The 1,147,259-nt window shown below is 52.7% G+C and overlaps 9 protein-coding genes and 1 pseudogene across 20 annotated transcripts; 5 read left to right on the top strand and 5 right to left on the bottom strand.

Annotated features, from left to right (window-relative positions):
• Positions 1 to 210,086: 210,086 nt before the first annotated feature.
• SND1 (staphylococcal nuclease and tudor domain containing 1) lies at positions 210,087 to 756,046 on the bottom strand. The gene is made up of 24 exons (XM_030538672.1): positions 755,951 to 756,046; positions 724,043 to 724,192; positions 719,041 to 719,161; positions 711,330 to 711,408; positions 705,354 to 705,514; positions 704,933 to 705,024; positions 703,190 to 703,348; positions 702,161 to 702,267; positions 700,899 to 700,989; positions 679,886 to 679,999; positions 567,353 to 567,442; positions 505,803 to 505,903; positions 470,198 to 470,308; positions 446,950 to 447,022; positions 417,372 to 417,513; positions 337,440 to 337,549; positions 229,759 to 229,947; positions 220,842 to 220,983; positions 218,154 to 218,277; positions 213,481 to 213,550; positions 212,606 to 212,719; positions 212,053 to 212,256; positions 210,672 to 210,716; positions 210,087 to 210,474 (listed from the first exon to the last, which is right to left on the bottom strand). The coding sequence occupies exons 1-24, from the start codon at positions 756,020 to 756,022 to the stop codon at positions 210,409 to 210,411; spliced, it is 2,727 nt and encodes a 908-aa protein (XP_030394532.1). The 5' UTR covers positions 756,023 to 756,046; the 3' UTR covers positions 210,087 to 210,408.
• LRRC4 (leucine rich repeat containing 4) lies at positions 270,844 to 275,532 on the top strand. The gene has a single exon (XM_030538796.1). The coding sequence runs from the start codon at positions 271,974 to 271,976 to the stop codon at positions 273,909 to 273,911; it is 1,938 nt and encodes a 645-aa protein (XP_030394656.1). The 5' UTR covers positions 270,844 to 271,973; the 3' UTR covers positions 273,912 to 275,532.
• Positions 756,047 to 801,856: 45,810 nt separating the features above from the next.
• Positions 801,857 to 818,304, top strand: PAX4 (paired box 4). The gene is made up of 13 exons (XM_030549952.1): positions 801,857 to 801,938; positions 803,899 to 804,011; positions 805,295 to 805,389; positions 806,133 to 806,358; positions 807,033 to 807,248; positions 808,529 to 808,608; positions 809,604 to 809,636; positions 809,713 to 809,801; positions 810,205 to 810,287; positions 812,779 to 812,848; positions 813,893 to 813,951; positions 814,966 to 815,074; positions 818,231 to 818,304. The coding sequence occupies exons 1-13, from the start codon at positions 801,857 to 801,859 to the stop codon at positions 818,302 to 818,304; spliced, it is 1,329 nt and encodes a 442-aa protein (XP_030405812.1).
• Positions 818,305 to 822,374: 4,070 nt separating this feature from the next.
• FSCN3 (fascin actin-bundling protein 3) lies at positions 822,375 to 829,956 on the bottom strand. Its single transcript, XM_030549937.1, has 5 exons — positions 829,281 to 829,956; positions 826,139 to 826,257; positions 825,528 to 825,687; positions 823,440 to 823,610; positions 822,375 to 822,580 (listed from the first exon to the last, which is right to left on the bottom strand). The coding sequence occupies exons 1-5, from the start codon at positions 829,954 to 829,956 to the stop codon at positions 822,375 to 822,377; spliced, it is 1,332 nt and encodes a 443-aa protein (XP_030405797.1).
• Positions 829,957 to 852,490: 22,534 nt separating this feature from the next.
• Positions 852,491 to 864,491, bottom strand: ARF5 (ADP ribosylation factor 5). The gene is made up of 7 exons (XM_030538574.1): positions 864,328 to 864,491; positions 860,594 to 860,674; positions 858,607 to 858,716; positions 857,660 to 857,731; positions 853,965 to 854,090; positions 853,049 to 853,135; positions 852,491 to 852,908 (listed from the first exon to the last, which is right to left on the bottom strand). The coding sequence occupies exons 1-6, from the start codon at positions 864,392 to 864,394 to the stop codon at positions 853,049 to 853,051; spliced, it is 543 nt and encodes a 180-aa protein (XP_030394434.1). The 5' UTR covers positions 864,395 to 864,491; the 3' UTR covers positions 852,491 to 852,908.
• A 4,039-nt stretch (positions 864,492 to 868,530) lies between these two features.
• Positions 868,531 to 880,343, top strand: GCC1 (GRIP and coiled-coil domain containing 1). Of its 4 annotated transcripts, XR_003997117.1 has the most exons (4): positions 868,560 to 868,668; positions 869,086 to 870,171; positions 874,617 to 879,750; positions 880,069 to 880,343. XR_003997117.1 is itself a non-coding variant. In XM_030537632.1 (3 exons), the coding sequence occupies exons 2-3, from the start codon at positions 869,125 to 869,127 to the stop codon at positions 875,919 to 875,921; spliced, it is 2,352 nt and encodes a 783-aa protein (XP_030393492.1). In that variant the 5' UTR covers positions 868,531 to 868,633; positions 869,086 to 869,124; the 3' UTR covers positions 875,922 to 880,343. The 4 variants fall into 4 exon arrangements, 3 of the variants coding, with proteins under 3 accessions (XP_030393492.1, XP_030393406.1, XP_030393612.1); XM_030537632.1 differs by having other exon boundaries at positions 868,531 to 868,633; positions 874,617 to 880,343; XM_030537546.1 differs by having other exon boundaries at positions 874,617 to 880,343.
• On the top strand, positions 876,994 to 913,900 carry LOC115637137 (transmembrane protein 116-like). 6 transcript variants are annotated; one of them, XR_003997215.1, is made up of 13 exons: positions 890,391 to 891,020; positions 892,991 to 893,034; positions 894,080 to 894,143; positions 894,910 to 895,050; positions 896,714 to 896,812; positions 897,643 to 897,698; positions 898,203 to 898,343; positions 898,937 to 898,979; positions 899,595 to 899,675; positions 901,442 to 901,595; positions 902,722 to 902,792; positions 911,111 to 911,201; positions 913,637 to 913,900. XR_003997215.1 is itself a non-coding variant. In XM_030538232.1 (12 exons), exons 1-12 carry the CDS (start codon positions 877,056 to 877,058, stop codon positions 903,886 to 903,888), a joined length of 1,074 nt encoding a protein of 357 aa, XP_030394092.1. In that variant the 5' UTR covers positions 876,994 to 877,055; the 3' UTR covers positions 903,889 to 904,807. The 6 variants fall into 6 exon arrangements, 4 of the variants coding, with proteins under 4 accessions (XP_030394092.1, XP_030394226.1, XP_030393975.1 ...); XR_003997195.1 differs by lacking the exon at positions 913,637 to 913,900 and adding an exon at positions 903,733 to 904,012 and having other exon boundaries at positions 911,111 to 912,617; XM_030538232.1 differs by lacking the exons at positions 890,391 to 891,020; positions 911,111 to 911,201; positions 913,637 to 913,900 and adding exons at positions 876,994 to 877,079; positions 903,733 to 904,807.
• On the bottom strand, positions 906,655 to 948,045 carry DENND6B (DENN domain containing 6B). Of its 3 annotated transcripts, XR_003997146.1 has the most exons (21): positions 947,869 to 948,045; positions 934,327 to 934,365; positions 934,207 to 934,249; positions 932,490 to 932,602; positions 930,542 to 930,622; positions 928,134 to 928,239; positions 925,403 to 925,482; positions 925,102 to 925,164; positions 924,362 to 924,417; positions 923,329 to 923,451; positions 922,268 to 922,363; positions 922,044 to 922,138; positions 921,411 to 921,476; positions 918,869 to 918,933; positions 918,206 to 918,295; positions 914,458 to 914,511; positions 912,648 to 912,757; positions 909,840 to 909,942; positions 908,940 to 909,014; positions 908,289 to 908,587; positions 906,655 to 907,673 (listed from the first exon to the last, which is right to left on the bottom strand). XR_003997146.1 is itself a non-coding variant. In XM_030537872.1 (20 exons), the coding sequence occupies exons 1-20, from the start codon at positions 948,043 to 948,045 to the stop codon at positions 908,465 to 908,467; spliced, it is 1,758 nt and encodes a 585-aa protein (XP_030393732.1). In that variant the 3' UTR covers positions 906,655 to 908,464. The 3 variants fall into 3 exon arrangements, 2 of the variants coding, with proteins under 2 accessions (XP_030393732.1, XP_030393852.1); XM_030537872.1 differs by having other exon boundaries at positions 906,655 to 908,587; XM_030537992.1 differs by lacking the exon at positions 934,327 to 934,365 and having other exon boundaries at positions 906,655 to 908,587; positions 947,869 to 947,926.
• A 23,871-nt stretch (positions 948,046 to 971,916) lies between these two features.
• On the top strand, positions 971,917 to 1,131,859 carry PPP6R2 (protein phosphatase 6 regulatory subunit 2). Of its 2 annotated transcripts, none has more exons than XM_030537294.1 (24): positions 971,917 to 972,097; positions 1,011,491 to 1,011,639; positions 1,039,801 to 1,040,046; positions 1,049,906 to 1,050,092; positions 1,050,833 to 1,050,970; positions 1,055,662 to 1,055,727; positions 1,057,207 to 1,057,319; positions 1,063,346 to 1,063,459; positions 1,067,099 to 1,067,225; positions 1,067,991 to 1,068,143; positions 1,072,390 to 1,072,593; positions 1,074,211 to 1,074,275; positions 1,076,575 to 1,076,690; positions 1,077,905 to 1,077,990; positions 1,078,383 to 1,078,463; positions 1,082,375 to 1,082,472; positions 1,084,870 to 1,084,927; positions 1,087,328 to 1,087,455; positions 1,089,801 to 1,089,976; positions 1,094,813 to 1,094,975; positions 1,095,339 to 1,095,427; positions 1,102,812 to 1,103,019; positions 1,127,728 to 1,127,883; positions 1,131,694 to 1,131,859. In XM_030537294.1, the coding sequence occupies exons 3-24, from the start codon at positions 1,039,820 to 1,039,822 to the stop codon at positions 1,131,743 to 1,131,745; spliced, it is 2,805 nt and encodes a 934-aa protein (XP_030393154.1). In that variant the 5' UTR covers positions 971,917 to 972,097; positions 1,011,491 to 1,011,639; positions 1,039,801 to 1,039,819; the 3' UTR covers positions 1,131,746 to 1,131,859. The 2 variants fall into 2 exon arrangements, with proteins under 2 accessions (XP_030393154.1, XP_030393066.1); XM_030537206.1 differs by lacking the exons at positions 971,917 to 972,097; positions 1,011,491 to 1,011,639 and adding exons at positions 1,036,463 to 1,036,535; positions 1,116,930 to 1,116,953.
• LOC115636802 lies at positions 1,100,506 to 1,101,042 on the bottom strand (annotated as a pseudogene).
• Positions 1,131,860 to 1,147,259: the final 15,400 nt, after the last annotated feature.

The raw sequence follows: 1,147,259 nt of genomic DNA, 5'->3' as shown, positions 1-1,147,259 counted from the left end.
AGGGCAGTGCAGGGGTGGGAAGAGGCAGGCCCGGGGGGACGAGCACCCACTGGGCAAAGGGGACGTCGGCACCTGTGCTGCAGACAAAGGCCTTATCCTTACAGCAGGTCCAATCTATCTAACTCCCACAGCACCTGCTTTTTGCTCCATTCCCTGCTGGGTACAGCACAGAGCCAGCATGGGTGGGAGGGCAAACACCCAGGCCACCCGCTTTAAGTGCTGTGGGTCAGGAGGTGCCACTGACCCATTCTGGGACCCGGCAGGGATGGGTGGGGTGGTTTAAACCAGCTCAGCTCATTTCTCCCCCAGAGTGGAGAGGGGACAGCTGGCCCTCTCCTCCAGGACCCTCCCTGTGCTGGGTCCTGGTTCCTGCAGCCCCCCTCCCGTGGGCAGCCAGGGAAGTGACTGTCTCTTGGGCATTTCGATGGAAGGCAGAACCAGACCCTCCGTGAGCTCTGGGACCTCACAGCTCAGCTGTCTCCCTGGAGTGCCCCGGACCTCTCTGATTGCACCTGCATCAGAGCAGGACCCCTAGCTCTGTACTGAGGGGCTGGCTCACTCATTCAGAGGGAAGACTATGCCCAGGGCAACCCCGCTGGCATAGGTCATCTGTGGGGTTTGAACTTGGGCCTTCATCTCCATAGCAGAGTGCTCTGCCATCTCAGCGGCTCCATCGAGCAGTAGCAGTAGTAGGCTGTGTCCTCCAGGCAGGCACAGCAGGCCACAGACCTGGGAATTTCTCTTTGGAGGGACATTTTATCCTGTGTCCCACTCTCTGCTCCTCTGCAGAGGCGAATGTTCAACTCCTGCAGCCTCTGGCAGGAGCCGTGCCAGCTGTGGATGTGGGGCGCCCTCTCCTCCATGTTACGGGTAGATCGGCCTGATACAGGGGAATAATGGGGCGACGCCCCAGCATCTCCCCACTCCCGCAGCCTAGCAACTGCCTACAAAGCAGACGAGCTCTTCCATCAAATCCACACGGGTGCAGTTCATGCGCGTGGCCACTGGGTGTCGCTCTTCCGCCGTGTTACTCCCATGCGTTGGCTGGCTCTGAGCGCGGCCGTGGCCCGGTCCGCCGCCGGGAGAGCCCGGGAGTGCAACTGGGGACGGGGCTGCCGTGGTGCAGGGCGGCCAGGGGATGCTCCCGGGCAGGGCTTAGGGGAACTGCACAGGGGATAAACCGCCTTCCTTGTGTGCGGAGGGTCTGTCCGTCCAGCCCCACAAACACACGTCCGTGCGTCTGTCCCGTCCAGCCAGCCGTCCCCCCACCCCCGGGGTCATGAGCGCGGGTGCAAACCCAGGGCTGCCTGGCAGAGACCATGGCGCGAACCCCATCCGGGCGTGAGTTCTGTGCTTCCAGGCTCTGTAACAACTGCGCTGTCACAGACAGTCCCCGTGGGTATCGAGCTACCTTGCCACTCCGCTGAGCCTGGGGCCCTTACGCCGAGGATCACAGCAATCGTCAGGTTCCTCCCAGGCCCAAAGGACCCAACACTTACCCCACTGACAGCTCACGCCAAGGACACCGCGCGTAGCCAGTAAAGGAGGTGGACTGCGTAGGAAAAGGAAACCAGAGAGTCCCTGACGAGGTTAAAGCAGGTAAACATGGATGCCCAGAAATCAGTTCCAGTCTGAAGTTTCAAAGAAATAATAACAAGGAGTCCAGTGGCACCTTCAAGGCTCACAGATCTGCTAGTCTTTAAAGTGCCACCGGACTCCTTGTTGTTTTTGTGTGTACAGACTAACACAGCTGCCCCTTGAGACTCAAAAAATAATCGACGCTTCTACGAGAGATAAGCTCCATGGGTACATCTACACTGCAAGTCCTGGGGGACATGGCTTGGCGGTCACGTCGCACACCCCGTCAGTGCCCGGACCGGGCCGGGCCAGCTACTGAGCCAAACAGCAGATCAACTTCGGGGATGACTCCTGGCCACCTGCCACATTGCACATGCGCTACGAACCCGCAACTAACCACCTGCGGATGCCCCGGGTCAGCCTCAGGGGCTCGGGCAAGGTGTAGACATTTAGGTTCAGGCTGGAGTCTGGGCTCTGAGACCCTCCCACCCACGGGGGTCCCAGAACCAGGGCTCCAGCCCGAGCCCGAACACCTACACTACAATAAAACAGCCCCATGAGCCCAAGTCAACTAAGAGGGGGGGTTAATACAGCGTAGACACACGCCACGTCTTTTAGGGCTAATCCAGGCCCAGCGCTGGGGATCTTTGGCTTATGCCTCGTGCCCCTTAACCCTCAGCATCCAAGCAGCATAAAGATACAGTGCAACCCTGGAGCACCCACAGAGTCGGTGCCTGTGATGCTTAGCGTGTGCGTTCTGCTTTGGGGATTGTTAATAAATAGCAGATAAGGATATTACTGGGTAAGGCTCTTTCACTGGTACAAAGATCCTGCAGACCCGCAAGTTACACCCTGAGCCCTAGGAGCTGGGCAAAGGCCAGTGCCCTAGAGTGTGGGGGTAACAGGTGCTCTTGGCTGGGATCTTCAACCTCCTGTCTCAGAGCTCCAGATGAGGCCTCATGTGGGGGATCTCACTCGCCATTTCCTGGCCAGACAGGATGCTGGGCTAGATGGATGGTGTGACGATGCGGTTCTGGCGGGACCCAACTGAGAGTGCCAATTCAGGACCAATTGCTCAAACAGGGCAGTCACAGCCCTAGGCTGGGGTTTTTCCACCTCTAAGGCAAACCAAACCAGCCAGACAAAAAAGACTTCGGTTTCACCTCACTGGCTAACCACAAGTCACACAAGCAATTTCCTTAGACACTCCAGTCTCCCAGTATCACCACCAGTGCAACCGTCCTGGGATGAATGGTTATGAAAAACCACCACCCCAGTAAAAGAAAAAGGTTCTCTCGATCCCAAAGGACCAAGCCACAGACCCAGGTTAATATACACATCAGATCTTACCCACAAATCACGCTGTTGCCAATCCTTTAGAATCTAAAATCTAAAGGTTTATTCATAAAGGGAAAAAGGTAGAGATGAGAGCTAGAATTGGTTAAATGGAATCAATTCCATACAGTAATGGCAAAGTTCTTAGTTCAGGCTTGTAGCAGTGATGGAGTAAACTGCAGGGTCAAATCAAGTCTCTGGAGAACATCCCCCGCTGGGATGGATCATCAGTCCGTTGTGTAGAGCTTCATTTTGTAGCAAAGTCCCTCCAGAGGTAAGAAGCAGAACTGAAGACCAGATGGAGATGAGGCATTAGCCTTATATAGGCACTTCCAGGTGTTCTTACTGTGGAAAATTACACTTCTTTGTTCTTACTGTGGAAAATTACAGCAAAATGGAGTTTGGAGTCACATGGGCAAGTGCCTGCATACTTTGCTGAGTTACAAGGCTTATCTGCCTCCTCTCAATGGGTCGATTGTGTAGCTGATGGTCCTTAATGGGCCATCAAGCAGGCTAGGCAGAGCTAACACCCACTTGTCTGGGGTGTTTCCCAGAACTGCAGCACCAATTTGAAATACAGACAGTATACAGCCAATACTTATAACTTCAACTACAAAATGATACAGACATACAGACAGCATAATCATAACCAGTAACTCATAACTTGGTCTTAGACACCTTATATGACCCCCTTTACATAAGATCTGGTGCCACTACAGGACCTTGGTTGCAACCCATGTTCTATATGGTCCAGTTTATATCAATAACATCACTGACAGATCTGCCTGGCTGTTCCCATGCGCCAGCCCCCAGTGCAGAGGCAAGAAAGGCAGGCTACTGAGAATGCGCGCCCTGCAAATGGCCTCCTGCACGCCTGCTTTCCTCCCGGGCTCCCTTTCTCCCCTTCCACGCTTCCCTGGTCTGAGCGCACTGGCTAATTCCCTAAACGGTGGCTCCCCATGGCAGGCAGCTCTGCTTCCCACCCGGGGATTTATTATCGGAATAATGGGCTTTTCATGGACTAATCATATCTCAGGTTCCAATAACTGCGCTGCCGTTTAGTCCTTAAACATCCCTGGTTATCTCTGCAGAGCAAATCAGGCCCCACCTGCTCCCCACTTTTGCCTCGCTGTTCGGGGTGGTGCCTCCCTGCCCCACTCCTGCAGGTGGCTGAGAGACTGGGACGTTGGAGAGGGTGTTTAGCTTCTCTCTTCTCTGCAAGGAGGTTCTGCATTTCCCTGCTCTTCCCCAGCCAGCTCTGGGAAGGGCATGCACCATGGGGAGGCTGCAGGAGAGAGCTGGGGCTTGGGGAGGGGTGACTGGACACAGTCAGTCCCGGATGCCCCCTTCCCCCCCTTGCTTGCTGCTGTGAGGGGTCTGCAGAGGGCAGAGGCCCCAGGCCTGGGGGGCCTGTGCCCAGTTCTGCTCAGATCTCTCAGTTTGATGTTCCCACCTTGTGCCGTGCTCTGGCAGCAGCTGTCCAGGTGTAGGACGGTGACTGTGGTTGTGGTCCCTGGAGCAGGTGTTGCTTCTGGGGGCTCCAGGGGGTTAAGGTGTGAGCTCTTGGGGGCCAGGGGTGGGGTGAGTGTGTGCGCTCCAGAGCCCTGGGCCTGACTGCAGCGGTGGGACCCGGGTTCTGTTCCTGGGTCACTGAGGTGTCAAGTTTCTGCACTCCCAGTGCTTGCCCCGGGAGCCAGACTCTGGACATCAGGGCTCTCTGAGGCTCAGAGTGCGCGTGCGCGCGCACACACACACACACACACACACACAGGCCTGGAGGAGGGGCCTGGAGGAGCTGTGCCTTGGTTTGGGAAGGAGCCCAGATACCAGAGTGAGGGGCGCCATGGACACAAGTGGGTGCTAGCAAAACACAAGGACCAGGCAACCAGAGTGAAAATGGGCTCAGCGTTACAAGAGATTCAGACTGCGAGATGAGGGGGCCCAAGTCTCCTGGGGCCACCTGACCCTGCTTGCTGTCCTGCCGCTCGCTATCCTGTCCGTTAGCCCTTTTGGAAGCAGGCGCTGGAGAGTGGCAGGTCTGAATGGCCACCCAGCTGGTTAATCTCCCAGTCCCCACGCACCGCCCCCTCCCCCAGGGCGGGTTCTTCTGCAGGAGACGCAGCCGCCTCAGCAGATCTTTCCAGTTCTGCTTGTTTCCACGTTGCAGACAATTCCCAGACCTGACTGACTGGAGGCCGGCGACAGAGATTAGGCCACGGAAGCTGTTTGGGAGAAAATGGTACGTTTCCATGGATGTTACCAAGCACCATGGGGGTGCCGCGGGAGATGCTGGTGCGCTGGGTAGCCCTGACAAAACGTGATGCCGCCTGTTTCACACTCACCAGCCGCTGACTGATGCTCCCCCGTCTATTTGATCAGTTCACACAGGCTGTTCCCCACAGGAGGCTCTCCCAGAAACGCTGCGCTTTCTTTAAGGGCTTGGCGTGATTTACAAGAGAATTGCATCGATCCAATGATCACTACACAGAAACCAGACAATTCTCCTCCCCACAACGACTACCCAGCACAGAGCTCTCCAGAGAACCAGCCCATGTACCCAGCGCAGCATTTCATACTGGCACCCTCAAAGAGGAGACGATCCAGGGCGCCAAACTGGTTTATGGAGCATGGCACAGGCATTGGCTGATGGCGAGCCAGCGGAACCTGAAAATAGGGAAGGAAACAGAATCTTTTATATGCCACTTTGATGTGCCCTGTTGGCTACCTAGAAGTATCTGACCACCTTCCATGCCCATAACAAAATCAACACCAGCCCATTACCCACAGGAACCTTCCAGGCGTCCATAACCAGGCTTCTAGTCATTAATGTTAATAAACTGCGTCACACATTCCTTAATTCCCGGATGTGGCCAAGCGCACCGCAAAGGTGTATTCCTTCCCCCAGCCAAATCCCCAGGCGACTCGGGACTTTCCTGCCTTGGCCCGGGAGCATCACCTGAGCACTCGGCCAGTCTGCACAAGGCTCAGAGGGCAGTGCAACTGGTCTCCTCAGGGAGCCACCACCCCCTGCTGCCAATCCCCTCAGCCCGCAGCCTGGTGCACAGGGCCGGCCTTAGGCTGATTCGCCCGATTCCTGGGAATCGGCCCCGCGCCTAACAGGGACCCGCGCTTTAGGCGCCTTTTAAATTTTTTTTACTTACCCCGGCTGCGGTCTGCTCCGGGGTCTTCCATGGCCCCGCTCCGCTGACCAAAGCGCCGGCAGGAGCGCGGCTGCCCCACAGCCCCGCTCTCCCGGCTGGAGCTCTGACCAGAGCACTGCGAGCCCCGCGGCCCCGCTCTCCTGGCTGGAGCTCTGGCCGGAGCACGACGAGCCCTGCGGCCCCGCTCTCCTGGCTGGAGCTCTGGCCGGAGCACGACGAGCCCCGCGGCCCCGCTCTCCTGGCTGGAGCTCTGACCAGAGCACTGCGAGCCCCGCGGCCCCGCTCTCCTGGCTGGAGCTCTGGCCGGAGCACGACGAGCCCTGCGGCCCCGCTCTCCTGGCTGGAGCTCTGGCCGGAGCACGACGAGCCCCGCGGCCCCGCTCTCCTGGCTGGAGCTCTGACCAGAGCACTGCGAGCCCCGCGGCCCCGCTCTCCTGGCTGGAGCTCTGGCCGGAGCACGACGAGCCCTGTGGCCCCGCTCTCCTGGCTGGAGCTCTGGCTGGAGCCCGACGAGCCCCGCAGCCCCGCTCTCCTGGCTGGAGCTCTGGCTGGAGCACGATGAGCCCCGCGGCCCCGCTCTCCCGGCTGGAGCTCTGACCAGAGCGCTGCGAGCCCCACGGCCCCGCTCTCCTGGCTGGAGCTCTGGCCGGAGCGCGACCAGCCCCGCGGTCCCGCTCTCCCGGCTGGAGCTCTGACCAGAGCGCTGCGAGCCCCACGGCTCCGCTCTCCCGGCTGGAGCTCTGGCTGGAGCGCGACCAGCCCCGCGGCCCCGCTCTCCTGGCTGGAGCTCTGGCCGAAGCGCGACGAGCCCCGTGGTCCTCCTCTCCTGGTGTGATGTTATTGATATAAACTGGGACCATATAGAACATGGGTTGCAACCAAGGTCCTGTAATGGCACCAAATCTTATGTAAAGGGGGTCATATAAGGTGTCTAAGACCAAGTTATGAGTTACTGATTATGATTATGCTGTCTGTATGTCTGTATCATTTTGGTAGTTGAAGTTATTAATATTGGCTGCATGCTGTCTATATTTCAAACTTGTGCTGTGTTACTGGGAAAGATCCCAGACAAGTTGGTGTCAGCTCTGTTTAGCCTGCTTGATGGCCCATTAAGGACCATCACCTACACAATTGTCCCATCGAGAGAAGGCCGTTACGCCCTGTGACTCAGCAGGGTGTGCAGAAACTGGCCCATGTGACTGCAAACTCCATTTTGCTGTAACTTTCCACAGTAAGAACAAAGGAGTATTCTTACACTTGGAAAAGCCTATATAAGGCAGAGGCCTCATCTCCATTTTGTCTTCAATCCTGCTTCTGACCTCTGGAGGGATTTTGCTACAAACTGAAGCTCTACACAAAGGACTGAATGACCCATCCCAGCGGGGGATGTTCTCCAGAGACTTGATTTAAACCTGCAGTTTACTCCATCACTGCTACAAGCCTGAACTAAGAACTTTGCCATTACTGTATGGAATTGATTCCATTTAACCAATTCTAGCTCTCATCTCTATCTTTTTCCTTTTATGAATAAACCTTTAGATTCTAGAGGATTGGCAACAGCGTGATTTGTGGGTAAGATCTGATGTGTATATTGACCTGGGTCTGGGGCTTGGTCCTTTGGGATCGAGAGAACCTTTTTCTTTTATTGGGGTGTTGGTTTTCATAACCATTCATCCCCAGGACGAGTGGCACTGGTGGTGATACTGGGAGACTGGAGTGTCTAAGGGAATTGCTTGTGTGACTTGTGGTTAGCCAGTGGGGTGAAACCGAAGCCCTTTTTGTCTGGCTGGTTTGGTTTGCCTTAGAGGTGGAAAAACCCCAGCCTTGGGCTGTGACTGCCCTGTTTGAGCAATTGGTCCTGAATTGACACTCTCAGTTGGATCCCGCCAGAACCGCAACGTCACACCTGGCTGGAGCTCTGGCTGGAGCGCGACGAGACCCGCGGCCCCGCTCTCCTGGCTGGAGCTCTGGCCGGAGCACGGCGAGCCCCGCAGCCCCGCTCTCCTGGCTGGAGCTCTGGCCGGAGCACGACGAGCCCCACGGCCCCGCTCTCCTGGCTGGAGCTCCGGCTGTAGCCCGACGAGCCCCGCGGCCCCGCTCTCCCAGCTGGAGCTCTGGCCGGAGTGCGACAAGACCCGCGGTCCCGCTCTCCTGGCTGGAGCTCTGACCAGAGCGCTGCAAGCCCCACGGCCCCGCTCTCCTGGCTGGAGCTCTGGCCGGAGCGCGACAAGCCCCACGGCCCCGGCTGGAGGTCCGGGCCCTTTAAATAGCCCCCAGAGCCCTGGGGTAGCAGGGGCTCTGGGGGCTATTTAAGGGGCCAGGGCTCCAGCTGGCTCTGCCACCCTGGTCCTTTAAATAGCCACCGGAGCTCCACCACCCCATGCATTCCCCAGGGCTCCTGTGGCTATTTAAAAGGTCTGGGGCGGGATAGAAGCAGGGGAGTCCCAGGCCCTTTTAATAGCTGCCAGAGCCCTGGGATAGCGGGGGGCTTGGGGACTTTTTAAAGGGCCAGGCCTCCAGCTGACTCTGCTGCACCCCCTGCCCTGCCCACACCAGCCCCGCCCCCCGCTGCCTGCAGCCAGCTCTGCACCCCCTGCCCACATCCAGCCCCTACTAAACCTCCTGCCCTGTCTCCAGCCAACCCCTGCCACACACCCCTGCCAGCACCAGCCCTGCACTGCCCGCCCTGCCCTGTCTCCAGCCAACCCCTGTTGCACCCCCCTGCGTGAAGCCAGCCAGTCCTATACTCCTGTCTCCAGCCCTGCCAACCCCTGCTGCACCACCCTGTGACCCTGCCTGAAGCCAGCCTGCCCCACACTCCCCTGTCTCCAGCCAGCCCCGCACCCCTTGCTCTGCCTGCAGCCAGACCCTACCTCTGTTCAGCCCCTGCCCTGCCTCGAACCAGCCCCATGTCCACTGCAGCCCTGCAGTTCCCAGGCCAGTAACCTGCACACCTGCTTCAATGGGGGGGGGCAGGAAGCAGTGGGAACCCACACATGTGCACGCCCCCAGGGAGTGGCGGGGACCCACACATGTGAAACGGCAGTCATTAAAACCAATCAACAGCATATATGATGCAATGTACATAATATACAATTTTATTACTTATATAGTTATGGAAAGTAAATAATACATGGAAGAAATGGAAGGCTTTTTTTTACACTTTTTTCTTTTTAAGTCATCCCTGCTAGGGCCCATCCGAAACTGTTCGAATTGGGCCCCGCACTTCCTAAAGCCGGCCCTGCTGGCGCATGCTCCAGAACCCTTCCGGTGGCTCATTTGATCAGCAGCATGGACCCATTTCCTGGGGCCCAGGCAGCTGTGCACGGCTACCCGGCCCTCTGGGGAGCCGTGTTCGAGCATTCCCCCGCACGTGCTGGCTGACACACTGCAGCACCTGTAACCGCACCATGGATTTCTCCACCTAGGAGCTCCCCCTCGTTTGCCCCCGTGGTCCCGCCCCACCCGCCAGAGCAACCCTCAACCGCTCACTTCCTAGGCTACGTCCTCCCGTCATGTTGCCACCCACAGTGGCAGCAACAAATTCAAAGGGCTGTTTGCAGCCACCGCAGGTCCAGTGTGTAAACCTGATAGTGCTGGCGTCTCCTTCCTGGAGGCGGGGCCGCTGGCAGCGTGTGCAGTTCCTGCTGTGCTGAGGTTCTGGGTCAGGCAAAGACGCTGCTGTACCCCCACCAATGGCACTGCTGCGCTCCCTGTCCCGTATCAGCTGCTCCTTTACCTTGCCTGGGCTCAATGTCATCCTGACTGACCCATAATTCCCTGGGTCATCCTATTTACCCCTTGTCACGGAGTCCCTGGGTGCTGCTGTGGAACTGCTCCCCACCAAGCCAGGCAGGACATTGGGGAGCCTCCTCTCCCTTGGAGCAGACTGTCTGCAGGGCAAGAAGCTCACACGGCTTCACCTTCTGGGTCTCTCCTTGGAGCATTCAGCATCCTCTGCCCCTCCGTGCGCTTCCCACAGCGAGTCCACCCCAGCGGGGTCCTGGGGGGGCCACAGGGTCCTGCACCCCCACTTCGCAGTCAGACATGACTCTCAGCCAGCCAGTAACACAGAGGTTTATTCGATGACAGGAACAGGGTCTAAAACAGAGCTTGTAGATACAGCGAACTGGACCCCTCGGCCGGGTCCATTCTGGGGCCCAGCAAGGCAGACCCCAAATCTGCCCTCACTTCCCATCCCCAGCCAGCTCCAAACTGAAACCCCCTCCAGCCCCTCCTCTCTACTCAGCCCCTTTTGTGGGCCAGGAGGTCACCTGATCTCTTTGTTCTCCCACACCTTTAGCATCCCTTGCAGGGGGAAGGGCCTGGCCATTAGTTGCCAGGAGACAGAGGGTCGGCCAGAAACAGAGGCCCCCCCCACAGTATTCAGAGGGAACATTAAGAACAGTCGCACTTTGTCACACCCCTTTTAAATATTGGCACCTTAGCTTTCTTCCCATATTCTGTAACTTACTGAAAATGAACTTTAATAGTCCAGCAATCTCCTCAGCCAACTCTTTACAAACTCCTGGATGGAAGTTATCTGAACCAGCTGATTTAAACATTTAGTAGTGAACTTCAGTACCTGCTGTTGACCAGTGGACCAGGAGACTGGGGGCTCTTTGGATTCTTCCCTGAGTTGGAGAGGGTCCCTCTGTATATCGAAGCCCTGGGGACTCAACGCTCTGTCTTATTACTGGAGAGGGAGGGGATATGGGACTCTCCACTGAGGGCCTCCAAATGGTCCCGTGTATCATTTCTGTGTTGGTTTATAGCTGAGTGCAGAGTGTGTTTATGGGGTTAATTCCAGCCTGCCCCCAGGCTGGGGAAGGGAAGCAGGGTGCTTGGCCCTGGGGGAAGGCATGCAAGACCCTCTCAGGCTTGTGGCTTAGGATCCGCTGAACAAACCCAAGGTGCCCCTGCCACATCGCTTTCTGGACCAGTGTCTCTGCTGCAGCCGAGGAAGAGGGGAGCAGAGGTGCCTGTTGTACCAGACTGGTCCCCTCCGTCCAGGTAGTGCTGCTTTGACCTCTGCCCCCAAGGGGCCATTGCCCCAGCTGGGGATTGCTGCAGTGCCCCAGCCGGCCCCAGGGCTGAGTGCTCGGAGAAGGTGAGCTGCACAGGAGCTGCTCTATGCAGCCTGACACCACCTGACGCCCTGGGGCCAGGACAGTCTACGAGCTCTCAACCTGCAAGCTTCAGGCTGGGAAGCGATCCCCCTGCATGGCAGCACGGCACTGTCTGGAACTGGCTGGAAGTTCACCCACCCGGGGAAGGGCCCAGCTCTGGTGGCTGCAACTCCTGACTAGCCAGAGCCCAGTCCGCTGGCTACAGAGCATTTGGGTTTCCCTTAGTCCTCGCCCATCTCCCGATCTCTCTGGCCTGGGATGTCCCAGGCTGTCAGTCCAGCCCCCTTCCCCTGGCCTGGCTCCAGGCTGAGCTAGGGCCAGACAGGGCGGATCTGAAAGCTGCATGGGAGTCGCCAGCTCCCCTCCCCATCCTGCCATCCAGATGGCTTGCCCCAGCTACCTCCGGCAACTCCTTCACCTCCAGCAGCCCCAGCAGCACCAGCCTTCCGCACGCATCACCCTCCTCTTCGAAGGGACAGGCACAAGGTGTGAGCTCTGCAGAGAGGGTCTCCGCCCCTGCCCAGCTCAGCATGGCCCCGTCTGGCCTGGCCTGACCGCCTGCCCAGACTGACCCAGCCCACGGTGGCAGCAGGACCCACAGCCCAGAGCAGCTCAGCCCAGCTCCTACCGGCCCAGCCCACGAGTGCAGGCTCTCAGCTCAGCCCAGATTAGCACGGCTCCTCCAGCCTCTCCTCCATCCTGCTGCCCCTCAGCCTCACCGGTCACTCCCTCCTGCAGGCCAGAGCACTTCGATCTGCACCCAGAGCCATGGCTGGGGTGGTGATGTAGTCGTGGCCTGATAGTGACACAGCAAACTGAGCCCCCCTCATCCGCAGCCCATGGACCAGGGCAGCCTTTGGGCTGGGTAACCCGCCGCTCAGGGCTATGGGTGCCTGAGCCACAGAGGAGGTAGCTTGGCACAGCTGCTAGGGAGGCGTCTCCACGCCATAGCTGCAGCCATAGCAGCTCCTGGTCCAGCACTGGGGGCCCGAGGGTTGACGAGTGAGTGGGCAGTTGTGATACCCAAGGCTGACAAAGGCCCGAGGGCTTGGAGCGACATACACCTGGCTGAATCAGGGCTCACACGGCCTTCGCTGAATACTTGTTCCTTTAGAACAACCACCTGGTGGCTAAGCACCACCCTCTACCCCTAGACGGGAGCTGGCATCAGCCTCATTCCTCCTGCTTTACGCTGGCAGGAGCCTGCTCAGAGCCAGGCTTGCTATGTCCCGGGCATCAGGAGCCTGATTCTGAATAAAGTCCCTGCCCTGAGCAGCATCCAGGCTGCACACACAGAGAAATCCAGTGTGACTATGTGACAGCCAATCAGATTGTGTTGGAGAATGAACTGTCTCTGTCCTGGATGGAGAACGTTTATCCAACATGTGATCTGATCAGCCACGTCCCGCAGCTAAACACGTGGCTGCAAAGCACTTCCTGGGTGGGGCCATTCCAAAATGGAGGGTGGGAATTGTTTGCAGTGATAATTCAGGCAGCTCGAAACATTATAATAAGGAGGAAACCACTCGGGGCCAGATGGACAAAGGGATTTAGGTGCACAAAGACGCCTGTTGGTATTTTAACCTCCCATGGGAGTTAGGCACCCAGGTGCTTCTGAAAATCCCTCCTGGTGCCTATCCTGCTCCTTCGTGCTGAAACCTTTTGTCCAGCTGCCCCCGAGCGCCTGGCCCACCTCTCGCTTGCACCAGCCTAGAGCAGAGAGATCAGTGGGCTGATGGGCGCACGGGGGAAGTGAGGTGAGAACCAGCCTCTTCAAGGATGTTCAAGGGACCCGAGTAGCAGCAGGGTAATGTCAGGTCCCACAGCCGCGCTTTGGGCCTGGCCCGCTCAGGGACGCAGCCTGGTGCCTCGAGCCCCAGGGACAAAACTGAACAACACAGGCAGCCCCATTAGCTTGTAGCAACAGCCGGCTGCTAGTCTTCGCATTGGCCAGCCACTCGTGGACATGTGTGTGAACGTAACACACAGTTAGCAAGTGGCTCTCAAAGCCCTGGGTGCCAAATTGGGTGTAAGCGGCTGAGCATTGGAGTCAGTTTGCCATTGGGTACAGGGGCAGAGGGGGCTGAAAAGTAAGTGGAACTGGGGTACCTGCAAAGGGGCCGACTTTAGCATGTGCAATGCCCATTGCGTCAAAGGTACATCAAGGCTGAACCTGTCCCTAGGGCATTGCAGAGGGTGTGAGCATAAGCCAATGCACCAGTAAATTCTGACTGCTTTGCACTGCTCGAGGGGATGCAAAGCAGCCACATGCCTGCAGTGTGTCTCCTCAGCGCTGCAAAGCAGTGAGAGTGCACGTGGGTTGGTCGATGGGGGGCTGCTAGCTGTCTTTCACCCCCCCCTTCACTAGATCTCAGGCCCCATGAAATCAGCAATTGCCATGGACTCACTCGGGGGCGGGGACGACCCCCTTTGCACTGTCACTGGCTCTGATTCTGGCCTGCCTGGCACCCTGTACAAAGTGGGGGAATTCTGGGCTTGGTTTCCCAGTGGTATTTGTTTAATCCCAGTGCTGCACTACGGGTGTCAGCAAAGTCACAGTGGTGTCAAACCAGAGTGTTGCAATGGTGAATCGGACCATCTGAGCTTGATTTATTGGCTGGGACAGACTGTGATCTCCGTTACGCTGGTGTAAATCCAGAGTCACTCTAGATCGCTTGTTGGTGTAAACAGGCATAGCTCCATTGAAGTCAGTGGTGCAAAATGGCATAGCTACTCTGCAGTCAACAGAGTCATCTCCACACAGATTGAGGATCTGGCCCATTGACATCCCTGGAGTTACTCCAGATGTGTGCTGGTGTTACTGAAATCCGGATCAGGCCCAGTAGGAGATCTCCCTCGGCTTTGATGGTGTTGTCCCTGAGTTACGCTGGTGAGCACCCAGAATCTGACCCGACATGAACATGAATCTGCTGAATTTGGCCCAGAGACTTCCCCATGAGTGGCTCCCACTTACCCAGGCTTCAGCTGGCCCAGAAGCCTGTTGGACGATGGCTGCATGGTAAAGCCCAATCCAGGAAGAGGTCACTGCCCCCTGGCTGTGCCAGGAACCCACGGGAGCTTGGCTAGCGTCAGGCTTTCTCCCCTCATCTGAACGGCTGGACATCATGGTCTGGTGTGGGCTTTGAGCTTGTGCTCCAGTGGCGTCTTCCCCAGCCAAGTTCCTGAGCAGAGAACTGCCCGCCCAGGGAAATCTTTTCCACTTGAGCATCTCTCCAGCCCGCAGATCGAGATTGCGCCAGCTCTTCTTCCCCCTCCGGGGGTCATGATTCACGTTGCATTGCCTGGACCGCACAGCAGCCTCAGGTCGATTCTCATGCTAGGCTGCACTGGAGCAAGCTGCCTCTGTACCTCCGCCAATGTGGCAGGCTGCATAACCCAGAGCGCCCTGTTCCCTGGTGCTCATTGCACAGCTTTGCACACATCAGCCCCTCGGAGAACGCCAGCCCCCGAGGGCGTTCCCAGGCAGTGGGGGGCTTTGCATAGCATCGATCGCAAGCCGGGGAGAAGCTGATGGATGCATTCAAGGGCAGTGATGTGACATTGGTCCGGCAAAGCCGTCAGCTGGCAGAGGCCCATCTGGGATGCCAAGTGCTGGCACTCACAGCTCCAATGGAAGGCAGGCCTGGGCTGGGCTGGGCTGTCCGGATGCCTGCCAGGCATCTGCTTCCAGGAGGGGAAGCGTGGTTGTATTGGGGCTGGTGTTTTTAATCTGCTTGGCATCAACATTTGAGCTAGCAAGTGAGAACTTGGCAGGATCTTGCCAGCCTGTGGGTAGCGGGGGTGTGCAAGGGATGGGGTGTGTGGGGTGGAGGGGACACCCACTGACCAGCTCTGTCGGACCCTGGGAGAGGCACCATTGGACTAGAGAGGAGGAATCTTCAGGGCTGGAAGGAGAGTCTAATGAGGCCGGGATTCCTGTCCCTGCTCTGGGTGGCAGAGGAGAAGTTACTTCACCCCCAGATCTCTCCCAACAGAGCACATCCCCGGCAGCCTGTTCTCCAGGCTGTGTGCAGCCATGCGTGTCCCAGCAACGGGGCTCTCGTCTCTCCCCTTGGCTGCTGGTACGGTGGGGGCAGGGGAGGGGATACAGAGAGTGTAGGGGGAGGGGGTCTGGCTCAGGATGTTACTTCTCGGGAAGGGGAGCAAACACAGGGGTCATCCGAGCTAATCCTGTCCCCTTGCGTCGTTCTCACTGCTGTGCGGTGGCTTAAAGGGTTCATGAGCTGCTGGGCTGTCTGGACAGGGCAATAGCAGGCAGTAGGAGGGACATGATCTCCGTACTCAGCACTGGGGCGGCCACTGGTCCAGCTCTGGGGTGCACATTGGCTGGGGAAGTGCTGGCCTTAAAGTCAGTGACATTTTGGTCCTTGAGACCCAGTAGATGGGATGTTCCCACAGCACCCTGCCCTCAGGGGGCTGGCAGAGAGCAGGGAGCCAGCTCCGGGCAGGGAGGGACGTCTCCCCACAGCCCAGCATCTGTCTATCCTTGCACGTCATTGCATGGTCCCACATCCGGGCACTGGCCAAGCCCCTCTTTGTGCCACACACAGCCCTGCTGGGAGTGTGGGCGGCTCCGGTGCCCACGGGCAGACAGATGCCTGCTGAGGTCTCTCACTGCCTCGTGAGCACTCCCAGGCTGCCCTGCAGACGCCTCTCTCCCTGTCAGCCCTGGCTCCGTCCTCCTCGCCCAGCGTTCCTGGGGCACACGCCTGTTCTGGCCGAGGCGCTACACGAGGAAGGAGGGAACATGAGCCAGGATCAGCTGTGCCGGAGCCTGAGCAGGTTCTGTGGGGCTCACGTTTCCTTTTGGTTGGAGGAGCTGCTCTCCCACGCCTCTTCCTCAGCCGCTCGGTGCTAGGAGCGACCTTGGCAGAGCAGGCAGGCCAGGGAGCAGCCGGGATGTATCATCGTCCTGGGGAGCCGTCGGGCCTCAGCCCTCTCTCTGCTTCGTGCCAGAGCGAACCCTGCAAAGGAGGTAAATGGAGCATCAATGAGCAATAGGGAGAGGGCATCGCGTGCCCCCAAGGATCCCCTTTACTGCCCCAGTGCTGCAGCCTCTCTTCCCGCTGGAGCTCCTGGGGCACTAGGAGTGTCACCCCCAAGGGGGTGCTTGAGAGGGACCCCAGGGAGCCACACCCTAAATGCGCCTCAGGCAGAGCCAGCCGCTGCATGGGCTCCTGCACATCCCCGCACTCGGGCTGCCGGCTAATGAGCGAGTTCAAACCCTGCTGAATCCCAAAGGCCTTCGGCATCCATGGAGCCCTGGGCAGCTGTGGCTAAAGCCAGGCCCCTCTGATGGCTGTGAGGTGGCTCCCTGTGAAACCCGCTGGGGTCTTAGGCCCAGGACAGACTGGGCTGACACTGGCCTGGGAGGTGTTCCTGCAAGGCGACGGCGGGACGTATCGGGGTGCTTGGAGGAAGCGCCTGCAGTTACCATACTTGGCCTGTGACTCCATGGAGCATTCCTGGGTCCCTGCTAGGACACTTTCCACCACCATGAGCTTCGCCTTCGAAGGAGAGGGAAGAAAACCACAAGCAGGGAGTCCAGCCTGACTCGATTTCCTTCCTCTTGTTGAGCTAGAGTGAAGCGCTGGAAGCAGCTCCAGGCACGGCAGAGAGCGCTCTGTGTCCAGAGCATCCCCAGGCCGAATTGATCCTGGCCTTCCCGGTCTGTTCCCAGCCACCTCTGAGTTCTCAGCTGTTCAGACTGTACGGATTGTCCCCGTGCGCTGCACAGCTAGTGTGAGGCGTATGTGTGTGTGTGTGATGGAGTAGGGGCTGTCTGTGTGGGGGATGGGAGAGCAGGGGAGGACTTTAGGGGATGGACGATGCCAGGGCCTGTAACCTGAGCTAGGTAAGGGAGGGGAAAGGTCAACACCTTTGCCCGGGAAGGAGACAAAGGAAGGGAGTGGCAGGAGGGAAGCAGTTTGAGTTTGGGCTTGGGGCTGGATGGGCAGAATTCAGGGTATCCTAGCTAGGATCCAAGCACCCTGAAAGCCCAGAAGGACTCGGTGGAGGGGTCCTGACGGTGCCTGCAAGCTCTGCTGTAACCGGTGTTCCTGTTGTCCAATAAACCTTCTGTTTTACTGGCTGGCCGAGAGTCACTGTGGGTCCCAGGAAGAGGGGTGCAGGGCCGGACTCCCCACACTCCGTGACAACTGGTGGCAGCGGCGGGAGATACTGCACCCCGTGGATGACGCTTCCTGTAGTAAGTGACTGGAGAGCAGTAAAACGAAGGGGTGATTAACCCCTGGGAGTGTGTGCCCAGTGAGAAGGACTTTGCAGTAACAGGGTCCCCCGGGGGATTGCAGCGAGCGGTCCCAGGGGCGGAGGAGTCGGCAGCTCGACCCTGGCAGAGAGGTGGTGACCTCACGAAGGGCTGGTGCACTAGGGGTCCCCCTGGAAACCGTGGGGAGCAGTGAGCACCCCGGCCTGTGAGTGCCCAGCAGGAAGATGTATGCCAAGCGGCGCAAGTGTGACCTGGTGGAGCTGTGCAAGCAGAGGGGGCTGCGCCCGGGGAGACTCAGCAAGGACCAGCTGATTGCCCAGCTGGAGCAGGGAGATCGCTTGAATGAACGGAGCCCTGTCTCTGAGGGAAGCAGCCGAGCAGATGCAGCGCAGGCACCAGTGTCTGTCCCCGCTGGGAGTGGTCGGCCGGCGGACGAGGGCTTCCCAAGACCCCCCCTTCCTAGGCCTAGGGGAAGGGCGAGGAGGAGCCCAGCGGCTACCAAGGACATTGTGACCCCCCCGGCCAGCAGGGGAGCCTCACGGCGAAGCTCACCCCCCAGCAGGGGATCCTCCCGGCAACGCTCGGCATCCGTGGAGCGGATGCGGCTGGAATATGAAAGGGAGCTGAAATGGGAGGAGCTCGAGTTAAAGAGGCGAGAGCTGGAGGAGAAGGAGAACCAGCATAAACATGAGGAGAACCAGCGTAAACATGAGCAGGAGGAGAAGGAGAAACAGCGTAAACATGAGCTGGACCTGGCCCGGCTGAGGAGCAGTGAGGCTCCGGCTGCAGTGAGTGAGGGGGGACCCAAGCCTACAAAGAGCTTTGATAAGCACTTGCTGCCCTGGCGTAAGGAGGGGGAGGACATAGATACCTTCCTGACGGCCTTTGAGAATGCCTGCGAGCTGCACAGGGTTGACCCTGCAGACAGGATCGCAGTTCTCACCCCCTTACTGGACTCCACAGCCGTGGAGGTGTACAGCCGACTGAAAGGGGCGGAGGCAGGGGACTACGAACTGTTCAAACAGGCCCTGCTCCGCGAGTTTGGGCTGACTCCTGAGATGTACCGGAAAAAGTTCCAGAGCCAGCGTAAAACCCGTGAGGTCACATACCTACAACTGGTCAACCGGGCGCAGGGGTATGCCCGTAAGTGGACAGCAGGGGCCCAAACTAAAGAGGACCTGCTTGACCTATTCATACTGGAGCACCTGTACGAGCAGTACCCGTCCGACTTGAGGCTGTGGTTGATGGAGCAGAAGCTGGAGAACCCACAGCACGCAGGCCAGCTGGCCGACCAATTTGTGGACAGTCGGGGAGGGGATGGCAGGGAGGAGTCTCGAAGGAGCAGGCCTGCCTCAACGCAGAGAGAGAGTCATCATGGGACCTCCCAAAGGGGGCCTATGGAGAACCCCCCTGTGACGTTATTGATATAAACTGGGACCATATAGAACATGGGTTGCAACCAAGGTCCTGTAGTGGCACCAAATCTTATGTAATGAGGGTCATATAAGGTGTCCAAGACCAAGTTATGAGTTACTGGTTATGATTATGCTGTCTGTATGTCTGTATCATTTTGATAGTTGAAGTTATGAATATTGGCTGTATGCTGTCTGTATTTCATACTTGTGTTGTGTTACTGGGAAAGATCCCAGACAAGTTGGTGTCAGCTCTGTTTAGCCTGCTTGATGGCCCATTAAGGACCATCACCTACACAATTGTCCCATCGAGAGAAGGCAGTTACGCCCTGTGACTCAGCAGGGTGTGCAGAAACTGGCCCATGTGACTGCAAACTCCATTTTGCTGTAACTTTCCACAGCAGGAACAAAGGAGTGTTCTTACACCTGGAAAAGCCTATATAAGGCGGAGGCCTCATCTCCATTTTGTCTTCAATCCTGCTTCTTACCTCTGGAGGGACTTTGCTACAAACCGAAGCTCTGCACAAAGGACTGGTGACCCATCCCAGCGGGGGATGTTCTCCAGAGACTTGATTTATACCTGCAGTTTACTCCATCACTGCTACAAACCTGAACTAAGGACTTTGCCATCACTGTATGGAATTGATTCCATTTAACCAATTCTAGCTCTCATCTCTATCTTTTTCCTTTTATGAATAAACCTTTAGATTTAGATTCTAAAGGATTGGCAACAGCGTGATTTGTGGGTAAGATCTAATGTGCATATTGACCTGGGTCTGGGGCTTGATCCTTTGGGATCGAGGGAACTTTTTTCTTTTACTGGAGTGTTGGTTTTCATAACCATTCATCCCCAGGACGGGTGGCACTGGTGGTGACACTGGGAGACTGGGGTGTCTAAGGAAATTGCTTGTATGACTTGTGGTTAGCCAGTGGGGTAATACCAAAGTCCTTTTTGTCTGGCTGGTTTGGTTTGCCTTAGAGGTGGAAAAACCCCAGCCTTGGGCTGTGACTGCCCTGTTTGAGCAATTGGTCCTGAATTGGCACTCTCAGTTGGGTCCCGCCAGAACCGCAACGTCACAGTGGCGTAGTCATGCTTGGATCCACAGAACCGGGTCAATTAAGCTTTGGGTCAGAACCCCACGCTATCCAAATTTGAATTTTGGAATTGAGAGTTTGGTTGGTTAAAGATCAGTGACCATGAGCCAGAAAGCATCAGCAAAAGCAATGAAACTGCAAACCCTGATGGACAGCCTGCAGTTCAAATATGAGCAAAAACTGGCAGAAATTCGAATGAGAGAGAAGCAGCCTTGGCCCAGCTGGAGGAAGAGGCTGCTGAACGAGAGAGAGAAGCTGCTGAACGAGAGAGAGAAGCTGCTAAACGAAAGAAAGAAGCTGATGAGAGAGAAGAAAGAGCTCGTAAGGGGCGTCTGGAACTGCTGGCTGCTGAGGAGAAAGCTCGACAGAGGCAACAGAAGATGCAACAAGAAACTGCCAGACTCCAGCTCCAAGTCAAAGAAGCAAGGGAAGAACAGCAGAAACTGTATCCTCTTGAAAGTCCAGTTTATAACAATGTTAGTATGTTGTATAACTCTGAGCAGTTGTCTGGGTGTAACCAAATGTATCCCAACACTGCCACCTTTTACGTCAATGCTGTTACTGTGGGTTCAGTAGAAGGTGGGTCCCTAAATTGTGCCAATGCTATGTACGAGAAGGGTAATGAAAAATTCATAGAGAGTGTAAAAGTCAATGGTAAAAGCTGTTTAGGGCTAATGATGGCATCTAACATCACTCTTGTTAAAGCAGATCTGGTCAAAGAGGAAGATTATTTACCAAATCAGAGTATGAATGTTGTGATCCTCTCTATGAGTTTACTGTCCGTGTGCCTTTAGCCAGAATCCACCTCGAATGGAATGGGGCTAAGCATGAAGTTATAGCTGGGGTAAGGAAGTTATTGCCTAAAGATCTTTTAATTGGGGAAAATGTTAAAGCTTTGTTCAGTTCAGGTAGCCAGTCACAGGACAAGAATGATCTTACACCTGTGTCTATTGTGAGCAATGGTTTGCCTGAGGAGGGTTGCTCCAAAGGTTTGTCTGTTCAAGAAAGCAGTGTGTCTGTGAATGGAGATTCTGAATGTCTGTCTAATGTCTCAGAAGTGAATCTCGAGTTAGATCAAGAGCAAAAAGATCTCATGGGGGAGGAAAATGTTTCTCAGGAGCAGATTAAAGTAGATGGTCAGGTGAAAACCCTAACTGAGGGAGGGAAGGGGAGATTTGTGATGGGTGATGGATTGGTGGCTAGTGCAGCTTGTAAAAGTGAACCTGAAATGGGTAACTGTGATTTGCTGGAAGTAGCTCAGTGTAGTGAAAAAAGCAGCAGCTTAGCTGTGGGGAATGGCAATGTGCCTGGTAGGGAAAGTCTGAATGAGCCTAGGCAGCCTTGTGAGCTGATGGCTTTGTCTAGTCAGCAGTGTGGGAAAACAAGGATAGTGGAAGATGAGTGTCCCTATCCCTTACCTGTTTCCTGTGTGGAGAAATGTGACAGTGAAGGGAATGTGCCTGTGTCTGTCAGGGGTATTGACTTGCCTATGGAGGAAGCTACCCCAGTCTCCAAGCAGTTGTCTGTGAACATCCCTGTGTGCTGGGACAAGGGAAATGAAATCCCAAGCTGTGTGTCTGGTGAAGGAGAATGTGTCTCCGGCTCTTCTGTGTCTGTGCAGCAGACAGAAGGTGCCTTTCAGCCTGTGATGGTTGAGGGTAATTCAGTTGTCTCAGAGTTGGTTGTAAATACAGCTAAAGCCCAGGAAGGGAATGGTCCTAAGTTTGTGTCTGCTGGGGAGAATGGCACTGTGACTAGGTTGCATCCAGTTAGTGTCGCAGCAAAATCCCAGAGACCAGACAATTCTGGTGCTTGTAGTTTGCCAGTTGCTGATGTGTGGTTGGAAAAGGGTGTAGCAGCTCTGTCTGATCAGGGTGATACCCTAGCCAGGGCACAAGGAGAGCAAAAAGGTGATTTAATTGTGTTATCTACTGACAGTTTGACAACTTGTAGCAAGAAGGAAAAGATTCCTGAACCTGTTCATGGCCAAGGGCAGGAGAAGGCTTCTAGCCTGTTAGCTAGAAAGTCTATAGGTTTGCCTGGAAGGGGATTGTGTAGGAATCTGCCTGATGAACCAGAGGTAATTCTGGATGTAAGTGAGACCCAGAAAGAGTCTGTGGGGGCTCAGAGAAGTTTCCTTTAGAGCAAGCCCTAGGTGAAGAGGGTAAGGGCAGAATGTCTGAGAGGGATGAATTGCTGCTTAGCGAAGCTCATAGGAAAAGGAATCCTCATGGTAACCTGTGGAAACAGTTTACTGCAACTGAAGGGTGTGAAAGTGATTTAATCAAGGAAGTTTCAGTTCCTAACAACCAGCAATTTTCTGTGGTGAATGGATCCACTGACTTTCCCTTTGAAAGATCCAGTGGGGGTAGCTTTAAAAAGGTCTCAGATGGAGTAGAAGCTGTTAAGAAAGTTAAGCAGCCCTATAACCCCATGGCTGTGTGTGGCCAGCTTATTGGGAGGACAATGGTGTTGGGACAGGAATGTCTCCATGCTAATTCTGTAAGTGAGCAGCCTGTGCTTCAGGATCTAAGAACAGATTGGGTTACTGGTGTTTCAAAGCAGAATGGTTTTATGGATAAAGGCTTGAGGATGCAGGGGAGAGCAAACAAACTCTCACTCTCAGACCCTTTGGATTTGTGTGGTATCTTTGTAAGACAGAGTCCAGCCTTGGAATTGGTGGCAGCTAAGAAGTTAAAAGCTGGTGTTTGTGTTGATGCAAATTACCTGGCTGGCAGGGAGAAGAACTTGCTAATAGCTGTTAGCACAGAGAGCCCACCCCATCAGCCAGTAAATTTGGTTAAGCAAGAGAGATCAGGGTTTGATCCTGCAGGACAAGAAGGGAAAAGAAAACTGAATTTTGCAAAGGGAAGCCAAAAGTTAACCCTAAAATTCCCAAACTCCAATGGTATTGAGCCAAAGGTGTGGCATAACCAACATAATTGTAAATGGACACTTGCAATGAATTTGTTGTTATTGCTAATGGTGATTTTTGTAACTAATGTGTTGCTATTACCAAGAGTTGTAAGAATGTACAATGTGCCCAATCCTTTGGAAAGTCCCTTGAATGTGTTGAAAGCAGTGCATGAAAACACACTTTATGTTAAAAGGCCTTGTTATACTGATGTTTCACTGCTAGTGTCTGTAAACAGTATTGAAACTTTTCACAGGGGAAAAGACAGTCCAGACCTAACGTGCATTACGAAAAGGGAAACTGAGGCACACTACCATATGGCTTTCATGGTTAAATGCCAGGAGTCCTGGACTATGAACAACATTAATATCTACATTGGTTTAATGTTAATTTGGTTCCAAACATTTGCCAGAGCTTGTACAGATAAAATAGCTAGTTTCTTTAGCTCTTGGAAAAATCATAGGAGACATACAGGAATCCTGCTGCAAGAGCAGATCCAATCCACTATTGTTCTAACCAAGTTTGGCCTTAAGTTTGTAAAGAGATTCAATCATGTTATTGAACATGGCTTTGATAGACCATTTCTGTTATACACTGTTATGGCTTCTAACCCAACACTAGCTGCAGTGAGACAGACCCAGGGATGGGGAGCTCTTGGGATGCAGTCAGTGATGTCTGTGTCATCCCTTCCTGCATCAATTTTGCGTTGGGGGTGTGACGTTATTGATATAAACTGGGACCATATAGAACATGGTTGCAACCAAGGTCCTGTAGTGGCACCAAATCTTATGTAAAGGGGGTCATATAAGGTGTCCAAGACCAAGTTATGAGTTACTGGTTATGATTATGCTGTCTGTATGTGTGTATCATTTTGGTAGTTGAAGTTATGAATATTGGCTGTATGCTGTCTGTATTTCAAACTTGTGCTGTGTTACTGGGAAAGATCCCAGACAAGTTGGTGTCAGCTCTGTTTAGCCTGCTTGATGGCCCATTAAGGACCATCACCTACACAATTGTCCCATCGAGAGAAGGCCGTTACGCCCTGTGACTCAGCAGGGTGTGCAGAAACTGGCCCATGTGACTGCAAACTCCATTTTGCTGTAACTTTCCACAGCAGGAACAAAGGAGTGTTCTTACACTTGGAAAAGCCTATATAAGGCAGAGGCCTCATCTCCATTTTGTCTTTAATCCTGCTTCTGACCTCTGGAGGGAGTTTGCTACAAGCTGAAGCTCTGCACAAAGGACTGAATGACCCATCCCAGCGGGGGATGTTCTCCAGAGACTTGATTTAAACCTGCAGTTTACTCCATCACTGCTACAAGCCTGAACTAAGAACTTTGCCATCACTGTATGGAATTGATTCCATTTAACCAATTCTAGCTCTCATCTCTACCTTTTCCCCTTTATGAATAGACCTTTAGATTTTAGATTCTAAAGGATTGGCAACAGCGTGATTTGTGGGTAAGATCTAATGTGCATATTGACCTGGGTCTGGGGCTTGGTCCTTTGGGATCGAGAGAACTTTTTTCTTTTACTGGAGTGTTGGTTTTCATAACCATTCATCCCCAGGACGGGTGGCACTGGTGGTGACACTGGGAGACTGGTGTGTCTAAGGAAATTGCTTGTGTGACTTGTGGTTAGCAAGTGGGGTGAAACCGAAGTCCTTTTTGTCTGGCTGGTTTGGTTTGCCTTAGAGGTGGAAAAACCCCAGCCTTGGGCTGTGACTGCCCTGTTTGAGCAATTGGTCCTCAATTGGCACTCTCAGTTGGGTCCCGCCAGAACCGCAACGTCACACCCCCCAAAAGGGGAACATCCAGCGTCAGGTCCCTCCGACCCACTCAAGGGGACCCATGAGACATGGGCTGCTATCGCTGTGACCAACGAGGCCACATATGGGCCCAGTGCCCCAACCTCAGGGACAGACCAAGCAAACCCAACCCGCAGAGGGTGGACTGGGTAAAACCCAATCGGAGGAGGGGCTACATTCCCAGAAAAGGGGGGCTGGCAACATACCACCTGTGGATGCTCCAGGCTCCGGGTTTTTGGTTTACTGGGTGGGAGCGGGGCTGCCCCTCCGGAAAGAGTGCATTGTTTCCCTGGAGGTAGATGGGAGGAAGGTCACTGGGTACTGGGACACGGGTGCAGAGATGACGCTGCCTGGCCCGAGGTGGTGGCCTCAGATCAGATGGTGCCCGACACCTAACCTGACCCTGATGGGCATGGGTGGGACCCCATTCAAGGTGCCTGTGGCAAGGGTACACATGAAGTGGGGGGCCAAGGAGGGCCCCAAGGATGTGGGGGTACACCGATATTTGGCCATGGACGTGTTAATGGGAGGGGACCTCGAGGACTGGCCTAGTAATACCCAGAGTGCCCTGGTCATGACTCGTAGTCAGAGTCAGCAAAGGGCACTGCACCCCAACAACGGGGAAGGTACTCGACCTGAGGTGCAGGACCCTAACTCAGGGAGCGGGGAATGCCCAGGGGCACGGTGCAGAGAGGCTGCGGCCTCAGACCCAGCCAGCAAGAGAGAGCCGGTCCCCATCCCTGTTCCAGCTGCTGAGTTCCAGGCCAAGTTGCAGAAAGATCCATCCTTGCGGAAGCCCAGGGACCAGGCTGACCTTAGTGCGGTACAGACCATGAGGAGAGGTTGCAAGGAGAGGTTCCTGTGGGAGAAGGGGTTCCTGTCCCGAGAATGGGCTCCCCCAGGGGAAGTAGAGTCATGGGGGATCAGGAGGCAGCTGGTGGTTCCCCAGAAGTTTTGCCACAAGCTGCTGTACCTGGCCCATGACATCCCTCTCGCAGCGCACCAGGGAATCCGGCGCACCAGGCAGAGGCTGCTACAGAACTTTTACTGGCCTGGGGTCTTTACCCATGTCCGACAGTACTGCCAATCCTGTGACCCCTGCCAGAGAGAGGGGAAGGCCCGAGACAAGGGGAAAGCGGCTTTGAGGCCTTTACCCATCATAGAAGAACCTTTCCAGAAGGTGGCCATGGACATAGTGGGACCTCTCAGCAAGACGACCCGGTCAGGGAAGAAATACATCCTGGTGGTGGTGGATTTCGCCACTCGCTACCCCGAGGCGGTGGCCTTGTCCTCTGTCGAAGCAGACACAGTGGCAGATGCGCTGCTGACAATTTTCAGCCGGGTGGGGTTCCCCAAGGATGTCTTAATGGATCAGGGGTCCAACTTCATGTCGGCCCTGCTCCGGTCCTTATGGCAGAAATGTGGGGTCCAGCACAACTGGGCCTCAGCGTATTACCCCCAGTCCAACGGGCTGGTGGAAAGGTTCAATGGGACGTTGAAGAGGATGCTAAAAACATTTATGGACCAGCACCCGCAGGATTGGGACAAGTATTTACCTCACTTGCTCTTCGCGTACAGAGAGGTACCCCAGGAATCTACCGGGTTTTCACCTTTCGAACTATTGTATGGAAGGCTGGTAAGGGGGCCCCTAGACCTGATGAGGGACGAATGGGAGGGGAAGGCCGCTCCCGAGGGAGAGTCAGTGGTGGAGTATGTCCTGACCTTCCAGGAAAGACTTGCCGAGCTCATAGGCCTGGCCAGGGAGAATCTGGCCCGAGCCCAGAGGAAGCAGAAGGTCTGGTATGACCGCACGGCACGGGCCCATGCCTTCGCCACCAGGGATCAGGTGATGGTTCTCATCCCCGTGAGGAGAAACAAACTCCAGGCAGCCTGGGAAGGGCCCTTCAAGGTTATCAAGCAACTGAATGAGGTAAAGTATGTGGTGGAGCTGTCAAACCAGGCACATCACCGTCGGGTGTACCATGTGAACATGATGAAACCATACTATGACAGGGGGAATGTGGTGTTGGCCATGTGTGGACATTGGGAGGGGCAGGGAGATGACCCCTTAGTGGATCTATTCCCTGGGACAAAAGCTGGTTCCCCTCTGGAGGTGATTCCCCTCTCTGATCAGCTGACCCCGGGCCAGCACGCTGAGATCAGAGGGGTGCTGCATCTATACCGACAGCTGTTTTCCAACCAGCCTGGACGCACTAATTTGACTGTCCACCGGGTGGAGACCGGGTCACATCCCCCTATAAGATGCTCCCCTTTTCGGGTCACTGGTAAAACTGCCCAGGATCTTGAAAGAGAGGTCAGGGACATGCTGGCTTTGGGGGTGATCCAGCCGTCCTCCAGCTCTTGGGCCTCGCCAGTGGTGCTGGTCCCCCAGATGAAAGGAGCCAACGCCAAGCTCCTGAGGTGGAGCCTCCTCCTGCAGGACTATGACATGGACGTGGTCCATGTGAAGGGAAGTGTCAACCTGATAGTGGACGCGTTGTCCCGGAGAGGCGGCCCTGCAGCCAGATCAGGGGAGAGTGGTCGGTGTACACGATGAAGTGTCGCCCAAAGAGATATGGCTCCAGTTTCTTAAGGGCCCACACCATGGCCAGGCATTCCTTCTCGATGGCCGCGTAGTTTTGCTCCCGGGGTAGCAGCTTCTTACTCAGGTACACAATGGGGTGTCTCTCCCCCTTTTCATCCTCCCGCATTAACACCGCCCCCAGTCCCGTGTCTGAGGCATCGGTGAACACCATAAAGGGCTTTTCAAAATCTGGGTTTGCCAGAACTGGGCCACTAACCAGAGCATCCTTTAGCGCCCGGAAAGCCTCCTGGCACTGCTCGGTCCAGATCACCTTGCTTGGCTTCCCCTTTTTGCACAGTTCAGTGATGGGGGCAGCTATGGCACTAAAGTGGGGCACGAACCTTCGATAGTACCCCGCCATCCCAATAAAGGCCCGGACCTGCTTTTTGGTTTGGGGAGCAGGCCAGTCTCTGATCACCTCCACCTTGGCTGGTTCCGGCTTTAGGCAGCCGCTCCCCACCCGATAGCCCAGGTAAGATACTTCAGCCATCCCCACCTTGCACTTCTCAGCCTTTACTGTTAACCCAGCCTTTCGGAGTCGGTCCAGGACTTGTTTAACCTGGGACATGTGGTCCTCCCAGGTCTGGCTGAAGACGCAGATGTCGTCAATATACGCCACGGCAAAACTCTCCATCCCCCTCAGTAGCTGATCCACCAGGCGCTGGAAGGTGGCCGGCGCTCCCTTAAGGCCGAAGGGCAGGGTCAGAAACTCGTAGAGCCCCAGAGGGGTGATAAAGGCCGATTTCAGCCTGGCATCTGCGTCCAGTGGCACTTGCCAGTAGCCCTTGGTAAGATCCATAGTGGTGAGGTACCGAGCACCTCCCAGCTTGTCTAGGAGCTCGTCAGGCCTGGGCATGGGGTAGCCATCAGATACGGTGATGGCATTGAGCTTTCGATAGTCCACACAGAACCGGATTGACCCGTCCTTTTTAGGGACCAGCACCACTGGCGAGGCCCAAGGGCTGGAAGACGGCTGGATCACCCCCAAAGCCAGCATGTCCCTGACCTCTCTTTCAAGATCCTGGGCAGTTTTCCCAGTGACCCGAAAAGGGGAGCATCTCATAGGGGGATGTGACCCGGTCTCCACCTGTGGACAGTCAAATTAGTGCGTCCAGGCTGGCTGGAAAACAGCTGTCGGTATAGATGCAGCACCCCTCTGATCTCAGCGTGCTGGGCCAGGGTCAGCTGATCAGAGAGGGGAATCACCTCCGGGGGGAACCAGCTTTTGTCCCAGGGAATAGATCCACTAAGGGGTCATCTCCCTGCCCCTCCCAATGTCCACACACGGCCAACACCACATTCCCCCTGTCATAGTATGGTTTCATCATGTTCACATGGTACACCCGACGGTGATGTGCCCGGTTTGACAGCTCCACCACATAGTTTACCTCATTCAGTTGCTTGATAACCTTGAAGGGCCCTTCCCAGGCCGCCTGGAGTTTGTTTTTCCTCACGGGGATGAGAACCATCACCTGATCCCCGGTGACAAAGGCACGGGCCCGTGCCGTGCGGTCATACCAGACCTTCTGCCTCCTCTGGGCTCGGGCCAGATTCTCCCTGGCCAGGCCCATGAGCTCGGTAAGTCTTTCCCGGAAGGTCAGGACATACTCCACCACTGACTCTCCCTCGGGAGCGGCCTTCCCCTCCCATTCGTCCCTCATCAGGTCTAGGGGCCCCCTTACCCGCCTTCCATGCAACAGTTCGAAAGGTGAAAACCCGGTAGATTCCTGGGGCACCTCCCTGTACGCGAACAGCAGGTGAGGTAAGTACTTGTCCCAATCCTGTGGGCGCTGGTTCATAAATGTTTTTAGCATCCTCTTCAGCGTCCCGTTGAACCTTTCCACCAGCCCGTTGGACTGGGGGTGATACGCTGAGGCCCAGTTGTGCTGGACCCCACATTTCTGCCATAAGGCCCGGAGCAGGGCCGACATGAAGTTGGACCCCTGATCCGTTAAGACTTCCTTGGGGAACCTCACCCGGCTGAAAATTGTCAGCAGCGCATCTGCCACTGTGTCTGCTTCGATAGAGGACAAGGCCACCGCCTCGGGGTAGCAAGTGGCAAAATCCACCACCACCAGGATGTATTTCTTCCCTGACCGGGTCGTCTCGCTGAGGGGTCCCACTATGTCCACGGCCACCTTCTGGAAAGGTTCTTCTATGATGGGTAAAGGCCTCAAAGTCGCTTTCCCCTTGTCCAGGGCCTTCCCCACCCTCTGGCAGGGGTCACAGGACTGGCAGTACTGTCGGACATGGGTAAAGACCCCAGGCCACTAAAAGTTCTGTAGCAGCCTCTGCCTGGTGCGCCGGATTCCCTGGTGCCCTGCGAGAGGGATGTCATGGGCCAGGTACAGCAACTTGTGGCAAAACTTCTGGGGAACCACCAGCTGCCTCCTGATCCCCCATGACTCTACTTCCCCTGGGGGAGCCCATTCTCGGTACAGGAACCCCTTCTCCCACAGGAACCTCTCCTTGCAACCTCTCCTCATGGTCTGTACCGCACTAAGGTCAGCCCGGTCCCTGTGCTTCCGCAAGGAGGGATCTTTCTGCAACTCGGCCTGGAACTCAGCAGCTGGGACAGGGATGGGGACCGGCTCTCTCTCACTGGCTGGGTCTGAGGCCGCAGCCTCTCTGAACCGTGCCGCTGGGCGTTCCCCGCCCCCTAGGTTAGGGTCCTGCACATCAGGTCGAGTACCTTCCCCGTTGTCGGGGTGCAGTGCCCTTTGCCGACTCTGACTACGAGTCACGACCAGGGCACTCTGGGTGTTACCAGGCCAGTCCTTGAGGTCCCCTCCCATTAACACGTCCGTGGGCAAATATGGGTGTACCCCCACATCCTTGGGGCCCTCCGTGGCCTCCCACTTCAGATATACTCTCGCCACGGGCACCTTGAATGGGGTCCCACCCATGCCCATCAGGGTTAGGTAGGTGTCGGGCACCATCCAATCTGAAGCCACCACCTCTGGCCGGACCAGCGTAACCTCTGCGCCCGTGTCCCAGTACCCAGTGACCTCCCTCCCATCTACCTCCAGGGAAACAATGCACTCCTTCCGGAGGGGCAGCCCCGCTCCCACCCGGTAAACCAAAAACTTGGAGCCTGGAGCAACCAGCCCCCCAGAGGAGCTGACCTGGGGACCTCCTCCCTCCTTCACAGGTGGTATGTTGCCAGCCCCACTTTCCTGGGAATGTAGCCCCTCCTCCGATTGGGTTTTTACCCAGGCCACCCTCTGCGGGTTGAGTCTGCTTGGTTTGTCTCTGAGCTTGGGGCATTGGGCCCGTATGTGGCCTCGTTGGCCACAGCGATAGCAGCCCATGTCTCGTGGGTCCCCTTGAGTGGGTCAGAGGGACCTGCCGCTGGATGTTCCCCTTTTGGGGAGGTTCTCCATAGGCCCCCTTTGGGAGGTCCCGTGATGACTCTCTCTCTGTGTTGAGGCAGGCCTGCTCCTTCGAGACTCCTCCCTGCCATCCCCTGCCAGACTGTCCACAAATTGGTCGGCCAGCTGGCCTGCATGCTGTGGGTTCTCCGGCTTCTGGTCCATCAACCACAGCCTCAGGTCGGACGGGCACTGCTCGTACAGGTGCTCCAGTATGAATAGGTCAAGCAGGTCCTCTTTAGTTTGGGCCCCAGCCGTCCACTTGCGGGCATACCCCTGCGCCCGGTTGACCAGTTGTAGGTATGTGACCTCACGGGTTTTAAGCTGGCTCCGGAACTTTTTCCGGTACATCTCAGGAGTCAGCCCAAACTCGCGGAGCAGGGCCTGTTTGAACAGTTCGTAGTCCCCTGCCTCCGCCCCTTTCAGTCGGCTGTACACCTCCACGGCTGTGGAGTCCAGTAAGGGGGTGAGAACTGTGATCCTGTCTGCAGGGTCAACCCTGTGCAGCTCGCAGGCATTCTCAAAGGCCGTCAGGAAGGAATCTATGTCCTCCCCCTCCTTACGCCAGGGCAGCAAGTGCTTATCAAAGCTCTTTGTAGGCTTGGGCCCCCCCTCACTCACTGCAGCCGGGGCCTCACTGCTCCTCAACCGGGCCAGGTCCAGCTCATGTTTACGCTGTTTCTCCTTCTCCTCCTGCTCATGTTTACGCTGGTTCTCCTCATGTTTACGCTGGTTCTCCTCATGTTTACGCTGTTTCGCCTTCTCCTCCAGCTCTCGCCTCTTTAACTCGAGCTCTTCCCGTCTCAGCTCCCTTTCATATTCCAGCCGCCTCCGCTCCATGGATGCTGAGCGTTGCCGGGAGGCTCCCCTGCTGGCCGGGGGTGTCACGGTGCCCTCAGTATACACTGGGCTCCTCCCCGCCCTTCCGCTACGCCTAGGAGCGGGGGGTCTCGGGAAGCCCTCGTCCGCCAGCTGACCACTTCCAGCGGGGACAGACACTGGTGCCTGCGCTGCATCTGCTCGGCTGCTTCCCTCAGAGACAGGGCTCCGTTCATTCATGCGGTCTCCCTGCTCCAGCTGGGCAATCAGCTGGTCCTTGGTGCGTCTCCCCGGGCACAACCCCCTCTGCTTGCACAGCTCCAGCAGGTCACACTTGCGCCGCTTGGCATACATCTTCCTGCTGGCCACTCACAGGCCGGGGTGCTCGCCGCTCCCCACGGTTTCCAGGGGGACCCCTAGTGCACCAGCCCTTCGTGAGGTCACCACCTCTCTGCGAGGGTCGAGCTGCCGACTTCTTCGCCCCTGGGACCGCTTGCTGCAATCCCCCGGGGGACCCTGTTACTGCAAAGTCCTTCTCACTGGGCACACACTCCCAGGGGTTAATCACCCCTTCGTTTTACTGCTCCCCAGTCACTTACTGCAGGAAGCGCTGTCCACGGGGTGCAGTATATCCCACCGCTGCCACCAGTTGCCGCCGCTGCCACGGAGTGTGGGGAGTCCGGCCCTGCACCCCTCTTCCTGGGACCCACAGTGACTCTCAGCCAGCCAGTAAAACAGAAGGTTTATTGGACAACAGGAACGCAGGTTACAGCAGAGCTTGCAGGCACAGTCAGGACCCCTCCATCGAGTCCGTCTGGGCTTTCAGGGTGCTTGGATCCTAGCTAGGATACCCTGAATTCTGCCCACACAGCCCCAAGCCCAAACTCAAACTGCTTCCCTCCTGCCACTCCCTTCCTTTGTCCCCTTCCCGGGCAAAGGTGTTGACCTTTCCCCTCCCTTACCTAGCTCAGGTTACAGGCCCTGGCATCGTCCATCCCCTAAAGTCCTCCCCTGCTCTCCCACTCCCCACACAGACAGCCCCTACTGCATTACAGTTCCATCCTGTCAAGTGCCACAGAAATGGAGCCACCGCTGAGTGGGGACAGGGCAGCTGTTTAATATCCAGGGTGGGTAAAATATTCAAACGAAACATTTTCCTGTCAGAAAATGGTGTTTTGTCAGAATCAAATTTTTCCTCCAGAAAAGATCAGTTTTGGTGGAATCTTGCAGTGGGAGAAAGGACACGTTTTGGGTCAGATCAACATTAATTTCAGAACCTGCCTGAGCTGTTGCAGTGTCATATGGGAGTTTCAGTTCAGGTCCCTCATGCTCCAGTTCTCCCCTGTGAGTCCTGCTCCCCGCTGGACTACATTTCACTGGATGCACTGTGGTCTCCTCCTCTGGATCAGCTGCTGCAGTGCACCCTGGGAGTCCCCTGAGGCATCCTAGTGGCTCAACCCAACGGCTGGCTCCGGGATGTCGAAATGCTCCGTTTCATGAGAAATGTCGAAATGCAACGTTCTGGAATTCTCCAGTCCAGGGAAAGCATTGATATTTTGACATCTCATCCCCATCCAGAATGAAAACCAGTGTGGACACATCAGACTCTTCCGGGAATGGAAATGGGGTTTTCCTATCAGCAAATCAAAGTGTCCACGTGAAGCACAGAATGAGGAATCATCCATTCCCTGCTGAACAGCATTTAAAAGTGTAAGCAGAGTCAGGATGAGCTCTACCCTGACATCTGGTGGTGAATTATGGGGAGTGTGGAAAGAATCTCAGGGAGCATGGAAAGGAATTTCAGGTATTTGCATTGGCACACCCACCCCACCTAGCATAGCCCACGGCAGCCTGGGATGGTTATTCTGACAGCTCTGGGATCCCCAATTTCTTTGTTACTGGGGCAGGAGGAATAAAGTGTTGTCACCCTGATTATGTGAATGAGGAACTATGAGACTGCTTTATGACAGTGATGTCTCAATATCAGTGAAGTAGCACTTGCTAGACAAGGGATGTGGGTGCCAAAACCCATTGAAATGAGAGAGGTTGGGGATTGGTGGGTACATTTGGTGGTATGGGCCCCTTTTCAGGGCCTGGAACACCAATTGTACATCCTCCTCTCTCCACTACTGAAGAGAAGAGCTAATTTTGATTCCATTAGGAGTCCATCTAGAGACTGCTGGTGCATCAGCACTGGGGTTCCCCTACTACAAGCTGAAATCACTAAAAGAGCTAAGCTTACTGAGCTGAGATCACTGGGTGCTGTGTTAACTAGTCGGGGAGCCTGAAGACCTATCGCTAAGCGGCTGGCAGAGCAGAGCAGTTTGCAGCATGTTGGAGCAGCCCATGGAACAGGGAGTGGAGTGGAGCGGTTTATGGGGACGGCTGAAGTGGCTCATGGGTTGACTGGAGGAGCGGCACAGCTGGTGTAGTGGAGCTGGTCGTGGTGAAGGCTGCAGCAGAACTCCACGGAGAGGCGGAGCAGTTGGCCCTGGCCCACGTACGGTGCCCCTTAACACTCTGTGTGCACCCCCCCATTTCCACCCAGGCTGGGGGGGTAAAACTCTGCAGATAAACTTTTGAACTCTAGGGTGGCACTGACCAGAGACTTTCGGGTTGTTGGACTTTGGGGTGATTGGACTTAAGACCCTTAGAGGGAAAGGACATTGCCAAACGTACTTGGAGGTGGGGTTTTTTGCTCATGGTTTGTGTTACAATCCTGTTTGTGGTGTTTCTCCAATGTGATGCCGCATTGTTTCCCTCCTTTATTAAAAGGATTTTGCTACACTCAGACTCCGTGCTTGTGAGAGGAAAAGTATTGCCTCCTAGAGGCGCCCGGGGGGGGTGGTATGTAAGTGTCCCAGGTCACTGGGTGGGGGCTCGAACCGGTTTTGCATTGTGTTATTGAAACGGAACCCCTGGATCCTGAACCCGGCTCTTGATGCTGCCAACTCAGAGGGGCAGAAGGGTGACAAAAGAGAACTGGATAAATTCATGGAGGTTAAGTCCATAAAGGGCTGTTAGCCAGGCTGGGTAAGGAATGGTGTCCCTAGCCTCTGTTTGTCAGAGGATGGAGATGGATGGCAGGAGAGAGCTCACTTGATGATTCCCTGTTCTGTTCACTCCCTTTGGGGCACCTGGCATTGGCCACAGTCGGTAGACAGGATACTGGGCTGGATGGACTTTGGTCTGACCCAGTCTGGCCGTTCTTATGTTCTTATGAACCTGTGGGGGGATTTTAGGGAAGCGGGGGGCGGGGGGAATTACCTGCACCTGGTCCAGGCACTGGGGCTAACTGCTCCTACTCATGGGGAAAAACCACTAGAGGCTCTTTAAGGACGAGGGGTCGGGAATTCTTTTCCACACCTTCTCTGGAAAATGGCACCTTCACCAGCACAGCGCCCCCTGGCATTCCAGTGGAGGATTGCTCCTCTGCCTGTCCCGGCTGGGACTCAGAATGCAGCGTGGCAGCCTTCCAACCCCTGCTCTGCCCCGACTGCCTGCGTGACCTTGCTGGGGGACAGTCCTGGGTGGCACTGCCAGTTAGACTGCGTCAGCTTGTCTGTCTCCGCGCCAACTGGGCCACTCACAAAGGAGCTGGTCAGCGGCTGCTCTGCCCCTTGTGCAAAGGGGGGCGAAGTGCTGCCTGCCGGCCTGACGGCTGTTACGTTTGCTGTGCGCCGGCTTGTGGGACCATGGGAGCTCCAAAGGTTCTCCATCGTCCCAGGGCTTCACCCCGTGCAGGCCAGGCGGGTGCACTCACAGAGCGGCAGCAAATGGCTCCAGAATTCCACACCCAGCCTTTCACAAACAGACTCCACCAAGGCCCGAGGACAAATGTCTAAAGCAACTGTGACGTTTCCAGGCCAAACCACTTGTCAGACATTACAAGATCGAGGCACCGTGAGGAGATCTTGTTTTCCACCCTCTCCAGTCTCCTGAACGCCTGGTCCCGTTAGCCTCCCAGAGCCCTGCCTAGGTCCGCAGGCCGTGCAGGAGCTGGCTGGGGGGCAAGGGGCATTGGTGGTCATTAGGGCAGAGTGTGGACACCCACGAGGCGACTGGCAGGTAGCAGGTGGAGTTGCTGCTGGTCTCCTTTGGGCCAAGTGGGGGTGTCTGCACTGCAGCCGGAAGGTGCAATTTCCAGCTCCAGGAGCCGTACTGGCACAAGCGCTGAGCGAGCAAGTGTGCTAAAAACAGCAGCACAGTGGCTGCTGCCAAGTATGTAGCAAGCATCAGCTGGGATTGTCCTGGGGCAGCCAGCCCCTCCCACCGCGCACAGGTTCTACACCACCCCAGCAACAGTCACCCCTTTTCCCGGCTCACCCGGCGGGGTGCTGTGGTTCCCCGGTTCAGAGCTCCTTAGAAGCCGTGGGCCACCCCCGGTGTGTGTTCACTGAGCAGGGCAGTCTGTATTTTCAGTGGCCCTAGGGTGACCAGGTGTCCCAATTTTATAGGGACAGTCCTGATTTTTGGGGCTTTTTCTTACATAGGTACCTATTACCCCCCACTCCCGTCCCGCTTTTTCACACTTGCTACCTGGTCACCCTAAAGGGCCCAAGCAATGGGGCTCCCACCCCTTCCCCGGGAGACAGTGCCCATAGATCTCACTCCCTGGCTGGGTTTCCTGATCCTCCGCTTCCATTGTCCCTCCCTCGGTGACCCCGCAACCCTCCCAGCTCTCCTAAGAGATCCCAACTTCCCCCCAGTGTGTTCAACCTGCCCTTCGCCCCCCCATGGCACCGAGCAGGCCTGTCCCCCAACGCAGCCCCTCAGCACTGGGCTGCACCAGGCAGGGGCAATCTGCCCCTAGCTCCTCCCTCCAGCCTCCTGAGCATTTCTGGGGATCTTCTCTGAACTCCCCCTAGCTCGTCAATTTCTGTCAGGTAACGAGATGCCCAGCAGTGAACACAGTGTGCCAGGTGCATTCCCACCGCAGGTGTACGGGGGGGGGGGGGACACTGTGACCTCCCAACTCTGTGATATGACATCCCTCCATCTAGCTAGCTAACCCCACACACCCCATCTATCTCTGTTGCATACTCCCATCATTGCAGGATCTCAGCTCTTCCAGGGGTCTGTTGCTGCCGTATCCCCCGTCCGACTCCTTTCTAACAAACCTCTAGCTGTGCCCCTTGCTGCCAGGTCTCCCTCAGCCATTTTCACTGGTCTCTGCTCGTCCGGGATGTACCAGGGAGTGAATGAGTTCCCAATCCCTCCTGCTGCACTCGCTGCATTTTCCCAAGTGGGGTTCCCAGTCCCGCAACTGGCTCGCAGTCCCCCACTCCCCCCCATGGAGTCCACTGCAGGATTGGAGCCTGACTCTCTGTTCGTTGTCTTCTGCTCACTCCTGGCCTCCCCTGCTCTGTTGTGGGGTTTCCCTGGCCTCCCCATTTAGTGTCCTTTGCAGATGTCACGAGCGTGCAGCTGTCTCCCTCTCCCAGCCACCTGCTGCAGCTCTGAATCGAGACTGGGCATTCCCAAGACCCTGCTGCCACCACTTACCTTCGGCCTTGGGTCCCCCTGCCTTTCTTCCCCGCTGATCTTATCCCTCGCAAATACTTTTTGGGGTAAGGGCTTCCTGACTACTGATTGGAGGAACAGCAAGCCCAGACCGCAAAAAGATCCAAGAGAGAAAGAGACGGAGAAAGGCAGGACCTGTCAGCCGTGCGCCCTGTTGAGGAGGATACGTTCCGGCACCGCGAGGCAGGAGGGACACCGGGGCTGAGAAGAGAAGAGAAGCAAAGCTGATGCACCGACTGGCTGCTCCCTGGTTGCTCTTCCCCCCGAGGGGAGATCACTCTTACTAGCGTTGTTCTCGTGTATTATGGTGGAGCCTAGCGGTTGTAATGGGATCAGGACCCTGCCATGCTGGGTTCTGCTTAGTCCCTATCCCAGGGGAGCTGGAACAATTTGCATCTTGGGGGGCTGAGAGCCATTGAACCAAACTGTAAACCCTGGATATGATGGACACCACTTCAAGCCAGGGGGCACAGCAGCCCCCCCAGCACTCCTAGTTCCAGCACCTACGCCCTGTCAGGGATCAGGGCCCCATTGTGCCAGGTGCGGCACAGACACAGTATAGGGTTGCCAACAGTCTAATTGCACAAACCCAGACACCCTTGCCACACCCGTTTGGCTGCAGTAGCCTCCGGGAGATAGAGCCCGATTCCCAGAGTCTTTGGCGAAACCAGGAGGGTTGAAACCCCTGACAGAGTGAGAGACAGGCAGGCTCAATAGACAAGACCGACAAAGGACGGGCATACTGGACCCTTTAAGAGCAGGCACCAGCAGCCCGGCTGTTACTGCGGCTTGGCCCTTTAAGGTCAGGCATTTAGGGTGGGGCCTGGAGAGATCATGTGACTGAGAGACCCATGTGACTGGAATGGCAGGATTATAAAGAGCTGCCTGTAGCTTTTTGGCCCTGGGTCATCGAGGTAGGAAACTGCTTTGCCTGGGAGGGTGGGGGGCTGCCCTGTGTTTGGGCTATCCCATGTCTCTGGGAGGGGATGTCTTTGCTGGGTGGTTAGACTCATCTGCCCTACTCAATCAGCAGGGAAACTGAGGCACAATTTGTCCTGCCACAAGAAGGGGGCTGCGAACAGGATCAGGAAGATGGAGGCTGAGTCTGTGACTAGTGCTGGAGAGCCAAGGGAGTCTCTAACAGAGGGAAAGTGATCCCTGCTTCACAGGGGAAACTGAGGTGCAAGGGGGTGATGCACTCAAAGTGACACAAAGCTGGAAACTGACCCCTGGCTTGCTGCTATAGTTGGAGCCAGTACAGAAGAGAATGAATATTTGGAAACCCTTTTCATTCTGTGAGTGTTGGAAATGGGGGAATTCCTGTGGAAAGTTAAACAATTGTCTTTGTAAGCAGTAATTATTCAAATAAAAAATAAGCAAAACAAATTCAGCCAGGTGGCTAGACTGACCCCCGCCCCAGCTACCCTCCCTTCCCTCCCTCGCACACACAAAGAATTCAGATACGTGAAAGGCTGCCATAAAAAGATGGAGGAAGCTGTTCTCTCTTGCCACAGAGGTCAGGACAAGGGGCAATGGGCTCAAACTACAGCAGAGCAGTTTGAGATTAAATCTCAGGAAAAACTTCCTAACTACAAGAGCAGCAGAACAATGGAGCAGACGCCTGGGGAGGTCGGGGAAGCTCCTTCCCTGGAGTTTTCCAAAGGAGGCTGGAGCCACCTGTCCTGGGTGGGTCAGACCAGCGGTTCTCAAACTGTGTGCAGTGGTGAGCCCTTTCAGACAGCAAGCCTCTGCGTGGGAGCCTCCCTTATAAATAAAAACACATTTTCTATATTAACACTATTTTAAATGCTATTTGTATAACCCTGTTGTTTAAAATGAATTGACCTTTTCTCACAGCTTTGAAATGGACTAAAAAGCATTTTTATCAAATTATTGTTACAGGCAGAAAAGTGAGTTTTCAAACAGTTCCTGTTTCATACTGGAGGGAGTGCAAAGAATTGGTCAATAGTACTTTTCACAGCAGACTTCGCCCCCCACTACCACCCTTACTTCTGCACTGCTGCTGGCGGCGGCGCTGCCTTCAGAGCTGGGTGGCCGGAGAGCAGCGGCTGCTGGCCAAGCACCCAGCTCTGGGGCCAGCACTCCACCAGCAGCAGCGCAGAACTGCAGAAGTGAGGGTGGCAATGCCATCTAAGCCACTTTGACTTCTGCATAATGTTTGACCTTTGCGCTGGGGAGGGGGGGTAAGGCAAATTTGCGGCAGCTATAGTCCCCACCAGACCCCCCAGTGCTTCCTCTGCATGTGTGTCGGAAGGGGGTGTCCTCTTCTAAAACACTGATTGAAACGATACAGTTTAGAGCACTTGCTCTCTCTTTTGTGCATGTTCTTGAGACCCCCATGTAATAAACTCACAACCCCCAGTGTGAGAAGCCCTGGTTTTGACACAACAAATCCTGCATCTTGGCAGGGATGAGACTAAATGACCCTTGTGGTCCCTTCTAAACCTGTGGCTTTGTGATTCTAAGATTAAATCTGTAAATGGGGCGCAATGAAAAATGTTTCTGTAAGATCCCACAAATGGAGAATCTCAAGGGTATGTTCTTTGGGGCGGGGGGGAGAGAGGTGGGAAAAAATCCTTCCACGCTCAGCGTCCAGCCGAGCCCACTGCATCACAAACTCCTGCCAGCCGTGTCTTACCCTGCGTGTCTGAGAGCAGCGACCAGAGGGAGGCAGAGCTGCTGGGGAAGTCGATGGAGCCATGCTGGGCTGCCCCAGCTGAAGCTCTGGCCCATGGACCTGAGAGGGGGTTCTACAGAGTGTGGAAAGCTGGAGGGCATTGGCTGGGCGGGGTCCCCAGGTGCTTGTTTCTGTCCTCACTGCAGAACTGGTGCAATCCCTGCTTCGTGCTCATTACCCCAAGGGTGCTAGCGGGGGCAAGAGGCTGACTCAGCTTCCCTGACACCAAGTGCTGAGTGCCTCCGCTCCCACCTGCCTGCCCTCTCCCCTGCCCCTTGCCAAAAATCAGGGGCTCTCGCTATCCATGGAGTGGTTGGCTGCACCTTCTGCAGAAGTAAGTTCTATGCTTTGCAGACCCCTGGAGAGATGGGCCCCCCGGGCACAGGCTTCCCTTCCAACGCAGGGCACAACCCTGGCTGGCTGCAGCTGGTGGAGAAGAGTCGGGGATCCCCAGTGTGCTGCCGTCCTGCCTCCCCTCTGCAGTGCCTGCAGCTCCATTCCTGCGGGTGATGCCGCAGTGCCTGCAGTGTCTGTCGCTGCAATGACTGCAGCGTCTGGCCCAGCTCTCCTGCTGCAGTGTGTGATGACTGCAGTGCCCGCCTACCCCACCCCCAGCCCCTGCCCTTTTCTCTGCAGTGATCCCCCCCAGCTCTCTCCCATTTGCTGTGTGCCCTTCTCAGGGAAATACTGCAGCTGCATTGTGCCATTATTTTCTCTGCATGGCCCGGCAGGGGAAGAGGCTGCTTCTCCACCTGCTGGTTTGCCTCCTTCCAAGTCTCTCCCAGCTGTCTAAGCACCTGCCCTCTCTTCCTTGTCTAGATACCCCTCCACCCTGTGCCACCACTGCTCTCCTGCCTCCCTTCCCTTGGGGGAGTACAGACCCACGAGCACGGGCACTGCTACTGGCTGATGAAGCTGCCCATGCAGCTGATGAGCCCCCTGTGTTGTTGCGATGATGCCATGTGACACGAGGAAGCCCTGCAGTGTCTGGGGACCCGCGCAGGGGTGGGTGGAGCACCAAGCTCCCTGCCTCTCAAAGGCAATGCCTCCCTTCCCCGTGGGCGCCGCATGGCACTTGTGTTTAAATGGGTTTGGCAAGCCTTCCAGGGCGCCGGGGGAATTGCTCCAACCTGGATTCACTTCAGTTTGACTCAAAGCTGGACCTGCCTTCATCCAAGGTGTCAGAGCTGGGGCAAAGACCCTGAACTGAAAAAGGTGACAGATGGAAGTCTATAAGGTGCCACAGGATTCTTTGCTGCTTTTACAGATGGAGAAGACAAGATTAATGAAGCACAGCTGCCAAACCAAGGTGTGAAGGCTCCACTCCTGCAAAGAGTGAAGCGTGTGCGTCACTCTACCCACATGAGCAGGCCGTCTGGCTTTCATAGACTCACTCGCATCTGCCAAGCGAAGCAGGTGTCTGCAGGACCAGGGCCCTGCATGCAGGCGGGGGGGTTAATAAATGGAGATATACCTATCTCATAGAACTGGAAGGGACCCTGAAAGGTCATTGAGTCCAGCCCCCTGCCTTCACTAGCAGGACCAAGTACTGATTTTGTCCCAGATCCCCAAGTGGCCTCCTAAAGGGCTGAACTCACAACCCTGGGTTTAGCAGGCCAACTGATGGTGCTTTACTTCATTGGATGACCAGGGCTATGGCACACTTAATGCAATCCACTAATGCAAGACTATCCTGGAGTCTTTGGCAGGGGAGGAGTTACTGGAAAGAATTCCCCGGCTGATTAATCCCCACACCAAATGTCATGGCCCCTTGCCCCCACGCCGAAGTCAGGAGCTAGGCCAGGGATCTCTCAGAGCCACTCCGAAAAGACACTAAAAATTCATCACCACATCAGCATGTTTGAAGCTGGCAAGTTCTGCTGGGCTTTGGGATGGGCCGAGCTAGTAAAAATAAGACCAGGATTCCAGGTTTTCATCAGACGGGTTTTTAAAGTTTCTGTTTTGAAACAGCCACGTTTGAGTCATGCCCGATGTCGCAGCCGACTGACCTAAGCTGCCAGCGGAGCAGAGAGCCCCAGAAGGCGGCAGCCACTCACGATTTCCCCAACCGTGACTTTTGTAATGACATTTTTGCAAGTTCAAATTCTGATTTTGTTTGTTTGGGGAGGAGGGGACATTTCTAGTGACAAATGTCCCTGTTTTGCAATGAGTTCTAAAACTGGCAAACAGTGGGCATGGCCTGGGGAACCAGCCATGACTAGCAAAAGGGGCTGTGCCTGAGATCTTTAACAGAGGTTGCTGAAGATAAACTCTCTCGAAATAGGCAGCAGTGACATTTAACTACCGCAGACGCAGTGTTTGGGTGGGAGCCAGCAGGTGGTGATGTTACACATAGTCTGATACGTTATTTTTCTTAGCATGTGTGAGATTTGGGGAATCTGTGTCTACCCTGTGAGTTCGGGCTCATCTTGTGAAGTTGCTGGGACACTGCACATCATGGTGTCTGTGAGTCACCAAGATGCTGTCAGGGCTGTGTCATGTGTTCCCCAGACTAGGACCAGGGCCGGCTTTAGGCCAATTCCACCAATTCCCCTGAATCAGGCACCGAACCTAAGAGGGCCCCGCACCCAGTGAGAATCCCTTCTCTGGCTAGAGATGCCTTTTTAATTTTTACTCACCTAGCGGCACTTTGGGTCTCCAGCGGCACTTCGGCAGCGGGTCCTTCACTTGCTCTGGGTCTTCGGCGACACTTCAGCGGTGGGTCCTTCAGTGTCACCAAAGACGCCGAAGACTCAGAGCACTGCCCGGTGAATACAAGCCCCACCTGTTTTTGTACAGGTGTTTTTTGTTGTTTTGGTTTGGTTTTTTTTTAGTCATCCCTGTCGGGGCCCTGTCAAAACTGTTCGAATTGGGCCCCGCACTTCCTAAAGCCGGCCCTGCTAGGACAAGGGGACAGACGCAGCCTGGGGAAATCAGCATGACCTTGTGTGTGTGTGCAGGGCTGCGTGGTGTAATTTTGACACAGTTTTCCATACAAGCTACCTCTTTAAATGAGGAGGGCTTTCCTGCTCCTGATGGCAGGCCATGGGGGCTCTGTAGGAAGGTGTGCTGTCTGCAGTGAGCCAGCCAAGAGTAAGGTGAGGTGAGTGACATTTCTCTGCCTCGGGGAGCAGCCTGCTTTGTCTCTCTCCTTTGGACTTCTGGGGTGTTATCATCCCAAATTTTCAGACATAAAGAAGCTAGTGTTATCACTGGGTCTTCTCAGCCACAGAGCCAGAGAGACTCAGGGGAATTCACAGGGACATGCTCGAACAGAAAGCTTGGGGATTGGGGAGGAGCATGGGGCTGCGGGAAGGAGGGCAGCAGCTTTGGGAACGGGGTGTCCTTTTTAAGTGTGGCCCCCACTGAGGAAGAAGGAAACTAGAAGCATAAAAAGAAACCCTCCCTGAAGCTGGGGTGAGGAGGGGGATCCTGGACTCCTTTGAAAGCTCTGCCCTAAGCCAGAGAAATGCTCACAAGTGGAGAGGACACTGAGGCAGGGAAAGGGGTTGTCATGGTACAATTCCCCACTCTGAACCTTAGCGTCCAAGAGATGGGGTACCAGCATGAATTCCTCTAAGCTCAATCACCAGCTTAGAACCTGTAGCGCTGCCACCAACCAGGAATTCCAGTGCCTGGTACACTCTGGTCCCCCCAAAACCCGGCCCGGGGACCCCCAAGACCCAGACCCTCTGGATCTTAACACAAGGAAAGAAAACCCTTTCCCTTACCATTGCCTCTCCCAGGCTTCCTCTCCCAGGGTTACCCTGGAAGATCACTGTGTGATTCAAACTGCTTGAATCACAAAACAGAGAGGACAATTCACCTTCCTCCCTCCTTCTCTTTCCCCCTCCCAGACTCTTCCTGAGAGAGAAAGTAATCCTGGCACAGAGAGAAATTAGCCTCTCACCCCCTTCCCTCCTTTCTCCCCACCAATTCCCTGGTGAATCCAGACCCCGTCCCCTGGGGTCTCACCAGAATAAAAAACAATCAGGTTCTTAAACAAGAAAAGTTTTTAATTAAAGAAATAAAAAACAGTAAAAGTTATCTTTGTAAATTTAAAATGGAATAGGTACAGGGTCTTTCAGTTATAGACACTGGGAATACTCTCCCAGCCTAAGTATACAAGTACAAATTAAAATCTTTTCAGCAAAATACCAATTTGAACTCCTTCCAGCCAAATACACATTTGCAAATAAAGAAAACAAACATAAGCCTAACTCGCTTTATCTACCTAGTACTCACTATTCTGGATCTATAAGAAACTGTATCAGGGAGATTGGAGAGAAACCTGGTTGCACGTCTGGTTCCTCTGAGCCCCCAGAGTGAACAACAACCAAAAAAGACGGTTACTCACCTTTGTAACTGTTGTTCTTCGAGATGTGTTGCTCATATCCATTCCAATTAGGTGTGCGCGCGCCACGTGCACGTTCGTCGGAGACTTTTTACCCTAGCAACATCCTGGAGTGACGCCGGTATGGCGCCCGATATATACCCCTGCTGGCCCACCCGCTCCTGAGTTCCTTCTTACCGGCTACTCCGACAGAGGGGAAGGAGGGCGGGTGTGGAATGGATATGAGCAACACATCTCGAAGAACAACAGTTACAAAGGTGAGTAACCGTCTTTTCTTCTTCGAGTGCTTGCTCATATCCATTCCAGTTAGGTGATTCCCAAGCCTTACCTAGGCGGTGGGGTCGGAGCGAGATGTTGCAGACTGTAAAATCGCTGCGCCGAAAGCGGCATCGTCTCTAGCTTGCTGGACCAGCGCATAGTGTGATGTGAAGGTGTGTACAGAAGACCAGGTGGCCGCACGGCAGATTTCCTGTATGGGGACGTGAGCCAAAAACGTGGCTGACGAAGTCTGAGCCCTGGTAGAATGGGCGGTAAGGGGCCCCGTTGGCACACGGGCCAAGTCGTAGTATGTCCTGATGCAGGACGTGACCCAGGATGCGATACGCTGGGAGGAGATTGCCATGCCTCTCATGCGTTCTGCTACTGCCACAAACAATTGTGGTGAACGTCGGAAGGGTTTAGTTCTCTCAATGTAGAACGCGAGGGCCCTTCTTACATCCAAGGAGTGGAGCTGTTGCTCTCTTCGGGATGAATGCGGCCTCGGGTAGAAGACTGGCAGGAAGACGTCTTGGTTAATATGGAAGGTGGAGACGACCTTAGGGAGGAACGCCGGGTGCGGTCGCAGCTGTACCTTGTCCTTATGGAACACCGTATACGGAGGGTCCACGGTCAGAGCCCGAAGCTCCGAGACTCGCCGGGCCGACGTAATAGCGACTAGGAAGGCCACCATCCAGGATAGGTACAGCAGCGAGCATGTGGCTAAGGGTTCGAAGGGGGGTGCCATGAGCCTGGTCAGGACAAGGTTCAGGTCCCAAGTAGGGGTAGGCCGTTTGACCTGAGGGTATAGTCGCTCCAGGCCCTTGATAAACCTAGACACCATCGGGTGAGAAAACACGGACCCGCTGGCCTCGCCTGGATGGAAGGTGGATATAGCCGCGAGGTGGACACGCAGAGAGGAGATCGCCAAGCCCTGCTGCTTGAGAGACCACACATAGTCCAGAATGGTGGGGACTAGCACGGCGAGTGGGTCGTGGCCGTGCTGGCTACACCAGCAGCAGAAGCGTTTCCATTTCGCTAGGTAGGTTGAACACGTGGAAGGCTTCCTGCTGCTCAACAGGAACTGCATCGGAACAGCGCAACTCGGACTGGCTTAGCCAGCCAGGAGCCATGCAGACAGATGGAGGGACTGTAGATCCGGATGGCGCATCCTGCCGAAGTCCTGTGTGATCAGGTCCGGCCAAAGAGGTAGGGCAATCGGATTCGCCAGGGACAGATCGAGCAGCATGGTGTACCAAGGCTGCCGCGGCCATGCCGGAGCGATCAGGATGAGGCGGGCCTTGTCTCTCCGGACCTTGATCAGGACTCGGTGGATGAGAGGGAAGGGTGGAAAGGTGTAGCAAAGACGACCCGTCCACGGTATGAGGAACGCGTCTGACAGGGAGCCTGGAAAGCGACCCTGTAGAGAGCAGAACACCTGGCATTTTCTGTTCAATCTGGAGGCAAACAGATCTATCTGGGGAAACCCCCATCTCTGGAAAACGACAGAGAGGACGTCCGGACGGATGGACCATTCGCGGGACAGGAAGGATCTGCTCAGGTGATCCGCAAGGGTGTTCCGCACTCCCGGGAGAAAGGAGGCCACTAGATGAATAGAGTGGGCTATGCAAAAGTCCCACAGACGTATTGCTTCCTGACACAGCGGGGAGGACCGGGTCCCGCCCTGCTTGTTGATGTAATACATGGCCGTTGTGTTGTCCGTGAATACCGCAACACAATGGCCATGCAAATGGCGTTGGAATGTCTGGCATGCTAGGCGAACTGCCCGTAGCTCCCGCACATTGATGTGAAGAGTCAACTCTCTCTGTGACCATAGACCCTGTGTACGCAGGGTCCCCAGGTGCGCACCCCAGCCCAGTGATGATGCATCCGTTGTCAGGGACACTGAGGGCTGAGGGGCGTGAAACGGTAGGCCCACACACACTTGGGAGGACGTTGTCCACCAGCCTAGGGAACCTAGAACAATTTGTGGAATCGTTACGATTGTGTCTATGGCATCCCTGCCTGGTCGATAGACCGACGCGAGCCAGGTCTGCAGCGGGCGCATGCGGAGTCTTGCATGTCTGGTGACGAAGGTGCATACGGCCATGCGCCCCAGGAGAGCGAGGCACGTTCGAGCAGACGTGGTCGGGAAGGCCTGCAGGCTTGTGACCATGGACACTATGGCTTGGAATCGGTGCCGGGGGAGGCTGGCCGTTGCAAGGTTGGAGTCCAGCACTGCCCCGATGAACTCTATGCTCCGCGTAGGCATCAGAGTGGACTTGTCCGGGTTGATGGTCAGACCTAGGCTCGCAAACAGCTCCCTAATGATGATGATGTGCCCGGTCACCTGCGCCTCCAACGTGCCTCGAATGAGCCAGTCATCGAGGTAAGGGAAGACATGGAGACGACGACGGCGCAGGGCAGTGGCGATGACCGCCATACACTTGATGAACACCTGGGGGGCTGAGGAGAGCCCAAAGGGGAGGACCGTGAATTGGTAGTGGTCCTGATTTACCACTAAGCGAAGATACCACCTGTGCGGGGGAAAGATCGCAATGTGGAAGTATGCGTCCTTCATGTCGAGAGCGGCGTACCAATCTCCGGGATCCAAGGAGGGAATGATGGTTCCTAAGGTTACCACGCAGAACTTGAATTTTTTGATGAATTTGTTCAGTCCTCGCAAGTCCAGGATGGGTCGAAGGCCCCCTTTTGACTTGGGGATTAAGAAGTACCGAGAATAAACCCCCTTCCCCCTTAGCTCCCTTGGCACCTCCTCTATAGCTCCAATGAGCAGGAGCTTGTAAACCTCCTGGAGGATAAGTTGCTCGTGAGAGGGGTCCCTGAAGAGGGACGAGGAGGGAGGATGAGAGGGGGGTGGAGAAACAAACTGAAGATGGTAACCAAACTGCACCGTGCGCAGGACCCAACGATCCGAGGTTAGCTGGGACCATGACGGCAGTGTGACGAACTGGGAAAGTTCTTAATGTTTTCTCTGAATACTGTGTTGGTGCCTCAGTGTCCCCATAGCAGTTCTTAAGTATTTGGCAGAACAAAGGGCCAGTGCACCTAAATGCCTGACACTGTCTCCTAGCAACTGATGGCCTGGGCCCCTCCTCTGCAAAGGTGCCAGCTGAAGGTGTTGGAGACAAAGGGATCAGGTGACCTCCTGGCCCGGGAAAGGGGCTGAGGAGAGAGGAGGGGCTGGGAGGGGTTGTTAGTCTGGAGCTGGCTGGGGACGAGGAGTGAAGTGCCGACGTGGGGGTCTGGTTCACTGCCCCCCAGAATGGACCCAGCCGAGGGGTCCGGTTCTCTGTACCTACAAGCTCTGTTTTAGACCCTGTTCCTGTCATTGAATAAACCTCTGTGTTACTGGCTGGCTGAGAGTCACGTCTGACTGCAAAGTGGGGGTGCAGAACCCGGTGGCTTCCCCAGGACCCCGTTGGGCGGGACTCGCTGTGGGAAGCGCACAGAGGGGCAGAGGATGCTGAATGCTCCAAGGAGAGACCCAGGAGGTGAAGCTGTGTGAGCTTCTTGCCCTGAACAAGTCTGCTCCAAGGGAGAGGAGGCTCCGCAAAGTCCTGCCTGGCTTGGTGGGGAGCAGTTCCAGAGCATCGCCCGCTGACTCCGTGACAACTGGTGGGAGCGGTGGGATGTACTGCACCTCGTGGACAGCGCTTCCTGCAGTAAGTGACTGGGGAGCAGTAAAACGAAGGAGGGATAATGAGGACCAGGCGTGCTGAAGGCTCAGAGAGGGACGGTTTCAGGGGGCGGTTAACCTCTGGGAGTGTGTGACCAGCGAGAAGGACTGTTGGAATAACGGGGTCCCCCTGAGGACTGCAGAGAGCAATCTCAGGGGCGGAGGAGCTTGCCGCTCGACCCTGGGAGAGAGAAGGATTTTGCAGTAGCAGGGTTCCCCTGGGGATTGCAGGAGCAGTCCCGGGGCGGAGGAGTCTGCAGCTCAACCCTGGCAAAGAGGTGGTGATCACGAGAAGGGCTGGCACACCAGGGGTTCTTCCTGGAAACCATGGGGGAGCCAAGAGCACACAGGCCTGTGAGTTCAGAGCCACTTGGGAACGGTGAAGTGATGGCCTATCACCATCTCCTTGAGAAGGACATTGTGATCCTGTGCACAGAGAGAGGGTTACGCATGGGGACATTCACCAAGGCACAGTTAATCGTGCAGTTGGAGGAGAAGCACCGCTCGGAGGAGCAGATTCCTGGCCCAGATGGGGCTACAAGAGGATCTGAGAGCAGCTGGAGCATCAGCCAGGCATCCCCGGGAGTCTGGTCCCCAGTCAGACGAGGGTCTTCATGACTGGGTTCCCCATCAGGAGATTGGAGACGGATGGCATGGGAGCAGAGCCCGAGAGAGCGAGAGGACCGTGAGAGAGAGCAAGAGCCTGAGGAAAAGCTGCAGGAGAAGCAGCAGCAGTGTGGACTGGTGATGGTGGAGCAGAGAGACATAGGGGGCTGCCCAGGGGTCAGTGGGGAAACACGCCTGCGAGGGCGAGATCCTGGGACAGAGAGAACTGTGGTGGTGCAGCCCCAGATGCTGAGGGACTGTGGAACCTGGGTGAAGTTCCCTGGGGTGAAGCCCCTCGCCCTGCCTATGGCCCAGATCCCTGTGCAGACCCAGAAGGGGTCGGTCTGGCTGGTAGTTGGGGTTCTCCAGGATATTGGCTGGGAGGCCCTGTTGGGGGGTGACTGTCTCCCCATGGGACAGGATCCAGGCCCCACTCCTGTAACGGCCGAGGGTTTGAATTCAAATCCAGGGAACCAATTGGCTAGGATGGAAATGGTCAGTGAAAATGCAAATAACCTGGCTGGCAGGGGGGAGGGGCTGCTGGGCTCAGGATACCTGCCTACCTGTAACCAGCCCCCTGGGGCTGAGTGGGAGGGAGAGATGCTCCCCGCCCCCCTGCACACCAGAGAGGGGGCTCACGCTGGCTCTGATGCTGGGACCAGAGCAGAGAGCTCGCTGCCTGCCCCCACTGGGACAGCAAGGGCAGCGCTGAGCACGGGGGGAGCTGAGACCCCAGCTGAGTGGGGGGACACCCAGACAGGGCAGGTCAGCTGCCAAACAGGTTTGCCTGGTCCAGACGTGCTGCTGGGAAGTGATTACACAGCAGGGAGGGAGCTACCAGGGACAGGGCTCAGGGGGGCTGTGACCCCAGGCCCAGCCAGCGAGAGGGAGCAGGTCCCACTTCCTGCCCCAGCCGCTGAATCCCAGACCGAGCTGCAGAGGGATCCCTCCTTGGAGAAGCTGAGGGAACTTGCTGGCCACAGCGCTGCAAACCCCCTTGGGGAAGGCTGCAGGGACAGAGTCCTGCAGGAGGAGGGATTCCTGTACCGGGAATGGGCTCCCCAAGGGGAAGTAGAACTGGGGGGAATCGGGAGGCAGCTGGTGGTGCTCCAGGAATCCACAGGGTTCTTCCCGTTCAAGCTGCTGGATGGGAGGAGAGTGAGGGGACCCCTGGACCTGAAGAGGGAGGATTGGATGGAGAAGGGGGAAGACCCCCGGGGTGATCTCTTCCCTGAGGTGGGAGCCAATCTCCCCATCAGGTGTTCCCCATTCAGAGTCATTGGGAAAGCAACCCAGATCCTGGAGAGAGAGGTCAGGAACATCCTGGCTTTAGATGGGATCCAGCCGTTTTACAGCCCATGGGCCTCACCCATGGGGCTGATCCCCAAGCGAGACAGGATGATCTGGTTTTATGGGGGCTATCAGAAGCTTAAAGCCATCACAGTGTCCGATGCCCACCCCATGCCTAGGCCTGGGGAGATTCTAGACAAGCAGAGGGCGATGGAGAACTTGGCCCTGGCAGACACTGATAACATGTGCATCTTTAGCCAGACCTGGGAGGAACAGGTGTCCCAGGTGAAGAGGGGGCTGGGCTGCCTCAAGGAGGTGGGACTGACATTAAAAGCTGGTAAGTGCAAGGGGGGACGGCAGAGGTGTTGTGTCTGGGCCACCAAGTGGGAAGCGGCTGCCCAAGCCCAGAGCTGGCAAAGGCCAAGATGGGGGCTCTTAACCAAGGGAGCCCGAATTGCAGCTCAGAGTCTGGGAGAAGACCCCGTCCCAGCTTGAAGCCCAGGGGTACTGGGGTGACAAAGGGTGTGGGCTGCATAAACCTTCCCACATGCGGCCTGCAAGTGCCATCGAGCACACCCGTCCTAAGGGAGGGCGTGAGACTGGACTGTCCTGCTGTAACTCACACCAAGGGATGGGAGAGATGCTGGGGCATCCGTGGGAACGTTAGTGGGTTCGAACTTCCCCAGGTCACTGGCTGGAGTGACCTCGCTCAGTTCGGTCTCGAAGGGGGGAGAGATGTGACGAACTGGGAATGTTCTTAATGTTTTCTCTGAATACTGTGTTGGTGCCTCAGTGTACCCTAGGCAGTTCTTAAGTATCTGGCAGAGCAAAGGGCCAGTGCACCTAAATGCCTGACACTCTGTCTCCTAGCAACTGATGGCCTGGGCCCCCCCCTCTGCAAAGGTGCCAGCTGAAGGTGTTGGAGACAAAGGGATCAGGTGACCTCCTGGCCCGGGAAAGGGGCTGAGCAGAGAGGAGGGGCTGGGAGGGGTTGTTAGTCTGGAGCTGGCTGGGATCAAGGGTGGAGGGCAGACCTGGGGGTCTGGCTCACTGCCCCCCAGAATGGACCCAGCCGAGGGGTCCGGTTCGCTGTATCTACAAGCTCTGTTTTAGACCCTGTTCCTGTCATCGAATAAACCTCTGTTTTACTGGCTGGCTGAGAGTCACGTCTGACTGCAAAGTGGGGGTGCAGAACCCGGTGGCTTCCCCAGGACCCCGTTGGGGGGGACTCGCTGTGGGAAGTGCACGGAAGGGTAGAGGATGCTGAATGCTCCAAGGAGAGACCCAGGAGGTGAAGCTGTGTGAGCTTCTTGCCCTGAACAAGTCTGCTCCAAGGGAGAGGAGGCTCCCCAAAGTCCTGACTGGCTTGGTGGGGAGCAGTTCCAGAGCATTGCCCGGTGACTCCGTGACAGGCAGGAAGGGGCGGAGGCGGTTGAGGAAATGAAGTGGATCTAGGGAAGGGATTGGTAAGCTGCTCTCGGGCGCACCTTCAAAAGTTCGCCTTGGGTCCCTGCGGTGGCTTGTCGGACCCGGAAGTATTACCCCTTTGAGGACCTGGTTGACGTCTACGGTTCAGCCAACCTCGCCTCCGGTTGAAATCTTGTCTGGGGCGAGGCGGGGGGTAAGTGCGCTGATGGTAGGGGCGGAATGGCCTTCTCTGAGTCTGGGGCGTGTGCATACCCAGTGACCGCATGATGACTCGGTTATCCTTCAGGCTCTGTAGTCTGGGATCTGTCTTTTCAGAGAAAAGGCCCTGCCCATCGAATAGCGGGTCCTGAATCGTGTACTGTAGCTCCGGCCGTAGTCCGGAAGACTGCAGCCACGATATACGGCGCATGGCTACGCCCGATGCCAGTGTTCTTGCTGCCGAATCTGCGGCATCTAAGGACGCTTGAAGGGAGGTCCTGGCGACCCTCCTGCCCTCTTCCAGGAGAGATGAAAATTCCTGGCGTGAGTCCTGGGGAAGCAGCTCCGTAAATTTGCCAACAGCCTCCCAGGTGTTGTGGCTGTAACGACTCAGGAGGGCCTGCTGGTTCGCCACACGGAGCTGAAGGCCTCCCGTGAAGTACACCTTGCGGCCCAGCAAGTCCATGCGCCTGGCTTCCCTGGATTTTGGCACAGGAGCTTGTTGGCCGTGGCGTTCCCGCTCATTGACTGACTGTACCACCAAGGAGCAGGGAGCGGGGTGTACATAGAGGTACTCATACCCCTTGGATGGTACCATATATTTCCTTTCCACTCCACGGGCAGTGGGTGGAATGGAGGCCGGAGACTGCCAGATGGTGTCCGCCTTCGCCTGGATCGACTTGATGAAGGGGAGGGCTACCCTGGTCAGTGCCTCTGCAGAAAGGATGCTTACCACTGGGTCCTCCACTTCCGGGACTTCCTCGACAGGAAGGTTTATGTTCTGGGCAACTCGCCTCAGAAGGTCCTGGTGTGCCCGGAGATCAATCGATGGGGGCCCTGATGAAGATGTGCCCGCAACCGCCTCATCTGGGGATGAGGAAGAAGACACCCCAGGGAGGAGTGGTTCCTGAACTGAAGCCTCGTCCAGAGGGACCTCCACTTCCTGAGCACCCTGCTGCGCCAGGGGATCCATAGGGACTTCCTCCATACCTGAGGGGGGGGGCCGGCTGACCGTGGCCTCCGGTGCCCGATGCTCCGATTGGCCGGAGCGAGCGGGGCCTGAAGGTTCACCCTGCGCTTGGAGGTATGCCCAGGGCGTCCAAAAGGACCATTGTGGTGGTCCCTGGTCCGGGTGGACCTGCACATCTGAACCCCTGTAAGAGGCGCTGTCCATTCGGGAAGAAGCGGACGAGTGCCTTGAAGGCCATGGAGGAGCCGTCGATGACTGCGTCAGGCCTCTGTGCATCCCGACGTCGCTGCGCGGTGCCGGCGAGCGGTACCGGGAATCATGGTGGTACCTTGATCTGGACCGGGACCTGCTACCAGCTCGGTGCCGGGAGGTCGACCGGTGCCGTATGCTGCCGTGCCGGGATCGGCTGCGGTAGGAATGTCGGTGCCGCGATCTAGACCGGTGCCGAGAGTAGTATGACGGCGACCGGGATCTTGAACGGTGCCGCGAGTACGACCGGTGCCGCAGGTAGTGGTCCCGGGACTGCGAGTGGCGTCTGGATCTCGAGAGGCATCATTGAGATTGGTCCCTCGATCTGGAACGGGACCGATGCCCAGTAGTGCCCGGCGAATGCGGCCGCACCATGGCGGGCTTGCCCATCGATTGGAGAACCCGCACCGGCGGTGCCGGGGGTTGGGGCAGCTCGGGCTCTGTCATGACGATGAGGTCGCGTGCAACGGAGAAGGTCTCCGGCGTGGAGGGTGCGACGAGCTCAACCGCTGTTCTCACAGGGGAGCTGAGATGCACAGGACTCAACGGTCCCAGAGGAGCCGGAGTCGACGGTGCGACAATGCTCGGTGCCGCGGCGGATGACGGTGCCGGGTGGTCAGGTTTGGAGGCACGCCCCGACTGCGGTGCAGTTGTAGGCACCGCAGGAGCCCTGTGCTTCTTGCTCCTCGGGAAGAGGGAGTGGTGCCGGCTAGGGTGCCGGGCCGGTGCCTAGCGGGAAGTTGGAGCCCTCGCCAGCGCCGGGCGGTCCGGAGCGGAGGCGACACTTGGTCCCGGTGCCGGAGTCGGTGCCGACGGTGGGGGAGTCAGCGCTGCCTCCATCAGGATTTGCTTCAGGCGACTGTCCCGCTCCTTCTTCATTCGGAGCTTGAACGCCTTGCAGATCCGGCACTTGTCCACAAGGTGGGACTCGCCTAGGCACCTCAGACAGGAGTTGTGCGGGTCTCCTGTTGGCATCGGCCGATGACAGGCCACACAAGGCTTAAAGCCGGGTGAACCGGGCACGGGCCCCGGCACCGCGGGGAGGAAGAGGGGCGAACCCCCGATCCTCTATATAACTATCTGCAACTACACTTAACTAACTTTATAACTACAACTATTACTATAACAACAGAACTATATACACTAAACTGCAGAAGAGTGAAACGCTAGGGAGGCGGAGAACGGCTAGCCCTGCTCCACAGTTCCAACGACCGACACGGCGGTAAGAAGGAACTGAGGAGCGGGCGGGCCGGCAGGGGTATATATCGGGCGCCATACCGGCGCCACTCCAGGGGGTGACCTGCTGGCCCACCAAGTGTTGCTAGGGTAAAAAGTCTCCGACGAACGTGCACGCGGCGCGCGCACACCTAATTGGAATGGATATGAGCAAGCACTCGAAGAAGAACTAACAGCACACACAAAAACTTCCCTCCCTCAAGATTTGAAAGTATCCTGTCCCCTGATTGCTCCTCTGGTCAGGTGACAGCCAGGCTCACTGATCTTGTTAACCCTTTACAGTCAAAGAGATATAAAGTACTGTGCTATTAACTTTTCTTATCTGTTTATAACAGGGGTATCGGTATTTGTATTGTTTTCTCTGGGTCTGTATATTTCTCAGGCTCTCTAAAGTACAGAGTGATTGGGGTTTGGGGACCCGTTAGCAAGTCTGACTCTGGGCTTGCTTCCCCATCACCTGTCCCCAGAGCGGGGACCTCTGACCTAGGGTGCCCACAGGGACGGGGAGTAGCTGTGCTTAAGCGACTGGGGATTCTGGGGGCTCAGCCCGGTCCTGGGGGCCATGGGCTGCTAGGCCAGAGCGCTCCATTCCTGTGATGAGACAACAGACAGAGACTGTGCCCAGGAAATGTGCCATAGGCCCCGGGAAGCTTAGCAGCACACGGGCCCAGTGGGGTGGGACCCAAACGCAGCAGTGCAGGACAGGGAGAGCGACCAGGACTGCAGCATGCAGCAGGGTGCAGCCAGGCTGGATTGTTCTTTGTTGTGTAGTGCAGACTCTTTGGCAAGTGGGGGGCGGGAAGCTATTGCAAAAGGCAAACTCTTGTTCTTAATCTCTCTAACGAGCGTCTTGGGACAGCAGCTTCCTAGGAGCAGAGATGCCAACTCACGGGTGTATTGCCAGAGGTGCGATCTCCAAGTGAAATTCTGCCTCATGCATGTCTCACAGCAGAACCCTCAAAGCAGGGGCTCCCCTGCCAGCCTGGGAAGTGGGAGGGGGACCCCAGTGCAGCCCCCGCCCCCAGGACTAAAAATGGCAGACGTGAGATTGGGAGGGCGGAACTATGGCCTGGGGGCTGCAGGGGGCAGAGGTGTGGAGGGCGGGGGCTGATGGGAGGGCTGTATTGATTGTGGTTTCTGAGCAGACGAGGTGAGTGCTGGGAGGGGGAACTGAGGGTGGTGGGGGTTGATGGGGAGAGGGGATGAACTGAGGGAGGGCTGGGGGAGAGGATTAATTGCTGGGCAGGAGATGGGCAGATGTGGGTGTGCGAGCTCCTGCAGGAGGTGCCAAAATTCCCTTGCCCAGTCCTTGGGCACATGGGCGACATCAATTGTCACATGCCCACGCCCTGGGGGTGGGCAGGGAGAGACTCGCCTAAACACACACAATAGCACAGGGGTTCTCAAATTTTTGTACTGGTGACCCCTTTCCCATAGCAAGCCTCTAAGTGCACCCCCCATACATTAAAAATACCTTTTAATATATTTAACACCATTATAAATGCTGGAGGCAAAGCGGGGTTTGGGGTGGAGGCTGACAGCTCGCGACCCCCCCATGTAATAACCTCATGACCCACTGAGGGGTCCTGACCCCCGCTTTGAGAACCCCTCAATAGAATCTTTTCAAAACATCTCATGATTTCTGGTCTAGTCTCAAGGTTTTTGATCTCTTGAAGTTGGCGTTCCCGTGGAAGCTGGGCTCTGGCATTTGGGCTGTGATTTCTGCCCACGTGGGGACTGCCTGTGCAGCGTGTGCCCACCTCTGTCCCAGTGCTGCATTGGCAATTTGCCAGCAGCTACTTCCAGCCTTTGAGAATGTGCTGGGTGCGGATGCTCTGGGTTCCTCTTTCCCATCACTGCACAGCCAGGAGGGATCCCTGAGATCACCTCGGCTGACCCCCAGCCCAGCCCAGGCCAGAGACCTCCCCACAGTCACTCCCAGGGCAGAGCTGTCAGAACAAAACGTCGCCAGTGAGGGACAATCCACCCCCACCCTTGGGACATTGTTCCAAAGGTTAATTATTGTCACTGTTACAAATCTACCCTCATTTCCAGTCTCAGCTGGTCTCATGTCAACTTCCAGCCATTGGATGGGGCTAGACCTTCCTCTGCTGGAATGACGAGCCCGTTATGAAATGTTTGTTCCTCACGAAGGTACTTACAGACTGTGATCGGGTCACCCCTGAACCTGCTCTTTTTTAAGCCAAACAGACTAAACTCCTTAAATCCATTCCTATAAGGCAGGTTTTCTGATCCTTTAATCCTTCTCATGGCTCTTCTCTGACCCCTCTGCAAATTATCAACATCCTTCCTCTATGGTGGGCACCAGAGCTGGACACAGGATCCCAGCAGCAAAGAATCCTGTGGCACCTTATAGACTAACAGACGTTTTGGAGCATGAGCTTTCGTGGGTGAATACCCACTTCCTCAGATGCATGTAGTGGAAATTTCCAGGGGCAGGTATATATATGCAAGCAAGCTAGAGATAACGAGGTTAGTTCAATCAGGGAGGATGAGGCCCTGTTCTAGCAGTTGAGGTGTGAAAACCAAGGGAGGAGAAACTGGTTCTGTAATTGGCTAGCCATTCACAGTCTTTGTTTAATCCTGAGCTGATGCTGTCAAATTTGCAGATGAACTGAAGCTCAGCAGTTTCTCTTTGAAGTCTGGTCCTGAAGTATTTTTGCTGCAGGATGGCCACCTTAGGGTCTGCTATAGTGTGGCCAGGGAGGTTGAAGTGCTCTCCTACAGGTTTTTGTATATTGTCATTCCTAATATCTGATTTGTGTCCATTTATCCTTTTCCGCAGAGACTGTCCAGTTTGGCCGATGTACATAGCAGAGGGGCATTGCTGGCATATGATGGCGTATATTACATTGGTGGACGTGCAGGTGAATGAACCGGTGATGGTGTGGCTGATCTGGTTAGGTCCTGTGATGGTGTCGCTGGTGTAGATATGTGGGCAGAGTTGGCATCGAGGTTTGTTGCATGGATTGGTTCCTGAGCTAGAGTTATTATGGTGCGGTATGCAGTTACTGGTGAGAATATGTTTCAGGTTGGCAGGTTGTCTGTGGGCAAGGACTGGCCTGCCATCCAAGGCCTGTGACAGTGTGGGATCATTGTCCAGGATGGGTTGTAGATCCCTGACAATGTGTTGGAGGGGTTTTAGCTGAGGACTGTATATGATGGCCAGTGGAGTCCTGTTAGTTTCTTTCTTGGGTTTGTCTTGCAGTAGGAGGCTTCTGGGTACACGTCTGGCTCTGTTGATCTGTTTCCTTATTTCCTCGTGCAGGTATTGTAGTTTTGAGAATGCTTGGTGGAGATTTTGTAGGTGTTGGTCTCTGTCTGAGGGGTGAGAGCAGATGCGGTTGTACCTCAGTGCTTGGCTGTAGACAATGGATCGTGTGATGTGCCCAGGATGGAAGCTGGAGGCATGAAGGTAGGCATAGCGGTCGGTAGGTTTTCAGTATCAGGTGGTGTTAATGTGACCACACTTATTTGCACCGTGGTGTCTAGGAAGTGGACCTCCCGTGTAGATTGGTCCAGGCTGAGGTTGATGCTGGGGTGGAAGCTGTTGAAATCGTGGTGGAATTTTTCCAGAGTCTCCTTCCCATGGGTCCAGATGATGAAGATGTCATCAATGTAGCATAGGTAGTGAAGGGGCGTGAGCGGACGAGAGCTGAGGAGGCATTGTTCCAGGTCGGCCATAAAAATATTGGCATATTGTGGGGCCATGCGGTGTCCATAGCGGTGCCACTGATCTGGAGATATATATTGTCATCAAATTTGAAATAGTTGTGTGTGAGAATAAAGGCACAGAGCTCAGCAACCAGTTGTGCTGTGGCATCATCAGGGATCCCACACACAGATGGAATACAAGCTGTCAGGATCAGTACCTACGCTACATTGATGACATCTTCATCATCTGGACCCATGTGAAGAAGACTGGAAAAATTCCACCATGATTTCAACAGCTTCCACCCCACCATCAACCTCAGCCTGGACCAATCACGATCCATTGTCTACAGCCAAGCACTGAGGTACAGTCTGTGTGGGGGATGGGAGAGCAGGGGGTAACTTTAGGTGAGGAACAGGTGCTCAGCCTGTAACCTGAGCTAGGCAGGGGGGAGGGATGTCAGCACCTTTGCCTGGGAAGCTGAACAAAGGAAGGGGCCGGCTGGAGGGAGTTAGTTCAGTTTCAGTTTTGGGCTGGGTGGTTGGAATTCTGGGAATCCCAAGCTGGGGACTAAGCTTCCTGAACGCCCAGAAGGACTTGATTGAGGGGTCCTGGTTGGGCCTCCAAGCTCTGCTGTCCAATAAACCTTCTGTTTTACTGGCTGGCTGAGAGTAACTGTGAGTCCCAGGAAGAGGGGTGCAGGGCTGGACCCCCCCACACTCCGTGACAACTGGTGGAAGCGGTGGGATATACTGCACCCCATGGAGGGCGCTTCCTGCAGTAAGTGACTGGGGAGCAGTAAAACGAAGGGGTGATTAACTCCTGGGAGTGTGTGCCCAGTGAGAAGGACTTTGCAGTAACAGGATCCCCCGGGGGATTGCAGCGAGCGGTCCCAGGGGCGGAGGAGTCTGCAGCTCGACCCTGGCGGAGAGGTGGTGACCTCACGAAGGGCTGGTGCACTAGGGGTCCCCCTGGAAACCGTGGGGAGCGGTGAGCACCCCGGCTTGTGAGTGGCCAGCAGGAAGATGTATGCCAAGCGGCGCAAGTGTGACCTGGTGGAGCTGTGCAAGCAGAGGGGGCTGCGCCCGGGGAGACTCACCAAGGACCAGCTGATTGCACAGCTGGAGCAGGGAGACCGCATGAATGAACGGAGCCCTGTCTCTGAGGGAAGCAGCCGGGCAGATGCAGCGCAGGCACCAGTGTCTGTCCCCGCTGGGAGTGGTCAGCCGGCAGACGAGGGCTTCCCGAGACCCCCCGCTTCCTAGGCCTAGGGGAAGGGCGGGGAGGAGCCCAGTGAATACCGAGGGCACCGTGACACCCCCGGCCAGCAGGGGAGCCTCCCGGCGAAGCTCACCCCCCAGCAGGGGATCCTCCCGGCAACGCTCGGCATCCGTGGAGCGCAAGCAGCTGGAATGGGGGAGAGCTAAAACTGAGAGAGCTGGGGGATCGTGAGAGACAGAGAGAACATGAGGAGACACAAAGACAGCGGGAACTGGAGCAGAAAGAGCGACAGCGTCAGCATGAGCTGGAGCTGGTGAGGCAGAGGGGCAGCAGGCCCCCAGCTGCGGTGAGCGAGGGGGGGCCCAGGACTGCGCAGAGCTTTGAGAAGTGCATCCTGGCCCAGTGTAAGGAGGGGCAGGACATGGATGACTCCTGGATGCCTTGGAGACAGCCTGCGAGCTGCACCAGGTAGCTCCGGCAGACAGGCTCCGGGTTCTCACCCCCTTACTGGACCCCAAGGCCGTGGCATTGTACCACCAGCTGGGAGAGGAGGAGAAAGGGAACTAGGAACTATTCAAGCAGGCCCTGCTGCGCGAGTTTGGGCTGACTCCTGAGATGTACCGGGAGAGGTTCCGGAGTCAGTATAAAACCCCTGAGGTCTCATATCTGCAACTAGCCGGCCGCATGGAGGGATACGCCAGCAAGTGGGCAGATGGGGCCCAGACAAAGGGGGACCTGGTTAAACTGCTGGTACAGGAGCAACTGTATGAGCGGTGCCCATCCGACCTGAGGCTGTGGTTGAGGGACCAAAAGCCAGAGAACCCACGACATGCAGGGCGGCTGGCTGATGAGTTTGTGAGGAGCCAGTCGGGGAGTGGCAGGGAGGAGTCCCAAAGGAACAGGCCCGCCGCGATGCAGAGAGAGAGTCATCCTCGGACCTCCCAAAGAGGGAATAGAGAGAACCCCCTCCCAAATGGAACACCCAGCGTCAGGGACAACCGACCGGTTCGACGGGACCAACGGGACATGAGCTGCTATCAATGTGGCCAGAGGGGACACATACAGTCCCAGCGCCCCAGGCTCAAGGACAGACTGAGCAGACTGACCCCACACTGGATTAACTGGGTAGAGACCCAGCTGGATGAGGGGCAGCGTTTGCAGGAAAGTAGGGCTGGCCGCATACCACCTGTGAAGGAGGGAGGAGGTCCCCAGGTCAGATCCTCTGGGGGGCTGGATGCTCCAGACTCCGGGTTTTTGGTTTACAGGGTGGGCACGGGGCTGCCCCTCCGGAGAAAGTGCCTTGTTCCCCTGGAGGTAGATGGGAGGAAGGTCACTGGGTACTGGGACACAAGCGCAGAGGTGATGCTGGTCCGGCCCGAGGTGGTGGCCTCAGATCGGATGCTGCCCGACACCTACCTGACCCTGATGGGTGTGGGTGGGACCCCATTCAAGGTGCCCGTGGTGAGGGTACACCTGAAGTGGGGGGCCAAGGAGGGCCCCAAAGACTTGGGGGTACACCCACATTTGCCCACGGAGGTGTTAATGGGGGGGACCTGGAGGTCTGGCCAAGCAACGCCCAGGGTGCCTTGGTCGTGACCCATAGTCAGAGTCAGCACAGGGCACTGCGCCCCGACAATGGGGAAGGGACTCTGCCCGAGGCACAGGACCCTAATCTGGTGGGGAGAGAACGCCCAGGGACACAGCTCAGAGAGGCTGAGGCCTCAGACCCAGCCAGCGAGAAAGAGCAGGTCCCCATCCCTGTCCCAGCTGCTGAGTTCCAGGCCGAGTTGCAGAAAGATCCCACCTTGCGGAGGGCAAGGGACCTGGCTGACCTTAGTGCGGTACAGACCATGAGGAGAGGTTGCAAGGAGAGGTTCCTGTGGGAGGAGTTCTTGTACCGAGAATGGGCTCCCCCAGGGGAAGTAGAGCCATGGGGGATCAGGAGGCAGCTGGTGATTCCCCAGAAGTTTCATCACAAGCTACTGTACCTGGCCCATGACATCCCTCTCGCAGGGCACCAGGGGATCCAGCGCACCAGGCAGAGGCTGCTACAGAACTTTTACTGGCCTGGGGTCTTTACCCATGTCCGACAGTACTGCCAATCCTGTGACCCCTGCCCGAGGGTGGGGAAGGCCCAGGACAAGAGGAAAGCAGCTTTGAGGCCTTTGCCCATCATAGAAGAATCTTTCCAGAAGGTGGCCATGGACATAGTGGGACCTCTCAGCAAGACGACCCAGTCGGGGAAGAAATACATTCTGGTGGTGGTAAATTTCGCCACTCGCTACCCCGAGGTGGTGGCGTTGTCCTCTATCGAAGCAGATACCATGACAGATGCGCTGCTGACCATTTTCAGCTGGATGGGGTTCCCCAAGGAAGTCTTAACGGACCAGGGGTCCAACTTCATGTCGATCCTGCTCCGGTGCTTGTGGGAGAAATGTGGGGTCTGGCACAACTGGGCCTCAGTGTATCACCCCCAGTCCAACGGGCTGGTGGAAAGCTTCAATGGGACGCTGAAGAGGATGCTAAAAACATTTATGAACCAGCACCCGCAGGACTGGGACAAGTACTTACCTCACCTGTTCTTCGCGTACAGGGAGGTACCCCAGGAATCTACCGGGCACATCACCGTCAGGTGTACCATGTGAACATGATGAAGCCATACTATGACAGGGGGAATGTGGTGTTGGCCATGTGTGGACATTGGGAGGGGCATGGAGATGACCCCTCAGTGGATCTATTCCCTGGGACAAAAGCTGGTTCCCCCCTGGAGGCAATTCCCCTCTCTGATCAGCTGATCCCTGCCGAGCACGCTGAGATCAGAGGGGTGCTGCATCTATACCGACAGTTGTTTTCCAACCAGCCTGGATGCACTAATTTGACTGTCCACTGGATGGAGACCGGGTCACACACCCCGATAAGATGCTCCCCTTTTCGGGTCACTGGGAAAACTGCCCAGGAACTAGAAAGAGAGGTCAGGGACATGCTGGCTTTGGCGGTGATCCAGCCGTCTTCCAGCCCTTAGGCCTCGCCAGTGGTGCTGGTCCCCAAAAGGGATGTGTCGATCCGGTTCTGTGTGGACTTTCGAAAGCTCAATGCTGTGACGTTATGAGTGTAATATAATATCGCATTGAAAGGTGACAGGTCCAGAAAGAGTTAATTAACTCACCTCACCGACTGACCTGACCCATGGGTGAACCTTAAGAACTGGTTAGCAAGATATGTAAATGAATAGAGCTTTGAAATGCAAGTCTGCATTGTTAGAGGTAGAAGGGGAGATGTTTGCTTAGGTCTTGGGATGCCAGCAAACAAGTCTTGTCTATTGCTATAGTTTTAATTCAAAGATGAAAAAAGGAATATTAGCATTTAAGATTAAACTTGAGTGAAATAGTATTATTGTCTATGGGCTTGTCTACATCAGAAAGTTGCAGCGCTGGTGAGGGAGTTACAGCGCTGCAACTTTGAAGGTGTACACATCTGCAGGGCATCACCAGCGCTACAACTCCCTGTTTGCAGCGCTGGCCGTACTCCCGTTTTGTCTCGGGTGTAGAGGATCCAGCGCTGGTGATCCAGCGCTGGTAATCCAATGTAAACACTTACCAGCGCTTTTCTTGACCTCCGTGGAAGGAGGAAGCCTCTGGTAATCAAGCTGATCTCCTTTCCCGGTTTGCTCTCTCGGTCCCGGAACCCCGAGCAAGCAGGTCTCCTTCCCTGCTGTTTGCTGGGTGGCTCCGGGAACGCGAGAGCAAACCGCGGCGAAGCTGGTCTCCTTCCCCGGTTTGCTCTCTCGTTCCCGGAACCCCGAGCAAGCAGGTCTCCTTCCCTGCTGTTTGCTGGGTGGCTCCGGGAACACGAGAGCAAACCGCGGCGAAGCTGGTCTCCTTCCCGGTTTGCTCTCTCGGTCCCGGAACCCCGAGCAAGCAGGTCTCCTTCCCTGCTGTTTGCTGGGTGGCTCCGGGAACGCGAGAGCAAACCGCGGCGAAGCTGGTCTCCTTCCCCGGTTTGCTCTCTCGGTCCCGGAACCCCGAGCAAGCAGGTCTCCTTCCCTGCTGTTTGCTGGGTGGCTCCGGGAACGCGAGAGCAAACCGCGGCGAAGCTGGTCTCCTTCCCCGGTTTGCTCTCTCGGTCCCGGAACCCCGAGCAAGCAGGTCTCCTTCCCTGCTGTTTGCTGGGTGGCTCCGGGAACGCGAGAGCAAACCGCGGCGAAGCTGGTCTCCTTCCCCGGTTTGCTCTCTCGGTCCCGGAACCCCGAGCAAGCAGGTCTCCTTCCCTGCTGTTTGCTGGGTGGCTCCGGGAACGCGAGAGCAAACCGCGGCGAAGCTGGTCTCCTTCCCCGGTTTGCTCTCTCGTTCCCGGAACCCCGAGCAAGCAGGTCTCCTTCCCTGCGGTTTGCTGGGTGGCTCCGGGAACGCGAGAGCAAACCGCGGCGAAGCTGGTCTCCTTTCCCGGTTTGCTCTCGCGTTCCCAGAACCCCCCTTGAAGCCGCCCAACAGCGCTGCAGTGTGGCCACATCTAACACCACTTGCAGCGCTGGTTGCTGTAAGTGTGGCCACTCTGCAGCGCTGGCCCTATACAGCTGTACTAATACAGCTGTAACAACCAGCGCTGCAAAATTTTAGATGTAGACATGGCCTATGTGTCTCCGTGAAGGTTGTGGTAACCTGCATCTGAACTGTTTAATGGATAAATTACTCTGTGCTAATTGCCAGGATGTTTGGAAGGAGAGTTAAGCCTATTGTTTTCTCAGGCTAAAAGGCTGCTGGAAATGTACAAGATCCCTGGTACACGATCCTTCTTCATCTCAGACCTGCTCTGGGTTTCAAGAGGAGGAAACCTTAAGCCGCAAGGATTGAGATCCCCAGTCATTGACTGGAGCCACCCTGAATATGGACATTGGATTATAACCTCTAGAAGGACTTTTGGCAACTACAAGCTCATCTCTGCTATGCATCTGAACCTCAAGAATTGAATTCAAGTCTGTCTGTATATTGAGCTTTTAACCAACTCTCTCTTTTCTTTTTAAATAAATTTTAGCTTAGTTAATAAGAATTGGCTATAGCATGTATTTTGGGTAGGATCTAAGTTATAACTGAACCTGGGTATGTGGCTGATCCTTTGGGATTGGAAGAACCTTTTCTTTTATATGATGGGATCAGATTTTCAAGAATTATCATCATATTTTTGACAGGTGTGTCTGGACAGAGGCCTAAGGCTGGGTACTTTAAGGGAACTGCATGGTTTGGACTTCTAAATAACCAGTGAGGTATTATAGAAGCTGTTTTGTGCTGGTTGGTAAATCTAAGTATTGGAATAACCACCAGCGTTTGGGGTTTGTCTGCCCCGTTTTGTTTGCAGTTCACCCTGATTGAGTGACCTCAGCTGGCTCCCACGGGCAGCACCGTCACAAATGCCATCACTGTATCTGATGCCTACTCCATGCCCAGGCCTGATGAGCTCCTAGACAAGCTGGGAAGTGCTTGGTACCTCACCACTATGGATCTTACAAAGGGCTACTGGCAAGTGCCACTGGACGCAGATGCCAGGCTGAAATAGGCCTTTATCACCCCTCTGGGGCTCTATCAGTTTCTGACCCTGCCCTTCGGCCTCAAGGGACCGCCGGCCACCTTCCAGCGCCTGGTGGATCAGCTACTGAGGGGGATGGAGAGTTTTGCCGTGGCGTATATTGATGACATCTGCGTCTTCAGCCAGACCTGGGAGGACCACATGTCCCAGGTTAAACAAGTCCTTGACCGATTCCGAAAGGCTGGGTTAACAGTAAAGGCTGAGAAGTGCAAGGTGGGGATGGCTGAAGTATCGTACCTGGGCCATTGGGTGGGGAGCGGCTGCCTGAAGCCGGAACTAGCCAAGGTGGAGGTGATCAGAGACTGGCCTGCTCCCCAAACCAAAAAGCAGGTCCAGGCCTTTATTGGGATGGCGGGGTACTATCGAAGGTTCGTGCCCCACTTTAGTGCCATAGCCGGCCCCATCACTGAACTGTGCAAAAAGGGGAAGCCAGACAAGGTGATCTGGACTAAGCAGTGCCAGGAGGCTTTCCGGGCGCTGAAGGAGGCTCTAGTTAGTGGCCCCGTTCTGGCAAACCCAGATTTTGACAAACCCTTTATGGTGTTCACTGATGCCTCAGACACGGGACTGGGGGCGGTGTTAATGCAGGAGGATGAAAAGGGGGAGAGACACCCCATCGTGTACCTGAGTAAGAAGCTGCTACCCCGGGAGCAAAGCTACGTGGCCATCGAGAAGGAATGCCTGGCCATGGTGTGGGCCCTTAAGAAGCTAGAGCCATATCTCTTTGGCTGCACCAGATGAAAGGAGCCAACGCCAAGCTCCTGAGGTGGAGCCTGCTCCTGCAGGACTATGACATGGACGTGGTCCATGTGAAGGGAAGTGCCAACCTGACAGCGGACGCGTTGTCCCGGAGAGGGGGCCCTGAACTTCCCCAGGTCACTGGGCAGAGTGACCCCGCTCAGTTCAGTCTCGAAGGGGGGAGAGATGTGATGGAGTAGGGGCTGTCTGTGTGGGGAATGGGAGAGCAGGAGGTGACTTTAGGTGAGGGACAAGTGCTCAGCCTGTAACCTGAGCCAGGTACAGGGGGAAGGTGTCAGCACCTTTGCCTGGGAAGCTGGACAAAGGAAGGGGCCGGCTGGAGGGAGTTAGGTTAGTTCAGTTTTGGTTTTGGGCTGGGTGGTTGGAATTCAGGGAATCCCAAGCTGGGGACTAAGCTTCCTGAACCCCAGAAGGACTTGACTGAGGGGTCCTGGTTGTGCTTACAAGCTCTGCTGTATCCTTCGTTCCTGTTGTATCCTTCATTCCTGTTGTCCAATAAACCTTCTGTTTACTGGCTGAGAGTCCCTGTGAATCCCAGGAAGAGGGGTGCAGGACTGGACTCCCCCACACTCCGTGACAGCCCCCAGCTTGTCTCTCTAACATCCCAGGACCAACATGACTACGGCTACCTGTCTTCCCAGTCAGTTCTGAGGGGGCCTTTTCTGTAAGAAATAGTTCAGAATCGGGCTCAGTTTATACCCTGGAGGTGGGCTGCATTTTGCAAACTTCGTCCCTCCAGTCAGTTCCGTAACTAATATTGTCACTCTGGAACTTCGCTGGACATGAATCAGTAGCCGAGATGTTATGGAAACTTGACAGTCCCACCAGATCTCTGTCCTCCAGCCGTTCCAGGGATTCTCTCAATTGGAGCAGCCCATTAACTAAATTCTACAGGTGAAATGATCCCTGGTTCCTCACATTGCTCTGAGATCTGTAGGCACAGGATGAACCTCAAGAGGTGTTTGTACGTCATTTGGCAGCTCTCCCTTTCACTACACCCCGACTGCGAACAAAATCAGATTTGTATCCTCCTTCCAATGTGACTAGTGGATCAAACAAATGGTACCAGTACTCCTGCCAACACTACCTCGTTCAGCCAGTTTCTATTATCAATTCGTGAAGGACCATTTCCTTAGGTAACAATGAAATGTAACAGCAAAGAAGTCCCCTTGTCCTTTACCTTGTCCTAATTCTAACATCTTGGGCTCCCCTGACTGTAGCTTTTCAATACTGCATCAATTTCTGCTAAACGTTGCATTGGCACATCTTTGTATTGTACATTTCTACAGGAACTACAGATGCCGCAGCATCTGCCCTATCAGTCGCCACCTTCTTGATTCTAGTATTTAGAGTACCCCAAAGCGGAGCATTGCGTCCCATTTACCCTGCACGGCACACGGCTCTCCGAAGGGCTATCCATCACCAGCCTTTTTCTCATTGCCGGTTTCCTTTTCTAATGGTATTTTAAATGACACCCCCCACACCCTGTCTGCTGCTCTGAGCACCTTTGAATTAATTAAAAAACAATGCAACGCAAACAAAGCCATCCAACCATTCCCAGCACAACTCCAGCCCAGTCTCACCCAACAGGAGGGGCCTTTCCTAACAAAATTCCACCCCACTAAACACCCACGTGCACTATTAGTGAGATACAGGATTCTTCCTCACTTCCTGTCTGAACACGTGTTCACCGGGGCTCAACCCTCTCCAGCACGGAGGGGAGCCACGCCGGCTCACTACACACCGATGGGTCTGGGGAAATAGTCCGGCGGGGCTCTCTCTCGGTAGCCCTTGCAGTAGTCGGCTGCCCGGTGGTTACATCTGGCCCGGCTCTGGCAGGGCAACACCCACCGGGTCAGGAGGCTCAGGTCCTCAGGCAGGGCTGAGCCATAACAACAGTTATGAGCCCCGGCCCTAGGTCAGGGCGGGGCAACAACCCCAGAGTCAGGAAGCTCAGGCCCTTGGACAGGCCTAAGCAACAGTAACAAGCTTCGGCCTCCTCAGGCCAGGGGGAGGGGGAGTCTGCCACCCAGGAACAGGGTGGCAGGGAGGACACAGGTCCTCCCACTTCACTGCGTCCCAGCCCGGGGCCCTAGCAGCGGCTGAGGATCCGCTGCTTAGCCAGTGGGGATCCTGGCCACAACACACTGACATAGGCTCCGGTAAGGCTGCAGCCAGACTGGGGTCGGCTGCCCCTGGGCTACTTCCGTACTCCCCTTCGGGACATACTGGATCCTGACATCGGCCTCTGCAGGGTCCAGGAGCATGGGTTCGTCTCGGCTGGGGCTGGGTGGCAGGTCCGGCAACTCCTCCGGGTAACTGGCCCAGGGTAGCTCTGGCAGCTCCTCCGGGTAGCAGGCGCGGGGGAGCTCTGACGGCTCCTCCGGGGAGCGGGCGCGGGGGAGCTCCAGCGGCTCCTCCGGGGAGTGGGCGTGGGGGAGCTCCAGCGGCTCCTCCGGGGAGTGAGCGCGGGGGAGCTCCGGCGGCTCCTCCAGGTAACAGGTGCGGGGGAGCTCCGGCAGCTCCTCCGGGGAGTGGGCGCGAGGTACCTCTGGCCAGTCTGGGCGGCTGCCCTGGGCCACAGGGTGTCACAGAGTGTGGGGGAGTCTGGCCCTGCACCCCTCTTCCTGGGACCCACAGTGACTCTTAGCCAGCCAGTAAAACAGAAGGTTTATTGGACAATAGGAACACCAGTTACAGCAGAGCTTGCAGGCACAGTCAGGACCCCTCCACCGAGTCCTTCTGGGCTTTCAGGGTGCTTGGATCCTAGCTAGGATACCCTGAATTCCGCCCTACACAGCCCCAAGCCCAAACTCAAACTGCTTCCCTCCTGCCACTCCCCTTCCTTTGTTCCCCTTCCCGGGCAAAGGTGCTGACCTTTCCCCTCCCTTACCTAGCTCAGGTTACAGGCCCTGGCATCGTCCATCCCCTAAAGTCCTCCCCTGCTCTCCCATTCCCCACACAGACAGCCCCTACTCCATCACACAGGGGCTTCCCAGTCTTGAGCTCCCCTGGGGCATCTGCTCTCCCTGGCAGCTCGAGCCCTTCTGAGCTCTGAGGACCGGCCTTTATAGTTCTGGGTCGCTGCCTGACCCTTTGGGGGGCAGGCTCAGAGCTCCCTAGCTCCGCCCACTCTGGCCTCTGGCACGGAGGCGAGCCACACCGGCTCACTACACTGTCCTAAACTGGTAAGCAGCTGTGATGTTCCAGCCCAGAGATGGCTGCATTTCAGAGTCAGGCCAAATGAGCCACATGCATTCTCTTTATTTTGTAAAGTGAGAGATAACCCTGAAGGATCCCCAGGCCCTTCAGCAGCAGAGCACAGGAATCAGCCACTTGAGCTAAAGGAGGAATTGGAGTCACTGGTAGCAGTAGTAGGTTCTTATCTTATAGGTACCAGCTTGTGGCTCATTGATGGCTTGATGAATCATATCTCCTAGTGTGCTTGAAGCCAGTGTAGGGGATCTATTTGGTAATCAGCCTTTCTGCCTGACAAGCAGTCAGTGGGGATGAAGTTACAGATTCCCATTTCTCTTAAAGGGCCCACTCCCTGCTCGGCTCTGTGGAATCTCCTTTTCAATACTGAAGAGCGGGTTTCCATGGGCTCAGATCTGACATCTCCATCAGAGGTGCCAGGGAAAATGGAATGGAAGTTAAATAGCCTCTGTCACCAATCTGTGATGGCAGCACTGCAGCCAGAGCGACATTCCCCTGCTCTGTCTCGGAGCTGCTCGCATTGCATTAGCACTTTCCCTCCCTTTCTCCAGGGGCACTAGGGAAGGGGGCTGTGCAGAGGCCATGAGGACGGGGGAGATGCTGCCCCCACGCATGCAGGGCTGGTTCAAGGGACGGATCACAGAAATCGGCTCCCCCAGCCCTGGCACGCAATGCTGTGGCGACTGCCTTCCCCTGCTATTTCTCAGGTACCAGAGACGTAGCACCTCCAGCAGGCAGCTACGGTAGATGGATGAACTCAGTGGGCAACAGGGCAATGCTGGCCTGGCTCAGGGCTCATTCTGACCCCTGCCTCCAGGCAGGAGCATCGGTAGCTCAGATGTGGTGAAAGCTGCCCCACCTGCACAGCCCACTGCTGGTGGCTGCATTTGTACCCCATGGCATGGGGAAGTCACTGCACCAAATCCTCCACCCCCGACACACACTGCCTGTGAGAATGGGACCTGCTGGCTTGGGGGTGGGACTTTGCTAACACAGAAGTCAGGGGAAACCTCTGTGAATGTGACTGAGGGGGTGTGTTGTGGGGCTGTGCCCTCCACAGCTGCTTGGGGAGGGTGGAAGGGCCCAGGCAGCACAGAGCAATGCCAGCCCCTCTCAGGCAGCTGGATAAGTGGCAGAGCCAGTGTTCAGAGCTGGCCATTCTGGCAGGCTGGAGCAGGCTGGATTACTTGCACCATAGGGACGACCACGTGTGCCCATGCTTGGCCGTGCCCTGGTGGAGATCACCCTGGGGTGAGGTTGGCCCAGTCAGCCTGCCTGGAGCAGGGGTAATCCAAGCAGTGGGGTGTGCGCTGCGGTGGGGGGTGGGGGTGTTCCTGGACACAAGACATCCACAGTAGTTAGCAGCCAAATTGCTCTAGTGCAGACGTGTGTGTGTGTGTGTGTGTGTGTGTGTGTGTGTGTGTGTGTGTGTGTGAGAGAGAGAGAGAGAGAGAGAGAGAGAGAGAGAGAGAGGGAGGAACTGGGACTGTTCTGGCTGTGTTCTGTGATTGCTGACTGGGGAGTATTGACCTGGGAAGGTTGCAGGAGGTTGTGCTGGGACTGTCTGCATTGGGGAAGGAAGGATACCTGAGCATGGAACCTGAAAACCCAGGAGGGGGGTTGGAGGCCAGGTAACACCTCTGCCCTGGACACTGGACAAATGACACAAAGGCTGGGGGAGGCGCCGGGGGGAGGCTGAGTGAGAGGCTGGGGGGAGTTTCAGTTTGGGGCTGGCTGGGAAATGGAGGAGAGCCCAGATTGGATGCTGACCTCTCAACGGGGCTCTGGCCTCCCTGCCCCCCCAAAGAGGGACCTAACTGGGGGGGTCCTGTTGTCTGTACCGGCAAGACCTGTCTTGGACTGTGTTCCTCTCGTCTAAATAAACCTGCTTTACTGGCTGGCTGAGAGTCACGGTGAATCACAGGGGGTGCAGAGCCTGGTCTCCCCCCACACTCCATGGCTCTGTGTGTGTGCGCACGCGCGCTCTGGCCGTGTTCCAGGCTGTGACAACGAATGCTCATCATTCCCTACGGTTGGCTTGCTTTCCTGGCACTGGGATGCCAAGGGGCTGGCTGCCAGGCGATGGCAGCAGCCAGAGATGGGACCTGCCGCCATGACAGTGTTCAGCCTCTTGCTGGTTGGTGCCACAGTCTCCTCTGACAAGTGTGGCTGATGTTGCCGTAGGTGGTGGTGGCAGAGATCGGCTGTCACAGCTCAGCTAGCTAAGAATTGAGGGCCAAATCCTGACGCTCTCCTCAGCCAAGAGTCCCACTGGCTCCAGTGGGCAAGCTGCCGGCCCCCGTCTCTAGAGGTGCTGAGCAGGCTGCACATGCTCTGAGCATGCTCCTTCTTGGCCGGAACCCTGCTCTGGTGCTGTCGGTGACGGCAGGACACAGCAGCAGCTGGGATGAGCTACCATCCTTTGGCTTAGATTTTTTAGACCACTTAAAAAAAACTCTGGAAAATACCTGCCCTCTTCTCAAAGGCCGTGGCACTCCCCTGCCTCCAGCCGCACCACCGGGCACTACACACTCTCTCAGCTGCACCAGGCCACAGGGCTCAGCCAGTGAGGGGCAGAAGGGAATTACCACCTGTGTCCGGCCTCACATGCCAGAGAGAGGTGACGGAGAAAGCTCGGACACTGGGGGGCCCTGCCAGGGGGGCTGATCCTGGGCCAGTTTCAGGAGGGAGCTCGTAAGAGCCCAGCCAGCCTCCTGCCTGACCTGGTGTCTAGGAGTCCCCTGAACACAGAACATGGGGTGACTTTAACAGCCATGCAGGTGAACCCTGGCCCCTCTCTCCCCAACCACCAGCAAACGATGGGGCAGGACCTCCTCTGCTCCCTGCCTGGGCCTCTCTCCTTAGTCCCATCCCGGGCCTCACCCTCACTGCCCCCTGCCCGGCCACACTGCACCCCACTGTGAAACAGATCAGCCCTCAATGTGCCCCAGCCACCCAAGGTTTCCACAACTCCCCTGCCGGAAACACCTCCCGCCCTGGGGGCTGATGCTCTGTTAATGCTCACCACCACCTGCCCACAACAAAGGCCACTGCCTCCCGAGAGCCCCTGCTGCACACACCGGCTGCAGAGGCTCGCTGCCAGCAGAGGCTGGGCTATGACGCCGGAGCACTCCAGTCCTGACTGACGGAGGCATGAGGTTGTCGTGACTGCTAGAAGTTTGCAGGGTGCCAGGCTGCAGCAGTGACCAAGCCCGGAGAAGCCCGCTCCTTGACTAGCGTTCTCCAAGCCGGATGGAAGGAGCTGTTCTGACCGGTCAAGCTGGCCTGGCTGCCCCCCACCCCGGAGAGCACTCCTCCTGCTCCACTGACGGTGCCTGAACTGGGGCTGATGCTTGCACGGGGCTCAGCAGCTTCCGCAATCATTCAAATGGGGGAGGAGAGGTTGGCTTTAGGGAGCTCTAGGTAAATTCTCAGAAGGGCTGAGGCCTGGCTGCTGTCTTTGCAGATGCAATTCCCTGAGTTATAGGCTTTGGTGAGGAGCAGCGTCCCACCTGAACTCTTCACAGACACTAATGCATTTATCCTGACGTCTCCCCGAGAGCTAGGGAAGGGTTTTTCAGTTGGGGAAAACTGAGGCAGAGCTAAAGCAACTTGCATAGAGAGCCAGGATCTGAACCCAGATATGAGTCCCCAACACAAATCCAATAGTACCATCTGCTGCTGGCTTTTTACTGACACAAGAATTTGCTAATAGTGCCGAAATGCACACCAAGGGTCTTTGCTGCTTCAATAATTCAGCTGACTGTCCCATGCCCTATAACTACTGTCCTTGGAGAGAACAGGTTGTCCTGAGTCACTGATGACCCTTATCCCCAAGAGTCCCTCCCATCCTCCCTGTCGCCTGCTCCGAGAACCCTCGTGTGGAGAGTCTGAATGATCCTTAGCACGCGGGCAGCTCTCTTCCTGCCCCGAGCATCCTGCAGGCCCGAAGCGACTCACTCGCCTCACCAGTTGGTGGAGGCAGGTCTGGGGAGAGCAGATCCCTTTTCTCCTTGGCTCTCTCTAGGTCTCATTTCCTTCACATCTCCCAATAGGGTTGAATCCCCCACTCACAAGTGTTTATTCATGAGGGGCCTAAACATGACCCACACACCCACACCTCCTCTGAGGCCTCACCGGGGCAGTGGATAATTCTTGTTTACTTGTACATTGGTGCATGTAATAATAATAAAAGCCAAGCTGGAGTTGGGCTGTCTGCAGCAGCATCCCACTGCTGCCGGGTATTCAGTTCAGCATCCCCTGGAATCCCGTCTCATCTCCCACAGCTGACCGTGGCGCATCCCAGCCCCGTCATCTCTATCTGTGTATTTGACTAGCCCATTCTGTGCAAACCTGGCTCCATTTTGTCTCTCCTGGTATTGATTTCACACGGTTTCTCCAATCTATCAGGGTCATGCCATATTATAATCCAGTTCTCCAGAGCCTCTGCTGGCTTCAGAGCCTGTCAATTTCATTAGCATGCTCTGTGATCTTTTTCAGAATCTGACATTCATCCTGTTAACCTCCACACTGCGCAAAGGGGCTGCAGCTGCTGGGAGAGAAGGGGGCCGCACCCCAACACATGCCTGAAGGGTCATGTTGGGACCTCAGGCTGGGACATGGCCCAGCAAAGGCACCTGGGCTAGAATCTTGCCTGAGTTTGTGAGGATTGGCCCAAGGGTGGTTTAATGGAGGCAGACATGGGACAGAGGCTCATCATGAAATGCTCACCTCTGCCCCCCAACTTCCTGGGTGACCTTGGGCACCTCGTTGATCCCCTCTGAGCCTCAGGGTGGCTTGCTGGGCTGAAAGGGGTTAATTGTATGGCTCTGTGACAGGTAGGAGTCCAATTCTCAGCATCCATTACTTTGCTCAGCTGATCTGAATGAGGCAGCACCTGACTTCTGCTGTTAAAGCTGCAAACGTCCCAGGCAGAGGAGGTGCGACCCAGGCTGGCCCCGGTCCTTGTGCGGAGCCAGCCTGGCATCCCAATGATAGTCACAGCATGGGCAGGTCTGGCTATGGGGGAGGTGCCACATCCACCAACCTTCCACCTTCTCTGTATTCAGCTTCCTTCTAGAAACCAGCTCTCCCCCAGTCACCAAGAATGAGGGCTAAGGAGGGTGCTGGAGAAATCTCCCTACACCATCCCCATGGATCCTGTCACCTCATGCCGTGAACCCTTTGGGACAGGACCTGCCCTACCTTTGTATTGTACAGCACCGAGCACATTGTCAGTACTAACCAAATATGCATTAGAGAGCCTGGGAATGCATTGCACAAGCTTCGCTGAGCTGTCAGGTTCTTAGATACCCCTCCTCCCACCAGGGAGCATCTGAGTCCTCCCATACGTTAATGAATTTATCTTCAGCACATCCCCGGCAGGCGAGGAAGACTACCCCTATTTTGGGCATGGGGAAACTGTCCCAAGTCACACACAGAGTCTGTAGCAAAACCAGTAATTGACCCCAGACCTCCTCGGTCTTGGACCAGAGCCTTCCCCGTAAGCTCAGCCGTCCGCCCCTACTGGCCATGGAGGGAAGAGCCTGGGGGGAGGGCGGTGGATAAAAGACGGTAACATTGACCTTGAAACTCCTGAGCCAATGGACACGTACTGAGATGAAGGTCACGGGATCTTCAAACATTGGACATGGGCCAACACATCAACACCTGAGTGCCTTGCCTGAAAGCAGCCAAACACAAGTCACTATCGTGGCGGGTAGCTTCCCCTGGGAGAGATGCACAGAAAGCAGGTCTAGGCCACGGCTGACCCACCGCCAGGAAATGCCAGAGCTAAGGGCGATATCTGCACAAACCTGGGGCAAGCGTCTCTTCCCTGAGCCCTCGAGCAGGTCGGCTGCAGGGGCTGCACATGGTGAATAGGTGTGATCAGCAGGAGAGGCCTCTGCTGCAGCTAGGGCCCCACCCTATGATGCAGCTAAGAGAAGAACTTTATGCATGGACTCGACAAATTGTCAATTGATTGCTAGCCCCTGAAAAGTCCTAGGGATCCCTTCACTTTGCACCCATGGGGCAAAGGCTCACAGTGAGAGGACACCAGCATGTTGCTTGCTCCTCAGTTGTGGCTGTCGTTCTGCCTGGGTTCTAGCACTGTGCCCATCACCATGATATCTGAGCGTCGGGGCATGGAGCTTTTCCAGTCCACGCTGTGGGTGGAATTACCTTGCAGCTGCTGACTGGGGTGAGGAAGCCCAGGTCTGCGGGATCCTGCGAGGAGGCCCCTGCTCTGCAAAACAGCCCCATCCTTCAACACACTCAGCTGCACCACCATTGAATGAGTCTGCAGGTTTGAAAGCCAAGACAGCGGCAACATACGCAGGCTGCAGCTCTGCTACAGCCAGGTCTCGGAGGGTGCTGGCAACTGGACATGGCCCATTCAATAGGGGGTCGGGGATTAGGACTGAGGACTGGCTCCTGCTGGCAGCAATCCAGAGTGATTCCCCTGCAGCCTGTGGGTTTACATCGGCTGCGGGAATGGCCAGCCCCGAGTGGGGGGTTGCTCATTTTGTCTCTCTCACTCTCTCCTACGTGTTGGGCATTTTCTGGTGAGGCTCTGCTGCCTATGAAAAACCTCGGCCTGTCTCGCCCTGTCCTAGGGCTGGACTGTGCCAGCCTCATCGTGGTGGTAGTCCACCAAGAGCCCCATCGGGCAAAGGGTGTCAGGCCTGGCAGAACCTGCCCTGGGACAGCTCCATTCACTCCCAGAGCCAGGATTGGCCATGGGTGGCCTCAGGGAAGGCATGGCTGGCCCCCCATAGATTTTGTGCTGGTTGAGCCCAATGAGGTAAATTCTCACTCCTGCTCTAAAACCCATTGCATGCAGCAGAATTGCACCCAGGCATGACCCCGGCTTTCACAAAGCACAACGGTGGCTCACTATAGGTTTTGGCTGGATGACTTGTGTGTGTTTGTACAACCTTTCTAGATGTAAGTCACTGCATCTGAAAACGTGGTGGTGTGTGCCCAGACTCAGACTACAATGCCAAGGGAACAGATGGCATTGGCTGGCCCCGATACGTCCCTGGCTGGACACACAGGCACATGCCTGGCTGGAGGCTAGGGATGATTTTTTTTCATTCATAGCCCAGACTCAGGGATTTATCTGGGGAGCTTTTCCCGGCAGTGCACTGGGTTCTGGGGAATTGAGGGGGCTTGGTTAATTTGCAGTGTGACTGAAAATATAAGAGACCAGGCTTGGGATGGCAGCCAGGACCCAGGCAGCTGGCAGCGCCTGCGGTTTGGCTGCTTTGTCCTGCTCCCTGGGGTGCTTGCTGCTGGAGTAGAGCAGAGGGGCGATTGGTTGCAATCCCCTTCTCCAGTGGCACCGATCCCTGGATCTGGGGAGCAGCCCTTTGCCTGCACCCCCGGGCTTGTCCAGTGCCCCAGCCAGAGGGCAATGCCCCCCCCCCCCCGCCTGCTGGAAAGTCCAGCCTGGCCCTGTGGCTTTAGCAGGGCAGTGCAGTGGGGCAGGCGGTGGCTTTGCCCTGCCGGGCAGCGGGCTGCGAGCGGCCAGAGCGCAGGGCCAGGCGGGGAGAGCCGGAGTTGCTCTCGGCTGGGGAGGGGGCTGAAATGGGGGGCCGCTGGCGGACCCCTGGGGCTGGGTCGGCGCGCCGCTCTACAGCTACACCCGGCAAGGGGCGGGTGCCCCACCAGCGCTGCTCGCGGCCCGAGTGGGGCCGGCCTGGCTCCAGCCCGGGATTCGCCCGCCGCCCCCTGCGCTTGGCGTGGGAAGCTCCCACGGGCTCCGCCGCCGGAGCAACTTGGGAAAATCCTTCCCTGCGGGGCAAGGCGCTCCTCCCCCAGCCCTCCCCGTGCTGGGGCTGCGCTGCGGGTGCGGGGAGCCGCTTGTGTCCCCGTCTCCCGGCTGCTGTGCGCGCTCCAGGGCCGGGGAAGGGAAGGGAGCAGCGGCCGTTTGGGGGGGGGACCTCTCCTTGCTCCCGGAGGCAGGGACCAGGGGGACAGAGTGAAGGGTTCACACACGCACCCCGAGCCTGGCAATGGGAACCACCAGCCCCGCGACAACCGGACCCCACCTGCCGTCAGATCCGGAGCCAGCCTCGAACTCCAGCCCCAGCCCCTGGCGGGCGCAGTGGCCGAGGTGCTGAAACCGGAGCCTGGCCAGCCCGGCGGGCAGAGCCCGTTCCAGCTGCCGGGGAGCCCAGCGGGCCGGGCTGGGGAGCGGCACCGTCCGAGGGAGGCAGCCGGGCGCTGGGGGAGAAGGATCCTGGAGCCCCCACCCCGGGGCGTTGCTGTGAGCCGGGGCTGCAGCCCTGTGGCGATAGCGCTGAGTGGCGCGGGGCGCTCAGCGCGTCTCCGCACACAGACATAGAGGGACACGGACACACACAGAGAGACAGGGACACACACAGAGACACACGGACACACACAGGCACGCAGAGAGACAGGGACACACGGGCACACACACACAGAGACAGGGACACACAGAGACACACACACGCACGCAGAGACACACGGACACACACTCAGCGTGGACACGCGCGGCGCACTGGCGGGCAGGGAGACACGCGGATTTCCAGTGGATTCTCGCTCTGTCCCGGAGCTCTCTGCCCAGGCGGGGGGGGGTCCAAAGTGGTTCTGCCTCAGGCACCGACCCGCTCTTTAAAGCCCCCCCCCGCCCCGCCCCGGGGTCTGCAGCCCGAGCCGGGGCCCTGCAGGCAGCCCCCCCCCACTTCCAGGCTGGGTGGGAAAGGGGCGACTCACGTCAACACCGCTGCAGGGACCCCCCGCCCCCGGGAACAGCGCCCAGGTGCCACCTACCTTCGCCGGGCAGGTCTTCGCCCCCGTCCGGTCCGCTCCAGCTGGGGAGCCCGCAGCGCAGCCAGGGAGCCGGGCGGGGCCGGGCTCTCCCCACGCCTGAGCCTCCTGCCCCGGCTCCGCTCCGCTCCCCGCTCCGCTAGTGACCTGCATTGACGTCATTGCGTCATTAGGTTTCCCCTGGAAACACTGGAGCGCCCAAAATAGTAACACAGGAGCTCAGCCCGGAGCGCCGGAGCCGCGCGGTAACCCTGCGCGAGACCCCCCTCCCCGGGGGCAGAGCCAAGCGAGGGGCGAGACCCCCCATAGAGCTGTGTGCACCCCCAGCGCCCCAGCTCGCTTCCCCCCAGCCAGCCGGGGGGGGGGCTGTCACACACACAGCTGCAGAGCAGTGTCCTTCACACGCACACCCCCCGAAATGCGGCTCTGACACACACACACAGCTGCAGAGCAGTGTCCTTCACACGCACACCCCCCGAAATGCGGCTCTGACACACACACACAGCTGCAGAGCAGTGTCCTTCACACGCGCACCCCCCGAAATGCGGCTCTGACACACACACACAGCTGCAGAGCAGTGTCCTTCACACGCACACCCCCCGAAATGCGGCTCTGACACACACACACAGCTGCAGAGCAGTGTCCTTCACACGCGCACCCCCCGAAATGCGGCTCTGACACACACACACAGCTGCAGAGCAGTGTCCTTCACACGCACACCCCCCGAAATGCGGCTCTGACACACACACACAGCTGCTGTGGTTTATTCTCTCGCTGGCTCACAGACACACAGGGGTCACATGCACACATCTGTGTCACACACACCAGGGCACACACCTGTGGATTGGTCACACACACACCTCTGGGTTACATGTAGCCTATTCCCTCACACACACAGCCATGTAGCTTATTCACACACCCACCTCTTTGACGCACACACACACGTGTCACACATGCACACACAGACGTGGACTATTCACACACAAAGACACGCATCTGTGTCACGCACACACACCCAGCTATAATTATTTCACCTAAACAGACACATGTATTCCACATGCAGACACACAGATGTAGATTATTCACACACAGAGAGATTATTCATAGGTAAACAGATGTAGGTTATTCACACACACACATCGGTGTCACACACACACTTAGTTTAGTCACACATGCACACCCCACAGCTGTAAATATCCCACACACATACCTGTGCATGCACACACAGATGTACACACACACACATACATGTGCACGCACACACACAGATGTACACACACACACAGACATGTGCATGCACACACAGATGTACACACACACATACATGTGCACACACACACACAGATGTACAAACACACCCCCACACCCCTACACACACACACAGGTAACTGCGGTGCTGCTGACGGTCCCTGCCTGGGTTCTGTGCCAGGCTGGAGGAGGAGAAAGCCGCCTGTAGCTAAAAATAGCCGGTGCTCAGCAGTCAGCTGTCAGCCAGGAGAGCCCCTGCAGTGGAAGGGAGGCCGGCTCTGCCTGCTGTGGGATTCCTGACAGTGTGTGTGGGCGGCTAAGGACTGGCCAGGACTCTGCCTGCCTTCTCACTGGGCCTGGGGGTGGCCTGGGCATGTCTGCCAGAGACCAGGCTGTGCCCGGAGGTGCCAGCTGCAGCTCCTGGTCTGGGGCATGTGGCTGCAGCGGGCAGCCAGCCTGCCCCCTCCCTCCCCTTGCTCTCCCATTCTAGAAGTGCAGGGAGGACAGCTCTGCCAGCCAGCCTCCCTGTCTCCTTTCTGCAGCAGCCTTCACCCCTCCCTGATGCAGCTGCCCAAGGGTCCTGCCATGCCCCCCTCATGCCCTGCCTAGATTTCCTCTGTGCTCTTCAGCGCGGGGCACTGGCCCTCTCCAGCCCTTCCAGCCCTACAGTTCTAGGATTCGGTGCTGAATACGCCCCAGCCACAAGGTTCCCGGCGAAGCCATTCACCAGGGTACCTGGATTTAGCTCCTCTCCAGCTGACAAGGCCAGCATTCACCAAGCTGGCTCCTGGCTGGCTCCGTGCTGTCTGGGCCCAGCTGACAGCCAGCGTTGCTTTCCCTGACTAGGACACAGGCCAGGTACGGGTCCTGCAGGCAGCACAGTGTGGAGTGAGCCAGGGTGTGGACAGTACAACAGTCAAGAGCAGACTGCCTCATGCTACGTGTTGTCAATGACTCTTGTGTAGGGTGACCAGACAGCAAGTGTGAAAAATTGGGACGGGGGTGGGGGGAGTAATAGGAGCCTATATAAGCAAAAGACCCAAAAATCAGGACTGTCTCTATAAAATTGGGACATCTGGTCACCCTACTCTTGTGCAAAGTAGCGGGAAGATGTCTCCTGGAAGCATCTGCTGCCTGCCTTGCCCAAGTGGAAATGCTGGTGCAAAGGGTCAGGCAGGCTGCATTCAGCCCCTCGGCCTCCCAGCAAGCCAGACTGCCTGGGAATGGAGGAGTCACAACATGCTCCTGGGGGGGTGCCAGAGCAGCTAGCACTGGGGAGGTTGCATGCGTTCGCCAAGAGGAATCCTTTCCGTCTCCAGAGGCAGCCACAGTGCCCTGCTGGCAGCACAAGCGCTGTGCACTCACCCAGGACGGAGGGGGAGTGTGGAGTGGGGAATGACTCGCCCTCTGGCCAGGGCTCAGCGTCACGCTTCCAAACTGAGTTCCCAGTACAGCCATGAGGGAGGAGCACATCCCCGCCCTGCCCCTGCCACCTCCTCTGGTTCCCCATTCACTCAGGATCCATTCCAAATCCTCCGTGGCCCACTGACCACACGGATCATCCCCAGGATGTTGACAATGACCCAGGGGCTGGAAATAATCTTCTGTGAAGGGGGATAGGAAGAGGGGCCTTTTACTGCAGAGCAGAGACAAAGGAGAGGGAATGTGGTAAAAGTCTATAAAATAATGGCTGAGCTACCCCAAGGAGATTGGGACCTCCTGTCCTTCCTGTCTCAGCACAAGAACAAGGGGATGGGCAGTGAAATGAATAGGTGGCAAATTCCACACTGATCGAGGAAATGTTTTTTTTTCCCTTCACACAATCTGTGATTTACCTACGGAACTCCCTGCCACTGGACAATAATGAGGCCAAGAATTCAGCAAGACTCAGAAAGGGTCTGGACATTTTTAGGGCTGATGAGAGTAGGCAGGGTTAGAATAGCTAATGCTAACAAAAGCATTTTGGAATGGATATACAACCTGTTTCAGGATTTAGGTCAATCTCTGTTTGGGGGACAGATTACCACACGTCTGGTGCCATGGGGTTCCCACAGCTCTCAGAAGCCATTGGGGATGGGCCCTGTCATAGGCAGGACCCCAGACTAGGTGGACCTCAGGGCTCACCCAGCCTGCCCATTCCTGTGTTCCTCTTCCCCACTGCCCCTGGCCTCCTAGCACCAGCCCTCCCCTTCAGCCCCTTTTCCTAGTTTCCCCATTGCTGCACCGGCCTTCTCCACAGCAAAGGTGTATGTGTGTTGAGAGGGAGGCACTTGGCTGTAGCATCCTCCAGGCTCTATGTGTGGGTGCTGGCGGTGGATTTGGCTGGGCTCCGGGGTCCCGAGGATCCCTGTTTGGGAAGACCTGCCCCCTCATGCTCAGCCTGGCGGGCCAGGGAGACTGGCAATGCCTAGCGACATCTGGGGCAGCCAGTCCTGTCCAGCCCTGGGCGGAGGAGGAGCTGCCCCCGGTGGCCATAGACACCAGCACAGATCAGAGAACACTCTGGCCAACTCTCACCTTTACTGCCAAGGCCTCCCTGGAGCAGGCTCTCTGCAGCCAGCCAGTGCTCAGTGCCCTGTGCTGGCCCCACAGAGATGGCTTCTCCTCACCCCATTGAGTGCAGAAGGGGGTGGCTCAGCATGCAGAGGGGTGGCTGAATTGGAGACCAGCAGCAGCCCTGAACGGAGCCGTGGACCCACCCCACGACATAACTCCACAGCCCGGCTATCGCCTCCTGCATGGCCCATGCCTCAGTGTCCAGGAGCCAGGAGACTCCTGCTGGGCCGGCCCCATCAGCTCTGCTGTTCTCTTCCAAGAAAGTCCTTTCTCCCCCAGTGGACAGGGATCCCTGGCCCACTCCCACTTGGGCCTGCTAATGCTGCCAGCATCCCAGTACCCCCCCACACACACACACATTCTGGGACAGTCACAGGAGAGGTCTGGGATCCAAGCTAAGGAGCCAGGGACCCACCTGAAGCCATGAGCCCCATCCTGGACTGACTGTAAGGCAGCAAGACGGCCCCCCACAGCAGCTGCTCTGTACCTGGCTGAGGGGCTAGTGGCAGCACCGTCAGCAGAGGGCTCACCTGTGCCGAGGTCCAGGAGCTGCTCATCTATCCCTCTGGTAAGATGCTGCTACTGGTGACTTCCTGCCCTTCACACACCCCAGGTGGGGTCCCAGCTCCTGCGCTCTCCCTCCATCAACCAATAGCCAAATGACAACCAACAGGAAGTCCAGTCTGAGCTGGGCTAGCCCCAGGCTCCTCTCTCAAGGCTGCTCTTCCCACACCCTGCATCTTCAGGCCTGCACTCCCAAGACCCAGTTCTGAAACCTGCCGTGACCCAGACATGACCTGGCAGGGACAGAACAGCCACCTTCTCAATATTTCACCACACGGGGTCATGTGGAGCCTCTGCCTAAAGCTAAGAGCTAGCTGAGTATCGAAGGATGTTTGTGTTGGAAACATTTTTTAGGGTTGTGTAACATGTAGAATATTGGGTTCCAAAACTGGAGGAGGAGAAACCAGTTACATGAGGCAAGGGGCTGTGGGGGTTCAGAGCTGAATCAGTCAACTCTGAGAACAACTGACATCCCTCCACTCAGCCAGCCCTGCGGTTGCAGTGTGGGGCAGAAGCAGACATGAGCATTGACAGAGAGAAAGGTCTGGGACTGTCTTAGACAGAGGTTCTCAGACTTCTATACTGCTGACCCCTTTCACACAGCAAGCCTCTGAGTGTGACCCCCCATATAAATTAAAAACACGTTTTGATATATTTAACACCTTTATAAATGCTGGAGACAAAGCAGGGTTTGAGGGTGGAGACTGACAGCTCACGACCCCCCCGTGTAATAACCTCGCGACACACTGAGGGGTCCCAAGCCCCTGTTTGAGAACCCCTGGGTTAAGAGAAAAAGAAAGGACACAAATGGTGTCTATTTCAGAGGTGACTCTCTGCCAGCGGGAGTGACTCATGAGAAGTGGATCCCAGCTCTCTGGGCTGGACAAGTGCTGGACGGATTGACCACTGGCTGAGAAATACCTTCTCGAACAGGAAAGTGACATGTTAATAAGCACAGGCTCTAGCCTGTGTTGTGTATTTCTCTTTTACCTGTAACCTTATGTTTCCAAATCCTTTTACTTGAATCTTTAACTTGACCTTTGTGAACTAAACTCCAGTTTGGTTTTACTGTAGACACGTTTAAGTGCCTTGTACTAAGGAGGGGGTTGACCTGAGGCATGGGCAGTGGCTACAATAGGCCAGAGGAGGCTAAGCCTCCCCTAACCCAGGCCCTGGCTCTGCCCCAAGCTGGCAGGAGCTCAGCCCTGGCCAGAAGCCTGCAGGCAGCTGGGGCTGGTGGGCGATCCGGCTCTGGGGATGTCTGGCAGCCCTGTGCTGGAGCCGGCTGACAGCCCGGGGTTCGACCGGGGCTCCTGTGGCCATGAAGTGGAGGGGGTGCTTGGGGCTCCGGCAGATGGGGGAGGGTTGTAGAGTCGAGGCCTCGGGCAGAAGGTGCAGGGCCACATGGCTAGCCTCCAGAATCGGGGGCTCACGTGCAGCCCATGGCCTGAGGGGACGCTAGGGAATGGGCGTGTGCTGCTTCCACAGAGGCAGCAAATCTATGTGCACTGCAGGTGTTGGGAAGGCAAGGCGCTGGGCACAGATGGAACAAAGTTGGGCCTGCAAGTTGCTAGCCTGTGGAGAGAGAGAGAGCAGGGCTGGCGGAGCCCAGAGTGGCACAGAGCAGGCAGGGTTTCCCCCGGTGGACACAGCCAGGACTCTCACACTGCAAGCAGGTGGCAGTGATTCACCCTGGACATGGTGGGCAACCGTGAAAAGCGTCACCATGGTGCAGACGGCAGGATCTATAATTAGTTTATGAGCGGAACAGAGTTCACGCTCCAGGCACTTCCCAAGTGTTGTGACACAGACGCCTTAGAGAGTCAAAGGCAAGAAAGTCGGAAGCAGCAAAGGAAACGGCTCTGTTTTGTTGTGTTCGGTTTGGAGAGGGAAACGGAACCAAAGACAACGCAACATGGACAAGCAAGAAACATAGCAACCAAAGCTGAACAGCTGTGCACAGATCCTCACTTAGATGCTCCAGGGCAAAACGCCCAGAAAATGAGGTTTATGCTCATGGAACAAAATCAGGTGGGTGACCAGCAGCCAGACCCCTGGGGATGAAATGAGAATGGGGGGAATAGCCTGGGTGCGACTCCCCCAGCAACGGGTCATCAGCCTGGCACAGTCCTCAGCAAAGCAGCCATCTGGCTGGAGATGACTGGATAGGAGCTGGTGAAGTTAGAAAAGGAAGGAGTGCATCGGAGGTGGATGGTGGAGAAAGTCTACAAGAAGGCAGCGGAGGAAAGGGCCTAAGAGAGAAGAAGGCAGTAACGGGAGAGAAACAGGTAGCAGAAGAAGTCGCCGATCAGAGACTGTTGGAGCTGGAAGAACAGAAGTGTGACGAGAGGGAGCATGCACGCATGTTTGGAAAGCAGCCAGGCGGGGCCCAGCAGGTCAGTATAAGAAGAGCTGCAGGGCCAGTGGGAGCTCAGTTCCTTGCTAGATCTGGAGGAGAGAGGAGCGTGAGCCTGGCTGGCTGCTGGGACGCCACCAGGACAAGGCTCTGAGGTAAGGGTGAAGAATGTATGGAAGTCATAGGGAAGTGGCCCAGGGAATTGTAGCAGCTACACAGTTTATTTAAAGGGGCATGATGGATGGCTGCTATCTATAGGGTCCTTGGGCTGGGACTCGGAGTATGGATGGACCTGGTTCCCCCACACCAGCCACTGGGAAAGTGGCCTGGACTTTGCTACACTTCAGAACGGGAACTAAACTTTTTTGTGGCCCAGCTGAAGAGCTGGGCCCAGAGAGGTGAAGAGTCTCCAGGGAGGGAGCCCTGAGGGGCATGGTCCCAGCCCAGGGCCAGGACTGCTTGAAGAGCAGGGACAACTTGAGAGAGTCCAAAAGGGGCTGAGACAGTTCCAACCAGGGTACTGCGATAGCCCCCGCTGGACATATATCCCGGAAGGGGGTTGGTTTTATTCCACATGCAGACTGTGCGGCTCGGCCGGAGGCCTGAGTCACCAAAGACCCACCACAAACTCTGGAGAGAGAGTTCAGGCACAAACACTGAGACAGGGGCACTTGCATGAGGTGAGTGCACCCCATTACACCCCTGTGATGGAGCAGGGGCTGTCTGTGTGGGGGATGGGAGAGCAGGGGAGGACTTTAGGGGATGGACGATGTCAGGAGCCTGTAACCTGAGCTAGGTAAGGGAGGGGAAAGGTCAACACCTTTGCCCGGGAAGGGGAACAAAGGAAGGGAGTGGCAGGAGGGAAGCAGTTGAGTTTGGGCTTGGGGCTGTGTGGGCGGAATTCAGGGTATCCTAGCTAGGATCCAAGCACCCTGAAAGCCCAGAAGGACTCGGTGGAGGGGTCCTGACTGTGCCTGCAAGCTCTGCTGTAACCTGTGTTCCTGTTGTCCAATAAACCTTCTGTTTTACTGGCTGGCTGAGAGTCACTGCGGGTCCCAGGAAGAGGGGTGCAGGACTGGACTCCCCACACTCTGTGACAACCCCCTCCCACAAGTGATCCTCCCCGGGGATAACCCAGCTATGAATAACTAGGCTCCCCCTGCTGCCGGGTCGAGACTGCCTGGAGGGCTATCTGACTAGCTTGGAAAGGCCGTGCGAAGTACGCCAGCTTTCCAATGCACAAAGAAAGTCTTGCTTCCCAAACTGTCTGGAAAAGCCCTGCATGGCTTTAATGACGGATCTGGGGCGGGCTGTGATTTCTGTTCGGTTTAAGGAAACCGTGTCGAAAAGGCTCCAGGTCCCAGAAACGTAGAGACCCGCAGACATCGTACGAGGCCTCAGGGGGATGGGTTTGTACCACGTGAGATAGAATATTTAAGGAGCTGGGTGAGGGGAAGGGGCAGAGGGCTAAGAAATGCTGGTAGACCTGCTGTCCAAGAGCAGCTCTGTGACGCCTGCACTGGTGGGGGAGAGGCGGCAGGCTGATCTATGCATGCAAGCCAGGCCATTCCTAGAGCGCAACACCCCAGTGTCAAGGGGTGTGCTCATCTTGTGCCTGGGAAGGAGGAGGGTGGGGGTGGGTTCAAGCCCATAGCACCCAGAAACGGCCCCTCCTGGGAACCCTAGTAACTGACTCCTGGACCAGGGAGATGGTCCAAGGAGCCATTACCTGTGTGGTTCCACTGAACCTGGAGGAAGTGATGTGCTTTGTGTGTGCAATCCAGATGCCAGTCCTGAACTGCCCTGGCTAATGTGGCTACTTTGCATCCGGAGTCCCCAGGTCATAAGAACATAAGAACGGCCATACTGGGTCAAACCAAAGGTCCATCCAGCCCAGTATCCTGTCTACCAACAGTGGCCAATGCCAGGTGCCCCAGAGGGAGTGAACAGAACAGGGAATCATCAAGTGGTCTCTGCCCTGTCACCCAATCCCAGCTTCTGGCAAATAGAGGCTAGGGACGCCATCCCTGCCCATCCTGGCTAATAGCCATTGATGCACCTGTCCTCCATGAATCTGTCTAGCTCCCTTTTGAACTCCATTACAGTACTGGCCTTCACAACACCCTCTGGCAAGGAGTTCCACAGGTTGACAGTGCATTGCGTGAAAAAATACTTCCTTTTGTTTGTTTTAAACCTGCTACCTATTAATTTCATTTGGTGGCCCCTTGTTCTTGTGTTATGAGAAGGAGTAAGTAACACTTCCTTATTTACTTTCTCCACACCACTCATGATTTTATAGACCTCTATCATATCTCCACTCAGTTGTCTCTTTTCCAAGCTGAAAAGTCCCAGTCTTCTTAATCTCTCCTCATACAGCAGCTGTTCCATACCCCTAATCATTTTTGTTGTCCTTTTCTGAACCTTTTCCAATTCCAATATATCTTTTTTGAGATGCGGCGACCACATCTGCACACAATATTCAAGATATGGGTGTACCATGGATTTGTATAGAGGCAACATGATATTTTCTGTCTTATTATCTATCCCTTTCTTAATGATTCTCAACATTCTGTTCGCTTTTTTGACCGCCGCTGCACACTGAGTGGATGATTTCAGAGAACTGTCCACAATAACTCTAAGATCTCTTTCTTGAGTGGTAACGGCTAATTTAGACCCATCATTTTATAAGTATAGTTTGGATTATGTTTTCTAATGTGCATTACTTTGCATTTATCAACATTAACTTTCATCTGCCATTTTATTGCCCAGTCACCCAGTTTTGTGAGATCCTTTTGTAGCTCTTTGCAGTCTGCCTGGGACTTAATTATCTTGAGAAGTTTTGTATCATCTGCAAATATTGCCACCTCACTGTTTGCCCCTTTTTCCAGATCGTTTATGAATATGTTAAATAGGACTGGGCCCAGTACAGACCCCTGGGGAACACCACTATTTACCTCTCTCCATTTTGAAAACTGACTATTTATTCCTACCCTTTGTTTCCTATCTTTTAACCAGTTACCAATCCATGAGAGACTTTTCCTCTTATCCCATGACAATTTACTTTGCTTAAGAGCCATTGGTGAGGTACCTTGTCAAAGGCTTTCTGAAAATCTAAGTACACTATATCCACTGGATCTTCTTTGTCCGCATGCTTGTTGATCCCCTCAAAGAATTCTAGTAGATTGGTGAGGCATGATTTCCCTTTACAAAACCATGTTGACTATTTCCCAACAAATTATGTTCATCTAAGTGTCTGACAATTTTGTTTTTTATGATAGTTTCTACCAATTTGCCTGGTACTGAAGTCAGGTTTACTGGCCTGTAGTTGCCCGGGTCACCTCTGGAGCCCTTTTTAAAAATTGGTGTCACATTAGCTATCCTCCAGTCATTTGGTACAGAAGCTGATTTAAATGGTAGGTTACAGACAACAGTTAGTAGTTCTGCAATTTCACATTTGAGTTCATTCCGAACTCTTGGGTGAATCCCACCTAATCCTGGTGACTTATTACTGTTTAGTTTATCAATTTGTTCCAAAATCTCCTCTAATGACACCTCAATCTGGGTCAGTTCCTCAGATCTGTCACCTAAAAATAATGGCTCAGGTTTGGGAATCTCCCTCACATCCTCAGTCATGAAGACCAATGCAAAGAATTCATTTAGTTTCTCCACAACGGCCTTATCGTCCCGGAGTGCTCCTTTTGCATCTTGATCGTTCAGTGGCCCCATTGGTTGTTTAGCTGGCTTGCTGCTTCTGATGTATTTACAACATTTTTGCTATTACTTTTGGAGTCTTTGGCTAGCTGTTCTTCAAATTCTTTTTTGGTCTTTCTAATTATATTTTTACATTTCATATATATATTTCATTCATATATTTTACACTTCAGGTCCTGGTTCACTTTGTCCAGTCTGACCTCTTGAGGCCAGACAAGACATTTGTTAAAGATGCCAAGGTCAGTGGCAGGATGTGCCATGCAGGGAGGGACATAGGCCCAGATCGTACTTGCCAGGAAGTATCTGGCTAAGGAATCTGATCTGCTCCCAGGGGAAAGGGTAAAGCCCCTAGCATGGGGGGGAATCAACCCGCCGGGCCTTTAGCTGACATCGAGCTGGAGTGGGCAAGCTGAAAGGTACTTTGAAGGCAGGAGTTCTTCAGAATAGATCTGCGGATGCACTGGTGGGGAGGGATATTCGATCACTGCCTAGGGCTGTTACTGTGAGCTGCAGCAAGGAGGACTTTGTCCCCAGGCCCCCAGCCAGACACCCCATAGAAGGGGAGCTGAGGGCTCTCCACCCTTAGCAGCAGAGAGTTGTGATATGCAGTACGAGCAGGAGCCGAGTGGCTGAACAAAGCACAGCCACCTCCGTGAAGAGCAGAAGGGAGAGCACCCTGAGCACTGCCCCAGTAGAGAGAACGGAGGGAGATGCTTTCGGGACAAGGGCAGAATGCACAGGGAAGCCCCAGTGAGGAAAATAAACATCCAGGTTAACCCTCCAGACAGCTAATAGTGCCCACCAAGCAACACTGCTACCAGCCCATTGGCCAGACCCCTGGAAATGGAGAAAATATCTGAGCAGCTAACAAAAACGTTCATTGGCCAAATACCCAGAATATTACATCACACTATTACCTTTATCAACAAAACTTGTACTCTCATCAAAAAAGATCTGAAGTTAGTTTCACAGATCTATTTTCCTTAAACCCATGTTGAGCTGCATTAATTCCATTACCCTTCTTTAGATCTGTATTAATCAAGTCCATGTCAGCTGCTCCATTATCTTGCCTGGGTTCAATATCAGACACACAGACCTATAATTACTAGAGTCATCCCATTTGCCCTTTTAAAAAAATGAAACAATATTAACTTTCTTCTGGAACTTCCCCAGTGCTCGAAGACGTATTGAAAATCAGCATTAATGGTCCAGCTAGCTCCTTAGCCAGCTCTTTTAAAACTCTTGGATACAAGTTATCTGGAACTGCTGATTTAAAAATATCTGACTTTAGTAGCTTCTGTTTTACATCCTCCAGAGCTACTAATGGAATGGAAGGAATATCATCCCCACATGATGAGAGAAAATCATCTGATCTTCCCCTACAAGTACAGAACAGAAATATTTATTAAACACTTCTGCCTTTTCTGCATCATTCTAGATAATTCTGCCATTTGCATCTAGAGAGCACTGATCTATGTGAAGGATTAAACCCCAGCTGAAAAATTAGAAATTATGGCTGTGTTGCAAAGTCCTCAGCAGGTCTATTTTCCACCCAGCCAGGTTTGACTAACAGAATGGTCCATAAACTCGGCACCGAAAGACCATACCCTGCACCCAGCAAAGCCTACCGGACACCTGGCAGAATTCAGGAGCAAGTCCATAGGGAGATAGCAAGCATGCTGGAGATGGGAATAATGACCACATCCAATAGTCTTCCCCAGTCTTCATGCTCCCAAAAAGGATAGAACAATAAGATTTTATGTTGACTATAGGAAATTTAACACTATCCTGGTGCCTGCTACACACCCCCTCTGGACCCTGCGGATTTAACCCAGGGGTATTGGCAAAGCCCCCCAGACAATGAAGTGGAGAAAAAATGCACCTTCATGACTGATTCAAGACTTTTGAGTTGCAAGTGTTACCATTTGGAGTCATTAACACAGGAGGCGCATTTCAGCAGCTAGTTAACCAAGTGTTGGCCTTTACTCATGCCTACTTCGATGATAGTGCCATCTTCTGCTATTCCAGGGCAGTTCATCAAGATCACTTGGGAATTGCGCTGGAGAGACTTGGAGCTGCAGGTCAAACCTTAAAAGTATAAAATTGCTAGATGGGGGCAGCCTGTGTCTCTTATCTAGTTAGCAGAGGCAGGTTTGCCTGGATCCCTTGAAAGTGGAATCCATTGATAACTGGCCCATTCCCCAAACCAAAAAGCAAGTCCAGCCATTCACAGGCTTTAGCTAGTTCTCCCTGCAAGTCTGTGGAGGGTTTCAGCCCCCCATGGCTGCTATCACAGAGCTCTGCAGAAAGCCATACATGGAGCACAGCCTGTCGGGCAGGCTTTGAGGAAGGAAAGAGGATTCTGCCAGGAAAGCCTGTCTGACCAGTCCAGGCTTTGACCAGGTGTTTGGACTCTGCACTGATGCATCCAGCACTGGCCTGAGACTGATGCTGATGCAAGCAGGAGATGGTCACAAGAAGCAGCTCGTCGCCCTTCTGTGTAGAACGTTGACACCAAGTGATTCAGTTACAGAACTCGAATGCCGCACAGTCATGGGGGCTGTCACGCAGCTGAGCCCGTGGGTCCAGAGTTCAGAGAGACCACTCCCCTCCTGCATGGCTTCCCAGAACAAAAGCCACCGACTCCAAGAATATGGGGGTCAGACAAGGTGACCAGGGTCCCTGCTAACCCTATGGAGATTTTACCTAGCAAAGGCAAGGAGAATGTAGTGGCAGATGCCCTGTCCAGGAAGAGGGCCCAGTGCAAGCGCCTGCAGAATGGCCAGTGGCTAACCCTACGGTGTCAATATCAGGAGAGGGGGAAGGGTGGACACGGTCCTGCCCCCCATGCTGTCGCTGGTATCCAGTCATCTCAATATTACACTGAATGGGTGGGGGGTCATGTGGGGTCTCCGCCAAAAGCTGAGGACTAGCTGGTTATCACAGTTATTGCAAGAAGTTTGCACAGAAAACCCGTTTAGAGCCATGCCACATGTCCAGTCCTGAGTTCCAAAACTAGGGGAGGTGAAACTTGTCACCTGAGGCAGGGAGCGGCTCTGAGCTGACGCAACCAACACTGAGAACGATCCACGTCCCTCGCCCCTGCCCAGCCCCGCACTTCTGATGTGGGGCACACGCAGACTTGAGCACGGACAAAAGCAAAGGGCTGGGACTGTACAGGAGAGGTACAGAGGACACACCCATGTCCATTACGGGGGTGATAGTCTGCCAGCAGGAATGTCTCCTGAAACATGGATCCTGTGTCCAGCTGTACTGCAGTGTGTGAGTCCCAACTTCCAGGGCAGACTGTTAAGAACTGGCTGTGGGGTCTATACCAGCAAATTATCAAGTGTGAACTCCCCAGGCACCAGAACAGCCTTAGCATGGAGTCCCGGACAGTCCCCCTGGGTGCTCCGATCCCTCTTACCACTCCGGTGAGCCTGCCTTTGTCAGAGATGGTCCATTAGTTACACCAAAAATCACAGTAATAGTCAAGTTACTCCCGGTCCCAAAGAACCAGTCATTTACTCCAGGCCAATTGCACGTTAGATCTCACACCAGAGACACTGCTTACAGCCAACCCTGTAATAAAGCATCAACAGGTTTGCTAAATAGGAAACGGAAACAAGAGTCACTTACAAAGGTAAAGTCGGCAAACACAGATACACACAAGCGTTCCAATGGTACATTTTACAAGGCACTAGAAGCGTCTATGATAGAAAAGGTCTCTATGTCCTTAGGGCAAACCCAGGCTAAGCAACTGGGACTCCCTTACTCATGCCTAGAAACTTTGCCCCCTATACTCCGAGCAGCACAGAGATCCAGTTCCTCCTTGTTAAGGGATTTAATTCCCTTCCCCCCTTGTGCTTTGAGCTGAAAACTCAGCAGATGGGAGGGATTCGCTTGCACAGCTCATCTTCATGGGGGTAGAGAGGGAGAGCAATCAGCCAAGTCTTTTGTCCTCTTTAATTTTCCACAATAGTTTATCTGGTGTTGATGGGCCTTCCCAGTGGCCCAGGACCTAAGTCTGCTGTTGGAGGTCAGCACTTTGTACTAATTCATGTCTCAGCTCAGCTGACAGGAGGAGTCCATGGCAGGACTCATCTTCCCGGAGGAGACAGAATAGTAAAAGTCTGTTGTCCTCTTGTTGACAGTACGTAGGGAAGCTCCAGTTGCAATGTCCCACAATGATTTGTCTGGTGCCCATGGGCCATTCCAGCCCTTCCCACTAGTTAATGCCTCTCTCCTGGCGGGTGAATCACGTCGCCACACAGGCTCACAACCCAACCGCTCAAATGTTACAGATGTTCTAACTGAGCTTAACGCTAGCTGCAACCCGCAAGCTGCAGTGGAAAGAGAGAGCCAGAAACATGGGCCTGGTGCAAGGCCTGAGGTGTGAACTTTGGAGTTTGGGTGCTGGGTGCAGGATCCGGGCTGGGGCAGGGTGTGTGTGTGCAGGAGGGGGTGAGGGGTACAGGCTCTGGGATAGAGTTTGGGTGCAGGCTCTGGGCTGAGGCAAGGAGTGGGGGTGCAGGCTCTGGGATAGAGTTTGGGTGCAGGCTCTGGGCTGTGGCAAGGGATGGGGGTGCAGGAGGGGATGGGGGTGCAGGATCTGCGATGGAGTTGGGGTGCAGGCTCTGGGCTGAGGCAAGGAGTGGGGGTGCAGGCTCTGGGAGGGAGTTTGGGGATGGGAGGAGGTGTGTGGGAAAGAGGTGGGGGTGCTGGCTCTGGGAGGGAGTTTGGGGGCAGGAGGGGGTGTGGGAAGGGGGAGGGGGTGCAGGCTCTGAGGGGGTGGGAGGTGCAGCACTTATCTGGGGCTCCTAGGCAGGGCAAGCCAGGGGGGTCCATGTGCTGCTACCCTCACGCACTGCCCCCGCAGCTTCCCATTGACCACAGGGGCACTTGGGGCAGGAGCCGCGCGAATAGACACAGACCCGACCCACCCCAGCCAGGAGCCGCAGGGGGGGCAGCAGCCACGTGGAGTGAGCAGGCAGGAAGCTGCTCAGCTCCGCTGTGCTGCCGGTGGTGGGTGGCGGCCCCGAGCCATTTTAAATCTCCTGCAGGACTCTCAGGGGAGTGCCCGGGTCGGAAGGTGAGGCCGAGGGAGAGACCCGGCTTCAGACATTGCTGGAGCTGGCCCTAGGCTAGGAATATTCCTGGTTCCCAGGCACCACGGGCCCATAGAACTCGCTGCCTAGGCTCTCTCATACCCCCCTTAGGCATCTCTTTTCTAAGATGAAGTCCCCGTCTTTTTAATCTCGCCTCGTATGGAAGCTGTTCCAGCCCCTTAAGCATTTTTGTTGCCCTGTTCTGTACTTTTCCCAGTTCTAATGTATCTTTTATGAGATGGGGCGACCACATCTGCATGCAGTATTCAAGATGTGAGCGTACCAGGGATTTATATACAGGCAGTACGATAGCTTCTGGCTTATTATCGATCCTTTTCCTAATGGTTTCTAGCCTCGTTAGCTTTTTGCCTGCCGCTGCACACAGAGTGGATGATTTCAGAGAACTCTCCGCAATGACTCCAAGATCTTTCTTGAGTGGTAACAGCTAATTTACACCCCATCGTTGAATATGTGTGGTTGGGGTTATCTTTTCCAACGTGCATTACTTTGCAGTTATCAACATTCAATTTCATTTGCCATTTTGTTGCCCAGTCACTCAGTTTTGTGAGATCCCTTTGTAACTCTTCACAGTCAGTTAAGTCCAAAGCTATCTGGAGTAATTTTGTATCATCTGCAAATTTTGCCACTTCACTGTTCACCCCTTTTCCAGATCATTTATGAATGTGTTAAATAGGACTGGGCCCAGAACAGACCCCTGGGAGACCCCTGTCACAGAGTGCTGGGGGGGGTCCAGCCCTGCACCCCTCTTCCTGGGACTCACAGTGACTCTCAGCCAGCCAGTAAAACAGAAGGTTTATTGAACAACAGGAATGCAGGTTACAGCAGAGCTTGGAGGCACAACCAGGACCCCTCAATCAAGCCCTTCTGGGGGTTCAGGAAGCTTAGTTCCCAGCTAGGGATTCCCTGAATTCCAACCACCCAGCCCAAAACGGAAAACTGAACTAACTCCCTCCAGCCGGCCCCTTCCTTTGTCTGGCTTCCCGGGCAAAGGTGCTGACACCGCTCCCCACCTACTTGGCTCAGGTTACAGGCTTAGGTCCTGTCCCTCACCTAAAGTCATCCCCGGCTCTCCCATCCTCCACACAGACAGCCCCTACTCCATCACATCTCTCCCCCCTTCGAGACTGAACTGAGCGGGGTCACTCTGCCCAGTGACCTGGGGAAGTTCAGGGTCCCCTCTCCAGGACAACGCATCCGCTGTCAGGTTGGCACTTCCCTTCACATGGAGCACGTCCATGTCATAGTCCTGCAGGAGCAGGCTCCACCTCAGGAGCTTGGCGTTGGCTCCTTTCATCTGGTGCAGCCAGGTCAGGGGAGAGTGGTCGGTATACACGGTGAAGTGTCGCCCAAAGAGATATGGCTCTAGCTTCTTAAGGGCCCACACCATGGCCAGGCATTCCTTCTCGATGGCTGCATAGCTTTGTTCCCGGGGTAGCAGCTTCTTACTCAGGTACACGATGGGGTGTCTCTCCCGCTTTTCATCCTCCTGCATTAACACCGCCCCCAGTCCCGTGTCTGAGGCATCGGTGAACACCATAAAGGGTTTGTCAAAATCTGGGTTTGCCAGAACTGGGCCACTAACCAGAGCCTCCTTCAGCGCCCGGAAAGCCTCCTGGCACTGCTCATTCCAGATCACGTTGTCTGGCTTCCCCTTTTTGCACAGATCAGTGATGGGGCCAGCTATGGCACTAAAGTGGGGCACGAACCTTCAATAGTACCCCGCCATCCCAATAAAGGCCTGGACCTGCTTTTTGGTTTGGGGGGCAGGCCAGTCTCTGATCATCTCCACCTTGGCTGGTTCCGGCTTTAGGCAGCCGCTCCCCACCCAATGACCCATATAAGATACTTCAGCCATCCCCACCTTGCACTTCTCAGCCTTTACTGTTAACCCAGCTGTGACGAACTGGGAATGTTCTTGATGTTTCCTCTGAATACTGTGTTGGTGCCTCAGTGTCCCCTATGCAGTGCTTAAGTATCTAGGTGGTGGGATAAGGGCATGTGATTGCTGAAGAGCCAAGGGCCAGTGCACCTAAATGCCTGGCACTCTGTCTCCTAGCAACTGATGGCCTGGGCCCCCCCTCTGCAAGGGTGCCAGCTGAAAGTGTTGGAGACAAAGGGATCAGGTGACCTCCTGGCCCGGGACAGGAGCTGAGGAGAGAGAAGGGGCTGGGAGGGGTTGTTAGTCTGGAGCTGGCTGGGGTCGAGGAGTGAAGTGCAGACGTGGGGGGTCTGGTTCACTGCCCCCCAGAATGGACCAGGCCGAGGGGTCTGGTTCGCTGTATCTACAAGCTCTGTTTTAGACCCTGTTCCTGTCATCGAATAAACCTCTGTTTTACTGGCTGGCTAAGAGTCACATCTGACTGCAAAGTGGGGGTGCAGGACCCGGTGGCTTCCCCAGGACCCCACTGAGACGGGCTCGCTGTGGGAAGCGCACGGAGGGGCAGAGGATGCTGAATGCTCCAAGGAGAGACCCAGGAGGTGAAGACGTGTGAGCTTCTTGCCCTGAACAAGTCTGCTCCAAGGGAGAGGAGGCTCCCCAGACTCCTGCCTGGCTTTGCGGGGAGCAGTTCCAGAGCATCGCCCAGTGACTCCATGACAACTGGTGGCAGCGGTGGGATGTACTGCACCCCGTGAATGGCGCTGCTTGCAGTAAGTGACTGGGGAGCAGTAAAACAAAGGAGGGATAATGAGGACCAGGCGTACTGAAGGCTCAGAGAGGGATGGTTTCAGGGGGCAGTTAACTTCTGGGAGTGTGTGACCAGCGAGAAGTACTGTTGGAGTAACAGGGTCCCCCTGAGGACTGCAGCGAGCAGTCTCAGGGGCGGAGGAGTCTGCAGCTCGACCCTGGCAAAGAGGTGGTGATCACGAGAAGGGCTGGCACACCAGGGGTTCTTCCTGGAAACCATGGGGGAGCCAAGAGCACACAGGCCTGTGAGTCCAGAGCCACTTGGGAACAGTGAAGTGATGGACTATCACCATCTCCTTAAGAAGGACATTGTAATCCTGTGGACAAAGAGAGGGTTACGCATGGGGACGTTCACCAAGGCACAGTTAATCGTGCAGTTGGAGGAGGAGGACCACTCTGAGGAGCAGATTCCTGACCCAGATGGGGCTACAAGAGGATCTGGGAGCAGCTGGAGCATCAGCCAGGCATCTCTGGGAGTCTGGTCCCCAATCAGACAAGGGTCTTCACGATCGGGTTCCCCATCAGGGGATCGGAGACGGATGGGATGGGAGCAGAGCCCGAGAGAGCGAGAGGACCATGAGAGAGAGCAAGAGCCTGAGGAAAAGCTGCATGAGAAGCAGCAGCAGCGTGGACTGGTGATGGTGGAGCAGAGAGACATAGGGGGCTGCCCAGGGGTCAGTGGGGAAACACGCCTGCAGGGGACGAGACCCTGGGACAGAAGGAACTGTGGTGGTGCAGCCCCAGATGCTGAGGGACTGTGGGACCTGGGTGAAGTTCCCTGGGGTGAAGCCCCTCGCCCTGCCTATGGCCCAGATCCCTGTGCAGACCCAGAAGGGGTCAGGCTGGCTGGTAGTTGGGGTTCTCCAGGATATCGGCTGGGAGGCCCTGTTGGGGGGTGACTGTCTCCCCATGGGACAGGATCCAGGCCCCGCTCCTGTAACGGCCGAGGGTTTGAATTCAAATCCAGGGAACCAATTGGCTAGGATGGAAATGGTCAGTGAAAATGCAAATAACCTGGCTGGCAGGGGGGAGGGGCTGCTGGGCTCAGGATACCTGCCTACCTGTAACCAGCCCCCTGGGGCTGAGTGGGAGGGAGAGATGCTCCCCGCCCCCCTGCACACCGGAGAGGGGGCTCACGCTGGCTGTGATGCTGGGACCAGAGCAGAGAGCTCGCTGCCTGCCCCCACTGGGACAGCAAGGGCAGCGCTGAGCATGGGGGGAGCTGAGAACCCAGCTGAGTGGGGGGACACCCGGGCAGGACAGGTCAGCTGCCAAACAGCAGGGAGGGAGCTACCAGGGACAGGGCTCAGGGGGGCTGTGACCCCAGGCCCAGCCAGCGAGAGGGAGCAGGTCCCACTCCCTGCCCCAGCCACTGAATCCCAGACCGAGCTGCAGAAGGATCCCTCCTTGGAGAAGCTGAGGAAACTTGCTGGCCACAGGGCTGCAAACCCCCCTTGGGGAAGGCTGCACGGACAGAGTCCTGCAGGAGGAGGGATTCCTGTACTGGGAATGGGCTCCCCAAGGGGAAGTAGAACTGGGGAGAATTGGGAGACAGCTGGTGGTGCCCCAGGAATCCACAGGGTTCTTCCTTTTCGAGCTGCTGGATGGGAGGAGAGTGAGGGGACCCCTGAACCTGAAGAGGGAGGATTGGATGGAGAAGGGGGAAGACCCCCAGGGGGATCTCTTTCCTGAGGTGGGAGACAATCTCCCCATCAGGTGTTCCCCGTTCAGAGTCACTGGGAAAGCAGCCCAGAACCTGGAGAGAGAGGTCAGGGACATGCTGGCTTTAGATGGGATCCAGCCGTTTTACAGCCCATGGCCCTCACCCGTGGGGCTGATCCCCAAGCGAGACAGGATGATCTGGTTTTATGGGGGCTATCAGAAGCTTAAAGCCATCACAGTGTCCGATGCCCGACCCCATGCCTAGGCCTGGGGAGATTCTAGACAAGCTGAGAGGGATGGAGAACTTGGCCCTGGCAGACACTGATAACGTGCATCTTTAGCCAGACCTGGGAGGAACAGGTGTCCCAGGTGAAGAGGGGGCTGGGCTGCCTCAAGGAGGTGGGACTGACGGTAAAAGCTGGAAAGTGTAAGGTGGGGACGGCAGAGGTGTTGTGTCTGGGCCACCAAGTGGGAAGCGGCTGCCCAAGCCCAGAGCTGGCAAAGGCCAAGATGGGGGCTCTTAACCAAGGGAGCCCGAATCACAGACCAGAGTGCTGGGAAAAGGCCCAATCCCAGCTTGAACCCCAGGGGTACTGGGGTGGCAAAGGATGTGGGCTGCATAAACCTTCCCACATGCGGCCTGCAAGTGCCATCAAGCACACCCGACCTAAGGGAGGGCGTGAGACTGGACTGTCCTGGTGTAACTCACACCAAGGAATGGGAGAGATGCTGGGGCATCCATGGGAACCTTGGTGGGTTTGAACTTCCCCAGGTCACTGGCTGAAGTGACCTCGCTCAGTTCGGTCTCGAAAAGGGGAGAGATGTGACGAACTGGGAATGTTCTTAATGTTTCCTCTGAATACTGTGTTGGTGCCTCAGTGTCCCTTATGCAGTGCTTAAGTATCTAGGTGGTGGGATAAGGGCATGTGATTGCTGAAGAGCAAAGGGCCAGTGCACCTAAATGCCTGGCACTCTGTCTCCTAGCAACTGATGGCCTGGGCCCCCTCTCTGCAAAGGTGCCAGCTGAAAGTGTTGGAGACAAAGGGATCAGGTGACCTCCTGGCCCGGGACAGGAGCTGAGGAGAGAGGAGGGGCTGGGAGGGGTTGTTAGTCTGGAGCTGGCTGGGGTCAAGGGTGGAGGGCAGACCTAGAGGTCTGGCTCACTGCCCCCCAGAATGGACCCAGCCGAGGGGTCTGGTTCGCTGTATCTACAAGCTCTGTTTTAGACCCTGTTCCTGTCATCGAATAAACCTCTGTTTTACTGGCTGGCTAAGAGTCACATCTGACTGCAAAGTGGGGGTGCAGGACCCCATGGCTTCCACAGGACCCCACTGAGACGGGCTCACTGTGGGAAGCGCACGGAGGGGCAGAGGATGCTGAATGCTCCAAGGAGAGACCCAGGAAGGTGAAGCCGTGTGAGCTTCTTGCCCTGGAGACAGTCTGCTCCAAGGGACAGGAGGCTCCCCAAAGTCCTGACTGGCTTTGTGGGGAGCAGTTCCATAGCATTGCCCTGTGACTCCGTGACACCAGCCTTTCGGAGTCGGTCCAGGACTTGTTTAACCTGGGACATGTGGTCCTCCCAGGTCTGGCTGAAGACGCAGATGTCGTCAATATACGCCATGGCAAAACTCTCCATCCCCCTCAGTAGCTGATCCACCAGGCGCTGGAAGGTGGCCGGCGCTCCCTTGAGGCCGAAGGGCAGGGTCAGAAACTCATAGAGCCCCAGAGGGGTGATAAAGGCCGATTTCAGCCTGGCATCTGCGTCCAGCGGCACTTGCCAGTAGCCCTTGGTAAGATCCATAGTGGTGAGGTACCGAGCACCTCCCAGCTTGTCTAGGAGCTCGTCAGGCCTGGGCATGGGGTAGGCATCAGATACGGTGATGGCACTGAGCTTTCGATAGTCCACACAGAACCGGATCGACCCATCCCTTTTGGGGACCAGCACCACTGGCGAGGCCCAAGGGCTGGAAGATGGCTGGATCACCCCCAAAGCCAGCATGTCCCTGACTTCTCTTTTTAGGTCCTGGGCAGTTTTTCCGGTGACCCAAAAAGGGGAGCATCTTTTAGGGGAATGTGACCCAGTCTCCACCCTGTGGACAGTCAAATTAGTGCGTCCAGGCTGGTTGGAAAACAGCTGTCGGTACAGATGCAGCACCCCTCTGATCTCAGCGTGCTGAGCCAGGGTCAGCTGATCAGAGAGGGGAATCGCCTTCAGGGGGAATCAGCTTTTGTCCCAGGGAATAGATCTACTAAGGGGTCACCTCCCTGCTCCTCCCAATGTCCACACACGGACAACACCACATTCCTCCTGTCATAGTATGGTTTCATCATGTTCACATGGTACACCCGACGGTGATGTGCCCGGTTCGACAGCTCCACCACATAGTTTACCTTATTTAGTTGTTTGACAACCCTGAAGGGCCCTTCCCAGGCAGCCTGGAGTTTGTTCTTTCTCACGGGGATGAGAACCATCACCTGATCCCCGGTGGCGAAGGCGCAGGCCCCCACCGTGCGGTCATACCAGACCTTCTGCTTCCTCTGGGCTCCAGCCAGATTCTTCCTGGCCAGGCACATGAGCTTGGCAAGTTTTTCACGGAAGGTCAGGACATACTCCAGCACTGACTCTCCATCGGGAGTGGCCTTCTGTCACGGAGTCACCGGGCGATGCTCTGGAACTGCTCCCTACTAAGCCAGTCAGGACTTTGGGGAGCCTCCTTTCCCTTGGAGCAGACTGTCTTCAGGGCAAGAAGCTCACACGGCTTCACCGCCTGGGTCTCTCCTTGGAGCATTCAGCATCCTCTGCCCCTCCGTGCACTTCCCACAGCGAGCCAGCCCCAACGAGGTCCTGGGGAAGCCACAGGGTCCTGCACCCCCACTTCGCAGTCAGACGTGACTCTCAGCCAGCCAGTAAAACAGAGGTTTATTCGATGACAGGAACAGGGTCTAAAACAGAGCTCTTCCTCTTCCCCCAGAGGGAATGCAAAATCAGGCTAGCCAATTCAACACACACAGATCTCCCCTGATTTCTTCCTCCCACCAATTCCCTGGTGAGTACAGACTCAATTTCCCTGAAGTAAAGAAAAACTTCAACAGGTCTTAAAAGAAAGCTTTATATAAAAAGAAAGAAAAAATACATACAAATGTTCTCTCTGTATTAAGGTGACACAATACAGGGTCGATTGCTTAAAAGAATATTGAATAAACAGCCTTATTCAAAAAGAATACAAATCAAAGCACTCCAGCACTTATATTCATGCAAATACCAAAGAAAAGAAACCATATAACTTACTATCTGATCTCTTTGTCCTTACGCTTGGAAACAGAAGACTAGAAAGTAGAAACTACTTCTCCAAAGCTCAGAGAAAGCAGGCAGACAGAAAACAAAGACTCAGACACAAAATTCCCTCCACCCAAAGTTGAAAAAATCCGGTTTCCTGATTGGTCCTCTGGTCAGGTGCTTCAGGTGAAAGAGACATTAACCCTTAGCTATCTGTTTATGACAGGGTCCCACTATGTCCATGGCCACCTTCTGGAAAGGCTCTTCTATGATGGGTAGAGGCCTCAAAGCCGCTTTCCCCGTGTCCCGGGCCTTCCCCACCCTCTGGCAGGGGTCACAGGATTGGCAGTACTGTCGGACATGGGTAAAGACTCCAGGCCACTAAAAGTTCTGTAGCAGCCTCTGCCTGGTGCGCCGGATTTCCTGGTGCCCTGCGAGAGGGATGTCATGGGCCAGGTACCGCAGCTTGTGGCAAAACTTCTGGGGAACCACCAGCTGCCTCCTGATCCCCCATGACTCTACTTCCCCGGGGGGAGCCCTTTCTCGTTACAGGAACCCCTTCTCCCACAGGAACCTCTCCTTGCAACCTCTCCTCATGGTCTGTACCGCACTAAGGTCAGCCCGGTCCCTGTGCTTCCGCAAGGAGGGATCTTTCTGCAACTCGGCCTGGAACTCAGCAGCTGGGACAGAGATGGGGACCTATTCTCTCTCATTGGCTGGGTCCGAGGCCACAGCCTCTCTGAGCCTTGTCCCTGGGCGTTCCCTCCCCACCAGGTTAGGTCCTGCGCCTTGGGCAAAGTACCTTTTCCATTGTCAGGGCGCAGTGCCCTTTGCCAACTCTGACTATGGGTCACGACCAGGGCATCCTGGGCATTGCTGGGCCAGACCTCCAGGTCCCCTCCCATTAACACCTCCATGGGCAAGTGTGGGTGTACCCCCAAGTCCTTCGGGCTCTCCTTGGGCAACTTGAATGGGGTCCACCCACGCCCATCAGGGTCAGGTAGGTGTCGGGAACCATTCGATCTGAGGTCACCACCTCGGGCCGGGCCAGCATCACCTCTGCTCCTGTGTCCCAGTACCCAGTGACCTTCCTCCCATCTACCTCCAGGGTAACAAGGCACTTTCTCCAGAGGGGCAGCCCCGCGCCCACCCGGTAAACCAAAAACCCGGAGCCTGGAGCATCCAGCCCCCAGAGGAGCTGACCTGGGGCCCTCCTCCCTCCTTCGCAGGTGGTACATGGCCAGTCCCCCTTTCCTGCGAACACTGCCCCTCATCCAGCTGGGTCTCTACCAAGTTAATCCAGTGTGGGGTCAGTCTGCTCAGTCAGTCCTTGAATCTGGGGCACTGGGACCATATGTGGCCCCTCTGGCCACACTAATAGCAGCTCATGTCCTGTTGGTCCCCTCGAACCGGTCGGTTGTCCCTGACGCTGGGTGTTCCCTTTGGGAGGGGGTTCTCCCTATTCCCCCTTTGGGAGGTCCCAGGATGACTCTCTCTCTGCATCGCGGCGGGCCTGTTCCTTTGGGACTGCTCCCTGCCACTCCCCGACCGGCTCTTCACAAACTCATCAGCCAGCCGCCCTGCATGTCGCGGGTTCTCTGGCTTCTGGTCCCTCAACCACAGCCTCAGGTCGGATGGGCACCGCTCATACAGTTACTCCAGTACCAGCAGTTTAACCAGGTCCCCCTTTGTCTGAGCCCCATCTGCCCACTTGCTGGCGTATCCCTCCATGTGGATGGCTAGTTGCAGATGAGACCTCAGGGGTTTTATCCTGACTCCTGAACCTCTCCCGGTACATCTCAGGAGTCAGCCCAAACTCGCGCAGCAGGGCCTGCTTGAATAGTTCATAGTTCCCTTTCTCCTCCTCTCCCAGCTGGCGGTACAATGCCACGGCCTTGGGGTCCAGTAAGGGGGTGAGGACCCACAGCCTGTCTGCCGGAGCTACCTGGTGCAGCTCGCAGGCCATCTCAAAGGCATCCAGGAAGTCATCCATGTTCTCCCCCTCCTTACGCTGGGCCAGGATGCACTTCTCAAAGCTCCACGCGGTCCTGGGCCCCCCCTCACTCACTGTAGCCGGGGGCTCGCTGCCCCTCAGCCTCGCCAGTTCCAGCTCATGATGACGCTGTCGCTCTTCCTCCTCCAGTTCCCGCTGTCTTTGTCTCTCATGTTCTCTCTGTTGCTCATGATCCTCCAGCTCTCTCAGTTTTAGCTCTCTCCCCCATTCCAGCCGCTTCTGATCCATGGATGCCGAGCGTCGCCGGGACGATCTCCTGCTGGGGGGTGGGCTTCGCCGTGAGGCTCCCCTGCTGGCCGGGGGTGTCACGGTGCCCTTGGCATTCACTGGGCTCCTCCCCGCCCTTCCCCTACGCCTAGGAAGGGGGGGGTCTCGGGAAGCCCTTGTCCGCCGGCTGACCACTCCCAGCGGGGACAGACACTGGTGCCTGCGCTGCATCTGCCCAGCTGCTTCCCTCAGAGACAGGGCTCCGTTCATTCATGCGGTCTCCCTGCTTCAGCTGGGCAATCAGCTGGTCCTTGGTGAGTCTCCCCGGGCGCAGCCCCCTCTGCTTGCACAGCTCCACCAGGTCACACTTGCGCCGCTTGGCATACATCTTCCTGCTGGCCACTCACAGGCCGGGGTGCTCGCTGCTTCCCACGGTTTCTAGGGGGATCCCTAGTGCACCAGCCCTTCTTGAGGTCACCACCTCTCTGCCAGGGTCGAGCTGCAGACTCCTCCGCCCCTGAGACCGCTCACTGCAATCCCCCGGGGGACCCTGTTACTGCAAAGTCCTTCTCACTGGGCACACACTCCCAGGGGTTAATCACCCCTTCGTTTTACTGCTCCCCAGTCACTTACTACAGGAAGCGCCGTCCACGGGGTGCAATATCTCCCGCCGCTGCCACCAGTTGTCACGGAGTGTGGGGGAGTCCAGCCCTGCACCCCTCTTCCTGGGACCCACAGTGACTCTCAGCCAGCCAGTAAAACAGAAGGTTTATTGGACAACAGGAATGCAGGTTACAGCAGAGCTTGGAGGCACAATGAGGACCCCTCAATCAAGTCCTTCTGGGGGTTCAGGAAGCTTAGTTTCCAGCTTGGAATTCCCTGAATTCCAACCACCCAGGCCAAAACTGAAAACTGAACTAACTCCCTTCAGCCAGCCCCTTCCTTTTGTCTGGCTTCCTGGGCAAAGGTGCTGACACCCTTCCTCCCTCCCTGGGTCAGGTTACAGGCTTAGATCCTGTCCCTCACTTAAAGTCATCACCGGCTGTCCCATCCCCCACACAGACAGTCCCTACTGCATCACAACCCCACTGTTTACCACTCTGCATTCTGAAAACTGACCATTTATTCCTATCCTTCATTTCCTATATTTTAACCAGTTACCAATCCATGAGAGAACCTTCTTTTTCACATCATGACAGCTTATTTTGCTTAAGAGCCTTTGGTGAGGGACCTTGTGAAAGGCTTTCTGAAAGTCCAAGTACACTATATCCACTGGATCCTCCTTGTCCACATTTGCTGACCACCTCAAAGAATTCTAGTAGATTGGTGAGGCATGATTTCCCTTTACAAAAGCCACATTGACTCTCCCCAACAAATCATGTTCATCTATGTGTCTGTTCATTCTGTTCTTTACTACAGTTTCAACCAATTTGCCTGGTCCGGAAGTTAGGGTTACTGGCCTGTGTAACCCTTCTGCCCCTCTGAGTAGGCAGCATCAAGGGCCGGGTTCAGTATCCAGGGGTTCCGTTTCAATAACACAATGCAAAACCGGCTCGAGCCCCCACCCAGTGACCTGGGACAATTACACACCACCCCCAGGTGCCTCTAAGAGGCAATACTTCCCCTATTGCAAGCACGGAGTCTGAGGGTATATCTACACTATGAAATTAGGTCAAATTTATAGAAGTCAATTTTTTAGAAATCGATATCTGTCAGGGGCACCTGGACATAAATGGAAGTGATTCCAGGTCACTCTCTTTTTAAGTTTCGTCTTCTGGAGATTCAGCCCTGCCTGCAGTCATACTGCACCATCTTCTGGTGAGTAGCCAAGAGACAACGATGGCTAGCAATCGTACCACACCATCTTCTGGCGAGCGGCCAGGAGACAACGATGGCTAGCAGTTGTACGGCGCCGTCTGCTGGCGAGCGGCCAGGAGACAACGATGGCTAGCAGTTGTACCATGCACCGTCTGCTGGCGAGCAGCCAGGAGACGACGATGACTAGCAATCGTACCACACCATCTTCTGGCAAGTGGCCAAGAGACGACGATGGCTAGCAGTCATACTGCACTGTCTGCTGGCAAGCAGCCAGGAGACGACAATGGCTAGCAATCATACCGCACCGTCTTCTGGCGAGCGGCCAGGAGATGACGATGGCTAGCAGTCATACTGCCCTGTCTGCTGCCAGCCTAAGATGTATGAGAGATGGAGTGAGTGGATCAAAACAAGAAAGTGACCAGATTTGTTTTGTATTCATTTGCTCCCCCCTCCCTCCATGAAATCAATAGCCTACAATCGTTTCAGTAATGCACCCTGAAAAGTTTAATAGATATTCAGTCCTACCTGGGATAGTGAGTGATGGGCAAGATAGCTCCGTGGTTTGACCATTGGCCTGCTAAACCCAGGCTTGTGAGCTCAATCCTTGAGGGGGTTATTCAGCTGTTCTCAGTGATGGCAGATGACAGAACAAGGAGCAATGGTCTCAGGTTGCCATGGGGGAGGTTTAGGTTGGATATTAGGAAACACTATTTCATTAAGAGGGAGGTGAAGCACTGGAATGGGTTACCTGGGGGGTGGAATCTCCATCCTTGTAGGTTTTTAAGGCCCAGCTTGACAAAGCCCTGGCTGGGATGATTTAGTTGGGGATTGGTCCTGCTTTGAGCAGGAGGTTGGACTAGATAGCTCCTGAGCACCCTTCCAGCCCGGATATTCTGTGATTCTATGGAGGGCAGGGCTTGTGCTGCCAGAGGCTGATGGTTTCAGGGAGCTGGTCCATAGCAGGCCCAGATGAGGCTGATTCATGCAAAGGGCAGGTGGGAGTGAGGTTTCTCCCAACCCTGGATACCCCCAGGAAGAGTCCAAGCACTCCCAGCCCCTTGGTTGTCTCCTCCCTGAGATCTCCTCTCAGACCTCAGTGGCAACTACAACTCACTGGCAAAGCATGTGTTGTATCCCTTGCTCAAGAGCCCTAGGAGATAAGAGCCTGCTGCTGGCTAATGGGGGTGGCAGAGGTGTGTGTTATGGTGCTGAAGGTTGTGGGTTCAAACTCTGTTGGTGACCCCTCAGAGGTTCATTATGCAAATCTCTCTAATTTCTCTCTCATCCAGCTCTGTGGTTTAATGCCGCCCTGTGTTTGGGGACAGCATGTGTGAAGGGCTATACACAGGACAAAGCTGTCTTGCATTTCATGGAGAAGATCCTGTTCTTACCGCTTACTAAATTACACATAATGGACCTCAGAGTAATTACTGGGTGACCTGTTCTTTGGCTTAGAAGACAGATCTAATCCCACACTTCGTCCGATAATGATACAGGCTCACTCAGCCTCTACCCCAACTGTAGACAGGTGCTCACTTCCCAGACTCGCTCTAGCACTGGGACACCGATGCTCTCGCTGCCCACCAGAGCCCTCGCCAGGGCTCCTCAGACAGCATGGGCAGAACGCAGGCCCTTCCGCGTCAAACTTTAGCCCCTCCAGCTCAAGGCACGTTGTTACCACAGCAGTAGTTGTAGTAGGGCTTTTATCTTCTGCGAGGGCTGCCACTACAGGGGACAGGCCCATCGGCCTGAGCTGGTCTGGCATTTCACCAGGACAGGACAGTGACGTGCACACACTTGCACACAAACCACAGATGCACACACCGTGCATGCACACACTTCACACAGGCGTGCATGCAGCAGATATGTTTTCATACAAAGGCACATGCACCACAAAGGCGCACCCACACGCATCCCATGCAGGTGCGTGCATGCAGACTCACACATGCACCACAGGCATGTACATACACACGTCTCACACATGCTAGTACATGCTGGGCCAGGGAGAGTGGGCGCTGAGTATGGTGCAGTAGCAGGGTGAGCTCCTAGGCTGCCCAGGAGGCTGGGCCCTGCCCAAGGGAGGTGGCCCCAGCCGCAGCGATCCTGCATGCCTGGCATTCATCCTTGGCCAGCCCAATACCCGGGACTGGGGGCTTTGGGGAAGCGCCAGTGCCAGCTCCTCCCCACGTGAGCCCCCGTGAAAAGGCTTCAGAGGCTCCCTTTCAGCCAGGGCGTGCTGTGATGGGTGCAGGCGTCTGAACTGATGAGCTAACTGCTAGGTCTCCAAATGAAACTGAAAACGGGGAGTCATCACTGAGCAGGTATGTTCCCAAGGGGGTCTTCAGGAAGCAGGGCCTGGCCCTCTGCTACTTAACATTGTATTGCTGACCGGGAAGAAAACATCAACTCAGCCCTGATCAAGTTTGCGGCTGACAAACATTTTGGGGAGTGGTAGAGAATGAAGAGGCCAGGTCACTAATGGAGAGCGAGCTGGGTCGCTTGGGAAGTGGGGCGCAAGCAAACAGTGTGTGTTTTAAGGCCGCTAACAGTATCCATCTGGGCCCAAAGCCACACATACAGCAGGGGGGACTCTAGCCTGCGAAGCAGCAACTCTGAGAAAGCTCTGGGGGCCATGATGGACAATCAGCTGAACAGGAGCTCCCAGGGCGACACTGTGCCCAAAGGGGCTAGTGCCATCCGGGGGTCCAGTACTCGGCACTGGCATGACCGCTGCTGGGATCCTGTGCCCGGTTCTGGTGTCATAATCCAAGAAGGAGGCTGCTGAACTGGAGAGGGGTCAGAGAAGAGCCACAAGAAAGATTAAAGGATTAGAAAACCTGCCTTATAGTGCTAGACTCAGGGAGCTCAATCTGTTCTGTGTAACACAGAGGAGGCTCAAGGGTGAATTGATCACAGCCTGTAAGTACCTATGTGGGGACAAGTATTTGATCACGGGCTCTTCAGCCTAGCAGAGGAAGCTCTAACCCAGCCAATGGCTGGGAGTTGAAGCAAGACTAATTCAGACTGTCAATGAAGTGGAACGTTTTCACGGTGAGTCATTATCCATTGGAACAAGGTACCGAGGGGCATGGTGGAGTCTCCAGCACTGGCCATTGTTAAATGAAGCCTGGCTGGTATTCACGGCTCTGTCCAAGGCGTTACTGTGGGGCAGGTCTCTGGCCTGCGTTACATGGGCTCAGACAAGATGATCCGAATGGTTCTGCCTGGCCTGGGAATCTAGGAACACAACCAGGGGGAGGCTTGGAGCAGAGGGAGTCCTAGCAAGGCTCTCATCCGGAGAGACTGACTCCCTGCAGGGCACCACGGCACCCCCCAGGATGGGCACAGGGCCTGAGGGACAACCTGGCCCGGCCGGGGAGGGCAAGGGAAACACGTGACGGGCTGGGGCCAGAGATCAGCTGGGACTGGGTGGCCGCTAGGAATGGGCACTCAGTGCTCGGCTGGATCGGAGATGAGTGCCAGGGAGAAGCAGGGGAACAGGGTGGTCAGGGGCCTTGGCACACAGCAGGACTCTGGTCATGTAGGGCACTGGGCCCAGAGGCTGAGACTTCCTGCTGGCCAGAGCACCACTCTTCCCCTGGCTGATCTGAGCCGCTTCTGGCTGGAGCTGGCTGCTCAGGGCTCTTCAGTCTCCATCTGGCCAGCGGGTGGCTCCCCCGAGCCGTGGTTCAGGCTGGGAATATCCAGGGGAATGGATCAAACACTGAACCACTCCTGGCTGGGCAGCTGGAGGCACCTGGTCAGCACTTTGCCCTGTTCCCAGGACCCGGCACCAGAGCTATCTGTGTCTGCTGGGGGAGGGGGTCCTGAGGTAGACAGGACAGAGCCTGGCTCACTCCGGTGTCTCGAATACTGAGGCAAGTCCCCCAGGAGCGCTGGAGAGTCCAGGCTGGCGCAGAGAGCAGGAATACAGTGAGCGGTAGCCTGGGGCGGGCCCTGGCTCTCAGCCCCGATGCCAGGAACTGGTAGGAAGAAGCTGAGGTGCTAGGGTAGCTCCCCCAAGGGGTCAGCAGGAGGATCGGAACCCGGCACTAGCAGCACAGACCTCTGTCATTTCAGATAAGGGAGTGACTCCATCAGTTGGCAGCAATGGAAGGCTGTTATCCTCCATGCAGACTAGCCAGGGATGGGAGACTTACATTAGAGACAGATGCTAAAAATCATACCTCTGGAGGGTTGGGGGGGGCCTGTTTCTGTTTGGGGGAGAAGTTGTAGATGCAGTCTCTGCTCTGGCCAACTGAGCAATGTGACATCTGGGCACCTGGAGCATCACTGCACCTGGGGACCACCAGGTAATGACAAGGAGCTCTCCCCTCCCCCCACACACACAAACTCACCCAGCCAGGGAGCCAGGAATGAGATTTGGCACATACAGCACCGTGCACATTTCTGTTACCTAGACGCTCCAGGGATGGGCACCGCAGAAACAGCTCAGAAAGATCAGCTCATAGTGGAATCAGACTCTCTTCCTGCACTGGGCTTGGTCTCTGCCACCTGGGAATCTCCACCAGCTGTTAGCAGTATGGGGCCTATGACCTACAATTCTGACTGCACCCGGCAGTGCAGAGTTATAAACCAATGCTGACAAGGGCTTGTGGATCCTCTGCCCACTCCCCAGCCCTTTACCTGCCCATGGAGATGGGGTTCAGAGATCACCTTTTCCTGACCATGGGAAGCTGCCTCAATTCACCCCTGTCCCTGGGGAGGTGGCACAAGGCAGGATCCCAGCATGCCCAGGCCACCAGGGGCCAACCCACCCACCCCGCAAAGCGCGTGGGTGCATGACCCAGGGGCTGGGACTGATGCTGTAGCAGCATTTCCCCCCTCCCGTGCTGCCCCTGGCTGGGGGTCCCAGGTCTGTCTGGGGTCGCCAGGCAGCCCCAGCACCCCTTTCCAGCAGGCAGAGTGCGGCAGGGACAGAGGGATCACTGCCCCCCTGGGTCTTGGTCCCTACGGAAACACCAGAAGCAGGGGCTCACCGCCACCCTCCCAGCCCCTCTGCACACTAAGCTGCTCCACCACCTGGCGGGCTCGTGGGGAAGGATGCTCTGGAGATGGGGCTTGTGAAGGGCCAAGAGCCTGGTTGGGTCTCAGGGACTCATCCCCCAGATCTGCCGTTGCCCCTCAACCCCTACCCACAGCCCCTGCTAGCCCAGCCCTGGGCTCCCTACACAAAGTTCTGCTGGTGCCCCTCAGCTGACTTGCAATTCTCCTCAGCCTCAGTTTCCCTTCAGCGCAGTGGGGAGATGGCAGTGGCTGAGCACAGTGCTCCATCACTGTGTCACCCCGTGAACTGCTCCCTGGATATTAACAGCCTAACACGTTGAAAACAGATGCAGCCTGTTGGCCTCAGCTGGCTCCAGACAACAGGAGCCCAAGCCTGATCTCCAGCCCTGGGCTGTAGGAGCGTGCGGCCCACGAACTCCTTCAGCCGCCCACAGGATTCACACTCAGGGCCGCCCGCGTCCGAAGCTCAAACACTGGCCACTTTGGGCACAGAAGAGCGGGTGCGCTGCGGGTTCTGGACACTAGAGGGAGACAGGGTCCCACACTCTGCAGCCAGCGCTCCAGGCCCACGCGCCAGCCTGGGGCAACGCAGGGCAGATGGGACATTCCCATACGGAGGCTGGGGGTGCAGGGAGCCTGCTCAGGGTCACACTCGGGTGAGAGGAGCCCAGGCTCAGGAACAGCTGGAAGGGACAGAGCCCCCCTGGGCTGTGCCCCCACCCCTGAGGCTGGCTCCCGAGTCCCGAGGGGGCACGAGGGCCATGGCACCAGAGAGTGAACTCCCCTGCCCACATCCTGCTGAGACGCTGGGAGAGGTGCAGCTTGTTAAATCTGCCCTGGTCCCGAGGGAGGCCAGAGGGGGGCGGGAAGCCTCTGCCTGGCTCCCGGAGAAGACGCAGGGGCGGATGACTGAATTCCCGCGGGTTTGGGGCAGGGGGTAGCGGGACTCAGACTAGTCCCTGTGAGGAAGCAAGACGCTTTGATGAGGAACAGGCCTGCAGGCCGGGCGCCGTGTGGGCCTGGGATAGACGCAGTCACCAGCTGCTTGCTGGCAGATCTGGAGGCTGCAGTGCAGACGACTCTCTCCAGGCACTGGCAGTTCCCCTTTCGAAGCCTGTGGAGGCCACAACAAACATGGAGCAGCGAGAGCCCGGGCGCGGCTGGAGCCCTGACAGAAACATTTCATAGGAGCCGGCTGCGGTGGGCTCCGGCTGTGCCATGTTGGTGCCTCATCTCCCTGCGGCTGCAGAGCTGCCTCCACTGCCAGGCAGCCTGAGGAGACGTCGCCACAGCTGCCGCGTCTGCCCAGCCAGGCTGAAGCCGGGGTCTCCAGAGAGACGGCACTTTTCATGCATAGAGCCTGGTGCCTGGTCTCCGCTCCCTACCCCGCAGGGCTGCTGCTGACAGGACCTGCCACAGTGCCTTCAGCAGAGCCAGGAACTGATCTGCTGTGTGACCTTAGGAGAGCCCCTTCCCCACCTGGTGCCTCAGTTTCCCCTCTGTACGATGGCCAGCAGCACCGTACGCTAAGGGCCGGGGACGTGAAGTTTCTATAGCCAGACAGAGCGGGACACCCCTCCCTCCAGTGGCTCACTTACGCCGGGGTCAGGGGAGTTACCAAGGCCTGGTTCCTGCCTGGGCTAATCCCCAGGGAACGGGGTGCTCAGGAGGCTGAGGCTGCCTCTGGATTTCACTTCATAGCACATGCTTCTCCCTTGTGCCCAGCATGCGCTAATCGATCCACCTGATGGGCAGAGGCATCGCTCTATCTGCTGTGCAGGTGGGGAAACTGAGGCAGGGAGGCTCAGGAATTTACCCACAAAGGGAGTGTGTGGGAGCCCAGGCCTGTCAGACTCCAGCCAAATGGCTGCCACTGGCATAGCCTCTTATTAAAGCAAACCCTGCTGCACCTGTAATCAGTGTGCAAGACACAATGGGGACAGCTGGGTGCCATCCAGTCCTCAAGCCCAGCCTACACCAAGCCCCGGCTTTTGGATCTGCTGGGGCATTTCCTGCATTCCCATCCCATCTTGTGCTTTTGCTGCAGGTCCCCAGATAACTGGCTAATGCTTGAGCTTTGAACTGGGCTGAGAAGAGGTGGGCCCCATCGCAGGGTCTGCAGACACAGGGCAGAGGGCCAAACCGCTGCAGGGCTGGCTGGCTTCCCATCTGAAAAAACTGGCCTTTGAAAGCCTGTGACCAAGCTCTAGATCCACCTGGCACCTCTCAACCAGGCCAGTGCCAATGTGCAGCCTGGGGTGCTGGCGTATTGATGGGGCCAGAGGGGGGAATAGTCATATATGGAGATACCCCTATCTCAGAGCTGGAAGGGACCCTGAAGGGTCATCAAGTCCAGTCCCCTGCCTTCATTAGCAGGACCAAGTACTGATTTTGCCGTAGATCCCTAAACGGCCCTCTCAAGGGTTAAACGCACAACCCTGGGGTTAGCAGGCCAATGCTCAAACCACTGAGCTATCCCACATATGTCTCTCCAGCCCTGCCCAATACACCTCACAGACCAGCGGGGAGCCCTTCAACTGGGGCTTGTTCCAGGCTCTGGTAATGTGGACAGGGCTTTGGTCCCATCCTCTAAAACTGCCTGCGCACTGCCCGTGCAAAGGCTGATTTTATCCAGCCATCAGCGAGTCTCTGCCCAGGACGGCTACTTCCTGATTGCCAAAGGCACTGGCTGGGGCTAGCACAGGGGATGGACAGAGCACGTGCAGAAGCTCCTGGCATGGAGTCCCTGGGCGATGCTCTGGAACTGCTCCCCACAAAGCCAGGCAGGACTTTGGGGAGCCTCCTCTCCCTTGGAGCAGACTTGTTCAGGGCAAGAAGCTCACACGGCTTCACCTCCTGGGTCTCTCCTTGGAGCATTCAGCATCCTCTGCCCCTCCGTGCGCTTCCCACAGCGAGCCCGCCTCAGTGGGGTCCTGGGGAAGCCACAGGGTCCTGCACCCCCACTTTGCAGTCAGACGTGACTCTCAGCCAGCCAGTAACACAGAGGTTTATTCGATGACAGGAACAGGGTCTAAAACAGAGCTTGTAGGTACAGCGAGCCAGACCCCTCAGCCGGGTCCATTCTGGGGCCCAGTGAGCCAGACCCCCATGTCTGCCCTCACTCCTCATCCCCAGCCAGCTCCAAACTGAAACCCCCTCCAGACCCTCCTCTCTGGCCTTTGTCTCTTTCCTGGGCCAGGAGGTCACCTGATCTCTTTGTTCACCTTTAGCCATCCCCTTGCAGCGGGGGAAGGGCCCTGGCCATTTGTTGCCAGGATATAGAGTGTCGGCCATTTATGCACCCTAGAGACTTAAGAAATGCGTAAGGGAAACTGAGGAACCCACACAGTATTCAGAGGAAACATTAAGAACAGCCCCACTTCATCACAGCTCCCGGGCAGGGTGAATTGAATTCTCCCTCCGGCTAATCCCTGGGACTGTCTGTGGGGTATCTAGCTCTGTGGGAGCCTAGGGGGCTGGGCTGGGAGCAGGGAGACAGGTATCCGGTCAGGATGTTCCGAGAAACTGCCTTGATTCTCAAGTTCCCCCAGGGTTGGGGGTGGCTGTATCACTGAACCCATGAACTCCAGACTTGACCCTCTCCTGCCAAAGCTAATGGAGAGCTCCCTCCGCTGGCTCTAGTAGACTGGTAGCCGTTTTCTTGGAGCAGCCACTAGAGGGCGATGGAGATGCATAGCGTGCTAGCATGGGCTACATGTCATCCTGGAGTCTGAACTTCTCACTCCAGGCAACTCAGTTGCCTGGCTGTGGCCCCTTGCCCTGCGCGGCTGCCCCCGCGCCTGCAGACAGGCCGTATGGAGAGAAGAGCTAGGCTGGCATTTCCCGTGCTGCCTGGACTATGTGCACTCCTGGGCCTGACCCCTTCCCTCTCCCCCAGGACCAGCCCAGGCTGCTCCCCCGGTGCCAGGGAGAGGAGAACCCGGCCAGGACCGAAGCGCATGTTCCAGACAGTCGAAGGCAAACCCAGCAGCCACAGCCATGGCCACAAAGAGCCGTAGGGCTACCCCCAGCACGGCACTGGCAGAGGAGGCTTTGGCACTGGCAGGTCCTGTCTTTGGCCTTGGCCCCCTGGCTGCTCAGTTGTTGAAGCAGATTAAAAATTGGAAGTTGCCTGTCTGACGAACTAGGAATGTTCTTAATGTTCCCTCTGAATACTGTGGGGGGGCCTCAATTCCTGGCCAACTCTCTGTCACCTGGCAAATAGGGCCAGGCCCTTCCCCCCTGCAAGGGATGCTAAAGGTGTGGGAGAACAAAGAGGTCAGATGACCTTCTGGCCTGGGAAAGGACGTGGGGCTGGAGGGGTTTTGGGAGTCTGGAGCTGGCTGGGGACGAGGAGTGAAGTGCAGATGTGGGGGTCTGGCTCACTGCCCCCCAGAATGGACCCAGCCGAGGGGTCCGGTTCGCTGTATCTACAAGCTCTGTTTTAGACCCTGTTCCTGTCATCGAATAAACCTCTGTGTTACTGGCTGGCTGAGAGTCACGTCTGACTGCAAAGTGGGGGTGCAGGACCCTGTGGCTTCCCCAGGACCCCGCTGGGGCAGGCTCGCTGTGGGAAGCGCACGGAAGGGCAGAGGATGCTGAATGCTCCAAGGAGAGACTCAGGAGGTGAAGACGTGTGAGCTTCTTGCCCTGAACAAGTCTGCTCCAAGGGAGAGGAGGCTCCCCAAAGTCCTGACTGGCTTGGTGGGGAGCAGTTCCAGAGCATCGCCCAAGGACTCCATGACAGCCTGCTGTTGCTGCTGGGAAATATTTAGGCTCCTTTTATCCTCCTCTGCACGAGTCTAATTGTACAGCTGGTAGTCAGGTAAACCTTCATTAGAGCCATTGCTCATTGTTCGCCTTTCATCCTGGCAGTTTTGTTGTGTATAAACTGGCTAAATTTAGCTTAATTGTTCAGTCAGTTAATTGCTTCCTCTGCAAGACACCTGCGTGGCCCTCCTGCTTCTCGCAGAGCACAGGGTTTCATCCTCCACCAGGACCAGTCGCTCCCTGGGGCCGGCTCCTCTTAGCCCCGCTGACCCTGCCCAGGGGCCCTCAGCCCCACCTCTGCATGTGAGCTAAAGCCCTACCACGCACTGGCTGTCAGCCAGAGCAGACGCACGAACTTCTGTGACTCAGCATCTGGGGGGGGGGGTGGCGCCCACCGAACGCTGGTGGCAGCGTCTCTCTGGTAGAGTTTGCTTGAAACACTCTATTCTCCTCATCAGGCTGGGCGTGTCAGACTGTGCTGACTCCCTGGGACAGTGGACGCTCTCCCTCACTAAGGGTGGGAGTGGCTTTCTGGGCCAGTGAGGACCCAGGGGATGGGCTGAGCAGGACCAAAAGAGGAGTTCTAGGAATGGCCCAGCATGAGAACTAGGTTCAAGGTGAACTGATCTCTCATTCTTTTCTTTGTTACTAAAGAACATAAGAACGGCCGCACAGGTCAAACCAAAGGTCCATCCAGCCCAGTATCCTGTCTGCCGACAGTGGCCAATGCCAGGTTCCCCATAGGGAGTGAACCTAACAGGCAATGATCAAGTGATCTCTCTCCTGCCATCCAACTCCACCCTCTGACAGAGGCTAGGGACACCATTCCTTACCCATCCTGGCTAATAGCCATTTATGGACTTAACCACCATGAATTTATCCAGTTCTCTTTTAAACCCTGTTATAGTCCAGCCTTCACAGCCTCCTGTGATACAGTAGGGACTGTCTGTGTGGGGGATGGGAGAGCCGGGGATGTCTTTAGGTGGGGGACAGGATCTAAGCCTGTAACCTGAGCCAGGTAAGGGGCGGAGGGGATCAGCACTTTTGCCCAGGAAGCTGGACAAAGGAAGGGGCCGGCTGAAGAAAGTGCAGTTCAGTTTCGGTTTTGGGCTGGGTGGTTGGAATTCAGAGAATCCTAGGCTGGGATCCAAAGACCCTGAACCCCCAGAAGGACTCGATTGAGGGGTCCTGCCTGTGCCTCCAAGCTCTGCTGTAACCTGCCTTCCTGTTGTCCAATAAATCTTCTGTTTTACAGGCTGGCTGAGAGTCACTGTGGGTCCCAGGAAGAGGGGTGCAGGGCCAGACTCCCCCACACTCCGTGACAACTGGTGGCAGCGGCGGGAGATACTGCACCCCGTGGACGGCGCTTCCTGCAGTAAGTGACTGGGGAGCAGTAAAACAAAGGGGTGACTAACCCCTGGGAGTGTGTGCCCAGTGAGAAGGACTTTGCAGTAACAGGGTCCCCCGGGGGATTGCAGCGAGTGGTCCCAGGGGCGAAGGAGTCGGCAGCTCGACCCTGGCAGAGAGGTGGTGACCTCACGAAGGGCTGGTGCACTAGGGGTCCCCCTGGAAACCGTGGGGAGCGGCGAGCACCCCGGCCTGTGAGCGCCCAGCAGGAAGATGTATGCCAAGCTGCGCAAGTGTGACCTGGTGGAGCTGTGCAAGCAGAGGAGGCTGCACCCAGGGAGGCTCAGCAAGGACCAGCTGATTGCCCAGCTGGAGCAGGGAGACCGCATGAATGAATGGAGCCCTGTCTCTGAGGGAAGCAGCCGGGCAGATGCAGTGCAGGCACCAGTGTCTGTCCCCGCTGGTCAGCCAGCGGACGAGGGCTTCCCGAGACCCCCCCTTCCTAGGCCTAGGGGAAGGGCGGGGAGGAGCCCAGTGTATACCGAGGGCACCGTGACACCCCCGGCCAGCAGGGGAGCCTCACGGCGAAGCTCACCCCCCAGCAGGGGATCCTCCCGGCGAAGCTCACCCCCCAGCAGGGGATCGTCCCGGCGATACTCGGCATCCGTGGAGCGCAAGCAGCTGGAATGGGAGAGAGCTAAAACTGAGAGAGCTGGAGGATTGTGAGAGACAGAGAGAACACGAGGAGACACAAAGACAGCGGGAACTGGAGGAGAAAGAGTGACTGCGTCATCATGAGCTGGAACTGGGGAGGCAGAGGGGCAGCAAGCCCCCAGCTGCAATGAGTGAGGGGGGGACCAGGACCGCACGGAGCTTTGATAAGTGCATCCTGGCCCAGCGTAAGGAGGGGGAAAACATGGATGACTTTCTGGATGCCTTTGAGACGGCCTGCGAGCTGCACCAGGTAGACCCAGCAGACAGGCTCCAGGTTCTCACCCCCTTACTGGACCCCAAGGCCGTGGCATTGTACCGCCAGCTGGGAGAGGAGGAGAAAGGGAACTATGAACTATTCAAGCAGGCCCTGCTGCGCGAGTTTGGGCTGACTCCTGAGATGTAGCGGGAGAGGTTCGGGAGTCAGGATAAAACCCCTGAGGTCTCATCTGCAACTAGCCATCCGCATGGAGGGATACGCCAGCAAGTGGGCAGATGGGGCCCAGATGAAGGGGGACCTGGTTAAACTGCTGGTACTGGAGCCCATCCGACCTGAGGCTGTGGTTGAGGGACCAAAAGCCAGAGAACCCGCGACATGCAGGGCGGCTGGCTGATGAGTTTGTGAGGAGCCGGTCGGGGAGTGGCAGGGAGGAGTCCCAAAGGAACAGGCCCGCCGCGATGCAGAGAGAGAGTCATCCTGGGTCCTCCCAAAGGGGGAATAGGGAGAACCCTCTCCCAAGGGGAACACCCAGCGTCAGGGACAACTGACCAGTTCGAGGGGACCAACGGGACATGAGCTGCTATCAATGTGGCCAGAGGGGACACAGACAGTCCCAGTGCCCCAGGCTCAAGGTCAGACTGAGCAGACTGACCCCACACTGGGTTAACTTGGTAGAGACCCAGCTAGACGAGTGGCAGCGTTCGCAGAAAAGGGGGGCTGGCCACGTACCACCTGCGAAGGAGGGAGGAGGGCCCCAGGTCAGCTCCTCTGGGGGGCTGGATGCTTCAGGCTCCAGGTTTTAGGTTTACGGGGTGGGCGCGGGTCTGCCCCTCCGGAAAGAGTGCATTGTTTCCCTGGAGGTAGAGGGGAGGAAGGTCACTGGGTACTAGGACACGGGTGCAGAAGTGACACTGGCCCGGCCCGAGGTGGTGGCCTCAGATCGGATGGTGCCCGACACCTACCTGACTCTGATGGGCATGGGCGGGACCCCATTCAAGGTGCCTGTGGTGAGGGTACACCTGAAGTGGGAGGCCAAAGAGGGCCCCAAGGACGCGGGGGTACACCCACATTTGACCACAGAGGTATTAACGGGGGGAGACCTGGAGGTCTGGCCAAGCAATGCCCAAGGTGCCCTGGTTGTGACCCATAATCAGAGTCAGCACAGGGCACTGTGCCCTGACAACGGGGAAGGGACTCTGCCCGAGGAGCAGGACCCTAACCTGGTGGGGAGGGAACGCTCAGGGACACGGCTCAGAAAGGCTGAGGCCTCAGACCCAGGCAACGAGAGACAGCCGGTCCCCATCCCTGTCCCAGTTGTTGAGTTCCAGGCCGAGTTGCAGAAAGATCCCTCCTTGCGGAAGCACAGGGACCGGGCTGACCTTAGTGCGGTACAGACCATGAGGAGAGGTTGCAAGGAGAGGTTCCTGTGGGAGAAGGGGTTCCTGTACCGAGAATGGGCTCCCCCCGGGGAAGTAGAGTCATGGGGGATCAGGAGGCAGCTGGTGGTTCCCCAGAAGTTTCTCACAAGCTGTTGTACCTGGCCCATGACATCCCTCTCGCAGGGCACCAGGGAATCCGACGCACCAGGCAGAGGCTGCTACAGAACTTTTACTGGCCTGGGGTCTTTACCCATGTCCGACAGTACTGCCAATCCTGTGACCCCTGCCAGAGGGTGGGGGAGGCCCGGGACAAGGGGAAAGCGGCTTTGAGGCCTTTGCCCATCATAGAAGAACCTTTCCAGAAGGTGGCCATGGACATAGTGGGACCTCTCAGCAAGGCGACCCGGTTGCGGAAGAAATACATCCTGGTGGTGGTAGATTTTGCCATTCGCTACCCCGAGGCGGTGGCCTTGTCCTCTATTGAAGCAGACACAGTGGCAGATGCGCTGCTGACAATTTTCAGCCGGGTGGGGTTTCCCAAGGAAGTCTTAACGGACCAGGGGTCCAACTTCATGTCGGCCCTGCTCCGGTGCTTGTGGGAGAAATGTGGGGTCCAGCACAACTGGGCCTCAGCGTATCACCCCCAGTCCAACAGGCTGCTGGAAAGATTCAATAGGACGCTGAAGATGATGCTAAAAACATTTATGAACCAGCACCCGCAGGATTGGGACAAGTACTTACCTCACTTGCTGTTCGCGTACAGGGAGGTACCCAGGAGTCTACCGGGTTTTCACCTTTCGAACTGTTGTATGGAAGGCGGGTAAGGGGGCCCCTAGACCTGATGAGGGACGAATGGGAGGGGAAGGCTGCTCCCGAGGGAGAGTCAGTGGTGAAGTATGTCCTGACCTTCCAGGAAAGGCTTGCCGAGCTCATGGGCCTGGCCAGGGAAAATCTGGCTCGAGCCTAGAGGAAGCAGAAGGTCTGGTATGACCGCACGGCACGGGCCCGTGCCTTTGTCACCGGGGATCAGGTGATGGTTCTCATCTCCGTGAGGAGAAACAAACTCCAGGCCACCTGGGAAGGGCCCTTCAAGGTTGTCAAGCAACTAAATAAGGTAAACTATGTGGTGGAGCTGTCGAACCGGGCACATCACCGTCAGGTGTACCATGTGAACATGATGAAACCATACTATGACGGGGGAATGTGGTATTGGCCGTGTGTGGACATTGGGAGGGGCAGGGAGATGACCCTTTAATGGATCTATTGCCTGGGACAAAAGCTGGTTCCCCCCTAGAGGCAATTCCCCTCTAGGATCAGCTGACCCCGGGCCAGCACACTGAGATCAGGGGGGTGCTGCATCTATACCGACAGCTGTTTTCCAACCAGCCTGGACGCACTCATTTGACTGTCCACCGGGTGGAGACCGGATCACATTCCCCTATAAGATGCTCCCCTTTTCGGGTCACTGGGAAAACTGCCCAGGAACTAGAAAGAGAGGTCAGGGACATGCTGGCTTTAGGGGTGATCCAGCCGTCTTCCAGCCCTTAGGCCTCGCCAGTGGTGCTGGTCCCCAAAAAGGACGGGTCAGTCCGGTTCTGTGTGCACTATCGAAAGCTCAATGCCATCACCGTATCTGATACCTACCCTATGCCCAGGCCTGACGAGCTCCTAGACAAGCTGGGAGGTGCTCGGTACCTCACCACTATGGATCTTACCAAGGGCTACTGGCAAGTGCCGCTGGACGCAGATGCCAGGCTGAAATCGGCCTTTATCACCCCTCTGGGGCTCTACGAGTTTCTGACCCTGCCCTTCGGACTCAAGGGAGCACTGGCCAGTTTCCAGCGCCGGGTGGATCAGCTACTGAGGGGGATGGAGAGTTTTGCCGTGGCGTATATTGACGACATCTGCGTCTTCAGCCAGACCTGGGAGGACCACGTGTCCCAGGTTAAACAAGTCCTGGACCGACTCCGAAAGGCTGGTTTAACAGTAAAGGCTGAGAAGTGCAAGGTGGGGATGGCTGAAGTATCTTACCTGGGCCATTGGGTGGGGAGCGGCTGCCTAAAGCCGGAACCGGCCAAGGTGGAGGTAATCAGAGACTGGCCTGCTCCCCAAACCAAAAAGCAGGTCCAGGCCTTTATTGGGATGGCGGGGTACTATCGAAGGTTCGTGCCCCACTTTAGTGCCATAGCCAGCTCCATCACCGAACTGTGCAAAAAGGGGAAGCCAGACAAGGCGGTCTGGACCAAGCAGTGCCAGCAGGCTCTCTGGGCGCTGAAGGAGGCTCTGGTTAGTGGCCCAGTTCTGGCAAACCCAGATTTTGACAAACCCTTTATGGTGTTCACCGATGCCTCAGACACGGGACTGGGGGCGGTGTTAATGCAGGAGGATGAAAAGCGGGAGAGACACCCCATCGTGTACCTGAGTAAGAAGCTGCTACCCCGGGAACAAAGCTACGCAGCCATTGAGAAGGAATGCCTGGCCATGGTGTGGGCCCTTAAGAAGCTGGAGCCATATCTCTTTGGGCGACACTTCACCGTGTACACCGAGCACTCTCCCCTGACCTGGCTGCACCAGATGAAAGGAGCCAACGCCAAGCTCCTGAGATGGACCCTGCTCCTGCAGGACTATGACATGGACGTGGTCCATGTGAAGGGAAGTGCCAACCTGATAGCGGATGCGCTGTCCCGGAGAGGGGGCCCTGAACTTCCCCAGGTCACTGGGCAGAGTGACCCCGCTGTGACGTTATTGATATAAACTGGGACCATATAGAACATGGGTTGCAACCAAGGTCCTGTAGTGGCACCAAATCCTATGGAAAGAGGGTCATATAAGATGTTAAGGCTGATGCCTCATCTCCATCTTGTCTTCAATCCTGCTTCCTACCTCTGGAGGGACTTTGCTACAAGCTGAAGCTCTACACAAGGGACTGACGACCCATTCCAGTGGGGGATGTACTCCAGAGACTTGATTTGAACCTGCAGTTTACTCCATCACTGCCACAAGCCTGAACTAAGAACTTTGCCATCACTGTATGTAATTGATTCCATTTAACCAATTCTGGCTCTCATCTCTATCTTTTTCCTTTTATGAATAAACCTTTAGATTTTAGATTCTAAAGGACTGGCAACAGCGTGATTTGTGGGTAAGATCTGATGTGTATATTGACCTGGGTCTGGGGCTTGGTCCTTTGGGATCGAGAGAACCTTTTCCTTTTACTGGGGTGTTGGTTTTCATAACCATTCATCCCCAGGACGGGTGGCACTGGTGGTGACACTGGGAGACTGGAGTGTCTAAGGAATTTGCTTGTGTGACTTGTGGGTAGCCAGTGGGGTGAAACCGAAGTCTTTTTTGTCTGTCTGGTTTGGTTTGCCTTAGAGGTGGAAAAACCCCAGCCTAGGGCTGTGACTGCCCTGTTTGAGCAATTGGTCCTGAATTGGCACTCTCAGTTGGGTCCCGCCAGAACCGCATCGTCACACCCGCTCAGTTCAGTCTTGAAGAGGGGAGAGATGTGATGGAGTAGGGGCTGTCTGCATGGGGGATGGGAGAGCCGGGGATGTCTTTTGGTGAGGGACAGCACCTAAGCCTGTAACCAGAGCCAGGTAGGAGGGGAGGGGGTCAGCACCTTTGCCCAGGAAGCTGGATAAAGGAAGGCTCCGGCTGGAGGAAGCGCAGTTCAGTTTTGGTTTTGGGCTGGGTGGTGGGAATTCAGGGTATCCCAAGCTGGGATCCAAAGACTCTGAATCCCCAGAAGGACTCGATTGAGGGGTCCTGGCTGGCCCTCCAAGCTCTGCTGTAACCTGCATTCCTGTTGTCCAATAAACCTTCTGTTTTACTGGCTGGCTGAGAGTCACCGAGAGTCCCAGGAAGAGGGGTGCAGGGCCGGACTCTCTCACACTCCGTGACACCTCCTCAGGCAAGGAGTTCCACAAGTTGACTGTGCGCTGTGTGAAGAAGAACTTCCTTTGATTTGTTTTAAACCTGCTGCCCATTAATTTCATTTGGTGACCCCTAGTTCTTGTATTATGGGAACAAGTAAATAACTTTTCCTTATTCACTTTCTCCACATCACTCATGATTTTATAGACCTGTATCATATCCCCCCTTAGTCTCCTCTTTTCCAAGCTGAAAAGTCCTAGCCTCTTTAATCTCTCCTCATATGGGACCCCTTCCAAACCCCTAATCATTTTAGTTGCCCTTCTTTGAACCTTTTCTAGTGCCAGCATATCTTTTTTCAGATGAGGAGACCACATCTGCACACAGTATTCGAGATGTGGGTGTACCATGGATTTATATAAGGGCAATAATATATTCTCCATCTTATTCTCTATCCCGTTTTTAATAATTCCTAACATCCTGTTTGCTTTTTTGACCACCTCTGCACACTGCATGAACGTCTTCAGAGAACTGTCCACGATGACGCCAAGATCTTTTTCCTGACTCGTAGATAAATTAGCCCCCGTCATATTGTATGTATGGTTGGGGTTATTTTTCCCAATGTGCATTACTTTACATTTATCCACATTAAATTTCATTTGCCATTTTGTTGCCAGTGCCTGGGAGACTGGGAGTCTGAGCAGGACACACTGTACAGGCTATCAGGGGAGCAGCCTAGCAAAGGCTCTGACCCTCTCCCCCCAGAATCCCAGCCTCCAAGGCCTGGCATCCTGCAACCTCTCTTGCCTCTACTGGGGGATGGTCCCTGTGGGGCAGGGATGTGTGCGTGTGCGATTGCTGGTGCTTGCACCGGGCCTGCCCTGAAACCCAATAATCCCCTGCAGCACCTTCCCTCAGCCTGAAATTCACACCCGCTTGTTGGCGAAGGGTGGTTGGGATCTCAGCGGAGCAGTAATTGGCCCCGTCTCGAGGGGAGGGGGCAGTACCTGAGCACCGCAAGGAAAGAATCCAGCCAGGAAAGGCTGCTGCACTGGGCTCACCCTAGAGAGACAGAGCCTCAAGCAGAGACCTGTGTGCGAGGCCTCTCCAGTCTCCGCGCTGCTCACCAGAACACATGGGCCTTCCCAGTCAGAACACCCGAGGCCTCCTGCACGGGAGCTGGCTAGGCCCTGCCGGTCTGTGTGGGGGGGCACAGGCTGTATTTCTCCTCAGCTGAGCGGTGTGTGGGGCCTGCTCCCTGGTAGATGTGCCGCCCGAGCGGCAAAGAGGGGAGGTGGCCTCATGGGAAAGGCCTCTGTGTTCAAGTCCTGCCTCCATCACAGACTTGCTGTCGGATCTGGGGCAAGTCCCTTAGCCTCTTTGTGCCTGAGTTTCCCCATCTGTCCAGTGGCTGGTATATTCCCCTGGGGAGCTCTCTAGGGCCTGAGCTCTGTTGGGTCTCTTGGTGCTGCCGTAATACAGGTAATTAAAGCAGATGTTTGTGCTCTCCGGTGCCTGACGTCAGTGTCCTTGGCGCCTCAGTGAGTGGTCTGATGCACTGATCCTGGAGCTCAGGAGACTTTCAGCACCTGCCTACTCTGCCGGCTTCCCTGTGGAGCCAGAGGTGCAGGCCCCCGGTTCGAAGCCCATGACTATTATTATCTGTGTTCTGACAGCACCAAGAGGCCTCCACTGAAATCAGGGTCCCCCCTTGTGAACCCATCTCTGAGAGGAGCCCCCCAACCATTCCCCAGCACCTCCTGTCATGCTGATGCCTTGTCCTGCCTCCATTATCTGGCTTTGCTTGTTCACCTGCTTTCAACGTCCTGGCCGAATCTCCGCCCTGGCTGGGACCCTGAACCTCCAGCTTCTCTGGCCTGGGCCAGAGCTTGGCTGAGCCTGGGACCTACACTGGGCTTTGTTGTGTAGGGAGGGAAGGCGAGGTGGTGGGGTCAGCCCTTACCCTGCCCAGAGCTGAATCTGCTGGGTGGTGGGACACAACTGGCTGAAGGTTCAGACCAAAGGATCAGGGAACATTTCCTAATAGAGAGACAGGGAGAGTTCAGGCTCATCTGGCCACATTCTGACCTTCTGGCTCTCCCCGGCCAGAGCCCCTCCCGCAGGGAGTCCTGCCTCCCGCCCACACCTCCTGGCACTGCTGTTAGCCCCAGATATTCAGTTGTGAGGTGCAGACCCCATGCAAGGAAGGAAGCCTCCACCACATCCCTAAGTCAGTGCTGTCAGGCCTCCCCTGGGGAGTGGAGAGAAGCCTCATTGAAAACTGGCCCCGACACAGGACTGGAGAACAGAAGTTGGACCAACGCAGGATTGTCCCCCAATGGAAGGGACCTCGAGAGATCACGAATGTGCATGGGGACCACTGGCCTTCAGTGACTAGCAAGCGGCACAGGATCAAGTCCCAGGCCAGCTTCCTTTCATCACAGCAGGAGAAGCCAGGGGCTCTTTGTAGCTCTGGTCTGGGTTCTGTCCCTTGCGCTGCTCGCAGCTTAGCCGGTCAATGTGCCCAGCTGGATTCACTGCAGCCAGGGGCCTCTTCCCTCCGATTCCATCCCATCGCTTCTCGCCCTGGGCATCCCGTGCAGCCTGGCAGCAGGAAACAGCAGACGAAGTGCGAGTAGTGGGTATGGACGCAGCGTAAATGCAGCTGCTCAGCCCATCATTTGCATCCACCTGACAGCTTCTACTGATGCCAGTGGCTGTTGTGAATTGAACCTGACTGCACATGGGGTTTGTGCTGCTTTGGGATCCCAGTCATTAAATGTGTGTTTAATGACATGTTGAGAGCTCTGCTAGGAGGCTGGCTTAAGTGATAGACTGTTAATGAAACATGTTAATTACCAGCCACCAATTCCTCTGCATGTAATTTGAGCACGGCACAATAATTTGGTCCGAGATGAGCTGCACAAAGTTGCCAGTTTAATTTAATTTATTTCAAATTAATTTTAATTTAACTTTAATCTATTCTCCATTTGCTCCTTTGACTGGGGTCTGAGGTTGTTAAATTGTTACTCTGCCTTACCTTGGCTTCTTGTGTAATGGAAAAGGAGGACGTGTGCTGAGGAGCAGCTCCTCTGGGGTCACTGTCCCTCCGTTGGTGCTATTGTGGGAACCACCTCCCTCCGGCTGGGGGAGCTGTAGACGCATTCAGGGCTGCAGGCAGAGGGAGCTCTGAGCCAGTAGATGGTGCACTGGGGGTGGGGGGTGACAGCTGCCCTCTTTCTGGCCCTGACCACATACCTGTGTTAACCCCGGGTCCTGGCCAAAGTCAGACACTGGGAATTCAGCATCCCAACAATTTCCCTTTTCACTTTCAGTTACATTCAAGGAGTCTCCTTGCTTTCTGTCCTGAGCTGCTGTTCAGCATTTCTGTTTAACAACTGCCATGCTCAGCCCCAGAGGTGACTGCATTTCAGTGGCTGACAAAGTGGTTAGGGCTCCATATTAATGTGTAATAGCTTATTGCAGCAGTGTGCAGAGCTCTCAGGACTGGGGCCCTACTGTGCCAGGCACTGTCCAGCCACCTAGGAAGACCCAGCCCCTGCAATCGGCAGCGCTAATGAAATGCCGGTTGGTCTTCCCCTGGGCACATGTTCTTTTAGTCCGGTGTGCCGTTGCACGGGGCTGGGGGAGGGTACTGACCTCACCCCAGGGGACGAGGGCTGTATGGTGAAGCAGCTGGTGGAGCAAGTCAGAAAGTGCCTGAAGAAAGAAAAGCCACAAGCCGCACCTGAGCAGGGAGGAGAAAACAGCGGCTGCAGACAGGCGCCTGGAGTGATTCCGGCCACAGGCTGGACTAGGCCTGTCTGCTCCCCACCGGACCCTGCCCGGGGATCAATAACCTGAAGATGTGTAAATAACCAATCTCATTTCAGATTCCGCTCTTATCCGGCTTTAGTCATAGCAACAGGCAGTAAAATCTGTGCCGCTGCGCCGGGGAATCCATCAGCTTCAGGCCCTGGGATGGCTCAGAGCGAGAGCGCTGAGTTGTGAGCATCTCCGAGCCAGACCATCTCTGCTGCCAATCTTGCCTCACTTCTCCTGTTGCTTCTATATTGATTTGGTCTCTCGTCGGCTTCTTTCTCCGCTGCATGGATAAATCTGCACAGAGCCGTCCATCCCGGCTGTCTGCTGGGTCTCCGTGGCTCCCGGCCCCTTTGCTCTGGGCCCCTCCAAGAGCCAACACAGAAGCTAGGCATGGAGCAGGCTGCCAACCCGCTCTTCATCTTCAGGGGCAGCTCTCGCCCCGTGGGCTGTCCTCCCAGGGAAGCCAAAGATGTGGGGGGGGGGTGTCATGGACTGATTCCTTCCCTCTCTGCCTCTTCTCCCTGGTTATGGGCAGAGCAGGTCATTCTCCAGCCTGTCACCTCTTCCCAGCTTCCTCCATAAGGTGCCCCACACCTGGCCTGGAGGAATGGCCTCTACACACGGACCCAGCCAGACCTCCACCACTGTGCAGCAACTGCAGGGTGCAGCATGGGACCCAATGACTTGCCCCATGGCAGCTGGCCCGGGGTTAATAACCGCTAGCAGGCCTGAGCTGGACAAGCTCTGATGACTTTCAGGGCAGTGGATCCCTGCTGCATCCCTCTGGGCCCTGCTCCCCGGAGAGCAACAGCAAGGCCGGGGGAAGGCAGTGTTGGGGGGGGCATGCCGCAGGGGCAGGCGATTCAGTGCTCACTCACTGCTGCTTAGGAGGCAGCATCTTGGGGCCAGGAGGCTGCTATTGATTCCTCATTAGTGTGGCTCATGGTTGGTACAAACTGCTGCCTGCCAGGGCCGGAGCAAGGATGTTTCGCGCCCTAGGCGAAACTTCCACCTTGCGCCCTCCGCCCCCGCACCCTGAGGCACCCCCCCACAGCAGCTCCCCCCCTCCGCCCTGAGGCGCCCCCCCGCGGCAGCTCCCCACTCCTACCCTCCGCCCTGAGGCACCCCCCTGCCCCAGCTCCCCCCTGCCCCGCCTCCTCCCCCACGCCGTGGCTGCTTCACTTCTCCCTCCTCCCAGGCTTGCGGTGCCAATCAGCTTAGGTGCCACAAGCCTGGAAGGCCGGAGAAGTGAAGCAGCCACGGCGTGCTCGGGGAGGAGGCAGGGCAGGGATGAGCTGGGCGGGGAGTTCCCCTGCGTGCCCCCCCCCCACACTTGCTGCAGGCGGCCCTCCCCGTGCCCCCCGCCCCAGCTCCCTCTGCCTAAATGCCAGCGGCGACCAGGGCGTGTGACGTTATGAGTGTAATATAATATCTCAGTGAAAGGTGACAGGGCCAGAAAGAGTTAATTAACTGACCTGACCCATGGGTGAACCTTAAGGACTGGTGAGGAAGATATGCAAATGAACAGAGCTTTGAAATGCAAGTCTGCATTGTTAGAGGTAGAAGGGGAGATGTTTGCTCAGGGCTTGTGATGTCAGCAAACAAGTCTTGTCTATTGCTATAGCTTTAATTCAAAGATCAAAAAAGGAATATTAGCATTTAAGATGATACTTGAGTGAAATAGTGTTATTGTCTATGTGTCTCTTTGAAGGTTGTGGTAACCTGCATCTGAACTGTTTAATGGATAAATTACCCTGTGCTAATTGCCAGGATGTTTGGAAGGAGAGTTAAGCCTATTGTTTTCTCAGGCCAAAAGGCTGCTGGAAATGTATAAGAACCCTGGGACACGATCCGGCTTCATCTCAGATCTGCTCTGGGTTTCAAGAGGAGGAAACCTTAAGCCATAAGGATTGAGATCCCCAGTCATTGACTGGAGCCACCCTGAATATGGACATTGGATTATAACCTCTGGACTATTTCTAAAAGGACTTTTGGCTACTACAAGCTCATCTCTGCTGTGTATCTGAACCTCAAGAATTGAATTCAAGTCTGTCTGTATATTGATCTTTTAACCAACTCTCTCTCTTTTTTCTTTTTAAATAAATTTTAGCTTAGTTAATAACAATTGGCTGTAGCATGTATTTTGGGTAAGATCTAAGTTATAATTGAACCTGGGTATGTGGCTGATCCTTTGGGATTGGAAGAACCTTTTCTTTTATATGATGAGATCAGATTTTCAGGAATCATCATCATATCTGACAGGTGTGTCTGGATGGAGGCCTGAGGCTGGGCACTTTAAGGGAACTGCGTTGTTTGGATTTCCAAGTAACCAGTGAGGTACTATAGAAGCTGTTTTGTGCTGGTTGGTAAATCTAAGTATTGGAATATCCACCAGCATTTGGGATTTGTCTGCCCCGTTTTGTTTGCAGTTCCCCCTGATTGAGTGACCTCAACTGGCTCCCACGGGCAGCACTGTCACAGGGCGGCTGAAGATCCGGCTGCCGCAGTCGCTGCGTAAGAAAATGGCGCCCCCCAAATCCTAGCGCCCTAGGCGACCGCCTAGGTCTCCTAAATGGTTGCACCAGCCCTGCCGCCTGCCAAAGGTTCTGTTATTTGTCAGCGAAGCAAAGCGGCTGAGTGGGGCAGGGAGTCGGAGCTGCCAGTTTCAAGTGGACATATGGATCTTGCCTGGGCAAGGGGACGGCACAGCCAGGCAGGGAGTAAACCCCGCAGCGTGAGCTGCGGGCTTCAGGTGATAACGCGCAGGCTGGGAGGGGATTTCAAAACTTCCCCTCCAGCTTCCACCAAGTGGTTGCATCTCAGCTGGGGCGGGGATTCTCTAGGCAGGGGGTTTTGGTAGCAATCACATCCCGTCAGAGCGTGCTGCCAACGCAGCCGTGCTTCCCACACGGGAGCCTGTCCCGTGCTCTGCCGGGGCGTCATCGGCACAGAGCTACCCCCGCACACAGAGGGGCTTCCTCCCTCAGGAAATCCTCCTGCACAGGCTAGAGGCAGGGTGACCTTCCTGCAGCATCTTTTCCCCACATGCCTTTCTGAGGCTGACCCTTTGCATGGGAAGGGCCTGTTGGGATCCCCTCTTTCCTATTGGGGGGGGCTGGGCTGTTCTGACACGTGGCCCAGGGCTCCACGTTGCTCTGGGGAGGGGGCTGTGACGGAGATGGGCCTTTCACTACCTGTGGCTCCCTGTATGACAGTAGCCAGACCAGGGTCCCTCTGGGCAGGGCCGGCTCCAGGCACCAGCGGAGGAAGCTAAGGGGCGGCTTTTGTTCTTTTCTTTTTGCTTGGGGCGGCAAAAACAGTAGAGCCGGCCCTGCCGCTGTCCCAGGCACTACAGACGCAGAGGAAGAAAGGGGGTCCCTGCCCCACAGAGCTCAGTCTGAGCAGACTGGCCAAAGGGTGTCAGGCCAGCAGCCATACCACAGGGATCTCCATCGAGCAACAACTGAGTCAGCCTAACGCTTTCTCTGCCCCCAGTGCAGCCCTCGGCTACACTTCCGGAGACAGGTCCAGTAATGACGACTAGCCAGGGTGGTCAGGGACACAGCCCCACACTCCAGGTGTCCCTAAACCTCCCACCGCCAGACACTGGGCCTGGACCACTCGGTAATCGCCCTGGTCTGTTCATTCCCTCGGAAGCGCCTGACACTGTCAGAAGACAGGACACTGGGCTCCATGGATCCAGTGGTCTGACCCAGTCTGGCTGTCCTTATGCCACCAACAATTGTCGGGGATTAACAGCGACAGGCCAGCCAGACCTTGTGATACTTCTATAGTGCGGGTCGGGCCGGAGAGCTGTAGAGGAAACCGCAGAGAAGTGACTTGTTCAAGGTCTCACAGTAGCTCAGTGCAGAGCCAGGATCCAGACCCAAGTCTCCAGAGTCCCCGTACAACGCTCTCTCCACCGAGCTGCGCTGACACAGACTCTTGTCGCTGTGTGAATGAACTGTCCCAGTCTGACCAGTCCCAGTGTGAACGGTCCCAGTCTGACCGGTCCCAGTGTGAACTGTCTCAGTCCAATTGGTCCCAGTGTGAACTGTCCTGGTCTGACCAGTCCCAGTGTGAACTGTCCCGGTCTGACCAGTCCCAGTGTGAACTGTCCCAGTCTGACCAGTCCCAGTGTGAACTGTCCCGGTCTGAGCAGTCCCAGCATGAACTGTCCCAGTCTGACCAGTCCCAATGTGAACTGTCCCGGTCCAATCGGTCCCAGTGTGAACGGTCCCAGTCTGACCGGTCCCAGTGTGAACTGTCCTGGTCTGAGCAGTCCCAGTGTGAACTGTCCCGGTCTGACCAGTCCCAGTGTGAACTGTCCCGGTCTGAGCAGTCCCAGCGTGAACTGTCGCAGTCCAATCGGTCCCAGTGTGAACTGTCCCAGTCCAACCAGTCCCAGTGTGAACTATCCCGGTCTGAGCAGTCCCAGCATGAACTGTCTCGGTCCAATCGGTCCCAGTGTGAACTGTCCTGGTCTGACCAGTCCCAATGTGAACTGTCCCGGACCAATCGGTCCCAGTGTGAACTGTCTCGGTCCTACTGTGAACTGTCCCAGTCTGACCAGTCCCAGTGTGAACCGACCCTTTCCAGCCGATCCCAATGAGAACTGTCCCAGTCTGACATGTTCTCTCTCATTCATGATTCTGACCCTTGGTCAAGTGTGAGCCGTGGGTTTTGCTGTTTCATCTCCGGGCAGGAGCTGGAGCTTGGGGCTGGCTAGGGGGCTGGGTAGTGGAGGATGGAACGTCCCCACTCGGGCATATCACCCTTTGCTGGGGGATTTATTTTGGCAGCATCTGAGCACCTCACAAACATTTAACGCATGTATCCTCCCAGCCCCCTGCAAGGCAAGGCCAGGCTCTTATCTCTGGGCAGCCAAAGCACTGAGAGGCCAGGTGATTACTCCAGGTCACACCGGGAATCTGTGACAGAGCCTGGATTTGAGCCAGGCCAGTGCCCAGACCAAGGCACCAACCTTCCTCTCTGCTCTGGGTGGAGTTAAAAGATAAAGGTTTCTCCTAGCTGATGCTTTCGCTAGCCCGGCACGGTGCACCAGAAACTTTCCCCTGCTTACCATTGCTGACGCCTTCCAGTTACGAGCGGATTTTCAATGCTTTTCCCCAAAAGAAACTGGCCTTCCTAATATTCTTCTTCTGCGTCTCATCCCTGCCTAGAGCTTTTCTCTGGGTCTAACGTTGTAGCATTGTGGAAGAAGAAGCTGGACTCTGCAATTGCCCAGACAACCTTCACTTTGCTCCCTTTATATCGGGAGCAAATTCAGCCCTCTGCAGAGAGCTGGCCCAGGCCTGGGTTCTTCCATGTGAAGTTAAGAGGAACATATTGCGAGGAGAGTGTCAGATCCTATTTCAGTCGGGCTACTTCCGCTCACACCAGCTGAGGATGTGGTTTTATAGGTGAACCCACGCTACATTTGCTTCCATGTGAAACCTGCATGCAAGCAGCCCGCTCCATAAACCCAAAGATCATGTCTTCCCTCTTATTCCTAAAACCAGCATCTTGCCGCTCCGTCAACATATCACGCTAGCAGCAAGCATATGGAGCTGGGGCGCCTGGAGACTAAATTAGTTTGGAAACCTTTTCGTTCTGATTAAACAACATATTCTCGTCTGTAGATGCAGTGTTATTTGCAAAGGCAGCCATGGGAGCAGGATTTGAGCTGGGACAGGAGGGGCAAGCAGTGGTGGTGGCAGGGCATTAGATGGCTGGATGGCCTTCACTGTTTGACTCCAGTATATCATGGTTTGGGGAGGGTTTTACTGGGATAGAACTGTTCTCTGGGAAGGCAGATCAAGAAGCTGAAGCCAGGCAGATTCCGCTGAGAAAGAAGGCACAAATCTTCACCAGTGATGAACGGTTGGAACAAACTCCCCAGGACCGTGGTGGAGTCACCATCTCTTGATGGCTTCAGATCCAGACTGGATGCTGGTCTGGAATTTGGGCTTAGCCAGACTCAGGCCAAGGGGAACTGGGCGAGGTTCTCTGGCCTGGAAGAGATCAGACTACATGATCTGCTGGTCCCTGCTGGTGTGAAAGCTATGAAATCTGACCCTGATTTCAACAGCCCATCCCTAGTCAGCAAAGCACTTCCACACGTGCTAAGTCTCACCGCAGGTATGTCTACACTGCACACTAAGTTTGGGCTCTGATTCAGGTTTGAACCCAACCCCCTCCCTTCCATCCGCACACAAATCAGCCTGACTTGGGTCAGCAAGCACTCAGGACTGGGGTCCTAGGACCCCGCTGGGTGGATGAGTCAGAGCCTGACTCCCACTGTGACTGAGGTCCAACCCCTGTCTTTTTGCAGTGTGGTCTCAGCTCAAACCACAGACCTGAGTCAGAAGGTCTGCGCAGTGCAGTGTGGACATGCTAGCATGGCTGTGAGATTGGGTCTAGGTTTACACATTGGAAATAAATCCTTTGGTAAGGAAATAGGGTCATGCAATCTCCTAGCAGCATGTTCTATGTTCTTCTTAAACTATCAAAAAAGAACTAGATAAGTTCCTGGATAAGTTCTAGATAAATTCCTAGTTCTAGATAAATTCTAGATAAGTCCCTAGACTCTGTTTGCCAGAAGTTGGGGATGGGTGACAGGGGATGGATCACTTGATGATTCCCTGTTCTGTTCATTCCCTCCGGGGCACCTGGCATTGGCCACTGTCGGAAGACGGATACTGGGCTGCATGCACCTTTGGTCTGACCCAGGATGGCCATTCTTATGTTCTTATGTTCTTAACCTCAAAGGTGCAAAAACTCATGTGTCAGGCTCAGAAAATACCCTGAGATTGACAATTTGGGCCCTTTTTCTTTGCCTTCTGGCTTTTGAGCCATTAGGATTCATGTAAGTGGGGGAGGCGGTGTCACATTTTTGTGCTGAGTCTGGCAACTGGGAGGGTTAGATATTTACTTTTTAAACAAAATGGAAGGTGAGATTTTCTTGTGTTCACCTGACTCCATGAGCTGAGGCTTTATGTGGAACACCATTGAGCGCGAGAGTTGGCAGCACCACTATCTTCACAAGTATACAGCCAGCCCAAGGTTTCGGCATCTCTTAACACATAAAAACGGCCACATGGGTCAGACCAAATATCCATCTTGCCCAGTGTCCTGTCTTCCAACAGCAGCCAGTGCCAGGTGCTTCAGAGGGAATGAACAGAACAGGGCAATCGTTGAGTGATCCATCCCCTGTTGTCCAATCCCAGCAGCTGAAAGTTAGAGGCTTAGGAACATCTACGGCATGGGGTTACGTTCCTGACTATCTTGTCTAATAGCCATTGCTGGACTGTGCGCCATGAATTTATCTCATTCTTTTTTGAACCCTGTTATGTTTCCAGATTTCACATCCCCTGGCAACAAGTTTCACAGGTTGACTCTGCGCTGTGCGAAGAAATCCTTCCTTCTGTTTGTTTTAAACCTGCTGCCTGTTTCATTGGGTGACTCCTAGTTTGTGTGTTATGTGAAGGAATAAATAACACTTCTCTATTCACTGCCTCCACACCAGTCATGATTTTATAGATCTCTGTCATATCCCCTCTTTGTCGCTTCTTGAACAGGCCCAATCTTTTTTCTCTCTCTTCACATGGAAGCTGTTCCCTACCCCTCAGCATTATTGTGTCCGATCTCTGAACCTTTTCCTATTATAATTTATCTTTTCTGAGATTGGGCAACCAGGACTGCACACAGTATCCAAGAAGTTGGTGTACCATGGATTTACATAGCAGCATGATGATATTTTCTGTCTTATTATCTATTCCTTTCCTAATAGTTCGAAACTTTCTGTTTGCTTTTTTGACTGCTGCAGCACATTGAGCAGATGCTTTCAGAGAACTATCCACAATGACTCCCAGATCTTTGTCTTTAGTGGTAACAGATAATTTAGACCCCATCATTTTGTATGTGTAGCTGGGGTTATTTTTCTCAATGTGCATTATTTTGGACTAATCACCATTGAATTTCATCACTTCTTTTGTTGCCCAGTCACCCAGTTTCATGGGATCCTTTTGTAACTCTTCACAGTCAGTTTTGGACTGAACTATCTGGAGTGTTTTATACTGTCTGCAAACTTTGCCACCTCACTCTTTACCCACTTTTCCAGAACATTTATGAATATGTTGAACAGCACGGGTCCCACTACAAATCCCTGAGGGACCTCTCTACTTACCTCTCTCCACTGTGAAAACTGACCATTTATTCCTACCATTTTTTCCTTGTCTTTTAACCACTTACTGATCTATGAAAGTCCTTCTCTTTTATCCCATGACAGCTTACTTTGCTTAAGAGCCTTTGGTGCGGGACCTTGTCAGACACTTTATGAAAATCCACATACACTATGTCCACTGGATCCCCCTTGTCCATATGTTTGTTGACATCCCTCAAAGAATTCTAGTAGATTGGTGAGGCATGATTTCCCTTTCCAAAAAACACATGTTGACTCTTCTCCAATGCATCATGTCCATCTGTGTGTCTGATAATTCTTTTCTTCAGCCAATTTGCCAGGTACTGAAGTTAGGTTTACTGTCCTGTCATTGTCAGGAGCACCTGTGGAGCCTTTTTAAAAGAATCAGCAATACATTAGCTATCTTCCATTGTCTAGTACAGAGTCTGATCTAAGTGACAGGTCACATACCATGGTTAATAGTTCTGCAGTTTCATATTTGAATTTCTTCAGAACTCTTGGGTGAATCCCATCTGGTCCTGGTGATTTTTGCTACTTAATTGATCACTTTGTCCCAGATTGAGATGTCAGTGGAGGAGGTTTTGGAACAGTTCCTTAGATTTGTCACTTAAAAAGAATAGCTCGAAGGAGGGGATTTCCCCCATGTCCTGTGCAGTGAAGCTCGATGCAAAGAACAAGGCTGTTGCAGAGAAGCTAAATGAATTGTCATCCTTGAGTGCTCCTTTAGCACCTTGATCATCCATGGGCTTCACTGCTGGCTCGGCAGGCTTCCTGCTTCTGATGGACTTAAACAAATCTTGCTGTTAGTTTTTCTGTCTTTTACTAGTTGCTCTTCAAATTCTTTTTTGGTTTCTTAATTATACTTTTACACTTAACTTGCCAGAGTTTATGATCCTTTCTATTGTCCTCAATAGGATTTGACTTCCAATTTTTAAAGGATGCCTTTTTGCCTCTAACCTCCTGTTTTATTCAGCTATTTAGCAGTGGTGGCATTTTGTTTGGTCCTCTTTCTGTTCATCTTTTTTTTAATTTGGGGTATACATTTAGTTTGAGCCTCGAGTATGGTGTTTTTAAATAGTCTCCATGCAGCTTGCAGGCATTTCATCCTTGTGCCTGTTTCTTTTAATTCCTGTTTAAGTAGCTTCCTCATTTTGAGTAGTTCCCCTCTTTGAAGTTAAATGCTCCTGTGGTGGGTTTCTTTGGCATTTCACACACACACACACACACACACACACACGGCTGTTAAATGTAAATACATTATGGTCACTGTTAATAAGTGGTTCAGCCATATTCACCGGTCCCCTCACACGCCTGCTTTCCCAGAGCGAAGCTGTGATTGCAAGGGTGGTGTGGGATTTTGGGGGTGGGGTGGGGTGGAGGGGCAAATGGGGGCTACTTAGAGGATCCTCGTTTCTCAGAGGCTGGTTGCTCAGCACCTCCTGGAATCCAGGACCCCTTAATCCAGCCCCCCAAAATGAAGATGGCTGATACAGCCAGTCACTGCTGGCAATGGTGGGCTCCTGCTCTGTGCTGGGTTCCCAAGTGCTCGGATGGGGCTGGGTCCTGCAGGAGGCCCTGCATGCTGACATGGAGCACTCCTGGAGTCAGGGGGATCTGCCCAGGCAAGGTTGGGTGCAGGTTCAGGGTCAGGGGGCACACGGCACTGATGCTGGCAGCTCTAGAGGGAGTGGATGGAGAGGAAGAAGGCAAGATAGTGACTGGGGTGACGTGATTTCAAACTCCATCTCATGAGCTAATGGGAACAGAAACACCTGCAATTCACCTTGGGAAATGCGTGAGCCCCAGCTCACCGGGGGGCATAACATTAGGTTCTATCAGTACAAGGTCCTGCCCTCGGTCCCTAAGATTGGGCAAAACTACACACCATTCCTCTGTCTGCCCCAACCCCTCCAGATCCGCCTGCCATACCTTGAGTGACAGGCAAAGCTCGGAGGGTGCCAGGCTGGGCTTGGAGAAGGACCCAGAATTCTGGATGTTGGTGCTAGAGCCCCCTGGGCCCCCGGCATGACTGGGACATGCCTGGGAACTGGTTCCCTGCTGCATTTTGGCGCTCCTTGCCAGGGAGTGGATTGGGGCATCACCCTCACCGGGCTTTGCCTTTGACACACAGCAGTCAGCCTGCAGGGGTTGCCCCTGTGTACTGGACCAGCCTCCTCTCCATGCTACAGATGAGGAAACTGAGGCAGACCAGCAAAGTGACAGAGGTGGGATCAGAACCTGTTGCTCCTGGCACCCTGTCCTGTGCTGTGATCCAGAGAGTTGAGTGGGAGCTTGTATGATTCTAACTGGGACCTTCTCCCTATTGAGATGTGACTCTCAGTGACCCGGTGCATTCACACCTACTTAGGCCTGACAGCACCAGCTGCTCCCCGAGCTCATTCTGCCAGGCAAGAGCGGGCGGCGCTGGCACTGAACTCCTGCTTTTCTCTGAGAACGGATGAGGTTTCACCAAAGCACCGAAAGTCCCCGGGGGCGATGACACAGAGCTCCACTGCACGGGAGTGTTATCCATCAGCTGGGCCACTGCCTGCCTCAGCAGGATTTACAGGGCTGTTCACCATTCTGATCTCTCAGGGGCTACATAGATCACACCACATGGCCTTAACACAGCTCAGCAGAAAGATTTGGGCAAACTTCCCCGAGCGACACAGGTTTTCATCTGCTGGAGCAGAGGACATCGCAATCACCTAGTTTACAAATGGACGGGGAGCGAAGGAAATGAAAAGACAACAGCCAACCAGGTAAATCAAACAGCCCTGGAGTCACAGCTCAGCCCTGGGGCGAGCTCCAGCCTCACACCCTCTGCTGTCAGGACAAAGTGTGTCTGGGGAGGGCACAGGAGCTCTGAGATCAGGGCCCCACCATGCAGGGCGCAGCACAGAGCCCAAAGAGCCAAAAGTCTGAGCAGACAGGACAGAGGATTGGGGTACGTCCGCACAGCAAGGCCGGGCTAGAAACCAGCTCTCCTGTGTCCTATGGGCACCCTTTCTCTCCAGCATGTTACACGGGAGTGAGCCCAGGGGACTGCTGGAACTTGCATTCCATTAGGGCAATTCTGACACCCCTCTGGGGGCAACTTTCCCCCTCCCAGGGGCAATCCCCCCTCAGCAACTCTTTTCCTTGTGACATTTCCCTGGCCTGCTCTCCAGCCCCGGGAAAGATGCTTCCTGTCAGCTCTTCCCTGTGAAGTTCTGTTGGGACAGACACGCCGGCTCCGGGCCAGGCAAACCACAGTCTCTCTGACGGAGCTCTGCCTGCACCCCCAACCCTCCTCCCCCAGTGTAGACGCAGTGATGCCAGCACCAGATTGCTTCTACCGGCACAGCCCACGGCACTCGGGGAGGTGGTGTTACTATGGCGACCGAGGAACGCCTTCTGTCCCCAAAGCACTTGTCGGGTAGCCAAGGCCTTAGATTCCCCATCACCATGGCATCTGGGCAGTGCCAGGCCTTGCCGAGAGTGGGCAGGTGCCTTCGGCTTTGTGACTGGAGGCAGGTGACAGTGTCCGCTCTGCCTTTCCTTCCTCCTGATTGTATTGTAACTCTTGGCTGGGGGGTCACTGGCACCCCAAGTCAGAGCCACAGGGTGGGGTGCTCAGTAGGGGGCACTCTCCCCACACAGTCAGTGGTGGCTCCAATGTCCCAGCGTGGCAGTAGGGGGTGCTGTGCTGCAGGGGGCTCAATAGGGGGCATGCTCCCCTGGCAGTCACTGCTGGCCCTCTGGGGGTGGGGGTGGGGGCTGCACTCTCTGCTCAGCCACGTGCCTGGGGTGGGGGCTGCACCCTCTGCTCAGCCACATGCCTGGGGAGGGTGGGGGGGGCTGCACCCTCTTCTCAGCCATGTGCCCGGGGGGTGAGGGGGGGCTGCACCCTCTGCTCAGCCACGTGCCCGGGGTGGGGGCTGCACCCTCTGCTCAGCCACGTGCCCGGGGGTGGCGGGTGGGGTGGCTGCACCCTCTGCTCAGCCACATTCCCAGGGGGGTGGCTGCACCCTTGCTCAGCCACGTACCAGGGGGGCTGCACCCTCTGCAGGCAGCCCCAGGGATCCCTTCTCCATGGGCTGCCCCAGGCGTCTCTGCTGAGGCCTCTTGTGGGGGTGGCTGGCTGCAGCCTGGAGGGCTGTTGGTACACCAGGACAAAGCACCATCTGCCAGTCGGGAGAGGGGCCGGATGCTGGCCCCAGCTCTGCTCCCCTCCCTCACTCCCCACTTTGAGCCCGTCTCCCTTGGGAAATGGAAGTGCTGCTGCTCCCCATCCCCGACGCAGCAAGGAGAGCTCAGCAGGAAGGCCATGGGGCAGGGGGGGGGCTCCTGCCCTGAGCAAGGTCGGGGCCTCAGAAGGGGTCTGTTAGGGTGTCATAAACAGATAGCTAAGGGTTAATGTCTCTTTCACCTGAAGCACCTGACCAGAGGACCAATCAGGAAACCGGATTTTTTCAACTCTGGGTGGAGGGAAGTTTGTGTCTGGGTCTTTGTTTTTTGGCTGCCTGCTTTCTCTGAGCTTTGGAGAAGTAGTTCTGTTTTCTAATCTTCTGTTTCTAAGTGTAAGGACAAAGAGATCAGATAGTAAGTTATATGGTTTCTTTTCTTTGGTATTTGCATGAATATAAGTGCTGGAGTGCTTTGATTTGCATTCTTTTTGAATAAGGCTGTTTATTCAATATTCTTTTAAGCAATTGACCCTGTGTTGTGTCACCTTAATACAGAGAGACCATTTGTATGTATTTTTTCTTTCTTTTTATATAAAGCTTTCTTTTAAGACCTGTTGGAGTTTTTCTTTACTTTAGGGAAATTGAGTCTGTACTCACCAGGGAATTGGTGGGAGGAAGAAATCAGGGGAAATCTGTGTGCGTTGGATTTGCTAGCCTGATTTTGCATTCCCTCTGGGAGAATAGGAAAGTCCTTTTTGTTTCCAGGACTGGAAACGGAGAGGGTAGTTTCACAGAGCTTGTGTCTCTGTATCTCTCCAGGAGCACCTGGAGGGGGGAAGGGAAAAAGGATTATTTCCCTTTGTTGTGAGACTCAAGGGATTTGGGTCTTGGGGTCCCCAGGGAAGGTTTTTCAGGGGGACCAGAGTGCCCCAAAACACTCTAATTTTTTGGGTGGTGGCAGCAAGTACCAGGTCCAAGCTGGTAACTAAGCTTGGAGGTTTTCATGCTAACCCCCATATTTTGGACGCTAAGGTCCAAATCTGGGACTAAGGTTATGACATAGGGCCTCCACATCGCTGACCTCCATTCCCCGAGAGCTCAGCACAGGCCAGCCCAGGCGCAGTGGGAGCTGCTCCCGTCCCAGCAGGGAGATGCACCAGCCAGCAGGAGCTACCCAGATCCCCAGGACAGACTCCCCTGGGCCCAAGGGGACCCGCCGTAGCCGCTTTGGGGGTTGCTAAGGCCAGCCAGCCTGAGAGGGCTTTCCTCTGGCCATGCTTCTGCCCAGCCCTGCAGCGGCCCCTCCGCTGGCAGCCTCATTATCCCCTGGCAGGCCGGGGGCAGTGACCAAGCATAGCGTAATGGGGGGGAAAGCCACACGCCCTCCCCAGTGCGGAGGTGGCACCTCCAGCCCCATCCATCATTGTCGGGGGCCATTAGTCCCAGAAGGAGCAGGCAGGGGGCCCAGACGTTGATCCACCAGTGGGGCAAGGCGCCAGCAAAGCGGGGACATGGAGTCCAGTCAGCAGCTGCGGGAAGGTACTGAGGGTTCCCGGGCTGCCCTGGGCTCCCCCACCACATCTCTGACAGCTCCCTTCCGGCCTGACCCACAGCTCCCCCCACCCAGAGCTCCCCCCACCACATCTCTGCCAGCTCCCTTCCGGCCTGACCCACAGCTCCCCCCACCCAGAGCTCCCCCCACCACATCTCTGCCAGCTCCCTTCTGGCCTGACCCACAGCTCCCCCCACCCAGAGCTCCCCCCACCACATCTCTGCCAGCTCCCTTCTGGCCTGACCCACAGCTCCCCCCACCCACAGCTCCCCCCACCACATCTCTGACAGCTCCCTTCCGGCCTGACCCACAGCTCCCCCAACCCAGAGCTCACCCCACCACATCTCTGCCGGCTCCCTTCTGGCCTGACCCACAGCTCCCCCCACCCAGAGCTTCCCCCACCACATCTCTGACAGCTCCCTTCCGGCCTGACCCACAGCTCCCCCAACCCAGAGCTCCCCCCACCACATCTCTGCCGGCTCCCTTCTGGCCTGACCCACAGCTCCCCCCACCCACAGCTCCCCCCACCACATCTCTGCCAGCTCCCTTCTGGCCTGACCCACAGCTCCCCCCACCCAGAGCTCCCCCCACCACATCTCTGCCAGCTCCCTTCCGGGACCCACAGCTCCCCCAACCCAGAGCTCCCCCCACCATAGCTCTGCCGGCGCCATTCCAGGCTGACCCACAGCTCCCCCCACCCAGAGCTCCCCCCCCCACAGCTCCCTTCCGGCCTGACCCACAGGGCCAGCACTTCCATTTAGGCAACCTAGGCGGTCGCCTAGGGCACCAGGATTTCAGCTGGTGGCATTTTGCGGCCCTCGGCAGCAATTCGGCAGTGGGAGGTCCTTCTGCACTCCTGGTCTTCGGTGGCAATTCTGTGGCGGGTCCTTCACTCGCTCCGGGACCCTCCACTGAAGTGCCCCAAAGACTGGGAGCAAGGAAGGACCCCCACCTAGAGCACCAAAAACCCTGGCGCCGCTTCTGCTGACCCACATCTTTCCCCCCACCCAGAGCTCCCCCCACCACAGCTCTGCCGGCGCCCTTCCGGCCTGACCCACAGCTCCCCCCACCCAGAGCTCCCCCAACACAGCTCTCCCAGCACCCTTCCGGCCTGACCCACAGCTCACCCCACGTGGGGCTCCCCCCACCACAGCACTGCCAGCTCCCTTCCAGCCTGACCCACAGCTCCCCCCACCCAGAGCTCCCCCCACCACAGCTCTGCCGGCGCCCTTCCAGCCTGACCCACAGCTCCCCCCACCCAGAGCTCCCCCCACCACAGCACTGCCAGCTCCCTTCCAGCCTGACCCACATCTTCGCCCCCACCCAGAGCTCTCCCAACACAGGTCTCCTTGCACCCTTCCGGTCTGACCCACAGCTCCCCGCCACCTGGGGCTCCCCCCGCCACAGCACTGCTGGCTCCCTTCCGGCCTGACCCACGGCTCCCCCCACCCAGAGCTCCCCCCGCCACATCTCTGCCGGCGCCCTTCAGTTCTGACCCAGAACTCCCCCCACCCAGAGCTCCCCCACCACTACACTGCCAGCTCCCTTCCAGCCTGACCCACAGCTCCCCCCACCACTACACTGCCAGCTCCCTTCCATCCTGACCTCGATTCCGGTCCTGAGTCTCACCTGAGCAGAGCCTGACACTCCTGCCCCAAACATAGCAGTGATGGGTCTGTAATGTGGCCAATCAGCTGGGGCTGCTGGACTCACTGCACTTGGACGCTTGCTGCCTGGAAGGTGGAGCTGAGCCAGCCCCCGGGGAAGGAGTGGGGGATTTCCCTGCTCTCCAGCCTGGCGCGCTGCAGAGAGCCAGTGCAAGGAGTCGGGCAGTCTGTCCGTCCCCCCTGCCCCCCGCAGCCCCAGCCTCCTTGAGCCCCGTGGCCTGGTGCTGAGGCGGGTAAAGTGCTGCCTGTCTGAGCCATGGCTCAGTGAGCCCCTGTGGGGCCGGGGAGTGGGGCCCAGGTGTGCTGAGCGGGGCCTGGGGGGTGGTGCTTAGCCAGCCTCCACTGGGCGAATTCAGTGAGCTCAGAGCCTGGGGCTGGGAGAGAAATCCAGCAGCCAAGTCCTCGCGGAGCCTCATCCAGCCAGCAAGCGAAGTGAGCCCAATCAACGGGCCATGTGCCCACGGCACTGGCACTGCTGGGGCACGGCCCCTGCCCCTTGCTTCCACCTCCCTTCCTGCTGCCTCGATCACGCCAACCCGAGTGGGGTGGGAAGGCCAGGTGATGGGGGAGGACCCGGGGTCTGCCCAGAAGAGCGCTGCAGAGGACGATGGAAAGCCAGATTTGCCCAAGGGCATGTGTCTCTAGTGGTGGCCCAAGGTGGGTATAAGAGCCCTCGCACGAGCACACTTCAGGGGGACCCTCCTACGGCTGGCGGCAGGGAACAGAGGGTGCTGGGGTCCTTTGCCAGAGCCCCCTGTATGTGGTGCAGCACCATGGCGCAGGGCTCCCACGGGACAGATCCGGGTCACCTGCAGGAGGCCAAGCGGAGGCTGGGCGCAGAGGAGGGCGCTTCTGTCCTGGGAGCTCACAATGCAGAGGGGACAGGTCTCCATTGCGGCTGCTGGCCCCAGCTGGCCCCTGGGGCTCTCTCTGACTCTAGTTCCCAGCCTGCGCTCTCGAGGGCTGCCACCAGGGATCCCTCTGGCCCTGCCGGGGCCCCAGTGCGGCCGCTGCCAAGTGCACAGTAATTGGTGTAAGATCTTAGGGGAATAAGAGCAAGCGGCACCTGACGCAGGCGGGATTTTATCTGAGTCAATATTATAAAGTCTGCTGGAGGGTTTTTAAACCTATTTAATCCAAAAATCCCCAGCAGATGCCATGCTGTGTTCATCCCTTTCTCAGCACATAAGCAAATCAATTCGCTATTCCACACACCTGCCAGGCTGAGCAAAATCACTCCCGTTCCATTTTGCTTCTGGCCCTCGGGTGACACCTGGGGCCAGAGCCATGGCCTGATCCTTACTGACTGGCCTCTTGGAGCATCTCCCTGCCCCCAGCCATCTCATCTGATTGTCTCATCCCTCCAGCTCTCCTCCAGCGTAAGAGTCCCTTGTGCTCTGAAGAAGGCAGGACTGTGTGTGTAACGTTCACCTGCAGTGTATTATTCAGACACTAAATGTCTCTGTGTGTTGTACAGAGTGCCAAATGTGGTGTGGTCCTGGTAAACACCAGGGACAAAGCTGGAACTGGAGCTATGCAGATGCCTGATTGTCTGTAGTGTGGAATGGCTCGTACCTCCTGTTTAAGGAGGACTGATTCCAGACAGCACAAATGGATATGCCTATGTACACCCCTTGGGCACCCTCTGCCAGGAGCAAATCACTAATGGAAGATCTTTCACCTTGGATTCCAGAGAGGAGCTATAGATATTTTAAATGCACGTAGAATTAACTCGTGGAACCTCCTGCTGCAGGGTCTTATGGAGACCATTAGCTTAATAAGATCACAGTTAGTTCTTTGACTGTCACATAAAGACACTGGCTGCAGGATTCCCAGGGAACCAAGCACTGGAGCAAGACCCTGATGGGCTGGGAGATGGTCCCAGGTATCCCCCTCTCTTGCAAAGTAGTCAGCAGAATGGAGAAGTGTGGCCACTTTGGGCTGGACACAGAGCAAGACACTGCTCACACCCCCTGCCCAAAGAGACAGCCTAAATCCGGGGAGAGCGAGCCATTAGAACAGCTCTCAGGGGGCGCTCTGAGCGTGGGAGACGCTCTCCCTGCATAGGGAGAGTGGGGGCTGGAGTCGGAGCAGCCGGACTGGCCTAGGAGCAGCTGCAGAGAGACTCCTGGCCATTAGAGAGGGAAGAGCTCTGCTCGGTACCATCCGGCCCATCTCCAGGGCTCTGTTCAGTCTCGTTTGGAGCAGTTCCAGTGATGGGGTCAGAGGTTGATGAGGCCCTCGGGTGGCGCAGCCGGGAGCCAGGGTCCCAGAGATGCAGCCAGCCATGGGAAGGAGAAAATTCAGCTGCACTGCAGGCCCAGGCCCTGGGGGAATCTGCCCAGCCACTGAGGAGACAGATCCTGTTTCCTTTAGCATGAATCACTCGTTGCCAAGCTGCAGATTCAGTTTTCAGCAGGGCTGATTGGGAGCGGAATCGCTTCCATGGAACAAACCCTATTCCTCTAAGAAGGCTGCTGGCTGCAGAGAGTCGTGGGGGACTCCCCCTTCCCTAGCACAGCCCAAGCCCAGGACAAATAGCCCAGCAACCACTCCATGGTGCTTGGACCCTGAATCATGAATCGCTCACTTCATCTAGCCTGCCTCTGTATTCAGGGAAAGCACCTGGGAGCCCTTGGCAGGACGGGCCCTGTATGCACACGAGGCATCTGCAGCCCTGCCTGGCATCACGGCAGCACTGAGGGGTCCTAGGCCAGGACAGTGTCGGGCTGGGAGACATTGCAGGGAGGATGACGGGGTCCCCTTAGAGTTAGTGCTGACCCTCGTGCCTGGGGTTAGGGGGTGCTCTGCTGCAGAGATCAGTCCAGCATGGAGCCTGCGTTACATTCTCCGGCCCTAAATTCACCCTGCAGATGCAATTAGAGCTGTTAAAAACCTCTGCTATGTTCCACCCCAGAACTGGCTGCAGTTGAGTGGAGGCTGACAGGATCCCTGTCAGTGTTTCTTTGGAATGAGCTCTAGAAGTGTAAGATCACAGTGATGCTCGGGGAGCTGGCCAGTGCTGGGTGCGATCATCATACACAGCAGAGACACACGCCCTCTGGACACTGCAGTGTGGGACTATGTGCAGTGATTTTTCATGGTGCTGCACGACAAGGCATCCTCCCACAGTGCTATGTCCAGAAAGCCCATCTCTCTTGTGCCTTTCTGCCCCGTCAGAGCTGGTTCCAAGCTGATTACTCTCAGCTCCTAGCAATTGTGGGAAAATCCAAGTCCAGCTGTTTCCACCCAAAAGAAAAAGAGTGATGAGCAGGCAACCAGATCTGCCAGCCGTCATTCTACCACCTCCATCTGCACCCACCCAGCCCCCCAGACTGTCTGTCCGGGGCTTTACCACGACGGAACAAGTCACCACTCGCACCCTCCTGCCCCCGGCCTGGCTGGGCACGTCATTCCAGCAGCCCAGCTAGACAGGCGAGCGGGTTAATCTTAAGCTAGCTGCTCAAAGCCCTTCTAGCACCCGGTGTGATTCACAAAGTCATGTGTGAAAACAGGCCAAAATGGCTGAGTGTTTCCTCGCTGAGCAGTAACAGCCTGAAACCCCAGGGAGCAAACCTGGGACGCTCTGACCCCCCAGAGCATTCAGCCCTGCTCAGAGCTGTTCCCAGCGCTGCCTGCTGGTGCAACCAATCCCACATGTGGGGTTATTGTGTGTGCTGGCTGGTTGTGTTGCACTGGGAGATTTGTGTGGTGTTGAATAAGGGTGTCTGCTGCAGTGAGGGGCTGTGTGCTTGGTGTTATTGCGTGTGCTGGTTGTGTCGTGCGGGTGATTGTATTGGTCTATGTCTGGGGTGTGTGCTTGGAGATTTGTGTTGATATGTGCAGGTGGGGTATGAGAGGTGTGTGCTACGGTGAGGGGCTGTGTGTTTGGGGTTGCTGCATGTGCTCGTTATGTCATGTGAGTCTGTGTCTGAGAGGGTGCTGGGAAAGTTGTGTTGATTTGTGTATGTTGGGGATGAGAGGTATGTGCTGGTTGTGTGGTGTTGGTCTGTGTCTGAGAGGGTGCTGTGTGAGTTGTGTTGATTTGTGTAAGTGGGGGATGAAAGGTGTGTGCTGGTTGTGTGGTGTGCGGGTTGTGTTGGTCTGTGTCTGAGGGCAGTGCTGAGAGAGTTGTGTTGATTTGTGTGGTGGCGAACGAGGGTGTGTGCTGTGATGAGGGGCTGTGTGTTTGGGGTTATTGTTTGTGCTTGTTTTGTCATGCAGCTGATTGTGTTGGTCTGTTTCTGGGGGCTGTGCTAGGAGAGTAGTGTTGATTTGTGCAAGTGGGGGATGAAAGGTATGTGCTGGTTGTGTGGTATGGGTGATTGTGTTGGTATGTGTCTGGGGGCTGAGAGAGTTGTGTTGATTTGTGTGGTGATTAATGAGGGTGTATGCTGTGTGTTTGGGGTTATTGTCTGTGCCTGTTGTGTCATGCAGGTGATTGTGTTGGTCTGTGTCTGGGGACTGTGCTGAGAGAGTTGTGTGGATTTGTGCAGGTGGGGGATGAGAGGTGTGTGCTGGTTGTGTTGGTGTGTGTCTGGGGGCTGTGCTGGGAGAGTTGTGTTGATTTGTGCAGGTGGGGGATGAAAGGTGTGGGCTGGTTCTGTGGTGTGGGTCTGTGTCTGGGGTCTGTGCTGGTAGAGTTGGGTTGATTTGTGCAGGTGGGGGATGAGAGGTGTGTGCTGATTGTGTGGTGTGAGTGGCTGTGTTGGTCTGTGTCTGGAGGCTGTGCTGGGAGAGTTGTGTTGATTTGGGCGGGTGGCAGCTGCGCACATGGGTGTGGCATTACAGTCTCCTCACACACCCCGTGAGGCTGCTGCACCAGCTGGGTGTACGGGTGGTGATGGCTGAGCTCGCTCGGCTGTCCCAGGGCTCTAGGAAGCCTGGCCTGGCACAGACACAAGCCTCACACTAGCCGTGCAGCGCACGGGGACAATCCGTACAGTCTGAACGGCTGAGAACTCAGAGCTGGCCGGGAACAGGCCGGGAAGGCCAGAGCTGATTCGGCCTGGGGATGATCTGGACACAGAGCACTCTCTGTAGTGCCTGGAGCTGCTTCCAGCGCTCCGTGCCCGGGCTGCAGAGGGGCACGTGGCTCTGGCCATAGACACATCAGTCACCTCCTGCAATGTCTCTGGAACCGTCCCCCCAGGTCCATGCCAGGTTTGAGGAGTGGGGCCAGCAGTGCTGCATGGGGTGGAGTGGGGTGGCAGAGCATTGGGTGCTTTGCCATGGAGAAGCAGCACTCCAGGGAAAGGACCCCTGGGGCCGTCCGAAGGGGCTTGGCAGCCTGGCACAGCTCTGGGACCTTTTCAAGCCTAGCGGCCATCGGCAAAGGCTGGGACACTTACCCAGGGAGCTGCAAGGCCTGCATGTACCCTTCTCCCCAGCCCACCCCTGACACACGCACAGCAGTAAGGACCCCCCAGAGTCCCACGGGGGGCTTGTTCCATGCCGTGCGAAAGGCACACAGTGAGCAGAAATGCACTCGGCTCACCGGTGAGAGCTCACGGTGCCGGGGCAGGATGTGTGGCTGCATCGATCAGCCCAGCCCTGGCGCGCTCTGGTACCTGGCAGGCCGTCCAGCCGAGTAGCCGTCCAGCCAGTCCCAGCCCAGCGCTGATCACAGCTGACAACTGGTTTTCCCACCCCCAGGCACCTCGATCTCGGACCAGGCCGGCTGCCGCGTCACAGCGCAACCCAGCCCTCCAGAGCCAGCAGAGGCAGCGGGTCAGGAGTCAGATGCTGCGACTGGGCTCTGAAAGGGTCTGCCTAATCGTATGGCCATTAATAACTTTGTGGCTGAGCCAAGGCGGATAATGAGCTGGGTTTAATCATCGCTCCTGCTCTGGGGGCAGGGCCGAGCCCACTGCCTGATGAGGTCAGAATTTGAATGGCTGAAGTTCTCACTTTCGCAGAGCAGGATCATGTGGGACTGGATGGCCCAAGCTGCCAGTCTGCAGAGCCGGCTGTGTGCTAGCAGGTCTGATCCGACAGGCAGGGGAAAGGCTGGGCTGGCTGGCCCTGTGTTCCGACCCTGCCGAGCAGGGCCCGCGGGAGATCCCAGGCTAGAGAACACGGCGATGAGCTGTACCGCAGGAAGCAGATGCCGGACAAGACGTGCTACGGCTGGAAGACTGGGGTCTGTGCAGCGCCTCACCCAATGTGGGGCTCTGATCTGGCCCCTGAGCTCCACCCTAATACAAATACTAAATAATCATTCTGATTGGCTGGGAGCTGGGCTGTTTGGTGTCCCTTGGCCAATCAGAAACCAGCTTAGCTTTTAAAACCCAATCCACCCCTCCACTCCCCGCTCCCTGGCCAGAATCAGCTGAGCTAGTACTCAGGTTACCAAGCCAAGTGGCTGGGGATGGAGTCTCCAGCATCCCTGCTCCCTGCCTCCAGCGGCTGCCTGAGCTCCTGGTTTAAGGCAATTGTCTGCAATAGCTGGGTAGAGACCTGCCCCTCAAAAGCCCCAGCTCCTGCAGAGCAGCAGGCCTCACCCATTGAGCTCAGCCTTCCTGAGCACAGCTGGGACAGCTCCAGCAGGCGCTGGTATCCAGCAGCAGACCGGGCACAGGCTCACATTAGCCGGCCGCCCGCTTGGGTGTTCTCCAGCTGTTAACACAAACGGAAAGGACAGGGGACCCTGGGATTACAGCAGGGGGAATGGGAGGGCTTGCGGTCTCTGTGTGTGTGCGGGGAGGGCTGTGTGAATTGGTGTTGTGTTAGGGTGCTGGCCCTTGCTGCATCTCGTCAGTTCAGACGGGGAGCTCTGCAGGGCAGGGTAATCTCTCACTGTCCGGGCAGTGCTTGTGGAGTTGTGATGAAGTGGGATTGTTCTTAATGTTTTCTCTGAATAGTGTGTGGGTGCCTCAGTTTCCCTTATGCATTTCTTAAGTCTCCAGGATGCATAAATGGCTGACACTCTGTCTCCTGGCAACAAATGGCCAGGGTCCTTCCCCCCCCTGCAAGGGGATGGCTAAAGGTGAACAAAGAGATCAGGTGACCTCCTGGCCTGGGAAAGAGACAAAGGCCAGAAAGGAGGGGCTGGAGGTGGTTTCAGTTTGGGACTGGCCGAGGATGGGGAGTGAGGGCAGACGGGGTTGTCTGGCTCACTGGGCCCCAGAATGGACCTGGCTGAGGGATCCAGTTCTCTGTACCTACAAGCTCTGTTTTAGACCCTGTTCCTGTCATCGACTAAACCTCTGTGTTACTGGCTGGCTGAGAGTCACGTCTAACTACGAAGTGAGGGTGCAGGACCCTGTGGTTTCTCCAGGACCCCGCCTGGGCAGACTCGCTGTGGGAAGCGCACAGAGGGGTAGAGGATGCTGAATGCTCCAAGGAGAGACCCAGGAGGTGAAGTCGTGTGAGCTTCTTGCCCTGCAGACAGTCTGCTCCAAAGGAGAGGAGGCTCCCCAAAGTCCTGACTGGCTTTGTGGGGAGCAGTTCCTAAGCATTGTCACTCCGTAACAAGGGTGAGCAGTGAAGGACATAAATCCACACTGTGTAGAGGTTAAGCATAGGAGTTTATTACACACAGTGCTGGCAGAGTGTTACCTTGCTTATTAGGCTTAGAGACACTGTTAATTAATTGATTACAATAGAATATATAGATTTTTTATGGGTGGGGGAAAGTGACGGGGTGGGCAGTTTTACACCCCGGGATAGGTTTTGCAGCAAGACAAGATAGCACATTAGCCAATGGTTAAAAGGTCACATAAAGTTTTTGCCCATTGTTTTAAGTTAGCAAGTTAACATGTAATTAATACTTTGATAAAATGTTATTAGGATAAAATATATATATATAGAATTTTAATTTGGGATTTATAGGAATGGAACAACTTTTTTGATTGTTTAACAGGTACATTTTTAGGGGTTAAAGCAAAAAATCAGTGAAAGTATGTGACAATAAAGATTGTCCCCTTTATGTTTTAAGGCGGGCATTGGTTCCTGGGAAGAGAGGTGGAAGAATGCCATATTTTAAACTGACGTGCCAATTTTTATAAACTTAAGGTTGGATTTGTGGGAAGAACGTTTTTTACAGGAGAGACTGACACAATAGGAACAGGGATTTTTTGTTTAATTTGAAACATTAGATGAAACATAATTATTTAGTTACCGTTTTAACATTTGGCATTTTTACTGACCAAGCATATTTTAGTAAAGGCGTGTTATTATGTTTACCCCAGCTTTTTCTTAGTTAATTACTATTTGCTAGGCCTCTGGTTGCTTGACCAGACTTTGGACTTTGAAAAGAGCTGGCACAATCCATATAAAGTGCACAATGATTTTGACCCTTCAAGCAGATTTTATGGGGACAGTCCTGATTTTTGGGTCTTTTTCTATGGTTCATCAGCAGGCTTTGAATCCAGGCCCCACAGAAGCAAAATGCACACATCTACCACTTGAGCTAGAGGAGCAACCACAGCTGCTGCACACTTGGCTAGCGTGTGTGAAGATGCTGCTCATGGGAGCCAGCTGAGATCACTCAATTAGGCTGAACTGCAAACAGAACGGGGCAGACAAACCCCAGAAGCTGGTGATTATTCCAGTACTTAGATTTACCAAGCCAGCCAAAACAACTTCTGTAGTACCTCACTGGTTACTCAGAAGTCCAAACACCACAGTTCCCTTAAAGTGCCCAGCCTCAGGCCTCCATCCAGACCCACCTATCAGGTATGATGATGATTCCTGAAAATCTTATCATACAAAAGAAAAGGTTCTTCCAATCCCAAAGGATCAGCCACAGACCCAGCTTCAGTTACAACTTAGATCTTACCCAGAAAACACGCTCTAGCCAATTCTTATTAACTAAGCTAAAATTTATTAGAAAAGAAAAGAAAGAGAGAGTTGGTTAAAAGATCAGTATACAGACAGACTTGAATTCAATTCTTGAGGTTCAGACACATAGCAGAGATGAGCTTGTAGTTGCCAATTTCCACTACATGCATCCGACGAAGTGGATATTCACCCACAAAAGCTCATGCTCCAATAGGTCTATTAGTTTATAAGGTGTCACAGGACTCCTTGTCGCTCTTAGCTGCCAAAAGTCCTTTTAGAAATAGTCCAGAGGTTACAGTCCTATGTCCATATTCAGGGTGGCTCCAGTCAGTGACTGGGGATCTCAATCCTTGTGGCTTAAGGTTTCCCCCTCTTGAAACCCAAAGCAGATCTGAGATGAAGCAAGATCATGTCCCAGGGTTCTTATATATTTCCAGCCGCCTTTCGGCCTGAGAAAACAATGGGCTTAACTCTCCTTCCAAACATCCTGGCAATTAGCACAGGGAAATTTATCCCTTAAACAGTTCGGATACGAGTTACCACAACCGTCACAGAGATATGTATAGACCAGTGGTCTCCGAAGTGGGGTGCGCAAAAGGATCCTTCGGGGTGTGCGGCAGGAGGAGCACAGTCAAAACAGAGCCACTTCAGCAGTTGGGGGGGGGGCTGCTTTTTTTTTCCCCTTCGGCAGTTTGGGTGGGTGTCCAAGCACCTTTTCTTTTTGGTTGGGGTGGCAAAAATGGTAGAGCCACCCCTGAGGCACGGCAGGGGGTGCGTGCTCAAAATTTTTTACTGATAGGGGTGTGCGATCAAAAAAGTTTGGAGATCACTGATATAGACAATAACACTGTTTCCCTCAAGTGGCTTCCTAAACACTAATACTCCTTTTTTGATCTTTGAATCAGGCCTAGAGCAATAGACAAGACTTGTTTGCTTACATCCCAAGACCTCCCCTTCTACCTCTAACAATGCCAGCTGCATTTCAAAGCTCTGTCTCTAAGGTCGGCCCTGGGTCAGGTCAGTCTGGGAGATAATTAACTCTTTCTGGCCCTGTAACCCTGCAGTGAGATATGATATTACTCTCAGAACCTCACCGCGTGCTCCGTGCCCACACAAATCTTCTATCCCGACTTGCTGGCTAGGAGTTAAAAGCTAGAAGGGAGGAGAGAAGAACCAAGAGGCCTCTCCAGTGAAGGTGAGATGGGGCCCAGCCGGACAAGAGAAGGCTCTCACTCCACCCGTGGGGCGGGGCAGAGGAGGTGGCTGCCAGGCTCGAGGCAGGGGGACACGAGAGGATGTGTGACTTAGAGGCTGGAGAAGAGGCACTCCCCATGGAGATGCTGCCAGGATCCAGCCTGCAGGATCCAGGCTTGTGATGGCTTGGACCCAGCACCCTGTCACGATAGAGAGGGCCTCAGCCCCTTAAAGCTGACCACAGTGTAGGCTGAGGGAAGGGAGCAGAGGTGGCCTGGCTAGGGCAGGACTGGCCCCTACAGTCTATTCCCTGGGGCCTCCACCATGAGTGACGGAGGCTGTATTAGCATCACCCCACGAGGGCCAGCTGGATAAACTGGTGGGCCCCTGGGCAGCTGGGAAGTGCAGCCCTTCGCCAGGCAGACTGTGTTCAACCTGCCTGGGAGCGTGCCACTTCCCAGGTGTGAGTGGCTGTGTCTGAGTGCGGACAGCTGTGTGCATGGGGGGCTGTGCTTGCATGCAGCTGTGCCTGCGTGCGGATGGTTGTGTGCATGGGGGACCGTGCCTGCATGCGGCTGTGCCTGCATGCGGTTGACTGTGTATGCGGGTGGCTGTGCCTCCGTGTGGATGGCTGTGTACATGGGCAGCTGTGTAGGTGGGCGGTTGTGCCTGCAGGCGGATGACTGTGTACATGGGCAGCTGTGCCTGCCTGTGAAAGGATGGCTGTGTATGTGGGCGACTTTGCCTTCATGCAGATGGATGGTTGCATATGTGGGCAGCTGTGCCTTCGTGCGGATGGCTGTGCTTGTGGGCGGATGGCTGTATATGTGGGCGGCTGTGCCTTCGTGCAGGCAGATAGCTGTGTACGCGGGCAGCTGTGCCTTCGTGCGGATGGCTGTGCCTGTGGGCAGCTGTGCCTGTAAGTGGATGGCTGTGTACATGGGCGGCTGTGCCTGCGTGCGGATGGCTGTGTACGTGAGCGGCTGTGCCTTCATGCATGCAGATGGCTGTGAGTACACAGCATTCCTTAGGAATGTGCATATCTGTCTGTGGATGCATGCATGCACTTCTGTGTAGCTGCTTGCCTGCGTGCTTGTGAGTCCATGGGCACACACATGCGCACAGGGGCATGCACCCCACTACCTTCCGCGGGATGGAATGTGTCAGTGTTTCAAACAGCCGTGTTGGTTCCCTCCTGTGGCTGAGCCCCAGGCCCGTGACTCAGGCAAAGCCCATGCTCCAGGGGTCCGATTCACTCCCCAGTGCCATGCGTGATGAGCATAGACACTCTGCATGGTGACCATGGATTGCTAACTCCTGCCGGCCCCTTCCCTCCTCCTAACACTTTCCCAGTCTGGGCCATTGGCAGGGATCCGTCCCTGGTGGTGAACCCTGCCCAGCGGCATCTGGGGCTCAGAGGACTGCAGTCAGATACAATTAATCAGCGCTTGCTGGGTGGCAGGCGCGAGGACCAATACAATCTGGTTGTACTGAGGTTAACAGCAGTTTGTCTGGTCTCAGAGCCAGGCAGAGGGGAGTGGTTTCTGGGAGTGGTTCTAGTTTTCAGAGTTAATTACATCAGGTGCTATGGGGCTGGAGGGGAAGGGCAGCCCCTAGATGTGTGTGTCAGGGTGGGGTGTGGGGCAGCGGGCCGGGGCAGGGCAGGGAGAAGAAGAGTGTGCCCGAAGTACCAGGGGATGGGAACAGAAACAGCCTTGCAGGAGAGGAAGAGGCCAACTGGGACATTGTGTCCTAGGCGAACGGTGCATGTCAGCTGCAACGGAAAGGTAGTGGTGTGCGTTCACAACCCCGAATCCAGCAGCCTCAGTGCAAAGCACTCCCGTGAAGAGGGCTCAGGTGTTTTACTGCCATGCCATGAAAAGCAGTGGCTTTGTTCCCAGAGAGTGAAGGAGACCGTGGTGGGACCATCCTCCAGCTGGCCAGCACCTCCAACTGAGCCCCCCACCCTTTTTCCGGCAGCACAGTGCCCCCTAGCACTGCACTGGGTCTGTGACGGGGTGGACTAGGCCCAGAGGTCCTCCTAATGGAGACCTCAGGGTCCTACCACACCTGTCCCAGAAAGGAGCAGTAGAGAAGTCCTCCAGGCTGCTTAGAGTGGCTATGGGGGAAGCAGCCAATCAGGGAGAGGCTACAAGGAGCCTCCAATCAGGGCGCAGCAGGCCCGTATAAAAGCAGTTGCAGTACCAGCAGACAGTCAGTTGCTGCCTGGAGCTGGAGGGTGGTGCTCCTGGCTGGCTGAAAGACCTGCAGGGACTGGGGGAGGAAGACGGAGCTCGTGGCCAGCTGCCGGGACTGGGTACAAGGCTTCAGCCCTACGGTAAGAGTGACGCATTCGAGAAGGTGCTGGGGCCATGGGGAAGTGGCCCAGGGAACAGAAATGCAGGTTAGTTAAAGGGATGCAGCAGGCGGTTGCTATTTTTAGGGTCCCTGGGTGGGACCCAGAGCAGTGGGTTAGCCTGGGTCTGTACTCTCCCCACACCAGCCCCTAGGGAAGCGGCTTAAGCCCTGAGGAAAGGAGTAGAGAAGGGACTGATTACTGAACTGTAAAACAACCCTGGAAAGGGATCAGACAGTTTAGTGGCCCAGCTGGGAGCAGAGCAGGTGAGGATGATGTCTCTAGGGAGGGAGCCCTGGGGGTACAGCCCCATACCAGGGCTGGGATTCTAAAGACTGAGCCCTGGGAGGGCCATGGAGATGCCAATGGAGGCTATGGGGCTAGGCCCCTGTTGGATGCGAAACCCAGGAAGGGGTCTGTTGGTTTCCCATCCAGCCTGTGCGTGAGACGCGGCCGGAGCAGGAGTCACTGACAATCGCCGGAGAAGCCACCGACAGAGGTCACTGCAGACTGATAGTGCAGGCACCTGGCCAGAGGGTGCCGGTGAGAGGTGGGTGCCGGTGAGAGGTGGGTGCCACGCTGACTCAGGGGGGAGTGCGCCCCTACTGAGCCCCAGCTCACTCCCTGCTGCCCCTGGGTTTTCCCGTTCCGGTACTGACCAGGCCCGAACCTTCTGGGCTTGTGAGCCGCAGCCAGAGCCATGGCACCGGGCAGTATTTCTGCTCCTCTGTGGCACACGTGTCTCCTCTGCTCGATCTCCAGCTCCCTTCACGTGGGGGCCCCACTGGGTTCGTTCACCCAGTGGTGTGGGGTCCGGTGCAGTGACTGGTACGTGGCCGCGTTCCCTGCTGCCACCCTCGGCTCTCCCCAGATCCCTGCCTGGGTCATGGTGGTGGAGGCATCGGGGGGAACCAGGCTCTTCCCAAGCTGCCTGCCCCATCCCGGCTGCTCTCTTCCTAGCTGCCCCCTGGGTCTGCATCTTCCCCTACCCCCCTTGCAGTTACACCCTCCCACTCTGCCCCCCACCTCGGCCCGGGCCCACGCAGCCCATCCCATGGCCATCTAGCAGCTCTGTGTGAACCGCATTCAGCAGAGGCCGATCACCCGTTGCGCAGGCACAGGCAGCACGGGGACCTGCAGGGTGTGTGTGGGGGGGGGTGTATGCTGGAGCCTGGTGGGGCTGAGGTTAGTGTCCCAGCCCTTGGGGGGGGGGGGGCGGAGGAGGGGCAGACACCCTACATGTGTACCAGGGTGAGAGCGGAGAGACATAGTGTTTTCACCCAGGAAAGCCAGGGGCTAGGAGAGTGAGGCCCAGCCAGAGGGGGGTGGGGAATCACTTAGCACATACCAGCCCCTCCCCAAGGGGCTGGGAAGGGACGGACACTAAGGACTGATACGTGCTCAGGTAAGTACCAGAGATCACAATATGGGGTCATTCCTGCCCAGAGGTATGAGGGAGCCCCTGGTGGGAGGGAGACGTTCTGCAGTGTCATTGGGGGTTGAACCCAGACTGTTTGCATGGCAGCACCATCCTTTGCTGCTTGGGCTAAAGGAATGCCTCTGGCAGCAGTAGTTGGCTATTATCTTCCAGTGGACTGGCCACAGCACATGCCTCTCTTGCAGTCCCTGCTGATTGATGCCGACTGAGCATCTGGCTCCCACCCTTCCACTGGCATTAAATTCACAAAGCAAAAACCTCCCTTCAAATAAAAAATGACTTTGTGGAGGTCTTAGAACAAAGCTGGAGCCATCCGTCCCCTCCTGCAGCCAGGCTGCCAAGGAAAGATTGAAGCCAGACAGCAGGGCACATTTCATTTGCCATGATGAGGTTTGAAAAGAAAAGCCCCTCTCTGGAACTTCTAAGGAAACAATTTTCAGATCCCATTAGCTTCCTGAAAAATAACTTGTCTGGGCTGATTTGTGGCTCTTGGCCGGTCCCCGGCCACACACCCAATCCATCCTCTGGGCTAAAAGGAGCTAGAAGCACTTCCATAGGGTCAGCGCCTGAGCCCTCCGGGAGAAGGGGGAGCTGGCAGCAGAGGCAGAGAGTGGGAGAGTTCCAGGTCTTGGAGGAAAGAGAAACAGAATAAGGAGAGAGTGTGACCTGGGGCCTGCGGACTCTTGGCTCAGGGAGGGGAGTAGGGTCTAGTTTATACAGCAGGTGGGCCCAGAACTCAGGACTCCTGGGTTCTATCCCTGCCTCTGGGAGGGGAGCAGGGTCCAGTGGTTAAAGCAGAGACCTAGGAGTCAGAACTTCTAGGTTCTGTTCCTAATTTTCCCACCGTTATGCTGTATGGCCTTGGGAGAGGCATAAGTGAAAGACGATAAAACTCCTCTGTAACTATCAAAGGGTGCAGCACTGACCCCCTCTCATCTGGGAAGGCAGCACAGGCAAGAAAAAAGAGCTAAACTGCTCCCTTCCTAGCCGGCCACCCTGGTAGCGTGACAGGTTTCTGGGGCCTGTTTCTGCGTGGTAACTGTATGTGGCCAAGCCTGTCCGCAGGGGGTTGTGAGTTAGCATGATGAGGGTGTTTGTCACTATTATGGGATCTGGTAATACATAAAGGTTATAAAACCCAAGCAGGCTGCACAGAGAGTGAATCCCTAGGGTGCTGTACCTCAAGCAGTCATTTGCCACCAACCCCACGCTCCCCTCCCTAATGGATGATGTTTGACACCTGGTTTGCACACGTGTGCCCAGGAACACAACAGCCCGTCACAAAACCAACTGGCAGCCAGCAACCACGGTCAGAGCTATATATCGACGTGCTAGCTCCATCCCCAGAACGGGGCTTAAGCTATGTTCTCTGTGTTGGATGCCTGTCAGAGAGCAGCTGGAGAATCCCGGGACTGTGCTGAGCAGGGGACGAAAGAGGAGCTGGTCGCAGAGGCGGTGGCAGTGCTAGGGGAGAGCATGTGCCCCTGCCTAGCCTCTCCCCGGGGTGCACAGGGCAGGCACACGCGGAGCAGTGGTGCTGATGCTTTCCATCGTCCACAGCCGGCCCAGGCAAGACTTCAGTCATGCTTCGCTCTAGGTGTATTTCCACTGGGCTGTACCCTGGAGCTGGGGCTGCTGCAAGGAACCAGGGACCATTCTGCCCCCTTGCTTGGCCCAGCTCCAAGACCCTCCCTGGGGACCCCAGCAGCGAGCCCAGAGCTTGTGATGGAGCCAGAGCATGTCTGTTAGCAGCAGCCTTCAAACCCCAAGTGACAGAAAACCCCTCTCCTGCCCAGGTCAGCAGCCCTAACGGCAGCGATCACGCGGGGTGAGGGTCCCAGATTTCGGCTTTTCCTGTTCATCAGCAAAATGGATTTCTGAGGGGCTGAGGGAGGGTCCGCCAGGCCTGCAGGGTGGGGCTAATGAGCTGGCGTGTGCAGGGAGTGTGGCGAGGCTGCACAGGGTGTGGGCTGGTCCATCAGGTGAGTTGGTGCACTGGCACTGGCTCTGGCTCTGGGGGGAGGGGTAGCTCAGTGGTTTGAGCATTGGCCTGCTAAACCAAGGGTTGTGAGTTCAATCCTTGAGGGGGCCACTTTGGGATCTGCAGAAAAATCAGTACTTGGTCCCCCTAGTGAAGGCAGGGGGCTGGACTCAATGACCTTTCAGGGTCCCTTCCAGTTCTAGGAGATGGGTATATCTCCAATTATTAAATGAGACCCAAGAAGCCACTCACCTGGGCTCTACCACACTTCACGGGGGGCTCTAGTGCAAACCGGGCACCAGCAGCCTTTGGCACTGCCCTAGCCCTGCTCGGAGCAAGTGGGCTGAGACCCACCAACTCATCTCACGGATGGCAGCAGCTCCCAGTCGCTACGGCCTGGGCCAGCTGAGACTTGCAGTGAGCCTGCAGGGCGGGGATGGGAGCAGCTCTCCCTTGCTATGCTGGCACAGAAGAATATTCCCAGGTCCTGTATTGAGTCTCACAGCGCACCAGGGCAGGGCAGCTCCTAGTGCTCCTGGCAGCTGCGGCAGGCTCAGATTAGGGGTCTGCCTGGGAATCCCTTGTTCTTTGCTCCCCACTGGCAGGCTGGGGAGAGCTTTGGTCTAGAGGGACCCTCAGAGGCTGAGACCTGCTGTGCCAGACCCAGTGGCCAGGAGAGCAGGCTGCTGGCAGGGTGTCTTTGCAATGCCTTGCTCCCTGCTTGGTCCCTCAGCCATGCAGTGCCCAGCTGGGGGAGCTTAGGCTGGCATTTCAAAGCAACTCCTTCCAAAATCCACCCTCAATAGGAGCCAGAGGGGCAGAGCTGATAGCCCAGGCTCCAATCTGCAGCCCAGCCGGTGACACCCTTTGCCTGCGCATCCTGCGAGGAGCAAAATGGCTCTGCTGCCTTTGAGACATCCGAGTAAATCCCTCCCTGCCAGCTGGTCCCAGCTGAGCGCTAAGCTGGGGGCCAACTCCCCCGCAGCAGGAGGGGGCTGGCCGTAGGCTAAGAAGCTCCCTGAGCTCCCCATTTGCACTGATCTCATGAGCCAGTTTCTGCCGCGCCGCATCCCCTCCCATTGCCGTGTGCCTGAGCTAATGCTGTGCGTTGAAACAGGCCCACTCGGTGAATTCTTTCCTCCCATGGACGGCCAACACCGGATTTATTCCACACGCCGGAGAAGTGCGAAGCTATTAGAGCTCTGCTACAGCTCAATTACACTCCCTGAGAAATGCAAATCTCTCATTTTCTCCTCCGCACGGAGTGCTGCAGGCATCTGACTTTCTTAATTAGACTTTTTCAAGTTATTAGCTTTGCGAAGGCGACTGTTTTAAAGGCGAAAACAAACATGCAGCTGGAATATTAATGACTTGCTTCCCCACGCCAGCCAGTGCTCTTTTCTCAGCCTGCATCCTGTGCAGCACACGGCCACGTGGGGAGCCAGCCTGCCCCCACTGGGAGAGGCAGCACGTTCTGTTCCCATTGGGAGAGGGAGCAGAGAGCCGGGGGGTGGGGGGGAGCAGTACCAGTACCAGGTCCCATCTCTCTAGCTACTTGCATGGCCCCCGTAGCTGTTATTTCAGGGAAACCCAGACGTCCCAGTGAAGGTCAGGGCCTCATCGTGCTGGGCACTGCATTGAGTGACAGACGAGCCCTGCCCCAAAGGGCCCACAGTCTAAACAAGAAACATCCCTGTCCTGATTTACAAATGGAGAAAATGAGGCACGGGGTAGCTTAAGGGACTTGCCCACAGTCATGCAGGGAGTTGGGGCAGAGCTGCGAGTTGAGCCCAGGTCTCCTAACTCCCCGTCCAGGGCCTCAGCGAGGCCAGCCCTCCATTTGGGAGGTTGTCTTCCCATAGCCTGAACCTCCCCTGCCCGCAAAGCCTGGCTGAAGTGAAGCATGTTACAGGTACCATGTGAGGGGGTTTGGTCCTCAAGCAAAGGCGGCACATCAGCCAAGCTGCCGGTCAGACCCTGCTGCTTTGCCCGTCTGTGCCTGGGCACTCTCACCAGCACACTCGCTTGCTCAGCACCTCGCAGGTGACGGCATTTTGAGCAATCCAGTTCCAGCTTGGTGAGCCGGGCAGGACTCCGAAATAATCAAATTCCTGCAGCCTGCTGCCTTGCAGGCTGAGATTCTTTTTTTACGTCCAGAATTTGGATGCAGCCAGCTCTGCGCAGGGGGCTGTGTCAATCAGCAATCAAGACCTTTGCTTTTCTAGAAGAGGAGAAAGAAACTTTGGCTGCCACCCCTGCAGATACGTTACGGCCCCTTTTGCCTGTGCTGGGCCCAGCCTGGGCCCGGGGCACTGAGGGGCTGGCAGGTTGGCTCAGCAGCACTGGAACAGTTCTGCAGTGTCTCTGCATCATTTTTGTGGCTCCTGTTCTTTGTTGCGAATTAGATCGAGCCAGATTCCCCCCGGGAGACTGGAGTGTCTCCAGCAGCCTGTGCTCCGCCGAGTCCCTCAGAAACCTCCTTCAGCTGCTCTTGTGTGTTTAGTGCTTCTCAATGTGGAAAGTGTGGGCTGCGTCTCGAGTCCTCCTCCTGCTCAGTGCAAATCTCAACGCACGCAGCAGAGCTGAATGGACCCGTTGAGAGACGCTCCCCTGAGAGCCTCAGCAAGCTGGGACATCCAGTCTTTTTTTCAGCCAATCTGCTGGGAAGCTGATGATCATAGAAATGGGGGGCTGGAAGGGCCCTCGAGAGGTCACCTGGTCCAACTGCCTGTGCTGGGGCAGCACCAAGTAACCCTAGGCCAGCCCTGACAGGGGTTTGTCCAGCCTGTTTTTAAAACCCTCCAGTGATGGGATTCCACAACATCCCTTGGGAGCCTGCTCCAGGGCTCCTTAGGGCTGTGCGAGGTGCTGTGCGAGGTGTCGCTTCTTCCTCAGTGAGGAGCAAGCCCCCAAGCAGGCTCACTCCCACATCTCAGAAGGGCAGGATGCTCACACCAGACGCTTCCTCATCTTTTCATTCCACATTTGCTGGCTCAGGAAGCAGCCAAGCCCACCTTGCCGGACCATCCTCTACATTCTGGGTCGACGTCTGCAGTTACTGGTGTCCTGCATGGGGTGGACGCTTGTGGCCACCGTCTGGTCACTCCTCATCTTTGATTCACCTTCTTGCCCAGGTATCAATGTTGATCCTTGACAGTCTTCCTCTGATTTGGGCTCTGTGTGTTCCCTCGTGACATCCACTCATTCAGTGGCACAGTTAAGCTCAAGGAATCAGAAGAATCTAATTTTCTGCACTTGCTGGAATGGCCGTAACCCCTTTCTCCATCCACACTTGGCAGCTTGGGGCAAGGCGTGCGTTTCATTTGAGAAGGATTAACTGCTTTCCCTGCTGAATCCATCGCTCTGGCCACTGGGTTCCTACTGCTTCCTCCAGCTTCAGGCAGGCTGAGGCAAAACAATTCATGCACTGATCTTCGGTAATTACTGAGCACTAATCACCCATCTGCAGGAATGAGCCACAGCTTCCACTTTTACTACAGCTGGAATTTGAAACAACCACGAGTGAATTCAGCTCTGCAAGAACTGAAAAATAGGGGGCATTAGCCAGCTTTTTATGTAGCATTCTCATCTGCCCTGACTATAGAATCTTCTGTATCCTCAAAAGAGTTTGTCATGCCATGCGCTGCTGTCACCAGTACTCAGGGACAGTTCATTCTGCCCACTAGTGACTCCCTTCTCTCCAGTCGCCAGTCCCCTTCCCACCTGGAACCGCAGACAATTCGGCCTCATGCTTACCGCTCCCTAGCACACACTCATCCCATCCTTTCAGAGGAAGGCCGGCAGGAATCAAAGAGCCATCAGCCGGAGTGTTCCTCCACCACGTTGTTGGCGTGGGGCCCTTCACTCAGCCTGGACAGTGACACCGGCCTGGTCAATCCCACTGATGGGTGTTTACATGTAAGCACCATGCCATTGAGCTTGGCCAGCCAACACAGCACAGGGGGAGGTTTAGCAGGCAGAGTAGGTATGTGAGCTTCCCTAGTAACTCTGTCAAGTGCTCTGAAGCTAAGTACGGCCAGGCTGGGTCAGCCCTGCAATGAGAGACCTGCAGGAAATGCTGTTGGTGAGTCAGTAGCTTTATAGATGTCAAAGCCAGAAGTGATGATTATTTAGTCTGAGCTCTTGTAAAACCCAGGCCACAGAAACCCACCCAGCGATCCCTGTAGGAACCCAGAACTCCTGGCTGAGCAGCAGAGAGACGCCTGATCTCAATTTAAAGACAGCAAGTGATGGACAGTCCACTGTGTTCCCAGGGTCCATTACCCTCCTTGCAGGTTAATCTGAATTTCTCTAGGTTGATCTCCAGCCGTCGGCGGCGTTCACTCTGCCTTCAGCAGCCAGATGGAGAGCTCTCTGCTCTCAGAAATCATCACCCCGTGGAGGACCTTGCAGACTGTGGTCAAGTCCCCTCATCGCAACCTTCTCCTGGATCGACTAACTAGCCTGAGCTCCTTCAGTCGCTCACTGCCAGGCAGGTGTCCTGGCTCTCAGGTTGTTCTTGCAGCTCTTTGCTGAACCCACTCTGATTTTTGTCAACATCCTTTTTTGGGGTGTGGACTCCATAATTGGCCCCTGTCTCCAGAAATGTCTCATTAATGCTGTAGGTAGCACCACCTTCCGGCTCTTATCTGATCCTCCCTGGCAATGTAGCCCAGGATCACATTCAGCCCCAGCACTGCACCGGGAGCTCATGTGCCGCTGGTTTCTGCCATGACCCCAAGTCTTAATCACTGCTTCCCAGGATCCAGGTCCCATCGTGTAAGTGTGACCTACATTCCTTGCTCCAAGATGGACGGCTTTGCATCTGGTTGTGGTTGTATGAAAACACATGTTGAAATGACCCCGCCTCCTCCTGGGATCCAGCTCGCTCTGCAGGACTGACTTGGGCCATCATTATTTACCATTCCAACTGAGGTAGTGCCATCTGCAAATCTTGCTAGCAGTGATTTTCAATTTTCTTCCAGAGCATTGATTAAAAGAGACTAAAGAGCAGGGGGCCCAGAACAGATCCTTGCCAGATCCTACTACAAACGCCCTCAGATGGTTTCCCCCCCGCTCCCCAAGGAGCCACCTGAAGGGCTGAGATACCACGGAGACTGCCTCTTCTCCCAGCATGGGCCCCCTTTGGCCTGTCTTGCTGAGCCAAGCTCTTAAGCCTCGTCCAGCGCACACACAGGCAGAAAGACACAGATCCTGAGATCAGCTCTGGGAAGACTCAGCTTAAGGGACTTACCCCAGCACTCAGGCTCCTATCTCCCTTGGAGTGCAGACTCAAAGGGATATTGTCTTGCATTTGTGACGATGCGGTTCTGGTGGGACCCAACTGAGAGTGCCAATTCAGGACCAATTGCTCAAACAGGGCAGTCACAGCCCAAGGCTGGGGTTTTTCCACCTCTAAGGCAAACCAAACCAGCCAGACAAAAAGGACTTTGGTTTTACCCCACTGGCTAACCACAAGTCACACAAGCAATTTCCTTAGACACTCCAGTCTCCCACTGTCACCACCAGTGCCACCCGTCCTGGGGATGAATGGTTATGAAAACCAACACCCCAGTAAAAGAAAAAGGTTCTCTCGATCCCAAAGGACCAAGCCCCAAACCCAGGTCAATATACACATCAGATCTTACCCACAAATCACGCTGTTGCCAATCCTTTAGAATCTGAAATCTAAAGGTTTATTCATAAAAGAAAAAAGATAGAGATGAGAGCTAGAATTGGTTAAATGGAATCAATTCCATACAGTAATGGCAAAGTTCTTAGTTCAGGCTTGTAGCAGTGATGGAGTAAACTGCAGGGTCAAATCAAGTCTCTGGAGAACATCCCCCGCTGGGATGGGTCTTTCAGTCCTTTGTGCAGAGCTTCTCTTTGTAGCAAAGTCCCTCCAGAGGTAAGAAGCAGGATTGAAGACAAGATGGAGACGAGGCATCAGCCTTATATAGGCACTTCCAGGTGTACGAACACTTGTTTGTTCTTACTGTGGAAAATTACAGCAAAATGGAGTTTGCAGTCACATGGGCTAGTTTCTGCACACCCTGCTGAGTCACAAGGCGTATCTGCCTCCTCTCAATGGGTCAATTGTGTAGCTGATGGTCCTTAATGGGCCATCAAGCAGGCTAAGCAGAGCTAACACCCACTTGTCTGGGATCTTTCCCAGTAACACAGCACAAGTTTGAAATATAGACAGTATAGAGCCAATACTTATAACTTCAACTACAAAATGATACAGACATACAGACAGCATAATCATAACCAGTAACTCATAACTTGGTCTTAGACACCTTATATGACCCCCTTTACCTAGGATTTGGTGCCACTACAGGACCTTGGTTGCAACCCATGTTCTATATGGTCCCAGTTTATATCAATAACGTCACAGCCCTGTATAGAAGAATCTGCATAGTGCAAGCTCATACAAATGTGCCCTCTGCCTCAATGTGATGAGAGATATGCACCCCTTCTTGCCCCCCCCCCACAACTTAGAAATTGCACAAACTGGGTTTAATAATAAATACAACAAATTTCTTAACTATAAAAGGCACATTTTAAGTGATTATAAGAGATAGCAAACAGAACAAAGCAGATTACTAAGCAAATAAAACAAAGCATGCAAACTAAGCTTGAGTCACTAAAGAAATTGGCTACAAATAGTAATTTCTCACCCTAAAAGTTGTTTCAGGCACATTAGAGACTCTGGAAAGCCAGCTGCACTGGCCTGCAGCTTGAGCTCCCAGGTGGTATTACTCTCAGGCGAGATGCCCTTACAGTCTTGGCTCAACTTTTCTGTCCCCAGTTTAGTTATTGCTTCCCGGTGTTGCCCAGTGGCTCTTCGGTCAGGGAGCAGAGGAGGACCATGATGATGTCACTCCCCTGCCTCATATAGCTCTTGTGTAGGGTGGGAACCCTTTGTCTTCCAGTGGAAAAACACTGGCATTCTGAGGGGGGTCCAGTACCAGGTGACTCAGATCCATGTCTCTACAGGGCTTTGGCAGCCATTACTCACAGGCTGTTTGGAGCAGCCCCAGGAAAATTCAGCTCTTTCACAGTTCATTGTCTTTGCTGATGAGCCATCAGCCCTGTCTGGCTTTTCCATTGTGGTACCTGAAGGACTAGTTATGGGTGTCACCCAAACTTGCACATTTGAAATACAGATACATAGTCAATATTCCTAACTTCGGATACAGGAATGATACAGGCACACAAATGGGATAATCACATTCAGTAAATTGTAGCCTTTCCAATGGTATCTTATATGAGCCACCTTGCATAAAGTATATCTCGGTTATGCCGTATTTATATCATAAGCATATTTCCATAAAGCATATGGAGTGTAACGTCACACACCCCATTGACTGAACTGTTACCTTTCTCAACCAAATCTGTAATTCCTTCAGAAAATAACCAGTTTGTCCAACAAGACCCATAAAGCCAGGCTGCTCAGCATGTATGCTCCCAGCCATTCATTCTGTACTGGTTGCTTCCTATCTGAGGCTTCCCACGATTTCTGCCTTTGACATCAATCCCAGCATTCAACCTGTAGATTCTGAGATTGTCCCATTTACCTTTAAAATCATTGGCATCACATTAGCTTTTCCTCCACCCCTTGGGAACTTCCCCAGCGTTCCAAGACTTGCTAAAGATCTGAATCTATGACTCAGAGGGCTCCTTGGCTCTCACTAGTCTTTGGATATAAGTTATTGGGTCCTGCTGTTTTAAAGATGTGTAACGGTTGCTATATAACTCCCTCCCGAGTTACAGAGGGAACACAATGTATTGCTTTATCGCTGGAAGATATGAACAAGTTATCCCATTTCTTTCCAAATACAGAACAGAAATATTTACATAATAGCTCTGCATGCTCTACATCACGACTGACAATTTTGCGGTCCTTATCTAGCATCGGCCCCTTGCCATCGCTAGGCTTTTGTTTGTTCCTGATAGAGTTAAAGAATTCCCTCTTATTGTCCATAGCCCTACAGCCCGTAGGTTTTTCATCGGTAATTTTAACCTCCCTTATCATTTTCCAGCGGCTGATTTTCACTCACTATCAACTTCCTCAGTTTTCTGCTTATTTTTGGGGGGGGCGGGGAGAGGGGAGGTTCATTTCTACTTTCACTTCCCATTTGACCCCAGGATGAGTTTTTAACCAAAGTCGCCGCCTTACACACAATTACTTTATTAGATGGCCAGAAACCCCACATTTTTAAGAACGCCCAGTTACCATTGACAGAGTCGTGGTTGGGTGACATTTGTCCCTCTGACTCAGTGGTTCTGAACCTATTGACCACTGTGGGCTGCGTTTGCACCTCTCTGTGTTATGTGGGCTGCACCCATGCACTGTGTGCTGCCTGTATGGCCCTGAGGCTGTCACATGGGCTGCGGCCGGGTGCTGACTGGGCCACAGGTTGAGAACCACTGCAGTACTGAAGCAATAAGCAGATTGTCCTAGGGTGCACAGAGCTGCACACTGTGAGATGGGGGGCTCAGCAGGGGATGCTTTCCCCTCTCCCCAGTGCCCCAGCACAGTGCCAGGGGGTTCCATGCCATTTCCGGCTGAGACACACCGTCAGAATGTTGCCGTTCTGTGCTTGTTAACGGCCTCAGTGGCAGATTTCATAAGAGGTGAATGTTAACCAGGAGTCTCGGCCAGATTCCAGCGTGGGTAATTCCATTTCACTCTCCTGAAACCCCTGCTCCCATCCACAGGTTCTTCCTTTCCAGCCCTGAACTGACACGGGGCTTTGCTGTAGGCTGTTAAACAGCTGCTGCATTCTACCCCAGAGTTGGCTGCACTTTGGTCCTTGGAGGATTCCTGCCTAAACAGGTAAGGAAGGCAGCAAACGGCTTGGGGCCCCATCTGGCTGCAAGTGCCACCTGATCATGAATGTTACATTGCCTGAGCCAGGAGGGCTCCCCTCCGCAGCCTAGAGATGGGGCTGGGCTTTTTTCCTTCTAGCCAGCTGGCGGTGGGATTTTTTTGCTCCATTCAGTAACAAATATACGGCCTGTAATTAAATGCACGCAGCCCTGGCGGGGGGATTTGACGTGATCTAATAGGTCTTTGGCATCTCTGACTCGATGCTGTGATACAGCCTCCCTGCACGCCGCCGTGCCTGTGGCTTGTGCTGGCTTGGTGCAGCCCAGCTGCGCTGCCGTTCGCTGCTGGTGTTTCTCTCACCGGTGTAAAGTTCCTCTCGCTCCACGTTAGCATAACGAGTTTGTGCCCCCCAGCCCTGTGCCTCCAGGCCAGTTGGCACAAGGAGAAGCAGCCTGGGAAGCAGCAGTTGCCGGCTCGCCGGGCATGGCTGGCACTTACTTCCCAAGGCCTGGTGCCAGTCCCACCCTGACGCAGGTGAAGGGACCTCCCCTCACCCTGGGCAATTCACTGCAGAGTCTGTGAGCCAGAGGGCAGGAGCCCAGCCTGCTGCAGGCCTGTCCGCCAGGCAGGCAGGAATCGGGTCACGGGTGCCACTCTGTGTCAGCAGGAGATTGACATCGCAGCCTCGCAGAGAGGCAGCCCCCGAGTGAAACTCCAGGGGCAGTGGAGGCGGGAGTGCCCTGTCCTGCTGACCAGTTTCGTCTTGTGCTTCCCTCTCTGCTGCCTCGTCTCATTATACCTGAAGTGCAAGCGCCTATGGGCAGGGCCTGTCTGTGTACTTGTACAGCACCTTGCGTGGCAGGGCCGTGCTCTGTCATCTGGGATCCTGCAGTGCTACTGCAGTAGGAACAACTTTTGTGGGCTCCAGCTCTGCGCCCTCCTAGCGATTCCCCGGGCGCCTCTCTTGGGGCGTGGATGGTCAAATCTCTCTCTATTTATAGGCTGTGTAAGACCTGCAAAAGGAGGTGGAGGGTGGAATTGCAAACAGCTGCAAAGAGCAGAGACCCGAGTGTTACAGGCCAGCCACAGAGAGATTTTCCAGCAACTGCAACTGCTTCCCCAGCAAGCGTGACTCATGGAGCTGCGTCACTCCTGATAGTAACAATCCTGCCAAACGCCCCCAGCCGCCTCCTCCCTGCATCCTCGGGCTGCCAGCCTCGCCTGTCCCCTCTGGAGCTGGCTTGCTTGGGTTGGTAGTTCTCCGGGGCAGACAATGCCCAGTGCGCTGTTGCATCAGTCATAGCTAGTGGTCAGTTCCCGGGGGCTGGGTGCCCGCGCAGAATGCCCAGGCACAGACAAAGGGTGGGCAGCCTTGTGCTAAGGGCACCGTATTTGGGACTTGAGAGGTGGGTCTGAGTCCTTGCTCTGGCACAATCTCCCTGTGTGACAGGCTCATCACTGCATCGCTGGGAAAGTCTGCACTCCAGTTAAAAACAGGCGGCTGGCCCATGCCAGCTGCCTTGGGCTCAGGTCAAGGGGAGGTTTAACTGTGGGGTAGATTTTGGGATCAAATTCCTTGACTCTCCCACTCCCGGAGTCCTAGAACCTGAGCCCAATATGTCTATAGCGCAATTAACCAGCCCCTTAGCCCGAGTCAGGTGGCATGGCCCAGCCCTGGGTTTTACCCGCTGGGCCTTGGATCGCTGCCTGTCACCTGGGGATGATGCCTCTCCTCTGCTGTGTCTGTGCAGACAGGGAGTCCCCCAGGCAGGGGCTGCCTCTCCCTCTGGGTCTCTGCCCCGCAGGGCCCTGATCTCAGCTGGGTCCCCTATAGCCACTGTAATTTATATACAAATAAAGTCTCATAACGACAAATGTGGGTGTTCCCCAAGTCACAGCCGGGCAACACCGCGAACAACAGATGCAGACGTGGTTGTGGGGTGCAGCGCCTGGACAGTCTGGTTGTTATGGCCCAGGTGGCAAGTCACTCTGTGTGCAGCTCGACTGCTCGCCTGTAATCCCCTCCCCAGGCTTCATCCATTCCAATTTGTCTGGGGACGGAAGGTGCTAGAGAAGGGGGAACACCCACTCTGTGGCCAGGCTCTCCCCCAGCGCCGTGGCTGGGGCTGGGCGTCAGGCCGTTGGCTTGGATGGCAGTCGAAGCGGGACCAGCTGGAGAACACGACACTGCTGCGATGTGCAGGATTAGCTGAGGCAAAGCGCAAAGGGCAGTGGTACAGGGCATGGAGCTGGGCCTGGGTCCCCTCCGCCCTGCACACAGCTGATGCCCACTGGGTTACAGAAGGGGCCTGACGGACAAGGAAATCTTGGTATTATTCCCTGGAGTTAATGTGAGTTTGTAAGACCTTGAACTCTATTCCCAGCTCTGGGAGGGAGGTGGCCTGAGTAGGTGCTTAGAGTAGGGGCAGATAGAGACAGGACTCGGGGCTCTATTCCTGGCTCTGCCAAGGGGATGGGGTCTCATAGTCAGATCTGGGGAGACCTGGGAATCAGGACTCCTGGCTTTGCCCCTGGCGCTGGGCCATGCACCAATCCCCAACCTGGTGGCCATTTCGGAGTGGTCGTATTTTGGCCCCATGTGCAGTTTTGTTTGTTTGTGCGGGTGTAACCTTTACGCAGCAGCTGCACCTCAGATAAAAATCAGCCAATAGAGAGAGAGTCAGGCAGAACAGATTTTCTGTGGAGCCAGCCCCATCTGGTTAAAAATCATGAGCTAGGACCCCAAAAAGCATGAGAGAATTTTGAATTGATTAGTCCTTCACCTTCTGGGTTTTCAGTCATCATGGGGTGCGTGCTTCCAGCTGCCAAGCTTTCATCCACAACCTGTAAGTCTGGAAAGGTACTTTTGGTTTTAAATTCAAGCTGAGATTCTCATGAAATAGCACGATTCCAGCAGCCGAAACTTTAAGAAAAACCTGAAAAATGGTGAGAGTCGGAAACATTGTGATTTTTCTCCATTTCCAAAATGAACTGCACCGCAGCTGATAACAGGCATTCACTTCCACACCCAGCTGCCTGTGCATGCCTTTAACAGCTCTTGGAACACTGTCCGTGGCTGTGCCGTCTGGTGACTCCCTGTAGTGTTACAGGCTGTGGTTCTCCCTGGCACAGGGCTTGCTTTTTAAGCTCCCTGCCTTCCCCTGCTCTAACTACTCGGCAGCCAGGCCATCTGAAGTCTTCTGACATCTTTTTTTTTCCCCTGTTGCCTCCTGTGCTGCTCTCAGAAGGCCGGGATATCCCTGAACCATGTGTCCTTTCACATGTCGTTAGGGCCAGGCCAGAGGCGACAGATCGCTCCTGATTGTTTGCCTTTCTGTGGTGGTTAAAGACCAGCCAGGGGACACAGGAGGAGTTCTCCCGTATTAGAGCTGGGGGGTGAACTGCAGAGGTCGCTGCGTTCCAATCCTGCTGTAGGTGGTGATCCACACATCTCTGTAACGGCGCATTTAGTGCAATAGATTCTGGCTCATCGTCTGTCTTAGCCACATGCCTCTTCCCTGCCCAGCATTGCTGCAGCCAGTCCCAAACCGGCCAGCGAGCAGTGCCCTAGAGCGTGGCTGCTTGCCGACCCAGGCAGGGTGGCACTGGGGTGGCTCCCCTCGGGGATCTATTCTGCAGACATCAGAGAAACTTGGACGTTGGCTGAAGTTTAGTTTTTAATTTGTATTTTGAAGGCGTCGCTAACCCTGGTGCAGAGCCCGAGCCGCAGCTTCTGTATTGTAACTTTCTGCCTGTGACTGCTAACAAATTATGGAAATCCCTTTTAATTTTGATTAGAGTTATTTTTTCCCGGCTTCCCATGACATGATTCATTCTTCTTTAGCGGCACTCGGATTATAAAAGGGTTTGATTTTTTTACCAAAGCAGGTTATCGGACCTGCCAATCAGGAAAGCATCTGCTCAGGGAAGAAATTAAAGCAAGAGAGCAAGAGCAGACATGCGCACACGCACCGTTCTGGGTAGGTGTGTGGATCTAGAGATACACATGTGCGCACACACCTCTGTATGTATAGTATACACACAGCTGCTTGGGTAGATATACACAGGGCTGCGCATATACGTTATTCACATGATTAATCCTTTTGAGTTGAGCAGTTAGCCACAATGTGAGGTCTTGCTGGTGGTTTCTGCTAGGAGAGAAGCTGATGATGGATCGATGATGCAATCCTGCGTTGGGTTTGCAGGACTGAACACAGCTGGCGTTAAACAGGGTTGGGGGGAGGTAGTTTCTTTGCTCACAGCTCCAAGCCCTTTTCTAGCCAGCACTGTGCCCAAAAGCTCTCCGCTTTGTCTCAGGGTCACACTCCTAGTGCTGCTGTGGCTGTGTCCAGTGCTTCCTTCCTGCCTTCACTGTACCTTTGTGTGATAGTTCTGGCTGTGTGTACATACGCACATTTACATGCGTGCACACACTCACTTTCTCGCTCTCTCCAATATACAGAGAAACTTCCCCAATCTCTTCCTGACCAGTCCCGGGGCTGGGCAGCAACTCCTATTGTTACAGGTCTATGCGGTAGAGGAACTTGATTTGTAATTTGCTTCTTACATTTGCCCTGAGTGAAGGGCGGCTGTGTCACCCACCAGTTTCACAGAGGTTTTGTGCAGCCCCCAGCATACCCTCACCCCCCTCCCACCTAAGCTCTGCCCATTGTCGCAGTGGAGTCTAATGGGGGGTGACAACACCCGTTGTGCTCCTGATTTCCCTCTTGTGTGATTCAAGGCCAGGACTCTGTGGCAGGAGGAAGCGTGTCATCGCCCCATCACCTGTGCCCCTCATGTCTGCGTGTGGTGCTGCAGAATGGCCATCCCTCAGTGCCACAGTACCAGGGCACTCTGGGGTGACCCCAGGTATTCAAGCGCTGGCTGTGGGGATGCACGCGGGGCTGGGGCCATTCACTGCTGTGTCAGACCCAGCCCCACATAATATGTTATGGCACAGTGTCCAGTGCCCCAGGCGAACACAGCTGTGAGCTGAGACCTCCCCCAGCGAGGAGGTTAGACAGCCTGCCCCTCCCACACTGCCCCACGCAGGGGATGGGAGGGAAGGACCCGCTCAGCACACCTTGCCCTGGCCCAGCGGGGCCAGACTCTGGCTAGACTATTCCTAAAGCTGTCTTGGGCTGTGTTCACCAGAGTCCTGTTAAACTTCGCCAGCCAGGCTCAAACGCACACCCTGAACGTCACCATTAGTAATGAGCTCCTGCCTCCTCCCCACCCCACTCAGAAGCGATTTCCTGGCCTTGCCTGTCAACTCCAGCCCTGCCCCAAACCGCAGGGACGATGATTCTTTCCTGCACCTTTGGCCAGTCGCCCAGGAGGGCTGCAAGGGGCTCCAGGGCCAGCTTGGTGGATTGCCCGGTGCCTGAGGGACGGCGGCGGGGTCCGTTCTGTCAATTGAGCTGGCCCATATGGGCCCAAAGAGTGAAAGATGATAATGTCAGCCTGTAACTGTGCAGCGTTCAATGGTGTTACACAAGCTCTGGGGTGTGGTACGCAGAGACCCCCGCCTGCTTCGCACCACGGCAAACGCACCACAGAGCAGCCGCTTCACCTTCGTTAAAGACACGGAAAAGGGGAGGACGCAGGTAAGGCCTGTGAGATGCAAAGTGTCAAGGGAGGTTTGCAGTGTAACAGCAGCCAAAAAGCCCCTTGTTTGCCAGTCTCTGAGCCGGTATCAGGAGCTAAGTATCCCGCTGGGATCCAGAGTCGAGCGTGGAGAAGGGCTGGAGCCGACCCGCGATGTTGTTCTGGTTAAAGTCCAATATTGGCTCCTGGAAGACAAAGCAAAACGAATGCACCCAAGAGAGGAGAGGAAAGATCAGAAAATGCAGCCTCTGCCTCTGGGGCTGACTTTTACCTGCAGCCTGAGTGCTGGAGCGAGACGGGCCTGGCACATGCTCGTCTCAGCCAGTCCGAGACCTGGCAAACCTGTGCCAGCGTTGGCATGTTGGGGCACTGCTTCAGTTGGCTCCCTGGTTGCAGGCTCACAGCAGCATTGCAAAATATTCCACCTTGGCCGGCCCAGCCAGACGCTGACTAGGCAGAAGGAAAAAGGTGAGTGAGAGAGAGGGAGGAAAGAGAAGAAATAAGGTGGAGAAGGAAAAGGGCACATGGGAGAGAGGTCTCCTATCCCAGGTGGAAGTTGGGATTTAGCGGGAGCCAGGTGCTCTGCACAGGGCTGGCTTTAGGCCAATTTGCTGGAATTGGGCCCCACATCTTAGGCCCTTTTTAATATTTTTTATTCACTCCAGCAGCAGCCCTGCTCCCCTGGCCAGGGCATGGCAAGCCCATTGGCTCCCGTCCCCCAGCTAGCAATTGAAGTGCTGCCGTTAGGCCTGAATAAAGATATAGCAGACAAAACCAGGTATGCCAACCTGACCAAAGTCAGGCTAACAGAGGTTTGTGGGTAATCCCTGAGTGGAAAACACTGAGAAGCAGCATGTCTCACAAGCCCTGGGAAAAAGTGAGATAAGGGAGAGGCTGCATTCCTGGCATAATACCAGATGTGCTGTGTTAGGAGCAGATCCTTCCAGGAACTGATAAGAGCCCTAGCTTCCCAGCCTCCTTGTCTTCACCCTCTGGTTTTATTCTTTGTTTGTTTTTAACTCCCCTACATTTCTAACTTTAGGCATGCATGTATACTAAAGGTGTCTAGTTTCTAGTTGTTAGAAGAAAGGGGTGGGCTGCTCCAGTGAATAATTTATGACGCGATGGAACTGTCTATATAGGCTTATACTAAGATGTAAAGAGGGGGCTGGTTCTCTCTGGAGACGAGCTGCTCTCTATTGATGCGTGCACTTGTCAATAAAGAGCTTTTGATTGGACCTTGCTGGTGTTACCTGTCTCTCTCGCGGTCAGACAACGAACTTTGATGTCTAGGTTAGAGTCCTTGACACTGCTCAGTGAGTACAAGCTCTGCCCCCAGGAATCAAAGCTGGCCCTGGCTCTGGGTCCCATGCTCTGACCTGATCAGGGTATCCTTAAAGTTTATAGTTCTTCTTCGAGTGATTGCTCACATCCATTCCAGTTAGGTGTGCGCGCCGCGCGTGCACGTTCGTCGGAAACTTTTTACCCTAGCAACTCCAGTGGGCCGGCAGGTCGCCCCCTGGAGTGGCGCCGCCATGGCGCCCAATATATATCCCTGCCGGCCCGCCCGCTCCTCAGTTCCTTCTTACCGCCGTGTCGGTCGTTGGAACTGTGGAGCGCGGCATAGCTGTCCTCCACGTCCCTAGCTCTCCTAGTTTCTATCGCTTGTTTATCGCTTATCTCTAGTTCTATATAGTTGTTAATTAGTATTGTTAAGTAGATAGTTTAGTAAATAGCTGTTAAGTAGTTTCTTGCCGGGGGCTTAGCCCTTCCCGGCACCGGGCGCCAGGCTCATGCCTGTTTCGCCAGGCTTCAAGCAGTGTGCGGCCTGCAAGAAGCCCATGCCTACCAGCGATCCCCACGAAGCGTGCCTGAAGTGCCTCGGGGAATCGCACAGATCTGACAAGTGCCGCATCTGTAAGGCTTTTAAGCCGAGGACAAAAAAGGAGAGGGATCAGAGGCTCCGAACTCTCCTAATGGAGGCGGCACTTGACCCGTCGACTTCGCAGACTGTGGTTTCGGCACCGGCACCGGATCGCTCCGGCACCGAGAAGACTCCTCGGCACCGACCTTCTCCGGCACCGGAATCAGTGCCTAGGCCGTCGAAGTCTAATACTCCGGCCAGGCAGACCCGGCTTGAACGCCCGGCCTCGACATCGGCCGCGGCGCCGCCGGCACCGTCAGCACCGTTGACTCCGGGCCCGGCGGGTCTGTTGAGTCCGGTGCCGCCGAGCTCCCCCATGAGATCTGGGGTTGAGATAATGGTCCCATCCACACGGAGACCTTCGCCTCGGCTCGGGACCTTATTGCCCTGACGGAGCCTACTCGGCTGCCACCCCCGGTTCCTCCGGTGCGGGTCACGTCCAGAGGCAAGCCCATGATGTCGGCACCGCCCACGGACAGTCGTTCGCCATCCAGGCCCCGACGTCTTGGGCGCTCCAGATCCCGACGCCGCTCGCAGTCCCGGCACCGCTCCCCTCAGCGGTACCGGTCGCACTCGCGGCACCGGTCGGCATCGAGACGGTCGCGGTCAGGCTCCAGTCGACACCGGCACCGCGACTCCAGGAGCAGGTCCCGACGCTACTCGCCGCACCGGTCGACCTCCCGGCACCGAGCTGGTGGCAGGTCCCGGTCCCGATCTCGCTCGACCTCCCGGCACCGAGCTGGTGGCAGGTCCCGGTCCCGGTCGACCTCCCGGCACCGAGCTGGTGGCAGGTCCCGGTCCCGATCTCGCTCGACCTCCCGGCACCGAGCTGGTGGCAGGTCCCGGTCCCGGTCGATCTCCCGGCACCGAGCTGGTAGTAGGTCCCGGCACCGAAGCGGCGCCCGGCACCGTGACAGATCCCGGTCCCGAAGCAGCGCCCGGCACCGTGACAGATCCCGGTCCCGAAGCAGCGCCCGGCACCGTGACAGATCCCGGTCCCGGTCCCGGCACCGTTATGACTCCCGGCACCGGTCCCCGGCACCGAGACGATCCTCCGTGCCGGCCCGCGCAGACCCGTACCATCCAGGGTCGGCCCCGCCGTGGCCCTCCAGGCAGCCGTCCGTGTCCTCCCAGACGGACAGCGGCTATGCGCTGGGCACCGACCGGCAGGCGGCGCTGTTTGCTGATCCGCCGCTGCAGGACCAAGGCCCCCCACAGTGGGGATTCTGGACACCCTGGGCGTACCATCAGGCCCAGGGCCCCCAGCAGCTCCCTGCTAGGCCGGCGACTGCGGAGCGTAGGGCCCCTGAAGCCTCTTTGTCTCGCCCCCCTCCCTCCCCGGAAGGGGACGAAGGGTCCAAACAGCAGGACTCCGCTGCGGCTCCGGAGACAGAGGCGAGGGCTGAGGAAGACCCTCAGTTGGACACTATTGTGCCTGGGGTCTCATCATCCTCCTCCCCGGATGAGGCGGTGGCGGGTACCTCCTCCAACAGTCCCCCCCCGCTGGATCTCAGGGCGCACCAGGACCTCCTCAGGCGATTGGCTCAAAACCTGAGTCTGCAGGCAGAGGAGGTCTCGGAGATAGAGGACCCAATTGTTACCATCCTCTCTTCCGATGCTCCCACCAGGGTCGCCCTGCCGTTTATACGGACCATTCAGGCCAATGCCAATACTATCTGGCAGTCCCCGGCCTCCATCCCTCCGACAGCGAAAGGAGTCGAGAGGAAGTACATGGCCCCTTCTAAGGGGTACGAATATTTACATGTTCACCCGACTCCCGGTTCACTGGTAGTGCAATCGGTGAACGATAGGGAGCGTCACGGCCAGGAGGCTCCGGCCCCCAAATCCAGAGAAGCCAGGCGGATGGACCTCCTTGGCCGTAAGGTGTATTCGGCTGGGGCGCTGCAGCTCAGGGTCTCTAACCAACAGGCCCTGCTGAGCAGATACGCCTTTAACTCCTGGGTGGCAGTGGACAAATTTAAGGAGCTGCTGCCACAGGATGCTCGCCAAGAGTTCACGGCCATCTTGGACGAAGGCAAGAAGGTCGCGCGCACGGCCTTGCAAGCCTCCTTGGACGCTGCGGACTCGGCTGCCCGTACCCTCGCGTCAGGAGTTACAATGCGTCGCATCTCCTGGCTGCAGGTTTCCGGCCTTCCGCCAGAGCTCCAGCACACGATACAGGACCTTCCTTTCGAAGGCCAGGGCCTGTTTTCCGATAAGACAGACCCCAGACTTAAGAGTTTAAAGGACAACCGGGTCATTGCGCGGTCCCTCGGGATGCACACCCCCGTGACACAGCGTAGACCCTTTAGGCCGCAGCAACAGCAGCACCGTCGGCCGTTTTCCCAGTTCCGCCAGCGGCAGGACCCTTACAGGCGCCGCGGCAGGAACGGGAGGCGCAGGCAGTCGGGGAACCAAGGGGGGCAGAACCAAGGCTCCTCAAAACCCCCGCCTGGTCCTAAGCCTTCATTTTGAAGGTGCGCTCGAGGGCGCAGTAACAGTTTCCCCTACGGATCCTTCCCCTCCGTTTTCCAACCGCCTTTCGTTTTTCCTCCCGGCGTGGTCCCAAATAACATCGGACCGCTGGGTCTTGAGCGTGGTGCAGACGGGGTACCGCCTGCAGTTTGTTTCGTTCCCTCCTTCCCGCCCTCCTTCCTCGTCCCTCTTCAGGGACCCCTCTCACGAGCAATTCCTTCGGCAGGAGGTGCGGACGCTCCTCAGCAAAGGAGCTATAGAGGCGGTTCCCGAAAACGAGAAAGGCAAGGGGTTTTATTCCCGCTATTTTCTGATCCCCAAGGCCAAGGGGGGCCTCAGGCCTATCCTCGACCTGCGAGAACTCAACAAATACCTCGTGAAGTTGAAGTTCCGCATGGTATCCCTGGGGACCATTATTCCACCCCTGGATCCGGGAGACTGGTACGCCGCCCTCGACATGCAGGACGCGTATTTCCACGTTGCCATTTGGCCACGCCACAGACGCTTCCTCCGCTTCGTTGTGGGGGCTCGTCATTATCAATTTGCGGTCCTCCCGTTTGGCCTGTCCACGGCCCCGAGGGTGTTTACAAAATGCATGGCAGTTGTCGTGGCGCATCTTCGGCGCAACCGTGTCCACGTGTTCCCTTATCTGGACGATTGGTTGATTCGGGGCACGTCGGAACAGCAGGTGTACAGCCATGTCCGCGTGATCACCGGCATGTTTGCGAGTCTGGGCCTCTTGATAAACACAGACAAGTCCACCCTGAGGCCCACTCAGAAGGTGGAATTTATCGGGGCCGTCCTGGACGCCACTGTGGGCAGGGCCTCGCTGCCTCGGCAGCGGTTCCAGACCATGGCGGCGATCGTTCAACGCTTGCGGTCAGCCCCGTTGACGTCAGTGAGGACATGTCTAACCCTGTTAGGCCACATGGCGGCGTGCACTTTTGTGACCGACTACGCTCGGCTCCGCATGAGGCCTCTCCAGCTGTGGCTTATCAGTCATTACAGACCAAGGCAACCGCTAGACATGTTAATCACAGTTCCCCAGAAGGTCTTAGATTCCCTCGGCTGGTGGGTGGACCAGTCCGTATTGTGTGCGGGTCTTCCCTTTCACCCGTCTCAGCCCTCGGTATCCCTGACAACGGATGCCTCAGATCTAGGCTGGGGGGCCCACCTAGGGACCCTGCGGACGCAGGGCCTATGGTCCCAGGAGGAGGTGGGGCTACATATCAACATGAGGGAGTTGAGAGCGGTCCGCCTTGCTTGCCAAACGTTTTGTCATCAGCTTCAGGGTCGTTGTGTAGCCGTGTTCACGGACAACACGACGACCATGTATTATATCAACAAGCAGGGCGGCACCAGGTCCTCCTCCCTGTGCCTCGAGGCGATACGACTCTGGGACTTTTGCGTAGCCCACTCCATTCACCTCAGGGCTTCCTTCCTTCCCGGAGTACGGAACACGCTGGCGGATCGATTGAGCAGATCCTTCCTGTCACACGAGTGGTCCCTTCGACCGGACGTCGCTCTCTCCATTTTCCGGAGGTGGGGTTATCCCCGGGTGGACCTCTTTGCGTCCAAGGGGAACAGGAAGTGCCAAGCGTTCTGCTCCTTTCAGGGCAGGGAGCCGGGGTCGATAGCGGATGCCTTCCTCATCCAGTGGTCGACCCACCTGTACTATGCATTTCCTCCGTTCCCTCTGGTTCACAAGGTCCTCCTGAAGGTGCGCAGAGACAGGGCTCGTGTGATCATGGTGGCCCCGGCATGGCCCAGACAGCACTGGTACACCATGCTGCTAGACTTGGCCGTAGCCGACCCAGTTCCCCTGCCCCTTCATCCGGACCTGATTACCCAGGACCACGGGTCCCTCTGTCACCCAGACCTGCAGTCGCTGCACCTAGCGGCGTGGCTCCTGCGTGGCTAACTGGTTCCGAGCTGCGCTGCTCCACGCCTGTGAGAGAGGTGCTCTTGAGCAGCAGGAAACCATCCACAAGAGCCACATATTCGGCAAAATGGAAACGCTTCTCCTGTTGGTGCGTAGAGAGAAATCTCCGCCCTATGGAAGTTTCGGTATCCGAAATCTTAGATTATGTTTGGTCCCTCAAAGAACATGGTCTGGCCTTATCGTCGTTGCGAGTCCATCTGGCAGCTATCTCCACCTTTCACCCGGGTGCGGACGGTCGCTCCGTTTTTTCTCACCCGACGGTGTCGAGATTCCTTAAGGGGCTGGAACGGTTATTCCCTAACGTCCGTCCCCCTGCTCCAACCTGGGATCTTAACCTGGTGTTGTCCCGGCTCATGGGGCCCCCCTTTGAGCCGTTAGCTACTTGCTCCCTGCTTTACCTCTCTTGGAAGGCTGCCTTTCTAGTAGCTATCACCTCAGCTAGACGGGTGTCGGAACTCCGAGCCCTTGTGGTGGACCCCCCATACACGGTCTTCCACAAAGACAAGGTGCAGCTTAGACCACACCCTGCCTTTCTACCCATGGTGGTCTCAGCCTTCCACGTCAACCAAGAGATTTTCCTCCCGGTTTTTTTCCCAAAACCTCACTCCTCAGGCAGGGAGCAGCAGCTCCACTCGCTGGATGTCCGTAGAGCTCTCGCGTTCTACATAGAGAGGACCAAACCCTTCCGCAAATCCCCCCAGCTTTTCGTGGCGGTAGCGGACCGTATGAAAGGGCTTCCTATCTCCTCCCAGAGGTTATCCTCGTGGGTTACGTCCTGTATCAGGACCTGTTATGACTTGGCCCATGTCCCTACGGGCCGTGTGACTGCGCATTCTACCAGGGCGCAGGCGTCGTCGCTGGCTTTCCTGGCCCGTGTGCCCATCCAGGAAATCTGTCGGGCAGCGACCTGGTCATCGGTCCACACCTTTGCTTCCCACTACGCCCTGGTCCAGCAGTCGAGAGAGGATGCGGCCTTCGGAACTGCAGTGCTCCATGCCGCGACTTCTCACTCCGACCCCACCGCCTAGGTATGGCTTGGGAGTCACCTAACTGGAATGGATGTGAGCAATCACTCGAAGAAGAAAAGACGGTTACTCACCTTTGTAACTGTTGTTCTTCGAGATGTGTTGCTCACATCCATTCCACACCCGCCCTCCTTCCCCACTGTCGGAGTCGCCGGCAAGAAGGAACTGAGGAGCGGGCGGGCCGGCAGGGATATATATTGGGCGCCATGGCGGCGCCACTCCAGGGGGCGACCTGCCGGCCCACTGGAGTTGCTAGGGTAAAAAGTTTCCGACGAACGTGCACGCGCGGCGCGCACACCTAACTGGAATGGATGTGAGCAACACATCTCGAAGAACAACAGTTACAAAGGTGAGTAACCGTCTTATCAGGGTTAGAAGGGACCTGAGAAGGTCATGTAGTCCAACCCCCTGACGGATTTTTGCCCCCAGATCCTTAAGTGGCCCCCTCCAGGATTGAGCTCACAACCCTGGGTGTAGCAGGCCAAAGCTCAGACCACTGAGCTATCCCTCCCCACCAGGGTGATGGGGATAAAGGGGGTCTGGGGGCTCAGGAGACCATGCAAGGGGTAGCCTGATGGTGACGCTCACTCCAGTAACCAACCCCCCCCGACCCCTCAAGTCTGTCTTTTTAAGGCCCCCAAAGACAGGGCCAGCTTTAGGCCATTTCAACCAATTCCCCTGAATCGGGCCCCGCACCTAGGAGGGCCCCGCACCCAAGCCCCCTGGTGCGTTGTACCGGGGCGGCCTGGCTTCCCCAGGGGGGAATTTAAAGGGCCTGGGGCTCCCAGCAGGGACTGGAGCCCCAGGCCCTTTAAATTGCCACCAGAACCCCACTGCTGGAGCCCTGGGGTAGGGCTGCAGGGCTCTGGGGGCTATTTAAAGAGTCCAGGGCTCCAGTCACTTCTACTGCGCTGGCCCTTTAAATAGTTACCAGAGCCCCACTGCTTCCCCAGGGCTCCCACGGCTATATAAAGGGCTGGGACAGTGGAAGCAGGGGAGCCCTGGGCCCTTTAAATAGCCCTCAAGTCCCGGGCTGCTGCTGCTACCCCGGTGGGGGAGGGAGGAAGAGTGGGCACTCACCATACAGGGTGGACTGTACGCCCTATACCCGCACCCCTGCCCACAGCCAGCCTCTGCTGCACCCCCTGGCCTGCCCACAGCCCCGCACCCCCTGCCCTGCCTGCAGCCAGCCCCGCACCCGCTGCCTGCAGCCAGCCCATCTCCAACCAGCCCTACACCCCCTGCCCTGCTCGCACTAGCCCCTGTCTCCAGCCAGCCCCATCCCCCCTGCCCGCAGCCAGCACCTCCCACATGCCCTGCCCTGCACACACCAGCCCTGCACCCCCTGCCCTGTCTCCAGACAACCCCTGCCGCACCCCGCCTGCCTGAAGCCAGCCAGTTCCGCACTCCTTTGTCTCCAGCTCTGCCAATCCTACCTCCAGTCAGCCCCTGCCCTGTCTCCAGCCAGCCTCATGTCCACTGGTGCCCTGCAGTTCTCAGGGCAGTAACTCTGCACACCTGCTTCGATGAGGGGGGGCAGGGAGCAGCTGGGACCCAGACATGTGCACACCCTAGGGTGACCAGAGAGCAAGTGTAAAAAATTGAGTGGGGGGTGCAGGGTAATAGGATCCTATATAAGAAAAAGACCCAAAAATCAGGACTATCCCTATGAAATCAGGACATCTAGTCACCCTAGCGCACCCCCAGGGAGTGGCGGGCCCCGCACATGGGAAACGGAGCTCATTTCTAGTCCAGGCCCATCTTTTTAAAAAAGAACTTTAGATGGGCTTAACATCCATCTGTATTTTCCTGGGCATGTCCAACTTTTTGGTTCTTAAATCGCCATCCAGGAGGAATTCTTAAAAATACGGACGTATGGTAACCCTATTGGTACAAAACATATATACTATGGCACATCCCTTAAATTAGAACTTTTTATAGGGAACCGGTTGCTAAGAAATGAAAGGCTTTTTTTTAACGGGTTTTTTTCAGTCATCCCTGCCGGGGCCCTGCTGAAAATGTTAGAATTGGGCCCTGCACTTCCTAAAGCCGGCCCTGCCCAAAGGGTGTGAGGCGTGGAATAGCCCGTTCCCTCCTTACTGCAGCTACTAATCGGCCTGGTTTCTGACACTCCAGTTTTGGTTCATTGAGCTCTGGTCTCCCACTGTTCTTCTTTACCAAGCATGTTCCTAACACAGCCTGGAATTCTCTCCCGAGGCCTTTGATGGGGCTAATTCCCGTCCGTCTGTCCGTCTCCGGGTGGTGCCTTTTCCCATCGGCATTGATTGGCATAGGCTGTGGTGACCTTTGACAAACTCACACTCACTTCTGACAGCTGAGTTCACAAGGTGGGTAAACACGTGCCCAGTTCTCACGAGCGGACTGCCTGGCTGGTACCCAGCCCTTCCCCAGCTGGCACCCAGCCCTAGCACCCAGCCCTCCCCCCTCCCCTGGCTGGCACCCAGCCCTAGCACCCAGCCCTTCCCCAGCTGGCACCCAGCCCTAGCACCCAGCCTTTCCCCAGCTGGCACCCAGCCCTCCCCTCTCCGCCAGCTGGCAGGGAGGAGGCGCAGAGCAGCTGAGCCAGGCGGAGGAGAATGTCAGGCACTCGCTGGGAAGTTGCAATGAGCTGGAGCCTTGTGTCCTGGGCAAGGGAACAGGCCGTAAAGTGTCGCTCTCCCTGCCTGCTCTGCCGCAGGAATCACCCCACAGGCAGGGAGAGCAGCCCCACCAGAGCCCGCCTGGGGGGGGCGCAACACATACTCTCCCCCTGCCAGGGGTCTCCAGCCACAGCGCGGGCTCGCCTTGGCCACTGGAGTTCTTTGCTGGCCGGCCGATGTTTGGGTGCGGGGCTTAGCCCCAGGGCTGTGTCCTCCAGCATCGCCCTGGTGATCCTGCCCACGGCCAGCGGGTGCCCTCCGCGAGGCTCCCCAGGCAAGGGGCAGGCTGCTCAGGTCGGCACCGGGGGGTGGAGGGAGCCTTTGCCTAGGGGACTGCATGGGGCACGGGGGCGGGGAGGAGGTCTCAGGCCAGCTCCTCGTGAGACTGGTTTCCCCGGCGCACAGCCGCCCTCAGCAGCGAGGCGAGGTGCTGAATGGGGCCTCGTGGGGGTGGGAGCTGCGGGGAAGGGGTGTTGGAAGCACCTGTATGGAGATACAGAGCCCCTGCGGGAGGGGCGAAGGGGGAGCCATGTTTGGGGCAAGGTCTGTGCTGACCTGGCTCCGGACAGCAGCCCAAGTCCGCGGGATGGCAGCGCTGTGCCGGGGTAGCTGCGCTCTCCCTGGGGGATGTGCCGGGCAGCGCTCCAGCCTACTGCACGGAGCTCACAGCTCCAGCTTCTGGGGGGGGTGACGCCCCCGTGCTCCTCCTTCGCTGAGCCTTCCTCTGGTTGCTAAAGCAGCAAAGCACCTTATAGACTAACAGACGTTTTGGAGTATGAGCTTTCGTGGGTGAATACCCACTTCATCGGACGCTGGTTGCTATGACACTGACAGACGTGGTCCCCAGTGCAGCTCTTCATTCCCTAAGGGCTAATTAGCCAATTACCTGCTGGGCCTGTCAGGACAGGTGTGAGCATATTACTAGCATGTCCGGAGGCTCTCCCAGGGTCAGCGTGCCCTGGCATGCCAATCTGTGTCTGCCACGTGCAGCTCAGGGCGCTGAGCCCCGTCTCTGCTGCCAGCGCCCCAGAGAAGACAGGCTGCATGTGGCAGGCAGCGAGCCTGGCTTTCCGGCCCCAGCCAGTCCCTCTGCTGACACCCCTCTGGCTGACATTAGGGATCCCCACCCAGAGCTGTTCTCCTGCTCCCTGGGCCAAGCCTCTAGGCTGATCCCAGGGCTGAGTGTGCCTGGCAACGCTGGAGGATGGCAGGGCTAGGGAAGCAGAGCCGGGATTGCTAAATATGAGCACTGTGCATGGACAGCTCTGTTCTATCAGCCTGTGGCACAGCTCGCCTGAGTACTGGGCAGATTCAGTTCCCCAGCGCTGGTTACTGGCGATGCCTGCTGTGTGTCGTGGCTTCTTGGGTGACGCTTTTAAAAACCCCAGAAGGGATTAACCTCCTCCAAGGAAACATCCAGTCTGATTGGAATCCATCTGTGCAGGGAAATGAAGGGTTAAGAGAAGCAAACAAGGAGAGGAGACTAGCAAGTGCAGTGAGGATATAATTAACAGCATCCTCCACCCCCATGCTCCAGGGCATATTCTGAGCCCCATCTGTGGCCAGGAAGGAACAATCCTGAAGGATTATTAGGGACTATATGCCCCTTCCTCTAAACCATCCAGCACTGGCTCACCAGAGACAGGCTATAGAGGGATGCAGCAACTGTTGTGTTAATCCCCTACTGCCTGCCCAATTGGGTCTCTGAGCCAGCTGCACGTGAGCCTCTCCCCTCATGTGTGTCTGTGACCAAGTAGGAATTTTATACATTTGTTTTCAGCCCTGTGTGTGCCTCAGTTTCCCCTATATGTTGCATGGCTGGACTAAGTTTGTGCTCATGGCAGGCTGAGACATGGGTGCGTGTCTCCTCCCTCTCTGGGTGGGATGAAGAGTCATCAGGGGAGTGGTTGAAACCCACTCGCCAAAGTGGGATCAGAGAGACAATGCAACTTCCAAGGACTCCTAGAGTCCCCCACCTCCCACCAGGGAAGCTGAGCAGAGACCTCAGCTCGGGAACAAAGGCCTGGGAAGCTGTGAGCTCTCTCCCCACGGGAACTGACCGGGGAGGTCAGACTGAAAGAAGAGACACCGATCTGGCAGGGCTGTGACTCCCCTCACCGGGGTCCGATCCTGCTCCCGTAGAAAGGGCAGCAGGCAGGAACCCCCCTCCCAGCTCTGAAGCACGTGGGATGGATGCAGCTCTGTCTGTGTGCCTCTCCCAGCCGGTGCATGGATGCATGCAGCTCACCCTGCTTTAGGGCATGTGCACCACAATCAGGAGTTCCCGGGGCAGGGCTTTCACAGTGAGCTGGGCCGTTGGGAAGTGTAAGAGCCTGGGGTTAGCTGTATCCCAGAGCATGCAGCCCTGCGGAGATGAATTAGGTTCAGAGTTGCTGGTCATGTGTGTGACGAACTGGGAATGTCTTAATGTTTCCCCTGAATACTGTGTTGTTGCCTCAGTTTCCCCTATGCAGTTCTTAATATCTAGGTGGTGGAATAAGGGGGTGTGATTGCTGCAGAGCAAAGGGCCAGTGCACCTAAATGCCTGACCCTCTGTCTCCTAGTAACTGATGGCCTGGGCCCCCCCTTGCAAAGGTGCCAGCTGAAGGTGTTGGAGACAAAGGGATCAGGTGACCTCCTGGGCTGGGAAAGGGGCTGAGCAGACAGGAGGGGCGGGAGGGGGTTGTTAGTCTGGAGCTGGCTGGGGACGAGGAGTGAAGTGCCGACGTGGGGGTCTGGCTCACTGCCCCCCAGAATGGACCCGGCTGAGGGGTCCGGTTCGCTGTACCTACAAGCTCTGTTTTAGACCCTGTTCCTGTCATCAAATAAACCTCTGTGTTACTGGCTGGCTGAGAGTCACGTCTGACTGCAAAGTGGGGGTGCAGGACACTGTGGCTTCCCCAGGACCCCGCTGGGGTGGACTCGCTGTGGGAAGCGCACGGAGGGGCAGAGGATGCTGAATGCTCCAAGGAGAGACCCAGGAGGTGAAGCCGTGTGAGCTTCTTGCCCTGAGCAAGTCTGCTCCAAGGGAGAGGAGGCTCCCCAAAGTCCTGCCTGTCTTGGTGGGGAGCAGTTCCAGAGCATCGCCCGGGGACTCCGTGACAATGTGTTAGTGTCTGGAAGGAAACGAAGTGTCACTAATGTGTCTGGAGGTGGGAGGCGTTGCCTGGCGCCCTTCGCTGCCAGTGGCCGTGCTAATCACACTGCGATTTCCCTGCATTAACGGCTGACCTTTCCAGGCCTTTCCACATTTGGCAAGTGCAGGAGCCTTTGATGCATGGCATGGGCACGGAGGAAAAACGATGCAGAGAGAGCAGCAGCAGCAGCAGCGCTGGACAGAGCGAAGGGGAAGGCCAGTGAGCTCCTGGCTGGGCTATGGGGTTCCTGGCTAGCCACATACACGCCCAAATCTGCCCTCATAGGTCTCATTCCAGGAGCTACAGCGCAAATCCTGAGATTGCAACACTGCAAAGGAGAGAGCGTCAGGGTCCGCTTGTTATCCAGGGATCCGACCCGGTGTCCATGCTCAGCTGGGGACAGCCAGGGGGATTCTCCAAGCACGAGCGAATCTCACTGTGCAGACAGCCCCCTGGAGCCTGCTGCCTGGTGGGGCGATGATTTAACAGAGCAAATTCCCTTCTTCTCAGGTCACTGACCAGAACAGCTGAAACACCCCAACAGCCCCCAGCCCCAAACAAACCCCACGTGACCCCACTTGTCTGCCAGGTCCCGGCAAAAACTGCCAAACATTCTAGTCTGAGGGGTCTGGGGGCAGGTGGCAGGGGACACACGGATAATCTGTTTTCACACAGCCCTCAGGGGCAAGGCTGAATGTGTGCTAGGGCTGAGCCCTGGAGCCTCTGGGCCCGGCAGTTCATAGCCCGGCACCTCCGGACCTGGCTGTTCAGGGCCCCGGAGGCTCCGGACCTGGCGGTTCAGAGCCCCGGAATCTCTGGGCCCGGCAGTTCATAGCCCGGCACCTCCGAGCCTGGCGGTTCAGTTATGAAAGTAAAAAAAAAACACGTGAGCCCCCGCCCCTCTTTCGTTACAAATGAAGCCCTGCTTGGGGGGACCTTGCATCATCCCGTGGCCAAAGCACTTCATGGATCAATAGGCTGGTAAATGCTAAGGCCGAAGGAACCATCCTGATCATCTTGTCTGATCCCCCCAGGCAGCCTGGGTCAGAGACACTCCCCCGCCCCCAGGACTCCCTGCTGAGCCTGAGCTCGATGTAAAGACGCCAAGTGATGGAAAATCCACCGCGTCAGTCGTTCCAGTGGCCAGTTCTTCAAAATGGGCCTGGCCTTCCAGGCTGACGTCATCCGGCTTCCGTGCGCAGCCGTCGGCTCTCGTCCAGCCTGCACGTTCGGCCCGTCTCTTTTGAGGCCAAATCGATTGAGCTTCTCAGTCCCTTGCTGTGGGCGGGTCAGCGGCTCTTTTCTCTCACACAGTTCAGCCTCATACGCTAAGCTGCACAGGCCCCGGGTTTGACCCTGCCCGCTGCCCGCTCGGGTCTCTTGGCCTTACCTAAGCCCTTGAGGAATCGAGCCGGGGCAGGGTGGGCCACGGCTGAGAAGCCCACGATGGGTGGGTGAAAAGCTGCGACAGCTGCGAGATGTCCCCGTGGAGCTCACTGATAGACCCTGAGCCTTTACAGCTAACACAGAGGCAAGATTCGTGGCAAGTGGCACCTCGGAGGCGAGGGACGGGAGCACCAGGGATAGACATGTTTCTAGCCCCGAAGGTAAGTTTTGCAGGGACTAGGTCTGGTGTGAGGATCGTTGGGAAAATGGGGCTTCCCACTCAAACCCCCTTTCACCCCCCCTCTTCCCCCGAGAGAGTCCTGACCTTTCGGAGGTGCTGTGATGGGTTTGGAGAGACTGGGGTATACACAGATCTGAGCCCTCTCTGTCAATTCTCCTCCTTCTCTGACCACCTGCCTGGCCCTCCCTGAGCTCTGCCATGCCTGGGCACGGCAAACCGGAGCAGGAGGGGTCGAGATCATCCCTGTAATAGCATAACCACTGCTCAGCCTTGCCCAGGAGACGCCGCAGTTCTCAGCGGCACACCATGGCTGGAGCCCATGAGCCCCGCACCAGAAGCACCAGCCTCGCGCTACAGACGACTCATTGGTCACTGTCAGCACCATAGAGCATCTTACACAGGGCTGAGGAGTTCTGGTTCCAGCCAGTAGGAGGCGGTGGCACAGGCGCACACACACCCACAGCTCACGCACACACGCACACAGAGCTCACAAGCGCACACACATGCCGGCACAAAGTGCCCGAGGCCAAGCAACAGCGGGGGGGTGTCCGTCGCCCAGTGTGCCGCGCCAATAAACACACCAGGGTGGAGAAGCAAACCAAGTTTATTTGAGATCTCAAAGCGGTGCAGGGAGACTGACGCCTCAAACCAAGCACACCTAAAACAAGCAGTCTGTTCCTTTATACCCCATGAGAACTTTTCTTGCTGACTAGCAATCCCCCGTTTCCCCTCCCTCTTCTGTCCGGCTGCAGCATTTTCTTCTCACACACTTCCTTGTCTTCCCCCTCCCTCTCCCCTTTCTGCTGCTGAGACATGTATGCTGTATCTAAAAGTGGCCTTGAAACTTGCTTCAGTTTAGCTCCAGTGTGTTACAGCAGGGAACTGGCTGTTACAATCAGAAAACTAACTGCTGACATTACATTTTACAGCTCTTAACATATTAGGTTACACTAGGTTACACTAAGTGTTGAACATGGAGGAACAATGGGTCACTGAGGCCTACAACAGGAGGGCTTCATTGACACTTTTGGTCTACCACCCTCCCGAGTTACCTAGGGTTATACCTGGTGACACCAACACACAGAACTTTCACATACAGCTCACACACACACACACACACACACACACACACACAGCTCTCACACACACACAGCTTGCACACACAAAACACACAGTTCACATGCACACACACAGCTCGCACACATGCACACACACACACACACACACACACACAGAGTTCACAAGCACACACACACAGAGCTCTCACATACAGCTCACACATGCAGACACACATATGCACATGTGCGCGCACACACACACACACACACGTACTAAGAGGAGGCCCTGAGATAGAAACCTTGGTATCAGAGGCCCGGTTTGAGGCCTGAGGCCTGAACTAACGTAATGGTCAAAACTTTGCTAAGAGAAAGCAAAGTGAAGCTGTGAGCCAGAGGCAGGCCCTGCTCACACAAGCTGCCAAGGAAAGGGCTGATGCTGCAGAAAGAGACATAGCTGAAAGGCACTGGACACCAGATAGCAGAACATTCGCGTACTTGTACACTCCACACAGATAACACGGAACAGATTAACCCATCCCAGTGACAGGGGCAGAAGGGTAATCTGATGGATAGAGTTGTTTTGTTCTAACCAACATGTACAAGGTGAGAGGCAGCACCTTGCTACGTAGAGGAGTTGCACCTCATACATCAGGAGTGATGTGTAACTTGTTTGTACCTGCGTATAAGAATGCATCCCTAGGGCGGTGTCTTTGTCCAGCTGAGGGGGCAGTGGAAAGTCCCGCCACTGACTGAGCTGAGTCCATTGCCGGGGGGCACATACTCGTAGTATGTCCTGTAGAGTAAAAATCTAGCGGGAACTATCATTGTGCTTCGTTTGACAATAAACCTGGCCGACGTGCCTTCGTACCTTACTAGACTCTGTGGTCATTGGGGGTTTTCTTGAGATCTGCTGTGTCAGCTATCTGCGCAGAGCTGGGACAGCACACAGAGGGAACACACACACGCAGCCGAGTGAAATCGACATTGAAGAGAGCAGAGTACCAGAACGGTAGCATCTGACAACACACACACACGCACGCACGCACGCACGCACGGCCGGCGCTTCCATTTAGGCGGCCTAAGTAATCACCTAGGGCACCAGGATTATAGGGGGGCAGCATTTTGCTGGAGGGGGCGGCAGGCGGCAGCTCCACTGGAGCCACGAGACCAAGGCGCAGGGCGGCAAAATTGCCGTGCGCCTAGGGTGCTAAAACCCCTCTCACCGGTCCCGCACACACATACACACAGCGCTCACACACTCAGTGCCCCCCACACACAAAACCTCATTGCACCCCACTCTGTATTACAGCCTCGTCCTTTATTATTCTATCCAGGGTTCCTAATGCTGTTAACGTCAGCCGCTTGGTGTTAATGGAATGAGTAAATTACACACACACGCACACACACACACGCACAAAGTCTGTAAGCCTCATTTTTCATGCAGCATTTAGCAGGGCGAGGAGGAGATGCTGCATGACAGACGCTTCACCCAGAAAGCTGGTGCCAGAGGAGGCCGGTGCTGTGGGGACAAGGGACTGCACAATGGATGCGCTCGGAGAAGCAGAGTCTCCCGCTCTCTGTCCCAGGGCATGAGCTGTGTGGGACATGACAGGGCCTCTGCCATCCATTTCTGGGCTTTTCAGATGCAATTAAATGGGAGGCCATCTGAAGTGGCTAAAAGGCATGGTCTTTACCACTGCAGCAGCACACGATTAACCTGTGGAGCTCACCACAACAGGACGGCATAGGGGCAATTTGCTCAGTAAGATTCACTGGACCCCTCCCCAGCAATGCTGGCAGCTGTCTCCTTCCTAGGCAAGGTTTATGCAGTGGTGACCAGCCTTTCATTCAGTGAGGGGTGAGGGTGAGCTACGGGGTGGGGAGACCTGGGAGCTGCAGCAGGGGTGGGGTGAAGGCAGGACACGTCTCCAGTGACTGGCCTCTGTCACTCACGGCTGGAGGGAGAGGTCAGTCTTGGGGAGAAGAGCTGGTTGCAAATGTTTTGTCCAAAATAAGTGTTTTGCGTCAGACAATGGGCTTTTTTTGGAAGAATGAATGTTTTTATTTAAATTGTCTGAAACATGTTTTTGGTGTGGAAAAATATCATGCCCTCCCCCAACCGCCCCACCATACACAATTATGACCAAGCCCCTTACTGAGAGAAACCCCAGGAGTCGGTAAATGAAAATCATCAAGACAAATGCAGGGCTAGGCTTTAAAAAATCACTCCCAACAACATGGCAAAAATGAGGAGTGGGCCCATCCTGTCTGGGCCACGTGGGAGCCAGAGGGAGGCCCAGCAAGGGGCTCGTGATCTGTCCAGGAGCACCAGGGATCAGCACTAGTGCTCGGCCCGGGCGTCGCAGGGCTCCAGCCACGCACCTGCCCCTGTCCCAGAAGCGCCGCTGGCTCTGCTGTGAGATTTGAGGAGTGGGGACCGGCTCTGTTCCAGTCCCCGGTGCAGGGAGAGGACAGAGGAGTCCGTGGTCAGGTTGCTCTGCACAGGGGGTGGCTGTAGGATTCCCACAGTCTAGGACCTGGTTCAGCCATCCTGTCCCCCGCCTTCACAGAGCCCTTTCCACAGAGGGAGGGGAATGGACAGAGCCTTCCAGGGCCTGGCCATGGGATGCACTTCCAAGGGGTTCGGCCAAGTGGCCTCAGGGTAGCAAGGTCTGGGAAGTGACGCTTGGCCCAGCTGTTCCCTGCAGGCGCCGGAGGCCTGGGGCTGGGGTTAAGCATGGCGGATTTGCGGTTGGGGGCCCAGCCATCGCTGCAGATCCAGGTCACTGCAGCCTCGAATCGCATCCCTGGCTTCGCAGCAGGAGCCCAGCCCGGAGGGCCGGGAATAACGATGCAGTGGAGCCGCAGTGATGAATTGCCGGCATGGCTCGCTGCCGGGGATGGGGGCGAACGCTGCTCATGGGGGCTGCAGTGGGCAATATTGGCCAAGCTCCTGGCTGGGAGGGGAGGGGGCAGCAGACAGACACTGGGCATTGGCATCCTGGGAGAGCAGCCACTGGCCAGTCCCAAAGCCACCTGGAGCACAGAGCAAAAGGCCTGGGATGGAGCAAGCCAGGAACCAGGGACTCTGGCGAGCGAGAGCAGGCGGGTGAGCCAGTGAGCCCTTGGCCGGAGCATGGGCCTGCACCAGCAGTGAGGACCCTCCTGTCTCGCCCTGGCACTGTTCAGCTCTGCCCCATGTGCTGCCTCCCTCCTTCCTCCTCTGCCTGGCCCACCTAAGGCCGCTCCCCCCACGTGCCTCCCTAACCTGCGTCCTCTCCCTGCCCGTTGCTGTGCTTATCCCTCGGGCACTGCCTCTGACGGGGCACTTGGCTGGCACAGAGACCCTGATGTGCCCTAGAGCAACGGGGAGCAGTCAGCAGCGACTCGGCCAGGGCTGCTGGGTCACTGCCCTGACAGCTGCCCACATGGCTGCGTACTCCCCCCTACCAGGAGATGGGGCTGGGGGTCAGCTGGCAGGAGCAGGGCAGGGACGGGGGCTGGGCTCCAGGCCTGCTGCAGAGGGAGCCTTTCCCAGCATCTCCTGCGTGTGGGCTCGCAGCGCTGCAGGGGAAACGTCCCTTCCATTCACGTCACTGACCCCAGAGCGGGGCTGGGGGCCTCCCAGCAGCCAGCCAGAGCCCCCTCTCTGCCCTGGGACCCCACAGGTCACACCGCCCTCACGGGTACACACACACTGCCTGCTCAACTACACACCCACACAACACCCATCGACACAGCTGCACATGCAGCTAACCAATGCAGCCTCACAACACACACCACTTGCACACAGACACAGCTCAACTGCACACTCACAACCACGGGATGCACACTCTGTAGCTGTGTGCATCTTGCACAGGTGTGTAAAACACACACAGCACTTTGCCAACCCATAGCCAGGCAGAATCACACGCGCACACACAGCCAACACACTAGGGTTGCCAACTGTCAAACCCAAACACCCTTGCTCCATCCCCTGCCCCGTCCTTTCTCCGAGGCTCTGCCTCACTCAATCCATCCCCGCTCCCTCTGTTGCTCGCTCTCCCCCACCCTTGCTCACTTTCACCAGGCTGGGGGGTCTCTATGTGCTGCCCACACCCACAGGCACCGCCCCCAGAGCTCCCGGAAGGGGCAGCGCGCAGAGACCCCCTGCCCTCCCCCCTTCTCAGGGGCCACAGGGACGTCGGCAGCTTGTGGGAGCGACATGGGGCCAGGGCGGGCAGGGTGGGTGTGTGCCTGTGCACACAACTGTATGTGCATACCCCAATGCTGCATGAGACATGGGATGTGTGCACTTGTGCCAGTGCTGCCGGGAAGGTGTCACTTTGCAATGCTTCCTGCCCAGTTCCCAGCCGTGTCCCGGGGAGCGTGGTGAGAGCTGGCTGGGTCAGTGCCACCCGCTGGCTTTTCCGAGCACAGACCCCGCGGGGGGGGGGAGGTTGCCCGCGGGGTGGCTCGGCTACTGGGAACTTTGACAAACTGGGAATGTTCTTAATGTTTCCTCTGAATACTGTGGGGGGGCCTTAGATCCCAACTGACACTCTGTCACCCGGCAACTAATGGCCAGGCCCTTGCCCCTGCAAGGGATGCTAAAGGTGTTGGAGACAGAGAGGTCAGGTGACCTCCTGGCCCGGGAAAGGAGCTGAGCAGAGAGGAGGGGCTGGAGGGGGTTGTTGGGCTGGAGGGGGTTGTTAATCTGGAGCTGGCTGGGGACGAGGAAAGAAGTGCAGATGTAGGGGTCTGGCTCACTGCCCCCCAGAATGGACCCAGCTGAGGGGTCCGGTTCGCTGTATCTACAAGCTCTGTTTTAGACCCTGTTCCTGTCATTGAATAAACCTCTGTTTTACTGGCTGGCTGAGAGACACGTCTGACTGCAAAGTGGGGGTGCAGAACCCGGTGGCTTCCCCAGGACCCCGCTGGGGTGGACTCGCTGTGGGAAGCGCACGGAGGGGCAGAGGATGCTGAATGCTCCAAGGAGAGACCCAGGAGGTGAAGCTGTGTGAGCTTCTTGCCCTGCAGACAGTCTGCTCCAAGGGAGAGGAGGCTCCCCAAAGTCCTGACGGGCTTGGTGGGGAGCAGTTCCAGAGCATCGCCCGGTGACTCCGTGACAACTGGTGGCAGCGGCGGGATGTACTGCACCCCGTGAATGGCGCTGCTTGCACTGAGTGACTGGGGAGCAGTAAAACAAAGGAGGGATAATGAGGACCAGGCGTGCTGAAGGCTCAGAGTGGGACGGTTTCAGGGGGCAGTTAACCTCTGGGAGTGTGTGACCAGCGAGAAGGACTGTTGGAGTAACAGGGTCCCCCTGAGGACTGCAGTGAGCAGTCTCAGGGGCGGAGGAGCTTGCCGCTCGACCCTGGGAGAGAGAAGGATTTTTGCAGTAGCAGGGTTCCCCGGGGGATTGCAGGAGCAGTCCCAGGGGCGGAGGAGTCTGCAGCTCGACCCTGGCAAAGAGGTGGTGATCACGAGAAGGGCTGGCACACCAGGGGTTCTTCCTGGAAACCATGGGGGAGCCAAGAGCACACAGGCCTGTGAGTCCAGAGCCACTTGGGAACGGTGAAGTGATGGCCTATCACCATCTCTTTGAGAAGGACCTTGTGATCCTGTGCACAAAGAGAGGGTTACGCATGGGGACGTTCACCAAGGCACAGTTAATCGTGCAGTTGGAGGAGAAGGACCACTCTGAGGAGCAGATTCCTGACCCAGGTGGGGCTACAAGAGGATCTGGGAGCAACTGGAGCATCAGCCAGGCATCCCCGAGAGTCTGGTCCCCAATCAGACGAGGGTCTTCATGACTGGGTTCCCCATCAGGGGATTGGAGATGGATGGGATGGGAGCAGAGCCCGAGAGAGCGAGAGGATCGTGAGAGGGAGCAAGAGCCAGAGGAAAAGCTGCAGGAGAAGCAGCAGCAGCATGGACTGGCGATGGTGGAGCAGAGAGACATAGGGGGCTGCCCAGGGGTGAGTGGGGATAGACCCCGGGGTGCCAGTTCCACAGGGAACCTCAACACTAAATTGCTGCCTATGGTTAAGGAGGGAGAGGATGTGGATGCCCAGCCTGTTGCCTTCAAGCAGGCGGATGATTTGAACCAGGGGGACCCTGCGGAAACACCCCGGTATCTAGCTCCCTTGCTGGGTCCCAAGCCATAGAAGCTGTCAGCCAGATGGTTGGGGTGATGGACAGGGTCCCACTCCTGGCCCCGGCCTATATGTCTGGTTGGAGTCTCCTGGGCTCAGGCCCCTTGGACCCCCAGTGGGAGCAGAAGGTGGGGGTCAATGGGGAGACATGCCCGGGGTGCCGAGACCCTGGGACAGAGAGAACTGTGGTGGTGCAGCCGCAGATGCTGAGGGGCTGTGGGATGTGGATGAAGTTCCCTGGGGTGAAGCCCCTCGCCCTGCCTATGGCTCGGATCCCTGTGCAGACCCAGGAGGGGTCGGGCTGGCTGGTCTTTGGGGTTCTCCAGGATATTGGCTCGGAGGCCCTGTTGGGGGGTGACTGTGTCTCTTTGGAACAGGATCCAGGCCCCGCTCCTGTAACGGCCGAGGGTTTGAATACAAATCCAGGGAATGAATTGGCTAGGATGGAAATGGTCAGTGAAATGGCTGGGAGGAGGGAGGGGCTGCTGGGCTCAGGATACCGGCCTGCCTGTAACCAGCCCCCTGGGGCTGAGTGGGAGGGAGAGATGCTCCCCGCCCCCCTGCACACCAGAGAGGGGGCTCACGCTGGCTCTGATGCTGTGACCAGAGCAGAGAGCTCGCTGCCTGTCCCCACTGGGACAGCAAGGGCAGCGCTGAGCACGGGGGGAGCTGAGACCCCAGCTGAGTGGGGGGACACCCGGGCAGGGCAGGTCGGCTGCCAACCAGGTTTGCCTGGTCCAGACGTGCTGCTGGGAAGTGATTACATAGCAGGGAGGGAGCTACCAGGGACAGGGCTCAGGGGGACTGTGACCCCAGGCCCAGCCAGTGAGAGGGAGCAGGTCCCACTCCCTGCCACAGCAGCTGAATCCCAGACCGAGCTGCAGAGGGATCCCTCCTTGGAGAAGCTGAGGCAACTTGCTGGCCACAGCGCTGCAACCCCCCTTGGGGAAGGCTGCACGGACAGAGTCCTGCAGGAGAAGGGATTCCTGTACCGGGAATGGGCTCCCCAAGGGGAAGTAGAACTGGGGGGAATCGAGAGGCAGCTGGTGATGCCCCAGGAATCCACAGGGTTCTTCCCGTTCGAGCTGCTGGATGGGAGGAGTGTGAGGGGACCCCTGGACCTGAAAGGGGAGGACTGGGAGGAGAAGGGGGAAACTCCATTCTGGGGGGCAGTGAGCCAGACCCCCACGTCTGCACTTCACTCCTCGTCCCCAGCCAGCTCCGAACTGAAACCCCCTCCAGCCCCTCCTCTCTGCTCAGCTCCTTTCCCCGGCCAGGAGGCCACCTGATCTCTTTGTTCTCCCACACCTTTAGCATCCCTTGCAGGGGGAAGGGCCTGGCCATTAGTTGCCAGGAGACAGAGGGTCGGCCAGGAACTGAGGCCCCCCCACAGTATTCAGAGGGAACATAATTAAGAACAGCCCCACTTCGTCACATAAACTTTCCCACATGCGGCCTGCGAGTGCCATCAAGCAAACCCGACCTAAGGGAGGGCGTGAGACTGGACTGTCCTGGTGTAACTCACACCAAGGAATGGGAGAGATGCTGGGGCATCCATGGGAACCTTGGTGGGTTCGAACTTCCCCAGGTCACTGGCTGAAGTGACCTCGCTCAGTTCGGTCTCAAAGGGGGGAGAGATGTGGCGAACTGGGAATGTTCTTAATGTTTCCTCTGAATACTGTGGGGGGGGCCTCAGTTCCTGGCCAACCCTCTGTCACCTGGCAGCTAATGGCCAGGCCCTTCCCCACTGCAAGGGGATGCTAAAGGTGTGGGAGACAGAGAGATCAGGTGACCTCCTGGCCCGGGAAAGGAGCTGAGCAGAGGAGGAGGGGCTGGAGCGGGTCAGTCTGGAGCTGGCTGGGGACAAGGAGTGAAGTGCAGGCATTGGGGGTTTGGCTCATTGCCCCCCAGAATGGACTCGGCTGAGGGATCCCGTTCTCTGTACCTATAAGCTCTGTTTTAGACCCTGTTCCTGTCATTGAAAAAACCTCTGTTTTACTGGCTGGCTGAGAGTCATGTCTGACTGCAAAGTGGGGGTGCAGGACCCTGTGGCTTCCCCAGGACCCTGCTGGGGTGGACTCGCTATGGGAAGCGCACGGAGGGGCAGAGGATGCTTAATGCTCCAAGGAGAGACCCAGGAGGTGAAGATGTGTGAGCTTCTTGCCCTGCAGACAGTCTGCTCCAAGGGAGAGGAGGCTGCCCGAAGTCCTGCCTGGGAGCAGTTCCAGAGCGGCGCCCATCCTGCTCGAGTGAATCCTGCAGCCAAGAAGCACAGGAAGCCCAGCAGCCTCACCCAGCCACTGCAGCACGTCAGCCAGTGGCCTGTCCCGCTCCTCTCTCGCCGTTCGAGCACAGCACATCTGGAACAACGGCCCAGGGGCACCAGGTCCTGCACTGCACATGCCCTGGGGGGTCCGACTTGCAGGCCAGGCAGGGAGCGTGGCCTGCGTCTGTTACACCTCATGCAGGGGCTGTGTGTGGACACGAGCAGCACATTCCCTCCTGGCCTGGGTGAGGGCAGGGGCTGCTGGGCCTGCCGGAGAGGCACCTAGGCACCATGATGATGGGCATCAGGTTTCCCATCCCAGCGGGCTCAGGCGATGGCCCGGCCACACCCCTGAGCCCCCTCCCAGCTCTGCAGCATCCCCAAAGCTTATGTAAATATTGTTCCAGTTACAATAATTGGCTAGCATGAATTATTGAAACATGCCATACAGTGCACTATCCTGTAATTATGTTCAAATTAAATTAGCATGGCCTCTAATTAGCACATCAATAACAACACGCAAGAGGGGAGGCTCCCGAAACAGGTCCACGCAGCCGGCGCAGCTCATCCAAGGGACCTCTCTGCTGCAGCCCCCAACAACAGAGTAAAGTGAGCAGCCCAATCAGTGAAACATCAGCTCCAGGGACAGGCAGCAAAAGCCACCGAGCCGCCTCCCGCTCAGTGCTGGGACAAATTGGCCAAGACTAGCTGGGGAGAGAAAGAGGTGAGATGAGAAACGTTCCTCCCTCTGCCACAAACCGGTGCTAGGGCAGCATAGAGACAAAAAGGGGGTGTTTGGGGATAGATAGAGGGTTTGTGGATGGATGGATAGATAGAGGGTGGGGGGGGATAGATAGATAGAGGGTTTGTGGATAGATAGATAAACAGATAGAGAGGTTGTTTGGGGATAGATAGAGGGGGTGGATAGGGATAGATAGATAGATAGATAGTGGTGGTTGGAGACTCTCTGCTGAGGGGGACGGGGACACCCATCTGTCGTCCTGACCGTTCATCCCGGGAGGTATGCTGCCTGCCAGGGGCCCGTATCCGAGATGTTACAGAGGCATTGTCGAGGATTATCCGGCCTTCTGACTACTACCCCATGCTGCTCATCCATGTGGGCACAAATGATACTGCGAGGTGTGACATTGAGCAGATCAAGATTGACTACAGGGCTCTGGGAGTACGGATTAAGAAGTTTGGAGCGCAGGTGGTATTCTCTTCGATTCTTCCTGTCGAAGGTAGGGGCCTGGGCAGAGACAGATGCACCGTGGAGGTGAATGCCTGGCTGCGAAGATGGTGTCGCCAGGAGGGCTTTGGCTTCCTCGACCACGGGATGCTATTTGAGGAAGGACTGCTAGGCACAGATGGCGTTCACCTTTCGAGGAGGGGAAAGGCCTTATTTGCGCACAGACTGGCTAACCTAGTAAGGAGGGCTTTAAACTAGGTTCGACGGGGACAGGTGAGCAAAGCCAACAGGTAAGTGGGGAACAAGACCTGGGAGATGCGTCGGAAACAGGAGGGAGCACGGGCTATAATGGCAGAGAGGAAGGAGGGTCAGGGCAAAGCTGGGAGGCAAGATCAAACCAGTATCTTAGATGCCTATATACAAATGCAAGAAGTATGGGTAATAAGCAGGAAGAACTGGAAGTGCTAATAAATAAATACAACTATGACATTGTTGGCATTACTGAAACTTGGTGGGATAATACACACGACTGGAATGTTGGTGTGGATGGGTATAGTTTGCTCAGGAAGGATAGACAGGGGAAAAAGGGAGGAGGTGTTGCCGTATATATTAAAAATGTACACACTTGGACTGAGGTGGAGATGGACATAGGAGATGGAAGTGTTGAGAGTCTCTGGGTTAGGCTAAAAGGGGTAAAAAACACGGGTGATGTCGTGCTGGGAGTCTACTACAGGCCACCTAATCAGGTGGAAGAGGTGGATGAGGCTTTTTTCAAACAACTAACAAAATCATCCAAAGCCCAAGATTTGGTGGTGATGGGGGACTACAACTATCCAGATATATGTTGGGAAAATAACACCGCGGGGCACAGACTATCCAATAAGTTCCTGGACTGCATTGCAGACAACTTTTTATTTCAGAAAGTTGGAAAAGCTACTGGGGGGGAAGCTGTTCTAGACTTGATTTTAACCAATAGGGAGGAACTCGTTGAGAATTTGAAAGTAGAAGGAAGTTTGGGTGAAAGTGATCATGAAATCATAGAGTTTGCAATTCTAAGGAAAGGTAGAAGGGAGTACAGCAAAATAGAGACAATGGATTTCAGGAAGGCGGATTTTGGTAAGCTCAGAGAGCTGATAGGTAAGGTCCCGTGGGAATCAAGACTGAGGGGAAAAACAACTGAGGAGAGTTGGCAGTTTTTCAAAGGGATGCTATTAATAAGGGCCCAAAAGCAAGCTATTCCTATGGTTAGGAAAGATGGAAAATGTGGCAAAAGACCACCTTGGCTTACCCTTGAGATCTTGCGTGACCTACAAAATAAAAAGGCATCATATAAAAAATGGAAACTAGATCAGATTACAAAGGACAAATATAGGCAAATAACACAGGAATGCAGAGGCAAGATTAGAAAGGCAAAGGCACAAAATGAGCTCAAACTAGCTATGGGAATAAAGGGAAACAAGAAGACTTTTTATCAGTACATTAGAAGCAAGAGGAAGACCAAGGACAGGGTAGACCCACTGCTCAGTGAGGAGGGGGAAACAGTAACGGTGGTCTTGGAAATGGCAGAGATGCTTAATGACTTCTTTGTTTCGGTCTTCACTGAGAAGTCTGAAGGAATGTCTAGTATAGTGAATGCTTACGGGAAGAGAGTAGGTTTAGAAGATAAAATTAAAAAAGAGCAAGTAAAAAATCACTTAGAAAAGTTAGATGCCTGCAAGTCACCAGGGCCTGATGAAATGCATCCTAGAATACTCAAGGAGTTAATAGAGGAGGTATCTGAGCCTCTAGCTATTATCTTTGGGAAATCATGGGAGACGGGGGAGATTCCAGAAGACTGGAAGGGGGCAAATATAGTGCCCATCTATAAAAAGGGAAATAAAAACAACCCAGGAAACTACAGACCAGTTAGTTTAACTTCTGTGCCAGGGAAGATAATGGAGCAAGTAATTAAAGAAATCATCTGCAAACACTTGGAAGGTGGTAAGTTGATAGGTAATAGCCAGCATGGATTTGTAAAGAACAAATCGTATCAAACTAATCTGATATCATTCTTTGATAGGATAACAAGCCTTGTGGCTAAGGGAGAAGCGGTGCATGTGATATACCTAGACTTTAGTAAGGCATTTGATACGGTCTCGCATGATATTCTTATAGATAAACTAGGAAAGTACAATTTAGATGGGGCTACTATAAGGTGGGTGCATAACTGGCTGGATAACCATACTCAGAGAGTAGTTATTAATGGCTCCCAATCCTGCTGGAAAGGTATAACAAGTGGGGTTCCGCAGGGGTCTGTTTTGGGACCGGCTCTGTTCAATATCTTCATCAACGATTTAGATGTTGGCTTAGAAAGTACGCTTATTAAGTTTGTGGACGATACCAAACTGGGAGGGATTGCAACTGCTCTGGAGGACAGGGTCAAAATTCAAAATGATCTGGACAAATTGGAGAAATGGTCTGAGGTAAACCAGATGAAGTTCAATAAAGATAAATGCAAAGTGCTCCACTTAGGAAGGAACAATCAGTTTCACACATACAGAATGGGAAGAGACTGTCTAGGATGGAGTATGGCAGAAAGAGATCTAGGGGTCATAGTAGACCACAAGCTTAATATGAGTCAACAGTGTGATACTGTTGCAAAAAAAGCAAACGTGATTCTGGGATGCATTAACAGGTGTGTTGTAAACAAGACACGAGAAGTCATTCTTCCGCTTTACTCTGTGCTGGTTAGGCCTCAGCTGGAGTATTGTGTCCAGTTCTGGGCACCGCATTTCAAGAAAGATGTGGAGAAATTGGAGAGGGTCCAGAGAAGAGCAACAAGAATGATTAAAGGTCTTGAGAACATGACCTATGAAGGAAGGCTGAAGGAATTGGGTTTGTTTAGTTTGGAAAAGAGAAGACTGAGAGGAGACATGATAGCAGTTTTCAGGTATCTAAAAGGGTGTCATCAGGAGGAGGGAGAAAACTTGTTCACCTTAGCCTCCAATGGTAGAACAAGCAGCAATGGGCTTAAACTGCAGCAAGGGAGATTTAGGTTGGACATTAGGAAAAAGTTCCTAACTGTCAGGGTAGTTAAACACTGGAATAGATTGCCTAGGGAAGTTGTGGAATCTCCATCTCTGGAGATATTTAAGAGTAGGATAGATAAATGTCTATTATGGATGGTCTAGACAGTATTTGGTCCTGCCATGAGGGCAGGGGACTGGACTCTCGAGGTCCCTTCCAGTCCTAGAGTCTATGAGTCTATAGAGGGGTTGTTTGGGGATAGATAGAGGATTTGTGGATAGATAGATAGAGGGTTTGTGGATGGATAGATAGAGGGGTTGTTTGGGGATAGACAGAGGATTTGTGGATAGATAGATAGAGGGTTTGTGGATGGATAGATCAATAGATAGAGGGGTTGTTTGGGGATAGATAGATAGAGGGCTTGTTTGGGGATAGATAGAGGGTGTGTGTGGGGATAGATAGGTTTGTAGATAGATAGATGGGTTGTTTGGGGATAGATAGAGGGGGTGGATGGGGATAGATAGATAGAGGGTTTGTAGATAGATAGATAGACAGAGGGGGTGTATGGGGATGGATAGATAGATAGATAGAGCGGGTGTGTGGGGATAGATAGAGGGGTTGTGGGTGGATAGATCGATAGATAGAGGGGTTGTTTGGGGATAGATAGATGGTGTGTGTGGGGATAGATAGGTTTGTAGCTAGATAGATGGGTTGTTTGGGGATAGATAGAGGGGGTGGATGGGGATAGATAGATAGAGGGTTTGTAGATAGATAGATAGACAGAGGGGGTGTATGGGGATGGATAGATAGATAGATAGAGGGGGTGTGTGGAGATAGATATATAGAGGGGGAGGATGGGGATTGATCGATATATGGGTGTGTGGGGATAGATAGATAGAGGGTTTGTGGATGGATAGATAGATAGATAGATAGAGGGGTTGTTTGGGGATAGATAGATAGTGGGGGTGTGTGGAAATAGATAGACAGAGGGGGCCTATAGGGATAGATAGAGATGGACAGATGGGGTGTGTGGGGATGGATAGATAAGGGCAGGGCGACTGGCTGCCCAGGACCCCGCATCCCCCTGAAGCACGGGGCCCAGGGCGATTGGACAGGATGGTTCTGCTTGGACCCATTCTGGGCACCACCAATAATTATACAAAGCTGGTGCCCATGAGGCCCTGCCCACCTGAGCCAGGGCAGATCTCCCTCAGGTGGTAGCAGCAGTAGGTGCCTTATCCTATCCATGAGCCCCGCCCCTACAGTGCAGCGCCTCTCCCAGACACAAAGCCAGGGCTGTTTGTAGAGCCCCTCCCTGTGAACACGAATGGCTGGGCTTTTGGAGCACCCGAAAGCCAGTCCAGAGCAGGGGCCAGCAGCACAAGGAGCCAGCTCGGCGGAGCCAGCTCGGCGGAGGCTGCAAGGGAGTCGCTGGCTCAGTGCTGTGGCTGGACGCCCTCGATGGGTTAGTGAGTGTTCCACGCTGCCTTTGTTAGCAGAGCCGGGCAAGCCCCATTAACCTCATCTGGGAGGAGCGTCTTAGCGAGTGGCTGGCTAAACAAGCCCCGTGCCCCCGCAGTGGGCTGCTGACCTGAGGAACTCCCTGCTGCAGGGGCCACGTAACAGGACACCCCTGCCTTTGCAGCCTCTCCCTGCCGAGAGGGACCTCCCTGCAGTCACCCTCGGCCTTCGGTCACGGCCACTCCCTCTGCTCAGGGTCATGGGCTAGAGCAGATTGCAGTGGCCAAGCCCCAGACACCAGGACCTGCCCTGGCCTCACACCAACCTCAGGAGCAGTGGGGTGGAGGCTGCTGGCCCGGGGCGGCTAAAGGCAGGTTCCTGGAGCCTGTCTGCGCTGTAATGCAGGGCACTGGAGCAGGTGAGGTCTCCCTCTCACCAGTTACTTCTCGCCTCACACCCGCTGGCCCCGCAGGACGCTTACCCCACTGGCTGTAGCAGCAGGGTCATTTGTGCTGATGAACATCGGGTGCATGGGGAGCTCCAATGGGCCCAGGGGTGCGAGGGCTGGCGGGCAGAGTGGGGTCTCTCCAGCCTGCAGGGTGGCACAGCCAGGGCTGCCTGACACCTGTCCAGCCCTCTGGGCATGGGAGTGGGTCTCTAGCGCTGGGCACTAGCCTCTTCCTCCTGGCGGGTGCAGTCTTGGTTGGCCAGGCCCCATCCTGTCTCCGTTTGATGCGGTGGTCACTCTCAGCTTGCCTGGCGCAGCACGAGCCAGAGGGACGCTCTGGCTGATGGGGAAGATGGGTAAGGATCAGGACAAGGGGCATCGGCAGCGCTGTGGGTGCTGGGATCCCAGGGCTGGGTTAGCCCGGGGCTGAGATCGGGATCGAGGGGCACCAGCAGGGCCATCTGGGGTGGGGGGAGTCCCAGCCCCTCCCTGAGCAGTACCTGACTCTGCTGGTGCTATTGCCCCCTCGCTCCCACACACGCCTCGAGGGGCTGCAGGTCCAGCCCTGCCTCTCACACCCGCCGTCAGCAGGGCAGCGTCCCAGGCGGGTGTGGTCAGAACGTGTCCACTGGAGGCCACGGCCCCTGCTCGTGGCAGCCGCTGGCCCGTCTCCCCTGGCACTGTGCCTGCTCGTGCCCCAGCTGTGGTCCTTGCCACAGCTGGCTCCGGCCCACATTGCTTGGGGCCCAGGCTCATCGCCCTATGATCGGGGAGGGACCGCGCTGGCTGCCGGTGCTGCTGGCCTGTGGGCAGGGTCGGAAGGCACCCAGCCAAGGGGGGGTGAATTGGCACACACTGGGAGAGGGGTTGGGGGAATCGTGCGGTGGGGTGGTGGTTCACCCTTCCCTCCTGGCTTGCCCTGCACCCACCCAGCCTCGGCGCTTGGCCATCAGCGCCACTTGCCCTCCCCGGTTCCCCCCGCTCTCATCTGGCCTCGGCAGTTCCCTCCTGGCTCTGACCTGTCCAGCCTGGCCTTTTGGGCAGCCCTTCCTTGCAAGGCTCAGCCCCCCCAGGCCTGTGACCCAGTTCTCGCTCCTGCCCTGCTGGCAGCCTGGCCCCTGGGGTGCATTCGCGCCCCCCGCCAACCCAGCTGTTCCCTCCCTCCGGTATCCCAGCCCCTCTCCCCAGCCATGGCCCATCTCGGCCCTGACCGGAGCTGGCAGACGCTGTGTGTTCTAGCACCCTGAGCCCTTCCCCAGGCGGGCACCATGGTGCGAGCCCAGGCCAGGGCATGGGGCCGAGATCTGCCCCAGGAGGGCGGCTGTGGCTGGACGCAGCGAGTTCCAGGGGCTGTAACTTGCTCCCCAGCTCCCCCCCTACAAGAGGCATTCGTGCTGGGGCCGGCGGCAGTAAATCTCCCGGCAAAGGCAGCCTGACAGCTTTAGTGCCAGTGCTGCTGGGAATGACAAGGCCAGCGGCCCCTCTGTGCTGAGGGCCCCGCCTGTGCTGGGCCATAAATCCCAGGCGGCTGTCGGCACCGGAGCCAGCAGCAGCCCCACTCACTGGTAATTGGCACTAAATAACCCTAATGGATGGCCCTGTGGTGCCCATGGAGGGCCAGGCGCATGAATGCCCCATAAATCCCCCAACGGCCGTGCCGGAGCGCATGCCCCGGGGCTGCGCTTAGCAAACCTCGGCAATTAAACACTAATGTTTGTGCGCCAGCCGCCAGCGCTGGGAATGCGCTGGGCCAGGGCTGCTGCCCAGGAGATGGGGTTAACCCCCAGCTTTGCAGCAAGACTGGCAGCAGCTCTTCAGCTGGGGGGTGCAGCCCACCCAGCCCAGCCAGGAGAAGGGGCTGGGATCCAGGACAACTGGGTTAGACACCTGGCTCTGCTGCTACCATCTACTGCCTCAGTTTCCCCGGCTGTAACGGGGCTAACCAGCGTGACCTGACTCCAGGAGGGGGCTGAGGTGGGGCTAGGGAAGAAGCACCCATACAGTGGTGCCAGCAGCATATGGATAAAGTATCCCATGTCCAGCAATGCCCAGTGCCTGATGTTGGGGGGGGGCAACCCCCATAATACCCCTTATGGTACCATGCTGTGACTGAGGGACATAACCCGGACCTCACATCCCTGCTGGTGTCCCCACCCTTACTCCTTCCCTGCACTCCCCACCCCGCCCTCTCCCTGCCCCCCGCACCCTGGGTGTCTGGGGGCGCAGCCTGCAGGAGTGGGGCTGGCAGGGTCCCCAAGAACAGTGGGGACTGGGAGTTAAAATCCACATGGAGATGTACAGGGCAGCATCCCCCTCTCAGAGCAATGGGCTCAGGCTCGCTGCAGACTCAGGCAGCATTCCTGCATCGGTCACACCCAGGTCATTTTTCCAGCTTTTCTCCCAAATGAAAAGAATTCTTTTTAAAATGAAGATTGAAATTCCCTGACTCCGGGAACTGGGGCTCAAAAATGGTTCCTTCAGACCCAGCAGGGAGGCAAAGGGTAAACAGAGCCATGGACACGACTCCCCACTCCCTCACCCACCTGGGTAGGGCTGGGATCCTGGGGAGCTTGTCCAATGACTTGTCATCATGACGATGGGCTCAGGGAGCTGGGGACCATAAAGTCACACTTGGGGGCTGCCCCCTGGCCTGGGTGCCGCCAGTACCAGATACGCAGGCAGAGCTGGGGGATGGGGGGTGGGGATTCTCCTCACAGCGAGGTCCCAGGTGTGTGTGAGAGAAGCCGAAATCCCAGCATCAACCTCCTCATGCCCAGATGGCTCCTGAGTCCCTTCAACCCACGAGAATTTCTTCAGCACCAGCACTGCTGTGTTTCCGTGGCACCGCTGGCTTCCACCACCCCGACCCGAGCCTGGCCTCGAGCTGGCTGGGCTAAGGGCACTACCAGGCCTGTGTGACCCCAGAACCCCAAAAGGCCAACTGAGAAGGGTCACAAATCTCATGGTTCTGGGGTGCACATTTCTAACTCCCCAGAGAACATCAGGGCGGGTGCAGCTGGAGTCACACCGGTCATTACTGTGGTTGTGAGACAGATGCTGTGTAAGGCGTTACACCCGTCCACCCCGACAATCTGTTGATATCAGGGTGTTAGGTACCAGCAAAGGGGACAGCCAGGAGGTGAGGAACTGTTCTCCCAAGCGGGCGTCCATGCCACATTGTGAGCTAACACAGCGGATGCCCATTCACATACAACGTCAAATGATAACGAAGAGATGTGAAGTCAACAGGAAAGGAGACCAGGGAAAGAACAACCCCCCCCCCAGGAGGGGGGGCTATCCCATCTCTGTGTGCAAAGACAATGAAGTGGGGGGGAGGGTTCCTAGAAGACACCCCTAACCCTGCACTTAGGGTATCACCTGCCAGTGCATTTGCCCCGTCACAGAGTGTGGGGGACACAAGGTCCTGCACCCCTGACTCCCTGCGATTCACCGTGACTCTCAGCCAGCCAGTAAAGCAGGTTTATTTAGACGACAGGAACACAGTCCAAGACAGGCCTTGCAGGTACAGACAACAGGACCCCCCCAGTTAGGTCCATCTGGGCCCCGAGGGCAACGCCCTGTTGGGAAGCCCAAGCCCCATCGGGGCTCCCCTCCATTTCCAGCCAGCTTCAAACTGAAACTCCCCCCAGCCTCTCACTCAGCCTCCCCCCAGCTCCTCCCCCAGCCTTTGTGTCCTTTGTCCAGTGCAGAGGTGTTACCTGGCCTCCAACCCCCTCCTGGGTTTTCAGGTTACATGCTCAGGTATCCTCCCTTCCCCAATGCAGACAGTCCCAGCACAACCCCCTGCAACCTTCCCAGGTCAATGCTCCCCACTCCGCAGTCACAGAACACAGCCAGAACATCCGCACTTCGTCACAGCCGCCATGAAAATGGGGTCTCAACCAGCCTTGGTTGAAAACACTGAACAACTTGGAGTGAGTGTGACGGGGTGTACCAACCCCACACTGGGCAGGCAGGGGTTAACTTTGGGCCAGGCCCCCTTGCCCTTGCTGGGCATGCTCCGAGGAGGAGACGAGATGTGCACCGCGGGCTCCCGCTGAGGCACTAGAGACTCCACCCAGCTGCAGCCGGGGACCCTGACGCCCCGCGGAGAACCAGTTGACCATGGGGATGCCGAGCCGCTGCCACCTGAGGAGATGCCTGAAGCAGGCCCAAGGGTAGGAGGTGACCCAGGGAATGGCCCAGAACCCTGAGCCCTGCATGAAGAAACTGGTTTCACAGGACCCAGCGTGGGAACCCAAGGGTGTAGGGTGGGCCCGGGTTCCCCTCCCCTGCCCTCCGTCTAGGTGCTACTGTTGTAGACACCCACTGCCAGGCCTGGCTGCCTGAAGGCAAGGACGGCTCTGGGAATCCTTAGCACCAGACATCACAACCACAGCAGAGAGGGCAACCGCCCCTGAACCCATCACCCCCCGTGACAGTGAGAGAAACTCCTTTTGCGGGGCTGTTAACGTGCAGTTAAATTTAGGCTCCAGCAAGCACGGGATGATTTTGGTTTACATGCAACTTTTTGTTTCCAATATTCTTACTCACCATAACTTGAGTCTCTGATAACAACCGTATCTGTTTTCACTGTAAATAGATCTCAGTGCTGTGGTGTGAAGCCAAGTGCAGGCCCTGACCTGAATCTTACAAGCTGTGTCTATAGACTCTCAGACTTGAGGGCCAGAAGGATCTAGTGTGACCTGCACATCTCAGACCACAGAAGCTTGCCCACCCCATCCCATAACAGGCCCGTAACCTCTGGCTGAGCTACTGTCGTCCTCAGAGCTTGTTTTAAAGACTTCAGGTTAGAGAGAATCCACCATTTACCTTACTTGAGAAATACCATCCCGTTCCTTCAGGAACCGCATGCCTGGTACGTCTGTCAGCAGAGTCAGAGTCAGGCTGGATATCACAGGGGTGCACTTACCGTTAACCTGCCAGGCAAAGTAAGGGCTGGCCTAGCCCAGAGAAGCTGTGGGAGGGGCTAACAGGCTGGTGGCGGCAGGGAGCTGGGGGTAACAAGGTGACTAACGTCCTGGATACCCCAAAAACCGGGTGAGTGGAGCAGCTGGCAGGAGATGCACAGTTTGCTGGTTAGCTGCAGCTCCAACACCAAATGCTTGCAAACTGGGTTGTAAGCGTGGAGGCTGGGAACCGACAAGGTTACAGCTTCTTCCTTTCGGGAAAGAGAAATGGAAGGAAAGGAAGCATGAGCTGGGTGAGGCGGCCAGATGGCCAAAAGCTCCACCCCAAGGGCTGGAGAGTGATGGGGAGGCAATTGCAGCAAACCAGCCTAGCCCGTCCCCCAGCGAAGCAGCCCTGTGGCGTGCAGACATGGTGTGTGGAAAAGGACCATGCGCACCGGAGCTAGAGGCAGAGCCAACACCCCAGCAAGCCACGGCACTGTGGAAGCGGCCGTGTGAGGCGAAGGAGCAGTGCACATGGTGCTGGAGACGCAGCTACAGGAGCCTCAGGCCCCAAGCTGCCCCCTCCGAGGCCCGATCGCACGGCTGGGACAAACCGTGTCCTAGTGACAAGGTAACTGGCTGGACAGATGAGTAGTTAGAGGCTCGGCAGTGCCCAGAACAGCCCTGGGAACTGGAAAACGGTGGCTCCGCTCCCCAGGCTCCTGGGTAAAGCGCTACAAGGGTTTTCACGCTGTGCGTGTGACTAAAGTTACGAGCGACGCCGGGTTTAAATCATCTCTGGTAAAAAGATTTCAGAGGATGCCAGCGGATCAGTGTCTCAGACTCGGGCCCCTCCTCCAGGGCGATAAACGGTGTGGGGACCAGTGGCATTAAACGGTCCATTTTTGGAAAAAAATAGCTGAAGAGTAACGGGACAGCCCCACGACACGCTAGGGGAGCGGCTCACTCAGGAGAAGTATCCACTTTCCAGCAATGGAGAATCCACTCCCCCGTCGCCCGGGCACATTGTGCCAATGGTTCATTGTATGGTTAGTGTGTGTACCTCAGTTGGAGTCTGGATTTGTCCAGCTTAAACGTCCAGCCATCGGATCTTTTTAGACCTTTGGGGGCTAGACTGAAGAGCAATTCTGTTCCAATGTCTGTCCCCCACGTAGGGACTTACAGACTGTGATCGAGTCACCCCTGAACCTACTCTTTGCTAAACTAAATAGCTTGGAAAAGAGACGACGAAGTGGGATATGATCGAGGTCTATGAAATCATGTCTGCTGTGGAGAAAGTAGATAAGGAAGTGTTACTTACTCCTTCTCATAACACAAGAACTAGGGGCCACCAAATGAAATTAATGGGCAGCAGGTTTAAAATGAACAAAAGGAAGTATTTCTTCACACAACACACAGTGAACCTGTAGAACTCTTTGCCAGAGGATGTTGTAAAGGCAAAGACTATAACAGGGTTCAAAAAAGAACTAGCTAAATTCATGGAGAATAGGTCCATCAATGGCGATTAGCCAGCGTGGGCAGGGATGGTGTCCCTAGCCTCTGTCAGAAGCTGGGAATGGGCGACAGGGGATGGGTCACTTGATGATCACCTGTCTGTTCACTCCCTCTGGGGCACCTGGCATTGGCCACTGTCGGCAGACAGGACACTGGGCTGGATGGACCTTTGGTCTGACCCAGGACGGCTGTTCTGATGGTCGAGTCTATCACTATAAGGGAAGTTTTCTAATCCTGTCATCAGTCTCATGGCTCTTTGATGAACCCTCTCATTTATCACCATCCTTCTCCACTCGTGGACACAGGATCCGAGCAGCCGGCCCACCAGTGCCAAGTGTAGAAGTAAAATCACCTCTCTGCTCCTACCTGAGATGCCTGTTCATGCATCCCAGGATCACATCGGCCCTTTTGGCCACAGCCTGACGCTGGGAGCTCCGGTTCAGCTATCTACCATGCCCCCCCCCATCTTTTCCCGAGTCCGCTGTCCTGTAAGCGTGGCTGCAAGGGGAGTTCCCAGATGCACACACTGACGTTGGAACAGGCAGGTGCTTGTGCCCCCTACCAAGCAATGCGGATCGCGCGCTAGCGGTGACCCGGCTCCTCACCAATCACCACTCCTCCCGTCGGTGTGTTGTCTGCCGACTTTACCAGTGATGAGTTGATGTTTTCTTCCAGCTCACTGATAAAATTGTTACTTAGCACAGGGCCAAGAACCAACCCTGTGGCCCCCCAGGCACACGCCTGCTTGCTGATGAGGATTCCCTAAGCTTTGCATCATGAGACTGTCAGCCAGCACTTAACCTGGGCCAGGCTCCTTTATCAGTCTAGCTTCCTACTCAGACCGTTGTGCAGTAGCAAGTCAGACACTGCACCGGACTCACCACCTCTCCCCGGCAGCTACCGCCCGCGTGACCCCTCCAAAGAACACTGCCCAGGCTCTAGCCCCATAACCCCAGACTGATCTGCAGTCATTGCACCACCCTTCCGTGAGTCTCTATTCAGCGAGTCCCGTTCCAGCCGCTCCGTTTCCGTGCCCGGGATCAACAGGCCTGTAATTACCGGATCATAACTCATGGCAGGCTGGTGCTGCAGGCAAGGGGCAGGCTGGGAGGGCCAGGGGGGTCGTGAGGCTTGAGGCCAGGTGATGGTGGGGGGGTGCCTCGCACTGGGGTGCAAAGAGGGGGACACAGGCGGGCTTAAGGCTCCTGTGTGGGATCAAGGTGCTCAGGGAGGAAGGGGGTCAGCGTTTCAGGGGAACACGGCAGGGGCTGGACTAGTTCCCTCGTCCGTCCCAGCCCACGGTCTGTGAGTAGTCTGAGGGGCAGCCCAGGGCTGCATCAGCCACAGGAGGCAGCAAAGGGCTCAGGCTTCCCCTTGGCTCTGTTTCCCGGTGTGCGGCACAGCCACCCCTGGGGGGGGCAAGTGAACCCTCCCCTCAGAGCAGCCACTGCCCCGAATGAGGCCACGCTCCTCCCCACAGGGGCTCCCCGGGACAACTCCCCATCTAGCAAGTTGGATTGGGGGGACCCCACTGGACAGGGAGGGCCAGGGGCACCCACTGAAGGGGGGATGGGTGCAGAGCCATGGTAGGAGAAATGGGGAGTCAGTCTTGGAGCCCTGCCCCACATCACAGCTGGGGTCTCCCCCGAGTCCACACAGGACCTGACCCCTCCACCTCCCCCTGAACTGGTGTAAGCCTGGCATTTCCCAGCTCAGGGGCCTTTCTCCCCTGGACTCCTGGGTTCCAGCCCCGGCTGCTCACAGATGTGCTGTGCATCCTGCGGACGAGGACAGCTGGGCTGCACCAGCAGAGCCTGGCTGGCAGGGGAGGGCCCAGCCCTCTGCTCTGGGCAGGGGTGGGGAACCGGCAATGGGCCCCCGGATCCTCCCCATGCCGGCAGGCCCTGGCCGCAAGGAGACAGCACAGAGCAGCACTCGACTACTTTATTGGGCCTCCGAAGCTTTAAATACAGGCCAGAGCCAGCTCCGCGCGGGACAGCGGCAAGGGCAGATCCCCCGTTGGTCCGACTGGGGCGTGGGGGTCAAGAGCCGCCTGCCCCCCTTTCCCCCTGGGGCACAGGGCCACCCCCAGCGGCTCGCTGCCCGGGTCGCGGAGCTGAGGCGAAGGGGGACGGTGCGGGCCCAGAGCGGTGCCCTGGCCCTGTGGTGACGCAGCGGCTGGGGCTCGGGGAGGAGATGAACACAGACAGCGGCATGGTGGCTGGGAGGGGCCGGAGTCCGGGGCCTCCCCTAGCGGCTGTAGCCGAATTCATCCGCATCGTCTGCCCGGAAGTCGCCGTAACGCCACAGGTTCAGCTGCAGGGGAGAAGGGCCGAGGTGAGAGCCATGGCAGGGTCTCCTGCTCCCCTCCGCCCTGCCCCACAGCCCCCTGCCAGGCTGTTCCCCACCCCCACTCCTCCCCAAACCTGACACCACTCCCATCCAGCACCAGCCCTGCTCCAGCTCCCCTGGGGCTGGGGGACAGGCTGCCGTGGGGCCCGAGCTGGACTCACCCGGTTGGTCTTGGCCAGCTCCTGCGCGTTCAGGTACTCGGTGATCTGCACGAGACAAAGGCCGTCATGGGGGATGGGGATGTGTCCCTAATCGCCGCTGGGCCCCCCCCCCGAGCCATGTCCCCAATCGCCCATTGGGCCTGCTCCCCGCCCCCACGAGCCATGTCCCCAATCGCCTGCTGGGTCAGGTCACACGACACAGAGCATGGGGGGCCTGAGCCAGACAATTCCCGTCGCCCCTCAGGTGAGCGTGTGTGTGTGTGGGGGGGGGGGCAGGTTTCCTGGCTCTTTATGGCCAAGGAGCTGACAATGCCCAGGCCCGTCTGTTCCGGTACCACCAGCCCCCCACCAGCGACCTGGCGTGCGCTGTGCACCGGATGCCATTTTGAGAACAAACCAGGGTCCCTCTGAAGCTGCCCTGGCTCTAGGGACAGACCCGCACATAACCCAGCGTGGAGCTCAGGGGCCTGAGGGCCCTGATTTGGGAACCCACTGGCTGAGGGCACCTTTTCACTGTGGGCTCAAAGTGGTTGGCAAAGGGGGGGTCATGCTACAGATGGAGAAACTGAGGCACAGAGCAGTGATGGGACCATTCCAAGGCCACAAAGGGTGGGGCTAGAATGCAGGAGTGCTGAATCCCAGTCCGTCTGCTCCAGCCACTAGTCCTCACTGCCCACCAAGAGCCAGGAATGGTCTGGTCCGGGCTCCCTCATTTACGTCCTGGACAAGAAGCGACGGGTTATTCTGCAGCAAGGCAGGTTTGGGTCAGATGTCAGGAGCGCCCCTAGCGCTCCGGGAGTGAGGCTGGCCCAGGTCACTGGGTGCTGCACCTCTCGGGGGCCCTGCTGGCCCCCCACTGCCGGGGCAGTGACTGCAGCCTGGCATCCACTGGGCTCTGTGTCAGGGCACAGGCCAAGGGGGCTGCAGTAGGGTGGGGTCCATCCCCTGGCCAGGGTGCAGAGACGGAGCCGCTAGCCAAGCCACCGGGGAATCAAACAGCTCCACGGGACCCAGAGCATCCATCTGTGAGCCCTGGGCACGAGCAAGCGCCACCTCAGTGCCCCTGCAAGCCCCGCCCCTAGGCACAGAGCACACGGGATGGCCTCCCTCCAACCCACAGCGATGCCAGCCTGGGGCGAAGGGGGGCAGGCAGCGTGACTCCCACGAACCCGGCACTGGCACTCACCAGGGCTGGGCATGCCCAGGCCTTTGGCACCCATTCCTCCACACCCCCTGCGCCCTCCCCAGTGCCCACCTCAGCAGCTACACCCTATGTACCCCCAGCCCCTGCACACACCCCCCAATCAGGCCAGAGCCACAGGCCAAGCCCATGGACCCCTCCCTACCCTACTCCCGCTCCACAGTGGAGGGGCTCACGTACCACTTTCTGGAACTGCTTCTCCTTCCGCGCCTCCACCATGACCAGCCCCTCCTTGACCAGCCCCAGCCCCACGTCGCCCTTGGAGTCGGCGAACTGCAGGGTGACGTGGGGGCAGCTGGGCCCGAGGTGCTCCACGTTCAGCAGGCACTGGGTGTTCTGGATGTCCCGCACCACGCTGTCCACCGCGTCGGCGCGGGCGTCGTCCTGGGGGTGGCCAGGAGAGAGAGAGAGAGACCGTCGCCATGGGGCTGGGCGTGGGCGACGCGAGACCAGAGCCGTGTGGGGAGCTGGCCCTGAGCTGAGAGCACAGAGGCAGCACGGAGCGTGCCCAGGGCGGGTGCAAAGCCGGACAGAGAAGGGAAGGGATGGATGGACAGAGATGGACACATGGAGAGAACGGCTGACACGATCGGTTTCTCCCTGGAGTCGGGAAGAGATGTATTTTGCCAGTTGTGGGCAGTGGGACGCTGGGCAGGCTGGGTCCAGACCCTGCCCCTATGGGGAGCCCCCATCCTATGGGGTGCCCTGCCCCTGCCCCGCCTCCCTTACTTACATCCTGTGGCACCTGGATAAAGGCAAACTTGTACTCGATGGCCTGGGCAGGCAGGATACGGGTGCTGAAGGCAGGCGGCAGGGTGCCCAGGCGCGTGGAGGGCAGGGTCTCCTTCTGCAGAGAGCAAATGGACAGCGAGTCAGGGGGCCCTATGGGGAAGCAGAGCTCTGGCATGGTGGGCAAGCTCTCCCACTGCTGTCGTGGCAGGGCCAAAGGCGCTCATCCCCCATGTGAACCGCACCCGTGGAGCATGCCAGGCACCCGGGCGTGGCAGTCAGGGAAACTGCCACGCCATGCCACGCCTGCCCCGGGCGATACAGCAGGGTGGGGACAGGGAGACCAGTGCTGCTTTGCCCCCGGCCCGCGGATCTCAGCGCTCGGGGGCCAGGTGGATGGGCAGGTTCCTGACCATCTGCGCTGGAACCATGTGATTCCCGCTCCCACATTCCCATCTCAGTCCTTCCACCGGGGCCTGGGCCTTCCTCAGCACGCTGCTGACAGCCAGCCCCTGACCCAAACCACCCCATAGCCCTCCAGTGGTTGCTGGGGAGGGAGAGCCGCCGGGCCCAGGCACTGGGTGGCAGATTGCCCCATGGCCCCCCGGCCTGGACACAGCTGCCAGGAGCAGGACTCAGCCTGGCCATTGCATAATGAACCCAGGAGCTGACAACAGGTTGGGGCAGGGAAGCCAAGCTTCGGCGCCCCCCGGCTGGGGCTGCATGGGCCATGACGGGGAATTCTGGGCACAGCTCTGCCCCTGCGGATCTCAAAGCGCCCAGGTCTGGCCGTGCTGAAGGCAAGCGGCCCTGCCACTGGCTCTGCTTAGCTGGGCCGGCTGGGGTGGTGAATGTGCCCATGGCTGCCCAGGAACTCACGTTGCCGTAGTCGATGTAGAAGATGTGCACCCTGGCTGGCGACTCCACCTTCTCCACGCGGGCCCGGTACCTGGCAGGCAGGGAACATGGGTGAGAACTAGCCCCCCTCAACAGACAGGAGCAAGTGGATGGGACCGAGAGACCGACTGGGGGACAGACCCCCCCCCACGGGCTCCGGAGGTTCAGCCTGAACCCCGGCCCTGCTCCGAACCCCCAGCACAGCCCCTCCCCTGCTGTCCCTGCCCCCGGCCGGGCTCCAGGCCCAGATCAGCAGCCAGCCAAGCTGCCACGAGGGGAGGACCAGATTAACGGGACCCTGGAGCACAAAGCATCACCGCTAATGAGCAGATTGATGGGCGCGGCTTAAACTAAGACGCTTGCCACGGCGGTAATTAGCCGGCAGATCCAGCTGGGGCTTCGCACTGACAGACGTCCGTGGTGACTCCCGCCCTGGGACAGGCTGTGACGAAGTGGGGGCGATTCTTGGTTTTTCTGTGTTTTCCAGTGGTTTGCATGCACAGGGGGTGGGACTCAGTGTCCCGGGTGTTACTGGTTTAACCAGGGGAGGGGAGAGGGAGTTTGTTGGTACAGGGCACCGGAGAGGGAACTTGGGACCCCGGCCGATGGCCTGGAAGATGGAGACCCCGGTGACTGGTGACCTGGAGACCCAGCTGAGGAGTCACAGCCGGTTCTGGCCAGTGGGAGAACAATGGGCTGCGGGGAGAGAACCCCGGTGACCTGACCAGCTGGTTCCAGCCAGAGGGGCCAGAGGAGGGCTGACAGGAGATGAGACTCAGGCCTTCCTGTTTATGACCCTGTTTACCTGGAGAGAAGAAAATGGACAGAGGGGGCTTGGGGCCAGGGATATCAGCTGCCCAGCTGGGAAGCAGGGGGGCTTGGGGCTGGCGAGGGGAAGCAGACAGAGCCCACCTGGCTGCAAGGGAGACTGGGATGTGCTGGGCTGAGAGAGGCCAGGCCTGAGGTCCTGAGAGTTTCCTGTGCTGGGGTCAACTCTCAATAAACCCTCCTGTTTTATGCTGGCCGAGAGTCACTCCGGTCTAGAGAACGGGTGTGTGTGTGTGTGGGATAACCCCTTCAGGGGTGAGGAGGCCCGGGGGGGTCCAGAGCGTGTGGACTCCCTGAGGGGGCCCACAGCGAGAGAAGGCTCAGAGAGGTGCGGCCAGGAGGTGGAGGGGCCTGACCCCGAGAGAGAGTGGACCTCTGAGAAGGGCTGTCGCACTGAAAGGGGCACCCCCCACGGACCCGTGAGTGGGCACGATCTGTGAGTCCGTGACACAGGCATCTCTGCTTTGCCCTATTGCTGCTCCCCCCCGAAGGCAGTGGGAGAACCGAGAGCCTGGCAGTTACCGACTGTGCCGGGCCTGGCGTGGCCTGCGTGGCTCTCTGCACGGAGCCTCCCAGGAGAGATCCGCACCCCAGTGCAGGCCACCAGCCCAGCAACCAATTCCAGGGGGGCAGGTGCAGAGCCCCTCGCCGAGTGCCCCCTCCTCACCAGGCAGAGGGAACCCCCACTGGCCTTCCCTGGGGGTGAGAGCGGAGAGCAGCCCCTGCCCAGGCCCCAGCTTTGCCCAGCACCGGGCGATGCCCACCAGAGGGGGTAGCAGGAGCCAGTGCAGACAGAATGGGGGGGTCTGGCCCTTGCTAGGAGTGGCAGCGTAAGGCAGACTGGAGCAGAGATGCTGCTGCTGGGGGTTCGGACCAAGGCACAGCTGAGGGTCCCCCCCGCCCTGTGCTCTGATGCACCGTGGGGATGGGGGGCAGCACGCTGGCTGGCACCCGCACTGCCCAGGTGTGAACACAGCTGTGCCACAGCAACAGCAACATCAACCCCACTCACAGCTGCCAAGGCACTTGCACCCCCCATTCCCCCAGCGACCTCGCACAGCCGGGGGGTGTTTCCCATCTGCCTGTTCCCCCCGGCAGCCCCTCGACAGGGGGAACGGGGGGTGGGAGCAGCCTAGCAGCCAGGGGGCTTCTCCCTGAAGCACGGAGGAGAGTCCCATCACCAGCGAGCTCTGAGGCCGTGCCACCTCGGGGCAGGGCAGTGTCTGGAGGTCCCACTCAGGGCCAGGTCCCTTCCAGGCCACGGCAACCAGCCCGGACCCAGGGCTGGAGCTGGCACCATTCGTGGGGGTGTGACGTTATTGATATAAACTGGGACCATATAGAACATGGGTTGCAACCAAGGTCCTGTAGTGGCACCAAATCCTAGGTAAAGGGGGTCATATAAGGTGTCTAAGACCAGGTTATGGATTACTGGTTATGATTATGCTGTCTGTATGTCTGTATCATTTTGGTAGTTGAAGTTAGGAATATTGGCTGTATGCTGTCTGTATTTCAAACTTGTGTTGTGTTACTGGGAAAGATCCCAGACAAGTTGGTGTCAGCTCTGTTTCGCCTGCTTGATGGCCCATTAAGGACCATCACCTACACAACTGCCCCATCGAGAAAAGGCCGTTACGCCCTGTGACTCAGCAGGGTGTGCGGAAACTGGCTCACATGACTGCAGACTCCATTTTGCTGTAACTTTCCACAGCAGGAACAAAGGAGTGTTCTTACACCTGGGAAAGCCTATATAAGGCGGAGGCCTCATCTCCATTTTGTCTTCAGTCCTGCTTCTTACCTCTGGAGGGACTTTGCTACAAAGAGAAGCTCTGCACAAAGGACTGAATGACCCATCCCAGCGGGGGATGTTCTCCAGAGACTTGATTTGAACCTGCAGTTTACTCCATCACTGCTACAAGCCTGAACTAAGAACTTTGCCATCACTGTATGTAATTGATTCCATGTAACCAATTCTAGCTCTCATCTCTATCTTTTTCCTTTTATGAATAAACCTTTAGATTTTAGATTCTAAAGGATTGGCAACAGCGTGATTTGTGAGTAAGATCTGATGTGTATATTGACCTGGGTCTGGGGCTTGAGTCCTTTGGGATTCAAGAGAACCTTTTTCTTTTACTGGGGTGTCGGTTTTCATAACCATTCATCCCAGGACGGGTGGCACTGGTGGTGACACTGGGAGACTGGAGTGTCTAAGGAATTTGCTTGTGTGACTTGTGGTTAGCCAGTGGGGTGAAACTTAAGTCCTTTTTGTCTGGCTGGTTTGGTGCTTTAGAGGTGGAAAAACCCCAGCCTTGGGCTGTGACTGCCCTGTTTAAGCAATTGGTCCTGAATTGGCACTCTCAGTTGGGTTCCGCCAGAACCACATAGTCACAGGGGGGCAGAGGTGTATGTGCAGAGTACTGCTCATCTCAGTGATGTGGGCCCCGGGCCGGCTCTGCTGGGCACGGCTGGCTGCGGCGTGGGGCATGGCTGGCTGCGGCGTGGGCCCTGGGCCAGCTCTTTTGGGCACAGCTGGCTGCAGCGGGGGCCCTGGGCCGGCTCTGTTGGGCACGGCTGGCTGCAACATGGGCCCCAGGCTGGCTCTGCTGGGCACGGCCGGCTGCGGCTTGTGGGGCATGGCTGGCTGTGGCGTAGGCCCTGGGCCGGCTCTGTTGGGCACAGCCGGCTGCGGCGTGAGGCATGGCTGGCTGTGGTGTGGGCCTCGGGCTGGCTCTGGTGGGCACGGCCGGCAGCGACGTTGGCCCTGGGCTGGCTCTGCTGGGCACGGCCGGCTGCAGTGTGGGGCATGGCTGGCTGTGGGGTGGGTCCCGGGCCGGCTCTGCTGGGCATGGCCGGCTGCGGCTTGTGGGGCACGGCCGGCTGCGGCGTGGGGCATAGCTGGCTGCGGTGTGGGCCCCGGGCCAGCTGTGGCGTGGGGCATGGCTGGCTGTGGTGTGGGTCCCGGGCCGGCTCTGCTGGACACAGCTGGCTGCAGAGTGGGGCATGGCTGGCTGCGGCGTGGGCCCCGGGCCGGCTCTGCTGGGCACGGCCGGCAGTGGCGTGGGCCCCGGGCCGGCTCTGCTGGACATGGCTAGTTGCGGCGTGGGCCATGGCTGGCTGCGGTGTGGGCCCTGGGCCAGCTCTGCTGGGCATGGCTGGCTCTGTTGGTCCCGGGCCGGCTCTGCTGGACATGGCCGGCTGCGGCGTGGGGCATGGCTGGCTGCTGTGTGGGCCCTGGGCCAGCTCTGCTGGGCATGGCTGGCTCTGTTGGCCCCGGGCCGGCTCTGCTGGGCACGGCTGTCTGTGGCGTGGGGCACGGTTGGCTGCGGTGTGGACCCCAGGCCGGCTGCTTGCTAAGACCTGGATTCCGCTGTCTTGAGGTCTGCCCTCCCTACTCAGAGAGGTGCGACCCCCACCACAGGCATTTCTGGCACCAGCCCAGTTCTACCCTCCCCCTGGCTCCTGCCCGCGAGCGATCCCTCTGCTGGGCCTGGGGCTAGCGATCCCTGAACCCTCCCATCCTGCCCTGGGAGGCTGCGGGGTGAACAGACACGGCTGGCTCAGCTCCCCCAGCCGAGCTGGGATGGAGACAGCCCTCCCCTCGTGCCCCCCTCATATTACTGCAGTGAGCCAGCACCCCCCGTCACTGAGAGCCCTCCCCTGGCTCCTGGGGCACTATTCTCAGGCAGGGCATTCAGCAGGAGCTGGTGTACCCAATGCATGCCCTGCGGCACTGCAGCCAGAGCCCTGCCCCCACGTCCTTGGGGAGAGGACACCCCCCAGCTGGCCATGTGGCTCCATGCCCGGCCTGGGACCGTTCTGCGGCTCACCATTCCCCATCCACAAACTTGGCGATGCAGTAGTCCCCACGGCGCGGCATGTAGGACCCTTCCACGGGCGGGTGGTTGGCGATCTCGCTCCTCATGTTCTCCATCAGCTTCTCCAGCTGGGTCCCTGCAGGGGGAGAGACCCAGTCAGGCAGAGGGCAGCCCAAGGGCCACCCACACAGCCCCTCACAAGCGGCTGCTCCCCAGCTGTGGCCGCAGTGGTGCCGGCTGCCTGGGCGCTGAGCGCAGAGCGCGTGGCCTGGCGTCACTCCCGGTAACCCGGCCCCACGTCGCCTGGCACTGATACCCCTCCGCCTGTCACAGGGCCAGAACCTCCCGTCTGATGCATGACACAGGCATGGCGCTGCCCGGAATGACTCCGTCTGATCCAGAGCATTTAACCAATTTAACCAATTCTAGCTCTCATCTCTATCTTTTTCCTTTTATGAATAAACCTTTAGATTTTAGATTCTAAAGGATTGGCAACAGCGTGATTTGTGGATAAGATCTAATGTGTAGTGGTCAGAAAACCAGCACCCTTCACTTCCAAAGAATCCTGAGCCCCGGTACATTATTCCTCTGATTAATTACCCTCCCAGCTCACCGCAGCCCGAACTGTCTCGCTCCAGCTTCCCGCCATGGAATCGTGTTGGAGCTCGTTCTGTGAGGCCAACGAGCCCTGGGGAGGTGCTGCCCGACCGGGAGCAGGTCACCCCTTCGCCACTTCTCTGTGGCGCTGAACAGCCTGAGCTCGCCCAGTCTCACTTGCAGGCAGGTTTCGAAGCCTTTAACCCAGCGTTCCCCAAGTTTTCCACGGTCACGCCCCACTTTACCCCTGCCCTCTAGGGATCCAGGGGTGGGGCTGCAGCTCGAGGGGGGGGCAGACAGAGGTAAGGGGGCCAAGTCTGGGGCCGCAGCTCGAGGGGGGGGCAGATGGAGGTAAGGGGCCAAGGTGGGGCTGCAGCTCAAGGGGGGGGCGCAGACGGAGGTAAGGGGGCCAAGGCTGGGGCCGCAGCTCAGGGGGGGCGCAGACGGAGGTAAGGGGGCCAAGTCCGGGGCCGCAGCTCGAGGGGGGGGCAGATGGAGGTAAGGGGGCCAAGGTGTGTCTTCAGCTCGAGGGGGGAGGCAGATGGAGGTAAGGGGGCCAAGGCTGAGGCTGCAGCTCGAGGGGGCGCAGACGGAGGTAAGGGGCCAAGGTGGGGCTGCAGCTCAAGCGGGGGCGCAGACGGAGGTAAGGGGGCCAAGGCTGGGGCCGCAGCTCAGGGGGGGCGCAGACGGAGGTAAGGGGGCCAAGGTGGGGCTGCCACTGGGGGTGGGTCTGGGGTCAGGAATAGAGCTGGGGTTGGTCTGGGGGCATCAGGAGCAGAGCTGCAGCTGGGGGCAGGGCTGGGGCCAGGCCACTGTTGGGGGCCACGATTGGGGGCCAACGCTTGGGCTGGGGGTGGAGCAGGGCAGGGTGGCACTCCCCCCCCCCACGTTCCTCTGTGTCCCCTGCCAGGGCGCACCCCCCCAGTTTGGGGCTCTCTGCTTTAAGAATCTCCTGGCTCTTTGCTGCCCCTTTACTCTCTGGCTCTGGGTTGTAAGTGCCTGCGGTGTAGCTGAGTCCGCTCCGGGCACGGACCGACTCTCTGGGGACCTGGTTCGCTGTGCTACACCGAGAACCTGGGCACAGCAAGGTCCCGGTGGGATCAGACGGCTCCTGGCAGGGCCGGAGCTTCCCCCTCCAGAACAGGAGCCGCAGCACAGGGGACAAAGCTCATTTGAATTAAAACTATCGCCCCTTCCCTCCCAAACAACCTCTCTGGTTCTGTCCCTCCTGCATGGCTGGATGGCGCAGGCTCTGTGCCAAGGTCCCCCCCTGCCCTGCTCACAATCCAGCCTGGCAGCTCCTTACCTGGATCTGCCCCGGTGACTTCCCCAAGGCCCCACCAATCCCCACACATCCTACTACGGCCCTGCATGTGGAGGGCTGCAGAGCACCGGGCATGTAGTTGACCCGGGCAGTGGGTGCTGGGGGACATTACAAGCCCCCCAGCAACTTGGGCAGACTCAACAGCAACAGATGAACTGTTTGTTCAACCACCGATTAACCCTCTGGAAGGGATCCACGGCATCCCAGTGCCTCTGCCCGGGCACCTCCCTCTCCGGGCAGGTCAGTGAGCCAGACTCACAGGGTGCGAGGGCATCTCCCCACAGCGATGTGCTTTGGGCAGCTGTGCGCTGGGAATTCCCATCTCCCCTGGGAAACGCTGACATGGGGGTGGCGGGGGGCAGTGGTTAGAGCAGGAGACGACTGAGAACTCGGACTCCTGGGTTCTGGTTCCTGGTTCTGAGGAGGGACGTGGGGTCTAGTGGTTACAACAGGGAAGTCTGGAGTCAGGACTCCTGGGTTCTGTTCCCAGCTGTGCCAGTGGGCGAGCGCACCTCTCGCAGGCCACATGGCCTCACCCAGCCCATTCGGGCAGGGAGCAGTGGAGATGCCGAGGGGGACGGCCCTGAGTGACTTGGCTCTGATTCCTCATGGCTGGTCCCTGAGCTCGATGCTCCCAGCCCGATGGGAGCAGCTCCCCACAGGCCCCTGAGGAAGGAGACGGGAGCAGGGGCAATCCTGCCCCACTGGGGAATGGGTCCCCCCCGCCCCCAGCCTTGTCCCATCCCACCGCGGTTACACGATGCCCGCCCCACACGTACCTGTCTCCACGTCCTGCACGTAGAAGTGCAGCTCGTCGGTGATCTCCGTCACAAAGACAGGCTTGTAGCTGGCGGTTCGCTCCTTCTCCTCCGGCACTGGCACCACCTCCTCCACCGGCACCTCCTCACACTGGGACCACACCTGCCGGGGAGAGGAGACCGGGGCTGAGAGGCACTGAAATGGGATAGAGCGCCAACCCGAGTCGTTCTCCGTGGGACCCCTGCCCCGGCCCAGCGCTGACCCGGTGCACCGGGGAGCCCAGGACTGGCACAGCAGGGGGTGGTGTGGGTGGGAACTGAGGGGCATTGACCGAGCTCTGTGCCTGGGCAGCTCAGGGCTGGGATGGCGGAGGGGTGCTGTGGGTTGGGATTAAAGGACACCGGCAGAGCTGGGGGGCAGCAGGGAACCCAGGGCTGGGATAGCAGGGGACTGTGGGTCTGGATAGAGGAGAATTGATGGGTAGAGAGCCAGGGGGTATAGGGGCATTGGCAAGCTGGGTGTGGGGAGCCTACTGCTGGCTGGGGCCCAGGGCTGGGAGGTCCCTTTAGTGCCAAGCCTTGGAGCCTGGCATCTCCCGCCTCACCCCCCTTCAGCTCTCTGCATGCTGGGTGCAGGGGGCTCCGTATACCCCCCCCTCCTGTCGCAGGCATGCCAGCTGGAGTCCCCTGGGGCTCCCCACGCTAAGGAACGGCCCTGCCTGGGACCCCACTGTGTTCTAGGTGGGGAAACTGAGGAGTGGGGAGAGTGAAGGGCCCTGTCCACAGGCACAAAGCGATGCTGCGGCAGCACCAGGAACTGAACCCAGGAGACCCGACTCCCAGCACTCTCGTCTAACCACTAGCCCCCATTGGCCTCCTGGAGAGCTGGCGCAGGGAAGGGAGCCAGCCACAACGAATGGTGCAGCGGGCGGCTGGAGCCCTGTGCAGTGCTGGGGCGAGCTGATGCGACTCCCTCCCCACCCTGCCAGCACTAGGCAGAGGTGCATTCCCAGCAGGGCAGGGCCCAGATACTGGGAGACGCAGCCCTGCCTGCTACGGACTCAGCCACCCCGGCAGTGCGGCAGGCTGGGGTCCCGTCTTATTTCTGGCACTGGATTTTCCCAGAGCCGATGGGCCCACCCTGCAGCCCGCCAGGTGCCCAGGCCTTTCATGCTGCAGCCCCATGTGTGGACAGCCCCACCCGTCTCTTAATCCAACGCCAACACACATCCCACAAAGGATCGGGGCCGTCCCTGGCCAGGGGCCAACCGGACCCGGCTTGATGCTGGCGCATGCTCGGGACCACACAGGAACCGGCAGCCCAGTTACACGCTGCAGCTCGGGGGGCTCAGGGCCACCCGGGGGGCTCAGGGGAAGGGGCTCAGGGGAGAGGCGGCTCAGAGGGGAGGTCTCCTGGCACTGCTGTGCTATTAACCATCCAAAGCTCCCTCTCTCTGGGCCAGACTCTGCTGTAGCTTCACCACCTGCCCCCAGGTGACTCTGGATTCACACCAGGCACAGCAGCCTGTGGCCCGGAGCTGCTGGGAGGGGGAAGGCCCCTGGGCTAGCACGGACCAGATGTGCAGGGTGCAGCATGGGCACCAGGGCATGGCCAGGTGGCTGGGAAATGCCGGAATGGCAGTACCACTCTACCAGCCCAGGTTTGAGCTGGAGCAGCTCAGTGCCCTGCGAGTGGCTGCAGCAGTGCCCAGCCCATGCCCACGCCCTGGGAAGGACGCAGCTGCTGAGCGGTGACCTCTCTTCACCCTGCCTGGCACTCCCCGAGCAGCGCCAGCACCCCGGCGTTCAGGATGGCAGGAGCAGGCCGGGACGCTGATTGGACGTGACAGCGTGTCACGTCTAATCCAGTCGCTCAGAGGCTGAACAAGCAGCGGGGTCTGTCACAGGCGGCCAGCGACACAGGCCAGCCAACGGTGCGGGTGCAGCAGAACGCACACACACCTGCTGCCACGGGGAGCAGAAACCCCCCACACTCATCTACGCGGCAGACAGGGTCGGAGCTGAGACGAGGGAGCAGCTGCCGGGGAGCAGACCCCAGCCGCCCTCGGGAACAGCCCAGGCTGGCTCCTGGCAGACAGCGGGTGTCTCTCCCCGCCCTGGACAGGGAGGCAGCCCCTGCCAGAGGGGGCACCCACAGCCGGGTTACTGGCACGGCCGAGCTGGAGGGAGCTGCCCTGGCTCGCGGCAGTGAGGATGAAGGATCGGATCAGAACCAGCCTGAGTAACGAGAATGGATCAACCGGACACATCGACTGCCCTGCCTGGCCAGCCCAGACAGCTCCCCACAGGCTGCTACGTGCCTTGGACACCAGAGACCAGGCTCTGGGCAAAGCAAGCAGCCCAGCGAGCGAGCTGCAGCCTAGGGTGCCACCTGGGGTCAGGGAAAGGGCACGGCTGGTGCAGCCCCCCTCAGACACCGGCGCTGGGGCAGGGGAGCAGCCAGGCAGACGAGGTGCCTGCTTCGGACCGGGACCTGCTCTGCAGAGCGCGGCCCCCCCTTGACAGGGGCTGTTTGAAGCCACCAAAGCGCTGCCCTCAGAGAGGGGGGTGCCCGTACCTGGGCACACAGCCACCTCTGAGAACGGGGCCTGGAGTGACCTGCCCACAGCCCCTCGTTGAGTCAGCCGTGGCACGAGGAACTCTCCCCCTCCACCCAGCACCGGCAGGAGCCTCCCCCCGGAAGCCACCGCAGGGCCCCTGTGCGCTGACACCACGGGGAGAAGCCGCTGGGCACAGGCAGGACGGTTCCCTAGGCTGAGTTCTCATGGGCTCCTGGTGCCCTGGGCTGAGCACTTCCCTTCACTCGGCTCCTTCCAGCCCCCTGGGTCAGCGTCCCACCCCGGCAGGGCTCCCGGCGCCCCCAGACCACGGGGCGGCCATGCAGAGCTCACCCTCGCTCACAGACCGAGGCTGCCACCATCCTGGGGGGAGCCGACAGCGGGGCGCCCAGCCGGGCCTTGTGTCCATGGCACCTGAACCAAAGGCTGGCCTGCGGGAGAGCCCTGGGACCTGTCCCGGGCCCACTGCCTGGCAGCCATGCGTGCCTGGGACCGTGGGGCAGCAGGCAGGGAGGGTGCAGCCGAGCAGGCTGGAGCCAGAACCTCCAGCACTACTGCCTGTTCTGCCACCAGCCGCCTCGTGTCAGCCCGAGCGGCCTCTGGGTTGTGAAGGGCTCCAGGATCCAGGCTGGAGGAGCAACGTGATCACTGCTTGTTAGATACCGAGGTGACAGGCGGGCACCTCCCAGGACAGAGAAGGGGGCGTGGGCATCTGGGCAAGTGGCCCCCATGACAACCGAGTGCTGTGGGCTGCCGGAGCTACAGCCGTTGGGGTCCCACACCTGCTGGCGCCGTGGCTGCTCAGGCCTGACTGCACGGGTAGCAGGGGACCCCAAATCCATTCACCCACCCCGCACCGGGCTCTGGCTGGGGGAGGAGCTCATCAGCCATTTCCCAAGGCTGGAGCTATGCTGCCCCAGCCCTGAGACCCTGCCCGCGGAGCACCGAGCCAGGGCTGCCTGTGGGGCACAGAGCCAGGGCTGCCTGTGGGGCACAGAGCCAGGGGGCTGCCCAGGGGACACAGAGCCAGGGCTTTGCCCAGGCTGCTCCCAGGGTCAGTGGCACACCCTGGGATAGAATCCAGGAGTCCTGGTGCCTGCTCTGAGTACTGTCACGGGAACACAAACCTGCCGGCGTCGGCAGGGGTAGCCCGAGGCGGCTGAACAGCAGCTGCGTGTGGCTGAGTGAGGCAGCTCAGTGTCAGGGGGCCTGGCCAGCCAGTTCCTGCTAGGAAGGCCCCGGGGTGGAGGGTTCACTACAAACACCGTCTGCCCCAGATCAGAGCCCAGAGTCCCTGAGCTCAGCACAGGGCCGTATTAGCCAGGGTGGGCAGGCCTTCCGCTGGTGTCCGCTGGCAACGCTCCACCAGCTGCGGATCTGGCCCAGACCATTTTGGGATTTCATTTACCTGCTGCCTGTGCCGGGGCGGGTGGGACTGGGACTGCCCCTGAAGGCAGCTCTCCTCCCAGGGACAGCGCAGAGAGACACAGGATGCCCGCCCCAGGCTGACACTGATCTCCATGGGCTCTGGCTAGACTCTGCTCTGCCACGCTTGGGCACTGCACCTCGGCCACTCCAAGTCTGGATCCTTGCCAGCCTGTAACCCAGCAGAGGCCCCCGAGCCGGGCAGCTTTGGGACCACTGCGTGGTCAGCCGGGTGCTTGCTGCCTGCCTGTCGGCTTGGGAACTCCTTCCACTGCCCCTGCGGCCGGGGTGGGCCCTGGGTCGGGGCTGCGGCGAGCGGAGGGTGGCAGGGAACAGGACAGCTCTCTAGGATCATCCAGCCTGGGGGCCAGCACAGGGCTGCTCTCCCTAGTGCATGCTCCCGCCCTTTGCTCTGTTACAAAGCATCCACTGGGGAGATGATGCCCCAGGCCGGTGCATCTCACTGCCAGGGGGTTTGCTGGTATCCAGCCTAAATCGACCCTGTCTCCGCTCTGGCCTCGCGCGTTTTGCAAATCACAGCGGTTGTGAGTCACCAGTGGTACGTTTAGCCAGGTGACACTGGCGTGTGCTGCCAGCCCAGAGAGGCCAGGGCTCTGCTTGCAGCAAGCTGCCAGGCAAGGGGGCAGAGACTGAGCAGGGGAGTGGCTCACTCGGCCAGGTACGGGTCAGTGTCTCTCCGCCTGCCCCAGCCAGGGCTGCGGGAGTCTGGAGCCAGGGTGCAGGCAGTGCGCCCAGCTAGGAGGGGTGCAGAGGCGGCTGCAGGGACCCCACGAAGGGAGAGGCAGCACAGGGCACACGCAGCCCCATGGAGAAGCTTGGCCAGGGTAGAAGAGAAGCAGCAGACAATGAGAACGGGGCAGGGACACTGCGCGACCTCCCAGCTCACGTAAGATCTGCCAGCCTCTCCAGGGGGCCAGGAACCAGGACAACGCTGGGGGTCAGGGGGGGCGCTCAGGAGGCAGCGGCCTCTGCCCCCCCAGCTGGGCTAGGGAGTGCTGGTACTCTGGGTCACACATGCCAGCCCCAGTGCTGGGGGTCACTTGATGGCAAGCTCAGCTCTCACAGACATGGGGGGGACTGAGGGGGGCTTAAGCGCACTGGCCCCTGCTTATCAGAGTGCGCACGCTTTCACGTGAGCTCTCCCAGCTGCTGAATCAGCCCTGGATGTAATTAATGGAAGAATTAAGTGGCCTGCTGGCTGGAGCCTCAGGGGCCCTGCACGCCGCTCACGAAGCGCTCCCAACAGACCACATTCAATTAAGCCGGGAAGATGGCTAGCTGGCTCCGCGCACCTCAGGGGCTTCCTTCGAATGCCGGAGGCTCGCTACGCAGGCCGGGCGTTCTGTAGAGGGGTCGATTCAGAGGGGTTGAAGCTATGTTCGTCCATGTCACTTCCCTCTTCCCCTCAGCACCTGCAGTGCTGGCTGCTGGCGTCCCGCTGTCACAAGGCAGGCACTTGGGGATCCAAGTGAGACATGGGATGTTCCTCTCCCCGTTCTCAGAACGCTCCCCACCTGGATCTGTCCCGCCAGTGCCTCCCAGCTGGGCCAATGCGCTGGCAGCTGACGCAGCCCCGTGCGTGGGCGCTGGTGGGACGAGGTGGATTGCTTCACACCTGGCAGACTGAGGTGCTGCGCTGTGAGTGGCCTGTGTGTTCTTGGGGGAACGTGTGTATTCAGCCTGTCTGCCCGGGCGGCCTCCGAGCCGGCCTGCTCTGTCTGTGGCATGGGCAGTGCCTCGGCAGAGCAGCGCCGAGTGGACGGTGTCCAAAGGCAGTAGCTGGAGGTAGTGCAGCTCCTGTTGGCTTATAAACATTCACTCCGTCTCCGGATGAGACGCTGCCCGCGTGGTGGGGTCATGAAACCCCATCGCTGGCTCCCAGCGGTAGCTGGTAAGTGATAAGGTTAGTTTAGACCAAATTCCATGGAATTCATTGACCCCCATCAGCCTGCAGCATAGGCCAGGTGGTACCCTACGGAGGCCTGACGCCAGACTAGATGGGCAGAGGAGGTGGGGACTCCAGGTGACCTACTTTAAGGGTTAGGGCTGTTTGGAAGATCCCTGTGATTCACATCTCACAGCTGCCGGTCCCCCTGTCCCCTAACACGCCCCTCCCTGCTTATGAATTAAACCAACCTAGACTCCCTTGGCCAGGCGCTCTGCCCTCTTGGGCTCCCCCTCCAGCTTTGTTCCAGCCACTGTCTCCCACCTTCACCTGCCACGATGGCGGATGATATTTAAAACTTCAAGCCACGCAGCCCTGTTCACTGGAACACCAGCCAACCCCAGCAAGACACTGCACCCAGCTGGGCTGCTTTCGCTCTGGATGTCCTTGTTACTCAGCGTCCAAACGCTCCTTGAGCCAGCTAGGCTCCCAGCCTCAGTGAGTTCCATAGGCGAACTCGGCCCCACGCGGAGGCGGCTTTCCTAGCCTCAGTGCCGCTGTCCTTTCCTCTCCATGCCCCCTTGCTCTCCTATGACAAGACGCAGTGGCTGGGAATCCCTGATCTCACCCATCCTAGGCAGCATTTCCTGCCTCTGTGCGCATCCCTGGAGAGCTGAGAGGCGTACGGCAGGCCCGAGTCACCTGGCTAAGCCCAGGCTGCGGGGCTCCCGGGAGGGCAGCACAGGGACTCCTGACAGCGCTGGTGCGTTAATGTGTTTTACTGGGTTGATTTTCCCCACTCGTTGCCTGTGACACAAATTCAGAGGGATGGGGCCTGTCAGGCAGGTAGCAGCCAGACGACAGGGCAATCAAACAATTAACTGGCGAATAAACCCTGCTTTAATTGTTGGGTTAATGACTGGCTTGTGCTGCTCTCACGCTGGGCCGTGGCGGGTGGCTCGCGCAGGCTGCTATGCCGGAAACCTCTGACCTGGCGGGCTCCCCGGCGCTCGGGGGGAGACGGGCTTTGGGCACGAGCTGTACCAAACAGCAGCGATGCTCCGGAGCGCAGCCTGCAGCCTCGCCGTGCAGTGACACACACACACACACCCCCACCTCCGGCATGAGCTGCGGCACCCGCACCTCGCCTGGGAAGCGCATTTCCCTGCACAAGTTGGGCATGCGCAGAGCATCACGGCCCTGCCTGGCCTCCTGCCAGGACATGGGGGTTCAGCTCCCCCTCTGCAAGCTGATGGGCTGGCCAAGGGCCGAACCCAGATGTTCTTCCACCTGCCCCATGGTGCTTATAGGACCCGACCCCACGTATCCAAACTCGGGGGGGCTCCAAGCAATTGCTGCCCCACAGATGCACGTTTCAGAGCTGCCCAACAGCCTATGTGGGGCTGCATGGGGCTCAGGGGGCAGCAGTCCCCATCCTCCGCTGGGACGGCTCTGCTAGGGCAGGGGGCACAGCAGCAGAGCACCTGCTGGGATCCCGGCCTGCAGCACAGACACCAACGCAGGAACCAGACGTATCCCCCACTGGCCTGGCGGGGTGAAGGAGCTCGGCATTGGGACGGACCTGCCAGGCCGCTGGATCACCCAGGCCGAGATTCATCTGGGGCTTCCGGCTGCAGGATCAGTGCCCCCGAGGGAATGGCACTGGGAGCAGCTCCGGGGCCAAGGTGGTGCCCGGGAAGGGCTGGGAACGGCTCCAGGGCGGGGCCTGGGAGTGGCTCGATTGCTGCCACGGAAGAAGGACCCTCCACCGAGGTGGGCACTGGCAGCTAATTGAGCTGCTGATAAAGTCCCACTGCTGTCTTCGGCGACAGCTCTTTCAAATCGGGTCCCGCAGTGCCTAACGCCGGCCCTGGCAAGAGGGGAACAAGAGCACACAGAGCCCCTGGCACGAGGGAAAGGAGGAACGGGGGGGCACACAGAGCCCCTGGCACGGGGGAAAGGAGGAACGGGGGGGCACACAGAGCCCCTGGCACGGGGGAAAGGAGGAACGGGGGGGGGCACACAGAGCCCCTGGCACGGGGGAGAGGACAGGAAGAGAGGGGAGGGGGCAACAGGGCCCCCAGGGGGATGGAGGGGGGCAATGGGGCCCCCGGGGGGGATGGAGGGGGCAATGGGGCCCCCGGGGGGATGGAGGGGGGCAATGGGGCCCCCGGGGGATGGAGGGGGGCAAAGTGCCCTGCTGACGGCACTGAGCTTGGCCACCAGGAGCCGTGGAGGGAGGGACACCCCGGTTCGTCACCCCAGCCCGTGGGAGTCAGGCACAGGGAGAGGTGGTGACATGGCCAGGCCTCCCCCAGCGAGGCAGCGCCGGAGCTGGGAACAGAACCCAGGGGCCCTGACTGCCCCACTACAATCACTAGACCTCACTCCCCCCCAGAGCCATCTGCCTGCTCACGCCCTAGCACCTGTTCCTCTAAGGAGACACCTCGCTGGGAGCCCCTCCGGCGACCTCCTGCCTTGCCGCTGCATGGTGGAGCTGGAGATGCGGCCGGGGCAGAGGGCACGGTCTGCTGGGATCTCCAAGGATCCCTCCCCAGGCCTATGTGTTGTGCACGGCCTGTCCCTGTCGCTGGGCAGGGTACCCCACAGAATGGGCTGCGGGGTCCCCAGGGGACGAGGCAGTGGCAGCTTTCCCATGTCAGCCGATTGAGGCAAACCCCAGGCTGCTCCCTAGTGCCCCCCAGCAGGCCCCGGAAGGCTGTGGTGGTGCAGCCGTGCAGGATCCCACCCCAGGCCAGGCCAGGCGAGTGGGTATTGACCCATGCTGGCACGTTCCCAGCGCCCTCCCCTGCTCAGCAACCTGCAGGCGGGCACTGCCAGCCGCCTGGTCTCCGGGAATGGAGGGAGGGATGTGAGGTCAGGAGCTGGGAGGACAGCCGGGGGGCTGGGCCTGCAGAGGCCCCCTTGGCCCTGGTGCTGGGGGATGCAGCGGGAGAGCCCCAGGCAGGGAAGGAACCAGGCCCCCTCATGGCAGCTCCCCCTCCCGTGGAACGGACCCGTCTCTTACCTTCTCCTTCTTCTGCTTGGCGGCCTCCTCCGCGGACAGCAGGGCCTTGTAGTAGGAGCTGCGCTCGGCCGTGAAGTGCACCTTGGAGAGCGCGTGCTCCACCAGCGCCACCGACAGGTTCAGCCCCTCGATGTGCAGCCAGCCAATGAAGTTGCCAGCCTTGTCCATGCTCTCCACTTCCACCTCCGCCTGCGGGCACAGACGGGCAGGCCGGTCAGCGTGCAGCCGGGGGAAACACGGGGGGGGCAATGGGCATGGAGCCGAGGGGCAGGGGGAGCACGGGGGGGGGCAATGGGCATGGAGCCGAGGGGCAGGGGGAGCACGGGGGGGGCAATGGGCATGGAGCCGAGGGGCAGGGGGAGCACGGGGGGGGGGGCAATGGGCATGGAGCCGAGGGGCAGGGGGAGCACGGGGGGGGCTGGGGAGTGCAGGGCTGGTGGACACGGAGCCAAGGGGCAGGGTGGGCAGGCACACAGTCTCGGGGAAAGGATAGCATGGGGGGAGGGCTGGGGGGCATGCAGTCTCAGGGAAGGGGTAGAACGAGGGGAGGGCGGGGGGTACAGGGAGGGGCAGGGCTGGCGGGTGCACAGCTGCGGGGAAGGGGTAGCATGGGGGGAGGGCTGGGGGGCATGCAGTCTCAGGGAAGGGGTAGAACGAGAGGAGGGCGGGGGGTACAGGGAGGGGCAGGGCTGGCAGGCACACAGTCTCGGGGAAGGGGTAGCATGGGAGAAAGGCTGGGGGGGGCACAGCCTCAGGGAAGGGGTAGCATGGGGGAGGGCTGAGGGAGCACCGAATGGGTCATTAAAAGGCCTGGCCAAGGCTGTCCCATATCAACGGAAAATCCCAGTGGACCAACCACCAGGCCTGGACCCCTGGCGAGCAACGCCCGGGGGGACGGGGATTTCCCCACCGCCCTGCTGGGAAGCTGGGCACAGACCCCAGCTCGAGAACGAAGGACGGGGGGTGGGCGGGGGCTCTCATTTGGGAACGAAGGAAGGAGCCAGAGAGAGGGGGCCTGACACCCGGAGGCACCACAGCTTGGCTGGGCTCTGGCTGAGCAGAAGGACCCCCCCTCGCTGTAAGCTCCGTGCTGAGCGAAGGCCGAGGCTGCCCCCGTGGCTAAGACCCCGGCGGTCCTGATACCGCTGCGTCAGCGGCCCTGCAAACGCCTGCTGCAGGCACTACTCCCGGCACCGTGGCCGTGTCTCTCCCAGGGCCCCGCTCGGCAGGAGGCTGAGCTGTCTCAGGAGGTGGTGAGGCCACATGACCTACCCTAGAGAGCAGTGAGACCTGGGGGGCTGGCGCAGTGCAGAGGTTCTGCTCAAAGACCAGTCCAAAGGGGTGGGGGGTGGCACCGATCCGGTGGCTCTGTGACGCATGGGGCGGCTTCGGCTTAGAACGGAGCCATTGCGAAGGGCTCGTCTCCACAGGGATGCTCAAGAAAGAAAAGCCGAAGGAACTAAGGGTGTGATTCGAGGCGGGTCAGTTAAATCCTATCCACCCCGTGCAGACGCTCAAGTGGCCTAAATTCAGTTCACTTAATTCACACCCTGGCGCTCGCCCTGCCATCCCCCCAGACAGCTGCTCCCCGCACTGCACCCGCCCCCCTCGCCCAGCTGTGGGGAGCACGAGCCTTTCATCGACTCGTCTGCTTGGCTGAGTCAGTCCCCCGGGGCCTCCTCCCCTGCACGGCGCTGTCGGCCTCCGAGATCCAGGAGCCAGAGCTCGAGGCTCCTGCACACACCTTACATGAGTGCTGGCCGACAGCGGCCCCCCATCCAGGAGCAGCTGGCCGCCACCAGGCCAAGCACTTCCCTGCACCCCAGCCTGCTGTCTCCACGGCCCCGCACCCCAGCCTGCTGTCTCCCGCTGCCCCTGCAGGATGTGGTTCCCCATGCTGGGGTGTGGCCGGGGCCCCATGGCATGTGCTCAGACACTTGCAAACAATGCAATGGGCCCCCTGCCCTAGCTGGCAGACAGCGCCTCCTGCGGCACTGCTCCCCAACGTTGTGCTCTGAGGGCCCCGCTTCCCGCAGCCGCTGGGGGTTCTGGCAGGCCGCCCCTGCTGGGGAGAGCTGATGAGCTAGCGAAATGAAGCATCAGAGAAGGAAGGAAGAGAGCTCAGCCAGCCGCCGAGCGCACAGCCCTGAGAGCGAGGCCCCAGGCACACTGCACCAGGGCCCTCTCCTCCTGCCAGGGCAGCGCCGGGATGCTGCGTGCCGAGCGCAGGGCCGTCCATTTGAGCAGCTCTGGTAAACGCGGGAGACGCCGGCAAAGAGCAGCCCTTACGACTTGGCACTGTCCTCAGTGAGGGGCCAGAAGTAACTTGGGCACGCAGTCCGAGCGGGCACGGCCAGAGACGTGGGTCTGCTAGGAAGCCTGACACGGTTTGCTTGCTGCCCCCGAGCTATTGCACATAAAGCTGGTCTAGCGGGAACGGCACTGACCTTTCAGCGCTGCGAGGCCCATTACAGTTTGCCATGCGGACGGCCTTCCTGCCCGCTGCAATGCCCTGTTAAGTGGAGCGGGGCTGGGGAGCAACTGGTGGAGCGTGGGGGCGGGGGGCGACGAGGGACTGGTTGAGCGCAGGGGCGGGGGGGACAAGTGGAGCAGGGCTGGGGAGCGACTGGCGGAGCACGAGGGCCAAGGCGGGACTGGTGGAGCAGGGCCAGGGAGCGACTGGCGGAGTGCGGGGGCTGAGGGGGGACTGGTGGAGTACGGGGGAGACAAGTGGAGCGGGGCCGGGGAGCGACTGGCGGAGCGTGGGGGCCGGGGAGCGACTGGCGGAGCGCGAGGGGCTGGGGGGACTGGTGGAGCGCGGGGGCCAGGGAGCGACTGGCGGAGCGCGAGGGGCCAGGGAGCGACTGGCGGAGCGCGGGGGCCAGGGAGCGACTGGCGGAGCGCGGGGGCCAGGGAGCGACTGGCGGAGCGCGGGGGGCTGGGGGGACTGGTGGAGCGTGGGGCCAGGGAGCGACTGGCGGAGCGCGGGGGGCTGAGGGGGGACTGGCGGAGCGCGGGGGGCTGGGGGGACTGGCGGAGCACGGGGCTGAGGGGGGTGCCCAGCGGACTGTGGGGACAGGCAGAAGGCGGGCTGCTCGTGTTCTCCCATCCCCAGAGCAGGTGGTGATTGCGGTGGGGGTGAGCGATTTGACAGATCATCCCCTTCCCCTGGGTCTCTTGAGCAAATCCGAGCGGGACAGACGCCCAGAGGAACGTCCCCTCCTGTGCTCAGTGCTTCCTTTCCTACCTACGGCGGAGTCATGACCTGGCCAGCACCACTGCCCTCTACTGGACACGTTCAGAACGACACGCGTGCGGGTCATAGGTCCTATATGCTAACAGCTGCTGGGGAGTCTCCTCTAGCTCACATGGTCAGAGCTGTGGCTTTGAGAGCAGAGGGGGCTGGGTCCTAACCCTGCTATTGCTGTGGAGACCTGGGCCAGCCCAGGCGAGACCGGAGTATTGTGGTAGGTTGCCAAGGGGCTGCTGCCCTCTCGCCCACAGAACAAGCTGGCACCTCAAGCAATGCCAGTCTCCAGGCCAATGGATGCTCGCTCAGGACAGTGCCTGGACCAGCCATGGTCTGTGGTATCCCGCGAGGGGCTCGCATACCAGGGAGAGCTGCAGCCCTGGCACTGAGAAGGCATTTTGGAACAGGACGGAGCCAATCACCACCCAGTGGGCTCAGCGTGGGTGCTGGAACCAGGGGGGTTGCCACATCCCCAGTCTGAAGTGTTTTCCATTATATCCAGGCGTTACAGTTTGGTTCACTGGCTCTCAGCACCCCTCAGTCCCTGCAGACAACATCCCCCCCGGTCAGGTGAAAGCAGAGTGCCACAGGCCATGCCACGTGGCTGCCCCACATGCTGGGGAGAGCTCATCTGGCCTGGTGCACGGACGACAGCCCCTGCCCCTTTCTGCACAGCACTGGCTCCCTGCTCCGCACGAGACTCCAGAGTGCCACTGCCTGTGCCAGCCGCAGCCCCCCTGCGTCCCAGCCACCGCCCCAGCACTCTGGATCTGCGAAGAGCAGCCTGGGAGCTCCGGCTGCAAGAGCTCCTATTAAACATGCAGGGTCCCTCCCTCCTGCAATTATCATGCCACAGGGATCTCAAAAGGGAACCGTGGATGGGAAAAAATGACACTCAAAGCAGCACAACTGATCAAAATTAGGTGTTCTATTCAGACAGCCGCCCTGGCTACCATGGCAACCAAAGTTTAACCAACATCTTGCCGTGTCCTCCAGCAAAGCCCCCCCCAGAGGCGCCTGGGCAGGGGAGCAAGGCCACCACGCTGAGCAGGCAGCAGATGGGTCAGGAGATCTCCTTGGACTGGCAAATAGGGGGCACTTTAGGGGCACTGCTAACACTTGGCCTGGGCACAAGGGTATCTCCAAGACCAACCTTCCATCACAACTCCCAAGGGCTTCCAATGCCAATGCTTCAGGGCTCCCAGCTGATCCCCAGGCTAGGTCGGGAGGAGACTTGCCCCAGGCCACTGCACCAACCACCACTAAGACCGCTTCTCGGCCATGGCACAGGGCACTGGAGGGCAACGTATGCAGCAGCCCCTGCGGCAGGGCGAGGCACATGCCCGTCAGCAGCCCCGGCACACAGCTGCGCTGATGGGCAGTTTTGCACCCAGCGTTAGTGGAGCTGGGGCCCCAATGAAGACAGACGGTGAGCATGGAGCAGGGTGGCACTCGGACACCCTGCCTGGTGCTGACCCTCTCTGGCTATTGTGCCATCCTTGGGTCTCCCCACAGTGTCCTCCCTACAACCCCAGGGCTGCCCCGCAGCACGTGGTCCTGGCGATTACAGGCTGAGCTCAGATCCAGCCTCCTGCATTCACCTCTCCAGGCTGGACCAAGGCCTTTTTTCATGCACATTAAGATACACTCTCCACAACCCTACAGCCAGCCACCACAGCCCGTTTCCTGGTGTGACACCAGGGGCCAGCTCATGCCAGGGTCCCCGGGCCTTAGCTGAACACCGCCAGCTCCGTAGCTGGAACCTGGCCGGCTCAGCTGTGCGGTAGGCTCGTTAGAACAGGTGTCAGCGTTACCAGAACGTGCTCCGTGTTCAGGCTTTATTAGATGCTTGAGAGTCGCTGCTGGCATGAGTCTCACTTAGAGCATCTGTGTCCCGTATTGTGGTAACATTTGAGCGGTTGTGTTGTGAGCCTCTGTGACTGCACACCACCAGCCAGGAGAGACACTAACTCGTGGGAAAGGCAGAGCTCCAAGCCCTGCCCAACAGGATGCCCCATCCACCCCAGACAGACCATTGTGGGACATTCAACGAGAGGACAACAGACTTGTTATTCTGCCTGCTCCCGTCAGCTCAGCTTTGCAGCCCAAAGCATGCTGGGAGAAGAGACTGAAGCCCCTAAGGAGGAGGAAGAAGTGGTTCCTCTTCTGTAACTTGTTCCTCGAGATGCATTGCATGCGCCCATTCCACTGTTGGAGAACTTTCTTCCCCTCCGTGGTGCCCAGCGGGGTGGCCTCTGCCATCTGAGGCCGCTGCACGCGGGTAGCAGAGCTGCCTCCAATCCCCTCAGCTCCTTCGCCCCACACAGATTCCAACAGAGAGGGGAAGGCAGCGGGGCGTGGAAGGGACCCTTACAGAAAGGTAGGGAACCGTTTCTCCTTCGTGTGCCTGCCCGTCCATTCCACTGCAGGCGAGTCGCAAGCAGACAAACCTGGAGGGGAGGTTGGAGTCTGACAACCCGTTTGACACTGGCCCGGCCGCGGACTGGCAGGGAATGGCATTGGGAGAAGCAGACGTGTGGTTGCTGCTTTGCAAATGTCTAAGATCGGCACTTACAGAATCATGGGGTTCGAAGGGACCTCCAGGATCAGCTAGGCTAACCCCCTGCCAAGATGCAGGATTTGTTGTGTCTAAACCACCCAGGACAGGTGGCTCCAGCCTCCTTTGGAAAACTCCAGGGAAGGAGCTTCCCCGACCTCCCGAGGCGTCTGCTCCATTGTCCTGCTGCTCTTGCAGTTAGGAAGTTTTTCCTGAGATTTAATCTGCTCTGCTGTATTTTGAGCCCATTGCCCCTTGTCCTGCCCTCTGTGGCAAGAGAGAACAGCTTCCTCCATCTTTTTATGGCAGCCTTTCACGTATCTGAAGACCGCTATCACTTCCCCCCTTCATCTCCTCTTTTCTGAGCTGAACACACCCCATTCCTTCAGCCTCTGTGCTGCTATCACTTCCCCCCTTCATCTCCTCTTTTCTGAGCTGAACACACCCCATTCCTTCAGCCTCTGTGCTGCTATCACTTCCCCCCTTCATCTCCTCTTTTCTGAGCTGAACACACCCCATTCCTTCAGCCTCTGTGCTATGGCTGGCGTTCCATCCCTCTGAGCACTTGCACCGAAAAGCCGCTGACGTTGCCTGGGCTCTGGTGGAACGGGGCCGGTGCGCTAGCCGGCAGGGCTGCACTAACCACCCGGCAGCACAAACGGCTGCCCGAAGAGACGGAAGAGGAGATTCTCTGAGTGGAAACTGGATCAGCCCTTAGCCCTATCTGCAACTGCCATGCAGTGTGTGGGGATCTAGGAGCTTGGGAGGCTCCAGGGAGGAAGCTAATGGCATTATTGCACCCAATGAACCAAGTCTCTCCTCATCTCGCCATGCAGGGGGCTGGGAAGAACGTCAGCAAAGAGACATGGGCGGCCTTCGGGAGAGGGCAGAGAGAAATGTCATCCTCATGGAAAACGGTCTCAGGAGGCTCTGCCACTCGCCCTCCCTCTGGCTGGGGGGGATGGCCACCAGAAATGCTACCTTCACAGAGAGCCAGTGGCAAGGGATTCTGTGGGCGAATCCCAGTCACTTGGCTAGGGCTGTGTTCAGATCCCGAGGGATGGGATCTGGCACATGCGGGTACGCTCTGACCAAGCCCTTCAGGAATCTGGCGACAATGGGGCTGGAGAAGAGGGACTGGCTCTCCAGCAAAGGGCAGGAGGCTGAGACAGCTGCCAGGTGTTCTCTTAGAGAGCACAAGGCCTAGCGCTAACACTGTAGGCAGAGAAAAATCCAGTGTCAGGGGTGCACGCTCTGGGGACCGAATGGAGCAGCACTTCCATTTAGCCGAGTTAGTGCCCCTAGGTGAGAGTTTTCTCCTATTCAGATGCATTTCCTGGACACCCTGAAAACAGGCTGATAGGCTGGAGCAGAGCAGGTGGCCACAGTCCCAAGAAATCACACCTGGATCCAGCCGGAGAGACGGTGGAGACTTGACTGAAAGGTCAGTAGGGTCCAGGCCCCGCTGATGCGACAAGGATGAGACAAGCATCGTCTTGTTTGAGTTTGACCAAGACCTGGGACAGGAGGGGAAGCGGGGGAAGGCCCACAGGAGTCAGTCTCTCCAGGGAAGCAGAGATGCATGTGTCAAGGAGCCTGGGCTGAGACTGTCACGGAGTCCCTGGGCGATGCTCTGGAACTGCTCCCCACCAAGCCAGGCAGGACTGTCTGCAGGGCAAGAAGCTCACACGGCTTCACCTCCTGGGTCTCTCCTTGGAGCATTCAGCATCCTCTGCCCCTCCGTGCGCTTCCCACAGCGAGTCCACCCCAGCGGGGTCCTGGGGAAGCCACAGGGTCCTGCACCCCCACTTTGCAGTCAGATGTGACTCTCAGCCAGCCAGTAACACAGAGGTTTATTCGATGACAGGAACAGGGTCTAAAACAGAGCTTGTAGGTACAGAGAACATGACCCCTCAACCGTGTCCATTCTGGGGGGCAGTGAGCCAGACCCCCATGTCTGCACTTCACTCCTCGTCCCCAGCCTGCTCCAGACTAACAACCCCTCCACCAGTCTCCTCTCTGCTCAGCTCCTTTCCTGAGCCAGGAGGTCACCTGACCTCTTTGCCTCCAACACCTTTAGCATCCCTTGCAGGGGGGAAGTGCCTGGCCATTATTTGCCAGGTGACAGTGTCGGCCAGGAACTGAGCCCCCCCACCCCACAGTATTCGGAGGGAACATTAAAACCAGTCTCACTTCATCACAGAGACCATCTCAGGAACAGAATCCAGGGCATTTTCTGTTGGACATGGTTGCAAACAGGTCCACCTGGGGAGTCCCCCAGCGCTGGAGGGTGGATCTGGCGACAGCCAGGTGATCGGAAAGGTCCTGCTCAGTCACTCTGCGGATGCATTCTGGAAGGTCTGCAGCGCCCCGCTGGCCTAGATCCTGGCACGGCAGGTCAGGCAGGCTGTACCCAGAGGGATACTGGCAAGTTGCCAGGGGTGCGGAGATGGGACAAGAATGGCCTGGGAGAGCAGCGTGTGGGGAACGAGCAACAGATGCCGCGTGGCTACAGGAGGAGCAAGCAGCGAGCGTGAGTGTCAGAGAGACACCGTGTGCAAAGCCGGGAGGGAGGGAGCCCGCCGGAGGAGAGTATTTGATTGCTCGGGCCACTGGGGTGCCACTCGCCAGGTCTCATCAGGAAAATTTACACTGACTCTCTGAGGAGCTTCTGAGCCATGGGATGCACCAGGCTGGGAAATCTTCTCCCCAGGGACGGGGCAGAAGCCCCACTGCTTGGGGCATTTACAATGGGACCAGGCTCAGCCCGAGCGGACACTCCTACACCAGCTGATCTCCGCATCTCCAAGGCCTCGGCTGGAGGGGAGCGTGGGCCTGGCTGGGTTGGGCTGGTGTTGTCCAGCAAAGGCACCGTGATCTCACACAGCAGCAAGCCACACTGTGAACTCACAGGCACGGTCAGGTTTCGGAAACGATGAGCTTTTAAATCCTCAAGGGGGTTTGCAGGCAGCTGCCCCGACCAGATGGTGCCCCTGCCGCTGCAGACAGAGCTCTCCAGCTGATGTGCACTGGGGACACTTGAAGGGAGGAGAAAATAATTTCAAGGCATCAAACCTTGTGTGTGCCACCTGCTGGCGCCAGGGCAGAGGACGTTGGCAAGCTGGCTGGCAGTGGCTCAAAGTGCAGGTACACCAGTCTCAGGGCAGGCTGTCGGCAAACAGGGCACACACCCGACTGGCTGTGAGTTCTAGACTTACATTTCACCAACTAGTCACGCGGTGTGAACTCCTCAGGCCCCGTAACAACCTGGAGCCACAGACAGTCCCCTTGGGCACCCCACTCTGGCTTGCCACCCACATGAGCCTGCTTCTCTCACAGCAACAGGCAGGGTTCTGCCAGTCCCAAGGGACCAGTCACTTACCGCAGGTCAACTGTGCTTTAGAGTTCAGCGCAGAGACAACGCGTAGAGCAAGTCCTGCGATCACGGACTCGGAAAGGGAAAGCAGAGAGCTATTTACAAGGTTAAAGCAAGTGACACAGACTAATGAGTTACAGCCTTAAGTTTCGAAAGACAACTTCAGCAAGCTCTCTATGTCCCTTAGGGCTAACCCAGGCCAAGCACTGGGGATCCCTTGCTTATGCCAGGAAAACCTTACCCCTCAGACTCCAATGAGATCCAGTTCCTCCTGGGTTGGTGTTTTTATTCCCGTCCCTGCTTCTGCTCTGAGCTGCAAACTCAGCTGACAGGAGGACTTCACCTGCAGGACTCATCTCCACCGGGCATGGGGTGAACAACAAAGTCTTTTGTCCTCATTAATGTCCCGCACTAGTGTCCATGGGCCATCCCTGCCAGGCAGCCGTCCCACTTCCTGCTGGAAAGCAGTACTTCCCACTAGCTAATGGCTCTCTCCTGGTGATTTACAGAGACTCACAACAGAAAACACTCTGATGTGTCCGTACAATATGGGACACAGATGTTATCTGCGAGATTCACGCTGGCAGCCACTCAAGCATGCCATAAATTCTAAGCACTGAATGCGCTCTCAGATCTCCAGTCCCTGCGTTACCAACCCTTACACCCAGCTCTGGGTCTGTCTGGCCAGCTGAGAGATGGGGACCTTGGCATGAGCTGGCACCTGGTCTCCCAGGTCGAGACCCCCGTGCACCTGGCAGAGCTCATGCTGCTGTCTCTGAAGCCCTGGCAAACCGCAGTCCAAGAGCGACCCGCCCTCCCGGGCTAGCGTGGGGCAGGGAGCCAGGGGCTGCCCCGTTCTAGAGAAATTCATTATGCTCTGGCATCCCGCAGCGATCTGTACCCAGGATCATTACAGCAGAATTCCAGAGGCCAAGAGCCATTCCCACTACTCAAGCCTGTGCCCATCAGCTCCGGTTGGCAGGAGGGGCTGTGCAGATGCAGCTGGGGAGCCAGCTGGGGCGCAGCAGGGAACGCCAATCCTCTCGGAGGGCAACGTAGGGCTGTGGTCCGGGCATGCGCCAGAGCTCCAGCATGCCGTGCCGATGGAGGTGGCTCCCAGTCTCATTTGCCAGAGTTGGGGACAGAGCGGGAACCGGCGGCACCGGGCGCAGTAGCGAGGTCTGCTGAGTTCAGCCCAGCTCTGGCTGCCTCAGCTGGGCACACAGCACCTGCTGCATCCACCAGCCAGTACGCGAGTCGGCCACTCCCACAGGGAGGCCTCAGAAGGCAGTGGAGGCTCTGAGCGAGCCAGTGTGCTGCGCTGGGCAGCAGGGATCAGGGCGACTGGATGTAAGGGGTGGTGGGAGGTGAGGAGACTGGGATGACCAGGCAGAGGCAAGGAGGCGGACGCAGGGGTCGGGGCATTTCTGACCTGGTGCCCGGGCTGCGCTGTCAGGAGGTGACAGAGTAGGGAGTGAGCAGAGGATGCAGGAGGCTGAGAGGGGCGACACAGCTGCCAGCAACTAGCCGACGGGGGGGTCGCATCCAGGCTTCCTGCACCTATGGGCAGCCAGCACACCCCCGCACGGTTACAGCTGTTCCTATCAGCCCCCAAAGCCTGCGGTGGCCGAAAGGAACTGAGCACGGGGCAGGGTGGTCGCACACCTTGGGCTGGGGAGAGGGTGAAGCCAGGCTGGGGGCCCTGGAGTTGCTAGCCTTGGCGGGTGGCTCGGCTCTCAAGAGAGCACGGCTGCTGTAATGGTGCGTTTTGCTCCCATGAATACTGCATAAGAGCTGCGGCGTGAGCCCCGCATTCAGCCAGCCACCTGGATCTGACGTTTGCCAGTCATTAGCACTAATACAATACCATGAATAATGGATCGCCGGGCGCTGGAAAAGGCAGGTTTGTGTTAGACGTGTGCGCGGCCCTGATTAATGCCAGGCCCTCCGCGGGCGTGGAGCCAGCCATGCCTCCGACAGAGGAGCCAGTCATCTCACCATCACTGGCACACAGGCAACGCGGCACCGTGACAGGCTCTGCTGTGGCCCTGCTCCGAAGCTAAGCGGAGTCCAGGGCATTGGAATGTGAAGGGGCTAAACAGCAGTGTCCCAGCTCATGCCACGAGCATCTGTCCCGCAGCACCCTGGCTAATGCCAGCTGTAGGACCCCTCACTGCGCCGTATCACCAGACGTGGCGTCCCAACCCAGAAGTGGCTGCATTGCAGTGGGGGCTAAGCAAGCCCGGGGGAGTTTAACTCCAAGCAGCAGTTTTTAACCCTGGGGCGGGGGGCTGGAGGCACGTCGGGAAAGGCAGGAGGCTGTTCTGAAGTGGAGAGACATGGACTCACAGCCGCATGCAGCCATGCCCGTGAGAAAGCAGCTAAGCCCCCCTTTCCCTGCCAAATCTGTGGGCCATAGGGCCTGCAGGAGGGAGTGTGCACGTCCCCGTACTGCAACTGTACCTGCTGCAACACCTGCCCAATTCTGGTAGTAGGAACGCAGGTGGGCGCTGGCAGGAGAGCTGAAAGCTGCGGTGGATGGAAGGGGGAAGAGACGCATTTGCCTGCACCCACAGGCCAGGGAGGGGGCTGGCTCCCAGCGCTGGGGCCCCAGTCATTTAGGACCCTTCCTCACGGCTCCGCCCTGCGGAAGCAGGGTCCACGTGCATGCAAAGGGTGTTTGACCACAGAAGGGCCGAGTGTAGCCGCTGGATCACCCAGCCTCACATCTCTGGTGCCTTCTCAGAACTCTTCCCAAGCTCCCCTCCTAGAGTCTGGGCAAACCTAAGTGGAAACTGAGGCACAGACGGGGCAGTGGCACCCAGGTGGCGGAGCCCTGTCACCACCAGACCCAACATCCTCCTGAGCTGCATGACAGGATGAGGATCCAGCGCCTGATGCTGAGACATGCCCCAAGGCAAGACTAGCACTGGGTCCTTCCAGTTCCTGCCACGGGACCGGGAGTCCACGGGGCAGGCCGAGACAGGAAGACGCCGGATGCGGTGGTAGCCTGCAGAGTGGCACACCTCCCCCAGCCAGGCCAGGCAAATGGCAGCTTTGATCGCCCAGCGCATCATCCCAATTGCTGGCCTGGCAGCAGAGGCGCCCGCTCCCCTAGACTGTGTCAATCGCTGCTCGGGAAGATGTGGAGTTGTCTCCGCTGCGTGGTGACAAATGGGCGGCCGTGGCCTGTTCAAGAGATAATGGGAGACTTGGCAGGCTGGGGCTGTGGCTGCTGCCGCTGCTCAGAGCTGAGCTTGGAGTCCTTCGGAGGGGATGGTTACCAACGCAGCCTTGCCTCTGGTTCTGGAAGTGATCCAGGACCGTTCTTATCTCCGGTGCCCAGATCCTGACAGCTCCCCTCTGCTGTGCCGCAGACAGTGCAGGCTGGTGGGCCAGTCCCCTCACACAGCCTTGGGGGACAGGTGTTCGCAGCAGGGGCTTCTATCTGAGTCAGAGTGGTTCCCAGGCCGAGCGCTGCCCAGCCCCGTGTCCCAGCCTTCTCTCTTCCTCGCTGCCGGCTTTCGTAGATAAGGCAGCCGCAGCCCTGCTCCTCAGCAGCCATCTCAGCCGGCGTTCCTGGCCCAGCCTGCGAGCTCCGGCGAGAGCCGCATCCTGCCAAGGGCTGCCCTTTCGCCAGGCAGTGCAGAGCCCGCGGGGGCTCCAGCGCAGGGCAGCACACTTGCTGCCACAGAGACATTCGAAGCAGAGGAGAGATTTGCCACGCACAGCCTGTCCCCGAGACGCCGTGGAGAAGGCAGAAATCTCCAGTCCAAGTGCTCCCTTATGCAGACTTGCCAGCTAGGGTCCGGGGAGGGGAGCTACGGGGACACATGCACCCTGCACTCCCTCTGCCCACCAAGGAGAATCGACTCCCAAACGCTAGCACTGAAACCCCCAAGGATTTATCGCTGCGTGGAGGAGGAAATCTAAAACCCAGAACCAGCCCGCTGGCCAATAGATCAGGGAGCTTGTTCCCCATCAGAGTAACTGTACAGGCCACACATCCTGCTTATTCAACTAAACGTTTAAAGCAGTAGCCCTCTCCCTGCCCCCCAGACACTGTTTATGGTTTTCTCCTCACCTTTCCAAGTACATTCATCACCCCATTTTCCTTCCCCGCTCGAGATGGGCTCTGGCGTTACCACCTGCTGAGTGGTGCAGACGGTTTACATCACGCATGCCGAGGTGCAGGCCATAGCGGGTTGGAAGCTGGGGAGGCAAGAGCTAGTGCCTCGGCTGCAGGAAAATCCGAAGCTCCTCAGCGAGAGAAGGGGGTAAGGAGCAGGAGACGGGATGATGAATTTAAGAGCTGGCAGGGTCAGAGGCCCAGCCAGTCTGGCTGATAAAAGTGAAAGCTCCTGGGCCCAGCGCTGCTATTAATTTCACTCCTCATGTATATGAGATATTTATACACAAATAAATCCACACCGCGGGAAGCTGGGCGGGGACTTCAGCCGGAGCAGCCTGTGCCCTCACTCACCCTGCACACGAACTGGACATCACGAGCCAGAGCAAAAGGATCAAAGTCCCTTACCCCTCTTCCCAGGAATCCTGCAGGCTGTCACGGAGTCCCCGGGCGCTGCTCTGAAACTGCTCCCCACCAAGCCAGGCAGGACTCTGGGGAGCCTCCTCTCCCTCGGAGCAGACTTGTTCAGGGCAAGAAGCTCACACGGCTTCACCTCCTGGGACTCTCCTTGGAGCATTCAGCATCCTCTGCCCCTCTGTGCACTTCCCACAGCGAGCCTGCCCCAGCGGGGTCCTGGGGAAGCCACAGGGTCCTGCACCCCCACTTCGCAGTCAGACTGTGACTCTCAGCCAGCCAGTAATACAGGGTTTATTAGATGGACAGGAACACGGTCTAAAACAGAGCTTGTAGGTACAGCGAACCGGACCCCTAGGCCGGGTCCATTCTGGGGGGCAGTGAGCCAGACCCCCCACATCTGCACTTCACTCCTCGACCCCAGCCAGCTCCAGACTAACAACCCCCCCCAGTCCCTCCTCTCTGCTCAGCCCCTTTCCCGGGCCAGGAGGTCACCTGATCCCTTTGTCTCCAACACCTTCAGTTGACACCTTTGCAGAGGAGGGGCCCAGGCCATCAGCTGCTAGGAGACAGAGCGTCAGGCATTTAGGTGCACTGGCCCTTTGCTCTGTAGCAATCACACACCTTTATTCCACCACCTAGATATTAAAAACTTCACAGGGGACACTGAGGCACCAACACAGTATTCAGAGGAAAACATTAACAACATTCCCAGTTCGCCACATCTCTCCCCCCTTCGAGACCGAACTGAGCGAGGTCACTACAGCCAGTGACTTGGGGAAGTTCGAACCCACCAAGGTTCCCATGGATGCCCCAGCACCTCTCCCATTCCTTGGTGTGAGTTACACCAGGACAGTCCAGTCTCACGTGCTCCCTTTGGTCGGGTGTGCTTGATGGCAGTCGCAGGCCGCAGGTGAGAAGGTTTATGCGGCTTGAACCCTTTTGCAACCATATATTCCTGGGGTTCAAACTGGGACGGGGTCTTTTCCCAGCACTCTGGGCTGCGATTTGGGCTCTCTTGGAGTCCCTGTCTTGGCCTTGGGCAGCCGCTCCCCACCTTGTGGCCCAGACACAACACCTCTGCTATCCCACCTTACACTTTCCAGCTTTTACCGTCAGTCTCACCTCCTTGAGGCAGCCCAGCCCCCTCTTCACCTGGGACAATTGTTCCTCCCAGGTCTGGCTAAAGATGCACATGTTATCAGTGTCTGCCAGGGCCAAGTTCTCCATCGCCCTCAACTTGTCTAGAATCTCCCCAGGCCTAGGCGTGGGGTCGGCATTGGATACCGTGTGATGGAGTAGGGGCTGTCTGTGTGTGGAGTGGGAGAGCAGGGGAGGACTTTCGGGGATGGACGATGCCAGAGCCTGTAACCTGAGCTAGGTAAGGGAGGGGAAAGGTCAACACCTTTGCCCGGGAAGGGGACAAAGGAAGGGAGTGGCAGGAGGGAAGCAGTTTGAGTTTGGGCTTGGGGCTGTGTGGGCGGAATTCAGGGTATCCTAGCTAGGATCCAAGCACCCTGAAAGCCCAGAAGGACTCGGTGGAGGGGTCCTGACTGTGCCTGCAAGCCCTGCTGTAACCTGTGTTCCTGTTGTCCAATAAACCTTCTGTTTTACTGGCTGGCTGAGAGTCACTGTGGGTCCCAGGAAAAGGGGTGCAGGGCCGGACTCCCCCACACTCCGTGACAGACCATGATGGCTTTAAGCTTCCGAAGGTCTCCACTAAACCAGATCAACCTGTCTCCCTTGGGGACCAGCCCCACGGGTGAGGCCCATGGGCTGTAAAACGGCTGGATCACATTTAAAGCCAGCAGGTCCTTGATCTCTCCTTCCAGGTTCTGGGCTGCTTTCCCAGTGACTCTGAACGGGGAACACCTGATGGGGAGATTGCCTCCCACCTCAGGGAAGAGATCCCCCCGGGGGTCTTCCCCCTTCTCCTCCCAATCCCCCCCTTTCAGGTCTAGGGGTCCCCTCACTCTCCTCCCATACAGCGGCTCAAATGGGAAGAACCCTGTGGATTCCTGGGGCACCACTAGCTGCCTCCCAATCCCCCCCCGGTTCTACTTCCCCTTGGGGAGCCCATTCCCGGGACAGGAATCCCTTCTCCTGCAGGACTCTGTCCCTGCAGCCTTTCCCAAGGGGGTTTGCAGCGCTGTGGCCAGCAAGTTCCCTCAGCTTCTCCAAGGAGGGATCCCTCTGCAGCTCGGTCTGGGATTCAGTGGCTGGGGCAGGGAGTGGGACCTGCTCCCTCTCGCTGGCTGGGCCTGGGGGTCACAGCCCCCCTGAGCCCTGTCCCTGGTAGCTCCCTCCCTGCTGTTTGGCAGCTGACCTGCCCTGCCTGGGTGTCCCCCCACTCAGCTGGGGTGTCAGCTCCCCCCATGCTCAGCGCTGCCCTTGCTGTCCCAGTGGGGCAGGCAGCGAGCTCTCTGCTCTGGTCACAGCATCAGAGCCAGCGTGAGCCCCCTCTCCGGTGTGCAGGGGGGCGGGGAGCATCTCTCCCTCCCACTCAGCCCCAGGGGGCTGGTTACAGGTAGGCAGGTATCCTGAGCCCAGCAGACCCTCCCCCCTGCCAGCCAGGTCATTTGCATTTTCACTGACCATTTCCATCCTAGCCAATTGGTTCCCTGGATTTGAATTCAAACCCTCGGCCGTTACAGGAGCAGGGCCTGGAACCTGTCCCAAAGAGACACAGTCCCCCACCCCCAACAGGGCCTGCGAGCCGATATCCTGGAAAACCCCAAAGACCAGCCAGCCTGACACCTCCTGGGTCTGCACAGGGATCCGAGCCATAGGCAGGGTGAGGGGCTTCACTCCAGGGACCTTCACCCAGGTCCCACAGCCCCTCAGCCTCTGCGGCTGCACCACCACAGTTCTCTCTGTCCCAGGGTCTCGCTACTCCAGGCTTGTTTCCCCACTGACCCCTGGGCAGCCCCCTATGTCTCTCTGCTCCACCATCGCCAGTCCATGCTGCTGCTGCTTCTCCTGCAGCTTTTCCTCGGGCTCTGTCTCTGTCTCTCAGACTCTGCTCCCATCCCCTCTGTCTCTGATCCCCTGATGGGAACCAGACCGGGAAGACCCTTGTCTGGTTGGGGACCAGACTCTCAGGGGCGCCTGGCTGCTGCTCTAGCTGCTCCCAGATCCTCTTGCAGCCCCATCTGGGTCAGGAATCTGCTCCTCAGAGCGGTGCTTCTCCTTCAAGTGCACGATTAACTGTGCCTTGGTGAACGTCCCCATGCGTAACCCTCTCTTTGTGCACAGGATCACAATGTCCTTCTCAAGGAGATGGTGACAGGCCATCACTTCACCGTTCCCAAGTGGCTCTGGACTCACAGGCCTGTGTGCTCTTGGCTCCCCCATGGTTTCCAGGAAGAACCACTGGTGTGCCAGCCCTTCTTGTGATCACCACCTCTTTGCCAGGGTCGAGCTGCAGACTCCTCCGCCTCTGGGACTGCTCCTGCAATCCCCAGGGGAACCCTGCTACTGCAAAAATCCTTCTCTCTCCCGGGGTCGAGCGGCAAGCTCCTCCGCCCCTGAGACTGCTCGCTGCAGTCCTCAGGGGGACCCCGTTACTCCAGCAGTCCTTCTCGCTGGTCACACACTCCCAGAAGTTAACTGCCCCCTGAAACCGTCCCTCTCTGAGCCTTGAGCACGCTTGGTCCTCATCATCCCTCCTTTGTTTTACTGCTCCCCAGTCACTTACTGCAAGCAGCGCCATTCACGGGGTGCAGCACATCCCACCGCTGCCACCAGTTGTCACGGAGTCACCGGGCGATGCTCTGGAACTGCTCCCCACAAAGCCAGGCAGGACTCTGGGGAGCCTCCTCTCCCTTGGAGCAGACTGTCTGCAGGGCAAGAAGCTCACACGTCTTCACCTCCTGGGTCTCTCCTTGGAGCATTCAGCATCCTCTGCCCCTCCGTGCACTTTCCACTTCGAGCCTGACCCAGCAGGGTCCTGGGGAAGCCAGAGGGTCCTGCACCCCCACTTCGCAGTCAGACGTAACTCTCAGCCAGCCAGTAACACAGAGGTTTATTCGATGACAGGAACAGGGTCTAAAACAGAGCTTGTAGATACAGCGAACCGGACCCCTCGGCCTGGTCCATTTTGGGGGGCAGTGAGCCAGACCCCCACATCTGCCCTCCACTCCTCATCCCCAGCCAGCTCCAGACTGAACCCCCCCCCAGCCCCTCCTCTCTGCTCAGCTCCTTTCCCGGGCCAGGAGGTCACCTGATCCCTTTGTCTCCAACACCTTCAGCTGGCACCATTGCAGAGGAGCGGCCCAGGCCATCAGTTGCTAGGAGACAGAGTGCCAGGCATTTAGGGGCACTGGCCCTTTGCTCTGCCAGATACTTAAGAACTGCCATGGGGACACTGAGGCACCAACACCGTATTCAGAGAAAACATTAAGAACATTCCCAGTTTGCCACACAGGCCAATAGCTCCCTGCCACACAGACAAGCCATCAGCTGCCTTCCCGCTCCCGGGCCACCAAACCGACCCATGGCCTAAGCACAGCCCCACCTGTGCTGAGAACAGGAGCAGGACACGAGGGGGCAGCACCCCCCCCTCGCTGAGGGGTCCCAGCCCCCCTTCCCAAGGCTGCCCTGGAGGAGGCAGCAGGCAGCTCAGTCTCTGCTCCACAGCCGATTCGGTCCTCAGCCCCTCTGCTGAGGCCACCAGCCAGTGCCAAGCGCGCTGTGTATTCACCACGTGGAACTGGCTTGAGACTCGCCAGCTTGTCCTGCCCTAGCTGCTGAAGGGCTGCAAGATGGCAAAGGCGAGTCACCCAGCACCGGCTGGATTCGACCCTGTGCCCCAGGGATCGAATGCTGAGCACACACCTAGTCTCCTGCGACAGCCCGCTCCCCGCCTGGAAACACAGGGGATAAAAACAGGCTGCGAGCTGGTCCCTGGCTCAGCACAACCTGGGAGCCACCAGCACCGGAGCGGGGCCAGCTTTATGCAGCGTCTTTGCAGTGATCAATAGCTCCATGAGAAATACATGGCCAGTGCTCGCTCTGCCTCCTCCCGGGCCAGGGTGGGGCTCCACTAATTCCCATGCCCGGGTTTCACTTCATTCTGCTGCTGCCCTATGGCGCAGCCTGCCCGCTCTGCCAGCGGTGTATTGCCAGGACCAGGACTCACAGCTCTGAAGGGGAACGTGTGCTGGGTGCAGGGCCGGGCTCTGTGAGAGCTCGCAAGTCAGCAGCCCAAACAGGAGGCAGATGCCCACCTTGGGGAGAAGGTCCCTTGGGGAGCAGCACCCAGCTGAGGGGCAGGCTGCCAGCCCCGGGAGTGTCACCGCTGCTCTCTGGTTAACGTGGAGTATGAAAAGCTTCCTGGGGGTAGGCAGGGTTGTGAGGTACCGTGCCACCACCTCTCCGCAGCCAGAGAACCTCACCTGAGCTGGCCAGGCTCAGCTCCCCGACACCCCCGGCCACAGGCTCTCAGTCCTCACGCAGGAGAGCAGGAGGTGCCCCCCCACTGCGTCCGACCTCTTATCCACTGGGCACTGCCAGACTGCCCAGGCCTGTGGTTCCCCAAGGAACCGTTCACATCAGCTTGGGAGCGGCTCTGCTGAGCACCCAGAGAGGAAGCCAGGCTGCGGGTCTCACTCAGATCCAAGGCTCAGAGGGCAGCAAACACAAACATGGGACACAAACGGTGATGTGTAAAAAAATCGCAAGCTGCATTCTAGAGCCTAACCACTGCCCACATGCTGCCCTGCACTGTCCTGGGTCCTGCTCACCCCGCGCCCTTCTCACAGCGCGATCAGAAGATCAAGTGTCTCCCCGATGCAGGGCGCCGGGGGGGGGGGGTCTGGCTGCACCTCCAGATAGATCAGCTGTGATGGGCGATCTTCACCTGAACCCCCGCTCCTTACCTCTTCCTGTTCATCTCTTCTCCTGCAGTCCCTGCGACCTTCTCCTCAGCACTGGAGTCAGGCGGCACACGCCAGGGAAGGGAGCGTCTCCCATGGCCTGTCTGGGGGAACCTGGGCAAGGGTATGTCACCACTGGGGCCCTGCCGCTAACTGCCCCACCTTAGGAGCATGAGTTCCAGGGTACAGACCCCTCTCCCAGTACACTGCCCGCACACGTGCTTCCCAGAGATCACGCTGACCCATGTGACATGGGCTTTCGGCAGAGACCTTGCCCGGTGAACTAGGATACCAGACCTCGAGGGTCCCTTAGGCACCCTGTGCCCTCTGCCAGGCAGCCCTTGGGTCAGAGGGGGCCCTGCCCTGGTAGGCAATTGTCTCTGTCTCTGCTCGAGAGGGCACAGGCGGGGACTGAGTGGCACAGATCATTCTGGGGAGGCCTGGTGCTGCCAGGGATGTATGGGCAGGGGATCCGTGTGGCTGCTGCGTCACACACAACCAGAGCACGGTGCTAGCCAGTCACAGCAGTACAGGGACCGGTTCAGGTTCCCCCCATTTGGCCTTAGCAGGGTCTCGGGTTACAGCTCCCCTGGCCTAGTGCTCCCACCAGAGATTGCCCTGCCAATCTGCAGACAGGTGAGAGCCTGTGTCTAGGACGACACGGCACCGACATGCAGCTGCCATTGTCCCTTGGGAGACAGCGCTGTCAGGGACTCTAACCCCGACGGCAAAGTTCGTTGTCTGACCGCGAGAGAGACAGGCAACACCAGCAAGGTCCGATCAAAAGCTCTTTACTGACAAGTGCACGCATCAATAGAGAGCAGCTCGTCTCCAGAGAGAACCAGCCCCCTCTTTACATCTTAGTATAAGCTTATATAGACAGTTCCATCGCGTCATACATTATTCACTGGAGCAACCCACCCCCTTCTTCTAACAACTAGAAACTAGACACCTTTAGCATACATGCATGCCTAAAATTAGACATGTAGGGCAGTTAAAAACAAACAAAGAACAAAACCAGGGAGTGAAAACAAGGAGGCTGGGAAACTAGGGCTCTTTATCGGTTCTTCGAAGGAGCTGCCCGAACACAGCACATCTGGTACTATGCCAGGAATGCAGCTTCTCGCTTATCTCACTTTTTCCCAGCGCTTGTGAGACATGCTGCTGCTTCTCAGTGTTTTCCACTCAGGGATTACCCACAAACCTCTGTTAGCCTGACTTTGGTCAGGTTGGCATACCTGGTTTTGTCTGCTATATCTTTATTCAGGCCTAACAGCGCCGACCCAGCTCTGCTGCACCTCAGACTTCTCCCTGAGCCCCAGGGCCCCGAACCCCGGGGAGCAGGTTTGCAGCCCCTCCTTACCCCAGACTCCTTGGGGCAGTGAGCACCAGCAGCTCCTCTGCTAGGAGCACTGTCAGCTGTCATAGCCAGCAGGCCCGAAATCTTCCTGCTGAATGTTTGACAAGCCTTGTCAGGTAAACACGCCGGCACCTGCCTGTCACACTTACACCTCTCCCCTGAGGAGCCTCTATCAGCGCTGGGGCTTATCTCCGGAGCACGTCAGCCCCCTGCCAGAGAGAGACGGCTCCGGACCTGCCGCGGAACCATTCCCGGGAAGCGAGGTCTCATCACAGCCCAGCCCGGCGGGTGTCCTCCTGCTGCTTGCTCTCCCTAGCCCAGCCCAGCGGGTGTCCCTCCCACCCAGGGCCGGTGCAACCATTTAGGCGGACTAGGCGGTTGCCTAGGTCGCCGAGATTTGGGGGCGCCAAAAAGCGCCCCCAATTTTTTTTAAAATAGTTGAGCAGCCACTGCTGCTGGGACAGAGAGGGAGTCTGAGCTGCCAGCGGCAGCCGGCAGCCCAAGGTGTCCCCTGGGTCAGGGCGCCGCTGGAGGGGGTGGCAGGCAGCTCCCGGGGAGCTGCCACAGTCGTGCCTGCGGGCAATTGACTGCTCGCACGGCTTCAGTGGACCTCCCGCAGACACCACTGCGGCAGCTCCACCGTAGCCACAGAGCACCAGACCCTTCACAGGCACCACTGCAGCAGCTCCACCAGAGCCGCAGACCAGCACGCGGGGCGGCGAAATTGACGTCCGCCTAGGGCGCTCAAAACCCTAGCGCCGGTCCTGCTCCCACCGCTCGCGCCCAGCCCAGTTGGTGACCCTCCTGCTGCTCCCTCTCCCTAGCCCAGCCCAGCCCAGCCCAGCCGGTGTCCCTCCCGCCGCTCGCTCTCCCCAGCCCAGCTCAGCCCAGCCCAGCCGGTGTTCCTCCTGCCGCTCGCTCTCCCCAGCCCAGCATGGCAACGTGGGCACTGCCTCCCTCCCGGTACAGCTCGCAGCGTGCTCCCCTGAGCACGCCTGCCCAGAGAGCCTCACACTGCCACTGCCTGCCTCCACCATCCAGCATCTGTCCTGGCACTCTTGGGCCACAGGCTAGAAGAGGCTGGAACTGGTGTGGAGGAAGGATGGGATGCAGCTGGGTGCAGGACACAAGAGATCCTGCCGGCTCCAGCACGGCCTCCCGCCATGGCATATGCAGGGAACAGCCCTGCCAGGCTGGGAGTAGACAAGGCCTTTCCCATCTGCTCCTACCACCTGATGGGGTATGGTGTGAGAGCGCCTCAGAGCATCTACCAGCACCTGACACCCTCAGAAATGCAGCCATCTCTGGAGTGGGCACCACCTCCATCCTTTGCTGTGCCCCAGTCACCAAACCCCCCACGCACAACCATTATTCATTGTCTCACCCGGGGGTCTCCTCTGCCCTGGGCCCGTCACACAAAGGGTTAAATGGGGGAAAGGGCAGCGGATCCTTTTAGGAAACCGACCTGGCCTCTCTGGGGCTAGCTCCCTGTTTGTCCACAGCGGCGCCCTGGGAGCTCCTGCTCAGCAGATTGTCCACCACGGCCCCCTGATCCCCTCAGTGTCACTGCTCCCCCCCCCGTCCATAACCCTCGGGGTGGGGTGGGAACAGAGACGGCCGTGCAAACAGCTCGCTGCGCAGGAGAAAAACGTTCCCCACCCCCGCGGGCTGGAGCCCAGTGGCAGAGCGACAGCAGCACAAGAAGACGCAGGGAGGCCATGTCCAGCCAGGCCTCTTGAGAGCCAGTGGGTACCATGGTACACGTTACAGAGCCCCAGCATGGCAGTGCCCTCCTGTGGGGACGATGGGTCCCAGCATGCGCTGCTCCACCTAGCCTGGCCTGCACAGTGCACCCGGATACGGTCTCTGGGCCCCCTCCCATGCCTGGCTACCAACACCCCAGCAGGGGACAGCAGCAGGACCCCAATCTGGAAGCGTAAGCCGCTACCGCTCGTCAGCCCCGCGGGAGGGGGCCAGCGCTGCGCCCCTGCACTGCAGCAAGGCCAGACATCGAGGCTCTTACTCTGCAGAACACCGCAACCTTGGTGCTGCTCGGGGCGGGCCGCGTGCGGCTGCCGTCAGCAGCCGAGGACAGGGCCAGCGGCACAGGTAGAGGACGCTCGGGGGATCCACTCACGTGGCCCTGGCTCCGGAGCGGCAGGTGACCAAGAAGCACCTTGACGGGCGCAGCAAGGGGAGCACTGCATGCCACCGCCTGGCGAGTATCCGGCCCGGCAGGAACCCTCGCCCCGGGCGGCCGCTCGAGGGAGGAGACGAACCCAGCATCTCCCAGACAGCTATGAGTGCTCAGGCTGCCTAGAAGCGCAGTGACAGCTGCTGCTGACGGGAACAGCAGAGCCCTTCCCTGGCCCCCAAAGCCTCACAGGGAAGTGAGGCCCTGGCCGAACCCCCCGGCTACGCCACAAAGTGGGGCTTGGGGAGCCGGATGCATACCGATCCCAGCCTCTGCCCGCTCCCCGTTGAGCTAGAGCCGGGACTGCAGGCGAACACTCCTCCGAAGCACTGCGGAGAGCGTCTCTGCATGGCTGTGCCCGCAGCCTGGCATCCTGCCCTCGGCCCATCACCAGGGAAGGGAACATGGCATGGCATAGAGGATTTAAGTGTTCCCCTTTGGCCCTGACTTTGAATGTCACATGGCTCTGGCTGTTTTCTGCTCTCCACAAACTGGGGCTTCTGGCAGCACAGGCAGGAGCTCCCGTCGGGCCGTCTGCTGCTGGAGGGCGAGAGGGGAAAGGAAGCCCAGCTGTTCGGCCGGCAGCGGAGCAGGAGCGCACGGGCAGGAATACTGGATGGGCGAGTTCTTCAGCACCAGACCCTACCTTGGGATGTGCTGCCCTCCGAACCACAGAGCCTGTGAAAAATTCATGCCCAACTCAGCGTGGGGGAGAACTCCACCAAGCCCAGCACCACTGACCAATCTGCAACCTCAGGTCTCTGACCCCCTGCAGCGTGATGACGCTGCCAGTCCCAGCGAGCGGCTCTCTGGAGATCCCAGCAGCCACAAGGAGCTGCCAATGGGCATGGCCTGAGCCCGCAGCCCCTGACAAGTGGGGAAAAGGAGCCTGCTCCGACAGCTGCATGACTGACGGGGTCGATGGAGCTGTTCTGCTGGGGGCAGGAGCAGACTTGGCTGATTTATAAACATCCCAGTGCAGAGGTTAACGACCCCCAGTGCTGTGCTCCTCACCTGCCGCTCCCTGCAGCCTCCTTTCCCGGTATTCACCCCCAGCAACCCGAACAGGCAGCAGAAAAGGGACCCGAGCAACGTCCTTGCTGGGAAAATGCTGCGCTAGCAAGTGCCCGATGTCCGAGGAGACACACAAGGGTGGGAATACGCCCTGATTAAGCCGGCTCAGCAGCCTTGCGAGGCTCTAGAAGGAGCTACACAAGCTCAATACTGCAAGCTCCAGACGGTAAGACGGCTTTCTTCACGCCGGTCGGCTTTGGCCAAGCCACGGTGCGAGGAAGGAGACCAGAGATCCCAGCCCCACGGCTCGGCACGGAGCCTGCAGCTGAACTCTGGCAGAGCATTACCGGCTTTCCCAGCCACGCTGCCTTGGGGGGTTGGCTTGGTCTGGTTATGGTGCTGGTGCCCTGCGGGGCATCCACGCCACCCTTCCCTGTACTCAGCACCAACAATTGGAACTGGAGTTTCCAAGAGCCCAGTTCCCATTTTGGCACATTAGCAAGCAGCCAGGTCTTGCGACGGGCTCAGCTTTTAAGAGCAACTGGCACTTCCTGGCCTGGGCCCAGAGGCACGGGAGACTGGCTGAGAGCTGGCTCCAGCAGCATCCAGCCTGCCCAGCAGGACACCGGCTGTGCACACAGCCCAGCACTGGGATTTCACCCACACGGGGTCTGTCTACACTGCACGGTAAAGCCGTGTCTGTGGGACTGGGTACGTGCACTGCATTGCAAACCTGTCTCCAACAGCTAGACCCTGGTGTCTCAGCCGTGCTAACACGGCCACACTGCACAGCGCAGGCCTTCTGAGTCGGGGCTGAGGCCTGAGCTGCGGCCACACTGCAAAATGACAGGGCTTGGACCCGAGCTGTAGCAGGACTCGCCTCTGCCCCCCACCCGGCAGCATCCTAGGAGCCAGGCCCTGCACTTGCTGACCCGTCAGGCTGACTTGTGTGTGGACGGAAGTGGGGCTCAGGCTAAGGGTGCAGAGCAGACATACTCAGTGCTCAGGTGTGCTAATGGCGAGCAGGGCACTACAATCACCGAAGTGTGCCAGGGACACACCCGAGGCCAAAGCCCTGCGAAAGGAGACCAGGAGCGTTGGGGGGCAGGTGGAGCAGGCCCCCTTTGGTGGAGAGCCCTGGATGGATGAGATTCTGGGAAGCAGTAGCAGTTATATCTGACTGCTCCAGGGAGCCGGGGGGCCTAGGAAGGTCTCTCAGGTTATATTAGCACCAGAGACTTTGCCCTCCTGGCAGCTGCCCAGGAGGCGAAAGAACAGCGTGTTCCCCCTCCTCCATCAGCACCATCTAAGCTGGCACTCACACCTGCCCTGGCTCCACGGATCCCCCGGGTCAGCTCTGCCACGACAGGAGTGCGAGGCTCGGCACTGGTTGCACACGCAGAGCAAGCCCAGCCAGCCCCACACCCCATCGACACGCCACTGCCGCCCGGGCAGACCTACCAACATCTGGCTGTTAGGAGCTGAGGAGAGCCAGGGCTGGACCAGTGCCCCCCACGGGTTGAGCCGCACCGGCAGGCGGATTTCAGACCCAGCCCAGTACAGACACATCACAATCTAAGCCCAGGGACAAAGCAGCACGCTCTGCACCATGGGCACTGCTTGCGGTGGGGACCTGTCTGGGGGGTGTTCCCATCTCAGCTACTCTGCCCCCTGCAGACATGGGCTCAGACACCCTGGCAGCCTGAGGCCTAGGTCTGCACCGGAGCTGGAGCAACGAAGAATGAAATTTATAGGTGATGAACCAGGGGCCCAGACTCCCCACTGGGGTTGTAAAGTTACCAGGAAGCTCCCCTGATCTGTAACGCCTGGCGCTGCTGGAGAACACCTGTCCACCTCCTCCTCTCTCCCGTATGCATCAGCCTTCAGCGCGTGCCCCCTTCAGACGGGAGCACCTGCTCCCCCTGCCAGGGAACTCGCCCACAGGACTGGCAGTCGATGGTGTCTGGAACTGGCTCCTGGCTGCGCGGGAGAGGCAACCCCTTGCTCAGCGCCCTGCCTCGCTACACTGCTCCCCAGCAGTCAGACACTTTTCTCCAGCTCCGTCCAGTTAGTGGGAATTGAAACACTACAACATCCAGCACATCACCCCAGCCGAGCCATCCTGCCAGAGCCCCAGGCCCTGGCCAGCGAGCGCCGGGTGGCACAAAGGGCAGGCCGTCTCCGGGTCTTGCTCGGAGCGGAGATGCGCATGGATCAGCAGCTGGGGACCCCAAATCCCTGCAGCCATAGTGACACCCTGGGATTTCCAACAGCAGCCTTCCTTGAAGCAGAATCGACCAACCCTTTCCTCACTCAGCAGCAGCGACGGAGCCGGGTCCTGGGGGTGTTAGTGATTATACCACACCAGGCACAGAGCACAACTGGGACCAGGCCCCCATGGGGCCGAGCGCTGCACAGACACCTGGAGAAGCAGGCTGCCCCCTCATCGCTCACAGTCTGCCCAGACAGGGAAGAGGGGTTACTAGTCTCCGGGCACTGAGACAGCCGGTGACGGGCCTGGGTCTGTAGCAGAGCTGGGGAGCGAGCCCTCGCCAATGCCTTAGCCACCAGGCCCCCTGTCCTTTCCCCACAGGGCTCAGGCTACCCAGGATCGTCGTCACCCTCCACCACGGCCAGGGAGCTCACGTGCTGCTGGGTTCTGCCCTGAGCCCGAGTCCCAGCGTTCCAGGGACCCCCGTTCCTGGACGCACGACTTTCCGTTTGACTGGCTGTCACAGAGTGGGGGGGAGTCAGGGCCCTGCACCCCACTCCCTGCTCCGTCACACTGGCCAACACACATTTGGAGTGAGCCCGCCACCAGCCACCTGAGCGCTCTGGGCGACTGAGCGGCCCCAGCGTTACTTATTGCTCCAGCTGGTACTGGGTCAGCCACCACCTTCTCCAGCAAGGACTCTGTTCCCTTCGGGATGATGGCTGAAGCTACTGAATAGCCCTGGGCTAGGCCAGACCCCTGCAGGACCCCCAGGGGATACCCAGCCCCATTTACAGTTACTTCTTCAGAGCTAGCAGTTGCCAGTTTTATCCCATTCAATACGGGACGCAGAGTTTTTCTATGGGGCGAATGGTTTTTAATCAGAATGCTGAGGACGGCAAGTCAGACACAGGAAACTCGTGCCTCATCACAGACCCGGTTCCAGCTGCCCCAGACCCATTTCTGTAACGGCCGGCGGACTGGCACTGACTGCGCTGCCATCCCTGAATTCAGCCAGTGCGTCCCAGATCAGCCGTGCCATGATTCTGCCCAGGATCGAGGTCAGGCTGTGCAACCTAGTTACCCAGCTCATTCCATCTGCCCCTTTCACATACTGGCCCGTTAGCAGTGGCTGCGAGCACCTCGGCCAAGTCTTTCAATACTCTTGGGAGCCAGTTATCTGATCCAGTCTATCTCAAAACTTCATTTTAGCAGTTACTGTTTAGCACCCCACCTCCTCACTGGAGAGAGAGGCATTCCTGTTCCTCTCCCCTCAGCCCTGACCCCACAGACTCCAGCAGCCCTTCCAGATCAGTGACAGGGGCTCCCAGTCTCGCTGCCCAGACTATGAACGTCTCAAACAATATCCTCATCTCTAGGAGCCTGCTGACTCAGGAGCATCGGGGAGAAGGCAGGATCTACCCAGCAGGAGCAACAGAATGGGGTCCTCCGAGGCCACAGCAATCACCCCTCTGAGGGAATGGGGTACTGCCCCCCCAGGGAGCACTGCACCCCCAGGGAGCACACAGGCAGTCCTATATAGCACTGGATAAGCAGCCAAAGGAACTGCTTACCTAGCAACGAAGCGCAGCGGCAGGAGCCAGTTATACAGGGACCCCTCATCCGGCACTGAGATGCAGCCACCTCTGGGGTGGGGCACAGTGGCTGTTTCTACAGGGACCCCTTGCCCAGTGTCAAGACGCAGCCCCTCTGGGGTCCAGGTTCCACCCCAGCGGGGGGCTGAGCAGCGACTGGAGGCAATCAGAGTGAGTCCTGACAAGGGGGCTCCCTGCTCCCTGGCAGGTGTAGGGTGGGAGTCAGGAGAGAAAGTCCACCCTGATCTGGGGTGCAGGTTCACTTGCTCCCTGGGCATTTGTTTTAGCCTCTGGTCGCCCCTCTCAACACCCCCCAAAAGCAAAGAGCTTCTGCCAGCCCATCAGCCTCTCCCCTGCGGCCATCCCGTCAGCTGCCTCCTCCGCTCACAGCGCAGACGTCAGCAGCGAGAGTGGGGGCACAGATAGGCAGCTCCCAAGATGGGGGTGGCATGAGCAGCCCAATCTGACACTCTGGGGCACAGGGGATGCAGGGGCACCGGTACCCTGCAGACCCTGTCCAGAGCTGGCTTGGCTGGCAGTTCATCACGCACACTGGAAAGCGGTTACTGCCATCTCGCCGTGGCGGAGGGGGCCCGACAGTCAGCAGGCAGTTCATTCCGCACGCTGGTGAGTTTCGTGGCGGGGCATGAGGAGAGACAGCGCATGTGCGGGCCCAACGGACACTGTTCCCGAAGTCCTCCGGGCAGCAGCGCGGGGATGCAGGCACACTGGGGGTGGAGCACCCATAGAGACGCTACTGGGAGAACCGCCCGGTTCCCAGCCGCAGCCAGCTCGTCCTCCCGTTAAAGAGCTAGGCAGGAGGAATGGAGCCGCTCTGCTAATCTCTGCTAATCCTGTAATTGGGAGTTAAAGCCCCCGCACACAAGTGGATTTGCAGAATAAGGCTCCTAGCAAAGCAAATGACATTAGCTGGCTTTCAACTGAAAGAAGAGAGCGAGACACGGAGCACTGGGCGATGTGGCAAACCGGTGCCCTGGAGGCTGCCCTCCCCTGGCCAGACTGGCACAGCGCAGGCCGATGCACAGGGTTAGGGCTGGCTCTTCCGTAATCGGATGTGCCCTTGGGCAAGCTCTGAAATTTGCACCTATAAATAACCTGGCCCCTGTTACCCCAAGACCAAGCCAAATAGCCCCAATGGCAGAAACGTCACTGCACCTCTCCAAGCCCGCACCACCCCCTCCGGGCACGGGGAGAGAGATGGTTGCGCAGTGCACAACGCAGCTAGTGAACGCCAGCTGCTACACAATCGTGCTCCAAAGGCTGTCGCTTGCATAGGTGCAGCAGCTGTTATACACTGTGTACACACACACAAACATACACGCACCCCCTCTTCCACCCTGATCACCACCAAGTAACAGATCAACTCTTCCGCTGCGCCGAGGCCCGTTTCCGAGCGAGCCGCACGGGCTGGCCCATCCAAGGGACAGAGAGCCAGCCACAGCCGGCACTTTGACGCTGCAGCCACGCCGAGGAGTGCGCCGGCTCTGCCCGCCGGGTGGCTCTGTGGACATCTAGTGGCTGGTTGGGGGAAGGAGAGCAGGCACCTCAGGCCACATCTAAACCAGGCAGGGAAAACGGCCACGTCCTGACCTTGGTGGGGCCTGGCAGCACCGTTTGCATTAGAGTTCGGGGGCTCCCTGGGCCCGGTCCTGCACAGCACACAGCCAAAGATCAGACAGGAAAGAGGGAGCACCCCTCCGCAGGAAGACTGGTGACCTGCCCTGAAACTCACCCCCAGCCTCCTGAGCCCCGGGCTAGCGCCTTCCCCCGCTGCCTCTCCAGCCAACCCCCAAGGGCAGCCCTGCAGAGGTGGCTCTGTGCGGCCAGGGCAGGGAGGGGACCTTCCAAGAGGTGGCTTGTTCCTTTTCCTGCCCCCCAAAGGGAGCAGACTGCTTGGCCCGTGCATGGGACCAGCCGCGGGAGCAGTGCTCTCCTGCTGCCCCGGTGCAGAGCAAGGGCTGCACCTCTTCAAGGATGGGGCCTGCTCGAGATTTCCCGGCGCCAACACAAACACCCAGTGTGACCAGATCCTGATCAATCGTCTGCAGCCCGTTGGCCCCGGAGCTTGGCCAGTGCTTTCCTCTGCAATCAAATCCTCATCAGGGGCCTAGCAGTGGCAGCTCGTTAATTGAATTAGCCTGCCTGACAGAAGAAACGCTCAGCCAGAGCGCCAGGGCAGACGCAGGGCAGCATGCGGACAAGCATGGTCCCTGGAGGTCAGCGGCATGGCTGGCGGCCAGATGCCCTGGAGATGCGCAGCCCACAGGGGCCCTGGCATGCCATGGCTTTGTGCCTGCGTCTTCTAACTTCAGCGCCATCGAGGGGGTGTGGGGAACACACCCAGAGCGCCTGCAGCTCCCAGAGCTTCTGTCAGCCACAGCCCCTGCCCCGTGGGGGTGTGGGGCCATGGTTATCTCAGGGGAAGGAACTCACCCCCGGTCACAGAGCAGGGATCAGAGCCCAGCAGTGGGGCTTGCTCCCCCCCCTCGCCCCCACACTTCAGGGCAGTGGGAGAGCAACCGTGGTGGGAGGGCAGCCCAGGTGGGCGGGCCCAGCTAACTACCAGGCAGAGATGGATGGATCCTGGTGCAGCCCTACAGGTGCCATGTGGCTGTAATTCAATTAGCCCAGTGCAGCCGCCGCGCTGGTAACTGTGTCTGGCTCCCACCACACGCCCAGGGCTTCCCAGTCCGATCTCCTCTTCAATCAGTTTGTCACCCTTCCTGCTGCGTCGCTCCTCCCGTGCCGTCTCGGCCTGCCAGCGAACACCGATGGAGAAGGAGGTTAAGAGCGACTCGCTGCCAGACGTGCGCCCCAGCATCGCTAGGAACCAGCTCTGCGCCCGCAGCAGTGTCCAGTCACGCGCTCACTGCTCCAGCTGGGACACGCTCTCAGCCGTGCACCCATCCCAGCAAAGCCGCTGGCCGCCGAGGCTACAGGCGGGACGCTCTGCCCCTGGGAAAGGAAGGGGCACCTGTGTCACGGAGTAACCGGGTGATGCTCTGGAACTGCTCCCCACCAAGCCAGTCAGGACTTCGGGGACCCTCCTCTTCCTTGGAGCAGACTTGTTCAGGGCAAGAAACTCACACAGCTTCACCTCCTGGGTCTCTCCTTGGTGCATTCAGCATCCTCTGCCCCTCCGTGCACTTCCCACAGCGAGTCCACCCAGGCAGGGTCCTGGGGAAGCCACAGGGTCCTGCACCCCCACTTCGCAGTCAGACGTGACTCTCAGCCAGCCAGTAAAACAGAGGTTTATTCGATGACAGGAACAGGGTCTAAAACAGAGCTTGTAGGTATCGCGAACTGGACCCCTCGGCTGGGTCCATTCTGGGGGGCAGTGCGCCAGACCCCCACGTCTGCACTTCACTCCTCGTCCCCAGCCAGCTCCAGACTAACAACCCCCTCCAGCCCCTCCTCTCTGCTCAGCCCCTTTCCCGGGCCAGGAGGTCACCTGATCCCTTTGTCTCCAACACCTTCAGCTGGCACCTTTGCAGGGGAGGGGCCCAGGCCATCAGTTGCTAGGAGACAGAGTGCCAGGCATTTAGGTGCACTGGCCCTTTGCTCTGCCAGATACTTAAGATCTGCCATGGGGACACTGAGGCACCAACACAGTATTCAGAGCAAACATTAAGAACATTCCTAGTTCATCACAGCCTGCTATGCCACCCAGGGACCATGCCCCAAACCCTTCGCTGTCCTGCCTGGGAACGTGGGCTCCAGGCTCCCCACGGGGTATGTGCTTTCCACTCTACCATCCGGCCCTGTCTCCTGGAGAGAAGATCCATCACATCTTGCCCAAGCTGGCCCTCCGCCCTGCTGCAGCGTGGGGCTGCTAACTGGCGGCTGGGTTCCACTCCAGAGTGGATGCGTTCCCGCTGTGAGCGCACAGGCCAGGCTGTAACCAGGACCACTGGGGCTGGGGAAGGCTCGCTCAGGTCAGGTCGGATTTTGTGTGAGATCCAGCTCGTTGGGCTGGTACTGGAGGTGGAGGCACCATTCCTGTGGCTCCTCTATCCCATCTGAGCCCCCGAACTGTCAGAACTCCCCAAGACAAGGAGATTCCGAACACTCAAACCGGTGGCAGCGCCTCCATCACCACGACTCGGGCGACTGTAAAGGGGCCGGCCAAGGCTGGGATCCGGCTCGGGAACTGTGGGGCCTTCCAACGAGGGGCACGCTGGCTGCCAGCCCCTGCCCCCCGCCATGTGCATCCTGTTCCATGAAGTAGCATCACCTGTTACAAAGCTAGACGGAAAATTGAGCCGTGATAAGATCTTTGCCTCCTTACTAGACAGCACCATGATCTAGTGGCGCCTGACAGCCGGATCCCTGTCTCAGGGCCGAGCCGGAACCTTCCACCGCAACGGAGGCGGCGTAGGTGGGGCCTCACCTCACCCACGTGCAGAGGGCAGACAGCAAAATTCCTGTTCAGACCCAGCTCCGGAGCAGCCGTCACGTGGGCCTTGTGGCAGAAGCACTGGACGAGCACCCTGGAGCTCTGTGCTCAGCTCCCGTCATATCACAGGCTCCCTGGGTGACACTGGGCAAGCCACAGGGTCTCTCTGGGCCTCCGCTCCCAGCTCTATAACGGGACAGACCCTTCCTTTTGTCCCGCCCGCTCTGACTGGGGCGGGGGCTGCCTCTCATTGTATGTCTGGGCATCCCGGACAGGGTCCAGGCAGCATCCGGCTCAACAGGGGGGCCCCGGATGGGGTCCAGGCAGGACCCGGCTCAATGGGGGGGGCCCCGGATCCTAGGCAGCGTCCGGCTCAACGGGGGCTCCCGGATCCCAGGCAGCGTCCGGCTCAACAGGGGGCCCCCGGATCCCGGACAGGGTCCAGGCAGCATCCGGCTCAACAGGGGGCTCCCGGATCCCGGGCAGCGTCCAGCTCAATGGGGGCTCCTGGATCCCGGATAGGGTCCGGACAGCTCCCGGCTCAATGGGGGGCCCCGGATCCCAGACGGGGTCTAGGCAGCGCCCGGCTCCATGGGGCTCATCATGGTGCAACCACAGTATGAACAATTAGCAATCATCCACCACATCCCATTTCCACTGGTGCTCAATCACAGGGTAATGGTTCTCCCACAGTGCACAGGGACTCGCCAGCGACTCAGTGAACATCCACCAGGGAACTGCTCCCCCCTGCCAGGAACCTCCCTCTCGTGCCCCAGACCTGCTTCCATGGGGCTTGGAGCTGGAGAACCTGGCGATGGGGCGTATCTGCAGGGCCCAGCCCAGGGTGCTGGTCGGGGACCAGTTCTCCTTGGTGCTGCACCACCACAAACCCCAGGAGCCATGGGGCAGCGAGACAGGGACATGGCAGAGCTGGGGCTCTCCCGAGGGAGCGAACAAGCTGCTCTAAGCCAGCCCAGCCCACCACCCGCCCAGGCTCGGTTCACTCCCGCCCTGCCGCTCGCTGGGGCGCCGTGGACGAGCTGGCAAGCTGGCGGGGCTGAAATCAGGCAGAGCAGACGCTTACACAAAGCAAGGCCGGGGAGGAGCAGGGGAGAGTGATTCCCATTAGGCCAGACAGAATTACATCCCATTACTCTCCTCCCGACGTAGCCAGCTCGGCAAAATTAGACCGATCTATCTCAGTGCCGGCAGGGCTCCCACCGCCACGGCGTCAAGCGCCACCAAGTATTTAAAAATAGCAACTCTAATCACCCCCACCCCCCGGCAGCCTGCCATCAGCAGAGCCGGCTCATCTCACAAACCCTCCCAATCCATTACAGGCGCCAGCAGGGTCCCCGCCCTCGCCAACGGGAACCACGGCCCACGCTCTGCTGGGCAGGGAGCTCCAGGGGGTCGGGGGGGTTACATGGGGCAAGGAGGGGAGGCCCCCTCCTGCAGAGCTCGGATGGGATCCTGGGCTATTCCACCGACCAGGAGGCAGGGAAGGGAGCCACAAGGCCGACAGCCCAAGGGACATGTTAAAACCGCAGCTCGTAGACCCAGTTGATGCTCCTCCCCGAAGAGGCAATCAGCCGCCCGTTCCTTCTCCAGCCCTAGTCCTCGCTAGGACCCTCCCTCCTTCCCGGCCGCCACACAGCATGACCTGAAAGACCTCACGTTGGGGGTACAGACGGGGGGCTTCTGAAGAATGCCCAGCTGGCAGCTCCTTCTCCAAGACCCAAGGGATCTCCAGTTCTGACCCGTCACAGCCACGTCCCTCTGACAGGCCAGCCCCGAGCCACGCAGGCCTCATCCGGCACCCGAAGCTCCATGCGGTGCAGTCGTGTCACTGGCTCACAGCTACCCAATTCTGTGCCCGTTCCCTGGGGAATTTAAGGGGCAGCCCCATGCGGCACGCACAACAGGAGCCTACGCCCCAGCTGACAAAGGCCTGGCCGACAGAAGCGAGGCCCAGGGCTGATGGAACAGCTGTGCCAGGGGGATGACGGGAAATGCCCGCCGAGAAGATGCTGCTGTGTGATGCCAGATAGTCACCGGGGAGCCACTGGACTCCCCAGAGCGTGGACTCCATCAGCAAACGGGGGCACCCAACCTCCGTACCAGAGACAGGCACAAACGTAGCTCTCCCCCGCCCACCAACAGCCTCCAGTGCCACATAACCGCCACCTGGGCACCCAGCTCTGCCAGCCAACAGGATACAGAGCGACACAAGAAACCAGTCCGTGCACCTGCATTCCCACGGGGCAAAGGTCCCTGCTAGCCAGTCAGCCCCTCTGGAATTCAGAGTCCATTTGGGCCCGCTGGTCACGTTGCTTTGGTGTGCACCTGCCTGAGAAATTTCCCCCTAGGGTGACCACAGCTGTGCACCCAGCGGGGTCTAGCTAGCCACAGGCAGGCACAGCGACTGGATTTCTACACCGAGCCAGTGCCTGTTTGTCACGGAGTCCCCGGGCGATGCTCTGGAACTGCTCCCCACCAAGCCAGCCAGGACTTTGGGGAGCCTCCTCTCCCTTGGAGCAGACTTGTTCAGGGCAAGAAGCTCACACGGCTTCACCTCCTGGGTCTCTCCTTGGAGCATTCAGCATCCTCTGCCCCTCCGTGCGCTTCCCACAGCGAGCCCACCCAGGCAGGGTCCTGGGGAAGCCACAGGGTCCTGCACCCCCACTTCGCAGTCAGACGTGACTCTCAGCCAGCCAGTAACACAGAGGTTTATTCGATGACAGGAACAGGGTCTAAACAGAGCTTGTAGGTACAGCAAACAAGACCCCTCGGCCGGGTCCATTCTGGGGGGCAGTGAGCCAGACCCCCCCACATCTGCCCTCCACTCCTCGTCCCCAGCCAGCTCCAGACTAACAACCCCCCCTAGTCCCTCCTCTCTGCTCAGCTCCTTTCCCGGGCCAGGAGGTCACCTGATCCCTTTGTCTCCAACACCTTCAGCTGGCACCTTTGCAGAGGTGGGGGCCAGGCCATCAGTTGCTAGGAGACAGAGTGTCAGGCATTTAGGTGCACTGGCCCTTGGCTCTGCCAGATACTTAAGAACTGCCATGGGGACACTGAGGCACCAACACAGTATTCAGAGAAAACATTAAGAACATTCCCAGTTCGTCACACTGTGCATGGAATTGCGACTGTGCGGTGAAGGGCACAAAATCCACACGTCTCGTAGGCAGAGCAGAAGCGAGAGCCTCGTGACGGGACCCGAGCATATTCCATCACCTATGGATAGAGCCTTCGTCCCAATACAACAGGCTTGCAGGTGCCGTCCCCGCCCAGAAAGAAACGTTTCAATGCTCATGCTTTTCAACCATAGCAGCATGCGACACAGACAACCACAAGGTGCTACCTCTCCGCCTCCAGGACCCAGTCGGAGAAAACTGCAGCGCCGGTCGCTCCACTCCAGCCAAACCTAGCGTGGTCATGGGCATCTGCCCCTGCTCTCCAAGGGTGCTCTGCTTCACGGGCCCCCAGAGATCCAGCTCGCGTTCCCTGCTCTCTGGGAGCACTCGGAGAGGTGCCAAACCACTCTATTTGTCAATATGGCTCCCCCACCCTCACCGACAGGCTGTCTGTTACACACACAAAACTACCCTACAGGAGCGAGAAGGTGGCCAAGTGGGGCACTCAGAAGTCAGGAAATGCCGGAACACCCATCCCATCCCATCCCATGCTGCAGAGAAGTGCGCAGCGCTCCCCCAGGCTGCTCCTTCCACAGGCCTCCCGCCTCCGTCAGCGAGCAACCCAGGGCTGATTTCACGTGTCCCAGGCCCTGCTGCACATTTCTTCCTTTCCTCCTGGGCGTTTCCATGGTGCTCTCACCCCAGTATTCAAGCGCTTCACACACGTTAGTGGATTTGTCACCACAATTCCCCGGTGAGATTAGGTGGTATTATCATCCCTGTTTACAGCTGGGGGCTGAGACTTGGAGAGATTAAGGCCAAAATTGTCAAAAACGTCTGTTAATTTTTGGTACCCAACTCGAGACACCTGGGGGCTGGTGTTCCGGCGTACCTAGCACGTGTACAGCGCTGTCTGTTCGAAGCACAGCTGCCATCAACTGCACTTCTCCAGGTCTGCCCCAGCGTCTCTCCTGGGCCCCCCAGCTAGTGGCCAACTAAGCATTTTCCTCTGTGACTTGTCCAGCGCTGCACAGAAACGCTGGGGTGGCAGCTGTGGGAGAATCCAGTTCTCCCGGGCAGCATTCGACTGCCTTCGCCAAGAGAGCCTCCTTTCTCCTCCGGCATCCCCTGCCTCAGTCACTGCACACCCGTCTGCAGCAAAGGATGCCGGGGTTCTGCAGACCCAGCCTCCTTCACTGCCCACCTCAGTCACCTGCGGGGCAGTGTGGAAAAAACCATGTGATCATGTCATCGTGCCCGAGGGCGCAGAGTTCAGGTTGCACAAACAACCTCAATTGTGGCATTCCTGACTGCAGTGGGCTCCACTTTGCTCCTTAACGTCCTTTTCCTGGGCTTTTTGGATGTAATTTCCAAAATAACCCCCCTGGAAAAACAGACCTTCCACCTTCTGGTGCCACACTGACCCCCAGCGTGGGTCATCAGTAGGCTGGAATCTTCTTACCCACACGACAGAGCTTGACCCCGTGAGCGACGGGAGAAACCGGCAGCAGTAGCAGACTGTTATCCTCTCAGCACGCGGGGCTAGGCGAGATGCTTGGCCAGTGGGTTTCGCAGCGATGACTGACAGCTGAGAATGAGGAGCCGGCAGGGGAACGTGCTCTCACGGGCACTGCCCCTGCTGCCCCATGCCCCTCGCCTGGCTCTGGGCCATTCTGCTCCTAACCACGCAGCTCACCTCTGGCTCCTGCCGCCCCTCTTTGCTCCCTTCTTCCCCTCAACCCTCCATGCGCCTCAATGGGTGGGGGGCACAGAGCACAGGAGAGCCAGGCCCCTGCTCTCAGTCCGGTGCCACTGCAGTGCCGGCAGCCCCACAATGGAGCAGGGTCAGCCTCTGCAGGGATACGCAGGCGGAGGCTGGGTAGCGCGAGGGCTCGATGCCGGCTCAGGGCAGACGGAATCGTCGGCGCATTGAGCTGCCGTACCAGCAAGTCTGTTGTGCACCTGCGCACTTGCCAAGTTTGGGTGGCTTTCCGTAGGAACAGCAGAATCTGGGTCCGTGCTCCCAGGGACGCCCTCGCGGCTCCGTTCCCAGCCCTGCTGCCAGCACAGGGCCACCAGAGCGTCTCACTCAAACAGCTGCAAAGCCACATTTCCCCCAATCTCGTTTGCAGAAAGGGCTGCACTGGTTTAGCAGAAACGTATCCCAAAACCTCAGCGGCAGGCAGACGTGCCGCAGGGAGCATTTCGGCACCGACAGTTAAAGCTGGACACAGGTACAAGCAGCTAAGACCAGGGTCTTATCATGGAAAGTATCAGACAAGCTGAACGAGTGCAGCCCATTGCAAACCCTCTGCCGGTGGCTTCAGGTTGCCGACGTCGAACGCAACCTCCGTCGATACCCCAGGTCTCGGGAGCCTCGAGGTAACCCCGTGCCCCAAGCAGGGTGCGATCACCGATTCCACCCTGCCCGTCCTCCCCCCGTTGCTGTTGGTCAGTAACAGGCCCCAGGCAGGAGCAGGCGCCGCTCTAACCCGAGACCACCGCCCTGCCCATCACACCATCTCTGCCCCGGGGGGGAAGGAATGAACCCAAGGCTGCTTGGGAGACCACTCACTCCCTTTCCCCGCTCACCAGACTGGGTTACAGAAGCCAGACATGTCCACCAGTCATGCAGCAGGGTGGTATCATGTGCCTGTTGCCTTGCCAAGCCATCCCCGCTGCTTTCCCAGCCTCCCCTTGTGGGCGGCGGAGAGCCAGGCTTGTTCCGGTGTGACCCAGAGGTGGGGGGGGGGGGCGCACAGCCTGGCGGAGCCAGCTGCGGGCACGAGGGACCTACAGCCCTTTGGGATCCTGGCCTAGCGTCCAGGTACCGAGTAGCCATGTGGAACATCAGCTGAGAGCTCCCAGCTGGCAAGGCAGCACGCCCAGCCTCTCCTGGCGGATGGGGAAATGCTGGCCGGCCAGCCCCGGTGGGATCCAGCTACAAGGGGCACGAAGGGGCATCACAAACACCCCAGCCTGCTGCCCCCACCCCAAGAAGGGAGCCAGGTTGCACATACCTGTCCTGGGGCATGGGGAGCCAGCAAAGGGCCGCAAGCAGGATCACAGGCCCCACTCACCACCACCACCGCTCTCTCCCCTGCCCCTGCCCCTGCCCCTCGTGCTTCAGGGCACACGAGGCGACAAGTGACCTGCCCCCACACCCCAGCACAGGTCAACTTCAGAGCTCCCAGCCCTTCCTGGATCATGGGATGGGGCGACTCCAGACACCCCCCCCCGCCCATCCCAGGGGCAACTCCAGACACCCCCTGCCCATCCTGGGGTCATGGGATGGTGGCGACTCCAGATCCCCCACCCCGGGACAGGGTGAATCCAGACACACTCACTAGGGCGAATCCAGACACACACGCACACACGCCCATTTGGGGTCAAGAGACGGGGCAACTCCAGATCCCACCCTGGAACAGGGTGACTCCACTCACACCCACCCACTGATCCCCAGGTCACAGAACAGGGCAACTTCAGACACCACCCCCCGGTCATGAGACAGTGGTGACTCAAGACACCCCCCCATCCCAGGGTCATGGGACAGGGTGACCCCACTCTCCCCCCGAATCATAGGATGGGGCAACTCCAGACACCTCCCTCCCGCCAAGTTCAAGGGATGATGCAGCTCCAGACCCCCCTGTCACAGAGTGTGGGGGAGTCAGGGCCCTGCACCCCCTTTTCCTGTGATTCACCGTGACACTCATCCAGCCAGTAACGCAGAAGGTTTATTAGGTGACAGGAACACAGTCTCAGGCAAGGCTTGTAGGTACAACCAGGACCCCTCAGTCGGGTCCCTCTGGGGGGCAAGGAGCTTAGACCCCAGACTTGGGGTTCCTGCCTCTTGCCAGCCAGCCCAAAACTGAACCCCCCCTCCAGCTGACTCACTCCCCTCCCCCGGCTCCTCCTCGGCAAAGGTGTCACTTGGGCCCACCCCCCTCCTGGTTCAGGTGTCACCCCCTGCTCTCCCATCCCCCATGCAGACAGTGCCAGTAAAACTAGACACATTCCCGGTCAGTCCGCCCCACTCCCTCCTGCCTCACACCCCCTACCCCTCAGGGGCACAGGATGGGGGTGACTCCAGATCCCACCCCCGGGACAGGGTGAATCTAGTAACACACACACGGTCACAGGACAGGGCGACCCCCCCTACCCCACCCCCTGGGTCACAGGACGGGGCGACTCCAGACACACACACAGTCATGGGACAGGGCGACCCCCCCACTACCCTGCCCCCCGGGACGGGGCGACTCCAGACACACACACACACACACACACACACACACGCACACGCACACGCACACGCACAGTCACGGGACAGGGCGACTCCAGACACACTTGAGACAGGGCAACTCCCCCCTCCAAATTCCGCCCCACGGGGTCACGGAATGGGGCAACACCAGACCCCGCCCCGGGTCATAGGATGGAGTGATTCCAGACACACACGCATGGCTAACGAGACAGGGTGACCCTCACTCCCCTCCCCTCCCCATGGGGTCACAGGATGGCGCAACACTAGACACCCCCCACCCCCGGGTCATGGGATGGGATGACCGCACTCTCCCCCCCGATCAGAGGATGGGGCAACTCCAGACACCCCACTCCGCCCAAGTTCAAGGGATGGTACAACTCCAGACCCCCTCCACTCTTTGGGGTCATGGGGATGACTCCAGACACCCCCCGCCCATCCTGGAGTCAAGGGATGGGGCGACTGCAGACACCCAAACCCCAGAGACAAAGGATGGGGCGACCCCATAACTGTCCCCGAAGGTCACGGGACGGGGTGACTCCAGACACACACATCCAGGTCACAGGACAGGGCAATGCCCGACACCCCTCCTCCCCCCGGGGTCACAGGATGGCGCAGCTCCAGCCACCCCTCAGTACCCGTAAGGGCTATGGGTCAACTCAGTTCAGACATCCCCCACCCCCCGAGCCCTGGGACACGGCTGTTCTACCCCAGCCCCAGGCCGCCCAGCCGCACTCCCCTCGAGGAACGAGGGCCCCTGGGAAACCCGGGGGCGGGGACGGAGCACGTGGGGGAGGCAGAGGAACGGTCTGAGCTGCTCAGCGCTGCCTGCCTCTGTCCCTGCGCCGCCCCCTCACCCGGGCCCCCACGCAGGCCCCGACGGGCCCCCGGACAGCAGCCCGCTCCGCGCTCGGCAGGGCATCGCTGGGCCTCTACCCCGAGAGTCGGGGCGGGGGAGAGGGGGTCGCCGGTGCCCCGTCCGCGGCCACCCGGCCTCCTCCTGCAGCAGCACGGAGCGAAGCGGCTCCTCGGCCCTCCTTGCAGGCAGCGAGCGAAGGCAGCCTGGCCGTTAACCCCTGGAGGGAGGCAGAGGAGGGGGAGGCTGCGAGCCCTGCATCACGCTCCTGCTCTGCCCAGCACACCATGCGTCAGCAGTACATTCACGTTCCCACTGAAGGACAAAAGGATGAGAGAGCAGCCTGCGCGGCTGCCGCCTGCACCAGCACCGCCGCGGGGAGCCCGGGCGCCAGGGGAGAGGGCTGCCGCCGGCACGGCTAGGAAGGGAAGATGTTACCGGGCTCCGGTGCGTCTCACGCCACCGCTACTGGTGCCGCTGCTGCGCCGCCTCCGCCTCCTCCCACTGCCGCTGCAGTCGACGGGCAACAAAGCCGTTAACGGCACCGGAAGGCTGGCGCCACAACTCACTACCTCAGAGCCACGGGGGAGCCGGCCAGGGCCACGGGAGGGGAGCCGCCCGCCCTGCCCATCCTGCGCCGAAGCCTGGGCTCAGCACTAACGCTGGCGCGCTCCCTTCAGCAGGACAGCAGCACTTCAGAGCGGCCCTCCCTCCGCACGGCCGCGTGCCCCCTTCCCCCGAGAAGCTGCCGGGTCGCCACGAAGTGCGAAGAGGCTGCAGCCGGGCAAGGCAGCGCAGCCCTGCACACAGAGGAAGGGGGGGCGTGCAGTGACCGCTAGCCTCCGGCGAGCCCCAGCACAGCCCCCCGAGGGGAGGGGAGGGCAGCGAGCACGGAGCGGAGGAAGAGGCTGGCGAAGGCGCAGCGAGCAGAGAGAGTGATTCTCTTTGGTTCCTTGTCTGGCTGTTCCCGGCGGGTGGGCAGGGGGGCAGGGTCCATGCTCCAGCGATGGAGCAGCAGCCCCAGCAGCTGCGAGCAGCAGCCGGCGCTCGGAGCCAAGGACAAATTTGCAAAGCGCTGGCAGCGTTGCTCCCCGGGGCAGAAGGCAACTATGCACCTGCCTAGCCAAGCGGGCCTCACCTCCAGCTGGGCTCCTTCCACTCGGCTTTCCCGGCTCCTGCTTTGGATTTACTAGGAGCCATTTTGTCTTTCACCCCCTTTCCCCTTCCCCCCTCCCCCTTCCTCCCCTTTGTTCATTCAAAACTGCACCGGAGAGGGGATGGGGGGGATGGAGCGGCGTCCTGTGGCGAGAGCTTAAAGAGCAGCTCACAGACCCCTTCCTTCCCAGGCAGGTGCCAATTACAGAGCAGGGGGCTCGGCTGGGGGGGGGGGGGGGCTTTTGCTTTGCTTCTTTTTTTTTAAACCCCATTTTCCCTTGACACCCCCCCCCAGTTCCCTCCCCCCCTTTGTTAGCTGGCGAGAGGAACAAACAGCTGGTTTAAGCTGGGGGAATAGGGCCCCTTCTCCTTTCTGTGCCAAATCCCGGACGATGGTGAATTATGAACGTGCCACATCATGAAGCTCTTGTGGCAGGCAACTCTGCACCACACCTGGAATGTTGCCCTGCTCTCGGTCGTCTACCTCACGGCGCAGGTGTGGATTCTGTCTGCAGCAGCTGCCTGGGCTGGAGCCCCGAACTGCCCCTCCGTCTGTTCCTGCAGTAACCAGTTCAGCAAGGTGGTGTGCACGCGCCGCGGCCTGGCGGAGGTCCCTCAGGACATCCCTTCCAACACCCGCTATCTCAACCTCATGGAGAACAACATCCAGCTGATCCAAGCAGACACCTTCCGGCACCTGCATCACTTGGAGGTCTTGCAGCTGGGCAGGAACTCCATCCGCCAGATCGAGGTGGGTGCTTTCAATGGGCTGGCCAGTCTCAACACCCTGGAATTGTTTGACAACTGGCTGACCGTCATCCCGAGCGGGGCCTTCGAGTACTTGTCCAAGCTGCGGGAGCTGTGGCTCAGGAACAACCCCATTGAGAGCATCCCTTCATACGCCTTCAACCGGGTCCCGTCCCTCATGCGCTTGGACCTGGGTGAGCTGAAGAAGCTGGAGTACATTTCTGAGGGGGCTTTTGAAGGATTATACAACCTGAAGTACCTTAATCTTGGGATGTGTAACATTAAAGACATGCCGAACCTCACGCCCCTGGTGGGGCTGGAGGAACTGGAGATGTCGGGGAATAACTTCCCTGACATCAAGCCAGGATCTTTCCATGGGTTAAAGTCTCTCAAGAAGTTGTGGATTATGAACTCCCAGATCAGCCTCATTGAGCGGAACGCGTTCGACGACCTCACCTCGCTGGTGGAGCTCAACCTGGCCCACAATAACCTGACCTCGTTGCCACACGACCTTTTTGCCCCCCTGAGATACCTGGTGGAGTTGCACCTGCACCACAATCCCTGGAGCTGCGACTGCGACATCCTGTGGCTCTCCTGGTGGCTGCGGGAGTACATCCCCACCAACTCCACCTGCTGCGGGCGCTGCCACGCCCCGATGCACATGAGGGGCAAGTTCCTGGTGGAGGTGGACCAGACCTCCTTCCAGTGCTCTGCACCCTTTATCATGGACGCCCCCATGGATCTAAATATCTCTGAAGGACGAGTGGCAGAGCTCAAATGCCGAACTCCCTCCATGTCCTCCGTGAGGTGGTTGCTGCCTAACGGGACCATTCTGAGCCACGCGTCCAACCACCCCCGGATATCCGTCCTCAATGACGGGACCTTGAACTTCTCCCATGTTTTGCTAACGGACACCGGGATTTATACGTGCATGGTCACCAATGTGGCAGGGAACTCCAATGCCTCGGCCTACCTCAATGTGAGCACGGCCGAGCTCAACACTTCCAACTACAGCTTCTTCACCACTGTCACGGTGGAAACCACAGAGATCTCCCCCGAAGACATCTCCCCAAAATTCACTAAACCAGTGCCAACGACTTCGACAGGGTACCAGCCGGCATACACCACCACCACGACGGTGCTGATCCAGACCACCAAAACGCCCAAGCAGGTGGCGATGCCCACTGCGGACACTAACGACAAAATGCAGACCAGCCTGGACGAGGTGATGAAGACCACTAAGATCATCATCGGCTGCTTCGTGGCGGTGACGTTGCTGGCGGCGGCCATGCTGATTGTCTTTTACAAACTTCGCAAGCGGCACCAGCAACACAGCACGGTGAAGGCCGCCCGGACCGTGGAGATCATTCAGGTGGACGAGGATTTGCCGGCGGCACCAGCGGCTCCGCCCAATGTATCAGGTGAGGGGGCAGTTGTGCTGCCTACAATTCATGACCATATTAACTACAACACCTACAAACCGTCACATGGGGCCCACTGGACAGAAAACAGCCTGGGGAATTCGCTACACCCCACGGTAACCACTGTCTCTGAACCTTATATAATTCAGACCCACAGCAAGGACAAAGTACAGGAAACTCAAATATGACTTTTTTCAGAAATTATACATGCAATAGAATGCACAAAACAAATCAAGACAGCAACTTTTGTACAGAGTGGGGGAGAGACTTTTTTTCTTGTATATGCTTATATATTAAATCTATGGGCTGATAAGAGAAGCAGATTATATTAAAATTAAAAAAACTATTTTCTAACTTGCAAGTTCTATTTAAAGCAAAAGGGGTGGGGGGGGGGGATCAAAACCTAAAACAAAACCGAGGCCAGACTGACTTTCTGGCACGAGGCTGGGAACACAATGAGCGAAGGGCCAGGCAAGGAGCGGGGAAGGAAGGATCAGCTCTTAGAAGCTGTTCCACAGAATGCGGGACACAAACCCGTTTCTATAACCATCTTTTCTGAAAGCCCAACATCAATATTTACAGATTTATCTTATTTAAAAAAAGAAGGAAAAAGGGCACCAAGAATTTGTACTGTGCCAAAATGTTACAAATGCAATAATGGGGTTTTTGTGGGGCGGGGGGGGATATGGAGAGACCATGGGGCTAAATATATATCTGTATTAAAGAAAAAAAAAGCCAACTTTTGCCATGTATCTCAGTAGGGCTGTGTGTGTGCCGGCTCTGTGGGGATCACGTATCCCAACGGAGCTTTGAAAGAAATAGCAGTGAAAGAGAGAGAGAAATTGGCGTCACTCTCAGTCAAATGCTTCCATACTGCACCAGATTCCTGCAGTTCAGTTTAACCCGCTGCGCACAGGGACCATGTGTGTGCGCCTATGACTTTCCCAGGAGGGAAGGGAGCAAGGGAAGGTTAGGTCAAGTTGGCTAGAGGACATCCTAGCAGCCTTGTGCGCTGCGTGTGTGTGTGGCTATGGTGCGGGAGAGCTGACAGATGACTGTAGACTATGCTCCAATTTTATGATTTTTTTTCCGTCTTTGTTAAGGTGGCAAGAGCTGAAGCTTTTCCCTCCTCCCTAACTGCTGGGGTTCCCCAATCAATCGAGGGCTCTTTAGATATCTGTCACCTGGTGGGGGCAGGAGCAAATCAAACGGGAGCTGCTGCAAGGCAGAAATACTCTCACTTGTTTATAGAAATGCAACCAGATTACGCATGGGAGAATCGTCAGATTGACAGAGTCTCTTGCTCATGTGAGCATCTGGCGAACCCTGGAATGGGGAAAAGGCTCTCCTCCCTGGCACATTCACCCCCAAAACCAACTTGTGGAAGGTGTCTGGGGAGCAGGGAAGTGCTGAGGGAGGCTGAGCCCATTTCCAGCGGAACTTCTTTCCTTTCTGAGCAGAGCTTTTAACAAATGAAGTGAAAGGATTCAAAGCTAAGGGTGAGAACAGACAGAGCGACTCCAGAACAATCGGCCTGTACTCTGAGAAACAAGTGTATTTTTGTATTTTAATAAACATTGTTCACATTTTTAATGACACGTCCCTAACGGATTAAATTGACCAGCTGGCCCGAGGTGGGAATCAAACAGAATCAAACCCAAAGGGTTTTGACCTGGTACTGGTCAGAAAAGCCAAAATAAAATAAAGTGGGGGCAGGGGAGAGAAACGGAAGAGGTTCATTTAAAAAAGCATTGAACATTTTCCAAGCTGGCCGGAGCCTCTCCTCAAAGGAAATAAAATCAGTGAGTGCCGGCAGCCGCAGCCGAGTCCGAGAGCTTCCCAGCTGGCACAGGGTCCTGGTGCGAGTGGGAGCACGGCGGAGCAATCAGCCCTACTGAGGACAGGGGAGAAATAACTGCAACCTCATCAAGCCGCGCCCCCCCCCCACAAGCAATAACCCAGCTCCCCGCCCCCTTCCCCTCGCCATTAGCGCTTGCTCAGGATTCCCAGGAGTTCTCTCCAGCGCAGGGTATTAGACGACCCGCTCTCTGCGTGCTATTTACACTCCCAAGTTCATGGTGCCGGAGGGCTGGCTTCCTGCCTGGAAGCCTGGTGGCCTAGCAGGGCTAAGGTGCATTAGCATAGTGGTGTCAGAGAGGGGGAAGTTGTGAAGCAAGCGGGTGGGCACAGGGGAGCCAGACAGGTGCCTGGATGGATGGACAGACAAGGCAGCCAGGGCTCTCTCCCCAGCCTCACACATGTTAAGCTGCAGATGCTGAAAGCCCCTGGCATGGCTAGTTTGCATGTAGGAATTAAACTGCACAAGGACTGGCAGGATCTCAACAAAAAGAAGAAAAAGGCCAACCCGGCGCAGGGCCAGCCGGCAGCCTCCCTCGCTCGGGTCCTGCTCCCTGAACCGGAGCCTCTGAACCAGGCCGAGCCCCTCGGCAGGGAAAGCGCCTGGTTCTCAGCACTGGACTGGTTAGAAGTTACAAAAGGAGTCCGCAGGGCGGGGGAGGCCACCCGGCTGATAGCGGGGCGACCCCCTCAGCAAAAGCCAGAGCGGACTGCCATTGCGCGGGTCCATTAGTCGGCTTGAGTGCTGCACCTCAATAGACTCGGCCAGCAGAGAAATTGCACTGAAAGGACATTCTCCCAGGGAGCACAGGCCATTTGAAAAGCAGCTGGGAGGGGGACGTGGCAGGCTGGAAGGAAGCGCAGAGGGACAAAGCCCATTAGCTCTGTGGGGGCGGGGGGGGGAGGGGATAGCCCTTCCGCGAGGAGCTGTAATTGGTCCTGGCCAGTGTTGCGGGATCCTGCATTAGCCCATTTCTCAGCTGCCCTCCCCCATGCTCTGCTCCCCCAGAGGCCTGAGCCGGCTCTGGGATGCTGGACCCTCCAGCCGCGGAGGATTTCCTCTTGACCCCAAGCCAGGGGACGGTCTCTGGGAGACGGCTGCTGAGTGGAATTTCTCCATCTGCCCCTGCAGCACGACGGGGGCTTTTAAAGCAACCCGCTTTAGTTACCATAATAGGTCACCAAATCCGTCCCAATCACGATGGGCCAATGCCCTCCAGACTCTTAGAATGGGGCATAAGGCGCAAGCTCCCCCCGCCCCGGTCACTTTCTTTGTGCCAACTGATGCCAGCTCCGCAATGGGCACAGGCCAGATGGAGCTGCTGGCTGAAGGCACAGTTCTTTCCCAGGGACTCCTGCCAGCCGGGCGTGACCCACACACGGGGGCTGGAAAGACCTGTGTCCACTGGCCGTTCTGTGGGGCGTCCGGGGTGTGGGGGGCAGGACAGGGGCCAGATCCCCAGGCAAGCACAGATGAGGCAGTTAACACTGTGATTTATAGGTTCCCCTGCTGTAAAATATTAATTCATCATTAAACGAGAGAGGGGCTAAATCCATGAATGAATCACTTGCTAGCTTGTTCCAGGGGAGGGCGCGTGCTGCAGGCTGCCATGCGTGGGGCTGGGCTGGTGTGTGAACGAGACAGAACAGGCTAACCAAAGCCAGACCTCACCTCCGGGGTGGGCCCTGCCCTGATCCGACCCTGGCCCTCCCAGCGAGCCAGCCCCCTGGCCAAACTCCCCGAAGGGCCGCAGGCCAGGCCGGCAGCGGCAAGGAATGGCTTGCCGGGCACCCTCATCCCACCATGCAGCCGCCATCATCAACAGAGAACTTCCCCGCGATTGGTGGGCAGGAGAATCATTAGTGCTGATCCTGGTCCAGAGAAAGTTAAACCTCTCCCCACGCATCCTGGGACGCCGCAGGGAGGGGAGCCTAGCCAGACAACAACGACAGCCAAAGAACAAAGGACTTGCCAGTCCACCACACCCCGCCAGGGGCTCGGGCATCACAACCCCCAGAAACAGGGCACTGGCTGGCTGTACCCAGTGGGTTCCTGCCTCCCTGACGTACACACAACTTTTGTCAAGACACCACATCCAGGAGGAGCCATGAGCTAAACCCCAAATCAACAAGCAGCCCTGTCAACCCCCCCAGACCCAGTGGAGCGAGAGGGACCCCCCCCTCCCCAGGGTGCTCTGGAGGAGGGGATGGGTCATTTCCAATCTCCTGGCAAACAGCCAAACCCCTTTGCTGCTTGGCGGAAGCACAGCCAGGCAATCTCTGGGCGTCTCCTCCTGCAGGCAGGGGCACGGGGCACTGACACCCCAACGAGACTTCTCACCGGATGTCTGCTGGGGGGGCAAGGCTCAGTCCGCAGGAAAACCCACCTGCCGTACCCCAGGGGTGAGGGCAAGGAGTCATGGCCCTGAGACAGGATGGCACTGGGCTCAGCACAGACCGGCGCCCGCCCCATTCCCTAGAATTAAAGAACAAATTGCTGAGTGTTCCCCCCCCTCAGCATTTCGGGGTCATGGGTCTGGGGAGTATGCCGGTTGGTTCAGGCTCTGTGGCAGGAGTCTGCCAGGCCGGGTCCCAAGGTCTGATTCTCAGGACAGAGGCCTGGGCCAGGCAGGAGAAGACTGTCCTGGAAGCGAGCAGGGCAGGCTGTGTCTTGGGGCTGCCAGTACCCCGTGATCCTGCAGCAAAGGCAGGAAGGTCATTAACCTCCCTGCCCCAGGCTGCAGAGACCCCAAACCACTCACGGCCTCTGCACCTTGCAGCACCAAACGCTCCAACGAGTCCGACTCGGCCAGCGCCGGCAGGAGAAGCGGTGGGAGCGTCTCGCTGGGGTTCTGTACATTTCATTAGTCGGGTTATTTATTTATTTTGTGGAAACTGGGAGTGTTTCTGTCAAAACATGTGTCTGATTTTATCTTCCCGGACGGCTTCTATCGCTCCGGTTGATCGGTTAATGAAAACGCTGCACCACTTCGGTCGCGTCTCTGCTTCAGCTCTGCCACGAACTGGGGCTGTGCTCTGGGCTCTTCCTGCTCTGTGCGCTCCTCCCCCCAGTCTCGCCTCCGCCCTCCTATCCGCGGGGACTATCTCCCCCAAACCCAGACAGGCAGGGATCGGGCTGGAGCCACACAGTGGTTTTAGTTAAGCACTTAGTTTTAATTTGGTATTTAATTAAAATACCAAAGCAAATAATGTTCTTACTCAGGAACCCGGCTCTGCGGCTCAGCGCTCCGGCGAGGGGAGAGCTTTTGGCTGGGGGTGAGTTGCAGCGAAGAGCACGGCTGCAGCTGAACGCTACAGCTGCTAGAGGCAGCAGAGAGCCCATTTGCTTCCCTTTCTCCCTGAGCTCTGCCAAACTTTGCTCCCTGAATATCGTTCAATAACGATTAAGGCTACGGGAGGCAGTTTATTCGGGGGCTGCAGAGACACGGCAGATCAGCCAACAGCCCAGGCCAGCAAGAGAAGCCAGCGGGGAGGTGTACGGGAATGGAGAGCGGGGCAACCTTTGCAGGGGATTCTGGGCAGAAGCCTTTACCATTGATTTCTCAGACAGGCAGGCGCTGGAATGGTTTTATGACTCCAGGGCTGGGCCCACCCCGGCACCCCACCAGCCCCAACTTGTTTGGGAATCGGGGGGCCGAGAGTCGAGACTCAGAAGCTATTGTCGAAGGAATCCCAAAGAGCCAGGCGTCCAGGGGGAGATGCAGGGACATGGCCAACAGCCACAGGGGGGTGGAAACAGCTTCCGTAACGGCCAGGCCCCCACCCCCCCACGCCATCCAGCAGATCCCCCTCCTGAGGGGGCAGCTCATGGATCACACAGAGAAGCTGGGGATGGAGGAGACGGGACAGGCAGAGGAATCTGAGCTATTCCTCGGCCATAGCAGCCATGGCCTGCAGTACAGGACTCCGGGAGATGAGGAACCAGGCCCTGCAGTCCGGTCCCCGGGGGAAGGGGGCTGCAAGGGGCACAGGGACAGCGGATGGAGCTAGAACCTCCCAGGGCAGCGCTTGCTCTGACCATGCTCGCGGTGGATTAGAGGAGCTTGGGAAGGCAGCTCCCTCTGCGCATCGCTTGGGAGCGCGGAGGCCTCGCCGGGCCAGGTCCTGTGCATTGTTTTAGAACAATGCCGAGGAGCCACGGTTAGTGCTGCTGGCAGACGGTGCAAGACCCTAACACCGCACCCAGGAGTCCTTGTCAAAGCTGCTTTGAATACTCCTCCATCGCAACCCCTCAGGCCCACCCCCTCCGGCTCCAAGCATACCCGGTGCCTCAAATGCCAACCACAGAGACCCCCCCCAACAGGCCCGGAAGCCAGCTCAGAACCGCGCCGATTCCCAAAACCCACAGGCCAGGCACCCAGGGCAAAAAGACTTGGCGAGTTCCTCAGGCGATCACAGACCCACGGGGTTAGAAGGGACGCAAGGGCCAACCCCCTGCCACGATGCAGGCTGTGCTGTGTCTGAACCAATGGCACAATGACGCTGGCGCAGGCTTAGACTGACCTAGAATGAGGCTGGATTCTCTCCCGAAAACCGACAGGATTTGAGAGACTTTTCAGTGGCACTGCACCAGGCTTTGCTATATCTGCTGTGTGAGAGCGCGCGAGGGAAATGCTGTACAACCACTAGCTCCTGCCCGCGACTGAGACTGGCCACGGGGAAAGGGGAAGCGACTTGTCCAAGGTGTCAGCGGGATTAGAACTCCTGACTCTCAGAGGCAGGACAATAGCCAGGTTAGGTGGGTTCCCCAGCTCTGGACTCTCTCAATGAGTCACTGGCGAGACCTGTCGCACCCCTCCCCTCCCACCCCCGCAAGTTACAGCACCAGGTATTTAATTAGCTGCAATGCCTGCAAAAGGCAAATATTTACTAACAAAGATGCACTTTCAAAAGAAGTAAATGTCGCAGTAGCGCCGAGAAATACCCCCTGGTGCCGCAGCCTCCCTGTTCTGGGATGGCGTTGGCAGGGGTCTCTCCCACCAGGCTGCTGGCACCTCCCAGCAGGAAGCTGGTTGGGACAGAGGATGCTTTGCTCCCAGCGAGGTGGGAGGCTGTCAAGGCTGCTGGGGCCTTGGGACCCCCTTCCTCTCCCAGCCATTCCAGGCTGAGGCTGCATTTCTTGTGCCGAGGGCTAAGGCGTGTGTCAGGGCAGATTCCCGCGTGATTCTGGCTTTCAGTGCCATGAGAACTGGGCAGCGTGACTGTTGGGAGTCCCCAAGGGACACACCAGCCCAGCCTCACCCTGGGCCTGCTCTGTGAAGGACTGGAGGGGTAGCCCCAATGGACAGCACTAGGACAAGCAGCAATTTTCCAGGGTGACCTGACTGACAAATAACTAAGCTCAGCAGATCTGCTCCCGGGGTGGAGTCAGACCACCCAGCAGCTGCCCTTAATGACAACACTGTTGTCACTCCTTTTTACTCCCCTTCAGCCTGCAGAGCCACCCCAGCTAAAGGGGAGCTGAAGTCTGCGCCTCTTCGAGCATCATCCAGACGTGCCAATCGCAGGGCTTCGGCTGAGCTCCTGCAGCCTGCACTGCAGACAATGGAGTTCCACAGATGTCATCAAGGGCTGAATTTGGCTAGCAGAATTCTTTATCACCGGTGATGATGCTTCAACAGGAAAGATCACAGCTTGCCTCCTACAGCCCAGGCTGAAGCTGCAAGGCTGGCAGCTAGGGAAAAAACAAGCAGTCGTTTACTCTGAAACAGAGCAAATTTGTTATGGCAGCAGTGTGACACAAGCCTGGAATCCGATGAGGAAACGGCACAGTGACTTTTCCGAGTCAAATCACGCTTTGCAGAAGCAAAATCCTTCCCTCCAGTGCCGGCATCCCCGGGTGAAATCCTCTGACTGTGTTATGCAGGAGTTCAGGCTAAGACAGTTCCCTTACAGCCTTAAAATGTGCCAATTGCCTTTTCAATGGAATGGAGCGACAGGAATCCTTCCTTACCCTTGGTCACTTTTCCCCTCGGAAAGGGCTTCCCAAATGGGCCCAGCTCAGCTGCCAGAGGGGAGGGGGGCAGGATTAGGGTGACCCCATGCAGCAGTAATGATGGTTCCTGTCACAGAAACTGCACTAAGGAATCTGGCCTTGATTCGGAGAAATTTCTCAGTGGAGCCCAGCAGGTACGCAGTGGAGACGCTCGCTGCTCCGACTCGTTCTAAGCAGCACTCGGATGCCTTCCTCTGGGGACATCCCCACACACGGGCAAGCCGATGCCAAAGCGCCCAGATTGTTCTGGCTGAGCGGGATCAGACGTTCCCCACAGAACCCGACTGGGGTTAACAGTCACTATTCTTACTGCTGCAGATATTTTTGGCTTCGTTGCTGCGGATGTTTTTGCAGATCTGCATGAGTTTACAGTAGCAGCAGCCGACTGGCACGCACCCTCATGAGGGTTCTCCTAGTCCCACCTGGGGGCGGGAGATATACTTCGAAGAGGGGCCCAGGGGTTGCAATGAGGGACAAAAAAGATGCATTTGATTAAAAAAAAAGTGTTTAGAATCCTTATATTCCATGGTAGTTTTTCTGTAACCCACAAAAGATACACCGGGCGCATATGGGTGTGTCCCCAGTCACCAGAGAGGTGGTAGCAACTCCAGCCAATGGTGGTGGAGTTTAAAGGACTACAGGCCTGTACTTCACACTTGAATGATTCAATTTAGTCTCCAGTTTTTGCATATACACACACAGATATATGCACATGTGCACTCACACACACACACCCCTATAACCTGTGTGGCACATATTTGTATGTATATATAAATGGTTCATGGTTTTACAGTGTACAGAGTTCAATGTCCCTATTCTGCATGTGTATTATCAGTATGCAACATAGATAATGCCCAGTTACATCCATTGTGTGTATGTGATGTCCCTGTTCTATACTGTAGCTGGCCTACAGCTCTGTACATTACCCTGATAGAGTTTAATATTTAAAATGCATCGAGATATTGCACAGATCTTTGTGTACACTAGTGTGTGGGTGTGTGAGATCTGCAGTGAAGTACGACGCACACACGGATTAGAAGATCCCGTTTCCAAGAGTGCAATACGACTATAAAACTACAAGCCATTTATCCTCTTCCAGCACAACCAACTGCTACAGGACTGTTGTCAACCGGAACGTGATCCTTCCCCAAAATTAGCTAGCGCTGGGTTAGTCACAGGCTCGCTCGCTTCACCTGGCTGGTGAGTCAGCAGCCAGCCAGAGACAGTATTTTAAAAATACATCCTCCTCCTCCTGCCAGACTAGGAAAATTAGAAGGTATTTGGTTTCCCCTTCTCCCAGCAAGGCTCTGCTCTCCCCACTAAGTGGGCACCCCCCCACCCCATCTGGCATCCCAACAACTCCCCTCTCTGGAGGGCTGACGCCATAAACGGCTTTGCCCGCTCGCCCTAGAGAACCGAATGATGTCAAGAGAACGCTTACGCTGTTCCCAGCCAGAGAGCAGGCTACCGATGCGGTGCTACCAGCAGAGCGGCCAGTGCCAGGGTTAAAGGAAACACCCACGAAGGCGGGACCCAATGCATGCTATTTGTATGTAAAAGAGCCGGAACAATACATTCTCCTATTAGCATCAGCCTCTGTGATCTCCCACTGGACTTCACTGCTTGTGACATGATGATTTGGAGCAAGAGTCGGTGGATGGACCGTGCGCGTGTGCAAGCATGTCACACGCAGCGCAGCGCTGGGCTCTACAGGCATGCAAATATACACACACGCCCCTGAACCTTCCTGCAGCCCAGCCCCTGATCTCAGCGGGACGCTGGTACATGCACAGGGTGCCCATCCCATGCCAGATTCTGAGCTGGCTCACTCCAGTGACCCTCCTGGGGTCAGGAGAATTACTCCACACTTACATTAGCCCGAGGAATCGGGCAGTGGCCCTTCTGCAGCCCCTGGCCAGCGAGCCTCACAGAACCACAGCAAAGCTTTCATTAGTCAGATTGACTTGCACTGCTTGGTTTCTGTCCCCCTTCTATGGCAGCAGGTGGAGAGAGTGTGTACGTGTGTGTCTGTAACAACCCTCCTTAGGCTCACAGCCACCACGGAAGTTGATGGAGGGGAGGGAACTCTGCACTCACCCCCCTTTTCTTTGTTGGCCTTTCTGCTGTCCCAACCCCTCTTTTCTTCCCCCCAGACAGTTATTCTTCAGAGACCCTGAACGCTGCAGCAGCCCAGCTCGCAGCAGCCGGGGCCTTTTGCTGACAGGGGTTTCCCTGAACTCTCGCTCCTCTGAGGGGCGAGTTGGTAAGAGGAGCTGAAATCAGAGCCAGGCTGTCTTTCCCCCAAAGAAAATGGCCTTGCTACAGGGCAGGCTGTTACTCCAGCCACTCCAGCAGCGTCAACATCCCTGCTTTAACATGGCCAGGAAATCCTACCCCTTCCCCAAAGGACCTGGAATTTGGGGGCAGGGGGGGAAAGACTTATCCGGCTAGCTCTTCTCCGCCAGTATTTCCTTTTATGGGTTATTTGGCCTTGCTGGGTCAATTTCTCTTTGAGCCGTTTGCAGACTGGGCTGGGGTAGCTGCAGCTCTGGATCTCAGGGGCCCAGCGGGCAGCAGCAGTGAAAGCGCTGGCCTAGGAAACCTACATTCAGTTCCTGGCTCTGCCACCGACCAGCTGAGTGACCTTGGACAAGTCTCTTTGCTTCCTTGCGCCCTGCTCCATCTGTCCTGGCTGTGAGGATCGTGAGCTCTCCGAGGCAGTGCTGTGTGTGCCGGACCTGGCTTCCTAATGCTGGCTGTGACCACCAGACACAGCTCCACTGATCCCAACACAGGGGGGGCGGGGTACAGGCATGTCATGCTCAGGGAATACCCCAGACAAGGACCCCAAGGGGCGGAACAGTCCCTCTGGCCCAAGGGATCCAAAACCCCAACACCGATTCGGGAGGGTCAGAGCGGTGAGCAGGCTAGGGGGCAGGGAACGCTGAGCGTACAGGAAGGCAAATCCCCACTCTCTGGGCTGGGGACCCCACAGCTCAAGGATGAGCAGAGGAAGGGCATGGAGGCCATACGAGCCATGCAGCCAGGCCATATCGGTGGCACGGGCAGAGGACGCTGGTGCCAAAGGACGCATCAGACTGCTGGGAGAGTCCTGGGTGTCACCTGCCAGCATGCAGGGGCTCTGGACAGACACTGACAACTCCTTGCATTTTGCTTGCCGCCCTGGGGCGATTGCAGATGCATGTGGAGGGGATCCTGGCCCCGCCCTGGGCTCAGGTAGCTCTCCAGGGCTCTCCTGATGTCTAACACGTGCCAGAGGCTCTCTGGGCTGCGAGGCACAGACGGCAAGGCTGCCCTCAAGGAGCTATGAAGCACAGCTTCCAGCAGCTGTGAAATCTTCCAAGGAACACGAACCTCTCCATCCTTGGGCAACAAATGAGGGAGCTGCTCAGAACGTCCCCAGCCTCCCAACTCCAAAGCCAGCCAGGCTGAAACACTGGCCACTGGGGAGCTGCCCCTGAAGGTTACAAACAGCAGGCTGCTCATGCTGCAGGAAGGGCTGCAGTGGGTGAAGACACGCAAGACCAGGTGGATGGAATGAGGATTAAATAACGAGAAGGACAGAGTCGGGGACTCAGGAGCATGTGCTCAGCCTGGCTCCATTCAAGAGCAAATTCAAAACTGATAAAAAAAAAAAGGAAATACTTATTCTACACATGATGACACTAGCCTGTGGAACTCCCTGACACTGGATGTCAGAGTTCAAGACTTAGCAAGATTCAGAGAGGGACTGGACATTTCAGTGGATCACAAGAATTAGCCAGAGTTGTTACCGCTAATGGAGTGGATATAAAACCTCCAGCTTCAGGGCTAAAGCCAATCTCTGCCGGCGGTGGGAGATCTTTATGGGGGGATGATTATTCCCTAGCTGCTATTGACCAGTGTGATGCAGTAGGGACTGTCTGTGTGGGGGATGGGAGAGCCGGGGATGTCTTTAGGTGAGGGACAGGATCTAAGCCTGTAACCTGAGCCAGGTGGGGGGTGGGGGGGAGTGTCAGCACCTTTGCCCAGGAAGCTGGACAAAGGAAGGGGCTGGCTGGAGGAGGGGCAGTTCAGTTTCGGTTTTGGGCTGGATGGTTGGAATTCAGGGAATCCTATGCTGGGATCCAAGCATCCTGAACCCCCAGAAGGATTCGATTGAGGGGTCCTGGTTGGGCCTCCAAGCTCTGCTATAACCTGCATTCCTGTTGTCCAATAAACCTTCTGTTTTACTGGCTGGCTGAGAGTCACCGAGAGTCCCAGGAAGAGGGGTGCAGGGCCGGACCCCCCACACTCCGTGACAACTGGTTCTTGCATCGTCCCCGGAAGTAGCTGGTGCAGACACTAGGCTGCATGGACTGGGGTGGGAGCCAGTGGTTGTGCTGCACGTGACGTGCTGGAGAGGCCCTGTCTTCCAGGTGCCACGTGGGAGTTGGGCACAGCAGGCAGAGTGCGTTCTGGCCAGCACATGCTCTAATGGCCCTGTGGGGCCTTCCTCTGGCTCTGCTCGGCCGCCAGGCTCAGACCTCAGGGTCTCAGCACCACAGGCACTGGCTGGAAGAGGATGCATTGTTGCAAGGTGCGCCATCTCCGAGAGCAGCCAAGGCTTCTGGAGCCAGCGAAGAATCCTGGAGCAGGCACTGAACTGCTCCCTCCCGATCGCCCATGTCGGCCTGGTTAGCAGCAGAGCCAGAGGGAAGGCGCCTGGAGAAATATCTCCCTGCCTTGCCATTTGCTGGCTCAGGCGAACTGCTCCTGGGTGAGGCTCTGGCTTGGCAATGGTTCTCCAGGGTGCAGCGTCCCCCTGCTCTCATGCCGAGGGGACCTCCATGGGGAATGAACAGGACAGGGAATCATCAAGGGATCCAGCCCGTCGCCCATTCTCAGCATCTGGCAAACAGCGGCTAGGGACACCCAGAGCATGGGGTTGCGTTCCTGACCAGCTTGGCTAATAGCCACTGATGGACCTATCGTCCAGGAATTATCTAAATCTTTTTTTAAACCAGTTATTCTTCTGGTCTTCACCACATTCCCTGACCATGAGCTCCACAGGCTGACTGTGCGCTGTGTAAAGAAATACTTCTGTACGGTTGTTGTAAGCAGCAACCCCTGGCCTGGCCTTGGCAGCTAATCATGGCCCGTTTCCTTGCTCTCAATCCCCACAAGAGCAGTGGCCCTTTGGCCATCGGCCTTGTGCCAAGAGCCCTGACTTGAGGACTTCCCAGTCCCTCACGTTAGCATTGGTTTGGAAGCCCTCCCTGCATGGAGCTTTCCCCCAGGGCCTCTCGCAGGATGTCCCCACCACAGGGCGTGTGCCTGCCCAGGGCGCACAGACAGCATGTTCCCGGCTGAGTGCCCTGGGCCCTGGTGCTGGGAGGAGATGCTGCTGCAGCTTCCTTCTCTGGCAGGCGCAGGGCAGCCCCCTCCACACCATCACCAAACAAGCCGAGGGAACTTGCCTCATTGCTCAGCCTGGGACGGGGCACCCTGCAGTCTGGCTGGCCCAGCCAGCCAGCTCTTGCTGCGGAGGACCCATCAGCTGCCTGGGGCAGCCCCACACTTGATGCCGACACGCTGGCTCAGTCCCTAAAGGACACGAGGCCTGTGCCCCTCAGAGCCTGGTCCCAGTCGCACCCACTCAGCAGCCTGGCTGGCTCCAACATGGCCATGGCTGGTGAGCAACCGAGTCTGGGGCCTGCAGGCACTGGGACGCAGTGCCGGGTTTAGGGTTACCGCCTGCTGGGTTACCCAGCACAGGCAGGGACTTTGGGTCCCTTGTGATGTGGTTACCGCAGCGACACTAAATCCCATAATCCTCACCTACCCCCAAGTGCCTGGCAGCAGCTTGCTGGGAGCGAGCCACTCGTCCTGCACTCCAGCACCACAGGCTGACCCAGCACAGCAAGTCTTCGCCAGCCAGCAGCTCTCTGCCCTAGACAGCCCGGCACAGCGAGGCCCTGCCAGCTTTGCACTCCGAATTCAGACATGGCAGGGGCCAGCGGGCTGCTCCAAGACCAGACAGCAATGCCATCCTGGGCAAATACTCCCCCCTTTTATCCAAGTGCTTTACAATCAGCAGTAGCCCAATACCAGAGACGGGGAAATGGAGTCACGGAGTCTTGCCCAAGGTCACCCAAGGAGGTGGTGGCATAAGGGCCATGGGACCCAGGAGTCCGGATAGCCAGCTCTCCGCCCTGCTCTATAAAGTACCCAGCCCGGCCATTTGAATTGCCGCTTCACTTCTGCAGCCCGGCTACCTGAGAAGCAGAGCCTGCAACGCGCCTCCCGTGAGCGCAGCGCCATCTGCTCGCACACCCGTCCAGAGAGCAGCAGGGCTCTGACGCGGGGGGCAAGGGCTCGGCCCGACATTGCTTTTCAGTCCTGCAGCATGACAGCAATGCGCCCCGCGGGACCCGGAATGGCCTCCGCCGTAATTTTATCACCTACGTTTAATTAGAATCTCTCCCGTCCTGATTGTTTCAAGCAAAATCCCCCCAAGGTAGATTGTGATACAGTGAGTGCTCGGCGCCGTGCGCTCCCTCCCCATCACGCTCATTTAGCAGAAATTTGCCACTATGGCTCTGGCAGCTGAACTCCATAGCTGGGTGTGCGCACATGGGGGTGCCTGTGGGCCTGTCGGGTGGCGGAGGGGGAAGAGGACAGGGTTCCAGTGCACCTTCCCGTTAGCAAAGAGAAGTCCTTTCTCCCGGCGCTCATGGTAATGGGCTGAACAGAGTCAGCTCGGGTCCCTCCGCTGGGATGAACACCAAGTGTGCCAAGCCATTCCCTCCCCGCTCTGCGAAGGAATTAGCAGCCGAGGTGTTTGTGTGTGCACCTCTCCCTAGGCCTCGTGTTTTCAAGGCTTCGCTGCAGACCTGCCTCGCCCAGGGCTGCTCAGCCTGCTGCCCCGGCACACATGGCCCCGGGCTCCCTCCAGCTCCCCTGCCAGGACCCAGCCACACCCCCTGCCTCCAGTGCTGGGCAGAATCTGCCAAGAGCTATGCTGCTTCTCTAGCGCCCCCCTCTGGCCAGCCCAGGATTGCATTGACTGGCTCTGGAGCACAGTGATTGGAAGGGAGAGGGGTGAGAGGCGGGGCTCAGATGGTGGGAGGAGTAAAGGGGAAATTCTCCAGGCGCCACGGACTAGAAACCGCCAACAGCAGCTAAGGATGCATTGCCCATCAAAACTGACCCCCAGCTGGCGAGAGCACCGATGAGGGCAGCAGGGAGGAAGGCTGCTTGGGCCCACGGCGCTCACTGTGCTTAGCCCAGAGTTTCCAGTGGGGGGAGTTTTTAGCCTTGTTTGTGCCTCCTCCGCGTCCCTCGCGGCATAGCTCTTCCAAGGCTATTTCATCACTACAGCACGTGTGTAAGTGCCCAGCTCGTACTCCGCCTCCGGCAAACAGCCTCTCCCCAGCGTGGGGGGAAATCCTTCGCCCGTGGAGGGGGGGATTATTCAACTGGCTTTACGGACCGGGAACCGGCTTGGCAAAGATCATGCAGCAAGCGGGTGCTGGAGCAGGGATAAAGCCCAGGCGCCCTGACTCCCAGCCCCCACACTGCCAGGAGTGGGGCTCAGCGTCTCCAGGGGGAAGCTGGGGATACGCCATGCAGCTGTTCACTGATGAGCGAATCATTCCATGTTCTGCAGTTCAGCAGCAGGCACGAGGGGCAGAACAAGGGTAGGCAAATGCCGGCATCTGGGCCAGAGCCGGCCCGCCAGCCGTTTTAATCCGGCCCTCCAGCTCCAACTGGGGAGCAGGGTCTGGGGCTTGCCCTGGTCCTGTGCTCCAGCTGGGGAGCAGAGTCGGGGCCGCTCAATGCAACTCCTGGAAGCAGTGGCATACCCCCCCCCCCCAGATGCGGCTTCGCTCTGCATGCTACCCCTGCCCCAAGTGCCACTTCTGTAGCTCCCTTTGGCTGGGATGGTGCCTGCAGATGGGCAGAGTGCAGAGCCGCCTGGTCGCACCCCCGCATAGGAGCCGGAGAAGGGACATGCCACCGCAGCTTCCGGGAGCCACTTGAGATAAGTGCTGCCCAAAGCCTGCACCCCTGAGCCCCACCCCCTGCCCCAGCCCTGATCCCCTCCTGCCCTCCGAACCCCTCAGTCCCAGCCCGGAGCACCCTCCTGCACCCCAAACCTCTCATCCCCCGAGACCACACTCCCAGCCGGAGCCTGCACCCCTGAGCCCCACCCCCTGCCCCAGCCCTGATCCCCCTCCTGCCCTCCGAACCCCTCAGTCCCAGCCCGGAGCACCCTCCTGCACCCCAAACCCCTCATCCCCAGCCCCACCCCCGAGACCACACTCCCAGCCGGAGCCTGCACCCCATCCTGCCCCAGCCCTGACTCTCCTCCTGCCCTCCGAACCCCTCAGTCCCAGCCCGGAGCACCCTCCTGCACCCCAAACCCCTCATCCCCAGCCCCACCTCAGAGACCACACTCCCAGCCGGAGCCTGCACCCCATCCCGCACCCCAACCCCCTGCCGCAGCCCTGATCCCCCTCCTGCCCTCCGAACCCCTCAGTCCCAGCCCTGAGCACCCTCCTGCACCCCAAACCTCTCATCCCCCGAGACCACACTCCCAGCCGGAGCCTGCACCCCATCCCGCACCCCAACCCCCTGCCCCAGACCTGACTCTCCTCCTGCCCTCCGAACCCCTCAGTCCCAGCCCGGAGCACCCTCCTGCACCCCAAACCCCTCATCCCCACCCCAGAGCCCGCACCCACCAGCTGGACCCTGCACCCCGCTCCCCCGCCCCAGCCCAGAGCTCCCTCCTACACCCTGAACTCCTCATTTCTGGCCCCATCCCGGAGCCCGCACCCCAACCCCCGATTTCGTGAGCATTCCTGGCCTCCATACAATGTCTATACCCAGATGTGGCCCTCGGGCCAAAAAGTTTGCCTACCCTCAGTCAGAGGAAAGCCACACGCTGACACACAGGTCGTGGTGGCTGGCTGTCGCGTCCTGGTCAGCGCAGGACCAGCTGCTGTCCCACTGCCAGGTGAGGGGCCAACCAGAGCAGCTTAGCCACCCCCACAGCTGGAGCAGCCGGCAGGCGCCCCATCCGCATGCCAGGGCTAGCACGCAGGCTGCCCTCCGGGGAGCTCGGCCAAGGAGCCTCTGGACTGGGGGTGGAGCAGCTGCCTGGGCTGGTGCCAGATCAGAGGGGAGCTTTGTGGCTTTAGCGCCTGTGACGAACTAGGAATGTTCTTGTTTTTCCTGAATACTGTGTTGGTGCCTCAGTGTCCCCATGGCAGTTCTTCAGTATCTGGCAGAGCAAAGGGCCAGTGCACCTAAATGCCTGGCACTCTGTCTCCTAGCAACTGATGGCCTGGGCCCCCCATCTGCAAAGGTGCCAGCTGAAGGTGTTGGAGACAAAGGGATCAGGTGACCTCCTGGCCCGGGAAAGGGGCTGAGCAGAGGAGTTGGGGCTGGAGGGGGTGGTTAGTCTGGAGCTGGCTGAGGGCAGACGTGGGGGTCTGGCTCACTGCCCCCCAGAATGGACCCGGCCGAGGGGTCCGGTTCGCTGTACCTACAAGCTCTGTTTTAGACCCTGTTCCTGTCATCGAATAAACCTCTGTGTTACTGGCTGGCTAAGAGTCACGTCTGACTGCAAAGTGGGGGTGCAGGACCGTGTGGGTTCCCCAGGACCCCGCCTGGGCAGACTCGCTGTGGGAAGCGCACGGAGGGGCAGAGGATGCTGAACGCTCCAAGGAGAGACAAAGGAGGTAAAGACATGAGCTTCTTGCCCTGAACAAGTCTGCTCCAAGGGAGAGGAGGCTCCCCAGAGTCCTGACTGGCTTGGTGGGGAGCAGCTCCAGAGCATCGCCCGGGGACTCCGTGACAGCGCCCCTCTCTGGGGGGTCATGGCATGACATGGGCATCACACCACCACCAGCTTGCTCCCTCACTGCTCTGGAGCGCACACAGGGGAGAGGAGTTTAATTAAATTACCACATAAGCAAGCCACGGTTCACAGCAGCCTCTGAAACTGGGCTCATGTTAACACGCAGCTCAATGTTCACTGCAGCGCCCGGCGCGCGGGCTCAGAGCTGGCATGCTCAGAGCTGGCATGCTCAGAGCTGGCATGCTCGCTGCAGCCTGCCCGTATGAACAACACCGCTCCAGAAAGCCACCTCTGGTGCCAGTAGCCTTCCCCTTGGCGATTAACCCTGGAGGACGCGGACCCCCCTTCGTCCAGGAAAAATGCACCCAGTGGGGCCCTGCAGGCCTGGCCAGCAGCCACCAGGAGCGGGGATGGCACAGGCCAAGTCGAGCTGCCAACCCCTCCCCTGGCACAGGGCGGATCCCGCAGCACAGAGAGCAAGACAAGAGACTGGGTGTAATTCGACAGCAGCGTCGCCTCCCTCCCCACCGTCAGGGGAGCAGAGCCCCGGTCACTTGTGGGTCTTCTCCGAACTCCCTCCAGTCTGTCCGTCCCTCCCTCATGCCAGGGCGGCCCTAAGGCACAAGGCTTTTTGCTGGGATCTGCGCGGAACTGACTCAGGCCGCGACCCAGCGAACGACCCCAGGAGGCGGTGAAGGGACCTGTGCGCCTGTGATGGCAGCCAGTGCCGGCAGGAGTCACAGGGCCCTTCGCGGGGTCCCAGTGCCGGCAGGAGTCACCGGGCCCTTCGTGGGGTCCCAGTGCCGGCAGGAGTCACCGGGCCCTTCGCGGGGTCCCAGTGCCGGCAGGAGTTACCGGGCCCTTCGCGGGGTCCCGGCGCCGGCAGGAGTCACCGGGCCCTTCGCGGGGTCCCAGCGCCGGCAGGAGTTACCGGGCCCTTCACGGGGTCCCGGCGCCGGCAGCACAGGTGTAAGGAGTGGAGGATGGGCCGGTCTTTCCCGAGCTGGGACCGCAAGCTGTCCGGCCTGGATCCCCACCCCCCACATCTCTGCCCAACTGGCCAAAACAAGGCAGGCCTTGGAGCACCAGGCCAGAGGGGCTTCCGGCGCATTTCAGGCTGGGCCAAGGCCTTCGGCAGCCCGGCCAGAGCACCTGGAGATCTTCCACTAAAGCCTCTTAGGCTAAGTAACACCCTATCCTAGGCTAGGCTAGCCCAGCCCCGGGCTCCCCCCCAGCTGTGCCGGTGTCCCTCACTCCCGACCCGCAGCCCCCGCTAGCCCAGCCCCGGGCTCCCCCTGAGCTGTGCCGGTGCCCCTCACTCCTGACCCGCAGCCCCCGCTATACCAGCCTCGGGCTCCCCCCCAGCTGTGCCGGTGCCCCTCACTCCTGACCCGCAGCCCTCGCTAGCCCAGCCCCGGGCTCTCCCCGAGCTGTGCCGGTGCCCCTCACTCCCGACCCACAGCCCCCGCTAGCCCAGCCCTGGGCTCCCCCCGAGCTGTGCCGGTGTCCCTCACTCCCGACCCGCAGCCCCCGCTAGCCCAGCCCTGGGCACCCCCGAGCTGTGCCGGTGTCCCTCACTCCCGACCTGCAGCCCCTGCTAGCCCAGCCCTGCCGGTGCTCCTTACTCCTGATCCGCAGCCCTGGGCTCCCCACACCCAGCTCTGCCAGTGCCCCTCCCTCCCGACCCACAGGCCCTGGCTCCCCACACCTGCCCCATTGTGTGACGATATATAATTTGGACTCAGAAGTACAAGGTCTCCAATCTCCTTTCCTGTGCTGAGCTTGGCCTGGGCCCCGAAGCGGAAAGCCAACGCTGCCCCCATAGCTTGCACAGAACCCACCCGCCCCATCTGGAGGGTTCTGGAGCCCACGAAGGAAGCTCAAGTCAAGCCTCCTCTGTCCAGCACGTGGCCAGGCGCCCAAGTGCCAAACCCTACAAACGGGGGGGTCCCCGAGGAGCCGCTGCCTGGGAACCTCCGGCACCATTCCCTAAGCTTCACGCCAGAGCTCAGAGGCTGGTGCCACCCCACGGTCTGGGCACACTGCAGAGACCACAGGCACATGCCAGTCCTGTGCCACCTCCCGAGGAACCAGCTGAGCACACGTGGTGCCGCCCAGGCCATGCCAGTGACTACGGAGTGTACACAAGCCTGTTCAAAGCATCGTTCTGCCCTGCCTCGGCCCCACGCGCTCTGGGGCTGGGGACGCGCTGGCCTGTGAGGGGAGCAGATTTAACCCCCTTCCCAGCCCCACAAAAAGAATCCGCCCCCAGACCTGGCAACACCAACCCCCCCCTTCCCTCCCTGCAGGGAGACACCACTTAAAGCCGCTGAGGATCTCGCTGGCATGGAGCAAAGCCACTGGGGTCCTGCCAGGCCAGCGCTCCACAGCTCTGCTCTCCAGCCCCGTCAGGCTGCCGCCAGCTACTCTCCATTACCAACGATTACAGGTGCGAATCCCAGGTGCCCGCGGAACTGGTGCTCCGAGCTCTCACGCCCGAGGCTGCCTTCCAGCGCGGGGAACAGCAGCTGCGAGCCGTGTTGGAAGGACCAGCCAAGCCAGCTTTCTCCTCTTCCCTGCAGCCCTCGCTGAGCAGGTGAACCAGCCCCAGCGAGGCACTGAGCTAGTGACACAGACGTGCTGGATGGCAGGAGCCAGCTGAGGTGGCGAGGCTGGGAGAGGAGGTGGTCAGCTGTGCTTAAGTGATTATGTAACATATTTAAGCGAGGAGGGATGCAGGCAGGGAAATACAGACCAGGGATTAGCACTGGGGGAGGGAGGCGGCAGAGTTGTGCGCACACGCGGTGGCTGCTGGCATCTGTCAGGGCAGAAAGGCTCCCCTCAGGCCCAGGCCAGGGGCAGCGCTGCGTGCAGTCAGAGGACGAGAGAGAAATGGAGCAGCCAGCTCTGGGCTGGGAGCTCTTGAAACAAGCAGCGCACCAGGCAAGAGAGGCATGTGAAGCCAGAGGCAGCGCCAGGGGCGCAGGCAGCCAGACGTCCTTGCCAAGATTAAAACTATCCAGGAGCAACGGCCGCCGAGCTGCCCCCGCGGAGACGAACAGCCAGTGCCAAGACACTGGCCCCCCGGGCTAAATCAGCAACAATCGCACCCCTGGAGCGTCTCTAGAGACATTAACCCCTCAGCACCCTACAGCCCACGCTGTGAGCAGAACAGAGGGGATTTCCCCTCCCCACCCAACACAGCCAGCACCATTCCCGGAGATGCCCACTGCCCGAACAGCAGGGATCACTGCGGGTAGGGGGTCGGCGATGTGAGGGAGGGAGCCCAGGACTGGCACAGTACGGGAGATCAGAAACTGCGGGTCAGGGCTGAGGGGCACCGGCAGAATTCAGGTGGCGGGGACGGAATACCAGGGGGCGGTGGGTCAGGGCTGAGGGGCACCAGTCGAACGCAGGTGGCAGGGACGGAATACCGGGGGGCTGCAGGTCAGGGCTGAGGGGCACCAGTCGAACGCAGGTGGTGGGGATGGAATACCGAGGGGCTGAGGGGCACCGGCAGAACTCAGGTGGCGGGGAGGAAATACTGAGGGGCTGCGGGTCAGGGCTGAGGGGCACCAGCAGAACTCAGATGGCGGGGACGGATGTGCAAGGGGTCGGTCCCAGTACGGACTGACGCCTTGTCCGGACCACCAAGGCCTTTCTGGAGCTAGATGCTCTAGCAAGGGAAAGAGCTGCGGCCGAGGCAGACTGTTCACAGGCCCTGGAAGGTGGCTGCTAGGAACCCACAGCACCAGGAACGAAGGGATGTCTCTAGGGAGCCAACCGCCTAGCCCAGCCAGCGGGACCGGGGAGGGGAGGGGAGGAGGCCGGGTGCCAGCCGCAGCCTGGGCATGCAGGCGTTTAACAGAGATAAGACGGTTACTCACCTTTGTAACTGTTGTTCTTCGAGATGTGTTGCTCACATCCATTCCAGTTAGGTGTGCGCGCCGCGCGTGCACGTTCGTCGGAAACTTTTTACCCTAGCAACTCCAGTGGGCCGGCAGGTCGCCCCCTGGAGTGGCGCCGCCATGGCGCCCAATATATATCCCTGCCGGCCCGCCCGCTCCTCAGTTCCTTCTTGCCGGCGACTCCGACAGTGGGGAAGGAGGGCGGGTGTGGAATGGATGTGAGCAACACATCTCGAAGAACAACAGTTACAAAGGTGAGTAACCGTCTTTTCTTCTTCGAGTGATTGCTCACATCCATTCCAGTTAGGTGACTCCCAAGCCTTACAAAGGCGGTGGGGTCGGAGTGAAATGTGGCAGAATAAAACTGCCGAGCCAGAGGCTACAGCCTCTCTTGAACCAGGGCATACTGCGAAGCAAAGGTAAGGACCAAGGACCAATGGAGCTTCGCGACCGGTCTCGTGGGTAGAAACACGAGCCAGCAAGGCGGCAGATGAAGCCTGAGCCCTGGTAGAATGCACGGTGATGTGGCTTGGGGAAATATGAGCCAAATCAGAACAAGTGGGGATGTCCGCCATCACCCAAGATGAGATCCTCTGAGAGGAAAACAAGCAAGCCCTCCCTTTGGCCCGCTACCGGGGCAGAGCTGGGGCACCTTAGGAAATGATTCTGTCAGCACAACATAATGCGAGCACTCCACAGATGTCCAAGGAGTGCAACGGTTATGCCCATTGCGTTGAGCTGTGGGTAACATGAAAGGCCAAAACACCTTAGGGAGGAAAGCCGGGTGCGGTCACAACTGCACCTTGTCTTTGTGGAACCTTCGTAAGAGCTCTGATCTCAGAGACCCGTCTGGCCAAGACTAGGTTGAGGCCCCAGGGCGGGGCTGGGCGGCGCACCCGAGGGTGCAAGCGCTCCAAGCCCTTGAGGGACCTCGAACCCATAGAGCGTGGGACACTGAACGTCCATCTTAGCCTGCTGGAAGGTAGGGACGGCTGCTGAGAGTATCCTCAGCGATGATACCGCCAGATCCTGCCGCTGAAGGCCAGAGGCAGGCCAAATAGAGGGGATCGAGACCTCAGCAGGAGCAAGATCGAGCGTACTGCAGCTGTAAAGGAAACGCTTCCACCTGGCTCGGTACGTTGACCAGGTGGAAGGCTGCCTGTCACCCCGACTCAGGTACGCAGGAGCCACCGTGAGGCGAAGAGGCTGCAGGTCCGAGTGACGAAGCCTGTCATTGCCCTGAGTGATGAGGTCTGGGCTGACAGGCCGAGCAACGTGGTATGTCAGTGCTGCCTGGACCACTCTGGAGTGATCATGATGACGCACGCTCCGCCCCTGCGGAATTTGAGCAGGACGTAACGAACCAGTGGGAACAGCGGGAAGGCATAATGCAGTTGGCTGTTCCACGGTATCAGGAATGCGTCCAAGATCGATTCCGAGGAGAGACCTTGGAAGGAGCAGAACACCTGGCATTTCCTGCACTCGCGGTGAGCGAACAGGTCTGTGTGAGGAACCATTTCCACTTTCGGAAAGCGGGACGCCTCACATGGGGCAGAGTGATGACTCGTAAGACAGGAAAGACCTGCTGAGTCAAAGAGATAAGACGTTCCGAACGCCTGGGAGAAAGGACGTCGCCAGCTCCATCGAGCGGGCCATGCAAAAGACCCGGAAATGGATGGCCTCCTGACAAAAAAGGGGGGAGGACTATGTCCCCCCTGAATGCTTATGAAGCACCTGGCCATTGTGTTGGCTGTAAACTCCGAGATACAACGGCCTCGCAGCTGCCGCAGGAACCCCTGGCATGCCAGGCGGACTACTCTGATTTTTGGGGCATTAATGAGGAATGCCAGCTCCCTAGAAGACCGAAGGCCTTAAGCTCGGAGGTGACCATGAGCACTCGAGCAGAGAGATGATGCGTCCGCCGTCAGGGGCAGTGAGGGCTGGGGCGGATGAAACCGCATCCTGTCCACACCAAGGAGGGGGTTAGCCACCACTCTAGGGAGCCTAAGGCGTTCGAGGGAACGGTGACTACCATGACCATTGGCTCCCTGTCCAAGCGGTACGCCGAGGTGGGCCAGACTTGGAGAGGACGGAGGCGGAGCTTGGCGTGTTTGGTTACAAACTTGCGGGCAACCATGGACCCAGGAGACTGAGACAAGAACGAGCTGAGGTCGTTGGGAAAGCCTTCAGACCTCAGATGATTGATGCCATCGCCTAAAACCGCAGTTGCGATAAGCAGGCTCCGGCTAGGTAGGAGACCAAGATAGCCCCTAGGAAGCCCAACCTCTGCGTGGGAACCAGAGTGGATTGCTCTATAGTAATCATCAGGCCTTGATCTGTGAATAAGACCGTGACGATGCCCACGGCTGAGTGGGTTGTGTGTCAGAGTCTCCTCGGATAAGCGAATCGTCCCAATACGGAAAAACGCATATCCGACATAGCTACGGTAGGCGGCGACTATGGCCGTAAACCGGGAGTATTCACCGCTGGCTATAAAGCGGAGGCATCTCCCGTGCGGAGGGAAGATGGCATTGCTAAAGTACGCGTCCTTCCTATCCAGGGCGGCATAGTAGCCCCCAGGAGGCAAGGATGGAATAATGGTTCCCAGGGATACCATGCAGAACTTCAACCTTATCCCCAACCGGTTGAGTCCATGCAGGACCAGGGAGGTCTGAGACCTGTGTTCGAGTGGGGAACTAGGGCATAACGGGAGTAAAACCCCTAGCCCCTTTCGTCCGCTGAAGGGGGACAGGGCTGGAGCAATTTAAAGGTGGTACCTATGCTCCATCGTGCGCAGGACCCAGCGATCTAAAAGTAACTGGGGCCATGCCAGGAGAAAGCGGGATCAGGATCCCGTCCTGCGACTGGTACACCGCCCTCCGACGAACCTTGGAAGGTCCGTCTTTGGTCCCAGTGGTAATTGCGAGGGACCTCAACTCTGGCTTTTTAGGGGGCCTGACGTTTGTCTGCGACCACCTTGGCCTTGCCGTTTTCCAGAGTTCTGCCTCTGGCTAGGCACAGAGTATGGCGGCTGGGGCCATAAAGGCCTGCGTTTGGTCGCAAGCGTATACACGCTGAGACGCATTAGGACCCTATTGTCCAGCAGGCTTCGCAGTCTGGGGCTGTCTCTGCCGCGAAGATGCCTTTACCAACAAAGGGTAAATTCTTTCCCCCGTCCTCCAAGACGGCAGCGAACTCTAGGTGGGAGGTTCGAGGGAGAAACTCCTCCACCCAGGTGCTATAATTATCGCAGCTAAGCAAGGCTTGTTGCTTTGCTACCCAGAGGCGCAGGGCCCCTGCAGAGTACACCTTGCATTCGCCAAGGCTCTTTCTGCTTCGGGGCTGGCGCCCGCTGGCCATGATATCAGGATCATGGTCCTGAGCATAAATCTGCGCATATGGGATGACACGGATGCGTGTCCGGATGGCCATGGAGGTACTAAAAGAAGGCACGGGCCGAGTCTCTGACTCACTCGGACCTTGCCCAACTCGGCACCGGGGACCGGCATCGGGAGGCGTATCGGTACCTGGAACGAGATCCAGACCCGCAACCAGAACGGTGTCGGGAGGTCGACCGAGATCTCGAGGCTCGGAGAAGAGCTACAGGAGTCAAGGTACCTGCCCCGGTGCCAGATGTCGGAACGGTGCCGATAGCGGGTCGGCGAACGGGATACCGACCGGTGCAGCGAGTGTGACCAGTACCGAGGAAAACAGTACCGGGACTGCCAGTGGTGTCCGGCGTGCCGACAGGACTTGGAGTGTCTGCGGGACCGTGATCATGGACGGTGCCGCTCTGCTGTACTGACAGGGGACAGTCCCTTGAAGAGACTGTATTACCCGTACCGGCGGTGCCCGGGTCAGGCAGCACTGACTCTGTCATGGCACTGAGAGCCCTCGCCGTTGGTAACATCTCTGGCGTGCAGGGAACAGCAGGCTCAACCACAGTGCGTACTGGGGAGCTGTCAGGCACCGGATTCGACGGCCCTCGTGGGGCCGGGATCCACGGTACCGAGGTCATCAGAGCTTCGGTAGGTGCCGGTGCCGGGCGAACCGAGTTAGATAAGCTGTCTGGCTGCGGTGCCGTCAGCACTGAAGCCGCGGGAGTAATACGCTCAACCACGGCGCGTGCCGGGGAGCCGTCGGGCACCGGATTCGATAGCCCTTGTGGGACTGGAATCGACGGTGCCGATAGAAGCAGCCGGAACAGGAGCTCAACCACGGCGCGTGCCTGGGAGCCGTCAGGCACCGGATTCTACGGCCCTTGCGGGACCGGGATCGACGGTGCCGACGTCATCGGTGCCGCAGCAGGTGTCGGTGCCGGGCGATCCGACTTAGACTAGCTCTCTGACCGCGGTGCCGTTGGCACGGAAGCAGCAGGAGCATTAGCTCGACCACGGCGCGTGCCGGGGAGCCGTCAGGCACCGGATACTACGGCCCTCGCGGGACCGGGATCGACGGTGCCGACGTCATCGGTGCCGCAGCAGGTGTCGGTGCCGGGCGATCCGACGTAGACGAGCTCTCTGGCTGCGGTGCCGTTGGCACGGAAGCAGCAGGAGCAATACGCTCAACCACGGCGCGTGCTGGGGAGCCGTCAGGCACCGGATTCTACGGCCCTTGCGGGACCGGGATCGACGGTGCCGACGCCATCGGTGCCACAGCAGGTGTCGGTGCCGGGCGATCCGACGTAGACGAGCCCTCTGGCTGCGGTGCCGCTGGCACGGAAGCAGCAGGAGCAATATGCTCAACCACGGCGCGTGCCGGGGAGCCGTCAGGCACCGGATTCTACGGCCCGTGTGGGACCGGGATCGACGGTGCCGACGCCATCGGTGCCACAGCAGGTGTCGGTGCCGGGCGATCCGACGTAGACGAGCCCTCTGGCTACGGTGCCGCTGGCACGGAAGCAGCAGGAGCAATACGCTCAACCACGGCGCGTGCCGGGGAGCCGTCAGGCACCGGATTCTACGGCCCTTGTGGGACCGGGATCGACGGTGACGACGTCATCGGTGCCGTAGCAGGTGTCGGCGCCGGGCGATCCGACTAGACGAGCTCTCTGGCTGCGGTGCCGCTGGCACGGAAGCAGCAGGAGCAATACGCTCAACCACGGCGCGTGCCGGGGAGCCGTCAGGCACCGGATTCTACGGCCCTTATGGGACCGGGATCGACGGTGACGACGTCATCGGTGTCGTAGCAGGTGTCAGCGCCGGGCGATCCGAGTAGACGAGCTCTCTGGCTGCGGTGCCGCTGGCACGGAAGCAGCAGGAGCAATACGCTCAACCACGGCGCGTGCCGGGGAGCCGTCAGGCACCGGATTCTACGGCCCTCGTGGGACCGGGATCGACGGTGCCGACGTCGTCGGTGCCGGGCGAGCCATCTTAGACGAGCTGTCTAGCTGTGGTGCAGCTGGCCCAGAAGCAGCAGGAGCAGTAAGCTCTACCACGGCGCGAGCCGGGGAGCTGCCAGGCAGCGGATTCCCTGGTCCTGGGGGACTGGAATCGACGGAGCCGAAGTCATCGGTGCCTCTGCAGGTGACGGTGCCGGATAACGCAACTGAGGCGAGCTCTCTGGCTGCGATGCAGGTGGCACGGAAGTAGCGGGAGCAGGGGGCTCAACCACGGCGCGTGCCGGGGAGCCGCCAGGCACCAGCAGGAATCGTAGACTCTCTCGACCTCGGAAGAAGGGAGCGGTGCCGAGTCGACATCGGTGCCGGCGACGGTCGGTGCCGAAAGGCCTTGGTGGTACCGGCGGGGTCCGGTGCCGAGGAGGCGCTTCTGCCCGCCGCTTGAACATCGCTCCGCGCCCAAGGTGGAGGGGCAAGTGAAAGTCCCGCACCTTTTTGTTCTCGGCTTAAAAGCCTTGCAAATGGGGCACTTATCTGTCAAGTGTGATTCCCTGAGGCACTTCAACAGGAGTCATGTAGATCTCTCTTCGGCCGCGGCTTCTGGCAAGCCGGGCCCCTTTTTAAAACCCGGTGAGCCATGCATGGCTCCGGCACTGGGCTCATGGAAGGGGCTACTTCCTGAACCCCGCTAACTAAACTAACCATACAAATATATATATAAAAGTGTTATAACTGCATAATTATATACGAGAAAATGAGTAGCTAGGGAAGTGGAGGTCAGCTAAGCCGCGCTCCACTGTTCCAACGACCGACACGGGCGGTAAGAAGGAACTGAGGAGCGGGTGGGCCGGCAGGAGTATATATGGAGCGCCATGGTGGCGCCACTCTAGGGGGCGACCTGCCGGCCCACTGAGTTGCTAGGGTAAAAGTTTTCCGACGAATGTGCACGCGCGGCGCGTACACCTAACTGGAATGGATATGAGCAATCACTCGAAGAAGAACTAACACCTGCTCTCGGCTCCCAGCTCCACCAGGGACCCATTTTCCTACTCTGTGAGAAACTCAAGTGGGTAAAGTGCTTCTTGAAGCTGGAGTGCCCACAAGAGCACCAATAATATTCTCACTGGTGTCAGCACTGCTGCAGCTCTGCCTAGCCACGAGGCCTTCGGTGCCCCGCCAGGCAAGCCCAGCAGAGTGAGGTGGCCATGATCACCCTGCAGCCCAGTGGCAGAGCCCAGTTCGGTGCCATGCCCACAGGGCCTTGCTGCACCCAGTAGCCAAAGATGGCTGGGGCTCAGGGCTAACAGGCAGGGCTGGGTCAGTGGTGCTTGCCCCAGAGGCTGAGCAGCCAACTTTCCGGGCTGCAATTAGCAGAGTCCAGGGACATTCAAACGAGACTCTCAAATCCCACCTCCTGCCTCGTAAGAGCAGGGGTCTGACTCTGAACTCCTGGGGCTGAGATTCCTCTCCCCACTGCCTCCTTGCAGCATGCCACATGCCAGCTGGATACCCCTCCTCCCCAGAGCTGGCTGCAGGTCAGTGCCGGGTGAGCGAGCCCCCAGTGTCGTTTGCGAAGCATGTTGGGATCCTAAGGATGGATGACTCTGTATAAAGGCAAAATATTATGCACCTTGGGAAAATCCGGCAGCTTCTCTAACATAATTAAATCAGGCACCTTGTCAAAATAAGGCTGCTCATTTGCACAAGGCAGGCGGGCGAGGGGAGGGGTGGGCAGGCCAGGACACACTCCAAAACTCTGCCTTTGTGCAGGAGCTGGCGCCTGTGCGTTTAATTCCCTGGCAGGGCTGCAGAGACCGGCCAGCCTAGGCCGAGGATGGGCCGAGCTGCCCCTGGCATGAAGTGACCCTTTAGGGGACTGCAGCCCCCAGGGATTGGTTAATCCCTACGAACAAGACGCAGCCTCCTCTGGCCCCGTGACAGCAGCACGCTGAGGCCTGGGGTGCTTTTAACTCCATGGCCAGTCTCTGACCCCTGCAAGGGCAGGGCGGTGCTGGGAGGGCAGGGCAGCGTGGCAAGCATAGACTGCCAGTGGCTAGCAGTGCAAAGGCAAGACACGTGGAACCAGCCCTTCTGGCTTGGCCTGGACCCTCTGAAGGAGGTTACGCAGGGAACAGGGGGCACGAGCACAGAGCAGCTCCCGCGCTGGCCCCCTGGTGAGAAACATACCAGCTTGGCCAGCCGAGGGCTGGCACCGAATGGGTCCCACGGGGCCGCGCTCTGATGGACAGACTGGCAAACAGCAGGAGACAGCAGCAATTTGCTCAGGAACACACGTCACACACCTAGGTTGGCCAAGGGAGATAAACACGCGGGTCCCAGCCCCTATGCCCAGCCAGCCCCATGCCAGCAGCCCGAGAGAGAGTCTGGCTGCCTGGAACAGGTGCTGCTCTCCTCTCTGGGGTCAGGAGCCGGCTGCCTTCAGACGCAGCCCAGAGGGTAGGAAAGACCCCTCCTGGGGCAGGGGGCAGGCGGCACCGGCCGCTCCGGAGAGGGGAGCGAGCGAGCGAGCGAATGGGCTCTGACAGACACACATGGCGCAAACTGATCAGGAGACTCGGCACACGCTGGACAGACTGACAGACGCTGCAGCTCCCGTTCAGCCACCCACCTGCAAAGGGCTCCCGGTTCATGGACCCCCTGACCTGGCCATTCCCCTCCAAGCAGCCAGAGCAGCACCCCCCCACCCCCGACCAGGCCATTCCCGCTCAGAGCGACCAGAGGCTCCCCCCCTCCCGACCGGGCCATGCCAGCTCTGAGCGACCAGGGCTCCCCCCCTCGCTCCAGCCATTCCCCTCCGGGCAGCCAGAGCCCCCCCCCATACCAGGACATTCCCCTCCAAGCAGGCAGAGTGCCCCCCGCCCCCGCCTCCAACCCAACCATTCCCTCTTCGAGCAGCCAGCACCCCCCCACCCCCCAACCCGGCCATTCCCGCTTGAGTGGCTAGTCTGGGCCCACCCCCTCCAGCCAGAGCTCCCCCTGCATTCCCACTCGGAGCTGGCAGAGGCCCTTCCTCCCAGCCATTCCTGCATCCCACTTCCCAGTGACCTCGCTGCGGGGTTCCCCCGAGGATGACCACCCTTCCTCTTCCTCCTCCTCCTCCCGGGGTGCAGTGAGGCTCTTACACCAGCTGTGGGTTGTTAGCTCCCAAACTTCCTGTCCTTGGCTCATCCCTTCCGCCCCCCCCCCCGTTCCTCCTGCAGGTCTTGGCACAGCTTGTCCTACACTGGGCAAGGGACTGCTCCGAAGCCTCACCGCTGGCCAGGTGGGGAGCCCACATCACCCAGCTCCCTGCACTTCCCAGGAACTCAGGTGCCAAGGTGAGGGCATGTCAGTAACGCTGCCTCCTCCCGGCTCAGGACAGCCCAGCCGATAACGAGCCTGTTACAGATGAAAAGCCGTGTGGCTGCCCTGGTCCCTCTGCTCCACACCCTGCAGTCTGTGAGTGGGGACTGGATCTCCTTCCCCAGGTCCCAACCTGATCCAACCCCCCACGGGCACCCAGCTCCCATGTTTTCTAGAGCACCGATAAAAAGGTGCCGTGTGCTGAGCAATTTATCCTCCACAGGCAGCTCACAGCCCAGCGCAGCAAATCCCCTCAATGACTCTATTTCACTGTCTTATTAACAACAAAATACAGAGCGGTCACGGCTCAGCACTCCGCACGGGCTTTGCCGCAGCTCTGATTCGGCCGGCAGGAGGGGCGGCCTTCTACAGCGCGGCTTGTGCCCACCACAGCCCAAGGGAAAGGAACGGAAAATCCTTCTCCCTGCCCGCTCCTACACAGCGCTCTGCCCCTGCCTTCGAGCTGCCAGGCTCAAGCAGGGAAAAGCTCCTTGTCGAGCTCTGGCAAGCTGCCATGTTAGGGCTCCCGCGTCTGCCCGTCCCGTCTGTCGGTTTCACCCCGTCAGGCCCCGGCACAAACCAGCGTGTGAACTCTCGGGGCAGCAGTTTGTACGGCTGGGTCTGCCGGGGGCCGGGGTGCTGCGGGAATACCAGGCTCAGGACAAAGGCTGGGGCTCTGGGTCCCATCCGGTGCAGCGCTGGCCTAGGGGGAGTGGGACCAAGGGCAAAGGGACAGACAAACGTTTCCTCCGTTGGCAGGGAGATCACCGCAGGCCGTGCCCCTGCTGCTGCCTGAGCCCGTCGCCGCAGCTTTGCTACGAGTGCAGTAAAGTCCTCAGTGTGTCAGCTTTGTGCATGGGGCCAAGAGCTGGCAGAGACTGGAGCCAGGGCACTGCCCCGCACGTTCGCAGGGCTTCGCAAACCGCTCCCTCACAGCCGCCCACGCTTTTAGTGACGACTTTTCTGTGGCTGCTGGTGGGGGTCCCTGGCACTGCAGGAGACGCATTTGGCTCTGGCAGGAAGTTTAACAGAATCTGTTTTCTAAGAGTGCAGACGCTGCAGGGATCTTCACCCCGGCACTCGCTGGGCACGGGGAGGTGGCTGCTCCACCGATCTGACATACGTGGTGCTACTAGAGGAGGGGCTGGGCTGGACGCTTTCCTTTGCCAGCAGGTTTTGGGAGCTTTTACAGAGCACAGACCAGGCCTCAATCGAGAGGGGCTCTACACCTCCTCCCCCCACTGTGCCTCACTGGCCCTCCGCCCCCAGCACCGGGTGTCTAGCAGCCCTGTGCCAACTACAGCCCCGAGCAACACGTCAGGCCTCCGCAGACCCCCTCCTGGCACCACGGCTCTGCCCCGCCAGCACAGCAATGGGGGAGGAGGAAGAACGTCTAAAGATGGATTTGCACTGGCTGGCCACCAAAGTCTGGCAAACAGGAGCCAGCCCCCAGCGACATCCCTTGCATGCAGCATCCCAAACATGCAACAGGTCCCTGCCTGCCAGCGCGTACAGAGCACGCCCAGCTCCCCAGCACTGTCACAGCCACAGCTGGCAGACCGAGAGCGCCGTGATGTAGGCAGAGACCATACGAGGTTTTGCGCTATCCCTCCTGTGATCTGATAAATCATGTCAAGTCAGTTACCAAGCAGGACTCGGGGCTGGCTACATTCGCTGTAGGAAATGTAAGGATGCCTGTCCCTCCCCCAGACTCCCCCGGCTCGCTCCCAGCCAGCCAGGGCTGGCGCTTGCTGCCCAGCCTGCAAGCATCACGGCGAGTGGCAGGTAGGGGGGATGGCAGGCGTGCCGAGGAGACTACAGCTGCACACTTTGTTGCACTCAAACAGGATACAATGCAGTCATTTTTTGCTCAGTGATTTGAAACCGAGAAACCCCAGCAGCTGGGAACACGGACTTCTCAGGAGTCGGGCGCCCAGCATGTGTTTTAGAGATCTCCATGCATCCTTCTCTGAATCCCCCGCCAGCCCTCTGCAGAATGGCGACCGCAGCAGCAGATCAGAGCCAAGGCAACTCGACAACCACAGACAGGAGTAGAGCCCATGCTGGGCCAAGGAGACCACTGAGCACCGTCTGGCCTAGCCCATTAACACACCTGTGCCATGCTCAGCGGCCCTGCCCTAGCCGACGGCGAGTACCGGAGAGCTGCTGGCTGTGCGGCTGGGGTGTGCGCAGGGTGGGGTCAGCGAGGGCAGGTCACAGTCGGCACCTTGTGCTGCAAGTGGAAGGTCGGGGGGGACGACACTTCTGACTGAATCGTTTTCCACGACCAGACCAGTTTGGCAGGAAGCCATGCTCCAGCCGAAGCAAAAGGCAGTGCTCTGAGCTCTACAAGGGGCCAGAATCCGCCCATGGGAAGCTGCGAGTTTCCGGCCCAATTTGAGATGAGAGGGTGTGATGTTATGAGTGTGATATAATATCTCAGTGAAAGGTGACAGGGCCAGAAAGAGTTAATTAACTGACCTGACCCATGGGTGAACCTTAAGGACTGGTGAGGAAGATCTGTAAATGAACAGAGCTTTGAAATGCAAGTCTGCATTGTTAGAGGTAGAAGGGCAGATGTTTGCTCAGGTCTCGTGATGTCAGCAAACAAGTCTTGTCTATTGCTATAGCTTTAATTCAAAGATCAAAAAAGGAATATTAACATTTAAGATGATACTTGAATGAATTAGTGTTATTGTCTATGTGTCTCTGTGAAGGTTGTGATAACCTGTATCTGAACTGTTTAATGGATAAATTCCCCTGTGCTAATTGCCAGGATGTTTGGGAGAAGGAGTTAAGCCTATTGTTTTCTCAGGCCGAAACGCTGCTGTATAAGAAGCCTGGGACACGATCCTGCTTCATCTCAGATCTGCTTTGGGTTTCAAGAGAGGGAAACCTTAAGCCACAAGGATTGAGACCCCCAATCACTGACTGGAGCCACCCTGAATATGGACATTGGACTGTAACCTCTGGACTATTTCTAGAAGGACTTTTCACAACTACAAGCTCATCTCTGCTGTGTATCTGAACCTCAGGAATTGAATTCAAGTCTGTCTGTATATTGATCTTTTAATCAACTCTCTCTCTCTTCTCTTTTTTAATAATTTTTAGCTTAGTTAATAAGAATTGGCTATGACTTGTATTCTGGGTAAGATCTAAGTTATAATTGGACCTAGGTATGTGGCTGATCCTTTGGGGATGGAAGAACCTTTTCTGTTATATGATGAAGTAAGATTTTCAGGAATCATCATCATATCTGACAGGTGTGTCTGGACGGAGGCCTGAGGCTGGGCACTGTAAGGGAACTGCGTGGTTCAAACTTCTAAGTAACCAGTGAGGTGCTACAGAAGCTGCTTTGTGCTAGTTGGTAAATCTAAGTATTGGAATAACCACCAGCGTTTGGGATTTGTCTGCCCTGTTTTGTTTGCAGTTCACCCTGATTGAGTGACCTCAGCTGGCTCCCACGGGCAGCACTGTCACAGAGGGGATTTCCCATGGACAGGAATCCCCAGAGCTGGTTGCAGTGGGGGAGATCTGGGGTGGTCCTTGGGGGGTTCCAGCACCTACTGCAGGGATGGGGCGCAAACCCTGCCCATACCCTTAGCAGCAGGGAGCGAGCTTGCTAAATCCCAGTACCTCTCCCTCTCCTGGCCTCGCCGAGTGCTACAAGCTACCTCCCGCTGGGAAGCCCTCAGCCGCCCTTGCAGAACGCTGCTGGGAGCCTGGGATACGTCTGACCAGGCCGCCGGGTCCCGGCAAGGCTAACTCACCAGACGTGAGGGCAGAAGGGCAGGGGAGAGTTCGTGGAGCTCTCAGCAGGCCCATACCGAACTCGGCACCCCCCACGGGATTCGGACTAAGCCAACTTTCCCGCCAGCATTTTCCAGTATTTCATTCCTTAAAGGCATCTCAAGTGCTCGCTCCCAGGGCACTGGGCCCCCCGCGGCACCTGCTGAACAGCGCTTCAAGGGAACCGCTGCCGTGGGAGCTCCAGCATCATGAAAGAGGCTTTCAAGGGTATCAGGAATCAAGCTGCGCGCAGCCGTTAAGTGGAGAATTACGCCTCCCTATTAGAGCAGGAAAAATGCATCTGAGGCAGAGAATTGCACCTTGACAGGGAAATTCTGCCCACAGATTAAATGAATTGTTCCCGTCAGCCTGGCTGTGGAACCCAAGCTGAGCGCAGCACGAGGCAGGGAGACAGGCCAGGCCAGCACACACTCCCAGAGCCTGCAGCAGAAAAGGCTTTTCAGGAGCTGCCTGCCTCATTGCCCTGGTGCCTGCCCCATTGCCAATGGGAGCTGGGGTGGGGAGCCCATGATTCAGGGGGCTGGCCGGCTCAGATGGGATCGTTGGTTTAAGAATGGTCCCCCCCCTCCAGCCAAGATCCCCATAGATCATAACCCCCATAAGTGCCAAGGCCAGAGAAGACGGTTACTCACATTTGTAACTGTTGTTCTTCGAGATGTGTTGCTCATATCCATTCCAGTTAGGTGATTCCCAAGCCTTACCTAGGCGGTGGGGTAGGAGTGAGATGTGGCAGAATGCAAAACTGCTGAGCCAAAGGCTGCATCATCTCTAGACTGTTGAACCAGAGCATAATGCGAAGCAAAGGTGTGGACAGAGGACCAGGTAGCTGCGCGACATCTCTCCTGGATAGGTACATGAGCCAGGAAGACGGCAGATGAAGCCTGAGCCCTGGTAGAATGTGCGGTGAGATGGCTCGAGGGAACATGAGCCAAGTCATAACAAGTGCGGATGCACGCTGTCACCCAAGAGGAGATCCTCTGAGAGGAAACAGGTAGGCCTTTCATTCGGTCTGCTACCACGACAAAGAGTTGGGGCTTTTTACAAAACGGTTTTGTCCGCTCAATATAAAATGCGAGCGCTCTTCGGACGTCCAGGGAGTGCAATTGTTGTTCCCGTCACATTGAATGTGGCTTCGGGAAGAAGACCAGGAGAAAGATGTCCTAGTTAACATGAAAGGCCGAAACCACCTTAGGGAGGAAAGCCGGGTGCGGTCGCAACTGCACCTTGTCTTTGTGGAACACAGTGTACGGCGGATCCACCGTAAGAGCCCTAAGCTCAGAGACTCGTCTGGCCGATGTAATGGCTACGAGGAAAGCTGTCTTCCAAGACAGGTATAGTAGTGAGCAGGTTGCTAACGGCTCGAATGGGGGAGACATAAGTCTGCTTAAAACCCAGGTTGAGGTCCCAGGTCGGGGCTGGGCGGTGTACTTGAGGGTATAAGCGCTCCTAGCCCTTGAGGAACCTCGAAACCATAGGGTGTGAGAACACGGAACGACCACCTTTGCCGGGTGGAAGGTAGTGATGGCTGCCAAATGTACCCTCAGTGATGATACTGCTAGGCCCTGCTGTTTGAGAGACCAGAGGCTAGTACAAAATAGAGGGGATCAAGACCTCAGTGGGAGTAAGATTAAGCATTTCACACCAGCAGGAGAAACACTTCCACTTGGCCAGATACGTTGACCGGGTGGAAGGCTTCCTGCTACCCAGGAGAACTTGTCATACTGATTCTGAGCAACGTAACTGACTGGTTTAGCCACACAGCAGCCACGCCGTGAGGTGAAGAGACTGCAGGTCCGGGGGCGAAGCCTGCTGTGGTCCTGAGTTATGAGGTCTGGGTGGAGTGGCAGGGTAACTGAGTTGGCTATCGAGAGGTCGAGCAACGTGGTGTACCAGTGCTGCCTGGGCCACGCTGGAGCGATCACGATGATGTGTGCCCTGTCCCTGAGGAGTTTCAGCAGGACCTTGTGAACCAACGGGAATGGTGGGAAGGCATAAAGAAGCTGGCTCTTCCACGGCAGCAGGAAAGCATCTGAGATCGATCCCGGGAGAGACCTTGGAAGGAGCAGAACATCTGGCATTTCCTGTTCTCATGGGAAGCGAACAGGTCTATGTGGGGAAATCCCCACTTCTGGAAAACAGAATGCATAACGTGCGGGCGGATCGACCACTCGTGAGACGAGAAAGACCTGCTAAGTCGATCCGCCAGAGTGTTCCAAACGCCTGGGAGAAAGGACGCTACCAGATCTATTGAGTGGGCTATGCAAAAGTCCCAGAGTTGGATGGTCTCCTGACAAAGGGGGGGGGGGAGGACCGTGTCCCTCCCTGTTTATGTAGTACATGGCCGTTGTGTTATCTGTAAACACTGAGACACAACGGCCTCACAACTGTTGCTGGAATGCCTGGCATGCCAGGCGGACTGCTCTCAGTTCTCGGACATTTATGTGTAACGCCAGCTCCTGAGATGACCAAAGGCCTTGAGTACGAAGGTGATCGAGGTGAGCACCCCAGCCAAGAGATGATGCATCCGTTGTCAGGGACATGAGGCTTGGGGCGGACGGAACGGCATCCCTGCACACACCGGGGACGGAGTTAGCCACCATTCTAGGGAGCCTAGGGTGCTCGGGGGAATGGTGACTATCGTGTCTATTGGGTCGCTGCCTGGGCAGTATACTGAGTTGAGCCAAACTTGGAGAGGACGGAGGCGGAGCCTGGCGTGTTTGGTTACAAACGTGCAGGCAGCCATGTGACCCAGGAGACCGAGACAAGTGCGAGCCGAGGTCATCAGGAAATTCTGTAGACCTTGGACAATTGCTGCCATCGCCTGAAACTGCAGCTGTGGTAAGCAGGCTCTGGCTAGACTGGAGTCCAAGATAGCTCCTATGAAGTCTAACTTCTGCGTGGGAACCAGAGTGGATTTTTCTATATTGATCATCAGGCCTAGGCGTATGAATAAGTCCTTGACAATGCCCACATGCTGAGTGACATGTGTCTCGGAGGCCCCTTGGATGAGCCAATCGTCCAGATACGGAAAAACATGTATCCGATGTCAGCGGAGATAGGCGGCGACTACGGCCATACACTTTGTAAATACCCTTGGGGCTGTAGAAAGGCCAAACGGCAGGATCGTAAACTGGAAGTGCTGACGGTTGGCTACAAAGCGGAGGTATCATGTGCGGAGGAAAGATGGCGATGTGAAAGTACGCATCCTTCATATCGAGGGCGGCATACCAGTCTCCAGGATCCAAGGACAGGATAATGGTCCCCAGGGATACCATGCGGAACTTCAACTTTATCATAAACTGGTTGAGTCCCTGCAGGTCTGGGATAGGTCTGAGACTTCCCTTCAACTTGGGGATTAGGAAATAACCAGAGTAAAACCCCTTGCCCCTTTTGTCCATCGATACCTCCTCTATAGCTCCTATGGTGAGGAGCGTCTGCACCTCTTGTAAGAGGAATTGTCATGAGAGGGGTCCCTGAAGAGGGACAGGGTTGGAGGGTGGGGTTGAAATAAATTGGAGGTGGTACCCATACTCCACCATGCATAGGACCCAGCGATCTGAAGTTAACTGGGACCATGCTGGGAGGAAGTAGGAGAGACGGTTGGAGAAGGGAGGAGAGGGATCCTGGCCTGTAACTGGTTTGTCGCCCTCGGGTGCACCTTCAAAAGTTCGTCTTTGGTCCCAACGGACCTTGATTTTGGCCCCCTTGGGGTCCTGATGGTCATCTGCGACCCCTTGGCAGCGCCACCTGCCAAAGTCCTGTCTTTGTCTAGGCACAGAGTACGGGCAGTGAGGCTGGGGATGGAAAGGCCTGCGTTGGGTCACCGCCGTATGCATGCCGAGAGAGCGCATTATGACCCTGTTGTCCTTCAGGCTTTGCAGCCTGGGGTCAGTCTTTTCCGAGAAGAGGCCTTTACTATCAAATGGCAAGTCCTGAATGGTATACTGCAGCTCCCGTGGGAGGCTTGAAACCTGAAGCCATGAGATGCGCCTCATGGCAACACCCGAGGCCAGAGTCCTGGCTGCTGAGTCTGCTGCATCCAACGAGGCCTGGAGGGAAGTTCCGGCCACCTTTTCCCTTCCTCCAAGAGGGCAGCGAACTCTTGGCGGGAGTCTTGAGGGAGAAGCTCCATAAACTTACCCACCGCCACCAGGTGTTAAAATTATAGCGGCTAAGCAAGGTCTGTTGATTTGCCACCCGGAGCTGTAGGGCCCCTGCCAAGTACACCTTGCGGCCGAGTAGGTCCATTCGCCTAGCCTCTTTCGATTTTGGGGCTGGCGCCTGCTGGCCATGGCATTCCTTCTCATTAACAGACTGGACGACTAGTGAGCAGGGAGGAGGATGGACGCACAAGTACTCGTATCCTTTAGAGGGCACCATATATTTGCACTCAACTCCCCCGGCCGCAGGAGGGATAGAGGCTGGGGACTGCCATATAGTATCTGCATTCGCCTGGATGGCCCGAATAAACGGTAGGGCCACTCTAGTGGGGGCATCCGCCAATAGAATGTCCACTACCGGGTCCTCTACCTCCGGGACCTCCTCCACCTGGAGGTTCATATTGAGTGCTACCCTCCTTAGGAGGTCCTGATGGGCTCTCAGGTCGATTGGAGGAGGGCCCGAGGAGGAAGTCCCTTCCACCGCCTCATCTGGAGAAGAGGAAGAGAAGATGCCAGCGACGAGCGGGTCCTGTGTGGCCTTTGCTCTTGGCCAACATCCTGCTCCAGTGGAACCTGGGAGTCTGGTGGGTGAACTGGGGCTTCCTCCGCAGCAGTCGGAGGGGAATGGCTAACCATCGCCTCTGGCTCTTGGTGCTCTGATGAGAGAGAGCGGGACGGAACTAGTGGCATGCCTTGGGCCTAGTGGTACACCCAAGGTGTCCAGAAAGACCACTGATGGGGTCCTTGGTCCGGGTCTCTTGGAAGACTCCGGTGGGCACATCAGAATCGCGGTCCTGAGCATAAGAGCTGTCCACGTGGGACGACACTGATGCGTGTCTGGATGGCCATGGAGGTGCTGAAAGGCCCTGGGCAGTTTCTGTCTCTAGCGGACCTTGTTCTACTCGGCACTGGGGACTGGTACCAGGAGGCATATCGGTACCGGGAACGAGATCAGGACCTGCGACCGGAGCGGTGCCAGGAGGTCGACTGAGATCTTGAGGCTCAACGTCGGGAGCAGCTACAGGAGTCACGGTGCCTGGAGCGGTGCCAGGAGCTGGAACAGTGCCAAGAGTAGCGGGCTGGCGAATGGGATACCGACCGGTGCCGCGAGTGCGACCGGTACCAAGGAGAAGAATAGTACCGGGACTGCGAGCGGCATCAGGAGCGGGACGGTAAGAAGGAACTGAGGGGCAGTTGGGTCGGCTGGGGTATATATCCGGCGCCATGGCGGTACCACTCCAGGGGGCGCCCAGCCAACCCACCGAGTGTTGCTAGGGTAAAAATCTTCCGACAAACGTGCACGCAGCGCAGGCACACCTAACTGGAATGGATATGAGCAAGCACTCAAAGAAGAACAATGGAGTTACTTATGTCTGTCTCGGTCAGGGGCTGGTCTTTGCAGCACCGGGACCCCAATCTCAGTGGGGAGGGCTGGCACAGCAGGGACCCTAGTCTCGGAGCGGGGGGCAGATCTGCCGGCCCCAGTCTCAGTCAGGACACCTGGGCACTCTGGTAAGACATACGGGAAAGTGCTGTATGGTGCGGATGGGGATCCCAGCAAAGGAAGGTATTTCAGCACTGACCCTGCTCCATGCCCTGCTCCCATTTCTCCTTTGAAGAACTTCATTCCCTTTCAGCCCAGAGAAACCAGCTGCCTCCTGCTCTGCTCACAAACGGCTGACATGCCAGCTAAAGCCTCTAATTCAAACCCTAATCATAATGGAGAAACGTGGGCTGCACAGCACGCACTAATGGAACACCGCCCTCCGGTCCCAGGTCCCATCAGAGCTCTGCAAAGCCATTACCCGCACGGTCCCAGAGCAAGCTCATCAACTGCCCTGTTATCAGTCTGGGAGCATGGGGCCAGGGCCGGACCGGCCCATTGGCCCAGGGAGAGGGAAAGGAAGACCGGCCGGCTGGCTGGCCGGGGATGGCACCCTGACAGTAACAGAATATTTTATCATAAATGGCCTAGAGCTACCAGACCTCTTTCTCCCGCCATTTGAATCAATAAAGGGAAATGGTGACTTGCTCTCGATCTTCCCGACGACGCTGTACAAATTACGGGAACGCTGGGCCAGACAGAGCAGGGCCCCACCGCAGGCACCTTCTCCCCAGCTCCATGGTTCGTGCCAAGCACGGATGCTGAACGCATACGGTGCTGGGCACAAGCCTATCAAGGACGTCTTTCCTGTGGAGAGTCCAGAGGTGAGACGCGCGGAAGGATGAGAGTCACAACCGCGAAGGCAGGCATGCTCCGGCACATGCTGACGGAGAAGGGCCGGGGGTGGTGTCTGGCAGAGGTGCTAGCACTGAAATGCCAGGTATGGCAGGACCTGCCTGGCTCTTCCAGACAAATTCGAGCCACAGGAAACCCCCGTCATAAACATACAGCTACAAGTAGCATAAAATCCCTCCCTTATCTGTAAGGGGTTAAGAAGCTCAAGTAACCTGGTTGGCACCTGACCAAAAGGACCAATAAGGAAAGAAGATACTTTCAGATGGGGGGGGAGGGGAGGTCTTGTTTGCATTCTCTTTGTTTTTGTTCCCTCTGCTTAGAGAGAGAGAGACACACCAGGTAACCTAGCTCCCACTGAAATGATACATCGACAATTACAGAAATTCTAAGTAATAGCAAGGAAATGCATTAGATTATCTTTTGTTTTAGCTTGTGAATTTTCCCTGTGCTAAGAGGGAAGTTTATTTCTGTTTTTGTAACTTTGAAGTTGAGCCTAGAGGGGAATCCTCTATGTTTTAAATCTTTTTATTACTCTGTAAAATTACCTTCCATCCTGATTTTATAGATGTGCTTCTTTGACTTTTTTCTTTATAATAAAGTTCTTTTAAGACCCTGATTGGTTTTTATTGTCCTAAAAACCCAAGGGGCTGGTCTGTGTTCACCTTGTTAACTTATCGGTCAGTATATTATTCTCAAACCTCCCCAGGAAAGGGGGTGAAGGGGCTTGGGGAGATATTTTGGGGAAATAGGAACTCCAAGTGGTCCTTCTCCTGAATCTTTGTCTAAATCACTTGGTGGTGGCAGCAATATCGTCCAAGGACTAGGAAAGGAATTTGTGCCTTGGGGAAGTTTTTAACCTAAGCTGGTAGAAATAAGTGTAGGGGGTCTTTCATGCGGGTCCCCACATCTGTACCCCAGAGTTCAGAGTGGGGAGGGAACCCTGACACTCCTCAGGTGGGTGAGCGCAGGCATGTGCCAGGCAGGGGCTAGGGAGCATCTCTGGCCATGGGCCGGAGAGTTTGATCCTGAGCGCTGATCTGGATTCTGCCAGTGCCCAGACACGCACACCTGCTCTATGGGCAGGCGGGCAAGTTAGGGAACTGCTGGAGCAGAATGCCAGCAGGGTGCACCTGGCAGAACCTGTGTGTCCTGGTTTTAAACCCAGACAGGGGTGGGGGGAGGAAGGGGGCAGCCTGGTTAGAGGGGCAGCCCTGGCCAGGAATCAACAGGAGTTTGGCCCTGCTCCTGGCAGAGCTGTGCCCAGGGCACCTGGGGCTGGAACAGCTGCATGGTTGCGGGTCAGGACTGAAGAGCATCATAGAATGCCAGGGTTGGAAGGGACCTCAGGAGGTCATTGTGACGAAGTGGGGCTGTTCTTAATGTTTCCTCTGAACACTGTGTGGGTGCCTCAGTTTCCCCTATGCATTTCTTAAGTCTCCAGTATGCATAACTGGCCGACACTCGGTCTCCTGGCAACAAATTGCCAGGGCGCTTCCCTCCTGCAAGGGGATGGCTAAAGGTGAACAAAGATCAGGTGGCCCAGGAAAGAGACAAAGGCCAGAAAGGAAGGGCTGGAAGGGGTTCAGTTGGGAGCTGGCTGGGGACAGGGAGTGAGGGCAACGGGGTTGTCTGGCTTGCATGGACCCGGCTGAGGCTCTGTTTTAGACCCTGTTCCTGTCATCTAATAAACCTCTGTGTTACTGGCTGGCTGAGAGTCACGTCTGACTGCAAAGTGGGGGTGCAGGACCCTGTGGCTTCCCCAGGACCCCACTGAGGCGGGCTCGCTGTGGGAAGCGCACGGAGGGGCAGAGGATGCTGAATGCTCCAAGGAGAGACTCAGGAGGTGAAGCCGTGTGAGCTTCTTGTCCTGCAGGCAGTCTGCTCCAAGGGAGAGGAGGCTCCCCAAAGTCCTGCCTGGCTTTGTGGGGAGCAGTTCCAGAGCAGCGCCTGGGGACTCCATGACAATCATCTAGTCCAACACCCTGCTCAAAGCAGGATAAACCCAACTAAATCATCTCAGCCAGGACTTTGTCAAGCGTGACCTTTGTCTGCGGGGAGCCCAACACTGAACTGCAGGGAGGACGGAGGGGCAGTGAGGGAGGCGCGTGGCTTGCACAGACCAGTGCACTATGCCTGGCTGCACCCTGTGCTCTCCAGCGCTCCCATTTGACACTGCTGGCCAGACCACTCGATTCCGTCGAGGAGCCCACACAAGACAGGTGACCTTGTGCAAGTCCCTTCCCCTCCCTGTGCCTCTCTCTCTCCCCTCCCTGCTCTGTCCAAGCCAGGCCTAGCTCAGGTGTCCGTGCTACCATAATACAAAATAATTATAAGGCAGGCCACTAGCTTCCGGGTGTTTGCTGCAAAGTTCCCTGCTAGCCTGCAGGTGCGACAAAATAAGGAATCAGCTCTTCCATGGGCCGGATGGCAGATTACATTTTGTAGAGGTCACCAGGCGAGGACCGTCATTAATGCAGCGGGATCATTTCCCTGGTGTTCGGACCCCGAGAGCTGGATGGAAAATTGACCTCTCCAGCTGGAATTCCCCAAGCCCGGGCTCTGTCTGAAAGTGCAGTGCTAAGTACACACGCCCGTGAGAGAGCACTCGCGCCACACACACGCCTTCTCCACTGAAAACCTGGTACTTTGCCATTTAGAAGGAGGGGGAGGGGACCCTGAGAGAGAAAAGATTCCTGCCTTGTGCCAAAGCTATAAAACAGGGTGGAGCAGGACAAAGGGGGCTGCCAGTGATGAGAAAACCCCTGCTTAGTACCTGAGATGTCTGCTGGATCTAACAAAGACTGTACCGGGGAGAGGATTGGGCCCAGACTAGGGAGGAGTCTAGTCTGTGAAAGAAGCTTATTGGAACATCTAAGGGTGAGATTTACCTGTACTCAGTTTCTTAATGTATTGGGCTCAGACTTGCATGTTTTGTTTTATTTTGCTTGGTAACTTACTTTGTTCTGCGTGTTATTACTTGAAACCACTTAAATCCTACTTTTTATACTTAATAAAATCCCTTTTGTTTATTAACAAACCCAGAGAAAGTGATTAATACCTGGGGGGGGGGGGGGAGCAAACAGCTGTGCATCTCTATCAGCTGGCCCGAGGGCAGACAATTTATGAGTTTACCCTGTATAAGCTTTATACAGAGTAAAACAGATTTATTTGGGGTTTGGATCCCATTGGGAGCTGGGTGTCTGGGTGCTGGAGACAGGGGTACTTGCTGTGCTGTTTTCAGTTAAGCCTGTGGCTTTTGGGGGACATGGTTCAGACCTGGGTCCGTGTTGCAGCAGGCTAGTGTGTCTGGCTCAACAAGACAGGGTACCGAAGTCCCAAGCTGGCAGGGAAAATGGGCTCAGAGGTAACTTCAGCACATCAGGTGACAGTCCCAAGGGGGTCTCTGTGACTGAACCTGCCACACTCTCCATCCCGGCTGGCCCTACTCAGCCTCCATGCCCACGCCTTGGGAGAGAGACCGCAGGCTGATGGGCCGCACCCCCTTGGGGGCAGTGCTGCGGCCTGCAAGCAGAGGAAGCTTTCCCTCCCGCTGCCCGACTAAGGAGCCCACTGGGTTGCCAGGGCTCTGAACCTTCGGCTAAATTCGCCTCCTCCAATGAATAACCAAAGGAAAGAGCCCTGCTCCCGCTTGGGCCCCAAAGGACTCCAGCGTTTAGCAAAGGAGTTTAAAGCTGCTGACCTGGCACGGGATGAAGTGCTGAGATGATTATGAGAACGTTGAACTGTACCCTAGGTATTTGGGGGGAAGTTGCAGAGCTGCAAGCTGCTAGAGGATTACGTCCTGACAAGCCCGGCCAAGCGGTGCCTGTGCTGTGCTGGCACTAAGCTCCGTGCAGGGAGGCAAGGACATGTTAAATACGCGCTAGACCCATCCTCAGGCCAATCTAAAAATACAGCCGACCCCATTCTAAAATTACCGTTTGACACTGGCAGCTGGCAGGCGAGTGGCCCAGAAATCCATCTCCATCAGCAGCCAGGGACCGGCGTGTGCATTTCCATAGCTGAAATTGCTGCAGCACTTCAGAGGCAGGGGCCTGGCCCTGCTCACAGAGACCGCGGCTCTGCACTTTAATTAATTAATAACTCACTTAGAACACACGGGGGGAGGGGAGACTGGCAGCAGGACCAGCAACACCTCTGCACAGGCCACTACTCATTCAGCTAAAGGTGCATCTCTCTGAGTTGACAGCAGTAGTAGGCTGTTTTCTTGCTTTTGACGTTGGGTTTGTGGCAGGGTGCTAGCAGGGTAGAACTGTGTTATTGTTACACAGCCTATGACTGGCTGGAAAGAGGGAAGTCCTCAGGGCGGCGGCCACGACAACCCAGGGTAAGTGTGATGGGACCACATGTTACCTCCACTGCTTGCAGGAGGGAGCCTGGCCAAGGGGGACTGCTTTCGGCGCAGAGACAAACCTGCCTGAAGTTGCTAATCCTGGCCAGGTCTGAGAATGCCCAACACTGCCTGTGTTTGCTCTGGAGTGGCCCAGTCCCTGCAGGAACGCAGGATGGAGAGGAAGGGCACTGCCAGGTACCCACCTCTCTGCAACGGCAGCCAAGGACCCACAGGGAACATTACAGCGGGATCTGTGGGGCCTGGCGCGGCCAAGTGACAGCAGCTTTGGGGGGAGGGGGAGGGTTGGAAGGTTACACTGAGGTGCTGCCTGCGGGGACGAGCTGTTCTCAGAGCGCTGCTGCACTGCGGGCCAGCCCCCTGCGCCCTGCCAGGGGGTAGGGTGGATGCTCCTTGCTGTGCTGTGGGGTGAGCAGAACCCAATTGCGGGTATGGCTGGCTGCACAAACCATGGGCTCCGCAGGTCAGACTGGCTGGCCACGTCTCTGAGCCCGCTCCTGGCCCCACTGCCACATGGGCAGCTCCCAAAGCACAAACCGCTCTCTGGATTGAGCAGCCTGGCCACCGGCTCTCAGCCTTGCCAGGCCCTCCTCCAAACCCAGCCGCCCCCGGGATGCCGCCAGCCCTGGTGCAATGGAGCCATCCAGCTCGGCTGTCTGAGCGAGCACCACACTCCTATGGGAGCCCGACACCCTTGCCAGCATTCCCACTGCACCAACCCCGGCCCCCCACACTCCTATGGGAGCCCGACACAACCATGGTGCCAGCATACCGTGCCCCAGCATAGGCCGTGCCTCCTGGTGAGGGGCGGGCGCAGCAGCCTACGTCCCCCGCCTCCCAGAGTTATTTAAACCAGACAAATTCGTTATCCCCCCTGACAATTCGCGGGGCGGCCTCAGCGCTGCCCTGCACAGGGCTTAATTAGAGGCACTCGCCAGCTGGAGACGCGTTCCAGGCAGAGTACACAGCCACTTAATTAACAGCACCTGCCCCAGAGAGCACCAGCCAGCCCGCGGGAGCTCCAGCTCGGCTCCACCGCGCACAGGATGCGGCCAGGCGAGCCTGCTGTTAAGGTAGAGGCCGGCTGCGGAGAGGCCATGCTTTGCTGGGGAAGGGATGATAGTAAAATGCAAACAAGGGGAGACAGCACCTCGGAGGTACCGGAGGAGCCCCAGCCTCACCACAGCACCTGTGGGTGCAGAGCGCCACCTCTCAGGGTGAGTCACAGCACAGGCTGCCCAGCTGGCACTGCACTCCAGAGCACATGCTGCTGCCTCGCGCCCAGGAGCAAAATCCCCCCCTCAGACACAGGGCAGTTCCCCGCCACGCCGGCGGCCTCGGCTCCAGGGGCCAAGCCGCTTTCTCAGATACAAGGGCAGCCATGCTACGAGCCAGCAAGGGACCTGCACCGGCCCTTCTGGGACTAGCTTTGCTCACCCGCCAGCAGCACTGGCTGCCCTCCTGATACAGCAGGGAGACGCGCTGGGATTAGATCAGGTGGGTTTCGGATGGCCGCCTTCCTCCAAGAACAGAGTCAGCAAAGGAGCCTTCTGCTATACCCCCCACCCCGCCATCTCAGGCAGCCCGCAGGAGAGGGGTCCCTCCCACCTGCAGCAAGCTAGTTCCCCACATTGATTCCTAGAGAGAAGCTGCCACACCAGGGCGGTCTCATCTTATTCGCTCAGACGCACTAGGGGATGCCAGGGCAAACCCAGCCCCCACACAGGGCAGCGAGATGCATGTCCTTACACCCAGCCCCTTCCACCCGACACCTCCTCGGCAGAGCACCACCCACCCCAGGCCAGAGAGTGCTGCAGAGGGAGCGCCTCACACACAAGGGAACTGTTTCTGGCACCCAGAGCACCCTGGCCATCTCCAAAATCTGCTGACCTCCCAGCCTGCCGCTCCCTGCAGCTGGCGGCTGCTAGCCAAACAGCACTGCAGCTCTGGCTCTCATCCACATTGCAAGCCATGGGCCTTGGGCCGGGGAGGGGTGCAACAGGGCACCGTGGAGCAGGGGGCACAGCAGAGCAGGGGACCCAGGCAGGCTCGGGCATGGCTGCTTCACTGGACTGGGAATGTAACCTGGCCTCCTCCCTACAGGGATGAGGAACCCTGCTCGGTCATGCTCCTGGGTCTGTTTCTCTCTCTTCTCTCCCCAGGTCCCTTCTGCTGCTCCCCTCCCCAGCAGCATTCACCGAGCATCAGCAACACGCGGTGGGGCCAGAGAGGGAAGGACTTCTCCACACACTCAGCCCCCAGACATGGCCATCAGTGGGGCAGCGTGTGCTGGGCGTCTGGGGAATCTGGACACGTGGGCTTTGGAGTCCCAGCCTGCTGCAGCCCAGGGGCCAGATGGTACAGAGGCAGCAGCTCCATCTCTTCCCCTGGCTCCGTTCCCAGGGGGAAAGGGGAGGCGGGGCTCTGCTGGGCCCCACGGAGGGCTCACCCAGCACCCTCTCCCCTCACGCAGGCAGATCCCAGTGAAGATAATTCCCCAGTTTGTTCATTACCCTATTTCATGTGCCGTCACATCTCACACCCTACCAGTGGACGCTCCGTTCATCAAACCAATGGCCGCTCAGCCGGCCAGCCATAGCCACCTATGGGGCACAGGCCGGGAGTGTCACTGCTCCTATGGGGGAGCCAGGTGGCATGGGGGGCACAGCCTGCCACTGGCATCAGCCCACCTCCATGCCTGTGCCCAGGGGAGGGCCGCAGTGAGCCAGCAACTCATGGGAATGCTATTAGACAAGTCCCACCCCTCCCCTGCCAACGCAGCAGCCCAGTGTACACTAGTGGCCAGCGACTCAGGGAGCCCAAGCCTTGCCTCGTCCCTTCGAAATGCCAGCAGGCAGCACGGGCAGCTCTGGAGAGGGCGGGGTAAAGCCCAGAGACAAGGCTGCAAACCCAGCGCCTCGCACAGAGCCAAGCTGAGGGAGCGGCACCGCAGGGGCCAAGGTGACAGCAGCCTGCCAAGGGCCGTTTGCTCATGGGGAGCCGCTCCCTGCTGACCAGGCTGGGTTCCTGCAAGCTCGCAGAAGCTTGCTTCTCAGCCTCGGCGTGCCCTGCAGGAGCTCCGTGTCAGAGGGCCCCCAGGGCTGTCCCCAAAGATCAGCCCCTCGGCTTCAGTGCGCAGGGCGGAGCCAGTGACGTGCCAGCTCCTGACTCCCGGGGGAAGCCCAGCACCAAACAGCTGGCTGCTCCGGAAACCAGTGTAGCCATGGAAAGCCCAGGACCACAGCAACCACCCTCCTCTCCTCTCCTCTCCCCAGGCCAGTGGGGCTGGGAATCCCCCTTCGGAAGAGCTGAGTTGAAAGGCCAACTTGGGACATCCCAAAGAGACACGTGACGAAGTGGGGCTGTTCTTAATGTTGCCTCTGAATACTGTGTGGGTGGCTCTCAATACTTTGGGGGGAGCCACCAGGGAGGGAGAGGAGCTGGCGAGGCTAAAGGACGGTGCTGGCACAAGAGCCAATGAGGATAAATGCAGCTGGAATGAGAAGCAGATTTCTAACCTCCAGAGGAGAGGTTCTGGCCTAGCCCCTGCCAGGATCCCGCTAGGTTTAAAATTGTTAAAATTCGGACTGGGACTGTAGGCCTGGGGCTGCTTGCACTAGACGCAGATGGGATTCACTGACCCAGGAGGTCCCTTCCAGTCCTAGTCACGTAATAAATAATTCAGGGCCACAGATTGCCTCCAGCCTCCAGAGCTCAGCAGAATTCAGTAGCCACAAATCTCCCCCCCAAGTGGCTGGGATACAGGAGACACCGGGTTTCTCCACCCAGCTTGGAAACGTGCATTTCAGACAGAGAAGCCAGCGCCGAAAACCCTGCTGGACTCTTCCTGCTCCTCTATGCCCAGTCCCAATGCTGCTGATAGCTGCAGCCTCCAGGGAGCGATGGGAGTGACAGGTGAGCCCAGATGAAAAGGAGCAGCAGCAAATTCCTAATAACCAAGGGTTTAGAGTTCTATGCAGCCAACCTGCAGCTGGTTGACTGTCAAAGGAATTGCACGTGCCCTGACCTTTCGCCAGCCTTGCCCAACCCGCAAGGTTGGCAAACTACCAGCAAAACACAATCTGTCGTGCTCTGAGCAAGCCGAGACTTGCAGCAGAGACCGCTGTTTGCAAGTGAAAGCATGAGAGGCATTTTCAGAGAATCATAGAACTGGAAGGCCCTCGAGAGGTCTCTAGGCCAGTCCCCTGCACTCACGGCAGCACTAAGGATTATCTGACCATTCCTGACAGGTGTTTGTCCAACCTGCTCTTAAACATCCCCAGAGATGGAGATTCCACAACCTCCCTGGGCGATTTATTCCCATGCCTAACCACCCTGACGGTGAAGAAGTTTTCCCTAAAATGCCCTTGCTGCAATTTAACCCCATTGCTTCTTGTCCTGTCCTCAGAGACTATTCTCCAGACTAACCCAAACCAAATTTCCCTCAATCTTTTTCAGTCATGTTCTCAACCTGCTGCACCTGGGCCCCCGTTTAGCAGTAGGGGGCCGGATGGTCCAGCTGCCTGTCTGTGAGCCCCGTGAGGTGGAGGAGGAAGGTTTCTAGCTGTGCCAGGAGATGAGCTGGTAGCCATTGGTAAGGGGAGTTGATGAAGTACCCAGGAGACTCTTCCAGCCCACTCCAGGGCTGGCCAAATGCTGCTCTGAGGCTGCCCTTGGCCTGGCTACGGCAGAGCGACTGTGGAGACAAGAGGCTCCAGTGCCCTCTGGATGGGAGGTGCCACTGGCTCTATGCGATGGGCCAACATGGCCCTCAGCTCCCCCTCCCTGCTCCTAGGCTAGACTCCTCTGCCCAAGCCAGGGGCACAGTCTGGTCCACATGCTAGTACACCACTGGCCATGCTGCCCCAGAGCCACCTGGCCAGGAGCAATCCCACTGCATGGCACACGAGCCCCCATCCCTCCTGGAGGAGCAAGGGATGGCTGGTACCTCCCTAGGCAGCCTCCAAGGTCCCAGGCCCCCCTCAGCCCAGACAGCCTCTCGTGCTATTGCTGCCTCCTGGGACCATGCTGGGAAGGATCGCTCCGGTGCCTATCGCAAGGGGCAGGGCAGTCGTACCCAAGGGGTCAGTCCCACCAGCGGCTGCCGTCAGGAGGCCGAGCAGCAGGCAGACCTTGGCGAGAGTGTACTGCTAACCTGAACGTTTCTGGAGGTAGAGGGGCTCTTGCTCCGTTTGGGAAAGCAGTAGGGTGACCAGATGTCCTGATTTTATAGGAACAGTCCTGATATTTGGGGTTCTGTCTTATACAGGCGCCTATTACCCCCCACCCCCTGTCCTGATTTAACACACTTCTTGTCTGTGGGACCCACAGGCACTGGTCCCACTCCACCCTGTGGAGGAAGGCGCAGAGACATCCCCATGCCAGAGGCCTTTTAAACACCGGTAACCACCAATATGCGTTACACAGAAACAAACTGCTCTGATTTATTCAAGACACTCCCACGATGGTCCCCTCCCAGCGCCTGGTCCACTGGAAGAGAGCAGCCTACAACTGCTGCCAGCTAATGCAGTTGCCCTTTAGCTCACGGGAGAGCCATGCTGGAGAGCCGGAGGCCCCAGCAGGTTCACACCCTGCTACTGACGCATGCCTGGGGAGAGGGGCAGTATGACGAATGCCCACTTCCTTCGTTAGCACCGCAAGGGAGTTTAACTTCTGCCGCTTTGTTCTCACTGCCAGTGCCCTGGGGCAAGGGTCATATCTACGCAGGGTGTGACTGCCACAAGCTTTGAAAGGGCCTGCTCCAGATGGAACTGGGATCCCACGCTACCCTCAACGGTGCTCAGAAGGTCCAAGGGAACCAACTGCCACTAGAGCAGCTCCCCACCCTGGGCAGAACTCAGGTGCCTGCACTGTCTCTGCTCTCCAGCCCTAAGAACTCAACATTCACCCAGCTCGATCACCCCAGAGAATGGCTGCAGCTTTGAGCAGAGACAAAATGCAAAATCTCCCGATCGTAATTCAACGGGCGTCGAGACCAGATGGAAACAAGTGCCAAGGGGTCAATGCATAATAAAAACCTAACCTGGCACCAACACTCCCTGCAAAAGCTGCTCTCCGCATGGCCCCTCGAGCACAGCGAGGTGGACAAGCTGCCTCAGGACATCTCATTCATTTATTATGTTTCTCTGCCCAGCGCCTGGCCACGGTGTGTTCTGCAAAGACACAGACGGTTCCTGGGAGCAAAGAGCCACTCCCGCTCCCCATCCCTGCCCTCCTCAACCCACCCTGGGGGAGCTGGGCCTGGAAACCCAGAAGGACCGAGTGCAGGAGAAATTGCAGAGTCCACGGCCTGTCCCCAGCTCCCTCAGGCCTAACGAAAGCAGCTCTGTCCCGGTTGATTGCAGCTCTCGGGAGCCAGGACCATTCCCGACCACGCAGGTCCAAACCCACGCAGCAGCCCCTAGAACGAGCACCAGCAGAGCCAGGCTGCACTCTGACCTATCCAGAGGTGACACGGACTCAGCTGTGCCTAGAGAATTGGAGCCGGCAGGGTCCTGCCCCCTGCTCCCAGGGAGCGATCTACACCCATTCGCAGGATCCAGCCCACTGCCTAGGAAGGGTTTTGCACCGACCAGCGCAGCAGCCAGCGGCTGCTCAATCGAGGGAAACCTGCCTCTTCCCCTTGTGTGGCAGAGATTCCAGCTTTCACTGCTGCCACAGTAATCACCAGCTCGTACCCCCTCCCCACGTGGTCAGCCTGCCAGCTCCTCAGCCCCTTGGGGACAGCACCCGCCTCCAACCAGGCCAGGCAGAGCTTGGACGTGCAGATCAAGCGCTGGGCCCAGTGCGGTTACACAGGAGCGGATGCAATTCTGTGCTCAGCTGGCCGTGAAAGCAATGAGCCGAGGGAAAGCCGAGCACACTGCAGATCGGAGCTGCACACAGGTAGCAGGAATCAGCACACGCTCTCGGCCCTTCCAGCCCCGGAGCTGTGCGCGCACCTCTGGATCGGACACAGGCTGGCATGGAGCTCACGCACACGGCTACACCCTAGACACGTCTGTCCATCCGGGGGATACCAGAGGCCCTTTGCTCTTGACTTAGGACCTCTCAGTAATGGGCCGTGTTGCTGCTGCCAGCCCACCGGGGGGTGACTGTACTAGCCCCTAGCTGGTGCCATCCAGAGGGGCACCCGCTGTGCCAGGCGCTGCACAGAAACCCGGCCCCTTTCCCCCAGAGCCTGAAGTCCAGGCAGGCATCCGACGTGTCACGCGGGGGAGAGGAGATCCCGGGGGGGTTCTCCTGCAGGTTCCTCTCAGGCACAGCACATGATGCAGCAATATCAGGACAAGTAACATGAATTATGAGCATGACAGTAGCGCCTGGGGCCCCACGTGCTGGGTGCTGCTTGTAGGCCGTTCCTGCCCACAGAACACATGGAACTGATGTTCTATTTCACGTTGACCTTTCCCTCTTCCCCACTAGTCCACGGAGACCGAATTCTGCCCACTCCACGTGCTACGTTCCAGGACGTCATGTGGGGTCGCCTTGCGCTCTTGAACACCAGCCAGGTTCCACCCCAGAAGTGGCTGAAGAAGTCCCTGTGCCTACCAATGGAGAGCCAGGAGAGACGGATACAAGCTCATCACATGCTTGTTAGAGGAAGCTCATTGTCACCTTGTTAGTAACAGCTTGCTGACCCCCCCTGGCCCTCAAAGACGCTAATCTCCGGCGCGTGCTAGAAAACAGCTTTCCTGGTTCAATCTGCGAAGTGAACAAAGCGGGGCACTACTGGGAGAAGAGGTCTTGGAGCACCGTCTATTTATAGCAAGCTAGAGCAATCATCAGCCAAGGCGAGCGCCTCCCCACTCTGCTAACTGTAAAGCCTTTCCTCGAACAGCTGCTCTGCTCCAGTCCACACGCACACACGCTCCTGCAGCATGATTAACGGGAGCGCAGCGCGCGGGCCGGCACCCGCCACTCCACACAAGGGAGCTGCAAAGGGTGTCTCAAACCAGCGGTAGGAGCTGAAAAGGCAATCGCGAGGGCTCCTGTGTTGGCTAAGCCCCAGCACGGGGAGTGTGCAGGCATGTGTGCATGAGTACTGCCAAACACGAAGCGGAAGGTATGGACCGCGCCCAGGGATGGTGGCGAATTTAAATGGAAAGGAGATTTACCACCACCACCAATGCGATGGGGTAAACACAGCATGCGCTGGAGAGAAGCAGAGAGAACATAAACGATGTTTTATCTTGACAATCATTCAGAGAGAGGAGGGTGGGGGGAACATCTTTCCCCTCCACTGAAAGGCTGAATCACAGTGTAATGACAAAACGGACCAACGCTCTGGGGCAACACACAAGTTTCAATCAGGGACGTTGCATGAGTTAGTGAATTTTAATATCAAGAGCTTTTAATGTGCTCTCATTAAGAGCAGGGGAAGGCAAAGACAGGAGACAGGTTCTGTGACAAATTCCTTCAAACGCTCCGTGCGCTTCAAAGCCTCCGGTAAGCAACTAGCACTGCCAGCAGACAAGCGCTTACCAACTCCCTCCAGGGCCACCTCCCCTCCCGGGAACCTAGCTTCAGCACAGCAGCCCTGAGTGCATCTAGCCGCTTTAACAGTGACACCTAGGCTAGGAGATGGAGCAAAGCCTTGGCATCCCAAGGGGCCAGATCTTTCCAGCCTGGGCCTAACCCCCAGCTCTCATCTGCGGCTCCCTCCCCGGGGCCCTGCAGCTCATGATGTCTCACTAGCCAGAGAGCAGACGTATGGAAGGTGCTGGGTGGAGAAATAGCAAACATCTGACCTTCCAAAATCCAACTGCAATTTCTCACCCCTCCCTCTCCATGCCCAGCCCCTGCCCCAAATCCGAGGGAAAATCCCCACACACGCAACCAAGCAGAGATCTCGGAGGATGTTTACAGGGTTTCTAAAGAAAGAAAGTCATTGACATTTTCCTGTAGGGAAGGGAGAGAAGCCCCTTCTGAGGGGTGACATGTGTAATCAGAGCAAGCTGGGGCTAGCCAAGGCCAGGGAAATGCCATCCATTCTGCAAGTCACAAGCTCACAGACAGAGCCCCCGAGAGGCCCTCCCCTCCGTCCCGTCTGTGCCTTAGCTAAGGTGCGGTTTCTGGCTCTGTGTCAGCCAGGCATCCCTACGCAACCCCTGGCTCCTAGAAGAGCCACACAATTGCTGGGAAAGATTCGGATCCATTTTCAGCTGGGCAGCCTGGCCTATCTTCTCTAGGCTGAGAGATCACAACCTTGAGCCCAGCCCCCCGTACTGCTACCTCGGGGTCCCGCACCCCTGCGAGCACCCACCTGGCTCTGCGCTGGGAGGCTCGCGTGCACGCCACCCGCAGCGGGGCCAACATAACAACAGCTCCTGCTCCTCAAGAGTGGGTCTCCTTCCAGCGGCACCACAGCAATGCCAGCTCTCCCTCCCTTGACATTGAGAGGCACACCCAGAGCACGGGGGCATAACCGGGCTGCACCAATGGGCAAACCATGCAAGAGGCAGGTTTCCCAATGGCTGCTTTACCAGGCGCTGGCTGGCCACCTTGCACCTCCCAAAGTCCCCAACCTCCTGTCCTCAGGGAGCCCAAGACCTAAGTGGGTGCCCTGAGTGTGCCCGGCAGATGGGCATCAGGATCCAGCCCCAGAACCGCCACCACATGCCGTCCCACCCCTAAAGGTTCCTCGTCTCTGCTGGCTCAGGGGAACTGACACGCTCCGGGAACCCAAAGGGCCAGCTCCCCCATTCCTGTCTTACAGCTGAGTCCTCGTTCCACTTGGCACCCTGCTCAGGGCGCTGCCTTAGTCACTGGCCTGCGAGTCAGGCGAACGCAGCTGCATGACATCTCCAGCCCTTCGCAGGACGCCCTCCCTGCAATGCAAGTGCTACAGAAAGCCATCTGTCCTAGCCACGCCAACTGCCCCAGCACCCCGACCCATCCAGAGCACGGCAGCCAAGGGCCAAAACGGGCCTTTATTGATTAGTTTTAATTGCAGTAGAACCTCATTAATTCGCACTAACGACCGGGAGACCAACGGTGAGTGACTGGATTTTCTGAGTGAGCCAATCGGCAAATACCACACACGACGGCAAGGATGGGCCATCACCGAGTGCACTGCGCCTGACAGGTACAGCTCCAATGATTGGTACCCACCCTGTCCCAGCTAACAGGTGCTGTATGTTTTGGGAACGTGGGTGCGTGTTGTGGGAGGAGGGGACGGATGGATGGTGGCCCTGCTGGGATCAGCAAAGTGCCCAGCAGCACAGCTCTGCTATCTGCTGCAGCAGGCACTGGGCAAAATCCACCTGCCTTCCCAGGGGACCGACTCCAACTCACAGTTCAGCTGTCCACTGCTTCCCAGCACCACCGGACCGGGGTAAGCAATCCCCAAGGTGGAGCACGCCCGGCTGCAGGACACCAGCCTCTCTTCTCATGGTGCCTTTCACACGCTGGGTACCAGCCGAAGGCTGCAGAAGAGGCTTGGATCCTGTGCCAGGAGGCGAACGGAGCAGCTAGGTGACACTCAGCCCTGCACATCAGCATGCTGCCTTTGCTCCTGTGACAGCACATCGAGCAGAGGGCTCACTCCAATATCACAGCCGGGGGGGGGGTACAGCGCTCACTCCAATACCACAGCCGGGGGGGGGTACAGCGCTCACTCCAATATCACAGCCACGGGCGGGGTAACGCGCTCACTCCAATACCACCGCCACGGGCGGGGGGGTACAGCGCTCACTCCAATACCACAGCCACGGGGGGGGTACAGCGCTCACTCCAATACCACAGCCACGGGGGGGGTACAGCACTCACTCCAATACCACAGCCACGGGGGTGGGGGGGTACAGCGCTCGCGCCAATACCACAGCCACGGGGGTGGGGGGGTACAGCGCTCACTCCAATACCACAGCTACGGGCGGGGTACAGCGCTCGCGCCAATACCACAGCCACGGGGGGGGGGTACAGCGCTCGCGCCAATACCACAGCCACGGGCGGGGTACAGCGCTCACTCCAATACCACAGCCACGGGGGGGGTACAGCGCTCGCGCCAATACCACAGCCACGGGCGGGGTACAGCGCTCACTCCAATACCACAGCCACGGGGGGGGTACAGCGCTCACTCCAATACCACAGCCACGGGCGGGGGGTACAGCGCTCACTCCAATACCACAGCCACGGGGGGGGGGTACAGCGCTCACTCCAATACCACAGCCACGGGGGGGGGTACAGCGCTCACTCCAATACCACAGCCACGGGGGGGGTACAGCGCTCACTCCAATATCACAGCCACGGGCGGGGTACAGCGCTCACTCCAATACCACAGCCACGGGGGGGGTACAGCGCTCACTCCAATACCACAGCCACGGGGGGGGGTACAGCGCTCGCGCCAATACCACAGCCACGGGGGTGGGGGGGTACAGCGCTCACTCCAATATCACAGCCACGGGCGGGGGGGTACAGCGCTCACTCCAATACCACCGCCACGGGCGGGGGGGTACAGCGCTCACTCCAATACCACCGCCACGGGCGGGGTACAGCGCTCGCGCCAATACCACAGCCACGGGCGGGGTACAGCGCTCGCGCCAATACCACCGCCACGGGCGGGGGGGTACAGCGCTCACTCCAATACCACAGCCACGGGGGGGGGTACAGCGCTCACTCCAATACCACAGCCACGGGGGGGTACAGCGCTCGCGCCAATACCACAGCCACGGGGGTGGGGGGGTACAGCGCTCACTCCAATACCACAGCTACGGGCGGGGTACAGCGCTCACGCCAATACCACCACCACGGGCGGGGGGGTACAGCACTCACTCCAATACCACAGCCACGGGCGGGGGGGTACAGCGCTCACTCCAATACCACAGCCACGGGCGGGGTACAGCGCTCGCGCCAATACCACAGCCACGGGCGGGGTACAGCGCTCACGCCAATACCACCACCACGGGCGGGGGGGTACAGCACTCACTCCAATACCACAGCCACGGGCGGGGGGGTACAGCGCTCACTCCAATACCACAGCCACGGGGGGGGTACAGCGCTCACTCCAATACCACAGCCACGGGGGGGGTACAGCTCTCACTCCAATATCACAGCCACGGGCGGGGTACAGCGCTCACGCCAATACCACCACCACGGGCGGGGGGGTACAGCACTCACTCCAATACCACAGCCACGGGCGGGGGGGTACAGCGCTCACTCCAATACCACAGCCACGGGCGGGGTACAGCGCTCGCGCCAATACCACAGCCACGGGCGGGGGGGTACAGCGCTCACGCCAATACCACAGCCACGGGGGTGGGGGGGTACAGCGCTCACGCCAATACCACAGCCACGGGGGTGGGGGGGTACAGCGCTCACTCCAATACCACAGCCACGGGGGTGGGGGGGTACAGCGCTCACTCCAATACCACAGCCACGGGGGTGGGGGGGTACAGCGCTCACGCCAATACCACAGCCACGGGCGGGGTACAGCGCTCTCTCCAATACTACAGCCACGGGCGGGGTACAGTGCTCTCTCCAATACTACAGCCACGAGCGGGGTAACGCGCTCCAATACCACAGCCACGGGCGGGGTAACGCGCTCTAATACCACAGCCACGGGCGGGGTAACGCGCTCTAATACCACAGCCACGGGCGGGGTACAGTGCTCTCTCCAATACCACAGCCACGGGCGGGGTAACGCGCTCCAATACTACAGCCACGGGTGGGGTAACGCGCTCCAATACCACAGCCACAGGCGGGGTAACGCGCTCCAATACCACAGCCACGGGTGGGGTAATGCGCTCCAATACTTCAGCAATGGACGGGGGACAGATACCTACCCACCCTTTTCACTGTAGCTATTTCATGGTTTCCAGCCCTGCAGTGTGGTAGCTAATTCAAAGGAGTGACAGCTTCTATTTATTAGTGGCTTTCCCACTTCACCCTGCAGTCCCGTCGGCACTCCCGGGCTGGCTGGTTCTCGCGAAACGTTCGCCTGCCCACCGCTTTCAAGGCCTGAAGAGATCACTGCGAGAACTCAGTTCTAGCCTAACCTCCCGCGCAGCCGGGCCAGGGAACTCCAGCCAGGCACCAGACCCAGTAGGTCGATGGCTGAGCTAACAGCGCCCTGGAAAGAGAGACCTGAGAGGAACATCACGAGCCCCCCACGTCCCGTGGCCAGTTCTTCCAGCAACGCCTCTTCTCACCTCAAATCTCTACAGCCTGAAAGCGACGGGAGGCAGGGAGCTCGTCTGGCTGGCTGCTTGGCCCCACAGGCCTTCACCTCCCTACAGTTCGCTCTCTAGAGCCAGAGAGCCCCAAGTGACGGATCTTCCATTGGGGACTATTCCAGAGGCAAAACATGCACCTCCCGGCAGACTTTCCTCCCAGTCCTCCCACAGCCTTCCTTCCTCAATTTCACCCCCTAACCCAACCGACAACCTCAAGTTAACTCCGCTCCCTTCCTTGGCGCGTACACCCTTAGGTAACCCAAGCCCTCCCAGCAACCTGGCTGAAGGATCTGGGGACACTCAGCGGCCGGGGGGCTCCCACAGAAATGAAAGCTGGCCACGGACATGCTCATCGCCCCTACAGCCCTGGCAAAGCTGCCTGCACAGCCAAAGCACGGCTCAGTTTCCCAGCGCTATGATGCTAGCTGCTCTTGAAATTGCAATGGAAGAGCAGAATGCTTTTCTCTCTGAAATAGCCTGTAAATGCAGAGCAGATGAATAAACAAACCCTTCTATCGCACAGCAACAGGACATTCTCTGGGTGGCACTTGTAGCAATGGATTGACGCTACTGAGACTGGATGGCTGTTCAGCGCTGTCAAACGGGAAGGGCATTTCTTCCACAGGCGTGTAACTCGCCAGTGGGGAGAGCCCCCGGCCAAAGCACAGCCTACCCCAGCGCCAGCACAAAGCAGGAGCACACATGATGTAAGTTAGTGATTTTCAGGGTGAAATCTCTGCTTGGGGTTGGGTGGGTTTTTAAGGATTGTATTCATTGCCTTGGTTTTGGTAGGCTTGTGGTAGAACAAGGCTTGATGGACCTTGGCTCTGATCCGCTCTGGCAGTTCTTACAACCCTAACCGATTTCTCGGGGTAGCTATTCCACGGGGACGACCCCTCCACCCGAAAGCCCAGCTCCACCTCTAGTTCACTGCCATCCCGGTGTGGTCTGCCCAGACAAAGGCAGCTTGTTCAATCCCGCAGGATGGTGGGGAGCGCCCAGTCTCATTCCTGATGGGGAATTGTCCGTGGCTGATCAAAACTGGCACCAGAATCACCATCTCCGCGGGGTGGGAGTAATTGCATGCGTGTGAGGGAGTGGGAGAAGAGAGCTGTGCGTAGCTGTTAGAGACTCAGACACCGACTTTGATTTGAATTGCTGGTTTCCTGGACAGGGAAGGGCAGAGGTAGGGAGTGGGGAACCCACGTAACTTGCCCAGCTTCTGCACGACCCCAGAGAAGGCTCCCGCACCAGACTGCAGTACGCCACGGAGCCCAGGAAACTGCTCGCTGCAGGAAGTCTCAAGTCATTACCGTGTATTAGAAAGATCGTGGAAGTGGCAGCTCTGCTGAATGCAAACGCAGCAGGGTTGTGCTGGGACAGGAGAGACTTCAGAAACTCGCCAAATGGAGACCTTTCCTTCGGAAAGGGAGCCGGGAAATGCAGCCGGGGCCACGGAGTAACTTGACAGTGAATGATGGCTGGAAATGTCAGCTTCTCAAAGCGGGCTGGCCTTACGCAGCAGCCGCGTAAAACGAATTTAAGGGGAATTGGGTTGACAGTTCTCGAGATAACCAGTTCTTAAGTCAATTTAAACAGAACGGGTGGGAGTTAGAATGCAGGGCAATGATGCAAAATTGATACATAAATTTTCCTTGTCTGAAGAGTGGATCCCTTGGAGGAGAATGTGCCAAATGAATAAAACAAAGTGCGAACGACAGGGGCACAAAGCACAGCAGTGCGCTGTCCACACACCAGGACGCACCGCCAGCGAGATCCACGCACGTGACAGTACCGCCTGGCCTGTAACACACCCTGTACTCTGCCTCCAACTGCCTGAGAGCTATTCCCTACCCAGAAAGGATCCGCTCATCTCTGAAAGAGCCCCCGGCTCCTCTGCTCAAGGGCCATCTCCCAGCCCTGCTCCAAACACTGCAGTCGGCCTGAGCTGCCGCATCCTCTGTAGGGTTCACCCAGAGAGCCCCACAGCTTAGGAAGGAGCTGCCGAGGTGAAGGAGAACGAGGGTGGGATTTCGGGGGGGTGGGAGGGGTTCTTCCTGGTGTTTTGTCGTGCTAAAGGTCTGGTGAAAAGGTCAGTGGGAATTCACGAGTGAGTCGCAGGCAGGAGTGGAAGCCTGCTGGAAAAGTCCCGGTACGCGGAGGTGCCCGAGGTCAAAGCAAAGACCTCTCTCAAAGTGAAAAGGGAAGGTGGCTCGGAGCGGGCTCCGGCAGCCCCTATGACAGTCAGGCTGGCGGGGGGCACACTGGGCATCCCCACTGTCCACTCCTCACAGGCCACAAAGCGAAAGTGCTGCTAGCCCTGCAGGTCACTGTCCCGCCCCCAGCCAATGCCTGTCTGTGCAAGAGGAGAGCTGCCAGTGCGCGGTGCCTGCTGCCAGAGAACTGGCACTTGGGGAGGCAGGCAGGAGCCGGGGAGCCTGTACGTGCTCTGCGGCAGGGTTGGGATTAGTACTACTGGTGACTATGCTCCTTTCCGGGCACTGCCCGAGCAGAGCCATTCTCCCCCAAATTGCTCAGTCTCCAGAGACTGGACACACGCCGGGGTCGGGGGAGGGAGACTGGACACACACCGGCGTCGGGAGGGGAGAAAGACTGGACACACACCGGCGTCGGGAGGGGGGAAAGACTGGACACACATCGGAGGGGGGAGGGGAGAAAGACTGGACATACATCGGAGGGGGGAGGGGGGCTGGACACACACTGAGGTCTGGGGGAGAGAGACTGGACACACACAGGGTGCGGGGGAGAAGACTGGACACAGAAGCAGCAGCGAGAACTGATGCGATAGCAGCAAACAGCATGGCAGGACCAAGACGGGCTGGGATTCGTTCGCTACTTAAATCTGAGGCTGGCAGGGGATTGGCTAGCTGGAAAGACCAGGGCAGGGGGAAGCAGCAGGCACAGGGCGTCGAACATGGCGTGAGAACACGGTACAAAGCAGACGCAGGCCTGAGCTGCTTCTGCAGGGCTGCTCCAGCCTCTGGCTGGCTCCTCCCTAAAGGCCCCGTGGCTGGGGGGCAGCCAGAGGGGGTCTCCCTGCATGGTTCTTGCACAGGGAGAAGGGGCTGTCTAGGCCCCTCTGAACTCCCTTTGACGTGGTGCAGCAGGGCCTGCTTAGAGAGACACTTCCCAGCATGGAGGTGAGCGGCCACACGCTCCCTGCGGAACAGGGGCGAGAAACAAGCCAGTGCCAGGCAGGGACCTTTCCAGCCCCTGCCTGAGCCCAGCTGCAGGAGTCAGCCCAATGCTGGCCAGACCCGACCCCGATTCACCTCCTGCAGAAATGCAGAGTTCAACACCTGGTCCCTGGCCATGCCATCCCCAAGGGACTGCCCCCAGCTCGAATCCCACCCCGAGAGGCTGCCCCCTTCACATACAGACACCCCCATTCTCACACACTTCCAACTCGAGCCCTCCATCTTTCCCAGCTGAGCTCTTCTCTCCCAGGAATGGGTTCTCAGTGCTTTAACCAGCACCCAGAGCCTTCCAGTCTCACCCAGTGACACAGCCACCCTTGGGTGCACGTCATACCCCAGAGCTCTCAGCTGCAAGCTTTCTTGGCCCACCCTCTCCGAGTGTAAGGCCAGAAGGGACCACCGTGATCACTAGTCAGCCCTCCTGCACATCACTGGCCACAGAACCTCACCCGGCCACTCCTGTGACAGACCCTGAACCTCTGGCTGAGTTGCGGACGTCCTCAAATCATGGTTTAAAGACGTCAGGTGACAGAGAATCCCCCACTGACATCAGTTTAAACCTGCCCGGGCCCCAGGCTGCAGGGGAAGGTGACATACGCCAGCAGGATTTCTCCGGACGCTGCGCTTAGTCTGTGGTATCCTGTGAAAGCACCATTCCCCGGGTCTACTCCCCAGGGCAGACACCCAGCCTGCCGTGCTTGCACTGTGGCACACGGCATTACAGGACCGTACCCATGTAGGGCCCGGCTCAGGGAGGGTGAGCTCGCTGCCCAGGATCAGCTCAGCCCCACACTGCCCCAGGCAATCCTGGTGCAATCTCTGTGCCCAGGGCTAGCCACGCCATGCCAGTCAGGAGCCATGGGAGGAGCACGGCAGCTAGCCCCAGCCTCCACGGCTGCAGGGGCACAGACATGCTGCCGTTCTGCGGAGCAGAGTTCCCGGTTAGCTCCGGAGTCCCACAGAGGGAGTGTTCCTGGCGTGTGCTCCTGCCCCATGGAGCAGGCCGGGAATCGCTCTGCTCTGCCATTCCCCCAGGAAGCAGGAGCGGGGGCCTGTTATTGACAAGCACTGAGTGATGTGCAGCTCAGCCTCAAGGGAAGAGTCGCACCCTCCCAACAGCGCAGGAGCTGCTCCTTGGGGGCAGGGGGGGAAACACTCCCAAAGACCCGCAAGACGGGGCTGCCATGCCGGGCCCACAGGGGGACCTCGAGCTGGGAGCCAGCACTGCTCAGCTGAGGCAGGGCCAGGCTCCTCTGATGGATCCACTTACTACACCCCTTCCAGGTCGTGCCCAGCCTGGGCCCTAGGGCATTCGCAGCACACGCTGGCAGGAGCCAGCCCAGCACCGTGGCGGCTTGGCAGGGCCTGGGGAAGCCCAGGCACTGGTGGCTGGAGATGCTCTCACCCGGGCACCTGCTCAAGGCTTCTGTCAAGCCCAAGAGTGGGAAGAGCAGTCGGCTCAGCCCTGCCCTCCCGCACCCAGCAGGCAAGCGAGACATGGGGTCTCTGCGGGGAACAGGCGCAGACTGACAGCAGTGCACAAGAGCCTGGCTTGCCTTTAACTCTAGGGCTTCTCCCTCAGCCCAGCTCCCCCACGTCAGCCGGTGACACAGCCAAGTGGCACCCTGCCCACACTGCAGACCTGATGTCCCGGGGCCGGCTCCGACCCAGCAAAGCAGAGTGAGGCCGGAGCCACGAGACGCAGATCTCGGAAGAAGGTCCAAGACCAGTTAACCATGGGAGTCGGAGTTCAGTGGGCTTGTCTACCCTTCCAGCTCGGCTCCCCTGGCGGGTCAGCAGAGCGCCGAGCACTTGGGGGTTCCAACCAGCAACTGCTGCTCCTCTCCCGGAGGGCGCAAAGGGCACAGCCCTGCCCCCACAGACCCTTCCCAAAGGCTCCTCACTCTGCTTGAAAACTAACCCAAGGCTCCCGGTGAGGCCATTACATCACAAACGAACTTCCCCATCGAGAGCAGCAAATCCCGGCCTGGGAGAGGCGACTCCAGAGCGCATCCCAGTGCAGGGCGCCAATCCAAACCGAACAAGGCTCCAAGGAACCAGCCCCATGCGGCTCAGCGGGACGTCACCACCTAGGGGCTCTGCTGAACACAACCGCAATGCCTCAGCGCAGCGAGCCACTCGACCCGCTCAGCAAGCCCTAGCCAGAGCCCGGGGTGCCCATGGAGCCTGGTCTCTGCTCAGGAGCAGCCAACGCGCTGCAGCACCATTCGTGGGGAGGCAGCGGCCGAACAGGGGAGCAGCAGCACTCCCTACCGCCCGGGAACCAGAGCCACCGCCCTCTGCTGCCAGCTATTCCAAGGCAGAGCCTTAAAGCCAGCCGCGGCGGCCATCGCGTGCATGGGGAGGTGGGGCACGGTGGAGGCACATGTCCTACCTCACGCTGCAGCACCAACTCCTTGGTGAAGAGGGTGGCTTCTTCGCTGAAGGGCTCTCCCTCCTGGACCAGGCCGGGAAGGTTTCGCGCTCCGCGGGGACACTCGATACCTGAGTGGGGCGATAAACACACCTTGGTTAGGAGACGAGCACCCAAGGGTGCGGGGGGGTGTCACGGGTGTGAGGGAGGGGCTGGCGGCTGTGGCCCAGAACTGCCCAGGTCCCTGCCTCACCAGAACTGAGGGGATCGCATGCAGCCACCTCTCCTCTAGGGTAGCATCCAGCACCTCAGACCGGGGGTGGGAGGGGTAAAGAACAGTTCCCCCTCCCACTTCCCCATGACAGACACTGCAGTCTGGGACTCAGGAGACCTATGGTCTATCCTGGTTCCACGACCTGCTGGGTGATCTTGGGCAAGTCACAGCCTGCCCCGTGCCTCAGTTTCCCCTACCACTTTTAGTCCGACTGCCCAAGGCTATCACTCCCCTCCTGGACAGAGCACAGAGCATGGGCCCACAGCTATATCTACCAGTCCACAACTGAGCTGCTAGTCAGAGCCTGCCCTGGGCTCGGCCAAGGCAAACAAGCCCCAGGTTCCCCCCTTCTGCGGTGCAAATCGGCTCCCCTAGTAAGGTACTTGCCTACCGTGGGGGAGGGGTTCTCTCTGTGCTAAACCAGGCCCCTCAGCTTCACCCGCTGGAAAGTTACATGGACAGACATGACAGCACCCGATTTCCAAGCTCCAGCCCACCGGGCATGAGACTCACCGGCTGCTGCAGGGAAGCTGGCACAGAAGTTTCCATCTCCATGCCTGGCCTGGAGATCTCTCTCTACAAAGCCACCCAGGGCAGAGGGAGCCTGGCAGGCCCCAGAAACGTGAGCCCCACTGCACGCAAGCTGGGCACACTCCTAGCTAGCTGCTAGCAGAGCCTCGGGACGGGCACAGAACGTCTGCACGGCCCTACATGTTCAATCACTGGGGGCCTGACTCAAAGCTCACTGAGCCAACAAGAGTCTCCAGCGACTTCAGGGGACTCCTGATCAGGCCAAAGGGCCTGGGATACCCGCGGGGCTTCAAGGAAAACATTTATGGACAGGAAAGATGCCCAGACACTATAGTGATGGGCACTACAGAGACCCCACAAGAGCAGACAGCCAAGCCCGGGGGGGGGGGGGGAGGCACGGCTAGGCAGTGAGAAGACATCGCCCATGTCCCCCCAGCAAAGAGGAGCGGGTGGGCTGAGGAGAGTGCTCTGCCAGGAGCCAGGTGCCCCGGGAACACAGAATGAGCACGAATAAATCTCTGAGCCTTCGAGGGAGTCTAAATAAGGTATCACAACTTCTGCTGGGATGATCAGGATAATTGTCAAGGGAAAGGCAGCTGTGTAGACAGCCTGAGCTGGACCCGAGGAGCGTGCACGCGAGAGAACCCCCCCTGCCTTGCAAGGCGAGTGCTGGATTTCCTCTGCAGCTTGCAAGCTGAATGCTGATCAGCTCAGGCCCAGGCCAGGAAGGGAAGTAATTTAAAAGTCAGGTGAAATCTGCGAAGGGGGCGGAGGGAGGGGGGCTTCCACTCAACCCAGGAGCCCGTTTCTGCAAAACAATTTTAAAAAGTAATAAAAGCTGGAAAGGCAAACGCCAGGCTGGCCCCTGAAATAAATATTTAGTGAAGGGAATGTGCCGTCAGCTGGAGAACAAGGGGACCACAGTGCATAAAGATACTTTATTACAGCCACCGCCGGATCTGTCAAAATGCTCATTCAGTGAGCGTGTGTGCGCTCTGCGAAATGTCAGCGTGGCTTCGCCAGCAGCAGGGAGTGCCCAGAGCTGCCTGCCCAATCCGGCTCTGCTCCTCTGACCCCTAGCAATAGCCCCCTCGCTCCCGACAGCCTGGATAGCCACATGTCCAAGGGTTGCTCGCTATGCTGAAGACCAGGGAGAGAGACCTCCAGAACACACCCTCCTTCCCCTCCATGCCAGCCAACACCTGCACGGGTAGCTACACCGGGAGCGACGGTGAGGGGGATGGGGACGCCCAAGGATTCAGTGTCAGAGACCCTCGCCCAGTGCCACCTGCACCGAAGCTCTGCTTGGGCCCCATCTGGCCTTAGAACCTATTCTATACACGCAGGGGTCTCCTGCTTCACCCACTCCATCCAGCCTGCCCCCCTGCAAAACCCAACCACCAGGGCCAGCGAACCCCTGAACTCTTTCGTGAGCCAGCTGGACGCACGTCACCAGGCTGGGGCGATCCTGCTGCTGACGGGACACAGAGAGCAGAGCGCAGGTGGAGGCGAGAACCGCGGTGCTCCAGTGGGAAGGGAAGGGGATTGCCTCTGCCAGGGAGCAGTGCAGACACTGCAACCGGCTGCCAGCAAATCCAGCTCCTGGGCTGGGGAGGAAGGACCTCGCTGCTTGGTTTAGAGCCTCACAACTGCCACGGCGGGGAGAGGGAAACCTCTGCTCTGGGTGAAACTGCTGGGCCGCAAAGTGAGCCTTTGCGGGAAGAGGCCCCTGTTATACATGGGAGATGCCTGCTCAGGCAAGCACCGCTTATCCTGACCCAGCTTCCTCCCCCAGGCTGGGTCTGCAGCGTCCCATAGTACCCAGAACAGCTTATCCCAGCCCAGCTTCCTCCCCCGGGCTGGGTCTGCAGCGTCCCATAGTACCCAGAACAGCTTATCCCAGCCTAGCTTCCTCCCCAGGCTGGGTCTGCAGCGTCTCACAGTACCCAGCACAGCTTATCCCAGCCCAGCTTCCTCCCCAGGCTGGGTCTGCAGCGTCCCACAGCACCCAGCACAGCTTATCCCAGCCCAGCTTCCTCCCACGGGCTGGGTCTGCAGCATCTCACAGCACCCAGCACAGCTTATCCCAGCCCAGCTTCCTCCCCAGGCTGGGTCTGCAGCGTCCCACAGCACCCAGCACAGCTTATCCCAGCCCAGCTTCCTCCCCAGGCTGGGTCTGCAGTGTCCCACAGCACCCAGCACAGCTTATCCCAGCCCAGCTTCCTCCCCCAGGCTGGGTCTGCAGCGTCCCACAGCACCCAGCCCAGCTTATCCCAGCCCAGCTTCCTCCCCAGGCTGGGTCTGCAGCGTCCCACGGCACCCAGCACAGCTTATCCCAGCCCAGCTTCCTCCCCCAGGCTCGGTCTGCAGCATCTCACAGTACCCAGCACAGCTTATCCCAGCCCAGCTTCCTCCCCAGGCTCGGTCTGCAGCATCTCACAGTACCCAGCACAGCTTATCTCAGCCCAGCTTCCTCCCCAGGCTGGGTCTGCAGCATCCCATAGTACCCAGCCCAGCTTATCCCAGCCCAGCTTCCTCCCCAGGCCTGGGTCTGCAGCGTCCCATGGTACCCAGCACAGCTTATCCCAGCCCAGCTTCCTCCCCCGGGCTGGGTCTGCAGCATCTCACAGTACCCAGCCCAGCTTATCCCAGCCCAGCTTCCTCCCCCGGCCTGGGTCTGCAGCGTCCCATGGTACCCAGCACAGCTTATCCCAGCCCAGCTTCCTCCCACGGGCTGGGTCTGCAGCATCCCACAGTACCCAGCACAGCTTATCCCAGCCCAGCTTCCTCCCCCGGGCTCGGTCTGCAGCATCTCACAGTACCCAGCACAGCTTATCCCAGCCCAGCTTCCTCCCCTAGGCTGGGTCTGCAACGTCCCACAGCACCTATCACAGCGGAGTTCCAGGCCCAGCCAGCTGCTGCTGACTCCTCCCCGAGCCCAGCGCAAGGGGCCGGAGTTACCCCAGTGCTGGAGCATTTCCACTGCAGTCCATGCCCTGCCTGGCACTCCCCCTGCTCGGGCACATGCCCCGACACAGCCAGTTCGGGGGTGCTGCCCTTCACACGCAGGCCCAACGCTGCTCCTGGCACCTCAACAGACTTGAAAGAAAATCAAGGCACCAGGGCCCCTGAGCCATAAGCAGTTGCAGCCACACTTTGCCTTTCTGTAGCGCCTTACTCAATCTCCAGGTGCATCGAACGGCTAAGCGGGAGCAACCCTGCAAGGATTTCCAGGTGGGGAAACTGAGGCTCACAGAGGCGGCCAACATTCCAAACCTGGCTGCCTACACTTCGCCACCTCACTAAGTGGCCCGATTTTCCAAGGCACGGCCCCATTGACGCCAACAGGAGTGGTGGGTGCTCAGGAGACTTCCAGCTGCCTACCCCTCAGCAGTCAGGACCCTCAGCCCGCACAGACTTGGGCCTGCGGCCCAGGGAGCAGTTACACTGACCCGCGTGCAGAGTTCTGGAGGAACAGAAATCGTTGCAGGCACGGGGCCCAATTTGAAAATGCTGCCCATACACGTAGCCCAAGGTCACCGAGCGTGGCAGCGACAGCTCAGGCAGGACTGGGACACACGATCGCCTGTGCCGGGCTCTAAAGACAGAGGAGCAGCAGGAGCCCTCCCGGGAGGCAGACAAAGCACAAAACCTTGCCCAGAAGCCAGTTCAACATCTGAAGGGAGATCCTGCTAGAGGTCCAGACGCTATCCCAAGCCAGTTTAATAAGCGCACCTAATTTTGGGTTCTGCTTATTACCTTTAATAGCTGCCTTTGCTGATAACTTCAGCTGGGCACTACCTGATAAGCCAGTATTAATTCTGCCATGTCACTTGTGACGTTATTGACATAAACAGGGACCATATAGAACATGGGTTGCAACCATGGTCATGTAGTGGCACCAAATCTTATGTAAAGGGGGTCATATAAGGTGTCTAAGACCAGGTTATGGGTTGCTGGTTATGATTATGCTGTCTGTATGTCTGTATCATTATGTAGTTGAAGTTATGAGTATTGGCTCTATACTCTCTGTATTTCAAATTGGTGCTGCAGTTCTGGGAAACACCCCAGACAAGTTGGTGTTAGCTCTGCCTAGCCTGCTTGATGGCCCATTAAGGACCATCAGCTACACAATTGATCCCTTGAGAGGAGGCAGATACGTCTTGTAACTCAGCAGGGTGTGCAGGAACTGGCCCATGTGACTCCAGACTCCATTTTGCTGTAATTTTCCACAGTAAGAACAAAGAAGTGTTCTTACACCTGGAAGAGCCTATATAAGGCTGATACCTCATCTCCATCTTGTCTTCAATCCTGCTTCTTACCTCTGGAGGGATTTTGCTACAAGCTGAAGCTCTACACAAGGGACTGATGACCCATCCCAGCCGGGGATGTACTCCAGAGACTTGATTTAAACCTGCAGTTTACTCCATCACTGCCACAAGCCTGAACTAAGAACTTTGCCATCACTGTATGGAATTGATTCCATTTAACCAATTCTAGCTCTCCTCTCTATCTTTTTCCCTTTATGAATAAACCTTTAGATTTTAGATTCTAAAGGATTGGCAACAGCGTGATTTTTGAGTAAGATCTGATGTGTATATTGACCTGGGTCTGGGGCTTGGTCCTTTGGGATCGAGAGAACCTTTTTCTTTTACTGGGGTGTTGGTTTTCATAACCATTCATCCCAGGACGGGTGGCACTGGTGGCAATACTGGGAGACTGGAGTGTCTAAGGAAATTGCTTGTGTGACTTGTGGTTGGCCAGTGGGGTGAAACCGAAGTCTTTTTTGTCTGGCTGGTTTGGTTTGCCTTAGAGGTGGAAAAACCCCAGCCTTGGACTGTGACTGCCCTGTTTGAGCAATTGGTCCTGAATTGGCACTCTCAGTTGGGTCCCGCCAGAACCGCATCGTCACAGTGGCATAGTTGTGCTAGGATCCACAGAACCAGGTCAATTAAGCTTTGGGTCAGAACCCCACGCTATCCAAATTTGAAATTTTGGAACTGAGAGTTTGGTTGGTTAAAAATTAGTGACCATGTGCCAGAAAGCATCAGCAAAAGCAATGAAACTGCAAACCCTGATGGACAACCTGCAGTTCAAATATGAGCAAAAACTGGCAGAAATTCGAATGAAAGAGAAGCAAGCTTGGTCCAGCTGGAGGAAGAGGCTGCTGAAAGAAAGAAGGAGGCTGAGGAGAGAGAAGAAAAAGCTTGTAAGGGGCGTCTGGAGCTGCTGGCTGCTGAGGAGAAAGCTCGACAGAGGCAACAGGAGACTCACAAGCTGGAACAGGAGACTCACAAGATGCAACAAGAAACTGCCAGACTTCAGCTCCAAGTCAAAGAAGCAAGGGAAGAACAGCAAAAACTGTATCCTCTTAAAAGTCCAGTTTATAACAATGTTGGTATGTTGTATAACTCTGAGCAGTTGTCTGGGTGTAACCAAATGTATCCCAACACTGCCACCTTTTACGTCAATGCTGTTACTGTGTGTTCAGTAGAAGGTGGCTCCCTAAATTGTGCCAGTGCTATGTATGGGAGTGGTGATGAAAAATTCATAGAGAGTGTAAAAGTCAATGGTAAAAACTGTTTAGGGCAAATTATGGCATTTGACATCACTCTTGTTAAAGCAGATCTGGTCAAAGAGGAAGATTATTTACCAAATCAGAGTGTGAATGTTGTGATCCTCTATGAGTTTACTGTCCGTGTGCCTTTAGCCAGAATCCACCTCGAATGGAATGGGGCTAAGCATGAAGTTATAGCTGGGGTAAGGAAGTTATTGCCTAAAGATCTTTTAACTGGGGAAAATGTTAAAGCTTTATTCAGTTCAGGTAGCCAGTCACAGGACAGGAATGATCTTACACCTGTGTCTATTGTGGGCAATGGTTTGCCTGAAGAGGGTTGCTCCAAAGGTTTGTCTGTGCAAGAAAGCAGTGTGTCTGTGAATGGAGATTCTGAATGTCTGTCTAATGTCTCAGAAGTGAATCTGGAGTTAGATCAAGAGCAAAAAGATCTCATTGGGGAGGAAAATGTTTCTCAGGAGCAGATTAAAGTAGATGGTCAGGTGGAAGCCCTAACTGAGGAAGGAAAGGGTAGATTTGTGATGGGTGATGGATTGGTGGCTAGTACAGCTTGTAAAAGTGAACCTGAAATGGGTAACTGTGATTTGCTGGAAGTAGCTCAGTGTAGTGAAAAAAGCAGCAGCTTATCTGTTGGAAGTGGCAATGTGCCTGGTAGGGAAAGTCTGAATGAGCCTAGGCAGCCTTGTGAGCTGATGGCTTTGTCTAGTCAGCAGTTTGGGAAGACAGGGATAGTGGAAGATGAGTGTCCCTATCCCTTACCTGTTTCCTGTGTGGAGAAATGTGACAGTGAAGGGAATGTTCCTGTGTCTGTCAGGGGTATTGACTTGCCTATGGAGGAAGCTACCTCGGTCTCCAAGCAGTTGTCTGTGAATAGCCCTGTGTGCTGGGACAAGGGAAAGGAAATCCCAAGCTGTGTGTCTGGTAAAGGAGAATGCGTCTCTGGCTCTTCTGTGTCTGTGGAGCAGACAGAAGGTGCCTTTCAGCCTGTGATGGTTGAGGGTGATTCAGTTGTCTCAGAGTTGGTTGTAAATACAGCTAAAGCCCAGGAAGGAAATGGTCCTAAGTTTGTGTCCGCAGGGGAGAATGACACTGTGACTAGGTTGCATCCAGTTAGTGTCTTAGCAAAATCCCAGAGACCAGACAATTCTGGTGCTTGTAATTTGCCAAGTGCTAATGTGTGGCTGGAAAAGGGTGTAGCAGCTCTGTCTGATCAGGGTGATACCCTAGCCAGGGCACAAGGAAAGCAGAAACGTGATTTAATTGTGTTACCTACTGATAGTTTAACAACTTGTAAAAAGGAGGAAAAGATTCCTAAACTTGTGGGTGTTAAGCCTGACAACGTGCAGGTTGCCAGTGACTATGAGAAAAGTTGCAGAGGGAAGGAGGGAACCTCTACACTTTTATCTAGTAAGTCTATAAATTTGCCTGAAAGGAAAGTGGGTAGAAATCTGCCAGATGGGCCAAAGGTGATCATGGATGTAAGTAAGACCCAAAAGGAGTCTGTTGTGAATCAGGAAAGTGTTCCTTTAGAGCAAGCCCTAGGTGAAGGAGGTAAGAGCAGAATGTCTGTAAGGGGTGAATTGTTGCTTAGGCTATGTCTACACTACAGGATAAATTCGAATTAGCTTAAACCGATTTTATAAAACAGATATTATAAAGTCGATTGTGCGCGTCCACACTGGGCACATTAATTCGGTGGTGTGCGTCCATGGTCCAAGGCTAGCGTCGATTTCTGGAGTGGTACACTGTGGGTAGCTACTGTAAAATAATGAGGCCAATAACTTCGATTTGCGTCCACACTAACCCTAATCCGATATAGTAATATCAATTTTAGCATTACTCCTCTCATTTTGTAGGAATACAGAAATCGATTTAAAGAGCCCTTTAAATCGATATAAAGAGCAGTGTAGTGTGGACGGGTGCAGCGTTAAATCGATTTAACGCTGTTAAAATCGGTTTAACAGCGTAGTGTAGACCAGGCCTTAGAAAAGCTGCTAAGGAATGAAATCCTCATGGTAATCTGTGCAGGCAGTTTGGTACAACTAACGGGTGGTAAAAGTGATTTAATCAAGGAAGTTTCAGTTCCTAACAGCCAGAAATTTTCTGTTGTGAATGGATCCACTGAATTTCCTTTTGAAAGATCCAGTGGGGGTAGCTTTGAGAAGGTCTCAGATAGAGTAGAAGCTGTTAAGTTAAGCAGCCCTATAATCAAATGGCTGTGGGTGGCCAGCTTGTAGGGAAGACAATGGTGTTGGGACAGGAATGTCTCCATGCCAATTCTGTGAGTGAGCAGCCTGTGCTTCAGAATCTGAGGACAGATTGGGTTACTGGTGTTTCAAAGCAGAATGGTTTTATGGATAAAGGCTTGAGGATGCAGGGGAGAGCAAACAAACTCTCACTCTCAGACCCTTTGGATTTGTGTGGTATCTTTGTAAGACAGAGTCCAGCCTTGGAATTGGTGGCAGCTAAAAAGTTAAAAGCTGGTGTTTGTGTTAATGCAAATTACCTGACTGGCAGGGAGAAGAACTTGCTAATAGCTGTTAGCACAGAGAGCCCACCCCATCAGCCAGGGAATGTGGTTAAGCAAGAGAGATCAGGGTTTGATCCTGCAGGACCAGGAAAAAGGAGAAAACTGAATTTTGCAAAGGGAAGCAACAGGTTAACCCTAAAATTCCCAAACTCCAATGGTAGTAATCCAAAGATGTGGCATAACAAACATAATTGTAAATGGACACTTGCAATGAATTTGTTGTTATTGCTAATGGTGATTTTTGTAACTAATGTGTTGCTATTACCAAGAATTGCAAGAATGTACAATGTGCCCAATCCTTTGGAAAGTCCCTTGAACGTGTTGAAAGCAGTACATGAGAACACGCTTTATGTTAAAAGGCCTTGTTATATTGAGGTTTCACTGCTAGTGCCTGTAAACAGTATTGAAACTTTTCACAGGGGAAAAGACATTCCAGACCTGACGTGCATTACGAAAAGGGAAACTGAGGCACACTACCATATTGCTTTCATGGCTAAATGCCAGAATTCCTCTACTGTGAACAACATTAATATCTATGTTGATCTGATGTTAATTGGGTTCCAAACAATTGCCAGAGCTTGTATAGATAAAATAGCTAGTTTCTTTAGCTCTTGGCAGGATCATATAAGACATACAGGAATCCTGCTGCAAGAGCAGATCCAATCCACTGTTGTTCAAACTAAGTTTTACCTTGAGTCTGTAAAGAGATTCAATTATGTTATTGAACATGGCTTTGATAGACCATTTCTGGTATACACTGTTATGTAGCTTCTAACCCAACACTAGCTGTAGTGAGACAGACCCAGGGATGGGGAGCTCTTGGGATGCAGTCAGTGATGTCTGTGTCATCCCTTCCTGCATCAATTTTGCGTTGGGGGTGTGACGTTATTGATATAAACTGGGACCATATAGAACATGGGTTGCAACCAAGGTTCTGTAGTGGCACCAAATCTTATGTAAAGGGGGTCATATAAGGTTCCGATCTCCTGCCTGGTATCGATCGCACTTGCGGCACCGCTCAAGGTCCCGCTCTCCGGACCGATATTCCAGGCACTGGTCCAGCTCCCGGCACCGTTCGCACTGCAGCCGCTCTCATCACAGAGTGTCCAGATCCCGGTTGACCTCCCGGCACCGCGCCGGCCGCAGGTCCCGATCACGCTCTCAGTACCAATACGACTCCTGGTACCACTCCCCGGTGCGGGATGACATACAGTATCTTAGAGACATGGCTTACCCTCAAACAGCCTCCGCTCCGCCATGGCCATCAAGGCAGGCGTCTGAGTCATCGCACGCGGATAGTGCTGCCTATCCTGATTCAGAGGCACACAGCCGGGTTCTCCATGAGGCTCAAGGTCCAGACCAAGATCCTCATCAGTGGTCCTTTTGGATGCCTTGGGCATATCACCAGGCCCAAGGCGAGCCCACGGTACCATCACGTTCCGCCGTGTTGGAACATCACGCACCAGAGGCCACTGTTAGCCGCCCCCCTCCAGCGGGTACAGATCACTATCCTCAGGCACCAGACCTCAGGTCCTCCCGGACTCTGACGTACCTCCGGACCAAGAGTCCCTCCAGGAACCACTGGTACCTGGTCTGTCATCCTCCTCTTCACCCGACGAGGCAGTGGCTGGTACATCCTCTTCGGGCCCACACCCTATCCACCTCCGAGCTCACCAGGATCTTTTGAGGCTAGTCGCCTTAATATCAATCTCCGGGTGGAGGAGGTCCCTGAAGTTGAGGACCCGGTGATAGACATACTGTCGGCGGATGCCCCGACCCGTGTAGCTTTGCCATTTATACACTCTATCCAAGCCAGAGCGGACACAATCTGGCAATCCCCGGCGTCTATCCCTCCTACGGCCAGAGGGGTGGAAAGAAAGTATATGGTGCCCTCCAAAGGGTATGAATACCTATACACCCATCCTCCTCCATGCTCCTTGGTGGTTCAATCCGTCAGTGGGCGAGAACGCCATGGCCAGCAAGCCCCCGCCCCAAAATCCCGGGAGGCTAGGCGGATGGACCTGTTGGGACGTAAAGTCTACTCTGCAGGGGGCCTCCAACTCAGGGTGGCGAACCAACAGGCCCTGCTCAGCAGATATAACTATAACACCTGGCAGCCGATGGGTAAGTTCACTGAGCTGGTCCCACCAGACTCCCGCCAGGAATTCCAAGCCCTTCTCGAGAAAGGAAAGAAGGTGGCATGGACGTCCCTGCAGGCCTCCCTCGATGCTGCGGATTCGGCGCCAGAACCATGGCCTCGGGAATTACTATGAGGAGAATCTCGTGGCTGCAAGTGTCAGGTCTACCTCCTGAACTGCAACACACCATCCAGGATCTGCCGTTTGAAGGCCAGGGCCTTTTCTCCCAGAAGACGGACCCTAGGCTACAGAGTCTTGAGGACAATCGGGTGATCATGCGTTCCCTCGGGATGCACACCCCACAGACCCAACGCAGGCCCTTCCATAGCCAACCCCAGCGCCCTTATCCCCCGCCCAGACTGCGTCAAGACTTTGGTAGGAGGCGCGGTCGCGGGAACCGCAGGCGACAATCGGGATCCCAAGGCGGACACAATACCGGTCCTGCCAAACCAGCGCCGGGCCCGAAAGTGAACTTTTGAAGGTGCGCCTGAGAGCAGAGCACCAGTCCTTTCCCAGGATCCCCTTCAGTTTTCCAACCGCCTTTCTTCCTTCCTCCCTGCATGGTCCCAGTTAACCTTGGATCACTGGGTCCTACGCATGGTGGAATTTGGATACCACCTCCAATTTGTTTCGCCCTCTCCCTCTCACCCCCCTTCCCCGTCCCTCTTCAGGGACCCCTCTCACGAGCAATTCCTCTGGCAAGAGGTTTGCACGCTCCTCTCAATCGGAGCTATAGAGGAGGTACCGGAGGAATTAAGGGGCAGGGGATTTTACTCTCGATATTTCCTAATCCCCAAGGCAAAGGGAGGTCTTCGACCCATCCTGGACCTGCGAGGACTCAACATGTTTCTGAAGAAGTTGAAGTTCCGCATGGTATCCCTGGGGACCATTATTCCTTCCTTGGATCCCGGAGACTGGTACACTGCTCTCGACATGAAGGACGCATATTTCCATATCGCTATTTACCCCCCGCACAGACGGTACCTACGGTTTACGGTGCACCGCCAACATTTCCAGTTTGCGGTCTTTCGGTTTGGCCTCTCCACGGCCCCTCGCGTCTTTACAAAGTGCATGGCGCTAGTGGCCGCCTTCCTCAGTCGTCAGCGAATACATGTGTTTTCTTACCTAGATGACTGGCTTATTCGAGGGACTTCCGAGGCCCAGGTCACCCGCCACATAGCCATCAACACGGACCTATTCGAGAGACTGGGCCTGATGATCAATGTAGAGAAGTCTACTCTCATACCCACTCAAAGAATAGAATTCATTGGGGCCATTCAGGACTCCAAACTCAAAAGAGCCTGCCTGCCATCACCTGGTTTCAGGCACTAGTCTCTGTTATAAAAAGCCTCCAAACCTTTCCGACGACCTTGGCTCGCACCTGTCTGAGCCTCCTTGGTCACATGGCTGCATGTACCTTTGTAACGAAGCACGCAAAACTGCGCATGCGTCCCCTTCAAACCTGGCTCGCCTCAGTGTACCGTCCAGCCAGAGATACCATAGACATGGTGGTCACCATTCCTTAGAGCATCTTAGACTCCCTCAACTGATGGCTAACACCCTCCCTGGTTTGTGCGGGACTGCCGTTCCATCCGAGGCAGCCCTTGGTGTCCCTAATGATGGATGCGTCATCTCTCGGCTCGGGGGCTCATCTAGACCATCGTCGCACGCAAGGCCTCTGGTCACCTCAAGAGCTAGCGTTGCACATAAACGTCCGGGAGCTGAGAACAGTCCGCCTGGCATGCCAGACATTCCTGGAACACCTGCAAGGTCGTTGTGTTTCAGTGCTTACCAACAACACAACGGCCATGCACTACATCAACAAGCAGGGCGGGACTCGATCCTCCCCCCTTTGTCAGGAGACGATCCAATTGTGGGAATTTTGCATAGCCCACTCAAGAGACCTTGTAGCATCGTTCCTCCCGGGAGTCCGGAACACCCTGGCAGACCATCTCAGCAGATCCTTTCGGTCTCATGAGTGGTCTCTTTGCCCGAATGTCCTATATTCCATCTTCCAGAAGTGGGGCTTTCCCCATATAGACCTCTTCACTTCCCGCGACAACAGGGAGTGCCAGAAGTTCTGCTCCTTCCAAGGTCTGGCCCCGGGCTCGATATCAGATGCTTTCCTAATCTCATGGAAGGACCAGCTGCTGTACGTCTTTCCACCCTTCCCACTGGTGCACAGGGTTCTCTTAAAGCTCCACAGGGACAGGGTTCGCTTGATCCTGATCGCCCCTGCGTGGCCCCGACAGCACTGGTACACAACGTTGCTGGACCACTCGATAGCCAACCCGATCCCTCTGCCCCCGCATCAGGATCTTATAACGCAGGACCACGGCAGGCTTCACCACCCAGACCTGCAATCCCTCCATCTCACAGCGTGGCTCCTGCATGGTTAACCCAGTCAGAGTTACGTTGCTCTGCCTCTGTGCAAGAAGTACTCCTAGGCAGCAGAAAACCTTCCACCCGATCTACGTACTTGGCCAAGTGGAAGCGTTTTTCTTGCTGGTGTCAAGCACAAAATACCTCACCCACGGAGGTTCCCATTCCCACTATATTGGACTACCTCTGGTACCTTAAACAACAGGGCCTCGCTATGTCAACATTGTGAGTGAACTTGGCGTCTATTTCTACTTTCCATCCCGGAGAAGATTCTTACTTTGCCTTCTCCCACCCTATGGTCTCGAGGTTCCTCAAAGGTTTGGAGCATCTATACCCCCTAGTACGACGCCCCGCCCCTTCCTGGGACCTCAACTTGGTCCTGACGAGACTTTTGACTCCTCCATTCGAGCTACTGGCGACCTGCTCGCTCCTGTATTTGTCGTGGAAAACAGCCTTCTTTGTAGCCATCACATTGGCTAGGAGAGTCTCTGAGCTTCGGACTCTGATGGTGGACCCGCCATACATGGTGTTCCACAAAGACAAGGTGCAGTTACATCCACATCCGGCGTTCCTCCCTAAAGTAGTCTCGGCCTTCCATCTCAACCAGGACATATTCCTCCCAGTCTTCTTTCCCAAACCGTATACTTCTCGTAGAGAACAGCGGTTGCATTTCCTCGACGTCTGTAGGGCGCTCGCCTTCTACATTGACCGGACGAGACCCTTCCGCAAAACGTCCCAACTTTTTGTGGCAGTGGCAGATCGGATGAAAGGCCTATCCATCTCTTCTCAGAGAATTTCGTCATGGGTAACGGCATGCATCTGTACTTGCTATGACCTAGTTCATGCCTCTCCGGGGCATATTACCGCCCATTCCACCAGGGCTCAGGCCTCTTCGGCCGCCTTCCTAGCTCGAGTACCCATCCAGGAGATATGTTGAGGAGCTACGTGGTCTTCAGTACAGACCTTCACTTCCTATTATGCCCTGGTGCAACAATCCAGAGAGGACGCAGCCTTCGGCTCTGCGGTTCTACACGCTGCAGTATCTCACTCCAACCCCACCGCCTAGGTAAGGCTTGGGATTCACCTACTTGGAATGGATATGAGCAAGCACTCGAAGAAGAAAAGACAGTTACTCACCTTTGTAACTGTTGTTCTTTGAGATGTGTTGTTCATATCCATTCCAAAACCTGCCCTCCTTCCCCACTGTCGGAGTAGCCGGCAAGAAGGAACTGAGGAGTGGACGGGTCGGCAGAGGTATATATTCGGTGCCATAGCGGCGCCACGCCAGGGGGCGCCCAGCCGACCCACCGAGTGTTGCTAGGGTAAAAAATCTTCCAACGGACGTGCACGCAGCGCGCACACACCTACTTGGAATGGATATGAGCAACACATCTCGAAGAACAACAGTTACAAAGGTGAGTAACTGTCTTATTTCTGTTGTGAATGGATCCTCTGACTTTCCCTTTGAAATATCCAGTGTGGGTAGCTTTGAGAAGGTCTCAGGTGGAGTAGAAGCTGTTAAGAAAGTTGAGCAGCCCCGTGGCTGTGTGTGGCCAGCTTGTTGGGAAGACAATGGTGTTGGAACAGGAATGTCTCCATGCTGATTCTGTGAGTGAGCAGTCTGTGCTTTAGGGTCTAAGGACAGATTCCGTTACTGGTATTTCAGAGCAAAACAGTTTTATGTCTGAAAGCTTGAGGATGCAGGGGAAAGTCAGCAAACTCTCTGTGACGATGCGGTTCTGGCGGGACCTAACTGAGAGTGCCAGTTCAGGACCAATTGCTCAAACAGGGCAGTCACAGCCTAAGGCTGGGGTTATTCCACCTCTAAGGCAAACCAAACCAGCCAGACAAAGAGGACACTGGTTTCACCCTGCTGGCTAACCACAAGTCACACAAGCAATTTCCTTAGACACTCCAGTCTCCCAGTATCACCACCAGTGCCACTCGTCCTGGAGATGAATGGTTATGAAAACCAACACCCCAATAAAAGAAAAAGATTCTCTCAATCCCAAAGGACCAAGCCCCAGACCCAGGTCAATATACACATCAGATCTTATCCACAAATCACGCTGTTGCCAATCCTTTAGAATCTAAAATCTAAAGGTTTTGTTCATAACGGAGAAAAGGGAGAACCAGAATTGGTTAAATGGAATCAATTCCATACAATGATGGCAGAGTTCTTAGTTCAGGCTTGTAGCAGTGATGGAGTAAACTGCAGGTTTAAATCAAGTCTCTGGAGAACATCCCCCGCTGGGATGGGTCATCAGTCCTTTGTGCAGAGCTTCAGCTTGTAGCAAAGTCCCTCCAGAGGTAAGAAGCAGGATTGAAGACAAGATGGAGATGAGGTATCAGCCTTATATAGGCTCTTCCAGGTGTACGAACACTTCTTTGTTCTTACTGTGGAAAATTACAGCAAAATGGACTCTGGAGTCACACGGGCCAGTCCCTGCATACTTTGCTGAGTTACAAGGTGTATCTGCCTCCTCTCAAGGGGTCAGTTGTGTAGCTGATGATCCTTAATGGGCCATCCAGCAGGCTAGGCAGAGCTAACACCAACTTGTCTGGGATGTCACCCAGAACTACAGCACAAAGTTGAAGTACAGACAGTATAGAGCTAATATTCATAACTTCAACTACAAAATGATTCAGACAGCATAACCATAACCAGTAACCCGTAACCTGGTCTTGGACACCTTATATCACCCCCTTTACATAAGATTTGGTACCACTACAGGACCTTGGTTGCAACCCATGTTCTGTATGGTCCCAGTTTATATCTGGAAGCAACGCCTGGATCTGGAGCGATGGCGAGATCCAGAGCGCTGACGGGATCTCGATCTTGAGTGCTGTCTGCCTGAGGTGTCGATGGAAGGTGGCGTCACCATGGCAGGCTTGCCTGTCGATTGAATAACCTGCACCGGCGGTACCGGGGGTTGAGGCAGAGCGGGCTCCATTAAGGCAATAAGTTCCCTCGCCGTTGCAAATGTCTCTGGCGTAGTGGGAAAAGACGGTTACTCACCTTTGTAACTGTTGTTCTTCGAGATGTGTTGCTCACATCCATTCCAGTTAGGTGTGCGCGCCGCGCGTGCACGTTCGTCGGAAACTTTTTTACCCTAGCAACTCCAGTGGGCCGGCAGGTCGCCCCCTAGAGTGGCGCCACCATGGCGCCCAATATATATCCCTGCCGGCCCGCCCGCTCCTCAGTTCCTTCTTGCCGGCTACTCCGACAGTGGGGAAGGAGGGCGGGTGTGGAATGGATGTGAGCAACACATCTCGAAGAACAACAGTTACAAAGGTGAGTAACCGTCTTTTCTTCTTCGAGTGATTGCTCACATCCATTCCAGTTAGGTGACTCCCAAGCCATACCTAGGCGGTGGGGTCGGAGTGAGAAGTCGCGGCACGGAGCACTGCAGTTCCGAAGGCCGCATCCTCCCTCGACTGCTGGACCAGGGCGTAGTGGGAAGCAAAGGTGTGGACCGATGACCAGGTCGCTGCCCGACAGATTTCCTGGATGGGCACACGGGCGAGGAAAGCTAGCGACGACGCCTGCGCCCTGGTAGAATGCGCAGTCACACGGCCCGTAGGGACATGGGCCAAGTCATAACAGGTCCTGATACAGGACGTAACCCAAGAGGATACCCTCTGGGAGGAGATAGGAAGCCCTTTCATACGATCTGCTACCGCCACGAAAAGCTGGGGGGATTTTCGGAAGGGCTTAGTCCTCTCTATGTAGAACGCGAGAGCCCTACGGACATCCAGCGAGTGGAGCTGCTGCTCCCTGCCTGAGGAGTGAGGTTTTGGGAAAAAAACCGGAAGGAAAATCTCTTGGTTGACGTGGAAGGCTGAGACCACCTTGGGCAGAAAAGCAGGGTGTGGTCTCAGCTGCACCTTGTCCTTGTGGAAGACCGTATATGGGGGGTCTACCACAAGAGCTCGGAGCTCCGACACCCGTCTAGCTGAGGTGGTAGCCACTAGAAAGGCAGTTTTCCAAGAGAGGTAGAGCAGGGAGCAAGTAGCTAACGGCTCAAAGGGGGGCCCCATGAGCCGGGACAACACCAGGTTAAGATCCCAGGTTGGAGCAGGGGGACGGACGTTAGGGAATAAACGTTCCAGCCCTTTAAGGAATCTCGACACCGTCGGGTGAGAAAAAACGGAGCGACCGTCCACACCCGGGTGAAAGGTGGAGATAGCTGCTAGGTGGACTCGCAACGACGATAAGGCCAGACCTTGCCCTTTGAGGGACCAAACGTAGTCTAAGATTTCGGTTACCGAAACTTCCATAGGGCGGAGATTTCTCTCTACGCACCAACAGGAGAAGCGCTTCCATTTCGCCGAATATGTGGCTCTTGTGGACGGTTTCCTGCTGCTCAAGAGCACCTCTCTCACAGGCGTGGAGCAGCGCAGCTCGGAACCAGTCAGCCACGCAGGAGCCACGCCGCTAGGTGCAGCGACTGCAGGTCTGGGTGACAGAGGGTCCCGTGGTCCTGGGTAATCAGGTCCGGATGAAGGGGCAGGGGAACTGGGTCGGCTATGGCCAAGTCCAGCAGCATGGTGTACCAGTGCTGCCTGGGCCATGCCGGGGCCACCATGATCACGAGAGCCCTGTCCCTGCGCACCTTCAGGAGGACCTTGTGGACCAGAGGGAACGGGGGAAATGCATAGTACAGGTGGGTTGACCACTGGATGAGGAAGGCATCCGCTATCGACCCCGGCTCCCTGCCCTGAAAGGAGCAGAACGCTTGGCACTCCCTGTTCCCTTTGGACGCGAAGAGGTCCACCCGGGGATAACCCCACCTCCGGAAAATGGAGAGAGCGACGTCCGGGCGAAGGGACCACTCGTGTGACAGGAAGGATCTGCTCAATCGATCTGCCAGAGTGTTCCGTACTCCAGGGAGGAAGGAAGCCCTGAGGTGAATGGAGTGGGCTACGCAAAAGTCCCAGAGTCGTATCGCCTCGTGGCACAGGGAGGAGGACCTGGTGCCTCCCTGCTTGTTGATATAGTACATGGTCGTCGTGTTGTCCGTGAACACGGCGACACAACGACCCTGAAGCTGATGACAAAATGCTTGACAAGCAAGGCGGACCGCTCTCAACTCCCGCATGTTGATGTGGAGCCCCACCTCCTCCTGGGACCACAGGCCCTGTGTCCGCAGGGTCCCTAGGTGGGCCCCCCAGCCTAGATCTGAGGCATCCGTTGTCAGGGATACCGAGGGCTGAGAGGGGTGAAAGGGAAGACCCGCACATAATACGGACTGGTCTAACCACCAGCCGAGAGAATCTAAGACCTTCTGGGGGATTGTGACTAACATGTCTAAAGGTTGCCTTGCCGGCCTGTAATGACTGATAAGCCACAGCTGGAGAGGCCTCATGTGGAGCCGAGCGTAGTCGGTCACAAAAGTGCACGCCGCCATATGGCCTAACAGGGTTAGACATGTCCTCACTGACGTCAATGGGGCTGACCGCAAACGTTGAACGATCGCCGCCATGGTCTGGAACCGTTGCAGAGGCAGCGAAGCCCTGCCCACAGTGGCATCCAGGACGGCCCCGATAAATTCCACCTTCTGCGTGGGCCTCAGAGTGGACTTGTCTGTGTTTATCAAGAGGCCCAGACTTGCAAATATGGCGGTGATCATGCGGACATGGCTGTTGACCTGCTGTTCCGACGTGCCCCGAATCAACCAGTCGTCCAGATAAGGGAACACGTGGACACGGTTGCGCCGAAGATGCGCCACGACAACTGCCATGCATTTTGTAAACACCCTCGGGGCCGTGGACAGGCCAAATGGGAGGACTGCAAATTGATAATGAAGAGCCCCCACAACGAAGCGGAGAAAGCGTCTGTGGCGCGGCCAAATGGCAATGTGGAAATACGCGTCCTGCATGTCGAGGGCGGCGTACCAGTCTCCCGGATCCAGGGATGGAATAATGGTCCCCAGGGATACCATGCGGAACTTCAACTTCACGAGGTATTTGTTGAGTTCTCGCAGGTCGAGGATAGGCCTGAGGCCCCCCTTGGCCTTGGGGATCAGAAAGTAGCGGGAATAAAACCCCTTGCCTTTCTCGTTTTCCGGAACCGCCTCTATAGCTCCTTTGCTGAGGAGCGTCTGCACCTCCTGCCGAAGGAATTGCTCGTGAGAGGGGTCCCTGAAGAGGGACGAGGAAGGAGGGCGGGAAGGAGGAAACGAAACAAACTGCAGGCGGTATCCCGTCTGCACCATGCTTAAGACCCAGCGGTCCGATGTTATTTGGGACCACGCCGGGAGGAAAAACGAAAGGCGGTTGGAAAACGGGGGGGAAGGATCCATAGGGGAAACTGTTACCGCGCCCTCGGGCGCACCTTCAAAATGAAGGCTTAGGACCAGGCGGGGGTTTTGAGGAGCCTTGGTTCTGCCCCCCTTGGTTCCCAGACTGCCTGCGCCTGCCGTTCCTGCCGCGGCGCCTGTAAAGGTCCTGCCGCTGGCGGAACTGGGAAAACGGCCTACGTTGTTGCTGTTGTTGTGGCCTAAAGAGTCTACGCTGCGTCACGGGGGTGTGCATCCCGAGGGACCGCATGATGACCCGGTTGTCTTTTAGACTCTTGAGTCTGGGGTCTGTCTTATCGGAAAACAGGCCCTGGCCTTCGAAAGGAAGGTCCTGTATAGTGTGCTGGAGCTCCGGCGGAAGGCCGGAAACCTGCAGCCAGGAGATGCGACGCATCGTAACTCCTGACGCAAGGGTACGGGCAGCCGAGTCCGCAGCGTCCAAGGAGGCTTGTAAGGCCGTGCGTGCGACCTTCTTGCCTTCGTCCAAGATGGCCGTAAACTCTTGGCGAGCATCCTGTGGCAGCAGCTCCTTAAATTTGTCCACTGCCACCCAGGAGTTAAAGGCGTATCTGCTCAGCAGGGCCTGCTGGTTAGAGACCCTGAGCTGCAGCGCCCCAGCCGAATACACCTTACGGCCAAGGAGGTCCATCCGCCTGGCCTCTCTGGATTTGGGGGCCGGAGCCTCCTGGCCGTGACGCTCCCTATCGTTCACCGATTGCACCACCAGTGAACCGGGAGTCGGGTGAACGTGTAGATATTCGTATCCCCTAGAAGGGGCCATGTACTTTCTCTCGACTCCTTTCGCTGTCGGAGGGATGGAGGCCGGGGACTGCCAGATAGTGTTGGCGTTGGCCTGGATGGTGCGTATGAAGGGCAGGGCGACCCTGGTGGGAGCATCAGAAGAGAGGATGGTGACAATTGGATCCTCTATCTCCGAGACCTCCTCTGCCTGCAGACTCAGATTTTGAGCCAATCGCCTGAGGAGGTCCTGGTGCGCCCTGAGATCCAGCGGGGGGGGACTGTTGGAGGAGGTACCCGCCACCGCCTCATCCGGGGAGGAGGATGATGAGACCCCAGGCACAAGAGTGTCTAACTGAGGGTCTTCCTCAGCCCTCGCCTCTGTCTCCGGAGCCACAGCGGAGTCCTGCTGTTTGGACCCTTCCTCCCCTTCCGGGGAGGGAGGGGGGCGAGACAAGGAGGCTTCAGGGGCCCTACGCTCCGCAGTCGCCGGTCTAGCAGGGAGCTGCTGGGGGCCCTGGGCCTGATGGTATGCCCAGGGTGTCCAGAATCCCCACTGTTGTGGGCCTTGGTCTTGCAGCGGCGGATCACCGAACAGCGCCGCCTGCCGGTCGGTGCCCAGCGCATACCCGCTGTCCGTCTGGGAGGATACGGACGGCTGTCTCGAGGGCCACGGTGGGGCCGACCCCGGATGGTAAGGGTCTGCGCGGGCCGGCACGGAGGATCGTCTCGGTGCCGGGGACCGGTGCCGGGAGTCATATCGGTGCCGGGACCGGGATCGGGACCGGGATCTGTCACGGTGCCGGGATCCTGATCGGTACCGGGTGCCGCTTCGGTACCGGGACCTGCCACCAGCTCGGTGCCGGGAGGTCGACCGGGACCTACCACCAGCTCGGCGCCGGGAGGTCGACCGAGACCGGGACCTGCCACCAGCTCGGTGCCGGGAGGTCGACCGGTGCGGCGAGTAGCGTCGGGACCTGCTCCTGGAGTCGCGGTGCCGGTGTCGTCGACTGGAGCCTGACCGCGACCGCCTCGATGCCGACCGTTGCCGCGAGTGCGACCGGTACCGCTGAGGGGAGCGGTGCCGGGACTGCGAGCGGCGTCGGGATCTGGAGCGCCCAAGACGTCGGGACCTGGATGGCGAACGACTGTCTCTGGGCGGCGCCGACATCATGGGCTTGCCTCTGGACACAACCCGCACCGGAGGTACCGGGGGTGGCAGCCGAGTGGGCTCAGTCAGGGCAATAAGGTCCCGAGCCGAGGCGAAGGTCTCCGGTGTGGATGGGACCACTACCTCAACCCCAGATCTCATGGGGGAGCTCGGCGGCACCGGACTCAACGGACCCGCCGGGCCCGGAGTCAACGGTGCTGACGGTGCCGGCGGCGCCGCGGCCGATGTCGAGGCCGGGCGCTCAAGCCGGGTCTGCCTGGCCGGAGTATCAGACTTCGACGGCCTTGGCTCTGATTCCAGTGCCGGAGAGGGTCGGTGCCGAGGAGTCTTCTCGGTGCCGGAGCGATCCGGTGCCGGTGCTGATACCACGGCCTGCGAAGCCGACGGGTCAAGTGCCGCCTCCATTAGGAGAGTCCGGAGCCTCTGATCCCTCTCCTTCTTTGTCCTCGGCTTAAAAGCCTTACAGATGCGGCACTTGTCGGATCTGTGCGATTCCCCGAGGCACTTCAGGCACGCTTCGTGGGGATCGCTGGTAGGCATGGGCTTCTTGCAGGCCGCACACTGCTTGAAGCCCGGCGAAACAGGCATGAGCCTGGCGCCGGGTGCCGGGAAGGGCTAAGCCCCCGGCGAAGAACTACTTAACAACTATTTAACTTAACTATCTACTTAACAAACTAATTAACAACTATAATGGAACTAGAGATTGAACGATAGATAAACGATAGAGAACTAGGAGAGCTAGGGACGTGGAGGACAGCTAAGCCGCGCTCCACAGTTCCAACGACCGACACGGCGGTAAGAAGGAACTGAGGAGCGGGCGGGCCGGCAGGGGTATATATAGAGCGCCATGGCGGCGCCACTCTAGGGGGCGACCTGCCGGCCCACTGGAGTTGCTAGGGTAAAAAAGTTTCCGACGAACGTGCACGCACGGCGCGCACACCTAACTGGAATGGATGTGAGCAATCACTCGAAGAAGAACGAGAAGTTCTACCGAGGCATGTGCCGGGGAGCTGTCCCGCATCGGACTCGACGGCTCTTGCACTGCCGGAATCAACAGTGCGGAGGTTGTTGGCGCCGCGGCAGTAGGTGGTGCCGGGCGGCTCAACTTAGATTGTTGCTCAGACTGCGGTGCAGATAGTGAGGCCGCAGGAGCTTTAAGCTTCTTGGCACGTGGGGAGAGGGAGCGGTGCCGGGCCGGTTTCTGTGCCAGTGACGGTTGGTGCCGAGCTGTCTTCGCAGTGCCTGAGCTCTCCGGTGCCGATGAGGCACTTCTCCCCGGCGCGGAATGTCCGGCAGGCGGTGCCGAAGGTGGAGGAGTGAGGGCTGCCTCCATTAGGAGCTGCTTAAGGCAAAAGTCACACTCCTTTCTCGTCCGCGGCTTGAACGATTTGCAGATCCGGCACTTGTCTGCAAGGTGGGATTCCCTCAAGCACTTGAGGCAGGAGTCGTGGGGGTCTCCCATGGGCATCGGCTGGTGGCAGGTCAAGCACGGTTTGAAACCCGGTGAACCAGGCATGGGCCTGGGCACCGAGAGAGGGAAAGGGCTAATCCCCGACCCTCTGAACTATATACACTAACTATGTTTACAAAAATCTATTAACTAGAACTACAGAAAATAAACTATATACACAGTAAGTATTAGAACGAGCGAAAAGCTAGGGAGGTGGAGATCAGCTAAGCTGCGCTCCACTGTTCCAACGACCGACATGGGCGGTAAGAAGGAACTGAGGAGCGAACAGGTCGGCAGGGGGTATATATTCGGTGCCATAGCGGCGCCACGCCAGGGGGCACCCAGGCAACCCACCGAGTGTTGCTAGGGTAAAAATCTTCCGACGAACGTGCACGCAGCGCGCACACACCTACTTGGAATGGATACGAGCAAGCACTCGAAGAAGAACTTCTGGCTGTTAGGAACTGAAACTTCCTTGATTAACTCACTTTCACACCCTTCAGTTGCAGTAAACTCTTTGCACAGGTCACCATGAGGATTCCTTTCCCCAGGAGCTTTTCTAAGCAGCAATTCATCCCTCTCAGAACTTCTGCCCTTACCCCTTTCATCCAGGGCTTGCTCTAAAGAAACACTTTCCTGAGGCACCACAGACTCTTGCTGGATCTCACTCACATCCAGAATCACCTCTGGCCCATCAGGCGGATTCCTACACAATCCCCTTCCAGGCAAACCTATAGACTTTCTAGCTAACAGGTTAGAAGCCTTCTCCTGCCCTTGGCCATGAACAAGTTCAGGAATCTTTTCCTTCTTGCTACAAGTTGTCAAACTGTCAGTAGGCAACACAATTAAATCACCTTTCTGCTCTCCTTGTGCCCTGGCTAGGGTATCACCCTGAGCAGACAGAGCTGCTACACCCTTTTCCAACCACACATCAGCAACTGGCAAACTACAAGCACCAGAACTGTCTGGTCTCTGGGATTTTGCTGCGACACTAACTGGATGCCACCTAGTCACAGTGCCATTCTCCCCAGCAGACACAAACTTAGGACCATTCCCTTCCTGGGCTTTAGCTGTAATTCCAGAACCAACTCTGAGACAACTGCACTATTCCTCAACCATCACAGGCTGAAAGGCACCTTCTGTCTGCTGCACAGACACAGAAAAGCCGGAGACACATTCTCCTTCACCAGACACACAGCTCAGGATTTCATTTCCCTTGTCCCAGCACACAGGGCTGTTCACAGACAACTGCTTGAGACCGGGGTAGCTTCCTCCATAGGCAAGTCGATACCCCTGACAGACACAGGCACATTCCTTTCACTGTCACATTTCTCCACACAGGAAACAGGTAAGGGATAGGGACACTCATCTTCCGCTATCCCTGTCTTCCCAAACTGCTGACCAGATAAGGCCATCAGCTCACAAGGCTGCCTAGGCTCATCCAGACTTTCCCTGCCAGGCACATTGCCACTCCCCACAGATAAGCTGCTGCTTTTTTCACTACACTGAGCTACTTCCAGCAAATCACAGTTACCCTTTTCAAGTTCACTTTTACAAGCTGCACTAGCCACCAATCCATCACCCATCACAAATCTCCCCTTTCCTTCCTCAGTTAGGGCTTCCACCTGACCATTTACTTGAATCTGCTCCTGAGAAACATTTTCCTCCCCAGTGAGATCTTTTTGCTCTTGATCTAACTCCAGATTCACTTCTGAGACATTAGACAGACATTCAGAAACTCCACTCACAGACACACTGCTTTCTTGAACAGACAAACAGCTATTACCCACCAGGTTAGACTCCCCCTTTCCCCGCCATAGCAAAACTAGTTACACACAGAAAACTTCCCAGAGTAATACCACATATCAACACAGTTATAAACTGGATTTTCAAGAGGATACAGTTTCTGCTGTTCTTCCCTTGCTTCTGTGACTTGGAGCTGGAGTCTGGCCGATTCCTGTTCCATCTTGTGGGTCTCCTGTTGCATCTGTTGAGCTTTTTCCTCAGCAGCCAGCAGCTCCAGACGCCCCTTACGAGCTCTCTCTCTTTTCTCTCAGCAGCCTCTTTCTCCAGCTGGGCCAAGGCTCAGCTCCTCTTCCACTTGTATTTCTACCAGTTTTTGCTCATGTTCAAACTGCAGGCTGTCCATCAGGGTTTGCAGTTTCATTGCTTTTGCTGATGCTTTCTGGCACATGGTCACTAATTTTTAACCAACCAAACTCTCAGTTCCAAAATTTCAAATTTGGATAGCGTGGGGTTCTGACCCAAAGCTTAATTGACCTGGTTCTGTGGATCCTAGCACAACTATGCCACTGTGACGATGCGGTTCTGGCGGGACCCAACTGAGAGTGCCAATTCAGGACCAATTGCTCAAACAGGGCAGTCACAGCCCAAGGCTGGGGTTTCTCCACCTCTAAGGCAAACCAAACCAGCCAGACAAAGGGGACTTTGGTATCCCCACACTGGCTAACCACAAGTCACACAAGCAATTTCCTTAGACACTCCAGTCTCCCAGTATCACCACCAGTGCCACTCGTCCTAGGGGTGAATGATTATGAAAACCAACACCCCAGTAAAAGAAAAAGGTTCTCTCGATCCCAAAGGACCAAGCCACAGACCCAGGTCGATATAAAATCTAAAGGTTTATTCATAAAGGGGAAAAGGTAGAGATGAGAGCTAGAATTAGTTAAAAGGAATCAATTACATACAGTAATGGCAAAGTTCTTAGTTCAGGCTTGTAGCAGTGATGGAGTTTCAAATCAAGTCTCTGGAACATCCCCCGCTGGGATGGGTCTTTCAGTCCTTTGTGTAGAGCTTCAGCTTGTAGCAAAGTACCTCCAGGGGTAAAAAGCAGGATTGAAGACAAGATGGAGATGAGGCATCACCCTTTTATAGGCTCTTCCAGGGGTAAGAACACTTCTTTGTTCTTACTGTGGAAAATTACAGCAAAATGGAGTTTGCAGTGACATGGGCAAGTCCCTGCACACCCTGCTGAGTCACAAGGCGTATCTGCCTCCTCTCAATGGGTCAGTTGTGTAGCTGATGGTCCTTAATGGGCCATCAAGCAGGCTAGGCAGAACTAACACCAACTTGTCTGGGATGTCGCCCAGAACTACAGCACAAAGTTGAAATACAAACAGTACAGAGCTAATACTCATAACTTCAGCTACAAAATGACACACACATACAGACAGCATAATCATAACCAGCAACCCATAACTTGGTCTTAGACACCTTATATGACCCCCTTTACATAAGATTTGGTACCACTACAGGACCTTGGTTGCAAACCATGTTCTATATGGTCCCAGTTTATATCAATAACGTCACACCAAGTATGAAGAGAAAGAGGTTGCGGACCACCTAGGAGGAGCAGCTCACTCAGGAGGCTGAGATTTAAACGGGTGGGCAGAGGAGTTAGCTCATGTTTCTGTAGGAGTCATGGAAGGGGAGGGGAATCACAGCCCACCTTGTTTGAGATGTGAGGCTCCCAGAGGACTTCACGCTGCCTGCCCCCAGTGACGCATGCTTGGGGAAACTAAACAGAGGCAAAGTCCAAGGCCACAAAGAGAGTAGCAGAGCCAAGAATAGAACCCCAGAGCGCCCGACTCCCTGCTCTCTCCCTGGGACACTGCACCCTGCAAAGGCAGACGGCCCCAGCAAAGGTGGGATTAGAACGCAGCTCGCCACTGAGTACTCTGCCAATGGAATTAATGTGGCAGCCCCCCGCAAGGGAAGGCGGAACCCTCCCCACATCTGACCCCTCCCGCCCTCCAGGACCCTCACCCCACACCCACTAGCTCCCCCATTTCTACTGCACAATCCTAATTCAGCTGCTTCGACTTTTCTGCCGTTTATTAAAATCTGGCCAATTAGATCAGCTGCCAGCTTCCTTCTGAAAAGCCATCTTCATGCCTTCCCGGGAGTGGGTCTGAGAGGAGACCCCAGCCTCCATGGTCCCATGCTTGGCCATGCCCAGCACTGCTCAGCCCCTTTGCCCCCCACGACCAAAGCAGCAGCCTCTCCCCCCTCCACCAGCATCCACTTCCGCTCCCTCAGAAGCCATCGTTCCCAGAAGCAACACACCCCACGCTGCCAGCCCTGCCTGGCACACTTCTCTCTAGGGCAGGCGTTTCTTGGACCTGATCTCGCAGCAGAAAAAGCATCTGGAGGAAATAGGTGAATAAATCAGAAAGAAAATGCTTTCTGCAGCAAAATCTCCCTCCAGTGCTTCCACATATTAATGACCCTGGGGAAGCTGGCGCAGGTTTGCTTTCATGGTGGATGTTCCCCAGCATATCCATGTGACCCACTTTGCAAGGCGAGTGAGCACAGTGGGGGTTGCACTCTGGAAGGAAACACAACCCCTCTCCCAACCCGCTTGCTTCCCGGCCGCCTGGCCTGATGGAGGCATGGCTGGAGCTGGGCGAGAGATGGGGATGGGGAGCACTGGGGAGTCACTGAGCTGTGTCTCAAGGTGTGACCGCAGGCCACGCCACGGCTGGGTCCCAGAGAACACACTCTGGCTGGGATCCTGCGGGCTGCCACCGCTCTGACAGGTGCACGGGGAGGGGACACTCATCCTACCCAGCCGCGCTGGGCCACGCACAGAGGTACAGAAGGACCCGTTCAGCCTGGGGAGGGTTAAGGGCCAGGGCTGCAGGGGTGGGGGCGTTTACACCCTGGGAATGTGGAGGAGAATGAATGGGAGAGACTGGGTTGCTGTTTCACCCACTCACAAGCCTCCATGCCGGGTGCTCGAGCAATCTCAGAGCTCCCGTCCTCACCCCGCCTGGGGAGAAGCCAGCGCTGTGTCCAGAGCGGGGCGCAGAACTGGCCCCTGCTCAGCTCCCCATTACAGCTCCTAACACTACAGCCTGTGGCCTAAGGCAGCTACCAAATCAGGAGCATGGCTGGGGGCCTCTTCCCCGCACCTTGCCCCAGAATCCTCCTTCACTCCCTGCCCCGATGCTCCGCTAGCCTGGTCTCCTCAGCAGCTGCAATGCTGCCAGCCCCTGCCCTCGACCCACCCGGCAGCACTGTCCTTGGTGCTCCATTCTCCCTGCCCAAGAGGCCTCAGGCTCCGCGGCCCCTCCCTCTCCAGTGGACAGGAGACCACGTTGAGAGGCCAGGAAGCGGCCTGGTCCTGCACCCCCTCGCCAGCAGCCACGGCAGTGCAGGATCCACCCAAGCTAGAGTCTGTCTGGGGGAAGCCCAGCCTGCACTTGGGTCTGGTTTGCTCCAGAGCCCCGAACCCGGACCCCTGAAGGGGCAGGACTGCCTGCGACTGGGGCCCAAGGACCCTGACGGGGTCCTCTCCAAGGGCCAGATTGCACCGTCACCCCAGCCCATCCCCGCTGTCCCTTACGGGAGCAGGGCCTGGCCAGCAGCATGTTGTGGCTCTTCTCCTGCCCAGCCCAGTGAGGGACAGGCGGGCAGAGTCCTGAAGCCTTCGGGCACTTGCATCCGCCCAGTGGGGATAGCAGCCGCCAGGAGCACAAAGCGCATTAGCAGTGCTCAGCGACAGCCACTGGCCTCCCTTCCGCACCGCCAGCGGTTCCCTGCTGAGGGGAACCACGCCCATGCACGGCCCTGGGGGAGGCTGGACTGGGTTTTTCCCAGAATCAGGGCTGTCTGAGCCATGGGCCGGGGTCCTAGCCCCATTCCTCCAGAGATTGCCAGGTTTGGGGGCTGGTCCCGAGTGGGAGGGTCTCACCTGGCTATGCACCTCCCCTCCCGTGGGTACAAACCTGGCAATGCAGCCCTCCCCACTTCCCTAGGATGTCCTCCCAGCCCACTGCCTCTCTCACCAAGTGGGAGACTGCAGAGCTGAGGTGCAGCACCAGGCAGCAAAGCGTTTTCTCCGCTGGGCTGGCTCCCAAGGACACAAAATATTTCAAGGGAGCCTGGCAGGAGTTTAACAAACGTGAGACAGCAGCCACCCCCGCCGGCCCAGGGCTGTCTCTGGGGCAGAGGGCAAAGGCCTCTGCCGGGCACCGGGATTTGACAGGCTTATCCAGCCTCTTGTAACCATGTGCAGAGCAAAACCCACCCAGTTCTGACCAGGGTGGAGCTGCTAACGCCTGTGAGGGCAGAGACATCAGCCGAAGGGGCTAGAAACATGGGCAGGAGCCCCCGCTTGGAAAGTACGCGGCTAGCACGCCTGGGGGAAGCAGTGATCAGCAGGGGGAGAACGCAGCTTTCAAAGTGCAGGTGCAGAGGCCTCATGTCGGTGGGCAGGGTATCCTGCAAGCCTCCAGCCAGGGCCCCAGAAAGGGATTGACAAACTGGAGAGGGTGCAGAGAAGAGCAGCTGGGACAGCTGGCGGGGCTGTGCTGCGGGGGAGGAGAAGCATCAGCGCGAAGTCAAGGGCTGTCTCCACAACAGGCACCTCTGCCATGAGCCGCGGGTTCCTGCTCCGTTGCCATCAAGGCACACCTGCACTCATGTTCCCGGACACACCACCGGTGCTTGCTCCGGGGGCTACAGCCGAGGGTTAAGCACAATGATCAACAACTGCAGGCACGTGCCCTGGCCACGCTGGAATTGACTCTAGTGTTAGGGGATGCATGGCAAGGCACAGCTACCAGTTCAAGGGCGGAAAGTTCTGGTCGGACTTCTTAGAAACCTTTGATTAATTCCTAGCGGATGGAACCAGATGTTGCTCTCCTGTCCCCCTTCCCTTCTCCTGTTTTCTGTCCTGCCCTGAGTTGGGGTGGGTGGAAATCAAAGTGCAGGCAGGCCATGACTCAGCACCCAGGCCGGTGCCTGGGGTCCTGCCTCCCCAATTCCAGGGCAGATGTGGCCCCGGCCATCAGACACAACAAGGCCTCCAGCCCTCTGCTCTGCAGGCCAAACCGCCTGTCCTCAAGCCCTTGCTACTAGGGGTTCTTTAAAGCCAGAGCATGCAGCAGAGAGGCACAAGAGATCAGCGGAGGGGGGCAAATAAGGAGGGGTGCTCTCCAGGGCAGGGGCCTGGACACAGCAGTTCCCCTCCCCATCGTGTCCTGCCCCCATATTCGCATTCGCTGGAGATTTGACCGTTGTGAGGTTTAGACGTGGAAAGTTCCCATCCAACTCATCCACTGAGGCAGGACCGTTCAGGTTGTCGGCACCCTTCTGGCATGGAGGGGCCAAGAGCCCGACACCAGCTAGGACTGAGGAGCGTTCTGGGGCCCAACTTGAGACACCTGACAGGAGTCTGGGTCAGCAGAGGCTCAGCCCATCCTGCAGATTAGGACCCTTTAAGGCATCTCCGCGTGGGCCCCCAAGAACCACAGCGCTCCCAATCAGCAGCACAGCAGTAAGCCAGGCTTGGGATTTGTAAGCACAGTCACCCCCGCACCGCGCAGGATGCTGCTTCACGCTGCCAACTCACCTGACCGTTGCTCACTCCCCAGCCCCCTCGCAGCCAACACAGACCCTCCCATACAGCTTAGAAATACCCCAGGAGTTCCTGGCGCTCCATTATGGAGGAAGGATTCAGACCTGCCCATTCTCAGCTCCGGGTTCCTGCGGATCAGAGCCGGCCTGGCTGAGAGAGAGCCTGGTCCTCCAGCACGGAGGGAAGGGAGGAAGGAGAGGGAAGGCTTGGCTAGTCTCCCAGGCTGCACCGGGATGGGACTCAGCAGCAACAGGCAGCACTCGAGGAACTAGAGAGGGCAAAAGGCTCTGTCCTGTCCCGAAGAGCCCTGGTCCCATCTCTGCCCCTCCACATCCTCTCCTCCTCCGCCTGCTGCCTCCCCACACCCAGTGTCAGGGGCACAGCTACGCTGCTTCTCTTCCATTCCAGAGCCCACTGCCTGTGAGAATACAAGGAACACAGAGAGAGGGACACACACACACACACCCCTTGTAGGCTCTGCTGAAGGGCCTACTTTGACTCAGCTTGCAAAGCCAGAGGACAATGAGGGGAGGGTGCGCACCGCCATGCCTTTTATTTCCTCCTTCCCCACTGCCATCAGGGGAGGGGGGGCCCTCGTCTGACTGAGGCTGCCCACAAGTCTCCAGTTTCACCTGCTGCTGGAGATCTGCATTTCCAGAGCCCCATGAGAGGACCCAGGGCTCAGCCTGGGAAGGGGAAGCTGGAGTCCAAGGCCGGCGCTATGGGGAAAGCCCAACACGCAGAGGAAGGAGGAGGGTTTCCAAGCTGCACAGTCGCTCGCCAAGGGAAAAGCTGCTTTTGCACCATTCTTCTGCTGGGCGGCTCCTGGCCTCACTGCCTCCCATGCACCTCTGAACTGTGCTCGCAAACTCAGGGCGCGTTAAAGCTGGGCCGTGCCATCGAGGGAGGCTCCTCTGCAGCACGGAGCATGCTGGAGAGAGGGGGAGGGGGAGCAGCACCCAGACATCCTCCCGATGACCTGAATTAGAAAGAGGATTTCCCGCTCTGCAGCCTTCACGCCTCAATGAGTCACACCAAGTCGAGCGGCAAACAGGCAGGAACCTCAGCACTGAGACTCAGGCGTGTGGCTGGAAAGTCACCAGGCAGAGCGCTGGCACCGGGCACCCAGACCCTGCCTGGCGCTGTGGGACGAGGGTGTTGGGGACCAGGGCAGGGCCCAATCCTGGGGTTACTCAAAGGGCCTGGAGCTGACAGCCAAGGCCCAGCCCCAGTGCTCCAGGGGCTGCACAGGCACCGAGCTAGGGACGGGCCCTGCACCAGAGCACTTGCCACCTAACCAGACACAAAGGAAGGAGCATCATCCCCACGATACAGCTGGGCCTCGGGCCCCACAGAAACTGAGCGACAGAGGCAGGGGCAGAGCTGGGAATCAAACCCAGCGTGCCTGAGCTGCCTGTCTCAGTCACTGGCATGTCCAGTGCCCTAACCACACCAGCCCCCTTCACCCCTCAGCACAGCTCAGCCTCTGCCATGATGTCAAGGAACTCAGAGAGGCCACCTGAGACAGATGGGGTGGCACAAACAGAGGGGGCTGACGCTCAGGACCAGGCCATGCTATATACAGGATAGGGATTCCTTCCTGGCCTTAAGTATCAGAGGGGTAGCCGTGTTAGTCTGGATCTGTAAAAGCAGCAAAGAATCCTGTGGCACCTTACAGACTAACAGATGTTTTGGAGCATGAGCTTTCATGGGTGAATACCCACTTCCTCAGATGCATGTCCTCACAACGTCTGTTAGTCTATAAGGTGCCACAGGATTCTTTGCTGCTTCCTGGCCTTGGAGTCCTCTCGTTTGGGGTCGGGTCTCATTTGGGGTTGGGCGAAGCGAGGAAGATTTTTGCCTGGCTCTACACTGACCCCTGTTAGCCAGCACCATAAGCTCAGCCAAGCCAGAAAGACTGTGGGCTCTGGCAGTGAACACAAGGGAAAAGCACAGACTAGCCCTGTCCCTGGCCAGAAACCAGGCTGGAATCACCGTGCATGGTACGACTGCCCAGTCTGCCTGTGATGGGAGGCAGAAAGAGCAGAGCTTGGCCCCACATCCCCCCCAAGCCACCCTTGCCCCGGAGAACCAGGCTGGTTTTTCTCTGCTTCTTGGTCAACAAGGCCTGTCAGGGCTTCCATGTCCCCATCTGCTTCATCACGGGCTGGCTCCTGCTGCCACATAGAATTATAGAATATCAGGATTGGAAGGGACCTCAGGAGGTATCTAGTCCAACCCCCTGCTCAAAGCAGGACCAATCCCAACTAAATCATCCCAGCCAGGGCTTTATCAAGCCTGACCTTAAAAACCTCTAAGAGTGGAGATTCCACCACCTCCCTAGGTAACCCATTCCAGTGCTTCACCACCCTCCTAGTGAAAATTTTTTTCCTAATATCCAATCTAAACCTCCCTCACTGCAACTTGAGACCATTACTCCTTGTTCTGTCATCTGGTACCACTGAGAACAGCCGAGCTCCATCCTCTTTGGAACCCCCTTTCAGGTAGTTGAAAGCAGCTATCAAATCCCCCCTCATTCTTCTCTTCTGCAGACTAAACAATCCCAGTTCCCTCAGCCTCTCCTCATAAGTCATGTGTCCTGGAGTTTGGGGGAGACAAGGCCCTGCACCTCCGGCTTCCTGCGATTCACCATGACTCAGCCTGGCAGTAGAACAGAAGGTTTATTAGACAACAGGAACATAGTCCCAAGCAGGGCTTGTAGGCACAAACAGGATCCCTCAGTCAGGTCCTTCTGGGTAGTAGGAAACTTAGACCCAACCTCAGGGTTCTCTTCAGTTCCCCAGCCAGCCCAAGACTGAAAAAAATCCTCCACCCGTCTCACTCCTCCCTCCCTGCTCCTCCTCCAGCCTTTGTCCATTTTCCCAGGCAAAGGCATCGCCTCCCGCTCTCGCCCTCGGGTTGCAGGCTCAGGTATCCTCCCTCAAAGTCACCCCCTGCTCTCCCATCCCCCATGCAGACAGTCCCAGTAAAACTAGACACATTTCCCTGTCAATCCACCCTGCTTCCTCCTGCATCACAGCATGTTCCAGCCCCCTAAGCAATTTTGTTGCCCTCCGCTGGACCCTTTCCAATTTTTCCATGTCCTCCTCGTAGTGCAGTGCCCAAAACTGGACACAGTACTCCAGATGAGACCTCACCAATGTCGAATAGAGGGGAATGATCACATCCCTCGATCTGCTGGCAATACCCCTACTTATACAGTCTAAAATGCCGTTAGCCTTCTTGGCAACAAGGGCACACTGTTGACTCATATCTAGCTTCTTGTCCACTGCAATCCCTAGGTCCTTTTCTGCAGAACTGCTCCCTAGCCATTCGGTCCCTAGTAGTCTGTAGCAGTGCACGGGATTCTTCCGTCCTAAGTGCAGGACTCTGCACTTGTCCTTGATGAACCTCATCAGGTTTCTTTTGGCCCAATCCTCTAATTTGTCTAGGTCCCTCTGTATCCTGTCCCTACCCTCCAGCATATCTACCACTCCTCCCAGCTTAGTGTCATCTGCAAACTTGCTGAGGGTGCAACTCACGTCATCCTTCTCATCTCCCCAGGAAGACCAGTTATCAGGCCATCAAGTGCGGCTGCCCCTAAGGCCGGCTGTGTTCAAGGGGGAAAGGGCTTGCCCAAAACACGGCCCTGTGCGGTCGCCTCCATGTCCCCAGGCCCAGCAGTTCTGAGAAGAGATACAGGAGCAAAGGCAAGGAGGGCACCGGCTCTCCAGGCAGCAATACATGCAAAGTGAACAGATGGGCCCACATTTGGTAGCAGGGAGGAAATATGCTTTTTGCTGAAATCAAAGCCATCAGAAATTTGCTTTTTGCTGTACATTTGCCTCCAGTCTGAACTGAACAGACACATTAGCCAGGCTTTCCAACGTGACCAGCTCCGCAACACTAGGGCTGCAGCCATTGTGTGACCTGCGTTCAGGATGGCCTGCCCTGCTTCACCCTACGCAGCAAGGGACTCTGGGAAATAACACGGCTGGACTTGTAACTCATTCTCACCTGGAGGGGAGGGGCCTGGATTCGGCTCACCCCCCAAAAGGCAGAGAAATTACAAACCACAGCCAATATTTTTGTAGGACTTGCAAACGTTCATGCTCCCTCTGCAGCAGCAAGAGAAGGGGGAAATATTTTGCTGCTAATTGGTTCTAACAATGATGAGGGTTTTATAAAAAACAGAATGATTTTAAAAAGTAGCTGAGAGAGAGTATCCAGGTTCTTAAATCAGCACACGAACAGCGCAGCGTTTCTACACTGCAGCTAAAGCCTCCGAGCCCTCACAGCCAGATGGAGGAGGGTGACTAACTCCAGTGCAGACTGCCCCATGTAGAAACCTCAAACCCTGAGCAGACTGTGCAGCAATTCAGGGGCCACTTTGGATCCTTTCTCTGCCTCTGGTGCCCCCTAAAAGTGTAAGAAGGAAGCACCCTTTAAAACCAATTGGTTTTTAAAGCACAAAATGAGCCCGACCAAAGCCGAAAGGCCCCCTCCGACACATGGGGGGGGGCACTCTGTGATCGTCACCATCCGAGCGAGCCCGTCCAAGTTACACTCCCCCGAACTAACTAAATAACGGGCCCTGAGAGCCCGTCTCCGTCGCTCTCCCCGGGAAGCTGTAATGCATTAATCCGGGTAGATGAGTGATGCAGTTTAAAATACTGCAGTGTTTGGCTGCCATTTCTCTCCCCTGGGGTCTCAAAATAACTCAGCCACAAATCAGTTTTACTAAACAGTTGCTCAGGCAGCGTCTCTCTGCCAGAACACGGAGCTTACTTATGTAAGCCGGGGAGCCTGGCGTGAAGCGGAGGCAGGGTGAAGGGTGACGCAGGAGAGCTCTTCAGCCAGCCCTCAGTGTGAAGACAAAGCAAACGGGGGCTGGCGGGAGCCCTGGGGAGGTCACTCAGGCAGCCCAACGAGGGGCTGTCCCAGGAAAGCCTGACCTGACTCAGGACATGGCTCCCACGCAGGAGGGATGCCCAAATGCATCCAGCCTGCCTTGCCGGCAGTGCCTTGTTCCCTCTTTGGCTGCAAGCAATTGGCCAGAGCTTCAATGATAAAAGGCGCCTGGAAAAAACAGCACCTGCTTTCCCTGCCTGCTGCCCTTTGCGCAGGGCTCCTGAGCACAGGAGCTGCCCAGGCCAAGGGCCAAGTCTCAGAGGCCCTGGCACCCCGCACTGGAGACTGCCCGTTTTGCAGCTGAAGAGACGCACCCTGCCGATAACGGGTGGGCAGACTGCTGCCTCCTCCGCAGACCGTGCTCCTGTCAGCCTCCTCCCCCTGTTTACTGGCCAGCCCCACCTACCCACCCCACCCTGCTGCACAGCTAGCTAGCTGTTATGCTCTCTGGGGCAGGGGCTGTGAGAACCCAGGGCAACGGGCCCAGCCTGGGCGAGACCCTTCAGTGCTACCACAAGACAAAGGTTAAAAGAGGAGCTGCTCTGAGCCCTCTGGGACTGAGACTGTTAGCACTTTGAACAGCACCTTGCACCTTTACCAGAGCCCAGAGACACAAGGGTAACAGAAGTTGTTACCTAGGGAGGGAACGCATTCAACCCCTGGGTGGCAAGGAGCCCGTGCATCATGCCAGGGCATTCTTCTGTCCCTCTGAACACACTCACTGCTAACCTCTGCCCCCGGTACGGCTCTCCTAGTTCCAACACGCTCTGCAGATCTCACACACACACACTCCGCAGATCGCTCTCTCTCTCACACACACACACTCCGATCTCTCTCTCACACACACACACTCCGCAGATCTCAATCTCACACACACACACACACACACACACTCTGCAGATCGCTCTCTCTCTCTCTCACACAAACACAAACACACACACACACACTAAAGATCAGACCTCTGAGCTGGAATATTTTACTGTCAGCCACAGGCACGGACTTTCTCATTTCCCTAGAGGTGCTCGACCCCTGCTCTGCCCACCCCCCACTCCACCACTTCCCCCAATGCCCCACTCCCACCCTGTCTCTTCCCACCTCCTCCTCTGAGCATGCCTCACCCCCACTGCTGAACAGCTGATCCACGCTGGGAGGGAGGGGGGAGGAGCTGACTAGCTCCACTGTGGGGTGCTGAGCACACACAATTTTTTGCCATGGGTGCTCCAGCCCTGGAGCACTCATGCAGTCGGCACCTATGCTATCAGACAGACAATAGCTAGCGTGTGGCATTTTTAGACGCTTTAGATTTGTTTCTACTCCCTAAATTTCTCTCCCTTCCTCCTAGACCTGAAAAAGCAGCCCAGAAAACAAACAAAAAAAAAACTCACTAAAGCATTAAAAAAACCTCCTTTAACTTAGCGGCCTGCCCAGAGCATAGAAGACTAAAATACAAAGTGGAGGTCTGAGCAAGAGCCACACTAAGTCTGAGATGTGCCTATGGGCAATGGGACCATCCGCAGTAGCATGAGATAGCAGGGCTATAAACGCTCATGCTTCAGGGCATGAGCCAATCACTAACTGTAAGGGTTAGGAAGGAACCTTTCCTGGGGGGCAGGTTCGGTAATTGTCCACTAGGTCTCCTCCTGCAACTTCCTCCGAAGCAGCCAGCCCCAGCCCTTGTCCGAAATGCAATGCTGGAATCCTGGGGCCTGGCCAATGGTGGTAATTCCTAGGCTTTTGGTACCCTGTCTTTCTAACACCGTGCTTGTCACCATGTTCTCTGAGCACCGCTGCATCCTTCACACACGGTTGGACCAAACGCAGCCTCGCACTGGCCCAAGCCATCTGCTATTTGTATATTTATAATCTCTAGCCCTAGAATGCAGGCACTCAGGTACCATGGAGATGAGCATGGCACAAAACCCAGAGGGACACATCCTCACTGGCAGGTCCTACCACAGCCCGGCACGCCGGACTGTCACAACCCCCCTCCTGGGTCTGACCCAGCAGCCCTACATACCCAGGGCTCCCTAAGGAGGCCGTGCAAGGTTAGGCCCATAGGCCTGCCAGGTTGTGGGCATTTCTGTGAGAAGCACCACAGCCACCTACCTCCTCCAGCAGAGCCAGGGAGCCATCCCAGAGGGAGCTGTGCTCAGCATCCCAACAGCTAGGAGAAGGATGCGGCCTGCAAAGAGCGTTTGATGTGGCAAAGATCAGAGGCCCCACAGGACGAGCGAAAGCGCAGGAGACCCCTCCCTGCTCCGAGAGGCAGCTGTTGACAGACTCTCTGCTTGAGTGGGGTGAAGCGGTTTCCCCATCCCCAGCTGGAGAGAACAGTCATTCCCAGCAGTGCCTAGGAAGGGGCTGAGAGCGTTAGCCCAGCAAAGTCGCTGGGCTCTCCAGACATGAGCAGCCTCAAGGGATCTGGCTTCGATTACTGCCTCTGCGCTGCAAAGGGCAGGGAAGCACTGTAGCCACCTCAGCCTCCATGCAACCGGGACCCGACCCCGCTGGCAAGTCTCCCATGCAGGAAGACTTCAATGGTGCACGATTAGGACCCTGGAGAGAGCCAGTAGCTCACCACGGGCGAACGACTGCTTCCAGACTTCTGGCTGCCACCCCCCCCCCCCCCCCGAGCACGGAGCAGGAAGCAGGGCGGATTTGAATGTTGCAGGGGAGTTACATTGGGGATGGGGGACTCCCCTTAAAGAAAGCTCCCTGAGCTGTAACCGGAGCCAGGAGGATGGTTGGGAGAAGTGACACCTTCTGCCTGGGAGACTGAACAAAGGAGAGGAGGAGCTGGGGGGAGGGGGAGAGCGCTGCTGGAGGAAGTTTTGTTTTCAGTCTTGGGCTCGGGGGTGCAACACAGGGAACCCCAATCTGGGGTCTAAGTTCCCTGAACCCCCCAGAGGGACCAGGCTGAGGGGTTCTGGTTGCACCTATGAGCCCTGCTTGGGACTGTGTCCTGTCGTCTAATAAACCTTCTGTGTTACTGGCTGGCTGAGAGTCCCAGTGAATCGCAGGAAGAGGGATGCAGGGCCCTGACGCCCCCACACTCCGTGACAGGGAGAGGAGCCCTACACCAGCTGAAGACCTGGGCCGTGATGTAGCTGGGACCTTTGGAGTAAGATACACTAAGAAAGGCAAGTTCACCGCTTCCTAACAGCCCCATCTTGCTGGGCAAGCCCCCCACTCTACCATCGCCCGCGGCCGGGCGAGCTGCAGCGTTTAGCAGGGCCTCTACACATCTCTGGCATGCCTTTGCTGCGGCGTGTCAGTTCAGCAGAGGAGTGGTTTTTCTTTAAGCACAGATTGCGAGTGCTGATTTCATATTTGTCATAGGGATAAACGAAGGGGGGGGGGCTACCACACTAATCTCTTTATTTCACACACAGCCACTGACAGATGAATGGGAATTTTCCAGCAAAGCAGTTAATAAACTTTTGAGCTGGCTGGCTTAACGGCTTCACCTGCAGAATATCCAGAGATTCCAGCCACTACATTAGAGCCAGGCCACTGCTCATCAAAACTCCATCAGGGGCAATATTCTCTCACACACTCCCCCAGCTCCTGGAGAGGATGCAGGAGGGATTTACCGAGTGGCACAACAACAAGCACCTGATGCTTTTCCTCTACAATTCAAAAACTGTCACTCAAATTTCTCTAGAGAAAACTTCTCCCTGATTTACCATTGACGACCTACCCGTGTACGGGGGCTTCTCATTAAATGAAAATCGTGCATCCAGAGGTCAGACCGTCCTGATTTCTGGTCTGTGCCGTAGCCGTGAGAACATCCCTGGGCAGGGAGGGGAGATGGCACCAGTGCCGTTTGGCGACTCAGCCAGCACAGTTCCCACCCTGGGAGCCTTTTCACAGTTGATGAATGGGGAAGACTGATCTTCGGGGGAATTTACAGATTTTTTAAGAAATATAAAAGCCGAACATAGGGGAGGACAGCAGCTGCTCGGCAGCATCAGTCATTTGAACGGAGCCACCCAGTAATTACGGCCAACACGCCGAGGCGAGACCTGAATGTTTAAGAACAGCATTAAGCCCTGCTGCTCTTCCACATGCTAGACACCATCCAAAAGTTAAAGTGGATTCAAAGGGCCACCCAAGCTCAACAGCTACCGGCTCTGGGGGATGGGCACAGGTGTTTAAGGCCAGCAGGACTGTCCCCACAAATGCACACGGTTAACATGTGGGTGTGTGACAGCTGCCCCAAGATCCAGCTAACGCAGCATCCTGTCTGCGACCGCGGCCACATGCTTCCGAGGAAGGCGCATGAACCCACCCCAAGAGGCCTCAGTCAAGATCAGGGCCCCCTTGTACCGGGAGCTGCGCAAGTAAGAGTCCCTGCCCCAAAGAGCTCACACTCGAAATAGACTCTGTGTGTGTGTGTGTGTGTGTTTGGAAAAGTAAGTGTGTGTGTGCGCTCTGTGTGTGTGTGTGTGTGTGTGTGTGTGTGTGTGTGTGTGTGTGTGTGTGTGTGTGTGTGTGTGTGTGTCACAGAAAGGGAAAGCAATCTGTCCCAAGTCACACACCAGGTCACTGGCAAAACGAGTGTTGGGCCCAGATGCCCTGAGTCCCAGTGCGGCGCTCGCGTTGGCAAGAGGCGAGTTCGCTCTTATCTAAAGAGCAAGATCCTAGGGCAGCAAAATGGGGGAGAGGAAAGAAAAATCCCCATAAGTTCAGGGGTGAGGAAGAGAGAAGGGTATGGGGGCAGGGCAGACACCAGCCTCTCTTTACCACTGCAGTGCTGCTCTCCAAGTGTGAGGAGGTTTTTGGCTGGGGAGCAGTGAGGGGAAAGGCATTAGCTGCGAGCGGCAGGGATGCCAGCAGCCCCAGCTCTGAAGGAGAGTTAAAGGGACTTTGCCAGCTCCGGTCTGCGTCCCCTCGGCACTCTCTCACTCCCTGCATTGCAGAGAGGCAGCCGGCGCGGCCGCATTCACTTCCTCATGCAGGCAGCAGCTTCCCTGCCGTTGGCACAAACTGGTCCAACTCGCAAAGTCGTGATGCGAGCTTGGCTGCTGTCGCAGAGCCTGTGTGGGAGCGGTGCATATTTTTAACATAGTCCCTACAAAAATAGAGGTTGCAGAGAACGGAGAGCCAGACGGTAGCAGGAAGAACCGAGGCTGGCCTGCAGCAGCCTGCTCCCCGAGCAGCCAGGTGGGGTCCTGCCTACAGCTCCCAAACTTGCTCAGAATTTATATCATGAAATAAATCGACCTAAAAGGTAACCCATGTACAATACAAACAGATAAAATACCCCAAAGATATCAATGCTAAAATAACGGTACCGTCCCCAAACGAGATCAGGTGCTGCACAGACACAGAGCAAGACAAAGGGTGGGAGAGGAAACTGAGGCACAAAGGGGTCGTGAGCTGACAAGGTCGCCCAGCGGGTCCGTGGCAGGGCTGGAAAGAGAACCCAGCACTGCGGACTCAGTCAGGTGCCCTAGCCACAGGGACACGCTGACCCTCCTCCTGTCCTCCCGTGCGACAGGCGCTGACTGGGCTACAGGCTCTAGCTTGCAACCCCTTGCTCTAAGGGAAATCAGTCAAACACGCTACAGAGCACCGAAAGGCCAACTACACTCTGAGCTGCAGGAAGCGGCCAGCCCACTGCCACAGCCCAAGAAACGCTCTGGACAGCTCCAGCGAGCAGCCAACTGGAGGGAATTCAGACAAGGGATTTACCCGGGCCCGGAGGGGCGAATGCAAGGAGGGGGTGTGACGTTATTGATATAAACTGGGACCATACAGAACGTGGTTTGCAACCAAGGTCTGGTAGTGGCGCCAAATCTTATGTAAAGGGGGGTCATATAAGGTGTCTAAGACCAGGTTATGGGTTACTGGTTATGATTATGCTGTCTGTATGTCTGTATTATTTTGTAACTGAAGTTATGAGTATTGGCTGTATACTGTCTGTATTTCAAATCGGTACTGTAGTTCTGGGTGACACCCCAGACAAGTTGGTATTAGCTCTGCTTAGCTTGCTGGATGGCCCATTAAGGACCATCAGCTACACAATTGACCCATTGAGAGGAGGCAGATACGCCTTGTAACTCAGCAGGGTGTGCAGGAACTGGCCCATGTGACTGCAGACTCCATTTTGCTGTAATTTTCCACAGTAAGAACAAAGACGTGTTCTTACACCTGGGAAAAGCCTATAAAAGGCTAATGCCTCATCTCCCTCTTGTCTTCAGTCCTGCTTCCTACCTCTGGAGGGATTTTGCTACAAGCTGAAGCTCTACACAAGGGACTGAATGACCCATCCCAGCGGGGGATGTTCTCCAGAGACTTGATTTGAACCTGCAGTTTACTCCATCACTGCTACAAGCCTGAACTAAGAACTTTGCCATTCCTGTATGGAATTGATTCCATTTAACCAATTCTAGCTCTCATCTCTACCTTTTCCCCTTTATTCATAAACCTTTAGATTCTGAAGGATTGGCAACAGCGTGATTTGTGGGTAAGATCTGATGTGTATACTGACCTGGGTCTGGGGCTTGGTCCTTTGAGATCGAGAGAACCTTTTTCTTTTACTGGGGTGTTGGTTTTCATAACCATTCATCCCCAGGACGGGTGGCACTGGTGGTGATACTGGGAGACTGGAGTGTCTAAGGAAATTGCTTGTGTGACTTGTGGTTGGCCAGTGGGGTGAAACCAAAGTCCTTTTTGTCTGGCTGGTTTGGTTTGCCTTAGAGGTGGAAAAACCCCAGTCTAGGGCTGTAACTGCCCTGTTTAAGCAATTGGTCCTGAATTGGCACTCTTAGTCGGGTCCCGCCAGAACCGCATCGTCACAGGGGGCCGCAGCACACTGGAGGGATTTAGATGGAGGGAATGGCTATGGGACAGTGCTGCTGGAGCGCCACAGCACTGACTTCTCTGTGGAAGGAAGGGGTTTCTCTCATGCGGAGGTTAACCCTCCTTCCCAGCATTTGTCCATCAACTGCAACACATCTGCCCCAAGGGTTTGGTCAAGCTAACTATATTCTCCACAGTCCGGCGCCATGTGGTGAGGGCGACCTGGCCAGGCCTGAGGCAGTGAGCCGGCCGGGCTGCAGAACCAGCTCCCCATGGCGCAGGGCTGGCAGCCCATCAGAACACTCCTATGCAGTCTGGACGAAACCCCAGAAAGCGCACGCTGGGGAACCATCCTACCTTGGATAGGGCAGCAGCTGGTGCTGGAAGGGGGTTTACAGCTGGCACAAAGTGCCCCGCAAGCCCAGCCTGCACAAGAAGGGTAGTGGGTGGGGCCCCCAAGCTTGGGGGAGGTGTACAAGGCTCTCACAGGAATAGTGCTCGGGGAGATGGGGTGCTATTCAGGGCCTGCCTTATAACCACTCATGCCCCAAAGCAGTGGGTGCCAGAGATCCAGCCCCAGAGCCAGTCTTGCCTGCTGCCCCTGCTTCCAAAGCTACAGGGTCCCTCCCACAGGGCGAGGTCTCCCTGAGGGCCCCCCCCAACATTGACTGCAGAGAGCAGGAAGGAGAGGACAAGAGGGAGAAGCCCAGCCCAGGAGCTGGCTCTGGCTGTTGGGACACCCTGGCAGCATTGTGGGGAGGAGGAGGATGAACATTCGGAACGACTCTGCTGAAGGTTAGGGGAGAAAAGCAGCAGGTCCTTAGCAATGCCGGGGAACCACCTCCGCCGCTGCTGAAGCTCAGCCCGAGCTAACCCGGTTTCGATTCCTCGGGCAGCCAGCCTGCTGACACCACACTCTGCTGCTTTCAAGGCTTCCTTTCTTGGGGCAGGGTTTCATTCTCTACACACGGCAGTTCGGGGGGGTTCTAACACACACCCCCTCTGTGGAGCCAGAACCCCCCTCATGCAGCAGGAAAATAAAGCTCTGTCTCGCCCTGGAGCGGTTCTGTGGAGCTGTCAAACCCAGGAGCAGGCCATCAGCTGGGATCACCATTACAACCCAGTTCCCAGGAAGCACAGCGAGCAGGCTCGGCACAGCCTGGATCACTGCAGGGACAGTCCCCGTGGGCAGGCTGGATTCGAGCCCAGGTTGTAGGAGCCTGCGTGTCTTCACGGGGGCTTGGACTTCCTTCTGCTTGGCCATGAATCCGGCCTGTCCCCGGTCAGATCCCACAATGATCAGCTAGCCTGACCCCTGCATTGCACAGGCCATAAGACTGCCCCGAATGGATTCCTAGACCTGTTCTCTTCGAAAAACCACCCCCATTGCCAGTGATGGAGAATCCACCACGACCTGGGTGAATTGTTCCCATGCTTAATGAGTAAATTTTTAACAGTGACTGTCATGTCCAGTCTGAATTGGTCTCACTTCAACTTCCAGCCATGGGATCCCGTTAGACATTCCTCTGCTAGAGTGAAGAGCCCATGCTCCAATATTTGTTCCCCAGGCAGGAACTTACAGACTGATCAAATCAGCCCTGAACCTCCTCTGTATTAAGCTAAATAGACTCAACAAGCTCAATCTAGCACTGTAAGGCAGGTTTTCAAATCCTTTCATCGTCCCTGTGGCTCACCTCTGACCCCTCTCCAATTTCTCAGCATCCTTCTTGAATCGTCACACCAGAACCGGGCACAGGATCCCAGCAGCGGCCGCACCAGTGCCGAGTACAGGGTAAAATTCTCTCTCTGCTCCTCCTTGAGGTTCCCCTGTTCACGCACCTCCAGACAGCACTAGCCCCTTTGTGCACAGCATCACCCTGGGAGCTCCTGTTCAGCTGATTGAGAAAGGTCTGGGGGCCATGGGGGCAGTGTCACTGCTTCCCAAGCTAGAGTCTCTCATCCCATCTGGGGGGAGGGATAGCTCAGTGATCTGAGCATTGGCCTGCTAAACCCAGGGTTGTGAGCTCAATCCTTGAGGGGGCCACTTAGGGAACTGGGGTAACAATCGGTCTGGGGTTGGACTAGATACCTCCTGAGGTCCCTTCCAACCCTGACAGTCTGTGATTCTGGCTTTACCAGACGCAGAGTCCAGATCTTAGAGCCCCTACACAGACCCAAAACTGCTGAATGGACCGTGAGGACTCTCCCCCCATAGCTCCTGCCAGGCATAGGCCAGGCAACCTGACCCAGCGAAGCCAGCACTATTCTCTCCCACACGTACATGTGCCAGAGCAGTTCCCAGGCAGTGTGGTTTCTGGGCATGACAGTTACAGGCTGAAGGCAGGAAGAGGAGCAGCGACCTCTCTCAGGCTAGGCCTGCACTGCGATCACAGGGTGCGACGTGGTTCACGTGGACAGAGCTGAGCTAGCTTCATTCTAGTCTCCTGGGGCTGAGGTGCGCATTCCTCCCCGGCTTGGCCCCACCAGGGTCGTTCAGCCCTGCTGGTTAGCGTACGGCTAGCTGGGTATGTCTATCCAACCTGCAGCAGCGAAGTGTTCCCAGTCCATGATCATCAGGGCCCCAGCTACCCAAAGCTCTGAGCCATTCTCTGCTCCAGCTCAGCAGAGACAGGCCCCCTGGGCTATGTAGAACCTGCTACAAGGGGTCGGGTGGAGCAAGCCCAGCAACGCAGCATCCTGGGCAAGCCACGCCCGACCTGCTCGCCCCACTCCTCAGGGGGAGTTAGTGGGCAGCAGCAGAGCAGTAGGTGCCCAAACAACAGCCAGATGAGGAGCTCCACACCCGCGTTGCACGGATACGGGAAAGTGTGCGCCAGAGCAGCCCCGGCTCCACTCCGAGTAGCCTAGAGAAAGCACGGCAGGAGCTCTGATCTTGGGCACATCTCCCCATCTCTTCCTGCCAAGCAGCTCAGCACCCCCCGCGAGTGGGTGCACTTCGAGCCAGCAAGTTAGAGACAATTGCCCGCGACCCCCAGCTCGCACATGGCTCTTGGAGGGGGAGGCAGGCAAACAAGGGCTTCCGGACGCAAAGAAGTTCAGGCCTCCCCCACTGGCGAGATGGGGCCAATCCTTCCCCGAGCTGTCTGGCAATGGTCCTTCTCTGGCCCCCATCACCACAAACGCTGATGCATTTCTCCTCTCAGCCCCCTGGGCAGAAGGGCTCTCGGGGCAAACGCCTCAGGCTGGCAATGCAGGGAAGCGGCTGTACCCAGGCGGGTGCTCTAACCACTGAGCCACCCTTCCTCCTAGACTGTTGGACGACTCCCGTAAAACGCTTTGAGATGCTCAGATGGCAGGTGCCAGAGAAATCCAGAGCGCCAGCTGGGAGACTAGTGACCACTCAGGGTATACAGGCTGGGGCCTCCTGAGGTGAGCGGCCCTTGGGGGAAAGGAGGCCCCAAGAACCACTCTGTGAACATGCAGGCTCCAGCAGGGCACACGGGATGGAGAGAGAAAATCAGCCCTAGCGCAAAGGGACCCTGCTGCCCGAGGCCTGACTGCAAAGGGAAACACCTGGACCTGGCCGACAGCAGACGATGGCTGTAGGTTTGGCACGGGAGCCTAAGGACTGCTCTGACCTGACACACTGGCATAAGCGCTGAGACCTGTCTACACTGGCAGCTCAGCACCAGGGAAGCTGCACCAGACTCTGCCCAGCAGCAAGTGCAGTGCTAGCTGGCAGGCAGTGAGAATTCAGGAGCAGAAGCTGTGACTCGACCTTGCTACCGAACTGGGGGGGTGTTTTTTAGAGCTCACTAGAGGCTAGGCCACGCCCCCCTAAAGCTATCAGGACGCTGGATCCCTCCCAGTCTGAGGGCCGAAAGGCACGGATGTCTATCACTGGATCACCACGGTGAAAGGGAGAGAAACTGCCAGTTACCACTTGGAAGCAAGCCCACACGGATGGAAAAGCGGAGACAAAGTATCCACAATGTATTCGGCTCCTTTACTGTGACAAGCGTCGCTTGGTTTAAGGCTACATTGCCATGTACGAGTAAACGTTCTCCAGGATGCTGCATACACAGAACAAAGCGCTAGTAAGACAAGGCCTTGGTATGGGCATTAATCACCAATATGGAAGTCTAGTGAGACCACTGGTTTTTCGGCACATATTAGTAAGGCTCTACTATGTCATTTCTACAACATCTTCTCTTCCAAAGGCTCTCAAGGTGCAGCCACCTCTGGGGTGGAACATAGTAACTGATCAACAGCAAATAGCAACATTAGGCAGCAGTTTAGGGCAGGATGCCGAGAAAACCTGCTCCTTCGTAAGTGGAGTCAGACACACAATTCTTGCCTGGGAAACCACAGGGCAGACATTAGTCACACCTGACTCCCTTTCTGAACACAGGGGGGTTGGCATCTTCGTGAGCTTCCCCCCAGCCTGAGGACACTGAGGCGCCGACCGACCATACAGCTGAAGCACAGACTAGAGGCACAAGCACGAACTTCCAGCAGAGCTGGATGCCACAGGGCAGGTGCGAGTGGGTGGCTCTCCGACAGCACTCGAGGAGGAATAAGACATAATTCCTTCTCCTCTCCCTTGAATTAACCAGGATGGGGCTACGGCCTCAGGGTACATCTGCACCTGGCGCTGGGGTGAGACTCCCAGCTCCAAGAGACATCCCCACTTCCGTCCCCCGCCCTGTAAACAGCGTAACCCTGGTGACAAGAACAGCTAGCAACTCAGCTGGGGAGGTACTGGGGTGACCAGCGCCTCCTGCTGCGACTGAGAGCGAGTGTGAGCATGTCTCCTCCAGCAGGGCCCCACACCTCCAGCTCCAAGTGCAGACTCTGGGATTTTACAGCGAGTCTTGCAAGAGCTGGCAGTGTCCTTAAAACCCCAGCACCTGGAGTCCCAGGAACGTAAAACCATGAGCAAAGAGCAGCCTAACAGCTCAGCAACAAAAAGAACCTGCCACCTATTTATTTAAATCCCAGGCTGGGCCGGCTGGGGCATTATGAACATGTGGGGCTCAGGGCCGCCCAGAGGATTCAGGAGGCTTGGGGTCTTCAGCAGCGGGGGGCCCCTGCTTTCGCAGTAATTCAGCAGAGGGGGGTCCTTCTGCTCTGGGACCCACTGCTGAAGTGCCCCAAAGATCCGCAGCACCACCGCTGAATTACTGCCGAAGACCCGGCACTTTGGCGGCGGGTCCTGCTTCGGAGGTAATTCAGTGGCTGGTGGTCCTTCCACCCCGGGGTGGAAGGATCCCCCGCCGCCGAAGACCCAGAGCGAGTGAAGGACCCTGCTCCAGGGGTCCCGAAAAATTCTCGTGGGGGCCCCTGCAGGGCCTGGGGCAAATTGCCCCACTTGCCCCCCCCGCTCTGGGCGGCCCTGGTGGGGCTGAGCGGTCTGTGCCCAGCCTGGAACCAGGCCGCAGCATGCACGTGTGTCCCACTCTTGCTGCAGGAGGCGGCAGAGAAAAGGTTCCCAGCTCTGCGGGGAGCAGGAGGGGAGAGCCGCTTGGCTGAGTGAAACAGGAAAAGGAATGACCTTTTCTTCTCTCCATTTTTTTATTCATCTTAGGCCAGGACGCGAGGGGCTGCTGGCCCAGCGCACAGGCTCACCACACTCAAGGAGGCCCAGCAGAAAAATAAGGGCATAAATCCTGCGAACAAACAGGTTTATGTTTATGCACGAACACAGCCTGGCAAAGGGCAAACAAGCCACAGGGACGAACGGGAAGAGGCATCACCCCATCCACACGCCCCTCTGGGGGCTGCGCTGCCAGCGGTCGGCTCCGAGTCACCTAGCCATAAGGCTCTGAGTGGCTGGTGGTGGGAAGATGCAACTTCTCCCCTGATCCATGGACACACACAGCCTGAGCTGTCCGACCACCCTGACACCTGAAATTACACAAGCCCTGTGACTACCGGGCTCGCAGGGCATCATTGATGGCAAGGCCTCAGCTTTGGAATCCAGGGACAAGCACAGCCACATCTGCAGCACGAAGCAAGACAGAGCTTTGCTAAGTGGAGCTGGGAAAATCCCATTAGCGGGGAGGCTTCTCCAGGGGAAGTGGTCTGGCCAGTGAAGGAGAGATGTGGGGTACACGTTTCCTGCCTTAGGGGAACTTGGCTCCGCTCATCAAGCCCACGGTGACAGGTGCCGAGCGAGGGCAGACAGCAGAGATGATGTGTCTGAACCAAAAATTCATTGATCTCCTGACACCTCCGCTTTGGGCTGCTGCCTCCTGCTTAGCTGAGAATCCCAACTGCGGAGCCCGGACTCAAACCTGGGCAGCGGGAGGATATTGCAAACACTGCCAGAGGGAAAAGAAGGCTGGCGGAGGCGGTGTCTGCAGCTACGGCAATGTGCTGTGAATGTTCCCTGCTGTCATAACATTTCTTCCAGATCTGGACTTTAGCGTCCAAAATATGGGTGTTAGCATGAAAACCTCCAAGCTTAGTTACCAGCTTGGACCTGGTAATTGCTGCCACCAGCTAGGAATTATACAGTGCCTAGCTCACTGTGGTCTCCCCAAAACCTTCCCTGGGGGACCCCCTGACTCAGATGCCTTGAGTCTTACAACAAAGGGAAATAACCCCCTCCCCTTGTTTCCTTGTTACTTCCTCCCAGGCTCCCCTCCCTGGACGACCCTAGGAGATTCCCTGCTTCCAGTCCTGGAAACACAAGTACCGAGAGATCTAATCTCTCTTCCCCCTCACCCAGAGGGTACGCAAACAGGCTTAGTAAATCTAACACAAAGAGATTTTCCCCACGACTTCTTCCTCCCACCAATTCCCTGGTGAGCTGCAGACTCAATTCCCTGGAGTCCCCACTAAAGAAAAACTCCAACAGGTCTTAAAAAGAAAGCTTTATATAAAAAAGAAAGAAAAAGACATTAAAAATAGTCTCTGTATAACGGTGACAATATACAGGGTCAATTGCTTAAGAAAAAAAGTGAATAAACAGCCTTATTCCAAAAGAATACAATTTAACACATTCCAGCAACTACACACATGTAAATATAAAAAAACCCCAATATAAACCTATTGTCTTACTATCCTTGTACTTACAACTTGGAAACAGAAGATTAGAAAACCTGGAGATAGAAAAATCACTCTCAGAGCCGAGAGGGCACAGACCCAAGACAAAGAACAAAGGACTCACACCCAAACTTCCCTCCACCCAGATTTGAAAAAGTCTTATTTCCTGATTGGTCCTCTGGTCAGGTGTTTGGTTCCCTGTGTTAACCCTTTACAGGTAAAAGAACATTAACCCTTAGCTATCTGTTTATGACACCTGCCCCGTCCTCTAGAGACAGTTGCTGGCTCTAGAGGGCCAAAGGGTCATTCCTGCCTCGGGGGCACACTGGTAGGGACCCAGGGAAGGAAGACCATGGAGACAGGGTAAGGGTCCACCAGTGCCCTCTGCCGGCAGCGCCAGCCGAACACACAGCAGGCACCAACACACCAGCTGCAATGGCTGACCCACGGGGACACAAGAACAGAGACAACACTTGGCAATTCTCTTCCCTAATACTGACTCCAGCGCCTCCCGGCTTTCCGGATACTCGGGAACCCCTGCTTGCCTCCCAGGAGGAAGATGAGGTGCTGAGCGAGGACGGGGCTCTCCCCAGGTCACGCAGCACATCAGACACGGAACCCAGCCACCTTCTGCCAGGAGGTGGGCAGCGAGCAGAGACGTTCGCCCCTTGGGAGGCAGCGCCACCCATGCAGCTTCCACTCATGCCAACTGATAAAAGCAGGTGACCCTTTTCTGTGGCTGGCCGGTGCTGGTAAATTTTGACAGCATGCTCAAGGCATGGAGAGACGGGCAGCAGTGGCCAGGCAGGACGCGCATATTTTACAGCCAGATTCTAAACAACAGAGCTAAGAAATCAGAAAGTGAGCAGATTCCTGGCTCCCAATTTGCCAGAGCAGGGCCTGCTTCTCAGCTAAGCCGGCCCCCAGGCCGCTGAGTGCAGCCACTGCACAGCCCCCCAAGATTACTTTAGGGCTCGAGCAAGGACAGCCACGTTGGCAAGAGGCAGGCATCATGGCGGCTTGTCCCTCCAGCTCCTCTTCCGCCCACCCAAAGTGCCTTGCTCGGCTCTGTTTCTGTGTCTAGCTGTGAAATGAGCAGGAACAAGGTCTCCCCGGTTTACCGACTCCATGCACCCCCCTCCTTTAGGGCCACTTTGCTAACCGCACAACACGCTGAGGAAACCAGCCAGATCTGCCGAGGTTAGTTTGAAAACCAGAAAGGTGATTGTTCCCGGACCGTGCAGCGAGGCGCAGGGCCAGGTGCTGACAAACCCTGACTTCAGCTGGCACTGATCTATGGTGAGACACCGGCTTTTAAACCGATCCTGAAGAAAGGGTTAAAGCCAGTGCACGACACTCAGGGGCTGTCTGGCTTCTGCACCAACATTACAAACATGGGGCTAGTTAACACAAAGTGCAGCTTGCAGAGCAGCTTGGCGTTATCTCGCTGGGATATGGCAGTGCCTCCCTCAGAGGGAGCGGTACCTCTTGCCTGAATTTCAATCACTCTGCACTGCACCACACCGAGCGCACACCGGAGCCATCGAAGAGCTGCGGCGCCGTCAGACGGGCTGGCCTTTCACCTTAACTCCGAGTCACAAGAACAACAAAGGAAACAGAGTAAAAGTGTTGCATTATCCAGTGTCTGGGGAGAAGCGGGCTGGGGATCAGGACTCTTGGGTTCCCCTCCTAGTTCTGGGAGGGGAGTGGGATTGAAAGGGTTGAAATGGGGATGGGGGAGAACAGGAGTCTGGACAGCAACACTAACATTTCTGCATCGTTCCATGGAGACACACTACCTACTGCCTCCCCAGCTGCTCCCTAGCCAGTGTTAGGGTGGAGATAGTCAGGCCTGTCTGCACAGGCCTCTATGGTAAGAATTTAGGTGTGTTCTTATCACTCAGCTAGTTCCAGAGGCACCAAACCACAGTCTGCCTGTGTCTGGGGGTATGTCTACATCTACAATTTTGCAGCGCTGGTTGTTACAGCTGTATTAGTACAGCTGTATAGGGCCAGCGCTGCAGAGTGGCCACACTTACAGCAACCAGCGCTGCAAGTGGTGTTAGATGTGGCCACACTGCAGCGCTGTTGGGCGGCTTCAAGGAGGGTTCGGGGAACGCGAGAGCAAACCGGGGAAGGAGACCAGCTTCGCCGCGGTTTGCTCTCGCGTTCCCCGAACCCCCCTGCAAACCGCAGGGAAGGAGACCTGCTTGCTCGGGGGTTCGGGGAACGCGAGAGCAAACCGCAGGGAAGGAGACCTGCTTGCACGGGGATTCGGGGAACGCGAGAGCAAACCGGGGAAGGAGACCAGCTTTGCCGCGGTTTGCTCTCGCGTTCCCCGAATCCCCCTGCAAACCGCAGGGAAGGAGACCTGCTTGCTCGGGGATTCGGGGAACGCGAGAGCAAACCGGGAAAGGAGACCAGCTTCGCCGCGGTTTGCTCTCGCGTTCCCCGAACCCCCCTGCAAACCGGGGAAGGAGACCTGCTTGATTACCAGACGCTTCCTCAGGTATGCTGGGATACCTGCTTATTCCACGGAGGTCAAGAAAAGCGCTGGTAAGTGTCTACACTTGATTACCAGCGCTGGATCCTCTACACCCGAGACAAAACGGGAGTACGGCCAGCGCTGCAAACAGGGAGTTGCAGCGCTGGTGATGCCCTGCAGATGTGTACACCTTCTAAGTTGCAGCGCTGTAACCCCCTCACCAGCGCTGCAACTTTGTGATGTAGACAAGCCCTGGGTCTTATCTCACTAGGAGAGTCTGAGGCCCAGTCCTTAGGCTAAGGCCTTTGGCCAAGCAGCAGGGGCAGCCATAAGCTGGGAAGCGAACGGTCACATCCTCACCAGTCCCACACACAAAAAAAAAATGAGGAGTCCTTGTGGCACCTTAGAGACTAACAAATTTATTTGGGCATAAGCTTTCGTGGGCTAGAACCCACTTCATCGGATGTATGAAGTAAAAGATACAGGAGCAGGTAGAAATACATGAAAGGATGGGGGTTGCTTTACCAAGTGTTAGGTCAGTCTAAGGAGATAAATCAATTAACAGCAGGATACCAAGGGAGGAGAAATAACTTTTGTAGTGGGAAGAGTGGCCCATTACAGACAGTTGACAAGAAGGTTTGAGTAAGAGTAGGGAGAAAACAGTATTGGGGAAATTAAGTTTAGATTTTGTAATGACCCAACCACTGCCAGTCTTTATTCAGACATGAAAGCTTACGCTCAAATAAATTTGTTAGTGTCTAACGTGCCACAAGGACTCTGCGGTTTTTTTGCCAATACAGACTAACACAGCTACCACTAAAACAAGGCAGTTTGGGGCTGTGAGGAAGGTGATCCAATCTCTCACCTCCAGAGAAAGGAAAGAGCCTCGAAGATGTAAAGAAAACTTAGTTTGATAGTATCCTGTACTCCTGTTCTTTGTGCGGATACAGACTAACACTGCTGCTACTCTGAAACCTGTCACTTATCAACAGCTGGGGTGTGCAATCCTCATTTCACTGTATCCCCACTTCCCTATTGCTTGTCTGTATAATCTCTGGCTGGTTCGGTGACTGTTTCTGTCTGCTGTAGCATTAATTTTGCTGGGGGTAAGTTAATTAAGGTGGTGGGGTATAACGGGTTAGCTAATCAGATAACAGTACGCCGGGATTGGTTAGATAGATTTCAGTGAAATGACTGGTTAAGCTCTAGCTGAGATTATTATATATAAATTAGGGGCAAACAGGAAGTACGTTGGGATTCGAAAATAAGGAAAAAGGAGCTTGGATTTAAGCTTGCTGGACGTTCACCCCCATAAACATTGAATTATTTGCACCTTCGGACTGTGGATAGCGCTGCTCTCCCTCCGTTCGTGGGAGGAGGACCAGGGAGATGGGAGAGTGAAGGCAGAAGCTCTCTAACATTCAGGCTGAGGGGTGTGCCTGCCCTGGACAGCTTCCACTCCATGAGTCTCTGCACTGAGGCGCCCGCTGGAAGCGGTGGGAGACCAGCCTGGGCAGGGGAGCAGTGTCAGAGGGGGAACGTTCTGCTCCTGAGCCAGGATTACCCATCCGCCCCATGGCTCTGAGGACCTAAGCTCTGCATCTTGACAGATGGTGCCAGAGCCGAGACTGACAGGTGCCTCTGCCGCAGCGGCATTACGGCTCCTTCCTTCCCTTTAGGCGGCAAAGGCTCCAAGGTACCAGGAGAGACGGGCCGTTTCTCTGCCTGCCAGAGCAGCACGGCCCCGCCGCAGTGGAGCACAGGCCCTGCGCCCTGCCGCAGCCAGTGAGCCGCACCACAGGCCCAGGGCTGATGCAAGGATGTTTCACGCCCTAGGTGAAACTTCCACCTTGAGCCCTTCCCCCCTGCACTAAGGTGCCCCTCCGTGGCAGCTCCCCCTCTCCACCCTGAGGCACCCCCTCCGCAGCAGCGACCCCCTCTGCCCTGAGGCACCCCCCTTGTGGCACCCCCCCACTCCAGCTCACCCCTGTTCCACACACGAGCACGCCGTGGCTGCTTCACTCCTCCCCCCTCCCAGGCTTGCGGCACCTAAAATCCAGCCACTGCAGTCGCTGCCAAAGAAAATGACGCCCCTCAAATGCCAGTGCCCTAGGCGACTGCTTAGGTCACTTAAATGGTTGCACCGGCCCTGCACAGGCCCCAGGCAGGCTCAGACACTCTGCTTGGGGCTCCCCTGGGGGCTAGAGCCCAGGGGTCTAGGAGGAATCCTAAATGCCCCCCCACGACACTCCTGTTGAGAGGGCGAGGGCTGGGTACAGAGGCCCCCCCCACACACACACACAGAAGTAGGGACATGGGAGCTGCAGGCCCTGCCTGGAAAGGCTCAGACTAAGACTCCAGCATCTGAGGATGGATGGCAGGAGTCAGACACCAGCTGTGCACAGTGGAGCCGCCCCCGCCCTAAGGGTCCTCTGGGGTAAATCGCTCCCACTCCCTTCCCCTCTGGGGCCAGCTCACTGGGTAGCCGCCTACACCCCCTATTTGCTACAGACGAGATATGAGCTGCCCCCTGCCACCCCAATCACCATTGGCCTGCTTGCCCCAACTCCCCTGCTGACTCGGCTCCCCCACCTCGCCGGTGCTGCTTCGGCAAGGGAGGGCTTTCTGCTGTCCATTTAGTGAGGACCCACCCGGCAGGGCCCCTTCCCAGACAGCACCCCAGTGCGAGGGAAACGCAGTTCCACTCACCACTGTGCTGCCCCTTCCCCCACAGGCTGCTCTGGGCCCCACTTGCCCACGTGCTGCCAGGCCGAGCCAGGCCAGCTCACACGGGGTGGGGAAGGCCCAGGCAGACGCAGAGGAGGCTGAGAGTTCCCACCTCCCCACGCCAGCCTGGCTACACTGCCTGCCCGGCCCTGCCGGCGGGGTGAGTTATGGCTTTTCTCCCGCTCCGCAGATTGCCTCCATTCCCTGCCTCGGTCCGTGAGCTGATCCCCAGCCTCCCACACACAGATCAACCCCACAGCATCCAGAGGGAGCTGCCGCAGCCCTCGCCTCGCAGTCAGAGGGATTGGCCTGTGCCAGGGCAGGCTGTCCAGCGTTCTCAGGCAGGAGTGCAGCCTGGCAGCAGCCCCGACAAAGAGCCCAACAGGTGCCCCAAAGCCCGTGTCGGCCAGGAGTTAGATTGCCAGGGCTGCTCAGCCAGAGCTCCCTACCCTGCTTCCCACTCAGCCTGAGGCCAACGCCAGAGTCAGGCTTTACTGCAGGATCAGTCCCCTGGCTTCCCCACCCCGCAACTGGCTTGTTATGGCTCTACCTTCACAGCAATGCAAGGGGCGAGGGATAGCTCAGTGCTCTGAGCATTGGCCTGCTAAATCCAGGGTTGTCAGTGCAATCCTTGAGGGGGCCATTTAGGGAACTGGGGTAAAAATCTGTATGGGGATTGGTCCCCCTTTGAGCAAGGGGGGAACTAGATGACCTCCTGAGTTCCCTTCCAAGCCTGACATTCTATGATCACCTTGTGACGAACTAGGAATGTTCTTAATGTTCCCTCTAAATACTGTGGGGGGGCCTCAGTTCCTGGCTGACCCTCTGTCACCTGGCAACTAATGGCCAGGCCCTTCCCTCTGCAAGGGATGCTAAAGGTGTGGGAGAACAAAGAGGTCAGGTGGCTTCCTGGCCCGGGAAAGGAGGTGGGGCTGGAGAGGTTTTGGGAGTCTGGAGCTGGCTGGGGACGAGGAGTGAAGTGCAGACGTGGGGGTCTGGCTCACTGCCCCCCAGAATGGACCCGGCTGAGGGGTCTGGTTCGCTGTATCTACAAGCTCTGTTTTAGACCCTGTTCCTGTCATCGAATAAACCTCTGTGTTACTGGCTGGCTGAGTCACGTCTGACTGCAAAGTGGAGGTGCAGGACCCCGTGGCTTCCCCAGGACCCCGTTGGGGTGGACTCGCTGTGGGAAGCGCACGGAGGGGCAGAGGATGCTGAATGCTCCAAGGAGAGACCCAGGAGATGAAGCCATGTGAGCTTCTTGCCCTGAACAAGTCTGCTCCGAGGGAGAGGAGGCTCCCCAAAGTCCTGACTGGCTTGGTGGGGAGCAGTTCCAGAGCATCGCCAGGGGACTCCATGACACACCCCCTTTAACTAAGGCCCCCAGCTCCCTATGCCCTCCACTGCGCGCACACATATCCCACAGCCCGGCCCAATCCCACCCCACCACCCTCATTTTCCAGCTGACCCTTCTTATTGCCTTCCAACCCCCTGGGCCATCCATGCCAGCCCACCCTATGCCCCTACTGCCCTTCATGCAGGCAATTCCCAGCTCCTGGGCCATTCGTGCCAGCTGTCACGGAGTTCCCGGGCGATCCTCTGGAACTGCTCCCCACAAAACCAGTCAGGACTTTGGGGAGCCTCCTCTCCCTTGGAGCAGTCTGTTTCAGGGCAAGAAGCTCACACATCTTCACCTCCTGGGACTCTCCTTGGAGCATTCAGCATCCTCTGCCCCTCCATGCGCTTCCCACAGCGAGCCTGCCCCAGCAGGGTCCTGGGGAACCCACACGGTCCTGCACCCCCCACTTTGCAGTCAGACGTGACTCTCAGCCAGCCAGTAACACAGAGGTTTATTCGATGACAGGAATATGGTCTAAACCAGAGCTTGTAGGTACAGAGAACAGAATCCCTCAGCTGGGGTCCAGCGAGGCAGACGCCCCCCACATCTGCCCTCACATCCCATCCCCAGCTAGCTCCAAACTGAAACCGCCTCCAGCCCCTCCTCTCTGGGCTCTGTCTCTTTCCCGGGCCAGCAGGTCACCTGATCTCTTTGTTCGCCTTTAGCCATCCCCTTGCAGGGGAGAAAGGTCTTGGCTATTTGTTGCCAGGATACAAAGTGTTGGAATTTATGCACACTGGAGACGTAAGAAATGCATAAGGGAAACTGAGGCACCCACACACTATTCAGAGGAAACATTAAGAACAATCCCACTTCGTCACACCTGCCCGCCCCGTGCCCCCACTGCCCTTTGTGCAGGTAATTCCCAGCTCCTGGGCCACACAGCCACCTTCTCTGCACGCTACTCTCCCTGCTGGGGAGCAGGGCAGCTGCAAGGCCCCCAAAGGTAACTGCACCGTGTCAGACAGGGCCCTCAGGGCACTGAAGTCTTATCTCAACCACAAGCACCATGCAATGCCCAGCACTCTTGTCAGGGCTGGAGACATCATAGCAACAGGGGAGGAAGACAGGCGCTGGCATCCCACTGCGACAGACACAGACAGCCGCCCTAGCCTCTCGGTACAATTTCTTGTGCATTCTCCCTCTGAACACACCAGCCAGCACCGCTGCCATCCTTCACTCACTGCCTGAGAACACAGGATTCAGAATCTCTCCGGGAGAACGCAACGAGCCAGTGAGATTCAATTATGACTCTATTTGCAAATATTTATAGCACCAGAATATCTATATTTCAGCTGGAAAGAAGTCTGTGGTACAATGGGCCTGGCTCGCCTGTAGCAGGCACATTTGCATTAGACAAGTTTTACTTTTCAGCATCGATGATTACAAGAAATAATTCTGTAAATAACGAGGAAAATCGACAGGCGTAAATGGCCGAGTGGCGGCAGCATGGCCTGGGGGCAGCGGGAGCAGTTCAGCGGCACGCTGGCCAGAACACCACATCTCTGATCATTAGCAAAAGTGGCAAGGAAACAGGCCCATGACTGATTCATGAGAAAAGAGCCAGTGCAGTAAATCCGGACAGCAGTCCAGCTAAGAGACGACTAGTGGGGGCTACGGGGGGCAGTGCCTAGCAGAGGGGGAAGGGTTGAAAGAGGGGAGATGCACAGGGCACAAGCTCTAAGAGCGGGGCTGGCAGTGGGAGACGAAATTAGGAAAAGGGTTGCAGAGATTTAGCCTTGGTTGGCTCACAAGGACAGGGGCAACCTAGCGCCTGCCTGGGACTAAGCCTCTTTGCCTGAGGCATCAGCAGCTGGCCTCAGCAAAGCTCTGGGGAACAGACCAGAAGGTTCCTGCTGCCCAGGCCCTGCCAGCTCGCAGGGTAGATCTATCACCAGCTACCGACACCAGGGCAGTGCCCAGGGCTGCACACACTCCCCCTGAGCAGCCCCAGGTTTTCCTGTACCCAAATCACAGACTGCACCTCTCCCTCCAGACCCTGCGCTTACGTCTCTCCCTCCTATCCCACTTCTCAGCACCTGGCTGCACTACGCCCAGGAGCCCCCATGCCCGCTGGGTGGAGCGCTGTGTGTTGGGGGGATCTGGCAGCAGGGAGAGGGAGTGTGGGAAGGGGCGGAGGGCTCATGGCCTCCTTTCTGCTACCACAAGCGCAGACTCCCTGCTACACCACCCACAATGGACATCCTCAAACTGCGGTCGCAAGGCGGCCTCCAGCCTGCTCCCCCAGCAGGGCGGATCAGCATGTCCCCACATATGGTGTACGCCAGCCCCTCCCCTGCCGCAGACCCCGTGCCCTAGTACATGTGGAAGCACCTTGCTGTGGAGGATTTGAGCCCAGGGGCAGGCAGCTCCTGATTTTCTTCATGCCTGGCTGCGATTTTAAAAACTTCTCTCCAAGTTCCAGAACAAGCCACTTCCCCTCTCTGGCTCAGATAGTACAGGCTGGTTTGAAAGGGGGGTGCAATCCCCACCATGGGGGTGCCTGGCTGGCTTGGACGAGTTGAGAGAGCAGCTAGGGATTAACTAGTCCATAAGCCCAGGTTGGCGCCCCCCAGCAGGGAGGGGCTAGGAGTACTTGGTCCCGCCTCAGCACACGGGGCTGCATTCGGTGACCTCTCAAGGTCCCGTCTCGCCTGACAAATGCATGGGTCGATGGCTCTGGCTCGGTTCCAAGAATCAATACAGCTCCTAGGCACGCGGCGCTTTAATATCAATCCTGCACATTATTCTATATAATGTAATTATTTTGGCAATTAATCAATTAGCCAATTACCAACAATTGTTCTCCAGCCACCACCCCTCCTCAGCGGGCCATGGCACGAACACATGGGCAGGCATCAAAAACAGCAGATGAAAAACAGTAATGGGGCTGACTCCACGGAGCCCGCAAAACTTTGGAAACAAAGGCCCCATTTCCAGAAACTACCTTGCGAGGAACACTCACCCTATCATCAAGAGACAGCCCAGGGAGACCTGGGTTCTAGCCTGAGTGCTGCCACTGCCCCTCCGTGCCTCAGTTTCCCCACCTGGAACAAGTGGCTAATAACACTGCCCTGCCCTGGTTGGTGTTTGTAAAATGCTTTAAGATCTGACTCAACAACAAGCTATGGATGTGGGGCACCAGTTACAGAGAAACTAGGAGAGCAACTGGTCCTGCAAGTCCCTCTCCCCTCCCTCAACTAGCAATTGGAACATGACCCCCTCCCTCCCTTGCAGCCGAGCTCCCACAGAACCTGCCATGAGCAGCTCCTGCCAGGGGCTCTCCCTCCTCCACTTCACCGGAGCATGCAGCTCACCCCACCCGTCCCCCCAGCCTCTGGCGGAGGGGCTCCTCCAGGGCAGAACACCCCCATTGCCCAGGACTTAAGGCCTGGAACAACTGAGGTATTGGCCAGGCAGCACCGGGGGTCACTAATCCACAGGGGAGCCTGAGAGTTTCCCTGGTCTGACTGGCGGGCAGCGATTGTAGTGCTATGGGACTTCTCACCCAGCTAATGCTCCCCAGCAAATCAGACCTGGGCCAACATGCCCTCCCCACCCTCGCCACACAGGGGGCCAGCAGCTGGGACTCCCGGAGCCCTCCCCTCCAGGCCCTCTGGCCCTCCCAGGCTCACCTCACCAGGCCCCTTGGGCCCTGGTCCAGCAGCCCATGCTCCCCAAGACTTCCCCACCAGCCGCCTGGCCCCCTGCCCTGCTCTTGCACTTAGCCCTAATTCTAAAGGGCCTTGCTCTGGCTTGCAGAGGGATTACTGACCTAGCGTTCAATTTTGCTTTCAAACAAGGGAGAAGAAAAGAGACTCCCAAGCAAGTTCCCATCAACTCAGCAGAAAACAAGCAAACAAGAGAAAGAATCTGCTAAGTGAGACACATTAAACACAGCTGGTGATTAGCGCTGACAAAGGCTGAGGGAAGCACCTTTCCCTCCCCTAGGAGGGTTTAACCCACATTGAAAACCACCCACTCCAGCAGCGCCTGCATCAGCACTTCCAGCTCCCCGGACCTGGGCTGCGGAGGACAAGGCCAGGCTGGAAGTGGATGGTCAGGGTTAGGGCCGTTGATGCCCAGTGAGGATCAGCCCCGGCGTTGCCCCAGAGAGTTTACATAGCCCGATGGGAATCCGGGCGGATGGGCCACGGCGGGCGTTCCAGGGTGGGAGAGGAGTTGATGGCTGGATGGACGAAGCAGGGATCACCAGGGTGGAGGCGGCAGGGCAGGGCACTTGGCAGTGGGCAGTGACAGAGGGGAGCAGGAGGTTAAGCGGGGTGATCAGCATGGTGGGTCGGGAAGACGCCCCAGCAGGAGCGGTGGCTGTTCGGGGGCTAGTGAGCAGTGTGACTGAGGGACAGCTGTCTGGGTGGAGAAACGGGGAGTGTCAGTGCACTCAGGCCCTGCAGCAGGGTCCCGCTATCCAGTCATTCAATGACCTCGAAAAGTGCTCCCCAAGCAGGTAAGACAAGCCTGCGGCATGCCACGCTGCAGTGAGGAGCAGGGAAGGAAGGGAGGGGGTGGAGCAGGGTGCAGAGCAGTGTAAATGGCCAGTGGAACTCGGTCAGTCCATGCAAGGTCCAGATCTGGCCCGGGACTGCCTCCTCCTCCAGGCCAAGCTGCAGAAACTGCCGGTGCTCGCTGGAGAATTGAGAGCAATAATAAATATCCCCTTTCCTTGCCACTAATTGCAGGGCTGGGAGCTGGATCAATTGCATTAGCGCTAGCCCGTGGCTAACACCTCCCTAGTCAGAGAATTAAAACACAAGATATGTCAGCTAATTAGAGAGCGTTCATCTGAGGAGCAGAGTATTCGAGGGGCGGCTCCCAGAGCCATGGGCTCCTGCCCAGACTCATGCCCATCGTGCCCAGGGGATGAGCCCATAAGCGGCACGTCCTGCATGCGGCCAGGCCTTCGGCGAGCTCTGACAGCTCACCAGGAGGTGACAGACCCAGATCCCACACCTTGGCCACGCAGCGCAAGGGGGCGGGGAGAACGAGCCAGCGCTAGGAGCAGGGCGAGAACTGCTGTCGCACAGCTGAGTTCAGCATGGAAGGAGCCGCCCCTCCCTCAGCAGCCTCAGCACAGGGGCAGGTGCTGACGCCACTCACGTGGGGCAGTTGGGGTGCTGAGCACTGGCAGCCCCCCTGGAAAGCTCTGCTCCAGGGCTATAGGACTTACCGCCTTGCCCCTGTGATTCCCCACAGCCCAGGGGCTCCCCACCCCTTGCTCTGCCTTCCCCACTCCACTCCACACATGGCAGGCCTGACACAGGGAGGAATCAGACGGGAGCTGCCCACACAGGGTCATGTCTCTGCTCCCAGCCTCGTCCTAGCATCCAGGCCTGGGGAGGGAGGTGAGGCTGCCTGAGGGGAGCTCTGTCCAGGCAGCCTGCCCTCGGCAGCCCCCGACAAGGCAGCCACACAGTGCTCTCGGTGCCTCCCCGCACCGGGGACTGGGCTGAGTTCGAACTCATCCCTGCTGCTGAGCCCCACTCCCGGGTAAGGCCCCATCACACTGCTGGCTCCAGCCGGGAGCAGAGAAGGGCTGGGATGATGTTCCAGCCACACAACTGCCGGCAGGTCCCCGGTACACAAGAGGTAGGATCTGCTCTAGCGCTGAGAAGGGTCTGAACTGCCTGCTGCACCCCACCTCCCGCAATTTCCAACAGGCCAGCTGTCCATGCAGAGCCTCCCTCCGTCTCCTAGGCAAGATCCCCCCAGGCGGGGCGAACTGGGTCACGATCTACATCACCAGCCAGCTTGAGAGTCGACTCCAGCAGGGAAAGCAACACGGAGCGGGCTGCGCTGCAGGGAAGCTCAGGGACCAAGGTGGGGGCCTGGGTCATTTCTGGCAACCTCTCCATGTTAATCAGCCAATGTCTGTACAGCCCTTCCCCTCCCAAAGCACTTGGGGAACTATCACCCGTGACCCATGTGCAGTCACCTCTGGGGTGGAACAGCTGCTGTTTAACAGCCACACAGCAACGCTGCACAACCAGGACAGCAAGGGGAATGTAAGGAGGCAGAAAGTAACGACCAGGCCAGAAGATGCCCAACGCTCCCCAAACTGCCCTGGGAGTTGACTGGCCAGCGATTAGGATGTGAATTTTGACATCTTCGAGAGAACACGTGACAGCACGCTGGGGTCAGATGCAAACCCTCTGCCCTGACCACCTCCCAGCACACTGCAACCCGGGTGACTCAGCATGACCCCAAGGGGGTATTGCCCCCCCCGAGTCCCTCTCCCCACTTCCCGCAGCACAGCACCCCCTAGCACCACACTGGGAGAGGGGCCCCTGCTCTCCTCCATGCAGGTGGGGCTCCATGGCACCTACTGGGGTCTAGCTACCCTCCAATTCTCCAGCAGGGACGGTTGTCTCCAAGACCCAGCGCCGCCCAGCCAGATGCCTGCAGCCAGCCCAGACACGCAGCTGCTTGGCTCCCCACGGCACAGAGGGGCAGCGTGGCAGGTTTATCCCCTCCCCTGCCCCCCACAACTGCTGAGTTTACCCCCATGGCCCTTCTGCCCAGGCCGAGGGCGGGCAGGGTTTGCCCTTGATCTCCTCTCTTCTCCAGGCCTGAGGAGCTGCCAGTCCCGTGAACTCATCTGGCCTGTTATTAGCGATTTCGCTGAATAATTCATCCAGGCTGCCCCGGGCTCATTAGAGGGAAAGACGCTTCAGTGACCAAGTTAGGACTTTGCTTACTCAGGGCGAAAGTTTAATTTTCCAATAAATATGATGCCTGGAGCTAACAATGGCTTGGCCCTGCCTTCCCCACCCCGCCTCGAATCTGCCACTGGGCTCCCAGACTCACTCCCTCCCACATCTCCCCGCCCTTCCGCTCTGCGCCCCGAGATCCCAAAGCTCTTTGGATCACAGCCCCTCGGCCCTCCCCGGCTCCGAATAGGGAGCGTGGCTGTCATGCTGAGGCCGCCAGAGACGGCTGCTCCAGGCCATCTGAGGCTGGCCAGGCAAGGTGAGCTGGGAACTTGCTTTAATTCTGGGGCAGGTGATGGAAAGGGCCAGTTCACCCCACCCTAGTGCCCAGGCTGTCGGACGTGTAGGTGTCGGATTCCGTTCGAGCAGCCAGTGCTGGCTAGCAAGACAGGCTCTGCCTGGGGGAAGGATCCGGTGAAGGGCCAGCAACGGCTCCAAGATCCAGTAAGCTCAGCCTCCTTTCATTGTGCCGAGCCATGGGCACCCCCAGCCATCCACTCTCAAGCAAGGGGCTGATCTAGTCACGGACAATGGGGCAGAGTTAAGGGGAGACTGTCTCTCACATTCTCCTCAATTCCTGTGGCTAGCAGCTGACATCTCCTCATAGCCACTAACAGCAGAATACCCTCCCCCCTCCACTGCCAGCATGAGTCCCACACTTTCCGTGTACGGCTCAGCCCTGACCCAAGCTGGAGGAGGGGAACCTCAGACATCACTTGCCTGACCCAGAGCTAGCCCATGCTCGGGGTGGGACAGCCAGCAGGCCATGGCCTGGGCTCAGGGCCAGCTCCTTGGATTCCCCAACCCCTAGTTAAAGGTTTCAGGACCAGCGGCTGCCTGGGGTCCACTGGACTTACAAGGCAGCATACTGCAGTTCGCGGTGGCAGCGACTCCAGCCTGCAGGTGGGGCATGGGGTGAGCCCGAACTAGGCTGGGGGTGTTTTCGAATGGTGTGACGCTGAAACATGATTCCGTGGCAGGCTGTCCAAAGGGGGCCTGGGCTGCAAGATTACACTGAAAAGCAATATCTCCCCCACCGCTACCTTAACATTCTCTCGGTCTGGGAATGCTGCAGCCATAGGGATTGTTTCACCCACCACCGAAACACAGCCACCTCTGGGGTGGAGCAAGGCAGCTATCCGGCAGCGCACAGCAACACTGCACAACAGCTTCAGTCAGAAAGTGAAAGAAAATCCTGCGACAGCAGGAGCTTGTGGGCAGAGCGCTTGTTAGCGCGCCCCAGGTGGGTCCAACGAACGCTGACTCATGACCACTTTCATCGGGCCGCGCAAATGAGACGTGACCCATGACCTGCTGCACCACCCTGTGCCAACTGCTGCTCGCAGTTCCGGGCTGCAACCCTTCGCTTGGGCGCTGCATGTGGTTGAACCTGACAGCCGAGTCAATGACTGCAAAGGAAATTCTCCTCTCTCTATTCAGCCCTCCTCAATAACGGAGCCATTGAATGAGTGACAATAGTTGATTTCAAATAAAGGAGTGAAGGAAAGCGCCAATCCCCTCCATCCAGCCCCAGTCACTCGTCAATGGGCGAGTGCCAATATTGCGGAGCAGGGAGCTCCATTCCTGCACTAGCTGCTCGTTATTCTAGTGGGCGGCTTCGCTGCTTACGCTGGTTTCCAATACCCGGGGCTGGCGCCGGGCCAGAGACGTTATTGTGCAGTTAGCAGCACGCAGGCTGAGGAGCTCCCATGCATAGCGCAGCGCGGGCCAGGAAGGCTCTCCATGCAGAAGCCCCAGCAGGTCACGCTAAGCCCACTCCAGTCACAGTTTCAGCCAGCAACCAACAAGTTCCGTACAGTGGAGGCAACGCGCAGAGGGTGCAGAATGGGCTATGCAGCCTTCCACCCACAGGGCAGTAGTTCAAATCCAGGCCAAGGGGTCAGGCACCCAACCCCAGGGGAATTTCAGTGGGAGTTCGGGGCCAAACTCCTCTGAAAATCTCCAGCCTATGGATCTTCTCCATGCTGTCTTGGCACCAACTCAGGGACCCCATGCAAGGAGTGGGGTCTCACCACACAAACTCCCAGCTGGCCGTCTCAGCACAGAGGCAAGCACCAAGAGAGGCTGAATGGCTCCACCCCGCTACAGCTGGTGCCCTGTCCACATCTGCATGCGGGAGGGATGCAGGGAGGGGAAGCTTGCTAGGCCAATGCCCTGCCATACCCACCTCCAAGGGTAGGGGGCGCCAGTCTCCAGGTTTGTCAGTCCAGCTCCGGGGACTCAAAAATAATCAGCAACCCCAGATTTTCCAAATAGCAAGGTGCAGAAAGGGCCCAGCTGGAGACAGGGCTGCCAAGGGCTGCAATGCACATTCCCGTGGACACGCAGGACAGGGAGTGTATTTGGGGAGGAGCAGGTTTGTCTATCCAGCTTGTATCCCAGCCCTGCACGGCTTGATTCACTCCAACAGCCTCCTAACCAGCAAGAGGCAGGGAGAGAGATGGAAGTTTCAAACCCTGATCTGCATCTCTCCTCCACCTTGTTTTGTTCCTGGGATCTTTTTAAGGGGATGCCGTTCCTGTCAACCTCCACAGCAGGCATCCCGTAGAGCAAGCATTCGGCAGCACGTACAGATGTAGTCGAGACCCCATGCGACCTATTGTGTGTGGCATGCCGGGTGCGTTGGGACCAGCAGCAGCATCAGGGGTCCCAAGATGGAGAAGTTACTCGAATAACAAGCGTGATCACTACTCCAATTCATACATGAAAGGGAGAGAGAAGCACATGCCGCCTGGTGACCACCTCAGCTGCTAGCTTGCCTCAGCAAGAGCCAGGGAGTTCAGTTACCCTGGCTACACCGCGGTCCTAGCCCGCGGATCCACTGATGCACCCATTCCTGCCGCAACGTGAAGTCAGCAGCCCTCAGAGGAGGGCCATGCGCAGCATGTAGGGCACCGCACAGCATGCTGACAGGCAGCATCCCCGCACCACGCCCATCTAAAGGCTCCCTTGGCACCTGACTGACGTCCTGCCCCGGGCTGGAGCATGGAGCGATGACAAGATGGAACCGTTCTCTGGGGCTGTACCTGCACATTACCAGGGGCGGGTCTCAGGCCACACACGGCCCCTGGCTAGGGTCAGGCCCCACCCCTGCTCACCGCTGGCTTACTGTCCAGGACCTGGCTTGGCCTCCGACCGACTCCAAAAGGTGGTGATGTGCTCGGGCCATCGGCCAGGCCAGCCCGCTGACAGGTGAAGTGCAGCAGAGCTCCCTGCAGTGCAGATCCTTCTACTCCAGAAACAGCAACAGCCAAACCGCGGGGCCATTTGCCAGGGCTGGAGTGAAGAACTGCCCATAGGCGCAGGAACTAGGAGTGCGGGGGGGCTACAGCCCCCCCAGGTTTTACATGGGTCTCAGCTGCCAGCCCCATGCCTAAGTGACCCCGCTCCCAAGGCTCTGCCCCCACCTGTGGCCCCAGCCTTGGCCCCATTACCTCTATGCACGTCCCGCCCTCCTGGAGCAACAGCCCTGCTCCCAGCCCCAGCTCCAGGGGCGGGATGCACAGACGGGGTAAGGGGAGGCACAGCTCCTCCATTCTAAAAGTTTTCCAGCACCTCTGGAGTGGCCCCCATTACCCAGCTCCTCCAGCCACTGCCCTTCATCCCATCACCATTCAGTCCATGCTGCTCTGCCACCACCGTGCAAGCCCCGGTCCTGCCAGGATAGATCACTGGACCTGCAGGACTCCCTTCAGCCCTGGCACAAGCTCTATCCCCCACACGCCTGGACTCTCCTTAGCAAGGCGTTCGGCTCACTGGACACAGAGCAGGGGTCTGCACAGCCAGTCCCCCGGGTTCCACACACGGCCCAGAACTAAGCCAACCCTAAGAAGGGCAGCACTTGTTGCACTGATTCAGCCTGTTCCCAGGAGCTACCAACCACCAGGAGATCGGTGGCACCTGAGACGTACAGGTGGGGCCTGACGCGCGCTGGAGCAGAGAAGGCCAAATCTGCCCCAGGTTCACCCACATGCGTACATGGCGAAAATTAACGCTTGGGTGCTGGATCGACACCCGCCTCACAAAACTATAAATACAGACAGACACACAGCACTCCTGGTCGCAGCATCTGGATGCTTCACACCCAATAGATTACAGGACATCCCAGGCTGCTCAGATAGTAATTAGTGTGTCCGAGTGCCCAGGCAAGTCTTCCCAATGCCCTGAGAATCACCTTCCCCTGGAAGGGCCTGCAAAATTCCTCCTCAGCAGCTGAGAGCATGGCAGCCCAGAGCCCCAGGACATAAGGCAGGGAGAGGCAGCAGCTCCAGCAGCTGGGACACAGGCCATCCAGGAGCTTCTGCACAGGGATTTTCTGCAAGGAATGGGACTGAACAGATCCTGATGGAGCCACTTCTGCATTCACAGCACGCGCACCATCATGCACAACAAGGGGACGGTGCAAATATAGCAGAAATGTCGCCTTGTCATTTAGAATGCAAATGCTTCCCAGCGAATGGGTGTATCGGTGGAGTTAATAAGCGCATGCATCACAAGGAAACAGCTTAAAACACACTGAGCCCAGACACCATGTTCCAGTTTTAAAATGAGAGAGAGAAATCCAGATTAATCCCGGGAACAGAGATACCAACAGATGTACAGACTCCAAAACAAGGGAAGGCAGAAGCAGCACCTCATTTTCCATGCTAATTGGCACGTTACCTGCCTTTCAGTCCATAATAAATGTATATAACTTGATTAGAGAGCTGGGGGGGGGCAAGGGCACGCTCCCAAGAGGGGAGCCAGGATGGCATGGAAACAGCAGGTAATTCCCAGAATGATACAGGTGGGCTGCTGCATACTATTTACATCCTCACCAAGGAGGAACAAGGGAGCCTGGGGGAGAGCCAGCCCTCCCCGCTCTGGATCCCGGAGCCTGACTGCTCAGTTGATGGGCTATCCCGGGCAGTGCACGCTACACACTGGTTAGGGGGCATGCTGCTGGACCCACCTTATTCTACAGGCAGGAGGGGCAGCTGGCAAAGTGTTCTCAGTGAGAGCACTGGGACTTTGCCACTCGCTCGTCCTGCACCCAGTGGTCCACAACAGCCCAAGTGCAGCGACAAGCTAGGCCCCAGTCGCTGGGGCAGGCACAGCATTTGTCCCCCCACACCCTGGGGGTGGCACAGAGCCTGTCTGTAGTTGGCACAGTTTGGCTTCCTGGCTGAACGTGGGATTTTTAATGCCACTGGGAAACTGGCATGACGGTAATTTTTCAGGACACCTGCAGCTCTTGGAAAAGCAGATTTTTTACCATTAGGATTTAAAGTCAAGACTATGCTGTAGCCTCTTGCCCCAGCAGGGCCGGGGTGGGGGAGATCCCTTTTGCTGTGTGCTATTTACATCCTCACCTACTCCCTCAGCCAGCCCTTCACCACAGGCCCTCAAATCCACCAAAGGGCTCAGGGCTCCCGGCTTGCCTGGAGAGACTCCAGTGACAGAGCAACGAGCTGCCAAGGAGAGCACACAGAGGTGCCAGCTGGGCAGGTGGAGCAGGCTAAGCCTGGGCTAGCCAGGGACACTCCAGCAGCAAGGCCGGAAGAGGCTGCCTTGGGGGTCTCAGGGAGAATGACTGCCCCAGGTCAGCACGGCCATGCTCCCGCATGGAGCCACACCTGGTCACTGGGCTAGCTTTCCCTTTACTTTTAACCCATGAGTGAGCCTCGAGGCTAACAGCAGGGTGCTGGAAAGCGAGGGTTGGGGTGGCTGGGCCGCCAGGACGGGCAGAGGCCATGGACGGGGCTTATGGCAGCCCAACTGTAGATTGCCACGTACTTTTAGGGGTGAAAGAAAAATGCAAACCTGTTATTTACCAGGCTGCACATGGCAATAGACTGTATAGGTAAGGGATGCAAGGAGGGTCTGGGTCACGATGCAAACTGCAGGCACGCACACAACTAAAAATTAATTAATTAAAAGTTTTATTGGGGATAGTTACAAGGGGTAGGGGAGCAGCGTATGATTAGCTAATAGGGTTAATGGAACTTAAAACATACAATAGCTAAAGTATTTACTATTAAATAATATTTATAAACAAAGATGCAGTAAACAATATTTATAAACACGGATGCAGCATTTAGTAATAACCAATACTTACGAATACAAACCAACTCATAATGACCGGCAAACGTAGAAACTCTGCTTAAAACACGTGATCTGAGAGAGGCTTCGAGGTGATCAGGCTCGGTTACGGGTGTGCACAAGGTACACAGGATTCGTTTTTCTTTCTCCTCTTCTGCCTGCACATGGCAGACCAGCCTAAAATACCCACTATGACATCATAGAAGTGTCATAGGGGACGGGGCCCAAAAACTGTGTGTGTTCGTTTCTGATTGGTACAAGCAAAGTTTACACCAAGTAGGGGAGCAGGTGCCTGAAAGTTTGGCTTCGCCCCCAAAAGGTGAGGAAATGCATATAGTTCAGAATGCCTTTAACGCTGACTGACAAAGGAAGAGGCCAGGGCAATACCGGTATGGGCAAGTCTTAGCATGCAGACAGGAACTTATCTTAACATGCCCCCGTGCCCTGGCCGAAATAGTTTGGCTAAAACCCTAAACTTCCGAGTCCAACCAGGCCGCATTTTTAATTTTGAGAACTTTTCTCAGGGAAGTCAAACCTCTGATCGGGCGACTGTCGGTTCCCATAGTAACGAGGATTAAATATAACTTCCAGCGAGAGCAGCACCCCCTGGAACCATCCGTTACCAGGGTTCAGAGCATCCCTCTCAACGTCAAATTACCAAACTTCGAGCCGCCACCCAATGCCAGCGCCTGATCCCCGACCTCGCTGCAGCGCACCGGGGGCGGGGACCCGCCTGTGGGAAAGGATGGCTATATTTAACCCCTGTTCCCAGGGGACAGCCAACAGGGCCTCCAGTCGCCTGGCAAACGGGTTAATGGGTCTGATAGTGGGCAACCCATTTCAATTAACACTGCCTTTGGAAAGGCACAGCATGCTCACACCAATCACCAGCCAGGCACTGGGCTGAACTATAAATGGGGGAGATAATTGTACACTGCAGACTCTCCCGCCTGCTCCCACCAGCCTGATCGGCAGCAGACCCGGCTCTTAAGCAGGGTGGCGTTAATTGCTGCCCGCGAGGAGACTGGGTGACGCAGCCCTGCTACTGGGGGTAAGAGGGGGATGGGGGTTCCCACCTGAACACGCAGCTCCCTCCAAAGCTCAAGGACTTCAGCTGCATGGGGTGTTCCCAGGCCGCTCATCTCCCCCAAGGGTGGGGGGGCCAACGGCCTGTGCTGGAGGCCACATGCCATGCACAGCAACTGCACAGGCTAACAAGCCTGACATCGGCACTACCAGGCAGGAAGGTGCCAGTGCAGGCCGGGGGCATCTTGCTTCCCACCTCGCCCAGGCACCAGGGCCTGGAGAACTCCTGTGGGCAGGCAGGGACAGGCTGGGCTCTTAGCCCTCGCGAGGCCGCGGGGCAGAGACCCCGGTCTCCCAGCAACAAGTGTGACAGCGAAGGGCAATGTCTCCTGGCAAGTGGGCCCGCAGGTAGATACAGGACTCCCCAGTGTCTTGAAAGCCCTTTGATTCCTCTCTCCCTCTCCCAAGAGCCTCAGTCCATGGGCGGAGGGGCCCTATAGGCTGGTGGGAACATGATGCTTTGGGCTGGGGCCGTCTCTCAAGGACAACTAAACGCAAAAGGTCCTAGGAGCACCTCTGGCAGCCACGCTAACAAAGACAGGAGCCAGCCCCCCAGTGCTGGGTGTCTCCATGCAGGGCCACATACCAGCCACCTGCCACAGTGGCTTGCAACCTGCCAGGTATCTTGTGGGGCCTAGTGGCTAGAGCACTCAGCTGGGACTCAGGAGATGTGGGTTCTGTTCCAGGCTCGGGTACTGGCCTGCTGGGGGATGTTGGGCAAGTCACTGCCGTGCTCTGTGCCTCAGTTTCCCCACTTGTGCAATGGGGATAATGACAGTGACGCTCCAAGAGCTAGGAATCATCATGGTCCAGAGCTCTGTGCAGGTTCTCCTATGGCGCCTGTCAGCCAGCACGCAAGTGACATGATCAGCCTCTGCCCAATCTGGTCCCTTCGCCCTCCCCCCAGAGTGGAGGAGCTCCATTAGGCACCGTGTGCTGGGTGTGACCGGAGGACACCATGTGCTCCCAGCAGGAGCCAGCGAGGTTTGGGGTGCCCTGGACTGGTCCCCAAGAAAGCCCTCCGCCCCATGACATGCAGCTTGTCCATTATCACCCGGGGGTGGTGCAGAGATGCTCCCAGAGCACAGGGCATCACTAAGGCCCCACATCATTCAGACAAGGACCTCGACCCCGTGCCCTTGGGGGAGCCTGTGCTGCGACAGGGGGAGGCTCTGGTGTGTCTACCCAACGCTTTAGCCCAGCCACCTCCTGGCCACTGTTACAGCCCTGCTGGTGACTACAACAACTTAGCCAAATGAACCCACACAGCTTCAGTGGCTGCTGCCCCAGACCTCTGAGCCAAATTCTCCTGGGCCCCCGCAGCACCTGGTGCTGAGTGAAGCCATCCTGGAAAGGAATGGGGCTTTCTGCATGGAGAGGAAGTGTGGGGCGGCGGGAACAACACTGTCCCTTCCTGATTGCCATAAAACAGTAATTCAATTACAGAAAGCAGAGAGAATTCCGAAGGCTCAGCAGCCCCACGGATTGCCTCATTAAGGGCAGAAACGCAGGGAACACAATTACACCAGCTATCTGAATCATTCATGCCCCTGCGAGAGCAGTGCAGGATTCCATTCAGACATACAGAGGCCCTAGCAGTGTTGTGCTGGGGGAGAATCTTGCCACCCTAATTTATGGCGGGGGGGATTGTTCCCCATGCCTTTCCTCTGAGCAACTCTGTGGTGTCAGCCCTCCCAGCTCCCGCAGAGGGTTCGTGAGTATGCAGAAATCACCCCAGAGCAGCATCATGCAGCCAAACCCCGCAGTCTGCCAGCCGGGTGCAAGAACACCACCCAGTCCAGCCCAAGGGGTGGAAGCAGGAGCCCTGGTGCAGGGAGAGTTCGGCTCCACACCCTGAATGAACAGCGACAGGTATTCATACAGTGCACACAGGGAGTGACTGGCACTGGGGTAGCACTGGGGATGAGCTCTCAGGGCAAGGCAAGAGAATCCCCTGTGCCAGTTGCTCCCAAGCCTGCCATCCCGCAGACACATTATTTAGTGGTTTTCCCCCCAAGTGGGAGTTTTATCGCTTATTAAAATTTGAAGATGTCAGAGGCCCTGGCACGGGGAGCCTTTCTTGTCTTTTGCAGCTGACTTTTAGGCTAGTTAATTATAAGTAAGATTGTGCAGCGACTTGTGCCCACACACAGAGGAGCTGGCTTCGCACACGCCTCCCACAAGCACACGTCTAGCTCAGATTCTGGAAAATGGGTGTATGGAAACAGCAATGCTTTGCCCACTGCGCAGGGCGCAAACTTTCTTCCGCCCAGCTGTGCAGCGCAGAGACAGACACTGCAGTGGTGGGAAGTCCCTACGTTCCAGACAGTTTGCATAGGTGAGATCTCCAGTCACTCACGGGGAAGGAAGCAGCAGGATCACCCCAGCACAAGCAGCGCTGATGAAGCTGGCACTCCAGCTGGCGGTGTCTTGCGAATGGACAAGGAGCATGGACTCACAGCAACTGATCCACAGCGAACCGGAGGCAGCCATGAGGGGGGCAAAGGAGCCAGGCAAACACCACACAGCTGCGTAGCGTTGAGACGGGGTTGGAAAGCTTCACATTTGCCCACCGGCATGGGCAACAGGCGTCACTGCGGCACCACAACACTGGCTATCTCTGCAGCAGCTGCCACATCCAGCGCAGAACCCCACAACTCTTCTCTAACTGCGCTTTCCATTTGTCGCTCTCAGGGCTTCACCAAGGCAGGCAGGCATCACCGCCCCCTCTCACGGCTGGGGAAACTGAGACATAGAGGGGCAGTGGCTTGCCCAGTAGCAGGGCTGCAAATAGAATGCAGGTCCCCGAGTCCCAGAACAGTCCCTAACTGCCAGGCCTCTCCATCAGCTTCACCAGCTGCAAAACATCTACTCCAAATCCCGCAGCACATGGCCAGCGCAACCTGGGCTCTGCAGCCAAGGAGGAACTTAGAGCCACAGTGTCAGGGAGTGTGGGGGGACACAAGGCCCTGCACCCCCCACTTCCTGTGATTCACCGTGACTCTCAGCCAGCCAGTAAAGCAGAAGGTTTATTTAGACAACAAGAACACAGTCCCAGACAGGTCTTGCAGGATCCTCCCCAATTATGTCCATCTTGGGGTCCCAGGGGCACGACAGCCCCATTGGAGGATCAGAGCCACGTCTGGGCTTCCCTCCATTACACCAGCCACCTCCTGAAACTCTCTCTCCCCGAGTCTCCTCCTCCAGCCTTTGTTCAGCTTCCTGGGCAGAGGTGTCACCTGGCCTCTAACCCCTTCCTGGGTTCTCATGTTACATGCTCAGGTATCTTCCGTCAAGGCCAGTCTCCCATCCCCCAATGCAGCCCGTCCTCCCAGGCCAACACCCCCGACTCCGCATTCACAGCCCACAGTAAGAACAGTCCCAGTTCCTCACACACAGACCTGCCCTCTCCAGCTACTGAACGACACCACCCACCCCCCGCTCACTCCACCCTGCTGCAGCACAAAGGCCCTAGCAGAGAGTCCCTGGACTGTCACTGTCCGAGCCACAAAAGGCTGCAGAGCAGAACTCCAGCGTACTGCCCACTCCATGCCCTGCACAGTGGCGGCAGGAGGGGCCCTTGGTGTTGGCTCCGGTTCTTAATATCCTAGTAGCTCCTGGGGGCCCCGGCTGAGATCCGCTTGGCACAGCCCACCCGTGAGTGATGCAGAATCCTTGCTCCACAGTGCTCACAAGATTGGGGAGGGGGGAGGTTTGCTATGCCCAGGGAGATTTAGTGACTTGCCCAAGGCCACCCCACACAAATCCCTGGTGCATTAGCCTTCTGCTGCTCGGGTTCCCTGAGCCTCTCAGGGTGGGGTGGGTCTCTAGCCACCTGCTAATTTCAGGGGCCCAGGGCAGGTCAAAGACAGCAGCAGCAGGGGAGCGAGGAAGAAAGACCCTGCTCCTCTGTCAAGCGTCAGCTTTTCAAGGGCACAGATTGCTCTCCATCTCCCGGACAAAAGGACTGAAAGCAGGTTAAGGCTGTAAATTTAAACCTCTCCTGAAAATTTCTTCCCCTGGTAGAGGCGAGAGCCAGAGTCTACAGAACCCTCCTGTCTGTGTGACGCCTGTCCATTTATTTATGCGCTTACTGAATTTTTCATAACAGAGTTAAGAACGATCAGTGTTCAGGGTGATCCTTTGTCCATGGTTATCGCCATAGAAACAAGAAGAAGAGAGATAAACACAGCCCCACGTTGTCTCCCGTTGATGGAGCCAGGAGAACACAGCAGGGGAGGCGGGAAGCTCTGTGCACTGCAACCTGCACAACAATCAAGTACTCTGAAGTCAACAGCATCGGAGAGAAAGAGCTGGTCCCATCCACAGGGACAAAGGGCGTGCAGCAGCCTCCTCTGGTTATTTGTACCTGCTGCCGCTACCACCCTGCTAGGCTGCCAACCGAGTCTGGTAGCTACTAATAAAGGCTCCACGGCATTTGGGAAGGGCTATAGATGGGCTAAGTATTGGTTCAGAAATGGACCAGTAATAGGAGTCCTTAAAAAACCCCACAACACTGTTCAGCGTTTTGGTAGGACCTACAGGAATTAAAAAAACCTCTCTCTTACCTTTCCATGCAGATCCTGTAACATTAGTGACTGCAATAGGTTCCAAGCGGTCAGTGATGCTGGTACACAAGCTAGAAAATGAACCAGCTTTACCAGGCAGGAATGTCTCGCTTCTAGCTTCCGGAAGAGGGATGCGCGCAAAACAGATTGGTGGTGTGTCCGTAATTCACCGGGCAGCCCCCGAGTCAATCAGGGCTCAGTGAAGAGGGAACTCCGTGGTCATCCTATCCCTAGGCCGGTTTTACGGAACAGCTTCCCTCTGCCAATAGCCCTCCCCAGAAACTGGAGACTCTTGGGAACTCGGGGTGACGGAGGACTCGGCCCTGTTACAGTAATTGGGCTACGTATTTACCCTCGTTGCCAGCTCAGTGCAAAGAGTGCAGGAACATTCATAAAATGTCACAATAACCGATAGCAACACGTGTCGATGGGAAAACGTACAAAGGGGCAAAAAAGCCATATTAGCCCAAACAAAACGGCCTCCAGATATAGCCCAAGGACTGAGTCAATGTTAGAAATCAGTGACCCAAAACTGGGAGGGGAAATGAGGCCTAACTGGCAGATAATGTAACGACGGGATGGGCTGTTCCACCCATCACCCATTTTTGGGTCCTTACAGCAAGAGGCTTTGGGGGAAGACACGGAAGGACAGAACCTACTGGAGTTAGCTCCACCCTCATGGCTGCCACGCCCCACCATCTCTTGGGACCGTGGGCCTTTTCCCTCCCGATCCTGAGTGGTGGCCAGAGAAAGGGACCCAGCTCACATCGCCATCCCTACCGGCTCCGGCTCAATCCCAACCACCACTCGGAATAAAACAGGATTGGACTTAGCAGCAGCAGCAGCCTCAGCCCATCTCAGCTAACATCATCTCTTCTCCCCAAAAGGAGAGTTATGACTGGCTTTCTACTATCGCAGAGACTGGCAAACAGGGGCCCTTTCCTTCCCCAGCTCCCTCCAGTGAAAGGGAAAGGGGACCCAGGAGGCTGTTACAGGAAAAGCTCTACTCAGCATTTTACATGGCACAGGCTGTAGCTGTTTTTCCTTGTTTTCTGTATCCTTAACAAAAGGTGAACAGGCTGCTCCGTGATGCGTCTGCCACGGTGCAAAGCAGGTGGAGATCCCTGGGTACCAAACCTGAGCTTGTGTAACACTGGGCAGTGACCGGGTTACGTTAGCACCTCAGCCCACACATTCCCTCAAACACAGCAGTTTTTCAGGAGACTCCATGCTGTTTCCACAGCTGGTGCAGCTGCACTGGCAGGAGTGCTGGTGTAAAGACGCCGGGTCGCCAGCCCTGCTCTGAGCAGGGGCACATGAGAGATGGCTATGCCTGCCAGCCGCTGCTGTACACAAAGGGTACATCTCACCACACACTCCTTTTGGCAGCACAGAGGGCGCGCACATTACACACATCCCTAGTACAGTGCACGGAGGCACCACTACACTCCCCTTGGTGAGCGGAGCTGAACCTGCCCCACCCCGTCACCAGAATACCGGGGCGGGGCAGAAAGTATAAAAGGAAGGCTCTGCAGCTCAGTTGGGCCGGAGCCAGCGGAGGAGACGGATGCCTCTGCCCTGCTGTGGCACCAGGAACTGAATCTGGGCTCGGCCGCACCCTGCCCCTAGAGGAGACAGACCCAGACGAGGAGTTGCCATCAGCTGTATACCCAGAGGAGCTTGAGGACCAGTGGACACCAGAAGTACCAAACCCCTGGGAGGTAGCAGGAATCCAAGGGGCAGCTGAAGACAGGTTGGATACAGGACTGACTGCTTCTGGGTCAGTGTGTTGCGGCTGGATCCCTGCCAACCCGGGACGGATCACTCTGCCGCTGTTAGGGCCCTGAGCTGGGACATGGTGGAGTAGGGTGGGCCCACGTCCCCCTGCCACTACCCAGTTTAGGGCAGGAGGCCTGTGCTTCTTGACTCCCCCCTCCATCTACTAGCACCCGAGACTGCCCATTGGGTGCTCAACCTCTCTGGAGCCGCTAGACTGCGTGGGTGCTCATGCCTAGCTGAACCCCGAGACTGTGTTTGCTGGCTGCTTAGCCCACAAGCTGAAGCGAAAGCCTGCTCCCTGCTCTGCCTCACCCACAGGGCTAGAGCTACTGACTGGGTCTGCTTGCCGGCTACCTTAGGCCCGAAGGCTTAGGCTACAGCCGGCTATCAGCCCCGTCCCGCCCCGCCGGCTAGGGCCCAACTGTTCATTTTTGTCAGCCCCAGCTGAGAGGCTGGGGGCTAAAGATTACATCAGGCGCTGCCCCACCCACGGGTAGGGACCAGAGCCCCAGACAACTGTGGTGCGTTTGCCTGTTCGCCGGGCCCAGAACCACAGACTGCACATGGCCCAGCCCTGCCGGTGTGGCCCGAGCCCCAAGACTACCACCCCTGACAACGAGGCAGAGTGACCTCCCTCCCCAGTGGAGAGCGAGGGTACAAACAGCAGTGTAGACAGGGAGAGCAAGGACACACCTGAACCTAGTGGGAACGTACCTGGATAGGGACCTCTAGGGCTCTACTCGCCCAGCCAGTGCCTCTCATGGCTACTGTGCTATTTCAAGCAGCAGTGTCCCACTGCTGCAGTGAAAGACTCCATCAGTGGAGAAAGGCTCTGGCAGTGGGAAAGGTGCCAGCAGTGAGGAACCTGCCTTTCACTGTGCCATGTACCACACCTACCCTACATGCTGCCACTACTGGGGTGCAGTAGAGACAGCCTCTGGCTCCCCCAGGCCGAGCTACCTAGTGCCAGGCTGGGGGTCCGTAGCCCTGGGAGAGGCCTGGCTTCAGTCAGAAGTGGGGCAGAGGGATGAGGACAAGTGACCCAAATCAAAGCCAGACGGGAGATTCTGAATTACCCAGGTGGAAACGTAACATCCCAGAGGAGCTAGCCAACATGCTCCCCACCAAAAACGTAAGGTGCACAAACCTCGCTCTGTACGCAGAGGTCTGGGCCATCTGCCGCCCCCCATGAGTACAGCCAGAGATCTTGGGCATCCTCTCTACCAGGAGAGTCAAACACGTTCAGCTTCACACACCAGCGCCTGGGTTACGCTGCCACAGGGCCAGTCAGACAGCACCTAGGTACTGCAGAGGAGCCCTACCTGCATCTGGCCATCGATCGCACGGGGAAGAGCCACTCCTAGCACAGAATTTGCAGCTCTCACAGATTCCTTTCAAACAACCCCTGAGGATTCCCGAGGGCCTGTTCGGCACAGAGGTGGGACCTGGGCCAGGGAGACAATTGGATGGCTACTGCAGAGAAACCAATCTCCTAGCACACAGCTCGCACCGGAGCCAGCACCCAGGCCAGGGTGCAGGGCAAAGTGGCAGTGAGGAAATGCCATCTTGTCACAGAGAGTTTGTCCAGCCAGCCATATGCTCGGCCACAAGAACCTCAGGTCCAGGATGCATCCATGTGCGGCAGTGGCACAGGGAGCCCAACAGCTTGCCAACAGCAACACCACCCCCACAAACACATCCCCCCTGGGACACGAAACACCTGCAAAGTCAGGAGCAGAGGCGGCCGGCAGAACAGGGCCCAGAGCTCCCGGCACTGAGCCGCAAGCAGCTCAGAACCGTTGCCTGATTTACAGAGGGCTTTTAGGATACAAGGGCTACAGCTGTTTTCCCAACACTCCACTGTAGCTACCAGCTAATACATTTCACATCTGTTCAGCTCACTGCTCAATGAGATTCAGGACCCGACTCTGGGAGGGCTGCAGCAGATACACCAGCAGCCTGCTGGGAGGCCACGGAGTGACCCCGCTACCACTCGGACTCTGCCTGAACCACTCCAGGAGCTGGCTGGAGAATAACTTGGTTGCATGGAGACCAAACAGAGCAGTGTCACCACGGAGCCAGTGACGTCGGGGTACCAGAGAGGAGCAGAGACCAGCGCGGCTCGGGATACTCCCTGCCGGCCTGGCTAGGCACCGTAAGGACATCCCTCACCTGGAGAGGAGACCCAGTGCGGCATTTTCCTTCCACAGGGAGCCTGGATCACGGGAAAGCCCAGATTTAGGCACCAGGCAGAGAAGTGTGGAGGGATAAATAGAAGTGTTAATAAAACAAAGAACTGAACCGGAGCCAGCTGTCTTGCCTCCCTCCTACATCATGACTCAAAGGCTCAGCTGCCCATGCCACGTGGGATCTCCCTGGGGACCGGCGGAGGGAAGAAAGCCGAGGTCTGTTTGTAGGCCAACAGCCAGGCCTCCATGACTGCCTGCCAGTGACCCAGAGACCCCTCTCTGCACCCTGGCAGGAGGAAGGGAGGATCTCCAGTGAGAGCAGAGCTGTGCAAACAAGCCCCGGAGCGCACGTGGCCCCAGTCTCAGCCACTAACACGGCCCTGGCGCCGGGATTCTGACAGCTCAGCACTCTCGCCTCAGCAGAGCCCGCAGTCATGTCTGATTAGGGCGCCCCAGCTCGATTAATTCCTCTAGAAGGCATAGCAAGTTGCAGAGTGATCATTAACTTCACATGCAATGAGAGAGATGCTCAACAAGAACTGACTGTGGGGGAAGCAGCTGTGATCTCGGGCCCCATATCCTTCAGCAAGACGCACTGTGTCCTGTGACTCCATCTACCTGCTGAAAGAAGAGTGAGAGGCGAGGGGAGGCAGTTCCCAGGGCCTGGCATGGAGGAGGAGACCCGGGGCAGATGGCAAGCGGCTGCCAGCAAGCCCCGCTGCGGCCAGGCGAGACTCATCACCCAAGAGATCTGTGAGAACGAAGAGGCAGAGCAGACTTCACGGGCTCAGTGCCGAGCGCGATGGGGAAAGGCGCTGCCTCACCCGTAACAACACAGCCCCTCCAGGAGGCAGCAAGCGCCAAGAAAGGCGCGTTTTACTGCTCATCAGCGGGGAAGAAATGAAGCATATGGCTCCTTGAGCGCATAAACGAACATTGTTCCAAGCACATGGCTCGTGACTGCGCTTTGCCGGGAGAGATGAAGGCACCAGACAGACAGAGCTACGTGTGGATGGAACAGAGCAGAGTAGCCGGCTCAGGTACCAGGGCCGCCAGGAGGAGCCAGGGCCAGGGTTCAAACCTGGATCTCCTCCGTAGGAGGCAGCGAGCCATGGGAGATGGAAGAAAGTGGGCTCTGGGCTGGAGATAAGTCGGGGGAGGGGGGTCCCCTAGAAACACTGGCCCAGGGCCAAAGCAGGCACTGGGGACAAAGAGCCTCTCTCACCTGGAAGGGCACCAGGCAGGTTTACACAGCACAGGACATGTGGCCAAGGTGCTGCAAGGCACCAGACCTGGGTTAAGTGCTGCTCGCTCCCCTGCACACAAAGAGCCCATGCTGGCAGAACATCAGGGATGGAAGGGGCCACAGCAGCGTGGGGAGGGGAGACCCCGGAGGGAGCCTGCACTCTGTGCCCTCCTGGCCTTAGGAGAATCAGACTCAGATCAGTTACAAAGAGAGCTGGGGCACTGGGATGGACACACGGACTGGGGACCTTTCCCTATTCCAAACACTTCTCACGCTGCGGCATGGCAGGCCTGAGAGCTCCCATGTGGTGAAGGGAGACAGCAAGCCATGCCCCCGCCGGGCACCGCAGATCAAGGGCAGGCTGAGCCGCTGCCCGCCCAGCAAGGGACCGACACAGAACGAGCACAAGCCCCACACCCGCAGACACGAGGCTGGCTCACCTGCTAGCAGGAAGGTGATAAGGCAGGTTTCCTTTGGCATGTACAGCTTGAGCCGAGAGCCGCTGAAGACGTACTCCACCACCGCCTCGGAGCGGCCGGCCCGCTGCAGGAAGGGCAGGAACTGCTTGGCCTTCTGGGTGTCCTGGGAGAACAAGACAAGACAGAGAACGTTCAAGACTGATGGTGTGAGGGGGAACCCACACCCCTGTGGGACAAGGCACAGCGCCCTCATGTCAGCCAGTTACACAACCCCCAGCCTGGGCCGGCGAGGGATCGAACCTGGCCTTGGCCTCCAAGCACAGGCCCCTGCCGCTCAGCCCAGAGACTGAAGCCCGCTGGCTGGGGGCAGAGGGGCTGATGAACCTGGGGCCACCAGCCAGAGGAGACGGTGGCACTTGGCCCATAATGAGTCACCATTAAGATGGGGCTTGGCCTGTTCAGTGTTGTAACTGGCTGGCTGGGAGACTCTCCCTGGGGAGCACAGCGCTTCCCGGTGCGAGGTGGAGAATCTGCTCCAGGGAGCCAAGCCCTGACCCCAGCTCCCAGCCCCAGGCAGATAGTGGGGTCAGCCCCAGCATGCCAGGTAGCAGGGCACATTTGCACTAGGGAGCCCCTTGGGCAGGGAAGGGGAGAGCTGCGTTTCCTGGCAGGGCAGCAGTCAGGTACTCCTGCCTGGCACCCACTCGTACGCCCAGCTGCACGCAGGCTGCGAGCAGGGCTACAGCCCAAGCTGGCAGCAGGGCCAGGGCCCAAACCCCACAAGGCCTGGTGCTGCCCTGCACAGGCTCTTATCTCACTGACAGTGATTCGAGTCCCGGCGCGACCACCTCCCCTCCACCCGCCCAGCAGGACAGGCAGCAGGAAGCTGGGCGGGTGGAGGAGGTCTCCAAGGCCTTGTCTCCACGGAGATGTCCATGGTTTAGCTGCCCTTTGCCTTCCCAGGCCTGGGACTCTTCCATTTGGATCTTTCTGGCTTAGCTCAAATCTCTTCCCAAGAGAGACAAGCTGCATGGAGAAAGGGCAGCTCTTCCCCTAGATCGGGAGGCCTGGGGCTGAGGCTACACTGGGATAACGAACCCGAGTTTGTACGGAAAACCGTTCCTGCATAGACAAGGCCTGAATGCAGCCTTGGAGCTGGGCTCCCGTAGCCTCCTTCCCCAGCTGTCGAGGCTGCTCGGGTCAGGTCTCTGAATCTGCTCTGGCAAGCCAGGGCAACAGCACCGGAGAACCACCCACGTGCCCTACCAGCTGTGGGGCAGCATCTGGGCACGAGTGGCTGATGGTCCTGGGGGAGTCCCTGCTGAATTCAGCCCCAGGAGAGACCAGCCGCTCAGACGATCCATGGAGCACTCAGGGCTGAGCAGATGTCAGTACTGTCTCAGTGTTTCCATGTGCTCCCCCATCTGTCTGTCTCTACCTGACATCTCGTCTCATACTCTGATGGGGAGCTCTCTGGGGCAGGGGCCAGCTTTTCAACAGCACCTAGCACAATACAGGCCCGGCTCCCGGGCGCTATGCTAATGCAAATCATCACTAACAATGCTCAGTTATCTACCTGGCCCCACAGTCTGCGTGCCTGGATCCAGGCAGCTCCCTGTGACCTTGGCATAGCACCTGGCCTTCCTCAAGGAAGGAGCTTGTGTCTCAGGACCTCTGTGCTGCAAGAGCACGCTCTTTCTGTCAGGCTCAGAGCCACCCATGGGTTCCCCTCCCCACCCATCACGCAAGATGCCCTGTTTAAGACACTGCAGCAAGAAGGCAGGTGCCAAAATCCTCTGCGGCTAGCTCCCCTGCCCTAGGCAGTTCCACTAAATCCTGCCTATTTGAGCATTGTTGCAGGTGAATAGGAGAGATGCCAGCTGACCCGGAACACCCAACTCCAGCAACCTCTCACCCCCCACCACCCCCCGTTAAATATAACCTGGTGCTGACGCAGCCCTCGGCAGAGCAGCAAGTGCTTCCCTTTCCCAGGGAATCTTGCCTCAAGTGACTGCCGCACTCTGGCTTGTTGCTATGAGCGGAGCAGGCAGCACTGTACAGAAATGAATGCATATTGGTTAGTGAAAAGTCAGCGTGCCATGAGCAAGGGTCAGAGCGGTGCAGGGGCCCCGAGAGCTTGGTGAAATGCGGCAGCACCACACTAATGCCTGGCACGCTTTCATTAGACAGGCCCAGACATTGAGGGAGGGCTCAGAACGATATTTACAGTAATGAGATTCACGGTTCTTTCAAATGGACCCATCACAGCAGAAACAGCAGGAAGACAGTCTCCTCCCAGCTCACTGCTGCTTTCCTTGATAGAAACCAGAGCAGAGCGGCAGCCTAACTTCCTGGAAAATTCCCACATGCCCAACTTCCCTCTACACCCCAGAACGGAGCAGAGGCAAACAGGACAAACATCCAACAGGTCAGAAAGCACCAGCAGATTAAGACCATTTGCTAAACAGGCTTATATCTCAGGTCATTATTCATAGGCTGGACCTATAATTTGGGAAAGCATTACCTAACTGCTTATCTCAAATCGCTAGCTTATTGACTGATTTTGAACCAGAGGCTTAGCCAATACCTGAGCAATCTGTACATTTCAGACGCAAGACACTGACCGACACGAGCTTCTGATTTATTTCACCCAGGAACAAGAAGCTGTTCCTAAAATAAAACGCAGCCAGGTGGCTTTTTATTTCACTGTGTCCTTAATTTAGAAAAATGGAAGGGAAGGGAAGGGAAAAGCTAGCCACAGCCAAAAAACTTTCTTCCCTTCAGTGAAAGCTTGGATCTAGTTCACTGAAGGGCTGCCTGACCAGACTGCTAAAGAGAGACGTAGATGGAAACTCACTGTATCACAGAAATAAAATCAGTAGGATGTTCCCAAGATCCGGCCCCACTGCTGAATGGCTTGCACTGAAGAAAAGGGCTTACTGGGAAGGGGCAGGGGCATTCAAAATGCCATATTTTATGGCAAAGGTTAGAGCAGAGAGCTCGCTGCTCCAGCTATGGGACTTGAATGTAAATTGGAACCAGCTCCCCGACTCGGAAACTCATTATTTCCAGCGCAGTCAGTGAGCGAACAGAAATGGCTATCTGCATACGTTCCTTAGACCAGAGTGCGAGCAAGGCTGCGATTACACGCCCGCGTTTCACTCTGGGAAAATTAAGTGGCGAGGGGAGAGTGGGAGCAGTGCATACGCTGACAATAGCCGAATCCCGATTGACAACATGCGTCCGCACCTCTCAGACTCTCATTAACAGGACGTGACCTGCAGTTTTTCAGATGTGACCAAAAAAAGAAACCCAGGAGGGACCGGGCAAGTGGAGGCAGCCATAAATCTTTGGAGCGGAGCCTCCAGCCCAGGACAGCAAGAGGTGCTTTGGAAGCGGGATGGCAGATCAGACTTGAAGATGGGAAGAAAGGCGAATATCATGGCCCATCTGGAGCTGCCGATCCCCGGGGTTGCACAAGAAGCGATGACAGCGTCCCAGCATGAGAAGGAGGCAGCTGATGCCAAGCTAGGCAATAACAGTGATTTGCACTCGAATCGTACAGCAGCTCACCAGAGAGGAAGGACGGCCCAATGGTTAGAGTGCTAGCCTAGGATGAGAGATCTGTCTTCAATTTCCTGCTCCACCACTGACTCCCTGTGAGGCCCTGGGTGAGACACTTAATCTCCCTGATATAATAGCACGGAGGGTAAATGCACTGAAGCTTGTGTGACACTCAACTGAAGGGGGCTAGAGAAATAGCTGTGAGGGACCAGAGGGCCTCAGAGTGCGGTACAGACACTGAACTGCATGGGAGCCCAGCTCCCCTGCAAACGGGGCCAGAGTCACATCGGGAGTCAGTGACAGCCTGGATTAGAACCCAGGGTCTTGACTCCAGACACTAGACTACACAGCCTATACTAGCAAGCCGCAGGGGGATGTGGAAGAAGCTGTTCTGGGTTCCCTCGACTCGGACTGGAGGAGTTCTTCAAGGATGACTCGGGACTGTTCCCATTTAGATATTTTCATTGCTGCCCTGGCAAAAGAAGCAGGAATGTGCTAACGAAACGTGCGGACGACCCCACGCTGGTAGGCATCGTCAGTAAAGAGGAGGATCAGAATATCGTACAGGGCGGCCGTGAAGCCTGGCATAATAGCAATGGGATGAAATGTAAGAGCACAAAGTGCAGGGGACTAACAACAAAAATGTCTGTTATAAGCTCAGGGCTCATTGGGTGACAGCCACAGAGGAGAAGAGGCCTTGGCGTGTGGGTTGATCACAGACGACAACAAGCCACCAACATGATGCTGCTGTAAAACAAGTAAAGTGCAATCCTTGTGTGCATTGGATGAGGGAAGTGTTAATGCCATTGGATAAAGCACTGCTGAGCCCTCCTTTGGAATACCATGTATGGTTCATCAGCAATCGGAAAGGTGCAGCTGAGACCTACTAGGATGACCCGGGGAAGGGAGGCCTGTCTTATGAGAGGAGCCTGGGAGAGCTTGGCTTGTTTGGCCTAGCACAAGGCAAGCTGAGAGGGGATCTGACTGCTCTCTACAAATACAGCAGGGGTAGGCACTGATGGGAAATGGAAGAACAGAGTGTTTTGCATTCATTTCCCCCCAGCAGCAAACTGTCCACACACACAGATGAAGCTGTCAGTTCAGTAGGTACCAGTCTTACCAATAACTAAAGCACTCCCAGGTGCCATAAGTTTGAGATTCCAGCTGTGGAACCTGGATCTATTCCACATATCAAGCTCTTGCCACTCTTCAAGGGCTAGAATGCTGGAGCTACTGTCCTTCAGGACAAAGTAAAAGCACAGAGGGATAGAAAGCTGGCTAGATCATTGGGCTCAGCGGGTAGTGATCAATGGCTCCATGGCTAATTGGCAGCCAGTATCAAGTGGAGTGCCCAAGGGTCAGTCCTGGGGCCAGTTTTGTTCAATATCTTCATTAATGATCTGGAGGATGGCAGATGGCGTGGACTGCACCCTCAGCAAATTTGCAGATGACACTAAACTGGGAGGAGTGGTAGATATGCTGGAGGGTAGGGATAGGATACAGAGGGACCTAGACAAATTAGAGTATTGGACCAAAAGAAATCTGATGAGGTTCAACAAAGACAAGTGCAGAGTCCTGTACTTAGGACAGAAGAGTCCCATGCACTGCTAGGGACTGAATGGCTAGGCAGCAGTTCTGCAGAAAAGGACCTAGAGGTTACAGCAGACGAGGAGCTGGATATGAGTCGACAATGTGCCCTTGTTTTCAAGGAGGCTAACGGCATTTGGAGCTGTATAAGTAGGGGCATTGCCTGCAGATCGAGGGATGTGATCATTCCCCTCTATTCGACACTGGTGAGGCCTCATCTGGAATACTGTGTCCAGTTTTGGACCCCACACTACAAGAAGGATGTGGAAAAATTGGAAAGAGTCCAGTGGAGGGCAACAAAAATGATTAGGGGGCTGGAGCACATGACTTATGAGGAGAGCTGAGGGAACTGGGATTGTTTAGTCTGCAGAAGAGAAGAATGAGGGGGGATTTGATAGCTGCTTTCAACTACCTGAAAGGGGGGTTCCAAAGAGGATGGAACCTGCTTTGAGCAGGGGGTTGGACTAGATCCCTACTGAGGTCCCTTCCAGCCCTGATATTCTATGATCCTACAATCCGCTCCCTTTACACTCTGCTCGCCATGCACCCTGCAACACTGGCCATTGTAACCGTTTTCCTCCACAGCTTGGCTCCGAGATGCAGAGAAGAGCGGCTGAGAAGGGCATTTAGAGGAGCCACAGACGGGGCTCCAGTTTGTTTGCCATCTGCCTGGCACGCAATTCCAATAGGAACCTGAGGCCGAACCAGGCACGCAGGCCGGTTAAAGCCCTGCCACTTCCTGGGGCAGCACAGGTTTTATCGCCGTTTCTTGGTGCCGTAATGGAGGCTCAGACCACATCACTTCTCTCTGTGTAACTCTCTTTATCCCGAGACGGCCTAGAGTTCAGTATTGTGGCCATGGAGGAACTTACAGGAGAGGGTCAGAGAAGCACTAAAGAAAGGAAAAGGTGGGAGGAGCTGATGAGCCAGAGGAACAGCGGACGCTGCTCCAGGTGGCAGGAGCTGCAGAGAAGCCTCTTGTGCCATGCAGTGAGACTGACTCAGGGCAGAGAGAAGGGCCAGGACTCAGCGGAGCAGACAGAGAAACGCAGCTAAGTTCCACATGGGTTTAGAATCAGAGGCCCATTTGCCTCAAATCTGAACTCGGGGCCTAGGCCGTGAACTTTGCAAGGGCTTTTCACAGGATGCTCAGGCTTCATTAGCAAGCCCAGAGAGATGCAATGCGTTCTGACTGTGCAGCGAGGACTGACACACCTGTGCCCCATCCCGGGAAACAACGTGTGCCTGGCACCCAGACGAACTGCCTCACTCAGGGGAACATTGTGCATCTGCTGGGAAAGGAGGGGGACCTGGTCTCCAAGAGTCACTGGATCGTTTTATTCATACTTCGCAGGCCCCGAGCATCTGTTGGGCAGACAGACACGGGGAGGCAGAGCGACTGGCCTGCTGTTGCGTGGTGAGTCAACACCCAGACCCCTGGTCTACCCACGAGGCGAATTCCAAAGCTGGGGAAGTGTAATTCTAATCTACACTCCACTGCGGCCAAGAGACGGAGGAGCCAAGATCCCAGGCTGCCAATGGCACATTCCAAAACCCCTCTGTACTTTGTCGCTTGTGCATGTTGGGGTCTTGATTTTCCAATCTGTATCTGCCTTTCATCTTCCTTTAGGGTTTTACCCTGTCTCACGGAGTCCCTAGGCGCTGCTCTGGAACTGCTCCCCATAAAGCCAGGCAGGACTTCTGGGAGCCTCCTCTCCCTTGGAGCAGACTGTCTGCAGGGCAAGAAGCTCACACGGATTCACCTCCTGGGTCTCTCCTTGGAGCATTCAGCATATGCCCCTCTGTGTGCTTCCCACAGCAAGTTCACCCAGGTGGGGTCCTGGAGAAGCCACAGGGTCCTGCACCCCCACTTCACAGTCAGACGTGACTCTCAGCCAGCCAGTAAAACAGAGGTTTATTCGATGACAGGAACACAATCTAAAACAGAGCTTGTAGGTACAGCGGGTCCATTCTGGGGCCCAGCAAGGCAGACCTCCACGTCTGCCCTCACTTCCCGTCCCCAGCCAGCTCCCAACTGAAACCCCCTCCAGCCCCTCCTCTCTGCTCAGTTCCCTTCCCAGGCCAGGAGGTCACCTGACTTCTCTGTTCTCCCACACATTAGCATCCCTTGCAGGGGGAAGGGCCTGCCCATTAGTTGCCAGGAGACAGAGGGTCAGCCAGAAACTGAGGCACCCACACAGTATTCAGGGCAAACATTAAGAACAGTCCCACTTCATCACACCCAGCAGCCCATCACCATAGTATCTGGCCTAAAGCTGGATAAAAGTTTTCAGCAAACAGTAAATTTGTCAAAAAATGCATTTTGAGGGGCACTAAAACTATTCACAAATTTGGGTCAAGTTTAGCAAATAGCTTTAACTGAAACACACTGAAAAAGATTCAGAAATGCCCATTCAAATCAACATTTTCGTTTTGAAATGTCATTTCCACTTGCCATTTCACTCCAAATGTTTTGTTCAAACACCAATAAATTATTTTGGTGTTTTTATTTCAGGAAGAAGAAACTTGAAAAAATTCAATTTTGGGTGAAAACAAATGGAATTTCCAGTTTGCACGCACACAAGTACATTTTTGTTCAGCTCGACTCAGACTGCCCGGATCCTGCCTTTGAAAGAATGAAGCTTCAGGCAGAAGTAACAAGTAAAGTGCTCTGAAATCCGCTCTGAAGGACCACGTACTGGAAGTCACCTTTTTGACCCAGCACTACACAGAGGATGAAATGCTTAGATAACCCTAAACCACACCTCCTTGTTGTTCTTGACTAGAGCAAGCCTCTGCTTCCAGCTATGCCAGCCTTAAAACACATGCCTGGAAACTTATTTCACAGCTGTGCAGTCAAGAAGTTAACACAACACATGTAACCACAATCTGGAAGCAAAGAAAAAAATTCGTTACCCAACTATTAACCACTTAGGTTTAACGTATGCAAATCTAAAACAGAAGCTGCTAATGAAGGCTACTAATTACTGGTAATCACCATACAGTCACAGTTTGATTAACTTACAGAAAAAATGAGCTGGAAAACAGAAAAAAGTCCCACCGTGGGCTGAACTTTCCTGCTACTCCCCAAAAGTGAGAGGGGGAGTTTAAAGTCCCCACATTTCCCAGCTTCGCTTAGGAGAGCGGTTCTAGCAGCTCAGGCGAGCGGATCCTGCCTGGAACACAAGACTCTGCTGACTGGCAAGCGCAAGCCAGCTGCCATCAACAACCAAAATAAGCAGCAGTGTTCAAATATTCTGAGAATGACCTTAAAATCCACACATATTTGCATAGCACAAAGCAGGCTCCTCTCCGAGAGGGTAAGAGACAGGCAAGCGCCGATCGTTAATGTGGAATAATAAGTGGAGAGTGGCAATTATTGCATGGTAAGCCATAGAGTCATCAGCAGCAGGCTGACACCAAAGTGACAGATTACAACTCATTTCCCAAAGCTTCCGTTAGGACAGCTTTCAAAGTCTTATTTATTTTCGGCTTCGCGGTGCAGACGTTAATGGAGAGGGAACAGCACTGTTCATAAATCGCACTCCAGTAAGGGGGTCAGGGATCCAAGAGGGCACACAAATAAAGGGCATTTTTAACAGGCGGACTGTTAGCGGGGATTCAGGCTGGTTCGATTTCCTTATGTCGAGGTTACAGCAATCAAAGCTCCACACATCCTAAACCCACCTGGGCTCCCGTGCTACAGCAAACCTTCCCCCAGGACTTGCGGCACTCACGCAAATCCTGCAGCACGCTGCATGTTCCTCAGCGGCTGTCAGGAAATTCAAGAACAGTGGGACTGGTTTGGTTTTTTAAAACCAAATGAGATATGGACGAGAGCAACACCATCAGCACCACATTCCTGGGGTTATGTTAATATTAAACATCCACATTACACTGGTCCCAGCTTTTCACTGGGCCGCAGATTTGTATACTCATGGGGCTACATGGAAAGAATAGCTGTCAGGGAAGGACGCCGGCTCAGATGTGAGCCAAATGTGCCTCTGATTGGGGTCTAAATTAATTGTATCCACTCAGGTAAAAGACATGGCCATCACTGAAGGTAGATCAATGAAAGCCTCTGCTCAGTATGCAGCAGCAATCCAAAAAAACTAACAAGCAGTTTAGCTAGCGAAGGAACAGGACACAGACTATCCTATACATAATGGTGTGGTTCCAGTCACCCCATGTCCAAAACACTGCAGAGCCAGGGGTTCAGAGACTGATGGGAATGATCAGCGAACTGGAGAAATCTCTGCTCAGAGGGGACACTGAAACAAACAGGAATGTTTATCTCAGAGGGGAGATCTGGGGGGGGGGGGGTTGGAATCTGATCATCTATAAAATAGTGAATGGGAGAGAGAAGGGAGATCAGGACTTCCATCCACTCCATCTCATCCACAACAGCCAGGCGACTCTCAATGACTCAGAGAGGTGGCAAAATTCAAGCAGACTGATGAAGGGCAATATTTTTTTAGATGACAGAGCCTATGGAACTCTCTACCACAATATGTCACAGAAGCCAAGAAATCTGCAGGATTCAAAGGGACAGGACATGCATGAAGATACTAAGAACAGCCAGAGTTACCCGAGTTTGTTTACAAGAGCTTGGGAAGCACTATAAACCCTCCTGCTGCAGGGCAGCAGCCAAACTAAGGCTGGTCTGGGGGCAAGGGGAGGAGAGAGAATCAATCTAAGTTACACAACATCAGCTACATGAATAGTGCAGCTGAATTCGACGTACTTAGATCTACTTACCGTGGTGTCTTCACTGCGGCAGGTTGACTGGTGACGCTCCAGCGACTCTGCCTACGTGTCTCGCTCCGCTCCGGTGGAGTACCGAGTCAACAGGAGAGCGCTCACCAGTCGTTTTATCGTGTCTTCACTAGGCAGGATAAATCGACCCCCGCTGGGTCGATCGCTCCAGAGGTAAGTATAGACGTGCCTCAACTATTGGGGGTCAGGAGGAAACTTTTCCAGTGCAGGCTCTCTCATCACTGCCCACTCGGGGGCCTCTTGCACCTCTCTCTGAAGCTGCTGGCACTGGCCGCTGGTGGAGCCACGTGGCTGGGCTGGAGTCTTGACCTGACGCCTTCGGGCACTTACTATACTTCTGTATATTGGAGGCATCCATGACCAAGTCCACAGAAGGGGCCAGTGATATAGAGGAGATCCCTATGCAAACACAGCACAGTGCCTAGTACGCTGGGGTCTGAGGGGCTCTCTGCACATCTGTCACCAGGGGGGGCGGGGGGATCTCAATTGCTCCCCTCTGCCCATCAGGACTGATGGAGGCCTCCCAGGAGTGGATGGAGTTATGACACCACCACCAGTCCCAGGAGCACACTGCACATCCAGGCTAGTTTTACTGGCTGATCATGTCTGATCACCCCTCTGCCCCGGGGGAGCTGGAGCTGCTCTAGTGAACCAGATGTCTGGAGAATTCAGGAAGGCGGATTTCTCTTGGTTTACCCTCACCCAGGAGCATGACTGAGGGTATGAGTGGGCAGGGGTGGGGGCGATAGGCGGTGCACACGATCTGGCCTGTACTTAAAAGCAGGACTTTGAGCACTTTGGGAAAGTATCTGACCTGCTGTACCCTTCTCTCCAGGCCTGGGAAGACGGGTGCGTTCTCGCTGTGCCAGCCAGCTGACCCAGGAGGCAGACCCAGCTGCATACACAGCACTCACACTTCAAGGCAACCCCGGAGGCTGGCTTGGCATGGTTCTCAGGTGCTGGAGACTGGGCTTTCCATGCGGGGGCGTGATGCTGAGAGCCAAGGCGAGCAGAGAATTCCCAGAGACTGAAATGCAGAGCATCAGGCATCCTCTCTCTGCCTGGAAACTCCCAAGTCTGGGCTGCTGGTGATGGCATTAAGTGCTGCACCTCAACGTTCTTCCTGCACCTGGTACAACTCTGACGTGTCCTCACTGTAAACCCAGCAGGGACAGAGTTGCTGTGGAGCAAAGGCAGCCAGCCCCGTTGCAAGCACTGCTCAGCCAGCAGCAGAGCAGGCCAGGCTGCTCCAACGCCCATGTGCAGGCAGCAGTCTGGGCCACGGGGACTCCCCTGCACCAGGAGGGAAGCAGCGTGATGGGAAAGCCAACAGCCAAACATCCGCTGGGCACCAGTTTAGCTGCAGTGCCAGTTCAGCACAGGACTGCTCAGTGCTGGTGGCTCCGCACTGGGCTCCCAAAGCCTTTGAGAAGGGAGGAAGAGGGGAAGCTGCTCTAAGGATCCACCCAGCTTTCTAGCTAAATCTGTTCCCACGTGGGCCTATGCCAAGCCAGACACTGGGTTCCTCCCTCACGTTGTGCTCTGCACCTTCTGAAGGAGACAAGCAAAGACCTTCCCTCCCCCTCAGCATCCATTTGCTCCCGCGGGCCCTGCAGGAAAGCATGCTGCGGTGGCTTCCTTCTTAGGAACACAAATGTTCCCAAACTGGGTCAGACCAGTCATTCATCTCTGACAATGCCCCATACGAGATGCTTTAGACTCTTAGAAGAAGGTGAACAGTCAACGGACAGGCAATAATCTACCCCGGGAGAGTCCCCCCCAACCCCTCCAAAACTTGGTTCGAATTGACCATTGTTACTCTGGCTAGGCTTGGTACCCATATAATGTCCAACTCCCTTGGATTCTTGCCAAACTCTTGGTCGCGGTGACATCATGTGGCAGTGAGCTCCACAGACGAGTGGCACATAGTGTGAAAAAAACCATGCTCTCTGATCCGTTCTGAATTTGCCCCCTTTTGGTTTCATTGCATGTCCCCTTGTTCTTGTGTCATGAGACGGGGAGAAGAGAAGCTCCCAATCTCCTTTCTCCAGACCAGTCAGTATTTTATGGACATATGTCCCCTCTTATTCGACTCCTCTCTGAGGTAATAGCCTCAATCTTTTTAGTCTCTGTCAAGAGGAGAGTGTCGCCAGGCCCTTGATCACTCTGGTCACTGTCTCTGAAGCCCCCTAGCTCTGCACCATCCTTTGAAGATGCGGTGGCCAGTGCCGCACAGAATAAACTCACCACTGGCTTACGGAATGGGATAATAGTCTCTCTAATCTCCATCCCATTCCTTACACATCCTCTCCCCCTCCACAGCCCGTTCACTCTGCCTCTCCACATCTGACACACCCGGGAGCAGCTGCCACCCCAGCTGAGGCCCTGACTCAGAAATTGAAGTAGCTGGAGAAAGTAGGGGAAGAGAAAGAAAAGAAGGGCTCAAACCCAAGAACGTGCCAGCAGTAAGATGGGAAAACTCCTGCAGCCAATGCTGGGCTCATTCGAAGGCAGAGGAAGAGCAATCAGAGCTCCTAGATCACCAGAGGAGGGAAACCCTATAGACTCTTAAGGATACTGGGGGGAGTAATGAAGGGTTTGGGGGCCCTCAGAACTCAGGCCCCTCTGGGGAGAATTTGCTACTGGGGATGGACTCAGGATTGAGGCACTGGAGTGAGGACCGTCTCTCCTACAGGTTCCTGTGTGACCCTGGGCCAGTCACATCCCCTCTGGCCTTCGGCCTCACCATCAGCATTGCAGGGATAACAGCCCTTCATCTGTCCGGTCTAGTTACCCTGTAAACTCTTTGGGGCATCTGTACAGTACCTACCACAGGGACTCTCCATCCCGCCGGAGGCCCCAGCGCCATTTTGACACAAACAAATGACAGCAAGAGTGAATTCCAGACCAGACTGACATGCGGAGGGGGCTGCAAGGCGGTTTCGACCCAGGACCGCTCTGGATTGCGTGCGATTAGGAGACCGCGCCTTGCGGTAGGTAACCCATCAGTCAGATGGAGAAGCAATTAGGCAGAGCTCTGTTTTACACTGCTCCCCAGCGCTTAGCTTGAGACTTGGTGACAACACACGTCCATCTCCGATAAGGCCTTCATTCAGAACCGCCTTGTGCCCCCAGACACGCTCAGCTGCATTGTGTCCTCGGCCAAAGGTGGCTCCCAGCACAAGCCTATTCACGCCGGAGAAGGTATTGCTGCACAGAGCAAGACTCAAGGACATATAGATTTTCCAGCACAGATGGCACTAACGCATGACACCACATGCAATTAAAAACCACGTGTGCAGACACTGCCACCGTCCTCCTGCTGCCAGTCCCGGAGTAAGGACACGCGAGCAGGCCAGGAAACCAGGTGCACTGCGCTGGGATCCAGTTGCAGTCAGTCCGCACTTCACTAATCCAGCCATAACTTGTTACAGGAGTGGGCGGGTGAGATGCTGTGGCCTGCGTTGTGCAGGAGGTCGGACTACACGATCATAATGGTCCCTTCGGACCTTAAAGTCTATGGTTCCATGATTCTATAGGCAGCACTAATCATCTTGCATTGACACAGCACCTTTCAGCCCCACGGATCCCAAAGCACTTTGCAAATATCCATCCCCACCTGGATGGCAGCCACTTCTGGGGCGGGACGCGGCAGCTGTGTAAAGCACAGTTTTCGGCTAGGATTTAAGGGTGACTCTTGAACCCAACTAAAACGCCAGGGGAAATGTAGGGGGACAGGCCAACCCACATAACACTCCCCCAGGTCCCAAGTTCAGGGCTAGAGGAGCCTCAGCAGCACCTGCGTTTTATGCTGCATCCCAAAAATGCAGCACAGCAACCCAAAAGCACTAGGCTTGGGGCAGCACTACCTCCTACTGGAAGGACACAGCCTGCGGAGTCACCAGCTGCATATTGCTAAAAACACTCCGTGCCAGGGCTAATCCAGCTGAGGGCCATCAGCACTGCTCCTCCACCGCGGACCTGGATCAGCCTGTCTGAGGCAGGGCTCCCCACTCACCCCACGCACACAGCTTGGGCGCTTGGATTGTCAATATATCCCTAGCCCAGAGAGGCCAGGAGCAAAGATCCTGGTGTGACAAATCTCCACATCAGGCACAGCAGGAGAGCCAGGCCCATGGGGCGCATGGCTGTGGGTACACCCCAACCCCCAACCCAGCCTGGACAGGAGGGACCTAGAAATGTCAGGGTTAATCTCAGCTCATTTAAAAGAGCATTTCTAGCCCTTTTCTGTGCAAAGCGCCTTGAAAATCACGCAACCACAGACCAGCCAGCCTCACTTCGATACCCAGAAAGATACTGAACAACGAACAAACAATCAACGTGTAAGCACCTGGAGGACAACAGGGTGATAAGGAACAGCCAGCGTGGATCTGTCAAGAACAAATCATGCCAAACCAACCTCATTTCTTTTTTTGAGAAGGTTACTGGCCTAGTGGATGCGAGGAGGGGAAAGCAGTAGCCGTGGGACAGCTTGATGTGAGTAAGGCTTTTGACACTCTCAAAAGCAAACCAGGGAAACGCAGTCTAGATGAAAAGGCGGGTGCACAACGGGTTGAACGCATGTACTCAAAGAGTAGCTATCGCTGGTCCACCGTCAAACAGAGGATGTATCTGGTGGGGTCCCACAGGTGTCAGTCCTGGGTCTGGGACTATTCAGTATTTTCATTCATGACTTGGATACTGCAGTGGAGAGTAGGCTGATCAAACGTGCAGATGGCACCAAGCTAGGAGGGGCTGCAAGCACTTTGCAGGGCAGGATTTGAATTCAAAATGACCTTGACAAATTGGTCTGAAATCAACAAGAGGAAATTCAGTAAGGACAGATGCAAACTATTACCCTTAGGAAGGAAAACTCAAAGGCACAACTCCAGACTGAGGACTACCTGGCTAGGTGGCAGCTCTGCTGGAAAGGAGCTGGGGGTTCTAGTGGATCACAGATTTAATGCAAGTCAACAATCCGATGTAATTGCAGAAAAAGGCTGGTATCATTCTGGGGTGTGGTAACAGGACTTCGTATGTCAGACACAGAAGGTGACTGTCCCACTCTTCTCAACACAGTTGAGGCCTCAGCTGGATACTTTGTCCAGCTCTGGGTGAAACACTTTAGGAAAGATGTGGACACACTGGAGAGAGTCCACAGGAGAGCAGCAAAAACGATCAAAGGTTCAGAAAACCTGACCTACAAGGAGAGGTTGGAAACCCTGGGCATGTCTAGTCTTGAGAAAAGAGTGAGGGAACCTGAGAACAGTTTTCACATGTTACAGCCTGGTATTAAAAAGGACAGGAATCTCTGTGCCCACTGATGCTAGGACAAGGAGCAATGGGCTTCATCTGCAGCAAGGGAGAGTTAGGTTCGATATTAGGAGAAATTTTCTAACTCTCTGGGTAGTTAAGCCCTGGAGCAGGCTCCCAAGGGCAGATGTGGCTGGACAAACCTGTCAAGGCCAGGTTAGGATTACCTGGTGCTGCCTCAGCACAAGGGGCTGGACGACATGACCTCTCCTGGTCCCTTGCAGCCCCCCTTTTCCAGGACTGTGTGACAGTGTGATTGAAGCAAGTGCACTGCTGGGACTGGGAGCTGCTCGACATCATGGGTTTGTCATTCACCTCAGTCCAAAGGCACCCAGCATCTGCCTTCAGGATCCAGGAAATCCAGACCCTCCGTTCTGGGATGTGACATCCTGGCCAAGGAATGGCTGATGACAGCGCAGCTCCGGGGCTGCAGCTGATTTACTTGGGCCCCCACAAGCTTTGTCCCAGTCACACCAGGCTCCCTTGCTACCTGCCTGTGGACAAGAGAGGCAGCCTGGTCTCGCAGGCTGACAGCAGCCTACTTCTGCATTGGGATACCAGCCTCGACAGTACCCCTGCCCCCCGCCAGCCGGTTTAGTAATGGGACCTTGCCACTAGCACAGAGCGCTGGGAGGAACAAGTCTTGGCCCTGCTAGGTGTGTTGCTAGAACGTCACTGTGACAGGATGGGCCTGGGAGAAGGCAGGTTCCAGTGTTAACCCTTCAAACCCTCACAGTCCATGCTGACTGCAGACTGGACCCCAGGGAAGGCCCGGGGCTCGCTCTCTCCTTCAGAGGGAGACGCGTTGCTCAGGAAAAGCCGGCGTTTCATTTGAATGCCTGAGCACTAGCACAGAAGGCTCTGCAGGAAGCGAATCCATCCCGCTGTGTGCACTGCTGGCTCCTTCAGCTCCAGACCTGCTGAGTTTCTCCAAGAGACGGTTCAGAGGAGAAGTGACCCCAAAGGACCTGGCTGGGGAAAAGAGGACAGCAGAAGGCTCTTCTCTCCAGCAGACAAAGGATCGGGAGCCAATGGCTGGACGCTGTCCTTAGACAAACATCCTGGAAATACGGTGTAAATTTTTAGCCTGGAGGAGAATTAGCCATTGGACCATGGGGATGAGGGGATTCTCAAGCACCTATAGTCTTGAAATAAAGATCGTGTGTCTCTTTATAAAAGACACTGGTTCATTCAGGAATTCCCGTGGCAAGGCTCTCTAGTCTGTGTGATGGAGGTGGTCACACTGGATGCTCAGAATGGTCCCTGCCGGCCTTAACATCCACTTCCAGGACCATGAAATCATTCCTTTTGGAACACCCGACACTCCTTGGCAAGATACACGATCCTTCGCAGGGCGGGAGTCTCTGCCTTCCTAAGCTGATTGCACCACTGGCCAGCTAGATTGTGTGCAGCATCACAGCGGTGGGTTCAGTACGTCTCCACATCGACACTCAGATGCTTTCCTGACTCGATGCCTCCCTCTCTCACTGCTGACCCTGCACTGATCTGTCGGCCCCTCTGCCTGGCATAGCAAGCTGCTCACCCACATGGCCAGTTACTGCAGTGTTATCCCCACTGTACAGCTGGGAACCGAGATGCCATGTGACCTGCCCAAAGTCTGGGGCAAGGCAGAGCAGGGACTCGAACCCAATTCTCCCGAGTCACAGGCTCATCCCCTAACCACTGGACCATTATCCTTTCCTGGACAAACAGCAGGGTTCCGGAGTTAAATGCACCTGGAACGCACACAGCCCCCTGAGCAGCCAAGGGCATGGGATGGGAATACGAAGGGTGGATGGGTCTACTGGAGAGATGACAGAGTAACTCAAACCAGAGCTGCACATTGCACGGCTGCTTAGGGGTTGGGGCACCGAGACAAGAATCTGGCTACTTAACCCACCTTTCCAGCTAGCCCAGAACCAGCCTTCACTACAGCACTGAGGGAAATTTCAGAGCAAGTGCCTGAGAAGGGGAGGAACAAGAACCCTCTCCATTCCCTACCAGTTACAGCGCTGGGAGCAGACAGCCGCAGAGACAGGGCTTCCAGCTGCATCTCCAGAGAGGCAGCCACTACCTCCCAGCTGGCCAGCCCCCTCCCTGCTCACCGCCAGGCCAGCATCATGCCATCTCCCATTACTAGCATGTTAACATTCCCAGTGGTTAATTATCTCTGATCTGAAGGGAAATTATGCATAAATACAGTGAAGAAAAATATAACCACAACTCCCCTTTTATGCGCAAGGCTGCCAATTATGCAAAATTATGCAAGGACTTTTCGCAAGGAGAGGTGGTTTTCAGTGGCTGGGCTTACAGGAGACTGCTCTCTGCCCCGTAACGGGCTGCACATTGCTTAACGGGAGAAGCAAGTGAACACGGATTTGTCTTACATGATTTAAATTATTTAGTAAATTACTCCCGAGCTGAGGGACGGTGCTTCCGCCCTTCTCCCTGAGCAAGGGAGATGGAAGCAGAACGCCATCAGCTAGCCCGTCTTCCCCACAGCAGAGCCAGCCGGTATGAAGACCAGACAGGTGAGGGAAGCAGAGGGACACTTCATATGCAGCAGCACTAACAGGCAGCAACACGGTTCCATCGGCTGGAAATCTTTCCTATTACCAAGGGCTGCGTTTAACGAATGGAAGTTAATTTGGAGCTGCTAAGTGGTGTTGTCAAGGGGGCAGTGAGGAATGTTCAGGTGCGCAGCGCCGTGATGTGCTCATCTGAGCGGTGTCAGGTGACAACGTGCTCAGTCTAACCTCAGACCTGCTGGCGCGAGCCAAGGATTAACTCAGCTGCCCCTAGCCGGAGCAGCATTGGGCTCATCGACAGGACTGAAGACCCCGAAACACAAGTCAGGTACAATACTAAGGAGTGAATGTTTAATTGTTCGTTTAAAGGCGGCAGCAAGTGTTTGACAAGCAGCTGCCGCCTCCTGGAAAACGTGGATTGTTCTATTTCTAGTCTGTTCTGCTGCTATCGCCAGGGGACCTGCCTCCAAACAGGATGGCTAGTGCAGAGTTCAGGTTACTCTGGCCACTGCTTTGCTCCTGTGGTCTCAGACTCCTGGGGCTGGGTGTTCAGATGAGTCCCAGCACAACCACCACTCCACTGTCAGCAGGAAAAATGAGAGAGCAGAAGGCCTGAACAGCAGAAGACTGGGCACTGCTCTGAATCCCAGAGAGGCTCCTGCAGCCTTCCCCGAGGAGTCAGCGGCAAAGCCACAACTGGGGCTCTCCAGAGACAGGTCAGATCGCAGGCAGCGGTGCCAGGATCTCCCCAAGGGCTCGCTGGGAACGGTGCTCGGAAAACCTTCAGGCCAATTCAGAGGCATTCGCGATCTGACTTCCAGGAGCTTGGCTGTGCAAATGACATCAAGTTTGTGAGGGAGCAATTACAACAGGTGGGTTAATTGAGCACCTGCAGGATCGGGTCCATCAATGGCTATTACCCAAGCTGGCTGGACACAGTCCCATGCTCTGGGTGTCCGTCACCTCTGACGGTCAGAAGCTGGGACTGGACAACAGGGGATGGATCACTCAATAATCGCTAGGGCGACCCTATTTCCCTATGCTGAATATGGGACAATGGTAAAATGACTCGTATTCAAGCGAGTTCAATGGCAATCAGAACTATGCAGTGCGAACGTGCAACTTAACATCAAGCTGACTGAGCCCCAATTAAAAAGAAACACTGCGGAGCTGGATTCTTTTTATTTACCTTCTGATCTTCCAGGCTGTAGGGTTCACCCGGGGAGAGGTGAGACACACTCCCATACACCTCACACGAGGGGGAGGGGAAGAGGAGAGAGACAGACCAACCCGACCCCTCCTGCCCAGCACCATCTGCGCCTGGCTGGGCCCCGGGACGGATCCACCTCTCCTAGTATCTGGTGCCGCATCTTCCCAAGGCACCATGTGGCGGAGGCATGCAAAGCCACATGCCCTCCCCCAGACTTCTGCCAGGGCTCACATCAGAACATGGCCAGCAGCAGCCTTTCAGCACTGTGCAGTAGGGAAGGGATGGAAGCTGCTTCCGGCTTGGGGCAGGGGGGGAGATGACCAGGCTCCTGCCCTGTCTTTGCAGACCTCAGCTCTTCCCACCCCAGCCCCGCTCCCTTGTGGCTAGAAGCAGCTTGTCCCCTCCTGCCTGCACAGTGTGGAGAGGCAGCTAACACCTCCGGGCTGCTGCTGGCCACCGACATAACCCAGCTACCTCATGTCCCCTGGCTACAGCTCAGGCAGGAAGGGGTTAGGCCCTAGGGATGTACTGTGCACCAGGGCCCAGGGAACCTGACTGCAGGGCTTCAGTGAACCGGCCAGAGAGGTGGCTCAGCAGGGGAGGGTGCTTAGGGGACAGAGCAGTCCCATGCTCCCTGGGGGCAGGACGCGGGGGGGAGGGGGTGAAGTGGGGGCTACGCCCCTGGCTGGGAAGCTGCTGTGGAGCCTGCAGGATCTGGACAAGAACAGGCTGGAAATCACTTCCCCTCCCCACCCTCCTGCCACTCCACAGCTTAGCTGAGGGGCAGAGAGGCTTCCCCGTGTCAGCGCTGTGCAAGGGCTTTGACACACGCAGGGCTCGGCTCCTCCGGGCCAACACCCAAGCTGGAGGGTATTGGGCTTTCCTAGGGCATCAGGTCCAGCCAGAGGCAGTGAGGGAAGGAAGGAGCCTGCTGCACAGGCTGTGGTGAGCTGGGCGCTCCGACCAAGAGCTGGTTCTCCACACGCTGCAGCTTGGCCCTGCCACTAGCCTTGCATACCCCACCCCCATGGTCAGCCACTGGACCCCTCCACTCAGCGCTGGCGAGCAGGAACCCAGCCAGCAGCAGGACCCACCAGTACTGGTTGGGGCGGGCAGGGAGAGGCAGAAAATACAGGACAATTTGCCCCTTTTTAAGAAACAGTCGGGACACCTGCAGGAAGGGTTAAATACAGGACTGTTCCTTTAAAAATGGGACGCTTGGTCACCCTAATAATTGCCCTGTTCTATTCATTCCTGCTGAAGCACCTGGCATAGGCCACTGTTGGAAGACAGGACGCTGGGCCATTGTTTGTCCCGGTATGGCCGTTCTTTCATTCTTATGACACACGCAAATACATGGACATCGACACCATCCATATTCATCTCAAGCAACTGAGATGCATCTGATTCAGCCAAGCCCTAAGTGACTCTAGGAAGAGCGCAGAAGGCCCACATGGCCCAATCTCCTTGCACTTCCAGTAAGAACACCACGGTGCCAATGCCAACACAATTCCAGGGCCACAGAACTGTGCTCGACATTGCCAAACACACAAAGCTGCTTAGACCAGTGGCAAAGCTCCAGAGTCAAGAAACACCAAGTTCCCACGTTCTCATGCAGTCCCATTGGCGCATTCGTTCAGTCCTGCTACAGCACTCCGAGAAGAGGACCTCAGCTCACCGCACTGCAGATGTTCTGGATGACACTTAATAGGCTAAGTGGGGTTGGGGTTCCCCTGAGGCCTGGTCCAGTCCATCCCCGAGAACTCACATTGACTCCAGCCTCGTCACTCAGGTGCCCGTATCTGGCAGGCAGCAAAGCTCCACTGACTTGTTCAAACTCAATGCAGGGGGGAGGCCAGGGCGTACCGCACACCCAGAGTTACACAGCAAATCTCTGCCTTTCGCCACATTCACACAGCTCGCCACGCTGATTGGCCATTGCCCCACACGTGGTCCCAGCGTAGGAACCAATCCCTGTACAGCAGTCTCCGTCCATGCATGACTTCCTCTTTGGCGTGTGTCTCATTCCCGGCTTATCCTGCCCATTGTTCTCTTGTCCACTGCCAATGCTTCCCTGGGAGGTCCCCCCCTCATCTTAGCTAGGACAGACATTCCGTTTCCATTCACCCCCCAAGCCTGGGTCCCAAGAAATGAGGCCTCTCCCATGTCCCATTACTCATGTCAAGCCAGGCCTACGTTCCACTGCTTTTTATATTAGCAGACGTTTCATTTGCACTATATCCCCGTCTTTCACTTGTAAGACCACAAAAGCTGTAATCATTTGAACCACCATTAATCCTAGACTCAGAATACAAATCCGAGGGTACCAGCTGGCCTCCTATGGCATAGCCCACCAGCCTATAACTCCACATGACAAGCTTGCTCTGCCTTTGAAAGAAAAGCAAAGGGGAAATCATCTAAGGATGCTTTAATACCATTATGAAAAAACTGGTACAAAATATACAAATCTTTCCGTTTATCACCACAGGGAATGTGGGTGCGAAATAGAACACAGACCTGTTCTAATCACACTCCCTGCTCCACACCAGAAGTGGGCTTCTTCAGCTGCCACATGACACTTGTCATCACCAGCCTGGGCAGTTTTTCCTTAACGTTCCAGCCTCTCAACTGCACGGTGCTATTCAGAGACTGATCCCCAGAGCGACACCCCCACATGCCGATCGATCTTAGACATGACACCTGCACTAGTGTCCCTCCAGTGCAGGTCTGGAGCTTCCCAGGCCTTGCATTCATTGTCTCACAGCAGTATTTGAGGAGGGAAAAACAACTCCTTCCACACCATATGGGGTGCAGCGCTTTTACACTGAACTTCCTGGTCCTGAAGCTTGGTAAATTTCCTTACTCGGCACCGACTGGCAACACCTCTTGTACCAAATGTTTAACTTTCCTGTGGTGATAAGAGGGCAAGTGTTCCTGCTCCCTGACACTTATGGACTCTTCCTTTGCACAGCACGTATCCCCCACATACTCCTTACGACAGCACCATTAGAACACAGCGACACAGGGATGTACTTTTTTTTACAAGCAATTCGATCGTCATGTAACAGTTAAAGCTTCATTAAGGAGTCCTTGCTTTTGCTTATTTAACAGATGTGGTACTTTTGCTGCTCTCTTCTGTTGAAATGCTTGGTCATGTTCCCACAGCTTGTCCAATTACTCTGGTCAAAGTGGGTTTACAACTAATAGCTGAAAACGGTCCCATGCAGGAGAGCTGGGCCGTGACAGATCGTGTGGCTTATCTAACACTAACACTTTCTGCATTTCCTGAAGCAGAGTTTAAATGTGGCGTATCACTGTCCTGTGAAAGGAGAGGCGCCTTGCATGGAGCACCTTCTGCTTTAGAACAAGGAACTGCCCGTGCGTGAAACTGGGCCTCTCCGGCTCAGAGGCGAGCAGGGTGCTAAGGGGCAGGGCTCCTGGAAAGCAAGGTCCCAAAGGAGAGTGTACATAGCTCAGCAGCAAGGACAGTGCCAGTGTCCCAATTGGAGGGTGAAAGCCACTGGGAGAGGGGAACTCAATGGTGAGAAGAAACCTGGTCTCCTGCACAAGACCCCTGCCTAGCACCACGGGTGGCTCTAGGTATTTTGCCATCCCAAGCATGCCAGGCAGGCTGCCTTCAGCGGCTTGCCTGCGGGAGGTCCCTGGTCCTGCGGATTCGACCACACGCCTGCGGGAGGTCCCTGGTCCTGCGGATTCGGCCACACGCCTGCGGGAGGTCCCTGGTCCTGCGGATTCGGCCACACGCCTGCGGGAGGTCCACCAAAGCCACAGGACCAGCGGACCCTCCGCAGGCATGCGACTGGCAGAGCGTCCCCCTTGGCTTGCCGCCCTTGGCGTGGCTGGTACCGCCCCTGCCTAGCACACAGGAGAGCTGGGTTCCTAGATCCCGAGGCCAAAAGGGACCACTGTGATCATCTCTTCCGCCCTCTTGCACAGCACAGGCCAGAGACCTGCTGTCACGGAGTGTCGAGGAGTCAGGGCCCTGCACCCCCGGCTTCCTGCAATCCACTGACTCTCAGCCAGCCAGTAAAGCAGAAGGTTTATTTGGATGACAGGAACACAGCCCAAGACAGGTTTTGCAGACACAGACAACAGGATCCTCCCCAGCTAGGTCCATCTTGGGGTCCCAGGAGCACCACAGCCCCCTTGGAGGGTCAGAGCCCTGTCTGTCCTTCCCTCCATTCCCCAGCCAGCTCCTGAAATTCCTCTCTCTCCAGCGTCTCCTCTCCCAGCCTTTGTTCAGCTTTGTGGGCAGAGATGTCACCTGGCCTCTACTCCCTTCCTGGGTTCTCACCTTACATGCTCAGGTATCCTCCCTCCGGCCAGTCTCCCATCCCCCAATGCAGACTGTCCTCCCAGGCCAACACTCCCCACTCAGCATTCACAGTCCACAGTAAGAACAGTCCCAGTTCCTCTCACCTGCTCCACAGCAATCTTAGAGCAGAATTCACAAAAACCTACCCAATCTTGATCTAAACATTACCAGTAATGGAGAAGCCAGCACGACCCTACGTCAGCTGTTCCAAAGAAAAGTTATCTTTCTTGACAAAAATCTGTGCCTTATTTCCTGTCTGAGAAAGTCTAGCTTCAGCTTCTAGCTCATAGACTTTAGGGTCAGAAGTGACCAATGTGATCATCCAGTCTGACCTCCTGCACAAAGCAGGCCACAGAACCCTATCCATCCACTTCTATAACAAACCCCTAACCTATGTCTGAGGTATTAGGTCCTCTGTAAAACTGAGGAGCTCTGTGCTACCAAACTTCTGTTCCCCACGTAGGTACCTACAGTCTGTGGCCAAAACACCCCAACATTTTCCTTGCTACGCTAAACAGACTGAGCTCCTTGAGTATGCCACGCTCAGGCAGGTTTTCTAATCCTTTAAGCATTTTCGTGACTCTTCTCTGAACCTGCTCCATGTAGCAACACCCTTCTTAAATTCTGGACACAGGATCCCAGCATCGGTCACATCACCACCAATTACAGAGGTAAAATCACCTCTCTGCTCCTAATCAAGATTCCTCTGTTCATGCATCCTAGGATCACATCAGCCCTTTTGGCCACAGCATCACACTGAATGCTCATGTTCAGCTGATTATCCATCATGAGCCCCAAATCTTTGAGAGTCCCTGCTTCCCAGGCTGGCATCCCCCTGTCCTGTACATATGGCCCCACGCTTTGTGCCCAGATGGATAGCTGTACATTTAGCTGCTGTAATGATGTGCTTGCACCCAGCTTACAGAGCGAGCTGGATCTCTTGGTATCAGTGACCTGGCCTCTTCATTCTTTACCACTTCCCCAGTATGCACGTCAACTGAAAACTTCATCAGTGCTGATCTGATGTTTTCTCCCAGGTCACTGACAAAAGTGCTTGAGTACGGCCTAGAACCAGTCCCCGGTCAATAACCAGCTGTGCCACAGGCTCCTTGGCTGTACCACTTCACCTCTGCTGTGGCTCGGTTCCCTGTCGTACATGCAGCCGGGGCAGAGAGCGCTGAGAAGAGATGGTTTCCACGTGGTGCTCTTAAGAAGGATGGACCCAGCAAAGAGCAGAATGGAGGGCTCGTCTAGTGCCAGCAAGCTGAGCAGGACAGACCCTTCCCCCATGAACCAGGCACAGTTGAGTCCAGATGCCCTGAGCTCTGTCTCCACAGGAAGAAGAAACCCACAGAGCCCAGGACTCAGGCTCCCGGGACTGTATAGTGCTAAAAACAGCTGTATGGACATTTGGGCTCAGGCTCTGAACCTAGGGGGATGGGGAACAGGGGGTGCTCAGAGCCCAAGCTCCAGTTCAAACCCGAACATCTACACAGCCATCTTTAGTGCTGCAGCGTCTGTGTCAACCTGGGTCAGACTCTCTGCAATGGGTTTCTGCTTGCCATAGAGATATACCCTGGGAGACTCCCTCTTGGTCTAGAGGGCAATGGGCTCATGTGAGTTAGTATGGAGCCTATAAGAGGGCAGAGGAGGCTGGTGCCCTGGGAATAGGGCAGCACGGAAGAGGATGGGGTGGGGGAGAAGAGATGGGAGATGCAAAGGAGGCATCAAGGGTGGTACAGGGTGGATAACATGGTACAAGACAGGCTGTGGCAGGGCTGCAAGAGGGAAGTGGGGTGGGATTGTCCGCCCCGTGGGAGGGCTATGCATGACAATGGTGGCAGGAGCTGAGATCAGAGCAGTAGATGGCCATTGAAACCAGAAAGCCCCCGACCCGTGCAGGCATCTGCAGCCATGAGTGCAAAATGTACCCAACAACCTCCCTCCCCGTCAGCAATGGCACAGGGTGCCGGGAGACGCAGGCCCAGGCAGCAGGGCCCCTGCTACGAGGGTGAGAGAATGGTGCATGCCCGGAGCGGGGTTGGAGTGAGGAGCCAAGTCACCTGTGGGAGGGAGCAGATGCAGGAGCGAGTGACTCGGCGCCAGCCAATGCCTGCAGCACGGGGGTGAGAGCAGGTGGCTCTCAGAACATGCAATGGCAGGGGCAGAGGAGAACTCAAAGGCAGCAGGAGACTCCAAAGTCACTGGCCTGAGGGAAAGCAGGGCCCCGCCTCTCTAACCCCAGCACCAGACAGAGCGGCACTGGAGCTCCCAGCCAACGGGACAGCGACTTGAACCTTGCAAACGAAGCAGGGGAGAGAAGGGAACGGCTCTGGAGCCCACCACGTCCCTGAGCTAATGAGCGGGGCCCTCCTCTCCCCGAGGCCGTAACTCATTCTTTTGTGTTTCCAGAGCAAGGTGGAGCTCCAGCAGTGTGGGCCCTCACTGCCTGCTCTACGCCGCGCATCTGCAGGGCCGACACAGTAAGAGAACCGGAGAGCGGCACTGCAGGCGGCCGGGAGAGCAGAGCCGCAGCCAAGCTAGCACGGAAAGAGCACCGCACAGAGCAACGCTGCTGCTCCTCCTGCTCCGCCACCTCTGCCCAGCCCTGCCCCTCCCCACCTGGTGTGGAAGGCAGGCGCTGCGCTGACAAGGCAAGAGCCCCCATCTAAGGTAGCCGGATGGTGATGCAGATATTCCAGCAGCAACTGCAGACCCGCCCAGGACAGTGCCACCAGCAAATAGCTTCCCTTGAAATAATCCCAGATTAAAAGGCAGCACTAGAGGACGGACGGCCTATTTACTCGTGACAGCAATTAGATGCCAGGCACCATCTGAATCAGCACCTCCTGCCAAGGTGCTGGAAATGGGGGAGCGGAGAGGTCTGATTGGGCTTTGTTCTACGGATGCTAGCAGCCTCTCCAGGCCACGGCCTGGTTCACTGAGACAGCTCTGACGGCCTGTACAACTCAGAATAATGAGATTATCTGCAAAACATGCCACACACCATGCACTAACAAGAGAGTGTAAAACCCCTCGTGGGGTATTTACAGCCCGCGCTGAAGGGAGAACCACTAACAGCACACAAAACACCCCCTTCAGCGTCGCGTGGGTGAGAAACAGAACACGGAGACTTTAGGTGACCTCAACTGGAGCATGGAGCTGGCAATTTCTTGCAAGCAAATTAACGTGAGGGGGGTCTGAATGCCACAGGCGGGCATCAGCGCAAGAGACGCACAGCGAGGCAGGCAGTACCGCCGAGGAGACCACCACACGTCTTGTGACCCTCCTGCCTGTTTCCGCACCAGAGCCGGGCAGTGAGGACGGACCCTGTTACACAACACTGCAGCTGATGGTGCAGCAGGCTAACCTAGTGTTATCACCCAGGGCCTGCTGGGAAGCCAGCTTCCTGGGTACCCTGCCCAAGAAGGGAGCTATTTGTTCCAAGTGCCAAGTTTGATTTCTTGAGAATTACCCCCATGAGGGGGAGGTGAAGGGGCAAACAGACTGAAAACACAACTGTGCACTTGCCAGAACGCTGCAAAACCAAACCAGCACACGGGTGCCCTGGCAGCCCTCCACAACACCTGCCCTTGCATCGCCTCAATTCTGCTCATGTTGGCAAGAATCCTGCATGGCGAGGGGCCAGAAGGAGCAAGGTCCCTGCAGTTCTCCACACCCCCAATGTCTTGTGCTACCTTCTGCACTGGGAGGTGAAGCAGCACATGCCCTGCAGCTGCGGGCTGGGTTAAGCTGGGTGCACACAGCAGCGAATACTCCTGCAGTGGCCAAAGGAGAGGGTGCGTTTGCTGGGACACTGCAGGCCACCTTTCAGGCTCTCTCTGTTTGGGGGCGTGCGCCTACGCAGGGCGCATGTCCATGCCGCCAGAGGAGAGCACAGATGCTAATTCACATTACATTATTTGGCAGCAGCAAAGCACATGCTGTCAGCTCGGCACACACTAACATTCATCACGCCGTGCAACTGCTGACATTCAGCTAAGAGCAGGATCAATTTAAGAAAAACTATTAAAGATTTAAAAAGATTAACAAAGCGTCATAACGTGGTGATGTATGACCCCCATTTTATTTGTGGAGCCCCATCTTTTATCTGCTGCGAAGCAGCTGCATGTTTTACCTATTAAGTTATAGGTGCTCCTTAGAATCCTGTCCACTGTCACAAGCATGGGGGTTTGGTGTGAGGAGGGGGCCTTGAGCCTTGCACTGACCGCACAAGGACCCCCAGCGATGGAGAGGGCGCACCCATGCGCGCACGGAGGGAAGGAAAGCCACTAAATCTCCCGGCTTGGGAGGCAGCAAACAAGAGTTCAGCATTTTAAAGAGAGAGCGCTTTGTGCTCCTGGCAGACAAGGTCAAACTCGGCAGCTCTTGCGACTGAAACGTTGGCCTCGCCTTATGTCTCAGGTTTTACCTGGAATTTTAAATTGCTCCTGTGCACAATTTAACCAACATGTGTTTTTTAAACCGTCAAAGTGCAGCAGCCATCCAGCACAGGCAGCTGTGAGATGCCTCTGCTCAACAGCAGGTTGCACAGGGCTGTCCCCAGGCCCCCCTCGAGAGGGCCCTGTGGATTTTGGACCGGGCCTTTCTGTCCACATCAGCTCCACAGAGGTTCTTAGCAAGGTCCCCGACTCCCCTGCTGTATGCAGGCCTCCGCAGACAGCACTTGGACTCAACGCCCCCTCCCTCTCTGCCTTGGGGAGGGGGCAGATAGGGGGCTCTAAGGCGAGGGATGTGAAGCACAGGGGCAGGCTGCATGGAGAAGACTTCGATCTAAAGGGATAACTGGCCTAGGCTGCAACCCTGAAGAATCCGACTTGAATGGGATTAACATACCTTGGAGCCCTCAGCCATGATGTTAAAGGGACTCCCCCCGTTTCAAGGCCATGCCCTGGGATTTCAGTGACATGGGGTTTAAACTCAACCATGGCAGCCCCTCAGGGGCCCTGCCCAGCTGCCCTGAGTTATTACGGACTAGGCACACCGCATGTAGAGACTGCTGTGTAGGACTGAGACAGGAATTGGGCTGGTTTATCAACACGGGGCCAATGATGCACCCACCAGCGACTCCAGGTTCCTGAGCCGGTATGTCAGTACAAGGGACTGCTGAGAATCACTTTGCTTTAGCCAGCTGCACAGCTACCCCAGGATGCCCCAGTGCAGGCTGACTCCAATGGACAACCAGCCCGGCAGCGGCACTGCTACTCCCCCAGGACAGCAACGCCGCAGAGAACTCTGTGCTCCGGCTCCTGGGAGAAAGGAATCCGCTCCCGCCACACAACAGCGCCCCTGCTGGCCAAGCAAAGAATTGTACCAATGGGCCCTCGAGACATCCTTGTGTGGAGTCAGAAGTACGGTTGTTGCACACAGGCCTCAAAGCAGGCGCCAGGCTGCAGGGCCAACCAGCCCCAGGGCTTTCCTTGGCTCGCAGCCCTGCGACAACGCAGGGCCCATTTCCACATCGACTGCTTCGCCTAACACAGTCCCCAGTGTGCAGGCAGCAATGCGCCGGGTTACGTGCGCTTATCCTACTTGTCTTCTCTTTCCCCTTTCCAGGCTGCAAGCGCTCCGAGCAATTCCAGCCTGAGGACAGCACGAGGCAAGCGCTCTGACTGCGTCACCGAACAAAGAAAGCCCGTTTCCTTTCTCTAGGCCTCAAACCTTTCGGTGCCGCTGCTCACATTCCAACATCTCCCCCTCCCACCTCGGCGGGCAGGGCGGCTGCAGGGCGAAGAGCGGAGCCGAGCGCGCCGGCAAATTGGAAAAAAGGCGCTTGCAACACACAAGGGAATTGAAAAGGGCAAATTGTGTTTAAATCCGAGGGCTCTTCCCATTTAAACGATAATCATCAATCAGGCCAGGGTCTCGCTCTTACCCCCCTACTGGGGCTGCACCACAAGTGCTGTCTGCGACTGTATGTTTCAGTAGCCACCCTCTCACCTGTGCCCAGAGCATGATGGGAAAGAGCCAGAGGCCCAGAAGCTGCGGCACCTTGAGGAAGTCCGAGCTAGTCCTCCAACAATGAAGCAGCAGCAACCATGTGGATTCAGAGCCTAGCAGAGGGCTCGGTGTGGAGACCACAGCCTGACAAGCTGTCTCCAGTCATCTCGCTGCTCCTTGGCATCCCCCCGCTGTCTGCTATACCCACATGTCATCGCAGTTTACAAGAGTGTGCACTCTCAAGCCCTTAGCAGTATCCCTAGGCTCTACCACAACACAACTAATAATGCCACGCTGCATGGGCAGAACCATGCGGATCCTTACCCCAGAGATATCGGCCACCCGGTGTATTGGCACCTCTTTCTTGCTGTGCAATCCTTTGCCATTCTTGATAGCCCTGTTGCAGGGAAAACAAACAGAAAATATAATCAGCGTGGGAAAGCAAAGCGAGCTGTGCCATCTGCACTGCGCACGCCGGATGGCACAGACAGCTCGGCACCGTGCACAAGGGGAGCCCAGACGCGCTCGTTAGCCTGCTAATCCCAATTACTGGTATTCAGCTGCTCACCTGAGCTATGCATGTACCTGATCAGAGAGAACATTTGTAGATGTTACCAAATTAAATGGCTTTGTTCCCCGCACAAGGGAAGGAATCAACAGGAAGAGCACGCCAGGGAGAATCAAAAGTAATAAATGTTTCTTTCAGCGTTTAATCATGTGAAATATTTTAAATGCAAAATAAGCAACCAGCGTTCCAATTTGAATGGAAATACGTTCCTCCCAGGTAAAAAAGAAAAAGAGAAGTAGCCTGAATGAAGCAACACTGTACAAGGAAGTCATTTAACAGCCACAAAAATTAGCAAATGCTACAGAAGTGACATGAAGCCCCATTTTCAATTCCATCTGAAGCCATAACTATTAGAGCATATTAACAGGAAAAGAAGAATTGCCACGACAGATCATCTCGGTCCAGCCTGGGCAGCACTCCTCCTCTCTCCCTCAGCTCCGGTATCCTGCTGCCTTGCAGCCGTACTAGCTCCGAGCTCTAGCTAGCAGATTTTATCTATGGGGAAAGGAGCTTTGCCCACAATTCAAAAGGAATATGATGCACACCTAAAATGTAAGTAATTGCCTCCTTCTGACCCTACTGGGATAGGCATCTGTGAAACCTGAGACCCCAATATCCAGCCCTGAGCCGTGCCAGAACAAGCCACTAGTCTGTCTCTGTGCTGCACAACGGGGTGCTGCTCCATGACTGGGGCTCCTAGCCACGAACGCAAAACAACAAATAAAATAATAAAATAAATAAGGGTCCCAGCCCAGTCTCCTGCTTGTGGCAACAGCCAGCATATGACACTGCAACATGGCAAATTATTGGGGGCAGGGAAAAGATTCCTCTGCACTCCATCTTTCACCCGGTAGCAGGAGATACAGCCGACCTTGGAGCCTGCATAGCTACAGTGTTATTAAATGGCCAGATTCATCCAGGCCGTTCCTTTTCCTGAAAGCCGAGATGCTATCCGACTCCTTCCTGTAGCGAATCCCTTAGCTCAACCGTGGGCTGTGTGATGTATTAAAAATGGACTTCAGGCAAGTTGCAGCTCTATATTTTATAAATATTGAATGAAAGAGCTTCGGAGTCCGAATGCTCCAGCCCGGAGACAAGTTGTTCCCCCTACCTCCACCAGTGTTGCAAGTCTTCCAATATTTGGAGTTTTATGTAAAGACCCAACTCCTGGAGTCATGTGAGATTCTCACATACAGAAATTGCTAGCCCTGTGGTTCCAGAGAAAAGCTTGAAAACATGAACCCCTGAAGGCTTGAACACCAGAAAGCAAATTTAAACAAATAATTTGTACAAGCCTGGAAGATAATAGGGTGATAAGTAACAGCCAATGCAGACTTGTCAAGAATAAATCATGTCAAACCAATCTAATTTCCTTTTTTGACAACATAACCACCCTAGCGGATGCAGGGAGGGAGAAGAGAGGGACGCAGTAGCCGTGATACAGCTTGATGTGAGTAAGGCTTTTGACACTGTCGTATATGACATTCTCATAAGCAACCTAGGGAAAAGTGGTCTAGACGAAATTATCAGAAGGCGGGTGCACAACTGGTTGAACACACGTACTCAAAGAGTAGCTATCACTGGTTCACTACCAGAGGATGCATCTGGTGGGATCCCACAAGGGTCAGTCCAGGGTCTGGGACTATTCAGTATTTTCCATTAATGATCTGGATAATGGAGTGGAGCTAATGTTTATAACGTTCGCAGATGACACCAAGCCAGGAGGGGCTGCAAGCCCTTTGGAGGGCAGAATTAGAATTCAAAACGAACTTGAAAAACTGGGGACCTGATCTGAAATCAGTCAGAGGAAGTTCGATACAGACAAGTGCAAAGTACTTCACTTATGGTTTATCTCCATGGCACGACACTGTGGCAAGGGAGGGTGTGCATCTACAGCGCACCAGTTTACCCCCTGCTGGGCACCTACACCAGTGTCCTGGAGTGCTACTCTGGCACTTGCAGTGTCCACACCTAACATTACTGCATGGCAAGCCGGTGTGCTCTAGATTCACACTTTGACTTGCCACAGTGCCCGTACGAAGGACAAATCAAATACACAACTATAAAATGAGGAACTGGTTAGCACTGCTGAAAAGGATGAGAGGGGTTGCTCACCCTGTGCAGTAACAGAAGTTCCTGCTCTACCGCCGAGTCCATGTTTGAACCCTGAAGCAGAGGGGAGGAGAGTGGGTAGTGGAGCACCCATGGGGGGAACACATCTCTAAGAACCTCAGTTGCTGCACAGGTGAGTAAAGCCTCTTCTTCTTCAAGTAGTATCCATACAGGCGCTCCACTGTAGGTGACCATAGAGCAGTGCTCTTAGCTGGGAGGGTTGGGTGTCGGAATCGTATCAGTGAGGACAGGCAATGCATTCTATTATGGGATCTGATGGTGAGTTGTGGGTGATCGCATAATGCTGTATGAATGTGTCTGATGCGCAGGTGTCCGCCTTACAAATGTCCATAATCAGCACGTCCTTTGGAAAGGCTATGGAAGTGAACAATGATTGAGTGGAATGCATTCGAATGCCCAGTGAGGCCCATAGTTTATGTGGCTGGTAGCGAAGGTGAGTGCAGTCGGAGATCCATTTAGAAAGTCTCTATTTCAGATGGCAGATCCCTTTGATCTTTCAGCCCCAGAGAGGAATACATGTGATAACTGAACAATTTAGTTCCTTCGAGGTGGAAGGCCAACGCCTAGGGTAGCACGGCCTCTCGCTGGTTTCCATGTGGTTTAGAGAAAAAAGGATGGAAAGCGGATGGTTTGGTTCAGGTGAAAGGATGATGGTACCCTGGGTAAGAACTTCAGGAGGGGTCATAATGTGACCGTATCCTTGTAGAAGGTTGTGGGCGGGACGCCATGAGGGCACCAATTTCACTTGTCCAGCGGGCAGATGTAATGACTATGAGAAAGGCAGTCTTCATGAATAGGCGCATGGAGGAACAGGTCGCGGTGGGTTCAAACAGGGAGCTTGTGAGGGAGCGTAAAACAAGACAGATCCCAAGGTGGGGTGGGGTCTCATACTTCACAGTACAAGTTGTAAAGGCCCTTGAGGACTAATTTTTGGTCATCAAGTGGTTAAAAACCAGATGACCTTCTATCTTAGACTGGAATGCAGTGATGGCAGCCAGGTGTACACGAATGGAGCTCAAGTAGAGTCCTGGTCTTGAGCTGAAGGATGTAGTCCAGAATGAGTGGTAAAGGAGCTCTCAGCACTGAAACACATTTAGTGCCGCACCAAGTCTGGAATCTTTACCATTTGTATAGATAAGGATGGCGTGCTGTTGAACATTTAATATTTAAAAGGATACCTTTTACCTCATCAGAATAGGTCACCTCAGGAGCGTGGAACCATGAAGGAGTCATGCCTTCAGGTGGAGAATCTCCAGATTTGGATGGAGAATTTGGCCTGCACTCAGAGAGGCGGTATAGATTTGGCTGTAGGGTTATTGGAGGACAAACCGCCATGTGCAAAAGAAGGTACCATATCTGTTGGGGCCATTAGAATGACTTCAGCTTGCTCTACTTGCATCTGTGAAGCACCCTGAATATTAGCGGAAGAGATGGAAAGGCATAGAGGAGAGGTGCATTCTATGTGATGATAAAGGCATCCCAAGGGAACATGACTTACAAGGAGAGGCTGAGGGAACTGGGATTATTTAGTCTGCAGAAGAGAAAAGTGAGGGGGGCTTTGATAGCTGCTTTCAACTACCTGAACTGGGGTTCCAATGGAGGATGGAGCTCGGCTGTTCTCAGTGGTGGCAGATGACAGAACAAGGAGCAATGGTCTCAAGCTGCAGTGGACGAGATCTAGGTTGGTGCCACAAAGTCCCTGGGTGATGCTCTGGAACTGCTTCCCACAAAGCCAGTCAGGACTTTGGGAAGCCTCCTCTCCCTTGGAGCAGACTTGTTCAGGGCAAGAAGCTCTCACGGCTTCACCTCTTGGGTCTCTTCTTGGAGCATTCAGCATCCTCTGCCTCTCTGTGCGCTTCCCAGAGGGAGTTCGCCCAGGCGGGGTCCTGGGGAAGCCAGAGGATCCTGCATCCCCACTTTGCAGTCAGACATGACTCTCAGCCAGCCAGTAAAACAGGTTTATTTGATGACGGGAACACGGGCTAAAACAGACCTTGTAGGTACCGCGAACCAAACCCCTCGGCTGGGTCCATTCTGGGGGGCAGTGAGCCAGACCCCCAAGTCTGCACTTCACTCCTCGTCCCCAGCCAGCTCCAGACTGAAACCCCCTCCAGCCCCTCCTTCTCTGCTCAGTTCCTTTCCCGGGCCAGGAGGCCACTTGATCTCTTTGTCTCCAACACCTTCAGTTGGCACCTTTGCAGAGAAGAAGGGGCCCAGGCCATCAGTTGCTAGGAGACAGAGTGCCAGGCATCTAGGTGCACTGGCCATTTGCTCTGCAGCAATCACCCACCCTTATTCCACCACCTAGATACTTAAGAACTGCATAGGGGACACTGAGGCACCAACACCATATTCAGAGAAAACATTAAGAACATTCCCACTTCGTCACAGTTGGATATTAGGCAACACTATTTCACTAGGAGGGTGGTGATGCACTGGAATGGGTTACCTAGGGAGGTGGGTTACCTTAGAGGTTTTTAAGGCCCAGCTTGACAAAGCTCTGGCTGGGATGATTTAGTTGGGGTTGGTCCTACTTTGAGCAGGGGGTCAGGACAAGATGACCTCCTGAGGTCTCTTCCAACCCTGATCTTCTATGATTCTTCTATGATCTGGGGAGGATGAGGAGAGGTTGGCCGGTGGTGTGACCACTTCCTCATGTTCCTCGACAGGCTCTCTTTGGTTTGAGGGGCTTGGAGACTGAGGAAGATGAAGAGGGTGCATGTCAGTTCCTCTGATCAGTGGTGGCTGAGGAAAGTATTGCCTGTATGCCACCCACAGGTCCCAGTGCGGGCAAACAGGCATACGGGGCAGCATCCATGGGCACCTGTAACAAGGACCTGGCTTGGTTCTAGTGTCCTGATATCGAGGGGGTGTAAAGGATTCATGTTGTGCCATCCCTTGATATGATAGTGGGGTGTGCAGTGTAACTGAGCAATCCTGCTGACTAAAGAAGTGGGGGGCAGTTCCAGGAGGTGAGGGACTGTGTGGTATCATTTGCATCTCTGCGGGAGAGACATGAATTGGTAATGCTTTGAGCAGAGCAGGGGGTTGGGCTAGATACCTCCTGAGGTCCCTTCCAACCCTGATATTCTATGATTCTATGAATTGTTGGTAGTTTGCTATGGAGAAGCAGCAACGCCGCAGTTTTAGAAACAACCAAGTCTCTTAGGAACCTGAACTCTGTGGTACCAGCACGATCATTAATCGGTAACGCATGATGTGAGTGCACTGGTGCCATAGGCATCAGTGCAGATGGGGTCGGTGCCAAGCTCAGCTGAAGTCTACCAATTAGCCAATAGGTGGTGCCAAGGGCTTTGCCTGTGTCAGGGGCTTCACCAGTGCCGGGGCACTGAGCCATGGGGTAGTTGGTACCAACTGAGATTTCTGATCTGTCTTTGTCAGTGCCCCCTTTATGTGGTCCTGCCCTTTTAGGTTCCTTCGAACTACCAATAATACTGGTACTAGAGGTACATGGGTGATGAAAGGAGCTAGGTCTCACTCCAGAAGATGTGGGGGCCACTGACCTCAGGGGGTGTTTCTTGTCATCCTGACTAGGAACTGAAGACTCTCTCTTCACAGTGTGCCGTGAGTGTGGGGTGGCAGATGACGGTGCTGATGGAAACTGCTGCACAAGAGAGGTATCAGGAGTCAGGGTCTAGCCACAACGAGCCTTCCATCATAATTTTCATTTCAGTTCACAGGCCTCTTGGCCTGCATTTCCAATTTGAGGCAGTGGGTACACTTCTGTGGTACGTGCCCCTCTCCCAGACAACAAATGCACCGTGAGTGGCCGTCACTCATGAGGATGCCTTGCGGCAGGAGAGGCACCTCTTAAACCCAGGGGAGCCAGGCATAACCCTGTGCAAGCAGAACTTTGCTGTAGAGCAGAATAAGATGATTACTCACCTTTGTAACTGTTGTTCTTCGAGATGTGTTGCTCATATCCATTCCAGTTAGGTGTACGCGCCGCGCGTGCACATTCGTCGGAAAACTTTTACCCCAGCAACTCAGTGGGCCGGCAGGTGGCCCCTAGAGTGGCGCCGTCATGGTGCTCGATATATATCCCTGCCGGCCCACCCGCTCCTCAGTTCCTTCTTGCCGGCTACTCCGACAGTGGGGAAGGAGGGCGGGTGTGGAATGGATGTGAGCAACACATCTCGAAGAACAACAGTTACAAAGGTGAGTAACCGTCTTTTCTTCTTCGAGTGATTGCTCATATCCATTCCAGTTAGGTGAATCCCAAGCCTTACCTAGGCGGTGGGGTCGGAGTGAGATGTGGCAGAATGAAAACTGCTGAGCCAGAGGCTACAGCATCTCTTGACTGTTGAACCAGGGCATACTGCGAAGCAAAGGTATGGACCGAGGACCAATGGAGCTGCACGACAGATCTCGTGGGTAGAAACACGAGCCAGCAAGGCGGCAGATGAAGCCTGAGCCCTGGTAGAATGCACGGTGATGTGGTTTGGGGAAATATGAGCCAAATCATAACAAGTGCGGAGGAACGCTGTCACCCAAGATGAGATCCTCTGAGAGGAAAACAAGCAAGCCCTCCCTTTGGTCTGCTACCGTGACAGAGCTGGGGCACCTTACGAAATGGTTCTGTCAGTGCAATATAAATGCGAGCACTCCACAGATCTCCAGGGATTGCAATGGTTGCGCCCATTGCGTTGAGCTGTGGGTAACATGAAAGGCCGAAACCTTAGGGAGGAAAGCCGGGTGCGGTCATGACTGCACCTTGTCTTTGTGAAACCTAGTGTACGGCAGAACCACCATAAGAGCTCTGAGCTCGGAGACCCGTCTGGCCGATGTAACAGCTACGAGGAAAGTTGTCGTCCAAGACAGGTATAGCAGAGGGCCGGTCGCAAACGGCTCGAATGGGGGAGACATAAGTCTGGTTAAAACTAGGTTGAGGTCCCAGGTTGGGGCTGGGCGGCGCACCCGAGGGTGCAAGCGCTCCAAGCCCTTGAGGGACCTCGAACCCATAGAGTGTGAGAACACGGAACGTCCACCTTAGCCTGGCTGGAAGGTAGAGATGGCTGCCGAGTGTACCCTCAGCGATGATACCGCCAGGTCCTGCCGCTGAAGGCCAGAGGCAGGCCAAATAGAGGGGATCGAGACCTCAGTAGGAGCAAGATCGAGCGTATTGCAGCTGTAGAAGAAACGCTTCCACTCGGCCCGGTACGTTGACCAGGTGGAAGGCTTCCTGTCACCCCGGCGCAGTTACGCAGCAGCCACCATGAGGCGAAGAGGCTGCAGGTCCGGGTGACGAAGCCTGTCGTTGCCCTGAGTGATGAGGTCTGGGTGGGGTGGCAGGGTAATTGGGTCGGTTATTGACAGGCCGAGCAACGTGGTATATCAGTGCTGCCTGGACCACTCTGGAGTGATCATGATGATGCGCACTCTGCCCCTGCGGAGTTTGAGCAGGACCTAATGAACCAGTGGGAACAGTGGGAAGGCATAAAGGAGTTGGCCTTTCCACGGCATCAGGAATGCGTCCAAGATCGATCCCGAGGAGAGACCTTGGAAGGAGCAGAACATCTGGCATTTTCTGCTCTCGCGGTGAGCGAACAGGTCTATGTGAGGAAACCTCTCCACTTCTGGAAAGCAGAACGCCTCACATGGGGCAGAGCGATCACTCGTAAGACAGGAAAGACCTGCTGAGTCAAAGCGCCAAGACGTTCCGAACGCCTGGGAGAAAGGACGTCACCAGTTCCATCGAGTGGGCCATGCAAAAGTCCCGGAAATGGATGGCCTCCTGACAAAAGGGGGGAGGACCATGTCCCTCCCTGGTTATTTATGAAGCACATGGCCGTTGTGTTGGCTGTAAACACCGAGATACCACGGCCTCGCAGCTGCCGCTGGAACCCCTGGCACGCCAGGCGGACTACTCTCATTTTTGGGGCATTGATGTGGAATGCCAGCTCCCGAGAAGACCAAAGGCCTTAAGCTCGGAGGTGACCATGAGCACTCGAGCAGAGAGATGACGCGTCCGTTGTCAGGGGCAGTGAGGGCTGGGGCGGATGGAACCACATCCCTGCCTACACCAGGGAGGGAGTTAGCCACCACTCTAGGGAGCCTAAGGTGCTCGAGGGAATGGTGATTACCATGACCATTGGCTCCCTGTCCGGGCGGTACGCCGAGGTGAGCCGGACTTGGAGAGGACGGAGGCAGAGCTTGGCGTGTTTGGTTACAAACTTGCGGGCAGCCATGGACCCAGGAAACTGAGACAAGTGCGAGCTGAGGTCGTTGGGAAAGTCTTCAGACCTCAGATGATTGTTGCCATTGCCTAAAACCGCGGCTGTGATAAGCAGGCTCTGGCTAGGTCGGAGACCAGGATAGCCCCTAGGAAGTCCAACCTCTGCGTGGGAACCAGAGTGGATTGCTCTATAGTAATCATCAGGCCTAAACCTGTGAATAAGACCGTGATGATGCCCACGTGCTGAGTGGTTTGTCTCTCGGAGTCTCCTCGGATAAGCGAATCGTCCAGATATGGAAAAACGCATATCCGACATCAGCGAAGGTAGGCAGCGACTATGGCCATATACTTGGTCAATACCTGTGGGGCTGCAGAAAGGCCAAACAGTAGGACCGTAAACCAGAAGTACTGACAGTTGGCTAGAAAGCGGAGGTATCTCCTGTGCGAAGGGAAGATGGCGTTGTGAAAGCACGCGTCCTTCATATCGAGGGCGGCATAGCAGTCCCCAGGAGGCAAGGATGGAATAGTGGTTCCCAGGGATACCATGCTGAACTTCAACCTTATCCTAAACTGGTTGAGTCCGCGCAGGACTATGAAGGTCTGAGACCTCCGTTTGAGTGGGGGACTAGGGCATAACGGGAGTAAACCCCCTTGCCCCTTTCGTCCGTCGGCGTCTGCACCTCTTGTACGAGGAATTGCTCGTGAGAGGGGTCCCTGAAGGGGGACAGGGTTGGAACAAATTAGAGGTGGTACCCATGCTCCACCGTGCGCAGGACCCAGTGATCTGAAATTAACTGGGGCCACGCCAGGAGAAAGCGGGATTGGGATCCCGGCCTGTGACTGGTACACCGCCCTCAGGCGCACCTTGGAAGGTTCGTCTTTGGTCCCAGTGGTAATTGCGAGGGACCTTGACCTTGGCTCTTTAGGGGTCCTGACGTTTGTCTGCGACCACCTTGGCCTCACCGTTTGCCAAAGTCCTGTCTCTGGCTAGGCACAGAGTATGGCGGCTGGGGACAGAAAGGCCTGCGTTTGGTCGCTGGCATATGCATGCTGAGAGAGCGCATTAGGACCCTATTGTCCATCAGGCTTCGCAGCCTGGGGCTGTCTTTGCCGCGAAGAGGCCTTTACCAACAAAGGGTAAGTCCTGAATGGCATACTGCAGCTCTGGCCAGAGGTTTGAAACCTGAAGCCATGAGATGCACCTCATGGCGACACCAAAGGCCAGAGTCCTGGCTGCTGAGTCTGCTGCGTCCAACGAGGCCTGGAGGGACGCTCTGGGTACCTTTTTCCCCCGTCCTCCAAGACGGCAGCGAACTCTTGGCGGGAGTTTTGAGGGAGAAACTCCATAAACTAAACTACCTTCACCCAGGTGCTATAATTATAGCAGCTAAGCAAGGCTTGTTGCTTTGCTACCCAGAGCTGCAGGGCCTCTGCAGAGTACACCTGGCGGCCAAGTAGGTTCATTCGCCAAGCCTCATTCGTTTCGGGGCTGGCGCCCGCTGGCCATGCCAATACCTCTCCTTAACAGACTGAAAGACTAGTGAGCAGAGAGGAGAGCGGACAGATGAGTAGTCGTACCCCTTAGAGGGCACCATACCGGGTCCTCTACCTCTGGGACCTCCTCCACCTCAGGTTGTCGGGGGGCGTATCAGAATCGTGGTCCTGAGCATAAGATCTGCGCATGTGGGATGACACGGATGCGTGTCTGGATGGCCATGGAGGTACTAAAAAAAGGCAAGGGCAGAGTCTCTGACTCTATCGGACCTTGCCCAACTCGGCACCGGGGACCGGCACTGGGAGGCATACCGGTACCTGGATCGAGATCCAGACCTGCAACCAGAACGGTGCCGGGAGGTCGACCGAGATCTCGAGGCTCGGGGAGAGGCTACGGGAGTCACGGTACCTGTCGCGGTGCCGGGAGTCGGAACGGTGCCGATAGTAGCGGGTCGGCGAACGGGATACCGACCGGTGCGGCGAGTGCGACCAGTACCGATGAGGAAAACAGCACCGGGACTGCAAGTGGTGTCGGGTGTGCCGACGGGACCTGGAGCATCTGCGGGACCGTGATCATGAACGGTGCCGCTCTGCTGTGCTGACAGAGGACGGTCATATGAAGAGACTGTATTACCCGCACCAGCAGTGCCGGGGTCAGGCAGCATCGACTCTGTCATGGCAATGAGATCCCTCGCCGTTGGTAATGTCTCCGACGTGGAGGGAACAGCAGGCTCAACCACAGTGCATACTGGGGAGCTGTCAGGCACCGGATTCGACGGCTCTCGTGGGACCGGGATCGACGGTACCGAGGTCGTCAGAGCTTCAGTAGGTGTCGGTGCCGGGCGAGCCGACTTAGACGAGCTCTCTGGCTGCGGTGCAGTTGGCACGGAAGCAGCAGGAGCAGTAAGCTCAACCACGGCGCGTTCCGGGGAGCCGTCAGGCACCGGATTCGACGGCCCTTGTGGGACCGGGATCGACGGTGCCGACGTCGTCAGTGCCTCAGCAGGTGTCGGTGCCGGGCGAGCCGACTTAGACGAGCTCTCTGGCTGCGATGCAGGTGGCACGGAAGCAGCAGGAGCAGGGGGCTCAACCACGGCACGTGCCGGGGAGCCGTCAGGCACCAGTAGGAATTGTAGGCTCTCTCGACCTCGGAGGAAGGGAGCGGTGCCGAGTCGACTTCGGTGCCAGCGATGGCCAGTGCCGAAAGGCCTTGGCAGTACCGGCGGGGTCCGGTGCCGAGGAGGCGCTTCTGCCAGCCGCTTGATCATCGCTTGGCGCCAAAGGTGGAGGGGTATGTGAACGTCCCGCTCCTTTTTGTTCTCGGCTTAAGCGCCTTGCAAATGGGGCACTTAGCTGTCAAGTGTGATTCCCTGAGGTACTTCAAACAGGAGTCGTGTGGATCTCCCTTTGGCATCGGCTTCTGGCAGGCCGAGCCCATTTTAAAACCCGGTGAGCCGTGCATGGGCTCCGGCACCGGGTGCAGGAAAGGGGCTACTTCCTGAACCCCGCTAACTATTACTAAACTATGTTAGCAAAGAAAAAACGTATAACTATACAAATATATATATAAAAGGATTATAACTGCATAACTATATATGAGAATTACGAGTAGCTAGGGAAGTGGAGGTCAGCGAAGCCGCGCTCCACTGTTCCAACGACCGACACGGGCGGTAAGAAGGAACTGAGGAGCGGGTGGGCCGGCAGGGGTATATATCGAGCACCATGACTGCGCCACTCTAGGGGGCGACCTGCCGGCCCATTGAGTTGCTAGGGTAAAAGTTTTCCGACGAATGTGCACGCGCGGCGCACACACCTAACTGGAATGGATATGAGCAATCACTCGAAGAAGTAGTAAGAACTTACACTAAGCTAAAAGGTAATGGAGAGGAAAGAACAGAAAGAAGAGTTTGGGTTTGGCAGACTTTTGGAGAGAAGAAAATAAAGAGAGGAAGCAACTACTATCTACTTTGAACAGAAACTTATTACCACTACAGACACTAATGATGCCTGTGAAGGGCTCTGCTAGCGATTCCGTCCCAGACCCAGGGGCGTTGAGAAGGAAGTAAGGGCAACTGGACCGCATAGCACTACAGAAGCCGCTCACGGTGCAAGATGGGGAGGAGAACATGTGCAGCCCAATGGGCACTGCTACTGAAGATCTCTGATCCCAGGGGCAGGGAGACTAGCTCACCTAACTTGGAACACTCAGAAGGGGACACATCTCGAAGAAGAACTGGGGGCTCTAGTGGATCATAAATTGAATGAGACACAGTGATGTGGTTGAGAAAAAGGCTGGTAACATCCTGGGGTGTGTTAACAGGAACATCTTCTGTAAAACAGGGAGGTGACTGTCCAGATCTACTCAGTACTGGTGAAGCCTCAGCTGGAGTACTCTGTCCAGTTCTGGGTGCCACCCATTAGGAAAGATGTAGATAAATTGGAGAAAGCCCAGAGGAGAGCAGCCAAAACAATGAAAGGTTTAGAAGACCTGACCTATGAGGAAAGGTTAAAAACTGGACATGTTTAGTCTTGAGAAGAGAAGGCGGAATGGGGACTTGATAACAGTCTTCACATATGTAAAAGGTAGTTATAAAGAGGACTGATCAGTTGCTCTCCATGTCCACAATAAAGGGTACATTAAGGAATGAGCTTACTCTGCAGCAAGAGAGATTTTGCTTAGATATTAGGAAAACTTTCTGGCAACAAGGATAGTTAGGCACGGGGACAGTCACCTAGTATCCCTGGTAGAGGTTGAACAGGTTGGTCGTAATCCTGCCTCAGAGCAGGGGGTTAGACTAGGTGACCTCAAAGCGTCTTCCAGCCCAACATTTCCATGGTTTTAAGATCCACCCAACATTGGCTAAAAAACCAGGACATTAAAAGCAATTAAAATCAATCTTGTAGATCCCAAGGCCAGAAGGGACCATTGTGATCACCTGCTCTGACCTCCTGTACAGCACAGGCCACAGGGCTTCCCTGAATTAACTCCTGGTTGAACTGTACTTCAAGGGCCTTTAAGAAATGATTGAAAAGGACGGCAAGTTAAACTACAGTGGAGCTGAAGAGCTGCTGACTTTTGGGGCACCACACCGTAACACCAGCGTCGCTCTGCCATCTAGTCTTACCACTTTTGTGGACTGCTTGCAAACGCATCTGCGTGAGAAGCCATCCGGGATATTTATAAAGTTTTCATGTAATTTGCAGCTTGTCTCACTTGTTGGAGAGGAAAGAGGGAGAAAGATCAAGCAATACCCCGGATAAGCTCACCAGAACTGAAAGGTCTCTGAACACAGACAGTAGGTTAAAGGGTAACACACACATTTATTAAAACCTGGAACAGCTCCTTCCCCTGACAGGTTTGTCCTTTTCCGTTTGCAAATGCCAAGTTTATTTTCCAGGTGTTTCTAGTGGAGCAAAAGCTCATTATGGCTGCTGTTGGTCAGCCTCTCGCTGCACTGGCATCAGTGATATCAGCAGGAAAGGAGCAGGGCTGTGTATCTGTTAATTGCTATGTGCAGCCCAGCAGGGGCAGCTCACCACACTTTTTAATGAGGCAAAGTGGGGTCTGTTTAATTTCCCAAATAGATGGATGTTGTTATACAGCCGTAGGTGTTAGACTGCAGAGACATGCCTTTCGTTTAAAGGCCAGGAGTAAAGGAAATCAGCACTCTCTATTTTACAGATGGGGAAACTGAGGCATTCCCAGCCCTCTGGTCTATGTACTTGGTCACACTGCCTCTGTCTCAGCAATGGGAGATTTAAGCAGGCATGAGGTGAATGTCCCACTGGGTTAGACCAATCTGAGGGCAGGCAAGGAGTACAGCTATCAACTTGGCTCCAAGCTGCCCTTGCTGGATAATATTACTGAGATGGAGGCAGCACTTCCAGGAGTCCTCCTCCCTCATCCTGGCCCACGTAGTTCCCAGTCAGAGGAAGCACCGAGATTGCCCTTGTTCCGTCAGTGCATCTCCTCACAATGGGAAGAGGCTGGGTTTTTCGGCTGTCATCTGACCATGGAGTTCTGATGGCTCAACTGCAGGCTCCCAGCACGGAGTGGGGAGACCACTCTGAAATGGACTTTTTCCATGCAGAGATCCCAGAGCATGGTGCGGGGCTGCTGCTCAGCCACCATTGACCAGGGCTCTGCTGAAGAGTTCAGGGCACAATCACCTTTCCCGTTCAGCATGCAAGGCCGCTGGGGAAGACGTCAAAGTTCCACGGGCCTCACTGCCATCAGCGTACTGCCAGCACGCAGACAGCTCGGCACCTTTTCTTCTCCCAGGCACTTGAATGAGACCAATCCTGCTGGTGGGTTGGGGAAGGACTTGGAGAGTCCGACAAGGACAGTTATTGGATGAGGAGTCACCCATTGCTTCCAGAGACCCAGGTGGCATGGTGGGCAAAATGCCCATGCTCAGCACGATTCTTCTTGGACCTGGGCCGTGCGGAACCTTGGAGACTTTCACAGAGGATGGCAGTGATGCATCCTGCCCAGGGCCACTCCTGAGACGCTGCAGAGGGGGCAGAACGCAGCAATCTTCCCTGCCTGCAGAGACTAGCCATGGAGCACACGCCAGGCCAGCACTCTAGCAACCACACTGGATCTCTGAGCGTATCCGTGGGCAATTTGAGGGCTTGACTTTGACCTATAAAGCCGTATGTGGCTGAAGTCCTCTACCACTGCTACTTCCCATGCTCTGCTCTCACTAACTTTCCTGGCTTGGACTACCTGGGGCAGCTCTGGAACTGACGTCCCCAGTACTTTGGCCCCAGAAGGCTGCTTGACCTTCACAACCTGTTACCAGTCCCATCTGCTCTCTCCAGCTGCTGGATACAGCGACTGACCTTCCTGGGTGTTGTGTTTTCAGAACTGCTAATGGACTAGGGGTGGAGGGGATGTTACTCTTGTGTCTGGGGGTTATTGTCTAGGCTGGAAATTAGCCTCAATTCCACCACCGCTGCAATGGCCCCAGTACAAAAGCTTGCATTTATCACTGCTTGAAACCGGGATGAGCTGCAACAGACCCAATCGCCACTCCCCTGCCTGTGCGTGGCATCGATGGCTGGAACCAGGGCAAAGGCTGGTACAAACAAGGCCTCTGTTTCAATCATGGCGGAGTGATGGGCACGGTTTGGGGTTTGTTTAAAGAGGTTTCTTGCTGTTGCCAGCAAGATGGTCACCTCTGCTTTAATGGTATTTCATTTCCATAGCTGTCTGCCCAGACCCGGGCACTCGATGGACATCTCTATACACTGGACCACAAATGAGAAGTGTCACCAGATCAGTCCTGATACAAAACCCACCCCTTTCCCCTGCTCTCCCCAGCTCTGGGTTCGGCCTTGATTTCTGCAGCCCTTAGACTCTCACATTAGACTCAAAATAAAAGCTCCTGACTTCTCAAACTTCCCCTACCAGGCCCACTAATGGCTGCTCCTAGACACGCAGTGTGCCTTTGTCCAGACTGGGCCATGATCATCATAAAATACAAGAGAAAGGTTCCAAGCCCTGCAGAGGTTTTGTAGAGCAATCAGTCTGCTGAGGGGTATCATTTGGGAGCAGTGGAAAACAGGCCAACCTCTTAAATGGTAGGCACAGATTTTTAGAACTCAGAGCCACTCACTGCTTCCAGGGACAAGTGGCTTGGCAGCAGATGGCTGCTGCAGGAAAGCAGCTACCTGCTCCGCTTCTGAGAGAGAAGTTGTTAAACTTGCTAGCAGTGAGTTATTATAGCAAGTTGCTTACCGTGTTCCATCCAAACTCACTCGCTGACACTTCAGGGTGGTAGAATTGTTCAGAGGGGCCGGACTCATCACAGCTTCACACTCTGAAACCGTGAGAGTCCTGCCAAGCTTAGAGGTGGAATGTCCCCACTAGATGGTATCTTATTCCAGAAGAACATGTTCTTCCAAAAGCAGAGGTCAATCTATCATCTGTGCTTATGGCCCACGAGACTCACCTGGTGGCTGTCATTTCTGGGGGTTCAGATACCACATCAGGGCACAGTTGGCTCCCAGAGCGGGCTGAAGAGGTGGGCTTTTAGGGACACAGTTCTTTGAAGGAGCTGTTAAGTCACAATCCTTTCTGCCTTTGCCCCAAAAGATGCTCAGAGGGAAACTCAGATTCTGATCTCAGTTGTCCCACTGTCAATCCAGAATAACTCCCTTCAGTGGAGTTACTCTGGATTCACACCAATGTAACAGAACCTGGCCTCATTTCCGAAGTCTCGTTTGAGTTACTGCTGAATGCAAACCTGAACTCTCCCTGATGGGGACATCGTGAAGTAAAGAACTAAGTGGGGGGAAGGAAGAGAGAGAAAGCATTTAAAAAAAATCACTTGAATCGGGGCTCACAAACTGCAATACATATTCGTTATACTCGTATGGAGACTGCACAGTGTCACTCTGGGGCAGAGTTAAGGTTGTTTGGGGGCCTCAGCAGCGCATTGCCATGCCTGCACTGCTTTGGGTTTCTTTGAAGTTTAGCCTGCACTCTGAATGCTTGTTCTGGGACAATTCCATCAGCCCTCTATCACCAGCCTCAGCCTCAGCTCCAGTTCCTGTTGGTTGGGCCTGGGAATGTCAAGGCCTGGTTCCACCCTTGTGGCGGGAAGCCTGCATTCAGAGCCCTGGCTTGTCTTCCTCAGTCCGACAAACCAGGGGCTGGATGTTCAGCGTGACACTGGGACTCCAACCTATGTTCTATTTCCAGCTCGGACGCTAAGTTCCTTGTGACCTTGGGCAAGTGCCTCCCCCGCTCTGCGTCCTAGCTTGCCTGTCAGTAAAACAGGGAGAAGACTCCTCTGAGAGTTATCAGGAAGATTTAGGTTTATAAAGATCTCAGAGACTCGACTAACTAGGGAGCACGTTGATATCCGCAGCTGGGAAACATTTCACAAGTGCAAAGCATTGTCAACACCCCCTCCCCCCCCCCGAGCCCAGCATTAGAGCGTGATCCCAAGCACACAGTTCCCCCTCTAGCAGCAGATGCTACCTTCACTCCCTGCTGCATGGGGCAGCTCATCCACCTCCCAAAACCCCAGAGCCGACTGTACTTGGAAAGCCTCCAAACTCAGCAAGCCAAAGAGGAAAGAATCCGCTTTACCCCATCTCCGTGCAGTCAGAGCCAGCACAGACCGCAGCAGTTTGCTTAGGATCAGGCAGGAACCCAGCAGAGAGCTCACAGGTTAGTTCAGCCTCTAAGTTCCTTTCAGAGCAAACGAACGAAACCAGTGTGGATTCCTCTGTCTTTATAGGGTCAAATGAAAAGTGGAGGCCCAAAAAGCAGCCAAGTATTTGCTCTTTAAGGTCTCTCTTCAAATCAGCTTCCCCAGGAGAAGAGATGTGTGATCCTTTCCTCAGCTAGTCAGCCAGGGACATACAGATCACGGTGCTGAGCCTGTGTCCCACAGACCCTGGTGGCCCTATGTTTAAAATTGGTGACACTTCAGGGAAAACAAATGCCCTCTAATCTAGAGGCTGGACCAGGGGGATGGGGATACCGTCAGCTGAGATGCACGTGGGGTTCTGGATGCCAGCACGGCTGCAGCAGAAACAGAAACCGAACACTAATACTGCCACCACCACTTAATGCCATCCAGGTGGGAGCTCATCTTCACTGCTTCTGCCAACGGGTGCATAAAAACAGCACACCTGGGCTGGGAGGGCCTGGATGGATTAACCTGTGCGGGCGTGGCTAAAGCTAACTCTGCATAGCTTGGGTAAGGGCGACAAAGGGTGCAGAAGAAGGAACAGGAGACAAGTATTTAAAGGTACAGACACCAAGGAAGCAGAGGAATTGTTTAGTGCAGGGAAAGGAAAGGGAATATCAAATCAGACTTCCCCACAGACTCTGGACTCGTCTCCAAAGGCAAGCTGTGTTTGATCTCCTCCCACACAACGCTAGAGGGGATAGCTCACTAGCACTATTACGGAGGCTCTAGCAGCTAAGGCTGCGCTGAGATGACTCCTCTAGGACTGAGGCTGCAGCAGCCGGGAAGAAGGGCTGTATGGGACCCAGCGAGTTCTCCCCACCTCTATCTTTCAGGGGAATCGACAAGGTGGCTGAGCAGCCAGGCCATGTCCTGACTGGTGGCACATGAAGGGCAACAGGCTTCAGCGAGAAATAATTGACCAGGAAGCGCATAGGGAGCAACTGGGCTGGCTGGTTCGGTGCCTGACTCCAAACCATCCCAAGGACCCCTGGAGAGTACACAGTCCCTAGAGCAGGGGCGGGCAAACTACAGCCCGTGAGCCAGATTCGGCCCGTCTGGGCTTTCAGTTCAGCCTGCAGGATTGCCAGCTCTGGGGTGCAGTAGGGCTAAGGCAGGCTCCCTGCCTGCCTTGGCCCCGCACCACTCCTGGAAGTGGCCGGCACCATGTCCCTGCGGCCCCTGGGCGATGGGGGTCCAGAGGGCTCTGTGTGCTGCCCTCACCTGCAGGCACCGCCCCCTGCAACTCCCATTGGCCGGGAACCGGGAACTGCAGCCAATGGGAGCTTCAAGGGTGGTACACACAGGCGAGAGCTGCCTGCCCCACCCCACCCCACCCCACCCCCAGGAGCCACTGCCAGACATGGTGGCCATTTCCGGGAGTGGTGCGGGGCCATGGCAGGCAGGGAGCCTGCCTTAGCCCTGCTGCACACTGCTGCCACCCCACAGCCACTCAAAGTAAGTGGTGCTGGGCCAGAGCCCGCACCCTGAACCTCTCCTGCACCTGCTGCCTTCAGCCCCCTGCTGCACCCCAACCCCCTGCCCTGAGCCCCCACCACACTCCTCCTGAACCCCAACCACCCATTCATGGCCCTGCATACATTTTCCCCACCCCTACCCTAGAGAATTAACCTCAGCACAGCCTCAGATGTTAGCACTACTAGAGCCTGCTCTGCCCCCAGATACACCAGCCTCTCTTCCCCCTAAACTCTGCCCCAGAAATACCCGACTCCCGCATTCTCATCAACTCTGCCCCCCGAGGGATACCATCCTCCCTGTTCTGTTCATCCTCCTTAACTCTGCCCCAGAGCAATGCCAGCTGCCCCCTACGCCATCCTTTGCTCCTTCAAGCAGGTCCAGCTGCGCCTGCTGTATTATTTCAGGTTCTGCGTCTAGCTCCCAGGGCTGACAAAAGGCTGCAGACTATGGCTGTGGACTAGAAGGACTCTGGCAAAGCCACTGTACTGATCCACTCCCCCATTCTCCCATCTGCCCTTCATCCTCTGCATGCTGGGTGCGATCAGAAGTCCACATGCGCCTCAGAGCACTGAGTTGATAACTGGTTTCATACGCACACGTCTCTGATACTAGGACGCTGCTTCACCTCTGTGCTTGTCAAGCGCGTCAGGGCTGCAATTTCGTGGTGTGGACAGGCAGGCTCACCACCTCCCTCTGCCTTTAATGACACTTGTGTAATGGATCGCCAGCAGGCTCTTAATGACCAGGGAGCAAATCGCTGTTAGCATTCCATTTGCCTAGGCAAGCATCTGGAGCAGCTCTCTCTGGGCAGGCCGCAGTTTTCCAGAAAGGCAGCCTGAGCCAACCAAGCCACTGGACACTTTATCCATGCAGGGAGGCTCGACTCCAGCGGCTGCGACCAGCCGTGTGTAGCTCAGATGTGCGCCAGCTGTGCTAATGAGCTGTCTACACTACAGCCCCTTCACACCGCCCTGGCAGTGGCATAGGCCTTCCCATGGGTATCAATGTGATGTGTCTCTACTTCACAAGGGGCCTTGGAGCAGTGAGAATCTGGCCCCTGGTGCAGACACCAGGCCTGGCACGTGCGTGAGTAGGAGCCCAAGTGCCCGTGCTGCCGGGTTCTCCCTAGGCCAGCAGTAATGCCAGGCATTGCCAGGGGAGGCTACGGTTTGCTTCAGGTTGACCTTCACTCTGGATTTTCTAATAATTCCTTTGATTGCCACAAAATTTCCCTGCCTGGGTTTCCTGACACTCTCCAGCCTAACCACCTGGGCCTGCCATAGGTTCGTAACAGGTTTTGATTGTATGCCACATACAGGGACCCAAGGACTCCATAACATTGCAAAGCCAAGCAGGGTCCACCTGGCCCGAGCAAGCCCATTGCCCTCCACTCTCCAGCTCCCTCCTGTGCCCCCTTCGCTGCTGGTTGCCAGGGCCCATTGAGGGTCTTAGCAGCATGGCAAGGGCCACGAATCCTGGCCAGACTTTAGGTAGGCTGCAGGGAGGAGGGTATGTGGACCATCTCACAGCTCGGCAGAGCTACAGCAAGCGGTTCCAAGGCAAGGACCCACACCCCTGCTCCCTAAAAGTCATCAGCATCTCCCTTAGCCTTCTGCTCTTCACATACTGATCCCGTCAACAGTTCCAACACCTCCCCTCACTCGCCCCCTGAGCCACAGCTCCCAGGCCCTTCAGTGGAAGGACAAGACCCTGATGCTTGTACCGCTGGAAGCAGAGTCACCTGCCAGCTTTCTACTCGGAGACTGGGGGCGGCACGATGGACATCCCAGTGCATCATCACCAGGAGGCACAAGCAGCTGGGAGTGAACCCCCAAACAGCAGAGGGGACACACCCACACTGATTTCAGGGGGACATTTCCAACTGATGGGGTTTAACCGGGCGCCCTACGCTTCACCAGACTGCCTGCTTCTGTAACTCAACCACTGTGCCTCAGTTTCCCCATCCAGTAGGTGCTATCCCCAGTTGCACACTGCGACGTTATTGATATAAACTGGGACTATATAGAACACGGTTTGCAACCAAGGTTCTATAGTGGCATCAAATCTTATGTAAAGGGGGTCATATAAGATGTCTAAGACCAGGTTATGGGTTGCTGGTTATGATTATGCTGTCTGTATGCGTCATTTTGTAGTTGAAGTTATGAGTACTGGCTCTATACTGTCTGTGTTTCAAATTGGTGCTGTAGTTCTGGGAAAAATCCCAGACGAGTCAGTGTTAGTTCTGTCTAGCCTGCTTGACGGCCCATTAAGGATCATCAGCTACGCAACTGACCCATTGAAAGGAGGCAGATACGCCTTGTAACTCAGCAGGGTGTGCAGGGACTTGCCCATGTGACTGCAGACTCCATTTTGCTGTAATTTTCCACAGAAGAACAAAGATGTGTTCTTACACCTGGAAGAGCCTATATAAGGCTGATGCCTCATCTCCATCTTGTCTTCAATCCTGCTTCTTACCTCTGGAGGGACTTTGCTACAAGCTGAAGCTCTACACAAGTGACTGATGACCCATCCCAGCTGGGGATGTTCTCCAGAGACTTAATTTAAATCTGCAGTTTACTCCATCACTGCCACAAGCCTGAACTAAGAACTTTGCCATCACTGTATGGAATTGATTCCATTTAACCAATTCTAGCTCCCATTTATATCTTTTTCCTTTTATGAATAAACCTTTAGATTTTAGATTCTAGAGGATTGGCAACAGCACGATTTGTAGGTAAGATCTGATTTGTATATTGACCTGGGTCTAGGGCTTGATTCTTTGGGATCGAGAGAACCTTTTTCTTTCATTGGGGTGTTGGTTTTCATAACCATTCATCCCCAGGACGAGTGGGATTGGTGGTGCTACTGAGAGACTGGAATGTCTAAGGAAATTGCTTGTGTGACTTGTGCTTAGCCAGTGGGGTGAAACCAAAGTCATTTTTGTCTGGGTGGTTTGGTTTGCCTTAGAGGTGGAAAAACCCCAGCCTTAGGCTGTGACTGCCCTGTTTGATCAATTGGTCCTGAATTGGCACTCTCAGTTGGGTCCCACCAGAACTGCATCGTCACACACACCTACCAGGTGACCACTTGTAATGTTTGCCAAGTGCTCTGGAATCCCGGCATGAAGCAGTAAGACAAACCAGGAGGCTCACTGAGCTGCCCGGGGCTGGGGGATGCAGGTGATGGGAGCTGCTTGGGCTGGCCTGCCATCAGTCAGAGAAGGGAGGGGAGCTGGGGAATGGGCCCCGGGCCAGAGGCGCCTCTTGCAGAGCTGCAGCTTGCTCTGCCCATTCTGCTGCCAACAGAACAGAAGACGCACCAGGCAAAAGGAACATTTGCCTGCATCTCTCTCACCAAGATAACCCCAACCTCATTACATGAGCGCAGAATGTGTTGGAAGTCCTTTCAATCGGCTCAGATGTCATATTCTTTAAATGCAATTACTGCTCCCGCAGACAGGCTGGGGCAGGAAGCTCTCCACGCTTTCTGCAGTGTACGCGGCCCCAGGGAACGAAGCTCGGCCCTTTGAACTCCCCTCAGCCTGACCACCTTTTCAAGCTTGATACATGCAATGGGCCGGAAGATTCAAACAATCTCCCAGGCATTTTAAAATGTTATCTTCTTTAATCTGCCTGTTGGGAGCTCCAGAATTAACGTGGAGAATCCAAATGCAATCCGCCGTACCCACTGACTCTCAGCACGCCTGGCACGCTGCCAGCATGCCAGAGCCCTTTGCAGCACCAGACAGTCACTCTGCAACGCAAGGCGCTGGGGGCTCGCAGCACCGCAGCTTGAGAGAGGCAGCTAAAGAACAGAGAGGCAAGACGAGGCGGGGGACTCGCAGGCCAAGGGAGGATTCCAGATGAATGGGGCCGGCTCGGGCAAGGGGCCGAGTTTGGAAAAGCAGGAGGGTAACCAAGCACTCAAGGTGGAGCCAGACGGCTCGGCGGAGGGGGCTACAGGGGACTCACTATCCCCAGCCCTGAGAGCTGTGGTCAGTCAGCAATCTGGGGAAGGGGCAGAGCAGGGGGTGGACAGGGACTGCAGGGTGGGGAGCTCAGCCAGGAAGCCCCTCCCCTATTTGCTGCCCAAGGAGGGGGGCTGATGAGGAGCGAGTCCCTCCCCCTATCTGCTGCCTGGGGGGGGGAGGGATGAGGCAGGAGGGGAGGAGCGATGCCTGGCTGCAGCAGTGACTTTACAGCGGAAGTGGAGGCAGCCTGCCCCGTCCCAGGGGGCTCTGCTGGGACCCTTCCCAGGCCCGGGATAGTCACCACGGCAGAATGGAGAACAGCCAAGCATGGTCTGTGCCCAGTACCCACACCTCAGCTCACCTCCCCTACACCCCAGCTGCTCCCTCCGCTCCTCCCTCCCCATCCTTAGCACTCACACACCAGTCCATTGCGTGGCACTCTCCCACACCGCACAGCCTGGCGTGCTCTGCTGCCGGCCTTCACCCAGCAGCTATACTGGCCGGGCACGGAGACCCCTACTCACCGTGCCTCCGCGGCCAGCAGCTCGTCATAGTGCGAGGATCGCTGGTCGTCATCCTGCCGGTAGCGGATGACTGTGGCAAGGCCCTTGCTCACTAGGGCCTCAGCGATGTTTCTGCAACACAAAGACATTGGGGACTCAGCCTGGGGGAAGGGAGGGGAGGTCAGTCCTGGCAGCCCGCCCCACACACACCCCCGGGCACTAGGCATGGCTACGCCCTCTCTGTCACGTATGTAACACGTAACACCACACATGGGAGCAGCAGCAATAGCTCAGCCGTGAGGCAGGGTCCCAGCCCGGGTCCCAGAGGTGCACCCAGCAGGTGAGAGCTGCTGCATCCCTTGGTTCCTTAGACCCAGCAGAAGCCCAGGCAGAGCAGCTGCTTCCCTCCCCACCCCCGTCTTGCCCACAGCCCCAGTGGAGAGCAGCTCCTCACCCCACAGCTCTGGTGCAGGGGCCTCCTAGGAGCTATGGGGCTGGTGGATCTTGGAGCTGCAGGACAGGGCGCTGGGTGGGAGTGAGGGGAAAGCAAGTGGCTAAGGTAGAGCACTCTGGGGGTTAAGCCAACCCCAGCCCTGTTCAAGGTTCACCCAGGGGAGCTGCAATGGGACCTGGGCACAGCAGCCTGCCAAAGGCTCCCATCGCTCTCCTACATCCAGAACTGTGTGTGTTTTTCTCAGCTGGGACGGAAAGGTCAAGGGGGGAAGCTCCTCAGAGCGGGGAGGGGCTGCGGTTTGAAGCCCGCATGCCAATCTGGGGCCCAGCCCTGGCAAAGCGCGGTAAACTGGCTGCCATGGCATTATGCTGCTTTAAACAAATTCATGAATTGTACTTGGCCAGCACATCAGTAATTGTCCCCCAATTACACACGCAGGGCAGGCACCAGTAATTCACAGCTTACAAACCCAGGACTCATCCTCGCTCTGTGTTGTGGGGAGGGGGTCAGGCCGGGCTGGTGCCGAAAGCTGAGATTAGGTCTCGCTTGGGGGCGAGGAGGGGAGGAAATCAGAGGATTTGTAAGTGAGGAAATCAGCAGCAGCAGGAGGTAACTGCAGAGGTAGCACTCGAAATGCCAGGCAACCAGGAAAAAGCGCCAGGCACGCACCGCACCGTGGAGGGCGAACAGAAGGCCGTTTGCTCCCAGCAGCCCACACATCCTTACTTTCCTAGCCAAGTCAGGTGCTGCAGTGCAGGGAGCGGAGGTGTCTCACTTCTCTCACACATGCAGATGACAAAGCACTCTTTGAAAGCACAGGTGCCACCTGCCCCAACCCACAGCCCTCAAGACTCCGGGTGACTTAACCCCTTTTAAGGGGACAGAGACATGTGGTTAAATTATCTGCCCAGCACGTGCATCCTGTTTCAAAAGGCAGCGTGGGTCTGCAGAGGCTCTCCCCAAGACATGGGACCTGCTGCCTGGAGAGGCTGGTGCAATGGGCTCCTCAGCACACTCTCTCAGCACACAGCCCATCATGCCACAGGCCAGGGCAGACCAGCCACAGCCTGGATGTGGCACGAGCAATCCTGCTCTGGCCATGGATTCTTCCCTGCCGCACTGCCGGGCCACACCACTCCGTTAACCTCAGCACCTCCAGCTGCCACCCACCTTCCAGCGCCTCGGGGGCCTGGGAACCACACGTGGGATGCAAAACACGCTGCCTTCTTCTCTGGAGTCAGCTCGTCCACAGCACAGAAAACCTGATTTTGGGGGGAGGCAGCGGAGGACAGGGCTCCACCCAGCATGCAGCAGAAATCTTCAGAGCATCCAGGAGCCCTGCCAACCGACGCCAGTAACACCTCCTCCAATGGCACAACCTGCCGCCATAAGCCAGTGCATGACCCATATCTCAGCACAACCTGCCTCACCCAGCAACCAACTCAATACGCATCTCAACACTACAGCCCGGAACAGAGAGCACCAGCAGCCCTGTGGGATGCACCTCTCCTGGCCACGGCAAAGGTCGTGCATCCACACTTCTACGGCAGGGCCCTTCCATTGCATTCACGCCACCCTGCTGGGCTCTCAGGCATGGCAGGCGCCAGGACAGGGCCGACATGCTGCAGCTGTGTCTCATGCTACACTCAGCAACCTGTGATTGGCATCGGCATCCAGATCCCCTCCCTGGGGGCTCACCCTTCAGCTTCTGTATGAGGCCACGGGGGGGGGGGGGCAAGCTTTCACCAGCCATGCAACAACAAACAGGTATCTCCCAGCTCCACCCCACCTTCCTGAGACCCATAGTGCCAAATCCTGGCTTTCTAACAGCCCAGACCCCAGCCTGCACTCTGGACAGAGCAGCAGCTGAAGCTGAGGGGAAAACCTCCCTGTCTCTCACTGAGGACATCTGCCCTCAGAGCACCAAGACAATCTTGGTCTTAGCTTGTATCTGGGTGGACTCCCACTGCCATGGCCACGAACCCAGCCCCCTTCCTATCTCCACCTGGCAGGGCTGCACTGTCAGAGCTGGACTACATGGCTCGGCCTGAAGGCTCCCAGCAAACTGCACCAGGATCCTCAGCTGAGGTCCTAGAGTAGGAGGCTGCCCCAGGTGCTTGAAGGGCAGTCCGTGAGGGATGGAGGAGGAGGGAGAGCTGGGAACAGAGCTGGGCTCGTTTTCCCAGGGCTGGGTTTTGCTAGGATAAGCAGTTAGCAGCTTGTTTCAATGTGGCTTACTCCAGGCCTGTTAGTGCAACAGCTCAGGAGTCTGAGCACCTGGATGGCAGCCAGGGAGGCTGGGGTTCACTCCCCAGGTAACTGATTTTCTCCGTTTCAGCAGAAAGCATCCCAGCCGCTTGCTTCTGAACGGCGTTTGCAGATCGTTGTACAAAGTGAGGGGGGCAGGTGGGTGAGAATGCTGAGTCTCCATTCCAGTTCTTAGCCCGTCAGCCAGCACATGCTGGTAGAATGCTGCCTGCTGAAGTTTGACACATTTCACATCTCCAAAGAAACGTCTGCAGCTTCTCGGCTTGTTGAGGTTCGTATTGTGCATTTGTGCTGATGTTAAAAGCCGGAGCTTTGCAGCGGGGGGGGGGGGGGGGGAGAGGAGGAGAGAACCAGAACAGCTGTCGCAAAGTGCCTTATGGAGAAGCTCTTGTAATGTTAGCATAGATTTCGGATTCAATATTACAGATGCTCCTGGGAGAGGCGCCCAGGCAGTGATTGGCACCTGACCTCCAGGAGGGCAGACTAGCATCCCACCACCTCAGCTGGAGTTAAAAAACTAAGCGTGAAATTAGCAACAGTAATGGCAACGAAGCTCCCAGCTCCGAACAGGGCTCACAGGAGCCAGGCACCCAGCCCTCTGCGCCCCACAGGGAATGGGATGTGGCTCGGGAAAGACGCAGGAGAGGGAGTGGAGCCAGTATTCACCTCCAAGCCCGCGTCTGTGTGGGAATAAAAGCGCCTCTCATGGGAAGATGCTCCCGGATTCACTTCACACCACCCGTGGCCTGGAACTAAGGCTACGCACCCTCCCTTGGGACACCTCAACCAGCAGGTTTCCAAGAACACCAACAAGACAGGGCTACAGTACTCAAGAGCACGCACCGGCGCCTGCCCATTCCAGACGGAGTTCGCAGGAATCCGGCTCTGCAGGACTCAAGAGCCAAGGCAATAGCTCAGGGACTGGGGGACAGCAGGTCAGGCTGATGCTAGAGAGGGGGCTAGAGCCCAGCTCTCCCAAGGGGAGATCTCTGACCCAGGCTGACTAACTGAGTCGCTGGCATTGGGCAGGTGTCCTGTGAACTCTTGGAAAGTCTCAGTTCCCAGCTGGCAGGTATCCCCATCGCCCCCACGTTACCAAACTCAGCAGAGGGGCCTTGCTGCCTGAGCCCCCCTGTCACGGAATGTGGCGAGTCCAGCCCTGCACCCCTCTTCCTGGGACTCACAGTGACTTTTAGCCAACCAGTAAAACAGAAGGTTTATTGGACCACAGGAACACAGGTTACAGCAGAGCTTACAGGCACAGTCAGGATCCCTCCATCGAGTCCTTCTGGGCTTTCAGGGTGCTTGGATCCTAGCTAGGATACCCTGAATTCCGCCCATCCAGCCCCAAGCCCAAACTCAAACTGCTTCCCTCCTGCCACTCCCTTCCTTTGTCCTCCTTCCCGGGCAAAGGTGTTGACCTTTCCCCTCCCTTACCTAGCTCAGGTATCGTCCATTCCCTAAAGTCCTCCCCTGCTCTCCCATTCCCCACACAGACAGCCCCTACTCCATCACACCCCCACCTTCACCCCTCTCCTGATGGTCAGGGTTGAGGGGGCAGGAGCCTGACCCTCGGCTGCTCAGGCAGTGCCTGTTCCGGAGACGGAAAGAGTTTCAGTCCCTGGGGCTTGTAAACCTGGCCCCATTTCCCCGCATGGCATCCACCCAAACACACTCACATCCTCCTCAGCGCTGGCCAAGGCAGGCTGGGGGGAGCTCACTGGCCTCACAGCAGCTTTCTTCCTATGAGGGAGAGGCCTGGTGCAACCCCAGGTGGACACTTCTGTGCACAGGTATCATCTTTACTGACACGCACAGACCGAACAGCAGGCCCAGAGCACTTCCTGGCAATCACAGAAGATTAGAGTTGGAAGAGACCTCAGGAGGTATCTAGTCCAACCCCCTGCTCAAAGCAGGACCAATCCCCAATTAAATCATCCCAGTCAGGGCTTTGACAAGCCAGACCTTAAAAACCTCTAAAGGAATGAGATTCCACCGCCTCCCTAGGGAACCCATTCCAGTGAAAAAGTGTTTCCTAATATCCAACCTAAACCTCCCCCACTGCAACTTGGGACCATTACTCCTTGTTCTGTCTTCTGCCATCACTGAGAACAGTCTAGATCCATTCTCTTTGGAACCCCCTTTCAGGTAGCTGAAAGCAACTATCAAATCCCCCCTCATTCTTCTCTTCTGCAGACTAAACAATCCCAGTTCCCTCAGCTCTCCTCATAAGTCATGTGCTCCAGCCCTCTAAGCATTGCTGTTGCCCTCCGCTGGACTCTTTCCAATTTCTCCACATCCTTCTTGTAGCGTGGAGCCCAAAACTGGACACAGTACTCCAGATGAGGCCTCACCAATGTGGAATAGAGGGGAATGATCACATCCCTTGATCTGCTGGCAATGCCCCTACCTATACAGCCCAAAATACAGCAAGACCTGCACAGCAGCTAAGGGAGAGGCACTAGTTGCGCTCCTCTCTTCCCTGTGCCAAGCAGCCCAAACCCCTGCTCCAGCCCTGGCACGCTCAGAGCCATCGGGCTTTGGAGGCAACTGGCACAGGGGGAAGGGGCAGAGCTGATCTGAGACTCCATCCTCCCCTGCACATTTAGGAAGTAGAGACACGGTTTTCAGCAAACTGAGACCATTTGCCATTCTACTCTCTCCAATTTTACATTGCTCCAGTGCTTCCCCCAGCTCCTGCAAGAGCTTCAGCTACCTATGCTAACCACAGGGGAGCTGAAATGCAGCCACCTCTGGGGTGGACGGCAGTGCTCCAGGTGAGGGGAATTCTCGCCAGGCATGCTAGGAAGAAAAGAAAATCTCCATTTCAGAATTGCCTGCTGGGATCTGAGTCTGTGGCACTGCTGCAGCCCTGAAGTACAGGGAGGGCACTTTTGACAGGTGCAGCTCCACACCACTCACCCGCCTGACGCATTTTCAGCCGGAGCAGAGAAATCTAAGCCTCCCTCCAGAAGCTGGAGTACGTAACCAAGGTGATGCCGCGCCATGGAGAGCTGAGCCAACTGATACCACTAGGAGGGAAGTCTTCCTGCGACAATGCATGCGATGGGCACACCCCTATATTGGAATAGACATGAGCAAGCACCCAAAGAGGGTAGTTGAACCCCATGCTCACCATCCCCATTTGCTCCCCCAGAAAAGCCACTGCCACACACAGAAGGAGGGAGGGAGCCGGCAGGTGGAACCCAGGAGTCCTGGTCTCCTGCACTCTTCCCAGCCCCGTCACTGACTCAGGGTGACTTGCCCATGGTCCCTCATGGCAGCTCCACCTCAGCTTCCAGCTCTGGCATATGGGTCTAATACTGACCAGCCTAGAAGGGAAAGCACTGAAATCCTCCGAGGGACAAGCCCGAGAGCCATCACCACGAGCCTGCCTCCTGCTCCTGTGCGCACCCAGCACAAGCTTCCACGTTTGGCCAGAGGGCCCAACACACAGCAAAGACATCTCAGCTTCTGAGATTGATCTGCCTCTGGGAAGCAGCCATACCCTGGGCCATCGCTTCCAGCCCACTGACCTGGGCAATAAGGGGTGGGTGGGGAGCCACAGCCTCTCCTTGGACAGTCCTACTCCAAAGGAATCCAGAGCCCCCCAGCCACTGATAATCAGCTCACAACAAAGGGCTGATGCAGCCAGACAGCTCAGCCTGTTGGAGCACAGGGGACAGGGCTGGCACCACCATGCCCGGCATCGGCACCTCCTGTGAGCTCTGCTCTGGGAGCAGCCGTGGAGAAAACCGACACTGAAGGTCCTGGCAAGGACATCCTGACAATGGTGTTCACTTGGCCTAACAAAGGGGCCCTCCCCATTGCTGGACAGACTCTACCAGCCTGGCACAGCACAACAGCCACCACTCGCACCTCAGGATCTCAGAGCTTCCCAGGTTTGCAAGCAGCAGGTAAACGCCTGTGGCAAGCACTCACGCCCCAGGCCTGCATTCCCCTGGGCCACGGCCAACAGTGATAGAGACACAGGATACAGTGTGCTCCAATCCCAGCCACTTCCCATCCCTGTGCACACAGACTAGGGGGCCTACACACTCCAGCTCAGTGTGCCGTTGGCCAGGGGGCCGCTCAGCAGAGGGTGAGCAAGAGCCCACGGGCTGCGACTTTGCAGTAGAGAAGCCTGAAGACACAGCTAGAGCAGCACCATAACAACACGACAGATGAGCTCGGGAAGGGTCCATCCACTGTCCTGGCTTCAGAGCCAGGTTACCCCATCACTGCCAGTGTGACCTTGGGCCTGCCACACCACTGCTCTGGGGCTCAGTTCTCCCCAGAGTATGTGGGTGACCCCCTGCCTGGCCACCCAAGGGAGCTGGCAGGATATGGGCATGAGGAGATTGTGATAATACAGTAACGGCCAGGCAAGTATGGTACCTCAGACAGTGAGAGCGGTTCAGGCACATCCCCATCCTTCTGGTACTGCCACAGGAGAAGGCGAGATACCAGGCCGCATCTGCCCCAGTCCTGCAGCTCCTGTGCCCTGGGACTTGCTGACATTGCATGGAGTTAGGGGGGACTGGACAGGTGCCCAGCCCAGGGCAGGAATCAGCCCTCCACAGGAACAGGGGAAAATCGTGCAGGTCAGTTGAACCCTTAACCCAACTGTGTTGTACAGGAACGCTCAGGCAGCAGGAGTAGGAGATCCTGGGGTGGGAGTGGGGATTGAAGAGGAGTAAAGTGCTGAGAAAAACACAAGTCGGCTCCCCGCTCCCTAAACAGACCATTTCATCCTGCCCCCAGCGTTTCTGAAGCACTGTAATCTTGTTGCCACTTCTAGCTGATGGCTTCATTTATTCAGCGATCTCACAGTTATGGCTTTTCTAAGACAAGTAAAGTAGCTGGCATTTTCTCCCATTGTGCAGCCTCCCCCAGGGAGCAGCGCGGAATGGCAAAGGAACGGGCACCACCACCTGGGCTCTCGCAGTACATCGACTCCTCTGCAGAGGAGGCAGGGCCAGGTACGGCCCTGGGAAGACCCCAGCCAGTGCAGGCAGCTTGGCTCCAGCCCAACTTACGTTTTAATCAAGTTTCATGGCATTTAAGGCTAAAGGACCACCTCATCTGGCCTGATTTAAAACTCAACCGCCTACCCTTGTATTGAGACCATAGCATTTCAGATCGCGGGAGAGCAAACAGTGAGCCACAGGGAAAGACCACGGTGACAGCAATGCCTGATGGCACAAAGCCATTCGGTTAGCCCTGCCCAGGCGACCCATGCCCCACACTGCAGAGGAAGGCGAAAACTCTAAAGTCCCTGCCAGCCTGACCTAAGGAGAAACATCTTCCTGACCCAAAATCTGGGGGTCGGTGTGATGGAGTAGGGGCTGTCTGTGTGGGGAATGGGAGAGCAGGGGAGGACTTCAGGGGATGGACGATACTGGAGCCTGTAACCTGAGCTAGGTAAGGGAGGGGAAAGGTCAACACCTTTGCCCGGGAAGGGGGACAAAGGAAGGGAGTGGCAGGAGGGAAGCAGTTTGAGTTTGGGCTTGGGACTGTGTGGGTGGAATTCAGGGTATCCTAGCTAGGATCCAAGCACCCTGAAGAAGGCCCAGAAGGACTCGATGGAGGGATCCTGACTGTGCCTGCAAGCTCTGCTGTAACCTGTGTTCCTGTTGTCCAATAAACCTTCTGTTTTACTGGCTGGCTAAGAGTCACTGTGGGTCCCAGGAAGAGGGGTGCAGGGTTCCCCCACACTCCGTGACAACTGGTGGCAGAGGTGGGATATACTGCACCCCGTGGACGGCGCTTCCTGCAGTAAGTGACTGGGGAGCAGTAAAACGAAGGGGTGACTAACCCCTGGGAGTGTGTGCCCAGCGAGAAGGACTTTGCAGTAACAGGGTCCCCCGGGGGATTGCAGCGAGCGGTCCCAGGGGCGGAGGAGTCTGCAGCTCGACCCTGGCAGAGAGGTGGTGACCTCACGAAGGGCTGGTGCACTAGGGGTCCCCCTGGAAACCGTGGGGAGCGGCGAGCACCCCGGCCTGTGAGTGGCCAGCAGGAAGATGTATGCCAAGCGGCGCAAGTGTGACCTGCTGGAGCTGTGCAAGCAGAGGGGGTTGTGCCCGGGGAGACTCACCAAGGACCAGCTGATTGCCCAGCTGGAGCAGGGAGATCGCTTGAATGAACGGAGCCCTGTCTCTGAGGGAAGCAGCCGGGCAGATGCAGCGCAGGCACCAGTGTCTGTCCCCGCTGGGAGTGGTCAGCCGGCGGACGAGGGCTTCCCAAGACCCGCCCTTCCTAGGCCTAGGGGAAGGGCGGGGAGGAGCCCAGTGTATACCGAGGGCACCGTGACACCCCCGGCCAGCAGGGGAGCCTCACGGTGAAGCTCACCCCCCAGCAGGGGATCCTCCCGGCAACGCTCGGCATCTGTGGAGCGGATGCGGCTGGAATATGAAAGGGAGCTGAGACGGGAGGAGCTCGAGTTAAAGAGGCAAGAGCTGGAGGAGAAGGAGAAACAGCGTAAACATGAGGAGAACCAGCATAAACATGAGGAGAACCAGCGTAAACATGAGCTGGACCTGGTCCAGCTGAGGAGCAGTGAGGCCCCGGCTGTGGTGAGTGAGGGGGGACCCAAGCCTACAAAGAGCTTTGATAAGCACTTGCTGCCCCGGCGTAAGGAGGGGGAGGACATAGATACCTTCCTGAGGGCCTTTGAGAATGCCTGCGAGCTGCACAGGGTTGACCCTGCAGACAGGATCGCAGTTCTCACCCCCTTACTGGACTCCACAGCCGTGGAGGTGTACAGCCGACTGAAAGGGGCGGAGGCAGGGGACTACGAACTGTTCAAACAGGCCCTGCTCCGTGAGTTTGGGCTGACTCCTGAGATGTATCGGAAAAACTTCCGGAGCCAGCGTAAAACCCGTGAGGTCACATACCTACAACTGGTCAACCGGGCGCAGGGGTATCCCGCAAGTGGACAGCTGGGGCCCAAACTAAAGAGGACCTGCTTGACCTATTCATACTGGAGCACCTGTACGAGCAGTACCCGTCCGACTTGAGGCTGTGGTTGATGGAGCAGAAGCTGGAGAACCCACAGCACGCAGGCCAGCTGACCGACCAATTTGTGGACAGTCGGGCAGGGGATGGCAGGGAGGAGTCTCGAAGGAGCAGGCCTGCCTCAACGCAGAGAGTCATCATGGGACCTCCCAAAGGGAGCCTATGGAGAACCCCCCCAAAAGGGGAACATCCAGCGGCAGGTCCCTCCGACCCACTCAAGGGGACCCACAAGACATGGGCTGCTATCGCTGTGGCCAACGAGGCCACATACGAGCCCAGTGCCCCAAGCTCAGGGACAGACCAAGCAGACCCAAACCGCAGAGGGTGGACTGGATAAAAACCCAATCGGAGGAGGGGCTACATTCCCAGGAAAGCGGGGCTGGCAACATACCACCTGTGAAGGAGGGAAGAGGTCCCCAAGTCAGCTCCTCTGGGGGGCTGGATGCTCCAGGCTCTGGGTTTTTGGTTTACTGGCTGGGCACGGGGCTGCCCCTCCAGAAAGAGTGCATTGTTTCCCTGGAGGTAGATGGGAGGAAGGTCACTGGGTACTGGGACACGGGCACAGAGGCGATGCTGGCCCGGCCCAAGGTGATGGCCTCAGATCGGATAGTGCCCGACACCAACCTGACCCTGATGGGCATGGGCGGGACCCCATTCAAGGTGCCTGTGGAGAGGGTACACCTGAAGTGGGGGACAAAGGAGGGCCCCATATTTGCTCACGGACGTGTTAATGGGAGGGGACCTCGAGGACTGGCCTAGTAATACCCAGAGTGCCCTGGTCGTGACTCGTAGTCAGAGTCGGCAAAGGGCACTGCTCCCCGACAACGGGGAAGGTACTCGACCCGAGGTGCAGGACCCTAACCCAGGGGGCGGGGAACGCCCAGCAGCACGGTTCAGAAAGGCTGCAGCCTCAGACCCAGACAGCAAGAGAGAGCCGGTCCCCATCCCTGTCCCAGCTGCTGAGTTCCAGGCCGAGTTGCAGAAAGATCCCTCCTTGCAGAAGTCCAGGGACCCGGCTGACCTTAGTGCGGTACAGACCATGAGGAGAGGTTGCAAGGAGAGGTTCCTGTGGGAGAAGGGGTTCCTGTACCGAGAATGGGCTCCCCCAGGGGAAGTAGAGTCATGGGGGATCAGGAGGCAGCTGGTGGTTCCCCAGAAGTTTCGTCACAAGCTGCTGTACCTGGCCCATGACATCCCTCTCGCAGGGCACATGGGAATCCGACGCACCAGGCAGAGGCTGCTACAGAACTTTTACTGGCCTGGGGTCTTTACCCAGGTACGACAGTACTGCCAGTCCTGTGACCCCTGCCAGAGGGTGGGGAAGGCCCGGGACAAGGGGAAAGCGGCTTTGAGGCCTTTACCCATCATAGAAGAACCTTTCCAGAAGGTGGCCATGGACATAGCGGGACTCCTCAGCAAGACGACCCGGTCAGGGAAGAAATACATCCTGGTGGTGGTGGATTTTGCCACTCGCTACCCCGAGGCGGTGGCCTTGTCCTCTATCGAAGCAGACACAGTGGCAGATGCGCTGCTGACAATTTTCAGCCGGGTGGGGTTCCCCAAGGAGATCTTATCGGATCAGGGGTCCAACTTCATGTCGGCCCTGCTCCGGTCCTTATGGCAGAAATGTGGGGTCCAGCACAACAGGGCCTCAGCGTATCACCCCCAGTCCAACGGGCTGGTGGAAAGCTTCAACAGGACGCTGAAGATGATGCTAAAAACATTTATGAACCAACACCCGCAGGATTGGGACAAGTACTTACCTCACTTGCTGTTCGCGTACAGGGAGGTACCCCAGGAATCTACCGGGTTTTCACCTTTCGAACTGTTGTATGGAAGGCAGGTAAGGGGGCCCCTAGACCTGATGAGGGACGAATGGGAGGGGAACGCCGCTCCCGAGGGAGAGTCAGTGGTGAAATATGTCCTGACCTTCCGGGAAAGACTGGCCGAGCTCATGGGCCTGGCCAGGGAGAATCTGGCCCGAGCTCAGAGGAAGCAGAAGGTCTGGTATGACCGCACGGCACGGGCCCGTGCTTTTGTCACCGGGGATCAGGTGATGGTTCTCATCCCTGTGAGGAGAAACAAACTCCAGGCCGCCTGGGAAGGGCCCTTCAAGGTTATCAAGCAACTGAATGAGGTAAACTATGTGGTGGAGCTGTCAAACCAGGCACATCACCGTCGGGTGTACTATGTGAACATGATGAAACCATACTATGACAGGGGGAATGTGGTGTTGGCCGTGTGTGGACATTGGGAGGGGCATAGAGATGACCCCTTAGTGGATCTATTCCCTGGGACAAAAGCTGGTTCCCCCCGGAGGCTATTCCCCTCTCTAATCAGCTGACCCCAGGCTGGCATGCTGAGATCAGAGGGGTGCTGCATCTATACCGACAGCTGTTTTCCAACCAGCCTGGATGCACTAACTTGACTGTCCACAGGGTAGAGACCGGGTCACATTCCCCTATAAGATGCTCCCCTTTTCGGGTCACTGGGAAAACTGCCCAGGATCTTGAAAGAGAGGTCAGGGACATGCTGGCTTTGGGGGTGATCCAGCTGTCTTCCAGCCCTTGGGCCTCGCCAGTGGTGCTGGTCCCCAAGAAGGATGGGTCAATCCGGTTCTGTGTGGACTATCGAAAGCACAATGCCATCACCGTATCTGATACCTACCCCATGCCCAGGCCTGACGAGCTCCTAGACAAGCTGGGAGGTGCTCGGTACCTCACCACTATGGATCTTACCAAGGGCTACTGGCAAGTGCCACTGGACGCAGATGCCAGGCTGAAATCGGCCTTTATCACCCCTCTGGGGCTCTACGAGTTTCTGACCCTGCCCTTCAGCCTCAAGGGAGCGCCGGCCACCTTCCAGCACCTGGTGGATCAGCTACTGAAGGGGATGGAGAGTTTTGCCGTGGCGTATATTGATGACATCTGCGTCTTCAGCCAGACCTGGGAGGACCACATGTCCCATGTTAAACAAGTCCTGGACCGACTCCGAAAGGCTAGGTTAACAGTAAAGGCTGGGAAGTGCAAGGTGGGGATGGCTGAAGTATCTTACCTGGGCCATCGGGTGGGGAGCGGCTGCCTGAAGCCGGAACCAGCCAAGGTGGAGGTGATCAGAGACTGGCCTGCTCCCCAAACCAAAAAGCAGGTCCAGGCCTTTATTGGGATGGTGGGGTACTATCGAAGGTTCATGCCCCACTTTAGTGCCATAGCCGGCCCCATCACTGAACTGTGCAAGAAGGGGAAGCCAGACAAGGTCATCTGGACTGAGCAGAGCCAGCAGGCTCTCCGGGCGCTGAAGGAGGCTCTGGTTAGTGGCCCAGTTCTGGCAAACCCAGATTTTGACAAACCCTTTATGGTCTTCACCGACGCCTCAGACATGGGACTGGGGGCGGTGTTAATGCAGGAGGATGAAAAGGGGGAGAGACACCCCATCGTGTACCTGAGTAAGAAGCTGCTACCCCGGGAGCAGAACTACACGGCCATCAAGAAGGAATGCCTGGCCATGGTGTGGGCCCTTAAGAAGCTGGAGCCATATCTCTTTGGGCGACACTTCACCGTGTACACCGACCACTCTCCCCTGACCTGGCTGCACCAGATGAAAGGAGCCAACGCCAAGCTCCTGAGGTAGAGTCTGCTCCTTCAGGACTATGACATGGACGTGGTCCATGTGAAGGGAAGTGCCAACCTGATAGCGGACTCGTTGTCCCGGAGAGGGGACCCTGAACTTCCCCAGGTCACTAGGCAGAGTGACCCTGCTCAGTTCAGTCTCAAAGAGGGGAGAGATGTGATGGAGTAGGGGCTGTCTGTGTGGGGGATGGGAGAGCAGGGGAGGACTTTAGGGGATGGACGATACCGGAGCCTGTAACCTGACCTAGGTAAGGGAGGGGAAAAGGTCAGCACCTTTGCCCGGGAAGGGGGACAAAGGAAAGGAGTGGCAGGAGGGAAGCAGTTTGAGTTTGGGCTTGGGGCTGTGTGGGCAGAATTCAGGGTATCCTAGCTAGGATCCAAGCACCCTGAAAGCCCAGAAGGACTCGATGGAGGGGTCCTGACTGTGCCTGCAAGCTCTGCTGTAACCTGTGTTCCTGTGGTCCAATAAACCTTCTGTTTTACTGGCTGGCTGAGAGTCACTGCGGGTCCCAGGAAGAGGGGTGCAGGGCCAGACTCCCCCACACTCCGTGACAGTCGGTTAGACCCTGAGCACATAAGCAAGACCCACAAGCCAGGTACCTAAGCCAGAAGACGCTTTGCATCACATCACAGCACCGGCCTACCCTCCCTGGGGAGAGGGATAGCTCAGTGATTTGAGCATTGGCCTGCTATCCCTAGGGTTGAGGAGGCCACTTACGGATCTGGAGCAAAATCAGTACTTGGGTCCTGCTAGTGAAGGCAGGGCGCTTGATTCGACCATTCAAGGTCCCTTCCAGTTTTAGGAGATAGGATATCTCCATTATTATTAGAAGTCTGTGTCCCATATCTCCAGATACTTCAGAGGATGGCAGGGAAAAAACCCAAAATACGCCTCACTAATTATGCACGGCAGACAGGGAACGATTCCTTCTTGACCATTGCAGGCAGCCAGCTGAAGCCCTGAAGTATGATTATAATCATTTTAAAGCAGAGCTGCGAGTGTTTTGAGCATACTGAGGGCAATCCCAGTCTCCACACCTCCCCATGAAGGAAGGGGATGAAGAGAGGGATTCACAGACTCCCTAGCCAGGAAGGACCACCACGACCATCCAGGCCAATGCTGGATTAAAGCAGAGTTTTGAGAAACAAACCTAGCCTCTTCTTAAAGACTACAGGAGACAGTGGGCCCACCACCGCCCCAGTGAACTGTTTCAGTCAGCCTCGCTGCCAGGAAATGGCACCTTCTTTCAAGGCTGAATGTGTCTAACGTCAAGTCCCAGCCATTGGAAGTTGTTCTGCCTCCCTCAGCAAGGCTGTCAGATCTCCTTTCCATGGGCACGTGCCCACATACTGACCAAGTCACCTCCCACGCCAGCAAAGGCCCCCCCATCGGTCCCAGCAATGGAACCCATCGTCGCAGAATGGACAGTGCTGTCCGGGCCCATTTAACGCACATGCTCTCCCAGCTCTGGTGGGAGACACTCAGCTCCCCTGGCTCTCCCAGCGCTCCATCTCTCTGCCAAGGTGCCCACAAAGGGAACCAGCCAGAGCCAGCTGCACTGATGCACTTGGGATGTTGGCATCTCTCCTCTAGGACACTAAGTTAGGGCTGCAAATGCCCATCTGACAGGGACAACTGTCTGCTGTTACTGACCTGGTCTGGGCTCAAACCAGTGACCAGCTTTGAACCTTGCTGCTCATCACAGAACCATGGGGTTGGAAGGGACCACAAGGGTCATCTAGTCAACCCCCTGCCAAGATGCAGGATTTGTTGTGTCTAACCCAACCAGGACAGATGGCTCCAGCCTCCTCTTGAAAACCTTCAGGGAAGGAGCTTCCCCGACCTCCCGAGGCATCTGCTCCATTGTCCTGCTACTCTTGTAGTTAGGAGTTTTTCCTGAGATTTAATCTCAAACTGCTCTGCTGTAGTTTGAGCCCATTGCCCCTTGTCCTGCCCTCTGTGGCAAGAGATCAGCTTTTCTCCATCTTTTTATGGCAGCCTTTCACGTATTTGAAGACCGCTATCATTTCCCCCCTTCATCTCCTCTTTTCCAAACTAAACACACCCCGTTCCTTCAGCCTTTGCTCATGTGGTTTGCATTCCAGCCCTTTGATCATCTCTGCCACTCACCTCTGTGTTCTTTCCAGTTTCTCTACATCCTTTCTAGACATTGGTCTCCAAAACTGGACACTGCACTCCAGCTGAGGCCTAGCCAGCACCGAGCAGAGCGGTATCACCTCCAGTGACTTGTTTGAAACAGCTGTTAATGCAACCGGAAATTCTGCAGCAGCATCGCATTGCTGACAGTTGTGGTGCTCCCAGATCCATCTCAGCAGTGCTGCTGCCAAGCCAGTGATCCCCCATTCTGTATTTGTGTGTTTCCTTCCTTAAGTGGAGCACTTTACATTTGTCTTGGTTGAATTTCATTGTCGTCTATAGCCCAATTCTCCAATTAATCAAGATCCTGCTGAATTTTAGCTCTAGCCTCCAAAGTGTTGGCAGCCCCTCTAGCTGTGTCTCATCTGCAAATCTGATTGGTCTGCTCGCTAGTCCTACATCCAGGACACCGACAAAGACGTTAAACAGCATCAGCCCCAGAACAGATCCCTGGGGAACCCTACCTGAGACCTCCCTCCAATCCGACATCAGTCCATTAATAGTGACTCTTAGTGGTTGTTTAACCAATTGTGTGTCCACTTAACAGTAGTTCTGCCAAGCTCACGTTTCTCCAGCATTCTTACAAGAACATTGTGGGACTGTCAAAAAAAAAACAAAAACAAAAGAGAAGTCTTGCTGAAGCCCTGCCCTGGGCCCAAACCACAGGATCCTTCATCGGGGCTCCCTTCTCCCTGCAGAGCTTAAGGAAATGCTAGAAGGGCATGGGCTGGCCACGGCTCACCTTCTCCGGGACAAAGCGTCTGTGCAATAGCCATTGTTCTGTCTCCTGCAAGGCACCACCACCACCACTCTGGAGCTGAGAGCTACAGTGAGGACTGGACCTAGTCCCCCAACCCTGCACAGCGCCGTGTGTGGTTTGAGTTATGCTGCCTGTGTCCACTCTCCATCCCATACCCTGCTCCTGGAACTGCAGCCCAGCTTAAATTGGAGGGTCTGAGAAATCAATTCCTGGAGCTGAGAGCAAGCTGGGCTGGAAGAGAGCCATAAACCCGGCCGTTGAACAAGGGAACGGCGTGGTGTGCGAGTCTCTCCTTCAGTGCTTGGGTGAATTCGGTGCCCAGAGAGTTTAGGGCTTGTAGCTCTGGGTCTAGGATCAGACAGGGTGTGCTCAGATGCCATGCAGCATTGTCGTTTCATCAACAGAGATAATGGGCAGTGCCTCCTGCTATTCCAGGTCTGAACCCCCATCCACACAGCTCTGCCAGTGCCCCCCACCCAGTCCTGCTCAGCAGCCCCCTACTAGCCCAGCCGTGGGCTCCCCACACCCAGCTCTGCACAGTGTCTGGTGCTGCCCTCCAACACCCTCCCCAAGCTAACGGTCATTCTCTAGACGCAGGCAGAGCCAGCGCACCCCGCAGGGGAGGAATACTTCTCCACAGCCCATCCTGTCTTTGGTGCCTCTCCCGAACCTGCTGTCAAGAGCCCCAGTGAGCACTGGGGGCAGTGGAACTTGGGAAGCCAGCTGGCCCAGCAGAACTGGGCGCAGTGCTCATTCTGTAGCAGCCGCTGCACCACAATCAGATGGTGACCACTGACCCAAACTGGAATGGAGCCAGCGACGCGAGGGGAAAGGTTCCAACCCTCATTGCTGCTCTCCTGAGCCCCTAGCCCTCGGCTCTGGGACTGTAGCAGAAGGGGTGGGGGGTGTCCTGGGGGAGGGACCCAATCACCCAGGCACAGCAACTCAAAACTTGCCTGGCCAACAAAGAGGATGCCCAGGCTACATGCAGGAGGCCTGTAAGACACCTGCAGCCTGTGCGCATATCTCCTCCCAGCCGCCCATGCTTGAATCATCCCCATTTAGAGGGGACAGCAAGCTCACCCTGGCGCTGGCATCTGGCCAGATCCAATATGCATGAAATCAAAGTTCTCCTCATTTCCATCGGGCAAAGGGCAGCGAGCATTAAATCCCAGAACACCAGGATTAATGGAGGAATCATTAAAAATCTGATGTTAAATCACCTCAGCAGCCAGCCCCCGAGTGAGCTCTCTAATACATTCTGGGGCTGATTAGAAGGAAAAGTTCTAATTTAGGAAGATTTTATCTGGTTTTGGAAGCAAGCAGGGAGCTTTAGCTGAGCAGGTGTTTCGCCAAGATTGGTTGGAGGCACAACCTGAGACTACAGTACGCGCTGGAGTGACTCATCCAGGCACCGCAAAGCCAAAATTCAAGACATGCTCGTGCCATCCTGCCTGGGCAGCCCAGGCAGCAGCAGCTGCTTGGAGCCGAATTCACCATTGCTGACAAGCCCACCTTTGGCACAAAGAGCAGCCTTGCCAACACTTCACGCTATGCCGGCCAGGCCCGCTTCCCTCTGCCAGGCAGTGCTGGAGAAGCCGCAGGGAATGCTTCCCACAGCCTCCAGTCAGAGCAGCCTACGTCTTCATGCCCCGACACCCAGCAGAACGTCGTGCGCTTGCTCAGTCAGCAAGATGAGGCTGGAGCAGGAGGCACCGGGACCTGTGACGCCTGGATCCCGCCTTCCCTGTCCCGGAGTGCCCCCGGCAGCATCGCACAGGCTGCATTTCAGCCAGAGGGCAGATCCGGTCCCACCCCAGCGGCAAGGTGTGCCCAGGCAGGGAGAAGTTTGCAGCCATGCCCCTGCGGCAGTCCATTCCTGGACAGACCAGCGGCTCTGCTGCACAGCCCTGAAGGCTGGAAGAGGAGCCCAGCATTGCCCAGTGGCCATCCGTGGAGAATGCTGATGTGACTTTATTTGGAGGGTTTGATTAAATTAAGTCAGGACAAGCTTTTTAAACAGCCTTACGTAAGGCTACAGATTTTCAATCAAACCTGCTCGCTTCACAGCGAGCGGCCAAGTCCGCCTGGGGAGTTGAGAGTTCCAATGGCAAAAGCAGGCTGCCTGGCTCCAGAGCAGCGCTCACAGAAACACGGAGCCAGGCTGCAGCCCACACTGCTGAAGGCAGCCATGACCTGACCACCATGAGGGCCAAAGGGCTATTCTGCAGGGCATCGGCAGGCATGCAGCAGTGACGTGGATTCCCTGAAGAGGATCAGGTGTGAGAGATCCTTCTGGATGTGATCCTGTATGCTCTGACTTCCAGGAGACCAGACAGATAGGCGGAGAGTACATAGCCATGCACTCTCTCTAGGTACCCACACTGCCCCTGTCACCACAGTAACCAAGTGACACAACTATTTAAAACACACTATCCCACCCTCTTCCTGACCGGAAGCTGCTTTATGTCCCAAAAGAAGCAAGCCACGACATCCTAGCTGAGGTGCCCTGTCACGCACCAGCTTGGGATGGCGAGCATGGGCAGCGCCCTTCATGCACCGAGCCACACAACAGCTCCCTCGTGGGACCAGGCAGCTGCCCTTGGGGAGAATGGGGCTTCGCCAGTTTCTATACAACTTCGACTAATTCTCAATAGAAGTTCCTAGCCCTTATGGCTGCTGCCCTGCCTGCCTGAGTCTGCAGACACCCTGAAACAAAGGCTGCAAACTGCTGCCCTTCACCTCAGATGGGCTGTTCTCTCTGGTACATCTCCACGCTCCTCCATAAATCCCAGCTGCTCCCCTAAACACTGCTCAATGCCTGGAAGTTATGGGAGGCCCCATCTCTGACCCCATCCTAAATGCACGTCAAGGGCCAGCACCAAGTAGGACTTAAGCTGTGTTTGCAGAGAACAGACCCCGTGAAAATAACCTGGCATCTTTTTCAGAGGCAGTTACCAGTTCAGCTGATAAAAGGGAAGAGTGTTGATGTAACAGAGACCCCTCAGGCATTTGACTTGTTCTGCAAGACATTTTGATTAAGAAACTAGAATGATACAAAACCAACATGTTTGGAACAGGGACTGTCTTTGTTCTGCTTTTGTACAGTCTGAGTGCTTCAGTAATACAAACAACAACACAGCACAGATTAAATGGACTGAAATAGGAAAACCGATCGGTCTCAAAACGTAATAAGGGGAAATTATCATCAAGCGAGAGTGTTTCTAGCACAGGGGCAGGCAAACTTTTTGGCCCGAGGGCCACATCTGGGTATGGAAATTGTATGGAGGCCATGAATGCTCATGAAATTGGGGGTTGGGGTGTGGGCTCTGGGGTGGGACTGGGGATGAGGGGTTTGGGGGTACAGGAGGGTGCTCCTGGCTGGGACCAAAGGGTTCAGAGGGCAGGAGGGGGGATCAGAGCTGGGGCAGGGGGTTGGGGTGCAGGCTCCAGCTTGGGGTGCAGGCTCTGGAGTGGGGCTGGGAATAAGGAGCTTGGGGTGCAGGAGGGGGATCAGGGCTGGGGCAGGGGCTTGGGGTGCAGGCTCGGGGCAGGGGCTGGGGATGAGGGGTTTGGGCAGGGGCGTGGGGTGCAGGAGGGTGCTCCAGGCTGGGACTGAGGGGGATCAGGGCTGGGGTAGGGGGTTGGGACATGGGGAGAGGCTCAGGATGGTGCTTACCTCCAGCAGCTCCTGGAAGCAGTGGCACGTCTCCCCTCCAGCTCCTATGTGGAGGCACTGTCAGGCGACCCTGCACACTGCCCTGTCCACAAACACTGCCCCTAGAGCTGCAGGGGCAATGTGCAGAGCTCCCTGACAGCCCCTACGCATAGGAGGCACAGGGGGCACATGCTGCTGATTCCGGGAGCCACACAGAACCCCGACATGCACAGAGCAGGGCAAGCCCCAGAGCCCACTTCCTGGCTGGGGCAGGGCAAGCCCCAGACCCTGCTCCCCGGCTGAAGCTTGAGGGCCAGATTAAAATGTCTGAAGAGCCAGATGCGGCCCCGGGACTATAGTTTGCCTATCCGTTCTAGCGAGTTCCTGCAACGATTCCTTCTTGGCCCTGTGCTATTTAACATTTTTATCACTCACCTGAAAGAAAATGAAATCGTTACTGATGAAGTTTGCAGATGACAAAGATTGGGGGAGAGGTAAAAGAAGAAAAGGACAAGTAACCAACAGAGCAATCTGTATCGCTTGGTAAGATGGGTGCAAGCCAATATATACTATGATATCGCTGAATGTAAACTCATAGAATCACGTGACTATAGAAATGAAGGGCTGGGAGGAACCTAGAGAAATCACCAAGTCCAGCCCCCCAGTGCTGTGGCAGGACCAAGTAAGTCTAGACCCTCCCTGACAGATATTCATCCAACTGTTCTTAAAACCTCCAGTGATGAGGATTCTACGGCCTCCCTTGGAAGCCTGTTCCAGGGCTTAACTACCCTGAGAATTAGAAAGTTTTTCCTAATATTGAACCTAAATCTCCCTTGCTGCATATTAAGCCCATTCGCTGTGTTAACTAACCGAAGTACTTCCAGTGCGGTGTTCCAATTCACTAACAAACCCGACTGTTCTGCCACTGATGTCTGAGTGTCACCGCAAACACTGAGCAAGGTGCTTCAATCCCTGAAGAGCACGCATGTCTTTCCCCAGGGGGGCTCTCTCAGCGGGACTCCCTTAGCAGAGCTCACAAGGGGAAGCAGGAGGGCTGAAGCCCCCAAGGTTCAGTATCTGGAGGTGGTGAGGCCACGTGACCTAGCGTGAAGAAAGGGTGAGACCCTTGAGGGTCTGGCACATTGAAGGGGTTCCTGCAAGGGACTGCTCCAGGTCTGGGGGCGTAGCACCGACCCTGTTAATACGCCTGTCACAGATCCAACAGAGTGTCCTACATAAGATATGGGAAGCCATCATCTCACTCTGCTCAGCACGGGTGGGGCCTCAGCAGGAGTACTGTGTCCAGTTCTTGGTGCTGCACTTCCGGAAAGATGGGAACAATTTGGAGAGAGTCCAGAGAAGAGCAAGAAAAATAAAAGGTTTAGGAAACCTGACCTATCAGGAAAGCTTAAAAAAAACAGGCATATTTAGTCCTGAAAAAAGACAACTGAAGGGGTACCTGATAAATCTTCAAATACGTTACAGGCTGTTATAAAGTCAACGGTGACCAACAGCTCTCTGGGTCTACTGAAGGTAGGACAAGCAAATATAGATTACAGCACCGTCCATGCCATTCAGACCAGAGCAATTCACCAGTCAAGCTGGGGTGAGCCCCATTTTCAGGTCCTGTGTGTGTCTGATTTCCTGAGTCAGTTCCCAGGTGACAGACCCTGGCTCCTTGCAGAAGCCAATTCTTTATTCCCCATACCGCCCATCCTCTCTTTTCCTGCTGGCCTTTCTGCCCATCTTCCCTATGGAGAGGAGGGGAAATTCTGCTCCTCTGGGGCACTGGAAGCCAGGGGTCCATGTCCTGGTGATTGGGTTTTGCATTGTACTCTGATTCTCAAGTGATATGGATCTGCCTCAGCCAGTCTTTTTTAATGACCCGTTCAGTCTTCTCAGACAGCTAGTTGACAAACGCCCATGTCTCTTGGTCTGCCCTTAGAGCAAACTCCAGCCTGGTCTACACTGCAGTTAGGTCAAAGACAGACAGCTCACACTGACCTAACTCTTCAGCAGCTCCCACCTCCAACGTAACTCACCCACTACGCCGACTTGAGCGCTATGCCTCTCGCAAAGGTGGAGTTAAGTCAATGTAGTTGTGTCGACACAGTGTCAGTGTAGACACTGAGTTGCTTATATTCACTGTTGCTGCCTTTGAGAAATGGTCCCACAATGCCCCACGCTAGCAGTAAAATTGGAGCAAGCACTCCTGGTGAGGATGCACTCTGCCAACACAAGGAACGTAGTGTGGCATGTACAAGCAATTCAATTACTGCAGTGGCTGTACATCAACCTAACTTAGGTTGACTTCATTTTGTAGTGTGGACTTGCCCTCAATACTTGCCCCACGACACTGGGTAGCAATGCATAGTATATGGGAAAGTGAGGCACACAATTCATTAAAAAATGACAGCACCTCAGAATATTCACCTTTTTCACAACTGCATCACGTTGTGATCCACTAGAACCCCCAGTTCCTTTTCAGCAGTACCACCACGGAGCTAGTTATTCCCCAGTTTGTAACTGTGCTTTTCATTTTTCCTTAAGTGCAGTATTTTGCACTTGTCTTTACTGAATTTCATCTCGCTTTCAGACCCACTCTCCAGTGTGTCAAGGTTGTTTTGAATTCTAATCCCATTGTCCAACGTGCTTGTAGCCTCTCCCAGCTTGGTGTCATCTGCACATTTTCTAAGCACACTCGTCACTCCATATCCAAGTCATTAATGAAAATACTGAATGGTACCGGACCCAGTACTGACCTCTGAAGGACCCCACTAGATACAGCCTCCCAGTTTGAGGGCTACTCTTTGAATATGGTATTTCAACCAGTTGTGCACACACCTTGCAGTAATTTCATCTAGACTGCATTTCTACAGTTTTCTTAAGAGAATGTTACGTGGGACTGTGTCAAAAGCCTTACTAAAAATCAAGATATATTACATCTACCGCCCCCCAATCTACTCGGCCAGTCAAAAGGAGGAAATTAAGCTGGTTTGGCATGATTTGTTCTTGACAAATCCATGCTGGCTATTCCTTATAACCGTATTATCCTCTAGGTGCTTACAAACTGATTGCTCAATCACTTGTTCCAATATCTTTCCAGCTACAGATGCTCCCCGACTTACACAAGCATTACGCTCCGGAACGTCTTGCGTAACAAATTTTGCATAAGTCGGAAACGTATACTTGACCATTACACATACAAAAAAACCCCACACTATTTCTAGTTTACGGAACTTTTTCTGTAAATGTGGATTTGTGTAACCTGGGGGGCATCTGAAGTTAGGTTTACTGATCTATAATTTTTCTCTTTGTTTCTCTTTCTAAAGACAGGTATTATATTTGCCCCTCTCCAGTCCTCTGGGATCGCACCTGTCCTCCAGAAATTCTCAAAGATAATTATTACCAATTCCGAGATTGCTTCAGCTAGTTCCTTAAGTACCCTAGGATGAATTTCATCAAGCCCTGCTCATAGACTCATAGGTCAGAAGGGACCAATCTGATCATCTAGTCTGACCTCCTGCACAAGGCAGGCCACAGAACCCCACCCATCCAATTTTATAACAACCTCTATCCCAGGACCGAGTTATTGAAATCCTCAAAATTGGTTTGAAGACCTCAAGCTGCAGAGAATCCACCAGCAAGCGACCCATGCCCCACGCTGCAGGGGAAGGCGAAAAAACCTCCAGGGTCCCTGCCAATCCGCCCTGGAGGAAAATTCCTTCCCAACCCCAAATATGGCGATCAGCTAAACCCTGAGCATGTGGGCAAGACTCACCAGCCAGCACCCAAGAAGGAATTATCTGCAGTAACTCAGTTCCCATTCCACCCAACATCTCCCCACAGACCATTGAGCAGACCTATCTGGTGGTAATCCAAGATCAATTGCCCAAATTAACGATCCTATCATAACATCCCCTCCATATACTTATCAAGCTTTGTCTTAAAGCCAGAAAAGTCTTTTGCCCCTACTACTTCCCTCGGAAGGCTGTTCCAGAACTTCACTCCCCTAATGGTTAGAAACCTTCATCTAATTTCAAGTCTAAACTTCCTAATATCCAGTTTATACCCATTCGTCCTCGTGCCTACATTAGTACTAAACTTAAATAATTCCTCTCCCTCCCTAACGTTAACCCCCCTGATATATTTATATAGAGCAAGCATATCCCCCCGCAGCCTTCTTTTGGCCAGGCTAAACAAGCCAAGCTCTTTGAGTCTCCTTTCATAAGGCAGTTTTTCCATCTAACTTGTCTGTATTTGTTTTGTATCATCTCTGAACAAAGACTGGAGGGCATAACCTACAGGACAGGGACTCTACCCTGGGAAACAAGGACCCTGAAAAACATTTGGGAGTCATGTAGGATGATCAGCTGAACACGAGATCCGAGAGCAAGGCTGTGGATGAAAGGGCTATCACAGGCCTTGAACGCATACACAGCGGAATGAAGTGCTGCAGCAGAGAGGTTCTATTATCTCTGTATTTGGCACTAGGGTGACGGCTGCTGGAATCCTGCACCTGGTTCTGATGTCCACAGGCAAGAAAGCTGTTGATAAATTGGAGAGGGGTCAGAGAAGAGCACGAGGATGATTAAAGGATTAGAAAAATGTCTTACAGTGAGTGACTCATGGAATGGATGGGTCACTACAAGAACTAAAAACCAATTTCCCCATGCTAATTTTCCCCTACTGTTATTCACACCTTCTTGTCTACTGTTTGAAATGGGCCACCCTGATTACCACTACAAAAGTGATTTTTCCTTCTGTTGACAATAGCCCACTAGAATTGGTAAGGAAACTCCCATCTTTTCATGTACTATGTATCTATCCTCCTACTGTATTTTCCACTCCATGCATCCGATGAAGTGGGTTCTAGCCCACGAAAGCTTATGCCCAAATAAATATGTTAGTCTCTACGGTGCCACAAGGACTCCTCGTTGTTGGAGCTCAGTCTATGTATTTTAACAAAGAGAAGGTTAAGGGTGACTTGATCACAGTCCTATACGGGAAACATATTTAATAACAGGCTCTTCAGCCTAGCAGAGAAAGGGCTACATAGGATCCAATGGCTGAAAGTTGAAGCAAGACAAATTCAGACTGGAAAGAAGGTACATTTTAACATTGGGTGACGGGCGTACTTGCCCAGCACTGATCCTGCAGGGTTAACTCCACCCTATGGGCTGAGGAGACCATGTCCCCTTGGCCCTGCCAGGCATGCTCCAGCTGGAGACAGAGGAGGGAGGATAGGTCAGGCACTCTAGCCTAGGAGCCGCTAAAGCCCCAGCCTGTGGAGGCCAGAGGTGCAGAGCCCCAGGCAGACATCCAAGGAGTGCTGAGCTGCCGGGAGCTACATAGGCCGAGGGCCCAGAGACCCTGGCCCAGAGCACTGCATCAGGGACAGCGTAGGAAGTAACCCAGGAGGCAGGGCCGGCTCCAGGCCCCAGTGTGCCAAGCGCGTGCTTGGCGTGGCATGCCACGGGGGGCACTCTGCCAGTTGCCGGGAGGATGGCAGGCGGCTCCAGTGGACCTCCCACAGGCATCCCTGCAGAGGGTCTGCTGATCCCATGGCTCCAGTGGAGCATCCGCAGGCACGCCTGCGGGAGGTCCACCAGAGCCGCGGGACCAGCGGACCCTCTGCAGCCACGTCTACGGGAGATCCACTGGAGCCGCGGGACTGGTGAGCGGCAGAGTGCCCCCTGCAGCATGCTACCGTGCTTGGGGCGGCGAAATGGCTAGAGCCGGCCCTGCCAGGAGAACTAGTCTTTGAGCCAGAGGCATCAGTGTGTTTTGGTCAGATCCCACTGACTCATTGACGAGCACACTTACCACTGCCAGGACTCTGGGCTAGGACTCAGCGGAGTAGGGAGGGCCTGGGTCCCCCTATCCCCATAGGTGGTGGCCCTCTTCCCTGACTCTGGCCACTATACCACACAGCCCTGAAGGAGAGGACAGCCATGTTGACTTTGGCCCCTAGGCCACACTACACTGGGACTAAGGGTGATAGCGCAGACCTAGCCACTGGGCTAAAACAACCCTTCCCCCACTCCAAAAGGGGACGGGGCATGACTGTCCTGCAACATACTGGAACAATTTACCAAGGGTCGTGGTGGATTCTCCATCACTGAACATTGTTCAATCAAGATTGAACGTTTTTCCAAGAGATCTGCTCTAGTTCAAACAGGAATGACTTTAGGGAAGTGTTGGCCTGTGCTATACAGAAGGTCAGACCAGCAGGTCATAATGGTCCCTCCTGGCCTTGGAATGTAGCAACCAAAATGCCATAGCGAGAACTCTACCGCCTCCTCTTTCCCAAGCAGCCTAGAATCCAAAGATTCTCAGCCTGGGGGACAGGATGCCCCATTTCAGGCCCAACCAACAAGCTGATAGCAAGAAACGGAAACAGAGCAACAACTTCTGCCCGCGCAGCTCCTTTTTGACATAAAAGCATTTCGCAAGGGCTGCTGGAGCCGCGGCAAAGAGGAGATGTGCCGCAGTTAAACCCAGATTAAAGAATGGGAATAGGAGAACACAGATGAAAAGCCGGTTGCTGTGGAAAAATCTTATTAGGCCATGAAATATAGTTTTTGCTGCTTAAAGAATACGACTGTTTTTCACTCTGGTTCTCAAGCTGCCTCCCTACCCCCCTTCTCTTTAATAATGTGAAACTCATTTCGCAATTCTCCCCAGAAAATCGGGGGGGGGGGGTTCAAAGGACTTTCCATCCGCAGAAACTTCTCCTCCTAGCTGCTTATGTTTCTCTTGACTTTGGATAGTGTCCGCTACTACTACTACTGCCAGGGTGTGCTCTGGACCAGTGCAGGCCCATATGCCCCACACAAAGACAGGGGAGAGATATGGGCATAAGGAGTCAGGAGAAGCAGTCTCTGGAGATGGAGTTAAGAGCAGCGCGCTGTGTTCCCACCCCTGGGCCTGCCCCAGCGGGTTCCAGGCACGCTTCATGCGAACAGAGCACACTGGAAATGCAAACCCAGCTGGCCAGCGTAGAACATGGAAAGACAACAGCTCTGCTAAGGCCCAGTAACGCCACACTCACACAGGTGCTCCCTGGGGTCCCGAACCCCAGCTACATCGTCCCTCTTTTCAGGTGGAGTTTAATGGTTATCCGATAGTACTATTAAAACCACTCTGCTAACAGCCCACCCCACACCCATTCCGTTCCAGTCAGCGCACGTGAGGGGCCCCCCCACTTCATCTCACAGGGTAACTGCTGCCCTGCTACGGCTGCAAGTCCCTCCTGCACCCACAGGGCGGATCTGGAGGTGGCGGGGGCAGGGCACACCCTGATTCTCTTGGATTTATTTAATTTTCCTTAGGCCGATTCTCTCCTGTTGCGACAGCAGAATCTAAACCTATGGCCTTACCTGCGCTCAACAAAAAACAAGAGCCGCTGCAGAGCAGTGGTGCTTGCTGACCAAAGCCATGTGGGGTCCAGCCTCTGCAAACCGCCAGCTGCACATACCTGCAGAGAGCTCGTGGAGCTGCAAGCAGTTCCCCTTCTGTGTAGATGCAGCATATTGGCAGCCTGTGCTGCACTGCCCCTGCTACCAACCAACACAGTCACTCTAAAGCACAGACAGCTGCATCCCAGCTCCGGAGGTCCCAGGTTCAAAGCTGGTTAGTGACCGATGTGTGGCTGGAGATGAGGCAGGGGCGTCCTTACAGTTACACAAAGGTCTCAGTGGATGGCCAGAGACGTAGAAGTTTGAGTGATGAGAGGTGCTAGGAGAAAGGTCCCTGAACTCAGAGCACAGTGAAGAGCGCACCAGGGCATTTGCTTCACGGTTCGGATCTCTGTCAAGCCAGTCTCCCCTCAAGGGACAAGTGAGCTCCAGCCAACTAAGGGGGTGCTGCTCTATTCTCCAGTGCCAGCCTAGATTTGAAGCCACTGCCATCACTTAAAGGGATGCCCAGGGCTAAGAAGCCTGTAATTCACCTTCCCTCCCCACACATTTACACACTCAAGACAGAGGGTAGGCACTGCACCATTCTTCCACTCACGTGACGGGGGTGTTACAGCTCACAGCCGACTAGACAGAGCACTAAGGGATCCTGGCCCTGGCCCCTTGGAGATGGACTGAAAACAACATCCCCCTCTCGAATTCCTGCACTGGATGAGGGTACGGCAGCAAGATGGGCATGAGCCCATAGAGAGACTCAGCTCCCTGCAGGCGTTATTGTAGGGTTTCTGGAAGCAAAAAGGGTTGTTTCCAGTATGGTGGTGTCTTGTTTCTGAGGGACAGGGTTTTCCAGCTCAGAACAAGTTCAGGGGGCAGTGCTGAAAGCAGGTAAACCTTGGGGCACTACTGGCCACAGCACCTCCACAAGCAGGTCCACGTGCTGAGCAGGTGAATGCAGGACGGGCTGCATTCCCCGTGCCGACGAAAGCACTGTCTAGATGAGTCCAGCCAAATCCACTTAGACCCCCTCCCCCCCCCCCCCCCCACACACACACTTCCATTTCCCAGCTTTGGTGGCCACCATTCAAAGAAGGTTGATGAATTGGAGAGGGGTCAGCAAAGAGCGCCGAGAACGCTCAAACGATTAGAAAACCTTTATGATTAGACTCCAGGAGCTCAATCTCTTTAGCTCAGCAAAGAGCAGGCTCGGGGGTGAATCGATCACAGCCTGTAAGTACCTATGTGGGGACAAGTATTTGATCACTGGCTCTTCAGCCTAGCAGAGGAAGCTCTAACACGATCCAAAGGCTGGAAATTGAAGCTAGACAAATTCATACCAGAAATAAGATACACATTTTTAATAGCAAGAGTAATTAACCACTGGAACAATTCACCAGTGGCCGAGGTGGATTCTTCATCACAGAATTGTTAAATCCAGACGGGATGTTTTTCTAACAGCTCTGCTCTAGGAATTACTGAGGGGCAGGTCTCTGGCTTGGGCCATATGGTGGTCAGACCAGGTGATCACAATGGTCCCTTCTGGCCTTGCAATCTACAAATCGCCAGTGATACAAACACCCTGGCTCCTAGAGCCAAGCTGGGTTCTCTTTTCTGCCCACACCCCCCACTTACAATAAAGGGCCTACAAGCCAAACTCCACAACCCTCATGCCCTCAAATTCTACCTTCAGTTACTGCCAGGAACCCACTGTCTTCAGCAGGCTGCACTGCAGAACACAACAATTCAACGTGGTCAGTAGCTGCACCGAGGCTATGGGACCCAGCAGGAAATCCAGCCCACGCTCTGGCGTCTGCGCCGACTCAGCAAACAGTTGAGAGTGAGCAGCAGTGACACTCCTCAGAGACACACACAGGGATCAGGCCCCAACAGCACCACGGTGCCACTTCTACAACACAGTTATGCGCTTTCAAACCAACTCCTACCTTCAGCTCAACTCCCCTCACCATTCTCTGATTAAGCCATGCAGCACCGACAAATCAGCACAACCAGCAGCTCTGCAATTTCACGTCAGGTTCACTCCCAAAACAGGGATTAAACTCAGAAGTTATTTGAAAGCAATTTACAGCTGGAGACACTACGCGCAGGTGACAGCACGCAGAGAGGTATGCTTCCTTCCGACCCAGGCTGCGCCGGCACGGAGCCCAGCTGGGGAGTACCCCAAGCAACAGGCATCTGCATGGCTTCCTCAGCCCCAGACATAGGGACACACAACGAGGACGGTAGGGCTCACGCAGATCAAAGTTCCTGCATCTCTATGGATAGGCCTCCCCTGAGTGTGGCTGGCTGGCTGGCATGGCTGCTTTAGCTCTCCACCACCCTGGGTAGGGAGCTTTGTGCCGGCTGATGGTGGGCCAGATCCCCAGCTGGCGGGAAACCAGCACAGCCCCCTTGATTTAGAGCAGCTGAGGATGAGCCCTCACCCCCCTGCCCTCCTCCTGGTCCCACCCTGAGATTCACTCCCACCAGCTGACTTGGGGAACTGCAGGACTGGTGGGAACAGATAAATATTTACTGACCCAGGAGTGGCTAGTCCTTCAGACTTCCCTCCACAGCAGCAGATGGTGCTGCGTGGGGGCCGCGTCTCTGAAGAGGAACCTCGTGTGATGATGCAGTTTGAGACACGGAGCATTTGAGGGCATGGGAGGCTCTGAGCTCTTGCAGGGGGAGTTTGGGTTCTGTGACTGTTGGGTTAGCTTCTATTCTTATTCCTTCCCACTCTGTGGCTGCCTCCCAAGCCCAGACCACGTGTCATCAATGCCCCAGAGCACCTCTACCCTCAGTGGGCGGATGCTCCCATATGCCAGCATAGCACCACCCTCCATCCTAGAGCTGCCTCCCCTCCCTCCCGCATGCTGCAGGAACTCCTGATGCCCACAGTACAGGCCCCCTCCCTCACAGGTGCCACAGGCACCTTGCTGCTCTCAGGTAATCCGAGTAACCCAGGGAAGTTGCATCTCTTGTTAAGGAGTCCATCATTCTCTCTCCCCACCCAGGCGCCTCTGAATCCTGAGCCTGGAAAAGGAGCAATCACCACTTCTAGATCGGTACCACACCAAGGCCTTTCCAGCATTCTGTATCCCCAGCGGCCAGCCGCAGCCAGACGGCCTCCCAGGAATGGCCTCCCAATGCACGTTCTGCTTTGCTTTGCGCCCAGATGAACGGCCAAGGCTGCGGCACTGACTGGATACGACTAAGCTAGAGAGCTGTTCCTTCTGCCTGGGTACCGGCCTCCTGACCCCTCCTCCTCCAATATCCCTGTGGACAAACCATTCACATCCAGAGTACCCTGCACCCTGCCTCTGTGCGCAGTTAAAAGGCCTTGCGTTTAACACTGATGAAGACTGCAGCCTATTTGCATAGTCCCAGATGTCCCATTACAAATGTGCCAAAATCCTTCCCAGTTAAATGATTAGATTTCCACACAGACACCACAATAATGAAATCAGCTGGAATCAAGTGGAAACCATTAGACTAGCACCTCGTTTCCAGCACAACGATCGTCACAGTGGTCAGCCTTGGGCTGCAGGGAACTTCCTCTCAGTCCCAACAATGACACACCCACAGCACAAGGAGACAAAACGGGATCATTCCATGCAGCGACCCCTGCCCAGGAGTCAGTAAGTTCTGACCCTCACAGAGGAAACCCCTCAGCAGAACAGGGACACACGTTTCTTGGGCGAGAAACACCGAGCGAAGGGCGAGCCGAGCCGCAATCAAACTAGGCAGACATGGTGCTCTGCGGCATGCCGGGCCAACATCATCTGACCCCTTCGTTAGTGGGCAGGGAGATGGCCAAATACGGATGACATTCAGAGCTACTGGACTGGGAGAAGCCCTGCCCCGGCCTGAGGAGGGCAAGACAAGCAGAGACGGAGGTAGGGTTTGACAGAAACCGAGGATCACTGTGGAAAGATGCAAGCGGGGGGGGGGGGATTCCCTGGGACACAGACACTCAGTGGGGGGTGGTGCCTGCTCAGCTGCAATCCCAGAGGTAGTGGGAAGGGAGACAAGGCCAGGTAGGAGTTTGCTCTGTGGTGCAGCAGCCAGAAAAAAGGTCAGTGCAATTCATGGCAGCAGGCGGGGCGGAGATGGCCCTTTCCTGGCGAGGAGCATGCGGAGTGCCAGGCCCAGGTCCACCCAGCCCAGTGTCCAGTCTCCCTCAGTGGCCAGCACCAGCTGTTTCAGGAGAAGGTTCAAGATCCTACAGTAGTGAGCAGGGATAGCCTTCCGGGGGCTGGCTGTTGTGTCCTCCCCCACCCCAGGGCTTGGCTCAAGCCTTAATCCAGAGGCGGACAGTCCTTGGTGGGGGGGGGGGGGGTACTTTTATCTTTGGTGTAAACCGTGTAAGTGCCGAATCCTGACCAGTGTCCCTCCAAAGTCTTGACACTGGCGCCCCGGGCCCATAACACTCCATTCAGCTCAGGGCACCGCGCTGCCAGAAGTATATTGAAAAGCTGCAGGGAGTTCAGAGAAGAGGCACAGAACACAACCCAGAAACAAAGGGGAGAGATCAAAAGAGCTAAGCCTGCCCAGTGGGGCTAGAAACAGTCCAGGAGGGACCAGCCCTGCAGCGGGGTGGAGAGGAGCAATTGCGGAGCCGCATAAGGCCATAGCTGGGAGCAATGCGACAGAACAGCCCCGACTGCAAGCCAAAGTGATACAAGCCCCACCAGTGGGAGGATTTAAAGAGAGACCAGACAGCACGTTAGCAAGCAGGAGTTAGGCTGCCCTGCTCTGCTCTGCGGGAGGCAGCTGGGCTTTTCCACCCATCTAGCCTCCCCCATTTCAGCCAGGCCTCTGCAATGGACATGTAAACGCTATTTACCAGCTGAGTGCTGCTGCTGGCCAGCATACATAGTCAGCCAGGTAACTCAAGACCCACTCCGAGCCCTTCCTTCCCTCGCTGAGCCAGCGCCAGAGAAGCCCCTTTGCATCTCCTCATTCCACACTTCATTCCCAGCGCACAGCGCGAGCGATAAATCTCACCTCGACGGGCGCTCACCACAGGCCGCCCTGGCTCTCAAACACACTTCATGCTAATGCTGCCACGGTTGTATCAGAGCAAGCGGGACGGCCCTTTACGTGTCACAAGCCAGCCCCAAAGACTGGGGGCTCAAGAGCCACCTTGGAGAGTAACAGCTGCCTGGACTGAGAGCCTTTGTCTGCAGCATGGCCACCGACCAAGGGAAGGGCAGCCCTTCGCTCTCCCCGTCACCAGCACCCTGAGACATGGGGCAAGGCAATCTGCCTCTATCTACTGTCCAGCAATGCTGCGGCCTATCCTATGACTGCAGCTCGTCAGAGAAGCGCCCCCTAAGGGATGCAGAGAGAGAGCTGGAAACCTGCAGTGGGACACCACGGTGCTGAGCGGGGCACAGAGTGGCAGAAGGAGCCCCTGGATGGCACCACTACCTGCAGCAGCCCCACAGGCCATTGCACGTCAGCAGTTCCGATGCAGGAGGAAGCAAATGCCAGCATCAGGCCAAGCCGCTATGAAATGATCTGTCTTCCTCTGGGGAGCAGGGCTCACGGATACCAACTTTCCAGCCATTCCCATCATCCCGGTGGGACACAGACAGTCAGGACCAGGCCAATTCTCCCCACTACATCTGAGGAACTGTAACGCCTGCTCCCTCACTGTGACCCAGTCAAACCCAAGGGGCAGGGACAAGGACAGACCCCCAGCACCCTCCTCATCAGGCTGGGGACTACGCCAGCCCAACACCCACGAAGCGTCTGGCACGTCGCAGCCCCGACCACTAACACCACACAGTAAGTGCCACACGAACGCTGCCCCCATGGTCTCCCAAGAAACCAGATGGGGCTGCCCCAGAGACAACACCCCCTCCTCCCAGCAGGTGGGCCCAGCCCTGACGAGTAGCCTCCCACCCCTAGAGCGAGAGGGGAGGTCAGTCTCTATGGCCCTTTCAACCCTTTGTCCTTCTGCCATTAAGGGGGCTCAAGGGAGGGCCTGGCATGGGGCACTTAGGTGCCTGTGGATTTTTGTCTGTACACTAGGAACTAGACCGAACCCTGCGACTCAGACCAGACAGCCCCCGTCCCGGACAGATTCCGGCCAGCAAGTCAGAGGCACAAGGCTCCATATCTCGGCATCAGCTCTCTGAGCCATCCTCTCCCCGCTTGGTGCCAAGGCGCATGGGCTACACGTGAACAGTGCACTGTCCACATGCTGCTGCCCCCAGGGCCTGCTGGAGTCTGGAGCAGGCATCACAAGCATGGCTGAAGGTCACGGCCACAAGTGCCTTCATTAGACTCAAGCTCGATAACTAGCAGACTTGTGACTTCCACTCAGCAGGGCTCCCCCAGCTACAGAGCGTAGGCTTGGCCCTGGTCCGCATTACAAACTATTTCGGTACGACTACGTCGCTCGGTGGGTGGAACCACCACACGCCCAGTGACACAGCGACCCCGACCTACGCATCAGTGCAGACAGGGCTGTGTCGGCAGGAGAGTGTCTCCCAGCGACATAGCTACAGCCTTTCAAAGGAGGGGAGTAACGAAGCCAGCGGGAGAAGCTCTCCCCGCTGGCTTAGAGCGTCTCCATTACAGTGCTGCAGCGGCAGACCTGTGCCAAGGCCACGTTTGAAGCCCAGACCTGCCCTCGGACTGAAAACCGAAAGGGCACACCCCAAAGCACTCGGGGTGCTTTCCAAACTAGCCGCTGGGAAGAAAGGCCTGGGGCAGTGCCCCCAGACACAGAGCCCAACATACTAAGAACACAGCCACCCGAACAGCCAGAAGGAAACTCTTTCCATCCTACAATCACCCCGCCATGGCTACCAGGGGCTGGGGGCAGGGAGCATGTCCCAGATACACCCATCCCACGCACAGCCAGAGCGGAGTCGGCACAGGAAGTGTTTGGCTGCAGGCACCGAGAGCATGTGTTGGTGCCTGGGGCCCTCTTGTGCCATCCAGAGGCTGCAGACACCTGCACCGACTGGCAGCAGCCTGCACTAGAGGGCTGCAAGCCACCCAGAGACACATGGCAGCCACGTACTGTCAGCTCTGCGACAGGAGGCTAATGGGCTAGCTGCTCTAGGCAGGAGGTGATAAGCCAACTCTCTCCAATAACCAGGCCCTGCTGGAAGTCCCAACAGTGCAGGGACCCGCAGTGACCTCCCGGTCAATAAATCCCAGACCGACGGGCTCAGAGCTGCCCTTGGAGTCTCTCCTTCCCCCAGGGCCCTCAGCATCCCCTAAGCTGTGTCAGGCTTTGGGCACTATTCCTGCCCATGGGTATGGCAAGAGCTAGTGGAGACAGCGGCCCCAGGGGTGTCTGCATCTGAGCAGCACCTCATCCCCTCATGCAACACATGGGTGCTGGAGCAGCCCAGCGAAGGGCCACGGGTGAGCATGACAGACCCACGAGCCAGGCTCTGGCTGCAGGCACAGCCTGCTCACAGCTGCCTGGCTCGGAAGCACTCGAGCAGCTGTTAAATAATGTGTAAATCATTTGATGGAAAGAAGAGTTGGGAAGAGCAGCAGGAGGCAAGGTGGAGGCCAGCCCGTGCATCTGAGCACAGGGGCCTCAAAGCTGCATGGCCCCTTGACATTGTTTGTAAAACACCAGCAGTTTGGGCAGATGGCCAGTGTGTGCAGGACTGGGAGCCAGAAACCACAAGCTTTAACCCCAGCTGGGCCAGCAACTCCCTTAGGGATGACGGGCAAGTCACATCTGCTTTCTCCCTGTGATTCCCTGTCTGAAGTGGGCCCGAGAACACTGAACCACCACAAGGTAGGGCAGAGCGGAAAGTAATACATGCAAAGGGCTTTGCAGACTGACTGTGCTAAGCACGGGCAGGAGATTCTTGCCAATAGTCACAGCAGGAAAAACGCAGAGCTGGGGCACATCTCCTACTTGTATTTGCACTCCCCACAAGAGTGACGGAGCCTAGCCCAGCGAGGGCTACTGCCCCTGAGACACAACAGATGCAGAAAAGCTAAAAGCCACAAGGACTTAGGGCTCGTCTGCATTTACCGCGTGGATTAGGTGGGAGAACTGCATTGCTCACGAGTGTGGACACACATTTGACATGTGGACTTGGGCTTCCACACTGAAACATCCAAGCAGCAGCACTTGGTGTCATCTGCAGCATAAAGTGAAAACCAGAAAAACCAGGTATGATCACCACACTCAGCTGTGGCTGCAAAGCTGCTAACTCTGTGCCCATGCTCAGAGCTAGCCAGCCCGGGGTTCTCAGCCTGCGTAGATTGATACTCACATGCCTCCAATGGCAACGGTGGCACAGGTTCGCTCCGAGAAGGCAGGCACAGTCTCCGTGGCGGTGCTGGCAGGTCTGATGTAGTCCACAGTGACGTTCACCTGCAAGAGAAGGCAGCCAGGTCTGAGACTTCATAAACCACCAAAGCACATGGTAACAACAGAACGAGCCCAGGGCGAAGAGGCCTCTGCACCCATACTGCTCAGGGGCTCTCTGAATGCGACCTTCCCCAGCCCCCTCTCCTTTCACAAGAGCCCCCTGCCCACACCCAGAACCAACTACAGGCTCCCAAATACCCCATCCAATCAAAGCATGCACTTCCCAAGTAACGCTAGCCAGGGCGGTGAGTTACAAGTGTAACATCTGACAGGCCAGCAAGAGACAATGGCAGAGAACATGTACACCAGGAGCCTCCCAGGTTTAACAAGCTGCACAGAACTTCGCTGCTGCAGCCCTTGGCTCAGGGAGGAAAGCGCAGCTCCAGCATTTGGGCTGAGAGAGCAGGACTGACCCCACTTCGCTGCTTCTCGCTCCAGAACGCACACGAGATGCAGCAGGATGCCAGCCGCAGCCTAGCACAACATAGAGACCCAATGGAGAACCAAAGCCAGGCCTATAATTTTACACAAACTAGACAGAGCTCGTAGTCCTGCTGCTGCCAATGGCACAGGTGGACAGCTGGCAGAGATGGTGGCACATTGCTTATCAGTGGGGTGCTGAGAACTAGCCACAAATCATTGCTTGGGAAAACCCCTAACACCTCTTTGGATACCATTTAAATATATAAATCAACATCCACCTTGGACAGTATTATACTGTCATTAGCATTCAGTTCCCAAACCACTTCAGACCCGCACATCTGGAGTTAGCCGGCTAGTATTTGTCCACACTAGACAAGGGCGTTTGTAAAACGTGATTGCTACAGTCCTGCTGCAGACAAAGCAAGTGGTAGCTTTAACATGTTAGCTTGGCAGTTCGCAGCCTAGGCTCCCCACCAGGGTCCACCTTGACCAGTTGAGCTGTATAACCTACAACCTGCCCTGTCTACACCGGGCTTTGAATCGGGTTGGCTGTTAACACACACAATGGGCGAAAACCCTGGCCCTGCGGCGTCAGCGACAACATTGACTTTAAGGGTGGAGGTGTGGCCCCCGCAGTCTCCCAGTACAGACAGGCTCGGATGGCCAGCCTTGGCTTCCCAGGATCAAAGCCGCTGGCCCTCATCTCCTAGTGACCGCAAGATACAAACCACTCTGGGCTGAAGCCGCACTCGCTCCTGTGCCAGCTCTCTGCACAGGGACAATTTTTAACCTCCAGAGGCTCCTGTGGCCAGGGTAGGGGGAGCTGTTCCTGTCCTATGCGCCTTCCCTACAATCTAAGTCACCCCTGCATAAAATTCCCAGGGATGCCGCTGTTCATGGCAAAGAGCTCAGATGGTCACGTTCTCTCTCTGTTCCCTTTCAAGAAGGCTACAGGTGATGCACCAGTGTGGCGGAGCCACAGCTGAGGAAGTCAGCTCACCCAAAGTGGTTTATACAGGGAGGAAAGCCCAAGTGGGAGATCCTAAGTGCAGAGTTTAGAAGGCTACATTTTCAAGAGCGACTCTTGGCCTTGGCTGTCCAATTTGATGCATTGAAGGAGCCTGCTCTTCCCAGGGGCCGTTCTCAGCACTTTCTGAAAAGCAGGCCCCATTCCATGGGAATTGCAAGATGATCAGACCCCACAGGCCCATCTAGTCCTGCATCCTGTCATTGACACCCAGAGGAAGGGGCAAGAAGCCCAGTGGGGGACAGATGGAATAATCTGCCCTCCCCATGAAGGTCTCATTCCAAACTGGAATAGAGATTGGTTTGAACCATGGAACAGAGGCTCTCCCTCTTCCCAAACTCTCTTTACAGCTTTAGCTACAACAGCTCTGGATGATGTTATCCAGACACTGTCCAAAACGCCTTTGAACCTTGCTAACTTCTTGGATTTAACTTCCTGTAGCAGGGAGTTCCACAAGCCAAACAAATACTGGACGACAAAGCATTTTCTTTTCAGTTTTGAACTGACCTCTTTCAGTTGTGCCGAATGCCCCCTTGGCACTGTCTGATGAGATGGGGGAGCAGAAGTTCAACAGTGTTGAGTTAAATGGGCCCCTTTTGGTCAGCTTGGCCCCCAATTTTCAAACGAATGCAACAGAATCCGACTCATTAGCTAGCTCTGCACGATGCAGTGGTACAGGTACCGGTGAGTTTGACCAGCAATTCCCAACTGCAGTAGAAAGGGCAGCACAAGAGGGGCTAGGGGAATTTCAACTGAAGGGCTGAAGTGTCTGAATAAAGTCTGTTACCTAATTCATGCCAACAGCTACATTTCTGTGTAAATCCAACTTAACCCAACTGCTTTGCTTACTCCAAAAACTTACTTTCTAACTGCCACTTAATCCAGATAAAGCCGAAGTTATTCCAGTAATTGGGGGATGGAGACAGGAGAAGGTATCAGCATCAAGCAATCTGCCTTGCCAGGCTTGGATTTCCCATGACTGCGAGACCTGCTCCTGCTAGCAGAGTTCAGACCCATCATTTTCCAGCAGCAAAGGCAGCAGCTGTGGTGTGGGAATGGCACAGCCATGCCATCGGTGAGTGCCCACACTGAGTCTGCACCAGCGCTACTCCCCCAGTGGAGAGACAGACATTCCCAAAGCAGAAAAGGTCCTGGAGCTGACCAGAGACCCAGGTCTTTCACAGCCCAAGGCAGAATCACTGCAACTTCCTGAGTGGGATGCGGCCCCTCCTCACACACTGCAACCCACCTTGCCTGTCAATTGGCTCTGGGGATGGGCTCCAGCCCACCCAGCCTTAAAGAGGCAGCAGCTCTCCGCTGTAGCGCTTAGAGGGTTGCCAGCCCAAATGTAATCAAGAGGCAGCAGGGGGGCTCCAAGTTTCAGCCGAGGAACAGGCCTGGCCTGTGTTTCGTCACCTGCTGGGTGTGTGGCCTGGCAGGTCGTGCTCTAAGGTGTGCTTTCCCAGGACTGGTTTCTTGGGAGGGAAGAGGGAAGCAGTTGGTTCTAGGGAGGAAGAAAGTGTCAGTGGGAGGCAGGGAGGGTGATTCCCCCTGCTTGGAAGCAATCAGGCAGCAGAAGTGGGAAGACAGGCGCCGACAGGGCCCAGCACTAAGTCTCCCTTGGTAGGTCAGCAGCCCATGGAGCTCCAAGTGTCTCATACGCCCACATGGCTAAGCCATCTCTCTGCCCTAGGGTTCCCTCACTGCAGCATCTGGGCACCTTGCACACAGACGATCAGCAATAGCCGAGTCTCTAGCAGACTTCATGGAGTACAGCTCTTCTCCCTCACCAGGGGATAGAAAGCCTTGCTACTCACCCCACCCACCCAACGAAGCTAGAAGTGAGTGCTCCCACCAAGGAGATTGCTGAGTGCTGCTTCCGCTGCGCTCTGAAGCCAGCCACCAGGACGAATCTTTTATACTTCACATTTTTTTTTTCCAGGTAGGGTTTTTTCCTCTCTTTTACACCTTGTACTGTGAGCTAGCACCCTCGTTCCGCTTTCAGCCTCAACTGATCAAGTCAAAAGGGAGCAGAAGACAGACAGGCGTCAAGTTCATCAATGTTACAAGAGTGTCATTAAAGCCCTTTCAACTGTCGGCTCTTTACAAGCCTTGCATTTTAAAGGAGCATAAAAATGTAAAAAGGTAGGACTCACTCAAAGCCTCCTGCCACCGGCTCGCTCGCGTGTAAAACGGAGCCAATCATGTCTGGGAAGCAACAAGAGGGAACTCTGTCAGGGAAGAGCCAATTAAGGGGGGAGGTTAAAGTAATTCCTTCTGGTGAAACTGCTGTCATAATTCGGGGGAGGGGGGGGGGAGGAATGATTATTTGGAAAGGGAAGTTAGGAAATTCAAACTCGCCCAGGGTTTCTCTCAGCATCAAGGAGCAGCTCAGTTCAGAGATGCCTTGAGCAGAAGCAGGCAATAGCTTTTGGCTAAGGATGGGGACAGGCAGCTGACCCAAGACCTGATTCAAAGGCATGCTCACCTCCCAGGCATGCTCCAGCACACGGCCACGGCCACGCATGGGGTGCTGCGTACGTACCAGGGTAAGGTGGGCAGCAGCACAAAGGGTCATTGCATTTCACACCTCAAGACGCAGGTTCAAATCTAAAATGGGGGAAAGAGTATGGTGGCTGAGGTGTGGGCTGAGGTTCACTAGCCATGCTAAGTATCACAACAAAGCGGCATGAATAGTGGCATCTGCCCTGGCCAGCAGGTTCAGGTGCCCTGGAAAAGCCGACATGCCACCTGTATATACTAGGACAGCGTGGTTAAATCCTTCATTTCTCTTAGCAAAATCCCCCCCTGACAGAACACCCCACGAATTCTCTACACACTCAGTCTGATAGGACTCCAAACAGTTAGCATCCAGGCTGACGCTGCTTCCTTCCTGGTGCCACTTTCAGAGGCAGGGATGTGACAATCTAATTTCCATTTTAGTCATCCACTAAAAAAATGCAGCCAAAGCATTGAGCCCAAAAGGTGGAAAGGCTCCACTGTTGCCAACTTTCATGCGGTAAATAAGCATCCCAACTTTCACAATAAGCCAAAAACCAAACTAATCCCATTTCAAAACAAGCCAGTCCCTAAGAACTCCCACCCCCACTCTATGTCACCAGATCCCCCGGCATGCAGTCTGGACCTGTGGTGGGTCTGCTATGCACCCGACTCTCCCTTGCCCGCTTTGCCGGGAGCCAATCAAAACAAAGAAGCAACAAGATACAAGCCAAAAACTAGGCAACAAGCAACTCACAAGACAATTAAGCCAAAAACAAGCCAATTTCTGCGTTTTTTCCTCAGGCTTGGCATGTCTGAAAGCACCCCAAGGGCCAGTGACTGCAAACACCACACAGCCGATATTAAGGAGGCTGACGTCACAAGCCAACAAGTCATGGAGCACTGTTGGTGATGGCTGAAATGTTCTACCCCGCTGACCCAACAGCACCCGAAGTTACTCACCTTGTGCAGTAACAATGGTTCTTCGAGGTGCGTGTCCCCAGGGTGCTCCCCAGTAGGTTTGCCTGCAGCCCTCCAGTGGAGCACCCTAGGGACACTACTTGAAGCAGCAACGGCTATGCCATTGCCATAGCATCAGGGCAGAGGAGAACTGCGGCATGGCACGACCAGCACAGCTGAGAAACAAACATGGGCAAGACCCAGTGTGTGGTTTAGCAGAGCGACTCTCCAGCTTTTGGAAGGCGGATTTGTCTGGCATACCCCCCCGCAAGTTACACCTCACTTAAAAACTACTTGTGACAAAATCAGACATAAAAATACAGAAGTGTCCCAGCACATTAGTACTGAACAATTGCTGACTTTCTCCTCTTAGCACAGAACTATAAAACAAATCAACTGGAATATAAATACTGTACCCACATTTCAGTGTTTAGTATGTAGAGCAGTATAAACAAGTCATTGTCTGTATGAAATTTTAGTTGGTACCGACTTCGCTGGTGCTTTTTCTGTAGCCTGTTGTAAAACTAGGCAAATCTCTAGCTGAGCTGATGCACCCTTGGAAGAGCTCCGCGAGCCCCCAGGGGTACACGTCCCCCTGCTTGAGAACCATTGCTCTAGTAGACAGAGCCTGGGTTGAGCAGTCAAGAGAGCCAAGATCACGTTCTTGGCGGTCACTGACTTGCAGCATGGCCTTTGACAACCACTGACTGTCTGATTTTCAGTGGCCCGCCATCACTGGGCTGAACACCACTCAGCTGCTCCGAAAGAAACGGCGATTATACAATCGTATTTATCCACCTCCCCGGGGCACTACGGGTTCATGTTTGCAATGCATCGAGCTCTGGAGACGAGAGGTGCTAGGAACACGCCTATTATGCTATTATTGAACATCCCATAACATTGCAGTTCTGAAGAGACGCATCCAAGAACCCCAAAGGGGATCCAAGAATGGCAGCCAGCAATATTACAGCAGCAGGAGGCAGCTACACACTAGAAATTAAACTCTACCTGTAATTAGCATTTTGGTCCCGTTCCTGTTAGTTCCCCACAGCCAGGCCATTGATCTGCCTTCATTCTCTCACCACTGGGAACTGTCACTTCTTGGCACCCAGACACATGACATCGAGGGAACACAAACCTGTATCTCAGACCTCAGCGTCTGCCCTGTTCTCATTCACACCCAGGCTCAAGGGACCCCATCGGACAACTGGCATATAGCCAGGTTACCACTCAATCCCATCTGATCCTGACCCACAGCACCCTGGCTATCCGAGACCTGCTAGTGCCCCTCAATCCCAAAATGCCGCCTCCCTGCTAGTCTGGCCCTATGCACCCCCTAGTTTTGCAGATGTCCCTCAATCCTGCCCAACAGCCCCCCAAGCCCTGAATTCCCCATGCAGTTCCACCAACACATCAGCCCCATGCAGCCTGCTGGCTACCCAAGGCCTCTCTAAAACAGAGACTGCTAGTGGTGCTAGACTGCAAGAGACACTATGGGGCATGGTGGGCCCTCTGGTTTGTTGCACCTGTTACTGAGAGAGTCTGCTCCTAAGTCTCCAAAGGGGAGGGCTCATTCATTGACTCATGGCCCAGAGGACATGGTAGTGTTAGATCTGCTCCCAGCCACAGCTGTAGGGCTGATCTTCCCTCCTTTCAAGCCCCTTTGGGGTGCACTTTGCTGCACTCTCTTCGGGATACATGGGTCATACATACAACCTCCATTGAGCTAATGGCCTCATTTACCTAGGCTGGCTGTTTATCTCACACCCTGAGCGGCATTCCACTCCCCCTTCTTCCCCTCAGAAGAATCATTCTAACTTAAAATCACAGAATCATAGAAGATCAGGGTTGGAAGGGACCTCAGGAGGTCATCTAGTCCAACCCTCTGCTCAAAGCAGGACCAATTCCCAGCTAAATCATCCCAGCCAGGATTTTGCAAAGCCCGACCTTAAAAACCTCTAAGGAAGAAGATTCTACCACCTCCCTAGGTCACCCATTCCAGGGCACACTGTTGACTCATATCTAGCTTCTCGTCCACTGTAACCCCTAAATTCTTTTCTGCAGAACTGCTGCCTAGCCATTCGATCCCTAGTCTCTAGCAGTGCATGGGATTCTTCCGTCTTAAGTGCAGGACTCTGCACTTCTCCTTGTTGAACCTCAACAAGTTTCTTTTGGCCCAATCCCCTAATTTGTCTAGGTCCCTCTGTATCCTGTCCCTACCCTCCAGCGGATCTACCACTCCTCCCAGTGTAGTGTCAACTTCAGCCACATTCCAGTCTCATCAATGGATCGCAAGCCTGGGAGGCGCGCAGAAGTGCTCGGGCAGGGAGGATTCCTGCCCTCACAGTTCTGATCAGGCGCATTTAAAGAACCCACCAGATCATAAGTAGTATCCTATAATGAACAGTTACAGCAAGGACATGGTCTCTGCCCTGAAGCACTTACAAGCCAAACCAAGCGATACAAGAGGGAAATACAATCCATGAGGACACACCCCTCTGCAGTTGAAAGCAGGGGCCCAACTCCCCAGGTGCTTAGTCAGTCTTCAACACTCGCCATGGCCTCTGAGCACCCCATCTTTCCAACACACCAGTCTTGAGTTTAACTTCACTTCCTGTGAGATTATCCCCATTTAACAGATGGGGAAAGTGACAGAGATGGATGACACCGGTAGGTCCCATGAATCCCAGCGAGCCAAGTCCCCATGGCACCTGCCCTCCCAAACCAGCCATGCAATGGGCTAATGGTACAGTAGCGTCAGGAAGGGGCTGAGCGCACCGTTCAGAGGAGGGCCTATCTAAATGCAGAGCCTGTGGCAGCCGGCTCCATCTGACCCCAAGCATTCCCATAAGTAGCCATTACCGTCACGCAGCAGACCTGCGCTTTGATCAATATTTGATGGGAAGAAACATTTCATGGAAACAAGAGCCGATGTGCTTGTCAGTCCGAGCACAGGCGTGTGGCCAGCTCCCCTGTAGCCGGCTTGGGCCTATGCACATGGCACTTGTGATGAAGTGGGACTGTTCTTAATGTTTCCTCTGAATACGGTGTGGGTGCCTCAGTTTCCCCTATGCACTTCTTAAGTCTCTAGGGGGTGACAGTGTTGCAGAGCAAAGGGCCGGTGCACATAAATGGCCGACACTATCTCCTGGCAACTAATGGCCCAGACCCTTCCCTCCAGCAAGGGGATGGCTAAAGGTGTTGGAGAACAAAGATCAGGTGACCTCCTGGCCTGAGAAAGGAACAAAGCCCAGAGCAGGAGAGGCTGGAGCAGGAGTCAGTTTGGAGCTAGCTGGTGAGGAGAAGTGAATGCAGACATCGGTGTCTGGCTCACTGCCCCTCAAGATGGACCCAGCTGAAGGGTCCCGTTCTCTGTACCTACAAGCTCTGTTTTAGACCCTGTTCCTGTCATCGAATAAACCTCTGTGTTACTGGCTGGCTGAGAGTCACGTCTGACTGGGTAGTGGGGGTGCAGGACCCTGTGGCTCCCCCAGGACCCCGCTGGGGGGGACTCGCTGTGGGAAGTGCATGGAGGAGCAGAGGATGCTGAATGCTCCAAGGAGAGACCCAGAAGGTGAAGCTGTGTGAGCTTCTTGCCCTGCAGACAGTCTGCTCCAAGGGACAGGAGGCTTCCCAAAGTCCTGACTGGCTTGGTGGGGAGCAGTTCCAGAGCATCGCCCGGGGACTCCGTGACAGCACTTAAAGCAGAAGGATCAAACAGAATCCAGAGGGGGAGACGCCATGCACAATCCATGTCCTTAGAAGCAAGGGAACGTCTTCACATACAGGTGTTCCCAGCACCGAATGTGCATTCACCACCACATCACGGCCAGTTCAAGGAGCGACCCGTCAGCTCCACGCACTCAGCATGTGGCCTGGTCACGTGCCGCTCTCACCACACACACGGCTCCCTGCTAACAGAGCCAGTGGTCACACAAAGGCATCCATTTACCATCCCCCTCCTCCCCTGCCCCAGATCCATCCCACCCACCAGCCCTAGACTGGCTCTGCTTTATAGCCAGTGTCGATAGCAGTCGTCTACCGGCAAGTTTCCAAGGTCAGCTGCAGTCAGTGTGAATTAAATCACTCGGGCAGTTCTCCTCCCTGGAGGAGATCCAGCCCAAGAAGAATGGCACTATACAGAGATCGGTTTGCCGTTGTACAGCCCGCATGCTCAGTGTCACCCTCCCTTGCCTGGCGCCCAAGCACTGTACCGGGATTATTACAAAGGAACCAGACCCTCCCCACGACCAAGGGAATTTGTGGTCCTGATTAATGAGCTGCCTGCACTCTGCAGGAGGAGGAAAAGTCAGCACGGAGCCATGTCCTCCAACCTCTGCAGTGTGCTCCATCCCATCAGCTTTTTACAAGGACAGATGGGGGAATAAAGCACCAAGAAGTTTACATGAATAATTTCTGGCAGGGGACCCAAGTCACTGCATTAACCCACTGTTACCAAGGAAGGGGGCATGTGTCCTGTTCAATGGCTGGCTCTGGCTAGGCCCCCATAAGGACAAGCCAAGCTAATTAACATGCAGCCGGAGTTCACCAGGCTGGGGTCACAGAGCCTTTGGGAGCTGCTCCCATTTCCAAGGCAGCTCGGGCTGAGTGTGGAATAGAGGGGAAAGGAGGAGGCAGCCCCCTCCCCACACAGATGGGTTATGTGTTACCAGGCCTGCCGAGGCTGCAGCATCCCCCCTGCCTCCCGGAAACCCTTCTCCCACCCCAGGCTCCACCGTGGCCATCCCCAGCTCAGCAATGCTGCTGTCAGAGCACAGCCCAACCACCGGCAGGAGGTGTAATGGAATAGGGAGTGGGAGGATTGACCTGGGGTTGTTGCGTGGGAATTCTGCAGGTACTGTCTGCACTGCTGATGGGATATCAGGGTGTGACTTCACTTCAGAGATGATACCTGAGCCAGGAAGGGTTTGGGACCAGGTGACACCTTCTGCCCAGGACACTGGACAAAGGCTGGAGGAGGAGCCAGGGGGTCTGGCTGGAGGGAGTTTCAGTTTGGAGCTGGCTGGGGAAACGGAGGAAGCCCCAGGGATGGGGTCTAAGCTCCCTACCCCCAAGATGGACCTGACTGAGGAGGGAAGAGCAGCACCTTTCCAGGGAGGAGACACAACGTACCACCAGCACGCTGACCCACGGGGCCAGGCTGAAGCTCACTCATGGCATGAGCAGACACCAGAGAGCCCGCTGGGCCTGCAGCAGAGAAGAGAGCCCCAGCTCTCAGAGGGACATCTCTCCCCTCAGACTAGCATTTTTAATGGAAAGAATGAATAGTTATTGGAAGTTTGAGGAAGAGAGGACAACTCGCTGTCTACAGGCACTACCATCAGTAATTACAGAGGAGCCGGTCTGGTGTGCCAGCCGCCTACCCACCCCCTGCCATCTGCACCTCCTCCCACCCAGCCATCCTGCATCACGGCCCCCTCTCTCCCCGCCCCAGTGCTGTTTCCTTGCTTACAAGCCCACACACCCCCACTGCGAACATGGGCTTCTCTCTCGGCCCCGGAATCAGCCAAGTCACTGAAGCTTGTGCTTTAGAGGCTGAAGAAATGGGTGTTAGAGTTCTTGGTGAGCTCAAGCTGAGACATTTAATTTAGAAGACCCCATCCTCTCCTCCTAGGAGCTGGGACCCGCAGCAGAGGATGAGGGGCAGGGACAGAGCTGCTGGGGAGAGTGCTGAGCAGAACCGCCTGATGGTGAAGGGAGAGCGGTTGCGGGGATCTGGACCTGGCTGGACCAAAGAGGTAGCAAAGCTTAGTGCCCCAGGCTACTGAGCACCCCAGAATCGGTGCACGAGGACTCTGCAGTCAAGGATCGGCTGTAACAGCCACACTGCACAAGCATCTGCTCAGCTGTTCCCCAGCATGCACTGGGAAGAACGCAAGCCCTGGGCTGGGTTTGCTGGGGACAATGGGGTCTGAAGTCCCAGTCAGACACCAAAAAGGGATCTCTCCAGCACGCTGCATGCAGGAGGCGGCTGCGTTTCCCAGTCCTGGAACGTCAGCAGGAAAGCCAGTGCACGAGAGCCGCTACATCCTCTGGCATTGCAGGAATGTTGCCATGGAAGCCCAGGTGCCCATCCCTTTCCAGGGCACTCGCACCTGCCAAGCGCTGAGCCCACCCTACAAGAGCTGACATCGCTGACGCCCACAGCAGAGCTCACCTGAGTGCACTTGGCTAAACCACGACCCAGAGCGCCCCAGGAGCTCCGGTGCGGGCAGTTTGCTGTACAGCGGCATGGCCACTCCTGTGCCCTACCTCCTGCAGCAGCTTTCACAGTCTCTCGCGCTCAGGTTTCCAGGTCCCTTGTAGCTAGTCCCAGGGGACAGCATGTTTCCAGCAACGGGGCAAGCTTGTCAAAGCACGTCCCTGTTCTAACAATGGACAGCGTGACTCCAGAGCAAGCGCGTTTCATTCACAAGCAAGCTGGGCTCTCTGGCCGCCCTACAGATTCAGCCAGGGATTACGCTGGGCTCTTTTCTTTTTGCACAGCAGCCCCAGTAGAGAACAGTTACTTACCTTTTCGTAACTGTTGTTCTTCGAGATGTGTTGTTCACGTCCATTCCACATTAGGTGTTCACATGCCACATGCACGAGTGTCTAAACTTTTTCCCTCAGCAGCTCCCGCCAGAGTGGCACCACTGCACCCTGTACATATATCCCCGGCGGCCCGACCCCCTCCAGAGTTCCTTCTTGCCAGCGACTCCAACAGAGGGGCAGGAGGGTGGGTGGTGGAACGGACGTGAACACGACATCTCGAAGAACAACAGTTACGAAAAGGTACGTAACCGTTCTCTCTTCGAGTACTTGTTCACGTCTATTCCACATTAGGCGAATCACAAGCTTACCTTTGGAGGGGGGTAGGAATCACGAGACAGTCGACTGCCAACTGCCGCGTCCTCCTGTGCCTGACGGCTGACTGCGTAGTGGATCGTAAAGGTTTGCACCGATAACCAGGTGGCCACCCTGCAGATCTTCTGGATCAGGACCTGTACCAGGAAGGCCGCGGAAGCTGCCTGCGCTCTGGTGGAGTAGGCTGTGACCGCCGGAGCTGGGAAACCAGTGAAGTCATAACATGCCTGAATGCAGTCCGTAATCCATGACGAGACTCGCTGCGCCAACACCGGAAGGCCTCGCATCCGCTCAGATACAGCCACGAACAGCTGCGTGGATTTACAAAAGGGCTTGGTGCGCTCGAAGTAGAACGCCAATGCTTGGCAGACATCTAGGGTGTGCAAGCTGTGGTGACTCAGGTCTGCATGGGGCTTGAGAAAAAACACACTGGCAGACAAATGTCCTGGCCCAGATGGAACTGTGAAACCACCTTTGGGAGGAACTTAAGAGTGTGGGTGGACCTGCACCTTGTCTTTGTGAAACACAGTGTATGGTGGCGCTGAGGTGAGAGCCCCTTTTGACCTTGGGGATGAGGAAATAGAGGAAGCAGAACCCTTTTCCCCTTAGGTCTAAGGATACTATCTGTACCGTCCCTGAAGAGGGACGAGGAAGGGGGTGAGGGGTAGGCAGGGAGGAAAACTGTAGCATGTACCCGCTTCACACCGTGCGTAACACCCAATGGTCCGACGTAATACTGGACCATGCACGGGAGAAGCAGGACAGGCAGTTGAGGAAACAAGGGGATGGATCTTTAAAAGCTTGGTTTAGGGCCCGCCTGAGATTTATGTTGGCCTTGGCTCTGGCCCGGCCTATTGGAGTTATTGTTATTATTACGCCACCTCCTGTTGTCTCCGCCTCGCCTGCGGTATGGCTCCTGTCCAGGACAAGACTAGTACTGGTGTTGGGGGAGGTGGTTATGGCTTAAATGGCTTCCTCCGAGTCGCCAGGATATGCATACCCAGTGACTTGAGTGTAGCTCTAGAGCCTTGAGGCCACGCAGCTTTGCATCCATCTGGTCCGAGAAGAGTCCGGACCCTTCGAAGGGACGGTCCTGGAGTGAATTCTGGACCTCCGGCGGGAGACTTGACTCCTGAAGCCACGCAGAGCGCCGCCTGACCACACCTGACATGACTGTCCTGGCTGCCACGTCCGCTGAGTCCAAGGACACTTGGAGAGAGGTTTTCGCTATGGCCTTGCCTTCCTCCACCAGGCCGTTAACTCCTGCAGGGAGCCCTGTGGGAGGTTGTCCCAAAACTTCCCCACTGCCACCCTAGAGTTGAAGTTATGCCTGTCGAGGATGGCCTGCTGGTTAGCAATCCTCAGCTGAAGGCCCCCTATCGAATACGCCTTCCTGCCAAACAGGTCTAGGCGTTTTGCCGTGTTGACCATGGGGGCCGGGGCCTGTCGCCCATTGCACTCGCTCTAGTTTACTGCCCAGACTACCAGGGAACATGGGCTTGGGTGGAAAAAACAAGAAGTCGTATCTTTTCGATGGGGCAAAGAACTTGCGCTCCACATCCTTGGCTGTTGGTGCGCTGGGATGCTGCGGGTCTGCCATATAGTCATGTAATTAGACTTAATGATCTTAATGAGTGGGAGCGCTATTCTGGATGGACCTTCTGGGCTCACAATGTCCACCATGGGGTCCTCCTGCTCAATCATCTCCTCAGCTTGCAACCCCAAGTTATGGACAAGATTATGGCAATCAAAAGATGGCTCAGGGAGTGATGTTATAAGGAGGGCTTTGGGATGTACGGTCACTGGGAAGCGTTTACGGATAGACGACTGTTCGCTCAGGATGGACTTCATCTAAGCAAGGAGGGAAATAGAATTCTAGGATGGAGGCTCGCCGACCTCATCAAGAGAGCTTTAAACTAGGAAGTTGGGGGAGATGGTTGGGAGATGTTCAGGAGATCTCCACACTGGAATATAACCTGGAGAGGGAAGTAAACAAAGTGAGAGGGGATACCCTTGCGGTCCCAAGAATTGATCCAAGGAGGAATAGTGGAGTAGAAACCAGAGTAACGGGTGATGCTGGTGGTAAAAGGTCTCTGCACGACGGGGGAAAGAATGTCACTGACACCAAACGCCGAAAATTAAAAGGTCTGTGCACTAATGCGAGGAGCCTAGGTAACAAGATGGAGGAACTGGAGTTACTGGTGCAGGAAGTGAAACCGGATATTATAGGGATAACCGAAACCTGGTGGAATAGTACTCATGACTGGAGCACGGGTATTGAAGGCTATGTGCTGTTTAGAAAAGACAGGAAGAAAGGCAAAGGTGGTGGAGTAGCCTTGTACATCAATGATGAAATTAACTGTAGCGAAATAAGAAGCGATGGAATGGATAAGACAGAGTCTGTCTGGGCAAAAATCACACTGGGTAAAAAAGCAACTAGAGCTTCCCCTAAGATAGTGCTTGGGGTGTGCTATAGACCGCCGGGATCTGATTGGGATATGGATAGAGACCTCTTTAATGTCTTTAATGAAGTAAACACAAAGGGGAAATGTGTGATTATGGGGGATTTCAACTTCCCGGATATAGACTGGAGGACGAGTGCTTACAAGAATAATAGGGGGTCAGATTTTCCTGGATGTGATAGCCAATGGATTTCTTCATCAAGTAGTTGAAGTACCTACGAGAGGGGATGCTATTTTAGATTTGGTGTTGGTGAGCAGTGAGGACCTCGTGGAAGAAATGGTGGTAGGGGACAACCTTGGTTCGAGTGATCATGAGCTGATTCAGTTCAAACTAGATGGAAGGATAAACAAATGTAGATCTGGGATTAGGGTTTTCGACTTCTCGAGGGCTAATTTTAAAGAGTTAAGGAAATTAGTTAGGGAAGTGGATTGGACGGAGGAATTAGTGAATTTAAATGCGGAGGAGGCCTGGAATTACTTTAAGTCGCAGCTGCGGAGACTGTCAGAAGCCTGCATCCCAAGAAAGGGGGAAAAAAACATGGGCAGGAGTTGTAGGCCAAACTGGATGAGCAAGCAACTCAGAGAGGGGATTAGACAAAAGCAGAAAGCTTACAGGGAATGGAAGAAAGGCAAGATCAGTAAGGAAAGCTACCTTGGTGAGGTCAGAACATGTAGGGATAAAGTGAGGAAGGCTAAAAGCCGCATTGAACTGGACCTTGCAAAGGGAATCAAACCAATAGTAAAAGGTTCTACAGCCACATAAATAAGAAGAAAACAAAGAAAGAAGAAGTGGGGCCGCTATACACTGAGGATGGAATGGAGGTTAAGGATAACCTAGGCATGGCCCAACATCTAAACAAGTACTTTGCTTCAGTTTTTAATAAGACTAGTGAGGATTCTAGCGATGATGGAGGGATGATAAAACGGGAATGTGGATATGGAAGTGGATATTACCGCAACTGAGGTAGAGGCCGTACTTGAACAGCTCAATGGGACGAAGTCGGAGGGCCCAGACAATCTCCATCCGAGGATATTAAAGGAACTGGCGCGTGAAATTGCGAGCCCGTTAACGAGAATTTTTAAGCAATCGATAAACTCGGGGGTTGTGCCGTATGACTGGAGGATTGCTAATGTAGTTCCTATTTTTAAGAAAGGGAATAAAAGTGATCCGGGTAATTATAGGCCTGTTAGCTTGACGTCTGTAGCATGTACGGTCTTGGAAAAAATTTTAAGGGAGAAAGTAGTTAAGGACATAGAGGTCAATGGTAATTGGGACGAATTGCAACACGGATTTACTAAAGGTAGATCGTGTCAAACCAATCTGATCTCCTTCTTTGAGAAGGTGACGGATTACTTAGATAAAGGAAATGCGGTAGATATAATTTACCTAGATTTCAGTAAGGCGTTCGACACGGTTCCACATGGGGAACTGTTAGTTAAATTGGAAAAGATGGGGATGAATATGAAAGTTGTAAGGTGGATAAGGAACTGGTTAAAAGGGAGACTCCAGCGGGTCGTATTGAAAGGTGAACTGTCAGGCTGGAAGGAGGTCACTAGTGGAGTCCCTCAAGGATCGGTTTTGGGACTGATCTTATTTAACCTTTTTATTACTGACCTTGGCACAAAGAGCGGGAATGTGCTAATAAAGTTTGTGGATGACACGAAGATGGGGGGTATTGCTAACACGGAGAAGGACAGGGATACTATTCAGGAAGATCTGAACCACCTTGTAAACTGGAGTAATAGAAATAGGATGGAATACAATAGTGAAAAGTGCAAGGTCATGCACTTAGGAATTAATAATAAGAATTTTGGATATACGTTGGGGCGCATCAGTTGGAAGTGACAGAGGAGGAGAAGGACCTTGGGGTACTGGCTGATAGCAGGATGACTATGAGTCGCCAATGTGATACGGCTGTTAAAAAAGCAAATGCGATTTTAGGATGCATCAGGCGGGGTATTTCCTGCAAGGATAAGGAGGTGTTAGTACCGTTATATAAGGCGTTGGTGAGACCCCATCTGGAATACTGTGTGCAGTTCTGGTGTCCCATGTTCAAGAAGGATGAATTCAAACTGGAACAGGTTCAGAGACGGGCTACAAGGATGATCCGAGGAATGGAAAACCTGCCTTATGAAAGGAGACTCAAAGAGCTTGGCTTGTTTAGCCTGGCCAAAAGAAGGCTGCGGGGGGATATGCTTGCTCTATATAAATATATCAGGGGGGTTAACGTTAGGGAGGGAGAGGAATTATTTAAGTTTAGTACTAATGTAGGCACGAGGACGAATGGGTATAAATTGGATATAAGGAAGTTTAGACTTGAAATTAGGCGAAGGTTTCTAACCATTAGGGGAGTGAAGTTCTGGAACAGCCTTCCGAGGGAAGTAGTAGGGGCAAAAGACTTTTCTGGTTTTAAGACAAAGCTTGATAAGTATATGGAGGGGATGTTATGATAGGATCATTAATTTGGGCAATTGATCTTGGATTACCACCAGATAGGTCTGCTCAATGGTCTGCGGGGAGATATTGGATGGGATGGTGTGACGAACTGGGAAAGTTCTTAATGTTTTCTCTGAATACTGTATTGGTGCCTCAGTGTCCCCATGGCAGTTCTTAAGTATCTGGCAGAGCAAAGGGCCAGTGCACCTAAATGCCTGACACTCTGTCTCCAAGCAACTGATGGCCTGGGCCCCTCCCCTGCAAAGGTGCCAGCTGAAGGTGTTAGAGACAAAGGGATCAGGTGACCTCCTGGCCCGGGAAAGGGGCTGAGGAGAGAGGAGGGGCTGGGAGGGGTTGTTAGTCTGGAGCTGGCTGAGGGCAGACGTGGGGGTCTGGCTCACTGACCCCCAGAATGGACCCGGCCGAGGGGTCCGGTTCTCTGTACCTACAAGCTCTGTTTTAGACCCTGTTCCTGTCACTAAATAAACCTCTGTTTTACTGGCTGGCTAAGAGTCACGTCTGACTGCAAAGTGGGGGTGCAGGACCCGGTGGCTTCCCCAGGACCCCGCTGGGGTGGACTCGCTGTGGGAAGCGCACGGAGGGGCAGAGGATGCTGAATGCTCCAAGGAGAGACCAGGAGGTGAAGCCGTGTGAGCTTCTTGCCCTGAACAAGTCTGCTCCAAGGGAGAGGAGGCTCCCCAAAGTCCTGACTGGCTTGGTGGGGAGCAGTTCCGGAGCATCGCCTGGGGACTCCGTGACAGATGGGAACTGAGTTACTGCAGAGAATTCCTTCTTGGGTGCTGGCTGGTGAGTCTTGCCCACATGCTCAGGGTTTACCTGATCGCCATATTTGGGGTCGGGAAGGAATTTTCCTCCAGGGCGGATTGGCAGGGGCCCTGGAGGTTTTTCGCCTTCCCCTGCAGCGTGGGGCACGGGTCACTTGCTGGTGGATTCTCTGCAGCTTGAGGTCTGCAAACCAATTTTGAGGATTTCAATAACTCAGTCCTGGGTTAGGGATTGTTATAAAATTGGATGGGTGGGGTTCTGTGACCTGCCTTGTGCAAGAGGTCAGACTAGATGATCATATTGGTCCCTTCTGACCTATGAGTCTATGGACCACCTTACGTAGCAGCTCTTCGTGGGCTTTATGGTCCGATGGCAGAGGTCCTATTACCGCCGTGCCTGCTACTGCTTCATCCAGGGATGACGAGGAAGTTAGTTGCTCAGCTTCCTCCAGCTGGTCACCCTGGCTCCCCATTCTCAAGGGAAAGGGTTCTGCCTCAGGCTGAGGCCGGTGGCCATAGGGTGGCACCAGACACGGTGCCAGGCTCTCCGGTCTTTCACTCAGCGAGGCTGCAGGTGGCTTGGACACTGTAGCTTCCTTTACAGGGGAGTGTTGGTGCAGGGACCAGGATCTCTGTACCAAACAGCTGGACCTAGAGGGAGCACCTTGAAGCTGGTGGTAGGCCCAAGGGGTCCAGAAGGGCCAGTGCCATTGTGGTTGCCACCCAGTCTGTTGATCCCTGCTGTCCAGCGCCTGTTGTGAGTAGCTGTATCAGCCCAAGTCAGCTACGGACTCCGGCAACGCCAAGCACAAGGGCCATGGCGGTGCTGGCCATCTGTGTAGGCGGGAGGCTGATGATCGGCTTCTTGCTGGTCAGGAGCGGGACCGGCACCGCTGCTCTCTGGACTGGGACCGACGGCTTCTGGGAGCCCAGCTCGTCGTCACCTGGTGCCGGTCCCGAGGGGGGGGGTGCTGCGGAGCGCCATGTGTCCTGCACTAACCCCACGTGTTGACTCGCCTCCGGTACCGAGACTTCCCTCAGAGTCGAGGTAACTGGGAGTCCACCGACTCGGAGCTCGACTGGGACCAACGCCGGGAGCGGAGCAGGGACGGTGACCAAGGGGCACACCATTGTCGGCTTTCCCTTCGACAGCACCCCAGGTCCGGGTGCCGGAGGCTTCTCCCTGGCCGGGAGGGGGCTCGCCTTCAATGATCCACTGAGGTCTTTTGCAGCCTCAAAGGCGTCAGGCATGGAGGGCTGATCGATTATGCTCTCGAGCCCTTCGTCCACACTGAGTTCACTTCTGGCTGGTCTCGGTGGGACTTGTGTGACCGGTTGGGCTGCGCTGAGCAGATGGGTGGTGCTGTCTACGGCCTGGGGGAAAGGTAGGACAGCCCAGAGCCAAGGCTCCATTAGAACAGCTTCTCCTCATCACAACGCAGCTCAGGTGAAGCTTATTCATCATGACTAGGGCTCCTGGTCTCTCTACAAACAGGTAAGGAAACAGCCGCTTATGAGCCATCTGGGGAGCAGCAAAGGCTGAGCCAGGCTGACACTGCAGGCTGCGTCTCTCTGCTCCGCTCTCCCCGGAATGGAGACTGTTACGGATTTCCCTCCGTTCCTTGTTCGGTTTCATCTCGCAGGGCTGTGTAATACACAAGGCAGTGACCTGGTCTCTTTCTGTAGTAGCTGCATTAGGCACCAGGGCTCTTCCCATAAGCTGAGGGAGTAGTCCTGGCCCATTCTTAGTATTGCTCCTAATACCGGGCTTCTGTACAGGGACTCTGCCTTCCTGGAACTCTGCATGAGAACGGCCATTCCTGTTTCACAGGTGGGGAAGCAGCATGCAGAGGGGAACAGACTTGCCCTGAGTCAACGGCAGAAGTGGGAAGAGAACCTGGGCGGCCTTGGTCACAGTCTGGCATCCTACCCAGCTGGCATACTCAGCATGCACCATTCTTGGAGACATACAGCTATGGCAGCAAGATGGTTCTAGCAGGCAAAGAATGAGGATGGGACCGACCAAAACAGCTTGGAGCAAGATGTTTCAACATGGTTTCCCTCAGGCTCCTTCCGTGCAGTGACAAATCCATTACCTCCTGCCTCTGGTGCTTCTTGGAGAGATGCTCCCCGGGGTTACCACTGTAAAGACACCACCTGCACTCCAGCCTGCCTCCCTCACCCCTCCAACTGCCCCTTCCTGAACATCTGCAGAGCCTTACTAACCTCGCTGCTCCAAGGGCAGTTGAGACAGGGAAAGCCGAGCTCCCGTCTCCTTGGCTCTGCCAAATGTTAATGCTGCTCCAGCCTTCCTCCCACGAGGAAGGTAACCATCTTCTGTAACCTCAGAACAAGCTGCTTGGAGCCACTTAGGGTCTGTCTCCTCAGCTCGCGCCGGTCGCTGACATAGGCTTGCAATGCCATGCTGAAACCAGCTATGTAGATGTTGGGTCTTGGGCTGGAGCTGAAACCTAGGGTTGGGGTGGACTTCAGAGCCCAAGCTGCGCCATGTACACAGCCACTTTCAGCACGGCAGCGCGAGCCTGGCTCTTTTGACTGTGGCTCAGAGATGCCCTGCCGCTCGCTGCATGGAGAATCCTTAGCGCCCCAATGATGCACACCACGTAGCTCGCACACGCTGCAGGAGACACCAAGCAGAACAGCCGGGCAGCCCTCCTCTGATGAGGGTCTTTCTGGGGCCAGCCCCCTAAGCATTGCTCAGCGCTTCTCTGGCACAGTCACATGCCAAGCACGGAGATCAGCGGCTTGGCAGGACAAGGGGAATGGAAGATTCTGCCTGCCTGTATTGGGCTTAGTTTCCACAACTTCTACCTCAGCCAGGTCACCGGCATCCAGCATCAACATGGCCGTGACACCAGCGGCAGCTTAGCCACGGCAGCCAGAAGAGGCCGTCTGCCTGCACAGGGCTTTGCCAGAAAGCCGTCCACCCACAACACAGCCGAAATGACTGCCCGTGATCAGCAGCCATGCTCCGAGAGGAGACTGGCTGCCTGAGACCACCCCTGCAAGCTGAGCGGCTCCACTGCCACCCACACGCCCAGCAGCTGCCCACCAGCCCAGCACCTCGCACACAGATTGCCTAGAGATCGAAACCAGGCAGGGCACGGAGACAAAGGAGAGAGGGGTCCCACACCTCACCACCAGGCCACACAGCCTCCAGACCAGGGCACATCACTTTCCTGCCACTGGGTCGCTGGGCCCCAATCTCCCCCGAGCAGCTGAGAAGCACAATGGGAGAAGGTTGGGCTCTCCCTGCTGGCGGCCCAGCTCAGCCTGCTCTCCAGGTGGCTCGCCAGGGAAGCAGCACAGTCCTTGCCCTGGTTCTAGTTTTTCCAGCATGGGGGTGCAAACGTGGCCTCGCGTTAAATGAAGCTCAGTGATGTGCCCCAGCCAAAGGGACAGGCACAGGGGCATGAGAGTACTTGGAGACCCCGCTCCTTTAACGCAGGATGCCCGGTGCTGCAGCTGAATGCTCAAACGCAGAGCTGGGAGCCCTCCCCGAGTTTCCCAGGTTTGGGAAGTGGGCTCTGCTCGAGGTTAGCGAGTTTCTGACCTGACAATGTCCTTTACCCCACAGCTGCCCAGCACAGCTGTTTCTTACGAAGCAGCTGGAGACCAGGTTAGATGGACCCCCCAGCCTGGTAATTTCTACTAGCATTGGGGGCAATCTCATTTAACAAGCTTCCTCTGCAAGGCTAGATGGACCTTTGATTTGACTCAATATGGCCGTTCTTACGTTTCAATCCACCCACCCTCTGGGTCTCAGCCTGCACAGCAAGTGGGCCCTCTGGCCTGCCATCACCAGCCTGACATGGTCTGATTGGGTATGGGGGGCGGATCCAGCCAACCCGTCCCTCCCCAGACAGCTCCTGCTTTGCCATCGCCCTGGGTACAGTACTAGGCGCTGCCTGTGGCCGTCCCTGCAGCCACCATCCCCAAGGCCTGGGCTTGGGGGAGGGGGGCTTGGAGGGCCTGTCAGAGCCATCAGTGGTACCAGGGAGGCTCTACTCTTCCCTTCCACTCACAGGACAGGCATTACAGCACTGAACAAAGGTGTCCTGCTGTGACAGCCCCTCCCCCAGCACCCCTGAACCCTCCCCCCACCCCCACTGCTTGTTCTGGCAGATTAATTTAATTGAACTAGATTAGAACTCCAAGCTTCATGCTCCGAACATCCCATCCTGGCACTCACACGCCATTCACCAGTCAATAGCCCAGAAACCGCCTGTCTCTTCAGTTTCAAACGGGGGAACATCTGCCTCCCCCACCCCTGGGACAGATCCCTGCCGAGGATGCAGGGAAGCCTCAAGGAGCCTGGGGTGGGAGTGGAGGGGCCAGGGACATAGGAGCAGGCTGCTGCAGCAGCCATGAGCAGGTACATAGAGCCAACTCCCCAGCTGGCTCCCCGCTCTGCTGCACAGCGGTCCTGTTCAGTTTGGCCGCTCCGCTGGGATGCAAAGTCCAGGGCGCTCAGCCTCCTACTTCCCACCTCTCCCCACCAGCGGCGGCCATACCGCAGCCCTTCCTCCGCCATCTGTTCAAAGTTATGGCGCCATCCTTCTCTGTCACTAGGAAAGCTGCAACCTCTGCACTCTTGTTCCCTGCACCCCTGCCATCCAGGAAGGTGCCTGGGTTTCCTTTGGGGAAAGTCTGGTTACCCTACGCCGGTCTCACTTGAGTACAAACTCCTGGGCCACTCCCCTTCTTCCATTGCTTCGGATTGACCACCAGGGCTGATCAGTCAGCTCTTCACCGACAGCACTAGGGGTTTCCCACTAACACACTCATTTCCAGGGGAAGGAGCACAGGGCTGGGGCAAGGTTTGCCATTTCCCTAACGCTGCCCAGTAGGACAAACAGCTCCTCCTTAACTCTGCAGCGCCTAACGTGGTGAGACCCCAGGCCATCCAAAAGCTGCCTCGTTGCAAAGCAGTGTTGCAGAACGATGATAATGCACAGGCTTGAAATGAGATTTCAAGATTCATGAGCCACCTGTCAGCACCAGTGCTACCGAGACAACAGGAGATGGTCACGGAAGTGTCAGTGTCTTTGTTCATTTGTTCCTGTAACCCATTTACACCATATAGAGTGCTGCTGGGGGTGCAGGCCCACAGTCTGTCACAGAGTCACAGACTTTAAGGTCAGAAGGGACCCTGTCTCCAGCCCCACTTTCACATCCTATTTCCAGAGAAACTGCCCCTGTTCCAAGGACTGTTGCTCTTCGTTCCACCCTTGTGCCCGTGTTTTTGCACATTAATCGTCTCATTTGGAGACCACCACCAGAGTCCTGCTCATTCTGCTTTCAATTTCCTACAGCTGGCCATTAACCCCATTCACCTCTAACATGCATGACCTCTGCAGAGACTGACTAGTGGTCTCCCTCGGACCCCCAGAACGCAGCATTCAGTGGCTGCACGCGTGGAGTCCATGAGAAACCACACGAAACGGAAGAGCTGAGCCAAATACCATTTGCATCTTTGATTCCTCTCCTAAAATGGGATGTGAGGAAAGCCAATCATACAGGGCATACCAAAGATCTGCAAGTGCCCTGAATTTTATGAACATCTCAAGGGACACCCCAAACCTCTGCAAAACCAGGGGTACTAATGACTGGGAGTTAGGTGCTTTTCGTGTAGTATCATTTCCTCCGTTTAGCTTCAGGCCCGATGGACTCTCAAGCTCCCCGGGGTGAAGGCTGAAAGTACAGCCTGGCAGAGCAGAGGAGCGATGCATGAGCAGAGCCTCAGTGCTGCCCCAGGATATAACTGACCTTGCTAAGCCAGGGTCTTGGTGAGAGCTCAGAGAAATCAGCACTGCAATATACAAAGCAGAGTGCTGGCTGCTCCACTGGAGAAAACATCTGCAGGAAGAAAATGGATGTGGGGGGGAGGGAATAGTTCCATGTTTCTGATGACTGATTTGGGGGAGATACACCCAGATTCCCTTCTCACCCCTGTACCTCAAGCCATTTCAGCCCTCCATAAACACTCTTAATCTAGATGGGGCTAGAGACGTTCTGCCTGGCTTGCCGCCTTCTCTTTCCATTCACTCACTTACATTCTCCTGTATTGTTTGTTCCTAAAACTATTCAGCTGAAGTTAGCAGAGACAAGATGGCTCCCAGGTTTAGCTGACATCTCAGAAGGGTTTGACTAAGAGCCCATCTCCCCACCATGTCTGGATGCTGATATGAATTACATGATCTGTATTACCGGGGTAACCCCATCAGCACTGCCCCGGTTACTAGCATGGGCCTATTGGAAGTGGGGGAGGCTGTCACAAGACGTTTGAGGTACACGTCCAAACACAAGGGGATTTGGCACTAGCACAGATGCTCTGCAGCACTGAAGGGCAGTTTGCATTGGTGCGCACTACCTTGGCTTGAAGCTATGGGAAGCTGCAGCAGCACAAGCAGCTTTACACCAGTGCAGCCTGTTGCACTAGCAGATTTGGTGTGTTACACTGGTGCAAAAAGAAACACACACACACCAGTCAGACTGTTTATCCAGTGCAGCAACTACAGCTACTGAATGGATTTGGATGGTCGAAAAGCAGAAGTCGCTTATTCCCGATCTTTCTACTCTCCCACCCGAGTCCTCACAGCTCGCAGTAAACACCTGGGCTTTTTGGCAAGCTCCAACAGGCTGCGTCTTCTGGTTCAGTCCAACCCTCTCTTTAATCTTGATAAAAGATTTTTTTCATGAGACCTGTCTGGTTTCAGATTGCGTGGATGCAACAGTGTCACAGTGCAACCTCCCAGCCCCTTGTGGGGGGAATCCAGAACAATCAGATGCCTCACCTGGAGCTTTCTGGTGCAGCAGCCCCCTAAGAAGTGCTACGCAGACACTAGCTCCAGAAGAGGACTGGAGAGAGCCAGTTTGATCACAAGGCATGGTAGGAGTGCAATGCCCCGGAGTGGTGCGTATGGAACCGATACACAGAACTCTAGGACACTGGAAACTCGTATTCCTTACAATTAACAATCCCTCTGGCCAATCACCTTTGGGTCTCAGGGCTGATCAGCTCTGGAAAGGAGGACAGCTTTGCAGCTACGTCCCACAGGTTTCCTGCAGGACCTTGGCCAAGGCAATCCATCTCACTTCCCCCTCTACAAAATGGGGATAATCCTTCCTCTCTTCTATCCCTTGTCTTGTCTATTTCGATTTTAAGCTCTTCAGGTCAGGGAGCAACTCACTATATGCTTATACAGCACCGAACACAGAGCTCAGATTGCAAAGAGGCCTCTGGGCATCACTAGAATAAATAAAATGCAGACAACTCTATAAACAGATGTATTCCAGGCTAACCTGAAATCCACAATGCTCCATGAAAAATATAGGAGGATTTCATTTTATTTTTTTACATCCGAGAGGAAGCACACCATCATCATTAAGTTACAAGTGATGCCTGCACCCCATGCTGCCAGCTGTCACTAAGTTTGCAGACTGTCAGTAACAAACAGGGAAAATTGCCTGGCAGTAAAATATCTGCAAAAAACCATACGTCAGTGGAAATGGAAGATATTCTAGGAGGAAGTGTTTTCCTTATTCAAGCACCATTCTCTGTATTTTCCAGCAGTGCGCTTAAAGCAAAGCCTGCTCTCAGAGACGCTGTCAGCTCTCATGCTGGCAATTCTGCTCACCACAGCCCCAAAGAGCACATTTCTGAAATACGTCTCAGACCAGAAGCAGAAGGCGGACAAATCAGAAACTGCTTAGAAGTTAAAAGCTCTGCTTTCCAAGGCCTTTTCTACATTGCTCCGTCCTTGCTGGCTGTTGGGAGAAGGCAGAGGTTCCTGCCCTTCAGCTGAATGCCACCCCACGCCTGCCCCCTAGGGACCAGCCTCCCTCACCGCCTCAGTAACAGTGCCACGGCAGGGCTCCAGAGGTAGATCTGGACGAGTGGCAGGACAAGGACACCCTACCTCTCCCAAAGGAACAAGCACAGAGATAGCCAAAGCGTGTACTGCTCCACTGCAGGTCAGCTTACTGCATACCAGGCCTGCCAGGCTCCACAAACAGCAACTCCTTATTAAAGACCTTGGCTCTTCCTAGCCCCAGAGCAATGCACTCGCCAGATCGGGGCCCCACTGAATCAGGTGCTGCATAGACCTGAGGAGCTTACAGCCTGAACAGAAAACGGGTGGAAGAAAGGAAGGATAATTATCCCCATTTCATAGCTAGGGAATGATGGCACAGAACAATTAAGGCCAAAATGTCAAGAGTGGCTAGTGATTTTGGATGCCCAGCCAGTAGGTGCTCAGCCCCCACCCTCTGAGAATCAAGACTCTTTAAGGTGTCTCCCCAAGTCAGTCACTTGAAAGCCTTGGCCTAAGGGACTTGACAAGGTCATTCAGAGTCTGTGGCAGAGCTGGGGATTGGATCAATATTGCCAGATTCCCAGCCCGGTGCCTGAACTCTTCTCTCTGCTGCAAGGTGCCCCACTGCGTTAAGGGTTAGTGTGCCAGACCAGCCCCTACCCCAAGGAGCTTCCATTCCAAAGGCAGCCTAGGCATGGGTCCCCCTAGCTCTTGGGAAGCCATCCCTGGGACATGCCCAGAAATGCAGCCTCCTGTTCTGACTGCAAGGCAAAGCCCCATGTGCCAGTCCTTCAGCACTGCTACCGGGACCCCTGGGCAAGTTCTTCTCAAGTACAAATCTAGCCACGCCATCAGGGGCAGAGCTACATGAACCAAGTCTCCAACCCACCTCACCTGCCCTCTCGACTGGACAAACGCTGCCACTCATGTCATAACCTATTCCCAGATTTGGACCTTAGCATCCAAAATATGGGGGTTAGCATGAAAACCTCTAAGCTTAGTTACCAGCTTGGACCTGGTAAAGCTGCCACCACCCAAAAAATTAGAGTGTTTTGGGGCACTCTGGTCCCCCCAAAAACCTTCCCTGGGGACCCCAAGACCCAAATTCCTTGAGTCTCACAATAAAGAGGAATAAACCATTTCCCTTCCCCCCTCCAGGTGTTCTCTCCCTATTTCCAGTCCTGGAAACAGAAGTACTTCCCTCTTCACCCAGAGGGAATGCAAAGTCAGGCTAGTAAATCTAACACACAGATTTCCCCCTGACTTCTTCCTCCCACCAATTCCCTGGTGAGCACAGACTCAATTCCCTGGAGTTCCCCACTAAAGAAAAACTCTAACAGGTCTTAAAAGAAAGCTTTATGTAAAAAGAAAGAAAAATACATAAAAAATGGTCTCTCTGTATTCAGGTGACAAATACAGGGTCAATTGCTTAAAAGAATATTGAATAAACAGCCTTATTCAAAAAGAATACAATTTAAAGCACTCCAGCAACTACACACATGTAAATACAAAAAAACAAACCTATCTTTGTACTTACAACTTGGAAACAGAAGATTAGAAAGCAAGAGACAGAAATCCTCTCATGGCCGAGAGAGAGACAGGCACAAGACAAGGAACTTAGACACAAACTTCCCTCCACCCAGATTTGAAAAAGTCTGGTTTCCTGATTGGTCCTCTGGTTAGGTGTTTCAGGTTACTTCTTTCCAGGTGTAAGAGACATTAACCCTTAGCTATCTGTTTATGACAGCAGAGCTACGTGAACCAAGTCTCCACCCCACCTCACCTGCCCTCCCGACTGGTAACCCACCCCTCCAAGTGCACAGCCTGGCACAAAGGACAAGGCTCGCCCGCACACATGGCACTTGCCTTCCCAGCCTCTGCCCGCGCCCATTCGCCCCACCTGTCCTCTGGACAGGGTGTGCCTGTGACTGACGTGGGAACATGCCGCTACGAGGAACAATGGCGATCTGCGCTCTCTGATTTCAAGGACATGTCCTGTGGTCACTTCAGCTACAAAACTGACCTCAGGGGTACTTGGCATTGCAGTCTCCACTGCCCCAGCTATGGAGGCTACCATGCACTTTCATCTGCAGAGCCTGCCTCCTCCCAGCCCACAGCTCAATCCAGCCCATTACCGAAGGGATAGCAGCAGTCTCAGACTCCGCATGCCACACTGATGAGAACAAAGAGCTACAATAGCTCAAACCCCAGATTGTGCAGCCATTACTGATTCAATCTACAGACACAAAACAGCAACAGCGCGGCTCCCTGAAGCACAGGAAGGCTGGACAAGCTGCAAGCACAGGAAGGCTGGACAAGCTGCAGGCACAGGAAGGCTGGACAAGCTGCAAGCCTCACAGAATCCAGCCCCCGCTTCCTGACGAAATGTATCTCATGAACTGCAGGAGACTGATGGATGTTACTTGCAAGGGCGAGATGGAGATGCTTGCTCCTTCAGCAGCGTTCTTCAGACCAAGTCATTGGAGGGAGAAGCCAGAGCTGAACGAACAAGGCTGAACACCGTCCCCCTCTTTCGACCCCTGCAAGAGGACCCAGCGGCACTCTGTTCCAGAGGTGACTCCACTCCCCTCATGCAGCCCTGGGCTCTCCCCCACAGAGCCTGCAGCAGCAGAAGCAGGGCTGTCAGGAGGGGTCAGGTAATCAATATTTCAAGGTTTGCGTATTACAATGAGCATCTGCCTCCATGAACCCCTTGTGCCCCCAGGCAGGGGGAGGGTTTGCCAGGTCACACCCCTTCGCCAGACTGCACCAGCCAACGTTAGATAGGAACTTCAGAACTGGGCCCCCCCAATAATCCCTATGATGCACTGAACAAATCCAGGCACACACCCCCAGGCTCCGAATTTCCATAGCTGCCACTGAGATGGATCTGGAGGGAATGTGAGAGACGGGTAACGTCTCCCCGCGCTATCGCGCACCCCACCTGAATCCAGCAAGATCCCTACAACAGGTGCCTGGCTGGGCCTGTGGGACATGGCACCACCCTGCTCAGGCCAGCAGAGAGCTGCCCCCAGACAGCGGGGAGGAACTGCCCTGCCGACACTATGGGAAGACGGCTGCAGAGCCTCAGTGGCTGTCATGCAGAGGGGCGGGAGGAGATACTGCACCGTTAAAGCAACTGACCCAGACACCACACTCCAGAGTCCAGACCCGTATGTCTGTAGGCTGCGGCACCCCGGCTCCATGCCCTCCCGTGGGAAGCAGCAGATCCTCCATACAGCATGCCCTTCCTTCCTAGTCCCCAGCCTCAGCACATCCCTCGCAGGCAAGGACCATGAAGGAGAACTATTCCACATCGAGTTTTCTCGTGCCACCACTCTCCAGCCACATGATTAATCCCCACCGGCTAATTAGAGGAAAGGGCCAACAGCACCCATTTAGACCTGCTTGCGCAACGGCATAATTAAAAAAGCTGCTTAATGGCCATGCTTGCCCCACGCTAAAATCGATAGACAGTATCTGTGCAGAGAGAGTCATCCATGACACTGACATACACCAAAGATTTATTCCATTGCAGGAGCCTGCCTCCCACCACTCCACACTGTATCACAGCCGCAGAGCGCCGGAAGGGCTGGCCAGCGAGGGGGGAAATGCCAGCGAGATGGGGCTCTTGGTGAACTACTTTTCAAAGGTTTAATAGGGCCTACATTACCCCAACCCTCGCACTAAACTGCCAGAGCACTGCCGAGGAGTGAGCGTGTGCGCACAACATTACAAAGCAGTGGTTTCACCTCTCGCAGCCTGGGACTGCTCCTCCCCCAAGAGAGGTCTGGCTGGAACGCAGCTCCACTTGACACACAGAAAGGGCAGAGTGCCTGCGACCCAAATACCTTTTCCCATCATCCACGTGGACAGCCCCCAGCATCCTGGACCAAGGACTGTCCATCTCACCCAGATCATCATTTATGCTCCAGGAATGATTGGACAGCAGTTCTCTGGCCTGTGTTATCCAGAGGTCAGACCAGATGGTATCAGTGTCCCCTCAGGCCCTTGGATCTATGGCTCTGCAGCTACCGTTCCCACACCAGGCATCCCTGGCTCCTGTCTCGGAGTATCAGGTGGTTACTCTGGTGCCCTCCATTGCTCGATGGGCCTGGGGGTCGCAGGATGCCTTCCTTCAAACATGGGGTGTGTGGCTGCTGCTTGAGATAGGATATGGACTTTATGGACTGACGGTCCAATTGAGCATGGCAGAGGCTGCCAAGACAGACAAGAAAAACAATGAGGTATGTTTAAAGGAGAGCCAACGCTCCGTAAAAATCAGAGCTTCATAAACCTTCATGCCGCTTTGATGAAAGGACAAGACAGAAAATATATCAGCCGCTATCTATCTTGAGGGCACTGGGGATTCGTATGTGGTTAGCAGCAGCCCAGATCTATTCCCAACATAAGGATTCTACAAAACACAAAAGCAAACAGGCCAGCACAGGCACCGAGGGGACAGGAAACAAAACCACTTCCAGGGCCAATATTTTTTAATCTTCTCCTTTAATGCTTCAGCACTTTGGAGTTCCGCCTGACACTGGATTCTGTGCAGGGATCAGGGAGGGAGCTGGCTGTTCATTAGTATCACAGTAGCACCTAAAAGCCTCCAGCTAAGATCCGAGCATCTCTCTGCTGGGCGCTGGACAGACAGTCTCTGTCCCATGAAATTTACCCCCTTTCACATCTATTTCGAGGGTAAGAGCCAGAACTGAGCCCCAGAGCGATTCAGTGACTGGCCCAAAGTCAGACTAGCAATACAGCCCACTGCTGGTAAGTGACCATTGGAACAACTGACCCAGGGACAGGATTGCTCCTTTCAACCAAGGCTGAGTGACTCATTCTAAAGATCTGCCCTAGCTCCTGGGTGATGTCTCCAAGGCCTGTGCTATGCAGGGGGTCAGACTAGATCATCCTTCCAACCTTAAATCTCGGAGTTGAACAGGACGCCTGTGGCACAGATGGCGAATGAACCCCGATCTAAGTCCCAGGCCGATGCCTTTTCCACCCGACCATCCATACATAGGTACCCGGCTTGGATTACTGTCAGACCTCGAGCCAGTGAAGGAGGGATGCTGGCTAGACAGCATTCGCACAGCGGAGGAACAAGATGCGACTGTGATGGAGTAGGGACTGTCTGTGTGGGGAGTGGGAGAGCAGGGGAGGACTTTAGGGGATGGACGATGCCAGGGCCTGTAACCTGAGCTAGGTAAGGGAGGGGAAAGGTCAACACCTTTGCCCGGGAAGGGGACAAAGGAAGGGAGTGGCAGGAGGGAAGCAGTTTGAGTTTGGGCTTGGGGCTGTGTGGGTGGAATTCAGGGTATCCTAGCTAGGATCCAAGCACCCTGAAAGCCCAGAAGGACTCGGTGGAGGGGTCCTGACTGTGCCTGCAAGCTCTGCTGTAACCTGTGTTCCTGTTGTCCAATAAACCTTCTGTTTTACTGGCTGGCTAAGAGTCACTGTGGGTCTCAGGAAGAGGGGTGCAGGGCCGGACTCCCCACACTCCGTGACAACTGGTGGCAGCGGCGGGACGTACTGCACCCCGTGGACGGCGCTTCCTGCAGTAAGTGACTGGGGAGCAGTAAAACAAAGGGGTGATTAACCTCTGGGAGTGTGTGCCCAGTGAGAAGGACTTTGCAGTAACAGGGTCCCCCGGGGGATTGCAGCGAGCGGTCCCAGGGGCGAGGAGTCTGCAGCTCGACCCTGGCAGAGAGGTGGTGACCTCACGAAGGGCTGGTGCACTAGGGGTCCCCCTGGAAACCGTGGGGAGCGGCGAGCACCCCGGCCTGTGAGTGGCCAGCAGGAAGATGTATGCCAAGCAGCGCAAGTGCGACCTGCTGGAGCTATGCAAGCAGAGGGGGTTGCGCCCGGGGAGATGCACCAAGGACCAGCTGATTGCCCAGCTGGAGCAGGGAGACCGCATGAATGAACGGAGCCCTTTCTCTGAGGGAAGCAGCCGGGCAGATGCAGCGCAGGCACCAGTGTCTGTCCCCGCTGGGAGTGGTCAGCCGGCAGACGAGGGCTTCCCGAGACCCCCCCCTCCTAGGCGTAGGGAAAGGGCGGGGAGGAGCCCAGTGTATACCGAGGGCACCGTGACACCCCCGGCCAGCAGGGGATCTGCCCAGCGAAGCTCACCCCCCAGCAGGGGATCCTCCCGGCAACGCTCGGCATCCGTGGAGTGGACGCGGCTGGAATATGAAAGGGAGAAGCTCGAGTTAAAGAGGCAAAAGCTGAAGGAGAAGGCGAAACAGCGTGAACATGAGCTGGAGGAGAAGGAGAAACAGCGTAACCATGAGCGGGAGGAGAAGGAGAAACAGCGTAAACATGAGCTGGAGCTGGCCCGGCTGAGGAGAAGTGAGGCCCCGGCTGCGGTGAGTGAGGGGGGACCCAAGCCTACAAAGAGCTTTGATAAGCACTTGCTGCCCCGGCGTAAGGAGGGGGAGGACATAGATACCTTCCTGACGGCCTTTGAGAATGCCTGCGAGCTGCACAGGGTTGACCTTGCAGACAGGATCGCAGTTCTCACCCCCTTACTGGACTCCACAGCCGTGGAGGTGTACAGCCGACTGAAAGGGGCGGAGGCAGGGGACTACGAACTGTTCAAACAGGCCCTGCTCCGCGAGTTTGGGCTGACTCCTGAGATGTACCGGAAAAAGTTCCGGAGCCAGCGTAAAACCCGTGAGGTCACATACCTACAACTGGTCAACCGGGCGCAGGGGTATGCCCGCAAGTGGACGGCTGGGGCCCAAACTAAAGAGGACCTGCTTGACCTATTCATACTGGAGCACCTGTACGAGCAGTGCCCGTCCGACCTGAGGCTGTGGTTGATGGACCAGAAGCCGGAGAACCCGCAGCATGCAGGCCAGCTGGCCGACCAATTTGTGGACAGTCGGGCAGGGGATGGCCGGGAGGAGTCTCGAAGGAGCAGGCCTGCCTCAACGCAGAGAGAGAGTCATCATGGGACCTCCCAAAGGGGGCCTATAGAGAACCCCCCCAAAAGGGGAACATCCAGTGGCAGGTCCCTCCGACCCACTCAAGGGGACCCACGAGATATGGGCTGCTATCGCTGTGGCCAACGAGGTCACATAAGGGCCCAGTGCCCCAAGCTCAGGGACAGACCAAGCAGACCCAACCCGCAGAGGGTGGACTGGGTAAAAACCCAATCGGAGGAGGGGCCCCAAGGATGTGGGGGTACACCAATATTTGCCCACTGACGTGTTAATGGGAGGGGACCTTGAGGACTGGCCTAGTAACACCCAGAGTGCCCTGGTTGTGACTCGTAGTCAGAGTCGGCAAAGGGCACTGCTCCCCGACAAGGGGGAAGGTACTCGACCCGAGGTGCAGGACCCTAACCCAGGGAGCGGGGAACGCCCAGGGGCACGGTTCAAAGAGGCTGCGGCCTCAGACCCAGCCAGCAAGAGAGAGCCGGTCCCCATCCCTGTCCCAGCTGCTGAGTTCCAGGCCGAGTTGCAGAAAGATCCCTCCTTGCGGAAGCACAGGGACCGGGCTGACCTTAGTGCGGTACAGACCATGAGAAGAGGTTGCAAGGAGAGGTTCCTGTGGGAGAAGGGGTTCCTGTACCGAGAATGGGCTCCCCCAGGGGAAGTAGAGTCATGGGGGATCAGGAGGCAGCTGGTGGTTCCCCAGAAGTTTCGTCACAAGCTGCTGTACCTGGCTCATGACATCCCTCTCGCAGGGCACCAGGGAATCCGGCGCACCAGGCAGAGGCTGCTACAGAACTTTTACTGGCCTGGGGTCTTTACCCATGTCCGACAGTACTGCCAATCCTGTGACCCCTGCCAGAGGGTGGGGAAGGCCCGGGACAAGGGGAAAGCGGCTTTGAGGCCTTTACCCATCATAGAAGAACCTTTCCAGAAGGTGGCCATGGACATAGTGGGACCCCTCAGCAAGACGACCCGGTCAGGGAAGAAATACATCCTGGTGGTGGTGGATTTTGCCACTCGCTACCCCGAGGCGGTGGCCTTGTCCTCTATTGAAGCAGACACAGTGGCAGATGCGCTGCTGACAATTTTCAGCCGGGTGGGGTTCCCCAAGGAGGTCTTAACGGACCAGGGGTCCAACTTCATGTCCGCCCTGCTCCGGTCCTTATGGCAGAAATGTGGGGTCCAGCACAACTGGGCCTCAGCGTATCACCCCCAGTCCAACGGGCTGGTAGAAAGGTTCAACGGGACGCTGAAGATGATGCTAAAAACATTTATGAACCAGCACCCGCAAGATTGGGACAAGTACTTACCTCACCTGCTGTTTGCGTACAGGGAGGTGCCCCAGGAGTCTACCGGGTTTTCACCTTTCGAACTGTTGTATGGAAGGCGGGTGAGGGGGCCCCTAGACCTGATGAGGGACGAGTGGGAGGGGAAGGCCGCTCCCGAGGGAGAGTCAGTGGTGGAGTATGTCCTGACCTTCCGGGAAAGACTGGCCGAGCTCATGGGCCTGGCCAGGGAGAATCTGGCCCGAGCCCAGAGGAGGCAGAAGGTCTGGTATGACCGCACAGCACGAGCCCGTGCCTTCGCCACCGGGGATCAGGTGATGGTTCTCATCCCCGTGAGGAGAAACAAACTCCAGGCCGCCTGGGAAGGGCCCTTCAAGGTTATCAAGCAACTGAATGAGGTAAACTATGTGGTGGAGCTGTCAAACCGGGCACATCACCGTCGGGTGTACCATGTGAACATGATGAAACCATACTATGACAGGGGGAATGTGGTGTTGGCCGTGTGTGGACATTGGGAGGGGCAGGGAGATGACCCCTTAGTAGATCTATTCCCTGGGACAAAAGCTGGTTCCCCCCTGGAGGCGATTCCCCTCTCTGATCAACTGACCCCGGGCCAGCACGCTGAGATCAGAGGAGTGCTGCATCTGTACTGACAGCTGTTTTCCAACCAGCCTGGACGCACTAATTTGACTGTCCACCGGGTGGAGACCGGGTCACATCCCCCTATAAGATGCTCCCCTTTTCGGGTCACTGGGAAAACTGCCCAGGATCTTGAAAGAGAGGTCAGGGACATGCTGGCTTTGGGGGTGATCCAGCCGTCTTCCAGCCCTTGGGCCTCACCAGTGGTGCTAGTCCCCAAGAAGGATGGGTCAATCCGGTTCTGTGTGGACTATCGAAAGCTCAATGCCATCACCGTATCTGATGCCTACCCTATGCCCAGGCCTGACGAGCTCCTAGACAAGCTGGGAGGTGCTCAGTACCTTACCACTATGGATCTTACCAAAGGCTACTGGCAAGTGCCGCTGGACGCAGATGCCAGGCTGAAATCGGCCTTTATCACCCCTCTGGGGCTCTATGAGTTTCTGACCCTGCCCTTCGGCCTCAAGGGAGCACCGGCCACCTTCCAGCGCCTGGTGGATCAGCTACTGAGGGGGATGGAGAGTTTTGCCGTGGCGTATATTGACGACATCTGCGTCTTCAGCCAGACCTGGGAGGACCACATGTCCCAGGTTAAACAAGTCCTGGACCGACTCCAAAAGGCTGGGTTAACAGTAAAGGCGGAGAAGTGCAAGGTGGGGATGGCTGAAGTATCTTACCTGGGCCATCGTGTGGGGAGCGGCTGCCTGAAGCCGGAACCAGCCAAGGTGGAGGTGATCAGAGACTGGCCTGCTCCCCAAACCAAAAAGCAGGTCCAGGCCTTTATTGGGATGGCGGGGTACTATCGAAGGTTCGTGCCCCACTTTAGTGCCATAGCCGGCCCCATCACTGAACTGTGCAAGAAGGGGAAGCCAGACAAGGTGATCTGGACTGAGCAGTGCCAGGAGGCTTTCCGGGCGCTGAAGGAGGCTCTGGTTAGTGGCCCAGTTCTGGCAAACCCAGATTTTGACAAACCCTTTATGGTGTTCACTGATGCCTCAGACACGGGACTGGGGGCAGTGTTAATGCAGGAGGATGAAAAGGGGGAGAGACACCCCATCGTGTACCTGAGTAAGAAGCTGCTACCCCGGGAGCAAAGCTACGCGGCCATCGAGAAGGAATGCCTGGCCATGGTGTGGGCCCTTAAGAAGCTAGAGCCATATCTCTTTGGGCGACACTTCACCGTGTACACCGACCACTCTCCCCTGACCTGGCTGCACCAGATGAAAGGAGCCAACGCCAAGCTCCTGAGGTGGAGCCTGCTCCTGCAGGACTATGACATGGACGTGGTCCATGTGAAGGGAAGTGCCAACCTGACAGCGGACGCGTTGTCCCGGAGAGGGGACCCTGAACTTCCCCAGGTCACTGGGCAGAGTGACCCCGCTCAGTTCAGTCTCGAAGGGGGGAGAGATGTGATGGAGTAGGGACTGTCTGTGTGGGGAGTGGGAGAGCAGGGGAGGACTTTAGGGGATGGACGATGCCAGGGCCTGTAACCTGAGCTAGGTAAGGGAGGGGAAAGGTCAACACCTTTGCCCGGGAAGGGGACAAAGGAAGGGAGTGGCAGGAGGGAAGCAGTTTGAGTTTGGGCTTGGGGCTGTGTGGGTGGAATTCAGGGTATCCTAGCTAGGATCCAAGCACCCTGAAAGCCCAGAAGGACTCGGTGGAGGGGTCCTGACTGTGCCTGCAAGCTCTGCTGTAACCTGTGTTCCTGTTGTCCAATAAACCTTCTGTTTTACTGGCTGGCTAAGAGTCACTGTGGGTCTCAGGAAGAGGGGTGCAGGGCCGGACTCCCCACACTCCGTGACAGCGACATTCAGATAGGCAGACACCATGTCGGGCCAGAGTGAGCACAGGATCACGTGCAGTGCCCACAGGGATTATCCCATGCTGGCAGGAAGAATGCTTAGACCAAAATGTGTTTCGGGGATACGTTACAATGATGAATAATCAGAGACCCAAGAAGAAGGGCCCATGCAGAAAAGTGAAGGGACGCAGGTGTATCCAAACTGGAGAAAAGTGACAATCTCCCAATGCACAAGGCCCTGAGAGAGAGGGTGGGGGAGAATCAATGCTTGCTAGGCAGCAGACACAGAACAGGGAGGTACGGACCTTTGCAGCAGGCAGATCTGAAAGTGCAGAACAAGGTGTCATGGAGTCCCTGGGCGATGCTCTGGAACTGCTCCCCACAAAGCCAGGCAGGACTTTGGGGAGCCTCCTCTCCCTTGGAGCAGACTGTCTGCAGGGCAAGAAGCTCACACGGCTTCACCTTCTGGGTCTCTGCTTGGAGCATTCAGCATCCTCTGCCCCTCCGTGCACTTCCCACAGTGAGCCTGCCCCAGCAGGGTCCTGCCCCCCGACTTTGCAGTCAGACGTGACTCTCAGCCAGCCAGTAAAACAAAAGGTTTATTTGATGACAGGAACACTGTCTAAAACCGAGCTTGTGGCTACAGCGAACGGGACCCCTCGGCCGGGTCCATTCTGGGGGGCAGTGAGGCAGACCCCCATGTCTACACTTCTCTCCTCATCCCCAGCCTCCTCCAGACTAACAACCCCCTCCCAGCCCCTCCTCTCTGCTCAGCTCCTTTCTCGGGCCAGGAGGTCACCTGATCCCTTTGTCTCCAACACCTTCAGCTGGCACCTTTGCAGGGGAGGGGCCCAGGCCATCAGTTGCTAGGAGACAAAGTGTCAGGCATTTAGGTGCACTGGCCCTTTGCTCTGTAGCAATCACACCCCCTTACTCTAGCTTGCTTGCTAGCATATATATATATATACCTGCCCCTGGAAATTTCCACTACATGCATCTGAGGAAGTGGGTATTCGCCCACAAAAGCTCATGCTCCAAAACGTCTGTTAGTCTATAAGGTGCCACAGGATTCTTTGCTGCTTTTACAGATCCAGACTAACACGGCTACCCCTCTGATACTTGACCCCCTTATTCCACCACCTAGATACTTCAGCACTGCATAGGGGACACTGAGGCACAACACAGTATTCAGAGAAAACAGTAAGAACATTCCCACTTCGTCACACAAGGGAACAAGCTGCCAATGAAGGTTATGGAAATGCCACTTCTGAGAAGAGCCAGAGCTGAGACGAGAGCAGTCAGTCTGGGAAAGGAGTCTGTCCTGCTGCTGTTCAGAGACAATAGGTCCCTCAGGAGCCCTGACCAAGTCAGATGGGTCCCCTTCCTCTAGCCACCAAGTCCACGCTATACTTTATACTGCACAAACCGTTGCTTTTAGCTTTCAACTGCCCCAACACCCCCTGCGAACAAAAGAATCCCCATGGGGCAATCCTTCCACCAGGGCAGCGTGGGTCAGATTACCCCACCCCAGAGCAGTGCGCATCGTAGAGAGCCCCACGAGGGGCAGCCCTCTCCCCCCAGGCACTGCGTGTCAGAGAGTCTCCCCGGGGCAGCGTGGGTCATAGATTACCCCACCCCAGGGCAGCACATGTCATGGATAGCCCCCCGGGGAGCAGCACATGGCAGAGAGAGTCCCCCCGGGGTAGCGTGGGTCATAGATTACCCCACCCCGGGGCAGCATGTGGCGTAGCCTGGCTCGGCCGCATGCTCCGTTCTGCATCACCCCCAGCAGGGGGAGTAAAGCAGGGCATTCTCTTAGGAAGGAACAGGTCGCGCAGAGGAGCAAACTGCACAAAGACTTATGGAAGAAGAGCTCTGCTCAAAGCCCAGCTCCCCCTTGTAACTGTGACCAACTGGGAATGTTCTTAATGTTTTCTCTGAATACTGTGTTGGTGCCTCAGGTTCCCCCATGCAGTTCTTGAGTGTCTGGGTGGTGTGATAAGGGGGTATGGTTTCTGCAGAGCAAAGGGCCAGTGCACCTAAATGCCTGACAGTGTCTCCTAGCAACTGATGAACTGGGCCCCTCTGCTGCAAAGGTGCCAGCTGAAGGTGTTGGAGACAAGAGGTCAGGTGACCTCCTGGCCCAGGGAAAGAGACAAAGACCAGAGAGGAGGGGCTGCAGGGAGTTTTTCAGTTTTGAAGCTGGCTGGAAATGGAGAGGGGAGCCCTGACAGGGCTTGGGCTTCCCAATGGGGCTGTGGCCTCCCTGGGGGCCCCAGATGGACCTAATTGGGGAGGATCCTGTTGTCTGTGCCTGCAAGACCTGTCTTGGACTGTGTTCATGTTGTCCAAATAAACCTTCTGCTTTACTGGCTGGCTGAGAGAGTCACGGTGAATCGCAGGAAGTGGGGGTGCAGGACCTGGTGGCTTCCCCAGGACCCCACCTGGGCGGACTCGCTGTGGGAAGCGCACGGAGGGGCAAGGATGCTGAATGCTCCAAGGTCAAACCCAGGACGTGAAGCCGTGTGAGCTTCTTGCCCTGCAGACAGTCTGCTCCAAGGGAGAGGAGGCTGCCCGAAGTCCTGCCTGGCTTGGTGGGGAGCAGTTCCAGAGCATCGCTCAGGGACTCCGTGACAGTAGCACAGGGATGCACAACTTCCCTTCCCAGGAGGCCACACTGGGGCAGCACTCCAGAGATCAGGAGACATCCAGATATCAGAGCGAAGGACACAGCACAAGAGTTGGTGGTAGCCTGGAGGGGCTGATCCTCTGCCATGGTATTGCCATCTAGCCCAGATTCCGCCACCTCTGAAGAGGCTGGTTTGGTTCTTAGGCACTAGGGCCCAGCCATGCAGGGGTCTGGGGGGCCAAGGGGAATTCAGGGTTCAAAGGCAGCCCTAAGCTTTTACCACTGTCACTTTGAGCTTCTTACAGAGCAGCAGCCACTGGAAGTGTTTTTGGAGGGATAAAGGAGAGAAATGAGTGATTTGATGTATCCTCCTTCTACAGACTCTGCCTCAGAGTGGCTCTCCTTTGGAGAGACAGAGAAGGCTTCTGCATCCATTGGCACTGCTGCTAGCTTGGGAGGGGAGGACCCGGAGATCACCCCCCCGGTGACAAACAGGGCTGTCCTTAGCTATTCTGGGGGCCTACACAGGCCCCTCATGGGGGGGGAGGGTGTCCCAGGCCTCTGCGAGGGGAGGGGGGCCTGGCATACCCAGGCCTCCACCGAGAGGAACCACCCCCCAGCACTCACCGGCAGCATGGCTGGGGCTGGGTCCCTGCACTTCCCACTGCCGGTGCGGCCCTGCTGCACTCCTCAGGGGCAGGGCTGGGGTGGAGCAGGGACAGGGAGGGGTCCTGGGAAAGAGGGAGTAGGGGCTGGAGCAGCACACAAGGAAATGTGGTGTCCCAAGTTTCCTGGTGCCCTACGCAGCTGCGTACTTTGCGTATGGGCAAGGATGGCCCTGGTGACAAACCGCACTGTCCTCAGCCCAGTGCTGGCCGACAAACTCCAGGAATGCTGCTTACCAACACCACTGGGCTTGGAGCCACTGCAGCTCTGTTCCATGAGAGGAAGGATGGCCCACAGGGTAAGGTACTAGCCAGGGACTTGACTCTCAACTCCCTGATCTGTCACTGATTCCTTGTGCCCTTGGGCACATCACCTATTCTCTGTGCCTCAGTTTCCCCATCTGTACCTGGGTGAGAAATAGCACTTCCCAGCCTCACAGGAGGAGCTGTGAGGATAAATACCATAAAGATGGTGAGGGGCTCAAGCCCTACAGTGACAGCTGCCAGGTAAGTACTCATGATAGATCCATACATCTCAAACTGGTAGGGACAGAACTGCCAAGGCACTGCCCGGCACGGAAAACAGCTGCAGGTTCATGTAAATCGCTACACACGGGCCTCCACACCAATGAATGGGACCCAGTTTTACTATTCACATTCAATCTTTGCCTTGCAAGAATACCCAACGGTCCTAGTTAGGAACAGGGCCCCATGTGTCAGGCACTGCACAAAACCATGCAAAGAGACAGGTCCTGCCTCAAGGAGTTTACAATCTAAATTCATCTAAAACCTCTCTCAGGGTTTTCCCAGGAAAGACATCCAACCAGGAGATGGCATAACAGGAGCACACCTGATTCCAGATCAGAGGGCTGCACATGCATGTCACATCAGGGACATCTTCTCCTTCGAAAGGAAGAACGTGGACTTGTGGTTAAAGCACTAGGCTGGGATTCAGGAGATCTGGTTCAATTCCCAGCCCTACCACACTCCCTGTGGGATGCTGGAAAGTCCAGGCCCAAGTCTCCACATGCGGAATTTCTTCTCTCTCATTCTGACCTTTGTTTCATCTGCTTGGATTATAATTTTTTCAGGACAATCCAGTGCCTTGCATAAGGAAGCCCTTGATCTCTAGGTGCTAGTGAAATATATAACAAAAAATGGGCTGAGACTGAACGAAACTCATTTCACAAGGCTGCCTCTTTCCCTAGCCTAGAAGGCAGCCCACACCCAGAGCTAAGCACTTTACCTGCTCCGCTCGAAGTCTCTTTCCCAGGCCCCAACGTGCATCAATGCCAGGGAAGGAAGAGGCACCTAAGAGATGCTACATTAGCAGCAAGCAGCAGTTTAACAAGGAGTTCAATATATTGAAAGAGCAGTAAATAGTAGCAAGACGCTGATGTATTTAGTTCCAATTCATTTCAGCTGTATGGTGCGGGTGGGGTGATCCATCTCCAAACCCGGGCGGGGGAAGAGCCAGAACACAGCCACCATCCTGCCCTCATTTAGTGTTTAAAGAAATAATCACGGAGGTTTCAAACAGAGAAATATCAATTTACTCCCTGCCAGCCTGATAAAGTCCAGGGCTAAACGGCACCCTTTGTGGGGCTGCCTGGTGTTTTCAGGAAGGAGGGGTGCGGGAGACGAAGGAGAAGTTAGGTCGGCTCATTCCCAATGCAGAGCAGTGAGCAAGCAGGCCAGAGTGACAGCGTTACAGCCAGGGACGCTCCTCTGGCGCCGCACAGAAAGGGGAGGGATAGGAAGTGACAGAAGGCAGCAGGTTGGGGACCCACTGGCAATAGCTTAATTCACTATCCAGTGTTAGCAGAGATCACACAGGAGGGGGCTAGAAAACGAACGCTTGGTGGTGGCTGCCTCCCAGAAAAACCCAGGCTGCACATCAAAATGGTCCACTTGGCTCAATCCTCGTGTTTCTTCCACACTGGTCAGGCCAAGCGACCTGACACATGACAAGTGATGACACATAACTACACTGGTCACGAGAGAAGGGATAGCCGCGCGGTTAGGACAATGATCTGGGACTCAGGAGACCTGGAGTCAATTCCTGCTCCACCACTGACTCTTTGTGTGACCCCGGACAAGTCACTTCTGGCCTCTCTGGGTAGGTCTACGGAGCAGCTACGCACCCACAGCTGGTCTGAGCCAGCAGACAGGCTTGCAGGGCTGTTTCACTGTTGCAGAAACATCTGGGCTCAGACTGGAGCCTGGATTCTAGGACCTGTGAAGTGGGACAGTCCCAGAGCTTAGGCTCCAGCCCAAGCCTGGAAGTCTACCCACCAATGAAACAGCCCCACAGCCCGAGCCCCGTATGCCCAAGTCAGCTAGCATAGGCCAGCCGCGGGGCTCTTTGCTGTGTAGACAGACCTTCTGCACCTCCGTTCCTCATCTGTACATGGGGATAATAGCACTGTCCTGCCTCACAGGGCTGCCAAGGGTATGTATGTTACAGATTGCGGGTGCTTGGATACTATGGGGAAGGAAGGCCTGGTAAGTATGACAGACATCTCATCTGTAATTACACAGCACACAGAGAAATCATCTCCCCTGCCAAGGAAATGTAGCCCCCTCTGAGACTAGACATGGCAGCTGTTGCACATCCACACAGTAAATGCTGCACAATAAATCTACCCGATTTCACCCAGCTAAGGTTTTACTCTCAGCCCATCACCGCAGTATCCATGTGCCTTCCACAGAAAATAAATAGCAATAACGAAGATCCTACCGGACTTTACGGCATCTCAGGCACATCTCTCGCTTTGGAGGGAGACTTTGCTTGGGGTAGGGTTTTCAAGTTTGATTTTTCAGATTTTAATTTAATGGGGGAGGGTTGAAGTGAAAGCAGTGGTTAGATCAGCACAGTAGTAACCAGCGTTACTTCCCTCCCCACCCCCCAGAGCAGTGACTATTTCCAGTGCTCGGTGTAAAGATAGCCTGCACCCCCCATCCCCCACAAAGAAAGGAAAGCCACCAGCACCCATGGTTGAGGCACACCCAGATGTTACTGTCAGCACAGAAACCCCTCAGGATGCTGACTGATTGTCTGATCCTTTGCTTATCTGTTTTCTGAGACCCAGGAAATCTCTGGCTGCACTGGAGGCTGTCACAGCTTTCGGTGGCATTGCAGCAGCACTCGGAACATACTCTGTGCTTTCCAAAGCGACAGCGCAGCATTCCCTGTCCCTAACAGCCTGTAATCTGCAGAGACGAAACAGGATGATGGCACAAAGGGATACAACAGATAAAATGACCAGAGGACTGGCATCCACGTCACGTCGATTCCATTTTTTAACAACAGTCCTCACCACAGGTCATCAGCAGGATTTGAACTTACAACTTCAGCTCCACAGCTGCCCAGACCTCTACCACCAAAGCAGAAGGAAGAACTCCACTGGCTGGCAAGCAGTAGCAGGCTATCACCCTCTATGGCCCAGCCACTAGAAAGGAAGGTTGTACACTTCTGGAGTAGAGACTTATCAGTTTGTACAGCTGGCCCCTGGATCCAGGCAAGTGCAGAGAACTTTCAGGAGGTTCTGCGGTTCTGGTCAGAGAAAGGAGCTGGGAGGGCATGAAAGGTGATGTGGATGGAGACATGAACTGCAGTAGCACCAGGGACAGGCTTGATCTACACTAGGAACTTACATCAGTATAACTACGTCGCCCAAGTGTGTGGAAAATCCACACCCCTGAGCGAGATGCTCTCTCGTCGGCACATATAGCATCTTCTGAAAGTGCTACAGTGCTGCCACGGCCCTGGAAATGTAGACAAACCCACAGCGGTTAACTGGGTGAGCAGTGCAGTAAGGAGCCAATGAAGTGACGAAGAATGGGACGGCATGGCTGGAAGACCAAGCGAGAGGGGATTCTGGAACGTGTACGTCAGCGGGACTGGGGAAGGGCAAGGTTAGCATCAGACCAGTGGTGAACGGAAACGGGAAGCAGAGAGCAGGCCTTAAATTAGAGACCTGCCAGTCAGGAACAAGAAGGGCTGAATTACAGCACTGCTGTGGCTGAAAGAGCAATTGGACTCTAGTTCCAGCGTGGATGTGGGAAGGAGGAAATGAAGATGACCAAGGTCACAGGAAGGAGGATGGTGTTAGCGTGGTGGCGGAGGGGGCTGGGTGGGGAGGTCAGGAGTTCAGCTTGGGAAGCAGGTGACACCCAGAAGGAAACGGATCCATTGGCCAACGCAGCGGGACACCATAAGTTCACTTTACAGAGCAGCTTGTACATCATTTTCAAGAGCTTTAGTGCCAGCTAAGAGACTCTGGGGAAAAATAAATAACCCCCAACATTCCCACCACATTTCACCCGCAGGGCTGTGAAGAACTTTACAAGCGATCACATACCAACACCAGAGTCACTCCTCAGGCACACTCGGAAACGCAGCCACCTCTGCGCTGAGAAGCTGCAGCTTGGTAACAGCAAGCAGAAACCCCATACCAAGATGCAGGGCAGACAGTAAAGAATCTCATTACCAGAAGAAGCTGTAAGGGGGACTTGAGGTACCCACGGCATAATTACCCCACTGGGAACTCGGCCAGGACCTCAGAATTAAACACCAATTCCACAGAACGAGTCACCTGAGCTTTAATCCCGCACAGGGTCAGAGCTGTTTTCCAAGTCTAATTCCTGCAGCACAGCGCCCCCTACTGCCGTGCTAGTGTACTGATTCAGCATGCACTTGGAGAGGAGACAGCAACACCTATTGAATCAAGGTCACCTGGTGCAGTTTTCCTTGGAGGTCTCCCATCCAGCATTAACCCAACTGTCTTGCTTAACAGACGTGGCTGCAAGGAAGCAGGGGAAAATGTCAACTCCTGCAAGCTCACCCTGCACGTGAGATCTGGCACATGAACTCCTCTGGGGTGAGAGCAACGCAAGGTAAGGAAATTCTCGTCCCGAGCTGCAGAACCAGGCAGGCTCACTCAGAACTCGCAAGGAAGGAGTCTGCTGATGAAATATAGATGATAACACCGAAAGCAGAGCCTGGCCTAATTATTCCTAATATTCTATTCATCAATCTTGAACGGAATGATCACATTCATCTGGAGCTGCTGCCAGGAGCCATCTCTCCTGGGTTGTGTCATGCTGGGAAGCGCTGCCGATGTCAGAAGTGCTCCATGCTGCTCAGAGCAGGAGCCAGCCCATTATCCAGCCTCACCCTAGGAGGGAAGGGCACATCAGCTATTCGATCAAGGTCATCTGTTGTGGTGTTTTCCTCCCTACACTGGCACTAAGCCCAAGGCAGCTTTCCCTGAGATGGGATGTTACACAGAGCTGCCTGCCCCCCTCCCCAAAACACCAAGGGTCTGCTCAGCCTGGCAAGGGGGAAGACTGTAAGCCAAGTGTCTGGATAAGCAGGGAGCACATGGATTATCCATACTGCATCGAGGTAACAGCTGCCACTCGCTGTGCTCAGCCCTGCTCCAGCACGGCCACCAGATGGGAGGCAGCTCAGAGGGACCAGGGGCTGAACAGGAGCTGACTCCAGCTGGGCCAAGGCCTCGCCCCACATGTCCACAAGGGGGCAGAGAGCTCACAGCAACCTCCACCTTCCAGCAGGGCAGGGCAGGGCACCGCACGGCCAGGGCTGCGGCAGGGCACGGGGCCCACTCCAGCACCACCCCTTCGAGGAGCACGGCTCCAAACAGAGACGGGGAAGGAAACCAGAAGGACCCCCCACGAATGAACAACTGAAGAGGGTCTGAGCCCTACTGGTCCAGAGAGAGACAGGGAACTAGCTTAACCTGCTCACGAACCCCACAGCCAGTCAGGGCCTTGGAGAAGCTCCCCCCCAGCCCTTCTGGCCAGGGCAGGCCAGTGTGGGTGCCATTTCCAAAGGAAGACACGACAACAATCCCAGTCACAGTCCACTTCCGCAATACAGATGGGAAGGACAGAACGTGCCCAGCTCCAGAGACCAGCCCCTTCCAGTCCAGGGCCTAGACACTCACTCAGCCATCCTGCTCCTTTGGCAGGCGCACCGTGCCTCCGTTCCATACACCCCTTCACCCTAAAGCACCCTCAGAGGGGATCACTTCCACAGCACTGAGACACCGCAACCTCTGGGGTGCCAGTGGAGCAGCACCACGCTACTGCCAGGGAGAGGAGGGAGGCACGAGGCACTTCACCATCGCCAGGGCTGGCCAGTCAGACTGTCCCATGGGAACTTCAACAGCCACAGGCTATGTAGCCCTGGTTTTACACAGCTCCTAGGCACCAGGCTGGGATGCCAGATTCAGTACTGGCTTGGCACTTACAGCACTTCCTCCCAAAGCACCAACCTCACTCCCTAGCACGCAAAGAGGCGCTCGCAGCAAAAGGCTCCAGACGCTGCCTTTGCAGTGGCAGCCAGTCACACATCCCCGGAGCTGCAGTAACAGGGCTCAGCAGCTGGTGTGCTGTGACTGCTGCTTATCACACTGATCTCAGCACCGCAGCGTGTCTGTCTGCCATGTCCAGCTGCTGGTTCACCTTAGACAGCCAAGAACCGTGTCCTGGTGATGCGCACAGAGCCCAGCCAAGCCAAGCCAGGGGCTTCCCAGGGCTAGCACAATAGCGACACGGACACAGCTTGGCAGGAAAGCCAGCTGTGCTAACTGCCCTCTCCTCTGGGGGGTGGAACACACTCTCCCCAGTGACTGACCCCCTCAACTCCTGGCTGGTGAGATCCATGCAGGACTTTGGGAGCCTTCAGGGCATTACAAACCCCATGAGAAAAGGTAGTGTTCTTCTGTAACTGATGTTCCTCAAGATGTGGTGCTCACGTCCACTCAGCTTCGGTGTCTGTGCTCACCACATGCACTGGTGCCAGAAATTTTTCCCTCAGCAGTATCCATAGGGGACCGTCTCCAATGCTCCCTGGAGTGGTGCACACATGCCACAGTACATAGGGAAGGCTGACACCACCTTGGGAAGGAAGGCTGGGTGGGGTCAGACTGGGAGTAGACCATTGCCAGCCATTGCTGCAGGGGTCGCATCTGGAGCCTGGCGTGATGCACCACACATATACACACTCCCATGTGACCTAGTGGGCAAAGGCAAACCCTGGCTGTGGTTAGGGAAATGCAGAAGCTTCCGCAATGAGGTCCGTCAATGCCCTGAATCTCTCCAGTGGCAGGAACGCCCTGGCGCAGGTCGAGTCGAGCACCTCTCCCAATGAACTCTATCCTCTGTACCGGAACTAACATGGATTTTTTGTTGCTTACAAACAGGCTGAGGTGATAGCAGGTGGCTAACAACATCGTGACATCCCTTTGGACCTGGCGGCAACCCTCTTCAGTAGTTCCTAGTGCGCTTCAGCATCACCCGGAGGAACCGGGGGAGGGGGCCCCATTATAGCCTCATCTGGCAATGACAAGGAAGATGCCAGTTCCATAGGGTCCTCCACAACCATTGGTGGCCCAGTGGCTTGCTCCCCTGCTCCCTCTTGGACCTGCTGGGTCCTCGTGCCCGAGTCTTCGTGCACTGGAGGCGGCCAGGAGAGAGGATCCCAACACCGAGTGAGCAGCCTGGGAGGGCTGGATGAACCCCCATGGGTTTCATAGGGCTGGTTTCAGTGCCGACAATATAGCCCGTATCGCTGGTACCAGAGCTTGTCCCACCATCAGGGAACCTCACTTGGCTCCTGAGCGGTAACTCCCACCAGGACAAAGAGGAACAGTGGCTCTGCCCCAGCCGGTGCCAGTCACTCCGCCTGGAGTCTGATCTGGAGCGGGGTCTTGAGTACCGGTGGCGCTTGACCCATCCGCAATGGCTTGGAGTCGATGATCTACGTCTGGCGCTTGACCAACAGTGCCGGGATGAGTAATGGGGCCAGAAGTTGGAATGGGCCTGGTGCCAGGAAGTGCTCCCCCCCCACACACACGCATGCACGCAGTGATGCCCTCCATGGGGATCAGTGACAGTCCAAGGAATGGTAGAGTCCATCCCTCAACGGTCCCTGGAGCAGACCACGGTCTTGGAAATACCGGGTGTTGGGACCAGTACTCCTGCCTGCAAAGATCTGTGCCTGCTGGCCAGCGAGCTGGGCCTCAAGCCGCTCTGCCCATGCCCAAGGTCCGAGGACCATACAGGGCTGTGCTGCATCTGCCTTTTGTGGGCAGAGACATGGCAGCTACAGGAGAGCGAGCGCTGGCAGAACGTCCTCCAGGATGAGGAACAGTGCTGCTGAGGCGGGGACCGAGACCAGTGAACCGCAGGAGCCAATGTGGGCGGCACTGGGAGGGACATGATCTCCTGTGCTGCCTCCAGAGCCTCCAGCATGGACAGTATCCAGAGCTGGCAGAGGCCTCTGCCACTACCCAAGGTGGCTGGCTGGTGGAGAACGGGCTGGGCTCCATCGCTCCACCAGAGCTGGGGCCCGAGATCCTGACGGGGGTAAAGAGTTGCCCAACCTGGGACCTTGCTCTCACCCAGTCTTACCCTTTCCTTTGCAGGAAAGGCTGGAGACCCATCTTGCACTGTCTCCTTGGGCTTCCTGGTTGGAGCCACGGATCGGGACTGGTGCCGGCGGGGCACTGCATACCGAGGTCATGGTGCTCGGTGCCGAATTGGAGCATTGCTCCAGTGCTGGGGTGAGGGCTGCCTCCATAAGGAGCGTTCTTAAACGAATATCATGCTCCTTCTTAGTCCTTGGCTTGAAGGACTTGCAAATTTTGTGCTTTTCACTAATGTGCCTAGGCCTCTTGCAGCGATCACAGGGCTTAAAGTGTGGGAACAGGGTCATACCCCGTCCCAAGGCAAAGTCCCATTTGGGACCTACGAAGTCTCTAACTATAGCTAAGGGATTTACTAACCCTAGCCAAAAACTACACATACTATAATACAAGGATTAACGAGTTTGTATGAACAAGAAAGCAACAGCGGTAGCTGAAGCAGCAACAGTTCCAGCACCGTCACTAGCGGCAAGAAATAACTGAGGGTGGGGGAAGCCGGCAGCGCCACTCCAGGGGGCAGAGCCCGTCCCCTACAGAAACTGCTGAGGGAAAAACTTCCAGCACAGGTGCACGTGGTGAGAGCACACACCTACACAGCATGGACATAACATAAGAACGGCCGTACCGGGTCAGACCAAAGGTCCATCTAGCCCAGTATGTGTCTACCGACAGTGGCCAATGCCAGGTGCTGCAGAGAGTGAACCTAACAGGCAATGATCAAGTGATCTCTCTCCTGCCATCCATCTCCACCCTCTGACAGAGGCTAGGGACCCCATTCCTTACCCAGCCTGGCTAATAGCCATTTATGGACTTAACCACCATGAATTTATCCAATTCTCTTTTAAATGCTGTTATATAGTCCTAGCCTTCACAACCTCCTCAGGCAAGGAGTTCCACAAGTTGACTGTGCGCTTGATATGAGCAAGCACTCAAAGAAGAGAAGGCTGCACTTCACTGTGTGTGACTGAGTTCTCTCTCCTGCAGTTGGGAGAACAGCCCAGCCCAGCCCTGTCCTGCCACACCGCACAGGGGGAGGATAAATACACACTGATGACAGAGAGATGCTCAGATACTACAGTGAGGGGGGATAAATACCAAAGATAGAAATATTCAGCTAAAAGGCGGCTTGCTTGAAAATACTCTACATTAGCCCAATCATCATCAAGAGCATTATGATGCAACCCGAAGCAAAGAGGAGTGAGCAGTCTAAATGCTGACCCACCTCGTTCCAGTTCATTTGGAAAGGAACTGCCTTCAAAAGCCACTAAATTCACTATTGGGGTTTGGGGCGTTTAATGAAGGAGTCTGCAGCGAAGATTGATCCCGACAGTGAGCCGTGTGAAGGCAAGGACGAGCTGCCTCATCTAAGCCTGTCATTTTAAATCAAAATGCATTTCCAAGCTCTAGGGACTGTTTTGATCATTAACGTAGAGGACTTTTTCATCGCTTAACTCAATCAAATTAATCTGAAGTGAAAAATGTGGAGCTGACAAAGGAAATATTTAGAAAGAAACCATGCAGCATCAAAGGCAATTGGAAACAAGATTCTCAAGGCTACCTAAACAGCAAAGCCGAGAGAGAAGGCTGGAGAATGCAGCAATGAAATGCACGGCCCAGGCAATGTGTACAACAAGGTTATACTGAGGCGGGGGGTGTTAAAAACGGAGGCCGTTTTAACTTGCAACCAAATATCTATTTGCTTCGATTTATGTAGGCCACTGGCTTCTTAACAGCCACTTCCAGAGCGTGAAACACTGCCCTACATACTCCTTCCTTCCTTCTTTCCTGCCGGGGGATTCTGAAACAAATATCACTGAAGGGAGCTGGGCTTCCTCCCAGGCTGGTGGCTATTTGTTCCTCCCACCCTGACCCTCCCCCAGAACACATCTGGCTCAGACACCATGGATACACGATCCAGCACGCAGCTTTAATCCGGTCCCCAAGAGAGAGAGTTCATAAGGGCACAGAAATCAACCTCCTGCAACTCTGCAGAGGAGGAATTTGATGTGGAGGAGCAGCCACTACAGAGCAAACGAGCAGAGAGGTGGGAGCCGAGTGGCAATCCTGGGAGGCGGCAGAGCCTGAGTAGCTATGGAGGAAGGACCGCAGCATGAGAGGCTGCGCTGACGCCGAGCCCTAGGATGGGGATTGCTGTGCTACAGCCAGAGGCCAGCCCGGGCATGCCGCTGAGCAGAAGGAAACCAGAACTGGGAGAAGAGACTCTGGTTCTGCGTGAGCTAGGGCAGGTTACTGTGGGTTGGGCTCAAGGCAGAGGATTTAGACTCAGACTTTAAGGCCAGAAGGAACCATCATGATTATCTAGTCTGACCTCCTGCACATTGCAGGCCACAAAGCCTCACTCAGCCACTCCCATAACCTCTGGCTGAGTTACTGACATCCTCAAAGCTTGATTTAAAGACTTCCAGTTACAGAGAATCCACCATTTACTCTAGTTCAAACACCAGCAAGTGACCTGGGCACATCCTGCAGAGGAAGGTGAAACCCCCCACAAGGATTTGTGAAGGTGAGCTGCAGAGGTGAAACGGTCTCAGCCTTTTATTAATATAGGAAGGAGGCCTCTCAGCAACTCTTCAAAAGAATTTTGCTGCTCAATTTTTACACCACAATACAGGTCCAGCCAAGCCTGTTGTTCCTGACAAATACCCCTGGCCAACTGGAGAGCTAAACAACTGATGTCAGCACAAATACCAAGGCAGTGAGACCTACGGGCAAAAGATTTCTATTCAGGCTGGTTAAAGATCTGGGCTGTGTTTCATGCCTGCCACACAGCTTGAGGGGCTAAAGACTCAAAGGTAGGAAAAATGAAAAATCCGCATCCAAGACTTTCAGGGTGGTTCCCAGTAAGACAAGCAAGAGACTTGACATGACCGCTGTTTAAAAGGTGAACATGCAAAGAAGTGCATCTCTTTACAGGAGATTTCAGATACTGCCAAGAAAGCAGGAATGGCTCAACACCAAGGAAACATGGAGTGCCCCATGGCTGAGCTCATGGAGCTGGGGAAGGCAGCATTAACGGTAATGGAAAAAAATAACATCACTGATGTGCCCAGGAAACTGACAGATTACATGAGCTGTGACCAAAAGAGCTAATGCAATCCTTGGATGCCTGAACAGGGGAATCTCGAGTAGGAGCGGAGAGGTTATTTTATCTCTGTATTTGCACACTGGTGTGACCACTGCCGGGATCCTGTGCCCGGTTCTGGTGTCAAAATTCAAGAAAGATGCTGAGAAATTGGAGAGGGATCAGAAAAGAGCCACGAGAAGGACTTAAGGATTGGAAAACCTGCCTGCGTGTGACAAGTTTAAGGAGCTCAATCTATTCATCTTAACAAAGAGAAGGTTCAGGGATGACTTGATCAGTCTAAGTAGCTACCTGGGGAACAAGTATTTGACCCTGGGCTCTCCAGTCTAGCAGAGGAAGCTCTAACATGATCCAATGTCTGGAAGCTGAAGCCAGACAAATTCGGACTAGAGAAGGTGTAAATTTATTTATTTATTGGTTAAACAGTGAGTAATTAACCATGGGAACGATACACCAAGGATCATGATGGATTCTCCATCACTGGCAATTTTTAAAATCAAGATTGGATATTTTTCTAAAATCTGCTCTAGGAATTATTTGGGGAAATTCTCTGGCCTGTGTCAGACGAGATGATCACAATGGCCCCTTCAGGCCCAAGAATCTATACTTAGCTCATTGATTATTTTGCAATCTTCTCATCTGACCTGCATCACAGGGGCCAGAGAACCTCACCTCACCCAGGGATTTTTGACATTTCTAGGATTTTTTAATCAAGCCCGTGTGTGTGTGTGTGTGTGTGTGTGTGTGTGTGTGTGTGTGTGTGTGTGTGTGTGTGTGTGTGTGTGTGTGTGTGTGTGTGTGTGTGTGTGTGTGTGTGTGTGTGTGTGTGTGTGTGTGTGTGTGTGTGTGTGTGTGTGTGAGAGAGAGAGAGAGAGAGAGAGAGTCTTGATTTAAAGAAGGTACCACGTCCCTAGGTCAATTGATCCAAGAGTTAATAACTAGAAGACACCTGATGTGCTAGTTAGTGAGGAGAAAATTGGTCCTCAGCTTATGGAAGTTCCCTAAAGCCACACGCCCAGAGAAGTACAGTGAAGTTCCACCCTCTAGCAAGATGCACTTGACCAGGCCACGGCATAACACAGCAAAGGGACATAGCAACTGTTATGTTCATGTCACGTGTTTCGGTAGCTGAGCAGGAGGGATTTGTAAAGTTGCTTATCTGTCAAACACAAACAACTGGAAAGAAGTGGTGATGCTGGAAGCAAGGTGCACAGCAGCAGAGGAGAGGGAGTCACAAAGGTGTGTTTCTGAAGATACTGGGTATCGAGGTACATCCCTGGGCAGAGGAGATGAAGGAGGAGAACAAACCAGTGAGGGAGGGGAAGGTGTCTAAACCAGGAAAGGAAGAAGGAAGACCAATGAGGATTACCAGCACCTTTGGCTTTGGAGCAGCCCTGAGACAGCTCTGCCCGTTAGCTAACCCCACAGGGAATAAGGAGACAGGGGACATGTCCCTGCATTGAGACACAGATGGGGAAAAAAAGAGCTGTGGTCTGGGCATGAAACCTCCAGCATCAGTGAGTGGCATGCTTCCCACAGCTGAACATGCCCACACACTCACCCCTGCTGCAGAGGCCCTGAACTGCTCCCTGCTCCCCTTCACTGCAATTCTGAGGGGACATCAGATCCGCCTGGAGGCAGAGAATGGATTCCGTGGGAAGCAGAAGCTCCCAGACTAAGCATTTTGATTTCTAATTACAAGAGAGCACCTATTACAAATAGGCTTAGGTGTCCCGACATCAACCACAATCTAGCCCCCCGTACAAAAGACTAAGCATTTTGATTTCTAATTACAAGAGAGCACCTCCATTACAAATAGGCTTAGGTGTCCCGACATCAACCACAATCTAGCCCCCCGTACAAAAGACTAAGCATTTTGATTTCTAATTACAAGAGAGCACCTCCATTACAAATAGGCTTAGGTGTCCCGACATCAACCACAATCTAGCCCACCGTACAAAAGACGGTTACTCACCTTTGTAACTGTTGTTCTTCGAGATGTGTTGCTCATATCCATTCCAGGTAGGTGTACGCACCGCGCATGCACGTCTGCCGGAAACTTTTTACCCTAGCAACTCCAGTGGGCCGGCAGGTCGCCCCCTAGAGTGGCACCAGATATATACCCCTGCCGGCCCGCCTGCTCCTCAGTTCCTTCTTGCCGGCTACTCCGACAGTGGGGTGGGAGGGCGGGTGTGGAATGGATATGAGCAACACATCTCGAAGAACAACAGTTACAAAGGTGAGTAACCGTCTTTTCTTCAAGTGATTGCTCATATCCATTCCAGGTAGGTGATTCCCAAGCCTTACCTAGGCGGTGGGGTCGGAGTGAGAGGTCGCGGCCTGGAGTACTGCAGAGCCAAAGGCCGCATCATCTCTGGACTGCTGCACCAGGGCGTAATGGGAAGCGAATGTGTGGACCGATGACCAGGTCGCCGCCCTACAAATCTCTTGGATTGGCACGCGGGCAAGGAAAGCCAGCGATGATGCTTGTGCTCTGGTGGAGTGAGCAGTCACACGGCCTGTCGGAAAGTGGGCCAGGTCGTAGCAGGTCCTGATGCAGCAGGTAACCCAGGAAGATAACCTCTGAGAGGAAATCGGCAGCCCCTTGACCCGGTCCGCTACTGCCACAAATAACTGGGGGGACTTGCGGAAGGGTTTGGTCCTGTCCACATAAAATGCTAGCGCCCGACGGACATCTAGCGCACCTTGAGGAGAACCCTGTGTATCAGCGGAACGGGAGGGAATGCGTAACACAGGTGGGCTATCCATGGGATCAGGAATGCATCTGCCAGAGACCCTGGTTCCCGACCCTGGAAGGAGCAGAATGCTCGACACTTCCTGTTCTGCCTGGACGCGAAGAGGTCCATCCAGGGACGACCCCACCTCTGGAAGAGTGAGAGGGCGCCGTCCGGACGGAGGGACCACTTGTGCGAACGGAAGGATCTGCTCAGCCGATCCGCTAGAGTGTTCCGCACTCCCGGGAGATAGGAGGCAGAAAGGTGAACCGAATGGGCTATGCAAAACTCAAAGAGGCGCATTGCCTCGAGACACAGGGGAGAGTACCTGGTGCTGCCCTGCTTGTTGATGTAAAACATGGTCGTCATGTTGTCGATGAACACCGCGACACAACGACCTTGAAGGAGATGGACAAACGCTTGACAAGCAAGGCGGACCGCTCTCAACTCTCGTATGTTGATATGGAGGTTGATCTCTTGAGGTGTCCACAAGCCCTGAGTTCTCTGGGTGCCGCAGTGTGCCCCCCAGCCCAGATCTGAGGCGTCTGTGGTCAGGGATGCCGAGGATTGGGGCGGATGGAACGGGAGCCCCGCACAGACTACGGACTGGTCCAGCCACCAGCGAAGGGAGTCCAGCACCCTCTGAGGAACAGTGACGACTGTGTCCAACGAATGTCTGGCCGGCCGATACTGCGCGATGAGCCATGACTGAAGAGGCCTCATGCGGAGTCGGGCATATGCCGTTACGAAGGTACAGGCTGCCATGTGGCCTAGAAGGGCCAGACATGTTCGTAGAGAGGTCAGCGGGGCCGCCTGCAAGCGCAGAATGATGGCCGACAGCAACTGGAACCTGGGCAAGGGTAGCAAGGCCCTGGCCAGGGTAGAGTCCAGAACGGCCCCGATGAACTCTATCCGCTGTGTGGGGAGCAGAGTAGACTTGTCCACATTGATGACGAGGCCCAAGGCAGCAAAGAGGGTGCTGATCCTGTCGACATGGTCGCGGACCTGCAGCTCCGATGTGCCTCGGATCAGTCAGTCGTCCAGGTAGGGGAATACGTGAATGCGGCAACGTCGAAGGTATGCGACGACGACTGCCATGCATTTTGTAAACACCCCCGGGGCTGTAGAGAGGCCAAACGGAAGGACCGCAAATTGATAATGTTGGCGGTCGACCACAAAGCGGAGGAAACGTCTGTGTTGGGGGGCAATAGAGATGTGAAAGTAAGCGTCCTGCATGTCGAGGGCAGCGTACCAGTCTCCGGGATCCAGGGATGGGATGATGGTTCCAAGGGATACCATACGGAACTTCTACTTCACGATATACTTGTTGAGTTCCCGCAGGTCGAGGATGGGCCTGAGGCCGCCCTTGGATTTGGGGATTAGAAAGTAGTGGGAATAAAACCCCTTGCCCTTCTCGTTTTCCAGAACCGCCTCTATGGCTCCCTTGACAAGGAGCACGTGCACCTCCTGACGGAGGAATTGCTCGTGAGAGGGGTCCCTGAAGAGGGACGGGATGGTGGGTGGGAGGGGGGGGCGAAGAAAACTGCAGGCGATAACCGGCCTGCACTGTACGCAAGACCCAACGGTCTGACGTTATTCGGGTCCATGCCGGGAGGAAAAAAGAAAGACGATTGGAAAACTGCGGGGAGGGATCCGGAGGGGAAACTGGTACTGCGCCCTCGGGCACACCTTCAAAATGAAGGCTTAGGCCCTGGAGGGGCCTTGGCGGAGCCTTGGTTCTGCCCCGTCTGGCCACCGGACTGCCTGCGGCGGTTGTTCCTGCCGCGGCGCCTAGAGAGGTCCTGCCGCCGGCGGAACTGAGGTTACGGCCGCCGCTGCTGCTGCTGGTTTTGCTGCCGGAATGGCCTGCGCTGTGTCGCAGGCGTATGCATTCCCAGCGACCGTATTATGACCCTGTTGTCCTTGAGGTCTTTTAGTCTAGGGTCTGTTTTATCAGAAAACAGGCCCTGGCCTTCAAAGGGGAGGTCCTGGATTGTATGTTGGAGCTCCGGTGGAAGGCCAGAGACCTGCAGCCAAGAAATTCGGCGCATCGTGAGCCCCGAGGCCAGGGTCCGAGCGGCCGAGTCAGCAGCATCAAGGGAGGCCTGTAGCGATGTTCTTGCTACTTTCTTGCCCTCGTCCAGGATGGTGGAAAACTCCTGGCGGGCGTCCTGAGGCAAGAGCTCTGCGAACTTCCCTGCCGCTACCCACGAGTTGAAGGAGTAGCGGCTGAGGAGGGCCTGCTGGTTTGAGACCCTGAGCTGTAGCGCCCTCGCCGAATAGACCTTGCGGCCTAGGAGGTCCATTCGTCTCGCCTCCTTCGACTTGGGCGCTGGGGCCTCTTGCCCGTGGCGCTCCCTGTCGTTCACCGACTGGACCACCAACGAGCAGGGTGTCGGATGAACGTATAGGTATTCATAGCCCTTCGAGGGGGCCATGTACTTTCGTTCCACCCCTCGAGCGGTCGGAGGGATGGAGGCCGGTGACTGCCAGATGTTAGTGGCGTTGGCCTGGATTGTCTTTATAAAGGGCAGGGCCACTCTGTTGGGCGCATCGGCGGAAAGGATGCTCACCACCGGGTCCTCAATTTCAGACACCTCCTCCGCTTGCAAGTCCAGGTTCTGTGCCACCCGGCGGCGGAGGTCTTGGTGTGCCCTAAGATCCAGCGGGGGAGGACTGGAGGACGAGGTACCAGCCACTGCCTCATCCAGAGAAGAGGACGAGGAAACCCCCTGCAACAAAGTGTCCACGGGGGGTTCCCTGTAGGGCTGCATCTCCGTCTCTGGAGGGAGCTCTGGGTCCCGGTGACTGGACCTGCCATCTGCTTCAGGGGAGTGAGGGGGTCTAGATACCGTCGCCTCCGATGGTCTGCGTTCCCCCGTATGGCGGGGGGTAATGTGTTGCAGACCCTGGGCTTGGGAATACGCCCATGGGGTCCAAAACCCCCACTGTTGAGGCCCTCGCTCTTGTCGTGGAGGGTCCTGGAACAGGGCCGAGTGTCTGTCCTGGCCCATGGCATAGGTGCTGTCAGTCTGGGAAGAGACTGATGGCTCCCTAGAGGGCCACGGAGGCACTGAGCCTGATTGATATGCGACTCTGCGCACCGAGACCGATGCTCCCCTCGGTGCCGAGGCTCGGTGCCGCGACCCACATCGGTGCCGGGATCGGGAACGGCGTGATGACCAGTGCCGGGATCGGGAGCGATGTCGGTGCCGGGAGCGGGACCGCGACCTTCGATGAGCGCGGTGCCGGGACGGCAGCGGAGACCGGGACCTGCCACCGGCGCGGTGCCGGGAGGTCGACCGGGATCGGGACCTACCACCGGTTCGGTGCCGGGAGGTCGACCGAGGAGCCGAACGCCGAGGTGAACGGCTCCTGGAGTCTCGGTGCCGGTGGTGAGAGGAGCCCGACCGGGACCGTACAGATGGCGATCGGTGCCGCGAGTACGACCGGTACCGCCTGGGAGAACGGTGCCGGGACTCTGAGCAGCGCCCCGAGCGCAAGCGTTCATGCCTCCGGGGTGATCGGTGCCGGGACTTGGGAGACAGTGCTCGAAGCATCGGTTTACCCCTGGAGGTTACCCGTCCCGGGGGTGCCGGCTGAGGCTGCGATGGCTCCGTCATTGCGATCAAGTCCCGAGCCGAGGCAAAGGTCTCCGGCGTAGACAGTACCCGTAGCTCGACCCCTGATCTTAAGGGGGAGCTAGGAGGGGCTGGACTCGACGGACCTTCCGGGCCCGGAGTCGACAGCAGCCCTGCAGGTGGTGCCGCGGCCAGGGTAGGTGCCGGGCGCTCCACTCGGGCCTGCCTCGATGGTGTTGCAGACGCCGAGGGACGTGAGTCTGCTCCCAGTGCCGGAGATGGTCGGTGCCGGGGAGTATTGCCAGTGCCGGCGTGGTCCGGTGCCGGAGTAGAACTGGCTGACTGTGCCGCCGGTGCCGGAGACAGAGCCGCTTCCATAAGGAGAGCGCGGAGTCTTTGGTCTCTCTCCTTCTTCGTGCGAGGCTTAAAGGCCTTGCAAATGCGGCACTTCTCGCTGATGTGCGATTCCCCCAGGCACTTAAGGCACGCGTCGTGGGGATCGCTCGTAGGCATCGGCTTCTTGCATGCCGAGCACTGCTTGAAGCCCGGCGAGCCAGGCATGGGCCCGGTGCCAGGTAGGACAACGGCCCACCCGCAAGCGATGTTAGACAACTATATACAAGAGTCTAACTAACTAACTACTATGCTAACAGTCTACTACTTAACTATGAACTATTTACAACTAAAAACGACGAACAAGTACAGGAGAGCTAGGGACGTGGAGGTCAGCAAGCCGCACTCCACAGTTCCAGCAACTGACACGGCGGTAAGAAGGAACTGAGGAGCGGGCGGGCCGGCAGGGGTATATATCTGCTGCCATACTGGCGCCACTCTAGGGGGCGACCTGCCGGCCCACTGGAGTTGCTAGGTTAAAATGTTTCTGGCAGACGTGCACGCGCGGCGCGTGCACCTACCTGGAATGGATATGAGCAATCACTCGAAGAAGAAAGAGCTGTTACCATTGGCTGCCGAGGCATTTCAACCCATCACAGATCTTTACATTCTGAACACTGCAGCCCTGCCAGGGAGCTCCTGCCTCCAGACGCAGCAACAAACATCTCAGCAAACCCACATACTGCACAATAACGTTCACACAAATCATCTCCCCAGTGCCAAGCCCACCTCCAGTCTAAGCTCTGCTCAATACTGGTAACCAGCCCCTTAAAGATGCAGTTATTCTGAAATCTCTCACTAACAGTCAGCTCAGATCAGGGTCCTATTAATTGCAACCCCGGATATAGAAGGACAGAGATATTCTACCAGAAGCAAACTCTGGAACAGCCAAATTCAGGAGCAAGCTCAAGCAGAAACTTTGCTGAGATGAAGGGGAATCCATCTTGTCTGAGGGCACCCCGGCACCCACACAATCTACTCACTCCAAGATGAGCATGTAACATTCACACCCGTCTCGCACAGGGAGCTGCTCCCAGACACATGCCCACTGGCACACACAATGTTCGCACTAATGCACTGTGCATTCTGCTCACGAGCCACATGGTGCAGAGGGGTCAGAAAGACAAGCCTTCCTGGCTTCCCCATAGCCGTTAGAGGCCGTGCAGGAATGGCAGCTAAACACGGGTTCTTCCGGCTCTGGCTGACCTAGCCGGAAGAGAAAACGGAGCTATTACCAGCAGTAAGTCTGCCACGAGCATGACTAATTCAAGAGCAACTTGAGCCAAGACTGATCTCAGGGGACTCTCTACCCCCACCCCCACCTTGCCTCCCAGCTGCATGACATAACCCATGGAAATGGTGCAGGAACGCATCCATCCAATGCTACCTTGAAGGCATGAGGAGGATGCGTTTTGGCTGGCATCATCTAATTAGATGCAGCCCATCCTTTCAAAGAGTACGTCCTGCAACCAGAGCTCCAGACCGACAGAGCCATAGACTTCCAGCCTCATGTTTCAGAGCTGCAGCCCTTAACCTCACACACAAGGAACAAAACACTGCCAGACCTGCTTCCAAAACAAACCCCAGGCTCCACTCAATGCGGGATTGAGGTGCTTTTAAGCACATAATTAAGATGGCTTCAGTATATCGTGAGCTGCCTAAGTGCCATATTTTCATGTAAACACTTTGTCTAAATTAAAAATAAGCACCCTTGTTGCTAATGAGCTCCGTGGAGACAGCAGCCAAGCCAGGGTCTCTAGCACACTCTGTCATGGGTGTAACAAGAGGACACTGGAATAGGAAACGGGCTGCTCTGAGGGAGAGGCCTCCACCCTCATAGACACACCTGTCTGGGGATCACTCTTAAAGCAGGCATTAAGCGGCGGAGCCCCAGGGCCCACACTGGAGCGTTACTGCAATATTATTAAAATGCTTTGGAGCCCATTAGCTGCGCTTGGTATTTAACATCATTCCACCTGCCCTGAAACAGGAGCTGCAGGCGCTCAGAGAAATGGGTTCAAAGGGTTTTGCCTGCTTTCATCATCGCTTCTCTATGTGCCCCGGCACCTCAGCTGGAGCTGTCTAGCAAAAGGACAATTTCTTCCAGCGACATCTTCTCCCCCAAAAACCCCCTTGGGCAGGGTTATTCTAGCTGTTCTGACGCCAAGGAAAGAATCCTACTGTGCTGCATCAAGGGGAGGCTGTCTCTACACACCAGCCCATACAGCCTGCCTGTCTTCCTTCACTCGGTACAGCACCAAGCAGTTAGCACCCTGACGACAGCAGGAACTAGGCCATGGACAGATAATCTTGCTGGACAATTCCCTTTAACACCCTATCACCATCCTTTCCAAATGCCAGTTACTGGATGAAACCTCCTTTTAGGCTCACATTGGCACAGAGATCTGGAGGTTTGAGGTCAAATTCCCTACAGCCATTTCCTGAAGGAGACAAGCAACAGACTTTTCGCCACTTAAAAAAACCCTGCAAGTCTTCTTAATATATAAACAAGTCTCTGAAATGGAAAGATGCAATTAGGCATGGAAATAGTCCTCAATGAGCTGCCTTGCTACAGAGGAAAATTGATTTATTTGACCATTTTATATGCATTTGAAAATTGCATCCTGAGCATGTGCATCGGTAGTAAAGTGCATATTATACTCTTCATTCCCCAGAACGGCTCTAAACCAGCACAGAAAAACAGGCCAGGAAAACATGGAACTAGAGGGGGATGGAAATAAGGACATTACCTGGTACCGTAGAAATAGAACACACTAACGTAACTGAGGACTGGATCCTACCACCACGCGGGGACAGAGGTGGAGGTATTCAATGTTTGCACTGTGGTGGCTCAGAGCCCCCACATGAGATCAGGCCCCTATTGCGCTAGGTGCTGTACATACACAGTAAGAAACAGTCCCTGCCCTGCAGACTATCAGCTAAACAGGCAACGCAGAGTGGGGAGGAAAAACAGAAGCACTGAGAGAACTGACTTGCCAAAAGGTCAGGCAGCAGGTCAGTGGCAGGGCTGAAAATAGAACCAGTATCTCTAGGCTGAATGCTGAATCATGTAACATTAACACTGTATGCATCTTGTCATAGAAAGCCAGGATAGCTTCCACCTTCCCAGCCACATTCAGTCGCTGGGGTGTAGATCCACGTATGCTCCGGTGACATGGAAAGGACGTGCCCTGGGACTGTAGCCCAGACCTCTCAATGTTCACTGCAGCAGATGGTTGAAAGCGAAACTCGAAGGACAGAGGAAAGTACTGCACAGCATGCAGCCAGCTACACAGGAACAGGAGGCTAGTTCTTCGCCTGTGCATTTTAAAGAACCTTAGAGCTCAAAGGGAGCTTGCTTGCTTCTGTTTAGCATTGGGGCCATTTCTTTGGCAAGAAGCCCTCTTCCCACCCCTAAAACAAAGGATAGCACTACCGTATCTCTCGCCAGCACCTTCTACTCTCAAGCGCTTATGGGGCTGGGATTCTTCACCATCCCCTAAGCACGTGCAGCAGTGTCTGGAGTGGGAAAGCACCAACAGCGGTTGTGCCAGACAGCTGGAGGAACAGGAATTCTATTCTGCTCCCTAAACTTCTCCTGGGACACAATCAGAACAAGAGGAGGATAAAGCTACTGTGAAATTGAACAGCCGCCATGGGGTGGGTTCCCCCCTCATTCCCAGGAGCAGCAGCTCCAGCAGCACAGCACCCCCCACACACACCTAACGGAGGCATCAGCTTTGTACAATGTCATGGAGAGCGCTACCCAACATATTTTCAGCACTTCTTCCAGTAGCAACTGGGTTTTCCTTGGTCTAAGCCTGCTCGGCCCATGAGGTCCCAGGAGATGGCAGCTCTAGCCAGCTGGTCTGCAGGTTGCTCCAACAAGCAATTTCTAAATCTTGATCCAGGTTCTTACCTTCTTTCCGATGAGCTTCTTCCGCAGGAACTCCCGAGCCTCAAACATGTATGGAATGTCATAGAGTGGGCGCAGCTTCCGGTTCTTGTCCTGCAATGAAGAGGAAAACCCAAATAAGCTTGGGAGCAGCAAAAAGCGAAGGTGCAGCCAGCCAGCGCACTGCACAGGAGGCCCTCAGCAGCAGAAGGGACTGCACTCAAGCAGCAGCACAGAAAACAGGGGCTCTAGCTATTTGATCCTGGATCATAAAGGCTTGACTACACCGTGAATTTAACCAGAATAGCTACTGAGCAAGCGCTGCTCCAGAATAAGCTCCCCATGTGGACACGTGATTCTGGAATAATTACTGCACTTCCAAAGTGGAGCAGTTATGGAATAAACTGATGGTATTCCAGAGCAGAGCGTGTCTACACAGGGAGCTATTCTGGGCAACTTTATCATGTAGACAAGTCCCAAGAAGCAGATCTGAAGGATCACAATTTACCCTCATCCTCTCTTCACCCCTCCAAGCCAGCACAGGACTGTCCCCAGCAGCACTTCTTCCACTTTAGCATTACAGTTTCCCATGCAAACAGAGACCTTCCACACCCACCACGAGACTGCTCCTCAGCCTGGGCTCTCATCATCAGGAGGTTATTCTTGATACTCAGCCTCCATTTGCCTTTACTCCGTTTTGTCCAATTCCAGCCCCTCTTGCCCCGGGGGGCTTACCCCTGCAGATCACATGACCAGCCGCAGCCTTCAATCATTGCTTAGCCAGACTGGTGGCTGGTAGCCTCCTCATTAACAGGTCTGCTCCCACAGGGACACGAGCCTCCCATTTCACACACACAGATACAGTGCCCATTGCTGGTCAACGCTCCAAGACCCTGCAAGAGGCACTTCCGCGTGGATGCACAGCGCAAGAGGCTAGAACAGGGATGAACGGCAATGCACTGTGACACCATCTGAAGCCCCCAGCCCACCAAAGCCCCATCAGTCCTGGCAGCTAAGCAGGGGTCACCCTTCAGCCTGTACCCACATCAGACTCCGATTCCAGCACTAGTAGACTCAGAGCTCCTTGCCTTTTGGAGCAGCCTCTCAACAGAACGGCAGGTTCGACTGGTTTCTCAGGAGAACACAACAGCAGCTCAACGATTAAAAGGGTGGGGGGGGCCAGTTTTATCGCAGGAACCCACTGAATTGTGCAAATTTTCACACTTATCTGCAAGGCTGGAGCGCACTGCATCCAGGCTTTACAGCCCGGCATGTCTCAGCTCCAGATTACACAGCACCCCAAGCATCTCCTACGGGGGGCAGGAGAGGGGAAGGAATCAGAAGGCCTCTCATTAAGAAGCCTTTGCACACAGCACCTTCGTTCCCACCCATACTGTTTTCACCTCCCCACCAAAAAGGGCTCCTTAATTAAGGTAACCTGGCAAGTCAGTGCATGTCCTCCACTCACACAGGCTCGGGTGGAAAAGTTGCTCATTAGGCAAGCTCATTATCGGCTAGTGATTAATAGCACTCCTGGGACGCGACACCAATGAAAAGGAATTGCAGGGCATCTCACTGCATACCAGTTACCGCTGTCTACCAGCTGCTTAAGGCATCTTGTGGTGATAAAGACCCTTCAAAGAGCAAGAGGAAAAAAAGTTTCCAGCCAAAATAGCTGCCACGCAGTCAGAGCTGGGGGGACAACAGGGAGTTCAAACTAAGTTAGTTAAGGGGAAAGCTAGAAATCTGAATGCAAATGCATCAGCAAGGCTAGTAAGCAGTGAATGGCTGGGAGGCACTATTAACGCCCCCTTGCAGCTGGACCTGGAGAAGTTCAGGGAGTGAATGAAAGTCCATCAACTTTCCTAAATCTTTGCTGTGAGCGCTACTCCCACACACTCATCTCAGCTCCCAGTGGGCAAAACCTCCACTGGCAGAACCCCACCAACACCGAGTCACGGGCAGGCTCAGAAGCCAGGGTCAGGGAAAGTGCACGGTCCTCAGTTCTAGAGGGGGTCTCCCCCTTCGACCCAAAGCTTAAAGCCAGCTGGTGGGGACATTTGCATTGGAACTGCCCACACCAGTCACCTTAAGGCTAGAAGGGACCATTATGATCATCTAGTCAGAGGAAGAGGGGTCCAGTCTCTGCTCCACCCCAGACTTCCTGGGACCCGTCAGGCAAGTCACTGTGTGCCCCGAGCCTCAGTGACCACGTGGAGAGCGGGGTAAGAGCGTGGCGCTATCTCACAGGGGTGTTGAGAGGATAAATACAGTACAGAGTGTGATGCGTCAGATGTGACAGCGATGGGTCAGACAACCTGACAGGCCACGGAGACCTCGGTCCGCCATGCTGATCACTACCATCTCTTTGTACTCCCATCTGTATTTATCCATTGCCTCATCTTAGGTGAACTGTGAGCTTTGTGGGGCTGTCTGTCCTCAGCCCCTAGCACAATGGGGTCCTGCCCATGACTGGGGCGCTGAGGTGCTATGGTAATATCAATAAAAATAAAGCTTTTCTGATCTACCTAGCACAGGCTAAAGAATCGCACCCAGGAATTGCTGCAGGAGGAAGGATTACTGGGGGTTCAAGACCAGAGCTGTGCATAGGAGGGCCCAATACTACCCACAAGCACCAGAATCACCTGGAAACATTAATGGGTAAACCAGCAGTTCTCAAACTTGATCACTTCCTGTTAGGTTCACTCCCTCTGGGGCACCTGGCATTGGCCACTGTTGGCAGACAGGATACTGGGCTGGATGGACCTTTGGTCTGACCCAGTACAGTCGTTCTTTTGGAGGTCAGCACAAGCTCCACCCTGACCCAGGGTGACAGGGCTCATGCTGCTGCCCCATGTCCCGTCCCATCCCCGCCACATGGGACAACAGGGCTCAGGCTCTCCCCCCCCCACATGCCATGTGGCAACTCTGTTGTCGGGGGGGTTGTGGTGCAACTCAGTTTGAGAACCCTGGGGTAAACCAGTGCAGCTCCCTATTACAGCCATTAGAGCTCCTTAGCTTCAGTCTGCTCAGGACTTGATCCCTGCTGCAGGCTTCCCCTTACACTCAGAATTGTGGCTACTTTGCAGCAGAAATTTGTCTAAGACAATGTAAGCGAACAGGTGCCGTTTGGGAGGCTGGAGCCTGCCCACTGCTCCCAGCCCACGGCTTGGAGTTACAGCAAACCTCCAACTCGATAGAAAAGAACTATTACACTGTCTATTTCATCCTAGAACATACAACCCTGACACAGGCCTCTGACCTCCCTAAGTCTGCAATCTACAGCGGATGCTGGCTCATTAACAAGGATTTTCTGTTGCAGCCTAAGGAATTGACATTAAACACCAGAGAATGTCTCACCCAACAGAAGATGCAACCCCAAGAGCAAAATCTTTAGGATCTGAGCCTCTCAACGACTGGCTCAGCACCTGCTGAGGAAAATCAAATGCACGGACAGAAACAGGCCAAAGTAGAAACAGAGGCAGAGGTTGAAACAAGAGTCAAAGAAATGAGGAGTTACTTGGTCGATCCAGTTGTGCACGCAGCTCACCTGTAAGACTGTGCAATCACCCTGCCCCCCATTGCTGTTGCCTGCCACTCTCACTTGTCTCTGGGTTCCAGCCCCCAGCGTCACACTCATGGCAGGTAAGGCAGCGTCCTGGGCTCTGGGATTCATGGAGTGGAGTTGCTCCCTATGACAATGATAACAGGCGCTACAGGAGTGAGTTTAATGCATTCTATCTAGGAACGAAGGGCAGAGACTAGGTGGTCACCTGTAACCAATGCAGGCTGGGAACGGTCTCTAGCAGCTGCAAATCTGAGCTCTTGGGTTTTATTCCTAACTCCACCACAACCTTGGACCAGCCACTTCTCTCACTGGGTCCCCAGAGCCCAGAATTAAAGTCTTATGTGATTCCAGCCACCAGAACTTGTACTTAAAGTCTCAGTACAAGAGAGTTACCCGCTCTCCTGGGCTCTCTTGGGGGAAAGGTGGGAGGGAAGGAGGATGAGTAGATGGCAGCAGTGTAGGCGGAGCCTCAGTTTCTTGGGGGGCGGGGGGACCATAAGGGGGAATCTAGAAGGGTTTTCGTCTATGAGCATTGGTCCAGTTTGCCATCATGTGGTTTTATTTCTCCACACTGTATGCAGGTCCAGGCCATGGGATGGACACATTGCAGCACGTCTAACAGCAGCACTATGCTGCTGGACTAGCCCATCTCTCGGCACTCTGGGGTCCACCAGGCACTGGCTGGGCTGCAGCGGGGGGGGAGTAGCAGCATTTAGGCCTCATGCTGCAGGGTCTGAGTAGGAGCTCCAGTGTGGGACAGGCATCTCCGGGTCCTCACATGGGCCAGTGTTCAGAGCAGCAGCCAACTGCGGAACATCAGCCATGTCCAGCCCTCAGCTGGGGTGGGAGGATCGGACCCTCGAATTAAAGAAGTCTTATGTGATTCCAGCCACCAGAAGCAGCCTGGTAATGGGGTAACTCCAGAAGAGTCCGCACCCCCTTAATCAGCTGTGGTTTGTGTCATAACATTCTTTCCCAGATCTGGACCTTAGCGTCCAAAATATGGGTGTTAGCATGAAAACCTCCAAGCTTAGTTACCAGCTTGGACCTGGTATCGCTGCCACCAGCTAGGAATTATACAGTGCCTAGCTTACTGTGGTTTCCCCAAAACCTTCCCTGGGGGACCCCCAGGCTCAGATGCCTTGAGTCTTATAACAAAGGGAAATAACCCCCTCCCCTTGTTTCCTTGTTACTTCCTCCCAGGCTCCCCTCCCTGGACGGCCCTAGGAGATTCCCTGCTTCCAGTCCTGGAAACACAAGTACCGAGAGATCTAACCTCTCTCCCCCCTCACCCAGAGGGTATGCAAAGTCAGGCTTAGTAAATCTAACACAAAGAGATTTCCCCCCCGACTTCTTTCTCCCACCAATTCCCTGGTGAGCTGCAGACTCAATTCCCTGGAGTCCCCACTAAAGAAAAACTCCAACAGGTCTTAAAGAAAGCTTTATATAAAAAGAATGAAAAAGGACATAAAATGGTCTCTGTAATAAGGTGACAATATACAGGGTCAATTGCTTAAGAAAAAAAAGTGAATAAACAGCCTTATTCCAAAAGAATACAATTTAAAACATTCCAGCAACTACACACATGTAAATACAAAAAAAACAATATAAACCCATTGTCTTACTATCCTTGTACTTACAACTTGGAAACAGAAGATTAGAAAGATCACTCTCAGAGACGAGAAAAGGAACAGACCAAGAACAAAGGACTCACACCCAAAACTTCCCTCCACACAGATTTGAAAAAGTCTTGTTTCCTGATTGGTCCTCTGGTCAGGTGTTTGGTTCCCTGTGTTAACCTTTTACAGGTAAAAGAACATTAACCCTTAGCTATCTGTTTATGACAGTTTGCCAACCCTAATTCTGAGCACAAGACTGGTGCAAACTGCAGGCATCCTCACTCTGCCCAAGGATGCTGCCCCAGGGCCCTCTGCACAGAGATGCCAGCACAAAGGAGGTGGGTTCTGCTGGGGAGAGGTGGGGCACGCACTGGCTGAGGGACAGATGTCTATGCCAAGGCACATCAAGTGCAGCTACTTTTTGTTTATGAAGCTATTTTCAGAGGTAGACCAGGACTTTATTGTACATGAAGATCTTACAGTGAAAACCACACTGATGTTTACAAATAGGGACATTTCATAACCCCCAGCAACCCACGACTGTGATCTACTGTGACCCAGATTCAGTTGTTCTATTGTTCTGCCCCTATGTGAGAAGGCTCTCACTTCACTCATCCTGCCGGGACAGGTCTGTTCAGGTGGATTGGCACCCGCGTGCCCCTGCAACCCAAGCTACTCCCTGTCTGCCCCCTCTGCTGGGGAAGGAAGCTGCTGCTCCTTGCCCAGGCCTCCCAATGGCACCAGCTCTGAGCGAATACAAGCTGCAGCCTTCTCACAGCGACCCAGTGCCAAGAGCTTCCCCCAGAGCTCAAGGCAACATATTGCAGGAACAATGCTCCCTCTGGCTGGCTTCCAGTCCCTTCATGGCTTGGAACATCTTCCACAGGCTGCCCAGCAGTGAGCTGCACGGCCACGCTGCATGCATACCTAGGGGTTTCCATGCTATAGAACATGGACAGGGCAGCAGGCTTCATCCCCTCGACAATACGCTGCTACTGCCTTCCCCCGACACAGACACCGTCACTTGGGCATGGGGCTGCCAAGGCTTTCGATGGGTGTCTAACTCCACCCTCAGGTCAGCAGTCCCATCAGGAGTTCGAGGCTGTAACAGAAGAGACAGGCCCCTCCTAACTTAAGTTTCAACCAGTTTGCCTGGTACTGAACAGAATTATCAGGCAGAGAGATGAACACTATTTGATGGGGAAGAGTCAACACAGCTTTTGAAAAAGGAAATGCCTCAACAATCTATTAGAATTCCTTAAGGGCGGAAGGGGGGGGTCAACAAACATGTGGCAAGGGTGACCCAGTGGATAGAGTGTACTTGGACCTTGTCAAAGGCTTTCTGAAAGTCCCACATGGAAGGCCCTTCAGCAAAGTAAGCAGTCATGGGATAAGAGGGCAGTCCTCTCATGGATCAATAACTGGTTACAAGATAGGAAACAGAGTAGGAATAAATGCTGTTTTCACAGTGGAGAGAGGTAAATAGTCAGGTCTCCCAAGGATCCGTAGTCGGACCATTACTGTTCAACGTATTCATAAATGATCTGGGAAAGGGGTGAACAGCGAGGTGGCAAAGTTTGCAGAGGATACAAAATTATTCAAGAGAGTTAAATCCAAAGCTGACTGCAAAGAGTTCCCACGGGATCTTGCTAAAATGGGTGACGGGGCAACAAAATGGTAGATGTAATTCAATGTTGATAAATGCAAAGTAATGCATACTGGAAAACAATCCCAATTATACAAAACCCATCACTTTGTATAAATTAGTTCTTACCACTCCAGAAAGATTTTGGAGTCCTCATGGCTAGTTCTCTGAAAACATCCACTCAATGTGCAGCAGCAGTCAAAAAAGCGAACAGAACGTTAGGAACCGTTAGGAAGGGAATAGATGAAAAATACCACAACTACACAAATCCATGGTACACCAGGCCTCAAATACTGCATGCAGTTCTGGTCACCCAGCTCAAAAAAAGCTATAATGGAATTGGAAAAAGTAGAGAGCAGGGCAACAAATCTGATATCGGCGTGGAACAGCTTCCACGTGGGGAGAGAGTCAGAAGATTAGGAATGTTCATTTTAGCAAAGGGACAACTGAGAGGGGATAGGAGGGAGGGAATGGCTTAGAGAACGTGTAAGGAAGGGTTATTTACCTCTTCACACAAACACAAACCAAGAGTCATCCAATGAAATTAACAGGCAGCAGGTTTAAAACAAACAGAAGGAAGGATTTCTTCACACAACAGTCAACCTGTGGAACTCGTTGCCAGGGGATGTTGTGCAGGCCAAAACCATAACTGGGTTCAAAAAGAATTAGGTAAGTTCATTGAGGATAGGTCCAGCAATAGCTATTAGCCAGGAGGGTCAGGGATGCAACCCCGTGTTGGGTATCCCTAAGCCTCTCTCTGCCAAATGCTGGGACTGGATAGCAGGGATGGATCACTCGACAAATTGTCCTGTTCTGTTCACTTCATCGGAAGCACCTGGCACTAGCCACTGACGGAAGACAGAATACAGAGCTAGACGGACCACTGGCCCAACACAGTGCAGCCATTCTTATGTTTTGTTCTTCCTCTCTTACAGGAAGGGGTAGGTCACAGCAGAGGTTCTCAAGAGCTTGTTGTGTGGTGGTGTAGTGCTTCCCCAATTAAGGCACATGGATTATATGGATAGGTAGAAAATAAAGACCACATCAGAAACCAGAGTTGTGTAGTGACATGACAACATGGCCTCCCCTTCTCCCAATGTGCAGTGGCAGAATGGCGAGAGACTGCTAGCTAGCATCGCTTCCTTCCAGCCTCATGCCACAGGCAGGAAGCAGCAGGGCAGGTCTTGAGACAGAGCAGTTTCCTCAAAGCGAGGCCACGGAGCTGAGAAAGGGGGCCTGGACTGGATGCAATGAGCACCCAACTGAGGGACAGCTCCTCTCTGGCCAGCAAGACTTCATAGCAGAGGTGACCTTTTAAACACTGGAACCCATGGCAACAGCTATTCAGAACTGCTGGCCACATTATCTGGCTGGGTGATGCAAGATATCATCCCAAAGGTCACATTTGCATTTATAGAGCTCTATCAAAGCCCCTTACAGAATACCCAAACTGAGGCCATTTTGCAGCCTGTGGAAATGCAGCCACCTCTGAGGTAGAATGCAGCAGATGTTCACTTCCTCCCCTTGGGTATCACACAGCATTGCCATGCACTTTTGGACACTGTGCTCAGTTTACAGCTGCAAGAGGGATGTAGAGTAACTGATTTGCCCATGCCAGAACTGGTTCTGACCCCAAGCCCAACACACCAACCCTTGAAGGAAGAGTCACAGGATTTGCACCGGAGGTCAAGAACTCTGGCTCACGTCTCATCCATAAGACCATTCCCGCAGCATAGGAGCATGCCCCAGCATGATTCGAGGAGTCTGTTCAGTACTGACTCGGGGAAGAGGGTCAATTACTGAAGCTCCACCATCACTTCCTGCTGGCTGTCTTTGGAGCTCTCCCAGGAACCGGCCATGCTGAGCTGGCAAGACCAAACTGAGTTACCAGGCAAGGGGAGGCAGCTAGAAAAATCCTCCCAATAGCAGCAGCTCAGAGCTGCAATTTTATATGCACATTCCCACCAGGAATCGAACCCAGCTCCCTGGGCCAGGAGGCAGCAGCTGCACAAGCAGATTTCACCTTTCCTGGTGCATCTCATTCACTCATGGTGCCCACTAAAGTGATTTTTTGACAAACGTAGTGGTTCACTGCACAGTCATGGTTACAAATATTTGCTGGTGACTTGCCAATACTTGAACAGTTCTACTGTAGCAAAAAAAAAGGGGGGGGAAGAAAAGAACCAAAGCAAATGTAGGCACGTGATATCTTTGCAGGGACTCTGCCCGTTATCTCTAGCACACAGCCTTCGATTCCATTCTGCAAAAACTCACAAAAAATTAAACCAGCATTTTCATGATCATCATGTAAAAAGGGATTCTCTTTAGAGACTGCTCTTCTACTCAATTACATCTTCAATCCCAGACAGACCATTTCAAAAATCATTTGCCACTGCTTGCGAGGATACTATTAGCTAAAAAGGAACCAAACATTAGCTTTTAACTGTATGGATTTCAGCAGCAACTGAAGTGTTTGAAGACTCAAAAGCCATTATATGAGTAGCAAGCCATGTGGTGCTCTCTCTCTCTACAAGAATTTTGCAGCTATACCAAAAAGAAGCAGCGCTGTCCTTTATGGACCTAAACGCCACAGGAAAACAGTCAGTGTTATTGAGGGAAAAACAAGCTACTCTGCTAGAAGCAACGAATGCTCCGTCACAGAGATAAGATTTCAAGAAGTTAGACTCCTGCCAGCCACCTCCCAACCCCAACACGCTGAGAATTTTGACTGCAGAGTGCTAACAAAATTCGAGCCAGCACACTGGTTGGAATCCTTGCACAGAAATCGTTGGAGGTGGCACACTCGTTCTGCCTTAGAGAAGGCTGATCAGACTGCCCAGAACACCAAGCCCAGCTGGAGACACCTCAGTCCCACTGGCACTCAACCTTGGTGCTCAAATACCACTAGAGACAAAGTGAAGGGAACACGGAGCAGAAGTGATGAAGGGGAAGGACTGACTCATTAGGAAGACAGAAGAGGGGAGAGCTCAGCTAGGCACCTAGGGAGCATCAAGTGCTGCTGAGCCACAGCATTGACAAGCAGTAAATTAAGAACAGTAACAGAAGTACATTCTGTTCCCATTCTCATGGGGTTTAGTATCTTATGATACTTAGAGGTTCTCTATTTCCCCACCACGCCCGACTTTCTTCTCAGCTTTGACCAGCAGGGAGGTTTTGCATCTGACAGACTGTTCCACAGGTAAGGACCAAGTGTAGAAAGACCTGGGCCTCCAGCTCCCCAGACTTTCAAACCCTGACAATAGCAGGGGACTCAGGACATGGAGTTGGCCCCCTTATGGGCAGGTCAGTCCACGGAGTGCACAGAGCACTGGTGCGATGCATTCTCAGCAGTGAGCCATGCTCAAAGAAAATTCCTGCATGTCAGACCAGCTGGGGTTTGATTGGTCTTATCTGTCTGGCAACAGTCCAACACCTGCTGTAGTCTGATCATTGGAGGGCAGATGCTGGGAGCAGCTAAGAGCCTGTCCAGCTCCTCCAAGCATTCCCCTCTTCCTGCTGGCATCTCTGCCACCTTGCCCAGGCTGAACCATAGCCAGGCCTACAAACAAGCGCTCCTGTTGCTCGCACCAGTGTCTGAGTCGGGGGAATGCAGCCGGCCGCCATGCCTGCAGAGCAATGGCACAAGCCTCGGCCCCGGGGCACTGAAACATAGGCAGGGCCCCGGTGAACATGCTGCAGCTCCTGGAGGGATGAGCTGGGTGTCACTGCCTCCAGCTGTGACTGGCACAAAGCAGCACAGGTCCCAGGAACAAGTACAGAGCAAGGCGGTGGCAGCAATCACAGGCTGCCAGCCGGAGGGCAGAACCTTGCTCCCTTTAAGAGACATGTCTGGGGAGGCTGGGTACATAGCCAATACAGCCAGCTGCCTTCTCCCTCATCCCTGTGAGATGGAGGGGTTTTGGCCAATAATGCTGGTGGGAGGTGTCTGCCTGATGACTGTCCAAGTCCTTTTCTGAGTAAGAGGACATCGGCCAGTAGGGTGAGGCTATTCTAACACAGCCGGGACAAAGATTTCTCTGAGGACCCCAGGCAATGCCGCTCTCAGCTATATAAGGGGAGGCCAATGGCACCGTGCATCACACCACTAGGTGAAAGTCTTGCAACATGCAGCAGGGACAGATCACCCGGGCTTGGAGCAGGAACAACCTGACCACAGGGTCACAAACCAAGAGCTTTGCTGTGGCTGCTTTATGCCACAAGGGAAGTGCAAAACTCAGCTAAGGAAGACGACAAATCTATGTCCCCAGCCAGCAGGCACCCAGGTCGAGGGCATTAGCGGGAACACAGGAAGGATGGAACTCATTTGGCTGGGCTGAAGCTGCCGCCACACCCCCCGCCCCCAGAAATAACACCAAGCGCTCAGTAGGAGCGCTCTGTGCATAGCACATTGGGGTCCAGTCTTGGACTGGAGGCTCTAGGGACTGCTTCAATACACACATCTAGTCATGAAGACCCAACATGGAAATCAGGAATAGAATGAACTTGTCCAGTGTTTGAAAGGGGCGGGGGCCAGACCGCAAACCCAGAGGACCCTGAGAAGGGCCTCTTTGCTGCCGAAGCGAGGGAACCTAAGAGAAGAATAAATTGAAAAGAATGAGATAAGGCAGGAGCAGCAGGAAATGAATCAGATGGGAGAGAGAGTGAACAAAGACGCAACAGCAATTTCATTCCACGTTTTTCCATAATGAATGAGCCTTTGATACGGTTCATTATTTCCCAAGCAGGCTGCGCCCTCTGCGCCTCTCCCTCTCCACATCCCAGGTCGCATCTCATTCGGAACTTCTGCCCAGGCCCAAGGCCTGGGGCTACTTTGGGAAAGATGAGAAAACGGAGTGGGAGTTCGGACCACAGCTGTGATGGCTACAGATGTACCTAGAAAAGCCAGCACCCCAAGACCCAGCAGGACACTACTACCTCGCCACTCCCCCCGTTGGAGCGCTAAGCGCTGGGCACTCAAGGACATGATGCTGGGGCGGGGGGGGCGGGGAGGAGGGATTAGTTCCATAGCTCCTGCTGGTGGGTTTGTCAAGGTTTTTGAGCATTTACTCACTGGGACTTCTCCCACTCTCCTCTCCTGTTAAACTGAGGAGCAGAAGACTGAGGAAGCCAATCCCATCCACATCAGTGGGCCATGGTTAAAACCAGTGACTGCCATCATGTGAGGTATCTTTTTGCTAAACCAGCTAAATCTACTACAAATATCTATGCCAGGAAACTGGCTTTTGCTTCTTACTCAAGCAGTGAATCTGATGCCACCTGCAAATGCCAGGACAAGAGAATCTAGGACAAACAATTGGTGCTTCACGTTACCTAGCTAAAGAAATGGCTCTTTCTTTTTTATGATGCTTTTAAAATAAGAAAGCAACAGTCGCTTCTGACACCACATGAAACCAGACACAAACAGGCAGGGTGAAAAGGGTCTTCAAGGAAGACGGGAGGGTTGCAGAGTCCTTTGTTCTGGAATGGCTCATCTACACAGATATTAAACTGACATGCAATTTGCTGAAAGAAAGACACTTAATGTGCAGCTCAAATGAGCAAATGAAAGCAAGGAGGAAAAAAACTAGGGTTGCCAAACAGAAACCTCGCTTTACCCCTCCAACCCCTTTCAGGCTCAGGCATAAATACAAATCTTTTGCACAGAAGGGAAAACTGCTTTCAAAAAAGACAATTTCCAAATATGAAACCAGAACTAATGGAGATCTGAATGCAGGCTCTTCTGAATGGAGAACGAGAGAGACTGTAGGAGTCTCCAAGAGAATGGCACATGCCACTCCATCCCCTTCCAGAGTTTGAGTCTGATCAACTGGATCCAAACCTGCAATTTCATAACTAACCAGCTGACCCCAAAAAAAGTTTTCTAGCAATGGAGAGGGACTCCCCGCCCCAGCTAAAGAGTCAATATATTCAGATCAGACATTTGTATTATTTGAAACACAGGCGACTAGCCAGATGAAAGCCTTCCAGTGCTGTGCACTGCCACATTTCCCACAGATCTGGAGACCAAATGAAAATCTGACTCTCTCCCTGTCTCATGCACCGCAAGCAATGCAGACAGCCCAATTCACAGGGTAAACCCTTTTGCATGAGTGGACGATATATTATGCAAGCGTTCTTCCCTCTCCTTGGAGAGAGAAGGGGCGCAGCGAGGATGTAAGCGTTTCCATTATTTAGCTGGTGCCAAAAAAATGTCCAGCCCCATGCCAGCTCTCTAGTCAAGCCACACAATAAATCCTGCAGTGCTTCAGAATTAATCTGAATTATGCTGTTGCAAGGCATGAAGTCTTCTCCCAAATGCTGCTTACTCGCCTTGCCAGCCTCGGTGCTCCAAGTTCTAAATCAGGCTACCAGTGGCACATTTTATCCTCCAAATCCAAGGGACTTTCGGGCTGTATTTAAAAATGCACTCAGTTCACCTCTTCCCGTGGTCACATTCCGGGGGCACTCTCATTTTAACCCCATGGAGCAGAGATGACTAACTTCTGTGTCACAGTCCAGCGCCATAGATCAGTGGATTACAGCAACATCCATCACCTCACTGAAACTTTGGGCAGAGCTAGTCAATGGAACAACCAATAGCCCAGACAGCCTTCTGATACAGTACACTGCTTGCATTGCAATTTCAGAGCTGCTTCGCCCCTCGCTTTCCCTTTCCACCAGCACAGGCGACCCAGGACTGCAAGGATTTAACATTGATTGTCCTGCTAGCAAGAGGGCGGAGGTCGCTATTGAGAAGCGGAGAGATTCTGTCTAATTTTAGGAGCTATTCCCCATGTTCAGTCTGTATAACAGCACAGCAAGGCTGCTGGCAGCTATTGAGAACTGGGAGGCAGAGGTCAGGAGATTGGCACTTTCACACCTAGGCACAGCAGACTGTCCCCAGTATTCCACTTTTGGGAACGCATGCGCTGATTCTTTCCACAGGATCCCACTGCCCAGCACACAGCCCCAGATATGGCCAAACGGAAAAGAAAACACAAACACTCATTTACTGATAGCCCCTTGGTGCCAAATATTTTTTTAATGTATACCGTGGCCTCTGTGTGCATCATGCACTACAGCAGACCCTGCCGTGAACATTTTATAGCCAGGTTGCCCCTGCTTTTCAGTCAATCCCAATGGGTTTCCAACTCGCCATTTCAAGTTTTTATGAGGACGAAATGTCCTCAGGGCATTTTTTATTTTTGGCCAAGAAAAATGAATAAGTGACATTTTGCCAGAAGCAGACACTACTGACAGTGTCACATCATAAGGCAGCAAGGTCCAGTGGACAGAGTCAGGAAACTGGGGTCTAGTGCATAGATTGCACCACTGCTGTACCGTGCTGAGCATGTCGTAAGCATTCAGCCAACTCTGAACGTTCTTTGCACAGCACACAGTTAACCTGTGGAACTCCTTGCCTGAGGAGGTTCTGAAGGCTAGGACTATAACAGGGTTTAAAAGAGAACTGGATAAACTCATGGAGATTAAGTCCATTAATGACTATTAGCCAGGATGGGTAAGGAATGGTGTCCCTAGCCTCTGTTAGAAAGAGGGTGGTGATGGACAGCAAGAGAGATCACTTGATCATTACCTGGTAAGTTTACTCCCTCTGGGGCACCTGGCATTGACCACTGTTGGAAGACAGGATACTGGGCTGGATGGATCTTTGGGTCTGACCCAGTAGGGCCATTCTTGTTCTAAAATCCCTTCTAGCCCATTGTGCATAGAGTGCAGCCTCTGTGATCGCACGCCTATCAGAGGCACCAGATCAAGGGTCTGCATCACCACAGAGCATGCTGCAGCAAGGTAACCCTTTTCAGAGCCTCCAGAGAGGCCAGTCCTGTATTTCACCGACTCCCTCAGCTTTGGGGCTTTACATCAGACTAAGCACCTGGAGATCATTTGTAATTTCATAGCAGCCTGCACTGCATGAGACCCTGCAGCTTCTCCAGAGCCTCAAAACATGCAGCACAGAATTAATGCTGATGCTTCCCACCACATCTCTCTAGTTTATTGCACCAAGCCCATCGGACGTCCTGCTCTGAAGAGCACATGGCTGTATCAAAGACCATCCCCCCTCGAAACCAAAGCTAAATACGTTTCTTTTTTGCTGGCTGCTGTCTAGGTACAGGAAGCACAGAGCAGGTCACCAACCCCTCCTACTGCTTCAGTTGAAGCTTTCCACTTCGCTGTAACTATTTAAGATGACACATCAGTGACCGTTTCTGTGCAGATGTGATCAGACTCTTTTCCCCAACTACTGTATGTTTCCACATGTAATAGATTCCCCTTTCACTTGCCTGCTGAGTCTGCCTAGGTATTTATCTGTCATCACTCAGATACTTACACGTCCCTCATCAAAGCGTCTCTGCACCTCCAATCATTAATGGATTTTAGCCTCTGATGTAGGAAGTGGCATCCCTGTTTTACAGAGAGAGGAAGGGGGGTACAGGGTAGATTCAAATGACTTCCCCTCATCACACAGGAAATATGGTTAAGCCAGGAACTCAACAGTCTCCTGAATCCCTGGCCAGTGCCTTATTCACTGGAGCATCCTTCCTACCAGTCACTATCTATACGCCTTCATGCACTCGAGTCTCCCATTTAGAATCCTGCCTTCATCCCAGCACAGAGCTGGGTATTTTTCTTCACCTCCAAGGACTGCATTACTGTAGGCACCAACTCTTGTGTGGGAATACACATTTGGAACGCAGACTCTGGCTACTTAACTGAAACTGATTTTTAATTGTCTTCCTCGAAAACAAGCTTGCAATTAAGCCTGAAAAGAACTTATTGTCCAAGGGTCTTTATGAAACCCAAACAAGTTCACAGTTTAAAGTGTCAAGGTAAATATCACTTCGACCCTTGTCTTGCACTCCACATATTCAAAGCACTCCACAAACACTAATTAATCCTCATGAACCAACTCCATATCTATTGCTAATTTAAGTGTTCGTCTGGCACAGGCGGTTACAGTCTACATCCCACTGAGCACAAGGTTTGAGGAGGAGGATGAAAAAAAGCAATGTGATCTTGTGTGGATGTTAAGCAGAAACGTAAGCCCTAACCCTCCCACCCAGGTCAGCATCAGCACAGCCCGGGGCTCCACGATGCCAGTGCTAATTAAGGTGAACAGAGAAGTGATCAGATAAAGCCTGTCCTCCATTAGTTATCAAATAACCCTTGCTAAGTTAAGAAACATGCAAGGAGGGAGATCACAGCAGCCTTATCCACTTTGCAGGCGACTACAGCAGGTGGCAGGATAAGATGTGCTTGGGGGGGAGGTCACTATTCCAAGAAATGAACCTCTCCACATGGCTGCTTTATTATGCGGCCGTACAGTGGCACAGCACAACAGGGCCCTGATCCTTGATTGGGGTTGTCGGGACCCTTGCATTCCAAAGCCTCTGCTCAAGCTAAGAAAGGGATTTAGGGCAAACTTTCCACTGAGCTACTGTTTGGTGGGTCAAACTATCATTCCTGGCATTTGATTAGTGATGGAATTATGGTTCTTAAGAACATTTTTATTGCCTGGAGAAGTGGAAACCCTCTCTGAAGCTAGAAGTGAAGTGATGAAAAGTCTCTTTCCAACAGCAGTTGCAGCCGCTATGGAAAAACAAACAATTCAAACCTTTGCCTTAAAAGAAAATTATCTCCACAGCCACGCACACCTCCATTCAATTTATGCTCGGATGAGAGTTCAGCAGCTATATGTAGCCAAGTCTGGACAAGGTGCCAGGTCTGCCTTATTGCCTAGCTACACAGGTGCACACACCGCACCCAGCCAAGCAGCACTGCCCTCAGCCTTGCGTGCAGGGAGGAAGGAGTCGTGTATTCATCAGAACCAATAATGGTCTAACAGCATCCAGAGAGCTTCTTTCCAGATGTCAGTCCAGTGCTGATCACCAAAGAGTTTCACGAGGTGAGACAGAAAAGTCCAATTAGCACGCACAGGAGCAGAAGGCAGAGTAAAGAAAGGAATCCTGGGACCTAACCGCCCAACCTTTGCAGGATGTCTCTTAAAAACACACACACAAGCCTTTTGTAATGCCCAGAACAACTAAAACTCAATGATCTGTGCCAAGAGTCAGATAGAAACATTTAAATGTGCAGTACATATTGCCCTTAAACACTCTCCTGTCAGCCACCATTAAATACCGCTTTGCTAGCCTGTAAAAATGATATTTCATATCAGAGGGAAATGCACAGCGGATCATTCTGGGAAGCCGTTCAAGAATTTGGACACACATTTGAGGTTCTGCAAATAAACATTAAAAATCAATATAACCGCAAGGATGCTAACTAAATTCTATGACTATCAAACATCTCACAATTATATTCACATGTAAAGATATTGCTTTATTAAATTACTTTTTAGCCCAAGAGCTTGAATGGCAATAGCTTCCCTGAAAACCACCCTGACATTCCAGCTCACTGAAGGTTATGTCTCAGCATTCCTCATTTTCCCTCCTACTTCAACACACCAAGCCTTGGGGACGCACCATCTTCAAGGTCAGCAACTTGTCCTGGCCTTGGGATGGTGTTTTGGGCATCGTATTGGTGTCGATCTCTGATAAGATGTCAGGCAAGCCAAGACCGTAACAGATATTTACCCAAATCCCAGCATCCATCCTGAACCATGCAATCTTCCAAATCAGTTACCGAGGCCCAGATGTGTTATTTAAAACTAAGAACTGAATGAGAAAGCCAGCAGCCCAGGCTATTTTATCACATCCCCATCAAAGGAACGGCTAGGCACTGGCTTTGTTTGCTGCACATGGATTTACTGTAGGTGTACCCCCTCACCTTGTCCTATAACCTTATCTCGGGGGGGGGTGGGGGGGAAGCGGAGAGAACCAAGTCCCCAAGCAGAGGGCGATTCTGGAGGCTTCTTGTGTTTTGGGTAAGAGCCAAAGAAATTATAAACAAGGCAAAGGGTGCAGCCTTTGCACTGTACCCACCACGCTCTTAGCCTATTCACACCATTTCCATTAGGAGGAACTCAGCACTGCTGAATACCACTGCTAACATCTGTCAGCACTCCATGTGATGCCATTGGGCCACGGCTGTGTCACTCATAGCCTCCGTCCCCTTTGGGTAACGATTGTTCATCTCTAAAGCAGCTTCAGAGCTCTGAAAAGGCTGAAGGAGAGAGGGGGGAAACTGGAGAGGTTAGGCAACAGCTGTCAGACTTCATTTCTGTAACAGTGGACACATCTGGCTTGCAGCCTCATGAGAATTCTACCCATAGCTCTAGATATCAAAATGTAAAGGGGTGCCATGACAAACAGCCCCCGTTCTCTCGCAAGACTCTGATGAAGGACATTACATAATTTGCACACACCGATTTGCTTCACACACACTTGCATAGGGGCTTTCCCCCAACTAGGGCGGAGAAAAGCAGTTACCCACTACAAAAAAAAATAAAAGTTATATTTAATGTAAAGTGTACAGTGGGAAGAGTAAAATATTTCATTAGCTGGAAGGGTCAATAGGTTTATTTTCTATAGATAGTTGGGGGTGGAAATTCTTGAGGCCTTCCTTCAGGGGAGCAGAGGCAGAGAACTGTAAACGAGAAATCAATAGCGATGTATTGTTTCCTGGCAGGCCAGCAGAAGGATCCATGCTTGGGAACCACAAAAACAAGTGGGCTTTTTATTTAAAATGAACATGAAACATCTTGCAAGTGGGTTGAGGCCAAAGCTGCCTAAGCCTCTAAAAAAGCAGTTGTGGAACCCAGAGCCACAAACCGTCTCTTACCAGTCTCTGCAGAGAGGCATTAAGTGCCGGCATTCAGGAGTGCTCCCACCCCCTCCTTCCTCCTCAAACAACATGCATACAATTTAAATACCTAATAAGCTGATTGAATTATGGCTCTCTTGTCAAATTAAGATCATTACACTGTACAGTAGCCAATTAAAGTCTATTTTCAGCAAACTAACAACGCATATCTGCCACGAAAGACTGTAACCTACGACAGTGAGTTTTAAATAGAAAATGCTTTCACTTCTCAAGCTGCCTGAAGACACCCTTCTCTCCAGCCAGCATGAGCCGCCGAGGGGCTAGTCTCTCCAGCGGTGCCTCTCTTCCGAGCTGGAAGCACAGCGATCCAGCTTGCTTTTGGCCTGCGTGCAATGCAGGTAAATACTGCAGCTCTAGGCTACTCACTCTACAAGTTGTGAGGCACTTTCAGACCATTTGTCTTCACACTTCAGTTGCACCTAATGAAAGCCACTGCTCTCCAGCTTACAATCCCTTTTTCATTCACTTTCCCCTCTAGAAAATAAAGGGAACTTCAGCCACAATCCCCATCAGCCAAGTGAGCTGGGTTATCGTGTGTGTATGCAAAGAGTCATTCAAACCACCACACTCAGTCCATCACTGCCCTAAGAAAAACAAGCAAACAAGGGGTATTAGGAGAGGGACAGGAGGTCCAAGGGCATATGGCGTTTCTTAGACCCCACCTGGGCTGGGGAATAGACCCGCTGGAAGAGGGAAGCAGCCCTGTGGGGTGGGACAACAGAAAGCATCCAAGATTTACAAGCGGTGGCTACAGGTGCTTCTAGAGGCAGGACACCACAGGTCTACCCCCCACGCCCACCTTTTGCCAGCCTAACCTAGACTAACTCGAATGGCACAGACCACAGAGCTCCCAGCATGATGAGGTCAATCTTGACTGCATTACAGTGGCAACCCCAGGTCTTAGTATGGCTCATGCCCTCCTTGGGTGGGACCTGGGGAGCGAATGCCCATTTTAAGGTCAGCAGAGGAAACTCAAGCTTGCAGGAAGGAGCTTCCCCACAGTGCAGGGCTCAGGAAGCAACAGAGAGGAGGGGAAGATCTGGTTCTAGCTGCATGAGGGTGGTGCCCCGGAGAACATTATGGCTTTAGGATGCTGCAGGGGAAAAAAATGGTTACCTACCTCTCATAACTGGTGCTCAAGATGTGTTGCTCATGCCCCTTCCAAGACCCCCACACCCACCGCTCTGTCAGAGTACTCCGGCAAGAAGAAACTGAGGAGGTGGCAGGGACCTATATACACACCGCCATGAAGACGCGACTCCAGGGTGCGCTACAGCTGATCCGACGGGTACCACTGGGGGAAAACCTTCTGAAGACTGTGCACACAGCACGCACACATCTACTTGGAAGCAACATGAGCAACACATCTCAAAGAACAGTTATGAAAGATTGGTAACTGTGTTTTCCTCCTCGAGTGCTTGCATGTGTGACTCCCAAGCGTCTCCTAGGAGGAGGAGTCTGAGCTCAGCGGATCGCAGATGACAGCATCGTCTCTGGCCTCTGCAATCGCAATGAAAAGTTGTATAGATTTCCAGAATAGCCTCATTCTTTCAATGTGAAAGGCTAACGGTCGCCTGACATCCAGGGAGTGAAGCATTCACTCCCAGTTGCTAGCATGCAGCTTAGGAAAGAACACTGGGAGAAATAAGTCCTGGTTCACGTGGAATTGCGAAACTACCTTAGGGAGAAAAGCCAGGTGTGGCCACACTTGCACTTTGTCCTTACAGAAGACAGTATATGGGAGCTCAGAGGTCAAGGCCTTAAGCTCAGACACCCTCCTGGCTGACATTATAGCCACTAGGAATGCCACATTCCAGGAAAGATACACGAGAGCATGTTGCTAGGGGCTCAAAGGGAGGAATCATCAGTCTTGAAAACACCAGGTTGAGATCCCATGGAGGGGGGGACTGTCTTTCTTGAGGGTACAGTCTGTCTAGACCTTTGAGGAAGTGGCCAATCATGAGGTTAGTGAAAACAGACCAGCCAGCCAAACTAGGATGGAAAACCGAGAAATCATCAATAAAGGTGCACATGGCTGCTGACAGGCCCTGATGTTTCAGGTGTAATATAGTCCAGGATAAAAGGGAAGAGTGTCCTTTTGTAACGGCCAAATAGAAAACCTCTTCCACTTAGCCAAATAAATGGCCCTAGTGGATGGTTTCCTGCTGCCAAGGGAACCTCCTTAACAGGATCTGAGCTCCAAGGGGTTCAGCCATGATGTGGAGAGACTCTAGACTTGGATGTTGGAGGCAGCCATGGTCCTGTATGATCAAGTCCAGAATCAGGGGCAGGGTTATGGGTGTGTCAGCTGACAGGTCTAGGAACGTGGTGCACCAGTGTTGACGTGGCCATGCTGGTACTATTAAGATCATTGATGCTCCCTCTCTTCTGACTTTTAGCAGGACCTGGTGTATGAGCAGAAAGGGTGGGAACGCATACAGCAGGTACCCCTTCCAAGGGAGAAGAAAAGCATCCACAAGCGAGGTTGGGCTGTGATACAGGAAGGAACAGAACTGCTGTTGGGTCTTGTTGCGAACAAGTCTACTGGGGAAAATCCCAACTTTGGAAGATGTTGATCACAACATCTGGCCAGACAGACCACTCCTGATTGTGAAAGGACCTGCTGAGATGATTGGTCAGCTCATTCTGGGAGCCCCAAGGTACAGTGCCTCTAGATGCATCGAGTGGGCAATGCAGAAGTTCCAGAGTTTGAGAGCTTCCCGGCACAGGGGAGAGGAGCGAGCACCACCTTGTCTGTTTATATAGAACATGGCTGTTGTATTGTCAGTCAATACCAATACACAGCTGCCCTCCAGATGGGTTTGGAACGTCTGGCAAGCAAGGCGAACTGCTCTTAGTTCCCTGGTACTGATGGGCAGCAAAAGTTCTGCCTGGGACCAGAGACCTTGAGCCCTGAGTCTCCCCTAGGTGCGCTCCCCATCCCATCGCCAACACATCTGTGACTAGAGACAGCAAGGGTTGGGGCCTGGAGAAGGGTACTCCTGCACACATCTCTTGTAGGTTAAGCCACCACCGAAGGGACTCGATAACTGAAGGAGGAAGAGTGACTATCCTGTCTAGGCGTGGCCTGTATATTGAGGCCAGCCAACCTGAAGAGGTCAGAGCCGCAGTCTTGCGTGCTGAACTACATACGTACAAGCAGCCACATGATCAAGCCGCTTCAAGCAATGTCACGCCATAGTAGTGAGGTATCATTGCAAGCCCTCTGATGGCCCCCATGGTCAGAAAACGCGATTCCGGAAGCAATGCTCTGGCTTGACCTGAGTCTAAGAGCACTCCAATGAACTCTAGCCTCTGAGTGGGGGGTTATAGTTGACTTTGTCGCATTCAGTATCCATCAGAGCCTGTCGAAAGTCGACTGTACCAGGTTTACATACTCCACCTAAGCTTGATTAGCCAGTTGTCTAGGTACCAGAATACTTGGACCTGTCGCCTCCTCTGGAAGGCGGCTACAACCAACATGCACTTGCTTAACATCCGAGGGGCCACCAATAGCCCAAGGGGGAGAACAATAGACTGATAATGGGTGCTGTTGACCACAAAGCAGAGGAACTGCCTGTGGGACAGGACTATCAACACATGAAAGTATGCATCCTTCAAGTTGAGGGCAATGTACCAGTCCTCTGGATCCAGGGAGGAGAAAATGGAAGCCAGGGAAACCATGCAGAACTTCTGTGAAACCTCAACAGATTCATGAAAAAGCTGGCCTAGAATAAGCCTGAGTCCACCCATGACCTTTGGGATTAGGAAATAGCTGGCCTAGAACCCCTTGCCTCTCAAAGCCTGAGGAACCTCCTCATCCACTCGTTTCTAGGAGCATTTGCACCCTCCTGTATGAGAAGGGTCCCTGAAGAGGGACACAGAAGGGGGATGGGAGAGAACTCATGCAAGAGGTCTGAAGCCTGCAGCCATGAGCTCCTTCTCATGGGTCCAGTGGTCAATATCATATGGATTGCAGAGTCCACTGAGTCAAATCCAGCTCGCAAGGAGGTTCTCGCTATAACCTTGCTCTCATCAATGATGGCCCTAAACTCTGATTGGGACTGAGTTGGGAACAACTCCTTAAACTTAGTCAGTGTTCCAAGAATTGAAACTGTAGCGGCTGAGGACCACTTACTGGTTGGCAATTTGAAGCTGGAGATCTCCAGTACAGTAGACCTTTCAGCCAAAGAGATCCAGCTTCTTTGCCTCCTTAGATTTAGGCGTTGGTCCCTGCTGTCCTTCCCTCTCTTTTGCAGCTGCCACGACTAGCGAGCCTGGCTGAGGGTGGGTAAATAGGTACTCGTACCCCTCTGAGGGTATAAAGTACTTCCTTTCCACCCCTTTGGCTGTGAGGGGAAGAGAATCGGGAATCTGCCACAAGGTCTTGGTGGTGGTTTGGATGGTCTTAAATCGGGGGTAAGGCCACCCTTGAAGGACTCTCAGGTATCAGAATATCCACCATTCGGTCAGTCTCCTCTGATACCTCCTCGGCCTGAAGTCCCAAGTTCGGTGCCATCCTCCTGAGTAGCTCCAGATAGGTTCTGTTGTCCATAGCCAGCAACGTGGCAGATGAGCCTGCTACTGCCTTGTCCAGGGAGGATGATGCCCTCGGTAGCACTAGGTCCTCTTGACCTTTCAATTCATGGGGGGTCCCTCTGCGCTGATGTATCCTGCGCAGAGCCTCACGGTGGTTCCCAGGCCATAGAGGACATTGGGGGAGCCTGCCTTTCTGAGGCAACCGCCAGGAATCCCCTGGACATGGTGGTACGCCCACGGGGTCCAGAAGGGCCACTGCATTGCAGTGGCCAAGGCATAATGGGGAACTGCTGTCCCTCCTCCTGTCTGGAATGGTGCCACAAGCAGCATCTGCTCCGTTTTGAGACATACAACTCTGGCTCTGAGTTCGAAGGCGACTCTGAACCCAGAGACCATGGCGGTGCTCAACAGGGCAGTCAGAGGAGGTCAACCGGTGCCTCATCATGGCCGTTTTTCCTTGGAAGGTACACAGCTTCTCTGCAGTGTTGGTGCCTGCAGATATGTTGTAGCTAGGAGGACCCTGGCCACCTTGAACGTGTCCGGGGTGGACGGAAGCTCCAGCTCCTCTACCAGACTCTCCTGCATGGGGGGAGTCCACCAGTACCGGACTCAACAGACCTCTCTGCAAGGCCAGAGTTGATGGTGCCAGCTTAGCCGGTGCAGGGGCTGAGTGTCTCGGTGCAAGACGCAGTCCTGTAGCACTTCCGCGCTCTCCTGCTCTAATTGGGGGCTAACGCCCCTCTTGGTGCTTTTCCGTTTCTTGCACAGCACTAGCAAGTGCAAGCGGTGCCGGGCAGCCACGGTGAAGGTCTTCAGTGCCGGGGAGTGGCAGTGCCAAGGGTCTCTAGACCCAGAGTCCTTTTTCAGCACCACAGTCTCCCTCACACCGAGGCCGGTGAACTCCACACCGAAGTTCTGGGCTTCGGGTCCAAAACAGGCTGTGCCAGCTGGGGATACAGAGCTGACTCCATGAGGAGTACTTTTAATCTAAAATCTCTTTCCTTTTTGATTCCTGGGCGAAAGCCTTCACAGATCTTGCACCTGTCGATATGGAGGAATTCCCCCAAGCACTTTAAACAAGAGTCACGGGGGTGTCCCCTAGGCATGGGCTTCTGGCAGGACCCACACAGTTTGGACCCTTGAGACCAAGGCATACCAGAAGGGTCGAACGCAGCAAGCGAAACCCCAACAAACCGGAGCTCTCCTGTGGGCATAAAAAAGCCACACCCATGAGCAGCATAAGCTACGTTGGTGGGAGAAGCTCGCCCGCCAACATGACGCTGTGCCCATGAGCACTTGTGTCAGTGTCGTTCAGCGGGGTGGAACACTCATCCCCTGAGTGATCAAGTTTTGGCACCACAGGCAGTAGCGCAGACATAACCTTAGTCAACTCTTCTATTAAGGGTTCTTTTCAAAGGCAGAAAAGGACAATGATCCAATTTAAGATTAACAAGTGAATTAGCGAGAGGCTCTTAAGCACGGTTTCACCATAAACTCGCTGAGACGCTACACAGATGCTGCTACAGGAGCTGTGACCAGAGTGGCTGCAGTTCTGCAGGCTGAATTTCCAGATGCCCAGTGAATTCCACATTTACCTGGACATACCGTTATTAAACGGTGCAAAGGGACCAGATGGAAAATTGATAAGGGGAGGGAGGTGCAGCCCCATGTGATGGGAACCCAGGGACACTGCGCTAGTTATGATGATGAGGCTTGAGCTCAGCCCTGCCTCAAGGAGCTTGCAGACTCAGGGGGACCCGCATTTCTCCGGGAACTCATTTCGCAGGCAGAAAGCACTTGGCTAGCCAGCGCAAGCAGCAGGTGAAAGTTTAAGATGAGTTCCTGTCCCCATCACTCATGTTTTTAATGCACAGCCCTCTCCATCATATCAAAGTACCCACAGATCTTTCCTTTCCCCCTTACTCGCTCCCAAAGCAGCACCAAGTGTGTGGTGTAAACAAGTCCTCTCCACCACTTGGATAACAGCACATGAACACACCTGCCCAGTGACCGCTTGGGGTTCAGCGACTTGGGGTGAGAGGTTCCTGGGGAACACAGCATACCCCTACAGTGAGAGGAGTTGTCATCTCAGAATAGCACGTTCATTTCACTCCTGCGTTACAATGGGCCACCAAGCACAGGCTCCACAACAACTGGGCAAACTGTCCCGCTCCCCTTACCCACAGAGCCATTTGTATCCGAGATGCTCTGGTGACAGCTGCATGGAAGAGTCCCCCCTACCCACAGCCTCCCAGAAGCCAGCACTAGACCCTCCGCTGGCTTCACCCAGAAGGCCTTACAAAAGCCTGGTTTGGATAACCACCGTTCGAGGACAACAGCCTGCGTTTCGTTCGTCAGGAGCCTGCTCCACACTGGCCCACTGGGCACCCGCCTGCCTGACCTGCCTTCACGCCCCTAGAGCAGGTCTAGCCCAGACACAGGGATGGGACCAGTTCTCGATAAAGCTTGAAATGCGTGTGGGAGGCAACTCGACCTCAGCCAACGTGGAGCGTGGCTGTGCAATCCACAGGAGAACTCTACTTCCAGGCTGCAGGGCTGAGCCAGGGTGACTGGTTGAGTGCTTGGGTCTGTTAGAAGCTGGGGGACCTTTGCAAACAAACATTTCTCCCCTTTTAAAGCTGATTTGCACCCACAGCTGTGTCTGAGCACTGGCTAGGTCTCCACGATGGAGCTTGGCCCAGGCACTGCCACAGGATTGTTTACCCATAGTTATGAAACCAATTTTCCATCCCCTGGAGAATCTAGGGCCATGGCTACACTGGCGCTTTCCAGCGCTGCAACTTTCGCACACAGGGGTGTGAAAAAACACCCCCGAGCACTGCAAGATACAGCGCTGTAAAGCCTCAGTGTAATCAGTGCCGCAGCGCTGGGAGCGCGGCTCCCAGCGCTGCACGCTACACCCGTAAGGGATGTGGTTTACATGCAGCGCTGGGAGAGCTCTCCCCCAGCGCTGGTGCTCCGACCACACTCACACTTCAAAGCGCTGCCGTCAAGTGTAGCCATACCCTAGGAGTGAAACCGTTTAGTTACTTAAACCTTCCTGATCGCCCTGCAGTCGGAAGAGCTCCCAAGACTATAGCTTGGCCAGAGTCTGACAAACCAGGAGACTCCAGTCGTTTAGAGCACTGCCTAAGATTTGGGAGGCTGAGGTTCAAGGCCCTGCTCTGCCACAATCCTCTTGTGCACCCTGGGGCAAGTCACTTACCTACTCTGGGCCTCTGCTTCCAGCTGTGAAAAACAGACATAAGAGCCCTGCCTCCCAGGGGCATGAGGATAACTACACTGATGATTGTGAGGTGTTCAGACACCACAGAGATGGGGACCATGGATAAGTGCCTTGGGGTGTATGTTAACCCCTTCTCCTAGTTCACACTTAGAGATTGAAATTCCAAAGCCAGAAGGGACCATTGTGATCATCTCGTCCGACCCCGTGTATAGCCCAGGCCAGAGACCTGCCCCACAATGATTCCTAGAGCAGAGCTGTTAGAAAAACATCCGGACTTGACTTAAAAATTGCCAGCAATGGAGAATCCACTACGACCCTGGGTGAATTGTTCCAATGGTTAATGACTCTCACTGTTAAAATTTTACACCTTATTTCCAGTCTCACTTCAACTCCCAGCCAGCGGATGGTGTTAGACCTTCCTCTGCTACACTGAAGAGCCCGTGATCAAATACTTGTCCCCACGTAGGTACTTACAGACTGACGTCACCTCTGAACCTCCTCTGTGCTGTGCTGAACAGCTGGAGCTCCTGGAGTTTCTCACTACATTTCCACGAATTCTTAGTAGATGCTAGGCCCCAAACATTCCCCAAATCACCAGGAAGTAGCATCTGACCTTTCCAACTCCCAGATATAGCATGGTCTCCAGGAGCTCTGACCCCTGCATTCCCTCTGCCCAATCAATTCCCAAGACTCCAAGAAGCGCTATCTGGATGCAAGATGAAGGTGAAAGTAGGCACTGGCCATTCAGGTTAAACCTAACAAAGCGAAAGGAAGTGAGACAACTACAGTGACTTTGCAGCCCTGGTTAGTTCAGCATGTGATACCCGCCCCCTGCAGCGTGAGACGAGGATGCTTCACTTGTCTGCCAGAGAGGTGCCACGGAGTCCCCGAGCGATACTTGGGGACTGCTCCCCACAAAGCCAGTCAGGACTTTGGGGAGTCCCCTCTCCCTTGGAGCAGACTGTCTTCAGGGCAAGAAGCTCACACAGCTTCACCTCTTCGGTCTCTCCTTGGAGCATTCAGCATCTTCTGCCTCTCTGGGCACTTCCCACAGTGAGTCCACCCCAGCAGGGTCCTGGGGAAGCCATCGGGTCCTGCACCCCCTGTGATGCAGTAGGGGCTGTCTGTGTGGGGAGTGGCGGAGCAGGGGAGGACTTTGATGGACGATGCCAGAGCCTGTAACCTGAGCTAGGTAAGGGAGGGGAAAGGTCAACACCTTTGCCCGGGAAGGGGACAAAGGAAGGGAGTTGCAGGAGGGTAGCAGTTGGAGTTTGGGCTTGGGGCTGTGTGGGCAGAATTCAGGGTATCCTAGCTAGGATCCAAGCACCCTGAAGGCCCAGAAGGACTCGGTGGAGGGGTCCTGACTGTGCCTGCAAGCTCTGCTGTAACCTGTGTTCCTATTGTCCAATAAACCTTCTGTTTTACTGGCTGGCTGAGAGTCATTGTGGGTCCCAGGAAGAGGGGTGCAGGGCCGGACTCCCCACACTCTGTGACAACTGGTGGCAGCGGTGGGATATACTGCACCCCGTGGACGGCGCTTCCTGCAGTAAGTGACTGGGGAACAGTAAAATAAAGGGGTGATTAACCCCTGGGAGTGTGTGCCCAGTGAGAAGGACTTTGCAGTAACAGGGTCCCCCGGGGGATTGCAGCGAGCGGTCCCAGGGGCGGAGGAGTCGGCAGCTCGACCCTGGCGGAGAGGTGGTGACCTCACGAAGGGCTGGTGCACTAGGGATCCCCCTGGAAACCGTGGGGAGGGGCGAGCACCCCGGCCTGTGAGTGGTCAGCAGGAAGATGTATGCCAAGCGGCGCAAGTGCGACCTGCTGGAGCTGTGCAACCAGAAGGGGCTGCGCCCGGGGAGACTCAGCAAGGACCAGCTGATTGCCCAGCTGGAGCAGGGAGACCGCATGAATGAATGGAGCCCTGTCTCTGAGGGAAGCAGCCGGGCAGATGCAGCGCAGGCACCAGTGTCTGTCCCCGCTGGGAGTGGTCAGCCGGCGGACGAGGGCTTCCCGAGACCCCCCCCTCCTAGGCCAAGGGGAAGGGCGGGGAGGAGCCCAGTGAATACCGAGGGCACCGTGACACCCCCGGCCAGCAGGGGATCCTCCCGGCAACGCTCACCCCCCCAGCAGGGGATCCTCCCGGCGACGCTCGGCATCCGTGGAGCGGTTGCGGCTGGAATATGAAAGGGAGCTGAAATGGGAGGAGCTCGAGTTAAAGAGGCAAGAGCTGGAGGAGAAGGAGAACCAGCGTAACATGAGCGGGAGAAGGAGAAACAGCGTAAACATGAGCTGGACCTGGCCCAGCTGAGGAGCAGTGGGGCCCCGGCTGTGGTGAGTGAGGGGGGACCCAAGCCTACAAAGAGCTTTGATAAGCACTTGCTGCCCCGGCGTAAGGAGGGGGAGGACATAGATACCTTCCTGACGGCCTTTGAGAATGCCTGCGAGCTGCACAGGGTTGACCCTGCAGACAGGATCGCAGTTCTCACCCCCTTACTGGACTCCACAGCCGTGGAGGTGTACAGCCGACTGAAAGGGGCGGAGGCAGGGGACTACGAACTGTTCAAACAGGCCCTGCTCCGCGAGTTTGGGCTGACTCCTGAGATGTACCAGAAAAAGTTCCGGAGCCAGCGTAAAACCCGTGAGGTCACATACCTACAACTGGTCAACCAGGCGCAGGGGTATCCCGCAAGTGGACAGCTGGGGCCCAAACTAAAGAGAACCTGCTTGACCTATTCATACTGGAGCACCTGTACGAGCAGTGCCCGTCCGACTTGAGGCTGTGGTTGATGGACCAGAAGCTGGAGAACCCACAGCATGCAGGCCATCTGGCCAACCAATTTGTGGACAGTCGGGCAGGGGATGGCAGGGAGGAGTCTCGAAGGAGCAGGCCTGCCTCAACACAGAGAGAGAGTCATCATGGGACCTCCCAAAGGAGGCCTATGGAGAACCTCCCCAAAAGGAGAACATCCAGCGTCAGGTCCCTCCGACCCACTCAAGGGGACCCACGAGACAGGGGCTGCTATCGCTGTGGCCAACAAGGCCACATACGGGCCCAGTGCCCCAAGCTCAGGGACAGACCAAGCAGACCCAACCCGCAGAGGGTGGACTGGGTAAAAACCCAATCGGAGGAGGGGCTACATTCCCAGGAAAGGGGGGCTGGCAACATACCACCTGTGGATGCTCCAGGTTCCGGGTTTTTGGTTTACCGGGTGGGCGCGGGGCTGCCCCTCCGCAAAAAGTGCATTGTTTCCCTGGAGGTAGATGGGAGGAAGGTCACTGGGTACTGGGACACGGGCGCAGAGGTGACGCTGGCCCGGCTGAGGTGGTGGCCTCAGATCGGATGGTGCCCGACACCTACCTGACCCTGATGGGCGTGGGCGGGACCCCATTCGAGGTGCCCGTGGCAAGGGTACACCTGAAATGGGGGGCCGAGGGCTCCAAGGATGTGGGGGTACACCGATATTTGCCCACTGACGTGTTAATGGGAGGGGACCTCGAGGACTGGCCTAGTAACAACCAGAGTGCCCTGGTCGTGACTCGTAGTCAGAGTCAGCAAAGGGCACTGCACCCCGACAACGGGGAAGGTACTCGACCCGAGGTGCAGGACCCTAACCCAGGGAGCGGGGAACGCCCAGGGGCACGGTTCAGAGAGGCTGCGGCCCCAGACCCAGCCAGCAAGAGAGAGCCGGTCCCTGTCCCTGTCCCAGCTGCTGAGTTCCAGGCCGAGTTGCAGAAAGATCCCTCCTTGCAGAAGCACCGGGACCGGGCTGACCTTAGTGCGGTACAGACCATGAGGAGAGGTTGCAAGGAGAGGTTCCTGTGGGAGAAGGGGTTCCTGTACCGAGAATGGGCTCCCCTAGGGGAAGTAGAGTCATGGGGGATCAGGAGGCAGCTGGTGGTTCCCCAGAAGTTTGGTCACAAGCTGTTGTACCTGGCCCATGACATCCCTCTCGCAGGGCACCAGGGAATGCTGCGCACCAGGCAGAGGCTGCTACAGAACTTTTACTGGCCTGGGGTCTTTACCCATCTCCGACAGTACTGCCAATCCTGTGTCGTGGAAAATGAACACCACCCTGTTGAGTTGATCAGACAGCCTGAGGCTCTTTTATTGATTAATCAGAGAATACATGCATATGCACGGAGAGACGACAGGTGCCCTAGCAAGGGGCAAGTCGCTCTGCCTTACAGCAGTGATACCTGTGCTTTTAAAATTTAAAACCGCAAATTATCATATGAGCTTATACATCCGTCATTACCTTATTTGGCTAATACATGACATTTGCTAAAACATTAGTTGAAAACAATTGCTATTAATATAGCTAAAGTTGCAAGCCTGTTTCCTTTTACTTCCGCACACAAAGGTTTCAAAATTGTTAAGTCATTGACACCTGGTGTTTTTCCCCTACTTGCAATGAAGCTATGGCGCGTTACTTAAGCTTTTTGAGGAACCTGTGTTTAAAAACACATATTGTTTATACCTTTTGTTAAGTCATCATGAGTTATTAATGCTTGCACAAGCAATTTAATGAACTGAACTAAAAGCTGTTAGTACATTCTGGCAGTGTTGGACTGGTTACTTCCCTTTTTCTTAAGTAACATTATTAGAGTCTGTGTATAATAGAATCAGAGAGTTGGCCTCAGGCGTGTTAGTAATGATTATTTTCTTATTTTCTATATGTCAGTATGATTGTATCCTATGGCCTTGATATAATCATTAGCAGCTTAATCAAGACCTGTTTTTGGGCCTGGGGTTTATTTTCCTTATCACCTGTGACCCCTGCCAGAGGGTGGGGAAGGCCTGGGACAAGGGGAAAGTGGCTTTGAGGCCTTTACCCATCACAGAAGAACCTTTCCAGAAGGTGGCCATGGACATAGTGGGACCCCTCAGCAAGACGACCCGGTCAGGGAAGAAATACATCCTGGTGGTGGTGGATTTTGCCACTCGCTACCCTGAGGCGGTGGCCTTGTCCTCTGTCGAAGCAGACACAGTGGCAGATGCGCTGCTGACAAGGAGGTCTTAACGGACCAGGGGTCCAACTTCATGTCGGCCCTGCTCCGCTCCTTATGGCAGAAATGTGGGGTCCAGCACAACTGGGCCTCAGCGTATCACCCCCAGTCCAACGGGCTGGTGGAAAGGTTCAACGGGACGCTGAAGATGATGCTAAAAACATTTATGAACCAGCACCCGCAGGATTGGGACAAGTACTTACCTCACCTGCTGTTTGCGAACAGGGAGGTACCCCAGGAATCTACCGGGTTTTCACCTTTCGAACTGTTGCATGGAAGGCGGGTAAGAGGGCCCCTAGACCTGATGAGGGACGAATGGGAGGGGAAGGCCGCTCCCAAGGGAGAGTCAGTGGTGGAGTATGTCCTGACCTTCCAGGAAAGACTGGCTGAGCTCATGGGCCTGGCCAGGGAGAATCTGGCCCGAGACCAGAGGAGGCAGAAGGTCTGGTATGACCGCACGGCACGGGCCCATGCCTTCACCACCGGGGATCAGGTGATGGTTTTCATCCCCGTGAGGGGATGCAAACTCCAGGCTGCCTGGGAAGGGCCCTTCAAGGTTATCAAGCAACTGAATGAGGTAAACTATGTGGTGGAGCTGTCAAACCGGGCACATCACCGTCGGGGGTACCATGTGAACATGATGAAACCATACTATGACAGGAGGAATGTGGTGTTGGCCGTGTGTGGACATTGGGAAGGGCAGGGAGATGACCCCTTAGTAGATCTATTCCCTGGGACAAAAGCTGGTTCCCCCCTGGAGGCGATTCCCCTCTCTGATCAACTGACCCCGGGCCAGCACGCTGAGATCAAGGGGGTGCTGCATCTATACCGACAGCTGTTTTCCAACCAGCCTGGATGCACTAATTTGACTGTCCACCGGGTGGAAACTGGGTCACATCCCCCTATAAGATGCTCCCCTTTTTGGATCACTGGTAAAACTGCCCAGGATCTTGAAAGAGAGGTCAGGGACATGCTGGCTTTGGGGGTGATCCAGCCGTCTTCCAGCCCTTGGGCCTCGCCAGTGGTGCTGGTTCCCAAGAAGGATGGGTCAATCCGGTTCTGTGTGGACTATCGAAAGCTCAATGCCATCACCGTATCTGATGCCTACCCTATGCCCAGGCCTGACGAGCTCCTAGACAAGCTGGGAGGTGCTCGGTACCTCACCACTATGGATCTTACCAAAGGCTACTGGCAAGTGCCGCTGGACGCAGATGCCAGGCTGAAATCGGCCTTTATCACCCCTCTGGGGCTCTACGAGTTTCTGACCCTGCCCTTCGGCCTCAAGGGAGCGCCGGCCACCTTCCAGCGCCTGGTGGATCAGCTACTGAGGGGGATGGAGAGTTTTGCCGTGGCGTATATTGACGACATCTGCGTCTTCAGCCAGACCTGGGAGGACCACATGTCCCAGGTTAAACAAGTCCTGGACCGACTCCGAAAGGCTGGGTTAATAGTAAAGGCTGAGAAGTGCAAGGTGGGGATGGCTGAAGTATCTTACCTGGGCCATCGGGTGGGGAGCGGCTGCCTGAAGCCGGAACCAGCCAAGGTGGAGGTGATCAGAGACTGGCCTGCTCCCCAAATCAAAAAGCAGGTCCAGGCCTTTATTGGGATGGCGGGGTACTATCGAAGGTTCGTGCCCCACTTTAGTGCCATAGCCGGCTCCATCACTGAACTGTGCAAAAAGGGGAAACCAGACAAGGTGATCTGGACTGAGCAGTGCCAGGAGGCTTTCCGGGCGCTGAAGGACTCTGGTTAGCAGCCCAGTTCTGGCAAACCCAGATTTTGACAAACCCTTTATGGTGTTCACCGATGCCTCAGACACGGGACAGGGGGCGGTGTTAATGCAGGAGGATGAAAAGGGGGAGAGACACCCCATCGTGTACCTGAGTAAGAAGCTGCTACCCCGGGAACAAAGCTATGCAGCCATCGAGAAGGAATGCCTGGCCATGGTGTGGGCCCTTAAGAAGCTAGAGCCATATCTCTTTGGGCGACACTTCACCGTGTACACTGACCACTCTCCCCTGACCTGGCTGCACCAGATGAAAGGAGCCAACGCCAAGCTCCTGAGGTGGACCCTGCTCCTGCAGGACTATGACATGGATGTGGTCCATGTGAAGGGAAGTGCCAACCTGACAGCGGATGCGTTGTCCCGGAGAGGGGACCCTGAACTTCCCCAGGTCACTGGGCAGACTGACCCCGCTCAGTTCAGTCTCGAAGGGGGGAGAGATGTGATGGAGTAGGGACTGTGTGTGGGGAGTGGGAGAACAGGGGAGGACTTTAGGGGATGGACGATGTCAGGGCCTGTAACCTGAGCTAGGTAAGGGAGGGGAAAGGTCAACACCTTTGCCCAGGAAGGGGACAAAGGAAGGGGGTGGCAGGAGGGAAGCAGTTTGAGTTTGGGCTTGGGGCTGTGTGGGCGGAATTCAGGGTATCCTAGCTAGGATCCAAGCACCCTGAAGGCCCAGAAGGACTCGGTGGAGGGGTCCTGACTGTGCCTGCAAGCTCTGCTGTAACCTGTGTTCCTATTGTCCAATAAACCTTCTGTTTTACTGGCTGGCTGAGAGTCACTGTGGGTCCCCCGAAGAGGGGTGCAGGGCCGGACTCCCCACACTCCGTGACACCCCCACTTCGCAGTCAGACGTGAATCTTAGCCAACAAGTAAAACAGAGGTTTATTTAGATGACAGGAACACTGTCCAAAACAGGTCTTGCCGGTACAGACAATAGAATCCCCTTTAGTTAGGTCCATCTGGGGCGCCAAGGAAGCCACAGTCCCGTTGGGAGGCCTGAGCACTGTCAGGGATCCCCACCATTTCCAGCCAGCTTCCAAGCTGAAAACTTCCCCCAGCCTGTCACTCAGCCTTTGTTCAGTTTTCAGGCAAAGGTGTCACCTTGCCTCTACCCTCTTCCTGGGTTCTCACCTTACATGCTCAGGTATCCTCCCACAGGCCAGTCTCCCATCCCCCAATGCAGACCACCCTCCCAGGCCAACACTCCCCACTCAGCATTCAAAGACCACAGTAAGAACAGTCCGTTCCTCACAAGGGGTAAATGGGCTCCTGTCCTTCTGAGAACCAGCTAGCGCTACTCAGCCTGAACAGCTCTGAAGAGATTGGAAACAGCCAATAGGGGGCCCCAGGAGGCATGTGACACCATTGTTCCCTCTTCCCAGCCTAGTTTAATCTGCAGCATAGATGAGGGATGTGCCTTTGATCTTAGGAAAGGTGACTGAAATTCTGGGGAATTCTCCCCCCTTCTCTCTCAACCACACATACACATAATCCTCCGGCTCTGTTTGGGCAAAGGGGACTGAAGTTCCCAACTTCCCGCTAGAGGGGGAAAAGATTGCCTCAAAGAACCTGGGTCCCCAGCAAGTCTCCTCCTTACATCTGTGCCAGGGTCTCCTCTGTGCAGAGGTTCTCTGCTCATCCTTTACAGATAGTGAAGTCCTAGTAGAGACATGGAGAGTGCATGAGGATGCAGCAAAGGGGCCTCCCCATTGCCAGGTTTAAAGCGACAGTGTACCCCTTCCCTGCTCTGAAGCTAAGGCAGTCTGCTTCTAACCCTACAAACTTCTTACAAACAGCCCCGATGGGTCAGACCAGTGGGCCATCTAGCCCAGTATCCTGTCTTCAGACAGTGGCCAGGGCTGGTCACGCTTCAGAGGGAATGAACAGAACACGGCAATTATCAAGTGATCCATCCCATCATAGAGTCTTAGATTCTAGCAGTCAAGAGGTTTAGAAACACCCTGACCATCTTGTCTAATAACCATACATCTGTCCTCCAGATACTTATCTAATTCTTTTTGAACCCAGTTATACTTTTGGCCTTCACAACATCCCCTGATGAGTTCCACAGGCTGACTGTGCACTGTGTGAAGGACTTCCTTCTCTTTGATTTGCCTATTAATTTTATTGGGAGACCCCTGGTTTGTTTTATTTATAGGGGTAACAAACACTTCCTTATTCACTTCCTCTACACCATTTACAATTTTATAGACCTCTATCATATCCCGCCTTAGTCATCTCCTGTATAAGTTTAACGATCGAAGTCTTTTTCCATCTCTCCTCATATGGAAATTGTTCCATACCCTGAAATATCTGCTGCCCTTCTCTGTTCTTTTTCCAATTCTAATATCTTTTTATTGATGGGACAACCAGAATTGCACACAGTATTCAAGATGTGGGCGTACCACAGATTTATGAAGCGGCATTATGATATTTCCTGTCTTATTATCTATCCTTTTCCTAATGGTTTCTAGCCTTAGTTTTTTTGACTGCCGCTGCACACTGAGTGGATGTTTTTGAGAACTATCCACCATGACTCCAAGATCTTTCTTGAGCAGTAACAGCTAATTTACACCCCCTCATTGTATATGCATAGTTAGGATTATGTTTTCCAACGTGCATTACTTTGCATTTATCACCATTGAATTTCATCTGCCATTTTGTTGCCCAGTCACCCAGTTTTGAGAGATTCTTTTGGAGTTCTTCAAAGCCTGCTTTGGACTGAACTATCTGGAGTAATTTTGTATCATCTGCAAATTTTGCCATCTCACTGTTCATCTCCTTTGCTAGATCATTTATGAGTATGAACACCACAGGTCCAAGTACAGATACCCCACTATTTACCTCTCTTCACTGTGAAAAGTGACCATTTATTCCTACCCTTTGTTTCCTGTGTTTTAACCAGTTATTGACCCAGGAGATGACCTTCCTTCTTATCCCACTACTGCATACTTTGCTTAAGAGCCATTGGTGATGGTGTGGGGAGGGGAATCATCCTTGTGCAGACCTTTGTTTATCCTTCTCAGAGCATGCCTGGCCAGCACACAGAGGGAAAACACTGTTAGGCCAGATAAACTCCTCTCAGAGAAAAGAATGCAGGTTTTTTAATCAGAGAAGTCTGGAATCCCAGAAAGTACATGACAAGTACTAGTTCACAGCACGGCCAGGATCGCTCCCCGGCAACATGCTCCAGTACCTTGTCCAGTCTACAGTATTACAGGCAACAATGGCTTCTGCTACCCACAGTCTGCTCATCACAGCCCTCATCTCTGTGACACAGGCGGCTTTTGCAGGGCTACACGCCCCTGCTGCATGTGCCTGAGCCATGGTTCTTCGTATCTCACACTTGGCAGGCTGGATTGCGGGTGGGGAGTGATCCCTATTACATATGAACTCATTAGGAATTCATTATTTGTTAAGTAATTAGCATAACACATCAACTCAGAATGACACGAGAATAGACAATTCAAAACGAAAGTCAAGCTTAAGCAGCAAGATAACTGAAGTAACTTTCGGGCAGCCAGTCACTCTCAGGGCATCAGGCTGCTTATCGAGAGGATAAGAGCCAGGCCTAGCAAATAGTGAGATAAGAAGGTGGGTGTCAGTGGTTCTCCGGTTTATTTTTCCCCTGGGGTCTTTCTAGGCCTAAAATCCAGAGTCAGTCATGGATGCACTACAGCTGTGTGTGCAGGAGGCCATGGAGCAAAAAGGGTTGCACTCATGCTAATGCACAGAGACGAATACACTTCAGAAGTGACTTACTACAAAGGTGGTTTGAAGTTACCTGAATTCCCTTTATCACTCAAGTTATTCTTTCCAGGGATGGGCTTTGCCACTGCACAATCAACACTAGGGTACCTGGCAGGTCAGTGTTTCAGGCCAGAAAGAACCCCAGTCTGATCACCTGCACATCACAGGCCACTATCCCTCACCATTACCCTTGTGTGCAGGTGAACAACCCACTGTATTGCAGCCCTCAGGAGACTAAACTGTGTGTCACAGGAAGAACACGAGGGACCAAGGTGCACCAATGCCCAAGGCACTGCAGGGACAGGATATCAGTTTGGTGAAGTGTGCCCAGAGAAGACAAGCACGAACAAACAGAGACCCCCTCGGACAAGGTGGGGGTTCCACAGGATTTTAAATGTAGCAATATATGTAAACATAACCTTTCCCCAAGTTATTTCAGCCACCTATGAGAACATCAGCCTTTCTAGAAACACTGGACACTGACCACCATGGTCTCCTGCATTCCAAGCCCCACAGCCTCCCTTCCAGGTCACTGGTCATCTGCTGGGTTATATGGATGCTGACAAAGCAGCTTGTGACCCTATGGGCTCTGCATCTGCTCTCAAAGCACAAGATGTTTCAGGAGTGGGAAAGACCACATAGCCCAACGTAACAGGCTTCTGCTTGGTCTCAGCCCCAACTTTTCTGCTCTTTCAGATCCCCCACTCCTTCTTTCAAAAGCCTCTGTCCCCAACTCATTTATAGAACCCATTCCCAGTCCCTTCCCCAGCAGCTCCTTCCACCCCCATCTAAATAGCACTGCCTCGGTCACTGATTCCCTGCCCTTACAGCATGTTCGTTAATACTCCCTTTCACAATGCTGGAGAGACTGCCTGTTCCCAGCTCCTTTCAGACTCGTTTTCCATCCAGTCCATTTCACCTTATTCCCAGCCGCACGCTCTCAGCCATTAACCTCTAATGGGACCCTCGTCAAAACACTCTCCTGAAAATCTAAACATACTGCATCCCTTGATCTCTGCTGGCAGCAATATCCTCCGAGAATTCCTGCTTGTTAGTTATGCATGGCCTCCTTCACTGCCTGAATCTACACTTGCTACCCCTTTAGTCAAACTCTGTTCTTCCAGCGCATCCTGATGCTTTCCATATTTTTCCACCCTAATCCATTCCAGAAATCTGTTTCTTCCAAAGTGCTCACAAACGCTAATCTGCCTCAGCATCCCCCTTAGCAATGTACCTTCACTCTCTAGATAGAAGGGCCACCCAACATTTTAATCTGACCCTTTTTAGGCAAATTCCAAGGGCAGAGAGGCTCTCATCCTGCACCAAGCACCCCATCAGCAATTCACTCGCACACAGCAATGTCATGTGCCAAGTACCAGCAGGGTCACTTGTGAAATGGGGCGGTTTATCCTTTGCTCTGCGAATCTCAAAGGACTTTACACTCCAACACCCAGAGATTCTTAGCACCTGTTTGTGAGGTACTCTGATGACCATTCACTGCTCCACCCACTACACCACAGACCTCAATCTCCTCACGGAGCAAACCAAGTATGCCAGGGAACCAAAAGTCAGAGTGAACGAAGTTTTGGAAGAGGGAGAGGCAGCTGTGGCACACTGCGGGCAAGCTTTCCGTGAAGCTTGCATCCAAAAGCTGTTTGGGGAAGCCAGAGCTACCTCTGTGAGTAGAAGCAGCAAAGAAACCTGTGGCACCTTATAGACTAACAGACGTTTTGGAGCATGAGCTTTCGTGGGTGAATACCCACTTCGTCGGATGCATGTAGTGGAAATTTCCAGGGGCAGGTATATATATGCGCAAGCAAGCTCGAGATAACGAGGTTGGTTCAATCAGGGAGGATGAGGCCCTGTTCTAGCAGTTGAGGTGTGAAAACCAAGGGAGGAGAAACTGATTCTGTAGTTGGCAAGCCATTCACAGTCTTTGTTTAATCCTGAGCTGATGGTGTCAAATTTGCAGATGAACTGAAGCTCAGCAGCTTCTCTTTGAAGTCTGGTCTTTGAAGTCTCCTACCTGTAGGAGAACACTTCAACCTCCCTGGCCACACTATAGCAGACCCTAAGGTGGCCATCCTGCAGCAAAAATACTTCAGGACCAGACTTCAAAGAGAAACTGCTGAGCTTCAGTTCATCTGCAAATTTGACACCATCAGCTCAGGATTAAACAGAGACTGTGAATGGCTTGCCAACCACAAAACCAGCTTCTCCTCCCTTGGTTTTCACACCTCAACTGCTAGAACAGGGCCTCATCCTCCCTGATTGAACTAACCTCGTTATCTCGAGCTTGCTTGCATATATATACCTGCCCCTGGAAATTTTCCACTACATGCATCCGACGAAGTGGGTATTCACCCACGAAAGCTCATGCTCCAAAACGTCTGTTAGTCTATAAGGTGCCACAGGATTCTTTGCTGCTTTTACAGATCCAGACTAACACGGCTTCCCCTCTGATACTCAGAGTAGGGGACAGGACCTTGGAAGATGCAGAGAGAGGGAGGACAGGCCTCCAGCAGACAGCTATCCAACGAGTTCTCATGGCAGCAGCCTGGTGACTTGGACTCCATGAAAATACCAGTCATCTCAGGTTGCGTCTGGCTGCAGAGAAAACTTGAAGATTGAAGAGGATGGATACCAAGACAGTTCATTAATACTGTCTCACGCATTGTATTCCCAGGCTCACCCTGATCCTCCCATAGACTCCACACGCTCTGCTAGAGGGGCTTAGCAGGAAATCCATTGTGGAGGACAAACAGATCAGCCACAGCAAACGTGACAGCGAGCTCCCTTTCGGGATAATGAGCACTTCCCACACAGAAGCTGGTGATGGTGAGGGAAGATGAGGTGGGCCTGCAAAACGCACTGCCTCTAAACACACGGGGACATGTTTCCATGCTGTGGCCTCCATTTTTTCATGTTCTACTTTGTCCTACACAAATACCAGAGCATTCTTGCATGCAGACCTGGGTAACAGCTCACCTGCAAACACATCACTGATGTATCTAGAAAAGGTATTTCAATAGCCCCCATTAGTGTAGCACAGTGTGACAAAGTTCCTCCTCTACTCTGGTGGGTCCTGCGCTTATTGGCAGATTTGCTCACCTCACTGAGCTTCCCCTCTTGTGGAACCCACAGTCTGGGTCAACTTCTCCTGCGTCTGATCAGGAGTTGGGAGGTTTGGGGGGAACCTGGGCCCGCCCTCTACTCCGGGTTCCAGCCCAGGGCCCTGTGGATCGCAGCTGTTTATAGTGCTTCCTGTAACAGCTGCATGACAGCTACACCTCCCTGGGCTACTTCCCCATGGCCTCCTCCAAACACCTTCTTTATCCTCACCACAGGACCTTCCTCCTGGTGTCTGATAACACTTGTACTCCTCAATCCTCCAGCAGTACACTCTCAGCTCCTTGTGCCTCTTGCTCCCAGCTCCTCACACGCACTTCCTCTCCTCTGGCTCCTCCTCCCCTGACTGGAGTGAGCTCTTTTTTAAACCCAGGTGCCTTGATTAGCCTGCCTTGATTAGATCACTTGCAGCCAATCAGTCTGTCTTAATTGGTTCTAGCAGGTTTCTGATTACTCTAGTGCAGCCCCTGCTCTGGTCACTCAGGGAAGAGAAAACCACTCATCCAGTGACCAATACATTTGTCCACTACCAGACTCCTGTACCCCACTGGTCTGGGTCTGTCACAATAGTTACACATCACAGTCTGAGGTATATGTCCTCACAACCCCGCAGTGCTGCAGGACACTGCTACTGTCCCCTTTGGACAAATGGGGAGTGAGGCACAAGGACGCTGAGTGACTGGTCTGAGGTCATGCAGGAAGTCTGTGGGAGAGTCAGGAACTGAGCCCAGGTCTCCCAAGGGGTTTGGGGACAGCAGCTGGAGTAGTGCTATACAAAGCTGAACCTGTCCAGCAGCCAAACCCACCCTTGGCACATCTCTGCTGGGACATCTGTGCCTCAGCCCTTCCCCACAAAGCATGGGCAAGGCTGTGTATACACTACAGCTTACATCGGTATAAGTTATGTTGCTCAGGGATGTGACCACACTTTGAATACTGCATGCAGATGTGGTTGCCCCATCTCAAAAGAGGTATATTGGAATCAGAAAAGATTCAGAAAAGAGAAACAAATTATTAGGGGTCTGGAATGGTTTCTGTATGAGGAGAGATTAATAAGACTGGGACTTTTCATCTTAGAAAAGAGACAACTAAGAGGGGGATATGATTGAGGTCTATAAAATCATGACTAGTGTGGAAAAAGTAGATAAGGAAGTGCTATTTACTCCTTCTCAAAACACAAGAACTAGGGACCACCAAATGAAACAGGCAGCAGGTTTAAAACAAACAAAAGGAAGTATTTCTTCACACAACACAGTCAACCTGTAGAACTCTTTGCCAGAGGATGTTGTAAAGGCCAAGACTATAACAGGGTTCAAAAATGAACTAGATAAATTCATTGAGGATAGATTCATCAATGTCTATTAGCCAAGACAGGCAAGGATGGTGTCCCTAGCTAGTTTGCCTGAAGTTGGGAATGGGCGACAGGGGATGGGTCACTTGATGATAACCTGTCTGTTCATTCCCTCTGGGGCACCTGGCATTGGGCACTGTCGGCAGACAGGATACTGGGCTAGATGGACCTTTGGTCTGACCCAGGACGGCCACTCTTATGAAATAACTGTTACTCACCTTCTCATAACCGTTGTTCTTCGAGATGTGCTGCTCATGTCCATTCCAATCAGGTGTGCACGCACCGTGTGCACAGCAGCCCGAAATATTTTCCCCTAGCACTAAACGTCAGGTCGGCCTGGGCGACTCCTAGGGTGACACCCTCATGGTGCTCAATATAGGGCCCTGCTGACCTGCCACCCCCTCAGTTCCTTCTTACCGTACGTGACAACTAGTCAGAGCACTTGTGACTCTTGCTTTGCGAGCGCACTGCCCTAGTTCTTGATCTCTCTCTGTGTACATAGTTCTAAGTAGTTTATTTAGCCTTAGGTTTCCATTGGGGGTGCACCTTTAGCCCCCCCCCGCAATTCCCCCAGGGCTGGGGCATGCCTCTGTCGCCAGGGTTTAAGCCCTGTATGGACTGTGATCCGCACCTTTCTGTCTGAAGTGATTGGTTAATGCCATCTCAAAGAGCACTGCAAGATCTGCAAAGGTTTTCAGCCAAGAACCCAGGAGAGGGAACAGCACCTCAAGTTGTTATTAATGGAGGTAGCATCGCGCCCACATTCGGACCCTGGCACAACGGAGCTGGCACAGAGTACCTTGGCACCAGGGCATGGTGCCCCAGCACCGCTAGGACATGACTCGGTGCCGAGAAAGGACTCAAGATTCGGCACCAGCATGCACAGAGCAACACAGATCCCATTCCCTGGTCCCCCACAAGACAAGGCCCAAGAGGGGGTGCTCCCCGACTACTAGAGCAGCATCTAAATAGCCTACCACTGTGAGACCCACTTCGGGCCCCGGGAGTTTGGCCTCTTCTGTAAGGCTCTCATCGACTCCTGCCCCTCCTCGGGACCAGTTGAATCCAGACCCCCCACCTCTCCCAGGTCCGGAGGCCTTTCAGGCAGCTCAGGACTTAATTGCCCATATGGCTCCGCCCTCTCCCCCGAGACCGGACAGGGCACCTGCGAGACCCACAGTGCCTCACCCTGAGTAACAAGTTACAGCAAGCGTGGACAGTGCTATGCCAGCAGGAGAGTGCCTCCTCCTGCTGTTCACAGGGGCTGGAGTAATTCTGTCAATGGGAGAGCTCTCCCTGTTGGCTTGGAGCATCTGCACTAGCAACACTACCGCAGAGCAGCTGCATAGCTCCGTAACACAGTGTGACAAAGTTCCTCCTCTACCTTGGTGGGTCCTGCGCTTATTGACGATTTGCTCGCCTCAGAGATTCACCCTGTGGGTCAGGAAACAACCCAGAGACCTTCTCCTCTGGTAGAAGCCACAGTCCTGGTCAATTCCTCCTGTGTTTGATCAGGAGTTGGGAGGTTTGGGGGGAACCTGGGCCAGCCCTCTACTCCGGGTTCCAGCCCAGGGCCCTGTGGACTGCAGCTGCCTAGAGTGCCTCCTGGTATAGTTGTGAGACAGCTACAACTCCCTGGGCTACTTCCCCATGGCCTCCTCCCAACACCTTCTTTGTCCTCACCACCGGACCTTCCTCCTGGTGTCTGATAACACTTGTACTTCTCAGTCCTCCAGCAGGATGCCTACTCACTCTCAGCTCCTTGTGCCGCTTGCTCCCAGTTCCTCACACGCACTTCCTCTCCTCTGGCTCCCTTTGGCCTGACTGGAGTGAGCCCTTTTATAGCATCAGAGGGGCCTTAATTAGAGTCAGGTGCTTAACAGCCTCACCTGACTCTTAGCAGGTTAATTGGAGTCAGGTGTTCTCATTAGCCTGGAGGTGCACCTGCTCTGGTCACTCAGGGAACAGAAAACTGCTATCCAGTGGCCAGTAGATCTCCCTTCTACTACTCTGCTGTTCCCAACTGGCCTGGGTCTATCACAATAGCCTCAGCCCAAGACAAACATTAGCAAAACCTAAATAGACAGTCCCAGAGCTAACAAAGTGTATGCAAAGCAGCATAGTCAGAGCAGGGGCTGGGGGCCACGAGACCTGGGTCTGTGTATGACCTTGCCCAAGTCAGCCTCTCTGCAATTCAGTTTCCCCATCTGCAGAGCGCTAATCATCCCCACTTTGCTATAAGGATGTAAAGCACTGAATATCTACCTCCACTGTTTGTGTTACTTCCGGTCCCTTGCCTGTCTGTAACGTCTTCTGGCAAAGCACTCCTGATTTAATTGTCTGAAGCGCCCGGCACACTACAGGCACATGATACCAAGACAACAAGTGCCTCAGAAACATGTAAGAGCATTGATAAATGTAGGGTGGCTGCATCAGGTCCAGATTGGAGGGGTTTTAACTTCAATAAAAGTTTAAGTCCTATGCACCCCTGTGGATGGGTGATATACAAGAGCAAGATTTACACCCACTATAACCAGCCTGCCCTGGTTCTGGGTCTGAGGAATGAGTATAAACAGGTTTCAAATACTAGAGGCTTGAGCTGCGAGCCTGACAAGCAGCCTACTCCACGCCCATCTCAGCAGCCTCAATCAGTGCACCCGCCTGGGTCCTGGCCTCAGACAGTATTACGCAAATTATCAATCACCTTTTATATTGACAGAATTACGAGCCACAATTAATATATTAATTGCCCCACAGACCTCTCAGCAGGGTAAATCAGGTACCATCTATAGCAATGGACCAATCAACACTTAATACCACACCAGGGAGTGGCAGGTCTCAGGTGGGGGTGGTCTGGAGTCCTCCTCATTGCTGCAGACAGCCCACTGCTAATGGGCTTGATTAAACATTTCCACTATTGCCCATCCCCTCCCTTGGAGAGCAGCTTGAAACCAGCTCCTCTGCAGCCTATTCAGGGAGGAAGATAAAGAAAAGATTAAAGCATCTCAGTGGATATTTATGCAGGTAACAAGAACATCCAGAGTTACAACAGAAAGAGGATTAACACACCCACACACTCTGGAAGACTATAAAGGCTCATGCTTCAGGGCATGAGGTGACCTCTAATGGGGGTCAGGAAGAAGCTTGTCCTGGGAGCTGGTTATCCCACAGCTGCCACTGCAGAGTTTTCTGTACGTTCCCCTAAAGTGCTGGCTTCTGCCAGAGGCAGGAAAAGGGGCTAGATGGAGCACGTGTCTGACCCACTATTGAAATTCCTATGTTCTTATGCACATGTGAATTCCAGTTAGATTTACACTTCAGCCAGTCAGAAACCACATGATCATTAAAAAATGGCTAGTTGACTGGCTATGTATTCCCGCAGACAAGCCCCAATTCTCCAGCAGGGTGGTTACAGCATGCATTTCACTGAGCTCACTAATAACCTTAAAAGAGGATTAGACTAAGACTCCTCAAAGCCATGCAAGAATTGAACACGGAACAGTTCGTGCAGACTCCATCCCCTATCCTCTCTGCTTCCCACTCTGGACACTGTTTAGTGTCAAGTCAATGACAATCCAAGTGTACCAGTTAGCATCTGGCACACTTCACAGCCTGCTGTAGGGCAGGGTGGGGCTTCCCTGGCTCCTGGTTGGCTAAGACTCATTCTTGTAGCAGAATGATGGAAATCAAAGGGGATGGCTCCTGTGCTTTCCTGGAATTCTGCCAGCGTAGCACAGAAACGTCCCTCTGAGAAATTCAAAACATCTCCTTAATTCAATACAACAGCAGCTTTGGAAGGGAAGGAGGGGACTGGAGTGGAAAGCAGCAGGACAGCGTTCTCACTAGGGAGGCTGCCTGTGGGGCGGGAATCAAAGTCTGAGCAGCAGGAGATAGGAGGCATGGTATCTCTTCATACAAACGGGATTGATTAAGATAGTCTGGTAGCACAGGAGAGGCGTAATGGGGACACAGGGAGCACCACAGGGCTGGGGAAATGGAGGCGGCCAGGAAGCACTTCAGAGGTATTAACATGCCCTGTGGGGAAGGGAAAGGCAATGAAAATGGATTCCGCGAGAGAAGGGGAGGGTGACAAGAACAGGCTTCAAAGAGGGCTCCACAAGCTGGAAAACACACTTCTGCAGAACCAGGAAGAGAGCAGACCAGCCCGGGGAACAGGCTACACACACAGGAGAGCACCAGAGGGCAAAGGACATTCTTCAGCCAAACCCACACCCCTAGTTGTCACCCACCCATAGGCGCCAACTTCCACTGTTCTCAGTGGGTCTCGACCCCACCCCCTCTCCTGGCCCCGCCCCTGCACTGCCCTCACACAGCCCCCATTCCACCCCTTTTCCCCAAGTCCTCACCCTGCCAGGCAAGCACTGCACTCTCAAACAAACTCAGAAAAATGATAAAACAAAAACATCCCATCACCTTCCTGTGGACGAAGCCCTTTCACAAAACCATCACTCTGTATCTGACCTCTCAGTCCCTGTGCTCAAAGGAAGCCTGCACAGCACCATGAAAAGACAAGTTTGGGAGCTTAAATTCATAAGCTTACAGGGCCCATGATCTCTAGTGTCTAGCAGAGACACTGAATATATGGCTTTTTACAACAAGCTGTATCTCACAACCCCCTTTTTGCCCTAGGACTGCCAAGGTGTTAACAGGCCACCTTCAGTCTGGTCTCTCATTACTTCTACTAAACAATCTGTTCCACCTGGTATTTAGCTCTGACACTCTCTGAACCTTTCCCAGACCTGATGAACAAGCTTCTTCAAAGCTTGTCTCTCATCACTGAAAGCTGGGCTAAGAAAAGCTACGCCCTCAACCAGCTTGTGTGTCCAGCATCTCTACGCCACCACTGCATGCATCAGGAAGCACAGGGAACAACACTGCATTTTGACTGTGGGCTCCTGGAGAAAAACACGGGGTCATGCATGGCCACATGGGGATCTGGAGCAGCTCTCCCTGCTAAGAGGGTCTAACAGAGCTAGGAGCCACAAATCTGTGTCTTAGTCCTACCAGACAGTTACCAGTGCCGTGCGAACAAAAACCGCCCCCACCCGCCAACCCACCCACCCTGCTTTGAAATGTTCACAGGCCCTTTCCAAGGTCAACATTACTTATTAGCCAGTAGAAACTGTCACCTCAGACCAAAGATTAAGAACTGCCCCACTTTCCAATCTCCCCACAACTAATCACCCCAGCATGCCCTGCTTCCCCCATGTCTGTCTTCACTTGCGTTACCTGCGTATGTTTGGTAGCTCCTCATGGCAGAGATCTTCCCTTTATTTTCATAGGTGTGCATGGTGCTTTCCCAATGAACCCAGGAAAACATACCAGATGTGTCCAACCCTATGGTATCTCTAGCAGCGATGCACAGTTATCCCTGCAGACACACCTGTGGTCTCAGGACAGAGGGAAGATCTCTACCAGCATCACAAGTAGTGTTGCAAGTTGCCCAACAGCTCTCATACGCTTCACTCCTTGCCTCACCTTGGCCCACTTTCCCCTTTGTGCCCGAAGAAAAAGCTGTCAGAACTCAGATGAGCTGACACTGGCTAGACCCAGCTAGGTAAGGACAGCTGCAGCTGACAAGCCACAAGCCAAGGAAAGAACAGCCCATGAAGTACCAGGAAGAATCTTGCCTTCACCAGTTTTCTATTTGGAAAGCCAGTGTTAGAGGCCAAGAACCACAGAACACTCCCAGAGTGAGAGTCTACAGAGCAGACCTAGGTGCTGCATGCAGCAGCAGATGCTCCTTGTTTTCCTTCCTAAGTGGATCAAATAAGCCATCCAGCCTTGTGGGTTTGCAGGGGGGAGGGATAGCTCAGTGGTCTGAGCATTGGCCTGCTAAACCCAGGGTTGTGAGTCAATCCCTGAGGGCCAGTTAGGGAACTGGGGTAAAAACCTGCCTGGGGATTGGTCCTGCTTTGAGCAGGGGGTGGGACTAGATGACTTTCGGAGGTCCCTTCCAATCCTGAGATTCCAGGATTCTATGAAAGCCATGAAGAAGAGCCATTCTTCCCACCCCGGATACCAGCCTAACCTGGAGCCCAATATGCCTAGGCTCAAAAACTTTCCCTCCCTCCAACAGATTTGGGCCATTTTAAGCAAAATTTTCTGCTCTTCATCTTGTCTGCCTGACATCAGAGTAACAACCTGGCCCAAGAAGCACAGACCTTAGCATTAGGGTGAGGTGACACAGCAAGAGGCCAGACCCAGGGTCCATATAGTTCACTATCCTGGATATGACTGTACCTATAAGCGGCTGGAAACCCCTAGTGGACAGTTGTGGAATAACCTTTCACTCTGCCCCACCCATTACTTAGCTGAAGCCCTGAAGCATGAGGGTTTGCAGACCCTGTGTTTTATATCCCACTAATATAGCTTAGCTACTGATGTCCTCATTATCTTTCTGTCTAATCCTTTGGAAGGCTGTGAAGACAGGGAAAGTGGGGTAACATTCCCTGCTGGGGTAATAGACAATGATACATTCACCACTCCTCCGGAAGCTGAGAACTGCCTAATCATCCCAAGCCTTGTTCCCTGCAAAGAGGAGACCAAGAAGGGAGGGGATGGGAACTGTTTTCCAGACAACCTACTCAGAAGCCAGGGGAATGCTCTTCTCCCAGGCCATGCCAGAGTCCGGCACTGATCACAGACAGAGCAGAGAACTAATAGATTTAACGGAGCCACGGCAGAGCCCAGGAGTTAGAGCCTCATTAGCAGAGTCCAATTAAACATGGAAAACCAAGCTACTTTCGAGCTGAATGCTTCTACCAAAAAAAGAAGCCACATCTTAATCACTTTCATTATCCAAACAGACTCCCTGCTGGAGCCTTGTAATTGGAAGTCTCCCATTTTAACGAGATTTGCATTTTATCCAAGTGCACTGACAGGGCTAAGAGCAGCGCTCTCACTCCCAGCCCCCCCCAGCCCCACAAACAAGCACAGGCGATGAAACAAGATAGGAGGGGCAGTGTCAGAAGCTGCACCCCCACCATGGGAGCATCTGTTTGGCAATTTCCAATCTACCGTGAGCTATAAAACAGACTTTCCCTTCAACACTGCTGTATTCGTGTGTAGGAGGCCATGTAATATCAGAGAGGGGGCTAAGAGGGGTGGGGAATATAAAAAAAGTTTCAAAAGCTTTCATCCATTCAAGCACCATGAAAGATAATGCAGCAAACAACACACCCTGCAGAATGACAGGCAAGATACTGAATATCCTTGAACCAGCCAGAGCCCACACATGCAGCTATAACTGCAGCTACAGATTGTATCCATGCAGGACACAGCATGGCCAGTGGGCAGAGGCTTGGACTGGTATTCCAGAGACCAGGGCTCCATTCTCAGCTTTGCCACTGACCTGATAAGTGACCTTAGGCAAATCCCTTAACCAGTCTGTGTTTCTGTTTCCCTTCCCTCCCCCGATTTGTCATTTAGAGACAAATGTTGTTCAGAGCTTCTTACAGTTTGCTGTTTAGTTCAGGACTCCGATCTTGGTTAGGGGGGTGTTGTAACACAAACACACACACAGCAGATTTTAAGCAGCCATCTGTGTTAAATCAACACAACTCTTTAAGCCTCCCAAGGACACCAGGTACTCCAGTCCTCCTCCGTACAGGCTTTCCAAAGCAACATACAGTGGAGCCATATTATAGTTGGGGGTTTTTTATGCTACAATATGTTCTCCCCACTTGTCTACAAGGTGGACGGGTGTGGGTTTTGTTCAAAGTCCCCAAAACATGCCCCTCATGTGAAACCAGAGAAACCTTCAGGTAACTGCTTTGGAGAGTTTTGTTTTCATAAAAACTACCAGCTTACCCCTAAGCACCTACCAGCGAGGACTTCAAGCCAAGCCTTTTGTCCCTGACCACACTCAGCATAAAGGTACAAAAAAACAGATGCAGCTAAATGCAGGGAGAAGCCAACTGAACCCAGTCTAGATGCCTGGCTGATTACTGACCAAGCACACCACGGCAGGATGCAATCAACTCCAGAGGGTATAAGCCATACTATGCTCTCGCATTTCTGTACCTCTGCAGGAAAAGCACCCTAGAGGGGAAAGGGACAAGTTGTCCCTGCAGCAAGGGACAGAGCAGAGGCGGTTTCGGGGTAGGAAAGCGCTGGCCGGTCTGTTGGCCCTCTCCTACTTCCTCTTAAACCTGCTCTTCCCAGTCATGCCCATCACATCTCAGCCCAATCGCTCAGCCACGTTACTTGTGGCATCTCCAGCGTATCTGACACACTGATCCAGTCCTCTCCCCAGGGATGTGGGTTCCTGTTTACGACGTCGCCACATTGCCTCCAGTCTGAGGTGCAATGGCTGGGTGGTTCAGGAGTTCAACTACAATCCTGAAGGTCGTGGGTTTGAGAGTTTCTTGATCTCACTCCGAAAGGCCACCTCCAGTCCAACCAGCTGCAGAACGGGGACCTGACACATCAGGTTAGGGCTGCCAAAGGCGGTCAGACGTGATGCTGGCCACAGCGTAACCTTGTGCATCACTGGCTGTGAAACAGACATGCCTCAGCCACCTCTGACCAATGAGCCATTGGCCCAGGAGAACTCTGACTCTCACTCCAGACTTCTGCAGCCTTCCCCGGCAAGCTCCAGTCCTGTCAAATCTGAAAGGGCCTATTAGGTACATTAGAGCCAGGCCCTAATCTCAAACTCACTTGACTCTGAACCCTGGCCAGTGACTAAGCCTTTAGATGATTAAATGGAAGCTGCCTTTAATCACTCACTTTAACACATTTTGAAAGGTGAGAAGCCAGCTGCAGCTCAGAGCAGGGCTCCACCACATCAGCTCCTGCCAGGATTAACTCCTTCTATTTAAAAATTAAAGCTCACTAAGGAGCACCACTCAGGGCCAACAGTGCCTTTGACTGGGTCTGAATCTCGGAGCAGCTACACAATGCACCTAGGAAACCCGAGGCAGAACCCACTTGGAGCCATAAAGCCACAGACTCCAAGGCCAGAAGGGGCCATTGTGATCATCTCATGGGATCCCGTTTAACACACAGGCCAGAGATCTGCCCCACAGGAATTCCTAGAGCAGGGCTGTCAGGAAAAACATCCAATTTGACTTTAAAATTGCTAGGGATGAAGAATCCACCATGACCCTTGGTAACTTGTTCCAATGGTTAATGACTGTTAAAAATGTACACCTTATTTCTAGTCTGAATTTGCCTAGCTTAAATTTCTAGCCATTGGACCATGTTAGACCTCTCTCTGCTAGACTGAAAAGTCTATTATTAAATATTTGTTCTCCATGTAAGTGCTTATAGGCGGATCAATTCACCCCTTAATCATCTTCTTAAACTAAAGAGTAATCACCCTGAGAGAGAACTTTAACAAGAACACATTCTGCATACCCCAAAATACCTGGGGGCGATCACACACACAAACAAGGGGGTGTAGATGGGTCTCACTGACTGAATTAAGTCATGTTGTGATCCAGCAGCCTCTGTTTCCCTGTCTGAGATCTGGGGACTCATGGAGGGGAACCAGAAGAGATCCATGTGAGTTGGGAAAGCTGCAGAACTCCAGCACCCCTGGTCCCATGTGCCATACTGTCTACAGGTAAAGCAAGAGGCAGCTAAGCCACCCCAGACATCTCGCCCGGCTCCTGTTGTGGCTGCAGGAGTGGCTCACATACGTGGAGCTGCAGGCTAGGTGGTGGGTCCCTGTGCTCCTGCTAAGCCTTGGGTGGTACCAACAGACACCTAGTCCAACTCCAGCGGGCTGTGGCCTTTTGGCCACCAGGGACATGCAAACAAGAGTGAAAAAAAAAGGGCAAGGGAAGAAATTACACCAAAGGAGAGAGAATTGACAACGGTAACTGGAGTGAGGCCAGGATTCAAAGGGGACTCTGTGCCAAACCATGCCCAGGGCACTCCAGCAAAGAAAGGCTTGGCACCGCAGCATTAACCACTACTAGGAGATAGGAGTCCCAGAGCACCAATGGCCAATACTTCAGGGTCCACACAACAGCTCTATCATGCCCAGCAGGAACTAGGACATATTCCCCAGAGAGAAGTGGTGGAAGCTTCTCTGGAGGCATCACTGCAACCTTGGCCAGGAACAGCCTTGGAGGACAGACTGCGGGGTCTGTCACTGCTTTATGCTCCCAGCCATGCGGGGGGAACAGACGGGCTAGATGGGACCTAATCCAGAGACTAGTTCATATTAGAAATACTTCAGAAGGGAGATGTGGAGACTCATTTTAATGCACGTTTCAGTTTGGGACTATCCAGGGGTGCAGGGGTGGGGCACATACATTGGGGGAACAGAGCCAGAGCACTAACCAGGTCACCCGTGCAGGCAGAGGACAGCCACAGCCCAGCTTCCTTTCCAAAGTGCCACCATCCCTAGCTTCCAAGCTACAAACTCACCCAGCCCTGCTGTTCAACTGATGCTCTTTTATTGCCATTTCCTGCTAAATACTTGAAGTGACTAATTGCACCTGACTCCACCCCATACAACAGGGTGATGGGCTTTGCCACTCCAGCCCCATGCTGGCAAGGGACAGCCTGAACCCCTAGCTTTCCTACGGTTCCCCAGCTGTGGGTGAGGGAGATTTCCAGAGCAAAAGCATGATGCAGCATTCCTACCCAGACTGCTCGAGGCCAGCTGGAGTACAGACAACGAGAATTCAGAGCCAGGCCTTTCCCATCCACCACGCACCCCCTCCCTTGAAAAGAAACCTCCTCCTCCCTCCATATAGAGCACATGCCTCCATCCTCACGGGTGAGAGCCTGCCCCTGTGTGACACACTAGGAATGTTCTTAATGTTTGCTCTGAATACTGTATTGGTGCCTCAGTGTCCCCATGGCAGTTCTTAAGTGTCTGACAGAGCAAAGGGCCAGTGCACCTAAATGCCTGGCACTCTGTCTCCTAGCAACTGATGGCCTGGGCCCCTCCCCTGCAAAGGTGCCAACTGAAGGTGTTGGAGACAAAGGGATCAGGTGACCTCCTGGCCCGGGAAAGGAGCTGAGCAGAGAGGAGGGGCTGGAGGGGGTTAGTCTGGAGTTGGCTGGGGTTGAGGAGTGAAGTGCAGACGTGGGGGGTCTGGTTCACTGCCCCCCAGAATGGACCCGGCCGAGGGGTCCGGTTCGCTGTATCTACAAGCTCTGTTTTAGACCCTGTTCCTGTCATCGAATAAACCTCTGTTTTACTGGCTGGCTGAGAGTCACGTCTGACTGCAAAGTGGGGGTGCAGGACCCGATGGCTTCCCCAGGACCCCGCTGGGGCGGGCTCGCTGTGGGAAGCGCACAGAGGGGCAGAGGATGCTGAATGCTCCAAGGAGAGACCCAGGAGATGAAGCCATGGGAGCTTCTTGCCCTGAACAAGTCTGCTCCAAGGGAGAGGAGGCTCCCCAAAGTCCTGCCTGGCTTGGTGGGGAGCAGTTCCAGAGCATCGCCCGGTGACTCCGTGACACCCTGCACCTCTAAAGAGCTTCTGTTACTGGAGTCATGCCATCCCCCAGGCCATCAGCCCTATTTCCTGTCTGTCCGCTCACCCCACCCCTGCATCCGACGAAGTGGGTATTCACCCACGAAAGCTCATGCTCCAATACATCTGGTTAGTCTATAAGGTGTCACAGGACTCTTTGCTACCCCACCCCAAGGGCTCTTCGGCAGAGGAACACTGACTGGAGCTCTTCTCCAAACCCTTTCACTCAACACTCCCCCAAAACTCTGCAGAGGGCTGCATCTCTCTGCTTTCAAGCCCAGTTCCTCATGGGGTGTGCACCAGCGACAGGCGACTGCGCTGTCAGTGCCAGGCCCATGTTCCTGTCAGTGTAATATACTAACTGTTTCCTGACTGGACACTAGGGTGTTGGTTACCAGGTTGCTGGATTTATTTATTCATGGAGCTGGAGCTCAATTCCCCCAACAGGCTTATGTCCATACGCCTCTCCTCCACTTGCACTGGGGGCCCAGCTGGCAGGTCACTTTTCCTCTGGCACAATCCCAGCCTTTGCTAGTTTGCAGCCCTGACACGGTGAAAAGTGAAAATTCACACCAGGATGGACTCGGACCCCAAAAAAGAAGGACACCAGCTGGCAAGGGTGAAATGCAAGAGCTGCTTTATGACCAGCATGTCCAGCCTCAGCCACACTGCAAGGCAGAGCTGCCAGCCGGTATCCCCAGGGTAGGGTCTTGGTGGGCTTAGTGTATCCCACTCCCAGGAGTGCTGCTCTGACCGTCTTAGGCCAGACAGAGAAGTGGAAGCTTAGTGGGTAGGATTGCTGGGTCTTGCAAAGCAATCCCCCACTGTGCACGCTTATCTTAACTGCTGAACAACCTCATACTGCATAGCTCTAAGCTCACGCACTCCCCTCAAGGCCTTCTGACACGCTTACAGGCCAATTCAGAGAGACGCAGCTCAGTCACAGGGTGCATCTGGAATGGCGTTCCTTTCATGGGATTTAACAGCCAGCAGATCAGGCCGGAAAGTGACTTTTCCCAGCAGTTCCATTTGTATAACCAAGCCCCGGAGATCAGGCAGTGAGCTCAGTGATACACCACAAGGTGTTTTGCTTACACGCATAATCCTCATCTCTTATTCCAACCCAGGGCCCTCAACCGCCAGGACCAATCACTGAGTGAGATTCAGAAAAACAACTCCTGGATTGGTGAAGTGGCCGTATCAGCCTCCTGCAGGATCAGGCTGCTCTGGTCTACAGAGGCACTGCAGGATTCCTTGGGGCAGCTTCCTTCAAAAAAAAAAAAAAGCCTCATGCATGCACCAGACAGCCCAGTGCTTGCTGCTATTCTAACAGATCACAGGGGGAAAACTCTCCTACCCTCTGAGGAGAAAGCAGCACCCACACAGAGTAGATAGGCCCTGACCTGCCCCTAGTACCCAGGCAGGAGGGAGCAGAGAGGGGCGAGTATGTGCCTTGGAATGTTTTAACAACTCCATATTATATCAGTGAAGCATCCCAGAAGCAAACAGTGACGATGCTATGGCTCAGGGAGAGCAGCTCTCCTACCCTTACGAGCGGATGGTGAACGACTGAGCATCTGCAGTCTCTGCATTGGGAACCCAACCACTTCCCCTCCCCTTCTGACTTGAGATCAACTCCAGGCGTGTTTAAGACAAAAGCAGTTATATATCTAATTGGTTTGCAAGAAGGGAGAGCTTATCTCCTGTCACCACTGTGTGCATCAGCTCTAATTCCTCAAAAGCCCATACGAAGGCGCATTTTGTTTGGAGAATTACGAGCTGCAAACACTCCTAAACAAGCGCTTTGCTCCTTGTTCGTTAAAAACATTGTTTTATTAAACAGGAAGAACACACACAGGCCCCCGCTTTAGACCGGAGCCCAGCAGAAAGCAGTCATTAGTGCAGTCACACAAGGGCGAGGGCTGGTTGAGCCAGATCTTCTCGCATTCCTATAGAATTCCTAGTCATACAGCTCTGCAATCCCATTAGCAGCAGACCTAAATTAATAAAGTTGTTTGTCTTGTCAGCTCATGTTACACGTTGTACAAACTTGTTAGATAATCAGCAGAGGCATGACAATTCATTATTCTACAGGGAGCCAGCCTGGAAACCAGCCGCTTCCGCCTGCAAATCGACACACCACATCAAATTAGACCGGCAGACGCAGTTTGCCTGCACACACTGCGGGGAAGACGCAGGCCCCATTGTTCCCAGGGGCTGCAGGAAAGTGCCTTCTGCTGCTTCCCGCAGCAGCTCAGTGTCAGCGGGATCTCTGCAGTGGTGGACTGGCATGGCAAAGCCTCACACTCGGTGTTCCAGCCTTTTATTATGTTTGGAGGGCAGGGAGCAGAACGCAGGCTGGAGGTGTGTTCAGCTCATCCTTAGGCAGGAAGGCTCAGCATGAGGCCCCTCTGCGCTTTCTGGCTTACTCGGCCAGAAAAGCTAACCCTTTCAAAGCCGGGGGCCACAGAGCATCATTTCAGATCAGCCCGAGGGAGACAGCAGCTTTGAAACTGGCAAGCAAGTCTCTTGACTGGCTCAAACCACTGCCATTTTACTGCTGCAGATGGCTCTAGAAGCGCATATACCAGAAGTGAGAAACCACCCATCTGACTGCTCTGAGCAAGGCCCTGGGAACCAGGGCTACTCCTGGATCTGCCAGCAACTTGCTGCGACACCCTGAACAGGTCAAGGTTGACAAGCCTTCAGTTTTCCCCAGTGGCTACTCACCCACAGGTGAGGACATCCCGCCTGGGTTGCTAACTGTCACGTGCCTGGAGATGGCTAGGTGCTATGGAAATGCAGGTAAACGAATTTAAAAAAACCCAGAGTTGCCTGTTTACACACAAAGCACTTTGCCACCTAGATACCAGGGTATCAGCAGCTGATGAGATGCTGAAATTGAATCGTTGTGTGAGGTGAGTGCCCCAGTTTAGAGATGGAGAAAAACAGGGGAAGTCACTTGCCAGCGACATAACCCAGATCCCATAACTCCTAGTCCTGCACCCAAACACTATCAGCCAGTTCTGCCACAGCCTCACGGCATGACTTGGCACACCTCTGCTGCTCATTTGAGGCGCTGTTGGGAATAATTAGGAAAGGGACAGATGGACAGAAAATATCACATTGCCCCTATATAAATCCAGGATACGCCCACACCTTGAATACTGCGTGCAGATGTGGTCGCCCCATCTCAGAAAGATGTACTGAATTGGAAAAGGTTCAGAAAAGAGCAAAAAATGATTATGGGCATGGAACGGCTGCCATGTGCAGAGCGATTGAGATGACTGGGACTTTTCAGCTTGGAAAAGAGATGACAGAGGGGATATGACAGAGCTTTATAAAAAGTCATGACTGGTGTGGAGAAAGTAAATAAGGAAGAGCTATTTACTCCTTCTCATTACACACAAACTAGGGGTCACCAAATGAAGCAGCAAATTTAAAACAAACAAAAGGACGTATTTTTTCAACACAATAGTCAACCTGTGATACTCTTGGCCTTCACAACATCCTCTGGCAAGGACTAACCGGGTTCAAAAAAGAAGAGCTAGATAAATTCATGGAGAATAGGTCCATTAATGGCTATTAGCCAGGAGGGGCAGAGATGATGTCCCTGGCTTTGTTTGCCAGAAACTGGGAAAGGGTGACAGGGGATGGATCACTTGATTCCCTGTTGTGCTCATTCCCTCTGGGGCACCTAGCACTGGCCACCGTCAGCTGACAGGACTGGGCTGGATGCACCTTTGGTCTGGCTGTTCTCATGTTATGTCAAGCCAATGGCTCCAGCGTGCCACACTCCTAGGTATATTTGCTTTACCACAGCTACAAGCTGTGAGCCAGAACGCTTTCTCCCTCCAAGTGACATCCATGTATCACGTACTCCCAGCCTGGAAATGGATTTCTTGTCCCTCTCTCAATTTAGCTATTGCCAAATCTCTGCTCTGCAAAAGTCTGTTGTGAAATGATTGAGACTGGCCCATTTACCAGCAGCAGCGACAAGCTCCTCTACCAACAGGACTCAACTGATCGGAGTGCTGGGCCACTCCCAGCTGGGAGCCTGTCCAGAGATGGAACTCGTGCACCAGGCAGCATTTGTGCGCTGTGAAACCAGGGGAACCCATACCAGCATCCTGGGTCAACAGCCAGGGCAGAACACATCAAGCACTTAATGGAGAGGTTGCCAAGCCCAGTTTCCAGCTCCCAGCCCAGAGGGGAGTAACAAAAGATCCTAGCAAAACAATACTCAGACTGAACTGAACAGAAGCTTAAGCAATACTATATTTTTCTCTACACAACAAAAATAAGCAGCAAACACTGGTTCAGCAGATCAGCACCAGAGCTGTCTCTTTTACATACGAAGCTGGAGCACAGACTAGAAGAAAACAAAAAGGTACCAGGACAGTAGCCAGGGAACACCCCTGGGGGAGGCCAGCTCTAGCAGACACGATCTACTGGGCAATGTGGGGACAGCAGGTGAGGCAGGAATCTGTGGCTATTCTAGGATTTCCAAGTCACAGCGCAGCCATTCCCCTCCAAGCTGGGTGCAATTGGCACTCAGTGTTGGGTAGTGCTGCACATCAGCCAGTCCAAATGCTGAACTACACCAAGCCTCATCTGCTGTGCAGCTGGGTGCCTCATCCCATGCAACGCGGCTGTAACAATGGATAGGCCCACATGACTGGAAAGAAGAGGGAGGCATCAGAAAGACAATGAACTTATCCTTGGTGCCATCACCTTGTGACATGATCCCATCAGGGCTCTGGCAATGCTGGGACAGACTAATACCAGAAGGGGAGACCACAATGCAATCCCCTGGGTACTGCAGGCAAGTGGCACTGGCAATGCAATAGGTGACAATGCTCCAGTGTGGTCCTAAGAGGCGCTGTGCTGCCAAGGGACAACAGACAAGATAAGAAGGGGCAGCTCCCCACCTCCTGCACCCAAGAGGGACTTTCTGTGAGGATACATGAATCTTGGGATCCTGGCCAAATTCAGGCTCTATCTGAATGTCCCCAGTGGTTCCAACAGGAGACCACACTCCTGTTTCCACAGCAACTGTTTTGTGGTGCTACTGCTAGCCCCCAGTAGTGTTCCACCCAGGAGGTGGCTGCATCTTGGCAGGGGATTTGCTGACTCTGGTGCACAGTTTGGTTCTGCCAGGAGTACTTGTCCTGATAGTACCTAGGCCCAGTGACACTGAAGTCTTTGCCACACCAAGCTGGGGTCATTCCCGCAGAGCAATGATGCTTAAATCCAGGATACTAGCTGGGATTCTGAAAGCAGCGGGACACCAAACCAAATAAGAGGGCTCTGGGTTGCTGTGACAGCTTGAACAGTGCCTAGTGAGATGATTTATGGGCCTGTCACCCATGGGTGGACATCCTACAAGCACCCCCGAATGGTGGATCGCAGTTTGTATTAAAGCCAGGCTGCAGCGTGCCAGCAGGGAGTGGGAAATGGCTACCATGGCCTCAGTGGAGTCAAGAGTAATTGGCATGGCTGCTCTCACTTCTGCAGGATCCAGTTCTCCTGCTTCACTGGCAGAGTGTTTTCCCACAAAGGAAAAGCTGCTCCATCTAACAATATGGCTAGCTAAGCTGGATTTCAGCCGACGTACAGACCCATCGATCAGACATTCAAAAGCAGCAAGTAGAGGGAAGGCAGAAGAATCAGACACCTCCTCTCCAGCGCCTGTACTTCAAGGCTACTTAGGGACTCCTGAACCAACAATCCTCTGGGCAACACCTTGAGTGAAAGGCACTGAAAGTTATTCAGCTCCGCTGTAGCCGGAGCTCCTGCTAGCAAACCTGTGAAGAGAGAACACTGCTGCTCTGATATCCACCAACGCTCGGAGGCTCAGCTCAATCTGTTCATCGGATTCAGCTAGCCTTTAAACAAAAGGCCATCCATCTCCCTTTCTACTCCCATCTCTTCAAGGGCACCAGGCAAACAGGAGGGACCATCCTTAGACCCATGCACACGTATCCATTAAAAGCAAGCTCCTTCCTGAGCCAATCTTCCTTTCTCCAGATACGGAAAGGGGAAGGATGGCTGGTGCAGGCCAATTAAACATGCAAACAGTGCTCGCAGGCATGGAATGAGAACTGGGAAGGCGAGGGGTTTCTCTGAAAACTGGCTTCCCAAAACGCGTGGCACTCTTGCACAGGGTACACCTGAATTTTAATGCAAAAGCAATTGAATTATTTATTCTTAACATTAGGTCATTATAAACTTGCCTGAGCCTTTATCAAACTTACAGTTATGCACAATGCTTGTGGAATAAAACAAGCTTATGTTTAATTACCCTGATAACATAAGCAATCAAAGAAATTTCTAGGAACTCTGCTCTCTTTCAACTATTGACACTTTGGGAGCCTGTCACAGGAAGATAACATGTTTAATGCCCCAACTGTGTTCACACAGACTGGGTAGGAATGTTTAGGGGCATTATCAGGAGCCATAAATGACACAGGAAAAGTTTTCCTTACTCCTCTTTTGGAAAAAAGGGTTCAGTTTAAATCCTTAAAGAAATCCTATTGAAAGTAATGTATTTTATAAGCTCTCTGAAGCCTCTAGTCTTCAAATGTGAAGAACATTTATGGTTGCAGACCAGTTTGTACAAAACCTCTTACTTCTAAATTAATATCCCTTCTTAAAGGTGAAAATCTGTCTTAAATACTGCTTTTGAGATGTTATTTGCCCACACTCTATCTAAATGCAAGCATCTAATGTAATAACATCCTACCTATGTAAAAGGTAAAATGTTTTGCTTACCAATATGGAATCTAAGGATCTTGCTACAAGTGGTTACTAATGTAAGAAGCCATTTGGGTATTGAATTATTGACACTGATCAGGGAATGAATTAATTATTTTTCTGGCAATGCTTCAACAACTTCATCCAAAAGGGAGGCAAGAACCACCTCGCCAAAGATGAGAGGAGATGCTGCCTCCTTTAACGGCCAACCAAATTTGAAGACTAAGACCAATTCAAGTTTAAAAAAACTAGTTTGAGAACTAAAAACTTATGCATGACAAAGGTGTTTGGATTAATTTAAAACAATATCAACTCTTCTGAAAGGCTGATAAAACTAAATGAAATTCAGAAAATGGGTTGAATACAAAAGAGTTACAACTCTGACTTGAAAGATGCTCTGAGAAATTCCCATCTCAAGAACAGAAAATTAAAACTGCTGCCACATATTAAGAGACTGCATATTCATGAGTTTCAGTTGCTGCCTAGACCAATCCACAAAGCTCCTGAGTGGATGATAGCAGCTAATTTTTGAATCCAGCCAAGCCCTGGAAGAGTGGGAGGAGTATAAATCTCTCTGAAAGCCCCCGAGTCCACTCAATAATTCTCTCAACTTCAACAGCAATGCTCAATGCAGCAGACTCATCTCAGCTCTGTGCCTCTTCCAGCTGCCACCGTTATAAAAGCAACAAAGCAGCAAGAACCACCAAGAGGCAGTAAAAGACGGTTACTCACCTTTGTAACTGTTGTTCTTCGAGATGTGTTGCTCATATCCATTCCAGTTAGGTGTATGCACACCGCATGCACGTTTGTAGGAAGATTTTTACCCTAGCAACACTCGGTGGGTCGGCTGGGTCAACCCCTGGAGTGGCGCTGCTATGGAGCTGGATATATACCCCTGCCGACCCAACCGCCCCTCAGTTCCTTCTTGCCGACTGTCACGGAGGGTGGGGGAGTCCGGCCCTGCACCCCTCTTCCTGGGACCCACAGTGACTCTCAGCCAGCCAGTAAAACAGAAGGTTTATTGGACAACAGGAACACAGGTTACAGCAGAGCTTGCAGGCACAGTCAGGACCCCTCCACCAAGTCCTTCTGGGCTTTCAGGGTGCTTGGATCCCAGCTAGGATCCCCTGAATTCCGCCCACACAGCCCCAAGCCCAAACTCAAACTGCTTCCCTCCTGCCGCCCCTTTCCTTTGTCCCCCTTCCCGGGCCAAGGTGTTGACCTTTCCCCTCCCTTACCTAGCTCAGGTTACAGGCTCTGGCATCGTCCATCCCCTAAAGTCCTCCCCTGCTCTCCCACTCCCCACACAGACAGTCCCTACTGCATCACATCTCTCCCCCCTTCGAGACTGAACTGAGCGGGGTCACTCTGCCCAGTGACCTGGGGAAGTTCAGGGTCCCCTCTCCGGGACAACGCATCCGCTGTCAGGTTGGCACTTCCCTTCACATGGACCACGTCCATGTCATAGTCCTGCAGGAGCAGGCTCCACCTCAGGAGCTTGGCGTTGGCTCCTTTCATCTGGTGCAGCCAGGTCAGGGGAGAGTGGTCGGCGTACACGGTGAAGTGTCGCCCAAAGAGATATGGCTCTAGCTTCTTAAGGGCCCACACCATGGTCAGGCATTCCTTCTCAATGGCCGCGTAGCTTTGTTCCCGGGGTAGCAGCTTCTTACTCAGGTACACGATGGGGTGTCTCTCCCCCTTTTCATCCTCTTGCATTAACACCGCCCCCAGTCCCGTGTCTGAGGCATCGGTGAACACCATAAAGGGTTTGTCAAAATCTGGGTTTGCCAGAACGGGGCCACTAACCAGAGCCTCCTTCAGCGCCCGGAAAGCCTCCTGGCACTGCTCAGTCCAGATCACCTTGTCTGGCTTCCCCTTTTTGCACAGATCAGTGATGGGGCCGGCTATGGCACTAAAGTGGGGCACAAACCTTCGATAGTACCCCGCCATCCCAATAAAGGCCTGGACCTGCTTTTTGGTTTAGGGGGCAGGCCAGTCTCTGATTACCTCCACCTTGGCTAGTTCCGGCTTCAGGCAGCCGCTCCCCACCCGATGGCCCAGGTAAGATACTTCAGCCATTCCCACCTTGCACTTCTCAGCCTTTACTGTTAACCCAGCCTTTCGGAGTCGGTCCAGGACTTGTTTAACCTGGGACATGTGGTCCTCCCAGGTCTGGCTGAAGACGCAGATGTCGTCAATATACGCCACGGCAAAACTCTCCATCCCCCTCAGTATCTGATCCACCAGGCGCTGGAAGGTGGCCAGTGCTCCCTTGAGGCCAAAGGGCAGGGTCAGAAACTCAGAGCCCCAGAGGGGTGATAAAGGCCGATTTCAGCCTGGCATCTGCGTCCAGCGGCACTTGCCAGTAGCCTTTGGTAAGATCCATAGTGGTGAGGTACCGAGCACCTCCCAGCTTGTCTAGGAGCTCGTCAGGCCTGGGCATAGGGTAGGCATCAGATACGGTGATGGCATTGAGCTTTCGATAGTCCACACAGAACCGGATTGACCCATCCTTCTTGGGAACCAGCACCACTGGCGAGGCCCAAGGGCTGGAAGACGGCTGGATCACCCCCAAAGCCAGCATGTCCCTGACCTCTCTTTCAAGATCCTGGGCAGTTTTACCAGTGACCCGAAAAGGGGAGCATCTTATAGGGGGATGTGACCCGGTCTCCACCCGGTGGACAGTCAAATTAGTGCGTCCAGGCTGGTTGGAAAACAGCTGTCGGTATAGATGCAGCACCCCCCTGATCTCAGCATGCTGGCCCGGGGTCAGCTGATCAGAGAGGGGAATCGCCTCCACCGGGGAACCCGCTTTGGTCCCAGGGAATAGATCTACTAAGGGGTCATCTCCCTGCCCCTCCCAATGTCCACACACGGCCAACACCACATTCCCCCTGTCATAGTATGGTTTCATCATGTTCACATGGTACACCCGACGGTGATGTGCCCGGTTTGACAGCTCCACCACATAGTTTACCTCATTCAGTTGCTTGATAACCTTGAAGGGCCCTTCCCAGGCGGCCTGGAGTTTGTTTCTCCTCACGGGGATGAGAACCATCACCTGATCTCCGGGGGCGAAGGCACGGGCCCGTGCCGTGCGGTCATACCAGACCTTCTGGCTCCTCTGGGCTCGGGCCAGATTCTCCCTGGCCAGGCCCATGAGCTCGGCCAGTCTTTCCCGGAAGGTCAGGACATACTCCACCACTGACTCTCCCTCGGGAGAGGCCTTCCCCTCCCATTCGTCCCTCATCAGGTCTAGGGGCCCCCTTACCCGCCTTCCATACAACAGTTCGAAAGGTGAAAACCCGGTAGATTCCTGGGGTACCTCCCTGTACGCAAACAGCAGGTGAGGTAAGTACTTGTCCCAATCTTGCGGATGCTGGTTCATAAATGTTTTTAGCATCCTCTTCAGCGTCCCGTTGAACCTTTCTACCAGCCCATTGGACTGGGGGTGATACGCTGAGGCCCAGTTGTGCTGGACCCCACATTTCTGCCATAAGGACCGGAGCAGGGCCGACATGAAGTTGGACCCCTGGTCCATTAAGACCTCCTTGGGGAACCCCACCCGGCTGAAAATTGTCAGCAGCGCATCTGCCACTGTGTCTGCTTCGATAGAGGACAAGGCCACCGCCTCGGGGTAGCGAGTGGCAAAATCCACCACCACCAGGATGTATTTCTTCCCTGACCGGGTCGTCTTGCTGAGGGGTCCCACTATGTCCATGGCCACCTTCTGGAAAGGTTCTTCTATGATGGGTAAAGGCCTCAAAGCTGCTTTCCCCTTGTCCCGGGCCTTCCCCACTCTCTGGCAGGGGTCACAGGATTGGCAGTACTGTCGGACATGGGTAAAGACCCCAGGCCAGTAAAAGTTCAGTAGCAGCCTCTGCCTGGTGCGCCGGATTCCCTGCTGCCCTGCGAGAGGGATGTCATGGGCCAGGTACAACAGCTTGTGACGAAACTTCTGGGGAACCACCAGCTACCTCCTGATCCCCCATGACTCTACTTCCCCTGGGGGAGCCCATTCTCGGTACAGGAACCCCTTCTCCCACAGGAACCTCTCCTTGCAACCTCTCCTCATGGTCTGTACCGCACTAAGGTCAGCCCGGTCCCGGTGCTTCCGCAAGGAGGGATCTTTTTGCAACTCGGCCTGGAACTCAGCAGCTGGGACAGGAATGGGGACCGGCTCTCTCTTGCTGGCTGGGTCTGAGGCCGCAGCCTCTCTGCACCGTGCCCCTGGGCGTTCCCCGCTCCCTGAGTTAGGGTCCTGCACCTCAAATCGAGTACCTTCCCCGTTGTCGGGGAGCAGTGCCATTTGCCGACTCTGACTACAAGTCACGACCAGGGCACTCTGGGTGTTACTAGGCCAGTCCTCAAGGTCCCCTCCCATTAACACGTCAGTGGGCAAATATTGGTGTACCCCCACATCCTTGGGGCCCTCCTTGGCCCCCCATTTCAGGTGTACCCTTGCCACAGGTACCTTGAATGGGGTCCCGCCCACGCCCATCAGGGTCAGGTAGGTGTCGGGCACCATCCGATCTGAGGCCACCACCTCGGGCCGGGCCAGCGTCACCTCTGCGCCCGTGTCCCAGTACCCAGTGACCTTCCTCCCATCCACTTCCAGGGAAACAATGCACTCTTTCCGGAGGGGCAGCCCCGCGCCCACCCGATAAACCAAAAACCCGGAACCTGGAGCATCCACAGGTGGTATGTTGCCAAACCCCCTTTCCTGGGAATGTAGCCCCTCCTCCGATTGGGTTTTTACCCAGTCCACCCTCTGCGGGTTGGGTCTGCTTGGTCTGTCCCTGAGCTTGGGGCACTGGGCCCGTATGTGACCTCGTTGGCCACAGCGATAGCAGCCCATGTCTCGTGGGTCCCCTTGAGTGGGTCGGAGGGACCTGCCGCTGGATGTTCCCCTTTTGGGGGGTTCTCCATAGGCCCCCTTTGGGAGGTCCCATGATGACTCTCTCTCTGCGTTGAGGCAGGCCTGCTCCTTCGAGACTCCTCCCTGCCATCCCCTGCCCGACTGTCCACAAATTGGTCGGCCAGCTGGCCTGCATGCTGTGGGTTCTCCGGCTTCTGGTCCATCAACCACAGCCTCAGGTCGGACAGGCACTGCTCGTACAGGTGCTTCAGTATGAATAGGTCAAGCAGGTCCTCTTTAGTTTGGGCCCCAGCCGTCCACTTGCGGGCATACCCCTGCGCCCGGTTGACCAGTTGTAGGTACGTGACCTCACGGGTTTTACGCTGGCTCCAGAACTTTTTCCAATACATCTCAGGAGTCAGCCCAAACTTGCGGAGCAGGGCCTGTTTGAACAGTTCGTAGTCCCCTGCCTCTGCCCCTTTCAGTCGGCCGTACACCTCCACGGCTGTGGAGTCCAGTAAGGGGGTGAGAACTGCGATCCTGTCTGCAGGGTCAACCCTGTGCAGCTCGCAGGCATTCTCAAAGGCCCTCAGGAAGGTATCTATGTCCTCCCCCTCCTTACGCCGGGGCAGCAAGTGCTTATCAAAGCTCTTTGTAGGCTTGGGTCCCCCCCTCACTCACTGCAGCCGGAGCCTCACTGCTCCTCAGCCGGGCCAGGTCCAGCTCATGTTTATGCTGTTTCTCCTTCTCCTCCCACTCACGCTGGCGCTGGTTCTCCTCATGTTTACGCTGGTTCTCCTCATGTTCACGCTGTTTCGCCTTCTCCTCCAGCTCTCGCCTCTTTAACTCGAGCTCTTCCCGTCTCAGCTCCCTTTCATATTCCAGCTGCATCCGCTCCACGGATGCCGAGCGTTGCCGGGAGGATCCCCTGCTGGGGGGTGAGCTTCGCCGTGAGGCTCCCCTGCTGGCCGGGGGTGTCACGGTGCCCTCGGTATACACTGGGCTCCTCCCCGCCCTTCCCCTAGGCCTAGGAAGGGGGGGTCTCGGGAAGCCCTCGTCCGCTGGCTGACCACTCCCAGCGGGGACAGACACTGGTGCCTGCGCTGCATCTGCTCGGCTGCTTCCCTCAGAGACAGGGCTCCGTTCATTCATGCGGTCTCCCTCCTCCAGCTGGGCAATCAGCTGGTCCTTGGTGAGCCTCCCTGGGTGCAGCCCCCTCTGCTTGCACAGCTCCAGCAGGTCGCACTTGCGCCGCTTGGCATACATCTTCCTGCTGGCCACTCACAGGCCGGGGTGCTCGCCGCTCCCCACGGTTTCCAGGGGGACTCCTAGTGCACCAGCCCTTCGTGAGGTCACCACCTCTCTGCCAGGGTCGAGCTGCCGACTCCTCCGCCCCTGGGACCGCTCGCTGCAATCCCCCGGGGGACCCTGTTACTGCAAAGTCCTTCTCACTGGGCACACACTCCCAGGGGTTAATCACCCCTTCATTTTACTGCTCCCCAGTCACTTACTGCAGGAAGCGCCGTCCACGGGGTGCAGTATATCCCACCGCTGCCACCAGTGTCACGGAGGGTGGGGGAGTCCGGCCCTGCACCCCTCTTCCTGGGACCCACAGTGACTCTTAGCCAGCCAGTAAAACAGAAGGTTTATTGGACAACAGGAACACAGGTTACAGCAGAGCTTGCAGGCACAGTCAGGACCCCTCCACCGAGTCCTTCTGGGCTTTCAGGGTGCTTGGATCCCAGCTAGGTTACCCTGAATTCCGCCCACACAGCCCCAAGCCCAAACTCAAACTGCTTCCCTCCTGCCACTCCCTTCCTTTGTCCCCTTCCCGGGCCAAGGTGTTGACCTTTCCCCTCCCTTACCTAGCTCAGGTTACAGGCTCTGGCATCGTCCATCCCCTAAAGTCCTCCCCTGCTCTCCCACTCCCCACACAGACAGTCCCTACTGCATCACACCGACTACTCTGACAGTGGGGAGGGAGGGCGGGTGTGGAATGGATATGAGCAACACGTCTCAAAGAACAACAGTTACAAAGGTGAGTAACCATCTTTTCTTCTTCGAGTGCTTGCTCATATGCATTCCAGTTAGGTGATTCCCAAGCCTTACCTAGGCGGTGGGGTCGGAGTGAGATGTGGCAGAATGCAAAACTGCTGAGCCAAAGGCTGCATCATCTCTTGACTGTTGAACCAGAGCATAATGTGAAGCAAAGGTGCGGACAGAGGACCAGGTAGCTGCGCGACATCTCTCCTGGATAGGTACACGAGCCAGGAAGGCGGCAGATGAAGCCTGAGCCCTGGTAGAATGCGCAGTGATGTGGCTTGGGGAAATATGAGCCAAGTCATAACAAGTGCGGATGCACGCTGTCACCCAAGAGGAGATCCTCTGAGAGGAAACAGGTAGGCCTTTCATTCGGTCTGCTACCACGACAAAGAGTTGGGGCGTTTTACAAAACGGTTTTGTTCGCGCAATATAAAATACGAGCACTCTACGGACATCCAGGGAGTGCAATTGTTGTTCCTGTCACATTGAATGTGGCTTCGGGAAGAAGACCAGGAGAAAGATGTCCTGGTTAACATGAAAGGCCGAAACCACCTTAGGGAGGAAAGCCGGGTGTGGTCGCAACTGCACCTTGTCTTTGTGGAACACAGTGTACGGCGGATCCACCGTAAGAGCCCTAAGCTCAGAGACTCGTCTGGCCGATGTAATGGCTATGAGGAAAGCTGTCTTCCAAGACAGGTATAGCAGCAAGCAGGTTGCTAACGGCTCGAATGGGGGAGACATAAGTCTGCTTAAAACCAGGTTGAGGTCCCAGGTCGGGGCTGGGCGCTGTACTTGAGGGTATAAGCGCTCCTAGCCCTTGAGGAACCTCGAAACCATAGGGTGTGAGAACACAGAACGACCACCTTTGCCGGGTGGAAGGTACTGATGGCTGCCAAATGTACCCTCAGTGATGATACTGCTAGGCCCTGCTGTTTGAGAGACCAGAGGCAGTAAAAAAATAGAGGGGATCAAGACCTCAGTGGGAGTAAGATTAAGCATTTCACACCAGCAGGAGAAACACTTCCACTTGGCCAGATACGTTGACCGGGTGGAAGGCTTCCTGCTACCCAGGAGAACTTGTCGTACTGATTCAGAGCAACGTAACTGACTGGTTTAGCCATGCAGCAGCCACGCCGTGAGGTGAAGCGCCTGCAGGTCCGGGTGGCGAAGCCTGCCGTGGTCCTGAGTTATGAGGTCTGGGTGGAGTGGCAGGGTAATTGGGTTGGCTATCAACAGGTCGAGCAATGTGGTGTACCAGTGCTGCTTGGGCCACACTGGAGCGATCATGATGATGCGTGCTCTGTCCCTGCAGAGTTTCAGCAGGACCTTGTGAGCCAGCGGGAATGGTGGGAAGGCATAAAGGAGCTGGCTCTTCCACGGCATCTGCATAATATCCAGGCAGATCGACCACTCGCGAGACAGTTAAGACCTGCTGAGTCGATCCGCCAGGGTGTTCCGAATGCCAGCTAGGGAGGTGGAAGTCAGTGAAACTGCCCTCCACTGTTCCAACGACTGACATGGGCGGTAAGAAGGAACTGAGGAGCGGTTGGGTCGGCTGCGGTATATATCCGGCGGCATGGCGGCGCCACTCCAGGGGGCGCCCAGCCGACCCACCGAGTGTTGCTAGGGTAAAAATCTTCCGACGAACGTGCACGCAGCGCGCACACACCTAACTGGAATGGATATGAGCAAGCACTCTAAGAACAACTTTCCAGTCCAGCACTGTTCCTGCAATATGACATTACTGATACTGCAGCATCGTGGGCAAGATGAAGTTTGCAACCAGGTTTCTTGTAATGATTTTAATGGGATATTGAAATGCTATTGTCACTTAAGATATTGACAGCTTCTCCTGTTAAATACTCAAGTGCTTAACATAAGAACTGCCGTACTGGGTCAGGCCAATGGTCCATCTAGGCCAGTATCTGTCTCCAATTGCCTGGACCTTTGGTACCTAGCAACTAACAATCATGGACGGCCGCCCCCTCTGCAGGAAGCCAGCTGGGCGTGACCAGCTGGAGAACAAAGGACTAAGGAGGGACCAGGTAGGGTTCTTAAGTGTGGGTGCTGGAAGCAGAGAGATGCTTCTGGACTGGGACTCGAGGAGGGGGTCACAGGGCTCTGGATTCACTCAGACGGACTTGGTTGTAACTCTCCATGGTAACTAAGGACTTTCTACGCTGTGTGAAGAACTTCCTTGTATTTCTTTTAAACCTGCTGCCCATTAATTTCATTTGGTGTCCCCTAAGTTCTTGTATTATGGGAATAAGTAAATAACTTTTCCTTATCCACTTTCTCCACATCACTCATGATTTTATACACCTCTATCATATCCCCCGTTAGTCTCCTCTTTTTCACGCTGAAAAGTCCTAGCCTCTTTAATCTGTCCTCATACGGAACCCTTTCCAAACCCCTAATCATTTTACTTGCCCTTCTCTGAACCTTTTCTAGTGCCAGTATATCTTTTTTGAGATGAGACCACATCTGTATACAGTATTCAAGATGTGGGTGTACCATTGAGAATATATTATTGCCCTTATATAAATCAGTCTGATTCTCTATCCCCCTGCTCAGGCCAGGAATAGTCAATAGACGGATTGTGGGCAAATTCTGGTCTGAGAGATGCTTTTGAATGGACTGCACAATCTTTTCATTTACTTATTGCAGTGTGAAAAACATTTCTCTGGAATCTAGACCTTGACTATACCTTAACCAAGGAATTTGAACCTTGACAAAAAAAGTAATTGACTACACCAGGCGTAGACCACCTATCCCTGGAAAGGAGACATTAGCTAACCATTGGCAAACAAAATAAGTATGATTGTTTCAAGAAAGCTCCTGGAATGGATTCTTTTAAGTAACATTTAAACCTTTTTTGGTTTCATAAAGACAGTTAAGATCACTTATCTTTACCCATTTATAAACGGATTAGGCTACCAAAGAGAAATCACACAGGGCTCATCTACCCTTAAATGAAGTTCTTCTGCCCATCCATAAACTGTTTTATTTACCTGTGATGCCCTAAGACAGGACTGACATTTTGGGGGATTGCTTTGGTAACTTGCCAAGAGGAAAATTCCCCCAGCAGCTGCAGGCCCACTCTCTGCTCAAAGATTTCAACATAGACATGCAGAAGGGGTTGGAATACAAGTAACCATTATTTGTGCTCTATTTGAACCCCCCTCCTCAATAAACCAGAGTTAATTGGAATTATTGTGCTGATCTTTCATCACTGTTCCCCTAAGGCAAACAACCTCATCTGATTACAACATGGGGAGTCGTATTCCTGAAGTGGCATTAAGAGAAAAATCAAGATTTGGGCTTCAGTGTTTTGTTTCTCTAAACTACAGACACAGTTTTCATTACTTGCTGCTCGACAACTTGAAATACCCTTCCTAACCCCACACACTCCCGCAATTTGTGCTGGATTTGGTGTTGAAGCAGATGCTGGATACCAGGGGCCGAGGAGGTCAAACACTTGCCCTGAACCCCCAAGAGCAATGATGCCTATGTGCAACTTCCATCTAAGCAATGAGCAAAATAAAATAACTTTCCACATACTGAGAGGTGCAGAAGATAAGCCATCTTTGTAAGCCAGCGCTACTTCAGTTATGCTAATGACATGACAATACACTAAGTAGACATGAAAGTGGCGATAGCTGTGAAAGCCCTGAGGATGAAGAATACACGTGGTGCAGATCAACCAAACACATACAAAACAGATCCATACTCCCAGCAAGCAGCCCAGACCTCTGCCACTTGCAGGTTGGGAGTAATGGCACTTCATAGGTTCCCCAGATCTGGGCTGAAGAGTTTCACATAAGGATGACCAAAGTAGCGTGCACAGGGGCTAAATCTGCCTCTGACAGGAGGCAACTACATAAAAGCAGCCTCTACAATGATGGAGATTCACAGCTTCCCAAGCCACTCCAATCACCCTCCATGTTTACAGTGCAACAGCAGGAGGTCCCAGTCAGGATCAGGGTACCATTGGGCTGGGAGCTGCACAAACACAGAGGACAGTCCCTTCTCCAAGGAGCTTTTATCTAAGACAAGTAGATTGTGGGGAGGGGGGGGAAGGAGAGGAGAGAGAGATCAGGACAATCATCCACAATTGATAAACAAGCTTGGCCATTTTTAGAGTAGTTAAATAGCTCTACCCTTGACTGCCTCTTAGCCCAGCCAAGAGATAGCCGATCCCTTGCAAGCAATCCAGCAGCAATTGGCCTGAGGAGAGATTTGAAGGAGACTGAACAGAATCCCCTCCTTGAAAGGCAGATCAGGTCGTCCTTGTGTAAAGTGCTACACGAACTCAGAGCTCCTTGGAGCAAGGACTGTCTTATCTAGACTAGTAGATTCATGATGGGGTAAAGACTGGGCCAATCACAATATGAAAGAAGGGATTTTGAGGAGACTGAACTGAACCCTTTCCCTGAACAAGAGGACACAGTTTCTGTACAAGGAAAATGACGGTGCTGCTGCCCCTTACCTGGACTGCTCCATACAAAACTGCAAGAGCGCATCACACAACAGGAAATCCCCAAAGAATCCTGGGGCCTTTGCTCTGCCAGTTCAGAGCTGGTAGATTCTCCCTGGATCCAACAGATGACTGCACAGGCAGATTCTGCATCTGCTTAGTGCTATTTGATTGGCCTAATCCTCACATGACAGGGTTGGACAATGGAGGGAGGATAGAAAGTCACTAGATTAAAGGCCCCAGTTATGTAGCTTTCAACTCTCAGTACAAAGCTCCAGAAAGAAGCAGAACATGTCAGGCTTGGTGCTTCAGCACAGATCCAGGTCTTTGCCTAAGGGTATGTCTACATCTAAAATTTTGCAGCGCTGGTTGTTACAGCTGTATTAGTACAGCTGTATAGGGCCAGCGCTGCAGAGTGGCCACACTTACAGCAACCAGAGCTGCAAGTGGTGTTAGATGTGGCCACACTGCAGCGCTGTTGGGCGGTTTCAAGGGGGGTTCGGGGAACGCGAGAGCAAACCGGGGAAGGAGACCAGCTTGATTACCAGAGGCTTCCTCAGGTATGCTGGGATACCTGCTTATTCCACGGAGGTCAAGAAAAGCGCTGGTAAGTGTCTACACTTGATTACCAGCGCTGGATCCTCTACACCCGAGACAAAACGGGAGTACGGCCAGCGCTGCAAACAGGGAATTGCAGCGCTGGTGATGCCCTGCAGATGTGTACACCTCCTAAGTTGCAGCGCTGTAACCCCCTCACCAGCGCTGCAACTTTGTGATGTAGACAAGCCCTAAGACACAGGGAGCAGGCTGCCTTATGAGACTGCAGGTGGGAGTGGCCTCAGAAGAGGTGGCTGTTAGGAATGAAGTGATGTGTGGGAAGCCTCCACTCTTAGCTGCTGGCGAGTGAGGGCCAGGAAGAGGCCCACTGCTACATGCCCAGATTGGACTGAGGGAGGCTGCCCTTTCGAGGTTAAGAAACATGGCTGTGTTAGCAATAGTAGAGTAAAGGCCCTGCAGAGATCAGCCCAAAGCATAGTTCCCCCCTCCCTGGAGAACTGAGTACATCTCTCCCCCAAGAGCCAGAAGAAAAACTCCAACAGAAGAGTGCAGCTGTTCAAACCCCTGCTCCCAGACCACTCCAGACACCAAGAGTCCTGGCTGCACTGCAGTTCATGTCGGGACCTCCCTCCCTGAGCCACCAAGAAAGGAAAAGAATGGAGGTTTCCGGCCTCAGAAAGAGGACACTTGTCCATATGGCTCCTCTGGCACCTCATAAGGGCAGAGAGAAGGTGATGTAACGCTGTGAAGTTGGGGTGGTAGGTCAGTTGCAAACTCTTATTTGGAGACAGGTTCATTTGTGCAACATGGAGGTGGAACGGCTGTGCACAAGGGCAAAGGCTGCAGTTCCTCAAGGGCTCTGCAACAGGACACGCAGCCTTTCCCTTCAGAGTCAGAAACCTGAATCTGGCCCCAGATTTAAGGCCCCAAAGCTTCACTGCTCATTGGAAGCTAACGCTCCCATTGCGGTTCCCAGCATAGCCAGTATCCATGTCCCAGCCACCACAACTGGCACTGGGTCAGTCTCAGCAGAGTGGCCACAGACTGAAGGACCACTGAGACTCCCCTCTTTGCCCTAGCAGTTGTCTGCCCAGATCAAAGGTGAGATGTGGGGCCCTGCTGCCCATGATGCCGGTGTTCTGGGGACAAACAGGATGTTGGTGGACACCTTCCATGTGCACTTCATCCACAAAGTACTTTAAGACCAGGGCTTGGCACTAATCTGCAGTTAGTCTGGAAGTTAAATACTTGAGTCCCATTCTAGCCATTTCCAGTCACTGAGTCATGGACTAACTGGGAACCGTGAGGCAAGATAACAGATGGCCATCTGCGAACAGCAGACCAGCTCCCAATGTGAGACCTGCTCCATAAACGCATTCAACAGCATATAATACGCTTTCTGTATTATTCACTACTGAAAGGTAATTCACAGTCCGAGGCCTGGCAGGGAAATGATTCAATATGTTAATTGGCCCAAGTGGAACAATTGCTGGTGATTCGCACGGCTGAGCTGCTATCAGAGAAATAATTCTAGCCTCATAATCCTCATGGAGATGCGAGGAAGAGTGAAGGGCAGGCACTGCTGAACATTTCTCAAAGAAAGAAATGGTGCATGCTCCCTATCACTGCTGCCATAAGCCCACCCTCCAAATCAATAGGCTCCCATTGCCAACCCAGCAGGAGGGCCCTGCCCCAGCCATTCGGAACACCACACACGACTTACACAGGAGGACTGGTCTGTATGGGTTTGTCCTATCGTACAGTGCAAGAAGCCTGGCTGGTGCCTAACAGAAAACACAAACAGTCCCTACCACAAAGATTACCAGCATCTTGCAAAGCAAGGGAGTGTCACAGCAAAACCCACCAACAGTGCAGGGGCAAGGGAAGGGGACAAGTAACAATACAAGATCATGGTGTTGCTCACATTTGCTATATAGACACAAACACACCTCGTTAGCCTGAGGCCTTGAAAGTTTCTGGATGGTTTTGTACTTTGAACCAACAGAACAGAAATACAACAACTCCTCACTTAACGTTGCAGTTACGTTCCTGAAAAATGCGACTTTAAGTGAAATGATGTTAAGCAAATCCAATTTCCGCATAAGAATGAATGTAAATATGGAGGGTTAGGTCTCAGGGAAAAGACGGTTACTCACCTTTGTAACTGTTGTTCTTCGAGATGTGTTGCTCACATCCATTCCAGTTAGGTGTGCGCGCCCCGCGTGCACGTTCGTCGGAAACTTTTTACCCTAGCAACTCCAGTGGGCCGGCAGGTCGCCCCCTGGAGTGGCGCCGCCATGGCGCCCAATATATATCCCTGCCGGCCCGCCCGCTCCTCAGTTCCTTCTTGCCGGCTACTCCGACAGTGGGGAAGGAGGGCGGGTGTGGAATGGATGTGAGCAACACATCTCGAAGAACAACAGTTACAAAGGTGAGTAACCGTCTTTTCTTCTTCGAGTGATTGCTCACATCCATTCCAGTTAGGTGACTCCCAAGCCATACCTAGGCGGTGGGGTCGGAGTGAGAAGTCGCGGCACGGAGCACTGCAGTTCCGAAGGCCGCATCCTCTCTCGACTGCTGTACCAGGGCGTAGTGGGAAGCAAAGGTGTGGACCGATGACCAGGTCGCTGCCCGACAGATTTCCTGGATGGGCACACGGGCAAGGAAAGCCAGCGACGACGCCTGCGCCCTGGTAGAATGCGCAGTCACACGGCCCGTAGGGACATGGGCCAAGTCATAACAGGTCCTGATACAGGACGTAACCCACGAGGATAACCTCTGGGAGGAGATAGGAAGCCCTTTCATACGGTCCGCTACCGCCACGAAAAGCTGGGGGGATTTGCGGAAGGGTTTGGTCCTCTCTATGTAGAACGCGAGAGCTCTACGGACATCCAGCGAGTGGAGCTGCTGCTCCCTGCCTGAGGAGTGAGGTTTTGGGAAAAAAACCGGGAGGAAAATCTCTTGGTTGACGTGGAAGGCTGAGACCACCTTGGGTAGAAAGGCAGGGTGTGGTCTAAGCTGTACCTTGTCTTTGTGGAAGACCGTATATGGGGGGTCTACCACAAGGGCTCGGAGTTCCGACACCCGTCTAGCTGAGGTGATAGCTACTAGAAAGGCAGCCTTCCAAGAGAGGTAAAGCAGGGAGCAAGTAGCTAACGGCTCAAAGGGGGGCCCCATGAGCCGGGACAACACCAGGTTAAGATCCCAGGTTGGAGCAGGGGGACGGACGTTAGGGAATAACCGTTCCAGCCCTTTAAGAAATCTCGACACCGTCGGGTGAGAAAAAACGGAGCGACCGTCCGCACCCGGGTGAAAGGTGGAGATAGCTGCCAGATGGACTCGCAACGACGATAAGGCCAGACCATGTTCTTTGAGGGACCAAACATAGTCTAAGATTTCGGATACCGAAACTTCCATAGGGCGGAGATTTCTCTCTACGCACCAACAGGAGAAGCGTTTCCATTTTGCCGAATATGTGGCTCTTGTGGACGGTTTCCTGCTGCTCAAGAGCACCTCTCTCACAGGCGTGGAGCAGCGCAGCTCGGAACCAGTTAGCCACGCAGGAGCCACGCCGCTAGGTGCAGCGACTGCAGGTCTGGGTGACAGAGGGACCCGTGGTCCTGGGTAATCAGGTCCGGATGAAGGGGCAGGGGAACTGGGTCGGCTACGGCCAAGTCCAGCAGCATGGTGTACCAGTGCTGTCTGGGCCATGCCGGGGCCACCATGATCACACGAGCCCTGTCTCTGCGCACCTTCAGGAGGACCTTGTGAACCAGAGGGAACGGAGGAAACGCATAGTACAGGTGGGTCGACCACTGGATGAGGAAGGCATCCGCTATCGACCCCGGCTCCCTGCCCTGAAAGGAGCAGAACGCTTGGCACTTCCTGTTCCCCTTGGACGCAAAGAGGTCCACCCGGGGATAACCCCACCTCCGGAAAATGGAGAGAGCGACGTCCGGGCGAAGGGACCACTCGTGTGACAGGAAGGATCTGCTCAATCGATCCGCCAGCGTGTTCCGTACTCCGGGAAGGAAGGAAGCCCTGAGGTGAATGGAGTGGGCTACGCAAAAGTCCCAGAGTCGTATCGCCTCGAGGCACAGGGAGGAGGACCTGGTGCCGCCCTGCTTGTTGATATAGTACATGGTCGTCGTGTTGTCCGTGAACACGGCTACACAACGACCCTGAAGCTGATGACAAAACGTTTGGCAAGCAAGGCGGACCGCTCTCAACTCCCTCATGTTGATGTGTAGCCCCACCTCCTCCTGGGACCATAGGCCCTGCGTCCGCAGGGTCCCTAGGTGGGCCCCCCAGCCTAGATCTGAGGCATCCGTTGTCAGGGATACCGAGGGCTGAGACGGGTGAAAGGGAAGACCCGCACACAATACGGACTGGTCCAACCACCAGCCGAGAGAATCTAAGACCTTCTGGGGGATTGTGATTAACATGTCTAACGGTTGCCTTGGCCTGTAATGACTGATAAGCCACAGCTGGAGAGGCCTCATGCGGAGCCGAGCGTAGTCGGTCACAAAAGTGCACGCCGCCATGTGGCCTAACAGGGTTAGACATGTCCTCACTGACGTCAACGGGGCTGACCGCAAGCGTTGAACGATCGCCGCCATGGTCTGGAACCGCTGCTGAGGCAGCGAGGCCCTGCCCACAGTGGCGTCCAGGACGGCCCCGATAAATTCCACCTTCTGAGTGGGCCTCAGGGTGGACTTGTCCGTGTTTATCAAGAGGCCCAGACTCGCAAACATGCCGGTGATCACGCGGACATGGCTGTTCACCTGCTGTTCCGACGTGCCCCGAATCAACCAATCGTCCAGATAAGGGAACACGTGGACACGGTTGCGCCGAAGATGCGCCACGACAACTGCCATGCATTTTGTAAACACCCTTGGGGCCGTGGACAGGCCAAACGGGAGGACCGCAAATTGATAATGACGAGCCCCCACAACGAAGCGGAGGAAGCGTCTGTGGCGTGGCCAAATGGCAACGTGGAAATACGCGTCCTGCATGTCGAGGGCGGCGTACCAGTCTCCCGGATCCAGGGATGGAATAATGGTCCCCAGGGATACCATGCGGAACTTCAACTTCACGAGGTATTTGTTGAGCTCTCGCAGGTCGAGGATAGGCCTGAGGCCCCCCTTGGCCTTGGGGATCAAAAAATAGCGGGAATAAAACCCCTTGCCTTTCTCGTTTTCGGGAACCGCCTCTATAGCTCCTTTGCTGAGGAGCGTCTGCACCTCCTGCCGAAGGAATTGCTCGTGAGAGGGGTCCCTGAAGAGGGACGAGGAAGGAGGGCGGGAAGGAGGAAACGAAACAAACTGCAGGCGGTACCCCGTCTGCACCACGCTTAAGACCCAGCGGTCCGATGTTATTTGGGACCACGCCGGGAGGAAAAACGAAAGGCGGTTGGAAAACGGGGGGGAAGGATCCATAGGGGAAACTGTTACTGCGCCCTCGAGCGCACCTTCAAAATGAAGGCTTAGGACCAGGCGGGGGTTTTGAGGAGCCTTGGTTCTGCCCCCCTTGGTTCCCCGACTGCCTGCGCCTCCCGTTCCTGCCGCGGCGCCTGTAAAGGTCCTGCCGCTGGCGGAACTGGGAAAACGGCCTGCGTTGTTGTTGTTGTTGTTGTTGCGGCCGGAAGGGTCTACGCTGCGTCACGGGAGTGTGCATCCCGAGGGACCGCATAACGACTCGGTTGTCTTTCAGACTCTTGAGTCTGGGGTCTGTTTTGTCAGAAAATAGGCCCTGGCCTTCGAAAGGAAGGTCTTGTATAGTGTGCTGGAGTTCCGGCGGAAGGCCGGAAACCTGCAGCCAGGAGATGCGACGCATCGTAACTCCTGACGCAAGGGTACGGGCAGCCGAGTCCGCAGCATCCAAGGAGGCTTGCAAGGCCGTGCGTGCGACCTTCTTGCCTTCGTCCAAGATGGCCGTGAACTCTTGGCGAGCATCCTGTGGCAGCAGCTCCTTAAATTTGTCCACTGCCACCCAGGAATCAAAGGCATATCTGCTCAGCAGGGCCTGCTGGTTGGAGACCCTGAGCTGCAGCGCTCCAGCCGAATACACCTTACGGCCAAGGAGGTCCATCCGCCTGGCCTCTCTGGACTTGGGGGCCGGAGCCTCCTGGCCGTGACGCTCCCTATCGTTCACCGATTGCACTACCAGTGAACCGGGAGTGGGGTGAACATGTAGATATTCATAGCCCCTAGAAGGGGCCATGTACTTTCTCTCGACTCCTTTCGCTGTCGGAGGGATGGAGGCCGGGGACTGCCAGATAGTATTGGCATTGGCCTGGATGGTCCGTATAAAGGGCAGGGCGACCCTGGTGGGAGCATCCGAAGAGAGGATGGTAACAATTGGGTCCTCTATCTCCGAGACCTCCTCTGCCTGCAGATTCAGGTTCTGGGCCAATCGCCTGAGGAGGTCCTGGTGCGCCCTAAGATCCAGCGGGGGGGGACTGCTGGAGGAGGTACCCGCCACCGCCTCATCCGCGGAGGAGGATGATGAGACCCCAGGCACAATAGTGTCCAACTGAGGGTCTTCCTCAGCCCTCGCCTCTGTCTCCGGAGCCACAGCGGAGTCCTGCTGTTTGGACCCTTCGTCCCCTTCCGGGGAGGGAGGGGGGCGAGACAAGGAGGCTTCAGGGGCCCTACGCTCCGCAGTCGCCGGCCTAGCAGGGAGCTGCTGGGGGCCCTGGGCCTGATGGTACGCCCAGGGTGTCCAGAATCCCCACTGTTGTGGGCCTTGGTCCTGCAGCGGCGGATCAGCAAACAGCGCCGCCTGCCGGTCGGTGCCCAGCGCATAGCCGCTGTCCGCCTGGGAGGATACGGACGGCTGCCTCGAGGGCCACGGTGGGGCCGACCCTGGATAGTACGGGTCTGCGCGGGCCGGCACGGAGGATCGTCTCGGTGCCGGGGACCGGTGCCGGGAGTCATATCGGTGCCGGGATCGGGACCGGGATCTGTCACGGTGCCGGGCGCCGCTTCGGTGCCGGGACCTACTACCAGCTCGGTGCCGGGAGATCGACCGGGACCGGGACCTGCCACCAGCTCGGTGCCGGGAGGTCGACCGGGACCTGCCACCAGCTCGGTGCCGGGAGGTCGAGCGAGACCGGGACCGGGACCGGGACCTGCCACCAGCTCGGTGCCGGGAGGTCGACCGGTGCGGCGAGTAGCGTCGGGACCTGCTCCTGGAGTCGCGGTGCCGGTGTCGACTGGAGCCTGACCGCGACCGTCTCGATGCCGACCGGTGCCGCGAGTACGACCGGTACCGGTGAGGGGAGCGGTGCCGGGACTGCGAGCGGCGTCGGGATCTGGAGCGCCCAAGACGTCGGGACCTGGATGGCGAACGACTGTCTGTGGGCGGTGCCGACATCATGGGCTTGCCTCTGGACGCGACCCGCACCGGAGGTACCGGGGGTGGCAGCCGAGTAGGCTCCGTCAGGGCAATAAGGTCCCGAGCCGAGGCGAAGGTCTCCGGTGTGGATGGGACCACTATCTCAACCCCAGATCTCATGGGGGAGCTCGGCGGCACCGGACTCAACGGACCTGCCGGGCCCGGAGTCAACGGTGCTGACGGTGCCGGCGGCGCCGCGGCCGATGTCGAGGCCGGGCGCTCTAGCCGGGTCTGCCTGGCCGGAGTATTAGACTTCGACGGCCTTGGCTCTGGCTCCAGTGCCGGAGAGGGTCGGTGCCGAGGAGTCTTCTCGGTGCCGGAGCGATCCGGTGCCGGTGCCGCTACCACGGCCTGCGAAGCCGTCGGGTCAAGTGCCGCCTCCATCAGGAGAGTTCGGAGCCTTTGATCCCTCTCCTTCTTTGTCCTCGGCTTAAAGGCCTTACAGATGCGGCACTTGTCAGATCTGTGCGATTCCCCGAGGCACTTCAGGCACGCTTCGTGGGGATCGCTGGTAGGCATAGGCTTCTTGCAGGCCGCACACTGTTTGAAGCCCGGCGAACCAGGCATGAGCCCGGTGCCGGGTGCCGGGAAGGGCTAAGCCCCCGGCGAAGAAGTACTTTACAACTAATTAACTTAACTATCAACTTAACAAACTATTTAACGACTGTAATGGAACTAGAGAATAACAATAGATAATGATAGATAACTAGGAGAGCTAGGGACGTGGAGGACAGCTATGCCGCGCTCCACAGTTCCAACGACCGACACGGCGGTAAGAAGGAACTGAGGAGCGGGCGGGCCGGCAGGGATATATATTGGGCGCCATGGCGGCGCCACTCCAGGGGGCGACCTGCCGGCCCACTGGAGTTGCTAGGGTAAAAAGTTTCCGACGAACGTGCACGCACGGCGCGCACACCTAACTGGAATGGATGTGAGCAATCACTCGAAGAAGAATTGTTTTTTCACCAGACAAAAGATTATACATGCATGTGTGTGTGTATATATATATACACACACACACACACAGAGGATAAGTTTTAAACAAACAATTGAATACCGTACACAGCAATGACCACTGTGAAGCTTGGTTGAGGATGGGATATTTCCCAGGGAAGGCCTCACTGCTAAATGATGAACTAGAACTTGGCTGAGCCCTCAAATGTTAACACGTTGTTAATGTAGCCTCACACTCTACAAGGCAGCACGAATGGGAGGGAGGGGAGACAGCATGGCAGATAGACACCCTGTGTGAGTGTGAGAGAGAGAGAGAAAGATGCATTGCCCCTTTAAGTACGCTGACCCCACTCTTTAGTACACTGCCCTTTTAAGTAGATCCGCAAGTTGAGAGGGCAGCTGCTGCCAGCAAGCTCCCTCCATCCTGAGCCGTCTTGTCCTCTCCTCTCACCCCTGTTCTATAGAGATGGGATAAGCAGGGGACAGGAGCAAGGGGACACCTGACATTAGCCCTCCTTCCTCCCTCCCCCTCCCCCAGCAAGCAGATGGTTCCCAGGAAGAGCTCAAGGAAGAGGTCAGGAGCAGCACATGGTGAGGTGGGAGGAAGGAGACAACAGCGGAACTGCAGGGCAACTGATAGCCTACTGGACAGCTGCTGCACAGGGAACTTAGGGCAGCGGGGAGCTGATGGGGGGCTGCTGGTCCACCCTAGTTCCAACCCCCACCAGCTAGCTCCAATGGGCCGCTCTTTCTGCGAGCAGTGGACAAAGCAGGTGGCTCCCAAACAACGTTATAAGGGAGCATTGCACAACTTTAAATGAGCATATTCTCCAATTGTCAGCAACGTAACAATGACACGTTACTGGATTCCAGTTCTGATTTCACTTTCAGTAAAGTTCTCATTATAAGAAGCATTTACACTGTAAACCTGTTCTTGCTCAGAGGCTGCCAGTGCAAGGTTGAGAAGCATTTTTAACAAGCAACCTGAGGAAAAACTACTGGAGATGAGATACTGAGCCTCAGACCTCTAGGCCGCTGGTTCAAACGCAGAGCCGAACTAACCTGAAAGCCGTCAGACCAGCTGATAACAGCCTGAGAGAGACAAGTCATGAGGTCTCCACTCCATTCCCAGCAGACAGGCACCCATATCACATTCCATGCTAATTAGCTCCTCCCGGACAGTCTGCACTGAGACGTAAACGGACAAGCGAGCCAGAGCTGAACTCTCCTTTCATCCCAAGATGGCTCCCCCACATTCGGGACTGAAGCATGTTGGCAGGAGATAGCATGGAGGGAGCTCACACAAATGGATTCTTCAATTCTGGCAGTGCAGGGCCATTTACCACCATCAGTTAAAATCTGTATAAAAACCTTGCAAGCCCTCCAGTACCAAGTCACTCCAGCCAGGCTTCACTGCTGGACTATGAGGGAATCCTGTGAGAGAGACTAAAACTAGAGGAACATTTGGCAAAAGATCATTTGACAGCATAAAAAGACAGGGTCACTAGGGGCCAGATGGGTCTATACAGAGCAGCACAGTTTCTGTATGTCTTGTGTTTGCAGTAAGTTTCTGTTAACATAGGATCCTTCCTTTTAAAGAAAGGTCAGCTGGATTCCATCCCAAAATTCAGCTAAAGGATGTTCTGTAAAACCTATTACTTTTATCTGTGCTGTTTGCACAATCCCAAAATTGCAGATAATCGGGAAAGTGAAACTGACTAGTCCACATTGGGGGTGGGGGAGAGAAAAACCCCAGCAATGCGATAAAGTAGATAAAGTTTAATAATCGCCAGTGATCAGAGATTCATTTTCAAAATGTCAGATTTAAAGTTTTACCATTTCCCTTCAAGATTTCATCTACTCAGGCCATTTATTCCCCAAATTTTAAGGTAATCCTCTGTAACATGACTGGCTGTAAGGGAAGTAATCGGTGTCACTTAAAGGATTTGACTGACTTTGCATGCGAAACCAGCAGCTAAAAATGAGAATTTCTCCTTCTAATCTGGTCCTTTTCTCTTTGGAAAACAGGTTTCCTTCTTAGTTATAATTCAACAAAGCAAAGCAAGATTTCTGTTTGATATTTCAGTTTCTGTTAAGTCCATTAATGGCTATTATCCAGGATCGGTAGGAATGGTGTCCCCAGTCTGTTTGTTTGTCAAAGGGTGGAGATGGATGGCAGGAGAGAGATCACTTGATCATTACCTGTTAGCCCACGTCCAGACTAACCCGCGGCATCGGCAGGTTAAAATCGATTGCTCGGGGATCGATATATCGCGTCTAGTCTGGACGCGATGTATCGATCCCCGAGCGCGCTTACATCGATTCTGGAACTCCATCAACCCGAACGGAGTTCCAGAATCGACATGGAGAGCCGCGGACATCGATGCCGCGCCGTCTAGACGGGTGAGTACCTCGATTTTAGAAATTCAACTTCAGCTACGTTATTCACGTAGCTGAAGTTGCATATCTAAAATCGATTTTAATACCCTAGTCTGGACGTGGCCACAGGTTCACTCCCTCTGGGGCACCTGGCATTGACCACTGTCGGGAGACAGGATACTGGGCTGGATGGACCTTTGGTCTTAGCCAGTATGACCGTTCCTGTTCATAGATTCTAGGACTGGAAGGGATCTCGAGAGGTCGAGTCCAGTCACCTGCCCTTATGGCAGGACCAAATACTGTCTAGATCATCCCTGACAGACATTTATCTAACTTACTCTTAAATATCTCCAGAGATGGGGACTCCACAACCTCCCTAGACAGTTTATTCCAGTGTTTAACCACCCTGACACAGTTAGGAACTTTTTCCTAAAGTCCAACCTAAACCTCCCTTGCTGCAGTTTAAGCCCATTGCTTCTTGTTCGATCCTTAGAGGCTAAAGTAAACAAGTTTTCTCCCTCCTCCTCATGACACCCTTTTAGATACCTGAAAACAGTTATGTCCCCTCAGTTTCCTCTTTTCCAAACTAAATAAACCCAATTCTTTCAGCCTTCCTTCACAGGTCATGTTCTCAAGACCTTTAATCATTCCTGTTGCTCTTCTCTGGACCCTCTTCAATTTTTCCACATCTTTCTTGAAATGCCATGCCCAGAACTGGACACAATACTCCAGCTGAGGCCTAATCAGCGCAGAGTAGAGCAGAAGAATGACTTCTTGTGTCTTGCTCAACACACCTGTTAATGCATCCCACAATCACGTTTGCTTTTTTTTTTCCCCTCGCAATAGCACCACATTGACTCATTTAGCTTGTGGTCCACTATGACCCCTAGATCCCTTTCTGCCGTACTCCTTCCTAGACAGTCTCTTCCCATTCTGTATGTGTGAAATTGATCTTTCCTTCCTAAGTGGAGCACTTTGAATTTGTCTTTGTTAAACTTCATCCTGTTTACCTCAGACCACTTCTCCAGTTTGTCCAGATCATTCTGAATTATGACCCTGTCCTCCAAAGCAGTTGCAATCCCTCCCAGTTTGGTATCATCCGCAAACTTAATAAGCGTACTTTCTATGCCAAACTCTAAGTCGTTGATGAAGATACTGAACATTGTATATTGTTCTTATAAACAATGTCTAATGGACTAAGCATGGAACTGGGAGCCAGGAGCTCCCTGTTAAGATAAGTTCCTGTCTGCATCCTAAAAACTTGCCCATACGGGTATTGCCCTGGCCTCTTCCTTTGTCAGTCAGTGTTAAAGGCATTCTAAACTATATGCATTTCCTCACCTTTTGGGGGCGAAGCCAGACTTTTAGGTACCTGCTCCCCTACTTGGTGTAAACTTTACTTGTACCAATCAGAAACGAACACACACAGTTTTTGAGCCCCGTCCCCTATGACACTTCTATGATGTCATAGTGGGTACTTTAGGCTGGTCTGCCATGTGCAGGCAGAAGAGGAGAAAGAAAAACGAATCCTGTGTACCTTGTGCACACCCGTAACCGAGCCTGATCACCTCGAAGCCTCTCTCAGCTCGTGTGTTTTAAGCCGAGTTTCTACATTTGCCGGTCGTTATGAGTTGGTTTGTATTCATAAGTATTGGTTATTACTAAATGCTGCATCTGTGTTTATAAATATTGTTTACTGCATCTTTGTTTATAAATATTGTTTGATAGTAAATGCTTTAGCCATTGTATGTTTTAAATTCCATTAACCCTATTAGCTAATCATACGCTGCTCCCCTACCTCTTGTAACTATCCCCAATAAAACTTAAAATTAATTAATTTTAGTTGTGTGCGTGCCTGCAGTTTGCATCGTGACCCATACCCTCCTTGCATTCCTTACCTGTACAGTCTATTGCCACATGCAGCCTGGTAAATAACAGGTCTGCATTTTTCTTTCGCCCCTAAAAGTACGTGGCAATCTACACTCCCAAATTCTAATCCCAGTGTCAACCTGCCCAAATCATTTAATGCATCTATGCCTCAGTTTTCCCACTTGAAAAATCCAAGTTACCACCTCACAGGTGTAAGTGAAGTGTTTGCACAGAGCTTTAAATGTACTAATTATCTTAAATTCTTACTACACATCAGCAAAGCCGTTGAACACTCTTTGCTGCTGCATCGACCAAAGTCTGTCAAGAGCCCCAAAGTGTCCCCTTTCAGAGTCATGCACAGTTGATCTGCCTTTGTTAAGATAGCTATTTAGAATGCAGAGCACATTCCCCTCTTGATTATACCAGTTTTAAAATAGGTCAGATCTTGGGCCTCCCTCTCTCCTTCACGGCAGCCTGTTAAGCATTCAGGCAGAGATACCATCAGACTTTACTGCACAAGAGACTCAGGGTTTTTAAAAAAAAGCATGGAACTCCAATAATTTTTGGACAGAGTCTGTCCTAACAGAGCAGTTTACAATCCAAGCAAAGCAGCCTCAGGAAAGCCAGGATTCTTCCTGGCTTCAAACATTCTGGTGCAGACACCGGGAGAAAAGTGTATTTACTGAGTCCACAGGAAACCAGGGATGTGCAATCAGTGCATGCTGGAATATTGACAAGGAAACAAGGTGCCCAAATCCCTTTGAAATGCAGGACTTGGGTGCCTTATTCCCTTGGGCCCTTTGAATATCCCAGTCTCAGTGCTCACTAGAAACAGGAAAATATAAAAACTAATGGAAATCATAGACAACTTAACAAGCACGTCCCTTCCGTCTCAAACCTATTAATGGCATCTCCCCTCCTAGAACAGAGGTCTTTGAAGGGGAGCTGTAGTGATCTGGATACAGCACTGTGCATCTCAGGATCTCATCCTTCACCACACTACAGACTTTCCAGCATACACTAGACAGGGACACTGTCACCTTCTCAGCACTGTCACCAAGGCAAACACCCCCAAGTTCATAAATGCTGGAGGCAGCGGCTGGTTTCAAAGCTCAGTCAGACTGAAATGTAGTGATGGGGCAATTCCCTGCCCCAAAGGGAGGCGTCCCTGCCACAGGCCATTTCCCTGCAGGGCTCAGAATACTTAACAGCATTTATTTCCGCACTTTCAGGATGCACCAAACGGCGCTTTTATGAGATCCTGCATCAGTGAACAGCGGCAGCGCTAATGCATCACAATGTACTTCACTTAGCCTGACAATTGGTTCACGTTAGTACTATGTCATAACGTACCAGCAAATATTCCATGGCAAGGATTTATGAGGCCTGATTGCAGGTGCTGCAGCCGCTACTCAGTCTCTGCTAAGACGAGAACAGCAGAGGAGGCGGGGCTCAGTGTGGTTCGACTCTAACATTTGTTTAGCGGGTTCCAGGTTAAAGGCTGGAGCCATGGCAAGCCAACGCAGAGCCCACACTGCCTCTAGCCAGCCATTTACTCCACAAGCATAGTAGACAGAACCCTAGAGAAGTGAGAGCAGGGACGAGAGCCACTGGTTTCTATATAAGGGGTGTTCACCCAGTACTCTAGACACCCTGGGAAAAAATAAAAAGAAACACTGAACAGGAGAAAAAACTCCCCTCCAACCCCGATTCTCCACAGCAGCTTGCACAAAGATTGCCTGCAGGGTCCACCTACCTGGGCTATTTGGGACTGGAGGAAGCTTGATCCAAAGCAGAGGCCCCTGGCTCCATTGTCAGCTCCCCCACTGTTAACCAACCCCAGGGGTTCCAGCTGGGGCACCAACAGAAGCACAGCCTGGGGGCAGAGGCAGTGCCATCCACACAAGGCAAGTTGCCATCTGATAGGGAAGACTCAAGCAAGTTTTCCAAGCAAGCTCCATAACAGGTTGTGTTTGAGCCCCCTCCATTAGCTGCACAGAAAATGGGGGGGGGCGCAATCCTTTCCACACTTCCCATGTCGAGTAACTAAGCAGATGTTCATAAACCAGTGCTGAGAGCAAAGGGAGCATTCATGACGACTCTGCTTAGTGTGTCTGCGCTGCAAGGCAGGCTCATATACTGCTGGGTCAGGAGGTTAGATATCAACCTGGCATATAAAACAAGCAGTAAACAACCCTGCGTTACAGGTGGGGGGATACATTGGTAGGTTCTCACTATAGCAATTATTTCCCCTTCCTGAGGAGCTGATGCCTTTGCCATCCTGTGTGGCTGGAGGTATAAAAGCCGATCCTTGACCTGCAGCTAGATGTGAGACTGTAGTGTGCTTAACTTTAACAAGCTCTAAAACAAACCCAGTACATGGAGGACAGAAGGGGTCAGGCAGCCATACAAGTGCAGGGTCAATTCTCAAAACACAACACTCCCTTCTTGTACGGTGAGCCATAAATCAGAGGCTAAGGCTGCAAGCTGACAGCCTGTTTGCACAGTTGAGCTGGTACGCTAGCGTCACACCAAGACCAGCGCCTGTCAGAAAGACACCTGACCCTGCAGTAGAAGTCTCCGCAGGAACGACCTAAAATTCTTGCTGACACAGGTAAACAGGAACCCCAGTATGCCTACAATTGGCATTCAGCTGAATCCCTTGCCATTCAGATGTTTTATCAAGGTCATTTTAAGATGTAGCTTGTGCTGAGTGTTGACCATTTTGTTGGTGGACTAATCTAGTGGCTCCCACACCTGGATTAAATACCCTGGACTGGGCTCTCTGTGTACATGGAGGGATGCACAGGTGTGTTCTGGGTCCTACAGTGGGTGCTTAACTTGCTGGTTTAAGTAGAGCTGCTGCCCAGTTGCACACTAGATGACAAAGTGGACATTATGGTGATGTGCTTAGATGGGGCCAAGGACTATCTCCTTGCATCCCTGAAATCCTTTCCAGCATGCACTGGTACAGCCCCTGCCCTCTCACCCCCACCCCATGACACCGGACTCGCCTAATCCCAGTGGCAGTGAGTTCAGAGACTAGCTACCAAATTTATTTTTTTTTAATCAGTCACAGAATCTGCTCTCAGCCATGGAGGGACCGGACAAAGGGCTCCTGATGACACCACCTGGAGTGCCTCACCAGGAAGGGCACCTGCTGCACTAGGGCCAGATGAGATTAACCTAGCAGCCGCAGGAAGCATCCATGCAAAGTCACAGGGTGAAGCCAACACAGGCTGTGTCCTGAGAGTTCCCTGAGTGCAGATGCCTCCAGCCTAGGTGTCAACAGGCAGGTTACTGAGCTGAAATGCTGGCCTCAGGCCCCTCCCAAGGGACTAGCTGTACAATTCTAAACCAAGGCCTGATGGACTGTCCCCCCTTTCAGTTGTGACCACAAGCCTAGAACAGCCTGGAAACTTCTGTATCCTACAGCAGCTACATAGGTTTATCCTCCTGGATTCCCAAAAGTTTGACATGTCCTCTCAGAGCATCTTATGGTCCCAGACAGGACTGCTCCGAGTTGGACTCTGCCTGAGGCTCCTCCATTCCCCACAGCTACCCAGGCACTCTCATTTTTAAAAATCCTTGAAGGAGCAAGAGAAAAGTTTTCTAACGCCATTGCTGGGGGGGGGGAGGTTTTGCACTCCTGTAGCTCACACAGTGACGTATCCCTCCAGGAAGGAGGCCACATGGAACATCTTCACTAAAGACACTACCTTTGAAGACATGGGTCATAGCTTCATGGGAGGTGAGGGATAGATCAGAGGTTTGAACATTGGCCTGCTAAACCCAGGGTTGTCAGTTCAATCCTTGAGGGGGCCACTTAGGGATCTGGGGCAAAATCAGTACTTGGTCCTGCTAGCGAAGGAAGGGGGCTGGACTCCATGACCTTTCAAGGTTCCTTCCAGTTCTAGGAGATAGGTATATCTCCAATTATTATTATACTATATATCCTGAGCCTGTATATTCATGGGCCACTCAGTAAGGTTTGCAGAACCTTCACTGTAATGGCAAGGCATCAATTCTGCAGCTGAGTGATCTGGCAGAATCAAAAATACTCTATTTTTGTACAATTTAACCATCAAAAGATAACTCACTTTAGCTTCTCACTGAGTTCAAGGGTCAAAATGTCGTTCCTAGATCACCAGTCTAGTGCTCACTCGATGCTCAGACCAACTCAGCAATGTTAGTTATAGCTTCAAATACATACTGTCAAATCCATCCACCTCAAACACAGACGACACCACTCAGGGAAGGCTTTATGGTTGCTGCCTCCACTCCATTGTAGTCCCTGGAAAAAGGCTACAAGGCCACATCTCTGAAGACTGGTTACACAACATCACACAAGGAAAGCAAGGACATGTCTTGCACATTAAAGGAGTGCACTCACAGCCAGGTAAGAGAGCTATCACCAGAGATACATGTTGGCAACACATGCCTGGAACTTCCCATGAGCAGCAGACAACTAAGCACTAACTGCTTCCAAGGCAATGTTAGAACAGTAACAGAGCAACACTTTTCCAACTGAAAGTTATTTTTGCAGGAACTAGCTGAACATGACCCAGGACTTACTGCCACAATGCATCCTCACACCAAAAACTTAATTTCTGAAAAACAGAACTCTTCACACAACACATGCTAGAAAGGTACAATTTTTTTCAAGCATCCAGAGGCACAGAGATTAAGCAACCGATCAAACGTCACAAACCTGCCGCACAAGCGTGGAGCGAACTCATGAGTCCTGACTTCTAGTACCCATCTCAGCTCAGCTCGGCTCCTGAAAATGCAAACACCCCTGGCAACACCCTGTAGGGAGAGTAAAGGACTTTGCTACCCAGCCAGGACATACAACACTTGGAGATCAGTGCCTAGCCATGCTAAGATCTTCCATCAAAAAAGCTACAGCAAAAATACAAGGTAGCACCAGCCTGGGGTCCATGCAGCTGACTTGCAGCTTTCAGCTGGTTCTGCCATCAGCTCAGTGCTCTGTATTACACAATTACTTGTATTTCTATGCAACCGTGCTTCTGGACAGTTTTGTAAGTAATAAAAGGTTTTACTAGTATTCAATCCAGGGTTACCGATTAAGCTGTCAGCATCTCCTCCCAAGAGTGCTGCAGAGAAGTCCTACGACACAACACACTGAAAACCCCAGGAGTACACAGCCACAAGAGCAGCCAAGGGAAGAGAGGCAAGGTGGTTCAACGGGGAGGGCTCAGGAGACCATTCCCAGGTCTGCCACGGACCCTGCCAGGTGACACCTTGGGCCAGTCTCTCCCCATCTTGGCTTCCCCCTCCCACATTATGGTCTAAGCAGACGGAAGCGCTTTGGGGTAGGGCCTCTCCCTGTATTTGTACAGCACCTAGCACAACCACACGTCCATCTCTAGACACTTCTGTAACAGAAACGACGCTCAAGTCCAGCCCCGGCAGATGGTGCAAAGTCCCACTAGCTCACATGGAACGCCTGACCCTGAAAACCCAGGGCCTATTGACTATATCCTTGCAAGTTACTAGTAGCACCTTTCAAATGAAGATTTCCAAGTTGCTTGTCAGCGCCATTTTACTCAGTGCAGAAAGGTTAAGATGAGGTGCCCAAGTTCAACCAGCAAGTCAGCAGGAGAATGGGGAATAACGGTGCTGAGATGCTCAGACACACACACACACCCCTTTTAGGGAAATTCTGACGTTAAACGCTGCAGAAAGCAAGCGGTAGAACTAGTGATCAGCTTTAACACTGTCCAGTGACCAGTCTCACACGTCACTTAGTGACCTACAATGGTGTCTTCACAGTCAAGAGCCATAATCAAATGCCTCATGCCTGCTTGCTAACCACAGAAAGCCAGGGAGCGCAAGGGGGAAGGAAATGGTTGAGAGTTATCCAAACTAATTGTTTTTACACTAGAAAAAGCATTCTACCGCAAGGTCTGGGAAACAGGTTGTCAGAACATACTGACTGAAATTCACATGCTGAACGCTACTCCAGCTTCTATTAAATATTGATCAGGCTACAGTTTAGTAGCCTCACCCTTTCTGGCTCCCCTTAAGCACACCTCGCCGCAGCCGATATGAAGAACGCATTAAGAGCATATGCATCAGCACTTTGCATTTTACACTGCGATGCTCTGCCGACTGAGCTGGGCTTGTGGAGCCTCACATCCAAGCCAGCAACAATCAGTTCTGTTACATGATACATGGATGAGTTATGTGATCCTTGTAACTGTCATTTAGTGGAGATGAGACACTGATGAGTTCATGGCTTTGTTTCTCATTAATCTTTTATTGCTCTGAGTTGTGTGCTTTTTGTACTACAGCTCCTGCTCAACAAACAGGGAAACAAGACACTTGCTCAGACAAGTGGGCCTCAGCCTCGCAGACTCTCTCATGGCAGAGGGATAAACACCAACCAAGCACCTGTCACACAGGAGCCTTACTATGGGCTCAGACAAAGAAGCTGGGCTCATCATCAAAGCAGATGTCTCAACTCCAACAGCCTGGGGCAAAACTTGGCTAAGGCATTAAGGGGCTGTGAGGAAAAGACAACAGGCTTCTATCTAGGTACTATCTGGAGCACCTTGCACTGCAGTGGAGTTTAGCAGCATCCCTAAGGGCTTGGCTACACTAGAGAGTTGCAGCGCTGGTGAGGGGGTTACAGCACTGCAACTTAGGATGTGGCCACACTTGCAAAGCATGGCCAGCGCAGCGCTGGCTGTACACCCGGTCGAGCCTCGGGTGTAGGGATTCCAGCGCTGGTGATCCAGCGCTGGTCAGCAAGTGTGGACGCCCACCAGCGCTTTTATTGACCTCCAGGGTATAAGGAGGTATCCCAGAATTCCTGTCCACAACAAACCGGAAGAAAGGGAGAGCTCGGAGTTCAGCCAAACTGCTTATTTAAAAAACAAACACAGCTCCTGTTTGCTGAGCGAGCTGAGGCAGGCAGGGGAATTACTTTGGAAGGTTCACAGCCGTTTGCTTGAAGAGAGAAATAGCACTCTCACACGGCGGGGGGGAGGGGGAAGTCCATGTTCAGCAGTTGCTGATCTGGTCTGACGGGTATTTAGCAGTACATAATTTGCATTTAGTGAATGAGAGAGGAGTGGAGGAAGGGAGTTAAAACTTTTAAAATGATTGAAGGTAGGCACAGTCCTTAGAACTTGCAAGGCAGGGAGCTGAGAACAGTGTCAACTCCAAAAATCCATTCTGTCTGTCTCCTCCATGCTCCCTGTCACATTCCACCCCACCCCCCTCTTTTGAAAAGCACGTTGCAGCCACTTGAATGCTGGGATAGCTGCCCACAATGCACCACTCCCAACAGCGCTGCAAGTGCTGCAAACGTGGCCACCCTGCAGCGCTGGTAGCTGTCAGTGTGGCCACACTGCAGCGCTGTCCCTACACAGCTGTACAAACACAGCTGTAACTCCCAGCGCTGCAAAACTGTAAGTGTAGCCATACCCTGAGAGGCAGGGGACAATCCCCATATTACAGATTGCAACACTGCTCCTAATCTGCTCAAGCTCACACAAGGGAATCAGGAATCGAACCCAGGTCTCCAGAATCCCAGTGCAATGCCATAGCCGCAAGGAGGCTGTAAACACCAAGAGTGGCTCTAAAGAAATTGAACAGAAGCAAAAGCTAGAAATTAACTGCAGAAAAATGAAAGCTCATGATCTTCCTGACGAGTTTGTTTGCTAGTGGCATAGTGTCCCAAAAGAAACCCCATCACTTGAGGCATTGAAAAATCAAGCAGAACAAAGGTATGGTAGGGAACAAGCCCATACAGGAAGGCGTGAGGGCTAGGTGCAAGTGACGTTCTGCAGCTAATGTGTATGATTCTTTGAAAGCCACATGCATGTGCACAATAAGGAGAACGGAGGAGGATCCTCCAGCACTGCATCCTGGAAATCAGAAGGGGGAAAATGAGTGCAGAATTCCAGAGACAGGGTCCTACTTTAATTACTGCTTCCGATAATTTCCCCTCCCCCCACCTGCACTCCACTTCATAGATAAATATTAAAAACTCAGCCTTGAAGACAGTCCTCAACTCAAAAGGCTGGATTTCTAGGGAGCAGACTAACGAGCCTCAGTCTGTCAGATCCAAGCACTTCCCTTACTTACATAGCTATGAACATCCTTTCAAACAGCACACTCACAGCTCTGCCTCAGAGAGCCTCGGTTGAACCCAACACAGGAATTTACTTCATAGATAAGAAAGTGAACAAAACTACCATTGCCCCTTTAAAGAGAGATAGGAGGGGATAGTAAAATGCAGCATCAAAGCCAAGCTGGAAAGCTCTAAGCCACAGGCAAAGGAATCCAGTTGGCTGCAATGAATTGTTACTGAGCGTGTAAATAGTCTGGCTGTGGCTAGAGGGAAGGGAACATGCCGGGGAACTGGGGGACCTTCAACAGCCCATTTACGCTCCAGAGCGGGCTAGCTCCACCGGGGAAGATGAAGGTAAAGGAGCCCTTGGAGCTTTCAGGCCTGCCAGTTTTTCAGAGAAGAGCTCCATGGAATTCCCAGGCTGCCAGAAACTTGAGAAGCCAGCCGCACACCAACTGCACATGGAGATACAAGGGCAGTGCAAGGCATTCTGGGAGCTTGTGCAAAGCGAAGGTGCACGAGATGTTAGCAGTGAGGAGGTGAGAGTACAGAGCAGCATGGTGGGAGGCCTAGCTTAGGCTCAGTGCAGATCTAACAGAAGAGGGGAGACAAGGCTAAGGCCACGTCTACACTACAGAGTTAGGTCAAAGTAAGGCACTTCTGTCGACCTAATTATGTCAGCGTATGTGATGAAGTGGGGGGGTTTCTGTGTTTTCCAGTGGTTTGCATGCACAGGGGGTGGGACTCAGTGTTCCCAGGTGTTACTGGTTTAATGAGGTGAGGGGAGAGGGAGTTTGTTGGTACAGAGGACCGGAGAGGGAACTCAGGACCCCGGCTGATGGCCTGGATGATGGAGACTCCAGCGACTGATGACCTGGTGACCCGGAGACCCAGCTCAGGAGTCTCAGACGGTTCTGGCCAGTGAGAGGACCCTGGTGACCTGACCAGCCAGTTCCAGCCAGAGGAGGGCTGAGAGGAGACGAGACCCAGGCCTTCCTGTTTACGACCCTGTTTACCTGGAGAGAAGAAAATGGACAGAGATGGGACTTGGGGTCGGGGATATCAGAGGCCCAGCTGGGAAGCAGGGGGGCTCGGAGCTGGCGAGGGGAAGCAGGCAGAGCCTACCTGGCTGCAAGGGAGACTGGGATGTGCTGGGCTGAGGGAGGCCAGGCCTGAGACCCTGAGAGTTTCTTGTGCTGTGTTCAACTTTCAATAAAACAGGAGGGTTTATGTTGGCTGAGAGTCACTCCGGTCTAGAGAACAGGGGGCATCAACCCCTTTGGGGGTGAGGAGGCCCAGGGGTCCAGAGCACGTGGACTCCCTGAGGGGGCCCATGGCAGAGACAGGCATGCTGAGGACTCAGAGGTGTGGTTCCAGAAGGTGGAGGGGCCTGACCCCGAGAGAGAGTGGATCCCCAAGAAGGGCTGTCGCACTGAAAGGGGCATCCCCAACGGACCGCACGGGGCCAAGAGTGGGCATGATCTGCGAGTCCGTGACAGCGTACAAACTACAGCCTTGCCCCTGCCGATGTCAGTGCCCTGCTACACCAACATAAGCCTTACACCTCCTGTGGAGGTAGAGTTATGTAGATGTAGTTTGGGCGATGCAGTGTCTACACGAACACTGCGAGTTACTTACATCAGCTGCTGGCCATCAAAGCCTGAGCTGTGAGCAGTTATCACCAGCAGCGGGCAGGGGGTGCTCAGGCACTAGACTGCCCCCAGAAGCCTTGGCGGCTGCCATGATTCTGGCGGGGAGCAGGGTGGGAGAAGGGGCAGACAGGCTCCCAGCGCTGAGTGTGGAACTACATGGAACTGAGAGCCCAGGCTCTCAGCCCATGTCCTACCCCTCTTAAGCTGGTGGAAGCGCTCCTGGGGAGGACGTGCACGGACAGAAGGAAGGTAGTGTGGACATGAACCACCGCAGTGGCTATAAATCGACCTAACACAGGTGGGCTTAAGTTTGTCATGTAGACATGCCCTAAGGCTAGGAATCCCTGAGGCCACTTAACAGATGCTTTGAGAGGCACTGAATGCTGCCACTGGCAACCAGCTGGAGACAGAGGCCTAAACTGGCCACAGGAACCATTAACATTTAAATGTACCAAGTCCCAGATTCTCCTTGCAATCTGACTCAGCCACGATTGCTTTTACTGTCATCTCAACAACTCCTGAGGATTTGTAAAGCAAACCAGCCACTTCCCTTGCAAGTCAACACAACCTCAGAACAGCATACCTGAACCTTGCCTTTGCAACAGGCTGCAAAGAACGGGAGCGAAACCGGATGAGCCCTTATTGTTCTGGGAAACAATCTTCTGTGAAAGAACCACGCTTTGCATGAAGGTTTTAGGCTACTACAAGGCACAGTTAGGGTTAGGGCAGATTCAGGAAAAGCACCACAAACTGAATTATCTAGAGAGAACAAGGGAGTTATCGTAATTTGGAAGAGGCCTGAGAATTAAATGCAATCCTTTTTTTGGAAATAGTTTGAGACAGTTAAATAAAATCCAGCAAAAGGGAGAATTTTAAATGGTCACTGTCCCAGGGCTAGTTCTGAACTGATTCTTGTGACCCAGATGCTTAAGACACCAAAAGGGGTGCAGCTTCCCCACTTGTTACATGGAATAAGGGCACTGCCAACTGGCTGATGTGCTGCCTAACGACTGCATGTTTTAAAGAACTGATCCTCGGATGGTCTTAACAAGCCCTTATTTGCAGTAACAAGTCCTATGATATGACAGTTCACAATAAGAAAAGCCCGTTTCCTGAGGTAAACGCCTTGTAACTGCTCAAGCCGGCTGTGATCCGATTCTATCGGAATAGCTATTCTGAAAACCTAAGAGGAGGATAAATCTGCAAACTCTGAACATTTCAGGAGACAGGGAAGGGGGTGTGTCAGCTGCTTAGTGACCAACTTTTCAAGTCCTCTAGTAAGCAGCCTCAATAGCTGTAAGATGTTAACCTATGAAGTTATATAGCATTTGAAATGGGACCTAGTTTTACCATGCGTGTTAAATGGCAAGAGAGTTCCCAGTGGATTCATTGCAGATAGATGCAGCAGGCTCGCACTGCCCAGACACTTTCTGATCCAATGCAGTCGAGTAACTCAGCACAGCTGGGTGGAACAGGACTCTGGGTTCTAGCTGCAGCTCTTCCACTGATTGCGCATGGTCCCAGGTGAGTCACCTGCCCACTCTGCGCTTCCAGTTCCCCACCTGTAAAGCAAGGATAATGCTAACCTGCCATTCAAGATCTTCTGCCAGGTATTGCCATGGGGGTGAAATCCATGCTACATTGTGACACTGCTGAAGGAAGCCAGCAGGAAAGATGCATATTTTATATAAAACATATAAAAAGAGCTTCTAGTTGCACATAAATATCTTCATAATCACCAAGTGACAGCAAAGGGAACAGAGAGGAAGTACCGCAGTTTAATGGGGTTTAAGTAAAATATTACTCTTTCTAAAATTTGCTCAAGTGTGGCAGACACTATGGGCTGAAGCTATAAAAAATGGCAGAGAGAAACTAATTATTTTGTAGAACCACAGGGAAGCAGAATAAAGTAGATAAAACCACATACAAACAGAAGAGTGTGAAATATTTCAGTGCCCATCTACCCTTGTGCTGTTCAGGAGAAACTCACCTTCCCCCCAAATGCTGCTGCCTTTTACCATTTGCCTTTCAGCAGCTAAGCAGCAAAAAGCGGGGAGCTGAGAAAAGCCAAAAGCAGGACACAAAGGTCATTCTACACTGAACGATGGGACAGATGAGGAACTAGACAAAACCCTTGTCAGGACTAAATACCAGCACCTTTGGGGCTGCATGTCTGCCACCATGCATCATGCGAGATGGAGAAGTCTAGCAGAACTTCACTGTGCGTTCTTAATGAAGCCCCCCCTCAGTCAACCTTGGGATCTCCTTGTTCCCTTCTTGGAGCAGGATATATCCTGCTCAGCTAGAGGGTGGCAAGATGTTTTTTTTGTGAAGTAGCTGCCTACATATGGCATTGCCTTAGCACTGATCACTCCGTTTATGTACAATCAAGCCTCAATATTATCCTTGTTTTGCAGATGGAGAAGCTGACAATTTAAGAGACTTGCCCATGGTCACATAGCAAGTCAGTGGCAGAGGCAGGAACAACCTTGGAGTCTTTAATCCCCAATCCCCTATTTCACAGCACCTCAAACAGTCATCTTTACAGACCTTGGCAGGTGAGCTGACCAGTCCACATCATATATAAAAGATGAGCCACCATGCCAGCCAATAATCCACAAACCCAATGTTATTTACCCCTGCTGCTCTGTCCAGATCAAGTTCCCTGCATTAGCAAGAGAAGAAAATATCCTACTTTCAAATAAAGGCAACGGATGCCTCCCACCCCCACCTCAGTTTTTCCTCTCTACATCTGGGGCCCATGTGTTTGGCTTTTTCCCCCCAAAGCATTACCAATTAAGATAACAATTTAGATAAATTGTGGGATCGGAGCAGGATTTGTATTGCCATTGCATCAATTGTGCAAATGTCACTTTCTAGAACATAACTGTTAACGAGATGCTATAATTTAGCTGTCCAAGGGAATGAGGATCTGATAAAGTTGAATTAAAATCAAGATTCTACTCAACATGTCAGTGAGATAACAAGGGTTTGGTTAAAAAAACCTAAAAAAGGAATCCTAGCTCCCTAGGCTGAAGCACGTGTAGGCATGGATACAACAAAATTATTTTATGCAGCATGACTATCAAATCTATACCCCAGCGCACCTGCCCCTCCTCCCTCATCCTTCCCCCTACCCCCCAAGACTTTGGCGAGGTCAAGAGGAAGAAAATTAAGTCAGTGGGACAATACACATTGACTCAGATTAGCCACTTACAGAGAGCTCTTCCGGGGCTTCCACCTCCCACCAAGACATCTATTAACTAGATCCAGCCATTTCATTAGGCAGCATTAAGTGCTCATGTGTGTCCGTGAGCCACAGCCCATGACAGGATGGAAAGTCAGTGTCCAAGCCCTAAGGCTCTGCCTCATGCATAGCAAATTTAGGGCTCAGTTCACCACCGGTGGAGGGTGGAAACAAAGTATAGCATAAACAGCTCTTGCCTCCATCACCACCACCACCCATGGAGAATTACAGGTTCATGCTGTATCGTGCTGCTAAAATCCTGGCCATACTATGGCCCCACCGACATAGGAACGTGCCTAAGCATGTTCAAGGATGGGACAGTCCCTAAACATTCGTACAAAGGTCAGCTCATTACATTTTTCAATACATCAATGGGTCCGCTGACCCCACACTTCCGCATACAAAAGGCTTAAAACAGGTGGCTCTGAGACACCCTGACTGCATGGCTGTTTCCAGGTAGAGCATGATGTGTCAATTTTAACCTATAAACCCCTAAATGCTTTGGGACTTATCACATGGGGGTGGCAATCATTGCAGCTGCGATCAGCAGAGGCATGAGCTCCTTTCATATTCAAGGAAAGGGGTGCTGTTATAGAGTTCCCCCCAGGCTTGGTCCATCAGGGCCTTTATTGGTTAGCCACCCAAGTCTGCCACGAACCCAGGGCTTTTTGAGAAAGCTGGTGGTCATATGGGAAGGCTGTCTGAGGTTTATCAGTATAGTAGGTACACACAACAAAAACACAGAATTCCTGGTATTTTCTCATCTCTAGATATTTGAGCAAATTGCAGGGAGACCCTACAATAATAAATCGTAATAGTTATACTGTAGCTAGTGAAGTGGCATCAACCCCAAGACGTCGTCAGATTCTTCCCTGGTTGCAAGAGGAAAAATATACTAGCAACAACAACCATGCGTATGCAAATAGGGAGCACGAGAGGTCGACATGTAGAGGCCATGATCCCAGATAACCCACAGCTACTGGATCATGGACATGCTCTTTCTAGAGGACTCTCCAAGCACATGATTGGAGGGGATGTGAAAATGAGGAGTGGGGTGGTGAGTTTATTCATAACACTTGCCTCAGAGGAGAGCTCATTTCACCAGGGAGACAGCTGCCCTACCAGGGCTCGTCACTCTGTCACTATGTGCCGTGGCGTCAGAGCTGCACCTGCAGACCCAGCATACAGGCAGCGGGGAGGGTGCAGTTTCATTTGAATATATTACGTTCCTTGACAGACAAGCGATAGAGATATTAAATGCTATCAGCTCCTGCACTCAGAATTCATTTCGCACTGGGTGATGAAGGCAGAAGATGAAAAGCTGTAGGATTTTATTACACAGAATTTTCAGTTTGTCAGTTTCCATCTACAGTATCAGGTGCCTAGGGACCAATCTGCATTCTGTTGGATGGAGATCTCACTCCCCAGCACAGCTCTACTAACTGTTCACCACCTACTCTGTTTTATGGCGCTCAAACAACAACAAGCCAGAAAAGCTGTTAGAATTGATGCTGCTGAAGAGTTCCTTGAGCGAGGGTGCCTGCATTTTGCTGAACGGGCTTTTCAAGCATCGGAGCACTCAGTCCTACATCCACCCAGATGGCACTAGCTCTGTGCATGGCCAGAGACCCACTTCAGGGAGCCTTTGAACTTGTGTGCATGGGCACAGCAGCACACGCTGAACTCTGCAGAACGAAGGTAGGGAGCAGCACCCTGATTGCCAGGACTGAACCACTCTCCAGGGAGCTAAAAAGAGGAAGCACGGACTGTAAGTGCTGCTGCGGTCCAGACAGGATGAGTGCTTTGGAATAACCAATCACCAACCCAATAAACCACACCAATTTAGCCTTAACCAGATCCTTCCTACCTGTCCTGAGCACTTTGATTGTAGCTAGTATTCCATACTCTTCCTCTGATTTTGGTCTTTAAGATTAAGCCTTTTAGCTCAGGGACTGCATATGCTGGTTTGTAAATCGAGCCCAGATCCAGATTGGGAAATCGGTCCCACAATGGAAGCAACAAAATAAGCTTCGCAGAGCAGAATCTTCATATACCTGGACAGCACAGTATAGGAGCTTGCACAATATAGAAACCTAGTGCCCAAGAGTGCTAGCCATCCTGTAGTTCCAGCCCACTCCAGAGGTAATGCAAGCCAGTAGCCCCTAGGACCTGCTCTGCAGGGAGGCCCTCCGAGCCAAAATCAAGTGCTTTGCATTTGCTGCCAAGGGAGATATGGAAGAGGTGCCAAAGTTCTGCTTGGAGGGGACAGGGCATTCTGGTCAGCTGGCTGCATCACTGCACGGGCCGGTCGCTAAGACTGACAGCCAAGTGGAGATGGGGAGAGAGGAAAAAACGGTTACCCACCTTTTAGTAACTTGTTCTTCGAGATGTGTTGTTCATGTCCATTCAAAGTAGGCGTGCGCATGCCACGTGCACACCAGCCGGAAGATTTTCCCCTAGCAGCGTCCATAGGGTCGGCCCGGGCGCCCCCTGGAGTGACACCACCGCGGCGCCCTATAAAGGGGCCCGCCAACCCTCTACCCCCTCAGTTCCTTCTTGCTGGCACTCCAACAGAGGGGCAGGAGGGTGGGTGTTGGAATGGACATGAACACCACATCTCGAAGAACAACAGTTACTAAAAGGTGGGTAACCGTTTTTTCTTCGAGTGGTTGTTCATGTCCATTCAAAGTAGGTGACTCACAAGCCTAACCTTAGGTGGCGGGGTCGGAGATCACTGTTGACTGTAGAACTGCAAGCCTGAAGGCTGCGTCCTCCCTCGCCTGGTGCGTGATGGCATACTGAGACGAGAACGTGTGGATGGAGGACCACGTGGCCGCTCTACAAATCTCCTGAGTTGGAACCTGAGCCAGGAAAGCCGCAGAGGAGGCCTGCACCCTAGTGGAGTGGGCCGTGACCGGAGGGACAGGGGTCTTAGCTATACGGTAGCATTTCCGGATGCAGGTCGCGATCCACGAAGAGATCCGCTGAGAGGAGACCGGGAGCCCCTTCATCCTTTCCGCCACTGCGACGAAGAGCTGGGTCGAGCGTCTGAACGGCTTGGTACATGCTATGTAAAAAGCCACGGCCCTGCGGACATCCAGGGAGTGTAGCCTCTGCTCTTCACTGGAGGAATGTGGTTTCGGATAAAATACCGGGAGAAAGATATCTTGGCTCATATGGAACAGTGAAACAACCATGGGTAGGAAAGCCGGATGAGGTTTAAGTTGGACCTTGTCCTTGTAGCAGACTGTGTCCGGGGGCTCAGACGTTAACGCTCGAAGCTCCGACACCCGTCGGGCCGAGGTGATGGCCACCAGGAAGGCGGTCTTGTACGACAGGTACAGCAGGGAGCACGAACCTGAGGCTCAAAGGGAGTCCCTGAGATTCAGGTCCCAAGCAGGGGTCGGCTGACACACATGCGGGAAGAGCCTGTCCATATCCTTGAGGAAACGCCCAACCAGCGGGTTCGCAAACACCGAGGCACCCCCCTCTCCCGGATGAAAAGCAGATATGGCCTCCAAGTGTACGCGAATGGAGGAAAGGGAGAGGCCCAGTTGTCTTAGGTGAAGCAAATAGTCGAGGACAGCGGGGATTGGTACCCCCAGCTGGTCGTGACTCCGCTGACCCGACCGTATGGAGAAGCGCTTCCATTTGGCCAGGTAGGTAGTCCTAGTTGACAGTTTTCTGCTACCTAGCAGCACCTGTCTGACCTGCTGGGAGCACTGCAACTCCACCGGATTCAGCCATGGAGCATCCAAGGCTGTGAGGTGAAAGGACCCGAGGTCCGGATGGTGCAGGGAGCCCCAGTCCTGCGTGATCAGGTCCGGGAGGAGGAGCAGTGTCAGGGGCGCCTGAACAGATGTGCAGGAGCGATGTGTACCAGTGCTGGTGCGGCCACGCCGGAGCTATCAGAATTACCCTGGCGTGATCCCTGCGAATCTTTAAAAGCACACTGTGTATCAGGAGGATCAGAGGGAAGGCATATAGCAGATCGTCCTCCCACGGCTGTAGGAAGGCGTCCAACGGAGACCCCCGACTGCAGCCCAGGAGGGAGCAGAACCGTCGGCACTTCCTGTTTTCCCTCGAAGCAAAACAAGTCTAACCGGGGAAAGCCCCAGAGCTGGAAAATTGAGCACACCACATCCCATTGGAGAGAACACTCGTGACCCTGGAACGAGCAGCTGAGAGTGTCCGCCAAACCGATCTGCTCCCCCAGAAGATAGAACGCCGTCAGGTGAGTGGCATTGTGAATGCAGAAATCCCACAGCATGAGGGCTTCCCTGCATAGGGGAGAGGAGCGTGCACCCCCGTTTGTTGATATAAAAAACTGCCACCGTGTTGTCCAGAAGGACTGAAACAACTGCCAGCCAGGTGGGACCGGAAGGTCATACACGCCAGGCAGACCGCTCTCAGCTCCATGACATTGATATGAAACTCGAGGTCCTTCGGCGACCAGAAGCCCTGCGTCCTGAGACATCCCAGGTGCGCTCCCTAACCTCGATCCGAGGCGTCCCTCACCAGGGAGAGGGAGGGCTGCGGGGCAGCAAAGGGGACACCCATGCAGACTTCCCGCAGGTCAAGTCACCACCGCAGCAAGCTCAGCACCAAGCGGGGAACGGACACCACTGAGTCCAGGGGATCCCTGGCTGGGCGATAAACTGTCGCTAACCAGGACTGTAGTGGGCGAAGCCAGAGTCTGGCATGAACCACCACATAGGTGCACGCCACCATGTGGCCCAACAGCTGGAGGCAAACTCACGCTGTGAGTAACCGGGGCATGGTGCAGCCCAAGGATGAGCTCGGAAATTGCACAGAACCTGGACTCCGGCAGGTACACTTTGGCTTGGGTGGAGTCCAGAACCGCTCCTATGAACTCTATTCGTTGTGTCGGAGACAGGGTGGACTTGGCTTCATTCAAGAGGAGGCCCAGATCGAGAAAGGTCCGCCTGATGAACAGCACTTGGGTCTCTACCTGCTCCCTGGAGCAGCCCTTTATGAGCCAGCCATCCAGGTAGGGGAATACCTGGATGCCCCATCTGCACAGAAAGGCCGCCACGACTGCCATGCACTTCGTGAAGATCCTGGGAGCAGCTAACAGGCGGAACAGGAGCACAGTGAACTGCAGATGGGCACCGGCCATGACGACCCTGAGGTACCGATAGTGCCGTGGAATTATGGCAATGTGGAAATAGGCGTCCTTTAAGTCGAGGGCAGCATACCAATCTCCTGGATCCAGGGAGGGGATAATCAAGGACAGGGAGACCATGCGGAACTTGAGTTTTCGCACAAACTTGTTCAGCCACCGCAAGTCTACGATGGGTCTCAGGCCCCCTTTCGCCTTCAGTATGAGGAAATACCGGGAGTAGAAGCCTCTGCCCCTGAGCTCCCGCGGGACTTCCTCCACCGCCCCTGCCTCCATGAGGGACTGCACTTCTTGAATTAGAAGTTGCTCGTGAGATGGGTCCCTGAAGAGGGACGGGGAGGGGGGTTGGCGGGGCAGAAGGGAGGAGAACTGGATAGAATATCCCCTCTCTACCGTGTGGAGCACCCATCTGTCCAACGTGATTTGGGACCAGGCATGGCAGAAGTGGGACAGATGTGACCCAAAGGTAGGGGTGGAAGGATCCAGAGTCTCGACTGGTAGGTCGCCCTCGACCGTACCATCAAATAGGGGATCTAGGCCCTGATGGTGGTCTCGATTGGCCAGACGCCTGGCTGGAGGAGTGGCGCTGGTGACGCCTCCTGCCATTTCTGCTCCGCCTGCACCTCAGCTCCTGGCGAGTCTGTGGCTGGTATGGGCGAGGGGCCGCCTGTGGCCTAAACTGTCTGTGCTGGGTCACAGGGATATGCAAGCCCCAGCGAGCAAAGCGTGGCCCTTGAGGCCTATAAGCTATGGAGATGTTTGTCCGTTTTCTCCGAAAACGGCATCTGCCCCTTAAAGGGGATGTCTTGAATTGTCTGCTGGACCTCATAGGGCAGGCCCGAGACCTGGAGCCAGGCTCCCCGCCGCATGACCAGGCCCGTGGCCAGGGTGCGCGAGGCTGAGTCCGCCGCATCTAGCGCGGCCTAGAGAGGGCTTGGGAGATCAGTTTGCCCTCCTCCACTAGGGCTGAAAACTCTGACCTCGAGTCCTGGGGAAGGAGCTCTGCAAACTTCCACGTGGCCGAACACAAGCTGTGGCCATATCGGCTTGCTATTGCCTGCTGGTTGGCAATGCGGAGTTGGAGTCCCCTAGTGGAGTACACCTTCCTGCCAAAGAGCTCAAGTCTTTTCACGTCCCTGCTCGTCGGTGTTGACCCCTGAAACCCTTGACGGTCCCGCTGGTTAGCCGCATCTACTATCAGGGAGTCAGGGGGAGGGTGGGTGTACAGGTGTTCGTGCCCTTTAGAGGGGACGAAGTAGCGCCGCTCCGTCCTCTTGGCAGTAGGGGCCAGTGTTTGCCATAGGGTGCGGGACGTATCCACTATAGTCTGTCAGTGGGAAGGCCACCCTGGATGGTCCTGAGGGAGCCAGAATGTCCACTACAGGGTCCGCATCCACCTATATTTCCTCCGCTTGGATTGCGAGGCTCTGAGCTGCTCGCTGAAGCAATTGTTGGAGGATTCGAGTGTCCTCTAGAGCTGGTGCAGCAGCCGTGCCCAAGACCGCCTCGTCTGGGGAGGACGACGAGGAGGTTACATGGAGCGGCCCTTCCTTCGGTGCATGCAGCCCCTTGGGGTCCTGCAGCACACGGTGTGAGGTTGCGGTGCCGATTCCGAGTCCAAATGCGGCACTGCGGCCAGTACCAGGGTCACCAGGGAGTGGCTTGGTGTATCATGCGGTGCCGGCGGAGTCCAAACTGAAACCGCTGCCCGGTTAGGGGGTGCTGAACTTGACAATGGCACACCCCTGCCCAGCGACGGTGCCGGTGGGGGAGGCAGCTGCGCCGGGGCCACTGACATCGAGGACACCGAAGCTGACCGTGACCGAGGGCCAAACGCCTGGCCTACCGACTGATGGTAGGCCCAGAGAGTCCAAAACGGCCACTGTGAGGGCGGCTGCCATTGTTGCTGCCATTGCGGGTAACGTTGGTGGCTCACCCCCGAAACCGATCTCCTGCTTCGCGACCAGCTGGAGCAATAAGAGTCTGCCTCTGAATCTGAGGTCTCTGAGTAAGAGGACCTGGGGGGAGCAGCGCCCGGTGACGATGGAGAGCGGTGGGGAGGAGCCTCTCATCTGGTCCGGTGCCGCCTTCACAGCACAGTGAGCAGAGGGAGGTGACAGCATGGCCGGTTTGCCTCTAGATTGTACCAGGGGATGGCAAATTGTAGACAACTCCCTACGATGCGGGGAGGCCGACACCAGGAGACCCATTAGGTCTGAGGCCATTTTGAAGGCCTCTGGCAACAACGGGGGGCGTATGTCTCTGTTGAGGTCCAGGGAATTAGGCTGGTCCGGACTCAACCGCCCTTTCTGTGATGCAGGAGTTGACGGAACCACCAAGGGCTGTAGCCCAGCCTGTCCGTTTGCACCCGCGGACGGCATCGGCCTCGGATCCTGGTGGGGTGACTGATCCCTCACCGGCTTCCTTCTCTTGGCGGGCACGGGTGAAGGCAAGCGGTGCCGCACTGAGGCTGACTTCCTATGACCCAACTCCGTCCAGTGCCGGGTTTTTGATGACTTGGGCTGGGCCCTAAGTCCTGATGCCGGTGCCGGGGCACTCCGCACCGAGGACTATGTGCTGGGCACCGCCTCGGCCGGTTCTGGGTCCAAGGGTGGCCACAGGGCCACCTCCATCAGGAGGACTCTAAGTCTTTGAGCCCTGTCCTTAAGAGTTCGCAGGCAGAAGCCTCTACAGATAGAGCACCGGTCCTTTTCGTGGCTCTCTCCAAAGCACCGCAAACGCGCAGAGTGCGGGTCACTCTTGGGCATGAATTTCCCATAGTCCTTGCAGAGTTTGACCCGGGCATGCCCCAGCGAGCAACAAAGACTTGGGGGGGGACTCCCCCACCTACAAAAACCGTATACAAAGATCTAACTGAATACACGGATTAAATAGTAAGGATAGGACACTGCCAACTTGCTACGCAAGAGAAGTTCCAGCTAGCCGTCACCGGCGGTAAGTAGGAACTGAGGGAGTGGAGGGTCGGTAGGCCCCTTTATAGGGCGCCCAGGTTGACCCTACGGACACTGCTAGGGAAAATCTTCCGGCTGGCATGCACGCAGTGCACACACACCTACTTTGAATGGACACGAACAACCACTTGAAGAAGTGTGTAGCATCCAACACAGCCCAGCCCGGCACATACCTACTGGGGATTCCAGTTACGATAAGTGGCTTTGAAATCTTCCCCAGTCTGGAAAGCAAGAGCAAACCATTAACTTTTAAAAACTGAAATGAAGCCAGAATCCTCACCTGGCAAACTCATGGCAGGGCAGGTGTAGTCACATCCTGCCAGAAAACACTAACTCCATTACTGAAAGTTGTCGTCAACCCATAGACTAGATGGTCATTAGCAGCCACACCTGGGCACATGTTGCCAGTTTATGTTGCAGACTCCTGCAGGCAGGGACGACTTGTTCTGTCCAGCATAGAGCACCCTCTGAGAGCGCTTGAGAGAAACCTGACATTGTTTGAGGAAAATTACTGAACTCCATTCAGGTTCTTCTACCGTGCCCATTGCCAGGGAGGATTTAATGTCTGAATTCTAGCACAGCAGCTGGTACAGCACTATCTTACAATGACATTTCTGAAGGCTGGTCACATGACCGCATACTGACCATCACTAGAGGACAGAACATGCAACGATAAAGGGCAACAGCCAATTAGAGTAGGTGGCCAGAGGGGCACCACAAGGACCTGGCTGAGGTCTCACCGTATTTAACGGGGGTAAACACCCCATTAATTACATTCACAGGTAATTAGGCAGCCATGCAAGCACCACTGAAGCTAGAGAAGTCAGGAAAAAAAATATGGGCAGGAAATAAGATTCAACCTGTGCAAATGCGAGCTAATGCAGCTGGGGCAGAACGAACCCAAAGCACAGACGCGAGGGACACTTGCTGTGACCTGATGGCTGCTGCAAATTAGAGGTTAAGCTGACAGATGGGGCCTAGAAGCCCATGCAATTTGCAGCTGCATGTGCAGAAACTCCTCACAGGCCAGGGAGAATACTAGCTCACAAAGCTCTCGCAGGAGCTCTTGGTTCGTAAGCCAGCAGCCAGTTCAAAACAGCAGCAAGAGGCAGGTAAAGGGGAGTTCAGAGAATAGCAGTGGAGATGACCAAAGCTGGAGGGATTGAAGCCTTGCAGAAGGCACCATGGAGAACTTTCCCAGCCCACAGGGACGGATGCACGGGCCAGACAAGTATTTCCCCTCTAACTGCTATGACTGTCACTCTCCAGTAGGCTCCACATCTAGCCTGCCCCTGCCAAAAGCAGGAGCCAGCACTACAAGGCAGAGGAGGATCAAAGTTATCTCAGAGATTCCTCTTCAACCCCAACCCCATCCCCCTTTGAAATAGCAGAGTCTTTAAATGCAGCGACCACAATCAGAACCCTGCAGCCCAGGCTCAGAATTATTGGAAAGTATTCATCTCTGTAGGCACGAGGCTCCCAGTGACATTCCCAAGAGAGCAAGCTGCTCCAGCGTTCACTCATTCTCACCTCCTGCTCCTGGTTAGTAACCGGATGTGCTCGCTTGCCCAGCATGGAGCTCAAGTTCAGAGGCCACAGCTTCAGGATCAGTGATTTGAAGAAGTTGGATCGATTTCATTTACGTCTATTACAGGAGACTCCCCAAACCCATCAGCTGCATGGAAGCCCCCTTGTCCTGGAAGCACTATGCACACAGAACAATGGGTTCTGCTCCAAAGAGCCTACAGTCTATTAACAAATGATGCAGTTGAGCCGCGAGTGGCCCTAGGCCTTCCAACAGGAGCTAGATAACAACATAAGAGCGGCCAGACTGGGTCAGACCAGAAATCCAGCTAGCCCAGTGTCCTGTCTTCCCACAGTGGCAAATGCCAGGTGCCCCAGAGGGAATGAACAGAACACGGAATTAAGTGATCCATTCCCTGTTGCCCATTCCCAGCTTCTGGCAAACAGTGTGACCTGCAGCTTACACCAAGAACTAGGAGTTTCCCAAAAAACTTCTATTTACTGAGCAGGTTGAAACGCTGCTCACTACGGCACACCACAGACTGAGCCCCAGCCCCTAGTACAGCAGTTCCCATGCGGTGGGTTGCGATCCCTCACATGTGGAGCACGTTCCTTTGCTCTGCACACCTTGACCGTGCATGTATGGTGTGTGAGATGCCAGGATGCATGGCGGGCGCCATTCTGCTCCAGCAAATGGCATTCTCCACCCAGCGTGACCTCACCCTCACCATACAAGGTCATTGTGGAGGAAATGGTGCCCTCCATGCAGCGTGACCTCACACGCAGAGTGCATGGAAGGACACCAGTTTGCTCTTCAAACCTCCATGCTGTCTAGGGTGACAGCAAGCAATACTTCATTCAAATGGGGTCATGCCGGCAAAGAGTTTGGGAACCTCTGCCTGAGCAGCGTGCCATCAAAACAAGGACATGGGCCTGGTGACCCAGAGGATGAGGCAGGTAACAGCCCTTTAGGACATGGGTTAGTCCCTGCAGGGAGTTTAACAGAGGGACCTAATAGGAAGGGAGGAGCCCCAAATACAGGCTACCTGCGCTCAGCAGTCCAGCCCGAAGGCAGAGGTAGGAAGCAGTAGGCCCAAGCAGATAGGCACACATTGAAATTCAAGGGTTACTTGGCTGCAGGTAAAGAATGTCAAACGTGGCAAAACAAATCAGACGGACATGGGGGGGGGGGGGGGGGGGAGACTCAGCAGTGTCCTGGCTAGATGGCGATTCAGACCCAGGAAGTTTGTTGTTTTACACACCTGGATGCAGTGATCATTAGGGTACAAGTGTCAAAACAGGTGTTTGACCATGCGGACTTCTCACAGAATCCCATTGTCTACTCTGCAGTGGTACAATGTATGAAGCCATATGGGAGGGACTGATCACTACCGCATTGCTGTCAGATGCCAGGAAAGGACCAGCACATTGGGTGAGAGGAGGCGGCCATTTCCGGTTCTTGTGGCATATTTTTAACCATACACACAGCACACACATGCAACCTTTGGGATCTTGTCAGCCCTTGTGCTTGTTTCAAATGGAGTCTCCCATCTGAAAGCAGTGCGTACTGCTGGCCTCAAACCCCTATATCAAGGACAGCGCTCCAGAGGTCAGCACACATGACACTGCATTTCCCAAACACAGCCAACTGCCAGCTCCAGCCTCCGAGGCTGAACAAAAAACACGCCCAAGCAATTTGAAGGGAAGTGGCAGCATAACGCTGCCTGAGCATTAGGACACAACACAATCTGAGCCCTGACGGTGGGAAGAGAATCCTGCTTTTGATCATGGACCTTGATTTCAGGGCTGCAAGGGATACGCTTAGAAGGTCACCTCAGCAGTAAACTTCAATCGTCTGCAGACCAAGTAGAGATGAAGGAGGTGAGGCCAGTGTCCCAGAAGAGTGGAAAGGCATTAACCCCTGTGCTATGGAGGACATGGTACTTTAAGTGAGGAAATATAATTTTCAAATACATACAAAGGCGAAGCCTAGAGCTGGCAGCACTGCCAGGATGTAACCATTCTGCTGGTCTTCTGGGACTCTGAGGAGAAAGCAGGCTACTTAACAAGGACACTACACATTCTGCTCAGCAAGGCAGGGGCCGTGTGATGACCCAAGCTCAGCTGGGCAGCTCCCTCACAGGACAGGTCTGCAGGGCACTGGAGCTGTCATGATGGCACCTGTCACCACTGCTACCCTGGGACAAGTCAACAAGCAAGGCCAATGTCAAGGGTCATGGTGAATTCTTCATCACTGACAATTTTTAAATCAAGGTTGGAAGCTTCTGAAAGATCTGCTCTTGGAATTATTGTGAAGAAGTTCTATGGCCCATGTTACACAGCAGGTCAGACACACTGGCCAAAACAGTTCAGTCTGGCTGTGTGATCTATGAAAAGTGAGCTCCTTCTACCAGTCAGCTCCTGGCACTCCATGCCCTCTAACCTGGCCACATTTCCCTCCTGCAATCTAAATGGGGTGCTCGATTCACCAGGGTGCAAAGGAAACAGCAGGAGGGACCATCTAATCTTGGAAGTTATTCACGATTACATGCATACAAATTAATGCAACATTGCCGAAGTCAGGAATTTCCAAGTGCTGGTTCCCACAGCAACCCCAACTCCACCCGCTAAACACATGTACGATTTTGGATGTTATTGCCTTATATATATATAAATATATAAAAAACTGAGGCCAGGTATGGCTCCCCTAATTGCACCACACAACACAGTGACTGTTCACATCAGACTGATCAGGGACTGTAGGCAGAGCAAAGGCTGCTACAGGAAAACAAATTCTTAACTTTCAAGCATGTGAAGTCTTAACCTTAATGCAGCATTATACTATGGAATAAACTCCTACTACGTGGGTTCGTCGCTAGAGAATCACAACAGTCATGTGCACAGGTGACCATATTCAGCTACAAGCACTAAATGCATTTGGCATTTAGAGTTTATTGTGAGGCCCTTGGGAGCTACTAGAATATAGAAAGACATGATCCCTGCTCCCAGGAACGTACAGACGAGATGAAACAAGGGGGAAACAGGGCAGAATCTAAGGCCCTCATCACCACAGCCCTTACATTTTACAGACAGGGAACAGAGTCAGATAACATCCGTGCCAGAGACAGGATCAGAACCTACTCCAGTGCCTTGAAACAGCATGGGTTAAAGCAGCAAGCTCTGAGGAGCGCACAACTGTTTGTATGAATTTCAATGCCTTCAGTGCACAGTGTTCTAGATACAGTTCATGCTTACTTACAAGAGGCCTCCAATGGAGATCGGTTCAAATGAGTGGAACTGGACTGGGCGTGCACTGTAACATTTCCCAAGGACCTCAACATCAGGATTTTTAAAGCAGTGATCGACACCTTGCTCTGACTGACCAGTCCACAGGAGTCTAATATTTTAAGTCAAATAAGCCAGAGAACAAGAGAGCCTGAAATCCGCCCGAGGTCTCAAAAACCCTGTCACTAACCTGGGGCCCTAGTGGAATTCTCAAAACCACTGGGCTGGGAACAATAAGACACTCCAGCCCAAGGGGTATTATGGGGCCCTCCAAGACCTTCTTTTCAGGCACTGAGCACTTTGCCAGCCTTAGCTACAGCACTGCTCTTAAGCGTAATGCTTACACAGAGCTCCATCTCTGCAGCACTTCACATGCAGCCTTCTGCAGTGCTAAAATCAAATCTAAGTATGGCTGTGGGTGCTGTAACCCTTTTACCGGAGAGACGATCACAAAGAACATACTAAAGCAGAGAAGAGGCTGCACAGGAAGGCATAACTAGAATTGCACTGAAATGGGATTCTCAGTGGGGACACTTGTCCTATTCTCATTGATATCTGTTTTATACTGCTCTCATCACTAGTGTCTAGCTCCTTCCAGTGGCACACTAAGCCACACATCTGTCACGCAGGGTTTGTTCTCTAATCTTCTCCCCAGAGGCATGAAGCATGTGCACTGGAGTGTCTGCTTTGGTAGTTTATTTTGGTTTTTGAAACAAGTGCACCTGTCGCTGTGTTTCTATCAAAGAAATGGGCTTTGCCCCTGCATTGGAAGGTAGTGAAGTTTGTGATGGTCTTTAGCTCCTGGAGAATTTTCCCCCAGTCTCAGACCACCCCATGGAAGGTTCTGTCTGCCACACAGATGAGCTTTACTCCTATTACAGAGCATTCCACTGGGCTAGACAACCACAGATCAACCTCTTTCAGTATCCTGGGCTCAGATCATGGACCATTTGGAAGGTAACGACCAAGACCTTGCACTTGATTTGAAGCTCAGTGGAAAGCCAGCGTAGCGAGCGTAGGACAGGTGTGGTACATTTGTGGTAGCATACGTTGCTGAGTCCCTACTAGTTGGAGTTTTCTGTGTGTGGAAGGTTTCATGCCTTGCTGTAGTCCAACTAAGAGGTGACAGGCACGAACAACTGAGCCAGGTCTTTGTCCACAAGGATGGCATGGGGACTCCCAGCCAACCAGGGCGTGGTTGCAGCTGCTGTGATGTGAGAGCTCAGAATCAGCAAGGAGTCCAAAAGACCTCCTAGACTACAGACTGAATTGACAAAGTGGGGGTGTGACCCTTCAATCAAAGGAGACTACAACATGGCCGCCAACTTCTCCAAATACTTCCCTCTAGCCCCCCAGCATCACCTCTGTTTTGCTCAGGTTCAGCTTCAACCGGCTGTTCTTGAGACATGATCATTTCCCCCCAGTTAAGCAATAATCCCATCCCCGCCTCCCTCCCAGTTGAAGGAACTCTGTTGCCAGAGCCCTGCTGAGCAAGAGAAAGGAAGGAGGAAAAACCAGGAGGATTTAACATGTTCTCACTCATTCCCTCTGTAATGTTTCTTGGATTTCTCATCTTTTAATTCAGAAATATTAGAAAACAGCAGTGGAATAAAGACTGGTGGCTGAACTGATTAGGATTCTCTGGGTGCACCCATCGCTTGCATAGAACCCCTATAGACAAGCAATACAAGGAGCTAGGAACTTGAACAGCAGGGTCCACTGGAACTGTGCACACACCTGCTTATCTCAGCACCAGGGGTATGTTTCTCTCAACACGAGGAGAGCTCCAGGCTGCTTCCTGTTAACAGTGACCATAGCCTGGGCTAGTCCTTTAACACCATGCAAGTAACACTTGGCAATTCTGTAGCACCTACCATCCCAGAGTCTCAAAGCACTTCACAACCCACACGGACTCCCTGTGAGGTAGACAGATATTCTGTATGGGCGCGGGGATTAGGGATACAGGCAGCAAGGGGCAATTGACTCACCCAAGGTCATGCAGAAAGCCCTCTCGCTTTACCCTCTAGGCAGTGATCCTTCTCCATGAGAAAGAGGACGAAGCTGAGCAAAGGGAGCCTTACACTGAATGTGATGGAAAACCTTACGCCAGAGCAAGTGGGTATGGCACGCTGGAACCGCTTCCTGTGTGGGTTCTGCATCAGGAGCTCAGGAGACTACCTACTTTAGGTAAGAGTCACGTCTTCTGTATAGCATCTCCCCACACATACAGACACTAGCAGTCAGAACAGCAACATCCTCTAAAAATGGAGGTGCAACGAGCTGCCAGAGGCTTTGCCCTGTGTCATGGGGGAACTCAGAAGCCATCCTGCTGTTCAGGGATTCATCCCGTCCCCAAGCCTCAGTCCTATTTTAAACTTGAAATAAGTCACCTCGCCTGCAACAGGGCACAGGACCAAAGGAGCCTTACCTGGGTGCCTTCTCCTTCCAGTCTAGGTGGTCGGATGCTGGACAGATGAATAGTTTTGTAGTCTCCAGAGTTCAGCTTAACCACAATGGCATCTGCATTTAGCACTTGCATCACCTAGAGATGAGGAGGAAGATACAGAGATGAATATTGGTTGTGCACAAGCAGAGTCCAACATCCATCTCAGGTGCATCCAACCCCCAGGTGCAAGGCCACCAGCCTGCAGGTCCCAGCAATCACGTGAACCCACCAGGCACCCACCTCACCAGCATTGCCAAAACCAGCACTGGCCTTCCTCAGCCCAGGCACCTCAGCCTGTAGATGCTCAGCAACACAGTCCAGCCATTAAGCTTGGTGAGGGTGACACTGGGCATAATACAGTCCCCCAAAGGCTTTGAGAAGCCCTGGTAAACTCTGGTTATCACAGGGAACATGATGATGAATTAAAAAGGAGGTAGTAGGTGGCCCTGCTCATAGACTCATAGGTCAGAAGGGACCAATATGATCATCTAGTCTGACCTCCTGCACAAGACAGGCCACAGAACCCTACCCGTCCACTTTTATAACAACCCCTAACCCAGGACTGAGTTATTGAAATCCTCAAAATTGGTTTGAAGACCTCAAGCTGCAGAGAATCCACCAGCAAGCGACCCATGCCCCACGCTGCAGGGGAAGGCGAAAAACCTCCAGGGCCCCTGCCAATCCGCCCTGGAGGAAAATTCCTTCCCGACCCCAAATATGGCGATCAGCGAAACCCTGAGCATGTGGGCAAGACTCACCAGCCAGCACCCAAGAAGGAATTCTCTGCAGTAACTCAGTTCCCATCCCATCCAACATCTCCCCGCAGACCATTCAGCAGACTTATCTGGTGATAATCCAAGATCGATTACCCAAATTAAACTATCCTATCATAACATCCCCTCCATATACTTATCAAGCTTAGTCTTAAAGCCAGATAAGTCTTTTGCCCCCACTACTTCCCTCGGAAGGCTGTTCCAGAACTTCACTCCCCTAATGGTTAGAAACTTTCGTCTAATTTCAAGTCTAAACTTCCTAATATCCAGTTTGTACCCATTCGTCCTCGTGCCTACATTAGTACTAAACTTAAATAATTCCTCTCCCTCCCTAACGTTAACCCCCCTGATATATTTATATAGAGCAAGCATATCCCCCCGCAGCCTTCTTTTGGCCAGGCTAAACAAGCCAAGCTCTTTGAGTCTCCTTTCATAAGGCAGGTTTTCTATTCCTCGGATCATCCTTGTAGCCCTTCTCTGGACCTGTTCCAGTTTGAATTCATCCTTCTTGAACATGGGACACCAGAGCTACACATAATATTCCAGATGGGGTCTCACCAGCGCCTTATATAACGGTACTAACACCTCCTTATCCTTGCTGGAAATACCTCTCCTGACGCATCCTAAAATCGCATTTGCTTTTTTAACAGCCGTATCACATTGGCGGCTCATAGTCATCCTGCTATCAACCAATACCCCAAGGTCCTTCTCCTCCTCCGTCGCTTCCAACTGATGCGTCCCCAACGTATATCTAAAATTCTTATTATTAATCCCTAAGTGCATGACCTTGCACTTTTCACTATTGTATTTCATCCTATTACTATTACTCCAGTTTACAAGGTGGTCCAGATCTTCCTGAATAGTATCCCTGTCCTTCTCCATGTTAGCAATACCCCCCAGCTTTGTGTCATCCGCAAACTTTATTAGCACATTCCTGCTCTTTGTGCCAAGGTCAGTAATAAAAAGGTTAAATAAGATCGGTCCCAAAACTGATCCTTGAGGGACTCCACTGGTAACCTCCTTCCAGCATGACAGTTCACCCTTCAATACGACCCACTGGAGTCTCCCCTTTAATGTTGAATGTTCCTACCTGAGAGCCCTGAGGATTTGGCTGCGGTACTGGTTCTACAGGACTGGAACTCAGCCAGCCCGTGTCCAGCATACGCAGACAGCCCTGGCACTTTAAAAGCATGACAATGCCAGGGTTGGCCATGACCCTGCATTAACTCTGCCACCTCAGGGACTGGCCCCTTCTCCTATTAATGCCGGACACCAGACTTCTCACCCAAAGCAAGGCAATCAGGAGGAAGAACGCTTTGCTCCAATCTACTGGAAGGGCATCAGGCACTGGCATCATTCAAGTCTCTCAGCAAACAACAACACAGAGCAAATTCAAGCCAGCAGCCAAGATTCTACAGGACCTGTGCCATTCCTCTCTCTGCACGTATAGTGCCTAGCACACGGGGTCTGGCATCTGGAATGAAGCCCTTAGGTACCAGGGTATCAGTACAGGCAGAGCACTCACATGAAGATATCAGTAATTGAGATGAGCTTACTTGTGGAGAGGTGAGGGCATGGAACCAGCCAGAGTGAGGCAGGACTGTCTCTTACGTGACCTGTACAGTGGTAACACACTGGGGCTCTCATCTGGGCTGGGGCTTCCAGGGATGACCAAAGCAAACAAACTGAACACTAGTAAGACTGGTGGCAAAGCGAGGCAGGATTCTAGCAGGCCAGAGTGGGACGCTCATTCTGCAGGGCTTTTTATTTTAATATTTTATGCTATTTTTATCATATGCAACATTACAGTTCTGACCTGATCTGAACTGTAGCAAAATTCAGGTGATTTTCACCAAGGCTAAGGCATGTCTAGATGGGATCTGCAGAACTGGCACAAATATTACCAAGTTCCAGCATTAAATTAAAAAAACTACCCATCCACCTCCGCATCTTGATAAAAATGAACATTTTATTTATTAATTAAAGAAATCCAGGTGCCTTGGGCAAGTGTGAGAGCGCAAACATTTGCAAGCCTGACAGACCCTTCTCACCCAGAATTTGGAGCTCTCCAAAGCCTTGCCACTTCCACCAAATACACGTGGGGAACGGGAAAGAAATAAAAAGAAACAGACTTTTGTAACTCGCAGCCCTTTTGCCCCAGCAAGCACATCAATCTCTCAAAACGTGCTTAGTCAAAGGGATAACAGGATTATATGAACCAAAATTAAAACAGACACTAAGGATTGTCTGGGCTTCCTTCAGCCGAGATAACAGCCCTCCAGGGAGCTTTATTACCAATGGCCTCAACCCCTTCTGGGACCTAGCTTTTTGGTTTTGCTGAGAGAACCCTCCCTGAAGCAGGACGCATGCTAAGAGGAGAGTAATCAAGTCTCATGCTTCTGGGCATAAACATTGCTGTAGGGGTCAGGAAGGGTTCCCACCCTCTGTACAACATTGCACAACAGACCAGGCGCATACACGTTTTCACCTTCCTCTGAAGCATCAGGAGAGGCCAGCATTGGAGGCAGGACCCCAAGCTGAGTGGGTTATGGGTCTGATCCAGCAGGGAAAATCCTGAGCTGCATTACATTGTTGTCACACCTATTACTTATTTCTACAGAGCCCAAAAGTATGCAAGGAGGCTTTGAGAACAGCCAGATGAGCTGTACTTGACCTGAACTGACACAGGACATGCTGGCTGGCTGGCGACACAGTAAGGCAGGGACGTGATGAGGGTTATGGCAATATGATCATGTAGTTGCTTAGGTATATGCAGCTGTGATGGAGTAGGGGCTGTCTGTGTGGGGAATGGGAGAGCAGGGGAGGACTTTAGGGGATGGACGATACCGGAGCCTGTAACCTGAGCTAGGTAAGGGAGGGGAAAGGTCAACACCTTTGTCCGGGAAGGGGGACAAAGGAAGGGAGTGGCAGGAGGGAAGCAGTTTGAGTTTGGGGCTGTGTGGGCGGAATTCAGGGTATCCTAGCTAGGATCCAAGCACCCTGAAAGCCCAGGAGGACTCGATGGAGAGGTCGGTCCTGACTTGTGCCTGCAAGCTCTGCTGTGACCGGTGTTCCTGTTGTCCAATAAACCTTCTGTTTTACTGGCTGGCCGAGAGTCACTGTGGGTCCCAGGAAGAGGGGTGCAGGACTGGACTCCCTACACTCTGACAGCAGCCCTTGATAATAAGAAGTATGTATCATTTAATATGCATGCTGACCGACTCCTGCATTACCGACAGGTTGGAGCAGTCAGACCAAACTTCTCCAGCCTTGGCATTCAGTTTTTGCCATAAGTTACTATACAGGAGAACCGCATCTGCTCTAACCCCTCAGACAGAGACCAACACCTACAAAATCTCCACCAAGCATTCTCAAAGCTACAATACCTGCATGAGGAAATAAGGAAACAGATCAACAGAGCCAGACGTGTACCCAGAAGCCTCCTACTGCAAGACAAACCCAAGAGAGAAACCAACAGGACTCCACTGGCCATCACATACAGCCCCCAGCTAAAACCCCTCCAACGCATCATCAAGGATCTACAACCCATCCTGGACAATGATCCCACACTTTCACAGGCCTTGGGTGGCAGGCCAATCCTTGCCCACAGACAACCTGCCAACCTGAAACATATTCTCACCAGTAACTGCACACCACACCATAATAACTCTAGCTCAGGAACCAATCCATGCAACAAACCTCGATGCCAACTCTGCCCACATATCTACACCAGCGACACCATCACAGGACCTAACCAGATCAGCCACACCATCACTGGTTCATTCACCTGCACATCCACCAATGTAATATAGGCCATCATATGCCAGCAATGCCCCTCTGCTATGTACATCGGCCAAACTGGACAGTCTCTACGGAAAAGGATAAATGGACACAAATCAGACATTAGGAATGGCAATATACAAAAACCTGTAGGAGAGCACTTCAACCTCCCTGGCCACACTATAGCAGACCTTAAGGTGGCCATCCTGCAGCAAAAAAACTTCAGGACCAGACTTCAAAGAGAAACTGCTGAGCTTCAGTTCATCTGCAAATTTGACACCATCAGCTCAGGATTGAACAAAGACTGTGAATGGCTTGCCAATTACAGAACCAGTTTCTCCTCTCTTGGTTTTCACACCTCAACTGCTAGAACAGGGCCTCATCCTCCCTGATTGAACTGACCTCGTTATCTCTAGCTTGCTTGCTAGCACACATATATATACCTGCCCCTGGATATTTCCATTACATGCATCTGAGGAAGTGGGTATTCACCCACGAAAGCTCATGCTCCAAAACGTCTGTTAGTCTATAAGGTGCCACAGGATTCTTTGCTGCTTATACAGGAGAACAAACGACAGCTTTTAAATCATCCAGCAAGGAGCGACATGCAGGAGCTTCCCAGGACAACTGCAGGGAACTCGTGTTCTCCAATATACACCTCTACCCCAATATAACGCTGTCCTCGGGAGCCAAAAATCTTACCACGTTATAGGTGAAATCGCCTTATATCAAACTTGCGTTGATCCGCAAGAGCGCACAGCTCCGCTCTCCCGGAGCACTGCTTTACCATGCTGTATCGGGACACGTTATATCAGGGTAGAGGTGTATAACGTGCAGCTTTCACACAGCAGCATGAAGGCCTTTGCAGGGAGCAACAAACTAGAGAACAAAGGAGTGTTTAGAAGCAGAACATGGAGAGGAACTATTTGGTGGCTCAGAGGGACAGGAGGAGTAGAGGGAGGAAAGCACCAGCTACGCAGGGCAGCATGAACAAGGGACAATTCCCAAGTGTGCAGAGCTGCAGGAGATGGGGCACAGAGGCCAGGATGGGAGGAGCAGAGCAAAGGGGATGTGAATGCAGAGCAGCAGAGTGGAATGAACCCATGGAGAGTTCTGAGAACCTGGCAAGGTGATGGAGGGTGGGAAGCAGAGGGCTAGGAGGGCAAGGAAGGGGTGAACAACACACTCCAGCTTCCTGAAGCAAGAGCAACTTGACCCTAGTTCTCTGAATCCATGGAAGCTTAGTGGAGTAGTCAGAGACACTGCCAGGGAATTGCAGTAGCGGAAATGCTGATGGACTGAATCTACAGAAATTATATAGCAGCTCATTGCCTGCGCCTCCACCCCCAGTGCTTTAGGAGCCTCTCTGCCTCCCCCTCACCATGGCTCCATCCTGATGGCTTTATTTCCTACCCATCTTTTTTCCCCCCACCAACTCCTCTCGCTAGAGGTCAGCTGCAGCAGCTGCTTGCTCCTCCTCTGACCCCCCGCAGCTCCCAACCGGGTCACAACACTGCAGAGCAGCCACCTTCAGCCAACACACTCACTGTCCTCAACTGCCAGGCCTGCAAACCTGAGCTTCCCCCAATATTTGAATCCCCCTCGACCCGCTCTGCCAGGCCTCCACCCCCTGCAAGAGATCCCAGCCCTTCCCTCCATTTATTGCAGACCCCCTCCAGGCACTGTGCTAACCAGAGCAGCCTGTGACCTTATTGTGCTAGGTCTTCTCCCACTCACCCACCATGCCTCCTTCCCTCCCCCAGGTGCTCCATCCTGGTTATGTCCATCACCACCAGCGAACCTGAGCACCTCCCACCTTGGCCTGTTAGCTCCTCAGAGCAGAGCCTGTCAGTCTAAAGCACAGTGCACTGTGTAACCAACTGATCGAGAACTCCATCAAGGCAGCGTGGCCACTGGGGTACCTCTACACCAGGAGTGGGCAAACTATGGCGCAGCCCGCCAGCTGATTTAATGTGACCCTCAAGCTCCCGCTGGGGAGCAGGGTCTGAGGGTATTCCTGCTCCCACGCTTCAGCCAGGCAGCAGGTCGAGGTCTGCTGTGCATGCATGCGTGCTGCAGCTTTGTGTGGCTCCCAGAAGCAGCAGCAGCATGTTTCCCCTCATGCGGAGCCGCCTGGCCATGGCTCTGCATAGAAGCCAGAGAGGGAACATGTCACTACTTCCAGGAGCTGCCTGAGGTAAGTGCTGCCCAGAGTCCCCCCCGTGCGCCAATCTCCTGCCCCAGCCCTGATCCCCCTCCTGCCATCTGAACCCTTCAGTCCCAGCCCAGAGCACCCTCCTGCACCTCAAACCCTCATTCCTAGCCCCACCCCAGAGCCTGCACCCCCAGCCAGAGCCCTCACCCTATCATGCCCCAATCTCCTGCCTAATCCCGGAGCACCTGTCCACACTCCAAACCACTTGGTTTCAGCCTGGAGCACTCTCCTGTACCCCAAACCCCTCGTCCCCAGAGCCCGCACCTCCAACTGGAGCCCTCACCCCCCACCCCAAACCCCTGCACCAGCCCAAAGCCCCCTCCTGCACCCTGAATTCCTCATTTCTGGCTCCACCCCCAGAGCCCTCACTCCCTCCTGCACCCCAGCCCCAATTTCATGAGCATTCAGGGCCCACCATACAATTTGCATACCCAGATGTGGCCGTTGGGCCAAAAAAGTTTGCCCACTCCTGCTCTACACTGCAGTTAATCCCTGGAGGCTGGCCCGGGTCAGCTGGCTCAGGCTCACAAAGCTGTAAAATTACCATGCAGATATCTGGGCTGCATCTGGAGCCTGAGCCCTGGAATCCCATGAGGAGGAAGGTCCCAGAGCCCAACTCCAGTCCAGGCCTAAACATCTATACAGCAATTTTTACCTCACATGGCAATCCCAGCTGACCTGGGCGAGCCATAGCAACGCTGCAGGTCTTATTCCAGTGCAGACGTTCCCTGGGGGACCTTCCTGCTCAGAGAGCAGCAGCACAGCTAGGACTCAAGAGATCTGGGTTTACTGTCAGCTCTCTCATTGACTTGCAGTATGCCTTGGGGCACGTCCATCTCCTCCGTGCCTCTGCTCAAATGCCCCACACCCCCCCGTCTCATCTGTTCAGACTGGGACAAGGACTGTCTCCTCAAGCGTGTGCCACGCACACAGCACAGCAGGGCTCTGGGCGCAGCTGGCACTACTGTAATAAAATACGCCAGCACATGCCCTCTGTCAGGCAGATTTCCATGGCAATTGAGCTAGAATCCGTCAATGGCTCTTGCAGTGGCTAATAAAGGGTACTGGGGAACTCCCACTGCAAACAGCTAGACAACGCCATGTGCTGATGCAGGTGCCCTCCCTCAAGGCTGGATGAATGAACCCATGGCAATAGCATGGTCAGCCATGCTATGCAGGGGAATCAGTCAGAGGCCTACGCTTTGTCTCCTGCTCCACAGCCAGTCGGAGCTGTGGTGACTGCACGGGTAGCAGTCCTCGGGAAGGAGTCATGGGGCAGGCAGAAGAAATCTGGGAGTCCACCATTCAGCCATAGGCACAAGCTCCATCTCCATCAAGGACTGCAGGAGATACCATCCATTCTGAGTGCCAGCTACTATCTCTTGCAAAGGGTGGCAGGAAGGAGATTGGTAGGACAATGGTTACCAGCCTGTAAGTGGTGTTCGAGATGTGAGAGCCATGTATTCTGCTTGGGCATGTGCACCCAGCCAAAGAACTTTGCCTAGCAGCCCATAGGGGCAGCACTCCTGCCGCACGGTTCTAGCCCCTTCCCTGGTGATTTAAAGGCAGAGCTGATCCCTCAGCACCAACCACCAGAAGCACAGACTCTGAAGCAGAGGGGACAGAGACTGGGTCGTGGAATCCATCCCGAAAAACACGAGTTACAGGTAGGTAAAAGTTTTGCTTTGAGTAGATACAGCTGTGTATTTTACCCAAACAATACCCAGGAGGTGGGGCTTGAGTCTATTTAAACAAGGACTGTGTTCACAACATTTGCAGCTGCTCTGGACTCCGCAGGGTTGGCACAGCAGTCTGTAAAAGTATGCACAGAGGACCAAGCGGCAGCTCTCCAAATGTCCAGTGTAGGAATGTCCCTTAGGTATGCCATTAACACTGCCTGGGCTCTCGTGGCATGAGCTCCTATTCTTTGGGCTACTTCGTGTAGCGTCACAATACAGGAAGTTATCCACCTGGAGACAGGCTGTGATGAGACTGCTTGACCCTTCCTTGGGTCTGCATATGAGAAAAATGTTTGGCCTGACATCCAGCATGTGAAGACACCGTTCCTCTGGGGTAAAACGTGACTTAGGGTACGTCTTCACTACCAGCCGTATCAGCAGGTAGCAATCGATCCCCAAACACGCTCCTGTCGACTCCGGAACTCCACCAACACGAACGGTGGTAGCGGAGTCGACATGGGGAGCTGCGGACGTCGATCCCGCGCCATGAGGATGGTAGGTAACTCGATCTAAGATACTTCGACTTCAGCTACGCTATTCACGTAGCTGAAGTTGCGTAGCTTAGATCGATCCCCCCCTCTAGTGTAGACCAGCCCTTAGAGAAGAACCATGGTAAATATATAGCTTGGTTTGAGTGAAATTGGGAAGCTACTCTAGATAAAAATGTACGGTGTGGCCACAGGGTTACTTTGTCATTGGAAAACTGGATGTAAGGGGGCTCTGCCATCAAAGCCTGCAACAAAGCCACCCTCCTTGCAAACATTACTGCCACAGGGAAGGTAGTTTTCTGACACACAGAAGCAGCATTGCCAGAGGCTCAAATGGAGCCCCAGGAGAGCTGCTAAGCCAGTATTAACGTCCCACAAAGCAACTGGCTAACTGGTGGGTGGAGACAAGTGATTCCTTTCAAGAACCTCATCACCACAGGGTCTGAAAACACTGAAATCACCAGGTGGACTCTCAGTAACTACTCGCAAGACCAGAAGACTTAGGGCATGACTCTACTTGCAGATGTAGAGCGCTCTGAGTTAAACCAGCCTTCGTAGAGCGCAGTCGGGAAAGCGCTGCAATCCGTCCACACCGACAGCTTCAAGCGCACTGGCGTGGCCACATTTGCAGCACTTGCCGCGGTATTGGGAGTGGTGCATTATGGGCAGTTATCCCAGCATGCAAGTGACTGCAACATGCTTTTAAAATAGGAGGGGAGGGGTGGAGTGTGACAGGGAGGGTGTTGTGTGTATGAGGGGAGAGAGAATGGGTTTTTGGGGGGCTGAGAGCATGTCAGTATGCTGTCTTGTAGACCTCCCGCTCCCCCCGGCCTCTCTCTCTCTTTCTCACAGCATTCTACAGTAAGGGCTTGCATGCCGCCTGTCAAATAGAGATTGGAAAGGACATTTCTGTGTTTCTACAGGAGTTCAAAACAATGACAAGAGTGGCCACTTGACTTAAGGGGACTATGGGACGTTTCCAGGGGCCGATCAGAGCGCAGTAACGCAACACCTTGTTCACACTGACGCCCGGGCTTTGTAGCCAAGGAGCAGCAAACGTTATTGCACTCGCCAAGGTGGAGTACCAGCAGCGCTATAGCCATGGAGTCATAGCACTCCACGTGCCTTGCCAGTGTGGCTGGGGAGTGAGCTAGGATGCCCAGGGCTCCTTTGTTGCGCTGTAACTCAAGTGTAGCCAAGGCCTAGGTGTGAGTGTAGTTGTAGCTGTGCTGGTCGCAGGAATATTGGAGAGAAGATGGGTGAGGTAATAACTTACTGGACCAACTTCTGTTGAAGAGAAGCTTTCGAGCCACAAAGAGTTCTTCCTGGGGTCTGGGAAAGATACTCCAACCACTCTGTCTGAACCTCTCAGCCCTGATCCTCAAAGGAAACCTCTACAACATATTCAAACGACAAGACTGGGCGCCTGAACTCATTACTCTGTTAGACACTAAAGTTCAAGAACTAAACAGACACACTGGATTTATGACATTACAACAATCTGTAACCCACTGCCCCCCTCTTTGTCCTACGACTGCAGAGGTGTTAACGGGCCACTCTACCTAGAACAGTTCCTTACAATAAGTGCTAACTACTTTTGCTAAACTCTGTGCTAAGTCTTGCATTTAGCTGTGATGCTGAGTACACCTTTCCCAGACCTGAAGAAGAGCAAGCTCATTGCCTGCACAGTTCCGCTCACACCTTCGCAGCTGTTGCTCACCCCCTTCCCGGAAATGTCACCTGGCAAGCTGACATTTTCCAGCCTGAGTCCTGACAGTGAATTTTGGGTGGTGAGGCAGCATGTGCACATAAGGACAGTTCAGCCATTTTGAGAGCAAACAGGAGCAGAAGACAGAGAGAGAGCTGCCCTTTCAACCAGATGACACACCAAACTCAGAGATGAGCGGTGGCAGGGAAACAGCCCGTAGGGATGTGTGACTTGGCACGTTCCACAAAAAGTTGGGTCAGATTTGGCCAAGGTCTGGAGCATCTCCTTTGCAGATGGGCAGTTGTTTTTAAAACAGTTTTCCTCGTTCTCCAAAGGAAACATGTGCATCCCTAGATGAACTGTTAGCGAAATCTACTGCAAACTCACATACTGACTGAAGCAGGGTTCCATGGGTGCATGATCAGTGGGGAGCCCTGCCCCTCTACCAAGTAGTAACTTTCATGCCCTATGGTGTCACAGTGAGTGAGGCAAGGCTACTTAATGCACCTGTATTTACTGTGCTATTGAACATGTGCTTTGGGAGATTAATGGTCATATTAGGTTTATTTGCCTCTACTATAGATCAATGTTAGAACAGATTAAGATTGGCTTTCACAGATGTGCAACAAAGGCTAAGTAACACCCTTGTGCAGCAGCGAGATTTCTTTGAGATGCAAGTCCCTGTGGGTGCTCCACATCAGCTGCTCAGCACACGACTACTGCCATAGCCAGGGAGCAAGCAGCTGATGTGGGACACCTATAGGAACACTACTGGAAAGAGGCAGAGCTCCGTCAGAGCCCTGAGCACCTCAAGTGAGCTGCTGGTCTCTAGCCTATTATCTTCCACCATTTCCCTTTTGAAGCCCCAGGAACTTCCACCTAAAAACTCCATTAACAGAAGGCTGCTGTTGCACATGCCAGCACTTAAAGCCAGGAAACGCAAAAAGGCAGAATGCACAACCCTAACAGTCCCTTGTGTGCACTGTACTGAATACACCATCACAAACAATGAGACAAAGGATGAGCTGGATGTAAGTGTACTGGCCATGGTTTTTCTCAAATGACTAGTGAACTCGAGTGTCGAACCTGCTGTGTGGATGCTCAGCACCTTGTGAAAAATCCAGATCAATCCTCAGGGCACCCCAAAATCTCAGCACTGTATGTTCAGTATAACAGCAATAGAGAAGACAGGGCTGGCAGATTTAGCCCCTCTAAATCTGCTGATGAGCGAGTCTGGAAGTTAGCTGTCATCCCCTGAATGGCAACTAAAAGGCAGCTGCCCTGAACATCCCAGCGCAGCCAAGTTACCTTCATACTTTGAAGTGAAAAGCAGTTTGCTCACATGATTAAAGCTATGGCAGGGCATGTGTACAAGGGGCAGAGGTAACCACCTCAACTTTGCATTTCCCAACAGTGCATAACCTTGGTAGCAAATACATTCCACACCAAAAACTAAGTGCTGGTAACGGTCAGCTCTGTATAGGACGGACTCCCAATGCATTCAGGCTGCGAGTTGACTGTAAAAGCAGAGGCACTCAGAAGAAACAGCCTCTTTAATCCTTTAGAGATTATTTCCACTACTTTTCCTTCCCACACACCCCACTGTTTATCTGACAAATTAAAACCTATTATTTAGGGCCAGAACTCCTGACGCTTTTCAAATAATCAAAAAAATAATCAGTGCTCTCACTTTCGTACCATCATCTGAACACGATGGCAGCAGGATCTGAAATTATCCAAAGCCAATTTGCCACGGTCTGAAGAACTGCCTGTAACTGATACTACAATGTCAGCTAAGCAAGGTTTTCCCCTCCCCTCACCCGAACCCTTACATCATTACTGTCAGTGGAACAAGTGACTCAACTGGCTGCCAAGCATAGAGGTGGCGTAAGCAATCAGCTTCTGCAGCATTGGTCATGTCAGGTTTCATTAGTGTGCTACGCAGACATTGCGATACACATTCAAGTGTGAAAGAGCCCCATGCCAGGCAGAGGCGTGTATGGTGTGATCTGGCAGATATAGCACAGGGAAGCCACTTGGTGTCCCCAGCTCAGTTCCCCCATCTGAGAGACAGCAAGTACTTATCTACCTCTCCCTGGGATCAGGAGGATTGATAAGTGTTTATAAAGCACCTTCCATAGGAGGCTCGCAAGATGCAACACATGTGACGAACACCCGTTTAAGCTCCTGCACTTTAAAGCACTCAGACGTTTGTCCTGATTTTCCTTGTCACTTACAATTCTCAGCGAGGAAAGAGGGACCAAAAATTGACACTGCAAAAATGGTGCCACTCAGGAGCTTCCCAGGGTTTGCTTCCGAAATGCTGACTGGCACATTTCTGCTGAAGTGGCATGTTAGCAGAAGACAGAAGTCTGGTGTTACCAGTCAAGGACATGGGAAGGCAATGGGAGCCCGTCGAGTTTAGGGGCCCAAGCTTCAGGCTAAGCCAGGAGCAGCCAAAGTGCAGCCAGCCAGATGCTGCCTGTGGATTTCTACCATTAGCGCAGCACCTTGAACAGATGTGGCCTGTGGAGATCATTATGTGTTACAGCCACACCTACAGACCCCATATAAGAGCAGGGCTCCACGTCAGGCACACAGACAGGCCCTGCCCCAACGAGCTCAGTCTCAATCAAGACAAAAGGGATGGGGGACAGAGGGGAAATGACTTGGCCAAGGTCACCGGCAGAGCAGGGAATGCAGTGCCCTAGCCAGCAGTTTACAATCTAACAGAAAAGAGATGGGGGGAGGGAGAGGAAATATCCCCATGTTACAGAGGGGTACGGAGGTCCAGGAACCATTACCTGCCTGTGGTCACAGTAGGTCAGCAGCAAAGCTGGGGGAAACTCCTATCTCCTGAGTTCCAGCCCAGTGCCTCAAGACCACTCCTAGCCCTGACTACAGGTGCCATCACTCAACCAGCCACCAGTATCTGGCTATGCAAGTTAAGCACAGCTCTCAGTTGGGGTTCTTCTGGAGGAGGTCAGACCCCAGGGCCCTCCCAGCCCTCTGGACTGTTCTCACAGCATCAGAGCTCAGCTGTTGGCCTTGAACACGTTAAACCTTCTGTAAGAACACCAGGCGAGTTCCTGGAATCGGCACAGCAAGGGAGGGGGAAGCCAGCCACATGCCCAGGGGACCATATGGTAGGAAACAGCAACGATCAGCAAAAACAACATGGGAAGGGCAGCAGAGCCAGCACACCGCTACAAGAAGTCACGTTTCAGAAGAAAGTTCAGCTAACCATTGTGAAGTTAATGTGCTTTCCCTCTAACCCAAAGAGACAAGGAGAGCTCTCCCTTGTCCTCCCTCCTCAGGGCTGCCAGCTAAGCAAGGACTGGGGCCAGCCCCTCCCAAGGGGTGCTCTCCTAGGCAAACCAGTGCCAGCACCCAAGAGCCTCTTGGAAGGCTGAAGGGTGCAGGGGTGAGGCCCTAGGCCAAGGTCACCCAGCTCTAGTCCTGTTTGTGGCAGTTCACCCTGAGCCTCACCAGCTCTGACACCAGGGAGCACTCCAATAGAATTACATGGGTCTGACACTTCTCTGCTCCCCCAACTCCAGACAGCCTGCCCCACACCTCCCTCCACCTCCAGACACCAGGAAACATTTAGCAGAATTGGAGGGGGAGGGGGAGAAGAGGACCATTTCCAGTGCCCTCCCAAGTCCCATGTCGGGCCAACCAATCCTTCCAGCAAAGTTAGAGTCAACTCTCTGGAGTCAGCCATGGCCCAGACAATACCCTAAAGGGGACATGCTGACAGAGGCCACGGGCTGGTTCTAATTGGGCTTTCCTCTGCCTTCCAACTAAGAGCCAGGGACTCAGGGCAGCACTGGCTGCTTTCTAGACCCAGAAGGAGACCCACCTCAAAGGTGCCCTGCCCTAGCAACTGACTCAAGTGCCACGGCATCCCTGCAAGAGAAGAGGACAGCCAGCCGGCCAGAAGACTATGTGAAAGGCACTTTATCCCCAGAGGGTACATCTACACTGTGATAAGACCCACAGCAAGGTCACAGCAGGCCTGGGTCAACAGGCTCAGGTTGCAGGGCTGTAAAATTAGTGTAGACTTTTGGGCTCGGGCTGGAGCCCAGGTTCTGGGGCCCTGTGATGGAGAGGGTCTCAGAACCCAAACTCCAGCCTCAGCCCCACCATCGATGCTGCTATTTTTAACCCACAGTCCAAATTAGTTGACCTGGGCTCCAAGACTCTGCCTTGGGTGTTTGTTTTTTTTAATTACAGTGTAGATGTAGCCAGAGAACCTGCATAATATGGCTGTTCCAAGGTCTCTGTACACTGGCATGGTCCTGCTGTTGCATGTGGCTACCTAGGCACAGGCTAGATGAACTCCCGTGGCCCCACAGCCCACCTGGTAGTGGTACGAAAGCAATGTATATTCTACAGGGGGAAGGACAGTGAGAGAAGAGAGGCCTGGACCATGGGTTGGTTGCCTGTTCCATTCCCGGCCCAAGACATGCCCTTATATCTTCAAAATCCTAAATAGGGCTAGGGCCAGAGATGTTCAAAGCCATTTCTTCCCCTCAGACCTTGGGATGGCAGCTGTCCCTAGGGCAGACTCGGGAGGCATTGCCCAGGGCAGGGCATTCCTGGCATGCCCTCAGCAGTGGCATTCAGAGTTGTCAGAGAGCATACCAAACCCAAGGCAGACATCAGACCTGTTCCCAGTTCAGTGGTGGTGTCAGTCCAGCCCCAGCTACAGCTGCCCTAGACAACGAGATGGCTCTGAGAAAGCAGGGGTGGAGACACTTGCCTTGGTTCATTTCATTCATTTCCAATTAAAGGGCTCCCAGGTAAGAGAGTGATGGGCATCGTCCAAATGCAGGGAGCAGGCATCACCCCTGGTAAGAGGGCACCTGCACTGGCACTGGCCTACCCCAGGAGGACATTTCTTCAACCATCTCAAGAAGGTCAAAGAGCCCAGTTACCTGCCAGCCAGGAGACCTTCAGTTAAAGAACTGGAGCCACGTTCATACATCACTCCCAAAGTCAGTCCCCACCATGGGCAGAGAGGGACCTTTGCCGCTAAATTTTTGCCTCTTGGGACTCATGTTCTGGCACCAGGACCTATGGCTGTGCTCCAGTGTATCAGGTGGTGCATGGGCTGAAGGGACAGGTTAAATTCACAAGCAAAGTGCCCTGTTTTCCAGCCTGGCAGGAGTTAATGCATTGAATACCCTCGTGCTCATCCCAGAGGCCACTGCAACTGCCACACTTGACTATACCATTGACACTTCCGACAGCCTCCTGCCAGTATAACCAAGAACAGGAGCCAAACATGGTGCATTTGCATTGCTGCATTCCAATGCCCCTTGTTGCAAGACCGCTGCTGCCCTGTGCCATGACCTGGGGTGACTACTCCACAAGCCCTGTGGGAAAGGGTCCTCGGCAGCTGAAAGCCAGAATGCAAGAGGATGAGAGCATGCACATGGCACTGTATTGGGGCAGATGGCAAGCGCAGCTCAACCTGAATGAAGCAGTATCTCCTCAAAGGCTTAAGCAATGAGCTGGGGACAGGGATCAGACTGGTTCCCTCTGAACAGGTGGTCCTCATCCCAGGAGCCACCAGAAGCTAACTGCTCCGTGTGACGAACTGGGAAAGTTCTTAATGTTTTCTCTGAATACTGTGTTGGTGCCTCAGTGTCCCCATGGCAGTTCTTAAGTATCTGGCAGAGCAAAGGGCCAGTGCACCTAAATGCCTGACACTCTGTCTCTTAGCAACTGATGGCCTAGGCCCCTCCTCTGCAAAGGTGCCAGCTGAAGGTGTTGGAGACAAAGGGATCAGGTGACCTCCTGGCCCGGGGAAAGGGGCTGAGGAGAGAGGAGGGGCTGGGAGGGGTTGTTAGTCTGACCTCCTGGCCCGGGAAAGGGGCTGAGGAGAGAGGAGGGGCTGGGAGGAGTTGTTAGTCTGGAGCTGGCTGGGGTCGAGGAGTGAAGTGCAGACGTGGGGGGTCTGGTTCACTGCCCCCCCAGAATGGACCCAGCCGAGGGGTCTGGTTCGCTGTATCTACAAGCTCTGTTTCAGACCTGTTCCTGTCATCGAATAAACCTCTGTTTTACTGGCTGGCTAAGAGTCACGTCTGACTGCAAAGTGGGGGTGCAGGACCCGGTGGCTTCCCCAGGACCCCGCTGGGGTGGACTCGCTGTGGGAAGTGCACAGAGGGGCAGAGGATGCTGAATGCTCCAAGGAGAGACCCAGGAGGTGAAGACGTGTGAGCTTCTTGCCCTGAACAAGTCTGCTCCAAGGGAGAGGAGGCTCCCCAAAGTCCTGCCTGGCTTGGTGGGGAGGAGTTCCGGAGCATCGCCCGGTGACTCCGTGACACTCCGCTTGTCAGCAGCTACAGCAGGAGCACCAAGAACTACGTGGATCATACGAAGGTGCAGAAATGTAACAATGAGGGCTGTTAACCACTGTGCAGTCTCAAGATCTGCTCCAGGCTCAATCCAAAGTTCTGTGCTGGGAGCAGGAATCACTGAGTAAGGGTCTCTGGCCAGCGCAACACATGAGGTCAGGCAAAGGTCCGTCTGGCCTTCAAGTCTCAATCCAACCTTCTCTGCTCCCCACCAGCTAAAAGTTGAACCATGGAAGGGACTTGTGATTAGACAGTAATAAGAAGACCTCAGTCTCCAAGGCTGAGAATCCAGCATGACGTTTACTGGCACAGGTCTCGTACCCAGCTCTGTGAACTCACTCCAACATCGCTCTGTCAGGTCTGCGTGCTGACTCCAGCATCACTCTGTCAGGTAGTCCCACCCTGCGGTTGGAATCTATTTCCCTCCCTGCCTAAGCACACACTAACCAGCAGTTTCTCAGCTGGCTGTGTCTAGTGTCTGTCAAGCTGGGAAGATGTATCTAGTGAGGTCCTGCTGGGGTCAGTCCTGGCTCCGGTACTAAATATTTTCATTAATGACTTGGATAATGCAGTGGAGAATAGGATTATAAAATATGCAGATGAAACCAAGATGAGAAGGGTTGCAAGAACTTTTTGAATTCTACTCCTCTTCTCCAAGGTCCTTGACCAATTAGAGAATGGGTGTGAAATCAACAAGATGAAATTCAAAGACAAACTACCACACTTAGAAAGGAAAAATCAAATGCATGACTAGAAACCAGGGACTACTTGCCTAGGTGGTAGCATTGCTGAAAAGGAGCTAGAGGTTTTAGTGGATCAAATTGAGTATGAGTCACTCTCATGCAGTTGTGAAAGAGGCTAATATTCTGGGATGTATTAAAAGGAGCAATGTATATAAAACATGAGAGGTAGTTGTCCCACTCTGCTCAGCACTGGCGAGGCCTCAGCTGGAGTACTGTATCCAGTTCTGAGCACCACCCTCCGGGAAAGGGGTGGACAAATTGGAGAGAGTCCACAGGAGAGCAGCAAAAGTGATCAAAGGTTTAGAAAATCTGACCTACAAGGAAAGCTTAAACAAACTGAGCATGGTTAGTCTTGAGAAGTTGACTGAGTGGGCACCTGAGAACAGTCTTCAAATGTGAAGGGCTGATATAAAGAGGACAAGACCAACTGCTCTCCATGGCCACTGAAGGCAGGACAAACAGTTATGGGGCTTAATCTGCAGCAAAGGAGAATTAGGTTTGACATCAGGAAAAATGTTCTTACTCTAAAGGTAACTAAGCTCTGGAACAGGCTTCCAAGGGAGGCTGTGGAATCCCCAGCACTGGGGGTTTAAGATCAGATTCACAAACCTGCCAGGGAAGGTGTAGGCTTCCTTGTGCACGGGGCTGGACTAGTGATCACTCAAGGTCACTTCCAGACCTACACTTCTATGGTTTTTAGTGCCTCATTGCCATGCCTAGATGCCAGACAAGGATTTAAAGTCTCCACATTATCCTGGGACGACTTTGTGCTCTACACATCCTTCAGCAAAGATGCAATTCCAGAGCTGCTGTCTTGGGCTGGCTACATACCAACAGGATAGAAGAGACAAGACTCAGCCACCAGAACATCTATTGTGCTAATTACGGTAGACCTGTGCACTCAGACGAGTCTTGCATTGTACTTTAGAGGTAGCAAGATATGAGATGACCTCAGTCTTAAGAAGTCAGTGACTATGGGCATTAGCCTAACTCCCAGAGCCACTGGGACCTCCTCCAGCCCTTCATGCTAAGCTGTTGCCCTAGACTGCCCGCAGATCTGTCCAAGGTACATGGGCTAAGTATAATGCCCACATACAGAGCATGTGCTGGTGAGCGGCACCGCCTGATTGTTCCTGGCACTGTTTCCTTTCCCCCAGGTGCCCAGGTGTGGACTGTTGGAGAGCAGCAGTGTTCTGATAGGTGACAGCCCAACCACTCCTGCATAAAGCAGACTCCTCACCACCCAGTGTGGTCTCTCCTACAGATGCACAGGAGAATGCCAAGCAGGAGAGCATCCTGTGGCTGATTATGAGACTAATTCCATTTCCAAGACCGTTTACAAGGGCTGGAAACCTAGAGACAGGTTGCAAGGGGGAGAGGCAAGGAGGTTCCACCGAGAGGGAGCCGGAGACCCACTGCTGGGATCATTCCCAAAGAGTGGGGGAGGAACTGAGAGCAGGCGGTTACGTTTACTTTTCAAGAAATTGGACTGCCCATTTCTCAGGCATTTCCATCCAAATTAAACCTTCCCAGCTGCATGCATTTATACACAGCATATTTTCCCAGAGCTTAACTACACACCAACAGCACCATCTAGTGGCTTTCCCATCACTTCCCAATCTCCAAGCAGCAGGCTGATGTGGTTACACAGTATGAAATATTTACAGACCGCATTCAGCAGGTTACAGCCCCGCAGCGTACACAGCACCTCCCAGGCAATGCTTTGCTAGCTCCAGAGACTCCCCAGGCACAGCAGAGTAGGGCACCAGGGAAGAGGGTGAAAGGGCTTGGTGTTAACCTCAGTCAACACTGACCTGTTCTGTGACCTTAGGCAAGTCCTCTCCCCACTCCCTCCCAACACCATTTCTGTTGTCTATTTAGCCCATCAACTCCCTAGGGCAGGGGCCGTCGCTCACTATGTCTGTACAGCTCCTAGCACAATGGGGCTTTGAACTCAGCTGGGACTGTTAGTGGTGACTGCAATACATGCAGTATGAACAAGGAATACAGGCCAGGCTCTGTCAGATCAGATCTGTGGCTCATCTCGCTCAGGGTAAGCTGATTCAGAGGAAGGTGCAAGAAATCCTGCAGTCCTAGGATAATCTGCCCCCAAGGGAAAGCTCCTGCCTGACCATTCAGTGGTTGGTTTATTCCCTGACTCAGAAGGGTTCAATCTCCCTTCCAGACTCAAGGTTCCTCCACCTCAGATTGCTGTAACGCTGGAGTTCCATTATGCCCGTGTCAAGCAGCTCTGGAAAGCAAGGCTAGGAGGTGGCTGCAGAAGGGTTCACTACAAAGCAACTGAAGGAAATGAGCTTTACCAGAATAAGCATTACCATGAGCCCAGGCAGCCCTCTGCTGGCCACAGCACTGTAGGAGCAGCCGAAATGTCCCTGCACTATTCACCAATGTGCACAGGGTGGAGCAAAACCCTCTATTTCAAGCTTGGAGGATTAAACTTTCCCATTCTTTCTGCACACATCAGTTCGGGCCATTCTTGACCCGATCCTCGTGCTCCTCAACCGCCTTCCTCACTCCTCAGTACCACCCTGCTCCAGCCAGTCCTGGGACTTTCCCATCAAGGGAGGTTTGAGCACAGAGGAGAAGCCACACACAGAGGGGAAGACAGAATATGGTGCATGCAGGAAGCAAGATGGTGGGCAGGTAACTGCAGGTGGGAGTTCCATGGGACAAGTGCTCCCACATACAAAGGGTCGAACAAGCACAGCTCACTGAGTGCAGACTGAGCTCCTTTGCATCTGAGGGGCAGCCTATGCCGGGCACCGTGGCATTGCTGCGGCTCAGGGCAGGGTTGAAAGGAAGCCTAACTCTGATACCTTCTCACCCTGAGCAGTTGTGCTAGCAGCCCTGGCTGCAAGTTACAAGGAGGTAGCATCTGCCACCCCAGTACAGACCAACAAGTCTCATCTCCTGCTTCTGGCCTTGACCAGCGTGCCACCCTACAGAGGAAAATCACAATCCCCTCATGCACCTAGCCAGTTGTGCAATGCTGCACACAACAGGGAAGGGATGTGCCATCTGTAGCTATGGAAAAAATCCCAAAGTTTTATGCACTTTGAAACCAGCAGCAGCACATGCTCTGTGGCTACCTGTCTTCCATGCTCCGCTCAGGTCCTGAGAGCCTGAACAGGACAGGACATCTCCTCACCTGCAAGGCACTCACCTTGGCAACGAACTGCTTGTCCTTCTGGTCCAGATTAGCCGTGGGAGCCACATAGTCTCTCCAGATTCTCAGCTTGCGTTCCTTGGCAAGCCTAGCAACAGAAAGATGCAGCTGACCATCTAGAGCTAGGTTTGGGGTGTGCATCCTTTCCTACTTCCTGCCATCGCGGGAGATGGGACCAAGTCCCTTGCAGATGGTGACCCCCATCTAACCAAGAACTGACATGGCATCCGTGCCCTACACACAGGCAACTGCTCTGAGCACTAAGTCAGTCCTGATTCCTCGCACAAGGACACCCAGCAGACGAACGAGCCTTTGTAACCCAACTGCAGTGAGGAAGTGGATCAGGACAGCAAGAAAATTAAAGGCAACACAGGAAGCAGCTGAGTCCTCTTGAGTCCTCATGGCCACTTGCCTCTAAAGCCATGTGGAGGCCTCCAAGTATCAGGCCGCCATTGCAAAAGCCATGGCCCAAACCACTAGTGTATCCTGCCCACCTGCAGCTCCCAGCCTAGCCAGGCAAGTGCTGTGTTAGCCAGCAACATCCACCTGAGCTGGCTGGAATCTATATGCCAAGGGATCAGCCAAGCTCCTGCCTCTCCATGGTCACCTTCCAAGGCAGAGATCTGCCTTCTTCTGAAGCTGCATGCAAGAGGCAAACTACAGCAGTGAGGGGTGCTCCAGGGCCATGGGCTGAGGGGGAAGGATGCCCCTAGATCTCAGCCGAGATAGGAGACAGTGGCAGGGGAGCACCACAGCTGTCAGCCACCCACAGAAGGCAGCAGGCAGCATCCCATCTGCTCTGCTTGGACACTAGCTGTGAAAAGGAGACACACACCTAGTCCCTACCTCCCTCTTCAAAGAGCAGCTCTGGGATTTCCCCACCAGACATCAAGGGGGAATGGAGAGAAGCCAGCCAGTAGGCTGGGAGATCACCTTCCTCTGAGCCTTTCCCAGCTGGCTGCAGCAGTCTCCCACCTCCGCAGGAGCTCAGCTAACCCCACTCCCCTGCAAGCAGAGCACACCAAGCAGCTGTCAGGGGCAGAGTAGGATGCAGACAACTGTCCTTCCCACAGCCAAGCAGCTGGGCACAACTCCCTAACGCTGCCCCATTCAGGCAGCCAATGGGAGGCAAGGATATGATTTTCTTTAGCTCATAAAGCCCTCCCGGTCAAGGGCACTCTGGGTAAGACCTTGGTTGATGCTTGTGGAGCCCTGTGCCCCAGAACCATCTCCACTCAGCATCAGCAGCCACCAGTTACCTTTCGGCCGCTCGCAGCTTCTCAGCCCCGCGGGTATACACAGCGATGGACCAGTCCACACAGCGCGCAAAGCCTTCCTTCAGCAGCAGCTCCGTGATGTTGCCATTCTGGAACCAGGAGGGGGGACGACAGGGTCAGTCTCTACACTCCTGGAAGTTGGAGGCTCAGGTGTCATTCCTGTGGCAGGGCCAGGACAGACACCCATTTCCTGGCCCACTAGTATTGGGAGGAATCTAGAGCCATGGAGGCCCTCGTTGCCAAAAGAAGCAGCATCATGCTAGGCCAGGCCCTAGTTCATTGCCATGCTCACAGGACAGCTGCAGCTAGCCCATGGAAGGCAGGGACCCATTCTGCACCCCAGGCTAGCAGGAGCCATACTAGTGACTGCCCCCTGAACCCCTAAACGAGTAGGGAACTAGCCAACAGGAAAGCACTTAAAACTTGCCCTCAGTGGGGGATGTTAGTGGAGGCAGCAGCCCTCTGACTGTCACCTGGGCTGCAATCCTGTTGGGCCCCTCGGATACTGGATGCCCAAACAGCCAGCCACCCCCTACTGCCATCAGTGACTGCCTAGAAGTCACCATCCTGGCCTGCCACACCACTGGCCATGGAATCCCACTACAGTCAGGAAATCCTACCCAGCAATAAAGCCACCTGCCCTGTAGAGATCCCAGTGGTGCAGAAGGCAGCAGGTTCTTCAGTTTAATAAGCAACACGAGTTGCCATGAGCAGTCCTCCCTGGCTAGCTATGCTCTCTGCACCGACTCCCCACTGAATATGGAATGTGCTCTGGACACCTCCCCTGAAATTCAAACACTCCTCCATTTCAGTGGCCACCCCGTGCAGCTTTGAACTCCAAGCTCCAGAGATGAAAGACTGTGAACCCCACGGTACCACTAGGACTGTTGGCCAAATACACCCAAGCTTGGGCACATGAGCAAAAGGCCCAAATCTCTGCTCTCCCCAATGGCAGTAACCTGTCGCACTGGGATCTGCCCAGAGACCCTCAGCACCCCCTGCCCCACTTGCCGGATGGAGGATGGTGCCCAGGATGTTCTGATTGTGGCAGCTCTCCAGGACAATCTGCACGTCTCTCTGCAGCAGCCGTGACTCAGTGAAGAACTTTGCTTCGGCTGCAAATGGCTCCGGTGTCTCTGTGCCATCTGCCTCCCGCTTGAACGTGGGGCACTGCAGAGCGGAGGCAAGGGCAGGTTAGGAGGAGGCGCACTGGTAAGACCTCTAGGATGGGGCAGATTGCTCGGCAGCAGTAATTCGAGAGCAGGGATGGATGGACCACCATCGCTCCTGCTCCCACTTCCACTGCGAATTGTACAGAACAGAGCACACCTCCACCACATGTAGAATCGCCAGCAGCAGAGCGAGGGCACCTGGACCACGGACCGGAACCATTAGTGCCCTGGGTGCTGGAATCCTGGAGTCCACTCCACGGGAACGGCCTCAGACTCATGCATTTGTGCAGCAAGTAGGTGACCAGATATAGCACTGTGAAACGTCGAGATGGGGGACCATAGGTCCTGTGGAAGACCTAACCCCTAATATCAGGACAGTCCTGATAAACATTGGGACATCTGGGCACCTCTCAGTAAGAGCTGTTAACCCTTGGGGAAATAGCTGTGTAATTACATTACTCTTGGTATTCTGGGGGCTCCCAGACCCTGTACCAAGATTCAGGCCAAGGCTCACTCTAGTAATTTTGAGTGCCCAATGGGAGACCGTAAAAAAGGTGGATTTTCAACACCTGATCAGCAGTCAGGGCTCTCAGTGTCTGCCTGGAAGCACATCCACAAATGCATAAGAATGGGAGCGTTTCTCTGGGAAAGGCATTTGCAAAGTTCTAACCATGGCCAGGCATTGTGGAAGGGAATTCCAGCCCAGGCAGCAAGTGATATGCTAGCACCTCCTTGACTTTGTGGAACCGTTGACAGTCCCAGAAGAGGGAAAGACGTGGAGGGCTCTGGCTTTTGGGAAGCACAGGACAGTTCCTGAATGGAGTACTGGCCCCACCCTTATCCCAGGATCTTCAATGACCATGAGCGTCAAGATCTTAGGATTTGTGTTATCTGAAAAAGGCTACCTCCCATCAGTGACAGCTAAGCATCAGGCTGGAACACAGAGTTCAGTGCTGGGTCTGAAGGGACGGTCTTCGCTCACTGAATTGGCACAGCCCTGGGAGTTTTAGCCAAAACCCTGGTGAGGCAGATCCTGCTTAGCCTGAGACAAGGCAAGATCATTGCCCTAAGGCTGCACTGGCTGCAGAATGCTTTCAAGCCAGATTTCCCCATGGATTTGTTGCCCCTAAGCTACTAAAAGACAGGGATTAAGTCTTCGATTCTTAAGTAGCTAAGATCTGCTTTAACTCCCACCTCCTGCAGGAGACATGGAGATGAGCAGCCACTGTCTCCTTGTGAAGTCTAGAGGAGGGGTGTGGACACAGGTGCCTGACAGTTACCAAAGAGGCAGTTCTGAGACAGGGAACTTCATGGACTCCAAGGGAATAAGACCAACTTAAAAGCTGTGAAGCTCCAGTTCAGGTGGTTTAATGAGGGTTACTGGTGAAAGCCCAGACTCTCCTCATTGAAAGCAGCAATGCACATGAGAGTAGGCACACCCCAATGGGCAGTGCAGCTCAGCACAGAGCAGTGGAGGATATCAGCATGCCTGTGACAAGCCTCAAGGCCCAGCTGCAGCACAGGTCTGGTTGCAAACCTGGAGCCACGGTTCCAAAAGAAGGAAACAAGAGCCATGACTCACCTTGATGCCAGAAAGCATGACGGTGACCAAGTAGTAATCAGGGAGGAGCAGGGCTCTGACCACGCTGCCATCCCGGACATGTTCTATAATGGCTGCAGAACAGAAACGAGTGAGGGTCAACTCTCAAAGAGAAGAGAACAGCACCAACTTTACGCTCCTCCCACCACAGCATTCAATCAAATCCAGCCATGAGAAAACACCCACACCCAAGCAGCACACACTGCAATCCCCTGCCCTGGACACGAAAGGCCAATTCCCTTTGGATATGCACCCAGCAGCCTCCACTGGGGCAGACTGCAAACTGAGGCCGGTCAGGGCTCAAAGAACAGTGCATACATAAATACTGGTAGGAGATGAACATCCCACAGCTATATGCTCGCCGGTACCCCACCACGCTGCTTCACCTGGAGCGCACGCTCACCATTGACTGGCTTTTGGTGCATGGAGTCCACAAAGTGGCGCGGGTTTTCAATCGTGTATTTGAGATCCCGGACCGTGTGAGAGCCTGTTCCTTCGCTCCACATCCCTTTTTTTGCAACCTTCGCCTGATCTTCCAGCTCAGCGAGTCTGTTCTGCTCAGGACTAGGAGAAAACACAGCTCTATTGTAAGAGCATACAATAGCCAGCGCAGAGGTATGGGGGCTGTGCATAGCAGAGGCAGTTGGATGCTGGGGCATTGCTATCTTGCATGTTTTACCAAGAAGGTTTGCTCCAGGGAGCACACATTTCACTTCTGGATGCTTTAACAATCCAACCACCACTCAGGTCGAACAGATACAGGGGAAAGCCAGACATCGCCTTGCTAATCGGAGTGCACACAGCACACCCGAGACTAGAGGAATCTTGTCTAGCATCTCAGCTGAGGAAGTTAGAGCTTTACAAGTACAGCCCTGAGGCCATCCCTATAACAGGATTAGCTGGATGAAGACTCAAGGATGGCCAGGCAGATGGGAGCCCTGGTTTCATACCACAGTGCAATCTATTCCCCAGTACAGTGGGAAAGAGACCCAACCCTTTGCTACAGCTTCCCCCCAGTGGAGCTGCACCCAGGAAGAACTGTGGGGTCTTATTGTCTGCGCAGACACAACCTACGCCGCACAGCATCTGAGTCAGAAATAAATTCCTTCCTTTGTGGGACATAGCCACAACAATTAAGTGACTGGCCCAAGGTCTCTCAGCAAGCAAGTGGCTGAGCCAGTAATCCAGTCCAGGGGCCCAGACTCCCTGCGTTAATGACTGGACTGCCATAGTCTGGGGGACACTGTGAGAGGGAGTTGGTTTCACCAGCCTGGCTCCAGGAACTGCAGGCTTATCTTCTGACACTTAGAAGTGAACACTGCAGTCAATTTCCACCTAGGCTAGGAAGAGCCAGCCTCCATGCCTGGATCCTAGAGCCATTGCTGTACATGCTGATGCAGCATGAGGCAGACCTTGCAACAATGGAAGCCAGCATCTGAAGTGCATGCCGGAAGCGCTCCCACAAGGCAGAAGCCAGGAAGAGCAGTGACAGAGGTTCACTCACCCCCTTGAACAGTTAGCATAATTAACAGGTGCTAACAGATAGCAGCACTGCAAATCACACCACATTGTACTTCCACATCTCACTTCTCGCAAAATGGAGACAATCAGAATGTGCATGGAAGCCTCTCAGCAGAGAATTCATGAGCCGCTTCAGCTCTAACACAAATGGAGGCAAAAGGAGCCTTACCAGGTTTGAGTACAGGGATATCTGGCCTGTTAGCAACAGCTGTTCTGGATTCATTAGCCAATTTATTAATGCAATCATCTCATAACAAGAGCAGCTGTCAGCCCAGAGCACTGCCACTCCACTAACATGCTCAATGCACTTCCAGCAAGAGACTCAAAGAAACTCTCATACCAAAGCAGCACCACATTGCTCTTCCTCCTGCCTGGGCATAGGATACCAGCAAGACTGGACTGCTGGCACCGTGCAAACTGAAAGCCCGCCTCAGGAGTGGGAGGCCTGTTTTCCACAGCTTGGCATCCCAGCACGAAGAGGGCCAAAGGGTCCTCCTTTCCCTGCATCAGGAAACCATCCTATTTCATAGCCTGAAATAGGCTATAGGACCCATATAGCCACTGCAAGCACTTCCCCACACACAACTTTCATCACAAGTACTCCTCCTGAAGGAATTGTTCATCTGAGTGAAGGGAGTTACCTCCTTGTGTTTGCAGGATCAGGGCCTTCCCTGTCAATACGTTCTTTGCCTCCACCAGTGTTGCACAATTCAATAAGGAACTCAGCCATAATGGCATTTTAAAAAAATGTTTAAAGTTGCAATAGCTAACTTTCAAAATAGCTTTCCAAGCCTTCCCCCGACATTAAAACAAACAAAAAAATCAGTGATTTAAATTCCTTGATCCCGGTAAAGGACTGATCCTGCATTGGATGGGGTGGGATGATGGCCAAAGTGCTCCTTTATACCATATCGGCTTTCCCGAACCCTGAAACTGCCTTGGGGTCTAACAGGAGCCCGTAGTGAGGGAGGAGCCGTGGGTTCCAACTTCTCCTGCAGAGTGACATATTCTATGTCTGGATCAGGTGGGAAGAGCTCATGGCACTTATGCCACTACCAAGCTCTCCCAGCCTCCCTTTGGCTCTGAGACATGCCACTCCACCTCTCATCTAGGCCTCAGCAAATAGGAAAGAAGACCCAAGACAGCGTGCGATGTTTGTGTTGGCTTGAGTTGAACACCCGGCCTTCCTGTTAGCAAAGGGGCAAGCAGCACACTGTTCTGCACAGTCAGTTGCAGCAGTTACCTAAGGCACAGAGGTTAAGAGGCTGTGTACCAGCTACCATTTACAACGAAGCAAATGCAGGGTTTTAAAAAATGCCACTATAGCTGGGTCCCTTATTGAATTACACAACACTGGTAGCGGCAAAGGACATATTGACAGGGAAGGCCCTGATCCCGCAAACACAAGGAGGCAACTCCCTTCACTCACATGAACAATTCCTTCGGGAGGAGTATTCGTGTGATGAAAGTTAAGCATATGTGGAAGTGCTTGCAGCATCAGGGACTAAACTGTATTAAAAATATTTAGTAGCAAAATCTGTCACTTCACAAGTAAACTGTTCCCGTATGAGTTATTGACATTTTTATTCACAGGCTAAAATGTTCAAAAATACCTTCAAGTTTGGCTCCTAAGCCTATATTTAGGCACCAAGGGTGTGACTTAAGAGCACAAGTCCCACTGACTGAAAACTGCAATTCCTAATACAGGAGTACAGCCTGCTGGAAGCATTTCAGCTCTCAACTGGTGGTTCAGAGGGTGGCGATAAACCACAGGCTATTTGCCCACTATTTCCAAACAATGTTTGCATTCCTCTCCGAGCACGGATATCAGGGAGGCTCTGGACTGGTCTTTCTCAGAACAGATGAGCATTTTAAGTGTTACACTCTAGCAGAGTAAGTCTACACAAAATCAGATTGTAAGGCTGCAGCTGCACTGATTGTGGTGGGGAGACTAAGCCATTGAGAGAGAGCTCTCCCGTCACCTTAACTACGGCCTCCGCGAAAGGTGTAGCTATGGCAGAAGCTCGCCCACAGACACATCGCGGTTTACACTGGTGCTTAGCTCCGTGTAATTTACGGATCTCAGGGGGTGGATTATTCACACCTCAGAACGACAAAGTTACACCAAAGTAACCTGTAGTGTAGACAAGGGCTTAGTTAGAAGCGACAAAGAGTCCTGTGGCACCTATAGACTAACAGACGGAGCATGAGCTTTCGTGGGTAAATATCCACTTCGCCAGACATCTGTTAGTTTATAAGGTGCCACAGGACTGTCGCTTTTTACAGACCCAGACTAACACGGCTCCCCCTCTGATACTTGACACCATGCAAGGCTTAGTTAGGAATCCAAAGAAACAAGTACAACATCCACTTCAGCAATGTTAAATCCTGGGTATGACTATAGCACTACCAGGGCTGTGACACTGACTGCAGCTTGTCTAGACACACCCACACTAGCGCTACAGACTGGCTTGCTAAAAACAACGGTGAGGACATGGTGGCACAGGCCAGCAATGCCAGTAGGTACCCAAGGGGGTTGTGCAGTTCACGCTGAAGCCTGTGCATCCTGTCCTCACTGCTATTTTCAGCGAGCTAGCTAGATTAAAGGAGTGCAGGTACGTCTATGTGAGTGGTAATCACACCCCCAGCTGCAGTGTAGACATAGCCTATAGCATGGTAAGTAAAGAACTGCAACTTGGGAACAATTCTGATTTAAACAAAAGCTGGTTTGTTACTTGCTTATGGTTTGTATCCACCAACTAGTCTTCATTGAGATTGACCATTACAGTCATCAAGGATAACATAGCATGACCAAGAGGTGTATTAATCCTGGTGTCCTGCCTTTTCATTTCCCCTGCATTTTAATTGCACAGTATTTCGCTTTGTGCTCTGAACAGCTATGCTGCTGGGTTCAGTTAAATAACTGCCTTGTTCTTCCCAGAGCTTGGCAACAGACAACTGCACTGCTGCAACTTGCATTGGTCCCAAGAGTCCAGGCTAGCTGTCCTGTTTAAGGTGCACACATCATGCCATGTCCACAGGCAGCACAGCAGCTTGGTGGGATTGCACTGAGAGAATCAGGGCACTGCTGCAGCTGCATCAATAGAATTTCATGCCAAAGCTGAAACTGCATTGGTGCAGTGACCCAGTATGGGATGCAGTGGGACAGAGTCTTGCTCAGCGAAAGTGTCATCACAACAGTGACTCTTCCCCACTGGAAGACGTATGTGGGGGGCTGCCGGGCGTTTCGCAAGTGTTTGAGCACAGAGGGGCTGCGTTTCAGTCGCGGTTGATGTGATTTGTGTCTGTAGTTTGGGAAGCCATTTCCAGCCTTTCAGGAAATAAGGCACTATCTAAACGCAAGTCTATATTTGACCAGTGCTGCTGGGCAAGTTGGGCAATGAGGTCTGCACCACTGAACTCAATGGCTCCTGAGCGACAGCACAGTCTAGTGGACCAAGCAGAGACTGGGCATCAGGCATTGCAGAGGTGCTGCGCTCATGGCATCACTGCCTTGCTGGCTGATACTGGGGGAAACTAATTTCTGCAGACAGGGAAACAATGGGAATTATACCTCCCTCCCCAGCAGTGGATTGCAAAGCACTGTACTGTACACACCTTAAGTATTATCACTTGAAGAAAGCTTTAGGTCTGCCTGAAAGATGCAACCAAGAGCAAGAGAAGCTTAATCCAGGGCCCCCAGCTCTCCTGGGAAATGCCTGGCACTGCAGAGTTTTCTTTACTGGCAAGACTGGAGCTAAAATCCAGATCTTTGGCAATGTGGGCAGTGTTTACTCAGCATACCTGTTTACAGACTGCACTATGAAAACCTCCAGTGGAAGACATCCAAGTGTGCTAGTAATGGGCTTGAGGAAATCATACAGGCATGCTTCCAACCCGACAAAGGATCAAATAGCATCCAACAGCTATATATAGAACAGCTCCATAGACAATTCACACCCCATGTAATACAATAACCCACGCCTAGGGATGAACTGGAGAGATCCTGGGTCTCCCAAGAGCTGGCCAGTGGAAAAGCCACTCATGAAAGCTTTGAGGATATCACTTCCAGACAGAAGAGAGTGTGGAAAGTTGACATGTCAACTCCAAGGCTCTAACAAGTTTTGTGCATCCTGGCAGACAGTAAGGGCTGCATGCATGTGGGCGGAGTGTTGTGTCTGTGGGATACAGAGTTGGGAAAATCAGGATTAATTGCAGTGTTATGTTCCAGTGCATCAGCATGCTCTGAGAGAGAAGGCCCAGGACAGCTTCAAAGAGGTTGCTTTGCAGCTAGAGAGGTCTCTCACATTTTCAGTAGTTCTTGAGTATAGGAGAAGCCTGGAGAGGCAGGGAAGATTCTTTGTTTACCCTCCTTCTGCCATAACCCCAAAGGAGAGGGGAGCTGCCATTTTGGAATGCCTGTTCCCAGCAAGCCAATCGATTTAGTAGAAAAATCTGTCACTTTACAAGTAAACTGCTTCAGTGTTAAAGTTTGGCCTTCCAATACATTAAATTATTGACTTTTATTCACAGGCTAAAATGTTCAAAAATACCGTAAAGTTTGGCTCCTAAGCCTGTATTTAGGCACCCCAGGGCTTGACTTCGGAGCACAAGTCCCACTGACTTGCAGCTGGGAAGTTGCTAGCACAGCCTGAGATAAAGCACCCGAGACCCCACACCGCATAAAGCCCAGAACTCAACCAATAGCTGGTCTCTGAACAGGAGTGAGGAAGTAATTCATCAACAGTTTTGTCCTGTCACCACAGCAAAGTCAAAGCAAAACTGTTTGGGAAAGTCATGTGCCACAGAACATCTGAATCCCAGAACAAGTTTAGAGGAGAGCAGGAAATATACGTACTTATTGGCTCGGATTCCTTCCCTGCGAGAGGCCAGGCCTTCTGCCACAAGAGACTCAGCAATGTTCTCCCCAGTCGTGTCTGGTAAGAGGGAAAGAAACAAAATCAGAGTCAATGAGAGCAAAAGTTCCGAGTCCTGTCGCTGCATAGCATCTGTTTGGATGAGAGACAAGTTATACAGGAAGCTCTTTTTAGACAAAAGACTTGTGGGCAAAATATCTATTGAGACAACCACATGCACCGGTGCCAGAAGTTTTGCCCTTAGCAGTACCCATACTGGGGGAGCACCGCTACGACCCCTGGAGCGGCGCCTCTACATTGCGCCATAAAGGGGGCTGCGCGCTCTCCCCACCCTCGGTTCCTTCTTGCAGGACAACTCTGACAGAGGGGAAGGAGGGCGGGGTGTGGAATAGACAGGAGCAACATCTCGAAGAACGCTAGTTACGGAACAGGTAACTGTCTTTTCTTCTTCGAGTGATTGCTCCTGTGTATTCCACAATAGGTGATTCCAAGCTATACCTGATGGAGGTGGGTACAAGTTATAAGTTCCCATGACGCAGTACTACCTTGTCAAACCCAACATCATTCCTAGTTTGGGAGATGATCGCATAATGCAAAGTAAACATGTGAACTGATGCCCTAGTGGCTGCCCTACAGACGTCCTTGATAGGGACATAAGCTACGCAGGCCACCGATGAGGCCTGAGCCCTCACTGAGTGCGCCCGGATGATCGGTGGCGGGGGAACCCCTGCCAGATCATAGCACGTGCGTATGCATGAGCTGATACAGCGGGAAAGACGCTGGGTGGAGATTGGTTGCCCCTTCACATGCTCGGCCGAGGCAACAAAAAGTTGCCAGGATTTCCGGAACGGCTTGGCCTGATCCAAATAAAAGGCCAGCACCCTACACACATTGAGCATGTGAAGGTGGCGCTCCTCCTTGGAGGAATAGGGCTTAGGACAGAGCACGGGAAGAAAGATGTTCTGTTCCATATGGAACACGGAGACCACCTTCGGGAGAAACAACGGATGAGGGCGAAACTGGACTTTATCCCTATGGAAGACTGTATATGGGGGTTCCGAGGTCAGGGCCCTGAATTCTGAGACACAATGGGCTGAAGTGATTGCTACAAGGAAGGCTACCTTCCATGAGAAGTGAGACCAGGAACACATACCCAAGGGCTCAAAGAGAGGCCCCGTGATGTGGGACACCACCAGGTTTAGGTCCCATTGCAGCACAGGGGGTCTAGCATACAGGAATGAACAGTCAAGGCCTCTCAGGAAGCAGAAGGTCATAGAATGGGAGAAGACAGAGTACCCTTGCACCAGCAGGTGGAAGGCCAATATAGCCACCAGGTGTACCCTGACAGAGGCGGGTGCCAATCCTTGGGTCCTAAGGGACAGGAGGTACTCAAGGATAAGCTGGAGTGGTGCGGATGACAGGGAGGCTGCAAACTCCCCCGCCTACCTGGAGAATCCGGACCACTTCGCCAAGTACGTCCGGTATGTGGACACCTTCCTCCTTTCCAGGAGGACCCACCTGACCTCCTCCGAACACTTCCCCTCCTCCTCGTCTAGCCACTGAGCAACCATGCTGTCAGGTGGAGCGTGGCCAGATTGGGATGGAGGAGGTAGCCTCTGTCCTGGGAGATGAGGTCTGGGCGGAGCAGCAGCCTCCTCGGAGGGGCTGCCAAGAGGTGCAGGAGTGTCCCATACCAGTGTTGGTGGGCCTACACTGGAGCTACAAGGATGATACGTGCTTTGTTTATACTTTTTGCAGGATTTTGCCGATTAAGGGAAACGTTGGGAAAGCATAGAAAAGCTGGACCAACCACTACAGGAGGAAGGCATCCGAGATCGTGCCCCTCCCCACTCCCCCTCCGGAGCAGAACCGGGGGCAATGCTGATTCTGGCAGGTTGCAAAGAGGTTGACCTAGTGAACTTCCCACTCAGAAGAGCCGGTGAGTAACCTCCGAATGGAGTGACTACTCATACTGGGGTGAGAAAACCCTGCTGAGGTGATCGGCTTGCATATTGCAGACACCTGGTAAGCGAAACGCACTCAGGGAGTTATTGTGGGCTATACAAAACTCCCATAGGCTCAGGGATTCCCAGCAGAGGGCCAAGGAATGAGTACCGCCTTGCCTGTTGTGGTGGTGTTGTCCATCAGGACTCTGACCACTTTGCTGAGAAGGTGCATGTTGAAGGCAACACATGCCAACCGTATCACCCTAAGCTCCTTGACATTTATGTGGAGGGACAAGTCTGCGGTTGACCGCATCCCCCGGGTTTGCATATTCCCTGTGTGAGCTCCCCCATCCAAGTCGACGCGTCGGACACCAGGTCTAAAGACGGGGTTGTCTCCCAAAAAGGAACCCTTTGCAGAATATTGCTCAGATAAGACCACCATTGTAGGTAGGCAAGTATCAGTGATGGTACCAGGAGAACTTTGTCTAGCCCTCCCGGGCCTGGGAGAACGGAGAGGCTAGTCAGAGATGGAGGCCTCATCCAAAGCCTAGCATGGCAGACCACATACATGCATGCTGCCATGTGCCCCAGGATCCGAAGGCACGCTCTCGCTGTTGTCACCGGGAAAGCCGTGACTGAGGCAATAAGATCTTTTAGGGCCTCGAACCTGCTCAGTGGGAGAGAGGCTGCGGCCCTTGAGCAGTCCAGCAGTGCCCCAATGAACTCTATGCGCTGCACTGGAACTAGCGTTGACTTGGTCTCGTTTACCACCAGGCCAAGATCGACACGTGGACAGGAGCAGCTCCACATGGGCCCTTACCTGGGAGAGTTGCCCTTGAGAAGGCAATCGTTCAGGTATGGAAAGATCTGTACTGCCTCCTGTCTGAGGTAGGCCACTACCACAGCCATGCACTTTGTGAAAACCCTGGGCACTGTGGATAGGCCAAATGGGAGGACCACAAAGTAGTAGTGGTCTAACCCCACTAGGAAGTGGAGGAAGCGCCTGTGCCCCTCAAAAATATGGATGTGAAAATATGAGTACTGAAGGTCCAGGACCACATACCAATCCCCCTGGTCCAGGGAGGGGATAATAGAGACCAGGGACACCATGCAGAACTTGGAGCAGATCAGAATACAGGTGAACTCAGGGCCCTGACCTCGGAACCCCCATATACGATCTTCCATTGGATAAAGTCCAGTTTCGCCCTCATCCGTCATTTCTCCCGAAGGTGGTCTCCGTGTTCCATATGGAACAGAACATCTTTCTTCCCATGCTCTGTCCTAAGCCCCATTCCTCCAAGGAGGAGCGCCACCTTCACATGCTCAATGTGTGTAGGATGCTGGCCTTTTATCTGGATCGGACCAAGCCGTTCCAGAAATCCTGGCAACTTTTTGTTGCCTCGGCCGAGCATGTGAAGGGGCAACCAATCTCCACCCAGTGTCTTTCCCGCTGTATCACCTCATGCATACGCACGTGCTATGATCTGGCAGGGGTTCCCCCACGACCGATCATCAGGGAGCACTCAATGAGGGCTCAGGCCTCATCAACAGCCTATGTAGCTCATGTCCCTATCCAGGACATCTGTAGGGCAGTCACTTGGGCCTTAGTTCACACATTTACTTCGCGATATGTGATCATCTCCCAAACTAGGGATGATACCAGGTTTGGCAGAGTGGTACTGCATCATGGGAACTCGTAACTCCTACCCACCTCCAACAGATATAGCTTGGAATCACCTACTGTGGAATACACAGGAGCAATCACTCGAACACCATCACTGGTGTTCTTCAAGATGTGTTGCTCCTGTCTATTCCACACCCCGCCCTCCTTCCCCTCTGTCAGAGTTGTCCTGCAAGAAGGAGCTGGGGGAGGAGGGGAGGGAGCGTGTAGCTCCCCTTATAGCACAATATAAAGGTGCCACTCCAGGGGTCACAGCGGTGCTCCCCCAGTATGGGTACTGCTAAGGGGAAAAACTTCTGGCACCGGTGCACGTGGCAAGCACACACACCTACTGTGGAATACACCTGAGCAATCACTCGAAAAATTGGAAGCCTCTGAGTCATGGTGTGAAGTACTCATGCCCCCAGACTCCCCATCATTTTAGAAGAATAAATCAGCTGTGCCCCACTTGTGCACTGCTTTCAACTGGGACCTGCTGACAATCTCCTCTACTTCGTGAATGAAAAGCAAAAGGTGACTTCCTCTGCATGACTGACTTTTGTTGGGCACTTATTCTTGGCTTCTCTCCATTTCTTGTCATAGTTTTCATGGTCGGTCTCTCTATTGGTTTGTGTCTTTTCCTTTTCCATCCAACACCTTATAGCCTCTTTCCTTGCACTCTTCTCTCTAGCCACGCTTTGCTCGAATTTCCTCCCCTGAGATTAGTCCGAGCAAGGGTAAACCACCCCTGGAGCCATTTACCAAAGGTTGTGGTGGATTTGCCATCACTAGCTGTTCTTAAAAACAAGGCTGTATGTTTTACTAAAAGCTCTGCTCTAAGAATTCTTGTGAGGAAGTGCTACAACTTGCATTATATAGGAGATCAGAGTGGTCCCTTCTAGCCTGGGAATCTTTGAAAGCACCCCAAGTCCCCCAGATATCAGAATGAAGGCCCTATTAGGCTGGGAGCTGTGTGTGTATGACCACCTTTGCCCCCACTCTTTCAAAAACTCCTGGAGGTGGGAAGAACACAGATTTGGGTTTCTGACCCATTCCATAGCAAAGGACAAGGACGCACAGACTAAATTCTCAGCCATCAGCAGAACAGAAACAAGAGCCTGAACTTATGATCTTGACTAGAACACATTTTATGCCCTGACCATTCAACTTCAGACCACACAACTTGCCTTCCTCTACCCTGAGCCCCAGACCCTCCTCACTGGAGCTAGCCCCCCCAGATATTTATGGCAGCTGTGCCACTTTTACATCTCAGATCCTTCTTCCGTGCTCCACAGGTCACTTTGCCCCTTTCTGCATGCTGGAAGAACCCTAAGAGACGCCGTTTAAGCATGCTGTCTATTGCAGCTCACTGAAAGCTGCTCAGCGAAGCACTGTCTGAAGGAAGCTATAAGCTAGAACATTACAAAGCTAAAGCAATGGCCTAAAAAGGGCAATGGGTGCATTCAAAGCGCTACTCCCATTTTAGAAGTGCCAGATAACCCACTTCTGAGTCGCTGTTCTCAAGCAGCTCCATGGGCAATGAACATCGATGCTCACTGCACTGACCCACACACGACAGTCCAAGGATGCTAATGAACTAAATGGGAGCTATGAGAACTCCTTTCTGTTGCCTGTCTCCAGTTGACTAAAGAAACAAGAGTTATAATGGCAATAAGGGCTGCAATAGGAAATCTGAGGGAATTCAATTAGCACCACGACCTGCCGCAGCCTGGAGCCCAAGCACATTCAGTGATGACAGTCTGCAGCTCCAGCAAAGCAAACCGCACTATAGGAACCCAGCACCCAACTCCAGTGGGTACCTGGAGGTCCAGTGAGAACCCGCACCTGAATTTCCCTAGTATTAGTGACAATGCTATAAATGGCAGCCTGAGGCCTGTAGGAAGATACCACAGAAGGACGGACAGCAATGTACAGCTAGGTGTCAGGCTCTCCCGGACTGAGGCCTGGTCTACACTACGCGTTTAAACCAATTTTAGCAGCACTAAACCAATTTAACGCCACACCTGTCCACACTACGAGGCCCTTTATATCGATATAAAGAGCTCTTTAAATCGGTTTCTGTATTCCTCCCCGATGAGGAGTAGCGCTAAAATCGGTATTACCATATCGGATTAGGGTTAGTGTGGCCGCAAATCAACGGTATTGGCCTCCAGGCGGTATCCTACAGTGCACCATTGTGACCGCTCTGGACAGCAATCCGAACTCGGATGCAGCGGCCAGGTAGACAGGAAAAGCCCCGCAAACTTTTAATTGCATTTCCTGTTTGCTCAGCGTGGAGCTCTGATCAGCATGGGTGGCAATGCAGTCCCAAATCCAAAAAGAGCTCCAGCATGGACAGGAGATACAGGCTCTGATCGCTGTATGTGGAGACGAATCTGTTCTATCAGAGCTCCGTTACAGAAGACGAAATGCTAAAGCCTTTGAAAAAAATCTCCAGGCTCCACAGTGCTGCGTGACAAGCATAAAGGAAAGCCAAAGAAACAAATGGATGCTCATGGAGGGAGGGAGGGGTACTGAGGACTCCAGCTATCCCACAGTCCACAGCAGTCTCCAAAAAGTATTTGCATTCTTGGCTGAGCTCCCAATGCCTATAGGTTCAAACATTGTCTGGCGTGGTTCAGGGTATAGCTCATCAATTTACTCCCTCCCCATGTGAAAAAAAGGGAAAAAATCGTTTCTTGACTTTTTTAAAGTCACCCTATGTGTACTGAATGCTGCTGGTAGACGCAATGCTGCAGCAGTAAAGAGCAGTATCCGCTCCTCTTCCCTCCCTGGTGGCAGACGGTACAATATGCTTGATAGCTGCTGAGTACTCCTGGCTGGCCTCAGGTGAGGCCAGCCCAGGGGAAGGGGGGGCACGCCTGGGTAAAAACAGGAATGATTCCTGGTCATTCCCAGTAGATGGTACAGAACAGCTGGTAACCGTCATCATAGAAACTGGGGGCTGAGCTTCAATCAGCCCCCTCCCTTTCATGTGTAAAGAAAAGATTCTGTACTGCCTGGACTATCATAGCAGCAGGATGCTGAGCTCCTCTCCCCCACACTGCTTAATGTCCTGCCTGGACTATCAAAGCAGCTGGCGGCTCCCTCCCCCTCATTTTATCTCACTAACAAGTCACTGTTTCTTACTCCTGCATTCTTTATAACTTCATGACACAAATGGGGGGGGACACTCCCACAGTAGCCCAGGGAGGTTGGGGAGGAGGGAAGCAACGGGTGGGGTTGTTGCAGGGGTACCCCCCATGAATGGCATGCAGCTCATCATTTCTGCGGGATCTGACATGGAGCGGCTGTGCTCTCTGGTTCTCTGATACACTTGCCCCAAATTCTAGGCAGGACTAACTATTTTTAGATACCATCAAGGAGGAATTGACTCGGGGAGTCATTCCCAGTTTTGCCTTTGCGTTCCCGGCCAACCTCAGCCAGGGGCACCCATGATAGCAGCAGACGGTACAGAATGACTGATAACCGTCTCTGCTATCATGCAAAAGCAAATGAATGCTGCTGTGTAGCGCTGCAATATCGCCTCTGTCAGCGGCATCCAGTACACATACGGTGACAGTAAAAAAAAGCTGAACGGGCTTCATGGTTGCCATGCTGTTGCGTCTGCCAGACCAATCCAGGGAAAGAGGGCACGAAATGATTGTCTGCCGTTGCTTTCCCAGAGGAAGGAATGACTGACGACATTTACCCAGAACCACCCACGACAATGATTTTTGCCTCATCAGGCACTGGGCTCTCAACCCAGAATTCCAAGGGGCGGGGGAGACTGCAGGAACTATGGGATAGCTACAGAATAGCTACCCACAGTGCAATGCTCCAGAAATCGACACTAGCCTGGGACCATGGACGCACACCACCGAATTAATGTGCTTAGTGTGGCTGCATGCACTTGACTTTATACAATCTGTTTTACAAAACCGGTTTATGTAAAATCAGAATAATCCCGTAGTGTAGACATACCCTGAGAAGCAGCTCCAGACTGAGGGGAAGCACATCACTTCACCTACCTGCATGGCACACTTTGCCCTGTGGGTGTCTGGCCACCCCCTAGCCACTACTCACCTTTCCCAAGGTACACCATGCCATACTCCCGGCCTTGTGGGGTCTTGTACTCCACAGTGAAGCACACCTCCTTCCCAATGAGCTTCTTTCGCAGGAACTCACGAGCTGGAAATCCCCAGGGCTGGGGGGGGGGGAACAGAAAACAGTCACTGGAGGTCAAAGTGGGCACCAGACCCTAAGGGTTCCCCTTCCACTGCTGGACAGTGCATAGAGATCTCATAGGCAGGCAGTGTTGCCTAGTAAACAGATCACTGGATTGGGACTCAGGAGATATGGATCTTAGTCTCACCTTCAACACTGGCTTACTGGGTAAACCTGGGCAAGTTACTCAGTTTCCTCATCTGTAAAATGGGGTCAATGATACTGACCCACTTCACACGGGGACCTGCTGATGAAAAGAGCTACGTAGGAGCCAAGTGTTCTCTTGGCTAGGCAGCATTTCACTGCTCCTGCTGGAGACCCCAGTGAGGCCACCTGCAGTTCGGTGGTTTGCAAGCAAAAGATACCAGGAGGCATCTGTGGGAAAGTAGGTCTGTCCAGCACTGACAGGTCAGGAGCAGCCCCAGTTAGAAGACAACATTTACTCATGAAAGCTCATGCTCCAAAATGTCTGTTAGTCTATAAGGAATCAAGACTTTTTGCAACATTTAAACTATTGTTGTCCTCTTGATCTGCTCCAAATTAGTCAGGGTCACAACCACTCCCCAGGCAACAATGAATACTGTCCAGATTGTTTTCCCTGCTGAGACTAAGACCATGCCTAGAGCCTCCAGCTGGCGACAGCTCCTCCCTATTCTCTCAACTCGCATAAATGCAGCCAGAGGAAATGATGGATTGAAGACCCTCACAGTAAGAATACAGCTGTGGAATCGCCTGCCCAAGGCACAGGGGGAAGCCTCAACACAAGACAATTAAAGTTGGACCAAACAGCGCCAAACATGCTAAGGAGCAATCTTTCCCTGGCCTGGGGATGGGGGTCCAGATGAGCTAAGGGTTATTTCCTGTCTAATGTTCTATGGTAGTTTGTATGCCCACACTGCCTCATCAAGGGGATCTGAGCTCTACTCTCCCCGCCCCAGTCCTATGCCCCAGCCACACAAAGGCTGCAAGGGCAGAAACTCAGCATTACAACGTGATTGCAGGGTCAGGCAAGCAGAGAAAACAGACTGGGGACAACATTGTTCTAGCCATCGACAATTAGCTGAACTGACAGGTGTGATTTTATAAAGCAGGAGACATGTAAACAGTTAAGCAAAATGTTCAGGAGACCATCTCCTCAGGGAGAGTCTCATTGCAAGGAGACCTGCAGTTTACGGGAGTTCTATACTGCATCTAACACAGGGAGGGAGGCTGGCCCAGCTTTGGCTTAGTTCTAACTCCACCACCTCTATCCAAAAGAGGACATGAGGCAAGTTTATTACCACTCAGTGAGCAATCAGCACATGCCACAGCCATTAATGCAGCATTTCTCAAATGTGACCACTGTGGCTGCATGCAGCCACAGCCCCCTGGACTTTTTTTTTTTTGAGGGGGGAGGCCACAAAGAAGTAGCCCTTTCCTGTTGCTCCTGGATACACTGCCTTGGTGTTGATTGCTGGGGCCACCAGCAGTGGCTGGGCACTGCTCCCCCTGTGGAGACACCTGGAGCACAATGCTGGAGGACCAGGTAGCCAGTGAGTTTTCCACCTTCTCAGGAGCGATGAGGTTCATGCTTTAGGTTTCAGCCCTGGGGTGGCAAGACAGCAGGGCGGCAGGCTCTGGCCACACTGCTTCGGACTCCAGCCCTCCACTGCCTCCCCCAACCCACCCGCATTGCCCCTGGCCCCCACTGCCTCTCCAGTCCCCCACATCTGGGGCTTAATTTGTCCCCAGACTTGTTGACAGGGCTGAGTAAGTCTGCTGTGAATAAGGATACCAGTATATTTATTAATGTAACTTGTCACAACAGACTTACTAGCTAGCAACAAATAAATTACAATGATTTAACTGTGTCTATGGGCATATTTATTTGTTTTTCCTGAAGTTAATTAAGTATTTTAGGAAAAAGTGTGAGAGCAGCCACTAGCAAGAGTTGGTGGCCACACTGAGGCCACCAAAAAATTGTGCACTAAGAATCCCTGCATTAATAGAAGCAACCAGCTACTCATCCAAGAAACTGATTGGTCACATGACCCCAAAAGCAAGTCCCTGAACCTTTGTTCTGTTCCCTGCAAATCAACACAAAGTGCTTAGATCCAGACCTTACACATGCTGATATCCAACTGTTGCAAATACTCAGCATTTCAGAGCAGAAGGGACCATCATGATCCTCCAGTCTGATCTTCTGCACAGAGCAGAGAATCCACACAGGGATTCCTCTACTCTAAGGTATGCCTCCCCTACCAGGGAAGAACACAGTCTGGGCCCTTTTCTGGCCCGATATGTTATTTCAACAGGATGTGACCAGAACTCTATCTTCCGAGAACAACTCACATATCAGGACCAGAAAGACGAGAAGTCAGAAATGAGATGTCTCTTCAAACTGGTTTAGGATAGCCCTTCATTCATTATATACATTGGCTTGCAGTGCCTACTTAAGACACCTTCAGGGCAACATTTACTTAACCACTAAGATGTTCTGGGCTAATTTTTCAGTATTATCCCCAGCCTCACCTCCCCATTTGCTTTGAAATGGGACATGAGGACACTCTGCCAAATATTGTTCCCCAAGATGGTGCATTATCGCAGGGAAAAACAAAGTCCTCAATTTTAGAGCTGGGCAGGAAACAGTTTTCTTTTCCCATGAATTTGAAAAGAAATTCCCATCCCCAAATCAGGACATGTCAAAATCTAGACTCTTTGCAAGCCAAACATCCAAAAGAAATTCTGATCAAGTCAATTGTAATGTTTCATTTTGATTAAAGCTTAATTTTGAAACTTCTGAAGTTTTTCAAAATTTTCCTGTGCATTGAAATTGACCCTTTCCTGCACAGGGTTTTGGTTTTGAATGAATCAGTGTTTTCCAACAATGTCCAAACACTTAAAAATTCCCAAACAGTTCTATTTATTCTTCAAACAAACAAGCAGTAACAGGTGAAGCAACTTGCACAGGTTAACAGTTGATCAGCATCTGAACTGCACATAGAACCCAGCAACTATACTGAAAACACTGCACCTCACTCTGGACTGAAAAGCTCTAATTTCACCCTAGCTTTCACCCGCTATCAATGTGCCAGCTGCAATCACAGCCACTGACACCCAGCCTCAGACAGGAACACCATGCTCTGGAGGATGCGTGGGGAGTTCCTTTCCCTCACTCTTCCACCAGTGGAAGATAAGAGCTGTGCCAAGTTCAGCACTGACACCAATGTCCTGCAATTAATATGCAGGCCTGAAAGTGAGTGTTACACTGCTCACATAGAGTACCCTGCTAATTCATCTGCAGTGAGATCCTCCAGTCGATATCCACTATCTAAACTCCTTAGGATACAGTAGCCTAGTGTTCTCTATCAGTATCAGTTCGGACACTGGAGGGAACCCAGAGCTGAGAAACTGTATCCAGAATACTACAGAAAATCTTGAGTTACAGGACCCTCAATCTCAGGAGAGAATGTAATGGAACATATAGCCCTGGATAACACAACCATGACCCGGCCGCGTCTCTATGCTCCCTCACTCAGCACTAAAAAATGCCCTGCACTCAAACATGGCCAGTTTGAGTGTCTGCAGCCAGAACAAGGGGGAAGGGCTGCATTAATACCTGCCCTTTGGAGGAGGAAGCAATAGGCCTGGTTTTGAGGAACTTTTAAATCCTCTGTATTTAGCCCTCGAGCAAAGCAGCGAGTCAAAGGTAGCTCAGAGTCTGCTGGGTTGAGTTAGCATGCTGCAGCTTGTGTCATGCTTAAGACTGAAGCAGAAGACTACGGTAGATACGTCTTAGCCTTGCAGCTGAAATTTGCTTCTCTCAGCATAGGTCTACGTAAGGTCTATAGACATTTTGTGCTGGTGATCCTGGGGGGCAAAAGAAGGTAGCTGGAGTCCTATTTATTCCCCAATGGTGCGCTGCAGAGCCAGCACCTATTCCCCATACCCAACCAAGGCTGCATGTTAGCGTTGAAGATTTACCTGGGGCAGTGGAGGGGAAGCTCACTGCTACACTACATGGTTACTCAAATACAGAATCTGTTCATTTTAAACCAGTGAATTTAGACAGAGAGCAACACCTGCCTGCCTAGCTAAAGAGGGATCTGAGTTGTGAGTAAAACCTTCTGGGCTGGGCGACTGTGAATTAGTCTTTTCACACGCCCTCTCAGAGAATTCTCATTTCCCTTCCCCTGTCTCCAGTGTGACCCATTTGACTGCAAGGCTAAGCAGGGCTGGGCCTGGTCACTAGTTGGATAGATAGCACAGAGGCTGAAGGAAGCAGCCCTGTGGTTTCTATAGGTGGCACTTTCCGCTCCCTCTGAGCAGGCACTCAAGCCAGCTAGCAACACAGCACCAGATGAGGACAATTAACTGTGCTCTTCTGTTTCAGCTAGAGAAATGTAAAAGCAAAACAAGGCTGCAAGTAAGAACCTGTCCAGGACTCTGTGCCTGATCCCCAACTCATAGCGCCCCGTACCACCATACTGGGGCATTAGGCCAGCACATAAGGGAGAGCACCAGAGCACTGGGGCTTTAGGGTCAGACTCCAGCCCACTGTGCAGCACAGCACCCCCTAGTGCCACATCTTGGCACTGGGTCTGCACTGACCCCCCCCAAGCAAGGAGCACCACCTTATGGATCAAGTTATGCTAGTCCAAGACGGAGGACTTGCTATACTGAGCAGTGCAAAAAAATCACTGCTGGCTTGAGGTTTACTTTTGGGAGATCTGCCAGGGCTAGGCAGTATTTGGGTGGCAACCACATTAGGTTATCTCCCTAAATGAAGCTCCTGGCCACAGTACTAGGTGCTCTGAGCATAAGGAGTTAAATGCAGTCCAGCCTTATGCACCAGCCCCTTGGCCAGCAAGGAGACACTTACCTCATCAGGGGTATCCTTGGCATCTGGCTGTCCTGCAGCAGCCCGGCGGGCAAGGTTTCCAGCACGGATATTGCTGAGGTTGATCTGCCTCTCAGGAGGGGGCCCCCCACGGGGCTGCCCTCGGACAATGATGGCACAGCCCGAGAGGACCTGCAGGGAGACGGAGAACATTAGCACTCCAAGAGCAAAGTTAAACCTTTGGAGAAGTGTGAATACTCTATTCCACTCCATCCCTGTCTCTGCGCCTTGGGCCTTGTGCTAACAGTGACCTGTGCTCCCAACACTGACTGCCCAAGGGATCCCACTTACAGATCTGGAGTTGCATTTCCGCTGTAATGGGCCCTTGATTGTCAAATTCACCCCCCTCAGTTCCTGTATCTAGGCTGTATTCCTGGCACCCATCATTATGTTCAAGCATCATTCTCCACGTTTCCTAACAACACCTTCAAAATTTCCCCATGTGCATAGGGGTGTTTTCAGAATAGCCACTGCTGGCCCCAACTTCCATTCCCTCCCACACCCTTTCCTGACTGCACCCCCTCAAAGCTCGCCAACTGCGGCAGATCGAGTTCTGTCAACGCCAAACTCTTCAGACCCATCCTCACTGAGTGAGACAGACACTGGAGTTCATCCACATGCGGAATTCTGATAGAACTTCGCACTTCTGCTGCAACACTGGATTTTCAAGTCCACAAAAATGGACAATGTACCTGAGCCCCAAGGGACAGCAGTTTGATCTTACTCTGCTGAACAGCACCCTGGGACCCTGGGCTACAGGGCTCCATGTATATCCTAGCACTAGGCCTCCGCAGTACAATCAGCTACGCCCACTTCCAGCCACTGTGCAGATAGTAGGAAGTGTGTCTGCTGCACAAGAGGGTGCCAGCCCCATCTGGAGAGATGTCAGTAGGCAGGAGAAGTGAGCAAAGCATGGCACGTAGCTGGCCCCGCTATGACAGAAAGGAGTGGGCCAGGGCCTAGCTGCCAGACCCAGAACACTGCCAGCGAGCAGAGATGCCGTGAGGTTTAGCCAGAAATTGTATGACCAGCTTCACTGGAGCCACCAGGTCAGCCAGCTGCAGATGGATCAGATTGAGGAATAAGAGCACGAATGCCAGCTTGAAGTGGAGGTAGCAAGCTGCTCTCCAAGCATCTACAGCAGTGAGCAAGCAGACATGCAGAGCAGCAAGGCTGGCGGGTTCAAACTGCCAGGATGTGACATTAACAGGACTTCCTGCCCATTCCCCAGCAAGGCACTGCATAAGACGTAGCAGTGAGCACCCCAGCACCCAAGGCTTGTCTGCCACTGGAGCTTTCTGCGGGCCAGAGAAACGAGCTCAAGTGGAGCTCAGCAGAGCTCAGTCCCTGGGCCTCCAGCTATCAAGTTACTCACATGTGGCACCTGCAAGCCTTGCCTACAGCCAGGGCGGGTGGCCAGCAAGCTGTGCAGTGGCACCACTGCTGACCCCAGTGCAAACTAGGGCAAGGCAGGGTCTGCACTTCACATTGCGGTCCCTTTATGCCTGTAATCCCCAGAGCAATGCACCCAGCTCCCTTCTCTTCACACCCCACTTCCAGCAGCCCTTCATGCCCTCTTACTAAGCAGCTCACGCCATGCCTTACTCAAGGTTAGGTTTCATCAGGTGTCTGGTTTCTCGTTAAAAGTCTGGTCAGCAGCGCAGCGGGGCTAAGGCAAGTTCCCTGCCTGGTGTGGCTCCAGGGAGCTCCTGGAAGCAGAGACTTGTCTCCCCTCCAGCTCCTATGCGTAAGGGCAGCCGGGGACATGCTGCCCCACTGCAAGCACTGGCTCGGCAGCTCCCATTGGCTGGAAGCCACAGCCAGTGGGAGCTGTGAGGGTGGCACATGCAGATGGGGCAGCACACAGAGCCGCCTGGCTACGCCGCCGCATAGGAGTCAGAAGGAGTACAGGGCAGTGCTTCGAGGAACTCCTTGAGTAAGTGCTGCCCAGATCCTGCACCACTGCCCCAGCCCTGATCCCACTCCCATCCACCAAATCCCTCAACCCCAGCCCTGAGAACCCTCCTAACACCCCAAACTCACCCCCAAAGCCTGAACCCCCAGTCGGAATCTCACCCCCCCACCCCTCTGCCCCAACTCCCAGCCCTGATCCCCTTCCTGCACTCTGAACCCGTCAGCCCCAGCCCAGAGCCCCCTCTTTCACCACAAATTCCTCATCCCCAGCTGCACCCAAAAGTCTTCACCCCCAGCTGGAGCCCTCACCACAACCCTCTTCCCCAGCCGAAGCCCTCATTTCTCGCCCCACCCCAGAATCCACAATCCCAGCCCAGGGCCTGTACCCCCTCCTGCACCCCAACCTCCTGCCTCAGCCCGGAGCCCCCTCCCATACTCCGAACCCCTCAGCTCCACCCGCAGCCTGGAGTCCCCTCCTGCACCCCAAGCCCCTTATCCCTGGCCCCTTCCCGGAACTCACCACCCAGCCGGATCCCTCACCCCCTCCTGCACCCCAGCCCCCTGAGCCAGCCCTGTGAAAATGAGTGAGTGCGTGCGGACAGAGCGAGCGACAGAGAGGGAGGGAGAGGATGGAGTGAGTGGGTCAGGACAGGGGTATTCAGTTTTGTAGCAGTAGGAAGTTGGCAACCCTATCCAAGATCTGTTCCTGTTGGTGATCTATTTCATCTGAAACAGTTGGCTCTCCAAGGAAGGGAAGAGGCTTATTCCAATGCACTGAGTAAGTCCACACCACCAGGAGCTGCCCCTGAACACATTGGCAAGGAGGGGCACTGCTAATGGGAGAATCCTCCCACTAACGGCCAAGGACCTGGAGCATCAGCACTGAGCCCTTGTGGACAATCCCACAGAGAATCCATGCTGCGCTTGGCACAGCAAGGTCTAACAGTCTCAGTTGGCTAGTTCTCCTCAAGCCCACATCCTCAAGAAACAACCCCCAGCACGTGTGCTAGAGCACTCATTCGCCGCAGCCAGATAAGTCCTCCTAGCTAGAGAAGAGAGGTTGTAATGAGTGATGTCCAGGCTCTTCCCCTGGAGATTGGCTGAGACATCTGTCTCCCTTGGCAGTTACACACAGGAGAAGCAGCGCAGCCTTGTGGGGCTGAGGAAAGCTGAGCTCCGTCTCCAGTTCTGCCACTGCCCTGCTGGGTGAGTTACTTCACCTCTCCCTGCCTTTGCTCCCCACACCCCTGTTATTTTGTGGCGATAGTCCCTGCTCCTAAGAGTACAATTACTAAATATTTGCACAGGGCTGAGCACAACAGGCCCCGATCTCAGCTGGGGCCTCTATCCTATCTTAGATCAGTTCTTTTACCACACATCACCACAGTATCTGAGCACCATCCACTTGTGCATTAAACATGACTCACATTTGCCACGTGTTTGTTCTTGGTGCCGCCGTAATCCAAATACTACAGGCTTCGCTGCAAGCCAATTGCAAGAGCAGTGCCATCACCACGTGTGGGGCCAACAAGCAGGATGGATGTAGCAAAACAAACATTTAAACAGCCCAAAGCTTCCCAAGCAGATGAGGGGCAACACAGAGGGAGGGCACTGGCAGCCACACTGACATTGAACACCAATCTTTCACCAGGAATATTCAGATCACGCACAGCTGGTGAGGAGAGAAAACCCCGCACTTCAAAAGAGTTTTGCTCACTGAGCAGGGCCTGCTGGGAAGGACTGCTGACCACCTCATTAGACTTGGGGCCTGGATTCCCTAGATGTTGGGTTTGTGGGGAGGCAGCATGATTAGCCCCAAGGGGAGAGAGCATCCCTGAGAAGTAACCCTGAGCACACCCCAAAGAGCCCAGGTCAAGCCATCCTGGCTGAAGGATGACCAAGAAGCAAAGCTTGTGTGATACCAGAGATCCCTGAATATCTGGTATGAAGAACCACCCGTTCGTCTTGCCTGCCCCATGATGCAGTGCTACCTGGAGGACTGGATTTCCATGCAATAGCCAGGCTGGAAAGGCATTTCCAGACTTCAAAGGGAGCTGCATCTAGTCCTGCTTGGACCCAGGGAGAAGGCTCACCAAGGAATGACCCACAAATTCTGATTGATACATGCAATCTGCTGCTTAATCTACAGTTTAATTTTCAGTACAGAAAAAATCCCAGGAGAAACCTGCCAATAGAGAAAGCAGGAGGAGCTGAGAGATAAGCATGCTCAGCAACAGGCAATTAACTAGCATCCTGCTCCTCAAGCAGGGACAGGATTGGTGCAGCATCTAGACTAGAGCACTGCCAGAGGAGCCACTCCATGTAGCCTTTAGCTTTGACTGAGGTTCTCCTTGCTTCTACAGCTGAGAGTAGAGACCAGCTAGGCCAGGGGAGTATGGAAGGATCATTTCACCCAAGCAGCTAACCCAGGAATAGAGCATCCACAGCCTATCCTACTGAGTGGCCTCGATACCCCTCCAGTCACCCGGCAGGTTTGTGAGAATATGGCAGAAGCCCAGTGCCCTGTAGCCTCCTAAGGCACCCCATCAGCACAGGTGGCTCTGCAAGCCACAGCGCGATGGAAAAGCACTAGCAAAGCAAACCGAATGGGCACATGGAGGAGGATGCAAGTACCGTGCATGAAAAGCTTCAGTACCAGCAGGACATTTTGCTGGTGCCAGGTGTACCCCTCTGCTAACTGGATCCAGGACCGTAGAGTGCTGGAAATGTTACTGTAATTTGTCTGCCCAGAGACAGTGCCTTCTCAGCTGGCTGTGCACTTGGGACAGCTGTCATCATTTTGGCTGCGTGGGATCCTCCAGCACCAACACAAACTTGACCTTCAGACCCAAGATTGCTGGCCTCAGTTATCTCCCTCCTCAGAACAACTGGTCACCTGCCTGTGCTGTACTTTCTGCTCCGCTGACTCCTATACCCTCAACAAGCACAGCCCCCATCCAGCTGCAATCACAAGGGGTGCAACAGAGCCAAGGAGGGGGACCTGCACATCAGGCCACAGGCAACCTTTTTGGATACCATGGAACCTGGCTTGAAAAATTCATTCCTTCTCCTACCAAATGGGATGCCTAAGCCATCAGTTTCTGCAGGAACTAAGATTTCATTCTGAAAGATACATTTTAGCCCATATGTTTGTGATCCAATGCAATGCTGCCTTCTTTAGTCTGCATGCACCTCTAGTGCCTCTGTCACTGCTCCCTGCTCTGGTCAGATTCACTGCCACTTTCTAGAATCCTGTGGAACTCTGTACAACACACATTAGCACAACATCAGGGGAGAACTAAATGCAGAAGAATCAGGAGTGTCACCTCCTGGTAAATGCTTACAGATGGGCAAGGGGTTGACACTACGGTTGCTGCAGACTCCATGACTCTGAACTGCATGGTACGGCTGTAATTTCTCAACTATCATGTGGCATTAATGTCCTGTGCTGGATAAAATACATGGGAATCTCAAGCTGAATAAGTTCTTAAGACATGTTCTTTAAACCACTAATCAGTTACTGGAACCAGTTATGAATGGCGAATAGAGGGATCAAAGGAAGCAGCCTGGTCTCACTGATTCTCAGGAGCACTCTGATCTGCTGATGTACGTACAAGCAGTCTGGGAGCCAACTGCCCACAAGATGTACTGAACATTAGGAAGGCAAAACTGCCAGCACCCCTATAGAGGGAAAGAGGAGTGACCTCACCTCCCAAGAGCCCAGAGAGGACAATGAGGCCAAGAATGGTGTGCAGGAATACAACTACCTAGCCAGGTGAGGTGATGGCACAGCCTTGCCTGTTAAGTCAGCTCTCTGGCTAGTAGATGGAGAATATTTCAAGCCTATAGTTCAGAGAAAATTCCTTTGCCATCCAGGCACCCATAAACCAGATCTACTGAGCTCTACAAGAGACTGTCCTGTTCTCACAGCATGCCACAGCACTGAGGAGGACAGCTGCCATGTTCGGCTGAATTACAGCCCAAATATTCCATTCACAGAACATCCAGTGTCCTGAACCAATGTAAGAAGTGGATGCTTTTCACCTTGTTTTCAGACTGCTCTTTGCCTTTCCCCAATTGCCTTGAATCCAAATGCAAAAAGCAAACTCCAGGCCAGTCTCCTGGCTAATGGGAGACTACAGTCACCAGGCAGGCTGCCAAGAGAGCAGAGATCTAATCTAACAGGTGAGCTCTCCCCTCCCTCCAGGCAAGCTGGATGTACACTGGACTACAGAGCCACGCTTTCGCATGGGATTGCACCGAGTCTGTAAGGAGGAGGGCTGTTTGGCAGCAAACAGAGCTGATTGAGCCTAGCCAGGGAGTGGAGACGTTCTCTGGAGGAGAATGCATGCTCTCCAATGCTGGAGCACAGACAGGCAGCATGAACCCTTCAATACCATAGTTAGGGTCCATGGTAGGAGTGCGTCTAAGGTGCCGAGAATGCAGTTGCTTGCATCGGTCAGCACATACTCCTCTGGGCTGCGTCAGACCAGCAGAAAGGAGGCGGCGGCTATGGTGGGGCGGGATACTCCTGCCTCAAAGAGGGACATATTCCCCTCCCCCTGAGCATCACTCACCACAGCCAGAGCATTCATCCATCAAGTCCTGTGTCCCCACCCTCACACAGCAGCCTTCCTCTAAAGCAGCAGACGTGGGAAACCTCCACACCCCCTCTAGTTATGCTCATGGCCAGGACCCTGCTGTCACCAGCAAGGTCATCAGGACATAACCTGAAAGGGCTGCCATCCAAAAACAGGCATTTCCAGAGGCAACTTCAGTTTCTCCTCCCTAGAGTTCTCCAAGCGCTTATCCATCCACCGCCCTGTTCTGACATAATCAAGGATGGGTGCCATCCTCTAGCCACAAATGACGATTCCCCTCCTCTCCCCCCTCAGCAGTGGACATGATCTCTGCAGCAAGTGCAGCCTTGGCAGGCGAGGCGCCCAGCTGGAGTCCCCAACTCAGTCCCCAGCATGCATGGTCCCATATTACACAAACACTACCCAACACCCAGATGCATGCTTAACCCCACCCCCCATCACTGCCAGGCTGGTGAGAGGAGCCATTTGGCCTCAGCTCTAGTAGCAGGGTGGAAAGCTGTCCCCACTCATAACTCCAGATGGGAGCTGGAGTAACAGCAACACAGCTGCAGATGCAATGCCACCCCCTACAAAAGGCTCCTACAAGATTCTGTTGGGATTCAAGAGCTCATTCCAGAATACGCCTAGAGCGTGTCTCCACCTGGATTATAAAAACCACCCCCTTTCCCGCACAGGAAAGGGGAGGGTAAGCCACACTGCAGTTATAAATAAGGAAGAACCCAGTCTCCTATGGGCAGTGTTCCCTCTAATTTCCCCCAAGCATATGTGGAATGAATTTTGTTATGTGCACCAATACGGAGTTGTCACACAACAAACTTCATGTGGTGGGCGTGGGGCTGAGGGGTTTGCAGTGTGGGAGGGGGCTCAGGACTGGGGCAGAGGGTTGGGGTCCAGGGGTGGTGAGGGCTCCAGCTGGGGGGGTGCAGCTCTGGGGTAGGGCCAGGGATGAGGGGTTTGGGGTGCAGGGTGCCAGGGGTTATGGCAGGTAGAGAAGACTCCCACAGCAGCACCTGGGCTGGGGAGAGGCAACTCTCCACCGGCAGGTCCAGGCTGGGGCCAGTGGAGAGAGGCACCTCACCCCACCGCAGCAGACCCATGCTGGGGGAGAGGCATCTCTGCCCACGGCAGCTCTGAGCCCCTGCACAGGGCTTAATAGGCAGCTGCGCAGCTTAGAAGGAATTTAGCCTACAGGTGTTTAGCTCCAAATACACACTTGCCATGCGCCCCCACCCCACTCCTGCAGTGATTTGAAAGCAATGCACTAGTAAGGCTAGGGCTCTGCTACACTGACCTGACTGTCAGGAGACGGGGGAGGAGTTTGCCCTGCAGCACAGACAGGGCCAGAGGTGTTTCAAGTGTGCTGCAGAACTGCGCTGGTTCCTCACTCAAGCCTAAGGGTATGTCTACATCTACAATTTTGCAGCGCTGGTTGTTACAGCTGTATTAGTACAGCTGTATAGGGCCAGCGCTGCAGAGTGGCCACACTTACAGCAACCAGCGCTGCAAGTGGTGTTAGATGTGGCCACACTGCAGCGCTGTTGGGCGGCTTCAAGGGGGGTTCGGGGAACGCGAGAGCAAACCGCAGCGAAGCTGGTCTACTTCCCCGGTTTGCTCTCGCGTTCCCCGAAACCCCCTGCAAACCGCAGGGAAGGAGACTTGCTTGCTCGGGGATTCGGGGAACGCGAGAGCAAACCGCAGGGAAGGAGACCTGCTTGATTACCAGACGCTTCCTCAGGTATGCTGGGATACCTGCTTATTCCACGGAGGTCAAGAAAAGCGCTGGTAAGTGACTACACTTGATTACCAGCGCTGGATTCTCTACACCCGAGACAAAACGGGAGTACGGCCAGCGCTGCAAACAGGGAGTTGCAGCGCTGGTGGTGCCCTGCAGATGTGTACACCTCCTAAGTTGCAGCGCTGTAACCCCCTCACCAGCGCTGCAACTTTGTGATGTAGACAAGCCCTGAGGCTGCAACAGCTCAGAACTAATGGCAGAACACTGCATCTCATACACTTCAAGATGAAGCCCTCGGCTGCAGCCAGATCCCCCTCCGTATAGTGGTAGTTTCTACAAGGGAGCTAGGACAGTAATTGCTTTCCATGTGCTGTAATCTGGATGCTCTCCACTCAGTGGTGCTCGTGGGAGAGTTAAAACCAAGGTCCTGAGCACTTGGCGTTGACGGACTGTCGAAGCTGATAGTTGTTAGACATTTTCAGATTAATAAGCCACTCAGAACAGGAATGTGCTGGGGGATCCGCCAGTGAAAGAGGGAGAGAGGAAAAAGAATGGCCCACAAGGCCAATGGAAAAGAGACCCTCCCTCTCACACACATTGCTGGGAAACGTTGCCAGCTCCATAAATTACAGTAACAAGAACAATCTGACCAACGTGCACAGCAAACAAAAGGCTTCCCATGGTTCTGATCTAGTTAGTCTCAACCCAATTCTCCCCAAGACTGTGACCCACCCATTTATCACACTACTGTCTCTGCACAGTAAAGTATCAGAGGGGTAGTCATGTTAGTCTGGATCTGTAAAAAGCAACAAAGTCCTGTGGCACCTGAAAGAGTAACAGATGTATTTGAGCTTAAGCTTTTGTGGGTGAATGCCCACTTCGTCAGCTGGACAACAAAGTTTGGCCACCTGCCAGCCCAGTCAGGGATTAGCTGGGATTCCGGAGGTCACACATTTCCCATTTTCTAAAGGTTATTAGCTAGCTACCATGGTGATAGATGCTATTAAAAGCCATAATGCCCCGAGTCATGTTTCAAGCTGAACAATCACTTCCTGCTTCCATAAAATTCCCACTGTGGCTTAAGCTGGAGACAACATTCCTTACTTCCTAACCTAAAGAGAGGTGAAAGGTTGCTGTGCTCTGTTAAACAGCTCGTGTTCCACCCCAGACATGGTTGCAATGATCCTTTGCTAAAGGCTTTTGGGATCTAGGAGAAAAAGTGACGCAATGTAACTGATTTACTGGGTGTCACGGAGTGTGGGGGAGTCCGGCCCTGCACCCCTCTTCCTGGAACCCACAGTGACTCTCGGCCAGCCAGTAAAACAGAAGGTTTATTGGACAACAGGAACACCGGTTACAGCAGAGCTTGCAGGCACCGTCAGGACCCCTCCACCGAGTCCTTCTGGGCTTTCAGGGTGCTTGGATCCTAGCTAGGATACCCTGAATTCCGCCCACACAGCCCCAAGCCCAAACTCAAACTGCTTCCCTCCTGCCACTCCCTTCCTTTGTTCCCCTTCCCAGGCAAAGGTGTTGACCTTTCCCCTCCCTTACCTAGCTCAGGTTACAGGCCCTGGCATCGTCCATCCCCTAAAGTCCTCCCCTGCTCTCCCACTCCCCACACAGACAGTCCCTACTGCATCACATCTCTCCCCCCTTCGAGACTGAACTGAGCGGGGTCACTCTGCCCAGTGACCTGGGGAAGTTCAGGGTCCCCTCTCCGGGACAACGCATCCGCTTCAGGTTGGCACTTCCCTTCACATGGACCACGTCCATGTCATAGTCCTGCAGGAGCAGGCTCCACCTCAGGAGCTTGGCGTTGGCTCCTTTCATCTGGTGCAGCCAGGTCGGGGGAGAGTGGTCGGTGTACACGGTGAAGTGTCGCCCAAAGAGATATGGCTCTAGCTTCTTAAGGGCCCACACCATGGCCAGGCATTCCTTCTCGATGGCTGCGTAGCTTTGTTCCCGGGGTAGCAGCTTCTTACTCAGGTACACGATGGGGTGTCTCTCCCACTTTTCATCCTCCTGCATTAACACTGCCCCCAGTCCCGTGTCTGAGGCATCAGTGAACACCATAAAGGGTTTGTCAAAATCTGGGTTTGCCAGAACTGGGCCACTAACCAGAGCCTCCTTCAGCACCCGGAAAGCCTCCTGGCACTGCTCAGTCCAGATCACCTTGTCTGGCTTCCCCTTTTTGCACAGTTCAGTGATGGGGCCGGCTATGGCACTAAAGTGGAGCACGAACCTTCGATAGTACCCCGCCATCCCAATAAAGGCCTGGACCTGCTTTTTGGTTTGGGGAGCAGGCCAGTCTCTGATCACCTCCACCTTGGCTGGTTCCGGCTTCAGGCAGCCGCTCCCCACCCGATGGCCCAGGTAAGATACTTCAGCCACCCCCACCTTGCACTTCTCAGCCTTTACTGTTAACCCAGCCTTTCGGAGTCGGTCTAGGACTTGTTTAACCTGGGACATGTGGTCCTCCCAGGTCTGGCTGAAGACGCAGATGTCGTCAATATACGCCATGGCAAAACTCTCCATCCCCCTCAGTAGCTGATCCACCAGGCGCTGGAAGGTGGCCGGCGCTCCCTTGAGGCCGAACGGCAGGGTCAGAAACTCATAGAGCCCCAGAGGGGTGATAAAGGCCGATTTCAGCCTGGCATCTGCGTCCAGCGGCACTTGCCAGTAGCCTTTGGTAAGATCCATAGTGGTGAGGTACCGAGCACCTCCCAGCTTGTCTAGGAGCTCGTCAGGCCTGGGCATAGGGTAGGCATCAGGTACGGTGATGGCATTGAGCTTTCGATAGTCCACACAGAACCGGATTGACCCATCCTTCTTGGGGACTAGCACCACTGGCGAGGCCCAAGGGCTGGAAGACGGCTGGATCACCCCCAAAGCCAGCATGTCCCTGACCTCTCTTTCTAGGTCCTGGGCAGTTTTACCAGTGACCCGAAAAGGGGAGCATCTTATAGGGGGATGTGACCCGGTCTCCACCCTGTGGACAGTCAAATTAGTGCGTCCAGGCTGGTTGGAAAACAGCTGTCGGTACAGATGCAGCACCCCTCTGATCTCAGCGTGCTGGCCCGGGGTCAGTTGCTCAGAGAGGGGAATCGCCTCCAGGGGGGAACCAGCTTTTGTCTCAGGGAACAGATCCACTAAGGGGTCATCTCCCTGCCCCTCCCAATGTCCACACACGGCCAACACCACATTCCCCCTGTCATAGTATGGTTTCATCATGTTCACATGGTACACCCGACGGTGATGTGCCCGGTTTGACAGCTCCACCACATAGTTTACCTCATTCAGTTGCTTGATAACCTTGAAGGGCCCTTCCCAGACGGCCTGGAGTTTGTTTCTCCTCACGGGGATAAGAACCATCACCTGATCTCCGGGGGCGAAGGCACGGGCCCGTGCCGTGCGGTCATACCAGACCTTCTGCCTCCTCTGGGCTCGGGCCAGATTCTCCCTGGCCAGGCCCATGAGCTCGGCCAGTCTTTCCCGGAAGGTCAGGACATACTCCACCACTGACTCTCCCTCGGGAGAGGCCTTCCCCTCCCATTCGTCCCTCATCAGGTCTAGGGGCCCCCTTACCCGCCTTCCATACAACAGTTCGAAAGGTGAAAACCCGGTAGATTCCTGGGGTACCTCCCTGTACGCGAACAGCAGGTGAGGTAAGTACTTGTCCCAATCTTGCGGATGCTGGTTCATAAATGTTTTTAGCATCCTCTTCAGCGTCCCGTTGAACCTTTCTACCAGCCCGTTGGACTGGGGGTGATACGCTGAGGCCCAGTGTGCTGGACCCCACATTTCTGCCATAAGGACCGGAGCAGGGCCGACATGAAGTTGGACCCCTGGTCCGTTAAGACCTCCTTGGGGAACCCCACCCGGCTGAAAATTGTCAGCAGCGCATCTGCCACTGTGTCGGCTTCGATAGAGGACAAGGCCACCGCCTCAGGGTAGCGAGTGGCAAAATCCACCACCACCAGGATGTATTTCTCCCCTGACCGGGTCGTCTTGCTGAGGGGTCCCACTATGTCCATGGCCACCTTCTGGAAAGGTTCTTCTATGATGGGTAAAGGCCTCAAAGCCGCTTTCCCCTTGTCCCGGGCCTTCCCCACCCTCTGGCAGGGGTCACAGGATTGGCAGTACTGTCGGACATGGGTAAAGACCCCAGGCCAGTAAAAGTTCTGTAGCAGCCTCTGCCTGGTGTGCCGGATTCCCTGGTGCCCTGCGAGAGGGATGTCATGGGCCAGGTACAACAGCTTGTGACGAAACTTCTGGGGAACCACCAGCTGCCTCCTGATCCCCCATGACTCTACTTCCCCTGGGGGAGCCCATTCTCGGGACAGGAACCCCTTCTCCCACAGGAACCTCTCCTTGCAACCTCTCCTCATGGTCTGTACCGCACTAAGGTCAGCCCGGTCCCGGTGCTTCCGCAAGGAGGGATCTTTCTGCAAGTCGGCCTGGAACTCAGCAGCTGGGACAGGAATGGGGACCGGCTCTCTCTCGCTGGCTGGGTCTGAGGCCACAGCCTCTCTGCACCGTGCCCCTGGGTGTTCCCCGCTCCCTGAGTTAGGGTCCTGCACCTCAGGTCGAGTACCTTCCCCGTTGTCGGGGAGCAGTGTCATTTGCCGACTCTGACTACGAGTCACGACCAGGGCACTCTGGGTGTTACTAGGCCAGTCCTCAAGGTCCCCTCCCATTAACACGTCAGTGGGCAAATATTGGTGTACCCCCACATCCTTGGGGCCCTCCTTGGCCCCCCATTTCAGGTGTACCCTTGCCACAGGTACCTTGAATGGGGTCCCGCCCACGCCCATCAGGGTCAGGTAGGTGTCGGGCACCATCCGATCTGAGGCCACCACCTCGGGCCAGGCCAGCGTCACCTCTGCGCCCGTGTCCCAGTACCCAGTGACCTTCCTCCCATCCACTTCCAGGGAAACAATGCACTCTTTCCGGAGGGGCAGCCCCGCGCCCACCCAGTAAACCAAAAACCCAGAACCTGGAGCATCCACAGGTGGTATGTTGCCAACCCCCGTTTCCTGGGAATGTAGCCCCTCCTTCGATTGGGTTTTTACCCAGTCCACCCTCTGTGGGTTGGGTCTGCTTGGTCTGTCCCTGAGCTTGGGGCACTGGGCCCGTATGTGACCTCGTTGGCCACAGCGATAGCAGCCCATGTCTTGTGGGTCCCCTTGAGTGGGTCGGAGGGACCTGCCGCTGGATGTTCCCCTTTTGGGGGGGTTCTCCATAGGCCCCCTTTGGGAGGTCCCATGATGACTCTCTCTCTGCGTTGAGGCAGGCCTGCTCCTTCGAGACTGCTCCCTGCCATCCCCTGCCCGACTGTCCACAAATTGGTCGGCCAGCTGGCCTGCATGCTGCGGGTTCTCCGGCTTCTGGTCCATCAACCACAGCCTCAGGTCAGACGGGCACTGCTCGTACAGGTGCTCCAGTATGAATAGGTCAAGCAGGTCCTCTTTAGTTTGGGCCCCAGCTGTCCACTTGCGGGCATACCCCTGCGCCCGGTTGACCACTTGTAGGTATGTGACCTCATGGGTTTTACGCTGGCTCCGGAACTTTTTCCGATAAATCTCAGGAGTCAGCCCAAACTCGCGGAGCAGGGCCTGTTTGAACAGTTCGTAGTCCCCTGCCTCCGCCCCTTTCAGTCGGCTGTACACCTCCACGGCTGTGGAGTCCAGTAAGGGGGTGAGAACTGCGATCCTGTCTGCAGGGTCAACCCTGTGCAGCTTGCAGGCATTCTCAAAGGCCGTCAGGAAGGTATCTATGTCCTCCCCCTCCTAACGCCGGGGCAGCAAGTGCTTATCAAAGCTCTTTGTAGGCTTGGGTCCCCCCTCACTCACCGCAGCCAGGGCCCCACTGCTCGCCAGCCGGGCCAGCTCCAGCTCATGTTTACGCTGTTTCTCCTTCTCCTCCCACTCACGCTGGCGCTGGTTCTCCTCATGTTTACGCTGGTTCTCCTCATGTTCACGCTGTTTCGCCTTCTCCTCCAGCTCTCGCCTCTTTAACTCGAGCTCTTCCCATCTCAGCTCCCTTTCATATTCCAGCCGCCTCCGCTCCACGGATGCCGAGCGTTGCCGGGAGGATCCCCTGCTGGGGGGTGAGCTTAGCCAGGAGGCTCCCCTGCTGGCCGGGGGTGTCACGGTGCCCTCGGTATACACTGGGCTCCTCCTCGCCCTTCCCCTAGGCCTAGGAAGGGGGGGTCTCGGGAAGCCCTCGTCCGCCGGCTGACCACTCCCAGTGGGGACAGACACTGGTGCCTGCGCTGCATCTGCTCGGCTGCTTCCCTCAGAGACAGGGCTCCGTTCATTCATGCGGTCTCCCTCCTCCAGCTGGGCAATCAGCTGGTCCTTCCTGAGCCTCCCTGGGTGCAGCCCCCTCTGCTTGCACAGCTCCACCAGGTCGCACTTGCGCCGCTTGGCATATATCTTCCTGCTGGCCACTCACAGGCCAGGGTGCTCGCCGCTCCCCACGGTTTCCAGGGGGACCCCTAGTGCACCAGCCCTTCTTGAGGTCACCACCTCTCTGCCAGGGTCAAGCTGCAGACTCCTCCGCCCCTGGGACTGCTCGCTGCAATCCCCCGGGGGACCCTGTTACTGCAAAGTCCTTCTCGCTGGGCACACACTCCCAGGGGTTAATCACCCCTTCGTTTTACTGCTCCCCAGTCACTTACTGCAGGAAGCGCCGTCCACGGGGTGCAGTATCTCCCGCCGCTGCCACCAGTTGTCACGGAGGGTGGGGGAGTCCGGCCCTGCACCCCTCTTCCTGGGACCCACAGTGACTCTCGGCCAGCCAGTAAAACAGAAGGTTTATTGGACAACAGGAACACCGGTTACAGCAGAGCTTGCAGGCACCGTCAGGACCCCTCCACCGAGTCCTTCTGGGCTTTCAGGGTGCTTGGATCCTAGCTAGGATACCCTGAATTCCGCCCACACAGCCCCAAGCCCAAACTCAAACTGCTTCCCTCCTGCCACTCCCTTCCTTTGTTCCCCTTCCCGGGCAAAGGTGTTGACCTTTCCCCTCCCTTACCTAGCTCAGGTTACAGGCCCTGGCATCGTCCATCCCCTAAAGTCCTCCCCTGCTCTCCCACTCCCCACACAGACAGTCCCTACTGCATCACACTGGGAACTGAATCCTCATTCCACTCTGACTGAGGGCTCGGTTCAGCTTTTAACATTATACACAAGGTACCAGGGAAAGTGTGGCAAGTTTCTCTGCACTCGAGAATGCTGCCTCCTGTGTTCAGGAGCATATCACTGTGCCCAGCTGAACAGCAGATAGATGGTACACACCAGATAACTGGTCCCAAACATTCCTACCTGGAGATCATTTGTATTGCACATGGCACCAGGCATCGCTACATGCGATTGGTTATTTGTCATACAGTAGATCATATAAATGAAATAAATTCACACTACAAACTACTGGAAATTGAGTTTCACTTTAAGCCTGAAAGTAAATTATACATACAGATCAATCCTGTTACAAAGACCTCAGTGCTCAACAATTAAGGACTCTGAGGTTTCATAGTTGTAATTACCTTTAATCTTTAATTTACAGGGCACAAGGAAAGTCAGATGCTGTTAACTGTTCTATCCAATTACCAACACCCCCCAAGTGTTCTGGAAAATTATTAGGGTTCTCTAATGAGGGGAAGAGGCAGCTGCTGTTCGCAGGTGAAGCCTTGAATCTGATGGTTCTGGGGGATTTCAGTAAGAGGCCCAGATAGCCCAGCTCCCCAAAAACTGGCATATCTGGTCATAGGAGGGTCACTCCAGCACAATCGAAGGGCAGCCAGAAGAGCACCTCCAGCTGCCAGCATAGGTGCCACCAGACTCCCCTTGCTGTGATACTGGTCCCTTGGAATTGTCAGCAGCTGCTATCAACTTAACTTTTAGGCTCCTCTAACTTACACTAGAGACTGGCCCAGGATCAGTGCAGCACAAAGTGAGCCTTTGATCCCACCCTGGGCATTCCTTCATTACAGCTGGGGACCTCACCCAGAGATTTTACGGGACTGGGGCAAATTGGACCTGACAGTTCAGACTACACAGCCTCTGCTAGGGCAGCAGTTTAACTCTTTTCACCAGCACTGGAGATAGCAAGGTTTGTCTTTTCACACAGCATGCAATAAAATCCATACCACTGTCCCACACCCGCTAGTCACCCTTACACTCAGCACTCATGCGTCTGACTTTATAACCCAGGCACAAGGTCAACTATCAGCCAGGCAAAGAGCTAAAACAGGGGTGGCCAACCTGAGCCTGAGAAGGAGCCAGAATTTACCAATGTACATTGCCAAAGAGCCACAGTAATAAGTCAGTAGCTCCCCAGCTCCCAGTGCCTTCAGCCCACCAGCAGCCCCTCCAATCAGCGTCCTCCCCACAATCAGCTGTTTCATGGCATGCAGGAGCCTCTGGAGGGAGAGGGAGGAGCAAGGGCATGGCAGGCTCAGGGGAGGGGTGGGAAGGGCTGGTTGCACAGCCAGGGGTTGAGCAGTGAGCACCCCCAGCACACTGGAAAGTTGGCATCTGTAGCTCCAGCCACACATTAAACTTCTGAAGAGCCGCATGTGGCTCCAGAGCCACAGGTTGGCCACCCCTCAGCTAAAACGTTCAGCAGGCTCAGACTGCCAAGAGCATGATGGGAAAGAAAGCCATGAAAGCAAGATATGGGCACAAAGGGGCATATGTAGAAGGGAGGGGAAGCTAGCAAAGAGGCAGAGGAAACCCACATTGTAAAACAAGTCAAATGGTGCATTTACAAACTGACATCATGGGAAGGCAGAGGTATCTCCAGTCACCAGGCGTTCCATGTTTACATAAAAACAACCAGGAGTCCTTGTAGCACCTTAGAGACTAACAAATTTATCTGGGCATAATCAGATGAAGTGGGTTTTAGCCCACGAAAGCTTATACCCAAATCAATGTTAGTCAGTCTCTAAGGTGCCACAAGGAGGACTCCTTGTTTTTGCTGATACAGATGAACACAGCTACCCCTCTGAAACATTTACACAGCAGCTGTAGCCACCCACAATCTGGCTCAAAATGAGGGTCTCATCTGAGGTGCAAACTAACTACCATCATTCCTATAGCTTTTCTATATATTCCTATGCACAGAACTTTAAAGACAAATTACGTTCCTGCCCCAAGTTGCTGATTTCACACATTTAGTGAGTTCAGCACCAGAAGGCTAGCCAGAATTTGCATTTAATTGTTTTCAAGATCCCAGATGGCCTCTCCCAGGGGGAAGTGCCACTTAACCTGTTGCTAGACATTAGTAGTCTGTTTGCCCTGACTGTTCATGTCTGCACATAGCAAAAAGCGAAACCTGACAAGGTGGCTAGAAGTTGCTGAAACGCATCACATACTACATGCTTGGACCTGTTAGAACTGACTATTTTTTCGGCAAGAAAGCAAGTATACCACCTTGGCCATTTGGCTTCTCTTTCAGCACCGGATTGAAAGAGCAGCTGGAACTCAGCCATTTTCAAGTGGATTGCAACATCCAGGACACAGTACTGGAATTACTGAGCAGAACAGGAGCAAAGTCCTGAAAAGACCACTCAGCAAACGTGCTTGCCCTTCCCTAGGTGGAATCCATGCTAGGAACCAAGAATCCTCAGTTCAAACCAAGTATTCCAAGATGGAACAGCTGACTTGTCTTTAGCAAGTCACCTCGACTTAGCAAACATGCAAGAGATTTTGTAAGGGCCCAAGATGAATCAGCAGGCTGTTTCCAGCTGTATCACCTGTCATTTATGCAAAAAGGCAACAGGAAAAAGAAACCAACCATCAATCCTATCTAATCAGCGATGAATCGTTATATTTGAGCTATGAAGCGAGCCTCAAGCAACACTGTGCAAGATGCAGAGTACACAGGAGACTAGTAGCAGACAGTGCAACTCCATGAGGGTAATTACTCAGGTCAGGTTACAGCTTCACCACTGGGGGCTGGACTAAACCCAGGTTCCTTCCAGCTCTACACCAGACAGTGTCTGGGCACACAGTAAAGATCCAACCACATCCCCCACCTCCCAGACATACCAGGAATCTGTGTCTACTCGTACTGACTTGAGACAGCTGACCTCCAACAGCCACTAACAGGGAAGGTGACCCCTGAGGAACTCATCTGGGATGTTGAGAAGTGTTAGAGATGGCAGCTCATCAACATGAGCTAAGGCAATTCCCTCACAGTGAGCTCAGCCCCCACGACCCTCACCTCAGGGGAAGACCTGCCCTGGACACCAGCCCTCGCCACCCCAGGCAGTTCCCTAGAGAGAAAGCCACAGGGAATGATTGCAAGAGACACCCATCAAGACTCAAGGGGCTGTGGCAGAGGGGAGAAAGCCCAAAGGTGACATGCAGGCTCAGACTAAGGCCAGGTCCACACTACAGCGTTAAATCGATTTAAACAGCGTTAAATCGATTTAACGCTGTAACCGTCCACACTACAAGGCACTTAAAATCGATTTTAAGGGGTCTTAAAATCGATTTCTGTACTCCAGCTAAACGAAAGGAGTAACCCTAAAATCGATATTACTAAATCGATTTAGGGTTAGTGTGGACGGAAATCGAAGTTATTGGTCCCATTCTTTTACTGAGCTACCCAGAGTGCACCGCTCCGGAAATCGATGGTAGCCTGGGACCATGGACGCACACCACCGAAGTAATGTGCCCTAGTGTGGACGCGTAAAATCGATTTTATTAATATCAATTTTAAGCTGTAGTGTGGACGTACCCTAAGATGGAATGTGACTGAATTCAATAGAGTTCCTTCCAGAGGTTCAGGGAACAGGAGTTTTCAGGCAGCAAGACAATATGGTAAAAGAGAAGCAAGAGAGAAAAGTCAGAAAATACCCCTGCAGTTCAGAACAAGATGCCAACTCATTAAAGCGAGGGATCACAGCAATGCAGCAAGCTAGCCTAGTCACCTCTCACGTTCCTCATGCTTTGATTCACATTGTTAGGCTTCTGAGTTACCAATCAAGGTAAAAGGGGCAGCTCAGGCCTAGCAGTTTCAGGCTGTGGGCATCATCAGTTACACTCCAGTCACATTCATAAAGTTTTCACTGCAGCTAGAAGTGCTACGGTTTTACTCTTTAAAAAAAGAAAGCAGCTTCCAATACAAGGTAGGACAGCCTGTCTCCATCCAACTCAGCAAGATGCTCTGCAAGCACTGGGGTTGCCCTAAGAGCAGGTCATTTTCTCAAGAAAGCATTGTTATCCGCACACTCTAGGGCATCCCAACTTTAACTGGGTTACACCTTGAGATCCTAGGAACAGGGGTGCCTAAATTATCCAATCCTTTCCTAGTTCTTAGGGCTCTAGGCAAAAGGCACCTACACTCTTACCCAGTTCTTACGGCTTAGGACATAATCTTCTGCGGGTTTGTGGGGCCTTTTACCAGTGAAAGAGCCATACACAGTAATACCCTTAGCCTCTACTTATCAACAGTTACCAAAACAGAATATACATGCTAAGTAAGCATACAATGTGCACCACTCCCCATAAGGCAGACAAGCTTTTCTTGGTGGCCAGTCAGGATTAGGTTGTCCTTGGCTCCAGTATTCTGCACCATGTGGTTGGCATGGTGTTGAGGTCTGGCAGCTCTGATCTTGGGGCTGTCCCTTCGAGTTGGTTCCAAAGAACTTCTTTTTGGACTGTAGTTTATATAGTGAAACTTGAGTCCTGCTTAGCTGTACCATAACCAATCATTGTAAACTACAGTATTTTTCACCAATCCTAGCCCATTACAAAATAATTCTTTAACTAATCAGACCCCAGCACCTTAGCTGAATTAAATCTTGCAAGATTGTTTCTGTTTCATAACTAATCACAGAACCAGAGACCCTACAGATAAACAGACATGGGGACCATAAAGACACCACAAAGTAGTGGGGATTTCACAACCACAACTGTTGATATGTGGTTCCTTGCCAGACAGAATGCCATCAAACAAGAGTTTTCTCTAAACATCTTAAGCTCTGTTTCTTTATCTGGTGGCAGTGGGTGCTGTTTGGAGAGCAGCACCTCCTTAACAGCCTGACAGTACATTGTTTTAATAAAATGTAGAGTGAATGTGAGGGTGTGACTCTCTGCTACTTAGCTCATGGCTGCTGTCTACTGCAGAAAAAGGCCTCAGACCTTACAGCACAGTCCAGTGGACGTGCAGTCAGGTGGATGTGAGTGCTATTCCCAGCTGTGCTGGGACACTCTCTCTGTTACCTGGGATAAGACACTTCACTTCTGAGGCTCAGTTTCCCCATCTGCAAAGGGAACAACACTGACTCTCCTTTGTAAAGTGCTTTGCGATCACTGGGTGAGACGTGCTGAGCATTATTACTGTGCATTTTTATTGGGTTTGAGATTCCCACCACAAAAAATGCACAAAGCTGACATCCTAGTTGTCATTCCCACAGCAGCCATCCATCTGCCTCCTTGTGTGTGTAACTATCCAGCTCTCATTACCCGCGCAGCGAGAAGATACGATCTACCTGCACCCGTGGTTCCAAGAAAGGAATATGCCATGTTGCCTCAGGGGTCAGCTTGTCTTTCACAGAGCCCAGCCTCCACTCCAAATCATGTATGTTAATAGGCACTTAGCACTGCTACTTTCCTCACATGGGGGCACATCTGCCATACACCAAGCCGGGACAGGACTGGGTGCTCTTTGAGAAGCATCTTCCCCCCTTCTGCCAAGGCTGTGACGTGGGGGCTCCCATACAGGCTAGATATACATGTTTGGGGCCTTTCTATGAGTGCAATGCTCTCAAGGACATTGTTGGAAAAGGCAGAGACCCCACTAGTCTTCCAGGCCTCAGGAGAGCAAACCTGAGTCAGATGTGAGCACAGATTTCTACTGCTCACCTGCGCAGACTGGCCCTGCCATCCCTAAGTGTAAGGAGAAGCCAGGGAGCGGGTGTGAAGTTAGAGCTTTTCCTTGTGTTTCAATCCTGCACCTTCACCGTGCTCACACAGGGACTAGCCGGAGATCTGTGCTCTTCAAGCTTCCCCTCCCCACTTCACAAAACGCAGGGGTGACCAGCTTCTCAATCCTGTGCGCTCCACCCACAAAGGAACCTTATTGCTGACCTGCCACCTCTCCCTTGGCGAGGCTGATTACTGGGCCATACCCATTCACTTTCAAGCCTCTCCATTCCTGACATTCACAGACCCCAAATCCACAGTACACTACAGTACAGGGACAAAGACCAAGACTTCTGCTTTATCTTCCGACTCAGTCCCGTTCCCCGTGCCACCCCTTGCAGCCCATGCAGGTCTCCTTCAAAAATCTAGGGCTCCTAGGGTATGTTACCCTGCAGTGCTCCCTTATGCTCTGCTCTCGATCAGCCATTGCAATCAACCTGCCTGCAGTCTCTCAGATTACCTTTGCTAAGTCCCTTAAAACACACGTCTTTGCACTCTCTATTAGCTTCTGAAAGTCCTCATTCAACCACAGCACCGTGTGCATTCTTGGCACCCCACATACATGGCAGAGCGTATCCCATGCCCCCTGTATAGCTTTAGCCCACCTGCTGCTCTGTGAGCACCTTCCTCCTTCAGGAATTGGTTCTCAGGAAGCATCTCCTCAAACTCATTTTCTCAGTTTGTCCCGATTAACAAAACAAGAATGCCGTGATTTCCATGGTGTTTCACACAGTAAGACCAGATTCTCCCTCATTAAAAGGCTAGGATCAGAGAGACCAAAGCAGGCAAACCACAGAACAGCTCAAGTAGAGGAGGGCATGAAACAGGTAGGCCAGGCAGCAGCCCTGGAAACAGTGGCTTTAAGTAGGGATTTGGAGGCCAGAGGATGCTCAAAGAAGGAGATTGTCTCAAGGATAGGGCCCTGCAAAGTCAGAACTCTGAGCCAGGTTACAGTACAATCAGTCTTTGGAAGCATAAAGCTACATGCCCATCATCCCAACACGTCAAACAAAGGAATTGTGAACCGTCATTCACTCAGACAGTGAGAAGGACAGCAGCCCTACCTATAGTCCCCCAATCTCTTGGGGTGACTGGGGGAACAGACTCCCAACTACCTCAGTTGTCTTGGGAATACCTACTACATCCTCAAGATTTGACACCAGTGCTGGAAGGAGACATCCGGGGCTCTGTCTGCGCAAGTCCAGGCCTGCAAAAGAGGGAGCCCCTTCACCTATCTGCTCCTTTCCATTGATCTTCTAGGTTCTCGTCACTGCAATAGTGCTGCTGCCTTCTCTGACTCGGTTCAGTAGCTAACTTCTATTTGCTTGTACTTGCACTATTATCTGTAGTGTTCAGCTCCAAAGATGTGAACAAGCCCTTGCACAGAATGGGGCTTGCTAAGTGCTGTACCTACAGCTGCTAATTCTGCCCCATCTGCAGCTTCTCACAGCTCTGTCTCTCTCCTGAGACTCCTGTTCCCTCCTCCTAAAGCAATTGGCTAGCAGGCTGAATTACACCAGCATGACCCATACAATATGCTCTAGCCAGGTACTCACATGGCCCACACCACCATAATATCTGAGCCAGCAGTGTGCAGAGGGGGGTTGCTGTCTACTGTGGGCTCTCAGACTTGCTATTTCCATATACAGGGGGGAGGGGGAGAGAAGGGCTCCCAAGGGAAGATTCATATGATCAGTTTCATTCACTTTCCATCTACTTATTTCACTGGCTTCTCCCTCCTATCCTGCCAACTTCAGCCCTCCTATGCCCCAGCCCCAATTCCTTTACCCTTCCCCAAGGGAGTCTGCACCTACCCAGGTAATACCACAGTACCACTGCACCTCTTCAAGCAGACATCCACAGAACCAGCTTTCTGCCCATTAACTATGGCAGGATGGACAGTGCCTATCTCCCCTCATTTCAGCACAGCAGGGAGGGAAGTTCCAATGCTAACTCCTGGGGTCTCAACTGGACACAATTCTCCAGAAGGAAATTACTTTTAAGCAGCTACTATTTAAGAACTGGTCTAACAGCGTGAAAAACCTGATTACAGGACCCAAGAGACTGGCAGTGTGGAGATAGCTGCCAGTGCCCATTCTACTCCGTGCCTACAATGGAACAGAAACTGCAACCCACCTCAGCTACCACACAGACACATGACCACAGAGACTGCAGGGGTGGGAAGGTGATCATCCAACTTGATCGAGCAGGATGGAAATGAGAGCACTGGATGACAGGACATGCAGGTCTGACTCATGGGCAGCACTCAAACCATCTCCAGCCTAGAACGCTTCCGATTAAGCTTGCTCCATTGTCATCAAGGGAAGTTTGGGATTCCTGATGGTTAAAGACAGCAATGGGGCTTCAAAACCTTAGTGCAGCTGGTAGCTGCAGCCCATGACCAACCGCAAGTTACTCTGAGCTTGAATAAACCACCAACTCCTACACATTAAAATGAGCTGCCACTTGCCCTACAACTGTAGCATGGACTGCATTTAACATATACGTAATTATCCAGTCATCTGCAAGAGCCAGGGGACCTAAGCCACAAAAAGGAACAGCCACTGTGGTGCACTTAGGGCAAAATGCCCTTGTTTGAGACATTTAAGCTTCTCTTCCTCTTTGTGCAGGGGCTTGAAGGCCCATTTCTCAGCTCCCCAACCGTCACAGGCTTCCCCACATCAGTAGGAAGATGCACCTAAAAGGTGCAAAAACAAAATTAAGAGGGGTGCCAGAACATCTGTAAAGAGAAAACTGCAGGGCACTGAGTTGGGAAGTGTGACCGTTAGTGGAGAAATAATGCCCCAAGTCACCATCCTAAGGGTTGTTTCCACTAGGACTATGCCATCCTGGACTCTGTTACACTGTAGGAGTGCCAACATGCTAGGAATTTTTCTAACACAAAGAGCACACACTCCCTACCCTGAAGACACTACAATGAGAAAATCAAAAACAGGAAGGGTGGGGGAGAGTATAGCACATACAAACAGAGCAACAGGCTGGTAGCTCTGCTTTTGGGGGACTGCATCAGCTATCCCCCCACTGCCCTCCTACTTAGAAATTACTCACTGGGTAATTTCTTGCAGATTTCGTAAGAGCTTAAGAACTGCCACACTGGGTCCGACCAATGGTCCATTGAGCCCAGTATTCTTTCTTCTGACAGCGGCCAGTGCCAGGTGCTTCAGAGGGAGTAAACAGAACACAGCAATTTATCAACTGATCCATCCCCTGTTGTCCCTTCCCAACTTCACAGCAATAGTGGGTCTAGAGGGTGTCCCATGCACTGTGGATGGCACAGAAAACAAACACTGCTATGGAAGAGGTGGACAGAGGAGTCAACAAGGCTGGCACTGCAGTGGAGGGATAAGAATATTAAACGTGGTCCACTAAGGAGAGTCAGAAACATGAAGGGCCTTGAAGGCAAGAACAATAAGCGTGATGTGGTGGAAAGGGGACCCGTGGAGGGAATTCACTGCTGGGGAGCAAACAGGGTAATATGGTCAGGCAGGTAAGTTTGTATGAACCAAAGGGAGTCAAGGCAGCCAGAGAGCAGGCTGCAGTGATCAAGGGCTGCAGGAGAAATGGTGCCAAAGAGATTGTGGCCAGGCAGGAGACTGGTGAGCTGATCCAGCACTAAAAGCTAATGAAGAGTCCTGCGGTCAAATGGGCCATCAGAAAGGGAGTTATCGAAGAGGAGGGTCAGATATTACAAAGAGGAAGGGAGGGGTCAAGTCAGAGGAAGGTGACTCAATGGGGGCATGCACATGACAGCTACATGGACAGAAGAGCATGACTACCATTCCAATAGAGCAGGAAGGCTTAGAAACAGCCGCAAGAGGGATTCCCATCCCACCATCATCCTTGCAGTCTCAAAGAGGGAGGTGACGACTCTGAGGAACAGAGGCATCAAGAGGTGATTTGGGAACAAATTGATAAATTAAACAGCAATAAGTCACCAGGACCAGATGGGATCCACCCAAGTTCTGAAGGAACTCAAATGTGAAATTGCAAAACTAACTGTAGTATGGAAACTATCGCTTAAATCAGCTTCTGTACCAGATGACTGGACAATAGCTAATGTAAAGCCAATTTGAAAAAGAGGCTCCAGTGGTGATCTTGGCAATTACAGGCTAGTAAGGGTCAAACTGATTGAAACTATAGCAAAGAACAGAATTATCAGGCACAGATGAACATGATTAGTTGGTGGAAGAGTTAACATGTCTTTTGCAAAGGAAAATCATGTCTCATCAAATCTATTAGAATTCTTTGAGAGGGTCAACATACATGCAAACAAAGGTGACCAAGTAGATATACCATACTTGGACTTTCAAAAAGCATTGACAGGGTCCCTGACCAAAGGCTCTTCAGCAAAGTAAGCTGTCATGGGACAAGAAGGAAGGTCCTCCCACAGATCAGTAACCAGTTAAAATATAGGAAACAACAGGCACTAATAAATGGTCAGTTATCAGAATGGAGAGCAGTAAATAAGGGGGTTCCCGAAAGATCTATACTGGGACCAGTGCTGTTCAACATATTCAAAAATGGGGTAAACAGTGAGGTGGCAAAATTTGCAGAATATACAAAACTACTCAAGATAGTTAAGTCCAAAGCAATCTCACAGAACTGGATGACTGGGCAATAAACCGGCAGACAATATTCAATGCTGATAAATGCAAAGTAATGCATATTGGAAAACATAATTGGAAGTATTTCTTCACACAACGCACAGGCAACCTGTGGAACTCTTGGCCAGAGAATGTCGTGAAGGCCCAAACTAACTGGGTGCACAAAAAACTAGATAAATTCATAAAGGAAAGGCCCATTAACCAAGATTGTCAGGGATGCAACCCCATGCTCTGAGTGTCCCTAAGCCTCTGATTGTCAGAAGCTGGGACTGAACAGGGGAGGGATCATTCAATAATTGCCCAGTTCTGTTCATTCCCTCTGAAGCACCTGGCATTGACCACTATCAGAAAACAGGATACTGGGCTAGATGGACCATTGGTCTGACCCAGTACGGCTGTTGTTCTTAAGGAGAGGCTACCCAGGAAATGTTGCCGTATACACCATTCCCACTTGTAGAGCAAGGTGCAAGGCAACGGGTGGGTGAACAAAATACACAGCATCACCCTATCAAAGCACCTCAGGATGGACACACTTAACTCCCCACCCTCACCCGCAGTTGTCTCCCACAAGGGCCTGGCTCTCACTCTTCTCAACAGTTTGCCCCATAGGAAATGTCCTCCCCCACAGAGGCAGCAGCATCCAGAGCTGCTGGATTCAGGACTCCTGGGGTCTATTTCGAGTTCCACCCACTTGCTCCCTAACCTTAAACAGATCCACAGCACCTCAGAGGGTCATGAGGCCTGTGTGTAAAGTGCCTTGAGAGTATCTGGTGGAAGATACTACAGAGGTATGAAGTATGGGCTCATCACCAAGGGAAACATCTAACCAGCTCAAGCAACAATCCTTCCCCAATTGCCACCATGTACTCTTACATCTAGACTGCATTTGCCAGATGTGAAGTCCTTCGTTGCAAGAAAGTTTGACGCTGCAGCAGATTTACACTGTAGCATGAACAGGGAAGTGATTCACTGATTTTTAGAATGACAAAGAGAGAAAAACTTAACTGTCTTTGCTTCAAATCAGTGCCATTCTTCGGCAGCCCTTGCACAGCCTGCAACGACTTCACTTTACTACACCTCTACTCCGATATAATGCTATCCTCAGGAGCCAAAACATCTTATCGCGTTATAGGTGAAACCACATTATATCAAATTTGCTTTGATCCGCCAGAGTGCACAGACCCACCCCCCCAGAGCACTGCTTTACCACACTATATCCGAATTCATATTATATCAGGATAGAGGTGTATTCCCAGTGCACTGCCAGGAGCACAGGGGAGCTCAGTTTACCATTTTACAAGCTGTCAATGCATTCCAGGGTGCACAGTTGTGAAAGTCATCCAGGTGGCTTGAAGCTCTGGGTCTCACCCCTCAGCTCCTAAATCACAAAGTTATACCCTCACATCAGGGAACATGGGTTACTTGGAGAGAAGAGAAAAATTTCAATAAAATAAGTGCATAAGATGCCAAAAGTGCTTCCTAGATTTCTCTCTATTCCTCAAAGTGAAGTTCACAGCTCAAACATGAATTCCTTGAAGCAAAGGTTCTGAACAATAGGAATCAGCCAGAGAGAAAAGCCTAAGGCTGCAAGATATGCTGGTGAAATCTCTCTGGAATACTTATCTGACCCCCCATCATTGTAGTCTCTGAGCACTACAATCTTTGATGTAGTTATCCTCCACCCTCCTGTGAAGTAGAGCAATACTAGTAGCCCCACTGGACATCTATGGAACAGAGTAAGGCCATGGCTACACTGGCGCTTTCCAGCGCTGCAACTTTCACGCTCAGGGGTGTGAAAAAACACCCCCCTGAGCGCTGCAAGATACATCGCTGTAAAGCCTCAGTGTAATCAGTGCTGCAGCACTGGAAGCACGGCTCCCAGCGCTGCACGCTACACCCGTAAGGGATGTGGTTTACGTGCAGCGCTGGGAGAGCTCTCTCCCAGCGCTGGTGCTCTGACTACACTCACACTCCAAAGCGCTGCCGCGGCAGCGCTTTGAAATTTCAAGTGTAGCCATACCCTCAGTGACTTGCCCAGGGGCATAGAGGAAATCTGCAGCAAAGCAGATATCAAACCCAGGTTTCCCACAGCCCAAACTAGCACTCTAACCACTGGACCGTATCCATCTAAATAGATATATACACACACACATATACATTTTTTACTCCCCTAAAGGCTGTTTAGCAAGCATTACAGAAAATGCTTTGCATAATTGCAATTTGAAGAAAACTTCCAACTCAGTTGAGAAACAGCAGTTTAGCAAACTAAATCTAACTGAAAATTAAGCCAAATTCCCATAAAACACCATCTGTAGCTCATGCTCAGACCCTGCTATTCTGCATCACTGTCTGTTTTAAAAAAGAATATGCCAGTCTCACTTGCTCACCAAAGGAAGTGGCAGAAGAAACAAGGTTGGTACTTCTGACAACTACATTGACTTGTTCACACAGCTGAGACATTTCACGTTTAAGGTTCAATAATGCACCAAGCTTCTCACAAGTGCTCAGCACACACCAGTTAACATCCCCCAAATCAGAGTCCTGCCCTGATATAAACAGAAAGGTGAAAGAACTTTGCTTATAGGATTTGCTGCACTGGCTCAGGAGTCCAGGCCAAAGTTTTCACACCTGAAAACCTAAAGTTAGGGAACTTAAACCTGCATCAAGGGACCTAAATAAAACTTACCTGATTTCCAACACACAGGACACCTACAGTCCCCATTAACTTCAATGAGAGAGAGTTGTTCAGTACTCCTAAAAAGCAAGGTATTTTTAATGAAGGCCAAGCCATGGATTACAAGCCTAACTTTAGACGTGAACCAACCTCAAACAGTAACTTAAGTCTGCTACTCCACACAACAACAAAAACCTGAGTACACCCAACTACCATTTTGCATATGGTAGAGTTCCTTCCTGACTCCTCTACACATTCAGTTTGTACCCTGAAGCAGGACACTTTCTTTTCCCTTTAATCACAGGTTGCAAAGCTACAATTGTTAGGTCGTAACATTATCCAGTCACTGCACTCCTCTCGATAACCTCCTGAGGCCATGGATGCCACAAGGATGATTATGCTACATAAAGTAGCATTTATGTCTATTGGGTCTAAATTCACTGCCCTCCAATTTCCATTAAGCGACTTCCTGCAAACAGCGCCCAGGCCCCGGAGTGAAATTTAGAGTTTTAGTCTCACATGCCTTGAGAGAGAAACTGCTGCAGAGCCTCCTTTAGCCTGCTCAAGCACCTTATCTTGGGGGAAGGGAACAGAAGATAACAGGAAAGGGACAAAACATCCAAAGAGGAAGAAATGCTGGAGGGAAATAAAAGCACATGCTTCTATTTGGGGTGGAGACAAGATGAGTGTTTCCTCTGCCTGCTAATCTAGCAGGGATAGTAAGTAACAGCATCAGTAGCCTCCCTCCCTACCTTCAAACTTCTGAATCCCTAATCTGTGGGAGATTCAGTACAGCTAAAGAACTGTTCTTAATACAAACTTGCCCCTAATCCACATCGGTTTGGGAATGATGCATCTTTTACTTTGTTTGCACAGCGCTCCCTCCCCTCACTGACCTCTTATCATCAACCACCTATCAGTTTGCCAACTATATTTCATATACTCTGTATATTACAGTAGGACTAGAGGCCTCAGTGCAATGGTTACTGCATATACCCTTTTTAAATTAGGGATGTGTTTGTTTCCCACACAAACTACTTAGCTGATTTTTGTGAAAACTTATGCAGCTGTCCATCTTGGGGCAGAAACTAAGCCTGAAAAATCTCAGCTCAAAACGGAGTACAGAAAGCTCTAATCTCAGACCTCGGCTCAACCCTAAATCTGACAGCACTTGCTCTGGCAGAGGAACCAGGAAGTCTGATGCTCACATTCCTTGGGATCTCTAGCAGCAGCCTAGCAACTCAAAGCTGCTAAAAACTCTAGTAACATTTTTTAACCTACTATGTACTGCCCCTCTGGGGAGCTCCTGAAAGAGCTAAACAAGGAGCAAGCCTTTCCCGTTTCAGCCCAACAGGGCACATTCAAAGCTCTGACAATTCAGTGGGTTAAGCCCTCTGGTGGTAAAAAAGCCCACATCAACTGTGGTGAGCAAGATGAGGGTCCCTTCTTGTAGCAAGACCGAGGGGGGAAAACAACTTCTGAACCACTCTGCAAGCAGAGATGTGACCCGCCCCCCTCCCTGCGCTGCTGCCTTGGCTAGAAGACTGCTCCCTTCAGAGCACAGCATGGCACAGGTCAGGGCCCATGTCCAGATTCCACTAAGATTCTGTTCTGCACTATAGCTGAAACTGCACTAGCAGTCCTTGCATCACCTGCCCAGACCCAGCACTGCTTCCCAGGCCAGCCTGAACAGGCTTCTTTTTTCTGAACACATTTAAATTTGTGATAAGGACAAACTAGGAGAGAGTGAGGCATGACCACTGTAAAACTCCCTGCCTCCACAGGATTGGGCATGGACCCCTAACCTGCTAGTAACAGTAACTTTAGGACAGTTGCTAGCACCTTGACTGTTAACAGGACCTGTATGGAAATAACCCACTAGCCCCAGCTCCCCACACACACCCCAGCCCAACCAGAAAAACAAGTCTCAGTTTCCACCAACCCCCTCATTCCCCCACCCCCAAATAACTGAGCTGTATGTCTTGTGCCTGCTCCTCTCCCACAAACCAGGTTCTCATCTGAAAAACCTAGCCTCACCACGGGCTCCCAGCGGTCCAGACAATGGCAAAGGATTAGACTTTGTGGCAGCTTCCAGAGCAGGGCTTGCTGTAAACAACACTGTATGGGCCAATACAGATGGAGATGTGTGCAATACACCAACCCAAAGCTAGGTCTCCCCCAGCCTTACCAGCACACAGATCGATTTTAAAATAGAAAACACACTGCACACCTACCTCCCTAACCCTCTTAGCCCCCCAAACAATGCAGACACCCCCACACCAAGCCGCACATGTCCGTGTCCATGTTCCTCCCCCATCACCCTACACCCTCTTCAGGGCTCACCCCCAGCAGTTTCCGTCCAGACTGACTTAGGAGCAAGTTTTTCATACAGCTACTGAAAATGTTGCAAAGCCAATGGAAAGCCTGCCCTGGACATAAGGGCCGGCCAAATCCTCAGGGTAAAGTACATAGCCACCAATCCTCTGGTTCAGGCCCCTCCCTGCAGGTAGAGGGCATGCCCTCCCCAGCCCCAGGATGAACACATGTTCATCCACATGACAAGAGCAATCCCTGAGCAGGTCTCCAGCCCTTGTGGGAGGGCAGAGACATGCCCCAGCCCCCAACCCCTGCAAGACTGCAGGACATGTCCAACCCCTCCCACATATGAAGGCCTCCTGGCCTGCAGGAAAGGCACCGCAGCAGACAAGTTTCAGGCCCAACTAGACCCCTCCACCCGCGAGAAGTTGCTGGGGACCAGCCCTGGGGGCAGCGTGCCAGACCAGCACCCGCTCCCAGCACAGCCCAGTCAGCAGAGGCCAGGCCTGTCAGGGAATGAGGATCAATGTCAGCCGCAGCGCCAGGGACCCGGGGTCTCAGCCGCAGCTCAGGAGAAGAGAGGGGCGCGGAGGGGTGAACTCCAAGGCGGCCCCGCAGAGCAGCTGCAGGGAGCGGGGCGCAGCGGGCAGGACCCGGGGAGCGGGCGGAGGGGCAGCGAGGGCAGGTGGCACTGAGGGAGCTGGAGATGCAGACAAGTGGGTACAACAGAGACCGGGGGGGGGGAGAAGGGCCGGGGCAGGTCCCGGGGGGGGGGAGCGGGAATCGCGGGGGGAGGGGCCCGGGGCAGGTCCCGGGGGGGAGGGGGCCCGGGGCAGGTCCCGGGGGGGGAGGGGGCCACGAGACCCCGGTCCCGGGGGGGGTGGGGAGCGGGAATCGCGGGGGGAGGGGCCCGGGGCAGGTCCCGGGGGGGGTGGGGAGCGGGAATCGCGGGGGGGAGGGGGCCCGGGGCAGGTCCCGGGGGGGGAGCGGGAATCGCGGGGGGGAGGGGCCCGGGGGGGGGGAGCGGGAATCGCGGGGGCCGGGTCAGGTCTCGGGAAGGTCCCGGGGGCCCCGTCCCGGCTCTCACCATCTTGACGATGCCGCGCTGCAGCGCGAGGGGCGCAGCGGAGCCGCTCTGGCCGGGGGCGGCGGAGGCCATGGCGAGCCGAGCCGAGCCGAGCCGAGCGGGTCGGGCCGGACGCGCTGAGGTGAGGGGAGCACAGAGCGGACGCAGCCGACTCAGCCGGCAGTAACGTGGGGGGGAGGGGCGCTCAACGCCGCCGATATTTATCCCTCCCGCCACCCCGCGCAGGCGCGCTGAGCCCGGGACTCCCTCAGCCGACCAATCAGCGACCCGTCCGTCCGGCCCTGCCCCTTTCTGCCAGACCAATCAGCGCGCGGGGCCTCAACATGGGTCCGATAGACTGTATTCACAATGACGTCACCGGGGTGAGGGCGGGGCTTCCGGGGCACGCGGGGCAGAGACACGTCGGCAAAACTCGGCTGCCCTGGTCCCACGTGTGACGGTCGCAGCGCTGACGGGAGGGGGCGCCGGCGCCTCTGACCTCCCCGCCCCGCAGCCTAGCCCGGAGTGACCCCCCCGCCACACCCCTCCCCCACCGCTCAGCCCCGGACAGGGGAACCCGAGTGACCCTCCCCGCCACACCCCGGGACCGGGGAACCCGAGTGACCCCCCCGCCACACCCCTCCCCCACCGCTCAGCCCCGGGACCGGGGTACCGGAGTGACCCCCCCGCCACACCCGTCCCCCACCGCTCAGCCCCGGGACCGGGGTACCGGAGTGACCCCCCCGCCACACCCGTCCCCCACCGCTCAGCCCCGGGACCGGGGAACCCGAGTGACCCCCCCCGCCACACCCCTCCCCCACCGCTCAGCCCCGGGACCGGGGAACCCGAGTGACCCCCCCCGCCACACCCCTCCCCCACCGCTCAGCCCCGGGACCGGGGAACCCGAGTGACCCCCCCCGCCACACCCCTCCCCCACCGTTCAGCCCCGGGACAGGGGAACCCGAGTGACCCCCCCGCCACACCCGTCCCCCACCGCTCAGCCCCGGGACCGCGGAACCCGAGTGACCCCCCCGCCACACCCGTCCCCCACCGCTCAGCCCCGGGACCGCGGAACCCGAGTGACCCCCCCGCCACACCCGTCCCCCACCGCTCAGCCCCGGGACAGGGGAACCCGAGTGACCCCTCCCACCACACCCGTCCCCCACCGCTCAGCCCCGGGACCGCGGAACCCGAGTGACCCCCCCCGCCACAACCGTCCCCCACCGCTCAGCCCCGGGACAGGGGTACCGGAGTGACCCCCCAGCCACACCCGTCCCCCACTGCTCAGCCCCGGACAGGGGAACCCGAGTGACCCCCCCCGCCACACCCGTCCCCCACCGCTCAGCCCCGGGACAGGGGTACCGGAGTGACCCCCCCCAGCCACACCTGTCCCCCACCGCTCAGCCCCGGGACCGGGGACCCCGAGTGACCCCCCCCGCCACACCCGTCCCCCACCGCTCAGCCCCGGACAGGGGAACCCGAGTGACCCCCCCCCCCGGCAACACCCGTCCCCCACCGCTCAGCCCCGGGACCGGGGACTCCGAGTGACCCCCCCAGCCACACCCGTCCACCACCGCTCAGCCCCAGGACAGGGGAACCGGAGTGACCCCCCCCACCACACCCGTCCCCCACCGCTCAGCCCCAGGACAGGGGAACCGGAGTGACCCCCCCCACCACACCCGTCCCCCACCGCTCAGCCCCGGACAGGGGAACTCGAGTGACACCCCCCCCAGGCAACACCCGTCCCCCACTGCTCAGCCCCGGGACCAGGGATCCAAAGTGACCCCTCCCTGGCCACACCTGTCCCCCACCGCTCAGCCCCGGGACAGGGGTACCGGAGTGACCCCCCCCAGCCACACCTGTCCCCCACCGCTCAGCCCCGGGACCGGGGACCCCGAGTGACCCCCCCCCCGCCACACCCGTCCCCCACCGCTCAGCCCCGGACAGGGGAACCCGAGTGACCCCCCCCCCGGCAACACCCGTCCCCCACCGCTCAGCCCCGGGACCGGGGACTCCGAGTGACCCCCCCAGCCACACCCGTCCCCCACCGCTCAGCCCCAGGACAGGGGAACCGGAGTGACCCCCCCCACCACACCCGTCCCCCACCACTCAGCCCCAGGACAGGGGAACCGGAGTGACCCCCCCCACCACACCCATCCCCCACCGCTCAGCCCCGGACAGGGGAACTCGAGTGACACCCCCCCCGGCAACACCCGTCCCCCACTGCTCAGCCCCGGGACCAGGGATCCAAAGTGACCCCTCCCTGGCCACACCTGTCCCCCACCGCTCAGCCCCGGGACCGGGGTACCGGAGTGACCCCCCAGCCACACCCGTCCCCCACCGCTCAGCCCTGGGACCGGGGTACCGGAGTGACCCCCCCCGCCACACCCGTCCCTCACCGCTCAGCCCCGGGACCGGGGTACCGGAGTGACCCCCCCTACCACACCCATTCCCCACCGCTCAGCCCCGGACAGGGGAACCCGAGTGACCCCCCCCCCCCGGCAACACCTGTCCCCCACCGCTCAGCCCCGGGACAGGGGAACCGGAGTGACCCCCCCAGCCACACCCGTCCCCCACCGCTCAGCCCCGGGACAGGGGAACCCGAGTGACCCCCCCCAGCCACACCCGTCCCCCACCGCTCAGCCCCGGACAGGAGAACCCGAGTGACACCGCCCCCGGCAACACCTGTCCCCCACTGCTCAGCCCCGGGACAGGGGAACCGGAGTGACCCCCCCAGCCACACCCATCCCCCACCGCTCAGCCCCAGGACAGGGGACCCCGAGTGACCCGCCCCGGCAACACCCGTCCCCCACCGCTCAGCCCCGGGACACGGGAACCCGAGTGACACCCCCCAGCCACACCCGTCCCCCACCGCTCAGCCCCGGGACACGGGAACCCGAGTGACACCCCCCAGCCACACCCGTCCCCCACCGCTCAGCCCCGGGACACGGGAACCCGAGTGACACCCCCCAGCCATGCCCATCCCCCACCGCTCAGCCCCGGGGCAGGGGAACCCGAGTGACACTCCCAGCCACACCCGTCCCCCACCACTCAGCCCCGGGGCAGGGGAACCCCAATGACCCCCCCAGCCACACCCATCCCCACCCCTCAGCCCTGGGACAGGGGAACCCGAGTGACCCCCCCCCAGCCACACCTGTCCCCCACCTGTCAGCCCCAGGACAGGGGAACCAGAGTGATGCCCCCCAGCCACACCAGTCCCCCACCGCTCAGCCCCGGAACAGGGGAACCCGAGTGACCCCCCAACACCTGTCCCCCACCGCTCAGCCCCGGTACGGGGGGACCAGAGTGACCACACACACACTTGTCCACCAGCCCACCGCTGAGCCCCGGGACGAGGGAACCGGAGTGACTCCCCCAATACCTGTCCCCCACTGCTCAGCCCCGGGATGGGGGAACCAGAGTGACCCGCCCCGGCCACACCCGTCCCCCACCGCTCAGCCCCGGGATGGGGGAACTGGAGTGACCCCCCCCCAGCCACACCTGTCCCCCACCTCACCGCTCAGTCCCAGGATGGGGGAACCGGAGTGACCCCCCAGCACCTGTCCCCCACCACTCTGCCCCGGGACAGGGGAACCTGAGTGACCCCCCTACACCTGTCCCCCACCTCACCACTCAGCCCCGGGATGTGGGAACCGGAGTTACCCTCCCCAGCCACACCTGTCCCCCACCGCTCAGCCCTGGGACGGGGGTCCAGAGTGACCCCCACCCCAGCCACACCTGTCCCCCACCACTCAGCCTTGGGACAGGGGAACTGGAGTGACCCCCCGACAGCTGTCCCCTACCGCTCAGCCCCGGGATGGGGGACCCCAGAGTGATCCCCCCTTGGCCACACCTGTCCCTCACCACTCAGCCCCAGGATGGGGGGGACCGGAGTGACCCCACACACACCTGTCCACCAGCCCACTGCTCAGCCCCTGGGACGGGGGAACCAGAATGACTCCCTAAACCTGACCCCCACCGCTCAGCCCCCAGGATGCGAGGACTGGAGTGACCCCCCCAGCACCCACCCTACAGCCCACCACTCAACCCTTGGAATGGGGAACCCTGGAGTTACCCTCCAACCCACCCAGGACAGGGGATCCCAGAGTGCCCCCTCAACACATCCCCCCCAACCCACCCCACAGCTCAGCCCCCAGGAGAGGGGATCCCCAGTTTCACCCCTCCCCCAGCACCTGACCTTCAGCCCACCCCTCAGCTTAGCCCCAGGATGGGGGAACCCCAGAGTGGCACCCCACCTCATGGTTCAGCCCCCAGGATAGGGGGACTCCAGAGTGATCCCCGACCACCAGCCTCCCAGCCCATCCCACGCCTCAGCCCTAGGGACAGGGGAACCCCAATGTCACCCCACCACCACCTGACCTCCAACCCACCCCACCACTTAGCCCTCAGGACAGTGACCCCACCAGAAGCTTCCCTTCAGCCCACCCCATGGCTCAGCCCCTAGAAATGGGACCTCTGGAGTGACTCCCCGCCACAGCACCTAGCCCCCCTGCAGGGGAAAGGACCTGCCCAACCCCAGCCCCCAAAATTACCCCCCCCAGCACCTGCCCTTCAGCCCACCTGATGCCACAGCCTCCAGGATGGGGGGACCCTGGAGTGAGCCTCTACCACCACCAGCTGCCCCCAGCCCCCAGCCCACTCCATCGTTCAGCCCCCGGGTGACCGTACTACCACCTGCCCCTCAGCCAACCCCACAGCTTAGCACCCAGGACAGAGGACCCCTTGAGCAACCCCCTTCCATAGCACCTAGCCCCCTTGCAGGGGAAAGGACCTGCCCAACCCCTCTCCCACCACAGTTCATCATGTAGGACAGGGAGGTCCCACAGTAAATCCCCTTCCTTTAGGGGAAAAGGACCTGTCTGCTCAAATCTCCCCCAACCCAGCCCATGACTCAGCACCCAGGGACAATTAGGGACCCCAAAGTAACACCTCCAACTCCTAGCCCCTAGGAAGGGCAATGACCTGCCCAAATCCACTGACCTCCAATACACGCCACCATTCAGCACCTGGGGACAAGGGGAGACCCCAGCATAACTCCCCCACACCAATAAGCCCCCATCCCTCACAAAGGGAAAGCACTTTGTTATCTAGCATTCCCATCTCCTGCTGACCCCACTCAGCACCTAGTGAGAAGTGGGGACCCCAGAATAACTCCCCATCCTCCCCTACTCACTCCCTAAGAAGGGAAAGGACCTGCCCCCTCTGCCCTCACATTCTACTTACATCACAACTCAGCACATATGGAAAAGTGAGATTCCTCACAGCCCCAGGAGGGGAAAAGGACCAGCAATCCCCACCTCCAACCTGCCCCAGGTGAGACCCCTAGTTTCTCCCCTCCCCTCACCCCAGGAAGCCCCCAGGCGCCTGGAAAGGATCACCCTCTTCACAGCTCAGCAGAGGTGGGGATCCCACATCAATTTCCCATCCCCACCTTCTGGATCCCACTTGCCAGGAGGGCAAAGAACCCTACCTGAGGCCAAGCAGTGAGAACGGAGATGGAGATGAGAGAAACACAGCACACCAACGGAACAGCTGTCTCTCATCCAGCCAAAACCCATCTCCCTTGCCCCATCTAACACTCCCCATACGAAATATTGCTGCTCATCTTAGGTGGGGACTGCAGAAGGAGAGGAGCTTAGACAGCAACAACCCCCACCCAATGCCCCAGCCCCTAACCGGTTTCAGTTCCCATTCCGTTCACATCTAGTCTTTTCTGAGGCAGTGAACAGAACAGGGCAATTCAACATACGGAAAAGGTAGTGAAAAGTGAGCTGGCAAAATTTTCAGATAATACAAAATTACTCAAGATAGTTAAGTCCAAAGCAGACTGTGAAGTGTAACAAAGGGATCTCACAAAACTGGGTGACCAGGCAACAAAATGGCAGATGAAATTCAGTGTTGATAAGTGCCAAGTAATGACTGGGGATATTGAACAGCTTCCATATGCAGAGGGATTAAAAACAGTGGGACAGTTAAACTCAGAAAAGAGATGACTAAGGGGGGTATGATCAAGGTCTGTAAAATCAGGAATGGTGTGGAGACAGTGAATAGGGAAGTGTTATTTACCCTTTCACTTAACACATGATCAAGTGGTCACCCAATGAATTTAACAGGCAGCAGGTTTAACACAAACACAAGAAAGTATTTCTTCACACAACACACAGTCAACCTGTGGAACTTATTACCAGGGGATGTTGTGATGGCCAAAACTATACTGGCTTAAAAAAAGAACTAGGTAAGTTCATGGAGGACAGGTGCATCAATTGCTATTAGCCAAGATAGTCAGGGATGCAACCCCATGCTCTGGGCATCCCTAAGCCTCTGACTGCCAGAAGCTGGGACTGGGTGACGGGATGGATCACTTGATAATTGCCCTGTTCTGTTCATTCTCTCTGAGGCATCTGGCAGTGCTCACTGTCAGAAAACAGGACATTGGGCTAGATGGACCATTGGTCTAACCCAGTTGGTCATTCTTAAGTTCTTATGTGCGGCTCACCCTCCCAATTCTCAGAGACAGGCTCAGGAAGAGGAGAAGGGAAGTTAGAGAGTTTGAATATTCCCAACTACTGGTCCATGGTCCAGGCAACATAATTCAGGTTTAGGTGGCCGGTACCTTCCAGACTTTGGTGATGAGTTCTTGTCTACCTCCCCGTTCATTCCCAGCCGAGAGCATCCACTACTTGCTTTTCACAAGACAGGGCAGGAGAGTTGAAGTAGTCCAAGTTCTACTGCAGGCTGGAGTGAAATAAAAAGCTGTGGCCACTGGCTGTTGAAACAAAAGCGTTACACTGCTGAGCTAGTCCAGGTGCCCAGACTGCTGTATTAAGGACACTTCTTAGAAATCAGAGGGAAATACAGTAATACCCTGTCTGCTCCCATCCAGTCCTATCATCTTTATCCTCAAGCACCTTCTGTTGCAGGAATAAGCTGCACTTCCTTACCGCTGTCAAGTTTGTACATGTTCTCATCCATACACTATTATTTGCACTAGAATAGCATCCTGGAATCATAGAATATCAGGGTTGGAAGGGACCTCAGGAGGTATCTAGTCTCACCCCCTGCTCAAAACAAGACCAGTCCCCAACTAAACCATCTAGAAACCGCTCCTAAGAGCAGGGCCCCACTGTGCTAGGTGAGGTACAAACACATAGGAACAGAGAGTCCCTGCCCCAAAGCGCTTACAGTCCAAATAGACAAGACAAACAAAAGGTGAGAGGGGAACCAGGGGAAGCGAATTGCACAGGGTTGCTCAGTAGAATTGTGAACAGAGCCAGATCTCCTGACTCCCAGTCCAGCATTCTATCCGTTGGGGAGCAACTTGCATTCCTCATAGACTCATAGACTTTAAGGTCAGAAGGGACCATTATGATCATCTAGTCTGACCTCCCGCACAATACAGGCCATAGAATCTCACTCACCCACTCTTGTAATAAACCCCTAACCTATGTCTGAACTACTGAAGTCCTCAAATAATGGTTTAAAGACTTCTCATGGGTGACATCCATTTGCCCAGTCAGTAACTACATTGGCAACTCTCACTCACTTTGCACAAAAATAAACAAATTGGAGACCTTCTTGTCTTGATTGATGTTGCAGTCCATAGAAACTACAGTTCCCAGCATGCTGTGTTCTATCTTAAGCCACATTTGGATCAAGTGGCTTCCGTTAGGATACAGAGGAAGTATTTGCATGCTGGGATTTGTAGTCTCCACAAGCCACATCTCTGTATTCTAGACAAGTGATGCTTATGGACAAAATTTAATGCTGCAAGGTGTGCTTTTGGCACATGTGGTTTAGTTATACTCAGGATAGAGTAAATCTGTGTTTTAGCTTCCTTTTGAATTCAGAATCATTTTCCATGCTGTACGTTCAATACTGGACATTTTCTCAAAGGAGCTACTACTGATGCTGCATTTCAAGCTTCTGGGTGGATATTCTGACATGCAAAGACTTGAATCTGGGGAAGGAGCTTTCCTCCTTCAGGGACCTACAGTCTACCCCAGGGGTAGACAACCTATGGCATGGGTGCCGAAGGTGGCATGCAAGCTGATTTTCAGTGGCACTCACACTGCCCAGGTCCTGGCCATCAGTTCAAGGGGCTCTGCATTTTATTTTATTTTAAATGAAGCTCCTTAAACCTTTTAAATACCTTATTTACTTTACATGCAACAATAGTTTAATTATATATTATAGACTTATAGAAAGAGACCTTCTAAAAACTTTACAATGCATTACTGGCACGCAAAACCTTACATTAGAGTGAATAAATGAAGACAGCACACCTCTTCTGAAAGGTTGCCGAGCCCTGGTCTATCCCATTCCCTGGGGCAGCTACTGCATCACCTTAGAGACTAACACAGACAGCTGTAAAGTTTAGAACATTATAACATTCAGCCTCGTTTCCCAGAGCAAAGGTTAAGATCACTATGCAAATTGCCATGTAAAAATAGAATCCTGTGCCTGTTTTGACCCTGCAAGAGGGAATCAGAGTAACAGAGTGGTTACAACTCAGCTGATCTGAGAGCAGCTATTTTCAGAAACTGGTTTCAGGTTAGGCGGTGGTAACCTCTGCTTCCTCTGCTGCATCTTAGTTTATCTTGCAGAAGGAGCTGCAGAAGGAGTCCTCATTTTCACACTAATGGCTCTGGTCTTTTTCCATGCTGCCCCTTATGCCTGGAATTTCCCCTCAGAACCCATTTGTCCAGTAACCACCTTGGCATCATTCCACTCCTGCCTATAAACTCACTTCACTTCCACTTCAACCTGTGCAACTCTTTGCCAGAGGATGTTGTGAAGGCCAAGACTATAGCAGGGTTCTAAAAAGAACTAGATCAATTCATGTAGGATAGGCCCATCAATAGCTATTAGCCAGGATGGACAGGAATGCTGTCCCTAGCCTCTGTTTGCCAGAAACTGGGAATGGGTGACAGAGAATGGATCATGTGGTGATTACCTGTTCTGTTCATTCCCTCTGGGGCACATGGCATTGGCCACTGTTGGAAGACAGGATACTGGTCTGACCCAGTATGGCTGTTCTTATGGTCTGCCAGGCATTCTATGAGAGGAAGGATGGTCTTATGGTTAAGGCACTGGACTGGAACTCAGGAGCTTTGGGTTCAATTTGCTGCCCTGCCACAGGTTCCTTATGTGACCTTGGCCAAGTTGTTTATACTTTTTTTGTGTCTTAATTCTCCATCCGTTAGAGAGGGAGATATTCTTCCTTTGTCTGATTTGTCTGTTTAGATTGTAAACCTCTATGGGGCAGGGACTGTCTCTTACTGTCTGTATGTACAGTGCCTGGCACAATAAATTCCCAGTCTCACTCAGGCCTCCAGGTGCTCCTGTAACATCAAAAATGAAGTAGTAATGAACAGCCTCTAAACCAATAAATAATTAAACAGTGTCCATGAACCAACTGCATGAACACAGGATCTGATCCATCTCTTCTCAAACCCACTTGTGTCATGTCTAAATCCTAGATGGGAAGTGCCTTGAGCCAGGGGCTGTTTCTGACCTGGGAGGCTGATAGCATATACCTCTGGGATTCGCACAAACAAGAAAGTAAAAGGAGTTCCAGGGGGATGTTAGTTTATAACCTGAGTGGCTTCAGCCTCCTCAAGGACAAGGCTTCCACATGCCCTTCATATCTTAGATATGACGCGCACGAGAGATCCATATGCATTAAAAGAGAGAGCTCAATCTTTTCCCGGCTGGCCTTTGCGATCAGAAGCTGCCTTTTATCATGTACCAGCAAGGGAATGTCAAAGTAAGGTCGCAGCCTAACGCAGCTCCTGGAGATGTTTGGCCTTCTCCTTCCACACATTCAAGGTGGAGTTATACAACTAGTCTCATCAGTAAGAATTGCTGGATTTGATCCTATTTCTTCAAGTTGCTATAAAACCTCCAGAACAGAGAGGGGCAGTGAGGTCCAGTGGATAGGATACAGGAATGAGATTCAGGGCAGTTGGGTTCTAAGCCCTGTTGTGCCACTAGCCACACAGCTGTGTGTTTTGATTTCCCTCTGTCTATCTTGTCTACTTACATTGTAAGCTCTTGGAGGGCAGGGAAGGTGTCTGTACAGCCCCTTGCACAGGCTGTGACTGCCATTGGGGCTATTGCAATAACAATAAAGCAGCTCTCCTTTCCTCCTTATTAGTGTACAATGCTCAGAGGCATTTTAAACCGGAGCTCAACAGCTCCAGCCTCCAGCAAATGACCCCTGGTCCATTCCACCCTTCAAGGACAAGCACACAGGCCCTTAGCTAATGTTTGTTAAGTGCTCTGGAAATCAGAGGGTGCTTTAAGAATGCCAAGCCTTGTTATTCCATCGGAGATATGAGCATTACTCCTTGCTGTTGACCAGCATGGTGGCTTGGTTCTGTGATCGGTACAGAGTTGTCCTCAGAGCAGTTAATAACATTTAATGCTTGATTTGTAAACCGTCCCACATCCCCTGCCACAGTGCTCGGGGTGCTGTGACACGAAGGAGTGAAATGCATTCCTATAGTTAAATCAGTGGCTCAGATCAGCAATCACATTCTCTTTTTGAAATATATCAGGTCTTGGAAGCTGTCAGACTAATATTGAATCATGTCATCTGTGGGTGGTAGAAAATTATTATCCTCTCTCTGGTAAGTGGTCACACAGAAAACCTGGGAATCTTATAGCTGAGCATAACGCCAATGGCACGTTCTTTCCTTCGGTAGCTCGAACAGCATGGCACCTACTCTAATGATCAGGGGTGTCAAAGTGACTGATTACTGCAGCCATTATTACTTCCATGACAGTAGCAGCCAGAGCCTCCAATCGGGATCAAAATCTCATTCTGCTGGATTCTGCCTGGACACCCTGGAAGACTCCAGCTGTTTCCTGTGACTGGGTTACTAAAGGCACAATAGTGGTAGGGCCTGGTTATTCTTGGATGCGACAGAGGGCAGTTTGCTTCATCAACCAGCCACTAAACCAACAAGAGTTGATCCAGTTTTAGAGTCAGTTCTGTGAGGAGTGAGGACATGGTAGAAGAACTGGCTGGCTGTGTGATCACGAGTTAATTCAGTTTACATGAAACAGAAGGATAATCAAACCAGGCCGCCAACTGTGGGGTTTTATTACAAAAGGAAAATGAAGGGAATTAGTTACCAAAGTCAACTGGACTGAAGAGCTCAAGGATATGAATGTGGAGGAGGCTTGGAATGTCTTTAAACTGATCTGTAACTTGCATCCCTAGCAGAGGGAGAACTTATAGGGAAAGGCTCCCGACCCAGATGTCTGAATAACCACTTCAGAAGGGTTATTAGGAATAAGCAGAGAGCCTATAAGGAATGAGAAACGGGATTGATGAGCAAAGAAAGCTACATCGTAGAGGTCAGAAAATGTAGGAATAAAGTGAGAATTGCTAATAGTCATGTTGGATTGAGTCTTGCCAAGGGAATTAAAACAAATAATAAAAGAGTTTTAGTTATATAAATAAAGAGAGAATTCAAAAGGATGAGTTTGGGTCACCAAGCAGTGTGGACAGAGAGGGAAGATAATCTAGGTATGGCCCAAAAACTAAATGAGTTTTTTTGTCTTGGTTTTCAGTAGGGACGACAACACAGAACATTGGCAAGTGCAGAGAAATAGAAATGACCACTTCTGAAGTGAAGGAGAACTTTTGCAGACAAAATACTACCAGCCCCACAAGCGGCAGTAGTTTTGTCAGCGGGCAGAGTCGTGTTCACACTGCCACTTGCGTCAGCAAAACTTTTGTCTTTCACGGGGCTGCTTTCTAAAGTACCCATGAAAAACAAAAGTTTTGTTGACAATGTCGCAGTGTAGACAAGCCTTTAGAGGTCAATGTGATTAAATCATGGGGACCAGATAATTTCCAGCCCAGAGTACTAGAAGAATCATAGAATATCAGGGTTGGAAAGGAACTCAGGAGGTATCTAGTCCAACCCCCTGCTCAAAGCAAGACCAATCCCCCACTAAATCAAAAAGAACTGGCACATGATATTGCTAATCCAGGAGCAAGGAGTTTTAATACATTTACCTGTTCAAGGGTGATACCACATGACTGGGGACTAGCTAACATTGCATCTATATATAAGAAAGGGGAAAAGAGGGTTCTGGGCAACTGCTGACCTGTTAGTCTGACCTTGTTCATTTGAAAGGCTTTAGAATAAACATTGTGGGAAAGAAGTAAATTCCTGGAGATAAACAGAAAAGGGGACGTAATGCGACATGGGTTTACCAAAGATAGATTCTGCCAGACTAACCTGACATCCTTCTTTGAGAAGACAACTGATTTCTTTAGAGAAGGGAAATGCAGTAGATTTAATACTTCAGTAAAGCATTTGAGATGATACCACATGGGAAGCTGTTAGTTAAAGAGAGAAGATGGGAATTAGTACCAGCACTGTAAGGTGTGTAGACAACTTCTTGACCTGCTGCTCATAAACAAGGAAAAATTAGTAGGGGAAGCAAAAGTGGATGGGAACCTGGGAGGCAGTGAACATGAGGTGGTTGAGTTCAGGATACTGACACAAGGAAGAAAGGAGAGTAGCAGAATATGGACCCTGGACTTCAGAAAAGCAGACTTTGACTCCCTCAGGGAACTGATGGGCAGGATCACCTGGGAGAATAACATGAGGGGGAAAGGAGTCCAGGAGAGCTGAGTGTATTTTAAAGAATCCTTATTGAGGTTGCAGGAACAAACCATCCCGATATGTAGAAAAAATAGTAAATATGGCAGGCGACCAGCTTGGCTTAACAGTGAAATCCTTGCTGATCTTAAACACAAAAAAGAAGCTTACAAGAAGTGGAAGATTGGACAAATGACCAGGGAGGAGTATAAAAATATTGCTCAGGCATGCAGGAGTGAAATCAGGCAGGTTAAATCACACTTGGAGTTGCAGCTAGCAAGGGATGTTAAGAGTAAGAAGAAGGGTTTCTACAGGAAGATCAGGGAAAGTGTGGGCCCCTTACTGAATGGGGGAGGCAAACTAGTGACAGAGGATGTGGAAAAAGCTAATTATCAGGGGGTAGCCGTGTTAGTCTGTATCCACAAAAACAACAAGGAGTCCAGCGGCACCTTAAAGACTAACAGATGTATTTGGGCATAAGCTTTCATGGTTAAAAAACATGTACTCAATGTTTTTTTAGCCTGTGTCTTCACAGACAAGGTCAGCTCCCAGACTGCTGCCCTGGGCAGCACAGCAAGTGGAGGAGGTGACCAGCCCTCAGTGGTGAAAGAACAGGTTAAGGACTATTTAGAAAAGCTGGATGAACACAAGTCCATGGGACCAGATGCACTGCATCCGAGGGTGGACGTGACTGCAGAGCCATTGACCCAGTAGCGTATCTAGGGGGGGTGCAGGGGAAGCAGCCGCTTCCCCTCAGCACATTTTCCAAAAGTGGTGCCTTAGTTAGGGGTTACCATGGCACCAGCGGGCAGGGCCCACGCTCTGCTCTGAAGCTTGGCCTGCAGGGCCTGCGCTGGGCTCCTGCAAGCAAGTGGGGGCAGCACAGCCAGAGCAGCCATTGGGGGGGCAGCACTGCCGGAGGAGCCATGGGAAGGGTGGCGTCGCGGCCAGAGGAGCCATGGGGGTGGGGAAGGCATGGAGCAGCTGGAGGAGCCATGAGTGGGGGCAGCACAGCCAGAGGAGCCATGGGGGGGTCATGGGGGCGGCAGAGGAGCCATGGGAGAGCGGCATGACAGGAGGAGCGAGGGGAGCTCAGTATGGCAGCCTGTAGCACAGCTGGAGGAGCCATGGGGGAGGGACAGCACAGCCAGAGGAGCGGCACAACCAGAGGAGCGGGGGGGGGGCCACAGCATGGCAGCCCGTAGCATGGCTGGACGAGCCATGGGGGGGGACAACACGGCCAGAGAAGCCATGGGGGTGCCATGGGTGCGGCATGGCATGGCCAGAGGAGCCATGGGGGGGCGGCGTGGCCGGAGAAGCGAGGGGGGGCGCAGCATGGCAGCCCGTAGCGTGGCTGGAGGAGCCATGGGGGGGCGGCACAGCCAGAGGAGCCATGGGGGGGGGGCATGGGATGGCACGGCACGGCCAGAGGAGCCATGTGGGCGGGGCGGCGGGGCCGGAGGAGTGAGGGTGGTCTCAGACGAGGAAGGGGAAGGAGATAGGCGAATGGAGCTGGCGGCTCCCGCGCTGCTCCAGGGTGTGTGAGGGGAAGCAGGCGGGCCCCAGGGAAGAACAGAGGTGTGCGGGGATGTCAGCCTAGGTGGGAGCCTCTGGCTCTTTGCCGCCCGGCCTGAGCCGGGCAAGCGGGGGATGAGTTCAGGGCGGCCGGCGCTCAGCCTGGAGCACAGAGACTTCCTCAAACTGCCCCACTGCCCAAGGGGCTCGGACCTGCCAGGAGCTGCGTTCCCAGCCAGCCATGAGGGGTCAGAACCCCTGAGCAGAGCCGGACCCTGTAAGCCCGATCCAGGCTGTAATCCCCTCTGTTCCCTGCACACACACGGGGCTGGAACTGGGGGGGGGGGGGCTGCTGCACCCCAGGCTTGAATGGGGGCACAGTATGGCCGCAGCGTGGCCGGAGGAGCCGGGGGAGTGGCACGGCCGGAGGAGCCATGGAGGGGGGGCCGCGGAGGCGGCAGAAGGAGCCAGCCAAGGTAGGGGGCAAGGAGAGGCTGGAGGAGGAGCCAAGGGGCGTGGCCAGAGGAGGAGCCAAGGGAGGACATCTTTTTAATGATTGCTCCCCCTGCTCTTAGAACTTGGCTATGCCACTGCATTGACCATTATCTTTGAAAACCCATGGGGATCGGGCGAGGTCCCGGATGACTGGAAAAAGGCGAATGTAGTGTCCATCTTTAAAAAAGGGAAGGAGAAGGATCTGGGGAACTACAGGCCAGTCAGCCTCACCTCAGTCCCTGGAAAAATCATGGAGCATGTCCTCAAGGAATCAATTTTGAAGCACTTAGAGGAGAGGAAAGTGATTAGGAACAGTCAGCATGGATTCACTAAGGGCAAGTCATGCCTGACTAACCTAATTGCCTTCTATGAGGAGATAACTGGGTCTGTGGATGACGGGAAAGCAGAGGACGTGTTATTCCTTGACTTTAGCAAAGCTTTTGATACGATCTCCCACAGTATTCTTGCCAGCAAGTTAAAGAAGTATGGACTGGATGAATGGACTGTAAGGTGGATAGAAAGCTGGCTAGATTGTCAGGCTCAACGGGTAGCGATCAACGGCTCCATGTCTAGTCAGCAGCCAGTATCAAGCGAAGTGCCCCAAGGGTCGGTCCTGGGGACAGTTTTGTTCAATATCTTCATTAATGATCTAGAGGATGGCGTGGACTGCACTCTCAGCAAGTTTGCAGATGACACTAAACTGGGAGGAGTGGTAGATAAGCTGGAGGGTAGGGACAGGATACAGAGGGACCTAGACAAATTAAAGGATTGGGCCAAAAGAAACCTGATGAGGTTCAACAAGGACAAGTGCAGAGTCCTGCACTTAGGAAGGAAGAATCCCATTCACTGCTACAGACTAGGGACTGAATGGCTAGGCAGCAGTTCTGCAGAAAAGGACCTAGGAGTTACAGTGGACGAGGAGCGGGATATGAGTCAACAGTGTGCCCTTGTTGCCAAGAAGGCTAACAGCATTTTGGGCTGTATAAGTAGGGGTATTGCCAGCAGATTGAGGGACGTGATCATTCCCCTCTATTTGACATTGGTGAGACCTCATCTGGAGTACTGTATCCAGTTTTGGGCTCCACACTACAAGAAGGATGTGGAAAAATTGGAAAGAGTCCAGCAGAGGGCAACAACAATGAGTAGGGGGCTGGAGCACATGACTTATGAGGAGAAGCTGAGGGAACTGGGATTGTTTAGTCTGCTGAAGAGAAGAATGAGGGGGGATTTGATAGCTGCTTTCAACTATCTGAAAGGGGGTTCCAAAGAGGATGGATCTAGACTGTTCTCAGTGGTGGCAGAACACAGAACAAGGAGTAATGGTCTCAAGTTGCAGTGGGGGAGGTCTAGGTTGGATATTAGGAAACACTATGACACTAAGAGGCAGGGCCGTCCTTAGCCATAGGCAGAACAGGTAGCTGCCTGGGGCACCACTAGGTCTGGAGGCACCACTCTGCTGGGAGCCCGGACAGGTGGGAAGCAGTGGAGCATGTAAGAGCAAGGCTGCTGGGTCCTAGACAGAACCAAATGCAGCACAGTCTGAGGGAGAGGATTGGCTGTTGGGGTCTCTAGGAAGGGGTGGGGGAAAGAATTTACCTGCAGAGTGACCAGATGTCCCAATTTTATAGGGACGGTCCTGATTTTTGGGTCTTTTTCTTATATAGGCTCCTATTCCCCCCCCGCCCCCCCTCCTGATTTTTAACATTTGCTGTCTGGTCACCCTAGGTGGAGGTAATTGGTATCTATATACGACAAAGTCACAAATATTGGGACTGGCCTTATAAAATCAGGACATCTGGATCTGGATCTGGTCACCCTAGCTGGGGAGCGCGTCTCTCCCCCAGGCTCTCAGCGATCCATCTCATCCAGGGGGAGCTGCACAGGGCAGGATGAGCTGCTGTGGCTCCATGGGTGCCCCGTCCCTGAGATTAGATGCTGTGCTAACTTCACCATGGTCCGTTGGGCTGGCAGCGGTGCCCATTGGCGTGTGATTGGAGCTGAGGGTTTGCTGCTGCTGTTGCCACTCTGCACCCCAAGAGGTGGATTTTGGGGTCCTGCAGTTTTCCACCTATCTCCCCCTCTACTGCAGCTGTTGGACCAGCAGGCTGGGAGGTGAGCCAATCCAGTAGTTAAAAAGTGTTCTTAAAATGTACAAGTCTGTTAGTTATATACTTAGTGGTATATGTAAAGGTGCATGTGTTGTATTAATCAGTTTATTTTAAAGTTCTAGAAGGAAATCACGACCAGTGAGCTTCCCCACTGGCTGCAATTTGGGGGGCGTGTCATAAACAGATAGCTAAGGGTTAATGTCTCTTTCACCTGGAAAGAAGTATCTGAAACACCTGACCAGAGGACCAATCAGGAAACAAGACTTTTTCAAATGTGGGTGGAGGGAACTTTGTGTGGGAGTCCTTTGTTCTTGGGTCTTCTGCCTGACTCTCTCTCGGCTATGAGGGGATTTCTATTTCCTGCTTTCTAATCTTCTGTTTCCAAGTTGTGAGTACAGAGATCATAAAAACAATAGAGGTTATTGTTTTTTTTTCTTTTGTATTTACATGTCTATAGTTGCTGAAGTGCTTTGAATTGTATTCTTTTCGAATAAGGCTGTTTATTCATATTTCTTTTAAGCAATTGACCCTGTATTTGTCACCTTAATACAGAGAGACCATTTTTATGTATTTTTCTTTCTTTTTATATAAAGCTTTCTTTTAAGACCTGTTGGAGTTTTTCTTTAGTGGGGAACTCCAGGGAATTGAGTCTGCAGCTCACCAGGGAATTGGTGGGAGGAAGAAGTCAGGGGGAAATCTGTGTGTGTTAGATTTACTAGCCTGACTTTGCATTCCCTCTGGGTAAAGAGGGAAGTGCTTGTGTTTCCAGGACTGGAAATAGAGAGGGTGGACTCCCTCTGTTTAAATTCACGAAGTTTGCTTCTGTGTATCTCTCCAGGAACACCTGGAGGGGGGAAGGGAAAAGGTTTATTTCCCTTTGTTGTGAAACTCAAGGGATTTGGGTCTTGGGGTCCCCAGGGAAGGTTTTTGTGGGGACCAGAGTGCCCCAAAACACTCTAATTTTTTGGGTGGTGGCAGCTTTACCAGGTCCAAGCTGGTAACTAAGCTTGGAGGTTTTCATGCTAACCCCCATATTTTGGACGCTAAGGTCCAAATCTGGGACTAGGTTTATGACAGAGCTGCACAGAGCAGGATGAGCTGCTGTGGCTCCATGGGTGCCCCGTCCCTGAGATTAGATGCTGTGCTAACTTCACCATGGTCCGTTGGGCTGGCGGCGGTGCCCATTGGCGTGTGATTGGAGCTGAGGGTTTGCTGCTGCTGTTGCCACTCTGCACCCCAAGAGGTGGATTTTGGGGTCCTGCAGTTTTCCACCTATCTCCTCCTCTACTGCAGCTGTTGGACCAGCAGGCTGGGGGGTGAGCCAAGCAGGAAAGCAGTGCTGTGTTGCCATTTAGATTGTCATTTAACAAATTTGTTCGCCAAAAATGCTTGCTAACAATCCTGAATTCAGTTTCAATATTTAAAAAAAAAAATAAGTATCTTAGCCAAAAACAGAAAATTAAGTTGTTGACAATTATTTGGGACAAGTTTGGTATGGGGAAGGGAGTGGGCCAGTTTTCGTCAGAGAAACAAAAAATGTTGACTGCCTTTCCTATAGCCCTACATGCATCTGACTACATGCATCTGAGGCAGTGGGTATTCACCCATGAAAGCTCATGCTCCAAAATGTCTGTTATTCTATAAGGTGCCACAGGATTCTTTGCTCCTATAGCCCTTTTACTGCTAAATGGAGCCGTCCAACAACTGTAATATGCTCATCTCCTTTCTAGCGTATAGAGCAGGGGTCGGCAAAGGTAGGCACACGTGCCAAAGGTGGCACGCGAGCTGATTTTTGATGGCACGCAACAGTGGGCTGAATGGCTCAGTCCACTGCTGCTCTGGGGTTCCGGCTGCTGCCCCATTGCCACCCAGGGTCCCGGCCGCTGGTCCTACTCAGCACCTGCTGCTGGCCTGTGGACCCCCAAGGAACCCCAGGCTGGCAGCAGGCTGAGCAGGCCAGCGGCTGATGCCCTGACTGAGCCACTCAACCCGCTGTCGGCCTGGGATTCCATTCACTCAGCTGGCAGTGGGCTGAGCGGGACTAAATTCAACAAAATAGGAAAACAAGAGCAACTAATGACAGAGTGCAAGAACCTAGAGCAGTGGTCCCCAACTTTTTTCATTTCGTCTGGCAGGCGCCAGACGAAGGAGCGTGGCAGTGGACGGGCATCTGCCTAAATTCCGCCAAAATTTGGTGGCATTTCAGTGGCGACGCCTCTGGATGACGCTGCTAATCGGCGGCAAGCGGTGTCATTCAGAGGCGTCGCTGCCGAAATGCTGCCGAATTTCGGTGGCATTTCGGCAGGATGCTTGTCCACCGGCCAGCACGCAGGTACACTGAGAAGCCCCTGTGGGCGCCATGGCACCCATGGGCACCGCGTTGGGGACCCCTGACCTAGAGAGCCTCCTGAAGCATGGCGATCGTTTTGATTTAAATGGACTTGAACTGTATGAAGAATTGAATACACTGTCATGTCATGGAATCACCGGGTGATGGTCTGGAACAGCTCCCCACCAAGCCAGGCAGGACTTTGGGGAGCCTCCTCTCCCTTGGAGCAGACTTGTTCAGGGCAAGAAGCTCACACGGCTTCACCTCCTGGGTCTCTCCTTGGAGCATTCAGCATCCTCTGCCCCTCCGTGCGCTTCCCACAGGGATCCCACCCAGGCGGGGTCCTGGGACAGCCACAGGGTCCTGCCCGCCCATGTCGCAGTCAGACACGACTCTCAGCCAGCCAGTAACACAGAGGTTTATTCGATGACAGGAACAGGGTCTAAAACAGAGCTTGTAGGTACCGCGATCTGAACCCTGTCGGCCGGGTCCATTCTTTGGGGCAGTGAGCCAGATCCCCACGTCTGCCCTCAGCCAGCTCCAGACTAACAACCGCCTCCAGCCCCTCCTCTCTGCTCAGCTCCTTTCCCGGGCCAGGAGGTCACCTGATCTCTTTGTCTCCAACACCTTCAGTTGGCACCTTTGCGGGGAGGGGGGGCCCAGGCCATCAGTTGCTAGGAGACAGAGTGCCAGGCATTTAGGTGCACTGGCCCTTTGCTCTGCCAGATACTTAAGAACTGCCATGGGGACACTGAGGCATCAACACAGTATTCAGAGAAAACATTAAGAACATTCCTAGTTCATCACATGTCATCAATGTTGCCACATGTAAAATCGATGATGGACATTGTACAGTTTACTCGTACCAGCAAACTTGTTGACATATATCCTAATGTGTCCATTTCCAGTCGTATTCTACTGACAATTCCTGTAACAGGAGCATCAGGAGAACAGACTTTCTCAAAACTAAATTTCATTAAAAACTATCTCTGCTCTACAAGGAGTCAGGAACACTTGACTGGTCTGGCTAGTCTTGCAATCAAGCAAGACATCACTTCGTCTTTGTCATACGATGACATTATTACTGATTTTGCAGCCCCAAAAGCCAGAACGATTGCTTTTAATTAAAAACAAATCCTTGTTTCAATACCTCTTCGTAGAAATTTCCAATAAAATGTTGACAAATTAAAAAAATTACATTATTTGCATCATTCTGACAAATCAGAATTTTTTCTATAGAGCTGCTTCTTCAGTGCTAGTCCATCAGCGTTACAGTGTGCTTAACTACGTTAAACTGGTTTTAATAACATGCATGTGGCAAGTTTTCCAATAGTGTAAACTTATGTTTGTGTTGCTAAGAGCAAGACAGGCACAGGGGCACCAGTTTAATTATCCCGCCTAGGGCACCATAAATCCTAAGGACGGCCCTGCTAAGAGGTTGGTGAAGCAGTGGAATGGGTTCCTAGGGAGGTGGTGGAATCTCCATCCTAGGAGGTTTTTAAGGCCTAGCTTGACAAAGCCCTGGCTGGGGTGATTTAGTTGGGGATTGGTCCTGCTCTGAGCAGGGGGTTGGTCTAGATACCTCCTGAGGTCCCTTCCAGCCCTGATATTCTATGATTCTAACCGGTTAAAAAGGAAGATGGCAATGGGCTGTGGTGAAAGGGGAACTATCGAACTGCAGGGAGGTTGCCAGTGGAGTTCCTCAAGGACCAGTCTTGGGACCAATCTTATTTAACATTTTTATTAATGATCTTGGCAGAAGCAGGAGTGTACTAACAAAACGTGCTCACGACCCCATATTGGGAGACACTGTCGAGGAGGATCAGAGTATTGTACAGGAAGGGCTGGCTAACCTTGAACACTGGAGTCACAGAAATGGGATGAAGTTGTATAGTACAAAGTCCAAGGTCCTGCACTGGGCATGTGTGCTGTTTAGCTGTTGCTTGTAATTATTAGAACTGGGAGCACTGGCTGTTGGGAGTCTGAAAGGACAGAAAACAGGAAGGAGGGGGGAGGAGTTGAGGCAGAGTGAGAGTTACAGAGGGTGCAGCTGCAGCTTGGTCGAGAGGTTTCCACTTTAAAAATAAAGTCCTGTAGAAGTTTGTTAGTACCTTGCCTGGTTATTACAACAGCACGGGAGCAGTGTGGGGCTAGCGCCCCCTCAATGGAAATATTGCAGGAGCTGATCTGTGTTTCCACCCACTGCTCCTGTAAACTGTGCACAAGTGCTGGAGGAGCAGGGTGGAGGTGGGAGTGGAACCCAGAGGGCTAGAAATGCTGCCGTAATGCAGGTAGGAACTGCTCCCCTTCTGCCCTGACCACAACTGTCCCCTGCTGCCCATGCAGAGCATCTCCAGCTCCCCATTCACAGCAAGCTTCCGCCACCTCTGCACTTAGGGGCTAACAATAAGAATTTCTGCTGTGAGCTGGGGCCTCATCAGTTAGTAGTGACAAAGGAGGAGAGACCTGGGTGCGCGGGTCGATCACAGAGCAACGAAGAGCCACAGGTGCAATGTGGCTGTGAAAAAAGGAAATACGATCCCAGGATACATCAGGCAAGGCATTCTCCAGTACTATATTAATCCCATTGCTACAAAGCATCAGTCAGACCCCATCTGGAATGCTGGATAAAATTCTGGTCACCCGTGTTCCAAGAAGATGAGTTCAAACTGGAACAGGGTCAGAGAAGAGCAGGGGAAGGGAGAGCTGATCTTACAAGAGGAGACAAAGAGCTTAGCTCATCTACCTCGGCAAGATGCAGGCTGGGAGGGGATCTGATGGTTGGGGAGAAATCCCCGGGAGGGAAACAGCTACTTAAGCTAACGGACAATGTTGGCACAAGAGCAAACAGGGATAAACTGGCAATAACCACATTTAGGCTGGAAATGAGAAGCAGGTTTCTATCCATCAGCGGAAGGAGGCTCTGGAACAGCCTCCACTAGGAGTTGTGGGGCTGTCAGGCTGATTCCCCACTCTGGCACTTCGAGTGCAGAAGGTGGGGCCCACAAGGATTCTAAAAATTAATACTGGCCACTCCAGGCTGCTATTAAACTCCCAAGGTTACAGTTTCTCTCTGACCTTGGATGGGTAGATATTGACACCATCCAAATGCAAAAAACCCCTTTGAAGCCAGAAAGGCGCACATGGGAATTCCTTCCTATGGGCAGGGCCGGCTCCAGGCACCAGCATCCCAAGCTGACTGGGTGTCCACAAGAGGGAGCTACCCCACTCCGCCATTTATCACAGGGGCTAATGACCCAGCTAGATTTAAAATGGAGCTTGATCAGTTTATGAAGCGCATTGCATGACAGGGCTGTTTGTGATGATAGGGGGCAGCCCAGAGGGTCCCTTCTGGTTCATGTCAGATGTTCCTGAAAAATCTCATGTTTCAAGGCTTCTGCTGGTCACCTGCGGGGGCTAGGAAGGGCCCCCTCCAGTGCATTCTGGGATTGGGCTTTTAGTTTCCTGCCTCTGAAGCATCAGGGATGTCCATGGCTGGAGATGGGACAATGGGCGAGGTGGGGCAGGGCTCTGAGGTGGCATCCAGCATTCTCTCTCTCAGGTGCTTGGCTGACTGGTTCTCGCTCACATGCTCAAGGTCTAACTGATCGTTACATGTGGGGTAAGAAGGAATTTTCCCCCAGGTCAGATTACCCCTGGGGAATTTTCACCTTCCTCTGCAATGTGGAGGGCAGGGCACTTACCAGGATCATCTGGGTATATCTCACAATCAATTTCCTGCCATCGCAGGGCCATGGGCACTGGTGAACCTCAGTCTCTCCTTCTGCACCTGTGGCACATGCCGGTTTAGTCTCCTGTAATACCTTGGTCTGTTTCAGTTGAGTTTAGTGTGCGGGTGCTGGGGTCCTGGATAGACTGTAGTCAGACTGGACCTTCTGGCCTTTAAATTCTATGAGACGGCTACAAAAAACTTGTCAACCGTTGGGCTCTTATGTTATGAACCAGGATGTAGGCAGTCTGACCTACTAGTCAGAGCAGGAGTCAGGTCTAGTGGGCAGAGCAGGCATCCAGGTTGGAGAATGAAGCCAAGGGTCAGCTCCAGAATCAACAGTCAGAACCAGGCATCGCAGCTGAGGGTCAAAGTCGAGGCCAGATGCCAAACACCAGGAGCCAAAAGTTCAGCCCGAGTCAAGGTCAGAGGCTGGAGTAGGAGCCAGGATTGGAGGTGAGGATAAAGGCAGGAGGAGAGGTCAGGATCAAGTGCAGGAACATAAGCAAAGTTGAGAGTAGGGCAGGAGCTACGCAGGAACAGGACTGGGTGCAGGAGGCAGGCGCAAGCAGGGTCCAATGCCGCCACAACAGGAAACCACCTTGTTGCTCAGATAAACTTCCTGTTCCATTCTCCTCCTGGCTTAAATCGAATCGGTGGAGCCAGGCGATACTCCAATCAGAGCTCCCATGAGTAGGGTCTTGGCTCGGGCAGCTTCGCAGTCCCCTGGTTTCACTTAGCCAGGATGTAGCAGCTGTCTAGGGACTCCCAGGCCTGGGTTCAAGAGCCAGGCCATCACCTCTTGCTGTGGGGAGACCAGTGCCGATCGTGCTAACCAGCAGAGTCTCATTGTTGACTTGTTGCCCCCAGGCTGCCCTGGGTTTTGATTCTGAAAACAGTCACCTTAAATTAGAGAATGGCCAGGAGCTGCCCTTGTCGTTCCAGGGAGTTTTGTTCACTCTCTCTGGTCCTTCTGTTGGTTTCTTCTTTTGCACCATCTCTTTTTATTTCTTCACCTCCCTTTGCTGCCCAGCACACTGCTCTTCTCAGATTGTTCCTGGCTTCCTTGTAACTCCCTGCTGCCACGGGTCTCTTCCCTCTGCAAAGGGGCTCGTGCTTACCGCCTCTGTCTCCTTCCCTCACCACACTCACCCAGTTCTCAATTCCTCTGTGCCCAGACACTCCACCTCCTCTTCTAGCCAATGGATACCGTCCACAGCGCTCAGCACACATCGGGTGACAGACAGCCACCACAGGGCCTTGACACTGCTATAATCTCACAAGGTCCATGCTCCACTTTAGAGGTGCATAGACCTTCTGCTAGACGTATGGATGAGGAATGAATTCCCCCCACATCTGAATAGCCATTGAGCATGTATGACAGTTACCCCTCCATGGTGCATGAGGAAATCGCTGCTGGAATTCAAGCCCTGTTTGCCAGACAGAGGAAAGGACAAAAATTACTCCGGGAGGAAATCTTACATCTGAGCTCCTAATGAGTGATCAGAGCTAGTGTCTGTCAGTGTCCTCTCGATACTACGACCATGATTCATTATGTGCTTCGTCACTCTGTTATTAAGAACACACCTGCAGCTGTACAAACACGGGGGCCGAATTCAGACAGGAGTGTAAGAGAGAGTGCTGATTTATACTGTTTCCCAGCCAGAGGCGTCTCTAGACATTTCGCCACCCCAAGCACGGCGGCATGCCACAGTGGATGCTCTGCCGGTCGCCGGTCCTGTGGCTCGGGTGGACCTCCCGCACGCCTGCAGGAGGTCCACCGAAGTCACGGGACCAGTGGACCCTCCGCAGGCACGCCTGTGGGAGGTCCACTGAAGCCTGGGACCAACAGACCCTCCAGGCGACCAGCAGAGTGCCCTTGCAGCTTGCCACCCCAAGCACGCGCTTGGCGTGCAGGGGCCTGGAGCCGACCCTGCTCCCAGCAGCTCACTTCAACCTTAGACACCAACAGAGTCACCTCTGCATCTATCTAGCTTACCCAAGAGAAGGTCAAGGGGGGCCATCGATCCATAGCTTTTAAGGCCAGAAGGAACCATTATGAGCACCTCATCTGACCTCCTGCACCACACAGGCCTGAGAATCTCAGCCAGGAAATGCTGCATCAAGCCCATAATTGCTGTTTGAGCTAGAAGGACATCCAGCCTGGATTTACAGACTGCAATCCACCATGGCCCTAGGTAGGTTGTGCCAGTGTGTAACTGGACGGTCTATAAGTATCTACATGGGGATGTTAGGCCTGAATAAAGATATAGCAGACAAAACCAGGTATGCCAACCTGACCAAAGTCAGGCTAACAGAGGTTTGTGGGTAATCCCTGAGTGGAAAACACTGAGAAGCAGCAGCATGTCTCACAAGCGCTGGGAAAAAGTGAGATAAAAAAGAAGCTGCATTCCTGGCATAGTACCAGATGTGCTGTGTTCGGGCAGCTCCTTCAAAAAACTGATTAGAGTCCTAGTTTCGCAGCCTCCTTGTTTTCACTCCCTGGTTTTGTTCTTTGTTTGTTTTTAACTCCCCTACATTTCTAACTTTAGGCATGCCTGTATACTAAAGGTGTCTAGTTTCTAGTTGTTAGAAGAAGGGGGTGGGTTGCTCCAGTGAATAATTTATGACGCGACGAAACTGTCTATATAGGCTTATACTAAGATGTAAAAGGGGGCTGGTTCTCTCTGGAGACGAGCTGCTCTCTATTAATGCGTGCACTTGTCAATAAAGAGCTTTTGATCGGACCTTGCTGGTGTTGCCTGTCTCTCTTGCGGTCAGACAACGAACTTTGCCGTCGGGGTTAGAGTCCCTAACAGGGAGGAGACTTCAGAGACCAGAGGGCTTTTCAATCTAGCAGAGAAAGGCAAAACGGCTGGGAGCCCAAGCTAGAGAGATTTAGATTAGGAACAAGGCCCAGATTTTTACCAGTGAGGATGATTAACCATTGGAACACTTTTCAGCCTAGGGATGTGGTGGATTCTCTCTCACTTGCTACCTTTACATTAAGACTTGCTTTCTCTTTCTACATGACCTGCTCTAGCTCAGCCAGAAGTCTGGGCTTGATACCGGAACCCCGGAGTGAAATTCTCCAGCCTGTGCGATGCAGGAGGTCAGACGAAATGATCAGAAAGGTCTTTTCTCACCTTAAAATCCAACAATCTGGCTCATGGTCTCTAAACTCAATGACTTCTAAACCATGGGTATTCAGGACCCAGACTGCCAGTGCCTTCTGCCTTGGGGGGGAGTGCGCTAGAAATACACAGGAAGGACCAGATATTCAGAAGAGCTGAAAAGCAGATTTCCAAGTGCTCAATGCTCACAGTTGGAGCTGTATTGACACAAGAGCCCAGCTCCTGTTTAGACACCTAAATAAGGCCTGAATTTTCAAAAGGGCTCAGCAGCGAACATGACCCCAACAGGCTGAGCTCTTTGGATAGTCTGGCCATAGAAACACAGACTGGATACATAGAGAATATTGTAGTTATTAGCATGGACACAACGCTGCCTGCCCCAGCCCATGCCGTGAGTAATCAGGTCCTCCCAGCTCACTCCTTGCCAGCCTGGTGCCTAGCACAAACGTCACACTTCCGAATTTGTATACATACAACCCTGTATGGTTTAATACACTTTTCTTTGCATCTGTGCAACCTCTTGCATCCAAATATCTCAGATCATTCCCTGTTACCCCAGGAGGTACAACAGTCACAGTATTTCCATACTACCTCCAGGGAAACTGAGGCACAGAGAGGGGGAAGGAACTGTCCCAATGTTACCGCCCACACACCTAATGCCCAAATGTACAAAGCAAAAAAAATGTTAATCAGTTAACCAAAACAGAACAGAACCAGAACCAGATAGCATTTCCTTATCCTATTAGGGCTCACCTTATCGGAGCACGAACCCCAGGGGCCGCGGTGAAGTGAGGAAGAGGGGCTAAACACCCCGGTGGCACCGCTCCTAGTTCTCCGCAGCCGTCCGGAGTCCAATGTCGGAGCTAGGAGAGTCCCATCTGGGTTGCCAGAAACTGTTACCGAAATGTCAGGTGTGCCTAGCTGAGAGCCAATAACAGCCTGACGGGGATAAGGAAAAGATGCTTTATTCTGCAGAAAAAAGGAGAGCCTTGCACCTTGGTACAAAGACTCTGTCTCATACAAATTTCACAAATCTTTTATATACATTCAGACAAAGACCCTTGCTGTGTTAACACTTGATTGGTGGTTGCCAGACCCCGTACTTCTGCTATCTGGTCAGTGAAAACCGGTTTAGAGCCAGATTCCTCTGCCTCAAGGCAGAGGAGAGAAGATAGTTCAAAAGTTCAGGTTACTGTGTACGTGAGGCTTCTGCTTCCCCCTAATGGCTGCCTATTTGCTGTTAAGAGGGGTCGCCAGTAACTTTCACACCATGGCCACATATGGAGTAATGGCAGAATGAATAATAGAAGCTAGCAGTCCTGATTTGCAGCTTGGCCCCACCTGCGATAGAACCCAGATGTCCTGAGTCCCCAGCCCTGTGCTCTGACCTCTCAATATCACTTCTCTCTCAGAGCTGGGTCCAGAACGCAGTAGTCCTGACTCGCAGCCCTGTGCTTTGACTACGAGACATCACTCTCCTCTCACATAACTGTATGGTGAGTTTTTTCAGTGATATGCACCCCCGTTCACCAGGGATTTGGCTGAAGGACAGCCAGGTTCTCCCTCACTTGTGAGCCAGTCTGGATTTGAACTCAGGCCTCCAGACACAGAAAGCTTTCTGTGCTAACCCCCCACACTCATCCTCTTCCCCTTCCCCATGTCCCTGCAGCCCCCACAAGCCCCTTGCTTGCCCTATGGTCTATGGAACTCACCTGTCCATGAATGCCCACCCCAGCGGCAGGTCGAGCCCCTGTCGACGTCACCGTGGATAAGCACTTTCTTCTTCGTGGGACCTTGCAGAGGTGGAGGTGAGCTGTCACTGTCCGATGTCCTTTATACGCTGAGTAATACATGAAACTTCTTTATGAGGCTTCATTTCAGCACGTTACTAAATCAGGGGGCATAAATATTTAATGTCAAGTGCTGACATTTTAATACCACTTGGAGTGATGCATTTGACCAGCAATCACAAAACAGCCACCTTGCGGGCGGGGCGGGGGAGGAAGGGAGCTCTGAAAGGGGGAGGGCTGGCAAGAAGGAGAGAAATGACTTCTGGGATGAGGACAAGACCAGTAACTTTAATTCTGGTGAAAGGTGGTGGCTTATCAGCCCCGGAGACTGGGCACCCTGCTACAGCTCAGGCAACAGCCGTACGAGCTTCTCCCAAGCCCTGCTTTGCCCAGACATCTCAACCCCAAACTGGACTTAGCTGCTGTAGTGATGGGGGCCAACAGCAGAATCTTGCAGAGAATCGGGGCAATGCTGGGTTCAGCCCCAACGGCCTCGTCAATCTTTGGCCTCTGTGGTGTTCGTAGTGGTGGATATAATGTTCTGACGCTTCTCTGGCCCAAGAGGCGCATGTGAGCCATTGGATGGCTGATAGATGGTGCCTGACATGGGCCGCATTGGCTCTTGTGAGGGAAATGCTGTCTCACAGCTAGAGAGGTAGCAGCAGGGTTCACTATCAAAATCTCTGCAGTAAAACAGTCAGCATTCCCATTCCTTCGCGGCTGACCATCCCAGTCCCCAAGGATCTTCCAATCTCATCCCAGCAATGGGATCCTCACAGCACAGATGGCCTGTGGCCCAGCTACCTCCTCTTCAGACCCCTTCCTCAGTTCCCCATCTGCCATTGCATCCATGGCAAGTGTCTTGCCAAAACACCTCATAACTGCCCGCCCGCTGCCTGCTCCGCTGACGAGCCCTGCTTTGTCAGCCTGTTACACTGACGCCCGCATGTCTTCTCCCACAGGGCCCCTGAGCACACCCACATGGCCCCTGCTCCAGCCCCATTTCCCTTCCTCTGAAAGGCCCACCTCTCCCATGCTCTCTCTCATGCATCAAGCTGCCTTGTACAGAGCTGCCTGTTGTTGTCCCCCTTCCCCTGATGCTCCCTATCTGTGAGTTCTCTGGGCCAGGGACCACCCTGTCCTGAATGTCTGGAAAGTGCCTAGCCCGTAGCAGGCACTGCCATAAATAAGAGGAGATTCTGCAACCCAACCTTTCTTATGGCGCTGGCCCATTCACTTACAGTGGGCATCATTCCTGGTGGGTCTGTGGCCCAGTAACTACCTTTCTATAGTAGCTAGAAGGGTTTGAGGGAGCAGATCTAGGGATAGCTCCTCCCTAGCCCCAGTTCTGCTCTGGTCCCATCCACCCACAACCGCATCCCTGGCTCCAAGCCCTGCACCAACCCCCAGCCTTGGCTGCTGGCTGCAGCTCTGCTCCCAGTCACAGACCACCCCCAACTGTGGCCCCAGCCTAGGCCCCCTTACCCTTGTCCACGTCCCTCCACGCGGAGTCCATTCCCAGCCCTGGCTCTGGGGGGCAGAGGGGGTGTAGACAGGAGTAAGGGTGGGTGACTCTCAAATGTTTGGGGATCATTGATCTAGGGTTTCAAGGTAAATTTTAAGATCTCAGACCTAGTAAATGGGAGCAGGAGAGGTAACTCAGGCAAGAGAAATGAGAAAGGTTCCTGTACTAACCCCCCACTCATCCTCCCCCACATCCCTGGACATACACACCCATTATCCCCTTGTTTTCCCTATGGTCCATGGAGCTCACCTTCCCATGAATGCGCTCTGGGAGGGGTTTGCCCACCCCAGCTGCAAGTCGAGCCCATCTGGTAAGGCTGAGAGGATGGAAGATGGTAAAATACAGGTAGGATATGATGAGAAACAGTCAAATGAAAAAGAGTCCAATTCAATTACATCACGTAATGGCAGACAGCTAAAAAAATATTTAAGTGCTTATGTACAAATGCTAGAAGTCTAAATACTCAGGTAGGTGAACATGAATGCTTCATATTAAATGAGAGTATTGATATAAATAGCAACATAGAAATGAGGAAAATCAATGGGACACAGTAATACCAGAGTACAAAATATAACGGAAGGACAGAACAGGTCATGACGGCGGGGGAGTGGCACAACATGTGAAAGAGAGCATAGCGTCAAATGAAGTAAAAATCTTAAATAAAACTGCACTGTGGTTGGGAACTCTACAAGACACTGTCCTCTGCCCACCAGCATCACCTCTGCCTTGTTCAGGTTCAGGGCTTGTCTACACTACCAGCCGGATTGGCAGGCAGCGACTGATCCAGCAGGGGTCAATTTATCGTGTCTAGTATAGATGTGATAAATCAACCGCTGAGCGCTCTCCCCTCGACTCCGGTACTCCACCAGAATGAGGAGCGCAAGCGGAGTCAACGGGAGAGCATCAGTGTCGACTTACTGCCGTGAAGACACCACAGTAAGTAAATCTAAGTATGTCGACTTCAGCTGTGCTAGTCATGTAGCTGAAGTTGTGTATCTTAAATCAACCCTGCGCGGTAGTGTAGACAAGCCCTCAGTTTCAGCCCGCTGTTCTTCATCCCAGAGCTGCTCTCATCCAAGCCCTGGGCCATCTAGGTGGCGGTGGTGTGGTCATACGTAAAGGCAGGGATACCAGACTATATGGACCAAAGGTCTGATTCGATACAGCAGGAGGTGAGGATGCTGGACTATATGGACCAGTGGTCTGATCTGGTATAGCAGGAGATGAGGACACTGGACTATGTGGACCAATAGTTTGATCTGGTACAGCAGGAGGCAGAGATACTGGACTATATAGACCAATGGTCTGATGTATAGTCATTTCTATGGCGCTCAGTCTGATCCCTACCCTGGTCATAGGCTCCTGTGTCACGTAGGCGAAGGTGCTCCCTGTACTGTGATGCTGATGGTACCCATAGGGGCTGCGTGGGCCCAGGAAGAACCCTGATCGCAAGACCCTGCAGTGGCAGCTCCCATAACCTGATCTCTGGGCCTTACATCAGTGTCCTATTGACTGGCCGCTCTGCTAAGAGCCTCTTGCAGGGATGCACCCCCTGGTATGGAGGGGCAGGGCCTCATTTCTCAGCAGCTGTGAGGATCCTTCCCTTGGCCATTGCAGGCTTTGACTCTGTCCCCTCTAGAGCCTGTCAGAGCCCCAGGCCCAGGTTAATTTTCCTGGGGGTCAGTATCTTGTGTTTACCTACAGACCCTTCTGAGGTTAATCTCCACACCATGGGCCTTCCAGTGATGAATCCTGAGGGGCTTCTTCCCAGCTCTCAGCCAGGGCAGGAGGCCTGGGGTCTTCAGGTGTCATTAGCTTCACTCTCCCCCACTGTTATGGCCTTTCCCCACCCCCATCTTGCTATAGCCCCATCTCCTTCTATAGCTTCATACACCCCCTTTCATCCTCTCTGCCTCCATACAAGCCCATTTCACCTCCAAATAGCCCACATCTCTGGTTCCCCCTCCATTAATCTCTTTCCCCCTCTCATTGCACTCAACCCTACTCTCCTCCCGACCCCCTGCAGCAGGGCTTAAATTCTTACATAGTATTTCCCAGAGCCCCCCATGTTCCCACCTATTTGGGGCTTCATCTGTGGGGTGGGAGTGTGCCAGGGCTTGGGGGGTGTAGAGGTTCAGGGCTTCTGCCCCACAGGTGAGAAAATAGTTACCAGAGCTCCACTCTAGACAGCTGTGGTTGAATTTAAGCCAAGCCCTGCAACGTTTCCCTTCCCCTCTGTATAATCCCTTTCCCCCTCTTCTTTCCCCCCTCCCATGACCCCATTTGCTCTCCCTCTCCAGCTATGGTTCCCACATCCTTTCCTTTCCCTCCCCCCTTCTTCCATTGCTCTAAAATCAAAGGAGAGACAGGTTATCAGACAGCTACCACCTGAGCTGTTTTCCTTGGTTCTTTGAGCAGCAGCAGGTTTCCCTCTGCCCTGCTGAAGCTGTGGGTGCAGATGTGCCCACCGCCAGCTCAGCCACCTGAATGAGCTAATTCCCTGCTTTTTAGTTCCTCCAGCAGATGGCGCATTTGCAGCAGGTGTGGCGGGGAGGGGCTGGCTGAGCCCAAAATGATCCTTTAACCCCTTGTTGGCTAGTGTGGGGTTTGTACACCCCTTCGCAGTGCCCATTTCAGGCTCTGTTTGCAAACTCTGGGGTCCAGGCTTGCTAGCGATCTGCATCACAGCACAGTGCGGTCTCAGAGGCAGCTCTGGGCATGCCCCAGGAGAGGCTGTATTCTCAGGTACTCTGCCTTCTCTGCCTTTTCCTCCCGCTTACCTGGCGTTTCATCTTTCCTCCTGGGCCTTCTCTGCCCAACCTCCTCCCTGGGGCTTGGCCTGGGGTGGGCTCAGGGAAAGGAGATGCTGCGCTTACATCTCAGCACAGCTAGGCTTGGCCTCCATTTCCTTCCCTCTGGAGAAGGGTTCCCAAACTTTAACAACCTGTGAACCCCTTTCTCTCAAATGTCAAGTCTCATGAACCCCCTCCTAAAAATGACTATTTCCAGGGATTTTCTCCTTTACCTGAGTAGAAATGATAAAAGCAGTGAGCTTGGAAATATAAAATCTGTTTTTGTGACATGCTTATTACACACTATGTATTGTTAATTATTATTTATCATTACAATATTTGTATTGCATTATGAAAACGGCAACACTCTTCCAAGATCTCACTTTCGCAGCTTGTATCACTTTGAATAAGCCTGTTATAAGACAAGGCTCCTATGTTTCATCAAGGAGTATCAGATGTGAAACAGCAGGAAGGGATTTAAGAAGCCAGCTCAAAGAGTTCTTCGTACACAAGCAATTCAGGTCCTGAGCAGTCCAGGCAAACAACGCACGTTACAACAAAGCTTAAATTTGTTCTTCATAATAATTTAAAAAACAAGACTAGCTGCCTATTTCATTTAAAAAACAGCAAAAAATACCAACCTTCAAGACTCCTTATAAGAAATGGAAAGGGAAGTGAAGTCTCCTCAGTGTGACAGAGATGCTGGCTTTGATCTGCTTAGCTCTTGGAAGTCCAGGGGCTCCGGGCTGCTGGCCCTGTGCTGCCCAGGGTCCCTATGGACAGCTCTGTCCACCATTAGGGAATTTTTTCCCAAGAACCCCCTTTAATGTTTCACGAACGCCTGGGGGTTCACGAACCCCCGTTTGGGGACCATTGCTATGGAGGAAGCTGCTCTGCAGCCAGGATTCTGCCTCCAGGAATGCCTTAACCCTCAGGGGGCTATCCTGGGGCTGTGGTCTCCCCATGCAGCATGGCTGTCTCAGTGGTTCATGGCCAGGCTGGCAGTGTATGAGCTAACCTGGTTGGCACCCATCATTGGCCATGTGCCATTGGAACCAGGGCTTTGTATTTGCTCTGGGAATAGAGACACAGCCAGAGAGGTCGGCAGGGAACCGTGGGAACTGTGCCGGGCTCAGCCAGCCGTCTGCCTCGTGCTACAACAGGTGTCACTCAGGCTAGTGGTCACAGTCACCCCAAGAGAGAAGGCGTTGTAGTGGGAGGAAAACCCCGCCCCGGACCTAATTCTGTTCTTGTTTACACCACTTTCACTCCATAGACTTCAATGGAGTAGCTCCTGATTTATCCTGATGTCCGGAGAGGGGACTCAGATCCATGGATTGCAATGGCAGGATCCTCGGAGAGGCCAATAACTTCCCAGAGAGATGACCACAGCCTGTGAGTCCTGGAGCAGCAAGGAGTCCAGCAAGTCCATGCCCCTTTATCCCACATTGACAATCAGCAGGAATTGAGGGAGGCACCATGTTTCCACAGGCATCTCCATTTTTCCCTTCTATTCCTAGCAGCATCAGTTCTGTTTTGCCTGCTTCTTGTGGGCACTGGGCCACCTTGGACAAGGGAGGCTGCAGAGGTGGAGCAGACACGAAGCCAGACTCTCTGCTGGGGTACACTGGCAGACAAACACCAGTCTACACCTGCAGAGAATGTGGCCCATAGAGTTGCCATTGTCATGCTATTGATATTGGAGTCCAAGGGACCTTGTTCTCTCTTTGATGGGTCTCTGTGCAGATGAGACTAGGTGACAATCAGGCATCTAGCTGGATTGCTTTGGAGTTGGAGGCCTTTTGCACTCCAAGCTGATCTGTCAGTGCTGTCTGAGAATAGCAAGCATTTCGGGTGGGAGTATGGGGGGAGATCTGTGTGTGCCTTCACATCTCTATCAACTGCTACTCTTGTAGAACTGATTAAAGAAATTTTTTTAATTGTTCACTTTATTAATGTAACTTCTGTTCACCATTTGTTACACTTGTCTATATTGTAACTTCTGTTCACTGTTTGCCATATTGTAATTCAAACCCCATTTTAAAACGCTCACTCCATTTTGTAAAAGCTTCCTCCAACCTTCATTTTTGCAAACCCTGCTGTACTCTTATTAGTTTAGTTTAGATGTGTGACTGAGGTATGTACGGATGATGGAATCAACCTCCAGGCCCAGCCTGTCCTGATGAAATAGAGTTCAAACTGAAGATGCAGACAAGAGCCCTAACGAAGTAAGCAGAGTCCACCCTAAAAAGAAAAGGTACAATAGAAGGAAGATCAAAGGCAGGTCCCAGGCTGAAAGTCATGTCTGCAATTGACGGGGGATCAATCACCAAACCCAGAGGCAGCGTGACACAGCAAGACCTATAGACTCTGGTTTCAAACTAAAGCCTACAAAAAGGATGGGTGAGATGGGAGACTTTGGAGGGTAACATTCTGCTGCCAACATGGAAGGGCATCGGTGCAGGCCCAATGGAGACCCAGATCGTCCTTGTGCCCGGCTTTCCTGGCCATTTAGCTGCAACAAGCTACAAACCCAAGCTGCAAAATCAAGCCACGAACTCAAGCTATGTCCAGGACTGGTAACTATGCAGCAGCTGCAGAACATCTGATAGGTATAATGTGTGTGTATAAGGATTAAGATATTAGTTATTGGTCATAAATCAGATTGTTATCATAATAAATGTGGCATCTTTGTCTTGCCCCCTGAAAAGATCCTGTGTAGTTTTGTCTGTACAACACTCTCTTCACCCTCTCTAATCCATCTGCCTGGGAAATAAGGAGAGTTCAACAAAGTATGTTCCAGGCAGAACGTCTTGGAACTGTCGGCCTGTGATAAAAGTCCCAGACCTGATCAGGCTGAAGTGAACTGTAGTTTGCTCAAAAATAAAGTTCCCACTTGGAGAAACAATAATTATGCGGTGAGAATAAACATCCGAGCCACTGAGACAGCTGACACCACCAGGAATAACAATTATTTATCCCACTTCGTGCTGGAAACATAAAAGTAAACACCATGTTCATGTTTCGAGGGCTCAGTGGGATGGGATTTTCAACCAATACAATAATACTGGGTTACACTGTCACGCCAAAGGATCCCAACGCAAGAGACAGAAATCACTTCACACTCTGCTGGAACACAGGGAGAGAAACAGGCCCTGATCCAAAGCTCGGGGAATCAGGTGGAGTCATTGGCTTTGGAGCTGATCCGCAGAGAATGCAGCCCTGGACTGGAGAGCTACAGTTGAGACGTTGGTGTGATGGTAAATGCAGCATTGATTCTGGGCAGGGTAACAGAGAATGTGGCGCTTGCTGAGGTTGTGGACTTTGGTGTAACAGAGAATGAAACGCTGGTTCTGATCGGGGCATTTTGGAGCGTATTTAATACCAGTAGCAGACGAGTTGTTAAACTGGAGTCCTGGTCAGCTTCTAATCTGGTGGATTGTATTCAGCCTAGCTACACTCTCCCTGCAGTTACAATTAACTGACACATTCTTCTCCATCTGCTGTTCCAGACTGTTATATGGTGTTGCTGTTCACTGCTTAAGCAGCTGCTGTGTTCCACCCCAGAGGTGGCCATATCTATCTCACTAATAACCCCAGGATTCATATTGCATGGAAGCACTAAGACCCTGGTCTTGCAGCAGGATCCACATGAGTGCAAAGGTTATCGGATGTGAATCTGAATATGGGATTGGATATTCAGGGTTGTGGGGCATCTGTAAATGTGTCTCCTGTGTTTTGGGTCCATAACTGGCAGGATCCAGCATTAGTTCAAGGTTATTTTACAGCTCGGTGGAGAAGCGCCTGTGCTCTGTTTAGTGTTTGTATGGTGCCTAGCATGTTGTGAGCCCTGTAGTAAAGAATCACCACAATGCAGTGTGACTGTTTTGTTTTTATCTAGGGCCATAGGGGGTGTGGCACTTTCCCAGTGAGTGTCTGCAGGAGAGAGCTCCATTCATGGAGCTACCATGGCGTAGATGGGGTTAAACATTCTTTGTTTTAAAAATCCCCTTGTTTGTGGGGCAGGCTGTGAGCTTGGGCAGAGAGGTTCTAACTGCTGAGGTAACCCTTGCTGTCTTCCCATTTTAGTCCGACAGGCTGTATAATGTCCCAGGGCTGGGGTAGCAGGGGGCTGGGTGCCAGGACTGAGGGGCATCGGCAGAGCTGGCAGTGTGGGGCAGGGGGAATACTCAGGACAAGCATAACAGGAGGAGGCTCGGGGTTAGGATTGAGGGGCATTGGCAGAGCTGGGGGATGCTTAGAATAGTGGGATGGGGGAATGCAGGTCAAATTTGGGGGGCACTGGCAGAGCTGTTAGGGGTGGGGAGCCCAGAGCTGGACTAGCAGGGGGCAGTGGGTCAGGGTTGATGGGCACTGGCAGAGCTGGGCAGGGAGGGAAACCCAGGGCTGGAATAGCTGGGGGTTGCAGGTTGGGAGTGAGGGGCTCTGGCACAGCTGGGTGTGGGAAGCCCAGGGCTAGGAGGCCAGGGGGCTGCAGGTCGGGAGTGAGGGGCAGTGGCAGAGCTGAGGGGTGGGCGCTATGAGAAGAATAGTGCCTGAGGCCAGGTGAGGACTGCACAGTGCCTGCCCTCTCCTTTCCTGACTCCAGTTCTATGGCTCATGCCCTTTGAAGGGCATGCCTAGGGCTGCCAACCCTCCAGGATTGTCTTGGATTCTCCAGAAATTGAAGACTAATCTTTAATTAAAGATTATGTCATGTGATGAAACCTCCAGGAATACGTCCAACCAAAATTGGCAACCCCAGGCATGACACTCACTCACTCACTCACTCCCTGAGAAGCATTTTGGATTTATTAATTGTTAACCCCCCTTCTTAATCATGCGCAGTAACAGCAGGCTTTGCTACCCTTGACGGGGCACCTGGTGCTGACTCTGCCCATGGGCTCCATGGAGCAGTGGGCCTAGGGGAATGGGATGTTTGCATAAGAACGGCCAAGCTGGGTCAGAGCAATGGTCCAAAGAGCCCAGTGTCCTGTCTTCCGACAGTGGCTGGTGCCAGCTGCTTCAGAGGGAATGAACAGAACAGGGCAATTTATCGAGTGATCCATCCCCTGTCGTCCAGTCCCAGCTTCTGGCACTGGGAGCTTTAGGGTCACCCAGAGCATGGGGTTGTGTCCCTGACCAGCTTGGCTGACAGCCATTGATGGACCTGATCCTGCAGGAACTTTTCCAAACCCAGTTATAATTTTGGCCTTCACAGCATCCCCTGGCACTGAGTCCCACAGGTTGATTGTCTGTTGTGTGAAGAAATACTTCCTTCTGTTTGTTTTAAACCTGCTGCCAATTAATGTCATTGGGTGACCCCTGATTCTCGTGTTATGTGAAGGGGTAAATAACACTTTCTGGATCACTTTTTCCACACCCATCATGATTTTATAGACCTCTTCATACCCCACCCCTTAGTCATCTCTTTTCTAAGATGAACAGGCCCAATTTTTTTAATCTCTTCTCACATGGAAGCCGTTTTAGACCACTAATAATTTCTGTTGCCCTTCTCTGTACTTTTTCCAATTCTAAATGTATCTTTTGTGAGATGGGGTGACCAGCGCTGCATGCTGTGTTCAGAGCATAGGTGTCACATGGATTCATATAGAGGCATTATGATATATTTTATCTTATTATTTATCCCTTTCCTAATAGTCCTTAACATGCTGTTAACTCTTTTTATGGCCACAGCACATCAAGCAGATGTTTACAGATAACTCTCCATGGTGACTCCAAGACTTTTCTGGAATGGTAACAGCTAATTTAGATCCCATCATTTTGTATGTAGAGTTGGGATTGTGTTTTCCAATGTGCATTACTTTGCACTGGTCAACATGGAATTTCATCTGCCATTTTGTTGCCCAGTCACCCTGGTTAATGAGCTCCCTTTGTAACTCTTTGCAGTTAGCTTTGGACTTAGAATCATAGAATCATAAACCCATGGGGTTAGGAGAGAACTCAAGGGTCATCTAGTCAACTCCCTGCCAAGATGCAAGATCTGGTGTGTCTAACACATCCAGGAGAGATGGCTCCAGTCTTCTTTGGAAAACCTCCAGTGAAGGATCTTCTCCGACCTCCCAAGGCATCTGTTCCATTGTCCTGCTGCTCTAACAGTTAAAAAGTTTTTTGTGAGATTTAATCTCAATCTGCTCTGATGTAGTTTGAGCCCATTGCCCCTTGTCCTGCCCTCTGCAGCAAAAGAAAACAACTTTTCTCCATCTTTTGTATGGCAGCGTTTCAAGTATTTGAAGACCACTGTCAGCTCCCCCCTTCATCTCCTCTCTTTCAAATTAAATACACCCTTTTCTTCAGCCTTTGCTCATATGGTTTGCATTCCATCCCTTTGATCAGCTTGACTTAACTAGCTTGGGTATTTTTTGTCATCTTCAAATTTTGCCATTTCACTGTTTACCTATTTTTCCAGACCATGTATGTATATGTTGAACAACACTGCTCTCAGTGCAGATCCTTGGGGAACACCACTATTTACTTTTCCTCATTCTGAAAACTGACCATTTAATCCTACCCTTTGTTTCCTATCTGGAAACCAGTTCTGAGCCATGAGAGGACCTTCCCTCTTATCCAATGACTGCTTACTTTGCTTAAAAGCCTGTTGTGAAGGACCTTGTCAAAGCTTTATGAAAGTCCAACTACGCTATATCCACTGGCTCATCCTTTTCCACATGTTTGTTGACACCATCAAAGAATTCTAGTAGATTGGTGAGGCATGATTTCCCTTTACAAAAGCCATGTTGACTCTTCCCTAACAAATTGTGTTTATCAGTGTCTGATAATTCTGTTCTTTACTATAGTTTCAACCAGTTTTCCTGGTACCGAAGTTAGGCTTATTGGTCTGTAATTGCCAGGATCACCTATGGAGCCATTTTTTAAAAATTGGCATCACATTAGCTATTTTTCAGTTATCTGGTGCAGAGATTGATTTAAGTGATAGGTCACATACCATGCCTAGTAGTTCTGCAGTTTCCTATTTGAGTGCCTTCAGAACTCTTGGGTGAATCCCATCTGGTCCTGGTGACTTGTTACTGTTTAGTTTAGCAATTTGTGCCAAATTGCTCTAATGACACCTCAATCTAGGACAGTTCCTCAGATTTGTCACCTAAAAATAATGGCTCAGGTATGCGAATCTCCCTCACAGTCTCTTCAGTGACGACCAATGCAAAGAATTCATTTAGCTTCTCTGCAACAGCCTTGTCTTCCCTGAGTGCTCTTGTGCACGTCAATCATCCAGTGACCTCACTGATTGTCTGGCAGGCTTCCTGCTTCTGATGGACTTAAACAAAAATTGCAGGCAGTTTTTGTGTCTTTAGCTAGTTTCTCTTCACATTCTTTTTGGCCTGCCTAATTATATTTTTACACTTGATTTGCCAGACTTTATGCTCCTTTCTAGTCTTTTCAGTAGGATTTGTCTTCTGATTTTGAAATGATGCATTTCCCCCTCTAATGGCATCTTGTACTCTGGTTAGACATGGTTGAGGCTTTGGGTCCTCTTACTGTTTGTTTTAATTATTTTTATTTGGGGGATACATTTACTTTGAGCCTCTCATCTTCTCATCCTCTTCTTGGCTTTGCCCTCTTTTATATTTGTCCGAACCAGCATTATAAATAATCTCTGCCCTCCTCCCACACATGCTGCCTGAGGTCCCATCTCATTCTGGATCTGAAGAATAGCTACAGCTGGATCTGACTCCCCTGGGTACCGGAGCAAAGATACCCATTGATACCAGCACTAAGATGCCCATAGACACTGGGGCCAAGATACCCATTCTTGCCCAAGCCAAGACACCCGTGCCTCCTTCCAGTGCCAGGGTATGGTAAGTTGTGACCCGCACACACCACAGGATTTGCCCATAAAGCAACACCGGCTTCCTTGGAGGCAAACCCAGGGATCTCTCCCCAGACCACTTATCAGCCAAGACAAGGCCGGCGGGGAACACTTATCAGCCGCTGGAGAAAGGGACTGAGGCTCCCAGACCCTGGCAGCCCGGGTGGGAAGGGCCTGGGAACAGGACGCAGAGCCCAGGGGAAAGCAGATGTGCCGCGGGGCCAGCCTGGGCGGTGCCCTCCTGCAGCCTGCCGGGGTACATCGCTCCGCAGCGGTCAGCAGGCAGCCCCTGGCCACGGCCCCATCGGACTGAGGGCGAGCGCTGCCCCCAGGGGACCCCTCTCCCCCGCGCCGCGAGCTGCTGCCAGGCAGGGGCTCCAGCCCCCTGCGCTCCGCATCCCTCCCCGGCTGGGCCCGGGCAGGCTGGGGAAGGGACCGAGCCCTCTCGGCTCTGGGGGTGCCGGGTGGCAGGGGAGGGCTGAGCCCGGGGACGCGCTGGAGAGCTGGTCCTGTGCGCTACCCCCGGCTCCGGGCCCTGGAGCCCGCAGAAGCGGCGCCTCCCTGGGCAGCAGGAGGCTAGTCTCGGGCAGCGCGGTCGGACCCCCCCGGCTGCTCCCGGGGAGAGAGGCAGGGAAGCAGGGTGGGCAGCCTCCTCCATCACCCAGCCCCGACCCCCCTCTCCCCTGCGTTACGCACGGGTCTCCCTTTGCGGCGGGGACCCCCCCGGCTCCCGCTTGCAGGGGGCAGCTCAGAGGGGCCCTTGGCTTGCAGAGCTGCCCGTGGCAGAGGTGGGATCGGGGCTCCCCGCTCCGCCCCTGCCCGCGGGGTGCCTGGGGAGACGCTCGGGTCCGGAGGCGGGGGAGCGGAAGGGGGGCGCGCTGGCTGCTCAGGGCTGGGGCTGGGGAGCGGAGGGCCGTGGTTAATGTATAATTGGGAGCATATGGTATTTAAAAGGCAGCCTGTTCTCTCGGGAGCGCTCGGGGCTGGGAGGGCTCCGCTAATGATGGTCAATTACTCAGAAGGCTGGGCGAGCAGGGCAGCCACTCCGGGCTCCTCGCTGGCTAATATTTGCTCTTCAAATATGTTACTTGAAAGGTTTACAACGTGTTTTTATCTGCAGCCCCCGGCGGAGGGGGCCATCTGCGCCGGGGCCTCGGGGATTAGAGAGACATTGGCCCCCCCAGGGTCCTCCAGCCGGGCCTGTCTTCTATTTGCTCAGTGTAGGAAGGAGCGGGGGGGACACACAACAGCCCCGTAATAAAACAGAACCTGGGCTGGGTTTATGGTTGAATCCGAAGCACTTTGCCATCTGGCAGGTGAGCCTGCCACCCCGCCTGCCCTGTTTGCTCAAAAAGCGCCAGAAAGCCAGGCCCGGCCCCAGCCCGCGGGCCCAGCTCCGAGGGATGCTCCGGGCACGTGGCCGGCTGCCCCGCCCGCCCCGGGAGGCGGGAATCCACAGAGGGGGCCGAGAGAGACCCCCCGCCCCGCCCCCGGCCTGCCACCCCGCGGGGATGCTCCGGGCTCGGGATGCTGCGGCGGCGGCCGGGCGGATGCCGGCGGGATGCAGCCGAGGCGCTGGGATGTGCTGTCCAGCCCGAGCTAGTGCTGAAATCCCTGCTCCCACGGGCGCTGCCTTCGGGGCGCGGCTCCTCCCGAGGCAGGTGTCGGCTCCGGGCCAGGCTCCGCTTCCCGCCGCTGCCCTCGGCCGCCCCCCGCCCCCCGGGGAGGGCCAGAGCCCAGGGAGCAGGGAGAGGGGCCGGGAGGGGAGCAGTCAGAGCCCTGGGGAGACTGGGCCGCTGCACCGTCCGTTCAGGGCCAGTGTCCCCTGCAAACCCACAGACTGCGGTGCAGGGCCCTGCTCGCCCGGCCCGGGGGTCCCCCTGCTTCCCACGGGACAGAGCCGGCTGAGAGCAGCCCCTGTCTGGCCCGGCCAGGCCCGCGGAACAGCCGCGGGGGGAGCCAGCGCTCCCAGCCCGCGGGCTCAGCCCCCCGCAGCCACCGGACCCCAGCGCCCGCCCGGCCCTGGCTTGCTGGGGGGCGAGACGGCTGGAAAAACCCCAGCTCAGCGAGGATGGTGCTGCCCTGGGCAGAGGGGAGACAGCCAGGCACTGGCGGGGAGGCGAGGGCGGTACATTTCGGGGGTGGAAAGCAGCCTTTGGGTGGAAATGAATTTAGCTTGCACAGGTGTGAGTGTGTGTGCGCCCGGGTGCATATGTGTGTGTGAGTATGTGTGTGAGAGTGTGTGTGTGCGTGTACATCTGAGTGTGTATGTGTGTGTGCGCATATGAGTGAGTGTGCATAATGAGTGTGCATGTGCACATGAGTGTGTGTGTTTGTGTGCATATGAGTGTGTGTGTGTTTTATAACCCAGGCCTGGCTGGAGAATTCACAATGCGGGTGAATTCTCTCCTCCTCCTCCTGCCCCTGCCCTGTGACATCACCACCTGCTACCCTCCTGCACCTCTGCCTGGAGTCACATTCCCCCTGGGCACCCGGGAGAGGGACTCCAGCTTCCCCGCTGCCCGGAGCGGGAGAGGAAGGCTGAGCTCTCCGGCTGGAGCTGACACCCCAGGGAGGACAGAGAAAGTTCCCCGAGGAGCGGCCGCCTCCAGGGCCCGATCCCCTCTTTGCTCCAAACAGGTAGCTGGCTGTAAAGGCTCCTTAACCTTCCTTGAGGGGGGAGGGGAGCTGTTTTCTATTTGGCTTCATTTGCTGTCTCTGCTTCTTTGTAACGCCTAGACCAAGGCACCTGCGTGTGCCCCTCTGCTTCCTTGCCTAGCCGCCTGAGTCGACTGAGACGCAGCTTTACATTGGACGGAGGCTTTTGAATTTATTCCTCGGCCAGACAGATCCCCTGTTCTTGTCTGAGCTGCCCCAGAACAGCGACAGAGCAACGATTCTTGTAGCAAATGGGAAAGTTTCATGCTTCCTCCCTGAACATGCTCATTCAGCTTCCAGCCTGTTCTAATCTGATCCTGCCCCCCTCTCTCTAGTCCTTCCTCAGGCACAACTCCCACTACCTGCAGTAGGGTCTCTACCCAAGCCAGAGCTGCAGCGTTGGGGGCTTGGGGTCATTCTCGGCATGTTTAGCGTCTTCCTTTCCCCCAGCGTGGCAGGTGACTGTCACAGGGTAGTGCCCCTGTATATCCAGGAGCAGGTTCTCCAGCCACTATAAATCAGTGCAGCTCCATTCGAGTCCCCACTGATAGGCACCAGTGGGACGGTGGTGGAAGGTGATAGAACGAAAGTATCCTGTGAGTTACACCCAAAGGCAATCTGTCAGTGAATTGTCATTGGTCAGCTCCAGAAAATGTACTGAATCCTTTCCCCTTCCTTTAGTTACTTGGATTTCTGTTTTCACAGAGACAGAGAATATCTGGGCTGGAAGGGACCTCAGGAGGTATCTAATCCAACCCCCTGCTCAAAGCAGGACCAATGGCCAACTAAATCACCCCAGTCAGAGCTTTGTCAAGCCTGACCTTAAAAACCTGTAAGGATGGAGATTCCATCACCTCCCTAGGGAACCCATTCCAGTGCTTCACCACCCTCCTAGTGAAACAGTGTTTCCTAATATCGAACCTAGACCTCCCACACTGCAACTTGAGACCATTGCTCCTTGTTCTGTCATCTGCCACCACTGAGAACAGTCTAGATCCATCCTCTTTGGAACCCCCTTTCAGGTAGTTGAAATCAGCTATCAAATCCCCCCTCATTCTTCTCTTCTGCAGACTAAATAATCCCAGTTCTCTCGGCCTCTCAGAAGCCATGTGCTCCAGCCTCCTAATCATTTTTGTTGCCCTCTGCTGGACTCTTTCCAATTTTTCCATATCCTTCTTGTAGTGAGGGGCCCAAAACTGGACACAGTATTCCAGATGAGGCCTCACCAGTGTCGAATAGAGGGGAATGATCACATCCCTCGATCTGCTGGCAATGCCCCTATTATACAGCCAAAAATGCTGTTAGCCTTCTTGGCAACAAGGGCACACTGTTGACTCATATCCAGCTTCTCGTCCTCTGTAACCCCTAGGTTCTTTTCTGCAGAACTGCTGCCTAGCCATTTGGTCCCTAGTCTGTAGCAGTGCATGGGATTCTTCCGTCCCAAGTGCAGGACTCTGCACTTGTCCTTCTTGAACCTCATCAGGTTTCTTTTGGCCCAGTCCTCTGGAGTTAATAATCACAGCCAACCTCCCCAGACAACCTCCCCAAGCTCTGGGGTGGATGTACACAGGGCGTGAAATTGGCACACACCTCTGAGCGAGCCAGTGATTCACAAGACATCAGTGAGTTTTCTTTGGTGATCGCTTGAACTGCAAGATCAAAACCATATGTCAAAAATCCCAGCCAGAATTCTTCAAATCAGTGATTCTGGGAAGGCCTGTGGGAATCAGGCTGCTGGCAGTGGTAACGGTACCGTGGCAGAGCCTACAGGAGAGGGCAGTACGGAGCTAGGCTCTGTACAAACACATAACAAAGATGATCCCAGCCCAGAAGGTGCCTCAGTGTGTGGATTTAGGGGTGTGATTTTAGGCACACAAGTTGGAAAATTGGAGTTTATTCATTTCAGGCAGACTTTTCAAAGCCACCTAAAGAAGTTAGGCACTCCTCTTCCATTGACTTCCAAAGGGAATTGGGTGCCTGTCTCCTCTCTATGCTTTTGAAAATCTTCCCTTCTTTCAATAGTTTTTGATTGTGTGGTTTTTATATGTGTGTGGGCGAAGGGAGAGAAGGTGGCAACAAATATACAATATTGTGTTAGCTGTTGTGGTTGGTTATTATGAAGATGCAGAAGTATATACACGTTATTTTAAGCTTTCAGTTGCTACAAGTGAAGAAAGAAAGAGAAAGAAAGAAAGAAAGAAAGAAAGAAAGAAAGAAAGAAAGAAAGAAAGAAAGAAAGAGAAAGTAAGTGTTTGGAGATAGATGATAGATAGAGGGGGTGTATGGCGATAGAAAGATAGGGTGGGTGGGGATAGATAGATAGATAGATAGATAGATAGATAGATAGATAGATAGATAGATAGATAGATAGATAGATAGATAGATAGATAGAGGGGGTGTGTGGGAGACAGATAGATAGAAAGAGGAGTTGTTTGGGGATAGATGAATAGATAGATGGTTTGTGGATAGATAGATAGAGGGGTCGTTTGGGGATAGATGGATAGATAGATAGAGGGGTTGTTTGGGGATAGATGGATAGATAGATAGAGGGGGCGGATGGGGATAGATTGATAGATAGATAGATAGATGACAGCCATTTTCATATGAGACCTGAAAAATGAAGGTCCACACAGATGTCAGGATGACGTCTTTTTTTCCTAAGAGCAAGGCCTGCCTCAGTGCCCTCGGCCGAAGTGTCTCCTTGCAGTGCAGCCTGATGTCTGGTAGTTGCTCTCCCACCCAGCGATGCTGCATTTTAGCGGGGCGGGGAGTGTGTACTTGCAAAGCACCTTCGGATCCTTTCTTTCTTCTGTCTCCCGGAAATATGAGACATTCGTTGTTATTCGATACACATTAAATGTGGCACAATTAGCGCGTCTTTAGTTCTCTCGCTTTCCACATAAGCTGCTGGGGAGTTGGCAGGTGTAACATTTGGTCATTGGCACCCCGAGGGAGAGTCGGCCATAACCCAGCAGTGAAAGGAGCCGTGTCCTGGCAGCCCCCTCCACCCCCCGTGCCCAAACTTGTCCCAGTGTTTCAGAGGCTTCTGGCTAGGATGTGCCGCCGTGGGGAAGGACTGGGCTTTGCAAGACGCGCTGCAGAGATCCTGACATGCAGGAACTGGTTTTGGCTGCAGCACTGATGTCTAGTAAATCTAGGGGGGTGGGGAGGGTGGCATCAGCCCAGCACACGAACGAGACTGCTGGACACTGATCAGGAAGTTGTCAGGTTTTCTCTCTCTGTGGCATAATAACCCAGCCTACCGAACTCAGCCTCTGAAACACAACGTGCAGGACTGCACGGGGACGGGGAGCTTTGCGATGCTGGAGAGCTGCCCCCAGAGAGGTTATGCTCGTCTATGTCGTCCGTGCCAAAGGCCAAGTGTTGTGGCCGAGGCATCTACATCCAGGTGGTTGGCATATGCAGAGCCCAGGGGGCAGGTGAGGGGGGGGCATAGGCCAGGAACACCCAGAGACCAGGAGGAGTTTCCTCTTGGAACAAAAGCAGCACCTAGAAGAACCGATTTTGCACTTTCGAAGTGCAGGACACAGTGTGGAAGAAGCAGCGCTGGGCCCTGGGGTCAGTGTCCCCTCTCCGGATCGGGAGATAAACGGACTATGAATCAGCCCCCACAAAAGACAGAGTAGCCTGTCCCTGCTCTTCCTTGCACTGCGATCAATCCGGAGCAGCTCCACTGGCTCCAGTGCAGTGCCACCGATGGGCGTGGGGGGACAATCAGACCTTGCGCAGTCAGAATTGGGCTCTCCTGGCCAAAGGCTGAGCTCATGTGTAGTGGTGTAAATCTGGAGTTACTGTGCTGAAGTCACCAGAGTGACTCAGGGGCCCGCAGGCTTCGGCGGGATCAGGGCCGTCCCTCGGTTTAAAAGGAACAGACGGGACATTGGAGACGATTGAGAGGAGGGCCCAGAGATGGAGAACAGGTTTGGAAAATAAGTCCCCTGGGGAAAAGTTGGCACCTGGGCAGGTCCCACCTGGAGCAAAGTAGAGCTGGGCAGAGACAGGAGAAAGCTCTGCCGATAGAAGAAGGGGTGTTGGATGGGAGAGGGGTCAATTTGTCCCACCAGTTGCTAAGGGTGGGGCTGGCGGGACAGGCTAACACAGCCCATAGGCCACCCCAGGAATCCAAATATCTGACACGCGCCAGTGACTTCCAGGGTCCGGGTGACTCAGCACCAAGCCTCGCCATAGAAACCACCCTGAAGTCAACCGCCCACCCAAACCCCCGGAGTAGAGGCATCCAGGACGTGGACTGACCTCCCGCCTCTGTCACCAGCAGGCGCTTGTGCCTCAGAGACACGCCACTCCACCCCTTTTACACTGGGAGTCGGTTCCAAGTTTGTAGGTTCAAATCCCTGGACTGGGGTCCGGGGGTTCGAGTGATGTCGGTTTCACTTTCATCTTAGACCGCAGCAGGGAAACTCGCGGGGAGAGGGTGGGAAAGGAGCTTGGAACCCGTCCGAGCAGCTTGGGCAGCGGAGCAGGACCGCGGGGGAGGCCGAGGAATTGCTGTCAGGACAGAAATTCAGCGATACGCAGGATGCTCATGAATCAAGTGTGGTCCAGGGATCATGGAACCACCCTGCCGTGCTGCGGCGGGAGAGAACCAGACAACCTATGAGATCCCCCACCCTATCTAAGCCACAAATATCATCACATTCACAGAGCTGACCCATAGTATCTGGACTGGCCTGTCCTAGGTACCCCCCAGGCCCCGCTCTGCCTGCTCCTATCTGTTGTGGTTCCTTTCTGCTGCCTTCCCGGCTTCCCCCTTGCGGCCTCCTATGGGAGCAGACACCACGGGGATGGGCAGCAGTATAAAACCCCAACAGAGCTCTGTAGTTTCCAAGGGAGGGTCTCCAGGATCTGATTCACTCAGAAGCAGTTGTACTGTCTCACCCGGAGTGGGGCTCCTCTCACCCTCGACATGGCAAGGAGCTGCCTGCACACCTGGCTCCGGCCCCTAGCCGCTGACTATAACCCAAAGGGAGGTTAGTAAATGATGTGTGCGCAGCGCCAAGCACAGTGGGGCTCGAGAGCTCCGGTAATACCAATGAACGGACACCAATAGGAAGGTCAGAATTCTGTTCCGGATTGTGGGCTCTCCTGTCTGTCTGCACAGAACCAGAACATCCTGTGCTGGGGAGCTGGCGGGGCAGGGCTGGGGTCACCGCCTGGCAAGGGGGAGGAGCAACATTTTCAGACTCTTCCAAGTGACTTAGGGGCCTAGGTCCTATTTCCAGAAGTGACTTAGGCACCCAGAAGCCTAAAGTCCCATTGACTTTCCATGAGACCGAGGCTCCTAAGTCACTTGGGTGCTTTTGACAATGTGACTCTGTCATTGTCTGTCTCTGACCCTCTGGTCTCACGTCCCTCCTGCAGCGGAGGAGGCGTCTGGAATTGCCTCCCCATCACCCACTGAGCTGAACAACCCCCTGGAAGACGCCCGGGCTCTGAGAAGCGGCCACCCGAAGCCTGAGACATGCAGCACCGAGGTAAGAGCTGCTTCCCCACCGAGGTACTCACCAGCCAGGGCTGCTCCAGCTTCCAGCCCCCCGGGCAACCCGCGGGTGCTGCACAAGCCGCAGGGCGGGTGCTACAGCTGCTGTGGGTTGGTGCAAAGAGGGAACCCAGTTGGCTCGCTTTGGCTAGAGAGGGTGGGCTAGTCCCCAGGAGATCTGTCTTCTGCTCCCAGCTCTGAACATAAGAACATAAGAACGGCGTCACCGGGTCAGACCAAAAGTCCATCTAGCCCAGTATCCTGTCTGCCGGCAGCGGCCAATGCCAGGTGCCCCAGAGGGAGTGAAGCTAACAGGTAATGATCAAGTGGATCTCTCTCCTGCCATCCATCCTCTGATGAACAGAGGCTAGGGACACCATTATTTACCCTTCCTGGCTAATAGCCATTTATGGACTTAGCCACCATGAATTTATCCAGTTCCCTTTTAAACATTGTTATAGTCCTGGCCTTCACGACCTCCTCAGGCAAGGAGTTCCACAAGTTGACTGTGCGCTGTGTGAAGAAGAACCTCCTTTTATTTCTTTTAAACCTGCTGCCCATTAATTTCATTTGGTGACCCCTAGTTCTTGTATTATGGGAATAAGTAAATAACTTTTCCTTATCCACTTTCTCTACATCACTCATGATTTTATACCCCTCTATCATATCTCCCCTTAGTCTCCTCTTTTCCAAGCTGAAGAGTCCTAGCCTCTTTAATCTTTCCTCCTATGGGACCCTCTCCAAACCTCTAATCATTTTAGTTGCCCTTTTCTGAACCTTTTCTAGTGCTAGAATATCTTTTTAGAGGTGAGGAGACCACATCTGTACACAGTATTCGAGATGTGGGGGTACCATGGCTTTATATAAGAACAATAATATATTCTCAGTCTTATTCTCTATCCCCTTTCTAATGATTCCTAACATCTTGTTTGCTTTTTTGCTTGTTTAGCTTTTTTGTTTGCTCTGCCGCTGGTTCTCTGAGCCAGGCCCCGAGCTGGGGGCAAAGGAGACCCCTTGGACTGAGAACAGAGCAGCCTGAGGGGGTGCGCCCCCTCGGCTCCCCAGGCATGGACAGGATGTACCCCAGGGGGGCAGAGCGCATGGTTAGGGTCACCCCTAATGCCCCCCTCCTCCTCTGTCATGCTGCTGCTTCCCACAGCACAGGGCAAGGCCAACCCTTTCGGGGTGTCCTGGCAAGTAAAACAACGACCCAGGCCCCAGACATCTCCCCCTCCCCCGTTACTGCGGGCCCCTGACACCCACCTCGCTCCCCTCTAGCCTGTCCAGCACCGTCTTCCTCGCCCACCAGCCACACAGCCTCCCTCCCAGTCCCAGCGTGTAAAAGGCTCCTCCTGGCCCTGCCCTGCTGGCAGGTGAGGGCTCCTGTCCTGCCAGGGTCGCGCTCGCCCTTCCAGCCCCTCCCCGGCCAGCCCCCCCTGCAGACCCCTCTGCCACCATGCGCACGTACCCCGGCCCTAGCCCCCGCAGCGCCCCCCAAGCTCAGCTTCCTCCCGTGGCTGGGGCTCCCCGTGCGCCTGAGCCGGGGGCGGGGTCCCCGTCCGAGCGGGGCTGTCTTCTCCCGGTGCCCATTGCCGACGCTGCACAGATCAGGGCACGGACTCCTGCTCTCTCCGGGGCCGGAGACCGGCTCCTGGCCCTGAGCAGATTCCGGGGGTGTTCGCTTTGGAAGCTGCCTGGCGAGGCGCCCGCGGGAACAGAACGGGGCCCGCGCCCCGGGGCGCAGCGGAGCGAGCGGGGACACCCGCAGTTCCTAGATCGCCGAGCTGCTCCAGGCTGACCTCGGGCGGGCAGGAGCCAGAGCGCGTCCCCCGGTGATTCCTGCACCAAGCCTGGATCTTGTGGTTGGGCCAGAGCGTAGGGGCTGGCCAGCAAGCGGCATCCAGGCGGGACTGCGGCCGCCAAGTGCCAGAGCAGCCGCCGTGTCCCTCGGTCCATTGTTCCAGGGGTTCGTTCCCCCCGCCCCCCGGTAACACTTATTTCTAGCCTGACTCACCGGGCCAGCAGCCCCCTGCCCGCCCGCCCCCCAGAAACCTCCTCCCAAGGGACAACACGCTCCTGAAATAGTCCCGCAGACGCCCCCGCCCTCCCCCCCCAGCCCAGCACAGGAGCCCCCTTGTCTCCTGCGGGTGGGGGGGGTCAGCTCTGCTTGCGAGAGCCCCATGTCACCCGTCCGCCCGGGCTCTTCCCCAGGGGCTGGCGGCGTGAACCAGCTGGGGGGGCTCTTCGTCAATGGCCGCCCCCTGCCCCCCTGCAAGCGGAGGAGGATCATCCAGCTGGCGGCGAGTGGGGTGCGCGCCTCTGACATCTCCCGGAGCCTGAAGGTGGGAATCGGCCGGGGGGGCTGGGGAGGGGAGTTTATTGTTCTTCCCAGCACATGGGTGGAGGGTGCCAGAGGCCAGGCCCATGCTTCGCCCCGAGGCCCCACTCCCACGTCCCGCTCTTCCCTTGGGGCCCCCCCAGGCTGCTCCTCTTCCAGTCCCCGCTCCGCATCTCCCGCCAGGCTGGCAGGGGCTTGGGCTTGGGCTTGGAGGGGCCGGCAGGCTGGAGCTTGGGGAGGGCAGCTCAGCTGGGCTGGCCAGGGCTCCTCCTACCATGCCTGGGGGCTCTGGCGGGTGAGGGGGGAGAAGGGGAGGGGCCTCATGTAAAGGGCGGGGCCTCAGGCAGAAGGGGCGGAGCAGGGGCGTGGCCTCAGATAGAAGGGGCAGGGCAGGGGCTAGCCTTCTGGAATGGGGACTTCACACCCCACCCATGTCCCAGCAAATATACAGATACCCGCAAAAAACAAGAGGAGGGCATCGTTGAGGAGACAAGCAGAGACCAAGGAGCACCAGCCACTCAGGGAAGGGCCGGGGCGCTGGGCAGCAGAGGGCCAAGGGAGGCTGACAGGGAGGGTGCCGATTTGTGGTGCTTGATGCCCTATTTCTCCCATCTCCTTATACTCCTGAGTCCCTGCCCAGAGCCCCTGCCTCAGTGTCTCTCTTTCTCTGTACCGCAGGTATCCAATGGCTGCGTGAGCAAGATCCTGGGCCGCTACTACCAGACAGGTGCCATGGAGCCGAAGGCCATCGGCGGCAGCAAGCCCCGCATGGCCACCCCAGAGGTGGTGGCCCGGATCGCGCAGCTGAAGCTGGAGCACCCATCCATCTTTGCGTGGGAGATCAGGAGGAAGCTGCACTCCGAAGGCATCTGTGCCAGCGACCGGACGCCCAGCGTAAGCCACCGCTTGGAGAAGTCACAGAGCCAGGTCCTGGGCTGGCGTCATGGGCTGGAGCTCCAGGGATCTGACCCTTTGCTTCCATCCCAGGCTATGCACAGTCCACCGACAGTCAGCTGGAAACTGTTACTGTCTAGGGCAAGCCAAGGGTATAGGGAGGGGGCTATCACTACTCTGACTGCCCCCCCTCCAGACTCGCCATCCATCGGCACTTTCTCACAGCCTCCACAGGTGAAGTGGCTGGAGGAGAGGTTAGGAGGAGATGGGACATGACCTGCCAGATGGTGCAGTGAGGGCCTTCCATACAGAGGGGAAGGAAGCAGGGGGGCACAGCGGGGGGAGAAGCGGACAGCAGGGGGAATGATGAGGAGCTGCCCTGAGAGTAGTGGGGGGTTGGCGCTCATGCCAGGGGTGCCGTTACTGCACCTGACAGACAGTGGGGCTGGTTCTGTTGGAGACCCAAGTGGAACCACCCATCCGCATGTCAGGTCAATGGAATCGACTGTGCGAAGACAGAGCCTGGCAGTTCCTGAGGCCAGGTGTCCACCCGGGACCCAGTGAGACCACTGTGCTCAGTGGGAGCCCACGGTGAAAGCCAGGCTGCTTTCTGGGAGGGTCCCACACAATGGAGCAAATTCCCAGGGGAAATCAGAACGCCCCTCACCTGAGTGTTCCTAGAGAGAGAGGCAAGACCTGCTGCTGCTCACTAGCTTTCCCTCGGTGACACCCGGTGTTATTCCCCGGGGCAGACCGCAACGACCACTCTATCAGAAGGATCGCAGACAGAAAGACTAAAATGTCACCTCCAATGTCACAGCACAGGGTTAGATTTTCTAATCACAGAGTCCCTCCAGTTTCCATCCCTGATTTGCAGATTGTCCTGCTGCAAATATTATTATTCCATTGAAATTAAAGGGCTTTCCAGCTCCTCAGGCCTCAGAAGCAGATGGGCGCTGTCCCTTGGAGTGGCGGTTCCACAGCAAGAACCCAAGCGCAGTCAGGGAATGCTCAGGAACACCGGTCCTTCTGGAGGTTCGGCTCCGAGACTGAAGCTTTGAGACTTCCACAACTCCAGGCCTGCCCGCATCTGGACCCAGCTGCCCCACGTCTCCATCTACATGCCCTGAGCCAAATGAAGTCAACAGAGAGACTCCAGTTGACTTCACTCCCCCTGCTCTGCCCATTCAGTGGGCAAGAGCTGCTTAGCTCCAGGGCTGTGGGTAAGTCTGACTGGGTCACTCTGTCCCCAAGCGACTCCCTGCATCTTCTTTGCCCAGGTGTCCTCCATCAACCGGGTGCTGAGGAATCTGCAAGGGGACATGCGGCTCACAGCTGACTTTGGTTTCATGATGGAGCCGTCACCACCAGGTGAGACATGCCATGGAAAGTCCCCAGGAGCGAAGACCCTTGGGGCAACTCCAGCCAGCACGTAACAGGAACACGCTCATAACATACATCCATGGAGGGACATGTGTACTCCCCACCCAATCACACACAGATTACCACCCCTGCAGACATCTCCTCCCGTGGCCTCCCTGCAGCAGGAATGCTGACGTGTCCCCCAGTGATAGCATCTGTACAACCAGGGCCCCCTCCCAGGCCCCCTAACACAAAGCTGGTGGGTAGCAGCTCCCTCCACTCTGGGAAACACATCAGAACAACCCACTTAGAATCATAGAATATCAGGGTTGGAAGAGACCTCAGGAGGTATCTAGTCCAACCCCCTGCTCAAAGCAGGACAAACCCCAACTAAATCATCCCAGCCAGGGCTTTGTCAAAAACCTCTAAGGCAGGAGGTCCTGACAGACCCATATTTTAATCCTAACCCCACAAATTCCTTCCCTCTTGCCAAGGTAAACCCTGGAGAGCAGGTGCAGGTGGCCTGGGCCAGTATCAGCTACCCTGGGTCAGCGTTTTGGGGCTCTGAGACCTCGTCCTCCTGGGGCTGGCAAGCACAGCACGCACCATCCCCAAGGGGTAGGGAGTCTCTTCAGTCACTCACCAGCACCCCTGTTGGCTGGCTGGTCAGTGACCTGGGGGATACAACGGCCAGCCCTTGGTGGGTGGAAAGAGAGGCACTTCAAAGGGCAGGGATCAAAGTGGGGAAAAAAAGGGGGCAACTCCAAGGGGGCCCATTGTCTGTCCCCTCCAGAACACTCCCACAGAGACTTTATTATTATTAGCACCATAAATGTGCATCATGCATGCCATTATAGTAGTGAACAGCTCGGGGTTCTGTTTCTAGATGCAAGCCCCATTGCTGGCCTCACCCTCCCCACCCCACTGCCCCCAAGGAGACCACCGTTCCCAGAATCCCGGCAGAAAGCACCTAGAATGGATCACTCCACCCAGGGCGCTTCACTCCCCTCTCCCCCCACACTGCAGGTTCCTCCTGGCCAGGAGACGTCAGCAGCAAAGTCTCAGCAGAGGCAGCCACGTCCCGATGGCACCCTGGGAGGAGCTCAGCATCAGCCAGGGGACCCCTGCCGGGTGTCCAGCACCGGAACAGGACAATCTTCTCAAGTCAGCAGTCAGTGGCCTTGGAGAAAGGTGACCGGCTTGAGGGCTGGGGGTGAAACCGCGATCTGATCTCACACCCCCATGTACACACAGGCCAGGGACACATCAGGCCATTGGCTTTCCAGCTTCAGAGCATGACCCAAGTGCTGATGGAAAGGGTCAGGAAGGACCATCCCCCAGGGGCAGGTTATGCCATAATTGTCATTTCAATCGTCCTCTGAAGCAACTGGCACTAGTTACAGTGGGACCCTGGCTCTGAATCAGCCAGGCCAGTCTCATAATCCTAATAGATTCCCTGTTGAAACCAGTGGGGAGTAAGCATTGATGGCAGGGTGTGGCCCTGTGTTACGGGGGAGGGGTTGACCTAGCTGTGCATCTGTGGGGTGGTAGCTTGGTCCAAGGCAGGATAACTTTGCTCCAAACTCCCTTCCAGAATTCCAGAGAGGGCAGTACCCCGACTCCACTACCCGGGAGAAACTGGCCTCAGCCACCCAGCTCCCCGACACCACCATCAGGGTAAGTGAGAAAAGCCCCTGACCACCACCACCCCAAGCTGGCTCTGCACATGTAAACCCAGGCTGGTGCCAGCTGTGTTTGCACACCTGTGTGAGTGAGAGAGCACACGTATGTGCAGAGTAGTGTCTGATAGTGAGCAGACCTGGGCAACACTTTTTGGCTGAGACTTTTTTTCAGTAAAAGATGCAGATTTTGCAACATCGAAACTTTTCACAAATTCATGTCAGGTTCACCAAATAGTTCATTTCAAAATTATAAACCCCCTTCCCCCCAAAAAATGAAAATGTTTCATTTTGACAATTTTGAAACAAAACGTTTGGATTGTTTGGTTGGAAATGACTTGTCTCAAAATTGCCTTTTTTTAATTTAAAAAACATTACAAATGGCCAAAATCAAAACACAGCCTCTTGTTCAACCCAAAATTATTTTTCCAACTTTTCTATTTGCCAAATATTTGGAATTTTTTATTTTCCGTCTGACGCCAAATTATATTTTTTCTGCCTCTTCGAAATTGCCAGTGAAGCAAAACCTCTGTAATTCATGCAGCTCTCTCAGGGTTAGTGACTGTCAATGAGCAAATGAGTGTGTGATGAGAGTGCAGCTGAGTGTGTCTGTAAAGGGACGGTGCACGCACGCCTGTGAGCGGACGTGTCTCAGCATATGCTAGTGAGGGGTGCATTAGTGGCTGTGAGTGTGGCTAAATTAGTGAGTGTGACTAAGTGTGTGTGTGAGAGAGAGAAAGAGAGCAGCACAGCCGTTCCGGGAGCCAGAGGAAGGCTCTGTCCCTCTGGACGTCTCCCCAGCACCTTGGCCAGCTACCAGGTGCATATTGTGTGGGAGGCAGAGTCCCAGGGAGCTCAGATTTCATTGCCATCGTTGTGTAACTTGCAATCTGGCCCATGCTCGTGCGTCTAGACCAGTGCAAGGGCGCCACCCAGAGGAGAAAGTAGGTGACAGCAGCTAACTTCTGAGTCTGAAGCTCTGGATATTTTTGTCATCTCCTTTGCTGAACCAGCTGTTCTCTTTGCTGGCACGTGGACTGTGGCTCTGCAGACACATACTGGCCGTGCCATGGGGGTGTCAGATCAGGAGACAGTCACACATACGCACACACACTCACACACACACGCACACACACCAGCAGGCACAACCAGGCAGAGCATACCCTGGATAAATAAATCACACACACACACACACACACACACACACACACACACACACACACACACACGCATTCTCATTTATATTCTGGACGCACTTCGGAACACCAGCTATCAATCACTGTGTCACGGGGAATACTGAGAAAGACGACCTGTCTTAGGATCAGGCACTGGGGCGTACTGCTGCTCGCTCACCACGCTACAAAGCACTGGCTTTGTTTGGAACAGCTCAGACAAATGACACCGTCATTGTATGACACCAGCCTGCTAAGACAGCATTTCCACTACACACTGCCCAGGCTGTCATGTGATACACTCACAAACCCCTGGGAAACACACACACACACACACACACACACACACACACACGCTGGGGCAAAGACTCCTGGGCCTTGTGCCTACAATAGTCTTTTACTTCTATGCAAATGAAAGCAAAGTGTTTCTGATCTGGGTTTGTTTAGCACATCTTTGCACAGCGGTAAAAGGCCCTAGCAGTGGCAAGGCAGACACGCTAGTGCCCCCCCAACCCGTTCTCTCTTTCATATGCAGTGGGACGTGTCTTTTCTATGCCCCGTTTTGGCAGGCGAGCAGCCAGCCCCAGCTTAGGAAAGACATTCCAAATTGCCAGAGTTTTGCACTGACATCCAGGCTCATAGACATTAATGCATTAGAGACAGAGCAGAGCAAAGCTTTGGGGTGGGGTGTGAGGATTTAGGGCTATCATCATGCAGATGCCTTATCTCCAGCTCCAAATGATCCAAAAATCACGTGTGGCTCCAAAAAAAGGCAGGAGATTGAAAAAAGTAACTAGCTGGGGAGGGCTCTGAGTTACTACAGAGAATTCTTCCCCAGGTGTCTGGCTGCTGGGTCTTGCCCACACGCTCAGGGTCCAACTGATCGCCAGGTTTGAGGTTGGGAAGGAATTTTCCCGTGGGTCAGATTGGCAGACAGCCTGGGGGATTTTCACCTTCCTCTGCAGCATGGGGCACAGGTCATTTGCTGATGTAAATGGGAGATTCTCTGTAACTTGTCATCTTTAAACCATGGTTTGAGGACTGCAGTAACTCAGCCAGAGCGTAGGGGTCTGTCACAGCAGTGGGTGGGTGAGATTCTGCAGCCTGCGATGTGCAGGTCAGACTAGATGATCGTGATGGTCCCTTATGGCCTTAACGTCTGTGAGTTTCCTTTTTCGTTGCCTTCTGGGTTTGGAGACTGTAGGGGTCACGTCGTCCAGCTTTACATGAGTGTTTGGGTGCACCCAGCTGGAAGGGTGCAGCGGATCATTGGGGGATTGGGGCAAGTCACTGACCTTCTCCCTTCTCCTGTGCTAGGTTTGGTTTTCAAACCGAAGAGCCAAATGGAAACGAGAGGCAAAGCTGAAGCTGGAGACTGACGGTGCAGGTGACAATCTACGTGCATTGCTGCATCGTGATGCTCCCAAGGGAGCTTTGACAATCCTGTCCACTCTGTGCACCTCCTCTCTCCCCCAGCCAAATGCTCTGGTCTGGAAGCAGCCTAAGGGCAGCTTCCCAGACACCTCAGGCAGTCTTCAATGGGCGGCAATGTCATTTATATCATCTGGCCGTCCCATCTCGCTCTGCCCATGCAATTCAACCCTTCACTGCTGCTGGCATCTGAGACTGGTTGGGTGAACATATTGTCATTTCATGTTCAATCTCTAGGAAAACCTTCTCCCTTCAAATTCTTGGGTAGTTGCATGGGCTGGGTTCAGTACAGCTGCCACCTTCATGGGCGCCCCAGGAGTGCTGATACCAGCTCTCCATGGATGCCCAAGCTCGGTGTTAGACATTGGAGAAAACTTTCTAAGTTCTCCAAGGCTAGTAAAGCACAGGACTATCTCACTGAGGAAGGCTGTGCAATCCCTGTTTTAAGAACAAATCAGCCAAACACCTGTCAGGGATGAATTACATTTATTAGGGCCTGCCTCAGCGAAGGAGGTGAAAGGGGTGGACTTGATTCCTTAAGGTCCCTTCCAGCCATCTGTAGGATATATACCTACAAAGATTGTTCTGTGGCGCTTTATGAGATTCTTGCCCTGGAAATTGTTAGAGAGACGCCAAGCTCATTTTTAATAAAGAAGTCGGAGAAGGGATCCAGGAGTCAGGACTCCTGGGTTCTATTCCCAGGTCCAGGAAGGAGTGAGGGCTAGTGTCTGAAACAAGGGCCTGGGAGTCAGGACTCCTGGGTTCTGTTCACAACTCTGTGGCTGACGCACTGTGTGATCTTGGGGAAGTCACTTCACTTCTCTGCGCCCCAGTTATGAAATGGAGGCAATGATTTTCTCTGGTGGATGGGTTGCTGTGAGGCTTGTGAATGTTTGTAAAGCACGTGGCGGCTGTCGCTAGAGAAGAGTCCAGACAATACTCTCTTCCTTGCCTCACCCAGGGTCGTGGTGTGACTGGATTCTATCCCCCTTTGCACCAGCTTCCCAGGCCTTGGCTGCTTTCCAGCCATCCTCAATGACCGACACCATCTCCACACAGGTAGGTAGTGTGCCCTGATCTCCCCCTGGGCCAGCTCTGTCTGGGAGGCTATGAAGCAGTGGGAATGTTCTTAATGTTTTCTTTGAATACTGAGTGGGGAGTATTGCCCTGGGAAGGTTGCAGGGGAGTTTTACTGGGACTGGCTGCATTGGGGATGGGAGACTTTCCTTGAGGGAGCACGGAACATGAGAACCCAGGAGGGGGATTGGAGGCCAGGTGACACCTCTGCCCGGGACACTGGACAAAGGCTGGAGGAGGAGCCGGGGGGAGGCTGAGGGAGAGGCTGGAGGGAGTTTCAGTTTGGAGCTGGCTGGGAGAATTGAGGAGAGCCCAGGTGGAGCTCTGGTCTCCCAATGCGGCTCTGGCCTCCCTGGCCCCCCAGATGGACCTAACTGAGGGTGTCCTGTTGTCTGTACCAGCAAGGCCTGTCATGGACTGTATTCCCATCGTCTAACTAAACCTGTTTTACTGGCTGGCTGAGAGTCCTGGTGAATTGCAGGAAACCAGGGGTGCAGGGCCTTGTGTCCCCCACACTCCATGACAGAGGCTTACCCTAGATCCAGGATTTTTCCCATTTCCAGTGTAATCCCCAGGCTGCCCCTCTGCCTGCCAGACACCCCATCAGCCAGCAATGGGGCACTGGCCCTTCTCCCTGGGGATGATCCCAGCTGAATCCACCCTGTCAGGGTGGTGGATTAGAGAATAGGAAACTAAGACCCCATGAGTTCTGAATGGGCGCGTCCACTCAGGGGTTTAATGCATTTTAACATCACAGTGTTAGTTAATGCATGTTAACTCTCCGGAGTGCTCCTCCATAGACAAGTCCTGAAGGTGCAAAGCAGCTGGATTCCTGTGGGAGAGGAGATGGCCCGGAGCAGGCTGGGACCCTGAGTCTGGAGCATCCCATCAAGCATGGCCTTGCTCCTAGCAGGGTGCTGATGGCTGCTGCCCAGCAATGTTCTCTGGTGACCATCCCAGTGGGTGATGTCTCTCTCCCTTCTGCTCCCCTCTCAGCACCTGGCTGCCTCCCCAGACACCCACAGCTTCACTGTCTACCCGGGGACCTCCCAGCCACTGCATCTGAGCACCTCTCCGCCTGGCACCTGGGAAGAGTCTTGCTGTGGTAAGTGGGGCTGGATGACTCCAGGCCTGGCTCCCACACTGCAAGGTTTCCACAGCGCCCCTGGGCTCAGCCCGTGGGGTAATAGGGCCAGGGACGTCTGTCCTCCACTGCTCCATGGGAGGGGGTGGGTAGCCCAGAGAGGGCACAGGTGAGTAACCCAGAAGGAGAGCACCCCACACCTTTGCTCCCCATAAGGCTCCAGTGAAAGGGAAGAAGGAGTGAAATTCCCCCTTTCCCTCCCCTGAAGACTCCATCTCAGGCAGAAAGGAGACCTCAGGGGTGGGGAGGAGACAGGCAGGGCACCTGGGGGAGGGGATCCCCGGACAGCCCCGCCCATCACTGCCATGTGCATCCAGCTCTGAAGGCCTCTCCCCCAAGGATGTCCCCAGCTCCAGGTCCGCTGGGGATTCACCCAACCCCAGTTAGAAGGAGAAGAACCAAATCACATGGCCCTGGCTGATGCTTTGTTCTTTCACTGCAGGGCTGGCTCCCGGGGGCACTCTGCCTGCAGCTCCTTGGAGGCCAGCTCTGGCTCTCCCTCCCTTGGACGCCTTGCCCTTTGCCCTCCCCGGCAGTGCCCCGCAAGGCTCCTTCTCTCTGCCGCCCAGTGCCACAGCGATGTCCCCCTTGCACCCTCCTACTCCCCCTCTGCTGTCCAGAGCCCAGTTCCTCTCTGAGGATCGGACGCCTGGGTTCCATCCCCACAACCCCGGCTCAGCAGCAGCCTTTGGACACTTCCACTCCAGGCTTCAGTGCTTATGATGTTTCCCTGGTGCGCCTGGACAGCAGGCAGACCTGGAGATGGGCTGCCCTGCCCTTGTTCACTCCCAGCCAGGCTGGAGCCCACATAACCCCGTTGTCTAAATCATTCCCTAAGGGGAAATCTGTCGCTGAACCCTGCGCTCAAGGCATCTCAGCAAGTTCATGGCCCGATGCTGCTGATTGTCATTAGAGATGTACCTCCCCGTCGCTGAGTGGTGACCAGAGCTGCCCGCTACCCCGGAGAACACTCAGCTGTTAGACCCCTCCCCGTCAGCATGCATTCCCGCAGTCATGGGAGGCTGGGCCGCAGGCCCTGGGGCTCTTGGCTGGGCTCTCAGATGGGGCCCAAGCACGGCGATCAGGTTATCCTTAATGAACCACGCGTTGTGAAGCGGGGAGGAGCCAGCCCACAGCCTGTTCTGGGACGTAGCACGCTGGACTTGATTTCACGCAAAGCTCTCTCGGAGTGGGGAAAGGGGGGACCGGAGCAAGGCAGCCTGCAGTCAATGGGACTTGGGGGTGCAGGAAAACAGCAGGATGAGGACCCTGGTCTGCATTTTCTGCCAGTGCCTGGGCCGTGGGTGGTTTGTGTCTTCATTCTCTTCTTCACCATTTCCCTTCCCTTGGCCACAGCTTCCACAACGGCTCCATAAGGGCAAAACCCCCAACCATCTCCTGAATGGGGTGTGATGCCACTCATCACCTCCTAGAGCCCTCCCCCTGCTAAGCCATGGTGCGCCCCCCCCCCACCAGTTCTCGTAGCTATTCCCTTGGGAGTCAATCAGCCAGACACACTCCAGCCCCTCGTCGGCCATTTCTCTAAAGCTCCGAGTGCCACAGCCATAAGCTGAAGTATGCCCCAGGGCAGCTGAGGCAGAATACATTAGGATACAGATGCCTGCACTCCTCCATGGCTTCACAGGCCCGTGCTCCTTAGCCTGTGATGTGCTGGGGGGAAGCCAAGCAAACATCTTGGAGACACCTATACACACAGCTAACGAGCTGGCTCTTTGATCCCTCCAGAGCCCCTGGCTTGAGTTTTCCCTCCCACTCTGATCAGATCCATGCTAGTATGATCTCAAAGCACAGGGACATAGGAATCCCAACCCTAGGTCAGCCCAAGGTCCAGCCAGCCCATACCCTCTCTCTGTCAGAGGCCAGCACCAGCTGCTTCAGAGGAAGGTGCAAAGAACCCAGTGGGCAGTGAGGCTGGGCTTTCCAATGTATTTATCCATATCTCACCCGTGTGAGGCAGGGCAGTGCTATTATCCCCATGGTACATATGGGAAACTGAGGCACAGAGCGACTAAGTGACTTGTCCATGGTCATACAGGATCACAGAAAATCAGGGTTGGAAGAGACCTCAGGAGGTGTCTAGTCCCAACCCCTGCTCAAAGCAGGATCTCTGCCGTGGAGCAGGGAATTGTCCTAGATTAGTATCCTAGCCACTGGCCCAGCCTCCCTCTTGTTGGGGTTTCCAGATGTACGCAGTGTTAGTCTAACTGCTAATACTGGAGTTTTACCCTTGACTTCAACGACAGCAGTTAGGCCAGCACCAAGCACTTTTGGAAACCCCTTTTACGGATTATCCAGCACGCAGGGAAAATGTCTTCCCAGCTCTCATGAGTTAGGGCCTGCCCCAATTCATGAGGGTCTATATCCTTGATCAATGTTTTATCCTTTCTGGGGAAGGCCTTCTTAGCCGTACGAATGTCTGATCCGTTTGTTATTAATCCTGCTAAGCCCCGTTCTAAGCCTTGTTATGCAATGTGCCGGAGACAATAAATTGTGAAGTAGGTTTGATAATCACTGCCCTGACATCAGCACCGCAGGTTACTCATCACGTTCCAGGAACTCTAGTTGCAACCACTGAAGGCTGGCTCCTGCATAGCCCCTAGGTCTAGATCAGGGGTCGGCAACCTTTCAGAAGCGGTGTCCCGAGTTTTCATTTATTCACGCTAATTTAAAGTGTCGCGTGCCAGTAATACATTTTAATGTTTTAAGAAGGTCTCTTTCTATAAGTCTATAATATATAACTAAACGATTGTTGTATGTAAAGTAAATAAGGTTTTTAAAATGTTTAAGAAGTTTCATTTACATTTAAATTAAAATGCAGAGCCCCCTGGACTGGTGGCCAGGACCCAGGCAGTGTGAGTGCCACTGAAAATCAGCTCGCGTGCTGTCTTTGGCACACATGCCATAGGTTGCCTACCCCTGGTCTAGATGGATTCCCAGCAGCCCTTCGCCAGAGGAAGACCAGTTTTCCCTTTCCCTCCCACTCCAGATCTGAAGGCTGGGTGCACCAAGCACCCCCTACATCTGACAGCTCCTCCAGCCCTTGGCCATGGCATGGTAGCCGGTGCTGTCCCAGCATGATTTATTACTTGTTTCCAGGACAAAGGCAGGCGAAGAAAGAGAAGGTGTTGGAGATGGATAAGCGTGCACCTCAAAGGGCACCTAACTTGTGAATGGGAACCTGCCCTGGTGGCCAGTACCACACACCTGGGGAGGGGACAGAGCCCAGAAGTAGGTGTGGCCTGATGCAGCCATTACCGAGATTCTCTGGCCTATGCTATGCAGGAGGTCAGACTGTGTGATTACAATGGCCCCTTCCGGCCCGTGCAATAGGTGATTCTATGAAATCCGGGGGCAGGAGCACGCCAAGATTATTAAAGAACAAAAAGCACCTTGTGACCATAGCACCTTCCACCCAACGATCCCAACCGTTAATGGCTGGTACCCCCGGAACAGTGGAAATTCCCACCCTGTTACAGGTGGAGAAAACAAAGCACAAAGAGTCAGACAGGAAGTCAGGACTAGAACTCCACTCTCCTGCACCAGTACCTCAGCCATGAGGCCCTCCTCCACTCAAACGCCATTCTCCTGAGCTGGTACCTCAGCCATGAGCAGGGGCAGCTCCAGCACCAGCGCTCCAAGCACGTGCCTGGGGCGGCAAGCCGCGGGGGGCGCTCTGCCGGTCGCCGTTAGGGCGGCAGGCAGGGTGCCTTCGGCGTCTTGCCTGCAGAGGGTCCACTGGTCCCACGGACCCTCCCTGCTTGGGGCGGCAAAATATCTAGAGCCGCCCCTGGCCATGAGACCCTCCTCCACTCAAACTCCATTCTCCTGAGCTAGTACATCAGCCATGAGACCCTCCTCCCCCACCCCCATCCTCCCCCTCGCCCTCCATTCTCCTGTGCTTCTACCTCAGCCATAAAACCCTCCTCCCCCTCCATTCTCCTGTCTTTGACCCTTGTACTTCAGTTTGTCCAGTGACAGGTGGGGAGCTGAAAGGGCCTCCATGCTATAGCATCACTTGGCTAGGAATCAGGGATGCTGCAATGCCACAGATCGTAGGGGTTCACGTTCTGCCACGCAGGAGATCCAGGTTCAGTTTCTGGGGGAGGGATAGCTCAGTGGTTTGAGCATTGGCCTGCTAAACCCAGGGTTGTGAGTTCAACCCTTGAGGGGGGCAGTTAGGGATCTGGGGAAAAATCAGTACTTGGTCCTGCTAGTGAAGGCAGGGGGCTGGACTCAATGACCTTTCAGGGTCCCTTCCAGCTCTATGAGATAGGTATATCTCCATATATTAGAAAGACCTATCCACTGCACTGCATGGGGACTCTGTAATGCCATCGGGAGATCCTGGGTTTGGTTCCTGGCCTGATGTGCAGGAGGGTTGAGCTCGTGCCTATCTCACTAAAGCCAATGGAGGCTACAGGTGCTCAGCACCTTGGACAATCAGACCTTAGCGGTCTGGGCTGGCAGGGAGAGAAGGCTACTGAAACCCAGAGGGACTAGACGAGTGTCATGTGACCTTTACAGTAACCCCTCCGGGTGATGAAAGAGCAGCACCCCTAAGGCTGGGAAAGGTCAGCACCCCTCCCAGCCAGGACCAGTGTATGGCTCATTGCTACATAGCCTGAAGCACATGGGTGGGTTTCTTTGCTAGGGGCCCTGACCTCTGAAGCATGAGACCTTTTGATTCTCTTTCCCAGTGCTCCTCCTGCTGCCCTGCCATGGCGATTAACAGATACTTCTTCTCCCCACCGGAGATGATGCCCACAGAGACTACAGGTCCCTGGATCCTTTTTACACACTGGAACCTGCAGCCTCTGTGGGCCACACCTCAGGGTACCATTAAAGATGGGGGCAGCTGCCATCTGCTCTGTTTTATACAGATCAGGCACAGGTCGGTTATCCAGGCAGCCCTCGGCCATGCAGCTTGGCTTAAGGCACTCTCGCTCCCCCATTGCTTTTGGTTGCTGAGTTGTGCTGCTAACCCAAGTGCAGAGAGAGTCATGTCCGGTGTGAACAAGCTGCTGAGTATTCGTGTGCAATCCAGGAGCTGCAGGGAATAGTGACATGCTGGATGGAGTTTTTCATCCCACACAGTGCTCAGCTTCTCCATTGCCATCCCCTCATTCTTCCCAGGGGGCTCCAGTGCCCAGCAGCCTCCGCCCCACCTAGCAGAAGGCAAAACGAATCCATCAGTCCCCCTAAACTCTAGCACTCGGAAGAAGAGATGAACAAACAGAGGTGGAGGCCCTTAACCAGCCAGAATACAGAAAGTGTTTGACTCATGTTGCATTAGTAAAAGTGGAGCATGTTCCTCTGTAGCCGGAAGTGAAGATCTTGGTGTAAATTAGACCTGTTCCATTGAAGTCAACAGTGCTGTGTTGATTTATGGCAGATGAGCGTCTGGCCCCCCCAGGGCATGCTCCATTAGAAGTTAGAGCTAGAAGAGCCCATCCACTCCACCAGCCCAGGGGCCATGGCTGGATGGCCCCATTTTCCCGTGCTTTTGTGCCAGGCTGGTTTTAAATGCCTCCAACTGGCGCGAGTTGAATTTTTTCCAATCAAAAAAGTTTTTCATAGGGGGAAAAACCCATCTTTTATCAAAAACAAACATTTTCACAACAAACAGGCAGCCAACATCATTCGCATTTGTCACTGTTCACAGAAAGTTTTGCTCCATTTTTATCATTTTAAAAAAATCATCAAAGATGGTAAAAGCAGCAAAGAATCCTGTGGCACCTTATAGACTAACAGACATTTTGGAGCATGAGCTTTCGTGAGTGAATACCCACTTCGTCACATGCATCTGACAAAGTGGGTATTCACCCACGAAAGCTCATGCTCCAAAACATCTGTTAGTCTATAAGGTGCCAGAGGACTCTTGGCTGCTTTTACAGATCCAGACTAACACGGCTACCCCTCTGATACTTGACATCAAAGATGGTGTTATTGAAAGATTTTGTTTATCAAAAATCACCCAGCTGTGTCTCCCATGAGGGAGCAGAAGGGGTTCAAGTGGGCATCTTAGGAACAGTATTTTGGGGAGAGAAGTGGGTGTGTTGGAATTGGCACAAAGGGGTTGATGGAGACATCAGCCGACAGACTGTAGTGCTGGTGACAGGTGCCAGACCAACAGTGCCTGAGAACTGACATGCTAAATCCACGAACAATGACAGCAAAGGCCTGAAGGAGCCACCCCTAGCAGCGTTCAGCCTTTGGCTTCCCCACGGACCCTGGTAGCTTTTGTGACAGGTAGACAAGAACTCATGCCAGCCCCAGAATAGTAGCAATTTTCAGTCGTTACTAACCCAGCCTGGATTAGAACCAGCCATTTAGCACCGAAAGGCACTTTAGGTCATTCCCCATTCGCTTAGCCACCCCTTCATTTGGGCCTCTCTGCTAAGACTTAGCAGGAGTGTTTGTGGCAGGTGGGGGAAGAGGGGGGCTGTCCTGTCCTCTGAGATCTACCGGACTCCAACTGGATATTATTTAATAGTTGTATTAGTGCTTAGGAGCCCCAGCGATGGATCAGAAACCCACTGTGCTGGGCGGTGTACAGATACACAACAAAAAGACAGGTTTCAGAGGGGCAGCCTGTTAGTCTGTATCAGCAAAAACAACTAGGAGTCTTTGTGGCACCTTAGAGACTAACACGTTTATTTGACCATAAGCCACTATGGGTCACTACAAAAACTAATTTCCCCCTGCTGATACACCTTCTTGTCAGCTGCTTGAAATGGGCCACCTTGATTACATTGGCCTCATTAGCACCTCATTTTCCCTCCCTTGGCATTCACCCCTTCTTGGCAACTGTTGAGAATAGCCCACTTCCACCTTAATTGAATTGGCTTGTTAGCACTGACCCCCCGCACTTGGTAAGGCAACTCCCATCTTTTCACGTGCTGTGTATGTATACCTGCCTACTGTATTTTCCACTCTATGCATCTGATGAAGTGGGTTATAGCCCACGAAAGCTTATGCCCAAATAAATGTGTTAGTCTGTAAGATGCCACAAGGACTCCTCGTTGTTTTAACAAAAAGACAGTCCTTGCCCCTAAGCACTTACAATATAAGAGAAGAGACAAGAGGCAGAGACAGATGGGGGGAGCACAAGGAAATAGTGAGACAATACTGGTCAGCATTATAGGCCATTGTCTTTGCACGCCTAGACAATGGCATAGTGGCTACTCGGCCAGCCCAGCAACATATGGGAAAGGAGAGACTCCTCTGTACCTTCCTCCATCTAGAATTCCCAGAGGCACTCGCTAGTGGCTTCCTCGCTATCTGCCAGGAGGGTGCCGCTCCGGTCGCCTCGCATGTAGTACCCATTGGGGGCTAACACAGCCAGGATGTTACTCCCTTGGATCTCCAGACAAAAGTTCAAGGCGAACTTCCCCCAGGTCCTGAAGGTGCCGTCTGAGCTCAGAGACCAAAAGCTCCTGCCGTGGGCTGGGGAAGGAAGGAAGGAGAGCTGGTGATAGCTCAGGGGAGCATGAGCAGGTCCTTGCTTCCATTCCGCCCCAGGCACACAGGCCCTGGGCGAGCATTCGCCGAAGAGGCCAAGGGGCTCTCCTGATTACCCTGGATTTGTAGGTTAGAGCGCAGTCACCAAACTCACATTCATGCCCCAACCAGCCTGGAAACTAGATGCTCATCTTCACCAGCGAATCCCATTTACTGTTGGCCAAACGATGCACTTTTCTCCTCCCGCTGGGTCCCCTCTCAGAGCCCTGGGCAGCGCCCCAGAGCCCACAAGCATATTGCCTTAGTCATCAACAGTTCCATGCGGCACTTGATGCCCCTGCAATGGCTCGAGAGAGGTCTGTTCCCCCCACTCCCCTGTGATGAGCCAAACGTGCTGACTCTGCATCCCCTGCCAGGGTGAGGAGTAAGGACCCAAACTCCACCCCCCTGCTTGGTAAAGGGCTGGTGCCATCCATCTGCCTCCAGCTGGGGGGCGGCTGCCTCTAATCTCGGCCCAAGAAGGTGCCTGGAGGCGAATACCCTCCACCATGCACTCTGGCTTTCCCAGAGGTTTCTGCCTCTGGGTCTGCAGATCTGGTGAAACAGGGACACTCCTTGAGACATGGGAGTGGGCAACTGGAGCATACAGCAATAGGAGCATACAGCTTGCTTCCCTCCCCAGCCGGCATACCCCACCCTGGCTGCTGCTGCTGCACCCCCTACCACGCAGCGCTGAGCTGCTCTGCACTGGGTGGGACTGAGGTCGGGTTCATGTGGGCCCCATTTGCCCCGAGGCAGAGCCAGGCTCAGCACCAAGTGGTCAGGGCTCCCAGGACTCCCTTACCTTGGAAATGGTAAATGCCCGGCTTGCAGGGCAGCAGCTCAATGCAGTCGGGGTCCAACAGGTTACACTGCAGGACATCATGGCAGGCCGAGCTCCCCACATAACCATATCTGCCGCGCAGCACCAGGAAGGAGCGGTTGGCCAAGCGCACTCCAAAGGCCTCACCAGGCCCTGCGGGAGGGGAGGGGTGATGTTACACCCAATATTCTTCATGGAAATATTGTTACGATATGAATATGGTATAACTAAGATGTGTTTTATGCAAGATGGGTCCTGTGAGGTATCATTGGAAAGATTCTGATTTGCTGAATGTGATTATCCAATTTGTAGGCATGTATCTTTTCTGTATCTAAATTTCGGAGTATGGAGTATGTAACAATTACAATTAGGTGTGTATTTGGGAGACACCCACCAAACAGGCCATCAGATTTGACTGTGAAGATACAGTCAAGACTGTGAAGATACTAATCTCCCTCCCTCCTGGGAGGCATCCTGGGAGGGTAGCTGTGACACTGCCAGGTCAGGTGGTCTTGCCACGTGATATTAAACATTACTGGGGACTTCTTGTAACTTTCCATTAAAAGGAGACCGGGGGGAGTCAAGTTTGGGAAACAAAAGATTCCCGCCTTATGTAAACCCTATTTCAGTGTGGGAAGGAGGGCAAACGAGGCTCTACCCCACGGCCTGTCTGCCCAAGAAGAAAGTCGCCTAAAGACACCTGAAGGGAAGGCAGGGGGGAGTCCAGTCAGAAAAGAGGTATAACTGGAACTCTGAACCAGAGAAACTTTGCAACCTGCCTAAAATAACATTTAGGGTAAGAAATTATATTTTGTAACCTGTTTCTTGAGTGTATTAAGCTTATCTTGAGTACTTTGTTTTATTTGCTCAGTAATCTGCTTTGTTTTGTTTGTTATCTCTTATACTCACTTAAAATCTGCCTTTTATAGTTAATAAATTTGTTTGGTTTATTATTAAACAGAGCTTGTGCAATTGCTAACTGCAGGAGGCAAGAAGTTGTGCATATATCTCTTCACATTGAGGGAGAGGGTGAATTTTATGAGTCTGCGCTGTGCAGATCTTTCTATAGAGTGCAAGACAGTATTATTTTGGGTTTACCCCTCAGAAGGAGTGTGCACATGAGTGCTGGGTGAATCCTCTCACACACAAAGCTTACTTCATTCTATGTCTGCAGCTGGGTGTGGCCATACCTGTGTGTGCACTGCAAGGGGCCGGAGAACCTTGGGAGAGGGACCCCAGGGGCTCAGTGAAACCCCAGTAGATCAGATGGCATCCCAAAGGGGCTCTAACCCACCCCAAGCGGCTCTGACACATGAGCTTCTCCTTGTCTTCCTGGGCAGTGGGAGAGGCCTGGGGCTGCACCGTGGGCTGGGAGGTGAGTTGAGGAGAGTATTGGTCACTTGAGCTGTTGCAGCCCAGATGTTTCATGGAGCGGGGGAAGGGAGAAGTGAGGGGAGAGAGCTACAGCCACTTGTTACATGAGCGCCTCCTGCTGGTAGAGCCACCGAGGGGAGCTGGCATCAGCTGGCCACACAGGGCTGCCCAAGTGTGGAGACACGGGATTAGCAGGGTGGTGTCTCAGACCAGGGGCAAGGAGGACACTCAGCTCTGGATGCTGACTTATGGGGCTTGTCCTCCCAGTGACAGCCTCTGAACCCAAATTTCACTCACTAAGAATTAAAAGTTCTCCTTGCAATGGTCTCTCTCGCTCCCTGAGGTGCTGGGGGCAGGGCGGAGGCAGCACGCGGAGCCCCTAGGAAGGGAGGGAGACCCTCATCTGTGATCCCTCCCAGAGTGGGGGTGATGGGCCTCTCAGAGAAATGCCACCCGCTCTCAGAGCAAGGTGGGTGGGGGCATATCGGGTATGTGAGAGACCAGGGGGATGTTGGTGTGAGTGCAGCTGGGTGGGTCCAGTGACACCTGGCAGGGAGGCTTAAGAACGCACACCCCTCCCCACACGGGAGAGGCAACAAGTCCTGAAGTCTCAGATAAGTGCCACAGAGATGCCAAGGGGCTGCATTGCTCAGCTGTTGGCAGGTTCCTAGGGGTCCCCCCACCCATTTACCTTACCTGGGTGCATAGCACTGGCCACCACTAGCCCAGCGGGCATGGTGCCCAGGTACCGGCCATTGAAAGCTTGCAGGAAGATTTTCCCATAATGCCACAGGGCACGGAAGTTGGTCTCTGGCTCCATGCGTCTCCCATTTGCCACTATGCTCTTGAATTTTCTCTGCAGGGAAGGGAAGGAAAGAGGTGAGCTCCCACCAGCTGGTGCCAAGGTGTCCTTCCTACTAGTGCCCTGCAGCAGGAAGTCAGGAGAGCCAGGACTCCGCACTCAAGAAGAGCAGCCCTGTGCCATGAAAGGGAGGAGGTTCCCCGGGGATCTGGTGGGGGTAGTATACATCTTAAAGAAACAGCATGAATCCTGGCAATACTGCCTTGTACATCCATGTCTCTATTCCATGGAATTATCCTTTGTGGGTCATTAAGGGACTATTTTAATATTGTGTAAATTGACGGGACGCCCTCCCCTGGAATAGTGTGCTGCGTTCCGGTCACCTAGAAACAGGAGTCCAGAGACAAGCAATACAATGGTGAGCAAAGCGCCCACTGCTGCAGTGCAGGCGCAGGCTCTCTGGGCTGACAGCATCGCTCAATGAGCTGGGAGAGGGTTCACTCACCTGGGCCAGGTAGCGGTTGTTAACTGTCTTTAGCTGCACCGCGCTGGTGTCAGGATCGAATTCGTAGTGGAACACGGACTTTGGGGTCACTTTGTCCGAGCCGGCATACACTTCCATGTCTGCACAGAAGGGGAGAAAATCAGGCCATGTCAAGCCAAATGCACTCAGACACGGTGCCATCCATTGGCTCAGGGTCTATTTGCGATTCGGATTCCAAATTAGAGCAGTTCCTAGAGCTCCCAGTCAGGGATCAGGGCCCCAGCGGTCTATGCTCTTGTTGTTGTATCTTGATTGTTTAAAAACACGAATGAATTTATACTCCCAACACCCTGGGGAGGGTGTTGGGGGGGAGAATCCCCATTTCACATGTGGGGAACTGAAGCACAGAGATTAAAGCCCAACATGTCAGCTGATTGTAGGAGCCCAAACTGAGATGCTGTGGGCCTGATTCTTCAGCGCAGTTTGCACTTTATGTCTCCAGCTGCTGTGAGCGCTCAGCACTTCTGCAAATCAGACTCCTGGTGTCTCAAGTGGGGATCGCAGAAAATGACGAACACGCAGTGGCAGCCTGAAAAATCTAAGTGACTTGCCCAGCATCACACAGGAATTCTGTGTCAAGGCATGGCCAGAAACCAACTTGCCAGAAGGGCATTCAGCTCTGCCTTAATCCTGAGACATCCGTTCCCAGCTTTCAGTCCCCAGCCTTACAAACCTACACACTTCCCACAGAGACGACTCAGGCCTGCTGATAGTTGGGCGGGTGGGGGGAGAGTGAGGGCAGCAGCTTCAGCAGGTGTTACTGAGCATGCCCAGTACAAACCAAGCAGCAAATCTGAGGGGGCAGGTGACCCCACATGCCCTCCCTCAGCCATTGCCTCTGCCTTCCAATGTCTGCAGCAAATGCAGCCAGGGGCTTACAGCACTGAGCCATGCTGGGCACTGAATGAGGCAGGGGTCAGGTGGGGAAAAAAGTATGTGACTATGTAATTAAAGACTATCATAAGAATATAAGAACGGCCACACTGGGTCAGGCCAAAGGTCCATCTAATCCAGTGACCAATGCCAGGTGCTTAAGAAGGAATGAACAGAACGGGTAATCATCAAGTGATTATTATAACCCATGTGCACATGGGAGGTCGATTGATGATTGTACAAACAAGCTCAGTTCTGGCATTTCCTAACTCTGAGTGCTCTATTTTGCTCAACCTTAATGTTTTCTAATGTGGGGGGTGGGGGTTATGTAACTTACCACGTTTAAAAAAAAAACCACATAAAAAATTTCAAAAGAAACATTTCATCATGTAGAAATAAGTTGATCCCCGGGGTTGGGAATCTTCAGATCCACAGCCCAGTCCTCCATTGAAGCTAGCTGAGTGACTACTGAGAAAACAGCAGCGATAGGCTGTTATCTTCCATATGGACCTGCATCTCGGGGGGCTGGAGACCCAGTTGGCCCATGGGTTGCTGACAGCAGAGGAATGTTGACACTCAGGGATAATGGATTCATCTCCAGGTTCCACAGGGACACATGCTCTAGTGGCCACAGACCCTTCTGCCCCTGTCCACACCACTCCCTTTCTGTCCTCTGCTGCTCCATCCCCTCCCTCCCCAGCTCCTGTCTCTCTCCACCTAGCTTCTATTTCCCTCCCCCCCGCTCTTCTTCTGCACACCCCTCCTACACCGCTCCTATTCTCCCTTCCTGCTGGCTTCTGCCCCTGCCCCCCCGCCCCAGTCCTGCAATTCTTCCTTTCCCTGCCCTCCCCTCCCCACTGCATTTGAGTCAGGCAGGTTCCTCCTTCTCCTCCTCCTCACTGCCAGGTCCCCAGCGCGGGGGAGGAGGGGTTGAGAGCAAAGGGGAGATAGTCTCTCTGCTCACAGTTCCAGTGCCCAGTGGCACAGCAGCCCCCAGCACTGAGGAGCAGCAAATGGAAGGAAAAGTCCTGCCCACCTCAAGTGTTCAAAAAGGGTTGGACCTCGAAAAATCATAACATGGCTGTAAAGTCATGAGACTTAAAAATAGCAAGATATGGATTCTTTTTACTTGCCTACCACTGTCATCATCTTTAGGGTTCACATTTTAAACAGGTGGGCTAAAAACTTCCTTTTTTAAAAAAAAGAAAGCTGAATTTTTCCCCAGTCACATGCCTCCAGGAGCTGGGGCTTTAAGAAAAACAGCAAAAAATGGCAAAACTCACAGTTAAGTTGCAGAAGTTGGCAACCTTGTGAGAGCTTCTTGATAAAGCAGTTTTAAGGGTTTTTGTAACGCTGGCAAAACAACCCACGTCCCCCTAGTCTCGGCCACAGAACCAGCTGAGCCAATTTATCTGCCACTTACCAAAAGAAGAGTTTGACCCGAGGAAGACTTCTGGCATGGGAAATCTCAGCCCAGACTCTGTACATGTGGTGAGGTTATACTACCCTGCTTGCCGCTATGTATTGTGGAAAGTGTTAGGCAGGTTTCAGTGTAAGCATCACACATACCACCGTCGCTGCTCTGCCTATCACTGTATTTTAAAGTGTTGAGTGCTGGCTATTGCTAGCTCTGATGAGCAAGTCCTGTATGTATCCTCATCACAGGTACCGCATGGGCAGTGGCCGGACAAGCTCCCCACAACTACTCTGCCAAGGTATAGCAAGCCCTGTCCTAGAGAGATTGCTGTAGAAATGAGCAGGGAGATCCCTCTCCATGGCCTATTCAATCCTCCGTCCCTTGCTAAGGACAGCAATGGGGGTGTTGGTGGGTTTTTGTGATGTAGGCACACGTCCCATTCTGAGACATCCCCCGCCGCCCCCGCTCACCCCATTTCATGTGATACTCGCTCATGGGTATTTGGCCCCTCATAACAGCTTTGCCATGGTCGGGATGTGAACTGGTGTCTGGACTCTCGCTCTGTGGCTCCATACCCCAGCTATCCTGCACCCGAAATAAACATATGAAAAAGTGAACCACTTATATTCTACCCCAGCTTGTCCTCTGTGCAAGCTCACTGCAGTCGGGGTGGGCTTCACAGGGCTAAGGCAGAGCAGGACTTGTCCAAAGAACTGTTTACCAAGATGGTGACTTAGGTCCAGGGGGCATGTCCTGGCATCCTTCAGCTGGGCCCTCCACACATGCTCAGACTGGAAAATGGAATTTACTTGCCACATATGATGGACACGTATCTCTGGGCCTTAGTTTTCAGACTGACCCATTGCGGACACCTCTTTATAACGAACCACTCTTCCTCCTCTTTGGGGTTGTCTCCAAGGCACAAGCGCCCCCGCTTGCCCTGAGGGTACAGGACACACCCATCTTGGTCGCTCAGGAAAGCCAGGCACCTGGGCTTCAGATTTAAGTTGAAGGCCGTCTGTGCAGAGGGTTTCTTGGCTAGCTTCTCCACTCTGGAGACGAACTTGTGGCTGGAGGTCTCCAGGTGGTACATCCCGTTCCTGAACCGTAGCACGAAGCCGCACTCTTCCAGGTAAGGCACCGGGGTGTCGACCCACACCCTGTCCAAGTCTGCATCGGCTCGGGCATAGCATTGGTGGGTAGGGTTGTACAGCACAATGTGGACGTGCATGGCCAGCTGGGGCAGCCACTTCTGGTAGGGGGATGGGCTCCGGGAAATGCAGAAAACATCCTCCCCGTCTGACTCCAGGTACTTCTTGCTGTCCAACAACTGGAGAGTCCACTTGCCGCTGCGATGCAGCTCCAGCAGGAACTGGCTTTGCTGGACGGATGCTGGCTTCCCGCACCGGACTGATCCATCAGGATCCACGACGAGATAGCATCCCTGATGGCCTAGCAGCTCCACCACGGTCTGCTTCCCCTGCTTCATGGTGACCTGCAGCTCCCAGGTCTGTGAGGAAGCAATGAATCAGAGTCAGCTGATTAGCTCTTAAAGAAACCCCTCTGGCCTTGCGCTGTGATCTGACATGCTGCTGCTTCTAACCTGTCTCCAGGTGTCTGCAGTGCCAGTGACCCACCAGGGTCATCCCACTGCCCTGATTGCTAAGTGTTCTTCCTAGGACCCAGTGCGAACGTCGCCTTCCAGAGCTCCATGCCACTCGCTCCTTGCCCCACCGTCGCCAGAGACAGTGAGCAATCCCCTCCTTTGGAGGTGCAAGCCCTGTCATTCCCAGAACTCAAATACAGCTCCCTCTGCCTCTTACTCACACACATATGTATGCACAGCACCATGCACCCACCCTGGAAGGCTGCTGGGGGCTTCTCCTTTCTATACAATAAAAACCACTCTCTGCATCTCCAGGGCCTTTCATAGCTAGGACCCCAAATAGCTCCCAGATCTCACTGGGCCCTATAACTCCCTGACATGCCGCCTGCCAAAACAGCCAGCCACTTCCATGGTCTAACTCCCTCCAAGCATTCTGCCTGTTCTCCCCCACCCCTGGGTGAAACACTGGCCGCTCGCTGCCTCTGGAACTATCTGTCTCCTGTGCTCCCAGTCTGACACCCAGCTGAGCAGCTAGCCAGCTCCCTGCTCAATGCCAGCCCTTCTCACCCTTCCCTGTCCCCCCCACCACCTCTCAGCAGCATGTTCCCAACACCAGAGCTTGGGATGCTGCAAGCAAGCTGTACCTATATTGCCCCATTTAAAACTGAACGGCCTGGACCATTGGCTTTCCCGTGCTAGTAGCCAGGCTTTCCTGCGAGACCCCTGGGTTAATTGCCATGAAACAGAAAGTGGCAAAGGGAACCCAGATCAATGGCAATGCAGTTTGCTGGGGAGAGGTGTGTAGTGGACGTCCGCGGGACCAGGTTAAGTCCCATCTTATTTAACAGGCTCATTAATAACCTGGAGAAGGCCATGGACCGTGAATGACGTTAGCCAAGATCAGTAAATTCAGAGCTCAGGACAGAGTGAAAATACAAAGGGCCCTAAAGAGGTGGAAGCTGAGCAGGACTCGCACGACCTGGGAAGATGGAGCTAATCCAAAATCCAGCCCCGCCATGGGAGAGGGAACCCTGGAAACAGCACTGGTTAAAGAGACCTGTGGGACAGGAAGGAGCAAACGAGGTGTGAGTTTATCTGTGCTGTTACAGCAGAAAGAGGCCAGGGAAGTTTGGGGGCTGCCTGTGGAGAGACATGGGACAGGGCCGGGATAGTTCCTCCTTGCACTGCTTGGGTACAGACACATCTGGAATACCGAGCACGGACCCCGACACCTCAGTATCAGAAAGGGACTGATGGCGCAGCCAGAGTTTAGAGAAAAGCAACCAAAGGGAGCAAGATCCGGAGCAGGGGAAGCCTGGGACACTTATTTCTAGACTGGACAAAGCAAACACAACCTGCCCCATCCCCCCGGCTCGCACAAGGCCACAGTGGACAGCAGCAGCTGGATTTAGGGCAGCTGGCTGTACTCACAGCCTGGGCAGACTGAAGTGATGCTAGTGGGGAGCTAGCAGCCTGTTGAAGAATTTGCCATTGTCATAAAATCACCCCCCATTGAGGGCCTCTGTTGTCAGGTCACCAAGATCTCAGCAGCCTTGGTGTCCCTTAGACTCTGCACTGCTCCTGGATGCACAAGTAGCTAAGCCCGTGGAAAACACCCTTATCCACCTGTGTCTGTGTGAAAGACTGAGCCCCCTGCTGCTGGAATTGGATTGGCGCCAGTGATCCCATGTTTGTGACCTCCCCTCCTCCCTTCAGCTTGGTTATTAGGAGTACAGGTTTTGCCAGCCTGGATCAGACCCCAGGTGTGTCTAGCCCAATATCGTGTCTCTGACACCAGCCAGCCCCGGATGATTCATAGGAAGGTATAAGAAACCTGCAGTTGCAGATGTGGGATAATCTGTCCCCCCACATCCCGCCCCACAGATAGGTCTGATCTGAGTCATAGAATCATAGAATATCAGGGTTGGAAGGGAGCTCAGGAGGTATCTAGTCCAACCCCCTGCTCAAAGCAGGACCAACCCCAACTAAATCACCCCAGCCAGGGCTTTGTCAAGCCTGATCTTAAAAACCTCTAAGAATGGAGATTCCACCACCTCCCTAGGTAACCCATTCCACTGCTTCACCACCCTCCTAGTGAAATAGTGTTTCCTAACGTCCAACCTAGACTTCCCCCACTGCAACTTGAGACCATTGTTCCTCGTTCTGTCATCTGGTACAACTGAGAACAGTCTAGATCCATCCTCTCTGGAACCCCCCTTCAGGTGGTTGAAGGCTGCTATCAAATCCCTCCTCACTCTTCTCTTCTGCAGACTAAATAACCCCAGTTCCCTCAGCCTCTTCTCGTAAGTCATGTGCCCCAGCCCCCTGATCATTTTCGTTGCCCTCCACTGGACTCTTTCCAATTTGTCCACATCCCTTCTGTGGTGGCGGGACCAAAACTGGACGCAATACTCCAGATGTGGTCTCACCAGTGCCGTGTAGAGGGGAATAATCACTTCCCTCGATCTGCTGGCAATGCCCCTACTAATGCAGCTCAATATGCCATTAGCCTTCTTGGCAACAAGGGCACACTGCTGACTCATATCCAGCTTCTTGTCCACTATAATCCCCAGGTCCTTTTCTGCAGAACTGCTGCTTAGCCAGTCGGTCCCCAGCCTGTAGCAGTACATGAGATTCTTCCATCCCAATTGCAGGACTCTGCACTTGTCCTTGTTGAATCTTATCAAATTTCTTTTGGCCCTATCCTCTAATTTGTCTAGGTCACTGTGGACCTTATCCCTACCCTCCTCTCCCCTGAGCACTTGCTGAGGATGCAATCTATCCCATTATCCAGATCATTAATGAAAATGTTAAACAAAACTGGCCCCAGGACCGACCCGTGGGGCACTCCGCTTGATACCGGCTGCCAACTAGACATCAAGTCGTTGATCTCGACGAGCTGCTGAGCCTGACGATCTAACCAACTTTCTACCCATAGTTCACTCATCCAATCCATACTTTTTAACTTGCTGTCAAGAATACTGTGGAAGACTGTATCAAAAGCTTTGCTAAAGTCTAGGTAAATCACGTCCACCGCTTTCCCCATATCCATGAAGCCAGTTATCTCATCATAGAAGGCAAACAGGTTAGTCAGGCATGACTTGCCCTTGGTGAATCCATGGTCTCTTATATAGCTGGATACTGGCTTAAACCCTGAAACACAAGGTTTAATATTGCTTGCCAGAATTATTGTTGTCATTAATTATGATAACTCTGGATAATCTTATTATCCAGATAAATGTCCAATCCATTTTGGAATCTTCTTAAGTTCTTAGTGTCCGGGAATTTCTGTGTCAGTGAGTGCCACAGGTGAATGACCCCAGCATGAAAAGTATTTCCCTTTAGCAGTTTTGAAATTCCCATCTTTGAATTTCATTGAGTGTCCCCTTGTCCTTGTGTTATGAGACAGAGAGAACAGAAACTCCCACTCTATCTTCTCTAGACCAGAGGTTCTCAAACTGGGGGACGCACTCCTCGGGGGGGGGCACAGAATGTATTGGGGGGCCATGAGAAGCTTTAGGAGAGCAGCGGCTACTAGCCAGGCGCCAGCACTGAAGGCACCGCCGCTGCCAGCAGCAGCGGAGACGTAAGGGTGGTGATGCCATACCAGGCCACCCTTAGTTCTGTGCTGCTGCTGGCGTCGGCGCTGCCTTCAGAGCTGGGTGGCAGTATATGTACTTATGTGGCAGGAGCAAGGGGGAGTAGGGGATATAAACACACACAAAGAAGGGGGAGCGTGACCAAATAGGCTTGAGACCCACTGCTCTAAATTATTAATGATTTGATACATTTTTATCAGGGTCCCTTTGACTTGTCTCCTTTCTAAGTAGCAATGCAGCCTTTTCAATCTCTCTTCCTAGGAGCATGTTTCCAGGCCTTGGATAATTCTAGTCACACTTCTCTGAACACCCTCCAGTTCTGCAATATCCTTTTGGAGAAGGGGGTGACCCATACTGCAGACAGTACCCAGGTGAGGCCACACCATTGATTTATTATAAAGGCATTATCCTGTTTTTGGTATTATTCTCCATCCCTTTCCTCACAGAGTCAAACATCCGGCTTCCTTCTCTGACTGCAGCTGTGCTTTGAATAGAGGGCTCTGCTGGACTCCCAAATCCCTTTCTGAAGCTCAGACAGTTAATTTAGACTCCTAGGAGGTGTGTGAGTAATTTACATGGGTCCCTCCGATGTGCATTACATTCAATTTAATTTGCCATCATGTTGCCCGCTCCCCTGGCTAGGTTAGGTCTCTCTGCAGTTCCCCATCATCTTCTCTGATAACCTAAATAATGTTGTGTCATCTGCAATTTTTTCCCTTTCACTATTCACTCCCTTCCTTTTTCCAGATCATTAATAAATACATAACCACAAGACCTAGTATGGAACCCTGAGGCCCTGCTGTTAACCTGCTTGTCACGGAGTGTGGGGGAGTCAGGGCCCTGCTCCCCTCTTCCTGGGACTCACAGTGACTCTCAGCCAGCCAGTAAAACAGAAGGTTTATTAGATAACAGGAACACAGTCTCAAGCAGAGCATGTAGGTACAACCAGAACCCCTCAATCAAGTCCTTCTAGGGGGTTCAGGGAGCTTAGACTCCAGCTTGGGGGGTCCCTGCATTGCACCACCCAGCCCAAACTGACCCTAAAAATCCCTCCAGCAGCTTTTTTCCCCCTCTCCTCTGCTCCTCCTCTCCTTTGTACAGTCTCCCGGACAGAAGGTGTCACTTCTCCCCATCCCCCTCCTGACTCAGGTTACAGCTCAGCTAGCTTCCTTCTCTTCCCCACTGTAACTCCCCGGCAACATTCCCAGGTCAAATCCGCCCTATTCCCTGCTCCGTCACACGGCTGTCATGGTAAAAATGAACCATTGAATCCTACTCTTTGCCTTTTGTCTCCTAGCCAGTTTTTGATCCAAGACAATACTTCGCCTCTCACCCATGATTACTTAGCTCCTGAAGGAACCCCTTGGGCAGGACCTTGTCCAAGGTCTTTTGAAAGTCTAAATAAATTGCCATCTGGTTCTCCGTTATCCACTAGCTTATTGACATGTTCAAGGAATTCTCAGTGTTTAGTGAGACACAATTTTCCTCTGTGGAATCTCTGCTAGTTAGACCCTATCAGACCATAGCCTCACAGATACTTACTTAGCCTGTTTTTAATCATCAGTTCAACCAATGTGCTGGGAATGGATGTAAAGTGTCAAACAGATCTAACTCCCTGGCTCAACCCTGCAGCCGTTTTCAATATGGGGACAGCCTTTGCTACCTGCCAGTCCTCTGGCGTAGTCACTGTCACTAAGGAGAGATTAGGAAATTTTGGTAGCAGCTCACCTATATCATACTTGAGCCCCTTTGTCATAATTCCCTGTACTTAGGTGTGAAACCAATGCCCTGAAGAAAGCTACAACCTACCTGCTCAGCAACACAAACCACAAAGCGCCCTTCGCCCGGCAGGCCTCACTGACAGCCCAGACCCTCCTACCGTGGCCTCTGCATTGGCTCCCTGTTGGAGACTGGGTCACACTCAAGTGTTTGGTCCTTCCCATCAAAGCCCTCCAAGCTCCCTGAGGCACCATCTCACTCTGCATGGCCGTGGCCTCACCCACAACTACGTCCCACTGGAACAAGAGAACTGTCAGTGCCAAGGATGCAGTAGGCGTGTATGCGAGAGACAGGGCTTTCTCAGCTGCTGGCCCATGCAGCAGGAGCTCGCTTTGGGCAGAGAGCAGGATGAGTGCTGCTGTAATAGGGTGATCAGCCCCTTCAAAACCCAGGGCCCAGCCGGCTCTGCTCAGTATCAGACACCACTGGGAAGGAAAGAAGGGATTACAAAAGCCAGCTGCTGGCTCAGTTGAGGAGCTGAATCACCGTTGGCTTCTCTGGTAGGGCTTGGAGAGGATAATTCCCAGGCAGATGGCCTGGAGGAGGACCAAGGAGGTGTAGGAGGAAGACAGGCTCCTGCAGTACCCCTGAAGCAGGAGGGACTGAGACCATCAAAGGGGAGGAACTATTTTGTGTTTGAGGTTTTGCCTGTGTCCTACACTAGGAGAATAAACCTGATGAGGCAGTGAGTCCTTCATGAGCCAGGAAGACAGGCCAGCAGCTACAGGCAGCTACCCCATTGGCTTCAGAGCACAATACAAAACCCATTTCTTCACCCTAACCTCCCTGTAGTATCACCAGCAACACAAAACAGGCTGGCAAAACACACCCCGATGAGAGAGCCCTCATGTGCGACCTATAGAATTTTGGGAGGCTTTTAGAGGATATGTTAATAGACACCATATAAAAACCTGTCTAGATAGACAGATTGCACAGTCTCACCCTGGCTGCCATGGAGGTGGAGGGGAGGTGATGCAGACCAGACAGAACATTTCCACTGTCCTCAAGCTCTTTGCTTCTATAATAAAGACGACCAGCATGTGATTTGATCAATGACTGGCACTAGAGCTGGGCAGAATATTGTTTTCCTATCCTGCAAAAATGTCTGAGATCTCATACATTTTTCCTACCCCAAGTCAGGATGAAAGGTCAAAGTTTGAAAAAATGTTGTGAACCAAAAATAATTTTTTTTAAATTGATTTAGTCCAGTCAAAATGTTACATTTTGATAATTTCAAAATGTTTTTATTTGATTCGGATCACTTCTTTTTTTAAAATAAACGTGCTGTAATTAGATTATATTTCGAAATAAAAAGGTCATTTAGAACTGAACAAAATAAAATGTTTGTTTTGAAAATGCCAAAATGGGACCTTTTGACAAATTTTTAAAAAACAGTGATTTTTTTCAAGTTGAGAAATGCATCAAAGATGACCCTTTTCCACACAAAGTTTTAGTTTTGACAAAAAAAAAAGTTTCCTTGACCAATTCCTGACTGGCTCTCCTTGAGGCCATAGTTCAACTTCAGATTTAAGATTCCTGTCTGAGGACCAGCACATATCTGTCCTGATCCCGCATCCTCCACAGAGCTAGCACTTTCACAAGGCGAGCTCTGGCTGCATATGAATGCACCTCCCTTCTGCACCGAGGCAGAATCTGTGCCTTGCATATATAGACTCCTCACACATGGCCAGGGGCCAGCTGGCTTTCCACTGAATTGCTGGCACAAGACTAGTGAATACTGGAGGCGCTCCCTGTCTGAGGAGCAGGTGTGTGCAGAGTGAACGTGTAACCCACTGTAGGAAGTTAAATGTCGCTTGATCCACAGAAATTAACTGTTCCTTGGGAATGGACGAAGGCCAGTGAAGGTGATGCCACTGTCACTGCCTATGCTCTCCTGGAGAACCAGGATTTAGGGGATGCCCCGGTCACTGCATGTGGCCCCACCTCAATCTATGACCATGTCGGTGCCCGGCGGGCTGAGTGCTTGGCTGGAGGAGCACGATAGGAAACCTGCTCTGGAAAGCGATGTCCCATAGGGCAGCATTTCCCACATGTCGCCACCAGGAGGTTTTCCTGTGGCCATGACAGCCTCTTGTGCAGAGATGGGGAAGGTGGCAAAGCAGCAGCCCCTCCCGACAGCGCCCAGGGGCTGACTCCGGCAACGGGCTTCAGCCCTCCACGCCACCCCTCCCAGCTTCAGCTGCAGGGCTCCACCCCCTCCCATCTCCAGTTGCTGGGCTCTGGCTCTGAGCTTCAGCGGGGCTGGCCTTACAGGCTCCGTGGTCAATGTGATGGAGTAGGGGCTGTCTGTGTGGGGAGTGGGAGAGCAAGGGAGGACTTTAGGGGATGGACGATGCCAGGGCCTGTAACCTGAGCTAGGTAAGGGAGGGGAAAGGTCAACACCTTTGCCCGGGAAGGGAACAAAGGAAGGGAGTGGCAGGAGGGAAGCAGTTTGAGTTTGGGCTTGGGGCTGTGTGGGCGGAATTCAGGGTATCCTAGCTAGGATCCAAGCACCCTGAAAGCCCAGAAGGACTCGGTGGAGGGGTCCTGACTGTGCCTGCAAGCTCTGCTGTAACCTGTGTTCCTGTTGTCCAATAAACCTTCTGTTTTACTGGCTGGCCGAGAGTCACTGTGAGTCCCAGGAAGAGGGGTGCAGGGCCGGACTCCCCATACTCCGTGACAACTGGTGGCAGCGGCGGGAGATACTGCACCCCATGGACGGCGCTTCCTGCAGTAAGTGACTGGGGAGCAGTAAAACGAATTGGTGGTTAACTCCGGGGAGTGTGTGTCCAGTGAGAAGGACTTTGCAGTAACAGGGTCCCCCGGGGGATTGCAGCGAGCGGTCCCAGGGGTGGAGGAGTCTACAGCTCGACACTGGCGGAGAGGTGGTGACCTCAAGAAGGGCTGGTGCACTAGGGTGTCATAAACAGATAGCTAAGGGTTAATGTCTCTTTCACCTGAAACACCTGACCAGAGAACCAATCAGGAAACCGGATTTTTTCAACCTTGGGTGGAGGGAAGTGTGTCTCTGAGTCTTTTGTCTGTCTGCCTGTTTCCTCTGAGCTTTGGAGAAGTAGTTCTATTTTCTAGTCTTCTGTTTCTAAGTGTAAGGACAAAGAGATCAGATAGTAAGTTCTATGGTTTCTTTTCTTTGGTATTTGCATGAATATAAGTGCTGGAATGCTTTGATTTGTATTCTTTTTGAATAAGGCTGTTTATTCAATATTCTTTTAAGCAATTGACCCTGTGTTGTATCATCTTAATACAGAGAGAACATTTGTATTTTTTCTTTCTTTTTATATAAAGTTTTCTTTTAAGACCTGTTGGAGTTTTTCTTTACTTCAGGGAAATTAAGTCTGTACTCACCAGGGAATTGGTGGGAGGAAGAAATCAAGGGGAGAGCTGTGTGTTGGATTGCTAGCCTGATTTGGCATTTCCTCTGGGTGAAGAGGAAAGTGCTTTTGTTCCAGGATTGGGAACGGAGAGGGGGAATCACTCTGCGTAGTTTCACAGAGCTTGTGTCTGGGTATCTCTCCAGGAGCATCTGGAGGGGGGAAGGGAAAAAGGATTATTTCCCTTTGTTGTGAGACTCAAGGGATTTGGGTCTTGGGTCCCCAGGGAAGGTTTTTCAGTGGGACCAGAGTGCCCCAAAACACTCTAATTTTTTGGGTGGTGGCAGCAGTACCAGGTCCAAGCTGGTAACTAAGCTTGGAGGTTTTCATGCTAACCCCCAAGTTTTGGACGCTAAGGTCCAGAATCTGGGAATAAGGTTATAACATAGGGATCCCCCTGGAAACTGTGGGGAGCGGCAAGCACCCCGGCCTGTGAGTGGTCAGCAGGAAGATGTATGCCAAGCGGCGCAAGTGTGACCTGCTGGAGCTATGCAAGCAGAGGGGGTTGCGGCCGGGGAGACGCACCAGGACCAGCTGATGCCCAGCTGGAGCAGGGAGACTGCTTGAATGAACGGAGCTCTGTCTCTGAGGAAGCAGCCGTAGCAGATGCAGCGCAGGCACCAGTGTCTGTCCCCACTGGGAGTGGTCAGCCGGCGGACGAGGGCTTCCCGAGACCCCCCCTTCCTAGGCGTAGGGGGAAGGGTGGGGAGGAGCCCAGTGTATACCGAGGGCACCGTGACCCCCCGGCCAGCAGGGGAGCCTCCCGGCTAAAGCTCACCCCCCCAGCAGGGGATCTCCCGCAACGCTCGGCATCCGTGGAGCGGATGCGGCTGGAATATGAAAGAGAGCTGAGACGGGAGGAGCTCGAGTTAAAGAGGTGAGAGCTGGAGGAGAAGGAGAAACAGCGTTAACATGAGGAGAACCAGCGAAACATGAGGAGAACCAGCGTAAACATGAGCGGGAGGAGAGGAGAAACAGCGTAAACATGAGCTGGAGGAGAAGGAGAAACAGCGTAAACATGAGGAGAAGAAGTGAGGCCCTGGCTGCGGTGAGTGAGGGGGGACCCAAGCCTACAAAGAGCTTTGATAAGCACTTGCTGCCCCGGCCTAAGGAGGGGGAGGACATAGATACCTTCCTGACGGCCTTTGAGAATGCCTGCAAGCTGCACAGGGTTGACCCTGCAGACAGGGTCGCAGTTCTCACCCCCTTACTGGACTCCACAGCCGTGGAGGTGTACAGCCGACTGAAAGGGGCGGAGGCAGGGGACTACGAACTGTTCAAACAGGCCCTGCTCCGCGAGTTTGGGGTGACTCCTGAGATGTACCGGAAAAAGTTCCGGAGCCAGCGTAAAACCCATGAGGTCACATACCTACAACTGGTCAACCGGGCGCAGGGGTATGCCCGCAAGTGGACGGCTGGGGCCCAAACTAAAGAGGACCTGCTTGACCTATTCATACTGGAGCACCTGTACAATCAGTGCCCGTCCGACCTGAGACTGTGGTTGATGGACCAGAAGCCGGAGAACCCGCAGCATGCAGGCCAGCTGGCCGACCAATTTGTGGACAGTCGGGCAGGGGATGGCAGGGAGGAGTCTCGAAGGAGCAGGCCTGCCTCAACGCAGAGAGAGAGTCATCATGGGACCTCCCAAAAGGGGCCTATGGAGAACCCCCCCAAAAGGGGAACATCCAACGGCAGGTCCCTCCGACCCACTCAAGGGGACCCACGAGATATGGGCTACTATCACTGTGGCCAACGAGGTCACATACGGGCCCAGTGCCCCAAGCTCAGGGACAGACCAAGCAGACCCAACCCGCAGAGGGTGGACTGGGTAAAAACCCAATCAGAGGAGGGGCTACATTCCCAGGAAAGGGGGGCTGGCAACATACCACCTGTGGATGCTCCAGGCTCCGGGTTTTTGGTTTACCGGGTGGGCGCGGGGCTGCCCTCCGGAAAGAGTGCATTGTTTCCCTGGAAGTGGATGGGAGGAAGGTCACTGGGTACTGGGACACGGGCGCAGAGGTGACGCTGGCCCGGCCCGAGGTGGTGGCTTCAGATCGGATGGTGCCCGACACCTACCTGACCCTGATGGGCGTGGTGGGACCCCATTCAAGGTACCCGTGGCAAGGGTACACCTGAAATGGGGGGCCAAGGAGGGCCCCAAGGATGTGGGGGTACACCAATATTTGCCCACTGACGTGTTAATGGGAGGGGACCTTGAGGACTGGCCTAGTAACACCCAGAGTGCCCTGGTCGTGACTCGTAGTCAGAGTCGGCAAAGGGCACTGCTCCCCGACAACGGGGAAGGTACTTGACCCGAGGTGCAGGACCCTAACCCAGGGAGCGGGGAACGCCCAGGGGCACGGTTCAGAGAGGCTGTGGCCTCAGACCCAGCCCGCAAGAGAGAGCCGGTCCCCATTCCTGTTCCAGCTGCTGAGTTCTAGGCCGAGTTACAGAAAGATCCCTCCTTGCGGAAGCCCAGGGACCGGGCTGACCTTAGTGCGGTACAGACCATGAGGAGAGGTTGCAAGGAGAGGTTCCTGTGGGAGAAGGGGTTCCTGTACCGAGAATGGGCTCCCCCAGGGGAAGTAGAGTCATGGGGGATCAGGAGGCAGCTGGTGGTTCCCCAGAAGTTTCGTCACAAGCTGCTGTACCTGGCCCATGACATCCCTCTCGCAGGGCACCAGGGAATCCGACGCACCAGGCAGAGGCTGCTACAGAACTTTTACTGGCCTGGGGTCTTTACCCATGTCCGACAGTACTGCCAATCCTGTGACCCCTGCCAGAGGGTGGGGAAGGCCCGGGACAAGGGGAAAGCGGCTTTGAGGCCTTTACCCATCATAGAAGAACCTTTCCAGAAGGTGTCCATGGACATAGTGGGACCCCTCAGCAAGATGACCCGGTCAGGGAAGAAATACATCCTGGTGGTGGTGGATTTTGCCACTCGCTACCCCGAGGCGGTGGCCTTGTCCTCTATCGAAGCCGACACAGTGGCAGATGCGCTGCTGACAATTTTCAGCCGGGTGGGGTTCCCCAAGGAGGTCTTAACGGACCAGGGGTCCAACTTCATGTCGGCCCTGCTCCGCTCCTTATGGCAGAAATGTGGGGTCCAGCACAACTGGGCCTCAGCGTATCACCCCCAGTCCAACGGGCTGGTGGAAAGGTTCAACGGGACGCTGAAGATGATGCTAAAAACATTTATGAACCAACACCCGCAGGACTGGGACAAGTACTTACCTCACCTGCTGTTCGCGTACAGGGAGGTGCCCCAGGAATCTACCGGGTTTTCACCTTTCGAACTGTTGTATGGAAGGCGGGTGAGGGGGCCCCTAGACCTGATGAGGGACGAATGGGAGGGGAAGGCCTCTCCCGAGGGAGAGTCAGTGGTGAAGTATGTCCTGACCTTCCGGGAAAGACTGGCCGAGCTCATGGGCCTGGCCAGGGAGAATCTGGCCCGAGCCCAGAGGAGGCAGAAGGTCTGGTATGACCGCACGGCACGGGCCCGTGCCTTCGCCACCGGAGATCAGGTGATGGTTCTCATCCCCGTGAGGAGAAACAAACTCCAGGCCGCCTGGGAAGGGCCCTTCAAGGTGATCAAGCAACTGAATGAGGTAAACTATGTGGTGGAGCTGTCAAACCGGGCACATCACCGTCGGTGTACCATGTGAACATGATGAAACCATACTATGACAGGGGGAATGTGGTGTTGGCCGTGTGTGGACATTGGGAGGGGCAGGGAGATGACCCCTTAGTGGGTCTATTCCCTGAGACAAAAGCTGGTCCCCCCCCTGGAGGCGATTCCCCTCTCTGAGCAACTGACCCCAGGCCAGCACGCTGAGATCAGAGGGGTGCTGCATCTGTACCGACAGCTGTTTTCCAACCAGCCTGGACGCACTAATTTGACTGTCCACCGGGTGGAGACTGGGTCACACCCCCCTATAAGATGCTCCCCTTTTCGGGTCACTGGTAAAACTGCCCAGGATCTTGAAAGAGAGGTCAGGGACATGCTGGCTTTGGGGGTGATCCAGCCATCTTCCAGCCCTTGGGCCTCGCCAGTGGTGCTAGTCCCCAAGAAGGATGGGTCAATCCGGTTCTGTGTGGACTATCGAAAGCTCAATGCCATCACCGTATCTGATGCCTACCCTATGCCCAGGCCTGACGAGCTCCTAGACAAGCTGGGAGGTGCTCGGTACCTCACCACCATGGATCGTACCAAAGGCTACTGGCGAGTGCCGCTGGACGCAGATGCCAGGCTGAAATCGGCCTTTATCACCCCTATGAGGCTCTATGAGTTTCTGACCCTGCCCTTCAGCCTCAAGGGAGCACCGGCCACTTTCCAGCGCCTGGTGGATCAGCTACTGAGGGGGATGGAGAGTTTTGCCGTGGCGTATGTTGACGACATCTGCGTCTTCAGCCAGACCTGGGAGGACCACATGTCCCAGGTTAAACAAGTCCTAGGACCGACTCCGAAAGGCTAGGTTAACAGTAAAGGCTGAGAAGTGCAAGGTGGGGAATGGCTGAAGTATCTTACCTGGGCCATCGGGTGGGGAGCGGCTGCCTGAAGCCGGAACCAGCCAAGGAGGTGGTGATCAGAGACTGGCCTGCTCCCCAAACCAAAAAGCAGGTCCAGGCCTTTATTGGGATGGTGGGGTACTATCGAAGGTTCGTGCCCCACTTTAGTGCCAATGCCGGCCCCATCACTGAACTGTGCAAGAAGGGGAAGCCAGACAAGGTCATCTGGACTGAGCAGTGCCAGGAGGCTTTCCGGGCGCTGAAGGAGGCTCTGGTTAGTGGCCCAGTTCTGGCAAACCCAGATTTTGACAAACCCTTTATAGTGTTCACCGATGCCTCAGACACGGGACTGGGGGCGGTGTTAATGCAGGAGGATGAAAAGGGGGAGAGATACCCCATCGTGTACCTGAGTAAGAAGCTGCTACCCCGGGAACAAAGCTACGCGGCCATCGAGAAGGAATGCCTGGCCATGGTGTGGGCCCTTAAGAAGCTAGAGCCATATCTCTTTGGGCGACACTTCACCGTGTACACCGACCACTCTCCCCTGACCTGGCTGCACCAGATGAAAGGAGCCAACGCCAAGCTCCTGAGGTGGAGCCTGCTCCTGCAGGACTATGACATGGACGTGGTCCATGTGAAGGGAAGTGCCAACCTGACAGCAGATGCGTTGTCCCGGAGAGGGGGCCCTGAACTTCCCCAGGTCACTGGGCAGAGTGACCCCGCTCAGTTCAGTCTCGAAGGGGGGAGAGATGTGATGCAGTAGGGACTGTCTGTGTAGGGGATGGGAGAGCAGGGAAGGACTTTAGGGGATGGACGATGCCAGGGCCTGTAACCTGAGCTAGGTAAGGGAGGGGAAAGGTCAACACCTTTGCCCGGGAAGGGGACAAAAAAGGAAGGGAGTGGCAGGAGGGAAGCAGTTGGAGTTTGGGCTTGGGGCTGTGTGGGCGGAATTCAGGGTATCCTAGCTAGGATCCAAGCACCCTGAAAGCCCAGAAGGACTCGGTGGAGGGGTCCTGACTGTGCCTGCAAGCTCTGCTGTAACCTGTGTTCCTGTTGTCCAATAAACCTTCTGTTTTACTGGCTGGCCGAGAGTCACTGTGGGTCCCAGGAAGAGGGGTGCAGGGCCGGACTCCCCCACACTCCGTGACAGTCAAAAGGCAAGGAGTGGGGTGAGCCTGGGGGGTGAGGCCACAGAAGGGATCCTGGGACAATGGTGCGGGGTCAGAGGAGGGCAGCGGAGGCCAGAGGCTGTACATTATTTTTATTATTAGGTCTGCAAAGGAAAAAAGACCTACATCAATCCATTACAATAATTTGGATTTGTTTTTCCTCAAGTTAATTCAGAATTTTAGGAACATGTGGTGGCTGCGCTCTGAGGCCACCCAACACTGTGTTGTGAGAACCCCTGCATAGGGAGTGTAAAGGAATGCTACCTGTGTTGGATGTTTGACCACTAGAGGGCACAGTGTGCAACAGTTCTTACCTGGGCTAACCTCAGCCACACCTGGCAGCCCATTAAAGGATCCTACAGTGACTCATCTTGTCTCTCTCTACATTGGGAGCTCTGTTGCCAGGCCGTGACTGGTTCAAGAGCCTGCCCTGAAGCCTACCATGCACAAGCAATAGATGACATGGTGTCAGACGTACCAACAGCCAAACTGGTGCCAGAGGACAACAGAAACCAGCAACAAAGGATGCAAGCAGAAGAACAAAAAGGAACAACAGTTGCAGGCGCCAGTGGCTCTACTGGTCTAGAACCTTGGGGGTTCTCCTGGCTCTCATGATCCTTGGCTCCTCCAACAGCCTATATGACATCACAATCCCTCAGCGGTGACAGCCAGAAACCCTGGGAGCAGCATGGACTCTTTGCCATCTTAATTCCCTGCTCTGGAAGCAGCCAGGGTGGTGAGGAAAAGAGCCATCCAGACACGCTGAAAACACCTCCCTGAATAGGGGCTCTTGGCTAGTCTGCTCCTGTGCTTGGCACCTCTCCCAGCCCCTGGCCATCATCTGCTGAGAACTGACCGACTCCGATCCAGATAGCTGGAGAGCTCTGCAGAGCTGTCCGGTGGAACGCAGGGACCTGCTGGGAGAGGAGGCGACGGACAATGGGCCCAGCTCAGATTGTTTAGTGGTGGGGCAAGAGGCAGACGCAAACCATCATGGAATGGCAGCTACCAGAAGCTGTCGATGGTGTGTTTGGCAGCTGACGGTGCACCTGAGAAGCGTATAACGTCCTGGTGAGAGAGACAAGGGCTGGCCCTAGACAAAATGGTGTCCCAGGTGAGAAATGTCTTCAGCACTTCCCCTCCATTTGTTAAACTTTTGAATACCTAATTTTTTATTGCATTTGTAGCCCATTTCATGACTCTGGTGCACATTTGCATGCATGATTTATCCCTGTCATATAAGACGATACATTTGCAGGCCAGGATCTATAAATCGGTATTTATTCATACCATGCATAAGTGAATTTTAAAAAATAGTTTCCACTAAGCTTATAGAAACTTTTTAATTTTAAGAATAACTGAAAGGTACTAACATCAAGAAATGGAACTGTGCACCCACATTGGGCGGACCAGCATTAACTAGTGGTAAAGTAGGTGACAGCCTTAGAATGTTACCCTAGTGCTTTAGTTCAAAAAGTCTCTTTTCTCACCTTTGCCCTCGCGAACTGAAGCACAAAGTCAGAGAGTCGCTACTTACACTCTTGAAGACTTAAAACACAAGTACACTTTCACAATTACACAACAAAACAAGGTTCACAATACCGCAGCTGGGCTCTCACTTCACTTCGTTCTTACTGTCTGACTGGTGACGCCGCACTTCCTAGAAACCCGCCAGGGCCTGACTGACAACATTCTGGGAGGTTCGAGGAAAAGGTTGTTCTCAGAAAGTCTGGAAGGTTCCAAGAGATTCTACAAAGATCTGGAACATTCTAGGAAGTTAGTGAAAAATGAATCCACCCATGGAATACCTGAAACATGTTACCTCAAACATTGTGTCTTCCCTTTTGTCCTTAAGGACATGCATCTTACGAAGTGGGTATTCACCCACGAAAGCTCATGCTCCAAAACGTCTGTTAGTCTATAAAGTGCCACAGGATTCTTTGCTGCTTTTACAAATCCAGACTAATACGGCTACCCCTCTGATACTTAACAACAGTCAGTCGCTGCCCCTAAATCCAGCCCTGAGACAGAGACACGCTGGCTCAGTTTGCATCATGGAGAGAAAAATGCTTGAGGGAGTGATTTGTGATGGTCAATGTTAAGAAATAGGACCCTGAGCGCAACCCCAGCCAAGTCACGGGGAGCCTCTCACCGCCAATGAGCCCTGGGTGTGCCCAGCGTAGCTCGGCAGATGGGGGCAGGAGGTGAAAACCCCTTGAGTGTCTGAGAGGGGTAAACATGGGGAGCAGGGACTGCTTGGTGGGAGCTGCTCATTTGCCAAGCTGGGGGGAAAGGGGTTATGGGAAAACAGAAGCCATAATGGGGTGAAAGTAGAAGAGGGAGCAATTGGGCTGAATCTCAGGGGCCATTTGCTCATGGTGAATGGTATTTGGCTGTGGGATAATCTCCCAGGAAAGGGGCAGGAGCCCTCTGGCTTGGGGCCTTTGGCACTAGACAGGAGAAAGTCTTGGGGACTAGGCTGCAGGGACAGCCCCACACTTGCCTCGCGGAGTGGGGGACAGAGACTTGATGTGCTCGGATAGGCATTAAGTTCTATAATCAAGGCTGGCGCTGCCATTTAGGCGACCTAGGTGGTCGCCTAGGGCACCAGGATTTGGGAGGGCAGGATTTTGCGGCCCTCGGCGGCAATTCGGCGGGGGGGGTCCTTCCGCGCTGCACGTCTTTGGCGGCAATTCGGCAGTGGGAGGTCCTTCCGTGCTCCAGGTCTTCGGCAGCAATTCTGTGGCGGGTCCTTCACTCACTCCGGGACCCACCGCTGAAGTGCCCCGAAGACCGGGAGTGCAGAAGGACCCCGCTGCCGCCAAATTGCCACCAACTGGGAGCACAGAAGGACCCCCGCCTGGTGCACTAATGGGGCTAGTGTTCCTCATACCAGCCAGGTAGGACGCCTGGGTCCGCTCCTCAGCCCCAGCCTCTCGCTGTGCACTAAACCACAAGGGAAATGCAGCTTCCATTTCTGCCTCCCCCCTCCCAGCCCCATCACCCCCTCAGCTGCACCATTGCCAGATCTGCTTCGAGTTGCTTTATAACCTTGCCAAGTTTCACCCATGTGCAATGACATTTTCCATGCAGCGTGTCCATCTCTGGTGAAATTTTGTTAAAAAATTTACCCAGAACGAGTTAGCCATTTCCATGAACAGGCTAGGAAAAAATACATGGTTTTGCCCATATTAAAAACATTCTGACAACTTTTGTTTTAATGCTGTAGCTTTAAAATCTACTCAAGTGTGACCAAGCTGTGACTTTCCCTGCAATGGCAGCTCTGAGCTGTTCCCGGCGGTGCTGGGTTCAGGTCCAGCCATGTGGACTAGTAGCAGAGGGAGGCTGGCTTTCCAGTGCTCTCAATGACCCCCCTGCTGGCCCAGGTAGTGTAGAGGAGGAAGCCCTCTGACCTGAATGCAGAGGGGACAAGAGGAGGACCTGCAGGTGGGTTATGGGGGAAGTAGATTCAGACAAGAAGCCCAAGGGTGTGGCAGATTGGGAATGGAGGCTGGGGGAAGGGGGAGATCAGGACTGACTGTGCTGGAATGAGAAGCCTGAGGAGTTGGGACTGGGATTGGGGAGGTGAACAGAGTCGGGGAAAGAGAGGACTGGGAAAAGGACAGGTTGGAGGGGACAGGACAGAAGGAGTCACAGTTGCGGGGGAAATGAGCAGCAGACTCTGTGCCCACTAAAGCACACTTCCCTCCCCTCCCCTCCAGAGCCTGGTTTGGAACCCACGAGCCCTGAGTCTCACCATCCCTCTGCTGTGAAATTCACTGGCACAGTGTGTGTCTCGTCCCGTCTCATGCTGGGCCACACAGAGGATGACAACCTTCTCCTGCTACCCGTTACTACATTAACTCAAGTGGCAGGAGTCTGTTTAGAGGATTTAAAGGTTCCAACCCCGCTGATGACCCATGTAGGTGTCAGTATGGTACCATATGATGGAATTCCAGTTGGTTTCTTAAAAAACATAGGAAATTACAAAAACACCTGTGTGAACAGACCATTAGTAAGGTTGGAACATCAAGCACTTGAAAGTCAAAGCTTGGGCAACTTCAGTTCAGCTTCTCATGTGGCTGGATTATATACGTCTGCAACTGCATGATCACGTGCTATTTTTTCCACAGGATCCCTGCCTCTTCCTGCCAAAATCTGCCCAGAGCTGGGATCAGTCAGTTCAGACTGGCCCTGCTGTGCCTATGTGCAGTCCCAGGGTGTGGGGAGGGCCAGGCCCTGGGGTCAGTGCCCCTTGGAGGCCTTTTCTGGGCATGTTGCAGCAATGCACTTGCATCTCGGCTTTTGTCTAGTGAGGCTCTTCAAGGAAGCAAGGGGGGCTGCAGATGGGATGAGGAGCCTGTCACGTCTCGTCCGCTCCTCTCCAGCCTCCCTGGCCCCCACATGACCCTTCTCCAGCCCATGCATATCACAGCTGCCTGGGTTAAAACCTGTGTCTATCAATCTGCCCATATCCCTGCCCTCCACCCCCACCCCCACCGGTTCTCCCTTCGCCACTACATCCAGTTCAAGCTGCTTATCCTCCCCTTCCAGCCCATCACAGCCCTGCTGCTCTGCCCAGGATGCCAGCCTTGCTACCCCGCATCTTCACATCTCCTGCAACCGCAGCTGCATTTCTGTCCGTATCACCCACCCTTACATGTGGGACCCCCTCCCTGAGCTGGCCTGCAAAGCCATCACCCCTCCATGAGCCCCAAGCCTTCCAAGAAGCCTACAAGAAATTAGCTGGCAGATTCCTTTCCTTCACTCCATCATGCAGTGCAGCAGCCCTCCGCCCTGTAACCCTGCTGGTCCCCTGATGTTACCTCCGTCTGCTCCCCCTTTCACCCCAATGCTCCCTCCACAGGTCACCTCTGGAATTCGTCTGCAAACCTGCCAGGAAAGGATGGCGTCTCTCTACTTATCCTGTGAGAGGTTTGTCATCACCTTGGGAGCCAATAACATTCAGGGGCTGGGAGCACTTAGCACTGGGGGAGGAGGGGGGCACACTACAGCAAGGTCCCTGCCCCTGCCCTTTGAGGGCACCTCTCTGCCTTGGGCCGGATTATAACCACACTGCAGTGACCCACAGTGCCTAACCCGTGTGGAATTCGGCCATCCTGGCCTGCAGGACAGGAATGCCCATCTTTGCAGGCGGAAGGGAGCGTCTCTGCCTGGCCAGGGCCGGGAACGGTGATCTCAGCAGCAATGCGCTCAGGCAGGAAGCAAAGCTCCCCCAGTGCGCTCTGCTAGGAGAGAAGATGCACCCCCAGAAAACCCCCCTTCCTTGTGGAATCAACATTCATGCGGGGGTGAGGGATAGAGGCTGAACCCCAACTTCTTACGCTGTCACATTATGGGCCACCCCGATGGGGGCGGTTCCGAGCCTGCGGGGAGCGCGGCTGGTTCTGCTCCAGGGGCAGGTTGCAAATCTTTGGCATCACGGTGGATTTTTAGCGTCACTCACCTGCTTCTTGCCCAGTGAGTTTCCCAGGACAGTGACGCCATCTGCGTAGCATTCGCTGGTGAGGTAACTCCCAGCCCAGTTAATCAGCCCAACCTTCATGGCTCAACAGCAGGGCAGCAGCTTGTGACTCCCTAGTCCTGTGGGACATCAGTCCTGCATGCACCCCTGGCTGGATGACTCCGTCAGGCCCAGTTCAGCCCTAAGGTCACCTTCACAGGCCATCAGATCCCTCTCAAGGGCAGTCAGGAAGCAGGGAGGGCCATTGCACCCCAGGGGGCCACCTGGGCAGGGATCCCTGCATACGTTCTGCCCCTGCAGGCCTGGCCTTTGTGACACACAGCTTACATCACGGCAGCTGGTGAGAGACTGCAAGTCCTGCCTAATAATGGGCTGGACCTCCTGTCTGCTGGAGTCAGTGGGGGGAACTTTCCATTGACTTCAGTGAGCACTGGGTCAGGTCCAACATACACCCTTCATGGGTGATGGTCCAACTCCCTTCCAAATCCCACTTTCCCCTGGAGAAAACTAGCGGTGCAACCCCCCTGAGCACCCACACTCCTCCAGGCAACATCCCCCACTAGGCCAGCCTCAGGCCCTCTGGGTCTCCCCACCACCTGGGCATCCAGTCCCACAAGTGACAGAGTTATTGCAACAAGGGTGAAATGCTGGCAGATAACAACACGTTTCTCCTCTTCCTTGATAGCGGGGCCAGGCGCTCCTGGGGCTGGACAGAGCATGTCTAAAGCCGCTGTAAACCTCATCACTACCTGGCAGATAAAATGCCTGCTCCGAAGGGCCGCGACAGCAAGATCTTTTAAAAACTTTAGTACTGTTTCTGACATGCATTACAGTAATGTCCACAGGCTCCACCTGAGATCTCGTGCTAGGCGCTGTCCATGCACCACCTATGAACTGGTCATCCCACATGAGTCCCCCACAGCTATCAGAGCCCTGTGGATGCACAAAATTGCCTTGGTGGTGGGTAGGGATTTTCCTACCAGGGCATGGCCCGGCTAATTCAATACTCTTATCCTGGCCCTGACTGCAGCCAGCACCAGAAGGACCAAGAAATCACCTAGTCCTAGAGGACTATTATGGAAAAACCTGCACATGGGGGAAGCTTCTGCAGATCCCTTCTCAATTAGGCAGCAATACAAAAAAAAAAAAAAACCACACAAACTCTCCCCTCACTCTAGCCATCGCTCTACGGGGGGAACTCTCGGTACCGCTTTGTCTAAGGCAAGAATATCACAGGGATACTCAGTGTTCTCTGGCCCAGCTTCATACTGTTACACTAGTTTGACCACCCTCAAATGTAGCTGTCTGTATGTACAGGAACCAGGCAGGCAAATGCCGAGCCTTCAGGCTCCCACTCCCATCTGCCTGATGAAGCCTTGTCCAGCTGTGGGCAAGGGTGTGCTCGCTCTCATCACAGCTCTGTTGACAACAGGCAGGTTGTCTCCATTAGTCACGACATTACACTGGACAGTCACATCACAAGCCCATGCTCCCCAGGAAACCCCAGCAGAGCTCTCCGGTGGCCTGGGGAAGGCAGCAGACACATCCCTCACTCCGCTTTCCTTCCCCAGGAGCCAGGCCCCCACCACTCTGAAACTGACATGCAGGAAGCCAAGGGGCCAGGTAACACCACTGGCCCTAGTAAGGGGCCTTGCCCACATAACTCCGTGACCTGGGGAGGCGGCGGTTATTCTGGGTAGAGGCGGGAGGGCAGGTGTTGGGATGAAGCAGACTGATCACCAGCCTCCCCAGGAGTCACGGGGACAGGACACAGAGTTTTCAAGCCCTGGTGCCTGGAATTAGCACCGCTCCTCCCGCTTCTAGTTTTAAGCTACCAAATAGAAGTTGCCCAGTTTTCAGGGAGCGCTTCACTAGCTGCGGCTAGGGGAGGGGCAGGGGGGAAGCAACACGTGCACTGCTTTCCCCCAGCACTGGCCCGGGCAGTACATCACTACTTGGAGAGAAGGGGACGGTCTCGCAGAGCTCTGCTGAGCCCATCGGCCAAGCATATGCCAACCGGTCGCTGCATTAAACTCCCACTCTGACACGTAGCTGGATCCCACCAGTCATTTCCACATCTGGCACAGCTGGCTGCGGACACCCAGTCTCATCCTGTAGGTTGTTGGTGCCACACCTGGGCAGGTCACTCAGGTGATGACTTGAGACACTGGGAGCTACAGTCAGCAATAAACAGTGCTTGGCCGAGCACCCACAGGCCAGAATCCTTCTGGCACCTGCATTCAGAGTGCACCCAGCCCCCTCCTTTTCAAACCGGTGCCAGGCACACAGCATGCTGGGGACTCTACCTTTCCACTCCAGGGTCTGAGAGGGGCTTTTGGGCAGGAGTCTCTCTACATTTCATCCTCTGGCTTCCCACACCACAGGGTGGCCCTGTAGCTCCCCATGTTAACCTCCTTAGTTACCCCAACCCGCATACACAAAAGCCGGGACCATCTGCTGGCGAGAAAGAGGTAGGGCACAGGATACAAACTGGTGGAGTTTTATTACTCGATATACAATAGCACATTACACAGTCAGAGTCCCAGCCCAGCCCCGCCCTGCCCCCCACCCTCCCCAAGAGAGACAATTATAAAGTTCATGGAAGGATAAAAAGGAGAAACGGTTCTGTTCTGCAGTGCTGTGACGGCCGCAGCAGTTACCTACGGTTTTCCTCACAAGCTGCCAATGGAGCTAACTGGAACACCGCCACCTGCTCAGTGCTTAGACATGCCCGCCCCCACTTCCCTCCCTTCCAGCAGGCCCTGTTGGGACATGGCACAGGCTCCACTTAACAAGAACACATGCAGTTGGGTCGGATGGTTAGCAGGAAAGTGCCATCTGGGCAGTGGAAGGCAGGAGCATAGCTAGTGGAGCTGCCTGAAGAGTCCTCAAGCTTCAAGTTCTACCAGATAAACACACGGATCATTTAAGACGAGGTCACAGTGGGGAGGAAAAAACAACCCAAAAACTAAACTAAACCCGTCACGGAGATCCCAGGTGGGCACGACACTCGTCTGGTCTGTGGGCCGGCTGGCCACCCACCTAGCGCTTGGAGAGCTCGTGCGATAACCAGTCCAGTCCGTCATAGAGACCAGTGCCCTGGGTTGCACACGTTGCCTGCACATACCACTGAAAAACAAGGGAAGGGAAGGAAGTCAGGCAGCAGGCAAGACAGATCAGCTAATGCTGAGAGGTAGCATTTAGTGGGCCGGGAGCCAAGCACCACCAAACCCTAATCCCACTTCAGCTTGCAGTGTGACCTGAGTGCCTCAGTTTTGCCCTCTGTAAAATGGGGATCATGATCTCACCCTACTGCATCTGGGAAATGAGGATTGATAGGCCAGTTTGTAACATGCCATGTATCATCAGCAAGCAAGGTCTCCAGTTCTCTTCAGCCCTATAGGAGACAATTGCTGGAGAACCCACTGGGGGGGGGGGTCGGAAAGGGAAGCAAGACAGAGTTTGGTGCTGATCAGAGAAAGACGGGGGGAGGTATAGCTCAGTGGTTAGAGCATTGGCCTGCTAAACCCAAGGTTGCGAGGTCAGTTCTTGAGGGGGCCATTTAGGGATTGGGGTAAAAAAAAAAATCAGTATTTGGTCCTGCTAGTGAAGGCAGGGGGCTGGACTCGATGACCTTTCAGGATCCCTTCCAGTTCTAGGAGATTGGTATATCTCCAATTATTAAATTAGATGGACTGCGCCAGCTAGGGCCAGGCAGAGTGCAAGCTCCATGCACACCACTCTGCCAAGTCACCTCTCAATCCTGCAGCAGCCCGTGTGACCCACTGCAGGCCCCCAGCTCACAGCTCTGCTTCAGCGTCACAGCCCATGAGACTGAGCCAAGGAGAGCTGCTGAGATGGGGGGAGAGGCAGTCAGAATGGAGCAGTTAGGCTACAATCCCTCCCGCAATCTCAGGACAGCCTCTCCTGGCAACCGCGGGACTCTGGGTACACTTACAGTTCTGCTGCGGAGTGTCTGCAGGCCCAGCTTGTCGGTCAGCTCGCTCACTGCCATTGCATTGGGCATGTCCTGCTTGTTCGCAAACACCAGCAAGACTGCATCCCGCAGCTCATCCTCCTGCAGCTGGAACAGAGCAGGAAAAGCAGCTTAGCCAGGGCCGAGCAGGGAGGCTGTGAAACCAGCTGGCTCACTCAGCCCGCTCTAGCCTACCGCAGTCTCCTAGGGACCAATCCAGAGTGACGAGAGGACAGCTCAGTGACAGGGCACTGAACCGGGACTCAGGAAATCTGGTTCAATTCCCACCTCTCCCATAGATGCCATGGGTGACCGTGGGCAAGACGCTTCTCTCAGTGCTTCGGCTCCCCAGCTGCTAAAATGGGGGTAAACCCTGCCTCCCTCCCCCCATTGTCACCTGTCTTGTGCATTGGCCCTGTGAGCTCCGTGGGCAGGGTGTCTGTGCAGCACACAGCGCAGTGGGGCCCTGACCTCACATACAGTCAAGTTCTGGTCACAGGACAGACCATTTGTGTGTTACAGCTCTACCGTGAGGGGCTGAATGCTTCAACTTAAAGCTTCTTCGGCCACCTCCTCCTGAGCCCTCTGCTGGGTCCCCCACATCCCTCAGGGTCTGTTCTTCCTCAGCTTCCCTGCATTTCAGTCGCTACCTCTCCATCCCTCCCAGCTTATCCAGCGTCTCATCCTCACGTCACACTCACTACCCCCCAGGGCAGCTATGGCAAAAACGGAACCCCTCTTTCTCCAGCGCCTCTCGAGCGTGTTCCTTCTTCCCCCCTCCAGCCTCCTCGGCTCACACCCAGGCTCTCCCTTCTCCCTCTGACAGTCTGAACCCCTCTGGCTCCCAGGGCCACTGGGTGCAAACACATGCCACGTAGCCATAAGGCAAATATTCCTGTATTCTGCACCATGGGCAGCCCCCACTGTGGCTAGTCTCGTGCAGCCCTGCTCCACAAGACAGACACAGGGTCGGGGTTTTGCTCTGTGCCAGTGCAAGGTTCTCTCGGATTCAGGAGAGAAGGATTTTTCTAACTGAATGGATTTTCTTTAAGTTAAGGTACTAACAGCAGCCCACTCCCTCAGCCGGCGTGTCCTCAGACCTATTTCCATGCTATACGCTACACCCAGAACAACTCCCTTTTCTCCCTCGGGTAGCCAGGCGGTGCTCTAGCTGCACATACTCCTTTTTGGAGACCACAGTCAGGCAAGTCAGAACCAGGCAGCTACATATGGCACAACGCTGCGCTCAGGCACCCCTACACCTTCCTTCCCCCTTTCCTTTGCTGCAGGTCTCAGCCTGTGAGTTCATCAGGGCTGGAACTGAGGCGAGACTCCTCTCCTCCAGGCACCCACTTTTCCCCAGCCCCTTGTCGTAATGCTTGAGTGCATGTAGTGCTGCTGCCACCTGCCGGATTAACAGAGACATGCAGCAAGGACAGGGTCAGCATGAGCTGAGCACCAAAGCCCTGCTCCAGAGCACCTCTGCTGAGGTGGGACAGGGGGAGTTCACTGCCGTGTTTGCCGGCCAAAGAGCCTGAAGGTTCTGGTGGAGCTCCCACTCTCATCCTGCCTCTGCCAAGAAGCTGAAACTCCTCCGGCTTTGGGCCTGGGATTTGCCTACAATCAGGCTCGGCCCAAAGGAAATTTCTTTTTCTCACAGTTGAAGAAAAGCTGGTTCAGCTGCTTGAGTTGTGGGCGTGATCTCCTGCTGCCCTGTGCAGGCCGGAGGAGCCACCAGCACCCAGTTCACAACAGCAAATACTGGGCAGCTTTTCAGGCGCAGTTTATTTTCTCATCCTCACTGAGGATGGAAGAATAGGGGGTCAGTGGTTTTAGGGTGAGGGGTGCTTGAAACTCGAGTTCTCCCAAGACTGGCTCAGGGCAGTAGGCACACAGCTAAGGCTGCAGCTTCACAGAAAGGGAGCAGTGCTCGGAGAAAATCACATCCAAAAATTAGCATTAACAGAGACCAAGCACTCAAGAGTCAAGGTTTCTCCTGCGATGTTACCTAGGATGTACTGTCCATTCCTGACAGCCTTGTTACCAGGAACGCTCTGGGAGTCTATCCATGGGATACACACCAGGGCACCATTGGAGCCCCATTGACTTCTCAGTAGAAATCTTTAATTTTGGAGTTGCCTGACCGAACACCTGAATTCTCAGCCTTCATGCTCTACTGAAACCAGTTTTTGGTTATTATCAATGGGCGAGACTTCCAGGAAAGCTCAGCATTTTGGTGCACACCAGCAGCCAAGTGCTTGTGACACTTGTGATCAGATTTTCAAAGTGAGCGCCGCATGTGTATTTCATCATGGCACTGTACGGAATTGATCTCTGTCTTGTGGGACTTATAATCCAGACTTGTCTACAACAGTAGATGAGGGAGTGGGACCGGCAGCAAAAGTAGGAATGGGATACTGCTGTAGAGGAGTGGTATTTGAAGAAGCAGGTCATCTAGCCGCTTTTTGTATTTTGATAGGGGGTCACGGGGGCATAGGACCTGCTGCCCCAGAACAGCGGGCATAGGACCCACTGGCCCAGAACAGAGATTACTGGCTGAAATACATACTTTCTATCAGAAAAATGAATTGTATCCCCCTGAAAATGCAGGAAAGGACTGATATTTTATAGCTGGAATGGGACACTAATTATCAAGCCCTCCACAAATGAGAAAGTGGTAATGGTTGTACAGTTTAGGGGTAGATGAGCTGTCCTTTTTAGCACATTGGTAGAATGGCCACGTGGTAAATGTGTCTATTGGATCTACATGAAGCAGCTTCCCTGTAACACTGTTGTTCAACATACGCTGAGGAAACAGTCCCAGGCCTCCACTTACTTGCAGGCTGGTTTTGACAGCCACTGGTGAGAGACAGCATTTCTAGGAGCCATCCTGTATCCATGCATTTCACGGTTGCCACTAAATATGTCCATTCAACCCACTCAAAGGCCTTCTCTGCATCCAGAGAAAAAGCTAGACTGGGGCTAACGCAGACACTTTCTATACTTGGCTCTGGTTAATTTTGGTTTGTTTTAATAAGTGAGTTTAATGTGTCCCACCTACGGTTTTATGGAACATTTCTGGCAGACACTGGTTTAGTCTAAAGGGATGGCATGTGTATGCAATTTTGATTTCTGGAACTAGCTGTTAGCGCATTTTACCCTGTAGGTCAACACAGTAAGAGACGCTGAATACTAAGTTCCTATTGACTTCATGTCTCAGCACCCAAAGAGTCAGAACGTCAGTCACACCCCCTACCCACTCCCCCAGTGAGTCAGTAGACAGCAGGCATGACTATGGAAGAAGCAGTAGTGTTACATTTACTCCAAACACAAGGAATTTTGAGGACTGTATAAGTGACCTTTGCATGCATGCGTGTCCATTGCAATAGCATCTAGACGCCTAGTCTTAGGGATAAGCACATTTGGGAAGCAGGCTCCACTGGTTTTGAGCCCCTGCTCCACACACGCCAACTGACCTTGAGATAGGACTTCTACACCAGGCTCTAGCAGAGCCTCGGCCACCCTAGATCCATGTCCTACTAGCCTGTGAGCTCCTAGGCTTTCACACCAGAAAGATCCCACCTAACTATTCTCCACCTTCCCACCAGTCACCCCAAGCCCAAGTCACCCTACAGAGATAACATGCAGTCTCTCTCCAAACCACCCCCAGCACTCACCATCTTCTGCAGCTCATCTGCAGACTCCTGCACTCTCTCTCGGTCATTGCTGTCCACAACAAATATGAGGCCCTGTAGAAGAAAGCAGACAGACATGAGACAGTTCACACAGTGCAGGCACCAATGCCACAGTGAGGGGCACACTACACAAATCCAGAGGAACAAGCCTCTTTCCAACACTTTGGAATGGCAACTGAGATCACTGCCAATGTTGCAACCGCTTCCCACCATACCCCCAACCATGTTATCTTCTCCAAAGCTATTCTATAGATCAGCAACAAGGGCTTGCATGCATCTTCATTCAATGGAAAACCCCACATCTCTTCTTGCCACTTCTGCCGCACAGAGACCAGGGGTGGGAAATACCCTGGGGTAGTTTTCAGACCACCCAACATTCAGCACCTCGCTGCGCTGAACAAAGGAAATTACTCATGGCTCAGAGCAGAGGCGCCTTCCCTGCCTCATTCTGAAAGAGGCAGACTCAGAGGCAGGGTCACTGCACCAGCTTGGTGCAGCGAAGGTGTGGACAACTCCCAAAAGCCCAACACAGGCTGCTGCATGTGGGGAGCCAGGAGCTGCCTTCCAGCCATACTCCCTGGTTAAATCATCTCAGGAAGAGAACAACCTGCCACTACCAATGCCCAATCAAGCCCTAGCCTCTTTACCAATGTGACACTGGTACTGCCCTTCCCCCGCAAGAAGGGAGAGGGGTCAGAGGGTCATCCAGAAATGCTGGGAAGGCCAAAGTGATCTAGCTCCTATGAGCAGGGCAGGAGCAGCATCCATGGGACTAGGTCCACATCTCATCCCCAGTTCTTTGCCATGGAAGCAGTTACTATCTCCTATTCCTATCCTGAGGCAGACAGGTGAGGGGAGGCCTCAGTGGATCCCTGTACAATAATCATGTCCAGAGGGCTCTCTCTCGGTGCCTCTGCAGCTCCTCCCACCTGTGTGTTCTGGAAGTAGTGTCTCCACAGGGGTCGGATTTTGTCCTGGCCACCGACATCCCAGACGGTGAAGCAGATGTTCTTGTATTCCACTGTCTCAACATTGAATCCTGCGAGGGCGACAGGAGGAGTGAGAGGAGACAGGGTTGAAGACGCAAGCGAGTCTCTGCTGAAGATGGTTAATCACCATGGCAGCCTGAAACCCTGCAGACCACAGCCGCGCACTACAGGAAACACCAGCCACTGCCGGCAGAGACGCCACAAGACCTCAGGGGATTTTTGAGTCGGGGGAGGGAGGATTCATGGGGTGACAAGCGTCACAGGGGTGTGTTAAGTAAGATGAAGGTGGGGTGCAGCATCCTTCTCCTCCCACCAGCACATCTGGGGGAGGGGTAATGGATGATCCCTCAGCAAGCTGCTTCCCAGCCACTACCAGTAAACTCACCCAGGCTGGAGTTCCTTTACTGCTTGCAGACGATTCTGCGTGACAAACTCTGACTTAGCAAGCCTAGAACTCACTAAGTGGTTCTGTCCAGTGGTGCACAAGTCACATCTACCTACTTTGTTTCTCAAGCAGGTAGACAACTCTGAATACACATGATGAGCAGATGTCAAGAACCATCAGATAGAGACATATTTACACAGCTACATCTCAGGCTAGAATTGCACCAAGGTAACTGCCGTTCACTTCCATCTATAGCCCTGTCTGCTGACCACATTTCTCATGATCAGAAATAAGCAACCCACACGCACCCCTATTCTAAAAATTCACCGAGAAAGACATTTACCACAGTCAGTAGAGCTCTGCACAGCTGAGAAATACAAGCTCTGCTGGACTCACTGTGAAGACCAAATTAAGGTCAGATGATGTTTACAGTTAGACCATGTGACCCAATAATCCATCCCAGCAACCCAGTCATCTGCTCTTCTAAGGTGAACCTGTGCACATGCCACCACGGGCACCTCTACAGCCACTGCAGACCTGGCAGCTCTCAGACTTACAAGCATCAGAGACAGAAACATGGGGGTGGGGTGACAGGGAACGGAATACCGGAGGGGTGGCAGCTGGGGACTGGGGGGCATCAGAAGAGCTGTGAATGGGAAGCCCAGGGCTGGGACAGTAGGGGGCTGCGGGCAGTGGAGAATCAGTAGAACTTGGCAAGGAGCCCAGGACAATAACAGCAGAGAAATGAGGTCTACTGACAGCGTTGTGTGGGGGCGTTTGCACAGCATCTGCCTCTGCTGTGCCTTGCCCAGGCAAGTCCATCACTTTCAACACTAGCGTCACATAAAACATTTAAGATAAACACCACAGAGACGAACCAACAGGAAGCCTCTTTCTTCTGCTGCAGTCACACTACCCGTCAGACTAGCTCCTCGTATGCTGTGTCCGAAGCAAGCAGGGCTGAGACACCAGAGCATGGGCGGTTAGGAACATACGGACAATGACTGCACTTGCATGTGGTCTGAACTTGTACTGCTGCCCCAGCCCAGCAAGTGTGCAGGACCGACCTCCTCAGCATTAGAGATACCGGGATGGCTCCATTTTATCAGGAGACTGGACTGTTAGCTCCTCAGGCCAGGACTGTGCAAGGACTTGGGCTTGGGTCTTACTCGTTGGCCTGTTGGGAAGTCTAGCCCCACGAGACGTGGGCACCTCCTCAAGTCAAGCCAGTGCCCAGCAAGGCACACAAGCCACACTGCAGTTTAAAGGCCCTTCCAGTAGCACAGCTCAGCAATGCGACAGGAGCCATCCTGACACATCCCTGCTGACTTCAGAAACCGTTCTAATTCCAATGCCACGATACAGCCCCCGCTCAGAGATGACCCCAGCTAACCAGCAAGGGGCCTGCAGGGAAGCACAACCCCACTGTCGACTCAGCTTGAGAGATGGGGGTCACTATACAGAGCTTGCGAACCACAGCACATTACCTCTCTCCTAGCCTTGGAGGCAAGCCAGAGCCAGGGCGCGGCTTTTTACACTCACCGATGGTAGGGATGGTGGTGACGATCTCACCCAGCTTTAGCTTGTACAGGATGGTGGTTTTACCAGCAGCGTCCAAGCCGACTGAAATGGTGAGAGAGAGAGAGAGAGAGAGAGAGAGAGAGAGGGGAGAGACCAGTGTCACTTGCCAGCACCGGGGTGCAGATAAACACATGGCTCCTGCCTAAAGCCCCTATAACCTGTTTCCCTCCTGAGTCTGACTGCCCCAGTATACAGCACCCCCTCTTTCTAGGAGATGCTGCAGACAATTCTAACAGCTCCAAGAGCCAAGTACATGCTCCCAGAGGCTCAGACAGAGCCATCCTAGCAAGACAGCTTTACAAAGGGCTACCAAATTTACAGCCTACAAACCCACCCACGGCCCCTTGTGTGCAGCTTACCCCCAAAACAGCCACAGCTCATTCATTCAGGAAAAGCAAGCGAGAGGTCTGCCCAGAACAAAACCCACCGCTCGTGTGGCATTCTGTGGCTTTCCAAGCCTGAGTTATCCCAGAGAACACCAAGCAAATCCACACGCTGTGGGGCAGAGATCTAACAGCAACTTTCCCCTCCACAAAGCTCTCTGTGAAGATCAATTCTGAGCACCAAGAGGGGAGAATCAGGAGAGATTCCTAAATGTTCCACTCCCTCCGTCACCACTCTGCTCAGTTCTAGGCCGCTGGTATCAGCTGTAGAGGAGTCACTTCAGTCTGTCCTTGACATGATGACCAGGGCAGGAATTGCTAGCGTAGGCCAGCTCTGTAATCCCCATCACAGAAGAGCAGATGTCTCTAGAGCCCTATCTAGAAGTGTCATTTCCAGTTCAGAGGCAGAGTCCGGTGCAGGGCAGAACATGTGAACGCCCACACAGTTTAGAGTTTCCCCCTCAGGAAAGACAAGGTGCTTGTCAATAGAACAGATGCATCCTACAGAGACAACAGGAATCTATGGGGAGTTCTTCAAGCCTAGAGAATTCTGCTTCCCTTTTCTCTTCTGCTTGACTTGACCGACATTGTAGTCCCAAACTTTCCAAGGAGGGTGGTTCAGAAGGGCATTACCCAGGGAGCAGGGTGGCCCAGAGTGACAGGAATAGGCTAAGGAGACTCACACTCCCAAGGCGCTGTTCTGATCTGGGCCATATCAGTATTGGCCAAGAGCCACTACCACCCAATGGCTCTTCTGGGACTCCGCTAAGTAGCGAGCTGGGGTCTCAGCCCAGTTGTCCACCTCGCAGAACTACCAGCACAAGGGGCCCTGCCTTGCTGGCCCTCGACTGGCTTATGGAGACTGAACACCCCTCGAAGTCAGAAACAGGACATGAGGAGGTAGAAAGGAGCTTGCACAGACACTGCCTAGGCCACACCTTGCATGCAACTGGAGAACTCCGGTCAGCGTGCCTGTCAAAAAGCTAGGACCTTCTGCTCATTAAAATTGGTTAGGGCCCTGCCACTGAGCTGAGGCACCACTATATCTTGCAGGAACTCCCCCCAAAATCCTCCATTATTGTTACTTATTTGCACTGCAACTGAGCTGAGAGATCCCAGCTCAGGTCAAGCCCCTGCTTTGATAGTCTCTGTAAACCCCCTTGCTTTCTGCTGACAGGGTTCACAGCCATCTGTTTGCATTATGCACTGCACAGCGACCAGCCAGAAGTACCTCAGCAACTCAAACCCAGAAGAGCTGACCCGAAGACTTTCACACGCACAGCCTTTGACTGGTGACACTTCCCTTCCAACAACGTTTAAAATGCACTAGACAGAGCCTGGGAAACACAGTCCCGCTGACCCCAACAGAGTGGTTCATATCTCATCTCTGAATTCCAGCATGTCTTGACAACATAGGCGTGCCCAGCCACACCGGAAGAGTCCGTTAGCTGGAGGTGTCCAGCCGCCACAGGATAAATATATGATCTAGGGCCCAATCAGAATCACATTTCAGAGTAAACACCTCGTTTCGGGGACTGACAGTTACGTGGTCCAAGCCCCACACCGAAGACAGCTGAATACTCTCCAGAGCCTTCTCTCATGGCTGTTGGCTCAGCCAGCCCGGATAGGCTCAAGGACATGAGTCTGGCCCTTTTGTCACCAAGGGCTCACAGAGCAGACCCAGAAGCTACAACTTTGAATCCTGTTGCCACCTGTAGAGGCCCTTCTAGCCAAGGAATGTGCAAGGATCCTATGACCAGAGGTCCCCATCACTCAGCCCATGAGGGGGGTTCCCCTTCCGTGAGGGCTGCTTTGCTGGATGGACTCTCTCTATAAACCCTGCAGCAGAGATCAATGCTCCATAAGGGGGCAGGGTACAGGATCCCACTGCCGTATAGGTCTCACGGTCAGGGGGGGATGAGTCTGTGCTCCTCCTGGAAGAGGGCAAGAGACAGTGATAACAGTCACCCCAGCAATGCAGGGAGGGCAGATGCCCATGCCTGGCAAGGCCGCTCAGCGCCACTGGACCAAGGCAGGGCAAGTCTCCAGCAGGGACCGATGCTGTCCCCGATTCTCTGGGATAAGAGCTAGCGCTGGCAGCTGGGCAAGGGCAAGAGCAAGGCTCCCCCTACACTGCTCCGGGAGCAGCAGCCAGGCTGCCAACCACACTGCCCATGGCAGGAGGGGATGTTACCAGGCCCAGCTACCCCAGAGGCATTGGCCATGGGGGTGGGTTAACACCACTTCCCCTGCCAGCCCTGCAACCCAGCCCAACCCAACCCCACTCCTTCAGGGGGGACCCTACCCACCCCCCAAGGCCCTGCAGCCCGACACCTCTGCTGTGGGGTGGGGAGAGACTTTACCCATTCCCCACCCTCCGGGGCCCTACAGCCAGACCCCTCTTTCTCCAGGGGGGACCCTACCCACCCCCACCCCTAGGGCCCTGCAGCCCGGCACCAGGGGGGGCCCTACCCACCCCCACCCCTAGGGCCATGCAGCCCAACCCCTCTAACCCCCCGGGGGGACCCTACCCACCCCCACCCCTAGGACCATGCAGCCCGGCACCAGGGGGGGCCCTACCCACCCCCACCCCTAGGGCCATGCAGCCCGACCCCTCTAACCCCCCGGGGGGACCCTACCCACCCCCACCCCTAGGACCATGCAGCCCGACCCCTCTAACCCCCCGGGGGGACCCTACCCACCCCCACCCCTAGGGCCTTACAGCCAGACCCCTCTAACCCCCCGGGGGGACCCTACCCACCCCCACCCCTAGGGCCCTGCAGCCCAACCCCTCTAACCCCCCGGGGGGACCCTACCCACCCCCACCCCCAGGGCCATGCAGCCCAACCCCTCTAACCCCCCGGGGGGACCCTACCCACCCCCACCCCTAGGGCCTTACAGCCAGACCCCTCTAACCCCCCGGGGGGACCCTACCCACCCCCACCCCTAGGGCCCTGCAGCCCAACCCCTCTAACCCCCCGGGGGGACCCTACCCACCCCCAGGGCCATGCAGCCCAACCCCTCTAACCCCCCGGGGGGACCCTACCTACCCCCACCCCTAGGGCCCTGCAGCCCGACCCCTCTAACCCCCCCCAGGGGGACCCTACCCACCCCCACCCCTAGGGCCCTGCAGCCCGGCACCGGGGGGGGGCCCTACCCACCCCTCTAACCCCCCGGGAGCTCCTACCCATCCCCCCACGCTCCGGGGCCCTGCAGCCCGACCCCTCCCCCGGGGGCTCGGCAGAGCCGCCCGCCACCCGGCGGGGAGGGGACTCGGGGGCCCCAGCATCGCCCCCCCCGGCCTGGCCTCACCCATGAGAATCCGCATCTGCTTCTTGCCGAAGATCCGAGAGAAGATGGCGGAGACCGTGAGGCCCATGGCGGCGGGAGGGGGAGGCCGCGCTGCGAGCCCCGAGGCTGCCGATACCGCCGCTGGGGGCAGGCCCGGCCGGAACCAGCCGCAGCACCCGCTCCTGGCAGCCTTAGCCCCGCCCCCGGCCGCTTAGCCCCGCCTCCGGACAGAGCCCCGCCCCGCCCTCCGGACAGAGCCCCGCCCCGCCCGCCTAGCCCCGCCTCCGGACAGAGTCCCGCCCCGCCCTCCGGACAGAGCCCCGCCCCGCCCGCCTAGCCCCGCCTCCGGACAGAGCCCCGCCCCGCCCGCTTAGCCCCGCCCTCAGGACAGAGCCCCGCCCCCACCCGCCTTAGCCCCGCCTCCGGACAGAGCCCCGCCCCGCCCGCTTAGCCCCGCCTCCGGACAGAGCCCCGCCCCGCCCGCCTAGCCCCGCCTCCGGACAGAGCCCCGCCCTCCGGACAGAGCCCCGCCCCGCCCGCTTAGCCCCGCCTCCGGACAGAGCCCCGCCCCGCCCGCCTAGCCCCGCCTCCGGACAGAGCCCCGCCCTCCGGACAGAGCCCCGCCCCGCCCGCTTAGCCCCGCCTCCGGACAGAGCCCCGCCCTCCGGACAGAGCCCCGCCCTCTTAGCCCCGCCTCCGGACAGAGCCCCGCCCCGCCCGCTTAGCCCCGCCTCCGGACAGAGCCCCGCCCCGCCCGCTTAGCCCCGCCTCCGGACAGAGCCCCGCCCTCCGGACAGAGCCCCGCCCCGCCCGCTTAGCCCCGCCTCCGGACAGAGCCCCGCCCTCCGGACAGAGCCCCGCCCCGCCCGCTTAGCCCCGCCTCCGGACAGAGCCCCGCCCACCCTAGCTCTGCCCTCTGACAGAGCCCCGCCCCGCCCGCTTAGCCCCGCCTCCGGACAGAGCCCCGCCCCGCCCGCTTAGCCCCGCCCTCCGGACAGAGCCCCGCCCCCACCCGCCTTAGCCCCGCCCTCCGGACAGAGCCCCGTCCACCCGCCTTTGCCCCGCCCTCCGGACAGAGCCCCGCCCCCACCCGCCTTAGCCCCGCCTCCGGACAGAGCCCCGCCCTCTGGACAGAGCCCCGCCCCGCCCGCTTAGCCCCGCCTCCTGACAGAGCCCCGCCCTGCCCGCTTAGCCCCGCCTCCGGACAGAGCCCCCGCCCACCCTAGCCCTGCCCTCTGACAGAGCCCTGCCCCCACTCCCCTTAGCCACGCCTCCCGGCAGAGCCCCCGCCCACCTTAGCCCAGCCTCTGTACAGAGTCCTGCTCCCACCCACTTTAGCCCCACCTCCGGACAGAGCCCAACCCCCTCCGGCTTATCCCAGCCTCCCATCAGAGCCCCCCAGCCCCCTTAGCCCCACCTCAGGACAGAGCCCCGCTCTATTAGCCCCGCCTCCTGACAGAACTCCGCCCCCGCCTGCCTTAGCCCCGCCTCCGGACAGAACCCCGCCCCTGCCCTATTAGCCCCTCCTCAGGACAGAAACCCACCCCCTCATCCCCGCCTCCAGAGAGAGCCCCGCCCCTGTTCATTTTAGCCCCGCCTCCATACAGAACCCCACATCCTGGCAGCCTTAGCCCCACCCCCACCGCTTAGCACCGCCTCTGGACAGAGCTCTGCCTCCTTAGCCCCGCCTCTGGACCAAGCCCCCCCGCCCACCTTAGCCCACCTCCCTACAGAACCCCACCTCCTGGAAGTCTTAGCCCCGCCTCCTGGCAGAGCCCCGCCTGGCTTAGCCCCACCTTCCAACAGAGCCCCGCCCCCACCACCTTAACTCTGCCTCCTGGCAGACTTAGTGCCACATCCAGACCTAGCCCTGCCCCCGCCTACCTTAGTCCCGCCTCCTTATTTAGCTCCGTCCCACCTGCCTTCTGAAACAGTTCTGCCCCCAGCAGCCTTAGCCCTACCTCCTGACAGAGCTCCGCCTCCTTGCCGCCTTAGCCTGGCTCCTGGCTGCCTTCTGAAACAGCTCCATTCCCTGCAGCCTTAGCCCCGCCTCCTGAAACAGCCCCAGGCCCAGTAACAGCCCCACCCCCTTCAACGCTAGCCCCACCCCTGGGAGCATGAGCCACGGCCCAACACTGTTAGCCAATCACGTCTTCCAAAAGAGCTCTGCTGCCATCAGCCTTAGCCCCACCTCCTGGAAGAGACCCCGCCCTTGCAGGACTAGCCATTCCCTGGGAGCAGGAGCCCTGGTTCAGCACCATTAGTCTCGCCTCCTGAGAGCGCCACTTCCCTGCAGCATTAGCCCCACCTCCTTGGGGTTACCCAACCCCAGCAAGTAACAGCCCAATCCTGGGAAGCATAAGCCCGGTCCCATAACAATATCCCCACCCTCTACCAACACAAGTCCCGCCTCTCAAAGTGCTAACCACCCCCAAGGAGCTGGCCTGCCTCCTGAAAGAGCCACATCTCTGTAGCCTTAAATCCTGCCAGACCCCACTTCCCAAGAGAGTCCTACCACTCACTCACCTCCAAAATTTTGGCTTCCTGCAGCTCCAGGCATGCTGCTCATGATCCTCCCACCCTGGGTCATGGCCCTGCTATGTAGTCCTGTCCCTTGGAAGTGGCACCAGCTTTTGAAGTTAAGCTGAATGGGCTAGTCCACGTCTTTTGGAACTATTGTTTCAGGGTGTCTACCAGTCAGTTACAGGGCCGCCCAGAGGATTCAGGGGGCCTTGGGCAAAGCAGGGGAGCTGTGGCGCTTGTGCTCATCCAGCGGCGGTCTGGGTCTTCAATGGCATTTCGGTGGCAGGGGGCCCTTCAGTCGCTCCACATCTTTGGCAGCACTGAAGGGCCCCCTGCCACCGAAATGCTGCTGAAGACCCAGAGAGACTGAAGGGCCCCCCGCCACCAAAGACCCGGACCGCTGCCAGGCCAGGGCTTGTGGGGCCCCTGCGGGGCCTGGGGCAAATTGCCCCACTTGCTCCCACCTCTGAGCGGCCTGGGCAGCTGGTGCACCTGGCCTGCATTTAGCACGTCAAGGTTTTTTTGAAATGAAAGCTAAGCTTCCGATCACAAGTGGCTCCAGTGATGGGGACCAACATCCATAAGGTGAGTGCTTTAATCCACCAAGAGAGGCGAAGTGGGTGAGGGAGTAGCTTCTATTGTACCAGCTTCTGCTGGACCTGAGGAAGAGCTCTGGGTAAGCTTGTCTTTTCCACCAACAGGTCAGACATTACCTCACCCACCTAGTCTCTGATATCCTGGGAGTCACACACAACTACAACTACATGACTAATACTGGGCTATTGAATTCTAGAATGGAGCCATATTAAGCTGTCCGTAACAGTTCCGGGTATCTTGCCTCAGAATCAAGATCCTGCTAATGAGCAAGAGGCAGACTAGGGTTTCTCTTCTGAGCTCAAAGGAACAAGCCTTCTGCCTGAGAAAGAGGTTTATTCTACAGTGAGACAGCCCCCCTTGCAAGGACAGGCCCTAGAAAGCAAGGAGTCACGTTCACTTGGGCTTTAAAACACTTCTGCATGCCACTTTCTGAGCACCTCTGCCTCTCGGGACTCCCCCAGATTTGGTACTCAGGGTCTGCAGCAAATTCAGCTCCCCCTTTTGACAGCTCTGCTCCGGGCCCCTCTCGTGCCCACTGCCAGAGTAGGGTGACCAGCCAGCAAAATTGGGACGGAGTGGAGGGTAATAGGAGCCTATATAAGAAAAAGACCCCAAAGTTGGGACTGTCCTCCCTATAAAACCAGGACAGCTGATCACCCTAGCCAGGAGACTCCCTAGCAAAGCATTCACACCGCCCCGGGTCTCCAAACACAGTTCTGCAGCTGCTAACCAAGAGGCCCCGCCCCCAAACTCATAGGCCCCGCCCTGTCCCAGGAGGGCGCCTGCGGGTCTGCGAGTGGCAGAGTAAGAGTTTATTGCAATCAGCACATGCGCAGTAAGCGTCAGCGGCGGAAAGACAGGAGCGTGCGCTCGCGCACTTACACTCAAAGGGGACCAACAGGCGCATGTGCAACTGTTGGAAGGGAGCCACGGGGATTCGCGCAGGCGCGGCGGGTGTTGGACGGGTATTACGAGATATGCGCATGCGTTCGCGAGCGTTCGGAGGGAGCCACCAGGATTGGCACATGAGAAGCACGCGTCGGCTGGGGACCGGCGTCCTATGCGCACGCGCTTTGGAAGGAAGCGGTGCGGAACGCGCAGGCGCGAGAGCCGGGAACAATGGGCTGCACGCAGGCGCGAGGGCTGGGACCTATGGGATACGCGCATGCGTGGTGACGGTGGGATGGAGCCGGAGGTGGGGATCCGGGTGAGGAGAAACGCCCTTGGCGGGGTCGGTGTGAGGTGGGTCCGGGGTCCTACGGCCAGGGGCTGCCCCCGCGCGGGTCTGAGCCGCCCTCGGCCCCGCAGCCCCTCCGAGCGGTGGGTGTGAGCCCATTTCGCAGACGGGTGAAGTGAGGGGCAGGGAGAGGCGGCGGGAGTTTGGCCGTGACGGAGCTGGAGGGCCTCACGAGTCCCCCAGCGTCCGGTCCTGGGCCTGGTCTGGCCTTCTGCTGGGGTAGGTCTCTGGTGTTCAGAGTCTTCCCATACCTGTGGCTGTGCCCCGAGCTACTGCCCTACAGATCTGTTAGCCCGAGCGCTCCATGGCTGGGGGGAGCCCAGCGCTGTGGCCTCGTAGGGTCGCCTGCACTCATCTGTTTTAAGACTTGCTAAGGCTGCCTATGTAGCCTTCACTCCTGTTTTTTCTCCCTCTCCTTTCAGTTTGCACGAGCAGCAAAGTTGAACAGCTGCTGAGCAGTCATGGAGAAGTTTGGCATGAACTTTGGGGGCGGTCCTAGCAAAAAAGAGCTTTTGGAAACTATCGAATCTCAGAAGAAACAGCTTCTTCAGTACCGGACTCGCTTGAAGGATGTTGTTAGAGCCTACAAGAGCTTGCTCAAGGAAAAGGAAGCCTTGGAAGCTAGCTTAAAAGTGTTGTCCGTGTCTCATGAGACAGACATTGGCCTGAGTGGAGCTCACCTTGAAGATGTTGCCAGCTCCAATGTTTCCTTTGCTGACTCTGCTGATGACAGGAGTTCTGTTCATAGTGAAGACAGCATGGGGACAGCTACAAGTGTGGACACTGCAGCCAGCTTGACCAGTGCCAAGGGTGAACTGGGGATAGAAGAGGAGAGAACCACAGCTGGGGCTTCCCTTATGAAATCAGAGGAGGCGAGTGGATCAGAGAGTGGTGTCAGCACTGGCAGTGGGGATGTGCCCGCCACTGCTAATGAGGCTGACAAAAGGGTGCTCCAGCTGAAGACTCAGCTGTCCACCTTGACCAGCTCTCTGGCTACAGTCACCCAAGAGAAATCCCGCATGGAAGCCTCATACCTAGCAGACAAGAAAAAAATGAAGCAGGACCTGGATGAGGCCAGCAAAAAGGCTGAGGAAGAGAGGAGCAAGTTGGAGGCAGAGATGAAGTGTGTCCAAGAGCAGCTGGCAGAGACCAAAGCTCGTCTAATCACACAGCAACATGACCGGGCCCAAGAGCAGAGTGACCATGCCATTATGCTGCGGGAGCTACAGAAGCTGCTGCAAAATGAGAGGACCTTGCGCCAGGATGTGGAGCTAAAGCTGGAGGAGACCAGGGAAGCACTGGCTGGAAGGGTGTACATGGCTGACCGTATGGAAGAGTCTGAACTGCAGACCAAGCAGCTGAGCAGGGTGGTGGAGGAGCTGAAGAGAGAACTGCAGGCTGTGCAGGAAGAAAACAGCAAGCCAGACCCCCGTCTGCAGGAGCTGCAGGATGAGATGTCCGGCCTCAAGAGTCACTTCCAAGCACAGCTGCTGCAAGAGATGAGAAAGGTAATTCTCTGTTTGTACACCAGGGTGCACTAGCCAACATCTTGTATAGGAAGAGACCAATAGTGAGTACATAGTGATTTGTAATGAGTTTGGGTTGACATAAATCCTGCATCTTCATAGGACCATAAATAAGAGAGATTAAAACAAAAAATCTACTGTTGCACTAGAAGGAATAACTTTTTAGTAAGGTTACAAACTACCATGCTTCAGGGCAAAAGTCAACCACTAACCAATGGAAGTAGGAAGAAACTTCTTTTATGAACAGGTATGCCATAATTGTCCATTATAGAGTTTCTTACACCACCTTCAGAATCATGTTATCCTGGCCACTGTCCGAGACCAGATACTGGAGTGGATAGAACACTGTTCTGAGCCATTGTGGCAGTTCCTGTGATTGTACTTTTGTAAAACTTTTCAAGATCCTGCAGTGAAAGAGCAGTGTAAATTGAATTATTATGGAAATGATTTACAAAACACTACATTAAAATTAACAGAACTCCCTATCAATGGATGCTGAAGTAAATAACTCAGTAAGATAAAGTGAAATGAGAAGGGCTTTTAACTCTTCAGCTTCAGGGGCTGAGCTGGGGTCATGAAAAAATCTTTCCTCTTTTCTTGGTACTGTGCGCATGCACAATGAGATGCATTTTGACAATTTCACACCTTCCCTGGCAGCCAGATATCAGACTACAAGGACCCTTGTCTGTTCCATTGAGAATAATCTTATGCTGCCATTGGCAATTGCTCCTCAGTGTTGGTGGGCGCAACGTGAAACTGATGTCTTGTGCTGTCCTTGTAAGTTTCATGGTATTCCTGGGGAAGCTCTGCTGTTGAGTCCCTTTGTGATCACTCTCTGTGAAGTTTGGCTGGCAGGGGGAACAACAGGGCAAAGGCCTGTCATATGCAGGTAGGGAGAGAGAAGGGCAGAAACCAGGGATACGGAGGAGAGAGCGATGAGTAGGCAAACCCAGATTAAAAAGGAGATAGAAATCATCTTTAGTAATTGGATTTGCTGTTAAAAGAATTCCAGAATAAAATCTCCAACTTCTCCTCTTAACATTCCAGAATTCTTTTTTCCCCTCTGGATTTGGAAATGGCTAGAAAATTCCTTCCACCAGATAACACATGGGTGTTAATTTCATTTTATCTCTGGTCTCACACTCCTGTGTGGCAGGGCCGCCCAGAGGATTAGGGGGACCTGGGGCAAAACAATTTCAGGGGCCCCTTCCATAAAAAAAAAGTTTCAATACTTGTCACGGAGTATGGGGGAGTCCGGCCCTGCACCCCTGTTCCTGGGACCCACAGTGACTCTCGGCCAGCCAGTAAAACAGAAGGTTTATTGGACAACAGGAACACAGGTTACAGGGCTTGCAGGCACAGTCAGGACCCCTCCACCGAGTCCTTCTGGGCTTTCAGGATGCTTGGATCCTAGCTAGGATACCCTGAATTCCGCCCATCCAGCCCCAAGCCCAAACTCAAACTGCTTCCCTCCTGCCACTCCCTTCCTTTGTCCCCTTCCCGGGTAAAGGTGTTGACCTTTCCCCTCCCTTACCTAGCTCAGGTTACAGGCTCTGGCATCGTCCACCCCCAAAGTCCTCCCGTGCTCTCCCACTCCCCACACAGAAAGTACCTACTGCATCACAATACTGTAGAATACTATATTCTCGTGGGGGCCCCTGTAGGGCCCAGGACAAATTGCCCCACTTGCCCCCCTCTTGGGTGCCCTGAGAAAAATAAACATTTAAAAACCTTCTGCATCTCAGCACAAACCCAGTTTTGAGAGAACTTTTCAAGTCACCTTTACAAGGTATCACTGGTTCTCAGCATCAGCTAGTGGTAAAAGGCACTAAAAGCTCATTAAAAGGGTTGGACAAATATTTTCCATCAAAACTTTTTTTGGATGAAAAACTAGGGGTTTTTAAAAAGCAGAAAAAAATCACAGACAATGTCTGCTTTCCTTCAAAATTTGTTGTGTTTTTTTTAATTGAAAAGCTGAAATTAGTCTGCCAAAATCTGAACATGGTTAGGGGTTTCAGAAGTGTGTAGCCAAATGTTTGCTGCTTGCTGCGTTTGATTGTTTAAAGAAACAAAAAAAAATCTTTTAAAAAAAAAATCCAAATTTTTTGAACCACCTTAGCTTGTGACCAAACGCTTGAGCCCATCCAGTCAGAGATTTTTCCAGGTTTCTGATACTCTGCTGGTTTCCTTGATTTATATCAGTCTCTATAACTTTGGGTTCGTTTAGCTTAGAACATAAGAATGGCCATACTGGGTCAGACCAAAGGTCCATCCAGCCCAGTATCCTGTCTACCAACAGGGACCAATGCCATGTGCCCCAGAGAGAGTGAACCTAACAGATAATGATCAAGTGATCTCTCTCCTGTCGTCCATCACCACCCTCTTTGAAACAGAGGCTAGGGACACCATTCCTTACCCATTCTGGCTAATACCCATTAATGGACTTAACCTCCATTAATTTAATCAGTTTCCTAGAGACTGGCTCCATGGCATCCCTCAGAAACTGGAGACAGTTACTGTGGGTTTGTCTTTAGTATAACTTATGTACATACTCCACGAACTGAGCATTTGAGCTTGTTCCGGGAATCTGGGATGAGCATATGTTGTGAAAACTGAAATACTCAAAATAGCACATGCATGTGAATGGACACAGGGTGCTAAAATTAAATTAACCCAGGGATTCTCAAACTGGGGGTTGGGCCTCCTCATGGGCTCACAAGGTTATTACTGGGGGTTGTGAGCTATCAGCCTCCACCTCAAACCCTGCTTTGCCTCCACCATTTATAATAGTGTTAAATATATAAAAAAGTGTGTTTAGTTTATAAGGGGAGTGGGGTCACACTCAGAGGTTTGCTATGTGAAAGGGGTCACCAGTACAAAAGTCTGAGAACCACTGAATTAACCCCTCTGGAGCTTTGGGGAATGCAGGGGAAGGGGGTCTCCCTTGGAAGGGTTGGGAAGGAGGTAGATGGTGTAGAATATTGCTCTTGTCATGTGATCCCTGCCCTATGGCTCTCTTGGCTCTATCGCTGTTAATCTAAAGTGGCTAATTTTAATGAAGCTACCCTCCCCTGACAGGAGTCTCCCTATGGCACTAAAATTAAATGGTAGACTATAATTTGGCATTCGAGAAGTGAAAGGGATGGTAGCCCTAAGGGAAAAGATAACAGCTTGGATCTTTGTGTTAAATAGCTGTCTGCAAGCCTCAAACTGCTGAATGAGCTTTAGGGAAGGGAATGCTTTGCCTCCTCAAACAGTCTGGTTCTGCCCCTTATTTGACCCCCACCCACTCCCAGCCCCCTGACTGCCCCTCTCAGAATCCCCGACCCATCCTGCTCCTTGTCCCCTGACTGCTCCCCTGGGACCCCACCCCCCAGGAACCCCCTACTCCCTGTCCCCTGACTGCTCCGACCCCATCCACCTCTCCCCCCCACTGATTCCTGATGGACCCTCGGAACACCCACCATCCAACCCCTGTCCCCTGACTGCCCCCTACCCCGAACCTATGCCCCCTTCTTGTGCCCTGACTGTCCCCAGGACTCCCTGCCCTTTATCAAACTCCTCTTGCCCCCCCCCCCAGCCTCCTTACCATGCCACTTATCCCCACCTCCTTCTCCCAGAGCCTCAGCATGCCGCGTCCAAGAACGCCCTGGATGGTGCTGCAGCAGCCTGGCTCCACGGGACGCGAGCTCCTGCCACTCAGCCATAGCTCCTCCCCCTTACCACACATCTCTGAGCGGGAGGAGCTCAGGCCCCGCCCCCTTACCACACGAGCTCAGGCCCTACTGGAGCCAGGCCGCTTTAGCTCTGTCCAGGGCCGCTCCTGGACGTGGCGCGCTGAGGCACCGGTGGATGGGTGGGTGGGGAGCCTCCGACATTCTCGTTGGGGCCCCTGTGGGGCCCAGGGACTGGGGCGAATTGCCCCTCCTCTCTGGGTGGCCCTGCTCTGTGGGCTTGTCCTTGGAAAATGGCCTCTAATAGGATTTCCCAGGGAAGTCTGACCAGTGGAGAAGATTACTTGAATTTGGCTATGATACTAGCTCTGCAAGATGCTGCAGTTCTACTCAGTGCAGTTTCGTCTACTACATCCTTTAGATTACACCCAGGTTTTGAGAAATCCCGTAAGAAAAACAGGCCTTAAGAGATCCAGCGCTGGCATGCCTCTCATTGCCAGTGCCAGTGTGGCATAGCAGCACTTCTTGCTTGAGAATGGGGAATGCAAATAGAAAATTGTTTCTTGTTATTTGTCCTTTAAATATGGGCCAGACTAGCTGTGTAATGGCCCAGACTTGATTGTGAGAGAGGAAGGATGGCCTGGTGGCTAGGGTGCTAGCTTCGGTTTCAGGAGACCAAGGTTAATATCTGCCACAAATTTCCAGGATAAAACAAACAGACGTGTAACCTGTCTGTGCTCCTTTTGTTTCCAGACTGCACAGGCAGAAGAGCAGCTCCGTCAGCATGCCCAGATGGAGGAGCGCCGAGTGGCCAGCTTGGAGAGCCAGGTCTCTGAGGTGTCAGAGCTGCTTGGCACTTACGAAAAAGCCAAACAAAAAGACCAAATGACCATTCAGAAACTAAAGGACCGCATTGTGCAGTTAGACCTGGAAAACAAGACTCTGGCCATCGCTGCTTCCAGCCGATCCCCAATGGACATTCACATTGAGGAAGCCAGCCTGGATGTTAACGTTCTGAAAGACAAAATGGAGAAGCTGAAGAAGCTGCTGCAAATGGCAGCCAAGAAGAGTCAGCCCACCCTGGACATAGAAAAGCTCTGTGAGCTGGAGCTGCCAAAGGGCACTGAGACTGGGGATGGGGAGAAGGCTACTGCTCTGTATTACCAGCAAGAGCTGAAGCAACTGAAGGAGGAATTTGAAAGGTACAAGATGAGAGCACAAGTGGTCCTCAAGAACAAGTCAGCCAAAGATGGCAACCTGGCCAAAGAGCTAGAGGACACCCAGGAACAGCTGGCTGAGCTGAAGGAGAAATACGTTGCACTTCGGCTCTCCTGTGAGGAGATGGAAAAGCAACACAAGCAAGAAATGGAAGCCAAGAAGCAAGAGGTGTCCCACCTTCAGCAGGTTCACAGACAGGACCTAGAGAAATGCCAGCTGGATTACATGGAAAGGGCACTAAAGCTGGAGGAAGAGATGCACAAGCAGCGGGACAGAGCACTGGCTGTGCTGTCGGAAAAGGACCAAGAGCTGGAGCAGTTGAGGTCTCTAGCCATACCTTATGGTCTTCAAGGATCCAAAAACTACCTACCACCAGGGAGTGACATTAGCGGTGATGATTTAATGGGTGCAATCTCTTCTGAGAACCTCACCCAGGCTCTGCATCTTGCTGCCACCAATGAGACCACTTTCTTTCTATATGCAGAGCAGCTGGCCCGGAAAGAGGTAGAAATTGTAGCCTTAAGGAAGCAGAAGCACAAACTGGAGAAGGAAGTTCACCAACTCCAAGAGAGACTTTTGGTTGAGGAAGAGAAGCATAGGGAAGAGGTATCCACCCTTCAAGACCATATTCAGAAGAACTTAAGGGATAAGAGCAGAGAGGGAGCCAACCTGGAATATCTCAAGAACATTGTCTATCGGTTCTTGACTTTACCAGACTCACTGGGCCGTCAGCAGACTCTAACTGCCATATTGACTATACTGCACTTCAGTCCAGAGGAGAAGCAGGTTATTATGAGACATTCAGCTAACAGCAGTTGGTGGCTTTCTGGGAAGAGATGAGAACCCGGGTCCTGCTCATAACTACTTTACTTCTATGGTGACATGTTCCTGTTTTCTAACTGTACGAGAAGAACTAACCATCCTTCCCAGGACCTCTGCACTTAATTGTGTCCATCGTGTTTCAAGGGCATGGGAGCCTTCAGCAGAGTACTGAGCTTTTAAACTAGTGAAATTAGCACTAGGCCAAAAAACAAATTGTCATTTCAGTAATTCCACTAGGACCACAACTTTCTATGCCACAAGAATTCGCTCGGGGTTAAGACTTCATAGAAGGAGGTCCCCACTGAGGAGATCAGTATTTTTTTTTTAATCAAATGTTTTTTTTTTTTTTTCAAACCTGTCAGGTATAGAATGGGGAGAACTTACTAAGTTAGATCACTTGCTTGGGTCTTAAAACTCCAAATGGGCTCATGGCCTAAAAATAAAAGGAAAAGCACTTAACCGATTGGGCAGCGCTGTGATCTAATCACTTAGCATTTAAAAAAACCCTGAATTGCTTTGCCAAGTATGGGAACCAAGGGGCTGAGTAATGATTCCATGCCATTTCTAAAACAAAAAGGACAACGTGCCCGTCTCATCAAGTTAGATCTGAGTATTCTAACCTTCTTGGGCAAAGGGGAATCCAGTGTTAAATGTGTTAGATCCCAGGAAGGTGGTGATGAAAGCCTGGGATTGCAATGGCTAGCTGACCTCCAGCAATCATTTTAGGCTTTATGGGGCTTGTCCACTATCCTGGATATTCTTAGAACTAGCTTTTTGTTCAGAATTTTTGATGGGGGAGCACAACTATTGAAGAAGTTGGAAGAAGCAGTGAAGGGTGTGGGAAAAACAGTCTGAGCAGAGAGAACCCAATAGCTTACCGGGGAAATATGATTTGCAGTAAAGTACCTGTATGTGTGTGAGGACTTGGCCGAGTATCATGTTAATCCAGAGGTTCTGCCAAAATTTCTCCAGGATTAAATGAGATTAGCAGACAGAGGTCTGAAATAGTTTGAAATACCATTCTTTGGTGGACCACTGCAAATATAGCATTGGAAACAGTAACATTACTATTCCTTCTGGCTGTGCCCAGGAGCCCTTCGGCAAGACTGATGGCTGCTACACCGCCCAATGTGAGGCTTTGACTTGCCCGAGATGACAGCAGCACTACTCATTTCAGTAAGGGCTGCAGGACTGGCCTCTAACAAGCCAGGTAGGGAAGGGGTTGGGCAGAAGATCAGGCTGTGGGTTCTGAGTATTGGAGTCTGCTGGCTGGGTGAGAAGGGTAGTCTGACGCGAAGTGTATTGGTACTATTGCTTCCTTGTGTATGTCTCTGCATCTTCTGATCCCATTTGTGTTATATAACATGCACCAGCCTAGCTCTGCAACACCGCCAAGGGGGCTGGGTCCTGGTCTATCCTGTCTGTGGAAAACACATGTCTTTCTGGATTGCCGTGGAAGGTGGAGTCTGTGTGTGCATATCCAGTGGGAATGTGACCCAGTCCTTTTTCCTCGCCTGAGTGTGCTACAGAAGCTGAGCTATTGAAAGGGACATCCTTGGCTCTCACTTGGGAGTAAGGGACAACTGCCCCATGGCTGGCCTGGTTAGGAAGTAGAAGCCTGTTCACATGCAAGTCCCACACGGTCAAGCCTGTATTTCTCTGTGCTGAACTAGAGATTGCCCTAACCTCTGTCTCTTCTCATTCTCCTCTCTCTCCCCACCCCCGGCAATGGATCCCGACATGACAGATGTGAGAGTAGACAGGAATCAAGCTTTCAACAAGTTCCCTTTCCTTTTCCTGTGGGTAGCTTTGCCTTTCTGGGGGGAAAGCATAGAGGCTGTCTGAGTACCCAAATGTATGAAGCTAACACTTTTCCTTTCCATAGTGCATTGGCGCACCCAGATCACAAGGCGGCACCCTCTAGTCTGTGGTGGTAACACAGCTAAAGTTCTAGCTTCCCTCCCCATCATTCAGCTTTTAATTTAACCCCTGATGCCTTTGTTGCATAGGTATATCAGAGCCTGTCTCAGTTTACACACAGATCTGGTGGATAATTATTGGCCTCAAATCCTGCATCATTAAACCGAGTTTTGATCAGGTTACACAAGGATCAATCTGGAGAGTCAGGGATTTGGGGCCTGTTCCCGGATTGACACTGGGATCGGATTCTCTTATCTCACAGGAGCGTTTCTAAAGCACTTGGACGTCCTCAGCAGAGGCTGTGAGTGTAAATGCTGGCTTGGTTATAAACAACTGCCAACAAGCTGGCCCTAAGGTGCCAGGGCTCTGTGGCGTTCTGGAGACTCTGTGGCAACCTCATTTAAATTTAAAAATGGAGGATTTTAGCAATTTAAATACAAAAATTATGAATCTACTTAGTAACTCCCCACCTGCAAAACTGTGATGGGGAACTTTGGGCCTGTGATAATCACACTTGCTGGATCTTTTGCTGACATGCTCACCAGTAAAATAGGATTGACTTTTAAACTACCATTACATTTTGGAATCACCAACACCACATTGAAACGAACAGGGCAGTTCACACCTTTCAGAGCCGCTGTTGGAGGCTGCTTGCAGACTCTAGAACCTAGCCCTGTACTGGTTACACTCCCTTCACGTTTTCAGGGTTTTCTCACCCAAGTGGGCCAGAAATGTTTTTGTAATGACTGCTGAGATTCTGGAGCCCAGTTCTGCAGCCACAGGACAGACGGGCCTGTTTGTAAGCACATACATTTAACCTTGTTTTAAGCTTCCTACCTGGCACTTTGTCGTGTGATGTTCCTGTTGGGTTTCCATTCCACTGGTGAGCCCTGGAACTGGGACAGGAAATAGATGGTTTAATTTAATCAGCTGGAGTTGTTGTTCTACAGCCTTGGGGGAGACTTCTTTCCCTGGCACACAACCCGGGCAGTGCTGCAGGGTTGTGGTGCTGAGTATCTAGGCAGTCATGCTTGCCCTTGCAGGCTGGCAGTATGCTGCAAAGTTGGAGGAGCAGCCCTTAATGCTTCCAGGCCACAGTTGCCAAGTGGACTCAGTTGTGTCAGCATAACATACATGCTGTTTGCTCGGGCGCTGAAGAAGAACATGTTCTTTGCTCAGCTAGGGTTCCTAGGCACTTTCATTGGAATCAGCACAATGCTGCATTGGGATCTTCTTTGAGGAAGTGGCTCTGACCAGGCCCACAAGTTATGCAGGGCTTTCCAGCTGCAGTCGGATGGGAGCAGTGTCTCAGCAAAGATTTCTTGGGAGAAAAAGCTTTCTGAGTGACAGCTGTAATGAGTGTGGGGGAGTTATGGAGAGCATGAGCAGTGAAATTTAATAGCCTCCTGTACATAGTGTTTTACTCTTTCAAAGTGCTGTGCGAGCAGCCCCTCTCCTCCATGACGATCAGTGTTGATAAATTGTATAGTCAATTGCCTGACCACACTTTGGTTTATTTCGTTTGAAATATACTCAAGACCAAATGACCAACATCAGGTTTATTAATGCGATACAGGAAAAAGTTTCTAGACCATACCAGTCTCCAAAGAGTAGTCGCATGCAGCGATGGTACCTTAATCTTATGCAGAAGTTGTGCTCCTCAAGTTACAGGTTTCGGCTGCAGCTATTTATGTGACTTTACAAGTTATCCATTTCTTTACGCGACACTAAAATCCAACCCATCAGTTAGTTCCAGTTCCATAACTTCTTGTTCAGTTCCTTCCTTAGCTTTGTTTTGAACATTAGCATTCCATGTACTGATCCATGAAGGTCCTTCCCTAGTTTGTACCATGACAGAGAACGAATGTGTCAATTTTGACAAGTTTCCTATCAGATTGTGCCAAATGCTGACTTCAGCAAATGCCAGGTATTATGCGATCCTTAGCATAAGTGAACAGGATTATGGTACAGACAGGATTAGGTTCTATCACTATTACATTATTGGTGCTTTGCGTGTGTATAATATATACACACACATTAACATCATGTACAATATGTATATATGGTGCAGATAATACATATGATTACTATGATATATATTTGTATGCTAGCCAGCATATATTAGTCAACATCGGGCTGGCCGGTGAATAACATGCTGGCAGACTGCTGTTGTGGTGATCACTTTGCCAGCCACAAAGGGAAGCATCTGACTTGGTGATGCATAAGGGTCTCCATTCCATTCCAGAAACTGATTGTTAAATGGAAAACCTCAGTCCTCCACTGCCATTTGCTCCCCCAGCAAACTCACAGAAGAAATGAAAACTCCACAGGCAGATTCTGTGCCTGCTGGAAACCTTGGAAAGGGACCGAAAAACCAAGGAGTAAACACTTCATCAGATGGTGCCAGGAGAAGAGGGGCTGGGTACCTCCACTTCATTGGATGTCGGGCTTCTGGGAACATAAGCGGAAAGGATGGGGCCTGAGTGAGTTTCTTCAATTAAATGTGGGATCAGACTTTTGCTATTGTGTTGAAGTCTAGTGGAGTCACTCCAGGTTGTTAGCAGTGTAACAGGGAGCATAATTCAGCCTTGTGCGTCTCATCTCTCTTAAGGCCTGGTCTGCGCGGGCGGGGGGGGATCAATTTAAGTTACATAAGTTCAGCTACATGAATAACATAGCTGAGGTTGAGGTACTTAGATCGACTTACTGTGCTGTCTTCCCTGTGCTGAGTCAACTGCTGCCACTCACCCATCAACTCCGCCTGTGCCTATCACAGCGATGGAGTATAGGAGTCAATGAGAGAGCGCTTGGGTGTTGATTTATCGCGTCTAGAGTAGATGCGATAAATTGACCCCTGCTGGATTGATTGCTGGTCCAGTGGGTAGAAGACATACCCTAAGAAGTGCAGATAGTTACTGCTATGGACCCTGCTGAGAGGTCTGAAGGAGGAGTCTGCTTTCCCTAGTCTCCGTGGTCCTACTTTGGCCAACCTTCCGTTGAGTAGCACCTTTGAAACCACTAGGACTATTCACAAAGTAAGGTTCACCTCAGCATGTCGGGCAGAATAAGGCCCAGAGTTAGAATGGGAGAGGGGGGTCTCCAGGTTGGTAATTTTACTGCTCAGGCTGCCACTGACCAGAGCGGTTCTGAGCGCCACTGGGCTTACCCCATGGATGTGTTTCCGGACTGTTACAAGATGGGCCATGTTTTGCCTCTGCCTGGTGCGATGATACCAAGCTGGGAGGGGTTGCAAATGCTTTGGAGGATAGGATTATAATTCAAAATGATCCAGACAAACTGCAGAAATGGTCTGAAGTAAATAGGATGAAATTCAATAGGGACAAATGCAAAGTCCTCCCCTTGGGAAGGAGCAATCAGTTGCACACATACAAAATGTGTAATGACTGCCTAGGAAGGAGCACTGCTGAAAGGGAGCTGGAGTCAACAGTGTAACATTGTGCAAAAAAAAGGGAACATCATTCTGGGCTGTATTAGCAGGTGTGATGTAAGCAAGTGTGACAAAGTTCCTCCTCTACCTTGGTGGGCCCTGCGCTTATTGGCAGATTTGCTCACCTCAGTGATCTAACTCACAGTCTGGATCAGCTCCTTCTGTGTCTGATCAGGAGTTGGGAGGTTTGAGGGGAACCCGGGCCCGCCCTCTACTCTGGGTTCCAGCCCAGGGCCCTGTGGATTGCAGCTGTCTAGAGTGCCTCCTGTAATAGCTGCATGACAGCTACACCTCTCTGGGCTACTTCCCCATGGCCTCCTCCAAACATCTTCTTTATTCTCACCGCAGGACCTTCCTCCTGGTGTCTGATAACACTTGTACTCCTTAGTCCTCCAGCAGCACAGCCTCTCAGTCTCAGCTCCTTGTGCCTCTTGCTCCCAGCTCCTCACACGCACTTCCTCTCCTCTGGCTCCTCCTCCCCTGACTCGAGTGAGCTTTTTAAATTCAGGTGCCCTGATTAGCCTGCCTTGATTGGCTGCAGGTGATCTAATCAGCCTGTCTGCCTTAATTGGTTCTAGCAGCTTCCTGATTACTCTAGTGCAGCCTCTGCTCTGGTCACTCAGGGAACAGAAAACTATTCATCCAGTGACCAGTATATTTGCCCTCTACCAGACTCCTGTACCCCACGGGTCTGGATCTGTCACATATCCCTCCCCCTTGCTCAACACCAAGGGCTTGGGCAGCTTGGAAAGCCAGACAGTGCACACGTGACAAGCCATCGGCATTGCCGTGACAGCTCCCTGCTCTGTGTTGCACATGGAACTGGAAAAGTTGGAGGGATAAGAACCACCTGGTCACCCTTGTGTTCTTCTCCTTGTTCTGCTGCAGCCATTGAAGAGGGGCATGGTCGGTCACGAGGACAAATCTGCGCCCGAGCAAGTAGTAGTGCAATGCTTCTATGGACCATTTTACGGCAAGGCACTCTCTCTCCACCACTGCATATTTTTGTTCCTTCGGAAGGAGTTTCCTACTGAGGTAGAGAATTGGGTGTTCCTCCTTCCTGACCATCTGTGATAAGAGGGCCCCCAACCTTACTTCCGATGCATCTGTCTGCAAGATAAATTCCTTGGTGAAATCAGGGGCTATCAGTATGGGGTTACTGCAGAGGGCAGTTCGTAGGTCTGTGAATGCTTCCTCTGCTGCGTCAGACCACCTCACCAGATCACGTCCACGGACTTTCACTAGGTCTGTCAGGGGGCTTGCCCTTGTGGCAAAGTGGGGGATAAATCGTCGGTAATACCCCACTACACCTAGGAATGCCCAGACTTGTTTCTTGCGACGTGATCAGGGCCAATTTTGGATGGCCTCCAACTTGTTCACTTGGCTACATTGTGGGAAAAGGTCTGGTAAAACCCCAAGATATTTGGCCTCTGTAAACCCCACAGCGCACTTGTCAGGGTTTGCTGTAAGGCCAGCTCGCCTGAAGGTATCAAGGACTGCCTCCACCTTCTCTAGGTGGGTTTCCTAGTCTGGGGTATGAATGATCACATTGTCCAAGTAGGCAGCAGCATAACTGTTATGCGGGCGTAATAGCTTGTCCGTGAGGCGCTGGAAAGTAGCTGGGGCCCCATGTAGTCCAAAAGGGAGGACAGTATATTGAAAAAGACCCTCTGGTGTAGAGAATGCAGTCTTTTCCTTTGCGTCTTCCGCAAGGGGAATCTGCCAGTACCCCTTTGTCAAGTCTGGAGTAGTCAAATACTGGGCATTACCCAGATGGTCCACTAGCTCATCTATGCGAGATATGGGGTACGCATTGAACTGGGATACATCGTTTAGTCGCCGGAAGTCGTTGCAAAACCTTGTGGTGCCATCAGGTTTGGGCACCAGCACAATTGGGCTGGACCACTGACTGTGGGATTCTTCAATGATCCCCAACTCCAGCATTTTTTACACTTCTGCTTTTATTTCCTCCCTTTTGGCCACTGGCACCCGATAGGGCCTCATTGTTATTCTGGCCCCAGGGTTCATGACGATGTGGTGATACGTCTCAGTTGTTCGACCCGGTTTTGTCGAGAGCACATCTTGGTTCCGGAAGATCATCTCAGACACCTCATTCTTCTGGTCTGCTGTTAAATCAGGAGACACTCTCACCTGTTTGGAAGGCTTGTTTTCCTGGGTTAGGTCTTTTTGGACAGTTATGCATGCCACTTGTGCATGCCAGGGTTTCAGAAGGTTGATGTGATAAATCTGTTCTTGTTTTCGGCGTCCTGGCTGCCGCACCTTGTAGGTTACTTCCCCCACGGGTTCAACCATCTCAAAGGGTTCCTGCCATTGGGCCAGAAGCTTGCTTTCTGCCATGGATACCAACACCATCACTCGATCCCCTGGTTGGAACTGTCGGACTTTTGCCTGGCGATCGTAATGGGTTCTCTGGGCCTCCTGAGCCTTTTCTAAATGTTCCCATACAATAGGAGTGACCCGGGCTATCTGGTCTCGCATCTGTATTACATGTTCTATTATATTTCTCCCCTCATTGTGTTCCTCTTCCCAGATCTCTTTGGCGATATCTAGTATGCCACGGAGGTGACGCCTGTATAATAACTCGAAGGGAGACAACCCATTTGAGGCCTGAGGTACCTCCTGGATAGCAAACATAGGATAGAGTAGTAGGGTGTCCCAATCCTTCCCGTCCCCACTTACTACCTTCCGTATCATAGCCTTGAGGGTTCGGTTAAACCTTTCTACCAACCCATCAGTCTGCGGATGGTAGACTGAAGTTCTCAGGGTATGTATATGGAGCAGCGTATAGAGGTCCTTCATTAGCTTTGACATAAATGGGGTTCCTTGGTCTGTTAATATCTCCTTTGGTAGCCCCACTCGGGCAAAGATCCTCTCCAGCTCTTTGGCTATTTTAGAGGCTGTGTTCCGCAGGGGGACGGCTTCTGGGTAGTGAGTAGCATAGTCCAAAACAACAAGTATATATTGGTGGCCCCGAGCCGTCTTCTCCAGGGGTCCCACTAGGTCCTTGGCTGTTTGCTGGAAGGGGACCTCTATGATGGGAAGGGGTACTAAAGGTGCCCTCAGGTGGGGACGGGGACTGTGCAGCTGACACTCCGGGCAGGACGCACAGTACCTCCGCACTCCTTCATGTACTCCGGGCCAGAAGAACCGTCGTAGGACTCGTGCCAGGGTTTTCTCTACTCCCAAATGCCCCCCCAAAAGATGACTATGAGCAAGACTTAATACAGCGTTCTAGTGTTTTTGAGGTACTAGGATCTGCTGTACCTTCTGCCCCTGTACTGGTGCAACCCAGTATAAGAGATTCTTCTTCATTATGAAGTAGAGTCCTGGTCCCTGGGTTTTCCCTTCCATGGGAACCCCATCTATTTCAGTCATCTCCTTTCTAAGGTTATTGTACCTTGGGTCTTCAGCCTGGTCCCGTCCAAAATTTCCTCTTCCGGGCTAATCTGACCAAGATCTAGGGGCCCAGTCTCTGTTGCCTCTACTGGTTCAGAAGCATTAGGGTGGGGGTCAGACTTGGGTGCTTCTCCCTCCTGGGTGGCCTCCTTTTCAGCTGCTCAGGTCCGCCTACCTACGAGAGCGACCCTCTGGCTTTGAGTCAGTATTCGGGTTCCCAAGGCCTTAGCTGCCCTCCTTTCCCTTTTTGACTTTCTACCCTGTTTCGGAATGGAAAATAAATCTGGGGATATTTCAGAGAAGACCTAGGGGTTGACAGTCTACTGTGGATGCCTCACTAACTTCAGGGTTCCCCTTTTCCTCCAATCCTCCTACTGAAAGTAAGTCTCCAAACCCTGGGAAGTCCCTCCCTCTGAGCACCGGGTATGGGAGTTTAGGGACTACACCTGCTGCTACCTCAGTAGAGTTCCCCTGAATCTCGAGTTTTACTGGGATGGGGTAATAACCAACTGTCCCATGGACGCATGTTATCCCTGTATACTTAGCCCGCAGCAGCTGACTACACTTCACAAGCTTCCCTGAGACAAGCGTGATAGCACTCCCCGAATCAACCAGTGCTATGGTCTCTACCCCGTTTAGCTTTACTGATCTGGTGTATATATGTGGAGTTAGTGAGACCTCCACAAGGTGGATTAGGGAGCATGGGTCTGCCCAGTTCCCCAGGTTACACTGCATCATCTCCTCAGCATTGGGACACTGTGCAGCTATATGTCCCCACTCCCCACAGGCATAACATCTGTATGGAGCCCTAGGCATTCCCTGGTCGCTTGGTTTGGGCAATCTAACATCATGATCCTCTTCTCCCTCCGTGCTCCGACTCTTTGTGGCCTCTGATGAGCCTTCAGCCCTTCTCTTTTTCCACCTGGGCCCTCCTGGTGGCCCAGTCACCTGAGCTCTAGGGCTTGGTGCTGCTAGTTTAACCCGGGGTGCCTCTTACTTAACTGGTCGGGTCAGTTCCCTCGCTGTCCTTCGCCTCTCTACCAGTGTGACAACCTCATCATAGGTGGAGGGTTCGTTCTGGCTTACCCAGGCACGAAGGTCTGGCGGAAGTCCCCTCATGTATCGGTTGATGACCAGAACCTCTAGTATCTCTTCAGGACTCCGTTTGCAACCTCTTTCGTGCGAGATGGATGAGGTCATACAATTGGGACCGTGGAGTTTTGTTTTCCTGGTACCTCCACTCGTGATACCGTTGGGCCTGCACTGCAGTTGTTACCCCAGATCTGGCCAGGATCTCTGCTTTCAGCTGGGGGTAGTCTGCTGCTGCCTCTTCAGGCAGATCATAGTAGGCCTTCTGGGCCTCCCCACACAGGAATGAGGCAAGGAGGCCAGACCACTGATCTCGAGGCCAGGCCTCCTGTAGGGCTGTCCTCTCAAAGGCCAGAAGGTATGCCTCTATGTCATCCTCCCGGGTCATTTTCTGCAGCCAATGGCTGGCCTGTATGATCTGCATCCCATCATGGCCACGGTTCAGCTCTGTAAGGGTCTTTACCAGTTCCCACAACATAGCCCGGTCTTGAGAAGCCTGGTCCATCAGCAGGCAATTAGTCTCTTGCTGCAGCTGCACTGCCTCCTGTTGGGCAGCTGCCTGGACACGGGTAGCCTCCTGCTGGGCCGCCATAGCTTGTATCAATGCCCGCACTAGGTCATCCATTGTGGTGAAAAAAAAATAAACCCTCTACTTTTTTTTTTTTAAATCACCCTCCTCCTTCTGCCGCGCTGTGCACACCAGATCCCACTCCTAACACCAGTTGTGACAAAGTTCCTCCTCTAGCTTGGTGGGTCCTGCGCTTATTGGCAGATTTTGCTCACCTCAGTGATCTTCCCCACAGTCTGGATCAACTCCTCCTGTGTCTGATCAGGAGTTGGGAGGTTTGAGGGGAACCCAGGCCTGCCCTCTACTCTGGGTTCTAGCCCAGGGCCCTGTGGATTGCAGCTGTCTATAGTGCCTCCTGTAACAGCTGTGTGACAGCTACACCTCCCTGGGCTACTTCCCCATGGCCTCCTCCAAACATCTTCTTTATCCTCACCACAGGACCTTCCTCCTGGTGTCTGATAACGCTTATACTCCTCAATCCTCCAGCAGCACACCCTCTCACTCTCAGCTCCTTGCGCCTCTGGCTCCCAGCTCCTCACACGCACTTCCTCTCCTCTGGCTCCTCCTCCCCTGACTGGAGTGAGCTCCTTTTTAAACCCAGGTGCCCTGATTAGCCTGCCTTGATTGGCTGCAGGTGATCTAATCAGCCTGTCTGCCTTAATTGGTTCTAGCAGCTTCCTGACTACTCTAGTGCAGCCTCTGCTCTGGTCACTCAGGGAACAGAAAACTACTCATCCAGTGACCAGTATATTTTCCTCTACCAGACTCCTGTACCCCACTGGTCTGGGTCTGTCACAAAGACACAAGCAGTAATTCTTCCACTCTACTTCACACTGATACAGCCTCAACTGGAGTATTGTGTCTAGTTCTGGGTGCCACATTTCAGGGAAGATGTGGACAAATTGGAGAAAGTCCAGAGAAGAGCAACAAAAATGATTGAAGGCCTAGAAAACATGACCTATGAGGAGAGATTGAAAAAACTGGGTCTTTTTAGTCTGGAAAAGAGATGGCTGAGAGAGGACATGATAGCAGTTTTCAAGTACATAAAAGGTGTTACAAGGAGAAGGGAGAAAAATTGTTGTTCTTAACCTCTGAGGATAGGACAAGAAGCAATGGGGTTAAATTGCAGCAACGGCGGTTTAGGTAGGAAAAAATTCCTAACTGTCAGGGTGTTAAGCACTGGAATAAATTGCCCAGGGAGGTTGTGGAAAGAGCAGGTTAGACAAACACCTGTCAGGGATGGTCTGGATTAGGGGTTCTCAAACTTGGGGTCAGGACCCTTCAGGGGGTCATGAGCTGCGAGCCTCCACCCCAAACCCCACTTTGTCTTCAGCATTTAATGGTGTTAAATATATAAAAAGGTGTTTTTAATTTATAAGGGAGTCACACTCAGAGGCTTGCCATATGAAAGGAGTCACCAGTACAAAAGCTTGAGAACCACTGGTCTAGATAATAATTAGTCCTGCCATGAGTGCAGGGGACTGGACAAGATGACCTATCGAGATCCCTTCCAGTCCTACGATTATTTGGAAAGGACTGTAGAATAAGAGAATGAATGGTGGTTTCTCTACTCTGACTTGATCATCCCAAGACCATGCCTGAAAGATCACTGCTGTAGCCTAGAAAATCTGAAGGGATGCGGATTCTACATCCACCTGTGGCAGCTTATTCCAGGGTTATCGCTGAGCTTTTCCCAGTCACTGTTCTGTGAACAAGGCTTGGTCCTTGAAGCTTTGGTGATTAGTACTCATGGCCCCTCAACACTGGGCCTGTATGCCAGCCTTGCTAGTCAGCTGTGCATGCTCTAATCTGCAGTGGAACAAGAGTTGCTCTCAGAATCACAAGAGCAAGCAGCCAGTGCTCACAGATCAGACAGAATCAAAGCTAAAATGCTTCCTGGCTTTGCAATGGTGCAAACTGCTCTGAGTTTGAATTGATCTAACCTCAGAAGTTTCAACTTACTGACTTGAAATGTTCATAACTTTAACACTCCGTAACTGATTTTCTTCAATCTTGGCTTATTTTGACTTAAAAAACAAAGTATGTCTGTCAGTGTGAGCTGCAGCACGCTGAGCAGGAGGGTGTGAGAGAAGTTTGTGTTATATAGGGTGTTAGACAGGTTGGTGTAACGAGGCCATGTGTTGAAACATAAGCAAAAGGGAGCAGCAGAGTTGAGTAGGTTGAGTCTTCTGCCTTCAGTGCTGTCCCTGACTTCATAATCTTGTTGCTGGGTGACTGGCATCTTGTTGCATGGACTTGCTGTGTAGAGTCAAGGGAGCTGCCAGTACTCAGCTATGTCTGAGAAGCAACGGATTACCTGGAAGTGGGGAAAGCCCTGTCCTGCTGCTGGAAATGCTCTGTCCTAGATTTCATGCGTTTCCCTCTCAAATCTACATAATCCAGCTGTTCCCCCAATGTCCCTTTCCTGGGGTCAGCAGTGCGGCGAGAGCATTTTGTACTGAGAATGTGGCAGCTGGTGAACAGACAGCTCGGAGCCTGAACCATTCCATGTAGCCACGTCGCTGCTCCGGAAGCCCTCTGGGGCTCCTCAGCCAGGCTGATGGAAGTGGTGAGGAGTTAGCATAGACTGCCACAAGGCAGAAGGTGGCTTTCAAACTTCAATAATTATCACAGTAGCTTCCCCCTTTCTGCAGTGTGGTGCTTTGCATCCCTCAAAACACTGCCCAGAAGAGAAGGATTGGTCCGTCTCCCACCGGGGGAAATCTGAGGCAGAGAGCCTGGGACCTGCCCAAATCTGCAAAGGGAGGTAGTATCAGAAGAGATCAGGTTCTTGGGTGTTCCTGGCTCCAGTCCTGTGCTCGGGCCAGTAAGTGACTCAGCGTCAGTCTCTTCCCTCCTCCCGCTTGGAGAGCTGCAGCTGGGTGGGGCTTTGCACAGACATCCTTCACCCTACAGCACTGGGAATGTTTTTATTGAAGGGTTTGTGTGTGTATGAAGTCATATGCCAACGGTTGTTAAACATGGGCCTCATTAAACATGCAATCTGTTCCTTTGCATTATCGTGTGAATTTCCTTCTGCATGTTCCGGGCCAACACGGCCAGACTTACCTTTCCTGTGTTCGCAAAGCCTGCTAGCTGACTAGCCTCCGTCCTGTCCTCAAAGGCTTCTCTCAGCTGCCCTCCTCCAACTGGTCTAATTTCAGTCATGTTCAGACTGATTCTATTGGCAACAAAGAGCTGTGTTGGAAAGAACTGGGCTGTGTTCACTCATGCCCTGACAGCGCAGAGCCCCACACAGCCTGCACACACTGTTCCTATCACAACTATGGCCCCGCCCACGAGGAGCCAATGAAACCATCTCTGAAGGCAGCATGGTGTCCTGTGCCTCGGGGCCAGGAGCTGGCATTCCTGGTGCGGAGACTCCCTTCCTCACTCTAGGCCTTAGTTTCTGTGGTGGAGTAGGGGATGTCTGCATGGGGGATGGGAGAGCAGGGGAGGACTTTAGGGGATGGACTATACCTGCACCTGTAACCTGAGCTAGGAAAGGGGGGGTCGGAGGTCAACACTTTTTGCAAAGAAGGGGCCGGCAGGAGGGGGTTAGTTTCAGTTTCGGTTTGGGGCTGGATGGGCGGAATTCAGGGTATCCTAGCTAGGATCCAAGCACCCTGAAACCCCAGAAGGACTCGATTGAGGGGTCCCGACTGAGCCTGCAAGCTCTGCTGTAGCCTGTGTTCCTGTTGTCCAATAAACCTTCTGTGTTACTGGCTGGCTGAGAGTCACTGAGAGTCCCAGGAAGAGGGGTGCCGGGCCGGACCCCCCCACGCTCCGTGACAGTTTCCCGCTGCTGTAGCGTGGAGATCATGTTTGCCCACGTCGGGGAAGTGGGGCGCCCTCTGTACAGCGCTGTATGTGACGATGTTGTCACCTGTCTGAGCCACAAGAGCAGGAGCAGTTGAGTGGCACTGAACCAATGGGTTAAATTCAGAGTGGTTGTGCGAGGTGATGTACGACTTGCAGCCACGCATTGGGCCGAGCAGCTGTGAGGTGCATGCTCAGGAGCTGGTGAAGGTGTGAGTGAAAGGAAGCGGGGGAGGGGGTGGCTAGTGTTGAATTTTGCACCTTTTACACCGTTTTAGGGTTTGGGGTTTTGGGTTCCTGCCTGGCCCCTCAGCTTGTGAGTTATGTCACCCCTGCCCCCTCCCTGGGTGATGTAGCAGGGATATGGGTAGGAGTCTGGGGTGATGAGCTATGCACAGAGAGAGGTGATTTGTCCCCTCTTGCAATCCCTCTGGACTCACTGGCTTGGGCCGGATATCTAATCCCCACCTTGCTCCAGCCATGGTGGCTCCAGGGTGCTCTGGGAGGCTGCAGGGCATCAAGGGAAGGCTTCTCCCTCGGCCCCTTTGTGAGATAGTGGAAGGCTGGCTGGGCAGGTTGCTCCGGCCGCACGCTCCAGACTGTGTTCGGTGCAACGCCCTCCCATGACAGGGGTGTGGAACAAACCAAACAAGCAAAGGTTACAGCAGCGGTTCAGTCAACAGCAGCCTGCAAGGGAGAAAGGCTCCCAGGTGCTGAGCACCACCACCGCCTGCAGGAGCCCAGCCTAGGAGGAGGAGCTGGGAGGCTTTTTGCTCTGGAATCAACAGAAGAGGCTACAGCCAGCATGGACACAACGAGTGGAGGGAACAACGTGTCAGCGCTGTCCAACGACAAGGTACCAACCCACACGCACGAACCAGGGCTATAGAGACCCCAGCAAAATCACAGGTGCTCTGCACACACTCACCAGCTCAGTGGTAGCCAGCAGGTCACCTCCCCATGCACTGAACAGTATGTCCAGCCTAGATGGGCTCAGGGGACACTCCTGGATCCACCCGAGAACTGAGCGCCTGCAGGGAGGTGGATCTGATGTATTTCCCAGCTGCACAGTGCATGCTGTAGGACTCCCCCTCGTGCTGTGTGGAAGATGATTGATGGTGTTTCCTCTCTGGAACTGAGCTGCATTTCTCAGAGGCTGTAGCTTATGCTCTGTGCCTGTCAATCTAGCTCTTTCTTACCAGGATTCAGCTGTTCTATCCTCCAAATGAGTTGTAGGATGGCCTGTCTCTCCGGGAGCTTTAGTTGTCTCTGTCTGAGTCATTCAACCCCATCTGTCTCTTCATGGCTCATTTTCTCTCCATCTGTAACTGGGGGAAGCGGTACTGTTTGGGGGGGGGGGGCACACGGTGCCAGACGCAGCGTTTCAGAGAGGCGATGTAGCCAGAAGCTGCTGTCGGGAACTCCCCATTCCCAGGCTGCTGTGACCCAGACGAGGCAGAGGGAAAGGATTCTGTGTGACCCAGCGATGCTGGCAGGGGAGCATCCCATGGGCTGAGGCTAAAGCGAGGCTGCTCCTCCCCTTACAGCAACCAGCCATCTCCCCTGTTAGCAGGGGAGGGGGCTGCACCCCGGTCTGGGAATGAGGGGGAGCAAACTCCAGAGCAGGGCTTCTTGCTGGTCTCCCAGAGACACTGAAGGGAGAATCAAGCACCTTTTGCTCCTCTCTCTCTCTCACCCTGGCAAGCACTTTGTGCTGTTCTCCTGAGCTAGCCTGGCAGAAGCCGGCGAAACCCCACCCAGGATACTGGTAGGACAGGGTACCAGAGCCAAATCACCACCCCCACCGACTCCTCTTCAGGGGCACACAGTGAGTGCAGAAGGCAAAGACCTTCTCCGGCCAAGCTCCTGAGGCCAGGGCAGGATTGTTCCCTATTCCGGCCCATTATCCTGCTTAGTTTGGATGTCCCTTTGCTGGGAGACTAGCACACCCCAGGATCATCAGATCAGTTTCCCCAGGCCTGCTGTTAACGGCAGAGCATCAGGCACGAATAGTGTCTGGTCCTACTTGTGCTGCTGCCAAGGAGAGTCTGGGAGAAGTCACCAGGTTTCTCTGACAGCTCCTGGAGCTGGTTGAAAAATTCCAGATGATGCCTTGTGTGAGATCCAGATTTTAAAAAAAACAACCCTACAAAAGCCTTGTTTTCTGACAGTTTCAGTGTAAAACAAACCAAACCCCAAAACAAAACCAATGACCCCTCCCCCACCCCAACCCAACCCATCGGGTATTTTTAAGCCAAGAACTCAAGGCTTTACTGGGGAAAAAAAACTGGTTCTACCCACCCAACTAGACGCGTTTTTTTAAATTCTGTCTGAAAATCCATTTTCCATCACCCCACCTTTAGCCAGCTCCCTGGCAGCATTACAAGCCAGCCGGTGAGCGTCCTCGCCCGCAGCAATGCATGCCCCCGCATGGACTCTGCACCCAGCTTGTAACATGCACTGCTCCGTGTTTGCGATGTTAAACCAGGGTCTTTTCTGCCTATTTTCTAGTATGTCCCTGCTGGAGGTTAGAGCCCCTTCCCCCCGCCTCCCTATCTCTGGCTGTTTACACTGCTGAGTGGAATGGAGCCTGCCCGGGGTTCAATGTCTTGCTCTGTTCCACTGACAAACAGCTGGCTCAGCTGGGGCAAGTTCCCTGCTGGTGACCTGGCTGGGAGGGTCTCGGGTGGCCAAGCGCTGCTGCCAGGCGAAGTGGGGTGCTCGCTGAGCAGTGGAGGGCAGAGCCTTGGCTTGCACTGGCGAGGAATTGAATCAAGGCCACGGGACACGTGATTAACCCGCCGTCATCTCCCTTTCTTCTTTTAGATCTTTGTGCTGACTCGCGTCTACCTGGGGGCCTCATCTCTGAGGTGGGTCCGCTTACCTGAGGCCTGTCCCAAGACCTGCTGGAGTCAGGATAGGCAGGGGCCAATGTGGATGCACTTTGCTCCTGGCCACTGGCTGCGCTCTTTCCCCTGGTAGCCCCCGTGCTAGCTGCTGGCCCCCTTCTGTGGGGAGATAATGTAAGAGCTCAGATATCTGCATCATCGAGGCCTCTGCCCATCCCTACACTAGAGACACATGCAGGATGGAGCCAGGTTCTGGGGGTGCTCTTAGGTAGCCAGGCAGTGCCAGTGCAGGTCCCAAGCCATAGTGATACCTTTGGGGTCTGACCCTGCATGCTCCTGCATCCAGCTTGCGCGGTCATTTGGGATGCATTATCCCCAGCGCCTGGGTTTTCCCCCTCATCCTGTCCAGTCTTGTCCACAGTGGGAGGGGACTGTGGAATCCACCTTTCCTTCTGGAGACCACTACGTCCCCTAACATCCCAGGGCCCCTCTGGAAGCCACCAATGGCCATCTCCACTGGGGAGGTAGGTAAGTGAGCAGCCTACGATGGGGCTTGTGTCAAGGTTGCTGGTGCATGATTCCACCAGCAGGAGGCAGCAGTCCAGCGGGAAGCCATCTCCCTCAGTGCTTTTCCGTTGCCATATACCAGCTCCTTTCCAGTCCCCACTGTCCCCTGGCTCTTCTCTCTGTGCAGTCTAGGAACCAGCGTGAGCCCCACTGCAGCAGGGAGCGCTGGCACCTGGACTCCAGCCCCCCAAGTGACCAGGATGGAGAGAGATTGGGACGTTACGGGCTGGGAGGCAGGAGGGGTCTGAAGTCTGATCCTGTTCCCAGTTCAGAAAGCAGCTGCTGGTAACTCACATGAGCGCCTTGCACTTCGGATATCCCAGCCGGGAGCCTGGGTGCAAAGTGGGGACCTCCCCAAGCCCCAGACCTGTGTCAGAGCCCAGGCTCAAGGAGAGGTTAAAGGGATGTTAGCTGTGCTGTGTGCAGACTGATCGATGGACACCATGCATGGCTGGCTGTGTGCGACGGAGACTAACCAGTGGCTCTATCTCCATTTCAGCCTCGTCGGAAGCAGCTCGGTCCTTGCTGTAGCCACAATCAGGGGGAGGTGCTTCCACAGCCAGGTCTGTTGCAGACTCGAGACTCCCTGGATTTTTAGAGAAGTGGAGAGTGTGAGATCTCACGGGGCAGTTCATGCCCAAGAGGTTTTAATCATGCCCCATAATAGTCCATCCTAATCCCGTGGCCAGTTCACTGTAGCCCTGGCCAACCCTGGAATACCCATTTCTTTGGATCTGTGTTTCCTGGTGTTTAGCTGGAGCAGCTGCGGGTCATGGGGAAAACCCCATAATCCATGGGGTTTTCAGAGCCCCTGCTACCAGACTGCGTGTGTTCACCCTGACACCAGGCAGGAGCTGGTCAGACGACTCTGCGTGGGACTCCGTGTGGTGGCTGCTTCTAAGGGCAGTCTTGAGAGATCGGTGATGGCCCAGTCCGTTTGGGTCGGGGAAAGGAGGAGCGGGGCAACAGCTGCCCTAGGCCGGCCTGCCCCATGGCTTGGTCAGCCCAGCAGGAGCGTTTGCTTTGCGTGCTCATTGGTTGCTGGAATTACAGGCTGGCTGCAGCACCGAATCCATGCCAGCTCTCCTTGGCCTGTTCCCTCCCGCCTCCGGGCACAGGGGTAGCATGAGGAAGAGGGCACAAGTGGGAGGAGATGGAGTGCTAGGCCAGGAGGGCATCACCTTCAGGGGAGAGCAGAGAAGCTCTGGACCACACACCATGTGGAGCAAGGGAGACTGATAGGTGCTGGGGAGGGAGAGAGGCAGGGGAAAAGGGGCTGCTCCCTGCTGGCAGCATCGTCCCTAACGAACCTTGTTGCCTTCCCCATAGCTGCGCCCCCTCTTCCTGCTGTCCCTGGCAGACTTCCTGGCTGCCTTGGTGCTGATCATCACGGCTTCCATCCAGCTCCTTCCAGCCCAGCTCTTTGTCCTGGCTTACGAGTTCTGCCCCTACGGCCTGATGCTGGCCATGGTGAGCACAGGTGGGGGTGGGGGTGCGATTGCACGGGGGTCGACATGCGGGCTGGGGCTGGCAATGATTGTGCCCTGCTCAAAAATCGCTGCTGCTGCTGTTTCTCTAGAAGCCGCGTCCCCTGGTAGAGCTGCAGATTGGAACTGTTAGTGCGGTGGGTGCGTCAGGCTGCGTCTGCACATGGTGTGCTGAGCTGTGCCCTCCACTCTGGGAGTATTAGAGCCCTCACAGGCAGGGGCCAGGCCAGGATTGTTCCCAGGATGGAGAATCAACCCCTGCCCTGGGGAGACGATGCCACACCTCAGCCCTTCACCCGCCCCAGGTGCAGTGCTCACCCCAGCACCCCAGGGCGATGCAGCTCTGGTCCCTCCCTGGGCTTTATGGCTCCAGAGCCCTCCCATGGCGACGCCAGTGGAAGTGGGGTTTCCTTCCGCCTCTGTTGACAACACTGGCCTAGGTCGCCTGAATCAGAACCAGCCCTGGGCCTCCAGCCCTTGCCCGCTCCACCCTGCCCCAGCCGCTTTCTCCTGCTACTTTACCCTCAGCCCTTCCTGTGCGGCATGTCCTCCCTTCCCTGGCAGCCAGCCCCTTGCTCGCTGTCTCCTACTCCACCTGCCTGCAGGGCCTCTGGGTTTGAGTGCCACTCAGCAATTCACAGAGCCCTGGCGTGCCAGCCACAGGAGCCCCCGGGACCCAAAACCACCCTCAATGCCTTAACGGGCCGGCCCCAGTAACGGCAACTGATGGGGCCTGCTCTCAAGGGGGCCAGCCTGCTCTGCTTGCCCTGGGTTGAAGGGCTTCCAGACAGTTTTGACTCCACGTGACCATGTCTTTTCCAAGCCCGTTTGAGCCAAAGGCTCAACTGAGATTTCAGGAGCCACGGTCCCATGTGGGTTACTGCAGTCCAGGCATGGGACACCTGCTGCCCTTTGCACTGGGGTGGTAGCCACTGGCTCCCGTAGCTCGGGGAAGAACCATGTTTTGGAGCCTGTTGTGAGTGCTAAGTCTGAGCCCACATGGATCCTCTGAGCTAACCTGTGGGGATGGGGGACGTGTTTCAGGGATGTGGTCATGTGTTATTAGAGGAGCCAGGGACCACTGTGTGGCTGAGCCTGTTGGCTACCGCGGGCCTGTTCTGTGCCACGGCCTGCCCAGATCCAGCTCCACTACCGGGAGCACGTGGAACCCACTCGTCAGCGCGTCACGTGGCCGTGCTGGTGGGAATCCGTTTCAGGCCCCGCTATGGTGAGGTCAGGCTGTGGCTACTCATGTGCTCAGCTCCAGATGGTCCTGGTTTGAACCCGTGTGTGTCAGCCAAGATGGCCACCATCAGGCCCTGCTATGCAACATGGCTGGAGAGCCATGAGGGAGGCCCCAGTAAGAGCCTTTGTGGGGATAGATGTGGGGGGTGTGAGATTCATGCCCAGGTGCTGGTTCCTTTCCCCTCCTCTGACATGCTGGTGTCATGGTGGTGTCGTTACCAGACTGGACAATGCTCACATCCCCTGGGGTTATTGGGAGCAGCGCTGACACCAGGCCCCTAGGCATGGAGAAGGCAGAAAAGGCTAGTGGGAATGGGGGCCCAGCGAGGCTCCTGGCTCACCCTGGAAGCCTGCAGGTGGGATTGTTGTTGGGTGTGACCCTCAGTTTCTCTCTTGCTCAGATGTTCTACGCCATCTCCTTCCTGATGGTCATTGTCTATGCGTACGAGGTGAACCACACCATCCGTGGCTGGAGAGTGACGCACGAGACAGCTCTGCAGGTAGGGGCTGACCAGGCCTTCCTTCCCCATCCTGCTGTAATGCCTGAGGCGGTCCTTCTCTCCCACCGGGCACAACCAGGCCAGGGGCCAGATGGAGCTACTGGTGGCAGCTCCTCAGAAGACCAGACACACACAACTGGGGAACCAGAGAGACAAACGGGCGGAAGAGTTACACCACATGCCTCCAGGCAGGGACAGGCCATGCCGTGAGCGTCCCACAGACCTGCCAGCCCCTGGCCCTGGCCTGAGATTGGGGGGTGGTGCTGTGGTCACTCACCTACAACTTGGTAGGGGAGGAAAGGGAGCAGGATGGGCCACAAGCTCCTAGCCAGGTTGCTCAGCAGCGAGTAGGTCTCGGTGTTCTCTAGCTGGCAGCGGGTTACCTTGGCGCCCTGGCTAGTAGTGGGTGTTGTGTCAATGGGACACGAACAGTGGCAAGCGGGTGCCTGGGGCAGCCTGTTCCCTATTCTACCATGTGTGTATTGTAATGTGATGCCCACATCCCCAGGCACAGCACTCGGCCCCCCAGCTCGCCCTCTGGGGGCCCCTGGGGGCCCGGGCTGCTCTGAGAATGGTCAGCCTGAGTGAGTGGTTCAGAGACGCACCCACGCAAGTGCAGAGCAGCAGCTTTTGGGACCCCAGGTGGTCCCCTCCTACATGGTTTTAATGCTACTGTTAAGGGCTGCACATTCCTGTGAGTCCCACGGGACAATAGGCCCTGTCTCTGGACCCGGCTCTGCGCTAGACACTCCAATTTCAGTATCCAGGCCCCATCTCTAGCCCTGCGGCGAGGCTGCGGCCCTTTCTGACCCAGCTCTTCTCCGCTGCAGGAGAGAAGCAGGTGCATGGAGAGGGCGCAGCACTGCCTGCCCTACATCCTGGCCTGGTAGGTGCTGCCCCGCTGGGCTTTGATTTGTGGGTTTGGATTGGTACAAAGCTGCGCGCCCCAGGCCCCCCTCACTGCCCTTCAGGCCTGTGAGCAGTGACCAGTGCGGTACAGCCGCAGGGCCTGCGGGACACCTGCCCGCGCTGTCTGGCTCTGGCCAGCATCACCAGTTTCGGGGAAGCCACATGCTGTCCTGGCTCACAGCTCCAGGCAAGGGCGTCCCGCATTCCCCTCCTGGCTCCGCCACGGCTGTGCAGCCTGGCCTGGGAGAAGTGACCAGCATAACACAGCCCCAGTCTGACTAGTGACTGCAGCTCCCTCGGCCTCAGGGTCCCCATCTCTAATGCAGGGTCAGAGGTGGTGCCCTGGGAGCCCCAGCTGGCATGTGCTGTCGCCTTTGCAACCTGGGGCCAGGCACAGCCTTCCCAGTGCATGGGGCGACTCCCCGCCGCATGCCCAGGCTCTCATGCTCTTCCTTTCCCCTCCCCGTCTGTCTCTGCCAAGGCTGCTCCCCGCCCTCACGTTCCTGGGCCAGCTGCTGTTCAGAGGCACGTCGGTGAGAGACATCGCTCCCATGTCCCTCGAACCCGTCATGCCCCATACAGCCAACCTCTCCCGAGGGGCCGACAGCCTGTACTGCTCCAGGTAGCGCTTCGGTCCATTCGCAGCAGCAGCCGGCCCCTTCTCTCTTCCAGCAGCCTGAGCCTCCCCCAGGAAGGCCCCACAGAGCCTTCGGCTGCCTCTTGTTCTGAACTCGACAGTGTGCTCTGGGGCCGGACCGTTACGCCCAGGTCTGTGCAGAAGTGAGCAGGCCCAGCCCATAGTGATCCTGAGCCAAGGGTTGTGACACTAGCTCCGAGTCTTGCCCCTGCAGGTCTCCCTGAGTCCCATCTCGCAACCAGGTGGGGTGGGGCCCAGCAGCAGGGCTCAGGGCAGGATGCCCAACTCCCCTGGCACTGCAGAACCGCAGCTGGAGTGACAGCTGGATCCTTGAAAGCCGCTCCAGCCATGCCCGCTGCTGAAGAGCTGTTCGGCTGCTGGAGCCTGTCACTGAACTCTGCCAGCATCAGCTCGTGCCCTGGAGAGAGGTGCCCTGAACAAGGCCCTGCGCTCTGGGGCACGGCGCTGGTACATGGCCTTGGCAGGCAGACTGCACCGCCGTGATGGGAGCTCCCCCTTCCCAACATGCTGAGATGGTGCTGGGAGCCAGCGCCACTTACACAGCAATGTGCTTTCAGCTGCCTGATCCTCATCCACCGCTCCCAGGACGTCTGCTATAAGGTGAGAGCTCCGCGGCCTCTGCTTCCTCCACCTCCCTTTTCTTGAGCAGCACCCGGGTGCCAGAAAGCCTCAGCCTGGCTCAAAAGCTCTCCCAGGCAGCAGCTGTTTCCAGCCAGGTGCACCATTGCTCATGGCTGTTACCCTCCTGCGGGGGCTGGGGTGGTGGGGACTGTCCTTACTGGGTAACCAGTACCCATTGCTTCCCCTCCCGGCCGCCCACCATTCTAGCCATGGGGCAGCTCTCCCGCCCCCTGCTGCCACCTGGGCCCAAAGGGAAGCTGGAGCTGAGAGGCTGGGGGTAGGGTGCATGACAGGCAAAGGGCAGGGGGGATGGAGGAGGGAAGGCTAATGCCCCAGCAGGGTTCTCTGTTAAGAACTGAAACTTCGGCTACTCTGAGAGAGGCTGGGCTGCACCTCTGGGCTCAGCTGGGCCCAGCTGTGTGTTTGTTCTGTAAAGCCCTGGCCTGGCCTGGCCTGGGACTAACGGAGCAGTGCAGGGCTGAGCCCCCCCCCCCCACTCGCTGCCACAAGCAGTAAGACGAGGTGCCTAGCAGGGGAGGGGGCAGCAGAAAGCCCCAAGCAGCCGCCTCACAGCGCTTTTCCTGTGTCTCCCAGGACGTGGGCGGGAAGGACACGGGCCTGGAGATGAAAATCCTCTTCTTCGTGTACCTGCTGCTGGTGCTCAGCTGCAGTGCGGTGAGCATGTCACTGCCGTAGCCTGGAGTCTCCGCAAGCGGCCTGGGGCGCAGAGCGAGTGTGTGTGCGGTGGGGGGGGCGAGTGTGCGTGCGGTGTGTGTGTGGGAGAGCATGTGCGCGTGCGGTGTGTGTGTGGGAGAGTGAGTGTGCGTGTGGTGTGTGTGTGGGAGCGAGTGTGCGTGTGGTGTGTGTGTGGGAGCGAGTGTGCATGCGGTGTGGGGGGGAGAGCGAGTGTGCGTGCGCCAGTTGAACGGCGTGGGGGGGAGCGAGTGTGCATGCGCCTGTTGAACGGCGCGGGGAGGCGAGTTTGCGTGCACCTATTGAACGGCGTGGGGGGAGAGCGAGTGTGCGTGCGCCTGTTGAATGGCGCAGGGGGTGGGGAGCGAGTGTGCGTGAGCCTGTTGAACGGAGTGGGGGGGAGAGCGAGTGTGCGTGCGCCAGTTGAACGGCGGGGGGGGTGGGGAGCAAGTGTGCGTGCGCCTGTTGAACGGCGGGGGGGTGGGGAGCGAGTGTGCGCGCGCCAGTTGAACGGCGTGGGGGGGAGAGCGAGTGTGCGCGCACCAGTTGAACGGCATGGGGGGGAAGAGCGAGTGTGCGCGCGCCAGTTGAACGGCGTGGGGGTGGGGAGCGAGTGTGCGTGCGCCAGTTGAACGGCACGGGGGTGGAGAGCGAATGTGCGTGCGCCTGTTGAACGGCGCGGGGGGGAGAGCGAGTGTGCGTGCGCCTGTTGAACGGCGCGGGGGGGAGAGCGAGTGTGCGTGAGCCTGTTGAACGACGTGGGGGGGAGAGCGAGTGTGCGTGCGCCAGTTGAACGGCGGGGGGGTGGGGAGCAAGTGTGCGTGAGCCTGTTGAACGGCGTGGGGGTGGGGAGCGAGTGTGCGTGCGCCTGTTGAACGGCATGGGGGGGGAAGAGCGAGTGTGCGCGCGCCAGTTGAACGGCGTGGGGGTGGGGAGCGAGTGTGCGTGCGCCAGTTGAACGGCACGGGGGTGGAGAGCGAATGTGCGTGCGCCTGTTGAACGGCGCGGGGGGGAGAGCGAGTGTGCGTGAGCCTGTTGAACGGCGTGGGGGGGAGAGCGAGTGTGCGTGAGCCAGTTGAACGGCGGGGTGGTGGGGAGCAAGTGTGCGTGTGCCTGTTGAACGGCACGGGGATGGAGAGCGAATGTGCGTGCGCCTGTTGAACGGCGTGGGGGTGGGGAGCGACTGTGCGTGCGCCTGTTGAACGGCGTGGGGGTGGGGAGCGAGTCTGCGTGTGCCTGTTGAACGGCACGGGGGTGGGGAGCGAGTGTGCGTGCGCCTGTTGAACAGCACGGGGGGTGGGGAGTGAGTGTGCGTGCGCCTGTTGAACGGCATGGGGGTGGGGAGCGAGTGTGCATGCGCCTGTTGAACGGCACGGGGGTGGGGAGCGAGTGTGCGTGCGCCTGTTGAACAGCGCGGGGGGTGGGGAGCGAGTGTGCATGCGCCTGTTGAATGGCATGGGGGTGAGGAGCGAGTGTGCGTGCGCCTGTTGAACAGCACGGGGGTGGGGAGCGAGTGTGCGTGCGCCTGTTGAACGGCACGGGGGTGGGGAGCGAGTGTGCATGCGCCTGTTGAACGGCACGGGGGTGGGGAGCGTGTGCGTGCGCCTGTTGAACGGCGTGGGGGTGGGGAGCGTGTGCGTGCGCCTGTTGAACGGCGTGGGGGTGGGGAGCGAGTGTGCGTGCGCCTGTTGAACGGCACGGGGGTGGGGAGCGTGTGCGTGCGCCTGTTGAACGGCGCTGTCTGTCAGTTCCTCTACTGCAGAGTGAAGCTCTGGTGCAGGAGGAACAACGAGGTGCGGTTGCTGAACATGGAGAATGACGGTTTCGCCAGCAGGAACATCCAGAGCGTGTGCAAAATTTCTCGCTGCTTCCAGCTGGTTTTCCTGATCTGCTGGACACCAGGTGAGTTGCTCCTACTAGATCAAGACTGATGACTGGTCCTCTCTTCTGTGTGCACCATGATCCCTTCACAGTGCAATCAAGTGCAAACATGTAGCCTCTTACACACCCCCCCCACCCCCGCGCCAACATTTGGTCCGACTTTTCTCCACGCCCCCATGAGATCCCTGTGCCGAGAACGATACATGTGTTCAGGGCTAGTGCTGCCATTTAGGCGACCTAGGCCGTCGCCTAGGGCACCAGGATTTGGGAGGGCGGCATTTCGGCGGCAGGGGGTCCTTCCGTGCTCTGGGTCGTCGTCAGCAATTCTGCGGCGTGTCCTTCACTCGCTTCAGGACCCGCTGCTGAAGTGCCCCGAAGACTGGGAGCGCGGAAAGACACCTCCCTGCCCCAGAATTGCCGCCAACGACTTGGAGCGCGGAAGGACCCCCACCTAGGGCGCCAAAAACCCTGGCGCCGCTCGTGCTTGTGTTCAGGGAGAGGCTGAGGAGCAGGAGTCAGGCTGGCTATAGCAACGGTGCTGGCAGCAATCCTGGGTCTGGCTGAGGAGAAGTAGAAGGGTCTGGCCTCAGTGCCTCAGGAGATGTTAGAATATCAGGGTTGGAGACCTCAGGAGGTATCTAGTCCAACCCCCTGCTCAAAGCAGGATCAATGCTCTGTGCTTTAAGCATCAGCTTTGAAGTCTCTGGCTTCCCTAGAAACACAGAACTCCAGTTCCTTCTGGGATGGCTCAGCTCCTCCTCCCCCTCCCAGCTAGACCAGTTGAATCCCACACATTTCAGTGGGTGGTGGCTCTTTCAGACAAGCCATTAATTTGTTGTGCAGGTGCCCAGGAGCAGGACAGGCCAGTTTCCTCTCCCCGCTACAGGCTGCCTGGCTTCCACTCTGGAAGGGGCTGCACATTCCCAGTGAAGCTGTGTGTGTACAGAAGCACTGGTAAATCATGTGGGGACCCACCCTCAGGGGAAAGATGCTGGACAAACGTCAGCTGAGGCTTAGGGCCTGGCCAGCAGGGGCAAAGGCAGCAGCACTCCCAGGGCTGCGTGTTAAAGGCAGGTGCAGAAGCAAATGGCAAGAGAGATGAGCAGAATAAAGCATTGACTACACATTCCTTTGTTTCTGTCCCCAGCTTTCCTGCTCAGCATCCTCTCCTTCACCAGCATTGAGCCCACCTCCATCTTTGCACTGCATGTTGCCATGGTAAGGAAGTCTCTTGCCGCTTAGATTGTGAGTTTGTTAGGGGAAGGACTGTCTTTGGATGAGTTTTGCACAGTGCCCAGCATGATGGGGCCCTGACTGGGGACCTGTATATGCTACCACCAGACAAGTAATGGGAGTGCAGAATGATCAATGGCCAGTGGAAAGGGAGGGAAGTGAACCAGCATGCAGACAGCAGGGGCTGCTTCTGTTACAGCTCCAGGGTGCCTGTGCATCTGCTTCCTCTGGGTGCCTGTAGCACTCAGGTGCTGACAAGGCAGGTTCTTCTCTGCTAGTGTAACCCACACACCTCCTGGGTGTGGGGCTCTGTCCCATCTAGTGGCCTAAAGACCACTTAGCGAGAGAGAGAAAATGAGTCTGCTCTACAGACCGGGGTCTGTCAGTCTCATGCCAGGCAATGCGGGTGCATGGGTGGAGGGGACAGGCACTGGTCCATGCACATGGCACAGTGGCCCCTGCACCGTGAAATGAAATAAACCATCTCCAAGGGCCAGACGAGTTCTGCTGGGGCTACCAAAATGTAAATAAATGACCCTGTGAAATACAGGCCACTGGCTTGAGGGGAGCGATTCCATGGCCTGGCCCGGCTCAGCTCAGCACCTTTGCTCTTTCCTGCTGCCTCTCCTGGCTGTTGGTGCAAAGTCTTTTGCTAACCCTGCCAGTGGGAGGCCGTGTCAGTCTTGCTTTCCTTGGAATCCTGGCTGTGGCAGGAGGAAGCTCCTCTGTTTCCATCACTCCTTTGTCAGTTGCTTCGCAGTCATCTAACTTTCCACTTTCTGTCATGGACTCTGTGTTGGGAGAGGAGCTGCCTGCCTCTCCCTGGACATGGAGGCCTGCAGAGCAGAGGGCAATGGCCCTGCAGTGCAGAAATGGCACAGTCGCAAGAGGAGTTCATAAAAGTGCTGCTCTCCCTCTCTTGCAGGCCCTGACCATGTCCCTCCAAGGGCTCCTGCACAGTTTAGTCTATGGCTGGCTGCGGCAGAACTTCCGCCAGGAGGCTCTGGGGGAGACGCTCCCCTTGAGATACTACCCCGGCCTCAAAGCCTTCTACGATGAATCGTTTGGGGTTGAGTGCTAGGAGAGTGCCTGCATCGTTCTCTACTGTTCCTGGGCCCCAAGTCTGCAGCAGCCGATGGGCACGACACAGCTTCTCTCCTTACTGGGGGCTGGTCCCTCTGGGCACTGCACCAGGCAACAGTTAGGTACTAAGAAATCAGCCCTGTACTGACTTTGTGGTGCAGCCTTCCTGGAAAACAGGGACCTGCACAGATTTCACCACCCTCCTGGATTTTGAGAAATAACTTTGCAAACACAGAGTTATAGCCACACCTGCTCCTGGAAGCAAGCTGGCTGGGAAGCTGCTCCTAGTCAAAGTAGCAAAATCATTAGCAACTGTTGTGTGACCAACTGTGGTTTGCTTAAGGAGTGTTAAAGGCCCAGAGCTGATGCTGGCTGCAAGGGAGAAGAGGCCAAGATCTCACTCAAATTCCCTCCCCCATACACTACTGTCCTTCCCTCATCTCTAAAGTAGCTTCTGCAAAAGGCTGGGAGTGGCAGCCTCCCCAGTGAGGACTGTGGGGCTGCTCCAGGCCTCTGAGAGAGAGAAGGGAGCTTGCAGGAACCGTGGCTATCACTACGACAAGGCCACAGGACTTAGAGGAGAAGCTCTGTGGAGCAATTCTCTTGCACAATTGATTGATTCCATTATCTATGGGGCCTAGAGCCCCAGTCATGGAGCAGGACCCTGTCTATTCCAGGCGCTGTACCCAGCTCTGAGTGCATTCGTGGCCTGGGAACTCACAGGGTCTCTTTCCAGTCTGTATTAATTCAAACAACATGGACAGAGATAATGGGGTGCAGAGAGCTCCCAAGAGGGATTTGGGCATCCCCCCCACTACTGGCAGTGGAATCTTGTGACTGGCCAGAGGAGGCAGGAGAGCTTGCTTGGCCCTCAATTGCCATCTTTACCCACTTGAGAATAAAAAACCTTAACCCTTTCTTCCCAAGCTGGCTTCACCTGTATTCCCTCCCCCAGCTCCTCACAGTGCTTTGTCTGGCAGAACCCCTCGCAGGGCTCAAAGGCGGATGCTTAGCCGCTCCTCATCCTTCCTACCCCAGGGTAAAACAAAACCCAGGCCTGCAGGGGCTCACCTCCTTTTCTGCTGGGGATGAAGGGGTTCTTGGCTAACGCCCCAGAATGAATACAGCTAACAGCCCTAGCAGCTCTCCTGCTCCCTCCTGTGTGCACTCAGGCTTGACCCTTGTCAGCGTTAACCCCGTGCGCCCCCAGCTAGTTAAAAGCCAGACCAACCCTGTCTCATCTCTGGCCCTGTTGGTGGTGGCTCCCAGGGGCTAAAATTGCACCTCACTGAACAGCAGCTGCTGGTTCGTACAGGCAGAGGAGGAGAGCTGCCTTGCCTGTCCACAAGGCTGGTGCTGGAGCGGTGGTGACCTCTCGGAACTCTCCAGCCACATCTGGCTTTGAATGAGTCAGGCCTGACCCACATAGCAAACCAGCCCCATTGTGCCCAAATATTTATCCATGTGCTGTAAGGCCACCTTTCCATTCATTTCCACCCAAACCCCTAGAAGCTGCATAGCAGATGAGTTTACTCCTGGGGGAATTCGGCACCACTGCGCATGTGCAGAATTTGTCTCCTGTGTCGCCCGCCCCCCCGCCCCCCCCCCGATTTGCTTCCTCTCAGAAAAATTTGACTTTCTGATGAGGTAGCAAAGGGAAGCCATGAGTGGTCATGTGACCCTCCCCAGCAGTATGTTGTGGATGCCCCGGGCAGCCGGCAGAGAGGTAAATCACTGTGGGGTGGGGACTGGAGAAGACCTGGCTAGTGGCTCCTACCCTGTGCCAGGCTCAGCTGCTAGTCCCAGCTGGGTTGAGGAGGACAGGACTTCCTCTTCCCCTGCACAGCCTCCAGGGCCAGGTCAGACCCACCCCCAAATTTCTCCCCCAGCTTCAGGGGGAGGTATTCCTGTACAGGGAGCTGCTCCCCTATCTACCCAACACCTGTGCATCCCCACACACCCCCACAGAACACCCCTGATGAGCCCCACTCCACCTGCACGTGGATCACCATCCCACTGAGCCCCACTTCCCTGCTGTGCCCGAACCACCTTCACCCCCCATGCAGAGTCTCATTATCATTGCATGCAGAAGTCCCTGAACAAGCCCCTGTGCATCCAGACCCCCCACTGAGCTGCCCCCACAGAACCCTGTGAACCCACATCTGGATCCCCGCCACACTTGGATCCTACCTTGCTGAGCCAGCCTGCCTGCCCGCCCACACCTGGCATGGAGGGGCAGGGCCCTGGGGTGTTTCTGGGGCAGGCCTGGTCCCTCTGCTGTGTCAGGGTTGGGTGCAGCCTCACCGCTAAGTCTGGGTCGCGGGGGAGGGGGAGCTGCACAGTGATCTCCCACCTCTGTACAGCCAGCAGCCTGCGCACCCCACTGCCAGGGTGGAGCCTCCCCATTTATTTGACCAGTACAATCTGCAGAATGTTAAAATACTGTGTGCACACTGCCCTCGGGAGAAAGACAAGGGAGGACGCAATGAACTGTAGGGGCCAGAGAGACAATCCACCCTCGTGCAGCATGAGAAGGCACAGAATCCAGGCTGCTCTTCCATGGAGAGGGAAGAACCCGAGTTCTTTGCGGGTGTCACTGTTCCCCTGGGCAATGTCAAGCTGACCATCAAGAAGAGGCTAGCTGGGGATGATGGGCACACTGGCACCTGGGGTTCTTCTTACTCCAAGCACAGGTTGCAGAAAATGCCTGTTTCTTTTCAAAACAAAGCTCAGCCCAGCCCACTGAGGCTCCAAGACAAGAGGGCATTTTTTAAGGTAACATTTACTACTATACGGTAGCGATTTAAGTCCCTCCTGTGGGCACTGCACAGTTAGCGCGCACATCTCTATACAGACTATACACTATACAGACTGGGCTTTGTCACTACGGAGCAGTTTACAGAGTAACTTACTGCATGGAGGGCCCTGGCACCTGCTTCTCCAGACGGGGAGCCTGCAGGGAGGGCAGGGCAGCCATGAAGAAGGGCTCAGGGCTGCAGTGAAACGCTCACTACCATGACGGCTGCCCTGCTTTCTTCTAGATTGCGTGTGGCGGGGGATGAAGGAACCATCCCGCAGAGGTGGTGGCAGAGAGAAGTGGGAGGGTTCCGGCATTTGTGCTTTACTGACCCCTCTGCATAAATGAGAAACAGTCCGATGGAGGGCAGGACTTGCTAGAGAACATCTCCTCCTCCCCACCACTGCACCCCTCGTCCCCGCTCCCTGTACACACAGCTCACAGGACGCCTTAGTGCAGGGTCCCGCCTGACACCCTGACCATCTCTACTTTGCAATGTGCGGGCCCTGGATGCCAGGTTTGCCCCAAGGCCCACTGAGCACGGGACACACACACTCCATAGCAAGAACGCTCTGGGCCCTGCTCAGAGTGGCAGAGGGTGAAGCACGAGGGCCTGGTACTGGCTCTCAGAGGGCAGCCCTGGGGGTGAGTTAAACCAGTGCTCAGAGAACCTGGAGAAACACTGCTCTGAAAAAGGGGGAAGGCGGCGGTCAGTCCTTTTAGCACTAGTAGAAAAGCCAGCCCATCATTCGTTCACCCCTTGTGTGTGTGTGCAGTCCTTCCCCTTTTTCTCCCGCCCCCCAGAAATAACAGAGCCAGCAGTACCAGAGTCCTCTGATGCTGTGGGTAAGGACAGGGGAGCATCTCACTGCACCAAGCTCTGTACCCACAAGGGAGCCAGTGCTATCAAGTGCCCATTGGTGAGGGTAATGCAGCGTGTAAACCGTGGTGCTGAGTCCTCCCTGATGGGCAAGGGGGCTGAGAATCTGCAGGAGAGAAACGCTCATTAGACATTCTCTGGTCAGACACTCACTGCACAGGAGACTGGTACCTGTTCTCACACACTAGCAGAGCTCCAGCACCCCAGCAGGGTGTGCTCAGAGCTCCAGCCTGTCTAACACACACTGCTCTGGAGAGCTCCATTTCTTCCAGCAGTCACTTCTCCTGCTCCCCTTTATCCTGCCTTCAGCTCCACTAACAATTCACTAGGCCAGCGACTGCTCTCTCCAGCAATGGGTCCCCCTGTTCTGGGGACAGTGGTGGATTTTCCACATTCCCTTGTGTGAAGGTACCTGGAATCACAAGATTAGTGAGAGCATCAGGTTTCTCCTGCAGGCTCTGCACATAAACCCCAAACACAGAGAGTGTTCCTGTCTCTACCGCTGGGACCATGACAAGTGGGCATGATGGACATGTATGTATCAATGGGCCTACTGTGAGGGCAAGGGTGCGGATGTCTGTGTTAGGTCTACACAGCCACATGGGACTGGAACCCTGGCTGCCTCCCTCTGCCTCACTGACGGTCATACACAGCTCTCCTCCTCCAGCTCCTCCGGGAGAGCAGGACTGGACAGCAAACAATTGTGCACAGAAACATTCACCTTCCCGTCGTCAGTTCCACCCCGCGCTCAGGACTCAAACCCACACGCACTGGCAGGCAGAATCCAGGTCAGCGTGGTGCTGGATCAGGGCAGAAGCGTCTTCCTCAAACCTGACTGCAGCCCCCTGCAGCTCTGAAGGAGATGCTGTGCATGGGGGAGTCCTGGCGCTGGGTGGCTCAATGGTGGTGCAGCACAGTCTGGAGATCCTCAGGCAGGGAACCAATGATGGTTTCGATGTAAAGGCCCACTCGCTGCAGCGTTTCCTCCTTCACAGGGAGGGGATGACACCTGGCTCTGATCTGGGGGGAGGGGGAACTTTTAATACAGACTCCAAGTATCCCCCTTCTGCTTGTGCCATTAACTTAAGGGAGCCCCATGGGTTCTCCCTTACCTGGGAGGATATACAGGCCCTGAGCAGTGCTGCCCCTGTGGAGATGGTTTGAGATGCAAGGGTAGGGGTGAGAAGAGCAGGACTGTAAGGTCCTTTTTCTAGCATATGTAAGGGAGGCTCACACCTCCCTGGCTGACTTTGTATGCTGCTCAGCAGAGAGGAGCAGCAGGAATACACCGTCTCCTATACACCGTGTGTGATCCACTCACCACCAGAAGGGCCCATGCCCATAAGAACCAAAGCAGTAGGAGGAAACTCACCAGCTTCTCACGAAGTTTCAGAACCAGGTCTACAATCTCCACCTCAGACTTGTCTTTCATCCAGGCCACAATGTTCTACAGCAAGAGAAGAAAAGTTCTCCTAAGGGAATCAACTTCCATACAGCAGCTCCCCTCAGAGCTATCTCCCAAGCAAAGCCTAGAACCGAGGCAGGGGTGGGGACAGAAGGTCCTTCTCCTCTGCACAGCTATGTTCAAGCCTAGGTATTTGCATGTGCTGCATGCAGCACAATGGCTTCCAGGCTGGCTGAACAGGACAATGTCCTCCCCAGCTTTCTGTCTGTGGCAATACACAGGCTTTGCATGGTCTCTGTTCTCTTACTCCCGGTCAGTGCCAGGATTCCTGCACATTCCTCTTGCCGTGTGCTCAGAGTCCACACGTAGCTGCCAAAAGGAGATGGGTGCAGGATTTTTGTGCTGCCCTGGGGCACTGCACTCAGACCATGCACTCGGCAGGAACCAGAGGCACTGGCACAATCCCAGCAGGCTTTGCAATTTGAGAAATGTGCTCTAGGGAGTTGCTGTCAGAACTCCTGTCTATTTCAGTTCCCTGGAAGGAATCAAGCAGGCGGAGAGGCATCTGATCATGAACTCAGCTGGCTCTGGAAGCGCCTGAAGAATTAAAATGACTGCCAGCAGGAGGCAGAGCAGGGTTTGTGCTGGCTCCTGGGAAGGCTGGTCTGACCCCAAACTGGATACCCAGGCACTGAGGCTCAGGCAGTGACTGGGATGTGGAGTGGATGTTCCCCAAATACCTGAGTGCAGTCCCCCCTCCAGGAGTGCTGAATCAGGACGTGACAGTGAGCATCCCCCATCACCAGTAATGACACCCAGGCACAGGGATCCCTGCATCTGCTTTCACTGGATTTTGTCGGAACATACCGCCTCGCAGATCGCCTCCAGGTGAAGGGCCTCCAGCTTCTGGGTCATTTCCTTGTGTCTCTGACGGTACCAGCCATCAAAGTTGGGAGACTTGAAGAAACGTCTGCAAGAAGAGACGTGAAACTGAGAGGGGGAGAGAGAGTGTGGACCGGGCTCTGGGGAATGGTACTTGCTGTCTGGTTTCTTCAGTACTCCTACGGATTTCTCATCCATTGAAAAGGTGGTTCCAACACAGAGATGTTGGAGGGGACACACAATCCCTGGTTCAGTGTAATTAGGGACGTGGATAGGTTAGAACTTAAGAACAGCCATACTGGGTCAGACCAAAGGTCCATCTAGCCCAGTATCCTGTCTGCCGACAGTGGCCAATGCCAGGTGCCCCAGAGGGAATGAACAGAACAGGAAATTGCCAAGTGATCCATCCCCTGTCATCCATTCCCAGCTTCTGCCAAACAAGAGGCTAGGGACACCATCCCTGCCCATCCTGGCTAATAGCCACTGACAGACCTATCCTCCATGAATTTATCTAGTTCTTTTTTTAACTCTGTTATAGTCAAGTATAGGTTGCTATGGAGAAGGCTCTTTCTGACCCCACCTTCCCTAACCTCCCATATCAATGGCCCGATTTATTCTTAGTCTCAGAAGTTGGCTTCTCATACAATACGTAGGTGCTAGTGTCTGGCGAGTTGGCTGCCCTGAGGCAGGCAATGGTGAGTGCTTCCCACCTCTGGGCAGGCAGCATGGTCTTATGGTTAAGGCACTGGATTAGAACACAGAAGATTTGGGTTCTATTCTTGACCCCACCACAGACTCCTTGTGTTCATTTTCTAGAATTCTGCCCAATCTGGTTTCCAGTGCGTCAGGAAATGGTGCTCCTGGTCTTTCCACGGGGAAATGACTCCACAGCCACGTCCAGGGCAGCGCCATTGTGTGTTTTCTAATCATCTTAAACTTGCCCTCTCAGTTTAACCATCTTAGCTCCGTCCCTCTGCACCGCAACTCCCCTCCCTCCTTGGTGTCTGCATCGAACACTTATTGTTGTCATGGAGCTAAATTCCACACATTTAGGCCTTTTTCTCTCTTTATAAACAAGGCTTTGTGTACGCTGTAGCCAAGGATTTGGAGGCTGCAGCCCTCCACGGTGCAGCCGATGGGTGATTTTTTTTTTGATTTTTTTTTTACAAATGGAGTTTTTTACTGAATGAAATATGGAAGTGAAGCATTAGCACAGCTCATTAGTTTCACACAGTCCTGTCATTTTTAATTTTCAGGGTGCTGCAGAATTTCAGACTTGGAATGAAGAATGACATGGCAAGGTTGTCAGATGGAAGCTGGCAAGGGACATCTGAGAAGGCGTAGATGGTAGGAGGCAGTTTGTGATTATGGGATATGCAGATTAGCTGGATATTCATGCTAAAGTAATCAGCTAACACTGTTGAGATCTACACTGCCACGTTTCAGGAGTTTATCCCCGGTTAAGAAGAGAATTTCAGACCTTCATTATAGCCTGAAAAAAATTGCTGTTTGCAGATTCAAGCAAACAGCACTCTATCAGTGGCACTCAGTTCATGCGTTTAAAGGTTTCTTTGTAACCCTATAAAGGCTCAGAGCCCCAGCACAATGGGCCTCAATCTCAACCGAGGCCTCTGAGTGCTGCCATAAAACACATTTTTTTTTGTTTTTGTTTTTTTTTAATAAATTCAAGCTTAGATTTTGGAGCACTATTCTGTGCTGAAGGCTGGATTATGCAGAAAGTTCCATAGTTAAGAACTGCAGAGCACACACGATTCTGCCCTGTAGACCCTGGTCATGTTCTCTGAACTCTCTCCTATTTACCAATATTTTTCTGGTAGGTAGGTAGTTGAATATTGCAGTTATTGTCACATCAAAGCTGCAGAGAGAGCAGCTATTCACTTTCCTGCTGCTTTATTTAACCTCAATTGCACTGACTTTATTTGCAGCCTTATGTTCCAAATCCATACATAATGTGCCTGTCCACTTTCGGGGTCTCTTTCAGCAACAGGTTCAGATTTTTAAAGGTACTTAGGTACCTAACTCCTTGATTTCAAAGGATCTAAATAGCTCTGAAAAGCTGGACCCTAATGCCTTCCGTATCTCTCCTATCCACGAGTATCTGGTTTCAGTTTTCCCCCTCAGATTTTGGTGAAGATTTGCTCTGTTCTGTTTGCAACTCTCTAATTTTTCATTAGAATAATAATGGGGAGAACCCTCATACAAGTCGTCTCAAACTTGACCCTAAAGACCCTGTATTATTATATTACAAGATAGGACCTACAGGCCCCAATCAGCATCTGGGTTCCATTGGGCTGGGTACTGTACAAACACACAAAGATTGTCATACTGGATCAGAACTGTGATCTATCTAGGCCAGTACCTTGTCTCTGACGGTGGCAAGAACCAGCTGCTTCAGAAGCAAGGTACATGAAACTCTCTAGGAGACAATGACAGAATAAAGTGCCTCTGGGCAAGTTTCTCCCCAAACCTATCACACTCAGGGACTGGCTTAAACTCTGAAACAGGAGAGTTTAAAGTCCTACTAAAACCTGACAGTTCCATGTCATTTGAAATATTATTTATACATAAGCAGGATTAGCTCTGTTTGCGGTTCCTCCCACCCATTATAACTTGGTCAGTTCCTTGTTGGCATCAAGCTTTTCAAAGGGAATGGTCTCTCCCTTGAAGCTGCTCCCTCCTCCTGATGAGTCGAAGCTAGGATTTGGCAGGTATGTTCGTAATACTCTTTACCTACTGTTGCTGAGATAAGACAACCAGCCACCACATTCTTACCTATACAGGCCTAACCAGTCACCCTTAAGTACACAGGTGAGTTGGGGACCAGCATGTTCAAGGGTCTTCATGAAATCCTCCTGTCGGAAAGGACGGATCTGGGGAGGATTCTGTGCAACAAAAAGAATACATTGCAATGCAGCCCCCAGAACTGGGAATGAGGCTCAGAGTTCCTAGGAAAAGTCTATGCAGGATACACCAAAAATCTAGGAGAACCACCACATGCCTGAAACTGCACATCTCAAACAATTCTGCTAGGAGAGTTTACGTTACAGATCTCTAACAGCTTTGCTGAGCTGAAAACTACTGTAAGGAGGAAGCATCTGTCCCAGTGTTCATTCGATCTCCCTTTTCAGGGGGAACAATCCTGTCCCTGCAACAAGGGCAGTTTGAGAGTGGGCCATAGTATTTCACAGATTCCTACATCCTTTTTAACAGTCCTGCCTGGGGGATGGAGGAGAGGAGATGAGCTCCTTGAGACTGGGCACCCTTAGATTTTCCTATGACCCAGTGTGACAGTCTGTACCCCTCTGTTCACCCCTTTTACAAGACTGTGTTAAATTTTGTACAAAGCATAAGGTATAATTTGAAAACTCCTGATTTGCTGATCATGACTGTCCTGGTAAAATGGTTGGCAACATTGTATGTAAAGAGGTAAGATTCCACTGTATAATGTATTGAGACATGTTCCAGCATGTTCTGGAGGGCAGTCACAGACAAGTTCTCCAGAGACAAAAGCTAGCCAATGCCTCAGCCAGGTGTCAGTGAGACCAAATGGACCATCACCTGATTAAGTAGCCACTCTTGGGCAGGAGAGAGGGTGTGGGGAAAAAAATCTACATTTTGACAAAGAAGCACTTTAGGGTTTCTGACCCCACAGACTTTCTGTCTCCTGGACATCAGCTGGAGCTGATTCTTGTGCAAGAGAAAGGGCTATAAGTAGAGAGGACAGACACCCCAACACATTTCTCCGTGCTCTCTACCCACAGCATCAACACCTGCAGAACAAGGAAGCAGCACTGGACTGGGGAGCAGACCCTGACTGAAAGAGGTTCAGCCAGTAAGATGGCTGGAACATGTGATGAGAGAGACCTTTGCTTTGTATTCACTTAGCTTGTTAAGTTAGGTGTTAGTTGGGTTTTACCTTTGATTTCTTTGTAACCAATTCTGTTTGTATGCCTCATTACTCATTGTCACTTAAAATCTATCTGCAGTTAACACATTTTTGTTGTTTTATGTAAACCAGTATGTTTGGGAAACTCCATTTGGGATAACAGGATTTGTGCATATAATTTTCTATTAGTAAATTCCAGACTTCATACGAGCTTGTATTGTCCAGGAGGATTCTGAGCAATACAAGAGGCTCATTTCTGGTGGAAAGTCTGGGGCTGGGAGTTTGCTGGCGTTGCCCTGAAATGTAATTCAGGAGTGGCTAGCTATAGCACTCATCCAGTATAGCTGGGAATGATTTACATGCTGGAGGCTGTGCGTGGACAGACCAGGAGCGGTTGCTTTCATAGCAAAGCAAGGTAAAAGGCAACCCAGGCTGGAGAACTGAGGGGGGACAGCTGTCCATCATTCTAGATTGTATCCTGGATAATGTCACATCCAGATCTAAGTCCTGGAGGGCCTGGGCACTCTCAGAAGATCTTGTGATCCAGATCTAGGCGCTCTAGAGGGCCTGACCTTGGGTACTTTTCCCACATCTGAGCAGTCTGTTGCATTCAGGACAATTTCCCAAGAGAATGATCAGCATAAAAGTGTAACTATTCCAGATCTCTATAAGGAAATCAAATTAAAGTAGACATACCTTCCATGGAGTAATGGCCCTCTGTAGAGGCATCAGACTCGCAATGTAATGCTCCTATGGAGTAGTAGTGAAAACAGAACTTAGACTAATTAGACAACCCTTCCCAAGGTCATTAGGTGTCACGCTGTGTTTTAACAGCCACCAACACAACATTCAGTGAACAACCTGCCATTCTCTTTTCCCCTTCTTTGGTGTGTAGATTTCCACAAGTCCAAATGCTTGTTTGCTTATCTCCCCCTGGATCCCCACCGCCCCGGGAAGCTAGGACATCAGAACTGGCTACTGTGGACGTTTTAAGAATGCCCCACAGGATGAGATCTGATGGGAGGGAATCAACAGCAGGAGCTGAGTGAGACTCAGAAAACACTAACACCACAACTCCCCTCACCAGAACAAAAAAGATGGAGAAGCCAATGCGATTCTAACTGTAATGTCTACCACAGGCGCAAGCAGAGAAGAGGGGTTGAAAACAGCAACCATTACTTTCTGCAGTAAAGCAACAGCCATCCAGGCAGGGCTCTTAAAAATGCTATGGTAGGGACTGAACCCTCAAGAACTAAATACTAGGGCTGTCAATCGCAGTTAACTCATGCGATCAACTCAAAAAATTAATCAAGATTAAAAAAATTGTGATTAATCACAGTGTGAATTGCACTGTTAAACAGTAGAATACCAATTGAAATTTATTAAATATTTTGGATGCTTTTTTACATTTTTAAATATATTTATTTTAATTAGAACACAGAATACAGAGTGTACAGTGCTCACTTGATTTTTTTATTACAAATATTTGCTCTGTAAAAATGATAAACAAAATAGTATTTTTCAGTTCACCTCATACAAGTACTGTAGTGCAATCTCTTTATCGTGAAAGTGCAACTTACAAATACAGATTTTTTTTGGTTACATAACTGAACTCGAAAACAAAACAATGTAAAACTTTAGAGCCTACAAGTCCACTCAGTCCTATTTCTTGTTCAGCCAATCACTAAGTGAAACAAGTTTGTTTACATTTATGGGAGATAATACTGCCCGTTTCTTATTTACAGTGTCACCAGAAGGTAAGAAGAGGCATTCGTAATGCATTTTTGTAGCCGGCATTGCAAGGTATTTATGTGCCAAATATGCTAAATGTTTGTATGCCCCTTCATGCTTCGGCCACCATTCCAGAGTACATGCTCTCATGCTGATGATACTCATTAAAAAAAAGTGTGTTAATTAAATTAAATTAGTGACTGAACTCCTGGGGGAGAACTGTATGTCTCCTGCTCTATTTCACCAGCATTCTGCCACACATTTCATGTTATAGCAGTCTCAGATTGTCATGGTATAATTCTCCCACTCTGAACCTTAGCGTCCAAGAGATGGGGTACCAGCATGAATTCCTCTAAGCTCAATTACCAGCTTAGAACCTGTAGCGCTGCCACCAACCAGGAATTTCAGTGCCTGGTACACTCTGGTCCCCTCAAAAACCTTGCCTGGGGACCCCCAAGACCCAGACCCTCTGGATCTTAACACAAGGAAAGTAAACCCTTTCCCTCACCATTGCCTCTCCCAGGCTTCCCCTCCCTGGGTTACCCTGGAAGATTACTGTGATTCAAACTCCTTGAATCTTAAAACAGAGAGGAAAATGCACCTTCCCCCCTCCTTCTCTCTTCCCCTCCCAGATTCTCCCTGAGAGAGAGAGTAATCCTGGCACAGAGAGAAATTAGCCTCTCTCTCCCCCTTGCCTCCTTTCTCCCCACCAATTCCCTGGTGAATCCAGACCCAGTCCCCTGGGGTCTCACCAGAATAAAAAAAACAGTCCGGTTCTTAAACAAGAAAAGCTTTTAATTAAAGAAAGAACAAAGGTAAAAATTATCTTTGTAAATTTAAGATGGAATATGTTACAGGGTCTTTCAGCTATAGACACTGGGAATACCCTCCCAGCCTAAGTATACAAGTACCAAATTAAAATCCTTCCAGCCAAATACACATTTGAACTCCTTCCAACCAAATACACATTTCAACTCCTCCCAGCCAAATACACATTTGCAGATAAAGAAAACAACCATAAGCCTAACTTGCTTTATCTACCTAGTACTCACTATTCTGAACTTATAAGAGCCTGTATTGGAGAGATTGGAGAGAAACCTGGTTGCATGTCCAGTCCCTTTGAGCCCCCAGAGTGAACAACAACCAAAAACTAACAGCACACACAAAACTTCCCTCCCTCAAGATTTGAAAGTATCCTGTCCCCTGATTGGTCCTCTGGTCAGGTGACAGCCAGGCTCACTGATCTTGTTAACCCTTTATAGGAAAAAGAGAGATGAAGTACTTCTATTCTATTAACTCTTACTTATCTGTTTATGACACAGATGATGACCCTGCACATGTTCATTTTAAGAACACTTTCACTGCAGATTTGATAAAACACAAAGGTACCAATGTGAGATTTACAAAGATAGCACAGTACTCACAACAAGGTTTAAGAATCTGAAGTGCCTTTCAAAATCTGAGGGGGACAAGGTGTGGAGCGTGCTTTCAAAATCCCTAAAACAGCAACACTCTGATGCAGAAACTACAGAATTCAAGCCACCAAAAAAGAAAATCAACCTTCTGCTGGCGGCATCTGACTCAGATGATGAAAATGAACATGCCTCAATCCGCATTGCTTTGGATTGTTATCAAGTAGAACCCATCATCAGCATGGAAGCATGTCCTCTGGAATGGTGGTTGAAGCATGAAGGGACATAGAAATCTGTGGCGCATCTGGCACGTAAATATCTTGCAATGCCGGCTACAACAGTGCCATGCAAATGCCTATTCTCACTTTCAGGTGACATTGTAAACAAGAAGAGGACAGCATTATCTCCAGCAAATATAAACAGACTTGTTTGTCTGAGCGACTGGCTGAACAAGAAGTAGGACTGAGTGGACTTGTAAGCTCTAAAGTTTTACATTGTTTTGTTTTTTCATGCAGGTTTTTGGGTTTTTTACATAATTCTACATTTATAAGTTCAACTTTCATGATAAAGAGATTGCACTACAGTACTTGTATTAGGTGAATTGAAAACTACTATTTTTTGTTTTTTTACAGTGCAAATACTTATAATCAAAAATAAATATAAAGTGAGCACTGTAAACTTGGTATTCTGTGTTGGAATTGAAATCAATATATTTGAAAATGTAGAAAACATCCAAAAATATTTAAATAAATGGTATTCTATTATTGTTTAGCAGTGCGATTAATCACAATTAATTTTTGTAATCACTTGACAGCCCTACTAAATACTACACACAGCAGGGGAAGTTTTCAAACTGGTGTGTGGGATTTAAGCCCCTTGTTCCAATCAAAATTGATGAGAACCCTGGGGTTAGCTTCTCATTCACTTCTGTAAAAGTCTCCCTTGCCATCTCTTAGCTGGATACAGGCTAAGATAGCGGAATAGGTGTCAGAGACCAATCAGAGGGGAAGTTAATTCATGCACAGTAGAAAAGGTTTGTTCCCTTTATAAACATTGTGCTGGGTGTCAGGACTGTAGAGCCAAGCACAGTTTCAGTCAAACCTGCTAGAACCTGCCAATCGGAAGACAAGTTTATTCTTCTCTAAGAAGAATTAAAATGTCTATGATGGTGTTCAGGGCTCTGGCACAGAGCCTGTCTTTGTGGAAGAACCTAGAGGGGAGGGTGGAACCCAGCATTCAGGCATATGCTGTTCATCCCTCCCATACTCCTTCACCACACAGATCAACAACCCCCTACTCACCAGGGGAATAATGAAACTCTGTGTGAGCTCCAGCAGGTGGCGCCTCAAAAGGGCACTTTGGACTTCAGACGGGCGCTTCCTCTGAATCCCCTGCAAGTAGAGAGTGAAGTTACAGCACAGGGGAGGGCTCATGAAGATATCATTTAACAACCAGCAGCTTTAGTAGGTAAGAGCTGAGGCTATGCAAGTGTGTGCTGTTCTCAGCAAAACACTGCAGCTGCATGCAGCCAGTCAATGGGCAGACTAGAAAAGAATAATTTTGTGCACTCTCCCAAGCCTGGCCCATAATACAAGCTCCACTCACTTGTGACACTAAAGTAAGATGCCACTCACATAGACTAGATTGTTTAAATCTGCCTAATAGGATCATCCTTCTCCTTTCTTGCTAACAATGCTAACGGTTAAGATATCATTAGGCTTCAGAGCTCAATCAAGTGAAAATCTTCTGAGAGCACCAGCCTGAGAAGACTGTCCAAGTAATTTTAACCCCCACTTGGATAGCCTGGACTAAACCATGCCTGGAGTCAGGGTGAAGTCAAACACCTCGGGCCAAAGGGAAAACCAGTACTATTTCTCTTTGGGCTTCAATGGTTTAATCCAGACTTTAGCACTGCTTTCCTGCAGCGTTTTACAGGATGGGGGATAGAGACAGGAAATGCTCACCTTTAACAATCTCTTTATCAGGGTTTTGTCTTTGTGCAAAAACGTCTTGTAAGAGGTGTAGATTCCTAGATTAAAAATACAGAAATGCTTAAAAACAAATCACCCCCGGCCGCCACTTTCTCAAGGTCACATCATTGTGCAGTAAAGCCTTGTTCACAGGCAGGGAAGGTGAATTTCCCAATCTCAACTCTGGCTAGTTAGAAGAGAAAAAGCTTTGATGACAGAAACCTAAAATGACAAGAGTTGCTGCCACAACAGCACTCACAGTAGGATTAACCGTAGAGACCTTTTAACCGTCCCGGGGCACCCCTCTCCCCCCAAAATGTCACAGGAAAAGACACGTAACCAGCAGCATTAGCTCAGGACTAGACTTGAGTTGAATAGTTCAGTGGTGTTAGACAGCTGTATCTACCTACCTAGATACTTATGAGTCCCTTCACTATACCTGACAACCTCCCAAATACTCAACAGAAGTGATATAAATTTCTCTCCACTCCCAACCTGCAGGTTAAATAGCCTGAATAATTTGTATTGGAGGGTTTAACATCTGAGAGCAAGGGGATGTGTTGTGTGTCTGTGACAAGAACATATCCAAAGTCTCAGCATGAGTTCTGAGCATGGCAAGGCCTGTGGCCTCATCTCCTGCAGAAATGAATTCATAAGAATGGCCATACTGGGTCAGACCAATGGTCCAGCTAGCTAGCCCAGTAACCTGTCTCTGACAGTGGCCAGTGCCAGCTGCTTCCAAGGGAAAGAATAGTACAAGGCAATTCTGAGTGATCCACCCCTGTCACCGAGTCCCAGCGTCTGGCAGTTGGCGGTTTAGGGATAACATGGGGCATGGGATTGCATCCCTGATCATCGTGGCTAAATAGCTATTGATGGATCTATTCTCCAAGTCTAGGCCCAGCTCAGTGGTTTGAGCATTGGCCCACTAAACCCAGGGTTGTGAGTGCAATCCTTAAGGGGGCCCTTTGGGGATTGGTCCTGCTTTGAGCAGGGGGTTGGACTAGATGATCTCTTGAGGTCCCTTCCAACTCTGATATTCTATGAAATATGTGATAAATTTCCTGAAAGTTCTGTCTCTCACCTCAGGAGCCTCTCCCTATTGGCCAACAGCTTCATTTCACCCATACAACAGAACTGTCCTGGGAGGTCATGGTGGGGGAGCTAACTGCTCAGATAGTTAGGGTCAGTTCCAGAGAGGGGACTACGAACTGCACTGTCAACGGGAGCTAGTGCAGAGCATAGGGCACCATCACAACGTATGCATGTGATCTTGTTGCTAAGTGGGTAGGCGGTACATTTTTTCAGAGCGAGAGGCTGTTAGTGAATTAGCTGTAGAGAGTTTATCACCAACACGTGGATCACTGTGACCAAGTCTGTGGCTGAGAGGATGAGACAGTATCTTCTGGCTAGGTGCAGATGGACATGGGTGCTTTTTGCCACTTTCAGGACTCATTTGGCATGAGACAGGCCAAGCCAACCAGCACCCATAGTGGGTTTTACCAGATGCTACAATTAAAGGAAAGTTATATACAAGTCAAACATTCTGATGCTTCACTCCCCAGCACATGCTTTTACCCATGTCCCTACCCACCGATGTTTCCTTAGAAATGCTAATTCACTGCAAAGGGGCTAGAGCCCCAGACTTCATGCAAACCTGTGAAGACTCAGGGTAAGTCTACATTGCAAAAAGAGACCCATGGCAGCAAGTGTCTGAGCCCAAGTCAACTGACTCAGGCTTGTGCTATGGGGCTAAAAATAGCAGTGCAGCTGTTCCCACTCCAGCTGGAGTCTGGGCTCTGAAACCCATCAGAGGGAGGTCTCAGAGCCCAAGTGTCTACACTACTATTTTCAGCCCCGTAGGGCAAGCACCACGAGCTCGAGTCAGTTGACCTGGGCTCTGAGTTTCTCTTATTTCATGTGAGCTGGAATGCCTAGGCACAATGGGGTGAGTTAAGGAAAGCAGAAACGAAGCTTGAGTTGTATCACTGCAATGCAGAGATAAGAGTAGCCGCACTGGGGGAGAGGGAATAGACAGGTGATTCAGTCCAGCCCCAGACCCCTGAAGACAGAACAGCCTCACAAAACCCCACCTTCTTCAGCCAGTCAGAGCCATCAGGCTACACAAGTACTTCCCAGCAACCACCGGGAGAAACCTCTAATGAGGCTTCTACCATCTCCAAGGCTTCTCCTTCCTCACACAGAGTCTTCCTCAGGGAGGTTTCTAAAACCAGATTGGGGGGGGGGGAGGGGCTTCCACATTTTCTGTGATTTTTTTCTGTATCAGAAGCCTTTAGATGGCCCAGTAACAACAATGGAGAGCTCAGGAGAGTGCAAGTCAGGAAGGACACTCACGTAACCGTAAAGAATTACTGCACAGCAGCAGAGGAGCTGGAAGAAGTTACAGCCCTGGAGTTGCTCTCAGTTGAGGCAGAGGGCAATGCCCACAACACACGCATTGCTGCAAAGCCTTCAAACTCAGCAAAGAGGGAGGATAAACGCAATTAAACCAAATCTGATGTTAAATGGGAATTACCCGGCTTAGTGTCCAGAGTTTTCAGTTTGGTTAGTTTCTTCACCTTGACTTGTTTGGGTAAGTCACCTGTGGAAAGACACACAGTGTCTAGTACCAGGTTATAAAGGCGGCACTTCTACCCTCACAGCCACAGCACACACGTGAAAGGAGTCGCACTTAAGACCATCCATGCCAAACTGTGAAGTGAATCCTGAGCTAGCGCTGGTATCCCAACTGCTACGGGAGCTTTCAGACCTGCCTCTGCCAGTCCACGGTGGTGACAGGAAAAAGGTAATAACGAGTCACATAGAGAACAACTCCTCAGCCCAGCCTACAGCAGCGCTCTTGGCTTTTCAGAAAATAAAACCAGTGTCTCTCTACCAAACATCTCTCTCCTATTCCCTTCCATCTTCCATTTCCTTAAAGCTTAGAAGAAATAACAACGAACTTTGTTGTAATTTTCTTAAGACTTTGCCTTTACTGCTGTCACCTCAGCTCCCAGGCTAGCAGCCTGAACTACCCTCTCTGAGTCCCCAATCCACAGAGAGGTGGTGATGTGCACATGAAATTGTGGCTGAGTCACCACTACATGGGCTAGCTCACCATCAAACTCTGAGTCTAATGCAGAAAGACGGGCTTGAGTTAGAGCTTTACCTGACATTTTGAGCTCCCCGATCCGAAGAAGGTGAGGCCAGTGCTGGAGCGTTTTGATGAAGAAAGGATTTGTGACTCCCACGACAATGTTCGGCCTACAGAGAGAAGGTTGAGACGAAAGTGGAATCCAGAGCAACAGTGCCCCCAAGTTCCATCATGCAGCATGTGCTGACTGAGTAATGAGTCTCGAGGTTCCTTTCACACAGCACAACCAGGGTACTTACGGGGCTTGTGTCCTGGTGGTGTACTCCTTAAACTCGCTGTCATGGATAGTGAAATATGGACGATAGTCACAGCAGTACTTAAGAGGGGTGAGACAGCTGCAAGAATAATACAGGAGTATTGTAGTCATCACGAAAGACAGCCCATGTTGGAGAGGAACAATTTTGGGACAGGCCAGTTTCTCAGTGGTCACTGCTTTGCACTGCCAGATGAAACACACAGGAGAATTTCCCCTCTCTAAACTGAAAGCATGTCTACACTTCGAGCTGGAGGTGTCACTGCCAGATGGAGGAGTCACACCCACACGAGCTCTGACAGAGCCAGCAGCTGAAAGTAGAGCGTAGCCATGGCAGCGCAAGTGGCAGGAGGGGCTAGCCACCCTGAATACGTGCCTATGGTCTCCCATGGCTACATAGTCAGGGCAACTAGCCTCTGCTGCTGCTCGCACTGCCATGGCTACACTCTGTTTACACTGAGTTGGCTCTATCAGAGCTAGCGAAGTATGTCTCCTTGAGACGGGGATCACACTCTAGCTCCAAGTGCACATATACCCTAAGAGTGCTGCTGACAGGGCCATCGCTAGCGGGGTGCGGAGCCCAGGACAAAACAGCCCCCACCAGCCTGGTGGCGCCACTCTGCATCAGCGTCACCACATGGGGGGGGAGGGGGAGGACGTGGACAACAGCTGAACAGCTGGGCAACTGATAGCCTGCTGGGCATCTGCTGCACAGGGAACTTAGGGGAGTGGGGAGCTGATGGGGGGCTGTCAGTCTACTCTGGTTCCAAGCCCCACCAGCTGGCTGCAACGGGCTGCTCTTTCTGTAAGCAGTGGACAAAGCAGGTGGCTGTCAAACAATGTTATAAGGGAGCATTGCACAACTTTAAACGAGCACATTCTCTAACTGATCAGCAACGAAACAACGTTAACCGATGTTAAGTGAGGAGTTATTGTACTTGCATACACAAATTAGATCCGATGCAATTTATTGGACAGAGCAGTGGTTCTAAAGGGAGGAGAATTAATAGTATCCTGTGACAGTCACCTGCGATTCAAACAAATTACCTGGTAAGTGCCAGAACCATTTCTGAGGAAATTGTAGGGGATGGCGCCATTACAACTATTGGCTCCCCCAGTAGCATCAGCTCCCACAGCATCTGGATATGAATTAGCACTGACTGGAAACATCTGTTCATGAAAGAGAGTAACAGGGTAAGGCTAGAAATGGAGTTCCTGAAAGAACAGACTCTGGTATTAGGCACATTCAGCTGCTCCTCTGCATCTGCACATTTAAGGTCTAGGATGGGTTTCTAATATCCTGCAGCAGAGAGTTCCACAAGGTAACTATATATATTACACACACACACACACACACACACACACACACACACACACACACACACACACACACACACACACACACACACACACACACACTTCCCGTAAACCATTTCAAATCTGTTAAAAGGAAACATTTTAAGCAATATATAGTTACCTTGTGGATCTCACTGCTCATTTGATATATTTTAAGCAAAATAATATACATGTAAAAGGGAATAGGAAAGTGTTTCTCAAAGGGGTCGCTGCTTGTGTAGCGGTTCGCTGCTCTGGGCTAATGGGAGCTGCTGGAAGCGGCGTGGGCCGAGGGACAAACTGGCCGCCGCTTCCAGCAGCTCCCATTGGCTTGCAGCGGCGAACCACAAGTGGGAGCCGCGATCGGCTGGAACTGCGGATGGGGCAGGTAAACAAACCATCCCGGCCCTCCAGGGGCTTTCCCTACACAAGCAGCGATCCCAGTTTGAGAAACATTGAATAGGATCTACAGTAGATTAGATACATTAAAAATGTCCAGGGTAACCAATCTGCCAGGGCATAGGCTGATCCCCAGCCAAAGTCAGGAAGTCACTACAAAGCTCCCGAATGCTCTTAAGCACTGTGCGGCTCCTACCAACCCCACATCCAGACTGATGCACTTTACTGACAAGAAGTAACAAGATCACACTCAATGCCCACGACCTCCCACTCAGTTAAAGAACATCATGAGCAGAGAGGAAGGAGGTAGAACGGGAGGAGTGCGTTGAGAGAAGCTAACTCCCACCTGAAGAGATCCAGTTCCTGAACACTGGGGAGAACTAATGGGGCTGGTAACAAGTTCTGAATGGGAGAGAGGAGAAAGGCAGTTAATGAATGCGCACAAACCACGGTCACTCTGAGTTGCCCACCTCAGTCACAGAAAAACATTCCATCTACAGTAAGTACCAAAGCATCAAAAAGCTCAAAGATAACATTTGGAGAGCCAAGCTAGCACCAAACATGGACAGCACTGACCAGAGGTAAACTGCTGAGCCAGTCGAGGTGTAAGAATTTCATTTCTTACCCCAGGAACCAGCCAAAAACCCCTGCCTTCCACGCCTGAGAAACCTTCCCACTGCATCCAAGCAGAGCTTGGGAAAATGATAATCAGGGAAGGCGGTGGATGCTAAGAGTCCAGAAATGTGTGAAAGGTAATAGCATAAAGGAGGGAAGGAGAAGGGATTACTGGCAGGGGTTAAGATGGCAGAACAAGGAGCAATGATGATGTAAAATTACCCAGGAGGCTGAAGCAGCATCACTCAGAGATTTCTCTGTCCAGATAGGGGTTAGTGTCATTCTTATTCGGCGGGAGTTTGAAGAGTTGAGTGAAAACACTCGAGAGGAATATTTAGGAAGCTGTTGTTCTAGGGAGCAACATTGGACAAGCTCTAAAGAGCTCCAATTCTACAGTACCCGTCTCTTACTCAGCAATCTAGACTCTGCTTGCTACTGGGCCATTTTACACCACTCTCTTCTTCATCTCACCTCCTGATTGAACTGCTTCAGAGGACTTGATCCGGGTTTATCCACCCTAGATGGGATTCTCACCTGGGTTACAAAGAGGAACACAGAGAAGTTATTTGGGGAGATGGGCTCAGCTAGCAGGCATGAAAACTTCCCATTTATGTCTAAATGTGCAGAGACTAGGAACAAAGGGAAAGAATTTAGAGCCGTCAGGAACATTAACATCCAAAGGAGTATAAAGGAAATATGCCACCTTTCGGGTTCAGTGTCCATCAATGCCTGTGGCTGGAGCGTTTGTGAGTGGAATAGCAGTAGCAAGTACCTGAATGACAATTCCCATCACAGGAAGGTTTAGCGTCTGTCCTGGCACCGGAGGTGGCCACTGATCAATCTCATTGCACACTGCAAAAACATGGACAAAAGGCAAAACTTTAACCCGAGGGACAAATGCAGCCGATTTAGGTTGTCTCTGTGAATCCTGCTGTGAACATATCACCACTGCTGCTGGTCTTTATTACAGGATAAGGTATCTAACTCTGCTTGCTAATAAGAGAACCAAAAAAGAGCTACCGTGGCTAAACAACAAAGTAAAAAGCTGTGACAGGTAAAAAGGCATCCTTTAAAAAGTGGAAGTTAAATCCTAATGAAGAAAATAGAAAGGAGCATAAACTCTGGCAAATGAAGTGTAAAAATATAATTAGGAAGGCCAAAAAGGAATTTGAAGTACAGCTAGCCAAAGACTCAAAAAGTAATAGCAAAATTTTTTTTTTTAAGTACATCAGAAGCAGGAAGCCTGCTAAACAACCTGTGGGGCCACTGGACGGTCAAGATGATAAAGGAACACTCAAGAATGATAAGGCCACTGCGGATAAATAAATGAATTCTTTGCATCGGTCTTTCTGGTTGAGGATCTGACGGAGATTCCCAAACCCGAACCATTCTTTTTAGGAAATAAATCTGAGGAACTGTCCCAGATTGAGGTGTCATTAGAGCAGGTTTTGGAACAAACTGATAAACTAAACAGTAATAAGTCATCAGAACCAGATGGTATCACCCACGAGTTCGGAATGAACTCAAATGTGAAACTGCAGGACTACTAACTGTTGTTTGTAACCTATGATTTAAATCAGCTTCTGTACCAAATGACTGGAGGACAGCTAATGTGACGCCAATTTTTAAAAAGGGCTCCAGAGAAGACCCCGGCAATTACAGGCTGGTAAGCCTGAGTTCAGTACCGGGCAAACTGGTTGAAACTATAGTACAGAACAAAACTGTCAAGACACATTGATGAATATAATTTGTTGGGGAATAGTCAACATGTTTTTTGTAAAGGGAAATCTACTAGAATTCTTTGCGGGGGTCAACAAACATGTGGACAAGGGAGATCCAGTGGATATAGTGTATTTAGATTTTCAGAAAGCCTTTCACAAGGTCCCTCACCAAAGGCTCTTAAGCAAAGTAAACTGTCATGGGATAAGAGAGAAGGTTCTCTCATGGATTGGTAACTAGTTAAAAGATAGGAAATAAAGGGCAGGAATAAATGGTCAGTTTTCAGAATGGAGAGAAGTAAATAGTGATGTTCCCCAGTGGTCTGTACTGGGCCCAGTCCAATTTAACGTATTCATAAATGATCAGGAAAAAGCAGTAAACAGTAAAGTGGCAAAATTTGAAGATGATACAAAACTACTCAAGATAATTAAATCCCAGGCAGACTGTGAAGAGCTACAAAAGAATCTCTCAAAACTAGGTGACTGGGAAACAAAATGGCAGATGAAATTCAATGTTGACAAAGGCAAAGTAATGCATATTGGAAAACAGATTCCTAACTATACTTAAAAATGATGGGGTCTATATTAGCTGTTACCACTCAAGAGATCTTGGAGTCATCATGGACAGTTCTCTGAAAACATCCACTCAATGTGCAGCGGCAGTCAAAAAAGCGAACAGAATTCTGGGAATCATTAAGAAAGGGATAGGTAATAGGACAGAAAATATAATATTGTCTCTATATAAATCCATGGTACGCCCACATCTCAAATACTGTGTGCAGATGTGGTCGCCCCATCTCAAAAAAGATATATTGGACTTGGAAAAGATTCAGAAAAGGGCAACAAAAATTATTAGGGGTACGGATCAGCTGCTGTATGAGGAGAGATTAATAAGAACTCCTTGCCAGAGGATATTGTAAAGGCCAAGGCTATATAATAGGGTTAAAAAAAGAACTAGATAAATTCATGGAGGATAAGTCTATCCATGGCTATTAGCCAGGATGGGCAGGGATGGTGTCCCTAGCCTCTATTTGCCAGAAGCTGGGATTGAGCAACAGGGGATGGATCACCTGATGATTACCTGTTCGATTCATTTCCTCTGGGGCACCTGGCATCGGCCACTATCGGAAGATAGGACACTGGGCTAGATGAACCTTTGGTCTGACCAAGTATGGACAGTCTTATGTTCTTATGCATAGCAGCTCTGGGCTCCTACGGGCTATATAGGTCCAGGGACAATAACTGAGAGCTGGGAGACTGTCATTCCTGTGCTGTCAAATAGCAACTGAAATCAATGGGAGCTGTGCTTTAAATACACACAGTGACATATAACATGAAGTACTCTGATTAGATCGGGTCCTAGGTGTCTCAAACTGGATGTGAAATTAAGTGGATACTTTTGACCTTATTCTCTCTGTTCTCAGGGAGAATGTGGAAAAAATAGTGTATGATCATGTGATTAAAGACTGTATCACAATCCGTGCACACAAAGGATTCAAATTAAGGTTGCACAGACCACCTTAATTCTTGCACTTCCTAACTTTTGAGCATTTGACTTTCTAGTCTTAATAATAGTCTTTTAACAGCTGTGTGTGTGTAATATATATATTTGTTTAATGGAACTAATTGACATTTCTCCCTACCAGTAACATGCAGCTCTGCAACCCTTTCTTATCAATTTGTTTTCCATTTTCCATGGGATACATCTCTCATTTGCCTCCACATTTACTAATATTAGATTTTTATCCCCATTACAAAACCCTCATGGCCACCCTTTCTCCTTACCTGCCTCCAGGCATGGCTCCAGCTTGTCAAAGTACTCAGGAGCAATCAGCTGCAGCAGAGATTGGAACAGGTTCACATAAGGCAAGCGTGACACCAGCACTAGAGACTGAAATAGATACACAGTAGCACCATCGTCAGCACTTTTAGCACTCCATCTACAAGAGGTGTCCAGACTCTGCCAACCGGAGGTACAATGGACTCTTGCTAGGAGCCCACAAGCTGAATCTATTTTGCCCCAAATGATGTTTCAGTGCACTTGCTCACAGTCTGTGGAACACTTGATGGTTATTTTGTACTGGATTCTCCAGGTGTCCACGCTCAGGGAAGAGCCTGGATGTCTGTAGAAGCAGCTGTAAGGTGCAAGGAGCCAGTCTAGCAGCCTCCACTAGGGACCACTGCAACCATAAGAGATGAGTCTGCAGCCCAGCAGAAAAAAGATCACCAGTGTAAAGAACCAGTGATTGCCAGTAGGTACAAAGCTGCCAGTGCAAGCACACCAGGAGCTAGCTGAGGGAGGAGGGTACCGAGTAGAGCTAGAGACCAGGCACAGGGGAACAAACCAGGAGAGCAGGAATCAGGGACCAGGCAGGGAAGTGATATGTGGAAGACTGAAGCAGACAAACAAAATAAGGGAAATGAGAGATCATTTTTCCAAGTTAATTTCATTTTGCTTCTTCTGCCCATGTTTCTAATCTCACTGGGTCCCTTTATACCATCTCTGTCATTGGTTTTTATACCACCTTTCAATTCAGTATCCCCTCAGTGTGCTGCTTACTCTGCTTTTCAAATTATTCTAACTCAAATCTTTTCAAAACCCCCTGGACACTTTCTCCAATTCAGCACACCTCTACCCAGATATAACGCTGTCCTTAGGAGCCAAAAAATCTTACCGCGTTATAGGTGAAACTGTGTTATATCGAACTTGCTTTGATCTGCCAGAGTGCGCAGCCCTGCCCCCCAGAGCACTGCTTTACCATGTTATATCTGAATTTGTGTTATATCGGGTCATGTTATATCGGGGTAGAAGTGTACTTTGCCATTTGGTCTAGCCCTCCGTTTTACTCCCGTCTAAGGGCTTGTCTACACTACCACTTAAGTCAATGTAACTTACGTTGCTCACCGGTGTGAAAAACCATCCTTCCAGGCGACACAATTTACATCGACTTAAAGCAATACCCACCCCATGCTGTTGGTAGGAGACGCTCTCCTGCTGACATAGCTTCCGCCTCTCGTTGAGGTGGAGTAATTATGCAGACAGGAAAGCGCTCTCCTGTCAGGACAGCACATCTTCATCAGATGCACTACAGCAGCGCAGCTGTATTGGTGCAACAATGCCTAATGCGGTAGTGCAGACCAGCCCTTAGTGTGACAGTGTATTGTATCCAGTGCTTTTACATTACCCTCTTCTGTTGTAATTCTCTCGCAAAAGCAATCAAGTTAGCACGGCAAGAGGTGTTTTACAGAAACTCTCCGGTGCGATCCAATTTTCCATTATCCTCCTGATTCTAGGTATCAGAGGAGTAGCCATATTACTCTAGATCTGTAAAAAGCGACAGAGTCCTGTGGCACCAGGACTCTTTGTCGCTGATTTTAAGTGTTTTTCTCTCCGTGACTGATCGATTATTTTACTGGGGAGACAAGTCGACGAGTGTTAAGACAAGACTAGTCTTTGGAAGATACTCCGGGGTGTGAGCACAGAGCAGGATAGAAGACGAGAAGCACATAAAACAATTATAGGGGCAAAAGAGCCTCAATCTTCTGTCAAATTATCAGACTGGCCTATTGTAAAGCAGAGGTCTCTGAACGATAGTTTTAATTCCCCTCTGGTTCAAACTCTTTAATAGGAGATCACTTTCGTTTTGATGGGAAGATCAAAACAAAACTGGTAATTCAATGCATAAAGATAAAAGAAAGAGAAATAGATGCCTGCAATGAATTGGAAAATCTTCCTTCACTAGACTTGAGAAAAAGAACTGGTCTGAAATTCCATGTTCCTTGAGGCACCAGTTGTGTATTCCTCTACATTTGGACAGTGTCCAGCATATTGTGGGTGGTGCCATCATACAAATAACAACAAAATACACCATCTCTGTGCTCCTGAAGCTGGAGTGTATGGGAAGGGAGATGTTCCTTCAGGGATTTCTCAGGAATTTATGCCACAGATGGACTGTAAACCACTGGTCACATGATTTATCTAGTACGGCAGTGTCTTGCAAGTTTGTTTCAGACTACACTTTCCACATAGTCCAAGTGTTGCAGCTTTTTTCCCCAGGGTCCCTCCTGTTTCCTTGAGGAACATTTCTGGTGTCATTGAAGGGAATGGTGAGATTGTTAAGAACGATGGATAGATGCCATTTTACAGCTAGGTACTCCTTTAAAGCAGCAAGTTACCTAGTTTCAATACTTGCCTTCTGGAAATAACCTCTCTTCATTGAGCTGTCCTTGACTTGCCTGAAGTACACATAGCCAAAGTAATGAGCTGACTCTCGCTGCAAGAAAGAGGACAACAATACCATTGTCAAGGAACCTGCTACCTCTGCCATAAGTCTTGAGCCTCCCTCTAGTCTAGTGGTGGGCAACCTGCGGCCTGCGTGCAGCTCATCAGGGTAATCTGATTGCGGGTTGCGAGACATTTTGCTGACGTTGACCATCCACCGAGACGGCTCCCTGCAGCTCCCAGTGGATGCGGTTTGCCATTCCCAAACAATGGGAACTGTGGCCAGCACATCCCTGTGGCCTGCCGCTTCCCGCAGCTCCCATTGGTTGGGAACAGCAAACCATGGCCACTCGGAGCTGCGGGGGGGCCTTGCCTGTGGACAGTCAACATCAGCAAAATGTCTCGTGTCCCATTATCAGATTACCCTGATGGGCCGCATGTTGCCCACCACTGCTCGTCTCAGAGATCTGCAAGTATACCTCAGCCATGAACGACAGCACCCCCCATTACTCCAGGCCTGGTCTCCTCTTGGAGGCAACTGTCAATGACAAACTGTATGGCGGATTTTATAAAATGGGCATGTAGGGATGAGACTGTGTCCACTGAACTTGCAATTGCAGCATAAGGAGTTGAACTCCAGGGTGTTACCCAGCCCCTTGTACTACACCCACTGCTGTAATTCCATCTGTGGCCCTTATTAAAAGGGTTACTTGCTGTTCCCATTGAAACCAACCAGCTGGGCTTGCTCAGTGAGCTAATCCTGGTAACTCCCTGTTGCTATGTAGCAAACTCTTGTCTGATTTCCAGCTTCACTCTTGGGATAAGACAGGCTTGGAGTGCTGTGGGGCAACACATCTCCTGAGAGGAAGAAATGCCTGCCCTCCATCACTCAATAGCACTCTCTCCAGACAAACTCTTGAGCCGATACCATTCTGGCTTTAGCTAGGACAGTAGCTTTGACAAAGGACCTGAAAGACAGAGCTTGTAAGGCAAAAAAAAACCAAAACCCACATGATTTGATAGAAATCCCTCACTGCTAGTTGGCATTTACAACATCCCTACATTCCCACAACTGGCACTGGGGTAGTGATGGAGTCTAATTACCAACATAGTGGACCAGGCCTACTATTCCTTGGTGTGTCAGAGTTCTATTGACCATGGCACTTATAACACATCAGGCATTACTTTCCCAGGAGCAGCATCTAGTTTTTTAGCAGTCTTGCTCCCCTGGCAATTCTTTAGCACCACTTGGTGTGATTTCTGAGCGGGCCCCCTTCCCTTGCTTTCTGGAGAGCAATGCAATTGTGTGTGTTGTAAGAGCACTAGGCGATGAGAGAGTCCAGAATATTCCCAGAATTCCTTCTCTGTGCAGCAGTCACCACAAGTCACTCCCCAGGGCATATGATGGCTGGCGTTAAGAAACCTTACACAGGCACCTGAGGGACCCTGACACAAAACAGGGGAAGACGGAAGAGGAAGTAAGGACAAACTCCTGCTCTAGCAGGAGAATCAGTACCTAACCACACCTACCTTCTCTGTGTGAAATGGACTAGCCAGTACAAGAGAGAATCACAGACCAGAACTCCAGGGGTAGAAAGCTATTCTAGGTCATCAGAGCTCTAACAGTCGTCCCCTGTTTGAGCGGAACAATAACACTCCTTCAGCCTGGCTCATTCCAACACATCATATCTTGAGCTTTATTCCCACACAGAAGTTAAATCCTTGGCAGTATGTCCCTCTACTCACATTAAAATGAATAGGAATCCTTATGCTGAAAATTTACCCCTTTGTGATTATTCCCAGTCAAACAGGACAATTATTTATAGGAAAAATAAATCCACGTTCACATTTTGTTTTTAAACACATGAATGCTATTGTTCATTTTGCAGGTGCAAGCTGAATACTGTGCAATAACTGACCTGTAGTGTTAGGGGGGCTTCTCTGTTATATTCGCCATCATCCCCAAAATGAGTGTTTCTCTGCCCCCCAGACTGACGGAGACGGAAGCTAAATTGACTATCTCCTAGGCCACCTGAGACAGAGACAAGATCACACACACTCAAGAAGAAGGTTCAGTAAAGCAAGGACTAGGGACTTCGATTATCAAAAAAAATTAAGTAAAAACTAGTTAAAATATATCAAACTCAAATTAGCAGTGAGAGAACAACAGCAAGACAGTAGGATCAGTTAAGAAGGAGATGCAGCAGATCACAGGAATTTGTATTCATGTATTTATTATGCACTGTTTTGCTGGGAACATTAAAAACATCAGCCAGTACTGCCCACACTGAGCCACTGCAGCCCTCCCGCTACCATCCACCAGATTGGAAACCTACACATATATAGTTTTAATCCAAAACTGCATAAAGGCCTGGCTGAAAACACAGCCAGTGCACCGTACCCCGAGAGCCAGGATGTACTTGTTCTGGCAAATGGCCAAGCTGAGTGAGTTCCCCAGCTGGGAACCCCCACACTGAGAACACTTTGCACATGGTACAAGAGCATGAAATTCTCTCCAGAAATACCCCAGATTGGAGGGATGGGCAGACAGACACCTACAGAATATGTGCAAAGTGAGTTCACATCATTTTAGACTCCAAATCATCATCATACATGTGAAAGGAGAGCCAAACTGAGACCGATATTCAGGTCTATAGAAAACTGACTCGACAGTCCAAGGATGGGCAAAATGCAGCCCACAGAGCTCTACCATGCTGCCATTCTCATCTCTAATATACAAGTGCAACCCACAGCAACTACAGCAGGAAGCTGGAAGGACTGATTTATGATGAAAAAGCTACATATGTAAAACTTTGCTAAACACTAATTTAGGCTAATCAATAACTAATGCACTACATAGGGATCAGACATGATACACCCTTCACATTTTTGTAGATGCTTAAGCCCCAAGGAAGGAAAGGGATTATTTTGTGTGTTATGAAGGAGTACAGCCAGAAATAAAGAGATAACACTAAGAACAAAAAAATTTGGGATGGACAGCAGAAGTAGAAAGGGCTCAGAAAGGCAGTGGTGGAAGCACCATCTCTAATGACAATTAAAACTCAACTGGCCAAAGCCCTGGAGAGCAGACTATAGGAAACAATCATGGAGGGATTAACTCGAAGTGGCCTAATACAACTTTCCATCTCATAGCTATCTTTCTGATTTGCAAACACAGACTCTGAATTTGTTGTGTTTTGTTCGGAGAGAACCCCTTCCCCAGAAAAGCTAAGTACATTTCTCCCTGTGCTGAGCCATTTTCTGCATCAAAATGCTGATATCAGCATGGACTGCTGCAAGTCTGGGGAAATTTAGCCCCGATTACTATTTTTAATACTTTTTCTGGCACCTGAAAAGCATGAGCAAAGCTTGCACATAGAGAAATTCTCCAGTCAGCCGCTAGATCACAGGTTCTGCATCTATTTAGATAAGGATCAAAATTCAACTGGAAACCTCTCCATGCAGCCCTGATGCCAGAGTGCTCTCTGAGGTCTTCATTCTGGAAGATACAGCCCATTGTTCTCTCTGCTACATTACAGATGCTGACTCACTCTTTCTAATATGAGCCTTAATGTCTCTTTCACAACAACAGGAACCATCCTCAGTCTCCATGCAGAGCCCACAGATGCCACCTACCTGAGTAGGAGTCTGGGAAGGACAAGTAGCAGATGTTGGTTTTCTGTAACAAACAAGAACACATTGTAAGACACCCTCTACGACACCTACCGATCTTAAAAACAGAAGAAACAATCCTACCTCTTTTTCTGTCAGTCTGAAGTCATAAGGATACACCAACTACAAAACAAACATGAGAGGACAAGCTGTAGACTCCGGCCATTGCTAGGTCCCCCAAAACTCACCCCCACCAGGGCAATGTTTTTAAATGTACATTGCTTCCTGGCTGTAAGAAAAAATCAGGTTATATAATCCACTGACTCTAACTCACACTATTAACAGGTAAACATACCCATCTAGAAGCTGATAGTACAGTGAGTTATCAAAAGGCAGTCTGTGGCAGAAGCCACATTTACTAGATAAACCAATCTGTAGACAGAAAGAATCGTTCACATTTTAATTCTGACATCCCTGGTTTAAAAACTAGCAGTTCTTTGAACTTTAAAAACTAAGTAGCCTGAAGCTTAAACCTGATAGCAGAGATTGCTGATTTGGTGACTGTGCTCTCTAGATCAAGCCAAACAGAACTATCCTCATTCAGCCTGAAATTGTTTCCAAGTCCCTTCCTCTTTATGGCCCCAATTCAGGAAAGCATCTCCATTCAGGACAGCACTTGAGCATGGGCCTATATCTATAGTTGTTTTTTTCTGCTTTTGAACCTGGCTAAGGCAGCACCTATGTTTCTTTAAAATGGTCCAAGTGTTCAGAAGGCTGCAGAGGGAACCATACCCTGTGACCACTGCAATGGAACAGCAAACATAAGAACGTAAGAATGGCCATACTAGGTCAGACCAATGGTCCATCTATTCCAGTATCCTGTCGTCTGACAATGGCCAGTGCCTTCATTTCAGAGGAATGAACGGAACATGACAATTTTGAGTAATCTAAGCCCTGTCAACCAGTTCCAGCTTCTGATAGATGGAGGTTTAGGGACACCTGGAGCATGGGATTCCATCTCTGACCATCTTGGCTAATAGCCATTTATGGACCTGTGCCAATAACTTATCTAATTCTTTCTGAATGCAGTTATACTTTTAGCCTCCACAATATCCTATAGCAACATGTTCCACAGGTTGACTGTGCATTGTGTGAAGTAGTATTTCTTTTTGTTTGTTTTAAACCTGCTGCTTATTAATTTCATCAGGTGACCCATTTCTTGTGTTGCGTAAAGGGGTAAATAACACTTCCCTATTCACTTTATCCACACCATTCATTATTTATAGATCTCTATCATACACACCCCCTCTTAGTCGTCTCTTTTCTAAACTGATCAGTCCAAATCTTATTCATCTCTCCTCATACAGCCATTCCATGCCCTTAATCATTTTTGTTGCCCTTCTCTGTACATTTTCAATTCTAATATATCTTTTTGAGATGGGGCACCCAGAAATGCATGCAGTATTCAAGGTGTGGGCATAACAGGGATTTATGTAGTGATGTTATGATATTTTCTGTCTTATTATCTATCCCTTTCCTAACGTTATTAGTTTTTTGACTGCCGCTGCACATTGAGCAGATGTTTTCAGAGAACTATGCGCAATGACACCAAGATCTCTTTCTTGAGTGGTAATGGCTAATGTAGATCCCATCATTTTGTATGTTCAGATGGGATTATTTTTCCAATATACATTAATTTGCACTTATCAACATTGAATTTCATCTTATATTTTGTTGCCCGGTCACCCAGTTTTGTGAGATTCCTTTGTAACTCTTTGCAGTCAGCTTTGGACTTAAGTATCTGCAGTAGTTTTGTATCACGGGCAAAGTTTGCATCCTCGCTGTTCACCCCTTTTCCAGATCATTTAAGAATATGTTGAACAGCACAGGTCCCAGTACTGACCCCAGGTGGACACCACTATTTACCTCTCCCCATTGTGAAAACTGACCATTTATTCTCAATCTCTCTTTCCTGTCTTTTAACCAGTTACTGATTCAGGAAAGAACCTCCCCTCTTCTCTCATGACAGCCTACTTTGCTTAAGAGCCTTTAGTGAGGGACCTTATCAAAGGCTTTCTGAAAGTCCAAGTACACTATATCGACTGAATCACCCTTGTCCACAAGCTTGTTGACACTCTCAAAAAATTCTAACAGATTGATGAGGCATGTTGTATGTTTGACTCCAACCTCAAATGCCTAAAGAATTATGCTATAAAGTCAATGGGATTTGTCACCTAATGCTTCAAATGCAAAAGAAACTAGACTGATTCTATGTATCTAAATTGAAAACAAATTCCATTTTGTACCTGAAATATTTAAGAGCTGCTAGCGTTGCATCTGTGTGCCACTAGACAGCGTGACCCAGCTAAGGAGAAGTAAACTCATTCAGCATTTCTCAGTTCAGTGGCAAGTACAAAAACCTGTGTGCAACTGACATACACTAGCAAGGTTCTTTCCAGAACAATAATCTCAATCACAAATACAAAGAGATGTGAGGAATTCTGACACAGCGATAATGATATTAAGCTTTATATCCCACCTTTTACCCAGATGGATCCTAAAGTATTTACAACACTTTATAATAAACCATGCAGCAGCTGCCCCAAACAGCCCTTCTGGACAGAAAATGAAGAATAACGTAGCCAAGTGAAATTGCAGGGGGGAATTTTAGGTAGGCAGGTTATTGGCACTTTGAAAGCAACTTGTACTGGATGACCTGCAAGACAGGGATTTTCTAGGCACAGTCTAATTCTGAGGTCTCAGGAGGTAGTTCTGTTTCAGGACAGTATGAGGACCACCTGGTACTCAAATCAGAAGCTGTTTTCAAAACTTGGCTTCTCCCACCTGTCTATTAATAGCTACTCTGGGCTTCAAGCCAGAGCTTTGAAGGTTCACAGGATCAAGCCTGTCCTAGCCCTAGTAATTCCTCACAGCTTCTTTGGCAGGCTGGCCTAATCAGCTTCTGAAAATGAGTCAAGTTAACTATTAGAGACTACGCTGACAGTACAGCCTCACCACACAAAAAAGGCATAAGCTATAAAACGCCAGGAGTGAAGTTATGACAGGTACAGTGCAGCAGTGAAGGGGCAGATGTGTGATAAAAGCAAGGCCAAAAAATCTATTCTTTTAGACACCAAGATGTGATGCATTAGAACTGCACAGGAGGAGCATAACTATTTTCATAAAATGCTTGATGTGTTTTTGCAATGAGCAGCTGACTCCAAACTCATATGGCTATGACCAATTTGATCTTCAGTCCGATTTTTCTTTCTGTAACTTCCAATTTATCACACACAGAGCAAAGGATCCAACAAGAGTGGAGTCCTGCATGCCTGAAGTCTATTCATTCTCAAATGATCAGCCAACCAAACAGCTCGTGAATCCAGTACAACCACTCTTTCTGGAAGACTTACTGCTTGTGGTCTAAGTGCTGGACCAGAAGACAGGAACAGAATTCTAATTCTGATACCACATGTTCTATGGCCTCCAGCAAACCACTCAAACCAAAATTCTCAAAAATGGACACTGAGGTTGGCCCCCTTATTTAGGCCTGATTTTCAGAGACGTTAAGTATTTACTTCAGTTGGAGCTGCAGGTGATCAGCAGTTTGGAAAATCATGCCTAAATGTCTCAGGCTGACTACCCAAACATTGAGACACTCAAAAATCAAAGGTCACTTTTGGAAGTCTGATCCTTAACGTCTATACCTCTGCTTCCCCAGTAAAATGAGCTAAGAATACTTACCCACCAGGAGAAGGTTGGGAATAAGTTAATACTCATTAAATACTTTGTGGATGAAAAAAAATCCAGAATATTTAGAATATAGCAGTTTTCAATTGCAAAAATGTACTGTATATAAAAAGGAACATTTCATTGTAAAGATCCCTTGAAATCTAAACAGGAGCCCCAATGGCTGAAGTCACCCAGTATTATCTGTGAAGTAGGAGCTCTCCCACCAAAGCTAAGTTAACAGTGTGCAGCCTGCTTGTACTGTTGAGAAAGGGCCATTCCACTAAGGCTCCCCCACTGAAATCTACAAGGGTCCCTAGTGCTCCGCTGCTGTCATAGCAACACAAACTGTAACCCTGAATATGGAGTCTGGTAGTTTAAAATAGTCCCCGCTACACAAAGCGCCTGTGTTTGGAGGGGTTTAGGAAGGGAGGGGTTGTGCTTTTGTGAAATGGGTTATTTTAGAACTACCAGACCCCATTTTCAGCACTCCACTGTCTGTTTCTATGACAGCAGCAGCCGAGCAGTCAGGGCCCTTGTAGAGTTCAAAAGCAACGTGCTAGTAAGATCTGTTCCCAACAGCAGCTACAGACTCCAAACTAACTGGAGGGAGAAAAACAAAAAAAGATAGGGAAATATTTTGAAAATTTCCCTATTTTTGTTGTCAGGGTGACAGATTGACAAAATCCTGTAATAGCCTTATGGAATTAAGATAAACTTATGAAGGTTAATATCTTGGGGTACATTGTATTAACAATGCAATTGTGTATGTGTTGTGACATTCCTACTAGAGAAGGTCTGTACAAAGGGGGATGCTAATGGACTTCATCCTTTATCAGGCTTGGAACCCACCCCTGCAGGGATATATACAGACACTAATTCAGACTGAATTCTCCAGAAACCAAGAGACAAAGAAGAGACTTTTGGATAAAAAGCCTGGGTTTAAAGTGTCTCAGGACCTTCTTCCTCATACAGTAAACAGACAGGACCTCTGGTCCACAGAGGGCCCCAATCCTTAGAGAAGGATTGGAAGGACTTGGCCTACTGAGGCCTCATAAGACTGGGTGCTTGTTCTGAGCTGGAGTTGTGATGAACTGATAACCACAGGGTCTCCTGTAGGATGGGGGACTGAAGGACTCATCTGCCAGAATCCATGTTAGGAACTCGGAAGTTCCAGATAAGCTTATTAGCATGTGTGTAAGTTCTTTTATTGTTTTTAATGCGTCTTCTCCATAATGCTTTTTACCTTACATTTGGCTTGCTTAGAAAGAACAGTGCAGTAACTTACAACTGTTGACAATAATTATCAGTCTCTGAAGAAAAAGCAAGTAAGTCTGTTTAGGCCAGGCCTGCACAACTCGTAAAGCGGCGAGGGCCACGTTACTCCAAAGAAAACAGCTGAGGGCCGAAACCCCCGGCCCTGGCGAAACACCCTCCCCCAAGCACCTCCCAGCCCCACAGAAAACCCCACCCCAGCACCGCCCAGCCCTGAAGAAACAAACCCTCCTTCCCCAGCTCCGTCCCACCAAATCAGCTGTGAGCCAAAAAGGAAGGTTGGGGGTGGGGAGGTGATACTTGATTTTAAATCAACCAGGGGCTCCCAGCTGAAGAGGTGGCTGGGAGCCCTCAGGGGCAAATTAAAGGGCCTGGGGCTCCAGCAGCTGGGGAAACCTGGAGTTTTGCAGGGCTGGGGCAGGGATTTAAAGGGCCCAGAGCTCCTGCAGCTGAGGGGAGCCCGAGCCCTTTAAATCCCAGCCCCAGCCCATCCGCTGGAGTCACGGCTGGGATTCAAAGGGCTCTGGACTGCTCGCGGCGGCGGGGAGCCCTGAGCCCTTTAAATCTCAGCCACGGCCGGGAATCTCTGTGGGCAGCCCAGAGCCCTTTGATTCCCAGCTGCGGCTGGGATTCAAAGAGCTCTGGGCTGCCTGCAGAGCACTGTGTGCGCGGGATTTAGAATCCCCCCGCGGGCCGCACAGTGAGCCTCCGCGTCTCGCATGCGGCCCGCAGGCCGTATGTTGTGCAGGCTTGGTTTAGGCAGACTATCTGTGCTGGAAATATAGCCCCCATGGGAGACCCCACCTGGAATACTGTGTGCAGTTCTGGTGTCCCATGTTTAAGAAGGATGAATTCAAACTGGAACAGGTTCAGAGACGGGCTACTAGGATGATCCGAGGAATGGAAAACCTGTCATATGAAAGGAGACTCAAAGAGCTTGGCTTGTTTAGTCTAGCCAAAAGAAGGCTGAGGGGGGATATGCTTGCTCTTTATAAATATATCAGAGGGATTAATATTAGGGAGGGAGAGGAATTATTTAAGCTTAGTACCAATGCAGACACAAGAACGAATGGGTATAAACTGGACACTAGGAAGTTTAGACTTGAAATTTGACCAAGGTTTCTAACCATTAGCGGAGTGAAGTTCTGGAATAGCCTTCCAAGGGGAGTAGTGGGGGCAAAACACATATCTGGCTTTAATATTAAGCTTGATAAGTTTATGGAAGGGATGGTATGATGGGAGAGCCAAATTTTGGCAACTGATCTTTGATTATCGCCAGATAAGTATGCCCAGTGGTTGGTGATGGGATGTTGGATGGGATGGGATCTGAGTTACTGCAGAGAATTCTTTTCTGAGTGCTGGCTGGTGAGTCTTGCCCACATGCTCAGGGTTTAGCTGATCGCCATATTTGGGGTCGGGAGGGAATTTTCCTCCAGGGCAGATTGACAGAGGCCCTGGAGGTTTTTCACCTTCCCCTGCAGCGTGGGGCATGGGTCACTTGCTGGTGGATTCTCTGCAGCTTGAGGTCTTCAAACCACAATTTGAAGACTTCAATAACTCAGGCATAGGTTAGGGGTTTGTTATAGAAGTGAATAGGTAGGGTTCTGCGGCTTGCGTTGTGCAGGGGGTCGGACTAGATGATCACATTGGTCCCTTCTGACCCTAGAATCTATAGCGAAGGCCAGGAACTGTTCTGCCTGGACATACCCTGGTTAGAAGGGATTGAGATGCAGTTCTCCACCTAAGAGAGGCAACAGCTGCGGAACAGGAAGTCTGAGAGTGAGTGCCCTTGCTGGACCACTGAGGGGAAATACAGGTGCAGTTGCCCTGATCTGAGATAGTCACTTCATAGGCTATTTGAGGAAACATGCTGGTGCATGACTCATAACCACTGTAATTCTATCTGATTCCTGAATCAGTTGATTCCTCCTTTCGTAGCACCTATTACACTTCGTATTATATTATATGTCTGACCACCACCAAGGACCTGACTTAAGCCAATGGAACGCTTTATGTTCAAGACTGATTGAATATCTGTGCTTGGGGATTGCTGTGCAGACAGCATACAAATCATGCAACATTTGGAAACGTCCAATCTCTAGGCTACACTGACAGCTGTAAAGGTGTACTAAGAGTTCCCATTCCGTTTGATGGATCCACAATACAAACTAGGCTTGCCGTCATGCATATTGTTGTTAAAGAACAAGAACTGTGCACCAGGATGCCTCCAATTACATGGCTTTTATACTGATCTAGAGCAGCAAGGGGAAGGAAGAAATGAACTTATTTTAATAACACTGAAAGCTCCATCCAATCAGATCCATTTGGAAGAGTTCTATTCAGAAAAAAATATTTGAGACTGTACAGTTTCGAAGAACCCTACAGCCAGGCTGATTAGGTCTCCCATGTTTTTATTTTTTATACATCTCCAAAACCTAGTTAGGCACTGAAAAATAAAATAAAGTCCAGTAAACAGTTAAGAAATCCCAGTATTTTGAATAAATGTGTCCAGGATGACTGTGTGTCTACAAAGTAAACAGAAGGAGTAATTTTTTACTCTCCTGTCTCAGATGTGGAAGGCGAAGTCTGAAGGGTGGGTGGGGGTTGGAACAATGTCAATGCCAATTTATGTACTGAGAGGCCAAACAGGCAGTGCCAAAGAGTGGCAAAGATAAGGCACACACTAAGAATTCTCAAACTTAGTCTCAACATAGGCTATAGGCAAATTGGCAGAACCAGTGCCCTTCACCTAATTTGTATCCAAAGAAGTACAATGCAGCTTCCCTGTTGCTTAATACACAGGCACAGCCCACAATAATTACAGGTCTCAGAACGCAAATCTTGCTCCAACCAGATCTACCTCTACTGCAGAACTGTGGTGGCCATATGTGGAATACACCTACTTTGGAATAAGTCACATCACTGCTGTTTAATGGATTTCCACTAACACGCAGAACGAAAGCCTTTTTTGGCACCAGTCCATCTTCATGCACAGATTGCCAGAGGTTGCTGCAAAGAAGTATGGTGTACACCCAACCTGGGCAAAGCAGAAAAGCTTTTCTCTCCACCTCTATATCAATTTTGCAATGCCACTGGCAAAGGCAAAATTCTTCTTCTAAGTATTTATGAAATGTCAGTCCGAGGATCTGACAGCAGCTGGAAGAGTCCTTCACATGTTAGCTCTGTTAGCATGCTAAAAAGAGCAGTGTGTCCACAGTGACACAAGCTGCAGCTCAGGCTAGACATCCAAGTACCAGACCCAAGTGGTCGGGTGGGATTGTGCTCAGCCAGCTGGAGCTGCTGCTGCTTGTGCCACCACAGCCGCATTTATTTTTTGCACGCTAGCTTGAGCAGAGCTTGTGTGTGTCCGTCTGTCCCCGCTGGGAAGCACCCTCCTCAGCTGCTGTAGACATACCATAACTATAAACATCTCTTCAGAAGCATACTGGGCCACATATAGACACACATTTCTTTAATCGCTTGATGTCAATGGTGCGGTATTACAGTAGCGTCCAAAGACCCAAGTCAGGACTGAGGTCCCATCATACCAGATGCTATACAAACATATTGTAAGATATTCTCCCTGCCTCAAAGAGCTTACAGTCTAAGGTTCTGACCCTGTAATTGACCTTGTGTGGATGCACTGATCTGTCTGAGTGGAGTCAATCACAGGATCAGGACCTAATTTAAGACCAGCGAGATAATAGGAGGGAAACGGATGTCTGTGTGGAAGGATTAGGGAAATGATGATAACATCACAGAATTAAAGACACTAACTAGCGTATATCTCAATGGTTCAAAACCATTTAAGATTTTTTTAAAATTACCTTCTTACAATTCTCTACCAAAACACAACAGTTTGAGCCCTCTAATCATCTGCTTCCTTCCCACCCAGGAAACACACTGAGTTTCCATGCTTAATTCCACCCACATCCTTCCTCTTCCCCAAACTCTCTACCTTGCTGCAGATAACACAGTGGGGTTCCCCTTCTGCTTCCTCACAAAGCTGAGAAGGACCAGACAATGTGGCGTATCCTAAATATAAACTGGTAAAAAGAGGACATGGCATCACCAAGGTCCTGAGATGGCCCCACTATGTTCCAGGCGCCTAGTGCTGTCAGATAAGTGCTTCTCCAGGCCCTTACACCAAACAGAAGGAGACTATCCCATTTCAAGATGATTTGCTGCGTTGCCAAGTCAACTATACGCAAGTTCAAGTCACACTTCTCATCTAACAATGGACAGGTAGTGAGGGTAAGAGTTCAGCTTCTTTCAGGTTAAATATTCATTACGATCTATGTAATACTTATGCTAAGAATTATCCTGATATGCGACAACAGCTCCCAGATCTGCATGTTCTCTCTAGGATTTAGTAGACCTAGCTATGAAGAAACAAGTCCACTGGGAATCTAAAACTGACTGAATTGCGGGGTGGAATTATTTTATTTTTATATATATTTTATTTTCAAACTGCATAAAAAGTAAAAATAAATGTAAATGTCCAGGAAGCAAAAAACTCACCCAAACAATTCCTAAGCAGGGATGGGCTAGTTTGACCTCTAGCTCCTCCCATCTAGGGACCTCAAAGTGCTATAACAATAATTAAGTCAGAGGTCAGGATCATCCCCGTTCTACAGACTGTAAATAAACGGCATGGAGAAGGGTAGTTCCTGTGATCACACAGGAGATGGGGTTCAAACCTGGGGTTCAGTCCTATCAGTGGAAATGTCTGTTAACCCTATATTGCAAGATCCTTTCTTATGATGGGACCTCAAGCTCTCCTCTGAGCAGGGTGGGCTTCAAGCCTTCAGCCGCCTCACATGTCCCATACACCTAGCTCCCTTTGTGTATCTTCCAATTCCCTTCCTCCACAGGGTCCCCTCTCAGGCTCCATGTTCTCCCAAGGAGGCAACTCAAGCCCTTTCAGTTAAGTGTTCCCCATCCCCAAACCATTCCCTCTATCCCTTATGGGGAATTCTCTATGGGGTCCAGGTGTGGGCCAAAGCTTACCCTTTTTCATCAGCTCACCTCCATAGCCACCTGTCCCCACCCCCACGGCCTCCCCTCCTCAGCTCCCCCATCACCCCATGCAGGGTCTTCCCTAGGAGAGTGTGGAGCCTGGGACAAATCAGCCTGTATGGGTCCCCCTTAACATTTTTTATACAGGTGAAATCTGGTGTGGGGAGGGGACACCAGTGCGGGGGGCTGACGGACGATGGAGAGGCACCAGGTAGCACCTTACTAAGGGCGAGGGGACCCCTGTGCAGGAGGGTCCCAGAAAAGGGAAGGGTCCGGGGCAGAAGGACAATGGATGGGGTCAGCCCGGCGTGTTCTGGCGGTACTAGAGCGCACCAGGCCAGTGCGGAGGTAGACGAGTAAGAAAAAGAAATATAATGTGCACTTCCCACCGGTGAGTGCAGGCTTGACCCCCACTGCCGGCACCAGGCCCCCTGTTAACTCCTTGGCCAGCCTAGCCCCCTTAACCATTAATCTCACCCCAGGCTGGCCTGGCCCCCCAGGCACGCCTAACCCCAGCTCCCCTGTCCAGCCTAGCGCCCCCCACATGACACAGGCACACTGAAGCAGGGAATCCCTCAAAGCACAGGACCCAGAGCAGTTGCCCCGATTCAACATATACAAGGGACAGCTCTGACCCCATGGCTCCTCATACTCGCCTCCATGGACCCCCTTTGCCCATGCATCCCCTTGGCCATCTGCACCCCCTCACATCTCTTAAGGCCTCCCTCCATAGCTCCTTCACCTCCCGCTCACCTCATACCCCCAGACCCTTCTCACCTCCATGGCCCCCCATAGAGGGGGAGGGGTGTATTTCCCAACTCTCCTCATGCCATACCCCCCAACCCCTCCTCACCCCATGGCTTCCTCCCTTCAGGTTCCCCCCATTCACCTCCATGGCTCCGCTTTGCCCATACCTGTCCTCCCCACCGTACCCCTTAGTCATCTCCATTCCCTCATCCTGTACCCAACAAGGCCCTCGAGCCCCCCTCACCCCATGCCAACCTTCACCTTCATGTCCCCAGAGCCGCCCCTCACCCTGTACAACAATGACCCCCCTGCTCCCCATGACCCCAGAGATCCCCTCAGCCCATGTCCCCCCACTCTTGTTCTCTCCAGGGTTCCCCTCATCCTGCACCTCACACCCCCACAGCCCCCCTCACTCCTGCCCCGTGGGCCCACGCCCCCCCCACTCTGCACCCCTGCCCCCCACACCCCTGGCTCCAGAGCCCCACCCCCACCGGCCCCCTCACCCTGCCCCCCGGGGCCTGTGCCCCCCCCCACTCCGTACCCCTTCCCCCCACACCCCTGGCCCCAGAGCCCCACCCCCACCGGCCACCTCACCCTGCCCCCCGTACTCCTGCCCCGTGGTCCCGCGCCCCCCCCACTCCATACCCCTGCCCCCCACACCCCTGGCCCCAGAGCCCCACCCTCACCGGACCCCTCACCCTGCCCCGCACAACGCCCCGTGCCTCTGCCCCGTAGGCCTGAGCCCCCCCCCCACTCCGTACCCCCTGCCCCCCACAGGCCCCCAGCTCCAGAGCCCCCCATCCCCACCCCCCTCACCTACATGGCCTGCCTCTCACAGGCCCCTGGCCCCAGAGCCCCCCATCCCTCCACGGCCTGCCCCCCACAGGCCCCCATCCCTAGAGCCCCCCATCCCCTCACCTCCATGGCCTGCCTCCCACAGGCCCCCGGTCTCAGAGCCCCCCCATCCCCTCACCTCCATGGCCTGCCCCCTACAGGCCCCCGGCCCCAGAGCCCCCCCGCCCCCCTCACCTCCATGGCCTGCCCCCTACAGGCCCCCGGCCCCAGAGCCCCCCCGCCCCCCTCACCTCCATGGCCTGCCCCCCACAGGCCCCCGGCCCCAGAGCCCCCCCCGCCCCCCTCACCTCCATGGCCTGCCCCCCAGACCCCCCCATCCCTAGAGCCCCCCGCCCCCCTCACCTCCATGGCCTGCCCCCCAGAGCCCCCCATCCCTAGAGCCCCCCGCCCCCCTCACCTCCATGGCCTGCCCCCCAGAGCCCCCCATCCCTAGAGCCCCCCCGCCCCCCTCACCTCCATGGCCTGCCCCCCAGAGCCCCCCATCCCTAGAGCCCCCCCGCCCCCCTCACCTCCATGGCCTGCCCCCCACAGGCCCCTGGCCCCAGAGCCCCCCCGCCCCCCTCACCTCCATGGCCTGCCCCCCAGAGCCCCCCATCCCTAGAGCCCCCCCGCCTCCATGGCCTGCCCCCCAGAGCCCCCCATCCCTAGAGCCCCCCCGCCTCCATGGCCTGCCCCCCAGAGCCCCCCATCCCTAGAGCCCCCCCGCCCCCCTCACCTCCATGGCCTGCCTCCCACAGGCCCCCATCCCTAGAGCCCCCCCGCCCCCTCACCTCCATAGCCTGCCCCCCAGAGCCCCCCATCCCCAGAGCCCCCCGCCCCCCTCACCTCCATGGCCTGCCTCCCACAGGCCCCCATCCCTAGAGCCCCCCGCCCCCCTCACCTCCATGGCCTGCCCCCCAGAGCCCCCCATCCCTAGAGCCCCCCGCCCCCTCACCTCCATGGCCTGCCCCCCAGAGCCCCCCATCCCTAGAGCCCCCCCGCCCCCCTCGCCTCCATGGCCTGCCCCCCAGAGCCCCCCATCCCTAGAGCCCCCCCGCCTCCATGGCCTGCCCCCCAGAGCCCCCCATCCCTAGAGCCCCCCCGCCCCCCTCACCTCCATGGCCTGCCTCCCACAGGCCCCCATCCCTAGAGCCCCCCCGCCCCCTCACCTCCATGGCCTGCCCCCCAGAGCCCCCCATCCCCAGAGCCCCCCGCCCCCCTCACCTCCATGGCCTGCCTCCCACAGGCCCCCATCCCTAGAGCCCCCCGCCCCCCTCACCTCCATGGCCTGCCCCCCAGAGCCCCCCATCCCTAGAGCCCCCCGCCCCCCTCACCTCCATGGCCTGCCCCCCAGAGCCCCCCATCCCTAGAGCCCCCCGCCCCCCTCACCTCCATGGCCTGCCTCCCACAGGCCCCCATCCCTAGAGCCCCCCGCCCCCCTCACCTCCATGGCCTGCCTCCCAGAGCCCCCCATCCCCAGAGCCCCCGCCCCCCTCACCTCCATGGCCTGCCTCCCAGAGCCCCCCATCCCCAGAGCCCCCCCGCCCCCCTCACCTCCATGGTCTGCCCCCCAGAGCCCCCCATCCCTAGAGCCCCCCCGCCCCCTCACCTCCATGGCCTGCCCCCCAGAGCCCCCCATCCCTAGAGCCCCCCCGCCCCCCTCACCTCCATGGCCTGCCTCCCACAGGCCCCCATCCCCAGAGCCCCCCGCTCCCTCACCTCCATGGCCTGCCCCCCACAGGCCCCTGGCCCCAGAGCCCCCCCGCCCCCCTCACCTCCATGGCCTGCCTCCCACAGGCCCCCATCCCTAGAGCCCCCCGCCCCCCTCACCTCCATGGCCTGCCCCCCAGAGCCCCCCATCCCTAGAGCCCCCCGCCCCCCTCACCTCCATGGCCTGCCCCCCAGAGCCCCCCATCCCTAGAGCCCCCCGCCCCCCTCACCTCCATGGCCTGCCTCCCACAGGCCCCCATCCCCAGAGCCCCCCGCTCCCTCACCTCCATGGCCTGCCCCCCACAGGCCCCTGGCCCCAGAGCCCCCCCGCCCCCCTCACCTCCATGGCCTGCCCCCCAGAGCCCCCCTCACCTCCATGGCCTGCCCCAGCTCCAGGTCGAAGGTGACCACGCAGACACACTCGAGCCAGGCGGAGAAGCGGGCCCAGGGCAGCAGCGAGGCCGCTGGGCCCGGCTCCGGGCAGGAGCAGGCGGGCGGCTCCCCGCGGCGGCCGCGAGGCCGGGGGTCGGCGCTGCACAGCGCGTCCATGGCAGCCAGCGGCGGCCGCTCCCCTCCCCTCCCCTGCGTGGCCGCCACAGCCGCCCCCTGCCGCCCGGGAGGACCTGCTCCGCGGGCAATGACCATAGAGACAGCCTCCAGCCAGCTAGAGCGGCCGCCGCAGCCGCCCCCACCCGCCCGCCCGCAGCGCCCCCTGCCGCCCGGGAGGACCTGCTCCGCGGGCAATGACCATAGAGACAGCCTCCAGCCAGCTAGAGCGGCCGCCCCCGGGCTCTCCGGAACGCGGGGAGCCAGCTAGTCCGGCGGGGAGCAGGCGGGGCAGCCACGTGGGGCGCGCTGGGGGTTGGGGGTAACTCGGGGGGAGGGGCGATAGCAGGGAAGGGGGCGCGAAGTGCCCCGGCCTGTGGAGCTAGGACTCCTGGGTTCCACCCCCTGCTTGCTGTGTGACGCTCCGCCCTCTGTGCCTCAGTTTACCCTGGGGTGACACTGCTGCTCCTGGACGCAGGGCACTGCCCCTTTCATGGAAGGCCTCAGGTACAGTATAAATACCAAGCCTTCCTTTGCGCCATTAACCTTTCTAAAGGACCCCACCAGTGCTCCGGATTTTACCGCCTCACTCCCTAGTCCAGGCAAGCTAAGTCAAAATTAACAACGGGGAGGGGAGAGACTTCTGCCTGAACAGTGCTACCTTACAACAGCAGCACCTCTTATTGCTTCACAGGACAAACTTACAAAGGTATCCACCGACCTCGTGGGGGCCTGGGACTGGAATAACAGGCTGTAAAAGTGCCGCTCTGGTCAGAATTCATATGAATTGGCAGAATGGTGTGTGTAGAACCCAGGACTGGAAAAGTACTGCAGGCATGCTGTTAAATTGAGGTGTGATTGCAAAACTGAGTGTCAGAGGCTTTCACAGCACTTGCCTCTACTGTATGCTATTTGGCTGCCCCACATTCAGTAAAAAAAAAAATCCAGAAACAACAAACCACCTAACATTCCTAGTTACATTGAAAATAATTTGGAAAAGATCATTTTAGGGAAGATTCTCAAACATGCTAATAAAAGAGACTTCAACACTAAAGAGCTGGTGTAGTGCAGGAGGTCCTGTGAATTAAGATCAATTTCACCACAGACATAACAACAGGTAGCATCTTCGGTTCACCCAACTGCTGTTATATCCACTCTTCAGTGGATGGCAGTTAAGGAGGGAGTCTGAAGATGGAAATAGTCACCAGTCAGTATCCGAATAATAAACCTGTTATCTCACAATACATCCTTTTTCTTTTAAACTAAGCCTATTCCTGAATCTCTGCATGCGGCATGTGTTAGTGCTTGAGCAGAAAAGACTGAAACTGATTATACACAGAAAATGGCCAGCCTGTTTCCAGTAAGTGAAGTAAAATACATAACTTGCACTAGTCTCTATATACCACTTAAAGGTTTAAGTGAAATTTAAGTGGTGCATAGGCCTTGTGAGACTCATAGACTTATAGACTCTAGGACTGGAAGGGACCTCGAGAGGTCATCGAGTCCAGTCCCCTGCCCTCATGGCAGGACCAAATACTGTCTAGACCATCCCTAATAGACATTTATCTAACCTACTCTTAAATATCTCCAGAAATGGAGATTCCACAACTTCCCTAGGCAATTTATTCCAGTGTTTAACTACCCTGACAGTTAGGAACTTTTTCCTAATGTCCAACCTAAATCTCCCTTGCTGCAGTTTAAGCCCATTGCTTCTTGTTCTGTCATTGGAGGCTAAGGTGAACAAGTTTTCTCCCTCCTCCTGATGACACCCTTTTAGATACCTGAAAACTGCTATCAGGTCCCCTCTCAGTCTTCTCTTTTCCAAACTAAACAAACCCAATTCCTTCAGCCTTCCTTCATAGGTCATGTTCTCAAGACCTTTAATCATTCTTGTTGCTCTTCTCTGGACCCTCTCCAATTTCTCCACATCTTTCTTGAAATGCGGTGCCTAGAACTGGACACAATACTCCAGCTGAGGCCTAACCAGCGCAGAGTAAAGCGGAAGAATGACTTCTCGTGTCTTGTTTACAACACACCTGTTAATGCATCCCAGAATCACGTTTGCTTTTTTTGCAACAGTATCACACTGTTGACTCATATTAAGCTTGTGGTCTACTATGACCCCTAGATCTCTTTCTGCCATACTCCTTCCTAGACAGTCTCTTCCCATTCTGTATGTGTTAAACTGATTGTTCCTTCCTAAGTGGAGCACTTTGCATTTATCTTTATTGAACTTCATCCTGTTTACCTCAGACCATTTCTCCAATTTGTCCAGATCATTTTGAATTTTGACCCTGTCCTCCAAAGCAGTTGCAATCCCTCCCAGTTTGGTATCGTCCGCAAACTTAATAAGCGTACTTTCTATGCCAACATCTAAATCGTTGATGAAGATATTGAACAGAACCGGTCCCAAAACAGACCCCTGCGGAAGCCCACTTGTTATACCTTTCCAGCAGGATTGGGAGCCATTAACAACTACTCTCTGAGTACGGTTATCCAGCCAGTTATGCACCCACCTTATAGTAGCCCCATCTAAATTGTACTTTCCTAGTTTATCTATAAGAATATCATGCGAGACTGTATCAAATGCCTTACTAAAGTCTAGGTATATCACATCCACCGCTTCTCCCTTATCCACAAGGCTCAGTTATCCTATCAAAGAACGCTATCAGATTAGTTTGACACGATTTGTCAATCCCAATGCCCCAGGTGAATTTTATGCAAAGTGTTAAAGGAATGATGAAGAGTAAATTAGATATTTTTAATTCTTTCAGTTTAGTAAACTAAGATATTATTAGTAGAAATTTTTAGGTTTTTAAAAATAATGTAAATTTTATGTCTCTTTGTTATATGTTTGTACAGTTCTTAGCACACAGTGGGGCTGTGGCTTCTAGGCACTAATGCAATATAAATAATAATCATTTTATCTTGCAATCAGGCCTAGAGTGACCAGATGTCCCATTTTTATAGGGACAGTGCTGTTTGTGGGGACTTTTTCTTATGTAGACGCCTATTACCCCCCACCTGTGTTCCGTTTTTTCACAGTTGCTATCTGGCCTGCACTTTTGTATGCCTGTGAATGGTGGGGGACTGAGAAAGAAATAGAAGCAAATCTTTAATATGGTTGAAATTAAAATGTTAAAATGGATGCTTGGAGATACAAGGATGAACCATGTTCGGCATGAACAAAGTAGGGGAAAGGGGGTACTAATTATAGAAAAGTTGAGAGAGTCCAGGCTTAGATGGTTTGGGCATGTGACAAGACAAGAGGATTGGAAGAATATACAGGAAACATGACATTATATTTAGGCCATGTCTACAGTACTGAGTTAAGTCAACTTAAATTATGTCAAAGATCATAAGTCGCTTTAATAACATCAGTTGTGCACATCCACACAACACTCCTTTTGTCAGCAGAATGCGTCCACAGTACTTGTTCTAGCTTTGACAGAGAGAGCGTTGCGTCATTGATAATTATTCCACTGTGTAACTCGCCATCCTTTGTGTCCCTCTGCCTCTGGGAGTTCAGAGAATGGATTGCGGTGCATCATGGGGACATGCTCATCATCTTGTGATGAAATTCTTTCTGTCCCATCATTCCATGGGCTTCCTACTTGTTCTGTGCCATTTTTCAATTACCCTTGTAAACTGTGTGCCCACCACTGCTGCCTGACAGCATGGATTCTAAGCTGCTGACTAGTCTGGTGATGAGCCTTATGAAGACAATGTGGCTGGTCCTGCAGTATTTAATGAGCTGCTAAATGGAGAGTGAATTGGTGATGCCTGCCCTGCTGTCTGCCAAACAAATAATTCAAGACTGCTGCTGGCATTCACAGACAGATTGCCAGGCTGGACTGTTGGAACTAGGCTAGGGAAACAAGCACTGAGCATCAGGATCACATTGTGATGCATGTATGGGATGGCGAGCAGTAACTGCAGAACTTTTGGATGCAGAAACCCACCTTCATGGAACTGTGTGCATAGCTCGCCCCAGCACTGCAGCATAAGGACAGCAGAATGAGAGCTGCCCTCACTGTGGAAAAGTGAGTGGAGATCACTGTGTGGAAGCTAGCAACTCCAGACTGCTATCGATCAATTGTGAATCACTCTAGGGTTGGAAAGTCCACCGTGGGGGTTGCAGTAATGCAAGTGTGCAGGGCCATTAATCGTCTCTTGCTACGAAGGACTGTGACGCTTGGTAATGTGCAGGAAATAATTGATGGCTTTGAGGCAATGGGATTCCCTAACTGCAGTGGGGCAATAGATGGAACACATATCCCAGTGTTGTCCCCTGACCATCTTGTGATGGAGTACATCAACTGAAAGGGCTACTTCTCCATGGTCTTGCAGGCACTGGTGGATCACCGGAGCCATTCCACTGACATCAGTGCAGGGTGGTCATTGAAGGTGCATGATGCAGCCCAGTAAAGAAAACTGCGGGCTGGGACTTTCTTTCCAGACCAGAAGATTCCAGTGGCGGATGTGCAAATGCCCATAGTGATCCTTGGAAATCTCGCCTACCTCTTGCTTCCATGACATGTGAAGCCTTACACTGGGAACCTAGACAGTGAGAAGGAGCACTTCAACAACAGGCTCAGCAGGTGCTGAATGACCGTTGAATGTGCCTTTGGCTGATTAAAAGCTGACTGGTGCTGTCTTTTTGGCTGGTTAGACCTCAGTGAGGAAAATATTCCAACGGTCATTGCAGCCTGCTGTACTGTACATAATATTTGCAAAGTGAAGGGGGGAAAGTTTCCCCAAGGGTGGGCTGCTGAGGCTGATTGGCTGGCTGATTTTGAGCAGCAGGATACAAAGGTAATTAGAGGGGTGCAGTGGGAAGCTATTCCAATCAAGAAGGCTTTGAAGGAGTATTTTGGGAACAATTTCCAGTAATGTGTCCTTATGTGAGGCATTTGACCAGGCAATGATTACTTGGTGCCTTGAATTACACCATTAGTTGTAGTGAGCAAATAGTCCTATCTATAGCCACTGTGTTTCAATGTTAGCACTAACCAATGTATGTATGTCACAAATAAAGAATCACTTTATTTCAAAGACTCAAGTTTAGTAATAGGACAAAACCCACATTTTTGGTCAAACAGGTGACTTGGGCAACGAGGAACAGTCTCGCAGTTAGGGCGTTCACAGCTGTGTGTAACTCCAGCTTTCACTGGGAAACCAGATCCTAGGCATGGGGTGCACAGGGTACTGTGAGGGACTGGGAACTTGCGAGGACTGCAGTGCGGGAGTTTGGAGAGGGCATGGACTGGAGTTCTGTAATGGGTGCAGGGTGAGTCGTGCACAGGTGTGCTCAGATTCCAGGGTAATGAGGGACTTAATCATCTCTGTCTAGCCTTCCAGTAGCTTTATCATCCACTCCTTTCCCCAGGTCCTTTCCAGGCTTATCCAGCTTCAGTCTTTCATTAATTGTCTCCCTCCATGCTCTTGTTTCATTGTGTGCTGCATCTGTTGACTGCAGCACTTAATGAAACATATCTTCCTCACTCCTCCTGATTTGCCACCTTATCTGATGGAGGCACTCTGCTGGAGGATTGGGTCCTCAAGGCACATCTGCAGAAGCCAAAGAAACAATGAACAGAGACAATATTATGAGTGCACTCACAGTTGTGAATCAAGTTATACATACCTCTTTCTCACTGTCCCTGAGCTAGCATACACGTTGGCATGAGTCCCAAATATGGTGAGGTTGTGGGGGAGAGAGGTGGAAAGAGTGAATGCGCAAGAAGTTATAAAGAGTGGTTTGCAAAGGGGGTCACTAAAAGTGGTTAGGGAGACTATTCTGAATACTGGCACCCTGTTCCACATGTTAGAGCAGGGGTAGGCAACCTATGGCACACATGTCGAAGGTGGCATGTGAGCTGATTTTCAGTGGCGCTCACTGCCCGGGTCCTGGCCACCGGTTTGGAGGGCTCTGCATTTTAATGTAATTTTAAATGAAGCTTCTTAAACATTTAAAAAACCTTATTTACTTTACATACAACAATAGTTTAGTTATATATTATAGACATAAAAAGAGACCTTGTAAAAACATTAAAATGTATTACTGGCACGCGAAACCTTAAATTAGAGTGAATAAATGAAGACTTGGCACACCATTTCTGAAAGGTTGCCGACCCCTGTGTTAGAGTAATCAAACTCGATATCTCACTCCTGAGGGTAACCCAGAATTCAAGGGTGTGTCTCCTGCATGCGTGCCGCTTCAGACCAGCTCCATATGCTGCTCACCTGTGTGCCACGCTGGTCCTTGCAGAAATAATTGCCGGGTGGCATGGCAAAGTCTCCTACAGTGGGGGGAGAAACAAGGCAGCTCTACCAAGGAATCTTGGGCAAAGGATTGCAGAATACTTAGAGGAACATTTCCTAGAGATCACTATGGAGGATTCCAGGGACATCCCCATGTACATTAACAAACTTTTCCACCATCGACTCGCTGCATAGGCTCTGTTGTTAATATCTGTCCCTTATCCCTCTTCTGCCATATAAAAGAGTACATGAGAGCAGACTCTCCTGTCAAAGCAAAATGAGCACTTACTGGAGCTTGCCTCTCCTGATCCTGTGTGCCAGAGCCAGAGTGCTGAGAATGCCTAGACCCCTCCAGAGTGGAAAGGAGGTCCTGACTCGCCACACCACTGGACAACCTTGCCATTTGCTCCATATCATCCTCAAGCTCCATTTCCTCATCCATCACTTTGTCATAGGGGTTGAATCTGCTGACCGCTGCCTCCAGTCCCCCCAAAGTATCCACGGGGCTCTTAGCAGTGGAGGTGTGGTTGCTGCCGAGCATGACGTGCAGCTCCTTGTAGAAGCAATATGTCTTTGGCTCCACACCAGAGTGATGGTTGGCCTCCATTACCTTCTGGTAGGCCTGCCTCAGCTCCTTTGTATTGGCATAGGGTCTACTGTGATCCACCTTGCCAGAGCCATCAATGGACTTCTGCTAAGTAGGGTAGTGACTCTGGAAAATGTCCAGGACATAGTGGGATTTTGAGATTTTGCCACGATGGGGTTCCCTAACTACAGAGGTCTTGTGCTGCAGATTTTGGGGTCAGTGGTTCCAACCTCAGAAAAGCCCCATTTCCCATAGCAACCTGAATGGTGCTTGAGGACAGGCACCAGCATAAAAGCCCACAAATAGTTTGATTGTTACAAAAGCAGCACGGAGTTCAGGTGGAAGGGAGACAAACAGGAAGCATTGCCCCCAACCCTGATTTTTAAATGCTGGCTGTAATACAGCCACAACCAGGGCATGCTCGGGAAAGTGTGGTTGTGTGACCCAGAATTCACCAAATGGGTGGATTACTTGTCAAATTGCTTGGGGTTTATGGGCTAGCATTTAAAACTTCCCCCGTTTCCCCTAGGTGACCATATGAGCTATCACTCTCCTGAGTATCAGTGAGGTAGCCATGTTAGTCTAGATCTGCAAAAGCAGCAAAGAGTCCTGTGGCAACTTATAGACTAACAGACGTATTGGAGCATAAGCTCTTGTGGGTGAATACCCACTTCGTCGGATGCACTTTCCTGAGGGTAACAGAGGCAGAAAGGGAGCAGATGCTGCAAGCGTCTGGGTACAGACCTGGTCCTTATGCTGCAATACTGTGTGCCACAATTATACCAGATGAGTTAATACAGGAGTGGTACGGGAAAGTGTCCTACCATGGTGGACGAAATAAGGCAGCCCTTCCCAGAAACCTTCTGCAAAGGATTAGAGGGCTTTAAACTAGGTTCGACAGGGACAGGTGAGCAAAGCCCACAGGTAAGTGGGGAACAAGACCTGGGAGATGGGTTGGAAACAGGAGGGAGCACGGGCTATAATAGCAGAGAGGAAGGAGGGTCAGGGCAAAGCTGGGAGGCAAGATCAAACCAGTATCTTAGATGCCTTTATACAAATGCAAGAAGTATGGGTAATAAGCAGGAAGAACTGGAAGTGCTAATAAATAAATACAACTATGACATTATTGGCATTACTGAAACTTGGTGGGATAATACACACGACTGGAATGTTGGTGTGGATGGGTATAGTTTGCTCAGGAAGGATAGACAGGGGAAAAAGGGAGGAGGTGTAGCCTTATATATTAAAAATGTACACACTTGGACTGAGGTGGAGATGGACATAGGAGACGGAAGGGTGGAGAGTCTCTGGGTTAGGCTAAAAGGGGTAAAAAACACAGGTGATGTCGTGCTGGGAGTCTACTACAGGCCACCTAATCAGGCGGAAGAGGTGGATGAGGCTTTTTTCAAACAACTAACAAAATCATCCAAAGCCCAAGATTTGGTGGTGATGGGGGACTTCAACTATCCAGATATATGTTGGGAAAATAACACCGCGGGGCACAGACTATCCAATAAGTTCCTGGACTGCATTGCAGACAACTTTTTATTTCAGAAAGTTGAAAAAGCTACTAGGGGGGAAGCTGTTCTAGACTTGATTTTAACCAATAGGGAGGAACTTGTTGAGAATTTAAAAGTAGAAGGAAGCTTGGGTGAAAGTGATCATGAAATCATAGAATTTGCAATTCTAAGGAAGGGTAGAAAGGAGTACAGCAGAATAGAGACAATGGATTTCAGGAAGGCGGATTTTGGTAAGCTCAGAGAGCTGATAGGCAAGGTCCCATGGGAATTAAGACTGAGGGGAAAAACAACTGAGGACAGTTGGCAGTTTTTCAAAGGGACGCTATTAAGGGCCCAAAAGCAAGTTATTCCGATGGTTAGGAAAGATAGAAAATGTGGCAAAAGACCACCTTGGCTTACCCTTGAGATCTTGCGTGACCTACAAAATAAAAAGGCGTCATATAAAAAATGGAAACTAGGTCAGATCACGAAGGATGAATATAGGCAAATAACACAGGAATGCAGAGGCAAGATTAGAAAAGCAAAGGCACAAAATGAACTCAAACTAGCTATGGGAATAAAGGGAAACAAGAAGACTTTTTATCAATACATTAGAAGCAAGAGGAAGACTAAGGACAGGGTAGGCCCACTGCTCAGTGAGGAGGGGGTAACAGTAACGGGAGACTTGGAAATGGCAGAGATGCTTAATGACTTCTTTGTTTCGGTCTTCACTGAGAAGTCTGAAGGAATGTCTAGTATAGTGAATGCTTACGGGAAGAGGGTAGGTTTAGAAGAGAAAATAAGGAAAGAGCAAGTAAAAAATCACTTAGAAAAGTTAGATGCCTGCAAGTCACCAGGGCCTGATGAAATGCATCCTAGAATACTCAAGGAGTTAATAGAGGAGGTATCTGAGCCTCTAGCTATTATCTTTGGGAAATCATGGGAGACGGGGGAGATTCCAGAAGACTGGAAGGGGGCAAATATAGTGCCCATCTATAAAAAGGGAAATAAAAACAACCCAGGAAACTACAGACCAGTTAGTTTAACTTCTGTGCCAGGGAAGATAATGGAGCAGGTAATCAAAGAAATCATCTGCAAACACTTGGAAGGTGGTAAGGTGATAGGGAATAGCCAGCATGGATTTGTAAAGAACAAATTATGTCAAACTAATCTGATAGCGTTCTTTGATAGGATAACTGAGCCTTGTGGATAAGGGAGAAGCGGTGGATGTGATATACCTAGACTTTAGTAAGGCATTTGATACAGTTTCGCATGATATTCTTATAGATAAGCTAGGAAAGTACAATTTAGATGGGGCTACTATAAGGTGGGTGCATAACTGGCTGGATAACCGTACTCAGAGAGTAGTTGTTAATGGCTCCCAATCCTGCTGGAAAGGTATAACAAGTGGGGTTCCGCAGGGGTCTGTTTTGGGACCGGTTCTGTTCAATATCTTCATCAACGATTTAGATGTTGGCATAGAAAGTACGCTTATTAAGTTTGCCGACGATACCAAACTGGGAGGGATTGCAACTGCTCTGGAGGACAGGGTCAAAATTCAAAATGATCTGGACAAATTGGAGAAATGGTCTGAGGTAAACAGGATGAAGTTCAATAAAGATAAATGCAAAGTGCTCCACTTAGGAAGGAACAATCAGTTTCACACATACAGAATGGGAAGAGACTGTCTAGGAAGGAGTATGGCAGAAAGAGATCTAGGGGTCATAGTGGACCACAAGCTTAATATGAGTGAACAGTGTGATACTGTTGCAAAAAAAAGCAAACGTGATTCTGGGATGCATTAACAGGTGTGTTGTAAACAAGACACGAGAAGTCATTCTTCCGCTTTACTCTGCGCTGGTTAGGCCTCAACTGGAGTATTGTGTCCAGTTCTAGGCACCGCATTTCAAGAAAGATGTGGAGAAATTGGAGAGGGTCCAGAGAAGAGCAACAAGAATGATTAAAGGTCTTGAGAACATGACCTATGAAGGAAGGCTGAAGGAATTGGGTTTGTTTAGTTTGGAAAAGAGAAGACTGAGAGGGGACCTGATAGCAGTTTTCAGGTATCTAAAAGGGTGTCATCAGGAGGAGGGAGAAAACTTGTTCACCTTGGCCTCCAATGGTAGAACAAGAAGCAATGGACTTAAACTGCAGCAAGGGAGATTTAGGTTGGACATTAGGAAAAAGTTCCTAACTGTCAGGGTAGTTAAACACTGGAATAAATTGCCTAGGGAAGTTGTGGAATCTCCATCGCTGGAGATATTTAAGAGTAGGTTAGATAAATGTCTATTAGGGATGGTCTAGACAGTATTTGGTCCTGCCATGAGGGCAGGGGACTGGACTCGATGACCTCTCGAGGTCCCTTCCAGTCCTAGAGTCTATGAGTCTATGAGAGAGTACTTCCATGAAAGCTTTCTAGAGATCTCAAGGGAGGATTCCCGGGGCATCCCCAGGCGCATAAACAGTCTCTTTCGGAGAGCACTGTCTGCATAGCTGGAGTAGCCACTGATAACTACTGTCCCAATTTTTTAATTCAGATTCAACATTAAAAATAATAGCATGTGACTCCTACAGTTTGATTGAAAATGTGTACTCACCAGAGGTGCCTTCCCAGGCATCATGCTCTGCCGACAATCTGTCCTGTTAGGGGATGGGCTCCAGAGTTAAAAAAAGTTCTTGACTGTCAGGGAGAATGGATTCTCCGCTTGCCTGCCTCGCATTCTCCTCCTCCTCTTCAACAGTGTCCTCTTCGTTGTCACCTGGGGTTCCTGGGAGGTATCCACAGAGTGTTTTGGGGTAGTGGTGGAGTTGGTGCCTAGAATTGCACGCAGTTCCTCATAGAAATGGCATGTCTATGGCTCAGAACCAGACCGACTGTTCACCTCCCTTGTCTTCTAGTATGCTTGCCGAAGCTCCTTTATTTTCACGTGTCACTGCTGTGTATCACTGGTGTAGCTCTTCTCCCCCATGCCCTGCACGATTTTGGCATAGATGTCAGCATTTCTTCTGCTGGATTGGAGCTCTGCCTGCACAGATTCTTCTCCCCACACAGCAATCAGGTTCACTACCTCCTGTGTGCTCCATGCTGGAGCATGTTTGCGGCCATGAGCATCCATGGTCAGCTGTGCTGACAAGCTCTCCACACCAAACAAACAGGAAATTAAAATTCAAAAGTTACCGAGGCTTTAACGGGGGTGGCTGTTTCCCGTGTACCTGTCTGAAGTGCAGTGAAGTTGAAAGTGCTCTCCAGAGCAGTCACAGTGGAGCACTGTGGGACACCTCCTGGAGGCCAATTCATTCTAATTACACAGCACTGTATGTACACTATCCTCATGTCAACACATGGATGTCGGCTGAAGCACTACGCCTCTCGCGGAGGTGGAGTACAGAAGTTGACTTTACAATCCCTTTAGGTTGGCGGAAGGGACTCGGTAGGGTAGATACATACATTGGGTAGATACATACATTATTAACTCGACCTAATGTGGCATATGTCGACCTAACTTTGTAGTGTAGAGCAGGCTCCTGAGTCTTGGAAGCTGTAACTGCCAAGGGAGACAACTGGAGATCACCCAGGGTCTGTGCTGCACTCATGCCTATTATTGATCCTGTTTGAAGAGAGAGTGTGTATTTCTATGTTAATTATGGCTATCTATTGTTTGTGTGCATCTCAGATGTTATTAGAATTATCATTACCATTCTTATTCACGGTAATATTTGTGGTGAACAGCATCCCAGATATGTGTGTGGTGGCTACAGCTGTATGAGTTTCTTTGATTGTAGGAGCAGAAGGCATTTTAAAGATGGGAAAAAGTGGTTTGGCTAAATTTGCTTGTATTTTTTGTTCATGTTGACTCCACTTTAATGTTTTTCATCAGACCCCTCAAGCCCTTTCTCTAGAAATAAACAAGGATTTTAATTTTTTTAACGTCCTTTTTAATCTGTGCTTCATTTGTCTTCCTCAATAACTTATTCTATATAGTTATCAAGGGAGAAATTCAGTCCTCTCTAGCGGGCCAACACCACATTAACGGTATTTTGTGTTTTTAAGTGGGACTTAAATGGTATATAGGCCTTATGTGGACCTCTGCAGAATAGTGATTTAATCCAATTTTCATACAATTATATCAGTGCAGTGGGTTGGATTGAACAAGTTAAGCCCTCAACAATATGAAGAATAAAGGACCTTAGCTTGGCGCCTTGCATTTATATATTACAACAGAATCATTAATTGTGTGGTTGCATACTACAGTACTTCTCAGATAATAGTGTACCATAATACATTTTTTTCTGCCACCTTAGATGCATGTATATCTGAGATCCTGGAATCCACAAATTAAAGATTGGATTGTAATATTGTGTTGTTTGAGAAACAGTTTGTGATCTCATGGTTAAAGACTGTACCAGAATGCACATCCATGAGAACTCAGGTAGGATTTGACATTCAATCTCAACATTGATATTTACTGACTTTTGAGGGGTTCTGACGATTCTGAGGCTCAGTCCCTGAGCATTTCACTTTAATATTGTATTAATATGGCGCTTTTACATTTAATTTCCCAGGTGTTTGTTAAAGGAAAATAAGAAGGCGAGGGGATTAAATGGAAATGAGCATCAGAGCTTCCACACAGCAACAGACTTAAGCTTCCCAAGAGTTCTGGGCCTGTGGCATTTAGGAAATCTGCAGGAGACAAATGCAAAGAGGTCCTTTCCTGCAGTGAAGGTAAGCTCCTAAAGTCTAGAGGGCTCGGCCTCCCACGAGCTCAGTTTCTGTGAAGCATCTAAGTACCACAGGTCCAGAGTTTCAGGCCTATGAAGTTCCTAAATTCTGCTGGACCACATTTTTGCACCTAAGGTCCTGCAGAATTTAAGAGCATTACAGGACTGATCCTCACCAAAGCTCTGGCTTTGTTGAGCTGTTGTGCTTGTGACATTCCAGGGTGCAATCCAGAGAAGTGAGTTATTAGTTTTAAAATAATACCTCACAAGGCATACTTTGTACAAAGATTACTACCATAGTGTGCAGGGTGTGAATACAGGGGTGCACTCAGTCACACCTCCCCCTTAAAAGCTGCAGGAGGGTTAGCCACTGGCTGACCCAGAGCCCTCTTTCCCGGACAGCATGTCTGCCACCATGCTCTCTTTTCCCTTTATATGCACAATTTCCATATCATGTTCCTGGAGCATGAGACTCCATCACAGTCATTTGGAATTGGAGCCTTTAGTTTTGTGTAACCAGACTAATGGAGAATGGTCAGTTTAGTCCCCTGAACTTTCGGTTAAAAAGATACAGCTGTAACTGCCCACAATATGCCCCACAAATATTTCACAATAAGAAGTATCACCTTGGAAATCTTTCTACTTCATATTAGAACTACATTGTTACCATTTGAGAGACAAGAATTTACTTGCTGCTTGGTGGGGAGAGGGGCATCAGCACCAACTGCCAGGGGTTGCCAAAAGTGGCTGCTTCCACCACCCCTGGGACCACTGCCAGGGGCTGCTGACAGCGGCTGCTCCTGCTGCCCGCCCCCCAGGACCACTGCTCAGGCAGTCCCGAGGGCCAGCCTCACCGGCCACTGCTTGGGTGGTCCCTGGGGCCAGCTGCCTGGGCCACACGAGCAGTGGCCAGGGTGGCTGTCCCTGGGGCCACCTGAGCAGCTGGCTCTGGGGTCAGCCACACTGACCGCTGTAGAAGTCACAGAGGTCATGGAAAGTCACAGAATCCGTGACTTCCATGACCTCCGTGAAAGACACGGGCCCTGTGTAGCAGTTATACTAGCAAAAGCACTTTTTTGCCCATATAACCTGTGTCTACAGTGGGCTGTGTGCCAGTATAGTGTTACTGGAAAATCTTTTCTATTGGAGACCTGGCCATAGGCTCCAAACCTGCAAATGCTTACATGTGAATAACTTTACACGAGTGAGTAACCTCTTTGACTTCAACGAAACTACACAAATGCTGAAAATTAATATGTTCATTAAGTGTTTGCAGGATGAGAGCCTAAATAAAACAGGCAAAGAGACGACAAAACACATTCAGAGACTAGGGGAAGTGATCCAATGTGACATTTTTCAAATCGCAATTAATCCTTTTCTTGTACAGTGCTGGAATGTACAGGGCAACTGAGCTGATTTTAAAAAGGGGCTTCAGAGGAGATCCTGGCAATTATAGGCTGGTGAGTCTAATTTCAGTACCCAGCAAATTGGTAGAAACTATAGTAAGGAACTGAATTATCAGACACATAGATAACATGTTATGTTAGGGAAGAGTCACCATGGCTTTTGTAAAGAGAAGTCATGCCTCATCAGTCTATTAGGATTTTTTGCGGGTGTCAACAAGCATGTGGATAAGGATGATTCAGTCAATATAGTGTACTTGGCTTTTCAGAAAGTCTTTGACAAGGATCTTCACCAAACTTATTAAACTAAGTAGCCATTCCATCCCTCACCAAACGCCATTCCCGCCTCCACGGAACCTTCCTACCCCCCATTCCATCCCTCCCCAAATGCCCATTCCTGCCTCCACGCAATCTTCCTACCCCCCATTCCATCCCTCACCAAATGCCATTCTCGCCTCCACGGCGCCTTCCTACCCTCCCCATTCCGTCCCTCGCCAAATGCCATTCCCGCCTCCACACAACCTTCCTACCCCCCCATTCCGTCCCTCGCCAAACGCCATTCCCGCCTCCACACAACCTTCCTATCTCCCCATTCTGTCCCTCGCCAAACGCCATTCCCGCCTCCACTGCGCCTTCCTACCCCCAATTCTGTCCCTCGCCAAACGCCATTCCCGCCTCCACAGCGCCTTCCTACCCCCCCATTCCGTCCCTCGCCAAATGCCATTCCCGCCTCCACGCAACCTTCCTACCCCTCCATTCCGTCCCTCGCCAAATGCCATTCCCACTTCCATGGCGCCATCCTACCCCCCCATTCCGTCCCTCACCAAACGCCATTCTCGCCTCCACGGCGCCTTCCTACCCCCCCATTCCGTCCCTCGCCAAACGCCATTCTCGCCTCCACGGCGCCTTCCTACCCCCCCATTCCGTCCTTCGCCAAATGTCATTCCCGCCTCCACGCAACCTTCCTACCCCCCCATTCCATCCCTCGCCAAATGCCATTCCCACCTCCACGGCGCCTTCCTACCCCCCCATTCCGTCCCTCGCCAAACGCCATTCCCGCCTCCACACAACCTTCCTATCTCCCCATTCTGTCCCTCGCCAAACGCCATTCCCGCCTCCACGGCGCCTTCCTACCGCCCATTCCGTTCCTCGCCAAACGCCATTCCCGCCTCCATGGCGCCTTCCTACCCCCCCATTCCGTCCCTCGCCAAACGCCATTCCCGCCTCCACGGCGCCTTCCTACCCCCCCATTCCGTCCCTCGCCAAACGCCATTCCCGCCTCCACGGCGCCTTCCTACCCCCCCATTCCATCCCTCGCCAAACGCCATTCCCGCCTCCACACAACCTTCCTACCCCCCCATTCCGTCCCTCGCCAAATGCCATTCCTGCCTCCACGGCGCCTTCCTACCCCCCCATTCCGTCCCTCGCCAAACGCCATTCCCGCCTCCACGGCGCCTTCCTACCCCCCCATTCCGTTCCTCGCCAAACGCCATTCCCGCCTCCACGCAACCTTCCTACCTCCCCATTCCGTCCCTCACCAAACGCCATTCCCGCCTCCACGACGCCTTCCTACCCCCCATTCCGTCCCTCGCCAAATGCCATTCCTGCCTCCACGGCGCCTTCCTACCCCCCCATTCCGTCCCTCGCCAAACGCCATTCCCGCCTCCACACAACCTTCCTACCCCCCCATTCCGTCCCTCGCCAAATGCCATTCCTGCCTCCACGGCGCCTTCCTACCCCCCCCCCCATTCTGTCCCTCACCAAACGCTATTCCCGCCTCCACACAACTTTCCTACCCTCCATTTCCGTCCCTCGCCAAACGCCATTCCCGCCTCCACACAACCTTCCTACCCCCCCATTCCGTCCCTCACCAAACGCCATTCCCGCCTCCACACAACCTTCCTACCCCCCCATTCTGTCCCTCGCCAAATGCCATTCCCGCCTCCACGGCGCCTTCCTACCCCCCCATTCCGTCCCTTGCCAAATGCCATTCCCGCCTCCACGGCGCCTTCCTACCCCCCATTCTGTCCCTCGCCAAATGCCATTCCCGCCTCCACTGCGCCTTCCTACCCTCCCCATTCCGTCCCTCGCCAAATGCCATTCCCGCCTCTACACAACCTTCCTACCCCCCCATTCTGTCCCTCGCCAAATGCCATTCCCGCGTCCACACAACCTTCCTACCCCCCCCATTCCGTCCCTCGCCAAATGCCATTCCCGCCTCCACGGCGCCTTCCTACCCCCCCATTCCGACCCTCGCCAAACGCCATTCCCGCCTCCACACAACCTTCCTACCCCCCCATTCTGTCCCTCGCCAAATGCCATTCCCACCTCCACACAACCTTCCTACCCCCCCCCATTCCGTCCCTCGCCAAATGCCATTCCCGCCTCCACGGCGCCTTCCTACCCTCCCCATTCCGTCCCTCGCCAAATGCCATTCCCGCCTCTACACAACCTTCCTACCCCCCCATTCTGTCCCTCGCCAAATGCCATTACCGCGTCCACACAACCTTCCTACCCCCCCATTCTGTCCCTCGCCAAATGCCATTCCCGCCTCCACGGCGCCTTCCTACCCCCCCATTCCGTCCCTCGCCAAACGCCATTCCCGCCTCCACGGCGCCTTCCTACCCCCCCCATTCCGTCCCTCGCCAAATGCCATTCCCGTCTCCACACAACTTTCCTACCTCCCCATTCTGTCCCTTGCCAAATGCCATTCCCGCCTCCATGGCGCCTTCCTACCCCCCCATTCCGTCCCTTGCCAAATGCCATTCCCGCCACCACGGCGCCTTCCTACCCCCCCATTCCGTCCCTCGCCAAATGCCATTCCCGCCACCACGGCGCCTTCCTACCCTCCCATTCTGTCCCTTGCCAAATGCCATTCCCGCCTCCACGGCGCCTTCCTACCCCCCATTCCGTCCCTCACCAAATGCCATTCCCGCTTCCACGGTGCCTTCCTACCCCCCCATTCCGTCCCTCGCCAAACGCCATTCCCGCCTCCACACAACCTTCCTACCCCCCCATTCCGTCCCTCGCCAAATGCCATTCCTGCCTCCACGGCGCCTTCCTACCCCCCCCATTCCGTCCCTCACCAAACGCCATTCCCGCCTCCACACAACTTTCCTACCCTCCATTTCCGTCCCTCGCCAAACGCCATTCCCGCCTCCACACAACCTTCCTACCCCCCCATTCCGTCCCTCGCCAAATGCCATTCCCGCCTCCACGGCGCCTTCCTACCCCCCCATTCCGTCCCTCGCCAAATGCCATTCCCGCCTCCACGGCGCCTTCCTACCCCCCCATTCCGTCCCTCGCCAAACGCCATTTCCGCCTCCACACAACCTTCCTACCCCCCCCATTCCGTCCCTCGCCAAATGCCATTCCCGCCTCCACACAACCTTCCTACCCCCCCATTCTGTCCCTCGCCAAATGCCATTCCCGCCTCCACGGCGCCTTCCTACCCCCCCATTCTGTCCCTCGCCAAATGCCATTCCCGCCTCCACTGCGCCTTCCTACCCTCCCCATTCCGTCCCTCGCCAAATGCCATTCCCGCCTCTACACAACCTTCCTACCCCCCCATTCTGTCCCTCGCCAAATGCCATTCCCGCGTCCACACAACCTTCCTACCCCCCCATTCCGTCCCTCGCCAAATGCCATTCCCGCCTCCACGGCGCCTTCCTACCCCCCCATTCCGACCCTCGCCAAACGCCATTCCTGCCTCCACACAACCTTCCTACCCCCCCATTCTGTCCCTCGCCAAATGCCATTCCCGCCTCCACACAACCTTCCTACCCCCCCCATTCCGTCCCTCGCCAAATGCCATTCCCGCCTCCACTGTGCCTTCCTACCCCCGATTCCGTCCCTCGCCAAATGCCATTCCCGCCTCCACTGCGCCTTCCTACCCCCCATTCCGTCCCTCGCCAAATGCCATTCCCGCCTCCACACAACCTTCCTACCCCCCCATTCTGTCCCTCGCCAAATGCCATTCCCGCCTCCACGGCGCCTTCCTACCCCCCCATTCCGTCCCTCGCCAAATGCCACTCCCGCCTCCACGGCGCCTTCCTACCCCCCCATTCCGACCCTCGCCAAACGCCATTCCCGCCTCCACACAACCTTCCTACCCCCCCATTCTGTCCCTCGCCAAATGCCATTCCCGCCTCCACGGCGCCTTCCTACCCCCCCATTCCGTCCCTCGCCAAACGTCATTCCCGCCTCCACGGCGCCTTCCTACCCCCCCATTCCGTCCCTCGCCAAATGCCATACCCGCCTCCACACAACCTTCCTACCTCCCCATTCTGTCCCTCGCCAAATGCCATTCCCGCCTCCATGGCGCCTTCCTACCCCCCCATTCCGTCCCTCGCCAAATGCCATTCCCGCCACCACGGCGCCTTCCTACCCCCCCATTCCGTCCCTCGCCAAATGCCATTCCCGCCACCACGGCGCCTTCCTACCCTCCCATTCTGTCCCTTGCCAAATGCCATTCCCGCCTCCACGGCACCTTCCTACCCCCCATTCCGTCCCTCACCAAATGCCATTCCCGCTTCCACGGTGCCTTCCTACCCCCCCATTCCGTCCCTCACCAAACGCCATTCCCACCTCCACACAACCTTCCTACCCCCATTCCGTCCCACGCCAAACGCCATTCCCGCCTCCACACAACCTTCCTACCCCCCATTCCGTCCCTCGCCAAATGCCATTCCTGCCTCCACGGCGCCTTCCTACCCCCCCCCATTCCGTCCCTCACCAAACGCCATTCCCGCCTCCACACAACTTTCCTACCCTCCATTTCCGTCCCTCGCCAAACGCCATTTCCGCCTCCACACAACCTTCCTACCCCCCCATTCCGTCCCTCACCAAATGCCATTCCCGCCTCCACACAACCTTCCTACCCCCCCATTCTGTCCCTCGCCAAATGCCATTCCCGCCTCCACGGCGCCTTCCTATCCCCCCATTCCGTCCCTCGCCAAATGCCATTCCCGCCTCCACGGCGCCTTCCTACCCTCCCCATTCCGTCCCTCGCCAAATGCCATTCCCGCCTCTACACAACCTTCCTACCCCCCCATTCTGTCCCTCGCCAAATGCCATTCCCGCGTCCACACAACCTTCCTACCCCCCCATTCTGTCCCTCGCCAAATGCCATTCCCGCCTCCACGGCGCCTTCCTACCCCCCCATTCCGTCCCTCGCCAAACGCCATTCCCGCCTCCACGGCGCCTTCCTACCCCCCCCATTCCGTCCCTCGCCAAATGCCATTCCCGTCTCCACACAACTTTCCTACCTCCCCATTCTGTCCCTTGCCAAATGCCATTCCCGCCTCCATGGCGCCTTCCTACCCCCCCATTCCGTCCCTCGCCAAATGCCATTCCCGCCACCACGGCGCCTTCCTACCCCCCCATTCCGTCCCTCGCCAAATGCCATTCCCGCCACCACGGCGCCTTCCTACCCTCCCATTCTGTCCCTTGCCAAATGCCATTCCTGCCTCCACGGCGCCTTCCTACCCCCCCCCATTCCGTCCCTCACCAAACGCCATTCCCGCCTCCACACAACTTTCCTACCCTCCATTTCCGTCCCTCGCCAAACGCCATTCCCGCCTCCACACAACCTTCCTACCCCCCCATTCCGTCCCTCGCCAAATGCCATTCCCGCCTCCACGGCGCCTTCCTACCCCCCCATTCCGTCCCTCGCCAAATGCCATTCCCGCCTCCACGGCGCCTTCCTACCCCCCCATTCCGTCCCTCGCCAAACGCCATTTCCGCCTCCACACAACCTTCCTACCCCCCCCATTCCGTCCTTCGCCAAATGCCATTCCCGCCTCCACACAACCTTCCTACCCCCCCATTCTGTCCCTCGCCAAATGCCATTCCCGCCTCCACGGCGCCTTCCTACCCCCCCATTCTGTCCCTCGCCAAATGCCATTCCCGCCTCCACTGCGCCTTCCTACCCTCCCCATTCCGTCCCTCGCCAAATGCCATTCCCGCCTCTACACAACCTTCCTACCCCCCCATTCTGTCCCTCGCCAAATGCCATTCCCGCGTCCACACAACCTTCCTACCCCCCCCATTCTGTCCCTCGCCAAATGCCATTCCCGCCTCCACACAACCTTCCTACCCCCCCCATTCCGTCCCTCGCCAAATGCCATTCCCGCCTCCACGGCGCCTTCCTACCCCCCCATTCCGACCCTCGCCAAACGCCATTCCTGCCTCCACACAACCTTCCTACCCCCCCCATTCTGTCCCTCGCCAAATGCCATTCCCGCCTCCACACAACCTTCCTACCCCCCCCATTCCGTCCCTCGCCAAATGCCATTCCCGCCTCCACTGTGCCTTCCTACCCCCGATTCCGTCCCTCGCCAAATGCCATTCCCGCCTCCACTGCGCCTTCCTACCCCCCATTCCGTCCCTCGCCAAATGCCATTCCCGCCTCCACACAACCTTCCTACCCCCCCCATTCTGTCCCTCGCCAAATGCCATTCCCGCCTCCACGGCGCCTTCCTACCCCCCCATTCCGTCCCTCGCCAAATGCCATTCCCGCCTCCACGGCGCCTTCCTACCCCCCCATTCCGACCCTCGCCAAACGCCCTTCCCCCCTCCACACAACCTTCCTACCCCCCCATTCTGTCCCTCGCCAAATGCCATTCCCGCCTCCACGGCGCCTTCCTACCCCCCCATTCCGTCCCTCGCCAAACGTCATTCCCGCCTCCACGGCGCCTTCCTACCCCCCCATTCCGTCCCTCGCCAAATGCCATTCCCGCCTCCACACAACCTTCCTACCTCCCCATTCTGTCCCTCGCCAAATGCCATTCCCGCCTCCATGGCGCCTTCCTACCCCCCCATTCCGTCCCTCGCCAAATGCCATTCCCGCCACCACGGCGCCTTCCTACCCCCCCATTCCGTCCCTCGCCAAATGCCATTCCCGCCACCACGGCGCCTTCCTACCCTCCCATTCTGTCCCTTGCCAAATGCCATTCCCGCCTGCACGGCACCTTCCTACCCCCATTCCGTCCCTCACCAAATGCCATTCCCGCTTCCACGGTGCCTTCCTACCCCCCCATTCCGTCCCTCACCAAACGCCATTCCCACCTCCACACAACCTTCCTACCCCCATTCCGTCCCTCGCCAAACGCCATTCCCGCCTCCACACAACCTTCCTACCCCCCCATTCCGTCCCTCGCCAAATGCCATTCCTGCCTCCACGGCGCCTTCCTACCCCCCCCCCATTCCGTCCCTCACCAAACGCCATTCCCGCCTCCACACAACTTTCCTACCCTCCATTTCCGTCCCTCGCCAAACGCCATTCCCGCCTCCACACAACCTTCCTACCCCCCCATTCCGTCCCTCACCAAATGCCATTCCCGCCTCCACACAACCTTCCTACCCCCCCATTCTGTCCCTCGCCAAATGCCATTCCCGCCTCCACGGCGCCTTCCTATCCCCCCATTCCGTCCCTCGCCAAATGCCATTCCCGCCTCCACGGCGCCTTCCTACCCCCCCACTCCGTCCCTCGCCAAACGCCATTTCCGCCTCCACACAACCTTCCTACCCCCCCCCATTCCGTCCTTCGCCAAATGCCATTCCCGCCTCCACACAACCTTCCTACCCCCCCATTCTGTCCCTCGCCAAATGCCATTCCCGCCTTCACGGCGCCTTCCTACCCCGCAATTCTGTCCCTCGCCAAATGCCATTCCCGCCTCCACTGCGCCTTCCTACCCTCCCCATTCCGTCCCTCGCCAAATGCCATTCCCGCCTCTACACAACCTTCCTACCCCCCCATTCTGTCCCTCGCCAAATGCCATTCCCGCGTCCACACAACCTTCCTACCCCCCATTCCGTCCCTCGCCAAATGCCATTCCCGCCTCCACGGCGCCTTCCTATCCCCCCATTCCGACCCTCGCCAAACGCCATTCCCGCCTCCACACAACCTTCCTACCCCCCCATTCTGTCCCTCGCCAAATGCCATTCCCGCCTCCACAGAACCTTCCTACCCCCCCCATTCCGTCCCTCGCCAAATGCCATTCCCGCCTCCACTGTGCCTTCCTACCCCCGATTCCGTCCCTCGCCAAATGCCATTCCCGCCTCCACTGCGCCTTCCTACCCCCCCATTCCGTCCCTCGCCAAATGCCATTCCCGCCTCCACACAACCTTCCTACCCCCCCATTCTGTCCCTCGCCAAATGCCATTCCCGCCTCCACGGCGCCTTCCTACCCCCCCATTCCGTCCCTCGCCAAACGCCATTCCCGCCTCCACACAACCTTCCTACCTCCCCATTCCGTCCCTCGCCAAATGCCATTCCCGCCTCCATGGCGCCTTCCTATCCCCCCATTCCGTCCCTCGCCAAATGCCATTCCCGCCACCACGGCGCCTTCCTACCCCCCCATTCCGTCCCTCGCCAAATGCCATTCCCGCCACCACGGCGCCTTCCTACCCTCCCATTCTGTCCCTTGCCAAATGCCATTCCCGCCTCCACACAACCTTCCTACCTCCCCATTCCGTCCCTCGCCAAATGCCATTCCCGCCTCCATGGCGCCTTCCTACCCCCCCATTCCGTCCCTCGCCAAACGCCATTCCCGCCTCCACAGCGCCTTCCTACCCCCCCCATTCCGTCCCTCACCAAATGCCATTCCCGCCTCCACACAACCTTCCTACCCCCCCATTCCGTCCCTCGCCAAATGCCATTCCAGCCTCCACGGCGCCTTCCTACCCCCCCATTCCGTCCCTCGCCAAATGCCATTCCCGCCTCCACACAACCTTCCTACCCCCCATTCTGTCCCTCGCCAAATGCCATTCCCGCCTCCACGGCGCCTTCCTACCCCCCCATTCCGTCCCTCGCCAAACGCCATTCCTGCCTCCACGGCGCCTTCCTACCCCCCCATTCCGTCCCTCGCCAAATGCCATTCCTGCCTCCACGGCGCCTTCCTACCCCCCATTCCGTCCCTCGCCAAATGCCATTCCCACCTCCACGGCGCCTTCCTACCCCCCCATTCCGTCCCTCGCCAAATGCCATTCCTGCCTCCATGGCGCCTTCCTACCCCCCCATTCCGTCCCTCGCCAAATGCCATCTGTCATGGAACTTTACCCTCCCCAGATCCAAGGAACCTACCCATCCCCCCTCCGCAGGCCCAATGGAACCTCGTCCCTCCCATAGAACCTTCCCATCCCCAGGCCCAGGAAGTCCTCCCCCGTCCCCAGGCGCAATGGAACCTTCCCATGCTCCCTTCCTTGAGCTTTCCCATCCCCCCTCGGCAGAGCCCTCGCCCCCCCCAGCTTAGCAGAGCCCTCGGGCTTCACGCGCCCACCTCTCACTCTGGGCCCCGCCCAGTCCCTGTTTCAGGCCCCGCCCCTCGGCTCCATCCGCTCCTCCCCGCCCCGCCCCCTTCCCGGGTCTGGGCAGGCCGCTCCCGCCGCCATTTTGGAGCGAGTCTGTGGTGGCCGAGCCCTCAGCCCCGGCGCTCGGTGACAGCGCAGCCCGGCCGGGGAGCGAGCCGCTGCCAGGCCCGGGGACGTGTCCCATGTCCGCGGCCTTGCCGGCCTCTGCAGCGCAGCGAGCAGCGGGAGCGGAGCTGCGGGCCCGCCGCCGGGGAAGGCCGGGCCCGGAGCAGGTGAGACCCGCGGCTGGTGCTGCCTCCGGCTCTCTGCGGCCGAGCCCCTGCTGGCGGCGCCCCCAGCCCGCCCCGGAGGTGCCTGAGCCCCCAAGCTGCCTGCCCCGACGCCCCCAGGTGCCTGTCTCCCGCGGGTCCGAGGTGCCTGAGCCCCCCCAGGCGAGGTGTCTCTGCCCACTGGCTGTCCCTGAGCCCCCCCATCCAAGGTGTCTGTCCCCCCAGAGGGGTCTGAGCCATCATGAGCCCTCCCCACAGTGGCTGCCTTCCCCAACCAGCCTCCAATGAAAGTCTTGAGCCCCCCATGTGTCTGAGTCCGGCCCAAGGTGCCTGCCTTGCTGAGCCCCCCGCCCCAGATGTGTCTGAGTCCCCCTCTGAATGTGCCTGCCTCCCCCTGACATCCCTGAGCTCTAGCCCCCCTGCTTGCGTCTCTGTGACACCCTGAGCTCCGGAGCTGTCAGCTCCCCTGCCTCCCTGTCTTCTCCACTGTGACACTCCTTGGCCTCCCTCAGTGTGTCTGCCCTGTGAGGCCCCCCAAATGTCTACTCCCTAGCCTGCCTTCTCCTCCCCCAAATGTATCCGCCTCCACAGCACACCTCTGATCCTCCCTAGATATGTCAGCCTCCTGACATTCCCTCCCCCCACCTGGATGTGGTACCTCCCCGATCACCCCTCCTACCCACCCCCTGGATCTGTCAGCCCACTACTTCCCACCAGGACACCTTCTCAGCCCAGAGTCTGTCTCCCACTTGCAACACCACTGACTCTCCTTGGATGTGTCAGTCCCCCGACCTGCCACCCTGTGACACTCTGAGCCTCAGATGTGTCTGCTTGCCAGGTCCCCAAATCTGATAGTATTTTTCTCCCATCCGTAGCTGAACGGCACCTGCCTTCCCTAAAGGGGTTCCAGGCTGTGAATGCTGGGAAGGCCAAGTGTCTTCAAAGACATCTCTCTCTATCTCCCCTTTCTCCAGTCCTGAGGATCTTGATCCCCAGCTTCAGCCCTAACAATGTGCCTCCTCCTGTGCATTCTTTCTGCCACACCATCCTACTTTCCCCTTGAGCTTTTTAACTGTATTAGCTACTCCTTTGACCCTTTACAAGTTTTGCTTATTTCAAGTTCACAGCCTAGATTTCATCTTTCACAAGAACTTCTCAAGGCAAAGTATTTCTCCAAGTCATATTTCAGGGTGCATAATAAAATATCTGGTTTGGTTACTACATCCTGTATATTTGTCCGTTTGAACAGAAATTCGTTTTTTAATTACTGAAACTCTTAATCCTCAAACCACAATTAACTACATGCTACTAAATTGTTTTTGTTACTGTTTTATTTAAAAAATAGCCAGCTGCTTCAGAAATTCAAAGTATCTTTAATTATGAAATTCCTTTTTTTGGGTCTTATTTTATCAGAGTTTTGAGTCTTATTTTATCCTTTTAATATAGGATTTGGGTGAATAATTCTAAGTTTCAGGGTATTGTATAAAAAGTTTGTTTAAATTTCACTTTTTTCTTGTATTGGAGACATTAAAGCTTGCTTCTCTGGGCTTCTGTAAAAGGTGGTGAGGAAGAGTGAGAGAGAGAATCTTACAACCTAGCCTTTTCTAAGTCATTCATAACAATTGACTAAACACTGAAACTGGCAGAGGAGATCATGTTGGCAAGGTCATATGGAGTCTATGGTCACTTTGATTAGGAGGAATGAGTGACTTTGAATCTGTATTGCATAGATTTGAATTAGAGAAGCCATTGGACTTTGGTACGTATTGTATATATGAAATAACAGTAATACACTACTTCTGTGATTATATAGAAATTGTGGTGGGAATTGTAGCAAGTCCATTTGTGGCTTCAGTCTTGGAACTTTCTTACAGGAAGATTGTATTTCTTGACAAATCTAGTGAAAGCTTCTTTCCTAATTTGAAGGGCTTGTTTTGTACTAACTAGAGAAAATTAGGAAGTGAAAAAGGAGAAATTAAGACAAGTTTAAAAGGCTTTGAGGTATTTTCATAATCTTAAAAATATTATATTCATTTTGTTAACCTAGTAAAAGATGAAACTGAAGCTTATTTCCTTAGTGAAACCTTTTCCCTCTCAAGAAGGAAGAAAATTTTGTGTTGCCTATTTAGGCCACAGTCTTGTAATAAATTATGCGTGAGCTTGAAGTTAAGCATCTGAGTAAATATTTGCAGACCTGGGGTGGTCTTAGGGCAGTTTTTCCGAGTTATAGAAAAAAAATTACAAAAATAACTGATTTTTGCCACAATTTTTGCTGTGACTCTTGTGATTTAACACTTCCCGTCCCCCACACCCCCAAACTATCAGGGCAACTTTTGCTGTCTTGGTGGTGGGAGTTGGTGGTGGTGGTATAGTAATTTCCATAGCAACTGATTGTGATACCATGGCAAATTGGTTTAAGTTTTGGAATGTGCAAAAGAAACAGATAAAGATCATGCCTTCATTGAAACATCCCTAATAATAAATGTTGGTGCATCAGAATTGCGGAAGATTGGATATGAGCACAGTTGTTTTGAAGTTGGCTGTTTTTCCTTGTTTCTGGGGTGCTGGGTTTTAACTTGTGACTACTGTACTTTATTGTTGTAGAATATGATGATTCATATTCAAAAGTTAAATAGTTGGTGGGACTTCTATTTGGGGAACCAAGACAGTATCCTGGCCTGAATCATGGGAAAACTTACTAGGCACTGGAGAAACTTTTTAGTGAAGGGGGAGCCCATAAAGAAGGGATAGGCTCCGCTTTAACCAAAGGAGAAACAGATTGCTGGCATAGAAAACTTGTAATGTTTTGGGGGAGTCACTTTTACTTGGAGGTGCAGAAAAGTTGAGAGGTGCTGAAAGGCACTTATGTAGGAAAAAGCCCGGATGCTGGGGATGTCAAATTATATAAAGGTAACCCAATAGTGAGGAAAAGAACAGGAATTACAGCTGCGCTGGAAGAGAGAGAGAGGCTGCCATCACAGATGTATGTTTCAGTAAAGTAAGTGTGTCATATAAGAGTTAAATAAAAACTGGCACATGATTCAAAAATAAAATCTTTAATATCTTTATTCCAGTAGTGTCTAGACTTTTCAGCTTGGAGGCGGAATGTATTACTTTAGGAAAGGTAAGAGCTGCTGTCATTACTTGTTTAGGGGCATAGTCTCTTCCCTTTTGTGGTCCCTGTGAGCAGGGAGCAGAAAACCCACTCAGGTCCTTCCAGTTGAGGATTCCTCTGGTAGAGAGAAGTCACAAGTGAATATAGAGCTGGCAAAGACACCTCTTTCCCTGCACCCTGTGGTGCATGGGTTGCATTGGGTGAGGAATTAGCTGGCATGAGTTGCACACTGGCTTTCCCCAGCTCTTGTGAACTGTTCTAACATGGGCTGAGAGAGGGAATCACATGGTTCTGTACCTGATGGCTGTATGTGGGAGGGGAGCCATCCTTTCCATGCATTGCTCTGTGTTCAGGCATAACCAGTTGAGTACTACCTTGCTATTCCTGGGGTGCTCACAGTCTGGCAGGTAAGCAGGCAATCAACCCAGCCAGAACTTCTCACTTTCCCCAGTGATGCTGCAGGTGGCAAGTGGGAGATCTGCTGAGCAGCTTCACCAGGAATAGAGAGCATCTGCTTAGAGCTCTCCTGGCTGTCATTATTGTGGCTGCTGGGGAAGCTGAGCTCTTTTGATTCTGATTCAAACACTTACATTCAGTGTCAGGTCATGGCTCAGGGAAAATATTTAAAATTCATAGTCAGCTATACATTTTCTTGACGCAGTTGAAGCCTCAAGAGCCATGGATGGGATACTGCTCTATTTAACAATGTGAGAAGCTGTACGAAAAAAGGTGAACTAGAATGCTTGAAAATGGAAGAGGATCTTGATATTATAGGTACTTCTGAAACATGGTAGAATGCCAACATCCTGGGGGTACTTGTGTATAAAGTGGAGAGATTGGGTCAAAGAGCTGGGAGAGTAGCACTATAACTAAAAGATTCCATAGAATTTTCTAAGGTGAAATTTCTGAGAGAAGAGGACTTGGAGGGATACAAATCCCAAGTCATAAGAATACAAATATAGTAGCAGAGTTTCTCTACCAGTTTCTAAATCAGGAAGTTGAAAGATTGTACAGTGCTGAGATAGCTCAGAGCTAATACAACTGATTTAATTAGTGACTTCAGCTATCTGTATAAACTGGTCAAATGTTGAGAGACATTTAAACAAGAGATTTGTCCATATCTTACCCTTAACAGGTCTCCTGCTTATTTTGTGGAGAAGGCAGAGTTCTGTATTTGATTATGGTCTGTTGGACAGCTTACAAATATAAGATAACATGCTATCCTTCTCTCTGTGGTGAATTTTTCTTTGATATCAATAGGTTTATACAAAGATCAAGGACACTATATGGCCCCTAGGTGATAACTAAACTTCCAGTTACTATTATTGCTATTTAAATGCCTTGGTTTTTGTCAATATCACTTAACAGGAAAATATGCAATCTTTTATGATCACTACTATTTCTAAGCCTCTTGTTTCTCTTTCTTCCTTATTGCCCCTTCCTGCCTTTGTGTGCCCTCCTTTCTTCCCTCTGCAGTTCCCCCTGCCATAGGCTTCTCTCTTCTCTGTTCCATTTGACCTGCTAAAATAATCAGCAATGAAATAGTTAATGTTGACATTAATGTGTTGTCATAAGGCTTTAGAATTAACGCCTTAGTGAGAGATGCAGGTTGACACACAATTGTTTCAGGCATTGTCTGTTTGCAGATTCTGGAAGACTTCACTGTATTGGTTACATTCACTTCACAGTTGGAAGATGATCTTTCAAAACCAGGGATAGAACCAAAACTAACCCCCGACCCCAAACGAACAAAAAACACAGATTTTTCAGAATTTGAGTTTGTCATGCAGACCACATAAATGCATTAAATGGCCAGATCTGGCCTGCGGGTTGGGAGTTTGACACCATTCCCTTAAACAATTGCTCTTTTGAGTAGTTAGTTTTACAAACAAGGGAAGCTACTCTAATTTTAGTCTTAAATAATGCACAAGTTGATGCAAGAAGTAACTCTAGTAGAAACATTACATAGCCATGAATAGAGTGTAACTAAGGTCAACATCTTTATGGGAGGGATCATACCAAACATGAACTCTGTGGGGAGTTGAGAAAAATTAAGACGCCAGTTCAAAAGAACCTGAAGTGAAAAATAAGGAAATCAGAATCTTTAGTCTGAGCATGAAGAAGATAAGCAGCTGGTGACAACTAATTAGTATTGTCTCACTGCTTCCTTGTGGTCTCCTGTCCTTGTTGTATCTGTTGTCTCTTGTCCCTCATCTTAAACTTAGATTATAAGCTCTTTGTGGCAGGGACCATCTCTATATTGTGTTTGTACAGGGTCTGGTACAGTGGGCCCTGATCCATGACTGGGGTCCCCAGGTGCAATCTGAATGCAAATAATAAGTGATAATCTTAGGCAGTCATGAAGTCATTCATACCCCTACACAAAAAGGAAACAGGAAGGTAAGAGAAAAGAACATTATGGTTAAGTGGCAAAGTTCAGTAGGTTATTTAAGCCATATAGATAGGGCTTAAATTCTACTGGGCTGTGCAAATAGGAAGCTTTCTCAAGCAAGTGCTATTAGATTATGTAAAAGTTAAGCTTTTACACCTCTACCCTGATATAACATGACCCGATGTAACTTGAATTCGGATATAATACAGTAAACAGCGCTCCGGGGGGGCGGTGCTGTGCTGTGCACTCGGGCGGATCAAATCTAATTTTATATAACGCAGTTTCACCTATAACGTGGTAAGATTTTTTTGGCTCCCAAGGACAGCATTACATCGAGGTAGAAGTGTATTTTGAAACAAAATAAAACTGAGTTTCTAACCTTTATGGTTGCAAAAAACAAAAAAACCCCTTTCAAACATGAACCAAAAGTAACCTGTGCAATCTGTCTGCAAATGTAAGACAGAATTACTTCATACCTCTGCTACTGCTCCTATCTTTGGCTGGTTAAAGCAGAGTAAAAATATCTATCAGTCTTGTCAGTTTTCATTGCTTCTGTTCATAACCCTATGGACAGCAATGAAATTGACAAGTATTAGGTCAAATTGATTCTGGTTTTGTTTAGCAAAGCTAGGAGTAGCAGTAACAATAGAGACAAATACTGGAGCTATTTTCTGAAAGAAGGATTAAAAAATGGATGTTGGGGGGTGGGGTTCAGTTGTGGAGTTCCTCCTACTCACCCTCACAATGCCCCAGGAGATCGAGGGAGGGAATAGCAGTGAAATTTTCATTGTGTTCTGGCCCTGCCTCCTTTGACTCCTCTGTCTTTGGCAGTCTTACCTGTATTAGCTGAAAAAATACATCTGAGGTAACGATATCCCCAGTATGTTCTAATGAAAACAAATTCAGATAAATATTTTAGCTTCTCTTTAGTGGCTTTATCCTTTTTACTTGCTCCCTTTACTTCCTGGGAGGCCAGCAGACCACCACCAATTATTTCACAGGTTTCTTGGTTCTTATATGAATAATTTCTTGTTATTTATTGTCTTTAGTAATTGCTCTTCCAGTTCTCTAGTAACCTTGCAAAATATCCTCAGGCATTGTAGCTACTATTATTTTTTCCTTTTGGTTGGTCTCATTTTGGCCAATCTTTCACTTTTTAAATGGATACCTGTTAGCATGCTTAAATGTTAGCCAGCTCCTACTAGCCCAGGAGTTAAGCCTACTAACTATCCATAGTCTGAAAGACCACTTTCCAAAGTCATACTCCATGCAATTTAAAATAGTTATTTGCCATTTACCGGGAATTTTATTAATATTCTCAATCACCTTTCTGTTTAATAATTTTTTAAAAAGTAACTTTTGCATCTTGACTTGGTTTTGTTATATCTATTTTCCCTTCTTGTCGTCTTTTTGTCTGTTTTCCTATAACAGATCAAGCTGAATCTTTTCCAGAGTTGTTTCTATGTGTTCCTTTCTTCCTTTGCTCTCCCTCCACCCTTTTACATATCTTTCTTTAAATTATGCCCTCCACCATTTCCCCATGTTATCGTTATACTTTCTGTCTCCCTTTTCTGGCACTGGTCCCCTTCAAATCAGTCTCTTTCCCAATGCCTTAATTTTTTTTTTAATAACACATCCCATCTGTCTCACATCTTCACCTCCATTCAGAGGGCATAGAAATTTCACTAAATACCAATAGCCAGAGAACTAAACTTACTGTCCAAAGGTTCATATGGAAGATGGGGACCCCGTTGTCCAAGTGTGATAAGATAATTTGGAACCCTAGCTACTAGAAAAGGTAAGGATATGGAGAGTCCTCCTAGAGTGATGTCCGTGAACTCTGCTCAGCGGCTGCCATCTTTTCACTTCAGTTTCTTGCTAGGCATTGGATAAATCTGAATGCCTACAAGGAATTGGCCAACTGATAAAAGCTATGTTCAGCTTGTCAAAAATATCCTGTATTTATGTATAACCTTTTTATATGGTTCAGTACAATTAAGTTGTGCACTACTTGCATAATAAGCTTTCTTGCATATATGTGTGTACAACATGTTTGGATTCCTGATCCTGACTGAGACATCTAGGTATTATTAAAATGAGGGCTGTCAAGTGATTAAAAAAAAACGCGATTAATCGCACTGTTAAACTATAATAGAATACCATTTATTTAAATATTTTTGGATGTTTTCTACGTTTTCAAATACATTGATTTCAGTTACAACCACAGAATACAGAGCTCACTTTATATTTATTTTTGATTAGAAGTATTTGCACTGTAAAAAAACAAAAGAAATAGTATTTTTCAATTCACCTAATACAAGTACTGTAATGCAATCTCTTTATCATGAAAGTTGAACTTACAAATGTGGAATTATGTAAAAACAAGCCTGCATTCAAAAACAAAACAATGTAAAATTTTAGAGCTTGTAAGTCCACTCATTCCTACTTCTTGTTCAGCCAATAGCTCAGACAAACAAGTTTGTTTACCTTTTCAGGAGATAATGCTGCCCGCTTCTTGCTAGCAGTGTCACCTGAAAGTGAGAACAGGTGTTCTCACGGCACTGTTATAGTCTGCGTTCCAAGGTATTTCTGTGCCAGATGTGCCAAAGAGTCATGTGTCCCATCATGCTTCAACCACTATTCCAAGGGACATGCATCCATGCTGATGACGGTTTCTGCTCGATAACAGTCCAAAGCAGTATGGACTAATGCATGTTCATTTTCATTATCTGAGTCAGATGCCACCAGCAGAAGGTTGATTTTCTATTTTGGTGGTTTGGATTCTATAGTTTCCGCATTGGAGTATTGTTTTTTTAAGACTTCTGAAAGCATGCGCCACATCTTGTCCCTTTCAGAGTTTGGAAGGCACTTCAGATACTTAAACCTTGGATCGAGTGCTCTAGCTATCTTTAGAAATATCACATTGGTACCTTCTTCGCATTTTGTCAGATCTGAAAGTGTTCTTAAAAGGAACGTGCTGGATCATCATCTGAGACTGCTATAACATGAAATATATGGCAGAATGCGGGTAAAACAGAGCAGGAGACATACAGTTCTTCCCCCCAAGGAATTCAGTCATAAATTCAATTAATGCATTTTTTTTTTAACAAGTGTCATCAGCATAGAAGCATGTCCTCTGGAATGGTGGCCGAAGCATGAAGGGACATACAAATGTTTAGCATATCTGGCACGAAAATACCTTGCAATGCCGGCCACAAAAGTGCCATGCAAATATCTGTTCTCACTTTCTGGTGACATAGTAAATGAGAAGAGAGCAGCATTATCTTCTGCAAATGTAAATGAACTTGTTTATCTTGGCAATTGTCTGAACAAAAAGTAGGACTGAATGGATTTGTAAGCTCTAAAGTTTGATGTTTTGTTTTTCAGTGCTGTTCTGTAACCAAAAAAAATCTACATTTGTAAATTGCACTTTCATGAGAAAGAGATTACGCTACAGTATTTACGAAGTGAATTGAAAAAAACTTTTGTTTATCATTTTTACAGTGCAGATATTTATAATAAAAAATAATATACAGTTTGATTTCAATTACAACACAATTTAGTATATATGAAAATGTAGAAGAACATACAAAATATTTAATAAATTTCAGTTGGTATTCTATTGTTTAACAGTGGGATTAAAACTGCTATTAATCGAGATTAATTTTTTAATCAAGAATAATTTTTTTGAGTTAATCGCGTGAGTTAACTGTGATTAATCGACAGCCCTAGTTAAAATACAAATAATTAAATAATCTGTGAAACCTTATTGTCTTATTTTCTCCCTTATCCTTCCTTCCTCTTGCTCTCATGCTGTTTGTGGTAATCACTTATTGCACCTTATTTAAAATTAGATTGTAAGCATTTTAGGTCAGGGTCCATATGTCTTTCTACAAGTTTGTGCAGTGCCTAGCACAGTGGGGCCCTGATCCTTATCCTGACATGGGCCTATGGACATTACCATAATACAAATGCCTAATAATAATAATAGAAGCCCCAACTTTACCCTGCTCTGGCTGCTGGGAGAAAGAGCATTAAATAGTGGCAAGTCGCCAGGACCAGATGATGCACATCCATGAATTCTGTAGGAACTGAAGTAGCTGAGTTCATAAAAATATGTGATTACAGTAACTCCTCGCTTAACGTTGCAGTTATGTTCCTGAAAAATGCTACTTTAAGCGAAATGATGTTAAATGAATCCAATTTCCCCATAAGAATTAATGTAAATAGGGAGGGTTAGGTTCCAGGGAAATTTTTTTTGCCAGTCAAAAGACTGTATATATACACACACAGTATACATTTTAAACAAAGAATTTAATACTGTACACAGCAATGATGATTGACTGAGGTGGTGGAGTCAGGGTGGAAGAGGGTGAGATATTTCCTAGGGAATGCCTTATTGCTAAATGAAGCCTGCATCCCAAGAAAGGGGGAAAAAACCACAGGCAGGAGTTGTAGACCAAGCTGGATGAGCAAGCATCTCAGAGAGGTGATTAAGAAAAAACAAAAAGCCTACAAGGAGTGGAAGAAGGGTGGGATTAGCAAGGAAAGCTACTTTAGTGAGGTCAGAGCATGTAGGGATAAAGTGAGAAAGGCTAAAAGCCAAGTAGAGTTGGACCTTGCAAAGGGAATTAAAACCAATAGTAAAAGGTTCTGTAGCCATATAAATAAGAAAACGAAGGAAGAAGTAGTGGGACCGCTAAACACTGAGGATGGAAAGGAGGTTAAGGATAACCTAGGCATGGCCCAATATCTAAATAAGTACTTTGCCTCAGTCTTTAATAAGGCTAATGAGGAGCTTAGGGATAATGGAAGGATGACAAACAGGAATGAGGATATGGAGGTGGATATTACCACATCTGAGGTAGAAGCCAAACTTGAACATCTTAATGGGACAAAATCGGAGGGCCTAGACAATCTTCATCCAAGAATATTAAAGGAACTGGCGCATGAAATTGCGAGCCCGTTAGCGAGAATTTTTAATGAATCAGTAAACTCAGGGGTTGTACCGTACGACTGGAGAATTGCTAACATAGTTCCTATCTTTAAGAAAGGGAAAAAAAGTGATCCGAGTAACTATAGTATGTAAGGTCTTGGAAAAAATTTTGAAGGAGAAAGTAGTTAAGGACATTGAGGTCAATGGTAATTGGGACAAATTACAACATGGTTTTACTAAAGGTAGATCGTGCCAAACCAACCTGATCTCCTTCTTTGAGAAGGTGACAGATTATTTAGACAAAGGAAATGCGGTAGACGTAATTTACCTCGATTTCAGTAAGGTATTTGACACGGTTCCACATGGGGAATTATTAGTCAAATTGGAAAAGATGTGGATCAATATGAAAACTGAAAGGTGGATAAGGAACTGGTTAAAGGGGAGACTCCAGCGGGTCGTACTGAAGGGTGAACTGTCAGGCTGGAAGGAGGTTACTAGTGAAGTTCCTCAAAGATCGGTTTTGGGACCAATCTTATTTAACCTTTTTATTACTGATCTTGGCACATAAAGCGGGAATGTGCTAATAAAGTTTGCGGATGACACAAAGCTAGGGGGTATTGCTAACACAGAGAAGGACCGGGATATCATACAGGAAGATCTGGATGACCTTGTAAACTGGAGTAATAGTAATAGGATGAAATTTAATAGTGAAAAGTGCAAGGTCATGCACTTAGGGATTAATAATAAGAATTTTAGATATACATTGAGGACACATCAGTTGGAAGCAGCAGAGGAGGAGAAGGACCTTGGAGTATTGGTTGATCACAAGATGACTATGAGCCACCAATGTGAGATGGCCGTTAAAAAAGCTAATGCGGTTTTAGGATGTATCAGGCGAGGTATTTCCAGCAAAGATAAGGAGGTGTTAGTACCGTTATATAAGGCACTGATGAGACCTCACCTGGAATACTGTGTGCAGTTCTGGTCTCCCATGTTTAAGAAGGATGAATTCAAACTGGAACAGGTTCAGAGATGGGCTACTAGGATGATCTGAGGAATGGAAAACTTGCCATATGAAAGGAGACTCAAAGAGCTTGGCTTTGTCCACTGCTTGCAGAAAGAGCAGCCCGTTGGAGCTTGTTGGTGGGGGCTAGGAACCAGAGTGGACTGAGAGCCCGCCATCAGCTCTCGGTTCCCCTAAGTTCTAGCCAAAAGAAGGCTGAGGGGGGATATGCTTGTTCTTTATAAATATATCAAAGGGATTAATATTAGGGAGGGAGAGGAATTATTTAAGCTTAGTACCAATGTAGACACAAGAACGAATGGGTATAAACTGGACACTAGGAAGTTTAGACTTGAAATTAGACGAAGGTTTCTAACCATTAGAAGAGTGAAGTTCTGGAACAGCCTTCCAAGGGGAGTAGTGGGGTCAAAATACATATCTGGCTTTAAGACTAAGCTTGATAAGTTTATGGAAGGGATGGTATGATGGGATATCTTAATTTTGGCAATTGATCTTTGATTACCGGCAGATAAGTATGCCCAGTGGTTGGTGATGGGATGTTGGATGGGATGGGATCTGAGTTACTGCAGAGAATTCTTTCCTGAGTGTTGGCTGGTGAGTCTTGCCCACATGCTCAGGGTTTAGCTGATCACCATATTTGGGGTCGGGAAGGAATTTTCCTCCAGGGCAGATTGACAGAGGCCCTGGAGGTTTTTCGCCTTCCTCTGCAGCGTGGGGCATGGGTCACGTGCTGGTGGATTCTCTGCAGCTTGAGGTCTTCAAACCACAATTTGAAGACTTCAATAACTCGGACATAGATTAGGGGTTTGTTATAGAAGTGGATGGGTAGGGTTCTGTGGCCTGCTTTGTGCAGGAGGTCAGACTAGATGATCACATTAGTACCTTCTGACTCTAAAATCTATGAACTAGCGCTTGACTGAGCCCTCAAAGGTTAACATGTTGTTAATGTTGCCTCACACTCTACAAGGCAGCACGAATGGAAGGGGAGACTGTGTGAGAGTGTGAGAGAGAGAGAGATGAGCATTGCCCCTCTAAGTACACTGGCTTTTAAAGTAGATCAGCAAGTTGAGACAGCAGCTGCTGCCAGCAAGCTCCTTCCATCCTGAGCCCTATCGTATTCGCCCCCTGGGGAGATAGGGTAAAGGAGTGGGGTGGAAGGGGACACCCTGACATTATCCTCCCCCCCATCCCTGTGCATATCAAGGAGGAGGCTCCAGGGAGCAGCTCAAGGCAGAGGGCAGAAGCAGCACGGCAGTAGGGGAGGGACAGCTGAACTTCTGGGCAATTGATAGCCTGCTGGGCAGCTGCAGCCCAGGGAACTTAGGGGAACCGAGAGCTGATGGCGGGCTCTCAGTCCACTCTGGTTCCTAGCCCCTACCAACAAGCTCCAACGGGCTGCTCTTTCTGCAAGCAGTGGACAAAGCAGGTGGTGGCCAAACAGCATTGTAAGGGAGCATTGGGCAACTTTAAACGAGTATGTTCCCTAATTGATCAACAATGAAACAACTCTAACCAGGGCGACTTTAAGTGAGCAGTTACTGTACTTATTAATATTAGCTCCTATACCAGAGAATTGGAGGATAGCAACTCTTACATAAAGGCATTAGGTGTGATCCTGGCAGTTACAATCCAGTGAGCCTTGCTATAGGGGACAGTGAGATACATTTATGGAAACAATAATTAAAAATAGTTAGAAACATGGCTTGAAAAATGTTCCTGACATCTACTTGTCCAGAGTTTAAATCTACTAAGTCTCTTGAGGAAACTTGTGGTATTATCCTCAAAATGTGCATATTTGATTTCCATTGGCACATCTGCATTCTGCCCCCTCACCTACCTGTCTCCTTAAGAGATCAATTGTTCCTTCCCAGTGTATCATTTTTATTCCTCAATCAGTGCTGTCACATTTCATTTCAATCAGTTATGGTCCCTACAAAAAATAAATTTCATTTCCTAATCAATCAGTACCTTCGGTGTGGCTGCTGCTGCCACCCTCCCATACTGGGTGTGTTGGTGGCCCATGGCCTCTCAGCTTCTGCTTCTCACTTCATTTCATAAAGTAGTAGCATCTCAGAGGGCACTCTACTCCCTCCCCGCCTCTTAAAACAGCAGTACCTGGGCTGCTCTTATCCTGCCTCCACAGGAGGGAATTACATCTCTTTAATTCCACTTACCTGGACAAAGCTTCTATTCACTTTTGAGTAAGTGGATTTTTCAAGCACTTCATATAAAACACATGAATGAACATAATATAGGGGTGAACAAGCTCAGCATCTGTGCAGGAAGGTTATCTCCAATTTATTTGAACCTTTGAATGTGTCAGTAAAATAGTGAATAAAAGAGAAGCAATTGATGTGTTTCGACTTTCAATAAATGTTTGACAGAGGGCATCGCAAGAATTAGTTAAGGTAACTTAGTAGTCACAGGGTGAGAATTTAGTACCGTCATGAATTAGAAATTGGCTACTAGACAGAAAACAGCTTTCAGCATGGCGCAAGGTTATCAGTGGGAAACACTGATCTGTAAAAGCATTAGTGCCATATTAATTTATGATCAGGAAAGGGAGTTAATGATTTAATAATTTTTGCAAATGGCAAAAATTATTTACATCAGTAAGATGACTGAGAGGAACTCATAAGGACCTAATGAAACTAGGTGGATGGGCAGCATGATGGCACAATAATTAAGTGTTGACAAATACAAGATAATGTATGTAGGAAGCAAAAGAAATTAATCATGTATGGTATTGGGTTTGAAATTAACTGTAATCAGTTGAGGTGGGAAAAAGATGGGCGGCTTTATGAATATGTTCTTAATGTGTGGAAGCAAAACAAAATGTTGATGTATAAAGAGAAAGTGGGGTGGAAAATAAGTCTGAAAATAGCAAAGTGCCATTATATAAATTGGTGGTATACTTTCACATTCAATACTGTGTTAAATTCTTCAGTTTCAAAAAGATGTAGTTGAAATAGAAGGGATCCAGAGACAAGTAGTGAAAATTACTTGAAATATAGGAAGACTTGTATGTGGTGAGATACTGAAAAGAATTGGACTATTTAGTTTAAAGAGGAGATAAATTAAAGAGGCATGATAGAGGTATATAAAATGTATGTTATAGAGTTGTAGGTTACATGAATGGTTCCTGCATACCAGTGTTGCTCAAACTGGGGTCACCGCTTGTGTAGGGAAAGCCCCTGGCGGGCTGGGCTGGTTTGTTTACCTGCCCTGTCCGCAGGTCCGACCGATCATGGCTCCCACTGGCCGCGGTTCGCCGCTGCAGACCAACAGGAGCCGCTGGAAGTGGCGACCAGTATGTCCCTCGGCCTGTGCCGCTTCCAGCAGCCCCTATTGTCCCGGAGCAGCGAACTATGGCCAGTGGGAGCCGCAATCGGCCGGACCTGCGGACGGGGCAGGTAAATAAACTGGCCCGGCCCACCAGGGGCTTCCCCTACAGAAGCGGTGACCCCAGTTTAAGAGACACTGCTGTATACCATCTTTTTAATACAAGAACAAAGGGACATCCGATGAAATTGAAAGATGACAAATTTAAAAGTACTAAATGGAACTGCTTTTACATGGTATGTAGCTAGTCTGTGGAACTCATTGCCACAATAGATCATTTAGACCAAGAGTTAGTAGGATTCAAAAAAAGATTTGATATTTACAGTAGAACCACAGAATTACAAACACCAGAGTTATGAACTGCCCAGTCAACCACATACCTTATTTGGAACGGGAAGTAAGCTATCAGGAAGCAGAGCATACGCACACACACAGCAAATACAGTATAGCACTGTTTTACATGTAAACTACTAAAAAAAAAAATTTTCTTCTGGCTAGTAAAGTTTCAAAGCTGTGTTAAGTTAATGTTCATAGATAGAACAACTGTAACATTCTGTTGATAATGTTCATAGATAGAACAACTGTAACGTTTTGTTCAGAATAATGAACATTTCAGAGTTACGAACAATCTCCATTCCCGAGGTGTTCATAACTCTGAGGTTCTACTCTTTTAGGGTAATGAGACCATCCATGTATTAGATACGATAAAATGTGGCATCAATCGGCCACCTGGAGATGCTCAGACACTATGTTAATGGGGGCAAAGTTGTTCCATTATGGTTCACTGTGGGGATTCATGCACCTAATTCTGAAGCAACTGGTACTGGCCACTGTTAGAGATAGGATACTGGACATAATGGACCATTGGTCTGACCTCTTATGGTATTTCCTATATTTTTAAACCCAGACTGCCTCCCCAGTCCATTTCATGTCCTTACTTCTGCTGTTTATAGCAGTAGATTGAAACTTACAGTCTTAAGATTCTGAGGAGCAGTAATGATATTAACCAGATTCTTTAAACTGTCACTTGGGGATTCTGTGGTTAGTTATTGAACAGGGGACTCAGGGCTTGTCTACTCTACTGGAATCATCTGGTGAAGACGCACTATGCTGACACGAGAGCGCTCTCCCATTGGCATAATTACTGCACCTCTGCGAGAGACGGAAGCTATTCCCCTGAGAGAGCGTCTCCCATGGACATAGTGCTGTGTGGACAGCCCTTTAAGTTGATATAAGTTATGTCACTTAGGGAGGTGTTGTTTTCATGCCTGAGCAATGTAAGTTACATTGACTTAATCGGTAGTGTAGCCCAGCCATCAGTCTTCAGTTTGCTCAAACTCATCAGTGAGTTTGAGTTAATGGTACTCGGCAACTCCAAGAATCAAAGAGAATGTTCCACTGACATAGCATTTGGATAAACATGGGTCTGTCTGTCACTGAAAAAATGCTTCGTTTGAAAATTATTTTTGATTTCAGGCATTGGTACACAACAGTGATATACTCTTAATAATATATACAAATCAATAACCTGAGCTTTTCTCTGTTTTTTAAAACATGGCAATTAAAATTTAAATTCAGACAAGATTGAGATTATAATTGAGGTTTTATGACAATAAAATTTTTGATAGCCTTTGAATTACTTTTGCTCTTTGAACATTACATTGTGTACTCTTTCTCTCTAAGATATTTATAGTGGCCCAGTCACCAGAATATGTACTGCCTGTCTTTTATGGGAAATTCACGTTAGTGTGTATATAATCTATTGGAGTCCTTTATTAAATCTTGTATAAAAGGCACCAACCTCAGAGGCCCCTTTGCTTCCCAAGAATTTGAAGTCCTGATCTTTTCTGTTCCAGAGTACATTGATTTGTTTTTTTGGCAATTAGAATTGCTATTAAGGCTATCAGTGTGAACTTGTTTCTGGAGTTTGTGCCTAAAATGCATTGAACTGTAATAAGCGTCAACTTTATATTCATAAAATCCAGAACAAACTGAGCTTAGAAGATGGGCAAGGATTGCTAAATCTATGTATTTGAAGGGTATTGCCCATATAGTTGTGAAGCTTCCTGATGATCAATATTTAGCTCTAAGACATGCTGTGGAAAAAAAATTAAAATCATGGGCTTATTATTTAGTCATGTAAAATGTGCTGCTTTCTTGCTTCTAAGGATTAAAGAACTGAAAATGATTTTTTAAATATCTTTTTTAAAGTGATAGTTTTATCAGCATTGTAATAACAACAGAAAAAAGAGATAAATTAATAGCACCAGTGTGTTCTGAGGTCAAACTGGTTCTGATCACAGTATTCAAAGGATGTAAGCATTTTAACATATAGTATTGTTGTAGAATGGTTGTAGATGTGATTTTATATTTTCATGTTTGGAACTATTTTACAATTTATATCTTGCATGAGATATTGTTAAAGGAATACTGTCAAGCATTGTGATTTTTGTTTGCTCCATTATGATGATATAGTATTGGCAATATAGGTGAAGTTGATTTATAATACTTTACCTTCCAATAGAGTGCAACAGGAATTTTCAGTCAGTAGATATTGCTTCCTAATTGTCAACAGGGTCTGGTGCAATTGCAGCATTCCCTAGCTCTCATCTGCAGTAAAGAGAGGAAGTCCAGAGGCAAACATCTGCATGTCAAATTACTTATTACCAGAGTAGATTAGTTTAGCCTATGTCTGGAAGAATTTATAGTTGGCTGTGAAGTTCCAGTATGTTTCAATTTTCCTGGCCTAGACAAGTTTTAACCTAAAATATAGTTGACATCAAAGTCTTGTTCAGCAATGTGAGAACTACATGTAGACAGAGAAGATTGGTTAATGGAACATTTGAAGAATGCTGTTGGAAGGTAAATCAATATTAAAACTGAAATAATCTAGTATTCGGTTTCATTTGTTTAAATTTTTTAAATAAATTAGTCACTTAATCTTTAACAAGATTGTTTGAAATTTTATTTTATATTGAAAATATTTAACTGTTAAATCTCTGCACATATTCATATGGGAATTGAGATAAAAATATAGATTAATATAATTTCCTCATTGATTCCCTGTGTCTAGCTGAATAATTTGTGGCTGCACTAGAGCATATCCTTTTGTTTATTTTATAACTATGTTGCAATTCACCATTAGCATAATGTAAATTTACTGCTCCTTACGTGCTTTGTTTTGATTTTGATTATTTACTCATAAGTCTTGCCAATTCAGCAACTGTGTCTCACATTTAATAAAAAATAATTAAAATATAGGTCTAAACCCCTGCATATTCAGTTCTTAAAGTAGCCTTGGGCATTAGCTGGAAGTTTGATTAGATGGCTAGTGGGTATGGATAATATTAGTCATTGAATCAGGGAAATCTTTGATATATTTTAATTTGAGGATTTCATAGCCCCAGAATAGCTAGAATTAATTCTTTCTGTGCAATGCATATTGGATTACTATGGCACGTTGATCCTTCATGTTTTCCTGCAGTCATTTTCTATTAGAAAATCCCTTAGTCTCTGCTGTTTCAGACTGAATCTTTTGAAGCACACTTAGTTAGGTTAATGTGTGCCTGTTTAAAGTGTCCATCCACAAACACAGACCTTTTAATTTTCAGGTAATGTCAGTTGAGTAGGAGACATCTTGGTGTCAAGAAAAATTACTCAAAGGAAAGCACAGCACCCAGAAGAGGGAAACAAAGGCAGGATCCTCTGCTGTTTGGCCAAAGAATCTTTTGATGGACAGTTATGCAATTTAGTTCACATTTCCCATCATCTGGTGACCATTCTTATGTCAGTACCTCATTACAGTTTGCAGATGGGGTTCAGGTGTGCCCTCCTATCTGACAAACTGCAGTCCATGTCTGCAGCTGGTCAAGATGATTCTGTTAATGTTTAAGAATTATGTTAACTCTGGTGTTCAGGAATCCATTGTCTTGCTTGATTCTGTAGGACTTTCTGTCTGTCCCTTTTCTAATCTGTAAAATGGAATAATTCTCTGTCACAGGAGTTGTGTGAAAACTAGTACATCAGTATGAAAATGTAAAGTGATATTTGAGTGCTATTATGTTCTCTTAACCTTGAAGTCTGAAGAGAGTTCCAAACTGCAAATAGATACTGGTGGAGTGAGCTCCATGAATCTCATGAGCAAAGTTCCTGATTATCATATTTATAACAGTTGTTAGAGGAGTCACTGCAGTACTGTTTAGTTTGTATAAAATCTTGAAATGAGAGGAAGCTTTGCAGTTGTAAAGTAAAGGAGACCTAAAGGGTTATTCTCTAATTTAAAAGGTCATATAAGTATTTGCTGTTTTGCTGTGATAACTTTAGCAGTCAGTAGCATATACCTATAGAAATTCTGTGGATGGAAACACGTAAGACAAATAGTTGAAGTCTCCATTTAATTTCCTTGTGTTGATAAAATGGACACTAATAATGTTTGTGTTAAGTAGGATGTTCGTAGACCTGTAGTATGAAATCAAATTTCCAGTGTGCTCTTGGGCTTTGGATGAAGCTGCCAGCTTAGTTTTTCTTTTTCTTATTTCAAATATTTCTTCCACTCTACTCTGAAAATATTTTTGTTTTGTTTTTTTCTTGCCACGTTTACTAAAAATACACTAGAAAAATATTCAGATGAACATCACAGTTATTCTGTATCCTCTTATTAGCATTGAAAGCATGAGGTTGGAGAAGAATGTGCCAGAGCTGCTATCTAAAACGATCAGCTCTGAAACCTTTTCATAGAGTTTAAAGCCAGAAGGGACCATTAGATCATCTAGTGTGACCTATATATCACAGATAATTAAATTTTATCAAGTTGCCCCTGTACTAAACTCAGTAATTTGTTTGACTAAAGCAGAGGTGGGCAAAGTACGGTCTGTGGGCCACATCCAGCCCATAGGACTGTCCTGCCCGGCCCCTGAGCTCCTGGCCTGAGAGGCTTGCCCTCAGCCTCTCTCCTGCTGTCCCTCCTCCCCCACAGCCTCAGCTTGCTTGCTCCGGCACCAGTGCAATGCTCTGGGCAGCAGGGCTGTGAGTTCCTAGGGCAGCGCAGCTGCAAAACCCGGCCTGACCCGGTGCTCTGAGCCTCGCGGTGACGGCAGCACGGCTGTAGCGCCACCAGCCACCTGTGCTCCAGGCAGTGTGGTAAGAGGGCATGGTGCAGAGGGTGTTGGATAGAGGGCAGGGGAGTTCGGGGTGGTGGTCAGGGGGTGGGGGTGTTTATAGGGGTTGGGGTGGTTGGTGGGTGAGGAATAGGGGATTGAATGGGGGCAGGGGTCCTGAGGGGGAAGTCAGGAAGGAGGGGGAGTTGGATGGGATGGCAGGGGGGAGTCAGGGGTAGGGGTTCTGGGGCAGTCGGGAATGAGAGGAGGGGTTGGATAGGGTGGCGGGGGGTAGTCGGGTGGAGGTCCGGAGGCGGTCAGGAGACGGGGAGTGAGGGTGTGTGGATGCGGCAAGGGTCGGGGGCGGGCTGTCAGGGAACAGGGGAGGGGGTTGGTTGGGGCAGCTACCAGGTGGGGTTGGGCCACTACCCCCTCCCCTAACTGGCCCTCCATACAATTTCCGAAACCCGATGTGGCCAAAAAGTTTGCCCACCTCTGGACTAAAGCATATCTTGTGTTTAGCTTAAGCATATTTTCTAGAAAGGCATCATCTTGATTTGAAGACTCCAGGAGATGGAGAATCTACCACTTCCCTTGGTAGTTTGTTCCAATGGTTAATTATCCTCACTGTTAAAAATGTGTGCCTAATTTCTAGTTTGAATTTGTCTAGCTTCATTTTGCAGCCATTGGTTCTTGTGAAGCCTTTCTCCACTGTATTCTCCACTTACTCCTTCATACCTGTTCCCCTCCCCAAGGTACTTATACATCATAATCAAGTCACTTCTCAATCGTCTGTTGATAAACTAAAGAGATTGAGCTTTCTAAAAATCTCTCAGTGTAAGGCATTTTCTCCAGTCCTCTGGTAATTTTTGTGCCTTTTTTCTGCACCCTCTCCAATTTTCCAACATCCCTTTGAAAATGTGGACTCAAAACCTTAATGGATGTATTCAGGGTCACAAGTTTTAGTGGAGTGCCTGTTCTTTTCTATGTTATGGAAGAGGATGCACATCATAAACATTCATTGTCAAAGGGGGTCACTTTAGAAGTGTTTATATATCAGTACACTTGAAGGAGGCGGTGTGTTTCCAACAGTGTACAAGAACGTTAGAATGGCCATACTGGCCCATCTAGCCCAGTATTCTGTCTTCTAACAATGGCCAATGCCAGGTTCTTCAGAGGGAATGAACAGAACAAGTAATCATCAAGTGATCCATCCCTCATTGCCCATTCCCAGCTTCTGGCAAACAGAGGCTAGGAACACTTCACAGCACGGTTTTGCATCCCGGCCCCTCTTGGCTAATAGACATTGATGGACCTATCCTCCATGAACTTATTTACTTTGTTTTTGAACCCTGTTATAGTCTTTTGCCTCTACAACATCCTCTGGCAAAGAGTTCTACAAGTTGATGGTGCGTTGTGTGACGAGGAACCTTATGTTCAGTTTTTATCAAGATCGAATGTTGAGATTCCTAATTAACACTGAGCTGTATTTTTTTTGGAAAATGTTCCATCTTGTATAAACGTAACTGGAACAGATGAATATTGCAGCATTGCTCTCCAATGTGAAACAGGTTTTAAAGAAAAGCATGCTTTCATTCATTCACATTTAGTAACAATTCTGTTGTGCTTCATAAAGCATATTTGACTTTACCTCATATTAACTAGGATTTTAAAAACAGATTAGATCTCCTAGCACAAACCAATGCAAGGAATAGGTATCAACATTCCTAGTAGATGCCTTTACAAATAGGTTTTAATAGCAAACTTACAGTACTTAAATATTGCCTAGTGGGGCACTTAAGTGGCTACTCCCATTACTGTTCCTCCTTATCCTTCCATACGTTCTACTCATCAAAACCATCCTGTTGCTGCTTTGCCTGCTTCCTACTTAGCTGTTGCTGCCCTTGACAAGCAGATACAGCTTGACTGAGCGATGACTTATGAGCTAAAGACAGCAGTTTGCAGAGCAAATTAATCGCATTTCTTGGGGACCTTTTAGGTTTCAGATTTTTAAAAGTGATTCGTAAGAGGGTCTTCATGAATAATACTATGATTTAAAATATGCCAGTGGTCATCTCCATTCTTCATCGTGATAAGGTCCACAGATCCATTTCAGTGGGTATTTGCATTAATTTGCATCCTGGGACAGAAACAGATCTGGTCTCTGGCAACAGGCCAGTGGCTTGATCCTTGAAGTTCCCTCTAGTTTTATCTGCCTTCCCATCAGCAGATGGCTCTCTGAACCCTCCCTGCTGCAGAGCTCTTCTGAGGGAAATTTCAATCCTTTATTTCAAATTTCTGACTAATTCCTGGCCGTGTCCCAGGGCTGCGTTTGCTTATTGGGGAGATTTTCCCTTTTTTAGGAGTCTACAGTGGCTAGCGCCTCTGCAGACATCGGGAAGAGATCTAGTCTGAGAGAACCAAAGGCAAAAGGAAGGGTTAGTGCCTCCTTCACCCACTGTCGGTTCTCTGTTTGGGAAGCTCAGACATCTCTGCTCCTGCCTCAGCCGGGTCTGGCAGGATTTCCTCAGTCCTGTTGTGTCGTATGTGTCTCCTCTTTTCCCTGCAGGAAAAGAGCCAGACAGGACTGGAATGACAAGCAACCCCCGCTCTCCCCATCCCATTTCCATGAGAGGAGCAATGCACAAGATGAAATATTGTGCCCTAGTTCCTAAAGTCCGCACCAAAGCTGTTCCTCAACTGCAGAGTGCAGCCATCTTTTCCCCTCTGATTCTCCTTGGGCCATGGATGGAAGGCAGTACATGCAGCACAGATACTGGCAACACTAGCTCCTCTTCCTACTTTCTTCTCTGTAACAGGCCTCCCAGGGGATCCTTACTGACATCCCAGACCATCTGGTCCATGTGGACCCCCTAACAGAAAAGTGGTGAGCCTCTGGGGAATCCATTCTTCAACCCCAGTAACTTCCCTGAGAGACCCAGATGGGGCCCCTGTTGAGGAGGGAGGGCAATAAGCACAGCCTCTGTGAGGGCAGGAGCTTGCTACCACTTGAAATATTTTTGGAGCAATATCTGAACCCAAGTTTGCTCCTTCTTTTGAAGCAGGATCATAAGGAGAATTTTCCAAAGGGGATATAAATACGTAAGATCAGTGCCCAGTTCCCCTTCTCACCTTCACAGAGTATGTGCAGCCTGACAGATTTAGCACAGATCTGTGGATTGAACTTTGCTGAATTATTCCTCTTGGTTCATGCATACATAAAGTAGGATGGGAAAGGGAATTCTTCCTTAGGGGATGCCAGCTGCCTGAATCAGAGATGGGGATCAAATAATAAGGTACTCTCAGGAAAAGTACTAAGTACTGTGAATCTATGTTTAGGAGGTCTGCAGGTGCCGTAGACAAACTATGATGAAGGTTGGGGATTTCCTGCCCAACCTAAAAGATTAGGAAAGTATTGGAGTGTTGTCCCAGATGCCGGTGTAAGTTGCTACACTCTAACTATTAGCTGTTGACTCTGGCTGTCATTGTGGGTTGCCTTGCCCTGCCACAGCTGCTCCATAGTAGCTGTCCATGGAGTGATGAGGACAGCCCATATGTGGAAGAGCAGCAGGCAGTAAGGAGCCTCTTGGCCCATCATTTACTTTTTTCTAGCCCCCCAAACCTCAATTTTATAAGGCCATAAAGTTCCTTCATGTACACCAGTCCAAATTCAACCTGGTATTAGCCCTATTTCCCCTTGGTAGTATCTTCCCTGGTGGTCAGGGACTCAGCATTTCTAACTGAGCGAGACTTTTTTTTTTTTAATCTGAAAGGATAGTCTCCTGACTCTGCAGGTAGCCAGGTCTGGGCAGATGTCACCTCAGTCTCTTCCCTGGGTGTAAAAGCTCTCAGGTCACATGGGCCCAGCAACGACAAAAATAAAAATTATGAAGTATTGTTTGATGCTCTTCACATGCTTTCATAGGCAGTGCTAGCATGGGTGGACAGTATTGCTCATATAAACAACAGGGAGTCGGGTGGCATGAGTATTGCTTATATGGTTGTCATAACTTAAAAGTTAAGGGCTTCTCTGTGCAAAAGTTAGTGGGACCTAAATCTTTACATGAGGGTATAGGGGCCTTCTCAGGCAAATTGGTTTCCAGCTTGTAATTCTATAGTGGGAAACTTTTTGGAAAGCCAAAGCTATCCAGAGCTGTCAGAGAAGTAGATTTATAATCCTGGCTTCTGTCAGACACTACTGAAAGTTTACATAGCAAGTTAAAACAGTCTCTAAAGTACAGGAGAGAATACTACTTTGCAAGTAGTGGGAGGAACAAATTGAGGGAGCTGAGGCAAGGTCAGCCCCATAGAAACCCAGAGTTACAAACACCAGAGTTATGAACTGACCAGTCAACCACACACCTCATTTGGAACTGGAAGTCTGGAATCAGGCAGCAGCAGAGACCAAAAGAAACGAGGGGAAAAAAAAGAAAAGAAAAGCCAATACAGTACAGTGCTGTGTTAAATGTAAATTACTTGAAAATAAAGGGAAAACATTTTTCTTCTGCATAATAAAGTTTCAAAGCTGAATTAAGACAAGGTTCAGTTGTAAACTTTTGAAAGAACAGCCATAATATTTTGTTCAGTGTTATGAAAAACCTCCATTCCCAAGGAGTTTGTAACTCTGAGATTCTATTGTAGTTGCCCTGAACTGCCTCAGAGTAATTTGCATGACTTGCAGCCAGCCCTGTTTAGAGTTAGACTCTTGAATGGTGCCAAGCTCTTTCAATTGGGAACCTACAATTTTGACTGCAGTAAGATCGCTGGACACTGTGCAAAGAGGGGTACTCTCTGGAGCTTAGCAAGAATCACAGGCACAATTTTGTCTCATTCCCAAACTCAGGCCGCCCATTGAAATGACAGGATGTGAATGTAACTGTACAATACCTACTTCAGATAAGTGCGATATAACTCATCCTGTTTCTAGGGCAGGTCTACTTTGTGGCGTTAAGTTGACCTAAGTTATGCAAACCCAGCTAAGTGAATACAACTGGAGTTGACGTAGCTTAGGTCGACTTACTGCGATGTCTGCACCATGCTGGGTCGACGGGAGAAACTCTCCTGTTGACTTACCTTACGCTTCTCGTCTGGTGGAATAACGGAGTTGACGGGAGAACAATCTGTGGTCGATTTGGTCTTTGCTAGATCCGCTAAATCAACGCCCGGTGCACCGATCGCTCTAGCCTCAGTCTCCAGTAAGTACAGACGTACCCCTAAACTCAGAGAATAGGGAGCTAACAGGGATCTCTGAAACATCTGAGGCTTATAGTCTTATGCCCATTTTACCGTTCCATATTCAATTCTCACAGTTTGCATATGGATGGAAGTCCTTGCATGGCACCGCCGCGCGCGGAGCTCTTCTTCCCGCACCCCCCCCCCCCGAGTTCCATTCACTACTATTTGGACTGACAGATGCTTTCAGGGTCTCCTGAAATCACAGTGGTATTAATATGGGCTTCTGGAAAAATTCAGTCATAGCTCTGAGCTGATGATAAATCCTATTGGGTACAAGGCCTCATCTCAGAAGAACGATAACTGAAAATAAAGATGACCTTACAGGGAAAAAAAAAGTGGAGTCAAACAAAAATCCAGTTCTTAGTAAATCCTATTAGGAATGTTGCTTTCATGCACAGACATGCTTCAGTGAACCTGAGTTCATAGGAGCCTTATCCAGTAATTCCTATTATCCCTCCACATTTCAACCTATCACATCTATTGGTAGAGGCCCTATTGTCTATTCTCTGTTCCCTCAACTGGTAAATACAGAAATCAGATTTTTCAAAGCCAACCACCCATTAATGAGAGAGATTGTCTCACTCACAAGGCTGGCTGCATCTCCGTTCCCTCTCTGATCTCTGAGAGCACCCCATCAGGTGTCAGGCATCATGTTTTTGCCTATCTCAGGGTGGAACGCTAGCTGGCTGTGCATAGTCTATGCTTGACCACTTTGCCTACTCTACACAAACCACCGTAGAGTTGGCAGATGTTTATCACCTCTTGACCCTTGTTACAAGGATTCCTTCTGGAACATCACTGAATTTACCTGTGTCCTATAGCGCACTGTTATATATGCCACCCGATTGCTACAAACCCCGCAACAAGAACAGACAGATGTGCTGCAATTCTTGCATGATTCCGCACAGAAATGAGGGGCCCATTATACCTTTGGGTGCAGATGCACATTATCTTGTATCACAGTATGAGCTCTGGCAACGTGCTGCAAGTAATCCTCTTCACTGTGTTAAGGTCATCTGTATTGACTGGTGCAGGAAGTTGGAATGCATGCAGATTAACAAAAGAATATAGTTATGTGGAACACATCACAGCATATTAACATGGCATATATACTTAGTGATTCCTCATGTTTCCTTATTATAGGGCAGCCTTGACTGAAACATCCATATAGTATATCTCCAGTAGATCTTGCCAGCTCCAGAGGATGGAGTTAATATTGCATGGTGGTGGCTGAAGTGTACTATAACTCTGTTTTTCCTGGCTTTCAGAGGTTTGTACGCAGCTGCACTTAATGTTCTGGAAGGGTAAGAGGCACTGCCAGTAAACCTTAACTTTTGTGACAATGGAGTTTTTGGGCACTGAATAAGAGATTTAGTCTAGTCTTGACAGTCAACGTGTCTGATGAGGTTTTTGTAAATAATTTAGGAAGAATATAGTCAGCCCTGCCCCAAAGAGAAAATCAACATCTCCTTTCATGGGCAGAGCAGAGTTTCCTATCTCTGTGTACTGACCATCAAGGAGAAGTTGAAGACCAAGGTTTACATGGCAGAAGTTGGTTTAAACAGAGTGGACCTGGACCCAGACATATCCTCACTTATTGTAAGTCAGTTTGATGGGCTGGTGATTGATTTATTTATATCTGGAAATAGCAGTAAAGTGCCCTGTGGCCTTGCCATGTATCAAGACTCAGCATTTGAGGTTGTGAATGATCCCTTAGAAAGCTGGCCAAGGTCTCTGCTCCATTCCTTTCCACCACTCCCAAGAGCCAGGCACAAGAAAGGAAGGAGAGTGTCAAAGACACTCTGTCTTCCTTGCTGAAGAGGCTATAGCTCCTAGACCTGATTTAATCTAGTGTTGGACCTTCCAGTGTTTCTACATCTTAGAGAAGATCTGCTGTTGTAAAAAGCAATCCTTCATCCAGCAGGTTCAAATGGATACTTGGATGAAGTGATGATCACTCCCATGGACTGCGGAAAAGTCGATAAATAGAACTTATTTTATTGGTAGAAGCAAAGTCTGTGTTTAACTACCACATTAAACAAATGAATTTGAATTCCTCCAGGAGGGCTTTAATGAGAAAGGTCTAGCAAAAATGTAAAGTTTCTCTAGTATAAGGGTCTCAGCATGTTAAAGACAAGATCTGTAAACCCTGAAATTTAATACCTCCTTAGGGTAACTACCTTGTTTCCAGCTGCACAGGTTATAGAATGCAACCTTGACATTTCATTCTGGTCCTTACAACACTACCTCAATTAACCCCCTGTTGCAAGTGTCATTATATTTATCCATTAAAGGAGACTTCCTGATAACTGCTGTCTCCAATCAGATGAGCTTTTGAACTTGGGAACTTTCCTGAATGAGAGACCCATTTGTGTATTTTGAATTCTGACAAATTGTTTTTACAACTGTCATATCATTCATGCCCAAAGGAAATTCAATAAATATTTTTCCTTCTGTCAAGCATCAAAGTCCAATCTGTAGAAGTGCTGACAATTTCAGGGCAAAGAGGTCATATCTCCAATAGTGAGACCTGCGAGGCAGCGAAGTAGCCACCAGTATATAAATCCACCAGATTCTGCATATTGGTCATCCAATCTTTAGCTAGTACCATTTTTGATGGAAGTCTTTTCTCCCTGCCTCAGTGCCCAGGGAAAGAGAAGAAATATTACACTATTTTAAATGTACATATTTAAAGGATGATCCTACTTCTCACTGTGGAGGCTACTGCTCTGAAAATCCTACTGTAATAGATATCTGTATCTTAGCATGATGAATAGGAACATTTTTCTGCACTTACCTGCATATTTCCTTTCCTTGAAACAATTCCCACAGATTTCGGTTCTCCTAGAGACAAATGGGATCATCCAGAATAGAGATGGAAATTGACAACTAAACATTTAGGTTTATTTCATTAGGGGAAATTGTCCCTGTGCTCTGCAGGAGGATAAATTGTTCTTTTTCTTCAATGTATATTTAAAACAGTCTCTAATTTTGGAAAATAGAGTGAAATTACCGTGACTGTTGAAGTTGTTTCAATTAGAGGAAATTTAAGGGGGCAGGGCAGTTCCCTGCTGCCAGTGGCTGACAAGTATGACTCTGTTTCTAACTTGCAAGCAGGCTGAAAAACCCATTGTACAGATCTATGGACTTCATTAACTCAAAGAAAGGAAATTTTCAGGTAAGCAGATACATTTTTTTCTTCAAAGGTTTTGGTGGTGCTGTGTGCTTCACATCTGTGCATAGTGATCTTTTGAAAATGAGGAGTAGTAATTTATAAACAAGGATACATAATGAGAGGGTAAGAGAAGGAAACAGAAATGAGAGAACAAGCATCTTTCAGTTAGCAGTCTTTATTTTTTTGCTGTTTCTTCCTGTCAAGGTTACCTGGCAGGCTGCCAAGAGAATCTGTAGCTTTGTGTGTGTGTGTGTGTGTTGCTGTTGGTGCAGAGGAAGATGTTGCTGTAGGAACTAGCCAGACATATTTCTGCTGTTGGTAAGCCTATAACTCTGTTAATGTGCCCCAAGCAACTTAACAATGCTTCTTTTTTTAGCTATTCATGGACAGTAAGACTCAGAGTATGCTACTTTGGAGCAATAGGCAGCCAAGGCTTTCTTAAAGGATTTGGAACCAACCCCTTTTTTCATTTACTCTGCAAAATTGTTTCTCTGATGGTACAAAGAGAAATGTTCCAGAACCTTTCAGATGTTAGTGGGATTAAAGAGAAGACGCTATGAAAATTAACATCAAGATAACTGTGAAGCTGCTTTTTTAAAAACAGTATCGTCTAGAATAAAAGTATAAAATCACTTTCAGGTCACTGTTAGTATGAGCTGTACATCAGGAGGCCAAGTGTGTTTCATCAGTTCACCACTGTATCAAAAAAAAAAAATGCTTTTGCCTCATCAGCAAAATTTATCTAGATGGAGAATTAAAAGATCTTCTACATGCACATGGGTTCAGTCTGTTTTCCATTTGGGATCTCTATAATCTGTATATATCACACTTTTATTTTGCATAGAATATTCTTTACAAACTGTCCTAAAGATGCTTTCATAGAAGTCAATAATACAGTGACACGGGTGAATAGATGAATTTAAAATTAACAAATATAGGGAAAGTAGAACAGAGATATTCCTAGAGTCAGAAACTGTGGTGTATGTGTGGCTATTTCTCCCCTTTCAGATTTATGCAAGTTTAGAAGGAATACTGTTCACAGCAGTTCATAGTAAGTGGATACTCAAAGCGGCTTCCGAAGGAGCTTTCATCACATCACAGTGTGACTTAAGTTTGACTGTGGTGTTTTCTTGTTTGTTGCAGATTTGCTCATTACATTCATACTTACCCCACACTGTAAACTGACCTGAAAGCAGTGAAGCACTCAGCTGAAAAGTATCTCTGAGTTTCTCAATGTAAATACTGGAATGCTAATATACTGGACTACAAAGTAAACACACATACAGACAGAAAACCTCACCATTTTTGTGTATCTTGTCAGAGTTGTATCTAGAGCTTGAAAAGTTTAGTTGGATAATCTTAATATTTGCACATTTGAATTGATTTACATGCGGATTGCTTTCAGAATTCAATACCATTACTAATGGGCAGGTGTGACAAACTGACATCAGCATAGGTGGATTTGTGAAAACCAGCCAGAAGTATAGAAAGGCCGTTAATAATAATCCTGAGGTTCTAAGGCTGCATGCTCAAGGTGACCCTAAACCTCTGACTACCAGAAAATGGGTGGATCACTCCATAATTTCCCTTTTCTTTATGCTCCCCCTTAGGGTGTGGTACAGGCCACCATTGGACACAGGATACTGGGCAAGATGGGCCATGGTCTGACCCAGTATGGCAGTTCATCTAGGACTCTTGTCGGTGTCTATTCATTTGATTAAATCTAGAGGCACCCTAGCTTAGGGCAAATAGTGTTTCGATGGAACTGCTTTTTCGGTTTTTAGGCATATTGAGTGATATGGGTATTGAGTGGAACCTATACTGACAAGTGAGAGGCACCACCTATAATGCTGAGAAAATGTACTGGACCCAGTGGGTTTTCTCCATTTTTCTGCAAGCGGCTGGGAATGTAAGAGGTGCAGAGAAAAAGGAGACACACCTCAGTTTTTCCTAGCAGCTAGGTAAGGAGAGAGGAGAAATGGGTGATAATGTGCCAAATGGAGTGTGAGATCTGCAAATAATTGTGGTGTCCTGGGCTTGTGTTGCTTTATCATGTTTGTAATGTGTAACGTTTTATGGACTGCCTGTCACAGGATTTGTAAGGAATTTATTATCTTGATGTGTATGTGTATATATATCTATATAGGGTGAACAAATTTATGACCAAATACAAAAAACGATGAGCTTTCCCTTGAGTCTTTCAAGTACAGGAATGTACAAAGGTAAGTGTGATGTTTGTTTTTTAGAGGTGCTTCCTTGTGAAGGAGGCAGAATTGGAAAAATGGCTTTCATTTAGCTCTAAATGCTCTCAGGGTTGGGCTTTGTCTGATTTCTTCTGGCAAAAAAATTCATAGCCAGTTTCCTGACGCTGAGAACTCTCTGTGGGATCCTCCCAAATAGTCTAAAGTTGGGCCTTTTTATATTAATTGCTTTTGTGGAGCATTACTTTATTTGGAGGGTCATGGAGAGCGAGGCAGTCTGAAGGAACTTGGTTCCATCCAGTAAATATTTTGTATATTAGGACCAGAACTTAGAATTCTGTTGTGAAATGGAGTATAGGGTTTGAAAGTACAAATATAACTATTTTGATTGCTGATGGTGCGTGTTGTACTAACTTAAAATGGTTGCATTTCATCCTATATAGAGAAATTTGTGGTTGTCTAACCTGGAGGACTCAAAATTGTGGATCATGATGTTTGTCTTTGTTTGGGAGGAAGGGATGTAGTCTAGTCAGTGAAAGATGAACAAAGGTGTTGTTGGCATATTCAGAAGTAGTCATGAGTCCTTCATGACCTGATGCTAGGTAGCACCTTGACAATCAATAGTCTGGTGACTTTGAATGTTGGTGAAGTCAGGATATGGCCAGTTCATCAAAATATTTTCTCCGTTCTACCAGTGTAATTCTATCATTGGTTGAGTTTTAAGAAGAGCAATTAGTTTAAGGGGGGGAGAGAGAGAGTATTGAGATGTACAGGATTCTGTAGTAAAGGAGCTTGGGTGGTAAGGGGCGTGTGTCCATCAGGAGTCTCTGGGATTTGTCTGGGAATGACTGGATCCAGGGCAGTGCTAATTCACTTACCTCCCACCAGATTGGTGAAAAATGTAAGAATAGTTTCATAGATTTTTTCCCAATTTTTTTAATAGATTGCCCCAAGATTTTCAGAAGTCTAGAAGGGGCTAGTGATTTTTGGGTGATTTAATTTTGAAGTAGCCAACTTGAGACACCTGAGATTCTGATTTTCAGAGTGTGGGTGCTGAACACTTTCTGAAAATCAGACCCCCTTAGGTATCTCAGGTTGGGCAAACCAAAAATTCAAAGTACCCTGAATCACTAGTGACCTTTGAACATTTTGGATCTAGGTTTTAAGGCCTGAAGGGCCTTCTCATGTAGTCTGATCCTATTCCAGGTAGAGATCACAACATAGTGACATGATGAGAGTCTACAGGTATTCTGTTTTTTTTTCGGTTTTACATGTGATGACCAAATGGCAAAGAAGATTGATTTAACTCACCATTTTAATCATGATAGAAGTGAGCAAGCAGGAAGCTGTGATTTAAATAATTGATTTTAATTGTTTTGCATTTGTGCTTTTTACATATTTTCCTAAATAAAAGTTTATTCTTATTAGTTGATTACCATTAAAACATGTTGATTTGCAACCAAATAACTTTTACACCAATTTTGGTGCTTCTGTTTGTTAACCAGGAAGATACTGCTAGCTGTCCAAGGCTGAGTATAGCTGAGTTACATCATCAGTTTGATTAGGTATATGCGGGTGCAGCCATTGCAGATGGTAAGATGAGAAATATAGTGGCATTTCAATTAATAGGTATCCTGTTTTATAGATAATCATGGCTTACTGTGACATACATTGGTAGTGTTGATACCTGTTTTGATCCGTGCAATTGGCCATTATTCAGGGTTGTATCTATTAAGAAGAGAAAGTGATAATGAAGTCAGGTATTTCTTTGATGCTTTCTGGTTTATTTACAAAGAATTGCACACTAAGTCCCATTTTTTCTGAATAGAATAGGAAGCAAATGTAATCAAACAGGAGGCAGTTTCTTTGCAACACTTCCTAGCCTCATTCCAGCTAGCACTCTGCCTCAAAAGATCTCTCCGGGTTTTCTCTTAGAGCCACTGCCATGGTGCTTTTCTAGCTGTCTCCTTGGCTTTCTGTGTGCTGCTGCTCACAGACGCATGGATTTTCATCAAACAGGACGTAGCTACCTGCATTTGCATTCATTCTTCAGCTTCTGACTGGCCATGCACATGGCCTGTGTTTTTGGCAGTGGTTACTGTTGTTTCAGCTTACTCCAAAAAGGAGATTAAATTCTTACAGTTATCCTGAATGATGCTTTCATGTCCTCCAGCTTCAAAGAGGTTTCACGCACCTTCATTATAATATGTTTTCTTATATATAGATTAGCTTATATGTGAGACTTTATGATAGTAAGCTAAGGACATAAAATAGTAACAGGTATAATTTATAGGGAGTTCTCAGACTTACAATGCTATTCTGAGGAACGAATTGTGTCATGAATCGAAACCACTTTTCCCATAGGAATTAATGGTATGAAGGCAGGATTGGTTCCTGAACCAAGGCTTTATACACTATTTTCACCACAATAACACAGATTTTTGTATTAAGTGAATTATAGACAAATGTTGCATCATCAGTGTATTTACTGTGTACTGTATTTTGTAAACAGCATTCAAATAAACACATAAACTCTCAAATGCTGCTCAGAATGCTAGCAACACAGGCTCAGAAAGCCAGGGAGAACGATACACATGCTGAGCCTCAGCCAATCACTGTTCAAGTTTTCTGATTGACTGAGCCTGGGGCTGGGAGTCAATCAAAACCAAGCAGCAACCCTAACTGACAACAACCACAAAAACCAAACAGAAGCAACCCCTTCCAGCTCCATACAATATAACGCAACCAGGAAGTGATTTCAAGCAAACTTTATGCAAATCGAGCGTCGTAAGGACGAAACACGTGTTCTGGGGCAAAACAGGTAGTCAACTGAAAAGCATTGTAAATGGTGTCTGATGTAATTCAGGCATCGTAAGTCCGAGGACTCCCTGTACTTCTGTGAAAGCAACGAGGAGTCCCTATGACACCTTAGAGACTAACAAATGTATCTGGGCATAAGCTTTCGTAGGTTATAAACCACTTCATCAGATGCATGGAGTAGAAAATACAGTAAGCGGATATAAATTTACAGCACGTAAAAAGATGGAAGTTGTCTGACGAAGTAGGGGACCAGTACTAATGAGGTAAATTCAATCATGGTGGAAGTGGCTCATTCCCAACAGTTGATAAAATGATGTGAGTATCAACAGAGGGAAAATTATTTTTTGTAGTGATCCAGCCACTCCCAGTCTTTATTCAGGCCTAATTTGATGGCGTCAAGTTTGCAAATTCCAGTTCTGCAGTTTCTCGTTGAAGTCTGTTTTTAAAGTTTTTTTTGTTGAAGAATGGCCACTTTTAAGTCTGAGTGTCCAGGGAGAATCAAGTGCTCTTCTACTGGTTTTTGAATGTTACAGTTCTTGATGTCTGATTTGTGTCCATTTATTCTTTTGCATAGAGACTGTCTGGTTTGGCCAGTGTACATGGCAGAGGAGCATTGCTGGCATATGATGGCATGTGTCACATTGGTAGATGTGCAGGTAAACGAGCTCCTGATGGTGTGGCCGATGTGGTTAAGTCCTGTGATGATGTCCCTTGAATAGATATGCGGACAGAGTTGACAAAGGGGTTTGTTGCAGAGGTTGGTTCCTGGGTTAATGTTTCTATTGTGTGGTGTGTACTTGCTGGTGAGTATTTGCTTCAGATTGAGTGGCTGTCTGTAAGTGAGGACTGGCCTACCTCCCAAAGTCTGAGAGAGCGAGGGATCGTCCTTCAGGATAGGTTGTAGATCCTTGATGATGCACTGGAGAGGTTTTAGTTGAGGGCTGTAGGTGATGGTTAGTGGCATTCTGTTACTTTCTTTGTTAGGCCTGTCCTGTAGTAGGTGACTTCTCGGTACCCTTCTGGCTCTGTCAATCTGTTTCTTCACTTCCCCAGGTGGATATTGTATTTTTAAGAACGCTTGATAGAGATTCTGTAGGTGTTCGTCTTTGTCTGAGGCATTGGAACAAACGTGGTTGTATCTTAGGGTTTGACTATAGACAGTGGATCGTGTGATGTGGTCTCGATGAAAGCTGGAGGCATGTAGGTAAGTATAGCGGTCAGTAGGTTTCTGGTATAGGGTGATGTTTATGTGACTCGCTTATTTTTACTGTAGTGTCCAGGAAGTGGACCTCTTGTGTGGACTGGTCCAGGCGGAGGTTGATGGTGGGATGGAAATTGTTGAAATCCTGGTGGAATTCCTCAAGGGTCTCCTTCCCCTGGGTCCAGATGATGAAGATGTTGTCAATGTAGCGCAAGTGAAGTAGGGGCTCTAGGGGAGAGCTGAGGAAATGTTGTTCTAAGTCAGCCATAAAAATGTTGGCAAACAGGGGGGCCATGCAGGCACCCATAGCAGTGCCACTGACTTTGAAAGTATAAATAGTCCCCAAATCTGAAATAGTTGTGAGTGAGGACAAAGTCACAAAGCTCAGCCACCAGGTTTACTGGGACATTATCGGCGGTACTGTTCCTGATGGCATGTAGTCCATCTTTGTGTGGAATTTTGGTGTAGAGGGCTTCTACCTCCATAGTGGCTAGAATGGTGTTTTCTGGAAGATCACCAATGGATTGTAGCTTCCTCAGGAAGTTATTGGTGTCTTGAAGATAGCTGGGAGTGCTGGTAGCATAGGGCCTGAGGAGAGAGTCCACATAGTCAGACAGTTCTGCTGTCAGGGTGCCAATGCCTGAGATGATGGGGCGTCCAGGATTCCCAGGTTTATGGATCATGGGTAGCAGATAGACTACCTCTGGTCAGGGCTCTAGGGGTGCGTCTGTGTAGATTTGTTCCTGTGCTGCTTCAGAGAGTTTCTTGAGCAGATGGTGAAGTTTCTTTTGGTACCCCTCCGTGGTATCAGAAGGTAATGGCCTATAGAATGTGGTGTTAGAGAGCTGCCTAGCAGCCTCTTGTTCATACTTCAACCTATTCATGACGACTACAGCACCTCCTTTGTCAGCCTTTTTTATTATAGTGTCAGAGTTGTTTCTGAGGCTGTGGATAGTGTTGTGTCTGCACGGCTGAGATTATGGGGCAGGTGATGTTGCTTTTCCACTATTTCAGCTCATGTACATCAGCGGAAGCATTCTGTCTAGAAGCCCAGTCTGTTGTTTCAACCATCAGGAGGAGTCCATGCAGAATCTTTCAGCTTGTAACGTTGGTAGGAAGGTTTCTGTGGGTTAATGTGCTGTTCAGTGGTGTGGTGGAAATATTCCTTCAGTCGGAGACAGCGAAAGTAGAATTCTAGGTCACCACAGAACTATCATGTTCTTGGGAGTAGTGGGACAGGAGGAGAGGACCTGAGATAGGATAGACTCTCTTGCTGGGCTAAGAGTATAGCTGGATAGATAAACAATATTGTTGGGTGAGTTAAGGGTACCACTGTTGTGGCATGTAAGAGTTTAGATAGTTTAGATCCTTTTTCCTCTGTAGAGATGCAAAGTGTGTGTGGTAAACGGCTTGTCTAGTTTTTGTAAAGTCCAGCCACGAGGAAGTTTGTGTGGAAGGTTGGTTTTTTATGAGAGTCTCCAGTTTTGAGAGCTCATTCTTGATCTTCTCCTGTTTGCTGTATAGGATGTTGATCAGGTGGTTCTGCAGTTTCTTTGAGACTGTGTGGCATAATCTCTCACCATAGTCGATGTGGTATGTTGATTGTAATGGATTTTCTATCTTCAGTCCTTTTGGTATGATGTCCATCTGTTTGCTTTCTCATATCATTTAGCATATCTTCAGACTGTGGGATGTTTTATCACATGCTCTTTGTATTTGTGCCTCTAAAAAGGATAAATTTCAATCTTTAAATTTGTGCTTTTAATTCCATGTGTGAATTAAAGTGGTATGTTTATCACAATGGCTAGAAATAGAATTCAAAATCCTTTCTGCGGTGAAAAAACAGCGAGGAGTCCTTGTGGCACCTTTAGAGACTAACAAATTTATTTGGGTATAAGGTTTTATAAGTTGCAACCCACTTCACAAATTTTAATAATTCTGATGAAATCATAAGTAACTCAGAATGGAGAAGGTGAGAGACTATAGTACTTTTCCATTGAGTGCTATATGAATTGTAAACTCCTCATGCTTTCCATAGATTTTGAAAGTCTAGTTTGAAATACTGTCTAGATGTTAGAGTACTTGTCTAATACTTCTGTCTAATGCCCATTCTTCATGGGTGTGGTACTAAAGGTTTATACATAACCTGATACATAAGGTTTCTCAAGGCATGTTCATTGTTAATATTGCTCTTTAGTTTAGTCTTAAACACAAGATTAGAACCTCACTTCAAGATCTGACGAGAAGACCCTGGATTGTATAAAAATACCTTGTTAAAACTAGGACTGTCAAACAATTAAAAAAATTAATCTTGATTAATTGTACTGTTAGTAATAGAATATCATTTATTTAAATATTTTTGGATGTTTTCTACATTTTCAAATATATTGATTTAAATTATAGCACAACACAGTGTACAGTGCTCTCTTTATTTTTGATTACAAATATTTCTGCTATAAAAACAAAAGAAATAGTATTTTTCAATTCACCTCATACAAGTACTATAATAAATTCTCTTTATCATGAAAGTTGAACTTACAAATGTAGAATTATGTACAAAAAATAACTGCATTCAAAAATAAAACTGTGAAACTTTAGAGCCTACAAGTCCACTCAGTCCCACTTCTTGTTCAGTCAGTCACTCAGACAAACAAAAAGAACAGGAGCACTTGTGGCACCTTAGAGACTAGAGACTAACAAATTTATTTGAGTATAAGCTTTCGTGAGCTACAGACCACTTCATCGAATGCATAGACTGGAACATACAGCAAGAAGATATTTGTACATACAGAGGAGCTACTTCCACCTTTTCATGTTCTCTGTATGTATAAATATCTTCTTGCTGTATGTTCCAGTCTATGCATCCAATGAAGTGGTCTGTAGCTCACGAAAGCTTATGCTCAAATAAATGTGTTAGTCTCTAAGGTGCCACAAGTGCTCCCGTTCTTTTTACGGCTACAGACTAACGCGGCTGCTACTCTGAAATCAGACAAACAAGTTTGTTTACATTTGTAGGAGATACTGCTGCCTGCATCTTTTTTACAGTGTCACCTGAAAGTGAGAACAGGTGTTCACATGACACTATTGTAACCAGTATTGCAAGATGTTTGTGTCAGATGTGTTAAAGATTCATATGTTTCGTCATGCTTCAGCCACCATTCTAGGGGACATACGTCCATGCTAATGGGAGGTTCTGCTCGATAACGATCCAAAGCAGTGCAGTCCGATGCGTGTTCACTTTCATTGTCTGAGTCAGATGCCACCAGCAGAAAGTTGATTTTATTTTTTGGTGGCTGGGTTCTGTAATTTCCACATCGGAGTATTGCTCTTTTAAGACTTCTGAAAGCATGTTCCATACCTCGTCCCTCTCAGATTTTGGAAGGCACTTCAGATTCTTAAACTTTGGGTCGAGTGCTGTAGCTATCTTGAGAAATCTGAGATTGGTACCTTCTTTGCATTTTGTCAAATCTGCAGTGAAAGTGTTCTTAAAATGAACAACATGCTGGGTCAGCATCCGAGATTGCTATAACATGGAATATCTGGCAGAATTCAAGTAAAACAGCAGGAAACATACTATTTTCCCCTGAGAAGTTCAGTCACAAATTTAATTAAGTCTTTATTTTTTTAATGGGTGTCATCAGCATGGAAACCTGTCCTCTGGAATGGTGACTGAAGCATGAAGGGGCATATGAATGCTTAGCATATCTGGCACGTAAATACCTTGCAATGCCAGCTACAAAAGTGCCATGTGAATGCCTGTTCTCACTTTCTGGCGACATTGTAAATAAGAAGAGGGCAGCATTATCTCCTGTAAATGTAAACAAACGTGTTTGTCTTAGTGATTGACTGAAGAAGTAGGACTGAGTGCACTTATAGGCTCTGAAGTTTTACATTGTTTTGTTTTTGAGTGCAGTTGTGTAACACAAAGAAATCTACATTTGTAAGTCGCATTTTCACAATAAAGAGGTTGCAGTACAGTACTTGTATGAGGGGAATGGAAAAATACTATTTTGTTTTTTATTTTTACAGTGCAAATATTTGTAATAAAAATAAGTGTACACTTTGTATTCTGTGTTGTAATTGAAATCAATATATTTGAAAATGTAGAGAAACATCCACAAATATTTAATACATTTCAATTGGTATTCTACTGTTTAACAATGTGATTAAAACTGCGATTAATCACAATTAATTTTTTAATCACGGTTAATATTTTTGAGTTAATCGCCTGAGTTAACTGCGATTAATTGAGAGCCCTAGTTAAAACAGAACTTCACTAAAAGCAAAGGGAAGCTAAGAAAAGTACAGTTCTTTCACAGTTTTCCTCAATGTGAGTCTCCTTTTCAATGTATTGTATATTCAGTTCCTGTGTCTTGCTGTCTCTTCAGAGTAATAGAGGCCTCAGACTGAATATGTAATACATGTATTCTGTTGTAATTATTCTTGGAACAAGGAAAATGACCTCTTGGTTTCCTTGGCAACTTAGAACTTCATTTAGAATGATGTCAGGAAAACAAAGTGTGTTCCTGAATGAAGTAGGTATTTCACAAGCTTAGTCTAAGGACTGCAGAGAGGAGGGACTGTTAACACGTTGTGCTTCCAGAAACAAGAATAAATGTTCATAGTTATTTACAGTATTAAATGGTAAAGCTACAGGTAGTGTGATGGAAGGGCGTATATTCATATGTGATAATGATTGTAGAAAAAACTTCATCTACAATAAATTCCATCTTTCTTTATTCTAACTTAAATTTCCCGTTAGGTGAGGTTACATGTAGAAGATACTTCATGCCACAGTAGCTTTTGAAGGGCTTTCCTTGGTGAATAGTAACAGTATTTTCTTTTTCTGTAATTTGCAGGAAAAAGAGACTGGAGCGAAACTTCACATTGAAAGAAAGCTCTTTTTTTTTTTTTTTTTTTTAAGTTGACTATACCCCAGGAACTGTAACCCAAATGTTTCTCTGTCCGTGGAGAAGATTTCATTTTTGAAACAAGATTTCTACGGAAGGTATGAATATTTACTCTTCCTCTTTAAAGCTCATTTGTTTCATAATAAATACAACTTTACAATGCATCTCAGTATTCAGAACTTGAAAATTTTACTTGGCATTTTATACTGAGAGGTAGACAAGAGGACAGTGGTGATGCTGGAAGGGCTCTAACCAATGTGGTTCAGCTCCTCTGCCACCGTTTGGAGGCATGTGATATACAGGAGCTCAGTCTAGTTAATCTGATGATTGTTTCTGGCCTTAAACTCTGTAAATCTGTGACTCATAGATGATAAGGCCAAGAAGTATCACTGATAATCTGACTTCCATATAACACATCCCTTAAGACTTCTGAACTCTTTGAACTAGAACATCTCTTTTAGAAAAGCTTCCAGTTTTGAGTTAAAAATTTCCGATGACAGAGACTCCACCACAACCCTCGCTAAGTTGTTCCAATGGTTCCTTGCCCTTCCTCTTAAAAATGTGGACCTTATTTCCAGTCTGAATGTGTCTAGTTTCAACTTCCAGTCATTGAATCTTGTTAGACCTTTGACTGCTAGATTGAAAAGCATATTATCACATTTTTATTCCCCACGTAGGTACTTATAGACTATCATCAGGTCACCCCTTAAAGAGAAGTTAAGATAGATAGTCTCAAGGAGCTCAGTCACCATAAGGCAAGTTTCTTCTTCGAGTGATTGCACCTTCATTCCTTTTGAGGTGTGATGCATGTCTCCTTAGCATCCTTGTGCTGCTGCACAATGGTGTGAAAGGCAGGGCTGACACTGCCCTGCCCCAGAGTTCCTTCTTACTGCCCTTGATCAGTAGAGTGTGTCAGCTTACTGCTGTGATTTTTCTCCTACTCCAGGGCATTTAACTCCCTTCTGCCCGGCATTTACTTGGTCTTGCTAGTATTCAATCTGAGCCAGTTGATCTGTGTTGTCTAGTCTATATAGGTTGTATATAGACTAGACTGTAGTGTCTGAGCGTGTTTCAGTAGTGCATTAAGGAATGTGACTACACATCTCTCCTGTGTTGTTCCCTCATCCTCTACCCAGAAGGAGAGTTGTGTGCAGTGGAATGTCTTGTTTTAGTAGTAGTAGTTTGTGTGTGTGTGTGTGTGTGTGTGTGTTTTAACTGTACCTGCTGCTTTGTGTTCACATTAGAGAAAGCAACTTCAAAGAAACATGGAGCAGCAGGTTATGAGGTTCTGATGGCTCTTAGTTCTTGGGGGAGTTCATTCCACGGTCTAAGATGTCTCTGAGAAGGTTCTCTCTTTCGCACAGATAAGCTTTACTCTTTATTGTTGAGAATTCCATTGTATGAGAGGACCATAGCTGTTTCCCCTATTCTTCATCCCAGTGCTTTAGATGGCCTTCTAGAAGTCCTGGGCTCAGGCCACGGAGTGTTTAGAAGATCAGGACTGAGACCTTGAACTTAATTTGAAAATTTATTGGAAGCCAGTATAGAGAGCAGAGGGCAGTTTGGTATATTTATGGTAGTTTGTATTGCTGAAGAGATGGGCTGCAGTGTTCTGAACTAGTTCAGGTTTCCTAAGCGCTGAAGGCTTCATGCCCAGATGTATTGTCTTGGTGTAATCCAACCAAGAGGTGATCAAGGCATGAATATCTGAAACCAGATTGTCTTCCACCAGGATGGGATGAAGTTTCCTAGCCAAGCAGAGGGGTGGCAAGCAGTACTTGTGGATTCTGCTATGTGAGAGTTCAGCATCAGTGAGAAATCCAAGATTACTTCTAGACTACGAACTAGACTAGACTAATTGTGGGTGTGTCTCTTCAACCAATGGAGAGTGCACTGAATCTGCAAGCTCTTCAAAATACTTTATTCTGCCCACCAGCATCACCTCTGGTTTGCTTGGGTTCAGTTTCAGCCAGCTGGTCTTCTCCAAGCACCAGGCAATCTTGGTGGTAGTGGAGTGGTGAAGGATAGATAGAGCTCTGTGTCAGGTCACCTGTGTATCACTGGCATTTGAGTCCATGTTGTCTGACCAGTTCAGCTGGTGTTTTCATGTACATACTGAAAAGAAGCAGATTGAAAATTGATCCTTGTGGAACTTTACAAGCGAGGGGACTAGTGGTGATGCTGCAGTTCGCCATTACTACTCACTGGGTTCATCCCACCAGGAGGGACTCAGACCATTTTAGTACGTTATCTTGGACCCATGCCACTTCTCAGGCGAGCCAGCAGAATCTCATGATCAACATCAAATGCTGCCTATCTGTTGTAGGCATTGTGATAGTCTGGTGATGGGACTGGGTACAACTTTAGAAAAGTAGATGATCAGCTTGGTTTAATTAGCGTAGGTTTGGCATTGGAGCCTGTAGTAACTTAACACCTCTTCAAGTGGTCTTATGCAAATTTTGAAGAGGAGGCAAACTAAAATGGATACCTCTGGGACATGTGGGAATGTGCTCTTGGTAAGGAGAAGCCTATCACCTCTCTGGAGGTTTGCTTGAAGAGGACTGATTGGTTTGCCACAGACAACAAATGCTTTCACAGAATATTGCAGCATTCGGAACTAAGTGCAAAACCTATCTCACATTAGATAGTATATGAAGAGAGACTATCTCTCTCTTCCAAGCACCCCTATCTGTTAACTTTCAAATGATCCTCACAAAGAAAGGGACAATTTTGTTTTTTATTACATGTTTTAATTAGAAGGAGCTCAGATACAAATGTTATGAGGATCATATAAGAAGAGTCCTGCATATTTCATGATTTCATAGGCATAGAATTTGTCTTGGAATTCAGCCCTTGATGGATAATTGTGCTCCAGAATCTCAGCTTTCATTTCAAAATGTTTTTTAGCTCATATAATTGTGGCGATGATTTTGAAAATGTGAAGAGTGCATCCAATGTTGATTTAAGAGTTGTCAGGGATGGCAAATGCACTAGAATCCTTGGTAATTTGTTCCAATGCTTAATTACTCTCACTGTTAAAAATTGATGCCTTATTTCTACTCTGAATTTGTGTACTTCAAATTCCAGCCATTGGATTGTGTTACACCTTTCTCTGCTAATCTGAGGAGCACATCATTAAATATTTGTTCCTCATGTAGATTCTTATACACTGTTATCAAGTCCCCCCCTTAACCCTTACTTTAAGCTAAATAGATTGAACTCTTTGAGCCTATCACTGTACGGCAGGTTTTCTAATCCTTTAATCATTCTTATGATTCTTCTCTGAACCCTCTCCAATTTATTACTTGCTGGAACCAGTTACAAACTGCCCACTTCTCTGGTGTACTTCTGGGGAAGGAGGTTCTAAGCTAGGTTGATGAGAATAATGAGGAGCCACAGCCTGGGAAGCTGGGCTACCTGAAGAGCATGGGGGAGGAGGGAAGCCTCAGAAATTATAATTTTTAAGAATCAGTAAGAACACAAGAACGGCCATGCTGGGTCAGACCAAAGGTCCATCTAGCCCAGTATCCTGTCTTCCGACAGTGGCCAGTGACAGGTGCCCCAGAGGGAATGAACAGAACAAGTAATCATCAAATGATCCTTTCCCTGTTGCTCATTCTCTGCTTCTGGCAAAGAGAAGCTAGAGACATCATCCCTGCACATCCTGGATAATAGCCATGGATGGACCTATCCTCCATGAACTTATCTAGTTCTATTTTGAATCTTGTTATAGTCTTGGCCTTCACAACATCCTCTGGCAAAGAGTTCCACAGGTTGACTGTACCTTGTGCAAAGAAATGCTTCCCTTTGTTTGTTTTAAACCTGCTGCCTGTTAATTTGATTTGGTGACCCCTAGTTCTTGTGTTATGAGGAGTAAATAACACTTCCTTATTTACTTTCTCCACACCAGTCATGATTTTATAGATATCAATTATATCCCCCCTTAGTTTTCTTTTTTCCAAGCTGAATAGTCGCAGTCTTTTTAATCTCGCCTCATATGGAAGCCATTCCATACCCCTAATAATTTTTGTTGCCCTTTTCTGAACCTTTTCCAATTCCAGTGTGTCTTTTTTGAGACGTGGCTACCACTCTGCACATAGTATTCAAGACATGGGCTTACCATGGATTTATATAGAGGCAATATGATATTTTCTGTTTTATTATCTATACCTTTCTTAATGATGCCCAACATTTTGTTTGCTTTTTTGACTGCTGCTGCACTTTGAGTGGATGTTTTCAGAGAACTATCCACAATGACTCTAAGATCTTTCTTGAGTGGTAACAGCTAATTTAGAGCCCATCATTTTATATGTATAGTTGGGATTATTTTTTCCATGTGCATTGAATGTCATCTGCCATTTTTGTTGCCCAGTCATCCAGTTTTGTGAGATCCTTTTGTAACTCTCAGTCTACCTGGGACTTAACTGTCTTGAGTAGTTTTGTGTCATCTGCAACGTTTGCCATCTCACTGTTGATCCCTTTTTCCAGATCATTAATGAATATGTTGAATAAGACTGGTCCCAGTACAGACGTCTGGGGGACACCACTATTTGCCTCTCTCCATTCTGAAAACTGACCATTTATTCTTACCCTTTGTTTCCTATCTTTTAACCAGTTACCAGTCCATGAGAGAACCTTCTCTCTTATCCCATGACATCTTTCTTTGCTTAAGAGTCTTTAGTGAGGGATCTCGTCAAAGGCTTTCTGAAAATCTAAGTACACAATATCTACTTGATCCCCCTTGTCCACATGCTTGTTGAACCCCTCAAAGAATTCTAGTAGATTGGTGAGGCCCGATTTCCCTTTACAAAAATCATGTTCACTATTCCCCAACAAATTATGTTCATCTATGTGTCTGACAGTCTTGTTCTTTATTATAGTTTCAGTAAGTTTTGTATCAATGATTGTTTTCACCTGAGCTGCACATGTGTATTTTTTGCATTGGAAGGAAGAAAGGGAGAGGATGAAGCATATTTTATGGCAATAAAATAGATCAGTGTTGCCAGAGAATTTAGGAGTGGTTGTTTATAATCCACAGAAGTACACACTTATAGATAGATAAAGTGTTGCTACAATATCCTGAGCAATGACTTTTTAATTAAATAACTGTATTGTCAAGTGCAATTCATATAAAAAATTCTTCTGACCATTTGAGCACTGAGATCTATACAAAATGTTTGCAGCATTCTTTTACAGTTAAATGAAGACTAATAGTTATAAAATGCTAATATATAAGCTTTCAAAGACATGCAGTTAGTCAATCTTGCATCTTCTGTTAGATCACACTGACTAAATGATTCATCTAGTGGTTGGCATTTTAATAGCTCATAGTGGTAAATACTGTGTCTTTTCTCTGGCTCTGTTCCCCTCCAACCCCCGCCAAAAAAAAGCCCAGATAGATATTTTGACACATTTAAGGCTTGTCTTCCCTGGAACAGTTAGCTCAAGTTAGCATGCTTGAGTTATTGCACTTGAGTTACTCTAGCTAGAGTGAGTGACCACACTTCTAGAAAACACTGGAGTTTCAAAACTACATTGGAGTTATACGGCCTGATTTGATTTAAATGCAGTAGGAGCAAGAGAACACAGAAAGTAAATGTCCTTTTACTTAGCGGGGAAGGAGAGCTAATAACAGATGACATCAAGAAGACTGAGGTGTTCAATGCCTATTTTGGTTGTCTTCACTAAAAAGGTTAATGGTGACCAGATACTCCACACAGTTAATATTAACAAGGGAAAAGGTATTAAAACCAAAATAGGGAAAAAACATTTTAAAGAATATTTAGATAATTTGGATGTATTCAGTTTGGCAGGGCTTGCTGAAATTCATCTAGGGTATTTAAGGAACTAGCTGAAGCATTCACAGAACCGTTAGCAATTGTCTTTGAGAACTCATGGAGGATAGATAAGGTCCCAGAGAACTGGAGAAGGCAAACATAGTACGGTACCTATTTTTAAAAAGGGGAACAAAGAAGACCAGAAGTATTACAGACCAGTGAGCCTAACTTCGATACCTGGAAAAACAGTGGAACAAATTATTAAACGATCAATTGGTAAGTAAGACGATAACTGGTTAAAAATAATAGCCAACATGGATTTTTCAAGAGCAAATCACTGCAAACAACCCCATTTTCTTCTATGACTATGGCTGCAGCTGGCTTAGTGGATAGGAAGGAAGTAGTAGGTGGGATTTTAGTAAGACGTTTGACACAGTCTCATAGACAGTCTCATAAGCAAACTAGGGAAATGTGGTATAAATGAAATTACTGTAAGTTGTGTTTAGAGTTGGTTGAAAGATCATATTCAAAGAGTAGTTATCAGTAGTTCGCTGTCAAACTTAAAGCTCCTGCAGGAGGTTTGTTCTTGGTCCGGTACTATTTAGTATTTTCATAAATGATTTGGATAATGGACTAGAGAATATACTTATAAAGTTGATGGATAACAGCAAGCTGGCAGAGATTGCAAGCACTTTGGAGGACAGGATTAGAATTTAAAATGACCTTGACAAATTGGAGAATTGATCTGAAATTAATAAGATGAAATTAAATAAAGATGAGGGCAAAATACTATGCTTAAGAAGGAAAAGTGAAATGTATAACTACAAAATGGGGAATAATTGGCTAGGTGGTAGTGCTGCTGAAAGGGATCTGGAGTCTGTAGTGCATCACAAATTGAATATGAGCCAAAAATGTGATGGAGTTGTGAAAAAGGCTAATAACATTCTGGGGTGTGTTATCCAGGAGTGTCATATATAAGACATGAGAAGTAAGTGTCCAGCTGTATTAGGCACTGCTGAGGCCTCAGCAAGAGTACCATGTCCACTTCTGAGCACCACACTTAAGGAAACATGGACAAATTGGAGAGAGTTTGGAAGAGAACAACAAAAATGATTAAAGTTTAGAAAACCTGACTTTTGAGGACATATTAAAAACCCTGGGGATGTTTAGTCTTGAGAAGAGAAGACTGAGGGAGGATCTGATAACAGCCTTCAAATATGTTAAAAGCTGTTGTAAAGAGGAAGGTGCTCAACAGCTGTCCATGTTCTGGACCCCACATTTCAGGAAAGATGTGGACAAATTGGAGAAAGTCTAGGGAAGAGCAACAAAAACAATTAAAGGTCTAGGAAACAGGGATATCAGGGTTGGAAGGGACCTCAGGAGGTCATCTAATCCACCCCCCTGTTCAAAGCAGGGCCAATCCCCACTAAATTATCCCAGCCAGGGCTTTGTCAAGCCAAGCTTAAAAACCTCTAAGGAAGGAGCAACAAAGAGTCCAGTGACACCTTATAGACTAACAGATGTATTGGAGCATAAGCCTTCATGGATGAATACTCACTTCGTCAGATGCATGTGACGTTGCTTTTTACAGATCCAGACTAACGTGGCTGATCCTCTAAGGAAGGAGATTCCACCATCTCCCTATGTAACCCATTCCAGTGCTTCACCACCCTCCTAGTGAAAAAGTTTTCCCTATTATCCAACCTAAACTTCCCCACTGCAACTTGAGACCATTGCTCCTTGTTCTGTCATCTGGAGTGACCTGTTCATGAGGGAAGATTGAAAAAATTCGGTTTTTTTAGTCTGAAAAAGAGAAGACTGAGAGGAGATATGATTGCAGTTTTCAAGTACATAAAAGGTTCTTACAAGGAGGAGGGAGAAAAATTATTCCCTTAACCTCTTAGGATAGGACAAGAAGTTCTGGGCTTAAATTGCAGCAAGGGAGGTTTAGGTAGGATGTTAGAAAAAACATCCTAACTGTCAAGATGATTAAGCACTGGAATAAATCGCCATCATTGGAGATTTTTAAGAGCAGGTTAGACAAACGCCAGTCAGGGATGGTCAGATAATACTTAATCCTACAATGAGTGTAGGGGCTGGAATAGATCAGTGGTTCTCAACCAGAGGTACACAGATCTTCCAGGGGGAACATCAACTCATCTAGATATTTGCCTGGTCTTACAACAGGCTACATAAAACGCACTAGCAAAGTCAGTACCAACTAAAATTTCATACAGACGATGACTTGTTTATACTGCTCTATATACTAAACACTGAAATGTAAATACAGTATTTCTATTCCAATTGATTTATTTTATAATCATATGGTAAAAATGAGAAAGTAAGCAATTTTTCAGCAATAGTGTGCTGTGACACTGTCTGATTTTGTAAGCAAGTGGTTTTTAAGTGAGGTGTAACTTGTGGGTATGCAAGACAAATCAGTTTCCTAAAAAGGGTACAGTCGTCTGGAAAGGTTGAGAGCCACTGGACTAGATGATCTCTCGAGGTCACTTCCAGTCCTACGATACTATGAGTCTGTGTCCACTGAAAGTAGGACAAAAAAATAAAGAGCTTATGCCTGGTCTACACTATAGAGTTAGGTTGATGCAGGGCAGCTTACATTGACCGAGCTATGGAAGTGTCTAAAATTTTGCTTCCACCGACTGCCCTGCTGTGCAGACTTAATAACTGTACCTCCACGAGAGGTGCAGAGCCAATGTTGATGTAGTTAGGTCGATGCAGTGTCAGTGTATCATAGAGTCATAGAATATCACGGTTGGAAGGGACCTCAGGAGGTCATCTAGTTCCACCTACTGCTCAAAGCAGGACCAACTGCAACTAAATCATCCCAGTCAGGGTTTTGTCAAGCCGAGCCTTAAAAACCTCTAAGGATGGAAATTCCACCACCTCCCTAGGTAATCCGTTCTAGTGCTTCACCACCTTCCTAGTGAAACAGTGTTTCCTAATATCCAATCTATACTTCCCCCACTGCAACTTGAGACCATTGCTTCTTATTCTGTCATCTGCCGCCATTGAGAACAGCCTAGCGCCATCCTCTTTGGAACCCTCCTTCAGGTAATTGAAGGCTGCTATCAAATCCCCCTTCCCTCTGCTCTTCTGCAGACCAAACAATTCCAATTCCCTCAGCCTGTCCTCGTAAGTCATTGTAGACATCACATTACTTATGTCGACTGTTCTGGCTTTCAGAAGCAGTTCCACAAGGCCCCACACTGACAGGACTATCGATATAAGCACTTCTAGTGACGTGCACCCAGGGCCTGCTCCAGCGTTTTTGCCAGCCCAAGCGGTGACGGGGGGAAGCTGTGATCAGCGGCACTTTGGCAGCAACTCTACCCTGCCACTTCATTCCTCAGTGGCAATTCACTGGTGGATCCATCCCTCTGAGAAGGACTGAGGGACCTGACGCTGAATTGCCACCAAAGAGCTGGATGTGCCGCCCCAGGCACCTGCTTCCTGCGCTGGTGCCTAGAGCCAGCCCTGCATGCACCATAAGGAGCAAAATGTAGACATGCTCAAGCTATGTAATTACTGTGGCAGCTGTATGCTGACTTAGGTTAATTCAACTTAATTTTGTAGTGCAGACATGCCCTTAGTCTGCAGCAAGTGAGATTTAGATTAGATATTAGGGGAAACTTTCTAACTCCCGACCTACGCTACAAATGTGCATTACTATATATACATCTCTCAGGGTGTGAAAAATCAACACCCTGAGTGACGCAATTATATTGACCTAATCCCCAGTGTAGAAAGCACTATGTGGATGGGAGAGCTTCTCCCTTCAACATAGCTACTGCCTCTCATGGAGGTGTATTAACTATGCCCACTGGACAAGCTGTCCCATCGGCTTAGCAGCATCTTCACTAAAGCATTCCAGTGATACAGCTGCAGCTTTCAAAGTATACACCTACCTGAACTATAAGGGTAGTTAAATTCTGGAGTAGGCTTCCAATGAAGGTTATGGAATCCCCATCCTTGGACTTTTTTAAGAGCAGTTTAGAGAAACACCTGTCAGGGATGGTCTACTGTGCTTAGTTCTGCCTTAGTGCAGGGGTCTGGACTTGATGACCTGTTGAGGACCCTTGCAGCCCTGCATTTCTATGATTCAGTGATTAGCAAGCAGCACAGAGTAGTTGGATTAGAAAAGAGAGTGGATTAGCTGCTCAGTTGTTTAAACTGAGCTATTGCACTGCAGCTGCATGACTAGCTCAGGCATCAGCATCACTAGCAAACACTACATTTTAATACAGATAAATGTAAATGTATACATATAGGAACAAAGAATGCAGGCCATACTTAAAGGATGGGGGACCCTATCCTGGGAAGCAGTGACTCTGAAAAAGATTTGGGAGCGATGGTGGATAATCAGCTGAACATAAACATCCAGTGTGGCGCTGTGGCCAGAAGAGCTGATGTTTTCCTTAGATACATAAATGGGAACCTTGAGTAGGAGTGGAGAGGTTGTTCTACCTCTGTATTTGGCAGTGGTACTACCACTGCATGAATACTCTGTCCAGTCATGGTGCTCACAATTCACAAAGGATGTTGATAAACTGGAGAAGGTTCAGAGAAAAGCTGTGAGAATGATTAGAGGATTTAGACTCAAAGAGCTCAGTCTAGTTACCTTAACAAAGAGAAGGCAAAGGGGTGAGTTGATTACAATCTAGAAATATCTACGTGGGGAACAAATACATAATAGTGGACTCTTCAGTCTAGCAGAGAAAGGTCTAACATGACCTAATGGCTGAAAGTTGAATCTAGACAAAGTCAGACTGGAAATATGATTAAATTTTTAACAGAGTAATTAACCACTGGAAAAATTTACCAAGAGTTGTGGTGGATTCTTTATCCCTGACAATTCTTAAATCAAGATTGGATGCTTTTCGAAAAGATCTGTTCTACGAATTCTTTTGGGGAAGGTCTGTGACATATTCCAGTTATACAGGAAGTTAGATTAGATTATCACTGTGGTCCCTTCTGCTCTTGAATCTATGAACAACCTCACCTTCTACCCCCCACGGGCCAGTGAACTGTAGCTTACAGCATTGTTTAACTGGAGATTTTTGTGTGGAGATGGGAGTCAGGTTAGGGATAACACTTGAGTTGTAACTAGAGCTAACTGAGCTGTGTAGAAGTAGTCAGTTTGCTTCACATCTGCCATAGGTCATCTTAATTTAGGTTTTTATTCGTACAAGTCTGAGGAGTTGTATTGAATTCTGATGTGCAATGCAAAAAGCTTCCTCTTTTCTTTGTGGGTTTTATTGACTAAGGTATTTGCTGACAACCTACAGTGCTCTAATTTATTTTTCCTTTTCATCAAAATAACATGTAAACCAATTTTGAAGCAAAAATCTTGTTACAAATTATGCGTCATCTTCAAAGAATTCTTGCAGTATAATTTTCACCAAACAGTGTGGATAGTAAACTCAGTGAGGCAAGGACTATGGTTCTTTTTCTGTATGGTGACTAACAGATTGGGTTCTGAGCCTTGATAGGCATTCTTGGGCACTACTAAGATATTAAAAAAAATGAAAATGAAGTAATATTCCTTCCAAATGAACTATTAATAGTTCACTGGTGAAAGACAGATAACTTCACATGCAGTATATATGGAATTACAATTTCTGGAGTACTCCCGCTAGAGTCATTTTAAGTGATATAAAAGTATAGAAAACATTAGGACGTTACACTTAGCCAAAATAACGTGTTATTCCTTGACTTTAGCAAAGCTTTTGATACGGTCTCCCACAGTATTCTTGACAGCAGGTTAAAGAAGTATGGGCTGGATGAATGGACTATAAGGTGGTGTGATGGGGCAAGGCCAGATGGCTACAGTAAAGTAGTGAGGAACAGGTATGTTAGCCCCAGGCTAAACAAATCCCTAGTACCATGGTAACCAAGTGGTAGTTGCTCCAGGTTAATCAAGACACCTGGGGCCAATTAAGATCTTTCTAGAAGGCAGTAGAGATAGCGCCATTGATTGGGACACCTGAAGCCAATCAAGGGCTGACTGGAACTAGTTAAAAAGGAGCTCACTTCAGTTTGTGGTGCGCGTGTGAGGAGCTAGGAGCAGGAGGCGCAAGGAGCTGAGAGTGAGAGAGTATACTGCTGGAGGATTGAGGAATACAAGCGTTATCAGACACCAGGAGGAAGGTCCTGTGGTGAGGATAAAGAAGGTGTTTGGAGGAGGCCATGGAGAAGTAGTCCAGGGAGTTGTAGCTGTCATGCAGCTATTACAGGAAGCACTATAGACAGTTGCGATCCACAGGGCCCTGGGCTGGAACCTGGAATAGAGGGCGGGCCCGGGTTCCCCCCAAACCTCCCCACTCCTGATCAGACACAGGAGAAGTTGACCCAGACTGTGGGTTCCACCAGAGGGAAAGATCACTGAGGTGAGCAAATCCGCCAATAAGTGCAGGACCCACCAAGATAGAGGAGGAACTTTGTCACAGGAGATAGAAAGCTGGCTAGATCGTCGGGCTCAACAGGTAGTGATCAATGCCTCCATGTCTAGTTGGCAACCGGTATCAAGTGGAGTGCCCCAGGGGTCAGTCCTGGGGTCGGTTTTGTTCAATATCTTCATTAATGATCTGGAGGATGGCAGATGGCGTGGATTGCACTCTTAGCAAGTTTGCAGATGACACTAAATTGGGAGGAGTGGTAGATGTATAAGTAGGGGCATTGCCAGTAGATCAAGGGACGTGATCATTCCCTTTCATTCTACATGGGTGAGGCCTCATCTGGAGTACTTTGTCCAGTTTTGGGCCTCACACTACAAGAAGGATGTGGAAAAATTGGAAAGAGTCCAGCAGAGGGCAACAAAAATGATTAGGGGGCTGGAGCACATGACTTATGAGGAGAGGCTGAGGGAACTGGGATTGTTTAGTCTGCAGAAGAGAAGAATAAGGGGGGATTTGATAGCTGCTTTCAACTACCTGAAAGAGGTTTCTAAAGAGGATGGATCTAGACTGTTCTCAGTGATTGCGGATGACAGAACAAGGAGTAATGATCTTAAGTTGCAGTGGGGGAAGTTTAGGTTGAATATTAGGAAAAACTTCTTCACTAAGAGGGTGGTGAAGCACTGGAATGGGTTACCTAGGGAGGTGGTGGAATCTCCTTCCTTAGAGGTTTTTAAGGTCAGGCTTGACAAATCCCTGGCTGGGATGATTTAGTTGGGGATTGATCCTGCTTTGAGCAGGGGGTTGGACTAGATGATCTCCTGAGGTCCCTTGCAACCCTGATGTTCTATGATTCTATGATATGCTGGAGGGTAGGGACAGGATGCAGAGGGACCTAGACAAATTAGAGTATTGGACCAAAATAAATCTGATGAGGTTCAACAAAGACAAGTGCAGAGTCCTGCACTTAGGACAGAAGAGTCCCATGCACTGCTAGGGACTGAATGGCGAGGCAGCAGTTCTGCAGAAAAGGACCTAGGGGTTACAGTGGACGAGAAGCTGGATATGAATCGACAATGTGGCCTTGTTGCCAAGAAGGCTGAGGGCATTTTGGGCTGTATAAGTAGGGGCATTGCAAGCAGATCGAGGGATGTGATCATTCCCCTCTATTTGACATTGATGAGGCCTCATTTGGAGTACTGTGTCTAGTTTTGGACCCCACACTTCAAGAAGGATGTGGAAAAATTGGAAAGAATCCAGCAGAGGGCAACAAAAATGATTAGGGGGCTGGAGCACATGACTTATGAGGAGAGGCTGAAGGAACTGCGATTGTTTAGTCTGCGGAAGAGAAGAATGAGGGGAGATTTGATAGCTGCTTTCAACTACCTGAAAGGGGGTTCTAAAGAGGATGGATCTAGACTGTTCTCAGTGATGGCAGATGACAGAACAAGGAGCAATGGTCTCAAGTAGCGGTAGGGGAGATCTAGGTTGGATATTAGGAAACACTATTTCACTAGGAGGGTGGTGAAGCACTGGAATGGGTTCCCTAGGGAGGTGGTGGAATCTCCTTCCTTAGAGGTTTTTAAGGATAGTGACAGGCTCTGATTGGGATGATTTAGTTGGGGATTTGTCCTGCTTTGAGCAAGCGGTTGGACTAGATGACCTCCTTGAGGTCCCTTCTAACCCTGATATTCTATGATTCTATGAATGTTGCTTCACTTAATCCTGCCCCTCTGGGGAAACCCTTCAGATTTTCTCTTACTTAACCCAATGAAAGATCCATTAAAGAGTAATTTGAAAAAGATTTCTAAAGTATATAAAATAAAATAGCATCACCACCTTAATCTACATGTCTGTGTAACTTGTAAGCTAAAATGTTGCAAGTAAGATGTCTTGTTCATGCAAGCTCTAAATGTTTCTCGTCTCTAAGACTTCCTCTTTTCTCAAGAAAGCAAGAATGTTAGGTTCCAAATCTGGTGCCTTTTGCATTTATTATTTATATTTATTGTGGTAGCACCCAAAATGTGCTGCTTTGTGTATAGACACATAGAAAAACGCCTACTATTGGAAAGACCTCCCCACCCTGGCAAAAAAAAAAAAAAAAGACTGGAGAATGAGATACAGAATACAAGAATGATGGTCAGCATGATGAGTGGAATGTATATTCCTAGTTTCACTTTTGTTAGGGGTTTTTTGCATGCGCAATCAATCCCTCACTACACCTGTACCCATTAGTAATTAGATGGCTCATTTCGTGTACACCTCACAGTAGAAGAGAGTGCAAAGAAGGAATTTGAAGAAGACTAATTATTATTATTTGTAGTACTGTAGAGGTAGGAGCTCTAGTCATGGCCCAGGACCCCATTGTGTCCCTGTACATACGCAGAACAAAAAAAACAGTCCCTGCCCCAAAGAGCTTACAGCCTTGTGAATTATTGAGTTCATTCCAAGTGTGAGGGAGGCATGGAAGAAGGCAGGAACATGATTGTGGAAGAAGCAAATCAACACACCATTGAGGCTGGCAGCATTGGTAGAAAGGTCATAGAAACACTTCCAAACACCAGACATTTCTTTAATTAAGAGAACAAACAATAATGCCTTAATGTTTCCAGCTATATGCACTTGCAACCTCTCCTTTAGAAATTAATCATGGAATCACAGAAGACTGGAAAGGATCTCGAGAGGTCAGTTACTTTATTTAAAAATCTGTTGCTGTCGACCTTGGGCAGGGCTTGATTTGAGGTTGTGGGGAATAGTGGTAATCTCTCAAGCTCTGCCCACTTGACACAGCTCATGGTAGATTGTGCAGATTTCAGAATATACATTTGTACGCAGTGCTGGGCTTCTCAGGTTGGGCTCTCCTTCATGAGTTCTGATACACCTGGGAGAAGGGTCAAATTAAGACACAAGCACATCAGGCACACGTCTGGAGCTCTTGCTTCCCAGAATCAAGTGATAACCTCAGATTCTTAACATTCATCTATTTAAAAAAATTGTCTGGTACTTAGGGTTGGGAAGAAGACCTTGAAAATATGACCTCGGTGTAAATGGTGCAATGACATCTGCCTGAATCTGTAAACAGCCTCTGGCAGAAAGAGAAGCCGCATTCACTAGATCAGTGTGTGATGTTCTGTACCTTGTGGGAACATCCCACACCCCCATGTTCATCTTTATAGACTCATAGACTCTAGGACTGGAAGGGACCTCGAGAGGTCATCGAGTCCAGTCCCCTGCCCTCATGGCAGGACCAAATACTGTCTAGACCATCCCTAATAGACATTTATCTAACCTACTCTTAATATTTATAATATTATTATATGGCATCTAATGCAAAGTTTGTCATGTTGGGTGTCTTCGGAAGGCTCATGATGCACTGAGCATGGTTGTTATAGTGAGTTATAGTAATTGTTGTTACAGTAATGGTGTAATAATGTTATAGGTTGTAATTTCATGTCCATAGTTATGAGGCTGAAAATGTGTCCTCATGGCTTAAAATAAGTCCAGACAGAAATTCTCCAAAAGCAGAGGGGCAGTTCACACTTCATCAGGGCATGTATGGGACAAACCCAGCCCAGCCTCACAGGAACAAAAAACACTGGCCTAGGCAACAACAAAGGGTCTGTTGGACTCTTGAATGAGTCACCCCCCTTCCCTTTGTCAGTCAGGGACTACGATGAGATAAGACTCACCTGACTCTGAAGGGGGAGCGAGGGCAAAGCCAAGAGGGAAGAAAGGACGCAATAAAAGGGCGAGATGTTTGGCAGGCTCTTCCTCTCTCTTCCACCTACCTCTGCAGACACCATCACCACCAAATGACTGAAGCACTGATCAAAGGGGAGAGCCTGCCGAAAGGGCAACCAGCCAGCCTGTGGTGAGAAGCATCTCAGTTTGTAAGGGCTTTGAAAGTGTTAAGATCTGCTTAGAATGCGTTTTGCTTTTATTTCATTTGACCAAATCCAGCTTGTTGTGCTTTGACTTATAATCACTTAAAATCTATATAGTTAATAAATTTGTTTGTTCTACCTGAAGCAGTGCGTTTAGTTTGAAGCATGTCAGACTCTCCCCTTGGGATAACAAGCCTGGTACATATCAATATCTTTGTTAAATTGATGAACTTGTATTAGCTTGCAGCATCCAGCGGGCATAACTGCACACTGCAAGATGAAGATTCCTAGGGTTGAGTCTGGGACCAGAGATATTGGCCAGTGTCATTTGGTTGCACAATCCAAGGAGCAGCTTACATGCCAGAGGCTGTGTCTGAACAGCCCAGGAGTGGGGTTTCTCACAGCAGAGCAGGGTAAGGCTGGCTCCGAGAGTCAAGGATTGGAGTGACCTAGCAGTTCATTGGTCCAGATAACACCAGGGGAACACCGCAGAGGCAATAATCATTTTGTTCTAAACCAACAGTATTAATCTTGCTTTATTTTTGAAAAACAACCCAGATCCCCATAACATCTAAAGGCATGCCATCTCTGTAGGGACTCAAATTTCAGTTGCCCCTTCTGAGTACCATCTAGTGTCACATCTCAATGACCCCTGTGTGGGAAGGCCCCTCCTCTTTGAAAAGCTTCATTTCTTCATATTAGCCCTCTTCCAAACATAGTAGACTTCAGAATTCTGATTGAGGATGAGGTAATGTCTGAGGAGGAATCCAGCCCGAGAGAGCTGGTCAGAGCTAGAACTGGAAAATTCTGTACACAAGTTCTCATTAGTTAAGAAAACAGCTAACTGTATTTTACAGTCAGAACATCTGTTACTGAGGGAATAAAGTCATATCTGTATTTTATTAAAAAGCTTGGAGAATTTCATATGAGGTGGGGGAAAGGTGAAGTCCCTGTTTTGGCTTCCTAGAAGTCTGTATCCTTATGAAGACCAGAGGAGGGAGTTCTCCTTGCATCACGGGAGGGAAACAGAAAAATCAAATTGAAGATGATGTGATTGTGGGTAGCTTTTACTGGCTGAAGTGTTATTAAATATAGCCCCTGGGGTACCAAAGAAACTCCCAGAGTGAGCCAAAATAGTTTTGAGGAAGAATTTGGTTAAGATGTATTTCTGTTGCACTCTCTGATTGAACCACTAATTGATTGATTCCCCCTAGAAAACCCAAATTTCAAATTCTAGCTGTTTCCACTCTCTCTCTTTTTGCCTTTCTTGAGATTGCACAGCTTACCAAAAGATAAACCATTTGGGGATTGTCTGTCAAGGGTGGAGTTGTTATCCAGCTTTAGAAAGTAATCTCTTCTCCCTGAGGCACTATGTTAAACAAAGGGAAGTAAAAGCCCTTGGGGAAAGATGGGTTGGGGGTGGGGGGACTGGGAGAGAGGAGGAAATCTTTGGTTATATTATTTTTATTATGGCCATAATAATCCATCCATCGATTGTTGATTTTAAAATGAATAGCTCAACTTTAAAACGTGTCACTTCAGGGGCAAAATTTAGTTTAGAATTCTCCTAATTATTTTCATAGAATGTCAAGGTTGGAAGGGACCTCAGGAGGTCATCTAGTCCAACCCCCTGCTCAAAGGGTGACCAATCCCCAGACAGATTTTTGCCCCAGATCCCTAAGTGGACCCCTCAAGGATTGAACTCACAACCCTGGGTTTAGCAGGCTAATGCTTAAACCACTGAGCTACCCCTCCCCCTGTGTGCCAGTGAAAGAGAATGAAAATGCAAATATATGATTCTTTCACAATTTTTAATATAAGCTCTTCCTTTATTCATATAACTTGCCACAGTTACAGCAATTAATTTGGGAAAAGGACAGTTAAATCCTTGCTTAAGACCCATATCTTCCATGCCTATAAAATTGATAACGTGGCAAGTATTATTTTAAAATAAACAAAATACTTAAGTGAAACACCAAGATTTTTTCATACCTAGCTGAGTAACTCTCTGATGGTATCACTGTGACCCTCATCTTTTCTCAGGGTATGTCTACATCTACAATTTTGCAGCGCTGGTTGTTACAGCTGTATTAGTATAGCTGTATAGGGCCAGCGCTGCAGAGTGGCCACACTTACAGCAACCAGCGCTGCAAGTGGTGTTAGATGTGGCCACACTGCAGCGCTGTTGGGCGGCTTCAAGGGGGGTTCGGGGAACGCGAGAGCAAACCGCGGGGAAGCAAGTCTCCTTCCCCGGTTTGCTCCAGTGTTCCCCGAACCCCCGTGCAAGCAGGTCTCCTTCCCCGCGGTTTGCTCTCGCGTTCCCCGAACCCCCGTGCAAGCAGGTCTCCTTCCCCGCGGTTTGCTCTCGCGTTCCCTGAACCCCCTCCGTGCAAGCAGGTCTCCTTCCCCGTGGTTTGCTCTCGCGTTCCCCGAACCCCCCTGCAAACCGCGGGGAAGGAGACCTGCTTGCACGGGGGTTCGGGGAACACTGGAGCAAACCGGGGAAGGAGACCTGTTTCCCCGTGGTTTGCTCTCGCGTTCCCCGAACCCCCCTGCAAACCGCGGGGAAGGAGACCCGCTTGGGGGGGGATTCGGAGAACACCGGAGCAAACCGCGGGGAAGGAGACCTGCTTGATTACCAGAGAGGCTTCCTCAGGTATGCTGGGATACCTGCTTATTCCACGGAGGTCAAGAAAAACACTGGTAAGTGTCTACACTTGATTACCAGCGCTGGATCACCAGCACTGGATCCTCTACACCCGAGACAAAACGGGAGTACGGCCAGCGCTGCAAACAGGGAGTTGCAGCGCTGGTGATGCCCTGCAGATGTGTACACCTCCTAAGTTGCAGCGCTGTAACCCCCTCACCAGCGCTGCAACTTTGTGATGTAGACAAGCCCTCAGTGTCACAGGGCAAGCTGGCACTGTGGAATAAGTAAAGAGTTTCTGGGTAGGACAACTTACTGCTTAATAATAAGCCAGACTTGATTTTTCTGTGTTTTGCTAGAGCCTAGAGCAGGGGTCGGCAACCTACAGCACGCGTGCCAAATATGGCACGTGAGCCAATTTTGAGCGGCACGCAGCTGCCTGCCACAATCCCGGCCCCCAGCCTAACTCAGCCCCCCTGCTCACCGCTCTCCCCTACGGGGGCAAGAGGCAGAAGCTTGGCTTTGTGGCAGCCAAGCTTCCCCCTCCCCCGCTTCTTCCCGCAGCGTGGTGCTTTCCTGCCCCACCTCCTCTCCTTCCCTGTTCCAATCAGTTGATGGCCCTTGCGAGTGGGAGGGCGAAGAGCGACAGCCTGCCCACAGCTCCATAGAGGGCGCAGAGAGAGGTAGGGGCGGAGCCTTGGGGAAGAGGGTGGAACAGGGCATATCCCTCCCAGCCTCCTGCCATGAGCCGCTCAGGGTGGGAGCACCCTTGCGAGCAGAGCACCCTAGCCCTCTGCCCTGACCCCCCCGCCACACTCAGCCTTCTGCCGTGCGCCCCCCATACCCTCGGCCCTCTGCCCTGAACCTTGGAAAACACCCCCCCCCACATCCAGCTTTCTGCCCTGCATCCCCACAGTCCCATCCCTGTGCCCTGAAACCCTCCCACACCCATCCCTCTGCCCTGCACCCCCACAGCCCCATCCCTCTGTCCTGACCCCCCCCACACTCAGCCTTCTGCCCTGCAACCCCTACACCCCCAGGCACTCTGCCTTGCACCCCCACACCCCAACACACACCCACCCTCCTGCCCTGCACCCCCCACACTCCCAGCCCTCTACCCTGAACCCCCCATCCCAACACACACCCAGCCTTCTGCCCTACACCTCACCACCTCAGCCCTCTGCCCTGAATCCTGAAACCCCCCCCCCAGCCTTCTGCCCTGAAACCCCTCCCCCAGCCCTCTGCCCTGACCCCTGAACTCCCCCCCGCCCCAGGTCTGGGGTCCCAGCCGCAGGCTCTGATTAGCCTGCTGCCGGCCTAGGTGAACAGAGCCCCAGGCTGGCAGCGAGCTGAGCAGGTTGGCAGTGAGCTGAGCAGGCTGGTGGCATAAGATCAGTATTTTAATTTAATTTAATTTTAAATGATGCTTCTTAAACATTTTGAAAACCTTGTTTACTTTACATACAATAGTTTAGTTATATAATATAGATTTATAGAAAGAGACCTTCTAAAAACATTAAAATGTATTACCGGTACACACAACCTTAAATTAGAGTGAATAAATGAAGACTTGGCACACCACTTCTGAAAGGTTGCCGATCCCTAGCCTAGAGTTTGGAGCCCTGAGTGAAAGGTGGCTCAGAACTCTTTCCTTCAATGTTAGAAAACTGGTTTATCTATTACTATGGAGTGAGGGGGCAACCGGGAAGCAAATCTTGAAATTTGTTTGTTTTTCTCACTTCAAAGATGGGCTTGAGATATGATGCAGAATAGGCTGGTTCTGGAACAGAGGAAAGAGTAAGTCAGTTGAGGCTGGTCTGAGCCACTAATTCAAAATGGTAGGAGGTATCAATATCAGGAGGCCTGGCTGTCACTTGATTTATAGCAGACAGCAGAGCAACAGGAAAGGCAAGGAATCTGAAGCCATTAAAATATAGACTCTTCACTCTTTCAGAGCAGTTGAGAACACAGAAGAAGTAGGTGGTAATCATGTAGCTGAAATTCTTTGTGGGAGGCAGGACCAGTCAAGAGGAGCAGGTTTCCAAACAGCTTTTTATCCTGTAACTTCAATGCGGAGGATACTCTTGGGAGGCATATTACTCTGCACTTTTGAAGACTGGTGTGTATGTTAGCCATTTCTGTGTTTTATGGCAAGCATATTGTTTTATTGAAAAAGCCCCCCCCCCTTTTTTTTTTCTGTCCTTTATTTCATCATTTCTGTCATGGGCCAGGGCATCTTGGCTCACCGTTGCAGTCGTGCCATACCCATACTATATTTGTAACTCCAACTTGCTGTATTGTGTTTTAATATTCTGGAGGCTTTGGTCACAACTCAATAGTTACGACTGAGTCAATTTTCAGTATAACAAGCATGTATAAACATTTATTTTGTGTCAAGTATCAGAGGTGTAGCTGTGTTAGTCTGGGTCTGTAAAAAGCGACAGAGTCCTGTGGGACCTTGTAGACTAACAGACGTATTGGAGCATAAGCTTTCATGGGTGAGTACTCACTTCATCAGATGCATGTGTTTTATTTATTTATTTTGTGTTTTCTTTTAATCTAATTAAAATGGTAAAAAAAGAATAAACGCAGAATGTAAACTTTAAGTACTATTTGAATTTGTCATGGTGGTTTGATTAAAATTGGGTTGATACATAGAGAGTAAGGAGTTCCCAAATCAGCCCTTTATGAAGTTTTCACTGGATTGTGTCACCTTTCTTTGGGTGTCTGTTGCAAGAAATCTTAAAACACTCTCGATCTGTGCAGTGTCCCCCTTGTGGCTTTTCATGTGCTCATTAATCAGTTACAAACAGGTAGTGTGGTTTTTTGTGTTAGTTTTTCTTCATAATTGTAAAGAACTATGCCAAAACAAATAGGTAGTAGTTAGCAGTGATGATGTAATGTATCTACTTATATAAAAACCTCCATCAGGGGCTTGGTGGTGATGGACAGCGACAGTCCCCCACCAAAACTTCTTGTAGACTAGGGGGAAATTCCCTGAGCTGCAAACAGAGACCATGAGTTCAGATTTCATCTCTTAACTGTGGTTTACGTTCTCATGCACCTCACCAACCTTGTTATTGACAAAGGTGATAAACCCCAACTGTAAAAGGCAGTCAAGTCTGCGGTTCAACCCCATTTTACAAATAAATGAATGGAGATTACATATCATAACATGGTAGACCCAAATCTCAGCTACTCAGTTGCCCTGGCTTTCAGATAATATAACCAGAGAACATTCAATCTCTAACCACTAAACCAAACACTTTTTTCCCAGAGTCAGGAATAGAATCCAGTATTCCTAGTCTATGTGATGATACTGCTGTCTAGCAAACAATTTTTTAAGTCAGTGGGAAAATGTAAAGTCCTACTCTAGAGGCTGAACTAAATAGAGGTTATCTATTACTGCTGTAGCTCAGGTGATATAGAGCTGAGTTGTCAATGTGAAGGTTGTGGGTTTAATCCCTGTTGTTGACTCAGTTGAATGTGACAGCTTTTGATTTTTAAGGTTTTTTTTAAACAGCTTAGTTAATTCATAAAATGAGAACATTCTGTAAGGACTTTTTATAGAATCATAGAATCTCAGGGTTGGAAGGGATCTCAGGAGGTCATCTAACGCAACCCCCTGCTCAAAGCAGGACCAATCCCCAACTAAATCATCCCAGCCAGGGCTTTGTCAAACCAGGCCTTAAAAACCTCTAAGGAAGGAGCAACAAGAGTCCAGTGGCGCCTTATAGACTAACAGATGTATTGGAGCATAAGCCTTCGTGGATGAATATTCACTTCGTCAGACGCATGTGACGTTGCTTTTTACAGATCCAGACTAACATGGCTACCCCTCTGATCCTCTAAGGAAGGAGATTCCACCATCTCCCTATGTAACCCATTCCAGTGCTTCACTACCCTCCTAGTGATAAAGTTTTCCCTAATATCCAACCTAAACCTCCCCCACTGCAACTTGAGACCATTACTCCTTGTTCTGTTATCTGGTACCACTGAGAACAGTCTAGATCCATCCTCTAGTATCCCCTTTCAGATAGTTGAAAGCAGCTATCAAATCTCCCCTCATTCTTCTCTTCTGCAGACTAAACAATCGCAGTTCCTTCAGCCTCTCCTCATAAGTCATGTGCTTGAGTCCCCTAATCATTTTTGTTGCACTCTGCTGGCCTCTTTCCAATTTTTCCACATCCTTCTTGTAGTGTGGGGCCCAAAACTGGACACAGTATTCCAGATGAGGCCTCACCAATGTGGAATAGAGGGGAATGATCACATCCCTCGATCTGCTGGCAATGCCACTACTTATACAGCCCAAAATGCCGTTAGCCTTCTTGGCAACAAGGGCACACTGTTGACTCATATCCAGCTTTTTGTCCACTGTAACCCCTAGGTCCTTTTCTGCAGAACTGCTGCCTAGCCATTCGGTCCCTAGTGTGTAGCAGTGCATGGGATTCTTCTGTCCTAAGTGCAGGACACTGCACTTGTCCTTTTCCTCCTTTTGAACTATTATAATATTTAAATTATTGTAATTTCAGTCATTTATCTGCCCCACTGTGACCCTGGAACGCTGTGTGTATGTGTGAGAAAAACTTTTGAACCCCCCCTGAAAAGTAGAGGTAATGACATATTAAGGATCATCTGCTGCTTTGCCACTTCCCATTGCTAACACTGTTTATAGCATACTCCAGTGCTTCGTAAGGCTTTCACTTCTCTGTCCATTCTCTGGGTGTCCCTAAACCTCTGACTGCCAGAAGGAATCACTTGAAAATTGCCCTGTTCTGTTCCCTCCCTCAGAAGCATCTGGCACTTGCCACTGTTGGAAGGCAGGAAACTGGACTAGATGGGCCATTGGTCCTATCCAATATGGCTGTTCTTATGTTTTTATGTCCAATAGATATTGAAAAGCGATACATACCCCAACTTCATGAAACTTATCCTCTAGCATAGAGCCTTAACAGTGACCTCAACAATGTTAAGGCAGAATAACATCTCAGATATGACATCTGTGCCTGATATGTGGATCTGTTTATTCAAGAATATCTTTGGCCCTATTCTGCACCTTTTTTCTATTTTTAATGTCATCCTTAGTTTTCTTTTTTCAGTATAGTTTCATTTCTTTTAAATGTTTCTTTTTCCAAAACACACTTTCTGTAGGACTCTCTTCCCACTTTGTCTGTTTCCCCAGATCCTGCAAACAGCCCACATCCCCTAATCTCTCTCCCTTTGTTTTCCTCTCTGCTCTGTTCAGGTCTCTTGGAATGGGGCTTGAGTACATGACTTAATTGTCCCCTAAATGCAAGTGTTTGGATTATTGAGAGGATGACTGTGAATGAGATTATCTGAGGAAGTCAGGTTCATTTGCGGCCTGGCAGCAGCTTTCAGCCAAGCAACATGTAAAATGTCTGGTTGCTCACACCTCACTTAGCCTGTCAGCTCCAGCGGACGACCCATATGTCTGTGAGTCTACAGTAAAATGTCAGCATTAAGGGATGAGAGGGGCAGTTCATAGGCTGGCTCAGCTGCAAAGGCTGTAATTGCAGATGCAAAAAAGTCTTTACGGTTCTGGGCCTGGATAGCCCAGTAGATTGAGGGATGCTTTACCATTCCTGAGTTGTTTAGTTTAAACCTTAAGTAATATGCCTTTTGTCCTTTGGCCAAATAAGTGACCCAGAAAGGTAAGAGGAAGGGACAGGGAGAGAGATGAAAAAGAGGAAAGAGGAAAAAAGGCAACAAATATATAAATTAATAAAGAAACCCATCTTGGATTGATATAATTTTTTCCCTCTTAGAACAGAGCTTTCTTCCAAAGATTAGACCTTCAATTAGGTGGACTCAAAACTGAAAGGAGAGAGGTGTACCCATGGATTTCCAAGTCTCTCTCCTTCATCCATCCTGCCACTTCTCCTGCCTCTGGACCACTAAACACTGAGTGAAGGACAGCAGAGAACACTCAAGAAAGAAATGAAGGTTATTTGTAACTGGAGTTCTTCCTGATGGATTCTGCATGGTCACACTCCTCGCCCACCTTCCCTACTCCTTTGGAGTGCAGATTAAGACGTCTGTGTTAGCAGAGGAAGGAGCTGAGGTGTCAATAGTGCCACGGCCTCTTTACGCTCAAGCCCTTAGAACACATTGGAGTGCTAGACAGGGAGGGCAGGGGAGCATGGGTGCTTAATGGGCACTGCTACTGAAAGGTTCTGCCGTCGCGGCGTCGGTTGACACAAGTCCCAAGAATGTGAATATACAGTCCATCTCGAAGAGCTCTTGTTACAAGTAAGTAACCATTTCTCCTGTAACAGGTACTCCTTTTACTGAAGATTTTTTTTTTTTTGAGGGTGTGTTTGTTCATTCATTTTTGGAAGGAAAGGGAACAGACAGACTTCACCAGTGCTGGTTCTGTCCAGGCTGATTGATGGTGTTCAAGGCCCGATTCTTCATGAAGTGTTGGTCTTTCTGATAGAGAATTCTCCTCAGGATTTTCTTTGTCCTACACGGAAGATGGTATGCATGTGCTAGTTTGCTTGTAGTACCAAAACTACTTGCACTTTGTAAAATTGTGGCCCCATTTTCAATTCCAGGCCTTCACTTTTCTCCCATTCCTTGTTTCTCATCAGTTTGATAGTGTCTCTGATGAGCAGTCTATAACAGGATGATCATAGGCAACTCCTTTATAGCCAACCTTTATGAAATAGTATCTGCACATATTGATGAGGTCTTTCAGCTGCTTGCATCCTTCACTTCTTTATAGATGATTCAGAGGAATTCCTTAGTGCCCTGTCAGGATCTGACCCACCTCTAGGCATTCCGTGAGACATTTGTGGCTCTAAACGAGTTGCCCAGAAGGATGTTACAATTTGTATTTCTTCTGGGAACTCCTCAAGTACTTGCTATTCAGAGACTATAGTTACTTTTGTTATGACAGTTGCTGGATTTGAAAACTGTTCCGTGGTGGTGATGCATTTTTGTACTTTACAAAATATCCTGATTATGTTCAGTATCAGGAACCAGATTAGCTTCTGCGCACCTGAGTAAGCTCAGGTTGGCCCTATACAATTCTAGGCAAATGGTTGTCCCAGGAAGCTGATCACAACAATGTCCTAGGGTTTAAAGCAGTTAAGAAAGTGGTTTTCTCTCTACTCATGAGATTTCTACTGGACTTGATTGTGATTCATATGAGAAACAACAGTAAGACATCTATTGCGTACTGGCACTTCCAGGCTGGAGCAAGAAAATAGAAGTTAAAAGTTCTGAATGAAGCAAGGGTAAATTCTCTTGCTCCTGAGGCAGATGGTTTTGTTGATTTATTACTTAGATGGCTTGTTTATAGTAGTACTCACTGGGTGCTTTCAAAAGCCTCATTTAGGTCCTTTCTGGGGAGCTCCCAGCTTAAGGCATCTCAGAATTAAAATCACCTACATTTTAGCAAAAGAGAAACCTATAGGTCAGCTTTCTAAGCACATGCCACTTGGGCAAATGAGAATAGGAACTAAATAATTTACTCTTCAAGTGGTTAACAGAAATGTAGTGGTGCAGAGACCCACAGTCTCTCAGACTCCTGCATATGTCAGTTCAGCATTCCTGGCTGTCCTGGGCTGGGAAAAATTCAATTCCAGGATTCTCTTAAACTCCCAGATTTAAAGCACCTTGAGACTCTTAGCTTGGAACCTGAGAGGTTTTGCCTGTTAAAGCAATGAATATTCAGGAGAGCTTGTAAACTTAAAGACTGTCCCCAAATCTGGACATTTCAAGAGATTCTGAAAATTTGATCCTCATGGTGACCTTTTAAAGGACAAAAATCCCACGTGGCCGCACAACCAGGGATATATTGAAATTCCTTCTCTTAAACTGAGATCTTGATTGGGTCTGATTCCCAGCTTCCTGACAGTCCAGAACTCAGTGTTAGGAGTCTTGGAGCATATTGGTTCCATTTCTAGCCTGTTTTGGCAGCAACTTCACGTTTTCTAGTTCCTGAAAGCTGTGTCTCTATAGAGATGCCGTCCTGAGACTACTATGGTTTGATGTAATCTCTGAACCTTCATTTACAGAGAGGACCTTCCCTGTAGTTTACATTTAAAATATTGTTTTTCCTGTTAGCAGTTAAGTTGACCAGAAGAGTTAGTAAAATCAGGTGCCTTACTTATCTGGAATACTTACAGTTTTTCCCAGATGAGATAATTTTCAGGCCTACCTCAGAATTTTGTCCTCCAGAATTATGATTTTAACTTGATCCAGTCTATTTGCCTTCTTTTAACCAGTCGTGGTGGACTTTAATTATGGTTGGGATGTTCAAATTCTGTTTATGCATAACTAATCCTTGCAGGAAATAAGATGCAAGTTCAGGAGTAGATGAGTGACCTAAGAAAGGGTGCATAGTATCCATATCCCCTATTTCCAGATGGATACATTCAGGGGTTTCTCAGGCCTACGAAATATCATAAAATATCCCATCTCCTTCTGTGAGGACTTACTCACTCAAACATGTGACCATTTCCTGCACAGAACAGCATAGTGCTTCATTCAAAACATTTTGTAGTGTGGTTGTCTGGTCTTCAGTGCATTTCTTTATCATTTTAAAATAGATGTGTTGTCTTTGTCTGATATGACACTTGGACAAAAGGTTCTTAGTCTTTCCCTTTCCATTTTATAGCTAGAAGGAGGGTTTTTAAGGAGCGCCTCTCTGTGCTTGTCAAGTATCAGAGGGTAGCCGTGTTAGTCTGGATCTGTAAAAGCAGCAAAGAATCCTGTGGCACCTTATAGACTAACAGACGTTTTGGAGCATGAGCTTTCGTGGGTGAATACCCACTTCCTCAGATGCATGTAATGGAAATATCCAGGGGCAGGTATATATATGTGTGCTAGCAAGCAAGCTAGAGATAACGAGGTCAGTTCAATCAGGGAGGATGAGGCCCTGTTCTAGCAGTTGAGGTGTGAAAACCAAGAGAGGAGAAACTGGTTCTGTAATTGGCAAGCCATTCACAGCTCCAAAACGTCTGTTAGTCTATAAGGTGCCACAGGATTCTCTGTGCTTGGAAGATGAGAAAACAATAAACCAGTTATGGAGCAGAAGGTGCTCATTTCAGTGTAGATAGATAAGTAAATTTCACCTATTTAACTTCTTTGGTTGTGATCCTTATAACTAATGTCCTGAAAAATTAACCCTATATTTACAATGGAAGTGCTTAATCCTGCAAGATAGCACTTTAAGCACAGCAGAACATTTAAGCACTTTCTTGAGCACTCACATTGACTTCAGTGGGAATATTTTACTTAAAATTAAGCACATGCTTAAATACTTTACTTTATTGGGGTCACAGTGCTTAGTACCTTGCAGGATTGAACCTTAAGGCATAGAGATGTAGCATGGAGGGTGCTGATTAATTTTTTTAGTCACATAAATGTGTACTTCATTTTGCTTAAATAATTTAACTCATTTTTATTTCCTTTTCAGAGACATAAGGGGAACCCTGAAAAGACCCTTACTGTATCTTCACTTGACTTGTGGAGGCTGAGTATTAACACTTATCCTCTTGCATTGCAGCTGGGTGTGTTCCATCATCATGTTCTGGAAGTTTGATTTAAACACAACATCACATGTGGACAAGCTGCTGGATAAGGAGGATGTGACACTGCACGAGCTGATGGATGAAGATGACATCCTACAGGAGTGCAAGGCACAGAACCGCAAACTGCTGGACTTCATCTGCCAGCAGCACTGCATGGAGGAGCTGGTTAGCCTCATCACACATGAGCCCCCTGTGGACATGGACGAGAAGGTCCGCTTCAAGTACGTACACAGATTCTTCTTTTATGGGAAGAAAACTGAATTGGAGAATTGGCTGCAGAAATTCTTCTCTGGTGCAAGGCTGATGAAACCTGCCTTGGAAAAAGGCCTTGAGGTTCAGGTTGTGAAATAAATACTTGATTATTTTGTGATTCACAGTGAATGTTACATCACAATATTCTATTTCTTGCTCTGTTTTTCATGTTACTCCATTGAGTTTATATGCAGTGTTTTATCTAAAAATTCATCTGTTTTGTTTCTTTTAATTGGAAACTCTGGCAGCAGAGAGATCAGTTTTGTTTCATAATCTCTCCCAGGCCATCATTCTGTGGTCAGAACCCAGAAATGACAGTAATAATGCTCACTGAGATATAGATTCATTGAGGGTCATTGACTTGAAACCCGTACAGTCCATAAAATATAGGGACCTCTCCCAGGAATAAAGTCTTAGAATTTGTGGAGTTCTGCATACATAAAAATTGAATGTGCACTAAAATAGTGAATACACTTTTGGATTAGGGTGTGTGGAAAGAGCTTGTTTCTTTTTGTAGTGTTTGCTTATCATATTGAATTGTATTTACACATGCATGCTTCACTTATTACTCTTATTATGTGACCAGACGCCTTTATTTTGGAGTTGGAGAATTTGCTTTTTTTTCTGTATTAAATTTATGTCAGAAATCTTGATGTACATGTGCAAGTGTATGTGACTATGCTCCTGGGGTTTGATCAGGGGTCAGTTATTACCATTGTCACTAGAAATCTATATCTCACTATCTTAAATACGCATTAAATTAACAACACTGTCTATAGTGACAGTGTACGTAACTTAATGCGTATGTAAGATAGTGAAATATTTTTGTGTGTGAATATATTCAGGCATGTGAATGTCGTGAAACAATGTGAAAAGTTACTGTGTTCTTGTGACTACTATGATAATATTTCTGTTATAAAATCTGTGAAGTCAGAAGGAACCAGGAATGCATTAATAGATTGTAATTATTTTACGAATGAAGATTTGTATTAAGTAACTTGTAATACCACAGTTTATGCAGGCAACATTATTATGGCTTTCTCTATTGTTCTTTTACATTCCAGAACAATATGCATTGGTGAGGCTAATCTTCAGAGTCCTTAATTTAGCCCTCCACCCATTTTTCCCCTTTCTGGCTAAGGAGGACTAGGCAGGATTTGCTTCAGGAGTCCATTAGTGCTATTACTTAATGAGATTGAGTGATGTTGAGCAATGTGAGGCAAACTAGGGTCTAAGCATGTTCTGGGGGTAAGAGTGATCAGTGCCAAAAGATAAATCCATGAGTTTTAAGTGTTAGAGCAGAGCACTGTAATTAACCAGACCTAGTTCTTTAAGTTTTTTTCTTTTCACTTTTTTTTTTTTGTGGTTGTCATCAGCATCACTGCTCAGCATCATCACCAAACAGTTAGTACCTCTAATGTTTTTGCTGAGAGGCAGAAGAGAAAACCTCTTCTTAGACTTGCACCTTGTTTGTAAAGGGATCTGTAGAATTTTAAGGTTTATTTAAACTGTGCCATTAAATGTGCATGACATTTCACAGACAGAACAATGGGGGGTTACTATTCCAAAGAGTTTATAGTCTAAACTAGATGTAACAGCCCGGGTTTACTCTAAACTAAGGGTGAAGAGAGTGAGAGTTACAAATAAGAAAGATGCTCATTGTTGTCTTCTCATCTTAAACTGTGTGCTTGAAGTCTTATGAGTTTTAGATTGTGTGTATTTGCCTTTGTGTAGTGTGGTTTGCCTTCCATCCGCCAAACCATTCGCATACTCATATTTCAACATGGGTGAAGTGTATGTATATATAATACAATCTTTGTGTTAATGCAAACATGGGTGAATTGTGTATCATACAGTTTTTGTGTTAGTGCAGAGTTATCAGCTAATCTGAGAAATATTTAGTAAACTTCCTCTCTGGATGATTTATTCCTGAAGCTAAATTTAGTATAATGGTTTGTCTACACACAAAAGTTATATTACTTTAACTATGCTGGTATAATTAAAGTTCTGCAACCCCCCGATTGTGGATACAGTTATACCAGTATTAAGATGCTTTATACCTGCATAGTGATTCCCATATCATGGTGTTCACATTAGGGGTTGGTCCAGTATAAAACTATTTTGGTAAAAAATCATCCTCTCCCCAACTGAAATAGCTTTACTGATACAAGAACTGCCAGAAGACCTGGCCGAAGGGAGCAGCAGCATACCTGGCTAAAGTCATCTGAGAAGCAAATGCTACATGGAGTTTTCACAGAGCCTCACCTAGGTGGAAGTGGAAATGCTCAGCAATTTGTGGGTTGTTGTTGTTGGTTTTTTTGAGTGCATGCAGATGTGTATTCCACTTAACACTCCCAGTGCACCAGAGCAGGAGAACGTTCCCTATCATTACCCATAGGGTTGGCGCTCACCTCCTCTCTCCCAAAAGCTCCTTCTCCAGCTATTTAAGGACAGTGCCATCCTGATCCTTCTTAGTTCATTCTCACGGTTGATAGCTAGAGTTGGAGTGTTCCGTGTGGTAATGCACCTGACAGTTCTCTGTCTCAGTCTTTCTGGGACTTTGTTGTATGTAGTTAATAGTATAGTTTAGTAGTACCCTTAGCGTTAGTGAGTAGTAGTTAGTTAAGATAGTTATGTGGTGTCTTGCTGTTACAAGGTGCCTCCATCACTACCCAGTGAACCGCTCTGCTTAGCCGGTTCAGATGGTTTCGCAGTCACAAATGCACACCAGGCCGTTTAGCTTTCACTAAGGTGTGCATTTATTCTCCTCTTACATAACAATACTGTGCAACACTGGCTATAGCCAAGACAGGCTTCCCTGTAGCCCTCACTCCCCAGCCCAGACTCACCTCTGAGTTTTCTTCTGCATGGCTCTTGTGCTCCCTCTTACTTCCTGTTTTCTCCTTGTATTCTCCCTAGTTATCTTATTAGCCCTGTGATTGTCACCCAGGTGCTCTCAATTCCCCACCAGAATGCGTGTAATTGCCCTCAGCTGGACCTGCAGCCTTCTCCAGGATGCAGCACTGTAAGTGACTGAGGTGCTGCTGATAGCACTCTGTTACAGATGCCCACATTGTCCATTGTGTGGGGTGGTTATCCCCACTAGTGACCCCCTACATGTGATGTTTGTTGTGCCTGGGAGAGGAGCACATTAAAGAAAGGTGCTCCATCTGCAGATCATTCAAGAAAAGAACCCAGCTGGCGAGGGACTTATGTTTGAAGTAGCACCTTCTGGAGCAGGCCATGAGTCCCACTGCGATACTGGTGACATCCACAAATTGTCAGCTGCCCCTTGAGGATATCGGAGTGGGCACTGGCTGTTGTTTAGCCAGATTCAGATTCCTGTCCTAGGAGGAAGAGACTGTTCTCCTTTCTCTGGTCCTCCTAGACAAAGATCTCATAAAATGGACTGGGGCCGTTCCAGCACTAGGAGGTATTCCTCCTTCCCGTCTAAGAGGAGTGTAGACCAGTAGCATGATTCATCCGGTATGTGAGATAGAGCAGGGCCATCTACCTGCTCTCTGGTGCTAAGATAAGAGCAAGTGGACTCGATATCGTTGACATTGGCACCGTCTGTGGGGCTTCTGTTGAGTCCAGTACTGATGATGTCAGGGTCAGCACCAAGGGTTTCCACACCACTATTGGACTTACTTTTCCTGTTCGTTTCTGATTCTCCTCTAATTTGGGAATGTTTGGCTGTGGTTGCTGCTGCTTTGGTGTCTTCAGTGCTGTCTGAACTGATTACACATCTTCTGTTATTGTTGGTGCCAGTATTTGGTCCTGCCATGAGGGCAGGGGACTGGACTCGATGACCTCTCGAGGTCCCTTCCAGTCCTAGAGTCTATGAGTCTATGATGTGGGCCTCTGTCTGTTCACTGTGCTGAATTGAGGTTGCTGCCTTTTCAGTACTTAGGATTGTCAGCGGAGTCATGATCTTCGGTGCCGATGATGACTCCAGTGCACACTTCATGTGTGGGAACGTGCCGGTTTCGACTTTGGTGCAGACGTCTGCTCTGGTGCCATGTGTGAGGCCTTTATCAGTGTTTCAGGCACTGACTACTTTCTTTGTCAGAATGGATGCGTCCTTTGTGCTGGACTTTGGATGAAGTTAGACATTTGCTGGCCACTCCTAGGACGACGACTCCTGTTGCCTGTGTACTACTTGGAAGGATCCTCAGGGTTGGATTCAGAGACGTCATCCTTCTTTTCCATGCTGCCTTGTTACCACTTTCTAAAGTTGTTGAGACTTCCTGAGGATCACTGTTGGTGCAGATATCGGCACTGCTCCTGGAGCAGAGATAAGGTCCTTGGCCCAGTTGCTGCTGGCCACCAGAGTCATACTCCTGCCCACAGTGGCTCCTTGGAACCACTGGAATTTTCTGCAGTTGGCTTGGTTTTGATCCTCGTTGCAGCCTAAGCAAGGTCACCTATTCCTCCTGTAGCCTTTCGTCCTGAACATCCATTGCTGCAACCACAGTTTAGCAGTTGCTCCTGCGGAACTGGTTCAGGCTGAACTTTTATGGGCACCACGGGAGGTTCGATTGGCTCTACTTCTTTCCTCTCATTCATCAGAAGATGTCTTTGCAATGTCAGACTCTTCCTTCCCTATACCATAGGATTTTAAATCATACCAGGACCTTCTGAGATGCAGGGCTTCAGCCTTGGGTATTCAGGCTAAGTTTGTTCAGGGAACACACACAAGTTGCTGGATATTCTGCAATCCTCAGATCCAGGGAGGATAAATGAAGTGATCTTGGAACTGGCAAAAACTTTTTGGAACACCCCAATGCCCTTACAACCCACAGCAAAGCATACCAATAAGAGATACTATGTGCCTCTGCATGGCTTCAAGTGCTTCCACTCGTATCTGGCATCTAACTCTCTTGTCATAATGGTGTTAGTGAGAGGTTGATACAGGGGAGATATAAGTTGACACCAAAGACAAAAGATTGGACTTGTTGGGGAGGAAAATTTACTCTACCTTATTCTTACAAATGAACGTTACCAATAAGCAAGCACTCTTATCAAAGTATGACTTTGTAAATTGGAAATCAATGGCAAAATTTACAGGTAGGTTGCCAGAATCCTTCAGGAAAGCGTTTTAAGGCTTCCATTGCAGAAGGTTGTCTAGTGGTGAGGATATCACTGCAGTCAGTTTTGGACATGGTCGACACTTCCTCTAGAATTACAGCCTCTGCTGTAACAAGGAGAAGGTCTTCATGGTTGTAGAGCTCTGGTATAGTTCCTGAGGTCCAACAGATGATTGAGAACCCTACCCTTTGACATCCAGTTTCAGTTTTCAGGGATAACTGACAAACATTAAATTCCTTTAAGTCCTTTCAAGCTAAGCTGGATTCATTGGGGGGTTTTACACTGGTAATAGAGGCATCACTTCTTGGGGCGACAACAGCAATATCGCCTTCAGCGGTTCCTTAGGTCGTATTATCCCGCTAGACATCAGGGGCACAAGTCTCATAGGAGAAGGTCTTTTGGTGCTGATTTTATTCAGTCCGTCCATTCTTCATTAGCTTCAGGCAGTCAACCAATCTGATTCTCTAGTGTTGGCATTCCAATCATTGAGTTTCAAGCCATTTCCTCTTCGTCTGGGGTTAGACTGTCCCACTTCCACAAGGTTTGGGAGTTGATAACTATGGACAAGTGGGTCCAAAGCATGATGAGATTGGGTTATGTTCTTCAATTCCTGCCCATTCCCCATCCCTTTTCAGGAACCCACCTTTCAAGTCCCTGCTTTCTCACCAGATGCAGGCTCTCTAGGCTTCAGGGGCCATAGAAGAAGTTCTTCTTCAGAATTGGGAAAAGGGATTCTACTTGCAGAACTTCCTCATTCCCCAAATCCCTGGGAGGGATGAGACCTATCCTCAATCTCCACAGTCTTAACAAGTACATCAAATATATGAAATTTGGCATGGTTACCCTAGCAACTATTTTTCCCTCTTTGAATCACAACAGTTGATTTGCTGCCCTCAGTCTTCAGGATGCTTCCTTCCATGAGGTGATTTTCCTAAGCCACAGGAGGTTTGAGATTTCTAGAGGCAGGTGAGCATTATCTGTACACTGTGCTTCCTTTTGGGCTGTCCTGCTCTGTGAGTATCTACCAAATACGTGACTGTGGTAGCAGAATATCTCAGGAAAAAAAAGGATTCATGTCCTTTCATCCCTGGACGATTGGTTAGTGAGAGGCAAGTCCAGAGAACAAGTCCTCTGTCATGTCCAGTTCCAGTATGTCTCGTTGATTATCTGGGCCTGATTCTAAACAAAGGAAAGTTGATGTTAATACCAACTCAAAACATTGAGTTCATTGGTGCCCTACTAGACTCTGGGTTCAAGAGCATTTCTGCTGAACGATTGATTTCAAGCAATTTATCTCCTATGTCTGGCACTCCAATCTCAACGTTCAGCTATGGTCCATGTATTCCTGAAGTTACTAGGCCATGTGACCGCAAGCGCTTGCGTAGTCCAGCATGTGAGATTGCGCCATCATCCTCTTCAAGTGTGGTTGAAGTTAGTCTATCGCCCGAGGCAATCACAATGATGACATATGAAATAGCTCAGACCATGTCTCCGTAGAGGTTATAGGCACATTCAGTGAGGGCCCAAGTGACGTAAATAGCATTCTTCAGTGATGCTGTTGACCTAGAAGTAGTAATAAACTTTGGAAAGGCAGATCTGCAGTAACCTCTGAGCCCCACCTCCTACTGTTGCAGCTTGTGAGTCACCTTAGCGAAGTACATGTCTGCAGTCACTCGAAGAAAAAAAAAAGACTGTTGTCTTCCTGTATAGTAACTGTTCTTCGAGATGTGAGTGCAGACATGTATTCCATGACCTGTCCTCCAGCTCCACTGCATTGGAGCCCTGTCATAACTCTAGTCCCAGATTTGGACCTTAGCGTCCAAAATATGGGTGTTAGCATGAAAAACCTCCAAGCTTAGTTACCAGCTTGGACCTGGTATTGCTGCCACCACCCAAAAAATTAGAGTGTTTTGGGGCACTCTGGTCCCCCCGAAACCCTTCCCTGGGGACCCCAAGACCCAAACCCTTGAGTCTTACAACAAAGGGAAATAAATCTTTTCCCTTCCCCCCTCCAGGTGCTTCTGGAGAGATACACAGAAGCAACCTCCGTGAATCTAAGCAGAGGGAGTCCACCCTCTGTAATTCCAGTCCTGAAAACAAAAGCACTTTCCTCTTCACCCAGAGGGAATGCAAAGTCAGACTAGTAAATCTAGCCCACACAGACCTCCCCCTGATTTCTTCCTCCCACCAATTCCCTGGTGAGCTGCCGACCCAATTCCCTGAAGTTCCCCACTAAAGAAAACTCCAACAGGTCTTAAAAGAAAGCTTTATATAAAAGAAAGAAAATACATACAAATGGTCTCTCTGTATTAAGGTGACAAATACAGGGTCAATTGCTTAAAAGAAATATGAATAAACAGCCTTATTCAAAAAGAATACAATTCAAAGCACTCCAGCAACTATATTCATGTAAATACAAAAGAAACCTATAAATTCTGTCTGATCTTTTCGTACTTACAACTGGAAACAGAAGATTAGAAAACAGAAATCACCTCTCAAAGCTGAGAGAAAGGCAGGCAGACAGACCAGAACAAAAAAAAAAACCTCACACACAAAAAACCCTCACTCCAGAGCTGAAAAAATCCTGTTTCCTGATTGGTCCTCTGGTCAGGTGCTTCAGGTGAAAGAGACATTAACCCTTAGCTATCTGTTTATGACAAGCCCCAACTCTTGTCATTCGGAGTGAAGGAACTGTGGGGGGAAGAGTCTGTGCTGCCCTTAAATATCAAGGGAAGGGATTATTGGGCAAGAGGGCACAAGCACTGCCCTATGGATACTGCTGGGCAAGTTTCTCCGGCTTTGATGCTCTGGGTGTGTGCACACCTGAGCGGAGTACATGTCTGCACCTGCATCTCAAAGAACAATAGTTACTGTACAGATTGGTAACTGTCTTTTGTCTTCTAAATTGGAGACATACAGGCCACTGACTTGAAAGGGCTGACTTTTTCCTTTTTTTATCCAAGTGTCACTGCTGATTTATTGGGTTCTGTCTTAGTGTCTGGAGAATCATAGTCTGTAAATATAATTGGGGCAGTAACTATTGTGACCTTTATCAATTATGTCTGTTGGGGCTTAAATTGAATAATTAACCATTCTCTGAAGCTGCCAACATTCCACAAAGGGCCCAGTGGAATTTTTAATAAGACATTAAATCACACATAGAAGAATAATCTTGGAGCCCTTATCCTGGTTTGTAAAGGATGCTGAGCTGCATTTTTGGTTAAATATTTTCAGTGGGAGCTGTAATGTAAGTTAATATCTATTATAGTTGTCTTGAAATAGAAGTCTACCAATAAATTTGCAATAGTGTGTGCACACAGTCAGCACCAGCGGTGACTGTCACTCCCTTATCTGCAGACAATATATTTTCCACACAAACTAACACAATTTTTGAGGAGTAAATGCTTAGAAGATAGTCAATAAGTGTTGCTATGGAGCTAAACAATTGTTTTGTTTACGTTTTTTCATTGTTTTTTTTTTTTTTAACCAAACAGTTTGATAAGACAATGTTCTATCTGTTTTAAGAACATTACATCCTTACTGGGTCAGATCAAAGGTCCAACTAGCCTAATATCCTGTCTTCCAACCGTGGCCAATGCCAGGTACCCCAAAGGGAATAAACAGAATAGGTAATCAACAAGTGATCCATCACCTATCACTCATTTCCAGCTTCTGGTTTCATTGGATTCCCCCCCCCCCCTTCTTCCACTGGAAGCAAATAGTTTTGTTCATTTTTAAGAGAACCATACTCCTGCCCAGCATACTGAGCATTAATTAATGTTTTGTATTATTTTTTTTTGAGATTTTTCATTAGATAGCATATTTAGATTGATTTGATCAAAACATTGTAATAGACGAGGTCCTGAAAAAGCAAGTAAGTTGGCAGAAGTTGTTCGGTATCTAATGATACAAAAGAGTGATAGATCTTGTTTGACTAATAGACTGTGAGGATTTTATTATCCTGTTCTTGTATTTTGCTTATAGAATTGCAAGGGCTTCCTTTGGATGATATGTGCACCATTTTGTATTTGAGGAATGAATATGCATGCTACAAAGTGAGAGTGTTATGTTTCTTTTCCAAAACTTCTAGGTTTGTTTCGCAGTGTATTCTCAGGAAAAAATAAACTCTGGGATGCAGAGAGGGGTTTGGGAAGGAAAAAAAATGCCAGCTCTGCTAGTAGTAGGAAGAGGGTTCAGATAGAAAACCCACAGATTCTATTTCTTCTCTCTCTCTCGTGACCACAGAGTTCCATTGGGAAGTGGCATGGGATGGAATGGTAGCTCTGCAGGGATCTCAGCATTCAGAGCTGTCTTCACTGTAACTGGCCTATTCATCTCCTTAAGAGCACTCCCACCTCTCCATTGTCAGGTCACGCTCTCCCCACTTTTTTGGGGAAGGAGATTTGTTCTCATGCTGCCCTAAATGCAGCTACAGTTATTTGTCAGGGATGGGTGTTGCTGCCCCTCTTCCCCCAGCTCTCAGTGTGCCTGGTGCACTCTTGGGATCTCCTGAGTGAGCCTCTGTGTGTCACTTATAGGTGGGCAGATAGAGTTGGGCATTGCTTGAGGATACCCATCCAAAGCTGGAGTTCTGAAGTGTGTCCTTGTATCATAAATGGATTGAGGGATTTGTGTTGTGCCTTTATTTCATAGGAATTATTATTTCAGCTGTCTTCTAAGAATTTGTAGAAGGCTCTAATCTCACCTTCAGTTGCTGCTTTGGTTCTGTGTCTCTAGATATCCGAATACAGCCTGTGAACTCCTGACCTCTGATGTGCCGCAGATCAACGACAAACTAGGAGGGGACGAAACTTTATTGAACATCCTGTATGACTTCTTGAATCACGAGCCGCCTTTGAACCCTTTGCTTGCCAGTTTCTTCAGCAAGACTATTGGGAATCTCATTGCAAGAAAAACTGAACAGGTAGTGATTTGAGTCTGTTCTAATGCAAACACATTGATTACTAGTGATGTAGTTGTATGGATTGTATGAGCACTGAACTAGCAATTTCTTCCCTCCTCCCCAGAGGAGGAAAATGCTGAGCTTTGTAGATGTGGAGTGGATTGCTGGAATTGGAAATGGAGTATGCATTTTGTAAGGCATCTTGTCAACCCTACCATTTTGATATGTGTGATTGTTTATGCACCTAGCAACTAGTATATAGCTTTCACTTTTGTTTCAGAGGGGCAGTTGTGTCTGGGGTATTGCACATTGCCCATCCTTTGAAGTTTTAACATATAAACTTGTCATACAAGTATTGTGTATACAGCTAAGAGGCTTGGAATATTTGCCATACAGTATTATGGGGATGAGTTAACTCCATTCCAAATTGTACTTCCTTTTAAAGTGGAGATATTTTATATAAAGGAGCCTCGGTGGGATTAAAATTTCTTCAGCTTCACCGGTGTCCTCAATCTCCATATATCTTATAGAATAGAATTTCTTTGGGATATGACAAAGGATTGTTAATGGAGCTCTGTTTGGCACTTCCTTGCTTTCAGATGTTCCTTTGCTTCCCTGTTCTCAAGAAGAATTATTTATCCTCCTAGCTGTTTCGCATTGTTTGGTTGATTGGAACACAAATTTTGGGAGTACTGAGAGCTCTGTGACGTCACCTCTATCTATTGTAGAGAAAAGTCATGTTGCATTTTTTTCTTTTAAAGGTGATTGCATTTTTGAGAAATAAAGACCAATTTATTAGCCTGGTACTAAAGCATATTGATACATCTGCAATGATGGACCTGCTGCTTCATCTGATCAGCTGCGTGGAACCAGCACCTCTACGTCAGGAAGTATTAAATGTGAGGCTTGCTTAATGTTTCTCTGTGGTTGGTGCAGGGGGGAGAAAGTATTTCTGAGGAGATATTACTCAGTTTCAAGTAATACGAGAGTAAATTCACTCCTCTTTTAAAAACATATTTTTCTTGCTTATGCTAAGATCCACAGATCTGGTGCAATGGGGACGTCAACCCACTTGTAGTTTGGGGGGAGAATTAGTCTGTCAGTCCCTGGCAACAGGAATGTCCCACCTCCTGAAGTTCTCTTTGTTTATTCCTGAGCCCCCAGTGGGTAGCAGGCTCAACAATACCACTTTGCTGCCAAGTTTTTCTGAGGGGAATTTCCAAACTTTATTGCAGACTAACTGTCTCAATAACAGGCTCCTTAGGGATCTCTACTCGTATTCCTTGTTGAGACCTCCATGGGAAAAACAGACCTATTCTGGCCCATGTGGATCCAATGCACAGAGAGGGCTAGAGCTTCTGGGAAGCCCATCAGTAAACCCCAAGCCAATACATTTCTTGAGAGACCTATCAAGGGCCCATGTGGAAGAGGGGAAACGAATAAGCCCAGCCTCTTCAAGGACAGGGAGATTGATAAACACATGAACTACTTCTGGAGCAATCTCTGAGCCCAGTTTTGCTCCCCTGTCAGAAACAGGCTTCTAAAGGGGAAATAAATGAATACTAAAATCAACACTTGGTCCACCTGCTCATCTTCATGAAGTGCAGCATGGCAGATCAGCGCTGCAAATATCAGATCATGAACATGTGCTGATTCCTCTAGGCATGAATATTCCCCATCCCCCCAAAAAGGGAGCCCTTCTTTCTTTTTAGGGAGGAAGGCTAACAGCCCAAATCAGAGATGGGGAATCAAATAGTCAAACAACAGCCAAACAAACAAAAACAATTAGAGGATAGATTCTCTCAGGTAAGAGTGTACTGAGTATTGTGAAACTAGGCTTAGGAGGTGCCCTAGACAAGCTATAACGTTGTATCCTTCTTCATGCACCCTGGTAGAGTGTAATAGAGGGAAAGGGATTTCCTGCCACAACAGAAAGATTGATAAAGTATCACGCTGTTATCCCAAGCTGCAACTTTGGGTCACCATGTGTCATACGATGCATATGTGGTATAGAGAGTGGAGGTATGTGTAGGACAAGCAAACAAACAGGAGATGGATGCTGGCATCCTTTGTGGAATAGAGAGGGAGGAACTATGTGTTTAAGAGACAAGGTCAGATAAGTTGGGAGCAGCTAAATTGGGATGGGCCTTGAAGGGAAGGACCAGAAGTTGGATTTTGACACAGTGGAGAAAGGGAAGCCAGTGGAGGGATGTAAAGAAGGAGTTATAACTTGATTAAAATGACAGGTTAGTCTTAGTAGCAGCGTTTTGGTTGGGCTTGTTTGTGTGATGTGGGTGTCAGGTAGGCCAGAGAGAAGAGGTCAAGATATGAAATAAAGACTTGAATGGTAGTTTTAGTTGTATGGACAAAGAGAATAGACTGTTTCTTGGAAATGTTATGGCAATAGAAATAGCAAAATTTAGATATGGACAGGATGTATGGGTCTAAAGAGAGAGAGAATGAAGTCAAAGCTTCCCATGTTATGAGTTTGAGTGGGAGGATAGTAGTAATATCAATAGCAAGAAAGGGCATTCATTTTTTGCCATGTTGAGTTTAAGATGATTGCCGGACTTACACAAGGAGATATTGAAGAGACTAGCCTAAGATGTGGGATTTGGATAGGGAATGACAGGTCAAGGGTACAGAGATAAATTTGAGTCATCAGAATAAAGATGGTAGTTGAAGCCACGTGAGTAGATAAGATCTCCTGGAAAGTGGGTGAAGATGGAGGAGGAGAGAGTCTGAGGGACCCCCTCTGATAAAGGGAAATGGGTGGAGGAGGGAGACTCCAAATGAGACACAAGAAATTAAGAGAGAGGTAGGAGGATAATTAGGAGCAGTTGGGATTGTACAAACTAAGGCCTGTTCTACACTGCGGGCGGGGGGGTGGGGGAGGGGGATCGATCTAAGATAGCGTAGCTGAAGTCGATGTATCTTAGATCGACTTAGAATCACTTACTTCACGTCCTTGTGGCACGGGATCGGCAGCCACCACTCCCCCGTTGACTTTGCTTCCGCCTCTCACCGAGCTGGAGTCCAGCAAGTCAATGGGAGAGCGATTGGGGATCGATTTATCGCGTCTACACTACACGTGATAAATTGATCCCCGATAGATCGATTGCTACCCTCCGATCTGGCGGGTAGTGTAGACGTACCCTAAGGGAGGACAGGATTTTGAACAGTTAGGGAATGGTCAGTGGTGTTCAGAGCAGCTAAGAGATCCAAAAGGATGGAGTAGAGGTGCTGAGATTTGGTTAGGAAGAAGTCACTAGCAGCTTCAGTAAGAACAGTTTCAGAGGAGTGGAGAGGGCAGAAGCCAAGCTGGAAATGAAGTGGAGGAGAGGAACTTTAGTATAATGGTTATTGATGGCATGGTTAGTCGGTTGGGAGGTGAAGAGAATAAGAGGAGATAGGGCAATAGCTGGAGAGGTAGGAGGAGGTAAAGGGTTGGACCAATGTCCCACACCAAAGGAGGACCACTTTTTATGAAAGTAGGAAGACCAAGTTTACCCTGGCAGCACTGTTGTGGCAACTGAAAATTTTAACAGTTTTCTGTAATGTAAACCGAGCTTCAGAACCATCTTTAAACACGTGATGATAGGGTGATGGGGGCCATATAACTAGATTTATGGATCTTGTCCTTTCCCCATAGCCAATGCAGAATTGTTATGGCAGTATATTGTCCACTTTCCATAGGAGAATATTCCCTGATGGAATAGACTTCGCAGATAGGAAATGTTTCCGTTATAATCAGCCTGCTCACGTCTTACTTCCTTTCTGGTTGTTGATGGTGGCTGAGACCCTTCTGGGAGAGAAGGGGCTTTATAAAAGTCTGTCCTAATAAAGGTTCAGCTGGTGTTAATGGTGGGGAATGATGCCTCCTGGAGAGGGGAGCAGGTTGCTGGGTCCTAATGTCCCTAGAACAGCTTCCTCACTGGGCTGAAGAGGAAAGAGAAGAAAGCACGTTAAAACCCAAAGTAGTATGTCCATTTTGACTATAAACATAGTTAAGATTCAGACAGGGAACCACATTCTTGACTAACTTGCTCAGTATGTTTTCTGAAGATGTTACTCCCTTGTCTGCTTATATCTTGATCTTAACTCCAGCGGTCTGGAAGTTGAAATTGGACAAATTCAGACTGGAAATAATTACCGTCACTGTTAAAAAATTGTATCTTAACCACTGGAATAGCTTACCAAGGATTGTGGTGGATTCTCCATTACTGGCAACCTTTAAATCAAGAGTGGATGTTTATCTAAAAGATATGCTCTAGTTCAGACAGGAATGAATTCACGGAAGTTCTCTGGCCTGTTATGCAGGAGGGCAGGCTAGATGATCACAGTGGTCCCTTTTGGCCTTACAGCCTATACATCTGTGGGCATAATACTGTAGGTGGTATTGGCACAGGTATCCTTTCTAATTGAGGTCAGATCACAATTACTAGGCCCATTGCTTGAGTCTTTAGACTAAGTTAAGGTGTTTGACTTGGTACTGTATGAAATTTTGATTCCCCCCCCCCCCGATGGTATAAAATTAAAGTAGGACATATTAAATGGATTAAAATCTGGATAATTGATACGTCTCAAAATGTAATTGTAAACTTCCAGTCATCACTGAAAAGGTATGTTTCTAGTGGGTGCTAGAGGGTTTGGTTCTGGCGTCCACAATTCAAGAAGAACATTGATAAATTGGAGAGGGTTCAGAGAAAAGCCATGAGAATGAATGAAGAACTCAAAAACATGCCTTATAGTAATGGATTTAAAACTCTGAATCTACCTAGCTTAACTTAGAGAAGGTTATGTGATGACTTGATTACCTACATGGGGAACAAATATTTAATAATGAGCTCTTCAGTCTAGCATATAAAGGTCTAACACTATCCAATGTCTGGAAGTTGAAGTTAGACAAATTCAGATTGGAGTGTAAGTAAGATGTACATTTTTAGCAGCAACAGTAATTGCCCATTGGAACAATTCACCAATGGTCACGGTGGATTCTTCAACACTGATAGTTTTAAAATTGAGATTGGATATTTTTTATGTAAAATATCTGCTCTGTGAATTATTGTGGGAAAGTTTATGGTCTGTGTTATACAGGAGTTTAGATTAGATTATCACAGTGATTCCTTTTGGTTTTGGAATCTATGAATCTATTATATATAAAACTAGAGATTTAAAACAAGACATGTTGTAAGAAAAGAATATGCATTGGCCAGAAAATTGATCTGATGACCTATTAGGTTACTCATCTCTATTTTCTGTGATTCCATAATATTTATTTGTGTTAAGAAACATAGCAAATCCAACTCAGTTGGTTTCAACTCCCATTAAATTTACTGACTAGATCTGGCAGTTGTTGCAGGGACAGTACATAGCAAAGATTTGATGTTTATTTGGTCAGTGCAAATTAACATACAACAATTTTTAGCCCTGAGGAAGTAGAGTGTAGTGCTTATGTTTTATAGACTGTGAAACAGAGGGAGACTAATTTTCCTAACTGTATGTATCCCATGCTAAGCAGTGCTTGCTGTAAGTAGTAACTGACCGAGTTATGTGATCTCAAACCAGGGGCTCTTTCCTTTCTCCTCAGTGGCTTAATGAAGCAAAAGTAATTCAGAGACTTGTGGAGCTGATCCATTCGAGCCAAGATGAGGATGTGAGTGTGACATCATTTATTTTTTGTCTGATTTTGTAAACTGAATAAGAGGTCTAGAAGCATGGGCACTTGAGAGTACTCTTTCTCTAACTCTTGGAAGAATGCCCATCTTGCTAATGGGAAGAGCATAGTAATGGAGAGTATGTGTGGCAGTGCTGTCCTTCATTTGATTACTGAGCCTGACATCAGCTAAAGGGGTTTTCTCTAGTCATTTTAGTACAAGTTTCCTGATTATTCGAAGCCAAACTCTGTAAGATATGAATTTAGATGGAATCCTTACAGTCGATGATGATTCCATGAGGTTTATTGAGAACATGCTACTTGGAGTATGCAATTGAAAGACTTTGACAACTGGCTAGTAGTGGTCTTTAGCTAATTTTTGAAGCCAAAAACAATGTTTTTGTTTTAATATCCTACTAAAATCTACAAGATGAAATTATTTGAGCCTGTGCAAAAAAAGTGCCAAGTATTAGATTATACAGATAAAAAAAGACAGCTCAAATTATTTATTTTGTTTTCCGCCATTTTCGCATAACATATAATCTTGGTTTTGGAATTTAGCCTATTACATGAGTCCATCACACCTGGGTATCCTGATTGCAGTCACTGATGCAGAAAGGTTAAGACCAGAAAACATTAGGATAATTTTCCATCTCTGTTTTAGCTAGGTGTATTTGATCTGGTTGTTCACCAACACATCACCACAGTTGTCAGCAGCAAAATGAATTCAGTGGTGATATGATGATTTTCTTGTTATACTGTTTGTGCTTTTACTGGAAGGATCAAATTCTGATGTCATCACATTTGAAGTTATCCCTGTGTGAAAGTACATGGGAAACAGCTAGTTTGTGAACTTTGGTATCTTCAGCAATGTTAGTGGATAGTTGAGGGTTATGGTACCAAGATGGACACGGAGAGTGTCTAAATAAATGGCTTGGATTAGTAACTAGATAGCTATTATGACAGACAATCAAAAAAAATACAGCAACTAAAGGTTTGTAACACAAACCAGTGGTATTTAAGGAATTTTGCTAAAGAACTTTTTTTTTGTGTATTTCATATTTTTAAGGAAGTAAGAAATATTACAGAGTAGAGAGAAGCAAAGATGAAATATCTGCAGTAATGGTCTTGCCCTAAAAAGGAAAGAAGAAAATCCTCATTTTGAAATTTTAGTTTATTTTAACTTATGAGTTAAAGAATCTAAAATCTTTCTGTTAATTATGTTGCTGATATGAATGATGCTATGAGGATATAAGCTTGGATTGAAGGCTAGTTAATTAAGGCAGAATATATCTGATCTTCCATGTTATCTTGGAGTACGGTTGGCTTTGAGCTGAGAGATTCTTGTTTTCTTAGTTCCATGGATTGCTGGCCGCTGTTCTCTCTTCTGTCCCAACTGCATTACATTTCCTCTGAAGGACATGATGAACCCAGCTGTGTAGTTAGTACTTAAATATGACCTTTGGACATTGTTTACAGAGGCAATCAAATGCTTCCCAGACCTTGTGTGATATCATAAGACTGAGCAGAGACCAGGGCAACCAGCTACAGGAGATATCTGAGCCTGATCCGCTTCTCACAGCACTGGAATCGTAAGTACATGTCAGAGGAGTATTACTAAACTAAAATGACTGTTGCTGGCAATGTTATTTCCTGACATGGCATGAACTGTGCTGTAAATAATCTCAGACCTTTGTCACGCTCCTCACAATTGTTCTAACTAATGATATTTATTGTTGCTATATTATGGTAACACCCAAAGGCCCCAGTCAGGCCATACTGTACTTTTGCATTGTACGAAGGCACAGGAAAACTTGGTCTCTGCCCTGAAAGCTTACACTAGTAAAAAAGACACCACCGTTGAGAGTGACAAACAGAAGGGGACTGAGAAGAAGGTCATGGTAATAATGTTCTTGCCATACTGACTACTTCATAGACATTAATTTATTTACACAACTCCCCTGTGAGATTGAGAGGTAGTATCCCCATTTTACAGCTGGGGATCTGAGGCTCAGACAGTTTAAAGCCAAATCTCTCCATTAATTTTGGGTGCCAAACTTGAGACGCCTAGGGCTTGATTTTCAAATGTACGTAGCATTTCTCTAGCATGCTGTATGTTCCAGGCACAGCTGCATCAACACTTCTAGAGATCTGGCCCAAGTTGTCTCGTGAGGCACACTGAAAGTGAGAAAAACACAGTTAGTGGCCACCTGTGAACATTTTAGTTTGTGACTTGTCCAATGTTGCATAGAAACTCTGTGGTAGGGGTTAGGATAGAATTCAGGTCTCCAATGTGGCATTCAGTTGCCTTATCTATGAGACCATCCTGTCTCTTCTTGCAATCCTCTCTGCATCATTCTCTACACACCTTCCAATTTCTGTGACAAATGATGTAGGGGTTCTACAGACAACAGCCTCCCAGAGCACAGTTCATGCTGTGCACTGAACTTGGAAGGAGCCCCATAGAAAAATATAAGCCCAGAGGGGCCAAATTGAGGTTGCACAGGCAACCTGAATTCTGGCATTTTCTCTGAGCCCTTGATTTTGCAACCTTAATACTGTTCTTTTTAACATAAGTGATTTGTGTGTAATTTCCTAATTGTATCAAACATTCTAAAATATTCACTTCAGTTTTGAGACTAATCATGAGATTTTTTTAGGCCAAAAGGAATTAGTTTGTCAAGAAGGGGGTGAGGGAATCAGAAATAGGGTTTCACTAAATGAAGCTCATCTTTAAGTAGTGAAATGAAAAACTGGAGAGTTTAACTAGGGCTTGAAAATTCTACTCATTCACTTGTCTCATCAAGTGTAGGTAGCTTTTTTAGTGTGTGGAAGGATGCAGGTAATTCTGCAGAATCTAAGCTTTCAGTTTATACAGGAAAAAAAAAAGGTTGAGAGCCTCTGTGCATTCCCATAAGGGATATGGCACACCAATTGCTTAGCTGCAGAACTGCCTTGGTAAGCCAGGTCTGTTAGGAGGCACATGATAGATCTTACATGAGGTTGGTATTAGCACCCTAGTCCATATAAGGGCATCCATAACTTTAACTGCTTCAGTTCCTTTGCTGCTGCTGCAGGGAACAAACTGAACTTTCCCTCATGGCCTCAGACTAGATCTTCTCTTAGCCTAGCTTAATGTTTTCTTGTCGATTGTTAGTTTAGAGCCTTATAGGACAGCTTCATTTATATAGCTTCCCTCATCCTGAGAGCCTTCGGTTCCTCACCAGGGCTGTGTTAGACTCTGAGTCTTGTATGGGCTTCAGAGATGTGCCCTCTTGCCGGACGATCGTACCAGAAATGGACACCTACATCTGGTGCCCTCTGTGTCTGGGCGAGACCCACTCAGTAGCCCAGTGCATAGTTTGCTGTGTCTTCACTGCCTATGCTAGAAGGGATTGATGCCTGAGGTTCCAGGCTCTAAATGCCTTCAGCCTGATATTCAGAGAGACCCATCAAGGGTACAAGACCAGCCTTCATGCCAAGGTACATTTGTCTGCTCTGGCTTCACCTCTTGCTTTATCACAGGCTTGAGATCTGAATCTTTTTTGCCCACTACTGGAAGCAAATCCTTTACCTAGCACCATGTGACTCCACTGGTGCCAGTTTAATCTAAATAGGTACTGACACCACCTATTAATGCCTCAGTAACCTTTAGTGATGATATAGGAAGCACTGACCTTGGTGTCTGCTCCTTACTCGCACTGTTGCTCCTGGAACTGACTCTGCACTTGTCTTCCGATGCTAATGCCTCTGTTTTGGAACCAAAAGTCCACATGGATGCTCCTCCAGGTAAAAGGAAGGAGAAGAGGAAGCACATCTTCCCACAAGAGGGGCTCAAGCAGAAGAAAAAAAAGTGCCATCTCTCTCCTCCTTTGTGTTTTCTGACCTACGAGTTCTTTGAAGATGCTCATATGGCACTGCTGTCAGCTCCTCTCTGTGCGGGATGTTTCTGGACTGACTAATTTAGACTCCTTGTTATTTTGGATCCAGAACCTTTAGTCTCTCTTTGCCCAAGGGGCATCCACTATTGAAGCTACTAGCCACCTGTCTGCATGCTTTTCCGTTGCTTCGCTTGGTACCTGGACAGACTTTCTCTGGTCTCAATCCAGAACCAGCTCAGAATAGTTTCATCACCTTCAGAAATTAAGCTGGAGAGTCCCCGACTTTGAGATTCCAGTCTTCTTCCCTCCTCTCAGATCCAGGCATCATGCAAGGCCCTCTTCACCTCCTTGTGTGACCCATCTACAGGACTCCATGGAAACCCTGCCGGAGGCTGTGAGAACAATTGCAGCATTAACCTCCCTCCTGATCCTGATACCTCTTCTGGCACTGTTGCCTCCCTCAGCTCCGATTTCCTCATCAATGCCTATTCCTCACTCAGCACCAACATAACCTTCCTTGCCAGCACCAATGCCTGCACCAGACCCCTCAGATCCACAGAAAAGGTCTGCCTATTTTTGAGGAATGGAATGAGACTCCCTCAGAGAGACGATACAGATCCCCTTTGGAGGAACATTTAGGTGGCACCTCAGCAGAATATCATATTAGTGCTTTATCTGTTTTCTCTCCTGACTAACAGAGAGAGTTTCACGCAGAGTCCACTCAACTTTGTATAGAAGCTGTCAATCTCTGGAATTGATGCATCTGTCACCAGATCACCCGCTCCGCAGTGCACTTTCCGGGGGTGCAGAACATTCTCTGACTGCCTCGGCAGGCATTTCTTTAGAGACCATGAGTGGGAACTGCATGACTCAGCAGTGCAGAGAATCTTTCAGTAATGGAGATTCTTGTTTGGGGATCTCTTTGTATCTCAATAGAACAGCCTACTGTTCCTGAGTGGCCAGAGGCCAGAATTCCAGAGGAGATGCGTTTCTAGTACAGCGTTCGGAACCACTGATGTACTCATTCCCGTCCTTTCCCTTTTGCCCTGAGTCCTGAGAGAGTGCGAACAAGACGAAGTGTCAGTGATCCTAGTGTTATTCAGGTTCACCAGCTTTCTCCAGATGTCCTCACACCTTGACCCAGGACAAGGGCAAGATCCTATGTCCCAATCCAACATCTCTCCAGCAAGCAGCTTTTTATTTGGATGGACACTGAGCTGAGAAAGGGCTTGCTCAGTGCCCCTACTGTTCATCATTAGCAATAGCAGAAAAGACTCCAGGAGAAAATGAAATGGAAAACATTCTATACCTGGTGTCAGCATCGTTGGATACCACCAGAAAGTTCCAAAATCCCTTCTTATTCTCACTATCTCCTATCTCTAAATATTTTGGAGCTGTCCCTCCGCACCATGCAAGTACACTTGGGAGCTATTGGTGTTTTTCACTCTCCAGTGGACAATCATTCAGCCTTTGCCCATCCGACTACAGTAAGATTTCAGAAGGGGCTTGTCACAATCTTTCTTCAGTGCTGAAATCTTCTGTGATATGGGACGTCACTTCAGTCCTTTCAGCATGAACAAATCTCCCATTTGAGCCTTTAGCTTCCTGTATCTTCACTCATCTGTGAAGGTTGCCTTTGTGGCTGGAGTGATTGCAAGCAGAAAAGCAGGTGAGCTGGGGCTCTTATGGCAGACCTTCCGTCTATGGTCTTCCATGAGGATAAAATTTCATTGAGGTTACATTCAAAGTCGATTCCTAAAGTAATCTTGGAATTCCATCTGAGCCAGGTCATCCATTTACCCATCTTCTATTCAAAACCCCAAGCCTCCAGAGAATACAGGAAGCTCCACTCTTTGGATGTGTGTCGAGCATTGGCATTCTGCCCACAGAGGACAAAACCCTTCAGGAAATCTCCCAAACTATTGGTGTATCTTTCACCAACCTATGAGAAGGAGAATCTCAGAATGCATCCTGGTTTGTTATGAGTTAACGGTGACCGCTCCCACAAGGTGTTGGAGCCCACTTGATCAGAATCTAGTCTGCATCAGTAGCTTCCTTCTGTGATGTTTCCCTTCTGGAGATCTGTGGCACAGCCACATATGGCTCTGTGCATAACCTTTGTGAGACAGTACACCGTGGTACAAGATTCTACAAGAGATGCGTCCTTTGGAAGAATGGTCATCTATTCTGTGGAACAGCTGGGCCCCTTGCACCCTCCTCCTCCTCAGTGAATACTGCTTATGAGTCATCACAAGTGGAATACACATAGGAACTATCACTTGAAGAAGCAACAGTTCTTCCAGATGTGTACATAGTTGTAGTCCACTATGCACCTTCCTCCTCTGCTCTGGATCCTTATTGTAAAGTTATTTGGGATAGAGAAGGAACTGGAGAGGTGATTGGTCCTCAGTGGTCCTTTATACCCTTGGTTTGGAGCATGAGGAGAAGAGTGCAGGTCTAGACAACGGACACACTGCTAGTGAAAAATCTTCCTGTTTCAGGTGCATAGTGCACGTGTGCAGCACAAATGGAATACACAGGGATACCACACATCTCGGAGAGCTCCAGGGATTGTTGAGGGTAAATAACCTTTCTTTGCGAAAACCGGTGGCAGCAGCAAGAGTTAGGGATTAACGACTGAAATGCATAGACTTGGGAAGCATTGTTTGTTGCTCCACCTATGACTTGCAAAGTGGGAAAGCTCCTTTGTACTGGTTTTTGGAGGAATGTTCAAAACATATTTATAGAAGCTACTTAGGAAAAAGAGATTTGAACACAGATGTGGAGGTAGAGATTGCATCCAAATCATTATGGATGAATGAAAGACTGCACAGTGCCATCCAAAACCTTGTCTTGATGCTGTCTTTTGTTTATGTACACATTAGACTACAGTGACACAAAATGGGCAATCAAGGATTGCCTGTTTGCTACGCACTTGCCTACATTTGTGCTGGTCAGTCCTTAAGCCTGAGTTGGAGAGTCACATCTGTGTATTTATAGTTTTTAAAGCAAGAGGTGATGGTTATGATAATCTAGCTTGACCTACAACACAAAACAGGCCACTAGCTTTCCCCCATTGATTTGTGCACGTAGCCCAATAACCTGTGGTGGTACTAGAGCATATTACTTAGGAAGACATTAAATCTTTACTTAAAGGCATCCCGAGGTGTAGATTTTACCACTTTTCTTGGTGGTAATTTGTTCCAGTAGGCAGTAACCACCACTGTTGAAAATTTGCATCTTATTTACAGTTTGAGCCCTTCTGACTTCAGTTTCCAGTCATTTGATCTTCTTATGCCTTTGGCAGATAGATTCAAGTCCGGTAGTATTTGATATCTTCTCCATGGGATCTGTACAGGTACTTATAGACTGTGATCAAATTACCTTTTAACCTTTTCTTTGGTAAATTAAATAGATTGAGTGCACGGCATTGGCCAACTAGCAGCTCATAATGTAGAAGTATTCCTCTGCTCATGAGAGATAGAGCCACTTTTTGGTTCGGTGGTGTAATCAGGTACATGCCCAAACTATAGATAGGCATACTCCTAGACCTGACAATAGGTCTATCCCTGGCATATCTGCCACTGAGAGGTGAGTTCCCCTAATTTGTCTTTCCAAAGAATTGCTGTTTCTTTATTTCAGAAAGGGATTGAGTAGTTTTAAAATTAAAACAATTAATACTGCGAACTGTTTGTATCTCTAATGCCTTTCTTTAACTGCTGTGTGTCATTTAACAGGCAGGAATGCGTGGAGCAGCTTTTGAAAAACATGTTTGATGGAGACCAGACTGAAAACTGCATAGTGAATGGAACTCAGATTTTATTAACGTTATTGGAGACAAGGCGCTCTGGGTAGGTTTACTCCCTTCAGCAAGGAAATGTTACAGCTCAAAATCTAGTTTTACTCTGTTCAAAAAATAAGTACTTGACATACTTTCAGGGGCTGCCTAAAATAAATACAAGAAAAACTGTTTTTAAATGCAGTAGTTGTTCTTCCACGTAGCATCTCAGGGTTCTAACCGCATTGTGCTAGGGGCAAACACATAGGAAAGCAAATCTTTACATCAGAAAACTTACAATCTAAATAAAAACAGAAGGTTGGAAAAAGAGGTACAACATAAACATGGTTATGGTGGGCACATGGCTTTTTAGTTCCAATTCTTAATTTAAAAATTTTTTTTAATTTTTTTTTTATTTCTGTGTTTGTGGGGGCAAATGAGGGAGAATGACAGGAGGGGGGAAGAATAAACTGGAGCAAGGGAGTGGGGAAAAGGAAGACATGGAAGTGAGGCATCAAGGGGGAGGTAGGGAGAATAAGAAAGGGGAACAAAAGGAAGAATGGAGGGGAGCATGGAGGGCCAGTAGTGGGGGAAGAAGGGGAGGGGATGAGGCTTGGGCAAACAATCAATCAGCAAACAGAAAATAATATTCAAAGCTGAAATTGTAAAAATTGAGATGTGGACACCAAAGAGCCAGGGGCTATGATGATCTGAAATGGCAGGGCTCAAGGGTTCCTGACTGGGTCTCTCCCATCTGTTGCATACAGTAGGCAGAAGAATAATTCTTCAGACATCTGGACTGGGAGAATGCTATAAGTAAGGGGAGGCACACTTCGCTGTGTTTGTAGGCCAAGCTCATTGTATACACCAGGAACTCCTAGCATCCCTCCACAATTTTCCTGTGTGCCTCCAATCTCTATCACCCATGCCAGTGGCTCTTTGCATCCTCATACCCTCCTCCCCCCATACAAGAGTCACCCATTCCCCTCATCTCAGGGCCTCCGGCACACCCGTTCCCACATACTAGAGTAATCCATTCTCCCCCATGTCAGGGACTCTGTGTGTGCCCATTCCCCAAATGACTTTCCATTCCCCTTCCTTCCTCCCTCTCTCTCCTTCAGTCTGTCAGAGAGGGATATTGTTATGCTGGAATATGCTAGTTTTTGCCATCAGCAGGTTCTTTGATCTGTAGAAAAATTAGAAGTGATTGAAATATGGCTGTGATAACCAGATGCCTTGGGCTCCATGTCCCCATTTGCCCCTTTTGTTTTTTCTGTTTTTTACCATAATCAATAGGGCTGATCATTCCCTGACAGTTTGATCAGATGAGGTATTCAAAACTTATCATGTTATATCCAGACAGAAAATGCCACCAAGCTGAGTGCAAGGGCCTCACAAGGTCAGCCAATAACTCTCCAAACAATAAATGGGGACTGGAATCCTAGATATGTAGAGCTGGAAGGAACCTCAAGAGGTGATGCTATGTAGCCCTCTGTGCTGACGCAGGACCAAGGGTATGGCTACACTTACAGTTGTACAGCGCTGGGAGTTACAGCTGTTTTCATACAGCTGTGTAGGGACAGCGCTGCAGTGTGGCCACACTGACAGCTACCAGCGCTGTAATGTAGCCACATTTGCAACATTTGCAGCGCTGTTGGAAGTGGTGCATTGTGGGCAGCTATCCCAGCGTTCAAGTGGCTGCAACGTGCTTTTCAAAACGGGGGTGGGGTGGAGTGTGACAGGAAGCGTGGGGGAGACAGAGAGAGTGGATTTTTGGAGCTGATACTGTTCTCAGCTCCCTGCCTTGCAAGTTCTAAGGACTAGAAGACACACAGCACCTACCTTGAATCATTTTAAAAGTTTCGAGCCTTTCCCCCACCCCTCTCTTATTCACTAAATGCACACTATGCACTCCTAAATAGCCTTCAGACCACATAAGCAGCTGTTCAGCACGGACTCTCCCCTCCCCCTCTGCCGTGCGAGCGTGCCGTTTCTCTCTTCAAGTAAACAGCTGTGAACCTTCCAAAGCAATTCCCCTGCCTGCCTCCGTTCGCTCAGCAAACAGGAGCTGTGTTTGTTTTTTAAATAAGCAGTTCGGGGGAGCTCGGAGTTCAGCCATTCTTCCGATTTGTTGTGAACAGGCATTCTGGGATATCTGCTAATACCCTGGAGGCCAATAACAGCACTTTTGATGGCCACACTTGATGAGCAGCGCTGCATCACCAGCGCTGCAATCGTTACACCCCAAGCAGGCCAGGTGTATAGCCAGCGCTGCAGCCAGGGAGTTGCAGCGCTGGATGTGCCTTGCAGGTGTGGACAGTTACTAAGTTGCAGCGCTGTAAACCCACCACCAGCGCTGCAACTCTCCAGTGTAGCCAAGCCCCAAGTAAATCTAGACCAGGGGTCTCAAACACACAGATGCTGCCTGCAGAGTTATTTGCTACAGCCTACCAACTTCCCCTCGCCGTTGCCCCACCTTCCCCCCAGTGCACCGTGTCCCTGCTCCTCTGCCTGCCTCCAGGCGCTTCCCGCCACCAAACAACTGTTCGGCAGCCCTTAGAGCTCTCCAGGATCGAGGGGGGAGGAGCGGGGAGCCATGTGTTGGGGGGAGGAGGTGGGGCGGGGATTTGAGGAAGGGGTTGGAATAGGGGCAGAAAAAGGGTGGGAAAAGGGGGCCACAGTGGGACCTCATGGAAGGGGTGGAGGGGGGGTAGAGTGGGGGGCTTTTGTATCCTTATATGAAAAGGTATAATTTTTGTTGCTCTCCTCTGGACTGTTTCCAGTTTATCCACCTCTTTCCCAAAAGTATGGTGCCCGGAATTGGACACTACTTCATTTGAGACCTCACCAGTTCTGAGTAGAGCAGGAAAATTACCTCCTTTGTCTTACATGCAACACTCCAGTTAATAATGATGATAATGTCCTTTTCCAGAATGATAATAGTCCTTTTCACAACTACATCACTTCGTTGACTTGACTCCATTTGTGATTGACTAGAACCCCAGATCCTTTTCAACAGAACTGCTCGTCTACTGGAAACTCCTTCCTGTTTGCTCAGAACAGGCGAAAGGAAGTATAGGTTTGCAAGGCCATTAGGAGGCTTGCGAAGCAAGAATTATTTTGTGGTTACGGCACTGGCAGTGACTTGACAGCTGGATTCAGTTCCAGCTCTGCCACAGATTGCTTGTGGGAGCTCAGGGAAAATCACTTAATTTCTCTGTGGCTCGTTTCTTCATCTGTAAAAGGAAGATAATGCTTCCCTGCTTTTCAAGGGTTCATTAATGTTTGTTGTACATTCAGAAATACTCAAGTGACCGGGGCTATATCAGCTAGTGTATTTGCATTATTCTTGATAAACATGTCTTGAAGTTTTATTATAGTGTTTAACAATTGTGTACAAGATTAACACTTCCAGATACATCTTTAATGCTTAAATATTTCAGAAATGTTAAACACAGGGACATATTTTAATTATTTTTCCTTGCTGTCCTTAGTATGATGAGTAAACTCTGCTTCATGGATTTGTATTTACATAGCGTTTTAAACTTCAGCCAGCAGTAAACAGTTTCTCTTGGAAAATAGCTTTGGATTTGAAGAGGAAATGACAAGGCAGATAATAGGGCTGGGATGGGTTTCTGATAAAGTCAAGCATGACTACTCTTGGTGGTTTTGTCCAAGTTTTGAATATTACATTTTACCTTTCTCCCTACAGAGTGGAGGGACTGATGGACTCATTCTCTCAGGGATTTGAAAGGTCTTACACTGTCAATAGCAGCATCTTACATGGTATTGAACCACGGCTAAAGGATTTTCACCAGCTTCTACTCAATCCCCCCAAGGTAAAGCACCTCAGCCCTTCCTGTATTCATAGTAGCTGACAACATGCACATCAGAGGTTTTCTTTGCTCTCTGTGTAGGATCATTTACCTCTGGATATTTTCAGTTTTGCTCACCTAAAAGCATCAGGTACTAAAAAAAATCCAAATCCTACAATAAATTAACTTAAACCCTCAAAGAGAAATTCAGAGTTCAGGTTTAGACTTTAGATGTCTAGGTAACAAGTGGTGGGATTTGGCAGCTGAGTTGCTGTATTTGAGTAACATTAAGGATATTGTTTTATTGTAGCTAGGGTTTTGGAGACGTGTGTGGAAAGGAAGCATTTCCAATTATAGCCTGTTGGAATTCATGAATGTTCTGACTGGCGTGCAAATCTGCTATTAATCCCAGGGGATAGTTAGATTATCAACAGATGGCTATATCTCCCATAGGGCAGGACTTCTGTCCTGTCATGAGCCCTTTATAATAAAGATTTGTATTTACTCATTGGTGGGTGTAGCTTTCTGAAATTTGATATAGAAAATACTATCTGAATATTGTTAGTTTTGATTCAGAAGTTCCTTAGTTTCACTTACTGTATTGTCCCTGGACATGACTCAGTGGGTAGAAGGAAAGGCTGATCTAGGTATCAAACAGTTTCCTTGGCAGAGGAGGTTTACATGAAGCCGACTGAATGTAAAATCAGACTAATGTCTGATTAGAGTAATGACATTTTGACCTATGTAGAGATGGACTCGAAATCTGGTTCCTTTTTCTGTTTGCGGTAGAAAATGTCAATCCTGACTACAATTGGTGTCTTGGAGGAGCCACTGGGGAATGCTCGTCTTCATGGAGCTCGACTAATAGCTGCTCTGCTTCACACAAACACTCCCAGTATTAACTATGAACTATGCAGACTCAATACCATGGATTTATTACTTGTGAGTAATACAGTGTGACATATTGTGGAAGAATATGCTGTTTAAAGAGAGAACGTTATCTGTGATGTGTGCAGTACAAAGACAGATACACTGTATTTGATGTATGCCGTCTGTGTGTAACTAATTGCTTAATCTCCTGACAGTAGGAATATCTGTTCTCAAACTAGTCTTTATAACATAATTATAGTTGGTTAATGTGTTGAAACACACCTCAAACTTTCAAGATAGGAAGCAAGATAGAAAGTATAGTAAGAGGCTGCCCTGGCTTAACCAGGAGATCTTCTCTTGCTTCTCATAAATCAGAGAAATATAGCCTAGGTCAGGGGTTCTCAGGACAAATTTTTTGGGAGCCTGAGTGTGCCGCTCTCACACTTCTCCTAAAACACTTAATTAGCTTTAGGAAAAACAAATAAATATGTACATAGACACGGCCAAATCACTGTAATTTATTTATTGCTAGCTAGTAAGTCTGTTGTGAAAAATTATATTAACAAACATACAAGTATCACTTTTCACAGCAGACTTACTCAGCCCTGGCAAGCCTGGGGACAAATTAAGCCCTGTATTGGGGTTCAGGGGAAGCAGCAGGGGCCAGAGACAGTGGGGGTTGGAGGACTGCGGGAGTCAACAGGGGGCTGGAGCCTAAAGCCCTGCAGCCAGAGCCTGGGGCCTGCTGCTGTACAGCCAGAGCCTAGAGGTGGAGCCTGAAGCCCCTCGGCCAGAACCTGCCGCCCCACCACCCTAGAACTGAGGCCCAAAGCCTGATCCCCATCACCCCATGGAAAATGGGGAACTTACCAGCTGTCTGCTTCTCCAGCGTTGTGCCCAGGTGCCTCCAGAGGGGCACAAGCCCAACCCCGGCTGGCGGTCCCAGCAATAAACACTGAAGCCTTGTCTACGCTGCCACTTTACAGCGCTGCAACTTTCTTGCTCAGGGTGTGAAAAAACACCCCCTTGAGTGCTGCAAGATTCAGTGCTGTAAAGTGGCACTGTAGACAGTGCACCAGCGATGGTAGCTGTCTCCTCTTATGAAGGTGTTTTTTGTAGTGCTGGTAGAGCTCTCTCCTCGTGCTGGTGCGGCATCGCTTTAATGTTGCTAGTCAAGACATGCCCTAAGGCTATGGCTACACTGACAATTGAATGACAAAACTTTTGTCCTTCAGAGGTATTAATCCCCCCCACCTTGGCCCCCGAAAGACAAAAGTTTTGCTGCGACAAGTGCCAGCGTGAACAGTGTGTGAACACAAACGCTGCTCGTTGGGGATGGAAGTTTTTTGTCAGCCAGAGAGCTGACAAACAGCTGCTACACTGCATGACTTTTAGTGGCACAGCTGTAGTGACGCAGCCATATAGCTAAAAGTAGCGTAGTATAGGCATAGCCTAAAGTGGTGCATTCAGGAGCAACAGGGAGGTGGAGGGACCACTATTTTGCCATCCCATCACATCCCAGAAGGCTGTAGCCACAAGAAACCCCCTGGTGGCTGCATGCAGTCACGGTGGCCACGTTTGAGAAACGCTGGCCTGGATGAATCTACCATAAGGTGGGTGCCCAGGTGCCTGGAAAACCGTACTCAGGGAGTAAGTACTTATCAGTGGTTCACAATCAAGCTGGAAGGGCATATTGAATGGGATCCTGCAGGGATCTGTCTTGGGTTCAGTTCTATTCAATATCTTCATAAATGATTTGGATGATGTCATAGAGATTACACTTACGAAGTTTGCAGATGATACTAAGATGGGAGGAGATGGAGGACAGGATTAAAACTCAAAATGATCTTGACAAGCCAAAGAAATGGTCTGAATTAAATAGGATGAAATTCAATAAGGACAAATGCAAAGTACTAAACTTAGGAAGGAATTGTCAATAGCACAAATTCAAAATGGGAAATGACTGCCTAGGAGAGAGTGCTGCAGAAAAGGATCTGGGGGTTTTATTGCATCACAAACTAAATACAAGCCAACAATGTAATATTGTCACAAAAAAAACAAATATCCTTCTGGGATGTATTAACAGGAAAGTTATGAGCAAGATAAGAGAAGTAATTCTTCTACTCAGAATTGATAAGGCCTCAGCTGGAATATTGTGTCCAATTCTGAGTACTACACTTGAGGAAAGATGGGGACTAATCAGAGAAAGTCCAGAGGAGAGCCACAAAAAATATTAAAGATCTAGAAAACATGACCTACAAAGAATGATTGAAAAAATTGGGTTTGTTTAATCTGGAGAAGAGAAAAGATAAATTGTTGTTCTTATCCACTGAGGACAGCACAAAAAATAATGGGCTTAAATTGCACCAAGGGAGATTTTGGTTAGATGTTAGGGTCGTTAAACACTGGCACATATTACCTAGAGAGCTTGTGGAATCTCCATCATTGGAGTCTTTTGCGAACAGATTAGACAAACACCTGTCAGCGATGCTCTAGATAATAGTGGCCACTGGACTAGGTCACCTATCGATGTCCCTTCCAGTCCTACATCACTATGATTCTGTGATTGTTTCAACATTAACTGTTAAAGTGACTTAGCAGAATGTCTGCAGAATAGCCTAGTTACATATTGTAAAGGCTCAGATGTTTAATGAGACAGACTCCAGATCTCCAAGAACAGATTTTTTTACCCTCTGCTCATCTTTACCCTGGGGTACAAACCAAATAAACTCCACAATAACTAAGAAAATGGCTTAGGAAAAATTATTTCTGATGTTTTCTGAGTGGCACAGTTAAGTTATTGTCAGTGATTATTTTTTGTCATAGCCAACCAAGCCATAAGGTAGAGCGTATATCTTAATTTAGTTGTGCTATGAGGCATAGTTATATTTGTGTATGATTTAGAGGAACTAGAGTGCATTATGTTTGGTTATAACTTATGTGTTGGAAGAGTTTGTTGTGGATGTGAGATATCTGTGAGTGCATTTTAGTGTAATGCTGTTTAGATGTTATACTCCTGGGGGAATTCTGCTCCAAATAATTAAAAATTATGAGCACAATGTTTTAAAATTCTGCAAAATTCTTCATATTTTGTCAAAATAACACAATATAATCACACCAGTTTCAATTATTTTGGTTATTTATTTCAATATACTTGTCAGCAAGTGTGTCTGTAACAATAAAGAGAAAAAAAAATTAAGCATTTTTTTTGACAAATAGACTCTGCATATTACTAGGCATATTAATACAGAACTTTGAGTAATTCATTTAAACTACAATCCAGAATTGTATTTCCCACACCCTGCAGAAGCAGGGTAAAAGCTTGGGGGAGTTGGGATAACGGAGGAGTTGAGAGAGAGGGATGGAGCCTGAGAGTGAACCTGGAGGGTTGTTGGGTATAGGTATAAGTATGGAACAGTTTATTTTGGAGGAGTGGGGGAGAGATTGTTTGGGATTTGGGGAGCCTCCCCCCTGGAGACCTTGGCTGACCCTGAGCCTCTCCCATTCAATCAGACATGTCTGTCCTTATCCCCACACTCCCCATCCCCATGTGGTCCTGCACCCCCCTACTCCCTGTCCCCATATGGCCCTGGAGCCCCATCCCATTCATCCCCTGGCTCAGAGCTGTCACCCCACTAGATCCTGAGCCCATGCCCCTGTCTATTGCCCTCCCCACTAGCCCTTCTGAACCCTAGTCGGTGACCCATCCACCCCCCTAAGCAGGCCTGTGTGCCCCACTCTGCCTCCTACCCTGGCTCCACCGGTAGGCTGCTGTGATGAACACAGATTGCTGCTACCTGTTACTGCTGATCAGCCGGCTGTTCTGGCACCACTGCAGCACTTCTTGGGTTGAATGTATTTTCTGCAGCGGAAATTTTTTGTTGTTGTTCCGGACATGAATTCTGTGTGTATGCAGTGGCATAGAATTCTCCCCACAGGAGTAATGCTGTTAAGGCATGTGAATTAAGATTGTCTTAACTGTTGATTTCCTTGATTTTTAGTGATTATCTTGGTGGAATTAGCACTTGAGCAAAGATAACCCTTATGTTAACAAAGTTTTTGTTTGGTGAATTGGATTACACTTCTGCAGTCTCAAGAGGCCTCAGTTATTGGAGTGAAGCCTGCATAGAAACCAGGCTGCACCATTATAACACAGACTAGCTTATGTTGAGTGTAGTACATTATCTGTACTTTGGGCTGACTGACAGTATGCTTCCACTTAGGGGTGTGTGTGTGTGTGTGTGTGTGAAGTGTAAAAAGGTCTGATCAGACACATGTCTTAAATGGATTTTTTTTTCTATCCTTTATTTTGTTCCAGGACTTATTTTTTAAATACACATGGAATAACTTTTTGCACTTCCAAGTGGAACTGTGCATAGCAGCTATTCTCTCGCACTCTGTGCATGAAGGGAAATCAGCAACAAATGATCTGGAAAATAAAGAGGAGGTGCTGAATGGGAATATGACCACAGAGAACTTGAAGACTCCAGACCACAGTCCAGAGAGTATTATGGTGACACATGTAAGTCTAATAATGTCATTTGAGAGCTTTAGATCAGGGGTCTCAAACATGTGGCCTGCGGGCTGCATGAGGCCTGCAAGGTTATTTTCTGAGGCCCGCGAGTTCCTCGTGGCCCCCACCTCGCCCTCCCCCAGCGTTTACCTAGTGCAACTCTGGCCTGGCACGCACCAAGGGCAGGGCAGGATCCCTGCTTTCCTGGTCTGCCCCCACGCCACTCTGGGAAGCGGAAAGAACGTGGGGAAAGAGATGCAGGGGTGTGTGGTGGTGATGCTTCAGGCACCGCCCCCAGCAGCTCCCATTGGCTGCGGTTCCCCATTCCCGGCCAATGGGAGATGCTGGGGGCGGTGCTGGAAGCAACAGCAACCCCCCCCCCCCGTGCCCTTGCTCCCCCACGGTCCATCCGCTTCCTGGAGCGGAGCAGCGTGGGGGCAGGTCAGGCAGGCAGGGAGCCTGCCCTGCCCCTCGTGTGCGCTGGGCCAGAGCCCGTCCCCCGAGCCCCTCCTGCAGTCGAACCCCCTGCCCTGAGCCCCTTGCTGCATCCTGCACTCGATGCATGCCACACCCCTCCTGCACCCCAACCCACTGCCCTGAGCTCCCTGCCACACCGCTCCTGCACCTTGACCCTCTGCCTTGACCTCATCCCTCCTGCACCCCACATGCCAACTCCCTGCCCTGAGCCCCTGCCACACCCCACCCACCCCTCCTGCACCCCCTGGTGGCAGGGAGGGAGTAGAGTTGGGGTGGGGATTTCAGGGAAAGGGTTGAAGTAGGGGCAGGGAAGGGGTGGGAAGAGATGGGGCGGGGCATCATGGAAAGTGTGGAGCGGGGGCGGGGCCAAGGGTGGCCAGGGGGAGGTGTCAGTAATGTGGCCCTCAGGCCAACGTACTAGTCCTTATGTGGCCCTTATGGTCATTTGAGTTTGAGAGCCCTGTTTTAGATGGATGGATTCAGCACGGGTCCTGGTTAACAAGAGAGTAGCCTGACAAACTGCTCAGGAAGAGAGCGTAATGCTTATCAAGGTGTCTAGACATTGCTTTGGTCTTCCAGTTCTGATTGGAAATGTACTTGCCTTTGTACAGATGATTTATTCTTTCAACTAAAGAGGAAAAATATCACCCGTCTTCGTGAGTTTAGAGATCACTTTTCCTTTTAGTAAAGATGCATAGACACTTTGGACCAAAAAATCCCAAAAAACAATCGTCGTGATTACAGATTCCCAACTCTTTCTGTGCCTGTGCTTCTAATGCTGAGAATATTCTGTGCTGTTGTCTTAAAACCTTGATAGCTCTCTTCATTAATATTATGATGAACCCTCTAAGGGTAAGGTGAAGAATCTTACAGGAATCACTCTCTCTCCCCTCCTCTAAGAGAAGGGAAATTCTGTGACATAGAGGAAGATTGAACCACTTAAGGAAAACTTGAGAGGGTTGCTGGACCTTTTTAGCGTTCTCGTGCAGTTTGTTCTGTCAAGATGAATCCATTTAAAATTTGTCTTAAAGTAATTTTAAGTGATAAAAGGTGTAAAGAGATTAATGAAAGTCATCCGTGGTCTAATATAGGCCACAGGAGTTCCTTTAGCCAGTGTCTGAAATGTTCTCGCTATCTCTCCCACTCTAGCTGTTCCAGAAGTGCTGCCTGTTGCAAAGGATATTGGATGCCTGGGAAGTCAATGACAAAATACAGTAAGGGTGTTTTTGATTGTATGGAGGGCCCAATTTGAGGGCTGCAAATTTTGACTATTGTGTTGAATATTCTTTCAATTGTTTGGACAATAGAGAAGTTTGCTAATGTGCTAGAAAATCAGAAGGCGGATTGTTCAGATATTAAAAATCAAATACATACCCGGTAAACATATACATAGACCCTTGTGGACATGTAAGAGCCTCACAGTGCTCCAACACAAACTTCATTCTTGGTTTCCCAAAGAACATCACATAGCACATCAACTTGCTTTTTTTTTTTTAAAATAACCTATGTACTGTTTCCCCCACTTTTGGGAGAAGAATGTCTGGGAAACCCTATTTGAGATTAGATTTCTTGTGTAATTTTCTAACTTTGGAAGCCATTCAGGGAATGTGGTGATTGGTATGAAATACGACTCTAAAAATAAAGAAAATAGACTGATGTGAAAGAAAATGATCTGGACTTCCGTTTCCTTGCTTGCCTAAACATTTTGCTGCTATTTATAGAACTTTACAGCTTCAACATGCTGTAGAGGCAATTTGCTAATTTCTCTTGACAGTCCCCCTGCGTTGTAGATAATGCACTGATAACCATAGTTGTCTGTCCGTATTACTTGAATTTTGTTTTATAGATTTAAATGATTGGGGGTGATGAAACTTACTCAGAGTGTCACAGCTAATACAAGGTAGAACAGATTGTTTAGCCTAGGTAGTTAACACACATTTCAAGGTGAGGTGGCCCATTAACACCTCTTCCTTTCCTCCTTATGACTTGTCTCTCTCACCAACAGAAGTTTGTCCAATAAAAGATATTACCTCACCCACCTTGCCTATCTGTCATCTCTGTTTGGGCTTTGACTTCTGTCACTCTTTGAGATTCAGGAGACACTTGTGGAGCTCTTGATTTAGCTCATAATGCTCGAATTTTTAGGCATGACTTCATGTAATTAAAAGGAACATCCTGACTAGGGGGGTTGTATAAAGCCTATCACCTTATTATCTAATACTGAATTTTACAGTAACATCATGAGCAAAACAGGGGAGTCCTGCAACTGGTGTTATGCAGGTCAATCTGGACGATCAGGGTGTGCCCTTCTGGCCCTAAAATCAATCAGTCTATGAAAACTCCAAAGCATTTATGGGGAATTGACATTAGAACAGCAAACCGTCACAAAATTAACTTTTGATATATTTCAGTTACTCCAAAATATAAAGTGAAAAGTTTTACATGTCACTGAAGTACTACTGAATGCTTTTATCATCAACATCTCCTCCAGGAGCTCAGATAAAAGAGGTGGTTTTCTTTTTACAGTATTTTGTCTAGGGTTCAGTAGCGGGTGACATGGAGACTTCTTTTCCATTGTGTTTCTATGATGTTTTTAATGTGCTTTGGTTTGGACTAGACTCCACAATATTCAGCAGGGCTGCCTGTGTCAACCTTGCACACAGTTAGAGCTGCACAAGTAATATTTGACTCAAACCAGAATATTTGATGATATATTCTGTAATGTGAACGAAGGGTTGAAATGAATAATTAGGTACTTGCTTGAGTTCTAGCCATTCTTTTGATTGTCAGCACCTGCCAGTTTGAAAGCAGTTCTTCTATATTAGCTGAGTAGTTCTGGTCTGAGCTGTGTAAATGCCGCCTGCTGACCTGCCATCAAAGCGAATATATTTTGATTCCTGAGTCACTTCTCTCCTTTTCTGCATAGTGTGGATAGGAGGATTGGCTCAGCCATTTCACTTACTGATTGATTTTGAGATTGACACTTTCCTTGGATAGCATTGGAGCAACAAAAATACAGGGACAACGTGACTTTGTTATTATTTGACTTAATTTTGATTTTTTTTTTAATTCTCTTTGAGGGAAATATGTCGTCATAGATTAGGATCTCTTTTGTTCTGTCTTACTTTCAACTGCAATGCCAGTGCTTTTTAAATACAACGATTCAAATCTTTCTCTGTTGCTGTGTCTTTGTTTCAGGGAAGTGATGATTAAAAAACGGTCTAGTTCTATGCTAGTATCTCATAGCTGCTTTTATAGATGACTAGTAAACCCGGTGCAATGGGATTTCTCTCTTCCCTTCTCACTATCTGACCGAGACAATATGAACTGGTTCCTCTGTTGTGAGACAGCACATCCCTATCAGCCTGTTCTGTGTTGATGCAGCATCTTTACATCTGCCACACTGGTAGTAATTACTGTTTACACACGTTAAATTGTGGCAGCAGCAGATGACTCTTAAGAATTTGTTGATGAGTGTTTTGTTGAACTGGTACTGACTGTTGCTGTTTTCAGGGCAGAAGGTGGAATGAGGCGAGGGAATATGGGCCACCTTACCCGAATAGCCAATGCTGTGGTACAGAATATGGAGAAGGGGCCCATGCAGACCCAGATCAGTGAATTCATTAAAGGTACATGGTCCTAGTCCCTGTTCCATTACATGTTTTTCTGATTGAATAGCTCCTTCTGAAACACTTTATTTTGCCTTGTTTTACATGCTCGTAAGAGTCCAAATGCCTTGTTCAACAGGAGGTTGTACGTTTTTGCAGTACCTTAGATTTACAGAGGAGAACGGGGCCCTGTCGCAGGAAGCTGATCAAGAAATGACAATAAATAAAGTGTGGGTGTTGGGGCTTAAGAGGTGTTATGGGAGAAAGTGGTTTCTATTAGTAAATTATCACTAAGGTTTGATTCTCTGAGAGATGTACAGGGGCAGATGATGTTCTTCTGACCCCACTTCACTTTGGCCTACAGTTTGAGAACCACTGCGTAGCCTACTTAACCCTTTGTTTGTCTAAGAGAAGATAAGCATACCCAATTAAGTATGTTAATTGAAAACACATTGGTGCAGATGGGAGGAATCTTTCACCTTCTTGGCTTCTTACATGCTTATCAAACACTATTGTTAGCAACTTGAGAAGTTGCACTGGGCAAGAATTTGTAAGCGTTGTCTTCTAGTTTGCTTGGCCATTTAGGGGCTACACTGGCTGAGGAATTTGCCTTATTTCTATTCTCTTTAGCTCTCTAACCCGGTTCATTGCACTGGAGAATAGCATGTTAAACACTGAGCTAGGCCCAGAACTGAGGTGGTATATTATAATGCATGGGCAGAACTAGTAGTTACAGTACATAGTATCCAAGGAATATGAAATGGCATGAGTTAACTTTGCTTTGGAAGTCCTTAGGGATGGAATCTCTCCACGCTCTGATATCCATCTCAAACAATGCCCTCTGAGCTCTTAAATGACACCTCAAATGTACCCCTCTTCCTCAGGTGTGTGTATTTCCAGTCTTGGCCCCATATATTTGTTTTGTCTTCTGTTTGCTTTGTTGGATTCTCGATTGACTTTCAGTGTTTTGGGTCATAGGAATGTGTTTAATCTTTTTAAATATCACCATGTTTTTGTTGTACAAGTGCTGAGGGATTAAAAACGTTATATAAAATATTGCATCAGGTGTTGAGATGCATATACCCTAGAACACTGTTCCTTATTCGTCTGGGGTTCTGAACATTGTGTAACATATGGGAGAGAGTGAGACTGATGTGTTTGTTCCATTGACTGGCACTGGTTCTTTGTTCCTTGAACTGTGAGGTAACTATGGTGGTGTGACCCATTTGTTATAGAGCTACCTGAGGATTGCAGAGGGAGGTGGGAGAGCTTTGTAGAAGAGACGTTAAGAGAGACAAACCGGAAGAATACAGTGGATTTGGTAAGGACAGTACTAAACGCTTCTGCATATTTCAGATGGGCCTGCTGCTTTCTGGCACCTGTTTTATTTGAAAATTGTCAGTTTTATGCGACTTTTTCTGTGATATTTTTCCTTGATCCTACAGCGGGTATACAGAGGCCAGAGCAGGAAGTTATAGTTAACCTCACCTCTATAGTGCTGAATGTGAGGGATTTCTCTCTGACCTAGCGGCAATACTACTGTAGCTTGGCAACCTCTCTGATGTCTATTGTGTCTCATGATGTTGGGCTCTGAAGGAAAATAATTCCTACTAGATCGCTTTGGTCTCTGGCTGTCACAGATTTTTAACAGGGCAAGATTATACTGTGACCTCTCTTGGTTTTCCCTGACATTCATTTTGATCTTTGTTTCAGGTGAGCACCCACCATCTGCATTCTTCCAGTGAGGACGAGGACATCGAGAGCGCTTTCCCCAATGAACTCTCCCTCCAACAGGTGACAGACTCTGTGCTTCGTACTGTTGCCAAGAAGCACACTACATCTGGCTTCATCTTTAATCTTTCTCACTATGGTGCAGCTTCCTGACTTCTTATCAGGGTCTAACGCTGCTTGTGTGTCTGTCTAATCCATTAACAGTAGAGATGTTTTTACAGGAAGAGAAGAACAATTTGCCCAGTATTTGAACCTTCTCACTCTATAAAGTTTTTATGCCTAGTGGAAAATATCACTCACTCACTGCAACAGAGGGTAGAGCTGACCATTGGTGAAGACTGCTCTTCTGCTGGAGCTGCCCATGGGGAAACCAGAATTTTGTTAGAAGGAGGCAGTGTGACCCGTTAGGTTGAGTACTGGATTGGGAGACCTGGATTCTCTTCCCAGCTCTCCAGCAGCTCTGCGGTATGATCTCTCTGTGCCTTAGGTTCCTCAGCTTTAAAATGGGGATATAGTGATACTTACCTCTTTTGTAAAGCTCACTGAGATCTATAGGTTAAAATGGTATTATTTATAAAGGAAAAGGAAGGCAATTGTATAGGTCTTCTCTTATAAAATGAGAGAGCCAAATGAATGGGTGAATTTTGCTTTCTTGTGTCTGGAGGCAAATGTTTGAAATTTCCTGATGGTTACTGGTAGAGCCAGGTTGGACAGCAGCAGGGCTGGATTAACCCATCATTGGGCCCCAGGCAGACATACACTACGGGCCCCTACCTGTGCTGATGGAGGTGTGGCCGGGCCTAATATGGATGAACAGTGTTGTGACCTGGTGCACGAGGTCACAGCACCACTCAGGTTTGGCCTGCCTGTGCTTCCATCTAGTGAGCAGGGCCCTGAGTAGTGGCAGGATGAGCAGCTGGTCCTGGCGGATCTGTAGTATGGCAACCCTGACCACAGTGAGTGTACTGCAGGGTGGGCCCACTCCCCCTCCAATGAATTTTGGCCCTAGGTGCCTAGTTTGCCTGTGTATAAATCTGACCCTCGTCATTGGGAGCACTCTAAGGGCTGCTGAAAGGTGTATTTGCATAGTGATTGTTAGGTGAGAGTAGAATGGGAGGAGAAGTGTCTCTAGACTCATGAGGACAGTAGAGGCGGAGTTTAGGAAAGGGCAGGGCAGATTAGATCCAGCAAAGACATTTTAGGTAGTTCAGGGTATGTCTATGCTACAGGATTATTCCGACTTTACATAAACCGTTTTTTAAAAACATTGTATAAAGTCAAGTGCACGTGGCCACGCTAAGCACATTAATTCGGTGGTGTGCGTCCATGTACCAAGGCTAGCGTCTATTTCCAGAGCGTTGCATTGTGGGTAGCTATCCCATAGTTCCCGCAGTCTCCCCTACCCATTGGAATTCAAGGTTGAGATCACAATGCATGATGGAGCAAAAACAGTGTCGCGGGTGATTCTGGGTAAATGTCATCGCTCAATCCTTCCTCTATGAAAACAACGGCAGACAATCATTTCGCGTCCTTTTTCTCTGGATTGCCCTGGCAGATGCCATGACATGGTAACCATGGAGCCCGTTTAGCCTTTTTTCACTGTCACCGTATGTGTACTGGATGCTGCTGACAGAGGCGGTACTGCAGTGCTACACAGCAGCATTCATTTGCCGTTGCAAGGTAGCAGAGACAATTACCAGCCCTATTGCACGTGTGCTGCTTTGGAAATTGGTGGTGACGGTTACCAGTCATATTGTACTGCCTGCTGCTGTCATGGATACTCCTGGCTGGCCTCTCTGAGGTCGGCCGGGGGCGCATGGACAAAAATGGGAATGACTTCCCAGGTCATTCCCTTCTTTATGTTTTGTCAAAAAATAGTCAGTCCTGCCTAGAATATGGGGCAAGTGTACTAGAGAACCAGAGACTACAGCCTCTCCGTGTCAGAGCCCCAGATATCCTGCAGAAATCATGAGCTGCATGCCATTCTAGGGGGTACCCCTGCAACAACCCCACTCGTTGCTTCCCTCCTCCCACACCCCTCCTGGGCTACCGTGGCAGTTATCCCCCCATTTATGTGATGAAGTAATAAAGAATGTAGGAATAAGAAACACTGACTTTTTTTAGTGAAAAAAAATGAGGGGGAGGCAGCCTCCAGCTGCTATGATGTTCCAGGCAGGACATCTCCATTATTCATTAAAGGATGTGGGGGAGAGGAGCACAGCCTCCCACTGCTATGATAGTCCAGAATCTCCATTAGACGTGAAAGGGGGTAGGGGGGAGAGGAGCTCAGCGTCCAGCTGCTATGATGAGGACGGTTACCAGGCCTATTGCACGATCTGCCAGGACTGAATCTCCAGGACACAAAGCTTAAAGAAGGGAATGACCGGAAGTCATTCCCATTTTTGCCCAGGTGCCCCCGGCCGACCTCACCGAGGCCAGCCAGGAGCACTCACAGGATGATGATGAGGATGGCTATCAGTCATTTTGTACCGTACCGTCTGCCACCGGGGAGGGGCGGGGAGGGGAGAGGAGAGGATGCTGCTGTTTAGCGCTGCAGCACCATGTCTCCCAGCAGCATCCAGTAGACATACGGTGACATTGAAAAGAGGGAAGAAACGATTTTTTTCCCTTTGGGGGGAGGGTAATGGGGGTAAATTGACGACATATTCCCTGAACCACTAGCAACAATGTTTTTGACCCTTCAGGCATTGGGAGCACAACCAAGAATGCAAATACTTTTCGGAGACTGCAGGAACTGTGGAATAGCTCGAGCCCTCAGTCCCCCCTCCCTCCCTCCATGAGCGTCCATTTGATTCTTTGGCTTTCCGTTACAGTTGTCACACAGCACTCTGTTGAGTCCCTGCTGTGGCCTCTGTCTATCATAGCCTGGATATTTTTTCAAATGCTTTGGCATTTCGTCTTCTGGAACGGAGCTCTGATAGAACAGATTTGTTTCCCCATACAGCGATCAGATCCAGTATCTCCCGTACGGTCCATGCTGGAGCTCTTTTCAATTTGGGACTGCATCGCCACCCGTGCTGATCAGCGCTCCACGCTGGGCAAACAGGAAATGAAATTCAAAAGTTCGCAGGGCTTTTCCTGTCTACCTGGCCAGTGCATCCGAGTTCAGATTGCTTTCCAGAGCGGTCACAATGGTGCACTGTGGGATACCGCCCGGAGGCCAATACCGTCGAATTGCAGCCACACTAACCCTAATCGGACATGGCAATACCGATTTCAGCGCTACTCCCCTTATCGGGGAGGAGTACAGAAACCAGTTTAAAGAGCCTTTTATATCAATATAAAGGGCTTCGTTGTGTGGTCGGTTTAATGCTGCTAAATTCGGTATAAACGCATAGTGTAGACCAGGCCTCAGTTTTAGCTAGTCGTATAAAACCAGGTGTGGGGATTGTAGGGACACCCTTAACCTGAAATCTAGTGAGGTTCAAAAACGGAGTTTCAGGTTACTTACCCCTTCACCTGAGTCCCCCAGCCAAATTCTGTGGTTTTGCAAAAACACTTTTCTTTTCATCCCAGAATTTTCTTTCCCTGGTTGCTATGTTAAAGCCCCCGGTAAAAACAAGGGAAATTAACTGACTTCTCTCTACAAGGGAAATGGAAATTTCCTCCTTGCACTGGTGGGATGGCAGTTTCAACAGCTGTGCTAACAGGAGGACTTCAATACACTTGAGGGTCAGAAAAACAGGTGTTTGCTGGCTACTGCAGCAAAGTCCTAACAAACAATAGTGGTGGAGATGCCTGGCCTGGAAAATTGAACTATTATTATTATATAGTTAAGTTTATTATAGTAGTGTCTAAGGGCCAACCAGGAATGGGGCCCCATTGTGCTAGGCGGCAAACAAACTTAGAGGCGTAGACCGTGGGTAGGATAGGCTTGATTAGCAGCATATTCTTGTAATGTTTATTTTAAACTCCTTGAATTGCCTTATAACCAGTCTGGTTGCATCCCTCAGGCATTCTCAGAGTACCAAATCCAACAGATGACAGCCAGCTTTGTGGATCAGTTTGGCTTCAATGACGAAGAGTTTGCAGACCAGGATGACAATATCAAGTGAGTTCAATTTTCCAGTTTTGTCATGCCTACAGTTGAAGAGTGGCAGTCAGATGAAGTCCCGGAAGAAGTTTTCATCTTCCTCATGTATAAGGAAGTATGCAAGTGATAAGGCAATTCCAAAAACTATTAAGAAGGGAGAGGTGGATGGATTTCGTGTTACAGAATATTAGGGTACGTCTACACTGCCCCCCCCCAAATAATAATAAAAAAAAAAAAATATCCAGCCCTTGGTGGTGAATCTCAGAACCTGGGCTTGTGCTCGCAGCTTAATCTACAAGGCTAAAAGTAATGGCATAGACGTTCTTGTTTGGGCTCTGAAGTGGCGGAGGTCTGAGAGCCCAGCCTGAAGGTCTACATGGCAATTTTATAGCCCTGCAAGGCGAAGTCTGCTGACACAGACCAGTCACTGGTGTTTTATTGCAGTGTAAACAAACCCCCACAGCATGAGTTCACTGCAAATCAATAGAATTTGAACCCTGGGTCCTGACTTAAGTCAGGCTTGGACTCTCCACCCTGTGGGGTTCTGTGACCCCGGGTCTGAGCCCTCGGTTTGTATGAGGAGTTGTAACTATGCCTAAGTTTGAACCTGGGGCTTACACTGCACTGCAGACATACCCTAAGTGATAATGACTGTGCCGCTGTTACTTAAGAGATGCTAATCTCATTAAAAACACCTCCCCATCCCCATCTCCCAAGATTTTCACCACCCTTATAGGTTTCTGTCATTAAAAATAAATTATAACATCTTGTAACTGTAGTTCATATAGCATTAGAAAGTAAGAGGTCTCCTTCCATTTTATGAGACTTAATTTCAAATAGAAAAATGCTAGAGGCTGATGGACTTAGTGATGTGGTTATCAGTGGAAAGGGGCAGTTTTGAGCCCGGAAAGCTCTCTGGTAGCAAAATGACTCTTTGAGTCTTTTGCAGCTCCTATTAAATCTGAGTTATTGGGAAGTTCATTGTTTGTTCTCTTCATGGCAGAGCTTAAGTCACTACCAGGTCCTGAGTAAAACAGCTGTTTTCAAATTGCTATTTCATGTTGTATGCCAGCCTCAGATGAGTTTGTACTGTCTTTAGAGTCACCCTCAAGAAAGTACCAACCAGTATGTCCTGAAAGCTGTCAGTACCATCTAGCTCTGAAGGTCTCAGGATTCTCAAAGTTCTAGGGTCTCTGCTAGAATGATATTTAAATAAATGGAAGCTACTTTTCAGTGTGAAGGGAGGATCTTAGATATTCTCTAGCCTTTTTCTTGAGCTTTGTGGTCCTAAGGGCCATTAATAGGGCCAACAAGTTCCAATCCAGCGTGCAATTGACTGATTATGGGGTAATTGTCTTTCACATTTTGTAATAAAATAGGAATTAAATCAATTATTGGGGGGAAAAGCAGCATAAGTTCTATCAGGAATCATGTAGAGACAGTTAATGTAAAACTGGAGCTGAACGAGAATTGTAGCTGGAACATACTGTCCATTCCCATGAGGATGAATAGGAAGGGAGAGGGAGGAAAACAATGGCTCTTCCAGTGAAGGATATTTGTTGGTGAAACCTTTGAAAGAAATGACTTAAGATATAATTAAAAATGACCCTTTTTTTAGTAGGATGGTAATTTTAATATTTTTTAATAATTTACAACAGATGCCTAAATCTGGGCAGTGTTATTTATGTCTCAAATGTTATCAGTTAAAGCTATTAAGTTAGTGCATGTGTAGATGCAGCATAAAATCCCCCTCCTCAGTCCCCTCAGGTTATTCCAATTAACTGCACTCTTGCCCTGTGGAACCCTGTCCTGTTCTAGTAATGGTCTCTCTTAACCTAAAGTGCCAGGGTGAGCTATTCGATGGTTTTTGTGATTTGCATCATTATCCACTAGGGACTTGGAGCAGCTACATAAGTGATCAGTAAGGACAGAATATGATTATATGAGAAGCTCTTAGAGGTTTGTGATCAGCTGGAATTGGCTTTATCTTTGGGAGCTTTGTCTCTGTCTCTGACTCAGTTGAAGGAATTGACAAACATTTGCAGGCAGCATTTGTACTCTGCAGGAGTTGGCACGTGACAGCCAGTAGGGGTTTGGTTTATTCTCTGTCCCACTACATTGCTCTATACGGTCAAAATAGCTTATGAGCTAGGATAGTCCTACTGGTCTCAGTCTAAGGAGCTGAACAAGATCTAGGCGTGTTTATCCTACAAATGCGATCTGCAGAGAAGCAGAAATACAAGGTTACATTATTTTTTTCCCTCAAGGACTAGAGTAAAGAAATCATTGGGTTTGAATAATACAGCAGTGAGTGTTCAGAGAACCGCAGAGAAGTTGGGTTGCAAAGTGTCTTTATATGTTTAGCTGTCTTTTTACCCTGTTGTTCCAAGCCCTTATGCAGATTTCTCTTTGCAGTGCACCTTTTGACAGGATTGCAGAGATAAACTTCAACATAGATGCGGATGATGACAGTGTAAGTGGGGTTTCTGGATATTTATTGAACAGGACTGACTCCGGCAGGTCAGTCCATGCTTGAATCAGATGCAGCCATTTGCATCTTGGAGAAAAGGGGTGCTGTATTTTATTTATGTAGTAAAGAAAAAGATGCCCCAGTGCCTATCTCCAAGCAAGGGAATCAGGACACTGAAATCACCTTACTGTATAATTCTCTTACTCTTTCAGTCTGCTGTTGCATGGTCTAGCTCTGAAACTCCATTACAGAAGCAGCCACTGGAGCTGGATGGTGTGCCTCTGTCTTTGCTAGTAAATACCCTATGAACCTGCTGTTGCCCGTTCTCTCCCTGCCACCCATTCTGTCTGTTGAATAGGATCAGAAGTTGGTGAATACAAATATTAGAAAATTGGTTCCTTACAGATCTGAGTATTGCCACCGCATCGTTTGTGTCTCTACCATACTGTCCTGAGCCAGTTGGATGATGGTGCAAGTCAGAAGTCCCCTACACCTGTTTCCTGACAAACCTTGTTCCATTCAGAACTGAGGGCATTTGATTTCCTTAGTCTTAAAACTGCTGCTTTTGACAACTTTCCTTACACTGCTCAATGAAAAATTAGTTCCTTCTCCCTTTTCTCTCTTCACTCCTCCGGCAACATGTCTGAGATGCAAAAAGTCATTGTGTTTTGCTTGAAACTGCAAACTAAAATCTGCAGCCCCAGATAGCATTTAATATGCTTAGCTGTGCTGTCCTAACTAGAGAGAGGATTTTTGGTAGTGAAATTTCACTGCAGCCCTTGCTTATGACAGTACCTCATAACTGACACATACTTAGAACCTTTTATCCAAAGATCCCCAAAGTACTTAACAAACTTGGCAAACTGATCACAAATTGTATATGTTCAGAAATATGTGACTTCACCAGCCACTGAAATGCAGCCGCTGCTGGGATGGAAAGTGCTATGTGTTGGACAGAGCAAGAGTTCAGGAATAGCACACCAGTTAGAATTACAGGGTGCTTTAACTAGGAAGAATGTAATTACTCAGTTGAAATTTAGCCTAAACGCTGAGATTATGCTGTGGGAAGTTCATTTGTCTATGAGGAGTGGACTATATCCATGACATCATCTCTTTATTCTCAAAATTCCAAACTGGAAAATTTGTGAGTGAATGATTTACTGTATATACTTGATCATAAGCCGGTTCGTTTATAAGCCGACACCCTCTACCCCCCGCCCCCCGATGGATAAGTAAAAATGGAAATTTTTTATGACCCATTCATAAGTCCACCCTATAATTCAGGGATCGGCAAACTTTGACTTCTGAGCCATCAGGATAAGCTGCTGGCGGGCCGAGATGGTTTGTTTACCTCGAGCATCTGCAGGCATGGAGGTAAACCTAAATAAACAAAATGTCTCGGGGTGCCACCTGCTTACACTGAAGGGCTGGGACAGCAACTGGTGGGGAAATTTTTTAGGTGGAGAAACGGGGTCAGGGGAGTAACCCCTGTGACCACTCCCCACATGATCCCACCTGCAGCCTGGGATCCCCACACTTTCCCCATCCCATCCTTTCCCACCTTATCTGGGGAGGACCAGAGGAGGATATCTCTGGCCTGGCTGGAGCTGTTCCAGCAGGCAGACAGTGTGGTCGCAGCCTGCTCTGGCAGACCAGACCGGACTGTGCGGCTGCAGCATGTTCCAATGGGCTGGGCTGGGCGGCTCGGCCACAGCCTGCTCTGGCGGGGCAGGGGCTGAGCAGCATGGCTGCAGGCTGCCAGCTCCAGAGTTGCAGCTGTTTTGGAGGCTGGGGGGAGAGCAGTGTGGCCAAAAGCAGTGTGACTCTGGCCCCGCCTCTTCCCTTCTGGCTGTGCTGCCTCTCCTTGCTCCCTCTGTTGGGGGGAGGGGCTGTGTCCCACCTCTCCCTCTCTATACCTGTTCATAAGCCAACCCCCTTCTCTGGTGCTTCCCTTTTTTACTAAAAAAATTCGGCTTATGAACGAGAATATATGGTACTTTGTCTGAAATATCTCTGAGACAACCCCCTATAGCAGAGAAGCCTCCCTGCCGCAATGGGTGAAGTGGAGAGATTTGTATGACAGGATGACTATGAAGCAGCAAGCAGGGATACCTTTTATTTCATACGCAAGCCAGGCTGTGACAGCCTTATTTCTTATTTTATATCATCTTGGCTTCCTGCCTCCAGGCTTACCAGACCTCTTTCTGACTCTTGGCCCTTTCACTTATGTATATTGCCTGTTCCTTATCCTGGGTGAAAGTAAAGTGAAAAGTGTATGTATGCCTTCGGGGGACTAGATGTATATAGACACTGTGCTTTGTGAACTCTGCTCTGCACCAGCATTCTTGTTGCTTCCGCCCCCAGGAATCTGCAGAAACTGATTTCTGTTGAAATTTGTTTTAGCCAAATGCATCCCTCTTTGAGGCCTGCTGCAATGAACGGATCCAACAATTTGATGATAAAGAGGAGGAGGAAGATATCTGGGAGGAGAAGGAAATAACCTATGCAACCCAAGTCAAATCAAGAACACGGTAAGGTGAAAGCAAATGGTCTGTCTTTTTTCTCTGAATACCGTCAGTTTGTATATTCCAGTTCATTATTCCTCATAAATATGTGCTTTGAAGCCTGTTACTTGTATAAAACAGAATGGCTTTATATGAGCTGCTCCTATAAAGAGATTATTGCTTGTCTTAAACTTAGAGCAAAACACCTGTCATGTACAAATGAGGCCAGGCTTGAGGGCATGTAATAATGAGGGAAACACTAGGATACACAACCAGATGTGGAGGAGAGAAACTGCCTTTATTTGAAGAATTTTTTAGAAGCCATTTCTTTTCTCACCTCCCAGAAACTGAATGTAAAGCTCCTGTCTTGTTCCAGAGGAAAAGGTAGAGAGAACAGCGATTAATTTGTTTAATAAGGAAGGAGATATAGGGTTCTTTTTAAAATTGTGAAAAATTAGTTTTTGATGAGAATTAGGGCTCTTACATGTTGTGTAGCTGGTATTGTAATGAATTTGCAATTCATCCCTTAGATTTATTATTTAATAAAAAATTCTTCTAGATGTGGACAAATTGGACAACAGAAACAACCAAGAGGCTGAAATTGAATTGTGTGAAATGTAGTAATATTCTCAGTCCAGTTGCTAATGGACAGTTATTTGCATCTCACAAGCCACCAGGCCAGGTGACACTAACTTGCCTGCTGTTCTTGTTCTCAATCTCAATTGAGATTGAACTCACTTCCCTGGCCTAGAAATGATTCTTCTAGGACAGGGGTTAGGTACTGTAGAGGGGTTGCGTGGGGAAGCTTGCCCTGCTGCTGCCTATGCAGTCTCCAGGGCAGTCAGTTCCAGCACTTTTTATCAGCTGCGAATTAATAAATCCTAATGGGATGGGTATGACCGTTCTTGGTGTCAGTGAGAATCAGCCCTTCAGTTAAAATCAGTCCTGCAAACTGTGACACCAGCTGGTTCAATAACTTTAACTTTTTGGATGTGGAAGGGGACAGCTTCCAGATCAAATCTTTTTTTTTTTAATTAAAGATCATTTATATTGTCAATTTTGTTTATCTTTTGCTTATACTTCCGTTCTGATGCTTTTTTTTGTTATTCTGGACTGATCACTCATCCCACCTTTTCAATCATTGCAGTATGGAAAATGTAATTGAGTAAAATCACTGTGTTTTGGTCAGTTTCCATTTGAGGTGTGTAAAAGCAGAAAGATTTGTTTATTGTCCTGTGTAATTTTTGTTTATATATAACAAGTATACTCCCTCTTATCCAACTCTCCTTTTCCCAAAAATCTTAAATGAAGAAAGTAGTCTTGTGCCACCGAAGATGAACCTGTATTAATTGAATTAGGAGTTCTGTCTCCTTTCTGTGTACAAGGTTGAATGGTCAGAAATATGTAGCTACTGCTAGTAGGAATGAAAATTGTGGGTGCAATAAAGTCATAAATTCTCATTTGATTAGATAAGTCAGACTTTTAGTGATCACATGAAAATTGATTTTTTTATTCAGACTCAGTTATCTTGAAAATGCTTGTATGTGTAAATTAGAATATGGAAGATTGTTTGCATTCATGGTGTTTTATATCCTCAGGGTGCAATGCATACATTAGCTAATTTAGCCCTCCTACCCCCATCTTAGAAGTGGGGAAACTATGAAAGAATAATTTAGTGACTTCAGTTGTAATTAAAAAGAAATCTGTTAATCAAACTGTACAATGTATGCTGTGATCTCTATGACAAATCTACCATCCCTTGAATTCTATTGTCTTCTTCCTCTTTCCTTCCCACCCAGTTCTGTACTTTGGTCTCTTGCCTTTTTTGTTATGGTTAGTTTAAAGTAGGTGCTCCTTAGGGAAAGACTGTCTTTGGATGTGCCTGTAAAGTGCTGTGCATACCTGTGATACTACTGTGAATAATAATCATTGACTTATGAGAAATGATTGAGATTTGTTTGTATAGCTTTCTTTAGTGATGGCTCAGGGAGAAGGGTGTAGTAAACATAGGACCAATGAGGAGTCCGGTGGCACCTTAAAGACTAACAGATTTAGTTGTTAAACACAGGAGGGATTCTGTAGGGGTTTACTGGAATATAAATGGGAAATTATGGGAAGAAACTACAAAACAGAAAATGTAGGCTGAATGTTAGGCTGAAATTCATGAAGGACATTTATTAAGCTGAGGAATATCTCCTGTAGGACGCCACGTCATTTAGAATATCAAACGCTACATTGATGAAAGCATTAAAAGACACACTTTAAGGAAGCATCTGCATTGCCCCTTTCTTCCCCCTCCTGATGGAACTAGCAGATACGGGATGGACTACATGGCCTAATAGGTTTTTCTAACTCTAATTTCTGCGATTTAGGTTTGGAGTGTCTCAGACCTCAGAGAGTTCCTCAAAAAGTGATCTAGAGAATGGGGATCGTGATGGCAGTGTGGACTCAGAAGAAGAGGAGGAATCAGAAGAACAAACAACACCTGTCACCGAGAACACCAACAAGAATAATCCTTCTGAGCAGAAAGACTCTGACTCTGCTGAAGGTAAAAAGTTCAACATACCATCTGTCATGGTATAATTCCCCACTCTGAACCTTAGCGTCCAAAAGATGGGGTACCAGCATGAATTCCTCTAAGCTCAATTACCAGCTTAGTACTTGTAGCGCTGCCACCAACCAGGAATTCCAGTGCCTGGTACACTCTGGTCCCCCCAAAACCTTGCTTGGGAATCCCCAAGACCCAGACCCTCTGGATCTTAACACAAGGAAAGTAAATCCTTTCCCTCACCATTGCCTCTCCCAGGCTTCCCGTCTCTGGGTTACCCTGGAAGATTACTGTGATTCAAACTCCTTGAATCTTAAAACAGAGGAAAATTCACCTTCTCCCCTCCTTCTCTCTCCCCCTCCCAGACTCTCCCTGAGAGAGAGAGTAATCCTAACACAAGAGAGAAAATTAATGTTTCTCTCCCCCTTCCCTCTTTTCTCCCCACCAGTTCCCTGGTGGATCCAGACCCTGTCCCCTGGGGTCTCACCAGAATAAAAAAACAATCAGGTTCTTAAACAAGAAAAGCTTTTAATTACAGAAGGATAAACAGTAAAAATTATCTTTGTAAATTTAAGATGGAATACATTACAGAGTCTTTCAGCTATAGACATTGGGAATACCCTCCCAGCCTAAGTATACAAGTGCAAATTAAAATCCTTTCAGCAAAATACAAATTTGAACTCCTTCCAGCCAAATACACATTTGCAAATAAAGAAAACAAACATAAGCCTAACTCGCCTTATCTACCTAGTACTCACTATTCTGGACATACAGTCTCTTATATCAGAGAGATTGGAGAGAAACTTGGTTGCACGTCTGGTCACTCTCAGAACCCAGAGAGAACAACCACCAAACACTAACAGCGCACACAAAAACTTCCCTCCCTTAAGATTTGAAAGTCTCCTGTCCCCTGATTGGTCCTCTGGTCAGGTGACATCCAGGCTCACTGATCTTGTTAACCCTTTACAGTCAAAAGAGACATGAAGTACTCCTGTTCTATTAACCCTTAACTATCTGTTTATGACACCATCTTAATTAAGTCTCCAGAAACATGTCTCAGGCAGTCTTTCCCGGAGATCTACCACTTGAATGTATGTATAGCCACCTGCAAGCCACATGACTACTGAGGTGACTCAGTAATGTAGCCTTGGCAGCTGGGAAGTAAAATGCCCATTGTGACTTTGCATCTATGTATTCCTGCCTTAAAAATGTTGGTGGGATTGGATCCTGCAGGTGCAGAGAGCTAGAGCTCTGCAAGATTGCAGTGTCAGTTACTCTCCTGGACTCAAGCAGGGTATAACTACTATAACTGTGTCAATTTTTATTAAAAATCAGCTAAGATATTAAGTGAGAGGGCTAAGGTGCTGACCCCCAGGATATTTTTAAGGGTTTTATGGAGAGCAAAACTGAATGTATTCAGGCCCAACCTTCCTTCCCCCCCTCTTTTTCTCTGTGTGAAGAACTGCCTGTTGTTGTTTCAGTTTCAGTTTTGCTGTTGTAAACCCATTCTTCAGGGGCCTGGGGAAGGAATGTACACACATGAGCTTGGCCCAGAGCAACACAAGGGAATGATGTCATCATGTAGTGCTTGAGACAGGAAGTGCAACTGACAATTAACAAGAGTGAAACTGACTGTACACACTGCACTGTCAGTTGCTCAAAGTAAATAAACTGAAATAAAGGGAGAGAAGTTTTTTTGCAAACTTCTTTGTTATATTAATCTTCATTGTTACTTGTGACTAGACTACAAAATTTGCAGACAGAAATGTTATTTTTTTCAAGCAGTGTTGCTACAGAAGAACCGATAGCATTGTGCAAGTCTACTCCTGTAAAAAACAAAAGCTTTCCACTGCCATTACCTACTGTTTGTGTTACAAAAACACAGATATTTTCAGGTCATCGTCAGAGGGACATCTACATCCAGGCCAATTAAATTACGAATATTTATGCTACAGACACTTTCTGTGGACAGTGTAATTGGTGCAATTGTCTTTGTCTAGAAACTCAGTTCAGATATTGATACAATTAATGAGTGAATACAGATTTGGTGCATCACCTCCTAATTTATGCATGCGCCTCAACAGCTGATTGATTTGGCACAATACACATTGTGTTAAGAGAGGTACTGCATTGCAGGTCAGGAAGCAAATCACTGTTAGAACTGTGTGTCTGAAACTGAGGAGCTAGAAAGATGTTCTAGTAGATAAGGCAGTGGACTGGGACTCAGGAGATTTGGATTTAATCCCTGACTCTGTTATTTGACCACCCGTATGATCTTGGATAATCTACCCTGTACATCAGTTCCCCCCTGTAAAAATGGGGAAAATAGCACTTCCCTACCTTGTAGGGACATTGAGAGGATAAATTCCATTAATGATTGACACATTGAAGGTATGTCTACACTACGGGATTATTCCGATTTTACATAAACCGGTTTTGTAAAACAGATTTATAAAGTCGAGTGCACGCGGCCACACCAAGCACATTAATTCGGTGGTGTGCGTCCATGTACCGAGGGTAGCGTCGATTTCCAGAGCGTTGCACTGTGGGTAGCTATCCCGTAGCTATCCTACAGTTCCTGCAGTCTCCCCTGCCCATTGGAATTCTGGATTGAGATCCCAATGCAAAAACAGTGTCGCGGGTGATTCTGGGTAAATGTCATCACTCAATCCTTCCTCTGTGAAAGCAACGGCAGACAATCATTTCTCGCCCTTTTCCCCTGGACTGCCCTGGAAGACGCCATAGCATGGCAACCATGGAACCCGTTTAGCCTTTTTTCACTGTCACCGTATGTATACTGGATGCTGCTGACAGAGGCGGTACTGCAGTGCTACACAGCAGCATTCATTTGCCTTTCCAAGGTAGCAGACGGTTACCATCCCTATTGCACCGTCTGCCATGCCATTGTAAATTGGCAATGAGATGACGGTTATCAGTCATTCTGTACCGTCTGCTGCTGTCATAGGTGCTCCTAGCTGGCCTTGCTGAGGTCGGTCGGGGGCGCATGGACAAAAATGGAAATGACTCCCCGGGTCATTGCCTTCTTTATGTTTCGTCAAAAAATAGTCAGTCCTGTCTAGAATATGGGACAAGTGTACTAGAGAACCAGCGACCACAGCCGCTCCGTGTCAGAGCCCCAGATATCCTGCAGAAATGATGAGCTGCATGCCATTCTAGGGGGTACCCCTGCAACAACCCCACCCGCTGCTTCCCTCCTCCCCCAACCCTCCTGGGCTACCGTAGCAGCGTCCCCCCATTTGTGTGATGAAGTAATAAAGAATGCAGGAATAAGAAACACTGACTTTTTCGTGAGATAAAATGAGGGGGAGGCAGCCTCCAGCTGCTATGATAGTCCAGGCAGTACAGAATCTTTTCTTTAGACATGAAAGCAGGGGGCTGATAGAGCTCAGTCTGCAGTTGCTATGATGAGGACGGTTACCAGCCGTTCTATACCATCTGCCTGGAATGACTGGGAGTCATTCCCATTTTTACCCGGGCGCCCCCAGCCAACCTCACCGAGGCCAGCCAGGAGCACTCACGGGCTGATGATGATGATGGCAGACGGTACAATATGACTGCTATCCACTGGGAAGGGGATGCTGGTGTTCAGCGCTGCATCACCCCATCTATCAGCAGCATGCAGTAGACATAGGGTGACATTGAAAAAAGGCGAGAAACGTTTTTTTTCCCTTTTCTTTCTGGGGGGGGGGAAGGGTGTAAATTGACGACATATACCCTGAAACACACGGGAAAATGTTTTTGACCCTTCAGGTATTGGGAGCTCAGCCAAGAATGCAAATGCTTTTTGGAGACTGCGGGGACTGTGGGATAGCTGGAGTCCTTGGTACCCCCTCCCTCCCTCCATGAGCATCCATTTGATTCTTTGGCTTTCCGTTACGCATGTCACACAGCACTGTGCTGTGGCCTCTGTATCATAGCCTGGAGATTTTTTCAAATGCTTTGGCATTTCGTCTTCTGGATTGTAGCTCTGATAGAGCAGATTTATCTCCCCATACAGCGATCAGATCCAGTATCTCCTGTACGGTCCATGCTGGAGCTCTTTTTGGATTTGGGACTGCATCGCCACCTGTGCTGATCAGCGCTCCACGCTGGGCAAACAGGAAGTTAAATTCAAAAGTTCGCGGGGCTTTTCCTGTCTACCTGGCCAGTGCATCCGAGCTCAGATTGCTTTCCAGAGCGGTCACAATGGTGCACTGTAGGATACCACCCGGAGGCCAATACCATCGATTTACGGCCACACTAACCCTAATCGGACATGGCAATACCGATTTCAGCGCTACTCCTCTCGTCGGGGAAGAGTACAGAAACCGGTTTAAAGAGCCCTTTATATCGATATAAAGGGCTTCGTTGTGTGGACGGGTGCAGGGTTAAATCGGTTTAACACTGCTAAATTCGGTTTAAACACGTAGTGTAGACCAGGCCTCAGATAGGATGGTGGTAAGGGCCACATAAGTACCTAGATAGATAGAAACCTGCCCAGATCTTGCCTGTAGCACATGGTTAGCCTGCAACTAGTGCATTGCAGTTATAGAACTATAAAGCCATCTTTCTTGATAAGTGCTCCCTTACTGTGCGGTTACAATATTTGTCAAAGAAACCAATTTTCAGATAAAATGGCAAATGGTCTGATTTCTTTCAACAACATGAGAATCATCTACAGTCCTCCTATAGATTCCCATAAGGATTCCCACTGCACAATTTTTGTTTTTACCTCTGGGAATTTCCATCCCCTCCCGTCCTCCACTTTGACTTTTTTTGTAAAGGCATAAGCTTGTACAAAATCTTAGCAACTCCTGTTTATCTTTGTATCTTCAGGATCTGAGTGGACAGCCGTGTTTGAGCCTGTGAATTCAACCCCCCCGGCACCCTGTGTTGCCATGGATGTTGGATCAAGTGTATGGGATTCAGCAGCACCAGAGACAGCCACTCCTGAGGAGAAAGGATGGGCAAAATTTACAGACTTTCAGCCTTTTTGTTGGTAAATGAAGTATAAATGCCAATAACTTCTTCACAAATTCTGTGTGAAAGAATGTTTGGCGTATGGTTGTATCGAATAACTGGCTAGGGGTCTGTGCTGTAATGTTTCTTTTCTTTTCTCTAAATAGTGTCTGTGTGGATTCTGGATCAATATTCTCACCTCTGTGTTTACACTGATTGAAATCAGTGGTATCCATATCTCATACTATAATGATACTGTATATATTGTCATTGTTGCACGGCTCTGACTATACTGTAAGTTATTAGGGTTGCTTGTAATAACTTCCTTTTTAGGAGTTATTTCTAAGTAGCCTATATCAGGACGGAACAGCTGTGGTACATTCTCGGGTCTTTTCTTTTCTAGCTCAGAATCAGGTCCCAGATGTAGTTCTCCTGTGGATACAGAAAGCAGTGACTCAGAGGGAAACCCCAAACAGGGTCAGGACAAGAACTGTAAGTGGCAATAATATTATGAAATGTGAAGGGATTCATTTGCATCTGTAACCATTTTGAGTATTGCCTAACATCCCAGGTTTGTGGGGCAAAATTCCTGTCCAGTGCTTCCTCACAGATGTTACTTGATAGAGCCACTCAGACATATTAGAGCTCATAAATGTGGGTTCAGCCCCCTAATGAAACAGTAAGAAATGCTGCTACTTTGCATGGGTTACACTCTCATCAGTAATGAAGTAGTAACTTGCACGTTTATAGGATTATGGTTAAATTGCGGAAGCCCCACATTTACACATTGTAAGCACTGTGCTGTAGCAGCAAATTCCTTCCTGTTTCTTTCCAAGTTTTCCTTTATAAAATCAGTTACTAAAAACTGTAATACCACAAAAAGTGATCTTTGGAATCTGGATTCCAATAGAAGGGAGACGATGAAAGTAGTGACAGAAGATACTAAAGCACTAATGTTGGTGTCTTTGAGGTTAGATTAGAGAATCAATCTGGAGCTTCTCCCAGAACTGAAGCTGAAAGGTTGGAAATTTTGGTTTAACTTTTTGAAAATAAATTCACACTCCTTTGTGTTGCATGATTTTTATTTGATACCAGAAGTAGAAATGCCAGAACCTAGCAAGAGAAGTTATCCTTGTTGTATTTCTGATGAGCCACAGCCAGAAAGTATTGGATATATAGTGAGATTTTTCTGTCTAATTTCTTGACCAGAAAAAAGGCAGGGGGCGTTTAAACCTCTAAATTTTTTATGCTTCACTCAGTGTAGTTTAGAGCTTGAGTCTCCTGTTAACCTAGAAAATCCCCTTTGGTGCTTTGGTTTTCAGGTCCTCAAACTGATCTTACTGATATAAAACAAACCTCAAGACATTAATAAATGTGAGAACATCAAATTAAGAGCCTTCACCCATCTTAGATCAAAACAGGGTTCTAAGAATCCATAGTAGAGACACAGATTTGCCCCAATCTTGTCACAGTTCAGAACATTAAGATTATTAAAGGTACCTATGAAAATCAGGGTAGATTTCCAGTGCAGCTTATTCCCACCCATGCTTCTAGCTGTGTGGAAGCACAATCTTTGTAATCCTCCTATCACAGGTCTCTTTTTTGAGTATGGGTCACTGTGGAGCCCAAGTGCATGTACATGTGCATGAGACTGGATTCTTTTGATTAGCAGTGTTAGTCAGGGCCATGAGAGGGCATAAAGGGTGGAGTGGCTGCAACCCTCCCTTAATTCCCTCTTACCACCTGTGGCAATGAAATGAAACCCAGCAAGTGCCTGACTGCTACTATTCAGTTCTTTCCACCCAGTTAGTGAAAAATTCTGTCTTCACACTGGTTTTCTCTGAAAGATGTTCCTTCAAAAAAAAAAAATTGATAGACTAATCCCCTGTACAGTGGGACAAGGCACTTTGTGCCAAGCTCCATGTTTCACGGTGAAGTCCAAGCTCTCAGGGTTCAAACCCTACCTTCCTGCAATGGACTGATTCCATCAAGGATGGACAGAGCTGATACCATTTCTAACTAGGAGACTGCCACGTCCTGGATAAGTGCTTTTTGTGTGAGTCCTTTTCTGCAAGGACCCACAAGTCCAGGGACACATGGCTGAAGTGGCATCTATTTGAGCAATCTGTGCAGGTCACTTTGGACCTAAAGGTAAATGGTTACAGCCAGAGCGAGGCTGGATAAACCAGTATCGGATACTGTAAAACACTCTTCACGTTCTGAGATAGAACAGTGGAAAGCAAGTGAAAAGACATCAGCAGAGTCAGCGCATCTGATGCTGCCCACCTCCTCCTCAGTGAAATCTCCAGTGTGTAAGACCTCAGTGTTGACAGCCAGGATGCCGAGCACCTCTGCTCCAGTAGTTCTGGTGCTTACAACTCCGGCTCCTCTATTGACTGCCCCAACTCAGGTAGAAAAGCTGGCAGCTGTGCCTGCTCGGAACGGGACACTAGATTGCATAGCAGGTCTGAGCATAAGCACAGCTCCAAGGCCGAGGGAGGCTTCTGGAGGGAAGATGTAGGACACCACTCCAAAAGCAACACCCCTAAGCAGATGGGCAGAGCAGGAGGCCTGGCCTGGATACCAGTAGTGATCCCCATGACGGAGCTGAGCAAGGACTTCAAGTGTCCATATCACGCCTGGAGACGTTCCTCATACCAAAGAGGTGGCTGGCAGCATGCCATTCCTTAGCAGTGCCCTTCAATTAAGGAGAGAGATTCCTCCTTATCATTGCTAACACGTTCCTTCTCTCCAGCACTGAGCAGAGATTTCTCTCTCCATCATTGGAGAATGGCCATAAGAACAGTATTAAAGAGCTCGCATTCAGAGCACTGCCCCAACTGGCATGGGAGTGACGCTGGGCCAGCCAGTCCCACTTTGGTCAGTACCCATACAGTAAGCCACTTTGGCCATATTAGTCTTACTGGAGGCTGTCCTTCCACGTGCTGAGGAGCAGCAGTTCTCCTTCCTGCACGTCTAGGGAAAGATAATCATGTTTCCCAACGGCTTTTTTGGCTAGGCCACCACAGGAACAGGAGACAATAGAGTGACAACAACAATCTCCATGTCCCACTAAGGAATCCTCCTCATTGCTGGATGAGGCAGTAACACCAGCACCTATACCAGCATTAGATGACTTTAAAGCCCTCCAGGACCTCCTTCCCTGAAAAGTGGAGATCCTGGACATAAGACTGTTTTTACAGGGGGGAGGGATAGCTCAGTGGTTTGAGCATTGGCCTGTGAAACCCAGGATTGTGAGTTCAATCCTTGAGGGGACCATTTAGGGAACTGGGGTAAAAATCAGTCTGGGGATTTGTCCTGCTTTGTGCAGGGGATTGGACTAGATGACCTCCTGAGGTCCCTTCCAGCCCTGATATTCTGTGATTCTGTGATTAAGTCTCATAAGCTTTTTGGTATCCTGGGTATCATCAGAACGACACTGGCCAGAATTACTCTCCCTAGTGATGAAGGTATCCTACAACCAGCCAAAAGACTCTGGCAGACCTCAGATCTTCTTCTTCCCATCTCTAGGTGTGCAGAGAAAAGGGATCAGGTGTCACCAGAAGTTTTGAATGCCCAAATCTAGGGTTCTTGGTCTTCTCTGCAACTCAAGAAAAATCCACAGTCCATTAAAAGCCCTCCTAAAGACTATAAGAAGTTAGACCTGTTTGGGGAAAGGTACAAGGTACTGCCATTTGGACTGTTAGTGCTGAGAGTTTTGCCAAATGCCAAGTGGTGGTAGCAGCAGCACATATCAGAAGAATATGGGCATTCATGTCTTCCCCTGCTTGGACAATGGGCCGATCGGGTCATAACCTAATAAGAGGCTACCGTGCACCTTAAAGTTCATCCTCTCTGTTCCCTTAGCTGAGCCTGCTAGTGAACTCCAAAAAATCATTTCTTGTCCCATCACAGATGATGGAGTTCGAGGAGTCCTGGTCAGTTCTGGTCCAACAAGAGCATAGGCTCATAGACTCATATTTCCAGTAGAGATAAGGTGGTGTTAGTACCATTCTACAAAGCACTGGTAAGACCTCATCTGGAATGGGAGTGACGCTGAGCAGTTCTGGTCTCCCATGTTTAAGAAGGATGAATTCAAACTGGAACAGGTACAGAGAAGGGCTGTTAGAATGATCTGAGGAGCGGAAAACCTATCTTAGGAAAGGAGACTCAAAGAGCTTGGCTTGTTTAGCTTAACCAAAAAAAGACTGAGGAGAGATAAGATTGCTCTCTCTAAATATATCAGAGGGATAAATACCAGGGAGGGAGAGGAATTATTTAAGCTCAGTACCAAAGTGGACACAAGAACAAATGGATATAAACTGGTCATCAGGAAGTTTAGACTTGAAATTAGAGGAAGGTTTCTAACTATCCAAGGAGTGAAGTTCTGGAATAGCCTTCCAAGGGGAGCAGTGGAGGCAAAAGACATATCTGGCTTCAAGACTGTTTGATAAGTTTGTGGAAAGGATGGTATGATAGGATAGCCTAATTTTGGCAATTAATTGATCTTTGACTATTAGTGGTAAATATGCCCAATGGCCTGTGATGGGATGTTAGATGGGGTTGGATCTCAGGTACTACAGCGAATTCTTTCCTGGGTGTCTGGCTGGTGAGTCTTGCCCACATGCTCAGGGTTTAGCTGATCACCATATTTCGGGTTAGGAAGGAATTTTCCTCCAGGGAAGATTGGCAGAGGATTCTCTGCATCTTGAAGTCTTTAACCACAAGTTGAGGACTTCAGTAGCTCAGACATAGGGGTTTGTTAAAGCAGTGGGTGGATGAGATTCTGTGGCCAGTATTGTGCAGGTGGTCAAACTAGAAGATCATAATAGTCCCTTCTGACCTTAAAGTCTATAAGGCAAAATTAGGGCTGGCATAAGTCCGGAGAAGAGTACTTGAGTGGCTGAAAGCCTGGTGGTGTCAGGGTGCTGACACCCTGCTACCACAAGAAAGACTCCCTTTCGCTAGAGGCAGGGGGATAACAGGGTGACTCTCAGCCCTCGAGAACTGTCATGCTCTTCACCTGCTGGGTGTCAGTAACAACATGGTGGATTTTTTCTGAGCAAACAATTGATCTGTGGAAATCCATCATAGCAGCGATGTTTCTGTGTTGGGAAAAGCCAGTAGTTGACATGTTTGCTGTTGTCATCAATGCCAAGTGCCAGAAATTTTGTTCGAAAGTAAGCGTGAATCTGAGGTTGTTACAGGACACTTTCTTTTTGCAGTAGTCCCAAGTATTCTCATATGCCTTTCCACTGACATCCCTAAGTCCGAGGGAGGCTTCCAAAATCAAGAGAAACTAGAGAGTACTTTTCAGCTTGTGGTTCTTCTAAACTATGGTAGGAGGGATTTGCTAACACACCTCCCTCACTGGAAACCATCTGAGGTAATCCATGGTGCTGATAGAACAGCAGCTTCTATTTCTCTCCCCCAGCATCACTCGCTGCCTTCTTATTGAGTTCTTGGATTGAGAAATCATAAACCATTTTCTCAATTTTCTTGATGTTATACTTCAAGCCATCACAGTGCTTCCTCAAGGAGTCATTTTTCAGATTGAGGAGACGGAAGCCAGAATCCAGTTAGTTAATGAAGGTGGAGATGCGAAGAGGACAAGAATAGTCACCTGCGGTGACACTGTTCGCTGCCAGCCTAGATAACTCACTGGCAAGAGTCAGAATCCCAGAGAGGTAGTCTTCAGTGTCCAGGTGAAAACCTCTCTCTCAATCAGCCTCAATTCCAAGTATTTCTGTAACCGCTTCTTGAGTCACTAATGTTTCTGTCTCCAAGTAGACAACAAATGCTGCCAGAAACACCAAGCACTGTATCACAAGCCTCCAGTGTTCGTGAAATCTGTAGCACTGATCAGCTGGAATCTTGGTCTTCAGAGATGCTCGCTGTGTTTTGACTGCACCAAAGTGTTCTCGGGCCTTCTGACGCTTCTTTGGTATGTCCTGAAATCCAGTTCCCTGGTGAACCCTCTGCAGCAGCATTAAGATCTCCCGAGCCGTCTGTTCCAGGGTCTGAACCACTTTCCTGATCTCCTCTCGGATGTTCTGGTCAGCAGTGAGGACTCCCTGCAAGGTGACAAACATCTCACTGATTGACATGGTGTGCTGCTAGGCTGGGCACACGGGAAGCAACTGTCCAAGGGCTAGGATGTTTCCAGTGATGCCTGTGACCCACCTCTCTCGCTCCCAGCCGGGACCGCAACTGCTGCTCAGGGACCTTCCAACCGTTGTTGTGGCTTCATATTGGTCAAGACTGTTTTGGCTGATGGCCTGCTGCAAATGTGTATCCGGCCTTTCATTCAGCTCCCACCCTGTCCAGACCTGTTCTCATAACGTCATGGTCAGATACTGGCTGCTGGCTGGTTGAGTACAATGGACAGAGTCTGCTTCCTGCAGGTCCAGGAAATCGTAATATAGAGCAGGAAAGCATGTACCAGAAGAACACACATTCATATCAATGAGAGAGGTTTTTCAAAATGGGCTGCCCAACATAGTCTGGACTCAGTCGAGCCCCCTCGATACTATATATCATCAGCTAGTTATTGCAGTTCAGACTGACCAGACTGTCAGTTAGCTCTATTGAGGTCCATCTTGTGGTGATTTCAGTTTGCCATCTGTCTGTATAGTCAGGGTTGGTGTTCTCTCACTCCATGATATCAAAGTTTCTCCAAGGGTCATTATGCATTTGCCCAAAGTCAGAGAACCTACCTCTCCTGAGACCTCAGTTTAGTCCTGTGACTCATGAAGGCTCCATTTGAACCTCTGTCATCCTGCATCACCTTGCTCTGAACGCAGTCTCCGTTACTCTGGCCAGGAGAGTGACTGAGCTTCCGACACTTCTGGCTGAATCCTTCCCCCACCCTCAGTACAGCCTTTCATAGCGTCATGGTGATGCTGCAGCTGCACCCCAAGCTTATTCCTAGGGCAATCTCAGAATTTCGTCTAAATCCATCAACCATCCTGCCCATTTTCTTCCCAGTACCACACTTGGCACATGGAGGAAGGAAATGACTCTCACTGGATGTATCCAGGACTATGCTTTGTTACATTCACAGGATCAAATCATTTACACTATCTCCCTATGTATCTAGAGTGGCAGCTAGATGTTCTAATGGTCAAGTCAGCTCCTCACAGAGGGTGTCAAAATGGTTAACACATTGTAGCTAGCTGGTGTACCTCTTCCACTGAACATCAGGTTTATTCCACCAGAGCTCCAATAACATCCTCTGCTTGCTTCACAAATGTGCCCATTGACTTTTGTCAAGCATAATGCATTGGACTTAATTGCTAGAGCAGATGCTGTGTTCAAGAGAGCAGTATTACAATCTCTGCATCACTCGTGCAGCTGTAACTCCTCATTGCCACCATTCCTAGGTGATACTGCTTACCAGTCACCAAAGAGAGTTCCACAGAGATGCATACTTGAAGAGAGAACGGTTACTTACTTTACAGACACTGTGTTTCTTTGAGATGCTGATGTCAGTGTGAATCCCACAACTCATCCTCCATCCCTGCTTTGGGAGACCTCAGCTACATGGGTTTTTAATTGAGGGACCCGAAGGAGGGTTGTGGCTGCTCTAACCTTTATGTCCTTGCACGGGGGCACAAGGAGGCACAGGGTCTGTGTGCAGCCCCAGTGGATGCTATAATTAAAAAAAAAACAAAAAAAAAACACCTCACATACGTGAGGCACATACCTGCCTATGGTGGGATCTGTACTGACAACATTTCAAAGAACCACAGCTGCTGTAGGGTAAATAACCATTCTGTTTTACTGAAAGTATTTGGGATATATTTGAGAGTTTTAGCAGTTCTTCCTGTGTTTCTATTCATTTTTTTCATGTGAATTATTTACCCTTTCTTTGCAGTCAGTGCTGCCTCACCCTGTGTTTGGAATGTCTGTGTGGCAAGGAAGGCACCTCTGGTGGCTTCAGACAGCAGCTCATCTGGAGGCTCAGACAGTGAGGAAGAGGAGGATAAAGCTGATATCGTCACAGAAACCATCAGTACAGGCTTGGGCCAGGAAACTATCAAACTCACCATGGATGCTAAGAACGAGAAGGCTGTGTTCACCAGGTGCGAAAGAAATCAGCTGGGGGTGGGGTAGATATAGCCACTAGGGTTTTGTAAAGTGTAGTCTGAATCCAAATATGACATAAGACAATTGGCAACTCATGTCTTACTTAAAATCAAGTGTAAATCACTCATGGGATGCAAGGCCTGTTCATGAAAACAAGATAAAAATGTAAATGCATGGGAGCATCACGGCACTAAGGATTAATGCACCGGCTTTTTATTTTCTGAGACCTGGGTTCTGAATATTGACTGTAGGCAGTTTTGTTAAGGTGCTCTCCGGCCTTCTGGGGTGCTGGGTGCTGATAAATTAAAGTATATATTCCTGTTACACAAATGCCGTCTCAGTTCACAAGTGAAAATGTGGTCTTCCTAGCCACTGAATCATATTGCAAACTACCACATAATTGGCAATATCGGCTCACTTGAGGTGTAGGAGTGGAATAGTTGTGGGGGATGCAAGCCAAGAGTGAGATCTGCTAGTGTGTCATGAATAACACATAGTGTTACAGATCAGCATTGAGATTGCCATCCCACAGAACGTCTGCAGGTGAGGGGTTAAAATGGCTCAAGTTATTGCTATTTCCTCATTTTTGGAAATTCACTCCTAAATTGTAAGAAACACAGACCCCCAGAATTAGACATTACAAGTCCCAAGGCTTATGGTAACTTATGGACAGCATCTTTGTAAGAGCCCTGAAATAAACATCCTCCGTAAGGTTTTACCACAAGACACCTCAGGTGAGAGGGTACAGTTCAAGTTCACAGTTCATAGAAGGGGAATAGACCAAGCACGGGGGTGTAAAATTTTGATAAGTGACTTAGGCTCCAAAGTGCCCAAATCACTTTTGAAAATGGGCAGATTGGTACTTTCTGAAATTTTACACAAGATCCATTTTTCTGCTTTCCTGTTCTCCTCCCACCTGCTTGTAGGGTATGAGTCAATTAACTGGGGGACCCAATATTTTGGAAAGCTTGTTGGGCGCAGATATTCACCCAGTGTATATAATATAACGATTTATTGTCTTTTGGGGATGATTAGTTTGAGGTACCTAGCACACCGTATTACTCCAGTGAACACGTTCTGGGAATAAGGAAAGGAGGCTCCTAAAATGGTGTGCTGAAGTAACATGGCTGTAAAACAAAGCAAAATTGCTGGAGAAAATAAATCAGTGACAGGTTTTAGTTAATCCAATCTACGCTGAGTTTTTTATAATCTGAAAAATTTTGAATTTCTGTGTCAGTCCAGGCTGCTTTTTCTGCTGCAGACTTGAAATAAAAATCTGATGCATAAAATTTCATTGCTGACAAGCAGCTTGGTTCAGGAGAGCTACTTGGATAAATGGGACAAATTTCCATGCACAGAGATGACATGGCCCAGCAGATTGTGCTTTCAGAGATCAGGCTGAGGAAATTAAAGGTGGTCAATGTTGCTGACAGAGACATCTGGGCTAGTAGATGTGTGTTTTTTCGTCTCTGAACCTATGACATTTACAGCCGGAGTTGTGCTCTAAATTTAACTGTCTGTCTTGGTTCAGTTTAACACAACAGCAGTTTAAATCCTGTTTGGCATTTTGTGTGACTTTTACATTAGCTTCACAGCAGATTGGGAAAAGGGTATTCTTATTTTGATTAGCTAGGTATGTCGTTGCCCATGACACTGGTAAGTCTGAGCACTGTAATTTTAAATAATGATTTTTTTAGTAATAAGGATCTCTCTGAGGTAAGTGAAGTTGTAACTTCAAAACAACAAGGTTTCCAGAACCTGCTTTGTTTTGCAGGATTGTGACTGTGTTCAACTAATTCTGCTTTTACAATGCAAGCAAATACTCCGATAACCACAATCTCCACTATAAAAGTGTGATATCTTAACACAGCCATAATCTCAACCAGAAATTAAAGGTTTCAGCAGCCATTTGTTTTAATTCAGATTGTAGTCTCAGATGTATTCAGCTGTTTCAGAACTACTCAGCTAGGTGAAACTTCTCATATAGTGTGGAATACCTTATTGGCCAGTGATTATGGTTGAGGCTTCCCTGCTTTCAGAAAGTCATTCTCCTTTTCCCTTCCATTTCCCAAACAAAGACAAATAAATCAGAAATGCACAATTCTGGGTTTATCAGTTTCTTCTCAGTTCCTTGATGATTATGAATAAATCAACTGCACTGATCATTTAAAAACATTTTGGGTCTAGTACAAATTTTATGATGAAGTTTCCTAAATTCACAATCCCAGTGGGCTCCTGTTATTTTATAGCATAATGCTGTCTGAACACAGTACAGCCAGGATTAAAACTCAACTCCTTCTGTGACTTTGGCACGTTACTTAGGTTAACATTTTTGTATTTAGGTGCCTAAAATTAGGCATCTAAATATATAATTAGGCACTAATTAAAAATGAGCTGATTTTTCAGAAATGCTAAGCTCCTTTGGCTCCCATTGTCATAAGGGGAAGTTGGGGCTGCCATTATCTCTGAAAATCAGGCCTCTTAAGTCCATAAGTATGAATTTAGGTGCCTGACTTTAGATGAGGTTGGTGAGGGAATATCTTTTATTAAATCAATTTCTGTTCGTGAGAGAGACAGGCTTTCGAACAACACAGAGGTCTTCTTCACATCTTGGAAATTTACCTAGTGTCATAGCTAAATACAAAGTGAAACAGATTGTTTAGCATAATCAGTTCACATACATTTCAAGAGACCTTTCAAGGTGAAGTGGCCTGTTAACACCCCTCCAGACATGGGGGTGGTGCAGAGGAAAAATGCCATGGCACTCTTGCTGAAGGAATGTTGGGACTCAGAAACCATCCTCACACCACTCACCACACAAAGGACCAGCTTCCTCCAGGGTTACAGCTGACTTCCTCCAGAAACTGCAAACCTCAGAAAACCATGGATGTCACTTCCCTGTACATTGACCTCCTCACAATGGATGGCATTGCATTCTGCCTCAGATATTTACAAGATAATGGACAGTCCTCAGAGATGCACCCCAAACATATTGCCAAACTCATCCATTTCATTCTCACCCGTAACACTTTTATATTCAGCAACAAACACTTCGTTGAAACTATGGGAATGGCCATTGGTACTAAGATGGCTCCCCAATATGCCAGCCTCTTTGTGGGCCACCTTAAAGAAGAATTTTGGGGCAAATGCACCACGAAACCAATGATATACCTGAGATACGTCAATTATATTTTCATCCTCTGGACAAACAACCTACACTCCCTCATAGATTTCCACCGCATCTTCTATAACTGCCCACCCATCCATTAAACTCTCACTAGAACACTTCCACACTAGCTCAACTTCCTGGACGCCATGATCAGCTCCAATAATGGGACCTTACAGTCAACTATATACAAGAAACCCATGGATCACCACACCTGCCTTCCCAGATCCAGTAACCACCCCAAATGCAGCAAGAAATCTATTAACTATAGCCAGGCACTCGGATAACACTGTCCTAGCAATCTTTCCCAAATCTGAACCTTAGAGTCCAGAAAATGAGATACTAGCATGAATTTCCCTAAGCTTAATTACCAGCTTAGATTTGATAGGCTGCCACCACCCAAAAATATAGTGTTTTGGGACACTCTGACCTCCCCACCTTCCCTGGGGACCCCAAGAACCCAGATCCCTTGGGTTCTTAAAACAAGAAGAAATAAATCATTCCCCCACCTCTCCCCCTCCCAGAATTTCCCTCCCTGGGCTATTCTGAGATACTGACCTAACCTCTTAAATCACCATACAGAGAAGCATCTCCCTTCCCTTCCTCAAAGAGGCAAACAGATTCAAGGAAAACAGAGAGAGATTTTATCACTCCCTATCTCCCCCACCCCGTCCTGGTGGTTATCCCAGTCCCCTGGGATAAAACAAGGGAAACAGAGAAAAACCAATCAATCAGGTTCTCTAAAAAGAAATCTTTTAATAAAAGAAAGGAAAAAGTAAAGAATTATCTCTGTAACTTCAAGATGTAAATATTACAGGGTCTTATAGCTTACAGACACCAGAAAGAGACTTTCCCACCAGTACCAATACAAATCAAAATATTCCCAGCAACTACACATATAAAAGTTAACCAGCCAGATCCACAATTGCAAATAGAGTTAAAACAATTAAAAAGCCTAAACCGCCTGTTTTACTTACTCTATGAAAAGAAACTTAGAGAGCCTGTAGTAATGTCTGGTCTTTCAGACCCTCTGAGGCAAGAAGAAAGAACAAAGAACTCACACCCAAACTTCCCTCCACCCAGTTTTGAAAGTATTTTGTCTCCTGATTGGTCCTCTGGTCAGGTGTTTCAGGTCACTGTTTGTTAACCCTTTTATAGGTGAAAGAGACATTAACCCTTAGCTATCTGTTTATGACAAACACAGAATATGCTCTGCGGAGAAAGTCCGGGATATATCCCATAACACAACTTAACACACCTTCGCCTTAACAAGGGTTCTTCACCAGAGAAGTAGATCGCACCATGGAACGGGCCACCCAAATGCCCTGGGAGAATCTGCTTCAATACAGAAATAAACCCTCTCTGACCACACACCTCTAGTTAACACCTACTATCCCACACTGGAACCCATATAAGGGTAGCACCATGCTTGGCCCCCTCTTAACAACCCTCCTCCCCCAGGCAATTTCAAGATCATTATCAGAAGCAAGCTCCTCACAGGCCAGGACACACCATCTCAGAGCAGCACCTGGGTTGACCAGATGTCCTGATATTAGGGGCACAACCTGGAACTGTTGCACCACTGTGCTTCCTTAACTCCCCAGCTCTCACAGTGCTATGCCAGTAATGAGTAGCAAACCCCTGGAGGTGCTGCGATCACTCAGTCATCAGGATGTGGAGCCTCCCACCAGCTAAATTGCATGAATGTTCCTTGAGTCACTCATGAATCATACAGAGAGAGGCACCAGCTAATCCCCCCAAAGCCCAACCTTGCACGCCAGAAGTATATCGTTTTAGCTGCTCAAGACTCCCTTGGACAGTACAAGCTCATTAATTTTCCACTTCTTCAAAGGAATATGGACATGCACTAGCCTGTGTAAACTGAGTTGAGATTCCCCAAGCACTCGAACCAATGTGGTTTTGAGTGATGTAAAACATAAGACAGATTTATTAACTACCGAAAGATAGATTTTAAGTGATCATAAAAGCAGGCATAGCGATCAGAGTTGGTTACCTAAGGGCTTGGCTACACTCAAAGCGCTGCCATGGGAGTGCTCCCGTGGCAGCACTTTGAAGTGCGAGTGTGGTCGCAGCGCCAGTGCTAGGAGAGAGCTCCCCCAGCGCTGCAGGTACTCCACCTCCCCGTGGGGATTAGCTTGCAGTGCTGGGAGCTGGCTCTCAGTGCTGGGGCACTGTTTACACTGGCGCATTGCAGCGCTGTAACTTGTTGCGCTCAGGGGGGTGTTTTTTTCACACCCCTGAGCGAGAAAGTTGCAGCGCTGTAAAGCACCAGTGTAGCCAAGGCCTAAGAAATACAAATAAATTCGCAGTCTAAATGCTAACTTTAGCACACTAATTAAGATTTGAATTAAGCAGTGTCTCACCCTAACAGATGTTACAGGCAGTTAGCAGTTCCTAATACACAGACTGAACTCCCTTTCAGCCTGGAACCAATCTCCCCAGTTCAGAGTCTGTCTTCCAGATGCTCTTCCAGGTGTTGAGATGTGCGTGTAGGGGGGAGGCTAAGTGATGCCACTGTCCCTCTTTTATATTTTCTTCCAGCTGCTAGAAAGATCCTTGCTGTGATGTGGGTTAGACCGCCCTTGTGGCGTACGTGCTATCTCTGAGATGCCTCCAGGAGAGTCGATTATTCTTGATGGGCCATCACCACTTGTCTCGCCAGTGATAGCTACTCCTTTGTCCCTGCTGAAAGGCCAGCTGTGGGCATCTTCCTACCTCACAACATATTTCAGTAATACATATAGCAATGCTTCATAACATCACATACAATGATGGCACATACAAATCAATAGGATATTAAGGTTCAACAGACCAGTACCCTCACAAGGCATACTTTGTACCAGACATATCCTGATTGTATCACAGTGGGGTTCCAGAATGCTACTTTGAGCTACAGATTGCCCTGATCCCGCTTTTTCGCACTTGCTATCTGGTCACCCTAGCAGCACCAGACCCTGCCAGAACAACAGATGCAATATGTGTAGATATTTCCACTGCTACAGTGATCAAGACCCCCCACAACACACCTGTCAAGATCCATTAGTCCTACATCTACCTATCACAAGATGTGGTGTGCTTCACTCAGTGCACTAAATACCCCCAAAACAATTATGTGGGTGAAACCAGACAATCACTGTGCTCTCAGATGAACTTTCACAGAAAAACGATGAGACAAGAACACCATTTCACCTGTGGGCGAACACTTAACTCACAAAGCGATCACTCTGTATCTGACCTCTGTCCTCATCCTCAAAGGAAACCTGCATAACACATTCAAAAGATGAGCCTGGAATCTTAAATGCATAACTTTACTAGATGCTAAAAATCATGGACTGAATAAGCCCACTGGATTTATGGCTTATTACAACAATCTGTAACTTTACCCCCTGCCCAACAACTACTACTACTTCTTTTTTTTTTTTTTTTTCCTTTTCCCTTTATGACTAGAGAGTTGTTAGCGGGCCACTTCACTTTGAATGGTCCCCTGAAATATGTGTTAACAACTTATGCTAAACAATCTGTCCCACCTTGTATTTTGCTGTGACACTCTGAGTACATATCCCAGGCCTGCAGAAGAGCTCTGTTTAAGCTCATACGTTTGTTTTTCTCACCAAGAGAAATTGGTCACCCATCTTGTCTCTCTAAGATCCTGGGACTGTAATAACATTGTATATAACTTTAGTATCAGAGGGGTAGCCATGTTAGTCTGGATCTGTAAAAGCAGCAAAGAATCCTGTGGCACCTTATAGACTAACAGACGTTTTGGAGCATGAGCTTTCGTGGTTGAATACCCACTTCCTCAGATGCATGCACGAAAGCTCATGCTCCAAAACGTCTGTCAGTCTATAAGGTGCCACAGGATTCTTTGCTGCTTTTATATAACTTTAGATGCTCGGTTGTGAAGATGTTGGTGTGAGGGTCTGTGCCTTAGTTTGCCCATCCATAAAGTGTAGCTAATATTTATTCCACTGGGATACAGATGATTGATGAATTAATGTGTGTAGTAAAGTCCTAAGAGCATGTCAAATGCTAAAGAAATGCTTCTTTTTAGAGTTTAAAACTCATTTGTCAGCATGGTGCTACATAATAGATAATTTCACAGTGTATGTTAACATTTAGTAAATCAGTACTGTGCTATGCCAGAGATTTTGAAGACATGAATGATTGTCTCCAAAGGGATTACCTTGAGACAAACTGAAGTTTTTTCTCATCTGCACCCAATAAATGTTGTCTTTCCTAATCTCCTCGAAAGGAGTTGCAAAACATGGAGAAATGGTTCTCAGTAATTAAGAGAGGGAAAGTTGGCCTGAGATGGAGCTCATATAGAAGATGTATAGTAAGATGAAATTCAGTTCAACAAGATGAAATTCAGTAAAAATAAGTCCTAAGTCTTATACTTGGGAAGGAAAAATTAAATGCATCATTTAACAATGGCAGATAACTGGCTGGGTGGAAGTACTGCTGAAAAGGATCTGGGAGTTAGTGGATCACAATTTGAATATGAGTCAACAATGGGGTGCAGTTGTGAAAAATTAGTTTCATTCTGGGATGTATTAACAAGAGTGTCATATGTAAGAGACAGGAAGTAATTGTCCCACTCTGTTTTGGCACTGATGAGGCCTCAACTGGAGTACTGTGTCCAGTTCTGGGCACCACATTTCAGGAAGGGTGTGGACAAGTTGGAGAGATTCCAAAGGAAAACCACAAAAATGATCAAAGGTTTAGAAAATCTGACCTACGAGGAAAGGTTAAAAAAAACTTGGCATGTTTAGTCTTGAGAAAATAAGATTGAGGGGGAACCTGATAAGTCTTCACACATGTTTAATGCCTGCTATAAAGAGAATGTTGATCGATTGTTCTTCATGTCCGCTGAAGATAGGACAAGAAGTAATAGCCTTAATCTGCAGCAAGGGAGACTTAGGTTAGATATTAGGAAAGACTTTCTAATTGTGAGGGTAGTTAACTTCTGAAATAGGCTTCAAAGGAAGGTTGTGGAATCCCCGTCACTGGAGGTTTTTGAAATCAGATTGGATCAAACACTAGTCAGGGATAGTCTAGGTTGACCTGATGACCTCTTGAAGTCCTTTCCAGTCCTACATTTCTATGATTCTGACATCATCACTATGATGATGATTAAAAAAGCTTTTAAATACTAATAGAGGAAACAGACCTGGAAGTATTTTGCATTAGTGAACTTCGATAATCTCTGAGAAAGTTTCCCTTCTGCATTGTATGTTGTGTTTCTTGTAGGAGTTCCTCCCGGAATAACAGCTGTGATCTGTTTAATGATCGGTACGAGTGGCTCACTAGAGCGCCAGCCATATGAATTTTAACCCTCCTTGGCTTGTGCAACAGATGCACAAAAGGATTTTTAGGATACCAAAATCCCATTTCTTTTAGGGAAAGTTTTGCAGTGCGCTTTTTAGCATCAAGAGAGGACTCTAATAAATTTGAGATTGATTAGTTTTTCTCTATCTTTACTCTTACGTGCAGTAATAATACATTACATTTGTTCTTCAAGTATATGCCCCTTTGGGTGCTCCATATTCTGTTTATGCGTGCTCATACGCCTTCTCTCAAAGATTTTTTTTCCTGAGCAGTGTCTGGGGGTCTGCACCTGTGATTGCACATCCTCTTGCTCTGGACGGTGGGTATATAGGGAGGGCTAGATCCGCCACTGATCCAGTTCCTTTTCAGCTGCCTGAGGTTGGAGACAGAATATTATGGTGTCCGCTACTTACCTGCATAATTTGTACCTTTTTTTGTTTTTATCCCCTTATTTTACTTTTTTTAACCTTGATTTTTATTTTAGTTCTTTCCCTTAGCACAAGTTTTCAATTTTCTTTGTGCTCTCAACTGTCCCCTTGGCTGGCCATGGCTAGGGCTCCCAGCCTGGCCCTTTCTTCAGCTGCGGTTTATTCCTTGTCTGACTATGCTCCAAACCTCAGGCTTCAAACCCTGCCAGACCTGCCATAGCTATTTCCCTGCAGCAACAGGCATTCCAGCTGCCTTGGAGTGTCCCACGTCCCGTCTAAGTGCAAGGTCTGCATCCGGTTTAAAAGCAGATCTTGCAAGTAGAGATAAGATAGACTAAAGCTCTGTTTTGGTGGGTGATCTCTGAGGCCTGCAAGGTAGATTCTCCCCTGTACATTTACTGCGGCCTCTTTGACTTATGCTGCAGCTCCACGGAGCAAAGAACAGGGGACATCTTCAAAGGGCTCCAAATGCTCCAAGAGTAAGCAATCCCAATCTCTTGAAGCACTGTGAGAAATCTTCCCAAAGATCAGGGTCTAAGAGACTTTGCATCCTGCTCCAGGTACTGCTGAGGCTCCTGCTTTTTTTTGACACTGAAGGCTCAGTACTGCCGAAGAGATCTACCACCCCACGCAAACAGACACGCTCGACAACATACCTTCGGAGCCCTCCAGATGCAGGCACTCAAAGAAACCACCGACCCTGACTTCAGCACCCTCTGAGGGCCATGGGAGTGTGCACTCCCGTTCATTCACACTGTCCCTAGTACCGCTTGACCCTCTTCAGCTGAAGGAGTACTGCCCCAGATCAGCAGCGCCAACTTTGTTCTTTCCCACAGGGACCTCTGCATGACAGGAGCCAGATTCCACTCTCCTGAGAGGTGCAGAGAGGATTCCTTTCTCAGTACTTCAGGCACCCACCGGTACTGACCTACTGATTGGTACTGTCGCATCCTGCTACAAAAAGTTGGACTCCTGTACTGATTTGGATGCCATTTCTCACCCAACTGCCAGTTCCAATCCAACCCCCAGTACATACTCAGCTACCAGTACCAACACCCTTAGCTTCCCCATTGGACCCAAGGGATTACACATCTTCTGAACTGGACGTCTCTGTCCAGGATTCAGCCACCCTTCCCTTCCCTCTCCTTCTCCATCCCCTGAGTGTACCCTGAGGAGAAGACTCTGGGATCTGGCCATCACCCTCCCCGCCAGTCTTGTCAGGATCATCCCTGAGGTCCTACTCCCTTTCCACATGCTCTGCCACACTGGGCATTCTGGAAGCCGTAGGCTTCCTGCAGCAACCAATTTTGCAGAGTGCCGTCCCACAGAAAGGCGTGTAGCACTCTGGGAGCACCACCTCTGTGGGAAGGCTTTGTGGAACACCAAGAGTGAAGAGTCAGGGAGGAAACTCCCTCTTCCGACAAATCCTCATCGTCTCCTGACGAAGCAGTCATGCCCCTTCCTTTATCCTATGCGGCTGACTTTAAAGTTTTTCAGGACTTGATGACGAAGACAGTCGATACTTTACAGCTCCTGCTGGAGCAGGTGCAGGAATCCCGACATTCCCTGATGGATATCCTCCATGCTACATCATAAGACAAGATAGCACTGCCTATTGATAAAGCTAGGATTTTGCCATGGATATTTTTAGTAAAAGTCATGGACAGGTCATGGGCAAGAACAAAAATTCGCGGAAGCCATGACCTGTCCCTGACTTTTGCTAAAAACATCCCTTACAAAATGGGGAGGGAGGGAGGTCCAGCACCCTTCCCTGCTGCATGCAGCAGCAGGCTGTGCCCCACCCCTCTAATCACCCCACCCCCACACACATACTGTCTGCATCGACTGGGAGCTGGGGGGTTCCCCTGCTGCCTTTGGTGGCTTGGCTGCTGGGGGAGAATCCCCCTGCTGCCGGCAGTGCCTGGACTTCTGCAGGGCACCCAGTTCCAGGGACACTGTGGAAAGTCAGGGAATCTGTGACCTCCGTGACATACTTGTAGCCCTACCTATTGACGATGCACTATTGTCACCAGCCCATAACATCTGGCAGACACCTGCCACCATTCTGCCTACGTGCAAGACGGCTGGCAAAAAATACCATCATCCGGCCAAGGGCTCTGAATATCTTTTGTTCTCTTTCCACCTCCAGCTCCTTGGTGGTCAGTGTGGTCAACAAGAAGAACAGGCAACCCCTGCAGAGAGCTACTTCTCAGCAGTATTACAATTTAGGGTAGCAAAATTATGATGTCCCGCTGGCAAAAGATGATGACAGCATCTACTCAAAGTTCTTTCAACTTATTGACCGTCTGCCACAGGATCAAAGGGACCAATTTGATGGCTTTACAAATGGCTCTCAGTAGTTGCTGCTCACCTCTGTCGGATGGAAATAGTCGTCTTCCCCTACTTGGACAGCTGGCTTCTCAAGGGCAGCTTTTTTCTCTGAAGTCAGGTCAGACACCAAGAAGTCTCTAGCTCTGTTTCTTTCCTTGGGCCTTCACCTCAGAGCAGAGAAGTCCAGCCTAATACTTGCTCAGCATACAGACTTAATCAGGGCCATGCTGGACTCAACAACCAATAGGGAATACCTACCCACAGACAGGTGCGACACCATGTCCAGCCTCATATGCATGACACAATAGAGCCCTCAGACCACAGAGAGATCTTGCTTACAACTCTTAGGTCATATGGTGGCCTGCACATTTATGATGCCCCTTGCAAGGCTCCGCTCCAGATGCATTCAAAGCTATCTCAGAACCTTTTACACACCAAATAGACATAGCCTGTCCAAACGAGCATTCATTCCCTACGGGGTCCTTGACACTCTTGATTGGTTGAAGGACCCCCACAAGGTATGTGTTGGGAACATGTACAGAAGTTTACACCACAGGGCAAGTGGACCATCAAGAATTGTTGCTTCACATTAACGTCCTTAAGCTAGGGGTAGTCTACAATGCATGCCATCACTTCCTACCCAAGATCAGGGGTCACTCCAGGAAAATTGTGACACACAACAGGGCAACATTGTAGTATGCCAGCTACCAGGGAGGAGCAAAATCATCTTCTAGATTGAGAAGAGTGTTAAAGAGCTACAGTAAACTTCAGTACTACTGTGATGGGTACTATAACATAACCTACGTTTAATAAATAGTTCTGATCAGTGTGTAATCACTACACTTATTAGTATCCTACTTATTAGTATCCTGCTGTTAAGGGCACTACACGTGGCCCTCTATGTCTACTCCAGTCTGCTGCCACTATACCTTTTCCAAATTCTGGGAACCTCTTTAAATCACCTCCAAGACTCTGCTTCCTGTTGACCTTCCCTCCACCCCTGTCATAAACAGATAGCTAAGGGTTAATGTTCTTTTACCTGGAAAGGAGTAACCTGAAACACCTGACCAGAGGACCAATCAGGAAACAAGACTTTTTCAAATCTGGGTGGAGGGAAGTTTGTGTGTGAGTTCTTTGTTCTTGTCTTGTGCCTGTCCCTCTCTTCTATGGGAAGGATTTTTCTGTCTCCTGCTTTCTAATCTTCTGTTTCCAGTTGTGAGTACAAAGATCATAAAACAATAGGGGTTATTGTTTTTTTTCTTTTGTATTTACATGTGTGTAGTTGCTGGAGTGTTTTGAATTGTGTTCTTTTGAATAAGGCTGTTTTATTCATATTTCTTTTAAGCAATTTGACCCTGTATTTGTCACCTTAATACAGAGAGATCATTTTTATGTATTTTTTCTTTCTTTTTATATAAAGCTTTCTTTTTAAGACCTGTTGGAGTTTTCTTTAGTGAGAATTCCAGGGAATTGGTGGGAGGAAGAAGTCAGGGGAAATCTCTGTGTGTTAGATTTACTAGCCTGACTTTGCATGCCCTCTGGGTAAGGGGGAAGAGAGATTAGATATCTCGGTACTTGTGTTTCCAGGACTGGAAATAGAGAGGGTGGAATCCCTCTGTTTAGATTCACGGAGCTTTCTTCTGTGTATCTCTCCAGGAACCCAGGGAGGGAACACCTGGAAGGAGGAGGGGGAAGGGAAAGGGTTTATTCCCCTTTGTTGTGAGACTCAAGGAATTTGGGTCTTGGGGTCCCCAGGGAAGGTTTTTGGGGGGACCAGAGTGCCCCAAAACACTCTAATTTTTTGGGTGGTGGCAGCTTTACCAGGTCCAAGCTGGTAACTAAGCTTGGAGGTTTTCATGCTAACACCCATATTTTGGACGCTAAGGTCCAAATCTGGGAATATGTTATGACAACCCCCAAATAAATAAAAGCAGTTAGCAGTCGTGATTGGTGGTACTTATTCTCTTGTGAATCCGCAGGTTGGAGATGTATCACTGATGGATCTGGCATCTGCATTTAGGCTTTTCACATGATGGTATGGTTGAAACACACCTGAGTTAATCATCTCCTTGCTTTGCACAGCAAAATGTTACCCATAGCGGTTTTGGTTCAGGTGTGCCATATTCTTAGCAGCAGTTTTAAAGGGTCGTACACAAGTGATAGGCAGATATATTTCCCCCTCTGGAAGGTCCATAGTAAATTTGACATCTTAGATTAATTGGAAAAAATGTGCAATGGGACCTTGTAAAGTTCATCTGGTGATGACTAGAAAGTTTCCTGTTTCTGGCATATTTTGCTATTTAATAATCTAGAATTTATATTTTAAGTGTCAACTTTGAGCAGGCTGTTCCTTATGGTGTGTTGATTCATCTACTTTTGTATATATTGGGCACAGTTTTATATGAAGGTTCCAGTGCACATAATTCAGCTACTGCATATGATTAGAAAAGCTTTTAAACATCCCTTGCCATGTCGTTTTTACAGGGAAGGAAGGCATCCGAGGATAGCAATGCAAAGTTAATTCTTTTGTCTGTTTTTGCACTAATCTTTACTGTTTTCTTTTTCTTTCTCTCCTTTCTGCCTCTCTCTGTCTCTCTTGCTGCCTTTCTATCTTGCTGTGGGTATTGCTCAGAATATTTAGACCTTCAGTCAGAGGGTATGTATAACTGTGACATTTTCAGGGTTCCAAACATCCACCTGACAAGTAATCTCTCCTTTTATTAAGCTACATCCTTCTGATTTCCAAGTCCTTGATGCTGGATTGAGAACAGAGCTGCTGTATTACTGAACTGGCAAATGACACTAGAAAACTGACTCTTCCACTGTCAGTTAAACGTGTGCCTAGAAGCAGTACTTTGAAATGCCTAACTAGAAGTTGTGTGGAGTCCTGTGTGAAAAATACATGCAGAGGCAGCACACCTGTTAGAGAACCTTTTAAAAATTATTACAGTATTCGGATAGTTTCATATATCTCATTGTGTCCTTGAGCTTCTGCCATTCCATCTGTTCACGAGCTCTTTCTGAAAATAGGAACAGGTTTTAATAATTTTACAAGGGAGGGGTTGGTTTTATGTTCAAGTAGACTTAACAGTGAAACCTTGTTAACTGCCCTTTGTTACTGCACACAATTCGATTGAAATCAGTTATTTCTGCTGTCAACGTGGGGGGAAAGTGCTGTAGTGATGTCTCTGTACTTGAGACTTCAATGAATTAACTTAGCAAAACACTTACTAGTATGTTACAAAGTATTATCAGTAAAAAACCCTAAATTACATTTGTCAAATCACAAGACATTTTGAGCTATATTATCTTTCATTTTTTAAAATTGTGTTTTTACTCATTTTCAATAATTCATCAATTCACACGGAGTGTCCCAGTCATTTAGTGCAAATTAGCAAGGCTCTGCTGTAATTATTTCCTTATTAGATCAGAGATAAAAAGAAAGTTCCAGTATAAAATAAGTGATATCCTAATAATTATGTCTAATTTGAAAGAAGAGTTAAATCACTTTAGAAAATCATTTAAATCATCATAACATAATGAAACATGGTTATCAGTCACACAGGGAGCCGTCATTCTGACATTCTGTAGTACCAGACATAGACAATGCAGTCTAATATTAAATGCACCTGAGATTCAGGCACTTCTAAAACTTGTGGATGAATGGTATTTAAAAATATTTTTGGACCACTGAGGAGCTTATTTTAATAATTTTCTAATAAATATTACCATTTTACACATCTTTGACAGTTTTCTGTCTTTCTCAAGCATTCAAAGGCTGAGCTGCATTTTAACTTTGTCTCAAACTTGTGCTGTCAGGCTAGACTTCCTGGCAGGAGGTCTCAGTGAAACTGAAGTCCTTGTTCAGAGAGACACCAGCAATACTCAGAATTAAGATATTTGAAATAGTGCCAGGGAAAGAATTTCTCTAAATTATATTAAAAGTGAACATGAGATCTGAAAAACTAATGTTAATGCATTGCTAAGGGTGTAGAATTAAGCATATGAGCCAGGAGAACAGAAGGTTAAGGTTCTCTCAGTGGTGTGAATTCAGCTGTGTTTCACATTTTGTATATTTATGGTATATGATTAACAGCATAAACAGTAATAAGATTGACACTGAACAAGTAAATCAGCAATAGTGAATTTTACATATGTGCAATTTAGTACCTATTTTTTGTGGGAAATTACTTTTGAATTTCCACGTTCTATGTGATTAATTTTTCAACATCACCATTATTATCAACCTAAGCTTTTAGATTGTATTTCCCTGTTATTTAAAGGGTGTAAAAAGTGTTTCACTGCTGAGTTCCCCTTAAATGATGAACTGAAGTGGCTCCTTTTAAAGCTGAGGCACACTAAAAAGTGGCTGATATTTTGTTGTGTATGCTTAGACTAGCATTTTTAAAATTTCATAACATTTAAAATAATTTTTCTCCACACTTGGCTGTTTTGTTTTTGTTCCTTTTTTAACCTTTCCTTGGTGACAACTAAAATGTTGCCAAGTTTGCAGTCTATAGCATTAGATGTTTTCATGTTAGGGACTAATGTTGTTTTCTTTACACCTGCTGTTCTGAAAAGTGGTCAGATCAGTTTAGATTTAGTGTCTCCCCCATCCAGAAAAAATTCAACTCTGAGCTGAGGCTAAGCTTGAAAATTTCATCCCCAAAAGATTTGTTTTAATGAGCAACAGAAAAAGTGGGGTTTGAATGGAGGCTGGAATTTAGTCTAAACTATATTGTTTGCTATCTATGAAAACTATTTTTTCTGATCTCTATATAATGCTCATTCTTAGTAAATGCCTTAGGTACAGTGGCTATGTATCATAAGCTCCTGTAGAACAGGAAGTCCCTTCTTTTGTGTTCAATGATGGCTTAGTTCTAGGTTGAAACTATTTAGCTTACATACTTGTTAGCAGCAGTGAAAACCTTAAATTCCTTCTTCTGAAATAGCTCTGAAATAACAGCCGGAAATGGTTGTTCCCATTGCTTTGGGCATGAACTCCGACATGGAGCTGGCGTTCTCTCCATTGCATGAAGGATCCAGAAAGGAATATGTCTTTGATGGCACTTGTACTGTATAACCAAACAGTTGGTACCAAGCTATCTCACAATTTTCCTTTTGCTGTTGTTGAGCAAGGAATTTGGTGTAGCATCCACTTACATGCAGCAGAGAAAATAACCCTCCAGTTCCCCAGACTGAATGGAGTTATATTGTCACAGTGGATGTTTTGAGCTCTCCCATTTTGGGATACATTTTTCTCTTCTGTGCCTGCTGATTCTTCATCCTGCATGACCTGTAGACGTCATTTTTTCTGAGAAAGCATGAAAAAAATAAGCAGAAGAGTTAGTTGTCTTGCTAGCATTTAGTTATGCCCTTAGCATGGTACGTTTGCTGGAATGCTTTAAATGGGTTATTCAGAAGCTAAGCATGCTGTGAAAAATTAGACGTGTAACATATCTCCATCTTTTCTATAGAAATTGGTTGAATATCAATTTACATGTATTTAAAAAGCAAAAAACAAATAAAGGCACGGTGACCAAACTGTTTCACTGTAAAAATTGATGTTTTGTAATCAAAGATGGAAGTTTAGTGCAATTAATTATCATAGACTGGATCTTCTGTGCTGGTGTATCTGTTGGCTTTTACAACATAAAATGGCATTCTGTAATCTGGGAACTATTCACTGAGCCCTCCTGTGTTCTGTGACCTTGTTGATTTACTAGCCAGCAGATAGTTTCAACAGTTTGTTGAAACGATGTAATTTAACATAATTGTCATTGCATCCCGTTTTGGTTTTGTCCTTGGTTGACTGTTGCAGAATTTGGCTTTAAGGGCTTGTTTATGGGCTCATCATGGGGCTTGTACTGTTTAGGTATGCTACTTGTACATCCATTTGTAGTGTCACCATCCTTCCTAGTCTGTCCTTACAATGTTTTGATGTCTATGATACTTATTAATTGTTTACCAAAGAGAGACTAGAGGATAACTAGAGTGTATCCCTGGACCCACAATAGTAAGTGTCAGAGGTGGGTAGAATTGGATTCTAAGGTTGCCTTATTTAGTATCAAATCCATATTTTTCTTAAATACTTTAAGCCCTTCGATCATTTAACATTTCAGCCTGACTTCTTTACAGGTCTTTGACAATGAGATGCATTTTATGAACAGGCTCCTCCTCATCATCATCATGAGAAACTACGTTAGGTGCTGTAGCTTGTGGATTTTCTGCCTGATAGTGTGAATGAGAGTCCATCTGGCATGTCTGAATACCCAGTGAAGCCATGGGAATTAAATTTGTTTTGCTAGCCTTGGTGCCTCTCAATAAGCAGGTCAGTGGAAGGATGAGGCGGGCAAGGCTATTTGATTGCGGTAATCCTCGTGAAGGTTAGATTTAATTGTTGAGTTTACATAGTCAGACTGGTTGGCAGGGAGGAATAGAAACAAGATATAGCAGCATTAAAATATTTTACAATAATCTGAGGGAAAGACATTTTGGAAATAAAAAGATAAATATTTTGTATGCACAGAAGCATCAAAGAAGCTGCCAAATGAAGCTTGCTTTCTTTGTTAGCTGGACAGCCTCGCGATGCATTTTAACAATATATCATTTTCATTACAGGACCTACTAATCTTTTATTCTTGTTCACTGCTGAGGAAGAAACACTTGCAGAACACACAGTTGTGTTATCAGATTGAGGAAGCCGTGTGCTGTACTAGAGAAAAGAAAGCTAAACTTCTGGCTCCAATCAGTATCAAAGACACCTCACTGAAAATAATTCTATATGATGTATATTATTCCTTATGTAGGTATATACAGTAAAAGAGGAGAACTCAGTAGAAGATGTGCACTATATCTTGTCCTGAGAAACAGGTTTGGGGAAGTTCTTTGGTCTGTGTTATACAGGAGGTCAGACTAGGTGATCACAATGGTCCCTTCTGGCCTTGGAATCTATGAATCTATGTTTGAAATTGTTCACCAGAGAGAGAGAGAGAGAGCGGGATTATCAGTAGAGGCAGTTTCTCATACAGCTTCACGAAAGGCAAATCTCTGAGAGGAATTATTATGAGGACAAGGTGATGAAGACACATTTCCAGTAAGGGAGCTTCCTAGTGAATTTTCCAAAGGCAGCTAAGAGCCCCCCTCACATAACATGTGCATGTAATCAATCCACATGTCTTGAAAAGTTATTTAAAACCTGCTTGAAACCAGGCTAAGCTCCAAAACATGATTTTCCTGTCTATTCTAGGGGTTTGCACTGATGGCTTGCAATTGGGGCTAATTCCAAGTGTAGACAGGGTTTATCTTTTTTTTTTTTTTTTGAAATCCCATGACTTCAGTTTTTTGGACAGCTAAACAGGGAATTTAGGAGCCTAACATGAGGCACCCTGATTATAAAATATTAGGCTTAATTTCTGCTGTTTTCCCATCTGTAAAAAAGGGATGGGGCTTAATTTATTGTATTCAAAATGCCTTAAGATTCCTAGATGAAATGTGCTAAATAAGTGCCAGTTATTTATTTTTCACATATATCAGTCCACTTCTCTTAGATCTGAATTCTGATCTTTGCTGGAAATGGTAAACCTAAAAAAGTGTTTTTTACAAGATGTGAGGCGCGGTGCATCTGTCAATCAATCTGATGTGGCTCTTTGAAACTTCAACCAGTGGTGTTTTGGAAGCTGCCTCACTCTAACATACAGGAGATACCTAACAAATGATGACAACTTTTGGAAAAAGTTCTATTGCAAGTAATTCCTCTTTCTCTGGAGTGACCATTGTTATTTGCATAATTATTGTATCGTGCCTGCCCTGAGAAACTTAGTCTAAAAAGACACAGACAACATGTAAGTTAGAAAAAACATTAGTTGAGCAGGAAAAGCAGACCACAGTGGTATAATAGATTTTTTAAAAAGGGGGGAGGGGCATTTCACTGGATGACAAATCAACATTGGCAAACTTCGTGGCAGCTCTCCACTCTTGAGTACATGCTCCTACAAGTAACTGAGGCAGAAAACTATCCAGACTCAACGTTTTAAAGTTGGTTCTGGCAGCACCCCAAAGGCTCCGACCACCAACTTTGTCTGAGAGGAGTCAGTATAGGCCTTAGACCTTAGTCCATCCCGTGCTTTGCTGCACACTGAGCTACCCACATTTGCCATCCTTGCCTGTCAACTGCCCTTCTCTCCAAATCTTCCCATTTCTTGTTAGGGTGCTTGATGTCATTCAGAACTGTTCGTTTCCGTGTTACTAGCGGTCTTCCTCGCTTTCTTCTTGCATTTTCTGGCTTCCATTCAAGGGCAGTATTTGATACGTGTTCTTTTTCCATTCTTAGCGCATGTCCCAGCCGCGGATGTCTTCTTTTGTAGATTATTTGTGAGAGGGTGCCTTGTCTAGTGATTTTTCTGACTACTTCTTTTGTCTTCCTATCTCTATATGTTATTCCCAATATTCTTCTCAGACATTTGTGATGAAATGCATCCAGCTTTTGCGTATCTTTCTTGGTAAGTTGCCATGTCTCACTGCTATATGTTGTGATGGCGATAATAATTGCTTTATACACCTCTACCGCGATAAAACGCTGTCCTTGGGAGCCAAAAAATCTTACTGTGTTATAGGTGAAACTGTGTTATATCGAACTTACTTTGATCTGCCGGAGTGCGCAGCCTCACTCCCACCCCCCACCCCCCAAGCACTGCTTTACCACGTCATATATGAATTCATGTTATATTGGGTCGCGTTATATCGGGGTAGAGGTGTACATGTTCAGTTTTGTCTTGAGGGAGATGTTTTTGAGTTGCCAGATATTTCTAAGTCTTCCAAATGCAGCATTTGCATTCCTGATACTTCTTGTTTCCTCAGAACTAGTACCATCTTGGCTGATGGTACTTCCGAGATACGTAAAATTGTCCACCTTCTCCAGTTTCTCTTCTTCAGTTTTGATTTCTGTCCCTATAATCTCCATTAACATGACTTTACATTTTTGGATTGTATCTCAAACCTGTCTTCTCCATTACTACTTTTATTTGGTTTGTGCATTTTTGTAGTTCATTGGCATCTTCATAGATAAGAGTGATGTCGTCAGCAAAGTCTAGATCAAATAGCCTTGAATTGTTCCGTTTTAGGCCATATGTATCACTGTCACATTGTTTTAATCAGAGTAGGAGCTTCCCTTTATTTGTTGTACGTAGCTACTTCAGGCTTCATGGCTACCAGCTCACGTGGACACCTCATCAGCACTAACAATATCACAGAGTACACTTTTTCCAGACTCTGGCATTTCAGTCATTGCATTATTCCACCATCCCAAAAATGTTTTGTTAGACGACTTGGAACTCCAACCCTCATAACCACCCACTTCTTCAAAGCATTCCAGCTTGATCAGCAGACAGACGCATGTGTCACTTGGCATATTGAAACTCTGACCTCTAGGGCTACAGCACTGTTCGAGGGGATTGGTTTTTCCTTGTTTTCAGCATTTGCACAGGTGAACATTTTGACTTGTTCCTCCCTCCCCAGTTCCTTTTATTATCTAGCAGGTATGGAGAGAAGGTAGCATTCTAGGCTTTAAAATGTGTTCAGAGTGTGGTCAAACCAAGTCCTTCCTAAACAGGCATATATATCTACTGTGCCCTGTACTTTGGAATGGAGCAGGACTGGCTCTGCTGTGAAATCTGTTCATGGCTCTCACGGTGAGCAGATCCTGTATGGAGATCCTCAAAACTCTCCTAGCTTCCTCTGATGCATCTCATAAGTCAGATGAAATATTGGCTCTCTAGGCCATAGTAGCTCAGTCCTTGAGTACTTAGGTGAGTGTCTCACCTAGGCATTGAGATTGTGTTTAAGGTGCATTTGTGTTGGTCCAGCAAGATACAGTCGTAGGTAGGTACCTAAAAATTGGAATTAAGTTGTTCCCCTATCTGGATACTTGGCTGATCAAGACCATCACTTTGGAGAAGATCCAAGTATCAGTCCATTGCTGGTATCAACTTGTTTGCATCTCTGGGGTTCAAGATTATCTGCCCAAGGTCTCAGTTTGTTCAGTAGAGACAGACAGTACAAAAGTATCCTGTTGTAGAAGGCTTAACTCAGGACATTCCTGCATCAGGACATTGTGGATCCAGCGGAGAGAATTTGCCAGGGCCAAAAGATACCAGCTATCACATGCCAACAGATGAGGCAAACTCAATCAACCCTGGAGTCTTGGTGTTGCTAAGCTATACAGGGTATGTCTGCACTGCAGCTGGGAGATGTAATTCCCATTGCTGGTGAACATTTCAGGCTATCCACTCAAATCCAAGCCTGTCTGACCTCCCAGATCCAAGCTTCGTGGCTAACCCAAGCCACTGCCTGTGTTGGAGCATCCACGCTGCTATTTCACGCAGAGCACTGGCAAGTCTGGCTGCCCAGGCTGGGAATCACACTACCCAGCTGTAATGTAGACATACCCAGAGAGGTCCACATAACACCCAGGTGGCGAGTGACCTGCAATGCCCTGTGACTTGGTGTCAGTTGGAAGGAGGCTTTCAAATTCTGGTGATCCAAACGGTAGTAACCACGGATGAACTCTAGCAGGGATGAGGCATTTGTGCAGACAGATTCTATGTACAGTATCTTCAGGACCATTGTAACTGTTGGAGAGCGCAGTCTAGATTGCCAAGAACCTTTAGAGACCAGTATCCCAAAGGTTGGTCCTAATACATATGAACAATTAGGCCATAATGTTTTACATCAACAAGCAGAAGAAGAGGATATGCTTCCTTATACGGATTGTCCCACAGGACATGCTTAAGTGGCCACTAATCCATTGGAAAGGAAGGCACAATCACAGACTGGTTGGGCCTGTTGGTAAAGGACTCACATGAGTGGCCTCAGATCAGGAGGCAGGTGATTAGATCTTTCATGAATAGGAAATATCAGCGGTCTGTTCACAGGCACTGTGAACAACAAACTGAGAGGAGACTACACTGGGAACAGACTGCATTGTTAGGTGATGCCATCTCAGTCTACTGCTCAGACACATCTCTTCGGCAGCCTCTGTCCTAACCAGGCTCATGAGAGAGAAATGTTCCATGCTTGTAACATTTCCATACAGATGATATTCTTAAACCTGTCCAGGGTTTGAGTGGTCAGTGTCATCATTGTGAGTGTCTGACCCTATCTGATAATGCTGAACCAGACCCATTAGTGGTCGCTTGCATTGTCAGCGTGGCTGCTGAGTGTAGAAATAGACGACTGGTGTTTGAGGTGGCATCTCAGCCCTTCCTAGTTGCTTAGAATGAAGCTACTAGAAGGTTACAATTTGACAGTGGTAAGGCCGCTGGTGTGCTGAGACCACAGCCAATCATGCTGACCAGTACTCTCTCATTATTTCCTTGTACTCCCCTGTCTCTGCGTCCATCTGTTGTCTCTTGTCTTATACTAAGATGGTAAGTTCTTTGGGCCAGGGAGCTTCTGTTTGTTCTGTGCTTGTATAGCACCTAACATGGTGGGATCTTGGTCCATAAATAGGTGCTTTGATAATACAAATAACAATGGGTGTTAGTTTCTGATCTCATCTCATGCAAATTCTTTTAAGATAGTACAACATTTTGCACTAACTGTATTTAGCTCCTTTCAGAGGATCTTAAAGCACCTTATAAAAGTCTGTTTTTACAGCTGGGGAAGTCTGAAGCAGAGAGACCATGAGTTGTCCCAGACCACAGAGCAAGGCAGTGGCAGAGGTAGGAATAGAACCCAAATCAGATTGCCTGTCCCATGCTTTAACCGCCAGACTGTGGTGATATGGACACATCCTAGATTCCTCCATAAGGTGGTGACCGAATTTCTACTTAATCACTCACTCATCTTGCTATCTTTCCTTCCATGCCTATATGATCATTGCAGAAAAGCCCTTCTCCAGAAGCTGCATGTCAGAAGTTCCCTAAGTTTTTATCTGGAGTACTCTAAAATCCTCAGGATGTCTACTCAGTTTTGCTTTGTTTTCACTGTTTCCAAAAGAAGCATGTGTAAGTGGCTGGCTGGCTGCTTCTCTCATGTCAATAACCTGGCAGCAGTACAGGTTTGTCACATCACAAAAACCATTCTGTACGAGCAAGTTTTACTCTGGCGGAAACATTCTAACCACTGCAATATACGTATTAAATAATTTTAATAATTTGAGATCTGCAGTGCAGTCATACCGTGTATGTCAGCCTGGTATGTTCCCAAAGCATTGTAACTTAGATTCATCCTTTAGGCCGGAGTCAAGGTCTGGTTTGTCAGTGTCACAGAATCACTGTCTCCAGTTTAGAGGCAGACGAACTCTCCTAACTCAGAGCAAACTGACTTTATTTTTAGGCTCTCTGTATTTTAAACTCCTCTTGCCTGTTTTTAGAGGTATTTTATCTCACTGTGGTAAAGTATAAAACACACCGAATTTTATAGAAATATCTTATCTCTCCACTCTGAAAAGTGTTCTTTAGTGTTAGCGTCCAAGATAGATTTACCTGGCCTGCAGCTTTACTGTCTGCTGCAGATTTTTTCATTGTGTTATGTTGTATTTTGCTTTATAGAGACATCCTTGGAACTGTTAATCTCCAAGTGTGGGGATCTGTTCTCTTAGGAATCTTTGCAGGGGTTAGAATTACTTACTGTAACTGTGGTCTGAAAATTACCAATCATAAGATACCACTCTAGTCCACCTTCCTCCCCATAGAGATCCAGGTTCTGTACTACTTAAATGAAACTCTTTAAAAAACACACCTGGGAGTGACTTCACTTGCCAGCTGTAGGTTGGAGCAGAAGGGGTGCCTGGGTGACCATGTGAAAAGTGCTCTGCTGGAACTAACATTTAAGAACTCTGGACTTGGGGATTTCCAGCCTTGGTTGGATGCAGGAGCACGGCGCCAAGAATAGTGATGGATAATCTCCATCCACTATTATAGGTGACTCATTTTCTTTCATCCAGCAGTGAACTCGGCCCGCTAACCTGTAAGGTTCTCATTTGAATGCACCTCATTCATTGGGTCCTTTCTGCTGATGACTGAGCAGGCTGACAATATTTGTTCTCCATTCTCCATTCTCCATCGCTGGACAACATGCTATTAATAGCGTTTGCATCTAGGGGAGTGCTAACGCGTCTTCCTTCCGGGTAATAAGAATGTACAGAAGCTCGTGGGCTTCTTTCTGTGGCATTGATTGGAAGTGTCCTTTGTGGGAATCAGTGGTTTTATGCGATTTCAGTGTCCTGATTTTAGGAAGCATAGACTACAGGATAGGTAGAATGCTTTTAATTCCAGTTTGATTTTACTGTTCATTTGAATTCATTCATTACATGACTCCACTTGTGGGAATGGTGTATTCTGTTAGACGAGGAGAATCCATTTTTCTCCATTGGAATTTAACACTCCTCAGTTTCCAGTTTGACTTCAGCTTGAGTTCTCCTCACACAGTGATGCAGACTGCCTGGTTATTGACAAGCTGACCATCACCGACATGGGAACGACAAAGGTGTCCAAACCACTAAACAGCATGCCCCAGCATTCTGAGGAGCTCCAGAACGCTGCAGCTGTCGGCATGGCTGCCACAGAAAGCACAACAAAAGACAGGTGAGCGGGTCGAAGTTTTCTAACCACCGTGAGTCAGACAAAAACAGTAATTTATTCTGTACCAAATCATTGAATCCCTTAGCTTAGCACTAGCGCACAGTAGAATGCATGCTGGTTTGTCTTGGGTGCCTAGTGACACATGAGACTGAAAGCACAGTGTGTTAGACTATTGCAATATAATGCACACATCCTGCAGTTTCATGCAGATTTTATCAAATCTTTGATGCCATGAAAAATAAATCATAGGTCTTTGATATATAATATTCACTCTGCATAAGAAAATGGTCTAGTTTTTTTTTTTAAAGAACCTTAAAAGCTTTAGTGTTTTAAGAAATGAAAATCATGTGGTTTAAGAAATTTGGAGGATAGTTGTGGTGACTGAGACTGGGAGTCAGAGAGGTAGAGGGAAGTGCTTCTTATGAAGTCTTTGAAATGTCACCTTTTTAGGGTTTTTTATGTAGCTTGATCCTTGGGAATTTCCAGTGATGTCATCCTCAAAGGCCCTGCTGTCATGGGGGCATTCTATGCCGTGTCTCAGCCAGAGAGCTGTTCCTCAATAATAGGGACTTCCTCCACCCCCGGAGCCAAGCACACAGCCTCTGTAGCACTTCCTGGTCCTTGCTCTCAGACACCTGAATCCCATGTGTCAGTGCTTGGCTGCAGTTAGAACATTTCTAGGTGGAGAGCCAAAGCATTTCAGAATTGTGTTAATTTTGATGCATCTTGTTGTTTTTTCGTGTCCTTAATGCACAGGATCACAAAATGCTTTGTAGAAACAAATTGTAAGCAGAAGGCAAAGACACTCTGGGTCTGGAGGAGGAGAGTACCAGGCAGAAGGGTCTAACGCAAGTGAGATTGGCTCTTCACCCCAACATGAGGACATTCTTTTTAACTTCCTAGCTCTCCCAGGCCCCTTCTGTCATTTGTTCACCCAGCTAGCCAGTCAAGGGATCAGGGTTTTTTTTATAGAGAGTTGGCATTGTAATATGAGAGAAGTCCTTTGATGAAAGAGAGTGAGTTGGGTGTTGGATTAGGTAGGGTATGTGTAGGTTGGTTTGTTGTCATTTTGTTTCTTCATTTTTTTTATTATGCTTTTCTGCAGCCAGCCCTAGGGGTCACTGTTTGGGCACGCAGCTGCGGCCCCTCCGATGACCACTGTCAAGTGGCTGAGAGCGTGGAACGATGCTGCCATTCCCAGGAACATGGAGATCCGGGAAAGGGTTGTGTGGACTTGGAGTTCTAGATCAGTAGTCAGTTGGGGGAGACAAGGTGGTAATAAATCTGTAAGGAGATGGTGTCAGCCAGGAACAAAACGTTTAATTTCCGTTTCTTTGGTTTCACCTCCTTGGAAGGTTGAGTTTTCAGGAGCCTTTGATTCATGATGCTTAATGCTCACTTGAGAAATAGATTAACCATTTGTGATTTCATAATAGACGAGCCCCCTGACTTTGCGTGTATTAACATTCTCTGGTTGATTGATGCTGCTGGGCCAGTTTTGTTACAGTTCTTCCCAGCTGAGTATTTTATACATCATGAATCAAAGTTGGGGGAGGAGTCAGTGGGGAGTAGTGTGGCCGTGCTCACTGCATCCATCCTGAGGCATAGGAGATCGTCTTCTCCAAAACTGTGTCTGATCATGTGTCCATTTAGTATGAGAGTCCCAGGATAGGCATAAGATGGGACTGATTTTAGTGTGCCGCTTGCCCAGACTTTGCTGCCAAGTCACTTCACGAGCTAACTGAATTCCCAACTACAGTGACACTGGAAATGCAGAGCGTGCTATGAGCAACTTCAGTCTGAATGTAGATAAAGAATCAGCTCAGGATTTCCTGGCCACCACAATGACCATGGCCCTATCCCTGGTAGCTGCTATCTCAACTTACACATTGGCTGGGATTGCAGGTTGGGCAACTGGACCTTCAGATCTGTCACAGACTGACTATTACCTCCTGTGCTTTGAGGTTGGGCCTCATCCGTCTTGGGGAAGGGACCTGTTTAGATGGTCTGCCCGTGGAAAGTCATGCAACTAGAAATGTTCTAGAGAGCTCAAGGAGCTCCACTGACGGACCACTCCCTCGATGGGTTGGTAAAGCCCCTATAATACTCTCCTCCCACTCCATCCCCACTGTTGATGAGATGGCCCCTGGGTGCCCTCTTTGCTGGCTCTGTTCTTACAGGTCATGCTATGTTACAGATGATCTCTGACAAATGAAGCAAGAGGGAAGTTTTGGGCTGAGGCTGAAAAGTTGCAGCATAAAGATTTTCTTTAAATTCTTGTGCTGTGGTTCTGTGGGAGGCAAAGAAAAATCTCAGACATCCAATTTGTTTTGGGCAATAGGTAGTCTGGTCAACCTGGACTGTCTCAGTTATGTAGCAGGTCGGAGTTCCGCCAGCTGTGCGGAAGTTGTTTGACCTTTTGTGGACACAGTAGATCAGATTAGCAATGAGCTGTCTACCTCTGTGGTGGCAGAGCAGGGTCTTGAGGGAAGAAGGACCTCATCTTCTCTGAGAGTGTTTTAGCCAGTGATGTTCCCTGAACTATGGAGGTGTTGGGAGAACTTTGTCCCACAACCTATGCTTTGGATCCGCATCCTTCCTGTCTGGTGAAGATCACTTGGGAGGTAACGGGTCGTCTTCATCTTTTCGAGAGGGCAGGCTGCCCATAGCTTTGAAGCAAGCAGTAGTATGCCCTTTGCTCAAGAAGTCGTCACTTTACACTGACCATTTATTGTCCAATATCACATCTTCCCTTGTGGAGAAGGCTGGTATGAGACAACTGTCCCAAGTATCTGGATGCCTTTGATCTCCTTGACCCTTATCAATCTGGATATAGATTTGGCTACAGCACCAAGACTTCATTAAGTTGCATTGGTTGATGATGTGCTGGCGACGAATGAAGGCCAAGTCTCCATGCTGGTGGTATTTTATGCCTTCAGTACAGTTAATCAAGTGATGATACCCTGGCAGGAGCAGATGAGGCTTCGCTCAGTGCCTTCATTCTTTTCTCTCTCAGATCTCAACAGCTAGTGGTGGGCAGTTGCCCTTGTTCTTGAAGAGATCTCAAGTCTGGAGTGCCACAGGGTGCCATTCTGTCACCTCTCCTGTTCAACATATGGGTGGAGCTTTTAGAAGTGTTAGTGAGGAGGCACAGGGTGCAATGGGCTGATGACACCCAGCTACATGTGTCTATCTCATCTGATTCAGTGCCTCACCCAGTGTCTAGTTGAGATTGGGGCTGGCTGAGACTCTGCCCAGACAAGACTGAAGGTAATGATGGTGGATAGGATGAAGCAGTCGGAGGAGAGGGTACAGGTAATATCAGCCCCTGTGGCTGAAGGAGTACATCTATCATTAATTAATATTGTTTACGGCTTAAGGGTGATTTTAGACAGCTCCCCCAACTTCTGCTTGATGTATTGCAGGAGAAAACCCAGCTTTCAAGTAGTTCTACTCCGCTAGTGCAGCCATCAGCCAATCGAATTGTACAATATCCAGTGAATTTTATATGAGTGCACACTTGAGAACCAGGAGCATATGGCTTCTAATCCTTGTTTGGCCTTGGACATCTTTACTGCAAGTTCTCCATATGTAAAATGGGGCAGTCCAATGCCGTACAAGTGCTTAGTTATTAATGTTGTGATCATGGCTATTGAAAAAACTATATGCTGGAAGGATGGCTTCAGTGTCACAGAAAAGGTGATTTGTCCAGGTGAATGTCCGGATCAGTGTAAGGTTGAAAGGGGGTGAGTGGGTGGCACAGCTGTCTTAGTTCTTTAATGCTTATTGTAATACTGTTTGTTTTTCTTGTAGGAAAGAGGAGGTCTTGCCATGTGCTGAAGCCACATTAAATGGCCCTGCTTGATGAAGCAAATACAATGGGACATGTCTGATCCAGGCCAGGCTGCTACCTGGTGATGCAATTTGTCAGTTTTTTTCATTTTAATTTTATTTTTTAATAAATGCTGCATTGATGAGAGAGCTGGCATTCAGGACCAGACACACGATTTCAACACCAACAATCTGTTCCGGAAGACACTTGTTTTGTCTAAATGTAGCATTGATCAGTTAGTCATCACAGGAATGACTCGGCCCTACCCAAGGAAGCCTTCTGCCTAATTTTAGTACCTTGTCCCCCTCTCTCTTCTTCCCTTGTTTTCTCTTTGGGGTTCAATCCTATTTTCTTAGTGTTATTGCACACAGTATTCAGCTTCTCTTCAGAAAAGTAGCAGGTCTAACGCTGGGACTTGGACGGTGCGCAAGAAGTCCTGCAGTCGTGTGACCAAAGTTCCTGATGGAGCTGTCTTTGGGCAGCATTTGCACCGCTTTTGTATAGCAATAAAGCCTTATCAGAAACATTTCATAGGAGGTAAAGATAAAACAAACACTTTAAATGGGATGAGGCAGGGAGGGTTGGGGATTTTTGGGGGGGCGGGAGGGGGTGAAAGGGAAGACAATGACATTGTGTCCCAAGCCAGAGGCCAGATAGCAAAGTTAGTGTAACACTGAACTGTCTTCAGCAGTGGGCTGTCTCTGCATTCCAGTGAGTTGCACAATGCTCTGTTTCTGGGGCGTGACAGTTCACTGCAGGAGCTTGGAACATTTAGCAACTGGTTATTTCCGTCCACGCCATCAAAACTCAACCCTGTGGATGTTGTCGTCCTGCGTTGGGCTGGAGAGCGTGCAAAGACAGTAGCATGTTGTGTTTGCCATCTGAGAGGACAGTCACCCCAGGACTGCTACCATGCAGGGACAGGAGCTGACGTGGCACAAACAGGTTATCAGGTGCTTGCTGGCTTTTTGGAGACTAATGTATTTTCAAATTGATATGGAAATCTTTTTGTTCTGTTTTTAAAGTTTTTAATGGATGCAGGAACAGCCACACTTTTGCACTTTGTACCTAGTGACAGCAATGGAGAATGATGTGGCCCCAGCACAGGACTCCTGCTGTTACGCCCCATGTAGACGGTTGTGGAGGGAGCTGGGGAGGCACACTGCTCCAAGGAACTGTGAGGTAGAACAGTGCAGAGAAAAGGACGATACCTAGAACTGCCCGGGAGCAAGGTCATGTCAGGTTGTGTACTTGACCCTGGAGCAAAGGAGTCTCTGCGTAAGCATGAAGTACCCAGCCTGTGCTGGCCTCAGCAGTGAGCTTGTTCCCAGCCTGGACATGTGCCCTAGGTCGTACGGGTGTAGAAGATGGGCCACTTTCAGTACCAGGCTCAGGCTCATAACAGCAGACTGCCATAAGTTGTTCTCAGTCTATGCTCCTGTAGGCTTTGAACACGGAGCTGGGCTTGCTTTTGTGTGTAAGCTGTGTGCTGAAACCCACCTGGTCACATTTGAAATGCCACTTATTTTACTAGTCCAAGATCTAAGCTGAAGAATCATTCACTTTGGCATAAAAGCATGAGGCTTGGCACATAGGTAGCCAAATGGCTTATTTTCAGCTGTATTCTCATCTGTGCGAATCTGAAGGCCTTCACCTTGTGAGTATGAAAAATAGCCCTGACATAGATCTGTTATCGTGAGCAAAAGCACCCCAGCCATATTTCAGTTTGTTTTTTAAAATATTTTATTTTGAAATGCATGATGTGGATGTACGTTATGCTGCATATTTAACATTCTTAAAAGTATATTGGTATAGAAAAGTGAAGAATGAAATGTTCTCCCTTATCCCAGCAGAACAGACCGACTTGGTATCAGTGTCTGGAAGTGAGGTGCCCACAACGCAAGGCTCTCATTTATTTGTCCAAAGATACAGGTTTGGTTTTGTTCTTAGGGTAGACTGAGGATTGCCCGTATTGGAGTGTCAGAAATGAAGTCCAGAGTGGCTGGAAGTAAAATGAGATTACGCTCAGCAGCCCTGTCAACTTGCAAGTTGTTATTGAGGCAGTTTCTTGCAGCTGATACAGCTTTGTCGTCTCCCAACTGCAGTTATTTGGTAAGCAAATGTTTTCCACCTCCATTGTTCTGGAGGCCCTCTCTCCCTCCTTCATGCAATTGAAAAGAAATAATTGAAAGATGCATTGTGCTGGGAGGGAAGCCTCACACTCACTGTTGGTTGTTCCCCAGGCTGTTCAGAAGCCAGTTTCACTTCACAGCCAAGATTTTCAAAAACAGTTAAATGATTAGTAACTTTGAGTGCCCAGTTGGAGATGTCTTAGAAGAGTCTGATTTTCAGAGAGTTGAGGTTCAGCAGTTTATAAAAATCAGGCCTCTTTAAGATCCCTTAAGTTGGGCACTCAAAAAAATTTACTATGTCAAAGCGGAAGTGTTATTAACCAAGTACAGCAGAACGGCAGCTGATCCCAGCAGTTTTTGAAATCCATGGCTGGGTGTCACAGCCCCATTAAGTACCTGGCGAGGCCAATAGCTTGTTCCCAATCTCTTCCCAAAAAGAACAGGAGTACTTGTGGCACCGTAGAGACTAACAAATTTATTTCAGCATGAGCTACAACTCACTTTTTTGGATGCATAGAATGGAACACACAGACAGGAGATATTATACATACAGAGACCATGAAGAGGTTTAAGGAGAAAAAAAACTTTTGAAGTGATAATTAAGTTGACCCATAGAAGGTATGAGGAGAACTTAACATAGGGAAATATCAAAGATCTACAACCTATCCTTAAAGATGATCCCTCACTCTCTCAGATCTTGGGAGACAGGCCAGTCCTCGCTTATAGACAGTCTCCCAACCTGAAGCAAATACTCACCAGCAACCGCACACCGTACAACATAAACACTAACCCAGGAACCTATCCTTGCAACAAAGCCCGATGCCAGCTCTATCCACATATCTATTCAAGTGACACCATCATAGGACCTAACCACATCAGCCACATCATCAGGGGCTCGTTCACCTGCACATCTACCAACGTGATATATGCCATCATGTGCCAGCAATGCCCCTCTGCCATGTACATTGGCCAAACCGGACAGTCTCTATGCAAAAGAATAAATGGACACAAATCTGACATCAGGAATCATAACATTCAAAAACCAGTGGGAGAACACTTCAGCCTCTCTAACCACTCAGTGACAGACTTGAAGGTGGCAATTTTGTAACAAAAAAACTTCAAAAACAGACTCCAAAGAGAGACTGCTGAACTCAAATTAATATGCAAATTAGATACAGTTAACTCAGGCCTAAACACAGACTCGGAATGGTTGGGTCATTACACTAATTGAATCTATTTCCCTATGTTAAGTTCTCCTCACACCTTCTATGAGTCATCTTAATTATCACTTCAAAAGGTTTTTTTCTCCTGCTGCTGATAGCTCATCTCAATTGATTAGACTCTTCCTGTTGGTATGCATACTTCCACCTTTTCATGTTCTCTGTATGGATAAATATCTCCTGTCTGTGTGTTCCATTCTGTGCATCCGAAGAAGTGAGCTGTAGCTCACAAAAGCTCATGCTGAAATAAATGTATTAGTCTCTAAGGTGCCACAAGTACTCCTGTTCTTTTTGAGGATACAGACTAACACGGCTGCTGCTCTGAAATCTCTTCTCAGTTGCAGTTCTTGGCCTCCAGGGGCTGCATTTCCAGCTGATACAGTTCTGTGACTGAGTGCAGCCTGCTTGGGATTTCTTTGAGTGGAGAAGGGGAAATGTCCATAGGAATCTGGTCTTTCTCTTGGCTTGATGCAATTTCAGCCACTGCAATAGGGTAAGTTGCATCAAGTCTGCAGTGTTAGTAGCAGATTTTAACCTTTTATGTTTCATATTCATTAGCTTTGAGCATTGACTTCAGGTGAAAGCTTTAAAAATGTCTTTAAAACATATCCAATAAACAGCTCTAAATGGCCCAGAATATATTAGGAGTGAGCCCCAACCTTCTCTGCACAGTGTGAATTTGGAGGGGCTCTTTATCTGAAAAGACAATAGTGAACTTGGTCTCTTGTGCCTAATTAGTGATTAGGCATCTTGTAAATAGTTAGATGAACTTTGAGAAATGCCCAAGATTTCTTGCTTTTAAAACAGTGAATGATTCCTCCGTATTCTGGGGCTTAGGTTCTGAATTATACCTCATTAACTCCACAGCATTGTCCTTCCTATCAGCCAGTGAACTGAGATGGAAAGTAGCTTTTATATGTTTTCATCCTTAGTATCTTGGAGGTTGTAACTTAGCACAGAACCCGTCAGGTGTTGGTGTCCTTGCCTGACCCAAATGATTTTATTATTAAGCTACGCACAAAACTCTGGTTGTCTGTATATAGTCAACTCCCTGCTATCTAAATTCACGTACAGTATGTCTAGATTAAGGTCCCCCTGTCTCCAGTTCATGTGGCATACAGTTTTTCCATTTGGTCCTCGTTGCTATCTGAGCTTTCTTCCAGCCACTTTAGGCTACAGTCTAGTGCTCTTGTTGTGTTGCGGTCCGGCCATTTGATTGCTGTACTGTATCCGGATTACCTTTCGTGGTTATTTCCCTCTAAGGGATAGCGATTGACTTAACCCTTTCCTAGGCCGTGCTATGCCTTGTGCAATCTCCCACTTGCAACAAAGATGTTTCCGTTGTTTAGATGACAGATTGGGACTTGCTTTGACCATTGGAGGTGTTCTTCTTTGGATGCATGCTATACATCTGGGTCCTCCCATAGGGTAAGCACTGTATCCTGGGGAGGAATTGTTGCACAAGGTTGGAAGCAAGGCATATTCTCTACCAAAGATGGATTTATTTACACCCAGCTGTATCCTTCAAAAACAATTTTAGACTGGGGCAAAATTACGATCAGATCATGATCAGAAAGCAAGGAAGACTGAACAGGAACTATATTCAGCTCTCTCCTTCCCCATCTATATTCAGTATTTAAGTCTGATCATATCTATATGGTATGTATAATTTGTTTAGTTTTGTGTGTGTGTGTGTGTATATAAATAGCATAATCCAGATTTCAATATATATATGTACGTTTATATACACACACAATTGGAAATTGTATGAAACTTTTTGAAATGGAGACTCAATGCACAAAGAATTTGATTTACATATGTATGCACAGGTACATATAAAACTCCCAAGACATGCACAGCCATATTTGTTGGTTAAGACTGAGGCTGATAGACCATAGCTTTTGATGGCAAAATCTGTTTTATATATTCTAGTTTAATAATTTTCACCCAGCAGGGCATTGAAATAAATGGATTGCAAAAGTGCATTCGCTGCAAAATGACTGATTTCATCATTACTCCTGACATCACTGCTGCTGTACAATACTTTATCTGCCAATGTGCTTTCGTACTGGAAGAGGCAGAGGAGTTGGTTGCACACTTCGTAGAGAAACATATACAAATCAGCTGTCATTAAAAAGTTCTTATGTTGTAATGACATCTCACCTTGAAGCTGGTAGGACTGAAAAAATCCTTCATCCTTTCAGGCATCGTAATACAATCTGTGGACTTTTGGTGAGTCCTGTCTTGTGATGTCAGTTGATCATTATCAAGTGTGTACGACCACTCTGTTGAAAACCAGGGTATATTATATTTGCAAAAAAATTAAATATGTGAAAGGCAAATCTGTGGTAATTGCTGTCAGGCCATCCTGTTGTAGAGATGTATCAGAGAGAACTGGTTAGGGGGCATGGGAACTTGCAAACTCAAGTTGTTGTGTTAGAATATTTTGCCTTGCTTTTGTGTAAACCTGTTTGTCTGAATTCTCTTTCACGTCGTTCTGTTCAAGATTTGGAGAACGCAGAGTGCGCTGCTAGCAGGGAGACCTATTCTTACAGATTGAATGGGACTTGGAATTGCTTTCTCAGGTGTGCATTCCCCTGCTACAAACATAGAGGTATGGTTCACTTCAGAATTGTACCACCATAAAAACAAAGGATACTTGAACCAAGGATATTTGGTTGTGTTCAGCACAGCTGTCTGGAAAGCACATGAAAAGTTGGTGAAGTTTTTTTCTTTACTCTGCCTTGTCTGAACACCCTGTTGATGGCATTCATCTCAGTCAGAATGTTTGCGACACAGGTGTAAAATTTGCAGGCCAGGGGAGAAGAAAAGGAAAGCCAAGGCCTACAGTTGAGATTGTAAATGTGGCAGTACAGTTTGCCTCCATTATCAGCTGGTGTCCAAAAATAAGGTTCAGCAAGATGGCCAGCCAGTTGTAATTGAAAGCATCATCTAGCTTATTTAACAGGTTGTACCTGGCCAGAAATTCTGGCTAATAGATAGCTGTCCGTGAGCTGCTCACTGACATCTACTCCAGAATGGTTCTCCTATGTTTCTTTCTAATGTTCCACTTTCCCTCTAGTTCCCCTGGGCAGAAGCCTCTTGATTTCCTTCTGCCTTTTTAGTAGTTGGAGCCTTTGTGCTCTGACGTGTGGTTTTAGGATCCACAGCCCTCTGCAGGGATATCACAGATTTTGCTTCCCTTCCTCATATTGTGCAACTTTTCCTGCATTAACTCTCCTCCCTTTGTACTTTTAATTATGGCTCCATCTTCCAGGAGATGAGCCATTCTACTCCAGGCATAATCATGTTTAAATGAAAGCATCCCCATTTCCCTCACTTGTCCAGCGATTCTAACAGAGAAACAATTGAGTTACAGCTGCAGAATCCACAGCAGCTCTGCTGACCTTGTTAAGGTGCATGGTGGATTGTCAGTGTTGATGTTAAAGAGGGGGCCGAGTGGAAGTGGAAGGAGAAGGGGGCCTTATTGCTGTATGTATTCTGATAGTCAGACTTGCAGCTCAGTGTCACGAGACTTGTAGAGTTCTTGTTGTTTCAGTTTAATTTTAAGAAAAAAATACAGCAGCTTGTCTTGTAATTTTTAACCGTTGTTCCAAAGAATAGGTTACCTTCTCCTGTTGATCTTCCCATAACAGTGACCTCACTCTGAACGGCTGAACTATGTTCCAGTCAGTTGATTTAGTCTCTAGCTGTTAAGACAGATTTTGCTGTGATTTTTTCTTAAAGTGTCTGTAAAACAAAATGAAACCTGGTGTTCACAATGGTTTTTTGTTTGCCCCAGCATCAGTTCTCTGTGAAATCCTAATTGAGCACTTCATTATTGTTCTGAAAACATGTTTTCCCTGGTTATAGGCTCTCACAAGGCAAGCGTACTGCACAGATTTATTCTTTCACCAGGGCCAGCTTTAAAATAAAATATTTTGGATGGGTTCTCTCCCCAAAGTGAAAGTTAATTTCTTAAGTAACCTTGACCCTTTCCCCTTTACCAGGGGAGGAGGGCTTTTAATAGGGGGATGTGTTGTAAAGGTTGCTGCATAAAGTCGCACATTTGTTTGCTATTTAGAGGGTACAGTATAGGTATTTCTTGCCCTGGCGCTGTACAGTGCCACTCTAACCTCTATAGCAGGGGTTCTCAAATTGGGGGTCTGGACCCCTCAGGGGGTTGCGAGGTGATTACATGGGGGGGTCGCTAGCTGTCATTGTCCACCCCAAATCCTGCTTTGCCTTCAGCATTTATAATGGTGTTAAATATATAAAAAAGTGTTTTTAATTTATAAGGGGGCGGGGGGATGCATTCAGAGGCTTGCTATGTGAAAGGGGTCACCAGTAAAAAAAAGTTTGAGACACTGCTCTATATAGTGTTTGAGTTTGCTTAGACATTACACACTAAATTTTCTTATAGCAAGTGGACAATTATCATGCTCCTGGGGAGAAAATTCTGTGGGTTTCTAAACAACTAGCAGAGGGATCTTTCTGTGATTTCTGTGTTTTTTCTCAAGAAACATGCACACAGTCTGCTGGGAACAGCTGAATACGAGAGAGCGGTGAACTGGGGGTGGGGGGGATGTAAAAAGGCAATATACATTAGTATACAGGGTTTACTGCTACTAATTGGTTTAAGCGGGGTCAAATGACACAAAAAGCTTACCTGCAAAATGGTCAATAGCCTAAAAACTAAGTCGGTGACACGATAATACTTTTCCAAAATGCTGTGTTGCTGTTGATATTCATAGGAAAATGCATTTCACGTTATTGGTAGTTTGTCTTCTTGGTGAAGGTAGGATCGCTTCTTCCTTTTCCAGGGATGGCCTTCTCTGAGTCTCAGCACTTGCATGGTTTCCCTAATCAACTTGTAAAGGGATTTTTTTAAAACCATGTTACTCAGACTGCCTAGTAATCAATAGCCTGGTTTGGTAACATGGCTGCAGGTAGGCTGGGAAGAATTTAGACAGTAATTAGTAAACGTTCATAATTCCCTTGGTCTGACTGCACAATCATCAGGTAGCATCCGTGGCTTTTCCCCAGCTCTGTCTGACCAAACGGTTGCAACTCTTTGGTTCAAAAATGGACCTTGCTCATATGATTCATGCCTTTGCCACCTTGAGATGAGACTGGTGCAGAGGACTCTACGTGGGCTTACACCTTCCAGTGATTCAGAAACTCAGGCTAGTGCAGGACACAGACACCCTTTGTTACCAGCGCATGATGACAGTACTCTGTGGTCTGCACTGGACTGGCTGCCTCCTAATTTCCAAGTGGGATTTACGCTGTTTGGTCTGACTGGTATAGCCCCAGCTGGCTTGGAACTGACCTGCCTGAGAAGCCCGCCTCTCTCCCTGTGTGATGATACCATCATTGAGACCAGCAGAGACACTCAAGCTGGAGTCCTCTTGCTGCTGCCAGTGAATTCTCTGTATAGGTCGCTTGATTTTGGTACTTACATGCATACCCAGTGTGAATCTGTTTGGATCTACAGCGTGCTGTGAAGTTTCATCTGCGTTCCACAGGCTTGGGGGGAGAGGGGGAAGTGGGGTCATTCAATGTAAGTTTTACAGGATGGGGTAAGACTGCTGATTTGTTTACCTCTTTTTAAGAAATACATTTCTGATGCATATAAAAGGCACTTAGAACACAGAGAGAGTGACATTTGTGTTACAAAGGTAATCATACACATAAAATTGTTAATTTCTCCCTTTGCCCAAAAGAATTCTCATGGTTCACTGACATTTACAGCGGGGGAAAGTAACAGTGCAACATTGCTGGAGGACTTAATTATGAATCTTACTAATTTTTCAACTTCTGCAGTTACTAAATTTAAAATAACTTGGAGTAAACCCCATTTTATGTCAACATTCATAACTAGCAGTCAGACTTTTCTAAGCCTTCCTATGGCAGGTAAATTCCAGTCTCCATTTATCAGGAAACCATGTAAACATTGGCGTCATTGTGGATGGTGCCTTAATCAAAACCCAGAATGATGCTGTGGAGTGATTTTTTTGTAGCCCTTGGATACCCCTTAGAAAGATCTATGCATGGGTGTCACAATTTTTTAAATTTAAATTGAGCAGAAGTTTCTAAGAAAATTTTTTTCAAAACAGGCAGGGCCCGATCCAATTCTCATTGACTTTATAGTGACTAAAGTTTCTGACTTTTTATGGGGGAAACTGGAGTTGTAGCTTGAGAGAGAGAAATTTTCATTAGGATCTGGCCTCCACCTTCAGCATCAGGCAGAATGCCCACTGATACGACATTTCCTAGTAAACTCCAGTAGAGACACTATCACATACTTAAACACACACTTTCTCTGATAAAGTGAGGAACAAAAATAAGCTATTTGACTGGCTCCTGGTTGTGCAGTTACCATATTATGGCCAATTAGGCTAGAACTTGTTTACCTCATTACTGACAGGGCGGTGTATTAATAAGCCTGACCTAAAAGTAAAAACCTCCCAATCAATTGAATTGAATTATATTTCAGAATGACCGTTTTTCTTATTTTCAGATTTTTAAAATGGACTATAAAAATGCTGGAAAACAGGCATTTTTGTAAAATGTATTTTTATATTTGATTGCCCAGGAGAGAGGATTTTTCCTGAAATACTGCAGCTTTTTGTAAAAGGCAGGATCTCGGCTGTTTTAATTTGACAGTTGTGTGCATGTAAATGATTAAAAACATTTTTCATGTGGTTCTAATGATTGAGTAGAACATTTTAAAGATTTTGGTAATCATAATAATTAGTTTGTATTAGTGCATTCCCCACTTCGTTGGGTTTTGAGTAATTGCGTTTCATGCATCAAGACGGTCTGTTGCCAGGTATTGGGAAAATTTCTCCTAAATTAGACCACTAACGGATGCAAACTTGGGATATAACTAAATCACATCAAATGTTAATAAAACTTGAACAGAATTTGAAATAATGATTATTTGTATGGATAAATTAGTGACCCCCTGTGAATATTTTCATTGAGTTTTGAACATAGGACCTCAACCTTGCAAACACTTAATTTAGTTCAACGAGTCTACTCACATTAATAAAATTATACATGTTTAAATGTTTGCAGATCAGGGCCGTAGGAAGTTCCAGGAAAATAGAGAGGGCTTTAACGTAAAATAGATAGATGGACAAAATACAACTTGGTCCCCATGAGCCTCTGATGTTTTCTTTTATAGAATATGTTCTGACCACTTCTGTGTGAGAGCACTATTATGTACTCGGGGTTATTTTTAAAATGACAACTGTGTTTCTCTGATGCTACAAGCCCTGGGTCTTCAGCCTCAGTATTCAGTGGTGGTTTTATAAACCACACCTTATCACATGGTGATAATGAGCCTGCCCTAAGTTTTTAACCCTTTAAGTGCCCATCTCTTTTTTGTCGTAAGGTTTAAATACTGAACTGTGACTGGGGCCTGGCATATTTTTAAAACTTAGATTGACATAGAAAAAGGCCTCAGGGGTATGTGAAAAGTTCACACTCCTGAGTGCTGTCAGTATGCCAACCTACAGCCCCAGAGTAGAGGTGGTTAGGTTGGGGGAAGAATGCTTTTGTCGACATAACTATCCTTGCTCAGGCAGGTGGAGTCACTATCGCAAAGGAAGAACCCCCTCCGTTGCTGGAGTGTGCAGCTGCAGCGCTGTATGCCACTGAACCCCCGTTGTGTAGAGCAGCTCTGACTTGCCAGGGCAGTGTGACCACCAGAGCAGAATGTCCTCATGCAGGACATCACCCCTCTTTTCTGAACTGAGGCCAACTGATATAGTTTTCCAAGTTTTGTTTCTGAAATGTTAGTATATTAGCCACCTCCAGTGCAGTGCATGTCACCCCTCTTCCTGCACACTTCACCAGTCACCTTACAAAAGCCCCCAGTTATTGTACTCAAATCTTTAATAGGCAAAAAGATCAATATGGCTTTGACTGTCAGTTGTCACAGCATATCCTCTGAGGCCTCCTTCGTTATCTGTGCCACGTCAATTCAAATCAGAATAGTAATAGCATTGAATTTGCCCTAAAGATCTGTTTTAATTTAGCACACAAACATTATTCGTCCCTAAACCATTAACACCAAGAGAACTAATGATTACCTTGTGCTGTATATTTATGTAAAATGACGGCCATAACACATTAATGACACACATCTGCATATTGTATGAAAACTGCCAGAGTGAGCCTAGCATTTGCACGGTGTACTAATTTTATTTGCACATTGTAGTACTTACTGTTTTAGTAAACATCACTGTAAATTTTAATAGTTAAGATATTGTGCAGTTTCTGGAGATGATTTGGAAAAAGAAATATTAGCTACTACTTTAACTCCTAAGAGAGCTAACTTTACAAAAGGTCTTGAAATGGTACTTTTCTAGATTAGACATGGAAAGTCCCTGTAGGTCGTCTTGGCTGTCCAGCAAGGCTGTTCTCTACAGTATATTTTCCCAGTATTGCTTTGGCCAATCAATTTTAAAATGTTCCAGGCAATGGACTGTTCCACATGTAACAGATTTCCGTTTTCTGATACATAAATTTTCCATTTATTTTGTCCCATCACTCCTACTTATTTCCTTTTAGACCATGCTAAATAATTCCTTTCTCCCCAAAGAGAGATCTAGTCTGAGACAAGAAGGGGTGTAGGGGGCGGGGAGGGAAGGAAGGGGTTAAGCCACCTGCTACCTGTGAGTAAATGTTAAGTGTTTCTTGTATCTAAACATTAACAAAAATCCATCTGCAAAACTGTTCACCTAATTCAGAAAGTATTTTTCTACTCAGACGTTTCTTGAAATCTCCTGTTGATTTTTTGGAAAAACCTGAGTGGTCTGGATAGCCGCCCTACCCATTGTGTAGCATCTTGGCTTCTTCAAGGAAAAGATGCAGTGTTCATGCATTGCAGGATAGTGCTCCAGGACATCAAAGGAAAGGAATGCTTTCCTTCTTTCAGGGGACCTCATCAATATGGAGAATTAGGGAACAGAGACATTTCAAAAGGTCTGAGTCACTCATTGCTGCTCACAATTCTTTGTGAGGGATCTTGAACACTTTTACAATGAAAATGAGAAGTAGTAACATACACAGAACCCAGAACACTGTTTCTGCATATCAGGACATTGATGAGTGACTCTCTGTATGTAAAAGGGTGATGGATAGCTCCTGCTACTTGTAAGTACAAGTGATAAGGTAGGGAGAAACAAGTCCTTCTGAAGGGTCAAAAAATCATGTGCTTAGATGCCATAGCCAGAAGAGCTTTAAAAATACATATAATGAAAGGTTCATTTCACCTGCATACTGTAATTACTGTAAATCCTGCTTAACTGTCTAATCTGCAGAATCCTTTACCTGTATACTCTAAACTGAAAATTAAATAGTGCTCGTTTCAACACTTAAAACTGATGAAAGGTGATTTAAAACTCTTTGCCTAAGAAAATGATTAATCATAGCTTTGCCTTTAGCTATAATATTATTTAAATCTTTAATGATTAATTTAACATTTAAATTAAAATAGCATTCAACTGACAGTATGGAATTAAATATTTTCCACTTATCAAATATTCCTTCTCTGCATCTTGCTTCGGGAACGTCAGAATCAGATCCATTCGAAAGGCCTCCTGTGCAGCTATTTTATTTCCTAACATTTTCATCTGTCTTTAACCACAGCAGAACACATTATTGAAAATTAATGGAAAAGTACAAGGATCCTGTTTAAATTACTATGAACTTTACACTCAAAGCCAATCCAACATAAGTCACAAGGCCCGACCCTGCAATTTGTCCTGTCGTCTATGGATCTGTATTCCCATGAGAAATGCCATTTATAGCATTAAGGCTCCTGACAAACGCACAAATCAGATTTCTAGATGAGGGTTACCATGAAGTAGGATTGTTTTCGATCACTGAATGTTCCTGCTTGTTCTAATACACATATAAAAGATGTAAACATGTAATATATTAACCAAACAATTCTAACCAGAAGCTTTATTTGTTATTTTAGCAAATGACATTAGTGTTATGTATAAAATTACTTCATTCATGATTTGTGTCACAGTAGCGCCTGGAGGCGCCATTGACCTGTGCACTATATAAACCCATTTTAAAAGACATGACTTTGCCCAATTCCAGCGCTGCTGAAAAAATTACCTTGTCAGCATATGCCACATACAGACAAGTGCATATTGAATATAACACACAATAAACATTACTGAGGGAACTGAAATATGTCACCCAGTCCTGTCCCTGCAGTAGTTCTAAGTGCTAGGATCTGGTCTTTGATAATTAACAAACCGTTAGCATATTCAGAATCAGATATCATTTGCAGAAAATAGTCACTCCAGCCTCTCCCTCTGTGTCACACACCTTCTCACCCTTCCTCCTGTGGCCACCAACCTTGAATGAACACATCTGCAGTCCCTCTGCAATACGTGCAGCCTGCCTCTTGGTTACGTGAGAAGGAAGGTGCTCGCTAAGATGGCTATAGGGTACCTCCTCCATGCACAGTCCCACACTGAGTGCAGAAGGCCAGTGAACCTGCTGCATCCTTGCAAGGCTGACACCAGGGGCTAGAACTGAAGGCCTGTAGAGTGTGCACGTCTATTTCAACTCTCTCTTAATTGCATATGATGTTTCAGATAAATATATGATCAGTTATTAAAATTGGGCCTCCAGAACCAGTGGTGGAAGTACATTTTCACTGGAATAGGCTGAGATCTAAATGTGATTGTTGTAGTTTAATTCCAAAGAATTTATTGTATGGGGAAACCAGACTCTGAAAATTCCATCCTCAGTGGCACTGGAGTGATGGTGGCAGAGCGCTGCATTGTGTGTGTGTGAGAGAGAAGAATCTCTAATGACAAATTTGTAAATAATATTTAATCAAGTTTCCCCATTTTTAGTATTTTTTTAACATAGGAGTAGAACATCAAAGAAAATGGACATTCTAATAAAATGAAATTGTTGGGGTTTTAAGAAGGAAACTCTTTTCTGTGCCCAGCAATTCTGGCAATGAAAATACAGATCTCGAGGAAAGAAAATGGTTTAATTTCTTCAGTGTCTTAGATATTTGAATACATCTTCATAACTCCTCCAAATGATCCATTCTCCTATCTCCTCTTGCAGACAGGCCCAAGAAAGGAAAGAAAAGTGCAGTTTAACTGGCTAGCTGGTGAAATCGGGCTGTATAATTCTGTCAGGTATGTTAATAGGCTCGGTGGTGGCAGCTCTGGCTAAGGTATGAGATGGGGGCTGTATCCGATAGCTTACACAGAGGAAAGAATTACATATTTAAGGAAATGCTGACCTAGATGAGTTGTTTGTGGTTTTCTGTGGCGTGTTAGAGATGTTAGTTTCAGGTGGAGATCTTAAGTATCAGTTATTAATGTATATAGGGATTATTTATATGTTTTAAACTTGGTTCTACAACCTAAACTTAAAAGAACTGCCAGATTTTCATGACAGTTCCTACTTGTTTTTTGTATAAAACACACAATCATAGGTACAGAAAGAAACGCAGAGGTACTAACACACAGCTGTGAAGGGACGGGAATTTTTTTGTGACCCAGCAGAATACCAGGTGTCTAAACACACTCCAGCAGAGCTGGGGTGGGATTAGTCAATCCAAGAAGCAACATCCCCATTTTCCTACCACATTACACCTCTTTTAACCACCTTCTGTAGAAAGGTAAAGATGTGTTAAAGGGGTATTATCAGGTTGAAAAAATAAACGTACCCAGCAGTATTAACACCTTAGATCGTTGTAACTGAAATATATATTTTTTTAATCCAGCTCACTTTTCTCATCGATGCTGTGTGTTTCCTTTTGGCATTTCTTGGCTTGGTTGATGAAAAAGCTTTTCGGTTTCATTTTTGTTTCTGGTCAGTTTTGTGGCTTGATGTTCATCTACTAACTCAAGGCTGCAGTTTGGGGGTTGCTGGTATTGAAATCCAAAGGAGCTGTTTCCACTGAAATATAAAAAGCTGCAGAAACATTTCTCTTGAGCTGAAGTTTTGTAAAACTGTTCTAACACATCCCAAATGTTGGAGTGAAATCAACTTGACAGGGCCTCTTTACCAAGGCAGAATCACGTTCCTTTTTATAAATGTTGGCAGTGGATGGCATCCGTATGTTGAGGCAGAAAATACCCATGATTCTAATGAATTTCCCCCTATACTAGGGTGTATCTGCTCAGGCACACA

Source organism: Gopherus evgoodei, chromosome 1 (genome assembly GCF_007399415.2).
Source record: "Gopherus evgoodei ecotype Sinaloan lineage chromosome 1, rGopEvg1_v1.p, whole genome shotgun sequence".
Classification (NCBI taxonomy): Eukaryota; Metazoa; Chordata; order Testudines; family Testudinidae; genus Gopherus; species Gopherus evgoodei.
This window is presented reverse-complemented; position numbering and strand designations above follow the sequence as displayed.

Coding starts and splice junctions, on each gene's coding strand:
- LRRC4 (XM_030538796.1), top strand. CDS start 271,974: ATGAAGCTCTTGTGGCAGGCAACTCTGCACCACACCTGGAATGTTGCC.
- SND1 (XM_030538672.1), bottom strand. CDS start 756,022: ATGGCCTCCGCCGCCCCCGGCCAGAGCGGCTCCGCTGCGCCCCTCGCG. Junction 724,193..755,950: donor AGCGCGGCATCGTCAAGATG/GTGAGAGCCGGG, acceptor GTCTCCCTGCAG/GTCCTCTCGGGCTGTGCCAT. Junction 417,514..446,949: donor GGGTGGCCGATATCTCTGGG/GTAAGGATCCGC, acceptor TTGTTCTCCCAG/GACACCCAGAAGGCCAAGCA.
- PAX4 (XM_030549952.1), top strand. CDS start 801,857: ATGTCGTCCGTGCCAAAGGCCAAGTGTTGTGGCCGAGGCATCTACATC. Junction 806,359..807,032: donor ACATCTCCCGGAGCCTGAAG/GTGGGAATCGGC, acceptor TCTGTACCGCAG/GTATCCAATGGCTGCGTGAG. Junction 812,849..813,892: donor GCTGGAGACTGACGGTGCAG/GTGACAATCTAC, acceptor CCTTTGCACCAG/CTTCCCAGGCCTTGGCTGCT.
- FSCN3 (XM_030549937.1), bottom strand. CDS start 829,956: ATGAAGCAGGGGAAGCAGACCGTGGTGGAGCTGCTAGGCCATCAGGGA. Junction 825,688..826,138: donor ACAACCGCTACCTGGCCCAG/GTGAGTGAACCC, acceptor CCTTCCCTGCAG/AGAAAATTCAAGAGCATAGT. Junction 822,581..823,439: donor GGGCATTTACCATTTCCAAG/GTAAGGGAGTCC, acceptor TTCCTTCCCCAG/CCCACGGCAGGAGCTTTTGG.
- ARF5 (XM_030538574.1), bottom strand. CDS start 864,394: ATGGGCCTCACGGTCTCCGCCATCTTCTCTCGGATCTTCGGCAAGAAG. Junction 860,675..864,327: donor GCAGATGCGGATTCTCATGG/GTGAGGCCAGGC, acceptor TCACCATTTCAG/TCGGCTTGGACGCTGCTGGT. Junction 858,717..860,593: donor CACCACCATCCCTACCATCG/GTGAGTGTAAAA, acceptor TCGCCCTCGCAG/GATTCAATGTTGAGACAGTG.
- GCC1 (XM_030537632.1), top strand. CDS start 869,125: ATGGAGAAGTTTGGCATGAACTTTGGGGGCGGTCCTAGCAAAAAAGAG. Junction 870,172..874,616: donor TGCTGCAAGAGATGAGAAAG/GTAATTCTCTGT, acceptor TTTTGTTTCCAG/ACTGCACAGGCAGAAGAGCA.
- LOC115637137 (XM_030538115.1), top strand. CDS start 890,970: ATGGACACAACGAGTGGAGGGAACAACGTGTCAGCGCTGTCCAACGAC. Junction 896,813..897,642: donor CGCACGAGACAGCTCTGCAG/GTAGGGGCTGAC, acceptor TCTCCGCTGCAG/GAGAGAAGCAGGTGCATGGA. Junction 902,793..903,732: donor TTGCACTGCATGTTGCCATG/GTAAGGAAGTCT, acceptor CCTCTCTTGCAG/GCCCTGACCATGTCCCTCCA.
- DENND6B (XM_030537872.1), bottom strand. CDS start 948,045: ATGGACGCGCTGTGCAGCGCCGACCCCCGGCCTCGCGGCCGCCGCGGG. Junction 930,623..932,489: donor AAGCCCCCCTAACACTACAG/GTCAGTTATTGC, acceptor TCTTTCTTGCAG/CGAGAGTCAGCTCATTACTT. Junction 918,296..918,868: donor TGATAAAGAGATTGTTAAAG/GTGAGCATTTCC, acceptor CTCTACTTGCAG/GGGATTCAGAGGAAGCGCCC.
- PPP6R2 (XM_030537206.1), top strand. CDS start 1,039,820: ATGTTCTGGAAGTTTGATTTAAACACAACATCACATGTGGACAAGCTG. Junction 1,116,954..1,127,727: donor TTTAGACCTTCAGTCAGAGG/GTATGTATAACT, acceptor CTCCTCACACAG/TGATGCAGACTGCCTGGTTA. Junction 1,127,884..1,131,693: donor GAAAGCACAACAAAAGACAG/GTGAGCGGGTCG, acceptor TTTTTCTTGTAG/GAAAGAGGAGGTCTTGCCAT.